A 1,153,433-nucleotide genomic window follows, 5' to 3' on the forward strand; every position below is an offset into this window, starting at 1 on the left:
AGAAACACAGATTCCTGTGCTGCTGACAACAGAAGTGGACAAAGAAGATGCAGCAAATAGACACAGAGAACAGACAACTGGGATGGGGGAAGGGGAGAGAAATAAATAAAGAAATCTTTAAAAAAAAAAAAAAAAGCAAGCAAGGGGAGCAAATATAGTTCAAGCAGTCAAGCACCTGATTCCCATATGGGAAGTCCTGGGTTCAGTCCCTGGTGCCTCCTAAAACAAGAAAACAAAACAATAATCAAACAAACGAAAAAACCAACTCAGGGGAGCCATGTGGCTCAATGGCTTCTGGCATTAAAAAAAAAAAAAAGCAAATGAATATAAGTGGTCTCTCTAAGGAAGAGAATACAAACTCAAGTATCAACAGTCCAATTGAAAAATGGGAATTAGTGATCTGGCTGGCAGCAGGAGTGGTAGGCACTCTGAAGGCAGCTGCCACTCAGCTCCTACCTACAGCTGCCTTGTGAGTATAAAGGCTCAGGGTTTCAAGACTTCTCATTTTTCAAGAGAACCAGAAACCTGAGATTTTTTAAAAGCAAGTCTCTGATTTTAAATTCCTAACTACCAATTTTTTTTCTTTCAAGAACATCTGTGGATCAAATACAACCGACAAATTCAACTCAAGGCCCCCAGTCTGTAACTTCCCCTCCTAATCAAGAAAGACATTTAAGTTTCAGAAATGTTACACCACTCCTCAACTGATACCTCTGCTGGAAATAAACATTAGCCAACTGAGCCGCCATAACTGCTTATAAAAGAACCATGTGACTGGCTCCCTTTGTGACCTCTGAGCCTCTACTCTTCCCCACCTCTGAATGGCTGCACACATCTCCTGTGTTTCTTCCCTCTAAGTTACCTAAAGAAGAGTCTGTCCTCCTTAGCAGGCCTGCCCACAAGCTCACCCCATGGAGCCCCTGATCCACCTGGCTCCACTCTATTCTCCACCTCCTCAATTCCTCTGGAAGACACCAGGAGTCTAGAAAGTCAAAGTCTTCCCTTGCATCCCAGCCTTCTAGCCTTCTTCCCAGCCCTCCAAATTCAACCCTCCTCCACCAAACCTAACATGACATACCCCAGCCAAGCCCAGCAAGTTATCCCTCTGCTGCCCCCTGGAATCCAAACTGCCTTGAACCCCCAGGGGCCCCAGAGGGAACAGGCTGATTCGAGGTTTAGCTTTCTGTGTCCCTTCAAAATCATTTGCCCTCTGAGGAGGGTAGTATGTATGATCATCCTACATATGTACATCACAGCCAGGTGCTGCTGAATGAAGTAACATATTTAAGAGGACCGATTAGACTCAAAAAGATTTCCTCGAGTGGTTTAAGAGAATGCTGCACAACAAGGAGATAGCGGGAAAGGTGGCAAGAAGGTAGGATGGAGGAGTGGGCAAGAATCTCAGTGCTGAAAAGGATGTAAAAAGGACTTTTTTTTTTACTCAAAAAGTCTGAATTCCCTAAACCCTGAGAAGTAAAAATTCTTATCTAATATTAGAAGAGGTTATGAACACATTTCAGTGGATTTCTGTTGTTTAAAGTTAACAGAAAATAGTCAAACCCCAATAACAATTGTTTACGAAGGCCAGGCTCTGTAGTTTACCAGAGATAGTTCACTGGCTGTAAGAAATAACCATTTCACCTAAGGACCTTTCTTTTGAATGGCTTAACATTAGATCCACTTAGAAAACTCCAACACAAATATAACAGGAAATCTCTTTGAAATGCAAAATGAAGTCCAGCAAAAGCAAATGCGAAATGAAGTCCAGCAAAAATGAACGACCAGCAAAAGCCACCAGGAAGGGCAACACTTCACCCCAGGAGTATCCCGGTTTTCCTTGACAGTTGTGTATGGATTGGAGCCAAAGACCTTCACATCCCTCTTTATTAAAGTATTCTAGAATTGGATAGTGGACTGGTTAGTCTTATAGAGTTATATGGACCATCCTGTAGAACCAGGAGGACTCCAAAGGACAGGCAATGCAATAGTTGAGAGCAGGGGCCATGGAGTACCTGTCTGGAGTCCTGGAGTCCCAACTTTGCCACTTCCACCTGCAGTTAGACTTGGTTTATTTACTTAGCTTGTCTGAGCCTCAGTTTCATGATGTGGTCCCCTGAGTACTCAAACCTCTTATCATCTTACCATTCCTTACTCGTGAGGCTCTAGCAACAGGGTATACTTTTTCTGTCCTCTGAAGAGTATAATTTGTTCTTGCCTCCGAGTTTTTATTTTTCTTGTTGCCTTAGCTTGAAATGCTTTTTATCCAGGTTTTCACAGGGCTTACTCTTACTCATCATTAAGCTTTCAGCTCAAATGTACTCTCACCAGAAGAGCCTTAATTGTTCTCTTAAAAGTAGTCACCTCACCATCTTTCATCCCCATAGTCAATCTCTTCTTATTAACTGTTTTATCGTCTTCTTAACCATTTACCAGAAATTATTTTGTTTTGTTATTTTGTATTTTTAATTTCATGCCACAAGAATATAAGCTTAAAAAATTTGTCTCTATGTTCATAAGTTCATCTTAATGGAGTTAGATTTTATATCTTTCATTTGAAAATCAAGTGATATTTGATCTGTGTTCCTAATAAAAAATCACTGATTTAAATTCTGATTATTAATTCCTCTTATCCAAATAAATTTCTAAGGGCTCAAACATTTAAATATTTTAAAAAATGAAACCTCAAATATTTTAAAATTGCACTGACTAGTTGTGGTAGCCAATAGCCTTATGTGGTTATTTATATTTAAATTAAATATGATTAAAATTTTAAGTTCAATTCCCCAGTTGTACTAGCTACATTTCAAGTACTCTATAACATCCTCTGGCAAATGGCTCACATATTAGTGCAGATATGGAGCATTTCTATCACTGAAGAAAGTTCTATTGAGTCACACTGTTCTACAAGATAGGCTGAGTGAATTTATTTATAATCTTATATGGGAAGCCTTTCAAAACAAGTAACAAAACCTTGAAAGGAAAAATTTTTTATAAATTCAATTAAATGGTAGTTAGAAACTTCTGTGTGGGCAATCACATCATCAAAGAAGTAAAACAAGATAAAGACAGGTAATATCATCAGCATGGTGATATAAGCTATCCCCTGAAAAAAAAACCTCCCCAGAAATTCAGTGATTAAAAGAACAAACCTTCTTCCTTAGAACTCTGAAGGATGGTAGAGACTTGAGAAGAACTCCACAAATGCTGAATAAGAGAAAAAGAAAAACATCAGGTAGGAAATTTCCATCTCAAACTCACAAGTCCACTTCCCTATCTTGTCACTGGGACCTGCACAGCCTGGGAGTTGCTCAGAGGCAGTGACCCAGATCCCTCCAACTAGGGACACAGACTATAGAACCACCCATAGCACTGAGTTAGAATGTCACACAAATCCAGGCACAGGGACCCAAGTCCACAGAGACCTAGGGCAGAACATGAGCTGGAGAGGAGTGCTGCAAGCTAAAGGGCTTCAGGAAGAAAAGAGAGAAAGAGAAAGAGAGAGAGAGGAGAATGAGCCCATGCTTGGTAGAATGGTGGCTGGGAATCCAGTTTCTGTTAGCTAGACCATCTAAAGGCAAAACAGACTTTGCTGGAGTGACCCACTATTCTGAATAGACCCAATCTGGCTCCCCTGGACAGGATACCCTAATTTGGAAGAAACCAGAGACAGAAAATCCTCAGAGAAAATGGGGGGTTAAGCCAAACTGCTGAAAGATAGGAGGGTCCCAGAACTGAAAAGTGTAAGGAAAATAGGTCTCTTAGTGAGGGAGAGAATATAAATAAGTAATAGGAGCTGGGGAGAAAATTCTGCACAAAAACAAACAGAATATAGATCAAGATTCCCAGAGAAGGAACAGAGGAAAGAAGCTTTCTCCTGGAGGTGAAACTATTACACAAAAATTGCAATCTTAAAAACTGCACTGCATATCTAGGGCAAGAATCAGATGAAGAATAGCTGAGAAAAATCTGATCAATTAAACACAGTCTATTCTAAAATAATTTGGACCAAGTGTCAAAGAGAGCTTTAACACAAAGTCAACCAACAATGAAACTCTAGACAAGAGGGAGAAACTGACCTGGAGAATAAACTCATCAGAATAATCAGATGTCTAGACATCAGCAAAAAAATTGTGAGTTCAACCAAGAAATAGGAAGATATGGCTCAGTTAAGGGAAAAAACTGTAAGTTCAGAGGAGACACAGAATGTGGAACAACTAATCAATGGCTGAGTGATCAAACAAGTCTCCTAAATCAATTCACAGAGATGAAGGAAAATATGCATAAAGAGATAAAGAATGTTAACAAGAAAATGTGTGAGTATAAAGGAGAATTTGAAAGTTTAAAAAGAAACTCAATTTCCAGCCTCATTCCATTATGATGAGAGAAAATGCTTTGTACAATTTCAATCTTTTAAAATTTATTAAGACCTGTTTTATGACAAAACATATGGTTTATCCTGGAGAAAGATCCAAGAAGGAAAAACAGAAGTAATGTGAGGAAATAATGGCTGAAAATTTCCCAACTCTTATGAAAGATATAAATATACATGTCCAAGAAGCACAATATACTCTAACACAGAGGTTTCTTAACCCTTTTTTACCACAGACCCCTGTGCCAGTCAGGTGAAAACCATGAGATCCCTTACTAAGTCCACGCTATGATATATATTATTTAATAAATTTTTGAATAAGCATACACTGATGTTATGCTATGAGAAGTGATCAACACATCCCCACAAGAATAATGTTTTCTTGAATTTAAGTTCAAGCTCACAGACCCCTTGTTAAGAACACCTGCTCTAACAGAATAAATCCTAATAGACCTACTCTGAGATACATACTAATCAGAATGTCAAACATCAAAGATAAAGAAATAATTGTGAAAGCAGAAGGAGAAAAGTGATTCTTCTATACAAGGGACCTTCAATAGGACTAAGTGCCTATTTCTCAACAGAAATGATGGAAGCAAGAAGGCTATGGTGTAATATATTTAAGGTACTAAAAGACAGAAACTGCCAGGCCAAAATTTCTTATCCAAGAAAACTGCCCTTCAAATATGAGGAAGAGTACAAAATATTCACAGAAAAATAGAAACTGAGAGAATTCAACAACAAAAGACCTACCCTACAAGAATTACTAAAAGGACTCTTCAGGTTGAAAGGAAACGACAGAAAAGAGTAGCTTGGAGCAGTGTGAAAAAGCAAAGATTATCAGTAAGGGTAACTGAAAGGGTATGTGTAAAACCCAGCGGTATTGTATCTTCAATATGCAACTCTGCTCTTTAATTCATATGAGATTCAGAACGCAAGTGAACAAGAAATAGACACATTTCCTGCAAATGGATATGCAAAATAAAAAGTACGAAAGTAGGGCCAAAACAACATAAAGAGGGTAAGCAGAGAGATATGAGAGCAGAGAACATGTGTGCTATTGAAGCTGAGTTGATATCTTTTCAAATTAGTAGGTTATAGATGTAGGTTGTGTAATACAAACCATAAGATAACCGCAAAGAAAGTATTTTAAAAATAAACAGAAATGAGAAGGGGATAAGTCAGATACATCTTGTTGTAGATTTCTCAGGGCTTCAAAGAAACAACTTTTGGTTTTGTTCATTCTCTCTATTGTTTTTATTCTCAATTTTACTTATTTATGCTTTACTCTTTTTTCTTTCTTTCCTTCTGCTTGCTTTGGTTTTAATTTGCTGTTCTTTTTCTAGTTTCTCCAGGTGTGCAGTTAGAGCTCCGATTTTAGCTTTATTCCTTTTTCATATAGGCTTTTAGGGCTATAAATTTCCCTCCCAGCACTGCCTTCACTGCATTCCATTAGCTTTGTTATGTTGTGTTCTAATTTTCATACATCTAATTTTCATTCATCTCAAGATATTTACTCATTTCCCTTGCAATTTCTTCTTTGATTCACTGATTAGGAGTACATTATTTAACTTCCACATATTTGTGGATTTTTCAGTTCTCCTTCTGTTATTGATTTCTAGCTTAATTCCACTATGATCAGGGAAGATGCTTTGTATAATTTATTAAGACATGTTTTATGATCCAACATATGATCCATACTGAAGAATGATCCATGTGTACCTGAGAAGAATGCATATCCTCCTATTTTGGGAGGATGTCATAGTTTGCTAAAGCTGCCAATGCAAAATACCAGAAATGGGTTGCTTTTTATAAAAGGAATTTATTTGGGGTAAAAGCTTACAGTTCTGGGCTGCAAAAATGTCCAAATGAAAGCATCCTCAGATATTTTCTCACCAAAGCCTGGCTGCTTTGATCTTGGAGTCCTACCTTGTTGTGAGGCAAGATGCCAGGTCAGCTTATCTCTTTTTACTTTCTCCTTGAGCTCAGCTGTGAGCAATCACGCATCTCTACCTGGGTCTCATCTCCCTGGTCACATTTTTTACTGAATTGGAAAAGCTAACTATGAAATTTATTTGGAAGGGCAAGGTGCCCTGAATAGCCAAAGACATATTTAAAAAGAAAAATGTAATTGGAGGAATCACACTACCTGACTTTAAAACATACTACAAAGCTATAGTGGTCAAAATTGCATGGTATTGGCACAAGGATAGATGTACGACCAGTGAAACAGAACTGAGAGTTCTGATATTGATCCTTGCATATATGGTCAGCTGATATTCAACATGACCACTAAGCCCACTCAACTGTGAGAGAATGGCCTCTTCAACAAATGGTTTTTGGAGAACTGGATATTCACAAGAAAGGGAGAGGATAACCATCTCACACCCTATACAAAGATTAACTCAAGATGGATCAAAGACATAAGTATAAGAGCCAAGACCATAAATCTCCTGGAAGATAATGTAGAGAAGCATCCAAAGATCTTGTAGTAGGAAATGGTTTCATAAACTTTTTACCCAAAGCACAAGCAACAAAAGAAAAAACAGATAAGTGAAAAATCCTCAAAATTAAAAACTTCAGTGCTTCCAAGGAGTTTGTTAAGATAGTGAAAAGACAGCCTACTCAATAGGAGAAAATATTTGATAACCATTTTTCTGATAGGGGCTTAATATCCAGCATATATAAAGAAATCCTACATCTCCAAAATAAAAAGACAAGCAACCTATTTTTTAAAAATGGGCAAGTGATTTGAATAGACAATTCTCCAAAGAAGAAATATAAGTGGCTAAAAAGCACATGAAAAGATGTTCAACATAACTAGCTATTAGGGAAATGCAAATCAAAACAACAATGAAATATCATCTTACACCCATTAGATTTGTGGTTGTGAAAAAAAACAGAGAACTACAAGTGTTAGAGAGGATGTGGCGGAATGGGAACCCTTATCCACTGCTGGTGGGAACGTAGAATGTATCAGCCATTGTGGAGGAGAGTTTTGCAGTTCCTCAGAAAACCATGTATAGAACTTCCACATGATCCAGCCACCCCACTACTGGGTATATATCCAGAAGAATTGAAAGCAGGGATACCAACATATATATGCACACAAATAGTGACATTATTCACTGTTGCCAACTGTTGGAAACAACCCAAATGTCCATCAACAGATGAATGGATAAACAAATTGTGGTATATATAATACATAAAATGGAATATTACTCAGCTGTAAGAAGGAATGCAGTATTTACAGAGGGGATAACATGGATGAATCTTGAAGACTTTATGTTGAGTGAAGCAAGCCAGGCACTGAAGGATAAATATTATATGACCTCACTGATGTGAATTAAGCAAATTGAGCAGACTCACAGAGCTAGAGTCTGGAAGATAGGTTTACTGGAGTCAGAAACGGAGTAGAGGGCTGTAAGCCAATGCCCACATGGGCAAAATCTATGAAAATGTGGAATTGTGTAGTTTTGTGGTGGATGGGCATGACAGTGGTGCAGGGATGCTATTTGGTTTGGTGGTGCTGGTCTGTGAGGGGGAAAGGTAGGGAGGTTGGGATGGTCTATCCATGGAAATGGGGGGAGGGTCAGGGGAAGAAACAGGTTAACTCAGGATTTGCAGGTTTGTGGTTAAAACTACAATGTTGGGAATGTTCTTTTGGCAAATATAATGGAAGGATTACTGGTGTTGGGTATTGGATGTGGGGAGGATGGGGTGCATACAGGACAGGGTGCACCTGGGGCAGTCTTCTGTGGAATATGTAAGTGTTCATCTTGTCATAGTGTGTCATAGCAGTGGGTGGTGGCCCACACAATAAACAGCAAAGTATTGAACTCCCATCCTGGGGAGTTATGTTATGTACTCAAATTGAGGGGCAAGAATCTCTTGTGAATATAGGCAGTGCCTGATAAAAGAAAACAGACCAATATGTCAAGCCCTCAATATTATTGCACGTAACTATGAATTTTATTCTTCAAAAATTGAGACTTAGTGGTTGCCATAGGTCCCCAGGGGAGGGGGAAGGTAGAATAGAGGGAACATAGGGCATTTTGGGGGCATTGGACTCATTCTGCATGATCTTGCAATAATGGATACAGGCCAATTTCATCAAAATTTTTATAAATATACACTTTCATAAGTGTGCCATTCAAAATATAAATCATAATGTAAACCAGTGACCATGGTTAGTAGCAATACTTCAATATTTAACATCAATTGTAACAAAAGTACTATCTACATGTAAAATGTTATTAATAGGGGAGGAGGGGAAAGGGGGAGGCATTGGTTATATGGGAATCTCCTATATTCTTTATGTGATTTTTCTGTAACCTAAAGCTTCTTTGAAGTTAAAATGAAAAAAATATAAGACACTGGGGGAATATATGAAAGAAAATGTCACTGTACATACAAGACAACAGATCTTACAGTGATAAATGATATAATGTCTAAAAAATTTTTTATTATTTAAAGATTTTTTAAAAATTTGTATTTTATATATTCTTAAAACTATCATAATTTCATTTTTTTATATTTTTATTTGGTTATTTTCTTGGCTTCATCTTTGGAGAAGTTTTAGATCACAGAAGGGTCACAACTATGGCAGGAGAGGATCATGAGTGTGGGGTGTTGGTGATGGAGAATGCATGGGATGGTGTTCATCTGGGGCATACCTATAAGGCATATGAATGTGCTCAGTTGTTCATGGGACATTGTCATGGTAGGTGGAGATCCTCACAATAACCAAAAGAATATCAAATCCTCATCCTGGGGAGTTCTGCTACATTCTCTAATGGGGCAGCAAGAATCACCCAAATACAGGGGCAGTGGCTAGTGAAGGAAGACAGACTATTATGCCAGGCCCTTGGTGTTGATGATTGTACTCATGAATCTTATCTTTAGAAATTGAAGCTTAATTTAGGATTATGTGTTGCCTAAGAGTTACATCCTTAGGGCCTCCTTGTTGCTCAAACAAGGCCTCTCTTTAAGCCAAACTCAGCAGATAAATATATTACCTTCCTCCCAGTGTGGGACATGACTCCCATGGATAAGCCTCCCTAGCACTGAGGGATTACAGCCAATTACCAACTAGCAATGCACCTGGAAAAAGATCTTGGCCATAAAGGGGAAATGGTAAATACAAATGAGTATTTATGACTCAGAGATTTCAAAGTTGAGTCAGGGGTTCATTCCAGAGGTTATCCTTATGCAAGTCTCAGCAGGATCTCATTGACTGCCACAGTAAATAGTGCCTCAAATAGCAGGGCTCCTGAGGGCTCTGGAGATATCCAGATACTATAGGCAGGGCAGATAGTTCAGGAGTATGGCATCCTGCCAGTGGCCCTTACCTGGAATTTATGCTCCCCAGTGAGACAGAGTTAGGCTCATTTGTGGTTTCCATATACATGGCTCTTCTGCTCCTTCTTTTTGAGCCTATAATTAGTACTATACTTGTTAAATAGAGGTCCCAGAGACATAAATCTTTGGTCCATCCATGTGCCAGTTGGGCTCTGAATCTCAGCAGAGTTGCAACACCTACTCTCCAGTTCGTTGGACTCACCCAGAACAACTAACAAGGTGATGATGACAGACAATGCCCATCCTAAGAAACAGAGAGAGTTTGCAAATGCAAGCAAGATACTTCCATCCATCTGCCCCATGGAATCTAAGCCAATTCTGCCTCTCAATTAGAGAAGTAATTAGGAGGCCCTAAGCAGGTAACTCTTAGGCAACATATAATCCTAAATTAAACTTCAATTTCTAAAGAAAAGGTTCATGAGTACAATCATCAAGTCCCAAGTCCTCAGGATTGGAGAATGAACAATGAACTAAAGTAGACTTATTATTATTCTACAGTAGTCTTATTGTTATTCTAGCAATGGCAGAACTTATATCCTTGATATAAAGACAGTGGCTACCAGAGGTTCTGAGGGGAAGGAGAATGAAAAATAGGTGTAATATGGGAGCATTTTAGGGACATTGTCATTGCAACATCATGCAGGACAATTCCAGATATAGGCCATTATATATTTTGTCATAACTTACAAAATTGCATGGGATAGAGCATAAACTATAAAAATAATGTAAAAACTTGCCACAATTAGTGGCAATTCTTCAATATGTGTTCATCAATTATAACAAATGTGTCACACTAATGAAGGATGTTGTTAATGTGAGAAAGTGGGGGGGGGGAGGGAATGGGGTATATGGAAATCCTCTATATTTTTTATGTAACATTTATGTAATCTAAAGTTTCTTTAAAATAAGTGCATACATACATACATGCATACATACGTGCATACATGAAAAAATTATTCCTTTGAAAAGATAAATTGGCAAACACTTAGCTAGAATAATAGGATAAAGAGAGAAAATGCAAATAAATAAAATCAGAAATGAGAAGGGGCATTACTACTGTCCCCTTAGAAATTAAAAGTGATTATAACAGGACAATATGAACAACTGTAAGCCAAAAAATTAGACAACCTAGATAAAATGGACAAATTTGTAGAAACATAGAACACTTTACACTGACTCTAGAAGAAATAGAATATCTCAACAGACCAGTTACTAGTAAAGAGATTAAATCAGTCATCAAAAACCTCCAAACAAAGAAAAATCCTTGACCAGATGGCTTTACCAGGTAAATTCTAGCAATCAGTTCAAGAAAAGTTAACACCAGTCCTTTTCTTTCTTTTTTTTTTAACTTTTTTTTCACATTTTAAAATATTTCTATTACAGAAGTTGTGAACTTACAAAACAATCACACACATATGTAGAATTCCCTTGCAACACCCCTTCACCAACACACCACACTGTTGTGGAACAGTTTTTACAATTTATGAGATAAATCATCAGATTATTAACACTAACTATGGTCCATAGCATACATTTGGCATATTTTTCCATACTTTCTAATACCAATCCTTTTCAAATTCTTCCAAGAAAGTGAACAGGAAGAACATTACCTAACTTATTCAATGAGGTCAATATCACCCTAATAGTAATGCCAGATAAGGATACTACCAGAAAAGACTATTACAGACAAATTGCTTTTATGAATACAGATGCAAAAATCCTCAAGAAAGTACTTGGGAATCAAATACAATAGTATAGTAAAATAATTTTATACCATGATCAAGTGGGTTTAATTTCATGTATGCAAGTGTTCCTCAAGATCAAGTCAAAATAAGAAACAAAGGGATAAAACTACATGATCATCTCTATTGATGCAGAAAAGACATTTGACAAAACCAAGTGTTCTTTCTTCATAAAAACACTTAGGAAAATAGCAGTAGAAGTAAGCTTCCTTAACACGATAAAGGACATATAGTGAAAAACCCACAGCTAACATCATACTTAAAGTTTAAACACTGAAAACTTTCCCTCTAAAATCTGGAACAAGACAAGGATGCCTACTATCACCACTATTATTCAACCTTGTCCTGGAAGTTTAAGCTATAGCAGTTATGCAACTAAAAGAAATAAAAGGCATCCATATCAGAAAGGAATAAATAAAACATTCACAATTTGCAGGTGACATGATCTTATATATAGAAAGTCCTGAAACACCTACAACAAAGCTACTAGAGTTAATAAATGAATTCAGCAAGGTGGTGGGGTACAATATTGACACCCCCAAATCAATAGCATTGCTACACACTTGTAATGAGCAGTCTGAGGAGGAAACCAAGAAAAGCCATACATTTCAAATAGCAACTAGAAGAATCAAATATCTAGGGAAAAAATTAACCAAGGATTAATGGACTTATATACAGAAAACTACAAATCGTTGCAAAAAAGAAATCAAAGAAGACCTAAATAAGTGGAAGGATATTCCATGTACATGGATTGGGGCATTAACTGTGGTATAATTGGAATAGTATTGTGTCTCTGCCATAGTAAACAGTGCCTCAAACAGCGGGGTTCCTGAGAGTTCTAGAAATATCTTGACACTATAGTCACGGCAGACAATCTCAGGAATTCAGCACCCTGTCAGTGGGCCTTACTTTGGAATTTATGCTCCCCAGTATAACAGAGTTAGACTTATTTATACTTTCCCTACACAGGGCTCATCTTTCCCTTTTATTTGAACCTATGATTAGCACTATACTTGTTAAATATATGTCCCAGAGACTTAAATCTTTGGTCTGTTCATGTGCCAGTTGAGCCTTGAATCTCAGCAAGAGTTGCAACATCTACTCTCCAGTTCATTGGACTTGCCCAGGACAACTAACTAAAGAATGATAATGGACACCGCCCATCCCAAAAACAGAGTATCTACAACTGCAAGTAAGACAGTTCCATCCATCTGCTCCATGGGATCTAAGTCCCCTCTCAATCAGAAACAGAGTGGGCATCACCATCCCAAAATCCTCAAGATCGAGGAATGAACAAACATAAAGGGGGAATGCAACTATGGACTTAAATAGACTTATGATTATTCTAGCAATGGGAAGAACTTGTATCATTGATATAAAGGCAGAGGTTCTGAGGGGAGGGAGAGGGTAGAATTGGTATAACACGGGGGACTTGGGGGACATTGGAATTGTCATGCATGACATTGCAATGATGGATACAGGCCATAATACATTTGTCAAAACCTATAAAATTGTGTGGTGCGAAGCATAAACTATAATGTAAACTATAGTCCATGGTTAGTAGCAGTGTTTCAAAATGTGTTCACCAATTGTAACAAATGTACCATACTAATGAAAGATGCTGTTAATGGGGAAAGTGTTGGAGGGGGAGGGAGTGGGCTATATGGGAATCCCTATATTTATGATGTAACATTTATGTAAGCTAAAGCTTCTTTAATTTTTTAAAAAATATTCAGAAATATGTCAATTCTATTCAAAATGATTTACAGATTCAATGCAATCCCAATCAAAATTCCAGCAGGCTAGTTTGCAGATCTGGAAAAGTCAATTACCAAATTTCTTTATAAGGGTAAGGGGTCCCAAATAGCCAAAAACATCTTGAAAAAGAATGAAGTTGGAAGGCTCCTGACTTTAAAGCTTGATTATGCAAAGGTATAGTGGTTTTATTAGTCAGCCAAAGGGATGCTGATGCAAAGTATCAGAAATTTGTTGGCTTTTATAAAGGGTATTTGTTCGGAGTAAAAGCTTACACTTACAAGGCCTTAGAAAGTCAGGTCTGTTTTCTCACCCAAGTCAGTTGCCACGTGTTGGTCTCTCAGGGCTTCCTATATCAATCTCTGGCATAGGGTTTGTTATTTTCTGGGCCTTCTCAGCTGCTCAGTTGCTCTGTTCTCTTCAACTACAAACTATCAGGCGAATGGTACATTTGTTCCCAGGGTTCCAGGATCACACGTGAAGCAGCTCTCTTTCCCTTCCTTGTGTCTTCTTGAGTGAGTGTCAATTTATATCAGCCCACCAAGGGGGCAGGGACTCAATCTCAGTCATGTCCTACTGACGTGGTTGAATCAAATCCATAATCTTAATAGTTAATTAAGACACGTAAGCTGAATCCAATGCAGTCAAAGGTTATCACACCCAGAGGAATAGATAAATTTACAAACATAACATTCCACTTTTTGGGATCTATAAATAACCACAAACTGCCACAATGGTCAAAACAGCATGGTATTGGCACAAGGATAGATATATTGATTAATGGAATAGAATTGAGAGTTCCAACATAGACCCTCACATCTTTAGCTAATGATTTTTGACCAAGTTGACAAGTCCACTAAATAGGATAAGTAGTCTCTTCAACAAATGGTTCTGGGGAGAACTGGGTATCTATATGTAAAAGAATGAAAGAGGACACCCATCTCATACCATATGCAAAAATTAGATCAATAGGGACAAAAGACCTAAATATAAGAAGCCAGGCTATAAAACTCCTAGAAGAAAATGTAAGTAAACATCTTCAGGATTTTGTGTTCAGCAATGGTTTCTTAGACTCTACGCCCAAAACACAAGCAACAAAAGAACAGAGATAAACGGGAGCTTTTCAGAATTATAAACTTTTGTGCATCGAACGACTTTGTCCTGAAAGTGAAAAGACAACTTAATAAAAGAAAGTATTTGGAAACCACATATCTAATAAGCATTTAATATCCATAATATATAAAGAAATCCTATATCTCAACAATAAAAAGACAAAACAACCCCATTAAAAAATGGGCACAAGGCTTAAATAGATATTTTTACCAAGAGGATATAGAAATGACTAAAAAGCACTTGAAAAGATTTTCAACATTACTTGCTATTAGGGAAATGTAAATCAAAACCATAATGAGATGGCATTTCATATCTAGTAAAATGGCTACTATTTTAAAAATCCAGAAAACTACAAATGTTGGAGAGGATGTGAGGAAGTAGGAACACTCATTCATCCCTGGTGTGAATGTAAAATTGTGCAGCTGCTGTGGAAGACAGCTTGCCAGTTCCTCAGAAAACTAAGTATAGAATTACCATATGATCCGACAATCCAGCTACTAAGAATATCCATAGAAGTATTGAAAGCAGGACTTAAACTTGTATTTGCACACTCATGTTCTTAGTAGCATTATTTACAATTGCCAAAAGATGGAAGCAAATCAAGTGTCCATCAACCAAAAAAAAAAATGTGATCTATACATATGATGGAATGGTATTCAGCTGTAAAAAAAAAAAAAAAAAAGCCCTGATGCATGCAACAACATCGATTAACCTTGAGGACATTATGCTGAGTGAGAGAAGCCAGATAAAAAAAGGATAAATAGTGTATGATCTCACTTATATGAAATGATTAGTATAAACAAATTCATAGAGTTAAGATCTAGAATATAGGTTACAAGGGGATAGTTAGGAGTTAGAGAATGGGGAGTTGATGCTTAATTTGTACAGAATTTCTATTTAGGTTGATTATAAAGAGTTGGACATAGATAGTCGTGATGGTAGTATATCATTGTGGGTATAATTAACAGCCCTGAATCATATAGGTGAATTTGGTTAAAAGGGGAAACTTTAGCCGTATATGATACTAGAACAAAAATTAAAAGATAAAACATAGGACTGTAAGATGGTGAAACCCTAATATAGAGAATGGACTATAGTTAATAGTACAAATATAGGATGTTCTTTCAGGAATTATAACAAATGTACAACACTGAAACAAGGTGTTAATAATATAGAGGTATATGGGAAATACACCTAATGTAAACTATGGACGATAGTTAATAGTACAATTTTAATAATCTTTCATCAGTTGTAACAAAGGTAACTATTGCTAAAAAATAATACAATTATAAAAAAATGTACTATCATCAATTATAACAAATATTCCACACCATGCACAGTGTTGGTGGTGGGGACAGTGTATGGGAATCCTGTATTTTATGCATAATTTTTTTGGTAAACCTCAAGTTTTCTAATAAAAATTCTTTTTAAAAAAGTGAAAAATAAAATAAGCAGGGAAAATATATGCAACATTTATGACAGATAAGTGAATTTCCTTAAGCTTAGAAAAATTTCATAAAATTCAGTAAGAAAAGTAAAAATAAGTTGATTGAAAATATTAAAGAAAATGAAGTTAAATGCTCAAAAGTATATGAAAATATACTTTTCTTCCTCACTGAAATTATATAAATAAAAAGATAATGACATGTGATTTGTTACCTATTAAATTGCCAAAAATGAGTAAGTTTGGTACAAGTGAAAGTATGAGAATTTGACCTATTATTAAATAAATTAATAAATAGGATATTTAACAGCAAGGATGAAAAGCAAGCAATTGGAATATAACTCCAATATTGCATCCTTTTAAAATTTTTACCTAATAGGCACCGTTTTATATGCCTGCTTCTGTAACTTGTTTTTTTCACTTCATATTAAATTTTTGAAAAATTTCCTTGTCAGCCCATAATATCTATTTCATTTTTATGACTCTATGATGTTTTATTGTATGTGTATCAACTTACTTAGCTCTTTGCTGTAGATATTTATCTTTTTTTGCAGCCCCTGAGTGGATTGTGATTGGTATATGTCAGTCATGGTGGTTCCATTCCTTATTCATGCACATCTCACCCTGCCCCATCTTACTACTCCCAGAATTTGCATTAGAATGAGAAAATGACAGCCATTGAGGGATGTTGAGAAACATTTGCCTCCCTTATTTAAAATGATGGCAAAAGGAAATGAACCATCCACCATTGAATATGATGACGCTAAGTTTGGTATACATTTGGTACCATGAGGCAAGTTAACTTAAGATCCAAGCTGATGTGCCATAGATGACAGAATAGAAGGATGGAAACATCCTGGGTCTTTGATGATGCTGATGAACACTTAATTTGCTAGTCCTGGCATTATCCTACCTCCAGACTTCTTCCTATAAGATATAAAATATCTCTATGTTTTAAGCCAATGGAATTGGTATCTTCTGCTATTTGTAGCTAAAAGTATACAAATTTTTAGAGTTGGTATATGTTTAGTTTCCTAATGAAATGTGTTGTTTAAAAAATGGGAATTTATTATCTTACAATTTGAGGCCAAGAAAATGAAAATGTCCAAACCAGGGTGACCAACACAATGCTTTCTTGACGAAGAATGGCTGCCAGTGATCCTTGGTTTCTCTGCCACATGGCAAGGCACATGTGGGTGTCTGCTGGTCTCTCTCCTCTCTTCAGGTTTCAATGCTTTCAGTTTCTTGCTTCTGTGGCTTTCTTTTCTCTCTTGCTCTCTACTCATTCTGTTTTTAAAGGACTCCAGTAAGAGGTTAAGATCCATCCTGAGTGAGGTGGGTCACACCTTAAACTGAAGTAGCCTCTTCAGAAGATTCTACAATGGGTTTACAGTAATGGAGTAACTGTAAGAACATTATTTTCTGGGGTATATATGATTTCAAGTCACCACAGTAAATAAGTAACATTTTCTTAGCTTTTTATTTTGAAATAATTGTAGACTCAGAAGTTGCAAAAATAGTATATATCCTTCCCCCACTTCCCACAATGGTGACATTTTTGTTTAACTGTAGAACAATATCAAAACTACAAAAGTGATGTTGGTACAATAGTTTTAGGTAGGCTATAGACCTTATTTGATTTTCACCATTTTTATGTGTGTTCCTGAGTGTGTGTTTAGTCCTACACAACTTTATCTCATGTAGAGATTTATATAAGCAGTAACACAATCAGTATACAGAGCTTTTCTGTTAGCAGAAAGGAACTCCATGCTACCCTGTTATACCTCTACCCCCACCCTGGCAACCATTAACATGTTTTCAACCACACCATATTTTTGTCATTTTGAGAGAGTTATATAAAAGGAATCGTATAGTATGTAACTTTTTGAGATTGACTTTCTTCACTAAGCGTAATGCCTTGGGAATCATTAGGTTGTTCCATGTACCAACAGTTTGTTCCTTTTTATTACTGAGCAATGTCCCATTGTATGGATGTGCCAGAATTTGTTTAACTATTCACTCATTGAAGGACATTTGGTTTGTTTCCTGTTTTTTTGCTATTGTGCATAAAGTTGCTATGAACATTCATGTACAAATTTTTGTGTGTTAACATGAATTAGCATTTCTCTGAGATAAATGCTTCAGAGAATGATTTCTAAGCAATATAGTAAGTACATGCTTAGTTTTATAAGGAACTGCCAAACAATTTTCTAGAATGGTTGTGCTGTTTCGCATTCCCACCAGCAATGTATGAGAATTTCGGTTTTTCTGCATTATCACCAGCATTTCACTACAATTTTATAGTTGCTCTAATAAATATGTATGTCTCATTGAAGTATTTTAAATTTTCTTGGAAGATACATAAGAAACTATTAACAACTGTTACATTGGAGAAACAGTTTGGAAACAAGAGGAAAGGGTACACATTTTATTTGGTATCTGTCTGCTTTGGTTTTCTTATTGTATTAATTACATTTAATATGTCAACAGGAGTTACGAGGCGTTGTTTTTTGTTTCATCCTTCTATTTCTGTTTTGAAATATACAGCAAATGTACAAAATTCTAGTATTTAAAATTGAAAGTAAATGTGTATATAGCTATGATGATTGATGCCAATAAAAGGTTGCAGACATGTAATAATGCTGGCTGCCCTTGTTTTCCATTTCACTTTCTTAATACTCACGTAAACTGAATATGATTATTCCCGTGTGTCTACAAATTTGGCAGATTACATCCTGTCCTAGACATGACTCCATTTGTTGTCTTCTAAAGTCACACAAAGCAAAATATATTTTCCTGCTAAATGTCATGCTTAATAGCATTTTAGAATTTAATTGCTTGTCTTTTTATGCAACTGAAAGAGAATGCAGAAAATATTGCATCATACATTATTTTCCCCTTATAATACTATTTTTATTCTCGATTTGATCATTTTAAAAGGAAATTGTTCTTCATTGTTTTTTTTTTTTTTTTTATTAAGGTCACATAAGAGTAAATATGTCAACTCTGGTTATCTGCTATCTGATTAATCAATCTCAGAAAGTCCTACAAACATTTGAATTCCTCAGAGACGGAAAAATTGCCTAATTGAGCAATAAGAAATAGAATGAAGTTATACCTGACTGTACCTGGCAGGGGAATGGCTTTAAGGTTGGGCAGCATCATTTCAGCCACCTTTCAGGTCAACAACTTTTGCTCTGGATGGCTTGGTTGTGTGGTAAACCATGCTGATCGTTCACCTGTGTCAATTCCCTTCAGTTAAGGCTACACCTATAGTCAAACAAACTGGGTTTCTTATTCACTGCAGCAAGGATGAATGCACACCGTGGAAAATCTTAGGGTATCTTAATAAGAGTATTACAAGAGCTTATTATGGTATTTGGGCTTTAGTTGGGTGATTTGGGGGAGGTCAAAGGACCCTGAACTTTGCTCTAGATTGGCTGTCAGAAATCAGCAGCTTACTACAGGGAGAGGAGACTAGAACCAGGTTAAGCTGTAACTGGTAAAGAAGTAGCAGTCACTCATTTGAGTCGAGAGGAGATTGATATTTTGTAGTTGGCACAGTGACCTCGTTTTGTTTAGTGCTTAGAAAAAATTATTTAGTGGCCTAGTTTTGTTTCATTTTATGGTAGGCTCTGTATAACCTTGTCTGAGGTTGGTATTCTGTGAGATTGTTTATGTTCAGTAGTAGAATAACAAGTTGAGCTGTGAGCCAGACCAGCTTCTGAATGTCAGGGGTTGCTCCTATGTTTTTTTCTTGTATGTGTGAAAAAATTGAATTAACCATACTATAGTTGAGGTGTATGGATGACAGCTTGGTGTTTACTTATGTAGCTTTTAATGTATTTCGTTTATAGGCCATAGCTTTTTTGACCTGGTTTTCAAATATGCTGTCATTAAGGTTGAATGCTAACATAAAATGCATGACTTTCCCATCCTCCTAAGTCAGTCTCCAGAGCCCTTCTGATTCAGTCCTCTGCCTTCAGGCTAAGCAGCCCATAATGATCTTGAAAAATTGAAATCTTTCCTGATTTTAATGATCTAACTGAAAGGTAGAAAATTCCACTCTTTCCTTCCGAAGTCCATAGCCTCATTCTGACCCTTTGAAAATGTTTTTCCCCTTGGTCCTCCATGGAGATGATCTTTCTCTCTTCTGCATATTTAAACTTCATTGGAGCAGGCATTAGAACTGAGGACTTAAGCTGACAGGTTTTGGGTTAAATCTGTCAGCTGACCTGTTTTATTTGGTCTGTATGTTGCTTCATAAAGAGGGGAAATGTAATATTTAAAAAATGAATAAAGAAAAAAAAGAAAGAGGGGAAATTTCATATAAAATTCATCTTCTTACTTCCCTTGAAGAGTCACACTATCTGGCCATACTGATTGGAGGTGAGTAAAGACTACCTCTAAAGGGTACCTTAGTCTCATAACATAATGCATTACAACCGCTTTATACAACTCATTTATGCTTGCTGCCCAGGCCTGATAGCATCTACATTTTCAGTCCCAGCATAGACTCCTTTTTTTAAACCAGGCTATGAATTATAAGGTGGTCTGCTGTTATATTCAGTGTTACTTAGTAAATATAACAGGACATCCTAGAGCGTTAATTGTGCTTGGAAACTTAGAAAACACATTATTTTTATATTAAATTCAATATATTATGGAATGAAATGGAAAATGGATTTAAAGATAAGTCTTGATTTTAAAAAATATTCTTGATTCAGGCAGCTATCTCAGGCCTTGCCCCAGACCCACCCATGGGGTGGGAATTGGGGAGGGATGTATAACGCCATCTCTGCCATTAGAATCATATTGATGGAAAAGTTATAGAAGAGCTATATTAATATACTAACTGTATTTTCACAGACTTTCAGAGTGTCAGAGAATTGGGAGTATAAGAGACTTATTGATGCATAGAGCTAGTCAGAGCAGAGACAGAACCCAGATATTCAGATGTCTAGTCTTTTCCTATTAAATATATGTGTTGCTTATCATAATGACAAAAAGAGTTATACATATTATTATATAGTATTATTATCTCTTTGGTTTGATAATTATGTCTGTTAATTATAAAAAGGTAAATAGCAAATTTATTTCTCAAAGAAATTAAAAACCTTCCTGATATAGTACGATGAATATTTTAATAAACTAGCTCAGAAAAATTCAAAGTTCAAATGGAAGTAGCTGGTAACACCAGGAAAAATATATTTGATTTTATAGGCTGACATCTTTGGATAATTTTAACCTTGAAAATGCAATTACCTGAAGCACATAGTTGTAGTAGAGAGAGTGCAAATATTACCCCTCAAAGTGACTCTTATTTTCCAAATTTGACTTGTAGTATTTCCTGATCCTTTACAATATAATGGGAATGGCATATTTGTACACCAAACTTCATGCATCTGGTTTAAAAACAGTCATATTTGTTTTATCTCTTTATTAACAGTCTTTTGGGACCTATTCTTGTTCTGTGGTTGGTAACTAGATAACAATATTTTGAATTTGTATGTGTATAGTTGAATGGTAATTGATACAATTTTGAACAAAATATTTTATAATAAAAAGAATTTGGTAGATTATCTGGGTTTATGGAAGCTGGGATTTGACTTGTAGGAGCCATTTACTGATTTCAGGAAAGTAACCATGAATCATGCTTGAAGAGTGTATTTTTTGGCAAGTCTTTAATAGCAAATTGCTTCTTTTTTCAAAATCTTTTTGTTATTTATATTATCTTCTATGATAGATCATAATTAATTTGTTTTGAAAGTCATTAATAACTACTGGCAAAAATTCATGATGCATAAAGAGTATTTCATATCATATACAACTCTGGAACAAATATACTTCATAAATGGCTCTATAGTATGAAGTATGATTATTGTGATAATTTTGCTTGAAGAATTTTCAATGTTTGCTTTATTTTTCTTTGTAAAGGCAGTAATATCACTCTTGGTTGGACAGGAGCTACAGATATTAATGAAGTTGAGCCAGATGAATTGCCTTTTGTGTGTCAAAGTGATGTGGGCTATGGGTGGGAGGCTCTTTGTCTCTTTGGAGATAACCTTAACCTGAGCTGTCTGTCCTGACTTGTGGGTGTGGGATGATGAGAGGCTGCAGCCCTGCCTTTGGTAACCATGGCAACGACTCCAGTCCCAGGAAACAGTTTATCAATGCAAGCTCTATAAACTTTAAATATTCAGGGAAAATGCAAACCAAATATGCTAAAAGCTTATCTAGAATGTATGAAGTCCATGCTAAAAGCTTACCTAGGATGTGGAAGATATGTATGCTAATTCAAGCCTATTGAGAAATGAAACAAAAGAACCATTTGGCCTTTCCTCTCTATATAAAAGGAATCCAAAAATCTTGTTCGTGGCTCGGGTTTGAAACAGAAAACTCCCGAGTCCAGCCAGCCGTCAATAAACCATTTTTCCTTCTCAGAATCATTCCTGAGTCCTGGCTTTCTATACACAAATAATTGAACCTCTCTCAAATTCTGCAACAAAAGTGGTCAAATATTGTTAATTTCAACTGTACAACTTCAACACTCTAACTGACTCACTTGTCTTATATTTGTAACACTTCAAGGAATCTCATGCTCAGTGTATCTATGATCTTTATTCCAGACCTATTTTCCTGCATCAGGCGATGTTCATACTCTCCTTTGGGTTTTGTAAGCTCTACGTCATCTTTTATACCTGTCTTTCCTTTACCTACCATTAGTAATACATCATTCACTGTGACCTTTTAATTTTATCTCCTTAGTATCACTTTATTCCATTTACTTCTTTCCATCCTCATCACCAGAATTCTTATTCATCTTTCACTAGGATTATTGATCTCCTACATCAAACCTGGCCCCCTCTCAAGGTATTCTCTGTGATATAGCCAGAGGGTTCTCTTCAAAATGCAAACCTGATCATGCTTTACCGTCTTCCACAAAGCCTGCTAGGAACCCTTCAATGGATTTCCAGTGCTTTTGAGGTGAAGACCAAAATCCTTTACTTGCCTTATGTGGCTGAGGCAGAGACTGCTACTCCCCAGGTAACATCCATACACTGTTCTCTCTGACTGAGAAAATCCTGATAGTGGTAGAGATGGCAAAGCATCATCTTTGTGGATAAGGATAACCAACGAGATATAATTGGAAGTTGTAAGGTGAAACTTAAAGAAAGCACTTTAAAAGAGGTTTTCTCAGTTTGGAGGCACATACTTTTGCCCTTGCTCTTTCCCGTTTCTGCTGTGCGGAATGTCGATATGATATAAAAGCAGCAAAAGCCTTATTACAACTATGAGGAGGCCTGAAAACCTAGGTCATATTTTTTGAGATGTTAGAAAAGAAAAGTAGACAAAGCTTGGGTCCTTTGTGACTGTGAAGTCTCTATAAAGTGCCTCTCTTCAGACTTCCTTTATATAGGAAAGCATTAATTATGTTTTTATAGTTTCAGTTATGGACTACCATTATTTAGGTTCCTATTTTTTCATGCAGCTGAGCCAATTCCTAATTGTTAAAATGATCCTGTGAAATTTAGTCCCTACCTATCTCTCCGTCATTGCCTTTGTCCCCAGCCACCATAGCTTTCCTTCATTTTTGCAGATTGGCAAGAACCATCTATATTTCTTGCCACCATCAATCCCCTGCACATGCTATTTTCCTTGCCTGATATTCTCTTTGCCTACACACTTCAGTGCTTCTTTGTCACATAAATTTCTGTTAATCTTCCATGGTCCATCTCCAGTTTTAATAACTTGGAAAAGGCATTCTGTTTTCATTAACATATATCAGGCTCCCTTTCATATCTCCCCGGGAACTGTGTTCCTTTCCTTTGTTATATTTATTTCAGATTTTTAGCTATATGGAGGTATATTTAACATACAATAAAATCCACCCTTTTATGTCACTAGTTTGATGAGTTTTGACAATGTAGTGAGTTGTGTATCTGTAGCAGTTTGATATTATTGATGAATTCCAAAAAGAAATATTGAATTATGTTAGTAAACTGATCTTCTCTTCTGGGCATATTAGAGTATATTGAATTCAGAGGTTTACTTGATTAAGTAGGGCGTTGAGTCCCCATGCCTTTGTGGGTGGGGACTCACAGATAAAAGTCATGGCAAAGGACAGAGTTAAGGGTTTTTGATATTGGAGTTTTGATGTTGGAATTTGATGCTGAAGCCTTAAGCTGGAGCTCCAGGAAGTAAGCACACAGAGGAAAGAGAAGAAGACCCTGGAAGGGAGGAACACAGGAAGCCTGAACCCTAACATACGTTGCCAGCCACCTTGCTCCAACACATGAAAATGGACTGAGCAAAGTAATTTATGCTTTATGGCCTGGTATCTGTAAGCTCCTACCCCAAATAAATACCCTTTATAAAAACCAACCAATTTCTGGTATTTTATATCAGCACCCCTTTGGCTGACTAACACAGAATTTGGTACCAAGGAGTGGGGAAGTGCTTTTGCAATTACCGCAATGCTGGAACACTTTTATAAATGGGTAAGGGGTATTTTTTGGAGGAATTGTGAAATGCTTCATGGAAAAGGCCTCAATTGCTTTGAGGAGACCATTAATAGCAATATGGATGCTAAAGAGAATTTTTATGATGCCTTAGAAGTAAATGATGAAACTATTATTGGAAACTGGAGGAAAGGCGATCCATGTTTTAAAGTTGCAGAGAATTTAGCAAGATTAACTCCTGGTGTTTTACAGAAGGCAGAACTTGAAAATGGCAAGCCTGGGCATTTAGTTGAAGAACTTTCCAAAGTAAAGCTGGAGAATGCAACTTGGCTTCTGCTGGCAGTTTATAGCAAAATGCTAGATGAGAGATATGCTGAGGACTGAACTGTTGGGTACAAAAAAAACAGAAACTGATTCTGGAAAAACCAAGCTTCTGGAAATCAAGCTCCCAGATGAAAGTGCCCCACTGGAGGACTTAACTAAACTTGGAACTTGTAAATCAGGATTGAGGATGCAGTTATCTCAGAAAGACTTGTGGGAAGTCCTACTGTCTGATGGCTTAGAAACCTGCTTCCTGCATACTAAACCAACAAGGTTTTTGAGAGAGCTGTATGAACAAAACCACTGTCAGCCTGGAATAAAAGGGACATGGAAAGGAGAGATTGAAGGGCAATCAACTTCGAGTGGAAAACCATGGAAGCTGAGATCTGGAATTAGGACATCGCCTTGGGCCAAGAGAGGAACCCACCCATGTTTACAGAGAGGTGAGTTTGCCCCAGCAGTTGAAGAGGGTCCAATGTTCTGGGACAGTTTTGCCACCCCAGGGTACAGAGAGGGTGGAGCACATTCCCCACGGATTAGGGTGGTTAAGGTCAGCACCCCACAGGTCTGAGAGGGGTGGCCCTGTCCCCCAAAGGTTAGGGAAGGCAAGGTGTTCAACTCGTTGCTCTGAGAGGGTTGAGCCTGTATGCCAAAAGTTACAGGGAGTATTGTCTTCACATCACTATACTAGGGGAGTTAAGACTCTAACTCAAAGTTTGGGTAAGGTGTGCAATCACCCCAACACTCTTAGAGGGTGATGTCTGGAGGTTGGTCAACACCCAGATGCTTGAAGATGGTGGAACCAAGAAAATGGCTTTGGGCAAGCATGTGGAAAGAGTGGGTTCCCATAAGTCTCCAAGGAAAAGAAACCATCATTTTAAGAATGACTCTCAGACTGAAATTGAAAGGAGGATGCCCTACAGGTTTACTGAACTGTAGACGACCCATGACTCATATTTCCCTCCCAATTTCTCCTTATTGTAATAAAAATGTTTAGCCTTTGTCCATTTGTGTATTGGGAACAGATAAATTGTTTTCTAAGTTTCAGAGGTCTATAGCAGACAGGACTTTGCCCCAAGACAAACTGTATTTCTTTAAATTGATTGTGATATGATTTAGTACTTGCATTGTAACTGATTTGAGGTTTTTAAAAAATATATTGTAATGCCTTTTTGGAATTCAGAGAATGGAGTGTAGCAGTTTGATATTATTGATGAATTCCAAGAATAAATATTGGATTATGTTTGTAAACTGATTTTTTCCTCTGGGCATATTATTAAGTAATCAGGTAAACCTCTTGTGCCAGTAGGGCAGAGGACAGAATTGAGGGTTTTTGATGTTGGAGTTTTGATGTTGGAATCTGATGCTGAAGCCTTAAGCTGGAGCCCCAGGAAGTAAGCCCACAGAGGAAAGAGAAGCTAGACCCTGGAAGGGAGGAAAACAGGAAGCCTGAGCCCTCGCAGATGTTGGCAGCCACCTTGCTCCAATACGTGAAAATAGACTTTGGTGAGGGAAGCAACTTATGCTTTATGGCCTGGTATCTGTTAGCTCCTACCCCAAATAAATACCCTTTATAAAAACCAACCAATTTCTGGTATTTTGCGTTAGCACCCCTTTGGCTGACTAATACAGTAACCATCACTACAATCAAGATATAAAATATTTTCATTATCTCCAAAAAGTGATTCATGCCTCTTGCAGTAAATCTCTTATCCCTATGCTTTAGCCCAATAACCACTGATTTAATATCTGTCCTTATGGTTTTGCTTTTTCCAGAATCTTACATAAATGAAATATAAAATAGGTAGCTTTCAGTGTCTGACTCCTTCCACTTAGCATAATGAATTTGAGATTCATTCATGTCTTTGCTTGTATCAATAATTCTTTCCTTTTATTTACTTCTGAGTAATATTCCATTGTATGGACATACCACAGCATGTTTATCCATTCAATTCACTCAACTATTAATGTACATTTGGGCTGTGTCCAGATATTAACTAGTAAAATAAAGCTGTTATAAACATTCATATATAACTCTTTGTATGGACATATGCTTCCATTTCTTTTAGATAAATATCCAGAAGTGGAATTGCTGAGTTGTATAATAAATGCAAATTTCACTTTACGTGAAACTTCCAAATGGTTTTCCAAGGAAACTGTACTGTTTTTCATTTCAGCCAACAGTGTATGAGAGTTCCAGTGTTCTGCAATCTAACCAGCAATTTATGTTGTCAGTCTTTACAAATTCAGCCATTTTAGCAAGTGTGTAATAGTATTTCATTGTGGTTTCAATTTGTATTTTTCTAATGACTAATTACATTGAGTATCTTCATGTGTGGTTTGCCATCTGTATTAGTTCAATAACCCATTAAGCACAACTATCAAGCCCAAGAAATTTAACACTGATATAAAGCATATAGTATCTATTCCAATTTTTTTTTATTGTCTCCAAAATGTCCTTTTGGTCATTTTCTATTTTATCTCCTCCATTATTAGATACAGTCAAGGACCATGAGATCATGTAGTGCATTTAATTGCTGTTTTCTCTTTAGTCCCTTGTTTGAAAATTGTGGAATATATTTTAAAAAATCAAATTTTCCATCTCAGTCACTCCCAAACATATAATTAAGTGGCATGAGTCACATTCATAATGTTGTCCTGCCATTACTACTATCCATTTCTGAAAATTTTCCATCAACCCAGAGACCCTGCATCCATTATGCATTAACTCTCAATTGCTCCAAGCCCCTTGCGTGCCCCTGGCAACCTGTACTATACTTTCTGTCAGTTTGGATTTGCATATCCTAGTTATTTCATATAAGTGGAATTATGCAATATCTGTCCTTTTGTGTCTGGCCTATTTCACTCAGTGTGATGTCTTTGAGTTTCATCCATGTCACAGGTATTGGAACCTCATTCCTTTTGAAGACTGAGTAATATTCCATTGCCCGTATATCACACATTTTGTTTCTCTATCTTTTGATGGACTCTGTATTTCTTTTACCTTTTAGCTATTGTGAGTAATGCTGCTATGAACACTATTGTACAAATATTTATTTGAGTCCCTGCTTCTAATTATTTGGGGTATATAGGTCTATAAATAGAATTTCTGGGTCATTTGGTGGTAGTTCTGTTTAACTTTTTGAGGAACCACCAAACTATTTTCCATAGGAGCTGCATAATTTTACATTCCCACCAACAGTGTACTAGGGTTCCTATTTCTTTGTAACCTCATCAAAACTATTTTCCATTTTAAAAAATAAAATCATTTTAGTGGTAGTGAAGTGATTTTTCATTTAAGTTTTGATTGGAATTTCCTTAATGGCTATGTTGACCATCTTTTCATGTTTTTATTGGCCATATATATCTCTTCTTTGGAGAAATGACAAATTCTCTGTCCATTTTTTAACTGGGTTATTGTCTTTTTACTGTTGAGTTGTAGGAGTTCTTTTTATATTTTTTATACTAAACCCTTATCAGATACACAGTTTCTAAATATATTCTCCCATTGTGTAGTTTTTTTTTTCTCTTTCTTGTTAATGTCCTTTGATGCACGTAGCTTTCAAGTTGTATGAAGCCCAATGATCCGTTATTCTTTTGTTGATTATGCCTTCAGTGTAAAGCCTAAGAATCTGTTACCTAATGCAAGGTCTCCTTGATATTTCCCTGTTTTTCTTCTAAGAGTATAATAGGTGTAGCTTTTGATATCCTTGATCCATTTTGAGTTAATATTTCTATGTGGTATGATATAGAGATCTCCTTTCATTCCTTTGCATGTAGAAATCCAATTTTCCCAGCACCATTTGTTGGAAAGATTATCTTTCCCCCATTGCATGTACTTGGCACTTTTGTCAAAACAATTGACCATGGATGTGTTGGTTTATTTCTGAACTTTCAATTCTGTTTCACTGGTAAATATGTCTATCATTACACCAGTTCCACATGGTTTTAATTAATAATACTATAGCTTTTGAATAAGTTTTGAAATCAGAAAATGTGAGTCCTCTGATGGTGAGGCTTGAATTATGAACCACAGAAAAATATTGTATTAGTCTTAATCCATTCCTGTGGCAACGAACCCATTGTAAATAGGACCTTTTGAAGAGGTTGTTTTTAGCTAGAGTGTGGCCAGCTGAATCAGGATGGGTCTTAACCCTATTATCAAAGGACTGATAGAGAAGGCCACAGAGTGAGAAGCCACAAGGATCAGCCAGAATCTGGAAGTCAATGGTACCTGGAAAAGAAAGGAGAAGATGCTGTCAATTTCATTGCCATGTGACAGAAAACCCAATGAACAAAAATCACTGGCAGCCAGTCCCAGAATGCCACAGTCTTCAAGGAGAAAGCATGGTCTTGCTGGTACCACAACTTTGTACTTCTTCTATCCTCAAAAGCATACACCAATAAATTTCCACTGTTTAAGATAACCTACTGCATATGATTTTTCCTTTAGCAGCTGGGAAACAAAAACAGCTGATTTGCTTCAAGATAGTTTGGGCTATTCAGGGTCCCTTGCCCTTTTATATGATTTTGAGGATTTGTTTCTCCATTTTGGCAAAAAAAAAAAAAATCCTCTTGGGATTTTGTTGGGGATTGCATTGAATCTGAATCTTAGATAGCTTTGGGTAGTATTCATGTCATAAGGATATTAAGTCTTCTGATCCACGAACACAGGCTCTCTATTTATTTAGGTCTTCTTTAATTTCTTTCAGCAACGATATATAGTTTTTTGTGTATCAGTCCTTTACATCCTGGGTTAACTTTATTCCTAAATATTTGATTCTTTAAGTTGCTATTGTTATGGAATTCTTTTCTTGATGTTCGTTTTGGATTGTTCAGTGCTATATATAGAAACATCACTGAATTTTGAGTTTTGATTGTGTTACCTTCCCTGTTGCTGAATTCATTTTATTAGCTCTTATAGCTTCCTTGTAGATTATCTGAGATTTTTAATATATGGGATCATATCATCTCTAAATAGGGATAGTTATATTTCTTCCTTCCCATTTGGATACCTTTTTCTTTTTCTTGCCTAATTTTTCTGGCTAGAACTTAGAGTGCCATGTTGAGTAGCAATAGTGACAGAAGGCATCCTTGTCATGCTCTTAAATTTAGTGGGAAAACTTTCAGCCTTCACTGTTGAAAGTGATGAACAGTGATGAAGTTGATATTCTTTGCCCTAGGTGGCTGCAATATAACCTGCACTGGGGCCATTTTTACACATGCTGGGAAAGTCCTTGGACAGCAAACGTATGATGAGTATCCTGGTTCAGTCCTTCAGGCTTTTACCAGGCACATTAGTACAGACATCCATGCACCATAGTAAGTACATAAGAGTTACTCATTTCCTCAGCAACTGGACCAGGGTCTCAGACAGGGAAAGCGCATCAGTTCTACACCAAACCCCAGGGAAGAGATGGGGAAAGAGCCAGCAATGGTGCCACAAGTTTTCCTACTGTTTTTAAGTTGCCTTTTTCTTTATTTGGTGCTCACCCAATTCCTACAACCCTTTAACTGTTTTCCAGCGCTCAATAAAGATAGTTTCACCTATTTTTGCTTGCTGTTTAAAACTTCAGTAGAAACAGAAACCTGGTGCATCTCACACTGCCATCTTTATGGTGTCACTCTCCTCAATTTCTTTTAAAATATATAAATATTTCATGCCAATCAGGATTCTTTGTTTGCAGAAACCAACTCTGGTTCTTTAAGCTAAACCTATTGGAAGAATATGGACCTGAAGAACCAGACTTTAAATAAAAGGAACCACATAGCTCCAAAAGATCTTTTAGAAGTATGAATATGTCCTTTGCTTTAATTGGTCACTTCTACTGCAATGAAAAATAGAAAAACCCCCCTCAATTGAGAGATGGGGTGGGCATTACCACCCCAGGGTCCTCAGGATAGAGGAATAAAATATAGATTAGAGGAATAAATATGGTATTCTACTATAGAATTATTGTGACTAGCAATGGAAGAAATTATATTATTGATGTGGATACAATGGCCATGGGAGTTGCTGAAGACAGGGAGAGGAAAAGGAGGTGTGATATAAGGGCATTTTCAGGACTTGGAGTTGTCCTGAATGATACTGCAGGGACAGATGCAGCACATAATATATCCTGCCATAATCCACTGAATGGACTGGAAGAGAGTGTAAACTATAATGTAAACTATAATCCATGTTGTGAAGCAGTGCTCCAAAATGTATTCATCAATTGCAATGAAAGAAGTTGTTGATATGGGAAAAGCGGGGGTATGGGGAATGGGGCAATATAGGAACCTCCTATATTTTTTAATGTAACATTTTGTGTGATATATGTATCTTTTAAAACTAAATTAAAAATATATTTTTAAAAAATCGAAGCCATTTTACTATGTGGGGTAGGTTTGGGGAGTAGAGGAGTACTCTTTTTTCTACTTGGCTCATAATTCAAATTGGAGGGTAAGAAGAAATGAAAACTATACCTGGTTTAGCTTGGTGTTACAGTCTGAATTTCACAAATCCCATAAAGGAGACTATGTTTTTAAACTAATCCATTCCTTTGGATTTGAGACCCTTGATTGCATCACTTGTTTAGATTGCTTTTGATTGGACTATGTTGGTGAGGTTTGACACAGTTTGGGTCTTTGTCCTCTTATCGGAGCCTTATATAAACAGAGACACAGAGAGAAAGAAAGACATACAGAAAAGGGAGCTCTGCCATTTTGACCTGGCCATGTGAGAGAGAGAACTCAAGGATCACTAGTAGATGAAGCTGAGCCATGAAGCTCCCAAGAGGCTGGGCCCACAGAGCAACTCAAGCCTGAAGATAAGAGCCATATGCCTAATCATCCACAGGTGGACTCAGGGACAAACAGGACCAGCTGAGGCTGGGAGAGGAGACCCAGAAAGAGAAAAGCTAGATGCCTGATTGCCCACAGCTGAGCTCAAGGAGAAAGTACAGTAAGACCAGCAAACCCACTTTCTTCACCATGTGGCAGGATGCCAGGATCTTTGACTTTGGTGAGAGAGTATCTCTGATGGTTCCTTGATTTGGACATTTCATGATCTTGGAAGTGTAAGCTTGTACCACAAAGAAATCACCTTTATAAAAGTCAATCCATTTCTAGTACTTCTACACTGGCAGCCCTGTGAAAAACTAAGCCACTTGGTCATGTGCCCACTCTTCAACAGCCTCATCAGATAATATTCTGTGGAGAAAAGGTCATTCTTTTGGAGGATTTTTGGATGCTAATACTTAAAGGTGAGAGGGTGCTGAGCAACCCCAAATAATAAATGTTCTCCACATAAAATATGTTGCTTTGAATCTCATTCTAGTTCATGTAGGTGTGCATATACATACTTCATCCCACAGGCAGAAACTTAAAATGATTTGTAGACATGTCTGGCTAAATGAAGTGATCAGCCTGGCCCAAAAGTATGTCTCTGAAAATCCAACTGATAGTTCAAGCTCCCTCTTAAGATAGAAATATGCATTAGAAAGAGAAAGACCTAGGAGCTAGGGCAACTACAGTCAGGTTCTGTTTCTGGATATTAACTAGCTAAGGGATCTTGATAAGTCTTTTAATAATGTTTGAGCCACAGTTTCCTTAATTATAGATTAAAATTTTAAAATTGCATTAGGTCTAAGTCTCTTCCTCCTCTAAAATATGTAATTCTAATGAAATCAGTTTTTAAGTACCTGTTCTTGTGTTAAGAACAACAATTGTAATAAGGAATATGAATATGCACAGATACACTAGGATTGCCAGAGAAAATACAGACTTCCAGTTAAATTCGAATTTCAGATAAAATAAAACAAATTTTATATACAAAATTACTCATTTTTATCTAAAATTCAAATTTAGCTGTGTGTCCTGAAATATTTTGCTAAATTTGGCTATCCTAAGACAGACTGATACACACACACAAACACACACATGGAAAGAATCAATTTGTAGGAAGAACTACAAGCCGGTTCTGGGATTAGCATTGTTTATATATTTTCCTTGTGAATTGAATTTATGACAGTTTTAGTGTAATTTATAATCTGAACTCAAGGGCATTTCTAATGAAATAAAATTCTATATCTTGGATAATTTGGTCCGTTTTTTTTAAAAAATGACAATTTTAATTCAAGCAAATATTTCTCATGAATGAATTTGCTAATACTGCCATCATATACTCACTTGTGATATGTCTTCATATGGGGCATCTAAGTATTTTTCTAAGCAGCTTAATGAGTTTCTGGTTGAATGGGTGTTTTGCCTTGCTGAGAGCTAACGTTGACTCTATCAATAAAGGGCCTTGGCTTTCTTAATCTCCTTTGTTTTGTGCTCTTGTACCTATTAATCAACCAAAATCCACTTTTTCTTCATCATCTTGGCTTTGATGGATACTTCATATAATAAGTCTAGACCTTCAACACTGAGTACTCACTTGGGGTCTCCTACTTATGAAAGTTCAATAATGACACAACAGTGATACTATTGATATATGAGCACTTTTTCTTTCATTCTCTCCCCACTACAGGTACCAAAATGACGGAGTATCATTATTATATCTCTGTACTTTGCAGTTGCTTATTTTAACTTTGACATAAAATGCATGGAAGCTTTATCTGAACAAGGGCTTCTGATTTGTAAGTCATTCTAGGTGTTGGAGGGCATGCATGCTTTTAAGGACAAAATTTAATTCATCAATGAGCATAAATTCTCTTCTGTTGAGGCTCTGATATGGTCAGTATTTTTAGTAATCTCTAGAAATAATCTATGACTTCTGTCAGAAAATGTACTAGTGCAAAGCTAAAGCAATAGACTAAAAAACTGATTGAATACTTAGAGAAAAAAAGCAAATACAAAAGAAAATTGCTTAATTTTATTGGAACTCAACTCAAAGTAAATGAGTTTTGGGGTAGAAATAACTCTTATAAAATAGAATTTCCTGGTGGTTTGGTGAGCAAACTAAAAATTTCATAATTCCTTCACTAAATGTATTTCTGAAATTCATGGCCAGAAGAAAATTCTGAGTCACGTATTTATATATTTCCTGAAAACATTTGGTAAAACAGATTACTTGTTTATCTAAACTTCTCCCCCAGTCTATGAAAAGCTTTTTTTATTACATATTCTCTAGAGTCTAATTTTCTTTTGCTCATATATTTAACTTAGTAATCTGCCTATTTCTATAACCTTAACATTGAACTTTAATAAGCATTCTATTTCTACTTCTACAAATTTAGTTTATGTTTAATTTTTTAATTTGATATATCTGGATACCTACTTTATGTAGGACTCAAAAGAAGGGACGTAAGAGCCTTATTTCTCACCCTTGTAAAGGTGTAGAGGATTCCTATTGTTTCATATCCTCTAATATGTTCTTGCCCTCTGGATTTTCATGATTTAGTGGAATCATTTCTTGAACTTTCTCCTCTGTCACCCTACTATTCATATATCAAAATTTATCTACTACAGTAAGTCCCATTCAGTCAAAGCCTCACTAAATATTTGTTTAAAAATTTATTCTCAGCTTAATCTATCTCTTTCTCCAAAGACATCTCCTTTCTTCTATATGACTTCATCTCTTGGACTGTTTCTTGTGGTCTTGCTGGTGCTGCTCATTCCTCCTGACCATCAATTTTCCAAAGGGCAACACTAGTGGCCATTTCAAGACTTACAAGGGTCTGTATGAGCAGCTCTTCCTGCCTATGTCAGCAAAAATATGAAATTTTTTAATGAAAAGAAAAAAAAAATTCTTACAGTGAGCAAGTATCAAGCATTTATTTAGCTCATTAATGTGGAACCTAGTGCAATAAAGTCAGTTCAAGGAAGGATATAGGATGCACATGTATGTAATATCAGTGGGGGGAAAGGCAGTGAAAGCTTAAACAAGAATGCTAAGTTAGTTGCAACATTTGTTCTACAGGATATAAAACCGTAGGCCTTGGGATTATCTGCTCTACAAGATAAAAATTAGTTTTATCTCATCAATTTTCTACAAATTAATATCTAACTTTATGGAGATGTAAAAATGCCTGAGTCTTCATCACTGGTAAATGGTAAGTTACAGTCCCTGCAAATCAGATGACTCTTAGGCAACTTGTTAGACAATGCCCTAATATGACTGTAAAGATCATACAATCATCTTTTTACCTTGTATTCTTAATTAAAACAACTTATCTCATAGCACTTTCCATTTTGATCACTAGGGTTCCCACTACCTGACCTTCTTTCCATTTCGTTAGGATTTTGTGTTTTCCCTGCCTGAAATGTTTGACTGACTCATCCTTCAGCTCAAACCTCTCAGATGGTCCTTCTTGCAATAGTTTATCTAAATCCACTCTCTCTCGCCTACATTTTACTCACTTTGTAAATCATCCTGTTTCTTTCCTCCTCAACAAAAGGTAAAAATCTGTATGCATGTATTCAATTATACATGCATGCATGTATGTGTATCTATCTATGTATATATGAATATGTGTGCATGTGTGTTATATATGTGTTTTTGTTTCCTGGCTGCTAAAACAAATACCATACAATGGATTGGCTTAACAACAGGACTTTATTGGATCACAGTTTCAGAGGTGAGGGATCAGTATCTTTTGGCATCCCAGGGTCAGTATCTTCTGGTTAGCCAGCAATCTTTGGGGTTCCTTGGCTTTTCTATCACATGGCAATGAACATCATGGCCTCTTCCTCTTTCTCTTCAGGTTCCATTGACTTCCAGCTTCTTGTTTTTCCCATAGTTTCTCTCCTGGCTCCAAGAGTAATCTGCTTATAAGAACTTCAGCAATGTTGGATTAAAGCTCACCCTCATTCAGTTTGGGCATACTTTAACTAATAACATCTCCAAAGTTCCTATTTAAAAATGGGTTCACACCCATAGGACCAGGGGTTGGGACCTAATCATGCTTTTGGTGGGGGACATGAGTTAACAGCCAACAAAAATGTGCATCTGTGTATATATGCATATGCATGTATATGTATATATGTATTTTTTCACTAAGGTATATGTAATAAGGCCGGGGACACCACTTGTATTGTTCATTACTGTAGTTCTCTTGTTACATGTTAAATGAATGTCTAAAGACTTGTTATATCATACCTTCTACGAATTTAGGATTTCTGTTGAATTTCATCTGAATAAAGACAGTCAATATGTTTTTATAAAAGAATAGAGAATATAGGATTTTTGTGGCACATACCAGGATGAGACTTAATGGGAAATAAAGGAGTTTCAGTACCTGACACATTATGCATTGGAGGTCAATGTTCACCTTCAGGCCAGCTTGGTCTAATTCTGAAATCCTTCTTGGAAAGATGTTTATGAAGACCTGATCTCACAATCAAAACACCCTCTCCTTGATATATATAATATTTTATGCCATCAGATTGGCTTGTAACTTTTGTTAAAGATGTAGGTTTCTGCCCTTCACCACCCTCAAGAGAGATTCCTATGCCCCAAATTCTCATTTTAAAAAACAACTGGGTATTATGATGCCAGAAGACCATGTACTGTTCACCTCCTGCTGAAAAAACCTTTTTAGGGAATCCAAGTTTCCAGTTGTCTGCTTGGGTATTTGCATACTATTTCAAGGTTGACCAAGCAGAAACTTGGGAAAACCTGCTTTAGGAGACTGGTCTCAAAGCATAAAGTCCTTCAGTGATCAGTCACCTTTTCTGAGCAGGATCAGTAAAAGATACAGAATTGATTTGACTAGGAGGAAAGGTTTGTCTAGTCTTTTATAGCTACACTAGCAAAATGTAGGTATATGTAAAAATGAAAGATTTTTAAAGTTTGAAATTGCTTTGTTTAATTTTAGCATATTTTTTCAAATATTTCAGTATTCAATTTGAAGGTCTCAAGGTATTTCCATAACAATTTTTGGTAAAAAATGGTACCTTTAAACAGTTGTCTTGTGCAGTTTTCTCTTTTTCATGTACGTAATCTTGGCTCACCCAAGTTCCTATGAAGAAATGGCCCTGGAATAGTTCATCAGATTTAGCGAAAATTTGGATGGTCCTAGTCAATCTCTTGCTCTGTGTGTGTATGGTGGGAAGTATAGGTAACCTCTCTGAGTGCATAAAAATAAAAACAATACCACATGCTCATATCCCTATTCCCAATCTTAGACTGTGGTGTTTCAGCTGGTATAGGATAAAGTAATCTATTACTTCACTCAAAGAACACTTTATTTTTAATCATAAGCATCCAATATACAATGATAGAAGGCAAATGAAAATTGGATAATTTTAGTTCCATTATAAATATTGGCCCTAGACAACCTAGAGTTGAAGAAGAAGGCATGGGATGCTCAGAGGGAGATGAAGCTTCTTCTGTCCGTGAGGAGCACATTTTGTTAAGTCAATCATGGACAAAACTGCACTATTATATGAGTCTCTAACTAATTCTATAAACTGTTATTGGAGAAACCATGTCATCAGCCAATTAGTTATTGAAGCTAACAATCAGTTTGACTAATTTTGATTCCCTAAAGTGACTAAATGCTTCACCAAACTCTACTAAATCTAGTGAACATCTTGGTGTCTTGAGGGCCAACTCTGAATAAGGAGGGAGTTGTATGGTGTAGTTGAAACAAGACTGGGCTAAGATTTGAGATACCTAGGTTCTTGCCCTAGTTTTGATACTGACTAGATCTTGCTTTTAACTGTAAATTCATGTCTCTTGGCCTAAAATTTCTCATCTGTGCAATAATGGCAAATTATGCCTGTATGGGGCTTTATAGTTCACAAAGAATTTTTATATGTACTATTATATTTGCTACAAACACATAATTATTATTTCTCATGTTATAGATAAGAAAACTGAGGTTATGCTTCTGGTCATGGCTGAATACTTCCTATAAAACTGATGTGCCCACAGATTTGCTGTAGCTCTGTCAGAGATAGCTTCTGCGGAATGGCCAGTTGGGGGGCCGCAGGCGTGATGGTGTTGTGGATGTTGAAGCCTAGAAGGGTGAAGGGAAGCTCCATGCGTACTTTATCTTGTTGGACTTGTAGGCCAAGGTCGTTGAGATGGTGCAGTAATGCCGTGATGATGGCTTGGAGGCCTCCGGGGGTTTCATGCGCCACGAGAAGGTCGTCCATGTAATGAACAATGTATGCAAAGTTCTTTAATGGCTGAATTGCCTTATTGACATAAAGCTGGCAGATGGCCGGGCTGTTTCGCATTCTTTGCGGGAGGACTTGCCATTGGTAACGCTCAGCTACTTCTTGGTGATTGGTGCACGGGAGCGTGAAGGCGAATTTTGGACGGTCTTTTGGGTGCAGTGGAATGGAGAAGAAACAGTCCTTGATGTCGATGGTGGCGGCGCACCAGTGTCTAGGTATAGCCATGGGGTGGGGGCACCCCGTTTGGGGGGAGCCCATTGGGCAGATGTGCTTGTTGATCTCACGCAGGTCATGGAGGAGCCGGTACTTGCCTGACTTCTTCTGAATGACGAAGACGGGTGAGTTGTATGGACTGGTGGATGGCACAATGTGTCCTGCGTCGAGCTGGTCATAGACAAGAGCTCGGAGAACTAACAGTTTCTGGGATGAGATGGGCCACTGTTCCACCCAAATGGGCTCCTCGGTATCCCATTCAAGAGGAGTGGGTGCTGGAGGTGCAAGAGGCCGCTCACCCACGCCACCACCCCCTGGGCACCCCCCGCCGCGGATCCATGGGCCATGGGTACTTGGCCCCCGCGGGCAGAGGCCCCCGCGCATCAGACGCCACTCTTATACCCGCTGAATGCCGCCCCCTCGCGGCACTGTCCGCAGGATTGGTACCCCTTTACAGCCGACGAAATAGAAAACCACTGCGCTGCCTGGCGAGGCCCCCGCCAACAAAATGAGCGCTGGCCCTTCCTCTTCCACCTTCTTCGGCACTTAATAAAAGAAAACAGGGAAATGTAGGGTGGCACCGTGTGGGAGCGCGGCGACAGCAAGGGTCGGCTCGTCTCCAGGCGCCGGTGCGAGTCGGACCCGGGTGGCAGGAACAGGCGTTAAGGCCCTCCGCTTGGGGTTCGGGCGTACTGCCCGCCCCTCTGCCCAGCTGCACCTGCTTCCCCCTCGGTGGCCTAACCCTGCCTCTCCCCCGAGGGCCACTGCCGCGCCATGACAGCCCCGCCTCGCTGCCGCCGAGAACCCTGGCTACCCCGTCTTCTGCCCGCAACCAGTGACGCACCCCTGCACGAACCTATCAGCCGTCTGCCGCCCCCCGGCCATGCCCCCTGCCCCTCCCCCGTCTTCGCCCTATATTAACTGCTGTACTTCCTGAATAAATCAGACTTGTGCACAGATCCTGGTCTCCTCGGTAGTCTTCTTCCTACCGCGCGTCCTCCGCACCTTGCCGGCCCCGGAGCGCCTTCTCGGAAGGCCCCTCCGTGTGTTGCAGCCCTCCGCCCGAGCCCACACCGCCCCTGCAGCGGCCCTCCGGGCGAGCCCACACTGTGACATAAAACCAAGTCTTCTAGAAATAAATATTCTATAATCTAATAAAATATAAAAAAACAACTGCCTGAAGGCATTAAACCATATCCCCAACCAGGTAGAATCTGGAAGGGAATCAACAATTTGAATATAGAAACCACAGTGGAGGAGTTTTACCATATATATATGCTTTATAGCTTGAAGTCCAACCCTAGACTGAATCATACGGGGACAGTTAAAACTCAAATAGAATTATGTAGTCTTCTTGGGATAAGGGACAGAATCCTCTGTAACCACATAAGGTGGAAAGTGAAGGAGAAAATCCTGGAAGGAGAAAGGGAGAACTCAAAATCTGTTTATAAAGTTTGCCAACTATCTAGTTGATTCCTGAACTATCCATGTATCTCACTTAAAGTTGAAAGAACACAATGAAAATTTCAGTTGTTGCTCATTTTAGAAAATACAGAATTTGCAGACTGAGATCAGCCTAATTAAATTCCTGATTGAACAAATAAACAATCAAAAATCCATACTCTTCAAAGGAATATAACAAAACTCAGAGTCTATACAGTAAGTCATTTACAGTGTTCAAGACATAATCCAAAATTATTTACCACATGAAGAAACAGAAATGTTATCCACAATAGCTAAGGATTTAATAGGTAAGGAAAGTTAAAAACTAGCTTACTTTGATCAAGGCTGGTCAAAAAAGAGTAGTAACTCGTAAAACTACTACAAAAGAACATTTCACAGTATTCATTCCTCTTACTTCCTTTTCAAATTCTGTTTGTTGCCTAAACATTTCTTTGCATTTACCTTGCTAATTGAAGTCTAGTTTTATTCAAAGTCATTCAGCTAAATACTCACTTTCCTAGCCTCTTATGCATTTATCAGAGTTCACAAAACCCAGCTTAACAATTGAGATATAAGTGGAAATCTACTATTTCTGAAAATTTTATTGGCACTGAACTCACACACTTCATGTATTGAAAATAGACATTTATATGATCTGTAAGAAGAGTAATCATATATCCACGAGGCTCAGACAGAGCCAAATATGAATGATTCTGAGTATCTAATATCATTTCTGAGTATTTGAATCAATGCCAGCAATTGCTTTCTTGAAGACATTTTGTTATTGAAGGCAAACAAAACCCTATTTGTTTAATCTACTGTTAATTTAGAATTCTGTTACCAGCAGCAAAATATATTCCCAATTGATATTTTCACAAGAGAGATAAAACAAAAGTATAATACCCTCCTTAAATCTCTGAAAGTCATTCCTTTTTTACTGTATATATTGTAGAGCATCAACTATTATAAGATGAACTAGAGACACTAATTAAATGCACATGGTTTATAAGACTCATATTTATTTCAGCAATGTTAAAATGGGTATGTAATGGATAGTGTATCTTAAAATGCAAATTAAAAACCAATGAGAGGAGAGAGGATGTATGCTCAGTGGTTGGGTGCCGCTTCCCATGTACGAGGTCCTGGGTTCAATCCCTGGTATCTCCTTTTAAAAAAAAAAAGCAATGAGATATAACTACACACATATTAGAATCCTGAAAATCCAAGTAAATTGACAATACCATTGCTGGCAAGTTTGTAGAACAACAGGAACGTCCAGTCATTTCTGGTAGGAATGTAAACAATTATAGTTTGCAGTTTCTAATAAAGCTAAACATATGATCATGCAGTCATACTCTTAGGTATTTACCCAACTGATTTGAAAATGTATGTCCACACAAAAACCTGCACATTAATGTTTATAGTAGCTTTATTCATTATAGCCTCAAACTGGGAACAATCAAGATGCCCTTTAATAAGTGAATGGATAAACAAACAGTGTTGCATGTGTACAATGAGAAATATCAGCAATAAAAAAGAATGAGTTATTAAGCCACACAAAAGCATGGAAGAATATTAAATACATATTACTAAGTAAAAGATGTCAATTTGGGAAGGTAAAAGGGCTACATACTGTGTGATTCTATTTATATATTATGGAAAAGACAAAACTACATAGATGAAAACAAATCAGGGGTTTCTAGAGACTTGGGGGAGGGTGGGTGATAGGTGAACAAAAGAGAATTTTTTAGGCAGTGAAATTTTCTGATGATACTACAATGGTGTATACATGACACTACGTTTTGGCCATTAATTGGTGAATAAATTCCTATTGTTTAACCCACCCCATTTCATGGTTGTTGCTTGAGCAGTCTAGGAAACTAAACTTCCCTCCTTTATAACTTTTCATATACTACCACAGAGGCTGCATCCAAATTTAATAAAATTTTAAGTCTCTAATATAGCTTCTCATAGCCGTTTGCAAAGTTTGAAGGATTCGAAATAGTTTATAAAAATTAACTCCTTTACTTTGTGTTTCTACTTTTGGCAAGAGCACTACTATGGGACCAACTATCCCACATGTATTTTATGTCGAAAATAATGCATACACAGTCACACACACACACACACCATACTGCAAGCACACATATGACATCCCACATACACGTGTCAGTAGGTTATACTCAGCCTACTGAGAGTATGAGAAGAAATGGACAGTGTCCCCTAATCCAGAGAATCAGCTAAGTGGGTGTAGGTTAAGAAATCTGCTGCATATGTAAGATCAGTTTATCAGACATTTGATCCCAGTATTTGCTGAAGCTTTTGAGAAGGGAACACTGGACAGATATATTTTAGTATAAGAATGCGTGATTGTGAGCAGGCTTCAAGAAAAGCTCTAATGGGACCAAAAGGGAAATTCAGAAAGGAAGTTAGTAAGTTAATATGAGAATCCCTGTAAAATAAGGGGCAGCAGTACAGACTTTCATAACAAACTACTACAAAGAAAAGTGGTTTGTGTAGAGAAAATAAAATGCCATCACGTCAAATATTCCATTTCCTAATTTTGTCCTATGGAATCCTCCCTAGAGAAACTCCAGTTTAACTTTGTAGTCAGAATAATTGGTTTGGGGACAGTCTTAGTTTCCTAGGGCTGCTTTAAGAAAGCACCTCAAACTGGGTTTACTGTTTTACAGTTCTGAAGTCTAGATGTCTGAAATCAAGGGGTAGCAGGGCCATGTTCCCTCTGAAGTCTGTAGGGAAGAATCTGTTCCATGCTTCTCTCGTGGCTTCTGGCAATCCATGGCATTCTCTGCCTCAGTCTCCATGAGGCATTCCTCCTCTGTCTCTCTCTGTCCAAATTTCCTCTTATAAGGACACAAGTCATATTGGGCTGAGGGTCCCTACTTCAGTACAACCTCATTTTAACTTGTCTAATTCCAACTATATTTACTCTATTTCCAAATAATGTCACATTCTGAGGCACTGGGTATTAGGACTTCAACATACTTTTGGTGGCGGAGGTGGAACACAATTCAATCCATAACAGACACTTAAGAGCAGGGTATTTTACTATTTGTTATCTCATGAACAGCATATAATGAGTATCATGGTGTGAGGAATCAAGGATCTGCTTCTACTCTCAATTTTGCTTCTAATTTAGGTTGTAGGCTTGGAAAAAGTTTCTTAATGCCGAGATTACTTAGATTTGCACTTGTGAAGTGAAGGTATTGGACTAGATCTCTAACTTGCGAATCTACTTTCTAAGAGATTAGCAGTTTGCTGTAACCATCTCATCAAATTTAACAGATAGCTTCCCTTGAAAACTGACACATTAGTACCTTTTGATAAATTACTCAGAATTCAGAACCTACAACTAAACAGATAAATTTAAGCAGCTTGTCATTCCTCAGACCTATTTTTCCAATTTTTACATTTTGTAAATGCAAACATTTAGTTTATATCCAACCAAATTACCTAGCTACCTTGCATTGTTTGCCCATACTTTCTTCTTCTCTTCATACATTGCTATTAGTACCTAGAGAAGGAGCTAACACATATTCAGACATCTGTAGGCTTGTGTCCAGAGTTCTAGGCTTGAGGGCCTTCCAGCATGGTGGAGACATCCCTTCCTCTAGTGCCTGTGGACACAGTCTGCTTCCAGTACTTGTTACCCTCGAAAGATCCTTGACAGCTCCCTTGTTGCTCTCTGCTCTAATTTGACTCTCTAGAAAGGGATCATGGAAGTCATGGAGGAACATATTTAAAGTCATACATGCTAGAGTCATAGATGTGTGTTTATGGCTAGAGTATGATCTTGACTCTATAGCATTTGGAATTCAGTAAGAGTATTCAAAATATTTAGTTATCCATGGAGCATGCTTTCCATGTACATGCCCTTGCACCAGATCTCTGGCCATGAGGCAGTAATATCCGCCCTGACTGGGTTAGGGGTTCCAGAGGACACTAAACAGGCTGGCAAGCTGTTGGTCTTTTGTGTCTGTTGTCTCTCAGCCTTGTCACTGAAGCATGAACAGACACTGACAAGAAAACTTTCTCATAGGAAGGAACTATTGAAAAGGGAGGGAGAGGATTTCTACACATCATCCATTTCAGGGACTTTTAGGTGACAGTTTATTGAATAGGTTGCTTGTGAGGTACTACATGAAGCTCACAACCACTGAGTTTTAAACTGACAAATTACTAGGGGATATTTTTGTCATTAACTGCTTGACTGGTTGTCTGAGAGTGCAAACTACTTTGGACTGATTCTTGGTGATAATCTTGTTAAGTTGTGACACATCATGGCTCTAAAGTCATCATTCTTGAATAAAATGCTCATCTAAAGGATATATGAAGGAAGTGACTTTATATGAGAGAATAGTAACATTTAACATTTCAGCAGTCAACTTAAAAATCATCTTCCAGATATTAGATACGGAGATACGGACTTATTTTAAAGAAGAAAGGAAATATTTTAATCAAATAAAATTGAGCCCTCATTTCCCATAAGCACATACTAAACTTTGGATGTGAACTCATTTGCAAATGGGATCTTTAAAGAGCCCATTTAGATGGGGCCAAATTGAATCAGGGTGTGCCTTAATCCAATAAGACTGGAGTCCTTAGAAGCAAAGGCAATTTGGACACGGACATCAGTACCAGCCATAGGAGGAGACAGAAGGAGACTAATGGCCAGTGACAGAAGCAGAGATTGCCAGCAAGCCACCACCAGAATGCTACAGACTTTGGAGAAGGCATGGCCTGCCAATACCTTAATTTTAGACTTCTCACCTCCAAAACTCCAAGGCAATAAATTCCTCTTGTTTACGTCAACCAACTTGTGGTATTTGTTATAGCAGCCTGGGCAAACTAAGGCAAATGCTCTGAAGTCAGGTGCCATGAGATGCTAAATCTTGGGCCAATTTTCTGGCATAAATTCATGCACAGAACTTTCTGTACCCATATATGACCCTAACTGCTGTCATCAGGAATAAGCAACAAATGACAACTGCAAATTCTTAAATTGTGTGTGTATGTTTTCTTAAAAAAAAATTGTTCTCTCTGTTTTCATTTGTTTCAGTAATTGTTCTAATTGTATCAGAATTCTTAGCGCATTCGGTGACCCTGGCTCTGACAGGTTTGCTCTAGGTGAAAAACAAGACTTTTGAGATAGTTAAATACATTTGTACATGAAATGTGATTTTGTCCAATTCAGTTATTGTTAAGTGTTCCTTCCTGAGAATCTAGCCTCTATTACATTTAAATAACACTCCCTGACCTGATTCATTCAGTGGATGCTGCTCTTTTAAGATTATAAGGAAGTATTCATACATTTTTAAATAATGAATTTCAGGCCACAGGGAACAACTGTGAGCATTGTAGCAATAACAAATGCTTTGGGGAAGTTTAGGTTCATTGATTTATTTTATGTAAAAAGTGCTGGACAGATATAGAAAAATATGTCACTACATTCTCAGACTTCCAGTAATTGACATGTATTGAACATTTTATCTGTAGATTTCTTTGAAAAGCACCTTAATTTACAAATAGAATTAAAATATAAACTGTCACATGTTCTTCATGTGTAACATGCTTTGCACTACAATAGATTTTACAAATAAAAGCTATTTTTAGAACTGGTAGCTGAAAAATTTTAAATCTTTCCATTTATATTGGGCTGGTGTGAAATGATAGAGGGACAAAACCAAACATGGTTCATGTTCTTTATACTTGCTTTTAGTGGAAATCTGAGCTATGGGGCACCTGCCCAAATGCTTAATCAGATAGTGCTCATCCGCTCTAAACCATGCGGGAGTTGGACAAGGCAGTGAAGTCTCCCTCAGAACTGCACAGGACTCAGCTGCACATGGCTGACACCCACACGGTTCATTCCAGCTCTCCTCCTCGCAGCACAGTCCATTTATGGGCATGCCAGTCTCGCCACTCCTGGGAGACGGGCACACAACCACTGAATCTCACTACTGGAGAGTCTCCTGGCATCCGCCTAGACACATCTGAGTTTGAATCCTGCCTCTACCTGCTTTCATTTCTCTGATCTTAGGTAGTCACTTAACCTTTCTAATCCTGTTTATTCCCCAATTAAAGGGAGATAAGAATACTTGTAGGATTATTGTAACGTTTTGATTTTAGCACAGTGCTGGACAAAGAGAAAATGTTCGATAACTGGTAGTTATTATTCCTGTCCTCAGACAGAATTCCTGTTTAATCTAACCCAGAGATTGAGATACTGTTCTATTATTAATCATCATATGAGGAGTCTCTACTCATTTCCTAGGTAAGTAATTTCCATTTTTCACTTTCTTTTAATTTGCTTTCTTCTGCTACTGTAAAGATCTAAAACAACTTGTCATCATCCTGTGAGAGAATCTCAAAGGTAAGATGCACTATAAAATTTCTCAGGCATTTGTAAATTCTTGCAAGGAGTTCCATACGAGTTGGACCCACAACATTCCCAGCATCAGGATGGTATACTTTGCCTGTGACATGTTATATCTGAGATACATTAGAAACTAACAGGTGACTAAGCACTCACCCTGTGCCAGTTGGTGTGCTTGATAATGGGGAGACCAAACTAAACTAGACATCATTCTTGATTGCTGTCGGACTAACTGGGAAACATGTAACCAATCTCACATTATTTACCTTTCACAAATATGTTGTTTAAATGAATACTCATTTTAGTCTCTCAACCCTCTCTCTGCTTTTTTGTATTCCCCTCTATTTCACCCATAGTTCCAAATAGTTTCTTACTCCCAAGCGAACCAGGACCTTGGAGAAGCTACATACTTTCCTCTAAGTCCACTGTCTCACCCCAGCCACCCCACTCCCACACCTCCCCTGTCTTTTCTGGGACCCTAGAGAGCTTGAAGGCAGGACTGGAACAGTTGCATGATACAGGCTGACAGATGCCTATAGGCCTAAAACACTTGTCTGAATTTTCAACAGCTCATTTCTAATTTCTAATTCCTCAGGCAACCAGGCAAATGGCTGTTTGATAATGATGCTAAGGAGAATTCCTTTCCTCTGTACAGGCCCACAGAAATCACCTTTCCCTATAATCCAATGGAGATCAAGGCAAAGTTGAATAAAATGGCTAAAGTATTTAAGATTGCTTCCTGTTCAAGTCAATTATTGTCATCTTTCTCTGATACTATCTTGATATTAAGTATCAACCTCTTAATGAAAATGCATTAAATTTTGATTATTTTGGTTATTTATTGCTAAAAATATCTCTCCATAGAGAGAAGTAAAGACTAAAGAAAGTAGACTTGTCCTTCTGTCATGGAACTGGAACTCTTGTTTGATCATACACATGCTTTCTCCATATTTTCTCACAGTCTATGGGTTGTCTTTTTTATTAGAGAAGTTGTGGGTTTACATACAGGATTCCCATACATCACCTCACCACCAAGATCCTTCATTGCTATAGAACCTTATCAGATATGCAATGGCCAAATATTTTCTCCCTTTGACTTGACTGTCTTTTCAACCTTTTGACAAAGTCCTTTGAGGTGCAAAGGTGTTGAATTTTTAGAAGGTCATGTTTATCTATTTTTTCTTTTGTTGCTTCTGATTTGGGTGCAAGATTTAAGAAACTACCACCTACCACAAGATCTTAAAGGTGTTGTTCTACATTTTCTTCTAGGAGATTTAAGGTTGTTGCTTTTATATTTAGGTCCTTTGTCCATTTTGAGTTAATTTTTGTATAAGGTGTTAGATAGGGGTCCTCTTTCTTTCTTTTGGAACTGGATATCCAGTTCTCCCAGCACCATCTGTTGAATAGATTGTTCTTGTCCAGCTGGGAGGGCTTGACAGCCTTGTCAAAAATCACTTGATCATAGATGTGAAGATCTATTTCTGAGTTCTTGATTTGGTTCCATTGGTCAATGTGCCTGTCTTTATGCCAGTACTATGCTGTTTTTACCACTGTAGCTAAGTAATATGCTTTAAAGTCAGGAAGTTAGAGTCTTCCAACTTTGTTCTTTTTTATGACACTTTTGGCAATTCGGTGCTCCTTATCCTTCCAAATAAATTTGATAATTGGCTTTTCCATTTCTGCAAAAAACGCTCTTGGAATTTTTATTGGGATTGTGGTGAATCTGTAAGTCAGTTCAGGTAGAATTGACATTTTAACAATATTAAATCTTCCAATTCATGAACATGGATGGTCCTTCCATTTATTTAAGTCTTCTTCACTTTCTTTTAGCAATATTTTATAGTTTTCTGAATGTAAGCCCTTTATGACCTTGGTTAAGTTTATTCCTAAATATTTCATTCTTTTAGTCACTATTATAAATGAAACTTTTGTCTGAATTCCTTCTCAGATTGCACATCAGTAGTGTATAGAAATGCTATTGATTTTCACATATTAATCTTGTTGAACTCATCACTTTGCTGAACTCATAGTAGCTTTGTTGTGGATTTTTCAGGATTTTCTAGATATAGGATCATATCATCAGAAAGTAGTGAAATTTTACTTCTTCCTTTCCTATCAGGTTTAATTTATTTCATCATCTAGACTAATTGCTCTAGCTAGGACCTCTAGTGCAATATTGAGCAGCAGTGATGACAGTGGACATCCTTGCCTTGTTCCTGATCTCAGTGGGAAAACTTACACTCTTTCACCATTGAGTACAATGCTAGCTGTAGGTTTTTCATATATGCACTTTACCAGATTAAGAAACTTCCTTTTATTACTATCTTTTGAATGTTTTTATCAAGAGAGCGTGCTATATTTTCTCAAATTCCTTTCCTATATCAATTGAGAAGATCATGTGATTTTTCTTCTTTAATTTATCAATGTGATTTATTACACTAATTTATTTTCTTATGTTGAACCACCCTTGTATATCTGGGATAAAATCCACTTGATCATGGTGTATAATTCCTTTTCAAAGTATTTTGTTGATTATTTTTGCATCCATATTCATTAGAGATACTGTCTGCAATTTTCTTTTTTCATAGTATCTTTATCTGGTTTTGGTATTAGGGTTATATTGGCTTCATAGATTGAGTTTTGTAGCATTCTTTCCTATTCAACATTTTGGAAGAGCTTGAGCAAGATTGATATTAGATTGTCTTTGAGTGATTGGTAGAATTCAGCTGTGAAGCCATCTGGTCCTGGACTTTTCATCTTTGTGATGTTTTCGATGACTGTTTCAATCTCTTTACTTATGATCAGTGTTCTGAAGTCTTCATTTTCTTCTAAGGTCATTGTAGGTGGTTTTTGTGTTTTTAGGAATCTGTCCATCTCATCTATGTTGTCTAGATTTGGGGCATACAGTTATTCATAGTGTCCTTTATTATCTCTTTTATTTCAGTGGGGTCAGTGGTAGTGCTGCCTTCTCATTTCAGATTTTATTTGTGTTTTCTCTCTTTTTTTCTCTGTCAGTATGGCTAAGGGTTTGAAGATTTTGCTGATCACCTCTTTTTTTTGTTGTCTATTACATTTATTTCTGCTCTGATCTTTACTATTTCTTATTTCTTTCTTTTAGCTTGGTTTGGGAATAGTTTACTGTTCTTTTTCTAGTTCCTCCAGGTATGCAGTTAGATCTTCAATTTTAGCTCTTTCTTCTTTTTTAATGTAAGCATTGAGACCTATAAATTTCCCTCTCAACACTGCCTTTGTGGTGTCCCATAGGTTTTGATATGTTGTGTTCTCATTTTTATCATCTCAAGGTATTTCCTGAATTCTCTTGCAATTTCTTCTTTTAACCACTGATCACTTAAGAATGTGCTATTTAATCTCAATATATGTATGACTTTTCCAATTTTCCATCCATTAGTGTTTTCCAACTTCACTCCGTTATGATCAGAGAAAGTGTTTTGTATAATTTTAATCTTTTTAAATTTTTTGAGTCTTGGCTTGTGACCCAACATATGATCTATCCTGGAAAAGGATCCATGAGTGTGAAAAGGATGTATATCCTGCTGTTTTGTCTGTTACGTCTAGTTCATTTATCATGTTTTCAAGCTCTCTGTTTCATTATTTAGCCTCTCTCCAGATGTTGTATTCAATACTGAGAGTGGTATATTGAAGTCTCCAACTATTATTGTAGAGACATCTATTTCTCCCTTCAGTTTTGCCAGTGTTTGTCTGGTGTATTTTGGGACACCCAGTTTAGGGGCATAAATATTTAGTATAGTTATTTCTTCTTGGTGATTTTATTAAAATATAATGATCTTCTTCATCTCTTATAATAGTTTTGCATTGAAAGTCTATTTTATCAAGTTTAGTATTGCTACTGCAGCTCCTTTGCTGGTTACTATTTACATGGAATATATTTTTTCAATCTTTCACTTTTAACTAGGTTGTGTTCTTATGTCTAAGGTGACTCTCTTGTAGACAGTACACAGATAGGTCACATTTTTGTATCCATTCTATCAGTCTATGTCTTTTGGTTGGGGAGTTAAAGCCATTAACATTTAACATTATTAATATAATGGCATTACTTACTTCATCCATTTGATCCATTGGCTTCTGTTGTCATATCTTACTATTGTTTCCCTTTTTACTCTGTAATTTACCCTTTCTAATAATCTTCATTTCTAAACTCTTCTCCAAATCTCTCATTCTTGTTTTTTTCCCTGTATGCTTCAGCATCCCCTTTAGTATCACTTGCAAATCTGTTCCTTTGATAACACATTCTATCAGTTTTTGTTTTTCTGTGAAGACTTTTAACTCACCTTCATTTTTGAAGGGCAGTTTTTCTGGGTACTGAATTCTTCACTGGCAGTTTTTTCTTTCAGTATCTTAAACACATTATATGAAATTCTTCTTGCCTCCATGATTTCTCAAGTGAAGTAGGCACTTAATCTTATTGAGGTTCCCTTGTATGTGATGCTTTTCTTTTCTTTGGCTGCTTTCAAAATGCTCTCTTTATTTTTAATATTTGTCATTCCAGATAGTAGGTATCTCATTAGAGGTCTATTTGGATTTGTTCTATATGAAGTTTGTTGTCCTTCTTGGATGTTGATATTCATGTCTTTCATAGGGCTGGGAAGTTTTCTGTCATTATTTCATCAACTATTCTTTCTGACCCTTTTCCATTCTTTTTTCCTTCTGGGACACTGATGATGCATATGCTTGTGCATTTCTCACTGTCATTTAATTCCCTGAGACCCTGTTCCATTTTTTTCCATTCTCCTCTCTTCCTGTTCTCCTGTCTTTTACAGTTCAGATGTTCTGTCTTTGAAATCACTAATTCTGATTTTGAGCAATTAAAATCTGCTCTTATGTGCCATGCCTCTAATGTATTTTTCCCACATTCTCTTTTTTTAACAAATAAATTTTATTGATACATATTAATAAAGCATAAATCCATCCAAAGTTTACAACCAATTGGTATTCAATGTAATAAAAAATTTGTACATTCATCACTTCAGTCATTTTTAGGGTACTTCATTATTCCAGTAATAATAATAAAATAAAAACCAACCAACCTAACAAGCAAACAAAACTTATCACTTCTCAATCTCTCTATGATTCCCCTCTCATACATAGCTGCTATTCTGTTTCCTTCTCTCTAGCATATTTGTATTTATATTTTGTAAAGCAGTCTTATATAACAATATCACCCATATTTGTATTTTTCATGAGGTTTCACTTTGTTATAAAGTCTCATGTTACATTTTTTAGCTTTCCATCTAGTAATTACATGCCCTTAGGCTTCCTCTTTTGACCACTCTCATACCCATTTAATATCTGTGCTAGACAAAAACCATGATGTGCTCTCACCATTTCCATTCATTTCCAAGGATTTACAAACAGCTTTGTAACCTTCAGCTTTCCTACCCTCTTTCTATTTTCTGGTGACCTATATTCTAATTACTAACTCCATGAGTTTACATAATACGTTTAATACATATTAGTGAACTCATACAGTATTTGTCCTTTTGTCTGGCTTGCTTCACTCAACATAATGTCCTCCAGGTTCATCCATGTTTTATATGATTCACAATTTTATTTCTTCTTAATGCTACATAACATTCTATTTTGCATAAACCCCACAATTTATCCATTCATCAGTTGATGAACACCTGCATTGTTTCCAACTTTTGGCAATCGTTAATAACACTGCTATGAGTGTCAGTGTGCTGATGTCTGTTCGTGTCTCTGCTTTCAGTTCTTCTGGGTATATACCTAGTAATGATATTGCCAGGTCACATGGCAAGTCTATATTCAATTACCTTAGGAACTGCTAAACAGTCCTCCACAGAGGCTCTCCCATTCTACATTCCCAACAACAGTGAGTAAGTGTTCCAGTCTTTCCAAATCCTCTCCAATATTTATAGTTTTCTGACTTTTTAATAGTGGCCAGTGAAATTATGTCTCATTGTAGTTTTGATTTGCATTTCCCTAAACACTAGTGAGGTTGAACATTTTTTCATGTGTTTCTTAGCCATTTGTATTTCTTCTTTGGACAATTGTCTTTTCAAGCCTTTTGTCCATTTTTTAATTGGGTAGTTTGCCCTTTTATTTTTGAGTTGTATGTTCTCTTTATATATCACGGATAGTAAGCCCTTATTGGATATGTGATTGCCAAATATTGTCTCTCATTGAGTCCCATAGAAATATGAGTTCCATTTTTTCCCCAGTCTCTTCTCTTTCTGTTCTCCTGTCTTCTCCATTTTGGATGTTCTATCTTCAAAATCACTAGTTCTGTCTTCAAGCAGTTCAAATTTGCTCTTATGTGCCTCTGAAGTAGTTTTAATCTTATCCATCATGTCTTTCATTCCCATGAGCTTGCTTACTTTTCTTTGTAAGCTTTCAAATTGCTCTTTAAGCTCACCCAGTGTCTCCTTAATATCCTTTATCTCTTTAGTCATATTTTCTTTCAATTCTTTGAACAGATTTAGGAGATTTGTGTGATTATCATTGATTAATTGTTTTAAATCCTGTTTCTCTTCAGGATACTTGATTTTGTTTTTGTTTTTTTTCCCTTCCTCTAGGCGATCTCTTCCTGTTTTCTAGCATGGCTTGCAATTTTTTGCTGTTGTCTAGACATCTGAATATTTTGGTAAATTTACTCTGATGACCAATTTCTCTTTTTTTTTTTTTTTTCACAGTTCTTCTTGGATATTTGATTCAACTTATTCTAAGTCTATAAAGTTGCTCAGCTTAAGTTATCAAAATTGGGTTAGGGGCTCACTAATGGGCACAGATTTTCTCTCAGTAGTTCTAGTTAAAATAGACCTAAAAGCAGTTTTTCTCCAAGCAATTACCAGATCCAACAGCATATGATTATCTTAGTGCACCTTTCCAGGGAGGTGTTCTTTCAATTTTTGCTTTCCTGTGTGTTGGTCTGGCCAGAGCTGAGATTCAAAGCAGGCTCTGCTGGCTGAATTCACGGAAGAGATGCCCCACAACTGACTCTCCCTTTTCCATTGTAACAGCTCACCGGGGGGAAGACATCTGTTCCCCTCTCAGTCAGTTGCAGTGAGCCAAGGGTTTTATCCCAGTTTATAGTCCTGGGGTTGGGGGAATGGAAGCCCTTCCCAGCCACTTGGTACTTCACCCTTCACATTTATTGTGTTAGGTTCTTTGTCTCTCTGTCCCTCCCCCTCTGGGAAGTTGTGTAGCACTGTCCTAGTCTGCTGATCCCCAAAGCAGGTACCTCGGACAGCTTTTGGCCCTTTCTCCATTTTTTTTTTTTTTTTTTTTTTTTGAGAGAGAGAGAGTTGAACCCTACCTGCCTACTTTAATGTCATCTTCCTGGAACTCCTCTCATTGTAGTTTTGATCTGCATTTCCCTTGTAGCTAATAATATTGAATGTCTTTTCTTGTGCTTTTTGGCCCTTTGTGATTCCTCTTTGGAAAAATGTCTATTCAGGTTTTTTTCTCATTTTTTTGGTTGCTTTTCTTTTCTTTTTTGAGGTATATGATCTCTTCATATGACCTAGAAATCAAATCCTTTTTGGATATGTGGTTTCCAAGTATTTTCTCCCATTGAAAAAGACATTTGAATTGCAAAAGTGTTTAATTTTGAAGAGGTGCCAGTTATCTATGTTTTTTCCTTTGTTGCTCATGTTTTGGATGTAAGGTTTAAGAAACCACCACATACCACAAGATTTTGAAGATGTTTCTCTACATTTTCTTAAAGGAGTTCTATGATTCTAGCTTTTACATCAAGGTCTTTGATTTACAGTGTGAGATAGGAACCCTCTTTCTTTCTTTTGCCTATTGATATCCCATTTTCCCAGCAAAATTTGTTGAATATACTGTTTTGACCCAGCATATAGGTTTGACTGCTTTGTCAAAAATCACTTGAATTTAGTTAGGTCTACTTCTGACCTTTCAATTTGATTCCACTGGTTAATATGTCGATCTTTAAGCCAGTACCATGCTGTTTTACCACTGTAGCTAAGTGATATGCATTAAAGTTGGGAAGTGAGAGTCCTTTAACTGTGGTCTTCTTTTTAAAGATATTTTGGTGATTTGGGGCCCCTCACCCTTCCAAATAAATCTGATAATTGACTTTTCCATTTCTGCATAAAGGGTTGTTGGAATTTTTATTGGAATCACATCAAATCTGTGAATCAATTTGGGTTGAATTGATATCTTAATGATAAGTAATCTTCCATCCATGAACACAAAATGTGGTTCCAAAATGTGGTTAGATCTTCTTTTTTTTTTTCTTTGAGCAGTATTTGTAGTTTTCTGAATTCAGGTCCTTTATGTCCTTGGTTAAGTTTATTCCTAAATATTTTATTATTTTAGTCACAATTGTAAATGGAAATTTTTTCCTGATTTCTTCCTTAGGTTGCTCATTAGTAGCGAATAGAAATGCCAATGATTTTTGCTTGCTTATTTTTTATCCTGCCACTTTGCTAAACTCATTTATTAGCTGTAGTAGATTTTTATGGATTTTTCAGGATTTTCTTAGTATCATATCATCAGCAAATAGTTCAAGTTTTACTTCTTCCTTTCCTATTTTTTATCTTTATTTAGCCTAATTGCTCTAACTAAAGTTTCTAACACAATATTGAATAGCAAAAGTGACAGTGGTCACCCTGTCATATTCTTGATCTCAGCAGGAAAGCTTTCAGTTTTTCACCATTGAGTACAATATTGACTATGGGTTTTTCATGTATGCACTTACCATGTTGGGTAAGTTTCCTTATATCCTCTTTTGGAGTGTTTTCTATGAAGAAAGGATGCTGTATTTTTCATATAACTTTTCTGCCTCAATCAAGATGATCATGTGATTTTTCTTCTTCAATTTATTAATGTGATGTTTTACCCTGATTTTCCTTTTTTATTCAAGCTTTATTACAAATTTAAAAATTAAAATAGTGGAAAAAGGCAGCTCAACAAGTTATGGAACATTGCTCCTAAATTTACTGTCCAGGCACTTTTATCTCAACTAATTCCAGCATCTCACTCAATTGTTCCTCTAGTGTTCATAGTTACACAGATCAACACAGATTAGTTAAATGACATTGTTAAGGTCTCCTTATTAATGAAAAAAAGAAATGAATAAGAGCAAACAATGCTTAGTCATATTCATATCTCACAAAACTAAATCCCATACTCTTCTTTGAACTATAGCATTAATCTAGTACCTTCTTTATTGCTACAAAAACATTATAATGGTGTTGTTAACTATAGTCTATAAATTACATGAGTTATATTTTCCCATCTATCATTGCATTCTTAACACCTTGTAGTAGAAGAACACTGCTGTATTAATATATATATATTTTTAAGATTTATTTATTTATTTATTTATTTCCCCTCCGCCCTACCCCGGTTGTCTGTTCTCTGTGTCTATTTGCTGCGTCTTCTTTGTCCGCTTCTGTTGTCAGTGGCATGGGAATCTGTGTTTCTTTTTGTTGCGTCATCTTGTTGTGTCAGCTCTCTGTGTGTGCGGCACCATTCCTGGGCAGGCTGCACTTTCTTTTGCACTGGGCGGCTCTCCTTACAGGGCACACTCCTTGCGTGTGGGGCTCCCCTACGTGGGGGACACCCCTGCGTGGCAGGGCACTCCTTGTGCGCATCAGCACTGCTCATGGGCCAGCTCCACACGGGTCAAGGAGGCCCGGGGTTTGAACCGCAGACCTCCCATGTGGTAGATGGACGCCCTAACCACTGGGCCAAGTCTGCCGCCCTGTATTAATATTAACTGCAGTCCTCATCTACTGTTAAAGCCATCGTTACACATTTCTAGATTATTCTTTAGCTGTCCTCCAACTAACATTAACCTCTCTAGACTAGCCCTCTGTTCTTGGGATTTCCATTTTTGTAAGGTTCTTGATGAATATTTCTATCTTTTTACCTGTGACTGTTGTGGTTTTCTGTTTCTTCTGGGTTCAGTGTAGCTTATTCATATGTTTCTAAGAATTTACATCTACATTGTCTACTTTAGTGGTTTACAGTAGTTCATAGTCCTCTTATAATTTCTTTTATTTCTGTGGGGTTAGTAGTAATGTTCACCCTCTCATTTCTGAATTTATTTATTTGCATCTTCTCTCTTTTTATCTGGTCAGTCTAGCTAAGTGTTTGCCAGTTTTCTTGATCTTCTCACAGAAGTAACTATTGGTTTTGGTTTTGATGATTCTGTTTTTTTGTTGTTCTCAAATTCATTTATTTCTGATCTAATCTTCATTATTTATTTATTTCTGCTTGCTTTGAGTTTAATTTGCTGTTCTTTTTCTAGTTATTCCAGGTGTTGAGTTAGGTCTTTAATTTTAGTTCTTTCTTCTTTTTAAATGCAAGTAACGTGTGCTATAAATTTCCCTTTTAGCACTGCCTTTGCTGCATCCCATAAGTTTTGATATGTTGTGTTCTCATTTTCATTCATCTGAATATATTTACTGATATTTCTTGTATTTCTTCTTTGACCAATTGATTGTTTTAGTGTGTTGTTTAATTTTCCTATATTTGTGAATTTTCCCCTTCTCCACCTGTTATTGATTCCCAGCTTCATTCCATTATGACCAGACAAGGTGCTTTGTATAATTTCAATCTTTTAAAATTCATGGAGACCTGTTTTGTGACTCAACATATGGTCTATCCTAGAGAAAAATCCATAAGCAACTTGAGAAAAAGTATATCCTGCTGTTTTGGGGTGCAATGTCTTATATATGTCTGTTATCATATTATTCAAGATTCTGTGTTTCCTTATTGATCCTCTGTACAGATGTTCTAGCCAATGATGAAAGTGGTGTATTGAGGTCTTCAACTATTATTGTGGTGATGTCTATTTCTTCCTTCAGTTTTGCCAGTGTGTGCCTCATGTATTTTGAGGCACCCAGGTTAGGCATAAAACTATTTATTATTGTTAGTTCTTCTTGGTGGATTGCCCCTTTTATTAATACAAAATGACCTTCTTCATGTCTTATATAAGAGTTGCATATTAAATCTATTTTGTATGATATTAGTATAGTCAGTCCAGACCTTTTCTGGTTACTATTTGTGTGAAATATATTTTCCCAATCTACACAGCCTGTGTGTGTCCATGCATCTAAGTTGTTTCTGTAGACACATAGATTGCTTATATATCTTATATTCATTCTATTAGTCTATGTCTTCTGATTGGGTAAGTTCAATCCATTCATTCAATGTTATTACTGTAAAGGCATTCCTTACTTTGTCCATTTTATCCTTTGGCTTTGCATTGTTATATCTTACTATTGTCAGTCTTTTTTACCCTTCCTAATAATCATTTCTGCATTGTTCTCCAAACCTTTCTCTCCTGTCTTTTCCTGTCAGGCTTCAGCACTCCCTTTAGGATTTCTTGTAAGTCCAGTGTTTTGATGACAAACTCTCAGTTTCTGTTTATTTCTAAAGACTTTATACTCATCATTATTTTTTAACGACAGTTTTGCTGGAAAAGAATTCTTGGCTGTTGGTTTTTTCTTTCAGTATCTTCAGAAATATATCATACCACTGCCTTCTTGCCTCCATGGTTTCTGATGAGAAACCAACACTTAATCTTATAGAGGTTCCCTTATGTCATGAATTCCTTTTCTCTTGCTGCTTTCAGAATTCTCTCTTTATCTCTGGCACTTGACATTCTGAATAGTATGTGTCTCAGAATAAGTCTATTTGGATTTATTCTGTTCAAAGTATGTTGTCCTTTTTGAATATAGATATTTATGTTTTTCATAAGAGTTGGGAAATTTTCAGCCATTATTTCCTCAAATATGTTTTCTGACCCTTTTCCATTCTCTTCTCCTTCCAGGACACCCATTACATATGTGTGCACATTAAATATTGTCTTTAAATACCCTGAGACTCTGCTCAATTTTTCCATTCTTTTCTTTGTCTTCCGTCTTTTCAAGTTCAGATGCTCTGTCCTCCATTTCACTTTTCATTTTTCTTCCATTTCAAATGTACAGTTATTAGTCTCTAATGTATTTCTAATCTCATCCTTTATGTCTTTGATTTCCATGAGATCTGTTAATTTTCTCTGCATGCTTTCAAATTCTTCTTTTGCTCACTGAATGCCTTTTTAATATCCTTTCTGTCTTTAGCCATATTTTCTTTCAACTCTTTGAATTGATTTAGGACATTTGTGTGAATATCATTGATTACTTGTCTTAAATCTTGTGTCTCATCTGGATTCTTGGTTTGTTCCTTTGGCTGGGCCATATCACCTGTTTCTTAGTATGGTTTGTTACTTTTTGTTAATATCTAGGTACCTGATTATCTTTGTGAATTTACTTGAATGGTCAATTTCTCTCTCTTCTTTAGTGGTTTTATTTCATGGCTCTTCTTTGATTTTTAGTTCAATTTATTTTAAATCTTTAAAATTGTCCTGCTTGCATTATCAAAACAGGGCCAGTGATCCACTAATTGGGCCAAGGTATAGGGACACGAGAGATTCCAAAAAGCTTTTCTTCTTCTTTTGCTTTCCTGGCCCACCAGCAGATGTGCTCTTCAGTGAACCTTTCCACAGAGGTGATTCTTTTGACCTCTACTTGCTGGTGTTTCTAGGTTGACTAGAGCCATAATTAAAGTTGGGTCCTGCTACTCAAACTCACTGAAGAGAAACCACACTCAGCCCTCTGCCATGACATTTGTCTTCCAGGGAAATAAATATCCATTCCCTTCTCAGATGGCTGCTGTCAGCCACAAGTTTTACCGAGGCTATTTGCCTCGAGAATGGGGTATAATCACCATTCTCAGCCATGGGGTTGAGCATCTCAGTTTTCATTTCAGCCTCTTTGTCTCTCAGTCCTTCTCCCCCCTGAATCATCTATGTGTCAGTCTCCTTGTCTGAAAATCCCCAAAGCAGCTCCCTCAGAGAGCTTTTGTCTTCCTCTGTTGTTTTTGTGAGAGGGTTGAGCCTGCCTACCTACTCCAAATCCATCTTTCTGGAAGTCTGGAATTGGACTTTGAAGGAGTAGGAGTCATGTGCTTTGAGTTCAAAGGTTTTTGAAAAATTGCATGAACTTGAATTTTTTGTTCTATCCTTTGAATGGTATATTTGAATGAAGTCCTATTTGGAAAAATGGGCACATAATTCTCTCCTGGGTCATTGAGAATTCTCCAGTTGGCATATTTCTTTAAGGGGACTTCTACTTGTTTTAAGTCTCTACAGAGATCATGTGTTTTTGCCCATAATGTTCTCAGAAAGTTCCACAAAACAACTGTGCTACTTTATAAGATCATACAGCTGTCAGATAGTAAAGTTGAAAGGCAATATTTAGAGATACTCTAATTCGGTGGTCTTCAAACTCTTAGGCTCACAAACTCCCTAAAAGAATTTTGAAAAACATTCACATTGTTTTAAGTTGGCATAACATTTTTGTCATAATTTTAAATATATGGAAAGAGTGTAATTTTCAGTGTGTTGCAAATATTTACATTTAAAAATAAAACTCTTAATATTCTTTTAATGTAAGCAATTGATACTCCACAACTACCTTTAAAAAATATATGGGGAAGTGGACTTGGCCCAATGGATAGGGTGTCCACCTACCACATGGGAGGTCTGCAGTTCAAACCCTGGGCCTCCTTGACCCGTGTGGAGCTGGCCCATGTGCAGTGCTGATGCGCGCAAGGAGTGCCGTGCCATGCAGGGGTATCCCCTGTGTAGAGGAGCCCCACGCGCAAGGAGTGTGCCCCGTAAGGAGAGCCGCCCAGCGCTAAAGAGTGCAGTCTGCCCAAAAATAGCACTGCACACACGGAGAGCTGGCACAACAAGGATGACGCAACAAAAAGAAACATAGATTCCTGGTGCCACTAAGGATAGAAGCGGTCACAGAAGACCACATAGTGAATGGACACAGAGAGCAGACAACTAGGGGGGAGGGGAATGGGAGAGAAATAAAAAATATATGTATATATATGAAGAAACTCTTCAATGACCCAACATTTTGCAACATCCTCTGTATTAGTATCATGGCTCCTAAGAAAATTCCGTAAATGGGTGGCTTAAACAACAGAAATTTATTACCTCATGGTTTTGAGGCAAGAAGTCCTAAACTGTGGTATCAGCAAGGCAATGCTTTCTCCACAAAGAGTGTGGCATTCTGGGGCTGGATGCCAGTGGTCCTTACTCTGACTTTTCTGTCAAATGGCAATGCATGTGTCAGTATTGTCGCTCTTCTGGCTTATGTTGACTTCCCAGTTTCTGGCTGCTCCCAGGGGCTTCTCTTTCCATTTTTAATTTCCTTTATGTGTAAGGACTTCAGTCATTTTGGATTAAGGCCCACCCTCATTCAATTTGGGCACACCTGAACTAAGAGCACCTTCAAAGGTCTGTTTTCAATGAATTCACACCCACAGGACAAGGGTTCAGAACTGAACAAACCTTTTTATTTTTTATTATCTTTTTTCAAAGTTAATAGATCACACAAAATGTTACATTAAAAAACATAAGAAGTTCCCATATACCCCACTCCTCACCACCCACCCCCATCATTTTTAATTGTATTTTTTTGAAGATACATAGATCACAAAAAATGTTACTTTAAAAAATATAAGAGGTTCCCATATACCCCACACACCCCCAACCCATTCCTCCCACATCAACGAACTCTTTCATCATTGTAGCACATTCATTGCATTTGGTGACTACATTTTGGAGCACTGCTGCACCACATGGATAATAGTTTACATTGTAGTTCACACTCTCCCCCAGTACATTCAGTGGGTTATGGCAGGACATATAATATCCAGCATCTGTCCCTGCAATATCATTTAGGACAACTCCAAGTCCTGAAAATGTCCCCACATCACATCTCTCCTTCCCTCTCCCTGCCCTCAGCAACTACCGTGGCCACTTTCTCCACATCAATGAACATGCCTTTTTAGGGTACATGATTCAATCCCCGACATCCCCTTTTCTCCTTGAAAATGCATTTCCATCCCAATTTGGATAACATAGAATGTTATCCTAATATAATATAACTTTATTTTTGAAAGTCTTCTAATTATTACTCTCATACATTTCTGCAACTGTACACACACACGTCTAATCTTCCAAAAATTTCCCTAAAACTGTAACATAGGTTGTGATTTGTCTGAAACATAATATCATATTTGTGATCTGCCTGATATATCATATATTGTGAAATGCACCTCTACCACCTCTCTCCATCTAGAGACTATACTTCCATAATTCAGTCTAAAACATTAGCTTTCCTAGTAACACAGCACACATCAAGCTTGTCATCATTAAGCTTATCTGTATCTTTTGTCATGAGCTTTTATCAAACCGGGTCTCCATCATCTCCTATTTATGCAGCTGATTAAAAGCATAAACAGTAATAACAAAAATTGCAGAGGTCCCGTTTTACATTTTTTTGTTAAATTTTATATTGTTTAGTATGCTGCTATATACATTGTACGATTTAAACTGTCATTGCAATTGTTACTTTTAAAATACTTTCTTTACTTTTATTAAACTATTATAAATATTGTATTTCTAAGCACTGCCTAAAACTGATAATCTCTGAGTGTACCAAAAGCATGCTGAGCAAAGCATAGAAGTTTAAGAACACACCCCTAATAGAATATGAATTACTGTGGCTTCTTTAGAAAGCCTTAAATTCCTGGCAGGAATTTAAGAATAACTTGTAACCTGAGGCACACAGAGTGCCCTCCCATTTTCCTCAATATCACTTTACCATCCTTTTTATTTTTTTTAGATATCTTATGTTTTTTATTGCCTTTTTAAAATTTAATTGCCTTTTTAAAAGATACATAGATCACAAAAAATGTTACATTAAAATATATGAGGTTCCCATATGACCCATGCCACACCCCACTCCACTCCTCTTACATCAACAACCTCTTTCATCATTATGGTATATTCTTTGCATTTGGCAGATACATCTTGGAGCACTGCTGCACCACATGGGTTATAGTTTACACTGTGGTTCACACTCTCCCCCAGTAAACTCAGTGCTTTATGGCAGGATATATAATGTCCAGCATCTGTCCCTGCAATATCATTCAGGACAACTCCAAGTCCCGAAAATGTACCCACATCACATCTCTCCTTCCCTCTTCCTGCCCTCAGCAACTACCGTGGCCACTTTCTCCACATCAATGCTATAATTTCTTCCATTGCTGGTCACAATGGTTCTATAGTAGAACACCAGTAAGTCCACTCTCATCAATATTTTATTCCTCTATCCTGTGGACCCTGGTATGGTGATGTCCACTCCACCTCTAAATCGAGAGAGGGCTTAGATCCTGCATGGTTGATGAATGTGATTCTCCTGCTTGCAGTTGTAGTCATTCTTGGTTCCCTGGTCCGGTGGTTGACCATCTGCTCCTCCCTGTTAGATGACCTGGGTAAGTCCCAATGAACCAGAGAGTAGGAGTTACAACTCTGCTGAGACTCAGGGCCCACCTGGCACATGGCCAGTCCAAAGATTCAAGTCTCCTGAGTATACACCAACCCCAGCACCAACCACGGGCTCAGTAAAAGTGACAGAAGAGGCATGTGTAGGAAGGTCACGTTTGAGTCCAACTCCATCACACTCAGGAACATAAATTCCCAAGTAGGGTCTATTGACAAGGCATGAGCCCCAGAGCCATCTGCCATGACTGTAGAATATGTGTGTGTCCATAGCCCTCAGGAGAACCAGTACCTGGGTCTGTATCTACTTGAACTGTCTCTGGGATCTTGCTGAGATGTGCTGTAATATTCTTCAATGGAACAGCAACAGTCCCCCAATTGCAAGGGCAAAGACCAGTGAAGAAGGATGGTCCAATGATGAGCCCTTGATACTGATGACTATGCTTATGTGCCTGTGTGCCTGAAATTTTAACTAATCCTAGAGCTTCAGAATGCCTAAGAGTTATCTCCTGAGACCCTCCATGTTGCTCAAATGTGGCCACTCTCTAAGCCAAATTCAGCACATAAATGCATTACCTTCCCCCCAGTGTGGGACATGACTCCCAGGGATGAGCCTCCCTGGCTCTGAGGGATTACTATCAAGCACCGGCTGATGATATAACCAGAAAAAGACCTTGAATAAAAGGGTCAACTCAGACCAGCAGAATATCTCAGCCTACATGTAATATCAGGTGTTAAAAACTGCTTTTTGACTTTGGATAAAAGGGGGAAATGGAAAGGACAAATGAGTTTATATGGCTATGAGTCTCCAAGAAAGGGTTGGGAGGTTATCAGAGGGGTAATGCTTAAGCACTCCTCAGCAGGGTACCAGAGACAGCCAAAGTAGATAGAAATCCAGGTAGTGGTTCTCCTGAGGGCCACAGAGACCCACAAGTTCTATGGTCATGGTAGATGACTCTGGAGTTCAGTGCCATGTCAGTTGGCCCTACTTTGGAGTTTGTGTTCCTGAGTGTGATGGAGTTGGACTCAGATGTGACCTTTCTACACATGCCTCTTCTGTTACTTTTACCAGACCTGTGGTTGGTGTTACTTTTACCAGACCTGTGGTTGGTGTTGGGGATGGTGTATACTCAGGAGACCTGCATCTCTGGACTGTCCATGTGACAGCCAGGCCCTGAGCCTCAGAAGAGTTGCAACTCCTACCCTCTGGTTTATTGGACTACTCTGGCCAGCTAACAAGGAGGTGAAGAAGGTCAACCACCACACCAGAGAGCCAAGAGTACCTACAACTGCAAGCAGGAGAATTGCATCTATCATTCATGTGGAATCTAAGCCCCCTCTTGAAGTAGAGGGTGACTGGACATAACCATCCCAGGGTCCACAGGATGGAGAGATAGAGTATGGATTAGAGTGGACTTACTGGTGTTCTGCTGTGGAACTATTGTGATTAGTAGTGGAAGAAATTGTAGCATTAATGTGGAGAAAGTGGCCACAGTAGCTGCTGATGGTAGGGAGAGGGAAGAAGAGATATGATGTGGGGTAATTTTCAGGATTTGGAGTTGTCCTGGGTGGTGCTACAGGCACAGATGCTGGACATTGTGTGTCCTGCCATGGCCCACTGGGTGGACTGGGGGAGAGTGTAGACTACAATGTAGAACACTGCCCATGTGGTGCAGCAGTGCTCCAAATGTGTTCACCAGGTACAGTGAATGTGCCACAATGATGGAAGGGGTTGTTCATGTAGGAGGAGTGGGGTGAAGGGGTGAGGGGTATATGGGGACCTCATATATTTTTTTAATGTAGCATTTTAAAGAAAATAAAGAAGAAAAAATGTCTCATTCAGTAACTATTGATAGATAAATCTCACATAAACAAAAGATCTTTGAAGGCTTCAATAATTTTTAAGAGTGTTAAAAGATTTTGAAATTAAATTTTTTGAGAACACCATTCTAACACAATGATTCTCAGCTCTGATTGCACATCAAAATCAGCTGGGGACATTTAAACGATTCTCATGCTTGGGTCCCATCCTCAGCAATTCTGATTTAATTTTTCTAGGTTAAAGGATGTTTAAAATTTCTCCTGGTGCTTCTTATATGTAATCAATGTTGAGAACCAATGTCAGGGCCTACAAACTCACCAGAACACAATACCCAGCATTTCTGTTTCCAGCGTATTAAGAGGGACTATAGCTCCTTTTGTTATCCCTTAGAAATTCTTGTTTCCTGTTGCCACCGGAAAGATACGTTTTTATACTTGTTTATCTTTGTTCTTCCTTATCTTCAAACTAGCTTTTTTGGGGTGGTGTTTTCAAAAACCACTCTGGTATCCAGTTGATATACCTTTTTCATTCATTTATGCATGTATTTATTCCATAAATACTTTTAGGTGGGCTCTTCCTTGGTCTGTGCTTTAACTGATAAAACCTAGCTAAAAAGGTGGTTAAAGTGATTGGAAATTAACTTTATTAATTGTAGGAGTTTTGATTGGGACAAAAGTTAAAGGGGGAAACGGACTTTGGCCCAGTGGTTAGGGCGTCCGTCTACCATATGGGAGGTCGGCGGTTCAAACCCCGGCCTCCTTGACCCGTGTGGAGCTGGCCATGCACAGTGCTGATGCGCGCAAGGAGTGCCTTGCCACGCAAGGGTGTCCCCCGCGTGGGGGAGCCCCACGCGCAAGGAGTGCGCCCGTGAGGAGAGCCGCCCAGCGCGAAAAGAAAGAGCAGCCTGCCCAGGAATGGCGCCGCCCACACTTCCCGTGCCGCTGACGACAACAGAAGCGGACAAAGAAACAAGACGCAACAAACAGACACCAAGAACAGACAAACGGGGGGGGGGAAGGAATTAAATAAATAAATAAATCTTTAAAAAAAAAAAAGTTAAAGGCATCTACACTGAAAGAATGGTATGTTCAGGGTGTAGGAATGAATAACCAAGTTCTTTATTTTGGCTGACAATGGCTGTGTTTAAATGGTTATCCATCATGTAAGGTTTTGCCCAGACTCTTCATGGCCATCTGAATTGGTGTTCTAATGATTATCTTCTTAATTATTTTCTAAAATGTCCTTCTTTGGGCCCACTAACTTCTGGTCAATCAAAATATGTATTTACGATGTAACTTCTGATATTTAGCTATTAACTAGAGCAACTACGATTCTATTTCTATAGTCAGAGTCTTGTTACTCTATGACGAGCTTCGTTCTCTTCTAATCTTCAAACTAGAGAGTAGAAGTGACTGGAGTATCCACAACGGTTGTCCTTTGTTATGCCTTGTATTGGCCACCAGGTGTCACTGTTGCTCTTTTTGCTACTAAAAAAATTTATATGTATTTTTTAACCAACAAAGGGACACTTATTCTTTGTCTCAATCCTGATTTATAGATTCAAGTTCTACTTGGGAGTGGTTGTATCGTAACTAGCCTTCTTGTTTGCCATCACTTCAGCAACTTAGGGCTGGTGGTTGGGCTCCTGCTGTTTAGGTTAATGGCATGAAGAGCAACGGCGGCAGTGCAATGATATGATGGATGTGGGTTTTTGTGGCCCAGGCACTGGGTGATCTGAGTCATCCAGCTAATTTCTCAACTTGGGAAAATCGCTCTGACTACCCTCTATGCAGGTGACCAATCACATGAAGCTTCCTTTTGATAGAAATGAAATCCTGATTATTTAAGCAGCAGAACCATATAATTTCAGAGGAGTAAAAAATGATTGTTAACTCAATTTCCTTACCTGTGTAAGGCTAACCAGGGAAGTAAAATGTAGGGCACACTACAGAGAAATGCATGTATTATAAGGATACATAGTATCCCAGAATCTCAAAAGGATAAGACCCTAAAGTATATATCATTTTTCATTGATTCTTTTAAGTTTTAGCCTACAGATTTTGCCAGGGAAAGAGGGCAGGGTAAGGAAATTGGATGTTAGTAAAACTGATTTCCAGAGTTCATGTCAAACCAATGCAAATACCAATTTGATGTCCATTTGGGCTTATAGGTGAAAATTTGCATTTGAGGAATATTTTTACCAACTTTTCTAGAATGTGTGTTCCTAATTCCATGATTAATACATAGAAAATGATATTTTGTATCCATAATCAGAGGCTAATCACACTGAGATTTCTCACATCTATTTTCTGACCTTCTGGAACTCATATAACAGGGTTGGAAACCCGATATTGGATCTAACTGATTTAAAGTGATCCATGATACTAAGAGATTAAACCTTGTGCTTACTACAATTCTCTAGTTCTCTAAAAGTTTCTTTTTGGTGGGGCAGGCTGGGATAGTAAATTAGAAATTAAGGACCAAAATAAGAATGAGGAACTATTCTCACTGGTACTCCTTCCCCCAAAATCCTGCTCAACACGCATTATTTAATAGTACATATAGAAATCCAAGGTTGCAGTACTGAAGGAAAGATAAGCATGGTCTGTCTAAGGGGGCTAGAAGAAAATATTGCTGGCTCTTATGGAAGTCACATTGTGTCATAAAATATACACAGACTTCAGATTCAGACAGTTCAGGTATTTAACTTCAATTTCTGGCACATATTAGCCATATGACCTTGAGAAAGTATCTGAATCACTCTAAGTTTTTATAGTTGCAAAAATGAGAAAACTAGCACTAATTATCCAGGGTTATAATTTTAAAAATAATGTATATAGAGTTCTGGGTATATAATAAAGCACTCAATAAAAAGTGAACAACTGGATAATGAGAAATGCTTCTTAGCTCCCCTTAGAATTTGACAAGTGCCACATACTATCAAATAAAAACAAAAACAAAAGTAAATTCCCCTGTTACATAACTATACTGTAGTCATTCGGTGAAATGAAGGAAGGTAGCTGTCCTGAAATGACAGCTGTTAATTGATGTATTCATTTCCCACTGCTGCTATAACAAATTACCACAAATTTTGTGGTTTAAAGCAACACAAATGAATTATCTTACAGTTCAGTATCATAGAAGCCTGACATGGTCTCAGCAGGCTAAAATAAAGATGTCAGCTGGAATGCATTCTTTCTTGAGGCTCTAGAAGAAAACCCGTGTCCTTGTCTTTACCATCTTTTAGACACTGCTCACACTCCGTGGCTGTGGCCCCTTTGTCCACCTTCAAAGCCAACAATAGCAGATCAGGTGCTTTTCACATTGCATCACTCTGACTCTGAACTCTTCTAACTCTTGGACCCTTATGACTATATGATCACATTGGGTTCACCTGGTTATACCAGGATAATCACACTATTTTAAAACAAGCAGAAATAAATAAATAAATAAATAAAAGAAGCTGATTAGAAACCTTATTTCCATCTGCAATCTTAATTCTCCTTTGGAATATATTTACCATGTTCACATATTCTGGGGATTAAGAGATTAGGACATGGGCATCTTGGTGGGGGAGGGGGACTGGCATTATTCTGCATATGGCAGTTGATAATGTCCAATTAGTGTTAATGGTCCTAGTTTAGGTTGAGGGACTACCCTCATTATTAGGCAGTGATTGAGAGGGCCAGAATTTCCTAAAGGAAAGAGAGATTGTTTTGGTTTCCTAGGCTGTTCAAGCAAATACCATGAAATGGGAGAGGATGAACGACTCAAGGTTTGAGGCTGGGATAAAGTCCAAATCACGGCGATGGCATCATCACAGCAATGCTTTCTTTGTGAAGACTGTGGCATTCAGACGCTGGCTGCTAGAGAGCCTTGGTTCTTAGTTTGTCACATGGGGAGTGCCCTAATCTTTCCATTCTTTCCTGAGTTCTGTTGATGTTCAGCATCTTGCTTCCTGTGATTCTCTCCCAGTCTGGATTTCACACTGCTTATAAAGAAGTCCAGTAATAAGATTAAGACCCATCCTGACTGAGGTGGGTGATACTTTAACTAAAGAAACCTCATCAAAAGTTCCTGCTTGTAATGGGTTCAGACCCACAGGAATGGGTTAAATTTAAGAACATGCTTTTCCAGGGTATATACAACTTCAAACCACAATATTCGACTCTCTGTACCCCAAAAAGACATGTTCTGTCTACATGCAAAATACATTCATGCCATCACAACATCCCAAAAGCCTTAAGTCATTTCAGTAACAAGGCTAATTACAAAGTCCCATCAAAATCAGTTATGGGTGTGGTCTTTTCTGGGGTACAATTGCCTTCCATCTGTGGTCTATGGAATGGTCAACCTAGAGCACATTACCTGCTTTCAGTATCCAATGGAGGGACAGACAGGATAAACATTGCCATTCCAAAGGGACAAATTGGAAGGAAAACAAGGTCATTGGTGGGGGGGGGGGGGGGTGTCACAAACAATTCCAAAACCCTGCAGGGCATGCTCCATTAGATTTCAAAGCCCAGCTGTCATCTATGAAACAATGTTATGTCCTCCAGACCTGATGAAGCAGCAACCTGACTCCTTCCCTTCAAAGTATTTGCACTCAACCATGCTCTTCCTGAATACTAGGGTGAAGTCTACACCCTCTCTAAGCATTGGGATGGTGGCCAGGCTCTCCATGAATGCCCCACCCTTGCCAAGCACTTGTGTAGCAGTCAGACTCTCCACAATCCCTGGGCACACACCTTACCCTCTCTGAGCATTGGGGTGGTGGCCAGACTCTCTGTGAATGCTGGGGTGGATCCATTCTTTTGGCCCAATAAGATTTCTTCTGTCCAGTGCTCAGGTTCTAAGGTTCTGCCCTTGAAGTGATTTTTCAATTTGTCCCTTCTCTGTCCCTTTTAGTCCAGGCTGGCAGTGGCTCTATTCATAAAAATTATGCAGAAAACTGGTCAGTCATCCATGTAGTTCACAGGGGTCCAAACTATCATACAATAGAAGCTTCCATAGATTTTTCTTACATAATGGCCTTTCCAATCCTGATTTACCTTGAAATGGCTGACTGGTTCCATGTTCAGTTAAAGCCTTATATGGAGCTCTATTCTCTGGGGAGTCAATTTCTGGAAGTTCAGAATTTTCCAAACCATCAATTTCTGGTTTCTTTGTGCTCAGAAGTTCATTTCTCAGCTATCCCTTTCCTCTCTCATTTCACTATAAGCTATAAGGAGAAACTAGCCTGCACTTAATACATATAGCATGGAAATCTCCTCATATAAATATCCAAGTTCATTGCTTTCAAGTTCTGCCTTCCATCTAACATCAGAACTCAATTTCACCAGGTTTTCTGCCATTTTAAAACAAGGATTGCCTTTCATCCAGTTTCCAATAATGCCTTCACCATTTCCTTCAAAGACCTGAACAGAAGTACTTTTAGCATCCGTATTTCTACCAACAGTCTCATCAAAGCAATCTAGAAATTTTCTATCAAGCACCTCATAATGCTTCCATCCTACCCAGTTCCAAAGCTGTTTCCACATTTTTGATATTTGCAATAGCAGCACCCTACTCTCCTGTACCAAAATCTGTTTTAATTTACTAGGTTACTCAAATAAATACGTTTAAATGGGTTGGTTAAAAAAATGAGAATTTATTTACTCAGAGTTTAAGGCTGGGAAAATTCCAAATCATGGCAATGGCATCAACACAAGGTTTTCTTCTCAAAGATAGTAGCGTTTTGGGGCTGGCTTCCAGTCATCATTGTTCCTTAGTTTGTCACATGACAGGGCACATAGAGGTGTCACTTGGTCTCTCCCTTCTTTTCTGTGTTCTATTGATGTTCAGGTTCTTGCTTCCTGTGACTTTCTCTCTGTCTGAATTTCACTCTGCTTATAAAGGACTCAAGTAGTAGGATTGAGACTTTCTAATTAAGGTGGGCACACCTTTACTGAAGTAACTTCATCAAAATTTCCTACTTAAAATAGGTCCATACCCACAGGAATGGACTACATATAAGAAAATACTTTTCTGGAGAACATACAGTTCCAAAACAACACAGAGATTGCTTGAAGTTTTCGTTATTATTAGAAATTAAACCAGTAGTATCCCATATGCATCTTTCCTACCCATTATCAAGGGAAAAGGCCAATATCAAGACCTAGAAATTAAGCAAAGCTATGCAATATTTGTCAATAGACTGAATGAAGAATTAATTTCTGGGTAGCCAGCCCTCAAACTTACAAAAAAAAAAAATCCCACTCCCCCAAAATTAAGGGTGGACTTCTCCTTACCAGCAGAGATTTTCAACAATGTTCTCTTCTCTGCTAATGTTACAGTAAATAGGGATGGGTGGGTGGACTGGATGGACAGGTAAAAGTTATACCGTAGATTTTAGATAATAACACGGGAAATATGGCATATTGAGAAAAACACAGCCTAGACTACTCTTTTTTCATTCTTTTTTTATTTTTTAAAGATTTATTTTTTTATTTCTCTCCCCTTTCCCCCACCCCAGTTGTCTGCTTTCTGTATCCATTTACTGTGTGTTCTTCTGTGACTGCTTCTATCCTTATCAGCGGCACTGGGAATCTGTGTTTCTTTTTGTTGCGTCATTTTGTGTGTCAGCTCTCCACGTGTGTGGCACCATTCTTGGACAGACTGCACTTTCTTTCATGCTGGGCAGCTCTCCTTACTGGGCACACTCCTTGTGCATGGGGCTCCCCTACACGGGGGACAAATCTGCGTGGCACAGCAGTCCTTGCATGCATCAGCATTGCACATGGGCCAGCTCCACACTCTTCCAGGAGGCCTGGAGTTTGAACCACGGATCTCCCATGTGGTAGGCAGATGCCCTATCCATTGGGCCAAGTCCACTTCCCTCTTTTTCTTAATTAATATTTATTTACAAACACTCTATGCTCACCAAACCAAAACTTCCCCTTCCCTGCATCTCCATTCCTGCTAACCTGTAATCTACTTTCTGTCTCTTCAAATTTGGTTATTTCTATACATCTCATGTGAAGGACATCATACAATATTTGTCCTTATATAACTTGCTTATTCCACTCAGGATTATGTTTTCAAGTTTTATCCATGTTGCAGCATGTCTCAAAACTATATTGCTTCTTATGGCCAAATAATAATCCATTGCTTGTATATGCCACATTTTGTTTATTCATTCATCTGTTGCTGTACTCTTGGGTTGGGTCCACCATTTTGTTCAGTGAATAATTTTGCTGAATGAACTCTAGAGTACAAGTATCAGTTTGAGACCTTATTTTCATTTTCATTGGGTATACTTTAGAGTAGGATTGCTGGGTTATATGGTAATTCTATATTTTACTTTCGGAGAAACCATCATATTGCTTTCCACAGCGACTGCACCATTTCAAATACCCATCAGCAATGTACTAGTTTCCTTCTTCACATCCCCTCCAACATACTATTTTGTTTCAAACATCCTTTTGGGTGTGATATTAAGATATTGTGATTTTGATTTGCATTTCCCTAATATCTAGTGATTATGAGCATCTTTTCATATGCTTATTGGCCATTTTTATTTCTTCTTTGAAAAAATATCTGTTCAAGTCCTTTGCCCATTTTTTAAATGAATTATGTGTCTTTCTGGTGTTGTGTTGTAAAATTTCCTTGTGTATTCTGGATATTAAACTCTTATCCAATACATGGTTTGCAATGTTTTTCTCATATTCTGTAGGCTGTCATTTTACTTTCTTGATAATGTGCTTTGATTCACAAATTTTCTAAATTTTGATGAAGTCAAATTTATTGTTTCTTTTGCTACTTGTGCTTTGTATCATACCTACAAATCCATTACCAATCCCAGGTCATGGAGCTTTGCCCTTATGTATTACAGTTCTAGCTCTTATGTTTCAGTCCTTGATCTATTTGAGTAAATTGTGTATATGATGTGAGGTATGGGTCCCATTTCATTATTTTACACATGGCAATCCAGCTTTCCCAACACTATTTGTTGAAGAGATTATTCTTCCCCCTTTCATGTACTTGGCACCCTTGTAGAAAATCAATTGGCCATAGATATGTGAGTCTATTTGTGGAATTTCAATTCTATTCCATTAGTCAATATGTCTATCCTTATTCTATTGCAATACTGTATTGATTACTGTAGCTTTGTAGTAAGTTTGTAAGTTATAAAGTATGATTCCTCCAACTTTATTCTTCTTTTTAAAAATGTTTTTCACTATTCAGGGCCCCTTGAACTTACATATTAATTTGAGGGTCACCTTTTTCTTTTCTGAATGAAAAACTGTTGGAATTTTGATGGGACTGTATTGAATATATAGATCGCTTTAGGTAGAATTAACATCTTAACAAAGTATCTTCTTCCAGTCATTGTACATGGATGCCTTGCCATTTATTTAGGTCTTCTTTAATTTCTTTCAGCTGTGTCTTGTAGTTTTCAGTGTATAAGTCTTTCACACCCTTAGTAAAATTTGTTCCTACTTTATTCTTTTAGATGCTATTGAAAATAGATTTTTTTTCTTACTTTCCTCTTCATATTGTTCATTGCTAATGTATAAAAGCCCAATTAATTTTTGAGTGTTAGTCATGTTCCCTCACACTCTGGTGAATTTATTAGCTCAAGTAGTTACCTTGTGTATTCCATTGGATTTTCTATATAGAAGATTATATAGTTTACAGATAGAAATAGTTTTTCATCTTCCTTTCCAATCTATATAAATTTCATATATTTTTCTTACCTAATTGCTCTGGGAAGAACTTCTATTACAATATTGAATAGCAGTGGTGAAAGCAGGCACCCTTATCTTGTTCCTGACCTTAGCTTTCAATCTTTCACAACTGAGTTTGATATTAACTGTGGATTTTTCATAAATGGACTCTATCATGTTGAGAAAGTTCACTTTTATTCCTAGTTTTCTAAGTGTTTTTTTTTAATAAATGAAAGGTGTTGTATTTTGTCAGAAGCATTTTCTGTGTCAATTGAGATCATACCGTGTTTTTTCTTCCTTCATTCTATCAATGTGGTGTATTACATTTGTTAAGAATTTTTGCAGCAATATTCAAAAGAGAAATTGGTTTGTAATTTTCTCTTCTTGTGATTCCTTTATCAGGTGTTGGTATCAGTGTAATGGTGACCTCATAAAATGAATTAGGAACTGTTCCCTCCCCTTGAATTATTTTTTTAAACAATCATATTGAGATATATTCATACACAATACAACTCATTCCAAGTGTACATTCAATGGGTTTTGGCAAAATAACATAGTTGTGAATTCAACGCAATCAATATTGGAACATTTTCATTACTCAAAAAAAAATACAAAAAAACCCCACAACACTTTAACAGTTAATTTTCAATCCCTCTAAACAACCCCTGCATACATATCCAGTAATCTGATTCCATCTCCATAAATTTATATATATAAGTAAATATTTTATATAAATGGAGTAAAAACTATGAAGTACTTTGGGTCTGATTTGTGTCACTTATGACACTTCTCTTTCTTTTACAATTGATGAAAAATATTAATATATTATTATTCACCACAATCCATAATTAGCTTTAGGTGCATTTTTTCTTAGATATCATGTTTAGTATAGTTATTTCTTCTTGGTGAATTGCCACTTTTATTAATATATAATGACCTTCTTCATCCCTTATTTTGTATTTAAAATATATTTTGTCCAATATTAGTATCACTACTCCAGCACTTATTTTGTTACTATTTGTGTGGAATATCTTTTTCCAGCCTTTCACTTTTAACCTGATTGTGTCCTTACATTCGAAGTGAGTCTCTTGTAGACAACATATAGATGGCTCATATATTTGTATCCATTCTATTATTCTATGTCTTTTGATTGGGGAGTTTAAACCTTTAACATTCAATGTTATTGCTATAAAGGCATTACTTACTTTATCCATTTTGTCCTTTGGCTTTCTGTTGTCATAGCTCATTCTTGTCTGTCTTTTTACCCTTTAATATGCCTTTCCTAATAATCTTTATTTCTGTACTCCTCTCCAAGTCTCTCACCCTTGTTTTTTCCTTTCAGGCTGTAGCACTCCCTCTACTATCTCTTGTCATTCTGGTGTTTTGGCAATATACTCTATCAGTTTTTGTTAGTCTGTGAAGACTTTTAACTCACCCACATTTTCAAATGACAGAATTTTTGGTTGGCATTTTTTTCCCTTCAGTACCTTAAATACATCATACCATTTTCTTCTCTCCTCCATGGTTTCTGATGAAAGGTCAGCATTTAATCTTATCAATATTCCCTTGTATGTGATTTTTGCTTTTCTCTGACTGCTGTCAGAATCCTCTCTTAATTGCTGATATTTTTCATTCTGAATAGTAGATGTCTTGGTGTAGGTCTATTCAGATTTATTCTGTTTGGAATGCATTATCCTTCTTGGATATTAATATTTATGGCTCTCATAAGTTTGGGAAGTTTTTGGATATTATTTCTTCAAATATTCTTTCTGCTCCTTTTCCATTCTCTTCTTCTTGGACATTGATAATGCATATGTTTGTGCAGTTTGAGCTGTCATTCAATTCCCTGAGACCCTGTTCCATTTTCCCCATTCTCTTCTCTTTCTGTTCTCCATTCTTTTCCACTGTTTCTGTCTTCAAGCAATTCAGGTCTGCTCTTATATACCTCTACAGTAGTCTTAATCTCATCCACCATGTCTTTCATTCCTATAAGCTTTTCTTTACAAACTTTCATACTCATCCTGTGTTTTGTTAATATCCTCTATCTCTTTAGTAACATTTTCTTTCAATTCTTTGATTTAGGAGAGTTGTGTGATTATCACTGATTAATTATCTTAAATCCTGTATCTCTTCAGGATATTTGGTTTGTTCCTTTAGCTGGGCCTTCTCTTCCTTTATCTTAGTATGATTTGTAATTTTTTGCTTATGTCTAGTCATCTGAATATGTTGTTGAATTTACTCTGATGGCCAATTTCTCTCTTTTGTCTATTTTTTTTCCCCACAGCTATTCTTTGATATTTGTTTCAACTTATCTAAATCTTTAAAATTTCCCAGCTTAAGTTATCAAAATTGAGCCAGGGAATCTCTAAATGAGGCACAGATTTTCTCTTAGGGCTTTCGATTAAGAGAGACCTATAAGCAATTTTTCTCCCTGCAATTTCCAGCCCAGCCAGCAGATGGTGCACATCAGTGCACCTTTCCACCAAGGTGATTTTTTAAATCTCCTCAAATTCTCTGAAGAGAAGCCTCCTATCTCACCATCTCTTTTCCCTCAAAACAGCTGACAGGGAGGAAGACATCTGTTCCTCTCTCAGTCAGTTGAAGGGTTTTATCCTAGTTTGGGGGTGGAAGGTTGGGAACCCTTCCAGGCCACCACCAGGGACTGGTATCTAAAGTTTGTTGTTTTGGGTTCTTGGTCTCTCTGTCCCTCCCCCTCCTGAGAGTTGTGTAGCACTGTCCTGGTCTTCTGACCCCCAAAGCAGTTCCTTTGGACAGTTTTTGACTATTTTTCTGTTTGTTTGTTTTTTTGTCAGAGTTGGGTCTTGCTTGCCTGCTCTGATGCCATCTTCCTGGAACCAGTATGACTGCTTTTGATAATAAGCCAAATTGAGAAATCCATGCTCCCATGAAGTTTACTTTCCAGAACTGAATAAAGACAATAAGCAAATTACACAAGTAAGTATAATATATTAGATGGTGTTAAGTGCTAGAGTTACAATTTTAAATGAGAAAGTCAGAGAAAGAGGGGACATTTGAATAAAGACCAGCAGAATATAAGTAAGTCAAGCAGTTGCACACAAAACTAGCATTCAGACAAAGGAAGAGCAAAATCAAAGATCTTAAGGCAGTGATGAAGCTTGCTAAGGGAGGATGAGAAGAGGGGGTATAATAGGATATGAAATACAAAGGTAAGGGTTAATAAGAAATGTAAAGATAGTTGTACCTCATAGTATTCCAGTTAGTTACAATAATTTTGTATTATTTTATTGATCTCAGAGCTCATTTTAGTAGAAAGTTAGCTCCCTGAAAGTGATTTATTCATTGGAAGGTGAGATCGTTTAAGAAGTCTGTGGATTTGGGATATGGGACCCCAATGTAAACATTTCATTCTATAATTAAGGCTAGGATATAAAGCAATCATTCAAAATGCCCAAAATGTGTACACTGAAGTTTGGTTTGGTTATTATGTACCTTTAAGCTTTTGTTCTCTAAAACAATAATCTTTTCAGATATGTGGAGAGCACATTGTAACAGGGCAAGAGTTAAAGGAGAGAGACCAATTAGAGCAGGGTTTCTTAACCATTTTTGTACTATGTACCCCTTTGCCAGTCAGATGAAAACCATAGACCCCTTACTAAGTCCACACTAAAGTGTGTATTATTCAATAAATCTATCACAACTGCACCAACATGTCCCCACAAGAATAATGGTGTTTTGAATTTCAATTCAAGGTCATGGACTCCTTGTTAAGAATCCCTGATAGAGGCTCTTCCCATCTAGACCACAGATGGTAGCTTAATCTGGGGTAAGAGTTGTTGCAGTAGTGAGAATAGGTTAGATTTTGGGTATGTCTGTTGGAGGTGTGGTAGAAAGAACTTGCTGAGAGAGTGGATGGGGGTGTGAAAGAACACACAGTTCCACAACTTTGGTCTGATATACTCTGTGAGTGGAGCTGCCATTCACTGAGAAGGGACACAGTGAGGGAGAAATTTTGTGGGGGGAAATCAAGAGTATGATTTAAACCTACTAAGTTTGTCAAACCTATTAGAGATCCGAGTGGAGACATTAAATAGGTATTTTGATATACTAGTGTGGAGTTTGAGGGAGAGATTTAGGCTGAAAATTTCAATTTGGAGTTTTCAGTGTATAAATATATTGACAGCTATTGAGCAGGATGAGGTCCCCAAGGGAGTACATATGGCTAGAAAATAAAAGAGGGCCCAGGACTGAGCTGGACAACATTTAGAGATCAGCAAGGCAAAGAGGATCCAGCAAATGAGACTACGAAGTGCCAGACAGTAAGATAAGAGAGTAGGGGCCTGGAAGACAAAAGAAGAAATAATTTAAGAAAGAGAGAATAACCAGCTGCGCATATGCTTGTGATAGGCTAAGAGAGTGAGGCTATGAAAAGATTGTGTCGTTTGGTGACTTTGACATGATCTGTTTAGGTAACACAGAGTGGACAAATCCTGATACTCTAGGAGAGAATGAGAAGGAACTATGTAAAGACAATGAGTATAGATATTTTTTTGGCTAGGAGATGGGGGTCAAGGGAGATTTTTAAAAATTTGTTTGATTTTTCTAAGATAGCATACCAGATATTTTCTGATACCATTCCATATAATTCCTCACCTTTCTCTGCCCTGCTGTTCCCAGAGAGACTATTATAGAGCAGATTTCCTTGGCCTTTAACTGCTCAGCATGCAGCCAACGGGGTCTGTTGCAGGAGGTAGAAGAGAAAGAGGCAAGTGATGTCTGACCATTTATTCCTACAGGTCCCTCCCTGTGGGATTGTCCTGGGCTGACTGTGGTAGATACAGCTTCTCCACCATTGGCCATGGCAGGCTGTATTCTCACTTGTGGTCTGTCTATACACTGTTTACACCTTTGAATATAGTCCCTTAATTAAATCCTCTTTGAATTACCATTTTAAGTGTTCCATCTCTTCTGACTGGGAACCAAGATACAGGTCCTCAAAGTGAACTTCTGGGTTGACATGTCTTATACTTTCAAGGAATATAGTATGATCTGGGGGAAGACAGGAACACAATAACCCTCGGCATGCTGAGAAATAACTGTTGTTCAGGATATCACTGGTAGGATGGAATAAAGGGATGGGAATATTAGTCACTAGGACTACGAAATCATCAGGATTGTGAAGGTTGTGGAAACTTTAGGCTTTTTATTAAGGGCCTAGAAAACATATACAGGGAAAAGGAGAAATTAAAAGCAATGGCCAGGGAAGTGGCTGTGGCTCAATCAGTTGGGTTCCTGCCTACCATATGGGAGGCCCTGGGTTCGTGTCCTGGGACCTCCTTGTGAAGGCAGGCTTGCCTACACAGCGCAGAGCGCCACCTGGCCTGCAGGTGCTACGGAGCACCACCCGGTCAGGTACCGTGGAGAACCAACTCAGCAAGGTGATGCAACAAAAAAAGGGAGACAAGTGAAAAAAAACACAGAAGAGCATGCAGTGAATGGACAGAGAGCAGACAGCCAGCAAGCCTCAAGGGGGAGGAGGGGAAATAAATAAATACAGACACAGAAGAACGCACAGCAAATGGACACAGAGAGCAGACAGCACGCAAAAAGCCACAAAGGTGGGGGGGTGTGGATAAAAAAATAAAAGATAAAAAAAAAACAATGGATATACATTGAACACTACACGTGGTGAAACAGAAATTCTCCAATGAAATGTTGAAGGAATGCTTTGTCTCCTTTGTTTCAGGACAAATACAACCAAAGACCAATCCCAAGGGCTGATTGTTTAGGTTACAGAGTTGAAGACTTCACTAAGTCACTTCCACTGAGGTAAGGGCACTGGAGAGGAGGAAGTGGGATGCTAAGATATAGGATAGAGGTATTTGGACTGACCTGGATAAGACCACAGTGTTCTGAAAGTCTCCGAAATTCCCTTTGCCAATGGAGGCAGTTCCATTCTCCTATCTGAGGGATCTGTTTTCCTTAAAACAGACTTAAAAATCTTAAAAGACTTTCAGTAGCTACACTTGTGACAATGATCTCTCAAACTGATGCCACATCTCCTCAGGACTGATCCCTACCATCTTATTTTCTCCAGGGCATTTACAAGATTTAGAACCAGCATAGCTAGGAGGATTAGACTGAAGGCCCACTCAGGGTAGAGGTAGTTTATAGAACAAAAAAATGTGTAAGACCTAAGCAGTCTATAAAGCAGGAGTCCAGGGAGCATGTGGGAATGAATTCCAAGGGTGTTAGAATAAGGGGAATGAAACAGAATAAGGAATGATTGCGCCCACTTAATTGCTATGGGTTTACCACCAAGGATTTAGAATTTGATATGTTGGTGCACGCACTTGGGAATGATACTTGTCATCTTCCAGGTTGAAAAATCTAAGTATAAACTCAACTATGGCCTAGATTTTGATGAGTCAAAAAGCTGAAATTTCCCTGACATACTGTAGAGATGGGAGTCTGAAGACTCAGGGAAAAAGAATGCTGGAATGATATATTATTTGCAAGCTGCTAAATTGTTCTCTAACTATACTCCCTGGAAGGACCTGGAGAATAGATATTCTCTTCACCAAGAGTTTAAGAAATGCATTGGTTTTTTATAATAAAAGGGAATTTTTAGCTTTTAAGCATAATATTTTGTAATTTTAAAACTGTCTTCCTGGGACCCGTGTGGAGCTGGCCCATGCGCAGTGCTGATGCACACAAGGAGTGCTGTGCAATGCAGGGGTGTCCCCTGCATAGGAGAGCCCCACATGCAAGGAGTGCACCACATAAGGAGAGCCGCCCAGCATGAAAGAAAGTACAGCCTGCCCAAGAATGGCACCACATACACAGAGAGCTGACACAACAAGATGATACAACAAAAAGAAACACAGATTCTCAGTGTCGCTGATAAAGATAGAAGAGGTCACAGAAGAACACACAGTGAATGGACACAGAGAGCAGACAACTGGGGGGGGGGGGGACGGGAAGGGGAGAGAAAGAAAAAATAAATCTTATAAATAAATAAATAAATAAAACTGTCTTCCTAAGTCCTTTTGTAAAACGATCAAACAGTGTTTGTAAAGTAAGTTGTCAAAAGAAAGCATGGAAATAATTTTATAATGCATAGGAATCATTTAGAATATTTGACTGAACAAAATTTAGAATTGATGGTCATAAGTTATATAAAGATTTCATTATCATATTGCTAGCTTCAAAAATAGGTCCTTAGTAATGTTTTTTTGATAGATTGAACTTAAATAAACAACTCACTTTGAAAAAGCCACCTTTATTTCGATTTGGACACTATAAATCAAAATAACACCTTGTAAGCCCTGTTCTTTTTTTTTTTTATCCCCCCCGCCCCGGAACTTTTTGCATGCTGTCTGCTCTCTGTTTCCATTTGCTGAGCATTCTTCTGTGTATTTATTTTTATTTATTTCCCACCATGTCCCCTTGCAGCTTGCTTGCTGTCTGCTTCGTTGTGTCCTTTCGTTGAGCACTCTTCTGTATTTTTTTTTTGCTTGTCTCCCTTTTTTATTGTTGTGTTACCTTGCTGAGGCGGTTCTCCCTGGTGCTTGCAGGCCAGGCGGCGCTCCGTGGCGCTTGTGGGCCAGGCAGCACCCCACTGTGCCGGGGCCAGCAGCACTCTGCAGCCTGTGGGCGAGCCTGCCTTCACAGGAGGCCCCGGGACACAAACCCAGGGCCTCCCATATGTTAGACGGGAGCCCAACTAGTTGAGCCACAGCTGCTTCTCTCTCTCTCTCTTTTAAAAATATAATAATGCTTAAAATTGTAGTTTTACTTTCCAAGAGTATTTTCATATATTAATGTCAGACTTTTGTTTTTAAATGCATAAAAATATTTATAATTTAATGGCTTCTCATTAAGGAAATTTTTATGTAGTTACTACCTAGGTCAAGAAATAGTACACTGCCAGAATTCAAAGCCATCTCCTACCCATAACCCTTCACTTGTATCTGATTACAATCATCTCCTCTTTCTCTTCTCAAAGTTAACCACAATCCTAAATTTTCTTGCATTTCTTTGAAATTTTGCTATCTAGGTATGCAATCTTAGACTATGCAGTTTAATTTTGCCTGATTTTTTTACTTTCCCCCTCATATATTCTTATTTTAGAAATGTTGCAAGTGTAGTATGTAAAGTGAAAAAGATGTTTCGGGCATGAAGAGATTTAAATATGAAATGAATATTAAATGATATTAAGGAATTCTAATTTTATTAAGTGATATAATATTTTGGCTAAGTAGAATTTTTTTAATTTTAGAAATGCATACTGATTTTAAATTTTCAAAATTCATTTAAGGGTATAATATCAGGATATCATTAATTTACTTTAAAATATTTTGGTATAAACAAAGTGAGTTACATACATACTGGCAAGACACAGTATGAGAGTAGAGAATTTTAGGGTAAGACCTTGCCATCCTTTATAGCAACTATTATTTATTTAAAAACAAAACAACAAACAAACAAACAGCTCTTGGATTGCTACTAGACTCTGGTTGGGACTAAACGACTATAGGTCACCAAGTGAGTATGTGATCTCACCTGCCAGTCATGAACTCCATGTTTTCTAATCCACTGAACCATAAAATTGGACATGCTTAGGAACATTCCATTATAAAATGGAAGTTGAGTTTAGAGACCAGGTCTGAGCAAGTCCAGAAGGCAAAAGTAATTTGCATCATCAGTTGGCTCAAACTCCCATGGTTCCTGCACCTGATGCTTCACTGCTTCTCCCTCATTCATGACATCATGACTGGTTCTCTCTGACCAGTTAAAGGAGGAGGGACTAGAATGGTCCTTATTAAGGTAGATCTGCATCATATGCCAGGAAGAAACAGCCACTACACTATAGCATCATTCAGTGATGTGGTAAGTGTGGTCTGTGGTAAAAGGAAATTTTTCCAGCTGGTTGAATTTTGGGTGGTACTTCCAGCTGTCTACTTAGTGTTGAAGGTAAGATGGTCTTAGAGGCAAATCTCCATTGACTAATGGGCACTGACTAACATTTTGGCCAGCTCTTCAGAAACCAGGAAAGAACAAGTTGGAAAAGTATTAACAATGAGTTTTGGGGGAAAGAGATGAAGGTTATCCTCTCAGAGTAGGCTCAGAGTATGAAGATATTCTTGTCCCATGTAAATGTATATCAGAACGTATTCACTTTGGAGGAAACACTAAAAAATCAGGTGTCAGGCTCTTCTCAGCCATTCTGAAACTTATTTGCACAAAGTGGGCAGAGCAGATATGATAGATGATACACATTAGCTAAACAGCATGGCCTTTTCCTTACCTAGACTGGTCTGGCTACTGCCACTGCTAAATGTCCAGTCTTCTAAAAGCAGAAGTTAAGGCTGAGCCCCCATGTGGTACCATTTAAGCAGAGTCAAGCTAGCTATCTGGGGACAGGTTAATTATATTTGACCCCTCCCATCATGCAAGGTATATCATTTTGTCCTTATAAAGTAGCTAAATATTTCATAAGAAAACATTTGTCTTCTTTGCTGCAAGGTTTCTGATAGGACTGCCATTTGTGAACAAACTGAATGTCTTCTTTAGTCACTGCCAAGATATTCCCTGCAGCATCACCTCTGACCAAAGATCACATTTTATGACAAAGGAAGTGAATTAGTGGGTTTATTTATGGAATTTGCCAGTGTTACCCCACCATCCTATCTGCCTATCTTGATACACTGGTGGAGTGGCCTGGTGAAGGCTCCATTATGATGGCAGTTGGGATCAAGCACTTTGAGGTGCTATTTTGCATGATAAATTTCTCACTTTAAGCTAACAGCCATTATATGGTACTGTCTCTATAGCCAGATTGCATTTGTCCTCTCACTATTATCCCTAATAACTCCACTTTTAGAATTTATTTATTTACTTTTGCTTCAAGTCCCCAAGACTGGTGAGTTGGGAGATCCTAGTGCTCAAGAGAGGAATATTTACACAGGGAAACACCCTCACAGTTTTGATGAATTGGAAGATAAGACTACCCTGTGGCCATTTTGGATTTCGCATGCTGCTGAACCAGAGAAGTTGGCCACTTCAATATCTGAGGTAATTGATCCTAATTTCCAGGAGGAAAATTGTGTTTCTGCTATAGAATAAGGGCTAGGAAGAGAGTGTCTGGAACCCAGGAAAATTACTAGAGTACCTCTTAGTATTCTCTTTCCCAGTAGTATAGGTCTGTTTTGGATGTTATGTTTAAGTTATTTGGAGTGATGTGGCACAAACACAGATAGCCAGCCAGTGGAGAATACATGAAGGGGCAGCTTTCTTAGAAAAAGGCCCTGGAGGAGGAGGGGAAGAATGAAAGTGGTAGAGGGTTCTGCTGGACTTTCCTAACCTAGACTCCTGTGAGGGCCTGTGGAGGAGAGGGTTCCTAGGCCCTTGCCTTTATTGTACCCACAGGGGAGGGGTTGGGCTTTCTCAGGAATACTGGGGATTAGAAGTTTCAAACTATATGGAACAAAAAAACAGGAGCAAGGGCTATTTGGAGAAGCTGAGGGTAGCTTCTTTATTATTGAAGCTTTATGAATATACAGGCCTTGCTAGTAAACTATGTAGCATGAATGGACAAGGGGCCATTCAGAGAAGCAGCAGCAAGGAGTGTTTGGAGAAAAAGCAGCAGTGGCCATTCAGAGAAACTAAGGGTGGCTCTTATTATCCAAACCATACAGAGGTGCAGGCTCTGCTAGTTGTGCTTACATCCAGGGCAGGGCAAATGGGGTGGTTGCTCAAAGGCAAACTTGACAACTAAGCCAGGCAGGATGATGAGGCACAAAATATAATTTCTTTTATGCCAATACAAGGATAATGGAAAACTGACAGTCCAATAAATTATGACCTGTAAGTACACAGATTCCACAACGATGAAGTTGTAGATTACCTCTCCATATAAAGAACTATGTCCAGCCAAAGTGCTGATAGAAGGTAAGAAAAACAGAATGGATAATAGAAGAAGATGGCCATAATTATCATCAGCAACAGCTACAGAAGTAGGGACTATAATTAATTAATTCCTGCTACCCTCCTTCCCCTATGTTATATGAAGAATATTGGTAATAACTAATGTTTTAGATTTCAAGTGTGGATATGATCAAAATAATGTCACTCTGTGCTAATATAGGGGTTGAAGGAAATGCGTATGACTTTCTGTTAGATACATAATCTTTTTACCCATTTGAAGAATAAGAATGGATTCCAAGCGTTAAAGGGATGGGTCTACTGTATACCTGCCCTTTGCCATTCCAGAGTTCTTCCCATCCTTCTCCACCCTTCCCTATGCCCCAGGAAGCTGACCTATATGGATTATACAAACAATCTTAACCTCAGGCTTCCAATTGCGTTTGGTCAATGTGTAGCTCTAGCAAGAGATTGAACAAAGGGAGGAAAGTAAGTTCAAGATATTTATTACCCTAGCCCGCTACCCTCAGGGAAAGACTTAAGCTAGCTGATAGCCCGCATCACTGCTATGAAGGTGGTCTTACTCTAAGACTACTTCCTTTTGGGGGCTGATAATCACTATCTTCACTAGGGAGCTAGGCTTGGTAACAGTGCCACTGTTACTGGTCCTAGCCCACTCTATATATTTCATATTTTCCCTACACTTTGCCCCTGCCATTGTAAATGGTCTTTTAATAAACCTTTCTCAAACCATGCTAATGGAGTACATTACAGCATGTTTGTATACTGATGTTTGTATATCTAGTAGAGAGGAAAAACTTGATTATGCAAAAGAGAAAAGAGATACTTGCAAATGAGGAATTCTTAAGTGGGTGAGAAGAGATGGGACAGGTGGTCGGTTTGGCCTTGGCAAGGAGCAGGGACAATTCACCCATTGTAATAGGAGGGAAGACAGAATATACAGTTGCTAGTGTAGACAGGTTGGCCAATTTGTTGTTGGGCAGAGTATGGAAATTGTTTTATGGTTGCTTCTATTTTCTATATAAGTTAATTGGAGATAGAAAATATTTCTTAGATAAGACACTAAAGGAATAACTAAAAATTTTTTTTAAATGGTAATTTGGACTTCATTAATATCAAGAATGTCTGTTCATCAAAAAACACCAATAAAAGAATGCAACAACATGTTTCAGACTGGGAGAAGAGATTTACAACATGTATATACATTAAAAGATTCAATTCCTGAATATATAAAGAACTATAAATAAGAAAGAAAAATACAAACAACCTACTCCAAAAAAAAATGGGCAGAATACTTGAACTTGTACTTCACAAAAGATTGTATTCAAATGGCTAAAAATAACATATGGAAAAGTGCTAAATATCATGAATCAGCAGAGAAATGCAAATTCAAATCACAGTGAAATACAGTGAAATACTATTATATTCAAATCGTGGTTAAAATGTAAATGACTGCCAATACCAACTGTTAATAAGGATGTAGAATAATTGGAACTCATAAGGCTGGAGGGAGTATAAATTGGTACAACCACTTTGGAAAAGTATGTGGCAATTTCTACTAAAACCTACCCTATGACTCAGAAATCTCACTCCTAGGTCTATATCCAAGAAAAATGACTGCAGGTCCATGAAAGGACAATTGCAAGAATGTTCATAGTATTTTCATTTATTACAGCTTTAAATTAGAAGTATACCAAATGTACATCAAGAGAAAAACTGATAAATTGTGGTACATACATACAATAGAATAATATACCACAATAAAAAGGACAAATTACTGACACATGTAAAACAACATCTATAAATCCCATAGATACACAATGTGGAGAGAAGGAATGTAGACACAAAAGAAAAACCATTTATGAAGTTTTAAAATAGGCAAAAACCAGTAAGTGGTCATAGAAATCAGGAGGGTATTAACTGAGAAAGAGAATAAGGGAAATCTTCTGGGGTGCTGAAAATGTTCTCTATCTTGATATAGGTAGTGGCAAAATGTATTCAGCTATACTCTTATGAATAGTGGCTTTAAACACTATGATATATGTATGTGTGTTATTACTTAATAAAAACAAGTTAAAATAAATAATTTAATTTTTTTTAAAAGAGGACAAGAATATCAGTAGAGAAAGGAGGTGGGAATAGGCAGATTTAGAAGTTTGAAGAGGTAAGGGAAGATATATAATTACTATTAAGGAGGGTGGAAGAGTAAATGGCCCACCAGGGAAATAGTATAGAATTATGGGCCAACTGAGAGTGATTACTTGAGCATTGCAGCCCTGAATATAAAGTTAAGCCCAGACATCACAGTCTTGTGCTTTTTATCTTCTCTTATATTCAGTAACTCTGATGTGGTACAGAGTTGACGGAGAATTGGATTTCATCTGATGTAGTTTAGTTAGCAGAGCATTACAATGTGATGGAAGTGGAAATTGAAGATATGTACTAAGGCATGATTATAACAATGGCAAAGAATCTAAGAAGTAAAGTGGGGAATGAGTATATGAGAAAGTTGGCTCCATGTGGTCAAAAGAATTTTTGGAGTCTTACCTCACTGCTTGTACTTAGTATTTAAGACACCTCCATCTCTTCATCTTGTTTGTATAAAGGGCACCTCAGGGATGTAGAGACAATATACCTAATGTTTTCAAGATGTATAGAAGGGGCTCTCCCCAAGATGTTTTCTTGCCCTTGAGGATACTGTAAGAGTTTGATATGGTTATGAATTCCAAAAATAGATATTGGATTATATTTGTGCCCTGGTCTGTACCTGGGCATGATTGAGTTATGATTGAGGCTTTCATTGGACCACTTCATTAGGGCATTGAGTCCCTGCCCCTTGGTGGGTGGGGACTCACAGATAAAAGGCATGGCAAAGGATAGAGTTGAGATAGATGTTGGAGTTTTGATGTTGGAGTTTGATGCTGAAGTCTTAAGCTGGCTTTCTGGGAAGTAAGCACACAGAGGAAAGAAAAGCAAGCCCCAGGAAGAAAGGAAACTTGAACCCAGAGAAAAGCAAGACCCTGAAAGGGAGGAACTCAGGGAGCCTGAACCCTCACAGACGTCAGCAGCCATCTTGCTCCAACACGTAAAAATACACTTTGGTTAGGGAAGTAACTTTTGCTTACGGCCTGGTATCTGTAAGCTCCTACCCCAAATAAATACCCTTTATAAAAACCAACCGATTTCTGGTATTTTACAGCAGTACCCCTTTGGCTGATACAGATACCTTTTGTTTCTGTTGAGTAGATGCATGCATTTACAGGTCATTTAATCAGTATGATCTTATTGTACAAGTTAATAGAAGTTAAAGGTAGTCGCTTCACAGGAAAGTGGCTGTGCAGTGAGTTGTTTTCATGATGTAGGTGTGACAAGTTAATGGGAGGCGATTTTTGAAATGGCAAAATTATCTTCAGTACTCAATTCATGTAAACGTAAACATTCACCTGGTGTTGAAAAATGAATACATAGTTTATATAATAAAGAGAGCTTATTTAATTATTGTTCTGAAGAGAGTCTCATGGTTGTTAGACAAGCTGCCAGGCTAACATATTGGCTTTTAAATTATTTTACTCATTCAGCCAGGGAAATAGTTTTATTTATTTTTTTCTTCCCTGAATACAGTAAAGAATGAAAGATAGCCAACTTGGTTCATGAATACATAATGAACACCTACTGGAAGAGATGAGTTGTGTAGTACCTCAAAGAGTAAAACTATAAACAATTCTCTTATTAATGTTCTTTGCAACAAGGAGCCATTACTGTAAATTTGGGTTAACATATAAAGATTCTCATTCTTTTGGAAAGCTTCATGCCCTGATAACCTATAAGACAGGCACAAGTCATGTTTTGTTTCCTATTTTCTCAAATTATTTTGCTTTTCCCTATTTAAAAACACTTTATATTTATTTAACAATGCAGTTTAAATCATTCTCCATAGGGACTGCTTAAACAGATCCCATATTGATGCATTTCCTTCTTATAAATTAATCACTCATGTTTTAGTTATTTTGACAATTATGTTTAGTCATAGAAATATATTAGTCATATTTTTTATATTGAGCAAGGGCTCACTGTCCTACACACAGACGGAAGTCAATGCCAAGATATCAGGATTTGAGAAAAGAAAGACCTTTAATGCAAGGTCGACAGTCATGGAGATAGGAGACCTTGGCTCGGATCTTTCTACCAAAAGATTCTTTTGGTAGGTTCTTTGAGGAATTCAAACAAAGGGAGGTGACAATAGTGATGTTCTTTAAGTTGGCATATATTGATTCGGTTATGTTTCTGTTATGTACAATAGGAAGTGTGCAAGCTTGGACCCAGAAGCCCTCGAAAACTGACAAAAGCCAGCTAGGGTAAGCATTTGGTTACAGTTACAACACAATTACAAATTGCTCAGTTAACATACACTAACAAGTAAAGGTATGGAAATAAGATAAGGAACTATAAGTGAGGGCTGTAAATGAGGAACAAGCAGTTAGTTATAGCAATGTTATAAAGTGCTCAGTTAACACAACAAGAAACAGAAATAAGCTAAACAAACTGGCCATCAGTGAGGGACAAAGGAAGGCATCTGGTTACAGCAATGTTATAAATCCATCAGTTAATATAAATTATACTAATAAGTAAATCACCTATAGTCAGAGGTTATAACATCTCCACAAAGCGAATTTTTCTGCCCATGGTTTCATTTTGACTATTAATCTATTATGATTAAGGTCTAATCTATTACATATTTGTTTTAGTTCCAGATTTCAATTTTATATTGCTTATTTGCTGAATTAAATTGTAAAATTCTTTAGAGAAAGGATACTATCTTGATACTTTACCCATCACACAAATCATAGTGCTTTACATTTGAAGCCTTTTTAAAATAGGTGAATGATGGATAGATGGATGGATGGATGGATGGATGGATGGATGGATGGATGGATGGATGTCCAGATGGGTGGATGAGTGGTTGAGTGAATCTGAGGATGGCTGTGTGCCCTATTTGGTGAATGGGCAAGACAAAATATTCATATATTGGGCTATAGTCTTTCTTTCTCTTTTTTTGTTGCGCTAATGTATTGTAGTAAATTAGCATATTTTCCAATGAATTAAGCATTTTGAACACAAGTATAATAAAAGGGATTGTAAATCAAGAAAGGTATATTCACAGAATTCCAAATATATTAGCAGCAACAACAGTAACAAAAAGTAGCTATCTATATATCCCCAAATACTTTGATTTTTGGTATTTCCAAATGCTTTGATCCTTTGGTTTTGCAATCAAAATGATCAGCTCTGTCAAATTTGTCAAAGTATAGAATTAGTGCTCTCATGAAAACAAATGATCTCAGGAAAGTAGTTGTGATCTGTAATTCCAACACCAAAAGAAAATTGCTGTAAATATACAGCTCTGTATACCAAACAGTTCCTTATCTCCCTTCTTCCTTTCCTCCCTCCTTCCATCTCTTTTATGCTTTTGTAAAAAAACTTTAATTAGTGAAATTGTAGGTTTAAAGAAGAAAAGTGTAAAAAGTACAGCATTCCCATTTACCCCTTCTTTATTACCACCTTGCATTAGTACGGTACATTTGTTATAATTCATGAAAACCCTTTTTATAATTGTACTATTAACCATAGTCCATCTTTTACAAAAGGTTTCACTGTGTTGTACAGTCCTAGGTTTGATCTTTTCATTTTTTATTCTAGGAATATAATTACAGCCTAAAAATTCCCCCTTTTAACTACATTCACATATATAATTCACAGTTGTTAATTACATTCCAGTATTGTGCTACCATTGCAACCATTTCCAAAACTTAACATCCAACCTAAATAGAAATTCTGTACAAATTAAGCATAAACTCCCCATTCCTTACCCCACTGCAGCCTCTAGTAATCTGTATTCTAACTTTGTGAGTCTGCTTATTCCAATTAGTTCTCTCATTTCAGGGAGATCATATAATATTTGTGTCTGGCTTCTCACTCAGCATAATATCTTCAAGGTTCATCCATATTGTTGCATTCATAAGGACTTCAATCATTTTTATGACTAAATAATATTCTATCATATGTATATGCCTCATTTTGTTTATTCCATCCATTGGTTACCAGACACTTGAGTTGCTTCCATCTTTTGGCAATTGTGAAAAATGCCTCTATGAACATTGGTGTGCAAATATCTGTTCAAGTCCCTGCTTTCAATTCTTCTATGTATATTCCTAGTAGTGGGATTGCCAGGTCATATGGTAATTCTATACCTAACTTTCTGAGAAATTGCCAAGCTGTCTTCCATAGCAGCTGTACCATTTTCATTTCCACCAGCGATGACTGAGTGTTCTATTTCTCCACATTTATTTTAACACTTGTAATTTTCTGAGTTTTTTCCCTAATGGTAGCCGTTCTAGTGAGTATGAAATCATATCTCACTGTAGTTTTGATTTGCATTTCCCTAATAGCTAATGTGGGTTTTTTTAGCCATTTGAACATCCTCTTTGGAAAAATGTCTATTCAAATATTTTGCCCACTTTTATTTGGGTTGTTTGTCTTTTTATTGTTGAGTTGTAGAATTCCTTCATATATTCTAGACATTAAACCCTTGTTGGATATGTGATTTCACATATTTTCTCCCATTAAGTAGGTTGTCTTTTCAATTTCATGATAAAGTTCTTTGATGGAGAAATGTTTTTAATTTTGATGAGGTCCCATTTACCTATTTTGTTGTTGTTGTTGTTTGTGCTTTGAGTGTAAAGTCTAAGCAACCATTACCTAACACAAGATTCTGAAGATGCATCCCAACATTTTTTTCTAGGAATTCTGGTTCTTGTAATTAGGTTTTTGGTCAATTTTGAGTTAATTTTTGTGTATGGTATAAGATAGGGGTCCTCTTTCATTATTTTGTCTGTGGTATCTGGTTCTACCAGTACCATTTGTTGAAAAGACTATTATTTTCCAGTTGACTGGGCTTGACAGCCATGTGAAAACTCAATTGGCCATAGATATGAGGGTCTGTTTCTGAATTCTCAATTTGGTTCCATTGGTCTATATATCTGTCCTTGAGCCAATACCACTCTGATTTGACCACTGTATTTTTGTAGTAAGCTTTAAAGATAGGAAGTGTGAGTCCCCCAACTTCATTGTTCTTTATCAACATAGTTTTGGCTATTTGGAGCCCCTTTCCCTTCCAAATAAATTTGATAGTTGACTTTTCTATTTCTGTAAAGAAGGCTGTTAAAATTTTGATTGGGATAGTGTTGAATCTGTAAATTATTCTGCATAGAATTGACATCTTAACAAAATTTAGTCTTTTCATGCATAAGCATGGAATGTCCTGCCATTTATTTAGATCTTTTTTCACTTCAGCAATATTTTGTAGCTTTCTCTGTAAAAGTCCTTTATATCCTTGGTTAAATGTGTTCCTACATATCTGTTTCTTTTAGGTGCTGTTGTAAATGTAATTTTTTCTTGCTTTCCTCCTCAGCATGCTATTTATAAGTGTATAGAAACACTACTGATTTTTCAGTGTTGATCTTGTACCCGACCACATTGCTGAATCTGTTTATTAGGTCTAGTACTTTCGTTGTAGATTTTTCAGGACTTTCTCTTTATAAGATCATGTCATCTGTAAATAGTAAAGTTTTTACATCTTCCTTTCCAATTTGGATGTCTTTCATTTCTTTTTCTTGCCTAATTGCTCTGGTTAGAACTTCAGATAGAGAGTTGAATAACAGCAGGAACAATGGGCATCTTTGTCTTGTTCCAGATCTTAGAAGGGTAACTTTCAGTCTTTCACCATTGAGTATGATGTTAGTAGTGGGTTGTTCTTATATCTCCTTTATCATGTTGAGGAAGATTTTACATGTATATTCAAAAGAAAAATTGGTTTATAATTTTCTTTTTTGTGTGAAATCTTTATCTGACTTTGGTACTAGGGTGATGCTGATGTCATAGAATGAGTTAGGGAGTGCTCCCTCCTATTCAATTTTTTGGAAGAGTTTGAACTTGTTTGGTATTAATTCTTCTTGGAATGGTTGATCGAATTTACTTGTGAAGCTATCTTGTCCTGGACATTTTTTTGTTTGGAGGTTTTTGATGACTGGTTCAATATCTTTACTTTTAATTGGTCTGTTGAAGTCTTCTGTTTCTTCTAGCATCCGTGTATATTGTTTGTGTGTTCCTAGGACTTTGTCCATTTAATCTAGGTTGTCTAATTTGTTGGCATACAGTTGTCGTTAGTATCATCTCATGATCCTTTATATTTCTGACATTCAGTAGTAATGCCCACCTCCATTTCTGATTTTATTAGTGTCTTCTCTCTTTTTCTGTCATTGTAGCTGATTTTATTTGTGTCTTCTTTTTTCTGTCATTTTTTTCTGTCAATGTCATTGTCATTTTTCAATTTTATTGATCTTTTCAAAGAATTTCTGGTTTTGTTAATGCTCTATTTTTTTATTCTCTAATTAATTTCTGCTCTGATCTTTGCTATTTTCTTTCTTATGTTTGCTTTGGGTTTAGTTTGCTATTTTTTTCATATTTCCTCCAGGTGTGTAGTTAGGTCTTTGATTTTAGCTCTTTCTTCCTTTTAATATAAATGTTTATGGCTATAAATTTAACTCTCATCAACTGCCTTCACTGCATCCCATAAGTTTTGATATAATCTATTCTCATTTTCCTTCATCTCAAGATATTTACTGATTTCCCTTTCAATTTCTTCTTTGATCCACTGATTAAGATTATGCTATTTAACTTCAAATGGATTTGTTCACTTTTCTAGTTCTCTGCCTGTTATTGATTTTTAGCTTCATTCCATTATGGTCAGAGAAGATAATTTGTATAATTTCAACCTTTTAAAATGTATTTGTTTTGTGACCCAACATGTGTTCTATCCTGGAGAACAATCCATGTGCACTTGAGAAGAATGTAGATCCTGTTGTTCTGGTGTACAATGTTCTGTATTTATCTGTTAGGTCTTTGTCATTTATCATAATATTCAAGCTCTGTGTTTCTTCAAGATCTGTCTAGATGTTCTGTCTTTTGATGGACATGGCATATTGAAGTGTCCAACTATTATTGTAGAGGTATCTATTTCTCCCTTCAGTTTTGCCAGTGTTTGCCTCATATATTTTGAGGCCACTTGGTTAGGTCATTAGGTGCATAAATTTTTATGATTTTTTAAATTGGTGGATTGTCCCTTTTATTAAAATATAATGTCCTTCTTTGTCTCTTATAACAGCTTTTGACTTAAATTCTATTTTGTCCAATATTAGTACAGCTATCCCAGCTCTTTTTTGTTACTATTGCATGGAATATTTTTTTCCATCCTTTCAATTTCAACCTATTTGTGTCTTTGGGTTTAAGGTAAGTCTCTTGTAAATCACATATAGTTGGATCATGTTGTTTTTATCAATTCTGCCAATCTGTGTCTTACAGTTAGGAAGTTTAATCCATTAATATTCAATGTTATTACTGTAAAGACAGTACTTAATTCAGTCATTTTGTCCTTTGGTCTTGATATGTCCTAATTTATTTTGTGTCTCTTTTCCTTTATTTCAACATACTTTCTGTGTAGTTGATTTTTGTGATGTATCTGACTGATCTCTTTCTCATTTCTTTTCTGTGTATTTTACAAATACTTTCTTTGTGGTTACTCTGGGGTTTGTATTATACAACCTACATCTAGGAACAACTAATTTGCAAAGATTCTGAGATGCAATAGGGTAAATGTTCTCTGCTCTCAAGTCCCTCTGCTTCCTCACTTTATATTGTTTTTTTCCCCATATTACCTTTTTATATTTTGCATATATCAGGAAAAATGCCTTTTTCTTGCTCACTTGTATTCTCACTCTTATAGGAACCAAAGAGTAGTGTTGTATATTGAAGACAAAGTACTACTGATTTTTTCATTTACCCTTTTAGTTACTTTTACTGTAGATCTTTGTTTTATCACAGTACTCCAAGCTACCCTCTCCTGTTTTCCTTTCAACCTGCAGAACACCCTTTAGTAATCCTTGTGGGGAAGGATTACAAAAGTAATCCTTTTGTAGAAATACTTTCTGAGTTTCTGTTTATCTGTGAATATTTTAAAGTGCCCCATTTTTGAAGGAGAGTTTTTTGGATAAAGAATTACTGGCTAGTGGTTGTTCTCTTTCAGTCTAAAGATGGATCCTTCATATTCTTGTCTACTGACTTCCAATCAAACACTAATATAAGTACTGCTGTCAAGGGATTTTGCAGATATAACATAAGCCCTAAATGAGTTAAATTTAAGATATGGAGATATTCTGGTGGGTCTGGACCAACCAGGTGAGTCTTTTAGAAGTAGAGAGTTTTCTGTATCTGTGAGCAGAAGAGTAAATCAGAGATTCAAAGCAAGAGGGAATGTCAGTGTTCTAATGCTGGCTGTGAAGATGGAGGGGAACCTGGGCCAAAGAATGCAGGCAAGCTTTAGGTAATGAGAGTGTCCCTGGGCTGATAGTCAGTAAGAACATGAAGGCCTCAGTTCTACAACTACAAGGAACTGAACTTGGCCAATAACCTGAATGAACATGGAATGTATTCTTCCCCAGAGCCTCCAAAAATAGGAGCTCATCTTGACCCATGTCTTGATTTCAACCTTGTGAGAACTTAAGCAGAGATCCTACTTGAGCCCACCTGGATTTCTCACCTACAGAACTGTGAGATAATTGAATTAGCATTAATGAGTTAATGCTGTTTGTGTTAATTCATTACACAGCAATAGAAAGCTCATACAAAGATATTTTGAAACACCTGTTTTCTGGGTGTTCTACCAATATACCCTAACTTCAGGGAAACTTTAAAGGAGTACTCTCATGAAATTCTCATTGACTCAAAATAAATCTCAAGATATGGGGAGAGGAAAAGGAAAGCAAATGGAGATGAATAATGAGTCTTATAGTATAAGTGATTAAATGTACATGGAAATGAGTGAAATTTGTAAGGTGAAGGTTACTGTAAACATTAATGAGTTAGACTTCCAGGAAGATGAAGGACTAGAGAGACACAGGACTCATTTCCCACCCAAAAGAATAGCTAGAGAACAGGGAGAAATGGTCTGGGAAAAATATCCTAGGGCTTTAGATACCAGGGGGAGGCTGGGCACCACCCAGAAGAGAAAGGGGCAAAAAAAAAAATAAGAAAACTCTAATAAAAGCTGCTGCTGGGAAACGGACTTTGGCCCAGCGGTTAGGGCGTCCTTCTACCATATGGGAGGTCCGCGGTTCAAACCCCGGGCCTCCTCGACCCGTGTGGAGCCGGCCATGCGCAGTGCTGATGCGCGCAAGGAGTGCCGTGCCACGCAAGGGTGTCCCCCGCGTGGGGGAGTCCCCACGCGCAAGGAGTGCGCCCGTGAGGAAAGCCGCCCAGCGTGAAAAGAAAGTGCAGCCTGCCCAGGAATGGCGCCGCCCACACTTCCTGTGCCGCTGACGACAACAGAAGCGGACAAAGAAACAAAAGCAGACAAAGAAACAAGACGCAACAAATAGACACCAAGAACAGACAACCAGGGGAGGGGGAGAAATTAAATAAATAAATAAATCCTTAAAAAAAAAAAAAAAGCTGCTGCTGCAGCTGCCAGTGCCCATCCCCCACCCTTGGAGCAGACAGCTTTGAGTATATGGTCTCTGGCTGGTGGTTACAAATAGGATCCACTATCCCAGGGATCCACTTTCCAAGGAAAGGGGAGGGAGAGGGAGACAGCCTAAGTTTGATTCAGCTTTTGACTAATAAATTTGGTCTTTGGTGTTCCACAAGTCCTACCAGGCTGGGTGGGGCTGTGCTATTATTTTCCCTGGGAGTCTGAAGGGGGCTAAAGAGATGCATTCCTCTCAAACATAGACCAGGATGGGTTGTTGAGGTCAAAGAGAGGGGAATTATTTCCTTCCTAGGGAAAGGGAAGAGCTGCTGGCAAAGGGAGATGAACAGTCTCTGAGAAAGCTTGATTTGTGAGGCTCTGAATAGCAGTGAGGCATTGTTCTGGTCAGGGTTACAGCAAACACATTGTGACCAGGGTTTGAGCTGAGAGGTCTGTTGAAGAGCACCATCAGGTATTCAACAAAGGAGGTGCAGGCAAGGACAATCAAAGTAAATAAATTAAGAGTGTTTTGGGAGCTCTTATAGCCTCCTTCCCAAAGGCCCTTGGAAGCAGGTCTGCAATCTATGACTGGGTCAATGGCCCAAATTTGAGAAACTAAACAGGGACAATCATAATGAGTTAGAAGAGGTTGACCCAAGAATCAGAGAACAGCAGTGACACACACTCCCACTACTAAATCCCTATGCAAGAGATTTGCGCATTAGAGTAAACTCATCATCATAATCAAATGCCTAGATATCAGCAAAAAAATGCAAGGCACAACAAGAAAAAGGAAGATAAGGTTCAAGCAAAGGAATATATCAAAGCCCCAGATGAGACACAGGATTTGAGACAACCAATCAATGAGGTTTATAGAAATTTCCTAAGTCAAGGAATGAGTTGAAAGACAATGTGGCTAAAGAGATAAAGGATACCAAGAAGACACTTGGTAAGCAAAAAGAAGAATTTGAATATCTGAATAGAAAAATAACACAGCTCATGCTAATGAAAGATGTAATAGATGAAATTAAAACACATTAGAGACATACAATAGCAGATGCAAAAACACAGAAGAAAGAATATGTGATGTTGAAGACAGAACTGCTTAAACTGAAGAAAGAGAAGAACAGACAGAGTAAATGAATGAAAAAATTGAGCAGGGGCTAGGGAGCTGAATGATAACATGAAGCACATCAACATATGTGCCATGGGAGTTCCAAAAGGAGAAGAGAAAGGAAAAGGAAAAGAAAGAGTATTTGAGGAAATAATGGCTGAAAATTTGCCAACTCTCGTGACAGATATGTATTTATATGTCCAAGAAGTGCAGCATACTCCAATCAAATAAATATGAGTAGACCTATGCAAGACACGTATTACTCAGAATGTCAAACAGCAAAGTAAAAAGAACATTCTGAAAGCAGCAAGGGAAGCAAACCATCACATGCAAGTTATGCCCTGTAATACTTAGTGCATATTTCTCATCAGAAACTATGGAGGTGAGATGATACTGGTAAGATATATTTAGGATACTGAAAGGGAAGAATTGTCAGCTGAGAATTCTTTATTCAGTTCCTTCAGATATGAAGATGAGTTAAAAATAAAAATGGGGGTCACAAAACAGGTGTCAATAAATACAAAATATTGAAATTATACAAAGCTCCTTCTCAGATCATAATGGAATTAAAGTGCAAATAAGTAATAGATGGAAAAGGTGAAAATTCACCAGTGTATAAGGGCTAAACCACATATTTCTAAATAATAAGTTGGTCAAAGAAGAAAATGTAAGAGAAATTAATAATTATCTCAAGACAAATGAAAATGAGAATACAACTGACCAAAACTTATGGGTCACTGTGAAAACAGTGTTGAGAGGGAAATTTATACCCATAAATACCTATTTTTAAAAAGAATAAAGAGCTAAACTCAAAAAGGCTTCCTGGGTCCCTCTCTTCCTGGGCTTGCCTCTCTCTGGGCTCAGCTGCTCTGCTATCTTCACAAGTCCAGCTGTAGAATATCAGGCAAATGTCTCTGTCTCTCTCCTCAGGGCTTAATTCACTCAGGGCTCAGCTGCTCTGCATTCTCCCATGTGTTTATTTCCTGGGCTCCTGCTCAAAACTTCCAACTCTGTCCTTTGCCATGTCTTGTCTGTGAGTCCCTGCCCACCAAGGGGTGGGGATTCAATGCCCTACTGACATGGCCAATCATTACCCTAATCATAATTTAATCAAGTAAAAGCAAAACCTCCAACATATCAGTTCACAATCATAATCCAGAATTTCTTTTTGGAATTCATATACAATATCAAACTGCTACAACCATAATACTCCACATTACCAAATTGCAGGAAGAAAGACTACACAATTATCTCAATCAATGCAGAAAATGGCACTGGACAAAATCCAGCATTCCTTCATTATTTAAAAAAAACACATAAAAAATAGGAATAGAAGGAGATCCCTCAATATGATAAATGTATATATGAAAAACCCACAGCCAACATTGTACTCAATGGGGAATGTTTCAAAACTTTCTGTCTAAGATTGAAAACAAGACAAAGATGCCCACTGTCACCACAGTTTTCAACATCGTACTAGAAGTTCTAGTTAGAGCAATTAGACAAGAAGAAATATAAAAGGCATCCAAATAGGAAAAGAGGAAGTAAAACTCTCACTGTTTGCAAAGACATGATCTTATATTTACAAAATTCTGAAATGTCTACAACAAAGCTACTTGAAATAATAAATGAGTTCAGATAAAAGATCAACACACAGAGATCAGCAATGTCTCTGAACAGTAGTATTGAACAATCTGAGGAGGAGATCAGAGAAAAAATTCCATTTACAATAGAAACAGACAGACTCAAGTACCTAGAAATCAATTTAACCAAAGATATAAAGGACTTTTATCCAGAAAACTATAAGTCACTGCTTCAGGGAATCAAAAAAGACCTAAACAAATGGAAAGACTTTTCATGTTCATGAATGGGAAGACTAAATATCATGAAGATGTCAATCATACTCAAACTGATTTATAGATTCAGTGTAATACCAATCAAAATTCAAACAGCCTATTTTATAGAAATATAAAAACAATTACAAAATTTATTTGAAAGGAAAAGGACACTCAAATAGCCAAAACATCCTAAAAAAAAAAAAGGAGCAAAGTAGAAGGACTGTCACTGCCAGACCTTGAAACATACCACAAAGCTATAGTGGTGAAAACATGGTATTGGCATAAAGATTGACACATTGATCAATAGAATGGAAGTGAGAGTCCAGAAAAAGACCTACACCTTTGCAGCCAAATTGCTTTTGGCAAACCTACCAAATCCACATTACTGGGAAAAAACCTGGACTGGGAAATATCTCTTCAACAAATAGTGCTGGGAGATCAGGATATCTGCAACCAAAATAATGAAAGAGGATCCCTATCTCATTCCCTATATAGTAATCAACTCAAAACGGATCAAAGATCTAAGTATAAAAGCTAGGACCATAATGGTGGATGGGGTTAACTACCAGGGCAGATGGCCCCTCTTTGGAAATGGTGTTTATGTGTGATGAATCTGGACTCAGATGGGATCTCCCTTCATAAGACTTTCATGCTAATGTGCTGGAGGTGCAGTTAATGTTGGGGTTTAAGATATATTTAGGGGATTTGAATCTCTGGACTGACAATGTGATAGCCAGGTCCTGAGCCTCAACAGACTCCAGCACCTACAATCTGATTTATTGGACTTACCACACTCAGCTAAGATGGAGTTGAAGAAGGACAATCACCACACCATGGAGCCTAGAGTGATTACAACTGAAAATGGGAGGATTGCATCCAGCATCCATGTGGAATCTGAGCCTCCTCTTGACATAGAGGTGCAATGGACACAACCAATCCAATGTCCACATAGAAGAGGTGGCATTGGATTGGGAAAAGTGGACATGGTGGACGATGGGTATGGGGAAAGGCAGGAAGAGATGAGAGGTGGAGGCGTCTTTGGGACATGGAGCTGCCCTGGATGGTGCCTCAGAGGTAATCACCGGACATTGTAAATCCTCACAGGGCCCACTGGATGGAACGGAGGAGAGTATGGGCCATGATGTGGACCATTGTCTATGAGGTGCAGAGGTGCCCAAAGATGTACTTACCAAATCCAATGGATGTGTCATGATGATGGGAACGAGTGTTGTTGGGGGGGGGGAGAGGGGGGGTGGGGGGGTGGGGTTGAATGGGACCTCACATATATATATATTTTTAATGTAATATTATTACAAAGTCAATAAAATAAAAAAAATAAAAAAAATAAAAAAGCTAGGACCATAAAACTTCTAGAAGATAGTGTAGGGAAACATTTTCAAGACCTGAAGATAAGTGAGAGTCTCTTAAACCTTACATACAAAGCTCAAGCAACAAAAGGAAAAATGGATAAATGAGACCTCCTCAAAATTAAACACTTTTGCACCTCAAAGGACTTTGCCAAAAGGGTGAAAAGGCAGCTGACCAATGGGAGAAAATATTTTACAATCACGTATTTGATAAAGGTTTAATATCCATGACATATAAAGAGATTTTACAACTCGACAATAAAAAGCCACATGACCCAATTAAAAAATGGGTAAAGGACTTAAATAGGCATTTGTCAAAAAAGAAATACAAATGGTGAAAAAGGACCTGAAGAAATGTTCGACATCACTAGCAATTAGGGAAATGCAAATCAAAGCTATAATGAGATATCACTTCACACATATTAGAATGGCCACTACTGAAAAGACAAAAACTGCAAGTGTTATAGAGGATGTGGAGAGACAAAAACATGTATTCACTGTTACTGGGAATGCAGAATGGCACTGCCACTGTGGAGGACTGTTTCATAGTTCCTAATGAAGTTGAATATAGATTTCCCAGCAATACACTATTAGGTGTATAGTCAGAAGAATTGAAAGCAGTGACATGAACAGACACCTGCACACTGATCTTCAAAGTGACATTATTCACAATTGCCAAAAATTGGAAATAACCCAGGTGTCCATCAACTGACGATTGGATAAACAAACTGTGGGGTATATATACAATGAATATTATGCAGTGGTAAGAAGAAATGAAATCATGAATCATATGACAACATGGATGAACCTGGAGGACACTATGTTGAGTGAAGCAAGCCAGACACAAAAGGACAAATACTGTATGATTGCACTATTATGAACTAAATATATTGTATAAATTCATGGAGTTAATAACTAGGGTATAGATTACCAGAAAATAGAATGAGGCTAGATAATGGAAAGCTGAGAGTTAATCTGTACAGAACTGGTAAAAATGTTGTTTGTAAACCTTTGGTAATAAATAGAGATTGTGAAAGCACATCATAGTATTTGTACCTAGCAGTGTTAATACATGTGTATAATTGTTGAAAGAGAAAACCTATGGTCATATATATTACTAGTAGGAAAGCTAAAAATGTAACATGGGACTGTATAACAGTGAAACCTCATATGAAATATGGATATGGGTAATATGGCATATATAAGACTTTTTCTTTGAAACAGAACAAATGTATACTAATGATATATAATGTCAATAACAGTCAGAATAGAACCAAAGCAAACTATTGTCAGTAGTGTATAACAGTATATTAATGATCTTCCTTTAAGGGTAAAAAAAAATTGGAAATTTATTAAGTAAAAACAACTTGACAAAATGTACTACATATGGTTGGACTCCATCTATACAAAATATAAATACATATAAATTAGAGAGATGGAAACAAAATAGTGGCTATGTACCACAGGGGAAGTGTAGGGCGATTGAGAGGTGACTATTAGAGGGTAGAGTTTTTTTTTTCTATTATTATTATTATTAAAGTAATGAAAGCACTCTAATATTGATTGAAGTGATGAATGAACAACTCTGTGATTATATGAAATACCATTGATTGTACATTTTGTATGGATTGTATGCTCCATGAATATGTATCAATAAAACTACTTTAAAAAAAGAAAGGGATCTTTAAAAAGTTAAAGAGTTAGAGTGATACTTAAAATTCTACATCATCTCTGCAAAACCCAAAAGTTCAAAAGGGGATAAACCAATACCTAAATGGTTTATCTGACAGGTGAGGATAGGGAATGGTAAGGGGTGGGAAAAGTCAAGTTGTATATTTGTTGAGGGGTAAAAATGGACATGAAGAGAAAGTTCCTTAATCCAGTAAAAGTAAGGAAATAAAAAAAGAAGAAACCGCTAAGTTTATTAAGTTGTCACAATAAAATGGAGGGAATGGAGCCACATATGTTGGTAGTCGTAATAGTAGGAAGTAGCTGAATTCTACTGCATTTCCTCATCAAAGTAAGAGACTGTTAGATTGGGTTAAAAATCCAGCACAAAAGTTGTATTAAAGAAATACTTTTAAAGCAGAATGATAAAGAAATGTAAAAAATAAAAAAATAAAACAGATATAAGGCAAATGCAAACTGAAAGAAAACAGGAACGTTATCAGATATAATGAAAGGACTTCAAAGCCAACAGCATTTAATGAGACAAAGAGGAATGTTATGTAGTGATAAAAGTTACAATCCACCAGGAAGATAAAACATATGTAAACTTTAATCACCAAATAAGAACCCCTAAGTATATAAAGCAAAAAATCTTCAAAGTGCAGAGATCAAGGTAAAAACAAAATTACACCTCTTAAGAGATGTCTCTTGGTATTTAGTGAATTCTGGAAACAAAAATTAGGAAAGAATAGAGGATTTAAATAATACAACCAAAATAGATACAAACATACTTGAACATATATACATATACATATATATATATATACACGTCTTTACAGATAGAGAAGGACATGGTTAAGGACACATTATAGATGCAATACTTTGTACATATGCTATAAACAGATTATACTTTGTTTTCCTATGCCCATGAAACTGTTTTAGTTTAGTGTTGTTGTTTTTTTAAGATTCATTTATTTTATTTTCCTTTATTTATCCCTCTGCTCCCCCACATGGTTCTCTTGTCTTCTGCTCATTGTTTGCTCACTTTCTCCAGGAGGCACTGGGAACCAAACCTGGGACCTCCCATGTGGTAGGTGAGTGCCCAACTGGTTGAGCCACATTGGCTTCCCCTGATTTAGTTTTTAAAAATTAGTCATGTACTTGGAAAAATAAAGCTTAATAAATTCTAAGATGTAGAAATTTTACAGGCCATATTATCTAATAATAAACCAATAAAACCAGCAATTGAAATTTTTACTATGTAAAAAATTGGGTGTTAGGGTATATATATTCTTCATATAAACTCATTTAACTTTACAATGATTTTATCATGATAAAAATATTTTTGTATGTTTGCCCTGGTCTTAGTATTGCTGTTGAAATTGATATTACTTTTTCTAATTTGGATTTTAGATAAGGTTTTGATATCAATAATATTCCAAAACAACATTCACATCTTCTTTGCTTTGCATTTCTTTTAATGACAGCTTACAGTGAGTATTCAAACACTGGAAAAACCAGCACAAATATTGGGTAATATTCAAATAAAGTAATATCCTATCAAGATTAATAGTACTGTATAGGATCCCGTGTCAACATTACCAATTAAGAATTTATATTACTACCATCCTTGTTATTTTTTACAACACTACTCAAAGGAATTTTCTAGAATATTTCTTTCATATCAGTTTATTAATCTAAAATTTGTATTTTCAAGAGTGACTCATTATTGACAGCAAACCAGGCTACAAATGCATACTTATAATATGGTAACAGTTACAAGCAAGACTGACTTATCTTGCATGTTCAAGATACTTCCCAGTGTTTCCAGGCCTTGCTTTCTACTTGACTCTGATGGATTCCTTTGAACCAGAAACATTTTCGTGTTGATTGTTAAGCTCTAATCATTGCAGAAGAATAATGTTTCTCAACGGATTTTTCTTGGGATTTAAGATTTGGAAAAACATGGAGATTTTCTAGGAAATGCTGCCAGGGATTCTCACATGGAAACACTACAGTTATTTACCATTCTTTGACTTTGTCCCTTTGCACACCTCTGCTTTATCTCCTGGGATCATTATTTTCTTTGTGCTAGGGCCTCTTTTAGAGTTTTCTTTAGTGACAGGCTGTCCAGAGTAAAAACTTCTTTTTTTTTTTTTGGTTACATGTTATTTATTTGTGACATCTGAATTCCTTAGTTCACATAAAACTGATTTCATAAATATTCTTTAATTTTATCTTGGTTTTCTAATTGATTTATATTAGTCTGTTTTTCTTTCAGTCAAACTCTTCATTTAATCACAGATGGAACTAAAAATATAGTAAACATTTTTTTCTGATAAAACTTCTTTATTCATTCTCATTCTTGAGAAATAATTTTAATGAGTATTCAATTCTAGTTCGATGACTACATTTTATAATCATTTTTAAGGTTTTATTTCTCTGTCTTTGGACTTTAGTGAATATGTCAGGGAAGTCAAGACTTCTCTCAGTAGAGAATAAACTGCCATGGTTTTCACAGAGTAACAGGTTGCAACATAGTTGTAGCTGACTAAATGAGTTAATGTTGATCCTGGTTCAGGTCCTTGGAAAATCCCATGTGTCTCTGACTTTTATCTCATTGGAAGCAGCTAATTGTCAAGGCCCCAAATTTTGAACTCAATATTATATACAAATTTCAAATAATATATTTATTTAAAGAAATAGAACTAGTAAATATTAAGGTAAGATGCTTTTAAGAAATTCTATTATTATATTAATGTATTCCCTTTGGTTCTCATTTAAGTATATTAGTGAGGGTATTTTTATTCATCTTCATTTAAAATTTCTATGTTCTTTATTTCTTAAATCAGAATGTACATAAAAGAAGATAAAACAAAATTAAATTTTACATTAAAATGTTCTTCAAATTTCATGTTTTAAAAATTGGTTCAATGTCTCTTTGGCTTACTATTATACTATTGCATAATAGATCTAGGAATAGCTCCAACGTTTGAAGTCAATTATCAAAACACAAGCTGACCAACAAGCTAATAAAACTTAACCTTGTCAAAGCAAATTCTCTAAGTATAAATTAAATACCTACCATCTCATGATTTTAATTAATTAGCAAGAATTACGTTTTTAGATAAAGCCTTCATTAAATTATAAATTAATAACATTTCATGCATTAGGATAGCATGCAGTAGTCTTACTGCAATCCTACTATTTTTCAAAATCAATCAGTGCTTTCTAGAAGTAAGTACAATTTTTATATGGGGTAGCACTTGACTTTTTGCAAAATGTCACTTTCTATGTGCTATGTTTTTATATTAATACTTGGTAGGGGAAAAGTAAGTGTACTTCTTGGTAAGGAATACATTTTTTTGTTTTGTTTTATTTCACTGTCTTTAAACATTTGAGAAGAAGAACTAAATTATGTGTTCCTGTAGGTTTACTATTTATGTGCTGGACTGGTCCAGTACCTAAAGAGAAAAGTACTGTTATAATAAGTGTTTCCTTTCCTTAAGGAATGGATGATTCTGAGGCAGTAATAATCTTTAATTATTACCTACAGGGCTATGGCAACAGAATCAAGTTATTATTCTGAGGTTATGAAATGAATATAATAACATTATTCTGATCAGATCATGCATATACTTATTTACTTTCACAATAAATATTAAAAACTTTCCTTATGTCAGAAACTGCATTATGTCCTAGGGAGATATAGCAGTAAATAAGATAGAGACTCCCTATCCCCAAGAAGTTTGTACTCTAGCAAGGAAGATAGGTAATGAGCAAATATTTATAATTGTACTTAGTCCAGGTGTGTCTTCTACAGTTTGGTATTAGAGTTTCTAAATAATCTCTCATTCTACAATAATCATTAAAAACAGGGTTGTATTAGTCAGGTGAAGTAAGTTATGATAAGCAAACAACAACAAAACAAACAACAAACAAACCTTAGTGACTTAAAACAACAAATGTTTATTTCTCACTTGTGCTACATATCCACAGTTAGTTCGCAATGTTTATCACAGTCTGATGGAGGTAGCACCATCTTACTATGCTGCCATTTCAACTGGGGACATTTAGGGTACAACCCAGCAGCAGAAGAGCCAGCTAGAAATTTTTGCACTGGCAATTAAATGTTTCTGCCCCAAAGTTATATATGTCATTTCTACTTACATTTCACGTAAACATCCTAATTTCAGTGGCATTGAAAAGTGTCTTCCTCTAGATACCCAGAAGTAGATGAGAACAGAACATCCCTGGACACTGCTAATGCCAACCATAGACTGCTAATCTGGTCACTAAATATTAAGTTCATTTGCCTTTCCTCCATTTTACATATTCAACCCTCACCAAAGAAGATAAATGAAAATTCTTATCCAATCACAGAATTAAGATTGAAATCCAGGATTTATGAATGGTGCAAATAATTCTTTATATCAAGAAACATGTGCTTTCTGTTAACCCAAAGGCCACTAAAATAAAAAGGGAAGTTAAAAGACCTCATTTGTAATGAGGAAAATGGAAAGCATACAGGAGCCCTTGGTTTGTACCAATTCTGAGATCCCCCTAGTAGATTCTGTGAGGGCCCTACACTCTAGGGATGAGGACTGCTCCTTGATTAGGCCCTGAAATACTCTTAGGAGGAGATCCCCAGTTCAGTGTTCTCAGCTGAAGAGACTTAGATTTCAGGGAGTGTGAGGTGGTTAGAAATAGTTCCAGAGAGGAAAAAAATGCTATAGAAAACAGCTCCAGAAATATGCATACGGGTTCACAGACTCTTTAGCTGAATAATAATCTGCTCATGCACAAGATGAAAGCCCACAAATTCAAGCAATAGAACAGCTGGAGATCTGAGCGATGAAATGTTCCAAGAACTCACCCAGGATCACAGTAAAGAGTTCTTGGGGTAGTTAGCAGAAACCACAGATACGCCACCTCTCAGAAGTGGGGCTACACTATCCCGAAGAGTAAAGACTAGACTAGACCTGCCCTAACAAAGCTTACAAACAAGCCTTGAGAGGAGCAAATTAAATAGCAGATGATTTAATTGCCAATCAGGAAAACTCAAGCTCTTTAAAGGAAGACCACAAAGTTCAGGTTCTCAACATCAACCTTAAAATATCCAGGATCTGATAAAATTTCAACACATATAAATAGTAAAAAGAGACCCATAGTTAGAAGAAAAATCACCCAATAGAAACAGACCTAACAACTTATAAAAATCAATGGGGGAAAATGTAGTCCTTTTAATAAATTGTGCAGGAACAATTATTATTAGTATTAGATACATATACATGGGAAAAATTACTTCATGTCATATACAAAAATTAACTGGAAGTGGAATTTCTAGAAGATAATAAAGGTGAAAATCTTCATGACCTTGAGATAAGTTATTATTTTTTGATAGAACACCAAAAGAGCACAAACCATAAAATCATTGATAAGCTTGGACTCTATTATTATTATGACTTCCACTCTTTGAGAAAGACCACTAAAATATTCATAATAGAAGCCACAGATTGAATGAAAATATACAGTTCCACTCTCATGTATGTATTTCTATGTATTTAAAGTATATAAAGAATTCTTTAAAACTTTATAATAAGACAAACAACCCAATATTAAAAATATCATATAGGTCAAAGATTTGAACAGATACTTCACTAAAGTAGATATGTAAATGGCCAAAAAGTACATGAAACAATGCTCAACATCATTAGTCAATAGGCAATTGCAAACTAATTTCACAATGAGATACCTCAACACACTCACTTGGCTAAAATTAAAAAGACTGACAAGGCCAAATGGTGGTGAGTTACGTGGAGTATCTAGAACTCTCATATTTTACTAAGGAAATGTAAAATGCAGTCATATTGGAAAACTGTTTGGCATTTTCATATAAGGGCAAACATAAACAAATCTCATGACCCAGAAATTCTACTCCTAGATCTTTACCTAAGGGAATGAAAATATATGTCTACAGAAAGACTAGTATATGAACGTTCATAGCAGTTTCATTCATAATAATAAAAAACTGGATACAATTCAAATTTTCAGTGATGAATGGATAAGCTAACTGTTTATGTAAATACAGTAGATTACTCTTCAGAAAAAGAAATTACCTTCTAATACATATAATAACAGGGATGAATTTTCAAAATGTTTTGCTGATTGAAAGAAGCCAGACACAAAGGAGTGCATACTGTGTAATTATATTATATGAGATATAATATAGGAAAGACACATCTAATATATAGAGATTGAAAGCAGATGAGTGGTTGACTGGGGCCAGGAGTGGAGCGAGACTGGGAAGGAACACAAAGGAAACCTTTTGAGGAGGTCATCAAAATGCTCTATATTTTTATTAGGTGGCAGTTACATGACTGTCTAAAGATGTCAAAATATATCAAACTGTGCACTTAAAGTATGTGAATTGTATTGTTTTTAAATTTTACCTCAGAAGAATTAATTTTGCAAAGTTATGGCCATTTGCCTCTTAAAGACATACTCAAGCTTACCTTTTATTCGTCAAGGTTTTTTTTCAATACTGTAAGACCCTCAATATTCTGGGTCTCTTTATTCCATTTTGACTTGTAAATCAGCCATTTTTTCCTGAGCTCAATTCTTTTTTAAATTATAACTTGTCAAATATGGACAAAGACAAGTACCACTATTAATATTGCTGCTTTATCACTAAGTGCATAACCGACTTCCAAGTTTCTGTAGGCAACACTTTTGCCAAATGTTTTGCCATTGTGGTAACATGGACTCTATCTTTATAGCTTCCATTATCTATTGCTTCATTGTCCACAAGACTAGTCACTTAAGCCAATGCCACTATTTTAAGATTTTCTTATGGTGTCATCTTCCTCACCCCAAATTGTGTATTAATCAGGTTAGTCTGAACAATCTGAGAGGCTTAAAGAAAGGAATCTTCATATGTCACTCACATTGAATGTTGCATTAGCACATTCTAAAATGGGGCAGCGGTAGGTCTCTGTTCATTCTTTTTGCTCAGGGACTTGGGCTGATGAGATCTCTGCAGAGTGGAAGAAAGTTAGAGGGCTTCACATTGGCAAGATAGCAGAGAAGTATGATTGTTTTGTACTAAGATGTACAAGATAATTCGATGTTGATATACTTCAGTATTGTCTCTTCCAAAAGCACAGGGTTAGACATCAAAACTCATCACTTCCAATCACTCAAAACCTATATAATTCAGAGCACCAACGAAAGCAATAAGAAGCTTAATAAAATTCTAGCACAGTTAAAAAGGTATACAGAAATACTATAATAAATATGAAGCTTTATCTTAAAATTGAAAAAGGTAAAGATGGTTTGATGGAGTTGATATAAGAAAGGATTGAGGCTGTTGAGTTTTGGCAGCAAGAGCAAAATGACTATATTTTGGAACCATGCAATGAGCCTTCCAAGAGAGCACTTGGCTAAACTCAACACAAGAAGAATGTGGTTGAATGCATATCATGTAGTAATTCATATTCCTTTGCAGCTTGCTGTATTTTGCTATATTTGTCTATTTTATTTTCTGGTTCCTAAAACTTGTGTAAAACATTAATATGTTGGAAAAAAAGTCACATATGAACCAATGTGATTTCCATAGTACACTGTTATTCCCTATGTGCCAATCATGTGTGAGCTTATGTATCTATTAGAGAAATATGCATAATAGCAGTCAGGCTGCATTAGTAGATGAGAGGTTTGGTGACAGAGTCAATGGTGGTCAGCTCTATTGTAATCTGTAGGAATCAAGGTAAGCTCTTCTGAAGAAAGTGCTTTAAGCTGACATCTGAAAGATTTTTCCAAGGGCAAGGTTTTGTAAAAATAAGAGGAAAACATTTCTATTAGGGAAAATTTTGAGAGAAATGCTCAGAGGCAAAAACAAAACAAAAATGGTGTGACTCTTGCAAGTTGGTAAAAGCTAACAGAGCAATTGATGTGAGGTGAACTAGAGAGCTGAAACAGGGCCATACCAAGCAGAGCTTGTAGGCTATGTGAAGGGTTTTCTTTTTCTTAGTAAAAAATGAAGGTACAAGGTCAAATTTGGCTTATATGTGGAGAATGAATTATTACAGAGGCAAGAGTGGGAGCAGAAAAATCTGTGAGAAAGTTAATGCAGCTCTTTAAGAGAAAGTTGATCATGGCTTGGACTAGACTAATTATAGTGGGGAAAGGGGAAGAAGGTAAAACAAGTTACATTAAGTGCCGGCGTATGTTTTTAATGGGCAGGAAATATATGGGGAACATGAAGAGTCAAGAATATATGATTAATTTTCAACCTGTTGAGTCTGAGGTATCAGAGAGACATTGTTGAATTGATAATTGGACATTTGAACCTAGATTTCAGCAAACCAGTATGGGATGAGGCATAAATTTGGGAGTTGTCAATATTGAGATAGTTATTAAAGCTGTGGAGTGAATGTGATTATTTAGGAAGAGAGTGCATGGTGAGAAAAGAAATTGATCTTGCACAGTGTTTTTTTCACAAATCATTTTGGCACCCAAGAGAAGTTTCTCTGGCGTTCTGTCCTCTTATTCAGTATAGATAGCATTGCCCTTGTGGAAGCAATGGTTGTGCTAATGCTGGATGATGGTGCAGGTCAAGAGTTGACTTGTACACAGATAATTCACATGGCTGTGCCTTCAAGGGTATTTATTTCAATGGTAGAGGATCAGAAAGAACAGAAGCCAAACTTCTCCTATTCCAGTCCTCAAAGTATCTGGTTGACTGAGCTGCTGCCAGTGGCATCATTAGGACCAATCTAAGAGGCTGGACTTCCTCTCAGAATAGTATTAGTATATACATAATAACATAATAAGGGGAATGGGCTCTGGAGTCAAGTTACCTGAGTTCCAGTCTTGGCTCTACCACTTACTAATCACAGGGTCCTGGGCAACTTCTCTGTTTCAGTTTACTTACATCTAAAATGGGTATAATTATAGTGACTACCATATTGGATAATTGTGAGGATTAAATTATTTAATATATGTAAAGTGATTAGTACAGTTCCTGGCATTTTGTAAGCATTAAATAAGTATAACAGAGGAAGCGGATTTGGCTCAATGGATAGAGCATTTGCCTACTACATGGGAGGTCCAAAGTTCCAACCCAGGGCCTCCTGACTCGTGTGGTGAAGCTGGCTCACGCACAGTGCTGATGTGTGCAGGGAGTGCTGTGCCATGCAGGTGTCCCCCACTTAGAGGAGCCCCATGCACAAGGAGTATGCCCTGTAAGGAGAGCCACCCTGCGCTAAAGAAGTACAGTCTGTCCAGGAATGGGGCTGCACACATGGAGAGCTGACGCAGCAAGATGACACAACAAAAAGAAACACAGACTCCCAGTGCTGCTGAAAGAATACAAGCAGACTCAAAAGAACACATAGTGAATGAACACAGAAAGCAGACAACTGGGGGTGGGGGGGGAAGAGAGAGAAAAAATATCTTTAAAAAAAAGTATAGGCTACTATTATTACTTAACTTTAGGTTCAGTGAGGACCTAGAGATAGAAATTAAGGAAGAAATAGAAGATAAAGAGTGGAGAACAGAATTTGGGGCCTGTTCTCTATGAGCAGAGGGATGGAATAAAACGAGGTTAGTGGGTACAATACTGAACATGCTCATTCTCCATTATAATTTCATAGCCATCTGACAATTAATTGCAATACATCTTTTAGTACATATATCTTACTAGTTCTTTTTCTCTGTTGGGGCTCTAAATAATACAGACATGATATGGGAGAAAACAAGGACTCACTGGAACCCACAAAGATAAAATGACAAGGACAAAGTGGAACCTTCATCAATCTCTAACCACATTCAAGCACCCAACTTTGATGATGCTGGTAGCCTTTAGGAGAAGCTGGTGACCTTTGTCATGGAGCTAAATTTGCACCTGATTCCATAAATTGGAGAAGCTGAAGGAGGAGATCCAGCCAGAGTTGTTGCAGACCTGGCTGCTATCTCATGCTGACAAGGTAAGCCAGGAGATCCGTGAAAACATGCATCAGCTACACTATAATCAGGACTACTGCTTCACTGCCATCTTCCAAACTCTGTGCAAATTCTTCTGCAGCCAATTCTAGTCCAGAAATTTACAGGAAGGGGAATTCTGAGAAACATCGTTCCAGTTTAGCTAGGTCGACATAGTGCAAACCCACCACAGCCAGTTTTCTTTGGGGAGGTTTCTTGAAAGCTTCCGTAGGACACTTTCTTTTATAGCTCATTGGCCAGAACTTAGTTACATGCTCACATCCAGCTGCAAGGCTAAAATTAGGGGTCCTCTTCTAAAGGAGAAGAGGAGAATAGACATTGGAGTAGATATTCAATCCTCTCTGCCAGAGTGCCACTTCTTATAGGATACAAGAGTCTAATTTTTTAGAGGGGGAAATAAGATACTCCATACAAACTTGTATTGAGCTTTGAGTTTTCAGGTAAATAGAAATACTTCTCCCTGCATAGTACCTTGGAAATCTTCCTGTAGTGTTTTTATATTTAAAGAAATTTTCATGTATCTAAGTGTTGTCATCAGGATAGCAGTGAACCACTCTAAGTAGGTGATTCTTTACTCTTGGTGTCAGGGGTGTTTTATATAGATTATCAGGAGGATTTTTAAAGGTTTTTTTTGAGAGGATGGATGTCTTCTTTCTCTGGAAGAAGAAAGTACAAAGCCATTGACCAGGTCCCTTTTATAAGAACTGTCTTGGGGAATCTGCTTTAGTACAATGAAAAGAAAACCAACTTACATCAAAGATTGACATAGATAAAATAAATTTTATTTAAATGCCCCTTAGTCTGTACAAATCCAATCAAATCAACTCTGCTTATATTTTGCAATAATTATAATATTTAGTTTATTGAGGCCAGGCACTGGTCTAAGCAATTTATATAGATTATCACGTTTATCTTCACAAGAACTAGTTTACCTGCAATTATTATTATTGACATTGTACAGATAAGGAATGAAGGCATAAATACATAAAGTAAATTGAACAAGATTATATAAACAGCCAGGACATGGGGCTCCAGAGCCTTCCTCCTGCATCTCGCTGATGCACCACTGGATCCTGACTCATCCAAGAAACAGTTTGTTCACTTTACCCTCTTTTTACCCCGACAGGAAAGGGAAGACAGGGGGAGAGCATTTCAATGACAATAACCTAAACCCAAAGGAATTTCTACTTAGCCTAGATAACTGGAAAGTTAAATTAATTAGAACACCCATTCTAGGATCATTCTGATTGATTGCCGTTAAATAATACCCTCTCACCATATTGTTACAGGCCCTGAAAGAGAAACCTGGAAAGCCTGGAAGTTGGAGGACAGGGAAGGAGGCAGAAGTGGGTGGACTTCCAGGAGGGCTCCTTGGTGGAGTTTTCAGGCTTCATTAGAGCCCACTTAGCTACATTCTGTGAAGGCAGATGCTGTTTGGTGTTCCTCTTTTACAGCGAGAGGGCCTCTGCAGAGGCTTTGCACTTTGCTAGGACCCAATACACCACTTCAGGAAGGGATAAATTAAGGAAGGGACATGGGGGCTGAGGTATCAGACTAGGATCTTCTAGACTGGATTAATGTGCTCCATTTTATGCTGAAGGGAAGGCTCAGAGGAGCAGATTTTGTTTTCTTCCGACTTACCAGCATCTCCTGGGGCTGGGTTCCCTTACGCGGCATGGTAACTAGCCTGTTCTCAGTGGGGTTTGGTGGAGGGATTTGACGCACAGGTCGCACCATTGTGCCTGTTAAGCGAAGAGCCCGCGTTGGGGCCGCGAGAAATAAGCATGCAGGTCGCAAAAGCGATTTTTCATCGCTCTGAATTCGCTTCATACCTCCTTTTGCCCATGTTACTGGCAGACAAAATCCCAGACAGGTTGAGTATTGCAGAACATATAAAATAGGCCGAAGCCTGCAAATCCATGGAGGATTTTTTTTTTTTTTCCGGGCATGTGATAACAAAGGGTTTCCAGCTTGACAAACTACCCGCCTCTATCCATTTCTTGTCTCAAAATTCTCTTGCTCTTGGATTTTTTTCCCCCTATAAATTCGAAATGGAAAATATAAAAGACAGAATGAACAGTAGCAATCAAAATCCAGAAAGCTAGAGGCATTTCTGCCATTCACAGAATTTATGAAAATCCCGTGTCTCTGGAAGGCTCTCCTAGCTCAAAACGCTCAGCGCGGATGGTGAGTTCCCCGCAGCAGCTGGAAGTGCAGCTATAAATAGAGCAGGGCGGGAAGCGCCCTCCGGAGGGGAGCGGGCGGGAGATCCCCGGCTCTCCTCCCGCCCGAGCCCGCGCGTTGGCTGCCTGGGGAAGCCGCGCGGCCCGCGCACGGCGTTAACCCCTCCGACGCCGTGTGGCTGGCTGCGGCAGCCCAGGCGGGAGGGCGAGAGGAAGAACACGCCGAGAATTTAAATGAGGCGTTCCTACCTTGTATTGGGAAAAACACAATCTGTAATTTCATTCCTTCCCTCTTTTTCTTCTAAAGCTCTGGTTAACACCTCAAATTCTGCCTTAAAATCACACATGTTAGAGGGAACGTCCTCCTCCTCACCCCCCTTTGGGCGGCCTAAATCAAAACCTTAAGAATAAAAGCATCCCCAAATTTGGTCTTGGAAATAATTTCGGCTTTCATATTTAAGCTCAGGGTTCCCTCCCCCATTCTTGATGCAGTTTAAGGATAGTTACTTTCCTTGGGAGGGAAGAATCATGGAAATGGTTGTGTGTGTGTATTTTTGGCGCATGCACACCCCTCAGAGCCTCAAGGTCGGCTATACCCCGAGCTTTGGGACCACCCGCGGACCAAGCTAGTTCCCGCCAGCCAAGGAGAAGGAGGGAGTCCCCAACCCTGGCAGGGCATCCTGGGATCCAGTTATTTATCACGGTCGGGACTGAAGCAGGGGCAAGCACTTAGGAGGGGGTTTCCCTGAAGGCGGTTCCAGAACAGCCGGGAGTGCACCGCGTGGCGCCAGCTCGCCCCCTCCGCGCCCCCAACTCGGCGCGCGCGCTCCGGGGCTCCCCGGTGCAGGAGCTCCCGGGCTCTCCGGCTCTCCTCCCGTCCTCGCCATAAGCAGGCGGCGAAGGAGGGAAGGGCGCGGCGTTCTCCCAGGCTGCGAACTGTCAGGGCATTTGACACCCGAGAGGCAGCTGGTCCCCAGCCAGGGCTCCTGATCCTTCTCAAATGGAAATAGTTTCTACCAGTGAACCTGCTGGAATTCTCAGTGGAATCTCACTTGGGCTTTGCCCCCTGGCGCATTTAAGCAAGGCCGCATTTACCACTTTGAGTCAAGGAAGGCTCCACATGGAGCAGGACTTCTGTTTGCCAAACAAGGTAAGCTCGCGACGAAGGTGACATTGATTGGGAGCCACAAATTCCCTGGGGACCACCCTCCCCTGCACAAGGTGAAGTGAAGTTTGCCTTGGGCTTCCGCTCCTTCCTCCCTCTTCCCAGGCCCCTGGCGCCTTCATCACTCCTTTTCCTGCTTTACCCTCCCCCTGCCCCACTCCTACCTTAAAAAAAATTTGCGCGGGGGTGGGGGTGGGGTGAGGGGAGATCCTTTATATTCTTTTCAGCATTTTAACAATTTAAACTAGAGGCCAATTCCACAGCAAGATCTCAAGTTTCTTATCTCTCCTTCCATCCTTCTATCCCTTTTCTCCTGCCTTCTTTCTTTGCTTCCCTATTTCCTTATCCAATCTCCTTTTATTTCCTTGCCACTCCTTTTCTAACTCCCCTCTACCATCATTGTGAAATTAAGCCAAAATAAAGGGAGACAAGGGTGAGTGTTGTGATTTTGTGTATAATACAGTGCCCAGGTTATAGAGTGTAAGGATTGATGGTTTATGAGTCATTTATTCACCCAGCATTGTTGAGTATGTACTCTGTGCTACTGTTAAGATTTGGGATGCCAGGCCACTTTCTTAATAGACTGCCTTAACAACATTTTCCCCCCAGTGCCTCTTTACTTCTTTCCTCAAGGCCAGGGGGATCTAGGGCCTGAGGGAAAGGAGGAAGCTCGTTGTGTCCAAACTAATTTGGTGCCTTTGTGCTCTCAGACCATGAAGTAGTAACAACAAAAACCACACATTAATAACAGTAACACTTATTGAACACAATATTTGTGGTATTGTTGTGAGAACTTTAAAATTAACTCATTTAAGCCTCATAGCAACTCCATGAAGTAAGGCCTATTATCTTTTTTCAGATGGGACAACAAAGGGACAGGGAATTTAATTTATCTATTGGAGAAGATGGATAACATCAATAATAAAATGGATAATTTCAGATAGTGGTAGATGGCATAAAGAAAAGAGAACAGAGTAAGATTCTGGCTAAAGCCTTGGAGAATTGAAAGGAGGGAGTACAAATGGACAATTAGCACGTGAAAAGTGATGGTTATTGCCTATGATATCATGGAAGTGTGAATCAAGACCACATTTCACACTTATTGATTGGTCAAATGTTTAAAAGTATGACGGCTGAAGAAGATGTGGCTCCACAGGAACTTCATACATGGCTGGAGTAAAAATTGTTACAGCCACTTTGGAAAACAGCTTTGCATCATATCCAAATTTGAACACTTATTCACCTGTGATCCAACAGGTCAACTCACTTCTAATTATATACCCTGAGAAACTCTTGCACATGTTCAACAGGAGACATGTACATGAATATTCATGGAAGTCTGGTTCCCAATAATGAAAATCTGCCAATAACTCAAATGCCCATCATTGGTGGAATGGATGAACAGAGCAGTATAGTTATACAAAGGAATACTATATAGCATTGAAAGATGAATAAACTGACACATAGCAATGTGACTAGATCTTAGTGATATAATGTAAAGTGAAAAATTAAGTCCAAAATGGTTACATGTAGCATGGTAATCTTTCATAACATTAAAAACTACTAAAATAATGAAATAACTATTTAGGGATATATAGATGCAATAAAATTATATGAATAGGAAAGCAAAAGAATGATGGACATGAAATTTAGGATGATGGCTATTTAGATGGGGAGAAGAAGAGGGACCATGTGGTTAGTTAGAGGGAAGTTTATGTCAAGGTCCCAGCTGCAGTTTAGCTGTAGGGTCAGATGTGCAATAATAATGTAATAATTACATTATTAAAAATAACAAGTAAAATGAATAAATATGGCAGGCCATGCGTGCATTAATGATGAGAGTATATGATAAACCAAATACTAAGATTAATCCAATTCTATGTACAGGAGTGGTCTGAAGTAGGAGGTAGGAAACAAAGGATAAAAAATTAAGACAAAGGGAAGGACTCTGAAGTGGGAGTCTGAATAACAGTGAAAATTCTGAGTTTATACATTCAACATTCCATAAACATTGATTGGCTCTTACTATGGAAACGGAGGTGTAATGATGAATAAAGACACAATCTCTGCTTTCAAGGATATCACAGTGTAGTTAGGGAGGCAAACAATTACAATGTAGACATTCATAGACTCACTTCTGCAGCTCCTACCCGCCATCCCCACTTCCAGTGCTGGGAAAAATGGTGTGGACATAGTAAGAGTGTTGATTCCTTGTACTAGCACATCTATTTATAATTTAAAATAATGTTCATTGTGAAATGTTTCATTTGATTTTTACAACTTTATGAGATAGGCAGAGATTGCTACTCCATTGAGCAGATGCCTTTAAATAAGGCAAGCTGTCTTATGCAGGACACTGCCATCATCTGTTCTGCCAACCCCTTTACCATTGTCCCTATTCAGGGGTCTGCCTTGCTTACCACCCTTGTGTTATTGGAACTTGGTTCTGATTTTGGGCTTATTCTTTGAAAGCTAAACAGCTTTCTGATAAGAAACGTTGGCCCTCTGTAGACTTAAACACTCACAGGTGTTTAACACTCACAGGGAGAAATTTCCTCCCTGGCTTGTATTGACAATGTTGATGTGTTCTAGAAGAGACAAGCCTTGGCAACCGCAAAGAGCTGTGTTCAGCACACCCCTCATTCCAGACTCCAGCCCCTATTGTGTATGGAAAAAATTTTTACAGCCCCTCTGAAAAATGACTGACAAAAAGTGTAAGTCAAAGATGATGCTTATCACATATGTGTACAAAGCTGCTGTATGCTATTTGTCAAGGCATCTCTGGCCAATTAGCATTGATTGAACCTTCCTGCTGTGCTTTTTTACCTCTTTTCAAACCAGAAATTGCATTTGTCTTGTGTGAGATGGTAGAAACAGAAGAGATCAAAGAATGACAGGCTAGACCAGTGCTTCTCAAATCCATGCTTTTCAAAACATAGGTTCCTGAGTCCTGTCCCTGGAGATTATGATTCAGTAGGTCTGGGATAAGACCCAAGAATTTCTGTTTCTAACAAGCTCGCAGATGTTGCTGAAGCTGCAGGTCTCTGAACCACTCTTCAGGGAGGACAAGTCTAGATCATTATTTTTGAGAAAACTCAGTTGGTGAAATGAACTGAATTTCAGAAACAAATCTCACCAGAACATGACCAATATAGCAGAGGGAGACGAAGCCATGCTAGAGTAACTAAGGTGAAGAGTTAGGACTCTTAGACAACCCCTTAGTCCCAAGAAAATCAGAGGGTTGTTCAACCTACAAAGCTTACTAAGCCAGTTTAACATAGCAGCTTTATTGTCCTGAGATGATTGGTGTTTAACTTAAATTTTAAGCCCATGATGTGTTTTCAAAACAAGTCTCTGAGCATACTGTGGAATCACTTGTAACTTCGGGTAACTGAGAACTGTTGATAGAGCCTTCATTTTTTCTAAATCTGTTTCTCAATTTTGTGGTAGATCAGGGATTCCCAGTTTCTTTTGAACATTGAAATTACCTGGGATCATGGCCCACTGGGTGGAATGTGAGAGAGTGTGGGCTACCATGTGGACTATTGACCATGAGGTGCAGCGGTGCTTAGAGATGTGTTCACCAAATGCAATGAATGTCTCATGACGATGGAGGAGATTGTTGTTATGGGGGGAGGGGTGGGGTAACGGGAGTGGGGGATATATGGGGACCTCATATTTTTTTAATGTAATATTAAAAAATAAAGACAAAAATTTACCTGGGATGTTGTTTTTCAAAAATGAGCATCATCTGTGTCCTACACCCAAAGCTTGTGATTGAGTTGGTCCGGGGTATATACTGGCATGGAAATAGCAGGGGTTCTTACATTTTTTTTCCACAGACCCCTTTGCCAGTCAGGTAAAAACACGGACCCCTTACTAAGTTCACACTAAACTGTGTATTATTTAATAAATATATCACACCTGCACCAACATGTCCCCACAAGAATAATATTTTTTTGAATTTCAGTTCAAGCTCACAGACTCCTTGTTAAGAATTCCTGTTGTAAAACATTCCTAGGGTATTCCAATCTGCTCACACATTTGGGAACCATGGAGGTAGATAGTTTGCAAAGAATGGCCATCTCCAAAACCTCCCTCTCTGTAAATACAAGCTGCTCTTTGCATCCAGAGGTAGGGTCTATTTCCCATCCCTTTGAGTCATGACTAGCTTTGTGACTTGCTTTGATTATTAATCAAATAATTAACTGCAATGAAAGTGATGTTTTAGGGTTTTGAGCTCAGATTGGCAGTTTTAGTTTTCTTTCTCTTTTGGCAGCCAGCTTCCATGTGAGAGGGCTGACTGTCTTGAAACCTCCGTGCTGTGAGGAAGCTCATGCTAGCCACAGGGAGACACCAGATATGTAAGTGAAGCCTTTTGGACCTTCTAGCCCTGCACAGTTAACAGCTGAATGTGGTTAAATGACCCCAGCTAGTGCCAGGAGGAGCATAATGTGTGGCAAGCTCTCCCCCTCATCCCCACCATTGCCATAAACCCTTCGGTTTTGAGTGGTTTATTGCAAAATAATATATAACTGAAATGCAAGTGTATTCCTTAGACATATTGTAAATAATTTAAAGGGGGCATTTTGAAAGGCACTGTATAAATGAGGAAGGCGTTATTTGAATTACTGTCATCCTCTGTTCAAAGGTCAAAGCAGTATCAAACCAATATTGGTGCAAATTAGAAGGGAGAAACTGTTTTTCTCATTATTAGTGATAGTGAAAAGAAATTTCAGTGTTATCAACAAAGAAGCTTCAGCAACGTCTTATCCACTGAAGGTCTGGGGTATCAGTTTATTTAGGATGCGCAACACCAGAATGTGAGAGTGAACAAGGCAAGGGAAATGTGATTTAGTGTAATGTGATGCTATGCCTACTGTTTAATAATGAGCTGGGGTGAGACATACTGTCACTCAACAAGTATGCTTACTTGCATTTGGACCTTCTCCAGAAGGATCACAAGGAGCAACTATATGTTGGAGTAGTTCATGGTAGAGATAAAAAGGAGGGGTTTATCTTCCTGGCTCCCCCCATTTTTTCCCCATGGAGAGAGAAAAAAAAACCCAAAAATCTTGTTTATTTGGTTAAACAAAAATAAAATAAACTGGATAGGAACAATTTTAAAGTCCAAAGAGAAACACCAACTTTGTTTTAAGGCTGCAGTAGCTGATACAGCATTTCCTTGCTACCTTCTCCAGACTTCTCTGTGGACCACAATGACACATTCAGAAGCCTGTTAGCTAACATAGGAGCTTTTGAACACTTTTCCATTGGTTCTTCACCTGCTCATTGCTTGTCATGCCTGCAACCTGCAGTGTAATATTTAAGACTTCAAAGTAAAAGCCAAAAGGGGAGTGAGGGGGCTTCATTCCCCCAAACAAAAATCTACTTTTTTCCCCCTAAAGATCTGGGAAAGACCTTCATTTCTTTCACCTAGCCACCAAATCGATGGGACCCATGCCGTCACTGCATTTCCCATTTTTAAAAGTGACAAGAGGGTGCTGACACCCTAGATGGTCTTACAACATGGTTTCTGTGGCCGGGGGAGCCATTCTGGTGGTGCATATCCCTCACACCATGTCTTTGGCCCCATCTTATTTCATTTCTTATTGAAGGAGTTTTATGCCATGGGAAGCCAACTCCACACCCTTCTGGTCGCACCACATGGCTTCTCCATGGTTGCTCAGGAATCTAGGTACCATATCCCTCAGTTTGTTGTTTTACCCAAGTCCAAAAGTGGAGGGACATCTGTGGATGAGGGGCTGACCCAGAGAGAGAAAGTCACAAGAAATCGAGGAAATCTGAGAAGATACATAACATTTTGTAGTTGTTTTTATAAGTTGTTTATTGGTTTTTACCAAAATAATCAATATAAGGTGAACCTCACTTTGAGACTGCTCTTGTAATCTAAATTTGGAGGCTGAGTATCCTTTAGTACAGATTTCCATTCCTCTTTTAACCGCATGCTGAGTAGCAATTCCAATGTGAATGCAGTATTAGTCTTGATACGTTTTTTCCCCTCTATCATCCCACCATATAATTCCTTCCTTGGACATTTGCGAAAGCCCATGTGGCAGCTTTGCTTTTGTCTGCTGCTCTAAGGATTTAGTTATTGGTTTACTGTTTTTGCCAGCTATATTAGTCAGAGTTCTCTAGGGAAACAGAATCAACATGAGATATCTTAAATAGTATGAGATTTTATAAGTCTCCCACGTGACCGTAGGGATGCACAAGTCCAGGTTCTGCAAGCCTGCTGCAAACCAGGGGCTCCCATGAAAGTCCATTGAAGGTTCTTGATGAATTTCCGGGAGATGTTGGAGAAGCTAGGAAATTCTCTCTGAATGCCGAAATCACTTCCGCTTTTAAGGCATTCAACTGATTGGATAAAGCTCGCTCATTGCTGATGGCAGTCTCCCTGATTGATGCAGATGTGATCAGCCATCTATGCACTAACTCATTGATGGCTAAATCCATAAATGTCCTTGTATTACAGTTAGCCCAGTGCTTACTTGACCAAACAATTGGGCACAATTACCTGGCGAGGTAACACATTAACCTAACCATCACACCATCCAAGTCTTTTCTGCTATAGAATGGCATGCAAATGGTTTATGGCCTTGAGGAAGAAGGAAAACACCAATGAGATCCCACTTCCAAACATCTATCCTTTTCTTCTTCTCCCCTCTCCCCCTCCCTCCTCACCCCCTCCCTGCTGTCTTTGCTGTGTCCATTCGCTGTGTGATCTTCTGTATCTATTTCTCTTTTTGTCTTCTCTTCTCATCTTTCTCCTCTAGAATTCACTGGAATTCATTCCTGGGGACCTCTGATGTGGAGAGGTTCCCTGTCAATTGTGCCACCTCTGTTCCTTGTCTCTGCTGCGCTTCACCCTGACTCTCCCCTTCGTCTCTCTTTCGTTGCGTCATCATTTTGCTGCATGACTCACTTGTGTGGGCACTGGCTTACTGTGTGGGCACTTGACTTGCTGCACAGGCACTTGGTTTACCATGTGGGCACTGGTTTGCCATGCGGGCACTTGCTCACCATGTGGGCACTCACATGGGCACTTGGCTCCCCATGCAGGCACTTGGCTCCCCATGCAGGCACTCAGCTTACTGCATGGGCACTCGGCTAACGGCATGGACACTTGGCTCACTGTGCGGGCACTCAGCTCACCATGTGGGCACTCACATGGGCACTTGGCTCCCCATGCAGGCACTCAGCTTACTGCATGGGCACTCGGCTAACGGCATGGACACTTGGCTCACTGCGCGGGCACTCAGCTCACCATGTGGGCACTGGCTTGCTGTGTAGCATGCTTTCTTTTCTTCTTTTTTACCAGAAGACCCCAGGAATTGAACCTGGGTCCTCCCATATGGTAGGCGGAGGCTTTATTACTTGAGCCACATCTCCTTCCCAAGATCTATCCTTTTTGATGAGCTGTAAACCCTTCTCTTAGTCAGGCCTGTCTCTCTGTCTCTCTTTTTCAACAGGAAGAGAAATATCAAGTGTAAACGTTATGCCATGTTTAGTTACTTCATGAGGCTGGGTGGTTCCTAGTTGTCAAAGGCTTTTTATGGCAGGTATCGTTATATTTTGCAACACAGTCCCAATCCAACTAGAGGAGCCATTATGTAAGAGAATCAAAAGCCTTTTTAACAAGTTGCAGAGTTCCTTGTTCAGTGCCTAATTTTACGGAAAAAAATAGTTTGCACTGTTTTCTTAGTAATCTGCTGATGAGATTTTCTCTCTAATTGATTCATGTATATAAGCAGTGAAGATTGCTTAGTTAATTTAGAAGAGACAGGCAAAAAGAATTTTGTCTGCAATTCAAGTCTGTGAATACAATCTGGTAATGTCTTTTCCTGTGGACCAGGCAATCTCTTCTTCTCTTTAATGACAGAAATGATTGACTGTGATGATATCTATTTATCAGTTTTACTTCACCACTTGGGATACTAAGAGGTGGGCTTCCTCTAGCTTTATAGAAATATTCCTAAGGAGTAAGTATGGAAAGTTTCTTATGACATAGAATAAGATATAAAGATTTCAAAAACATCTCATGCTTTTGTTTCTTCCCCATGTTGCAATATGTGAATGGTTTTGGAAAATCAAAGTCCTTTGCCTTTTAGTACAGTACTTTCTAGTGACAGTTATTAAGTGCACTTTGTTCCAAAATCAAGGAGGTTTGCATGCAATTAATATCCAGAAAGTCTAGCTCTATCATGCAGAAATGATCTCTTTTCACAAGCCTTTCCTGTTACTTCACTGGAATTGTAGTTGGTGCTGGGGTTTAAGATATATCTAGGGGATCTGAATCTCTGGACTGACAATATGATAGCCAGGCCCTGAGCCTCAACAGACTTCAGCTCCTATACTCTGGTTTATTGGACTTACCCCACTCAGCTAACATGGAGTTGAAGAATGTCAACCACCACACCATGGAGCCTAGAGTGCCTACAACTGAAAGCAGGAGGATTGCATCCAGTATCCATGTGGAATCTAAGCCCCCTCTTGACATAGATATGAAATGGACACAACCAATCCAAGGTCCACAGGAAGGAGGAATACAGTAAGGATTAGAGTGGACTTAATGATATTCTATTCATGAACTATTGTGGTTAGTAATCGAGAAAATGTGGCATTGGTGTGGAAAAATGGCCATGGTGGCTGCTGGGTGCGGGGAGTGGGAGGAAGAGATGAGATGTGGAGGCATTTTTGGGACTTGGTGTGATCCTCCCATGGCCCATTGGATGGAACGTGGGAGACTGTGGGCTATGATGTGGACCATTGACCATGAGGTGCAGCGATGTCCAGAGATGTACTCACCAGCTGCAATGGATGTGTCATGATGATGGGGGAGAGTGTTGCTGTGGGGGGAGTGGTGGGGTGGGGGCGGTGGAGGTGAATGGGGACCTCATATTTTTTGAATGTAATATTTTTTAAAAAATGAATTAAAAATAAATAAATAAAATAAATTAAAAAAAAAGAGTTGAAAAAAAAAAAACCCAGAAAGTCCCTGTTTTCTATGAGGAAGAATTTTCTGAGTATCCCTCATAGAAGTGGTAGGTCTTTGGGCCTAATTGTTGCTCTCTGAATAAAAGGTGTACTCTGGACATGCAGGCAAAGATGTGTTGTCTTATTTAGGACTGCTTCTTTAGTAAATGATAGCAACTCATTTTAAACTGGTTCAAACAAAAATAGGGAATTGGATGGCTTATGTACCCCACAGGACTCAGGTAGGACTAGCTGTATCTAAGGATTCAAAAATTTAGGTCATAAAAAGATCTCTCTCCATTTCTTTTTCTCTATCTCTAATTTTGTCTATCTCTTGGTCCATAATAACTTTGTCTATTATAACTTTGTTCTCAAGCATATTTTTCTCTTGTGTCTCCATGACATACATCAACAGATCTAAGTTTTACCTTTAGACATAGTTTTAACAGAAACCGTAAGTTGGAGTTTAAATGAACAGGTCTGGATTAATTGACCATTTTTAGATTTGAGGATAATCTGAGAGTAGAAATATTTCCCAAGGAAAACTGAAGCTTAAGATGCTTTACCAGAAAAACAAAAAAGGGTATCAGATTGACAAAATAATGGTTGCCCACTAATGTAAGGAAGGTGCTAATTCCCTATCTGAGAGACTTCAGCTTTGAGAATTCATATGCCTATTTTTGTTAGCTATTGGAAAACAGATCCAAGGTTCAGGGACAGTCTCACATTAACTAAGCCCAGAGACACTGATCTATAAACCAAAGTGAATTTATTAGTTTAAAATGAGAAGGATATTTAAGCAACCTCAAATGCCTATGTTGGAAGAGAAGTGTATTTTATTTTAGAAGAACCACTTATAAGATATCTGCTAAATAAGGATGGATCAGAACAAGAGGTGATAATGGCATGGTCCACAGGAGGATCTGCCACAGGGACCAGATGGCTGGCATTCCCTGGGGTTGGGGCAACATTGGTCCTGCCTGATATTTGGAGACTCTGTGAAATTTTGGTGCTTCAGACTTCTCATTTGGCCAGTATTTATCAAAGTAATTTCCCACAACCAAGTACATTTGAATCACTTAGGGGCTTGATAAATTGCAATTTTCTGACCTTACCCCAGACATGCTGAATTGGAATTAATAAAATGCATCTTCATTTTCAACAAGCCTCCCTAGTTTACCTCTGTTATATAAGTCCCACTCCTCTAAGCTTATCAGATCTTTTTGTTCACACAAACTTTATTCCAACAGAGAGTAAGTGATTAAATTTCTGCTAATAAATTGTTAAACATTTTGGTTTTGACTAGTACACATTATAGCTCTAAATTTAAGGTATTTTTAGATTCATTTTAATTATAAGATCTGACTAGAAACTAAAAAATAAATTTTTATAGAAAGTTTGGAAAGAATGGAAATACATAGGACTGAGTAAAAGCAGCTGTAATTTCAATCCATTTACTATCTTTTTTTTCATGTCATGTGTGTCCATATTCCCTTTCTCCCACACAGATATCTGTGGATATTGTATATATAATTTGATTCCTGCTTTATTTACTTAACTTTAATTTGAGAACATCTTCCCAAATTGCTAGTCTTTACTTACATGATAATACTGGGTACTCTCCAAATTTCAATCATTTATTTATGAACAATGGGATTATGTGTAATTTAACTAATGTGGAAGAATGAGATGTATTTTACTTTAAAATAAAGCAGACAGAATCACATGTTTATTCCACTAATAAAAAAAGTAGTACCTTTGGCCAGGAGGAAGGCTTTTAGTTATGTTCCTAATAAGGAAATATAACCAAGTCACAGAGATCATGGTCAATGATTAATTATCACAAGATTGGTAAGCACAAGTCTTAGTATGCTATGACTGCTGTAACAAAATACCACAAACTGGGTGACAACAGCATAGTTTTGGAGGTTAGAAGTCTGAAATCAGAGTGTTAGCCAGCCCATGCTTCCTCGGAAGTCTGTAGGGTTCTGGTGGCGGCTTTCTGGCAATCCCCACATAACTCAATCTCCATCTCTGTCACATGGTGGTCTTCTCTCTGTCTCCTGCTGTGTCCAAATTCCTTCTTATAAGGATTCTAATAATAAAGAATTGGATGCATTCTAGTCCAGTTTGGCCTCTTCTAAACTAATAACATCTTCCAGTAGGATCACATTCATAGGACTGGGAGTTAAGACTTGAACATATCTATCTTTTTGGGAGATGATATTCAATCTATGATAGTACATTTAACCTCCTGCTATTGAAGTTTAAGTGAAAAACTCTATTTTGGTACTCTAGCAAATATATTTCTGTAACAAATGTACTTAGCCTCAATGTTACAAGTCAATAGGCCTTGGAAGATAACTGTTAAATAACTATTAAATAAAATTCTGAATATTATACAAAAGATCTTTGTCCTTTTTAGAGAACAGACTTTGGCAAAAAATCAAATTTGAACTTTTAAGATATAGAATATGAATTTAATGTAAATTTTATGACTATTACAGTCATATAAGGCACCATTTATTCGTTATGCAGTCTGCTTAACCCTGTCTATACCCTATACCTCAGATTTGCAGCCAGAGTCAGCTTATACCATTTCCAAGGGTGAAAAGCCCAGGCTGCTGTCACTGCTGCTATTGCTGCCTGCATAGGTTTAGGGGCCCCCCACACAATACCTGTGCTAGAGTGGACCATACCGTGGAGGCTCTGCCTTCTTCAGGGCTGCCTAGAGGGGCAGGTAACAGTCGGAAGTGGGGGAGGATTTAATGCATCCACGAGTGGGCTTTGACCTAGGAGAGATAGGGGAGGAATAGCCAATGGATAAATTGCTTACCTTTGTTTTCCACCAACAGACTATTCCAAGATTCAGGAGTTTATGCAGCTTACCTGGAGATGGTCTGGAAGACCCAGCAACCAGCGTTGTCTGTGGTGTAGCCATTGCCACTCTTGCTTCCCTTGGTCTGTAACACCCTCTTTCCCCCATGTAGCAGTCAATCTTTTGCCTCACTTTTTTAGGGTAATTGATAAACTAGTGACTTGCTTTCTCAAAATTACTTGTACCAACAACATTTCTCTTCCTGATTTTTTTTTCTTATTTATAATGTTTCTTGTTTATATATATATCTATGTATATTTTTACTGAAGTATATCATTCATATGGGAACACACATAAGCAATAAGTGTATAAAGATTGCGAACTTACAAAATAAACATACATAACATAACACAGAAGTCTCATACATCACCTCTCCACCAACCCTTTGCATTGGTGTGAAACATTTGTTACAAACTATGCAAGAGCATCATCAAAATATTACTACCAACTATATTCCTTATCTTACATTTGGTGTATTTTTCCCCCAACCCATGCTATTTTTTATTAAATACTGTTGTAGCTTAAAAAATATAATTTTGACTGTAAGTTTTCCAACACTTTCAAACCATTTGGATTTCATGCTCATTTTTTTTCTCACTAGCATGATTCTGAAGCTATCCTTATTTTCCTTTTTTCTAGATCTTGTGGGTCTATACATTGGCCACATTATATATCACTAGCAATGTTATTTTCCATGATAGAGTGAAAATTTCAATATCAGTTATAAGTTGTTTTGGAAGGCCAGTTGCCTACCTCCAATTCCCTGGTCTTGCTTTTACAAAATGCCTTTTGGCCGTGGACTCCCCTCAGCATTGAGTATCACCTATATCTTTGTTTTCTTGCTGCTATGACAAATACCACACGATGGATTGGCTTAACAACAGGAATTATGTTGGCTCATGGTTTCAGAGCCTAGAAGGCATGCTTCTTCCCAGGGCTGGCAGCATTCTGGTTGGCAGGTAGCCTCTGGGTTCCTTGGCTTTGCAATGGTGATGTCCTCTTTTTTCCTCCCATGTTTCATTGACTTTCAACTTCTCATTCCTCCCTGTGGCTTTCCCTCTATAAGGCCTCCAGTAATAGGATTAAGACCTTAACTAAAAGCACCATCTTCAAAAGGTCCTATTTGTAATGGATTCACACCCTCGGGAATGATGTTAAGATTAAGAACATGTTTGTTCCTGGGTACATAATTTAACCTACCACTTAACGTCTCTGCCATCTCACCATGATGGATGCCCATCCCATTACGATGGTCATTTCCTCATCCCCTGATCTCAGCTACAGGTCAGAGGTGTAGCTAAGGGATGCAAGTGGTATTGCATGTCCCCTGGTGTTTGTGGGTGTGTCGCAAGGATACTAGTAAGCAAAAAACTCTCACAGTTTTGCACTGAATTTTCACTTTAGATTTATTGAAAGTTTATTGTATGACTGCACCATGTTTTTCCTACATATTAATACATTTCTGGGCAAATTCTGGGGAGACAGCTAAAACATTTACATTGTACCCAGATGCGTTTTATTTTCACTCATCACTAAATTTAGTAGAAAAGCTATCTCTTTAGGCTCTACTTGCTAAATATTGTGCAAATTACCCCTACTCATGCTCTGATAGTTTAGACTTTTCCCCCACTCATGCGTTCATAGTATAGACTTTCATGACCTCAACCCTGGATTTAGCAATTATCTCCTAACTGGTCAGTCTTACCAGCTTCCCATCTATGGGTCATAGTGCTAGCACAATGATCTTTCAAAATGGCCAGATCGTTCTTTTGCTTCAACTTTCCAAATGTTCCCTCTGTTTTCAGGGAAAGTCCTAACTCTCCAACATGGGATATAAGGCTGTTTATGGGCTCACTTCTACCTCTACAGCATTCTTTTTTCAGCATTCTCTGTCATTGCTCAGCTGGCATATTTTAGATGTTTCGGCTATACTTCATTCCTTGGTATTTTCCCAATGAGTCATATCTTTCTCTATGCTGTTCTGTACTTTCCTTGTCCTCTTTCATCCACTTAATGTCTACTAGTCCTTCAAGAGCTAACCCAACCATATTTTCCTCTGTGAAAACTTCTTAGGCTGTTTCTTACTGAGGCCAGTTAGCTATCAGGAAGAGCCTCTAAGAGATCAAGATCTGGCCCTTGTTTCTGCAGTTTCAGAAACTCATGTTTTCCTAGTGCTCTCAATAATTATCAGTATCCTCAGGATTGGTGCAAACTAATCAAACTTATAGAGACAAAGGTATAAACCCTGTTGATAATTTATCAATTTGACTTGTGGAGTATAACTATAGGAGAGTGTGATGCTACAAATATGTACCATGAAACTTTGATCCATGTCCATTCAGCTGGGTGAAGTTGGGTAGGTTACCAAATCTCTCTAACTTCGGTGTATTTATACATAAAAATGTGGAAATCAAATTTTTTTTCTTATTGAGGAGTGTGAAAAATTAATACCCTTTTCTAGATTCCAGTCATTCACTCGCTGCCTTCATAATTTTTAATATATTCTTGTACCACCTGTCCTAAATAGTTTTCTTTAAATTAACTAATTAAGAAATTAGTTCTGTGCAAAGTAATGATTTTTGTGAAATGTACAAGGGTTTGATGTACTAGCCATATGAAAACATAATATGTATCTGTCTGTGGATTTCATACACTTATTACATAAGTAAAGATAATAAGCTGCAAACCAAGAATCCACTCTAGCTAATTTAAGCCAAAATAATTTTATTAAAGGATATTAGATAGCTCTCAAAATTTCTGGAAGACCAGAAAAATAAGGATTGGATGCAATCATCTGGGAATTTCACAGCTATGGAGTACAAAGCCAAGAGAATACCCCAAACCTGCAAGACTTAGAAATAGCATTGCTCCACAACAGCTGCCCAGAAGGACCTTCATCACATTACCTTATTAGAAAAGCTGAACTCCCACTTTAAATTGCCATATCGCATTGCTGATTTCCATACTGACCTTTTGGGAAGATGTATCCTTTTGAAAAACTTTAGGTCACTCCCTTGTGCCACAGCTATAGGGGATTCTAGGGAATGTTGTTTGAGTTTTCCAACCTCAATAGTAAAGGAAAGCTGAAACAAGGGGATCTATAACGGCTTAAGTCAATATACACATTTCCAAAATATGTTCATTCGTGCATCACCTAAAATCTTCACACTTACATAAAGTAGTACAAGTATCACATTTTGAAAAGAAGTGAATGAATGTGTATGTGGTGATTGTTACATAAAGTTCTCAGTAGGTGGTTATATTGATATAATTGATATACTTCTTTTTAAATTAGAGCATCTTCTCTGGGTTGTATAGGGAAGACATTTCCAAAATCTTTTCTTATATTTATAATCATAAAATGTTATATGAGGTAGAACAGCATGGTGGTGAGTTGCTTGGGGTTTGGAGCCAGACCTCTTGGGTTCCCATCCTGAATCTACTATTGTCTGGCTGTTTGAACTTGGCAATTTCAATAACTTCACTGTGCCTCAGTTTAATCAACTGTACTATGGAGATAATAGTACCTACCTCACCAGATTGTTGTGAAGATTTGTGAGATAATATTTGTACAGCATTTAAAACAATGTTTCAAATAAATGCTATATAAATGTTTGAACCTGATTCCATGTAGATTCAAAAAAGCCTTCCCACTTATAGTCCCACAGGCCTGAGTAATTCAACATCTAAAGTTTCTTCCTGCTCTTCCTCTTCTGTTCTCCCCCCTTACCATCTCTGCCCTAATCACATGCATCAGATGACCATCCCAATTGAGATGCTTTACTACCTATATTTGTCTTCAAGACTCCTTGTGAGGTAGTGCTAAGCTCTAGTCTTTGTGTCCCCATTGCCTAGCACAGTGCCTGCCACACAGATTTTCAATAACTAACTAAACTGAATGCTGACACAGCAATAGAGGATAAAAATAAAGCAGAATTGAATGTTCACCTTAAGTGAGGGCAAATAGCTTAAGGAACTATCACTTGCTTAAGCAGATAATTAAAAATCAATAAACAAAATATACTTCCCTCATTTTGGTACACTATAACAGGGTTTCATTTGAATATGTTCTGGTTCCAAGTGAGTATTGCTTTTAAGTTTCTCAAAATGAGATTCTAATAGTAGGATCCACAACTTTCGGAATTTTGCCTGAGACTTACTGGGGCTTCCACTCTCTGATCCAGTTGCATATTCTGATGAAAATTTGCTTCCCCATTTTTTCTTATATCTTTATTGATTTTTGTTTTCTATGATGACCTAGGAGTGAAACTTTAAACTCAATAACCAAACTAGGTAAAATTCATTCTGGGTTTCTGTATTGGTGGCATCTGTCTTAAGAGTCGGTATGCTCCGCCAAAATCTCTCCCTATGTTATCTACAATTTCATCAATAGAATTACTTATTCTCTTATTAAAGGCTGTATTTTGTCTGTGTACGTATTATGTGGTGTGTGTATGTATGTGTGTGGTGGGAGATAGAGAGCAAAGAGAGATGATATCTAAAGCACCATATTAAAATGAATACTTCCAGGGCCACAATCTATAGTCTTCAAAGGGCCCTGGCAACCAACAGCACAAAGAAATAAAAAAATCCTAAAGACTGTATTTGATGGAGAATAAGATGCCAACAGTTTTAATGTGGAGGTAAAACAAACAAAACATGATGTGTTTGTGTCTTGGACAGTGACTTAGTTTGACAAAGTGCTAAAAATTTTAGTGTCAAAGTGACATGTTAGTCATTGTTATGTTAGTAAGGTTTTGAATAGATCTAAAACATTAAACAACAGCTTAACTGCACAATAAATTAGTAATAAAGGTGATTAATGGCTAAAATCATACAAGTTAATAATTGGTCAAGCCTTAATATTTTAGTAACATCAAATTAAACAAGTAATATTAGGTCAAATTTTAAAAAATTCTTTTAAAAGATCGTTCATATATTGAAGGTGTTCGTTCATAATGTGTATAGCAACATTTAATACATAATAAAATATAATTATAATTACAAAAAATGAATACTTCCCCAGGAAGGCAAATACCATGAACTGTTATGTTAAAAAAAACAATATATGCAGTTAAAGGAGAGCAGAAAACACCAAGAAGACAACCTGAAAGGGCAGAAGGATAAGTGGGACTTGCTCATTTCAAATTTGTTGAGGACCAGCCTCTGTGGAATTTTAAAGAAAAAAATGAAAGGGACAATGACAATGACACATGTTTTCAACCCCTCTCCACATTGCTTTACCCCTGTGTACAGGACTATTCCTTTGAAATATTATCTAAGCAAGAAAGCCTGGTTCTGTCTTAGAAGAAATTGACTCAGAATTAATTTCAACTATTCAGAGAAATTTATGTACCTCAGAAAGAGCTTGAGGACACTGCTAGAATTAAAAATAACTTGGTGGCAATTTAACAATGGAAGAAGAAAGTCAGTTTTAAACATTCTTCAGAGGAGTCAGGCTCTATGAAAATTTAAAGTGATCCAATGGAGGTTTCCAAAAATGGCAAATTTCACTTTAATTTTGAAAAGGAATTGAAGCTCTTAACCTGTATTCCTTGCAAAAGTTACTGCTTATCTCACTGGAACACAAGATAGAAGGGGACAGGTTCATTCTCTCCCTCCTTTCCTCCTATCCCAAAATTAAATCTGCAGCCTCGGCACAGTGCCTAGTATCTAGTTAATTTGTAAGAAATGCACATTAAATGAATGACTATTGAATGCATCTGTTATAACACTCAGTTTAATTGCCAAACACAGATTGGCGATGCAAAGAAGAGGTATACGTTTCATAGTCATACATTTCAGAGATATAAAAATTCTTAACTTGCTGTGGTTACTCATGAATTTTTTTTTTTAAGAATTTTATTTTATTTTTCTTCTCACCTTCCTGCCCTGCTGTTTTTACTGTCTGTATCCATTTGCTGTGTGATCTTTTGTATCTATTTCCCTTTTTTTTTTTTTTTTCTCTTCTTGTCTTTCTCCTCTAGGATTCACCAGTATTTGATCCTGGGGAACTCTGTTGTGGAGTGAGGTTCCCTATCAATTGTGCCACCTTAGTTCCAGGTCTCTGCTGTGCTTCACCTTGACTCCCCACTTCGTCTCTCTTTTGTTGCGTCATCATCTTGCTGCGTGACTCACTTGCGTGGGCACTGGCTGGCTATGTGGACACTCACGTGGCCACTCAGCTTACTGCGAGGGCACTTGAATGGGCACTAGGCTCACCACGTGGGCACTTGGCTTGCCACGCAGGCATGCTTTCTCTTCTTTTTCCACCAGGAGGCCCCAGGGATTGAACCCAAGTCCTCCCATATGGTAGGCAGAGCCTTATCACCTGAGCCACATCTCCTTCCCACTCATGAATTTCTTAATGGTATCATTTACTGACTTGCCTGAAGTCATAATGAACAGCTTAGAGGGTTGGGTTTTGGAAGAGCAGGAATAATAAGAAATACTGAAGCAAACCATCTGTAAGAAATTTCCAAAATTTGAATATTCATGTACAACTTGGAATAGAGCCTTATAGTAGGTTAAGTGAGTCTAATAATTTGTCCCCAAATTTTTCAAGTCCTCTTTGATCCGCTGACTCACAAATTTCATTTCTTATCAAAAGTTTACTGTAAATATGCTTCTGAGTGAAGTGCAGGGCTAAGTTCACGTATTTACTTGGCAACATGAACCTGGGAATAAGAATCATGTCACTTAGACACAAAGCTGTATTGTTCTGTGTGGTAGACTGTAAAAATGGCCACAGATTCCTCTCTGCTTCCATTCATACACTTATAATGTGATATTTTAAATCCAGAAGTCCACGTCCTAATCTCTTGAATGTGGGGCAGCCATGTGACTTGCTTTATCTATTGGGGCATTAGCAAATATAACTCAAGCAGAGGCTTGAAAAATGTTTGCATGATAAGGCTAGTCAGTCTTTTGGTGCTCTGGGGCCCATGCTGCATCTGTCTATAGAAGCCTGGACTAGTTTGCTGGATTATGAAAGGACAAGTGGCCCAGATGACAGCCAGAAGAGCCTGTTAGCTCCCCACAGTTAAATGATTGAACCGATGTGAGAGCATCAGATAAACGCCTGTCTATACCCAGCCCAAATGGTGGGCTAAATAAGTAGTAGTTTGGAGTCACTATTTGGAGTGGTTTGTTATATAGCAGTAGATAACTAATACACCCTGGCACTGCTGTACACAAATTTGACCCTTCCATGAGTTCCTCCCCTCAGTTCTAGAAGTTCTGAGTGTCTATTGTAGGTCTTCCCTGAGGTATGATACTCTTGGCCACATGCCTCACCCTGCATTCCTCCTCCTAGGCTTAGATCCTGTGCTGCTGATGTCTCCAGTAGGTGTCAGTGTCAAAAGGGGCAGCTCTGCAGCTGGTCCCATGGGAGATGCCAACCATGGGAGATGCATCCAGAGATACCCACACTGTAATGTGTGACCCAACTCATGTTAGGACTTCTGCTATACCATAGTTAGGACAAAAAGAACAGGATGTTGTGCGAAGGGAGTGGGAGAAGGAATAATGAAGGCCGAATGGATATGATTTGAGAGCTGGTGGAATCTTAGATTTCTACTCCTACTCTATTCGTACTCCTCATTTACAAAAGAGGAGCCTTGCATCGCTAGCTCAATGTCCCGTGATATATGAGTGCCAGATCTCAGGCCAGAACAGAAATGTCCTCTCTCCAAATCTAGGGCTAATTTCCATTTCACTGTAATCAGTTTTCTTTTCCTATACCATTTAAGATTTTCATTGTTTTGGATAATTTATGAAGAGTGGGAAATAAAAAGTCTGGAGTATGACCAATTAGCCCTAGAAAATAATTTGGATGCAGTGCTGGGAAGATGCCCATTTTCCCTTTTAAATCTACATCTTTCTATTTAAATGGTTACTTCACTTGAGATGTGCATTGGAGATGGAATTACTGCTTAGCCATACCTTGCAATGTTTGGAGACCTAACCATTCTTTTCTCTCATCCAACCAGGGTTGCAAGGCAATAGGAGTGTTGACTCAAATGGAAATTCACACATCTACCAATGGGGGTCTGCCATGGGTTAAACCCTGATTGTGTGGTTGAACAAATTTGATCTATACAAGGAATCCCAGAGCCTCTCCACCATTATTGAGACCTCATGTAGAGCTGAGCCTCAGTGTGGCTGGAAGATGCCTGGGGTGCTGACAACTTCTGGTTGTCACATGGCATCCTATATTGTGGGATGCTTAAGTTACTGCAAGGGCATTGGGGCATATAGGATAAGAGGCTCTAACAGTGCCAGGTGCTCACATACCAAGATCAAAGGGAAAAGGCACAGCCCCAGGTCCTGAGGAACTCCAGGTCTAATCTACTGTTCTTTATATTCCCATCAGGTGGCAGGTAGCCCTTTGAAGCACTCTCCTTTCTTCTTTTACCCCTAGGTATAAAAAGTATAACTGGCTTTCATTTGCAGTGCTTGGGATAGGAATGGAGGAGGGCAGAGAAGGAGGGAACTGGAGCTGCCTGAAGGAGTAGAGGTCTGTGTTTTTGCAGCACTCTCCAAGTCCACATAGCAATGGGATGTTAGAACAGTTATTTTGAGGAAATATTGAAAAAGAGCTGCCAGAGACAACACAGGTTTATGTAACCTGGTGAATATTTCTCTGCTTAAACTATGGAGAAGCCTCACTGTGGCAGAATATTAGAGAAGGGAGGTGGTGACAGCTATCTCTCCTGCTCCTTATCTGGAAATGTGCAATTGGAAATAGATAATAAGAGAGACTAATTCAACAAATGTATTTATTTTAGGTCTATTTTAAAATATTTCTAAGCTTTTTTTCCTAAGCATCTTCTTTTATCTATGCTATTGGTTTAATAATGCTGCTTCAAAGAAATTAAATATTATTTTAGAAAAATGATCAGTATAGTAATTTCTTTTTTTTTTTTTTTTAGAGATTTATTTATTTAATTCCCCTCCCCTTCCCCGGTTGTCTGTTTTCTGTGTCTTTTTGCTGCGTCTTGTTTCTTTGTCCGCTTCTGTTGTCGTCAGCGGCACGGGAAGTGTGGGCGGCGCCATTCCTGGACAGGCTGCTCCCTCCTTTGCGCTGGGCTGCTCTCCTTATGGGTGCACTCCTTGCGCGTGGGGCTCCCCTTCGCGGGGGAAACCCCTGTGTGGCAGGGCACTCCTTACGCGCATCAGCACTGCGCATGGGCCAGCTCCACACGGGTCAAGGAGGCCCGGGGTTTGAACCGCGGACCTCCCATGTGGTAGACGGATGCCCTAACCACTGGGCCAAGTCCATTTCCCAGTATAGTAATTTCTTACCCAATGTGTATACGTAATACAGAAAAACTAAGACAGTATTTTCAAAGAAAAAAGGAGAGAAGATGCAAATGGGGGAGGGGGAGGGAATTACCACTGACCCTGCAGAAATAAGAGAGATAATAAGAGGATACTGTGAACAATAGTATGTCAAAATACTAGACACCATAGATGAGATGGACAAATTCCTAGAAACACATGAACCACCTACACTGATCCTAGAAAAAATAGAAGACCTTAACAAACCAATCGCAAGTAAAGAGATTGAAACAGTCATCAAAAACCTCACAAAAATGAAAAGTCCAGGACCAGATGGATTCACAGGTGAATTCTACCAATCACTCAAAGGCAATCTAATATCAATCTCACTCAGGCTCTTCCAAAAAACTGAATAGAAACAAATGCACCAAACACATTCTATGAAGCCAACATCACTCTAATACCAAAACCAGACAAATAACTATGAAAAAATATTACAGGCCAATGTGTCTAATGAATCTAGATGCAAAAATCCTCGACAAAATACTTGCAAACCAAATCCAAAAGTACAGTGAAAGAATTATAAACCACGATCAAGTGAGTTTTATCCCAAATATGCAAGGATGGTTCAACATAAGAAAATAAATTAGTGTAATAAACCACATTGATAAATTGAAGAAGAAAAATCACATGATCCTCTCAATTGATGTAGAAAAGGCATTTGACAAAATATAACAACCTTTCTTGATAAAAACATTCCAAAAGATAGGAATAGAAGGAAGCTTTCTTAATATGGTGAAGTGTGTGTATTAAAAACCTACAGCTAGCATTGTACTCAATATTGAACTTTCAGCTCTCCTGCTGAGATCACGAACAAGACAAGGATGCCCATTGTCACCACTGTTATGCAATGTTGTGCTAGAAGTTCTAGCTGAGCAATTAGGCTAGATAAAGAAGCAAAAGGCACTCAAATAGGAAAGGAAGATGTAAAACTTTTGCTAATCGAGCCTATATCTAGAAAATACTAAAAAATCTACACCAAAGTTACTTAAAACTAATAGACAAGTTCAGCAAAATGGCAGAATAAAAGATTAATATGCAAAAATCAGCATTTCTATATACTCTGATGAACAATCTGAGCAGGAAATTAGAAAAATCCGTTTAATAATAGTGATTAAAAGAATGAAATATTTAGGAATGAACTTAACCAAGGACATAAAGGACCTGTATTAAAAAAACTACAAAACATTGTAAAAGTAACTGAAGAAGACTTAAATATATGGTAGGACATTCTGTGTTCATTGGCTGAAAGACTAAATATCATTAAGATGATAATTCTACCCAAACTAATTTAAAGATTCAATGCAATCCCAATAAAAATCTCAGCCTTTTTTTTTTTTTTTTTTTACAGAAATGGAAAAGCCAAATATATTTATTTGGAAGGGTAAGGGCTCCAGATAGCCAAAAATGTCTTAGAAAAGAAAGAGTTGGAGGACTCTTACTTCCTGACTTAACAGTATATTACTTAGCTGCAGTGGTAAAAACAGCACAGTACTGGCATAAAGATAGAAATAGTGACCAATGGAACTGAATCAAGAAGTCAGAAATAGACCTTCACATTTATGGTCAAGTGATTTTTTACAAGACTTTCAAGCCCACCCAGCTGGACCAGAACAGTCTATTCAACATATGTTGCTGGGAGAACTGCATATCCATATCCCAAAGAAAGCAAGAGGACCCCATCTCTCACTTTATATAAAAATTGACTCAAAATGAATCAAGGACCTAAATATAAAAGCTATAGCCATAAAACTCCTAGAAGAAAACGTCAGAAAACATCTTCAAGATTTTGTGGTAGGTGCTAATTTCTTACACGTTACATCCAAAGCCTGAACAATGAAAGAAAAAATTGATAAATGGGACATCCTCAAAATTAAACACTTTTATTCTTCAAAAGACTTTTCAAGAAAGTAAAAAGGCAGCCAACTCAATGGGAGAAAATATTTGGAAACCACATATTGGGTTTGATATCCATATTATATAAAGAGATCATACAACTCAAGGATAAAAAGACAAGGAAACCAATTAAAAAATGGGCAAAAGACTTGAATAGGCATTTCTCCAAAGAGGAAATACACATGTCAAAAAGCACATGATAAAATGCTCAACCTCATTAGCTATTAGGGAAATGCAGATCAAAACCACAATGAGATACTCTTTCACACCTTATAGAATGACCATTACTAAAAAAACAGAAAACTACAAGTACTGGAAAGGATATGCAGAAAGAGGTACACTGCTTACTGTTGGCGGGAATGTAGAATGGTATAGCCTCTGTGGAAGACAGTTTGGCAGTACCTCAAGAAGCGGAATATAGAGCTACCATCGGATCTGGCAATACTAGGAATACATTCATAACTGAAAACAAGGATGGGAACTGATTTTTGTACACCAATGTCACAGAAACATTATTTAAAATTTCTAAAACATGAAACCAGCCCAAGTGTCCATCAACTGATGAATGGATAAACAAAATGTGATATATACATAAAATGGAGAACTATTAAGCTGTAAGAAGAAATGAAATCGGGATGCCTATGACAACATGGATGAACCTAGAGGGCATTATGTTGAGTGAAATAAGCCAGACACAAAAGGGCAAATACTGTATGGTCTCACTAATATGAATTAATTATGATGAGTAAACTCATGAAATTAAACTCTAGATAGAGAATAGGTTACTATGAAATAGAAAGTAGGTTGAGAATGGGTGATTATGTTTAATGTTTGCAGTATTGTGGAAATGAATAGAATTGAGACTAACACATAATGAGTATAACTATGCTGATTTATAAATGTGACTGTGGCTGAAAGGGGTAGTTTGTGGAACTAAATGTGAGTGGGAAGGAAACTAGGGAATAATTTAGGGAATGCTTAACAGTCATTTCGGTGGTAGATGAAGATTGTGGTTAAGAGTATAAATATAAGAATGCTCTTCTTTTACAGAGTGCTAAGAATGTGGTGATACATGGGGAAATTACAATTAATGTAACTTATGGATGATAGTTAACAGCAATATTGTAATATTTTGCAGCAATGGCAAGAAGATATTTTTCAATACTAAGGGACAATATTAGGGGTGTATAAAGGGGTATGGGATTTTTCCTGTTGGAGTAATGAAAACATTCTAAAATTGAAAATGAGAGCCACTAAGAATACATTTTAAATGGATTGTACAAAGCATGTATAACACATGGAATCAGTGGTGGATGATGGATTGTGGTTATTAGGACAAAATATGAAAACATTTTCTCCTGAACAATAACAAATATATAGTACTAATATAAGATATCAATAATTGGGTGAGGGGAGAGGGTATAGTTCAGTAGTTGCATACCTGCTTCACATGTACAAGGTCCATAGTTCAACTAAAAAAAAAAAGAATAATTGGATGGGTTGGGGGAAAATAACACCTAACATAAGATATAGTTAGTAGTAATATTTTGACGATGCTCTTTCATAGTTTGTAACAAATGTTTTACAACAATGCAAGATGGTGGTGGTGGAGAGATGTATGGGAGCCTTGATGATATGCATGTTTGTTTTGTAAATTCACAAAGTTTACTATATACTTATTATTTACATATGTTCATGTATGCATGATATACTTCAATAAATTTATTAAAATATTTAAGGTAAAAATAAAGTAAATGGAATTTAAAAAAAACTAAGAGTGCCTAAACATTCCAATTGCAAACTTCTGATGGATATTAAAAAGTGATTGAAAGGGATTTAAAAAATAATCAAAAACACCTTAAAGGTGTTGCTTTAAATTAAGATATCCTCATTGAGAATCATAGCAATGCTTTAAGGTAAATTAGAATACAAACATTTATGATCTACAAAACCATGAGCTTAATGGGGCATTGAGAATGGGGTGCTATCATCATTGTCCTGTTGACAGGCAAAATAGTGGAGCTTTGTCTTTTGAGTTGTTTTCCTTTCTATACACATTCATTCATGTGTTCAGTAATTTTTCAGCACCTATTTTGGTTCATGGAGCTAGACACCAGGAATCAAAGAATAGAGGATACCATCCAGGCTCCTTTCCCTATGCCCTAAGCCCTGATAAGAACAAATGATGAGTAGAGCTCCAGGAGTGTGGGCAGAATTCATTGAAATATGAATGGGAGATTTATTCGTGTGCAAGTGATGTCACAGAGGAAAAGATAATTTGTGTTGAGACTGACAGAATGAGTAGAAGTTTTCAAGGCTGATAAAAGGTAGAGATGAGGATTGTTCTTACAGTGGCAAGTTAGAAGAATTCCTGGAAGCTAGGAGAATATTTGGAGAATAGTTCGTTTTCTGATATAGCTGAAGCATAAGTAGGTAGGGGAAGGTATTGGTGGCAGAAAGCATAGGCTTGGGTCATATTGCCAGGCGTTGGGGATTCCAAATCAGTAACCTGGTCTTGATACATCATGTCCTATTCCTATGTCTGCAGTGGGGTATTTAACTGAATTATTAGTGAGAAGAGTTTCTTTTTTTTGTATATGTCTGCCAACCTTATGACCCTACGTAAGAAATTCAGTTGGAAGATCACTTTTCTCTGTGGAGCTTTGGATTAGGACTTGATTTTTATAGCCTAAGTATACCCATCCTTCCTTTTACGTCCAGCCTGAAATATGCCCAAACTCCTAACAGCTTTGCAAAAACCTTTGCAGAGGCATCACTTTCCAAATTTTGTTGGAAAGAAGTCAAGGACCCTTTCCATTAAGAATATGTTAAGCTTATTTACACTTCATCAATTGAGTGAAAAAAGTTTTAAGGATTTTTGCAATTCAGGAATCTAGCAGAATTTTAAATGTATGCTAATAAAACCTTAGAATCCAAAATCATTCATTCAAAAGCATGAACATGCAAGCAGTGATTATAACAAGCATTGTTAGCCATGATAAAATACAAATCAATTTTTCCATTAGTGAGATACAAAATATAATAAGCAGTATCAAAGTAAGCTCTTTCTTAAATAAGCAGCACAGGAGAATGGAAATAGCATGGGTTTTGGAGTAGGACAGACCTAGGCTCAAATGCTAGCTTTTTTCTTTTCTAGCTCTATGAACTTCAGTGAGTTTTTCACTCTCTCCAAGATTCAGCTACCTCAGCTATAAAATAGGGATAATGGGATAATAATAGCTGGTGTATAGGGCCCTTTAGGAATAGTTGTTCTTATGTAATTCAGTCTGTAATATCTAGAACATAGGCCATTAAATGAGGACAAATATCTTGTCTTATTTTGCTTACCTCAGTGCCTGGCACATAGTACTAATAGACTCCCAGTAAGTATTTATAGTAAGGAGGGGGGAGGGATGGAGGGAGAGACTTAAAGATAATCAGTTGAAGCAGTTCCCAAATGTTTCTTGCCATAACTGGGAAGTCTAAGAGAAAAATCAGTAGGCAATAGGCATTTAACCAAAAAAGGAAAGAATGAGAGGAGAGGAGAGTGAAGAAGGGAGGAAGGCACTCTAGCTGATGCACTTTCAGCTTCTAATGCTTGAAAGTGGGCATAAGTAGTGTGTGTGTCTCTGGGAGTTATTACTCCTGAAGTCTTGGGCAAAAATGATCCTCCAGCTTCTTCACAGTGCCAGAATCCAAGCAAGAATATTCTATGCAATGAAAAGATAAAGCCATTTTCTCAAGGTCATGCATTTACCTAGCAGCAGAGCTTGTCACACATTCCAGTTCTGACTTTGTTCAGTGTTGCTCCTGCTTCACGAATCATTCTGCTTTTAACCAGGATGGAGAAGGCAGTTGGATATGTGAAGCTTGAGGAAGAATCCATTTCCAAGAAACAAGTGGTGGGGTGCAGGGATCTTTAGGCAGAGAAAAGGAAAGTGGAAGATACCAATAAAATAAACAGAGGTATGAAGTGGGAGGGGGTGGAGTCTGCCCCAGTACAGGTAAAAGGGGTTGCGTTGTCAGCAGAGGATTTGAGACACCAATTAATACTGACTAAAAATTCGGCTTCTTTTCTGTTATCACCATATGTTAGCAATTCTAAACATCTATGAAAAATTCTCCTCTCTGCTTGGGCAGACAACTCCACTTCCTCTCCACTGACCGTAAGTGATACTGACCAAAAGGGCTGACTCTTCCTTAACCAGTCTGGCTTTCTGTTGATCTGCTAGCATAACCCTAATTAGAATGGGTTATGGTTGGTTTTGTGATAACTGCCACTTGATGAACACATCATTAAAAGTAGTTACCTTTTAGCTCTTTGTGCCTCAGAAAAACCAACCACTAGGAGGGGCTTGGCTGGATAGAAAAAGCCCAAGAGTGTTTGGAGTCAGGCCAACCAAGTTCAAATCCAGCTCTCATAATAGTTGTTTGGCTGTGGACAAGATTTCCACCTCTTTTGAGTCTTAATTTACCTATCTTTAAAATATGGATGTTTAAATGATTTTAAGTGTTTGATGAGATGATGTATGTAAATAAAGGTGTTTGACTTATAGTAGATACTCAATAAATGTCAGTGATTATTTATCATACATTACTCAGAAACCCTGAAATTTCCCTTAAGCAAGCCAAAATTTCTAACCATTTTCATACCTCACTTGTTTTGAATTCATAGTCACCATCATTGAAACTGATAAGCTGAGTTGTTCTATCCCTGCTCTTTTCCTCATCAGAGCTCAGGTCCCACTCATGTCTTGTACTCCAAGAATATGGGTGCATTTTCTACAGGGCTTCCTAGACATTTTAAAAATCTACTTTACCAAGGAGTAATTTCATACAACAAAATGCACCCATTTTTAGTGTACATTTAATGAGATTTGACAAATGTTTACACCCATGTACCAAGATAAAGAAGCGTTCCACATCTCCCAAAAGTTTTCTCTTTCCCCTTCTCCATTAGATCTTTAAGATTCCTTAGGATTTTCTATGTATAAATCAGGCTGTCTGTGAATAAAATCAAGTTTTACTTCTTCCTTTTCTGTCTGTATATGTATCAGTCTGGTCCAGTCTGGAGGCAGATATCACAAAGTGATATAAACAGGAAAGTTTAATATAAAGAATTATTAAATTATTGTAGGATAGTATCTGTAAATATGTGGGAATGTTAAAAGATATTCTAGGGCTTAGAGAGAGTATCCAAGGAAGGACATACTTGGAAGGGAGGTGCCCTTCCCCAAAGCTGAGCCCATGGATTGATGAATAAGTTCTCATGGTTTTACTGAGCCAGAGCTGGACCATAATCTCTGAGTAAGCAGGAAACAACCTTTTGGATCCTGTTGATATGAGGCTGGTGGGCAGGTGTGCAGAGGGAGTTAGGTGCTGCTATGGTTGTGAATCCTGGAATGTGTTGTGTCACATCAGGAGGCTGCAGCAAAGGGGTCAGCAGGCTTGAGCCAGGACTGTAGAGTACCACCAAATTACCCCACCTCTACCCAAAACTCACTGCTGACACACTATAGGAGAAACAGGAAGAAGCAAAGGCAGCATACTCGAATCAGGAAGAGAAGCCTCTCCCTCTTGAAATGTCCTGCAAGTGCCCTCTACTAACAGATCTTAACATTATGCTCAGTATTGTGGGGATCTTGATATTATGGAGGAAATGTTTAATCTTTCAACTTTAATAATGATTTGCATTATGTTTTAAGTAGATGCCCTTCACAGGATTGAGGAAATTTCAATTATTCCTAGTTTGCTAATTTTCCTAGATTCCTGGTATTTCTGTTTTTTATCAGGAATGGATGTTGGTTGGGAACAATTTTTTTTCTGGATCTATTGAAGTGATCCTGTGATTTTTCTCTTTTATTCTGTTAATAGGTGAATACATTGATGACTTTTCAAATATTACTTTGCATTTCCAGGATTAAACCCCATTTGGTCTTTTTTATATTCATTGCTAGATTAAATTTGGTAATATTTTACTAAGAATTTTTGTATTCATGTTCATTACGGCTATTTATCTGTAACTTTATTTTAAGGCATTGTCTGGTTTTGATATCAAGATAATCCTAGTCACATAAAATGAGTTGGGAAGTTTTTTCTCTTCTTCTATTTTCTGAAATAATTTCTGTAAGATCTTCTATGTGTGTATGATAGAATTTAGCAGTGAAGACTTCTGGGCCTGGAGATATCTGTGTGGGAAAGTCTATAATTACACATTCAATTTCTTTAATAGATATAGGGCTATTCAGATTTTCTGATTCTCTTTGTGTCAGTTTTCAGTCTTTCAAGGAATTTGCATATTTTATTTGTTTTGACAAATTTATTGGTTTGAAATGATTTACAGCAGTGTTCATTATTGACCATTTAATATCTGTAAGACCTGTAGTGATGTGTCCTTTTTTCTTGTTCTATCTGGAGGTTTATCTTTTTGAAGAACCAACATTTGATTTTATTGGTTTTCTATTTAATTAATTTCTTTTTAAAAATGTCAATTGTGTATTCACAAACATCTCCTGTTTTAGTTTGCTAAAGATTGCTGTAATATACCAGAAATGGGTTATCTTTTATAATGCGAATTTATTAGGTTAAAAGCCTACAGTTCTGCGGCTCTGAAAATGCCCAAATCAAGGCTTCATCAGCCTATGCTTACCTCCTGGAGGTCTGGCTGCTGGGGATCCTAGACTCCTGCCACATGGCAAGGCACAATGGTAGTTCTGATTGTCTTTTCCTTCTCCTCCAGGCTCAGTTTCTTCCTGAGCTTAGGCATATGGCAGGGTCTGCTTGTCTCTCCCCTCTCCTCCATGCCTCTGTGCTCCACTGATTCTACTATATGGCTTCTAGGATCTCTCTCTCAACCTCTCTGGGTTTCTCTTTGTCTCTCTGGCCTTTTCTGTGTCTGTGACTCTTTATTCTTCCATTTACAAAGGACTCCAGTAAGAGGATTAAGACCCACCCTGGGCTGTAATCCTACCGGAGCAAACTAGTCAAATGACCCTTCACAGATCTAATCTAATCAAAGGTTCACTTTAGGTTCAATTTTTTTTTAAAAGATTTATTTTATTTATTTATTTCTCTCCCTTCCTGCCCCCCACCCCAGTTGCCTGTTCTCTGTGTCCATTTGCTGTGTATTCTTCTGTGTCCACTTCTATTGTTGTATTGTTGTCAGCAGCACCAGGAATCTGTGTCTATTCTTGTTGCGTCATCTTGCTGCGTCAGCTCTCCATGTGTGCAGGTGCCGCTCCTGGGCAGGCTGAACTTTCTTTCGTGCTGGGCGGCTTTCCTTATGGAGTGCACTCCCTGTGCGTGGGACTCCCCTATGCGGGGGACACCTCTATATGGCACAACACTCCTTGTGCACATCAGCACTGTGTTTGGCCAGCTCCACATAGATCAAGGAGGCCCTGGGTTTGAACCATGGACCTCCCATGTGGTAGATGGATGCCCTATCCATTGGGCCAAGTCTGCTTCCCTAGGTTCAATTTGAGAACATAAATTTCTAGGGTCCACATAAAAGACTTAAGCCAACATAACCCCACTTTTTTCTCCCCCAACTGCATGTCCACCAATAACTTCTATTCTGCTATCTCTGCAAATTTTCTATGTTTAATCATCTCTTATTAATGATATCATTTTTGTCCTTATTTGTCTTCTTTATTTCTTTCACTGAGCATAATGTTTTCAAGATTCTTCCATGTTGTAGCATGTTTCATAACTTCATTTTTTTCTTATAGCTGAATAATATTGCATACTGTGTATATACAGTTTGTTTATCCATTCATTTTTGATGGATATTTGGGTTGTTTCCACCTTTTGGCTAAGTGAATAATGCTGCTATAAACTTTGGTATACAAGTATCTGCTTGTGACACTGTATTCACTCCCTTTGGATATATACCTAGAAGTGGAATTGCAGGATGAAGTGATAATTACATAATTAACTTTTTGAGGAACTGTCCTATTGCTTTCCACAGTGCCTGTACCATTTTATATTCCCACCAACAACACACTAGAGTTCCAGTTTCTCCACAAACTTTCCAATACTTGTTATTTTTCTTTTTAAAAAAATAAAGTCATCCTTGTGGTTATGAAGTAGTATCTTATTATGGTTTTAATTTATATTTCCCTAATGGCTAATGATGCTCAGCATCTTTTCATGTGTTTATTGGCTGTTTGTATATCTTCTTTGGAGAAATGTCTGCTCAAATCCTTTGCCCATATTTTATCAGGGGGTCTCTGCCTTTATGTTGTTGAATTGTAAAAGCTCTTTATATAATCTGGATATCAAACCCTTATCCAATATGTGGGTTGGAACTACTTTCTCTCATTTTGTAGGTTGCCTTTTCACGTTCTTTATAATTTCCTTTGATGCATAAAAGTTTTTAATATTTATAAGATCAAATTTTTCTATCATTTTTATTGTTGCTTGGGCTTTTGGTGTCAGATCTAAGAAACTATTGCCAAACCCAAGGTCAAGAAGATTTGCCCCTATATTATTTTCTAAGAATTTTATAGTTTTAGCTCTTATATTGAGGCCCTGGAGACATTTTGATTTGTGATATAAGGGTCTAATGTCATTCTTCTGTATGTGGATATCTAGTTCCCAAATGCTATTTGTTGATGACATTATACTTCCCCAATGCATGTGTTTAGCAACCTTGTCAAAAATCAATTAACCAAAAATGTGTGGGTCTCTTTCTGGACTTTCAGTTCTGTTCCACTAATCCGATCTATTTGGCTGTCTTTGTGCCTATACTACACTGTTTTAATAATTATTGCTTTGTAGTACAATTTGAAATCAGGAACTGTGAGTCTGCCAACCCTGCCCTTCTTTATCAAGATTGTTTCAGCGATTTTGGGCCCCTTGCAGTTCTGTATAAATTTGAGGATTGTTTTTCCCATTTCTGAAAAAACAGTTACAGGAATTTTAATATGGATGGCATTAAACTTATATATTACTTGAGATAATATTGACATATTAACAGTGCCAAATCTTCTAATCAACAGACATGAAATGTCTTGCCAATTATTTAGGTCTTCTTTAATTTCTTTCAGCAGCATTTTGTAGTTTTCAATATTCAAGTCTTTTATGTACTATTATATACCTTTTTGTCCTTAAATTTATTTCTAAATACTCCTAGTTGTTTGTTCTTTTAGTTGCTACTGTGAATGGAATTTTTTCTTAATTTCTCTTCAGTTAGTTCATTTATAGTGTATAGTAACATAGTTATTTCTGTTGTTCTTAATCTTGTATCCTGGTAACTTTGCTGAATTCAGTTTTAGCTCTGATAGTTTTCTTGTGAATTCCTTTGGGTTTTCTCTGTATACAATCATGTAGTCTGCAAAGAGTGATACTTTTTCTTCTTCCTTTCCAGTTTAGAGACCTTCTAATTCTTTTTCTTGCCCAGTCCCTCTGGTCAGAACATCTAGTACATTGTTGAATAGGAGTGGTATCCTTGTTTCATTCCTGATCTTACAGGGAAAGCATAAGTTGTTCACCATTGATTGTGATATTAACTGTGGGGTTTTCATAAATGACCTTTATCATGTTGAGAAAGCTCCCTTATATACCTGCTTTTTTTAGTGTTTTTATCAAGAATGAGTACTGGGTTTTGCTGAATACCTTTTCAGCCTCTACTGAGATAATCATGTTTTTTTTCCCCCTTCATCCTATTTATGTAGTGAATTATATTAATTTATTTTTGTATGTGAGCTACACTTGCATTCCTGAGATGAATCCTACTTGGTCATGGTGTATAATCTTTCTAATGTCACTGGATTTGGTTTGCTAGTATTTTTTTTGTGGATTTTTGCATCTATATTCATAAGGGAAATTGTTCTGTAATTTTTTCTTGTGATGTCAGTTTTATTGATCTCTGCTTTTATCTTTTTAAATTCCCAGTTCTATTTTGTTTGTAATTAGCCTTTCTAGAGTCTTAGTATAGAAGTTTGTATCATTGATTTTAAACATTTATTCTCTTTTAAATAAGAGTTTGAAGCTATAAATTTCCCTTTAAGCAATACTTTAAGTGAATTTGACAGTTTTTAAAATTTTGTGTTTTAATTTTCATTCAGTTCACAATATTTTTAGCTTGCCTTATTATTTCCTTTTGACCCATTTATTAGAAATGTTTTTTAAAGTTTCTTAATATGTGGGGATTTTCCACATACTCATTTAAAAAGACTTTACTTTTATAACAGTTTTAATTTACAAAAAATTGAGTGGTTAGTATACATAGTTACCATATATACCCCTACACAGTTTCCTCCCTTACTAACATCTTAGTTTGGTTCATTTATTACAATTAATGAACCAATCACGGTGCATTATTATTAACTGAAGTCCATAGTTTTTCAAATTTCCTTAGTTTATAACAATATCCTTTTTCCTGTTTCAAAAATCCCATCCTGCGTATCACATAATGTTAGTAGAAATGTCTCTTTAGCTCCTTTTTACTGTGATAGTTTTTTGGACTTTTCCTTGTTTTTGATGACCTTGAAGTTTTGAAGGTTTGAAGAAAATTGGTATGGTATTTTAAAGAATGCCCCTCTATTGGAATTTGTCTTATGTTTTTTCTCATGATTAGACTTGGGTTATGAGTTTATTTATTTATTTAACTTATTTATTCATTATTTATTTTACACTTTTAAAATTAAAGTTAATAGATCACAAAGAATGTTACATTAAAAAGCATAAAAAAACAAAAAAAAAGTGAGGTTCCCATATAACCCACTCTCCATCCCCCACCCCATCATTTTTGTAAATTATATTTTTTTGAAGATACATATTCATTACACACAAAAATGTTATATTAGAATACATAAGCGGTTCCTATATACCGCCCCCCCCCCCACTCCTCCCACACCAACAACCTCCCACATCATTGTGGCAGTCTTCGCACTCAGTGAACACATTTTGGAGCACTGCTGCACCACATGGATAATAGTTTACCCTGTAGTTCACACTCTCCCCCAGTTCATTCAGTGGCTTATGGCAGGATATACAAAGTCCAGCATCTGACCCTGCAATATCACTCAAGACAACCCAAAGTCCCAAAATGCCTCCTCATCACATCTCTTCTTCCCTTTCCCTCACTCTCAGCATCTACCATGGCCACCTTCTCCACCTCAATGCTACAATTTCTTCCATTACTAGTCACAATAGTTTTATAGTAGAATATCAGTAAGTCCACTCTAATCCATATTTTATTCCTCTGTTCTTTGGACCCTGGGATGGTATTGTCCACTCCATCTCTACATCAAGAGGGGGCTTAGATTCCACATGGATGATGGATGCAATTCCTCTGCTTGCAGTTTTAGGCACTCTTGATTCCCTGGTGTGGTGGTTGACCATCTTCACCTCCCTGTTAGGTGACCTGGGTAAGTCCAACAAACTAGAGAGTAGGAGTTGCAACTCTGCTGAGGCTCAGGGCCCAGCTGGCACATGGGCAGTCCAGAGATTCAAGTCCCCTGAGTATGCACCATCTCTAGCGCCAACCACATGTTCAGTAAAAGTGACAGAAGAGGCATGTGTAGAAAGGTCACATCTGAGTCCAGCTCCATCACACTCAGGAGCACAAATTCCAAAGCAGAGCCCTCTGACATGCCATAGAATTCCAAATCCATCTGGCATGACCATATATGCTGTGGATCTCCATAGCCTTTAGGAGAACCAGCATCTAGGGTTTTATCTACTTAGACTCTCTCTGGGACCCTACTGAGGTGTACATAAGCGTGACATCTCTGATGACCTCCCAACTCTTTTTGGAAGACTCTTAGCCATATAAACTCATTGTCTTTGCCATTTCCCCCTTTTATTCAAGGTCAAAAAGCAGTTTTTAATACTTGATCCAACATGTAGGCTGAGATATTCTGCTGTTCTGAGTTGACCCTTTTATTCAAGGTCTTTTTCTAGTTCCATCACCAGGTAGTGGTTGGTAGTAATCCCTCAGCACCAGGGAGGCTCATCCCCGGGAGTCATGTCCCACGCTGGGGGGAAGGTAATGCCTTTACATGCTGAGTTTGGCTTAGAGAGTGGCCGTATTTGAGCAACATGGAGGCTCTCAGGAGGTAACTCTTAGGCACCTTGCAGTTCTAGGCCTAGTTCATATTTCAGGCACACAGTCTCATAAACATAGTCATCAGTATCAAGGGCTCATTATTGGACTCATTGGGTTATAAGTTTATGAAAGGAAGATAATGGAGATAAAGTGAAATTTCCATCAAATTATGCCAAAGATACCTACTATCAACAGGATTTATGACTCTTGATGGTGACTTTGATCACCTGACCATGTAATGTTTTCATGTTTCTCCACTGTAAAGTTACTCTCTCCCCTTCCCCTTCTATACTTATTGGAAGGAAGTCACTATGCACAGCCTACCTTTAAAGAGTGGGTAGTTACACTTCATCTCTTCAGAGTGCAGTAGATACATAAATTACTTGGACTTCTACATGGGAGATGTTTCTCTTTTCCCCATTTATTAATTTTTCAGCATTTATACTTTCAGTATGAACTTGTGGATATTTATACTTTTGATTATTATACCAACTGACTTGATTTTTACTCAAATTGTTACAGCTTTGGCAATTGGGAGCTTCTTCAATTGGCTTCCGTGCCCCTTAACATACCCTCATCAATGGGGGTTTTGGATTTTGGAGGGCACTCCCTCCCTTTTTCACACAAGATGTGTTCTGGGATTCTCTTGTATATTTCTTGCCCCAATCTGAGGATCAGCCATTTCTCCAAGGGTCCCTTGTGTCTTTTGGGAGAATGGCATTAGAAACCATTATCTGTGTACTATAAGTGCTCATTGCTACTGAGGTATCATTTTTTTAGGCCCTCCCAGTTGACAGAGTAAGGAAATGTACATGCATATACTAACACACACACACACATAAACATCTGTGCCTATATTAATCTAAATATGAGTATTTGTAACTCTAATCAATTGTCCCATGAATCAGTCTAACTTACTCTCCTTGCTTATCTGAAAATTTCCCCTCCAGCCATGACAAATCTGGCTCAGACCACCCAACATCCATTTACTTAATTATTTAGTTTCAGAATACATGTTTATAAGTATCAGAATTATTAACCTGTACCCTATGGGAAACAACTTTATGTACTAGAGTACTGTGCTTATGTTTAGTTCTTTTGGCCTTTAGTCCTATAGACACTGCTCATTTCCTTAGGTAGATCATCTCTTTCTCCCTCCACTTCCTAGGTGAGATTGTTTCCTAAATTTGTAATATAGATAGATTCTCCTGTCACAGCCTTCCTTCCTTCCTGGGATCCCCCAACCTCCTGAATGATTTTTTAAAAATTTGCATGCATTAAGACTTATTCTTTGTGCTGTGAAGTTTTATGCATTTTGACAAATGCCTAACGTTATGTATCTACCACTATAGTATCTTACAAATAGCTTTAGCACCCTAAAAGTTCCCCTGTGCATCACTCATTTATCCATCTCCCAAAGCCCTAGCAGCTATGATCTTTTTATCATCTTTATAATTTAGCTTTTCCAGTATGCCATATAATTGGAATTATACAGTATGTAGTTTCTTCAGGTTGGCGTCTTTCACTTAAAAGTATGCATTTAAATTTCTTTCATGACTTATCATGGCTTGATAATTTATTGTATTATTGCTTCAGAATAGTGCATTGTGAGGATGTATCAGATTTTGCGTATCTGTTCACCTACTGAAGAATATCTTCATTGCTTCCAGTTTTGGGATTTTTTGAATAAAGTTGCTGTAAACACTCATGTGCTGGTCTTTGTGTGGACATATGTTTTCAGAGAAATTGGGAAAATGCTTAATAGCATGATTGCTGGATTATATGGTAAAACTTTATAAGAAATTTCCAAACTGTTTTCCATAGTGGTTATACCATTTTGCATTCCCATCAGGAATGAATGAGAGTTCCTGTTATTCCGTGTCCTCACCAGAATTTGTTATTGCACACTTTTTGGATATTAAGCATTTTAATAGCTGTGCTGTTGTATGTAATTGTCTTAATTTGAAATTTCCTAATTACAAATGATATTGAGCATCTTTTTTATCTGCATATCACTATTTAATGAGTGAAATATCCATTCAAATCTGTTGCCCATTCCTTGTTTAGGTTGTTTGTTTTCTTATTGTTTAATTGTTATTTTGATGTTATTGATTAGATTAGTCTAGGAATATGAATTAAGTCAAGTGGGTTTTTAATGTTGTTTTTAAGTCTTTTTTATCCTTATTTTCTTTTGTCTTTTATTCTGTCAATTACTGGAAAAGGATTGTTGAAACCTCTAACTATAGTTGACTTCTCTGTTTCATTGCAGTTCCATCACTTTTGCTTTATATATTTTGAAGCACTGAAATCAGATGCATGCACATTGAGGATTCTTATGTGTTCTTTTTTTGTAATAATAAACTTAATTTTCAGAGAAGTTTTAGATTTACATTTACAGAGAAATTGCACTGAAAGTATAGGGAATTTCCATATTACCCACCCCCACATACTCATAGTTTCCCCTACTATTAACATCTTCCATTACTGTGGTACATTTGTTACAATTGATGACCAATGTTGAAGCAGTGCTACTAGGCAAAGTCTATAGTTTACATTATGGTTTACACTTTGTGTTATACTGCTGTATATGCTTTGAAAAATGTACAATGTCATGTGTCCATCAATGCAGTATAATGCAGAGCAATTTCATTGCCCTAAATATGCCCTGTGTTCCACCTATTCTTCCCTCCCCTTCCCTTTTGAACCCCTGGTAACCACTATCTTTATATCAGTGTTATAAGTTCTTCCATTAACACAAGATAATAACAACTATAGCAATTAATCTACTTTGGTTCAAAGTTAACTCCCCCTTATGTTTGTTCATTCCTCAGTCTTGTGGGATTGGGGATGATGTCTGTGCTGACTGTTTCAGGCTGAGAGGGGACTTAGATATTATGTAGCAGATGGAAGGAATTGTATTGCTTGCAGTTGTAGATATTCCTTAATTTTTGGGATGGCACTTGACCATCATCAAATCATTTTTGATTGTCTAGAACAAGCCTAAAGAACTGGAGAAGAGGAGGAGTTGGCTACAACTCTGCTGGGATTCAGGACTCAACTGGCTTATGAATAATATGAAGATTTAAGTCTCTGAGAAATAAATTTAATAGGTATATTGAATATTATAGGTATAAATAAAAAGAGTAGAAGAATCATGAGTAGGGGGATTATAAATGAGTTTCTGTTATATTGGGGAAATAGATGATCATATATTCCCAAATAGGATCTGCTGAGGGGTTGCTAATTTCATGAAGTTGTATACCTTGCTTCTAGTGTCCAGATATCCCTAGAGCCCTTGGGAATACTCACTCTTATTTGTGGCTTTGTTACTGTGGCAGTGAAATCTGCCTGAGACCTGAGTAAGTGTAACTCTAGAATGACCTCCTGACTCACTTTGAAATTGCTTAACCATAAAAACTCTTCTATTTAATGTTCCCCTTTTGGTCTAGTTCATTTTCAAAATGCATCACTGGTTAGCTCTTGGTAATAGTTGTTCCTTGTCAGGGAGATCTGTCCCTGGGAGTCATGTCCCCGTTGAGGGGGAGGTAGTTTGTTTATTTGTTGAGTTTGACTTAGGGAGAGGCCACATTTGAGTAACAAGGTGGTTTTCAGGAGGTAACTCTTGGACAGTAATTATAATTAGGCTTTAGTTCACAGGACTAAGGGTTATAAGTACAAGCAATAAGATTGAGGGCTTTACATATTGACCTGTTTTCTTAGGCAAGGCTTATTTATTACAGAGATTTTTACCATTTTATTTGAAAAAGTAGCGGGGCTTACCCAGGATGGAAGTTTAATATTTTGTTGGCTACTCTGTAGGCCTCTATTTATTGAGAAAGCATACCTATGACAACATGAATACATTCATATACCATAGAAGTGTTTTTTAAGTGCATTTCCCCCCATATGTCACCCTAATATAAACACCCTGTACTAGTGATCTAACTTTGTTATAGATTCTGAAAGCACATTCTTATTTTTGTCTTCTTAACCACAATCCTTGGTCATCCCAGATTTCACTGAGTTATACAGTCACCTGTTTAAACTTCTAGTTTTCCTTCTAGCATCATGAATGGTGCAAAACTTCCTGTTTCAACCATGTCCACACTCAGCACTGTTAATTAAATTCATATTGCTGTACCACCATCACCTCCATGCATTTACAAACCATTACTATCAACCTAATTAAATTCTGCACAGATTTAACATCATCTCACCAATCTCTATTCCCCTCTATTTACTGATAACATATCTTCCGGACTTTATCTCAGTGAGTCTACTCATTATCCACAGGTCAAATCAGAGAGATCATGTAATATTTGTCCTTTTGTTTCTGGCTTAATTCACTCAACATAAGGTCCTTGAGGTTCATCTATGTTGTCACATGTGTCACTACTTCATTTCTTCTTATAGTTGAATAATATTCCATTGTATGTATATACCACATTTTGTTTATCCATTCCTCTGTTCATAGGCACCTGGGTTGCTTCCATCTTTTGGCAATTGAGAATAATGCCACTATAAACATGGGTGTGCATATATCTCTTCATGTCCCAGATTTCAGTTCTTCTGGGCATATACCTAGTAGTGGGCTTTCCACTTCTAGTTCTATACTTAGATTCCCAAGGAACCACCAAAATGTACTCCATAGTGGCTATACCATTCTACATTCCCACCAATGGTAAATGAATGTCCCTATTTCTGTACATCCTCCCAACATTGGTAGTTTTTGGTGTTTAAAAAAATTTTTTTAATAGCAGCCAGTCTAATAGGTATGAAATGGTATCTCATGGGAATTTTGATTTGCTATTCCCTAATAGCTAGTGATGTTGAGCATCTTTTCAGGCTTTGTAGCCATCTGTATTTCCTCTTTGGAAAAGTGTCTGTTTAATTCTCTTACCCTTTAAAAAAAATTTTTTTTTATTTTCTATTTTTTTTTGCAGTTTATTTTTTATTTTTTAAAAGATAATTAGAAGAAGTAGACTTGATCTAATGGATAGGGCCTCTGCCTACCACATAGGAGGTCCGTAGTTCAAACCCCGGACCTCCTTGACCCGTGTGGAGCTGGCCCACGTGCAGTGCTGATGTGCGCAAGGAGTGCCGTGCCACACAGGGGTGTCCCCCGCGTAGGGGAGCCCCTCGCACAAGGAGCATGCCCCATAAGGAGAGCTGCCCAGAGCGAAAGAAAGTGCAGCCTGCCCAGGAATGGCACCGCACACATGGAGAGCTGACACAACAAGATGATGCAACAAAAAGAAACACAAATTCCTGGTGCCACTGATAAGGATAGAAGCATTTACAGAAGAACACACAGCAAATAGGGGTGGGAGAGAAATAAATAAAAAATAAATCTTAAAAATAACAAGATACTTAGATTACATAAGTGTTACTTAAAAAGTTTAGGGGATTCCCATATGCCCCACTCCCTATCCCTTCCACACTTTCCCACATTAACAACATCCTTCATTAGTGTGGTACATTTGTTACAATTGATGAACACATATTGGAGCATTGCCACTAAGTGTGGATTATAGTTTACATTATATACTCTCTCCCACACAGTTTTGTAAGTTACAACAAGGTATATAATGGCCTGTATCCATCACTGAAACATCATTCAGGACAATTCCAGTGTCCCGAAAATGCCACCATATTACACCTATTTGTTTTTTTAAAAAAGATACTTAGGTTACATAAATGTTACATAAAAAATATAGGGGATTCCCATATGTCCTGCTCCCCATACCTCCCACATTTTCCCACATTAACAACATTCTTATTTAGTGTGGTATATTCATTGCAGTTGATGAACACATTTTGGAGCATTGCCACAAACCATGGCTTAAAGTTTACGTTGTACTTTACACTCTCTCCCACCCAATTCTATAGGCTATGGCAAGATATATAATGGCTTGTATCTGTCATTGCAGTGCCATTCAGGACAATTCCCAAGTCCTGAAAATGTCCCCACATTGCACCTGTTTTCCCTCTCCCTGTCCTCAGAACTTTTAGTGGTCACTGCCTCCACATTAATGTTATAATTTCTTCCATTGCTAGAATCACCATAAGTTTATAGTAGAATACCAATAAGTCAACTTTAGTCCATAGTTCATTCCCCAATCCTGAGGATTCTGGGATGGTGAAGTCTAATTGAGAGGGGGCTGTCATCCATTTGGGCTGCTAGATGGGACTCACTTGCACTTGTTGACTCTCTTTGTTCCTTGGTATGGTAGTTGTCCATCATCACCTCCTGATTAGTTGTCCTGGGTGAGACCAATGAATTGGAGAGTAGGCATTGCAACTCCATTGAGATTTGAGGCCCAGCTGGCACATGGACAACCCAAAGATTTAAGTCTCTTGGACATATACCTACCAATTCTATTAATTATAGGTTCAAATAGAAAAGCAGAAGAGCTATGTGTAGGGAAACCACAATTGAGTCCAACTCTGTTACCCTGGGGAGCATAAATTCCAAAGTAGGGCCCACTGGCAAGGCACCAAACTCCTGAGCTATCTGCCTGTTCATATGTCTCCTGAGCCAATAGGAGCCCTGTTATTTGGGATAATATCTAGTTTGGCAGTCAAGGAGATCCTGCTGAGATGTGCATAAGCTAAACCTCTGGAATGACCTCCCAACTCATTTTGAAGTCTTTTAGCCATATAAACTCATTTGTCTTCACCTTTTCTCCCTTTTGGTCAAGGTCTTTTTCCAGTTGCATTGCTAGTTGATACTTGGTAGTAATCCTTCAGTGCCAGGGAGGCTTATCCCTAGGAGTCATGTTCCACACTGGGGGGAAGGCAATATATTTATATGCTGAGTTCGGCTTAGAGAGATGCCACATTTGAGCAACAAGGAGGCTCCCAGGAGGCAACTCTTAGACTAAGTTTCCATTTCAAGAATAAAGGTTCATAAGCACAGTCATCAATATCAAGGGCCCATCAGTGGAACATCCTCTTTCACTAGTCATTGCCCCTGTCCTTGGGGGATTCTTGGTCTTCCATTAGACAATGTGGCAGAGCTCCCAAGGACGGGAATTTGATATTCATTTGGTTATTGTGTGGATTTCCACCTGCTGTGACAATGCCCCATGAACATTTGAACATATTTATATACCTTATATATATGCCCAGGTGAGCTTCCTCCCATGTATCCTCTCTTACTGACACTCCACACTAATGTTCCTCCCCTGCCATTGTTGTAACTCTTCTGTCATCCAAAACTTCCTAAAAAATGAAGCCAACAAAATAGCCAAATACAAATAAAGAGAAAATGAAATAATGATAGTTTTAAAAATAAGAAATAAAATACAAAATTTTAAAAAAAATTTGGAGTAATAGAAACTAGTGAAAAAACAATTTTTTTTTGACATTTTGCCTTTGATCACTGTCAGATCTGTTGTCCTATATGTACAATGACATTTTTTTCTGTTTATTCCCTTAGTGTCTTTTTTCATTTTGTTTTCAAAGAAGTTTTAGGTTACTGAAAAGTCGCATACTGACTCCCATATGCTCAACATCCTCTCCTTTTTCCTCCTTCCCCCATTAATAACCTTTTATATGGGGATGGTAGGTTTGTTACAACTGATGCACAAATATTGAAATATAGCTACCACCATGGTAAATTGTTTACATTATGGCTTATATTTGGACCATATAGTTTATAAACTTTGATGCCATTCAGCATGGCCTGTATTCATCATAGCAAGATCATATAGAATACTTCCATCTCCCCCAAAATGCCCCCTGTTCCATCTATTCTGTTCCACCCTCTACCTCTCTTTGGGACCCAAGGCAACTACTAGGCTTCAGTCCTTGAAGGACAAGATTCATAGTTACTTGCAACAACCTCGAGGGCTTGACACACTAGTCTGTCCTCCCCTATTAGGCACCGCCCATGCTTTCAAGAGACTCCTGCCCCTTTATTTGAAAACTCAGTGGGCCCTCCAGGATGGGAGTCCACTACCTTGCCCCTCATTATATTGGTCTCCACCCACTGATATAACTCACTATGGCAATATGAACACTCACACACTCCCTAGAAGCCTGCCCCAGGTGCACCCTGTCCCTAATGCCCTCCACATCCAACACCCGTAACCAGCAACCTTCCCTTGCCATATTGCCAACAGAGCCTTTCCAACATTGTAGTTTCAGCCATGTACCCACCAATCCCCAGTGTTCACCTACTCTTCCCTAACCTTCCTCCGAGTTCCATGGACAGTCCAACCTTCCCCTCCACCCCCTGACAAATCACTACCCAGTCCAACCCAACAGTATCATTACTCCACTGTCATGCCCCTCCACCTTACAACTACACACTTCCACATTATCATAGATTTTGCCCGTATGGGTGTTAGCTCACAAACTTCCTCTCCCTTTCTATTTCCTGTACACCTGTCTTCCAGACTCTAGCTCTGTGAGCCTGCTCAATTTGCTTAATTCTTATCAGTGAGGTCATGTAATATTTGTCCATCAGTACCCCGTTTGCTTCACTCAACATAAGGTCCTCAAGATGCTTACCCAGGAGATGAAGCAAGATAGTGGCTGAGTGAACTTGCCTTGCGGTCTCTCCTGGGAAGAGGCGGCTGGGCGCCACTGGAGGTTCTCCGAGGACGGGCTTTTTCGGGATTTTGCAGAGCAGGAAGTGTCTGGACATCGATTTGGTGGAAAGGTGCGGCAGGGAACACCTCACATTTGCTGGGTTTTCTCATCCTCCACTGCCTCATTTCTCTGTGAACTGATTTAGGCTACCTACACTATCCCCTTTCCCCTACATCTTGATATCTGCCATCATCTACTGTCTCTCCTATATTCCACCTCCCACCTCCCTTTCTTTGATCCACAAAGTGTCTAACTCTTAATTTCTAATACTTTTGTTTTGTTTTCTGTCTGTTATCCACTCCTGAAACTATTACCTTTCTTTTCTCTTTCCCTCTCTCATGAAAACAATAGCTTTTTAGCTCATACCATATTCCTCCCATATTCAGTCATCTACCTCATAATAGGTACTCTACCTACTGCTATAACTCTACACAATTTACATGATCTAACCTCCATCCTCCCAGATCTCATATTCTTGCTTTGTTAACATATATCACCAATACTACTTTACACTTTTTCCTTGCTTACACAATTGCCTTTCCCTGGCACTAATACTTTCCTTTAAAGTGAACTTAACCAGCAACAAGAAATTAGAATACGAAGAACAAAGTGACAAAGAGAAGATATAACACTTACCCAAAAACAACAGCTAATTAATCTCCAAGAGTAGACAAAGAAGCTAAAGAACTGATTAAACCCATCAAGATAATATGATGACCAGACAGCAACAAAAATCTACAAACCAAACCAGTAATCAGGAAAACATGGCTGAATCCAATCAACAAACCAAAAATCAGGAAGGGGAGCAGAACTTCGCACAAGCAATGAAAGATCTCAGAACATTTATCACTGACAAATTTGATGAAGTAATGAAAGAGGTTAACAACATGAAGACAACACTTGGAGGGGAAATTGCAGACATACGCAAAAAGATAACAGATATGATGGGAATGAACACCACAGTTCAAGAGATCAAAAATACACTTGCAGCAAATATCAGCAGACTAGAAGAGGCAGAGCAGAGAATTAGTGATGTGGAAGACAGTACATCAGAAATCAAACACATAGTAGAAGGGATCGATAAAAAGATAGAAAAAATTCAGCTAGGACTTAGGGACCTGAATGACAATGCAAAATGCTCAAACATACGTATTATAGGCATTCCAGAAGGAGAAGAGAAGGGAAAGGGGTCAGAAGGTGTGTTGCAGGAAATAATGGCTGAAAACTTCCTAAATCTACTGAAAGAGACAGAAGTACATATCCAAGAAGCACAGCGCACTCCACTAGTCATAAACCCCAACAGGCCCACCCCAAGACATATACTTGTCAAATTATCCAATGCTCAAGACAAAGAGAAATCCTAAAAGCAGCAAGAGAAAAGAAAACCATCACATACAAGGGAAGCTCCATAAGATTAAGTGCTGATTTCTCATCTGAAACCATGGAGGCAAGAAGGCAGTGGTATGATATAGTCAAGGTACTAAGGGAAAAAAATTTCCAACCAAGAATACTCTATCCAGCTAAACTAGTATTCAGAAATGATGGAGAGTTCAAAATATTCACAGATAAACAGAAACTGAAAGAGTATACCAACAAGAAACCTCCCCTTCAAGAAATTCTAAAGGGAATTCTGCAGGAAGAAAGGAAAAAACAGAACAGGCAGAGTTGGAGGAGAGTATAAGAGCAACAAAAAAAGACAAAAATAGAAGGAAAAAAATACAAACAAAATATGGCAAACACAAATCCAATCAAAATATGGCTAACATAAATAATTCCTTGAAAGTAATAACATTGAATGTCAACGGATTAAACTCACCTATCAAAAGATTCAGACTGGGACATTGGATAAGGAAATATGACCCATCTGTATGCTGTCTACAAGAGACACATCTTAGACCCAGAGACGCATGGAGATTGAAAGTGAATGGCTGGAAAACAATCATACAAGCAAACAATAACCAAAAAAAGGCAGGAGTAGCTATATTAATATCGGACAAATTAGACTTTAAATGTGAAACAATTGTGAGATACAAAGAAGGATACAACATTTTAGTGAAAGGGAAAATCTGTCAAGAAGATCGAACAATCATAAATATTTATGCTCCTAACAAGGGTGCCTCTAAATACGTGAGGCAAACGCTGGAAAAACTAAGTGAAACAATAGATGGCATCTACAATTATACTGGGGGATTTTAATACACCACTATCTACCTTGGACAGAACATCTCAAAAGAGAATCACTAAAGAAACAAAACATTTGAACAGTATATTAGAAGAGCTGGATCTAATAGACATATATAGATCATTACACCCAAACACAGCAGGATATACATTTTTCTCAAGCGCACATGGATCATTCTCCAAGATAGACCATATGCTAGGCCACAAAGAAGGCTGAATGAATTCAGAAAGATTGAAATCATACAAAACAATTTCTCTGACCACAGTGGAGTCAAGCTGGAAATTTGCAAGGGACACAGGCCCAGATTTCACACCATGATTTTGAAATTAAACAGCACAGTCTTAGAAAAACAGTGGGTCAAAGAGGAAATCTCAAAAGAAATCAAAGACTACCTTGAAACAAATGATAATGATAACACAACATACCAAAATTTATGGGATGCAGCAAAAGCAGTACTGAGAGGGAAATTTATAGCCATAAATTCATATATCAAAAAAGAAGAAAGAGCAAAAATTGAAGAACTAACTGCACATTTGAAGGAATTAGAAAAACAACAACAAAGTAACCCAACAGGAAGAAGAAGGAAGGAAATAACAAAGATAAGAGCAGAACTAAATGAAATAGAAAATAAGAAAGCACTTGAAAAGATAAACAAGACCAAGAGCTGGTTTTTTGAGAAGATCAACAAAATTGACAAACCTTTAGCGAGACTAACAAAGAAAAAAAGAGAGAAGATGCAAATACACAAAATAAGAAATGAGAAAGGCGATATCACCACTGACCCCACAGAAATAAAGACTATCATAAGAGGATACTTTGAAAAACTATATTCCAACAAAAATGACAATTTAGAGGAAATGGACAAATTCCTAGAAACACATAAGCAACCCATATTGATGAAAGAAGAAATTGATGATCTTAACAAACCAGTCACAAGCAGAGAGATAGAATCAGTCATTAAAAATCTCCCAACTAAGAAGAGTCCAGAGCCAGATGGCTTCACAGGTGAATTCTACAAAACATTCCGGAAAGAACTAACACCAATCTTGCTGAAACTATTCAAAAAAATTGAAACAGAAGGAACATTGCTGAACTCCTTCTATGATGCCAACATTACCCTAGTACCAAAGCCAAACAAAGACACCACAAGAAAGGAAAATTACAGACCAATTTCTCTAATGAACCTAGACGCAAAAATACTTAACAAAATACTTGCTAATCATATCCAACAACACATTAAATGAATTATACATCACGACCTAGTGGGATTTATTCCAGGTATGCAAGGATGGTTCAACATAAGAAAATCAATCAACGTAATACACCATATAAGCAGATTGAAGGGAAAAAAAACACATGATTATATCTATAGATGCAGAAAAAGCATTTGACAAAATACAGCACTCTTTCTTGATAAAAACACTCCAAAAGATTTGAATACAATGAAATTTTTTGAACATGATAAAGAGTATATACGAAAAACCTAAAGCCAACATTGTTTATAATGGAGAAATCCTAAAATCCTTCCCTCTAAACTCAGGAACAAGACAAGGATGCCCGTTGTCTCTGCTCCTATTTAACATAGTCTTAGAAGAACTTGCTCAAGCACTGAGGCAAGAACCAGATTCACATTGGAAAGGAAGAAGTCAAAATTTCATTATTTGCAGATGACATGATCCTATACATAGAAAACCCTGAGAGATCTACAACAAAGCTTCTAAGAACTCATAAATGAGTTTAGTAAAGTCACAGGTTATAAGATCAATGCGCAAAAATCAGTAGCATTTCTGTATACCAATAATGAGCAAGATCAGGAGGAAATAAAGAAACAAATACCATTCACAATAGTAAATAAAAAAATCAAATACTTAGGAATAAATTTAACTAAAGAGGTAAAAAACTTATACACCGAGAACTATACAAGACTGTTCAAGGAAATCAAAGAAGACCTAAATAAATGGAAGAATATTCCTTGTTCATGGATAGGAAGACTGAATATTATTAAGATGTCTATCCTACCAAAACTTTTCTACACATTCAATGCAATCCCAATAAAAATCAACACAGCCTTCTTTAAGGAACTAGAAAAACTAACTATGAAATTTATTTGGAAAGGAAAGAGACCCCGAATAGCCAAAGACATATTGAAAAAGAAAAATGAAATTGGAGGAATCACACTACCTGACTTCAAAACATACTACAAAGCTACAGTAGTGAAAACAGCATAGTATTGGCATAAGGAGAGACACACAGACCAAAGGAATCGAATTGAAAGCTCTTATATAGAACCTCACATATATAGCCATATAATATTCGATAAAGCCACCAAACTCTCTCAACTGGGAGAGAGTGGCCTATTCAACAAATGGTGCCTGGAGAACTGGATAGCCATATGTAGAAGAATGAAAGAGGATTACCATCTCACACCTTATACAAAGATCAACTCAAGATGGATCAAAGACCTAAATATAAGAGCCAAGACCATAAAAACCTTGGAAAGCAGTGTAGGGAAACATCTACAGGACCTTGTAATAGGCAATGGATTCATGAATAGCACACCAAAAACACGAGCAGCAAAAGAACTAATAGATAAATGGGACTTCCTCAAAATTAAAGCCTTCTGCACCTCAAAGGAGTTTGTCAAGAAAGTAAAAATGGAGCCCACACAGTGGGAGAAAATATTTGGCAACCATATATCTGGTAAGAAACTTATAACTTGCATATATAAAGAACTCATATATCTTGAAAATAAAAAGATAAACAACTCATTTAAAAAATGGGAAAAAGATTTAAACAGACACTTCTCCAAAGAAGAAATACAAATGGCTAAAAAGCACATGAAAAAATGCTCCAAATCTCTAGCTATCAGGGAAATGCAAATCAAAACTACAATGAGATACCATCTTACTCCCATAAGATTGGCAGCTATGAAAAAAACAGAAGAATACATATGCTGGAGAGGATGTGAAGAAAGGGGAACACTCATCCACTGCTGGTGGGAATGCAGAAGGATCCAACCATTCTGGAGGACAGTTTGGCGGTTTCTCAAAAAACTAACCATGGATTTGCCATATGACCCAGCAATACCACTGCTGGGTATATACCCAGCAGAACTGAAAACAAGGACACAAACCGATATATGTACACCAACGTTCATAGCAGCATTGTTCACTATCGCCTGCGGTGGCTTTTTGGTTGGTAGAGGTGGGGTCTGGCTGCAGACGAGGGGTTGGTCCAGCTTGGGACGAGGGGTCGGTCCCGCTTGGGATGTGGGGTCGGTCCTGCTTGGGACGAGGGGTTGGTCCGGCAGCAGACGAGGGGTCGGTCTCACAGGGGTTGCGCGGTTCGACTGACGGGGTTGCCTGGCGAAGCCGGCGACGAGGGGGTCGCCTGGAGAAGCAGGCGACGAACTGGGAACAAGGGAGGCCAGGCCCTTGTCGGGGGCTCTCAGGACTGGAGGGCGCACGGCAGAAGAACTACCGCGGAGACAAGGTAAACACACAAGTCCAACTTTATTGAGGGAGAGGCAACAGTTTTATAGGGGCTGGGGAAGGCTGATTGGTCGAAGCCACGCCCTGTTCTGATTGGTTGCCGGAGAAAGGTCAGTGGGAGGTACTGGACGGGGGAGGGGTGGTGATTAGGGATTGGCTGTTGCTGTTGCTGGGGGAAGTGGCAGGGTTTAGTGATTGGTGGCTGCTGTTGCTGGGGTAGAGGGCAGACTTGAGTTTCCCGCCCATGCCTGGCTGTTGCTGTTGTCGGGGGGGGAGGGGGAAGGCAGACTGGAATTTTCTGCCCTGCGCCTGTGCAGGGAGAAAGAAGAAGAAGGGTGTTGCCTCATAAGGCATCGTGTGGCACTATCCGGGAGGAGGGGCGGCCGCGGAAGCATGGCTGCCGAGAAGGGGAGACCCAAGGGCACTCTGCGCCCATGCCGAGCTTCCTTCAGGGGTGGCGGTGGGCCCGACCAACCACCCTATTATGGGGGCAGCGGAATTAGGCCTACCGCGGCCACTCCCCCGCCAGGCCAGCAAACCACACTTCAGCCCGAGGGGTGACCGCATTTCCCCCTTCTTTTCAAATAAGGGCCAGGATGGCAGCAGCAACAAGTAGCCGAGGCCCAAGAGGCAGTAAGCAATGAGGGAAATGGGGCTGAAGAGGGAGGTGAGTATGACAAGGATCTAAATGTACAATTTGGGGGGTGGCATCTTGCCGTTGCAAGCAAGGGTGGCCAATGTCCAATTCTCGTTGATCCCGGTGGCTATAAGGTCCATCTGCTGTTAAAAGTCCAGGATGGCAGCGCGTTACAGGTAGTTGATCTCTTCTTGGTGGCAAAGAGTGGCAGAGGCAGACTGTGTGATGGTCTGGAGGATCGCAGCGGTGAGGACAAGTCGCGTCAGGGCACCAGCGGCGGTGGTGGCGGCAGCATCGGGAGTGGTGGAGACGTAGGCGAGGACAACAGGAAGGCCAAAGTCTCCACGGGCGTGAGAGAGGCCGATGTTAACGGGGCGGGCCGACATGGGGCGGCCCAATCTGCAACGCAATGGGGGTTCAAGCAAAAAAGGAGGGGGGCGGTGGATGAGAAAGGACGCTTTGGATGGCTGAGAAGAGGAGTGAGGTCGAGACAGGAGGAAGCTCTGCAGAAGTATGGGGAGGCAAAAGCAGAAACGTTATTAGATGCTAGAAAGTAGGCCGCGGGCCGGGGAAAGCGGGTTGCGGGCCGTTTAGTGGGGCTGGAGCTGCTTGAAAGCGATGGCGGCATGGGGGGCTGTGGTTACAGAAGACTTGGGGCACCTGCAGGAAGAGTGAGCAGGAAGAGGTCGGGTAGGAGGAGGCCAAGAAGATGAAGTGGGGGGGATGTCCTCGGCAGTGGCGAGTCGCTGATAGCTGACCTGTACGAAGGGAGAGAGACTATGTTAATTGGCTCGCCAGCATGGTGAGGGTTGCGGTGTCTGCACTGATGGTAGAGTGCGAGCAGCGAACGGACTTCAGGGTTGTATGGTTGCCTCTCGGGGTGGAGGATGAGCTGGCTCAGTTGGTGCTGGATCACTCGCATTTGGCGCCGTTCCCTGCGGGACATCCGCCTGCTGCTGCTGGGAGGACAACATCACTGGAGCCTCCAGACTCCAGAGGGATGGGGTGCACCCGGAAATACTCGAGCATATTGAAAATGGACTGGAACCACAGGTGCTGGACTCAGCACTGGCCCTCCTCATTCAGTGACAAACGCAGGTGCTTGGACTTGCCCTGGAAGTTGAAAGTGAGGACATATTTGCCCTGCCTCGTCTCACTCTGACATACCAGGAAAACGCCGTGGGAGCCAGTACCTCCTGCCAGCACTAACTGGGCAGCCTTGAGTTGAGAGAGCATCCCATGGAACCAAGGATATCCTGAGAGAGGCTTGTCCCCCTCACCTCCCTCTGACTCTCTCTGGAACAGAAATGACCCTGTGCCCATTTCTGGAGTGTCCAGGAGAGGGTAGGGAGCTGAGAAGGGATGAACTGTCCCTGCTGGAGGTCTCTCTTCAATGGGGATGCAAGGGGGTAATTCTGGGGGAAGCAGTTCCATTGAGTCAAAATGGGAGGCAGCAATGGAGGCAGAACTGGGGGAGATGGATGCGGAGGGACGGTCTGAGAGGCTTCCATATGGCCCCTGTGTCAGGCGGTTATTGCTCTCGCTGGGTCCCAGCGGCAGATCCTGGCTGGGCAGACTCTCTGAGTGATTCAGGTAGGGCAGCTCCAGGCTGTCTGTGTTCTCCCTTGCAAGGAATGAGGTCCCAGAGGCCAGAGGGAGGGTCATGGGGCAGGGGCTGGTGGCAGGGCAAGGTCCTGGGCTCAGGCATTTTTGGATATTAGACACCCAGGCCTTCACATGTAGCGCATCGGCTGTCTCCAGGATATACTCTGAGGGGCCTTCCACCTTAACCACGAATGTGTTCTCCCAGTCAGGCATCTCCAGGGCTGTGGTTGTTCGGACGTCTGTTATAGTGGAGCAGGGAATGCTGAGTCAGGGCCGAGAAGCCTTGGGTGGTACAAAGAACTCCAGGCGACTTCCTCCTCCTCCTCCTTCTCCTTCACTCCGAAGCAGTAAGCGGCACTTCTGCCACTGAGGTTGCCCTCCTCCCCCTGAGGTAGGCCCGGTTGCCCCTCCTCTCCGGCTCACTCCAGCTGGGTCAGGGGCTGCCTCTTCAGCCCCCATGAAACTCAGCAGCTCTTCCCTCTGCACCATCCCTGTTCCATCTTTGAAGGCCCCCCTCTCTGACTTAGTCTCAGCCTCTCAAAATGGTGAGTCCATCTTTCCCCAGGGGACATCTCATCACCAACCAGTCCCCTACCAATGGTCCCAGCCCCACCAGAGGAGTTGGAGTTGCTGTTTCCTCCTAAGACTGGGGGGCCTGAGGAGGTCTCCAGGGGCCCAGCTGGAGAGGGTGGGTCAACGGTCCCCCACCACTGCAGAATTCCACGGACTGAACTGCGGACGGAGCGACCCACTGAGCGGAGGGAGAAGCGTTTCTTTAGCTTCAGCTTCGAGGAGGTCATAGAAGAGGAAGAGACTGAGGAAGTGAGGGGGCTGGCCAGGTCCTCAGATGACCGAGAAGGGCCCAGCACAGCCAGGGGCCCACCCACCCTGCAGCTCTCAAAGGACAGGTCATGTGGTGGGATCTCCGCTCCAGGACTCAGGGGAGCCAAGATGGGTGGTGAGAGGGAGCCAGAGGCCCGGGCCAACTCAGCTTCAAAGTGCTGCAGGAAGAGCTCAGCAAAATGGCGGGAGAAGGCAGCCTCAGCCCCCGGCCTCGCATATTGGGGGTGGGAGGCCAGGTAGAGGCGGAAATGGAGGGCAAAGTCCAGGGCAGCAGCCCGGGCATGGGACTCACAGAACTCGCGCCTTGCAGGGGCGGAATACGGGTCCAAAAATAGGCTAGAGGGGGCCGCGCGTGCGGCAGCTTGCCACGGATCAGATGGAGGGGGCTTCCCGGGGGAGGCAGAGCCGTGGGGGGCTGCTGGCGTGGAGGGCGCGAGAGGAGCCATTGCCCATGCGGTGTTACAAAATGGCTGCGGGCCGTCCCCAGCGGTACTACAAAATGGCGGCGGGCCACAAAATGGCCGTGGACTACAAGATGGCCGCGGACCGCTTTGCGCGGAGGGGTAAAATGGCGGGGAGGGACCTTCCGGCCCACCCAGGCAGGAAGCCGTCAGGGGGAGGGAGGGGCAAAGGAACCTCCCCTTTTCGAGCGAGGAAGAAGGCGGAAGTCCACCATCTTGAGAGTACCTCCCCTTTTTGAGCGAGGAAGAAGGCGGAAGTTCGCCATCTTCACCGGCGCTCGGCACTGCAAGATTACACTGTTTAGGGGGATAATTTTCGAGCGCGTTATTAAGGTGCTCAACAAGCGACTCAGAGTCGGAATCGGAGTTGGTATCAGGGTTCCGATCAGGGTCCCTGTTAAAGTCGCCGTCCTGAGAATCACGGCAGCGGCGGTGGCTTGGCCGGGGGGAGTTGATGGTAGGGGCACCATGAAGGCAGGAGCGGATGGTAAAAAGCGCCGGTAATAAGCCAGGAGGGAATCTTTTACCCTCCTGCTCCACAGCAGAAGTGACCCTATCTATAAGGTGAGTATAGGTATCCGGGTCCCAGAGCTGACACATGGTAAGCCACGGATTAAAGGGGAGAAGAAGGTCCCAATATACTTGAAGCTGTTTCAAAGAGATCTTACACCGGTGAGTGTCTAGGAGACCGGCGAGGGCCCGAGCTTGCGGGGCTTGCTTAGCAGAAAGGATGTTACCCATTGCTAATGGCCTTTTGGAGCCAATAAGAAAAGGGACCCTTACCTTGAGAGCGTGGCGATGGGAGCCGAGGTGCGCGGTGAGACGAGGGGTCGGAGCCTATGGGACTCTGACGGTGGTCGCGGGCCAAAAGAAGGCCCCGACGAGGGGAAGGCGGAACGACGAGCAGTGGAGCAAGGCAAAGGGGAGCAAGCACGGAGGGGAGGAGGCAGAGGTGAAGGCAGGGATGGAGGTGCTCAGGCACGCGCTCCTGATAGTTTTATTGGTGCCTCTTAATCATAGCGGGTCGGTATAAGCCCCCGACATGGAAGGAGAAAGCCATTCAGCGATTCTCCCAGACCGCTGTGGATCGTACGAGGTCACCAAGGTTCAGGAGCAGCAATGCAGAGCGAAAAGATAGGGGTGAGAAGAGAGGAGGGCGTAGGGCTGTGGTAGGGTTACTTCAGACGTGCAATCATGCGCTCCCGAAAAATCCAAGGCTCCTCTTAATCATAGCGGGTCGGTATAAGCCCCCGACATGGAAGGAGAAAGCCATTCAGCGATTCTCCCAGACCGCCGTGGATCATATGAGGTAGCCAAGGCTCAGGTAGCAGCAATGTTGCACTAGAGAAGCCCCACGGTGAGAAGAGAGGAGGGGGGGGCTGCCAGGTTATGGAGTGAGGCTGTGGTGGGGTTGCTTTGCCCCACGTTGGGCGCCAGCTGTGGTGGCTTGCTCGGTCGGTAAAGGTGGGGTCTGGTTGCGGACGAGGGGTCGGTCCAGCTTGGGACGAGGGGTCGGTCCCGCTTGGGACGAGGATTTGGTCCGGCAGCAGACAAGGGGTTGGTCTCACAGGGGTTGCGCAGTTTGGCTGACTGGGTCGCCCGGCGAAGCCGGCGATGAGGGGTCGCCTGGAGAAGCAGGCGACGAACTGCGGACAAGGGAGGCCAGGCCCTTGTCGGGGGCTCTCAGGACCAGAGGGCGCACGGCAGAAGAACTACCGCGGAGACAAGGTAAACACACAAGTCCAACTTTATTGAGGGAGAGGCAACAGTTTTATAGGGGCTGGGGAAGGCTGATTGGTCGAAGCCATGCCCTGTTCTGATTGGTTGCCGGAGAAAGGTCAGTGGGAGGTACTGGACGGGGTTAGGGGTGTTGATTAGGGATTGTCTGTTGCTGTTGCTGGGGGAAGTGGCAGGGTTTAGTGATTGGTGGCTGCTGTTGCTGGGGTAGAGGGCAGACTTGAGTTTCCTGCCCATGCCTGGCTGTTGCTGTTGTCGGGGGGGGGGGGGGGAGGCAGACTGGAATTTTCCGCCCTGCGCCTGTGCAGGGAGCAAGAAGAAGAAGGGTGTTGCCTCATAAGGCATCGTGTGGCGCTATCCGGGAGGAGGGCGGCCGCGGAAGCATGGCTGCCGAGAAGGGGAGACCCGAAGGCACTCTGCGCCCATGCCAAGCTTCCTTCAGGGGTGGCGGTGGGCCCGACCAACCACCCTATTATGGGGGCAGCGGAATTAGGCCTGCCGCGGCCACTCCCCCGCCAGGCCAGCAAACCACACTTCAGCCCGAGGGGTGACCGCAATCGCCAAAAGGTGGAATCAACCCAAATGTCCATCAACAGACGAGTGGATCAATAAAATGTGGTATATACACACAATGGAATACTACTCGGCTGTAAGAACAAATACACTACAAACACACGTGATAACATGGATGAATATTGAGAACCTTATGTTGAGTGAAGCAACCCAGGCATTGAAGGACAAATACTACATGACCTCAATGATATGAAATAAGCAAGCTGTCTCAGAGAGCTAGACACTGAACGATAGGCTTACAAGAAATTGGGGTGGAAGAAGGATGTGAGCCGACATCTGCAGGGGTGGAATTTATGATGAGTGGGCGGTAAGTATAAACACAAAGAAGAGATAAAATGGGGGCAAGGGGTTGCCTTTGGGTGGGGCTTTGCAGTTTTGAGGGGGGCTAGGGATGGGCGGATGGGTAATAGTGCCCAAAAAGTGGGGGAGGGAGGGGTAGCATATGAACATAGGAGAGCGTCAGGTGTTGGTTGAGAGTAAAATGTTGAGAAAATCGTATCAAAATATAATTAAGAGGGTTACCTGTTTAGGATGCTCGGAAGGGATGGTCTGATGCGGGACGGGCTCCTGGGGAATGTCTGAATGCTCATTGTGCCAGAGTGGGTGGTACCATTGGGTAGAGACCCAAGTAGTGAGAGTGGGGGTGGACCCACATCCTGGGGAGGACGAATGCCATCAAATAGAGGGAACTGTAACTCTCGAGAGAAAGGGTGGCTCCCAGGGCATTGGGGCAGTTGAGCAAGTTAGGCCCTGAACACTGTTGCAAAGTATCTCTGGACGTGGCTCCTCAGGAAACGGAGGTTGGCTGTCACTGTGGGCACCAAGGGGATGGGAAAATGGATGTTAAATGTGTGGAACCAAGGTAAAAGTGGGGTAAGAGAGGAGTTTTGCGAGAGTACACAAGGATGGATATAAAACATGTAATATTACACATAAACATATAGGGGACGACAGACTGATAATGTAAACCATAATGTAAAACATAGGTTAACTAACAATTTAGAAAACTGTATATCCTAAAGTATGCACCACAACGTAAGCACAGATGTCACCTTGTTTGAAAGCTATTGTCTCAGACTCTGTACATCACTTTAAGTAAATATGATGTGAATAGGTTGTAAGAGTATCGCTGTGGAAGGGAAAAGGTTTTGTGGTGGATGTGTGGGAGTGCTGTATATTGTATTTATGAATTGCTGTTTTCTAGGGCTCTTGTGAAGAGAAATTCAATAATTAGGGAAAAAAAAAAAGAAAAAGATGTAGAATTTTTCCAAGTCAACACGTATTCTATATCTAACCTTTAAACCCATCGCTATATGCCATTTTGCTAGTAAGGGATCCTGACATTATATTGGGCTTCAATTTTCAGGAAGTTCTGGATCACAGAGTGGTTCAACAATGGCAGCGGAGGAATACTGGTATAGGATACTATTGACAGGAGATATATGGCTGACAGGGAGCTATACAGGGCATATGTCCAGGGTGCATGGTAATGTTTGGATATACTCATAGTGGCAACAATTAAAAACTATAGCTGGGAGGGTACTGGGTTCCTGGCCAGGGGTGCTCTGTCGTGGTTCCTAGGGGAGCAGCGGCAGTCCCCCAGGTGCAGCGGCAAGGACCGGGAAGAAATGAGGGTCCAACAGGGAGCCCCTGATACTAATGACTATGCTTGTGAGCCTATATGCCTGAAATAAGAACAAGGCCTAGAGCAGCACTGTGCCTGGGAATTTCCTCCTGACAGCCTTCATGTTACTCAAATGTGGCCAGTCTCGAAGCCAAACTCAGCATGTAAATGCACTGCCTTCCCCCCAGCATGGGACATGACCCCGGGGATAAGCCTCCCTGGCACCGAGGGATCACTATCAACTACCAACTGATGATGCAACTGGAAAATGACCTTGAACTGAAGGTTCGATGCGGATCAGCAGAATATCCCTGTCTACATATAATAACATGACTTTAAAATGCTGTTTGACCTAATGTAAGGGGGAAAAGGAACGGAGAAATGAGTTTATATGGCTATGAGTCTCTAAAAAAGAGTCTGGAGGCTGTCAGAAGGATTGCCCTTATGCAGAACTGAGCAGAGTCTAAGAGACAGATAAAGTAGATACAATCCCCAGGTATTGGTTCCTTGGAGGGCTAAAGAGACCCACGGGTTCTATGGTCATGGCAGAAGGGGTTCACTGCCATGTCAGATGGCCCTTCTTTGGAGCTGGTGTTTCTGCGTGATGAAACTGGACTCAGATGGGATCTCTTTTCATAAGACTTTCATGCTACTTTACTGGAATTGTAGTTGGTGTTGGGGTTTAAGATATAATTAGGGGATTTGAATATCTGGAGTGACAATATGATAGCCAGGCCCTGAGCCTCAACAGACTCCAGCTCCTACAATCGGATTTATTGGACTCACCTCACTCTAACTAAGATGGAGATGAAGAAGGACAACCACCACACCATGGAGCCTAGAGAGCCTACAACTGAAAGCAGGAGGATTGCATCCAGTATCCATGTGGAATCTGAGCCTCCTCTTGACATAGAGGTGCAACGGACACAACCAATCCAAGGTCCACAGAGAAAAGGTGGTACTGGAGTGGGAAAAGTGGACATGGTGGCTGATGGATATGGGGAATGGCAGGAAGAGATGAGATGTGGAGGTGCCTTTGGGACTTGTAGTTGCCCTGGACGGTGCTTCAGGGGCAATCACCGGACATTGTAAATCCACCCAGGGCCCACTGGATGGAATGGGGGAGAGTACGGGCCATGATGTGGACCATTTACCATGAGGTACAGAGATGCCCAGAGATGTACTTACCAAATGCAATGAATGTGTCATGATGATGGGAGTGAATGTTGCTGGGGCAGGGGAAGTGGTGGGGTGGGGGTGGTGGGGTTGAATGGGACCTCATATTTTCTTTTAATGTAATATTTTTACAAAATCAATAAAAAAAAAGAAAAAAAAAGGTGCCTACCCATTTTTTAAATGGGTTGTTTGTCATTTTATTTTTCAATTGTAGGATTTCTTTATACATCCTGGATATTAGACCCTTATTGGATAACTGGTTCCCAAATATTTTCTTCCATTGAGTAGTCTGCTGTTTCACTTTCTTGACAAACTCCTTTGAAGCACAAACTTTTTAAAATTTGAGGATGTCCCATTTATCTATTTATTCTTATGTTGCTCACACTGTGTGTAAAGTATATGAAACCATTGCCTAACATAAGATCATGTAGATGCTTCCCTGTATTATCTTCTAGGAGCTTTATGGTTCTGGCTCTTATATTTATGTCTTTGATCCATCTTGAGTTACTTTTTGTATAGGGAATGAAATAGGGATCCTCTTCCATTCTTTTGGATTTAGGTATCCAGTTCCCAGCATGATTTGTTGAAGAGACTCTTCTGTCCTAGTTGGGTGACCAGCCTTGTTAAATATCTGTTGGCCATAAATGTGAGAGTCTATTTCTGAACAGTTCAGTTCCATTGGTCAATATGTATATCCTTGTGCCAATAACATGCCATTTTGACATCTTTAGCTTTGTAGTATTCTTTAAGGTCAGGTATCATGAGTCCTCCAAATATGTTTTTATTTTTTGAGATGTTTTTGTCTAATCAAGGCCCCTTAACATTCCAAATAAATGTGGTAATTCTCTGTTCAAATTCTGCAAAGTAAGCTCTTGGAATTTTGATTGGGATTGCATTGAATCTGTAAATCAATTTGTGTAGAATTGACATCCTAATGATATTTAGTCTTCCAATGCATGAACATGGAATATCCTTCCATTTATTTAGGTTGTCTTTAATTTCTTTTAGCAATGTTGTGTAGTTTTCTTTGTACAAGTTCTTTCCATCTTTAGTTGGGTTTATTCCTAGATGTTTGATTCTTTTAGTTGCTACTGTATATGGATTTTTTTCTTGATTTCCTTCTCAGATTGCTCATTTAGTGTAAAAAATGCTACTGTTTATTGTGTCAGTAGAGTTGCGTTGAACTTATATTGTGCCACTTTTCTGAATGCATTTATCAGTTCTAGTAGCTTTGTTTAGAATTTTTCAGGACTTTCTACATAATCGGATCATGTCATCAACAAATAGTGAGTTTTACTTCTTCCTTTCCAATTTGTATGTCTTTTGTGTCTTTTTCTTGCCTAAGTGCTCTAGCTAGAAATTGTAACATAATATTGAATAAGAGTGTTGACAGTGGGTGTTCTTGTCTTGTTCCAGAGCTTAGAGGTAAAACCTTTAGCTTTCATCATTGAGTATGATGCTAGCTGTGGGTTTTTCATATATGTCTGTTTTCATGTTGAGGAAGTCTCCTTCTATTCCTATCCTTTGAAATACTTTTTATAAAGAAAGGATGTTGAATTTTGTTGAATTCCTTTTCTAAGAGATGAATCATGTAATTTTTCTGTTTTGATTTGTTAATATGGTATATTACATTCACTGATTTTCTTATGTTGAACCATCTTGCATACCTGAGATAAAATCCACGGGATCATGGTGTATAATTCATTTGATGTGGTGTTGTTGGTTTCTGTTTGCTAGTATTTCATTGAGGATTTTTGCATCTAAGTTCATTAGAGATATTGGTTTGTTATTTTCTTTTCTTGTAGCATATGTAAGTGACTTAGGTATTAACATGATGTTGGAATCATATAATGAGTTAGGTAATGTTCCCTCTGCTTCAATTGTGTGTATGAGTTTGAACAGGACTGGTGTTAGTTCTTTTTGGAATAACTGGTAGAATTCACCTGTGATGTCATTTGGTCCTGGACTTTGCTTGTTTGGGATGTTTTTGATGACTAATTTAATCTCATTACTTATGATTGGTCTGTTGAGGTTTTCTGTTTTTTCTTTTGTCAGTGTAGGTTGTACATGTGTTTCTATAAATTCATCCATTTCATCTAAATTGTTCAACTTGTTGGCATACCATTTTTCATTATATCCTTTCATGACACCCTTTATGTGGTCAGTGGTGATGTCCCATCTCTCATTTCTAATTTATTTATTTGAATGTTCTCTGTTTTTATTAGTCTGGCTAAGGGTTTATCAATTTTAATAATCTTAAAGAAACCCAGCTTTTGGTTTTGTTAATTCTTTCTATTGTTTATTTTATTCTCAATTTCATTTACTTCTGCTCTAATCTTTGTTATTTCTTTCTTTCACTTACTTTGGGATTAGTTTGCTGTTCTTTTTCTAGTTTCTCCAGATGTCCATGTAGGCCTTTGATTTTAGGTCTTTCTTCTATTTTAATGTAGCATTTACAACTCTTAGTTTCCCTCTCAACACTTCTTTTACTTCATCCCATAAGTTTGTTTTTTTCATTTTTCAAAAAATTTATTGAAGCATATCACTAATACATAAACATATATAAACAATAAGTGTATAATAATAGTTGTGAACTTACAAAACAAACATATGTAACATCATACAGGGCTCTCATACCTCACCCTGCCAACACTACCTTGCATTGTTGTGAAACATTTTTAACTAGTGATTATAGAACACCCTCAAAATATTACTACCAACGAAAGTATCTTACATTTGGTGTATTTTTCCCCCAGCCCACTCTATTATTATTATTATTTTTATATCTTTATACATGAACATACATAAAACAATAAGGTATTGAAAAGTTGTAAACTTACAAAGCAAACATTCATAAGGTCATACAGGGGTCCCATACATCAACCTCCACCAACATTTTGCATTATTGTGATATTTGTTACAAAATTATGAAAGAATATTGTTCAAATCTTACTACTAACTATAGTCCTTATATTACATTTGGTGTATTTTTCTCCCAACCTAAGCTATTATAATTTTTTAAATATAATTTTATGACAGAAGCTGTAAATTTACAGAACGATCATGTACCTGTGCAGAATTCCCATACCATACCCCTTTAACAACACACCACACTGTGGTGGAACATTTTACAGATTATGAGATAATATCATCAGGTTATTACCAGGTCTATAGCATACATTTGGCACACTTTTTCCATACTTCTCCATTATCAACACAGTACATCTTTGGCATAGATGCACGAATATTGCATTATTACTGTTAACCACAGTTCATAGGTCACTCCAGTTGTATTTTCCAATGCTTTTTCACTTTCCCACCACCATGCAATAGTGATGTACATCTGCTTTAGCTCACAAAGGACATTTTCACATCTGTGACATCAACCACAATGATCACCCACCTCTGGTTTTTCTGTGTTATTTAGTCCCTTGATTATTCTCTAGCTTTCTGCCAATTGGCATTTATGTTCCCAGACTACCTTTTTCAGCCTGACCATTTATAAACCAGCTATACTCAGTATAATGTGTTATCATCAACTTCATACATTTCCACTCTTTTACAGTAAAGTTAATTAAAGTTCTACATACATTAAATATCAGTAGTCCATCTGAGTCCTCCTCTTACCTCCTTTAAGAATCTACCACCTACCACCAGGTCTTAAAGATATTTTCCTATATTTTCTTCTAGAAGCTTTTTGTTTCTTTTATATTTAGGTTTTAGTTCCCTTTTAAGTTAATTTTTGTGTAAGGTGTGAGATAGGGGTCCTCTATCCTTTTGGCTATGGATATCCAGTTTTTCACCACCATTTCTTGGCCTATTCTAGCCAAGCTGGGTGGGTTCGACAGGCTTGTCAAAAATCACTTGACCCTATGGTCAACATGAATTCAGTTCCATTAGTCTACATGTCTGTCTTTATGCCAATACCATGCTGTTTTTTATCACTGTAGCTAGGTAATATGATTTAAAGTCCATAAGTGAGAGTCCTCCAAATTCGCTTTTTCTTTTTAAGATGTTTCTGGTTATTCAGGACCTCTTCCAAATAAATTTGATAATCACGCTTACCATTTATCTAAAAGTGCTGGTGGAATTTTTGTTGGTATTGCATTAAATCTGTATATGAATTTTAGTAGAATTGACATCTTAATGATATTTAGTCTTCCAATCCATGAGCATGGAATGTTCTTCCAATTATTTAAATATTTTTAAACAATGAATTTTAGTTTTCTGAATACAAGTGCTTTGTATCATTGGTTAAGTTTATTACTAAATATTTGGGTTTTATCTATCATATTTTATTTTCACCATTCTTTTGATACTTTTAGTTACTTTTACTGATACAATCTTCATTTCTAGACTCTTACAAGCCTCTCTTTCCTGTCTTTTTAAAAAAATATTTATTTACTTCTCTCCCCTCCCCCCCCCCCAGTTGTCTGCTTTCTGTGTCCATTTGCTGTGTGTTCTTCTGTGACCACTTCTATCCTTATCAGCGGCACCGGGAATCTGTGTTTCTTTTTGTTGTGTCATCTTGTGTCAGCTCTCCGTGTGTGTGGTGCCATTCTTGGACCGGCTGCACTTTCTTTCGCGCTGGGTGGCTCTCCTTACAGTGTATACTCCCGGCGCGTGGGGCTCCCCTACGTGGGGGACACCCCTGCATGGCATGGCACTCCTTGCATGCATCAACACTGCGCATGGGCCAGCTTCACATGGGTCAAGGAGGCCTGGGGTTTTAACTGCGGACCTCCCATGTGGTAGGCGGATGCCCTATCCATTGGGCCAAGGCCGCTTCTTTCCTGTCTTTTCTTTGAGGGCTCCAGCACACCTTTTAGTATTTCCTGAAAATCTGGTCTCGGTTAGAAATTCTCTTGGTTTCTGTTTATCTGTGAATATTCTAATCTTGCCTTCATTTCTGAAAAACTATCTTGCTGAATATGCTTCTTGGCTGGAAGTTTTTCTCTTGCAGTATCTTAAATATATCATACCACTGCCTGCTTGCCTCCATGGTTTCTGATGAGAAATAGGCCTTTAATCCTATTGAGTATCCCTTATATGTTATGCATTGCTTTTCTCATGCTGCTCTCAGAATTCTCTTTGTCTTTGGCATTTCAGATTCTGATTAGTATGTGTCTCAAGGTTGGTCTATTTGGATTTATTAGGATGTGCTTTATTACATTGTGCTTCTTGAACACAGAGATCTTAGTCCTTCAGTAGGGTTGTGAAATTTTCTACCATTATTTCTTCAAATATTCCTCTGCCCATTTTCCCTTCTTCTGGGACACTTTCATGACATGCATGTTTACATGCCTCTTGCTGTTATTTAGTTCTCTGAGACCTTGTTCAATTTTTTTCCATTCTTTTTTTCATCTGTTCTTTTGTAGGTTCACTTTCAGAGGCCATTTCTTTGAGCTCACCAATCCTTTCTTCTGCCTCCTCAAATCTCCTATTATATGATTCCAGTGTATTTTAAAGTTCATTTATTTCATTTCATTCCCATAAGATCTGCTATTTTTGTATGCATGCTTTCAAGTTCTTCTTTGTGCTCATCCAATGTCTTTTTAATATACTTAGTCTCATTAGCTGTCTCATTGAATTTATTAAGGAGATTTGTTTGAACATCTATGATTAATTGTCTCAACTCCTTTAAGTCATCTCCAAGCTTATATTGTTCCTTTAACTGGGCCACATCTTCCTCTTTCTTGTGGACTATAATTTTTTGGGATCTCGCTTACTATTAATACATGTATTTTTTCTGGGTGCTGTTTCTCTCTTTAGGTTAGGGCTTCCTTGCCCTTTCTCCCTTGCTAGTTGTGTAGTAGGAGCCAAGGATGTAGTTGGTGCTGTAACCTGTGGAGGCTTAGGCTGCCCTCATTGCCCCAGGAACTGATGAAGCTTCTTCCAACTTTCTCCTTTGCTTTGGGCAGGAACAGAGCCACAGTCATGAGTAATAATCCAAGTTGTGTAGGCCTAGACTGTAGTTGCCCAGAGAGACTGATGAAGCTTCAAACTCCCTTCTCCTATGCCTGGGGCAGGGATGTTGCTGCAGGTGTGGGCAGGAATCTATGCCATGCAGTTTCACAGTTGCCCTGGGTAGACTTTTGAGTATTCAATGTGTGCCAGCCAAATGTACCTGCAGTTACCCGGAGAGGCTGGTGCAGGATCTTTTCAGCTTCTTCCCTGCCAGAGGTGGGGCTTAAGCCTAGGCTAGTGCTGCAGGCTGATCTGGGTGAAAGAAACTGATCCCTACTGTCGCTGTGATTTTCAGTCTGCCCTGCTTCCCCTCCTGCCAGAGGTGGGGTTAAAATGGCAGTTACTGACCTCTTTCTGACTTGGACAGGTTCCGACTTTACTGTTCTTAGGATTATACTTTAGCCCACTGAATTTACTAATCAGTAGCTGAAGTTTGTGCCCAATTGTCTCTTCCTCCCCAAACTCTATGAGTTTTTAAAAATAAATTTCTTGTAGACAGTATTTAGTTTTATCCTGATTTTTAATACAGTTTGAAAATCTCTAATTTTTAATTTTACTTTATTAGTCCAGTCTAATTAAGTAATATATTTCTATATAAGCTAACCATTTTACTATTTGTTTTTATCATTTTTGTTTCTCTTTTTCTTTTTTTCCTGCCTTCTTTTGGAATAATTAAATACTTTTAGTATCCCATTTTATCTTTTCTATTGGCCTACTAATTATATTTCTTTGTATGATTTTTTTTTGCTACATAATATTTTTGTATACTTGTTTGCTATTAAGATTACAATATATATGTTTAACTCATCACAGTCTACCTTCAAATAATTGCATACCATTCTCACATAAGTCAAGAACTGTACAATAATATACTTACATTTTTCCTTTCTCATCCCTCATGTTAAAGTTATTGTATATTTTCTTTCTCCACAGATTATAAACTCATGCTTATTAACAGAGTTATTGTTTTTTGAGCTTCCAGATTCTATCTTAAATAATTTTCCTTCAGTAAGACATCTTAAATTTTTCTTTAGTCCAGATCTGCTGGCAGTGGATTCCTTTGACTTTTATTTTTGTCCAAAAATATCTTTATTTCACCTTTAGTTTTGAAGGACAGTTTCAGTGATATAAAATTCTAGGCTCACAGTTTTTTTTCTTTTAGTACTTTAAAAATATTGTTTCATTGTGTTATGGCTTGCATTGTTTCTGAAATGAAGTTGGCTTTAATTATTTTCTTTGTCCCCTAAAATTAATATGTCTTGTTTCTCTGGAACATTTTTTTAACAGAGCAGTTTTATTGACACATAATAATAAAGCATAAATCCATCCAAAGTGTACAATCAGTGACATTCGGTAAACTCATATAGCTGTGCATTCATCATTCCAGTTATTCCTAAGGCATCTTCATTATTCCAGCAACAATAACAACAATACTAAAAGACAAAACCAGCTGACCAAACAAAAAAACTCATCACCTCTCAATCTCTGTATGCTTCCCCTGCCATACACAGCTTCTATTCTGTTTTCTTTTTTCCAATTTATTTGTATTTATATTTTGTAAAAACAGTCTTATATAGGCAGTATCTCCTTATATAGGTAGTATTTTCCATAAGGTTTCACTATGTTTTCAGTTCCAAATTACATTTTTTAGTTTTCATCTAGTAACATACATAACCTTAGATTTTCCCTTTCAACCACTGTCATACCCATATAATAGTTCTGCTAGTCACAAACAACATGATGTGCTCTCATCTCTGGAACATTTAAAATTTTTTCTTCATTATTTTCAGCAATATCATTATGATGTGCTTTGGGTAGTTCTCTTTAAGTTTATCCTGCTTGTATTTTGTTGCGCTTCTTGGATCTGTAGATTTCTACTTTTCCTCAAATTTGGAAAATATTCAGTAATTATTTGTTCAAACATTTTTGCTGCAATTTCTCATTTCTGTCCTTTGCAGTTCCAATGATGTGTAAGTTAGACTACTTGTTATTATTCCCCTGGTCACTGAAGCTCTGTTCACTTTTTTCTGCCTTTTTTGGCTCTTTGTAAATGTTTGATTGTTATCTATTTCCTTGTCTTCAAATACTTTGTTCTTTTCTTCTGCGGGGTCTGATCTGCTGTTAAAATCACCCAGTGAATTTTTTATTTTAAATATTGTAATATCAATTATTTTTTATTTTCTCACTATATTCATGTTTTCCTATACATCATTAAACATACTTATAGTAGGTGCTTTAAGTCTTGTCTGCTAATTTCATTCTCTTTGTTATTTTGGAATCTGTTTTTATCAACTGAAATTTCCCCTGGTAGTCAGTAACATTTTTCTGATTCTTTTCACATCTTTTCATATCTAATTTTTATTAGATGCCAGAAGGTATGAATATTATGTTATCAATGTGTCTGGATTTTGTTGTCTTCCTTTAAACACAATTGATTTTGGTTCTGACAGGTAGTTTATTACTCATGGTTGAGCTTGATCCTTTTGAGACTTATCACTGAGTTTTGTTAGGGTAGATCTAGAACAGTCCTTATTCTAGGGGTAGTTTGTCCCTACTCCTTACTCTTAAACTGTAGGATTTTCAGGTCTGGTTTAGCTCTACTCCCAAGATGAGTGCCTCAGGGTGTTCAGCGTGCTCCTTTCACTCTGGCTTATCAGGACTGGTTCTCACCCAATGTTGTGGGAGCTCCAGTAGTTGTTTAACTTGGAGAAACTGAGGAGTTTTTCTGTACCCATACTTGTTCTTTGTCAGACCTTGTGGAATGTCATCTTGCATATATGCTGATAATATTCAGCCAAAACTCAGGAGGACCTTTATGCAGACTTATGAAACTCTTTGCAGTCTAAGTTACCAATTCTAGCTGTCTATGCCTAAATTCCAATCTCTAGATTAGCTAGAGAAAATGGTATTTTTTTCTCGGACTTCCCCTGCCTGAACTGCGGTCTAGAAGGTGCCTTAAGCATAAAACTGGGGCAATAGAATTTCCACTTTTTCTTTTTCTTTTTCTTTGGTTTGTGCTTAGTGGGACACACTGTGGATTAAACTGTTGTTCCCAGGAATAGAGTGGTAGAAGACTTTGAATGAGAAAACTTCTAGAATTTTCTGACTTCCCTTTTATGTACTCTAAGTACAAATCAGGACCTGAGTTTATAACTTTGTTAAAAATGTTTCTTAATACCTTTATTAATTGTATTAATGTTTTATAATATTTTCTTTGTTTATGAGGTTGGGGAGGAGTGGATATTTATTCTCATAGGTGTATCCCAAGAAAAACTGGAGGGCTTGAATAAGTGGAAATCCCTTAATCAAATAAGGATAGCTAAATCTCAGATTCTTGACTATCCTGTGCTGTCACCCCAGGTATTTTAATATATTTAGGGCAAAGGCAGTTACATAGACTTTTCATGTCCTAAAATTTAAATGGTGGTATTTCTTATTATGCTATATGAGTTGATTGGTAAAGATTCAGGAAAATCCCCAAGTAAAGTTGTACAATGGTCAGGCAGCCTTGAGTGTGAGAAAAAAATAATTAGGATATTTTTATTCTCCTAAGCTATCTTCTATGTTACAATGAACTATCACAAATGTGGGTTAAAATGGACAGAAAGAAATGTACCAGTACATTTACAGACTAAGGAGAGGAAGCACTATTGTTCCTTTGCAGAGAACAGACATGGATAATTATATCTAATTGGAGGACTGGCAAAATCTTCACAGGTTTATGTGTTCCATAGGAAAGACTGTGTCCATAACCATTACTGTCTATTTGTGCCTTCTCTTATTAAATTTATTCAGGAAAGAAAGTCCTAAGCTTCCCTCTGTAATTAATCTAAATATGTCTTAACCTTTCCTCAGAAGGAATTCTTCCATTAGCCAAATTTAAATAAGTGTGATGATACTTTTAACTCCAAATCTGAAGGCATGTTGAGAATCAAAAGGTTATCACCTTAGCAAGACACTCTGTGACAATGTTCAAAAACTCTCCCATAATGTACTTTTTCTTTACACCACACTTAGTATATCCATACAGTTCATGAATGTAGATATACTATGTATAAACTGAATAAGGAACACTGGAAAAGAGTTTCATAGTTTGTAAAGTATTTTTCACATATTATTATTATTATTATTATTATTAAAGGACTTTGCATACCCATTGCTTAGTTCTACCACTTAGCAGTATGTATCCTTGAGAAATTTCTTAATTTTCCTTGGCCTCAGTTTCTTGATCTTAAAAGGGAATAATGATAGTATCTACTGATAGGATTTCTGAGAGGACTAACTGGTATAAGACCATATAAAGTTCTTTAAAAAATACTTGGCGCATAGTGAAGCCTTCCCACATTTTGTTATTGTTATTTCTTTCTTGCCCAGTCTAGGGCATACAGAAGCTCTGTACTTTGAAACCTCTAGAAACTTGGATGATCTCCCTGCCTCCATGCCAGATATAGAATATTTAGACGTACAATGCTCTCCTCTCTACTGTGCATCCTGTCAAAGCGTACAGGGACATATGGAGGTGCTATTCTCAAAATGCCAGCCGGGACTTCACATTATTGTTTTAATCCTCATATCTCTAGCCTGAGAATGATAGTGTAGAAACCTGTGATACCTACTCTTTTCTCTGCTTAGCACCTTTTTCCATTCCCCTTCCTCTGATACCAGTAACTGAGTTCCAGCTTTCCTCTGGGGAATCCCTGCCAAACTTCATGTGGGTCTAATAAACTCTCATGGTCCTCTGGATACAGGCTCTGCTCAGTTAAAGTAATCACCCTCACCTCCTTTTAGTCTCAGTTAAGAAATTGCGTGTGATTCTACTGGGCTCTATAAGCCCTTCCTGGCAATTTTCTGCTAAAATTAATGAGGGAAAATGCCTTCTTGTCTTTGGGGTCATGTTACTAGGCAGATACACATTTGGAGCTGCTTGTAACATCAAAGTTGTTAGAGTAAAGAGAAAGAGGTCGACACACTGAGAAGAGCAGAGGTTAAAATTAGGAGATAAGACTTCCCAGTCCTTGCCCTTGGAGCTAGCCAAACTGGAAATACTTGAGCTGAGAAATTCCTTTTTCCTTAAACTACTTTAAGATGGGTTTTTGTCTCTTGTAATCTAATGAGTCTTTTCCATTACATATATTTTTGACTCATTTTACAAATGAAAAGCTGAGGTTATATGAGGTTAAATAGCCCTTCTATTTCTGGTGGAAGAGAGAGAACTTGAATAAAATCTATTCTCATTTCAATTAACCTTTATGCCTGTCAGTTACCGTGGTGCTCAAAAAAAGTGTTGTTTTTTTTTTTGTCTTATTTTTTCTTGTTTTGTCGGGGGAGAGTTTGTTTTTTTTCCCCAGAGAGTTTGCTGCTCTGACTACATAAGCTCTGTGCTGCTCTCGCCCTAGCAGATGGATATCTGTATAGCTGTGTGGCTTCCTGGCTTTATTGTGACACTCTTTACTGGCCTTCTCTCAAGACCAGATTCCCACACTCCAGGTCTTCATTTCAGAATGGATTTTCAATAGCACCTTACCCAGAAGACCTGAATCATTTGAAATATAATTCTGAAAGTGAGTTGGCTGGATCCAAGTTAACCAACTCATCTTAAATTGTGCCTCCACCATTACAGAGTCTTTCAAAGGACACTCTGTATTAGACTAGTGAGGGTGGAAGGATGGATTCACTCCCACTTGTTGAAATAGGCATTGGCTGCAGTACATGTCCCCAGACAGCCCCAGGCCATTCTGCAAACTTAAATAGAACACTGCATTTAGAATTCAGGGAAAATACTTCCACATTTTGTGAACAAGAAAAGAAAAGGAACAAGTAATGTAATTCTCAAAGGTTAAGTACAGTAATATGTCCCAATTTGACTTTGCTGGAGAAAGAGCTTCTCTGTAAGTGAATTTTAAGGAAATAGTTTAGTCACAAAAGACTGTTTATAAAAATCTGTTTTGACCATTGCAGATTGAAATTTTTCTAAGGTTGATTTCACATTCCCAGCTTTGCTTTCTGCATCAGAATTCCTTTAATGTAATTTACTACTTCCTTAAAAACTTAAGGTCCTAATTATTGATTGAGCTCTGTGAAGGGACAATCTCTGGACAATTAAGGTATATGGTGCGAATGACGTACAATGGAGAACATTTACAATTCCACTCTGCTTTTTTATAAATTAATTTTTTCTAGATATTTTTAAATTTGGAAGGTTGAGGAAAATCCCTAAAATTAAACTACCCTAAATATATATTAAACTGATAGCATAACCACAAAGAAGAAAAAAAGAAGAGCCCACGTAGCTATTACATATGGAACTCTGAATATATTTCCTTTACAGTCATATAGTCTAAGAACAAAATAAATTCCAAAGAAGTATTAAATTGGTAAGTTTGTTGTGTTACCAAGCATGGGTGCATTATGTGCTATAGCTGAATTTTGTGTGTATTATAGAATAATTCAAATCATTAAATATATTGTTACTCTAGGAAACCAGGGTTCTCACTGTTGAGGAAGGATAATGATATATGGAATGAGAAAAGAAGAATCCTCTCTTTAAATGTATCAGTAGGAATATTTATGTATATATGTATATTGTATGTATGTGTTCTTGCCACTGAAAGAGCCTGGAAGCAATTAGCCCCACTGATGATGAAATAACTAGAACCGAGATCTAAATGAGAGGAACAAGGTCTCCTTATAGAAATTATGGATTCTGCATCTATGGAGGAGAAGTTTAAGCTAAGCCTAAAATATTTTATAATGTCTCAACATAAATAAGTACTGAAATTGTCTGTGTAATATCTTCATTATTTATTGTAAATGCAGATATCTGTTTACTGTTTCTTTCACTGTTACTATAACTTACTTCGTATGGTTGGATTTTTAAAACCAAGTATGCCTATACATTTAAACTGGATATTATTTGATGCACATGTATGTTTTCTGGATGTAATTTGCTTGGTATTTTTTGTCATTTATAACCAACTGGTTATTCTGTAAATTTTATGAATAGCCATAGAATTTTAGAATTAGGAAGGATTTTAGGGAGTGATTTACCATTCAGTCATCCCACAAATATTTAAGGATTTTACATCAGGCACTGTCCCAGTCAGGGCTGTGGTATAGGTAGTAAAGGTTGTACACTGTACCTCTCCAGGGGAACCATTCAAATAATGGTCTATGCAAAGAGCACTAGCTATGGTTTGTAGAGAACAAACTGCAGGACATTTGTTTACAATGCCCTAGTTCTGGGGATGAAATAGTGAAGAAGACCTAACAGTCCCAGACTTCTGAAACTTCTCAGTCTAGAGAAGAAAATATACACATGAATGGGCAAAATATACAGCAGTAATAACAGCAACATGACAGGTTACTCTCAGAGAAAATAAACTACGTCTATAGTGAGACCTGAATGAAAAGACAGTTCGGTGAAAGGGAAAGGAAGGGAAGAGAGAGAAAAAGAGTTCAGGCAGAAGATAACTGCAAGTTCTTCATGGTGAAGAGAAAGGGTAGAATGGAAATAGTCCAGTGGTAGGAACACAGACAAGCTAAGAAAAGGTGGAGGCCTGGAGAGGTTAAGTGGCTTGCCCAGGTCACTTACTGTACATTCTCTTCTGAGTCATTAATGAACACATTAAATTACAACAGATTTATTGAACACAAGTACAATTATTCACTCTAGGAGATGCTCTATCAGCAATAATACTACCGTGTAATCTTGGATAAATCCTTACCCTGACTAAAGCTTGTCAGATTTCAGAGGACAGCAACTAAGTTCTCCTCCTCTTTGCATACCCCACAGAACCTATTTATTGCCTTGCACACAGTTCATCCTCAGAGATTTTTTTGGGTCTCCACCAATGTAAATAATTCTTTTGATGTAAAAGAACTTGTTATAGGAAGGAAGATGTTTGACATGAGGGCATCTTCACATCCAAAAGCTAAGAGCCAGACCAAACAAAATACCTGGGAGCAAAAGCACATCAACTTCTTTGATGGCATCCATTTTACTAGTTCCTCTGCTCCTTGTATTTTTGCTATGGGCAGTACCAGACTTCTTACAAGTTAACTGCAAGTTAATAAAAATTGAACTGGCAAATCACACAAGTCAGTCTTAAAAAGTCTTTAAAAAAGTCATGATACATTATGTTCCCATTTATAACAATGTTTATATGATATTGCATTCATATAATCAAGTTATCTTATAATTTTATTTTTCAAAATCAAATATATTTCACATTATCATTGCTGTCAGAATACCAGGGTAATTGGTTGCTAATGAATGATCATATTTGCTTTCTTCTTTTATTAGGTTCATGAAATTTTCAGCAATTAAAGTTAGCCCTGAGGGAAGTTCATGAATGTCTAATACGGGACTGTGGTAAGTCCTCAGTCCTCCGCCATTTTTGCTTGGCAGTATATACTTAGTTTCTTTGTCTGGGTTGGCCAAAAGCAGAATTTGTAATTTTCATCTGTGTTATGATTTCTTGGTATGGTTCTATCAATATATTTTATATTATTTCTCTCAGTCATAAATACAATCATTGATCCATTTTTTCCTAATTTGTCATTGTGATTATATAAATAATGAAATGTTGTACAAATAATAATTTTCTTTTGCTTCTCAAAAGTATACCTCTTGTTCCTTAGTTTAATTCCAAAAAGGCTTTTAATAATTTTCTTTAGCTTCTCAATGGTATACCTCTGTTTCTTAGCTTAATTCCAAAAAGGCTTTTAAAATAATGAACATTTTTGACTTGTTTCTTATGCATAAGAAGTTCATTAATTTACTGTTCAGCATGATATTGATGGTTAGACAAAGATGTTCTGTTTCATATTATTTTTTCTTTACTTTTAAAGAAATTTTAGATTACATAAAAATTACATAGAAAATATAGGGGATTCCTATATACCCCATCTCTGCACACGTATTTTCCGCCATTAACATCTTTCATTAGTGTGCTACATTTGTTACAACTGAGGACCAAATATTGAAGCATTAGCAGTAAGTGTGGTGTATAGTTTACATTATGGTTTACACTTTGCACCTGTTTCATATGGAGCCAACTTTTTTATTCATAGTTTAAAAATATTTTCTTTATCTGGAGTTATATGTTGAATTATTTCAAATTACTTTGGACATTTATTTATAATCATGGTTTTCCTTCTTTGATGTTTTTGATTGATGAGGTAAATAATTTATTGATTCATTCATTCATTTATTGAAATAGTCATTACAATTCCATTTATTCCCAGGCATTATGCTTGTCACTGAACATACAGTGATAAGAAAACCTTAAAAGTCCCAGTTCCTGCCCTCTTGGGTTTGTAGTCTAGTGGACTTAGTATGATAAATTATAATAGATATCCTGCTATTAAACTCCTGTCATTAAAAGAATAAAACCTCATTGCTCTTAGTATTTTATTCTTTCAATGTACAGATGAATTAGTTTTTCTGTCTTATTGAGAATTTCTGTATTTTTATTCACAAGTGGGGTTCATCAGTGACTTAAAATTTTTGTTTTATTTTATTTTTGTTAAACTAAGTTTGTCAGATTCTCATAACAGTAATACTTGCTTTATAATTTTTCTATATTTTCTATGACCCAGAAATTTGCATGATATAACATGAGAAGTATTTGTTCCTTGATGATTTGAAAGAATTTTTTGATGGAAATATATAGTAATTCTTTTGAATTAAAAAAAAATAGTTTTTCTAGAATTTCACCAATTTCATTTCATTTTAAAATTTCTTCACATTGAAATGCCTAGAGAATGCTCTAATTTTTAAAAATTTCTACTATACTTGTGGTTCTCCTTTTTCTTTATTAATTTGCCATATATTTAAAGTTGAAGCTCTACCTCTATACTAGATAAGTGCTATGTGCTTATGAGGGAACTGGTGATATGTTTTAATTAAGCCTCTTGAAATGTATAAGCAAAATATATATTAAAATTATAATTTTTTAATAAAAAAGGTATACACAAATTATTTTTTCTGAAATTATATATGTGTCTCTGGTAACAGTGGATAGTTTTGGAGAGGCAGAGTTGGGGCTGAGATGAGTCTTTCCTTTTAATTTTGTAGTTGTCTGTGCTACTTTAATTTCCTTACTGTGTGCATTTATTTGCATTTTATAAATATAAGAAGCAAACAGGAGGGGAACAGATGTGGATCAAGTGATTGAGCACCTACTTCCCACATTGGAGGTTCCAGGTTTGGTCCCTAGTGCCTCCTAAAAAAAAAAACAAGACAAATGACAAGCAAACAAATGAAAAAACCAACTCAGTTGTTGAGTGCTGCTGGCTTCCCACATGCGAGGACTCGGGTTCAATCCCCAGACCCTGTACCTTTAAAATTCAAATATATTCACTGGCATGAGCAAGATATGTAAGTAGTGATAATTAGCTCAGTTGTAGGTGGAAGATGAGGGAGTTGTGGTTGTTAAATTTTAGCTTACATCAAAATCACCTGCAGGGCTTGTCATAACACAGATTTCCGGGCTCGACTTTCAGAGATCTTGATTAAGTAGGTCTGGGATCATGGCCTAATAATTTTCTTGATGATGCTGGTGGTCTGGAGACCACAATTCGAGAATATGTGTTCAGGGCTGTCATAAAGCCAGCTGGCAGGTCAACTGGATGTTGCCTAATAGATTATAGATTGACCTTTCATTCTCAGGCATGCGATTACAAGCTTTGGATAAGACCCAAACTAGTGATTCTCAAAATTAATTGATATTAAGAATAAGAATCCTCTGGGAAACTAAGTTTCAGGTTGCTAGGAGTTATCTCCAGAAATTATGATTCACTGGGACTGGGAGGAGCCCAAGCATTCGAACTTTTATTAAACATCACAGATTTTTTGGATGCAGTGGTCCAAGGACCAGGGTTTGGTCTGAAACTGCATTATTGTCATAGTCACAGGTTACTATTTCATTATATCTTGCTCTAAACTTATCCCCCTGAATTGGTAGCATTTAGTCAGAGACTGATGCTGATTCATATGGCGTTTAAGTTGCAAATTTGAAGTTAGCTCATCTCTTTCTTTTGTAACTATATCCAGTGTATCTTGGATGAGCCAACATCTTTATACCTTTTGACTCCTCAAAACTCTGTTTCAGTGTTGAGAACACTCTTGCCCAGATCCTTGCCTCTTTTAAACGAGGAAGTAGGGGAATCCAGTGACGATATTTTGCGTATCTCCATCACCAACTCACACCATGAGTTGTTAGCTACCTCTTCATTACTGGAAAGGGAGTCATTAGTACCTCTGAGTCCAACTGGAGTAGAGTCAATTGCAAAACTCCAGAACCACCTCAGACCTCCCATGTTTAAGATTCTCTTCCTTAAGAACCACTCCTGGTACCAAGCTGTATTAGTCAGGGTTCACTAGGGAAACAGAATCAACAGGAGATATCTGTAAATAGTACGAGAATTTTTAAGAGTTTCTCTCATGACCCTGGTGATGCACAAGTCCAGGTTCCACAGGCAGGCTGCAAACCAGGGGCTCTGATGAAAGTCCAATGAAGGTCCTTGATGAGTTTCTGGGGGACATTGACTGTCCAAAGATGAGCTGGGAAATTCTCTCTGAATGCTGAAATCACTTCCCTATTAAAGGCATTTAACTGATTGGATAAAGTGTCACTGCTGATGAAAATCTCTCTGGTTGATGTAGATGTAATTAGCCATCTCTGCAGTAAACTCACTGCTGACTAAAGCCCACAAATGCCATTGTATTACCTTTAGCTCAGTGTTTGCTTGACCAAACAACTGGAAACAATTACCTGGCTAAGTTGACACATAGCCTAACCACCACACTAATACACAGATAAGAAAATTATTTTATTTTTAAAAAGCAGAGTAGGTGACAATGCCTCCCATATTTTATTATCTTCACTTGTTAGAGCCTAGTTAACTATTCCCCACAACTCTTTCCTAAAACGTCACTGTAGAACTGGGAGCCTTACCAGAATAAAAACCATAGTGACCTAGAAGGCATCAAATTTTATAAAACCAGTCTTGCAAAACCAAACCTTTATAGAGAAAATACAATTTTGAAGGTTTGGGCAGGAAGTGGAAGGAAAATAAATGACCAATTCACTGCATATGTAGACATAGGTATAATCATTGTGAAATAGAATCATTTTCTAAGACTGCAAGACCAAGCTTGAGAACCTTCTTTTATTTTGTCAAGTAACTTCTGAAAAAGTTGGAGTTAAATATAAACTGATCCACTTAACTAAATTCTTTTCAATACAATGATCCTTTAAAACCATTTTGGGTTTAGAATATCAATAGTCTGACAGTCAGGATTCAAAATTAGTAGGTAGTTAAGTCTACACATAACAACCAATAATAAAAAATTTAAAAAGTCCTATTAGCCATATTTTTGTGAAAAAATGAATGCATCATATTCTAAGCTAAATACTACAGTTAAGTACAGGAGCAACATGATAATTGGGCCATTTAGCATATTTTTGGAGTAAGTTGCCATTAACTCTCTGAGGCAGAGTGGTGGTGATGGTGGAAAATGCTTTAACAATTATTTTCACTAAAGTAGTTGTCTTATCATTCGTTTCATTTCATTTGTTGAAATTCATAAGGTGGTTCCAAATGGGAGGGAGGATTGATTCTGCCAAGATCACAGTCATGTAGAAACACTTCATTTATTATGCATCTGGACTTTGTGACGGGCTTTTTTCTGGTAAACATTTTATGTGAAGTATAATATAATAAAGTATAAAAGATGGATTTTTGCCTAAGTATATACCAGTATCGACACCACTGAGATCAAGAAAGGAAATATCACCAGCACTCCAGATGGGTCCTTCACTCCCCCTCCAGTCAACAACTTACACAAACTACCCACTGTTCTGCTGACTTCTGGCAACATGGGTTAATTTGTCTGATTTTGACCTTAATATAAAGGGAATCATAGAAAGTGGACTCCGTTGCAATTGGCTTCCTTCACACAATGTTTTGTCTGAGATCCATCCCTGTTATTTCATGTTTCAGTAGTTTACTTTCATAGCTGTATTGTTCTCCCTTGTTTGAATTTTAACAATTTTTTCCCACTGTGCAGTTCATAGCCATTAAGGTTTTTGGTTTTTGTCTATTATGAATTGCTATAATAAACATTCTTGTACAAATTCTTTGTTGTATATTTACATTTATTGCTATAAGGTATATACCTAGGAATGGACTGGGTCATGGCATGTATGTGTATATATAGTTTTAATATGTACTGCCAAAGAATTTTTCAAAGTGGTTAGACTAATTCCAAAGTTGTAGTAATTTAAAATCACAACAGCAGGATAAAAGAGTTGTAGTTGCTCCAAATTGTGATGAACACTTAATATTGTTATGTATGTTTGTTTCATTTTGAGCTATTTTGGTAGGTGCATATCATATTTTATTGTGGTTCCTATTTGGATTTCCTTGATGGCCAGTGACACTGAGAATCTTTACATTCATTTACAGTCCATTTGTATATCTTTTTGTGAAATGCCTTTTCCACCATTTTATTCATTTTTAAAAATTAGGTTGTCTGCTTTTTCTTATTGACTTGCATAACATTTTTTTCTGTTAAAAAATTTTTTTTTCATAACATCTTTACATATTCTGTAAGTCTTCTTTCAGACATATCTTTTGAAAATATCGTCTTCTACTCTGCTACTTCTGTTTTTAGCCTCTTAATAGTAACTTTTGATGAAAAGAAATTTTAAATTTTAGTGAAGTCCAATTTATCAACCTCTAGTATGTGGTTGATACTATTTGTGTCTCATGTAAGAAATTTTTGACAACTCTAAGGTCATGAAGATATTCTCCTTAGTAACCTTTTACAAGTTTTTAAAGTTTTACTTGTCATGTTTAGGTCTATATCTGTCTGGAACTGTTTTTTCATATGAATTTGAAAGGCCAAGTCATCCCCTCCAAAATAGATATCCAGTTAGTCCAGTACCATTTATTGAGAGATCATCCTTTCCTCCTGCATTTGTTACAGCATCTTTATAATAAAGCATGTGTGGGCTTGGCTCAGAACTCTCTACTTTAAATCACTAGTCTATTTTTTCCATTCTGTGCCTTTCTTACTTGGTCCTTTGTATTATCATTTACATTTTAGAATGAGCTTGACAATTTCTCCTCAGATAAATCTGCTAGAATTTTTATTTGGATTGTATTTAATCTATATGATCATTTTGGGTTCAGCTCATATCTTTATAAGTTTTGTCTTCCAGTCCCTGATTATAACAAATATAAACCTCCTAAGTCTTCCTTTAATTTCTCTCAGTGATGTTTTGTATTCTTTGCTGCATTTCTTTCATTAAATTTACTATAAGGTATTTGATGATAGTTAAAGCTCTTAGTAGTGTTTTGAAACTTTATTTTCTGATTTTGGCATAGGGAAATGAAATTGATTTTATATATGACTTTGTAGCCAGTGACCTTGCTAAAAATAATTCATACCTTATCATGCCATTTGCAAATAATGATAGTTAAATCTTCACTTAAAATCTTTATACCTTTTATTTTTTTAGAGAGGTTTTCCAGGACAGTTTTGAATAGAACTGCTTTTAGCAGACCTTGTTTCACAGGTGGTGTTAGGGGAAATTTAAAAGGAAAATTTTCTATAATTCATCAGGAACATGTTTGCTGTAGTTCCCCCTTCCTTGTCTGCTTGTTGTGTCTGCTCATCGCGTCTGCTCATTGTGTCCGCTCTCGGACTGCTGGTTGTGTCTGCTTGTTGTCTGCTTGTCTTCTTTAGGAGGCACCAGGAACTCAACCTGGTACGTCCCATGTTGAAGGTGGGTCCCCAGCCACTTGAGCCTTACCTGCTTCTTGCTCATTGTATCTGCTTATTTGTCAGCTCATTGAATTAGCTTGTTATGTCAGCTCATTGTGTCAGCTCATTGTGTCTGCTTGTTTTCTTTAGGAGGCACTGGGAACCAAACCTGGGACCTTCCATGTGGGAGGCAGGCATCCAACTGCTTGAACCACATTGCTCCCTACTGTCGGTTTTTAGATAAAGCAATGCTTTTTTAGATTCATGAACTTTGCTTCTATTCCCAGTTTGCTAAGAAGTGTTTAAATCCTTATTATAAAATGGAAGTAATTGTTCATTTCATCAAAATTGTCAAATATGTTTCCATAAAATTACTCATAGTGTCTCATCCTTTTAAAATTGAGGCAAAATGAATGCGCAGTGAGTCTTATACCTTACGTTTATGATTTGGTAAGTTTTAACCATATACTTAACAACCTGATTAAGATTTAGAATATTTTCCTCACAACAGAAAATTCCCTGGTGTTCTTTTCCAATCAATCTCCAACTTATTTCATGAGTAGATTAGTTTTGCCTATCCTTAAACTTTATATCAAAGCAATAATACGGTTGTAATACTTGAAGGGATAAGATCTAGCCTTTTTCTCTTAACATAAAATTTCTGAGATTTATCCATTTTGTTGCATGCTTTAGTAATATATTCTTTGTTATTGTTGAGTTATACTCCATTTAATGCATAGGCCAAATTTTGTTTATGAATTCTGCTTTTGAAAGACAATTGGGTTGTCTCCACTTTGGGGATTTTATGGTTAAAACTGCAATAATCAATCTTATAAATGTCATTTTGTGGATATATTTCTCTTGGGTAAATAAGAATGTAATTACTGGGTTACAAGATAGGCATTCATTTAAAATTGTAGGAAATAGCCAAAGAGTTTTCCAAAGTAGTTTATTTTACACTCCCATTAGCAGTCTATGAGAGTACTAGTTGCTCCACATTCTCACCAACATTTCAATTTTAATTACTCTGCAGTTGTGAAATGATATCTCATTATAGTTTTAATTGACAATTCCCTGATGACTAGGAATGTTGAGCGTCTGCTGGTTTTCTTTTTAAGTGTCTATTCAAGATTTTTTACCAGTTTTTAAATTGTGGGGTTCCCCCCCCCCCCCACTTTATTGTCCATTTGTAGGAGTTCTTGATATATTCTGGGTAATTTCTTTGCCAGATATATGTGATGCAAATGTTTTTTCCCAATTTCTGGCTTGCTATTATTTTAAATAAACTTTATAAATTTTAGAGTAGATTTAGATTTACAGAAAATTTGCAAAGATAGTACAGAGTTCCCGTATACCTCACACTCACTTTCTCCTACTATTAACATCTTACATTAGTATGATGTAGTTGTCAAAATTAATGAACCAACATTCTTAACTAAAGTTCGTGTTTTTTTAAGATAACCTTTTTCTTTCCCCAGTTTCATCCAGGGCACAAGATTACATTTTTCCCCCTATATCCTCAGGCTCCTCTTGGAAGCCATAGTTTCTCCAGTATGGTGGATTATCAACATCCATTAGCCAAAGTTCATCATCAGCTGAAATAGAAACTATGCATCCATTAAGCAAAAATCCCCCATTAGAGTCACCCCTGTTGCCTAGTAACCTGTGATCTATTATCCTTATAAATTTACTTATATGTAGATATTTCAAAGAAGTGAGATCACACAATATTTGTCTTTTTCTGTCTTGTTTATTTCACTCAACATAATGTCTTTAAGGTTCATATGTGTTATAGCATATATCAGAACTTCATTTCTTTTTATAGCTGAGTAATATTCCATTGTGTGTATATACCACATTTTGTTTATCCATTCATCTGTTGATGGACATTTGGGTTTGGTTCCACTTTTCAGCAATTGTGAATAATGCTGCTGTGAATATTATTGTACAAATATCTGATCAAATTCCTGCTTTCAGTGCTTTAGCATATATACCAAGAAGTGGAATTGCCAAGACATATAGCAATTCCATGTTCAACTTTCAGAGAAACCACAAAACTGATTTCCACAATGGCTGCCCCATTTTATAATCCAACTAACAGTGTATAAAGGTTCCATTCTATAACTTTTTGCCACCTGTATTTTGATTCTTTGCTGTTAAATATATTAAATAAATATATGTTAAGTATTGTTATATCTCCTTGGAGAATTGACATTATTATGTAATGCTCTACTTTATCACTGATAATTTCCTTTAGTCTGAAGTCTGATTTGTTTGAAATTAGTATGCCCACTTTAGCTTTCCTTTGATTAGTATGAGCATAGTATATGTCTATCCATCACTTTTAATCTATCTGTGTCTTTATATTGAAAGTAGATTTCTTATAGACAGTATAATCTTAGATCTTGGCTTTTCTTTTAATCTACTTTGTCAATCTCTAAGTTTTATTTGGTGTGTTTACATCATTCACATTTAAAGTGATAAGTGATATAATAGGAACAATATCATGTTCGTAACTATAGCCTTATTTGTTGCACTTATTCTTGTCTTTTCCCCCCTTTTTCTTCCTTCTCTGAATTTAACTGAGCATTTTATATGATTCAGTTTTATCTCTAGCATATTGATTATACTTATTCTAAAATATTAGTCATTGTCCTAAAATTTGCAATATATGTATTTTTTTTCTTTTTTTAAAAAAATTATTTCCCTCCCCTTCCCCTTCCCCTCCCCCACAAGTTGTCTGCTCTCTGTGTCCATTCACTGTGTGTTCTTCTGAGACCGCTTCTATCCTTATCAGCGGCACCAGGAAACTGTGTCTCTTTTTGTTGCATCATCTTGTTGTGTCAGCTCTCCATGTGTGTGGTGCCATTCTTGGGCAGGCTGCACTTTCTTTCACGCTGGGCAGCTCTCCTTATGGGGCACACTACTTGCACGTGGGGCTTCCCTATGCAGGGGACACCCCTGTGTGGCACAGCACTCCTTGTGCGCATCAGCACTGCACATGGGCTAGCTCCACACTGGTCAAGGCGGCCCGGGTTTGAACTGTGTACCTTCCATTTGGTAGGTGGATGCCCTATCCAGTGGGTCAAGTCCGCTTCCCACAATATATGTATTTAAATGATCTAAATCCATCTTTAAATAACAGTTTGTTACTGGTATAGATACATTATAACAGAATAGTCCCAATTTCTTTCTCTTGTCCCTTATGACATTGTTGTCATTCATTTCACTTATCCATAGGTTATAATAACGCAATATAATGCTACTAATATTACTTTAAACACTAATTTTAACTCAATTAAGAATAAGAAAAATAAAGGTTGTATTTTAGTTCATTTATTCCATTTCAAATGCACTTCCTTTTTCTTGTAGATCTGAGTTTCTGACCTATGTAATTTTCCTTCTTCCTGAAGAACTATTTTCTTGATATTTCTTGTCAGGTAAGTCTGCTGGCAATTAATTCTGCCAGTTGTTTTTGAGAAATTGTCAAGGTAAACTTCTTTACTTAAAGTTAACTGATTGTAAATATTAATCTCACCTGCAAAATATCATTATGGAAATATCTATGCCAATGTTTGGCCAAACAACTGGACACCATAACATAGCCAGGTAGACATATAAAATTAAGTAATGTAACTAGTATATCTGGTAATTTTTGTTTGACGGCTAGGCATTGTATATGGGAAAAAAAAGGTAGAAAATTGGAATGAAGTTATTTTCCTTAATATGAATTTAATTTTTTTCTAGCAGGAATGTACAGCATAAGGGGATTGTCTTGATCTTGTCAAGATTGTTGCCCACATCCTTTAGGCTTTGTCTCTTTCTAGATTATCTTTACTTTTGGGGTCTAGCCATTACTCCTAGCATGTAGTTCTTCTTGTGTCTTATGTGAAAACTTAGCGTGTTTCCTGGTCTCCTCACCTTCGGAGTACCTGGACTTCATTATTTGTCTCATAAGACTGCCGAAGTCTCTGTCCACATGTATGGCCTCCCTTTTCCTGCTTTCCTTTAGATTTCTAGTTGTCTTTGGAGATGTTACATGCATTGAGGGGAAATTGCACACATAATTTTAGATACTTCTCTGTATTTCTCTCTTCTTCAGGATCTAGGACCCTCCAGTTCTGGTTATTTTGGCAGTCCCTGAATTCCATTCTTTATCTTTCCATCCCATTGAGTCTTCTATAAACTGTAGACCACATTTCATTCCCTATTACCTCTGCTTTTGAATCATCAAATTCCCATAGGAAAATGAAGAATAATCTGTGGATCTCATCTGATTTTACTTCCTTGTTCCTTGGGATTTTGTCACCTTGAGTTCTGGTTGACTTAGTTGTTTTTCAATGCATTTGATTTTTTTTTTGTATGTTCCAGGTTTATAACTTCTTTGGTGGGAGGGGTAGTCTTATACTATCTATCCCATTGTGAATGACAGCAGAATATACCTAACATTTTTACTTAATAGTAGCCTGTCTCATTCTGATAATAACTTCATGGTACCCTGAGAATTACTGCTATTTTTATTTCTGTATTATAAATGAGTCTCTGGGATGATGGAGATCCATAGCAGCCATTTTTATGTTTAAATTATTAAAACTGAGATAATTGTGTACTCTTTTGTATGGCTGTTGGTCTTTAGATGTTGGTATAATAGGAAGAATTCATAGTACTTTAAAGTTGGTAATATTTTAGAGTTTGAAGGAACTTAGGAATTCAGTGAACCCAAGGATCATAAACTCAATTGTCTCTAGGAGTCAGACTACATCAGGCTAGGCATCAGATGGCTAGCCTTTCTTTCTGTCTTTTCCCCACTTTTTAAAGAGACTGTGGTAGAAATATATCATTTTAAAATTTATTATTTTAAAAAATGCTGCATATACATGATGGATATTGGCAAACAATTCTTTGTCTCAGTGACCAAGGGAGAAATGTTAAAGGAGAAAATTAAGATTTGTAGAAACTATTCTGACCTGGAAAGTAAGTGCCCTCAGCTAAATATCTGGTGTCTGCAGATAGGGGAGGACCAACAAGGCTAGATTTTGCAAATTTTTTAAGAAGAGCTGATATTATGTATTTTTAATGTGATCTCCATTTTTAAGTGTTGTTCGTTAAAATAAAACAAATACTGTGAGTCAAATGTAGGGGACAAACACAATCATTTGGTAGCTGAATGAATTCCATAGTCCATCAGTTTGTGATCTCTTATTCTTTTTTTTTAAATAGGGGAACAGAGACCCATATAGGATAGGCTAAACAATTTGCCCAAGGCTATGCTGATATTTAATCACCAGGCTTATATCTGACTTTCAAATCCCAGGTTTTTCTTACAATATCTTATGCTTTTACCAAGTTAATTGTGCTGATTTTATTACATGTAGTAAGAAAGAATTTTGGCTTTAAAATCACCAGATCAAATGTAATTTTAATAATATTTTTGTTATCTATCATTTAATAACATAAATTGCCACTGACTTAAAACAGCACACATTTATTATCTCACTGTATCTGTGAGTCAGGATCCTGGCACAGTTTAACTGGGTATTCTGCCTCAGGTCTCTCTTAAAGGTCGTTGAAGATGTCAGCTAAGCCTGAGTTCTCATCTGAGCCTTGACTCAGGGGAAGGATTTACTTTTAAGCTAACATGATTGTTGGCAGGAATAAGTTCCTTGTGGATTGTCAGATTAAGGGACTCAGCTCCTTGCTGAATATCAGCTGAATGCAGATAATTATGGATAATTGGGAGCCATTTTAGAGTCTGCCCACCACAACTAGTTTCAAAGCTAATAACTATATCCCTATTCCTACTCCAGGGTTGGGCAGATTTTTTTTTTGTCTTCTTGGCCATAACAACCCCACCAAAATTAATTAATTTAATTGAATAGCCACAGTTCAATATGATCAAGTAAATGGAATGGGGTGGGATAAAATGGGAGGACCCAGCATTTGTAATTAGACTTGTCCATTCATGTGGTGCAGAGACTCTCAGGAAGGATTTGAATAATAGACAAATAAGCTCAAGAAGAGATCCAGTAGATCTACTGGTGCCAGTAGAAATACAGAAGATAGATGGACTGTAAAGATATTTTAGGAGATAAAACTCATCAGGTCTTAATAAGATGGTGATTTATGGCTGGTACAACTGGATGAAAGGTAATTCTAGTGCCTGGAAGAGAATACTAGAGGAGGCCCCTGTTTTGGAGGGAAGGAGAATTTAGGAGCAGGCCATGAATTTAGTTTGGATATATTAGATTTGAGAAGCCTTTGAAATTTCCAAAGGAAAAGGTCAAGTGGACAGTTGATAGATAGGTCTTGAACTCTAGAGAAAATATTTGAGCTGTAGGTAATTCTGATAATACTTGGTACTTCCTGGGCATTGGTGGTATCACCCATGAAAGGGCATAGAATGTGAAATAAGGTGACCAGAATGCCCTTCATTCTGGGTCACATGGGCTTTAGCAAAAATACACTGACTTAATATGAGTCTTTTTTAACCAATTATTTATGGCAAATTTGGATCTAGAATATTTCTCCGGAGATAGATTAGTAAGTATGTAAACTGAAAAAAGCAATTAATATCAAAGGGCTATAAATTTAAAGAGAATTTTTTAATATTAAAAACCTAATTAAAAGTTGAAAATGCAAATAAGCCTATGGGTGGAGAATCAGGAAATATCTCTATTAAATTTGTTTTATTTTCCACACTTAATTGGAATAAATTCCAAAAAAATGAACACCAATTATGAACACAAGGGCGAGGGTATATTACTTCAAAATGTGTCATTTCTATACATGGTAATGGAATCTCTGTCCCTCCCCAACCTAGTTTAGAGAAGATAATTTCTCTTATTGGATAATCTTTTATACTTGGAAACTTGAAAGACAGAAATTAATTTAATCAAATAGCCAAAGTCTGACTTACTTCGTGTTTTGACTTCAGATACTGAGACAGGAATGCACTGATTAAGGATGGGTAAGGAATAAAGGATTTGGAATGCATATAGGGAACTTACGAAAACATTGGAAAACAAACTTCCTTAGGGGATTTTCTAACTTCACAAAAAGTTGTTTCCTTTGCTTTAGTAATCGCTAAAAAGGGCCATTTTATTACCTTTATTTGGAAATTTTCAATGTCTGATCAGTCCGAAGACATTCTTTCTCATTACTAGTCAAATTCTCTCTTGCTACACTTTAAGGCTGTTTCTTCTTAGAATTACTGGCAGCTGCCTAGCATCTTTCACATAATGATTATCCACATAAGTGATGAATGTAATAAGGATAAATCTTAGCCTCATCATCCAAGTTAAAATCACCAATTAAAGTAGCAGCGGGCAATTATGCATTTATCATGAAGAAGAAAAAAAGTAAAGATCTAGTAGAGAGCCAAGCAGTGACAACACACAAGGGGAAATACCAGCCAACTAACCCTTTTCTTGTAAGTCCCCTTTCCAGACCTTTGCTATATTAGTCAATCCTCATTATTCATGGTTTCTATTTTTGTGAATTTGCCTACACACTAAAATTTATTTGTAATGCTAAAATCAGTACTCATGCCACTGCTGTGGTCATTCATGGACACATGGAGAACAGTAAAAATTAGAGCTACCCGATGTGCATGTTTTCAGTGAGGGTTGAACAAGGCATCCCTCTTCCTTCTTGTTTCAGCTTTCATACAGAAGCAAGAGTCTTCTTCATGATATATTTCTCGTCACATTTTCACTTTTTTATTTTTTTGGCTATTTAGGTGATTTTGCTGTTTAAACATAGTACTGAAATGTTGTCTAGTGTTCTAAGCATAAGAAGGCTGTAAAGTCCCTTATGGTGAAGATACATATGTTAAATGAGCTTTGTTCAGGTGTGAGTTATAGGACTTTTGGCTGTGAGTTCAATGGTAATAAATCAACAATATGTATTATACAGAAACACACATAAAACTAGGTTATGTAGTGAGTGGTTGGCAAAAATGTTATGACCACAGGCTTACAGGAACCTAACCCAATATTTTCCCTAAAAGGAATGGCTCATATATGTTAAGTCGGTATTCACTGGAACTTTATAGGACATAATTACTACTGCAAATAATGAGGTTTGACTCTATTTTTATTCTTCTGCTTTTTCTATTAATTATTTAGAATAGAAGTGTATATGTAAAAGGATGATTCTGGGTGTGAAAGGTTAAATCCATGCAGACCCATCTTCTCTGTCTAGGACTACATTGGTGGAATTCATTCGTTCATTTAACCAATGGTTATCCAATCCCTCCTCTGTGGCAGACATTCTTAAATGTTCTAGGGATATAGCTGAGAAAATAAAACAAACGATCAAATCATGCCTGCTCTCATGGACCATGAATAAAACAGAATGATTGTACGGGTGATTCTGGGCATTGGAAACTGGATTAATTCCTTGTTAATCTAGTTGCCTTCAGTAAGCACATCAATTTGAATTTTTAAAATCAATCACTAAATCAACATTCATTGAGTATCCTTATCCAGGATATTAGGCTTTTAAGGAGTTTGCAGTCTACCTGCAAAAAGAAGCAAAAGCAATTTAACTTAAAGCAATCAAAAGGTTTCACAAGACTGAATTAATGGCACTATTATTCCAATACTAGGATTCCTGAGGAGGTGTTTGCTAAATTAGGTCAAAAAGTATTTTCTTTTCTCCTTCCAATGTTACTTGGTGGGATATACATAATGTAAAAATAGTTTGATGTCAGCCTGCATACCTATTGATGAATAGAATTTCTGTGGGAACATGGTACAGAGAAGTTCTAATTCTTTTCCTGCATTCTGGGAATCTCTTTTCCTTGAATCAATTTAGTGAGATGTCAGGCTCTCATTAAATTCATTAAACCTAGTGATTATTCCATATAGTTAAGTTTATTAAATATGTGTTTGGAGCATCAGAATATGGACAATGATTTAGATGTTCCAGGAAACTTAAAGTTTTCTAATTTATGTAACTAACTTTTTCCCTTGTTAACTACCCTTTTAAAAATCATAAAATACAAAACATTTGTCACCTACGAAATGTGTTTACTAGTTCTCAGACCATGGCAATTGTTGTATTAATTAATTTTTTTATTAGCAACTTTATTTCAAATTCATAGAAATAGAATAGATAAAGGCAGCTCAACAAGTTATGGAAACATTATTCCTAAAAAGTTCTTTTTCAGGTACTTTTATATTATTTAACCAGTTGTGTTAATTATAAAGACAACAAATTAACATTCTCTGCTGTGGATTGGTTACTGGAAACTTTGCATAAAGGCATCTGAATATATAGGGCTGGTGATGAAGCCCTTGTGAATATCCTACCTAATCATGTGGATAACTTTCATCGTCCTTGGTGGAAAAAGACGATACCAAAGCTGGCGTTGCTAAGGAAATGCCAAATTCTCTTCCTAGCTTTTGCTACTCAGACTTCCAAAGTTTTGCTACCTTGTTTGAATGTTGGTAGGCTATTTGTCACTTGAGAAATAACCATTCTGAGTGATTTTGGAGATGTCAGCCCAGTGAGGAGAAAATGGTGTGAGTTTAAGGGGAAGAAGGCAATTGTAGACCAATTTGAGTTATCAACCAGCTAAGGAGCCTGTCCTCTTTTCTCCTGTTTGATTCCAGGTTTGCAAGGAGTGGTTCCCAACTTTATACTAATGTAAGTCCCTACCTTCTTGGCAATAGCTGCTTGTTCCAGGGGTAGAAAAATGTGTGCTAATTGGAATCTTTTCTTGGGCTTTTGGGATTGGACAGTAAAGAAAACAGTGAATGGAACTTTAACAAGAAATTTTAGGAGCTATGTGGGCACCATATTCTGTCCCATGAATAAAGGAGGGGAGATTACACATCTACAGAGATGGAGAGGAATGAAGCAGAGCGTAGAGCACAGAAGAGATAAGAGCTTGAGGGAGTGTCTTTTTGGTTTCTAGTTCCTGATTCCAGTTCCTTCCCGGTGAAGTGGCTGTGAAATGAGCATCCTGGAGCCAAGATGGGACTCAAATTTGCCCACGTTGCAAAGAGTGTGAGAGGGAGGGAGGTGGATTCCTGTGGGAAAACAACTAGAGGCTTATTACCAGAGGAAGGGAGAATGAACAAATAAAACAATGGGTCTCCTCTGCGGTTAGGTAAAGAGAGAATTATTAAACAGTTGGGAGAATTTTTATGATTATTTAATGAAAATGATGCACAAACTACATGAGGAATTATTGTAGCCTTTGGAAGTTTTTAGAATATTTTAAAGGTAAAGGAAAAAAAATCAGTGATCATTTTCTTTATCTCCATTAATATTGTTTTTTGATCATTGGACTGGTATTAAATAGTTACTTCAGATAGTGTATGAATGAAGGGCTTACTAAAATTTAATAGTGTGACAAGAGGGTTGCTATTTATCCACTTAAACAAATACTTTAGTATGCGGTTGAGGAATATTTGTTATTTCATGAAAATATTGCTAATGAGTATAAATATATTTTCAGTCTCATTTTGCAACATAAAACAATGTTTATTTAATCAAACCTACAAATCGCATTTCCCTCAATTATTCAGATTTCCTAAGTTTCTACTTAGCCTTCATCCATTTTTGGTTTTCTAACAAGTTGTAGGAGACTTTTATTTTGAGCAACTAATTTATTTATGCTGTCAAATAATTTATTTATGCTGTTTAAAGAATCATTCTCAGATTTTGGACATGAGGATTCATCCTCATCTTTTTCTTCCCTGAACAGTGACTCACCAGTTTGTTTGATTCATCATAAAATTACCATCTGCTTTCATGAGTATGAAAAGTCAGGTAGGGAGAAGGGCAGACAGCTCTCATTTGATAATGGTCTTTTGTTGCCTTCTCTGCTAGTAAGGCAAACAGGATTCTGTGACCTTCACCATAGTAGACATTTAGAAAGCATAAGTACATAGAGCCAAGAAGGGAATTAAATTTTCTGGCTTTATTTTTATAGGTGAGATCAGGTCATGACTAAGCATATCATCAAAACTTGCTTATAAGTTGTGGACCTAGGATCCACCTGGAGGTTTCCTTACCTGGTTACTTTGATACTCACACATGGTGTGCCTATTCTGAGAACCTCAGTAGCTATTTTCATCAAGCCTTATGGAAGGCAGCCTATATTTTCTCTTCTCTTTCTATCCCATACTCTTTTACTGCTCCAGTAACCCTTTGAGTGCCTGAGCTTCTAGTAAACATGGTGGACATCACAGTTTAGTCACTGACAAGGGGTCCTGTGCAGGACCACCTGAGAGCAGCCAGCACTTGTAGTGCCAGGGGTATTATTTCTTCAGCATGTAAATATATGCTTGGATCCCAATGATTGACCTGTGAAATGACTGGAGAACCATGAAAACTAAGTCAGTGGGACTCTCAGTGTGTGTGGACACAGGCATTCAGGGAGAAGACAGGCCATGTGGCTTGAGGGAAGTAAGAGTCAACCTGCCCTGAAAGGAAGGAGAGAATTGATATTGGGGTCATTTAAGAAAGGTGAGAAAGCTTTCCAGGTAGGAAGAACCATATGAACCAATAAAGAACTGGGAATTATAACAATTAATATTCATTGAGCCATCATGTCATGCAAGGCATTGTACTGTGCGCTTCACATGAATTATCCCATTTAATCCCTACAAGTAGGTACTGTATCATTCCCATTTTATTGCTCAGGAAACTAGTTCAGAGAGATGAAGTGGCTTACCCAACTTCTCAAAGATAGTAAGCAGCAAAGGCTAGAAAACATCAGACAGATAGAATTGCAAAGAGGATGAGAGCCTGTCCTTGCTGTAGCTGTGAGTTTGTGTTGTATAGATGTAGTGGACCCCTACACATTCCCTGGTTCTTTTGCCTGGCACAAAGAATAGAAGTCGACACCAAGATTGATTAATCAAGGGAAAGAGCTTTATAAAGCCGGCAAAGGCCAGGAAGTAAGTCTCACATTCTCTTCCCTGAATAACTGGAGCATTATATTGGTTTGTGTTAGGGAGGGGTTTTGTGGTTTGGGAGGAAAGATTGACAGGTAATGGTTTCTGCCAATGGGTTCCTAACTGCACATGCTCTCTGCTCTCATCTACTCTAACATACTTGGTTATTCATTGCATGTACTGAAAATGGTGTCTAAATCCTGTCCTGAGGAGGAGAATTTACTATTATAATGAGCTAAGGTTTAGCCTAGTTCACTTAACTATGGTACTGAATTTGTGCTGAAAGCTGGAAAGTCCCAGGTTGTTGTTAAGTTCTGCAGTCAGCTACTGACCACAGCTACATGCTGTAATCTATCTTAATTGGCTGTTTCCTAAGTGGGTCATGAACTGGGGAGACAAGATACAGGTGGGCTGCTGGCAGGGACAGGATGCCGGTGGGTAGGGTCTGTACCACTTCCTATGCAAGACCCATCCTTACAAAGAAATTAGCAGGGCTTTCTTACAGGGAGGGCGGGGCTCCCATAGAGATGCTCTCAGCAGATAGCCTTTGGCTAGAACAACTACAGAGCCATTAAATTGTGAAGCAGTAAAAAGAAGGGTTTTCTTTATAGTGATTTCCTAGATTGGTGAAAAGGCAAATCTATGACTTTCATGATTTCCAAGAACTATATTTCTATGATGAGCCATTTGGAATTCATTTACCATCCCCTCCCTCAAACAACTGTGGCAACATCAACAGTGATATGCACATTCTCGTACATACACACATTTATTTTTCTGGAAATGTGGGGGAAGCTCATCTGTAGGTATCTAACCTTGGTCTGTCCACAAGCCACAATCCCTGACACACATGATGGCATCCTTCTCACTTTCCCATGCTGAGGAACATCTGCCAGAGTTAAGGTGGAGGCAGGATGGTAGAGGGATTCACTGAATAGGCTTTAGAGTCTTGCCAGACCTGGGCCGAGATCCTTATGCTGCTCTTGAGGAGTTGAGTAGCTGCGTAATCTTGGACAGCATCCTAATGCCTCAGAATCCTCATAGGTGAGAGGAAGATAATGCCTTATGAGATTGTTAAGATGATTAACCTGCAAAAGAACAAAGGTGTTGATGTCCTTAACATGGAGCTCAGTGAACATTACTGAAAGCCGTATTGGCAGGAGAATCAACTCATTACTTTCTAAAGTGGTTAGGACAGTTTTATGTATTTGCCCAAAGTGCCAACCTTAGAGCTGAGTGTTAGAACTCCCAGACCACTGTTTTTACTAACTCTTCCTCCATTATTAAGAGTACCAAAGGAGGATGCTGTATTTAAACTGTTTTGAGCCTAAAAATTTTGAGAAATTAGGGAGAAATCGGACATTACGAAGTTCATTTTAAAAGTATTTTCCATTGCTTCTATTGATAAAAGTCTCCTATGTGATTTTTGTTTTCATGTTAAAAAAGCATGAGTTTATGCCCACCAGTTTTCTAACCTGGCCCCACCATATGTAGCCAGTGTTGTTTTTAGCAACTATTATTTTATACACCATCTGTGCAGGTTGGCTGCCCATCTCTCAGGTCTTTTCTGTTTCCTATGAACTTCTTACCTCTACACCTTGAGCTTTTTAACGTTCCCTCTTAGAGCACCCTTCCTCCTCTCACTTGGTGTCACATCCTCCCCTTTTCTTCCAGGTCTAGTTTGGGATCAGTGAGTCCTATGAAGCCTCTTATGGGTCCCAGTCCACAATAATATCTCCCTTCTCCATGATGCTTACTCCAGTCTTTGGGAATAGCATAAAATGTCCTTGAAATCCTTTGAACAGGTTTCATCTCTAAGCAAAATGACTATAGCCCAGTCTGTTTGGTTGGCAGGTTGATGGAGAAAGCTTGAGGTGGGTTTTTGGTATCTTGATGTCTGGTATAGCTTTGGAAGACACTTGGGATGTTAAGGAACAGTATCCTCAGCACCATGCCATTAGAAGGAGGGAAGTCACTAGGGCACAAGGACACACACACACACACACACACACACACCAGGCCAAACTGTTTACTCAGTAAAGGGCATATGAAGAATCTATGCTAGGGAAAATCAATAAGAGCTCTTTTAAAATGAACTTCATTAGGACAGTACTGCAGTCTTTGATCATCATTTAGCCAGGAAGCTCTTGATTTTTTTTTAAATAAAGCACCAAACATTATGGAAATGTACCTGTTTTCTGAGGTTTCATTAAATTATACTTAAGTTCATTTTTCATGTGGAAAATGAGCTCCACGCTTCAATATGATAAATGCTTCCTCATATTTGACAGTGGTGGAGGGAGTTAATTTAGTACTGCTGCAGTAGTTTTGGTTGTCTCCTTTTTTATTCTGTCTCCCAGAATAAAAAAGGTCATACCTGGCTGCTTGTTATCCTTTTACTGTGGTCAGTGCTTAAGCTCTTAGTCCAGGGTTTTCTTGGTTTTGGAACCTGGTTTGTCATGTTCATAATCTAATAATCGTCTGCTCTATCATCGCCCTATGGAGTGCTGAATTAAGCTATGTGAGTTCTCATAGCCCTCCATGTTACAGAAATTTGGTTCATTTATTTGGAAGATATTAATTATATAGTGGTTGTGAGCAACATCTTATCCTATGCTGAGAAAACTAAGGCCACTTCCCTGAATACAATGGGGAAGGCTACTTTATATTCTGGAAGCTGATTAGTGGCAGAAGTGAGAGCAGTGGGGTGGGGAGGAATTCTGGTGGGGAGAGGTAAAATGTCCAGTGTCAGATCCCTTTCCTGGCTTTAGTATCATCAACAATGAAGTGAAGGATTATATTGGTTAATTGTTTTGCAAATTTGTTTAATGGTGGAATATCAACATTTTGTGGATTGTCAGAAATACTGACATTTCATTTTGCTATGTAAAGTAGGAGATATGTTTTATATGTATGTGTACTCTACAGGATTCTGGGCATAGCATACTTAGAAGTAAAAGCTACTGTGTGTAGCAAACAGTAATACTCTTAGACTCAGGAAAATGGGGCCCCTGCCCCAGCCCTCCTATCTCAGGGAGCCCTGTACCTTGACCCCATGCCTGCCTCAAACTTTTCTTATCCCCCCTGTAATGCCTGGAGCAGTTGTGCCATACAATCATGCATTGGGATATGGGTGGGCCCCAGTCCTAATCTCTCCCCTTTGGTGTGGTTAGTGGTTTCCACCCTGTATGATGGATTGACCAGGTGTCCTGAGGAGCTCTGGAACCTGCACCTATGGAGTCACCCCAGGGCTCCATGGCTGGGCATGTATGACTGGGTCTGATTCCAGGAGGGCAGCCTGGTAAGCAGATCACTCCTGGCCAGTGCAGTATTTCTTTTATGAGCTTGTACAGGATGTCAGAATGGTGCTCACACACTGATTCTTGGTGACTTTCACACATACTGGACATAGGATGAGTTCAGAGCCCTGAACTAAAGATGGTCTATCACCAGTCCTTAGGCTTGAGCCATGTATTGGCTCTTGCCTGTACAATCACCTCTGGTCTACAACACTGAGGGCAGCAGGATTGGTGGCATGTATCCCTTTCCCATGCATCCCCTGCTGCTGGCACCAAGGACAGTCACCCCACCCCTCCACAGGCTCTATACCACAACTAGAAGGTCCATGAGCTTGGCTGCCACTATCTCCTCTCCTCTGAGCTGTTTTAAGACGGGTGCTCCAGGGTACTGACAGGGCTTTCCAACTGATGTTCTCTCTTGCCTCCGATTGATGGGGTAAGGTTGTGTGTCCCAGGTGGATGTGAGGCTTTGCTGGAAAAAGGATAGACATTCCTTGCCCAAATGAAACTGCTCATTTTAACCTCCCCACTGGTGGCAGCATTTGGAAGGCAGGGATGTGGTCAACATTATAAGGGATCACATTCTAGCAAAGCTGATATTAAGGCCTAGAGTTTGAAGAAGACATGGGGTTGGGGTTATGTACCACTCTATATTTACACCATCAAATTCTGAACAATAAGTTTGATATGACCAAAAAACAAATTACGGTTCACATTTTCCTGTATATTCTGGGTAAGACTTACACTTGTGGTCAGTGTAAATGAAGCACAATGACATATTTTATGAGAGTCATTGGAAATCAGTGATCATTGGAGGCACATTAGATGAAGCATAAGGACTACTGAGGTAGCCAGAATTAAAGAAATGCAATGAGGGAACTGCAGTTAAGAAAGCCTATATAGTTTCAATACAAATAGGTTCTGAAGAGCTATGGCTTTGTGAGTAGTAGTAGTGCTGCTACCTTTTTCTCTAAGTGGGATATATTAAATTAGCCAGGAATAAAGTGCATGGTAATAAGGAACATGAACTGATGTTTCCTTGACTGGGATTGGAAGAGATGCCTAGGACACCAGGAAGACTCATGACGTACATTGATGAAATAATAGACCTGTATCTCTACCCTACCCATTATTTTAGCTCTTCATCAGAAAAATCACTGTACCTTACATGGGCCCAAGAATTCTGTATTCAATTTTAAAATCAAATTGCTAGCATGGATAACTGTAAAATTATTTGTCAAGTGCCCTGCACACACTGGGGTGGCCTGGATGGGGAGGATGTTTATTAATAAATCTCAGGAAATTGGATGATCTCTGTGCTTCCGCCCATTGGAGGATTTGTTTTCACCTTAGACTCAAAGCTGGAGTTTACTGTTCTCAACAAAAAAGAAGAGGAATATGAAGTACTCCACTTCTCAGCAGAGACAAAATGTAGAAGGCAGAGGGTGAGGGAAATAAATAGGAGAGATAAGGAAGACAAGTTTGCTGGGCTGCTAACAAAGTGAAATCACCCCTGGGGTGATATGTTATTGGTAGAAGGCATTTAGCTAAGTACATTGGAGGAAAGCAAACTTTTTAAGTGGAAAGTGACTACCTGTGTTTGAAAATATCTGCTGTGGGGATAGGATGCAGCTCAAGCGGTTGAGCGCCGGCTTCTCACATATGAAGTCCTGGGTTCAATCTCCAGCCCCTGGTACGTTAAAAAAAAAAAAAAATCTGTTGTATATATTTGAGGATACATCGATTCAGCACTTTCTGCAACTAATAATTAAGAATGTTTGGAGAAATTCATGTCCATCCATCCTAGAGCAGGTTTAAGTGTGATTGAGAACAAACTGGGAGACATGGTATAAAAATAGCAGAAAATAAAAAACACTACAGAAAGATAAATCCAAATTATAGATGAGCCAGACAGCACTCTTACTAATTGAAACAATGTTTTCTAAGGTCCAGAGATCTGTTATATCTCTAATTCACTGTAATTTTCTGAATAATTATTGACAGATTCTTTAATCACATTTGCAGTTGTTTTTCCTTCATTTCTCTCTATGCTTGGAGGTTTGCATTTATTCAAAGTTAGCAGGGTATTCCTAGTACAGCCTCACCTACTCTGAATTCCTGTAGGCTGTGAGATACATTTTCTTAAAGCTTTTTGTCAGATCAAATATAAAGGTCCCTCATGTTGTCTTCAGCCTTTTTCATAAGCCTCAGCCCATTTGTTTCCTGGATATTCTGGATCCGTAAAGATTCTTCCCACTCTGTTGTAGTTCCCCTAGACTATAAGCTCCTACTTCCATTTTGAAATACACACTTAAAAGTTTGTCCCCTCAGGGAACTTCTTGTGCAGCTACCTCAGTTTCTTGATGTTCTTTTCTTTCTTGTTACTAACTGGAATCATTCCCTGCATCAGGTCTTGTCATTTACACAGAGGATCATTCAACTTATCTGATCCTTAACTGCCTTCAGAGTTTTTGCAGTAGAAACTTTTTCTTACCTTGAGAACAAATATAGGTCTCACAAATACCTCAAAGGCTTGTTATTGTTTATAACATATATATTATGGGTATATATTTCATTGAATCCTTCCATTTTCTTGTAAATTTTATTATTCAAGGTGCTCACCAAAAAATCAAGTAATATTGAGGCGAGGGAAAGAAGATTGAAACTGCCAAAGGGCTAATTTTTTTTTATTGGACTTTACAAAGAAAAGAAAAAGAAAAGGACTTTCAAATGACTATTCATAAAATAAATTCTTCTTCAGTATCACAAATAATTATTGAATACTGATAACTTTTCTTTAGAGACCCAGAAAAGAAAACATCTTGGGTATTTGCAAAACTGGAATTCACTGTGGGTATTGAGATAAGGGACTCACCTTCATGTACCTTTGAAGAACCAAAATCATTACAAGTGGAAATTATAGCCTTGAATAACTTCTTTCCTACACCCACAGTTTTCTCTCGGGCCTCTTCTATGACTCTGGCCCTTGATCTCTCTGTTCCAGTCACAGTGGCTCCTCCTTGCACTTCAGGAAATACTCTTGCTTCAGAGCCTTGTATTGCTGTTTCCTCAGCTTTGAATATTCTTCATCCAGAAACCTTCATAGCTTCCCTCCTCACTTCCTTCAAGTCCAATCCAATCTTTCTGGCTCAATGAGAACTTCCTTCCCTGGCTATGTTTTATAAAATTGGCACACACACCCCTTCCAATATACACTTTCTATTTTTCTTCCCTGCTTATTTTTCTTCTAAGCATTATCACCACCTAACATTTTAAACATTTTATTTATCTACCTTATTAGTTTTTCCTTCTTGTTCTGTAGCTGTAAGCTTTAGAGGGCGAGGATTTTTCCCCTGTTCTGATCATTGCTGGATCCCCAGGAACGAGCCCAGTCCTTAGACATGGTAGGAACTCAATAAATATTTGTTGATTGAATAAATGAGATCTCAATAAAAGGTTCTATTGGTTACTTGGATTTTTTTCTAACCTGTATATTGGAGAAATAGTAACATAAAGAGAAATATGTTAAACTTAGGGTTTTGTTACCCCCCCAATATTAACTTTTTATACCCCCATGGTAGATGTTAGGATAAAGGTTACAAAACTAGATTTTAGCTATCATTTCAAAGTCTTACCGAAGTGATCTAGTGTATTACTTTGGGGGTGGGGAGGTGGGAGCACTTGTCCCCATAGTCTTGGGGCCTTTAGGTGAAACTGAGGTAGATAGTTCCATTTTTATATCCTTTTACATTAGTATTAATGTATTTGAAAATTCATTCTAATTAGCATCACTGGTGTTAAACTGGATAAAACAGTGACAATGAAATTGTAGGAAATGTTCCTAAATCTGTCCTGAAATAAAGATGTTCATTTTTATTACCTATGCCGTTTATTCTATGGCATTCTAAATAGGGAGGGGAAAACTTATTTGATGGTTTCTCTGCATCTCTTTAGTTTATAGCTGAACCAGAAATAGTCTTGAAGTCAGTCCAGAATAAGCATGGGTTAATTTTAATAGAAGTCTACATGTATTAAGCAATTACTATGTGTCAGTTGTGGCTCAGAGCACTAAATGTGTAATAATTAGTAAATCATCAAAAGAATCCTAGACATTAGGAAATATTATTACCCCATTCTGAAAATAAGGTTCTGAAATTCAGAGAGTTTAAATCAATTGTTCAGGTCCCAGAGCCACTAAGTAGTAGAGTCAGGATAGAAGCCAAACTGTTGTGAAAGAGGCACCATTGTACTATGAAAGATGACAAAGGTTCAAATTTATTTCTGCATCTCTCTATGGCTGTGGATGTAAGTAAATATTTCTCATTTCTCAGGATGCCAGGGCCACATCTGTTAATGAGAGAGGTGGACTAAAAGTAAAAGCAAAGGTACATTTAAGCCAGATAGAAGCACTGTTTGTTATGTGCATTCTCTAATCCAGATATAATTTTTGGTGTCTCATTAATTCAAGTTCAGGGTTTTGTCCCCTAGGATTCTTACTATAGAAAATGAAAATGTAATTGTATTGATTCATGCTATCTTTGGGACTCATGTTAAGCTTAGGCCTTGATGCTATGTTTGGGGTCTGCCTGCTTTCCCTCAGGGCATCCTTTATACCAAATTAGTCTGGATTCCTTACTCAGGTTATATTCTGACTGATATGTAAAATATAGAATAAAATGAAAAATTTCAAAGAGAATTCCAGTAAATCTATATGTTGTTTGAACTTTCTTATATTCACCAGTCCCTCCAAGCCTACTGAATCAGAAAATGTATCCTAACCTTACTCTTCTTGTTCTCTCCTAACTCTTGCTGGGGTTCTCCACTAGCCAAACCCAAAAGGAAGCCAAAGTACAAGAGAAGCCTTTCTGTAGTTCATTTATATCAAGCTTTTAAGGCAAGAACAGGGTGTATATGAGTTGCATCACCAGATAGCCAGCACAGCTAATCCTTTTTGCTCCTCAGAATCCACTCCTTTTCCTCCTTCTTGTTGAAACCCAACAAAGAGAATACAAGTAATTTCATCAGCTGCCTTATTATGGATGATTCAATATGTCATAGTATTGCCTGAAACCTAAAACATTAGCTGCAACCAATGCTCTTCATATAAGGTAGCATGAAGAAAAGGGGGAAAGGGTGGGAAAACAAGTTAATGTCATGAAATGTATCTGGCAAAGTCCCTGCTTTTGTAGCTGGCCACACAGTCTTCCTCCTTTCTAATCATGGCAGTCTTTTATCACCACGCATTCTGTGTTACCTTTACCAATCCTTCAAGTTCAGCTGGATAGTGAGCTTTACCCAGTGGGTGGTACAAACCTGTATTTCTGCAAGATCTTGGTAGTTTTGGTCTTCTTTAGGTTTTTGAAGTTTCTGATTGGCCAGTTACTACTAAGAGGTTTTCCAGTCAATCCTTGAGTTTCCCACATAGCAGCAAGTTAATTTCCTGCTTGTCAGCATCAGTAATTCTGGCCAGCATAGATACCTGCTTCTCAGTGGCATGGGTAACCCAAAATGGCCTGAGGGCATTGTTTTAGTTTTTTCTCTTGTGACTGTGTTTCCTGGTAGAAGCATTCCTTCTGTGGACTCTAGGACCTCCAGACACATCAAGTCCAAAATTATTGAAATGGATTATTAGTTGTAATTGTGAGGGAGTCATTGTTATCTCTACTCTTATTGCCAGCCCCATTTATTCTGGTGGGGAATAGGGGGAGGGGCTGGTACTAAACACTCGCTATTGGTTTAAGATGTATACCTCATCTGTAGGACAGCACCTGACCTTGCCTTATGACCAACTCCTGTCACCATTTGTGTAGGAATGCAAAGCAATTGCTATCTAAAATTTTATTTTTTACTATATAAATTTTAGTACATATGTTCTTTAAATTTGTTTTGCATGTTATATGCGTATATATATATATATATATATATGTTATTTTAGAGTTGTGTGAATAGTTCTATTTTCTGTTTTTCTGTTTATTTTTCCTTGATTGGGTATAGATCTATTTTAAGCCCATAGTCTGTTTAAGAATATCTGGTTCATTTCTCTTAGCTTTCTTTCCTGGTTACTTAGGCACTAGTAGAACTTAAACAGGTTATGAAAAAGTGGGCTCAGGCTATCATTTCATTCCTTCAGAAAGCTGAGAAACATGGGAGGAAATAGGGGCTTTGGAGCTTCCTGTTGAAAGTGCTAGAACAGATTACAACTTTTTCTTTCTTGTCTACCAAACTTTTGTAACTACCGCCCAGTTCCGTTGGTTTAAAATTCCACAATTCTGCTTCTTTGACTATATTCTAAGATGTTTTGCCATCTTGGCTTGGTAAATCTACTGTTACTGACTCTTACTAACAGAGTTGTATGTATATTTAGTTTCTTTTTGTGCCTGTGGTCCATCTGGACCTCCTGATCTAGCTTTTTCGGTCTCTACTCATTATACAAGAAAGGTAACATACTTTCTAGTGTTTGTCTCTCATAGCCTGGCACTAGCACAATCCACACAGGTGTGTGACCAGTGATAAGTGCAGAGAACCACAAATCTATGTGTGTATGACAAACACTTCGTATCTGTAGGTGCACAGGTTTTCATATAAGTCTTAGTACTGCAGTGATTCAAAAAAGCTCACTGTTTTGATCTGACAACTATAGCTGCACTAAGTAGCTCAGAGATTTTGGCCTCAGCCGGGAAATAGCTTTAAACTTTAGGAAATGAGTGAACTTAATTTTCTTGGTCAGAAATAAACTGAACATCCAGAAGAAAATGGAAAACCCATGTGGTTTCCCAGGAAGGACTCTTGAAATGACAAATTCAAATTCTGTCCAACATTATTTTTCTCCTTATAAAATTAAGAAACTAGGTATGTGTGAGAATAGGCATCTATAATCCTTAATGTCTAATATCTTGGTATAGGGAAACATGAACTCTAATGTTTGATTATTATTTCAAATTGTCTTTATTAGCACCCTGGCAAGCTAGATTAAAATGATTAAAGGACTATAAATAAAACATAAGACAAAAAGCAAAGTTTGCCATTGAAATTAGTATTAGGTCAGGCCTTGTTTAACATCTTTATTTATAATATATTAGGCAGGAGAAATGGCCTGTCAAAGAAATTCAAACAAACTAGTCTATTTAGTGTCATAAACAAGTATAAGAATTGACCACATCTGCAGAAGATCACATTTGATTGATTTATGATTTGACTACTCTAAAAGATACCTCCATATGTGAACATTATAATAGTCTCTTGGAAGGGCCTTTTACACAGCCTGATCTAAGTGGGGAAAAAAAAGATAGAGAAAGAAAGGTTTCTCTACCCTTATTCCCAAAATATCCAATATTGGTTAGAATTATTTCAAAACCAGAAAAAACAACCTTATTTTTTGAGGGTTCACTGTCTGCCTAAATTTAAGAAACGTGATGAATTCCTATGTCATTAGGGCATTAGTGGAATCTGATTATTAATTATCTGAGTCTGTTATTTATAATAGATTCTGGTTCCAGCCAGACTTATTTTTTATTTCTGAGATAGATTACTCTATCATTTCTTTAGAGTCACTAGATGAATAGCATGCTCTAGAGAATTTACTAGTACAGTCTATTGTATTTAATTTTTTATCATTTTTTTATCTGCCATTTTGATTTAAAAATGTTTTCCTAAAAAATTAGAGTCATACTAGTAACAGTAATTTTATTTTGTATGGGCTCTGACTAGATTTGATTCTCTATTTTGGGTATAGTTAAAAGTGTTCCTTATAAATTACTTATTTGGGAGACAAAAAGAAGAATGAACTCAGTTCCATTAACCCATGCTATCCCACAGAGAAATCCAGGGAAGTGAATACTGGGCTGCTTACATCGCTGAAAGCCTTGCTGATTGTGACACCAGAATCCTACACCTTTCACAGCAGCAGTAAAGAACTTCCTCCCCTTGGGGACCTTTCTTTCTTGTGTGACCTCTGTGATTTGTAGAAGTTGGCATAGGGTTAGCTAAAAGGAATCCAGGCATTTCTGTGGGAAATCAGGATATGACTAAGTATAAATCCTGAGAGTTATAATCAAACATTTAACACTAATACCATGTTCCTCTAAGTTATCAACATCTGCTGCACATTAGATACATCTTTACCATGTAAGGAGCCTGCTGACATTTTACTGATGGTTAAAATGCATATAGATTCTGCTTTCTTCATATCACAAGAAACAGCCAATATTTTTCCAGTTTGATATTATTCAGTTGCAGTTTGGCTAGTTTTCTTGTTTTGGCTCCATAGAAGGACCAAATGTGCCTAATTATGAAACTTTATTGTCCTTCATGCATATTGGCTGGATGTAATCTGTAGGGTTTCCATATGGCAATTGGACCACAGGTCTCCCAGCCCTGAGATCCTTAAATTTATCCTGAGATATTCTTTTACCAGTCTCTTTCCCCATTTAGTGTGGGGAGAGACTCAGGACTGAGACCTCTCCTCTCCTTTCTCTCTTTCTGCAGACTACTTCCCCTACCCCAGGAAGGGATTTTTATTACCTTCTTGTATAGAAGGCATTTTATATCCCATGGCTCCTAGTAAAAACCATAAGCATAGTCCTCTTAGCTGTGGTCCTTAATATTTAATGGGATGCTTTTGGAATTTAGAAACCATTTTTTTCTCTTGAGCATGTGGCTGTTGTGCTTGAAAACTTGACTTTATACTTTCTTCCTGAAATGGGTTATTAAGAGCCAGTTCTGTATCTTTCCCGTTATCATTCCAGCCTTAATAATCCAAATCTTTCTAATGGCAGTAAGTGGCTCTAGCTGAGCAGAAAAAAACTTCAAGAATAAGGAAATGTGAAAGAAGTTAAATGTATTCTGTGTATCTGTGTCCTGAAATGGTGGGAAATGCATGGAATTTGCAGATAGGGCCATGAACACAAGCATCCAGAGGATCCTATTAAAGGCCTAAGATGGAGAGAGAGGGCAGGAGAACAACAACATTAGAAAATCCTTAGAAACAAGAAGAAGACTTGGTCACCCTGAGAGAGATAAATCTTACACCCTGAAAATGCTCAGAACGTGAGCGAGAAGGTGGGCTAAAAGCAAGGGCATTCTCTGAGTTGACTCTTGAAGTATTTCCCTCTCTTACTCAACAGTGCCCCTCCTCCAATCCAGCAGTAAACTGAATAGACTTCTCTGTAGATTGTAAACTATGGAGTATGGCGACGCTGAACTGGGCACCTATGACAGAGACCAAACTGGAAACAGGGATATTAAATGAAAGGTTACATCCAAATATTGAAGACCAGCCCACCTGCCATTCACTCTCCCCATTGGGCTCCCAAAACTTGAGAGATGGGAAAACTATTTTATGTTCCGACAAGCCTAAGAGAAAAGATACCAGCATCAGGGTTTCTCTAATGAAAATGACCAGCCAGATTCCTTTATGTCTGTCCCATGATCAAACACCCCACAGCTCATCTAGTCAGTGTTTTAGATAGGAGTAGATAGGTAACAATCAACAAACATCTGAGGAAAGTGACGCATATAAAACTGATCAAAACAAACAAAAAACCAATAGAGAACAGACTAATCAGGAAAATGAAAGCTTTAAACAAATGACACTAATAATCCCAGAGATAAGAAAAAATTTTGAATCGGTGAAAGAAGATGTGATTTTAAAGAAACATTCAGAGAACAAAAAAAAAGGTCTTGGAAATTTTAATACATTTTTTACTCTGAGCCTCCCTTCAAAAGAAATATCATGATTAAATGAGATCATTTAAGAAAAATAATTATAGCAAATATTAACATTTAATAAGATCTAGGAGGTGAGTGGATGTAGCTCAAGTGGTTGAGCACCTGCTTTCCATGAACAAAGTCCTGGGTTCGATCTCTGGTACCTCCTAAAAAACAAAACAAATAAACAAAACAAACAAACCCTTGTTGGGGAGTGGATGTAGGTTGGTGAGGAGATCAGATCCTCTGTATCTCCTAAAAAAAAAAAAGATCAAGGAAATAAAAGACATTAAAGTTGGCTTTGCTGTATGTGTTTTCAAGCCTGTGAGGAAGAAACTCAGGGTTAGTGGAGTTCAGTAACTTTTTCAAAGTCACGCATGTGATGATAAGCATGAAAGCTACATATAACTCAGGGATTCTGAGCACTGAGTACACATGTAATCAGCATATTACCTTTCCTTTCCTGCTTTTCCTTGTGAATTGAAATATCTTTTTAAATCTTTTATCACAAATATTTAGTACAGTGCCTTGCTCATAACAGGCAATTCTTCAATGTTTTAATGGTTATTATTAATCTATGAGTTAAATAGTTTGCTCTTATCCCCCACTTTAATCCTTGGCTCTTATTAGCACAGTCAGGATGCTAACTTGTGTTAATTTAAATAATAGTGATAAAAATGTCTTTAATTTTTAATTTATTTTTTGTTAGAGAAATTGTAGATTTACAGAAATATATCATGCATAAAATACATAAAATACAGATTTCCCCATATACCTTGCATTAATGTGGTACACTTGTTACAATACATGAAATAATTTTTATAATCTACTGTTAACTGTAGTGCAATAGTTTAAAATAGGGTCACTGAGTTGTACAGTCCTAATTTTTTTTTACTCTAGTAACATATATATGACCTAAAATTTCTCCTTTTAGCCACATTCACATATATAATGCAGTACTGATAATTACATTCACAATGTTGTGCTACCATCACCACCATCCATTACCAAAACTTTACGATCAATCCAAATAGAACAATTTAAGGATTAACTCCCCAGGTAATCCCAGGGCCATGTTCCCAGGCCATGGTAACCTATATTTTAGGATTCTGACTCCCTGAGTTTTATTTTTCTAATTATTTCAGTGACATATACAATATTTGACTTTTTGTTTCTGGCTTATTTCACTCAACATTTGATCTTCAAGGTTCATCCAAGTTGTACCATGAATCAGAACTTAATTCTTTTTAATGCTGAATAATATTCTATTTTATGTTTAAATTACATTTTGTTTATCTATTAATCAGTTGATGGAAGCTTGGATTGCTTCCACCTTTTGGCAAGTGTGCATAATGCTGCCATGAACAGCAGTGTGCAAATATCTAAGTCCCTGCTTTCAATGCTTTTGGTCATATACCTAATTGAGGGATTGTCAGCGCATATGGTAATTCTATACTTAGCTTTTTGAGGATCTGCCAAACTGTCTTCCACAGCAGCTGCACCATTTTACATTACCCCCAGCAATGAATGAGTGTTCTTATTTCTCCACATTCTCTTCAACACTTGTAATTTTTTGTTTTTTAAGTAGTAGCCATTATGGTGGATATGAAATGTTGCCTCATTGTCATTTTGATTTACATTTCCCTAATAGTTAATGATGTTGAGCATCTTTTCCTGTGATTTTTAGCAATTTGTATATCCTCTTTGGAGAAATGTCTCTTCAAGTCTTTTGTCCTTTATAAAATTGTGCTGTTTGTCTTTTTATTGTTAAGTTGTAGAATTTCTTTATATTTTCTGGATATTAAACCCTTATTGGATATGTGCTTTCAAAATGGTTTCTCCCATTGAATAGGTTGTCTTTTCACTTTTGTGATAAAGTCCTTTGATGCTTGAAAGTTTGATGAGGCCTCATTTATCTATTTTTCTTTTATTTCTTATGCTGTGGGTATAAAGTCTAAGAAACCATTGCTTAATGCAAGATCCTGAAAATACTTCTCCATGTTTTTTTTTCCAGGAGATTTATATTCCTGGTTATTATATTTATGTTTTTGATTCAGGTTGAGTTAATTTTTGCATATAATGTGAAATAGGGGTCCTCTTTCATTCTTTTGCCTATGGATATCCAGTTCTTCCAGCACTGTTTTCTGAAGAGACTGTTCTTTCCCATTTGAGTGTACTTGGCAGTCTTGTCAAAAATCATTTGGCTGCAATCCATCTTGTACCACAGGATTCATTACGTTATACAGTCCCATATTTTGTATAATTCATTCACATTGTATACTCAGTGGCTCTCATTTTTGTTACATAGTTGTTCTGTCATAACAAATATAAGAACGATTGGTAAAGACTATAACAGATATATAATACTAATACAGGAGGTTAATAATTGGGTAGGTTAGGGGAAAAATACACCAAATGTAAGATTTGTAATATTTAGTAGTAATATTTTGACGATGGTCTTTCATAATTTGTAACAAATGTTTCACAACAATGCAAGATGTTGGTAGTGGGGTGATGTATGGAAGCCTTGTATGATGATATACATGTTTGTTTTCTAAGTTCAAAACTTTTACTCGACATTTATTATTTATGTGTGTTCATGTATGAATGATATACTTCAATAAAATTTTTTAAATTAAAAAAACAATTGACTGTAGATGTGAGGGCCTATTTTTGAGCTCTCAATTCGATTCCGTTAGTCGATATATCTCTCTTTGAGCTGTCATGATGTGTAGTGACTACTGTAACTATTTAATAAGTTTTGAAATTAAGAACTGTTGAGTCCTCCAACTTCATTCTTCTTTTTCAAGATGGGTTTGGTTATTCGGGACCCTTTACCATTCTAAATAAATTTGGTGATTGGCTTTTCCATTTCTGCAAAAGGCTGTTAGAATTTTGTTTGGAATTGTGTTGAATCTATAAATCATTTTGCATAGAATTTGACACCTTAACAACATTTAAAATTCCCATCTATGATGGAATATTCTTCCATTGATTTCTTTTAGTGAAGTTTTGTAATTTTCCATATATCAGTCCTTTACATACTTGGTTAAATTTATTCTTATGTATTTTATCAAGAGAGGATGCAGGATTTTATCAAATGCCTTATCTGCATCAGTTGAGATGATCATGTGATTTTTCCCATTCATTTGGTTAATGTGATATATTAAATTAAGTGGTTTTCTTGTGTTGAACCACCCTTGCATATCTGGGATAAAACCCACTTGATCATGGTGCATAATTCTTTTTATGTGCTGTTGGTTTCAATTTGCAAGTATTTTGTTGAGGATTTTCCATCTATATTCATAAAATAAATTGGTCTGTAGTTAATTTTGTTGTAGTATTTTTCCTGGATTTGGTGTTAAGGTGATGATATTGGCTTCATAGAATGAGTTATGCAGTGTTCTTCCCTTCTTTTTAATTTTTTTTAGCAGACCTTGAGCAAGATTGGTATTAATTCTTGTTGAAATGATTGGTAATATTCCCCCCTCATTTCTGGTTTTATTTATTTGCATCTTCTCTCTTTTTTTCTTTGTCAGTCTAGCTAAAGATTTGTCAATTTTTAAAAGTCTTTTCAAAGATCCAACTTTGGTTTTGATAATTCTCTGTACTGGTTTTTTATTCTCTATTTCATTTATTTTTGCTTTTATCTTTGTTATTTCTTTCCTTCTACTCACTATGGATTTGATTTGCTAGTTTTCCTAGTTCTTCCAGGTGCGTAGTTAGGTTTTGATTTTAGCTCTTTCTTCCTTTTAAGTGTAACCATTTAAGGCTATAATTTTCCTCTCAGCATTACCTTCTTGAATCCCATACATTTTTTTTTATTAAAATTTTTTTTTTCTAAATCAATTTTATTGGTACAAATTAATAAAACATACAATTCATCCAAAGTGTGCAATCGATGGTATTTGGTATGATCACATAGCGTGTGTTCATCACTTCAATCATTGTTAGAACATTTTCATTATTTTGATGATAATAATAAACAAAAAACACACAAAGAAAATTCCTCACCTCTCAATCTCTGTTTCCCCTCCTGTACATAGCTGCTATTTCTGGTAATTCTTGCACAATTATTTATTTGCTTATATTAAGAGTTTTATTGAGGTATATTCACGTACAATACAACCTATCCAAAGTGTATAATCAGTGAGTTTTAGTATAATCACAATATTGTATATCATCTCAAAAATTTTAGAACAATTCCATTACTCCAAAAAGAAAGACTCCATGCCCCTTTGCATACCATCAGTTTTGAAATGTTTGAAATGTTGTGCTCTCATTTTCATTCACCTCAAAAAGTTTAATGAATACTCTTGTAATTTCTTCTTTGACCCACTAGTTCTTTAAGACTGTGTTATTTAACTTTCTTATACTTGTGGATTTTCAAGTTCTCTGCCTATTGTTGTTTTCCAGCTTCATTCCATTGTGTTCAGAAAATATGCTTTGTATAATTACAATTCTCTTAAAATTTATTGAGAGTTGTTTTGTGACCAGCATGTGTTCTGTCCTGGAAAATGATCCATGGGCACTTGAGAAGAATGTATATCCTGCTGTTTGGTGGTGCAATGTTCTGTGTAGTTCTGTTACTCTAGTTAATTTATCATATTATTTAAGTTTCTCTGTGTCCTTGCTGATCTTCTGTCTCAATGTTCTATCTGTTGATGAGAGTGGTGTATTGAAGTCTCCAATATTATCATAGAGGTGTTGATTTCTCCTTTCATTTCTGCCAGTGTTTGCCTAATATATTTTGGGGAACCATGGTTAGTTGCATAAATATTTATGATTGCCATTTCTTTTTGGAATATTGCCCTTTTATTCATATTAGTCTCTTATAACAGGTTTTGACTTACAGTCTATTTGGTCTGATATTAGTACAGCTACCCCAGCTCTTTTTTGGTTTCTATTTGCATAAATTTTGTTTTTCTATCCTTTCACTTTCAACCTATTTGTGTCTTTAGGTCTAAAATGAGTCCCTTGTAAACAACATTTAGTTGAATTGTGCTTTTTTATTCATTTTGCCAATCCATGTCTTTTGATTGGGGAGTTTAATGCATTAGCATTTAGTGTTATTACTGTAAAGGCAGAACTTATTTCAGCCATTTTTTCCTTTGGTTTTTATATGTCTTATCTTTTTTTGTGTCTCTTTTATTTCAAACTACTTTTCTGGGTAATTGATTTTTGTGATGGTTTTGACTGATCCCTCTCTCATTTCTGATTCCATATATTTTAAAAATACTTTTTTTGGGTTACTCTGGGGTTTGTAATATATAACCAGTGTCTATAACCTGCTGATTTCAAAAGATACCAACTTAGCTTCAATAGCATACATCTTCTCTGCTCCCATATCCCTCCATTTCTTCTCTTTATGTTGTTTTTGTCCCATATTACCTTTTTATATTTTCCATGTACAATATCAGGAAATATGCCTTCTTCATTTTCAATTGCATTCTGTCTCTTTTAGGAATTAAAGAATAGAATTATATACTGAGGATATAGTACTATTCAGTTTTGCATTTACCCATTTAGTTATCTTTACTGAAGATCTGCCTTTCTTTACAGTGCTCCAAGCCACTGTCTTCCTGTTTTTCCCTTTTGATCTGAATCACTCCCTTTAGAAAATCTGGTAAGGCAGATCTTTTGTTGACAAACTCTCTGTTTTTGTTATCTGTGAATGTTTTAAACTCTCCTTCATTTTTGAAGGGCAGATTTGCTGAATAAAGAATTTTTAGCTGGCAGTTTTTTTCTTTCTGTACCTTAACTATATATGCCATTGCCTTCTTGCCTCCATGGCTTCTGATGAGTAATTGGCTCTTAGTCTTGTTGAGGGTCCATTGTATGTAATGGTAGTATTTCTTGTGCTGTTTTCAGATTTTTCTCTTTATCTTTGGTATTTGACATTTTGATCAGTATGTGTCTTGGAGTAGTTCTATTAGGTTTTATTGTATGTGGAGTATGCTGTGCTTCTTGGACATGTATATTTATGTCTTTCGTAAGAGTAGGGACATTTTCAGCCATTATTTCCTTAAATATTCTTTATACCTTTTTTCCCTTCTCTTCTGGGAAACACATGATACATATATTTGTATGCTTAATGCTCACTTAAGTCTCTCAGACAGTGCTTATTTTTTCTATTCTTTTCTTTAACTGTTCAGATTGTATGGTTTCTATTGTCCTGTCTTCTAGTTTGCTTCTTCTTTCTTCTGTCTGTCAAATCTGCTGTTGAATGCCTGTACTATATTTTAATCTCCATTATTGTACCTTTCACTCCCATTATTTCTGTTTTTCTTCCTTTTAAACTTTGGGTTCTTCTTTATGCTCATGTAGTATCTTTTTTAAACAATCACTTTTATTGATACATATTAATAAAGCATACAGTTTATCTAAAGTGTACAATCAATGGTATTTAGTATAATCACATAGTTTTGCATTCATCACTCAATCATTATTAAAGCATTTTCATTATTTCAATAAAATAATAGTAATAATAAACAAAGAACAGACAAACAAGAAAACTCCTCACCTCTCAATCTCTCTGTTTCCCCTTCTGTACTTAGCTGCTATTTCTGGGTATTCTTGTACAATTATTTGTTTATTAAGCAGTTATATTAAGATATATTCACATACCATATCATCTATCCAAAGTGTATAATCAATGGCTTTTTTTTAGCTGTTGAAAAGTCCTTTATTTTAAAATTGTGAAATAAATAGAAAAATAGATTGGAAGAAATTACAAATTTTAAAAGTGTGCAAAACCAGGTTAGATTTAATGTAATCAATTATAAAAATAGATAGCATGGCAACAAACCTTTATAAATGTAAATAATTTAAGTAGAATAGAAATCTATTATAACATAATTCTAATTTTTATATTACAGCTCTAACTATTGGAATGAAATAAATCATTGCTTTGGTTAATTTCCATTTAGACCACAGTTCTTGTAGATAATCTAAATTCCTCTTTGGGAATTCTTCACATCTTATTGGAATGAATTACAGCAGATAACAATTTGCCAACTCATAATTTTATGAGACAGAAAAACTCAAAATCTTGTTCAACAGTAGTTATGCTAAATCATTTTTGATCTAGATAGATTAGTTTAATTAAAGATGATGAATAAGAAAGGATTAAAGAAAAATGAAGTATCCAAAAATATATCTCTTCTCCAGCCCTCCTCAGTTAAAAGCAAGTTATTTATTTTGTATGAAAAAAAAAATTAAAGAATATTGGTCAGAAAAACAATTTGCCAGTTGCACTGAGCAATTTTTCTTTATTTACTATGATGTCATTATTTTACATTTATCTGGTCTACTCCAGCTCTTTTTTGGTTATTATTTGCATGTAATACCTTTTTCCACTTTACTTTTAATCTGACTGTGTCCTTATGTCTGAGGTGAGTTTCTTGTACAACATATAAACAGATCATATTTTTAAATCCATTCTATCATGTGTCCTTTGGTTCTTATTGTCATGTGGTTCTATTGTCTGTCTTCTTATCCTTTAGTTTACCCTTCTTAATAATCTTCATTTCTAAACTCTTCTCCAAATCTCTCACCCTTGTTTTTTCCTTTCAGGCTGCAGCACCCCATTTAGTATCTTTTGCAAACCTGGTCTTTTGGTAACATATTCTATCATTTTTGTTTGTCTGTGGAGACTTTAAACTCACCCTCATTTTTGAAGGACAGCTTTGCCAGATAAACTTAGCTGGCAGTTTATCTCTTTCAGTACCTTAAATACATCATACCACTTTCTTCTCTCCTCCATGGTTTCCAATGAGAGGTTGGCATTTAATCTTACTGAGTTTCCCTTGTGTGTGATGCTTTGTTTTTCTCTTACTGCTTTCAGAATCCTCTCTTTATCTTGTCTTGATATTTGTCATTCTGAATAATAGGTGTCTCAGGATAGGAGCTTAGTCTGTTTGGTTTGCATTGTCCTTCTTGAATATTGTTATTTATGTCCTTTATAAGGGTTGGGAAGTTTTTGGTCATTATTTCCTCAAATAATCTTTTTGCTCCTTTTCCATTCTTTTGTCCTTATGAGACACAAATAATATGAATGTTTGTGCAATTTTTGTTGTCATTCAATTCCCTGAGACTCTGTTCCATTTCTTCCATTCTTTTCTTTCTGTTCTCCTGTCTTTTCCAGTTCAGAAGTTGTATCTGTGAAATCACTAATTCTGTCTTCAAGCAATTCAAATCTGCTCTTATGTGCCTTTAAGGTATTTTTAATCTCATCCATTGTGTCTTTCGTTTCCATAAGGTCTGTCACTTTCCTTTGCAGGCTTTCAAATTATTTTTAAGCTCTACCATTGTTGTCTTAATATCCTTTATTTAGTCATATTTTCTTCAAGCTCTTTGAAGTGACTTAGGAGAATTGTGTGACTATCACTGATTAATTGTATTAAGTCCTTTATCTGTTCAGGATATTTGGTTTGTTATTTTGGCTGGGCCACCTCTTCCTGTTTTCTAGTATGCCTTGTAATTTTTTGCTCATGTCTAGGCATCTGAATATGTTGACAAATTTACTTTGATGGCTAATTTCTCTCTCACCTATTTTTTTTCCTTCACAGCTCTTCTTTGATATTTGATTCAACTTATTCTCACTCTTTAAAATTTCTCAGTTTAAGTTTTAGAAATTGTGTCAGGTACTTACTGGTGGGGCACAGATCTTCTCCCAGGGGTTTGATACAGAAAGCATGAACAGTTTTTGCCCATGCAATTTCCTGACTGGCCAGCATATGGTGATAGTCAGGGCACCTGTCCATGGAGTTGTTTCAGTCTCTTCTTTCCTGTGTTCTTGTGTGGAATTTCCAGATTGAAGATTCAAAGTGGGCTCTGCTGGCTGAATTCATTGAAAAAGAGCCCCCTGACATCCCCTCCTTTCCCTTTAAACCACTGATAGGGGGTAAGATGTCTGTTCCTCTCTCAGTCAGCTGCAGTGAGCCAGGTGTTTTACCCCAGCTTAATACTCTGGGGTGGTGAAGGGGAGCCCTTCCTGCTGCCACGAAGGCTTGGTAACTCCTGTTTGTCATTTTGGATTTTTCTTCTCTCTTTCCCTTATCTTCATGGGAGTTGTATAGCACTGTTCTGGTCTGCTGACTCCCAAAGCAGGTCCCTCAGACAGTTTTGGCTCTGTCGGCATTGCTTTTGTGAGAGGGTTCAGCTCTGCCTATTAGTCCATCACCATCTCCCCACAATCCTATATTCCACAGTGTCTTTTAATACCCTAAATTCTATATCCACCATTTATTTCTATCCATAATTTCTTCATCTCACTGAATTGATTTAGGAGATTTGTTTGAACTTCTTTGATTAGTTGTTACAAATTCTGCATCTCCTCTGAAGTTTTAATTTGCTACCTTGACTGATCCATATCTTCCTGTTCCTTAACATGGCTTTTATTCTTTTGCTGTGTCTTCTCATCTGATTATTTTGATGGGTTAAATATGAAGGTGAGTTTCTCCCTCTTGCCAATGTTTTATTGTTGACTGGCTTGGGAGTAAGGTTCCTCTTTGATGCTTGGTCTAACTTATTCTGGACTTTAAGAGTAGCCCATGTTTGCCTGTTTAGATTTTTTCAACTCTTCTGCACCTGATTCTTGTCCTAGATATGTGGTACAATTTTAAAGGTTGCCCTTTTGTGTATAATTCTTTCACTTCCAGGAGAAAACTTCCTTTCTTTCATTCCTTCTCTGGGAATCTTGATATGTTCCATTTGTTTTGTGCAGACTATTTTCTTCAGCTCCTGTGATTTGTTTTAATTCTGTCCCACACTCAGTATGCCCTTTTCTTTATACGTTTCATTTCTGGGACCTGTCCTATCTTTAAAACAGCAGTTTGAGTTTCTTGCATCCCTTTTTTCCCTATAAGGTTACTTCCTCATTGGGTATACTGCCCTGGGGAGCCAGATGGGGTCAATCCAGAAAGGTCTAGTTTACATTTAGGTGGTCAGACCAGCAGAAACTGGATTGAGTGTTTGCTTCTCTTGGCAACAATTCTACCATGATCTATTTTATCACTGAGGAACTTTTGTATGTGGCACTCATCAGCCACTTGTGTTTTTCCCTTGGTTTCTGTGGACTTCAGTCCTTGTCTTTGGGGTTCTAACTCACTGCCATGTCTGCATCTGCATCAGGAGAGACCCAGGCTGTGCTGTCTTTGTGTGATGCTAGGAGCAGTCCAGACTGGTGGGTTTGGGATGTTTATCTCTTACCTGATTTTGGCATTTTGTTGTTTATTTCTTTTTTTTAATTCAATATTTTTGGAGCCCCTCTCCATGATTTTTCATACTCCAGGACTCCAAGCCAGTGGGATTTTTTCCTTTTATTAATTGATTCACAGAGGAGATATTTCCAGGGGATAGCTTACATTACTATGTTGATGATATCCTCAATTGTATTTTAATATGTGTCACACTTTATTTTTAAAATAAGTAATAGTAGAAACTCCATCTCAGTAATCTAAATATATGTCACAAATATTTATTAAAACACCATGGCAGTAAGAGCCAAGAAGGCAGCAGATTAAGGAACTCCTGGAGTCAGCTCATACTCCAGGGCAGTTAGTAATCATCCAGAGCTATCTAAAGTAACAGTTTGGGAGCCCCAGGGGACCTTTCATACTTGCAACATCCTTGCAAGTATGAAAGAAGGAGACTGCCCATCTACAGAGAGGATTCATGAGTAGAGCACTCCACGTTCCAGACATCAGTGCCCATAGCACAAGCCACCTCAGGAACTATGGAGTTGGAAACTTCATTTCCTAAAAAACTGGGGAGGAAGACATGGTGTGGCACTGACTTCAGCTACTGATTAGTAAATTTGGCAGGCTAAAGTATAATCCTAGAAACAACTAAACTCTGAGCCTGTCCAGGTCAGCAGGAGACCTGTAGCTGCCATTTTGACTCTGCCCCCAATATGAGGGGAACTAGGGCTGTTTGAAAATCACGGAGCTGGTAGGGATGGCTTCTTCCCACCCATATTAGATTGCAGCTCTAGCCTAAACCCCAACCCCACCTCTGGGAGGGAGAAAGTTGTGGGGACCTGCACCACCTCTCTGGGAAACTGCAAGCCATGCCGCAGTGACCAGTGCCCATCCTACTTTAGCAGTGCAAACCACCTCAGGATCTGTTCTGTGACTGGAGTTAGAAGTTCCATTTCCCATAAATGGTAGAGGAAGACACAGTTTTCCATCAACTTCAGCTTCTGATTAGTGGACTCAGCTGGCTAAAGTATAATCCTAGAATCAGCTAAGGTTTCAGCCTGTCCAAATTGGAAAGAGTCCAGTAGCTGCCATTTTGACTTGCCCCTGGCATGAGGGGAAGCTGGGCTGACTGAAAAATCCAATGAAGTTAGGGACTGACTTTTTTCCACCAAGGTTGGACTGCAGCCCTAGCCTAGGCTGTAACCCCACCTCCAGCAGAGCAGAAGTTGGCAGGACCTGCACCAGGCTTTCCAGACAACTGCAGGTGCTTTTCACCAGCACAGACCTAATAGTAACCTGGGGTTGCATCCCTGCACCCAAGTAGGATAGGAGAGGAGCTAGGTATCCTCTGCATCTCTAGGCAATGGCAGGCATTTTCAGCCAACATGAACTGGTTTGTTGGGTTCCTCCAAGTCCATCTCCAGCTCTGCTCCACCATAGGATAGGAGGGGGCTGGTGTGCCCTCAATCTGTCAGGACAATTGCAGGCACTTTTGGCCTGCACAGACCTAATTGCTGGACACCTGTGGCTCCACCCCCATCCCCAGTAGGACAAGAGATGGGCAGTGTTTGCTTAGCCTCTCTGGGTAACTGCAAATGCTTTTGGCCCACAAAACCTGGATTGGTGGATACTTGTGGATCCACACTCACCCCCCAATAGGAAAGGAGGGGCTGGTGTTTCCACAGCCTTTCTGGGTAATGGCAGACTTTCGGCCTGCATGGACTGGACTGTTTGATGCCTATGGATCCACCCCAACCCCCAATAGGATAGGAGAAATCTGCTGTCTCCACAGCCTCTCTGAACAACAGTGGGTACTTTTGGCCTACAGGGACTGAACAGTTGGGTGTTGGTGGTTCCATTCCCATCCCCTAAAGGGCAGAGGGGACAGTACTCCATCAGCCTCTCAGGGCAACTGCAGGCATATTGATCCCACATGGATTAGATTGTTGGGCACTCCAGAAGGTCCATTCCCACCCACAGCAGGGAGGGGCCTGGTGCTACATCAGAGGACCTGAGCAACTGTGGTCATTTTGGACCTACATGGCATAGATTGATGCCCACAACTATAGCTCCATCCACATTCAAGGTAGGGGAGAAAGGGATTTGAAGCTCGTCAGTCTCTCCGGGCAACTTCAGATAGTCCTGTGCTACCAAACTTGGAATATTATACAAGGATGCCTCTCTCTCCCTACCATGGACAGAGGAGAAAGGTGAAAGAAGCTTCATCAATTCCTGGGGCAATGTGGGCCACTTCAGCATCCATAGCTTACAGTATCAGCTACATGCTTGACTCCTACTACACAAAGAGCAAGGGAGAAAAGACAAAAAAGCCCTAAAGTAAAGGGAGAAACTGTGCCCAGAATAAATACATCTAGCTAGCCAGATGCAAACGCCAACAAAAAATTACAACCCATATCAAGAAACGGGAAAATCTGGTCCAGTAAAAGGAACAATATAAGCTTGCAGAAGACATAAAGGAGTTGAGACAACTAGTCATAGATGTTCAAACAAATCTCCTTAATAAATTTAATGAGATGGCTAAAGAGATTAAGGATATTAAGAAGACACTGGGTGAGCACAAAGAAGAATTTGAAAGCATACATAGAAAAATAAGGGTCTTCAGGGAATGAAACGTGCAATAAATGACATTAAAAACACACTGGAGGTATATAATAGCAGTTTTGAAGAAGCAGAAGAAAGAATTGGTGAGTTTGAAGACATGGCCTATGAAAGTTGAACATATAAAAGAACAGATGAAAAAAAGAATGGAAAAAGTGAACAGGGTCTCAGGGAATTAAGTGACAGCAAGAGACTTGCAAATATACATGTTTTGGGTGTCCCAGAAGGAGAGAAGGGAAAAGGGGCAGAAGGAATATTTGAAGAAATAATGGTAGAAAATTTCCCAACCTTATTGAAAGACATAGATATCCATGTCCAAGGAGCAAAACGTACTCCCATATGAATAAATCTGAGTAGACCAACTCCGAGACACATGCTAATCAGAATGTCAAATGCCAAAGACAATGAAAGAATCTGAGATAAGCAGGAAAAAAGCACTGCATAGCATTTAAGGGTACATAATAAGATTAAGTGCCAATTTCTCATCAGAAACCATGGAGGCAAGAAGGCAGTGGTATGATATATTTGATACTGCAAGTGAAAAACTGCCAGCCAAGAATTTCATCTTTCAAAAATGAGGGCGAGACTAGAATATTCCCAGATAAATAGAAACTGAAAGATTTTATAGGAAAAAGGATGGCTTTGCAGTAAATACTAAAAGTAGTGTTTTAGCTGGAAAAGATATGACAGGAGAGAGAGGCTAGGAAGAGAGTCTAGAAATGATGACTGTATCAGTAACAGTAAATAAAAGTGTCAAAAGACTGGTGATAATAAAATGACAGAAAAAACCCAAATATCAAAATGGATGAAATAAGAACTGCCTTTACAGTAATAACATTGAATGTTAATGAATTAAACTCCCCAATCAAAAGACAGAGACTGGTGAATGGATAAGAAAATATGAGCCATCTATATCCTGTCTGCAAGAGACTTGCCTTAGACCCAATGATACCATGAAAATTCAAGTGAAAGGTTGGAAAAAGATATTCCATGCATGCAGTAATCCCGCCCCCCCCCCCAGTAAAAAAATAGCTGGAGTAGTTATATCAGATGATATAGACTTTAAAGGAAAAGTGTTATTAGAGACAAGGAAGACATTACATATTAGTAAAAGCAATGATTCACCATGAAGAAATAACAATCGTAAATGTGTATGCACCTAACCAGGATGCCCCAAGATACATGAGGCAAACACTGGCAAAACTGAAGGGAGAGATAGACTCCTCTACAATCATAATTGCAGACTTCAATACACCACTCTCAGCATTGGATGGCACATCTGGGCAGAGGATCAAAAAAAGAAACAGAGAGCTTGAATAATATGAAAAACGGACTAAACCTAAAAGAAATATACAGAACATTGCAACGTAAAACAGCAGGATATACATTCTTTTCAAGTGCTCATGGATATTTCTCCAGGATAAAACATATGTTGAGTCATAGAGCAAATCTCAGTAAATTCAACAAGATTGAAATTATACAAAACACTTTCTCTGATCATAATGGAATAAAGCTGGAAATCAACAAGTGGCAAAAAATCAGTGGGTCAAAGAAGAAATTTCAAGAGAAATCAATAAATATCTCAAAATGAATGACAACAAGAACACAACATATCAGAACCTATGGGATGCAGCGAAGGCAGTGCTGAGAGGAAAATTTATAGCCCTTGATGCTTACATTAAAAAAGAAGAAAAAGCTAAAATTAATGACCCAAGTACATAGCTGGAGCAACTAGAAAAATAACATCATTTAATCCCAAAGCACATACAAAAAATGAAATAAGAAAGATCAGGCAGAAATAAATGAAATTGAGAACAAAAAAACAATAGAGAGAATTAACAAAACCAAAGGGTGGTTCTTCGAGAAGATTAACAAAATTGAAAAACACTTAGCTAGACTGGCTAAGAAAAATAGAGAATGCAAATAAATAAACAAAAACTGAAAATGGGAACATTACTACTGACCCCACAGAAGTGAGAGAGATCATAAGAGGATACTAGGAGCAACTTTATGCCAAAAAATTGGAACATGTAGATGAAATGGAAAAATTCCTAGAAACACGCAAGCAACATATACTGACCTGAGAAGCAATAGAAGACCTCAACAAACCGATCACAAATAAAGAGATCGAAACAGTCATCAAACAACTTCCAAAAATGAAAAACCCAGGGCCAGATGGTTTCACAGTGAGTTCTACCAAGCATTCAAAGAAGATTTAAAACCAATTTATTCAAGCTCTTTCAAAAAGTTGAATAAGAAGGAATGCTACCAAACTCATTCTATGAAGCCAGTATCACCCTAATACCAAATCCAGATAAAGATATTATGATAAAAGAAAATTGCAGATGCATTTCTCTAATGAATACAGATGCAAAAATCCTAAATAAAATACTTGCTAATCGAATCCAACAACACATTAAAACATTATTCATCATAATCAAGTGAGTTTTATACCAGGCATGCAAGGGTAGTTCAACATAAGAAAATCAATCAGCATAATGCTCCATATATATACATATATATATTTGTTTTGTCTTTATTTATTTATTTTTAATGTTACATTTAAAAAAATGAGGTCCCCATATACTTCCCACCCCCCTCACCCCACTCCTCCCATATCAACAACCTCCTCCGTCATCATGGGACAGTCATTGCACTTGGTGAACATATCTCTGAGCACCACTGCATCACATGGACAATGGTCAACACTATAGTCTACACTCTCTCCCAGTCCACCCAGCAGGCCATGGCAGGACAGACAATGTCCAGCAACTGTCCCTGCAGTACCACCCAGGACAACTGCAAGTACTGAAAATGCCCCCACATCACATCTCCTCTTCCCTCTCCCTACCCTCAGCAACTACAGTGGCCACCCTCTCCACATCAATGCTACATTTTCCTCCACTGCTAATCACAATAGTTCCAGAATAGACTATCAGCAAGTCCACTCTAATCCATACTCTATTCCTCCATCCTGTGGACCTTGGAATGGTTATGTCCACTCCACATCTATATCAAGAGGGGGCTTAGATTCCACTTGGATGATGGATGCAATTCTCCTACTTGCAGTTGTAGGTACTCTCAGCTCCCTGGTGTGGTGGTTGATGTTTTTCACCTCCTTGTTAGCTGCCTGGGGTAAGTCCAATAAACCAGAGGGTAGGAGTTGCAAGTCTGCTAAGGGTCAGGGCCTGGCTATCATATGGACAGTTCAGACATTCAGGTCCCCTGAGTATACACCAAACCCCAGGGCCAACCACAGGTCTGGTAAAAGTAACAGGAGAGGCTCGTGAACAAAGATCACCTCTGAATCCAACTCCATCACACTCAGGGACACAAACTCCAAAGTAGGGCCAACTGACATGGCACTGAACTCCATCTGCCATGACCATAGAGCCTGTGGGTCTCTGTAGCCCTCAGAAGAGCCAATACCTGGGCTTGTATCTACTTTGGCTGTCTCTGGGACCCTGCTGAGGTGTGCATAAGGGCAACCCCTTTGATGACCTCCCGACTCTTTTTTGGAGACTCATAGCCATATAAATTCATTTGTCCTTTCCATTTCCCCCTTTTATTCAAGGTCAAAAAGGATTTTTAACACCTGATAATACATATAGGCTGAGATATTTTGCTGGGCTGAGTTGACCCTTTTATTCAAGGTCGTTTTCTAGTTACATCATCAGCTGGTACTTTGTAGTAATCCCTCGGTGCCAGGGAGGTTCATCCCCAGGAGTCGTGTCCCACGCTGGGGGGAAGGCAATGCATTTACATGCTGAGTTCAGCTTAGAAAGTGGCCACATTTGAGCAACATGGAGGCTCTCAGGAGGTAACTCTTAGACACCCTGCAGCCCTAGGTCTAGTTCTTATTTCAGCCCTTAGTATCAAGGGCTCGTTGTTGGACCATCCTTCATTATTGATCTTAGTCATTGCACTTGGGGGATTTTTCTTGTTCCATTGGGGAATGTGATAGAGCTCCCCTGGCATGGAACTCAGCACTCCCTCAGTTGTCGTTTTTAACTGTAACCACAATGAAAATGTCAAAACTTTTTTATGTACCCTGTATACATGCCCTAGAGAACTCCCTCCTGACCATGTGCCCCCTATCAATAGGGCACCAGTATTCCTCCCCTGCCATAGTTGAACCTCTCTGTGGTCCAAAACTTCTTCGAAAATGAAGCCTAATATATTGCCAGGTTCCATTAATAGTAAAATGGAATATAGTGATGGGTTTAAAAGTTAGATATAGAATACAAACTAATTTAGAAAAATTAAAGTAAAAATAAATTGGGGTATTAAAAAATTAAAAAATGATAAAGTTTTGTTTTTGATGTTTTGTCTTCCATCACTGCAATAAGTGTTGCCCTGTATTCACAGTGGCAAGGCAGCTTCTTCCATCTCTTCCTCAGTGTCTATGTCCTTTCTTTTATAATGCACATTATGAATAAAGGAAAAATCATATGATCTTATCAAGTGATGCCAAAAAAAGGCATTTGAAAAAATACAGCATTTTTTCTTGATAAAAATACTACAAAAGATAGGAAACTTCTCAATATGATAAAGGCCACATGTGAAAAACCCACAGCTAACATACTCAATGGTGCAAGACTGAAAGTTTTCCCATTTAGATCAGGGACAAGACAAGGATGGCCACTGTCACCACTGTTGTTCAATATAATGCTAAGTTTCTAGCTAGAGCAATCAGGCAAGAAAAAGAAAAGGCATCCAAATCAGAAAGGAAGAGATAAAACGTTCACTATTTGCAGATGATATGGTTCTTTGTCTAAAAAGTCAAAAATCTACAACAAAGCTGCTAGAGCTAATAAATTATTTCAGTAGAGTATCAGGATACAAGATCAATATGCAAAAATCAGTGGTGTTTATATACAGTTGTAATGTGCATTCTGAGGAGGAAGTCAGTAAAAAAATTCCATTTACAATAGTAACTAAAAAAATCAAATATTTAGGAATAAACTTAACTAAGGAGGTTAAGCACTTGTATTCAGAAAACTAATGCATTGCTACAAGAAATTTAAAAAGACCTAAGTAATTGGAAGAACATTCCATTCTTATGGATTGGAAGACTAAATATAATTAAGATGTCAGTTCTATCCAGATTGATACATAGATTCAAAGCAATCCCAATAAAAATTCCGCCAGCATTTTTTAAACAAATGGAAAACACAGTTATCAAATATATCTGGAAACGTAAGTGGCCCCAACTAACCAGAAACATCTTAAAAGAAAAGTGACTTTGGAGGACTCTCACTTCCAGACTTTAAATAATATTATATTACCTAGCTACAGTGGTAAAAACAGTATGGTATTGGTATAAAGATTGACACATAGACCAATGGAACTGAATTGATGGCTCAGAAACAGATCCTCACATCTATGGCCAAGTAATTTTTGACAAGCATGTCAGACTCACCCAGCAGGGACAGAACAGTCTATTTGACAAATGGTGCTGGGAGAACAGGATATCCATGTCACAAGAAAGAAGGAAGACCCCTATCTGACACATTACACAAAAATTAACTCAAAATGGATCAAAGAACTAAATATAAAGGCAAGTACCATAAAGCTCCTAGAAGAAAATGTAGGGAAACATCTTCAAGACCTGGTGGTAGGTGGTGGATTTTTAAACCTCTCGCCAAGAGCATGAGCAATGAAAGAAAACATGAATAAATGGGATCTCCTCAAACTTAAACACTTCTGTGATTCAAAGGACTTCATCAAGAAGGTGAAAAGGCAGCCCACTCAATGGGAGAAAATATTTGGAAACTACATGTCTAATAAGGGCTTGATATCCATTCTATTTAAAGAGATCATACAACTCAACAATAAAAGAGCAAGCAATCCAATTAAAAAATGGACAAAAGATTTAAATAGACATTTCTCCAAAGAGGAAATACAAATGGCTAAAAAGCACTTGAAAAAGTGTTCCATCACTGGCAATTAGGGAAATGCAAATCAAAACAGTGAGTTATCATCTAACACCACATAGAATGGCCATTATTGAAAAAACAAGTGCTGGAGAAGATGTAGAGAAATAGGCATACTCCACTGTTGGTGGGATTATAAAATAATGCAGCCTCTGTGGAAGACAATTTGGCAGTGCCTCATGAAGCTGAATATAAAGCTGCCATATGATCCAGAAATTCCTCTACTTACGAATATCTTCAGAAGAACTAAAAACTATGACACAAACAGACATCTGCACACTTATGTACATAGCAGCTTTATTCACAATTGCCAAAAAATGGAAACAACGTTAGTGTCCATCAGCCAATGAATGGATAAACAAAATGTGGTATATACATATGATGGACTACTATGTTGCTGTAAGAAGAAATGAAATTGGGACACATATGATAACATGGATGAATTTTGAAGATATTATATTAAGTGAAGTAAGCTAGTCACAAAAGGACAAATATTGCCTGGTCTCATTAATACGAAATAAATACGAAGAATAAACTCATGGAGTTAAAACCTAGAGTATATGTTATTAGGAGATAAGAGGAGGGTAGAGAAGAGCTACTGATGTTTAATGTATGTAGAAGTTTTAATTAACTTGATTGTAAAAGTGTGGGAATTGCTAGAGTTGTAACACATTATAGTGAGTTGCAGCTGGTTTATAAATGGAATTGTGGCTGAAAAGGGTAGTCTGGGGAAGTAAATGTCAAGTGAAAGAAAACTAGAGAATAATCTAAGGATTGAATTACTCGGTGAATCTAGAGGTGGATGAAAATTGTGGTTGAGGGTACAAATCCAAGAATGTCCTTCTGTGAGCCAGAGCAGATGTACATCACTATTGCAGGGTGGTGGGAATGTGGAGAAGCATGGGAAAACTACAACTGATGTAACCTATAGACTGTGGTTATCATCAATACTATACTATTCTTGCATCAATGCCAAAAATGTACTGTATTGGTAATGGAGGTGTATGGAAAAAGTGTACCAAATGTACACTATGGACCATGGTTGATGGTAATATTCTAATGATATTATCTTATAATTTGTATGTAACATATGTTCCACCACGGTGCAGTGTGTTGGTGAAGGGGTGTTGTATGGGAATTCTATACATAAGCATTATTGTTTTTAAGTTCACAGACTCTGTAATAAAAATATTTTTTAAAAAATAGGTGGGTTGGGGGAAAAATAAACCAAATGTCAGATTGGGACTATAGTTAGTAGTAATATTTTGATAATGCTCTTTCATAGTATGTAACAAATGTTTTATAACAATTCAAGGTGTTGGTGGAGGGGTGATGTATGAAACCCTTGTATATGTTATACATGTTTATTATGTAAGTTCACAATGTTTACTATACACATACTGTTTATGCATGTTCATGTATGAATGATATACTTCAATAAAAAATATATTAAAAAAAACCCCATGGGAGTCCTTATTTAGGAAGAGGTTCATAATGTTAGTTCTCTTACTCCACCCCTTCTCTAAGTCTACCTAAGTCCAATGGACACACATCACAGAGGGGGCCATATAATAGACTCTTTAGGCATAATTTCTAAGTTGTGGTTACTTAAATTGAACTGATCACAGAGCCATCATCATGTGTGAAAGAGAAAGTTGCCTAAAAGATCTAAGAGTAAATTAAATAATAAAATACTTCATATAACTTCAAGCCTAAGTCTGATTATTTGTTTTACATAGTGCGACTTCCATGCAGGGTGATAAAAATTCTTATCTAAATCTTGTAAAGAGGCAGCATACTAAGTACTGTTAATTTCTAATCACCTCATTGGCTCTAGAAATCTAGAAGCAGTCAGAAAAGTGCAGCAAAAATGGTAAAGAGCTGGCAAAAGAATTTATGAGAAAAGTTGAAAAGAAATAAGCAAGCACAACTTGGTCAAGTAATGATGAAGAAGAAACACGATAATATTATATATCTGAAAAATGGAAACAGAAGGAAAGTTTTAGAAAAGCAACAGAAAGAGTAATTATTTTGACAGTATGCTTTACTTAAAAATTCAATTTTTATAAATGGAATGTGGAAACAGTAGAGTATATTTTTTAATGAAATTAAGTTAAAATATTTTTTAAAAAAATAGAATTGTAGGAAGATAAATTAACTTTTTACTCCTGCCTTGGATATTTACCAAGTGTTCAATTTGTAATAATTCTTCCAGTTTAGTTAATATTTTTTACCAGACATGTGGAGAGAATTTGAGAACAACTCTAAACTTTGCAATTTTTTGTTAGAAAACAGATTGACAGTGGATCCAGTGAATGTTCTGTTGTTTGAAAGAAATGTTGCTAATGTATTCCACATCTTTCAAGAGGCTATTCTATAGTATATTTGTTGTCTTTAGTCAGATAATATCTTATCTATGACAAAGTACAGCAAAGAATCTGAGTCACGGAGGGCAGGGACATGTCTGTTTTATTTACCATCATATCTCCAGCATTTAGCACAGTACTTGGTACCTAGTAGCTGTTCAATGAATATATTTTTCTTACTCTATTTTCTACTCTTTCCTACAAAGGGTTTTATGACCTTGAGGAAACTTTATAAAGATGAAGAGTATAAATGACCCGATCATGCACCCTGGTTCAAACCCCACCTTTTTTTTTTCTTATTTTTTACAAATACTCTATATCTACCCTGCAAAAAAATATATTTTTGTGTAAATGAATAAGTTATGTGATTCTACACTTGACTTCCATGTACATGTTTTTATAAAAAATCAGAAAATATAGCTTCCTTAAGGTGGTATATATTTCTCTGTCAATTGGGTGGAAATAATGGATACAGCAACGAAATGTTTGTTTCTCTTTGGAGCTAGAATTTGGGATGTATATTTTTAGATTAATATTCAATAATGGTGTTATTAAATCGATCTGATTCTACAAACTACCAAAATTTAGAGCAATGATTCCCAAAGCTGAATACAGATTCCTGGATTCCTACTATATTGGTGGAACATATTTATTGAGGGTGGGGCCTAGACGTCTGTAAAGGGGGAGAATGGTAGGGGAAAAGTTACATAGACGAGGTCAAACCAAAGGTGGAAGGAGAGAAACACTGGTTTGAAGCTACCAATTTTCAGTTTTGTTGCTAGATTTTCACTTATTGACTTTCATATGTTGGCAGGGTTGCTTATTTGATTCTTGGTGACACTTTATGGCAATTGCACAAGTGCTAAGGAACTTTCCAAAAACAAAGGAATTAAATACTATAGTTTCTACATGAGAAGCTCTGCCTGCCTCAGTGTCTATTTTAAATGCTTAACTCTATTCTTTAATTCCTAAATTGCAATTTTTCTCTCTTATCTGAGTGGAATACACCTTAAAGTATTTCTCAAGAGGGCATATGGAAAGTGTTTTTTTTTAATGTCCTTGTATTTTAGAATTTTGTGGTGTTTATTTCACACATGAATAAATGATCTGATAAATATTAAATTAGGAGTTAAAAGATATTTACTGAAGATTCCGTACAATTTATGCTGTCTTCTGGCCTCATGCATTGCACAGATAGTCTGAAAGTGGCTTGGATTCTCCTCCATATGCCCTTCCCTCACCTTTTTGTTTAAATTCGAGAAGTAAAGAAACACACACACGTACATATAAGAAGGTAAAATATATTAAATATCCAGATGTAGTTTTTTGGGACCACATCTCTTAGAGCTGGGGTTCTTAAGTAGGGTGTTCCAGAGCTTGATTTGAAAAAAATCAACTTATTATCTTTATTTTCTCTGACCTCTGATATTGAGGGTCATAAAACTGCCTGCAGCTACATTTTGAGAAGGGGTCTGTAGTTTTCACATGACTGGCATAGGGGTCCATGGAACAAAAAAGGTTGAGAACCCCTGTTCTACAGGTTATCATTTTAAATAATATACTATTTACTCTTCCTCCACTTTCTCTGTGTTTATACAGCCATATCTACATATTCATATACACTCTCTACATTTTTTTTCAAAAGTCAGAACTTACTCTACATGTCGATCTGCCAGTTGGATTTTTCATTTAACGATATATCATAAACTATAGATAAGTTCATATAACTGTTCATATACAATATCCACAATTAAATTAGAAGGCAATTAAAATTCTCCTCCTTTTCTAAGTATGTGAAGCCAGATTTTCTTCATATACTTTAAACAAAGCAACTTATTTCAACCAACTGAATGCAGAAACTTGAAATTCCAATTGTCTTCTATTGAGCTGGATATTAAAGGGATTTGCAAAGCATGTTAAAATAATGCCACACTTCTCACTTTTTCTCTGAAAAACAATAGTTATTCTTCATATAAATTTGTTGTGTTCACATATAATGGTTTTTATTGTTTTTCTTGAAAATTAATGAGTACATATATTAAAAATTCCTCAGTTTTAATTTCCTACATGGTAAATAGGAATAGATAAACCCATGTAAACAAAACTTTTTGGGATCCTCAATATTTTTAAAAATTATCAAGTGATCTTGGGACTAAAATATTCAAAAATTGTTCCTTTAGAGTATGAGATTTATTTTCAGGTAGGCAAACCACAGCTACTCAATGAATTATTTGTCCTTTAAAGTTTGTGCCTGGCCCTTGCTTGCATGTGTCTATATGGCCAATTCCCAGTCACACCTTAGGATTATGCTTGCCTGATACCCTCCTATGGATCTTACAGGGTTGTGCTCTTTCTCACATTGCTTTTCACAGCCTATACTCATGTCTTCTTCCTCTTTTTTGACTTTAGGAAGATTCCTTGCTATAAAAGTAATGTCCAGATATGGAAAAATTAAACCCTAAAATATGTTATGACTAATTTGATTAGAATATTTAACATCTACCTAATGGCACGTAGCATTTGATCACCTTAATTTTAGATAGAAATTCTAGTTTGATAACAGTGTAAATTTCTTGTTTGATAACAAGCAAAATGACTCAAAATCAGAGAAAAAAATTTTTATACAAATAAATTCTGTGAATATCATCAGTTGTTTTATGAGCATTTTAGGATTAGAATTGGTTCATTGTTTTTCTGCCCACTTATGAATTACTAATAAAAACCAAACCAAAATTGTTTTTATTGATTCATACAGATATATCTATTGCCATCTTCATTGTTTTTAAAAAACCAAATATCAATGAGAAACTTTCAGGTATAAGTAGATGTGAGTTATAATTGGGTAGAGTTATTTGAGAAAAATGATTATTCTTTTAGGTCTTTCTGGTAATAAAAATCACAGAATTTAAAGGATCTTGGAATTAATCCTGTAAGTCATTTTTTAATTTTGTAAACTGAGTTAAAGAAATATTAAATGGCAACAGGTCAGGGACAAAACTCAGGTGCCACCTATACCCCTGCTTGATTCTAATGTGTTTTCACTACACCATTTTTCCACTCCAGCTCCCCTTTCTCCCACTAAGTGGGGCAGTAAAAGAGGTTGTAATAAGGAGAGTCAGGAAAGTTAGTTATAGGTTTGGAATTTCTTATCTGCTATTACTATCTGTAACAATTTTAGCTGCAACAAAAAGAACATATAAGAGTTAGAGATGTCTTGAAAAATCGGCCAATTCCATAAACAGCCCAGTAGAATTGTGCATATGATGATATATGGACACCCCTTAGCCAAATTAAAAGTTTGATGACGTTCTCAAATGGTAGTAGAGTTGTCCTAGAATTACTACCTCAGCTGCTGCTGACACAGAACTCAGAGTTTGAAGGAAGGTGGAAAGATGTATTTCCAATGCATTTTCCAGATGTTTAACTTTGTATGGTTCTACAGGGAGTATGCTCTTATTGTCATATCTCTCAATTAAAAGAGGAAATGAAAATACTAAGTTTATATTCATGCAATGTTAATGCTGTACCTTCATAGATAAAAACTAAGGAAATTAAACTGTTCTTGTTCAAAGAGCAGTAAGATAGTGACAGATAAATTATATTGTGTTTTTATTTATGTGGAGCTAATCCCTATTTTTCATTTTTATGCTTTTCTTCTTAAATGTTAAAAAATAGATTTTGAAACTAGAAAGTCAAAGCTCAGATGCTATGGATGAGAATAAATGCTTTGAATAGGAATAAAAATGTCTCAGTTTTTAGTTCCAATTACCATTTTGTTTCTGCTACACTGATTTAGATTCAAATTGCTATTAATATATGGGAAATGTCACATGCTTTTTAAAAGTGATGTTTTTGGATTCAGAAGCAAATGTTAATAAAATCATGAAAAATATTTGGATAGCAAATCTTCATTATAATACAATGAACACTTAAAAGTTATTTTATCTATATGCCATAATATTATTGAAAGTATTTGTTTGGTAATTTTCCCAACTTGTTAGATTTTCTCTGAGAGTTTAAAAAAAGACCCTCTGATCCAAAAATGTAAAATCAATTTTTGCCACATTATGTCTAGTTGAGTTATTTGCACATATAAAATTGTTATTGATCTATTGAGCACAATGAACTCTACACAATGGACATATTTAAAGGGTGCTTTATGTTGAGTGTGACCTAAGTAATTGTATTTAATTGTACTCATTCAGGTGATATTTCTTTTTTAGAATCTATTCTGTGGCAGGTGCTTGGAGTTGGGATTTTCATGGTGAATGAAAACAAATAGTTTTCTATCTTCAGAGAGCACATAGTCTGGTGGAGGAAGAAGTCCGAGGAGGTATCTTTAAGGAAGAGACATGTGACCAGAGATCTGAAAGATGACCAGGAATTAATTATACAAAAAGTAGAGAAAAATCCATTCCTAGAAGAAAGGACAGTATGTAAGAAAGGTGTGTGGTGGGAGAAATCATGACTAAAATGAGGAAATGAAAGATCAGTGTGGCTAATGCTTAGAGAGAGCTCAAGGGAAGATGGTCAAAATGAGGCAAAATGTATTTGAGGCTGATATAGTAATCCAGATGTAACCTACCTCTGCAGCCTCCTGCCAGTCTGAATACCTCTGTGGAGAAATGTAGAACAGGCTGCAGGCCTCAAGCCTAGGGTCTTTTGCTCCTTCTTGCCAGCAGTGCGGAGCTCTTACCCCAGGAGGCATTGGGTGGCAGCCATGAAGTCATGTGGGTGGGTGGCATGGACCCAGTGGCTAGCATCAGGCACAGTCTGCATCTGGGCTTGAGGGAAAAGTTGCCTAATCCAAGAATAGTGGCTGGGGTGCATGAATCAGGGGTTGCCACAAGGGAGGAAGAGGGTTGGCTGGGGTAAGAGTCCTGCTGCAGTGGGAAGGCCATGATCATGTCCATGTGCTGGGCCAAGACATCCAAGTTCACCCTTCACAGGAAGCACCCATCCACCTCCACCAGGTTGGTGAGCAGGAACTGCCACAGGGCCACATCCTTGATGACAAGCCTGACCTGCTCATCTGCCTTTTTGTGACCCAGGAGTGGGGCATCTCAGCTGGGATGTCTGTGTCCCTCATGGCTGCCACATAGTTTGGAGCAACATGGTGTTGACCCGAATGAGGCAGATGATAATAAGAATGAAGAGAAATAACAGACTAGAAGTGAACTAGCATTGACAAGATGAGATTTTTATAGATAAGAAGGTAGAATTCAAGAATAAAATATAAATTGTACTGCTGGACAGATGGTAGTAACATTCCCTGTGTGGTAGGTGAAATTCTGTGCCCCAGAAAAGAAAAACAACAACAACAACAAGAACCATGTTCTTAATTTTAATTTATTCCTGTGGGTGTAAATCCACTGCAAATATGACCTTTAGAAGATGTTATTTTTAGAGTATGGCCAACTGAATCACGTTGAGCTTTCATCTGAATTACTGGGCTCTTGTGTAAACAAATTGAAATTCAGATGAGAGAACATAAATCACAGGAAGAAACCAGAAGCCAATGGAACCCGGAGGAGAAAGGACAAGTCATCAGCATGTACATTGCCAGGTGGCAGAAAAGCCAAGAATTTCCAGCAGCTAGCCTGTATTAGGGCTCTCTAGGGCAACAAAACTGACAGGTGTTTGTGCATGTATAAGTGTGCATTTGTGTTTATTTATACATTGTGTAAATATTATGAGTTGTTTTAATAGGAATTGGCTCACATGACTGCAGGAATGGGCAAGTCCAAATTCCATAGGGCAGGTTGCAAACTGAGAACTCTGATAAAGGTTTGCAATGAAATCGAAGGTTTGCAGGGTCTGAACTTTTTGCCTACTTGTAAACAAATAAGTTAGCTAGCCCTCCAATCATGGATTTTGGAAGAAGACATGATACCCCTAGTCTGAGACAAAAGACTATATAACTCACATCAATATCAATAACTAAAATATCAGCATTTTCTTGTATCTGCTCCCCAAGCCCTTATGCAGTGTGAAGAGGGCCAGGTGACAACTGAACAGGACAAGAATCTTGAGTATAGAAAGTCTGAATCTTTTGTAATGGGCAGTAAACTTTTCTGCCATTTGCTCAGGAAAGAGGTACTACCCTTTTCTTCCAAGGTTCCCAACATCCTTGAAAAGATAGTCTGGAAAAAAGGCATCAATTCTCTTCCCTCAATATGTGAAAAAATGGAAAATTGTCTCCCAACAATCCCTAGGAAAAGATCAGTAGTAGTGAGGAGCTGGAGGTCAAATGTATTTATTTCCCTGCTTCAACAGGTCACACCCTCTCTCAAGGTGACCTCTATAAACTCTCTCCTAAGTTCCAGTCACCACTCTCTCTCCTGGTTCCTTTGGGTCTAGATGTGGTAATAGCTGCTTCTTTGCCCTATCCCCAGGTTACTGCAAGACCATGTGAAGGTGCCTCATATCCTGTCCACTTATTTTTAAGTTGTTAAAACCCCTTCATTATTTACCTCAATTCAAGTGTACCATGTGTTCCTGTTAGTGTCCTGATGCAAACATCACTTAGTCATGAGAGTGGATGAGATGCCAAAGGAAGGCAGTAAAAAGTGAGAAAAAAAGAAGACAAAAGGGCAGAAAAAAACCAACATTATTCCAAGTGCGGAAAAATATGAATCCCCAAAAGAGATTTTAGTGAAACAAAACTTTGCTTTTGGAGTTTGTAATACAGACTTCTCCTTGAGAAGCTTGACTCTGAGACTGATCTAGGTCTCTTTGTGTGATAGAAAAGTGTGCAGTCAAATATGGTGGGAACTAGAGGACAGGCAGTAGACTGGAAGCCTGAGACCTCTGAACTGATTTTCATTATCTCAAAGGCTAGGAAATCTGATTTTGTTAGCATACTCTAAGTACCTCAGTTTCCAGAAATCTTGGAAGTGCCAGTTTGTGTATTTACTGTGAGAACTATTACTGTCATCCAGGTAGAATATGTAAATCATCATGGTCTACTTGCAGATATGTTTCCAGATCACCAAACACTGCTTTTTGGGTTTACTGTTAAACAAGATGTCTCCTAAGCCAGGCTCCTATGAGCTGGTTATCCATCTCTACTCAGGCTGAGTCCAGGGACCAGATTTTCCCTAGCCCTGAAAGAGATGGACACCTATGCCAAAAGACACCTCTCTGGCTCTCATTTTAGCATAATCTTCCCACATCAGCTCCTCTTCTGACTATCATAGGCTTTCTTTTAAAGCATTACTATGATTGATCATCAATCAGATTATAGGTATAATCTTACTTTTCCTACATCTACCATTACACATATTTTACTCTTGGGTGTATTTTAGCACTTTGCTCATATGTCCATTTTGCGTGGACTCCATTGTTTACTGCCTTCACTCTCCTCTCCCCTCACACCAGGATGTTAGGGTATTTGCTTCCTCTTGACCTCCTGGTGGTCTTGGCCTATATATCCTTGTAATGTGGGAGGTAGGATGTGTGTCTTCTCCTATTCTGTAGTTTAGCATGGCTAAGGGATGACCTATGTGAAGGTCAAAGTTGAAAATGAGTATGAAGTGCTTTCAGAATTCTTTCAGTGGTCAGTAAGTCATTATTATTGTTAAGCGAATTTTTAGATGATATGGTGCTGTTCTGCTTCTGGGACATTAACTAGAATGTAATTTTTTTCTTGGTTTTGGTTGGCTTTATCTTAGTCACAGAATATTGAGAACATCAGAAGATATTTTCAATATTCAAGTTGGGAGTTCTCTTTGCTTTTGAAACTCATGGAGTGAGTTCTCAGAATGAATGGATTGCTAATTTCTAGTGAGTCATGCTGTGTTTTATAAGAAAGATCACCTTCAGGTGATCTCAGGCTCCAGCCATCAAGTCTCCTCCAGCCTTCAAATATTATTAGCTGACGCTGTACACATTGTGGAATAAGGGAAAAAATTCCTGCTGTGCCCTTTCCAAATTATTGACATGCAGAAATAGGCATAATGAAATGGTTATTATTTTATGCCAATAAATTTGGCATGAGGTATTGAACAATAATAACTGAAATACCTTCTCTATAGTTTTTCAAACTTCCCTTCTCCCCATCTCTGTGTTGACAGCATGAGTTTTCTTCTTCATTTACTTCAGGGCAAGCAGAGCCATCAGATGAGAATCCTTTCTTATTTTCACTAATAAACTAACCTTCCTGTATATAAAGTCATTCTCTCTTTTTTTCTTGTGTTATTTTAGAAGAGTTGTTCCTCCTACTTATGGCTAATAATCTCTACTTGTTTGTAATTCATTCTATAGTTTGGTAAGAGGATTATATAGTTATGCCAAACAAGTTGGGCAGTGATCCCTTCTCTATTTTTTGGTAAGAAATTGCATAAGATTGGTGTTATTTCTTCTCTGAGTGCTTGATAGGCTTCCCTGCTGAAACAATCTGGGACTGGAGTTTCCATTTTGGAAGTGTTTTTTTAAAAAAATTAATTAATTAATGAATTAATTTCTCTCCCCTTCCCCCCACCCCTACCCCGGTTGTCTGTTCTCTGTGTCTATTTGCTGCATCTTCTTTGTCCATGTCTGTTGTTGTCAGTGGCATGGGAATCTGTGTTTCTTTTTCTTGCATCATCTTGTTGTGTCACCTCTGCGTGTGTGTGGTGCCATTCTTGGGCAGGCTGCACTTTCTTTCGCGCTGGGCGGCTCTCCTTACGGGCGAACTCCTTGTGCGTGGGGCTCCCCTACGTGGGGGACACCCCTGTGTGGCACAGCACTCCTTGTGCGCATCAGCACTGCGCGTGGGCCAGCTCCACACGGGTCAAGGAGGCCCGGGGTTTGAACCGCTGACCTCCCATGTGGTAGATGTACACCCTAACTACTGGGCCAAGTCTGCTTCCCTTTTTAATTTCTGATATAATTTGTGTTTCACACTTTTTTTCTTTCTCAGTCTGGCTGGGGGATTATTGATATTGTTTCAGAAAAGCACTTTCTGGCTTTTAAACTTTTCTTGTAGACTCTTTTCCTTTGTGTCTGTTTTAACTTTATTATTTTCTTTAGGTTTACTTTGCTCTTCTATTTAGGTCTTCATTTTATTTTTAACTTTATTCTTTGATTATAAGAGCTTTTAAGACTATGACTTATCCTGTAAGCACTTCTTTAACTATATCATACATATTTTGAAATGTTATATTTTTGTTGTTACTTAGTTCAAAGTATTTTCTAATGTAGTTTCACCTTTGATTCATGAATTATTTAGAAGTATGTTGTTTAATTTCCATGTATTTGGGGTATACCTATATATCTTATTATTATTTATTTGTTAGAAAACACACTTTTTATTATTTCTAACCTTTTAAGTTTATTCAGACTTGTTTTATGTCACAGAGGTTCATCTATCTTGATGAATGTACTTTGTGCACTTGAAAAGAATGTATATTCTAATGTTCTATAAATATAAATTTAAAGCAAGACGGTTGGTACTGATGTTCAGTTCTTCTATATCTTTATTGATTTTCTGTTTAGTTTCTCCAATAATTATTGAGCGTGATGTGTTAAAATATCTTACTATACATGTGGAATTGTCTATTTTTCCCTTTAATTCTGTCAAAATTTTGCTTCATATATTTAGAGGCACAGCTAGTAGGCACAAATACATTGAACATTTTTATTGCTTCCTGATGAAATATACCTATTTATCTCTGGTAGTACTCCTTATTTTGAATTCTACATTATCTAAAATTAAAATAGCCCCATTTGCCTTTTTATGCTTATGACTTGCATTTCTTTTTCTACCGCTTTACTTTTGAACTCTGTTTTTTTTTTTAAAGTGTGTCTGCTGAGACAGCATATAGGAAGGCCTTGTTTTCTCTCTGCACTCTCCAATCTCTACCATTTAATTGCAGAGTGTAGATCATTAAAATTTAATATAACTATTTATTTTCTTGTATTTAAGTCTACCATTTAAAAATATGTTTATGTCCTCTCTTTTTTATTGTTTCTCTGTTCCCTTTTCCTGCCTTCTTTTTGGATTATTTGAATGGATTTATCCTTTCATTTTAACTTCATGTATTTGTTTCTTGGCTATTTGTTATTGTAATTTTTTTCCAGTGGTTGCTCTCAGGATAACAGTTTACATAACTAACCATTCAAGGTCTTATCAAAGTTAAGATTGTATCACTTAAAGTAAAATGTGAACGTCTTGTAATGATACTGTTCACCTTACCTCCACCATTAACCTTTCTGTGATAGTAGACATATGAATTACTTCTATATGCACTGAAAAACACTTTATAGACAATGTTATAATTATTGCTATCAATAATCACACATAGGTGAAGAACAGTGACTACTCTGATATTTTATCTACTCACAAGTTATCAAGATTCAGAAGACACAAGATCTCTGGATCAGAAACAAAGTACTTTGTTACAGGCAACTATGGTAGTAGCCAAAGTATCAGCATTTTCTTGCTTCAGTTCCCTGAGCCTCTGTTCCCACAGGGAAATGTGCAGAATGACAGGTGAAAGGATCCTGAGCTAAGGAAACCCAAATCTTTTATATTGGACAGTATGTCTCCCTGTTGCTCTGGAGGGAGACATTTTCTTTATCTTTCAAAGTTATAAGCAAATAGACCGGTACAAAGGCAGTCAGTGCCTGTGCTCATAAGACATACAGGAATGTGTAAAACCTATTGAGAATGATCTCCTAACAATGTATTTTAAATAACTTCAGAGAAAAGCATATATTTTTTATATTTATCCATATATTTACCACTTTTCTTCATTCCTGAAGATCCAAGTCTCCCTTTGGTATCATTTTCCTTTAACCTAGATTATCTGCTTCAACATTTCTTGTAGAGAAGGGCTCTTGGTGATGAATTCTCAGATTTCTTTCCCTTATCTGAAAAAGGTATTTTGCTTTCATACAGAGGACTTTTTGTGTAGCTTAGAGATGACTTGTGCAGTTTCCCTTCTGATGCCCCTCCCTGCCCATCTCACTCATAGTGATGTGATGGGCCCTGTTTCCTAGGTCTTTTGGGCAGAAAGACGGGTCTTCTATTTGACAGCTAGTGTCACTGGTGCTGCCTTGCTACTCTAAGACTGCAACCCACCTTCAAGGCAGAATGGCCAGGGAAATTCAAGGAAACTCATCCCTGTGCACATTGCTTCTCCAAATTTTGCCTTTTCTCTAAAATCAGCCTACTCTAGCTTACTTTTCATAGTCTTCAGGTAGTTACGGTCTTACTTTGCCCACAAATTTTAGCTGCAATTAGTGGAAGGAATGGGTTGTGGTTGGCATACCCAGGTTCCAGACTCAGATCATTGTTCCCATCTTCAATAGCTTTTATCATGCTCAATTTTGCTAATTAAAAATTATTCCTTATAGATCCCCTTGTTTCACATCAGCTGCCCTGTTTCTCTCTTCCTTACCCGAACCATACATCTTAAAATAATGCTTGCTGCCTCCATTTTCTCACCTTCAACTCAGTGTGGCATCTGCCCCATTATTAACCCCTAAAAGCTTGCATCATTGTATATAAACCAACACCAATGTTTTTCCTCTGATCTATAATGTTACCTGGATCAAGTGGACATTCATACATACAATTTCCCACAGACCAATGAATCTGATTCTAGGTTCTCTACTCAATTTCAATGGCTTATTTATCATTTCTAGAGACAGTATCCTATTTTACTTTAATAGAGCCTTTTAATCAGGTAAGTTCTCTATCTTTAAACACCTCCATCAAAATGGTCTCAGCTATTTTTGCCTGAAATACACTTCTTTATCCCCTGAAAAGTATAAACCTCCAGTTGACTGAGCATTACCTACAATCTCTAGGCCAGTTTCCTCCTCAAAAAAATTATAAGCCTTAGTTTCTCAGACCAGTATTCTTCATGAGTAGCAGGCATTAGTTACGGCTGCTTGCTCCTCTTAGATTCTCTTGCAGTGAACTTTGTTGAGAACAACTTAAGACTATATACAATTTTTATTTATATTTCCTTTTCATTTTATTCTGAAGATAGAGATATTTTTATTCTCAAAGCTATTCGTTTTCACCTATGATGGATGGCATAATGTGTTTTGATCTGTTGCTGAGTTTGTAATCTATGGTGGTTCCCCTTCATGAAATTGCTAAAATTATGCCTAATGTTAATGATTAGAGTGAAGTTTTAATAATAATAAGGACATATATCTAGTGGACAGAAGGATTCTGGCCTTCTACCACCACCCCCTTTCATTACTCCCCAGAAGATTCCCAAGGGACATACAGAGATACAAGGAACAATGTCAAATGGGAAATTCCACATTGGAATCAAGGTAACTTGGATTGGAGGACAAGAGCAATCCAGAAGCTGGAAGTGTGAGCTCTTCAACTCTCTTTCCAAATATCCTAAGCTCACATGGAAGTCTAAGAGCCAGAGTGGGAGAGAGTAACAAGGGATATACGAAAAGGACTGCTGTATCTTCATTATGGGAAAAAAATATTGACTGCTAAGAAGGAAGCAGAATCAAGTGGGAGAAATGAGTGCATACTTTGAGGATTAGACCCTGGATCTCTTATCTTTTCTGAAGCTTAGATGCAAGAGAAGAATGCCAGAGAGCCATTATCATGTTCTCAATCTTCCAATGCACTCTTACCTCTCCTGCTTACAAAATGATCCAGTAAGTATCTGGGACTATGACCAATCAGTTTTATGTTTACCTTTTGATGAATAGATAAGTGGAAAGACATAATGAACAAGTACATAAAATGTTCTCATTTCACATATTATTGGGACAGTTAGGCTAAATTATAGGAGCTTAATTCAGATCCCAGATTATGGATGTTCTTACTGAACTCACTATTTTATGTGCCAAAGAGGATCAGAATTGAAGAAATATCTTCAGATGAGTAATTTTTAAAAATAAGATTTACTTGTTTTCTTTATTTATCCCCCCCTCCTCCTGATGATTCTCTCATCTGTCTGCTAATGTTTACTCACCTTTTCCGGGAGGCACTGGGAACTGAAACTACGATCTCCCACATAAGAGCTGACTGCCCAACAACCTGCATCACATCTGCTCCCCACGGGCTGCAGCATCTGCTTCTTGTGGTAGGGTGGTGTCTAGCTCATTGTGGCAGGGGTGGCATCTGTGTGTCTTCTTTTAGGGAGCACTGGACCCAAACCTAGAATTCCCATATGATCTGCAGGCACCCAACTGGTTAAGCCAAATCCACTTCCCTGATAAGAGTAATTTGCAAATTTTTTTATTTTTTTAAAGATACTTAGATTATACAAATGTCATAAAAAATATAGGGGATTCCCATATGCCCTACTCCCCACACCTCCCACAAAAACAACATCCTTCATTAGTGAGGTACATTCATTGAAATTGATGACCTCCCAGCTTACTTTGAAGTCGCTTAGCCATATAAACTAACTTCCCTTTACCTTTTCCACCTTTTGGTCAAAGTCTTTTCCAGTTGCATTGCTAGTTGGTGCTTGGTAGTAATCCCTCAGTGCCAAGGAGGCTCATCCCTGGGAGTCATATTCCATGCTGATGGGAAGTTAATGTATTTATATGCTGAGTTCAGTTTAGAGAGAGGCCACATTTGAGCAACAAGGAGGCTTCCAGGAGGCAACGATTAGGCATCCTGTAATACTGAGCTAATTTTCAATTTCATATGCAAAATCATCAATATCAAGGACCCATCAATGGACCATCCTTCTTCACTAGTCATTGCCTCTGTATTTGGGGGATTCTTGCTGACCTATTAGAGAATGTAGCAGAGCTACCAGGGTGGGAATTCAATATTCTTTTGGTTGTTGTGTGAATCTTCACCCACTGTGACAATGCTCTATGAACATTTGAACACATTTATATGCTTTATATGTATGCCCAGGTGAACTTCCTCCCATGTATCCCCATCACTGATAACCCTGCACCAGTGATACTCCCCTGTCACAGATGTAACCCTTCTGTAATCCAGAACATCTTCAAAAATGAAGTCAATACACTGGGTTTGTGTATGCTCAGGAGACTTGAATCTCTGGACTATCCATGTGCCAGCTGTGCCCTGAGCCTCAGCAGAGTTGCAACACCTACTCTCCGGTTCGTTGGACTTACCCAGGTCAGTTGACGAGGAGGTGAGAATGGTCAGCCACCACACCAGGGAAATGAGAGTGTCTACAACTGCAAGCAGGAGAGTTGCATCCATCGGCCATGTGGGATCTATGTCCCTTCTTGATTTAGAGGTGGAGTGGACATCACCATCCCAGGGTCCACAGGATGGAGGAATATAAAATGGATTGCAGTGGACTTGCTGGAAGAAATTGTATCAGTGATGTGGAGATTGTGGTCACGGGAGTTGCTGAGGGCAGGGAGAGGAAGGAAGAGGTATGATATGGGGCATTTTTGGGACTTGGAGTTGTCCAGAATGATATTGCAGGGACAGATGCAGGACATTGTTTATCCTGCATAACCCACTGGATGGACTGGAGGAGAGTGTGAACTACAATGTAAACTATGCCTATGCAGTGTGGCAGTGCTCCAGGGTGTATTCACCAGATCCAATGAACGTGCCTTACTGATGAAAGGGGATGTTAATGTGGGAGGAGTGGGGGTGTGGTGGGGAGTGGGGTATATGGGAACTTCTTATGTTTTTTAATGTAACATTTTATGATCTATTTATCTTTTTAAAAAAGACCATAAAAAAAAAAACACAAAACAAAACAAAATGAAACCAACCAGATAGCCAAATACAATTAATGAGAAAATGAAATAATAATGATAGTTTTAAAAATAAGATAAAAAATACAAACATTTTTAAAAATTTGGGATAATAAAAGTAATGAAAAATTATTAATTTTTGTGGACATTTTGCCTTTTGTCTCTGTGAGATCTGTTGTTCTATATGTACATTGACATTTTCTTTTGTTTATTCCCCCAGTGTCTTACTTTTTTTTTCTTTCGTTTTGTCCTCAGAGAAGTTTTAGGTTACAGAAAAGTCATTTACCATATACAGGGGACTCCCATATACCCAATATCCTCCCTCCTTTTCCCCTTCCCCTATTAATAATATTTTATACGTGGCACATTTGTTACAACTGATGTACAAATATTGAGACGTAGGTACCAACCATGGTAAATGGTTTACATTATGGTTTACACTTTGGACCATACACTTTTATAAACTTTGATGCAATTCAGCATGGCCTTTATCTATCATAGCAAGATCATGTAGAACACTTTCCATCTCCCCCAAAATGCCCCATGTTCCATCTATTCTATTCCTCCTTTCCCCTTTCCTCCGGACCCACCAGGCTTCACTCCTTGAAGGACAAGATTCATAGTTACTTGCAACAACACTGAGGGCTTGACAAACTGGTCTGTCCTCCCCTCCTAGGCACCACCCATGTTCTCAAAACTCTTGCCCCTCTATCTGAGAACATAGGGGGGCTCCCCAGGATGGGAGTATACCACCTGTCTGCTCATTATGTTGGTCTCCACCCACTGATATAACACACTAGTGCAACATGAACTCACACACACTCCTTCTAAGACTGCCCCAGCTGCATGCTGTCCTGAACATCCCCACATCCAATACCCCAAACCATATTGCTTTGCCATATTGCCAAAAGAGCATTCCCAGCACTGTAGTGTCAAGTATGTACCAACCAATCTCCAGTGTTCACCTGCTCCTTCCCTCAACCCTCCCCCCAGTTCCATGGACAGTCCAACCCAACCTCCTGCCCTACCCTCCTGATAAACTAGCACTGCCCAACCTAAAAGTATCTTTACCCCACTGTCATGCCCCTCTACTGTACAACTACATGCTTTCACCTTATATATTTTACTCATATGGGTGTTAGCTCACAACCTTCTTCTCCTTTTCTGTTTCCTGTAAACCTGTCTTCCAGATTCTAGCTTTGTGGGTCTGCTCAATTTGTTTAATTCTTATCAGTGAGGTCATGTAATATTTGTCCTTCAGTGTCTGGCTTGCTTCACTGAATATAAGGTCCTCAAGATTCATCCATGTTATCCCATGTATTAATACTGTATTCCTTCTGTATCCCACATGAGAGATGAGTGCCCAATGACATGAGTCACATCCACTTCCTGCGGACTGCAGCATCTGCTGGCTTGCAACATCTGCTCCTTGTGGTGTGGCAGCATCTAGGTCATTGCGTGGGGCAGCATCTAGCTTGTTGTGGCAGAGGCGGCATCTGCTCATCTTCTTTTAGGAGGCAGTGGACCCAAACTCAGGACCTTGCATATGGTGGGAGGGTGCCCAACTGGTTGAACCACATCTACTTCCTAGATAAGAGTAATTTTAATCATTGTAAAACAGGAATTTATTTTAAGGTCTGTTCTTATTAATCTGCTTAATGACTTTAGTTATACCTGGATTAATTCATGCATACTTCTTTTGAGAATAGAAAGATGATTATTCATCTTCCCTTCTTAATATGTTATATTGTCACTTACTATGGGCAGCCTCAGTGGATAACTGTGTTATTTAATGGTTGTCAAAAACTTTAGCTTGATGTCAGCTATCCTAAATCCAAAAGCATCATTTTTGGCAGTTATTTTTCATCACTTAATTAACTTAGAATTGCAACACTCTAACAGATCAGGTCAAGTCATTCAATTACATGGTGATATGATTTATAATTGATCTTGAAGGATTCATCAAGAAGTTATTTTGCATAAAATAAGATCTTCTATGGGTTTTTATTGAAGATTTATTATGGTAATAATGGGATATTGTTAAAGATCATATTGAAAATTTGCCACTGTAAATTCATTCATCTGTGCTGGAGCAGACCAAAACTTTTTTTCAAAGGGCAAACTTAGCCCTGTCTTGTAGATGCCTCAGTGTCATATTTCCCCATGAAATTGGGTTGGCCATGTTTTCCTGCCCTTGTTCTGTACAGGTTTTCATAAAAGAATGCCAGCCATATCCTCCATGTGTTCAATTGATAGCATGAAATATTTGTATGCAGTCTCTTCTGTAAGATTCAAAAGCTCTCCTTCCAATTTTTTCAAAACCTTGGTCATACATATTTCTTTTGGTGCCCTAAATTGTACTCTTAAATTCAGTCAGCATTTTAGAAACCAATTTACTTGGCCTATATCAGTACTCCCTTCATGAAAATCTGCAAAAATTATTTCCTCTAAGATCCCAAGCTATGCTTTTCCTGAAAATTAATTTGTTTTTATCAGATGATACTGTTTCACTCAGGATTATTCAGAGAAACAAAACTGGCGGGACTTATTTATTTGTTTGTTTATAGGAATTGGCTCATAAAATTTTGGAATCTAGCAGATCCAAAATCTATAGAGTAGGCAGGAATGTCAAGCAAAAATCTATGATGCAGTCTTGAGGCAGAATTTCTTCTTCTCCAAGAAGCCTGAGTTTTTGCTCTCAGGCTTCTGAGATTGGATGAGGCACATTTTTGAGGGCAGAAACCTTTTTTGAAAGTCAACTGGCTGAGTATAAAATACCTTCACAGTAATATCTAGATTAGTGTTGGATTGACTAAATTAGTAGTAGCCTAACCAATGTGACACATAGAATTAAACAACCCAGGTATTGTGATTGTATTTAATTCTTTATTTGGTGTACCAGGTGGTTCACAAAGTCAGATTTGTTACTCAGATTTAACAATTGAGTATGGCCTTATGGTTTGGTCTTCAAATACTAATCCTGACTTTGTTTTTCCTTTCTTATATTTCAGTCATTCCTGATTTTTCATCTTTTCCTTTAATATTTTTTATTGTATATATTATTGTAAACATGTTGATCCATTCAACTTTACCCTAAGTCCTTTACATGGTAGCTGCAATAACTATTCCAGATATATGCATGATATCATTTAATTAAATATTTTCCTATTAATTACTATTTAATTTATTCCCACTTTTTTTTTCTGGTGAAAACTGTGCTGCAATTAATGGCTTACATATTCGTTTAGTGCACATATGCAAGGATATCTCTAGGACCTACAGATAGAATCAGCAGATTATTTTTCAAGACCCAATTGTATAAAGTTTCTTCTAATTATACACTAACTTAACTCTGAAATAATACATGCTGATTTTCAGGGATTGGTATTCAAATGCTGCAAATTCAGAAGTAGGACTTTGAATAATTCCAATGGAAATATTGTCTTCTTCCCAGAAGTGATATTTTCAATTTATTTTCTTTATATTACCCTCAAATATTAACACTTCAACTTACATGAACTGATGAGTGCTAAAAATATGATAGCATCAATGATCATGCCTAAAAGCACAAAAGCAAAGAAATGTCTAAGAAAATCATCAAGAATAATCTCATGGCATGGTGAATTCAATAAGAATCCATTTATGAAATAATGTCTTTTATTTTAATTCCTCTGTAATGTCTCAATGACAGAGATTGATTAGGAAAGATTCTTTACATATCTAGTTTTTACAAATAAGCTCTAAATGGGTGTGTTTCTCCCGAACTGAGCTTCAGGTGAAATGTTTCTTAAAATGCCAATGTGATTCTTATTCTTTTCAAGTGGCTTGTAATTAAGGACTGCTAAAAAAAAAAAAACTTTTAAGAGAAAATTAATCTAGAAAGCTCAAGGGCAGCAGGCAAATTTTATCCCCCAAAATAATCTCTTAGTGGTTTTTATGACTTCACAAGATACATGGAATCTGTTGAAGACTTTTGTGCTACCTTAGGAAAAAAAAACAGAAAAGTTTTTCAAGAATTGTCTGAAGTAGAAAGTTTGTTTGTAGCAAAGCATTGGCACAAATCGACTCATTACAGATGTGCAATCACTGTTCTATACAGTTTAAAACAGTCTCGACAAGGATACTTGAAGGGAGATCACAAAATTTCATCTGTCTGTTGTCACATTTCATCTTTGTGAAACAGAAGTAGTCTTAGCACACTGCACACATTACTTATGAACTGACCTTTGCCTGAAATGGAAGATCCTCTTTCCAATAAGACTGGAAGAATTTCTTCTGTGTTCAACGTGCTTTAATGTGTATTTCAAAGATTTCAGCTACAGTCAGGCCTGCTGTATTTACTCCATTTCTGGCATAACCTTGAATTTGTTTTATCCCTTCACAATGAAGCAGCATTTCATGAAATTTAATTCCTGATTAATTTCTAATGGCCTGCTTCCTCCAGTTATAGATTAAAATACAATGTTCCATCCTTGGTTTAATTTTGGATGCCCTAATAGGTACCAAATATGAACTAAATGAATTGGATTCTTAATCCCAGGCAAGGCAGGGAATGGGAGGTTATCATTTGAACCCCCAGTACATGTGAAATCATAGTTTCTTCAGTGAACTACAAGTGAGTCTTGCCCTCATCTTCACTTCAGGAAATAAAGTCATCAGCTGCCTCTAACACTGCTTCACTTTTAACCTTTAATTTTATTATTTTCTGTGATTTTTTTCCTATTTTTATTAGCACATAATGCCAACTTGGGTATGTTTAGAAAGGGGTAGTTATAGGCTATGGTTTTAGAAGTGTTTTTTTAAAAAGACTAGAAGGATGACTAATGCAGTGTTACCAATTGTTACTTCTTTAGACTAGGATTATGGGGAGTTTTATTTTTAATATTATTTTAACACATGAGAAAAATTATATATACCCTGCCACTTATACCTATTACCAAGTCCCTTCCTGACGGTCAGGGATCTGTAACTACTCCTGTAGACTTTGAGTGTCTGCAAGCATTAAGTTGTGCTCTTCTAGACATAGAGACTTTTGTTTCCTTCTGTAGTGCTCATACCTCTCGGAATAGATTCATGTACATTAAATGCATAATGAGGATCTGTAGATAATATCAAACGTGAATAGCATTTATCATTGGATAGGGTGGGATCTACATAGCTTGAATGGGTTTTGTTGGTGTGCTCAAAGAAAAAGGCCTGGTGGGATTCATTTTTCCATACACCCCCCCCCCCCCCGAAAATGTGTATGGCTCTATAGATTAAATAATTTCTAAATTCCAATAGGGAATGATGAAGAGAGGCATAACGTGTAGACATATTCAAGGACACATATTTTTCAGAGGAATAGATTTGACACCAAAATTCATGTAGTGAATGACCAAAAAATGAAATTAAATCTATGCAATATTCCATTTCTTTTGAGAGTGCAGACGATAAAACAAGGGGCAATTGCACTTTAGTTGAATTCCTATATTATTCGCTATTTTGCCAGTTATTGTGAAAAATTCCAAGAATTAGGTATTTTTAATGTTCTATATCAATTCTGAAATGAATCACAAGGTATATTACCTGAAAATAGAGTGAGCTTCAAAGGTAATTGCCATATTACTATTTAAGCTAATGTAGTATTCTCATACATATTGATTATGGGGAAATTACATTTCATCTGCAATTCCCTTCTTCCTGTTTTTGCCTGATAAGTCCCTTAACTCACTTTTCTTTGCCACTTAGATCTGAGTTTCTCGGTTTTTGTACTCTTGACATTTTGAGCTGGATAGTTCTTTGTTGTGGAGCTGTCCTGTGCACTTTAGGATCTTCAGTGGCATCCTTTGCCTGCAACCACAGGATCCCAGGAATACCCTCCCCCCATGTGGCAACCAAGAAATGGCTTCAGACTGCCAAAATCCCTCGAGAAACAAAATTGCCCCTAGTTGAGAACCTCTGCTGACAAACCAAAATACCACTTCTTATCCTAACTTCTTTTTTAGTTCACTTACTTCCTTGTTCATATGGAAATAATTTGTTATTCCTTCTTGACAAAGAAAATGATGAAATATATATTGAGCCTGATTTTCCCAGGTTCAAATGACTTTACCTTGGTAAGGTAGAACGTCTGAAGTTTATTTATAAAACATTTACCAATGAGCCAGAGCTCCTCAAATACTTTACCTTTTAAACATCTTGTTGTATTAAGCTTTTAAGTTTGGATGCGATTGATTAATAACAGTGGATAACTAATATAGTTCCCCAAGTTTATATCCCAGTCAAACATCACAGGAATGACTAATGAATGGAATTGCTTTATAATTGCATAAAGCAATGCTATTATTATCAGTATTATTATAAGCCATTAATCATTAGTCACTTCTAAAACTCTGTCTTGTTAATATGTAATTTTCAAATAGGTAAAATCACAACTCTCATGCAAATATAATATGAACACAAATGAAAGATTTTATTCAACACATTAATTAATGAGGGAACCAGAAAGATGTTAAACTGGTCCAAAGATCATTTGAGAAGCTAGGCCTTTACAGGCAATTTATAGTAAAGGAATGTTAGATCTAGACCTGGTTAATGTTTTTCTTGTTTTTTGTTATTTTTCATTTCTTGATTCTTTTTTTCCTGGTTAGTGTTTTATAGAGCAATAAATAATGAGGAGGTTGAATTACTTGCAGTTGTGCAAGATTAAAATCTGCCAGTTAGGGGAAGCGAATGTGGCTTAAGCTGTTGGGCTCCTGTCTACCATTTAGGAGGTCCAGGGTTCAATGCCCAGGGCCTACTGGTGAAGGCAAGCTGGCCCATGTGGCAAGCTGGCCCACATGGAGTGCTGGCCCATGCAATGAGCTGGCACAGGAAGATGACGCAACAAAAAGAGACACAGAGGAGAAATAATGAGATGCAGCAGATAAGGGAGCTGAGGTGGTGCAAGAGAATGATCGCCTCTCTTCCACTCCGGGAGGTCCCAGGATCGGTTCCGAGAGCCACCTAATGAGAATACAAGCATGCACAGAAAAACACACAGCGAATGGGCACAGGGAACAAACAATGGGGAAAGGGGTAGAAATAAATAAATAAGGAAATAAATAAATAAATATTTTTTAAAAAAGATGCCAGTTAGCACACAACTTCACTAAGCCTTGGGTCTTTAATCAATAGCCTTAATGGTATTTAAAATCTCTCCTTTTCATAGAAAGAGGTATTTCTTCTCTTTTTTAAGGCAAATCCCTCCATCTCCAGAACATATCTCTCTTTCCTATGTTCAGCCCCTTCTTCATTTCCTTTTTCTTCCTTCCAAGGAGGGGTCAGGTTTTCATTTATCACTACTCTCTACTCATCTCTGAAAAGCTCACAAAGTGGTCTATGGTCACTGCATCCATTTACTGCACACAGAAATCAGGCATCCAAAATCTTTGATTTATTGAATTCCAAATATCAAATGTTGGGTAATAGAAATAAGACTGCTAACATGCTGTCTTTCTATTACAATCATGCAAGTAATTTAATGTCTTTTTTTTTTTTTTTTAATTTTTTAATTTTTTATTGACTTTGTAATAATATTACATTAAAAATATATATGTGAGGTCCCATTCAACCCCACCCCCCCACCCCCCCCTCCCCTCCCCCAACAACACTCGTTCCCATCATCATGACACATCCATTGGATTTGGTAAGTACATCTTTGGGCACCTCTGCACCTCATATACATTGGTTCACATCATGGCCCATACTCTCCTCTATTCCATCATGTAGGCCCTGTGAGGATTTACAATGTCCGGTGATTACCTCTGAAGCACCATCCAGGGCAGCTCCATGTCCCGAAGACGCCTCCACCTCTCATCTCTTCCTGCCTTTCCCCATACCCTTTGTCCATTATGTCCACTTTTCCCAATCCAATGCCACCTCTTCTATGTGGACACTGGATTGGTTGTGTCCATTGCACCTTTATGTCAAGAGGAGGCTCAGATTCCACCTGGATGCTGGATGCAATCCTCCCATTTTCAGTTGTAATCACTCTAGGCTCCATGGTGTGGTGGTTGTCCTTCTTCACCTCCATCTTAGCTGAGTGTGGTAAGTCCAATAAATCAGATTGTAGGTGCTGGAGTCTGTTGAGGCTCAGGATCTGGCTATCACATTGTCAGTCCAGAGATTCAAATCCCCTAAATATATCTTAAACCCCAACATTAACTGCACCTCCAGCACATTAGCATGAAAGTCTTATGAAGGGAGATCCCATCTGAGTCCAGATTCATCACACATAAACACCATTTCCAAAGAGGGGCCATCTGCCCTGGTAGTTAACCCCATCGGCCATGACCGTAACTCCCATGGGTCTCTTTAGCCCTCAAAGGAACCAATATCTGGGGGTTGTATCTGCTTTATCTGTCTCTCTGACTCTGCTCAGTTGTGCATGAGGGCAAACCTTCTGCCAGCCTCCAGACTCTTTTTTAGAAACTCGTAGCCATATAAACTCATTTCTCCTTTCCATTTCCCCCTTACTTTAGGTCAAACAGCATTTTAAAGTCATGGTATTTTATGTAGACATGGATATTCTGCTGATCCAATGTCTTTTGTTTTTAACTAGTCTTGGGGAACACAAGTGAAATATTGCATAGTATTGTTGGTGACATGAGGTAAAATTTGGTAAGTCCATTGGTTTATATAGAATAAATAATATAAAATGTTAACAACATTCCTGGCCCATAGACATTTAATAAATATCAGATATGAACAACAATAATTTGAACATAGTTTCATGAAGTGCTTTAAATAAAATTGTGCAAATGTATATGAATACCTAGAATTGCCTCTAAAGCTGAAATATTAGGTAATTAATTAAGTCTTAACTCTCGTAGCATTCTGTATTATATTTTATTTAAAATACTCTTTTCAAAAAGAAAGTAAAGGTGGATAGACAATACAGGGAAGGGAAGGAAAGGGAAGGGAAGAGGAGGAAAGGGCTAAAGGGGAGGACAAGAGAGAAAAGGAAAAATTATAATCAGTTAGATTTTGTGTCAATTAAGGTCTCTTTTTAAGAAATCAGTTTATGGTCTTTGTAAAATAGCATATGTTGTAACCCAAATGCAGAAACCTGTCCATTTTAGATAACATCCTAAACTTAGACTGCCTTCACAGTGTTAATGTATGACATTGCTTTTCAATCATGGAAGATAAGACAATTAACCTTATATGTAACTCCTTTGTATTCTTTCAACTCATTCCCCCTGTACTACAAGGAAGAAATGAAGGTAATAATCACACTAAAATAAATCAGTAATTCTTGTACGTTTTTTGTCAGCATTTAAATAAGAAGTAGACAGACTTCTTGTTGTGTCTCCTAACTTTTATAGAGGCTCAACTTGTCCCATAATTTGAAAATTATAAGAAACATATGGAAGGAGGCTAAATGATAGTTCCATAAACTATCAGCTTTTGGTTGCTTTCCACTTTTGTCTGATTTGCTTCATCTTGTGGTAAAATGTGTCCATCTGAAGATAAATGAAATCACATACAACAGAGCTATATAATCATATTACATTTCAGGAGAAACCATATATAATCAAATTTATTTAAGATAGTTTTTAGGGAAGTTAAAGCACTTGGAAGAAATCAGAAACTGTAGGTGAAAAATTCCTGATACAGGCACACTAAAGTCTCTTCTTTGTTTATTTCCTTTGCAATTGGAAGCTCTTAAACATAGCCTTCCCACTTCAAATATTTTAGCCTTTTAGTGGGGCTCCTCTTCATTTTGTGTAGCACTATTCTTTTGATATTCTTAAGTGCTTCCTTTCAACAGTTCCAAGAATACACTACTTAATTTCCCATGGCATTTTATCTCGCTTTAAAATTTAGGTCAATATGGAGTTAGGGTTTCATTTGTCATTGTGTTAAGGATGCCTCATCATGTGGCTATACTCAATTTAGGTTGTACTCTGATGTTCTGGGCTGACATATTTTCTCAGTTAAGATCAGAAGTGCTTGGCAAGTTAATTCTCTTTTTATGTTTCTTTTCTATGATTTTCCATCCTCTCATTCTGGTAACAGTTTAAGAGGGACCATGAAAATGGTTTAACCATTGGAGATTTTGAATGCAAAGACATTAGCATCTGTAGGCTTGTTGAGATTCCTCCAAGAAAGAAATTGTTCAATTGGGACATAGACTTGGGAAACTGTATTCGTTATCCATTGTTACTAACCAATCGCACCCAAACTTAAAAGCTTAACACAACAAGCCTATATTATCTCACAGTTTCTGAGGGTTAGAAATCTGGGCATTCCTTTACCAGATGGTTCTGGCTAAGATTCTCTGACAAAATAATATTTTAGTTATTGCCTGGGGCTGTAGATATCTTACAGCTCAATTAGAGCTGGAGGATATATTTTCAAGCTCACTCAAATGGTTGTTAGAGGCCTCTATTCTTTCTGGCTGTTGACTGGAGGCATCAGTTCCTTCTCACGTGCTTTTTTCCACGGGGTTGATCACAAATCAGGAACACATCTCCACCAAAGTGGTATAAAACAGTGATATGCCAGAAGTGACATACCATACTTATGCCATGTAATATTGGTCACACGGAGGGGACTACACATGGACCCTTAACTTGGCACCAAAAATATGATAACCCCCATTTACTGAATGCCTACTACAAGCTTTACTTAAATTATCTCCTGACACTTTCAAGCAGAGTATTATCTCCATTTAGAAAAGAGATGTTCAAAGATGATCAATCACTAGTCTAAAGTCACAGAGCCAAATAGACAAAGAGTACATGATCCTTTCATTCTACTCTACTCTATTCTACTTTGGGAATCTGTCCCGCTTACTTTTAGACAGTGTTTGGAGTTCTAAAAGAAAATGTCCAACATTTCCCCCTAAAGCCTTCCTTTGTTCGTTTCTGCATCTCCTGGCATGATCATCTTTCTTACAGCAACACTAGTTACCATTTCCTCTCAGTAGACCTTCAAATAAGGCTCAGTCTTATGGCAGTTTTTTCTGTAAATTCATCTTAATTAAACACTTTCTAAAAATCAAATATGACATGCCCCACATTGGATAGGGACTCTACAAAGAAATAGAAATTACGGATTTTACCTTCAAGGAACACCAAGTATTTGGAGAGAGAAAATACAAGAAAAACTTACATGCCATTCATATTTGTCCATCTTACCAATTCAAGGTTTTCTCCCTTTTCCTTCAACCTATTTAAATGTTTCTTTAAAGAAAACTGAATGAGATATGTACAGGTCAGAGCATATTACCCAGATATCCTTTTGCCTAATATGGGATGGGAGCACTCTGTGGACAAATAAAACAAAACAAAATGGAATATAAGTTAAATGTTGCCTAAGTGGAAGATAGTTAGAAGTAAGAGATTCATCACATTTGGGTCACTGTTCAAACATTCAAATTTATATGGACATTTTTTCCTTTGAGTTTCAATATGAGCTCATGATCTACAAATAGAACCTGGTATAGTTACTATTACTAGGTTTCCCTTTATACAAGAACTGGAAGTGTGCCATATTTAATATTTATTCTATTTCTTTATTTTACAATTAAAGCTGGCAGTACATTTCAGACAATATTTAATCCTAATAAGTGTATGCCTCCTTAAATTTCTTTCTTCTATTTTTATGGCTATGCTTACAAAAACACTGAATTTATGGGCTTTGTTTTTAATCAAGTGCGTGTGTTATTTTAATAAAAATTTTAAAAGGAAAATATAAGCATGCTCATTCTATTTTTTAAAATAGAAGCTAAGATCCATATAACATGATTTTAAGTTGTTAATGAATTAATAGCAAAGAATAATTTGGCTAGATATATATAATGACTCCATCAAAGTTTACAAGGAAAAATCTAAAGAGAAGACACAGAAAATAGAGTACTTGCATTGAATCCACTTTTATTAATAATCTTTCCTGAAGAAAATATTTTATTGGAATTTTTGAATGGGAGAAAGATTAAAGTTTTGCTTCCTTTAAGAGTCTTTACAGGATAGTTCTCTGACATTTGCACTGTTCTCTCACCTCTTAGACACCTCACAGTTGTTTTTAAATGGCTGTTAAGGTTTTATTCTTTGCTTTTCTAACTGTTCATATACCCATTTGTGAATGATCTGTAAAATGAATTAACTCATTGTATGGAATAAATATTACTCACCTCTGTTTATAAAAGTCTTCAGATCTCATTATAATAACAGTATATGATGTTAGAAAACATAAATTATGAATAAATAAAATGAGCAGTTTTATGCTTTGTATAATTAAAAAGAAAGAGGATGACTTTTGTCTGTATGTGGACAGAGTCCACCTGGTCATTTTCTTTCTTTAATTTTAATTTTAATTTAATTTTTTATTTTGGAAGAGGCTTTAGATTACATAAATGCTACATCGAAAATATAGGGGAGTCTCATATACCCTACCCCCTGCACCTCCTATACTTTTCCCCATTAACAATTTCATTTGTTATAATTGTGTGGTACATTTGTTACAATTGATGAACACATATTGCAACATTGCCACTAACCATGGTCTATAATTTACATTATAGTTTTTATACTTGGCACCACACAGTTTTATAGGTTTTGGCAAAATTTAAAATGGCCTGTATTCTTCATTGCAAGATCATGCAGAACAATCCAATGCCTTAAAAATGCCCTATGTTCTACCCATTCTCTTCTTCTCTCCCCCTCTCCTCAGAACCTATGGCAACCACTAAGTTTGAATTTTTAATGAATAAGGTTCATAGTTACATGCAGTAATACTGAGGGCTTAACATATTGCCATTTTCTTTTATTAGGCACGGCCTATGTTCTCAAGAGAGTCTCTCCCCTCTAACTGAGAACATAGCAGCACTCCCCTGGATGGGAATTTAATATTTTCTTGTTTATTGTGTGGGTCTCCCCCCACTGAGATTATACATTATGACAAGATGAGCAAGATGTGCCCAGGTACACCCTATCCTGCATATCCCTCGGCTGCCAATGCCTTATATCAGTAACTTACCCTCCCCTGCCATCTTTGCCAAAAGAAAATTCCCACCATTGTAGTTTCAACCATAGACCTACAAATCCCCAGAGGTCACCTGCTCCTTTCTGCAACCCTTCCCTCAGTTACGTGGAGGGTCCAACCCAATCTCCCCACCCTACACTCTCCCTCACATTCTTGCACCCTCAAACCCAGTCACATCACTGCATCACTGTCATCCCCATCAACTGCCCAACCACCCTCTTCCACCTTATCATAGATTTTGACTTTGACATGAATAAATCCTTGAGAAGAATTGCCAAAGAGAATAGAAAACAAAATTTCTACCAAAAGGAATGATTTCTCAGTTAATGATAAAGAACTATCAAAGTGTTTCCTTCAAGTTGTAATTTATACCAACATATTTACATAAAAGAACTAGAAGGTTAAAAGCATATAATGATTTACAAAAACAAAAAACCAGCAAGTTGATATTTATATTTGGAGTTTATTCATAAACTTTAGTTCTGGTGATTCAGTACTTTGGTCCTGGGAAATAAGGCTGGGCACTGTGAGAATCCCAGTGAATGCTCATTTATTCCCTTGTAAAAGCCCGAGTGTTCATCACTAAGGAAAACTGACATATTTTTAGGAGATTGTGTATGTGGAAGTATTATGAAATATGGAAATAGGGCAATAGAAAAAGAATTACTATTGATTTGCCATATGCTTCTTCAACCCTAAGTTTAACTTAACTCCACCTTGATAAGGATAAAGTACATTTTGCTCTATGTAAAACTCTGTGAAATTTTATTTTCTTGTTAAGCTGTTACAGCACTTGATATTCATAATTTCCACAGATACTTTAATAATAAAGTAAGAATTAGAATTAGCCTTTTACTCTGGTCACTGATAATTTATAGCATATTTTAATTGTCATTTTTTTTTGCCTTTTATAGATGATAAAAGCCTTTGTAGTAACCATATTTCTTTATCCTTCCATAATGATGGTTGAAACATTATAACTGCTGCATAATATTTGGAAAGGTAGGGATGAAAAAGTGAATATTCTTCCTAGATTTGAAATAGCTTTATACATATGGGTTTTCATAAAGAGCCTAAATATTTTATTTAGTGTTTTCCACTCTTCAGTTTGACCTGCCTAATTGGTCTACAATTAAAAATTAGGAATATGACTGAAAACCCAACCACAAACCTGGTTATCCTGGTGAACCATGACATGGAATACCTAGAAAATATTATATAACATTATGTTCAATGAATTTTTTTAAATTGATGAAGATAAAAACACTATTTTTTTTAAATTCTGAAAATGTTAGTATTTATCAAAAGAGGAAACTCATGACTTACATTTCCTTGAAGCAATTAACTTAAATAAATTATTTTACAAGAAGTATAGAAAAGAGAATTGTTGGAGAATGTTGTATAAGGAGGTACTATATATTCCATATGTAGAGAAAGATATAGAGAGATGTATGAAATCCTGCCCATACATATGCCAGTGGGTTGAGCTTGAAAAATCCAGCTGGACTTGGGGAAAGATTGGTTAGGTAGCTATCTTTGAGAAAATTCTACAAGAGTGACAACTTTAATTGTTTATAATTTACATGTATTTATTATTACCTTAAATAGATAATTCTTTTTGAGTTAAAATTTATTTATATTGAAATGTACAAATCTTAGCTATCCAATTTTACAAATGACTTTACCCTATTCATTCTGTTAATGTTCTGTGTAAATGAGCACACATTTTTAATATCGATGGAATCTAATTTATGATTTTTATCATTTATATTTATTACTTTAAGTAGTTGATCAAGAAATCTTTACTTACTATTGGAGAAAATATGGTGCTTACTGGGACATGGAGACTGATTGACTATAGACAAAGAAAGATATATTGAGAAGCTCTCCCAACGGAGGGGGACTGAAGAACAGACTTCAGCCCCCCCACCAGCATGGTGGGGGTCTGAAGAAAGACTTCAGCCCACTCCTGGAAGGGGGAGACTTGAATTTATACAGAATTTTCTTAGGTGGGGGAATGATAGTTGGTGGAAAGGGGTTGAGGGTCTGAGTGAAGCACAGGGGCCAATGAGAAGTCCTTGGAGGTGGAACTTTTCCTGATAGTGATTAGAAGGTAGTGGGTTAGGGAGTTACGGTTTCTTGGAATGCTGCAGGAGCAGATGTTTCTTTGTTTTATAGGAATTTTATCTCCCTCTGATATGTAGGTATGGAAGGTTTCCATTTCCCTTTACTCCTGTCTCTGTATGGTTTCTTTATTTAACCTGTGGGGAAGTGCCATGCCCTTGGACATGTAGGCTTTTGGGGGATGAGGTTAGCCTTTTCCCAATGTATATCAGGGGAAACCGATCTACAGCTTGTTAATTATTGCAAACCTCTAACACTATATGTTCAAGAAAATATTTTGTGTTTTGTCCAAAGATTTTATAGTTTGTTTTCTCATTTAAGTCTATGATCCACCTGATTAATATTTTACTTATGGTGTGAGGTGGAATCAATGTTCATCTTTCCCATATTTATGTCCATTTGTTCCTGCATAATTTGTTGTAAAGACTTTGCAGTGGCACTTTTGTTGAAAATCAAATGACTATATAAATCTGAGATTGTTTCTGTGCTCTCCTGTTTCATTGATCTATTTGTCACTCAATATGTAAATACCCTGCTTCTTGATTACTGGTATTTGGCAGAAAGTCTTGTAGTCAGATAGTATAAATCCTACAGCTTTCTCTTTCTTTTTCAAGATTATTTTGAATATGTAAGATTCTTTGTGTTTGTGAATCTCTTTTGAATCAGCTTGTTAATTTCCATAAAAAACTCTGTTAGGATATTGATTGGGAGGAGTGGCATTGGAACAGCACTGAGTCTACTGTCAAGTCTTGAACATGATATATTGCTCTATTTATTTATGTCTTCTAAATTTTTTTAACAATGTGTAGTGGTATAATACTTCATGATTTTCTTAAATTTATTTCTAAGGACTTTTATTTGGGATGCTATTATAAATGAAATGGATATTTAATTTCATTTTGTAATTGTTGCAGGCAAATTGAGATTCTACACATTGGTACTGTATCTTTTGACTTTCCCTCACTCATTCATTAGTTATATTTTTATAGATTTCTTAGGATTTGTATGTGTACATTTTTGTCATCTGATGATAAAGTCAATTTTATTTCTCTATTTTTATTTTGACATGTTAAAAATATAATGATATGATGAAGAAACAGAAGAAACTTTGTGAAACATGCTTTTGAATAATCACACTATAAGACATTTAAAGAAGTTATAGGCAGTGCTTTCACAAAAGGCTCAGGCTCTGTCAAAGAAAATTGCACCTGACAATGTTAAACAGACAAAGATGACTTTATTGAAGGCTATTCCATTATGAGAGAGAGATCAGAACCAAGCCTGAATTCAATTCTACCAAAACAAAGGGTGGGGAGGACTTTAAGGGCTGGGGTAGGCCAGTGGAAAAGTATTGGAAGATATTAAGGGGATTGATCACTAGGGTGGGTACATGATTTCCTGAATTTGCAGTTAGGGCCATTTGACTCAGAATGCTTTCTTTTTATGTGATTGGACCACATTTATCTGGTAAGGGCAGTGGGAGAGAGAGGGAGATAAGAATTCTCTGACTAGGTGCCGTTAAGTTAGGCTGGAGCCTATAAGGGCCATGGTGAGAGGGAGGACTGGGGCCCAGGATCAGGAAGAAGTTGTCTAAAGTTTTGTCGAGTTAGCGGAAGTTATGGGCATTTTGGTCATTCTCATAAACAAACGGAGTTGGGCCCTTTACCCCATCCCTTCAACTAGACTCTCTCCCTTTCATTTCCCAATGTAAGACTTTAGGACAGAGAATGGAGAAGAATAATTGACTTAAGGTGGCTAACAGAATGTATCTTAAATCCTGAAAGATAGGGAGATCAGAGGTTTTTCTCAAGCTTGGCATGAAGTGAGAAAGCCCACTGCACCAACCTGTTTGATTAATGTTCCCTGGGACCTTGGAACTCTAAACATCTCACTGCAGAGTGGGAGGAAGCTTAGGATCAGTGAGAGGGCTCCGAACTGGGTACAAAATGAGGGAAACTGGTTGTTTATTCATGACCCTGAAGAAATACTTTAATTGCTTTTGTAAACTGGGATTGCTGCAGTGAAAGGCCCTAGGACTATGATGATTATGGCTGACGATGGGAAGAAGAAAGACATCATTGTCAAATGGAGGAAGAGTAGTAGTTCGTGAGAGCCTCAAGGATTGTACCCTCTTTCTCTTTTGTAGAGGAAGAATTTTATTGTTGGAGGCAATCCATGGACTAATATTTCTTAAAAAATCCCAAAATTATTTTCCTTTCCAGTATTTACACTTCTCTCCTTTTATTCTTTGACACCAGTGTCTTGACTGTGGCTTACAAAATACTGAAATTTAACTGTGATTGTGGCCCCTCTTCTCTTTTTCATTTGAAGTTTTGAGTTTACAAAACCATCATGCATAAAATACAGGATTCCCATGCACCACCATACCAATAATCCCTTGCATTGGTGTAGAACATCTGTTACCATTGATAGTCATACTTTTAAAATTATTGTACTTTCTGAGCAGTATTTATCACTGTTACAATTGATGAAAGATTATTAAAATAGTTCTATCATCTATTATTTATAGTAGGTATATTTTTCTCATATACCACCCTACTATAATATTGCCCCTATATATTAGTATTATTCACTTACAATAATTCATGAAAGAACCTTTTTATACTTGTACTATTGACTATAATTCATTGTCTACAGTAGGGTTCACTGTGTTCTACAGTCCTATATTTTATCCTTCAATTTCTATTCTAGCAAATATACATACTGAAGTTTCTACATTTAACCACATTCACCTGTACAGTTCAATGCTGCTTACACTTGCAATAATGTGCTACCATCGTCACCATCCAAATCCAAACCTTTATTATCAACCTACATAGAAAATCTGTAGAAGTTAAGCATCAACTTCTCATTCCTTAACCCCAGTCTATCACCTGGTAAATTGTATTCTAGACTCTAACATCATGAGTTTGCCTGTTATAATTAGTTGATAACATACATGATTTGTCCTTTTGTGTCTGGCTTATTTCAGTCAACATAATGTCTGTGATGTTTAGGGTAAAGTGTCAACTGGCCAGATAATGGTACCCAGTTGTTTGGTCACGTAGGCATGGGCTAATTGTAATACAAGGACATTTCATGGACATTAATCATCAATGAGTTTGATTGCGTAGATGGCTGATTACAGCTGCGGTCAAACCAAGGAGATTGCCATTGGCAATCAGTTGAAGGCTTTAAAAGGGGAAATGATTTCAGCATTCAGAGAGAGAATTCCTGGCTCTGCTTTGGACAGCCAAAATCTCCTGGGAACTCATCAAGGACCTTCATTAGAGTCCCTGGTTTGCAGCCTGCCCTGTGGAATTAGAACTTGTGCATCCCCATGGTTGCATGAGAGAATTTTATAAAATCTCATACTATTTATAGATATCTCTGTTGATTCTGTTTCCCTAGAGAAACCTGGCTAATACAATGTCCTTAAGGTTCTTCCATGTTGTTGCATGCATCAAGACTTCATTCTTTTGGGAAGCGGACATTGCCCAATGGATAGGGCATCCGCCTACCACATGGGAGGTCTGCGGTTCAAACCCCGAGCCTCCTTGGCCCATGTGAAGCTGGCCCATGCGCAGTGTTGATGCACACAAGGAGTGCCATGCCATGCAGGGGTGTTGCCCGTGTGGGGGAGCCCCACACGCAACGAGTGCACCCCATAAGAAGAGCCACCCAGTGCGAAACAAAGTTCAGCCTGCCCAGGAGTGGCACCGCATACATGGAGAGCTGGCACAACAAGATGACACAACAAAAAGAAACACAGATTCCCAGTGCTGCTGATAAGGATAGAGGCCAGAAGAATACACAGTGAATCAACACAGAGAGCAGACAACTGTGGGGGGAGGGAAAAAAAAGACTTCATTATTTTAACAGCTGAATAATATTCCATCATATGTATAAATTGCATTGCTTATCCATTCATACATTGATGGGCCCTTGGGTTGCTTCCAACTTTTGGCAGTTGTGAATAATGCTGCTATGAACATTGGTATACAAATATCTGTTCAAGTCCCTGCTTTCAATTCATAATTCCTTTTCCATCTTTGGTGTTTAATATTCTGGTAGTATGTGTCTCAGAGTAGGTCTATTAGGATTTAATCTGTTTGGAGTACATTGTATTCCTTGGGCATCTTTATTTATGTCTTTGATAAGAGTTGGGAAATTTTTGGCCATTTCCTCAAATATACTTTCTGCCCCTTTTCCCTTCTCTTCTCTTTTTGGGACACCGATGACATGTATGTTTTTGTACTTCATGCAGTCATTCAAATCCCAGAGACTCTGCTCAATATTTTGCATTCTTTCCTCTATCTTTTTTTTTTTCCCAACTGTATGATCTTAAGTGTCCTGTCTTCTGGTTCACAGATTCTTTCTTCTGCCTCTTCAAATCAGCTGTTGTAGGCCTCTAGAGTGTTTTTAGCATCTTCTAATTTGCCTTTAATTTCTATAATTTCTGTTATATTTCCTTTTATACTTTCAGATCTTTTTTATGCTCAGTCTTTTTTGCTAAGATTTATTTTATTTATTTCTCTCCCCTATGGACCCCCTGCCTCAGTTGTTTGTTCTCTGTGTCCATTTGCTGCACGTTCCTCTTTTTGTCTGCTTCTGTTGTCAGCAGCACAGGAATCTGTTTCTTTCTGTTGCGTCATCTTGCTGTGTCAGCTCTCCATGTGTGTGGCACCATTCCTGGGCAGGCTGCACTCTCTTTTTGCACTGGGTGTCTCTCCACACGGGGTGCACTCCCTGTACGTGGGGCTCCCCAATGCGGGGGGCACCCCTGTGTGGCACGGCACTTCCTGCGCACATCAGCACTGCGCGTGGCCCAGCTCCACACAGGTCAAGGAGGCCCGGGGTCTGAACCACGGACTCCCATGTGGTAGATGGACACCCCATCCACTGGGCCAAGTCCGCTTCCCCCACACTGTCTCTTTTTTTTTTTTTAAGATTTATTTTATCTATTTCTCTCCCCTTCCCCCCCTGCCACCCCAGTTGTCTGTTCTCTGTGTCCATTTGCTGCGTGTTCTTCTTTTTCCCGATTCTTTTGTTGTCAGCAGCATGGGAATCTTTGTTTCTTTTTTTGTTGTTGTTTCATCATCTTGCTGTATCAGCTTTTTCCCTGTGTGCGGCACGATTCCTGGACAGGCTGCACTTTCTTTTGCGCTGGGTGGCTCTCCTTACAGGGCTCACTACTTGCGTGTGGGGCTCCCCTATGTAGGGGGGCACCCCTGTGTGGCACGGTACTTCTTGTGCGTATCAGCACTGCACATGGACCAGCTCCACATGGGTCAAGGAGGCCCGGGGTTTGAACTGCAAACCTTCCATGTGGTAGACAGACACCCTATCCACTGGGCCAAGTCCACTTCCCCCACACACAGTCTTTTTAATATCCTTTAGCTCTTTAGTCATATTTTCCTTTATCTCCTTGAGTTGTTTGAACATCTTTGATTAGTTGTCACAGATTCTGTGTCTCCCCTGAAATTTTCATTTGTTTCCTTGATAGGGCCATATGCTACTGTTTCTTAAAGTATGGCTTGTAATTTTTGCCGATGTTTAGGTATCTGTTTATCTTGAGGAGTATACTTTGAAGGTTAGTCTCTCTTTCTTGCATAGGCTTTTATTGCTACCTGGCTTTGCATTAAGGCTTTTCTTTGATGCTTGGTTCAACTTATCCTAGACCTTTAGAGTAGCCTGTTTAACTCATTAGATTTTTTTCAGTTCTTCCTCATCTGGCTCTTACCCAGATATGTGTATAATTCTCAAAATTATACTTTTTGTTTGTTTGTTTGTTTCACCCCTAGGAGACAACTTACTTTGCTGTGTTCCTTCTCTGGGAATTTTCATCTGTTCTCTTTGTTTTTGTTTTCCCTTTATAGTTGTTTTACCCTCCTTTCATTGTCTCTCGCTGCTTTTGCCTGGTGGCCAAATTCTGGGAGAAAGGTCATCCTGGAAACAACTTTCCTATGTTAGTATTTCCCAGCTAAAACAGGGCCAGGGATCCATGACAGGGATGCAGACTGGGTCCAAAGTGTCCCAGAGATGGGATCAGAAAGGATGCCAAAAGCCACTTTGATGGCTCCACAAAGGTATGCTCTCCTGTCCTGTACAGTAGATGGTGCCCTCAGTTAATTGTTCCCCCTGTCCTGTACAGTAGATGGTGCCCTCAGTAAATTTTTCCCCACTCCCTGAGGAGGCACTGTGTCTCTAAATGTCCACCACCTCTGCCTCTACCTGGGGTAGGGTTGAAACAATGGTAATTCCTCCACCTTTGTCCAGTATGGGTTGAAGCTATAACTAAGAGCCAGGACCCAGTGATCTGAATTCACAAATCAAAAACCATGATCAATGATTGACTGGGCCCACCTCTGTTCTTGGAGAAGAGACTTTTATTTATTTTTATTTTTATTTTTTTTATTGACTTTGTAATAATATTACATTAAAAATATATATGTGAGGTCCCATTCAACCCCACCCCCCACCCCCCCTCTCCCCCCCCAACAACACTCGTTCCCATCATCATGACACATCCATTGGATTTGGTAAGTACATCTTTGGGCACCTCTGCACCTCATAGACAATGGTCCACATCATGGCCCATACTCTCCTCCATTCCATCCAGTGGGCCCTGTGAGGATTTACAATGTCCGGTGATTACCTCTGAAGCACCATCCAGGGCAGCTCCATGTCCCAAAGACTCCTCCACCTCTCATCTCTTCCTGCCTTTCCCCATACCCATCGTCCACCATGTCCACTTTTCCCAACCCAATGCCACCTCTTCTATGTGGACATTGGATTGTTTGTGTCCATTGCACCTCTATGTCAAGAGGAGGCTCAGATTCCACATGGATGCTGGATGCAATCCTCCCATTTTCAGTTGTAATCACTCTAGGCTCCATGATGTGGTGGTTGTCCTTCTTCAACTCCATCTTAGCTGAGTGTGGTAAGTCCAATAAATCAGATTGTAGGTGCTGGAGTCTGTTGAGGCTCAGGACCTGGCTATCACATTGTCAGTCCAGAGATTCAAATCCCCTAAATATATCTTAAACCCCAACATTAACTGCACCTCCAGCACATTAGCATGAAAGTCTTATGAAGGGAGATCCCATCTGAGTCCAGATTCATCACACATAAACACCATTTCCAAAGAGGGGCCATCTGCCCTGGTAGTTAACCCCATCGGCCATGACCATAACTCCCATGGGTCTCTTTAGCCTTCAAAGGAACCAATATCTGGGGGTTGTATCTGCTTTATCTGTCTCTCTATCTCTGCTCAGTTGTGCATGAGGGCAATCCTTCTGCCAGCCTCCAGACTCTTTTTTAGAAACTCGTAGCCATATAAACTCATTTCTCCTTTCCATTTCCCCCTTACTTTAGGTCAAACAGCATTTTAAAGTCATGTTATTTTATGTAGACATGGATATTCTGCTGATCCGCATTGAACCTTCCGTATAAGGTCCTTTTCCAGTTGCATCATCAGTTGGTAGTTGATAGTGGTCCCTCGTTGCCAGGGAGGCTCATCCCCGGGTGTCATGTCCCACGCTGGGGGGAAGGCAATGCATTTACATGCTGAGTTTGGCTTCGAGACTGGCCACATTTGAGTAACATGAAGGCTGACAGGAGGAAATTCCCAGGCACAATGTTGCTCTAGGCCTTGTTCTTATTTTAGGTTTATCAGCTCACAAGCATAGTCATTAGCATCAGGGGCTCACTGTTGAACCCTCACTCCCTCCCGGTCCCCGCCGCTGTACCTGGGAGACTGTCGCTGCTCCCCTAGGGACCACGACAGAGCACCCCTGGCCAGGAACCCAGTACCCCCCCTGCTGTGGTTTTTAATTGTTGCCACTATGAGTATATCCAAACATTACCATGCACCCTGGACATATGTTCTGTACAGCTCCCTGTCAGCCATATATCACCTGTCATTGGTATCCCATACCAGTATCCCTCCATTGCCATTGTTGTAACACTCTGTGATCCAGAACTCCCCGAAATTTGAAGCCCAATATAATGTCATGGTCCCTTACTAGGGAATGGCATATAGCAATGGGTTTAAAGGATAGATAAAGAACTTGGATAAAGTTAGATAAAGAACTTAGATAAAGAATGTTGACTTGAAAAAATTTCCACATCCTATCTTTTTTTTTTTTTTTTCCCCCCCTAATTATTCAGCTTTTCTTCACAGGAGTCCTAGACCACAGCAATGCATATATATAATATACAGCACTCCCACACATCCACCAGAAAACCTTTTCCCTTCCACAGTGATACTCTTACGCCCTATTCATATCATATTTACTTAAAGTGATGTACAGAGTCTGAGACATTAGCTTTTCTAACAAGGTAACATCTGTGCTTACATTATGGTGCATACTTTAGGATACACAGTTCTTTACATTTTTAGTTATCCTATGTTTTACATTATGGTTTACATTATCAGTCTGTCATCTCCTATATGTTATGGTGTAATATTACATGTTTTATATCCATCCTTGTGTACTCTCAAGAAACTCCTCTCTTACCCCCCATTTACTTTGGTTCCACACATTTAACGTCCATTTTCCCTTCCACCTTGGTGCCCACAGTGACAGCCAACCTCCGTTTCCTGAGGAGCCACTTCCAGAGATAGATGGAATAGTGTTCAGGGTCTAACTTGCTCAACTGCCCCAATGCCCTGGGAGCCACCCTTTCTCTCGAGGGATACAGTTCCCTCTATTTGATGGCATTAGTCCTCCCCAGGATGTGGGTCCGCCCCCACTCTCACTACTTGGGATTCTACCCCATGGTGTCACCCACTCTGGCAGAATGAGCATTTAGACATTCCCCAGGAGCCCGTCCTGCATCAGACCCTCCCCTCCGAGCATTCTAAACAGGTAACCCTCTTTATTTTATTTTGATATGATTTTCTTGGCATTTTACTCTCCACCAACTCCTGACCCTCTCCTGTGTTCGTATGCTACCCCTCCCTCCCCCCACTTTTGGGCAACGTTACCCATCCGTCCCTCCCCAGCCACCCTCAAACCCGTAAAGCCCCAACCAAAGGCAACCCCTTTCCCCCCTTTTATCTCTTCTTTGTGTTCATACTTACCACCATCTCGTCTTAAATTCCACCCCTGCAGACATCGGCTCATATCCTTCCTCCACCCTCCGATTTCCTGTAAGCCTATCGTTCAGTCTCTTGCTATCTAGGGCAGCTTGTTTATTTCATATCATTGAGGTCATGTAGTATTTGTCCTTCAATGTCTGGGTTGCTTCACTCAACATAAGGTTCTCAAGATTCATCCATGTTATCACATGTGTTTGTAGTGTGTTTGTTCTTACAGCCGAGTAGTATTCCATTGTGTGTATATACCACATTTTATTGATCCACTCATCTGTTGATGGGCATTTGGGTTGATTCCAACTTTTGGCAATAGTGAACAATGCTGCTATGAACATTGGTGTACATATATCGGTTTGTGTCCTTGTTTTCAGTTCTGCTGGGTATATACCCAGCAGTGGTATTGCTGGGTCATATGGCAAATCTATGGCTAGTTTTTTGAGAAACCGCCATACTGTCCTCCAGAATGGTTGGATCCTTCTGCATTCCCACCAGCAGTGGATGAGTGTTCCCCTTCCTTCACATCCTCTCCAGCACTTGTATTCTTCTGTTTTTTTCATAGCTGCCAATCTTATGGATGTAAGATGGTATCTCATTGTAGTTTTGATTTGCATTTCCCTGATAGCTAGAGATTTGGAACATTTTTTCATGTGCTTTCTTGCCATTTGTATTTCTTCTTCGGAGAAGTGTCTGTTTAAGTCTTTTTCCCATTTTTTAAATGGGTTGTTTATCTTTTTATTTTCAAGATATAGGAGTTCTTTATATATGCAAGTTATAAGTTTCTTATCAGATATATGATTGCCAAATATTTTCTCCAACTGTGTGGGCTCCCTTTTTACTTTCTTGACAAACTCCTTTGAGGTGCAGAAGGCTTTAATTTTGAGGAAGTCCCATTTAGAGAAGAGACTTTTACATCCCTTTCTTACAGCAGTAGCTAGCAAGAGACTGGATCCCAACACCACCCATTGCAAGAGTCAGACATGGGTGCTGTCAGCAGTGCGTGGAGAGAATTAGTCACAGTTCTTCACCCTTTTTTTTTTTAAGTCTTTTTCTTCTGTTCTACCCTAGATACTGTACAGTATTCTTCTGGCCTCCAAATCCCCAGAACAGTTACTTCAAACAGATCTGGCTTGTTTACTAGCTATTTTGGAGGAAGGACTGAGTCCTGTATCTCTCTACTCTGCCATCTTTCCAGGATGTCCCTCTGTAGTGTACACTGAGTAATGCTTTTGTTACTGTTTTCAACCCTGTCTTAGTCTATCATTGAAAGAGACTATGTAACAGACTGATAGAGATTTTCATGTGTGCACTGGGGAATATTCTTGATAGCAACACTTTTAAAAGAGCAAAGGAAGCAGGGCTAAGCAGAGGGGGTGTTGAATTTAGATGCAATTAAAATGAAGGCCGAACCAATCCTAGAGATAGCACTAACCTGAGATTGTCTTCATTGAAGTAATCACTGGATGTGGGCTTCCCCAGGGAAGGATGTGTAACCTTGAGTAAGGCAAGACTTTCAGCCAAGGCCAATTTCCATGAAGAAACTCAGCTGTAAGTCATCGTCAGCCAACACTCCAACAGCTGGAGAAATTATTGCCTTGGTCCTGACAGAAGGATTTGGCTAATGCACCACTACATCATCTACACAAATCAAAGCATAACCCAACTATATTATAGCATCCCTAGGGTATTGTGAACTGGGAAAATAACTGTTAAACATTTTATGATTACCACAATTGCCATTATCATACCTAAAAAAATTAATAATAATTTCTTAATATCACTCAGTCTATGTTAAAATTTCCCTAATAAGCTCAGAAATGTTATTTTAAGATGCATTTTATTTTTAAATTTAGAGGAGTTGTGTAACTCAAATATAGTATTCCTTGATTTTGCATGTGGTTGTTACTGGCATGGGATCTTTTTTATTTTAGTTTTCCTTTTCAGTTTTTTTATTTTCTAAAAGACACCTATATTACCTAAAAGTTACAGAGAACTTTATAGGGGATTCCCATATGTCCTACTCTCCACACCTCCCACATTTTCCCACATTAACAACATCTTTCATTAGTGTGGTACATTCATTGCAATTGATAAACACATTTTGGAGCATTGCCACTAAGTATGGATTATAGTTTACTTTGTAGTTTACGCTCTCTCCCACTCAGCTCTGTAGGACATGGCAATGTATATAATGGCCTGTATCTGTCATTGTAATATTGGCATGGGATCTTGTATTAGTCAGCCAAAGAGGTGCTGATGCAAAGTACCAGAAATCTGTTGGTATTTATATGGGGTAAAAGCTTACAGTTTCAAGGCCCTAACAAGTCCAACTCAAGGTGCCATTAGAGGTACTTCCTCACCCAAAGTCTGTTGCCATGTGTTGAAGCAAGATGGTGAGTGCTGTCTATAAGGGTTCAGCCTTCCTCTTTCCTCTTAAGTCTCTGTGAGCCCAGCTTGTTCTGGGCTCAGCTGTAGGCTGGCTTAGGGCTCATCACTCTTCCTCTGGGGCTCATTTCTTTCTGAGTTTAGCTGCTCTGTTCTCTTCACAAAGTCACCTGTAAACTTTCAGGCAAATGGCTCATCCCTCTTCCTGGGGCCTCTGTCGTGTCTATGGAGCTCTCTCTCTTTTCTCCCATATCTGTTTCTGTGTGTTTCCTTAATTGAGTGTCCATTTCTATAGCCCACAAAAGGGGCAGGGACTGTTAAACTCTACTAACATGGTTGAATCAAAGCCCTAATCTTAACATAATTTAATCAAAGATATCTCAGCTGAATCTAATATAATCAAAGGACATCATGCCTAGAGGAACAGACCAGTTAACTAACATAATCAAGTATCTTTTTTTGAAATTCATAAATAATATCAAACTGTCACAGATCTCTTATCCTTCTTTGCCATTATTTTAATATAGGTACCCAGATTCAACTTAATTTCAATTTTTTTATATCCTGACCACTGACTAGTGTCTAGCTTAGTGCCATGCAAAGTAAATGTTTGACTAGTAATTTCTAATGTTGCTGCTATTGCTTTAAATATATCACCAAAATTCATCATTTGCCTTTCCTATAGTAGTTCAGCCACCCTTTTGCGTAGGACTTACAAGACCTTAACTTTGGTGGAATGAACTTGAGAGAATGCCATCTCATTTTTCTTTTCAAGTTGTCTGGTTTCTAAAATGCTCTCATCCCTTGCATCTCCTTGAATAAATCCATTGTAAATTTCTAAAATATTATGATTATTACACTCTAAGAAGTCCATTGGGTTATCATTTAGAGATATTCTCTTTTATTCTCTGCAACATTACCTACAGAATTTGTTGAAACAAAATGGCTGGTTATGGGTCATTGAGATTTAAATGGAGAAAATCAAATATGTGAACAGGGCTGAAAAATTAAAAATAATATCCATGCATTCTGAAAGCTGGCATCTCTTGATAATTAGTGGTACACTAAATCAATTGAAAAAAAAGTGATGCTAAGAAATGGATGGGTTTATGACCTAATTCGTCAATATGCCTTCTAGGTCAAGAAGGTCTTAAACATATTTTCCCAAATTTTTTTCAAACATATTGAAACTTTAACTTTTCTTTGAAAATCAGCACAAATTATCAAATTAACATTATACTATTTTAGTGTCACTGTATATCTATTCATTTATCCATAAATTTTTCCTTCCATTAATTAATTATATTTTTGGTATATTATAAAGTAAATTCTGGACATCAGCAAAAGTCCTTTCCCTTATACTTAAGTATACTTTTCAATATATATTTTTTTATTTAGCCAATTTTTTAATTGTATTTTTTTAAAAGATACATAGATCACACAAAACATTACATTAAAAAATATAAGAGGTTCCCAGCAACCAACTAGATGGCAGCAGAGTAAGGAGCTCCTTGAGTCAGCTCCTGCTACAGGGTAGTTTGTAAATACACAGAACTATCTGAAGCTAGCTGAAGCACCTGTTTGGGGGCTTCAGGAGGCCGGAAGAGCATCCTGCAATATCCTTGAAGGAGTGGAAGGAGGGGACTGCCCATCTGCAGAGAAGATTCCTAAGTAGAGTGCTCCATGCCATGGAGGCCGGTGCCCATCCTCCACTGGAGGCACAAGCTGCCATAGGAGCTGTTCTGTGGCTGAAATTGAAAGCTCCACTCCCAAAAACGGGGGAGGAAGAGACAGTTGGGCACCAACTTCAGCTGTTGATGAGTAAATTTGGTGGGCTAAGGTATAATCCTAAGAACAGCTAAAGTTTGAGCCTGTCCAAGCCAGAAAGAGGCCAGTAGCCACCATCTTAACACCATGTCTGGCACAAGGAGAAGCAGGGCAGACTGCCTAGGCTTTAGCCCCATCTCTGGCAGGGAGGAGGCTGGGCGGCCCTGCACCAGCCTGTCCACATAACTGCAGGTACTTTTGGCTAGCGCAGACTGAATAATTGGAAGTCTACTGGGGCAATTGTGGTCATCTTGGACCTGCACTGCATAGACTGTGGCCCACACCTGCACCTCCATCCCTGCCCCAGGCAGGAAAGAAAGGTGTGTGAAGCTTTATCAGTCTCTCTGGGCAACTACAGTCTAGGCCTGCATGATTTGAAGTATTCCACACAGCTGTAACTCTGTCCCTACCCCTGGCAAAGGAGAAAGTTGGGAGAAGCCTCATTGGTCCCTGGAGCATTGAGGGCCACTTGAACCTCCACAGCTTATAGCACAAATTACATCCTTGACCCCTATTGCACAACCAGCAACGAAGAAAGGGCAGGAAGCCCTGAACTAAAGAGAAAAACTGCACCCAGAATAAATACTCTAGTAAGCCAGAAATGAAGACACCAACAAAAAATTAAAATCCACACCAAGAAACAGGAAGATATGGTCCAGTTAAAAGAATAACATAAGCCTCTAGGTGACATAAAGGAGTTGAAACAACTAATCATAGATGTTTAAACAAATCTTAATAAATTCAGTGAGATGGCTAAACAGATTAAGGATATTATGAAGACACTGGATGAGCACAAAGAAGAATTTGAAGGCATACATAGAAAAATAGCCGATCTTATGGGAATGAAAGGTGCAATAAATGAAATTTAAAACATTGGAACCATATAATAGCAGATTTGAGAAGGCAGAAGAAAGGATTGGTAAGCTTAAAGAAATGACCTCTGAAAGTGAACATACAAAAGAAGAGATGAAGAAAAGAATGGAAAAAATTGAACAAGGTCTCAGGGAACTAAATGACAGCAGAGACATGCAAGGATACGTCATGGGTGTCCTGGAAGGAGAAGAGAAGGGAAAAGGGCAGAAGGAATATTTGAAGAAATAATGGAAAAAAATTTCCCAACCCTTTTGAAGGACATAGATATCCCTGTCCAAGAAGCACAACATACTCCCATCCAAAAAAATCCAAATAGACCAACTCCAAGACACATACTCATAGAACGTCAAATGCCGAAGACAAAGAGGGAATTCTGAGAACAGCAAGAGAAATGCAATGCATAATATATAACGGATACCCAATATGATTAAGTGCTGATTTCTCACCAGAAACCATGGAAGCAAGAAGACAGTGGTTGGATATATTTAGATACTACAAGAGAAAAACTTTCAGCCTAGAATCTTATATCCAGCAAGACTGTCTTTCAAAAATGAGGACAAGATTAGAATATTTACAGATAAACGGAAACAGAGAATTTCTAACCAAGAGACCAGATTTTCAGGAAATATTAAAGGGTGTACTAGAGCCTGAAAAGAAAAGACAGGAGAGAGAGACCTGGAAGAACCTAGAAATGAAGGTTATATCAATAAAAGTAAAAGTATCAAAAGAGTGGTGAAAATAAAATATGACCGATAAAATGTCAGGAATAAACTTAAACAATGATGTGAAAAAAAATTATTTTATAAGAGGTTCCCATATACCCCACTCCCCATTCCTCCCACATCAACAACCTCTTTCATCAGTGTAGCACATTCATTGTATTTGGTGAATACATTTTGGAGTACTTACGCCGCATAGATTATAGTTTACCTTTTAGTTTACACTCTCCCCCAGTACATTCAGTGGGTTATGGCAGGATATACAATGCCCTTGCCATATCATTCAGGACAACTGCAAGTCCCGAAAGTGCCCCCATATCCCACCTCTTCTTCCTTCTCCCTGCCCTCAGCAACTCCAGTGGCCACTGTCTCCACATCAATGATACAATTTCTTCCATTGCTGGAGTCACAACAGTTCTATAGTGGAATATCAGTAAGTCCACTGTAATCCATATTTTATTCCTCTATCTGGTGGGCCCTGGGATGGCGACATCCACTCTACCACTAAATTGAGAGGGGGCTTAGATCCCACATGAATGATGGATGCGATTCTCCTGCTTGCAGTTGCAGACTCTTTTGGTTCTCTGGTGTGGTGGTTGGCCATCCTCACCTCCCTGTTGGCTGACCTGGGTTTTCTCTTTTTCTTAAGATTAAATTTACATAAAATTAAATTCATAAAGTTTAAGCATACCAAATGCACATAGTTTAAATGTAATATCAGATGAATTCCAACAATACATGTACCTCTGAAACCAAAACTCCTAACAAGATACAGAATATTGCCACCTTACCACAAAACTCCCCCAAGCACCTTTCCAAGTAATCCTCCCCAAGGCCCTCTAGAGATAACATTGATTTCATTTTGTCCCTTTTTTTGCCTGTTATAGAATATTATGTAAATGTAATCATGCAATATTTATTATTTTGCATATGGGTTCTTTTACTCAGCATAATGAGTTTTGAGCTTCACCCACGTTGTTACTTTTATCAGTAGTTCATTCCTTTTTATTGTTGAGTAGTATTCCATTGTATGAATATATTGCCTTATTTACCCATTCTCATATTGATGGATACCTTGGCTATTTTCAGTTTTGGATTATTATGAATAGAGCTGATATGAATGTTTTTGTGCAAATCTTTTGTGAGCATATATTATCTTTCTTTTAGGGTAAATAACAAGTACTGAGATTTCTGGATTATAGGGTAGATGTATGCCTAGATTTTGAGAAACTGCTGGCTCAGTGTGGTTGGCTCCACTGCACTCTGGCTGAGGACTGAGAGTACTTGCTGATTTATAAGCTCTAATATCTTGATTACTTGAGGTTATTTTGCTTTTAGGGTTTTTTTTTTTATTTTCCTTTCAAAATTCTTCAGGGAAAGAGAATTCTCTGAGGATTCTGAAAATATGGTTCAATGTGCGATATGTATGTAGGTTAGCAGCATAAGCTGAAATTATATGCATGTGAGAACTTTGGCGTTCTTTTTTCTTCCCCCACTTCCTTCTTCCTTAACTTTATCCCCCATTTTTGTAGATGTTGAGGCCAAGGGAGGACAGTGAGCACAGGAAAGATCCTGTGGCAAATGGCTTTGTACTTTCACAAGAAAACTTTTGCCCAGCCCCCCAATAGGCTTCTGCACTGGCAAGTTCTTTAGGGACATATGTCTCTACAACCAAATTCTTTTGGGGCAGAATGTGTTTAGAGTTGCCACTGTGGGTGTGTGTGTCCTATTCCTTTGCAGCTCTTCAAAACATCTGTTTGGGAGAAATATCTCTGGACAAAGCAAGCAGTATTTGGTCTGCTGCCTGCTTCCCCTTTTCTACCAAGAACATGATCTCCTAAAATAACAGGATATTTCAACTATGAAAGCTATCGTTGCCTGAGCACAGCTGAAAATCTAGCAGAGGTTTTCCTATAGAGTGCTAGAGTAACTCTTTTGCCACCATGTCTGTTACTTGTAATTCAGGTTCTATTGCTTTGAAACACGAGCAGAAGAATGGTCATTTGATGGTAGTTATTGCATTCATGGTTGAAACTCATTTAGAGAAAGGGTTTCAGTTTTAAGCTGTGTGCTACTTCTCCCCAATCCCTCCCTAACAATTTGTTGTGTGGATATCTCTCACCTGAAATTGTTGGTAGCTTTTGCATGGGATCAGTGCTCTCTATTAATTTCCTTGCTGTCTCTGAAAATATCCCTGTTGCAATAAGACTTGAAATATTTGTGTGACAGTTTGAAATTCTTTATGAATCCCAAAAAGAGAAAGATTGTGTTTTTTAATTAATCTATTCTTGTGGGTTTGAGACCCTTTTGATTAGACTATATCAGGGAGGCATGTCTCAGGCTGAGGCACCACCCTCTTACTGGAACTGATATAAACGGAGACACAGAGAAAGACACACACAAAAAAGAGAGCCACCATATTATATTGATCCTGCCATGTGAGAGACAGGACTGCAGGGAAACAGAAGCTCCAAGAGGCTTAAGGAGCTGAGGCCCAGAGAGAGATGAGCCGTATACGTGATAGTTTACAGCTGAACTTAGAAAAAAGTGGAGCTGCAGAGACTGATAGAGAGGCCCAGAAAGAGAGCAACCCCATGTCTCGTTGCCCAAAGCTGAGCTCTGGGAGACAGTAGATTCTGGAGGGGAAGTCAGAGATAAGTGGCTTTCTTTGCCATGTGGCAGGGCATCAGGAACAACAGTAGCTGACTTTGGTGAGAATGCATCTCTAATTGTGCTTGGTTTGGATGTTCACAGCATTGGAACTGTAAGTTTTTACTGCAAATAAAATCTCCACTAGGAAAGCCAACCCATTTCTCGTACTTTTTAATGGCAGCGCTTCGGCAAACTAAGACAATTTGTAAATGTGATGTTCAGGCACAAGATCCTAAGAATTATGTTACTATTCTTAATTTTTAAACTATCCTTTTGATACCATCTTGTTTTATTTTTAGGTATAAATTAAAACACTGTAGACAATACTTTTATTTTAATCTTCTAAAGGACCAAGTCTTCATATGCAATAGCAGTAACTTCATAGATACACAACATAGTTCAGGTACATTTACTTTCAACAGCAAAATACATTTCTTATTACATAAATTAGAATGAGCAACTCCAGTACCATTGTCACTTTTCAAGTGATATCGTTTATCTCATTCTCTGAATGTGCTGAAATGGTAATTTATTTGTCCAATAAATAAAGCAATAAAAATTGTTCTTACTGAAAATGAGTAGGGTAAGTCAAGCCACTTCTCTGGTTGAATTTTGGTTCTGAGGATTCATGACTTGATAATTAGAGTGTTCTAAGGCAAAAGTAGCTGAGCCTGATGTTAGCATTTGATGCACAGTTGAATAACCCATAATTTCTTCTAAGGCAACAAATCTAGTAAAGACTTGGTTGTCTTGGTGAGTCTGGATTTCTTGAATGTTCCCTCTTCTTTATGCCAGATACACTAGGACAGGGTCAAGGTAATCTGTAGTTACTGTAACCTCAAGATTCATCAGAGGCTGTAAACTTGCTTATCAGCTTCCTTTAGAGCCTTTTGTACCCATCTTGAGACACTGGTAGAGATCATTGCTGTGGAGGTACCAGGATGACCTAACAGTGCATATGAAATGATTGCTACATTTTGAATGTGGTTGGGCCACTTTACACTTCCACCAGTGTCAGAGTTTCAGGCAATCCACATCCATGCCAACATTTGGTTTTATAAGTCTTTTCATTTTGGTCATTATGATATATATGTATGGTTTTAATTTGCAGTTCTCTGATAAATAATGTCATTTAAAACTTTTGTGTTTATTAGCTATTCATATATATCCCTTCATGAAGTGTGTTTTTGAATCATTTATTTTTTGTTAGGCTGTTTATCTTTTTTATTATTGACTTATAAGAATCATTTTATATTCTGGATACCAGTCCTTTTTATATCTATTTTCTTCAAGAATGTGTATACCTTTTCCTAATGATATATTTTTTTGGCTGGAGTTTTTAATTTTGATGTACTCTAACATATTTTTTCTTTTATGGTTATTGATTTTGTTTCATGTTTAAGAAATATTTGCCTACCTCTGAGTAGCAGAGGTACTCTGTATTTTATTTTAAGACCTCATAGTTTTAGCTTTTATGCTTATTAGCTCTATGATCCAGTTCATTTTATTTGTATTTGTATTGTGTGGGGGTAGTGGTTGATGTTGTTTTTTATGTGGCTATCCATTTATTCCAGGACCACTTATTGAAAAGACATTCTTTCCCCTCATTGAATTGCTTTGGCATCATTGTTGAAAATCTTATGAATGAATAAGTAGATTTCTACTTCTGGGTCCTCTATTTTGTTCCATTGATCTAGTTGCTGATCCTTATGTCAATACAAATTTGTTTTCATTTCTCTACCTTTATTAAAGCCCTTGAAATTAGGTAGTGTAAATCTTTCAAATATATATTTTTTAAAAAAATATTGCTTTGGATATTCATGGTCCTTTATGTTTTAATATAAAATTCAGAATTGTTTCTTCAATTAAAAAATACTTATGGGACTATCATTGGGATTGCGTTGACTCTAAAGAGAGAGAATTATATACTAACAATATTGAGTCTTCTAATCCTTTAACATTGTATATTTATTCATTTATTTAGGACTTATTTTATTTCAGCAATATTTTGTAGTTTTCTCTGTATGCTCTGTTAAACTTATTCCTAAAAATTTTGTTTTTTGCACAATTGTAAATTCAATTGTCTTTCAAATTTAATTTTTCAATTGTTTGCTGCTATTATAATAAAATTCATTTTTATATATTAACTTTGTATCTCACAATTTAAAAAATTCCCTTATTATTCCTAAAAATTATTTTAAAATTCTGTATGATTTTCTATGCAGTCATGTCATCTGTGAAAGGAGATAGTTTTCTTTCTTTCTGAACATTATGCCTTTTGTTCCTTTTCCTTATCATATCACAATTGCTAGAACTTTCAGTAAAACATTGAATAGAAGTTGTGAGAGTGAATATCATTTCTATGTTTCATAATTTAGAGGGAAAGCATTAACACTTCACCATTAAATATGATGCTGACTTCAGGCTTTTAACAGATGCCTTTAGTTAGACTGAGGAAATTCCCTTCTTTCCTGGTGTGTTAAGAGTATTTTATTGTAAATCATGAATGGATGCTGAAACTGGTGAAATGATTTTCTGCTAACATTTTAATTATAGTAAATTTTTTCTCCCTTACAATATTAACATGGTAAATCATATGAGTTGATTTTTAAGCGTTATGATCTGGCCTTTCTGGAATAAATCTCAGTTGATCATGATGTATTGCTGACCTTTTCATGTATGGCTTGAGCTGATTGTCAAATACCTTTAAGGAATTTTCTGCCTGTTTCATGAAAAATATTGGTCTGTTGTTTTCCTTTTTATAATATCTCTGTAATTTTTTATTATTATGGTTATGCTGGCTTCCTAAACCAAGTTGAGAAGTGTTCCCTCCTTCTTGGTCTTATGAGAATTTGTATAAGTTATTCCTTTCTTAAATATTTTGGAAATTTTATTTTTTTTGTAAAACTGTCTTTGTATGTAGTGTTCGCTATGGGAAAGTTTATATCTCCAAATCTAATTTGTATTAGATATAAAAGTATTCATAATTTCTATTTAATCTTATGCTCATTTTAGTAAATAACATTTTAAAGGATTTGCTCATTTCACTAAAGTGTTAAATTTGTTGCATAAAATTGTTCATGATAGTCTCTTGTCTTTATTACTTTGTTATTTTCTGTAAGATGTTATAATTCATCTTTCATTACTGATATTGATAATTTGTGTGGCCTTTTTTTTTTCTTGATTCAGATAGCAATGGGGTTATCAATTCTGTTTTTCAAAAAAAACAGCTTTCAACTTTGTAGACTTATTTGTCTGTTTTCTATTTCATTGATATTTCTTTTGCTCTGACTTCTTTTCTTTTCTTTTGTTCATATTTTGAGTTTGCCTTAATTTTCTTTTTATAGATCTTTAGAGTGGAAAATCAGGTCATTGGTTTTAAACTTTGCTTCTTTCTTAATGTAGGAATTATGTCCTAGAAAAGTAAAATGACTTGCCAAAATAATTCTTTAAGACAAGATGCAAAAAATGGAAAGATAATTTCATTCATCAAATTTCAAAATATGTACCCAGTAAACCTTAAATGCTTAACAAGCTGTTGCCTCTTGCCAAGCATTTCTAATCACTTTAATATATTTATTCATTTAATCCCTACAAAAATAAGCTGAAAATGCAGAAACCTTGTAGCCCAGCAATTTCTCTTCTTAGCAGATGCATTAGAGAAATTCTGCAGATCTTCATAGTAATTCTGTAAAACCAAAAACTGCAAGCAACCTAAATGTACTATCAGGGATGAAATTGATGAGTAGATAAATAAATAGTGGCATATTTAAATAATGGTGTACTATGTAGTATTTAAAATTAATAAACAATCTATATGACTCATCGTAGATACTGCACAAAAACAAAACACTGAGTAAAAATTGTTATATAACATTCATTTACTTTTATAAATACAAAAAAATTTGTATAATTTGTATTAATACATATATTTTATAAGTTTCTACCACAACTTCATTATATTATATAAAACTAAATATGATCAAATGTTAATGCTTGTGTATTCTGAATTATGGGTACATGAGTTTTAAAAAAATTGCTATCTGTACTCTTCTATATTTTTGGAGTATTTAGTAATGATTTAAATAAAATATAAATAAGGGAATGTCTTTTGGCCTGGGAACTGGCATTTCAATCTGAAGGAGGTAGGCATTGAACATAGATGTGTTGCCCTGGGAAGACTGTCCGTCTCCAAAGGCTTCCCTCGATCCTTTCACCACTGCCCAGAAGCTGGCCTTAAGCATTCCAGACTAAGAAATCTAATTTGATTATTTGATTATTAATGTGATGAGAGTAGATCCACCTCACAGGGATGGATTGACATTTAACCAAGCTCACAGAGACTAATAGACACAAGCCAAAATGTAGGCTGTTGATTTACAGTGATCTATATGCTCAAGTCATTCTTATCAGCACAAATTCATCCTATTCACTAGTGAAGTTTACTAGGCAAACCAATCATAATGCCTCTTGCTGTCAGCTTAGCCAAGATGCGCACTTTTAAGACATTGCTTTGATGGACACTGTCAACTTTTCTTTCTGAATTTATTTATTCAGGCTTCCATGTCTGATGAACTCCATTGTATTTACATTACTACATTACATTCACATTCAGTGTCTACCTCTTTGAGATCATGCCACATTTATTGAATTTTTTGGTTGTTTTCTAATGCTTGAGTGATGCATCATCTCTTGGTTTACTTGACCAAGTCTACTAGATCACACTGATCTAGGGTATTTTGCTTGTTTAATGCTGAGAGCACCCACCCTTATTTCCAAGTTCTTGGTAACTATTTACTCTTTATGAATGTATGGACATTAGCTTTTCCTTTTCTCATTCCCTGATTTCTTTGATTAGTCTCAGCTAGCAATGGAAGTTCCATTTCTTTGAAGAAGGCTTCATGGGGTAGCTGGATTAGGGGTTGTACCTGCCTCAGTGTAGTTGGGGATAAGTATATAAGATCTTAATGTTTTAGGAAGAGCCAGTCTAAGAGTGTCATTCATCATTTGCGAGTTCCTGAAGGAAGCACATTCTTGCACATATTTCCCATGGTCATATGTTAGGGTATATGTATCTTACCTGATAATCCTATTTTGGATCCTTTTCCTCTTTGTCCTCCTCCTCAAATGTCTCTCCTGCTTGACTAACTGCATGTTCTGGAATCGTACACCCCTACTAAGTTCTGTATATGGGACTTTTATCCCCTGGATAAAGGAAGAGGACTTGTTTCCGTCCATTCATGCCAGGACTTGCTCTAACATTGCTGGAGAAACGTCTCTGGGCAAACAGGAACAGGTTATGCAAAGAATGCATTGTGAATACTGAGATATTCAGTCCCTCATTACTAGCCTTCACTCCTTATCTCTTTTCTCTTACCCCAAAGTTCTCAACTCACCCCAGTTCCCAGAATGAGAGCCCAAGCTTTCAGACAGATAACTGTGTTCCAGCATAGCCAGGCAATTCCTTTAGTTAGTGCCATTCAGATTCTTCTCCTAATAGCATCCCGTTGGCGGATTAAAAAGAGTTATATAAAATAGGTTCAGATTTTTCTAAACTGAAGCTGAAACCAAGGAAATTTCTCCAGAAATAGACTTTATTTATGTTCTGCAAAGAAGGAAAATCAGCTTATTCTAATGAGGTTGCATTCATCAGTCCATAAATGTGAAATACCTAATACCTTCTTTAGCAACGAGTCTATCTCCTGCAAAACTATCCCTGTCCTGGAATTCAATCTCCAGAAACATAGAAGAGAGAAACATATTTTGTGTTTAGGGGTGAGTGTAGCATGCCAGTACTTACTTTTTAAAAATAAATTTTAAACAGCTTTATTGTGATGTAATTCATATGCTGTATAATTCACCCATTAAAAGTTTAAAATTAAATGACTGTTGGTGTAGCCACAAAGTTGTGCAATCATCACCATAATCTAATTTTAGAACTTTTTCATAACCTCTAGAGGAAACCTGTGTCCATTAACAGTCACTCCCCTTTCCTTTCCTACTCTCCTTTTCCTAGTCCTAAGCAACCACTAATTTACTTTCTGTTTCTATAAATTTGTCTGTTCTGGATATGTTCTGGATAAGTGGAATCATACAAAATGTGGTCTCTTCTAACTGACTTCTTTCACTGAGCATAATGTTTTCAAGGTTCATCTATGTTGTAGCATAAACTTGTCAGTACTTCATTTCTCTTTTTGTAGAATAATAATCCATTGTATGGCTATATCATATGGACATTCATTTATAAATTTTGTGTAGACATATCTTTTCATTTCTCTTGGATATATCCTAGGAGTAGAATGGCTGGGTCATAGGTTGACTCTGATATTAAGATTTGAGGAACTGCCAAACTTTTAACCAAAGTGGCTATACCATTTTACATTCCTACCAGAAATATATGAGGTTTCCAGTTTCTCCACGTACTCACAAATACTTAATGTTTCCTCTGTCCTTTTGATGATAGCTATTCTAATGAAGTAAAGTGAAGTGGTATTTCATTATGGTTTTGATTTGCATTTCCCTGATTGATAATAATGCTGGGTGCTTATTAGCTCTTTGTGTTTCTTCTTTGGAAAAATGTTTATACAGAGCTTTTGCATACCTTTAAATTGTTTATTTTTAATCTTTTTATTACTGACTGGTAAGTGTTCTTTATGTATTGTGGATACAAATCGTTTATTAGATATTTGCTTTGCAAATATTTTTTCCAATTCTGCAGGTTATCTTTCACTTTCTTGATAATATTGTTTGCAGCACAAAAAGTTTTAATTTTGATGTAATCCAATTTATCTAGTTTTTCTTTTTTATCTGGTACTTTGGATGTATATCAAAGAAACCATTGCCTAACCCAAGCTAATGAAGAGTTACTCCTATGTGTTATCTTAAGAAATTTATACTTTTAGATCTAACATAAGGTTCATAATCAATTTTGAGTATTTTTTGTGTACAATGTGAGGAATGGGTCTAACTTCATTCTATTACATGTGGGTATCTATTTGTTCCCGTACAATTTATTAAAAAGACTGTTATTCTTTTACCATTGAATTTTCTTGACACTCTTGTCAGAAAATCAATTGACCATAAATGAAAGGGTTTATTTCTACATTCTAATTCTGTTACCTTTATGGCTATCCTTATGTCTGTGCCATACTGTTACATTTACAATAGCTTTATAGTAAAATTTGAAATCACAAAGTGTGAGTCCTCTAACTTTGTCCTTCTTCAAAATAATTTGCATATTCTGGGTTCCTTGAATTTCCACATGAATTTTAAGGTCATCCTGTAAATTTATGCAAAAAAGGAAAAAAAAAAAAAAGAAGAGAAAAGAAAAAGAAAAAGCCAGCATTCATGAACAGGAGACACCTATCTGTTCATTTAGGTCTTTATTTTTTTCAACAGAGTTTTGGAATTTTATGTGTACATGCATTAACTCTACTTCTTTTGTCAAATATATACCTATATGTACATGTTTTATGTGTACATGCATTAACTGTACTTCTTTTGTCAAATATATACCTATGTGTACATATGTTTTATGTGTACATGCATTAACTGTACTTCTTTTGTCAAATATATACCTATATACCTTTCTTAATGCTTTTAAAAATTGAATTGTATTCTTAATTTAAGTATTATCTTTTGCTTGTTGTATAGAAATGTAATAGATTTCTGTTTATTTACCTTTTACCCTGGAATTTTGTTGAGCTCACTTATTAGTTCTAATAGTTTTATAGTAGGTTTCTCTGGTGTTCTGTTTATGAGACCATGAGACTGCAAATACAGTTTTACTTCTTCCTTTCCAATCTAGATGTCTTTCTTTTCTTGCCTAACTGTCCTGACTGGAAACTCCATACAATATTGCATAGAAATGGTTAAAAATAGACAGTTTTGTCTTGATCCCAATTTTAAGGAGAAAGCATTGCCCTTCACCATTAAAAACATGAGGTTTTTGGAGATATTATATATCATTTTGAGGACATTCCTCTTATTACTAGCTTGTTGAGTGTTTTTATGGTGAAATAGTGTATTTTGTTAGATAATTCTGCCTCTATTGAAATCATCATATGTTTTTGTCTTTTATTCTATTATTGCATTAATTGATTTTCAGATGTTAAGCCAATTTTCTATCCCTGGGATAATTCCTGCTTAATCAGAGTGTATAATCTTTTTAATACATTGCTGGATTCACTAGCTATTATTTTGTTTAGAATTTCTGCATCTGTATTTATATGGTATATTGTTTTGCAGTATTCATTTCTCCAATGCCTTTGGTCTTAGTGTAATGATCAAATGATGGAATGCATTGGGAAGAATTCTCTCCTCTTCTATTTTTGGAAGAGTTTAAGAAAGATTGGTATCAATTATTTAAATATTTGGTAAAATTTAAAGGACCAGTTGGGCCTGTGCTATAGTTGGTGGGAAGTTTTTAAATTATTAAGTTTATCTTTTTTACTAGTTATTGGCTTATTCAGATTTTCTGTTTTTTCTTGAGTCTATTTTGGTAATTGGTATCTTTAGGAATTTGTCATTTGTCACTCTCCCAAATTTCCTTCAGTTATTGCTTTCTACCTTAATTCCTACATAGTCTTCAAAACATACCTTTTTTATTGCATTCCTTTTAAATTTATTGGGGCTTCTCTTATCCAAATACTAACCAGGCCTGATCCTGCTTGCTTCTGAGATCAGACAAGATTGGATGCATTCGGGGTGGTATGCACTGAGCCTCAGTGGAGTTGCAACACCTACTCTCCAGTTCATTGGATTCACCCAGTACAGCTAACAAGGAGGTGAGGATGGACAACAACCATGCCAAGGAACTGAGAGAGTCTAAAACTGCAAGCAAGAGAGTCCCATCCATCAGCCATATGGGATTAACAACCCCTCTCAATTAGAGGTGGAGTGGGCATCACCATCCCAGAATCCTCAGGATTGGGGAATAAAATATGGACTAGAGTGTATTTACTGGTATTCTGTTATAGAATTATTGTGATTCTAGGAATGGAAGAAATTATATCATTGATGTGGAGACAGTGGCCACTGGAGTTGCTGAAAGCAGGGAGAGGGAAAAAGAGGTGTAACATGGAGGCATTTTCAGGACTTGAAATTGTCACGAATGACATTACAAAGAAAGATATAGGACATTATATTTCCTGCCATAACCTACAGAATGGAGTGGGAGAGGGTGAAAAGAGAATGTAAACTATAATCCATGCTGTGTGGCAATGCTCCAAAATGTGTTCTTCAATTGCAATGAATGTACCACACTAATGAAAGAAGTTGTTAATGTGGGAAAAGTGAGAGGTATGAGAAGTGGGGCATATGGGAATCCCTTATTTTTTTTAATGTAACATTTTATATAATTTTAAGTATCTTTTAAAAATAAAAAAATATATTAAAAAATTTATTGGGGCTTATTTTATGGATTAGCATACTACTTACTCTGGAGAAAGTTGAGAAGAATATATATGATGATATTGTCGAGTGGAGTGTTCTAGAAATGTCTCTTAGAGCTCATTTGTGTACAGTACTGAAAAGTTCTTCTATTTCCTTATTGATCTCTGCCATGTTGTTCTAACAGTTATTGCATGTGGGGTATTGAAGTCTCCAACTTGTATTGTTGAATAATCTATTTTTCCTTTCAATTCTGTAATATTTTGCTTCATGTATTTTACACTCTGTTGTTAAGTGCATACGTGTTTGTAATTTTTATGTATTCCTGTTGGATATAGCCTTTTATTATAATGAAATATTCCTCTATTTCTAGTAGCACTTTTTTTTTTTTTTTTGCCGTAAAGTCTGTTTTGCGAGATGTGAGTATAGAAACTCCTACTGTTCTATGGCTATAGTTTTCATGGTATGTTTTTCAACCTTTTACTTTTAATCAATTTTTATCCTTGAATCTAAAGTGTATCTTATGTAGACAGCATATAATTGTATCTTGCCTTTTTATCTAACCTATGATCTCTGTCTTTTGATTCCTTCACTTGACAATATTACTTTTTTTCTTTGTTCCATGTCATTTTTTCCCTTTATTTCCCCTTTATGGCCTTCTTTTATATTAAATATTTTCAGTATAGTATTTTAATTTTGCTAATTGTATTTTTGAGTATTTTTTCTTGGACTTTTAAATGTTATCTGATGAAAATCTATATCATATTTATAATAATGTAGGTACAATGAAATATAGAAGTTTTGCTCCTATGTAGCTCCTTTCCCTCACCACCTTTTTTGTTCTATTATTATTACACATATACCTCTATCTATTATAAACTCAACAATACATTTTTACAATGATTTACTTTTTTAAAAAATATTTTTGTCTTTATTTTTTAAATATTATATTCAAAAAATATGAGGTCCCCATATCCCCCCCACCCCCCTCGTCTCACTCCTCCCCCCATAACAACAATCTCCTCCATCATCATGAGATATTCATTGCATTTGGTGAATACATCTCTGAGCACCACTGCACCTCATGGTCAATGGTCCACATCATAGCCCACACTCTCCCACATTCCATCCAGTGGGCCATGGGAGGACATACAATGTCCGTTAACTGTCCCTGCAGCACCAACCAGGACAACTCCAAGTCCCGAAAACGCTCCCACATCTTATCTCCTCCTCCCATTCCCTACCCCCAGGAGCTTCCGTGGCCACTTTCTCCACACCAATGCCACATTTTCTTTAATTACTAATCACAATAGTACATGAATAGAATATCAGTAAGTCCATTCTAATCCATACTCTATTCCTCCATCCTGTGGACCTTGGAATGGTTGTGTCCACTCCACATCTATATCAAGAGGGGCCTTAGATTCCACATGGATGCTGGATGTAATCATCCTGCTTTCAGTTGTAGGCACTCTTGGCTCCCTGGTGTGGTGGTTGACCTTCTTCAACTCCATGTTAGCTGAGTGGGGTAAGTCCAATAAACCAGAGTGTAGGAGCTGAAGTCTGTTGAGGCTCAGGGCCTGGCTATCACATGGTCAGTCCAGAGATTCAGGTCCCCTGGGTATACATTAAACCCCAGCACCAACTACAGTTCCAGGAAAAGTAACAGGAGAGGCTTGTGAACAAAGAACACATCTGAGTCCAACTCCATCACACAGAAACACAAACTTCAAAGTAGGGCCAACTGACATGGCACTGAACTCCATTTGCCATGACCATAGAACCTATGGGTCTCCATAGCCCTCAGGAGAACCAGTACCCGGGGTTCTATCTACTTTTTCTGTCTCTGGGACTCTGCTGAGGTGTGCATAAGGGCAACCCCTCTGATAACCTCCCAGCACTTTTTGGAGACTCATAGCCATATAAATTTATTTGTCCTTTCCATTTCCCCCTTTGATTCAGGTCAAAAAGCATTTTAAACTCCTAGTATTATCTGTGGATTGAGATATTCTGCTGGTCCGAGTTGACCCTTTTATTCAAGGTCATTTTCTAGTTACATCATCAGCTGGTACTTGGTAGTAATCCCTCAGCACCAGGGAGGCTTATCCTAGGGAGTCATGTCCCACACTGGGGGAAGGCAACACATTTACATGCTGAGTTTGGCTTTGAGACTGGTCACATTTGAGCCACATGGAGGCTCTCAGGAGGTAACTCTTAGGCACCCTGCAGCTCTAGGCCATGTTCTTATTTCAGGTGCACAGGCTCACAAGCGTAGTCATTAGTATCAAGTATCATTGTTGGACCTTCATTCTTTTTTGGTCTTTACCATTGCACTTGGCAGATTGTTGCTGTTCCTTAAGGGACTGTGATAGAGCTTCCCTGGCTAGGAACTCAGCACTCCCTCAGTTTTTGTTTTTAATTGTAACCACTATGAAAATATCCAAACATTTTTATGTACCCTGGATATATGCCCTGGAGAACTCCTTGTCCACCATGTTTCCCCTGTCAATAACATCCCACACCAGTATTCCTTCCCTGCCATTGTTGAACCTCTCTGTGATCCAAAACTTCTTGAAAAGTGAAGCCCAATATATTGCCAGGTTCCATTAATAGTAAAATGGAATATAGTGATGAGTTTAAAGGTTAGATATAGAATACATATTAATTTAGAAAAATTAAGGTAAAAATACGTTGGGGTATCAAAAACTAAAAAATGAAAAAGCTTTGTTTTTGATGTTTTGCCTTCCATCACTGCAATAAATGTTGCCCTGTATACAAATTGGCAAGGCAACTACTTTCGTCTTTTCCTCAGTGTCTACGTCCTTTTTCTTTTCTTTTTTCTAATTATTGAGCTTATCTTCACAAAAGTTTTAGATCACAGTAATTCATATATACAATATACAGTACTCTCACAGTAATTCATGTATACAATATACAGTACTCCCACATATCCAACATAAAACCTTTTCCCTTCCACAGCAATAATCTTTTTACATATTCATACTGTATTTGCTACAACTGATATACAGATATTGAGACAATAGCTTTCAAACAAGATAACATTTGTGTTTACATTGTGGTTTATATTTTAGACAATACAATTTTCTAAATTTTTAGTTATATTTTACATTATGATTTACATTTTAGCCTATCAGTCCCTGTATATTTTTGGTGTAATTTAACATGTCTTATATCCATCCTTGTGTACTCTTGTGGAACACTTCTATTGCTCACAAAGTTACATTGGTTCCATCTATTCAATACCTCTTTCACCCTCCCCTCAGGGCCCACAGTGACAGTCAATCTTCATTGCTCGAAGGGCCATGTTCAGAGATACTTGCAATAGTGTTGAGGGCTTGACATGCTCAACTGCCCTAATGCACTGGGAGCCACCATTTCTCTTGAGAGATACAATTCCTTCTATTTGCGGGCATTAGTCCTCCCCAGGATGTGGGTATACCTTCACTCTTATTATATGGGTCTCTATCCAATGATATAACCCACTATGGCAAAATGAGCATTCACATATTCCCTAGGAGCCTGTCCTGTGTCAGATTATCCCCTTTAAGCATCTTAAACAGGTAACCTTCCTTATTATGTTTTTGAAAAAGTTTTCTCAGCATTATGCTCTCAACCAAATACCTGACAATCTCCTATGTTCATATGTTGTCCCACCCTTCCCCCAATTTCTTGGGCACTATTACCCATCCTCCCATCCCTAACCCCCTTCAAACCCGCAAAGCCCCACCCAAAGGTAACCCTATGCCCCCATTTTATCCCTTCCTGGTACAAATACTTACCTCCAGCTTATCATAGATTTCACCCATGTAGGTGTCAGCTACATGGTATTTTTCCTTCCTCTTCCCCCCAATTTCCTTTAAGACTATCATCCAGTCTCTAGCTCTCTGAGGCAGGTTGGTTTACTTATGTCATATCATTGAGGTAGTATTTGTCCTTCAATGCCTGGGTTGCTTCACTTAACATAAGGTTCTCAAGATTCATCCATGTTAACACGTGTGTTTGTAGTGTATTTGTTCTTAAAGCTGAGTAGTATTCCATTGTATGTATATACCACATTTTACTTATCCATTCATCTGTTGATGGGCATTTGGGTTGATTCCAACTTTTGGCAATAGTGAACAATGCTGCTATGAACATTGGTGTGCATATATCAGTTTTTGTCCTTGTTTTCACTTCTACTGGGTATATACCCAGCAGTGGAATTGCTGTGTCATATGGCAAATCTATGGCTAGTTTTTGAGAAACCACCAAACTGTCCTCGAGAATGGTTAGATCCTTCTGCATTCCCACCAGCAGTTGATGAGTGTTCCTATTTCTCCACACCCTCTCCAGCACTTTTAGTCTTCTGATTTTTTGCATAGCTGCCAATCTTATGGGAGTAAGATGTTATCTCTTTGTAGTTTTGACTTGCATTTCCCTGATAGCTAGAGATTTGGAGCATTTTTTTCATGTACTTTTTAGCCATTTGTATTTCTTTTTTGGAGAAGTGTCTGTTTAAGTCTTTTTCTCATTTTTAAAATGGGTTGTTTGTCTTTTTATTTTCAAGATATAGGAGTTCTTTATATATGCAGGTTATAAGTCTACTATCAGATGTATGGTTACCATATATTTTCTCCCATTGTATAGGCTCTCTTTTCACTTTCTTGACAAACTCCTTTCAGGTGCAGAAGGCTTTAGTTTTGAGGAAGTCCCATTTATCTATTTGTTCTTTTGCTGCTCATGCTTTTGGTGTGAAGTTCATGAAGCCATTTCCTATTACAAGGTCATGTATATGTTTCCCTACACTGCTTTCCAAAGTCTTTGTGGTCTTGGCTCTTATATTTAGGTCTTTGATCCATCTTGATTTGATTTTTGTATAAGGTGTGAGATGGTAATCCTCTTTCATTCTTTTACATATGGATATCCAGTTCTCTAGGCACCGTTTGTTGAATAGGCCATTCTCTCCCAGTTGAGAGGGTTTGGTGGCTTTATCAAATATTATATGACTGTATATATGAGGATATATGTCAGAACTCTCAGTTCAGTTCCATTGGTCTGTATGTCTCTCCTTATGCCAATACCATGCTGTTTTCACTACTGTAGCTTTATAGTATGTTTTGAAGTCAGGTAGTGTGATTCCTCCAATTTCGTTTTTCTTTTTCAGTATGTCTTTGGCTATTTGGGGCCTCTTTCCTTTCCAAATAAATTTCATAGCTAGTTTATCTAGTTCCTTAAAGAATGCTGTGTTGATTTTTATTGGGATTGCATTGAATGTGTAGATCAGTTTTGGTAGGATAGACATCTTAATAATATTTAGTCTTCCTATCCATGAACATGGAATTTTCTTCCATTTATTTAGGTCTTCTTTGATTTCCTTGAACAGTCTTGTGTAGTTCTCTGTGTATAAGTTTTTTATATCTTTGTTAAATTTATTCCTAGGTATTTGATTTTTTTATTGACTATTGTAAATGGTATTTTTTTCTTGATTTCCTCCTGAGCTTGCTCATTATTGGTGTACAGCAATGCTACTCATTTTTGCACATTGATCTTATAACCCGTGACTTTACTAAACTCATTTATGAGTTCTAGAAGCTTTGTTTTAGACCTCTCAGGGTTTTCTATGTGTAGGATCGTGTCATCTGGAAATAATGAAATTTTGACTTCTTCCTTTCCAATTTGAATGCCTTTTATATCTGGTTCTTGCCTCAGTGCTCGAGCAAGTACTTCTTAGACAATGTTAAATAGAAGAGGTGATAGTGGGCATCTTTGTCTTTTCCTGATCTTAGAGGGAAAAATTTTAGGATTTCACCATTGTAAACGATATTGGCTGTGGGTTTTTCGTATATACTCTTTTTTATCATGTTCAGAAAATTTCCTTGTATTTTGATCTTTTGCAGTGTTTTTATCAAGAAAGGGTGCTGTATTTTGTCAAATGCTTTTTCTGCATCTATAAATATAATCATGTGATTTTTTTCCTTCACACTGTTTATATGGTGAATTACATTGCTTGATTTTCTTATGGTGAACCATCCTTGCATACCGAGAATGAATTCCACTTGGTCATGGTGTATAATTTGTTTAATGTGTTGTTGAATATGGTTAGCAAGTATTTTGTTGAGGATTTTAGCATCTAGGTTCATTAGAGAAATTGGTCTGTAATTTTCCTTTCTTGTGTCTTTTTTGGCTTTGTTACTAGGGTAATATTGGCATCATAAAATGAGTTAGGTAATGTTCCTTCTGTTTCAATTTTTTGGAAGAGTTTCAGCAGGATTGGTGTTAGTTCTTTCCAGAATGTTTTGTAGAATTCACCTATGAAGCCATCTGGCCCTGGGCTCTTCTTATTTGGGTGGTTTTTAATGACTGATTCTATCTCTTTACTTGTGACTAGTTTGTTGAGATCATCAATTTCTTCTTTCAGCAATATAGGCTGCTTATGTGTTTCTAGGAATTTGTCCATTTCCTCTGAATTGTCATTTTCGTTGGAATATAGTTTTTCAAAGTATCCTCTTATGATAGTCTTTATTTCTGTGGGGTCAGTGGTGATATTTCCTTTCTCATTTCTTATTTTGTGTATTTGCATCTTCTCTCATTTTTCTGTGTTTGTCTTGCTAAGGGTTTGTCAATTTTATTGATCTTCTCAAAGAACCAGCTCTTGGTTTTGTTTATCTTTTCAAGTGCTTTCTTATTTTCTGTTTCATTTAGTTCTGCTCTTATCTTTGTTCTTTCTTTCTTTCTTTCTTCTTCTTGTGGGGTTACTTTGTTTTTTTTTGTTTTTTTTTTACTAATTCCTCTAAATGTGCAGTTAGTTCTTCAATTTTTGCTCTTTCTTCTTGTTTGATGTATGAATTTATGGCTATAAATTTCCCTTTCAGTACTGTTTTTGCTGCATCCCATAAGTTTTGGTATGTTGTGTTATCATTTTCACTAGTTTCAAGGTAGTTATTAATTTCTTTTGAGATTTCCTTTTTGACCTACTGTTTTTCTAAGAATGTGCTGTTCAATTTCCATATCTTGGTGTGAAATCTGGGCCTCTGGCCCTTGCAGATTTCCAGTGTCACTCCACTGGAATGATTTCAATCTTTTTGAATTCATTGAGCCTTTCTTGTGGCCTAGCATATGGTCTATCTTGGAGAATGATCCATGTGCACTTGAGAAAAATATGTATCCTGCTGTATTCGGGTGTAATGATCTGTATATGTCTATTAGATCTAGCTCCTCTAATATACTGTTCAAAGTTTTTCTTTCTTTATTCATTCTCTTTTGAGATATTCTGTCCAAAGTTGGATAATGGTGTATTAAAGTCTCACACTATAATTGTAGAGGCATCTCTTCTTTCACTCAGTTTTCCCAGTGTTTGTCTCACATATTTGGAGGTGCTATTGTTAGAAGCATAAATATTTATGATTGTTTTTTCTTCTTGAAAGATTATCCCTTTCACTAATATGTAGTATCCTTCTTTGTCTCTCACAATTGTTTCGCATTTAAAATCTATTTTGTCTGATATTAATATAGCTACTCCTGCCTTTATTTTTGTTCTTGTTTGATTGTAAAATTGTTTTCCAGCCATTCACTTTCAATCTCCATGAATCCCTGGGTCTAAGATGTATTTCTCATAGATAGCATATAGATGGGTCTTATTTCCTTATCCAATGTCCCAGTCTGAATCTTTTGACAGGAGAGTTTAATCCATTGACATTGAGTGTTATTACTCTCAAGGAATTATTTGTTAGCCATATTTTGTTTGGACTTGTGTTTGTCATATTTTGTTTTTTTTTCCTTCTCTTTTTGTCTTTTTTATTGCTCTTACACTCTCCTCCAACTCTGCCTTTCCTGTTTTTTTTCTTTCTTCCTGCAGAACTCCCTTTAGTATTTCTTGAACGGCAGGGTTCTTGTTGGCATACTCTTTTAATTTCTGTTTATCTGTGAATATTTTGAATTCTCCATCATTTTTTAATGCTAGCTTAGCTGGGTAGAGAATTCTTGGTTGGAAATTTTTTTTTTTTTTAGTACCTTGACTATGTCATACCACTGCCTTCTTGCCTCCATGGTTTCAAATCAGAAATCAGCACTTAATCTTATGGAGCCTCCCTTGTATGTGATGGTTCTCTTTTCTCTTGCTGCTTTTAAAATTTTCTCTTTGTCTTGAGCATTGGATAATTTGACAAGTATATGTCTTGGGGTAGGCCTGTTGGGATTTATGTGTTTGGGGTGCGTTGTGCTTCCTGGACATGTACATCCATCTCTCGCGGTAGATTTGGGAAATTTTCAGCCATTATTTCCATCAACACCCCTTCTGTCCCCTTTCCCTTCTCTTCTCCTTCTGGGATGCCTGTAATACGTATGTTTGTATGTTTTTCATTGTCATTCAGGTCCCTAAGTCGTAGCTGGATTTTTTCTATCTTTTTATCAATCACTTCTGCTATCTGTTTGATATCAGATGTATTGTCTTCCATGTCGCTAATTCTCTCCTCTGCCTCTTCTAATCTGCTGCTATTTGCTGAGAGTATATATTTGATTTCTTGAACTGTGGTGTTCATCCCCATCATATCTGTTATCTTTTTGTGTATGTCTGCAGTTTCCTAAGTGTTTTCTTCATATTTTTAATCTCTTCCTTTACTTCATTAAGTTGGTCTCTAATATATGTTTTGAGAGCTTTAATTACTTGGCCGGTGTTCTGCTCCCTTTCCTGGGTTTTAGTTTGTTCATTGGATTCAGCCATGTTTTCATGATTATTGGTTTGGTTTGTAGTTTTTTGTTGCTGTCTGGTCATCGTTTTATCTTGATGAGTTTAATCAGTTCCTTAGCTTCTTTGTCTAGTCTAGGGGATTATTTAGTTGTTGTTTGTGCACAAGTGTTATGTCTTCTCTTTGCCACTTTGTTCTTCTTAGTCTATTTTCTTGTTGCTGGCTAAGTTCACTTTGAAGGAAAATATTAGGGCCAGGGAAAGCAAAATGAGTAAGAAAAGAAAATGTATAAAGTAGTATTGGTAATAAATGTTAACAGAGCAACGATGTGAGATCTGGGAGAATGGATATTAGACTCATGTAAGTTGTGTAGAGTTATAGCAGAAAGTAGAGTACCTATAATGAGACAGTCAACTGAATATGGGGAGGAATATAGTATGAATTAAAAAGCCAGTGTTTTCATGAGAGGGGGAAAGAGAACAGAAAGACAATAATATCAAGAGTGGATAAAAGACAGAAAATAGAACAAAGGTATTAGAAATTAAAAGTCAGACAATTTGGGGGCCAAAGAAAGGGAGGTGGAATGTAAGAGAAATAGTAGATGATGGAGGATAGGAAGATGTGGGGAAAAGGGACATAGTGTAGGTGGCCAAAATCAATACACACAGGAAAGAGGAAATGGAGGATGAGGAAACACAGCAAGTTTCAAGTGCTCCCTGGAGCACCTATTATATAATGAAAATAAAATAAGAAGAAAAAGAGAGAAAAGAAAAAAAAAGAGAGAAGAGAAAAAGGGGGTGGGCAAAGAAAAGGGAGGAAAACGAGCAAGAAAAAGAAAAAGAGAAAAAAACTAAATAAATGAAAATGGACCTTGGGGGATTAAACGGGAGGAAAGACCAGGAGACAATGCAATATTAGCAACCCAGAAAACACACACACACACACACACAAATGCCAGTGGCTAGGATAATCAAGGACCTCAGATGGACCTCAGGGCATGGTGGATTCAGGGATGGGAAGTCTGTGATAATACAGACTCAAGGTGTGTGAGTCTCTGGAGCATGAGCCACCAGGGTTTAGTGGACACAGACCTGGGAACCACGCATCCGGTTAATAGGGGACCTTGGATCACCGCAGGGCAACACAGCCTTCAGGGATCCCCGCAGCTGGGTGCCAGCCCTAGGGGGAGAGGTCCCACCCACAACCTCTGACCTCTGTGTCAGAAACCCAGAATTCCACCTCTCAGAAGAATCTCTTCTGTCACTGTTTCACCAAATTGACATCCAGACACCTCTTGCCCTGTAAGCCCCTGAAACAGCCCACTCAGGGATTGGGAGTGCCACAGCACAAATTAGATTTCAGGGACCACTGCGGATGGGCTGCCAGCCCTAGGGGTGGGGTTCCACCCACAACTTCTGACCTCCGTGTCTGAAACTGAAAGTTCTACCTCTTGCAAGAATTTCTTCTGTCACTGTCTTACCAAATCAACATCCAGATACTTCCTGCCCTGCAAGCCCCTGAAACAGCCTGCTCAGGGTTTGGGAATGTCCCACACAACCTGATTACTTTTTATAATGTTAAATTGTTTAAAGAAGGTGAGAGAAGAAAGAAGAACAATCACATATTTTTGTAGTTTACTATATTTATCTTCTTTTTTTTACCCTTTCTGGTTCTCTTAATTTCTTCTTGTGTATTTAGTATCCAGTGTAATTCTCCTAAACAAATACAGATTTGTTCCCATCTGCTTCTTTGTGATGTTATTGTCAAATATATTATATTTCTGCATGTTAAAGGCCCAGCCATACAATTATATTCATATTGCTTTATGCAATTCGATTTAATAAATCAGTCAAAATAAAAAGGAAAATGTGCAATTATTTTATCTTTGGAGATTAGCTACATAATGACTTTGCATGTACACTTTGATTTTTGTTTTTGTTTGATTTGAATTACTGTATGATACCACTAGCTTTCATCCTGAAGAACATCCTTTATTGTTCTTTATAAGGCAAGTTTGCTTACAATGAATTCTCTAAATTCTGTTTAACTTAGAATGTCTTTATTTTGCCTTTATTTTTGAAAGAAAGCTTTGATGGATGTAAGATTCTCAGTTTGATGGCTTGTTACTTTTAGCACTTTGAATATGTTGTTCCACTTCCTTTTGGCCTCCATTGTTTCTAATAAAAAGTTGATTGTTAATCTGTAGGAGAGCCCCTGTATATGATTAGTCACTTTTATCGTGCTGCTTTCAAGATTTTCTCTTATCTCTGGCTTTCAACTTTTTGACTATGATGTGTCTAGGTGTGGATGTATTTGTGTTTAAACTGTTTGGCATTTAGTGAGCATTTTGGATGTGTGGATTGATGTTTTATATCAAATTTGGAAAATTTTCAGACATTTCTTTGAATTATATTTTCTCCTTTCTCTTTCTCCTCTTCTTCTAATAATCTTATTGCACTCAGTACATTTAATGATGTCAACATTTCTCTGTTGATTTGTTCATTTTTATTACTGTGTTTTTCTTTCATTTTGCATAATCTCAATTGTTCCATCTTCAATTGATTCTTCTGTCAGCTCCAATCAACTGTTGAGTCTCTCTATTGAATTCTTCATTTTGGGTATGGAAATTTTCAACTCCAGAATTTATATTTGGTTCTTTTAAATATATATATATATATATATATATATATATATATATATATATATATATATATATATTATTGATATTTTTTATTTGATGAAATATTGTCATCATACCTTTCTTTAAGTCTTTTAGCACGTTTTCTTTAGTTCCTTGACCATATTTATAATAACCTTCTTGAAGTCTTTGTCTTCCAAGTCCACCATATGGTTCCCTTAATAGCTGGACATTTAAAATAATACATTGTAGCAACTCTGTCTGCCCCCATTTCCAGCAGATTTGTTCCTGTTATTGTTTACTTGGACATTTGTTTATTTGCTTATTTCCTTGGTTGAACTAATTATGCAAAGTCCATTTCTCTCACAGTGTTTTACCTCTGATGTCTTGCTCAGATTTATCTTGTTTTAATCTCTTAGCCTGGCTACTGAGGGGTTGCCCCCTGGTTCAGCATAAGTCACTTCTTGGTCAAAGAATATGCACAACTCCCTTAACCAGTTATGTTTTTACTCTTTACCATTAGGTATGTGTGTGACTTAGAGGCTGTTATAATAGTTCATGAGGTTTATGGTTTCTCTGCCCCACATCAGCCTTGGACTAGGGGTAGATTGGAGGTTCTTCCTCTGATTGCTCCCTAGTGATGCAGGCTTTGGTATGAATATAGTTTTCCAGGCTACCAGGAGTGACTGATATTATTTTTAAGCCTGGCTTCCTAGCACTCACCTCTGTGTCAGAAGAGCTTAATTGTTTAATCAGTGTCTGGCCTGAAGTTTTGTTTAAACTCTTTCGTATTCATGAGACTTTCAAATGTATCCCTTGTCTTGGTCTGATCCTCCTGAGGGATGATGCCTATTGTATGCACGCATCTTTTCCAACTCCCAGAGGTTTCTATGAGCTCAAGAGGACTCTTCTTGGCTATCTCTTTTGATGGTTCTCTATATTAAACTTCAGGCTGCTCTACTGCTTTGTTTGTACCAGACCTCCCAGTTTTCTCTTAATTGTTTGCCAGCATCAAGATCTCTATTGTTTTTAACAATGTCCATATTCAGGCAATTCTCCACTCCCTGTTCCAAATAAAGTCAGTTCCCTCAGATATATTAACAGCTGCAGAGCTCTTTCTCCTTATGGCGTGCCTTTCCCCTGGACAGACCCCCTGCAATGCTACACCTGTTTTTCCAAGAATGACATATCCACTGTACAAATGGGCAATGAAGAAGGGAAAGTTTCTTGTCTTCTTCCTTGTTCTTCCCTGTGTGAAACTTCCACTGTACAATTGAGCTGGGGCAGAAGTGATTAGAGCACCAGTATCTTTAGCTGCAGCACCTGAGGCAGATTTTCTATCCTATAAGTATTTTCTAGGAAAACAGAGACCCAGTGCTCTTCACCTTGCCTTCCTGCAGTAGAACTTCTGTAACATAGGGCTGAAGTAGATAAGAAGTGCTCTATCCCTTCTGGGGTAACATCCATATTAAAAAAAGTCTACTTTATTTTTTACCAAATCCAATACACTTCTAATACAACACTTTACCTATATCCATATCATGGCAACAGGCATGGTGGTTGGAGGGTAGAAGAAAGCTTATCAAAAGAAACAGCACAGTGGAGCTCCTTCTCCCAATTATCCTAAGTTTTCTATAAAACCGTCTTGTAATTGTGGGTTCTTGTTTTTAATGGTATTCAGTTTTAACCAAAGATACTGAAGAATCTTGATTTTATTAGACATCATAGTGCTTATTGCTTTGTATTAAAAAATAAATAAATAGCAGTTGTCATATACCAAATAAATTTAAAGAGACATTATTCATCTTTCTTATTTTATTTTCAGAGGAAAAATTGGATCTAAATTCTTAAAAAATCTTGCCTAACAGAGGAATTCCAACTTAACAGCAAAGGAAAGCCAGTGTACATTTGTTAAGTCATTCAAGGCTATTTTGCTGGCTGATAGATACTCCATAGCAGTAAGTGGGGGAAGGAGAAAAGTATGAAACTTTTTTGCCCCTTTGGATTCAGTGCCTAAGTATATTTTAATATTAGACCTCTTTTACTTATTACTGTTATTTAATTTGTACAACTTGGTAAAAGAGTTGTGACAGAACAAGATTCCAAGGTCCAACACCTTCATCTATATCCCTCATTTTACAGTTTAAGGCCCAGAAATGCCAGGTGACTCGATCAAAATCAGACTGGTTGTATGGACCCCTGTATGACGTTATGCATGATTGCTTTGTAAGTTCTTAACTTTTACTATACACTTATTGTTTATGTACATTCATGTATGAATGATATAAAAATTTAAAAAGTAATAATAGGGTGGGTTGAGGGAAAAATTCACCAAATGTAAGATATCTTGGTTAGTAGGAATATTATTTTCTTTTTTTAAAATTTATTGAAATATATCACTCATACATAAACATACATAAACAATAAGTGTATAATAGTTGTTAACCTACAAACCAAACATATAACATCAAACAAATACATATAACATCTCACCCTACCACCAATAACTTGCATTGTTTTTAAACTTTTTAAACTAATGATTAAAGAGCATCGTCAAAATATTATTACTAAACAAAGTAGTTTTCCCCTAACCAATCCGATTGTTATTATCTTTATATCATTTATATATGAACATACATAAACAATTAAGTGTATAGTAAAAATTGTGAACTTACAAAGCAAACATGCATAACTTCATACAGGGGTCCCATACATCAACCATCCACCAACACCTTGCATTGTCATGAGATGTTTGTTACAAACTATGAAAGAACACTGTCAAAATCTTACTAATAATCATAGTCCTTATCTTACATTCAGTATGTTTTTTCCCCAACCCACCCTATTATTATTTTTTAAATATATTTTTTATGACTGAAGTTGTAAACTTAGAAAACAATCATGCACATGTGCAGAATTCCCAAACAACATTGCTCCATCAACACACCACAATGTGGTGTGTCATTTGCTACAGATAAAATAATATCATCTGATTGTTACCATGTCCATAGTGTACATTTGGCTCACATTTTCCATACTGCCTCAGTATCAACACAGTACATCTTTTGCATAGATGCAAAAATTTTATACTATTACTACTAACCACAGTCCATAGGTCACTCCAGCCATATTTTTACCATGCTTTTCCACATTCCCATCACCCTGCGGTAGTGATAGACATTTGTTCTAGCTAACAAAGGACACTCTTGCATCTGTACCATCAACCACAATTCTCACCCACTTCTTGGTTTACTGTGCTATCCAGTTCCTAGATTATTCTCAAGCATTCCATCAATTGGCATTTACATAACTAGACTACCATTTTCAGTCACATCCCCATTTATAAACTAGCTGTTACTCACTGTGTGTTATCATCCAATCTATACATTTCCACAATTTTACAGTAAAGCCAATTAAAACTTCTACATACATTAAACATCAGTAGTCCATTTAGTCCTTCTCTTATCTCCTTTAAGAATCCACCACCTATCACCAGGTCTTAAAGATATTTTCCAATAATTTCTTCTAGAAGTTTTATGGTTCTTGCTTTTTTTTTTTAGTTTTTAGATCCATTTTGAGTTAATTTTTGGAAAAGGTGTGAGATAGGGGTCCTCTTTCCTTCTTTCAGCTATGGATGTCCAATTTTTTTAGCACCATTTGTTGAATGGATTTGTTGAATGGATTGTTCTGCCTGAGCTGTGTGAGTTTGACAAGCTAGTCAAAAATCACTTGACTATACCTGTGAGGGTCTGTTTCTGAACCATAAATTTGGTTCCATTGGTCTATTGTGTCTGTCTTTAGGCCAGTACAATGCAGTTCTTTCCACTATAGGTAGGTAATATTATTTAAAGTTTGGAGATGAGGTTCACTTTTCCTTTTTATGGTATTTCTGGCTATTCAGGACTCCTTACCCTTCCAAATAAATTTAACGATCATGCTTTCAATTTTTTCTTTAATGCTGGTGGAATTTTTATCAGGATTGCATTAAATCTGTGTATCAATTTGAGTAGAATTGACATCTTAATGATATTTAGTCTTCTAATCCATGAGCATGGAATATTCTTCCAGTTATTTAGGGCTTTTTGGATTTAACATTGAGTTGCAGTTTTCTGAATACAAGTGCTTTAGATCATTGGTTTAGTTTATTCCTGTCTATTTGAATTTTATCTGTCATATTTTCACCACTCTTTTGACACTTATAGTTACTTTTATGGATATAATCTTCGTTTCTAGGTACTCTTCCAGGCCTCCCTCTCCTGTCTTTTCTTTTCAGGCTCTAGCACACCCTTTAGAATTGCCTGAAATTCTGGTCTCTTACTTAGAAATTCTCTCAGTTTCTGTTTATCTGTGAATATTCTAATTTCACCCTCATTTTTGAAAGACAGTCTTGCTGGATATAAGATTCTTGGCTGGAAGTTTTTCTCTTTTGGTATCTTAAATATATCAGACCACTGTCTTCTTACTTCCATGGTTTCCAGTGAGAAATCAGCACTTAATCTTATTGTATATCCCTATATGTTATGCATTGCTTTTCTCTTGCAGCTCTCAAAATTCTTCGTCTTTGGGCTTTGGCATTCTGATGAATATGTGTCTTGGAGTTGGTCTATTTGGATTTTTTCTGATGGGAGTATGTTGTGCTTCTTGGACAGGGATATCTATGTCCTTCAATAGAGCTGGGAAATTTTTTAACATTATTTCTTTAAATATTCCTTCTGCCCCTTTTCCCTCATCTTTTCCTTCTGGGACACCCATGGCACGTATGTTTGCACATCTTTTGCTGTCATTTAGTTCACTGAGACCTTGTTCAATTTTTTCCATTCTTTTCTTCATCTCTTCTTTTGTATGTTCACTTTCAGAGGTCATTTCTTCAAGCTCACCAATCCTTTCTTCTGCCTCCTCAAATCTGATATTATATGATTCCAAGATTTTAAAAATTTCATTGTTTGCACCTTTCATTCCCATAAGATCTGCTATTTTTCTATATATGCTTTCAAATTCTTCTTTGTGCTCACCCAATGTCTTCTTAATATCCTTAATCTCTTCAGTCATCTCATTGAATTTAATAAGGAGATTTGTTTGAACACGTGTTATTAGTTGTCTCAACTCTTTTATGTCATCTGGAGACTTATCATCTTTTAACTGGGCTATAGCTTCCTGTTTCTTGGTATAGATTGTAATTTTTTGTTGGTATCTTCGCATCTGGCTTCCTAGAGTATTTATTCTGGGTGCAGTTTCTCTCTTTAGTTTAGGGCTTCCTATCATTTCTCCCTTGCTGGTTGTGCAGTAGGAGCCAAGCATGTAGTTGTTGCTGTAAGCTGTTGAGGCTCAAGCTGCCCTCATTGCATCAGGGACCAGTGAAGCTTCTTCCAACTTTCTCCTTTGCCATGGGTAGGGACAGAGTCACAGCTATATGGAATAATCCACGTGCAGGCTCAGACTGTAGTTGCCCAGAGAGACTGATAAAGCTTCACATTCCTTTCTATCCTGCCTGGGGCAGGGATGGGGTTGTAGGTGTGGGCAGCAATCTATGCCATGCATGTCCAAGTTGTCCACAGTTGCCCTGGTAGACTTCTGATTTTCAATCTATGGCAGTCAAAGTTACCTGCAGTTACATGTATAGGCTGGTGCAGGGCTCCTCAGCCTCCTCCCTGCCAGAGTGGGGCTGAAGCCTAGGCTAGGGCTACAGGGAGATCTGCGTGAAAGAAACTGGTTTCTACCTACACTGAGCATTTCAGTCAGCCCGGCTTCTCCTTTTTCTGGGGGCGGAGTCAGAATGGCAGCTACTGGCCTCTTTCTGACTTGGACTGGTTCACACCCCAGCTGTTCCTAGGGTTATCTCTTAGCCAGCCAAGTTTTCCAATCAGTAGCCGGAATCGGCAGCCAACCGTCTCCTCCTCCTCTGTTTCTGGGAAATGGAGCTTCCAATTCCCATCACAGAACAGCTCCTGGGGCGGTTTGTGGTGCCAGAGTAGGGTGATCACTGGCCTCTGTGGTTTGGCCGGTAATTTCCTTGAGAGACTGGTGCAGGTCTCTGCAGCTTCCTCCCTGCTGGAGGTGGCACTGGGGCCTAGGCTAGAGCTGCAATATGATCTGGAGGGAAAGAAGCTGGTCCTCACCGGCGCTGGAATTTTCAGTCCGCCCCACTTTCCCTCGTGCCAGGCACGGAGTTAAGATGGCAGCTCCCGGCCTGTTTCTGACCTGGACAGGCTCATGCCTTACCTGTTCTCAAGATTATACTGTAGCCCACTGAATTTCCTCATCAGTAGCTGAAATTGGTGCCCAACCGTCTCTTCCTCCCATGTTTTTGGAAGTGGAGCTTTCGATTACAGCTGGAACAGCTCTCGAGGCGGCTTGTGCCTCCAGTGGAGGATGGGTACTGGCCTCCATGGCATGGAGTGCTCTACTTAGGAGTCTTCTCTGCAGGTGGGCAGTCTCCTTTAAAGACGTTGCAAGATGCTCTTCTGGTCTCCTGGAGCCCCCAAACAGGTGCTTCAGCTAGCTCCAGAGGGCTCTGGGTGTTTGCCAACTGCCCTGTAGCAGGAGCTGACTCTAGGAGCTCCTTACTCCACTGCCATCTTGCTGGTTGTCAGTAGTAATATTTTGAGGATGCTCTTGTATTATTAGTAAAACATGTTTCACAACAATGCAAGGTATTGGAGGTAGGGTGAGTCATGACAGCCCTGTATGATGTTATTCATGTTTATTTTGTAATTTCATAAATTTAACTATTCACCTATTGTTTATGTATGTTTCTGTATGAATGCTATACTTCAATAAATTTTTTAAATGAAAAAAAAATCAGACTGGCATCTTACCTCCAAGTAGTGATCTTTTTAGCTCACAGTGCTGCCTTCTAGGAGCAATAAATTCCGTAGACATAAAGACAGTACTTTGCATTCACCACTCCTTTCACCCTCTCTTTGCTTCCCAGCCCTCAATTACTAAGGATTACAAGTGAAAACGAGGAAAATATTTTCCCTTCTTGGCTATTGTTTTCAAATTTATTTGATGATGAAGCCTTCAAAAGCTTGGGTTCCTGAGTGACCATGAGGTGTGACCATTTGTTACTAAAGCATAACCTAGCATACCCTTAATTATATAATTCCCAAAACTCAGTTGGAGAAGAGGTCACTTCATTTTAGCAGAAAAGACTTCTTTTGAATACAATATGCTGAATACTTTGATAATGAAGAGAACTAAAAAGGACACAACATCTGCATAGTTAGCGGGTGAATAGCAGGCAGAAACAAGTTTAAGTTAAGGCCAGAGCAACAGGAGAATTCTTCAGTTTTTCTCTTCACATGCAATAAGCTACTTTTGCATTTCAGTAAAACACTGCCCTCCCTTGTTTATAGGTAAAATTTACTAAATTCTAGTTACTGTACAACAGAAAGCACTAATAGGACATGCATTTAAACTTGTAGTTCCACCTCTTTTTAAAAAATATTTTTAAAATTATTTCAGAAGAGTCTGGTTAAAATCACACAGTGCGAAAGACACTGATGAGATTAGGTATACTGGACTCCTTTAAAATGGTTCCTAATGACACAAAAGTATTTACCAGTAATCTGATTGTTTTATAAGCTGCACAGTCATTTTTTTGTTACATTAACTTAATTTTGTATTTTTCGGATCATTCCCATGCTGCTTAGAAAGCACTGGGTTGTGGCTTGTTTTATTCTGCAGTATTAAATAGCATATAAAAAAGAATAGAAGTGTGAATTAAAAAGAATGAGCCTTGGTGACTATTGGATGGATAGGAAAGCAAAATAATAGAATCATCAGAAATGTAAATGGAATATTAAGTAGAACAAGCCACTAGGATAAAGACCCATCAGAAGTTTTCTTTCCAGGAAAGAACCAAATAAATGGATCAATGTGGGCTTATTTAAATCTTCTTTCTCAATAGTTTGCTTCTTTTTTCAAATGTCCAAATCTTAACTACTCTCTGAAGCATATTAGTGCTATAAGTGATGATACTTCAGGCTTTTTAAACGTTACTTAAGTCTTTCCTTTCCAACGACATCTGCTTCCAACTATGATTAGTGGTGCTTGTGAAAAGACAGATTTATCCAATTTGTGCAAAGTAAGATTGTTACTGTACTAAATAGTACTAAATAAGAATTTCCCACTGTAACTGTTCTTTAATTTCCATTCAAGGAAAGACTTTAGATCCAAAGTTCATAAAAATTGACAGAGTTCTTGTAAATGCTAATTAGCTAGCGTTTCTCTCTTTTTTGCTTGTGTTTTTTGTTTGTGTTTATTTTTATTTTTACAGATAAAATAATTCTGAATGACTACTTACATTTGGTCTGAAATAAGAATACTTTTCATATATTTGCTAACCAAGATACCTGTTTGTATGATTTCAACTATGAGCTCCAAATACATGGGCTTCCATATCTGGAGCTCTTGAGACTTTCCCCCTCTTTCCACGCTTAGTTTCTCATTTCCAGCTCCCTTCTGGGTGTTTTCATTTAGATAAGATGCATCTAACCCCCATGTGTCTAAGACCAGATTTGGCCTCTTGTCACAGTAATTGGCTCTTGAATGCACAATTTCTGTCAGTGACACTGCGAGTCCCCATTTCTGAATCTTCAGATCACATTTCATTCCTCTTTCCTTTTCTTCCTTTTGACCACGTAGCTTTTCAGCACCAAATCCAGGCCATTTTCGCCCCTTCGAATTAGGTCAAATCTACCTCCCTCTTTCTTTTCCCACAATCACCTTCCTTAGTCTTTCCAGACCCTTGTCCTAACTTACTTGCATTAGGGCAGCAGCCCTTCACTGGTCTCCTTCCCAAACCATCCACACTGACCCAGATCATCCTTCATACTACCAGAGCTCCTGCTAGAAGACTGCTTTCATGGTGATTTTCACCTGTGAAATACTCCAGTGCTTCTCTATTGCCACACTTTAGAGTACAGAGGTCACAATCTTGGACTCAAGGATTTACATAGAGTCCTGTGTTTTTGGAATCACCTTGCATTACTTCTTTTTTTTTTTTTTAAAGATTTAATTTTATTTATTTAATTCCCCCCCTCCCCCGGTTGTCTGTTCTCTGTGTCTATTTGCTGCGTCTTGTTTCTTTGTCCGCTTCTGTTGTCGTCAGCGGCACAGGAAGTGTGGGCGGCGCCATTCCTGGGCAGGCTGCACTTTCTATCTCGCTGGGCGGCTCTCCTTACGGGGCGCACTCCTTGCGCGTGGGGCTCCCCTACGCAGGGGACACCCCTGCGTGGCAGGGTACTCCTTGCGCACATCAGCACTGCACATGGGCCAGCTCCACACGGGTCAAGGAGGCCCGGGGTTTGAACCACGGACCTCCCATGTGGTAGGTGGATGCCCTAACCACTGGGCCAAGTCCGTTTCCCTCTTTTTTTTTTTTTTTAATTAAGATTTATCCCTCCCTGTGCCGTTTCCCCCATTCCCTCCGTTGTCTGTTCACTGTGTCCATTTGCTGTGTGTTCTTCTGTGTCTGCTTGTATTCTCATTAGGTGGCTCCAAGAACGGATCCTGGGAGCTTCCAGAGTGGGAGAGAGGCGATTACTCTCTTGCGCCACCTCAACTCCCTGTTCTGCTATGTCTTCTTATTTTCTCTCCTGTTTGTCTCTCATTGCATTATCTTGACACACCAGCTCTCTGTGTTGGCTGGCACTCCTGCACGGGATGGCTTTCCTGAGATGGGTGACATTCCCATGCAGGGCAGCACTCCTGTGTGGGGTGACATTCATGCATGGGCCAGCACTTCATGTGGGCCAGCTTGCACGTGGGCCAGCTTGCCCTCACCAGGACTCCCTGGGCATTGAACCCTGGACATATGGTAGACGGGAGTCTAATTGGTTGAGCCACATTTGTTTCCCTGTATTTCTTCTTAAAACATTTTCTTACTGCAGCCAATCCAGTTTGTTCACTAGCCTTTAAAATCAACTACCACTGTGCCCAAACAGATCCATTGTGACACTCACATGCCACACTCCTCTTTCTTATATTTTCCTTGGTTCAAAATGTATCTATAATGGATCATATCTCTGAAACGGTTCCTGATGGGAGCTGAAGAAAGTGTCTTTTTGTCTAGCTCATACTTTTCCTGTTTTGTAGTGGATTTGTGAGTTACGAGATCTTTCACAATAACTGTACTCATGTATAAAATCTATCCTAACCACCTTGAAGTATGTCTAGATAAAATAGGTACCCAGTGCTTTTTGGTTGATGAATAAACTGTGTCTCAGACAAGGTCGTACCCATCCTAGGTTACAGTTTACCCATTTGTGAAAGGAAGGTTGAAAATAGTATATCAGAGAGGAAATCCCACAATTCTTTATTTTCAGAATGTATTTTCTACGGTTTTCCTTTGTTGACTAACTTTCTATACCCATACCGATTAAAACCTATTATATTACATGAGGGACCTGTAAATATTCAAAGATGTGTGATTTTTTAGCATCTTAAGCATTTCTATTATAGATATTGTTTGAGGACATTATTGTCTACCCCTTTTTTTTAATCACTGTAGGAATTTTTTCTTGCCCTTGAAAGAAAAGCAATTAAAATAGGAACATTCCTAATACATTGCATCTATCTCAGAATGGCTTTCAGGAACATTAAGTCTGCTTATGTGCATCTCTTGAGGACAGTTTTAGGAAACAAAACATTAGACTCTTTTCTTAAATGATATTCATCTCACCAGTAACACCCCAATACACCAAAGTTATCCAGTACAGTCCTTTACATGCTGAGAGGCATGTTGAAACAGAATGGGGATGCCTTATCACAAAATATCAGTAAGAACAGAAGTCTCATCTTAGTCAAAAGTGACTTAAATATGTGTAAAGCCCAGAAGGGACCTTTTAAAGTAATGCATAACAGAACTAAATTCTGTAATGGAACACACTAGACTGGGGTTAGAAGCTGGGTTCTAGGTCTTTTTATGCTTACTGAGTCTGTATAGACTAGCATTACCAACATTACTCCATGTGCTCAGGCATAAAAAAAGAAAATGAGTTCATAAATTTTGTTAGAATATGACATACGCAATTTTCACACTATGACAGAAAATCAAGCAAATATACAAATCAGTGCTGATAAAAATTCAGAGTTCTCAAATATGCCTGGCATTTCTTTTATGTATCTATATTAATTCCCTCTCCCTCTGTGGTAATTAGTCCAGACTCTCATTCCTTTTTTAAGTCTCTCTATATTCTCACACTAAGCAGAATATTCCTCCTTTTAATTTCACAGAAAGAGTAGAGACCATTAAGTGGTAATTTCCTAAAATTCCAACTTTGATCCATCCCATCGTTCTCTCCTGTTTAAAATGGGTAAGAACAGTGTCCAAAGCCTGATATGTCTCTGGAGTATATTATCAAACCATTCATCTCTCTAGAACAGTGGTTGTCAACTCTGTACTTAGTATGAACTGGGTTTTGGTTAATAATTGTGTATTAACAAGCTGATGCTCCAGCCCCTCCTCAGCCTAATGAAATCACAATCTCTAATAGTGAGGCTCTGGTATCAGTACTTTGTAAAAGCTCCCCACGTAATTCTCTGAGCAGTCAGGGTTACAAACCAGTCTTTAGATTACATTAAACTCTGCAAGGACAGGCATCCTCCCTGTCTTGATAATCATTCCACTACAACACCCTGCACAGCACCTGACTCACAGGAGATGCGTAATATATATATTTATCTGGCTCTTTCACCAAACTCTTCTCCTTTACTGTCTTTTTTTTTTTTTTTTTTTTTTTTTTAAATTTTTTAATTTTTTATTGACTTTGTAATAATATTACATTAAAAATATATATGTGAGGTCCCATTCAACCCCACCCCCCCACCCCCCCTCTCCCCCCCCCCAACAACACTCGTTCCCATCATCATGACACATCCATTGGATTTGGTAAGTACATCTTTGGGCACCTCTGCACCTCATATACATTGGTTCACATCATGGCCCATACTCTCCTCTATTCCATCATGTAGGCCCTGTGAGGATTTACAATGTCCGGTGATTACCTCTGAAGCACCATCCAGGGCAGCTCCATGTCCCGAAGACACCTCCACCTCTCATCTCTTCCTGCCTTTCCCCATACCCTTTGTCCATTATGTCCACTTTTCCCAATCCAATGCCACCTCTTCTATGTGGACACTGGATTGGTTGTGTCCATTGCACCTTTATGTCAAGAGGAGGCTCAGATTCCACCTGGACGCTGGATGCAATCCTCCCATTTTCAGTTGTAATCACTCTAGGCTCCATGGTGTGGTGGTTGTCCTTCTTCACCTCCATCTTAGCTGAGTGTGGTAAGTCCAATAAATCAGATTGTAGGTGCTGGAGTCTGTTGAGGCTCAGGATCTGGCTATCACATTGTCAGTCCAGAGATTCAAATCCCCTAAATATATCTTAAACCCCAACATTAACTGCACCTCCAGCACATTAGCATGAAAGTCTTATGAAGGGAGATCCCATCTGAGTCCAGATTTATCACACATAAACACCATTTCCAAAGAGGGGCCATCTGCCCTGGTAGTTAACCCCATTGGCCATGACCATAACTCCCATGGGTCTCTTTAGCCCTCAAAGGAACCAATATCTGGGGGTTGTATCTGCTTTATCTGTCTCTCTGACTCTGCTCAGTTGTGCATGAGGGCAAACCTTCTGCCAGCCTCCAGACTCTTTTTTAGAAACTCGTAGCCATATAAACTCATTTCTCCTTTCCATTTCCCCCTTACTTTAGGTCAAACAGCATTTTAAAGTCATGGTATTTTATGTAGACATGGATATTCTGCTGATCCGCATTGAACCTTCCGTATAAGGTCATTTTCCAGTTGCATCATCAGTTGGTAGTTGATAGTGGTCCCTCGTTGCCAGGGAGGCTCATCCCCGGGTGTCATGTCCCACGCTGGGGGGAAGGCATTGCATTTACATGCTGAGTTTGGCTTCGAGACTGGCCACATTTGAGTAACATGAAGGCTGACAGAAGGAAATTCCCAGGCACAAAGTTGCTCTAGGCCTTGTTCTTATTTTGGGTTTATCAGCTCACAAGCATAGTCATTAGTATCAGGGGCTCACTGTTGAACCCTCACTCCCTCCCGGTCCCCACCACTGTACCTGGGAGACTGTCGCTGCTCCCCTAGGGACCACGACAGAGCACCACTGGCCAGGAACCCAGTACCCCCCCTACTGTGGTTTTTAATTGTTGCCACTATGAGTATATCCAAACATTGCCATGCACCCTGGACATATGTTCTGTACCGCTCCCTGTCAGTCATATATCACCTGTCATTGGTATCCCATACCAGTATCCCTCCATTGCCATTGTTGAAACACTCTGTGATCCAGAACTCCCCGAAATTTGAAGCCCAATATAATGTCATGGTCCCTTACTAGGGAATGGCATATAGCGATGAGTTTAAAGGATTCCTTTACTGTCTTTTTATCCTCAGGTATTAACATGAATCTCTCTCAATTACATCTTCTCTTAACCACTATTCAATCTCGTTTCCCTTCTTAAGCTGCTCCAATAATTGTTCCGTTTTTACACGTTGGCTTCTATTCTTATCTCTAAGCTAAGACGGCTCTCACCTTGGTTACTCAGGCCCTCTTTCCCTCCTGATCTTTCTTAACCTCCTGCTCTACGTGTCACACTGTTGTTGACTTCTCCCTTTTAAAACTCTCTTCCCTCGCCTTGACTTCAGGGTGGTCCCTAGATTTGCTTCCTCCTACTGTCTGTCATCTTTAACTCTTACTATTTGCTTGAATTCCATGTCCGTTTCTTCTTATTCCTCACCTTTTTAAAAAAAATATTTGTGTTATAGAACAGATTCCTCTTTACCTTTTAGGAGTAATGCTTCCATAACATATTGAAATGCCTTTTCCTGTTATTTTATTTTATTTCTTGAATTTGAAATAAGTTATTTAAAAAAAGAATAGACCCCTCTTTGAAAATATAATAAAAGCCATAGACCATTGTCCCAGATAAATCAAATTTGGATATAAACACAAAGCTTATCCGCAATGTCAGTGTGTTTGTGGACTCCTGTTGGATTTCTTGTTTATGAACAGCCCGCATATAAAATTAAACCTAAGAAAACAGTAAAATATTGTAAGATTTGTGACGAAAGTGAGTTAAGAAACGTCATCAAAGTTATAATTGTATGAAGACATTGTATTTATTTAGTCAAATACAGAAAGTCTGTATCTATGTTTTCCAGAAAGTAACTTCCAAAATCTCTGTTCAGCTTTCTTTCTCCTAAGATTTCTCTATAAATCTCAGGTACTTACCACTGAAATACATGGTGCCATATACAATTTCTAATCTTGTGTGGATCCATTCTCTGATATAACTACATATAAGCTTGTCAAATTAGTCTTAATAACAACCTAAGCTCTACATCAAGTGAAAAACATGGTACAATAGGTACAATATTTTTCTTTACATACATGCCATTATTACTTTACCTGGCTTGAGAGAATTATATTATTCATATACCTAAAGTATAAAAAATTGTCTTTAATGCTACAGTAATTTTTAAATTTAAATTCTAGAGAAGCATCCAAATACCCTTATCAAACCAATTTTTAGTTGTTACTAGTAGTAGCAAGCTCAAAGAGATGAATATTTTACTTCTCAATTATTTGAATCGGTATGTGCACTGTTTCTCAAACATAGACTTGACCTGAGGAGTTTTAACCATTTTCCACCTAGAAACCTAGAAGCTCAATCCTTTGTTTACTAAATGCTTTGCAAAACTGTAAAGTTAAAGGTGTTATAGTGATTGGCACATTAAACCTGACTTTTTTGGGTGTGTTATGTAGGCAGAAAAAAATCCCATAAACCATATTTCCTATGTAGGCAGAAAAAAATCCCATAAACCATATTTCTGTCTTTCCCATTTCTAAGTATACCTGGACCTCTATTTTCCATACTGATAAATCAATTTATGGTTAGTTTCATGAACTACCCAACATTTTAATTCAATTTGAAACCCTTATATGAATTTGCCAATTTGTTTGCAGCCTTTCCCTAATATCACTGAACATTATGCATTGTTTTAGGTATTCTTCAAGGTCTATATTTTCTTTAATGATCTCTATTCCACACAACACCTACTTTACTGTGTAGAACATAGGAGGTAATCTGTATATCTAGCAAGAGTTAGCTTCTCCTTTTCTGTCTCTCACAATGTCTACCATAATAGAAAACTCACTGAAGTCATTTGTATCTACTAATTTGTTGGTTAAGAAAGCAATATATGTAAAGTATTAGAGTAACATTTGTTTGCTAGAGTAATTTCATAGTCACCATAGTCTTTGAGTTAGGGGATATGGTTTTTCCAACTATACAGATTCTGTGGAGCTTTATATAGCCACATACAAGAGGTATTAAAATAAAGCAAAATTGGGAGGATCGGACTTAACTATATTACCTTGCTTCACTAAGGAGAAAAAGATAAAAAATGTCTTCAGGTCAATCAGCTTTATATTGAATCTTCAGTTCTTATACCTAATATGATAACCATATGAGTGATAATGCTGCTATAGGAAAAAAAATCATTGACATCATTTTAAAAAGTTTTGTCAGCTCCTATTTTCAATCAAATGTTAATCTTGTTTATTTTATGCTACATGCCACTGTGGAATGATCATGCCCCCAAGACTGAAGACAGAGGATGAGATTAGAAAAAATTGCTGTTATTTCATGAGCTCAGAAATGAAAATTCCACTTAGAATAAATTAATGTACACCTGAAAAGAAAGCCAATTTTAATAGATATTGGTTAAGTATAGTCTCTTTTCATAGCATAAAATTACACTCTTTTTCCTCAGCTAAGGTTTTTGAAATTGGAAATTCTGGTGTCCATTATTTAATAATTGTATATTAACAAACAACTAGTTCTAGGACTAGGTGCTCTGGAGTCACAGGAAGGAATGGCGTTCATAGGTTACACTAAGTTGATCTGATCTATCTCTAGAGAGATAGAATATCAAGTATTAGTGTGCATCAGTGTCTTCCAAAAAAGGTGCATACAGAGCCACTGAATACATGCCCCAGGAAATGGGTTCTTAATCCACAGGAATAATAATTGGAAAATTATTTTTTTTACATGCTCTCATTTTGTTAGCTCAGAGTATCTAGGATTAAGAAAACTCAGTAATTCATATTTGAGAGAATCTGCTTTATGCCACTACCCAATACCCTTTAATTCATAAATTTTATTCTTGCTCAAGTAATGTAAGTAAACTTTATGGCTTCTCTTTAACAAATATAAACATATCTTTTGCATGTAAGACAGAATTCACATCTCTGTCATAAGATGTGAGAAATTAAAATGATATTTAATTGACTTTCACTAGACACCAAGAACTTAATGGGCAATGTAGGGAGAACATAAAGGATTTAGGTACTGCTCTCTTAAAGTACATATGTTTTAATTGTTGAGAAATAAGCACATTTTCATTGAAATCTTTTTAGGTAGATAATTAATATAATTTCAAATCTCAGCCAGTAACCAAATTTGCAATGAGTATGGTAAGGTGCACAGAGAAGTACTAAGGCTTGGTGACCATGAAAATAATTATTTAACTCTATATAATAAGAAACTATATATTAATCCATTCCTTTATTCACTCAACAAATGTTCATTAAATGTCTAGTGTTACTAAGGAATAAACAAGGAAAAGAGACTCATAGAGAGAACTCAGACCTTTAGTTATGAATTTTAAAGTAGGTACAAATAGTCTGAATAGGTGAAAATGAGATGACCCAGATTGAGAAGTAAAATGTGATAGCCTTGGAAAAACAGGTGGGACCATAGAATGGAGGACTAGAACATTCAGCTGAATTTTGTAGAGTTCTTCTGAAAACAGTAGAAAGTTACAGGAAGTTTTTTAGCAGGAGTGACAGGAGATGAAAGTCTGTGGGATACTTTGATCAAAGGAGAGTTTCAGGAACAGGAGACCAGGTAGAGGGGATGTAATAATAAGTTCTTTTTTTTATGGTAAGTACATTAACTAACCAAAGTAATCACTGTGGAAGGAAAGAAGAGTAGAGCTAAGACTCTAACCCATGTCTCCCATCCTCAGAATTTATGCTGAAATATCTGTGAGAGGTAAATGATAAATCCATGACTTAGAAACTTGGTTGAATATGGATAGGAAGAGAGAGGCATCAAAATGACTGAAAAGTTTACATTTTAGATAACTGGGGTTTTTGTGGCATTATGAAAAAAGGAAATGAGGAAAGGGAGACATTTATAGATAGAAGATAATACGTTTTGTTTTAGATATTTTTAGCATGAAATAACAGAGACCAATTAAGAGTTTAAGGAGTAGCTTATGAGCATATAGAAGCAGTGGGGAAAGGTCATTCCGTGGAGAAATGGAAAGTAGAGGAGAAAATAGTAACCAGAGGAAGAAGTTAGTGGACAAAATTGTGTGTATGTGTCAAAAAGAAGTCTGTGTGTGTTGTGAGATGGTAGGGAATGATTCTGGGGAAAAGGGAATATTGCAGATCCTAAAGAGAAGAAGGGAAGAAGGGAAAGAAGGAGAGAGAGAAGAAAGAGCCAATCATAAAACTTAAACTGCACAGGAATAGTATTCAGGTTAGGAAGTTGGAAATGAAGTGAGTGTTGGCGAAGGTTGTCTGGGAAGACTCTGGACAGCAGGGAGGCACTGGTGACACTGTCCGTGGACAAAAACAAGGAGCAGGATGTAGATAAGAAAAGGTGAGATAGTTCTAAGACAAACTCTATGATTTCATAATTTTTCTTAATGCCATTCCTGTCTTCCAAATTCTTAACTGGCCTTTATAGAAAGTAAAATGGAAAGAGTACCAGACTTGGAACCTGGGTTGGAGTCCTGTCACGTTCTATATGGGTGACTCTGGGCAAATCACCTTCTCCCTTTGAGCCTTGCTTTCCTTATCTGTGAAGTGTGAGTGAGTATATGATCTTTGAGTCCCCTTTAATCAGCCTGTTTCTTTCCTTTTGTTTACTTCTTTTAAAAACATGTTAATAAATACAAATTGTGATAAATCAAAAAGTACAAAGAATAATAGTCTACTTCTCCCCACTTCCAGTTATATTTGACAAGGACATATTTTAAAAATATTTTCCATTTCAATTTCTTCTGGTGGTTTCTTCCATAATTGTAAATAACAAGCCTCTATCTCTATTTTTCTTTTTTAGATTTATTTATTTATTTATTTAATTTATTTCTCTCCTCTTCCCCACCTACCCTCTTCCCCCCCACTCCCCTCTTCCCTCCCCTACTCCCATCTCCCTGCCCCCCCCCCGCCAGTTGTCTGCTCTCTGTGTCCATTCTCTGTGTGTTCTGTGTCTGCTTATATTCTTGTCAGCGGCACTGGGAATCTGTATCTCTTTTTGTTGCATCATCTTGCTGCTTCAGCTCTCCATGTGTGCAGCACCACTCTTGGGCAGGCTGCACTTTTTTTCCGCACTGGGCGGCTCTCCTTACGGGGTGCACTCCTTGCATGTGGGGCTCCCCTATGTGGGGGATACCCCTATGTGACACGGCACTCCTTGCGCACATCAGCACTGCACATGGACCAGCTCCACATGGGTCAAGTAGGCCTGGGGTTTGAATCCTGGACCTCCCATGTGGTAGGCGGATGCTCTATCCATTGAGCCAAATCCGTTTCCTCCTATTTTTCAAATCAGCAAATTTGGATAATGTTTATTGACCCTCCACAATGTAATGGGGACTTGGCTTACCTAACCTCTTGTTCTTTCCTCTTCACTACTTCCTCAGTTTACTATCTTTAGGATTTTTTAAGCTGTTTGCATTTGTTGCTTTAAGTTATATGCCTCCATTTATGATTACAGCAATTTTAGTGGAATTGCTTTCTATATAAAATGGCAATATTCTTGTCCTTATCCTACTGCCTGCATATCCAAACCCTTTCTGTTTCCTAATGTTGACACTAAACTGTATAAAGATTGCTAACATTTAAATTGAATTCTATAACTGAAACTAAGTTTCATTTTTCCCTAGGTTGATTCTAGACATTTAAAATCCATCACTAGCATTTTCAATACATATTGTATTATTTTTATGTAATATATTTATGAATATCTTCCCTGAATTTTGAACCATAGTTAGGAAACTGTGAACCCATTCCCAAATTATAGGTGAATTCAACCATATATTCTAGTACTTGTACGGTTTTATTTTTTACATTTAAATCATTTATGTTTTTTGAATTTATTCTACTATATCATATAAAGAAGGGGACTACTTTTATATTTTTGATATATCTATCTTGTTATCCCAACCCAACTTATTAGAAAGTTCATCTTTCCCCCTATGTATCTGAGATGATAATTTTGTTAACTTGTTTACTAAAATGCTGGTTCATTGCATTTTTTCATTTCGTATTCTATTTTAAGGGTCAGCAAACCCTGGCTGCAGGCAAAATCCTGTATCACAGTTAATTTTGTTAATAAAGTTTTACTGAATACAGCCAAGTTTCTTTGCTCACATATTGGCTATGACTTCTTTCATGCTGCAATGACTGAGTTGAGCCGTGATGAGATTCTATTGCCTACAAAGCCTACTATATTTATTGCCTGGTCTTTACAGAAAATATTTGCTATTCTATTTCACTCATTTTTTGTCAATAGATATGCCAACAGTACTTTGGCTTTATAAAGCATTTTAATATTTCTTGATGTAATTCCTCATTACTCTTCTTTGTGCAGTTTTCCAAGATATTTCTGCTAGTTCTTGCAAGTTGTCTACATCTATTCATATTTCATGATTTGGGGGAATGTCGCCAAGTTTTGTTGTAGATGTCCACAAATTTTGGTTTAATTTATCCTAGTTTTTCTTTCTTTTATTGAAATCTAGAAAGGTTTTACATCTACACTCCAAGCCCTACCTTCTTCCCAGAATCTCTCAGATAACAAATCTCCCCCTTAATTGGTTTACTTTTTTCCCCCTTGTTCAGCAGATAATCCAGTAAGTTGCCAAGAAATGGTTATTGGGTGAGTTTTATTTGTGTTTTGTTTTCATAATTTATATTCTAGAAAACGTCTTTATTTTAGCCTCACATTTAGTTGATAGTTTGGCTAGGTAGAATATTCTTGATAAAAATCCACATCTTTCAAAAATTTGAAAGTGTTTCTCCATTGCACACAAGCTTTGCTATGATTTTCAGTCTTTGTATGTAATTTATCTTATTTTTGCTATGTTCAGGTTGCTCTTTGGAGGCTTAAGGAATTTTCTTTGTCTCCACTGTTCTTAAATTTTGCCATAAGATTTTCTTCAGTAATTGTGCTAGGGATTTGATAGGCTTTGAATGCTTTTTATACAAACATTCATTCACTTTCTGAGATTTGTCATGTCTCCCATTTCTCAGTCCTTTTACTTTTCTGAAATGTGGTTTGGCTTGCGTTTTATCCTCCTCCTGTTGACATTTACCTTTCAGCTTTCTCTAGTGAGTTATCACTTAGCCATCTGATTTCTGGCTTGTAAACATTTGTTGGCATTTTTCATCCATTTCATCTTCTCCTTGCACTCTTTGATTTTGTAGTTTATGCTTTTTGTTCCTCTACTGCCTTTTTAGTTGGACCTTGGGAGACAGTGGAAGGGAAACTACATTTATTTAATCGTCCATGTTTACTTGGTAGCTCATTGATACAACCCTCTCTGTGGTAGCTTGCAATATTCCCATTATATAGAGAAGGAAATAAAGGTACAATACTTGCTTAAGATTGCTTATATAATAACCCATACTATTGGGATTGAACCTGGGTTTGAAGCTCTTGTCCTCTATGCTGTACTGCTTCATAAGAAATACTCCAACTTGATAACTCCAAAAAAGACATCAAGCCCCAACAATATTAGCTAATACTTATTGAATACTTACCCAGGTCCTGTGCTAAATGCTTCATATACATTATGTGATATTATCCTCACAATAACCTATGAGAGAAAAACTTCATTTATTCCCAATTTAAAGATGAGAAAACTGAGCAATAGAGAAGTCACACAGAAAGTAAGAGAAAGTCTTAAATAGTATTAGGACCCTAGAGCAGGAAACAACAAACTGTTTTGTAAAAGGGTAAATAGAATGTACTTTAGGTTTTGTATACCAGTCTCTTTTGCAACTACTCAACTCTGCCGATATAGGAGGAAAACAGCCACAGGCCGAATGTAAAGAAAGAGCAATACTATGTTCCAGTAAAACTTTATTTAAAAATTAGATGGTGGACTACATTTGGCCTATGGGTCATAATTCACCAACCCCTTATACAAAAAGTAGATCTAATAAACACCAGGTAGGCACCATTAGCAAGGCAACCCTGGTAATGTAGCAAAGTTCTTCACCAGTCAGAAAGTTGATTACAGTCTTGCTTACTGGCAAAGACTCAACAAAAACAAAATCATTGCCAAGCTTGAGATGAGAAAGACAGGTGTAGGAACTTGACTAAAAGGAGGAGGGATCTGACAGATGTAAGAGCAGACTAATACCACTGGTAATTGAAGAAAAGGTGAACTCCCCACAACTTCTGTAGTTTTTGCCTGTGCTCTTGACTCTTCCTTTAGGGGTAGGTGGCTCCCCATTTTGATCAGATGACTGCATTCAAAGAATGAAATAATGAAAATATAAAAGTGCTTTAATTGAGAGTGGGTGTAGCTCAGTGGTTGAGCTCCTGCTTCCTATGTACGAGTCCTGGGTTCAATCTCTGGTACCTCCTGAAAAAAAAAGAGGGTTAATGGCACCAAAATCAGCAATTATTATTTGAGTAAAGCAGAACTACAATCTGAGGGCCATTTGATCCTCTAACACCTGCTTTTAAAACAAATAAACATTTTTTATTTTTATATTATTTCAAACTTTTAAAAATTTTTTCATATTTTGTTATTTTTAAAACCATCATTATTATATCATTTTCCTATTAATTGTATTTGGTTATTTTGTTGGCCTCAATTTTGAAGAAGTTTTAGATCCCAGAAGGGTTACAAACGTGACAGTGGAGGATCACTGGTGCGTGGTGTCAGAGATGGGGGATGCATCAGAGGAGGTTCACCAGAGGCATACCTATAAGGAATGTGAATGTGTTCAAATGTTCATGGTTCATTGTCACAGAGGGTGGAGAGCCACACAATAACCAAAGAAATATTGAATTCCCATCCTGGAGAGCTCTGCCATACTTCTTTAATGGGACAGCAAGAATTCCCTGAGTACAGGGGCAGTGACTACTGAAGGAGGATGGACCATTGACAGGCCCTTGGTTGTAATGACTGTACTTATGAACCTTTTCTTTTGAAATTGAAACTTAGCATAGTATTATAAGGTACCTAAGGAGGCTCCTGAGAGCCTCCTTGTTGCTCAAATGTGGCCTCTTTCTAAGCGAAAACTCAGCATATAAATGCATTACCTTCCCCCCAGCATGGGACATGACTCCCAGGGATGAGCCTCCCTGGCACTGAGAGATTACTACTAAGCACCAACTAGCAATGTACCTGGAAAAAGACCTTGACCAAAAGGGGGAAAAGGTAAAGACAAATGAGTTTATATGGCTAAGAGACTTCAAATCGAATCAGGAGGTCATTTCACAGGCTATGCTTATGCATGTCTCAGTAAAACTCTTTAGCTGCCAAAGTAAATATTATCTCAAAAAGAGGTGCTCCTGAGGGCTCTGGAGACATCCAGATACTATAGACAGGGCAGACAGCTCAGGAGTGTGTTACCCTGCCAATGGGCCCTACTTGGGATTTTTGCTTCCTGATGTGATAGAGCTGGACTCAGTTATGATTTCCCTACACATGGCTCTGCTGCCCTTCTATTTGAACCTGTAGTTAGTGCCAGAGTTGATAGTTGTATGTCTAAGAGACGTAAATCTTTGGACTGTCCATGTGCCCATAATTGGGCCCTGGATCTCAACAGACTTGTAACACCTACTCTCTAGTTCACTGGACTCATCCAGGACAACTAACAAGAAAGTGATGACTGACAACAATCATGTGAAGAAACAGAGAGAGCCAGCAACTGCAAGCAAGAAATTCCTATCCTTCTGCCCCATGGAGTCAAAGCCCCCTTTCAGTTAGAGGTGGAGTGGGCATCACCATCACAGAATCCTTAGGACTGGGGAATGGGCAATGGACTAGAGCTGACTTACAGTTGTTCTACTGTAGACTTTTGTGATCCTAGTAACAGAAGAACTAGATGTGGAGGCAATGGCCACTGGAGGGTCTGAGGGGAGGGAGAGAGAAAAATAGGTGTAATTGGGGGCATTTTCAGGACTTGGGAATTATCCTGAATGACACTGCAATGACAGATACAGACCATTGTATATCTTTTAATAACTTGCTAAAATGTGTGGGAGGGAGTGTAAATTACAATGTAAACTATAATCATTGCTTAGTGGCAGTGGTCCAAGATACGTTCATCAATTGTGGTGAATGTACCACACTAATGAAGGATGTTATTGATATGGGAAAATGTGGGAGGGTTAGGGAATGGGGAATAAGAGAATCCTTTATATTTTTTGTATAACAGTTATGTAATCTAAGTTTCTTTAAAAATTAAAAATAAAAAAGTATGTTAAAAAAACAAAACAGAGCAAAAAACCAACTCTTTCTAAAGGAACATTTTTAAAGCAACCTCAATGTTAATCAAAAGGAGTAATGACTAGCTCTTCTAGATTTTATGTTACAGCCACATGATTTTGGTAACAAGAACAGATGGTCTAATTGATTCCAATGAGTAATATATTCTCATATAATTCATTTGGAACCAAGATCAAGAAAATTTTCCTTGTCACCTCTGTATAACCAAGAGCTAGGAGGGAGGAAAAGGTGACAGAAAGATTTTTCTCTGTTGAGAGCATTACTTGGATAGATTTAGTGAAATAGTTCTATTTTCAAAAATTCTTGGTTCTCAGTTTGTATTGTATAGGAAGCCAGCCAGATAGCAATCATTTAGGATTTTATTCCTATTAGAATATAGAGTTGTCAGCTGTTACCAGGATCTGAGGCTTAGGAGAGGAACTGTAATCACTTTTTATCTTCTCTGCCACAGTGAATAAGAACAAAATTTCTAAAGGGTTATTTTAAAGTGGAAAATGTACTTTATATTCAGCTGGTAGAGAGAAACTGGTGGCTAGATAAAGAATAAAATAGAAGAGGTACTTTTCTTCATTGTGAAACGTATTCCTTTTGCTCAGTAACACAAAACCTTTTCAGCTTGATTATGGAGTAACATTGGGCAGGAAGAGATCATGCTCTCCTCCAGCTTTGAAAAATAGTCCAGTATAATCTCTACAGTTAAATCAGTAAATCCATTTAGAACCTAAAACACAAAACTATGTTAAAAAGCCAGACCTTCTCTAGTTTCTACTCCTTGAACTACTGTCTGCACATCAACATTTTCACCATGTGTTTCTTCATTAATCCCTTCCTCTGGGGAGAGACAAGATAGCAAGGATGCACTGTTCTTTCATCACCTACTGAAACCTACCGAAAGTCATCTTCAGCCTTTGCTTTGTTTGGAAATTAGCTCTGTATATAAATTTAGAAGCTCTTTATGCACTTTCAGGTTATGATTAAATAAGTTCTAGGGTTCTATCACTCAGTATTGGAAACTTTTTTATTAACGAGCCTATTATAGAACCTCAGTGGCTGATGTAGCATTTGATTTCTTTTCATTCTAATGTTGAAATCAGTTATTTTACTGAAAAGATTGTCAGGTGAATTTACTTTAACTGAAGTCTCCTCCATGTCTATGTTTTTAAATGCTTTCAATGTAGTGACTCACAATTTTTAGTTGAAAATTTTCTGTTCTACCATTACCACACCATGAAAAGATTCAGTTTGGAATTTCAAATAGTGTGGGGGAAAAAAACACACCAGAAACTTTGTTATTTGTTTGTAGTCTAAAAGAGGAGACTTACTCTTTGGTTGGGCTAACAGAAGATAATTGACCATTAGCACAAGGCTTTGTAATCAGCAACATCTATGGGATGCTTAGTTGATTGACACAGTTATTATTCCTTGGGAAAACTTAGGTTGGTGGATCTCAAAGTGTTATACTTGAAAACAGTGTTATTTACCTCTTAGAATATAGATTATCTCCAAGTGTGGTCTTAGAACATCTGAATCAAATTCATCTGAGGGTTTTATGTCAAATGCAAATTCCTGAGCCTCAATCCAGATGTTTTATAAATAAAATCATTGGGGATGAATTGGTACAAAGTTTTTGTCTGGAGTGGTGGAAAAGTTTTGGTGATGGATGATGGTGATGGTAGCACAACATTGTGAAAGTAATTAACACCAATAAATTGTGCATTTGAAAATGGTTAAAATGGGAAATTTTAGGTTGTATACTTGTTACCAAAATATAAATTCAAAAAACAGCCTTAGGATGTACAACACAAACAGTGAATCCTAATTTAAACTGTGGAATACAATTAAGAGTTATATTATAATATTGTTTCATCAATTGTAGCAAAAGTACCACACTAATGCGAAAAGTTAAATGTTAGTAATAGGGAAAACTGTGTGGGGGAGTACATGGGAACTCTCTTTTCTTCATGATTTTTCTGTAAACTGACAACTTTTCTAATAAAAAATGAAAAAAAGATCTTTGGGGGCGGTTTCCATAGTTATCTATGTCAGGTGTAAGCAAAATTTTTTCTGTAAAGGGCAAAATAATGAATATTTCAGGCTTTGCAAGCCATATATGGTTTCTGTCATTTATATATATATATTTTACAATGCTTTAGAAAAGGAAAAAAATGTTTTATCTCAAAAGCCTTACAAAATCTGGTAGGCCAGAATTAACTCACTGTTTGTTGACCTCTGGACTGTGTAATTAGAAACACTAGTGTATTAGTCAGCCAAAGGTATGCTGATGCAAAGTACCAGAAATCTCTTGGCTTTTATAAATGGTATTTATTTGGGGTAGAAGCAGTTACCAGGCCATAAAGCATTAGTCACTTTCCTCACCAAAGTCTGTTGCCACATGTTGGAGCAAAATGGCTGCTGACATCTATAAGGGTTCAGGCTTCCTCTTCCCCTTAAGTCTCCATGGTCCCAGCTTCTTCCAATAGCGGCTGTAGACTGGAATAAGTCTCATTCATCTCCCGAGGCTCCTTTCTCTCTGGGCTCTGCTCCTCTTCTCTCTCCACAAGGCTTGCTGTAGAACATAAGGCTAACAGCTCATCTCTCTTCCCGGGCCTCTGCCTTCTCTAATGGAAAGAAGCCTTCTTTCCTTACTCACGTATCTACTTCTCTGTGTGTTTACTTCCCAGGGTTCCAATATCAATACTCCAACTAACTCCTCTGTCTTGTTGTTTTTCCTGTGAGTCCCTGCCTCCAGTGGATAGGGACTCAACATCCTACTGATATGGCCCAATCAAAGCCTTAATCAGTATTTAATCAAGTAAAAGTGAAACCTCTGAATCCAATACAATCTAATATCCTCAGAAGAACAGACCAGTTCACTAACATAATCCAATATCCATTTTTGGAATTCATAAATAATACCAAACTGCTACAAGTAGCCTAGCACAAAAAGTTTGAATACTAACCTTTCAAAATAAACTTATAAAATAATTTTGAACATTTCCTGATTGAGTTAGTAATATATTAGAATTGTATATTTGACACTTAGAATTAAAATAGTACTGTTAGTTGATTAATTAACCACTTTCCTGAACAATCCCAACATAGCAATATAGGACAAAATATTTTAAAGTATATATTTAAAGTATCTAGATGCTTACTCATGTAGGTGAACAAAAGGGGAAAATTTTCACCCAAGGAGATGAAAATGAAACTCGATGAAAGATGGTCAGTAAACTAATAAGCAGATGAATTATCATCCAAAGAAATACGAAAGCATTCTTCCAAAGAAAAACATATTTTTATTTATTTTCAGTAATAAACTTTATTTTTAGAATTTTAAAAAATGTGTATCAATTTAATGAGTGAAAATCATAGATTTGATATAATGAAGAATACAAGAATGTAGATTTTTAACTTCCAAGCACTTCAAATTCACAATCTAGTGTAAAAATTAAATAACTATGTAGGCAGTAAAGACAAAATAACAAAAGAAGACATCAAAAACTAGTTTATGTTTATTTGTTAAATGAGTTGCTATATCACAATAGAGTTATTGAGTGTATGAGGTTTATTTATAGGACTTTCACCATTAAAAATGACTAACAATATCCTAATTGAATGCAATTGATTCATCATTTGCTATAGGCAAGATGTCATACATGTGTGATGGTGTAATACTTACATAACCAAAAATAAGTTTCCTAATACAGAGTATGACCTTGAATTTTTAAAAACATATTCTTATATATCTGAAATTGTGGGATTATTTTCCATTGAGGTACATTTGGGTTGTTTCTAATTTTTGGTTATTATAAATAGAGCTTCACTGAATTCATGTACAAGTATTTGTGAAGACATATGTCTTTGTTTTGTCTAGGACAAAAACAGAAAAAGAAAACAATAACAAAATAAAACTTTGAGAAATAACCTATCACAGTTTGGTAAGCTGTACAACTTCTGGAACTCACCAAATTTGGGGGAAATTCAAGTTGTAAAGAACCAGAATGTAGAAATATGTCAAATATTTTGGATCAAATAGTGTAATAGTGAACTCAGAAGTGCAAAACCTGAGAAGCAGGGCTAAAATTTCTGGGTATTTTTAGAATTTTAGATTACAAAATGTTACATCGAAAGTGTAGGGAATTCTCATATAACCCACCACCTCCGCTACCCACATTTTCCCCTTTTAATAACATCTTATATTAATGTGGTACATTTGTTACAATTGACCAATATTGAATCAAAGCTACTAACCAAAGCCTATAGTTTACATTACGGTTTACAATTAGCACTATACAATTTTATAGGTTTATTATTATTATTATTATTATTATTTTGATGTACCAGGGGCCAGGGAATGAATCTGGGACCTTGTATGTGGGAAGCCAGTACTCAACCACTGGGCCACATTGGCTTCCCTGAGTTGGCGTCTTCACTGGTTTTGCTAGTTGTTTGCTTTCTTTTGTTTTTTCTGGGAACCAAACCCGGGACCTCCCATGTGGGAGATGGGTGCTCAACTGCTCGAGCCATATCTGCTCGCCTTTATAGGTTTTGATAAATGTATAAGGACATGTATCTGTCATTGAAGTACCATATAGAACAATTCCAGTCCCCCCAAAATGCCCTGTGTTCTACCTATTCTCCCCTCCCTTCCCACTCCCCTCAGAACCACTGGTAACCACTATCTTTATATCAATGTTTCAAGTTCTTCTGTTACCACACTAGTAACTACAATGACAATAAATCTACTTTGGTCCATGATTGCACTCACTACTTTTATTTGTTCATACCTCAGTCTTGAGGAGTTTGGGATGATGCCCGCGATGCTTCAGATTGAGAGGGGATTTAGATATTATGGGGCAGATGGAAGGAAGTATTTTGCTTGCAGTTGTAGATTCTCTTGTTTTTTTTGGATGGGACTTGTCCGTCATCATCATTTTGTTAGATGTCCTGGGCAAATTCTAAGAAATGGAGAATAGGTGTTGGCTGTAACTCTGCTGAAATTCAAGACTCAACTGGCATATGAACAGACCAAAGATTTGAGTCTGGGACATATATTTAACAGGTATAGTGCTAATTATAAGTTTAAATAAAAGAGGTAGAGGAATCATGAGTAGGAGAAATATAAATGAATATAACTTTGTTGTATTGGCGAAAGAGATTATCATTGTTACAACCCAACTCGTGAAGGGCATGAGACCAAAGAGCACACTTGGCATTTAGTCAAATGTAAGCTTTATTGGGACTTATGGACTGGAGAGAAGCTTTGATGGTGGTGGTTCAGAGAATGAAGATAGCACTGCAAAGAGATGAGAAAATGAGGGGTGATATATAAGAGGTTTTGAAACAAGAACATTTCATAGGATATGAGAATAGAGTTTCTGCTAGGGTCATGTGAAGCATGCATATGGGGTGTGGTGATATATTCGGTGCACTCTCAGGAAGGATGTTTACCAAGGAAATTTACCGCTTTGGGAAGATTACAGATTATGATACCATCTATGTGTTCTCTTCCCTCTGGGGACAGTTGATAACCTTTAACTTATGTCTAGGTCATGCTGCAGGCGGCTATGTGCTAATGACTTGGGTGGAGGGGCCTGGGTCCACACAATCATATATTCCAAAATAAGGCCTATTAACAGGGAGCTGAAATCATGGGGTTGTGTGCCTTGCCTATAGTGTCTAGATGTCCCTAGAGCCCTCAGGATCTCTTTTGTTTGAGACTTTGTTTGATATGGCAGTTAGTGAGATCTGCCTGAGATACGCAAAAGTGTAACCTCAGGAATTAACTTCTGATTCACTTTGAAATCTCTTAGCCATAAAAACTCTTTTTATTTAATGTTTCCCTACTTTTGGTCAAAGTTGTTTTCCAAATGCATCACTTGTTAGCACTTGGTAGTAATTCCTCAGTGCCAGGGAGGCCCATTCCCTGGAGTTAAGTCCCACATTGGTGGGGAAGGTAGTGAGTTTATTTGCTGAGGTTGGTGGAGAGGGAGGCTACATTTGAGTAACAAGTTGTTTTTCAGGAGCTAACTTTTAGGCAGTAGTTATTAACTAAGTTTTAATTTTACAGGAATAAGGTTCATATTCACATGCATTAATATTGAAAGCTTAGTATATTGGCCTTTTGTCTTTTATTAGGCACTGCATATATACTCCTGTGAATTTTGCCCCTCTATTTGAGAAAGTAGCAATACTATGTAGGATGGGAATTTAATATTTTGTTGGCTACTGTGTGGGTCTCTGCTCACTGAGAAAATATACCTATGGCAACACTAACACATTAATATCCCATGGAGGCATCCCCAGGTGCACCCCCAAACTCCCCTCCACCACTAACAACATTCATTGGTAACACTCACCTGCCCTAGAGCCTGAAAGAACACTTACACAATTTATTCTTAACCACAATCCTCACCCTCTCCTGAGTGCACTGTGCTGCACATTCACCTGTTCCTTTCTCCAGCTTTCCAGCCCAAGCACCATGTAGTGCCCACAGCCCTCTCCAGTGCTGCTCACACTCACACTCCAGCCCCAGTGACCACACACCCATTGCTGCACTACCATCACTCTGTCCACTGCCCACCCCATCACCATCAATGTTATCACAGATTCCGCCTAGACTGAGCATCTGTTCACAAATCTCTACTTCCTTTCTATTTCCTAGTCACCTATCTTCAAGACTATCTCTGTGAGCCTGCTCGATATCCTTAGTTAATATCTGTGAAATCATGCAATATTTGTCCTTTTGTGACTGGCTTATTTAACATAAGATCCTTGAGGTTCATCCATGTTGTCTCATGTGTCATAATTCATTGCTTCTTACAGCTGAATAATATTCCATTTATATATATACCAATTTTTGTTTATCCATTCATTGCTTGGTAGATACTTGGGTTGCTTCCATCTTTTGGCAATTGTGAATAATACCACTCTGAACATTGGTGTGCATATATCTGTTTGTGTACCTGCTTTCAATTCTTCTGGGTATATTACCAGTGGTGGAATTGCTGAATCATATAACAGTTCTATACTTAGCTTCCTGAGGAGCCACCAAACTCTTCCATAGAATCTGCACCATTCTACTTTATACTAGCAGTGAATTAGTGTTCAATTTCTCCACATCCTCTCCAACACTTGTAGTTATGTTTTTTTTTTAAAAATAGCCATCTTGTAGGTGTGAAATGATATGTAATTGTAATTTTGATTTGCATAGCTTTAATAACTAGTGATGTTGAGCTTTTCATGTGCTTTTAAGCCATCCGTATTTCCTCTTTGGAAAAGTGTCTGTGCAAGTTTCTCACAAGGTTTTTAAATGGATCATTTGTCTTTTTATTATTGAGTTGTAAGATTTCTTTATATATGCTGGATATGAGACCATTATCAGATAAGTGGTTCCCAAATATTTTCTCCCATTTAGTAGTCTGCCTTTTCACTTTCTTGACACTCTTTTGAAACACAAAAGTTTTTAATTTTGTGTCCATTTATCTGTTTTGTCTTTCATTACTCACACTTTGGGTAAAATTTTATGAAACCATTTCCTTACAAGATCTTGTAGAGCTTCTCTACATTATCTTCTAGGAGCTTTATGGTGTTGGCTCTTATATTTAGGTCTTTGATCCTTCTTGAGTTAATTTTTATATAGGACATGAGATGGTAATCATCTTTCATTCCTTGGATATAGATATCCAGTTTCTCCCAGCACCGTTTGTTGAGAAGTCTATTCTGTCCCTTTTGAGTGGACTTGATGTCCTTGTAAATATCATTTGCTTATGTATGTATGAGTCTATATCTGAACTCTGAATTCAATTACCTCAGTCAGTATGTCTATCATCATGCCATTAACATGCAGTTTTGCCCACTGTAGCTTTGAAGTATGCTTTAAAGTGAGGTAGCATGATTCCTCCAATTTTGTTTTTCTTTTTAATGTTTTTGGCTATTTAGGACCCCTTACCCTTCCAAATAAATTTGATAATTGGCTTTTCCATTTCTGTGAAATTGCTTTTGGAACTTTTTTGGGGGATTGTGTTGAATCTGCAAATAAATTTAGGTAGAACTGATATCTTAATATTTATTCTTCTAATCCATGAACATGGCCTGTCTTTCCATTTATTTAGGTCATCTTTGATTCATTTTCACAATGTTGCATAGTTTTCTGTGCATCAGTCCTTTATATCTTTGGTTAGGTTTCTTCCTAGGTATTTGATTCTTTTAGTTGCTGTTGTAAATAGAATTTTTACTTCATTTCCTCCTCAGATTGCTCATTATTGGTATACAGAAATGCTACTGATTTTTGTGTTTTGATATTATATTCTGCCACATTATTGAACTCGTTTGTTAGCTCTGTAGCTTTGTTGTAGACTTTTGGTGACTTTCTACATAAAGGATCATGTCCAAATAGTGAAAGTTTTATGTCTTCCTTTCCAATTTCGATACATTTTATTTATTTTTCTTGCCTTAGTGCTTGAGCAAGAACTTCTATAACAATGTTCAATAAGAGTGGTGACAGTGGACATAATTGTCTTGTCCCAGATCTTAGAGGGAAAGCCTTTAGCTTTTCACTATTAAGTATGATGGTGGCTATAGTTTTTTTATATATGCCCTTTATCATGTTGAGAAAATTTCCTTCTATTTCTCTCTTTTCCAATCAAGAAAGAATGCTGAATTTTGTTGAGTGCCTTTTCTGCATTAATAGAATGATCGTGTGATTTTTTTCTTTCAAATAGTTAATATTGTTTATTACATTGATTTTCCTATGTTGAATCATCTTTGCATACCTTGGATAAAATCTACTTGATAATGGTATATAATTCATTTGATGTATTGTTGGATTTGGTTAGCAAGTATTTTGTTGGGGAATTTGGAGAGATTGGTCTGTAATTTTCTTATAGTGTCATAATTGGCTTTCATATTAGAATGATGCTGGCATCAGAGAATGAGTAAGATAATATTCCCTTTTATTCCATTTTTTTGGATGAATTTGAGCAGGATTGGTATTCTTTCTTTCCAGAATATTTGGTAGAATTCACCTGTAAAGCCATCTGGTTCTGGCCTTTACCTACTGGTAGGAGTTTTCTGATTACTAATTCAATCTCATTACTTGTAATTGGTCTGTCGAGTTCTGATTCTTCTTTTGTCAGTGTAGGTTGGTCATGTGTTTCTATAAATTCATCCATTTCATCTAAATTGTCCAGCTTGTTGGCATATAATTTTTCATAGTTTCCTCTTATGATACTCTTTATTTCTTGACATTGGTGATGTCCCTTCTCTCATTTCTGATTTTATTTACATGTTCTCTCTTTTTTACTTTTTTTGGTTTAGCTAAGGGTTTGCCAGTTTTAATAATCTTCTCAAGAAACCAACTTTTCATTTCTTAATTTAATTCAGCTCTAATCTTTGTTATTTCTTTTTTGTTGTTTTTTTGCTTTGTGATTAGTTTGTTCTTTTTCTAGTTCCTCCAGGTGTGCAGTTGGTCTTTGGTTTTAACTCTTTCTTTTTTAATGTAGGTATTTATGGATATAAATTTCCCTCTCATCATTGCTTTTGCTGCATCCCATAAGTTTTGACATGCTGTGTTCTAATTTTCCTTTGATTTGAGGTTGTTAATGATTTCTCTTGGAATTTCTTCCTTGACCCACTGATTGTTTAACTTACATATATTTGTGCCTGTTTTGATTCTCTGCCCCTTATTGATTTCCAGCTTCATTCTTTTACATTCAGAGAAGTTGCTTTTTATACTTTCCATTTGTCTACATCCTTTAAAACTTGTTCTTTGACCTAGCATGTGGTCTATCCTGGAGAATGAACCATGAGCACTCAAGAATGCATTTCCTGCTATTTTGGGTACAGTGGTCTGTATATGTTCATTAGGTCTAGTTCCTCTAATTTGTAATTTAAGATCTCTATATCTTTATTGACCCTTTGTCAAGATGTTCTGTCTTATGGTGATAGTGGTGTACTGAAGTCCCCACTATGACTGTATAGGTGTCTTAGTTTTGCCAGTATTTGCCTCATGTTTTTTGAGGCACCCTGATTAGGTCCCTAAATATGTATGATTGTACTTTCTTCTTGGTAGAGTATCCCATTTATTAATATATCATGTCCTTTGTCTCTTACAAGAGTTTTATATTTAAAGTCAATTTTTTTCTGATATTAGTATAGCTAATAATCCTGCTCTTTTTTTGGTTACTCTTTGCATATAAAATCTTTTTCCAACCTTGACTTGCTACACATTGTGTTCCAGGTCTATGATGAGTTTCTTGTAGAATGCGTATAGATAGGTCATATTTCCTTATCTATTCTGCCAATCTGTCTTTTGATTGGAGAGTTTAATCCATTAATGTTCAATATTATTACTGTAAAGGCAGTACTTTAGCAGTTTTTTCTTTAGCATTATATATGTCATTTTATTTCTATTTTTATCCTTTTAGTTACTCTTACTAATAATCTTTATTTCAACACTCTCCTCAAACCCTCTCTCTTCTGTTTTCTTTTTCCCTTTCAACCTGCAGAATCCCTTTAGTATTTCTTGAAGGACAGGATGTTTGTTGACATATTCTGTCCATTTCTGTTTATCTGTGAATATTTTGATCTCTCCCTCAGTTTTGAAGGACAGTTTTTCTGGATACAGAGTTCTTGTCTGGCAGTTTTTTTCTTTCAGTACTTTAACTATGTCATACCACTGCCTTCTTGTCTCCATGGTTTCAGATGAGAAATCAGCATTTCATCTTATCAAGCCTCACTTATATGTGATGGATCTCATTTGCTGCTTTCAAAATTCTCTCTTTATCTTGGACATTTGACTATCTGATTAGTACGTGCCTTGGTGTACGTCTGCTAGAATTTATTTATGCTACACTTCCTGGACATGTACATCATAAGAGTTGAGAAATTTTACACCATTATTTCCTCAAACACTTCTTCTGCCCCTGTGCCCTTCTCTTCTTCTTGGACACCCATAATGCATGTGTTATGCATTTTGTGTTGTCATTCAACTCCTTGAGTCCCTGTTCATTTCTTTTACATTTATTCACCTGTGATTTTGGATGCCCTTTCTTCAACATCACTAATTCTTTCCTCTGCCTGTTCAAATCTACTATTATGTGATTCTAGTGAATTTTTAATTTCCATTGTGCCTTTCACTGCCAGAAGATATGTTATCTTTTTATGTTTGTTGACAGTTTCTTCTGATTGTTCCTCCAGGTGCTTAATATCCTTTATCTCTTTCCTCATCTCATTTTATTGATTAAGGGTATTATTTGGACATCCTTGATTAGTTCCACATTCTGTAACTCCTCCTGCTTTTTAGTTTGTTCATTAGATCAGGCCATGATTTCCTTATTCTTAGTATGGCTTGTGATTTTTTTTATTTATTTATTTGTTTGTTTGTTTTTGCTGATGTCTAAGCATCTGTTTATCTTGATGGGCTTATTCAATTGGTTGGATTCTCTTTCTAGTCTAGGGTTTTATTTTTTTTTTGACTTTGTGTTAGGAGTTGTTTGACACTTGGTTCCACTTAATCTATATCTTTGTAGTTGTATTCAACTTCTCACAGTTTCTGTAGGAGTGCAGCCTGCCATTCCATATTCCACTGTCTTAGCTGTACCCAAAACATGTTTTTAAAATAAACATTTTTGAAATCTTAAAGGAGATAAAGGAGTAAATAGCATTCTATAAAAGAAGAAATATAAATTATGAAATACAAATAGACATATGTAACTCAAATGCGGGGAAAGCAAAAAAGAACCAACTAGAAACCATGGAATTGAAAAAAAATAGTCATTTTAAATTTACTGATGGACATAACAAAACAGAGATTTAGTAAATTGAAAGACCTAGAAGAAAACACAGAGAGTTAAAAAAAAAAAAGTAAGGTTAAAGACCTATATGAGAAAATAATTTGAGACTTACCAGCATACATGTGTTTAATGTGTGTTCAAAATTAAGAAATACAAAAATACAATGGAAAGGATGTGTTTTTGAAGAGATGATGAGAAAGATTCTTCTGAAATGAAGGACGAACTGGGTTCTCAGATCTTGACTCAAGTAGTGAATGTGAGAGATAAAAATAAATTAAAACATATACATTTTAGTGTCACCACTATTCTGTAGGACAGTTTTCTGTAAAATAGCAAATGGTACCTTCTTGCAGATGCTCTCCTTTAATTTCATGACTTGGGAGAGTGGATTCTACTGCCTTAATCACATGTTTTTGCACATGGAATTACATAACTATACGTAATATGGCTTTGGGTGAGAAATGAGAATCTAGTTAGGAATTCTTTTACAGATTACCAACATCTAGTGACAATTAAGCTGACCACAAAGTTTTTTTATTAGCAATAATACAAGGTAGCAGATATTAAAATAAAATTTTTAAATGCTGAGGAAAAAGAAGTTATAGCCTGGGGCTCTATCCACCACTAAGTTGTCATTCAAAGTGAGGAAGAAATAAAGAAAATTTCGGATGAAGACTATTAGAATTTACCTCTTATAGATTCTTCCTGAGAACTACAAAATGATATACTCCCCACCAAGGGAAAAATTAATCCAAGGTATGGAGTAAGATATAAGCAGTAGTGGTATTTAAAAACAGTATATTTAATTCTAATTGTAAGCACAGTAATTTTATATTAAGGATAAGCCAAATATATTAATGTTGGTCAGATGAATTTACTTCATCTAAATTATCCTCTCTATGGTTTCAAATATTTTCAATATAGTGACACATTATTTTTAACCATTATTTTCATATTTTTCTCATTTACCTACCACCTCTCCTCTAAAATGATAAATATTTGAAATTTCAGTAATGTAAGAAAAATTAACTTTTCATTTGACTTTGTCACCTCTGATGAGTTAAATATGCTTTTGCTTAAACTCTGCCTCTAAATGACCTGTGTTTGAGGACAAACTACTTCAGGTTCTTTAGCTTCAGGTCTCTAATTTAAAATTGAGAATGATATTATTCATCCTGTTTATTCACCAGGAAGTTGACATTAAAACAGGCTAATATGCATGGCAAGATAGTATTCTTCATATGATTATTTATGTTTTCCCTCTCTTTATATTTTGCATCATCCAGTAGTCTGCTAAGCATTTAATTGCCTAAGGGAGCTAACTATATATAAGGTAGAAGGCAAAAATTGTTTTTAAGGCCTCCTGGATTTTCTTTAAAAATCTTAAGCTTTTGAAGAAGCTAAAAGACATCTATTTTAATTTCCTGGGCTGCATAAACAAATACCATGAAATAGGTTAGGTTAAACAATGGGAATGTATATGCTCTTGGTTGTGAGGCTGGAAAAATGTCCACATCAAGGCACATCAAGATGATGCTTTCCCCCCGAACACTGTGGCGTTCTGGGGCTGGCTGCTGGTAACCCTTGGTTCCTCTGTCATAAGGAAAGACACATGGTGACTTCTCCTGGTCTCTTCCTTCCCTTCTGGATTCCACTCAACTTCTTGCTTCCTGTGGCTTTCTTTCTCTGTCTGAATTTCATTCTCTTATAATGGACTCTAGTAATAGGATTAAGACTGTACTGATTGAGTTGGGCCACACCTTAACTTAAATAACCTAATCTAAAGGTCCTACTTACGATGGGATCACATGCACAGGAATGGATTAACTTTAAGAACATGTTTTTTGGGGGTACATAAACTTCCAAACTACTCTAACATGCAATATCCTTTAGACACTCTACAGTTCTAGAGTTTAGGACTTGTAGGTAGAACAGAATATAATCAAGTAACAGAGGAAAATCTAAGGAATTTTTTCCTACAGAGAGGAGACAAGACCCCTAAAGAATTTCTGCATGGCACACTACTACTAAAGTCAGCCTAAAGAATGTTTTTTGGCATGATTGTTGCCTATAACTACAAGGCCAGATCAGGTCACATGGATAGGCAATAAGCATTCAGGGAAAAGGGTCCAATGATCTGAGGACCTTACCTGAAATGCTTTGGAGCTGCATTTGACCCATTCATTCTGGAATCATGAATGAATTCCAGCATTCATCATAGAGTGGAGGAGGTGGAACTAACTGTGCTCCAGAATGACAAAGTTTGACTTTTTTCCAGCACAGTGGACAAATGAGTCAAAATTAATTTGATTTGAATAATTATGAAATATACTGTATTCTTAGATGGCAATGTTGATTCCTCCCAAATTTGCTTTATGATTTCAGCAGAATTCTATTGCAGAAAATCATATCCTTGGTTTGTTTTTACCAAAAGATAGTGATAAAAAGGAAACTAATTAAAAGCATGTTACAACCATCTACATCTTTTAGAAAGATAGGGCTAGCTTCAAAGAATAAGCCTGGGGAGACAGTCTTCTGTTGAGGTCTCTTTTCAACCCTTGAATAAACGAATCTTAGGTGAAAAATTACTTCTTGGGTTTCCTGGACAACAGAAGAAATGGGATGTGTTTGAAAAGGAGACATATTTTTAAAGATAAATTTCTTAATTAAGTGCTCTTTCAGGATAGGCCATCTAAACTTATTTTTACATGAAATAGATGTGTACTTCTTACCTTCATTTAGCTCAGCCTGGAAGCACTTTCTGTCTGTAGGCAGCCTTGTTGCCTTGTTATTTACCTAAATCAATTTCAAAGATGACTTGGCAGGTCCAACTCAGAGGTAGAATTATCATCTTAGCAGAGGAAGGGTAATTCTTTTACACTTTTGCTCTATATGAGGATTGCCAATCAGCATCTGGGTTAATTCAGGGTACTGGAACTAATATACAAGGTCTTTCAGTTCATTTTCTGATTACCTTCTTCTTGTCCATTGCCTTATCATACCTAACTGTCCATTTTCTCATGACTGCCAAGTCTGAATAAGACAGTAATGTTAGGAGCTAGACTTTTGGTGTAGTGGATGGACCTGGTCTCAAGATAAGCGTTCACTTGGCACTTTATTGGCAATTCTGCTATGAAAATCTCCAACTTTTGTATAAGCTGTGTTATTGTTTCGTCCGGAGCTTTGGATTACTAAAACTGGTGGTATGGCTACTTGCTGAGAGTGACCTGCCACAGAGAGTATATATGTAGATTCAAGTTTTCCATCACTTAGGGCAGCAGAATGAATACTAGTACTCATAATCTGTAGTGAGATCTCTTCTGCTTTCAGGCCTTCCATCTTTCTGACTACTAACAGTGAGTAGCATCCATTGATTTTCTATAATAGTAAAACTGAAAGCTAATAAAAATATAATCTTTTTGCTCTCTTTTGATACATGCTTTTTAAAAAAAGCTGTATAATTTAGATTAAGAGTTAAAGAAATACAAATACCTAGGTACAATTGATACTTCATTGAGAGTACCCATTATTTGACGTTAATATTTTTTCAGGCTTGGATAGAAAAGTAGCAATGAATAGTCTACTGGGATGAAAAGATTTCCAACCATACAGTGAAGATTCTCATGCTTTGGAGCTTTGAAAAACTTGGAAGAAAAATCTCATGGAAATGCTTTTATTTAGCCTTTCTGAGTCATCTTAAAACTAACTGCTTTGTAATTATGAGAGAAAGGAAACTCATGTCATTTTTTAATTTACCCATACTTTAAAACATTTCAATAAAATACATAAATAAAATAGTATTTTCACATGCAATAAAATTAATAATGCCATTGTGACAATAAAACAGAAGCCTCTTTGGGCACTCAAAGACAGCTATTATTGGTACAAAAGTGTATTATTCAGAGTCCATTTAGGAGACAGAAACTTCAGTGACTTTTAACAGGGAGAATTTAATATGAATTGTCAGTCAGGTATTAGAAGTATGAAAAGGCAAAATGGGAACACTAGAATAGTAAGCTTTTTTTTTTTTTTTTTCATAACAATTTTATTTGTAATAGGTCCAAGCTGGAAACCATGCAAATGTACATCAACAAATTGCTGTATATCTATACAATGGAATGCCACTCAGCAATATAAAGAAATTGACCATTAATAAACATGAAAGCATAGATGAATCCCAAAACAGTCATGCTGAGTAAAAACAAAGGGAGATGAGAAAATATTCACATATTGTGATTCCACTTATATAAATTATAGAAAATACGAATGAATTTATACTGACAGAAAGTAGATCCGTGGTTGCCTGAGGTAGGTGGGGCACTGGGAGGGCACGAGGGAAGGATCACAAAGGAGAAGGAGAGAACTTTGTTAAATGATTAATATATTCAATGTCTTACTGTGGCAGTGAATTCATGGATATAGTGGTTTGAAAATTATGTCCACAAATTATGTTATGCTCCTGCCTTCAAGAGGCATAGCTTAATTCCTCCCCTGTTGAGCATAGGCTGCCCTAGTGGCTCACTTCTAATGCATAGAACATGGCAGAAGTGATGGTGCGTCCTTCCAGTGCCAAGTCATAAAAGGCATTGCAGCTTCCTCATTGTGCTCTTCCAGGTCAGTCACTCTGGGGGAATCCAGCTGCCAAGGCATGAGGACACTCAAGCAGCCCTATGAGGAGACCCATGTAGCAAAGAACTGAGGCCTCTTCCCATAGGCAGTAAGGACCTGGAACTTTCTCCCCCCCAGCCCTGACAATGCATGGTCTTGCATGGAGATTCTCCAGCCTCAGTCAAACCTTCAGGTGGAGGCTGCCTAACCGAGGTCTTGAATAGTAAGCTTTAATTGAGCATTCTTGGGACTGGGGTAATAAAAGCGATTTTATTATTATACTGGGGTAATTAAGATTCAGAAACTTGGAAGTTAGTATCTCAGAAATGCTATAGAGAGTTTATGGACTGAATCATATCCCCCACAAAATCATATTAAGTCTTAACCCCAGACTTTTGGATGTGAACTTATTTTTAAGTGGGATGTTAGGAATCCTAATAAGATGGGGTCAAACTGAATCAGGGTGGATCTTAACCCAATATGACTGGAATTCTGATAAGCAGAGGAAACGTGGACATAGTAGTAGAAGGAGACAGATCACTATGTGATGGAGGCAGAGATTGATTTATGGATTTGTTGTAAGCCACCACCAGAACTCTACAGATATCAGACAAAGTATGGACTGCAACAGTTTGATTTTGGACTTCTTGCCTCCAAAACTGTGAGATAATAAATTCCTGTTGTTTAAGCCAACAGGTCTGTGCTGTTTATTACAGCAGCCCTGACATCTAAGAAAGGGGCTTCATGGGACTGAAACCAAAACCTTTGCAGAAAGGGCACCAGCTGACTGGTCCTGGCATCTTGGAGGGGAGCACAATGATATTTGTTCTGCAAGTGATAGAAGCTATGCAAACAGCAATCAGCTGCACCAATGGAACAACCTGCCACTACCAGGTTGAAGTTATGTTGGGTGAGGCTGAAAGGAAGAGGAAACAAAACAAGAACAGGAAACAGCCAAGAAGCAACACCTCCCTTCTCTCTCCTCTAGCCATATAATCTCTCTCTAGTGCCTCCAATTGGTAAAGACTAATAGGGATTCAGTTGGCAAGTGAGAACTGTGATTTGCAGAATCCCAGACATAAAAGGAGCATGGTTTTGAAGCAAAAAAACCAATAGCTTAATAACAAGCAGAAGAAAATGAAATATAAAATACAACTGACTTGTCTTTTTTGCCTTCTATTATGATTATTTCTTGAGAAATGTGTTCAATACTGTTTTAGTTTCCTGGTGGCTAAAACAAGCATCATACAATGGTTGGCATAATATCACAGATTTGTTGTTGTATCGTTTCAGAGGCTAGAGGCTTTCTTCCTCTTGGGATCAGTATCTTCTGGTGGACAGTTTTGGGGATTCCCTAGCTTTTCCACATGTGGCAATGCATCCTCTTCTTTCTCTTCCGGATTGCATTGGCTTCCGGCTTTTGGCTGCTCCCATGAATTCTCTCCTTTGTGTCCAATTTCCCTTGCTTAGAAGGACTTCACCCTTACTAGTATAAGGCCCATCCTCATTCAGATTTAATAACATCTTAAAAGTTCATATTTTCAAATGAATCCATACCTACAGCATGAGAGCTTGGGACCTGAACATGAGTTTTTGGGAGGACATGATTCAGTCCCCAATAAATGCTTATGGTAAGTAAAAGGAACTATTTTTTATTTCCAGAAAACATTTTTTGATGAATTAATTTAATGAAATGTGGACAGTAGCTAGTTAAAAATGATTGGCTGAACTCAACGCATGTACTTTCCCCAAATCTCTTAAAATAGCTGAAAATAAAATTAAAAAGTAAAAATCTTAATTTTGTAATTAAACAGTAATTCATGCCAGAAAGAAAGCAGTTAGGGAAAAAAAAAGAAAGAAAGAAAAGGGATTTGATTCATGAGGAACAGTAATGTAGAAAAGATACAGCATAAAAGAAAGCAGGAGAATACCACTGCAGATGTGGGAATGTTTCCCAGGGAGCCCCAAGCTCAGAGTCAGTGAAGGGAAGAAACTGGTGAGGCTTCTGGGGCATTATATCTGAAATATGGGAATTACTTTCTCAACAGGAGAACCAATTAGCCACCCCTTTTATTTTTCAAAGGTGCTGAACATTGGGCAGTAACAATTTGCTGTCAGGTTGAAGTAGTGGCCACAGCCTCCGAGGCTGTGAGTGATAGTCCTTTGAGTGGTCAGTCGTCAGTGACCTCCAGAAGGGAATGGAGCCAGTGGGCAAAAGACTAGCTCCAAGCCCCATATCTTACAACATGCCCTGCTCTTTTCCTCCAAACTCCTGAAATAACTATTCCAGGAAAGGAACAGGCATTATAAAGAGCCAAAAAGTCACCTCAAAACACAAAAATGATCAGACAGCCGCAAGTTGCACATGTAAATCTAACACTATGACGGGGAGTCACAAAATTTCAGCTAATAGAAGACTTTACATCTGAAAAAGTTAGAATTTTTTGAATAAGCAAAAATAATTGGCATTGAAGAGAGTGTAACACCAATATAAAAGCAGGTTGTTACATGAAAATAAATAATCTTATTAAACATGGTGGTGGACATTTAAAGATCTCATTAGCTTAATGGTACAATAATCAGCTGAAGAGTGATTTATCAAGTCAAGGACTTCTCAATACAACAAGACAGATTAAAAATGAGAAAAAATTTATATTATAGGAAAGAAGGGTACAGAAATTACAATATATTTGTCTTCTAAGCATTGTAAGCATGTGGAGCAGAGAGAATGGAATGGAAGAAACAATTACAGAAATTACTGGTGAAACATTTTCAGAATGAATTACAACACTAATAACAAGGGCCACCAAATGGTCAACAGGCAAAATATTTTTGCCTATTGTGTTCACTAATACACGTTTCTAGCATACAAAACAGTTCCTGGTTTTTTAATTTTAATTTTTGTTTTTTTTAGGTACCAGGGGCTGGGGATTGAACCTGGGACCTTGTTTGTTAGAAACCAGCTCTCAGCTACTGAGCCACCTTGGCTTCCCTGAGTTGGTTTTCTCATTTGTTCTGCTTGTTGTTTTTGATTTTTCAAGAGGCATTAGGATCTGAACCTGGGACCTCCCATGTGGGAAGTAGGTGCTCAACTGCTTGAGCAACAGCCGCTCCTCCTGGTACTATTTTAAAAATCATAAAATAACAGATGTTGGAGAGGATATGAAGAAATGGAAACCCTCATACATTGTTGGTGGGAATGTAAAATGGTTTAGCCACTGTGGAAAGCAGTTTGGCAGTTTCTTAGAAATTTCAGTATAGAAATATGATATTACCTGGCAATTCACTTCTAGATATATACCCATAGAATTGAAAGCAGGGACTCAAACAGATATTTGCACACTGATATTCATAGTGACATTATGTATAGTTGCTAAAAGGTGGGAGCAATCCAAGTATCCATCAACAGATGAATTAATAAATAAAATGTAGTATATAAATACAATGGAATATTATTTGGGAAAAAAAGGAATGAAGTTTTGATGCATGCTACAATATGGATGAACTTGATGACCACATGTTGAGTGAAATAAGCCATACACAAAAGGACAAATGTTGTATGACCTCACTTATATTAAATAATTAGAATTTGCAAATTCATAAAGTAAGAAACTAGAACACCAGGTTGGGCTGGGGAATTCAATGCTTAATTGGGACAGAGTTTCTGTTTGGGATAATGGAAAGCAGTGGTGATGGCATAGTATTGTAAATGTAATAAACACCACTGAATTGTACAATTGAAAGTGAATAAAATAGGAAATTTTAGATTGTAAATATGTTACCAGAATAAATATTTAAAAAACCCATAGAATGTACACACAAAGAGAGAACCCTAAAGTAAGCTATGTATTGTAGTTAATAGTATATTTATAATAATATTGTTTCATCAATTATAACAATGGTACCATACTGATAAAAAATATTAATAATAAGAAAACTGTTTGAAGAGGGTTTATGGGAACTTCATACTTTCTGTGTGCTTTTTCTGTAAATAATAGCTTCTCTAATAAGAAAAAAGAACAAAAAATGGTATTCAAAAAATTTTAGGGGAGCAAATGTGGCTCAGTCCATTGGGCACTTGCCTCTCATGTGGGAGGTCCTGGGTTTGGTTCCCGGTGCCTCCTGGAGAAAGTGAGGAAACAATGAGCAGACAGATGCAAGAACCATCTGGGGGGAGGGGGGATAAAGAAAAATAAAGTAAATTTTTAAAGAATCTTTTAAAAAATGTAAATGGTATAATACCCTCTAAGCCTGCAGATAAATAAAATAATGCCTGACATATAGAAGATGCTTGATAAATATGTATTAAATGAATGAATAAATCAAAAGTTATATCATGAATTTTCAGAACACCAAGGATAAAGAGAAAAATCTGAAGTCTCTAAAAATAAAAAAATAAAAAAAAACAAGAGTAAGAATTAGATTTGCATAAAGCTTATCATCAACAGCAAGAGATGCTTAGTGGAGCAAAATTTCAAATTCTGATGGGAATTCTTTTGAACCTAAAATCTTATATCAGAAAAATTAATATTATAGTGTGAGTATAAAATAGCACATTTACAGGGAAACAGGCTTGGCCCAGTGGGTCCGTCTACCACATGGAAGGTCCGCGGTTCAAACCCTGGGCCTCCTTGACCCGTGTGGAGCTGGCCCATGCGCAAGGAGTGCCGTGCCACGCAGGGGTGTCCCCCGTGTAGGGGAGCCCCACGCGCAAGGAGTGTGCCCCGCAAGGAGAGCCGCCCAGCGTGAAAGAAAGAGCAGCCTGTCCAGGAATGGCACTGCCCACACTTCCCATGCCGCTGACGACAACAGAAGCGGACAAAGAAACAAGACGCAGCAAATAGACACAGAGAACAGACAACCGGGGGAGGGGGGACTTAAATAAATAAATAAATCTTTAAAAAAAAAATAGCACATTTACAAACATGCTAAGACTCAGAAATATAATCATTTATAGACTTTATGTAAAATAACGAAGTTTGCACTCTGGCAAACAAAAATGAATTGAAGAGAAAACAGACTAGTAAGAAAATAAACCAATAAAGCACGTGGTGAAGGCCATACGATTATGTTTCATTAAAAAAATAACAATCTGGGACTAAAGTCCCCAACTATCTCATATAAGAAATAGTGGATCAGTGGATGGGAAAAGATGGGTGGGAGTATAATTAGGATAAAAAGAATATTCCTATTTTTTCAATAAGTGAATGTATAAATACATTTAAAAGTTTTTTTATAAAAGTATATATTTCAACAAACAGAATATCATAAAATTAGTTGTAAATTAAATTAAAATTTAGAATATAAGAATCTTTTGGAATGTTTGATTAAAAAATTTGGGTCAAATGATAGGAACATTTTTATATTGATAGATACTGTCAAATGTTCTGCAGCAAAGTTTACCAATTTATATTTTAACAATAGTATATAAAAAGTGTGCATTTCTTCACACCTTTATAACTTTTGATTTAATCAGTTAAAAGTTTTCAATTTTTCAACTTGATTTTTTTAAACATGACTATACCTTTAAATCACTATAAAGAGATTTAACTTATTCTTCTAAATAAATGCATTTTTCACAGTGGCAGATACTTATTCAGATTATGACCACTTTTTGGTTATTGTCATTACTAATAAACCTTCATGAAAAACTATTCTTATGTGCAGGAAGATTGCAGAATCAAACCACATGCAAATGCTTAACTTTAGCAGTTATTATTAAACTAGATTTAATTTGCATTAACTTATTCATTTCCCTAGTCATGCAATCTAAAACACTGTTTAAATTCACTCGTTTCTTATATTACTCTGAAAAATTTTGCTCATTCATTTGTTTTCTTGGTATTTTACTGCCTATATACCTTCAGAGTTTAAGCTCTCTTAGACAAGGACCTTTTCCAATCTTCTCTATGCCCAGCATTTATGGTAGTCAATACATTATTGAATGAATGAATGAATGAATGAAAGAAATAAAAAATATGGTGAAAACTTGTGCCCCATGCAAGATGGTGGAGTGAAAGCTCCAGGGCTCTATCCCCCCACAGAAGCTTTTAACAACCAATATGAACTGGCAGGAACATCTTTCTCAAAATTCTAGAAATAAAGGATTGCAGTAACAGGGAAAGTGCCAAATCAAGAAAAAGGCAACTTGAAAGCAGTAGGGGGAAGCGGATGTGACTCAAGCAATTGGGTTCCCATCTACCATATGGAAGGTCCCGGGTTCAATTCCCAGAGCCTCCTGGTGAAGCAAGCTGGCCCTCATGGAGAGCTGGCCCATGTGGCAAGCTGGTCTGAGTGGAAAGCTGGTGCAGCAAGATGATGCAACAAAAAGAGACACAGAGGAGAGACAGTTCAGAGCCACAGCAGACCAGGGAGCTTAGGTGGCACAAGAGACTGAGCACCTCCCTCCCACTCTGGAAGGTCCCAGGATCAGTTCTCGGTGCCTCCTAAAGAGAAAATAAGCAGACACAGAAGAATGGACAGAGAGAGCAGACCATGATGGTTGGGGGAAAATAAGTTAAAAAAATAATTTTTTTTTTTTTTTTAAAAGCAGTAGGATCTCATGACTCCCTGGCTGGCCCCTCCCGTACCCCCTCACCAGCTTGGTGCAGAGCCAGCCAATGCTCCCAGTAGAGGTCCCTGGTCCTGGTTCCAGAAGGATCCAAGTGATCCTCATACTCATAATAAGAGCATAGATTTCTGACCTAATTGCTCTGGTAGCAGGCTCAGAAACTGAACCAGGATACTTGCAGGCTTGCCCTCCAAGAACTTGCCCTATATATAGAATGTGACTCACAGAATTCTCCTACAGAATTCTGTACAAGATCAGTCAAATTGTGGCTGTCTGGGGTAAGGGATTGCTGGCTGTAGGAGAGAGAGGGCAGTACCTGGGAATATGAGGAAACTTACCTAGAGAAGAGTGTACATTCATATCTGTGTAAATGGGGGAATTCCCGGAGTCACATGGCATACTGAAAATAAGATGAATATGTAGGAAGGACCAAGGAGGCTGCTATGCTTTGACTTCAAGCTGCATTTTCTAAACTCTTTTTGTATGAATACGTTGTGAAGAAGAGCATTCCACAGGGCAATCTGCAAATACTGGAAAAGGTGTTTTCATTTTGTGCTTTCATTGTTGTTGTTACCTAATGACAATCAAGAAAAGCTCTGTCATGATAATAGCTGGATACAACTTAAGGAACAGATACTTCAGAATCTAAATTCCAGTGATTATACATGAAATTATCAAAATGCCCACGTTTCAGTAAATGGTTGCCAAGCATACAATGAAACAGGAAGCAGTGGCCCAGGCACATGGGAAGATTAAAACATTAGAAACCATCAGTGAGGGGGACCAGACCTGCGACATAAAAAGACTCTAAAAAATAATGGTCCTGGGAAGTGGATGTAGCTCAAGCAGTTGGACTCCTACCTACCACATGGGAGGTCCCGGGTTCAGTTTCTGGTGCCTCCTAAAGATGATGAGCAAGACAATGAGCTGATGTAATGTGCTGGTGCAGTGAGCTGACACAGCAAGATGAAGCAATGAGATGAGGCAATGAGGAAAACACAGTGAGAGACACATAAGCAGGGAGTGGATGTGGCTCAAGTGATTGGGCACCTCCCTCCCATATGGGAGGTCCTGGGTTGGGTTTCTGGTGCCTCCTAAAAAGAAGATCAGCAGACACAGAGGGCATGCAATGAACAGACACAGACAGCAGACAATGAGTGCAAACAGTGAGGGGGGAGAAATAAATAAAACAAATCTTTAAAAAAAACAATAATGATCATAAATATACTCAGAGAACTACAGGAAAACATTGACAGAGAACTAAGGAAATCAGGAAAATGATAGAGAAACACAAAAAGAATATTAAAAGAGAGATGGAAATTATGAAAAGGAACCAAACAGAACTGGAGACCACAATAAGAGAAATTAAAAATTCTCTGGAGGGTTTCTGTAGCAGATTAGAGGTAGCAGAAGAATCATTGAACTTGAATATAAGACAATTGAAATCATCCAGTCTGAGGAGCAGAAAGAAGAAAGAGGAAGAAAAGTGAACAGAGCCTGTGAGATGTAATCAAGCATAACAATATATGCATTGTAGGAGTCCTAAAAAGAGAAGAAAGAGAAAAGGAAGCAGAGCAAAATTGTTCAAAAACATAAATACAACTCCCCAGATTTAACAAAATTCATGAATATACTCATCCAAGACACTCAATGAACTCCAAACACAATAAACCCAAATAAACACACTGCAACATATTATAACCAAACTGTCAAATGTCAAAAACAGAGAATTCTGAAAGTCACAAGGGAGAAATAACATGCCACATACAAGGGAGCTGCAATAAGAATAAGTGCTGATTTCTCATCAGAAATCATGAAAGCAAGAAGGCAGTGGGATGAAGTATTTCAAGAACTGACAGCAAAAATTGCTAATCAAAGTTGAATAGCCAGTAAAACTGTCTGCAAAAATAAGGGAGAGATTAAGATGTTGCCAGATAAACCGAGGGACTTCATCACTACCAGACCATTCCTATGAGAAATGCTAAAGAACTTTCTGCTGGTTGAAAGGAAAGATAACAGACAGTAGATTATAAACCCTTGAAGGAAAAGTCCATTTCCATTCATATTGCTGTCCTCTAAAGCACCTATTATTGTGCCTTGCACTTGACAGAATTTTTGATTTATTGAAGAATCATAATCAGTACCCGTGATGGTTAGGTTCATGTGTCAACTTGACCAGGTAATAGTGCTCAGTTGTTTGGTCAAGCAAGCACTGGCCTAATTGTTGCTGCGAGGACATTTCATGGACTTAAATCATCAGTAAGTTCACTGTATCTATGACTGATTACATCAACAGTCAACTAGAGACTGCCTTCAGCAATGAGAGACATTTTATCCAGTCAGTTGAAGGCATTAAAAGAAGTGATTTCAGAAGTCAGAAGAAAGAGTTCCCATCCTATTTCAGACAGACAGCTTCTTCTGGGGAACTCATCTAGGACCTTCTTTGAAGTTCCTGACTTGCAGCCTGCCTTACAGAATTTGTACTTATGAATCCTCACAGTTGCATGAGGCAATTTAAAAAAATCTCATAATATTTACATATATCTCCTTTCAGTTCTGTTTTCTTAGAGAACCCTGACTAATACAATACCATTATTATTTTTAGTAGCAGGCTTAGGAGAAAAAATAAGGGAATTTGGAGCCAGAAAAATAAACGAGTTTTCACTTTAGTTGTGTGAGAGTGATTTTAAATTAACCTGTACATGACTCTCCTCATCTGTAAATGGGGATTGTAATTCCCAATTTCCAAAGTTAAAATGAAGATTAAATGTGAAACATACATATGTGATACAAATGAAGACCTTATATGATGCATAATTCTTGGAACATAGCATGTAGGTATTTGGTGATTCATTCATTTGGCAAATATTTGAATGGCTACTGGTGGCACTGGGAAATTGGGTCTCTTTTTTGTCGCGTCATCTTAATGCATCAGTTCACCATGTGTGTGGCACCACTCCTGGGTGGGCTGCACTTTTTTCATGCAGGGCGGCTCTCCTTATGGCATACTCCTTGCACATGGGGCACCCCTACTTGGGGGCGCATCTATGTGGTACGGCACTCCTTGTGCGCAGCAGCACTGTGTGTGGTCCAGCCTACCACACTGGTCAGGAGGTCCTGGGGATTGAACCCTGGGCCCTCCATATGGTAGATGGTCACTCTATCAGTTGAGCCATGTCCACTTCACATATTTTTTCATTTAAATGATTGCATGACTTGAAGCTCAAGTATATGCAAAGTTGGAATAACAGAATTCCAGCTCTGCAATTTGATGCTCAATATATATGTCCTTTCAGTTCTTTAAAATCTGTGATGTGGGGGCATTTTCAGGACTTGAGTTGTCCTGGGTGGTGCTGCAGGGACAGTTACCGGACATTGTATGTCCTCCCATGGTCCACAGGGCAGACTGTGGGAGAGTGTGGGCTACGATGTGGACCGTTGACCATGAGGTGCAGCGGTGCTCAGAAATGTGTTTACCAAATGCAATGAATGTCTCATGATGATGGAGGAGGTTGTTGTTATGGGGGGAGGAGTGGGGTGAGGGGTGGGGGGTATATGGGGACCTCATGTTTTTTGAATGTAACATTAAAAAAATAAATAAAGACAAAAAAGTAAAATAAAATCTAATTCTATTTCAATTTAACAGTTAGGAGGCATAGAGTCCTTTTCAATATAAGACTTAAGGTAAAATTAAAAATATATTAATTACTTTTGATTTTATGTAGGTGAAATAAGCAAAATATATATATTTATGGTGTTATTAGCATGTGAAGTACAAGGGAAAATCTTGAATATTGCATTTATCAAAAATAATAAAACTAAATTTAGCAAATTAAAGTTTTCTCAATCAAATACATTTGAAAAAGACTCTAAGTATATAACTTTAAATCATATTTATATTCTTTGAAATAAAGTCACGGTACTGTTCTCTGATTCAGGGAGAAAACACTCTATCATTAGTTAAAAATACCTCGTTTCTCCTTTTTTTCAGGACACAAATCAAACAGCAATATGAAGCCTAAAATTTAAATTGCAGTAATTTCCTATGTTGCCCATTTCTGGTATTTAAATGGAGATTTTTCACTCACCCCTTACTCGGAAAAAATATATTCATGACTTTTCAGGCTGTGACTTCTTCTGATTGACCAGGGGCTCAGAAAGTCCAGAATGTTGTCAGTCACATACAAGATTTCCTAAATGTGACTTTAGTTTATATGAGTTCAGCTTCATATTATGCCTTTCTTTTTTTTACATGTAAAATTTGTCATTTTTGCTTTCTCTTTGCATGTGTTTTAATTTTTTACTTCCAAAAATGAAACACAATAGCAATAAATGATCAAATTCAAAGTATAATTTCTAATGCCTCTTAAGATTTTGAAAACACAAGAATAGATTGTTTCTGAACATAACAATAAAAGGAAATAAAGAGAAATTAATTTAATTTCCTTAATTATTTAAATAATTACATGCATTATTTCTTAATTAAATTAAATTAAATGTTGAAAAAATGAAAGCTTCTAAAATGTATGATTGCCCTAGAAGTAAGAAATTTACTGATCCTTTATCAGGGCTTTAGAAGATGATACTTTCCACTTTGTTACTCAGTAGTCATTTTAATATAAGAGACTTATTTGGTGATAATTTCTTTGTAGAAGTTTGATTCCTGGAAAGTATTTCTATCTCCTGAACTACTAGCTTGTTTTTTTAAAATTTTAAGATCTCTGCAATCCCTTTTTGCATTTTCCTTTTTGTTTTCATTCTTTAGGAGCTCCTAATTTAGGATTAAATTGCAACAATTAAATCCCTACTGTACAGCTATCTCCTCCTTTTTTCTAAAGGGCTGTTTTGATCTTTGTATTAATACTCTTACATACTCTTGTGTTCCACATGAAAACATGAGGTTTTTCCAAATGTTATCAGTTTGTAAAAGGCTTTTCTTCAAAAAATTCTATTTGTGATTATTTCAATTTACAAAATGAAAATATGGGAGCAAGGGTTACCTATGATTTCTTTTAAAGAAAAAGTCCAGTTAATTTTGTGGCACTACTAAAAAAGACTGGGGCAATTGAACCTTTAAAAACTAAATCTTTAAGGGGTTGTTGCTGAACCGGGGCTAGTGCTCCCTTTTCCTGACTTGTCTCATCATGCTCCTTCCATATCATCACACTGCCTTCTTCTCATTTTCTCCCTTCATTGCTCTAGGTAGGCTGCTTCAAGGTTCTTTTTCTGTTTCAGATGAAGGAGTAGCTTAGAGGTCTGCAAGCTGGGAGGACCCCAGTTTGGCCTGCATTTCATAAACTTCATGGTAATGAAGGACATGGGCCTTTGCTCCTTCTTGTCGTGGGTTTCCTCTCAGTTCTGGAACCAGAAGCCTATCTTGTGGCACCTCCATCCTGACCCCTGGGAAAAAAATAATAGTAATAAAATAAAACTAAATCTCTAGTCTGGTATTGTAAACTTGGGGAAAATGATGAAGAAAGAAGTAGGTCTTCATTTTGGAACTAGAAATGAGGATGGAGTGGTGGTGGGGGAGGGAGCTGAAAGAGAGCTGAGCCCTGAAAATATACCATGCTCTACGTATATCCTCCCATATGATGGAACACACCTAACATAATACTTGGCTCTTTTTGCCTGAGTAGAAAAGCCAAATATGTTAGATACTCCAAACTGTTGTAACAAATAAACCTAAATGAGAAAAATGGCCCAAACACAATAGAAATTAGAATTTGACATATAACTAAGAGATAGAATTTTTTTTCCTGAAATAGATTGGCAATTATTTGCCCTTCAAATATATTTATTTATGAAATAGAATTAGCAAGAGATTAAGTTTGAAGCTCATGTAAGATTCTTCATTTCAAAGACATGTTGACAATGGTAGGCCTAAAAAGTAGCGATGTTCTTATTTTAAAGTTTCCAAGGGCACCTAGTTTATTCTTTGGCTTTAAAGTCTTTCCACATGGTGGCAGATGGCATTGCCCTCAGTTCTTCTGATTTTTACTAGCATGGCCATGTGTATAAGCCTTCGACGTCTAATATTGTCTAGCCCAAGTGTAAATTAAGTTTGCCAGTTATAGGTTAAAAACTGCCAGTTAAGAGAAAATTTGGGTTAAACTGTTGGCTAATTTTTGTGTAATTAGGAAAGGTGAACCCTCCAGAGCTGTGTTCATCACTGAATTACTTAATCACTTCTCATCCTCTTCTCCAATTTCTAGCTTTGTGCAAAATCCTTTGTATTTCTATTAAAACTTTTCATTTGGCATCAGGCTGTTATAGGTAGACAGATCTGTAGGATAACTGGATTCAGGGCTATTAGCATTGAAATTGGCAAAAATCATTTTAAATGAATTGAGTTACAAAGTACAATTTTAATCCACAGGTTTCCAAAAAAAAAAAAATTTTTTTTTAAGACTTTTGTATTGATATCCTGAAAGATAAGTACTGTTATTAAAGTTGGAATCCTAGCATCATTATACTCTACTGTTTGGGTTTGAGAATCTGTCATTTGACTGTACTTTTTATTGTTTGAGGTTCAAAAAGAACATGGCACATAGGAGCAAATTTTAAACAGAAAGTCTCCATTGAATAGAGAAGTAATGGTCTAGTTTGATTTGAAACTAAGTGCAGAACACATCAGTCACTCCACAAGTTATGCGATATTTCCTTTTCTCCTATTCTAAATTATAAAAATAAAATAACAAAAAGTGAAAACTAGTCCCTGATAACTATCAATAATCATTTAAAATTTGCATATTGCCTTTCAGTCTGTCCACATGCCACTCCAGTCTTTTTATGTACTTCGTATTTACAGCAGGCATTTTTATATATTCATGATAATATATAATTGGGTGAATAATTCACAGTAAATCAGGCTTACTCAAAAGTTTTTCTGAATCCTCTTTATTTTCATTTTTAGATTATCTCATCTTTTAAAATTTTAGATAAATAATTCCCATTGAGTTATCTTCTCTAGCTTAAAAACTTCTGTACTTCATCCAGGGATATTGAATAGCTTTACCTTAAAGGCCAATTCCAGTGAACTGGCAATGACTACTATGTTGAGAAGGATTCTGAGTCTTCATAAGAGCTCAGCAGGAATGAATTCTGTGATTGGTTAGTAATCCCAGTCATAGAAGCAAGAAGGCCTAGTATTCATCCATGAAACAGTTTTTGTCTGGCAAATGTAAAGAAGTATCAAATTAATTTTGAATGAGAAATTATTACCGATTTTCAGAGGTAATTTTTTTTTTACATTCTGTTTAGTTTTCTTTACAAATGTAACAATAATTTAGTCTCTTGCCTTTTAAAACTGGTTCTACTGCTTACCACCTTCCTTCTTAAAGTGACAGATTATTTTGAATCCTTGATTTTGCTATATTTCTTGATCACTTGGAGTACCTCTTCATCTGTGTTCCATTTTTTCAAGAAAAACAAATACTATGTTTTCTGATCACTCACATATCTGAGAACATATTTCTGCCTTGATTCATCAGAATAACCTTCATATATATATATTTTTATAATTTGGGCCACAAGCTTATCTCATGATTTTTTGCATGTTTCCCCCTTGACTTCCTGCATTTTGTAATGTGGTGAAAAGCCTGGAGCCAGCCTGGTTAGAATCCTTTGGGGAAAACCCATTTCCTTTTCTTGGAAAAGACATATGCATAATGTTTTTTTCTCTATTATTATAGAGAAAAATCAGAATTTTCTTATTCCTATAGTTCAAAAGTTTACCAATAGGTTTCTGTTTTTGTTTTTGTTTTTTTTTAATCAAATATACTCAGAACACAAGGAGACTTTTCAGTTTGCGCAGGAAATTTTGAATGTATTTTATCATTGATTGCTTTTGTTCTGAATTTTTCTGTTCTCGTGATTAAGTATTTGTTTGCATGGTTTGGTCTTTGTTCACCATCCTCCACATTAGTCATTTTCTCTTGTGTTATTTTAAATTTGTCCCATTGTTCTAAATTCTGACAAGGCTACTTGAGTGTTTCATGTTTTTTCACTAGTTTTCTTTTCCTTAAAATAGACATTTCTTGTTATAGCCTCCAGTATAAATTTTAGTTTGGTTATGGGTTTTTTTGGTTTCTACTAATCAATCTTTATCTCATTTATTTGACTTTTTGTCTCAATTAGTTCTTTATTTATAATGCTATCTTTTTATTTCACAGAAGCCATTTCTCTTGAACTTTATTGAGAATGTCAAGCAGGTCCTGAAATTTTCCTCTGTATCCCAATATAGTTACTTTCCAAGGTTTCAGATATCTTCTGAATCTTTCCCTTATATGACAATACTTTCCATTGGTCACATAATTTTTTTTCTCTCTCATCCTCAAACAAGGTAAGATCAGCATTTTTAATAAACACATTGAGAGGTATCCCTAGACTTCTTACTCTTTGTCCACATGTGTGAGAGACTAGTTTTCCCTCTCAGAATCAAGATTGGACAGGAGGTAGAGGTGGTTGTGCAGATATGTAGTTGCCACTTAAATTCCAAGATTCTATTAAATATCAGATTTTCATATGGGATATTCTGCTATTCTCAGGTGCCATCTTTCTTTCTCTCCCAGGGCCTTATTTCCAACTAGACTGAACTAATACAGTGGATCATAAAAACAATTTCCGGAAGGATTCAGGTATTTCCTTTATTCATAGATCCCTTACCCCATAAGACATCATTTGGAGGGACTTCGCTTCAAGAATGCACTATGCTACTTCCTTTAGAGGTGTTAGGTTCTGCATTCTCAGGTGTGTGTGTGTGTGTGTGTGCATGTGTGTTACAGGAGAGCAGAGTGAGGGAGAACGGGAGGCGGGCAGCATTCTGCTTACCCTGAGAAGCAGCACCTGTGGAACAGAAAAAGCCAGCTACTAACCTAGTGAGTAGTAGCTTCCCTGGAATTGACTTACAGAGCAAAGGCTGGGCAAAGGCAATGGCCTCTTCCACTCTTTCCCTTTAAGATAGCCTTCATTTCATGAGTCAAGTGCGGGATATTTCAGGAGCTAAAGCCTGGAAAGGATTTTCTCAATCTATCTGCATTTGCATTCAGTTAATTAAACATATTTATGTTTCAATTGGGAGGATATGGGAAAACTGCTTTGTTGCAGTTAACATCCCTGTGAATGTGAATATTCTTTTGAAAGCTTTGTTTTCTCTTCTTCTTCCACATAAGAGCAAAGGAGGACACCCAGAACATCATTCAGTGTCACGCTCCTCACCCATCCCTGTCCCCAAGGGAATTGGGCTCTCTCTTTCATAAACACATGATTAACCTAACTACCATTCTAAATGAAGTAGCACACTTATGCTCCTGAGCTTGTTTATAAAATATGCAAATCCAGCGTGTCCTTTACTTCATTATTGCATCTGTTCTCTAGTTCATTATAAAACATTTGAGAGTGAGAAAGGATAATTAATGCAATTAAGTTTCCATGGTTTAAAATTTCCCTAATTTTAGTAAATGTTTTAGTGGAGCTATAGCACAAAAGGAAAGAAATTCATTACCTTCATTATAATAGCACCAAACAGAACAAAATAATTACTCTGCAAACTCAAAATATTCTATAAATAAACATTATTTCATAAAAGCCTCTAAATTTTACATATAGGTTACCAGTATCTATGCTTATTTCTTTTTCTTTTTTTGAATAAACAGATTTAGGGAAAAGGAGAGGGTTGGTGCAATACTATTCATTTGGTAGCACTTACCTGTGCCATCATGTTGTAGCTTGCCTGAAATATCACTGAATATGCATCTCAGTAATCGTTTCTCTTTTGAATATACTTTGAGATTAAAATTTGGTCAGTATGTCCTGAAACACTATGGAATACCAGGCCCTGCCCTAGCATCTCCATTCATTACCCAGTGTTCACAACTGATGGGAAAATTGAGGTATAAAACATGGTTGGGTGATTAGTTCAATATCATCCAGTTGGTCAAGTGAGAAAACTAATCAAACTGAAAATACGCAATGCTAGTGTTGTAGGTATGGAGTGAGCAGTGTAGCACATTTGAAGGCTACATAATGTAAAAGATTCTGGTTCCTTTTCTTTCCAGTTTAATCCTTGGACACAGATGGTGTACATGTATGTAAACACCCGTAATTGAATTGTCTTTTCTTTTCACTGTCTGGGCAAGGTAGTCCATTGTTATTATTAAATCAGGCATCATTTTCCATTTGCATTCTTTAGGTTCCCTGAATAGTTCTTCATGTATCTAAATGCTACTGATGATATCAGATAAAGACTAGTTTTCCTTTCATTATTTAGACTTAGATTAGTAAGGGTGTAGTTTTGCCTTCAGAGGGAGAGGGAACAATAAAAAGTTTTGCTGCCATTTGAGTCCTAAAAATTCATTGAGGTTCTTTAACATCATTTTTTCTTTTAGACCTAAAGCCCAGAAATTAAAATAATCATAATCAAATCCCACTCATTAATGATCCATATCTATCTAAAAATACAATGAGCACTGGTGAACACACAGTCTAAAGCAAAAGCTAAAACCTTGAAAATAACTAACATCTAACCCAACATACCATGCCATCCTCCCTGCCTCCCTTCATCCAAGCTAACAGTCATCTTGAATCATTTGTTTCTCATCCACCTGTTTCCTTTGGTATGTGACATATATATGTATTGTTTCTATTTGTATTATATGTAAATATTTACACACTTATATACACATTTGTTTGCTTTGTTATTTAACTTTATAAAAAAGAATATGCAATATGTCATCATTTGAGACTTAAGTTTTCAAAAATATTTCATCACTAAGATTTATCCTTATTTTGCATGTCACTATAGTTTGTTCATTTGAATTTCTGTGAAATATATCATATAATTGTCATCAACTTTTCTATGGATGAGCACTGTTCACAGCAAGTTCTTTCTGTTGTGAACAGTGCTACTAAACACATTCTTGAATGTGGAGTCCTGTTGTACATGTGCAGTGTTTCTCTTGGAGAGATATTCCTAAGATTGTAATTGCTGAGTCACAAGGGGGATGTGATTGTTCAGCTCTAGAAGATAATGTCAGACTGATTTCAAATATGACTGCAGTACTTTCCCATTATATTTTAAATTGTTTATTAGTTCTATGGATGGATACAAACATTGATGTGCACTTTGATGAACAAGCAACCAGTGAGCAACATTAGGTGGTCACTGGGCTGGGCTTCATGCTAGAGACAAACCAATAAACCATGGTCACAACACATTCTCTCAAAAACGTCACCATCTGGTAGAGTCAAATCTTTGTTTCATGATGTGGGTTGAGAAAAGTCACATATACCTCACACACTCACACATAAATATACACATAAACACACTCACAAAGGAAAATAACCCTAATTCTGCTCCATAGGAGAAACTAGGTAAAACATGCAAGTTCCTGGAACTTCCGCACATTGAGGAAACTGGACTAGATTAGTACCCTCAGACCATGTTCTGTGGTAACCTCTGTGTATCTGTAAAGGAGAGGAGTTGTCCTTGAAGATTATTTGGTACCTGAGGTTGAGATGTGGGAAAGAGAAAAGAGACGATGCTAGAACTCTAAGAACTCTGCCAACATTACTAAGAAAGCAGCTCCACTTTCATGTCTTAAGTATTTTATGATTTCATTTACTTAAAATGTTCTGTTGATAAACCAAATTAGAAGTGTGAAGCACACTGAAATCGGTGATCTCTTAGGTCTCTTTCTGCTCTAATGTCTTGTGATTATGCGTTGTGTTATTCAGAGTAATTAATGCTAGTTTCTACAACTGATGAACCCCCAAATCTCGGTCATCTAGCCAACAGTGGTTTATTGCTAAGTCACAAATAGCCTGATATCAGTGTGTTGGCCATAGCTCTCCTCCATCAAGTGATTCAGGGGGCCAGCCCTCTCAGTCATGTGATGGCGCACTCTCACTCTGTGCCCTGTAAGGTTGTAGCTGTAGGGAAAGAGTTGGGTGGAGCCTTTAATTGACTCAGCTCAGAAGCGATAGTTGAGCTCACAGCCCATTAGCTAAAACACATCATAGTCCCAAATTAACTCCCTATTATATGGGAGAATACATTGATTAGTGGTTACATACTACCTGTCTCTGGCACATGGCCCATGTGCAATAAATATATTGCAGATGCTAAAGGGCAGAGTGAATAGAGGAAAGGTAAAATATAGTTAAACAGCAGAAATTTCCTAAGAAAGGTATTTTTTCTTTCTCATGTAAGCTCTCCTTTTCAAAAGAAATGCACTGGCACTGTGATCATTTTTGTTTCCTGGAAAATATACAGTGTTTCTGTGAGAACCCTAATTTCCTTGTTTGTAGGGTTATAAGATAAGATATAGGGAATGTACTGTTGTTCCTCTCTTGAATTGAAATTCAGTTTGTTTTAAAACAAATTCAAGTTCTACCATTGGGAGTAGATATAACAATTTATGTTGATTTAGAATGTAATTCCACTAACCCCTGGATTATCAGCCTGAGCAATCTATTTCCTTTTATATAGGCCAGAATGCAAAGTCCCTCTTCTCATGAAGTGTTTGCCTGTTCTTCTATGTCTTACTGAAATGAAAGAGAACACAGAGTACAAACAGTCTTTCTGCAAATCTTTGATGTGAGTCAATTGTATTTAGAACTTGATGATAATGTCTTTATCGTCTGGTTACTGTTCTGCATCTCCTTGTGGTACTGCATGCTCAATATGGTTCATTTTCTGAAACAATAACAGATTTAATTTTTATGATGATGGGTATAGGAAGAGGTTCAACAATTCCATCAGAAGCAATTAAGTCATTTTGTGAAGGGGACACTGCTGAGACAGTGTGTCCTATGGGGGGTGAGTCTAGTGACTCAAAGTAAGAGTGAGAGCATAATGGAAAGAAGTCCATGCCTAGTGTGGTTGTGTAACTGGATGAAGAATTAGGAAAATAATTCAGTTTAGAGAAGCAAGGATAAACGTATAAACCCAGTGATGTAGGAAATGACTTACATTAGGGGACACATTTCAGCTGCCTGATTTTTAAAAAAGCCTCTGAGGACTATGAGAGGGAAAAGAATAAAGTTAACTGGGATGATTACTTAAAAATTAACAGGTAAATTATTAAAATTTTAGATAAATATAATAGGAGTTAAATACTGGCATGAGATGCTTAAAATATCACTTCCACGAAGGAAATGACTCTTGTTTCCTGACCATGTTTTAAAATGGAACCTGATGTGGCCAAGTTAGAGTTGAGGACAAAGAAAATGAGGTACTTTTTTTTTTTTAATAGGGATATTCTAATTCTTCACATCTCTTTCAGTTGAGGGAGCATTTGAGAAAGGAGCAAATAAAGATTTTTATTTGTGTTCAATAAATTAGTCCGTTGGTTGTTTGCCTTGCTGCTTTCCAATAGTTATTCATACTCATGCATGGAAGGTGGTTCTTTGTGGTATGAATTAATGAAGGACCTCTCTAGTGGTTTTCTAGTGGACTTTGCTCTTCCCTCTGCTTTAGTTTACCAATATTCTTGAGGAAACCTTCTGAGCTCTTCATTTAATGTCAAGCCTTTAAATCCTTCCATCAGCTGAAACATCAAAAAACCAAAAACCATAGGACATATTAGAAAGGTAATTAAAAATCTAAAATTTTTGAAGCATTGGACTGAAATGATTTTATAGCTGAATTCCGAATATTTAAAATAACAGATCATTCTAGGTTATTTAAGTAATCCAAGGAATAGAAAAAATGGGAAGCTTTCTAATTTAGTTTCAGAAAGCAGCATAATTTTTTAGAGCCAAATCCTTATAGATATAGCACTCATAATAAAACTAAAGATCATTTTCACTTATGCATATTGATATGAAAAATCAAAATAAATTGCTAACTAATTCAATTCAGTCATGTTTTAAAAGAAAAGTGAAGCTTATCCCAGGAATGCAAGAATTGGAAATCAAGCACAAAATGTATTACATCAACAATTTTAAGTTATATTTATTTAATTATATCATAAGATGCCAAATAGGCATTGATAAAAATTAACAAGTCATTCCCCATATAAACTCATACCATAAGAATACAAGGAAATTAGATGTGATAAAATTATTTATATAGGATTCTATAAATGTACTTATAAAAAAACTTAAATCATTTTCAATAAAATCAAGAATAACATAGGGCTAAATGCTATTATTGATTTTATCTAATAGTGTAAAAATTTTAGCTAATCAGGCAAAGGTATTTTAATAAGTCCTTAAAAAAAAGTATAAATATTTGAAAAAAAAATTCATTTGCTAATAATATAATTATACCTAAAATCCCAAAATCTTTTGTTAAGAACTCTGAACCTGAATAAAGGAATTGATAAAGTGACTGAATAAAAAAAGAAATATAAAAATTATTAATTTTGGTATTAACTCATAATATCTAGTTAGTAAAGATTTGGGGAGGGAAAAAATGTGTGTGTATCTGTGTGGATCCCAATAAAAACAACAACAATGACAGAAATATAAAAACATAGAAATGGAAGATACTTGACTATGTAAGAATATAATTTAAATAGGACCAAAACCCATAATAAATGTCTGCATAAAAGATCTCTTGTCACAAAATAGCAACAATTCCAAAATATTTACATAATTTAATGCAATTCCAATCAGCATTTCAACTGATATTTTTAGAATAATTCATATAGTAGGATGAAGTCTTAAGAATAGAAAATATTTTGAATAAAAATAGTAAAGATGGTCATACCTTATCAAAAATTAAAACATGCACAATGCCACTCTAATCAAAACTATGTTATATTTTCATAAGAATCCAAATAAGTGAACTCATAGACTCTAAAATATTCCAAGATATCTTCAAGTGCATGTGAAAAGTTGGAATATAATAAGGGAAAAGTCTAATTCAATAGGTAAAGGCTCACTTATTTAATAAAGACTATAGTCATGTAACAAAGAAAAAACTAAGGCCCTTATCTTCTACAATATACAAAAATACAATCTACATTGACATCTAACTGTAAAAAGTAAGATTATTAGAAGAAAAATTATCAAGATATTTGTATAATTTAGGGGTATAGAAGAGCATCAAAATTAGATAGGATACCCATAGGACTTAATGCTAAATATATAAATATTGGGCTATTAATTCTTTTAAGTGTGTATAGCTATCTAGAACCACAAAGTGTCTCAAGTTTTACCCTAGGCTAACAAGTACGCTTATCACAATTTCAATGGATGCTGACAGAATATATGAAAACTAGGTGCAGAGACAAAGGGCTTTATCACTCACAAAAATAGCTATTGCTATTTCTGTTGAAAGTATCAACTATAAGAAATTATCAGCATTTTCTTGTGCCTGTTCCTCAAGCCCCAATTTCCACATAGCAAACTGAAAAGTGTCAGGTGACATCTGTAAACACATTGGATTACAAGAGAGATACCCTGAGTTTAGGGAACCTGAATCTTTTAGAATGGGAATGAATATGACTGTACCTTGCTTTGGAAATTACTTTCTGTCTTCCAAGGTTATTTGCTATACAAACATACTTGAGAAGATGACACAGAGCAAAGGCAATCAGTGCCTCAGGTCAGACGAAGTGCAGAAAGTCAAGAGACCTATGGGGAGTTGTCTCCCAATAATAGCATAAACAAAATCATAAGTAAAGTAATAAACTTCATAAAAATATTTGCAACACATAAAATAGACAATGAGTTATATGTACATTATATATTAAACATGCATATTTTTGACCCAGAAATTCCATTTTGGTCATCTTTCCAGCAGAAATCAACCCAGTACACCATAAATATTTATGCACAGGGATATTTACATAAACATTGTTTATAGTGACATAAATTGAGTCACAACTTGAGCATCCACCAAAAAAAGAATGGTTACTTTAATTTGAATATTTCTCTATTCAACCTTTAGAAAGATAAGTGGTTAGTTTAGACCTATTATAATTGTAAATTATTTACTGTTATAATAGTAAATTAAAAAAAGAAACTTCAGATTAAAGGAAGGGAGGGAGGGAGGGAGAGATGGAGGGAAAGAGGGAAGGAAATTTTTATCTATATCTGTACGTATTTTTGTGAACATGGACAAAGTGGTAGAAAAATATGCTACCAATGATGCATTAGTGGGAGTGCATCATAGGGAAGGCAACATTTTAATATTGCTTGTATGTGTGTTATTTCTCCTATTACAAATTGCTTATTAAAATGCAAAAGAAAAAGAAAATTAACCAAACATTTGGCAGTAAACTAGTCTTATTCATTTATTGACCAAATATTGAATATCTTTTATGTGTCAAAAAGTATTAGGCTCTGGGGGGGATACATTAGTGAATAAAACAAATTCTCTGCCTTCCTAGTGGAGAAGTTAGGAAATGCATAAATAAATACACACTAGGTATTTATACAAAATTCTTAGTACCATATTATATCTTACACTGAAAAAAAAAAACATAACCCTAAACATAAATTATTTGCATTGTAGATTGTGGCTTGGAAGAAAGATATTGTAAGTTTTCCAATTTAAAAGGAAAATAAAAGATAAACAGAAAGCTATGAAGATATTGATCTCAAGTCAACCACATAACAATGACAATCCACAAACATGCCTACTTATGTCATAAGCACCTAAAGCAGATTTCACTTTGGGTAGGAATAAACAGAAAATAAGCAAGATTCAATTCAGAATCCTTTAGTTCTATTAGAATACTCTTAAACAGCAGTCTTCATCCAATGCAGATTTGTTTGTTTAAAGCAAAAGAGAGATAAAGGAAAAGGTGTGTGGATTTATCCAGACACTTGTCCAGACCTGTTTCCTTGCTGAAGTTTGTGATGACAGCAACAATTTCCTGGCTTAGTATTTATGTCTTAGATTAACTGTACCATCTGACACTTTGCTCACTGAGTCTATTGTAGGTTATGTATGGGTCTCCAAAGTCATAAACTCAAATTCGTTTTCTACCATTTAAAGTAGAGCTTTTATTTAAAGTAGAGCTTTTATTTTCTAGCTCCTAGGCCTGCTGGATTATTCTGTAATGCAGTGATGACTATGCAGGTGAAACCTTTAAATAAAATAAAACAAAATTGTTAATGGCTGTCAAATTACTCAGCATAAAAGCCAAGAAATAATGTGTATATAAGGCATTAGCCGTTTAAAGAGAATTGTCAATTAAAGTGCTCATCCACTGCAAACAAATTCATCAGACAAAAGCAGGGACAAATAAAATATTTAAAACCTTAAAATAATAAAAGGAGATTAAGGTGTCAAAGTTGATGAACACAAATATGCCATAGTAAAAGCAGGATAATTTTCTTCTTCAGTCAAAAACTCTGGTGCTGCTGTCATTGTAGCTGTATTTGGTTTGTGGATGAGAGAGGTAGAGAAGGATATGGGGTTTACTCAGACTGGAAATGACCTGAAAGTTAGCAGGATTATTGATAGATGTGCTAAATCTGTAGGCACATAGTAAAACACCTTGCATTTGTGTAGCATTTTTTAATTCACCAAATGCTTTCACATGTATTATTTCATTTAATTTCAAAACTGTTGTTCCAAACAAAGAAATTGAAGTTCAGGGAGGGAAGGTGAATTGCCCAAGTTTACACAACTATATCAAAAATTGATTTTCTAATTTCCTACACAGCATGCTCTCAGCTGTCTTTTAATTTAAAGCAGATCTAATGAGCTGCTTACCTGTCTGCTCAAAAAAAAAAAAATCTGAGTGTAAAATTATAATCTAAACAACTTGCTTGATAAATTCCAATGTTCGTGTTAACAAAAGAAAGAAATGAAGGGAAGAGGTGAGGGAAGTAAAAAAGAGAGAGAAACTGTAAATATAACTGCAAGAATTTAGAGATTACCTGGTTCAAGCATTTCTTTTACAGATGAGGAAAGCAAAGTTCAGGAATGTTAAACAACTTTCCCAATGTCTTTTAGCAAGCTGAAGAAGAGTGGGGTTGATATATCTTACCTATTAAGCCAGTGTGATTGTTAGGCTATTGTGTCAACTGGGCCAGGTAATTGTGCCCAGTTGTTTGATCAAGCAAGCACTGGGCTAACTGTAATACAAGGACATTTATGGACTTTAGTCACCATTGACTTTACTGCAGTGGTAAATCATGGATAGCTGGTTATAATTACATCAGTCTGGAAGATAGCCATCAGCAAGAGATGCTTAACTCAATCAGTTGAATGCCTTAAAAGGGGAAGTGATTCCAGCATTGAGAATTTCCCAGCTCGTCTTTGGACAGCCAACATCTCCCAGAACTTGTCCAGAACCTTCCTTGGACTTTCATTGCAGCCCCTGGTTGTGGCCTGCCTGTGGAACCTGGACTTGTGCATCCCCATGGCTGTGTGAGAGACTCTTGTAGAATCACGTAGGCTTGACAAATATCTCTTGTTGATTCTGTTTCTCTAGAGATAGTGAGTGCTCTTTACATACCCCTGTGTTACTTTTACTTTGCTTATCACCTGTAATGGATTGACTCGTTTCTGCCATAAAGACATGGTCAAGTCCTATCTGTAGATATGAATCCATTGGTGAATAGGATCTTCAAAGACCATATTTGTTAAAATGAGGCCATACTGAATTGGGGCGAGCCTTAATCCAAGATGAACGTGGTCAATAGTTGAAGACAATTTGGACTCAGACAATGAGACAAAAGGATAAAGATGGCCATGTGATAGAGGCAGAGATTGAGTTTGCTTTGCTGGCAACAAACCAACAGAATGTAGCCAGCTTCAGAGAAAGCATGATTCTGCTTACAATGTTGATTTTGTACTTCTAGCCTACCGACCTTTGTAAAAATAAATTCCTGTTGCTTAAGCCAACTAGTCTGCAGTACTTTGTTACAGCAGCTCTAGCAAGCTAAGACATTCTCTCAGTTTACCAGTTACTATGACAGGTGCCACATGATGGGTTGGCTTAAGCAACAGGAATTTATTGGTTCACTGTTTTTGAGACTAGAGGTTCAAAATCAAAATATCGGTAAAAGCCATGCTTTCCCCCTGAGTTGGTAATGTTCTGGTGATGGTAGTGCTCCATCCATCATCCATCATCCATCTGTTGGTCTCCTGAGGCATTCTCCGACTTCTTGTTACTGACTTTCCCTTAGACGACCTTCACAAAACAGATTAAGGCTCACCCTGATTCAGCTTGGCCATAAATAAATATGATTGTAGAAAATCCTATTCACAAATGAGTCCATATCTTAACTGATAAGCTTCTTCAAAAGATCCTGTTTACAAATGTGTTAACACCCACAGAAATGCAGTTAAGCATGTCTTTTTTCTGAGTACAGGATCCAGTCTACCAGGGACATCCCTCATCTCACTGAACCACCTCTATTAAACAGTAAATTCACTCTGAAAAGCAATTAAATTGAGGTGGCCTCAAATCCCTCAGGGGTTGTAAGGCATGTATACAGATTTTCTAGGATAGACATTATTTCTTGGATGATCAGCATCATGATTTGGATCTCTGGTTTTCACACACCTTTTGGTTGAATTGTCCCAATTTTAGTTCCTGCCTTTACTCAATGTAAGTAGCACTCCCAGATAAAATTACCCCAATAAATGTTCAAGTACTTCATTGAGATAAAAATATATCTAACACAAAGAGGCCAAGAAATACAGTGGTTTTGTTTATGTATAATCATAAAACACACACAAAATAAATGTAAATTTGGATGATTGTATATTTTATTTGGTAACATTTTTGATTACTTTAGGCAGCAGGAGCAAGTTAAACTTTTAGGTAGAGAAATAATGTAGAATTTTAGAAAAGAGTATGTCAAGGTCATTTTTCATCTCTATGAATTCCTATCTATTATGATATATTTGGGCCTATGAACTAAATTGTTTATAGGGCAAAAATGATTTTCTGTCATTAAAAACAAAGAAATGCTATACAATGATCAATAATTATGCCAAGTTAAACCAATTAATAAGATAAAACTAAAAAAGTCTAATATTTTGTATTGTACTGCTGAGGTCTTATTATGTACATTTATTTTAAGGCTGATTAAAGAGGAGAGTTATTTGTGATAGTCATAATCTTGATGAGATTTTCAAAGCCAGCTGGTTTTTTACCTTTCATACCATAACACAGTGTTACTCTTTGTCCATTCATAAGCCTCAATAAATAATGTTATTACCTAATACCAAGTGATAATAATTTCTAAATTTTAAATTAATCCATTATTGGTGTTGCTTTTAATTAATAAGGGAAGAAGAAAACACTTTTCTGGGATATATTTTCTCTGATTTTCTTCATTATTCTAAGGACAAAAATCTAACAAAACGTTTGCTATCTGTAAATCATAAGATTTTATCACTGGCAGATGAATAGGAGCAAAGGGTGACATGGGCATGTACAGGGTATCAACAATCTGTTGGAGATTTTACAATAGCTTCTGATGCCAACTTCAGTATTAGTGTCAGGAACTTTGGCCAGCAACTAAAAAGTTAATTCAAATCTGACTCTACCCAGAATTAGGCCAGACTCCCCAGGGTATAGACAATCCTCTTTAAGATCATCCTTCAGGCACCAGTAGCAAGTTCAGGAGCCCAGATCACCTGCATTTTGGAACTAAAGACTACAAATTTAGGGGTTCCCACCATCCCCTTGGGTTCAGTAATTTGCTGGAGCAACTCACAGAACTCAATGAAATCACTATACTTAGGATTATAGGTTTTTAAAAAATATATTTTTATTACAGAGGTTGTGAACTTACAAAACAATCATGCACATGTGTAGAATTCCCATACAACACCCCACATTATGGTGGAATATTTATTCAGGTTATGAGACAATATGATCAGGCTATACCATCAACCATGGTCCACAGTGTACATTTGGCAAATTTTTTTCATACCCGCCCATTTTTAGCACAGTACATCTTTGGCATTGATGCAGCAATATCACAGTATTGCTATTAAACTACAGTCCATAGGTCACACCAATTGTAGTTTTACCCATGCTTCTCCACATTCCCACAATCCTGCAATAGCAATGTACATCTGCTCTAGTTTAGAGAAGGACACTCTTGCATCAACCACAATTCTCATCTACTTCTGGGTTCCCTGTATTATTCAGTCCCTAGATGATTCTGTAGCTTTCTTCCAATTGACACTTAAATCCCTTGACTACCTTTTTCTGCCACAATCCCATTTATAAACCAGTTGCATTAGTTCTACTCCCTTTAATGTATCATCAACTCTATCCATTTCTGCAATTTTACAGTCAAGTTAATAAAAACTTCTGCATACATTAAGTGCCGGTAGTTCTTCTTAACCCTCCTTTTATCTCCAAAAACCTATATGATAGTTTTAACTCCATGCATTTATTCTTTGTATTGAATTCATGTTGTTGAGACCATGTAATATTTGACCTTTTGTTTCTGGCTTACTTCACTTAGCATAATGTCTTCAAGATTCATTCCATATTATCATATGTATCCCAATTTCATTTCTTCTTACTGCAGCATAGTATTCCATCATTTGTATATACTACATTTTATTTATCCATTCATTGGCTAATGGAAACTTGGGTTGTTTCCATCTTTTGGCAATTGTGAGTAATGCTGCTATAAACATTCATGTGCAAGTGTCTATTCGTGTCACACTTTCTAGTTCTCCTGGCCATATTCTTAGTAGAGAAATTGCTGGATCATATGGCGGTTCTATATTTAGCTTCCTGAGAAACCACCAAACTGTCTTCCACAGAGGCTGCACTCTTTTACAATCTCATGAACAGTGAAGGAGTATTGCTATTTGTCCACATACTCTCTCAGCACTTATTGCTTTCTATTTTTTAAATAATGGCCAGTTTAGTTGATAAAAGCCAAACAAGTTTTTATTTCATTATACTACAAGCCAAATGCACAGGAAGGATCTATGCTCATCCTTCCTATAATGGATAGTTTCCTACAACAGCTTTCACCCTCTTGTTATTTATTTGAAGGGTGAGTCTCACCACTGTACACCCATGAGAATTGCTGAAGGTCCATTTAGGTTAAAAGTTTTCAAAAGTTGCCTTAAGAGAAGTGGACTTGGCCCAATGGATAGGGCGTCCGAGTACCACATGGGAGGTCCATGGTTTGAACCCTGGGCCTCCTTGACCCGTGTGGAGCTGGCAGATGTGCAAGATGTGCAAGGAGTGCTGTGCCACACAGGGGTGCAAGATGTACAAGGAGTACTGTGCCACACAGGGGTGCAAGATGTACAAGGAGTGCTGTGCCACACAGGGGTATCCCCTGTGTAGGGGAGCCCCATGCATAAGGAGTACTCCCTGTAAGGAGAGCCGCCCAGCACGGAAGTGCAGCTGCCCAAGATTGGCGCTGCATACAAGGAGAGCTGACGCAGCAAGATGGCGCAACAAAAAGAGACACAGATTCCCGGTGCCGTTGATAAGGATGGAAGCAATCACAGACGAATACGCAGTGAATGGACACAGAGAGCAGACACCCGGGGGGGGGGGGGGGGGGAGAAAAAAATAAAAAATAAATCTTTAAAAACAAAGTTGCCTTAAAATTTGATCATATCTGTTTTGGACCTTTGCTCCATTATTGACAAGAACCAAAAAAAAAAAAAAAAAAGTAAAAGTAATGTTATGTGCTTATCCTTGCAGCTTATAGTAAAATCCAAGAGCAAAGACTTAAGCTGAGAACTGAACTCCTGGCCACACAGAAATAAAAAACTGATGGTTTGGAAAATTCTGAACTTCTAGAAAACAAGTCCCCAGAGAATAGTGCCTTATGTCAAGGTTTACCTGAACTTGTATCCATTCAGCCATTTCAGTGCAAATTAGGACTGGAAATGTGCTTATCCAGATCAGATGTGTGGAAAACCCTATTGTCTAATGGTTTAGGCCTCTGTGTACTACATGTACAACCAACAAGTTTTTTGTGTGAGATCTGTATGAACAGAAACACTGCCAAAATGGACTAAAAGGGAAATAAAAGGGACAGATTGAAGAAAAAAATTGCTGCAAAGGCAGAACCATGAAAGCTGAGGTCTGGACCAAAGATAGCTTCTCGGGCCAAGAGAGCAGACCCACCCATGTGTGTGGAAAGGGTGACTATGCCCAGGAGCTTGGAGAAGGCAGGCCTTCCACCCTGTTGTTCAGGAAGAGGGTTACCACTCCAGGTTTCTCAGATGCCTGGGGGATTAAGAAGAGGTTGTATAATGCCCCAATGTTTTATTAGGGTGGAGCATCATCTCGATGCCTGAAGATGTGAGAACCTTCACCACAGTGCTTGGGGAGGGCAGGGGCTGCTGTGTAAGCATTTGAAAAGAGTGGGGCTGACGCTTCATCAGGCCGCCCAGGACAACACATCTTCTATAGTTGACTCTCAGTTCTTGAAATCTAATGGAATATGCCCTGCAGAGTTTCAGAATTGTTTGGGACCCATGTACCCTGTTTTCTTTCCAGTTTCTCCCTATGTGAAAGGAATTTTTCTCCTATGGCTCTCCCTCCATTGTATATTGAAAGCAGATAACTTGCTCCTTAAGTTTTACAGGTCCATAGCTGGAGGGGAATTGTGCCCCAGGATGGACTACATTTTTAACTGATTTTGATAAAACTTTACATTTGAAATTGTTACTGAAATGACTTAAGGCTTTTGAGATGTTGTGGTGGAATTAATTTATTGTACATAGGGAAAAAACATGTCTGTTTACAGTCCAGGAGATGCAATATGATGGTTTGAGGCTGTATGGACCCCAGAAAATTATGTTTTAAAAGCTAATCTGTTCTTGTGAATATAAACATATTGTAAGTAGTCTTTTGATTAGATTACATAAGTTCAGGTATAGTCCAGGGTGGGTCTTAATCCTCTTACTGGAGTACTTTATAAATGGGATGAATATGGGGAGATAAAGAAGAAAGCCACAGATTCAAAAAGCTGAAAACAATGAAATCCAGAAGAGAAGGGAGAGACCAGCAGACACTGCCATGTGTCTTTCCATGTGACAGACAAGTCCAGGATCACCAGCAGCCAGTCTTTGGGAAGAAGGATCACCTGATAATGTCTTAATTTTGACACTTTTCTGAGCCTCAAATCTGCAAGCTTATAAGTTAATAAATTTCCAGTGTAAAAGCCATCCTATTTGTGGTATATTTCTTTCAGCAGCCTAGCAAACCAGAGTAGTCACCTAATGTTTTTTAGTAGCCTGAACTTGCTAACAAGCAGCCTGAACAACTCCCTTTCTTGTTGGAATTTGGAAGCCTATCTTAAATCCTTATGTAAGTTTAGAGGTAATTCTGCTCTTCTCCAGCAGTTTCTGGCATGATGTGTACAGCTGTAGAGAGTGTATATAGGGATAGTAGTGAGTTGGTGGGCATGGGAGTAGGTATAGAAAATGCCAGCTTATTTGTGACCTGTGCTTACGCCAGTATTCAGACATGAAACCATAAGATTCAGTTTGAATTTTTAAAAATTTTTAATTAAAATTTTTTTAAAAGAAGCTTCGGATTACATAAATGTTACATAAAAACTGTAGGGAACTCCCATGTGCCCCACTCCCTTCTCCTCCCACACTTTCCCCCATTAACAACATCTTTCATTAGTGTGGTACATTTGTTACAATTGATGAACACATATCGAAGCATTGCTACTAACCATGGTCTATAGTTGGCATTATCGTTTATACTCTGCCCTGCACCATTTTATAATTATGACAAAATGTATAAAGATCCAGTTTTCATAAAGGACTGGGCACCTAAGCTGATGAAATTACCAGGTCCTTGGTTGGAAAAGAAGGGAAAAAGAAAAAAGAAAGAGCAAGAGCAATACATTTCTTTATAGTTTAGCCTCTAGTCCAAAGAAGAGGTTGCAAAGTAAAACAGAAAATAATACATAGTCCTCACTTTGCACAGTAGTGTAGGACTATAATAAATGTGTGAGTTAAAAATGTTCAAAACATCTTAAGAATCAATGGGAAAAATTATGATAGTCTCAAATAATGTTTTGTCCAAGCATTAAAAATTCTCTGTCAGATATAAATATATAGGGAAATGAAAAAGTAGCAAAATTTATGTTTATTTAATACAGTGTAATTTAAAACATTAGAAAACTTTGAGAACTGAAGTATTTTTATTTTGTAAAACCTTGAGAAGTTTGAACAGTGCTACTTTCTTCTTGTTGAGTAACTTACTATATAGAGCCATTATCTTTTCTATGCATTGGAAAATTGTTACTCTCCTTTCTAATCTTCAACCAGCTTCCAAAATTTCATACTTTGTAATTTTCAATGCCCTGAAATCACTCCAAGTTCCTCTAATGTGAAGTTTTTTGCTAGCATCAATTCCTCTGGAACATCTTCATCCTTTTTATCGTGGCTGCTTTCCCTCTATGTCTATGAGCTCACCTTCACTAAGTTCCTCTGGTTCCATAGGAGGCTCTCAAATGGCCAGAGTGGCAACATTAGCACATTCAACTGTTTCTGTTTTAACTCCATTTAAGTTTTTTAAAAATATATTTTTTTAATTTTATATATATTTTTATTATGCGTTTTATTCAAGAGGTTGTGAACTTACAAAGCCATCATGCAAATGTGTGGAATTCCAGTACAACACCCCTCCACCAACACACTACATTGTTGTGGAACATTAGTTACAAATTACGAGATAAAATCAGATTATTGCTACTAACTGTGGACTGTAGCATGCATTTGGTATATTTTTTCCATATCCCCCTATTATTACCACAGCACATCTTTGGCATTGATGCAAGAATCTTACAGTATTGCTATTTTCTATAGTCCATAGTTACATTAATTTTATTTATCCTATGCTTCTCCACTTTCTTACCATGTTGTAATAGTGATATATGTTTGTTCTAGTTCATAGGACATTCTCATATTTGCACTTTTAACCACAGTTCTCACCCACCTCTAGGTTCACTAAATTTTATTCAGTCCCTAGATTATTCTCTGGCTTTCTTTCAATTGACATTTACATCTCTAGACTACCCTTTTCAGCCACAATCCCATTTATAAACCAGCTGCATTCTACACTCTATAATGTGTTATGATCAACCCTATCCATTTCTATACTTCTACTATCAAGTTAAATAAAACTTTTGTATACATTAAGCATCAGTACCCCTTTGTAGCCCTCCTCTTATCTCCTAATCACCTATATTCTAGGTTTTAACTTTATGAGTTTATTCTTTTTATTTAGTTCATATTAGTGAGACCATGCAATATTTGTCCTTTTGTGTCTGGCTTATTTCACTTCACATAATGTCTTCAGGATTCATCATATGTGTCCCAATTTCATTTCTTCTTACAGTAGCAAAGTATTCCATTGTGTGTATATACCACATTTTGTTTATTCGTTCATTGGTTGAAAGAAACTTCGGTTGTTTCTACCTTTTGGCAGCCATGAACATCAGTGTGCAAACTTCTGTTTGCATCACAGTTTTCAGGTCTTCTGGGTATATTCCTAATAGAGGAATTCTTAGGTCATATGGCATTCTATATTTAGCTTCCTGAGGAACCACCAACCTTTGTCTTCCTCAGAGGCTGCAACATTTTACATTTCCCACCAACACTGAAGCAGTGTTCCTGTTTCTCCACATCCTCTCCAGCACTTACTGCTTTCTGTTTGTTTTTTAAATAATGACCATTCTATGCAGTGTGAGAAATCTCATTGTCATTTTGATTTGCACATCCCTAATAGCTAGTGATATGGAACATTTTTTTCATGTACTTTTTGGCCTTTTATATTTCCTCTTTCTATCTATTCAAGTTCTTTGTCCATTTTTAAATTGGATTGCTTGTTCTTTTATTGTTGACTCGTATGATCTCTTTATATAGAATGGAAATCAAATCCTTATCGGATATGTGGTTTCCAAATATTTTCGCCCAATGAGTGGGCTGCCTTTTCACCTTCTTTACGAAATCCTTTGAATCACTAAACTGCTTAAGTTTGAAGAGGTCCCATTTATGCATGTTTTGTTTCCTTGCTCATGCTTTTGGAATAAAGTTTAACAATCCACCAACTACCACTAGTACTTAAAGATGCTTTCCTACATTTTCTTCTAGAATCTTTATGGCTTCAGCTTTTATATTTAGATCTTTGATCCATTTTGAGTTAATTTTTGTATAAGTTGTGAGATAGGGAGTCCTCTTTTTCTTTTTTGACTATGAATATTCAGTTCTCCTATCACCATTTGTTGAATAGACTGTTCTGCCCCAGCTGGGTAGTTTTGACAGGCTTGTCAAAAATCACTTGACCATTGATGTGATCTGAACCATCTGTTTTTACGCAAGTTCCTTGCTGTTTTTACCACTGTAGCTAGGTAATATGATTTAAATTCCAGAAGTGATAATCCTACAGCTTTGTTCTTCACTTTTAAGATGTTTATGGCTATTTGGTGTCCTTTACCCTTCCAAATAAATTTGATAATTTCCATTTGTTTAAAAAATGATGGTGGAATTTTTATTGGGCTTGTACTAAATCTGATTTCAATTTGGGTAGGATTGATGTCTTAATGATATTTAGTCTTCCATTCCATGAGCATGGAATGTTCTTCCACTTATTTAGGTTTTTAAAAAATTTCTTTTAGCAAGGCATTTTAGTTTTCTGAATACAAGTGCTTACATCCTTTGTTAGGTTTATTCCTATGTATTTGATTCTTTCAGTTGGTATTATAAATGGACTTTTTTTCCTGACTTCCCCTCAGATTGCACATTACTAGTATATAGAAAAGCTACTGATTTTTTAGTATTAATCTTATATCCTGCCACGCTGCTGAAATTGTTTATTAGCTCTAGTAACTTTGTTGTAGATTTCTTGGGACTTTCTAGGTAAATCAACTTCGATTAGCGAGTTTTACTTCTCCTCTGATTTGGATGCCTTTTACTTCTTTTTCTTGCCTGATTGCTCTAGCCAGCACTTCTAGCACTGTATTGAACAACAATGGCAATAATGGACTTCCTTGAATTGTTCCTGATTTCAATGGGAAAGCTTTCAGTCTTTAACCATTGAGTACAAAGTTACCTGGGGCTTTTTCATACATGGCTTTTATCATGTTCACAAAGTTTGTTTCAATTCCTATCTTTTATAGTATTCTTATCAAGAAAGGGTGCTGTGTTTTGTCAAAAGCCTTTTTGCATCAATTGATATGATCATGTGATTTTTATTCTGATTTATTTTGTGGCATATTTCATTGATTGATTTGCAAGTATTTTGTTGAGGATATTTGCATCATTAGGGAAATGTATTCATTAGGGAAATGAGTCTATACTTTTCTTTTTTCATAATATCTTTATCTGGCTTTGGTATTAGGGTGATATTGGCTTCAAAGAATGAGTTTGGCAATATTCTTTCTCCATCAATTTTTAAAAATAGTTTGAATCAGAGTTATATTAAATCTTCTGTGAATGCCTGGTAGAAATCTACAACAAAAACGTCTGGTCTGGGCTTTTTATTTTGGGGAGTTATTTGATGACTGCTTCGATCTCTTTACTTCTGATTGGTTTGTTGAAGTCTTCTGTTTCTTTTAGGGTCAGTGTAGGTGGTTCATAAATTCGTGGGAATTTTACCATTTCATCTACATTGTCTAGTGTGTTGGCATACAGTTGTTCATAGTATCCTCTTAGGATCTCTTCTATTTCTCTGGGGTCTGTTGTAATGTCTTAATTGTCATTTTTTATTTGCGTATTCTCTCTTTTTCTTCGTTAATCTAGCTAAGTGTCTTAATCATCTTCGAGAACCAAATTTTGGTTTTATTAATTCTCTCTAATGTTTTATTATTGTTGTTGTTCTCAATTTCATTTATTTCTACTTGATCTTTGTTATTTCATTCCTTCTACTTGCTTTGGGAATAGTTTCCTGTTCTTTTTCTAGTTCTTCCAGCTGTGTAGTTAGGTCATTGATTTTAGCTCTTTCTTCTTTTTTAAGGTAAACATTGAGGGCTATAAATTTCCCTTTCAGACCTGCCCTCCCTGCATTCAATAGGTTCTGATATCATATAAATATCATCTCAAGATATTTATTGATTTCTCCCACAATTTCTTCTTTGACCCACTAGTTATTTAAGACTCTGTTGTTTACTCTCCATATATTTGTGAATTTTCCCTTTTTCTGCCTCTTGTTGATTTCCAACTTTATTCCATTATGATCAGAGAAAGTGTTTCGTACAATTTTGATCTTGTTGAATTTACTCAGATGTGCTTTATGACCCATTATATGGTCTATCTTGGAGAAATATTCATGAGCACTTAAGAAGAATGTATATCCTGCAGTTTTGAGGTGCAGTGTTCTGTGTATGTCTACTAGGTTTAGTCCAGATATCATATTATTCAATCTCTCTGTTTCTTTATTGATCCTCTGCCCAGAGTTCTATCCAATTCTGAGAGTGACGTTTTGACATCTCTAAGTATTATTATAGAAACATCTATTTCTCCCTTTAGTTTGTCAGTGTTTCCCTCATATAATTTGTGGCAACCTCATTAGGTGCTATACATTTATGATTGTTATTGCTTCCTGGTGAATTATTAATATATAATGTCCTTCCTTGTCTCTAATAACCAGTTTTGCTTTTAAAGTCTGTTTCACCCAATATAATTATAGATAATCCTGCTTTTATTTTTATTTTTTTATTTCTTGGCTACTGAGGCATGGAATATCTACTTCCAGTCTTTGACTTTGAATCTATTGGTATCCTTGTATCTAAGGTGAGTCTCTTGTAGACAGCATATAGATCACTTATATTTTCTATGCATTCTGCCAGTCTGTGTCTTTCAACTGGGGAGTTTCATCCATTAAAATTCAATATTATTAATATAAAGGCAGTTCTTATTTCATTCATTTTGACCTTTGGGTTTTATCTGGGTTCATTTTCACCACTCTTTTGATAATCTTTATTACTTTTACTGATATAATCTTCATTTCTAGACTCTCTTCCCAGCCTCTCTCTCTTTTCTTTTCAGGCTGTAGCACTCCCTTTAGTATGTCCTGCAAAGCCAGTCTCTTGATTACAAACTGTCAGTTTCTGTTATCTGTGACTATTCTAAACTCACTCTCATTTTTTAAAAAAGATTATATCTTTATTAACATTTCTGATTTTGTTGTAATTTTCCTTTCACTCATAATTGTACTCAAATACTTTATTTTTTCCTTCCCCCTTCCCCTATCCTGCTGTTTTTTGCTGTCTGTGTCCATTTGCTGCATGATCTTCTGCATCTGTTTTACTTTTTGTCTTCTCTTCTTGTTTTTCTCCTCTAGGATTCACTGGGATTTGATCCTGGGGACCTCTGATATGGCGAGAGGCTCCTTGTCACTTGTGCCCCCTCAGTTCCTGGTTTCTATCGAACCTCACCTTGACTCTCCCCATCCTCTCTCTTTTGTTGTGCCATCATCTTGCTGCCTGACTTACTTGCATGTGCACTGGCTTGCCCCCATGGGCATTTGGCTCACTGCACGGCACTCTTGCAAGGACTTGGCTCACTGTGTGGGTACTGGCTTGCTGTACAGTCACGCTTTTTTTTTTTAAACCAGAAGGCCCCAGGGATCGAACCCGGGTCCTCCCATGTGGTAGGCAGAAGCCCAATCACTTGAACCACATCCACTTCCCTCACCCTCATTTTTGAAAGACAGTCTTGCTGTATATGAGATTCTTGGCTGGAGTTTTTCTCTTGTAGTATCTAAACTATATCATACCACTCCTTTCTTGCCTCCATTGTTTCTGATGAGAAATTGGCATTCAGTCTTATTGGGTGTCCTATTAGATAATGCATCAATTTTCTCTTTTTGTGCTCAGAATTCTCTATTTGTCTTTGGAATTCGACATTCTGATTAGTATGGTTCTCAGAGTTGGTCTATTTGTGTTTATTCAGATGGGGTTTATTGTGCTTTTTGGACATGTATATCTACATCCTTCAATAGGGTTGGGATATTTTTTACCATTATTTCTTCAAATAGTCCTTCTGCTCCTTTTCCCTTCTCTTTTCCTTTTTGTACACCAATGACATGTATGTTTGCCCATCTCTTGCCATCATTTAGTTTCCTGAGGCCCTATTCAATTTTTCCATTCTTTTCTTTATCTGTTCTTTTGTATGTTTACTTTCGTAAGCCATGACTTCAAGTTTACTGATCCTTTCTTCTGCCGCCTCAAATCTGCATGTATGTCTCCAGTGTATTTTTTATTTTATTTATCGTAACTTTCATTCCCATAAAATCTGCTATATTTCTATGTGTGCTTTCAAATTCGTCTTTGTGCTCACCCAGTATCTTCTTAATATCCTTAATCTCTTTAGCCATCTCATTGAACTTATTAAAGGCATTTGTTTGAACATCTATGATTAGTTGTCTCAAATCCTTTTTGTCATCTGGAGGCTTATTTTTTCCTTTAACTGTGACATATCTTTCTGTTTCTTGGTATGGATTGTAATATTTTATTGGTATCTTGGCTTCTGGTTTACTAGATGTGCTTATTCTGGGCAGTTTCTCCCTTTAGATTAGGGCTTTCTTGCCCTTTCTCCTATGCTGTTTGTGTAGTAGGAGCTGAAGATTTAGTTGGTACTGTAAATTGGAGGCTGAAGCTGCCTGCATTGTCCCAGGAACTAATGATGCTTCTCCCACCTTTCTTATCTGCCAGAGATGAGGTCAGAATCACAGCCATGTATAGTAATCCAAGTCATGTAGGCCAAGACCATCTGGTAAGTTGCCTGCAGATACTGATGAAGCTTTAGCCTCTTCCTCCCTTGTGTGGGTGGGTATAGAGCTGCAGGTGTGGGTAGCAAACTAAGTCACACCAGTCATAACTGACCACAGTTGACTAACTTAGCTCTGGCCCTCTCTTTCCCTGCCATGGATGGGGTTGAAACTTTCAGAGTTCCCAGCCATCTAATTCATGTGGCTGCAGTTGTCCTGAGAGGCTGAGGGAGTACTATCCCTTCTGCCCCTTAAGGGGTGAGGATGGAATGACAGACACCCAACAAACTAGTCCATGTGTGCTGAAAACACCTGCAGTTGCTAAGAGAGGCTAAGGAAATACAGCTTCCCTCCTTCCCTATTGGAGAACAGGAATGGAGCTACAGGTGTCTGAGTATTCAGTCTGTGTGGGCTGAAAGCACCTGTAGTTTCCTAGAGTGGCTGAAGAAACACCAACCCCTTATACTATCCTTTGGGGGGTAGAGTGGGCAGGGATGGAATTGAAGGTTCTCAACAAACCAGTCCATGTGTACCAAAAGCACCTGTAGTTGCCCAGAGAGGCTGATGAAAAATAACCCATTCCTATACAATGGAGGTGTGGGTGGCGATAGTGCTACAGGTGTCCGAATATCCAGTCTGTATGGGCTGAAAGCACCTGCAGTTGCCCAGAGAGGCTGAAGAAATACCAGCGGCCCTCCTATCTTATTGGGCAATGGGGAATGGAGCCCCAGGTGTCTGACTATCCAGTCTGTGCTGGCCCAAAGTGCCTTCAGTTACCAGAGAGGCTAATGCAAGTCCCCCAGCATCTTCCCTATTGGACGTAGGGCTGGGGCCTATGCAAGGGCTCACATCTGATCTGTGTGGAAAGAAGCTGGTCCCTACCATCACTGTGATTTTCAGTCAGCTCCACTTCCCCTCAAGCAGGAGTGGATTTAAAATGGCAGTCACTATCCTTTCCTTACTTGGACAGGTTCAAGCTTTAGCTGTTCTTAGGATTATACTTTAGCCAGCCGAATTTACTAATCAGTAGTTGAAGTCAGTGCCCAACTGTCTCTTCCTCCCTCAGTTTTGTGAAATGGCACTTCCAACTCCAGCCACAGAATATCTCCTGAGGTGGCTTGCACCACCAGTGGAGGATGGGCACCAGCCTCCATAGCGTGGAGTGCTCTACTCAAAAATCTTCACTGCAGATGGGCAGTCTCCTCCTTCCATTCTTTCAGGGATGTTACAGGATGTTTTTCTGGTCTCCTGGGTTCCCCATACAGATGCTTTAGATAACTCTGGGTGATTACTAACTGTCCTGTAGTATGAGTTGACTATTGGCGCTCCTTACTCTGCCTCCATCTTTCCCCTCCCCTTCCATTTAGTTTTGATTCAAATCTCATTTCCAGTGTTATTGCTTTTGTGGTCCTTTGCTGTATTTCTATCTTTGTGAGTCAATTCCCTCTTTCAGTTATCATTTTTGTAAAAATGTCATGTGAGTTTATCACTGGGAGCCAAAGGGGCCACAGAAATACATGCTTTGCTGCCTACATGTGAACTGAATTAACAAATTCACAGTGCGTAATCATGGACAGTCTTTGAAAGAGAAGTTATGGACTGAAGAGCTAGCAGAAAAGTTTGTATTTTATGCAATTTCTCATAGTTAATATACCATGGTAACTGAAATTTACCATGTTGATGGGGGACTGACCATGACAAACCATGATAACTGAAATTTATGCATAACTGATACACGCAAAACAAAGATGGCCTGTATTATACTATATTGTTTATAAAATATATTGGGATCAGGAATGATACATGCAGCAAAGAATAACACTTGTCGCATGATGTACAGTTGGACACATTGGGACATATTGGAACCCCTTATAGGAATGGCTGCTTGAATAACAGACATACCTGCCCATATCTGTCCTGTAAAACAAGCTGGAAAATTCATGACCTTGAGTGGACATCAACTGGAGATTGTTTGAGCACAGAAATCACCAAAGGGTGTCAGAGAGGTCAGTAAAAATATGCTGACTCCAAACATTACCTGAGAGAGTAGGGTAAACACAGATAAGGTGCTGCTGCCTCGGAATATTCCAAAATAATAGGTGTGTGGGACTCACTTGTGAAGGTGGGTCTAAAAAGTAAGGTTCTGCACAGGCAAGTGGGAACACAGCCAGAGAAAAGTAGTTTCCATTATTGTGTCCCAATTTTTTACCTTTGCTGTATGGCCTGAAAATATGATTTCATGATTACTTGCTTTGGGAGTGCTTAAGAGCCATAAAGTCCGATATTGAAAAAATGTACCTCAGGCATCTTGGAGGGTGTCCTTGGAGAGCCCTTAAGGGTCTTTTTACTCCTAGATGAGATTTGTCAACTAAAAGAGAGGAATTTAAGTGATCTTTTGAGGTATCAAGTAGCCAGTCCAGGCCATAAATTAAGAGAGTCCTAGAAAAAATAGCAAGGATGTGCTAGGAACTTGCTGGAAAGTTTTTGTGAGAAACTGCTTCTCAACTGCCTTAGGAGAATCATATTTCAATGCTTTATCCTCACTGAGGGATTAAAAGGCTGTAGACATAAGGAACACCTTTGAAACTTCACCCAAAGGTTTGTGTCAATCATGTGTGGTATTTGCAAATATTGACAGTTTAGTGTAAATTCATAAGGTTCTTTGTGCAGTAATTCTGTAGAGTCTGCTACTATGAAAACTCCTATAGAAATTTAGACTTTTTAATTGGTCTGTGAAGAGTCAATAGAAGGATCACCATTTTCTAAGAGGTTGGGGGAGACTATTTTAAATTTCTTACCATTTAACCATCTAAAGGCGGGCTTTCACAGATCTTATAAACTTGGAGTCATTCCAAACCATATTTTCTAAACTTCTTTTCTGGTGAATCCCTTTATAAACTTCTAACCAGGTAAATTTCTTCCCCTCAATCAAGAATATCAAGGATAGGTGCTGGCTAGGTTATGTTGCTGTCCTATCAGCCTGGGGTGAGCCAAAGGTAGAGGTCAGGTAATATGCTGGGGACTGCATTCCTTCTAAAACAGGAGAGACTGGGAAAGGTCTGACGAATGGGGCCAGCCACATTTCCTGGGTTCGGGGTGCCTGAGAGAAGCAGGAGGCTACTGTGTCAAGGTTCAAAGTGCCAGTGTTCAAGGGAAAATGAGATACTGACTGCCAGCAGTCAGTTTGGCTCTTCTCAAGGCTTTTGTGACATTCTCAATAAGACTTGGGTTGGAGAGTTTTTATTATACCAATGCATAGTGACTGTAACTCCTCTCAGAGGTGGGAAATTCCAGCATAAACATCCCCTCAGGCAAAATCTCTTTGGCAAAGTGCTATAGGACAATCCTTTGACCCTCCTCTCCATCTAACCACCAGGCCAAACTTGATTCCATACTCAGTGGTGGGCTGTGATAGTTTATTCACCCATTGTAAACAAAAGAGAGGGGCTACTAAAAGATCTGTGTCTCTGTTTCCTGCCTCCCATCCACAAGTACAAGGATCAGGTCGAGAGACTAAAAATCTGATACTTTTCTCTTTAGGTTTGATAATAGGACAATTGCAAACTTTCTATTAGCTATGAAGTAAATATTTAGTGTATTTTGAAAAGCACAGAGTGTGCCTCTTCTATGAGTCAGGAGACTGTTGTCCCGTGGGGAGATTGTCTATAATGTTGGCATAATTATAGCCACTTTCCAAGCTGTCAATGTGATAAAATGATGTAATTCAGTGATTGCCTAACCTGACTCTGTACCTAGGGAATTTTTTTACAAGCCCTTCCCAAAATATCTGATTTCTGGACCCCAGTCTAGACCTACAGAATTAGAAACTCATGGGAAGGGCTCTGGAGTTTCTTATTTTAAATAAGAAACCAATGGGATATTGTGCAGCCAACCCAGTATGGCTTGCTGGCCTGCATTTGGAGACTGCTAAGCACCTAGCTTCCTGCCTTGTATATAAATGGAAACTACTAATGTTGTTATTTTTATTATTATTCAGTTCAATAAAGAAAAGGATATTTCATCCCTGAGATCTGTCCAAAATGTAATGGGCTGCTTTTGAAGGTACTGAAATTACTGTCATGGTAATTGGAAGATAAGCTGGATGAGTAGCCTGGCATTTATAAGAATATGATGTCTGGAGCCAGACTGCCTAGGATTGAATACTAATGTTTCCACTTATTAGCTCTCCAATCTTGAGAAAGTGACTATGACTCAGTTTCCTTATCTCTAAATCAGGAATAATAATAAATAGCACCAACTTTTTTTTGTAAGGATTACTATATCTCAATGAAGTATTTTTAAATATATTTTTAACATTTCTGAAATCAGATTATACCTTACAATTAATGGCATGTTACCTTATAATTAATGACATGTTAGCTTGTACTTGCTTATCTTTCTTAGTGGTATGCATTATAATAAATGCTTCTCAAAATCAATGATAACTTAGATTTGATGAAATGCAGTAAAATTGCATAGTCTATGGAAATTATTAATCACAGAGCCTAACACATAACAAGCACTCAAAAGGGTAGGTATTATTGATATAGTTGTGTTTTTTTCAGAGAAGGTTCATGTCTCAGGTGGGTCTAAGGATTCAATAACATTTACCTCTTACAAGTTTAACTGAAAGTCTTCCTTGTGCCTCTCGGCACAATTACTTTCATAATTCAATATTGATTGTTTTTATGTTTTCTAGCCTTGCAACTCTGGACTTTCTCTTTCCCTCTGCTTTCTATCCCAACTTAGAACAGAGCCCTCAACTTTCTTTACCACTATGCTGAATGCCATGGGCAAGAATGTTCAACGTGCTTATTTCAATATTTGGATGGGGTCATAGTTGTTCTACTTGAGGCTTTTGAGTACTAGGCCTTTTTGCCTAATAATGCTCCTTATTTCCTCTAAATTCTTATATGGACAGGAAAGGGGAAAATGGATACTAAGTGCTCAGGGAATTCAGATACTTGTGATTTAAGCTTGAGGACTGGTGTCATCCTTATAATGCCATTAAGAAATCTCACTATCATCCTCAGTAGAACACTGATTAAAGGTAGCTGTTCCATCATGAAATGGTACCCATGTACCTCTTTTAATATATCGTATTTAGGATGGACAAGGATAGTGAGTTTTTTGGAATGTTATATTTAAAAATATATATACTTGACCAACTTTGGAAAGAATGCACGAGGTTGATTATAAAGGAAGATACAGTACTTCAGAATCAAAAAGGACAGAGTTTATCTGAAGGAAACAGGGAATAGATGAGTACAGGAGGTTTTTTTAAAGAAAATTGCATTTCTTACACAATATTAGGCTTTATTTCTTGACAGCCAAAGCAAAAAGTAAATGCATAGTACAAGGTTTTAGTCTCATTTACCAGGTAGAAAATCATATAAAATTTATTGCAGAGAAGAAAACATAATCTCTGAAATTAAATGTAAGAAGCTCTTTATCATATGGATTTCTGAATATTGAGTGAGAATTTACATTAACTAAGCAAGACTTTCAAAATAATTTTACTGGCTCACTTTCATAATAATGAATATATTATTAACTAATTCATTTGATTTGCTCCCATTAACCTGGGAGCTACAGAGCACTCTGAAGAAGAGAGTCATAGCATGAAGAAGGCATATAATTAATCATTCAAACTGGCAACCTGGAACACCTTCGAGAGTGAAAGGAAGTACCGTTGATAATTACCCAGGACAGCAGGTGGAAACCAGGACTGTTCTGTTGAAAACCAAAATGAATAGTCACCCTAGTATAGGGCACTACCCTAACATCCCTTTCAGATTTAAGGTAGTAGGACATTTCCAGGAATAAAGTTCTATGGAGACAAGGTTTTGGCAAAAAGTGTGAGAAAAGTGTAGACAATCAAAATAGCAAGGCATTCTGTGAGTTCTGCTGATGATTTCCAGGCATTGAAGCCTAAATATGATTTTTTAAAGCCATGAACATAAAGATCCATGGACCACATTTGTGGAGGACATAAACACGGTAACTGGAAAGTTCTTGAAGATTTCCAAAAAGAATTATTCACTGACCACCTGGCGATATTATAATAATTAGATTCAAATCAACAAAAACTAATCCAGCTATTAAAATTAGGCATAAGTTGGAGTTAGGCTAAATGAAATAAACCTAAACACTTGAGGATTTTAAAAACATTTTTCCTGGCTTCCAAAAAAGTGAATGGGAGACATTTTATTTTGTTTTTCAGGAAGAGATATGCAAAGCTGATTTCCTGGAAATAAAAGTAATGGATCTCAATATGAAGAGAAGAGGATTTACAGGTAAGAATACAAACGCTCAAATTCAGTGCCCTTTCTTACATATCACAGGAGTGGCTTAGTATCTTAGCAATTAATATAGCAAGGATCGATCTCCTTCTGTGAGCTGTTCTGATAACCCAAACAGATTTGCCTCTATTTCTTGGTTCTGTGTGATTTCTATTTGTGCTATATGCACAAAGGTAAGGTAGCACATTCTTGGTAATGGTCTGCTAACAATCTAGGAAACTTGAGAGAAATCTATTAGTGAGAGTGATCTGCATGTTTGTTTTTCTAGTCTTGTAAAGAGATTGGAAGTAACAAACCTATTGGATAAACCTTAGCTAAAAGGAATATTACATTATTAACAAACTAGGTTTTTGCTGTATCTAATGCCTATCCCCAGTGTCAGGAGCGTTTTCTGTTATTCTAGCAGTTTTGGATTTAGGGTTGGGGAACGTGACAGAGCTTCTTCATTGTAACTGAAATCTCATTGGATGTCTAAGCCCAGCCACAAAGGATGCTAGGAGAATTGGGAAGTGTCCCTTTTATTAAGGAGCAGAGAGAGAGCAAGCCTAATGTTGAGCTCATTTTCAAAGGTTCTGGGAGACCAGCGGTTTAGAAATGAAAGGCTGCTGTATCTCCTTTGATGTGTCAGAACAAAATTAGAGACATTTCCAGTAGTTGGATAGAAATGTCAGCTGATAATATGAAAAAGGTAGAGTGCACAGGGCATATCTAGGTAAGTTTGATGAAAATGGCATCCAAAAGACAGCTAATAATTGGATCCTGTAAATGATATGATAAAGTCTATGGTCCCTAAAGAAATGCAGACAAGAGTCTGTGAAACATGCAACAACGATTCCATGAGAGCAGTGCCATGGTCTATTTTGGACCAGACGTAGATTTACATTGGTTTGACTGTTCTTGCTACTGCCTGGAAGTCTCAGCCTGGAAGTAATTGAATGGAGCTTAATACTTATCTCCATCTGTCCAGAGACCATTCATTACACACCCATGGTGCTGAGTAGATTGTGACTCCCTAACCATAAAAATTTAAGCAGGTTGACTCTAACTTTTTAAGGATATATCTAGGACAAAGTTCACAAACAAATGGTACCCAGGATATGAATGTGACTTGATTGGCAAGCCACATTTGAGCCAATATTTAAAAATAGATATCACACACAATCATTAATTTCTAAATTCTCTGAATATAAAGTTCATTATAATCCTGGTTCCATATGCCCTCATGATAGCGATGAGTTGGAGTTGAGTAGCATCGACTCCTCATAGAAGGGGGAGGAAGTTAGAGCTCCCAGGTTTGCTATGGACCTTTCCTCAGCATTGAATTTTGATGCCGGTTGCCATTACAACTAGCTGCTTCTTGCATTTTTTTATGGCCTACTTACCTGTTCTTAGCATTTGATGTTGTAACCCTAAGTCTAGGCTAATGGGAAGTCACTGTGGCTTAATGGAAGATTCCAAGGTAAGGAATTAGAGACCTTAGTTTGAATCCTACTCTTTTAGATATGTAACTTTGAGCAAGGTGCTTACTTCTATGAGTCTAAGTTTACATGTTTTTAGAATAAAAGTAATAATACCTATCTTGCAAGGTATTTTTAAGTATTCAAGAAAACATAGTATAGTGCCTGACATTAAGCAGTACTAAATAAATGCTAGTTATTTTTATTATATGGTCCTTTCTAAAGGGTGCTTAATAGAACGAATGACTCCATTAAGTCCTTTATAACATTCAATAAATTCTTGACCTCAAAATAAAATAACTGTGCATTAGATGTGGTAATCTGTGCATTCTACCTGTCTCTATTAAAACGTGTATCTTCTCCTGTTACATAGTGTTTAATTGGTTGCTTTGCTTTTTCCTTCAGAAAATATAGAATTCCTTTACTGCTCCTTGTCTCTGAGTTTATTTTCTTATATTTAACGGGAAAAACAGAATAACATAGTAATATAATTTACTTGTAGTTTATAAAATTTTTTCTTTAGTGGTTTCTTATATTTTAAAAATATTTTTCTATTAACATTTATTTCTTTATACCCTACCTATTTCTAAGTTGAGTTATCAGATGCAACAAAAATCAAGATAATAAAAATATAATAATGTAATAGAATGGAGAGAAATAAATTTGAGAGACCCCTAGAGATGAGATATAAGCTTGAGATGACAGAATTTCTTTCTTCTTTTTCTAACAACTGGGGCAACCAAGGAACTTCATAAGAGGGACTATATACCAAGCTTCATATAGTAGGACAGGTGGTTCAGTATTCCTTCTCTGTTCTCTATCACATCAGTGAAAACTATTATACATTATGGACTTCATAAAAACAGCCACGAGGGTTGCCAATGTGGCTCAAGTGATTGATCGCCTGCTTCCCACATGGGAGGTCCTGGGTTCTATTCCTGGTGCCTCCTAAAACCATAAAAAAGCAAGTAACAAGCAAATGAAAAAAAACAACTTAGGGGAAGCCGATTTGGCTCAGTGGTTGAGTGCTGGCTTCCCACTTAGAAGGTCCTAGGTTCAATCCCTGACCCCAGTACCTCAAAAAAACAAACAGCCATGAGGCCCCTTATTTTATCCTATGTGAGGAAAAGTCTCACATGCTTTTCTATTCTACTCTTGCTAACAGAGCAGAACTACACAATATAAATCAGTAGTTTATGAACATAAGCATCCTAAGAAAAGCCCCCTAAATTATTATTCTCTATTTGTAGTAGTTTCACAGCCATACCAAGCTCATCCTGAAAGATCTGGTGCTTTCATTGCACTGTGTATGTGTGTGTGTATGTAGGACATGGTGTGTGTGGAAGGCCACACAAGAGGAAAGCTGGGACTGAAAAGAGAAGTGGGCAGCCAGGGCTGTCATGAAGGCTTCATTCCTCCTTCCCACCCAGCCACTTCAACAAGCAGCTCCGCTACCACAGGCATCCCTCTGATAAACACAGACTTTCCCCTGGCTTGTTAAAAACTGCTTTCATCCCAAAGAGCTCTGCTTCTTTTGGGGGATGTAGCACTTCTTGAATTGTCTTTCTTTATACCTAGAGTGCTCAAGAAGATCCTTTCAACTTTTTCTTCAAGAGGAAAGTAGTTTTTTCTTCCTTTCTTTCTCAGCAAAAGTTAATGACTACCTTTCATTCCATCTAGGATGCTGGGGCTATGGACCTAGATATTTTTCCTAGTGCCTTGGACCCCTAAATAAGGAATGTCAGGAATTCACAATCAGAAAAGAGAGGGACTGTTTTATGGACATGCATGTCAGATGGGAGGATAAGAGCACCTGGTGAAATCCATAGTGAGACTAGAGGTGAGCATCCTACCTGACAGCAGAAGCAGAGGAAAGAGGTACAACAGGTAAGTGACAGACCTTTTTCCTGGACTGTTCCCTTAAAGCTAACAGCAAAAAAGGTTGACAATGCCTTTTTTCCCTAATTTATTGTGAAACTTTCAGACATGATACTTAAAGAGAAGGAGAAGATGTGGTTTTATTTTTATTATTGGCTTTTATTTTATCTATTGTGTCTCTGTTTACACAATGGGCTCTTTACAGAGTATGTATCTTTTATAATAATTTTCAGAAAGTTTCATGGTTGTAACAGATTATCGGATGCTTATTACATCTTTTTTGAGTTCTTATTACACAGTAATTTGTGAGCCTTTTTGTGTTCAGTTTTAAGGCAAGTGTAAATTCACTTCTTCAACATGGTCATTAATGAAGTAGTAAAGATGTTCAGCAAGAGAAATGTGACAAAACATGTATTTTTTTTACTTAATAATTTTATAGACCTCTTCTGATATTTGCTGACAAAAAGTATTTTTATCAAATGGAAATATTTCTGGAAAAGATGGAACCCTAAAAATAAATTGTGCTTTTTTTCCATTAGAATATTTAGAAGAGGCTCTGTCTTAAAGAAAACTAATACCAAAAAATAGAAAGTATAAAAAGCATTTCTCTATATTCTTTATTTTTTTAAATGAGCCAATGTATTGTAAAAGACCTTTACATGTTTCTGCATGAAGGGGAAAAGAATCTTCCATATTACAATCCCTAAGTCCTACTTATACACAAATTAAAAACATTTATTCCACCAATTTTAAGATTGTAGGGAGTACAATAGAGTAGCTTCTATTAAGAGACAAATAGTTTTTGTGTCTTTAAAGTTGATATCCAAACAGATGCATTTAAAATGAACCCTAGTCTAATGTTTTCACAAAGTCCTTCAAAAACTGTTTTTGGTAGAACAGGGTATGTGGGCTAAAGCAGTCCCTACTAACTGCAGAAGGGAGCTTAAAAAGAAGTTATCACAGTAAATACATCAGAAAAATAAGAATCATAGTAGGTATTAGATCCTTTTAGCTTATAGTCTGTTTTTTTCAGTATTTTAGTATTGCACTTTGGTCAAAGCTTTTCTTTATCATATCTGTGCCTTAAATCAGTTTTTCTCTTCCTTATCAGAATATTGATTTCCTGTGCTCATCCTTTTATCCCTTAATCCCTTGAAACTATAACTTTTTAAAAATGATTTTAAATGAAATCTGTTTATTTACTTGGAGAAAAGGCTGATAATGTTTTCAATTAACTCTGGAAAATCTGTACACAATTATTTTGAATGATTCTGTCTTTATTACCCAGTGATTATTTATATGCTTGACTTTCCCAACACATAAATCTTGTTATCTGATGAATTTATAAAATTGGACTTGCTCTTGCTGGTAAATCAATAAGAATTCATTGGCTTACTCTTTTTAAAAAAGTAGCTTGTTGCCAGGGCATACCTTGCCATAATTACAGAGTCTGTAGTGGGAAAAACCAAGTGTTTGCTTCGAGTTTGCCTGGCTCTCTGTCCTATTTTATGTGGTTGTGGGGGAGAGATAGTCCAGAGCAGAAGGGGAAGACAAAGAGGGGCAGCTGGAGCGGTGCTACAGGAGTGCGGTGTTTAAAGATCTCCCTCCTCTATAGACAGTTTCTAGGAAGAAGGCAGAAAAGCCAGAAAAATAGAATCCTCATGGCTTCAAGTATTGAGTGGAAGGTTTGACATACTTCCCTCCGGTATATATCAGAGCTCTGTATTATCCTAAGAAGGATTGCCTTGGGAATCTACACTCAGAAATCAAAGGTAAATGGTAAAAATTGGAAGTAAAATACCAAACTATGCTTTGATCATATCCTCATTTCCTAAACTGATTATGCGTCAAAATAGCATTACCATTGTTTCTTTAATTAACTCCCCAGTTGACAGATGAGACTTTGATATTCAAACGGATTTATAAAATGCAAAAGTACTTTAATTTACCAATAGCAAGATCAAGGAAAATTCTTTTATTTACTTAATTTAAAAATCTAAATAGCCCTTTTTTTCTATGTTAAGACTGTCCTTAAGATAGATGGATGGAAACATTGCTGACTCCTCTTGGCCAACTGCTCTTTAAGGAGTTCAATGGCTAATTCAGATGTAGAGGCTTTGACGATGGAATGGGTGGGAAGGAAAAAAAAAAGTAAATATAAGTAGATTAAGGGAACAGAGAGAAGCCCTGGTTGGTGGTATAAATATAAGGAAAAGAAATTAATAATGGTAAATGTGAAGTCCTACATTTAGCACCAATAAATCAATGGCTTATGTAAAGGCTATTTTCTTTGTTCAGACAGATATTCTTGGGTTCTGTACTTCCAGTTAAACCAATGCTATCACAGGCTACATAACAGAACCTTGTCCTGGCCGTAGGAGATAATAGTCTGCCTGAAACTGACACTCCTTGAGTTATGCCTGGTTCTAGGAACCAGAGTTGTATAAAGCCTCCAAGGCCATTAAGGGGTCATATTGACTCCTTGAAAAAAGAGCTGGATATTTGTCTTGGCAATAAGTTGACTCAGCTTTATGAAGATTCCTCCCAGTCTTTCCCTTCTCTGTTAATGTTGGTTCTACCTCCTAAAGATACGTCAAATTCCTTTCACTTCAGTCTGCATTACTACCACTCTTTCCCAAAATGCCGTCTCTTCACATTATCCAAAGTGCCCTTTTAAATGTGTAATTTATGTCATGGCACTCTCTTGCTAACAGCTCTCCTAATGTATTCTATTACACTTAAAATAAAACCTGAATTCCATCTCTTGTCTTCACCACCCTTCACGATCTAGCCCCTGCCAGTTCATCTTCTCCTACTCTCTCCATGGCTCCTGATACTCTAGCCACATAGCTTTTCCATTCCTTGAACTTCCCAGAGTATATTTCTGTCCCAGAGACCTTGAAGTAACTATCCTTTCTCTCTGGATTCCTCTTTTCCTTAGTCTTCCCAAGGCTGTATCTTCCTTATTATTATTATTCTGGTTGTTATTCAGATGTCAATTTAAATATCATCTCCTCAAAGAGGCATTCTTGAATCCCCCACTGTAAGTATCTCTGTTGTCTCTATCAAATCAACCTGTATTATTTTCTTTATAGAACTTACCATACAGAATTTTCTAGTTTATTGGTGTCTCTCTGCACTCCTCATTAGATTATGAGACCATGAGAACAGAGATCCCATTCACTTGATAAATATATGATTATCTAGAAAAACAAGAAGGCCATAGGATTAGTGAATGAAAACAGATGGACAAAAACATGGAATACATAAATGGAGAAGTACTGAGTTTGCAGTCAGTAAAGATATGTATGCAGAGGCTTGATGGAGATGACTGCCTAATGGAAATAGTGTAGAGTGTGTTAACTTAATTATTCAATTAATATTTATTGATTATTTAGTAGGTACTAGTCACTGCAAAAGGCTCTTGGGTGTACAAAGAGGAAAACATTGGGTGCCTGCCCTCAAGGAACTTACATTCCAGGAATGAGGGAGATGTGTGAACCAGACCTTTCAGGTGCAAGATGAAGCAGTATTAGAGCTACACATAAGAGGCAATGTCAATTAAATTGGACTGAAGGAAACTGAATGAGAACCTGATTTAACTCTTCAAAGGAAAAGAAATTTTCCAGATGGTTTAGGTGCTAAGGAGGGCTTTCTAAGCAAAACAAGAATGTACAGAGTGCATAGTGTGTTCTGAGTAGTGTATCAAGGTCTATGGCTTTAGTGAAGGATGTGCAGAGGTGAAAGTTAAGAGACAGATACATGATGGATGAGAGAGGCCAGGAAGTAAGCAGGAGCCAGGCAGAAGCCAGATCAGGAAAGGCCTTGTCTGCTGGTGTAAGGAATTTGAAATTTATCCCATAGGTAGAGAGGAGCAGTTGTAGGAGGATCAGATTTTCATTCTGGAAAGATGACCACATTAGCAAGAAAGAAGTTGCAGGAGGGTGAGATTGGAGGCAGTTTAGAGTTAAGTTACTCTTAGGTCAGAGGCATAAATCAGAGCATCCAGAGTCTATGGGGATAGAGATGAATCTAGAAGGTAGTAAAATCAGGGCTGGTGTTGACTTTCAACTCTGTAATTTAATAGTTTTTCAAAGTTTTTGAAGGAAACAAAAAAACTTAGATGTCATCCTTGTTTCTTTTTTCCCACCCAGCCCACTTTCAATTCAACATCAAGTCTTTGCAGTCCTACCTCAAAAGTTATCCTGAATCTGTCCTTCTCTCTATATTCACTCTCACCATCCTCCTCCAAGACACCACCGTTCTTTACACTCTGCGAGAGCCTCCTTACTTTCTCCCTCCTTCCACTTTAGTCTCTCAATAATCTGTTCTGCACACAGCAGCTGGAATGTTCTTTCTGAAATAAATCAGACCATATCACTCCTCTACTTAAATTTTCCAATGGCTTCACCTCACACTTGAAATTAAATCCCTGTGCCTTTCTCTGGACTGTAAAACCAAGCCTTTGCTTACTTCTCAGACCTAATCTTTTCATTACTTTACAAACTTACGTCCCTGGCTTTATTTGTTTCCTTTACCTGGAATGTTCTTCCAGGGCTTTTCATGATTGTATGCACTTTTGTCAATCATGATATTAATGGGTTAGATAACAATTAGTATATAAAATTATTTTGTTTGTGTGGCATATATTTATATGTATAAATGTTAATTGTCTGTCTCTCTTCACTGCAGTGTAGCTCAATGAGAGCAAGGACCTTGAATATCTTTTCCATTGCTGTACCCTAGCACAGTGCCTGGCACATAGTAGGATCTGAATAAATAGTTTTAGAAACAATGAAGAAATGAATGAAAAAAAGAATGCTGTCCTGCTGGCTTTAGCTCCTTTACTCCTTGGAGCAATTCAGAGGAATCCCTCTCCCTTCTTTTCTCTTTTACCTTTGTCTGCGAGTCTGAAGACCCTGATCAGAGAGCTGAGCTCCCGTAGACGCAGGTGCTTTTCTTTGCAAATTGAAAACTGGAAATCCTCCCACCTTTCTGGGCCCACAGTGTTTGTGTGTAGTAATACAAGCCACAGATCTGTTCTCTGCCTTCCCAGGTGAGATTGGAGAGAAGGAAGGGGGAAAGAGAGAGAGACCTTTTTCCAGAAAGACCATGTGGCATACGTCGATCGATGACCACTGCAATGCCCTTGACTATTGATTTTCCCTGGATGGTTATAAAATCTGTGATTTCTTAAAAAACGTTTCAGTATGGACATGTGATAAAAATATTGTACAAATTAATAAGAATGTACTCTAAAACAGTGTTTGGTTAACATTTAAAGAATACCAATCAGAAATTCACTTTCTGATGGTCTCTAGGCAATATCAAGATCTAAATCTACATTAGAAGATTCATTACTTAGCAGCAGGGATGATAGAAATACATTTTAATTGGTTAAATGAATAGTATCTAAGACATGCAGTGGGCTAGAAAATTATACCTCCAACTTTTCACAATAAGAGCAAAGACCTTGAATATCTGCCCTTCTATGAACAACATATCCAGCTTTTGTTCCACTCATCACTAAATGGAGGCGTTGGCACATGTTCAGTGAGAAGGCAGGCTGGTTTTGCTATCAGGGTATTGGCCTCAGAGTAAACTTTTCATGCAAAGTACCAATCAGAGTGCCCAAAAGGGCAGAGAACCCAGACAGTCCATTTATGGGAAGACTATGTATGACATTTTTGTGCTAGTCTCCTAAGAAATGCTTGTATGTGTGGCAGAATTTTCTCAGAATTATTTTCAATGCATTAGACTACTAATCATGAGGTTGTAGGGGACCAGGTGGATAAGTTCCACCTGTGTATTGTCAGAGGATAAATACATTTACTAGAGTCTGATCATGGTGAATGACTAAATTAACTAAAGCTAATTCATAGCAAATACCTAACTCCCTTACATCCCCAGAGACTGGTGGCCCATCAGTTTCCAGTAAGGCACCACTGGGCAGTGCAGTTGCCATTTAAGAGAGGGCCTGGGAGAAATGGTGTATGATACAGATTGCCTTGGTTGGTCACTAATAATCTGAACAATCTGGAAATTTCATCTGGGAAAACTTGGGGAGATTAGTTCAAAATGAACACATTGCTAATTTATTTCATTGATCCAGTTTTCACTGTTTGTATTCCATTTTTTAAATATATTTAAATCCTCACAGTGACTTGTACATTAATTAGAAGAAATCTCAGTATGGTGGCTTTAGAAATATATACCCCAAACCTGAGAAAATTCATGTCTGAATGTATAATTTCCTAGCACCAGTAACTTGCTTATGGCAATCTATAATTTTCCAATTTGACTTCATTTCTATGCTTGTCCAGTTTTTCTGAACCAGCCTTTTCTCATTGCAGCATTTTTCAGTTATCTATTCAAGAAAACGGTCTTCTATTAATGGCTCAACTTATTTTCTTCATACTAGATTCTCAAAAACTGCAAGTTTTCTGTAACCTCAGACTCTGAAAAGGGAGAATTATATCTAGAGGTCAGCCATTTAGCAAATTAATATTTTGGTTCATTAAAACAAATTGTAGTTAAAATACAGAAATGTGATATGACTTCCAAAGTTTATATACACCTTACCAACATTATTCAAGAAAGAAAATTTTAGCAGAGTGTATAAGTGCATGAGTTCCAGAGCCACAGTACCTTGAGACTGAATCCTGGCTTTAGGATTTGCTAGCTCAATGACCATGGGAAATTTATTTAACTTCTCTGTGCCTTAGATTCCCTACCTGTAAAATTGTGATAATAATAGTACCTATTTAATAGGTTTGTTGTAAAATTAAATTCTATAATGCAGAAGAAGTGCTAAGAATACTGGCTGAGCTATTGTCAATGTTTTTAAGGTCACCCTTAATCATATCCTTAGTAAAGGGAGCTCCTTGTAATGGAAAAAAATGCCTGGATCCTGCCTACAACTCATTTATCAACTAGCTCTGTGACCTTGAAAACATGATTTGACCACTCTGGGCTTCAGTCTTCTTATTTCTAAAAAGGGCAACTGGCCTAGATGATTTCCAAGTTTTCCTGTAATGCTAAATGTTATGATGATATTCCCCATCTCTGGAGTTTAAAGAAAATCCTCTAAAAGAGAGTCTCCAAAAAACATAATAAAAATAACAAAAATAAATTGAAGATAGATACCATGTTTAAATTTCTTTGGACCTGGAGTCAGAAGAGCTGTATTCAGGCCTGGCTGGCTACTTACTTGTCCTTATTAACCCTAACCCACGTCCATCTCACTTTTTCTTTTTCTATTTGGTTTGGGTGGCTTTTGGCGACCACTTTGGTAGGAAGATGGAAAAGGGAAAAAGGAACTTTGGGGATAAACAGTTTACAGATGCATTTGATGTGTATATGGGGTGGGTGATGGGGTTGCATGTTTGCACGTGTCTTATCTCAAGAAACCGGAAAGATTTTCCATATCCGTTAAAGTGCATGAAGTCAAGCCAGTGTTTTTATCTAAAAAGAGACCAACTCTTTCATCTCTTGAGATTGGGACACTGAGTTTCTTTAAAATGTTTACTTAGAAAATTATAATGCTGTGTTAGGGAAGCAGACTTGGTCCAGTGGTTAGGGCGTCCATCCACCACACGGGAGGTCCGAGGTTCAAACCCTGGGCCTCCTTGATCTGTGTGGAGCTGGCCCATGCGTAGCGCTGATGCGCAAGGAGTGCCCTGCCACGCAGGGGTGCAACCGCGTAGGGGAACCCCATGCGCAAGGAGTGCGCCCCTTAAGGAGAGCCGCCCAGTGCGAAAGTGCAGCCCAGGAATGGCGCTGCACACAGGAGAGCTGACGCTGAGGCAGCAAGATGACGCAACAACAACAACAAAGAAACACAGATTCCCATGCAGCTGACAACAACGGAAGCAGACAAAAAGAAGAACACGCAGCTAATGGACACAGAAGAGACAACTGGAGCGGTGGGGGGAAGGGGAGAGAAATAAATAAAATAAATCTTAAAAAAAAATACTGTGTTAAATCAGATAGGCATGCAAACTTTAGAACTAAAAGCACTCTTTCCCTCACACCCTTTGACTTTGATTGCCCCCTTCATCTGCACGTTTGGCTTGACCCCTTCCCAGCCTGGCTCTCATTCCATGGCTAAGCATTCAGCTAAAACAATGCCTTCTCCCAATAGGACAACTCAAACTGTTTCTGGTAGCTAAACTATTTGTTTATAAAATGGAAAATATGGGTCTTTAAGCTTTATCTCATATAGTAAACCCTCCCTTTTCTGAGAGGTGATTGCATTTGTTAAACTACTAGATTGCCAAGTAATAAAATGGCCTACCTGATTAGCACCTTGCAGATTGTGCACTTCCCCTGCCTCTCACAGAGGAGTTGGAAATTTCTGGGAGATCTTCCTCAGCAAAGGGGCCATTGCCAAAAAGTGGAGACTAACTCGGATCCCTTCATTCATCCTGAGCTCGGCAAAAGGCAAACAGGAAATTCTCTCTGAACTTCTACACTCTCAGGGGTATGGTGAGAATATTCTCTACCCCACAGGTGTTTAGTACAGTTTAATGAGGAAGTATACATAAACCTGATTTACAGACTTCCCTCTAATTAGGTGATGATTATTTTAAGCTCCCAGTTAAATATGCCTTAATGATAGACTCTATTGTTAGAAATGGTTCATCTTTTTCCCCAAAAAAATTCATATTTCCCATCCTTTTCATCATTTCTATAACTAAACATTTTCTTCATAATTGAGACATGATCATTATCTATACTCATTCTGTCACTTTTACTATGTATGGATTGTAGTCTTTGCTTTTTATTATCATCTTTTTATGATCTATAATTTTAGTATTTCCCAACTTTCCCTTTCGTAGTATTCCAATTGCATAAATGAAAAATAGGAGATAAACTAAAGTGATCAAGTCACCTCTTTATACAAAGAAGAATGTCGTGAAATATAAATTAAAAGGTCATGGGAAGTGGATATAACTCAGTCGATTGGGCTTCCGTCTACATGTGGGAGGACCTAGGTTCACTTCCCAGAGCCTCCTTTGCAAGCTGGCCTGCACCCATGGAGAGCTGTTGGCCTGCGCCTGCAGAGAGCTGACAGCCCATACCCATGGAAGCTGGCACGGCAAGATGATGCAGCAAAGGGAGAATGTGCACTAAATGAACAAGAGAGCAGACAGCAAACAAAAGTACCAAGGTAGGGGGATAAATTGAAAAAAATTTTTTAAAAAAAGGTCATGTGCCTCTGTCAGGAAACGAGGAACTGTTGAATAACAACAACAAAAAGAAAACCAGAAAGTAATTCCTCCTTCGCAGTCAACAGCAGAGTTGAAGTCCTTCTCACGGTATTAATGTATATCTGTCCATGATGGTCACAGTTCTCTTTGACAGTCCTGGAAAAAATACTCTAGGTGATTATTTTGAAACATTAAAGATTTTAATTTGAGCTACTAACTGCAAAGAGTTGGCATCATAAGCAAAGTGTAAAGACCACGGTAGTCCTGGAATTGGGTGCTGGCAGCCTTAACATGCATCAGTTCTACCACACAAATGGCTACCCTGAGGTAGCCCTCTACCCAGTGGACCCCAACCTGATTTTTTGCTTGTAAGTAACCACTGTGCATTCCTGTTCCAGGAAGTATGCTGCCCTCCAATGCGACCATTTCTATGATTACAAGTGCAAGTCCTCTCACGGACATAAGCATGTAGGCTTTCAAGCCTAACTCACACATTACACAAATTCCTTGTATTGTAAACCAATCAAGGATGAGCATACTCTAGCATAACAAGGTTTTCCTAGCTGAATCTTATCAAATGTGTAAGACATTATGCATTCTGCTTGTTTTCCATTTCTACCAGAAGCCCCCTTTTCAGTAGAGTTCTATGATTTCTCTTGAGAATGCCTTAAATAGCTCCACACTATTAAGATAATATGAGCATTCCATCCCTGATCAACCTCTCTCCTTATCCCATCTGGGTTACCGAGATTAAGATGCTACACACATAAGCATGCTTCCCTCTTCCTTACTTAATGAGGCTTTTCTAGGTAGGCTTTCTCATTAACTCTAAAGGCATCTCTGGTTCTATTCACTTCCCATTCCTATTCTTTATAGTCTGAGAGTTTTCTTTAGCTTATGGAACTGCACTTGGTGATGGGAGTTTATGAGTATCAGTTTGAAATCATCCATGTCACTGATATTATATATTAAAGGAAAAAATCATCTCAATTTCCAGGGAACCAGAGTCATAGAAAGGTAGTTGTTGACCCTTGAATTCTAAGACAAAATAGCCATAGAACTTTTCTTATTGTTATGCAGCAGTGGGTTTTTTAGAATATAATTTTACTTAGTTAAACAACAAGATTTTTTAAAAATCCCCATTGTCCTCTTACATAAAATTATTTTATTTTCCCTGAGGAAATATTACTCTCTAAATAGTTATTAAAGGGTTTTTCATAGAAGAGAGAATTTTATACCCTATTACTATTTACATTAAAGCCAGAATTTGTTATGTGAATTGTGGCTAATTTGGGCTACTTTAAGTCTGTCTTATAAATTATCTTTTCTTGATGGAAAATTGAGGGTATATTTTTCTCTCCTTAGAAGCTTTCTTGACCATTTTTACTTTCTGGGAGAATGTTACATCCTTTGCAGGGACCCCATCACCAACTACACTAAACCATCTTAAATGCTACTTCCTTCTCATTCCACTCCCAGGCCCTCCCAATTGATGCTTACCAAATAACCTTATTTGCTCCCTAGATTGTCCACAGGGTGCCCTTGTATACGTTAACACTCACAAAAGGTCATACATCTTGGAAAATCATCTAAGCCAAATTATCAGAAAACATAAATAGCTGATGAATGGAAACAAGTGTCTATTCCAATGTACTAACTCATTTATCATGCATTAGCTTGCCTTTCTACCTTCATTTACCTGATTTCTGTCACCAACCTTTATTATTAACACATGTTTTTATGGTTATTATCCTTTCAATGTGGAATTTATAGAATTAGTTATAGGTTTTCTATTCCAAAGATTATCTGACATTTTATGAAAAACAAGAAAGACAAATAGCCTGGAAAGCTGAATGTGATATTGTCTCTCTTGTTATGCCTCACTAGCCCTTATTTCTAAAATTTGCACTCACATGAATTAATATAAAGCTTCATTTGTGCAAACACCAAGTCAAGTCCTTTACTTTTCCAAAGGAGAGGATCAGAGTCTGTGGAGGTGACTCCTAAACCAAAAGAGCAGAGGAAGAAGGTCGTGATCAGAATTGCCTCCCAGAGACTTGGGGACTCTAAGATGGGAACCACTCTCTAGAATCCAGCCAGGAGTCGTAAGGCTTAGTTATTAGGGGGTGATTTCCATATAGAACCATTTGAGCTAGTCACTATTAAATGGCTCTTGGTGATGGCACTGCCAAGATATACAACACTGCTTTGTTTTGTTTTTACTTTCTCAGAATTTCCACTTCACAAATGTGAGTGAATGCCACAGAGAAGGGCTGTTCCAATTGGCAGGGCAGCAGGCACAGAACAGAAGGGCAAGCCTACCCTCTCTCACATCTCCCATCCCTCTGTGAAGGGCCTCTGAGGATTATCAGAGACTGGGTGGTACATGAGACCCCCTAGTTGATAAGCTCATCAAATCATGAGTTTGTCCATAATGCCTTGAAAAACTCTTCCTCTTACAAGCTATTTTATATGACACAATTTCATACACACAGAGAGTATACCCTTCTCCTTAATAGGCCTCTTCTACTCATTAAAGAAGCCATGCTTCTTCAAGCAACTAGAAACAAAGTTCTACAAGTACACAAATTAGACCTCAAATACTCAGTTTCCTGTTTATTTATTCTGATTATCTTGAATTTTTGAGGATTATTTGACTTACAGCTAAGATCTACACTTAACCACACAAGGTACTCTACAGGCAATTGGCATAATATAATTTTCAATTAATTTTTCTGGTCCCTTTTCCTACCCTCCAATGCAAATCATTGCTTTCCTGAAATGAACACAGGAAGGAAAGTTTCTACAAAGTTCTGAACTCTGATTTCTTTACTTCCTCGCTTGTTGACAAAATCATGAATCCTCTTCCCCATGTTTTTACCTGTTTTGTGTGTGTGTAGCAAGGTGGGGAGTTGGGTCACAGATCTACTCGAAATCTACTGAATACTATAAACTCTCTCCTACAAAAAATTCACTCATTATTACAAGTTGTTTCAAGACCCCATGAAGTCCATCCATGAACCTCAGGATTGGGATCTGGATGACCGTAAGAAAGTCTTGTCTTCCAAAAAAACACAAATCTGCTCATTCAATGCTAAAGCAGAAAAAGAGAAGGTTTATGGTGGCAAATAATTTTATCATTTTGGGTCTTTTTTTAGTAACAGTGAAAATAATAATTCTTACTAATTAATCAGCTTGGATTCAGGATTCCAAGGAATGTCCACATATGATTTAATTAAGGAAAGAAAAAGTATGAAATGTGGATTACTAAGATTTCCAGAATAACATGCTAAAGCTATTCTGCTAATTTTTGGTTTAATTTCCCCTTTTTACCTGTAAGTAGTTCATAAAAACATGCTGACTTACTTGGAATTCAGTAGGACTTCCTTGGTCCAATACTTGGAGAGTTTCAGTGTCTAATCCAGATAATTTGATCCTGTAATCCCCTTTATATTTCCACTGAGACAGAAAGCATTTTATAGTAATTGTTAGTTATGTGAAGAGTCATAATAAATAATCATATGAGCTCTTGTACAAGTTGTGAGGTACTTCTACTGTTCCAATAACTTCAGGCAAATTAGCCTGTACTATATAGCAGTTTGCTTACCTATATAACATGCTGAAAATATGGTTAATAACCCTATCATTTATATCAAATTTCAGACTTTCACATAAGAACATACTAACATACTGCAAACGCTGGTTCATCTGGCATCTTATCAGGATTCTCTTTACTTATTAACAATGTTAAGCCATTAATACAAAAAAATGTTATATAAAGCTAAAGTACATTGGGAATCATAAGGATTAAACATATTCACAAATGTTTTATTATAATATGCCTTATTTTACTCCCAATATTTGAAAGTTGGTAATTTATGTTTGATTACAGCTGATAAATCTGCTACTCAGAAGAGGTAAGAGATTCTTAAATAAGCTGCATAAACACTCCAAAAACTTTAAAAATATATGGATAGATAAAAAGAAAAAAAAGAAACAGTACCCTACCCCCAAAGTTTGTATATAATGAGTGATTTTTCTTCTTAGGGAAGTTTAACCTCTATCATGATAGCAGGAATTTTCTGTCTTCTCTCACGTTAATCGATGCTTTCTTCTTTTCATTTTAACATGATCTTTCTTTTTATTCCTTGTATTTTTATATGGACCATGTTTTGTAGTATAAATGTGATGTAAAAGTTTTTTTTATTTTATAGTCAGCACAGTGTAGTGGTTAGGGACTTGGGCTTCTAAATCTGGTGGCTTCCGTTCCAAGCCTGGCCCTGCCACTTTCAAGCTGTTTGAACTTGGGCAAGTTGTGTAACCCCTTTGTTTCAACTTTATCACCTGTAAATGCAGACAATTGCTATATATCAGTGTCATAGAAAGGACCAATCACGCTCATGAGGAATGCATGAATTAAAACAGTTAAAGTTCTTAGTGGAGTATCTGGCATTTGATAAATGTTAGCCGTTATGCTAGGTATGACTGTCAAATTTGACTGTGGTTTTGAGTAAAAGTAAGTTTTGTTATTTTTTATAAATTTTATAATGCTTATTATAAACAATACCTACATGTACAAAGTAGGAAAAGTAAACACCTTTCCCCAAACAGCCTTCTCCTTTCTCCCATTCTCTACCTACCACTAACAATTTACAATGTTAAAAATTTGCTGTAACTCTAACTCTAAATCTAACCAACTCTACCTTTAACTTTTCCTCACTCTCTTTTTCTGTATGTATATACCCATACATACAGACACACACAGACAAGTACATTCATATTCATGTAGTTTGTATATGTAATTTTAAAGGGATCATGCAAAACATTTTGTTTTATAAACTCTTGCTTTTTTCACTTGATACATGTTATAGACCTTTCCATGTCAGTAAAAGTAGGTATTTTCTTCGCAAAAGTTTTGTACATTTCTCTATTATTTAATTATTAATTTTAAATATTGATGATATACAGGAAAGTTTTTTATATTGGTGTTCTGGTCTTATATCTAGCTCCCTTGATGAATTTCCAACAAATTTTTTCAGTGTTATTCAGTTTATTCCTTGGATTTTATAGATAGATATATCAAGTATAAATAATATAATTAGGCCTCATCCTTTTCAATATTTATCATTCTCATTTATTTTTCTTGTCTTATTGTATCAGCAGATACCTCCATTATAACATTGCATAATAATAAATACTATCAACCGTGTCATGTTCTTGACTTTGATAGGAATACCCGCTGGTGGATTGAATTATGTACCCCAGTTTGAACATGTTCTTGGTTGGTCTGTATTCTGTGGGTGTGAACCTATTGTGAAAAAGATTGCTTTAAGATGTTACTTCAGTTAAAATATGGCCCAACCGAATCAGGTTGGTTTTTAATCTGGGTTACAGGAGTCATTTATAAACAGAATGAAATTCAGACATAGAGAGGGAAAAAAAAAACAAAGGAAGCAAGAAGCTGAAAGTCAATAGAACCCAGAAGAGAAAGTAGTAGATACTGCCTTGGGCATTTCCATGTGACAGAAATCCAGGGACCAAGGATTGCTGGCAGCCAATCCCAGAATACCACAGTCTTCTGGGAGAAGATGCCTCGATTTTGGACTTCTCCTAGGCTCATAACTATGAGCAAAAAAAAATCCTGTTGTTTAAGCCAACCCATTGTCTGTTATTTATTTTAGCAACTGGGAAACTAAAAGAAACCCCACTTGTTTAAATGTTGAGTTTGTTTGGTAAGATCTTAGATTCACTCTTGGATTCTCTTTTTCTCTCATTCTTTATATTCAATCTATCAGTAAATCCAAATTGGAAATATCCTGACTCCACTTACTTTTCAGTGTCTTTCTACTCCCTAGATCAAATTCGTATTATTTCTTGCCTGGCACAGCAGTAGTATGGTAATGGTCTGTCTGCATCATCCTTTCTTTCCTACACTCTATTGCTACAAAACAGTCAGACTGACACTTTTAAAATGTAAAGCAAACCATGTCATTCCTCTGGCTCAAACTTTCCAGGGGATTGAAATCACCTTTAAAATAAAATCCAAATTCTGCAAGGCTCTACATGATCTGGACCTTGACTACCTCTTCAGCCTAATTTTCTAAAACTTCCCTGTCCTTTCTCTGTCCTCATTCTTGCCATACTGGCCTTATTGTTTCTCAAACTCACCAAGCATCCTTTTGCCCCAGGGCCATATACTTGATGTTTTCCTTTTCATGAAATATTCTATATCTAGGTAGTTCCATATTTTCTTCCTCATTTAATTTAGGTCTGTGCTAAAATGCCTCATTAAAGAAGTATTTTCTGTCCTCAGGTAGAATAGCATCCCTTCCACTGCTTTTTGTTCTTTTACTCAAGTTTTATTTGTATTCATAATAACTGAAATTATTTGATATTATATTACATAATAATTTATTTGCTTATTTTGTGTTTCTACCATTAGGATGTAAACTTTGAGGATCTGTCATCATTATGCTTGTTGCTTCATCCCCAATGATTTTAACAGTGCCTAGGTCATAGTAGATACTAAATATATATTATTTTTTGGATGAATGAATAAACGGCTGTAATACTTGCCATAATGTCCCTTATGGTGAGTCACACACTGACATTTTGCAAACTATAAGAAGCCAGGCAATTCTGTTTAACCATGTTTATGGTTTCCATGTGTCATACCATTGTTTAAGCATGGTAAATTTTTTACCCAAGACATTGCTATTTAGAACTTGTAGAATATGCTTTGTTGAACATAGACTGGGAATCTTGCTACTCTCTTTGTGTTGTTTTTCTTTGTTTGTTTGTTTTTGTGATATCCTTGTCAGATTTTGAAATTAGGGTTCTTCTAGCTTTTATAATTAAGTGTAAATTTTAAGCTTATATTTATGACCTGTAACAGAATTAAAATAACATTGTAATTTATTCCCTTGAAGGCTTGAGTGAAGTTTAAAATATCTGGATCTGTTGTCTTTGGTTAGGGTTGTAATTTTAACAATTGTCTGGTTTTTCCCTATGGTCCATTAGGATTTTTAATGCCTCTTCATAAATTATTAAAGTTTTTTTCTACAGCATCACCCACTTATTCTATATTATGTTGGCATAATTTTTATATAAATGCATTCTCATATTTTTTGTTAAAAAGCCTCTTGTGTACATGATTTTATGATACCTTTCTCATCCCTAACAATCGCGTATTTTTGTTTTCTATTATGTGTCTTTGTTTTGGTCCTTTGGCAGCAATGCCAGACTTTTGTTTATTGCATCTGTTCCTATTACTTTGTTTTATGTGTTGATTTGATTATTTATTTCTTTTGGTGGCATGGAGACTTAGTTTCTAATTCATTTCATTTTCCTTTCACATAGTCTAATCAATTTCTTTTGAGGAGAGTTCATTTTTTCTTTAGTTGAATTATAGCAACAATGATAAAAATAGACTCTAGGAATCTACTTCTCAGGATGTATCGAGATTGTATGTGATAGAGCATGCCCAATTTTGTAAATGTTCCATTTTGTAAATGTTCCATTTTATAAGTGTTCCAGAGGGTTTATAGAATGCAAAATTATATTTATATTTATAATGAAGTCAGATAATTATATTATCAATGTCCCCTAATTTTTTAGTATAATTTAAATTACTAAAAATATTGTCTTTTTATTTACAACAATTTTTAATTTATGTATCATATTAACTAAAGTGAAATGATTCATGGCTATTAAATCAACTTTGAATTTTACTTACATCAATGTTTATGATTCAAGCTGACCTTTACTTTTTTCCTCCTTATACTGCTTTTGTTGGCTTTTAGTAAAAGATTATACTAGCCTTAAAATAAAATACTTAAATAAAATATAAAAATAACAATAATAATTAGTATTATATTATTAATGTTATAATATAAATAATAATATATAAAATGAGCCAGGGCAAGGGGAGGTATGACTTCTTTTTCTGTTCTCTTATAGACATTGCATAAGATTAGCATTTAAACACTGGATTTGTCCTGCATAACACTGCAGTGAGGGATGCAGGCTGTTGTGCATTTTTTCAAAACATATAAAATTGTGTGGGGCAAAATGTAAACCATAGTGTAAACTATAGTCCATGGTTAGTAGTAATGCTTCATTATGTGTTCATCAATTGCAACAAATGTACCATACTAATGAAGGTGTAGGAGGGAGAGGGGATGGGGTATAGGGAATCCCACATATATATATATTTTGGAGGTACCAGGGGGATTGAACTCAGGGCCTTGTACATGGGAAGTAGGTGCTCATCCACTGAGCTACATTTGCTCCCCAATGAGAATTGCATTTTTTGTTGGTTTATTTTGTTTTTAGGAAGTACTGGGGATCAAACCTGGGACCTCTTATATGGGATGCAGGTACTCAACCACTTGAGCTACAAGTGCTCCCTCCCCTATATTTTTGATATAACATTTATGTAATCTAAAGATTTTAAGAAAAGCTCAAATAAAAAAATCTTTGATAGAACTGGTGGGTGAAGACATCTTAGCTTACAGTTTTCTTTTTAGAAGGCTTTTATTACCAGATTAGTTTCAAATCAATTTCTAATTGTTTTCTGTTTATACCTCAGCATCTTGAAGAAATGTTTATACTTATTTCTGACTTCCAGTGTTACTTTTGAGAAGTCAGTTGTCAGTCTTTGTTGTTCCTTTCAGTTTAATCTTTCTCTGGCTGCATATAAGATTTTCTTGCTTGATTTTCTGCAGTTTCACTATGCTATGTCTAGGTGTGAATTTGTTTTTATTCATCTCACATGCACTTTTTTAGGTCTCTTGAATAGGTACTGTCTTTTTTCATCAATCTCCATTCAAATATCAGTTATCTTGAAACATTACTTCTGCTTCCCTCCCCCCCCCCCCCATTTTGTCTTTCCTCTCCTTCTGTAACTCAAATATAATGTATATTAGACTGTGTCTTTTTTGTCTCTTATTCCCTCATTGGTATGGTTCATATTTTTGTCTCTCCATGCTTCATTCCCCAAGGAAGGGTTTCTTCTGATCTTTCTTCTTTTTTTTTTTTGAAATTTTTTTATTTATTGACTTTTTTAAAAAAGATAAGTAGATCACAAAATATGTTACATTAAAAAATATAAGAGTTTCCCATATACCCTAAACCCCACCCCAGCCCCACTCCTCCCACATCAAAGACCTCTTTCATAATTGCAGCACATTCATTGCATTTGGTGAATACATTTTGGAGCACCGCCGCACCGCATGGATTATAGCTTACATTGTAGTTCACACTCTCCCCCAGTACATTCAGTAGGTTATGGCAGGATACAATGTCCAGCATCTGTCCCTGCAATATCATTTAGGACAACTCCAAGTTCCAAAAGTGCCCCCACATCACATCTCTTCTTCCCTCTCCCTGCCCTTAGCAACTACTGTGGCCACTGTCTCCACATCAATGATACAATTTCTTCCATTGCTAAAGTCACAATAGTTCTATAGTAGAATACCAGTAAGTCCACTCTAATCCATATTTTATTCCTCCATCCTGTGGACCCTGGGGTGGTGAAGTCTACTCCACCTCTAAATCAAGAGGGGGCTTAGATCCCACATGGATGATGGATGTGATTCTCTTGCTTGTAGTTGTAGGCACTGATCTGGTGGCTGACCATCTGCACCTCCCTGTTAGCTGACCAGGGTAAGTCCAATGAACTGGAGAGTAGGTGTTGCAACTCTGCTGAGGTTCATGGCCCAGCTGGCACATAGCCAATCCAGAGATTCAACTCTCCTAAATATACACCAACCCCAGCACCTACCACAGGTTCAGTCTAAGTGACAGAAAAGGCATGTGTAGAAAGGTCACATCTGAGTCCAATTCCATCACACTCAGGGACACAAATTACAAAGTAGGACTCACTGACAAGGCACTGAACTCCAGAGCCATCTGCCATGACTGTAGAACCTGTATGTCTCCATAGCCCTCAGGAGCACCAGTACCTGGGGTTGTATCTACTTTAGCTGTTCTTGGATCCTGCTGAGATGTGCATAAGCGCAACCCCTCTGATGACCTCTCGACTCTTTCTTGAAGACTCTTAGCCATATAAACTCATTTGTCTTGACCATTATTCTCCTTTTCTTCAAGGTCTTTTTCTAGTTGCATCACCAGCTAGTGATGAGTAGTAATCCCTCTGCACCAGGGAGGCTCAACCCTGGGAGTCATGTCCCATGCTGGGGGCAAGGTAATGCCTTTACATTCTGAGTTTGGCTTAGAGACTTTTAGGAGGTAACTCTTAGGCACCCTTCAGCTCTAGGCCTAGTTCATATTTCAGGCACACAGGCTCATATGCATAGTCATCAGTATCCAGGGCTCATCATTGGACTCTCCTTCTACAGTGGTTTTTGCCCTTGCACTTGGGGGATTGTTGCTGTTCCATTGGGGAATGTGACAGAGCGCCCCTGGCTAGGAACTTGACAATTCCTCGGTTGTTTGTAACTGTAACTACTATGAAAATATCCAATGAATATCCAAACATTTTAATAAACCCTGTATTCATGCCCTGGAGAACTCCCTCTCAACCATGTGCCCCCCCCATCAAGAACACCCCACACCAGTGTTCCCCCCTGCCATACTTGAATCCCTCTGTGGTCCAAAACTTCTTCAAAAATGAAGCCTAATATATTGCCAAATTCATTTTTCTAGGTCATTAATTATCTCTTCAATTTTTTAAACCTATTGAACTCTTAATTTTGTTTATTGTATTTTTCAGTTGTATAATTTCCAGTCAATTGTTTTTAAATTTTGCAGTGTCACATTTCACTATTTTAATTGCTACTATATTGTTTAAATTCAGATTATATCTCATTGATCTTAATAAGAATAACAGCATTACTTTTTATTTCTGATAATTCCAAAATGGATTTGCAATGTTTCTGTTGTCTATTATTTGTATTGATTTTGATTGCTGCTGTATTTTTGTGTACTTCATTATATCTTATTATAGTCTGAATATTTCATTAAAAATATTTTGGAAATAATTTGATACTTAGATGATACCTTCTTCCAGAGAGGTATTTGTGTGTTTTTTTAATATCAGATACCTATTCAGTATGGGATCAAAGTTTAACAATTTTATGAGCTTTCTAGATGACCTGCTCAACTAAGATTGATGTCTCTCATTTTCCCTACCACAAGTAGGGTGTATGCTACATTAGTTTTCTTCCTTTGGTAGACACTAAATTCAGACCCATTTTTCCAACTCCTGAAATATACTTAAAATGTCTGCTTGCCTTTAAGCCCCACATATGGTAAATTAACCAGAGTAAAAGTGATACTTAGGAAAGAGGGGATAACTTCACAGTATCCACCCCTTGTGTTTTCAGGAACATAAATTTCCCCCTGCCACCCCAACTTAAGGAACTCTGACTCTCAGGTGTTCTACCTATATAGGCAAATATTACCTGAAAAGGAGGACTCAAGTTCATTTCTCTTTTTCTTATCCTATCAGCAATAAATTCCCCACTATCTTGTTGAGTGTTTAATGTTAATTAAAATCTTTTCTGAGTTTTCTGCTGTTTTATCTAGTAGTCTTCATCAAAAGTATTGGTCCAAATTACCTAGCCTGCTTTTATTAAAAGTTGTAGCCTGTGTGTGGGGGGGAGGGGGCGGGGGGGGGGCGGTTTGGGGAGTATAATAATTAGATATTTTAAAACTCTGACTTATTTCTAACATCAATTCTGTTACTCTGGAAGATATTTATTCTGGTCATGCAGCAGTTAGTTTTGCATCAATACCAGTACTCAATGATCTGGTTTAGTTTTAAAGAATGGAATGGAATAGAGTGAATTCCTTAAAGTGCTAGTAACTCAGTTTATCAAAATCAAGAGAAATAAACATTTTCTAAGACCAAGCAAACAAAAAAGCAATGAGAGATGCATTTTCAACAGATGTACATTATGAAAATATTTATGGACTTCTTCAGATGGGAGGAATATGATATGAGACAAAATTTGGGTCTTTGCAAAGAAATGAGGAGTACTGAAAATGACACAAATGGGGTTGAACATGAAATTTATTCTAATTCTTAATTTCTCTAACACAGGGGTTGACAAACTTTTTCTTTAAAGGCCCAGATAGTAAATATTTCAGATTTTGTGTTCCGTACAGCCTCTACCACACTGCAATTCTGCATTTGTAGCATGAAAACAACCATAGACAATACATAATTAATTCCATAACTGTGTTCCAATAGAACTTTCTTTAAAAAATATGATAGGCCAGATTTGGCTGGTAGGATATAATTTGCTGACTCCTGCTGTAAAAGTAAACTGAGTATCTAAGGAATAATAACATAGATTTATTGTACATTTATAGCAGATGTAAAAGTTAGATATATAATAATAGCCAAAGCATGGGAAAGAAGAATTGGAATTGATAATTGTAAGGTGTTCTTACTACCCATGAAGCAGCATAATATTATCTGAAGGTAGTCTCTGAAAAATGAAAAATGAATATTTTAAATCTTATGCCAACCACTGAAAATGCTCAAAGGAGATAGTCGTATTTAGTCAATCATGGAAATGTAATTGAATCGTGAATAACACTTAGTCCATAGAAGGTGCAAGAGGAAAAATGAAATAGAAAATAAAGGTGGAAGATTTTTAACCCAACCATATTGATAATTCAATTAAATTTAACAGTCTAAACACAGCCATTAAAAGTTTAGATAATCAGATTAGATTTTTTAAAAAAGCACAACTCTATATTGTCTATAAGAAATACACTTTAAGTTGAAAATTATACATAGGTTAAAAGTAAAAAAGAAGAAAAAAGATATACCATACAAGCATTAATTGAAAGAAAGCTGGAGTAACTAGAATACCAAGTGAACATTATTATATATTAAAAGGGCCATTTCTCTAAGAAGACATTAGAATTCTAAAGGTGAGTGCACCTGAGAACTGTGTTTCAAAATATAATACATGGAGCAAAAAAACTGATAGAACTGAATGGAAAAACAGGCAAATCTATTGTAATAACTGAAGACTTCAACACTACTCTAGCAGTAATTAACATCAAAAGAAGAAAGAAAATCGATAAAAATATAGAAGATTTGAACAGCAATCTCAAATACCTTTACCTACTTGACATATAAAGCATTTATTCAACAACAGAATTGCGTACATTCTTTTCAAGTATGCAAACAGTATTTATGGAGATAGATCATTTTCTAGGCCATGAAATAACCCTTAAAAAGTAAAAAAATAATTCAAAGTATAGATAATTATTCTTGGGCCAAAACACTATTATCCTGGAAACCATTAACAGAAAGATATCTTGAAAATCTCCAAATATTCAGAAATTAAACAGCACATTTCAAAATAACCCCAGTTCAAAGAGGAAATCACAGAGGAATTTGAAAATATTTTGAATTGAATGAAAACAGAAACACATAATATTAAACTTTGGGCATGTAGCTAAGGTACTGCTTATAGGGAAATGTATACCATTAAACTTTTACATTAGAAAGAAGAAATATCCCAAGTCAATAGGATAAATTCCATCTTAAGAAAATAGAGAAGAACAAAATAAACCTAAAGTAAGCTGAATAATAAACATGAGAAGAAATCAATGAAATTTAGAAGAGAAAAAATAATAGAGAAAAACAGTAAAATCAAAAGCTAGGTGTTTGTGGAAAAATCAATAAAATTTGATAAATTTGACAACCTAGATGAAATGTATCAATTCTTTGGGGAAAAAATGGCAAAAGCTCATTCAAGCAGAAATAGATACCTTGAATAGCCTGAAATCTATTTTTAAAATTTGAAGTTATAGTTAATAACCATCCAGCAAATAAAATTCTTAGCCTTTATGCCTTCAATGCAAATTTTATCCAAAATTTAGTAAGGAAAAATGACCAATTCTACATACTCTCTCCCAGAATATAGCAGTGAAAGGAACATTATCAACTTATTTTATGAAGTCAGCAAATATCCAGTTACCAAAACCATACAAGAACGTTATAAGAAAAGAAAACAACAGATCAATATCCCTTATGAACATAGATATAAAAGTCAAGTGTAACAATATATAAGAAGGGTAATATGTCATGATCAAGTGTGATATAATCCGGCTATACAAGACTGATTCAACTTTTGAAAATCAATCAAAGTAAGGCATTCTATCAATAGACTAAAGAAAATACAAATGTATGATTATCTCAGTAGATACAGAAAAAGCCTTTCATGAAGTTCAACATCATTCATGATAAAAATTCCCAGCAAACTAGAAACTGAAGGGAGCTTCTTCATCCTGATATTGGACTTACAGCTAACATCATGTGTAATGGTGAATGATTTCCCCCTAAAATCAGAAACAGGGCAAAGATATCTGCTCTCATTATTTCTATTCACCATTGTATTGGAATTTCTAGCCAGTGATATCTAAGACAAGAAAAAGAAATTAAATAGATGCAGATTGGAAAGGAGAAATAAAACTCTCTCTCTTTGCAGATGGCATGTTTGTCTAAGTAAATAATCCCAAAAATTCTAGAAAAGAAGCTACTAGAACTGAAAAATACATTTAGCAAGGTTATTAGGATATAAAGTCAATAAAAATTGGCCTTTCTATATACTAGCAATAGAAAATTAGAAATTTAAATTTAAAAGCATTTACCATGGCATCTTTGAACATGAAATTCTCTGTTATAAATCTTACAAAATGTTATTCTTGAAAACTATCACTTATGAAAGAAATAAAAAATGCCTAAGTAAATGGAGAGATATACCATTTTTTTCTTGTTGTATTTTGAAGAAAGCCATTCTGATTAACATGTTCCAGGAATAATGCTCCTCAAACACCCAAGATGGGTCCTCTAATGCTGGAGGTTAAAATCATATTCCTTTTAGGAGTTGCTTTTTGTTTTTCTGAATATATCATTATTAATTTATTAAACTTCCAAAGTACATTTGTACCAAGTTTCCCAAACCCCCCAAAATCAACTTTGCATAGATGGAAAATTAATATGTTTTATTGTTAATTGGACAAAAATAAACATAAGAGAAAATATTGTCATTTAGGAGACTTCCCTTCAAGTCAGTAGGGACACATCATTGCCACAAACTCAACTTATTTAAGTTCTTGCGATGCACAGTGAAAAAATTATCAGAGTCAACATATTACTATTAACACTAGAAATTAAGCACTAGAAGACAACTACTGATTTTTTTCTATTATTCATGTCAATAGCACCCCAAAGCATTAAAAAACGTAACATATTGAGATATTTGCTCATTTTCTCCTTCCTTCTCAATTCAACAAATGTTTATTGAGAGCCTGGCACCTAACACACACTAAGGACCATGACAGATGCTGAGGATGCCATTAGTGATTCAAAACCAGAATATTATAATGCCACATAGTGCTACACTGATAGAATTGCAGTTCAAGGGTGATTAACCCACCTGGAGGCAGAGAAAGCTACTTGTAGGAGGTGACAGCTAAACATAATCTGAGTTGAAATTTGACAGCTGTGAAAGTATTATCAAGAAAGGGGTTATGTGGAAGAATTGGTTGGGGGAAAGTTGGCAAGAAAATTGCGATAATTTCAATTGGAGTTGAGAGTGGAGGTGGGGATCTGAGCAAATGCATGAAGGAGAGAATGAGCTTGTTTGTGAGGGTATCTTCAAGTGATTCAGTATTGCTAGAACATAGAGGTCAAATCAGGAGTATGATAAATGAGGAGAGTGGCAATAATGAAAATTAATGATAAATAGGTGATGCCATTTCATAAAAGGTCATAAATGCCCTACTAAGGAACCTGGACTTTATCCTACAAATAGCAGATGAAAATTAGGAAAGACTGGCAGGCTAACATTCGTTTTATAAACAGTTGCATACTATGTCACTTATGAATTTGATGGGTCAAGATTGGGGATGGGGATATCATCGGGAAGCTGTTTCAGTCTTCCAGGTGACAAATGAGGAGGGCTTAAGCTGCTGCTATAGAGGTATAGATGGATGGAAATAAAAACTCTTATCATAAGCAAATTAACAGATTAGTATTCTCCTTGAAGTGAGAATTAAGAGAAAGGCAGATGTAAGGGATTATTTGCAGGGAGAAAAGGATCCAGATGTTTAAGGGCCTGAAGCATTATACTACTTGCAGTGGAGGGGTTTTTCATGGAAAATAATGCAAAATTATAAAATAAAAATTGCAAATGTCCCCCACAATTTAGTTTCAGGATAACTCTATCTCCACTGGCAGGTTTTAAGCTTGAATGACAATGTAGGTTATGTGCCACCAATCCAGCTAACAATATTAGGGAAAGGACCAGATAAGAGAGGAAGATAATGAGTTCAGTTTTGGACATGCCCTGGGACCTCAGAGAGGCAGTTAGAGACATTTGAACAGCTGCTCAGTGTACTAGCCTGAAAGTTTTGAAATCTGAATTTGAAGGATAAAAATATCCATTTAGAAGTTATCAGAGAAAAAGTAGAAGTTGAAACTAAGAAAAAGAATTAGATCATCCAAGGAAGATAATGAAGGCTGAGAAAAGAAGAAGAATGAGGACGAAATTCTGAGGAAAACTAATATTTAAAGGAAGGCAGAGACTCAGTACAGGAACAGTTTAACATTTTAGTTCAGCAGTCTTGATGATGGACACGAAGGCCTGAACCACAGCAGGGGCAAAGGGATTTGAGAACAGGGAATGTGCGCCAGAGATTTTGGTTAACCAGCAAGATCAGAAGAACATTTGACTATAGAGAAATGAAAGACAAGACTGAAATGAGGATGGCACTGAGATTCCAGTATTTGTAGAGGTGAAGTAGATAAAATTGCCATTTCCTGGTCCAGAGAAGTCAGAGAGAACAGCTTTAGGAAGAAATTATTCATTTGAAATTCCTCCAGAATATCATGATAGAGATGTTTATTAAACATTTGGAAATAGATCCAGCAGGAGTTGAATTTGAGGTAGATGCTATCTTCACTGATTATCTTCACCTTGGTTTTACAATGTAAAGAAAAAAAGAGTTTTCAAAATGGTATATTATTTGTCTAGAGTGACATAGAGTGCTTGGAATCATCAATCAGGAGTATTTGGGGGAAATTTCTGGAGTGCATAATCAGAAGATGCCCATGGACAGAACTCTGGAGCATCCTAAGGGTAGAGAATGATAGGATGAAGAGCTTTAGTCTTTTTAGCCCTTTTTAGCCTAAGTGACTAAGAAGCATGGAGGTTGGAGAAGTAAGAGGAAGAACCAGGAAGGAGCACTGCCACAGAAGATGAGACAAAGAGTTAAAAATTTTAAAAAATTAAAATAAAAAATGTGTGTGTATCCAAGAATATTTCTACTACAGAAACAGTCATGTTGAGAATTAAAAATTCAGTTACTGGATAAAAGAAAAAAAAAATGGATTTTCATAGTCATAAAATATAGACATGAAGGAATCCTAGAGTCTATATAGAGCAACTCTCTATTCATTTTACAGGGTTCACAAGGGTGAGATCACTAGCGATGATCTGTATACTAGTTGCCCAACATAGTAACTTGGGAAATTTTTAAAATATGGGTTTCCAGACCCCACTTTTTATGAATGTAACCCACTGGGTCTAGATTGAGATCTGGGAATCTATTTTTTTTTCAGTATCACTTCTAGATGATTCTTACACCCCCTAATATATAATAGAGTATTGCACTGAATTCAAAGGAAATGTGATGGAAGTCAAGGCAATGTAACATAATTCTAATTTTTTAAAAAAGAAAAGAAAGGTAGCAAGATAAGTAGCAAAACCATCTATAATTTTTTTCTAGTATTCTAGTGATTAGGACCTATTGTTACAAACCTATTCATACAATGCCACTATTAAAGGAGTGTAAATTTATCAAGTTAGGTCCCATAAAGAGAAGATTCCATAACCACAAACTGCATTCCTAGCCCAGAAGCTGGTTGCTTTTGAAATTTTTTGATCATGACCCATAATAAGAAATTCATTTTATAACACAAGATCTCATGATATATTTATTTCTTTTATATGTGGCGCACTGTAATATCTTCTCTTTTCCACTATTCTATTCAGTTCTATTTTTTAAAAATATTTTTAAAAGCTGCTCACAAAACAACAAATTGATCTCTGCACTCACTAACACAAGAATTTTTTACCTTTTTTTAACGTCATGGATCTCTCTGTCAACCTGATGAAGCCTTTAAATTCCTTTTCCAGAATTATGTTTTTATGTGTAAAATAAAATATATAGGATTATAAAGGAATACTGTTGTGTTGAGCTACAGTTATTAAAATATTTTTAATGTGTGATCTTGTAATACATGGGCATTTTAATTAAAACATCAAATAAAAACATAACAGCTAGCATGATCTTAAAAGTAGTAAGGCACATAAGCAGTATTTCAAGATATCTGCAAAACCCAATGTGATATGAAAATATCTGTGATTTTTGTTGGTGACAAAGCCACAGGTACTACTAATACTTCTGTGGTATTAGTAATTGGAGAAAATGATAAATTTCAGTAAAAGCCTAGCTCACAGACCCACCAAATTCTATTTCCAGTCCCTCTGGGGTCCTATAGACCATAAGCTAAGAGTCCTTGTTTAATGGGTCCTTCCTGCAGTTTCAGAAAACACTGCTCTAAACTATCTTATAAATGGTGTTTTTGGAGTTAATAGGGGAAGAAAGGCAGCTCCATATAGCCCTCTAACACAAGCCATTCCCAGCCTAGAGAAGAAACGTTATTCCCTCCAGGTGGCAGCTTGAGCCCAACTGAAATCAGTTACAGTGATGGAAGGAAGAGGCTGAATTCACATCACTGTTTATGCTTACAAAGTAGCTTTGGGGACAAATCCTTAGGCATTTAATAAGAGTAAAAGAGAACATCTCATTGCTGAGATTTAATTAGTATTTGTGAAGCACCAAGAGGTCTCTGTAGAAAAGGCCTCGGGTAAGAGCAAATTAGTGTTTTTAATTATTCTCATTAAAAGTGAGTATTTACAGGAAAGCGGGCTGAAGGCCATCTGGCCATAGCCCATTCCTAAGGGTGGCCACAAATAGCTAAGGGGAGGGGGAACATGGTACAGAGTAGATGGAACTACGCGTGGCTCTTCAGGCTCTAGCTGAGGTCATCCGCTGGACAAGGAAAGGGCGCTTTAAAGTTAGCACCATGAGACACAATGGGAAGAACTAGTGAAATTATTTTTCTGATAAACGTTTTCATAATTTGACATTAAAATATAGTGAGAGGTATTTCTCTCTTTTAAACAGTGTATATACAATCTTCGTTATTTCTTTCAATTGAGCAATATAAAGCAAGTATTTTAGTACTAGTTTTATTTACATGTGGCCTTAACTGGTCATTTTATCCCAGTGGCCCTCTGTGAATAAAATTTCCTCATTACTTGCTTACTTCATATTATAATGACAAAAGAATATTTGCACAATATTGGGATTCTTTTTACATTAACAAATTCATTATTTCAGTGATTCAAAATACTATTTTAATTATAGGATTGAATTTTAAGGCTTTAAATTTATTATTCAGATAATTTGCTTTATATAAAGAAAATTCCTTAATTACTACAACATATTATTTACTTATAAAAAACTTACATCATAAAAAGCATGATTGAATATTTTTCTTTATAATCCATAATAGACAGACTAAAGTACACTGCTCCTTAGGCCCACTGATAGTGAGGGTTTGGTGAGAGCAGGCTTTTTCCTATTGTGCTGTTGGGGACATATGATGCTACAGTCCTTTCAGGAAGTAATTTTCAGTATATCTCAAGGGCCGTAAAATAGTCATACCATTAGTCTTTATAATTCTACTCTTGAGGCTGTATGTTGGAAAAGAAAATCCTAAATACAGAAAAATCTTTATGTGCAAATATATTCATTACAGCATTGTTCATAAAATTAAAAAGTGAGACAACCTAAATATTACCTAATAAAAGTTTGGATATATATAACTTATGTAATATTTATTTGATCATTAAAAATAACAAGTACTGGGAAGCAGATGTGGCTCAAATGATAAGGCCACTGTCTACCACATGGGAGGACCCAGTTGGATCCTTGGGGCCTCCTGGTGAAAAAGAAGAGAAAGCATGCCTGTGCGGCAAGCCAGTGCCCACATGAGTGCCCATGCAGCAAGGCAGGTGCCCATGTGGTGAGCCAAGTGCCCATGCAGTGAGTTGACTGCCCATGTGAGTGCCCACACAGTGAGCCAAATACCCATGTGAGTGCCCGCGTGGTGAGCCAGTGCCTGTGTGAATGCCCATATGGCCAGCTGAGTGCCCACATGAGTGCCCATGTGGCGAACCAGTGTCCGGATGGCGAGCCAAGTGCCCGTACACCAAGCCAAGTGCCCATGCAGTGAGCCAGTGTCTGTGCAAGTGAGTCGCGCAGCAAGATAATGATGCAACAACAAAAAAGAGAGACGAAGTGGAGAGTCAAGGTGAAGCACAGCGGAGACCAGGAACTGGGGTGGTGCAATTGACAGGGAACCTCTCTCAACATCAGAGGTCCCCAAGATTGAATCCCAGTGAATCCTAGACGAGAAAGATGAGAAGAGAAGATAAAAAGAGAAATAAATACAGAAGATCACACAGCAAATGGACACAGACAGCAAACACAGCAGGGTAGGGGAGGGGTAGAGGGTGGAGGAGGGGGAAATAAATAAAGACCACTAAACTTATTTTTTTAAAAGTTGTTGCTAAAAAAAATAACAAGTGCTAAATATTCATAATAACATGGAAAATGTTCAAGTAATTTCCCAGTATATAACAAGTAAGGCATGTAAAACAGTGGAAAAACACAGACTCTTTGAGTAAAAACTAGTTGTGTACTCAGATTGTTTAACCTCACTGTGTATCAGTTTCCTTATGAACTTAATGGTACGTAGGAATAATAGTGGCAAAAGTTCCCTGTATGGTGTGTTCTCTCTTTAGTGGGGCTCATTTCAGGTGTCGTTTTCAAGCGGTAATTTCTGTAATAGTTGGCAAGGCACAGCCAAGCTAAATATGATCAGTATCAATGTGTTTGGATGCCTTCACTTCAAAGGATTAGAAACATCTGCTCAAACCTGAATAATAAATAGAGGGACTTTATTAGCAGTTCATTCAGAGGTGGAGCTGCTTTTAGAGTGAAGGTTAACGCAATTCTTGATATCTCCAAGAATCAGCCTCTTCCTTCCTTATTTTCTTTCTTTCTTCCCTCCCTCCCTCCCTTCCTTCCATTCTCTTGTTTGTTGTTTCCCTCATTTTCTTGTTCTTTTCTTTCTATCTCTGCTTCCATGAGGTTGGTTTTATCCTAAGCTTGTTTCCTTTATGTTTTCAGTAGCAACCAGGGGTGCAGCCCTCCTCATTCAATTAGTTGAAATGTCCTGATTGGACCAGCTCGGGGCATGTGATTCCAATCACTTTGGCTAACAGAATGCTATGTACTGATTGGCTTAGGCCTGAGTTTCATGCCCATGCCTGAATCAATTGCTGAGCCAAAGGGGATAGGATTATCCTGATTGGTTCAGATTATAATCAAAATGTGCTTGTTTAACAAGCCCCTCATGCTCCATTTCCAAAAGCTTAAAAAGCTAGAGATTAAAAAATTAAAGTGCAAAAGTGTAAACCCAGTTCTGAGAATTGTCCCCCTTCCCCTCCTTCTTTTACTCTTCCTTGGGGTTCTATTTAAATTCTGCATAGATAGACACTAATGTGTCGTGCTGTCATTTGGGGAGTATGCAGCATGTGTCTTCTGCCCTCACTGGCCTCCACTGAGGCATAGCTTTTCTCATCAGGTCCCATCACTGTGCCCTGGCAGCCACTGCTGCTGCCTCTGGTCCCACCCAGTGCCTCCAGTCATGGGGTCCTGGCACTCTGTTTCACCACCAGCTCTGCTGGATCTCCCAATTCATTCTCAGCCACTTCTGCATTCCTTCGAAGAGACCTAGGCACCAAGGTAAACTGTGTGGGACTTTGTGAATCTGTTTCCAGGCCCTTTTTATTAGACATCTATTTATTCCCCAGTCATTACTACTCTACACAAAGGCCCATGTTGGAAAATAACCTCCATTATGAGACTTTCAGTTTTCTGGGATATACCCTGGAAAACCTGATGATGTTTCACTGAAAAATGCAGTTTTGTTATCCATTCCATCCCAGTACTCACCCCTCCTGCTCTGTTCATGGTCAAACATTTCTTTCACTTCTTACATCACCATTCAGTCTCTAATATTTTATTTTTGGATAAACTATATGACCTCTTCCTTCAGGTCTTGTATCTTGGTATTGCAGCAAACCTTTGAGAATTCTGAAAACTTTTTCACTCTCTTTCAACCTGTCTCTTTCATTTAAAACCAAATTCTCTAATATAGGTTTTTAAAAATCCACTACAGAGTTAAAAAGCCAGGAAATGGAGGCTTTGTTCTCACATAGTTATTTTCTGTCTTTTCTTCACTGGGGACAATAAACCTCAGTCTCCATGCCTAGTTTTAATTGCAAAAGGGCTTTAGAGTAAGATCCAGAGTTAAAAATTATTAAACTGGGGAATATTTCAAAACATCATATTGATGCCATAATAAATTCTAAGAATGATGCAGACATTCAACACTTCAGGGATTCAAAAAAAAAAGAGAAAATATATTCTAGAAAGGGAAATCAGATATTCATGGAAGTGGTGAAACTGAAGATAATTCTTGAAAAATGAGAAGTTTGATAAGCCAAAGAAAAGGGAAATAGAAATGGAGCTATTCTTGGTAGTTTGCCTTTGTTGTAATGGATTATATAATGTAATATTTTCTACCACTCCTTTAGCACAGCTCAGGCAGTAGCTGATCCAGATATTTGTAGGTATAATTGTTAATTTCAAATATCATTTCCCCTAGAAGTGGGTACCTAACATAACTCTTTACGTTGGCTTCAGAAAGCATTTATAAAGTACTTATTTGCTCTTCTAAGCCGAGTTAGTGCTCTTAAATTTCATTCTCCTTTTTGTTTTGGGCTACACCATTGCCTCTCAAAATGAGGATCATAAAGAGTTTATCATTTTCCTTTAGATGATAATGTCAAGAAAAGGTAAAATTTCTTATTTCCAGTCATAATTCACAATGTGAATTTTTTTTCAAAAAGCAATACTTTAGCATCTTAAATCAGTGAGTTTTTTGGTTGTTTTTGTTTGTCTTGAAAATGTGATGTATAGATTGTTCTTCAAAATTCTTTACTGCGGATTGTTTTTGAAGTTCTTCCTTACATTACTAAAGTTTGAAAAACGCTGGTCTAGAGGCTTTAAAATGTAAGGTCTTCCTTCTAAATAATGATCTGAAATATCAGTCCTGAGAATTTGCCTGGCCTGGAAAAATAAGGTCCCCTTTAATGGGTATCTTTTACCAGGGACTATTGTCACTGATTCCTGAAGTTTGAATTGCCACTTTATTATTTATTAGCAGTATAACTTCATATATTTATTTAACTTCTCTGTCCCTTTGTTTTCTCTTCTGTAAAATGAAAGTGATAAAGTTTAGCTCACTGTTTCTTGTGAAGACTGAATGAGTTAATTATATAAAACCCCTGGCACAGTTTCAGTAGGCACATAACCAATGGTAGTTACTTTCATTATGATTAGAATTGTATGATAGGGTAAGTGAAATTTCCATGTCATTTTCCTCACCCTATGCTGACGGCATGTTTTGAGGATCTTTTCTTCACCTAAAAAATAGCTCTCTTGTAACCTGTCTCTACCGTAATGCTGCTGCCCTGGAATTCCTTTTGGTGTCTGCAGATGGGATTGCCTTCTGCTGGTCTTCCTGGCAGACCCTTTTTCTGAGAGATTGAAACCGTTTTCAGCTTCCCAAAATCCATGTCCTGAGATAACTGCACTGAGGTCCATGGGGGCAGGCAGTGCAGGAGCCAGACTGTTCCTACTTAGTATCACAGGCTCCAGCCAGCATTCTGAGCCTAACAGAAATTGAGTCCTATTTGGCTGAGAAATTCTTCATTAAGAACCCACATAGAAAGGTCAAGCTGATCTATTTGGCACTGGGGAGATTTAATATCATGGGGCAAGAAAGTGTGTATACTATGATGAAACCAGTTGGCTTATTTGCCTAGAGCAAAATAACAATTGCAAAGGTTCATTAGGTAACTAGTAAATGTAAAACACCTGGAATACATTACCCCTAACAGCCCCTCCAGAAAATTGTTGCAAGATATAAATTTCTGTCTCTATTTTAGATTTGAAAGTACTGATAACTCATCTCTATATTTTGGCCCACAAAAAAATTACAATCCATGTCTAATTTCAAAGAATATTTTCTTTTCACCATATGATTCCAGCTTCCTAAGAATTGGGAAACATTCCTTAGAACTGCCTTTTTTAGAAGACAGGATCCTGAATAAAATTGCCCTTAGTTGGGAGCAGATCTCTCCCATGGATTTCCTTTTTGTGTTATTGAGCTTGTAATCATGCTTGACTTTTCATAGTTATTTACATTTCATTTGTGAATACTCTATGTTTCCACCTAGGTGGTAAATTCCTTGTCGATTGATATGTCATCTAGAATTTCTTTTTACTAACATGTAATATGATAGCCATTCATTAGTTCCAAATATATTTATTTAGAACCTACTACATTCAAAGCATTGTGTCAAACAGATGCTGTTGCAGACAAAATATAAAAACTCTAGGTACCTAATCACAAGAAGGTTCTTCATATAGTAGGGGAGCTAGAGTGATCAGAATAACAATTGTAAAGGGAGAAATTGAAGGTGATGATAGGTATTACTGTTTGGAAATTAGAAGAAGGAGAATGGATGGTTGGCAATAGAAAGGAAGATAAAAATAAATGTCAGGACACATATAAATTATTTCTTTCTATAGTATCCCTGAGAGTTCTGAGGCAACTAGAAAAGAGCACAGCATTCTGGAAGATTTGGGGCACTCAAAATCCTGACACGAGGTCATTAAAAACAATTTATAACCAAAGCTGGGTGTGGAACAAGTTATCCCAGTAATACAACTTGCGTAAGAAGTTTAAATGAATTATCCAAGCGGGTGTTACTTTGCATTTCAGGGACCACATCAGCTGGACTCAGGTGATGGATAGTACAAACAAGTCATTGTTGGAGTTCAGAGGTGGGAGAGAAGAGCACTGGATGGAAGGACTGGAAGAGGCTCCCTAGATAAGGATATGCAGGCAGTTAGAACAATCTTAGCAAAACACAGAGGCAGTAAGCTTGGATACAATGTGCTGAAACCAATTTGCCAAAAATTCAATTCAGTTTGGCACTGGTCATTGGATATGTTGACTTTTGATGAATTGGCCTGCTTCTGGAAATCTTGGGATGTATATAAAAAGAGAGATGAGTAAAGTGATATTGATCTCATATGTGTGTGTGTGTGTGTGTGTGTGTGTGTGTGTATATGACTATATAGCATATATATACACATATATATAACTGTACAATATATATAATGTTACCTTCAGCTGGGAAAAAACAACTAATTCTCAAAAAAGAGGACTGGGCTTTGGCATAAATTCTCACAGTTACTTAGAAGAAGAGCTATGATTGGAACACAGATTTGCCACATTTGACATCCTGTAGTTTCTATTTCAACACACAGCACAAGTTTGTCTTGAAGTATAATTAATGAAGGGGAAGTGGTGGGTATATTAATAGTTTATAAAAACCATCAAGGGCAAGAACTTGGAAGCTAAACAAAGTAGCTTGAAATTATTAATCTACTGACAACTGGGAATCACTGGTTCATTGGAAAAGAAAATTATCTTATTTGTGCTTTAAGAAAATTAATCTTATAATAGTGTGCACAAGTGTTAGGGGGGCCAGTTTAAATGGCTATTGCAATAGATCCAGAAAGAAATAGACCTAAACCAGGGTTGCAATGCAAATTAGTAGAATAAGATGGATTTAATTGAGGTAGAATGGCAAATCAATAGAAGTTGGAGTATCATTGGATATAGGACACTAGAAAAAGAGTAAAAGAGAACAACTGATGAAGTATTGCTATTGATAGAAATTTAGAAGCCAATAAAAAGAGCAGATTCAGGAAGAAGGGGGATGTGATCTATTTCTGACATTTAAAATCTGAGTTATCAGTTGTATACACAAGCAGAGAGGTTCTTTTGGTAGATGGGAATTTGTATCTTGCCCTTGGAAAAGGTTCTAAGTGATTAGGAAGTCACTTACAAAAAAAAAAAAAGAAAGAGAAACTGTGCCAAGCACTTTTATATACTTCATTTTTAATAAAATTACTTTGAGAGTTCAGTTAGAAAATAGAAGTAGGCTGAAGACTTAGCTTCAAGTTATATCCAGAATGGTAACAAGGATCCCCAGAGAAAGAAGTGTTGATTAGAGGAAAAAGAGAAGCCATAGAAAACACAGATTTTCAGAAAAGAGTGGAAAAATAGAGGAAGTCATCCATTAATAGAACTAATATTCTAGAAAGTACAAGAAAGACTAGACTGAACATCATTTACTATTTTATACTGACTATTTACTATTGTAAGGAATGAAGAAGTCATTGGTGACATTTTAAAAGGAAGGTAATATAGAATGATGGCCAAGGAAGCTATTTTGCTGAGTTTAGGAGGTGTGTAGATGAGTGGCTATGAGGGAAGCCAGTGTAAACTCATTTACCCTGTTTACCATCTGGAGCTAGGATTGCTGCTACAGAGAAGGCAAAGAGGGTATGTCTGGAACTCAGTGGATATAACGGGGTTTTGTTTCTTTCTTGCCTGGTGATTTACGGTGAATGGCCAATTGCAGCAACAGCAACCCAACAATGGCAAGACAATCAAGGGCAACAGGATGGCATAAAGCCTGGGGTGCTTAGTGTCTGCATTTGGTGGGCCTCAGTGATGCTGGCACTGGGCCAGGGCTGGAATGAGATCTCCAAGGGATTGCACCCTTTGTGTTTATAGCTGTGGCCACGCACCACTGAAGGGCACACATCACTCCCATTAGCTGTGCAAACAGCAGCACATCTGAACCAGGGAGAGAAACCCCTCCTCCTGCAATGTCCAGTGCTTCTACTGACAAAGATTAACATAATACTCACTATAAAGAAACTTTCCAGTTCCATTATCATGGAATAGGTTATGAAGGGTAAGATTTGGAGCTGAGGTAATAAATTTGTAAATGGTAGAAGCACTGTTTCTTAGTAGAGTAATTGTAGTTTCCTATTAATCAGGCCTAGTATAATATGTCACCAAGAGAGTGGAATAACTTGGTTTCTGTGGTGTGACAAGATGATCAAGATCACTACAGATTGTAAAGTGACAGAGACCAGTAGAGTTTTCATAAACTGGTGCAAACAGTGAATATTAATTGGCATCTTTACCACATAAAAGCAAACTGCTTTGATTTTCCTTTCAGATGGGAATTAAGAAAGATGCCTTCACCAGGTATATAGCATTAACCATATCCGTGACTGAATGCCAAGTGCCAGAGTCTATAGTGGTCTGTCCTTTAGAATACTGTACTCAACACAGTGGCTGTGATGGGAGGCTTCTATTTGGTTAAGTTTATGGGTACCTGCTATCATCCATCGTGCTCTAACTGGCTTTGTGGAGGTCAAACAGATAAATTGAATGGAAATATAATGTGAAGTATCTTTTAACCTTTCAGTCTTTGATGATGGTGGTGCTAATCTCTGAAATTCCTTCTTGAATATGTGTTGCTTTTAATTTTATATTTTGACTGGATGGCACATTTTCTGCGGCTTACTCTTGATCTTTCAAGCAAAATTGTTCTTATTTCATTGGCCAGAGAACCAAAGAGAGTGCTGTAGTTACTAATTACATTTAGCCTAATAATATATTGATATATAAATGCTCACAGGATGAGTCTGAGGACCCAACGGAGATGAATTTGAGGGAGAAATACAGAAAGCCTTCTATCAGTCCCCACTTTAATAAAGGGGTTGTGAAGATGTTTTGGGTCCCCTAGTATCACTGTAGACTCTGTGTCCAACAGCTCCTGAAAATTCTGGGCATCTTTTCCCTCAGAGCAGTTTTACTTGGTAAATGATATAGGTACCTTTGAGAAAGAATGATAGGAATAATTATTATGCACATTTATGGTGACATAGCAGAGTTTTCTCTCAAGTTCACTCAGCCTTCTTATCAGTGAATGAGTTCTAGGTCGGTGAACTGACTTAAATATGGAGACTGGGTGAGGAACCGTGGTTTATTCCATCACAGCACCTGCAATTCGGCTTGCCAGTTGCTGATTAAATAAAATTAAGTAGTACACACTAAGTCACTCTCACTATATATTCATATATTAATCCTAGAAATGTTACGTCTTATTAGTCTGATTGCCACTCTGGCCTTGATGCCCAAATGGTAATTACATCAGTCTTGCCTCTGATGGTGAAATGCTCCTTAGTTCTGCCGTTGTAGTATCCTATATTCCACATTAATTCTTGGGAACCTGGTTCCATGGTAGCATCTCTTACTGTAAACTCTGACCTACAAGGGACAGCCAATACTGTGCTTCTTAAAGATATCCAGTGTTCCCTCACCAGTGCATTCCCTTTTGCTTTAATGAAGGGACTAGTCTCTGTGCCCTTCCAGAAAAATCATTGGGCTCTCTGATTGTATTTGTTTTGTTTTTTTTAAAGATTTATTTATTTTATTTATTTCCCCCCCCTCCCCCGTTGTCTGCTCTCTGTGTCTATTTGCTGCATGTTCTTCTTTGTCCATTTCTGTTGTTGTTGGCGGCACGGGAATCTGTGTTTCTTTTTGTTGCGTCATCTTGTTGTGTCAGCTCTCTGTGTGTGTGGCACCATTCCTGGGCAGGCTGAACTTTCTTTCCGCTGGGCAGCTCTCCTTACGGGGCGCACTCCTTGCGTGTGGGGCTCCCCTATGCGGGGACACCCCAGTGTGGCAGGGCACGCCTTATGCGCATCAGCACTGTGTGTGGGCCAGCTGCACATGGGTCAAGGAGGCCCGGGGTTTGAACCGCGGACCTCCCATGTGGTAGATAGATGCCCTAACCACTGGGCCAAGTCCACTTCCCTTTGATTGTATTTGATAAATCCATTTTAACATTCCTAACTCCTGAAGTTATCTAATCCCTTCATCAGTCTCTGCCAAAACACTCCCGACATATCCACCTCATTTACTAGAGGCTATCATTGAAGACAAGCTTCAAGGAGCCATTCCAGCAAGCATATTAGGACTGGATCCATGGGTGCTTGCCAGGACATTGAACCCTTATTCATGGGATGATGCTCCTGTGTTGATAAATTCTCCTTTATTCCTTCCCATTCCCCTCTTGAGCCACTTCCACATATATACCCACCATCCCATCCCTGCTGGTATACATTAGCCAATTCCTTCATTGTAAAAGCTACTTCCTCCTAGAGAAGGAATTGGTTTTCAACTATCAGGCTTTGCTGAGGCTTTCTCCTCATCCCATCCCAATCCATTACAGGTGAGAATAATTGTGATGCCAAAGATTATCATCACCACCACTCCCACTTACTAACAATGGGGTCCTTAGTGCCATTTGACTGGTAGATGGTCAAGCTACTAAATCCCATCTAAGCATCTGAGTTCTACAGCCAGTTCTAACCATTTTATCCTAGGTCTCCCTGAAAGGTAGGTTTGTGTGCTGGTAGTTTATTTGGGAAGTGATCCTAGAGAGCAGGAGTGAGGATCTAAGAAAGTGAAGCACAGAAGGGGGAAAGACTGTACAATATTATGTTATCAAGTTGTCCACACTGCATATTGACTGAATCTTGATCCTGTATGTGTCAAGAATACCCAAATGAATATTAACCTCCCTGAGTTTCTAGGCTATATATTTGTGAGTATCAAGTGTGGGGATTCTTGCAAGTGTTCTATACCTCAGTATTAGAGAAGCTCCAGACAGGATGCAAGAATACACTATTCAATTTGAGACACTGTCATAGCACATCTGTGTGAAGCTGATCAGAGCCTATATGAAATTGAGGGTCTCAATAATGACTGTCATAAGAATTGAATATGAAATAATGCATAAAAGTTGTCAAAGTTACTAAGGGAACACACATCAAATTGCCCATACCAGGATGGATGGATGGATGGATGAACAATGAATGAATTAGGATAAATGAAAAATAAATGAATCCCTGTTTAATTCAATTCATGACTTACAAATCTAAAATCTGATGGTAAATTACACCCATTCTGAAGGGGAAATTGAAGTGTTGCTAACAGTTACAATTTATAGAGAACTTGTTTTCAACTTGTTCTAACACCTCTTTGTCAACGCCAATTGTTTGTGTGCAGCTACCTTTACTCCAGGACTCAAGGATTGTTAAAGAAACTAGAGTGTTCAATTCCAACACTCATCTAGGCCTGAAGGAGCTGAAAATTAAATTAATCTTACTGTCTAATTAATTTTCTTATCATTAATGAGCTAGTTGCAAGATATATTTAATTTGGGTATGTCAACAATCATACCTATTCACTTATGTGCATCTGAGGGTCTGTATATTACTTTTTTCAAGGAGGTACCAGGGATTGAACCCAGGACCTTGTACTTGGGAAGCAGATGTAACCACTGAGTTACATCTGCTCCCCAATGAGAGTTGGTTCTTTCATTTATTTATTTGTTTGTTTTGTTTTTAGGATGCACTGGGGATCAAACCTGGGACCTCATATATGGGAGCAGACGCTCAACCACCTGAGCAACATCCACTCCCCTGTATATTACTTTTTTAAAAAGATCTATTTATTTCTTCTCTCCCCCACCATTGTTTTGCATTTGCTGTCTCCTTTCTGTGTCCATTCGCTGTGTGTTCTTCTGTGTCTGCTTTTTTCCCCTTAGGAGGCACTGGGAACCGATCCTGGGACCTTCTGGAGTGAGAGAGAGGTGCTCAATCTCTTGTGCCACCTCAGCAACCTGGTCTGCCGTGTCTCTTATTGTTCTTCTCTGTGTCTCTTTTCTGTTGCGTTGTCTTGCTGCACCACCTCATGCAGGCCGGCACTTCTGCATGGGCCAGCACTCTGCATGGATTAGCTCTCCACTTGGGCCAGCTTGCCTTCACCAGGGGGCCCTGGGAATCGAACCCTGAACCTCCTATATGGTAGACGGGAGCCCAATCGCTTAAGCCACATCTGCTTTCCCCCAGTATATTACTTTTTAAGTTGCTTTGTGTATGGGGCATCAGCTTGACCTGAGGCAGACAGAACTCAAACAGTGCTTTTCAGAGGAAAATAGTAACTCATAAAGTTCAAATCAGGGTATATAACAGTAACTAAGCTCAATCATCAAGGCCAATTGCAGCTTTTAGCTTTACTGTTCAATGAATGCAGTGTAATCACATGATATCGGGCTTTTTAGACTAGATTTTCCTTCTGAGTTACATATAAACCTGTAAGAAACCAAAAAAGAAAGCATAGCCTCATGCTTTGAGTAAAAATTCACTGTGCTTAAGTTGATGCTTCTTAATGTATTTCCCCATTTTAGAAAAGATGAGACAACAACTGCTTGGATTCCCCCTTTGTGGGAAGGAAGGCAGAGAACACTATAGACCAGTGGACATAATGAAAAGAAGGGCAAATAAAGTCATCCATTTGTTTGTCAGAGAGAGCCAGTGAGGACTCATCTAGAGCAGGCTAGGTACTAAAAGGGATATGGAGGGCTGGGAAGGAGTAACTGTCTAGTAGATACCACCATAAAGTGCAATACAATGAAAATACCATGCATATCACAAGAGGAGTGCAAAGTAACTCCTGGTTCAAAGAATGAAAAGAAAATGTATATAGGTCATGTTGTGGGATAGGCATTCCCTATAGACTTATATCCAAATTGACCTTGAAGGGATAAGTTGGATTTTGAAAGATGAAAATAAAGGTGCGCTGGCATTCCAGGTTCAGAAAACTCTGCTGTCCTTTAGACCTAACCCAAATGTACCTTCTTTCACAAAGCCTTCCCTTAATCCTCTCAAGTTGCAGGAACCACCTCCTCTGAAAACATTTTGCACCTCTTCTGTAATACTTATCATGCACTGTCTTAGATTGTTGCTTGTGTATCAGTGTCCCTATCATAGTATCTTGAAAGCTGGATTGTCTCTTGACTCTTTGGTGTAGCATCAGTACCCAGGCACAGTACTCCAGATAAAGTACTCAATAAAATCAATGCCTGAACACAAAAGGCAATAGGGAGTTCTGCTAGCAGATTTTGTCCTGGTCTCATTTTGCAAATTCCTATTCTCTTTTGCAAATTCCTACTCATGGTATTTTCTCACCAGTGAAGTCCTCCCTCCAGCCCTTTGGCAATGTGCCCTTCACACTAAACCCAAGACAAAAAGAAAGAATGGGAGAGAGAAAAAGGGACAAAACTTCCATAATACACACACCACCACCTTGCTCCAATGATAGCACTCCAAATGATAAATTAAACGGTCTGCACAAACACAAGGCTGCTTTTCAAATATGTCTTTGTGGAAAAGCAATTCAGCAGTACAGAAGTGATGCATTTACTTTTCTTTTCACTATTAAAAAAAAAGAATAAGCACATTATGAAAAAAGAGGACCAGACAAAAAACTAAAAGTCTTACTTATAATAAACACAGGGAAGGTCAACATTTGTAGAATGTGTCATTTTCTTAGAAACTCAGTTTCCAGTGGGACTGTGCAGCATCCACACTAAAATTCTACCAAGTTTGAATTTTCCAAACTGCTAGTTACTAAAATATGTTCTGAGAAAACTGGAAAATTATGAACAAAGAGACAGGACATAGCGACTGCAACTATATTGGATATGGATATATCATAAATTAGAACTACTTAAAGGGTTGGCACTCGTATGAAAATGGGCAGAAAAAATTGCAATTCCCTGTTTATCAAGCACATTTGGAAATAACAGAGGATTAAGAGGGATATATGAAATAGGATTCTGTATTCATCAACTCAGCTGCCTGTGTCTAGTAATATTCTCTGTTTTTAAAGCAAAACTCATTTCCCTTCCCCTAAGGGCGAATGTGTGCCAGGAAATTAGGTACAGCACTGTCTAAGGTACAATATATCCTGATATTGGAGTTGATCATTAATCAAAATCTATCCTCCATTGTAGTAACGTCACAGTTCCTGCTTCATACATGCCTAGAAATAGGGGCGCTTTCTGTCTGGAGATTCTGCTTTTCTGCATATGTGGGCAGTGACTCACTGAAAGAAGCTCATATTAACATTAAACCTAGATGGATGGCATTTATAGAGACCTTGTGTTTATCTGTCTGCATCAAGGGCATTGTTTTTTCTAAATGTTAGGCATTGGTTCATTTCCTCCTAAAAAGATAATGACACTGGCTAGAAATGACTTAGCCCTGACATATTTGGGGCTATTGAAATAAAAGGTAAAAATGTAAATAAAATAGGCTTTCATTTACTATCTCATTTGTGGTTGATGAAGGCATTCTTTAGATTCCGGTAATGGAAGTAACCCTATTAGCAATGACTGATTTGCAAAATAAGAATCTCACAGTTTAATAGTCATGACCATGAGCGTGGAGCCTGTCCAATGGAGGCTGCACTTGGCCAGTGCCCTTTGGCAGCATCTTCTTCATTTATAGTTAGATGAAAATGAAAACTTTCCTTTAAGAAAGTTTATTTTAATTGATTTTGGCAGGCTCCCTTGCTCTTGGAAAATGATCACTGTTCACTGTGTACCTTGATCTCAAGGTTCTTTTTCTTTTAATTTGTTTTGCTTTTTCAAGATTCAAGGGGTCAAAACATGCAAAATGTAGTTCAGGACCACCCACTTTTTAGGTATTCACTTTATTACTGTTCTGCATAGATGGAGGGAAACCTTTGGGTTCATTGGCAGTATTTTTGACTTAGGTCTTCAAGTTCTTGCTCTGTCATTTATTATGTTTGAGACATGCAGTTGCAATTTCCCTGAGCCTCAGTTCCTCATCTATAAATAGGAAAAATAATGCCTTCTCACAGGGTGCTGTGAGGTTTAATAAGCTGATGAATGCAATAATGCTTTGGATGCAGTAAAGTACAGTACAAACAGCAGCTATTATTATTGAGAGAAAAAAAAATCCAAACCTCACTGAATTATTTCCGTGTTATCTAGCTCTATTCTTATCAGTGAATCAGTGACACAGGTATCTAGAGGGTAGATTGAATGAACAGAAAGATGCTGGAAATAAAACTACACATTTCTCTTGTTCTCAGCCCCCTGGAGAGTAGAACCATTGAAATGCTAATTCCTAGCAGGGGGGCTGCCCCAGCTCTCTCTGTGCATCTTGGCTTGAGGTTCTGGCACAATCTTTCTCCTTCCTGCTGCTGGCTCTTTGAACAGGCTGTCCAGGCATTTTAAGTTTGGCAACCGGTGCAATGAATTGCTTCATCTTAAAATAACTCAAACCACTTGATTTGGCTTTCCCCTAAGTCTTAACTCCCTTGATTCATCCTGTAGAAATAGAAGGGGAAATGTAAATGTCCACATCGCCTTAGCCTTGCTCCATTTTCTGTTGCCCTGTACAAATCCCTTTATGGTCATGAACCCAATCCCTGCCCTTTTCCGGATCAACTGACCCTGCCCAAGATTTTTAGCACTAAAGACTAAGGCCTTCTAAGGATTGAATGGAACCCCTGGAAAATTTATATTTGTGGAGGTATGTAAGCTGTGCTCATGTAAATTCCTTTAAGGGTTAAGCCCTAATGATTGAGGAAGATATAAAATGGAAAAATCAGCTATAGCTGGAGAGGCCTGCACTTGACATAATTTCCTAGCAACCTCCCAGTTTTCAAGGCAATGTTTACTTTACATGGTGCTTTTCAAAGTGATGCCTTTAATGCTATTGCTATGTAACATGTTAATTTTCTCACTCAGTAATAGATGTAGTCTAAGGAAGAGCTGTGATAAGACTGAAAATCATAAGTTGTCCATAATTACAAAGTGCCTTACTCATTACAATTTTAACTAGAACATAACTTTTCTCATTTGCTGCATTGCTATTATATTTATAAGCTACCCTGCCTTCCTGGAATCTTGTTTTGATCTCTGTAGAAAATTAGCCTGTGTTGCTATTACAGGTTTACTTTGTTTCTATTCCTTTGACTTCCACTTAAGTTGCTCTTGTATATTTAACTTTGTCATTTAAACATTTATTTTGAAAAAAAAAATAGCATTTTCACTTTCCTTCTGCTGGGACCCTTAATACTGTCACTTCCTTCAAGTTAAAATAGATATTGGCATTCACTAAGAAATCTTCCCAAAGCCTTCAAGAATCCACAATGGTTAACTTCAAGATAATATTTAATTCTCTCCCTGCACAAAATACAGTTGACTATAAATAAACCCCCGAAATTTAACTGAATCTTCAGACCTTTACCAATTCGAGAGATATAAGCCTAAGTCGTGTGTGTGTATTTGACTATTAAAATAAAATCAGTCACTAAAATAAGCCTAACCTCATATTATTTTGCTAGTAAACCTAACTTAGCAAAATTGCCACAGCGATGCTAAAAAATGCTGTCGTGTTGATAAAGTTGAAGATGAAGATGAAATGTTCTACTCAGAAGCGTGAAATCAAGCATGGCAGCTCAGCAAGGTGACTATGATTTATAGGGAATATCTACAGGATACCTTAGTCTATCTTCATCCCCTTTGGACTCCAAAGTTTGCTTTTCCTTCTTGGTTATGCATATGTAGAAAGGTATCTTCCTTGTCAGTTTTCTATCTTCAACCCTGAAGACATGTTTTTGCAACTAAGTAGTCCTCCGCTACTAATTTCACAACATGGAACACTTCCTAAAACACTTGCTAAAATTTCCTCATGGAAAAGGTCAGTCCAATAGTCTCATTGTTTCATATAAATGTTTGTACAGACTTTGATTACTTCTTAAATCACTTTTCAGTTGGAAGTCTTTTATCTTTTTTCTTCATATAAAAAGATCACTTATTCGACTTTTAAGATTATTTAATTTCTCACTTAATGAACAGCTGTTGCACTGGATGTAGTGCTCACTAAAATGGTTTCATGGGTCACTTTTTCTGTTTCTATAGTATTTCTGTACCTGTTTGTGTTTACAGATTTGAGCCACCTCATAATGCAGCTTTTCACTCTTTAAAACATTAAATTTCTGGCTAAGAACCATGATTTCCTTTGACTGGAATTTTTCCTTCATTTTTATCACTATACAAGCAAAATATTTTCTTTCTAAGAAGAATATGAGCTTTTATCACCAAAAAGTTATCGCAAAGGCAGAAAAAGTGTAAAACAGCAGTTGACAACCTGATGTTTAGGTGTTTAGAGAAGGTGTTTAGAGAAAACATAGGCTCACTCATTGCTAAGTGATTCCTTCTTGAATATTAAACTTTGAAACCTAAATGATAGCAAATGATGCTAATGATGATATCATTAGCAAAATGATAAATTGCTATATGGCGTGGGTCATCAGGAGCTCTTGAGAATCCTCAAAATACTGAAGGTTAAATGCACAATGAAAAAGATAAAATGAACCCCGTCTACATGAGCATTTACTGAGGCTAGTTTCCTCACAGCTTTCTCTAGTAAGGTCACATACATTTAATCGGGTTCCTGAGCATCCACAGCTTAGCCTCCTTCTTATGCTGCTAGCCTAATGGAATTAGAAGGTAATGGTGCCCCCAGCCTAGATATGGAAGATTGTAAGCAAATGGAAATTAGAATCCCCTCAACAACGCTTTAGTACTCTCAACCATTCTTGCTCCAGAAGCCTCCTGCATCTCCTCTTCTGTTCTCCGTTTGCCTTATACATTCTGCTGTGGGCCACACTTCTCGTCAATTCCTGAACCTGGTGAAGTCACCAGGTATGTAAGAAATGCTCCCACCAGTTACAGGCACCTAATAGTTCAGGTTCTTTGGGTATCTGATTGAATGCAGCGCCAGCATTTATTTTACAGAGATATGAAAAAAACAAGGTTGATGCATACTATAGAATGCTACTAAAATAAACAGCTTTATACCATACCATTAAGGAAGGCAGAGACCATCTCCTTTGAAAATCTCACTTCTGTGTTAAAAGATGGGCCGTTCTCATTATTTGTGATTATAGTCATACACTTTATACCTCCTTTTAGTGCTTAAATGGTTTAAAAATGAAATATTTTACTATATGTTCACATTTCATGAAGTCAGCAACATTGATTAAAAATAGACTTAACAATAGTTGTCAGCTCCCATTACTGCAAATTCAAAGAATTAGTCAAATTCCTTCATTTTATTGAATTTGGGTTAATCAAATATTTTGATTGTTGAAATAATGTGTTTATTGAAATAAAGTAACCCTGTTAAATTTTAAAAGGATAAATCTAGAAAGATATAGTAGAAGCAAATAAACACTTTGAAGTTTTGTAGGATAGAGGAGACTTTCAAGACAGTGATTTTACTGGAACATTCAAATCCTAGAAACAGGGCTTACTGAAGACTCACAGAGTCATAGAATAGGGCAGCAGGTAGGAACTGCATATTATCCTGAGGGTGAGTGTTGTGGGCAAACAAGAAAACCAAATGGCCCAGTCATCTTATTTATAAAGGACCACAAATTGAGAGGCTATCTCCAAATAGGCTTATGATGATTCAAACTTACAGCAATAAGAACTACCTACAGTAGTGAAAGCTGTTCATTATATAACTTACCTAGCTGATTGTTTTGGTAACCTGTTTTAATTTTCTTCACCTTCTGTACATCAGGAGTCCCAATATGGAAGTGGCCAGAATCTCTTTTGACTTATATGAGACACCGCATGGTAACTTATAAAATTTAGAAGTCTGAGTTTTTATAAATCTCCTTTCTCTAATTATCTTTTTTCTTTGAAATCCTGTACAGTGCTCCAGTATATAAAACAGATGGAAGTGGAGCTACTCTCATGGAAAAAGAGTTTACCTGGGACTTGTCTTGGCCCCCTGGAGGCTCTTAGCAAACGTAGGGCTTCTGAGCAAACGTAGGGCTTCACAAAACTTTGGAAACCACTTGACTGGCTTAAGACCCTTATTATACAGATACAAAAAAATGAGGCTTATAAAGATTGGGCATCCTGCTCAAGAGTCCCGCTGGTGAGAAGTTGACTTACAGATACATAATCAGAGCGCTTTTCCAGCCGTAGGAATTGCTGGATGGTAGTTTCACTTTGATCCTATGGTAGTCTAATTTGGAAACTCAGTTTCCTCAGAAATGATGGTATATGGTATACTGTTAACCAGGACCAGAAATCAATCCATATGGAAAACATTACACAACTGGTCATGTTAACAACCATGTGTGTCTTAATATTTAATACATATCACTATCTAGCTCTACCTCTTAAAACATGCTACAGTGAAGTTGTTATAATATTAATATTCTTATTTTTTATAGCATTTACAAATATACTTACCTTCACACATGAATGTATGTATTCACACATGAATCATATACACACATGAACAAAAAGAAGGCAGGAAAGGAGCAGTACAGAGAAGAGGGTCAGGAGAAGGGATGCCCTTTAAATCACTGCAATCATTTTGTTAATGTTTATGGAATAAATTCCTGATTGTGGACTCATGGCAAAGCCTTTTTAGACCAGCAAATGGCTTCAAGAGGGGGCTTTTTAACAGAGTGGTAGGCATCCTTGCAACTTCTTCCCAGATCTTTTTCTCACGTACTTCATTCAATTCCTTCATCTCTCTTCCTAGTGAACTCCTCCTGGCCCTATGCTGCTACCGTGTCTCTGTTTTTGAGACACAACCCCTTGAGGTTTTGGAGACATAAAAAGAAAATAGAGGCTTGATTGGATTGTAGAAATTTGGAAGCTTATTGACCTCATTTTTTTAGGAAGCTAGCTGGGTATTGTCTTGAGCCTAGCTTAAAGGAATACACTTTTTACAATGCTTGTATCATCCAGCCTTCAATTCCATATGAAAACGTCTTTTTCAATTCACTTTCTATTAAGCAACCCCTTGCATGGTAGTTTTGACTTTAGAGACCCTGGCCCTTTAATCAAAAATCCCAGATGACTCAAACCAATTCCGTTAATCAATGTTTAAAGTTTGTGATAATAGCAAAACCACCTATTGTCCTATAGTTTTGGGGTGACTGTAGTTATGGGATTCAAACCTGTTTGGACTTGGACATTAACCTGTTTCTGACTTTGGTATTTCTTAGGATTTTACTTTCATATCTGACAGCACTGCTTCTCTGTTTTTGGCAGTAGCTATCCCATGGTAGTGTGGGTCACTCTGAGGAGTTCTGCTCCTCCACAAGTTCTGTATTACAGCAAGTCTTAGAATTAATAGGAATTTTTTACCAATTTCACTAATGCCATTTTTTAAAATGAGAAGTAGTGGCTCAGGGAGGCTCACTTTGTAGAGACTCAGGAGGCTATTGATGGCATCAGTGGTGCAGAGTCAAAGTGACAAGGGAGGCAGCAAGAAGCAGATCCAATGTCAGAGGATATCTGAGGTGATGATGCAGGACAAAGAAAAGAAAAAGCAGTAGAAATGGAAGTAGCTTACACATTAGGCAATATAGACATTTACACAATAATCACCTGCTGAGGAAACGGGGGTGATTCGTTTCGCAGCCACTGCCCACCACAGGCAGTGTGCCTGCCTTTCCTCATGGCAGCAGGAATGTGAGCATGACGGGGGTTGTAAGGCACTGAGGGGATGGGAGGAAAAGGACCAGGAGGGGACAAAGTTAAAGGGCAGACAAAGCAAAGGCCCAACTCTACACCTGGCTATTTGCCTTGGTGAATTAGAATTATAAATCAATGCATACTCACCTATACTTTGCAGTTCCATTTCTGGATTGCTGCATCAGTCAACGAATCTGCTCTTCACCTAGGATTCTTATATTTCTGCTTTCTGGAAATGCTTATTAGTTTAGTCTCCTTTTTTGCCTAGGCAGGATAAAGTTGGGTTTTGAGGAAAAAGCATGGCAGATTGATGACAGGTTCTCTAAGTACCCTATTTAAGATTTTGCCTAGAATTCACTTTATAATATTTTGAAATCCATTGCCAAATTCATCATCGCATTTTTCTATGTTCTCATGTACCATCTTTCCTTCCATAATAAAATCCAAAGGATGACTGTGAATGTAGGTATAGTATATATTTTGTTTAATATACATATTTCTAATCCCAGATCTGAGAGTTGAAACTTATAATAACAGATACACTGTAGCTATATTCTATAATACCTATTTTCACACCATTATATATAATTATATATTTACAACAATTATAATATAAGGTTATACTATATAAGAACATATAGTTAGATATGATAATTTATATAAATTATTATATAATTGTTCTACTATATTATTGTTCTCTGGCTGGCAGGCACTGTAATTACATTATTTCTGTATCTAAATTTACTCATGGTTCACTGAGTAAATTTATACACTGTAGGCATAAATCATAGTTGCAAGTTAAATTCTCTGCAAGAACAAACTGTCCTCCATAATCCCTGAGGTATGCCCCTTGGAAAGAAAGTCCTGTTTCCTACATAAGTATGTGTTATTTCAATGGTTCATTTTAACCATTCTCATAGAACAATGTTAGAGCTGAAAGAGACATGGGAGAAATGTGATTTAACTGGGTAAACTCAGGCTCACAATATTATGTGACTCATGCCATTCTACCTTTTGATCACTCTGTTCTTCTTTCTTATATACCTCAACACAACCAGACCTATGTGCAAAGGACTGAGACTTGAGACATATATTCAGGAATCCCTACAGCCATCCAGAGACTGGCCAAGTGTAAGGAGGACAAAGCAGATAAAGTGAGGCCTTCACAAGGTAGACTCGATTCTGGGCAGGAAAGCAGGGAAGTCCACCACCCTCTTCACAGTCATTCTTCTGTCCATGTTTTTCTCTGTAGAATAGGTACTTCTCTGTAGAACAGGTGGCTGTCACCACCCTGAGCCTCATTGCAATGAGGTTTTCTAAGGAATCAGGAGTTTCCCTAAAGAACCCTGTGAAGAAAGTAAGAAGAACCTGCACAGATGTTCAGACTCAGCCTTCAGTGTTGACCTTTTACCAGCATTTGGCTATTGGCCTCAACATAGTGGAAATTCATAGTAGAAATGAAATAAAATTAAAATACATTGAAAAGTTCAGAAAGATGAAGGAGAACATATTTATACCCATAATGTATTTAAAGCTGAGGTGAATTACTGAGTAAAAAGTCATCGTTTTATATGAAAATCTCCATTTCTGCCATGGTTGTTATATTCCTTGTTAATTATAACAAATCTTTATATATTCAGGCAAAAGTCTGACTTCATTTGCATCCAGGTTAAGCAGAATGTAGTATCACACAATTATTCCTTGCACCAAAACTAAACATTATAAAACATAATGCTTTACAATGTTATACACAGTATTCCATCATCAAACTAAAAATACCAGCATTGTTTTCTTTTATTAAAAGGAATTTAAAGTAAAGGTACCTCACACTATGCCATCTTCTGTCTCATTCTGCAATCATTTTATGTGCTAATTGTGATGCATATAATCTGCTTACAGAAATCCTCCATCTTCCCCCCCTGGTTATTGGCCAAAGGGAGGCATAAAGTTTCTTTTGACACAGAGCTCAGAGACAGACATCTCCTGTTTCCAAACAAGCCCATTTCCCTTCCTTATAGCTTATGAGAATTGAGGAGAAAATGTTCAGCAATTGATAGCCCATTGTCGTCTTCTGAAGTGGAAACTTTAAGATATAAACAGAAAACAGATCCCCTTTTTTCCACCTATCCCCAAACATGATTAAGTAAACATCAAAAAGGAAAAGATTCAAATGTAATAATATGATGAATGTCTTGAATGAGCCTAACATCATAGAAGGAAATCAACTAATAGCTGTATTCTCTCACCACTTCCTTTAAACATCTTCTGCCCTTCTTTGGATTTAAATGACATTACAGGTAGATTCCAGACCTTTTTTATGTACTATAAAGTATTATATCTAGGAGGTGTTTTTTTTTTTAAGTCCTATTTAAATAAGTATTTACAAAATGTTCCTCCATCCTAATCCTCCCCCTCCCCACCAGATCTGGCCCAGCCAGTGCCTTCATTGCCATGGCTCGAGGACATGATCTGTTCTTCACTGTCCTTGACACAACTTCTTCCCTGCTCATTGGAGTAAAGCACCATGCCGAGGCGGGGAGGGGAGGTATAGTGACTTTTTATTTAGCTGATGCTGTTTCTCTCTTATCTTCACTGTCAAATATCCTCTGTCATGGTAAGCATTGAAATGCTAGCTTTTTCATGAGTTCATTAGAAGACATTGCTTTTCCACAGAGTTCCCCACAGCGCACAAGGCCCCAGTGGGGTGTTGTAGCCTTTAGCTGAGCCCTTAAGGAATTCACCGTGGCTCCTGCCCTAGGTGGTACATCCCTATGTTCCCCATGCCTTTGGGTGCAGAGGCCCATCAATACCCCTTGAGCCTACGTACTTTCTTTAGCTTTGCGTTGATCTCTGGGAAACCAAAATGCAGTATGCTCCCATAGTTGTCTTCTCTCATCACCTTTTATTGAGGGTCCCTGCTGTCATTTTCTCACTTTCATCTTTTCCAGGTGAGGAGTCCTGTGCTTACATGTGCCCCCAAACTCAGGGACACCCATACCCTGCCAAGAATTCTCTTATACTCTTCTTCTCTGATATCAGCATGAGGCAAACCTATATGTTTTTACAGCATAGGAATCATGGTGTAAGGTGGGGTGCAAATGAGATATGTCTCTCCCTTTGGAAGAAACTCTGATCTTTGTGACTAGCTCTTAGACCTCCCCTCTATTTACTTGATAGCTGGAAAGTAGGAGCACAGGGAAGAAAGGGTAAATGCCACAGGGTTCTCAACTATTAACTTTCTTCAGTGAGTTTCTTCTCTTTAGTGGGTCTCTTACCTCCTCTTACAACAGCCCTTAGGAGTGAAGGCCATTGTACCTTTTACAGAGGCCTGTGGAGATGTATCTAGCTACTGTGGAGATGTATCTTCAGACTATGGAGATATTTATCACCCAAATTCCTTGGCTTAGGGTCTTTAAATGAAATTCCAGACAACTGAAATTTCCATTACATATCCTGTTACAATAAAACCCACCATTCAGCTGTGATTAACATGAAGACATAGTTTCAATTTCCCAGTTCTTGGCTATATTTCAATATTAATTTATTTTTAGAACTCACTGTCCTAAGAGTTATGTAACCAGAGAATGACAGGATGTTGGAGCTTGAAGAGAACTCAGATTCTCCTAGTCCAATCTCTTAACTTATCAGATAAAGTAACTGAAATCCAGAGATGTTAAATAACTTAATTGAAGAAAAATAACTTGTTAGAAGCTTTAAAAGTTGTTTTTAATGATTTTTTAACTAAAAACCAGATGTTTTCTTCACAATCCTTAAATTCTACTTAGATGATGAGTTTTCAGGGCTTGATGAAGAATTAATCTCATGCAGTCTTATCCATTTACTTTACAAGTGAAGATACTACTTAGTTACAGTTCAGGGATTATAAACCAGATATTTTTTATTTCCAATTCTCTTTTTATTGAACTATGAGGATTTCTCACACACATACACATTCATACACACCACAAATTAGGTTCCATGACAGAAAAAGAGTTTTGTAGATGCTGCAACTAGGCATGTGAGAGAATTGGAGAGTGAGAAAGATGGATCTGAAGGGAAACTTTGTAGCATTTTGCAATTCCTTCTTCCTTAATTCTTTGAGAGATTTCACATTTTGTTGGTTATGAGTTTATACACAATGAAATTACTAGGTTTCTTTGAAGTCAGTCCATTCTCAGACTGGATGATAAGGAAGCTCAGGTTACGTTAGGTTTATTGAATTAAAAAGCCACCATCAACAGTAAAGCTCCTCATTAGGAAGATGCAAAGCATAGTGGTTAAGAGCATAGACTGTGGAGTCACATTTCTTGGGTTTAAATCTGGATTTAAACCAGCTAAGCCTTAACTAAGGTTGCTTGAAGTTTATATGCCAGAGTTTTCTCATCGACAGATTAGAAATAATATGAGTGCTCATCTCTTTTTGGTACCCTCATAAGCACCAAATACTGTATCTGCTTTGAGTTGACCTTTGAAATTCAACCACTTACATTTAAACCTTTGAGGTATTAGAACTAAGAGATTACTTGGTAAGCAAAATATTTATTGGTATTAATAAATCACATTAATTTAATAAATATTAATTTCATACTCACTGTAAAATAACAGTGTGGTGTGTCTTAACTGTCTATATAACATGAGAGGAAACATGTTGAGCATAGACACTAAATGTCATGCTACAAACATTTGGGATCCAAAAGCACAGTGTGCTCTGTAAAGCCCTGTAAAATATAAAATATTATCATTACAATTATAAGTCCAATTTTGCTAGACTCAAAAGTAATAGATTAACTAACAGGTGTTCACTGAGTATGAGCAAAAATGCAGTGCATGAAAATGAGTGTTAATTTGAACATCTCCTTGTCATCTCCATTAAAGAATAACTTTTATGGTATAATCTCCATATGCTGTGGTAAATCCTATGAAATCTGAAGTAAGTAGGATTGTGGCAGGTAGAATAGTAGCTCCTCAAAGATGACCAGGTCCTCATCCCTGGAATATGTGACTATGTATCCTTACATGAAAAAGAGGATATTGCAGATGTGATTAAGTCTAAGGACCTTGAGAGCTGGGGGTTATCCAGGTGGGCTCAATTTAATCACATGAGTCCTTAAAAGTAGAGAACCTTTATTAGCCATGGTCAGGGTCCAAAGGGAGAGGTGAAAGAAAGATCAGAAAGACACAATGTTGCTGGCTTTGAAGATGGAGGAAGGGGTCCAAAGCCAAGGAATGTGGATGGCCTCTAGAAACTGTGAAAATGTGAGAAAACATATTTCCCCTAATGCTTCCAGAAAGCAATGTAACCATGCCAAACCTTGAGTTTAACCCAGTGGGACGTGTTTTTGACTTCTGACCTTCAGAGCTGTATAAAGTACTGGATCTGTGTTATTTTAAGTCACTACATTTGTGGTAATTTGTTATAGAAGCAATAGAAAACTAATACAAACTTTGGTACCTGGAAGTGGGGTGCTGCTATAACAAATACCTAAAAATGTGTAAATGACTTTGGAATTGGGTAGTGGGCAGCGGCTGAAAGAATTTGAGGAGTATGATAGAAAAAACCTAGATTGCCTTGAACAGACACTTAGTATAAATATGGATGTCACCAACTCCCTAGTGAGGACTCAGAAGAAGTGAGGGAATATTTGGAGGGAAGGTTTTTTTTTTTTAAGAAAATGAAATAATGATTATATTTTAAAACATAAGAAATAAAATACAGAAAATTTAAAGAAAAAACTAGAAATTAAATTAAAATAAAATGTTGGGATATTAAAATACAATGAAAAAATATTTTTAAAATTTTTTTGACATTTTGTCCTTCATCACTGTAAGATCTGTTGTCCTGAATATACAGTGACATTATTTTCTTTCTTTTTTTTTATTGATTTTGTAAAAATATTACATTAAAAAAAATATGAGGTCCCATTTGACCCCACCACCCCCACCGCACCCCTCCCCCCCCAGCAATACTCACTCCCATCATCATGACACATCCATTGCATTTGGTAAGTACATCTCTGGGTATCTCTGCACCTCATGGTCATTGGTCCACATCATGGCCCACACTCTCCCCCATTCCATCCAGTGAGCCCTGGGAGGATTAACAATGTCCGGTGATTGCCCCTGAAGCACCATCCAGGGCAACTCCAAGTCCCAAAGGCGCCTCCACATCTCATCTCTTCCTGCCATTCCCCATACCCATCAGCCACCATGTCCATTTTTCCCACTCCAATGCCACCTTTTCTCTGAGGTCCTTGGATTGGTTGTGTCCGTTGCACCTCTATGTCAAGAGGAGGCTCAGATTCCACATGGTTACTGGATGTATTTCTCCTGCTTTCAGTTGTAGGCACTCTAGGCTCCATGGTGTGGTGGTTGTCCTTCTTCAACTCCATCTTAGCTGAGTGAGGTGAGTCCAATAAATCAGATTGTAGGAGCTGGAGTCTGTTGAGGCTCAGGGCCTGGTTATCATATTGTCAGTAAAAAGATTCAATCCCCTAAATATATCTGAAACCCCAATACCAACTACAATTCCAGTAAAGTAGCATGATAGTCTTATGAAAAGAGATCCCCTCTGGGTCCAGTTTCACCACGCAGAAACACCAGCTCCAAAGAAGGGCCATCTGTCATGGCAATGAACCCTATCTGCCATGACCATAGAACCCGTGGAGGGAAGGTTTTTAATTCTGTCTGAGAGAGACTGAACTTGACCCATAATGGTAAGTAGAGTTTTATAGAAAGACCTGGAGGCAGAAAGAAACAGCATGGTCAAAGGTTGAAAGTAGGTATAAGATGAAGGCAGGGAGAAGCATGATGTGGCTGGACCAAAGGTGCTCTAGGGAGAACGGTAGGAGATGGAGCTTACGCACAATTGGGAAGTCAAGGAATGTGGACTTTATTTTATACCAAAGTGAACCATCAGAGGCTTCCAGCATGGAGTGCTGTTGCCAGTTCTGCATGGGGCCCTGTGTTAAAGGCTGGGTACATTTAGATTTCTCTAAAAAACTCCTGAAGGACCAAACCTTGCTGCATTGTGGTTGGAATTCCAGTTATGACCCTTGCTTATGAATTCAGGACTCTCCTTACAGCTGGTTTTCCTCAGACTTCTAGCCATACCAGGCTTCCCAACAAAGGATTTTTATGGAGAAGATTCCACTTTAAAATGAATTATATTTTTTCAATTTATTTTGTATTCTAAGACCTTGGTCCTGTTCTTGCCTTTCCGTTTGGCAAGTTTCCGCATGGATAAACCAGCCATTTCTGGCTGGGATATACCTAATTCTGCTCTGTTAGCAACAATGGACTCTGACTTGGGACAGAAAGAAGATTCTCTTATGGGGTGAAAAGGAACATACTGCAGAAATAAGGTACTCTCCCTCTTCCACCTAGCTTCCCCCCACCAAATAGTGTTGAAAATCCTGGCAGATTAAGGGGAGCCAATGCCAAATTACACACACATAAATGAGAGGTGAAATGGGATGAAAACAAGAAGAAAATGAAAACAATGTGTTTTACTGTCAGTAAAATGTCACATTTTCCTTGCACCCAAATGAAAACAATTCTTACTTTTGATATTGAAAGAAATAGAAAAATGATCCCAGCATTTACCCTGCCAGACGTATTGTCAACGGTCAGTTGAAACAAAGTCTTGGTAGGTATTAAAGCATCATTGGTTTTAATTTTCTCAGCTGTCTCATTTGAAATAGATGTCTGAAAGCTGGTCTTATTTCAGATTGGTCTATGCAGAAGCAGAGTCCCATGGCTCCCAGAGCCAAGCTGCCCTTCTGGTATGTCCTTCACTACACAATGGGATCTGGGTAGACACTTTTGGTGCAGTGTTTTTTGATCTATTAACACAGCTGCCGTAATTGCATTACTTCAAAGCCCAGACCAAAGTCGCAAATCTATCCTGAAAAAAATGAATTTAATGAATTCTCTCTGAGTTGATTTTAATTATATTATAAGAACTGAGGAATAACTGGCCAAAAAAAAAAAAAAAAAAGATGAAATGGTATAAGAACAGATGCTTGGAATTAGCTAAATTGTCAAAATCCAGATTAAATTTGTACAAAGGTACATTTTTTTCTTATAGGGGCAGAGAATGGTTTTATCATTGCCATTTAATATTTTTGAATTTGTGATTTGTCTTTCTGTGCAATGCCTTCTTTTAGACCAAAGATGAGACAGACCATGGACAAAGACATCTTTGGTATCCAGTTTCAAAAGGAGAGTTCTATAGTCCAATTTCATAAATCAAAGAGATACATAAAAATACAATAAGGACAGGTCAAGCAGTTAGTACTCTTCTAATTTTAATTATCTTCTAGAAATATTACTACTTGAGCTAGCCAGTCTATTTGCTTCACTTCCAACTCTCCTTTCACTGGGAAACCTATGGATATTATTAATTTAAGAGTGAAATTGCCTTTTATACAGACTTTGTGCACATTAATGATTATGATGTACTTTATCAAGGTTTATCCTGATTGCCTTGGGAGCTCTTAAAACTTTTTACTGTATATCACTGTCAATGTAATAGTCAATTTGTGGGCGGCTTTTCTTTTTGTGGCGGGTCCCTGGTCTACCCACAGTCCGAGCCATGGAATTGTGCTCTTAACACAATTTATGACTCAAGGATGTGCCAACTCCTGCTGAATCATCCATAAGTTTCTACCCCTGGGACATGTGAGGAAGATCCCTTTGTGGTCACTGCCTGTCATGCTCCAAAGTCCATAACAAGGTTTATAGCAGCACACTCACTACTAGTTAAGAAATAGTTAAGAAACAGTTAAGAAATAGACTTTACTATGGACATAGAAACTGATGAAGCCTTGACGCCACAAGGGAACAGAAGGCAGAGCCCCCCATCTTTCCACCATCCTGGTGCTTTGCTAAACATGCAGGACAGGCTGTGCTCCTGACCTTCACAGTTCCCATTCTCCCAGGTTATGGTGGAAGTGTGAGTGCAGCTTCAACAGTGGGGTGTGGATGGGAGTCATAAGCAGATCTTGACTCTAAGAACTCTGAGTACCAGCTGTTTGCAGGTATAATCAAGAAAACTGAGCTCCTGGAGACCCTGACGACCATAGGAAATGGCATCTCCCTTCTGCAGGAAAGAAAACACTGTTCCTGCAGGAAATTGAATTTGGGAGCAGCCTCTCCTACAAGGAGAATGTTCCCTAGCACTCATTTCAAGTAGATCATTGTGTAGACAAATCCAGAGGAGCACCAGGGCTCACTTTCAGAAAATTCCAATCATTGCTCCTCACACTGTCAGCTTTAGGGTAGTAAACTCCTAAAGACTTTGATCAAAGGTCCCTTCAGCAGCCTGCAAAAACACACATTTCTAGCTCATACAATTCTTAACTATGTCCCCTCACCCCCCATTTTCAGCTCATGCCCTCATCCATCCTTACTTGATATTTGGAATGTCCCAATAGCCTCCCAACCAATCTTGGTGTTGATATTTCCTTTCTCTGTATTTCCAGCCAAATGGCCTTTCTGTATCCTAAAATTTTCTTATGAGTCTCCTCTCTGTGGATACAAATGCTCTCAATTCCTGAATCTCCTTGGTTTGTTGTGCCCATCTGCTGATGGAGAAGTCCTAGCACCTGGCCAAGTTCAGCTCCCTCAAGAATCTGAAGTCCCCAGAAGGTCTCTCCCATGTGTTTTGCTCACACAGCCCCTGCCTGCTGCTGCTTCTCTGCTGGGTATGATGGGGCCCAGAAGTTCTCTCGCCTGCTTGGGCACAGTCTTATTCTGATGCAGCAACTCCAAGCCCTCCTGTGAGCACCGCTCTCTGCAGAGATTTGCATGAGGGAAGGAAAATGTGGCTCCCTTTGGGCCAATAGAGGGATCCCAAGGCCCCAGTGAGTTACAGAGTTTGTTCAAACAGTATGTACCTCTCAGTAATCTGTTAGGAACTTGGCATTTATCTACCTGCCTGGAATGCATTCTAGTATGACTAAGATCCTAAAGCTACACAAATTCTTCCATTCTTTCCACCTGAGTGGCCATTGTATCAAGATTATTAGGTTATTGGGCCAAATTCAGGCAGCTCATAGGATGAGATCTATCCCCAGGCACTCTTATCAGTACTCACCCCTGCCATTCACACACACACACTTCTAATGGCGCACTTCACATATTTTCCAGTTTTGCCCAAACCAATTCTGAACTCCCATCATTTCTAGAAGTTGGATTTTGTAATTGTTCTGTTTTGAAGATTTTCCATGATATAAAACATGAAATTCAGAACTCTTAAAATGGCCCCGATAATCCTATACAAAATTGACTTTCTTGCTTCATTTCCTGCCACCCTTAAACTGTCCACTCTCCAGATAACAATCTAATGTGTGCCTTCTCCAATATATTATGCTTCTCACCCCTCCAAGTCTCTTTAAGGGGTATTTCCTTTCCTGGAGTATCCTGCCCACAATTTATTTAACAAATTCCTACTCAATCATCAGGGTGCAACTAAAAAGTCACCTCTTTGTGAAGCTTTCCTTGTTACCCATAATTACTTCCTTCTCTAGCTTCCTCTCCTGTCCCACCGCCTAAGGACTTTTTACGTGTGTGATAATTACTCATGAGCAGAATCGTTCTCTCGCATTAAACCATAAGCTTCCTGGTAGACAGGATGACACTGACTTATTCAATTTTACATCTCAATTGAGTTCAGAGCAAATTAGCAGATGCTCAGAGTTTATTAAATGGATAACAATGTGTGAAGAGAACCACACTAATGACTACACACATTTTTATTTACAAAACAGAACCACCTGATCATCATGAATTAACTCCCCACTAAATTTTCTGCTCCTTGAGCAGATAATTTGTTCTCTTTCTCTCACTGGCTGAAGTGTCGCCAAGCTAACAGGTAGCTTGACACCTATGCGCCATTGGTTGAAGGGGTAGTCCCATTTCTGCGTGTAAGCAGATAACAAGCAAGGCAGAATTCTGAGCCATGGAGAACAGGTTTGAAAGAAGGAAAATGACTGTGTTTAATGAATGAAAGAGAAGATAGAGAGGAGAAAGAGGCAGGAGAATTCACAGTTTGGAAGCCTGGGAATAGAGAATAGTGGATAAACTGAAAGTTGGAGATGTGGCTCTGGGCTCTGAGCAATGGGCAGTGAGCTGCTCTACTAAAGTTCTGTTCTCTCCTCTCAGGGTAAAGAAGGCAGTGTATTATGGGGTAAGGCTCTCTCGATAATGAAACTAGCCACATGAGAGCTAGGGAGACTGTTGGTATTTTATTATTAACAAAACATCAGGAAGCAAGTAAGACTCATTAATTTGAATTCTACTAATATAAACTTGGTTTTATTTTAGGATATTATAAAATGTAGCTTTATGCTCAATGCAGAATTTACTATGCAAATTTATAGTATAATTAATTTACTTAAGAAAATCAACTGCTTTCAAGTACCCTCAAGTTCTTTAGAAGCACTGATTATATAAAAACAATAATTATTCTCCTACTTCAAGAAATAACCAAGTGTGTTCTCTATAAACATCTATCAGTCTACAGTTGCTTAACATTTTTCAATTATAAATGTGTCTGTAAGTGACAGTAGTACTACATTTCTTGAAAAATATTAAAATTTTTTTCTAGTACAGAATGATCTTCTACTCAGCTAATGCTCAATGGTAGATTTAGCCCATTCATTATTTCAATGTATATTAAGCACCTGATCCATTCCAGGACTTGTGCTACTAGATTGGCTACAAGAGAACCAAGTTCAGATCTGTCCTCAAATGGCTCAGAGTCTAATTGAGGCATTTTAATGTATGCAAAATATCTATACCACGAAAGCTGAAAATCCACAAGTTCCACAAGGGACAGGTGCATGAGTTATTTGGGAGTCCAGAGGAGGCAAAGACTATATTAATTAATTCTCTTTTTTTTAAAGATTTTTTTCAAATATTTTTATTTATTTATTTATTTATTATTTCTCTCCCCTTCCCTGCCTCCCCCCCCCTTTGTCTGCTCTCTCTGTCCATTCACTGTGTGTGTTCTTCTGTGTCTACTTGGATTCTTGTCAGTGACACCAAGAATCTGTGTCTCTTTTTGTTGCATCATCTTGCTATGTCAGCTCTCCGTGTGTGGTGCCACTCCTGTGCAGGCTGTGCCTTTTTTTTCACTCAGGGTGGCTCTTCTTATGGGGCACACTCCTTGTGCGTGGGGCTCCCCTACACTCCTGCATGGCATGGCACTCCTTGCGTACATCAGCACTGCACATGGGCCAGCTCACCACAGGGGTCAGGAAGCCCTGGGTTTGAACCCTGGACCTCCCGTATGGTAGGTGGACACTCTTATCAGTTGAGCCACATCTGCTTCCCAATCCATTCTTTTCATTCTTCTATTCTTTTAATTCTAGGATTTCAAGAGTCATGCAGATTGAAAGAATAAAATATTCCCTACCCTTAAGAAGTGCAGTCTAGAGCAAGAATGAGGAGAGGAGACTGAGAACATGTGATGGAGATGGACTGATAATGAGTACAGAAAGTGGACACCCCTCTGCCTGCCCAGAGTGCATCAGTTTCCTCAGCAGCAACAAGCTGTGTCTGAGGAATAGATAGGGTTTATTAGACAAAGAAGAAGCCCCCTGCACTGCTTCCCTTAAAGAACAAGAAATAAGTGAAAGAACTAGCATTTAAGATACCAGAAAAGTTTAGTAGTTGGTAAGTCTGAATGATAGGAAATGAGGAGAGGGTGAATTGGCAAACGAAGCTGGCAACAGATTATAAAAGGCTTAAATGTCATGATAAGGAGTATTTAGTTTGTTCTGCGTTGTTATGCAACCAGAGCTGAGGACAATAAGACTGGAGGTGATCCTGGGCTTCTGCCCAGCCACCTGGCAGTTATGGAGCTGCCTGTACCCAGCAAGCCATGAGCTTGAGCCATTAATCAGCACTTTTGCTGAAGTAACCACAAACACCTGCCGTTGGCTTTGGGGGTGAAGCCGTCAGCCGAAAACCATGAAGGAGTAGCTGATAGTGGTTTTAACTTCCCTGATTCATGGGATTAAACAGTCACAGAGTTAAAAGAACCATTCATTCCCATATTATACTCTACTTATTCAGATATTCAGATATTACTCTCTTTTTTTGCTGTCTACTTTCTCTGGTGTTGCTAACCCCCAAATGGAAAGGAGGACTCAAAATGTCAGAGTCACCTAACTCCTTAGAGAAATCCCTCTTCTCCCTGCCTGGATTTATGCATTACCTTATTTCACCTCACAATAATATAGGCTTAGTTTAACTTGCATATATTAATACTGTTTTTACCCATAAAAGTCATGTTTATTTTGCAACATGTAGTGATTGATGCCTCTAAAAGTTTATAGTCTGAAAGATGAAATGTTGATATGAATAAGAATGAAGAGGACACCTTAAGGAAGAAGTGGAATATTTGTTTATTTTAAATAGAAAAGGAAAAAGGGGATTGGTATGTGGGGGATAAAGCATGGAAGTTTAGCCTGGGAAACCTGCCATCAAATGAAAATTGGAATAAGAATGGAACAAGCAAAAAGCTAGAAAGGGAATAAAGAAGTTTATCCTTTACTTGTTTTTGCTTAATTATGCTCTGTGTTTTATTCCTACATGTTCTTCCTTGTTATTTATATTGAAGATTATCAACAAATAATTCCTTTTCAAAATGGTTCTTATAAAATTTATGACACAGGAATAGGCGTCCTTTGCTCTCTTGGACAATCTATTATGTATAAGCAAAGTCTATTTGATGTGTGCTGGGTGTCACGGGTGCTGGCTTCCAATATTTTCCATGCAGGTGATTTTATAAACAGAAGCACCAACTGACGTAGTTCTGTATTTCTGTGGATGTCATTTATTATTGCTAATGGGATGCTCTAGTAAAGGAAAACCTCTGGGGAGATTCTTAGCTGCCTTCTGAAAACTTCCATCTTACAAATGTTGTATAATTTCTTGAACTTATTTTGCTTCATAGTTCTTGGAAAGACCAAAGAATATATTAAATATTATTATTATTATCCCTCCAATGACCACCAGGGGCTGGGTAATGTAGAACATTCTCACAGACAACATAGAAAGGCAAAGTCCTTCCTTTATACACTGCCCTGAAACAGAAGCATGGGACCCAGGGCATTTTTTATAGCTTTTTAATTTCATGGGTTTATTTACCAAGTCTAGAAATGGTAAACCCTGGAGCAGATTAAGTTCTGGGCAAAAACTGGTAGGATATTTTATTAAGCCACTCATTTCTGTTTTGTTCTCATTGCTGTAGGAATGATGAAAGTTATTTTTTCTATTTCCCATCCCAAGAATCTGCCACTTTCCATTTCCACGCCCAGCCTCCCAAGGGCTGTGTGAATGTAAATGTGTCCATAGCATGGGACTGCTAGATACATCATGTTGCATCACTTAATCTCAGTTGCATATATGCGAGAGAGACAAACGTCACTCCAGGACTGGGAGAATGCATTAGTCAGAACTTACCCAGCACCTTTGGTTCCCAAGCCTCAGGAAAGCTGACTCTCTTCTACAAATCTGGGGGCAGTTTTGCCTTCTGGTCTCCTGTTACAAGCCTCCTTCAATTGTAATGTACTCCTCAAACAAAGTCAATGTTAGGAGCAATTCCCTGGGTGTATTGCAACCTCTGTTTTTTTCTCTGTAAGCGAAACCAGTGGTGACCACCTTAGACTTTGGAACATGAAGCTTTTAGAATGAAGGAAGGAGAAACATCTCTCCTATATTTCAGTAGTGGAGATGACAAAACAGATATCTCAATACATTATCCTGACACAAGAAAGAACACAAAGAGAAGAAATAAGGTCCCAGTTAAATTATATACATATGCATGCCACAATGAATATTAATAAACTACAATTCCATGCAACTGCATGGATGAATCTTACCAACATAATAAAGGTTTCACTGATCGAAATGCTCAGTAACATGCAAAGCACTGTTATTGATTTAAAATGAAGAACAACTCTGACCATGAACCCTGTCTACATTCTTTGTGGAAACCAGACTGACAAATATGAAAATATTAGCAGATAATATGTAATAGGATATTAGGGGTGTTGTGTAGAATTCGAGTTGCCTGGGGAAATTTCCAGGAGGTGAAGCTGAAGTATGAGCCTTGATTAGAGAAGGGAAATGATAAAGTGATCATTAATCTGCCATGAGTTGGCAAAAAGACTGAGCTAGAATTAGCAGATTATTTCCTAATTAAAGTGTGAAGTAGTAAGATCAAATATGACATGAGTTTTGGGAATGGAAAAAGTAAAGATTGAATTTATGAAACATTTAAAGAAAACTGACTACACTTATGACAACCTGGATCCAGGAGGTTAAGGAAGATGATATCAATAGTGGCCCAAGATAGCTATCCCAAAAGACTAGGAAAAAGTTAGGATCATTAAAAGAAGCTGGGAAGAGGAGCAGCCAGTGGAAAAAATGATGGACTCAATTTCAGTTGGGTATAATTGGCGCAATTTTGAATAAGAATTGAGTTTAATAGTGACATTTTTTGTCGAAGGGGGTTTTTTATGTACAGAAAAAAACCTTTATAGTTCCTTTAATTTGAAATTATATTAAATTACAAAAAGTTTTCCTTAAACCCTAAAATATTATTGTTATTTTTCTATTAAATCATATAAAATTGAACAATTTTCTTCAAGCTATCCTTTGAATAATTTTTGGTAAATTCAAGTTTAATAGTGTGAATCCCACTAAATAATGTTTCCTATTTACAAGTTTAATTAAATCCCCTTAATCTTTAAATTTCATTTATAAATTTATATATAAATTAAATATAATTAATTTAATTTTTAAGCACTTCATATGTCTGATATGTCAGATTTAGGACTTTAATAAGAGTTATCACTTGTTAAGATGTTTTGCAAAGTGCTTAATGAAATCAACTATGTTTAAAGCACAAGTACACATACAAAAATTACATTAAATATAAAGAAGAAAATCCTGGGAGCTAATGGAGTATCTTAGATATCTTTAAGAAGAGAATAGGGGGAAGTGGATTTGGCCCAATGGATAGGGCATCTGCCTACCACATGGGAGATCTGTGGTTCAAACCCAGGGCCTCCTGACCTGTGTGATGAGCCGGCCCACGTGCAGGGATGATGAGTGCAAGGAGTGCTATGCCATGTAGGGGTGTCCTCCGCATAGGGGAGCCCCACAGGCAAGGAGTGCACCCTGTAAGGAGAGCTGCCCAGCGTGAAAAATGTGCAGTCTGCTCAGGAATGACCCCGCACACACGGAGAGCTGACACAGCAAGATGACGCAACAAAACGTGACACAGGTTCTGGGTGCCACTGATAAGAATACAAGGGAACACAGAAGAACACACAGCGAATGGACACAGAGAGCAGACAACCGGGAGGGTGGAGCAGGGAGAGAGAGGAAAAAAAGAAGAGAATAGGAAACCATTATAAATATATGTATATAGGTAAATAGGTATATAAGGTCTGTTTAGGAAAGTATAAAAGGGAAATGATAGTTATTTTAAAAGTCTAATAAGGCTTTTTATTTTTATGAATTGTAACTTGTAAATGGAATTGAGTAATGTATCTGTAGTGCCAACCAGAATTCCTAGCACATAGGGGGTGCTCAAGTAGAATATTAGTTATTTGTCACCAACTATAATATACATTCATTCATTCCAAAATCTATGTGCAGCTACTGTCCTAGGTGCTAGAACAGTATTAAACAGGACACTACCAGCATTCATGAAGCTTACATTCTGGTGCAAAAGACAGATAGAAAAAAGTAAACAAATTTATAAATAAAATAATTATAATTTGGTAATTATAAATTGGTAATTGATACTGAAGATACCAAATAAGGGACAGAGATGGAGAACACCTGGATTGGAAACTGAGGGTGGTTGCTTCAGAAATATCTTTAAGAACATATCCTTGAGGATGTAATATTCAAACAAATCTAAATAATGAGAATTCAATAGCCATTCTTAGAGTGATAGGAAGTGATCACTCCTGATACTAGAATGAAGTTGGAATTTTTCAGGAGCTAGTGTGGTGAAAGTATACTTAGCAAGGGAGAAAGAGGCACAAGAAGAGATTGCTGACCCTGATCATGGAAGACATTCTGAACCATGGTAAGGAGTTTGGGATTTATTCTAGTTTGATGGGAAGTCACAGAAAGATTTTAAGTCATGGAATGAAATGATTGGATTTTTAAAAAACACTGTGCCCTCTCTAAAGGGAATAGATCGGAAGAGGGCAAGAGTGGAAGCAAGAAGACTAATTAAGAAGTTGTTGAAGTGATCATGGCAAAAGATGGTGGCTACTGGAAAAGAGATGGAGAGATTTGAGATAAATTTTAGAGACAATATTGATAAGATTTCCTGAGAGATTGGAAATGATGAGGGAGAGGGGTGAGGAAAAGACGTTATGACATGGGCTATTGGGAGTCATAAACAGAGATAGCAAATAAATTCAGGAGGGAATCATGTCTGAGAAAGGTGTGTAACGGGGTAACTGAGTTAGTATTTGAACCTGTTGAGGTTGAATTGCCTATCAGACATTTAAGTGATATTAAAATAGAAGAACTGTGTCCCATGCAGTTAGAGAAAATAGCATTTACCTAAAGTAATGAAGGAACCACAATTATTTGTAGAGCAACATGTCAACATATGAAAAACTGAACAAAAACTACTTAAGAAACAAGAGTACACAGAGGTAAACTTTCCTGAAATTAACAAGGAAACAAAAAACAAAACAAAACAAAAGCAAAACTCGCAAATGTAGCCAGGGAACTCTCTATTGCCACTTTGAGGTGGGCTGACTTGTGGTAGTTTCAGGTTGCTCTTGGTGAATGACCACAGTCAATTATGTTCTTATCCAAATACATATATTTCCACTCTTGGCTTCTGTTGAAATTTAACGTGCAAAATCCAGTATGAATTCTTAACTTCACTACAACTCAATTTTTCTTTAGGGGACAAAAAATTCACATATTACAAGTTTATTTAACATAACATATGGATTGCCTTCAGTCATTAGACATAAAAATTAAGAAAGGCTACAAGTCTGATTTGTACCTTTACTAAAGTCAGTCATTGAGGATAAAATATCAAATATATTGAATTTGTCCAAGTTAGAGAAGCAGGTTATATTTTCATTTTTCTCAAAGGCTTTATTTAAAGTCATTTGTTTGAGAAAAATCAAGCAGCTATGCACTTTTAGTACCTTTTGCAGGACTTTTTATGAGTATATTTTTTAAGGTCCATTAAGCCAACATTGTACTTTTACATCTATATTTTCAATTGTTCTTTCCTTTTTATTTTTCATGCACAATTTGGTAAGTGAACACAAATTATTCAAATGCTATTTCCATCTTAAATCCTAATACTGAAAACTGGTTGGAGCTAAAAGGAATTCCATAAATTAGTAATGAGCACAGAGAAGTCATAATAAAGTAGGTCTAGGCTGACACAGATATCTTTGAAATATGCACACATATTTAGGGACAAGGAAGTACAATATTCTTGTTATGAATGTAAGAGAGTCTAAACAGTTCGGTCATGTCTAGCTTGTGTTCTACTCTTGGTGCTTTCTGGTAAATATCAACTATGGGTCATTCTCATGACATTCCAGAGTATAAAATGTCCTCATTTTATAGATGAAGCTATGGGAACTTAGAATGATTAAGTAATCTGCCAAGAAAATGGCTTGGCAGGTTTAAATCCAGGTTTGCTTCCCTCTATACCTTTTTCTCCTACTCTTTACCACCAGAGTATCCCAAAGAAGTGCATCTAGCCCACAAGGAGGATGAAGAATGGCATTACTGTTACAGCTTTTAAAAGCCCAGCACCATTCCTTGCTGAACCCTAGTGGGAGTTGGGGTTTCCCTGTCTCTAGCCCCTGTTGATGACCCTAGCAGCCTGGCAGAGCACCTCTGCTGAGGTTTAGGAGGGGCTAGCTAATGAGATGGGAGGCAAACATCTGTTGGCTTCCAATGTACTGATTGTTAAAAGTTAATGGAGGACCTGTTCAAGCAAAATGGAGGAGGAAAACCCAGAAAGAAGAAAGAACAGACTTGACCAAACAAAGAAGGTCCCCTTGGCCGTGGGGCCATTCAAGAATCCTGAAACTTATGTGGTCAGTTCATGGAGGCAGCCTCTGCTGTTGCTCTATGCACAGGACTGTTTGCATATTCAAAGGTGAGCAACCCTACAGTGGCTTTATTCCTTCTGTACCAAACCCAACTAAGGAGAACCATCAAAGGTTCTCTAAGCAACAGTACTTGGTGAAGTTTCTTAGAGTCACCTAGACAGTCGACTCCTTTTGAAGTTGTTCCACCCCCTAGTACTGCATTTAGGAAGGCTGACATCTTTGCCAATCAGAAAACTTGAAACCTAGGTGTCCCTCCCAAGACTCCTTTTTGGTTAGTCCTACCTCTTAATCCTTGTCAGACAATGCAATTTCATTTTCTTACAGCCCTAGCCAGAAGATGCAAACTTGTGATGTTAGAGTAGGTCTGAGCAGTAGACACGACACCCCTCTGACAAACATGCATACAAACATACACATTGGGTTTGGGGAAAAAAAAGCTATATATGCTTATAAATTGAGAGAGTTATCAGATAAGGTTGGAATTCATGCTTCTATTAAAAACACAGGAGATCTTACAATATTAGGTCCCCAGAAGTCTATGGTACAATCAGCTGGAGCTAAATTGGGTTATCTTCCTTTAGGTGAGGCAGACACTTCCCAGTTATGACCCCTACAACTCCCTATTGTCTTTCAACCAAAGGCCTTTACTTATTTTTTCATACCAGGTCCCTGTAGGTATTTGAGTTTGCAATCTCTGCCCTAGAACTTTCTTCCTTTTTAAAATATATATATATATATATATATATATATTTTAAAAAGATATTTAGTTTACATAAATGTTACATAAAAATTAAAGGAATTACAATATGCCCCACTCCCTATACCTCCCACATTTTCCCACATTAACAACATCCTTCATTAGTATGGTACATTCATTACAATTGATGAGCACATTTTGGAGCATTGCTACTAAACATGGATTATAGTTTACATTGTAGTTTACACTCTGTCCTGCACAATTTTGTAGGTTATGGCAAGATATATAATGACCTGTATCTGTCATTGCAGTGTCATTCAGGACAATTCCCAAGTACCGAAAATGCCCCCATATTACACCATTTTTCCCTCTCAGTGTCCTCAGAAACACCAGTGGCCACTGCCTCTGCATTAATGTTATAAGTTCTTACATTGCTAGAATCATGATAAGTCTATAGTAGAATACCAGTAAGTCTACTTTGGTCCATAGTTCATTCCCCAATCCTGAGGATTCTGGGATGGTGATGCCCACTCCACCTTTAATTGAGAGGGGGCTTCAATCCCATAGGGCAGATGGATGGGACTCACTTGCAGTTGTAGACTCTCTCATTTCCTTGGGATAATTGTTGTCCATCATCATTTCCTTGTCAGTTGTCCTGAGTGAGTCCAATGAACTGGAGAGTAGGAGTTGCAATCCACTGACATCCAGGTCCCAGCACTACATGAATAGCCCAAAGATTTAAGTCTCTTGGTGGTACATATGCCAACTCTAGTGCTAATTATAGGTTCAAATAGAAGGGTCAGAAGAGCCATGTGTAGGGAAATCACAACAAAGTCCAACTGTCATCCTGGAGAGCATAAATTCCAAAGTAGGGCCCACTGGCAAGGTACCAAACTCCTGAGCTATCTGCCCTTTCTGAATGTCTCCAGAGCCCTCAGGAGCCCTGTTATTTGAGGTAGTATTTACTTTGGCAGTCAATGAGATCCAACTGAGTCATGCATAAGTGTAGCCTCTGGAATGACCTTCCAACTCAGTTTCAAGTCTCTTAGCCATATAAACTTGTTTGTCTTTACCTTTTCCCCCTTTTGGTCAAGGCTTTCTCCAGTTGCATTGCTAGTTGGTGATTGGTAGTAAGTAATCCCTGAGTGCCAGGGATTCTCATCCCTGGGAGTGATGTCCCACACTGGGGGGAAGGTAATACATTTATATGCTGAGTTCAACTTAGAAAGAGGCCACATTTGAGCAACAAGGAGACTCTCAAGAAGTAATTCCTAGGCACTCTATAATACTAGGCTAAGTTTCAATTTCAAAAGTAAAGGTTCATAAGTACAGTCATCAATATCAAGGGCCCATCAATGGACCTCCTTCACTAGTCATTGCTCCTGTATTCAAGGGGTTCTTGCTGTTCCATTAGAAAATGTGGCGAGCTCCTTAGGATGGGTCTTTGATATTCTTTCAGTTATTGTGTGAATCTCCACACAACAGGACTACAGAGTAAAGTTGCTTACTTTTTTTTTTTTTTAAGTTAGGCCAGTAATTTATTCAGGTGGGGAGGGAAGAAAAATGGGAGAAAATAACAGATCAGGCATCCCAGATAGAGAGGAAGGGGGTGAAAAGTGATAAAGAGGGCTGATTTATAGGCTACAATTCCCCATTATAGATTATAAATGCCTAGGTTTACTTGTGTGGCCACATGGCAGAGGAAAAATGGTGAGAGTGGTGCACAGAGGGCAAGACAGGTCCATAGGCAATAGAGAGCATGAGAGAGAGCACGCAGGCCTCATGCTGCTTTTTGAGCTGTTAATTATCTCACCCCTTTTCTAATGGCAGGGGAACAGTTCCAGCTGCTCACTATTTTGATTGCTTATTTCTCCTATCAATCTCCCAGGAGGGCCCAATGATAAAGTCCTTGAGGAATATCCAGGGCTTCTCCTGTCTTCTGGAGGAAGTCTTCTTCTGAGTGGCAGAATCTTGGGGAGAATCTTCTAGCAGCCATCTTGGGGTTACTGATGTCCATGTGGAATTCTTGCCAGGTTCCAGATCCATCTATTGATTCCCTAATTTATTAGCCTGCTTCATTCCCCCCTCAGAGAATTTATACCTTTAATCTTAAAGGGGTGCTGAAGGGAGATGATCATTCTTCTGTAGCTACTTCCTGCTGGTTTGGGGACGTAGGCCCTACCTGACAAGGTGTAAAATCCTCTTGCTATTCTGTCTTGGTTGGAGGAAGATGGATCTAGCATCCTGGGCAAAGCTGGATGGAGTCCCCATATGGCTAACAAGATGTTGATTCTGGAAGAAATAAATGTTACTAGAATTTTGAGAATATATGGTCTCACTAAGATGACACAGGACCACAGAAATAGAAAAGGCCAGGTGCCTGCAAAGGCTGCATTTTCCCAAAGTTGATGGGAAAGTGTATTTTTCCTTCAGTAGAATGGCAAAAAGCATTGCCCTTTTTAGTTAAGCTAAAGGAGATAAAAACTAACAGGTTTCTTAAAGGGATGTCTGGTTTGCCATCCCCCTAGCAATAGGCATTTGGGCTAGAGTTAGAGAGAACAGCTGACTTTAACATAGACACTACTTAGCTTTTTTCTTGAAGAGGTATTTCAGGCCGTCTAATAACTGGCATTCGTACATTCTATCAGGTGTTTGTTCACTCAGGATTAGGACACCAAGCTGCAAATACCTTTAAATTTAATAGTTGTGGGAGTGATCAGAACTACAGAGTAAAGTTCCTTACATTTTGGCTCTAATTGAGCAACTCCTGGTAATTTCTTTTCTTTTCTTTTATTTGTGTCTCTCCCCTTCCCACCCCCTGCCCCAGTTGTCTGTTCTCTGTGTCCATTCACTATGTGTTCTTTTGTCCACTTCTGTTGTTGTCAGCGGCACTGGGAATCTGTGTCTCTTTCTATTGCGTCATCTTGTTGTGTCAGCTCTCCATGTGTGCAGCGCCATTCCTGGGCAGGCTGCGCTTTCTTTCGCGCTGGGTGGCTCTCCTTAAGGGGCGCACTCCTTCTGCATGGGGCTCCCCTACGCAGGGGCACCCCTGTATGGCAGGGCACTCCTTGCATGCATCAACACTGCAAATGGGCCACCTCCACACGGGTCAAGGAGGCCCAGGGTTTGAGCCACAGACCTCCCATGTGGTTGGTAGATACCCTATCCCCTGGGCCAAGTCCACTTCCCCCTGGTAATTTCTTTGACTGTCTCCACCAGGCTTTGTCTTTCGAAAACCCATTTGGCTAAGCTGGTTAGGGCATCCCTCTCCAGCTGAGTGGCTTGGTGAAGTCCATGCAGGATTTTCCACTGCACTGCTCCTGGCGGACAGACTTGAGTACTCTTAACAAGCCACCCATTAGCCTCCAGGGTGAACCTCAGCCTAGCTGCCCTGGTTTCTTCATTCTGGGTATACTGTGGAACTTCAAGTACTCATCCAGGTTCTGGAAGGGTCTGTGCTCCTGCTTTTAGCAGCTGTGTCAGCTTGAGCATTTGCCTTTGCTATAGCAGTGTCCTTTTTCTGATACCCTGGACAATACATAACTGCTATTTCTTGAGGCAACAGTATGGCTTCCAGTAAATCTAAGATTTCTTGCCTGTACTTAATAGATGACCCACTGTTAGTAAGCAAGCCTCCTTCTTGTCACACAGCAGAGTGAGCGTGACGGAGAAGGAAAGCATACTTACAGTCTGTTTAAATATTAGCCTGTTTTCCTGCTGCTAGCTTTAAACTTCAGGTAAGGGCAATCAGCACTGCCTTCTGGGCTGAAGTTCCGGGGGAAGCGCTTTGACCTCTATGGTTTTGAATTGAAAAATCTCTGCATAGCCTGCCCTCTTAATTCCTTCTTTAATAAAACTGCTTCCATCTATGAACCGTTCAATGTCTGGGTTCACAAGAGTCTTGTCTTTTAAATCTGGCCTGCTTGAGTAGTTTTGGTTAAGAATCCCAAGGTAGGAGTGGAGAAGGGGCCCCTCAGGATCTAACTTTGGGCCTCTATCGGTAGTAGGGTGGCTGGGTTGAGAGTCTGACAAACCCTTATCTGCACCTTGGGGCCTCTAGTAATTGAACCTGGTGTTTAATTAACTGGCTACCTGTAAGCCACTGGTGGCCCCTGGCCTCAAGCACATCCTTCACCTGGTGTGGGGTGAAGACTGAGAGGTTGCCCCCAAGTAAATTTGGTGGCTTTGTAGATTAAAAAGGCTGTTGGCCCAACTGCTCTCAGGCAAGGTGGCCATTCCTTTATCTTATAGACATGTTCATTAACTACTTAGAAAATAAAGTTTACCAGGACTTTTAACATGTTCAGTGTCCCTCTGCACATGATCTAGAAAAGCAAAGATATCACTATAATCATCAGGCATATATCTATATAGGAACAGTACTTAATACTGGTTAATATACTGCCCAATGCATAAGTTTCTGTTTGAGCTGCAATAGGTTTAAGTTACAGGTTTGTAATACTTTAGATATTACTTTCCATGAGAGCAAGCCATAATGCCAATTGTGTTTAAATTCTACTCACAGTGCTCTGGTGATCATTGCTCCACTTGGTATGTCCTTTACGCAGTGAGTAAGCTGCAGCATCATTGGCCCTAGAGAGAAGTTAGGAAGGTAGGGTCCCATATTCCACCAACCTGGCGCATAGCGCCCTTCGACACTATGAAACATGCCAGTTGGAAAGCAATATCCTTTGTACATTTGGCTGTATGGAGCCATCATTGGCTGCTGCAGGAGTTTGAAATTGCAATGTAGTTTCCATCGACTTCCAGAGCACAACCAGAGATGTAGTAGATACCTTTATTGTTTTAGGGGTCAGTGCCCTCTGAACACTTGAACACATTTTATTCCTTATAAGTATTCCCCAGGCAAACCTTCTCCCATGCATCCCCGATCTCTGACATCCTGCACCAGTGGTCCTCCCCTGTCATAGCTGTAACCCTTCTGTGATCCAAAACTTCTTCAAAAATGAAGTCAACAAAATAACCAAATACACTTAATAAGAAAATGAAATAGTAATGATAATTTTTTTAAAAATGAATAAAATACAAAAGTTTTTTTAAATATCGAAATTTAAAAATTTGGAATAATAAAAAAATGAAAACTACAAAAATTTTTTATGACATTAGGTCTTTCATCACTGTAAGAACTTCTGTCTGGTATGTACAGTGGCATTTTCTTCCATTTATTCCCTCAATGTCTTATTTTTTTCATTTTGTCTTCAAAGAAGTTTTAGGTTACAGAAAAGTCACGTAAAGAATATAGGGGATTCCCATATGCCCAAAATCCTCCCCCCTTTCCCCTATATTGAAGCATAGCCACTAACCATTGTCAAAGGTTTACATTATGGTTTACAATCTGGACCATATACTTTTATAAATTTTGATGAAACTTAACATGGCTTGTATTCATCATTGCAAGATCATGTAGACCACTGCCATCTTCCCCAAAATGCCCATGTTCCATTTATTCTATTCCTTCCTCCCTCTGCCCTTGGAGCACAAGGCAACCACCAGGCTTCAATCCTTGAAGAACAAGATTTATGGTTACTTGCAACAACACTGAGGGCTTGACATACTGCTCTGTCCTCCCCTATTAGGCACTGCCTATGCTCTTGAGAGACTCCTGTCTCTCGATTTGAGAACATAGTGGGACTCCCCAGGATGGAAGTCCAACACCTTTTCACTCATTATGTGTGTCTCCACCCACTGATACAACACATTATGACAAGATGAACACTCACACAATCCCTAGAAGCCTGCCCAGGTGCACCTTGTCCTGAATGCCACCCACATGAAATACCCTAAATCAGTAGCCCTCACCTACGATATTGTCAAAAGAACATTCTAAATGTTGCAATTTCAACCACATACCTGCAAATCCCCAGTGTTCAACTGCTCCCTCCCCCAACCCTCCCCCCATTTCCATAGACTGTCCAGTCTACTTTCCACACCCTAGACCCCTGACAAACCTGCAATGCCTAACCCAATGATATAATTACACCTCTGTCATACACCTCCACTGTACTACTATGCACTTCCACCTTATCACATATGGCATTGGCTCACAACCTTCCTTTCCCTTTCTATTTCCTGTAATCCTATCTTCCAGACTCTAGTTATGTGAGTTTGCTCAATTTGCATAATTCATATCAGTGAGGTTATGTAATATCTGTCCTTCACTGCCTGGTTTGCTTCACTCAACATAAGGTTTTCAAGATTCATCCATGTTATCCCATGTGCTCATACTGCATTCTTTCTTACAGCTGAGTAATAATCAATTGTATGTATATACCTCAATTTGTTTATCCATTCATCTGTTGATGGTCATTTGGGTTAATTCCAACTTCTGGCAATAGTGAATAATGCTGCTGTGAACATTGGTGTGCATATATTTGTTCAGGTCCTTGCTTTAAATTCTTCTAGGTATATACCCAGCAGTGGAATTGCTGGATCATATGGCAGTTTTGTAGTAGCTTCCTGAGGAGCTGCCAAACTGTCCTCCACAATGACTGCACCATTCTGCATTCCCCCCAGGAGTGGATGTGGGTTCTCATTCCTCCACATCCTCTCCAACACTTTTAGTCCTGTTTTATTTTTTTTTAATAGCTGCCAGTCTAATGGGTGTAAGATGATATCTCCTTGTAGTTTTGATTTGCATTTTCCTAAAAGCTAGTGATATTGAGCATCTTTTCATGTGCTTTTTAGCCATTTGTATTTCTTCTTTGGAAAAGTGTCTCTTCATATTATGTGCCCATTTTTAAAATCTGTTGTTTGTCTTTTTATTTTTGAGGTGAAGGATTTCTTTATATATGGTGGATATTAGGCCTCTATCAGGTAGTTGGTTACAAAATTTATCCTACCATTGAGTAAGCTGCCTTTTCACTTTCTTAACAAACTCCTTTGAGGTGCAGATGTTTTTAATTTTTGAGGAGGTCCCATTTATCTCTTTTTTCTTTTGTTGTTTGTGCTTTTGGTGTAAAGTTTATGAAAGTGTTTTCTAATACAAGATCCTACAGGTGCTCCCCTGCATTATCTTCCAGTATTTTCATGATCTTGGTTCTTATATTTAGATCTTTGATCCACCTTAAGTTAATTTTTGAATAGGGTGTGAGATGGTGTTCCTCTCTCATTCTTTTAGATACGGATACCCAGTTCTCCAAGCACCGTTTGTTGAAGAGGCCATTCTCTCCCAGTTGAATGGACTTGGTGGCCTTGTTGAATATCAGTTGACTGTATATGTAAGGATCTATATCAGAACTCTCTATTCAGTTCCATTGGCCAATATGTCTATCCTTGTGCCAATACCATGTAGCTTTGTAGTATGTTTTAAAGTCAGGTAGTATGATTCTTCCCATTTCATTTTTCTTTTTCAATATGTCTTTGGCTATTTGGGGCCTCTTGCGCTTCCAAATAAATTTCATAGTTAGCTTTTCCAATTCAGTAAAAAATGCTGTGGTAATTTCTATTGGGATTGCATTAAATCTGTAATCAATTTGGGTAGGATATACATCTTAGAGATGTTTTGTCTTCCTATCCATGAACAGGGAATATTCCTCCATTTATTTAGGTCTTCTTTAATTTCCTTTAACAGTGTTGTATAGTTTTCTGCATACAATTCGCTTACATCTTTAAATTTATTCCATACAATAAACTTACATCTTTGGCTATTTGGGTCTTCTTGCCCTTCCAACTAAATTTCATAGTTAGCTTTTCCAATTCAGTAAAAAATGCTGTGGTAATTTCTATTGGGATTGCATTAAATTTATAATCAGTTTGGGTAGGATAGGCATCTTAATGATGTTTTGTCTTCCTATCCATGAACAAGGAATATTCCTCCATTTATTTAGGTCTTCTTTAATTTCCTTTAACAGTGTTGTATAGTTTTCTGCATACAATTCATTTACATCTTTAAATTTATTCCTAGGTATTTGATTCTTGTAGTTGCTATTTTAAATGGGAATTTTTTTCTTGATTTCCTCCTCAGATTGCTCATTATTGGTGTACAGAAATGTTACTTATATTTGCACATTAATCTTTTAACCTGCCACTTTACTGAACTCATTTATAAGCTCTAGAAACTTTGATGTAGATTTCTCAGGGCTTTTGAGGTATAGATCATATCATCTGCAAATAATGAAAATGTTACCTCTTCCTTTACAATTTAGATGCCTTTTATATCTTCTTGCCCAAGTGTTCAAGCAAGTACTTTTAAAGCATCCTTGTCTTGTTCCAGATATTGGAGGGAAAGATTTTAGGATTTTATGATGTTGAAGGATTTTCCTTCCATTCATATATTTTGAAGTGTTTTTATCAGGAAAGGGTGCTGTATTTTGTTGAGTGCTTTTTCTTTATCTATACAGATGATCATGTAATTTTTTTCTTTCAATCTGTTTATGTGGTGTATTACATAGATTTTCTTATGTTGAGCCACCCTTGCATACCACAGTTGAAACCCACTTGGTCATGGTGTGTAATTAATTTTATGTGTTGTTGATTATGATTAGTTAGTGCTTTGTTGATGATTTTAGCATCTAGGCTCATAAGAGAGATTTGTCTATAGCTTTCCTTTCTCATGGCATGTTTGTTTGGCTTTGGTATTAGGGTGATTTTGGCAGCATAGAATGAGTTAGGCAATGTTCCCTCCACTTCTATTTTTTGGAAGAGTTTAAGCAAGATTGGTGTTAGCTCTTTCCAGAATGTATGGTAGAATTCATCTCTGAAGCCATCTGGTCCTGGGCTCATCTTAGTTGGAAGGTTTTTGATAATGAATTCAATCTTGTTACTTGTGATTGATCTGTTGAGTTCATCAATTTCTTCTTTCATCAAAGTAGGCTGTCTGTGTGCCTCTAGTAATTTGTCCATTTCCTCTAAATTATCCATCTTGTTGACATACAATTTTTCAAAGTATCTTCTTGTGATATACTTTATTTCAGCGGGGTCAGTAGTAATATCCCCTTCCTCATTTCTTATTTTATGTTTTTGCATCTTTTCTCTTTTTTTCTTTGTTAGTCTAGCTAAGGGTTTGTCAATTTTATTAATCTTCTTGAAGAACCAGCTTTTGGTTTTGTTTATTTTTTTCTAGTGCTTTTGTATTTTCAATTTCATTCAGTTCTGTTCTAATCATTTTTATTTTCTTCTTTCTATTTCTTTTGGGTTTAGTTTGTTGTTCTTTTTCTAATTCCTTTTTGGAAAAAGAACTAATTCTTTGCTTTTAGGCCTTTCTTCTTTTTTAATATAGGCATTTATGGCTATGAATTTTCCCCTCAGTACAACTTTTGCTGCATTGCATAGGTTTTGATACATTGTGTTATCATTTCATTCATTTCATGACACTTACTGATTTCTTTTGCAATTTCCTCCTTGGCTCACTGATTGTCTAAGAGTGTGTTGTTTAACTTCCATATCTTTGTGCCTAATCTGCTCATCTGCAACTTACTGATTTCCAGCTTCATTCCATTGTGGTCAAAGAAATTACTTTCTATAATTTCAATCTTTATGAATTTATTGAGAGTTGTTCTGTGGCCCAGCATGTGTTCTATTCTGGAGAATGAGCCATGGGCACTTAAGAATAATGTATATTCCACTGTATTTGGGTGTAATTTTCTATATCTATTTATTAGGTCCAGATCCTCTAATGATTATTCAAGGTCTTTGTTTCTTTATTGATTCTCTGTTGAGATAGTCTGTTTAATGATAATTCTGCATTAAAGCCCCCCATTATAATTGTAGAGGCATCTATTTCTCCACTTAGTATTTCCAATGGTTGCCTGTGTATTTTAAGGTGCCCTGGTTAGGTGCAGAAATTTTATGACTGTTCTTTCCTCTTGATGGATTATCCCTTTTATTAGTATATAGTCGCCTTCTTTGTCTCTTACAATAGTTTTGCCCTTAAGTCTATTTTGCCCAGTATTAGCAACACTACTCCTTCCCTTTTTGATTATTATTTGCATGTAAATTTGTTTCCAACCATTCACTTCCAGCCTCCTTGAGTTCTGGGTGTAACATGAGTTTCTTGTAGACAGCATATAGATGGATCATATTTCTCTATCCATTCTGCCAGTCTGTGTCTCTTGACTGCAGAGTTTAATTCATTAACATTCAATGTTATTACTGTCAAAGAATTACTTAAATTAGCCATATTTTCTTTAAGTTTATGCATGCCATATGTAGTTTTTATTTTTATTTTTTATGTTTTCAGTTGTTTTTACACCCTCCTCCAACTCTCCCCCATTATTTCCTTTCAACTTGCAGAACACCCTTTATTATTTCTTGAAGGGCAAATTTCTTACTGACATACTCTCTTAATTTCAGTTTATCTGTATTTCGAACTCTCCCTCATTTTTGAATCTCAGCTTTGCTGGATAGAGAATTCTTGGCTGCAAGTGTTTTCTTTTAACATCTTACCTATGTAATACCACTGCCTTCTTGCCTCCATGGTTTCATATGTGAAATCAGCACTTAATCTTATCAAGCTTCCCTTGTATGTGGTGTATCTCTTTTTCTCTTGCTGCTTTCAGTATTCTCTCTTTTTCTTCAGCATTGGACAATTGACAAGTATATGTCTTGGAGTAGTTCTGTTAGGATTTATACTTTTTTGGGTGTGGTGCACTTCCTGAACATGTATGTCCATGCCACTCTATAGCATTGGGAAATTTTCAGGCATTATTTCCTCCAACACTTCTTTGCCCCCTTTCCTTTCTCTTCTCCCACTGGGATGCTGATCATGCATATGTTTGTGCATTGTGCATTGTCATTCAAATCTGTAAGTCCCTGCTGGATTTTCCTGTCTTTTTATCTTTCTATTATGCTGTCTGTTTTATTTCAGCTGTACTGTCTTCCACATTGCTGATTCTTTCCTCTGACTGATTAATCTGCTATTATGTGTTTCCAGTGTGTCTTTGATTTCTTGCATTGTGCCTTCATCACCATCATATCTGTAATCTTTTTATATATGTTTACAATTTGTTCTCCCAGTGACTTCTTAATATCTTTAATCTCTTCCTTCATTTCACTAGGTTGATTCATGATATTTGTTAGGACATTCCTGATTAGTCGTTCCATGTTCTGCATCTCCTCCTGTTTTTTAGTTTGTTCATTGGATTGGGCCATGTCTTCCTGTTTCTTAGTATGGGTTGTGATTTTTTGTTGGTGTCTAGGCATCAGTTTATTTTGATGGATTTATTCAGTTGATCAGCTTCTCTTTCAACTCTAGGGTTATATTTTGTTGTTGTTTTTGTATATATGGTAAATTTTTATTTTAACACTTTGTTCTTCTTATTCTGTTTCCTGTTGTCTATGTTCCCTTGAGAGAAAAAAAAAAAAAAAGTTAGTACCATAGAGAAGGTAAGAGGTAAGAAGAGAAAAAAGATAATAGTAATAATAATAGTAAAAGGTAGAAAAGGAACCATATAAGACCTGGGAAAATGAATGAATAACTTGGGTAAGTAGTACAGAGGAATAAGAATTTTTAAAAAATGGAATAGAAACAATGAAATGTGAAACAGAATAGAGAAAAATATATAGAATGAATTAAAAGCCTGGAGTGATGAGAAAAGAGTGAAAGAGAAACAAAAAGAGAAAAAGAATTAAAAAGTAAAAAAAGAAAGAAAACAGAAAAAAGGAGAGAGAAAAATAAGAACAAGAAAAACTGAATACCAAACAAAAAGAGGTGGAATGAATGAACAGAAAACAGAAGTTAGAAAGATATAGGAAAGAAAATAAATACTGTAGGTAGACAAAAGCAGTAAATGTAAGAAAAACAAAGAAAGAGGAAACACAGCAAACAGGAAATGAGACAACAGCACCTAATTTTAAAAAAAAAGGAGAAAGAGAAGAAAAAAAATAAAAGTACAAAAAAAAAGGAAAGATAGCCTTCCATCTTAGGTCCTAAGGAGTTTCTCAGGCTGCCCCTCTTCATCAATCAGTCACCCTGCAGCCTGCCCTGGTTTTAGTGAGTAAATCAAGTTAAATTTTATAAAGGAAACTTTTTAAAGAAAAATAATAGATCCAAGAAAATATAATACAAAAAGAATGTCTATATTTTCCCTGTCATAAAGTTACAGCTGGATGTCTGACAACCTGGTAGATCTCTAAGAAGAGCTGGGAATTGAACCAGGGACCTCATATATCCAAGGTGGGAATCCTCCTTTCTCCTTAGATCAGTTAGCCTTTCAGAAAGCTATCCACCCACTTTCCCTTGGGCAGGTTAGAGTCTTAGCAGTTTGCCATAATCCTGCTGATAAGGTGCCTGTCTGTTCCCACCCCCTTCTATTCTAATTTCTTTCTCTTCCAGGGCAGCTGGCATGGCAGCCTGTCTGAGCCGATCCCCCTCCCCTCTCCTGGTCAGGTTGGAGTCCCTTTTGAGATTTAGAGGGGGCTCAGCTGACCAAACTCACTGCAAAGAAACCACTCTTGATCCTCTTCCACACCCCGTTCCCCCCAGAGAACCCTAAATAGGCTTTTGAAAACTTACTGAGCTCTTCATACCATCCATTTCTCTTAAGGGTGTTGGAATTTTAATAGTTTTCAGTTGCTGATTAGGTAGTTGCCTGGCTCCGCCCCCTCCCTTCCCAATGTCCTCTTTCCCAGGGTGACTGGGTGAGACAGGCTGCTTGAGAAAATTCCCTTCTCTCTCTCCCTTAGACCACCTCAGTCCTGGCTAGTATCCACCCTGAGTTTCAAAGAGGGCTCAGTTGCCCAAACCAATGGAAAGGAAACCACTATCCACCCTTCACCAGAACCCTCCTCCTCACAGAGAATGCTCCCTCCTATTCTCTGGGTGCTGAGAGTCGAGATCCACGAAGGTTCTCCTCCTTGAGGGTGGGGCTTAGGTGCCCCCTATTGCCAGCCACAGGGTTGATCAACTCACAATTTTCCCTTGGGCCATCTCTTTGTCCAGTTCCCTCCAGATTGATGCCCTGAAGCCTCCTGCTCTGTGGGTTCCCGAAACAGCTCACTTACGTAGGATTTTGCCCATTTTCAGCCATTTTTTGTGAGACAGCTGGGGAGTTTCCACCTACAACAATGACATCGTCCCAAAACTGCCCTAGACCTTTCAAACACAAAGCCCAGTTTATTAGCTACAACCTTCTACATAAAGAGAGTCCCAGTTTTGGATATAAAGGCCTAGAGTCCTGTAGAAAGGGATGGGAAAAGAGAGAAAACAACATGCAAGTTAATTTCTCAATAATTCTACCATGTGCAGAGGAAGAAAGAAACTTAGCTTAGAAAAGATGAACTTTTCTGTGGATACATGACCCAAGTCATGATTTGAACCTAGGAACTTCTGCCTTTAAAATCCAAATGTTTTCTAAAATATAGTGAAAAACAGTATTAAAAAATAGAGTAGAAGTCAACACTATTCCCCAAAATGAGATTTTCTTGATCCATCCCCAAATATTTAAGTTGGCCTATGAAAAGAAATCCAGAATATCATTTGCCAAAATATTGAACAGATTGTCATTGCTTAATTGTAGTCTATTTAAATTGCCCCAGTCTCCCACTTGACAATCAAAATAACATGTATTATACAAATATTTCCACTATTTGTAGCCAAATGATTATGTGCCAAATGACTATGATCTTAAGATGATTGCTGATGCAAATTATATATATTATTTATGTATGTATATATAATTTCCCATGGTCGATATTGCTTTCCCAAGCAGGTGTCTTCCACTGAAATGCTCAATAGCCAGAATATAATATAAATTTCAATAATTTCAACACAAATACATTATTAGAAAGACTGTACTCATAAAATACTAATGTTGAAGCTTTATAGACTTTTCTATTCTTAAATTTGGTTTTATGGCCAAATTATAGAAGTTTCAAGAACTTTTAGTCCTCTCAATTTTACTTGATAATGACACAAGACTGCTATTGGTTAAAATGAACATAAAACAGAAACTAAAAAATTCATAATATTCTTAAAAAGTTATAACTCTGGAATTGTATTTTACCAATCTTCTTAATTATGTAATCAAAATAGCATATTAAAATGTCTCTCTAGACAAGATGCTATGAAGAGGATCATAAAAATCAGGTTAAACAGACATATTCCCTTAGATCTTACATTTAAAGGCATCAGGGAATTAATGCAGGTGCAGGAATATCAAGAATCACAGTTTTCTGAACTCATGGTGTGTATGTGTACATGGAAGGGGTGGTGGTGGGGATAATAGTTAGGAGAAAATAGAAGAAAGATCCCCTCACCCACCCCCTGAAAGATTTCTTCAGCATTAACAATCACACGAACATGTGTGACCAGGGAGTTAGAAGTTAGTGAAGGACCTGCTCAGGCAAAATGAGGGAAGAAAACCACAGATGCAAGAAAATGAAGAAGGTCCCCTTGGCCTTAGAGCATTCAAGAATCCTGAAACTTATGTGGTCAGTCCATGGAGGCAGCTTCTGCTGTTGCTCTATACCCAGGACTGTTTGCATATTCAAAGGTGGACAACCCCACTGGTGGCTTTACTCCCTCTGTACCAACCCTAACAAAGGGGAATGATCAAAGGTTTCTAAGCAACAGTACTTGGTGCAGTTTCTTAGATTCACTTAGACGGTCAACTCCTGCTGAGGTTTTGCTACCCCCTAGTACTGCATTTAGGAAGACTGACATCCTGTCCACTCAAAAAACCTGAAACCCAGGCCCTCTTCTCAGGCCTCCTTTCTGGTTAGTCACAACCTCTTCACCCTTGTCAGATAATGCAGTGGATTACTGAAATGTTGGTATTATTTATGAATTTCAAAAACAGATATTGGGTTATATTTGTGAATTGTTTGTTCCTCTAGGCATATTAGATTATATTGGATTCAGAGGTTTCACTTGTACTTGATTAAATAATTAAGGGGAGGAGGACCTGGCTCAAGTGACTCAGTTCCTGTCTACCATCTAGAAGGTGCAAAGTTCAATTCCCAGGGCCTCCTGGTGAAGGCAAGCTAGCACATGTGGTGAGCTGTCCCCCACAACAAGCTGGCCCAAGCAGAGAGTGAAGTGCTGGCCCCCACAAGAGTCCTGGCCTACACAGCAAGGTGGCCTGAGTGGAGAGCTGGGACAGCAAGATGATACAACAAAAATAGACAAGAGGAGAGAAAATAAGAGACCCAGCAGACCATGTTGCTGAGGGGGCACAAGAGATTGAGTACCTCTCTCCCACTCTGGAAGATCCCAGGATTGGTTCCCAGTATTGCCTAAAGAGAAGACAAGCAGATACAGAAGAACACACAGCAAATGGACACAGAGCGCAGACAAGGGGGCGGGGAGGGGCAGATAAATCTTTTTAAAAAATGATTAAGGCTTTGATCAGGCCAGGTCAGTAGGACTCTTAGTCCCCCCACCAAGGGGGCAGGAACTCACAGAAAAACTGCACCACAGAGAAGGGAGGTTGGAGTTTTGATCCTGGATCCTGGGAATTAAACATGCAGGAGAAGCACATATGTGAGGAAAGAGAGAAGGTTCCTCTAGGCACAGCAGAGGCCCTGGGAAGAGAGATGAACTATTCACCTGAGAGTTTAGAGCTGACGCTGTAGAGATAACAAAGCAGCTGAGCCCAGAGAGAATTGAGTCTCAGGAGAGAGATAAGACTTACCTAGCCTACAGCTAGGATTTGAAGAAGCTGGGACCATGGAGCCTTAAGGAAGAGGAAAGCTGAATGTCAGCAGCCATCTTGCTCCAACACGTGGCAACAGACTTTGGTGAGGAAAGTGACCTATGCTTTATGGCCTGGTAACTGTAAGCTTCTATCCCAAATAAATACCCTTTATAAAAGCCAACAGATTTCTGGGACTTTGCCATCAGCACACCATTAACTGACTAATACAGAATTTGGTACCGGAGAGTGGGGTTGTGCTTTTGCAACTACCAAAATGCTGAAACAGTTTTATAAATGGGTAAGGGGTATTTTTTGGAGGAATTGGTAGATGCTTGGTAGAAAAGACCTACAGTGCTTTGAAGAGACTGTTGATAGTAATGTGGATTCTAAAGAGACTTTTTTTGAGGCCTTAGAAGTAAATGAAACTGTTACTGGAAACTGGAGGAAAGGTGATTTGTGTTTTAATGTTGCAGAGAACTTTGCAAGTTTAGCTCCTGGTGCTTTATGGTAGGCAGAATTTGAAAATGGTGAGCCTGGGCATCTAGCTGAAGAACTTTCCAAAGTAAACTCAGAGAATGTGGCTTGTCTTATCCTTGCAGCTTATAGTAAAATGCTAGACAAGAGAGATAAGCTGAGAACTGAATTGTTGGGCACAAAGTAAATAGTAACTGATTCTGGAAATTCCAAGCCTCTGGAAATCAAGTTCCCAGACAATAGTGCCCCATTTGAGGACTTAACTAAACATGGAACTTGTAAATCAGGATTGAAGATGCAGTTATCTTGGAAAGACTTGTGGAAAGTCTTACTGTCTGATAGCTTGGACCCCTGCTTTTTGTGTGCTAAAAACCAATAAGCTTTTTGAGAAAGCTGTATGAACAAAACAACTGTCAGCTTGGGCTAAAAGGGACATGGAAAGGAGAGACTGAAGGGGAAACAGCTTTAAGACAAAAACCATGGAAGCTGAGATCTGGAATTAAGACATCACCTTGGGCAAGAGTGGAACCCCACCCATGTGTACACAGAGGGTGTTTGTCCCAGCAGTTGGAGAGGGTGGATGTTCCTGCCCTATGTTCAGAGAGAGTTTCACCACCCCAGAGTACAGAAAGGGTGGAGCATATTCCTCAAGGATTAGGGTGATTAAGTTCAACACCCCATAGGTCTGAGAGGGATGCACCTGTCCCCTATGGATTAGGGAAGGTCATGTCACCAAGTTGTTGCTCTGAGAGGGTTGGACCTGTATGCCAGAATTTAGGGGAGATGTTGCCTTCACCTCACTCTAATAGGGAGGGTAAGACTCTAACCCAAAGATTGGGTAAAATGTGGCAATCATCTCAGACCTCATCTGTAGGGTGAGGTCTGGGGAGTGGTTGACACCCAGATGCTTGATGGGGGTGGAACCAAGAAAATGGCTGGTTGGGCAAGTCTGTGGAAAGGGCCTCAGGGAGAAGAAGCCTTTATCTTAAGAGGGACTCTCAGACTTTGAAATTGAATGGAGGATACTGCACTGTAGAGTACCCATGACTCATGTTCTTCCCAATTTCTCCTTACGGTAATGAAAATGTATATCCTTTTTCCATTTGCATTTTGGAAGCAGATATATACATTGTTTTGAAAGTTTTAGAGGTTTACAGCCAGACAGGACTTTGCCCCAACACAAATTATTTCTTTAAACTGATCATGATATGATTTTGTACTCAGCAATGTTACTAATTTAGGTATTTTTAAATATTGTAATGTCTTTTTGGAATTCAGAGTGTAGAGTGTAGCAGTTTGATATTGCTTATGAATTCCAAAAATAGATTTTGAATTATGTTTGTGAACTGGTCTGGGCATATTATATTGTATTGGATTCAGAGGTTTTACTTTTACTTAATTGAGTTTTGATTAGGGCTTTGATTGGGCCAAGTCAGTGGGATGTCAAGTCCCCACCTTCTTGGTGGGCTGGGACTTACAGAGAAAACCACATGGCAGAGCAGAGAGTGGAGTTTTTGTTTTGATGTTGGAGTTTTTTTGAGCTGGAGCTGGGGAAGTAAACACACAGAGAAGCAGATACAGTAGACACCCCAGGAAGAGAGACAGGCCAATCACATGACAGTTCACAGCAGGCCTTGTAGAGAGAGCAGAGCAGCTGAGCCCAGTGAGAATTGAGCCCCGTGATGGAAACGAGACTTATCTCTGCTGATATTGGAAGAAGCTGGGACTAGGGAGACTTAGGAGGAAGAGGAACAGTGAACGTCAGCAGTCATCTTGCTCCAACACATGGCAACAGACTGGTGAGGGAAGTAACTTAGGCTTTATGGCCTGGTAATGGTACGCTTCTTACCCCAAATAAATACCCTTTATGAAAACCAACAGATTTCTGGTACTTTGCATCAGCACCCCTTTGGCTGACTAATACAGCTTGCTTACAAATAAGTAACACAGGCTTTAGACAGCGATTTGGACTCCTACGGGGTATAGTTTGTTCTTATTCTTTGACTAAATTCTGTGAAGATGGGTTCTTTTCCTATGTGTTCCTGAGTTCCTATGTGTATCTTTTTATTGAGATACAACACTTAATGTTTCCCAGTTCTAATAAATATTAAAGTAAAAATATGCAGAGGTGAAAATAAAGAAAATAAAGCTTATGGCCTAACTACCTCTTTCAAATGTGATTCAAATCACAAAAATAAGACAAGTAGGATTTGGAGGGAAATTCAGGTGCATATGAAACCTTTGGTTCTCCAGGTATGAGAATAGGTGTAGGTTTTCACAATTTGCCTCCTGGAAGTTGGGTGGGAGAAAGGAGATAGGGACAGAGGACTGAAGTCAGAGTGGCAGGGAGGAGGCTCATCTCTTTAGGTGATCCTAGACAAAGACTTCAATACCATGATTACTTGGAGGCAGAGATTGTACAAATGTGTGAAGGGGAAGAAGGGCACAATCCTACAGATACTGGTGAATCCCTCTGATGTGCATCGGATCTGTATTGCATACCTCTTGTTTTGAGGGGCTGTCTAATTCCTCCAGCATCTCTCCCCTAAGGTAGGATTGTCTTGGAGTCTGAGTTTCTTCTATTCATATGGTCAGGAGGGGATTTTTCTCTTCCTCCTCTCTACTTGGAGACACCTTAGAACAGACAGACTTCCTTACCTCTCAGTAGAGAATTCTAATTTGCATCTCATTCTTCAACCATTACTGGAACTAAAACTAACAACTTCCTTCCAGCTGTCTCTCCCTTGTACCAGAGATCTCAACAGTTTAACCTGTGAGCGGTGAAAGAACCCAGATTATGAGTCAGACCAGAAAGATTAAACCTGTTTAAAGTGTGTTGATTAGTCGAGGAAGGAAAGTCAAGATAATCTATTAGACCAGGTGGTGCCTATTGAAGCAGATCAAGGAGACAGACAAGAACTGTAATTAAAGAGAAATGAGATCACATACAGAAATTAATAATCTTCACATACATGAAGGATAAACAGAAATTATAAGAGCAAAGCAGCAAATAAGATTAAATACTTAAAAAGAATTTTAACAGGTTATATGCAACACCTATATGAGAAAAACTTAAAAACACTTGAAAGTCACCAAAGTAAACTTATTTCCTATTCATGCATAGAATAAATCAGCATTATAAAGCTGTGAATACTCCATGAATTAATTTAGAAATTTAACACAACCCCCCAAAATACCAACAAGACTTTTAAAAAATAGAATTAGACAAGTTAATATTAAATTTCATGTAGAAAAGTAAACTTGCAAGACTATCCAAGAAAATTTTGGGGGGAAAAAACCTATGATGAGGGACTTAGCTCTTTTTGATATCAGATACTACAAAGCCTCTATAACTGTGGTTCTGGCACAAGAATAGACCACTGGGACAGAGTAGAAAGCTTGCATGGAGACCCAAATATATATGGAAATATAGTATATGATAAAAGTGGATCTAAAGTTTTTGGGGCTCAGGTAGAATTTTAATAATCAGGTAGCCATTTGGAAAAATAATCCATACACAAGAGTAAACTCCAAAAGGATCATGGGTGTAAATATAAAATATGAAATCATACACATATGAGAAGAAAACATGAGCAATTTTCTCCTTAACCTCAGTTTGGGAAAGGTCTTTCTAATTAGAACTCAGTATATTTATTGCCTTTTATTGAGGCAATAAAAGAAACAGTTGATAAATTTGACAAAGTGGAAATAAAATTTGCTTACATGGCAAAGAAATACCAAAAACAAAGTGAAAGGACAACTGCTGAACTGGGACAAATATCTGCAATATATATCCAAAGAGATAAAATCCATAATTTATAAAGAACTCTTAAATTTTCAGGGGCAAAAGACCCAAAATTCTCACAGAAAAATCAGAAAAAGGCAGGGACAGACAATAAATAAAAAATATATAAGTAAAAATAGCTCTTAAACATATGGAAAAAAGTTCAAACTTGCCCCTAGCTAGGGAAATACAAATCCAAACAACACTGAGATACCAATTCTCACCAGTCAGATTGAGAAAAAATTTAAAAGTATAGGAACATATTCTGTTGGCAAGGCTGTGGGGAAACAATTGTTCTCATGCATGGCTGGTACAGTCTTTCTGGAGGGAAAATTGACAATACATTTACACTTTCCTTTTGATATAGAAATCTCACTTCTAGGATTCTACCCTGAGGATACACCTCTTACAGTAAGAAAATACATATGCACACAGTTATTCCTGTGAGCATTTTTGCACTGCAAAATATTGGAAACAATTTAAATGCCCAAACATAAAAGGATATTTGAATAAACAATGGTACATCCACACATTAGGAGTACTACATAGTGATAGGAAAAGCAAGAAAGATCTCTGAATTGATATGAAGACACTTCCAGAATATATAGTTAAATGAAAACCAAGCAAATTGCAAGAGTGTCTATAGTATCTACCCCCCTTGAAAGAAACGAGCTATAAGGAAATATGCATGTATCAGCTTCTTTGTACAAAAGAAATGCAAGCTGGGTAAACCAGAAATAATGAAACTGGTAACCTAAAGGGAGTGCGTGGAAATAGGATGCAAAGGAAGAGAGAATGGGAATATGGAGTAGGGACCTACTTGAGTAGACCTTTAGCATGATTCTGACTCTTAGAAGCATGGTAATATTCCTCACACCAAATAAATAAATAATTAAAATCCACCAGGTTATAGGGGAAACCAAAATACAATACAAATAGAAGCAAATGAACATATCGATGGGGGTGGAAAAGAAAAAGAACTAACCTCCCTGGAAAATCTAATTTTAACAGGTACTGTATGGTTAAGGAAAGAGAATTTTGTGTAAATTTGCTTTCTGTGATTAGATATTCTGACATCACTTCATGTGTACACAAAGATTGAGCAAATAAATAAATACATTGTGGGTACTAAAAGCTAAGTTTCTCACTATTAGAGAAAGGAGTTAGAAATAAGGAAAGGGGAAAAACTGCACTGAACTCTGTAGCATTAGATTAAAATCAGAAATATTATTAATAGTGTGAGGGAGAAAAATTAAATATAACTGTGTGCTTTGTGTGGGCTAATTTACATGCATATATTTTGTACCTCTGATTGTTGAGAGGGCTTGGTAACAACGACAGCCCAAAACCAATGTGAACACTTTGTGCCCAGATCCTGGTTTCTAAATATATTTTCCAATAAAAAGGAACCAGGGCTTCCCAGAAAAAGAGCTGACTCCAGGGCTAAAACAAAGAACATACCAAGTTGGGCCTTAAACATCTTGTGGTGCCAGAGAGTAAGGAAGTGTTCAAAATATAATGGAGACATGTCAAAAGGACATGTAAATCAACTTGAAGGAGTACTCAAAGACCAAAGCTAGAATAATTTAAAAAAAAAAAGATAGTGGAGTATAATGTATAGAATAAAATAAATATTCATTAGTCCACACTGTTATAAATAAATAATTGAATAAATAAATGCATGATGGAAGAGGACAACTGTTCCTTAAAAAACAATTAATAAACATAGAAGAAATGATGGAAAGAGGAAATCACTGTTAGGTCAACACCACAATAATAATTGTTGCCAGCAAGAATCTTTGATGTATACTAAAATTAGTGGGTGAAATTATTATGACAAATAGCATATTTGCATAGTTGCAAACTATGTCCCCCCAAAATACTCATTAATTAGGTAGGGGAAAAGAACAACTTTATAGTGAAGAAATTTGGAAGCCACCATCTTAAATTAAGTGATCAAAGTTAACATCACTGGAATTAAGACATATCAACATCATGTACCTCATATTTGCTGCACTGAGGACACAGCATCACTTCTGTGGTATCCATTCCAAAAATGCATAACATCGATCTAATGAGGAGGAAACACCAGACAAACCTGAACTGAGGAACATTCTGTAGAAGAAGTTGCTAACATTCTTCAAAAGTGTCAAGGTCATGAAAGACCAATACTGAGGAACTGTCTTATATGGAGAAGACTAAGAAAAAGTAACAAACTCACTGTGGAATTCTGGATTGGTTCACAGACCAGCTGGAAAACTGATGAAATGTGAATATAACTTATAGCTTATTAATAGAATTATATCACTGTTAATTGTCTGATTTTGATAAATGTACTAGTTATGGTTAACATCATCTTAACTATATCTTTGTGCATATGTGCAAATTTTTTACAGGGTAGATTCCTTGTTGGACTTACTAAGTCAAAAGTTGTACATTTATTATTTTGATAAATATTGCAAAACTGCTTTTCAAACAGGCTTCAATTTAAACTCCCACCTATAGTATATGACAAAGCTAGATTCTTGCATCTTTACCAATGCATGACACAGTAGCATCATTCACACTAAAAGGAAAAAATTATCTTGTTTCAATTTGCATTTCCCTGTATATTTAAGAGGTCTCTTTTTTTCCCCTTTCATCATTTGTATTTTATCTTCTTTGAATTGCTTGTTCATATCCTCTGACTATTTCTCCATCCAACCTCTGTGTTTTTTTTCCTTATCAATGTCTTAGAGGTTTTTTTAAAAAATACTTTTTCTTACATATTCTTGATATTAATCCTTTGCCTGTTAACTATGACCCTTGTCCTTTTGTTTTTGATTCGTAGGATTGTTTTCAATTGCCATGAGGTCAGATTGCTCTGCCTTTTCCTTTATGGCTGCTGGGTTTAGTCAGTTGTTTAAAATGCCTTCTCCATTTTAAGATCATAAAAATATTTCTCCATTTTGCTTCTTATATTTAGTAAATGTTTTAAGGGTTAGTGGGGACAGCTACATAAAGAAGGTGTAAAAAGGCTTTCTAAACATTGATTTGCAACAATTTCCCTAATTTTTAGAAATCAAATGAGTAACAAAGTGCCTTGACCTTTGGGTTTCTTGTGGACATGACCTGTATGATAGTCACTGTTGTACTCAATATGCTATATTCATATATCATGTTTTCTCTTCCTGCCCATTTCCTCATCAAATGTGCTTTATCTAGTTACCTGAAAGACTTATCCTTATCTCCCTTCCTGACCTGTCTGATGACTGTTAACCCCAGATCTTCCTTAAGCCTGGACTGAATGAAGGCGGCTTCAGGGGGAAATCTAGGGATTCCTCTCAGAAAACAAACAGATCAAAACAAAAGGTTGTGAAGGCCTCCTAAACACTGTAAGCCAAAGACCTACAAAAGTAAGATACTTTCCCTGCTACTTGTTAAAGAGAGAAACAAAAGTGATGTGAAAGGTCCTTCTTTGCCTCTGTCATACATGATCCACATGAGACTGACTTTATCTCCTCCCCTCTGATTGGAGCTCTAATAGACAAGGAGGGAAGTGGCACTTCAACAGCTATGTCAGACTCTAGCCCTTATTGTTAAAGCCCAGTATTCAGGACCAGCTGCTCTCTGTCTTCTCCAAAACCTTTATCTTGGGAAAAGAGAAACACTGAAATCTAGAACAGGAAATGTCCAAGTCCTTTATCTTAGAACTCTGTTTAATAACTATTTGAATAATTATAATCAATGGCTTGGTTCACTTCATATAATTTACCTTCAGGAACAAAGTGTTCTCTTTCCTAAGTCTCTTTCCATTGTGTATGGGAGTACTAAAATTTTTTTTAACTCCTAAAGTATTGAAAGAGACTGGAATGGTCCACTGGCTCATCGCTCATCATGGCAAATAGATCCACCAAACTCAGCTAGAAGGAAAAGAGACCTTATTGGCTGGTGGAGGACAGGAGATCTAATCAATCTCAAATCTGCCTCCCTGCTAAGGGGTTTTCTTAAACTTTTTATATGGGTTTGAAACTCAGAAAATTAGTCTTAGATGCAACATTTCTGTGAAGGAGTTGGGAGTATTTCTAGTTTTCTTCTCTAACATTTAAAATATGTATTGTGCCTGGTACCTCTAAATTTCATGGTTAAACTTGACAGGACTATGTGTTTTTCTATAGAAACTTTATGCCTTTTCTAAGGTGCTTACTAGTTTACAAGTTCTACTCATTTTACAAATTTATACTTAAGTTACGGTAATAAGTTTAAGTAAAAACATGACCTTTTCTTTGGGGAAAAAAAACTACCAACAAAAAGAAAAACCTCATGATAAAATCAGTTCTTCATTTTGCGATGGGAAATGGTCAGGAATTTTGTACTCCCCCAATCCTATACTTAGCTCCTGGAGGCAGCTTTGAGCTGTTGGGTCAGCTTTCAGAATGGGGCCTCTCATTCCCCTGCTCTCTCTTTTGAAGTGAGTGCTGAAGTGAGTCTGATCCTGGTACCACAGCCAGCTGTAAATATCTAGTGAAACCCCTGCCATCTGTATGTGCCTGTCTTGTGCCTTCTAGACTGCTGAGTCCTTTAAGATGGGTGCTTCAAACAGCCAAACCACATGTGGTATGCTGGATGTGAAGAGAACTTTTTGCTGCTAACTCTCAAGACTGAAGGCATGTACTGTCAAAATTACCACTAATAACCTCTAAAAAAGTGTGTGTCCCGATACTGTAAGTATATATACATGCTATCAAAGGGTGCTAGAAGAGCTAAGTGGTTGCAAAGGAAATTAATTTATGGCAACAAGTAACTAGTACCAGTCATCTTCAGAGAATGCATTAGTCTTAGTTCCTTTACACTATCTGCTAGTGTTATTCAATGACAGTGCTTTTTAACTGAATTCAGTACATTCCACAAGTAAAATAAAAATGCCCCAGTTACTTTCTGTATTGAAATTCTTGGGACATTCATTGAATCATTACACTGTTATGATTTATATTCTATCTGGAGAGAGTCTCACAGAGAAAGGCTTGAATCCTCAAATGTCTTAAAATGCATAGATGATAGGCACTTATGCTACCTATGAAATTTTTCCTGCTGCTCCCTAATCTAATAGATCAAAAGTAGCCTCAGCAATATTCATTTTAAATTGATACTTTAACATTCAGTATTGTTTGGAGACTTCTTTCAGCACTTTTTAACAACTTTATTGATATGATTCACATACCATAAAATTCACTCATTTTAAGTGTTCAAATTAATGTTTTTTACCAAATTTGCAGAATTGTGTAACTATGCACTACAATCTAATTTTAGAACATTTTTTAAAAGATGTATTTTGTTTTTTTACTTATTCCCCCTCCTCCCCTCATTGTTTTGCACTTACTCTCTGCTCTTACCGTCCATTCATTGTGTGCTTGACTTCTTTTTAGGATGCACTGGAACTGAACCAGGGCCCTCCCATGTGGGAGGGAGGCACCCAATGGCTTGAGCCACCTCTGCTCCCACTTGTTGTGTCTCTCATTGTGTCTCTTCATTACATCTTCTCATTGCATCATCTTATTACATCAGCTCGCTCTGCCAGCCTGTTGTGTCAGCTTGCTGTCTTGCTTGTCTTCTTTAGGAGGCACCAGGTGCTGAACCCAGGACCTCCTGTGTAGTTGGCAGGTACACAATTGCTTGAGCCACATCTACTTCCCTAGAACATTTTTATCACACTAAAAAGAAAAGCCATCCCCATTAGCAGATACTTCTCATTCCCTGCATGTCCACCTCCATCCCCACCTCAGCCTAAAACAACCACCAAGCTAGATTTTATCTCTACAGCTTTGCCTACTATGTACATTTCATATAGACAGAATCATATAACATGTAGTCTTTTTAAAATTCTTTTTATGTTGAAATACTTTCAAACTTATAGGAAAGTTGCAAATATAATACAACCCTCATACAGAGAATTCCAACACACGTCTATCTCCCATATATCCAGATCTTTCAATTGTAACATTTTGCCACATGCCATATCATACTTTCTTTTATCTATCTATCTATCTATCTATCTATCTATCTATCTATCTATCTATCTATCTATCTATCTATCTATCTAATCATCTTTCCATCCATCCATCTATCCACTCATCCACCCACCCATCCATCCATCTGCCTATCTACTTATCAATCTATTTTCTGATCACTTGAATGTAAGTTATATACATCATGATCCTTAAACACTTAATACTGCCATGTATTATCCTTAGACAAGAATCTTCACTTATGTAACCACCTTAAGTGTAGTTATCAAATTCAAGAAATTTAACATTGATATAAAGTTTACAGCTATATTTCAACTTTTTTCATAGTACCAGTACTGTCCCTGTGAGTCTTTTCTCCTTCCTTGCTAATCCCATCGAGGATCATATATTGTATTTAATTGTCACTGTGTCTTTTTTTCTCTTTTAATTATGTGAAGATACATGCAATATAAACTTTCCCATCTCAACCACACCCAAGCATACCATTCAATTAGATTAATCATATTCACAATATTGAGGTAACTTCAACACTTTCCATTAGTAAAACTTTCCATCTCCCCCAGGAGAAACTCTATATTCATTATGCATTAACTTCTCATTCTTCCTGTCCCCCACCCCTGACAACCTGTATTCTAATTTATGTTTCTAATTTTGTGTATTCTCCAGTGTTTTCTTTTTAGTGAACATAGGGCTTAAATATACCATTCTAAATCTATACCAGTCTTGTTTCTTTGATACCAACTTAACTTAAATGCTGTACAAAACTATGTTCCTATATCCCTCAGTCCACTCCCCCCACACTTTATGTAGTTCTTGTCACAAATTACATGTTTATATATTGAGTCAAAAACCACTGATTTATCTGATTTATCATTATATTTATGCTTTTGTCTTTTAGATCTTCTAAGAAGTAAAAAGTGGAGTTAGAAACCAAAAATACAATAGTACTGACATTTATATTTACTCATGTTTTTACCTTCACTGAAGATCTTTATTTCTTCTTGCAGATTGCATCTAATGATGATAGCTCTTTCCTTGAATTTGTAGAACTCTCTTAAAGCATCTCTTGTAGGACCAGTGTAGTGGTGACAAACTCCCTCAAGCTTTTGTTTATCTGGAATATCATAGTGTCTCCTTCTTTTCTGAAAAACAGTTTTGCCAGATATAGAATTCTTGGTTGGCAATTTTCTGCTTCTGGCACTTTAAGAATGTTATCCCATTGTCTTTTCTTAGTGGCTAGTGCTATAGTACATGTTAAATGTGTTTATTGGCCATTTTTATATCCCCTTTGGAGAAATATATTTTGCCAGCTTTCAAAAATTGGGTAATTTTTTCTTTTTATTGTTGAGTTGTAAGAGTACTTTATATTTTCTGGGTACCAGTCCCTTCCCACATCTATTATTTGCAAATATTTTCTCCCATTCTGTGAGTTATCCTTTTACTTTCTTGACGGCATTCTTTCAAGCTGTTGTACTTTTAGTATTACATAAAGAAGGCTGTGTCTAACCAAAGTTCACAAAGAATTACCCCAATACTTTATTCTAAGAATTTTCTAGATTTGGTTCTTACATTTAAATCTTTGATCCATTTTGAATTAATTTTTGTGTATGGTGTAAGGAAGGGTTTCAACTTCATTTTTTGTATGAGATATACAGCTTTCCCAGTTCCATTTATTGATAAGATCACTTTGTACTCATTGAGATATCTTGGCAACCTGATAATCAACTGACCCTAAATGTAGAAATTTATTTCTAGGTTTGCAATTCTATTCCATTTATATATATATATGTCTATGCCATGCCAGTACTACAGTGTCTTGATTATTATAGCTTTGTAGTTTTTATTTAACAAAATATGCATCCTATGACTTTGTTCTTCTTTTCCAAGATTGTTTTATCTATTCTGGACCTTGCATTTCTTTATGATTTTTAGGAGCAGTTTGTCAAGTTTTGCAAAAAAAAAAAGTGAGAGATATTGAATTCCAATTTGAGGAATATTGCCATCTTAACAATATTAAGTGTTCCAACTCATAAACATGATTCTTTCCATTTATTTAGCTCTTCTTTAATTTCATTAAGCAATGTTCTTTAGTTTCAGAGGATAAATTTTAAACTTTTAGTAAATAAATTTCTAAATATTTTATTCTTTTGAATGCTATTATATATGGAACTGTTATAATTTCATTTTTAGTTCGTTTATGTTAGTTTATAGAAATAAAATATTATATTTTGTATATTGATCTTATACCTGGAAATCTTGCCGAACTTGTTTATTAGTTCAAATAGTATTTTAGGATATTGAATGTACAAGATCATAGCATCTGTGAATAAAGATAGTTTTACTTCTTCCTATCCACCTGTATGTCTTTTATTTCTTTTTCTTGCTTAATTTCCATGACGTGAATGCCCAGTAAACTATTGAATAGAATTGGCAAGAGTGGACATCCTTATTTTATTTCTGATCTCAGGAGGAAAGCAGGCATTCTTTCACCATTGAGCGTGATGTTAGCTGTAGGTTTTTCATAGATGCCTTTTATCGGATTGAATATCTTCCTTTCTATTCCTAGTTTGTCAAACATTTCTAAAAATTAAAGGATTTTTGTGCCTATTGAGGATCATGTGATTTTATTTTATTCTATGGATACAATGCGTTACATTGATTGATTTTCGGATGTTAAATCAACCTTGCATTTTTGGAATGAATCCCACATAGTCATTGTGTATAATTCTTTTTATATATTTCTGGATTCAGTTTGCTAGTGTTTTGTTGATGAGTTTTGCATCTATATTCATAAGAGATATTAATCCATAGTTTTCTTGTTATGTCTGATTTTGTGTCAGGATTGCACTGGTCTCAAAAAATCAGTTAGGAAGTGTTTCTTTTTCTTCTGTGTTTTGGAAGAGTTTTGAAGAATTGCTATTAACTTTTCATTAATGTATTGTAGAATTCATCAGTGAAGCCATTTTGGTCTTTGTATTTCTTTTTGGCCTGTTTTAAAATTACTAATTCACTTTATTTGTTATAGGCTTATTCAAATTGTATATTTCTTTTTGAGTCAATTTCAGTAGTTTGTGTCTTTCTAGGAATTTTTCCATTTTGTCTAAGTTATCAGATTAATTGGCAACAGTTTGTTGAGAGGATTCCCTGATAATCTTTTTTAATTCTGTAAGGTCATTAGTGATATCTGTTCTTACTTTCCTGATTTTAGTACTTTGAGTCTTCTCTCATTTTTCTTGTTCAGTCTAGCTAAAGGTTTGTCAATTTGTTGAGCTTTTCAAAAAATCTGTTTGTTTTTTTCATTTATTTTCTCTATTTCTTTTCTCTTCTGTAGTCCAATACTTTCCACTCTAAAAGTATGGATCCTTCTGCTTGCTTTAGATTTAGTTTTCTCTTTTTTTCCAGTTTTTTTTTTTTAAGGTGGAATGTTAGTTTATTGATTTGAAATATACTCTTTACAATTTAGTTATCTACAGCTACCAACTTCCAAGTACTGCTTTAGTAGCATACTGTAAGTTATGGCAAGCTGAGATTTTATTTTCATTCATCTCAAAGTAAGTTCTAATTAATACTAATTCTTACAATGCATTCTTACAATGGATTGATACTTTAATTCTTTGACTAATTAATTATTTAGGAATGTGTTGTTTAATTTCCACACAATTGCCAATAACCCAAATTTTCTTTCATTATTAGTTTTTTCATTTCATTATAGCTGGTGAATATGCTTTGTATAATTTCAAACCTTTTAAATTTATTGAGGTTTATTTTATGGTCTAGCATATGGTCAATCCTGGAGAATGTTCCATATGAGCTTGAGAAGAATGTGTATTCTTTTGTTACTGGTGGAACATTCTATAAATGCTAGAATTAACAGAACTGTGATCAGGAAAAGATCACATTATTTGGATTATAAGTGTATTTGGATTATAATTGTACAAATTGTCTATATTATTGCTGATATTCTGCCTAGTGGTTCTATCCATAATTGTAAGTGAGGTATTAAAGTTCTCAATTATCACCATTGATTTGTCTATTTGTCTCATCAATTCTGGCAGGTTTTGCTTCATGTGTTTTGGAGCTCTATTGTTAGGTCCATATATATTTATAATTGTTATGGATTGACACTTTTATCATTATGAAATTTTCCTCTTTGTCTCTAGTTACCAATTTTTTAAAAGTCAATTTTGACTGATACTAGTATAGTTTTGCTGTTTTTCTCTGTTCTTTTACTTTCAATCTTTTTTTTTTTTTCAGTCTAAATTGAGTCTCCTGGAGAAAGCAAATACTTGGAACTTTTTCAAAAAAATTCTGACAACATTTGCCTTTTGTTTGGTTTGTTTCATTCATTCACTCTTAATGTTATTGATATGGCTAGATTTACATGTGCCATTTTGCTTTTTTTTCTGCCATGACTTTTTTTGTTACTCTTTGCCTTCTACTCCTTTCTATGCATTAAGTGAATATTTTCTAGCATAATATTTTAATTCCTTTAAAGACTTTTCACTACCCATTTTGCGTTGATTTCTCAATGGTTCTCTAGGGCTTACATTATATATTGTAACTTATCAGAATCTACTGATTTATACTAACTTAATCCCAATGAAATAAAGAACTGTCATTCCTACATAGATCTCCTCTCTTCTCCCCCTTTTTGTGCATTATTGTTATACATATTACATCTATATATTACAAACCTAACAATACACTATTATAATATTTACTTTAAATAATTCCATTCTTTCAAAGAAGCTGACAGAAGAAAGGAGAGCAAGTATATATTTATAGAGTAGATTATAAAAATTTTTTTATTTACCATTTCTGGTTCTCTTCACTTCTTCCTATGGATTTGAGTTAGCATCTGCGTCATTTGCATACTCTAATACAGCTTTGCCCCAACTGTGTCATTTGTACTGTTACTGTCAAATGTATTTCTTTTCTATATATATTATAGACCAAACAATACAATTACCTATATGTTATTTAATGAAACTCACTTTTGAATAAGAGAAGAAAGGAGAAAAATATTAAATTATGGTGTCTTTTATACTTACCTATATAATTACCTATCCTGGCGCTCTTTGATTTGTGTGTGTGTGTGTATAGATTTGAATTACTGTCTAATGTTTTTTGCTTGTCAGTCTAAAGTATTTTCTCTATTATTTCTTGTAAGGTAGATCTGTTAGAAACAAATTTTCTCAGATTTTGTTTATCTGGGATTATTTTTATTTTGTCTTTGATTTTGAAATTTTACTGGATATAACATTCTTAATTGCAATTTTTTTTTTCTTTCAGCACCTTGAATACATTATTCCATTGCCTACTAGTTGCAATTGTTTTTGATGAGAATTCAGATGTTAATCTTAATGGGGTTTCCTTGTACATATTGTGTCATTTTTCTTTTGCTGCTTCCAAGATTTTCTCTGATGTTTTTGGCCTTCAACATTTTTACTATGATATATCTGTGTTTTTCAGTTTTCTGGCTTGTGAAGCAAATACCTTGCAATGGGATGGCTTAAACAATGGGAATTTATTGGCTTGTAGTTTTGAAGCTAGAAGTCCAAAATCAAGGCCTCATCAATGTGATGCTTTCTCCTAGAAGACCACAGCATCCAGGGGCTAGCTGTTGGCAGTCCTTGGTCTTGGCTTTTCTCTACAAGGCAGTGCACAAGAGGGCCTCTCCTGCCTTCTCCTTTCTCTTCCGGTTCTGTTGGCTTTCAGCTTCTGGCTGCCCCTTCTGGCTTTCTCACTCTCTGTGTCCTTCCCTATAAAGCCATCAGTAATAGAGTTAAGACCCAGCTTGAATCAGTTGGGCCACACCCTAAATGAAGTAACTTCATCAAAAGTACATTTTTTGTATCACAGGGAAAATTACTGTACATTGATAATTAAAACTGTAGAGGAAACATGCTACTGGATTTACAGTCATAAATAAAACAGTAGTAAAAATGGTTTATTATATGAGAATGAATATGTAAACTTTTTTTTAAACTAGTGATTTTTTTAAAAGATTTTTTTATTTATTTCTCTCCTCTACCCCTCACCCCCCCAGCTGTCTGTTCTCTGTGTCCATTCGCTGTGTTCTTCTGTGACTGCTTCTATCCTTATCAGCGGCACCGGGAATCTGTGTTTCTTTTTGTTGCGTCATCTTGCTGTTTCAGCTCTCCGTGTGTGCAGCGCCATTCCTGGGCAGGCTGTACTTTTTTTCTGCGCTGGGCAGCTCTCCTTATGGGGAGCACTCCTTGCGTGTGGGGCTCCCCTATGCCGGGGATACCCCTGTGTGGCAGGGCACTTCTTGCGCACATCAGCACTGGGCATGGGCCAACTCCACACGGGTCAAGGAGGCCCCGGGTTGTGGACCTTCCATGTGGTAGGTGAACACCCTATCCATTGGGCCAAGTCCGCTTCCTGAATATGTAAACTTTGAAGAAGATTTATTAGAGTTTAACCATGTTTGTTGCTGATGACATTGTTCGGTTTAATTTAACTTAGAAACTCGTGGTTCTTTCCCTCCACATGCATTAGCACCAACTCTTCTTGCACTAAGAAAATTTTGGGGGGATAGGGATTTAGAAATAGTATCAGGAAGGGAAACAATAAATATGAACAAAGAGTAATGAAGAGATTTCCTGATCTTGTTTCTCAAGAGGTAAACAAGAAAAAGAAAAATAAGAGTGTTAATGAATAACTCATGAGAACAGAAATAACGGCACTGTAATCAGGAAAAAAGAAAAAAGAGATAAAGCATCATATGCCCTAACACTGTAAGAAAGAAGGAAATAATGGTGGGAAAATAAATTGGATTTCCAAAGGAATGTAAACCTTGGAGAACTTCTGTAGCCTCCTCTTGTTTTAACACTGAGTAACCATGGAACTTTTGGGGTCACCAAGTGGAAGCTTCTGTCTCAACATTTAGGGCAGGTTTTTAATATCTCTCATTCCACTTCTACTGAATCTTTTCCCAGCTGTGTGATACACTTCTTTTTCTCTCTTTGTAGCATACACCTGGCTTCCTTTCTCTGGTTTCCTTTTCTTTTTACCTAAGGTAAAAGCAGTGAGAGGACTGCTCTACCAGAGCACAGAGGAGCTGGGGAGTCAGGCTGAGTCACTGCCAGGCTGCAGAGAAATTCCTCTAAGCTGCAGTGTGATGAGCTTAAGCCTGTTCCTTCTCTCTTATTTTATACAGAAACAAAATGTCCTCCATTAGGGCAAATAAGGAGTCTTCATTGGCCTTCAGCTTCTACTATGGATGGTTCCAAAAATAAAAAATGTCCACGTTGGCAGCAAAGTAGGCAGAAGACTGTGTTGGAATAGACCAAGTTGTGTATTTTGTTTTTGATACTCTTGAATTAGGTACCTTAGAGCTATAGGCGCATAGCACTGCCATTTTCTTCACCCTTGTCTCATGTCTTTACAGATGATTTTTTTTTATCAAATGACATCAAAAAGAGGGCAATAGAGAAAATAAAAGCACAAATAAGCCAATGAAGAAATGTCCACGAGGCCAACCATAATGCAGTTTCTGGTGGTGATAGGCCGCTACTGTCCATTCCTTGACTCCTAGTGGAGTGCCAACCTGGAATCATATAGGAGTCAACAGGTTATTCTTTTGTGTGGAGGAAAGATATTAAGCAGCCTCACTGGATGGACTCTGAAGACTGAAGTCTGACTCCTACTTGGTACTCACTGGCTATATGACCTTTACCACCTAAGCATTGCCTCAGACATTGCCCTTACCTGTAAAACTAGAGGTGATAATAAAACCTTCCCTCCCTCCCTCCCATAAAGTGTTTTTTTTTGTGAAATGCAAATAAAATAACGCATGTGTGAGTGCTTTATAAATCAGAATAAGTTGTCTAATAAGAATTTTTTGATTTTCTACATTTGAGTGTATTTCTGGCTGCCAAAGGATATTATTTAAGAATAATTAAGATGTTATTGTCATCTTTTAATGATTTTGTTAAAAGGAAACATGGAATTGTTCTTGTCCTAGGAAAACAACTGTGATATTACCCTGATTTCCCACTTGCTTTTACAGCTAAGGGAACTAATTTCATACAGGCTGTGTCTTATCATAACCTTGTGTGTGGTACCACCAAATAATTTACTTACCAGGATTAAAATGAAAAAAAGAAAAAAATCCCAGGAAAAACATTTACTTTGCAGGTCAGTTAGTGGCTCTTAAAGTCTTTTCCCTTCAGACCACTCTGTAAGAGGAACAGATGCTATGGCTCCCTGCCTCAAATGTTCTCTATGCATTTGGAAACAGACCAAAAATACTTAAATGCAAGAAAGTACTGCTTTTTAAGGAGCAAAAAAAAAAGAGATTATATAGGTAAAAATTCCTATGAAAAAAAGAATTATAAACAATGGGATAATATAAATCTGAATAAATTAATTGAAGTGCAAATAACTTGAATCCTTTCTCCAAACCCCATGATCTTGGAAAGCCATTTTTCCTAAAATCATTATTAAACCTACATTTGCATGTAGGAGTGTTACATGTTTGTGCATGTTCACAACTTAAAATGAGAGAACAAATGTTCTAGGCCATAAGAAAAAAAATAGTAATATATGCAAAAAAGATACAGGAAATAAATATATTAAATTGATTGGATTTAGAATATATTTTGTGGATGAGTATGACCTCTGGTGTTAAAACTGGGGAAATTCTAGCACTTGGATGCTTTCATGGAAGAAAAAGAAGCAAATCTAATTTTCCAAAAGCTTATCACTGGAGGTCACTTGTCCTTTGTGTGTGCATGTATCCTTTTTATCAATCTTTCTTCATTCCCTCCCTCCTACTCTCCTTACTCTAACAAATATATATGAGCATTTGCTATGTGCACATCAGTATCCACAAGGAAAAATTCTGTCTTTGTTCTAATTGCATAAAGTTCCATGTTCTATGTATTTCTACAGTCCTATATAGGAGAAAAGCAAAATTATGTAAACTTATTTAAAAGTCTACACATAAGCTTAAAATTTGTTAATTTTGTGTTTATAAAGAAAAGAGGAATGATGGAAATAAGAACTTCTTAAATGTACTCTTGTCATAATTCAATAATGTCAGATGCCCTAAACAATAACATGATGATTCAGATTAAGAGTGAAACACAAAGAGTTTTTTGGGCAACATCTCATCATATTAATAGTGGATTATCATATGCCCAAAATATAGAAATTTATTAAGATTTTTAAAAAATGTGTGATCAGTTAATTCCTTAAAAGAAAGAGAATAAAATGTCTGATCTCTCTGCTCACCTTTCTCCAAAAACAGCGAATTTTACATTATTAAATTTTTATGAGCTTTTCCAGAATATTTGCTAGACTGAAGCAGTGTCAATCTGAGTTTTGGTATTCTGGCACTCTGGTTTGCTTTTGGGCAAATTTCCATTTCCTTCTTTACCTTGTGCATCCCATTCTACCATATCCATTTTGAGAGCAGTTGGAATTCCATGCAGCATTGCCATTAATCTCAGCAAATACACTTTTTCTCATAGTATTAATGGCACGATACCTAATCCTGCACTAAGGCACAGATCTATAGATGGTAAAAGATACAATAATTTCCCTTCCGATCTTTTTTGTAGAACCTTTGTTTGAAGCCTTGCATTTGCTATTTGAGGCATAATTTGGCAGGAGGGGATGCAGCCATTTTTTTTTCTTATGACATTTTATTAGCTCTAGAATCTATCTAACTTAATGCTGGTGGCCCTAACCTTACATAGAAAGATTCTATGTAATCTTTCATTTAAATTTATAAAAAAATTTATAATGAAAGTATTAATTTACCAAGGTAACACTTCTCTGAAATATTTAGATTTGTAAGGATGAATCAAATATTTTTACTCAATCAGTAAACCAAAAGGCCATGCAATTGTAAAGGGTGAATAAATGTTTGATGCATTTTGTGCTTGAGTTGGATTTTGTTTCAGGCTAGAAGGTGAATAAATTTTCTTAATTGGAAACATTAATTTTAAAATCAAATTACTCATTAGGATTGTTTTTATTAGCCATGCTTACAACACAATTCATGTAGTATCTACTCTGCTGCCCTATAGATTCAGTGAGCCTCATGACTCTACTCAATTTTTATTGAATTACCATTTTGGAAATATTAGACAAGAATCATAATCAATTATAAAAATGAAAAGGGTGGAGTCATGCACATAGAGGCTAGCCTACTGCAAAAATAATTTCAAATTAAAATATTTTATGATTCTACCAGGACCGTCAATAAAAATCTTTTTTAGAAGTATTTTCTAGTATGTAAGTAATAACATAAATCCTTTCAATACTATGGAAGCAGATGCCTATTAATAGAACATTAGAAAAAAATTATCTCCGATTTTTAGTCACCAAAATTCTATTCTTAACCAAGACCATTGAAAAATGCAAACTCTGACATGATATTTTCTCAAGTTGAGGACTACAGGGTTAAAAGCATCCCTCCTTCTGTTTTCTTCTGAATGTTTATTTGTATGTACAAAAAAATTAAAATTGCTTAATACATGTCCAAAGGATATCCTAAAATGAATTATTCACTCAATGCCATTGAAAACAAATACACACATACACTTACAAGCACATACCGGGTAAGCAACTTTAGGGCAGCTGCCGAGTAGAATATCAAGAAATTGGATCCAACCGAGAATTCCAATTACCTAATGAAGGTGATCCGCTTTCACTCTAATTTCTTGGTCTATCTAAGCCATTTTAATAGTCTCTATTTATATAATCCTGCTTTAAAATCTCAATTTAATAACAAATATTCAAATGGCTAATTTCTTCTGTCTTTTGATTGGGGGGAGGAGAATTTCAATTCACAAAGAGATACGAATGATGGAGCAGTAACAAAGAACCCTTGAAAGGGTCCTCTACCGTTTTATGGTGGTATATCGCCTAATAGAATACATCACTGGAAATTTGTGAGACATAAAGCGATTTTTATTGCTTTATTAGTGAGTAAATAAATTATTATTATTACACTTATGTCCAGCAAAACTGCAGCACTGTCCTCGGGCATAGATTACTCAACCCGAGTTATCATTGTTAATTTCCTAGACGAGCTGTGACTACCGACGTGAATCAGCCCGTGCCAGGCCCCTCTCCCAGCCATCGCTGCAGTCAGGTCTTGGCAAAGATGACACTCGGTGTTTGCGCATCATGACCCGCCTTTGCTTTGTGTCTGTGCTGCAGGTGGGGAAGAAGTAGAGGACCGGAAGAGTAGCTGGCAGCCGGCGTAGCTGAGCAGCCCCCAGACCCTCAAACGCGCCTCCAGTACGGGGCCGGAAAAGCCGCGGACTAGCCTCGGGCTGCGGGAGAATCCCGCGAACCTCCCCACTCCCGCGGCGGAGGGCCGGCGCGCTAGACACCCGGACCCGGCGGCCGGGGGCGCCAGCCCCTCATGTTCCGCAGAAAGCGCAAATGTGAGCGAGCGGAAGCTGGGAAAGCCCTCCGCCCCCGCCAGGGGAACCCGGGAAGCCCGCTCCGGCTCCGCCCGCGGACGGCGGGGATCCCCTCCTCCGGCCCCGCCCTCCCCCTCCCCAGCCCTGGCGCCGAGGCGGTTAACCCTCCGCTCGCCGCAGCGCAGTCGGGCGAGAGCGCCGCGCAGCCAACCCGGACTCAGGGGCCGCAGAGCCCGGCGGCGGGGGAAGATCGGGGTGCGGCGACCGCTCTGATGCCACAGCGACCAAACCGGGGCTCAGTTGCCGGGGTTGTCCCCAAGCCCTGCTGCGCTGGCATAGCCATTCGGCAAACTTTTTACCCCAAAAGTGGGTGCTCCCGCAATTAGTTGGCGGGCAGCTGCAGCCCCCTCTCAGCGGGTCCCTGAGGGAGGGATGGGCGTGGGGCGAGGATGCTGCCGTTCTGCAGCCCTGCGAGGCGCGTACGCGGGCGGAGGGTGGCCGGGGCTCCGCACTGCCCGCGTGCCAGGCCGATGGCCGGGGTGGCCCGAGGTGCTGCAGTGCCCCGTGCAGGTGATTCGGACTGCGTGTCCCGAACTAGTCTGGAGGGCCGCGGCACGGAAGGGAGGGGCGCCCCTCTCTTTTTTCCCCACTGCAGCTCAGCTGCACTGCCTGGGGGCTCCCATTCCCGGTGATGCTCGGGGACGCTCCTAGTCAGCAGGTGGAACCTGGGTCTCGTGCATCCTCACCCCTCCTAGTCCGCACTCCCCGGGTGTTCATTCTGCAGATCTCTCGTGTCACCCCCCCCCCCCGCCCCCCGATCTCTCACACTCACGCTCCCCCAAACCGCGCGCGCCGCAAACTCAGTCTTGGTCCCCGCAGGTGATGTCATGCCCATTGTTTTGGTGCGCACAACCAATCGGACTCGCCGCCTGGATTCTACCGGAGCCGGCATGGGCCCTTCCTCGCACCAGCAGCAGGAGTCCCCGCTCCCGACCATAACGCATTGCGCAGGGTGCACCACCGCCTGGTCTCCCTGCAGCTTTAACAGCCCTGATATGGAAACCCCATTGCAGTTCCAGCGCGGCTTCTTCTCAGAGCAGCCGCCGCCGCGCTCCTCACACCTGCATTGCCAGCAGCAGCAACAGAGCCAGGACAAGCCGTGCCCGCCCTTCGCGCCCCTCCCGCAGCCGCACCACCACCCGCACCTCGCGCACCAGCAGCCCGGCAGTGGCGGCAGCAGCCCATGCCTCCGGTGCAACAGCTGCGCCTCCTCCGTTGCCCCGGCGGCGGGGGCGGGGGCGGGGGATAACCTGTCCCTGCTGCTCCGCACCTCCTCGCCCGGCGGCGCCTTCCGGACCCGCACCTCCTCGCCGCTGTCGGGCTCATCGTGTTGTTGCTGCTGCTCGTCGCGCCGGGGCAGCCAGCTCAATGTGAGCGAGCTGACGCCGTCCAGCCATGCCAGTGCGCTCCGGCAGCAGTACGCGCAGCAGCCCGCGTCCGCCTCCCAGTACCACCAGTGCCACAGCCTGCAGCCCGCCGCCAGCCCCACGGGCAGCCTCGGCAGCCTGGGCTCCGGGCCCCCGCTCTCGCACCACCACCATCACACGCACCCCGCGCACCACCAGCACCACCAGCCCCAGGCGCGCCGCGAGAGCAACCCCTTCACCGAAATAGCCATGAGCAGCTGCAGGTACAACGGGGGCGTCATGCGGCCGCTCAGCAACTTGAGCGCGTCCCGCCGGAACCTGCACGAAATGGACTCGGAGGCGCAACCCCTGCAGCCCCCCGCGTCCGTCGGAGGAGGTGGCGGCGTGTCCTCCCCGTCTGCAGCTGCCGCCGTCGCCGCCTCGTCCTCTGCTCCGGAGATCGTGGTCTCTAAGCCAGAGCACAACAACTCCAACAACCTGGCGCTCTACGGAGCCGGTGGCGGCGGCGGCAGCACTGGAGGAGGCGGCGGCGGAGGTAGCGGGCATGGCAGCAGCAGTGGCACCAAGTCCAGCAAAAAGAAGAACCAGAACATCGGCTACAAGCTGGGTCACCGGCGCGCTCTTTTCGAGAAGCGCAAGCGGCTCAGTGACTACGCGCTTATCTTCGGCATGTTCGGCATCGTGGTCATGGTCATCGAGACCGAGCTGTCGTGGGGCGCGTACGACAAGGTACACACGCCTGAATCCTTGCCCACCCTGCGGGAGCCGGGGAGTCGAGTGCTGGGTGGTTGGGATGGGCATTGGCGGGAACCTTCCCCTTCCTGCCGGCCTGGAATCTTCCCAGGGCGCTGTGGCGTGCCCGCCGGGACATCGGGCGCGACTCAGACGCGCATCCGTAGTCCTCGAGGCAACTTCGGAGAGGACCCGTTTTCTAGCGACAGCCAAAGTTCTCGAGGCAGTAAGAGTGCCCAGCGCGTTCGGGAACATTAAATAAGTGGTACCGGGGGCCGGTGGGGAAAGCATGTTCCAGTCCCTCACTGTTGCTCGGGGTTTATGAGGCCTCTCAACCAACAGCGCTTAAACTCAGGAGTAACTTTGCTCTCAGGTTTCGCGAGCCAGAAGCTGCGCCTCGGTCCGCGCCGGCTCTGATCCGGCCCGCCGCTGGGCAGGGTGCCTTCCCCGCTCGCCTCCCTTCTAGCTTCCATTTGAGGCCGAGTGTTGGGCCCAACCGAGAGCCACCTCAGGGAGCCCCTGACTCTCCTTCCCTCTTGAAGCACCAGTTCACTTAAGGAGGAACTGGCTGACCCCGGGGCCCGGAATGTGGTGTCACTTGGTGTCTTTCTTAAAAGTGCTTCTGTCTGTATTGCAGGCGTCGCTATATTCCTTAGCTCTGAAATGCCTTATCAGTCTCTCCACGATCATCCTGCTCGGCCTGATTATCGTGTACCATGCCAGGGAAATACAGGTAACTTAGATTCTGTTATTTATGAATGACCCAAAGCCATGCAGCCAACCTGGGGAAACACGAGGCAGCAGATGCTTTTTCAAGCCCTCACGTCCTTGGTTGAGGTTACTGAAAGAACAACCTGTATTTTTTATTTTAGCAAACTGATGTTCTCTTTCAAAAAGTTAAAAACAAAACTAAATAGTGCAGCATGTACACATTGCAGTAGTTTTAGGATGTTTTTCTTAAGCCCTTGTGGTATTGCCCCCTCTTTACATAGTTTTCTGTTACACTGCAAATGCTGAGGAGTGCAGGTGCATTGGACCCATGTGGTCCATTTCTGCACACCATCTCGACATTTGTTTTCCTTAAGCCCACTTATGCAGTAGCCTTAATTTACAGGGTAAATGTGAATTCTTGTTTGAGGTACCTCTTCTTTGTGGGTTCATTATGGGAGATTTTGTCTGTGGATATCATCTTTAATGTAACGTAGAGAAGATAATAGGTTCATAGCGTTGTTAGCTAATGTAAATAAATAAGACATGACAAGCTCTGACCCTTTCCTCTATTCCCAACATTTAAAAAAATCAAATTGTTTATGTTTTGAATGCATATTCTGTGTATCTGATCTACATGGGCATTGTATAGACCTGTAAAATATTGTATAGACTTGCATTTAAATAACATAATACTAATTATAAGTTAATTTAACTTTAAATTAAATTGTAATGAGCAAACACATAACTAAATATGGAAGAAACCAATTTTAATTGTTTCCTAAACAACACAAAGATACACATGACCCCAAATAAGGGAGGAGAAATTATTCCATTTTGCCTTTAAATTTGCAAAAACTTTGAAAATTCTGTTTTTGAAGGGGTTATGGTTAGGGGTGAGAACTAGGAAGAATGGGAGTAGCGAGAGACAGGTAATAAAATGCACAGGCAAAATAAGGTGAATGCACATTTGATTTTTTTTCAGTAATTTACGTAGGTTGTCTTTAATTCAGTACTAGTGATTGTGGACTTGTCGATTTTTTTTCAAAGCTTTTAAAGTGATAGTGATAGTAGAATGTAACTTAAACATTATGAGTATGAGTATATCTTCTCATTTTGACATGAAGTGTAGATAATTAGAATTGGAAGAAACAAAATAGGACTTCTGGTCTCTTGACTGGACTCAGTTTACAGATAAGGAAACTGAAGTCAGGAGAGGTGAGTAGCTTGCCAAGATCACCCAGCCAGAAAGTGAGTGCAGAGAAGGGACCATACCCTGATCTCCTGGCTGCCAGTTCGCTATGTTTCCTGCAGCACTCTGCTGCCACTTGGCCCAAAGCTCTGAAATGTGGATATTTCTTTGTCTGCAGTTTTTCTCAAAGTCCAAAAGTTTGGTAAATGATCGGTTTAAAATTTTTAAAAATTATTCTAAAGTCTTCTTATATATTTTTTTAAACATCAGGTAACTTAAGAAAAAATATTTTGCATAGAGACCAGAGTATTTTCACTTAATCCACTCTGGAATGAGAGAAGTTGATGGTTTTTTAAATTAAAATCAGCTTTCTTATCAGCCTATTCCTTCTGAAAAGCACACAGTTAAACAGACATTCATGGGGAAGGCTGTTTGCATGCATGAACATCAAGAACAAAAATGTCCTCTTGAAAACACTGTTTTTTTTAAAGAATTATTGGGAGTTTCTTTGAAATGGCATCTAGGAAACTAAGAAGAGCTGCCAAATATTAATTATGTATTGTAAAACATTTGATATTAAAACTTCAAGCTTATAGAAACTAATACAAATGCAGGAACTCATTTTGTATAGATTATTTCCTGTTTGGAAGAATTCCACTGAATAATTCTGAGGACTAGTCCTGTTACACAAATGCATAAATATGTTGATTAGGTTTTGTATAGCATGGGTGAGAAAATCAAGGACATGGATTCATCCTCTAATGCAAATAAGAACAGTTTACTGTTGCTACAACATAAGATCACAGAATGCTAGATTTTTTAAAAATTGGTTATACTTAATATGATTCAAGTTTTCTATTAAACCCACCATACTAAAGATAATTTCAAAAGAGCTGCTTAGGCAGTAGCATTTAGTTATTTTGGACACAGCTTTTATCCTCAGTGTTTGAACTAGAAGGATTTCTTTCTCAAACCACTCTGAATTCTCATCTGAGATATTTTTGTTATGTAAAATGGAAAAGGGCCAAATAAATGTGGAGACCCTGAGATATAAGTTAAAAACCAGGAAAGCAAGTAGAAATGTTCTATTTTATTCTGGGATTAGAGTCACTTGCAAAATACTTCACTCTGAAACTCAATTACATTAATTGTGTGTTTTTCCATTTTTCTTTTTTTAACTTATTTATGTCACTGCTGTAGAAGTATTTCTTTCATAAGTTTTAGGCTAATAGGCACTTCTCAATTTACTATAAAGAATTCCAAATAACTGATAAGCTTTGAGTTAAGGAATTAGTGCAGAGCTGTACTGCCATTCATAGTATATCCTTAGGTATAGCATATACCTAAAATGACAGTTTTTCTCTTTATTTTTAGCATGTTGGTATGCTCATTGGATAGTGAGAGTTTTCTATTCTGGGTATCCAGTACATGGTACAATTTCTGCAGTCAGGAAAAGTAAGTGTTATAGCCAATGTTCTGGCTTTCTATCCACCGGAATTGCTTAACAAAGTTTGGGGAGGCCCTGACATTTCCATGGAGAACCTTGGAAAGCAAGTCGCTGTGACCTTTTATAAAATGTTTATACACACTCTGGCAAAATAAAATGGCTCAGGTGAGTCATGGACGGAAGCGCTTGAATTAAAATCGTGTGCTAGGAGGCGATATAAGAACACATCGGTAAATTTCAGCTTTGTTGTCATTTTTCAGTACCACAGACAGCTCAGTGCACCAGGCTGTGGTGTGTTCACTTTACTAATTACTTTTGCACCCCCAAACAAAACTGAAATCACTTTTATTTTTGGTCAAATGCTTATTTAAAATTAGTTTTAGTAGGAGAATTTTTTTCAGCTAAGTAGATATTAGTCTTTTTCAAATAGTCATGTGGTCTTGCTTTCTATATTCATTAGTAAAACAACAACAACAATAAAAATCAATGAATGAATTGAATGAATAGATAAGCAAAAATCAAACTTTAGTAAATACCCATGGATCATGAACTTCTGACAAAGGAAAAATGCTATAGGGATTACTTTTATACAACTTGAAAAAAGGCCAGTTGATACTATTCTCAAGTCTCAGGGTGAAATTATAGGAAAAATAGGAAGAATTTCCCGTGATTTTTCTTTTCCTTTTGTACACTCTCACGTAGATAGGGCTGAATGTAGTTCTCTGATGGAATAAGTACAAAGCAAAGTTCACATACACTTTAAGACTAGCAATAGAAAATTTGAAGGTAGATTTCACTTCATCTTTTCTACTTTATTGTTCTATTATTTTTCTTGTGGAAGCAGTTTCAGTTGAAAGCATTGTTTAGTATTTTGAAATAGACAAATTGCAAGATTCTTAGTTACGAAAGAAAGTCCTTTGGACTAGTTGCTGATCTTTCTGGCTCACATGTGACTTGGAAGAATGACAGGTACTATCCTTTGAACTAGAAAAACATTCTTTTTTTTTATTTTGATAATCATATAATTATGTAATAAAATAGTATTAGACACAACACTGATTTTTCTTTGATATCCTTTACATTGAAATAACTTATCCTCTTTCAGGTGAGCTTTTCAGAGGTGGGCTTTATAGATCTAAAGGAAAAAAAAGAAATTCAAATTTCCCTTCACTTGTGTATCAAGGCCATACAGAGGAGGTGAGAGTGAGTGAGAATAAGGGCATGAGTGACTGTGAATGTTCTTGTACTGGTTGGGGGAGGGCTGCCTCCAAAAGGAGAATCATTTTCCTCCATCAATGGAAAGCAAGTGGCTGCTTGCTAGACTATGCAGAAAGTACTGCATAAAATTATTGTTCTTATTAATAAAACAATAGTACATATACATAGTCAAAATAGAAGAATTTGAAAAAAAAGCGATAGTCGCATTTGGTATACTCTCAGTCCAAAATTTCAGACATAACCAGTTTTAGGTTTTTCAAATATCCTTCCATAATTTCAAAGTTAATACTTAGAATTATATAAATACATTCCTTGTTTTTATTCCTTAGTTTATCTTGGAGAGTTTTCCTCATTGGCACACAGAGACTTATTTCATTCTTTTTTTTAACAGCTGAATATAATTCCATTTTATGGATATACTGCACTTTATTTTACTAGCCTTGTGCTGATAACTGATGGGCAATTTTGATTTTTCTAGTTTTTTTGTTTTTTGTTTTGCAATTACAAGCAGTACTAAAATGAGCATTCTTGTATGTTCATTTTAATCTTCTAATTATTCTAATTAGAGTATATACATATGGTATGTTTCCAGCAGTATTGATTATTAAATCAAAGGAAGTTAGCATTTTGAACAGAAAGGTATTTCCCTTCAAAAAGGTTGTCAGAGTTTACATCCCCACGTTCTCCACACATTATTCCTCCACAGCATTGTCAACTGGATATTATAAAAAGGAATTTAATTATCTTTGCGGCTAAAATATTTACTATGTTCCTGAAATTATTTTTAGAAAAACATTATTTAAGGACATAGCTTATGGTCTCATAGGCTTATTTGCATCCATTTTGTAATACCTCGTGGTGTGTTATCAAATAAGCTGCCAACTGAATTGTCATTGCAGAGATTGAAAGCAAATATTTGCTCTTTTTTTATTTATTTACTTTTAGTTTAAAAATTGGGGGTGGGGCGAGTTGGTGAAGATGAAGAAGGCAAAAAGAATAGAAGAAATGACCTTAGACTAGTATTTAGGTCTCTGCTGCATCTGTGAGGTAGATGAGAATTATAGCTACACATTGACCATAAGACTCCCAAAGACAGTGAGGTGGAAAATTTGCCCGAATTGCTTGGTTGTGTGGTATTGGGCTCAACGACTGATGTCTATATTGCCAGCCACCTCTATATTAGTTGTAATGAGACTCTCAGTCCCTTTAACTTCATGTTTACGCTGCAGTAACGAAATCACTCAGGACTAATTTTCCTCGCCTGCCTGTGTAAAGAACTCTGCATTATTGATGGGTGTGACACTACATAAAGTGATCCTGGTGTGTTTACAGAGCAGCATCACAAATGAATGAAGAGTGGAACTTTAGGGTTACCACAAGTGGGTTTGCTTGAGCTTCCAACCTGTTTCTGGGCTGTTTTTTGTACAGCTTGGAGAGAAGGGTGCTGTAGACTGTCATCGTCCCAGACTGTGACCACATCTGGCAGGGCAGACAGAGGGAGCCTGCACTGATTAACTTCAGGGAGGTTACATTTGGTCAAGATATCAAAAAGAGGTCTTCTTGAAAATTAAGGCACACCATGATCTCCACTGCTTTAAATTCTTTAATGACTTCTCAACTGCACTTTGGAAAAAAAAATGCAGAAACCCCACTCATGGCCTCTGGACCCTTCAATATCAGACCTTGCATCTCCTCTTATTCCTTCCAGTACGCCTTGCTCAGGCCACACGGTTAGCTCTCATTTGTTTAAGCACGGTCAACTTCTTCCAGTTACAGGTGCTTTGTACAGATTGTTCCCACAGACTGCACCAGGGTCTAGTTTGAGCAACTGAGTATATGAAACTAAGGGGGAAGACTGAAACTGAAGGGCAAGATGTGCAATCAGGAGGGTTGTTGTTTCGTTTTTGTTTTTTTATATAATACATTTAAAATCCTTCTGATAGTTTATTAGAATCTAAAACTCTGAATAATGATCTGTACTGGAAATTTAAATTTGGGCCTATCAGTATATAGAATATTCAAACTCATATGAATTGATAAAATCACTGGAGGAGTAGAAAGAGATGAAAAGGTCAAGAATTAATCAACTTCTGGCACCTAGAAGTTGAGTAAAGGAGGAACTAGAAAAAAAGAGACAAGAATGAGTGGTCCGTGAGGTCAGCGAAGCCAAGAGATGGGAGCATTTTAAGGAGGACACAGTGCTGTGTTGAATGCTGCTCAGTGGAGAAGTGCCTTTGGATTTGCAAGGTGAAGGTCAACTGCTGACCTTGAACAGTTTTCAGTGCCATGGCAAAGGCAGAGGAGAGGCTGTAGTATTCAATGATGATAATAGAATAAATTGATTGCCCCTTTTAACAGGATTGCAGAACAAACATTTAAATAGGAGTTAGGTTCCTTTGAATACCTTCTTAGTTAAATAGTACACGTTTATTTCAATATTCCTGATCAGACTTTGAATATCTCTGATCACAGTCTTCTGGATTTACTCTGTTTTATGGAATCCTCTCTTAAAATGAGATGATCAGAAGTGTACCTAGTCCTTTCAGATGGGATCTGCTAGTGGGATTGTTATGTCCCTTCATCAAAATGCTACATCATACTGACTCTTATTAACATGGTCATCACCTGCACATGAACTGCTGCCAAGTTATTCTCCATTTTTCCCTAATAAGATTTTTATTGAAAGAAATGTATGGCCTTACATTTATTAACTGTTGAATAGCATCTTGGTTTCAGATTAGTGTTTCAGACTGTCAAAATTTTTTGAGTCATGATTCTCTTGTTTATTTGACAGTGTGTGTGGACTGTTTGTGGAATTAGCAAGACTCAGAATTTCACACTGGTGCTAAATTCTGTTCCAGAACATGGTTAATATTAGTGGCTCTTCCCGAAGTTTGTACATCTGCAATGGATACATGTAATACTTTTTCCTAGTTTTGTTTTATCTGTGAATTTAAAAGGGTATACTTAGAACCCATGCTCATTATATTCAACTCAATAGGATAAGTGAGCCAAGGTTAGAGCTCAGAAGTAGGTCTTTTGTATTTGTATCTATCAGTCCATCCATGATATTTGGTTCAGTTTTTTAGTAATAACAACTCTATGAAGCTTGAACTATCAGCCAGACCACATTTTTCGAATTTGTCTGCAGGAATGTCATGAGGACTTGTCAGATCTCTTCTAAATTTCATGTTGTCTATGTGAGCTGCACAGTCTCATGATCTACCAGTCTATTAATAATATCCAAGAAGGAAACAGACAGGTTTGCTTATAATTTTTCAATTATACTGTAGGCTCCATTACCTAATGGTTTTTTTTTCTGTGATGTATTTTGTGTCTTTCCCATGTAACTTTCTGTTGATTTTACTATGCCATGAAACATTCTTAACTGTAATTATTTTCCATCACATAGATATAATCAATTTAATCATTTTCTGTATTTTTTGACACTCCAGAAAAATTAGAAATAATCTATTTAAAATATTTTTATAATGAATACCCTTGCACATGAACCTTTGTGAACATCTCTGATGTTTCCTAAGGATTAATTTCCAAGAGCAAAATTGAAGGATATTATTTAGGACAATTGATAGATTGCCAAATTGTCCTCTGAAAAGTTTTTATCTCTTCTTTCATTTTAAAGTGCATACCACTTTGTTAAATAACAGATGTGGTTATTTTCTGGAGTATCTAGGTCTAATTTATCAATATTGGTATTTTGAGTACTGTACTTTTTTGTAAATCTGAGAATTACCTTCTCTATAGTTTCCTGTACCTTTCTGTTCTTCATATTAGTTTATAAATTTTGACAAACCATGTTTGTAAAAGGTATCCCTGTTCAATAATTTAGGTTTATATAGAACCATTATGAAAGAAGTATTAGAAGATAACTTTGTCATCAAATATTGCTAATCCTTTTTGTAATGGGAAGCTGTAAAAAACAATTTCTGAAAATTTTCTCTACAAACTTTCCTCCATAGCAGAGCACCAGACTCTCCTTGGGTTGTTTACTGTTTTGCAAAGTAGCCTTGTGGCTTTATACACTGACTCTGCAGCCAGTGTGTCTGGGCTCATACCCAGCTCTACCACTAATTAGTAGTGTGATCTTGGACAAGTTACATAATCTTTCTGTACTTCATTCTCCCTATCTGTAAAATGGAATATATAGAGTACCTTTCTTATCAGGTTGTTACAAGGATTTAAGTGAGGATGTTTCTTATCAGGTTGTTATGAGGATTTAAGTGAGGATATATATATCCTCTCTGGGCTTTGAGAAACAATGATGATTTTTTAAATTAATTCTTTTCTTACCAGGCTTCTGAGGGAACAGAATGAAAAATAAAGTATGGGCATTCAAACAGTGTACATTAGTTTATTAGCACTTACCTAAAGCGTGTGTGTGATATTCTTTTTTTTTTTTTAAATGAATGCTTGATCTCTATTAGGACAGCCAGTAGGTATTTATTTAACTGAATTAGTTCATGTTTTCCCCCGGAGGCAGGTGGTCTATATTAGGAGGTAGGTGATTATTTTGGTTGTCAGGTTTCAGAGCTTGTTGACCTATGGTGCTAAAGTACCAAAACGACCATTTCCCTATAAATCTACCAGAGGCAAGGCTGTATGCTGGAAGTGAGGCCCTTTCTGAGCTACACTAACTACTTCAGGAATTAGAGTCACAGCTGAAGGTGTCTCCCCATCACTAATTAGGACTCTGGTGGCTTAAAAGAGTTAAGCACTCTGAAAAGTAAGCAAAGGGAATAATTTGGATAATGGAAAATTCTGGTATTAAACCCTTGCTGAAAGGACAACAGGTAGTAAACAGCCAAAGGCACATGTGTAAATGACTGTTATTGGTAGCATTTTGGGGTCCGTGTTCATTGTAGGTCAACATGATATTTAAATAGAAACCCTTTCATTTTTATTTTTCTGGATGAATTTACCTCTGATGAGAGTTACGTTTAGTATACCACCACCCCAACCTTCACCAGTGTATCTTTTTGGAGTACTGTGGTCTAAAAGAATTGGGAAGTACTTTTGTGTATAAACCTCAGAAGTGACTTGAAATCGCTTGCAACAGTGATTTGCTTTGCTTTTTATCACAGAGTTTTGCATCTTCTCTTCTCTTTCATTCCAAGTCATCTGTAATTGAGTCTACATTATGTCAGTCTTTGGTTTTGACCAATGTGTTACTCTTGGGTGAGTTTTGGACTTTACACTTAGTGTTTACAGGATGCAGTAGGATTCATACATTGTAAACATTGAACTGAATCATGTAGACAAGTTCTAACAGCCAATATTCTACATCAGTAATTTGTCCTTCTTTTCCTTGAATAGTCTGAATTTCTTATTCCAATTATTAAGGTGGGGTTGTGTATAAGAAATTTGACTGTTACAACCTTTATGGTTTGGTCATTGAGCTAGTCTTCATCAGGAAACATTGATGTTCCAAGAAAATTGTATGCAATGTTTATATATTAGTTTTGACATAAACTTAACGGGATTTGGGGGAAGAGACAGTAAGCAATGTAGTATGCTTATTATGGTTTTGAGTTTGGATGGTGCTTTTCTTAGAATAGTGATGATTAAGTTCATGAGAAAAACCTACACAGGCACACAGATGTTAATCCTTAAACTGTTCATTTTCTTTTTTTCTGGCTAAGGGGAATTATATCTGGCATGGAATTTGTTTTCAGACTCCCAGATTGTTTATAATATTGGAAAATAATAGGCTAAATATTTACTAAAGCTACATGCTTATAATGTGATATAAAAGTGACATCTGTGGGATGTATAATCTTCATCTCATGTTTTTACAGGAGGTACATCTAGTGCTTCTATACAAACACCCAGGCAAACCTATTGACTGAAAACTTGATTTAGTTTATTTGGACTTAACTATATAATTTTAAGACTGAAAACCTTGGCTTTTAGAAATTTGCCATAGCTCAGTTTTCATTATGATAAATTCATCCATATTTAGTTCTTATCATTATGATAAATTCATCCATAAAAGTTCTTATATCTAAGAACATGTACTGCTATCTTTTGAAGTGAGAATAGCTCAACATGTATTTATCTAGTTAAATGTGCTGTTGGTTTAAAGCAGGGGTTCTTAACCTTTTTTGTTCCAAGGGCCCCTTTGCCAGTCAGATGATAACCACAGACCCTTTACTACGTCCACCCTATACTGTGTATTATTTAATAAATATATCACACCCACACCAACACATCCCCATAAGAATAATGTTTTCTTGAATTTCGATTCAAGCTCATGGACCCCTTAACAACCCCTGGCTTAAAGGTCTATTTTAGTGCTTCAACCTGTGGGTAATATTTCAAACATTAATGCTGTTGCTGAAAAATACTCTGAATTGGAATTTAACTTCTTTCCCATTAGTATTTTAGTCAAGAACCTTACTATTATTTGTCAGTGTCAAAGAGGATATTTCATGAAAATAAATTTGGGGGACTTGTAAAAATAAAGCAGTAATGATGTAAAGAGAATTCTGTAATATGTGTTTTTTCAATTAAAAAAAAGACACTGTTGTATTCAGGGATGAAAACTCTTTAATTGCCTTGATTTGGAACTCACTAGATCGTATAGATTATACCATTTTTTAAAGGCCCCCTCTTCTGTATTCTTTATTTTTTTTCCTTCAGAAGTCTCTCTCATTCTTTTTGACAACTCTCCATGTTCTCAGTTGCTGAGTGTTGGCCACGTTCTGCTTCACATCTTGGAATGTGTCCCTTGGGTGTTCTTGACGTTGGAGGATGAGGATCCAGCCCACTCACTGTCATGTTCACTGTCTCGCTTCGTCTGATACTCTGTATACAGATTGCTTCAGTGGCAGTTATTTAGAAATAATTTTTCCATCAAGTATGTCTCAGTGCAGTTTTCTACAACCAGTCACAGAGGGAAAGGGGGCATGTGTTTAGGACACACTCCCTCAAGTCCGCGACAGAACATCCGGCGCAGAAACCACAGAGAGTGCTCAGTAGATGGAAAATTACTTTGCAGTATTAACCCAGCACAAGAGGTCTTCTCTGCACCATTGTGCGGGCACAAAGTGGCCACAGTATGCTGACTGGTGTGATGGAGAGTGGGATGAAGGCTCATCTTTAAGATCTGAATTATGGCATGTTGCCATTTGAGAACCAAATTTAGCGAGACTGATGGAGTAGAGGTGATGGGCTCATAAACCCATAGGATATATGTCCTAGTTGCATAATCCGGCTGAATGTGAGTTATTAATTTGCTCACATTTCCTCTCACCTCTATTGGTATGCACGATGACCTGTAATATACCTGTATACATTCACAGTGGGGTCCAAGTAGTTGATGAGATGTGCCCTCTTCCTTAAACCCAATGAGGGGAGTTACAAGGAAGTGCTACAGATTCAATCCTCTTTACCAAGAAGATAAGAAAAGCAGATTTTAAAAATCATCTCCTTGACTGTTTTTGCCTATTGGATCCCTTCTTTTCAGGAGCAGCCCTCCCTACCCAGTGCTATCTGAGGCCCCCACAGGGTATGTTTACATAATCCATCCTTCTTTCAGCCTCCCAGCCTTGTTGTCACTTGGGAATATTCCAGGGGAAATGCATGCGGTGTTTTGAGACTACCAGCTACGTCAGGATTCCCGATGTGCCTCTGATGCTAAGGGACGTGTCGAGCATACAGCAGTGATCTTTAATACCCTTGGGTGTGTCTCAGTCCTTGAAGGGAAGACAAAGAGGCCTAAACAGCGTTGTCTAGTCCTGGTGGCTGATATCCGGCCCTTGTGCTTATGTTCATGCTGACTGTTAAAATTCTGAGAGGCAGAAGAGCGGCTTCTTGGAGGTGATAGATGTCATCTGGCTGGGCCTGTAGCTGTCTAGCAGGGTGTGGGCAGCCCCACAAATTATCGACTCCAGAGCATAGTGTGGGAGGAGAGGTTGGGGCAGGCACCTTCTATCTAGACAGCCACATGTGTGTGTGGGAAGCAGCCCTGGGCAGCAGTTGAACCCACTCCAGATCTGAACCCACTCAGGTTCCCTAGAACCCGGCTCTACCCTGGATGACCATGAAAAGACAATATTACCTCTGCCAGGCTCATTTTTTTAAATCTACAAAATGGGGATGATAATTGTACCTAGCTCATTAGATTGTTTTGAGGATTCAGTGAGAGAGTGTGAAGAACCTAGCTTTCTTGCTACTTAACCTAAGTGCTCAAGAAACAATACTTCCTTCTATTATTACTTTTTCACCATCATTATTATTAAGTAGATACTATGGGCCCAGCAGTCAGAGTTTAGGAGGATCACAAGGTGCAATGGTGGGAGTAAAAATATTCTGTGTTTAAAATAGCCGAACCAAGTTCTCGTAAGGGGATGGTCAGAGCAGGCAAATACTTGGTTAGTTAGAGCAGGGATTGGCAGACTAGAGCCTGCAAGCCAGTGCACCTCCTGGACAAATCCAGCATGCGTGCTATTATAAATAAAGTTTTATTGGAGCACAACCATGCCCATTTGTTTTTCAGTAATTGTGACAGAGATCATGTGGTCTGCTATCATTGCGTGCCAGGGTTGCTGTGATAAATATCACATAGTGGGTTGGCTTCAACAATAGGGATTTGGTGTCTCATGGTTTTATAGGCTAGAAGTCTTACTCAAGGTCTTGACAGGCCATGCTTTCCCCAGAGTGCATATACCATTCTGGTCTTGGCTTGCCACATCCTTCCGTTCCTTGGCTTGCCTCTCTGATTCCATCCTATGCACACTACCGCATTTTCCAGCCCATTCTGACTTTTGGCTTCTACTGACTCTGCATCTGCATTTGCTTTGCTTCCAAGGACTCCTGTCATGTGGATTAAGGCCCACACTGATTCAGTTCAGCCCCATCCAAATAGAATCTTCGAGGACCCTGTTCACAAGTGAGTCCACACCTTCATCATAACAACATCTTCAGATTCTTACAAAGAGGTACACAACCACAGGATTAAGGCTTGGACAGGTAGTTTGTGGGGGACATGATTCACCCTCCAAAAGTATTTACTTTTGTCCCTTTACAGAAAAAGTTTGCTGACCCATGCATTAGAGACCAGGATGGTCAACAACGGCAAGGAAGAAACATACGCAAAAGTGTCTCTCCTGCCTGTGGACCAAAAGCTATTTCACTCTTCTCTCTGATTTCTGGCTCTCGAAGGTGTATGGTTGGCAGAGGCTCAAGCAGGCCTGCTGTCATCCTGGGCAGGGCAGAGTTTGTATACAAGCAAGGCTCTGCTTAGGCCCAGGTTGTCATTCTCCTTTGTAGGATCTTCCATTTCTGGAATTGAGGTGAAATTGCACATTTGAATTAGATTTTCATCATGGCATAAGAATAGAATGCCATAGCAGGAACAACTTTGGATGGTAAGCCAGAGCCTTAGGGCTTGGGGTCATTTCTCAGGGAGGCTAGTGAAAAGAGAAAGGTCTGGTTTGATCCTCAGTGCTGTGTCACTTAGTCTTGCGAGAGCTGGGCTGGGTTGTGATTTAAAACCTTTCATGACCATATTGGTGTGGCCGACCTCAATCAGGAAGTGAGGGTGACTTGTTTTATATTTCAAAGGTAGTGCTTTATAGTTGACTGTTCTCGAACTCCATATTTTATTACCAGAAAATCACAGATTAAACTGTGAAGCAGTAAAGAGTGCATTGGATTTTTTTCCCTGAAGTTCTAGCTGCATAAACAATTTATTAATTGGCTAATTTTACTGTTCCCTGGTAAGTAAGATTTTATTTCATGCAGATATTTTTCTGCCCTCTCAGTTGCTTACTGGACAAGTTCCCTTGGAGGTTCTGCATGGCCCTCAGCTCTCATGTCCAAACCTTGTATTTCCCCAGACCTCCTTGTCCTCTCACCTTTGCTTTCTTGAGCAAGGGCACCACCTTCCAGCTTGAGCCTCAGTGGGTCAGGAACCCTGAGGATCCTTGCACTGCTTTTTCCTCCTCCACTCATCTTCCCTCTCTGCCCCATCTAGAGTCACTGGGTCCCACAGATACTTCCTAGTCAGTGACCTTCAAATGACCTTTGCCTTCTGTAACCACTTTCAATGCCTGAGCTCTGTGTTTCTCAAACATTGCTTTTGAACAGGTCCTGTACAATCTATACTACATTTATATTTATTAGTTTATATTTGTATTATTTATGTTATATTACAACATAATATATATATAAATAACCTGTCTCACAGGAGGGGGTATATTAATATAATGTACTAATGAGAGTTTAATTAAGGTTCATTTTCTTGGCATAAGCTCTCTACCCTACTATGTGCTTCTACCATATTCTGCAGCAGTAAAGAAATTTAGCTATAACTTAATTCAGTTTGACTTTGAATTATTAAAACTAGATATTAAAATGAGTAAAGGTATAGTCAGATATCATTGAATAAAATTATAGGCATGCATTTGTTTCCATTCTTTATGGTTCTGGCAAACAGATAGATTTTGAAGTTGAGTGTAAGATTTGGCTAAAAGAAATGTGAAAAGGAATCTGTCCAGATACAGTGAAGCTATGCTTATGAAGCAGTCATAATTTGGGGAGGGGGCTGTGAATCAAGGGACCTTATTAGGTGACAGACTAGATGTTGATCTTTCTGTTCACTATAACAAGAGTTACATTATATTTGGGTCTGCTTCCATTCCCTACAAGATGGTCTCGGCATTTGCCTTTGTGATTATCCTCTTCTAAATCTGGACCTGTACAAAGTAACCTCTGACTTTTTCTTTTCTCAAACACTACCTTTTCTGTGAAGCCTTGTCTGATTATTTCAGGCACTTTCTCTTCCTTTCCTGAGCAAAATTCGGACCTGTTGCTACTTCTTTATAATTGAGTATTTAAACCTGTGGACAGGCTTATCTTGTCAAGTGAAGTTACTCATCTTTTTGCCCCCTAAGTTGCTGCACAAGCTGCAACATTGTATGCTGCTGTACAGAGCTTCTGTGGAGTTAAAGGGGAAGGAGGACATAGTCCTCATCTCTTGTCCATGTTCTGCACTTGGCACTACTGGGCAGTGGGGGGGCGGTACCTACCTGTTGAATGTTCATGTTCCTCTTTAATCTGGAATAACAATAATGCTCATGGATATGGAGAATTGTACTTGCTAGCAGGTGACAGATTATCATCATATTACTAAGTGAGCTATGAAGTTAGTGTTCTTCCCTATGTAACTTTCCCCATATTTTAATAATGGTTCAGAAATAGGCTTTGAAAAGGGTTCTACATGGGTAGCAATTTAGAAGACCCTTGGCATCATGGACTGATTGAATTCTGTGTCTCTGCCAGGGGCTGGCATGTGGTTTAGGCTCAAAATGTTTGTACAATTAAATTTGATTGAAATCTTACTTATAATGAACTTATCTAATATATATATTTTTTACCTCTCCAAACTCTGGAGTGTAGCAATATATGGTAAACTGGTTTCATTTGTTTATTTTATTTTTCCTTATGTTTTTGTATATTCTCTGCCAATTTATAAATCACATATCCTCAAATCCATGTTTTGGCAGTAACCTTATTTTTTGATATCTTTATTTCAGAAGAAATATAGAATTTTAAAACCCCCATCATCTGAACGATTGAGCCAGGATTTCTCTCATGTTTAGCCTATGTAGTCCTAATATAAACACCTATAAGATATAAGGAAGGATAAGTAATGATGTATATAAGGTAAAAAAGGAATAGTTGACTAAAATGTCAGCAAATACTTTGTTTCTGCTTCATGGAATTCTTTTGCCAATGGATAGGTTCCAATCTCTACACCACTGATTTATCAAAAAGTCTGATGGTTGTTTTTGATAATATATTTCTTACAAGTTTATATATTTTTTATTTTCTACCTTCTTTTCCTTTAGTATGCAGTACTTTTATATTAGGGCAGTAGGGGATCATGGACTGCTTCCCGTAGCACTGGGGTAGAAAAACGGAGACTACAGTGGGTTCTGGAGAGACTAATCTTCCTTGGGGACACTTGATTCTTCCTTATTTAATCAGCACTGAAGAAGAATATTTGTCAGATCTTGAATCTAAAGAACACAAATAGATTATCTTTATTAAAAGTCACTACGCAGCCCTGATCAACTAGGCTTACCATGTGGATGTGCAGACCAAGTCTCTAGGGTTTGGATTTAAATTACAGGCATGGTTAACTGTGACAGACTTGCTACTTAATCTCTAACTTGTGTTGTTTTTAAAATCAGAAAAGTAACTATTAACATAACAACAAATGGTAGCCATTAAATAGTAAAGTATCTTTAAAAGGAACTTCTTTTGGAATTAAATAGGAAAGCTAAAATTTAGTGTGTTTTTGCTTACCTCTGACTGTCATCAAACGGGTTCATGCGTTTTATAAAACTAACTTTGAGTACTTAGCTTAGGGAGAAAAAACAACTAAAAATCTTCTTTGTCCTTTGTTAGACTTTGGGCTCTTTTATCACAGGTTTCTGGGATGCTTTCCAAGTTGCCAAGACTCTGGGTAGTTAAGCTTGAAGAATCATTCTGGTGACTTCTTTCATATTTCCTCACTGGTTTGAGCTCCAACAGAGCCTTTTTCTTGTACCTGGGAAAGGAAAGAAGAAAGACCCAACAGCCCATCCCTGCGAGAGGAGACTCTTAAAGGAATCTCCTAGACAATTCAGATGTGCTGACTCCCAGAGTTTCTCCAGCTTTTTACCTTTTAGCTGTAGAGGTTTTTTGTTTCTCTTTCCCTCCCAAGTTTTATCATATAAGAAAAAACATTATGGCTAAAGTTAATCCTTTATTTTCATCCCAGTCTCATTTCCCTTCCTCTTTCTATAGAATAACCATCATTCAGAAACTTGTATGTATCCTTCCTGTTCCTGCTTTTTATATGTTCCCTAAATATAAATGTACTCATAAACAATACTTAGTATACGTATCCTTTAAATTTCGTAAAAATGTTATACTGTACATGTAATTTTGCAACTTGCTTTTTTTACTCAGTATTACATTTTGGATGTATAGTTCATTTACTTATTGAACTTTTTTTTTCTACCTATTTCTGACATTGTTTTGGGTTCACCTTGTTTTTTTATTGCTTCAAATTTTCTCCTTCTTTGCCTCATTTTAGGTTACATGAGTTTTTAAAAAAAAATTTCTTCTCTACAGTTGAGTAGAAACATATTAAGCAATTTGTTTTCTCTCTTAGTGGTCACTCTTCAATTTTTAGCAAAGATGTATACTTCAGAGTATCTAAAGTTAATCAGAATTTCTTTTCTCCCACACAATATAAGGACTCATGGGGGCCTTATATCTCATCTTCCTTCCTCTTTCCATTTATATTATTGCTGTCTGGCATTTGATTTACACCTTGGTTTTTCAACCTCCTCCAAATTAGTCATGATTATGTTGATAATTATAATTATTAGAGTCCATTTTCTTCCATTTTTATCTATACTTACTAACGTGTGTACTTCCATCTTTGCTTATCCAGCTCCTTCTTTCCGGGTCTCTTTCCCTCCTGCTCTACCACATCCTTTAGCAGTTCCTTTTGCTCTCAGTCTTTGAGTCTGAAAATATTTCGCCATTTTTTTCCCTCAAGATAGTTTACCTGTGTATAAACTTCTAAGCTGACCGTTATTTTCATTCAGAATTTTGAAAATTGCATTCTATTATTCCACATTGACTTTTTAAAATAATCAGTTTTATTTATTTATTTTTCTCCCTTTCCCCCGCCCCAACCCTGGTTGTCTGTTCTCTGTGTTTATTTGCTGCGTGTTCTTCTTTTGTCTGCTTCTGTTGTTGTCAGCAGCACGGGAATCTGTGTTTGTTTCTGTTGGGTCATCTTGTTGTGTCAGCTCATCGTGTGTGCAGCACCATTCCTGAGCAGACTGCACTTTCTTTCGCGCTGGGCGGCTGTCCTCTGGGGCGCACTCCTTGTGCATGGGGCTCCCCTACACGGGGACAACCCTGCATGGCACAGCAGTCCTTGCGCGCATCAGCACTGCGCATGGGCCAGCTCCACACAGGTCAAGGAGGCCCGGGGTTTGAACCGTGGACCTCCCATGTGGTAGACGGACACCCTAACCACTGGCCAAGTCCGCTTCCCAAATCAGTTTTATTGATACATATTAATAAACCATACAAGTCATCTGAAGTATACAATCAGTGGTATTTGGTATAATCACATAGTTATGTATTCATCACTTTGATCACTATTAGAGCATTTTCATGATTTCAGTAATCACAATAATCAGACAAACAAACTAACAAGAAAATTCTTCACCTCTCAATCTCTCTATGCTTCCCCTACTGTACATAGCTGCTGTTTCTGGCTATTCTATCCAAAATCCACATTGATTTTTAATGTAACATTCTAGATAGGAATATTTCTGAAATTTAGAAATAGGCATAATGATTCTATATCTCCTTCCTTCAGTAAGATAATCAGTCAAATCTCATAGTCTCTGGGTCGGCACCATTATTTGGAACTTGAAACTTTGCATTTTGCATTGTGTGGTAATGCAGTGATGTCCTTCAGTGGTTGAGGGTATGAAACCAGTTGGCTGTTAAGGTGTATAAGATTGTTTGCGCTTCCATTAAGAAGTTTAGACTATTGGATATTTGAGTCCTTGTGCTTGATTTTCATGCTTTGTCTATAGGGGTGTGTGTGTGTGTGTATGTGTGTCTTTCTTTCCTCTATGTCAGTACTTACTTCCTGCTATAACATATTTACCTAACTATAATAACTCTCTTCCTTCAACCAGCCATTTCTTTCCTCATTGTATACTTTTTTTTTCATTTGCTGAATGTTAGAACCCTAGATAACCAAACTTGTCAAAAATAAATGATTTCATTTGATGTTGTCCTTGGCAGCCTCTCTGTGTTACTCCTAGAAGTGTTTTATAACTGGCTAAGTGTGTGATGAGGTGCCATATTATGAACTTATTGTGAATGCAACTTATGAAACTAACTGCTCAGGTTCAAGTTCCAGCTTCTTACTTCACTCCCAGATAACTCCAGCCACTTCCTTAACCTACCTGGGCCTGGGTTTCCTCATCTCTAAGATGGGGCTAATAATATTAGCCACATTCTTGAGTTGTATGTTTTAGATTAGTTACTACACAAAAAAAGCATAAAGCCAATCCCAGCCATGTAACACTTGGTGACCTAAGCACACTTTAAAACAGCTTTCAAGTTTCATCTCAAATACTGTGCAGAATATGAGGTTCCATACAACTGAAGTTGAAAAAAGTATTCAGATTCTTGCATCAATGTCAAAGAAGTACAGTGTTAATAATAGGGGACTATGGGAAAACTATACCAAATGTAAGCTGTAGACCATAATTAGTGGTAATAGTCTGAAGATATTTTCTCATAATCTATAGCAAATGTTCCACAACAATGTAATGTGTTACTGGAGGGGTCTTATATGGGAATTGTGCACATTTGCATGATTGTTTTATAGGTTTACAACTTCGCTAATTTAAAAAACACAATACATTTTTTTTTAAAAGTGTTCAGGATGAAGTAAACCTAACTTGGAGGAAACCTGAACTTGTGGGTAGTGGCATTGAAGGCAGTGGGCAAGTTCATTTAAATATTTGCTGCTGCCAGAGGCATAGGAGATCTTAGGAGCCCCTGTCACCTACATCATCAGGGAGTAAAGATGTGAAGATTTTGAAATTGTAATATAAGTTAGTGGGTGAGTATCTATTTGCTTTATAAATATTTGATTTTCATTCAATGTTCTAGTACAGCCTGATGCCCCTATCACATGATTGCTGGAGGTTCTGAACTTTAGATAGGGCTTTTCAGTAACTCACAATGTGACCATCAGTAAAATCTTTCAGTTGTCTGTGCTTTTAAATGGATTTTTATAAGGGTAAATGAATTAATAAATGTGAACTGGATCTTAGCTTTTTCAGTACCTAAAATAACTAAGGTGTCAATAATATATTTTAGCCATGTAGTTTTGTAATCAAATGAGTTAGCTCATACTTAATTATTATATGAATTTAGAGATTACTAGGTTTAATTTAATTTAATTTAATTTAATTTATGTCTTATCCCCGTCTTCATGTACAAAAGATTTGCAGACACTTGCCACGATTTTTAGACAATTAAAGTAAACGTGTCAATGAAAACTAGTAAAAACCTGACCATAGAGGTATTATATTGATTTCTCATTTCCTCTAATCTTGCTCCTCCTCCTTTCCACTACCTGCAATTAGTGATGCTGGGCTCTGTATCCATCTACCTTCCGCTCTACCTTCTTCCACTCCACATTCAGTTGGTTAAGGTTAAATTTATTAGAGAACAATTATTGACACAGTACTGAAAGTAATTTTTATGAAGGTAACTAATGTTTTTTGACTGTAATCTCCTTTAGTCGTATTTCAATCCTCTGAGAAAGGTATACTCGTTGGGCCTCCTTAACAAATGATAAAACTGAAAACAGGCTTTAAAAGGTTGAGAAATCTATCAGGTCACAGAGCTAGTTAGCAGTAAGACCGCAGTATTGAACTTAGATCTACTTTACTCTAGGTTCTAAACCCCAAGCTCATAAGCCATACATGCTTTGCCTAAGAGATCCAAAGGGGAAAATATTTATTCTCTCTTTCTGGAGCAGTACAAAAGCAATTTTGAGAGGCAACTACATATATTCCACAGCAATGTGAGACTAATTACCAAGTAATACATCAACATGTGTAAAATACTTGAGTGACTACAGAAAGTATGGGCCCATTGCAAGAAGCCGTGTGATATAGAGGGTTAAGATTCTAATTAGTTTTGTTTTTTTTTTATGTATTCTTTAATTTTTTTTCAAGATACTTAGATTACATAAAATGTTACACAAAAAATGTAAGGGAGTCCCATGTGCCCCACTCCCCACACCTCCCACCCTTCCCCACATTAACAACTTCTTTCATTAGTGTGGTACATTCATTGCAATTGATGAACATATTTGGAGCATTGCCACTAAGCATGGATTATAGTTTACATTGTAGTTTATACTCTTTTCCACTCAATTCTGTAGGTTATGGCAGGATATATAATGACCTGTATCAGTCATTGCAATGTCATTCAGGACAATTTAAAGTCCCCAAAATGCTTTCATATTACACCTCTTTTTCCCTCTCCCTGCCTTCAGTATCTCCAGTGGCCACTGGTATTCTAATTAGGTTTTAAGAGCAGCAAAACAGGGATTGATGATAACATTTACTTATCATTGGAACCCAGTGATTGAGTCTAGGATTTTGGTCTGTAGACTTTGGGCTAAGTCAAGACTCATAGCTCTATCAAATGGAAATAATTTTTCTTACAAAGTTGAGGTTTCTGGAGCTCCTCCCAATATTGGTTTTGCTCTAATCTAGCTGTACTTATCACTTTCCCTTCCCACTCTGCCATGGCTGATTTTCCCATTTTCATGTTCACATTTAATTCATGTATTTGCCCCTATTATGGGTCCATGGAGTGCTATTACTTATTCATGGGTCACTTTTACTAGGCTCTGCAGAGTAGGTGGCTGCCTCATAATAATCATACAAGTTGGACATTTAAAAAAAATTTTTTTTGTAGATGAGCAAACTAAGGTTTGAAGAGGTTAAGTAACTTGCTCAAAATCACTCAGCTAGTAAGTAGGCAAGCCAGAAATTAAATCCAAGCTTCTCTATCTCCAAAATGTGTGTGTTTCCTATGAGTCACACTACCCGATATTCTGAGCAGTTGGTTGATATTTAAAGGCATGAACAAAAGCTATCCATCCAGAAATAACTCTACCACTCAATGGTTATAATGTGCCTTAAATTCTCATAGTAGAGATGAATTCCTTTTGAGTTGTCGGCTGCTTTCCCCATAAAGTGTTTAAGTTAATAATTATTATTTTTTATAGATTTTTACAAAGCACGTTAATGTACATACATTAGACACACTTTCAGCTGCTCAAATAACAGATAACTCAACTGACAGTGACTTAAACAAACAGCATAAGTGGCACCTGGCTCTGTGACGTAAGATGCTTTGTGATTCTTTCAGCCTTTCCCTCCTGGGCACAAGATGGCTACTCCTGATCCAAAGAATCACCTTTACTTCAAGGCTGGAGGAAAGACAGGAAAAGAAGAGGGTTATACTCTTGTATCCAAAAGAGCAAAGACCTTCCCAGAAACCCTCCAGCAACTTCTTGTTTATTACTTTAGTCTAGAACCACGTGAAACGGCTACATGTAACTGCAAATGAGTTTGGGAAAGTAAGCAGTACACTTTTGAAATCTCTCTGATGGAGGTGTGTAAGAAAGTAAAGGGCTGAGAATGGTATTGGGCTAGCCAACTAAAAGTGTTGGCTATAACACATGGTGTGTGTTCATTTCATCATTATGATGATCTGCAAAGATAGAAAATAGCATTATCTCCATTTTACTGATGATGGAGCTAAGGTCCCTAAAGCTTAAGTATCTCCCCAGGTTTACTTAACAAATTAGCACCATATCTCGAAACTCAACCTTGGTCTTCTGCATACCATGAGAGGTCTTTCCTTTACACTCTTCTCCGAGGGATGAGTAGCACATTTGGTGGTTAATACTTTACTACATTACTTCTGAAATCCTCCTCCTTGAGACAGAAAAATTGCAGTGCTGCATGAGTACACTGGGCTTCTGGAATTTACAAGAAGCTCCAAAAGAGAGGGAAAGGGCTTAGGAATGGTGGTTAGAGAAAGACAAACATCACCTTTACTTGTTTCTTTCCAGTTGTGCATTGAATTCTGAATGCAACTTTTCTGTTTTTCCCTCCTGCCATTCTGGGCTGGGGGTCTTGGAGCCAATCTAAGTGGGACCATTGAAAAGTCTTCTCTCCTTCTCCTCATCTGTGACTGGCAGTTGTGGTCTAATGTTCTCACACCAGAGCACCTTAATAAAGCAAAACCTCCTTATTTCATTGACTTGCCTCTGTAGTGACTCTTCCACTCTAACTCATTCAAAAGTTAGTCAAAGGAGGGAGCCTCCTTTGGGGATGAACATATTTCTGCACTGTTTTTGTTTTGGGCCTTTGTCCCTCAAATATCCTAAAACTGAACATGAAAGTTCCTAGTAATGCCTTGAATGAAGATTCCAGGTGGCCACTGTGAGGGGCTGTAGGCACTGGCTACTGTTGTTCTGTAATGCAGACTCCCCTGACCCACCTCTGTATTTCCTCAGCATCTTCCTCAGTCCTCTCTTAGGCACTTGCCCCATGGCACTGCAATCTTTCAGTTTGTATTTCTTTTTCAAAGTAATGTGAGAATAATTACCAAGTAATACATCAACATATGTAAAATACTTGAGTGACTGTAGAAGGTGTGCACCCAGATGCAAGAAGCTATGTGAAAAAAAAAGAGAAGCCATATGAAAGGGGGTTAAAATTTTAATTAGGTTTTAAGAATCAAACACTGAGTGACTTTTAATCTTCATGTTTGTTTGTGAACCTTACAGATAGAAGCTTTCAATAACTGCATGGGAGAAAAGATCTTGGTTTTATTGAATATTTGGTTCAAAGATTAACCAAGAGATCTTATTTATTTTTGTTCATGCTGTTGAAAACAGTTATGCAATGGAGTGGCTCAAAGTTTTGCCTTCATAGACAGAATATTTTAGATAAAAATTGGATTCAACGTATGAAGTCCTGTAGGATGTCGTTCTGAACATGAATTGTTGCTTTCTAGTTCTGCAGTTTTGCACATATAGACTAAGAAACGTATTTCAATGTCTAATGGCCGCATTCATTCTCATTCTTCATTCCCCTCTTTTTAAAAAATCATTTTCCCTAGTTTTTATTGTTAACTACCTTATGTTTAACAATACTTTATATTCACATGGTATCAAAATAAAAAGCATTAAAGAATATAGAGTTAGAAGTGTCCCTTAGATCTCTGGACCCCACCCACTCAGTTTACCTCCCCTAAGCAACTTTAATCATTGATTTTTGTAGTACCCTTCTAGAGATATATTATATATGTACAAATACACATATATTTTTCCCCATTTTAAAAAAACATGCAAATTGTGGCATATTGTAGACACTGTTCTGTTCTATGCTTTTTAAAAAATTTTAGTACGTACTAGAGATCTTTGTATAATAGTACATCATTTTTTAATGTGGTAGAATTCCATTTTATCAATATACATAATTTATTTAACCCATTCAGATTATTTCCAATCTTTTGCTAATATACAAGTAATGCTGCAACAAATAGCTGTGTACATACAAAATATATCATACATGCAAATATATCTACATGACAAATTTCATTCAAAAAATGGAATTGCATGACCAAAGAGTATATGCATTTTTAACAAGATAATTTGCTCTCAGAGGCAGTACTGATTTATAATCCCACCACCAGTGTATGAGAGAGTGCCTAATTCCCCACACCGTCAACAGTATTATAAAACTTGTAGATCTTTTTCAATCTGAGTGGTGAAAAAAATGGTATCACACTTTCCTCTTATGAGTGAGGTTGAGCATCTTTTTTAGCTTCAAGAGCCATTTTAATTTCTTTTCCATGACCTGCATTTTGTATCCTTTGCTCATTCTTCCACTAGGCTGTTTGTTTCTTTCTTAAGAACTTGTAGGGACATATTGAGGAAATTGGTCCTTTGTGATATGAGTTGTGAGTTTTTTCCCCAAGGTTTGTTATTTGTTTGTTTTTAAAAAACTCTTAGTGTGGTTTAGGCCACATGCAGAATACAGAAGTTTAATGTAGGCAAGCGTAGCAATGATTTCTTTTAAGGCTCTGGGGCTTGTGTCAGTGTTAAAAGACCTAACTTTCTCCAAGGTTACAGAATAATTCTTACATGACTTCTTCCAATTTGCTAATAGCTTTATTCTCATATCTAAATTTTTTATGCACTTGGAATTTTTCTTATTATACTGGCTATGAGGTACATGTTCAACTTAATTTTTCTCCAGATAGTTATTTAGATGTCCCCAAATCATTTTTCAATAAACCGTATTTTCCCCACTGATAGGAGAGCCTACCCATATAATGTTATGAAATTCCCAGTGTATTTGAGTTGATTTTGGACTTTCTGTTCTGTGCCATTGTCCTCTTAGTTATTTATGTGCTAGTACCTCATGGTTTTAATTATTAATTTGTTTTAAGATCTATTGTTGCTACTTCTCTCTCATTTTTCTTCCTTTGCAGAATTTTCCTGGCTAGTCTGTTTATGAATATGTTCTTAACAAATATGTGGCTAAAATTATTTTATTCACTATACATTTTTTTATTAAGCACCAGTTTTACAATGAACCCTGCCCTAATCCTTTACTAGAAAGGAAACACAAGCTGTGTAAGATAATTTCCCGGACCTAAGGGCTTCCAGAAGGGAAAGCATGCACAGAACACAGGCTGGGCCTTCTGCACTTGAACTCTTTGCTCTCATGAGCTGACTGAGCAGAGGACCCCATGCCAGCAAGTGACCTGATCATGCAGCAGGCTCCTCCCACTAGACTCTGGACCCTCCTTCTCCATGTGACGCCCACTGCCAATCAATCTTGGACAAATGTGTTTTGGGTAATTGAGTGAATAGAAAAGAGTTGTGCTGGAAAGTTAAGCTTGTGGTGGTATACATTCTGAGCTTTTACAGTTGGGTTTTAATCCTTAATATTGAATGCGTTGTTGAACAGCTGTGATGTTTAAAATGTTTTCTTTGTCAAGACCTCCATATTATATCTCAAATGTATTCCCTGTCTGCATCTCCACAGCATTCCCCTGGTCCAGGTCGTGGAGATACTACAACCAATGAATTGCGGTAGAGTGTCTAACCTGAATCCTCCCTTCCACAGGTGTCTCACTCTACTCCAGTTTCCCAGTAGCACTAAGAATGAGGCTCTTATGATGTAAATCAGGTGCCTCCTCCCAGATACCCTTCAATGGGTTTCCTCTGCATTTGGAATGAAATTCTGTTTTGATAACGTGGCCAACACAGCACCACACACCTGGCCTCTATTTATCTCTTCAAGTTCATCTCCTTTCACTTTGCCCTTGATCATTAAGTGTTACACACTATGGTGCTTTTTAATTTCCTGAAACATGCTAAGCTTTTATAAGAGCCAGTGCCTTTGCATGTGCTATTTCCTTTGCTTAGCATTTTCTTCTGCTGCATGTTTACATGGCTGACTGTTCTCTTTACCTACATCTTCCCTAATGGCCACATGTGCTCTCACCTCTAACTCATTCTTCTCTATTTCATCCCTTGTTTGTTTCCTTGATAGCAATGTCCACAACAGACTTAGTTACTTTAATAATAATGTGCTTTTTAAGTCTACATACTTGACTTGTGTTCCATGTGAAAGACCCTCTGTCTGCTGTACATCCTATTACATGGGTAATATGCCTTGTGCCTGGTGCATAGTATTTGGTACAATGGATATTTATTAAATAAATGAATAAATATATGAATGAGCAACAATTGTAGGTGAAGATTATGTGAAAGATAGAAGAAAATATTTCTTCCTCAATTTTAGTGTGGAAATGTGTACTATGAAGAAACAAAACAAAACAAAAAATCATTTCAGGTATTGATTAAGACCCCCTTGATAGTAAAAAAGCAACTACGTAATAGACAGTTTTTCTATAGAAGTTATCGAAGAAGAATGTTTTGGGGCCTTCTGTGGCAAGGAAAAATTAAGCTGTTGCAATGACTGAGCATTTAGTAAGAGGTGTTCTCTATAAATTTGAAAAATGTCTTAGATTTCAGTTGTATCATGATTTTTAGTATTCTCATCTTTTGTGATTATATTTAATTAATGTTAGGTCCTATCCAGTAATTATGGTAGTTTGTATTTAATGAGAAATAACAAGGCAGCTCCTTTAACAAGCATTTATTATCCTCCACTGGGTAGACATGGTCCCTGTTCTCCAGGAGTCTCACAGACCAGTAAGGATGACAGTTTTGTAAAGAAATCATCATTGTCCTCTATAGTGGAAAAAAGGCGGGAGTTTTCAGAATTTGGTGGGAAATGGATGTTGTTGTAAAGGAGGTAACGTTGGAGTTTGGTCTTGAAGAAAGAAGAATTTTCCAGGTGAACAGACTTTCTGGGACATAGGAACAGCATATTTTAAAACACTGAGGCATGGTTAGAGTAGTGTATGTGTTCTGAGATCTGTAACCATAGGGAAATATGGGGGTGGGAGTAGGTAAAAGGCAATGATGTTTGAGTACAGAATGCTTTCTATGCTGTGGATAGAGACTAAACTTTAGGCAGTGCTGGGGACTGAATGGTTTTAATCTTGACAGTGATGGGATTGTATGATTTACATTTTACAAAGGTCATTAGAGGAAGGAAGGAGGATAGCTTGGAATAGGAGGAATCTTTTAGTGGAGATTGACGGCATAGGTACAGTCACCCAGGAGGGGTAGATAGTGAGCCAAGAGTCAAAGATGGAGTCCAGTAGAACACAGACACTTAGATGTAGGAAAAGAAAGACATTTCTTCAGAGGACATGGTGATGGATCCTTTAGAGAGGCAGCAGATGAAAAAAAGCAATGTGTCACAGAAACCAAGGGAAGAAATATTATTTAGAAAGGAATGAATGATCAGTGTCAGGCAGGTCAATTAAGTTAAAAATTAAGATAGTGGGATAAGGCGGTGGACTTGGCCCAGTAGTTAGGGCATCCGTCTGCCACATGGGAGGTCCACGGTTCAAACCCTGGGCCTCCTTGACCCGTGTGAAACTGGCCCATGCGCAGTGCTGATGCGCGCGAGGAGTGCCCTGCCACGCAGGGGTGTCCCCCGTGTAGGGGAGCCCCACGCGCAAGGAGTGCGCCCCGTAAGGAGAGCTGCCCAGGAATGGTGCCGCACACACAGAGAGCTGACACAACAAGATGACACGACAAAAAGAAACACAGATTCCCGTGCCATTGACAACAACAGAAGCGGACAAAGAGGATGTAGCAAATGGACAGAGAGAACAGACAACTGGGATGGGGGGTGGGGGTGGGGAAGGGAAGAGAATAAATAAATCTTTAAAAAAAAAAAAGACATAACCATAAAAAAAAGATAAAGCTGTCTTTATTGATGTTGGCAAGAGTAATGCTGGTGGGATGATGAGGCAGAAGCCAGGTGGGACTTGTTGGACGATGAAAGACAAGTGAGAAAGTGAATACAACCTTGGGCAGCCATAGAGCCACAGGAGGTTTTCATTTGCTATGTGATCTTATTTTTAATAAATTGCAGAGATTTGAACTTGGGTTTTGTTTTTGTGCTTTTCTGATCAGGAGAAGTCATAGGAGCTAGGCTCTGAATGCAAGAGAACTGGGTTTTGGTGTAACATAACATTACCTTTAGACAGGTGGACCAAAAGGTATTCCTACAAAAGAGAAGGGAAATAAGGAGGATAGGGGCCAGACGTAGATAAGTTTCTGACTGAAGCATGAAATAGAGTATTTTCACTGATAATAGGGTGGGGTGGGGATTATGTGTTGAGAGAGGGAAACAAAGATGTGGCCCTTGAGGAGAAAGTTGAGCTCTATGCTGTGAGGAAGGCAAGTGACACAGAGGGTTCAGCTGAGCTGAAGGCGCAGGTGTGTGGAGGCCCCGGGCCACCTGCCCCAGCCTGCGTCCACCCAAAGTTAAAGGGGGAGAGGCTGCCAAGAAAGATGGTGAGGTAGCAGTGGAAGAGATAGTGAGGGCAGTGAGCAGAAGGGGCAATGGAAAGGGACCTGCAAAGGGAGGGTAGGGAGCCAGGAGAGGTGAGGTCAGAGGAGTTAGTGTACTGTGCTTAAGGAAGGAGGAGGGCCGGTCCTGAACAGAGAGGAGACGGTTTGTAAACAGTGTATCGGTATTACATTTCCAAATTGGCATTTCTCTCTCAGTTACCTGAGAAGGCACTTATTCTGCATTTACGCTGCCATTGTCCAGAATGGTGTGGGAAGCTCCTCTCAACATTGTGCATAGAATCTGCCGCACAGCTTTTGACTATCCGGAGTGTTGGTGATTCTTAGCTCTTTTGTGGGTGGCTTTAAGTTTTGTAAATTGCCAAGTCACTTAGAGTCATGTTTGGTGAAGAAAGAAGAAAGATCAAGCTGGGTAAGACCATTTTTGGTAGCCACTGCCATGTGAATTTAAGTAACAGTACTGCTTTTCTTATGTGATTTACCACACCCTGATAGCAGTTACCCAAGAGAGCAATGATAGCATTTTTGAAAGGTAGAGTCTCTCAAAGTATTTGGTTAGAGGGATACATAATTTGGATGTAAAAGTTTTAATAGATTTTAGGTCACATTCCTTTAGTGTTATACAGCATTCAGTAAATACCCACTGATAACAACTTTAGAAGACTTCTATCATTATATCTACAAAACATGTATGTCCTCACTGCTGAAATCCTTTGTGCCAAAGATGATGTTGAAAATAGTGAGACTGAACAAGAATATTTCTATATTCAACTTTGCCTACTTTATTTGATTTACTTCTTTACTTGTAAACCAGAAAATATTATTTCTGTTAATGATTAATATTTGTCAAATACTTTGAAGTCCCTAAACTAAAGGTTATGACAAAGGCATTGCCTAAAGCCATTATGTTATCATAATTTAATTTGCCGAAACTTTGATGTGCTTATGGTGAGAGATTTTGCTGATTCTCCAACTCCTGGAGAGTACTAGAAAGAAATGGCAATTTTTGTCTTCAAATCTGTACCTTGCAAAGTAACACTAATGGCAGTGATCACTTTGAATAATAGTGTGGGAAGTAGCTAAGAACTACAGAATAATTAACCTGAAATGGGAATTTGGAACTATCCAAATGGTGGGAAAAGTGTGTTTTGGCCTCAGAAGATCAGACTTCAGAGTCCAATGATAAGGAAAACCTTATCCCTCTGCCAATCTCTTTTGTCCCTTGTGATACATTACCAGGGAATGCACTATTCTCACAGGGTTGCTTTCATCTCATCCTTTCTACTTACCGAAAGGTGAAAAACAGCAGTGTTTCTCAGTGGGAGAGGCCTATTGGCGTTTTGGGCCGACAGGTGCTCCTTGTGCGTAGGACTCTCCCAGCATTGTAAAATGGTTGGCATTCCTGGCTTCCTGGCCCTAAATGCCAGCAGCCCTCACAAGCTATTGTGGCAGCCTGAATTACCAACCCACATTCTCAGACGCCTCTGGATCTGTTCATGGAAAAAGCCAGGGAAGAGAAGAGACGGTCTTTTCTATCCCTTGTACTCTTTATGTTTTTAATTACTCTTTTTTTTTTTTCTTGTCCTGTTTTGGTTTTCTTTAGTTGTGGGATAAAAAATGACAGAAATAGGAAAAAGAAATCTTTATTAAAGAAAGAAGGACTGAAAATGAATCAGTAATCCCAGAGAAGGCTGAGGAAGAAAAAGGAGATAGGAAATAGAGTAGTAATGGGGAAACTAGAAGAAATGTTTCTGCCAGATTCTTCTGTAGTTTCTTATGATCTTCTCTGAAGCCAGAATAGAATTTCCTCTAAGAAGGCTCACATGTTTTTGCATTATAGGGTGTAACTGATCGCAGAGACACTCAAAATAGATTTCACTGAAAATATAGTTAGAATGTGTAAGGGTTTAAGCCTAGACCCTTAAAGAGGAGAATAACTCGTTATAATACAAGGCCGTCCTTGACTCCATGTGAGGGGGGTTTCACTTCTGATAAACTCAAGGCCTTTATTTTAAAATGATTTACATGATTGCCCAGGAGCATGAACTCCAATATAATTTCAGCTCCTGTATAGCTAATTTTTAATGTTAATTTTCATAAAAAGAAGCTCTCCCCTTGTGCCAATACCATTTTCTAAAATTGTGTACCTGGCTAGCATTTAAAACTTATAACCTTTAGCTTGCCATGATTGCTAAAACTCATTGGTTGTGTTTTAAGGTTTTTTTTAATCTGCTCTAATACTTGTGGACCATTCATGCCATACTGAAGCTGATTTTCTACTTTATTTTTTCAGTTGTTCATGGTGGACAATGGAGCAGATGACTGGAGAATAGCCATGACTTATGAGCGTATTTTCTTCATCTGCTTGGAAATACTGGTGTGTGCTATTCATCCCATACCTGGGAATTATACGTTCACATGGACGGCCCGGCTTGCCTTCTCCTATGCCCCATCCACAACCACCGCTGATGTGGATATTATTTTATCTATACCAATGTTCTTAAGACTCTATCTGATTGCCAGAGTCATGCTTTTACATAGCAAACTTTTCACTGATGCCTCCTCTAGAAGCATTGGAGCACTTAATAAGATAAACTTCAATACGCGTTTTGTTATGAAGACTTTAATGACTATATGCCCAGGAACTGTACTCTTGGTTTTTAGTATCTCATTATGGATAATTGCCGCATGGACTGTCCGAGCCTGTGAAAGGTAAGTTTGTTTCTTTTCCTGAGAATGTAATTTGCCATATGGTATCCACTAGATTTGGAAGGGGGCGGGGAGGGCGGGGGAGCACATTTTAGACTTCAGGCACATAGTGCCTCCCTCTTTAAAAGTTTTGACTTTTCCAGGGGCTTCTTTAAATGATTGTAACAAAACTTAAGAATTTTGCAGAGAGCAGTGCTTTCATGATTGCATATTTTTTTTTTCTTTCTAATTTGATCAGTCTTCAATAGAGGGCTACCTTTTTAATCTGTGTCAGAACCTGGAGATCTAGAAATTGCACAGAAGACTTCCATTAGAAATGCTAGTTTAATGGTTATACTGTGTTCTTTTGGTGCCTCATTGACAATCAGCATTGATTTTTGTTAAGAAAAATCCAGGGGAAAAGTGGTGATGCAAGATGAATGCTATGGAATATCTTAAAGTAGTTTGTTGATTTTAGTGCCTTTCCATAATAGTTTTCATATGATTATCTGATGATGTAGTTTATGGGTATGCAAATTAGGTATTATTAAACTCTCAACCATTAGTGAAAAGAGGCAATGTGTATTTGATTGTCTGAAGTTCTGATGATTTAGAGCTGGACACAATCTCAGGATTTAGAAACTGATTAGAGTGTGAATTAATCAGGTATAGCATCAATAATGTCAACATTGCTATTTAAAAAGAAAAAGATTTATGACAAATGGGAGGAACTTTAAAATAATGAGGTATGAACAAACCTCAAAATGACCTTGGTTAAGGAAATTCATGTTGAAATTAGAGGTAAAAAGATAGGAATGATTTAGAAGTTTTTAGACTGTAAAATGTTCAGATGTTTGTCTTTGTAGTAACCAGTTTTTGTTAAATGTAGTTTTCTAAAATCAAAGGTATACATGCACACAGTTAAAAGAAGAACAAACCCATAACCTTCCCCGTTCCATTCCTGCTTTCCAGAAGCAATCCTTAAAAAAATTATTTTCACCTGTTCCTTTGATAATTATATTTCTAAATGAAATCAGTCATATTGCCACATTTAGACTTTTCCATTTTTGAACTATCTATTATTGTCTCCTACAATGGAAATTGAGATGTTAGGTTTTTTTCACATACAGGTATACACCTCTTTCTCAGCTCCCTTCCCCCAAAATAATTTCTCTCTCTCCACCTCCCCAGTAAGTTATATAAATAATCTGTATTGGGTGTTTACATTATTATGGACTGTGTAAACAACATTTGTAGGGAGCAATAAAGTGTATTATGTTGCCTTTCCTGCACAATTTATTTTCTCTGGAATTATTGTTTCATTTATTTGCTTAGTTTTCCTAATTTTTATTTGCTTAATTTTTTGTACATTTACCACTAAATCATCTCCAAATTAAGCCACATTATCTAAATAAATATAGTATTTTAGTATATTCAAATATATTTAGCAGTCTATCAATTTCAGCTTCTTGAACAAATGATTCTTAGAAATTTCTGACCACCTTCTCCATCATCTCTCGTATAATGAATGTTCCTTTTCTTGGACCCTATTTTTGCTTCTTAATTTGTTTCCTTTTAGCAGAATAATCTTCCAGTATCTTCTAAGAAATGATAGTGTGTGAGAGATGTATTTTTGAGACGTTGCATACATGGAAAAATATTCTCTCATACTTAATCAATAATTTGATTGGATAGAAAACTCTAAATTGGAAATCACTTTCCCTTACATGGTCCCCCAGCTTCCAGAAGCCAGAAGTCTGCTGCCATTCTCATTTTTTTAATCCTTTTTTACCTGGAAGCTTTTGGGATCTATGTTCTAAAATTGCACGGGCTGTATCTTGGTATCTTGGTGTGAATCTATTTTAATTCATTGTACCAGGGATTTAGTGGGCCCTTTTAATCCTGAGATTTATGCCCTGCAGTTCTTGGAACTTTTCCTAAATTATTTAATAATTTTCTTTCCTTTTTTTTTTTTTTTTGTTATGTGGATATTGGTTCTCCTATTGTGGTTCTATAATTTTCTTATTTTCTTTCCTCTGCTATTTTTCCCATCTCTGGTCTTGTTCAATGTTATAGTAGATAACCCCAATTTTATCTTGTAGACTTTCCGTTGAGATTTTATTATTATTACACTATTTGTTGATTTCCAGTATTTCATTCTTAATCCTGAATATTCATATTTTCAATAGCATCATTCTTTTATTTTATACATGTTCTGTTTTAACTCTGGAGATGTTAATTTTGAAAAAATTTTTTCTCCCTGTATATTTTTATTACCCCAAAGATGCATTTTTCTGTTTGTTTTGGCTTCTATTTTAGAGGCTTTCTTTAAATGTTAAGATATCCTTGGTTGTCTGCTGATAGTCAAGAGTGAGGCACTAACAGCTGACTAGAAACTTTTATGTATATCTGGGGCTTGTCTGCTATAGACTTCACTAACGAGCATTTAGGGTGGGGGCCGTGGAACACCGATTTCTGTATCTTTATTTTATATTTTCTCTGGACCATCTGTTAAACACAAGAGAAGGCTTGTCTACTGTCCTGCTGTAAGGGTAGAAGCTTGAGTGACAGCATTTTGAGAATTAAAAGACAAGAGAAAGAAGAGGTCTGAGCAGCTAAGCTGTGAACATTTACTTTACATTTACCCCACTCCCTACTAGGTTCGGTGCCTTTAAGTCCTCAGGCCTTATGTTTTACCCTCTCCAACAAAAGGTTTTCAGACTTCAGCCAGGTTGGGAAAGAGTGATTACCCAGCCACGGAGTAGAAGAGGGAATCTAGGTATCTACTGCTTTTTTATGTGGTCTTTGAACCTGTCCTCCCGTTTTAGCTCTGTCATTATTCTCACTTCCCAAGGAACAGGTGCTCCCAGTTACGGAATCTTTGGTTAGGGGTGGTTTTCCGTCTTAATATGGCTACTTCTTGAGTTTTCTCCACTGCTGGTCTAGAATTCAGCTTTCTCGAGTCATGTAAGTCAGGTATCACTTGTCGATCTGCTTTCTAGCTTCTTGTCACTCATTCCTCTTGTCCTTATAGGTTTATGCTCCTTTGGGTTTATTTTATTCTATTTTTTAAAATTATTTATAGTCATTTGCAGAGGGAGGGGGGGTTGGGATTTAGAGAGGCAGCTGAGGCCAACATGTTTGTTGAGTCTACCTGTTTTAATTGGAAATTCTGTAGTGACTAGTCTTTAATATCATATGTCTGAACTGTTTTTTAAAACTTCTCTACATAATTATAGCATTTGCTGGTTTAATGTTTTCTTTTTAAAGAAAGGTATACTCCCTCTAATAATGCTGTTTCCTAGCAATCTTGATAGTTAGAGGTTTCTCATATTTCTGGAGCAGATGAACCTACAAGTTTAAAGAACGTATACAGAAGACTTTAGTTGATTTACCTATTTAGTTCATAAATATTACCTTTAGAAAGTATGCAAAACAACATAATGATGATAGTAAAGCATAGTTTAAAAAGATATAGTTCTGTTTGTGTGGTTTCCAGTGCATCTACCTCTCAAGAGTTAATTAAAATAGCCTCAAAATTGTGCATGTGCCATGTGGTTCCTTTTCAAAAAAATGTTTTGTGACCCATTGTCACTAAATGCAGAAAGCCTTAGGTAAGATGGAGCAAATTGTAACAGACCAAATAATGTTTTTTTTTTAGCATGTGCACACTGTTAGAAGAGCATCCATTTCTATTTTTATAGAGAGAAACAAAGCACAGTGAAAATTGTCCGCTTCATATCAGGAATGGAAATCTATGGCCAACATATATATAAAGGGAACACGTGAGTGGTGTGGTGAGAAGGGAAAGAGGCTGGACTTTAGATGGGGACCCTGTGATTTAAACCCAGGTTTGCAATTTTCAGGCCAAGGGACCTCAGGCCAACCACTTTACCTCTTTCAAACCTAAAATTTTTTGGCTGTATAAATGTGTAAAAAGAAAGGAAAAAACAATCATTAGCCAGAATAGTTTTAGAAAATTTTCCAAATTTGTTTTTCAACTAACTCCCCATTTTGTTGCTCTAAAGCTCCAGATTGTGACTTGTAAGATACAGATATGTGAGAGAGGAAAAACAAAAAACAAAGCAAAACAAAAACTTGTTTTTCACAAAGGTACAATTTTGAACATGATATCTCTTGTATCTTATATTTCCTTGAATGCTTATTTCCTGACTTCTTTTCTTTCTTTCATTCTGTAATGTTTATGATACTTAATATAATACAGCTCTCTTTCTTTGGTTTTGGGTTTGCTTTCGAAGGAAGCTCACTGGTCCATCTTTATTCTGATCCTCTCCGTGGTGAAAGAGTATTCACACCTGAGAGAATTTCTCTTAATTATAAGAATATTTTAAAAAGAGAATGTTTGAGAGAGGCAGAGATCTTACTGGAGAAGTTTGTGTTGGAAACTCATCTCTCTCCTATGGAGCACAGCATTTTCAGATCTTGGCAGGAGTTTCTGGAATGTTCTCTACCAATGGGGAGGACATCTTTTGTGGGGCATCTCTTCTTGGTGGTATTACATTCCTTGAAGATCATGTACTTTTGGCTTACCTAAGTAGTAAATAAATTTTTTATTGGTGAATGATAGGAGGAAGTGTAGTGGTAGAAAGAGATTACAACTTCTTCAGCAGTTGAGGAATTTTTTAAATGTATATTTGCTCAATTTATTTTTTTCTTTTTGCCACAAGTTTCATAATGTGTGGGAGAAAGTAGATTTGGGGATGGAGAAAAGGGAGAAAGATGAGCGAGAAATTTTGATGGCAGTGAAATCAAAAAGAAAAGCACCATTGTAATAATATGTGGTAGACTGGAGATGCTAAGTACTGTTTCTTTCACTGGAAAAGAAAGATTCATTTAGTTACGACATTAGTGGCCAAATAAACAAAATGCTCTTATTCCATTATTTATCTTTAAGGGCATTTAAATATGCTTAAGTAATCTGCATTTAATTAAGAAGGAAAACCTCCCAAACTGACGTGAGACTGTTTTTGCTTTTTTCAAGTTGGAAAAATTGGAAAAGCAAACAATGGAACTTGTTTTGAAAAGCTTCTATTAATTTAAACTACATTTGAAATGGATTAAAAATAAATTATTTTCACCACTAAAAATTAATAGATGAAAATAAATTTGGTATTTATTTTTCAACTTATCAAAGACAGCGTGAGGAATAGAGAGCTTGGTCCCAGCTGTTAGTTTTGAATGTTTTATTTCTTCCATTAGAATAATCAAGTTAAATTTCTCTCTTTTTAAAACACTATCACTAATAGTCTTTTACATTGTGTGTTTTTCTTTTTTTCATGGAAGATGATTTCTGAAGAACAATTGACGCCTACCTTATTATTAGCCATAGCATATTGTGGAATATTACAGTCAAACCTTAATGCATAATAAAAATACATGCTATCTTAATTTGATGTAAAACAGCTGCTTTTAACACAAAGATTGGGTATGTCTTCTGTCATCAGTATTCTGAATGAGTTTCTAAAGAAAACTCTTGTAGATGAGAATGTCCTATTTTGTGACTAGACAGGTTTCTATCCTGTTAGCTGCAATTCAAAGGCGATCGATGATTTGGGGTCCCACTTTCTATGAATTATAGGCTATCTTTTCAATTGTGTACATATTAATACTATGGTAAAATGAATACTCTTATTCCTGAGAACCAATAACCAAAAATAGGATGATACTTTTTTCATGTTTAGGAAATTAACTCAGCCTTTTGGCGGATACCTTCTTATGACGGATTGTGTGCCTGTTACTCCAAGTTCCTATACATTTATTACTTCCTCTGTGTAGAGCCTGTTTTTAAATTAAGCTGAACTTTAAGTTTCAACATGAGATACACTCTGTTAGAGTACTTAACTGATCTGGGTTCTAATTTTCAAGTTCTTCATTTCAAAATGTTTTAGTTTGTCTTTTTTATACTAGCCAATTTTTCAAGGAGGAAGAGATAAATGGAATCTGAAATACTCATTTGTTTATTTATGTTATATATAAACTTATATAGGATCAAATGTAGGAGAATGTAAAATGGAAGGGGACATTTTAGAATACAAGCTCATTCTCTTTGTCTGCCATCCATGATTTTATCTTCTATTTTTAGAAGACTTATCAAGAGGCCTACTCCTTTTTGAACACTGACCATTAGAATAGATGCTTTATTTCCTGTTGATTTACTCACATTTGAAACATGTTACTTGTGATTATTTTTCTTCAATAGTTGTAAAAGTAGTCATAAAATATGCATTGCAGTGCTGGGGAAACATCCTGCGGCATCTTGGGTTTATTACAGTATAGAGGATAATTAGATTATTTCTTAACACTTCATGTTTTAGCTGTTGCTAAGTAAACTCTAAGTATTTCATCAATGGATTTGTAATTTGTGGCTGATGATAAAGTAATACTTTGTAAACCACTTTCAGAGCCTGAGTCATATATATACATATAGGATTTTCAGGTTCATAAATCAGTCACAACTTTAAAATGGGACCTTTCAGGTGATAAAAATCAGCAATTTGAAAGCATTCATCATGCATCTGTGCCTTGCAAAGGGTCAGTGTTCAGTATTTTTGCCAAATAAATTGGCCGTTAAAGTCTTGTGGAAAGAAAAACCAATACTCTACCAAGCTCAATTTTCTCTTCCTTCCTATGTAGATAGTGATTTGATTTCTGGTGTACCTCCTGAAAGAACAATGAGGATTAATGTTTATTGGCAAGATGCTTTAAGATTCTGATCTCAATAGTGCAGTTTGAAAATACCATCAGTGAATGTTTTCAAGTGAAAAGACTAGAAGCTGAACATCTCAGGAATACAAACTCAGGGAGCTTATAGTGTGTTCATTATAGTTTTCCCCTCCTGATGTCCATACTGATGTACAGATTTTCTGGAATACTGACTTCTGAGTGTTTTCCAACTTGGGGAGTTCCCTTGAATCATCCATGTAGTCCATTAGATGGGATGTGTTCAGGCAATTCTGTGCAGTGTTTCCATGCAAAAAGCTTTATAACCTCTGTGCCAGAAAGAACATAAAGTCTAAATGTAGGTGTCCTGATACTCAAACCATTTTGTTTTTAAGAAAATTAATACACTTCTTAGACTTAAATTGGATGTAATTGGAGAAGAATAAAGTGTTCCCTATTGCTTGCAGGATTTTTTGCATTCTATTTCTTTTTAAATGTTATACTCTTTATTTTTAGTCTTACTTTATTGCAAAATATTGAGATAACAAAAGAAATTCAAGGCAAAAAAAAGTGCCATTACATGCAATAAGATGTACAAATTTTGAGCATTTGCTGAGTTTGGACAAATATGCCTCCTATTATAACTTTGAACTTTTATAACCTTAGTGCATGTTAATGGACTTGCTTAGAGTTATGAGACTTAAATTAGGAGTGTGGTGGATTTTAGAACTGTATCCCTGAGCAGTCATTAGGTTCTAGAGCACCTGCCCTTTTCCTGGAGGACTGATTGGCTTGACTCTCCTAGGAAGGGCTGTCTGGACTGCTCTGCTTGCTGCCCTGTATCGAGTCTGTTGATGGTTCTGGAGTCCTTGAACACTCCCCACATTGCTGGTTCCAGCCCTGTTTTGTCTGCGATTCAAAATCCCACAGATTTATAAATAGTCTGATCACTGCCAAATTCCTTGGGATATTGGACAAGGCCCAGTCATCTGATGGTTAAGCCTAGCAGGTGGTAAAGTCAAAGTCATTTTGTGTCATTTATTCAGCAAATGATTAATGAATAAATACAGGAATGAAAAGAACACCATGCAGTTTCACCATTATTTTTGGCTAAAGGGTAAGAGAAGAAAAAGACGATGATTAATCTCATTCTGGTGTTTTTTAAACAATTTTATTGAGGTATAATTCATACTCATAAAATTCACCTGTGATAGGTGTACTGTTCAGTAATTTCTCATAAATGTATACAGCTGTGCAGCCATCACCACGATCCAGCTTTGGAGCAGTTGCATTACTGCCCATTGCAGTCAGTCCCTACCCCTCCTCAGTCCCAGCTCACCCACTCCATGCTGTCTCTAGAGATGTAGTCTTTGGCGTCTGACTTCTTCACTTAGCTTAAAGATTTTTATGTTTATCCATGAATAGTATGTATCAGTAGTTTGTTCCTTTTTACTGATGAATAAAATAAGTGTTCTTTTGTAAGGATATACCACATTTTATTCATCTGTTCACCAGTAGATGGACATTTAGATTGTTTCCTGTTTTGGGCTGTTACGAACAATGCTGCTGTGTGAACTTTTGCGCAAATCTATGTGAACGAAGGCTTTCATTTCTCTTAAGTGGCTGTACCAATCCTGAAACCTCATGTGAGAATTTAGTATTTTGCCAATACAAAAACCACAAAGTAGGCACAAATTAAGAGATTCAGGCCCAATTGGATTAGCATAAAATATCTTCTGTCAGAGATTATGCTGAAAAAATTCAAATTTAATGACTTTATTGCTTTAATGAAACAGTTCCCAATATTTCATATGATTGTTTATTTTAGTGATTATCAGCACACTCTTGAATAAAACTGGGACTCTGCTAAGGAACTGTGGACTCATCCTGAATCTCCACTTGCTATTATTTGGGGTAGTTTTATGCTTTTGTCACAGAGAACATAATATTACAAAATGAAGCATCCGGTATAGAAAGATCAGCTTTGGTCAGTAATTTTAATCTGGTTTCATGATTACTAGCCCTTCATGTTTCTCACTTCCTCCATGGCTAGAGATAATGTGTATTCTTAGATTTAATGCCATTATTGGGGTAGTCTGCCTCCTGCACTTTCTACTATTTAGTTGGTTTTTTTTGCTTTGGTTTCCTAAAAGGAGTTCTAATTTGAAGTCTTTATCAATCTCGGAGGTTCAGTGTAAAATGAGAGGCTACTCTGACTCTGCGTGCTTTTGTTTTCCTGTTTAGAGAGTCTCCACTTTTTGAAGGGTGGCTTTTATTCCTCCTCTCACCCACCTTTCACATACTGTATCATCTGGACCCTTATTCTCCAGTTTCAGCCTTACTGAGACCATTGCCATTTATTCTGATGGGCAGGTGTTTGGGGTAGGGTAGGTTGAATAGTCAGATTATAAAAGGAACAACAGTACCCAGTACTGTGGTAGACAGGTGTGGAGCTGAGACTATTGTAATCAATGATCAGGGGTACAACATGCTCAAAGCCTTTGTCTTGTCCTGGTTATATTAGGACATGAGTCCCCTTTCCAGTTTAAAGATATTCTTTTTGTGCCTAAAATATTCTAAGCTCTGTGCAAATGGGAGTACAAAATGCCCACTTCAACCATGCTCCTCTAGGATAAAGACCATATCTGGTGCCATCCTTGATCCTCACAGAGCCTTGAACTCTTCAATTTCTGATTCAGGGAAGACCTTACAAGTCATCTAATTCTACAAAACGAAGAGCAACACCAACCACTGAAGCTCCATGAGGATTTGAGGGGAGAATCTATCTGCATAGACATGTACCCATCAGAACAATAGAAGGGTGATTATTAACACTTAACAAGTGCCTTAATGTTTTAAAACAAGGGTCCTTATGAAGAGTAGTAATAATGGGAACATATATTAAATGCAAAAAAAAGTCTTTACAATTTTATTTTGTCATCTTTTAGAAACTGATTCATTTGAACATAATTAGAGTTTTGCTATTAGTAAGTTAACAAAGGTTAATGAGGAGTTCTGTATTAATGTAAAATTTCTGAAGCAGAGTCAAAAATAGCACCTGCTGGGTTTTTGAGGACTGCAGATACTTGGTGTTCAGCCTTGGTTTTGGAAAACTGAAGCCTTCATTATGTGCTGAACTGGCAGGCAGAAGGCCTAGAAACGTGACAGGCATGGCACAGCACTGCTTGAAAACCCTTCTCAGTGTTCAGCCTAGAAGTATTTTCACTTACTCTGCTGGAACACACAGACTTCTGACAGAACTTCTTAGTCTTTTATCTTGGGTGTTGCTTTATGGGCTCTTAGCAGCTGTGAGGCTGCAAATTTTGCCTGGGACTTGCAAAGGGCAGGCAGAGGCAACGCCACTCTGAAGTGACAATAGCGACAGAGCTCCACAGTGCAGAGAAACACACAGATGTGAAGTTCTCCTAAAGCAGTGTTTCATCTTTCCTTTCATGCAACTTCCCATGTTCTAGGATTGTTGCTTTTATCCTCTCTCCCACTCAACTTAGATCCTGCTGTGTGTTTAATTGCATGGGCACTTCTGGAAAGCCTCCTTAATAGGAATAGGTAACTCAAGCCTTAACTCCTGTTAACAATTCATGTAGCAAGTGCTTCTCACCAAAGTCTGCAGAAATTCTAAGAATCATGACTATAGCCCTCTAGAAAAACAGCACCATGGATTTCAAACCACCAGATTTAACATCTCCATAAATCAGATCTTAGATAACCACATCATGGTTACTTGATGGATCTGAGTAGGCTTTGTGAGAGAAATATAAGAATTTCTTTCCATAGCACTTTGTACAGTCTTACTTTTTTTTCATTTCTCTCCCCTCCCTCCCATTTCTCCCCCCGCCCCCCAGTTGTCTGCTCTCTGTGTCCATTCACTGTGTGTTCCTCTGTGACCGCTTCTATCCTATTCCTGGGCAGGCTGTACTTTTTTTCTGCACTGGGCGGCTCTCCTTACAGGGTGCACTCCTTGCGCGTGGGGCTCCCCTATGCGGGGGACACCCCTGCATGGCACGGCACTCCTTGCGCGCATCAGCACTGCGCATGGGCCAGCTCCACACAGGTCAAGGAGGCCCGGGGTTTGAACCACGGACCTCCCATGTGGGTAGGCGGATGCCCTATCCGGTGGACCAAGTCTGCTTCCCAAGTTTTACTTTTTATTAGAGATTTTATATGATTTGCACTTTGTCTTAAATTTGTGTCGTATTGATATTCTTTTTTGTAGGGACAAATACCAATAATAATTACGGAATATTCCTTTTAGTGTGCTGAGCTATATGAAATGGAATTGGCTTTATTACTGAATGATCCACAAGCTAAAAATACTTTACATTTTAAAATTGTCAGGGATAAAACAAACAGAGAAACAGAAGAATATGTGACAGATCATATGTTGTCCACAAAGACATAAATATTTACTGTTTAGCCATTTATGGGACAAGTTTGCCAACCCTGACTTAAATAACATTCTTAGTTTATCAAATTTTGTTTTAAGTACAATATGATATAATAAATTACAAAGAATTATTCTTATTTTATTTTGGGGTAATACAGTGAATCAATGTTTGTTACAGCTTAAATCAGGTTTTGTTTTTTAATTGATGACTACAATATATTGAGGACTAAATATAAACTACTTTAGATGAGCAGTGACCAGACATTGACATTGTTTCAAGTGATAGGAGCAAGTGTCCTACTTACATGTTAATCAGTAACTGAGGCTCTTCTGATTAGTACTAGCCAGATGTCTGTATAATTAATTTGTAATATGTGCTAAAACAAAACCCATCTCCTCTGTCCACCTAAAGATAAGGCAGTGAGACATGAAAGAATGCTGTGATCTCTTGAGGAGCCTACTATCCTGGGCTCTAACTTCATTGGCCTTGGGTAACATTAAAAGAAATGCTAGGTCACTGAGAAGTCTAATCTGAAAGTTGTGGAGGAGTGGGTATTGGGATCAACTTGGAATTGAAGCCTCCAAAATGTAGTCATTGAACACTGGCAGAATGAGCAAGAAATCAATCTGAAGTCTGAACTCTTGCAATATCATACTCTGCAATGTTAAAACAGAGCTAACATAAAGCAGTGACTTCTTGCTCTTTATTCTTAAGGCGTTTTCAAAGTTTACAAAGGTAAAACAATCTTTATTGCTGTTATGTAATGGGGAGTGCTGTAATAAATACCATGACTGCCTCTGCCCCATGGTCTCTGCTTCCAAATGCAGGACTGTTTGTGTCAATTAAAGCCTATGTTACTTAATGTGGGGAAAATTGACCATCAGGAAATTAAAATAATTACTGTTTGGTTTTCTTAGAAGAATCTCCACAGCATCTTATTATGAGGTTTGCTTGCTCTTTCTCTTAAGCATTACCACCTTTTTACATAAACATGGTGTTCATTTTTCTGTAAAGTAGAAAGGAAGAAGCTGTTAACTTGGTTAAGATACCAGATAACTGGGACAATATCAGGGTTGTGATGGCATTAAGTTTTATATGAAATTGAAGAAAGCCTTCATAGACATGTTTTGTAGGTGATCCAGAACTACGATGGCATTTTTTTGCCTGATAAGAATTCCATATTCATGTCATCACAGCTTTCCCTCTCCCCACTTCTCTGGTTCACTTGACCTTTTAGACAGGCTGTAGAGCTCATCTCTCTTGGACCTGCTTGGCCCGAAGAGGCTATCATTTCATAGCAGTTTTCAAGGTAGGTAAAAATAATGCTCCCCTTCCTTCCCCATTGTTTTTGATGGACACATTTTTCATACTTAAGACAGATAGGTGGGATGTGACTAAAAATTGCAACTGCACTTCTTTCTCAAAACAAGTTTATTTTTTGAATGCAGCAGATTTTTATGTTTCCTATACAGCCTTAAATTGTCTTAACTACCCTTCAACCTGTTTTGCACATTGCCCTGAATATTCTTGATTTAAATCTATATTATGTTTTTCTTTTTTTATAGTCTGTGTAAGAAAGGAGGAAATCCTAAGTTATGGTTATTAGTGAACCAACTTATTTAGGTGAAATTTTAAAACAAAACAAAAAAAGCCAATATGTGGGTTAGCCTTGTTAAAGTAGATTAAGTAAGAATTTACCTATAATTTGCTTGCGTTGATTCAAATTAAAGTTACTCTTCTATTTTTGGAAAGGAGCACAATATTTGAACCATCCCGTATTTCTCAGCTTTTCATTATCACTATTTGGTCCCTGGTATTCTATTGAAACCATTCTTTTCTAAAATCAGCCCTAGGCATAGAGGGAAAATGTGACTCAATCAGAAAGAAAATTTGTGCTGCTCAAGGAGGTATCTCCAAATCAAGGCAACTGTTTCAGATGTGTCCTGCTCTTCCATAAATTGAGGGAAACAGACTGTGTGTGCGCAAGTGACTCAGGAGCTAGGCATGGCCAGGCATTCTAAAATAAGTAGTATATATTATTCAAATACCTTTAGATCAGTGTAGTGTCAGCCCTTCTCATCCATGGCCACTGCGGTGATGAGATCAAGACTGTAAGTCTGCCTGTGTTGTCCCCTGGGATTTGCTTTGTTGCACAGACCTAGGCTGTTCTCTCTGAGCAAATGTGGGCAGACCAGCATTTGAGAGTCAGAGATGCCTGGCACAAGTCTGACTGGAATCACTCAGAAGCATGTTCTACTAAGGTCAGCTGGCATTTCGCAAATGATTTGCACCTTAAGCAAGCATAAACAAAGTATTAGTACCTTACAGTCATTAGAGACCATAGTTTTGATTCTTGGTACTCATTATTATTGATTGACCAGATACCATCTGAAAAGGCAAAAGTCACAAATATCTACTGTGGCTAAAATACCTATAACAGATAAATACCTACATCCCCAGCACCCAGCCCATGATCGGGCACAAAATTGATTTCAGTAAATACATTGACTGTTTAGTTAAGAGTCACCTGAAGCAAAGCACCAAGGCACATTTCCCAAAATATTTCTGGAGTACTTGGTAACTGTTTCACAGCTGTGACTCTTTGAGGGTAGGGATGGTAGCTCTTATTTTCTGTGTGCCCAGCACCAAGTATAGAGCCAGGGACCAAGTAGGTGGTCAAAAAGTAGTTGTTGGATAAGAGAATGGGTGGTAATTTTGGATGCTTTGATAATTTTTAAGGCCCTTTCCTCATCAAGTCCTTGGACCTAATTAAACCAGAACACAACTCCCCATCCACCCACTCACACCAAAATAAATAAATAAAGACACAAATGCCAAAACAGAATATGAGTTTCAATGGGAGGGTAATAAAAATCTGTCCTCTTCAGAGACTTAGGATGTTTTTTAAAAAGTTGTTTTCCACTCATTGGTGTAGGGTCTCTTGTTTATATTAAGAAGGGAAGATGAGGTTTAAGGGGCAGAGAAGATTCTACTGCAAAGAATTTATGAAGAAGTGTTGTAGCTGGAGATTAAACTTAAGTTAGGGCTGATAGACAGGAGGATAAGGAGTTTGGACTGTATTCTCTTCCCAGATACCTGCTACATGATATTTGTGTTACCAGTATAATTGTTTATTTGAGGTTTTATTAAGTTGACATTTGTTTTTCTTGAATATTTTTACTTAAAAGGAAACTTAACGATCACTATGGTAAATAATAAACCTGTATTACTTGCTATAAATAAATCTAGAGACCCAAGCACTGTTATTAAATTCTAATTTAACTCTATTCCCTGTCTAATGCTCTAACCCTGGGCCTATAGGCTTGTTACAAAGGGAGATTAGCAAACGACAGATGTAAGACAGGATCCTAACATGAAACTGACATTTTTTTAAGCTATATCAGAAGGATCCAAAAAAGAATCAAAATGAGAATCAATGACTTAATAAGTGATATATTTTTTTTAATACTGAGAGTCTCTCTGTACTATGGAAATTCATCTCAAGTACCACCTAAAAACTTTACTTGTGCTACCTCCCACATCATTTATGTTTTGAAGCTCTGCTAGAGACACTAGAGAAGACCTAAAAGATTATAGTTATCTGGATAATATAAATACTACCTGTATGTGGTGATTTGGAGCTGTATGTTCCCCAGAAAATCATGTTCTTAAAGCAAATCCATTCTTCTGGGTATAAACCTATTTAAGTAGGACTTTTTGAGGAGGTTACTTCAGTTGAGATGTGGCCCATGGTGGGTCTTATTCCTCTTATTTGAGGCTATAAGTGGAATGAATACAGAGGGAGAGAGGGAAAGCAACAGAAGCAAGAAGCTGAATGCAACAAATCCTGGAAGAGAAGGGAGAGGCCAGCAGATGCCACCATGTGCCTTGCCATGTGACAGAGGAGCCAAAGATCACCAGCATCCAGTCTTTGGGAAGAAAGCATAGCCTTGATTTGGACATTTTTCTCAGCCTCAAAACTGTATAAATTCCCATTGTTAAGCCAATCTATTTAATAGTATCTGCTTTCAGCAGCCTAGCAAACTAAACCATTTTATTCTAGAAAGCTGTCTCTGGCAGGATTGTGAATGGCAGATGGGAGAGGCAATACAGTGGAAGTAAGAACATCAAGTGCCTTAGTTTCCTAGGCTTCTTAAACAAACACCTTAAAATTGGTCAACTTAAACAATGGGAATTTATTAGCTTATGGTTTTGAGGCTAAAAGAAAGTACAAATCAAGGCATCATGAAGGTGATGCTTTATCACGATGTCTGTGGCATTCTGAGGCTGCCAGGGTTCCTTGGTTCCTCTGTCACATGGCAGCATCTCTTGGCCTCTTCCTTCTCTTCCAGGTTCTATTTTAACTTCGTGCTTCCTGTGGCTTTTTTTCTCTCTGTCTGAATTTCATTCTACATACGACCTCCAGTAATAAGGTTAAGACTCATCCTGATGGAGGTAGGTCACAACTTAACTGAAAGAACCCCATCAAAAGGTCCTACTTATATTGGGATTGATTAAGAATGACTTTGATTTAAGAACATACTTTTTTCTGGGGTACAGTTTCAAACCACCACCACCCTCTACCCTTTGGATCCTCCCTCCAAAAAAAAAAAACATGTTCTTTTTGTGTACAGAATACATTAATTCCATCACAGTATCTCCAAAGTATTGTCATTTCAGAAACAATGCTTAGTACAAAGTATGATCAAAATCAGTTGTGGACATGGTTGTCCTGGGACACAGTTCTCTTATGTCTGTGGACCTGGGACACCTAGAGAAAAAGTTATCTGCTTCTAATATACAGTGGAGGGACAGATGTAGCATATGCATTTCCATTCCCGAAGGGAGAAATTGGAAGGAAAACAGAGGTCACAGGTCCCAAACAATTTTGAATACATTGAATGATCATTTTATGATGAGACTCATCTGTGGAATGATGTTTTGTCCTCCAGACCTGATGAAGCACCAATCCCACCCCTTCCAAGTGCTTACCCAGTGGCCATGCTCTGATCAAATACTGGGGTGAAGACTCTACCATCTCTAAGCATTGAGATGGTGGCCAAGTGCTCAATGAATGCCAGGGCTCAGGTTCCATCCTTTCAGGGCACTAGGGTGGCAGCCAGACTCTCTGTAATCCCCTGGGCACATGCTTCATCCTCTCTGAGCACTGTGGTGGCAGCACTGTTTCTGAACAGGGTGGAAGGCATGCCCTCTCCAAGCACCGGAAAGACTCACCCTTTCTACACAAATGGGTGGGCTTGCTCTCTTGGCCCAAGCAGATATCTTCATTCCAGACCTCAACTTCCCTGGTCCTGCCTTTCAAGTGATTTTCCCTTTAATTTGTCCCTTCTTGGACCCTTCCAGTCGAGGCTGGCAGTGTTTCCCTTAATATAGATTATGCAAGAAACATAACTTGTTGGTTTCCATGTTGTACATGGAGGGTCCAAACCATTAGACAGAAGACCTTTCCACAGATCCTTCCTGGGTAACTGTATTTCCAACCATGACTTCCACAGAAATTGGTGACTGGCTCCATGTTCAGTTAAACCCTCACATGGAGCACTATTCTCTGGTGATGTGCTTTCTGCAAGGTCAGAATTTTCTAAACTATCAATTTCTGGTTTCTTTGTACCCAGGAGTTCAGTTCTCAGCTTGCCTCTTTCCTCTTGCATTTTACTATAAGCTGCAAGGAGAGAGCAGACTGTACTTCCCACACTTAGCTTGCACATCTCCTCAGTTAAATATCCATATTTACCCCTCCCAAGTTCTGCCTTCCAGTCAACATTAGGACTCAGTTTCACTGAGCTCTCTGCTGCCACATTAAAACAAAGGTTGCCTTTCTTCCAGTTTACAATGACACATTCATCATTTCTAAGGCCTCTTCAGAAGTACCTTGATGTCATATTTCTAGAAACAGTATCTTCAAAGCAATCTAGGTCTTTTCTGTCAGGCAACTCATAATTCTTCTTCCTCTACCACTACCCTATTCCAAAGCATTTTCCACATTTTGGTGGAATAGCAGCACCTTTGCAATAGCAGCACCTCACTCTTGTACCAAAATCTATTTTAGTTTCCTAGTATGCATAAGGAAATACCATGAAATAGGTCAGGTTAGACAGTGGGAATTTTTTTTGCTCATGCTTTTGAGGCCAGGGCAATGTCCAGATCAAGGATGTGTGTTTATCAAGGTGATGCTTTCTCTCTGAAGACTGTGGCATTGTGGACCTGGCTGCCCACCATTCTTTGGCTCCTCTGTCTTACGGTGGCACCTCCTTATCTCTTCCTTGACTTGAGGGTTCCATTACCTCAACCAATTGGTGCTCCCTCTGTGGCTTTCTCTATGAATTTCATTCTACTTATAAAGATCCCACTAATAAGATCCTTGATAGGATTAAGACAGGTCCTGATTGAGGTAGTCTCACCCTAACTGAAGTAGCCTCATCAAAAGGTCTCACTTTCAGTAAGTTTACATACATGGGCATGGATTAAATTTCAGAAAATGAACCACCACATCTACTTAAACATCTCTCTTTATTTCCTCCCTAGGATTATATTACTGTAGTTATTTGTGTTTCATCTACCATCTCACAAGCTCCCTGATGCAGAACTCATTTCTCATTCATGTATTATTTCATATATCCATCCATCAACTACATACTGAGTGCCTGCGCAAGGCCAGGCTCTAACCTAGCTCCTAGGAGAGAATGGAGATAGCTTCTACTCCTCTATCGATAAATCTGAGGTCCTGTTTTGGTTCTGTGCTCATCATAACTGCTCTGTAAATAACTGACAAACCAACAAAATATGTCAGCTAGTGGGTTTGAGAATGATACACTCTTACTGCTGTGTAAGAAGGATGAGGCAGATACTGCAGCCCTAGCTTATATCCCAAAACTTATAAAACTTGGGCTACTTCACATGCATTAAACACACACACACACACACAAGAAAGTGTGCCCCATGCATACCCCAAAGGAAATGTTGAGGGATGAGGAGGTGGAAAGAGAACAAGGTTAGAGGAGCAAATGCTGATTGCCCCTCTCTTTTCTCTATCCTACCAAACATTGTCATCTCTTTCATTTTAGTCTTTTATTGGGCCCGATGAGAAAAGATTTTGTTTCTTTTTGTTGTTATTGTTGTTTTGCATGTTTTGTTCTTTTTTACTAGAGGGAGAATCTGTCAGCAGAGCTGAAGTTGTAAAGAACAACTTGTTGTCAAACACTTCTTTTTTTCTAAGAGATGGGTGACCTTGGAATGGATGTACAAATAAGTGTGGTGACTGAACTTCCTTTCCTTTTGTGTGGTTCTCCCACATGTGAAGTCAAAAAAACAGACATGTGTATCACTGGGTGACCTGTCACAACCCATGGGCACTTGTCATACTCATTCTACTCTGCTGCTTACACACTGTTGACAGCACCAACGGGCAAATTCCAGGGCTGGCTTGTATTTTCTCTCTGACAAACATCATCTTCAACTCCATCCAAGTCCCTTTCCTACTTTCTGTGCTGCCCTCACCCATCATTGTCCTACTAGCAATAGGTCCAATCTTTTGGCTCCTTGGGGGCATTGGGAGGAAAAGACTTGCTGTGCTTCAAGAGTGAGTCTTCAGTGTACTCATTCAGACTCTGGAAAAGTAGGAGTTTATATGGCTAAGAGACATCAGAGTGAGTTGGGAGGTCATCCCAGAGGTAACACTGATGCGTATTTCAGCAGGATCTCATAGACTGCCAGAGGAGATACTACCCCAAATAATGGGGCACCTGAGAGCTCTGGAGACACCCAGGTCCTACGTTCATGGCATATAGCTCTGTACTTTGGTGCCTTGCCAGTGGGCCTAACTTTGGAGTTTGTGCTTCCAAGTGTGACAGAATTGGACTCAGATGTGACTTCTCTACTCATTCCTCTTTGGTAACTTTTATTTGAACCTCCAGTTGGTGCTGGAGTTGGTAGGTGTACATCCAAGAGACTTGAACGTCTGGGCTGTCCATGTGCCAGCTGGGCCCTGAGCCTCAGCAGACTTGTAACATCTCCTCTCCAGTTCATTGGACTCACCCAGGACAACTAACAAGGAGGTAAGGATGGACAACCACCACACCAAGGAACTGAGAGAGTCTACAACTGCAAGCAAGAGAGTCCTATCCATCAGTCATATGGGATTGAACCCCCTCTCAATTAGAGGTGGAGTGGGCACCACCATCCCAGAATCCTCAGGAATGGGGAATAAAATATGGGCAAGAGTGGACTTACTGGTATTTTACTATAGGCTTATTGTGATTCTAGGAATGGAAGAAATTATAGCATGAGGTGGAGACAGTGGCCGCTGGAGGTGCTGAAGTCAGAGAGAGGGAAAGAGATGTAATATGGGGGCATTTTCAGGACTTGGAATTGTCCTGAATGACAAATTTGCAGTAACAGATAACAGGCCATTATGTATCCTGCCATAACCTATAGAGTGGAGTGGGAGAGTATAAACTAGAATGTAAACTATAATCCATGCTGTGAGGCAATGCTCAAAAATGTGTTCATCAATTGCAGTGAATGTACCACACTAATGAAAGAAGCTGTTAATGTGGAGAAAAGTGGGAGGTGTGGGGAGTGGGGCATATGGGAATCCCTTATATTTTTTTATGTTACATTTTATGTAATCTAAGTACCTTCAAAATATATTTTAAAAAGATCCTTATTGGAGAAAAAAAAAGACTCCTTGGGGTGGTGATAATTTTTTTAAAAGTTTGAGAAAAAGGGATTATCCTCATGTTACAGCTGGAGAGTCCGAGACTCAGAGAGGTAATATAGCCTGGCTTTGGTTGCCTCATGGCTGACACATTGTTAACTTGTTAGCTGTCTTGATTAGCTGGCTCTTAGGGGTCAACGGTACAGGTTCTGAAATTTATGATGTTCATAATTTTAGCAAATGTTGATGGAGGCATGTGATGGGCCTGGAGACGCAGGAAGGGTAAGTGCACAGCCTTTCCAAGCAGGCTGTGGTGTTGTGCAGATAAGTATCCTATAATGGTGCTGGTGCTAGATTCACTTTACTTATTCTTATGACAGCCAAGGTGAACTTTAAAAAATTATTTTAAAAGAAGTTCAGAGATTCTAGAAGACTCTATATTGTAAATGTTAAGACCCTAGCACACACATTTGGCCCATGTTGTTGGCATAGGCTAAATCCACACTGGTAGATCAACACACACATTTATTTTCTTCTGGTAGTTCATTAGTTCTCGGCACTCAAGACACTTAACACACCGAAAGGTAGGAGCCACTGTGTTCTTATTGAATATTGTGACAACTTCAGATATTCTTCTAATTGCTAATTAATGACACAGGTAGATGATTAGTAAGACTAGCATTGCAGGCTCAGATCCTCACTATGTATTTAGTCAGAACCTCTAGGGTTTTTTTACTGAGCATGAGACCCGAAAACAGCACGTCTCCTTCGTGACATGTGCTTGGTGCTTGTCCTTAAAACCTCTCACCACAAGGTATTTTCCATCCAATTCACGTAAGGACGCTCTGCCACAACACCTTTTAATGTTCCCAACTATTAATCCTCCAAGTAAAGAAAAGCTTAGCCAGGGAAATCACAGTTAGTGCATATTGGTGCATATTGGACCTTGTCTCATGAATGTGGTGATTCAGCACAGGAAATTTCTAAGATACGAAAGGAAAGATGAGGGAGGGAGGTGATCCTGAAATGGAATGAATTTCAAATTTCAGGAGACTGCAAAAGGTGCTTAAATGGTAACAGTAATATTTCAGGTTAAATATAAGGCAGTGGCCCTTTACCTGCTTGCTGGAGCTGCTGCCATCCCTCTTGCTCCTCATTTCTGTTGTTCCTCTCTCCCTGCTTCTGAAGACACCAGCATTTCTGTGACATATACTATAGATGCCCCTCCTTGTTGCAATTCGCTGCTCATCCATTGAAGACTTTCTGGCTTTCCTCCCCTACTACTGTCATTCTGATGCTTTCCATACCCAAATGGACAGTATAGACAGTCCATTACCCTGGCACCCTGTTCCATGATCTTCTTGCTCCTCGAGTCCTTGTGCCCTACTCAACCCCAGCCACCCACTCCCAGGCTGACATTTACTCAAGAATAATGCTTCGCAGACTTGACTGTGTACAGACATCACTGTGGGATCTTGTTAAAAGGCAATTCAGATTCAGCAGGTCTGGTGTGGGGCCTGAGATTCTGCATTTCTTACAGGCTTCTAGGTGATACTAATACTCACCCAGTGATTAGATTTTGAGGCTCTAGTCTAGACTTTGTCAGAATCTCCATTTCAAGCAGCCCAATTTCTGGCCCCCTCCTACTTTCCCAATGGGAAACTCCAGTCTATTAACCTTACTCCTTTAGTTTTCATGTCCATCACTAATCCCTCCTGTGTACATATCCTCAGCAACTTGCTTTCCCTCCCTCCCTCATACCTACCTGGCAAAACCCTATATTTGGTTAAGTCAAACTCTACCTCTGCCTCCATCCAAGCAAATGATTATGGCTGGAGGAAAAACATGCTGATGGGGCACACTTCAAGTTTCATCTACCTGCAAATCTTGTTGAGCCCCCTTTTTCAAAATCCATCCACCTGCTTGGCTGTCTCTCCAGCCCCTCTCCACCAATTCTCATTCTTTAGGGAAACTAGGTTGTGAAGAATTACTCCTGCAATTACCTTGCACGCTTGGCATCCCCTCCATAAGCATATCCCTCAGCAGCCAGAGAAGCCTTAAAAAGGTAAATAAAGTTATATCACTCTCCTAATAAAAATCTTTCAGTGACTTCCCATTATATGTTGAGCAAATCCAAAGGTCTTATTGTGATCTGCCCACTGGCTACTTCTCCAAAAAGGATCTCTACTGCTGCAGCCACCTTGACCTTTTCCTCTTCCTCATTCTCAAGGGGCACCCCTGTCCTCAGGGCCCTAGCACTTCCCTCTCCTGGAATGCTCTCTTCCAGTCATGCACAGGCCTGTTCCTCACAACATTAAGCTCCTTGATGAAATATCACCTTTTCAGAGAGATTAGTTCTAACAGCACTATTTCACATTGCTCCTTCACCCACCCCAGGTGTCCTCTTACTCGACTTTATTTTCCTTCATAGCACTTATTACCTGACATTTTCTTTAACAAAATACCCATAGTACTGTCTGCATACCCAGCATTTTCTAAGTGCTTTACAAATATTAATAACTATTTGATGTAGATGCATTATTACCCCCACTTTACAAATACACTGAGGCACTGGAAGGCTGTCACTTGTCAAGGTCACATAGCTATGATGTAATAGAAGAAAAATTCAGTTTTCTGACTTCTGAGTCCGTGTTCCAAGACACTGCAAGGCTACCCTGCACTGTCATGTAATATAAATATATTTTTGGAAATATTATCTATTATATAAATGTGTGTTTGGTATTGTCTGTCTGTCCTACTAGAATGTAAGCTCTACAATGGCAGGGACTTGACTTCTTTCAGTCACTGCTGTATCCCCTGTACCCAGAACATTGCTTGGTACATAATAGGTCCTCAAAAATACTTATTGAATGGATTAATTCTGTTGGTTTTGCTCTCTGTATTTAAAGGCATCTGTTGGTTGTTTAAAGATATTTATGTAAAGATTAGTATTTTCATGAAAGTCTGAGTGGAGCCTTTTTACATATATACAAGAAGACTATATGTTACTTTGGTTGTAAATTTTTTTCAATGTATTTAACATTACATATTTAAGATGTAATTTCCCTTAAGAATTTAAGCTTAACTTACAAATCTCAATATACTATTGATAAATATAGTAAACTAAAAAAGCAGCTTTTCTCTGTCTTTTATTAATGGTTGATTAATTCAAGTTGATCAAACTAAATTCTTAATGTTGGTTTCATTTAAAACCTTGGTTAAATTCTCCTTAATGTTTTAAGTTCCATTTATAATTCAATATATTCATTTTTCATTTTAAGCATTCCAAATATCTTACAAGAAAAAATTTACAACACAAGTAAGACAAACTTCTCAAATACTTAAATCACTCATATTAATCTAATAAATTAAGCCTATAGCAAGTCAAGTTCACTTAAGCATTCTGATACTGTTTTATAAACTTAATCAAATTAATATCTCAGCTCAAAGTCACAACACTAACAGAAATAGATTTTTCGTATACTTAACTTTAAAGATACACTATGTTATTTTCATTAAACTTTAAGCCCTAGTTGATATTCAAACATTTAACCAGTCTGTGATAGAGTTCTCCCAGGCAGTATGAAGCTATTGACCCACTTACTCATTGAGGTAGGGTATAGGACATGGAAACCTGCTCATCTGATTCATCTGATCAAAAGTTCTTTCTACCTCAGCTAACATGGATATGCCAGGTCTTTTTTTTTTTTCCCTAGTTCTGACAATTAGACTCTGAGACTACCTTCCTCAAATGAAATTGCATTCCTACCTGTCAAGTTTACCTCCATGGCCCCTTCCCACCTGAATTGTTTTGCGATTTTTCTCCAACTTGTAGACTTCATGCAACTACTTCCATGACTATGTGATTGAATTATGCATCCTTTCTTACTGATCTTGCTCACCACTGGTGAGTCATGCTGATGGCAGTCTACATTTGTTGAACTGAGTACATCTCAGTTCATTGATAACATTTTTAAACAGCTTTGTTGAGATATAATTCACATACTGATCATTCATTCATTTAAAGTGTGAAATTCTAAGTTTTTTAGGGTATTCACAGAATTGTGCAACCAACATCATAGTTAATTTTAGAACATTTTCAACTCAAAAAGAAACCCCATTGCTTTTAACTGCTGCACCTCATTCCTCAATTCACCTACACACCCAACTCATCAGTCCCAAGCAACTATTAATCTTTCTTTTTTTTATATATTTCCCTATTCTGTACTTGTCATATAAATGGAATAATATATGGTCTTTTGTGATTAGCTTCTTTCACTTAACATAATATTTTCAAAATTCATCCATGTCGTAGCATGTGTCATTCTTCACTCATTTTTTTTAAAGATTTATTTATTTATTTATTTCTCTCCTCTCTCCACCCCCATCCCAGTTGTCTGTTCTCTGTGTCTGTTTGCTGTGTCTTCTTCTTTGTTCACCTCTGTTGTTGTCAGCGACAAGGGACTCTGTTTCTTTTTGTTGTGTCATCTTGTTGTGTCAGCTCTCCCTGTGTGCAGCGCCATTCCTGGGCAGGCTGCACTTTCTTTTGCACTGGGTGGCTCTCCTTACGGGGCGCATTCCTTGCGCATGGGGCTCCCCTCCGAGGGGGACACCCCTGTGTGGCACAGCACTCCTTGCGCACATCAGCACTGCTCATGGGCCAGCTCCACACGGGTCAGGGAGGCCCGGGGTTTGAACCGCGGACCTCCCATGTGGTAGGCAGATGCCCTAACCACTGGGCCAAGTCCACCACCCCTTTTCACTCATTTTTATGGCCATATGATAATAGTCCATTGTATGCATATACCACATTTTGTATAGCCGTTCTTCAGTTGATGGTCACATGGGTTGTTTCTGTCTTTTGGCTATTATGAAAAATGCTACTATAAACATACATGTATAAGTTTAAGCATGAACAAATATTTTCATTTCTCTTGGGTATATACCTGTAAATGGAATGGTTGGGTAATATGGTACCCTATATTTGAGGAACTTTCCTAAGTGGCTTAACCATTTTACATTCTCATCAACATGTGTGAGGATTCTGATTTCTCCACATCCTCACCAACACTTACTACTATCTGACTTTTTTATTATAGACAAACTAGTGGGTATAAAGTGGTATTTTATTATGACTTTGATTTGCATTTCCCTGATGTCTAATGATGTCAGATCATCTTGTCATATATTTATTGGCCATTTGTACATCTTCCTTAAAGAAATGTCCATTCAGATCCTTTGCCCATTTTTTTAATTGGGTTGTCTTTTTCTTAAGACATTCTGATTTTAAATTAACCTAGACACAAGTCCCTTACCAGATGTATGATTTAAAAATATTTTCTACCATTTCATGAGTTGTCTTTTCACTTTCTTGATAGCATCTTTGAAGCATGGAAGTTTTAAATTTTGCCAAAATCCAATTTATCTACTTTTTCTTTTGTTACTTCTTCTGGTGTCATATCTAGGAATCTATTACCAGATATGAAGCCATGCAGATTTCTCCTATGTTTTCTTCTAAGAGTTTTATAGTTTTAGCTCTTTTATTTAGGTCTTTAATCCATTTTGAATTGATAATTTATAGGTATGAGGTAAGGGTCCAATTTTCTTTTTCATGTTGCTATTCAGCTTATTAGTACCATTTGTTGTAAAAGCCCGTTTTTCCCCATTGAGCGGTCTTGTTATCCTGGTCAGTAATCAGTCATAAATATGTGGGTTTATTTCTGGATTTTCAGTTTAATCCATTGAACTATATGTCTATTTGAATACCAATACCATACTGTCTTTTTTTTTTTTTAATAAAGATTTATTTATTTATTTAATTCCCCTCCCCTCCCCTGGTTGTCTGCTCTCTGTGTCTTTTTGCTGCGTCGTTTATTTGTCCACTTCTGTTGTTGTCAGCGGCACGGGAAGTGTGGGTGGCGCCATTCCCGGGCAGGCTGCACTTTTTTTCATGCTGGGCGGCTCTCCTTACGGGGTGCTCTCCTTGCGCGTGGGGCTTCCCTTCACGGGGGACACCGCTGGTGGCACAGCACTCCTTGCGCGCATCAGCACTGCGCATGGGCCAGCTCCACACGGGTCAGGGAAGCCCGGGGTTTGAACCGCGGACCTCCCATGTGGTAGACGGACACCCTAACCACTGGGCCAAGTCCGTGTCCCCATACTGTCTTGATCACCATTACTTTTAGTAAGTTTTGAAATCCAGAAGTATGAGTCCTCCCACTCTGCTCTTTTTTTCCCCAAATATTGTTTTAGCTATTCTGAGTACTGGCAATTCCATATGAATTTCAGGATCAGCTAATCAATTTCTATAAAGAAGTCAGCTGGGATTCTGATTGACATTGGGTTAAATCTGTAGATCAATTTGGGGAATTTTGCTATCTTAACAATATTAAGTCTTCCGATTCATACCTGAGATGTTTAATTTTTCAGATCTTTAGGTTACTTCAACCATGTTTATAGTTTTGAGAATATAAGCTTTGCACTCCTTTTGTTTAATTATTCCTAAATATTTTATTCTTTTTCATGCTATTGTAAATGAAATTTTCTCATTTTTATTTCATTTGCAACTATATAGAAATATAACTGATTTTTATATAATGATCTTGTATCCTGAGCTTTGCTGAACTCATTTATTAGTTCTAATTATTTTAATGGATTCCTTAGGAGTTTCTATATGCATTATGTCACCTATGAATAGAAAGTTTTTACTTCTTCATTTCCAATTTGGATGCCTTTTATTTCCTTTCCTTGCCAGATTGCCCTGTTGAATAAAAGTGATAAAAGCAGACGTTCCCTTTTATTCCTACTTTTTGAGCATTTTTATCATGAAAAGATGTTGGATTTCCTTAGATTTTTTTCTGTCTATTGTAATCATTATGTTGTTCTTGTTTTTAATCTATTGATATGATGTGTTACATTCATTTTCAAATGTTAAATCAACCTTGACGTCTTGAAATGAATCCCACTTGGTCATGGTGTGTATTTATTTTTGTATGTTGCTGGATTCAATTTTCTAGTATTTCGTTGAGGATTTTTGCAACCATCATAAGTGAAGATCTGTTGTATTTTTGAGAGATCTTTGTCTGGTTTTGTTATCAGAATAATGTTGGCTTCATGGAATGAGTTGGGGAGTATTCCTGTCTGAGTGTTCACTCCTAAGAGCGTGTGTTAAGTGTTTGGTAGAATTCGTTGATGCCCTTTTAAGGCCTTTGTTCTGACTTTCTGACCTTTCTTCTTGTTCTTAAAATTTATGCTGTGTATGAATATCTGTGGTCATTTGAACTAAGTTTTTACTGTGGTTGTGGGTTAAAGAACAGTACCAAAATGGGAATTTTTTAGTGTCTTTTAGTTGTTTCATTCTCTGTACCTTTTGTATATTGAATGATTGCATATGGGTGAGGACTATTCATGTAATATCATGACTAGTAAGCTACTTCTTTGAGGTTACAGCTTTATCTTTGCAATATCTTTCCACAGCTTTTAGGCATATTCCCTAGATGCAAAAAAAGCATAAAAATTAGCTTTCTGATTTTTTCCATGGGTTGAAGTACTAGAAAACTCTTAGAGGAAAGGAAATTTTCTCATTTCATGAACTCAAAAGAATCTTGCTTATTGTGGAATAGAAACCTTTATGATTCATTCCAAATGAACCAGGTGGGGCTTATCTGGTGCCTATTACTGGGTCACCACCTGAAGTCACCTCTGTCTTTGGTGCCACTTGCATATGCCATGTTTCTCTTAGTTTCATTCTCTATACTTTTTCTTAATTCGAACTTGGCCTGGAACTTCTCTAACTTCTGCCTCGTGAAGTTCTCCGTTTTCCACTCACTAGGTACTTTAGGAATCTTGCCATTTCTTTGAAATATATTCCAATTAATAATAAAATATTGGCATGTGGGTGCAGTGGGAATGCTTAGACTGCAGTGGAGAAAGAAGGAGGGAAAAGATTGAACGGCGCTGGGTGGAGGGCTAGAAGGATTGGTAAAGCTGAGGAGAGTTCGCTAGGTGTGGAGAGGTACTGGATTACAGATGACGATGACAGCTTGAGCAGCAGTTAGATTATTTGTCTAGCTTCTAAATTCCCATCAAACCCATACCCCTCTTGTATATTAAAGTCTGAGTAAGCTATAAAATGTTATTGTTAGTCTCAAGGTTTACAAAAGCAAATGGACACTCTGGAACTGTTCTGTTACAATTGGTGAAAAAGTACTCTAGAAGAATATTCCTCACGTGTGTGATGATTTCTCCTCGAATAGTCCCCTCAGCTTCCATTAAGCAGGGTGTTCCCCAGAGGAGGGAAGTCTCTTTCTTGAAAAATCTTTGAAGATTGGTTTAGAATGCTGAGTGGGAGCCTACTAATAAAGGTAGATGAACTAAATGACTTATAGGACTTTGGGCAACACTTGAGTGTTCTATTGTCTAATCTTTTAATGATGCCTTTTGACCTTTTTAGCATTGGATAGCAGAATGAATCCATCATAGACATGTACAGATAAATTAATAGCAGTAATTTAAAAGTGCTGTTTCAGATGTAAATTTTATGTGCCTCTAAATTGCAATATTGAAACATATAATGGGCATTTGCGCTTATGAAAGGATAATCTGCACATTAGAAGCTAAAGAAGAGCTAAAGTAATACCCCAGGACTAATTCTGTCACAAGTACATACAAGTAAACTGTATGCCTTTCAGTTCATTTAAGAGCTGGTCCATGGCTATTCTCTCTTCCTCTCTTTGTTTCTTTATGTCTTGATTTATTCACTGAAAAAGATGGTCTTTAATCTGTGTTCTGTCTTAATTTTACAAGTAATTTTGTTAGACCATGATTTTTTATTTTGCTCTTAGTTTTATGAGGGTTTCTCATTATAATAATGAAAGTATGTGTTTTAATAACATATAAAAAGTGACAAAAGCTTTAAAGAGGCAAGCATTGAATGAATCTGCTACGTATTTTAAAGGGAAATTGTGGTCTTTTCTTATACTCATGGAATAGTTGATATCTCAAGTATTTTTAATTCTTTCTTGTACCTACAAATACTAGTCTTGAACACTTGAGGAAAAAAAGTTTTTGCTTTTTTGGTAACTTCATTTCCTAACTATATAGACTATACAAATTTATTATAAAAGTATTTTTAAAACACTGGTAAAATTTTTAAAAGATCACCTAAAATCATACACACCGATATAATCAGTGTTAACACTTAATTCTTTCTGAGTAGTCTTCTTTTTAATGAATTTGTTTCTGTGTGTTTGTTTTCATTTCTTATGACTCTGTACACAGGATAGAATCCAAAACCCTTGATGAGGCCTTGAGGCCACACTTACCAGGCTCTGTCCCTGGCCATCATTTTGCCATTACCTTCTCCATGTCCCACCCCCAAGTTTAGGTGGTCAAATACCACACAGGTCTTTTGTTTGGGCTCCTCAAAACACCAAGACTTTTTCGCCTCTCAGTGCCTTATAACAAGATATTTTCCTGCCCAGATATTCCCCTTCTAGTTATCTTGCTTTCCTTTCTGCACCTCAGTTGCAAAGTGTAGTTTGTTATAGTATGCACTTCATACCATCTTTACTAGTCATTACTAGCCATATTTTACTTTATTATTTTTCCTCTTCAGTCCCATGCCTTCTCCCCACTTCCCCTTTCACACAAAGTCACCCATTTAATTCTATTAAATATATGCTTTGAGATATCTATCCTTGAAAGATGTATAATATTTTTTGAGTGAGTGTATATTTGCTTCATCAACAGTATTGTGTAATAAATTTCATTTGGTTTCTTTGATCTTCACAACGCTGCTTTGGGAGTCATTACTCTGTTACTGTTTGCAAATCTGGTTAATTCTAGTGCTGTATGGTACTCCATTGAGTGCATTTGCCATACTCTACTTTTTTTTCCCCAGTGATAGGCACCTAAGCTATGCTCTGACCAGCACCTTCAGGCATGTCCTTTCATCAGACTCTTCACAAGGTTGATCCCTACTCCTCAGTTGGTCCCAACCTTAATGTGACTTATTCAAAGTCACTGTGCCTGACCCTTATCACTACTCCACTGTCTTCATAGTACAAATAAAGTCCCATGGTGGGGTCTTGAGACAGTTTGCAACTTGTTACAGTTTGCAATTTTATATTTATTTGTGTGACCTTTTGTTTTGATGACTGTCTTTCCCACTAGACTGAGCTCTTTAATGTAGGGACTGCCTCTATTTGGTTCCACTGATTCCCACTCCTTTACATAGTGCCTCTCACTCAGTTGAGATCATACTATGTATAATCTTGTTTTTATAAACTTATATTACATTCAGATGTAATGTAGAGACATTATTTTTAATTACTGCACAGTAGTCCATCATGTGGCTGATTGTGTAACTCTGGTCAAAATTTTCTTTTGAAAGAAGAAAAATTTCTTAGTTTGGTTAGAAACCCAAGTATAAACATCACAGAATTTTCTGTTTCTTTATCCTGGGAATCTTTCCATTCTGTTTCAGAGAGTTGTACTTATTGACTTAAGATTTTCAAATTCTTCCATTTACACCTTTCTTTCCATACTTTCAGGAATAAATGTGAAATATTAAATAATGATCATTTTAGAGTCTTTTCATTTTAAGTTTGAAGATGAACATAAAAGCAAAGTTTAGTCATTCATACTGTGAGGAAACTATCTTCTTTTAGGGTTCTCTTCAAGATGTTACAATTCATTAACCAGATAAATTAATGAGCATTTGGACTTTTCTTTTCCTTCTGGTTTTTAAACTTCTTTGTAAGGATCGTCTTAAATTCTCCCTTTAGTCTCTGTTTTCCCCTAGATGTTGTGTTTTATCTCTGAAACACGGGCCATTTAATAGCATAGCTTGTTTCCTGTAATCGGCTCGCACTTGCTCTGACCACCCGCATTTCACATCTCTTACTCTTAATGGCGCAGTCAGGTCATCTCATCACATGTGAAATATGAAATGACATGCTGCATCTCATCATCTTCTAACCTGAAAACAAGGAAGTGTGCTTGAGAATAAGCTCTCAGGGCTTTGGGTTTTAAGTTTTGATTTAATTACAATACTTTGCATTGGTTTTGTAATATTCTTTTTAGGTGTGTTTCATGAATGTCATAGATTTAAGAATGACTTTCCTTCAACCCTGAGATAGTCTGTAACATACTGTTTTGGACTTCAGGGTATGGATATGATAAACAGTTCAGGAGCTTCTCCTCTTCCTGCTCATAGAACCATTTAAACTGTTCTAAAATTAGGAGGGCAGAGAATACCATAATTTGAACAATCCTTATTTTACTTGTTTACAATTCTGATTAGTGGATAAGGCCTCAGAAAATCAACTCTGTGATGAAGTAAGCATAAAATGTCCTCACTTTGAGCTTGATGTTTATTCTGAAACTGGACCCAGAATCACATATCCCTAAGGGGGGTTTATCTTTTATCCTGATAACACTTTGTTTCTTCATCTTTTGGACAGTATCTAACATTGACATTTAATGAAAGATATGCCTTTATATTTTCCCATTTGGTGAAATGAAAGCACTTGAACATGGAAGAAAAACAAATCATTGAATCATGTATTTCAACTTTCCAGTGTTTTTTCCAAAACCTGTGGATGCTTTAAAATGTCACTGTCCAATGGAACTTGCTGCAGTGATGGAAAGCGTTCTTTTGCTCTATTCAATATGATGGCTACTAGCCACGTGCAGTTATTGAGCCTTTGAAATGTGGCTGTTTTTGAGGAACTGGATTCTTTATTTAATTTGAATTAGATTAAATTTAATTAGGCACTTGAGGCTAATGGCTAAGTTATTGGACAACAGAGATTTAGATTTTTAACACAAAAAATATTAGAATTTGTCATGTTGAAATCTCAAAGAATTCTCAAAGAGACCATTTAAAACATAAATTTTGTACACAGAATTAAATGGACTTCTTCCCAGAACAATGGAGGGAGCGGTCTAAGAATTGGAAACAGTACCTACTAGAAAGGTAAAGAAGGTAGAGGGGGCAGGGATTAGAGAGAGAAGAGGTGAGGGAAGGTGAAGGGAGAGAGATAGAGGGCAGAAGAGGGGGCAGTATGGATGAATATAAGATTTATTAAAATTTTAAGAATTGTAATTAAGCCTGAAACATTATTGTACTTCAGGCCTCTCTAATACCATAGGAATAAATAGCTAATTTAATCTAACTGCTGTCTGTAGTAAAGATTCATGAGTTACAGTTAAATAAACAATGCTCTTTAAAGTCTACTTATTCCTTGAAAACAGGTTAACCTTTCAGAATAAAGATGGAAAGAGCTAAAAGTGGAAAATAAAAAGTGTTAACTTTACAGATTTTGAGACTACATAATTCAAAGCTTTTATGATAAACTTGAATGGATTTTCCAACACTTTGTGGTCCTAAAATATACTTTGGTGTAAGAGGATGTCTGCCTTCCTCGAAAGGTAACAAGCTCCTTCACTATCTCCCGTAGCAGTCACTACCTGTTTCCCGGGATGATGTTTGAGTAAAAGGACTAGATAGTCATTTTTTTTTTGGTGGGTGTGGGGTGGGATGGTGGTTCCTAAATTTTTATTTTCCTCTTATAGTTTTTCCTTAAATAAACATTTCTTTTTCTCTAATCACATTTCTCTTGCCTTTAATCTATCCCAAAGGATTATCATCCAGTTCTTGGGCATAAAAAATATTTTACATGTTTTGACCAGTGAAAACAAAACCAAAACCAAAGCCCCACCTTACTTCAATTTATTAATCTATATAATTTACCTTTATCTCCTCAGTCTCTCTAACGCAACTATGCCCTGTTTACTTCCTTGGGGAGAGAAAACAGATAGCCAGCAATCTGCCAAGTTAGAGTGCTGTGGTCTGGATGTGACATTCCTAAACATAATTTCAGCGGGACACACTTGATATATTTACAGTGTAAAATGTGGAGTGACACAAAAATAGCATAAAGGGGAGTGAGAGTTTTAGATAATGAGATGGAAAGCACAAGCCTGGTTTGGACTAACTGCCCTATGGACTCATTCCCGTGTGGGTAGATGGCATTTTGGCCAGGTCAAGGTATTTGGGAGGATTAAGATAGGAGATAGTGTAGAATTCCAGAGATGGGACATGGTGGAATAAGAAAAAAAATTTTCTCTTGCCTCTTTTGATGTGTTAGGGAAAGGACAGAAAAAGTGCTTAGCACCTAGGATCACTTATCTCATGCTTCATTTAAAAAAAAACAAAGTTTTTAGCTAGAAGATCTTTGGGAAGGTGCTCAAATGTCCCCAGAGGCTCTTTAGCCTTGCCAACAGCAACAACATAGGGAACGTAGAACATAGTCTCTGTGATGTCTCCTCCTGTCTTAGTTGATTGGGAGAAATGGTAATGTAACCATGCTTCAGATGTGCCACTGATATTGGTTGTGATCCCCACCTGTCATCTTACCCTAGCACTTCATCAGAAAGAAATTCTGCCCTGGTTCCTACTTTTGAGATCTGTTTGTTTTTTTCTGATGCTCTTTTAAACTGAGCTACCACAGTTTCAAAGCCCTGAGTTTAAAGAATCACTTTCTGCAGATATATGTGACAGCCTCCTAGCCGTGATGGGTTTGTTGGAAAGCCATATTTAATAACATTCTGTTGTGTCATTTTAGAGTATATTAATATCAGCAGAGTATGATTACAACTTATTTTAAATGTAAAATTAAATTAAACATTATAGTGTTTTTAAATAAAATTAAAAGAAAATAAAAATGTACAAAGAAATCTGAAACTCCATATTCAGCAATATGGTAGACTTAATGTCCTGAAAACCTTTTAAAAAACATATAGAAGAGGGGGATAAAGTAGAAATGCATACCTGCACATCTAAGAAAGTAAGGGAAATTGTCACACATGAAAGAAAAACTAGAAAAGGGAGGGCAGGGCGCAACAGATATGCAGATAATAAACTGGCTTTTGGAAACATCTTCAACTATTGGTAACCAGGAGGCTTAACTTTTTTTTGTAGGGTAGACCACAGTAGAGGATATGATTTAGAGTAGAACATGATGCATAGTCACTCTGTCTCTCTCTTACATGCACACACATAAAACATTGAATTGTTTTGTACAATTCTTGCTAAGGATCAATGTTATACTCTTTCTTTCCTATTGTATTCCATTCTATTTATTATAAAAGACTGGCCATGATGGTGGTTCTCAATCTTGGCTGCTATTTAGATCACTTGGGATCTGTAAAATATACACATGCCTCTGTCCCACCCTCAGTGATTCTGATTTAATTGGTTGGGTCATGGCTGGAGAACCATCAAGTTTGTGAAAGCTCCCTGAGTGATTCTAAGGCACAGCCAAGGTTGAGAACCACAGCACTAAATTGATTTCACTATCTTCTAAGGGGACTTGACAGCAGTTTGCAAAACACTTCTCTAAAGGGATATACCTTTAATGGAAAAGTATACCCAATAAAAAATCTCCCACCCAAGAAAGAAGCCAAAATAATAAAGAAAACAAACAAAAAAATATACCTGTCTGTCAGCCTGGTTGGTGAGTTCTTGGGGGTAGGAGGGTAGAGATGACTCATCTCCTGTGAGAAGAAAAAAGCACAGATCTTCTCACATATACCCTTGAATTTACACTGTACAGACTGAGAAATCAGTATTTAAATCTTTGGTTGGTAATACCCTGAGCTGACTGGCAGAAGCAAACACAGATCTCTCCAGAGGGGTCCACCACCTAAACTGAGGTCCAGCAGTAGTATCCTTGTGAATACAGTACTTCCTGACATGAGACATCCAAGGTAGTAAAATGCACAATGGGCACAAACCATGAGAGTGAGCAGAATTAGAAAATTTGAACACCATGTCCCCAGAACGTGAAGTAGCAGGATAGGGGGGAAAAAAAAAAAGTTATGTCTACACTGATTAAAGATAAATTGAAAAGCATAAAACAGAAGTATGTTCCCAAAAAGACATTTTTTTTAAAAAATCAGAATCTCAGAGGATAGGCTAAATTACAGGTAAGACATTCTAATTCACAGAAAATTAGTAAACTGGAAGGAAGTTTAAAAGAAATACTTCTCAAATATTGCAGGAAATGGAAAATAAGACAGAGATCAAGAGACGTATGGGTACAAGAATGCTTACAGAATTGACATACGGAAGAAGAATATAAAGAAAATGGGGGTGTTGCTGGGCACTGTTCAGAACTGATGAGATGTGCATCCTGAGGGTTAAGAAATGAGTTTGAAGTCAGGGTGTGACGCCTGGAGTCAAGAAGCCGAAGAAAAACTGGGGTTAAAGTATAAGAAGAGTGTGCTGAAGCCTACAAGGGAAAGAGGACCGGATATTCCATGAATAATTACACTTCAAATGAAATTTAGAATGCATATGAGGAATCACTACATATTCCAACTAAGCTAAAGAAAAAGACAGTAAAATTACAAAACATCCAAAAATGTATCTTTAAAATAGTCAGGATTTGAAAAAAGAAACTTATTGTCATATTAATCACTGTTCTTATTTAGGTAGACATCCCAACATGAAAAAGCAAGGAATGTAGTGGCTGGAAGATAACTATTAATCCAGAGTTCTATACCTACCTAAATTTTGTTAAAAATAAAGGGAAAATAAAGACATTTTTAGAAAATAAAAAATTGAGAGCATTTACCACCAATATATACTCACTGAAAGAACTTTTAAAGGAGGTCCTTTAGAAAGAAGAAAGAGATCCCAGAAGGAATTCTGAAATGTAAGAAAGAAAGAGGAACAAAGAAAAAGTAGTCATGTGGGTAACTCTAAACAAACCTTTACCACATTGAACAAATAACAATAATAATGAGTACTCGGGGAAGCGAACTTGGCCCAGTGGATAGGGCGTCCGTCTACCACATGGGAGGTCCGTGGTTCAAACCTTGGGCCTCCTTGACCCATGTGGAGCTGGCCCACGTGCAGTGCTGATGTGCGCAAGGAGTGCCGTGCCACGCAGGGGTGTCCCCTGCATAGGGGAGCCCCACGCACAAGGAGTGTACCCCATAAGGAGGCCTGCCCAGGAATGGCGCCACATGCACGAAGAGCTGACACACAAGATGATGCAACAAAAAGAAACAAAGATTCCCATGCCTCTGACAACAACAGAAGCCGGCAAAAAAGAACACGCAGCAAATGGACACGGAGAGCAGACAGGGGGATGTGCGAGGGGGGGAGAGGAGAGAAATAAATAAAAAGTAAATCTTTAAAAAAAAAATAACGAGTACTCGGGATGGTGAACAAGGTTTAACTAAAGTGTTGGGCAACATGTAAGATAGGTTTGTAATTAGATTTAAAGTCTTCTCACTGTCTTGTATAATTCAGGAGGAGGGAAGGATATTGAATAACCTAAGTTTAAAGTCAAGCATATCTTGTTGAAGTTATAAGGATAAACAGTAAAATAAAAACATTTTAAAAATATATAATATATAACATCCAATCAAACTAAAGAAAAATGAATGGCATGAAGGAATCATATAACAAATAGAGCAGCTAGAAATGTCAACATAATATGATAGAAACAAATCTACTTATAATAGCAATCACAATAATTTTTTATTTAAATTCTACTTATATAAAGTTTATAAAACCTGTACTTAAAACATGACTTGAAAGTGTTGAAAATAAGATTGGGAGAAGAAAACAAGCCAAATACTAATGAAAAGAACATCAGAGCAGCTATACTAATAACAGATAAAAATAAACTTTAAGCAAAAACTTCATTAGGAATAAGAAAAGATCATTATATAATGTAAAGGTAAAATTCACCAAAAAGATATAATTCAAAACCTGTCTGTACATATCTAATAATATAGTCTCAAAATGTATAAAACAAAACAATGAGCAAATTATAAACAGAAATTGACATTCACCTTCATGATGAGAGAGTCAGCATTTAATAGGTCATACAGACAAAAATTATTACAGATACAGATGATTTGAACAATACAACTAACATGCTTGATATAGTATATATATACTGAACCCATAGCCAGCAATTAATGTATATATATTCCTTTCTAGCATGCATAGACTTTTCAGTAATTGACTATAGTTAATTAAATTATGTACCCCAGAAAAAAACATGTTCAAAATCTTAATCCATTCCTGCAGGTGTAAATAGGACCTTTTGAGGTTGTTTTTAGTTAAGGTGTGGCCCAACTTAATGTGGTTGGGCCTTAATCCTGTTAATGGAGGCTTTATGAAAAGAAAGCTACATGGAAGAGAAGAAGCTGAAAGTCAGTAGAACTGGAACCAGAATAGAAAGGAGAAGATATCTCTGTATATCACCATGCAACAGAAAAGCCAAGGATCCAAGAATTTCTGGCAGGCTGCCCAGAGCACCACAGTCTTTTGGGAAGAAAGCTTTACCATGCTGATGCCTTGATTTTGGACTTCTAGCCCCAAACCGTGAGCCAATACATTCCTGTTTAAGCCAACCCATTTTGTGGTATTTGTGATCACAGCTGGAGAACTAAGCCATTGACCACATATACTGCCATAAAACATGCTTCGACAGATTTCATAGAATTAACATCAATATATAGGCCATGTTCTTGGACAAGTTTAGAAATCAAACTCCAAAGGTCACTAAATTTTAACTGAAAACACCCACTTTTGCCTTTCCCACTCCCTAAAAATAAGTCCCCTTGATAATACTGGGTCTGCAAATTGTTTATCAATACAGGCTTTTTTTTTTTCCAAAAACAAAGTGGAGTCTTTCTTAAGATTATATCATTCTGAAATTTATTGTGTTTTTTAAAACTCTTAGGAGGGTATCACAAATATGCTTCCATGGTGGTGCATATAGATGTTCCTCTATATAAGCTTACTAGCTTAATCTTATATCTGAAACAAGAGCTTAGAGAAAGTGGACTTGATCTGAGCATTACCTTACTTTGCTCCCAGAGATCTTTTATCAAACAGCCTATAACTCCAGATTCAAATAAGAAAGAATCAGGATTCTCATGAGTAACCAAAAATATGGACTTTAAAGCTCGTTTGCTTTATTTATAGAAAAAAAATAATTGGAGGTCTCATGGAGAGCTTTTTTCCTTACATTAGACATTATTTTAGTGCAGCTTGGAACACCATTTCTCAAATAACCACAAATTAGAAAGGGAAGGAAGCTCTTGGAGTGGTGATAACAGCAGCTAGTAGCAACCTGATCATATGGGAATAAAACAAAATAGAAAAATAGTAACTATATTGTAACCACAGGCTAGAGTCACTTCAGACAACAAATGTCTGTCCCCACTGCATCATTATTACAGCAGAACAAATAATGGATATATATTAATGGATATTTATGTTGACAGTTTTTGTCATCAAGCAGGCAATGACTTCAGTCTATGTACTAAAGAGGAAAAGGATATTTATATAGTGAATTTTAGAGGAAAAAAAAAGCTATCAAACTGTTTTGATGCAGAAAATTACTTAGTTATTTGGGGTTGAGTTACATGGACCAAATTTAGGCAAGTCCTTTCACCAATATTGATCTCAGTTTTCTCATTGATAAGACAGACTCCTTTTATACTGAAATACAGTTGTCTCTTTGCTACCTTCGTTCAGTGTATCTTTCCTGAATGCCTCCTCTCTGTAACATGCCTTGCCAGATGCCACTGAGGCTTATGGCTAGCAATTAGCCCCAAAATGTACTCATCAAATGCAAAGAAAGTACTACATTAATGAAAGAAGTTGTCGATGTGGGAGGAGTGTGGGGAGTGGGGTATATGGGAACCTCTTAACATTTTTTAATGTAACATTTTGTGTGATCTATGTATCTTTAAAAAAAAAAAAAAGAGGACTCCACCTATGGATGTGCCTCTCTGGTTTTTAGTCAGATAGCTGAGAGACCTGCCCCAGTAAGTACAAGTTGGAAAGGAATAAATGCCCAAGAGAGAGGCAGAAAATACTATATGGATTTGAAACAATGTGAAAATGAGAAGTAAGTTAGAGGACTTCCAAGGTAAGAGAACCTTGTGTACCAAGGAAGAGATGTGGGAAAAGTTGGAGTGAGGACACATTGAGTGTTTTTTTTCCCCATTTATTTATTTTTTATTGTCTTTTTTAAAAAAGATAACTGGATCACACAAAATGTTACATTAAAAAACATAAGAGGTTCCCATATACCCCATTCCACCCCCCCACCTCACCCCCCCACACACACACACACATCAGCATCCCCTTTCAACAGAAAGGCACATTATTTGCATTTGGTGACTATACCATGGAGCACTGCCACACTGCATGGACCGTAGTTTGCATTGTAGTTCACACACTCCGCCGGTCCATCCAGTGGGTTATAGCAGGATATACAATGCCCTGCTTCTGTACCTGCAATATTATTCAGGACAACTCCAAGTCCTAAAATTGCCCCATATCACACCTCTTCCTCCCTCTCCCTGCCCTCAGCAACTCCCATGGCCACTGTCTCCACATCAATGATATGATTTCTTCCATTGCTAGAGTCATAACTGTCCTATAGTAGAATACTAGAAAGTCCACTCCAATCCATATTATATTCCTCCATCCTGTGGACTCTGGGATGACAATGTCTACTCCACCTCTAAATAGAGAGGGGGCTTAAATCCCACATGGCTGATGGATATGATTCTCCTGCTTGCAGTTGTAGACATTCTCAGTTCCCTGGTATGGTAGTTAAACATTATCACCTCCCTGTCAGCTGACCTGGGTAAGACCAGCGAACCGGAGAGTAGGTGAGGCTCAGGGCCCAGCTGGCTCATGGCCAGTCCAGACATTCAAATCTCCTGAATATACACCAACCTCAGCACCAATCATAGGTTCGGTAAAAGTGACAAAATAGGCATATATAGAGAGGTTTCATCTGAGTCCAACTCCATCACCATCAGGAGCACAAATTCCAAAGTAGGGCCCACTGGCAAGGCAATGAACTCCAGAGCCATCTAACATAATCGTAGAACCTGTGTGTCTCCGTAGCCCTCAGGAGCACAAGTACCTGGGGTTGTATCTAGTTTGGCTGTCTCTGGGATCCTGCTGAGACATGCATAAGCACGACCCTGCCGATGACCTCCCAATTCATTCTTAAAGTCTCTTAGCCATATAAATTAATTTGTCTTTACCATTTTCCCCTTTTATTTGAGGTCTTTTTCTAGTTCCATCACCAGCTGGTGATGGTAGTGATCCCTTGGCGCCAGGGAGGCTCCTCCCCAAGGAATCATGTCCCACTCTGGGTGGAAGGTAATGCATTTACATGCTGAGTTTGGCTTAGAGAGTGGCCACATTTGAGCAACATGGAGACTTTCAGGAGGTAACTCTTAGGCACCCTGCAGCTCTAGGCTTAGTTGAAATTTCAAGCACACAGGTTCATAAGCATAGTCATCAGTATCAAGGGCCTATCATTGGACTGTCTTTCTTCACTGGTCTTTGCCCTTGCACTTGGGGGATTGTTGCTGTTCCATTGGGGAGTGTGACAGAGCTCCCCAGGATGGGAAATCAGCACTTCCTCAGTTGTCATATGTAACTCTATCCACTATGACAATACCCAACGAGGATTCGAACGTATCTGTATGCCCTATATGCATGCCCTGGAGAACTCCCTCCCACCCATGCATTGCCCATCAATGACACCCCACACCAGTGCTCCTTCTCTGCCATAGTTGAACCCCTCTGTGATCCAAAACGTCTTTTAAAATGAAGCCTAAAATATGGCCAAAGTCAATTAGTAGGAAAATGAAATAGTATTGGCAGGTTTAAAGATTAGAAATAGAATAAATAATAATTTAGAAAAACTAAAATAAAGTGAAAAATAAATTAGGATATTAAAAAATGAAAAATATTATAAAACTTTGTTTTTGGCATTTCATCACAGTAATAGGTGTTGCCCTGCATGTACAGTGGCAAGGCAGTCTCTTCCGTTCCTTCCTCAGTGTCTACATCCTTTTTTTTTTTTAATTTTGTCTTCTAAAAAGTTTTAAAAGTAGTTCTTTTTGAGAACATATTGAATGTCAATAAGGTAAAAAAGATGGATTGGGACTGTATTTTGGAGGATCTTGAATGCCAGTACTAGAGATTTCAAAAGTATTTTCTATCAAAGAATGACTGACAGTTTGTTTTCTGCTTCAGCAGAACATTTGTAGGTTATTTTCAGCATTTGGTCACTATAATATTCGGTATTCCCATGTAGAAAGAATTTTAGAATCATGAGGTGCTGTTTCATTGGGATTAATAAAAGCATATCTTACTTCCCCAGTTTAAGTCAGATTGAAGAGTTAAAAAAGAACAGGAACACAAGGATCTCAAATTATCCATTGCATAAAATATTTAATATCCTATGAATAAGTGGATTTTACTAAAATTATTTTTCTGCCCTCGAGGGCTCTCAGGAACGCATTTTAATGAAGGGTACTGATTTTAGAAGCTTTTAAATTTTTTATAGTAGAAATAATCTGTGAAAGCACATGAAATAGATCTATGGGTGGCAGGTATTGAAATCTGGATGCCAGTTGCTGAAACTTGGTTTTACTAAAAGGAGAACCCTGAATGTATAGTTGGTTGTAAGGAGAACTGGGTTCTAACCTTCATCTGCTGATAATTAGCTCTCTGACCTTGTCCAATCAGTTCACATTTCTAGGCCTTAATTATTTTAGCTATTAAATGAAGAGGGTTGAAGTATATGGCTTCTGAGATCCATGTCAAATTTATCAGTTCATAAGTATAGAGAATAAGGTAATGAAAATGAAGAGACAGAATGTCAGGGAGAAGAAATCTTTTATTCACTCCTGTATCCCAGTTTTATTTATCTAACGTGAAAGTAAAGTGAGAGCGACTGTTTTTGTTTTTCTCTAGTCTCTTTAGGTGATTTGTCCATCTTATGGGTACATCTTTTTTTTATTTAGTGAGATATTTTATTGATCGCTCTTAAAATCTGGTGAATTTAAATTCACCTAGCCTGAGCCACTTCTTCACTTTCTGCAGATCCCTGTGTTACCTTTTGTCTTGGGATTTTAGGAGTGAGGCATGTTCTTATTTATCTGTGACACATTCACATACACGGTAATAGCTTGGGGGTATTTAATATAATACTAACAGTCGTTTTAAAATGTGTTTTCTGTTTCAGTGTGGAAGTTGTGTGCTCTGTTTCTTTCTTGATTGTTCCCACGTGGAAAGAACTTCAGAATCATTAGGTGCAGCTTCCTTGGGATTTTATAAAGAATATCTTCCTTTTTGAGCCAAACTGGAAAGTTATAAAAAGAACAAGAACACAAGGATCACAAACAAGCTAAGCCTAAAATATATAGTATCCTATACATGGAGGACCTTGTCCTTTATCTTGGGGAAAGGGGTTAAAAATAATTTTAAATTGATTTGATGCATTTAGAATTATTAGGCCAAAGCTGATCTAAAATTCAGGTTTTCCTTGAAAATTGTCATTATTAGACTAATTTGTTAAAGTTGAAATTCACCTAAGCAGTCAACAAATGGCAACATAGAACAACACAAAACAATTAAAACCTGTAAATAAGAACATGGCGATGAGTATTCTAATAATATATTTATCTTTCTACTTGGCTACATGACAAAAATACAATTGTGTTTACATTGATTTTTCCTACTTTATATTCCTATTTAAAGCAATTAACTTCCAAGATTGAGATTTCCTTAATGATAAAGCTTGTGGGATTCACACTGTTCATTGTTCCTGGTCCAAACATTTATTGGGCCCCTGCTGAGAACCAAGTATGGAGCCAGTTAATGGGATTTCAGAAATAGTCCCCTCTTGCATGCACAATGACCAACGGAAGAGAGAGACAAATGAAAGAAACAAAATTATAGTTTAAGACAAGTGCTGTGATGGAGAAGTGGGTTTGTGCTTAAAGGATTAGGGAATGCTTCTCAGATGAAATGGGTGTTGAAGATTGAATAGGATTATATCTGATAGAGAAATGAGGTAAGGACCATGAGAAGTCAAGGGACAAAAGCAGGAAGGTTTGGCATGTGGATGGTGATAGGAGGAAATGGCAGGAAAGGCGAGTTGGGGCCTGATTGCAAATGGCCTTGTTTGTTATGCTAAGTTGAATGGACTCTTATTTTTAAGCAGTAGGGAGCCATCCAAGGTTATGAGAGGAGTAACAGAGTTATGATTAGAAATATAATTCAGAGAACAGTGAGAAGGATGAGTTAGAGAGATAAGCTGGAGGCAAGGAGACTGGTAAGGTGTCTGTTGCAATAAACCTTCATCTCTCTTTTAGAATTAAGCAGTTGTAGTTGGGGTTCTACTTTTGACTGTTGTAGGTAACAGTCTCAGCTGGGCATATAGCTTTGAAAACTCTACTTTTGACTGTTACAGGTAACGGTCTCCACTGGGCATATAGCTTTGAAAAAGACTGTTTCCTCCTGCAAGGGCAAATGGTATTAAAATGTTGTAGGGGTAATTGCCAGTGCTATGGGCCCTACAGAAAGGGATGCGTTACCCTGGCCTCCAGAAGAGGAGAGGTGAAAGTGTTAATGAAATGACTTTGAAGCCAGGAAACTAGAAGCCAGGGAAAAACTGGGGTTAAAGTATAAGAAGCATGTGCTGAGGCCTGCAGGGCAGAGAGGAATGTATATTCCAAGAATAATTAGTACTTCAGCTGAAATTTGGAATGCATGTGAGGGGCAAATAAGAATTAAGACTGGAGGGGCAAGCAGAGACGAGTCCAGGAAGAAATGGCTCAATTTGTGAGTTCTGAAGGTGGATGCCTCCCTGAGCTCAGGGATGAGGCATAATGACCCCAGCTTATCTGATTTGGGGCAGGTAGGCATTGGAAGATACCCTTAGTAGAGGGGAGGAATGGTTATATGAGTGGCACTGACAAGAAGCAGAGCAGCATTCATATTTGTGAATACTGCACCTACCTGAAGCCTCAACACAAGTCCCTGTATAAGCCACAGCCATCTGTGTAAAAACTGTCTTTCTGTCCCTCCAAACAGGTCTGGAGCCTGGGACACAGAGCTGCAGGAAGCCCACTGCTCTTCTTAGCTGACCCCAACCAGCCCTTTGAAATAGTTTTCCTCATTGCCCCCACCCGGTGCCAGCACAGTGACTTGCACAGTTGCATCTCCATTGCCTACATATTCTAAGTCACCAAAATCAAGGTCACCAGCTGTCCTTGTTGCTCATTCTCAGAAAACAAAGTTCAGATGGTTCTCAAGTTGATATGAGAGGGATCACAGTTCTGAATGCATTAATAACAAAGCTGGTATACTGGATGTGTGTCTGCGTATTTATAAATCTATTTATATAAAAATGGGTTTGAAAGGTGTGCCCTGGGCAATATATAAAATGACCTCTACCAAGTGATTCCAGGATAAGCATCCTTTATATTAATACTGTGTGTATGTAAATAGGGAATGAAATAAATGTTCAGTGTAATAAAAGTCAAAATACTCTTCAATATACCTTACTCCATTTCCTGGCTTTTAAAAAAAATTGTGTGGCAGATATTATCATGCACCCTCTTCGGTTGTCAAAATGAAAAATTTTATGAAGTGTTCTGCCTTTATATCAGAGATTTATGAAAGTGTTATTTTTAATGTAACAGAAGTTAAGAAAAAATATCTTAATTAAATACAGCAAAAGAAAGCCATTGAGGGCTGTTACTCCTCATACTGTGCATGGAAACTATTTCTGTGCTAGCTAAGTAGCAATGCAAGTAAAATATTCAGACCATGCAAGTGACTATTTTGACCTACAACAAAAACAGAGTAATAAAATGATCATCTTTATTTCTCTTGCTCTAGCTTTTCTGTTGGTATACACATCACTAAATAATATCTAAAACCTGTAAGCATGAATTGGAGCCATTTTTCTGTCATTTTTTTCAATAGGATGCCAGGTGATCAGAACTTGAATATTGGGTGATGAAAGACATACTCTGGTGTTCAGTTTAGAAAGCAGTTCACCACAAAGGGCAGCTGCCCTGTGAACCTCTTCTTGTGGACCCCACCTTGGGCACCAGCGGTGTCCACAGTATGGGCAGGATTGTGGAGGTGACCAACACAGGCCTGCTGGGAACAACAGGGTGTTTTCCGTACCTGTGGAGATCAAGATAACCCATCACCAGTGAGGACTTCAGAATTGTTGGGTAAAAGGGACTTCACCTTCCCTGGCCCCAGCACCTGGTACAGTCTTATGAAGTAGGCAAAGCACTGAATGTCTAAATGAATCAATATACATAAATTAGTCAAAATTCAATTCATTTCTTTAAAATGATTGACTTCTTTACCCAAGAGACATAAAAACAAAATAAGCAAATGAATGACAAGACAGCGCAGAATATCATTTGAAATGGATTTTTTAAAATGTATAGTAGAGAATATATACTTTTTCTCCCATTTCACTTTGGCAGAGAGAAAGTTCAGGGTGAACTTTATGGCTGAATTAAAACAGCTGTGCTGTTTAAGCCTGATGATTCAATATGTGTTCTGTGACTCTCGCCCCACAACTTGACTTTCTGGTTCCGGGCTGTCAGATATGGCAGCCATTAAACATACGTGATTATTGGCTTTAATTTAAAATGAAAAGTCAGTTTCTCATTTGCATTAGCCATATTTCAAGTGCTCAATAGATACATGTGGTTAGTAGCTACACTATTAGACTACACAAATATTAAAACTTTTTATCATTTCTGAAGAAAGTTGTTTTGGACAACACTGTAGTATACATCATATATTTCCAATAGCTGCCTCAAAGCCTCTGTAGTACTCATGCAAATACTTATGTGCCCTAGAGCACCCCCGTGTTTACCAACTTTGCACAAAGTAATTCTTAACCTGATTTGGTGGGATAGAGCAGAGCCTTCTGATCGAGTGGGATCCCAGCACATTCCTGAGGAATTACCACTCTTCCCTTTCTTCCCCCCAAGAGACCTGTCCCCTGGAAGTACTCAGAGTGTGCTTCTTTCTGTGTTCTTTGGGATTCTTAAACAGAATCAGACGTGACCAGACCTAATATGTGGGATAGCCCCAGAGCTCTAGGGCCCCATGCTGGGGGAGACCCACCTCAGAGTGGCAAGCCTTTCTAAATGAAAAAGCCACAGTATTGTTGAAAACCTTTTCTGGCATGAGATCTTTCCATGTGCTATACATCTACTTAATAGTTCAGAGATCACAGTCTTCATGATTTACAGTCTAACAAATTCTGTCCTCTCTGCCTTACCTCATACCACTTGTTCCCTGACTTCCAGTCTCACTGCCTTTCTCCAAGTGCTTGAACCCATCATGTTTTCCCCTCCTCAAGGATTATCAACTTGCAGATTCCTTTTCTTTGGACCATCAGCCCTCAATAACCTCTAGCACCGAGAAAAAAGGATCCCTAAATGACCATCCTCCACTCCTACCTGCTCCAAAATTATAGAATTACACAAGAATGTTTATTATGAAGCATACAGGAGAAAACTTATTCAAATTCAGCTTGCCTTGTCTGCCTCATATAATTTTCCTCATTTTAAAAATATCAACTGGATTACACTACCTCTAGGAATGTTTTCCTGACTGCTATCCTCTTCCACTCTCCCAAATTCAGGCATATTTCTGCATAGCTTTATTGCAGAGCACTATTTATTTGTGTAATTATTGAAAGTCATCTCTACCTTACTTTTAGCTGTTTTTGCTTGTATCCTTGGTACCTGGATACAATATTAATGAAGGGCAGCCCTTCATTAATATTTGTTGAATGAATAAATGAAGTTAACCAATCAGAAGACAGTTTTGAACACAGGCTTTTCTTTTTCCAGAGTTTTACTTTTGAACCCTGCTGTGTTTAAAATACCATCTGTGCTCATCAGCATGCATTTACTGTGTTTCCCACTCTATGCCCGGGACTTGAAGACAAGCACATCCTGCTTGAAAACAGCCCAGAGGCTGGTCTGGAAAGCTGAAATAGACATGATAAAATAAATAGCAATATGCATGAAAAGTTCCAAATGAGTGGCATACAACATAAGTGGAAGCTCATAGGAAGAACAACTGTGTGTGAGTCTGTGGAGTTTTGAGATAAATTGGTCATTTTCCTTTTCTTCCTATAGCAATGGTAAGGGTATTTTTTTTTTTCAATTTCACAACAGCTCTTTGCCCAACCCTCACTTCCCACCCCAGTCCCCAAAGGATCTCCAGTCAGGAGCATGGTATGTCTAAAGATTAAATTCATTAGTTCACATCAGTTGAGGAAAGAAGGGACTGTGTACACCTGAAAAGTAGACACCTCAGAATTTGCTAAGACTTCAGAATGAATACGAGTCAGTCCTAGGATAAACAGAGTACTGGGAAGAAAACACATAGAAAAAATTCTTTACATGAAGAATGCATAAAGAATGCCAGGGATAGTGGTAAAATTACCTCTAAAAGGTGAAAGACCTCTGCATTCTAGCCACATCTAAAAACGAAGTAATATTTAATTTTCTCTGTGTAATATAGTGCATATTCTCTAATTTTTGTATTAAAGAATACAAAACATCATGATAACAAACATATACAGTGCTTTCATAGACCACTTTTCCTAGCACTTTATAGATCTTTAACACAAGTCATTCCTCACAACCACTCTATGAGGTGAGTATTAGTACTATTCCTATTTTGTGGGTAAGACAAAACACAGAAAGGTTGAGCATTTGCTATATGTCACACAGCTCCACGGGTTAGAGGAACTCAAGCAGTGAGTACTGAGTCTGGGCTCTTACCAAATATGCTCTGCTGCCTTTGCCCTTATCACATCCACTTTACAAATGAGGAAACTAAGACTCAGAGAATTTGATAGCATGAGAAATCTCACCACTAATTCTCTTCAGCTAATATTTGGTAGAAGCTGAATCAACCCAAGGACATCTCTGGCCAATGCCCACAATGCATACAAGCAAACTCAGTGTACTACCTTGTATCTCTTCCAGGGGAATTGCTGGCAGTGATTGATCTATTTTATCTGCTTAGTAAGCCCTTCATCATCGAAGTTCACCATCCAGAGGATCTGCATTTGGCTAAGAGCTAACCTGCTATAAGCCTAATTTTGTCATTTTAATGGAAGGAAGTGGCTCTAGGTTTGATAAGTTTAAATTTGGGTAGTACAGTTTGACAATTTATGGTCATGTTGCCATGGTTGTATTGGAAGGTATGGCTGGCAAGCATCACACAACCAAGATCATGGGTTTGTTTGTTTGACTTTTATAATTCTGATCCTTGGTGGCTCTTAGTTACTGCAAAAGAGCCAAAGTTCAGAGACTATTTCTCCATCCAGTCTTCCTTTTGCAGTATTCCTTTTTATTGATTCCTAAATTTACTGTGTAAAAGTTAATCTCACAAATTCAGAAGCTGAGATTATGATTCTCTTTGGGAAAATGTCAGCCTTGTTGTCATCAATAGTCATTTTACCAGTATGTTTCGGTGAGCTGAGCATCACCTACCTTTACTAAGTGTGTGCTCTCCCCACCTTGCTTCTGCAGGTGGTAAATATTCAGCCAGGATGCATTTTTGATAACTATTTTAAATTCTTAAAATATTAAAAATGGAAAGATAATGAAAGAATCTTTGTTTTTTTTGGTTTTTTCTCATTTTTCTTTTTCTGAATTAACTAGAAACTTTAGTAGGAACTATTGAGAGTTTATGTGATCTATATGTGCATGTGCTAGGAACTAAGGCTAATTTTTTATTTTTTTAACCAAGTAGTAGGGTAGCTAGAGTCAAAGCTGCTTTAATTTTCATGCTTTGTGTAGTGAGTTTTCTGTGACTATTTACTTGTTTTTTCCCAAAATTTCCACTATTTCCTTACTCACTTTAACCCCTCCCCCTTACTTTCTTGCTATCTCATTCTCTTTCCTTTCCTTTCTGTCTTTTCATCCTCTGTTTTTCTCCTTGTATAAAAATATTTTTTCTAACTAAAAATAGTTTTATTGCAGACCTCTGCAAGGGTATTCTGAGGACTTTATGTAGTGAGGGATTGCTAGGTCCTTGCGGTAGAGGACTGGGTTTGACAAAGCTCTCTTCACTGCACATGTTTCTCTCTCGTGAACCTAGACCTGTGTTTTAATTCAGATCATGGCGTTTTGGCATTGCAGTCTATATTTTAGCTGCCCATGCTGAATTGAGCAAGGTGCAATTAGGCTCTCTGAGACTAATTTTTAGAATTGAAGTGAGAACAGTAAACTAGTAAACCTTGAAAATGACCTTCTCAGAAAATCTGTGATCCTTCTCCTCAGCATTGCAGGAGTCACCTTCAGCTGAGTGTCACTGGGAACTCTCTGTTCTCTTGGTTTGGTGACTGTTTTCTGACTCTGCTTCTTATTGTTCTCTAAGGTATAAAGCAATGACATTCAGGAATGCTTTGCTTCCCTTGTGCATAGCCTGGAACTGTGAAGTGCTGTTTTAAAGTCATAATCTGTTTTTTAAAGTAGGAATTTTAATTTGCTGATTTTTGAAAATTAAAAAATTTAGAATTACTTTATGATAATTGCCAGCAGTAGATGTGACAGCCTAGAGCTGTGTTGATTTGGATCAGTGGAGCATAGTCTTCTTCATTTGACTGAGATCTCTAACCACAAGGACAGGAAGGCAGGGGCTAGTGGTCTGAGGTGAGGTCACAGGCATGGGGTGGGGCTGGGGTCCCCGGTCCCCTAGCCAGGCCAGCCATGGAGCAGGGTGTGATTCCAGAGGGCCAAAGCAGAAAAGTTTCTCAAGAAAACACAATTGGTGCTAGACATCGAAATGCAGTTTCCTCCCTCCCCCAGGCACCTCCAGGATGGATGTGTTCCTGTTGATGGGATGGAAGCAAACTGAGGAGGGAGAATGGAATGGTTCAGAAAGATTGTGAACTATTTTTTTTCTTTCAGTTTGGGCTTCTTCCTACTCATATTTTGTTGACTGATCTCCCCTCACTCCATGTTGTTTTTGTCCCGCCAAGGCATACCTGACATTCCTTAACTTACCTTTCCCTCCCTACCTCCCTTCTTTCTACATTCCTCCTCTCCTTCTTTGTACCACTATCACTATGCTTGTTGACAGTGGCAGCAAAATGTTGGACAAGATAGAAGGGAGCAAAGCCAAAAACTGCCTACACTCAGAAAAGTCATCATCTTTACCACCTCACCTGTATTCAAGAAGGCAGGCATCCCAGAGTAATGACTTTTCTTTGTGACGACTTTTAAACCAATAGAGGATTTGCTCAATGAAAAACTCAAGAGTCTTGATATACCTGTCTGGTAGCATTTGCCAGCATTTTATCTCAGTGCTCACAGCCACCCCTTGGGGCAAATGGTCTGATCTTCAGCTTAAAGGAAATTGAGGCTCAGACTTTAAGAGACCCTCTGCTCTACATCTCACACAACTAAGGGGCAGGCAGTACCTCTGAACCAGATCAATCATTCCGTGACTCCTCAGAATAAATAAACAGGACTCTGCCTTTTGTACCTTGGTCAATTGCAATATGGCCTAGTTAGAAAAGTCCACAGGTATTTTTTTCTTACAAATGTGAAGAGATATGGTCTGGTCTTTGATCTAGAGAAATCACAGGAGTGAACTGTGGAAATATGCTGGCTCCCATCTCACATCTATGTTACATTGTATCTAGAATTGATTCTGCATCGAAACACACACACACACACCTCTCAGAGGAGCCCCTAAGCTTCCTGTCAACAATCCGAGACAGCCCGGTAGAGGAGCAGCTCCACAGCGATTTGTTTGCTTCAGGCCTGCTTCCAGGGTGCCCGGGAGAGGTGCTTTCACTTGGCAATATTCTCAGCAATTTCCCCTCACAACTCCTCCTCAGGGCAGTGGTCTGGCCTAACTCCGCGGAGCAGCGATGGGTGTAAATTAGTGTGGCACTGCCACCTAGTGACTGGCTGCCACACTGCTCTTGTCTGCCTTGGAGAAGTGACGCTGAATCTGTCTGCTGGCTGCCACCTATATGGAGAACCATGGTGGGAATTTTTAAAAATATTGCCTGCCATGCCAGTATAGAAATGCTCTCTCTGCTGTCAGTAGAGTTTGACAGACATGGATATACTAGTGGTTTTTTTTAAATTGGCTTTTTGATAAGGGCTCAGTAGAATGAGACTTCAGCTCTGTGTCCTAGAGTTCCACCTTCTCCTTGGAGGAGCTCACTGCGTGCAAGATACCCGGCCAAAGCAAGAGCTGATGAGTGGAGGCCGACCCAGAAAATCAAAATAACTACTGTTTGGGAAGTTAATAAAAAAAAATTAAAAAAAACAAAGAGGGAAGACAAATTTTGTCAGAAATGCTAGCCCTGGTTGTAACATTGTTTTGGGACTTGATATTTCTTTGACTGGGACATAGCAGAGGCTTGAGAGAATATAATTCTCTTCAGACCTTTATGTCAAACTTCAATGTTTTCTAGTTTCACTGCTCTCCAGTTGTGTTGAAGTGAAGCCAGCTCCAGATTTTCCGATGACACTTGGAACCAAGAGTTCCAGATGCCCAGAGCTCTAAACCAGACCTTCTCATTATGGGTAGTACTGCCTCCTGGGGAATTTTGGGAATTTGCGGAGGTATTTTTGTTGTTGTTTCTCATCACGTGTGCGTCCAAGGATGCTTAGCTATCTTTTTGTGCATGGAACAGTCCAGTCCAACAAAGAATTTTTCTGCATCCCACTTGGCGCTAGAATGACCTGCTGAACATTGTGCATTTGAAAACCCTGTTTATAGTTTTCTTAGCTTAACACTTAAATCTGTTCTACATATGAACATAAAATGTTTTTCTTAATTGTAATATACACTTAATTTTTAAGTAATGCTATTGGTGTGTAATTTGAGGGAAAGGTATAATTTGTTTTACTAGGAATTTAACCAATAGTTTTTCAGATTTCAGAAAATCACATTAGCTATGTCAGTACCCCGTGGCATCTGAATTGCCAGAGCAACACATTTTCATCTGACTGAGGTGCAGCGAAGTGCTTCTGCAACACCTGACAGTACTTATGTCTTCTAGAGTAGTCTTGTCTGAGAACTTACGTGTTGAAATACATGATTTACTTTAAATTGCTTCTCTTTTATTTTTTCTTCATACTAAAGCGAGGGTTTTATATTGATTTTTGTTCTATAAATGTGGAGGATACATTATATTATCTGAATTTCAAGATTTCAAATGAGCATGTTAGGTCCGCTGGAATTGGGAATCACTGTTTAAATGGAGTTTTCAGTTCAGGGCAATCTCTCAGGATGGATACCTATACAGTGTGGTCTTTCTCCACCTTTACTTTTAGCAACCAGACTTATTTACAATGGATCTTTTTTTTTTTTAAGGTTTAATTATTTATTTATTTCTCTCCCCCTCTACCCACCCCAGTTGTCTGTTCTCTGTGTCTGTTTGCTGTGTCGTCTTCTTTGTCCGCTTCTGTTGTTGTCAGCGGCACAGGAATCTGTATTTCTTTTTGTTGCGTCATCTTGCTGCTGTCATCTTGCTGCTTCAGCTCTCCATGTGGGCGGTACCATTCCTGGGCAGGCTGCACTTTCTTTCACGCTGGGCAGCTCTTCTTATGGGGCACACTCCTTGCACGTGAGGCCCCTACGTGGGGGACACCGCCGTGTGACAGGCCACTCCCTGTGCGCATCAGCACTGCGCATGGGCCAGCTCCACATGGGTCAAGGAGGCCTGGGGTTTGAACCGCGGACCTCCCATGTGGTAGGCAGATGCCCTAACCAATCGGTCAAGTCTGCTTCCCTACAATGGATCTTTGATATGAAAGTTTTTTTCTCCTAGAACTGGGTTTATTTCACTATACAACTCTCTAAGAGAGTCTGAATGCTGATAAATCTTGTCTGCCTGACTTTTCACATCTCTTTAGAGAATGATGATGTTTCCATCTGTGGATCAGCCTAGGTTTTTAACATAGTTGATAGTCAAATAATGACAAAGGTATAAGATCTTAGACTGTTAACTTACTGAAGGATAAGTCACTTCTGAAGGCACTTATTCTAACATAAATTAAAATGCATAAATGAATAATAGTGAGTCAAAAAGCCTTTGTCATCTTTTCAGGTAAACAATAAATGTAATTCTTGAAGTGTGAAAATCCATCTTTATACCATTATACCCCTCTTCTCCTTTAGGAACTCCAGGCATTATTTTAAAGTAACCTTATACTTTCAGACGAAACATATCTTCCAATGGTTTCCATGCAAATGGGAGTCTTCTGTATCCAAAGTGTGAATGAAACTTTTCGTAATTCAAGGTTAATGCTTGAAAAGACAGCAACATTTTGCAGAAGCACTTGTGTGCCCACATGCACATACATGCCCACACTCACATAAATATTTAATTTTTTACTTTTCTAACTCAGAAAAGAGGACAGAATTCCAAATGTGCAAGGTCAAAGGAATAAAATAAAATCAAGGAAAAAATATCACTTTAGTATTTTAGAGTTAGTAGGAATTACATAATTTATAAAAAGTCAAACTCATTCTTGCTTAAAGTAGGAATACATGGAAAAAACCAGGAGAAAGATGCTATTGATAAGGTCAGCTCATATTCTCTCACCTAAAGGGTTTTTTTGTAAATAATTTACAGAATACATAATACTTAAAATTACGATGTTTTCACTTTAGAGCAGCCTCATTCAAGGAGGTTTTTTTAGTAGCGCTTGGACCTATTGGATTTTAAATTTTAATTGACTTCAAAATGGTAATTTTGGTGTCAGTATTTTATTATTAAACATTTGTGTCATTACTTTCAATCCATTACGTATTTTTCTTCATGTCTTTATATCTGGTATTCATATTTTTTGCAACTTGCATTTTCTCTTATTCCCTGCATTCACTTTTCTTCCTTACTAGATTTTAAATTTCTCAAGAACAGTTACCATTTTTTATTCATTTATGTGTTCCCAGTGCTGCCAAGTTCCTTTATACATGTGTATGCTCAATTTGTCATTGAATGAGAAACTCCTGAAACAAAGCTAAGGGCTGGTTCTCCCCCTGCCCAGGGACCTTGGCTTGATTGGTTGAAGGTGGGGCCTTTGCAGAGTGCTTTAAGTGCTCTCCAGGTGATGCTAATATGCAGCCAAGGGGATGAGCACCTTTGATGAAGATCAATGGCAAAGAGATCCATGTATTAAATGGCCCTTTCCCCCTGTGAACCTCCATGCATGCCTTCGTTGGACATCTTTTTATGCTTGTATATTTTAATAAAGTGAATAAGTTATTTTATTTGCTCTTACTTTAAACGAAAGTACATGCACATATTTGGGATTTGGAGGAGGATAATTAATCATAATTTCACCTGAGTCTGCAACTGATGGACATGAAAATACCAACTTCATTCCTGACATAAAGCCAATTTGGACAGCACCACTTGACCTACAGCCAAACAGGCTGCCTAGTGCTATGATGATTCCCCACTAAATTAGATGGGGCCATAGGCACAACCTCATGTCTTAGAGGAGACACCCCTCCCACCAGCTTACCACATGGAAAACAACTCACAGTATCCACGGGCAGGGCAGGGAGAGGGTCTGAGCTATACTCTTTCGGTTCCTCATCCAAAATTGTCTGTTTCTCCTCATTCCAAAACCAAGAGAAATGGGAGGTGCACCCCCCCCCCCAAACACACATACACTAGTTAAAACAATTAGGTACTTTTAGAGGCAACCATTTTTAGTATTTAGCTGTGGTCTATTTCCTCCCTCTTTATTCCTGGTATTTTAAAATTCCCAGTGATCTACCTTTGTGTGCGTCTTTATTCAGAATGCAGATTCTCAGTAAAACCTTCCCTTTAAAGATACCTGCCTACCTGTTTTCTTCTATCAAAGAAATAAAAGAACATTTTCTGTTCTTTCCCTATATTGATGTGTTCTTCTAGAAAGTCGGTTGTTGGACTCTCTAAATTCCTGAGAATTTTTTAACCTCCTTTCTTCTCTATTGGTCTTTTTTGTTATACTTTCTGGGAGATTGCTGCTACTTTATATTCTAATACTTATATTGATTTTTTTTTTCATAAGATTTTAAGCCCCTTATTTTTAAAAAGATTCTGCCTCTATAAGTCCTATTCCTTTCTTAGGGATGCAGTGTTTTTTCTTTAGGTCTTTCTAACAGAGTTCACATGCCCTGCTCCTCCTGGCCCTGACTCCTCTCGAGATTCTTCTGGTTCCTCTCTGGTTTCTTCCAGCATGTGATCATTTATGATTCTTTTGTATTCAAGAGTGGGAGTTAGAAGACAATTGGAAGGTCCATCTAGGGAAAGGGACTTATTGCCTCTTAGAACCCTCTATAGCAGGGGTTCTTATCCTTTTTTGTTCCACGGCCCCCTTTGCCAGTCAGGTGAAAAACACAGACCCTTTTCAGAAAGTAGCAGCAGATAGTTCCATGATACTCAGCTAACATTGGGTCTAACAACTACCATAATTTTGAAGGATGGATGAGCATAAGCGAGTTTTTGAGATATGCAACAACTGTTATTGTGATATGAAATGAATACTACTGTAATTTATTGCATACTTTCCTAAGTGAAGGAAATGCTAGATTTCAGTTAGGTCAGAGAAAATAAAGATAATAAATTGATTTGAAAAATTTAAGCTCACAGACTCCCTGAAATCTTTCCACGAACCCCTGGGTGCATCCCCCAGTTAAGAACCCCTGCTCTAGACTGTAGGTAAAAAGCTGGGTTTTCATTAGGGAATTTTGTTTTAATAAATCAAATTTATTGACGCATATTAATAAAGCATACAATTCATCCAAAGTGCACTATCAGTGGTATTTGGTGTCATCACGTGTCATCATTTGTTCTTCATGATTTCAATCACTATTAGAACATTTTTATTATCAATAATAATAAAAACAGACAAAATTCTTCATGTCTCAATCTCTTTATGTTTCCCCCACTGTACATAGCTGGTGTTTGTGGCCAGTCTATCCAAAGGTATAATCAATGGCTTTTAGTATATTAACAATGTTGTATGTTCATCATCTCAGAAATTTTAGAACAGTTTCATTCATTACCTCAAAAAGAAAGACTCCACACCACTTAGCATTCCTTCCTTAGACCTACATAACCACTAATCTCATTTGATCTTTATAAATTGATTTATATTTACATTTTATATAAATGGAATCAAACAATATGTGGTACTCTGTGTCTGGTCTCCACTTAGTGTAAAGTTTTTGTTTTTTTAATATAATTTTTAATTTTTTTTAAAAAACATAGATTGCATAAATGTTACATAAAAGTATAATGTTTTGGGGGGTTTTGGGGTCTGATATTAACATTGTGTACTATTAACTTACATTTATGCGGCTTCAAAGAAAAGTGGTCTTATATATGCAATTCTACTCATATTTATATTTTACATAATATATTTCTATTCACATAATATATTTAGTTCATAATAGGGCAGTCATACAGTATTTGTCCTTTTTTGTCTGGCTTGTTTCACTCAACGTAATGTCCTCCAGGTTCATCCATGTTGTCATATGTTTTACAACTTCATTTCTTACCACTACATGGTAATATTCTATCTTGTGCATATTCCACAGTTCGTTTATCTAGTCATCAGTTGATGGACACCTGGGTTGTTTCCATCTTTTGGCTATCATGAATAATGCTGCTGTGAACATTGGAGTGCAGATGTCTATTTATGTCAGTGCTCTCAGTTCTTCTGGTTTATGCCTAGCAACGTTTTTGCCAGGTCCCATGGCAAGTCTATATTCAACTTCCTTAGGAACTGCCAAATAGTCCTCCACAGTGGTTGTACCATTCTACATTCCCACCAACAGTGAATAAGTGTTCCTTTCTTTTCACATCCTCTCCAACATTTACAGTTTCCTGACTTTTTAATAGTGGCCAGTCTAATAGGTGTGAAATGATATCTCATTGTTGTTTTGATTTGCATTTCCCTAATCGCTAGTGATGTTGAACATTTTTTCATGTGTTTCTTTACCATTTGTATTTCTACTTTGGATAGTTACCTTTCACGTCTTCTGCCCTTTTTTTAATTGGATACTTTGTCTTTTTATTGTTGAGTTGTATGATCTCTTTGTATATAATGAATATAAACCCTTATCACATAAGTGATTGCCAAATATTTTTTCCCATTGAGTCAGCTCCCTTTTCACCCTTTTGACAAAGTCCTTTGAGGTGCTAAAGTGTTGAATTTTAAGGAGCCCCATTAATCTATTTTATCCTTGTTGCTTGTGCTATGGGTGTAAGGTTTAAGAAACTACTGCCTACCGCAAGATCTTGAAAATATTTTCCTAGTTTTCTTCTAAGAGTTTTATGGTTGTTTTTATATTTAGGTCCTTGATCTATTTTAAGTTAATTTTTGTAGAAGGTGAAATATGGGACTTCTTTTTTTCTTTTAGATATGGCTATCCAGTTATCCCAGCACCATTTGTTGAATAGACAGTTCTGGACCAACTGGGTTGGCTGAAAAGCTTTGTCAAAAATCACTTGACTGGAGATGTGAGGGTCGATTTCTGAGTTCTGGATTTGTTTCCATTGGCTAATTTGTCCTTATGTCAGTACCATGCTGTTTTACTATGGTATTTAAGTAACATATTTTAAAGTCAAGAGGTGAAAGTCTTCAACTTCGTTCTCCTTTTTTAAGACATTTTTGGCTATTCAGGACCCCTTACCCTTGCAAATAAATTCAATTATTGGCTTTTCAATTTCTGCCAAAAAGGCTTTTGGGATTTTATTGGGATTGCGTTGACTCTGTAAATCAGTTTGGGTAATTTGACATCTTAACGATATTTAGTTTTCCATCCTATGAAACTAAATGTCCTTCCATTCAGGTCTTCTTTGGTTTCTTTAAGCAGCATTATATAGTTTTCTGAATATGTCCTTGGTTGATCTATTCCTAAATATTTTATTCTTTTAGGTGCTAATATAAATGGAATTTTTTTTTCTGATTTCCTCCTCAGGTTGCACATCAGTAGTGTATAGGAATGTTATTGATTTTTTTTTTTGTATTAATCTTGTATACAATCAGTTTGCTGAACTCGTCTATTAAATCTAGTAGCTTTGTTGTGGATTTTTCAGGATTTTCTAGATAGAGAATCATGTCATCAGTAAATAGTGAAAGTTTTATTTCCTATTTGGATGCCTTTTATTTTTTTATCTAGCCTAACCGCTCTACCTGGAACTTCTATCACAAAATTAAATAATAATGATGACAGTGGTCATCCTTGTCTTGTTACTGATCTCAGCAGGAAAGCTTTCAGTCTTTTACCATTGAGTATAATGCTACTGTAGGTTTTTCATGAATGCACTTTATCGTATTGAGAAAGGATCCTTCTATTCCTACCTTTTGGAATGGTTTTTATCAAGAAAGGGTGTATTTTGTGACATGCCTTTTCTGCATCAGTTGAAGGAATCATGTGATTTTTCTTCTTCAATTTATAAATGTGGTTTATTACACTTATTGACTTTCTTGTGTTGAACCACCCATGCATACCTGGGATAAAACCTACTTGATTGTGGTGTATAATTCTTTTAATGTGCTTTTGGATTCTGTATGCAAGTATTTTGTTGAGAATTTTTGCTTCTGTATTCATTAGAGATATTGATCTGTAATTTTCTTTTTTCATAATATCTTTATCTGGTTTTGGTATTAGAGGGATGTTGGCTTCATAAAATGAGTTTGGTAGCATTCTGTCCTGTTCAATATTTTGGAAGCGCTTCAGCAAGATCGGTATTAGTTCATCTTTGAATGATTGGTAGAATTCACCTGTGAAGCCATCTGGTCTCAGGCTTTTCATCTTTGGGATGTTTTTGATAACTGTTTCAATGTCTCTTCACTTGTGATTGGTTTGTTGAGGTACTCTATTTCTTCTAAATTCAGCATAGGTGGTTTGTGTGTTTCTAGGAATTTGTCCATCTCATCTATATTGTCTAGTTTTTGGCATACTGTTGTTCATAGTATCCTCTTATGATCTCTCTTATTTCTGTAGGGTCAACGGTAATGTCCCCGCTCTCATTTCTGATTTTATTTATCTGTGTTTTCTCTTTCTCTTTTTTTTTTTTCTTTGTCAGTCTAGCTAAGGGTTTGTCAATTTTGTAGACCTCAAAGAACCAACTTTGGTTTTATAGATTCTCTCTATTGTTTTTTTGTTCTCAATTTCATTTGTTTCTGCTCTGATCTTTCAGCTTGGTTTGGGAAGAGTTTACTGTTCTTTTTCTAGTTCCTCCAGTTGTTGAATTAGATCTTCAATTTTAGCTCTTTCTTCTTTTTTAATGTAAGCAGTGAGGGCTATAAATTTCCCTCTCAGCACTGACTTTGTGGTGTCCCATAGGTTGGATTTGTTGTTCTCATTTTCATTCATCTCCAAATATTTGCTAAATTATCTCGAAATTTCTTCTTTGACCCACTAATTAAGAGTGTATTATTTAATCTCCATATATTATGAATTTTCCCTTTTTCCATCCATTACTGACTTCTAGCATCATTCCATTATGATCAGAGAAAGCGTTTTGTATAATTTCAATCTTTTTAAATTTATTGAGACTTGTCTCGTGACCCAAAATATGGTCTATCTTGAAGAAGGATACATGAGCACTTTAAAAAAATGTATATCCTGCTGTTTTGGGGTGGAATGGTCTATAGATGTCTGTTAAGTCTAGTTCATTTATCATATTATGCAAGTTCTCTATTTCTTTATCCTCTGCCAGATGTTCTGTCCAATACTGAGAGTGGTGTATTGAAGTCTCCAAATATTATTGTAGAGATGTCTATTTCTCCCTTCAGCTTTGCCAGTGTGTTCCTCATGTATCTTGGGGCACTGAGTTTAGGTGCATAAATATTTAGAATAGTTACTTCTTCTTGTTGATTTGCCACTTTTATTAATACATAATGATCTTTTTCATCCCTTATAAGAGTTTTGCATTTAAAATCTGTTTTGTCCAATATTAGTATTGCACTCCAGCTCTTTTTTGGTTACTATTTGTGTAAAATATCTTTTTCCACCCTCTCTCTTTTAACCTGGTTGTGTCCTTATATCTAAAGTGAGTCTCTGGTAAACAACATATAGATGGCTTGTATTTTTTTATCCTTTCTATCAGCCTGTCTTTCGATTAGGGAGTTCAAGCATTAACATTCAATGTTATAACTCTAAAAGCATTATGTCATTCATTTTGATCTTTGGATTTCTGTTGTCATATCATAGTATTGTCTATTTTTTACCCTTTAATTTGCCCCTGCTAATAATCTTCATTTCCATACCCTTCTTCAAGTCTCTCACCCTTGTTTTTTTCCTTTCAGGTTGCAGCACTCCCTTTAATATCTCTTGTAATCATCATCTTTTGATAACATATTCTATCAAATTCTGTTTGTCTGTGGAGACTTTTAACTCCCCTTCATTTATGAAGGGCAGATTTTCCAGATACAGAATTCTTGGCTGGCAGTTTTTCTCTTTCACTATCTTAAATACATCATACCACTTTCTTCTCTCCTCCATGGTTTCTGATGAGGGGTCAGCACTTAATCTTACTGAGTTTCCCTTGTATGTGATGCCTTTCTTTTCTCTTGCTGCTTTCAAAATCTTCTCTCCATCTCTGATATTTGTCATTCTGAATAGTAGGTGTCTCGGGGTAAGTCTGTTTGGGTTTATTCTGTTTGGGGTGCATTGTTCTCCTTGGATAGTCATATTTATGTCTTTCATAAGGGTAGGGAAGTTTTTAGTCATTCTCATTATTTCCTCAAATATTCTTTCTGCCCCTTTTTCATTTTGTTCTCCTTCTGAGACACCAATAATGCATATGTTTTTGTTTTACATTGTCATTCACTTCCCTGAGACCCTGTTTCATTTTTTCCATTCTCTTCTCTTTCTGTTCTCCTGTTTTTTCCAGGTCATATATTCTGTCTTTGAAATCACCAATTTTATCTTCAAGCAATTGAAATCTGCTCTTTTGTGCCTCTAATGTATTTTTAATCTCATCCATTTTGAGATTTTCATTTTCATAAGATCTGTTACTTTTCTTTGCAGACTTTCAAATTATTCTTTATGCTCACCCAGTGTCATCGTAATATCCTTTATCTCTCTCAATGTTTTCTTTCAATTCTTTGAATTGATTTAGGAGAGTTGTGTGATTATCACTGATTAATTTTCTTAAATCGTGAATCTCTTCAGGATATTTGGTTTGTTCCTTTGACTGGGCCATCTCTTCATGTTTCCTAATATAGCTTATAATTTTTTGCTGATGTCTAGGCATCTGATATGTTGGTGAATTTACTCTGATGGCCGATTTCTCTCTCTTACCTATATTTATTCTTTTTTTCACAACTCTTTGATATTTGGTTCAACTTATCCTAAGTCTGTAAGATTGCCCAGCTTAAGTTATCACAATCTTGCCAGGGACTTACTACTGGGATGCAGACTCTCTGCTAGGGGTGGGGTAAAAAGAGCTCTAAAAGCAGTTTTTTCCCATGTAAATTTTCAGACCAGCCAGCAGATGGTGTTTGTTGGCACACCTTTCTATTGAGGTGTGTTTCTCTCAGTTTTCCTTTGTTTTCATCTAGCCAGAGCAGAGTCAGAATGAGCTCTGCTGGCCAAATTCACTGAAAAAAAACTTCCCCAGTCCTCCTCCCTTTTCCCTTGTACTAGCTGGCAGGGAGGAGGATGAATGCTACCCTCTCAGTAAGCTGAAATGAGCAGGGCTTTTATTGTAGCTGTCTATCTCAGGCATGGGGGAGGGGAGTCCTTACTGGCAGCTGGGCGTTTTAGTAACTCAGAGTTTGTTGTTTTGGCTTCTTTGTCTCTCTGTCCCTTACCCTCTGGGAGCTGTAAAGCACTGTCATGGTCTGCTGACCCCCAAAGCAGGTCCCTCAGGCAGGTTTTGGCTCTTTCTCCATTGTTTTTGTGAGAGAGCTGAGCCTTATTTGTCTAATCCAATACCATCTTCCCACAATTCATTCATTAGGGAATCTTTGAGGTGAGTACATGGATATCTTTTCCTGGAACTGTTTCCTTAGAAACATTCTTCTTTTTTATTTCAGGAAGTTCTAGTATTAGAGTCAGGAATGAGGAATGAAGAAAAGAAACAGGGAACACCGGTTTTGAAATTGGCATTTAATCGTGTCTTCAACCCCAAACATTTCTTTTGCCCTTAGTCCACCCGTCTTCAAAGTCTATCTCCAGAGAATAAGCCTATTGCCTGTTACTTGTCTAAAAGTGTCGGTCAGTAGCAGGGACCTGGAAATCCATTGTTCTGTATGATTGGATTTCATCGGTTTTTGTTTCCAGCTTTAAGCCTCACCCATCCCTTGCATTGTACCTGGTTTTGTCAAGTTGTGAACCTTCCATGTGTTCATGTGACTGGCTCCCCTTTGGTCATCATTCTCTAAAATAATTTGGGTTATATTCCCTTTACACTACCAAGTCAGTTACTGCTTTCCCATCTATTTTCAGTAAGACAAGATCTACATTTAATTTGGGGTATTTTTTTGTTTTTAGGTACTGGGGCCAGGTATTGAACCCTAGACCTCGTATGTCGAAAGTCAGTGCTCAGCCACTGAGCCACATTGGCTTCCCTGAATTGGTTTTTTCATTTGTTTGCTTGTTGTTTGTTTTTAGTAGGCATTGGAATTGAACCTGGGACCTCCCATGTGGGAAGCAGGGGCTTAACTGCTTGAGTCACATGCATTCCCAAGTGGTATCCATTTTTTTCCTCAAAAGATGGATGATTACTTCATCCCTTCACTTTATTTTTTTATATAAATATATTTTTTATTTTTAAAGAAGCTTTAGATTACATAAATGTTACAAGAAATGTAGGGGATTCCCATATGCCTCCCTCTTTCCCCCTCCCTTACTTTCACACATTAACAAGATTCTTCATTAGTGTAGTATATTTGTTACAGTTGATGAACATACACTGAAGCATTGCTACTAACCATGGACTATAGTTTACATTGTAGTTTACACTCTGTCCCTCACAATTTTGTAGGTTATGACAAAATATATAATGGTCTGTATCCATCATTGCAATGTCATGCAGGACAATTCCAATGTCCTGAAAATGCCCCCATATTACATGTTACACCTATTCTTCCCTCTCCCTCCCCTAAGAACCTCTGGTGGCTACTACCTTTATATCAATTATAAAAGTTCTTCCATTGCTAGAATAAAAAGTCTATAATAGAAAAATAATAAGTTTACTTTGGTCCATTGTTCATTCCCCAATCTTGAGGATTCTGGGATGGTGATGCCCATTCTGTTTCTAATTAAGAGGGGGTTTAGATCCCATGTGGCAGATGGATGGAACGATCTTGCTTGTATTTGTAAATATTCTCTGTTCCTTAGGATGGGCATTGTTCATTATCATCTCCTTGTTAGTTGTCCTGGATGAGTCCAGTGAACTGGAGAGTAGGTGTTGCAACTCTGCTGAGATTCAGGACGCAATTGGCACATGGATGGACCAAAGATTTAAGTATCTGGGACATATGTTTAGCAAGTATAGTAACAAATTATAGGTTCAAATAAAAGGGGCAGAAGAGCCATGTGTAGGGAAACTGTAAATGAGTCTAACTTTGTTACACTGCCAGGGTGCTGAGTCTCTGAGCTTGTCTGTCCTGCATATCTCTAGAGCCCTCAGGAGCTCTGCTATTTAACGCACTGATTACTGTTGCTGTCAAGGAGATCCTGCTTAGGCATGCGTAAGCGTAACCTTTTGAATGACCTTCCAACTCACTTTGAAATCTCATAGCCATAAAAACTCACTTGTATTTACCATTTCCCTGTTTTGGTCAAGGTCTATTTTTAATGTGCCATTTATATTTATTTTGATTACTGTTGGCTATAAATCTGTCCTCTTGCTATTTGTTTTCTATCTGTCCCATTTTTCTTTATTTTTCTAAGTTATCACAATCTATACTCACCTGATATTATACTACTCACTATAGTGTATCTTCAAGTGATACTATACCACTTCACGTATAGTGAAAGAAACTTATAGCCATATATTTCCACTTCTCCAACCTTAAGTAGTTTCACACACATGTACTGATCATTACTCAGCTGAATAATCAAGCGGGCCTCTCAGAAGATCTCTGCAGTTCTCTCCTCTCTGGTTTATGGCTCTTTAAATCTAGATGCTTGGCCTCCCTGTACTCTCAGCTCAGGAAGACCTCTGGACTTTGCCTGACTTTCCTCCCTGAGAAGCATCCTGGAGACTCTGTCTAGGCATTAAACTGAGGCAGTTGTGTGGTTCACCTTGTTTATTTACCATCTCAGGGATCACTGTACTTTAATGCCAGATGACCAAAGTCTAAAAACCATTCATTCCAAATATTTTTCTGGTTTCTTAGTTATTTCTTGTTCTCTAATGTATTCTTTACTTTCTTGTGGATTTATACCTTTTTTATTCCCTTGCTCTCACTTTAGAGGTATTTCAGGAGAAGAGATAAATTGTGTGAATTGATCACATGCATTTAAATTTCAATAATACCTTTCACCATAGAACTAAGGCTCACATTTGAGATTGGAGCTGCTTTTTTTGAGATGAGACCTTTTTGTCATTCATACTATGAATTGCCTTTTTAATACAGAAGGATTAATGAATCTACTTTATCAGGTGTTACCTTCCATTGTTGAAATATTTTGTCTGGATGTAAAAAAAAAAAAAAATGATCTTTTAAGTCCCATACAGTCCTTGGAACATAACACAACTGATCTGATTCATGTTCACTGTTGGGCAAGAATTATTCCTGTCCTTCTTTTGCTTCTCTAAACTTGTGATCTTTAAGGCCTTGCATGTGGCCTAGGGCAAGTCAGGATGGAGAACAAATGTTTCATATTGTCTTACTAATTCACTCAGTAAACACCAATTCCCTGCTTTAGCTTTCTAAGAACTGAGTGAAGATACAAGACAAAGGTATAGCCCTTGTCCTTAAAGTCTTCATAATTTCAATTTTAGGGACATGTTATATGAGCAAATTATACATTGCATGTCTATGACCCAATTTAACATGATTGAATGGTATTGGAGGTATCCACAATGGCCCAGTTTGGAGTACCATGCTGACCAAAAGCAATGGGGAATCGGGAGATGGCTCACGAACAGATTCTCAAAGGACAAATCAGAGCTAGGAAGGTGGGGTGTAGATATTCCCAGACAGAAGACAAAGTACCTGCAGAGAAAGACTTTGAAAAGAGGATGGCAAAACCATCAGGCTTTCGTGTGACAGAAGCTGGTGTTGCTTACAGAAGGGGCAGAAAGAGTTCTGGGTAGAGCCTGCATCATTCAGAAGGGAAGAACTCAATCATTCCCTTGGAAAGATAACCCCTGTGAACTTTTAACAAATGCTACAGAAAGCTGTCATATTCTAAGAAACAGTGCTAGACCCACAGTTGGCAGTGAATGAAGGGATAGAATATAAGAAAAAGAACATTTTGCTTCTTTTAATACCTTAAAGCTGATTTCATACCCTTTGATTCTATGAAGTATACAATGCTATAAAACAATTTAATAAGTCCTCTCCCCAAAGCCTTTACTTTTAAAAACTTTAGATTACCAGGCTTTCCTGGAACTAATTTTAATCTTACTGAATGCATTTTTTTTTTAATTAAAAAAGCATTCAAACTGACAAAACTTGAAATTTGCCATGTGAGTCATTTTTCATGGCTTTCCCAAAACAGTTCTCCTTGTGGAGAAAAGGTTAGAATTGTCTGTGAAATGAATTTCTACCTTAAGAAATGTTTTGAAATTTTTTAACCATTTAAATCGTGCATCTCAATTGTTCACAATGGTGTGAATCTGGCATAAATTTAAAACCTAGGGGCACTCCAAGTGATAATATCAGCCTGTTGATAACTCTAGTATTTGTTTTTGAGTTGCCAAAAAAGAAATCTGGTAGTTATTCTAATAGTATCTAATTTGATTTCTCATTACCTCATCTTGACGATTCATAACTGAGCATGTCTGAATGTAACACAGACATTAGTATGAGATTTTTTTTTTCCATTCTGAGCTATTTTTCAGGCAGGTTTATTACTTCCTAAGCAAAAGATAATTTGCCATAACATCCTAAGTCCTAAAATACTTAACTCCTAGAAAAAGATATTGTTTCTAACTAGGCTCTTCAATTCAGGATTATGTTTGACCCAGTGAAAGGTGAAGAGCATGTAATAAATATGGGCTGAATGATAAGATGGCATAGTACGTGAGAATGTTTGGCCAAGAATCAAATGAAGATGGGAGAAATTTACTTGTGTATTTAAAACTTCTGTATTTATTGAAGTTGAACAACAAAAGAGAAATCACCTTACTTAAATTTAAGTTCAGTGAATGCTTTTCATTACAATTTTAGAAATCAATTACTGTTCCAAACTTTGAAGACCAAATCCAAAGGGATACAAGAAAGAGCAGATTAGAAAGATATCCATAGCCAGGCTGAAATTGAGATTTCCTCTACAAACACTTACTTAATATTATGAAATTTGAACCTTATCTTCTTAGTTGCTCTACCAGAGGAAAACCCCATGCCTAGCAGATAGTTATGCTGTGGCCCCTCCAGTGTAGAACTAACTTGAAAGAAGATTTTATGGGCATGGTCCCGTTTTTTAAAATTGTCTAGTGACTGAGAACATGTTGTTGATATACCTAAAGAAGATTGCCCATGTATTAAAGCATTACATGTTAAATGAGAAAATACCAGTAAAGTGGTGAGCACAGCGTGCGTGCTCAGTATGTATGATGTCCATATTCATCAGGGAAGCTAGAGCCATCAACTCTTAACTATATCAGACCTTTGTGTAAACCGTGCTTTAAGAAACTGTCTCACTTTTTAAAGTTGAATAAGAAATTTACTTTTGCCTCCCCGCTCCCATACAACCCACCCCTAGATAATATATTCCTTGTTTCAAACAGCTATTAATACTTGAAGTGGAAAGCTCTACAGAGAGCCCCAGTATTATGCATATGATATAACCTAGAAGTTACATCAAAAGGTCTGATTTTGAAACAAAAACCACATTCTCCCAGTAAGGCTCCATTACACATCCAGAGCAGGCTCCCAGAGCAGTATACAGAAGGTAGCTTATCTCACGTTGCACCAATCAAGTCCCTGTTTTCATATGTACATATTATGTAACAAAGTTTCTCGGGGGAAATGCACTCTGTCTTCCTGGAAAGCTAGGGAAACCTCTTGCTCTACCTCTGGGCAGCATTCTGGAAAGAGGGACTTAGCACTCAGATCGTGACAGCAGTTCCCTGGTGTGGAAGGAATGACTGGCGCAGGTTCTGCCCTCCCGCCCCACGGCCTCACAGGGTGCCCCTCAGCAAGGCTTGGCTGTCTGTTCCTGCCATTGCTTTTCTTCCAGGAGATGCAGTAATTTCCCACTCCTGGCTCTGGAGTTTCAGCCAGGGGTTTCTCCTTAGCCAAGACTAAATCAGCAGGAAACAGAATTTCTTAGATTTTCTCTTACTTTTCTGGAAGAAGATGAAGGTACAAAAGTGATAAACAAGGTATTTGTTTGTGTACTTCCAAAGATAAGGGTAAAATCCACTAATATCACAGAGGAAAGCTCATACCCTGAGCCTGCCTTTTGTTTATAGAAGCAGGAGCCCAAGCACAGGATGAGAGACAGAAAAAGGAAAGTGTAAAAAATATGCGTTGTTTATGGAAATGTGTGTTGTCAAGTGTAAGTTGGATGTGGGCCATGAAACAGTCTCTTTGTCACCCCATCCCTACTAGCACAGACGGAGAATTGAGTAAGAGCTAAAGGAAGACGAATCCCAGGTGATTAGCAGCATGCTTTTCAGCTTTACAGAGCAAACAATGAGGAAATCTCAGTCCTCCCTAATAGTGTCCAAGAACTGGGAAGAAATAGTAGTCCATAGGAGAAGTTGGGTGAGAGCAAGGAATGCCTCTGGGGATCAGAAACTGGGGTCTGACTGCCACGGAGACCATAGGAGGGCCATCCTGCCTCATGCTTGCACAGAACATGTGTCCGGAGCAAATGCAGGGTAAAACTCACATGGCCTCACCAGTGTCATAGACCTGGTATCTGCATGATGGGCAAAGGGACAGCAGTTTGTTAATTCATGCAAAATGTTGTAGGAAATCTGGCTGTGGTATAAAAACCCTCCTCCCCAAAACACTTAACACCTCAAAAAATAATCAGGATAGACTATCCTTTTACCTCTTTTTGATTACAGCTCCTTGTGTGTAAGTGGTAAGACAACAACTTTAATTCAGCTCCAGTTCTGGCCAGGGCGTGTCATCAAAGGCACAGTTCCTGCCTTCAAGGAGGGCAGTTAGTGAAGGACAAAGGTTACGATACCAGGCAGGCCTGGCATGGAGGAATACAGAGCCCTGAGGGAGCATGGTGTGGGGACAGGGAGAAGAGTAGAAAGGACAGGTCCCCGTGTGAGTTTAGTTTGAAGGATGACTAGGAGTTATCCTATTAGGGACGAAATGGTAGTGAAGGACAGTCCAAGCAGAGGGAACAGCACGAGCCTGGAGAACTGCATGTTGTCCCGTGAGCCTCGCACATCAGGACTTCAAGGAACCATGAGGCGTGGGCAGGGGCCCGAGAAGCACATGAAGATAAATGCGCATGTATGGTCTTATGCTAGTACAAAAGTCAATGCTCATCCTTTCTGGTTTCTCTTCAGTATAACTTTCCTGTGATCTAAAACCTCTTTAAAAATAAATTTTATAATATAAAAAATAATAAACAGAGAAACCTAGAGAGATTACTCCCAAGTAGAATAAAATTAAAATAATTGTTTACATAAAAAGTGAGGCTGAGTAGTTTAAGTGGGAATTACAGAATAAGTTTAAAACCAGCTAACATAAGTCTGAATTATGTTTATATCACAAATATTTAGAAAAAATATATTTTATTCCAGACTTATTTTTAAAGTTAAGGCACTTCCTAATATCTTTCATATTATTTAGTTGGCGCCTCATCTGTATTTATAATAATGAGCAGTTGAAAAATCCCTAAATAGAGCCGTGTATAGAAGATACTCAGTGAATTCATTGAATTTGCATTCATTGAATTGAATCAAAATACCGTAGTGACTAGAAGCATAGATGAGTTATAAAAGACTGGTTATGTTTGCTATTTTTCAGGTACCATGATCAACAGGATGTCACTAGCAATTTCCTTGGAGCAATGTGGTTAATATCAATAACTTTTCTCTCCATTGGTTATGGTGACATGGTACCTAACACATACTGTGGGAAAGGAGTGTGTTTGCTCACTGGAATTATGGTAAGTGTCTTTCACTTTTTTATTTACACTCAAGGGGGCACTTAAACCTTCAGTCCCCATGTGCAAAAGTCACTGCGTGCTTCTTGTTTTCCCTGCAGCAGGAAATCGGTATAAATAAATCAGTTCTGTGTTGGAAAAGAGCATCAGGAGTTTTCATCTTAATTCTTCTCATCATGAAATTCCACTAAGGACACAGAGTTGTGAGATTGCTTCTTTGTAGGCCAGACACTAATCTGATGAACTAATATTTTAGAGCTTAGGCTTGAGAATCAGGAAGTCTTTTGTTTGAATCTGGGTTCTGCCATTGCCTACTATGCAAACTTGAGTGAATTTATCTTCTCCAGATCTTAAGTTCCTCATCTCTAATAGGAGGACCAAAATAACTAGTTTAAAGTGTGTTGAAGGATTAAAGAATTGCATTGTATTTTACTAATCCTATCATAGCATGCTATGTTACTAAATTTGTTATTCTTTTAACAAATACTTGAGTGCCAGCTCTGTGTAAGGCACTAGCCTACACACTGGAAATACAGCAAAGGCAGACAGAACCAACTTTAGAAAATAATAATTTTTCATTCCTTATGTAACAAGTGTATGAATAAGTAAAGCTTCTGTCTGACTTGGGCAGAAAGATGGGCTGTACTCAGAGACAATCACTGGGCAACCAACTTTAAAGCTGATATGAGAAGGCTGAGTAGCCAGGCAAAGGAAGGAGGGAAGGGCATTCCAAGAAGAGGAAATGGCTCAGCTGAAGGTAATGAGGCGAGAAGGAGCTCAGTACATCTGAGTAAGGCCACTGGGCCAGGAACACACTGAGTGAAAGGGAAAGCTCCAGGGCATGAGGTTGGGACAGGCTGCCAGGTTTTGTGGAGCACTTGGGAAAGGCCTGCTGCCATGGTGGCACTCCACTGTTCTGCAGAGATGCCCAGCAGATTCAGACACATTCCCTGCTGCTCACGTGGCCAGGACTGCTTTGTACCATTTGTTTTAGGTATATGAAAATGGGAGGCTAGCAAGTTATCTAGAATTTATAATATGGTAGAAGCTTTTAAATACTTAGGCCAAAGGCAGTTTCAAATTTTTGATGCACCATTTCCAATAACCTATGTTTCTCTTCATTCCCTAGCTGAGTTTCACAGTTTAGAAATAGTATATTATTCTGATGCTTGTTTGGCTTCATCCTATGTAAAGATGTGAACCAGAATTGGGAGCTCCTTAGACTGGCAATTCCCAGAACTTCTGAAGTTAGGAACCCTGCTCATTGCCTCCCACTGTCCATCTGCAGGTTGGCAGGACAGAGTACTGGCTCTTCACTTGAGGGCTTTAGAGTGGTGGCTGATGCAGAGGGCACACCTTGCAGTAGCTGCCTGGGCAGATAGTTCTAAGAGTCAGAACTAGATGGAAGGACTGAGTGCCAGGAAGTTTATGGAGTGGAACACCGTTCTCCACTGGTAGTACTGAACTGGACTAAGGCTGTGAAAACCACAAATATCTAGGGCCAATGTGCAGGTCACCAGTAGTAGCAAGATGACTATTTCAGGCCTCAATTGTGGAAAATATACTTTGGGGGTATAATTTCACATTATTTGCTTATAAAAGAAAAGTACAGTTTTGTGAATTGTAGTGGACTTTTTTTGTTATAACTGATATGGTTCATTAGATGTTTACTATTGGGTTCCCTTTTTTCCCCAAAAGATAGCATTTTATTATATAGTATAATGCTTTGAAAAGTAAAATTTGCTTAGATGTGTTTTTGGAGGGCTCCATAACAAGCCCACAAGGGACATGAATGATGCTATTTATAAAAACAGAACTGGTAATCACAGAGTGTTTCTTGCTCCTGCTTCTTTGAAATAACTTCCTTAGTGTTCCTTTTTGGCAAGAAGCCCCACTCTTGTCCCTGAATCAGGTGTGACTAAGGGTTCGTGCACACAGGCTCATTTGCAATGGGATCAGAGCCAATTTTGAGGTTAGTCTTGCCTGGATCTTGCGATGCTTTTATCTTTCCTCAATTTAATTTTGTCCTTAATGTCTCAAGAACAGCTCTTTCGAAGTCTCATCTTATATTACAAATCTTTTATTTACCTGCTTAAACAGCTTCCTTGCCTACACATCCCTGGTGATTTTACTGAATTTTTAAAAAATAGAAATTACCAACTTTTAATTTTACATGAACACAAAAATATTTTATGCCATGAAATTTACAGTGACATCTTTCCTGCCCTTGAAGCTCATGGTGAAACAATTCCACACCATTCTTAGACTGGGGAGGCCCACCCCTCTGCTGCCATGTAAGGAACAGACTTATTTCTCAATTGGCCCAGTCTGAAAGGTTTACTTGCCTATGAGGAACTTCAGTAATCTTTGAATAATTTATTAGAAATACCATGTATAGTTGGATTGTTTCAGGCCCTAGGCCAACCAAATTCTCAATGGAGTTCAGGCCACAGAGCATTCTTCCAGGGGCGAGCTTCTGATAGTTGATTATATCCCATGTAAATTCCCTGTGGATCAAGAGGTTACTGAGAAACTACTTTAGTAGTTAGGCTGACAATATGAAGGTAATTTACTCTTGTTTTTTTTGTTTTTGTTTTTTTCTGATTATATATAAAAGGTTAGCTTCCTTATAATGAAATGTGTTTTCTGCTTTGTCAGAGATTTTGCTTGGATGTTTGTTTTCTTTTGGTTTTATCTGCATATCATTTTGTCACTTTGGGTTATCTAAGCCAGCAATGACTTTTTTTTATTTCTGTCTGTTTCCCTATTTCCCCTTGACTTTCTCAATACATGTTTAGGTAAAACACACATTGCAGGCTTTCCAGTGATGGGCACACTCTCTGGCCTTTAATAAATTGTGAAAAATCACTCCTGAGAGAGTACAGGGCCATCTCTAAAACTTCTTATACATTATCTATGAAGTACTATATTACTTTGTATTGTTACATATTCAAATTTGCATTTTCTTGTTCTTATTTTCATGAAATTTTGATAGAACTTACACTGTTGTTTGTTCTTCATTTTGAAGTAAATACACTTTATCTAAATGCTAACACCTAAGAAAGTTTCTCATTACAAAAAGTACATATAAAAAAATCAATGCTTGATTTCTTCATAAAGCTAATGGAATATCTTAAACATTCATTGGGAAAAATGTGAAATTAATTGAAAAATTTTAAAATAATTGAATTGTGTCATGAATCATATTTTTGGGAGCCAAGTATATTAGATTAAGATTAATATACAGTTTCCTGAGGAGAAATATATTGTTAAACCATGAGGAGATGAGGAGAGTGAGTTTCTTATGTTTCTAAAGGAAAAACAAATGGCCTTAAAAAAAAAAAAAAACCTCTTGGTTTCTCTTCAGCCTGAAATATAGACATATAGACAGTGAATCCAAGACAATCATGTGAAGATCTTCTAATAATTTGTAGGTTGTATTTATAATGTTATAATTATGGAAATTAAAATAGATGGATCTTAAATCCTGAAAATGCTTTAAGAATTCCATTGTAATGGATCAAACAAGTCGAGTAGAAATTTCCTTTTTACCAAGATTTACCCTAGGAAATAAGAGTTTAAAAAACTAAGATCTCTTCTTACAGTTATTAAAAAACAAAACAAAAACATATAATGGGATCGCCTCATAGATGGAGTCATTTGTTTTCATTCAAGGAAAAACCATTAAGGTAATAATTACTTATTTTTTCTTTATTCTTCTTCCTTTATCTGAGGAAGTACTAAGAACCTGAGGATTTACTATTATGATAACCAGTGGGGTAAATTCTCACTGGCTTTGTTCTTACAGTTGAAAGTGGTAGGCAAAAACATTGTTATATCAGAATGCCTGAACTTTAAACCAGTACCAATTAGTTTCTTAATGTCTCCAACTTTACAATAAAAAAAGTAATTGTTTTACTTAAGATTTAAAGAGTTATTCTCTCTACTCATTTATACACACACACACACACACACACACACTACATATACAAGTCTTGAAACCTATGCATTTCCCCTTACCCATACATGTATTTGATTTATAGCCTCAGTGGTAAGGGTCTCATCTTTATATTAGAATGAAGATTATTCCTTTGTAATTTTTGTTTTCCTATTTCTGTAAAATGATGGCAACTCTTCTTGGCCCTTAGACTATTTAAAGTGGATTGGTATCTATGTCCTGGGGATACAGGTTGATTATCTGATAAGGGGTTCTCCAAAAGTGAGCTGTAAACCCCTAGACTTTGATAAAGTTTACCAAGGACCTTCACATACCTGTGGTAAGAAGGTTTCTTTCATCACAATGGTGATTCTGGGTAAACAAAAGCAATGCATAAAAATTTCCTAGTTTATAACAATTTGAAAATCACCACACTAGTTAACTTTTAAATTTTACTCGGGGAAAAAAGAAAAAGTAGTAAATTCAGTAGCCTTTACACCACCTTGCCTCTTTCTTGAGAATATTTAATATTAATAATCCTCTCAGCATCAAATTTGCCACATGTTGAGGAGTCTTGATTTAAGATCACAGGGCATCTCAGTCAATTCTTAGAGTTAAACACAGTGTGAATTAGGTGGCGCTCTAACAATAAATGGCTGATGTGAGAGAGGGCTAAATCTATGGTCTGATGACATTCCTGCTACTTTGTATCATTCCTTTGAGATTTTTGTTCCCCTACTGGTGAGAATAAAATCCCGAGAAACTAATCTGTAACCATTCCAATGCATGTATGTGAATGAACAAAAAATTATAGGATCTCTTTGTGTGTCTTATACCAGTTGACATCTGGTAATTAATATCAAATAATTTTGAAAAGTTTTTTTTTGGGGGGGGCGTTCTTTTTGGTTCTTTCTGGTGTGTTCATTTAATCTCTTCAAATAAAGGCCCAAGAGGGACTATATCTTTAAATTCGTATAATAGTTTCTATTTTGTGCAGAGCAGCACAAGGGGATGATGGGCCTTTTCAGGCATAAGGCTAAATTCCCCACCAATACTCTAAGTGGACCTTCACTTCTCCCTTCAGTGACTCCCAAGAAAGTTTCATAAGAAATATGACAGCTCCTTTCTTCCAGGTATAGGCAAGTATAGCTGGAAGTTTTGTGACCTTTTAGTATTCAACTCCTTGACTCCACAAAACACCTAATTTTTCTCAACTATCAGCACTTTTCGTTGGCACAGCTACCCTTCCTGTCTCCAAGATATGTGCGCTCACATTGGCACCATTGTCAATAAGGAGATATAAACCCAGGGATGACTCATTGTTGGTAGCAATTTTATGCAGAACTTCCCACAACTAAAGTAGGAGAAGGAGCTGAAGAACCAAATCACAGCAAAGCATGCCCAAACTTTGTCACTAAACTCTCAAAAACCACATACACCATCTTATCTCTCCCCTGAAAGGGTAGATGTCAATTTCAGATGTTCTCTTATCATCAAATATCAACTTATAGTTGGAGAAAGTGAGGTAGGGCATTTTCTAGAGGAAAATAGCCTTTAAAACTTCCTTGAGAGAAGCGGACTTGGCTCAACGGCTAGAGCATCCGCCTACCACGTGGGAGGTCCACGACGTGGGAGGTCCGCGACGTGGGAGGTCCACACTTCAAACCCAGGGCCTCCTTGACCCGTGTGGAGCTGGTCCTGGCACAGTGCTGATGCGCGCAAGGAGTGCTGTGCCACGCAGGGGTGTCATCCGGGTAGGGGAGCCCCACGCTCAAGGGGTGCGCCCTGTAAGGAGAGCCGCCCAGCGCGAAAGCTAGTTCAGCCTGCCCAGGAGAGCTGACACGGCAAGATGACGCAACAAAAAAAGAGACACAGATTCCCAGTTCCGGGACAAGAATAGAAGCAGACACACACAGAAGAAGAACACACAGCAAATGGACATAGAGAGTAGACAATTGGGGCAGGGGGTGGAGGGGGTGGGAAAGTGAGAGAAATAAATAAAAAAATAAATCTTTAAAAAAAATAAAACTCCCTTGAATAAAACTTCAGAGGTATATAATGCTGAATTTGGGTGCTTTATAGAATTTTATTTGCCAGAATTAATTGTTCATATGTTTTTATAAATGAATCATTTGTCAGGCAAGTGCAGTAGGTGAGATAATGAGCCATTCAACCCCAGGGACAGAATATGACCAATGTTTTTAAATATTCATTTTACCTTCTTTCTGGAGGACAAGCTGATGTTTTAAAGCTGGTTTTATATGTAAGTACATTTTAGGTATAAAACATGATTTTTCAAATTAATCATTTTTATACGTTTTAATTACTCATAGTGTAATAAATAGCTATAAATTTGACTTTTGAACTTTTGAAAGCTATCATAAAACCCCAGGGAGTGACTAATTTTGGACTGGAATATTGTGAACATTAATATTGTGAACATTATCAGAAGCATTTTCTATGGTGGTGAATATCCTAGAATTTGTTGTAAATGTAAATTTCATTTATTGTGTTGAACCTTTTGGCAGATGCCTTTTTCAGTAAGGAAATAATAAAAATTTTTACTCAGCGTGTTACTGATGAAATTTCCCTTAATTTATTTAAAAATGATTCTTGGAAATATTGCAGAATCAGCATAACCAGGTAATCTAGAGTAAAAGGGTTAAAATCTTTGGATTTTTGTGATAAATAATCTTGGAAGAAACAAGCTGTCTAAACTTTTTTTTTAAAAGACGTTTATTTTTAATTTATTTCTACCCCCTTCCCTGCCCCCCCGCCCAGTTGTCTGCTCTCTGCGTCCATTCACTATGTCTAGATTTCTTTTATATTCTAAGGATCAACATGGCATTTCTGTGCTCTAAATGGAAAAGAACTACATTTTAATTTGGCAGAATCTAAGACTCCCCAGATGTTGGGATTCAATTTTAGTTTATGTTTTCTGATTGTCATTTGTTCAGTTTGCTCTAATCATAGGTTTATGAGCATTACCAATGCTTGTCATTACTTATCTTTTCAAAGGCAAGGCATCTCTCTCTACCCCCGTCTCTCACAATACCCCACCCCCCAGCATCTAATTTTTAAGAAAGACCTAAATCTTTGCTTTTAATATATTGGTTTCATAAACACATTACATTTTCTTCATTTAGTTTTTACGTGTCTGAGCATCTTGAAGTGGTAAGATTAGTGATCTACCTTAGCTTTGCTCTAAAAACATAAATGAAATAGTTAAAAGTAACCAGGATACACTTTGCTCTGGTGAAAGCACTATGACTTCTCTTGTTAAATGCATCCAGGGATCTTAATTCCACAGAGTAACATATGTTAGTCCCATCTGTTTCTATGTCGATTGTGATGGAAGGATGACAAGCTTTGGAGAGTATACTATAAAAGCATACTTACCTTCATTCTTATAAACTTTATGAAACAGAAAGGCCCTGGAAAGAGACATTGAGTGGACAATAACATTAAGTCATTACTTAAATTACCATAAGCATTAATGTGTTGACAGGAATTTACCTTGAACCTAGAATACTTTTGGAGGTGGACCAGCTTCATTTCACATAACTCTAAAAATTAAAAATAAAAGTTACTTTTTTGAATTATGATTACAAAGCCAGGAAGTATGAGTTTATGGTTTCCTTAGTTAAAAGTAGACTTAAGGGCTTTGTATCTGGGAAAAAAAAAAAAAAAAAAGGTTTCTAAGTGGCTCTTAAGGTACAAATTAAAGGAGTACAGTTAAGATAATAGAGTGAGAGATCTAGGTAATAGTTTCAATAAATACTAAATTGTCACAAAGCTGTGCATTAAAATTAATTTGTTGCAAAAGACTTCTGGTGAGCTAGATAATGCTCTGTGAGAAATGTGCCAGTAGCTGGAAAGAATGGAGCCTAGGTATAAACAAAAATAAAAATCAACTTCCAAAGACTCTTGGAATATTCTGATTTAATTGGTTGGGCACTTAGTCTGAGCATTGGGACTACTGCTGTCCTTCCAAGTGATTCTATTTCTGTTAAGAACTACTGACATAAAAGTTGTGCCAGTTATAAAATAGGAACATTGTTGATTTGTTTTGGTAATTAACCAGGTTCAATTTTTAAACACTCATCCATTAAGATTGTATCATATAAAATAAGGTGAATCTGAGTTTCTTATTTTACACTGAAATATGTATGTCATGGTTAGTGGAAATGACCACAAATATGACTACATGTGATCCTAAATATAGACAACTGATATGATAAGCAACTTAGTATTATGAGATGAAGTAAAGGATGGGGAAAATATCAATGCTAATCAGAACTCATAATTGAATGACCACCCGATTATGCTCTAACTTGTCTCATCTCTAAAATCAAGGGGTAAACCAAATAATTTCTAAATACCTGGTAGCCTCCTCCTCTGATTATATGGTCAATACAACTTCATTTCTGAGGATACAGACATCTTCATAAAGCTGGATGGAAGAGAATATTCAAACCCTCTGGAAATATCATACTTAAGCAATATTGGCTTATCATTAAGACCATGTCTTTATGTTCATAATTATCAGACTGTGACAAGACAGGGCAAATAAATATATTTTCTCTCTCCTCTGCTCTCTTGTCCCTCCTACTTGTATTCAGTGAGTTCAAAACCCCATTCTTTGGTTCACAATTGACTAAATTTAATTCATTGAATTTTATAAATTTGAATTTTATGAAAATTTGTGACTCTAATTTTATTTTTATAATAAAACATAGTAAAGTATGTTCATAAAAAGCTCATTTTCCTAGGTTGGATTTTTTAATATTAATGAAATATAGAAGGGTTCAGTTAGCCGTTTTCTAAAGTCACAAATTAATATCAGTTTGTAAATGTATAATTTTGCATTTATATAAGTAATAAGTATTTGTTTAGAAAATTTGGACTGTTCAGAAAAGTACAGAGAACAAAATAAGTCACCTGTATTCCAACCCTTAAGAGAATCTCTATTCACAGTTGACCTAGCTTATTTCCAGTTTTTGTTTTTTTATGTGAAAATTTTGTTAAAATATTAAAATTAGGAGGGTATATATATAGTTTTTAACTTGCTTTGTAAACATTAAATTGCATCAAAGTATCTTAGAAATAAAAATTTTAATATACCCATAATATCCTATGGATATACTGTAATTTATATAACCATTTCCCAATATTAGATAGTTAAGATATTGACCACATTTTTAAGGTGCAAAGTTCTATATAAGTATTGATTTTTATTTATTTTTTGCTTAAATTTTTTAACAAATCAATTTAATTGGTATATTTTAATAGAGCATAAATCCATCCAAAGTGTACAATAAATGATATTTGGTGTAATCATATATTTGTGCATTCATTACTTCAGTCATTCTAGAGCACTTTCATTATTCCAATAACAAAAAACAAAACAAACCAACAAAACTCATCATCTCTTAATCTCTCTATTCTTTCCCTTCCATACATAGCTGCTATTCTTTTTCCTCCTTTCTAGTGTGTATTTGTATTTATATTTTGTAAAAACAGTCATATATATGCAATAACACCCAAGGTTTTCCTATGTCCCATGTTTCAATTTTTAGCTTTCCTTCTAGTAATATACATGACCTTAGAATTTTCCTTTCAACCTCTGTCAAACACATAAAATAGCACTGCTAGTTACAAACATGATATGCTTTAAGCTTTTATATTCATTTTCAAAGATTACAAATAACCTTTTTACCTTTACACAGATTAACCTTCAGCTTTCCATACCCTCCTTCTATTTTCTGGTGACCTATATTTTAATTATTAACTCCATGAGTTTGCACAATATATTTAGTTCATAATAGTACAATCATACAGTATTTTTTCTTTCATGTCCAGCTTGCTTCACTCAACATAATGTCCTCCAGGTTCACCCATGTTGTCATATGCTTCGTGACTTCATTTCCTCTTATTATTGTATAATATTGATTTTTAGACACAAACAAAACCTTTTGCCAGACCTACTGGCAATGAGAAAAGCCAGGCTATCTCATGGGAATTTGAGACACTGTCTCTCTCATGACTATCCTTTGAGACCCCTGCCCCTATAGTCCAACATAAAGGAACTAGAAATTAGTTAACAAAGATACGAGTCTCTTGAAAGATCCACAAGTACCACAGCATCCTACTGTTGTATTCCTCATCAGTGGGCTCACCCCTGTTGGGTCTTTGTTACCTGCACTCTAAGACTAACTTGTCGACCTCTGCTGTTTTGATGTCCTCAGGACTGAGAGTGTGTCTGCAGGTCTAGACTTCCCTTTCACAGGTCCCCATGAAAGACCCTCAGTTGGTTTCTTCCCAGTTAGCAGGTTGGCTGTGCCCAAGATCAATGCCATGGCGGTGGCAGCATGGCCTTGCCTCCTGACCCTGTGATCAGTCACTGGCCTTTCAACAGCAAAGACCCATATACCTCACAGCTTTGGATTGCCATACCTTGGTCATGGAAAGGGATAACCATTATCTTTGGATCTCCACATAGTGTCACATCTCTTCCCATGAGAGCAGCACAGCGGCCTGATTCTAAAGCACCACTGTTGCTTTTGTTTTCTAAATCAACTGGCCCAGGCCTCTCCTAGTGCTGGTGAGCCACTAAAATAGTGGGGCAGCTTATCTCTTACCTTGGGCATGTCATATATCCCTGTTGTCCAGGTTCAGATCACTGTGCTTCTGTGACCCCTTCCAGTTTGTATGTGTACTGAGATATGACTTATCTATTTGTTCCTGGTACAGATGATTGGCCTGAAGGCCTGCTGGTGTCATCTTGAGAGAAGGTTATGGAATGTTATTTTTTAGGGGAAAATCCTTATTTTTTAGAGAAAAATCCTACTACATATAGTTAAGCTATTTTACTCATTTATTACTTATTCCTTTTATATGTACATAACTATTTGCTCTGTATTGCTTTTTTACCTTTTATTTCTTGTGATAGAGATGTGTATTAGTCAGATATCATACTTTAGTTCTTAAACTATGTGAACTGTTTCGTTTTTACCTACAACTAAAGGTGTGTTGCTTACTTTCCTTGGCCTTGAATTTTCTGCAGTAATCACTGAAGACACTGAATACAACAGTTTTTCCTTAATCTTGAGAAACTCTTGCATTTGGCACAAAAAATTTTAATGTTGCTGAACAATATTTTAATATTGCTGAAACACTTCTTGGGGTTCTTTCATTTTCAGGGTGCTGGTTGCACAGCCCTGGTGGTAGCTGTAGTGGCAAGGAAGCTAGAACTTACCAAAGCAGAAAAACACGTGCACAATTTCATGATGGATACTCAGCTGACTAAAAGAGTAAGTTACTATCATGTATCTTCATAGCAAATATTTTTTTCATTTTTGAACAACATAATTTTTGTTCTGATATCTGAAATGACATGATTTAAAGTTGAGGCATTCTTGAAAATAATCACGTTTTTTCCACATTTTGAGAATAGACTATTCCTAACTTTAGGTCAGTTTAGAAAATAATTAGACAACTTTGATAGTTGCTCAAGGATAAAAATAAATAACAAATCTACATAAATAGACACACTTAACATTTAAGTTGCCAGTATGCAAGAAGAGGCCAATAATGGACTGAATAGGAAGGATCATATTGTCAACATAATATAGGAATTTTAGGACAAAGTGATTCAACAAACATTTTACTAAGGTTCAGTGCACCAGGTGGCTGTTCTAGAGACTGGTGTTACAAAGATGAATAATCACTTTTGGAAGCTTAAGGTTGTGGCAGGGACAGGCCTGTTCCCTGTTAAATCAGAGAGATGTCAAAAACATTACAGCATCTAGATGGGAAATCAATGTCCAATTATTAGGAGTTCAGAAAAATAGTAATCATAGTATTTACAGAACACTTACTCAGTGCCACATGCTGGTCCAAGTACACCACATGTATAAACCCATTTTATCCTCACAATAGCTTTATGAGGGAAGTGGCATTATTATTCTCTCTTTACAAATGTGGAAACTAAGACAAAAAGAGGTTAGGTAACTTGCTCAAAGTCATTATATCAAGGTAGAAAGTCATGTACAAGACGGATTTTTATTAGACTACATTTTTAGCCTCTCTTGGTAGTCATTCAAGATACCAAAATACCAAGGTCAAAAATTACTCAAAATCACCTTATAGCAGTCATCACACTCTATGACTACTCACCAAAGTGGAATCCAATCGGAATGCTTTAAGGACACACGAGGACATTAAAATAAGTAGATAACAGATTATTAGTCAACACTTAATCCAGAAGTTGCAGCAGGACTTGTTTGTTTCAGTCCTTACAGGTCTCACAGCTCCACAAGAACACGTCCATAAATGCCGTGTATAATCTAAATAATTTTATCATGAAGAAATACACTAACTCCGGAATTAATGCCATATTTAAGATAGTAAGCAGAAATATACTGTAACATACCGTACAGTCTATATGTTCACATATGAGTCTTCTCAACAGTAGAAAATTGTGAAAGAACCACAAATAAGAAAGCCAAGTTAGCATGTTTGGGCCGATTACCTGATGTCTTGTAAGCAGTTTTTTAGTTTTATCCTAAGTATTTAATTTCTTTAAATGCTACTTTGGGATATTAATATTTCATATCCTAATTACTGAAGCATTTTGAGAGTTACAAAAGAAAGATAAAGGATTACAAAATTGACTGTGTCCATTATTATATACCATTTTTGCTGACTACTATTGCAAGATCAGTCAGGAGCCATTCCTGGTTGGTGTTCACAGCTTAGTGTCTTAGAGTTCAGGGCTTCTCTACCTTAGCACCCTTGACATTGGGGCTGGGTCATTCCTTGTTGTGAGGGGCTGACCTGTGCACTGTAGGACGTTCAGCAGCATCCCTGGCCTCTACCCACTAAAGCAGGGGTTCTTAATCTTTTTTGATCCACAGACCCCTTTGTCAGTCAGGTGAAAACCACAGGCCCCCTACTAAGTCCACACGATACTGTGTATTCTTTAATAAATACATCACACCCACACCAACATGTCCCTATGAGAATAATGTTTTTTTTTAATTTCAATTCAAGCTCACAGCCACCTTGTTAAGAACCCCTGCACTAGATGCTAATAGTATCTCCACCCCCAACTGTGACAACCAAAAAATATCTCCAGATCTTTTCTTATGTCCCTTGAGTGGGCAAAATTGCCCCTAGTTGAGAACTACTGCTTTAAGTTTGTTATTCCCAAGATTTTAACATCTTACAGGAGAGACAGGTTGAGCCAATTCCTCTTAAAAGATATTCCTTGTCCACCAAACTTACTGTAATTTCTCACTTCCTTGGAATAATATATTCACTTAATAAACATATACCGTGTATCTCATGTGGTTGGAGTTCTGTGTTAACTCCTAAGGATAAAAAGCTGAAATATATTCCAGTTCTCAGAGGATTTTAAGCTTTCACAGTATAGACCTTTTGGAAAATCCTCTGAAAGCTCTTTTTCTGGTTCTGCTCATGCCGTGGGCACCTTAAAGGACTGTGGATCCAGGTCTAGATGACCTTCCTTTGTTTTTTATGAATAGGATCCATTTCCCTAAACTGAAAAAGTTTTATGATGTTTAACTTTTCTATGTCCTTGTATAATTTTAGATAAAATAGCTGTAGAAATAGTTGGCTGAAGAGTCAGAGTACTCGTAAAAAGCCTTTTCAGGATGTAGTACTATTCTAGTCTGCAAAATTCGCATTCTCCCTGACGCTTACCATCTTTATTAATTCTGTTATCACATTACTACTCCTTAAAAGGGGAGCTTCTCTGTGGTATTTATTGAGGCCAGAATCTCTTGGAAGTCTGAGAAAGATCCTCCTGCAGGCTTGTTCACAGACCAGTTTTCATAAGTGAGATGTCAGTAAGTAGAGGTACAAATGGCAGAATGACATTGGGATCAAACATAAATTTGATGGGTTTGTGGCACCCATTCCATTAATCATACTCAATGTATTATATGAAAATAGTAGCCCTTTTATAGTTTTCTCTTTATTATTTTATTATACAAAGTCATCAATTTAATGAGTTTCCTCTATTTGGACTTGATTTCATTTGGTTATTTATGGAATCTCTAAATGGATCCAGTTATAATTTTAAAATATTGAATGAAGACTCCCGAATGGTTTCCGGAGAATAATCAATTATAAAAAAGGACCTCAAAAAGCCATACACAGTTACTAAGATGAGAAATTAAAAATATAAATCAAAAAGTGTTACATATTATTATTACAGAACAGTACAACTATTCCCTGAAACACAGAAGAAATCATTTTTAACAGGAGCAATCATCACAGGTAATCAAATCCAAACATGACTAAAGAAAAAGAAATAACAAAGATAGGTCATTCTTCCAGGACCAAATGTCATCCATTGTGTGTGTCTTTACTGAATTAAACAATTTCCATGAAACTATTGACTCCATACAAATTTTCAGAGCAACAAATTTATAAAGAAATAACTTTATTGAATGGCTGCATTAACCAAGAAAAATACTATTTGAAAATATAACACATTATTCATTGTGCACCAACTTTAAGGGATATTGTTTTGTGTAATTCTAAAAGTTTACATGTCAGTCTTCAATTCAGTAATGACCAACAGGTACATGTACCTAGAATAATCTCATGATTTTTAAATGAAAGCGTAATACCCATACTTGTTTTACTAAGACAGAACTAATTTGTCATCTTAGAGAGGTAATGTGTTTAGCATACTGTATCTTTTGAAAATGTTCTGATATACATTCAGTTCTGAACTAAAAGAAAATCTTGGAGTTTTGCCCATCCTTACCCTGAAAACTTTGATTTAAGCACTCCTGAGAAACCAGACATAATTTTTAAAGTAGCTAGATATACGACAAAGAACAATAATACATATTAATGTCCACCGTGGGTGTTTCCAATGCTGCTAAGAATTTTCAATGAGATGCATAATAAGAACACTATTATACAGTTACATAATTTTGTTTTCTAATGCATATCTTACCTGAACAAATATTCCAGAGACTTTATCCTATGTGGCATTTACAATGTCCCTGGTTACATAGCCCAGTGGGTTGAAACAAAAACACATGCATTTATCGATTGGCTTTGCCCTATTCCAAAGCCGCAACCTTCAGCCAGGCACCTGGTCTAAAGGAGAACTGAGTGAGAGTTGGGAGTGGTGAGCAAATCCATGCAGCCGCTGCATTAGCAGCCAAGAAGGGCATGTGCTGTCCCAGTACACAGACTTAGTAGCATTGTCTGCACGTTCCATGGGCTCCACAGATGTCACCCACCGCACGGCAAGGGTTTACTGTAGATAGCAGAATAGGAGGAAAGAAACTTCAGTAGGAATTTAAATCCCATCCCCTTCAATTTGGGAAGAATGGAAGTATTACACTAAAAGCCTCTGAGGGGAGAGGCAGGAGGAAGAAAAACAAAGAAATAAAAGTTGAAAGAGAAGAATCAAAGTAGTTTTAAAAAAAGGAAAAATGTAAAGAAAACAGCCTTTTAGACAGTGCTCTAATAACCTATATCACATAGGTTTGAACGAAGCAAATTATCAGTTAAACGTCAATCTGTTTTAAATGTTTTGGTGATTTATAAACTATTTAGACTTAAAAATATATCACACATTACCACCTATGACTTCAATATTTAATATTATCCTTAAATCAGTAATATAACATTTTATGGCCTTTATACCTATGAAAGTGGTTTTAAGGTATCTAGGTAAGTAGTTACTATAATATGATTTCTTTTAGGGCTGCTGTTTTCTAAATTTAGTGTTAAAATATCTGATTATAAATATGCCTTTCAAATTATTTCCAAAAAAAAAGCTTTTAATTAAAGGTTGAGCATTAATGATTTAGAGCAAATATTCTTGCACAGAGGTGGGGGGGGTGAATTCCTGTTATCAGAGGACCTTCTCCTTGCTTTCCTTTTTTTTTTTTTGAGTGGGAAATAAATTGTTTCAGAATGGTTTGGGTCTATTAATCAGCTCTAGAAATAGCCCTCAAAAATTTAGTAGCTCTAATATCTGTGAATCCCATTTTGCCACCTATCACAATACCTAACATTTGGTGGAGGGACTCAGAAAATTTATTGATTTAATGAATGGAGATGCACTGGCTCATTTCAAGCTTAAGTCTCTTCTCTAAACCTGTACACCCTTCTTATCAAGAGGATCCTTGGATAAATATTTATTTGTTCATGGTTAGGAGAAGTTTTTTTATGATGCAAATCATGTGTACTACAGTACCCAACTTAACACAACTATAGACATATTTAGTACCAGCTGTGCCCTAAGCACTGAGCTAGGGAGATACAAAGATTGGTGACATGAGCCCTGTCCTCTAAGAATTAGGAAAAGCCCTTGGAAGAGAAGTAAGGGGGCACAGGGGTTCATTATCAGATGTTTATATGGCAGAGTTAATTGAGGGAACAAAGGAAACTTTCCCTCCAAATCAACTTCACTCCAAATCACTAAATTATCATAAATGCATAGACCTATATCAATTCCCAGTTGTTCAAACCTGTAAAACACTGAGGGAGGTGCCTTTGACTCTGCTGTCTTCAACCCTGAGAGGGACAAGAAAAACCTAGTCTTAGAAATCTATATGAGTAATAGGCAAGAGATTGAGTTTCTTATTCTTCTTGGGAATACTGTTTCATGGCTGCCATTTTGAAAAGTACCAGTTAAATATGATGTTTAAAAGTTTTCATCCTGTGCTTACACACCTACCAGAGAGTTAGAAAGTGGTTGTTTCAAAATAAATTCATATATTTCAAAGTTGTTAAAAAGCAGCTGTAAGGATTCCATTTTCAGATAAGGGAATTGACTGAAATGAAAATAGAGTGAATACAAAGCCTGAAAGATAGGCCTCAGGGCATTGCTCACCCCATTGCCCTTTGAAATAAGGTTCCCTCCTCCCCTTCAGCCAATCCCCCACCATGCCTAAGAGAGAATCATTTCAAATACTTCAAGGGTAGTTGGTGGGTCTCTTTTTCTAAAGTTCATGAACTTTAAAAGTAATTTGGCATTTGTCGTTTGTTATTTGTAGATGGTAAATCCAAATCGCATTAGTTGGTATGTTCTATACTGTTACTATCCAGTATTCTTGTCCCATCAGTTTGTATCGTCTTTTTTGCCCAGTTTTCCAGCTGCCTCACCACAGGGACTCCAGGCTCCTCTTCTGTGCCTCTGGCTGGTAAAAACAAGGAGAGAACAGGCATCTACAGTTTCTGAGACCTTCATTAACTAGCAACCCTTCTCTATCCTAGCTGAGAATGGTTTATCCCAATCCGGCAGTGCTGGCCAGTCTCTGTCCACTCCTTTCATTAAAAGCAAGGTTCTGAAACCTCAGCACTTTATGTTGCCTCCATTTCCTGACCTGTGTAAAGGGCAGAAGCATCAGATGGAAAAGCCTTCTGAAAATTTTATGAAAAAGAGGAAGGTGTTTCCATAATCATGAAGATGAACCAAGAAATAATTTCACTGTACATGGTGATGTTTTACTTATATGACAGCTAATGCTTCAGTCATTTTCTTGTTGTATTAAGGATGCTCTCCTTACACATAGTCTCATAGATATCCAGAGAGAGAGCATTTTATGAACTAGTCATCCCTAAAATGCAGTTTTATTTTCTTAAAATGGTTTCTAGCAATACAGCTTCACTCAAAAAGAAAACTTTTCAGAATCATGAAAAAGGACTCACACCATCAGCCACCAACTTGATGTTTTCTTTGTTGAATTGACAAAATATAAATATGTACTTGGGCTCATCATTTTAATATGATTCTAAAATTCTTATCTCAAGCTAAAAGGGACTTTTTAACCATAATCCTCCCTAACCTTAGAGATGACAAAAAAAAAACCTACAAGATTAGCTAGTTTGCTGGACCTGACATGCTTTGCCTTTCTTAAAATGCTGTCTTCCTTCACCTAGTACCCCAACAGCCTGCGGCTCCCTTTGTGAAATATCCTTTATCCATTACTCTAAAGAATTATACAGAGAAATTTCTTAGAATAAATTAATAACAACAAGCACAAGTCAAACATCTGGAGTCATCACATCCTGTAGTATGAGCAAGCAAGAGGACAAAATCCATCAATGGCAGGGCCTTTATCTGCTTTCAGGACCTTTTGAAATCTTCGATCAAGAAAGTAAGTGAGTGAATATTACTAGTAAGGTATTCATGCTTTCCATCAGCTGGAATAGGCCCTGACAGTGTTACTACAGGGCTTTCATCCTCTAGTTTATCCCATCCATTTGAAATGTAGTGAATTTAAATTTCCAACAAATCATGACAACATAAACTCTTTGCCAGTTAATTAAAGTGTGTTAACAGCATTTAAATTGCTCAGTCATTCTAAGAGCCTACGGAAGCGGGGCCTAATACTTTCAACAATGGGAAACATGCCCTTCCTTTAGTGCACACCAAAAAATACCAAGCAATCTTGCAAAGGATAAGATTAAGCTATCTTTCTGACATTTTACTTTCAGATAATGAAGAACATAGAGAAAACAATTGCAGTTCAAGGTGGAGAAATCAACATCTTAATGAAAAAAGCGTTGACTAAAACGCTTGACTCTCTTAATGGGATAGGATGGAGTTTAGCACAGAAAAGTGATTAGTATCTCTAATATTTCAGTTTACATGTTCCCAGGCAGAAACAGGTACTTCTAAAAAGGCATACATTCAAGACAAAGAATTTTTGAGTAATAGTTTCTCAAAGTGGCTACAACTCACCATGATCACTGGGATGAAGAATATGCCTCCCAGAAGAGTTGCGAGGATTCTGCTCTGGAATTTATCAACTGCTTTCTTTGTTTGTTTTCTTAATAGGTGAAAAACGCAGCTGCCAATGTACTCAGGGAAACATGGCTAATTTACAAAAATACAAAGCTAGTAAAAAAGATAGATCATGCAAAAGTAAGAAAACATCAACGAAAATTCTTGCAGGCTATTCACCAGTAAGTACCACGTTTTATTTTCATCCTACTTTTATATTCCTGACTTTTGATTCTCACACTTGATTCTTGCATGAGGGAGGGAAAAAAAAAAAAAAAAAAATTATAACTATCAATGTGTTCTGTTCCCAAAAGATATTATTTGGCAATTTAATAATTTCATAAATGAAATCTTCAGAAAATTGTCAGCTCCTTGCATGATTAAATAGCATTTATTTTGGGTACAATAGTCATTATTTAATATATGAGTTAAAATATCTTCTCTGTTTCTCTCTTTAGAAGCAATGATTTCACTTAAAATTGTGTTTAACTGAACTTACTTACCCATATAATTAGCTCTAGGGCGTTTAGTTTTTATCTACTACAAAATCTTTAAAATTTAGTATTATATGATCTATCTGGATTGTTTTATCATATTGTCAAATGTTTTATATAAAGTTATTCCCTATAATTGATTTAATACTTGGATTTTTTATTTTTAATAGTATTTTGGGTTTGCCTATATACTATGTGTTCATTATAGATTTTATAGTTCTTATAGACCTTGCACTCATCATAATTCTGACTTTATCCAGGGTACATTATTCAATTTCTTTAAGTCCTTCATGCCAATTTATTGTTATATCATGTAACTGTCATAGCATTTTCAAGTAAAAATTTACATCCAGTAAATTTCAATGATAATTTGAAAGCACAGGGTCTTTCTCCCCTAGCTCACTTCAACTTTACCGTAAGTATTATTCACACGGGTGAATTCCGATGCTATGCAGACTTGCTCTCAGTGCCATTTCTGCATGGGGAAAGAAGAGATACAGTCACGTTTGTGGCTCATAAAAGTGGATTTCCTCATGTAACCTATCAGGGGAATAATGGAAAGGTGGGTACATACTAGGTCTCTTGGCTCTATAGTAAGATGTGTCTTTTCAGAACTGAACTAACACAGCAGACAAGTAATCTCTGAGGCTGAAGTTTTGTCTTACATGCTTAGGTAATACTTACGTAATACAGTACCACTAACACTGTTGGAAATCACTAAGCACTCTTCTTCTACCCTCTTATGTGTCCATCCAACTGCCCTACTTAAATATGTAGCACTGAAAATGTGGAGTATGTCCGTATTGTAGACATATGCATGCTTCCAAGGAAACCACTACCTTCCTTTTGAAAATAAAATCCAAGTACTCTGACATGTCAAAATAGAAGAATACTCCTCCGTGTTGTAGAATAAATGACCCTCATTGCTACTCATCTTCCTCTTTCCTTGCTACCACCAACACACTTTCTTAAAATGGTGACATCATTTCCTCTAGCTCTGTGATTTGAGGGCACATACAACTATGTTTTTCTCCCATTGTAAGGAAAAGTCTAGACTTTAAGATGTTAAGTCTGGGAAAGAGTAAAAGGAAAAAAACACAGAAAGGACCATTAGATTAGATCTGGCTCACAAGACGGTGCTTGCTTCCAGGAACTGGCAGCCCCTTTGCAAACCACATGTCCCATCTGTCCCCACAGGGTGGGTTCCATCTTGGGAGTACCACCTAGGAACCCCTTGCCTAGTCATCTTGATTCCTTAACGTTTAGACCTGAAAGATGCTGAGCCTTCACCTCTACTTTACCCAGGCCTGTCTTCCTGTCAGAGGGCAGGCCTTTTCCCCAACGCACTCACCTAGAAGAACTCTCCTTTTCAAGTAGACCTTCTTTCCCTATAAACTGTACAGCAAAGTAACTCCAACAATTATATAAAAGCTACCCACAGTATACTATGGAGAATTCATTTCTTTGGACTTTTCATGTTCGTATGCTAACCTGTATTGTTCAAATATATTAAAAAGAAAACATATCTTTGCGGGTACGAAAAGGTATGCATGGCCAAGTGGGGATGGGAAGGTATGAGATGATGTGGAGGTGAGTGTGGTTGGTCTGTGTGTAGAGCCACCATACCTGCCATTGTCTCCAGTATCTTATCTGTGCACCCTTCCATCAGAGTCACCTATTAAATGTATCATTAAATATGGTTTGCCTTTGAGGAATTTTCATTTAATAACAAACCAAAAAAATTATTGGATAGTTTTTGTCATATAGTTCTACAGCCATGTGTAAATGGTATTTATTGTATCTCATCATAGATCTCTTAAGTTCTGAATACATTCATACTCAAACATTTGGGGGAGAATTTAGGTTTTGGGTATAGGGGTGCTCATTGTAAAAATTCTTTCACCTTTGCTGTAGATTTGAAAATTTTTGAAAGAAAAGGTTAGGAAAAAATCTAAATTTAAAAACTGACCCTGAACTCTGGGCAAAGACGCCCTGTGAGACTTGTTGACCTGATCTTAAGGGTCCGGTGATGTGTGGAGTTCTCCAGCATACTGTTTTGAGCAGTGATAGAGGAAATCACTTGTGATTCTTCTGCTCCTGTCAAACAATTCTCATTGTGTTTCTTCTCTAGAGTAGATGAGCTTCAAGCAACTAAAAAATTCTCTGAACTGTTTTATAAAGTATTCTTGGGGTCATTGGATTTCCTTTGGGGTGGGGGACACATACTTTAAAAAAAAACACAACTAAGTTTACCTCTATGGACTGGGTTTGGCTACATTATTCTAATCATGCATAATTGTCTTTCCTTTTAACTTAGTGTTTGAAGTTGGGGAGTGAAAAGAAAAGCACATAGGGCTCGATTCCTTCATTGCCCATTGTTCAGACCTGGTGAGATCCTTAGCCTACTACATCAGCACCAGGTGAAAGCAGCCTTGTTAGTTAAGGGAAAAAGTGGTAAATTCATTTGGCAGAGCTCTCCTGGCCTCTCCTAGTCTCTGAATTGCCTAGAGAACTTTTTCCTAGCAGCTCCCCTTCTTCGCCAGTGCCTCCCCACCTCCCAATCTCAACTCTCTCCCTCTCTACCCAATGCATGGCCTCTCTAGTCTCTGATGGATGCTCAGCTATCCAGGCTTGTGTCCTCCTTGCAGTAATATACCTATAACTTTTTAGATTAGCACGTAGTGCCATGAAGCATTCTATTTCTCTAACTTTTAAACCGTTTTCTGGCAGCAAGTTTAACTCTAAAGTTGATCATTCTTTTTAACTCATCTTTGGACCCCATCAATCAACATGAACTTGCCTTAGAACCAAGATAGCTACTATACATACATAAGGTATATAACATGGAATGGTGGATTTCCTACCTTTCAGAAAGCAAAGCTTCTGAATAGCCCCAACTAGAAGAAGATATGCTTTTCCAAAATAAAACCATTAAAATGCTATTGTTTTGAATACTCTTCTTTTAAACACATCCTATTCATATCAGGCAAAAACATTCCCTATTGTTTACTTTAACATTGTGTATCAAAGAGGCCAAGATACTTTATAGAAATCTTTCCTTCTCAACATCAGGAGAAAGCTAAGTGCTTTCAGGTAGGAGAAGTATAACAACTCTGGAGAAGGACAGCGATAGATTTGAATAGTGTTTCTCTTTGATCAATAAGCCAAATCCTGCAGTCATTGCAGGATCTTCCAGCTAATGAATCGAGCCCCCTGTGCACAACTGAACATCACTCTGTGTTATTATGTTCCAGAATATTTTACAGTTTCTTTTCTTTTGTCTTTTTATTTCAACAAAATGAAAATAGAGCTCGGAAGTAAGTTGTGTGAGCCGCTCCTTTCAACATTTGCAGACTTTTCTACCGGCTGCATGTACCCAGCAGATCCTTTATTTGTGAACTTTTTAGTAGTCTGATTGCTGCTATGGAAATGTGATCCAAAAATCATGATATTTTCCCGTGATAAGTGAAGTTCACAAAGAAGAAATCAACATATGTTTCTTATTCTTCTTTTTTTTTGGGGGGTGGGGGGTGGGTTGTAATATGCATCTGCATGTTACATTTTATCCTAGCAGGTGCAGCTCAAGGAACTTTTCTATCAGCTTTCCTACATTGTAGGCAGTATAAGAAACAACAAGGCAAGATGATTTAAGTTCAGGGAGCTAAAGGAATTCTAGTCAACGGGGCTACCCTATGTCATCTTAACAGATTAGTAGAAAATAAAATGGGCAAAATTCTACTGTCAGTTCTGAAATATAGTGACCAAGAAAAGTAAATTAGGCTTCATTGTCTGTAAAATGAAGTGCTGGCCTCAGCTAGGGTCCCCCAGCCCCTCGCTGACTTGTGGAGGTCAGGACTTCCTCTGCACCCACAAGCTGCTGGAGGCTTCTAATCCAGTGTTCCCCTAATTTTAGTCAGTCATGCACCACCTGTACTATTGCTTACTTCAATTTGAAAAAGCACCTTGATATAAATCCTTAGCATAAATGGTCAAAAATATATCACTTACATCAAAGGTAACAGTAACAGCAATTGGCATCCCAAATAATGGGATACTGGGATATTGGATATTGGATGTTAGCCATAGGCTCTTGCATGCAGAAAACTCCAATATGAAATCCTCTTCTTTCTTTAAAAAGAGAGAACAGCAGGTATTGGGAGACAAAGAAAGTGTAGGACCAGCCTTAGGCAGTCTTCTGGCAATAATCGAGAACTGGAAGAGAAATAGAAGGAATAACTGTTACTCAATTTTAGTATTGTTTAATGTCTTATTTAAGTAATACTTCTATTGGCATAAGTCCAGTACTTCCAAAACACTATCTCAACCCAACCCACTTCATTTCATAGGTGAGGAAACTGAAGGTTGAATTCGGGGCCAGTTAGAATGATGGTCTGGCATAGCTGCTCGCTCTAGTATACCTCTCTGTAACAACCTACTGAAGTTTGAGGGTGGTTTTGGCTCTTGGGAGTTTTCTGCTTGTTTTTAAAAGGCACATACCGAGAAGTACAATTGTAGCCTAAGTACTCAGAGAAATATTTCTTGACAATATATTGGAATTAAGTATAAGTTGTAAATTTCTGTTAGACTATACCATGTACCTTCTTTATAATAGCGTGAAAAGGATCCAATTAACTTAGTTCCAAGTGCTGTAATAGAGAAATTCATAGTCTCAATGACAAGTTAGAACCTTAAACTGTTTTAGATTGTTAAAGATTGTGTTGGAGGTAGGCGTCAAACTCTTATTGGCAGAAGGAACTATATCTTCCCAGTAGAGCAGATTTGGTGACATATTGTATATATCCTGGTTTCAGAACAAAACCACTGAAAAACATGAACATTTGTTACAGAAATCTCCCTGGCAGTAAAATCTTGCCCTGTGAGTTTTTATTTCTTCTATATGATTAACATTAATTTAAATAGAGAAATAATCAAAAGCCCTCCATCTAGAATTAAAACTATATTTTGAAAAAAATGACTCAGTAAAGTTAGCATGTTTTTTAAATTTTCTTTCTTTTCCTTTTCATTAAGTGATTTAGATGGACTTGCTTCTCATTTGGAGCAAGGCTTTAAATTGTTGACTTAAGAAACAATAAAATATTTTTCTCTTGTTGGGAAACCCTAACTTCATGGTACATATTAAATGCCGATCAAATATTTAAAATAACACAGTAAACAAGTTAAGGAATAGTAAGAGTTCTCCTTCAGAAAGCTGTTTGTTTTTTTAACAATAGCGATAGCCTTTTGACTGTCAATCAGGTACACACAATGATATTTCAAAGAAGCCAAAGTAACCTTAAGAGTAGAAATTTCATCCATCAGACACTTTCATTATCCTCTTATCTACACTAAAAATTAAGAGATTCTCCCAAGGAAATGGTCTGGCCTCACTTCAAATTCAATGGCAGTTTAAGATAAAAGTCAAGTGAAATAAAATGAAGAATAAGAGAAGTATGTGTTTTGAGTTATCTGGCTGCTGGTTGAACAGAAGCTTTCTTTTTGTTAATAAGAATCTCACTTATCACTGTGTTTTCATCAGGTTCAAATACCTAACCCAATCCATTTCAGACTAAACAGGGCTAATACCTGTATCTAGTCATGTAGGCATAGGAAGGTGCTCATTGCTCCAACATTGATGAAATTCCAGCTGCTTTGCATATTTCTTCCTATGTCTATTTGTCATGATACTGGAGCTTTAAGGAATGTTTTGGCTTTTTCTCATATGGTGAAATCCGTATGAGTCTTTCTGAATTCAACTTTAACTACCTGGTAAATAACTGTCCTGAGGACATCTCATTTCTTGCTCTCCTTTCTTTTTGCGGTGTTGGGGAAGCATGCTTCTCATTGTACCAGATACATAACCAGTTTGGATTTTACCTCAAATATTCAAGGCATTATCCATGCAGTTATTTGCTCTTGTCAATTTTGTGCATGCTCTTTGGAAGGTATAAGGTAGCCATAAAAGGAAGTAAACTTATTTGACTTCAGATTCTGTCTTTTAGATTGAGGAGTGTGAAAATGGAGCAGAGAAAACTGAATGACCAAGCAAATACTTTGGTGGACCTGGCAAAGGTAAGATGTAGATGTTTAGTCTTTGTTGTTCCATCTGTTGGACTTAACCATTGAATGGTACCTAATAATTAATGTTTCAAAAGGAGCCCACCCCAAAATTTAATTAATAAAGCAAACCAGGTAAAGGAAGGTGCCATATTTGATCCTGCAATGTGAGAAAAAGGACTCCAGTTTTGCCCACAGCTGAGCTGCAAGAAGAGGCTCAAAGAGCCCAGAGAGAGATGAGCCATATCCCTGATACCTTGCAGCTGAACTGGAGAAGCAGAGCAGCTGAGCCTGAGAGAGGAGACCCAGAAAGAGACAAGCCTTATGCCTCGTTGCCCATAGCTGAGCTCTAGGAGATGGTACAGCCCAGAGGCAAAGGCAAAGATCAGTGGCCATCTTGCTTTGCCATGTGGCTGGACAACAAGATTGACAGTAGCTGACTTTGATGGTTTAAAAAAAATTGCTAAGGGAGTTAGATGTCATGAATTCTATCATCATCCAGCTCACTCCAGAAGTAGTAGTAGTAGTTTTCCCTGAGTTAGCTAGTCTCTGCCTTGCACCATGTCTGCAGAATACACCAGTAAAGTGCAAATGTTTGCACAAGGCTAGTTGAAATCACTCATTCGACTACTGAGCAGCCCTGATGTAAAGAAAAATTCCATTAAATGTATTTACAATCTGGTCCATGATTTTCAGTGTCAGATTACACTTCAAGGACTAAATGCAATCCATCCCATTTTAGATCTCCTAAAGTCAGAGTACTCAGTTATTGAGCTGTTGGCTCTCAAAACCTCAGGTATGGTTACAAATGATAAGGAGTACAGAGCAATGCTAAGACAACAATTAAAAACTGAACCATCTTATTAACTTTTTCATGAGCAAGAGGTTAAAAAATGTCTTATGGCCCTTTGGGTTCTGAAAATGATGGAAAATTGCTGCTTCCCAAGCTATTTCAGCAATGTATGAGTAATCAGGGGATTCCCCAGCTAATATAGTTGCTGAAAAGCGACAATGAGTAGGGGAGGGAGGCAGCAGTGCTTGCCCTGGCTAACCTAACCTTCACTCCTGCAAATGTTAAGTAAGGACAAAGTTGCGCTCAACAATGCCTTGTTGTTCTAACATTACCTCATTTACCTCAAAAGCCAAAATATTAATCTCTCAAATGTTCTATCTAGGATTATTCCTCAGACTCTCTTATGAAAGCCTTTTTCCAATGGTTTTACCAAATCTTTGTAGGGGAAAATATTCCAGCCGCTTGAGTCAGACAACATAGTCCTCAAGTGGATAATGATGGACAACATTATACAAAATCTAGAAAAGTTTTTTTAGAAGATCTGTTTTAAAAGGACATATATGTTAGCTAAATCTGGAAACATTTTTAAAAGTCCATTTTAAAACAGTTTATTATGGGAGAATACTGTGAAGAAAGGAAAGGTAGGCCTTCTGTCTTCCCAGTGGTAGAGTATGTGATATATATTCATTTTAAAATTGACTTCCCCAAATAATTCATTCAACAAATGGGGACACTGAAGCTCAGCAAGTTTACCGTGTTTCCTGGGTGCACACTTATAAGAATAACTGAACTGGAAGTAAAACCCAGGTCTGTGGGTCTCCAAAGCCTATTGTCTTTCCTCTACAGAGGATAAGATTGTTTTATAAAGCAGTAAAAATTTTCTGAAGGCAACTTTCTTTTTTTAATTAATTAATTTTTTTTTCTTCTTTATTTTCTTTTAAATATGAAGGCAACTTTCATAAATAAAATAATGGTTTTCTCGCCCTTTATCTCATATGGTACTTTCGTTGTTAACTTTCAAATATTATCCTGTGGTGTTGTGGCTAAGTTATTCTTTTCTACATTGAAATAAATCTCCCCATCATATAAACAATCTGTTTTCTAATCTTTCTTTCCTTTTCTTTATTTCCATACAGATATTTTATAAAAGTTTAATGGGATAACAAAAAATCTACCAATAGCCAATAAAAACACAACAAATAAAATAAAACACAATAAAATCCACAATAAAGCTACTAGAGCTAAGAAATAAACATTGTTAAGAGAAATCAAAGAAGACCTAAATAAATAGGACATTCTGTGTTCTTCTAAGTATTAAGATGTCACTTCCATCCAGAGTGATTTACAGATTCAATGCAATCCCAGTCAAAATTCCAATGGCCTTCTTTGCAGAAATGGAAAAGCCAGTCATCAAATTTATAAGGAAGGGTAATTGGGCCCTGAATAGCCAACTCCATCTTGAAGAATGAAGTGGGAGGCTCACATTTCCCAATCTTAAAATTTATTCCAAAGCCACAGTTCTCAAAACAGCATAATACTGGTACAAGGATACACAGATAGACCAGTAGAATCAAATTAATATTTCAGAAATCAATCTGCTTCCATTTCTTTTGGGTATATAACTAGAAGTGGAATTGTCGGGTCATATGGTAATTCCATAAATAACGTTCTGAGGAATTGCCAGTCTTTTGCAGTGGCTGCACCATTTTACATTCTTATCAATAATGAATATATCATCTTATTTCTCCACAGCCTTACCAACTCTTTTAAATTGTCCAGGTTTTTTTAATAATAGCCATTTTAGAGGGTATGAAATGGTACCTCAATGTGATTTTGATTTCCATTTCCCTAATAGCTAATTTCTTGTGGGTTTTGGCCATTTGTTATCTTCTTTGGAGAAATGTCTATTCAAGTCTTTTGCTTATGCTTTCTTTAAAAAAATTATGTTGTCTTTGTTGTTGAGTTGTAGAATTTCTTTATATGTATTTTGGATTGTAAACCCTATTGGCTATGTGGAAAATAAACAAACAAACAAATAAATGCAACAAGCCACCAACTTAAAAGAATTTTTCTAAAACTCTTACATTGATATGCTCGTTCCCTAATATATTATTCAATGTCCACTCTAAAAGTGCTCCTATTTACAGTGATTTGGAAGCAGAATAAGAAACATAAGTGGAATATGACACAGTAGCTCCAGTGCATACCTGTTAAAGCAGAATTACATCCTGGGTGCAACTATGAGGTTCACAACTACACTGAATTTTTAAAAATATTTTTAAGCAAACTTAGAAGAATATAAAGTTGAAATTAAAAAAAACATAGGTTGCATCTAAAAATGGAAGTTATCTTTCAAAAATAAAAGTAATCCCTTTTTAGAATATAATTTATGATTTTCTTCCATTTCATTATTTAAAAATCATACCACTTAAAAATACATTTACGGTCCCCATGTTCTCTTACCATATTTATAAGATTTATATGATTGATTTTTTGGTTGTTGCCAAAAGTAAAATCCATTCTCAAAATATGTATATTTATCAACAATCAAGACATTGCATTCTTTTGCATTAATTCTAAAGGAGACATTAGAATGGCATTTATGTTAAGTGTCCCACCTTTTAACCAATGCTTTGAAGGAGGCAAATTCTTATTTGGATCTATACATTCATCAGCTATGCCCTTTAGTAATGGCTTAAACATAGACTATAAAATTATTCATATTTGACCTAGTCCCATTAAATCATGCATCTTATATTCATTTTAAAATATTATACCAATAACACATATGACATAAATATATTGAAGATGAATATTTTATAGCTCATAAATAGAAGACAAGTGAAATATATAATGAATCATTCCTAGGAGAGCATATATTATACATTTAAGCTGAACAGTACTTATATATGTGGCAGGAAGATGTCCTTCATAATATTTATACACATGATTCTTGCTTGGACACAGTGATGGGGCAGACTCTTGTAGCACTTCAGCCAAATGACTAAAATAAATCATGTATTTTTACCAGAAAACAGACCACTTGAAAATATAATACAGATATGAAATTTAACTTCAAGAATACATCTGTGAAGCAAGATGTTTCTTCTTTCCAATTATTTTTTCAGTACCATGCTTATTGTTATGACTGCAGGACTGTACATGCTATAAGGGTTCAGTGTTTGTTGAATGAGTGGATGTTGTTCACCCAGTCTCAAGACTATGTAGTAAAATTAAAGCTTAATGAGCTTTTATTCCTCTATAGCCAAACCGAAATTAGGTGCCTATATTCTGGTGAATAACCCCCTTATTTAGTCAGTTTATTTGGCATTTGTGGGATCCTTGGTTGTTAAGCAGGATAAGAGCATGTACTGTAATGGGAAGTGGAATAGAAAGAGGGAAGATTAGACCAGGGTATCTTAGACTTGGGCTTCCCTGGGCTTAGGGTTACATCCCTCACCTTCCCTTTTTGACAGCCCTCTTTCCTCTCTGGCTCTGAGCTGGTCATCCTGGGGTCTGCTTCCTTGCCCCTTTAATTACTTAAGAATATCATAGCCAGAAGTCAGAATCATGAATACCTTATTGTCAAGACAATCAATTACAGATCTCACTAGGACACCATAAACATCTCCCCATTTCAAACCACTCAGTGCTTATTAAGCCCTAGCCAGCAAGGGGGCTGGTGATGCTAGCACCTCCCGTACTTTCTGTTCTCTCAGTGACTACCTGTAAAAAAGGCTCTTTGACCCAATAGAGAGAGGCCTATCATTTGGAATGTGGGACAGCAAAATATATTTAGAAAGTTGTTATTGCTTTAAGTTACTAAATTATTTGATTAAATTAGTTTGTCCTAAACATCACTCATATTCCACCCTCAGAATTTCTGCTACATCCCAAAACCATCTGAACTTTAAAGCTGCTTGTTTTTAAAAATGAGATTTGTTCTAAATAATATTACATGTTGCAAAATAAATTTGATGTGCTAGTTAAATGTTTGTAATGACCACTAACCTACAAACAAATACTAAGTTTAAACATGTCTGTCTGTACACCATCTGAAATCAACAGGCTTACCACCAGCAATACCTGCCCCACACTTTTTGCAACCAAATCAAATCAATGGCTAAGAGCTTGCATTTTTAAGTGCTGGCATTGAACAAACACCCTCGGTTTGCTTTGGAAGGTGACCTGTTCAGCTAGCTGAGGCCCTGTGACAGGGACGTCCCCAGCACTAAACCTCACAGCATTGCACTAAACCTCACAGCATTGACAGCTCACTTTCTGGGCAAGTGTAATTAAGCCTCTTAGTTCTCTGTTTCTGTATTCCCCTCTTCCTGTTTTCCAGACCCAGAACATCATGTATGACATGATTTCCGACTTAAATGAAAGGAGTGAAGACTTTGAGAAGAGGATTGTTACCCTGGAAACAAAATTAGAGACTTTGATCGGTAGCATCCACGCGCTCCCTGGGCTCATAAGCCAGACCATCAGGCAGCAGCAGCGAGATTTCATTGAGGCTCAGATGGAGAACTACGGCAAGCATGTCGCCTACACTGCTGAGCGGTCCCGGTCCTCGTCCCGGAGGCGGCGGTCCTCCTCTACGGCGCCACCAACTTCATCAGAGAGTAGCTAGAAGAGAATAAGTTAACCACAGAATAAGACTTTTTGCCATCATATGGTCAATATTTTAGCTTTTATTGTAAAGCCCCAATGGTTCTAATCAGCGTTATCCGGGTTCTGATGTCAGAATCCTGGGAACCTGAACACTAAGTTTTAGGCCAAAATGAGTGAAAACTCTTTTTTTTTTTCCTTTCAGATGCACAGGGAATGCACCTATTATTGCTATATAGATTGTTCCTCCTGTAATTTCACTAACTTTTTATTCATGCACTTAAAAAAATCTTTACTACTACATTATATGATATAGAATAAAAAAAGTTAATTTCTGCACATACTTGTCTGGTCACTTGACATTTCTAGTTTCATTTTTCACATTACTTTCAAGGTAAAATGATCGATTATCATCTAGTATAAGCTGATAATTTTGGTTTCCAAAAATTTGGTCAGATGCCAAAAACACATGGAATTCCTTCATACCCTGTTATGGAAGTTTCCCTCATTATGGACTGTTAGGGTCACAATAACTTGACTCAATCCAACTTATTATAATTTTCAGATTTACTGTGTCTCATTTTTATTTTGTGTGTTTTCAAATTATTTGGATGCTGAGGCTTTTACATCAGAATATAGACAAATAAGAGGCACAAATTCTTTCAAGTTTTACAAGGTTACCAGCAAACTCACATGGAGAAAGTATCAGAGTTCACCATTGTCTATGAACTAATGTTGCAAAATTTTGGCCTAAATTAGATATTTCATATCTTCCTATGTATTTACTGATGAGGAGGGCCACAGTTCATTCTGTTTCAGGTATACACATACATATTCACATGTATACATGTTTGCATAGCTCCTAAAAGCATAATGAGCACATATGAGAATAACTCTTAATGTGTCACATAAAACCTAGCAAATGGCCCCCTCTTGGTCTGTATTTGTGTACTGGGTACGAGGAAATAAAGGGCATCTAGTAAACATCATGAGTTTTATCACACGTGTACCATGGGTGGACAAGGTCATTTTGTGTTAAAACTGAGTGGACAGTGCTGAAAACACATCTCTTTCCAAATTTAAGAATTTACTCGGTTTAGAAGAACCATCATTGAGGTGAAAGCATCATGGAATTCCTATCATGCTGTTGTTCACTAGTATATAGGAAGACTTAATCTTTGGTGGTAGGGGCAACACATCATAAAATACAGCTCCATTTGGACAGCTCATAAACCAACCAGCTCTGACTGGCTAAACGTGAAAATTATTTCATTTCACAGAAATCTATTTAAGGGACTTTTGCCCTCCTCACCTTTATTTTACCCTCAACCCTTTGAGACCAACTTTAAACATTGCAAGTTATTAATATATCTAGTCCTTTTCTTCAACATAAAACTAGATTTTTTAATATATGTATTTGATCCATGTCACAGAGTTCAATGAAAAAATAACTTTATTCTTCATAATTGATGCAAAATTCAAAACTTTTAATATCAAGGGCATAAAAGTATGCTTGCATTAGATTACATGAGAACAACTTACCATTTACTGTCCATCCAAAGTGGCTGAAACTAAAGGTCATTCACACATCTTCTATATGTCTGTTGGATGAAGATAAGACCTGGAAAGTCTTTCAATAATAAGTGGAAGAAAAACAAGTAGAGCACTGCTTATAAGAGCATATTGCTGAGTTAAATGAACATTTTATCCTGCTTCATGAAAATTTCTATTTCATGGATGAAATAACATTTCCTTTTATATATTTCAGATTACATAGAGGCTACATCATGTTTAATGTAAACGTCTGATATACGAAGAGAAGTTTTGAAAAAGTGATGAATTTGTTCTTGGAATTGATGAAGTTAATTCTTGCATATTCAACTTCTGTTGTGACTAAAAGGCAGAGTAGCAGATAATTAAGTTTGTCTTTCTTACTGATCAATTAGTACCACCATCCAAGAGCACGAGAAGCCTAGGAAAGAATAATGCATTGCTCCTCTTGTTGAAGAGGGAAGAGAAAGTGGATTTTAATTTAGATTTCATTACCTTGTGTTTATTCCCTTCTTCCTGATTACCAGAAGCTCATCCAGGAGAAATCATTCTTTTGTTCTCCAAAATTGATTTTAGTTTCCCTGTCCCTCTATGGAAAGAATATGAAGATTAGTGAAAACATATATTGTTTCTGTGTTTTAAAAAATCTTAATAATTTAAGACCAAGTATGCACAATTTGAAAGAGGAGGAGGAGACCCTTCTGGTATGTAGACATTCGGGTCAGCAATTTGCTGAATAAATCCTACTTGAACCAGCATTACCAAGTCTTCCCCAATGGGCTTTGAACACTCCAACACAGAATCCTCTATGGGATCCTACTATGACTATTCCTTTGTGAAGATATGCCTTGCTTTAATTTGTACTTTACTTTTTAGAATTGATAAAAATAAATTTTAAAATTGATTTCTTTTTGTGATACCTCAGCCAGTCACACCCTGGCCTGGCTATTTTTCTGCTGTCACTGCGAGAGCATATGGTTAGGAGAATTCATTTTACATTACAAGGACACTACCTTCCTTAATAATTGTCTTCATTTCCCTTAAATGCAGTGCCACAGGCCAGCCACTAGAAAGAGCCCATGCTCCTATAGAAATGAGGATGAACCAAATATATAACAGATAGTAGGTCTAAGAAATTTCATGTGCTTTGTCCCTCGTTTTGCCTACCTTTCTAGTTGTTTTTCGAGACTATCCCATGTTGCCTACTATATAAGCAAATAATTATGTTTCCAAAACAGAGTATAAGAACTGGGAGAAAAACGACTGGTTAGCATTACTGTGAATTTAGAGGGATGGATTAAAATTCTACAGACCTCCTAATTTTGAGATTTGCCCAGTCTGGAGAAATAATGTGGTATAATAGAAAGAGCATGAAGTTGTGAGTCAGACCTGGTTTTAGAATGTTGTCTTGCCATTCCTTAGCTGAATGCACTTAAAAATTTTTAATCCTTCTGAGCCTCTGTTTCCTCCTCTGTAAAATGAGTATAAAAAACACAGACACAGTGGGGTTCTGCAAAGCCAGGTATCTATCTCAGTAAATGATGATAATTACTTTATATTACTATTTTCAATGTAGGGCAGCAATTATGAAACCACCTCATTACCTTATTATTAACTCTTAACTCCTAGCAGTATAGATTACAAATCCCCACCCCCATTTGTCTAGTTAATTCTTGAAGCAAGTCACTGGCTTCTGGATAATACTCATTGCTGGGTCCTATCACTGTTTCCTTTTTTTTTTTTAGTGTGACCTAGAATATCATTAGACACCTATGTTTGTGATTCTGATAACTTTCCCCTCTTCTTGCCATCCCACAAATTCTATATATGAAATCTCCATCACATACTTTGAGGTAAACCTTACAACACTGCAAGTTGCTAGTATAATGAGTCTTTTTCTTCTTTAACAAAAAACTAGAGCAATATATTTGATCCATGTTGCATGGTTCAAAGAGAAAAATAACTCTTTTCAGCTGTTGGTTGAGGGATTATATGTGATACTAAAATAGTTATCCAAGCAATATCTTCACTGTAAATGAAAAAAATCACAATTGCTTTAGTAACAGGACATTTGTGTATAATGGACTCCAAAATCTAATACCTTCTGGCCATAATATTCTAAAGCTGCATTATGTTCTCTAAGGGACAAGAATTTCCACTGTGCCACTTACCATTCCTTCCAGGAGTGTTAGAGTAGACACATGCCCTCCTCAAGTTTTACATACATAATGTAACTGCAGACAGTTTGGAGTCAGCTATGAATCTATTCTCCCTCTACCTCCTTTATTCACATCTTTGTTTATCTGCTCACAAATGGAATTGTTAGATTGAACATTCACATCTTTTGTGGGCCGTGGGAACAAAAGCCCAAAATTAGCCTGTCTTTCTGTAGATAAAAATCACAGTGCTTCCTAGAGGAAACTAACAGTAAATAGATAAAAAGATTTTAATAAGCCAATATTTTTATTTTTGAGTTTGTAGGTTGGAAAATATATAGAGATTATAAAGAAATATTGACATTCCTTAAATAGGGCTGCAATAGGGTACTTTTTACTTTACCTCTTTATAAAGTTAATTTTAACCAATTGTATGAGTTCTAAAATATATATTCAGAGAGTTTCAGGATACGTCATCTTAACAGAAAGCATAGGTGACAAAGGATTATTACTCTTAAAGCAAATTGTTATAAGAAGTTAAGTGGGAAAGTATTTTCCACTGATTGAAAAACAGCTGAAGCGGGGAGTCCTTTGTGTCTTCACGGATTCTCATCTCCTCTCTCTACTAATTGTTGCCAGTTTGTGTGGAAGAAAGAGCCACACTAAAAGGACATTTCTCCTGTGTAGAGAAGAACTGAAAAAATTAGTAAAAACCTAAATAAATACTGTCTAAAAATTAGAAGACTAAATTTTAGAAAAACCCTATGCATGAAATGAAAACTTGTTTATACAAAGGAAGAAAATGAAAATAAACACTTCATTCTTGACTCATAATTAGACAACTGTAAGTTAAAATGATTTTTGGAAAGAAAAAATAAAAGTCACAGTAAGAAAGATGAAAACTAGAAAAATTATAGTCAAAAGTTAGATGAAACTTAACAGCATGACAGTAAATAGAATGACTGAACATGCACACCTAAAATAGAAAATAGAAGTTTGGGTTAAAAACAAAACAAATTATATGCTATTTACAAAACACATGAAAGAAAATGGGAGGGGAAGATAAAACCAAATTAACAGGTAGTGCAAACATACAAATAAAAAGGGAAGTGACAGTATTCATTTTAGTCAAATGGAATTGAAGGAAAAAGTATGAAATCACAAAAAGATGGCCATTTTAGATATCTAAGAGGTAAATTAACAGTGAAAAGTAAGCCGACATGAATTTTATGCACTAGATAACAAAGCAAAACTCTCAGAAATAAAAGAAAAAACGTAACTATTATGGGAGAATTTCAGACCTGTCTAATCAAATTTTTAAAAAGCCTTTAAAAAAACAGCTAATAACAAAAGTATGAGCAACATGATTAACTGAATTGACCTAATGGATATACCTACATAGAAAATTGCACCCAACAAATGCAAAGAACATATTAAAGTATACAAGAAATATTTTTAATTGACAATCTGTTAGGCCATAAAATAAGTCTTAACAAATTTCAAAGGACAGTTATCAAAGGAGTATGTTCTCTGACTTGATGGAATGATGGTGAAACCAAAATAACTAGAAAATGCACCATATGCCTCCAAATAACCCAGGATTTAAATAAGAAATTATACAGATAGAAAAATATTTTAACTAAGCAAGAATGACAATATAATGTAATGAAACATTCAGAATGCAATTAAAGCAATGTTTAGAGGAATCTCTATACTTATAAATGCATATATTAGAAAAGAAGAAAAATAGGCATGATTTTCAAAAATATAATTACCAAAACTCAATCACGAACTACTAAAACATGAATAGAGAAATAGCCATAAGAAAATGGAAACGTAGTAAAAAATCAGGGGAGCTGATGTGGCACAAGAGATTGAACACCTCTCTCCCACTCGGGAAGGTCCCAGGATTGTTTCCCAGTGCCACCTAAAGAGAAGATAAGCAGGCAAAGAAGAACATACCGCAAATGGACACAGAAAGCAGACAGCGAGTGCAAGATACAAAGGGGGGAGAGGGGGAATAAATACATCTCAAAAAAAAAAAAAAAGATTGCCTTTTAAAATATATAACTCCAAAGACACTCAGACCAGAATACTTGAGCAAACATAATGTAATATTAACCAGCTCATTGTAGGAGGAAATATGACCTTGAAATCATAACAAGGTAATGAAATCTTAAGACAAAGTTACAGGCTAATCCAACATGCAAAGTTATATCTAACACTCCTCAATATAACAGTAGAAAAACAAATCCTGAAGTATGTTAAAAGAATAATGTCATGAACAAAGAAAGTCTAATCAGAACTGCAAAACTTTTAAACCCGAATAATGTAATCCCACTATATAACAGATTAAAGGCAAACAACCATTGTAACTTCAATAGAAGCTAAAGATGCATCTGATGAAATTAAGCACTCATTCAAGATTTTTTTAAAAATTGCTAATAAACCAGTAACAGAGAGTAGCTAATTTTATTTGATAAAGCATTTCTACCAGATACGGAGAATAACATAAATAACAGTGAAATAATAGACACATTCTCATATCAGGAAAAGGATTCCAGGATCACTGTACTGGAACTCCCAGGCACTCCCAACCTCATGCCATGATTCTACGCCAAAGATCAAGCATGGCACACACACAGCACATACAAGCATAATATCCAGAAAGGGCATATCTGTGACTGAAAAGTGTGGAAGACCTTGTGCAAAACAGAAAAAGCAAAAGTCATACAGGAAAAGATGTAAATATTTGCCTTGAAAAAGAAAAATTTTCTTATTATAAAAGAAATAGTTAACAAAAAAGATAGGTAAATATAGGCATGGAGAAAAATATTTATAATAATTATAATTATATATCCTAGAAAAAGGTATTTTGCATTCTCTCTATATATATATGTAGAGAGAGAGAGGGAGAGAGAATTCTGCCTATCTATAAGTAAGAGACAAATAATCTGGTAGAAAAATAGCAAAGGATTATGGTAACTCATAAAACAGGTAATAAAAATAGGCAATAAACATCTGAAGGATGCCCAACTTACTGGAGATCATAGGGGAAAAACTCTGTTAAGCAAATAAGACAATATCTGTGTGCAGTGCTCCCAGAAGACCAGTTTTCACAACAAATGGCGCTACCACAACCTTCACTATGAGAGGAAAGAAAGTATCAGAATACCTCTCTATTTGGGGCACTTGCCTAGATAGATGGATAAATAGAAAGCTAGAGAGAGAGAGGGAGGGGGAGAGAAAGAAAACAAAGAGGGGAGGAAGGAAGGGAGGGAGGGAAGGGGGAAGGAAGGGAAAGTGATGATACTTAGGTTCATGTGGAAAGAACAGCTACAAAAATACCTACTTTGAAAAGCTCTGGATGGCAGTCTTTCCAACAAAAATAAAAAATAAAAACATATTATAAAGCCTTTATAATTAAAGCAGTATGGTACTGGCACATTAACAAAAGGCCAGTGAAATAAAATAGAAAGTCCAGATATACAGCCACATACACGTGGAAATGTATTATGAAATAAAGGTGGTATTTCCAATTATTGGGGCAAAGATACACTTTTTCAGAAATGGGCTGCATTTAAGTGGAGAGCCATGAGAGAAAAAGATAAAATTAAATCCATACTTCACATCATCCAAAGCTTAAACTCCAAGTCGATCAGAGAACTAAATGTCAAAATTGAAAATCTCTGGTTTCCTAGGGCTGACATAAATGATCATAAACTGGGTGGCTTCAACTATAGAAATCTATTCTCTCTCAGTTCTGGAGGCTTAAAGTCCAAAATCGGGTTGGCGGTAGAGCTGGGGTCCCTCTGAAGCTGTAGAGCAGGCCCCTGCCTTTCCTCTGCAGTGCTTCCAGACATCCCTTGCCATTGGCAGCAGAACTCCAGGCTTTGCTTCAGTCTTCACACCCCATTCTTCTGTTTCCCTGTCAAAATTTCCCCCTTTTTTTATAAAGGCACAAGTCATCGTGGATTTAGGGCCCACCCTAATCCAGGATAGTCTCATCTTAACTTGATTATATCTGTAAAGACTCTATTTCCAAATAAGGTCACATTCACAAGTTACTTTAGGACTTGAACATTTATTTTGGGGTAACACAATTCAAACCACAACAGCAATTTCTCTAAAACCTAGATATGGTGAAAGGCTTTCTGGAATACTGAAGCAAAAAAAGAAAAGATTGCCAAACTTGATTATGTTAAAAAAAAAAGAACTATTGCATGACAATAGAAGAAAAATACATGAAAAGCAGAGCAAAAACAGTTAATAAACTGAGAGAAAAAATTTGCAACATTTATCACAGATAAAAGACTAAAATCCCTATCACAAAAAGAATTCTTAAAATTGAGGTGGGAAAAGTCTAAAACCCTGATAAATATAATAAGATGGGCAAAGAGATGGATGATATACCAAAAAAGAAATATAAAATTAATTCTAAACATATAAAAAGATGTTCACTGCATTCATAATAAGAGAAATGCAAATTAAAACTACACTAATGCACCATTTCCCACCTATTAAGATGGACAAAAATTGAAAGCTTCACCGCATACTTTGTTGGAAAGTGGGAAAACAGCCCCTTTAATACTTTGCTGGTGAGAATGTAAAAGAGCACAAGCCTTCTGGAAGGAAACTATATAACCTTTTCTTTTTAAGATTTATTTATTTATTTCTCTCCCCTCCCCACCCCCGCCCCAGTTGACTGTTCTCTGTGTATATTTGCTGCGTGTTCTTCTTTGTCTGCTTCTGTTGTTGTCAGCGGTGTGGGAATCTGTGTTTCTTTTTGTTGCATCATCTTGTTGTGTCAGCTCTCCGTGTGTGCAGCGCCATTCCTGGGCAGGCTGCACTTTCTTTTGTGCTGGCCGGCTCTCTTTACAGGGTGCACTCCTTGCGCATGGGACTCCCCCTCCCCTACGCGGGGGGACACCCCTGCGTGGCATGGCATTCCTTGCGCTCATCAGCACTGCGCATGGGCCAGCTCCAGATGGGTCAAGGAGGCCTAGGGTTTGAACTGCAACCTCCCATGTGGTAGACAGACGCCCTAACCACTGGGCCAAGTACGCTTCCCAATATAACATTTATTTTTGACCCAAATATCCCTCTTCTAGTGTTTCACCCTGAAGATACAACCTCAACATTGTGAAAGCATATACATGAAAGGCCATTAATCATAACATTACTTATAACTGCAAAACATTAGATACAACATAAACGATCATCATGAAAAAATGTTTAAAATGGAATACTATTAGCTACACAAAAGGAGGAAGATTGCCACAAAGAGATCCTGGTTTACTGTAAAGTGAACAAAAAAGCAAAGCACAAAAAGTATATACAGTGTATTTGTTTTAAAAGAAGGAAAAATAAGAAAAATATAACTAATTTTTGCAAAAAGAAACACTAAAGAAGCTAGAAATCAGTGAAATTATAGATCTACAAAGGGCAGGTGAGGATAAGATAGAAGGGATCTGGGTGAAAGTGACACTTGGTTGTATATTTTTAAATAATTCTTACTTTTTAAACCATGTTAATTTTTTATGCACAAAATTATATCAATAAGAATGTAGGGAAAATCTCAAAATACAATACAAACAATTAAAGCAATCTAATATTTCAAATAAATAAAATATATAACCGTATCAAAGTGTGGGGGAAACCAACCTTAGTAACTTTTTCCTAACTTTTAAAATTTGAACTAATTTTTTTTACACACTTTCTTTTTATGTCTTGAAATATTCTTTCTTCTTCTTTTTTTTTAATTTCTCTCTCCCCCTAATCCCCCCAGCTCAGTTGTCTGTTCTCTGTGTCCATTTGCTGTGTGTCCTTTGTCCACTTCTGTTGTCAGCGGCACGGGAATCTGTTTCTTTTTGTTGCGTCATCTTGTTGTGTCACTTCTCCGTGTGTGCGGTGCCATTCCTGGGCAGGCTGCATTTTCTTTCGCGCTGGGCAGCTCTCCTTACGGGGTGCACTCCTTGTGCGTGGGGCTCCCCTACGCAGGGGACACCCCTGCATGGCAGGGCACTCCTTGTGCGCATCAGCACTGTGCATGGGCCAGCTCCACACGGGTCAAGGAGGCCCGGGGCTTGAACCGCGGACCTCCCATGTGGTAGACGGACGCCCTAACCACTGGGCCAAGTCCGCTTCCCTTGAACTAATTTTAAACTTACATAAAAGTTGAGGGGGAAAAAAAAAGCAGGACAAAGAATTTCCTCAAATCCCCTACCCTAATTCCTCTATGTTAAACATCTCACAGAACCATAGTATAATTTAACAAGAACAAGAAATTAATATTGGTATAAAATAGAAATACTGCCAGGACCTACAATAAGAGCATCCAGCTCCTATTTGCCCTGCGGAGGGAATGAAGGAGGGCCAGAAGGGCAGGCGCCAAGGAGCTTCTTCCACAGTTCCCAAAGCTGCCACTTATTGTCTCAGCACCTGCCCAGCAAATGTAGCCCTTCAGGTGCCCTCTGCAGCTCTGAGGAAGCATATTGTCTTCAAGGCTCCTCCACACCCTTTGTCCGGGCTGGATTGGAACAGTGGCCACCCTCAGATCTGGCCCCCAATGATCTGAAGCAGCTTGTCAAAAGTAAGTGCTCAGACTGTATACATCCGATCTGGGGGAAATGGGTTTTTATATCCCCCTGTGGCACCTGTAAGCTGAGCCAGTACATTCCTTCTGCCTGCCAGAAGGTTGAGGGATGGACAACTGTTGCCACCATGCAGAGTGTGCAAATCTATTACCAAAATTTATCAGCCTTTTCTTCTCACTCTTCCCTGGATGCTGCACAGTGTTCTGATGGACTCTAGAGTTTCAAAACAGTTAATTCAGACTGTACATGTTTAATAGTTTTTCTGGTGGAGGGATGGATTCCTGCTCTTTCTACTCTGCTATCTTCCCAGAATCCTGATTCAATTTTTTTAAATGAAAATTTTCTTGCATATATTACTTGTATTATTGATGGCAAGAGAAAAATAAAAAGTTTAAAAACATACTGGAAGTGTCTAACTGATGAATCAAGGAGAAAATGGGAAAAGATGTACCCAAAAGCATGAAGGAGAAGATTAACCTTGAATAGAGAAGTTATAATTATTCTAATTAACCAGAAGGAGAAAGGTGAAGCTGGATGCACATATAGCTATGTTTGTAGATGCTGGGGAAGGAAGTTAAATAATTTCACACTATAGAAAATAATGACCTTATTCTCTATGAAGTAGGATATAAGGCCAACTACTAAATAAGAGGGTAATTTCATGTAAAGAAAGAAGACTAATGAGAGACATTATAGATGTCTTCAAATACTTAGAAGGTTTTTGTGGAGGAAGGAATGGATTCATTGTATGTGGACAAGGACCAATAGGTGGAAGATCTAGAAAAGTAGATTTTGCCTCAAAACCATGGCTTTCCATCAATGGAGTGGGCTCCCTTAACAGGCAATGGGCTCTAAGACATTAGAATTGTTTAAGCAGAGGTCTGAGGATATTATCATTAGACTGTGTGTGTAACAAGTCATCTCAAGTCTCTCAACTTCTTGCTTATGTTCCATCTATTCTGTACTATTTTCTATCAGAAATAATGGTGCTCTGACAGGCACTCTTCTGTTGCCATCGTTTGACTTCAGAACTTAATGCTTTAAAAACTATTATAAATATTTCTAAAGATATTAAAATAGCTAAAAACTATATATTCTGCATGTGTCTTAGTTTGCCAAGCTGCTATAAGAATTACTACAGGCTAGTTGACCTAAGCAAAAGGAATTTACTGTCTCAGCATTCTCCAGCAAGAAGTCCAAAATCAGCAGGATAATTGTTTCTCTGAAGTCTGTAGCATTCTGGTGTTGGCTTGCCGGTAATCTATAACAATCTCTGCCTCTGTCACATGACCTTTCTTACCCCATCTGACACATTCAGACTCCTACTCCTGTGTCCAAATTTCCTCTGTTTATAAGGGCTCTGATCATATTAGATTAAGGACCAGTGTGTTTAATTTGGCCTCCCTTTAACTAAAAACATTTTCAAAGGTACTATTTAAAACTGGATTCAAACCCACAGGACTGGAGGATAGTACTTACATGTGTTTGTAGTGGACATGATTCCATCTATAACGCTTATGTATTTTCTCTTAATCTCTATTTTTGACTCAAAATTGTGAGATTCATGTGTGCATATGCATGTTTATATTTGGTTAAATAGTTTATATAAACTAAACTATAATAGATTATTACATTTACATATTTATCTTTCCGATGGACACTTAAGTCAGTTTAAATATTTTCATCATTGCATACAATACTATATGAAAATTTCTGTAATGTTTTCTTTTTTTTTATTAAGGGTTCTTTAAAAATATTTTTAATTGTCTTTTTTTAAAAGATACATAGAGAACAAAAAATGTTACTTTAAAAAAATATGAGGTTCCCATATACCCCATTGTAACATTTTCTTGTGCATGCTTGTGGGTTTGCTAGGACAGAACTCACTAACCAATATGATACGGGTTCCTTGTTTGCCATGACTTGTTCATTAGTGGGATGAGATGGTAATCCCTTAGGCCTCAGGGTCACATAGGGTCTGCTACAAAGGGAGTCCATAGAGTTATTTATGGCCAAAAAGAGCACTGTCCATTGAAAGTTGTTCCACAAAGTCAAACATTGTATATATGTCTCAAGTCGTGTGAGCATGTTGAGAACTGTTGGAGGGCAGTGCTTCTCAAACTGTGAGGAAGAACCAGGTTTTTTAACTGTCCATTCTGTCATGAACTGATACTTTTGTAAAATACAAAATAGATGTCATGGCAATATCAAATTACTGTCAACATTTCTAAATGCTCACTTTAAATTTTTGTGCCCTTTTCTTTATGGACTGGTCACAACCGTTGGCAGATTGATGCCATCTAAGGATCATGCTTTGAGTAATACTGCTATAGATTATAAAGATAGGAGTGGAATTACTGTGCAATAGAATTTGTAGATCTTCAAAATGGCTAGATTAAGTCAAATTGTTCTTCAAAAGAATGGAACCAGTTTACATCCTTTCAGTGGGAGAAAATCATTCTCATTGTATCACACACTTGACAACTATTGGTTTTACACAATTTTTGGCTTTTGCAATATGATAGGTGTGAAGTTGTATCCCCCTGTGGTTTTGAATTGAAACTTTTCATATTTATTGAACATTTTGGTTTCCTTTTGTGTTAATTACCCATTTTTTCCATTAGACTGTATTTTTTGTACTGATTTGTAGGCTTTCTTATGTTTTGAAACATTCCTTTCATAATGTTGGTTATTTTTTTAATGTATATTTATTGCTGACTTTATTTCAATAATTTATTTAGAAGTTTTGCCTTGACATTGCTCTTACATGACAATGACCTACAATTTTCACTTCCTATACTTTACTAGCATCATAAAATACCTGATAAAGGCCAGAGTAGTCCCCTTTTCCTTATTTTAGGAATTTCTATTTCTAGATTTATAAAACTGGAATTAACTGTTACTTGAGAATTTGCTTGAACTTGCCTGGAAAATCAATTGGACTAGGGTTTTCTGTGGGAATGTAATTAACCACACATTAATTCATGTTTAAGAACATGGTTATGAGTCTATCGAAATGTTATTTTTCTTCTTTCAGCTTCAAATCTTTTATTTTCTAGAAAGAATTCCATCTGATTTTAATTTTATTTGAATAGAGTTACTCATGGTATTTTCATTTTTTAAAATTATAGTGTACCCATTATCACATCCTTTGTTTATGTTCCTAGAATTACTCATTTGTACCTTCTCAATTTAACATTGCTATTTCCCAAAGGTTTATCTATATTATTGGTCTTTCCAAAGACCCCAACTTTTGGCCTTGCTTATCTTCTTCAGAGTTTCTTTTTTTGTTTTATAAGAAACTGCTCTTAGGTATTTTATTTTTCTTCCTTAAACTTTCCTTGAGTTTATTTTTTTATCTGTATTTTCCTCCATCCTTGTTTTTGGATTTTTAATGATACTCTTTTGTAACTTTTTAACTTGGGCTCTTAGCTCAATTATCAACCTAAAATTTCCCTTTTGAAAACTATTTAACAGTTTTTTTTACATAAACTTTGAGGTATCATATACATGCAAAAATATGTACAAATCATGAGATTATGACTCAGTACATTTTACCAGGTTCCCAGATACACCCTTCGTTTTCTCTTTAGACACTGTTCTTTCTCCTTAAAAGCAACCATTATTCTGACTGCTAACAACTATAATCTGCTTAGCTTGACATTTATATAACTGATATCATGTAGTATTAACTCATCTGTGTATTGAAATTTTCATACTATAGTATGTCTTTGAGATCTGCCTGTGTTGTACTTGTTGCAGTCTGTTTATTTCCATTGTATACTAATATGACAATTTATTTATCTTTTCTACTTTAACATTCATTTGGGTTGTCTGGAGTTTTTGACTAATAAGAATAATGCTTCCATGAACACTCCTGTGCATGTATTTCAGGGAACATCCATTTCTGTCAGGTACATATGTAGGAGTGGAATTTCTGAGGCATAGGTATGTTAATATATTCAAGTTTAGTAGGTATTGCAAAATATTTTTCCAAAGTTGTACTTGCATTCCTACAATTATTGTATGAGACTTCCAATTGCTCTACAGCTTATTCAGTACTTGGTATTATTGGTCTTGTTAATGTTAGTCTATCTGGTGAATGTGGAATAATATCTCAATATGGTTTGGTTTTTGTTTTTTGTCATTTTAAGATTTTGGGAAATGGACTTGGCCCAGTGGTTAGGGTGTCCGTCTACCACATGGGAGGTCCGCGGTTCAAACCCTGGGCCTCCTTGACCTGTGTGGAGCTGGCCCATGCGCAGTGCTGATGCGCGCAAGGAGTGCCTGCCACACAGGGGTGTCCCCCGTGTAGGGGAGCCCCACGCGCAAGGAGTGCACCCTGTAAGGAGAGCTGCCCAGCGCGAAAAAAAGTGCAGCCTGCCTAAGAATGGCACCGCCCACATGGAGAGCTGACACAACAAGATGACTCAGCAAAAAGAGACACAGACAACAACAGAGGTGGACAAAGAAACAAGACACAGCAAATAGACACAGAGAACAGACAACCGGGGTGGAGGGGGGAGGGGAGAGAAATAAATAAATAAATCTTAAAAAAAAAAAAAGAAAAAAACAAGATTTATTTTATTAATTTTGTTCTGCCTCCCTTGTTGTTTGCATTTGCTGTGTCTGTTCACCTTCCTTGTTTCTTTAGGAGGCACTGGGAACCAAACCTGAGACCTTGGACGTAGGAGGGAGATACCTAATTACTTGCACCAACTCCACTCCCTGCTTTGCTGTGTCACTCATGTTTTTCTTCTTGTGGCTCTTGTTGCATCATCTTGTTGTGTCAGCTTGCCATACCTGCCCATCGTGCTAACTCACTGTCTTCTTTAGCAGGCACTGGGAACCCAACTGGGGACCTCCAATGTGTTAGGTGGGAGCCCAATCACTTGAGCCACAACTGCTTCTCTCTCAATGTGGTTTTAATTTACAATTTATAATTCTCTTTAAGTTCAGCATCTTTTCATACACATTGATCATTTTTCCTATTGATTCGTAGGCGTTTTTAATAAATTCTGAATAAGAGTCCTTTGCTTTTTAGTTTACAATGTTATAATTAGAAGGCCACATTTTGTCAATTTTTTAAAAGATAACTTCACTCACAAACTGTAAGAGTTCTATGCTTATGACGTATAGTTTTGTTATTATGACTTGTCTAGATATTTCTTTTATTTATCTGACTTGAAACATGATGTATGTCCTGAATTTAAGAATCCATGTATTTGAAAATTCTGTTTTATTTTTTGAATATTGTTTGTCTTCATCTCTTTAATTCTCCTTTTCCAAAATTCCAATTAGTTTAAATTAGACTATTCCATGTCTCCTAACTTCACTTTGTTCCTCTATATTGCGTTCCAGATATTCCCTTTCAGTTTATCTTCTAGGTCACAAATTATCTTGATATTTAATCTGTACTTGAAATAATCCCAGCTCATTTTTCCATTGCCATTAGTCTTCTTTCACCTCTGAACTCATGGAGCTCTTTTTTTTGGCTCAGAACCTTTACATAGGCTGTAACTTGAAACTGTTTCTTCCAGATAAGAACAGAGCTCTGAGCACATTTAACTCCTCATCATTTAGGGATCAGTTTATTTGTAACCACCTTGGAGAACTATCTCCTGATCAATTTACCTTTTAATTCCTCTTCTCACTCATATTAGTCAGGGCTTTCCAGAGAAACAGACCTGACAAGATACATTTATGTAAATAGTAAGAGGTTATAGGAATTGACTCACACAACTGTGGGGATCGAGAAGTCCAAATTCTACAGGGCATGCTGCAAGTTGGAAACCTGATGAAGGCAACATTGTCTCCCCGAAGAAAAGTGAGCTGGCTGAAGTAAAGATAGAAATTCTTCTTTCTGCCTGCTGAAATCCTCATTTCTCACTTTACAGACTCCAACTGATTGGATGGGCAGACTTGTCTCATTGTGAAGGTAATCTCCTTTGTTGATTGTAGATATAATCAGTCATAGATGCAGTCAACTGCCTAAGAATTAAATCCATTCCATCTACTAAATATCCTCACAGTACTTGAGTGATCAAACAACTGGACACCTTAACCTAGTCAAGCTGATAATTGTCACACCCCTCTTGCTTGTTTCCTCCTGAGCATTTGTCACAATCTGCAACTGAAAAAAGCTATTTGCCTGATTTTTCTTTATAAGATTCATGAAAGTAGGGATGTGCCTGCCTCGTTTCTCTGCTGCCTGTCAGAAGAAAACATAAATCCTCTCAGAAAACCAGAGAAGTAATATAAAATAAAATAGGCCCTTTGAGAATCAGTAAAAATGGAGTTCTCAGATCTTATTGTGTGTGATTTTTAAATCATTTTGCTAAATACATTCAAAGAAATAAAACACAAGTTTGAGATATTTGGCAGAGAACTGGAAAACATAAAAGGAACAAATGGAATGAATAGAACTGAAAATTACAGTACACAAAACTAAAAACTCAATGGCTAGATTTAAGAGCAAAAAAAGAAGAGTAGACTAGTGAATTGGAAAGCAAAAGTACAAGAAAATATTTGGAATTAAGCATTGTGGGGAATATTATTAAAAAAAAATAAAGAGTATAAGAAGCACAGAGAATAGACTGAAAAAGTCTCAAATACATATAATAGTAATACTAGAGAATAAAGATAGAATACAACAGCAATATTCCAAAGTATAAGGGCTGAGAAAAGACAATGTCATTGATTCAAAGAGACCTTTAAATTTCAAGTATGGTAAGTCAAATGAAAATCCTACTTAGTAACATCATATTAAAATTGCTAAAAATAAAGAAAAATAATGAATTTTAAAACAGCCAAAGAAATAAATGACAGACTGCCTTCAAAGAAACAGCAATTAGACTGACATCTGACTTCAATAGAAACAATGAAATCCAGAAGAAACAGGAATATCTTCAAAGTGCTTAAAGAAAATAACCCCCTAACTAGAATTCTATATGAAATTTTTCTTCAAGAATGAGTTGTAAATATGGTAGCAATTAGTCACATGAGGCTATTGAGCACTTGAAATATGACTAGTATGTATCAAAAATGCTAAGTATCAACACATACCCTGGATTTTAAAGACTTACCATGAAAAAAGAAAAAAGAAATAAACACCACATGGATTTCTGTATTTATTATATGCTTTCATGATCATGTTTTGGTTATGCTATGTTAAGTAAAATATATTAAAATTTAAAACTAGAAGGAAGATGAATTAAAGATATTTCCATACAAACAGAAACTTACAGATTTTATCACCAGAAAAATGAAAGGCAAATGTACATTATTTAAGCAGAAGGAAATATTCCCAGGAAGAAGCTCAAAGATGCAAACAGGCAAGAATGGTAATAGACTAAACATATAGCTAAATTTAAATGAATGACCTGTATAAAGGTAATTATAGTGTAAGTGGTATTTAAAATATTTATGGAAATAAAATACTCTACAACAATAGCCTCCATGTCACTGGAATGAGGATTAATGGACTTATTTTGTCCATCAATAGGTATGAATTTATATTAGCCTTTGAACATTCTTGGGTATGTTTTGTAATCTAAAGAATAAGCATTAGTAGTCAAAAATGTATAACTTAAAAGCCAGTATAAAAAATTAAATGGAATAAGAAAAAAATACTGAAGTTTATTATCAACATAATGATGCCTAATAAGCCACCCCAAACTCCATGCATTTATTTATACTTCTCACTCATGGGTCTGTAACTCGGTTAGAATATCTCTACTTAAATACTGTGGATCAGCTGGACTTGACTCCAGGCTTCCGTTTCTTTTCAGGTGTTTTCTCTGAGTTTTTATATTCTCCTTAGACCAGTAGCCTTTCAGTATATGTCATTCTCACGGTAGGCACACAAGCCCAAGAGCCAAGCCAAACGAATTAAGCATATTAAAGGATTTTATTTGCATCACAACCTCTCAGGATCCATTGGCCAAAGTAAGTCCATGAACTAAGACCAACATCAGTATGGTTGGAAAATACACTTTGCTCACTTTAAAATACTGCCAAATCACAAGGCAGACATGAAGAGGAAAGAACTGAGGACAATAATCCAATTTATCACCTTCAAACATTCCAGAAAAGTTCAAGAAAAATAAAAAATAAAATGGAACAGTCAGGACAAATAAAAAATATTAGTAAGATGGTAAATTTAAACCAAATCAAAAGTGAAAGAGAGAACTGCCAGGGAAAATGGCATAATAGGGAGCTCCAAAATTCACTCCTGTTTCAAAATCAGCTAGTGGGCAGGCAGAAACTCTCGGAAACAAATGGTCTGGGATTCCAGAGCCAGTGGAGCCCTGTATCCAGGAAAGAGGGGGATGAAGAACCTGAGAAACTGCAGTAAGAAAACCCTGTAACTCCTTCAGCAGCAGCGGCAGGTGTCCATGCTCCATTCTCAAGGCTAGCTGCCTCAAGTCCAGACTCTGGCTGGCTGCTGCAAATGCAGAGGGACATGGAAGCCCTCCACTCCAAGGGCTTTGTATATCCCACTGCTTTGTGGTGCAATGTTTTGTACATGTCTATTAGGGCTAGTTAACACATTATATATTATTCAAGTTCTCTGTTTCCTTATTGATCCTGTCTAGATGTTCTACCTATTGATGGGAGTGATATATTCAAGTCTCCAACTATTATTGTAGAGATGTCTCTTTCTCCCTTCAGTTCTGCCAGTGTTTGCATCATGTATTTTGGGGCACCATAGTTAGGTACATAAATATTTATGATTGTTATTTCTTCTTTGTGGATTGCCCCTTTTATTAACATATAGTGTCCTTTTTTGTCTCAAAATAGTTTTGCACTTAAAATCTACTTTGCCCTATGTTAGTATAGCTACCCCAGCTCTCATTTAGTTACAGTTTGTGTGGAATATCTTTTTCCAGCCTTTCACTTTCAACCTATTTGTATCCTTGGGTCTAAGGTGAGTCTCTTATAGACAGCATTTGGTGGATCATACTTTTTGTCCATTCTGCCAATCTGTTTCTTTTGATTTGGGGGGTTTAATCCATTAACATTCAGTGTGATTACTGTAAAGGTAGTATTTCAACCATTTTATCCTTTGCTTTTTATATGATATATCTTATTTTTGTCTCTCTTTTTATCCTTTTGTGCTTTAAAGGGCTTTCTCAATAAAGTAAAAGGCAGCCTTCCCAATGGGAGAAAGTAATGGAAATCACATATCCAGTAAGGACTTAATATCCAGAATATATAAAGAAATCCTACAACTCAACAATAAAAAGACAAAAAAAAAAAAACAAATTAAAAAAATGGGCAAAAATCTCAAGTGCACATTTTTCCAAAGAAGAAATACAAATAGCTAAAAAGCACATGAAAAGATGCTCAACATAACTAGCTATTAGGAAAATGCAAATTAAAACCACAATAAGATATAATTTTCACACCTACTGGAATGGTCATTATTAAAATAACAGAAAACTACACATGTTCAAGAGAAAGTAAAGAACACTCATTCACTGCTGGTAACCAATATGGAAGACAGTTTGGCAGTTCCTTAGGAAGCTAAGTAAAGAACTGCCATATGATCCTGTAATCCCACTACTTAGCATATATCCAAAAGAACTGAAGTCAGAGATGCGAACTGGCATTTCTACACCAAAGATGGGAACAACCCAAGTGTCCATTAACCAATGAATGGATAAACAAAATGTATATACATTCAAAAGGAATACTATTCAGCTGTAAGAAGGAATTAAGTCCTGATGCTTGCAAAACCTGGATGAATCTTGATGGCATTATATTTTGTGAAATAAGCCAGACATACAAGGCCTAATATTGTATGATCTAACTAATAAGAGCTAATTATAATAAGCACACTTATAGATTTAGAATCTAGAAGATAGGTCACCAGCATATAGACTAGAGGTAGAGAATGGGGAGCTGATGCTTAATTTGAGCAGAATTTCGAATTAGGTTGATTGTAAATGTTTGGAAATAGTAGTTCATTATTATTATGAGTGTAATTAACTGCACTGAATTATGTTTGTGAATGTGGTTGAAAGGGGAAATTTTGGATTGTGTTCGTTACTGGAAGGAAAGCAGGGATAAAAGATGAGCTTATATAACACAGTGAACCCTATTGTAGATGATGACTTTGATTAATAGCACAAATAAAAGAAAGTTCTTTCATGCACAAATGTACATCACTATTAAAAGGTGTTAATAATAGGGTGGTAAATGGCATAAATATACTTAATGCAAACTATGGACTATAGTTAACAGTAATATTTTAAAGTACTTTCATCAGTTGTAACAAAGGTACCACACCAATGCTCAGTGCCAACAATTGTGGTGTTTATGGGGATGTATTTTTCACATGACTTTTATGGAAATCTCTAACTTCTCTGATTGAAAATTACAATAATTAAAAATTAAGGTAAATGAAAGAAACAAGGCATAAAGTCCTATATACAGTATGATTCCATTTGAATAAACTGTAAATATAAATAAAATAAATCTATAGAGACAGAATTAGATTAGTGGTTATGTATTGTTGGGGAAAGATAGAAGCATTGAGAGGTGATTGCTAAGGGTTATGGGATTTTTCTTTTTGGAGTAATGAAAATGTTCTAAAATTGATTGTGGTGATGAGTGCACAACCCTGTGATTATACAAAAAGCCTCCGATTGTATACTTTGAATTAAATGTGTGGTATGTGAATATATCTCAATAAAACTGCTTAAAAATTAAAAGGACTAAATATTCCAAATTAAAAGACAATTGTCAAACTTGTAGAAAGGGAGATTAGATTAGTGGTTGACAGAGGTTGGAGCCTAGAAGGAAGCAGCAAGAGGAAGGTGAGTGTGGTTAGAAAAGGGTAACATGAGGGATCCTTGTGGTGTTGGAACTTTTCTATATCTTGACTGTGGTGGTGGATATACAAATCAACACACACAATAAATTGCACAAAACTACACACATATGTAAATAAGTACAAGCAAATTAAGAAAATCTGAATAAAATCAGTGGATTCTATCCATGTCAATATCCTGGTTGTGATATGGTACTATAGTTTTACAAAATTTTACCACTGGGAGAAGGTAGTAAATGCATGGGATCTCTCTGTATTATTATTTCTCTCTGTATTATTCACCTGCAGTTTACAACTGCATATAAATATATGAGTGTCTCAAAAGAAAAAAAGCTTAATTTTAAAAAATGATGATTGTCACTATAAAAAAATACATTCCACTACATGCTTCTTACAAGAGATACATCAAAAATGCAATGAATGGTGTAGAGAATTTAGAAGCAAAATAATGGGAAAATTATTACGTAAATATTCCCAAAGAAAGTTGATGTACATATAATGATATCAGAAAAACTAAACTTTAAGTCAAAAGACAATAATAGCAATAGAGAAGGGTAATTGATAATGAAAAAAGGCATCAAATCATGAAGACATAATTCCAGATCTGTGATATAATAGCATAACCTCAAGATATTAATATAGCTTCAAGTTACATAAAGCAAAAATGTACAGAACTATAAGAAGTAGAAATAGAAAATACATAATCATAGAGGAACATTTTAACACACTTCTCTGTAATTGATAGAAAAAGAAGACAAAATGTTAGTAAAGATACATCAGGTGTGAAAAACATGATTAATAAATTACCTAATTAACATATAAAGAACATTATATTTAATGTTCTTATACTTAAAGAGATGACTATATATACTTTACTCTTGATCTTAGTCAAAGGACTGAGAAGCAATAACTGTATATATTTTAAAAGCACACAAAACATTCATAATAATTGAACATATGCTGGTCCATAAACCAAGTTTCAAGAAAATTCCAAGTATCTATTCAAGAATATGTCTTCTAGTCAGAGGAAGTTACAGCTAGAAATCCATAACAAAAAATGTGACTTATAAATAAAAAAGGAAAACTCCTATATTTTTAAGCAATACACTTAATATATTCATAAAAAGAAATCACAATAGAAGGGAGAAATATTTTGAATTGAGTAATAATGAAAATACATGCTTAATTGGTTATAATACAAAGGCTGAAAATCAAAGTTAATGAAATAGAAAAACATAAAATATAGAATATCCTCCAGACCAAAAGATGATTCTTTGAACAGATTTATAAAATTTCTAATCCTTTGACTAACATGATCAAGACAAAAAAACAAATAATGTAACTAATGATAAAGGAGACATTACTATAGATTCTACAAACATTAAAAGATAGTGTAACAGTTTGAAGTTGGGTGGTGCCTAGGAGATCATGTCCTTAGAGCAAATCCATTCCTGTGATGTAAACTTATTGTAGTTGGGACCTTTTGATTAAATTACTTCAAAAGGGCCTTTGGTTAGATTGTGTGAGTCAGGGTGGGTTCTAATCCTTTTACTGGAGTCCTTTATGAATGGGGGAAACATGCAGACACACAGAGAGAAACTCCTAGAAGCTGAGAAAGGAAGCCCCAGAAGTTAGAAGCTGAAATCATGGAACCCAGGAGAGAAAAAGCCATAGGAGCAGAGAGACAGCCAGAGGAAGCGAGAAGCTGAAAGCAACCAGAATCAGAGGTGAAGGCAGAGACCAGCAGATGCTGCTATTGTTCCCTACCATATGCCTGATCACACACAGCTGTAGCTTGTAGAGAAGGCATCTCCTGATGATGCCTTGATTTGTATATTTCTAGTCATGGAAATGTAAGCTTATAAGTTAATAACTTCCCATTGTACAAGCCAACACTTCTCTGCTATATTGTTTTGGCAGCTTTTAGCAAACTAAAACAGATAGTTAAAGAATATTATGATTAATTTCTAAGCAATATATTTGAAAATTTAGATAAAATAGACAATTTCCTAAAAGAATATTACATACTTAAATTGACAAAAGTAGAAATAGAAATTATGAAGTCACATATTATTCAAAGAAATTAAGCTTACCATTAGAAACCCACTCACAGAAAACTCAAAAGCCAGATAAGCTTACCATTGAATTCTACTAAATATTTAATAAATACCAAGAATAGAATAAAAACACTTCTCAGTTCATTCTATAAGGGAACCAAAACCTCTATATCAAAACCTGTAAAGTACATTACAAGAAAAAATATTGTCAGCAAAACTCCCTCATGAGTACAAATACAAAAATTTCTAAATAATATATAGGCACACAATCAATTTAAAATCAATCAATCTGTCTATCTAGGCTTGTTCAAGAAGTACAAGGCTGGTTTGCCATTCAAAACTCAAAGTATTTGAAATTTGAGCAAAGTAATTCACCATATTAACAGAATTAAAGAAAAACATGATAATTTCAACACTTACAGAAAACATTTGATAAAAGCGAACATTTATTCATTATATAAATTTTCAGTAAACTAGTAAGAGAAAAGTACTCCCTTAAACCAAAAAAAGCTATCTACAGCAACACTTTTTTAATGACAAAATGTTGAAACTTACTTTCTGAGATAAGGAGGAGGACAAGGAGCCTTACTATCATCAATTCTGATCAGTTTCCTATAAGTTCATAGCAACAAAGCAAAATAAAATACATTATAAGGACTACAAAGGAATAAATGATATTGTCAGTATTTGCAGGTGATATTTTGATTTACATAAAAATCCCAGAACAATTTACAGATTAATTACAAAATTAATAAGTTGAGTTAGCAAGGTTGCTGGGTAAAAAGACCATATATAAATATAAATTATGATCTATAAATTAGCAATAATTTTAAAGTAAAATAATTAAAAAGAGATAATTCACAACACCATAAAAACTGTCAATTACCTAAGGTGTAAGTCTAATGAAAGAAATTAATAATAGAATTTTATCATTATTAAGATAAAATAAGCTCATAAATAGAGGGATACAATGTTTATTAATCAGATAATTAAATAGCATAAAGATATCAGTACTTATCAAATTCATTTATGGAGTTATATGTGATCACATTTAATATTCCAGCAGATCTTTTGGAGACAATGACAAAATAATTTAAATGTTTTTAAAGAACTGCAAACAGCCAAAAATACCAAGACAATTTTAAACAACAAAATTAGAGATCTTTCACTTCCGGATCTCAAAACTTATTTTAACAGTACAATAAATAAAGACAGTATGGCACTGGCACAGAGAGAGAGACAAATTGACCAATGTAATAGAACAGAGAGATTGGAACAGACCCACTTGTATATGGACATTTGGTTTAGCATAAAGGTAGTACTGACAAGAATTGGGGAAAATGAAAGTCTTTTCAATAAATGGTATTGTATCAGTAATCAGTTGGACCTCCCTACAGGGAAAAAAAAAAAGAGAGAATATGGTCTTTTATCACCTTACCCATACCCTAAATGTAATTCCTGGTTTCATTGAACTGTGTTTATATCCTCCTTTTTTTACATTTATTTAAAGCAAATAAACCGAAAAATAAAAGATTTTTTGTAAGTTCCTGAATGATTTCCAGGAGAAAAACTATGTGGAAAGAAAAAGAAGACAACTATAGTTCCTGAAGAATGGGCACTGTAATCTGCTGTTACCTAAGGCCAAGACTCGGGAAGAGGATAATGGTACTCCCTGATAGATTTGGAGGTAGAATAAAATGGATTTGTGTTCATTTCTCAGGAAGAAGTTGGGGAGAAGGCAAGTCCACAGAGTTCCCCATCTCTGCTTTGTGTAGAAGCAGGTAAGCTGTCTGCATGTTCTGCCTATGCATACAACCTGACACAACCCACAGTGCTCTTTACATCTCCGTTTGGCAATGGAGTAGGACAATGATCTATGCGCTAGACAGGGGTAAGGAAGCATGCTTTCCAAAAACCAGATTCATGTGGAAGTCCAATATTTTGCATGAGAATAAGTCATCGATCTGGCACAGAAAGGCCAGAGGCCTAAGGCCCTGTGATGGTTAGGCTGTTGTGTCAACTCAGCCAGGTAATGGTGACCAGTTGTTTGGTCAAGCAAGCAGTGGACTAACTGTAATACAAGGACATTTATGGACTTTACTGCAGTGGTAAATCATCGATAGCTAGTTATAATTACATCTGCCATCAGCAATGAGTGATGCTTAACCCAATCAGTTGAGCGCCTTAAAAGGGGAAGCAATTCCAGCATTGAGAGAGAATTTCCCAGCTTGTCTTTGGACAGCCAACGTCTCCCTGAACTCATCAAGAATCTTCATTGGACTTTTCATCGGAGCTCCTATTTGCAGCCTGCCTGCAGAACCTGGACTTGTGCAGCCCCACTGCTACATGAGATATTCTGATAAATTTCTTACTACTGACAGATATCCCTTGTTGATTCTGTTTCCCTAGAGAACTCTGACTAATACAGGTTGGTACCGGGAGTGGTTCTTGAGGAATAGAGTCTTAAACATGGGGTATGTGAGGTGATTATGGAAATTTTGCAATTGTTTCTTTACCCTAATTGGACTCAAGGGTACTGATCATTCCCTTTCCAATAATGAAGGGGCTGCTAAAGTCCAGGGCATGAGTTGGCAATTGAGATCTGCAAATAGCATCACTGGATTCCCCTACTTCCACACTTGTAAGAAGCAAGGATCTGGGTGAGAGTGTTTTGAGCACCTTAACAGAGTTTTGTAGAGTCAAATGGTATAATGATGTTGGATGGCTCCTCCTAAATACTCTGGATACTATTACCAAAGAAAGAGATGAGTTAAAGGCTTCAATTTTGAAACTTAAAATCAAATGGATGACGCAAAAGTTTCTACATGTGCTCTGAAAGAAAATTTTGTCTCCTGTAGCCACAGGCTTGAAATATCTGAGAACCAAACTCAGACTCTCATTGTATGAGTAGTGGAGTTACAAAGGAAACTAAAACTTCAACTCCACAGGGTTTCTGCAGTGAAAGTGAAAACATTTATTGGAAAAGAGTGGAATCCAGAGAACTATGATGGAGACATATGGGATGATGATGATATTTATGGAGACATTGGAACCCTGAATTCTGCTAAGACTTTACCAGAAAAGCCTGCCATGACCTGCCCTGTCCAGACCACACCTTGTCAATCTTATATCATCCAGCCTCCAGCCTGCCCCAGGAGGTCTGGACCTCCTCCCAGCCCTGAGGCATGTACCAGCCAAACTCCAGCATGCACTGCTGAGCCTCCAGTCTGCCCTGAGGAAACTGCCTTCCAACCCAAGTCCAAAGAGATTAATCCTCTCTCACCAGAAGAAAATGCAAGGGAATGCCCCGAGGTCAGTAGCCTGCAAGGCATTTCTAATCCTTCTCCTTACCCACCCCCACCACCTCTCTTGTCTTCGAGACCTATTACCAGACTAAAATCACAACCAGCCCTCAAAGGTGAAATATAAAATGTGACCCATGAGGAAGTGAGGTATACTCAGAAAGAACTGCATGTGTTTTCCAACTTATATAGACAGAAATCAGGGGAATATGTGTGGGAATGGATACTAAGGATATGGGATAATGGTGGAAGGAATATAAAGTTGGATCATGCTGAATTTATTGATATGGGTCCACTAAGCAGGAATTCTGGATTCATCACTATAACCAAGGGGATAGAAAGGGCTCTAACAGTTTGTTTGGGTGGCTGATTGAAGCATGGGCCAAAAGATAGACTAGTATGTCTGTGGTTGAGATGCCCGATTTGCCCTGGTACACAGTAGAAGAGGGAATTCAAAGGCTTAGGGAGATTGGAATGCTAGAATGGATTTACCACTTGAGATTTGCCCACACACCCCAGGAATGTCCAGAGGACACACCTTTAACTAGGGCTGTGAGGAATAAATTTGTACAACTAACTCCATCTTCCCTGAAGAGCTCTGTGATTGTTCTTCTCTGTAGTCCAGATATTACTGTAGGGAGGGTTGTGATGGAATTAGAATCCTTAAACATTATGGGGATGACTGGATGTCTGTCTGGTAAAAAAACAAGTATCTGGAAGTTTATCACCAACTTCAAGGTGGGTGTGGCTACTGCAATGAAATGCAGATTCAGAAAAGCACTCAAAATAGACTGAGTCATGTAGAGTTATGGCATTAGCTAATACATCATGAGGTACCTAGCAGTGAAATAGACGAGCAGTCTACTAAATTTCTTCTGGATCTGTATAAACGGAAGAGTTCTAGGTCAGGTGAACAAAACCCTAACTCAAATGACAGATGCAGATAATCATGGCCCCTTAATCAATTCCCAGACTTGAGACAGTTTACAAGCCCAGAGTCCCTTGAATGAGGAGGAGGCCGGGTCTCCTTGGGGAAGGATCCTGTTTAAAACGGCCAAAATTTACACTGTTAATCTTCCCCCCCACATTTCCCTAAGGAGACCTATGGCCTTTTACCAGAGTAACTGTGCATTGGGGAAAAGGAAATGATCAGGTATTTCAGGGATTTTTAGACACTGGCTCAGGAGTAACATTAATTCCAGGAGACCCAAAACATCACTGTGATCCACCAGCCAGAGTAGGGGCTTACGGAGGTCAGGTGATTAATGGAATTTTAGCTCAGGTCCATCTTAACAGTTGGTCCAGTGGGTCCCTGTATCCATTCTGTGGTTATTTCCCTAGTACCAGAATGCATAATTGGAAAAGACATACCCAGTAAGTGGCAGAATCCCACATTGAATCCCTTACTTGTGGAGTGAGGGTGATTATGGTTGGAAAGGCCAAGTGGAAGCCACTAGAACTGCCCCCTACCTAGCAAAATAGTAAACCAAAAGCAATACTGGATTCCTGGAGGGATTGGAGAAATTAGTGCCACCATCAAGGATTTGAAGGATGCAGGGGTGGTGATTCCCACCACATCCCCATTCAACTCTCCTATTTGGCCTGTACAGAAAACAGATGGATCTTGAATCTTGGAGGATGATAGTAGATTATCATAAACTTAACCAGGTGGTGATGCCAATTGCAGCTGCTGTCCCAGATGTGGTATCATTGCTCGAGCAAATCAACAAGTCCCCTGGTACCTGGTATGCAGCTGTTGATTTGGTAAATGCTTTTTTCTCAATTGCTATTAGTAAGGACCACCAGGAACAGTTTGCTTTCAGCTGGCAAGGCCTGCAGTATACCTTCACTGTCCTGCCTCAGAGGTCTATTAACTCTCCCACCCTATGTCATAATATTGTCCACAGGAATCTTGGTCATCTCTCCCTCCCACAAGACATCACACTGGCCCATTGTATTGATGATATAATTGTTGATAGGACCTAGTGAGCAAGAAGCAGCAAAGACTCTAGACTTACTAGTAAGGCATTTGCGTGAGAGAAGATGGGAGATAAATCCAACAAAAAACAAGGTCCTTCCACCTCGGTGAAATTTCTAGGTGTCCAGTGGTGTGGGCATGTTGAGATATCCCTTCTAAAGTGAAGGATAAGCTGTTGCATCTGGCCCCCCTATTACCAAAAAAGAGGCAGAATGCTTAGTTGGTCTCTTTGGATTTTGGAGACAACACATTCCTCCTTTGGGTGTGCTACTCCAGCCCATTTACCAGGTGACCAGAAAACCTGCTAGTTTTGATTGGGGACCAGAACAAGAAGAGGATCTGCATCAGGTCAGGCTGCTGTGCAAGCTGCACTATCACTTGGACCATATGATCCATCAGATCCATTGATGTTGGAAGTTTCCATGGCACATAGAGATGCAGTCTGGAGGCTTTGGCAGGACCCTGTAGGAGAATCATAACACAGACCCTTAGAATTTTGGAGCAAAGCCCTGCCATCCTCTGCAGATAACTACTTCCCTTTTGAGAAACAGCTTTTGGCCTACTACTGGGCCTTAGTAGAGACTGAACACTTAATCATGGGCCATCAAGTTACCATGAAGCCTGAGTTGCCTGTCATGAGCTGGGTATTGTCTGACCTACCAAACCATAAATTTGGGCATGCACAGCAGCACTCCATAATAAAGTGGAAGTGGTATATATGAGATAGGGCTAGAGTGGGTCCTGAAGGCATGAGTAAGTTACATAAGGAAGTAGCACAAATGCCCATGGTCACCACCCCTGCCATGTTATCTTCTCTTGCCCAGCCCACAGCTTTGACCTCCTGGGAAGTCCCTTACAATCAGTTGTCTTAGGAAGAGAAAACTCAGGCCTGGTTTTCAGATGGTTCTGCATATGCCGGTACCACCCAAAAGTGGACAGCTGCAGCACTGCAGCCCCTTTCTGGAACATCCCTGAAGGACATTAGTGAGGGCAAATCCTTCTAGTGGGCAGAACTTCAAGCAGTGCACATGGTTGTTCATTTTTTTGGAAGAAGAAATGGCCAGAGGTGCATTTGTACACCATTCATGGACTGTTGCCAATGGTTTGGCTGGATGGTCAGGGAATTGGAAGGAAATGATTGGAAAATTGGTGACAAAGAGGTCTGGGAAAGAGGCATGTAGATAGAACTTTTTAAGGGGGCAAAAAACATGAAAATATTTTTCATAGCTGCATGAGAGACTCTAATAAATCCCTTACTATCAACAGATATCCCTTGTTGATTCTGTTTCCCTAGAGAACCATGACTAATATAGGCCCTAAGATTGTAAATTAGAGAAGATACAGAGTGCACCATATGGGGCAACAATCAAACACCAACCAAGAATGAGGGCATTGCAGCAGGTTCCAGTGTGGATGAAAATCCAAGAAACATATGCACACCTCTGATACCTTATCCCTACATAAATCCCCTAAAATTTAGATACAAGTCTGGATTATCTGGAGAACAACCCTGAAAATGGTAACTGGTGAATGATTTCAGGACATACATTTACTTTTGAGTTTATAATTATGTTCTTGCCAAAATGAAGGCCAAAAGATATCAGCCTGGAACTTAAATAAAGTTGTCAATAATTCAAAACAGACAGAGTAGCAGAAGTGATCTACCATGTGGTGCAGAAATAGAGGATAAGCACACTCAAAAAAAGAAAACAAAAACAAAGGGAGTAGCTACTAATATACTAGTCATGTATGCAATTTACATACATGTAAATTTCCCAAGTACCATTTGATTACTAGTAGCTATAATAGTAAATATGTGATGAAGAGTTTTGTTCTTTCTCATTCTAGCAATGATTAGATATAAATACCAATTTCAATGTCATTGCAATATTAACCTTAGCTTCAAAAGAACAGAATAATTTTGTAAAGTTCTTTATAACATTTCATTAAAATTGGAATTTAAAATTTATTCTTTGGCAGAGTTTATTGCATAAGTTAATAATTTTCCTGAACTAGCCAACTAGCCTTGAATTTTTTATACTGTTATACATGATTTAATTTTATGAAATGGCATAAGCATAAGTGAATTACTTCCTCTATGTATATTAGATTTTTAAAAGTATAAACAGAGTAGTAAAATAAATATGGTACCAATGTGTGGCCACAACAATTTATTATTAAATCGAATGCCTTTGATCTAATTTCAGCATCACTTCTTGTGTTCCTTTAATGTTTACAATTTGAGTTCTCCTGGTTTTAGAGTTTTAATTATATGTAATTTACAAATTTTGCTTTAGTAAAAGTGCTATAAGCACAAATAATTTTTCTCTGGTTTTATGTTTATATATATTTAGATAAGATTAATGAGAATAATTAATTCAATATTGAGGAATCACTCAAAAATTGCCATTACTCAAATCTGAGAAATACTGCACTAGAGCATTAGGAAAGCACTATGCTTATTTTAAAGCACCCCTCTCTTGTATTTCAAAGAAATAGTTATTGCAACACCAAAATGACTATTATACTGCTTAAAATCTCATCAGTTTTCTCCACAAGTTGAATCCCCTATATGACAAACATATTAACTACATTAGATAAAATGTATCATTTATTCCAAAAATAAGCTTGAAGATAAGCATTTTTTATATTTTTATATGTTTTATATATTAGAAAACACACTTAGGAAGTCTAAGTGATGACCAAGTTCACTCACTGCTAAGTGACCCAAATAGGATATAAAATGTAGCTCTCTAATTCCAAAGCTCTTCACTTAACAATCATGCAGCATTTTCTTGACTCTTAAATTGTCATAGAATTTTTTGGGTCATTTTTGCTTCTCTTCTTTTGCATGTGCAATCAACCAACCAAGCAACCAGTCTTTACCTTAGTTGGATACTTTGTGGGTGAAATAGTTCATGTTGATCCCTCCTTCCCTTTCCTCCTACATTAACATGTCTGACTCAGGTCCCTACATTAATCCCAGATGCACACCATGGTCTTTCCATCCCAAGATACCTCGCTCAACCCCATCACAACCATCACTGATCCCTTTTTTTAACTCCTGCTGGTAGTTTTACAACTTAACCTTTGATTACTAAAGGAGGTTGCTTCCTTTGAAATGAATAAGAAATAAAAAATCTCTACTTATGTTATTTTCACTTAGAAGAAGCATATCGGAGGGTTTCTTTGGTCTCAAGTCATAAAAGTTGGGCAGTCTCCTCTCTCACATATGTACAAAGCTTTTTTCTCCCCACGGCTCAGATACATCACTCCTTTCTGCCTTTCAAGTTCTGATGCTGAGTGCAACTCACTGTGATTATTAGGCTAATGTATGAACTCAGCTAGGTAACGGTTCCCAGATTTCTGGTCAAGAAAGCACTGGACTAATTGTAATACAAGGGCATTTCATGGACTTTAATCAGCAGTGAGTTGATTGCATAGATTGCTGATCAGTCTATAATGAACTAAGGAGACTGCCTTCGGTAATGAGTGATGTCTCATCCAATCAGTTGAAGGCTTTGAAAGGGGAAGTGATTTCAGCATTCAGAGAGAGAATTCATAGCCTATATAAGCCAGCATCTCCTGGGAACTCATCAAGGTCCTTCATCTGAGCCCCAGGTTTGCATCCTGCTCTGTGAAATTTGGACTTCTGTATCACAATGGATGCATGAGAGAATTTTATAAAATTTCATACTATTTACAGATGTCTCCTGTCAGTTCTGTTTCCCTAGAGAACCCTGATTAATACACTATCATGCCTAATTTCTTACTTTCTGGAAGTTTTTCTTCCAGAGACTCTGCAGTCTCTCTCTACCACGTAGCTTCTTTATGACCTCTTTCACCACTCTGCCTTCTTTGCTAATCCCAGCTGAAAAATAAAGGCTCTTTCTCTGAACTCACACAGCTTCCACACAGCATTTCTGCTTTTCCTTGAATACTTAACACCCTGCCTTCTGTTTCAGCTGAGAAAATATATGACCTGATAACCAGAGAATAGGGTTGTGTTTATCTGGACACCCCCTCAGAGAATCAAAGCACAGTAAATTGTACAAGTTATGTGTCCATGAATGTTTGTTACAATGAACAGAAATCTGTTGGTCTTAAAGCCAATATTCTAACCAAGTTTCTCAGTCCTGATTAAAAGAAAAAATACTCTTTATCTTACATCAGCCCCTGTTTTGAGTTCTTAGCACTTTCCAAGTGGCATCTTGAACAGTCAGTTGCTCTTCATTTAGAGAGCTTGACCTGGAGCTCATGCTGCTTGGAGCTCATCAGTGGGCTGAACATGGTTGAACCACACCATGGACAAGCTCCAGAGTTATTTGCTTTCAAACACTTAACATTTGCTTTGTTTCACCCTTTTATTGGGAAGATTAAAACTGAAGGGAAGCAAGTGAAGCAGTGCTTTCTTTCCTTCTTTCTGCAAGAACAGCTTGTTTCCATGACATTTATACAGTGAGCTTTTTCTAAATGACAAGCAGATTGTTAGAAGATGTTATTTTCTGTCTCTTTGCTTTGGATCTTCACTTAGTGGGTGTAATGTAAGAGAGACAGCCTCACAAGGAGAGTGACTCAGGTATATGTTTTTGGGAGGGGATTTGGGTGGGGGTGCATTGAATACTTTCTGTTGGGGTTGCTACAGCAGCAGTCTAACAGATTCTGCCTAGAATTTGTAAGACGTATGAATGTTATTTTTTTTTTTTTACAGAGAGTAACATTACTGCAGATATAAGTGCCTGCTCTTTTTTAGTTTAGTTTTTTTTTTTTACTGTTAGTGAAGAAAATTGAATGTTCACAGAGGAAGCCATCCATGGCTTCAGCAGAAAGACCAGAGCTCCCAGGCCTAGATGAAATGGCTGAGTTTAGGCTGCAATCAGGGCCTGCTCTTTGCATAAGGGAAGTCAACTTAGAAAGATTCACTCTCAGGTCTCCTCACTCAGACTGCTGACCATGAGGCTGGGAAAGGAAGTTCCAAGTTCAAGTTCTTCATCCTTCACTCCAAACCATGCTCTACCCAGCAGCAGGGTTGATATCACCTCACATCTGTGTCACATTGCACTGGTTATGAAATGAATTGCTTTTACCCATGTTATTCCTCTAAAAGAGGTTTGAAGGGATTGACTTCAATCTATATAAAGTCTCTCCTTTTACTAAGACCCCTCTCCATTCTTTCTCCATTCTCCATTCTTCATTCTCTTCAGGTCTTGTCAGCTCCACTAGGACTTGCACACCAGGCTTTATCTCTGAGCTCCCTGCATTCAATCCACTCTCCTTCCTCTCCCAAGGGTGACACATTATCCTGTAAAACAAACTTTATGTCATTCCACATAATGAAGAATTCAACTGCCTCCCTGCTAGATAAATTCCATACTCCTTAGACCAATACATAAAGTCCTTAACATGTAATTCTAAACCTTCTTTCTACCTCAGACTCACCACTGACTATGCTAGTTGCTTCTATACCCAAATTCTAAGTATCCTATTCTGGATTTCTCCCTGTTCCTCAAACATACCACACATGCCATTCCCCACTATTGGAGGTTGAAAGCATATGCTAATTTTGCCCACATTTTTGGTTTGGTTAGAAACTTTCTAAAAAATTATTTTGAGCTCAAATAGCTTTAAACCAGCATGGACTCTCCAATTTACCATAAGTCCTTTTAATAATACCTACCCCTCTCCACTTTGTATATTTATACCATTAGCCAGCTCCCTGAAGGCAATTACATTTATAACTCTTGAAAAGGAATTGCATTTCCTCTGGTAACTAAATCCTCACCTTTCTGGATCTAGAACAAACATCACTACCAATTCAAAGCTTGTCATAGTATACCAGGGAAGGATGTGCTGCTGCATTAGTTGGTCTCCCACACACGCTGTTCATTTCTCTACAGTAGCACTGATGAAGCTATTATAATTATGTTTATGTTTCTCTACTCAAACATATTGTCAACTTCCTCAGATGCAAGCAATCTTAAAAATTTCTATAAACACATGGTCTATCAGAGTGCTGGACTGAGTAAAAATTTGTTGAATTAATGACCACCATTTGTAGGTAACAGAACCAGGATTTAAATTCAATAAGCATATTAAACAGCACAGAATTTGTAACAAGCAATACCAAGAAATGAGTTCTCATCTTCTGACTCTAGGATAAGGCTTCCCTCATGTCTCCACACTAACAAAGCCTCAGAAGCAAAAGGGTTACCACTCCATTTTTCTTGCCAACACTTTTCACTGTGTGTAGCTAGGTCTTTACATCATGGAGGATACAGAAACTAAGAACATCATTAACTCCAAGTGATATTTGTGGTGGAGATGAAAACACTAAGATATAAGCATTGCTGAACCTTCTCCACTCTACACCTTCAAAGGATGATCTTATGAACAATTTGGCTATGGGTGCTTTTTTGTACTTCTGAGGGCAACGGAGAAAGGCAGAGTTGAAGATGCAAGCCCAAAGAGAAGAACAATATAAATGGAGGGACCTGAGAAAGAAAAGATTCAGGAGTGAAGAAGTCAAAAGATGGGATGAACAAGAAGAAAGAGAAGAGACACTGCTAGGTTATACGGGGTTTTGGTGAGCAAAATGCTTCAAGAGTATTTTTAGGATATTTTGCTGTGTGTGGACTTAATTTTCTGCCTTGTCCATTCCCCAAAGAAGGCCTTCTGGTAGAGGGCTGCGTTAATCCTCAGGGCTTTAGGGGTCAGGTCTGTGTTTGTTTGGGATCCATCACAGTATAGTGTTACTAAAAGTAATAGCATTAGAGCTTAGGGTCATTTGGTAACAATATTTACTTATTTTTCATGTTAAAGCAAACAGCTTATCAGATATCAAAGCAGCTGCCCTGAGAACCTACCTGATTGAGTTTCTCCCAAGTCAGAAGAGAAGTTACAAAAAAAGTTTTTTCAAAGTACTGATCTAGGTCTACTTTAAAATAAGAGAGACAATAAAAGGCTACTTTGGGATGCTAGGAAATATACTACAAGCAAGGTGAATTAAAGAAAAAAGTTGAGTGGAAGCTGAAATTTTCAGCTGTGAAGAAGAAAGAAGGAAGCTTTGGTAGCTCTTCTGAATTAGGAGATTTATAATCCATGCTCCATCATACCTTTGCATCCTTGTTCTTTAATCAAAAGGGGAGCAAATGAAACAATGTGCCTGAAAACACCATACATATAACTATTACTATTTGTTTCACCAAATTTCTCCAGTCTATCCATTTTTCGATCAAATTGAGATCATAGCAGAAACATTCTGACACCACTGTTTCTTGAAACCTTTCATTTGGTATTTTTGCTTACCTTTTTAAAGTATCAGAGAGCATACTAAAGCTGCATTTAAACAACAACAACAACAACAAATACTTCTTCACTGTAACTTTTTTAAAAATTAGAAGTGATTCAAATAGTCAAGATGATACCATGATGAATAAAAGTACCCACTAATGGCAGAGATGACATAACACTCAAATCAGACACAAAACAGTTGAAGGCATTTTATGGTATACACACATTTAATGATGTTGGACTGAATGATTCAGCAATACTGGTTGTTTAGCACACTTGGCTTCCTCCATTTTGCCATCAACTGACCGTGTGATTTCTCACAGCAGGCAGTCTTCCTGGGTTCTGGATTTCCAAGTATGCTATGTTCATGGAGTAGAAGACTTAATATTGTGTTAAGACATCAATTCTCTCTAACTTAATCTATATATTCAAAGCAATACTATTAAAATTCTAGCAAGTATTTCTTTAGAAATTGACAAGCTGATTTAAAATGTATATGGAAATGCAAAGAACCTAGAGTAGCCAAAACAAACATGAAAAAGAACAGAGGTGTAAGAGTCAAACTACCTAATTTCAAGATTTTCTTGAAATAAGTGTAAAGTGGTATAATGGTACATATATAGATTATTTAGATCAAGAGAACATAACAAAGTCCAGAAATAATTAAGTTATAAACATAGATATGTGTGTATATGTGCACATGTGTGTATATCTATGTATATATGGAGAGAGAAATATATACATAAAACACATGTATGTATATGCTACATGTACATATATAAATATGCGTATATACATCATAATTATATACATACATGTCAGGTGATTTTTCACAAAGTTGCCAAGATAATTCAATGAGGAAGTGATAATTTTTCAACAAATGAGATGAAACAATTGACTATTAATACCCCCCAAATTTAAACCTGACCCTTAACACAGTTCATATACAAAAATGAACTAGAAATGGATCATCTACCCAAGCATAAGAAATAAAGCTATAAAGCTTCTAGAAGAAAAGATAGGATAAAATCTCTCTGACCTTGGGGTAGGTAAAGATGTCACAGACTAGTACAAAAAGGCATGAAACATAAAATAAAAATTTTAGACTGAGTTCTTAAAAACTTTCTGGTCTTCAGAAGATACTCTTAAGAAAATTAAAAGGCAAGCCACATAATAGTAGGGAAAAATATATACACACATAAGTATTCATACACAGCATTTGTATGAATTGCTCACAAAGAGCAAGGGATTTATATCTGGAGTATCTAATGAACTCTTAAAACTCAATAATGAGAAACAACTCAATTTGAAGAAATTGATGGGCAACACTTGAACAGATACTTCAAGATGCACAAATGATCTATAAATAAATGAAAGTATGCTCATGCCATCAAGGGAATGCAAATTAAATCCACAATGATATACCACTTCCCACACACTAGAATCACTAGAATTACAAAGACTGAGAATACCAAAGATTGGCAAGGAAACTGGAACTCTCATACTTTGTTGATGGACATCTTAATGGTACAATGACTCTAGAAAATATTTGGCAGTCTCTTCTAAAGTTAAGCATGTGCTTATCAAATGATCCAGAAGTTCCACTGCTAAATATTTACCCAAGAAAAACGAAAGCTTATATCCACAAAACACCTTTACCTGTGGGGATTGGGTGGGGAGGGGGATACAGCAGGAGGTAAGTTGTTGATAAACAAGTTGTGATGTATTCATAAAATGAAATTCTACCCAGAAAGAAAGGAAAAGACTATATAAATAACATAGATGGACTTTTAAAATATTAGGCTAAGCACAGGAACCCAGATGTGAAAGAATATATATTATTGCTCCATTTATAAGAGGAAAAATTAATCCATAGTGATAAAATTAGATCAGTATTTGCCTCAGGCAGGGAGGAAAGAAGGAAATGACTAATAAATGGTATGAAGGAACAGGCTGGGGTGGGGGTGGAAATTTTCTATATCTTTATTGGGTATATTTACATGACTATAGACATTTGTCAACTCATAAAACTGTATACTTGAAATGGTGCAGTTTACTGCAAATAAATTATATTTTATTAAAGTTGATTTTTTTAAAAAGTGATCACATTGCAGTTCCTTTCAGTGATACAGCTGAAGAAAATATCTGTACTAGACTTTCAGTCTTAAAACAGCATAGACTCTGTCCCTCATTTTTAATTCATAGTTCATACTCAATGGATGCTCGTTACATGAACAAAGTTCATTTCATGCAGCACTTTAAAAAAAAGAAAAAGAATGCAGGTCAGATCTTCTTTGATTTTCAATGACACCAAGGAACTAGGGCATTGGGTTTTGGTAATTCAAAGTAGATTATCTTTCTAAAAGGTTATGCACACTCTAAGTCTCCAAGTCATACAATTCTGTTCAAAGTAAACCTATACTACCGTGGGTCCAATACATTTTTGGAGAAAATATTTTTTCAAAATATATTAGTGGAGCATTTCCTTTTTATGCTACATACTTTTTACACTTAAGGATAAAGGAAACTGTCACTTTTATTCAGAGAAAATGTTCTGCAATTTCACAGACTCTATTAAACCTACACTTGCTATATATTTCTTCATTGTATTCTTCAGCAACCGCAGAGACTCAAAGAAGTATTTGGGTGTTAATGTTATTTTTATTACCTTCATAAAACTAGTAATTTAGGCCACTTTGCATCCAAAGAAGCTGACAGCTACTGGTATTGTGGATTTAAGAAATGTTGCATTGGTTTAGTTAAAAATTGTCCAAGAATGTTAGTTTGCCGAATGACCATTCTGATGTGGTGATTAACTATTAAAGTCACTAGCCTCTTTATTGCTACAGTCCATCCAGACAAAAATAAAAATTCTTTAATTATCCTGAAATAAAAATTGACTGATATTCAAGTTTCCATTTAAGATAGAGAGAATCCATAGGTAAATAATTTAAGAAAATATTTACAAAACCAAGAACCATTTATTAGGAGCCTCTTTTCTCCTTGGCATTCTATTGGGTGTGGGATCCAGAAATGAATAGGACATGGCCCCTGATGTGACCACCCAGACCTGTGTCTCTGCAGACCAAGTCAAGATGTGTGTGGATAATGTTAGAGAAATCCACATGATCTGAGGTCTATGTAGAAATCTTAGAATTAGGCTAATTCTATAATTGCCCCAGTTTTCTCTTCAGGCTCTTATGGTGATCCTGGTCTGATAGACAAAAAGATGAATTGGGAGTCAGATAATCTGATCAGTAATTTTTATCACATACTTATCATATCACATGTCTATTTCCCTGACTAGAATGTGTGGTCCTTCATGGCAAAAACTGTGCGTTATCTATTTCTGCATCTTGAGCCTCTAATAATGTACCTGACACTGAGTCTATTTATTAAGAAGTGAACACTAAAATTTTAAAAAGCATTAAGTATTTTCTTGTCTGTAAATAAACAATATGCTATTTAATCTTTTGATTCAAATACTCATCATTCCATTTAACCTGCTGGATTTTTAAAACTTTGTGTTAGAATGAAAAAAATGTTCAAAAAGACTACCATCCAAATTATATTGGTTCTATTTCCAACTTAGCCATTAATCAGCAGTGTGACTTTGGGTAAGTCCCATAAACAATCTGGGATTTTGTTCCTAACCTTAAATTGAGGGGGTTGAATTGAAATGATTTCTAAAGTCCCTTATGGCTCTGAAATTCTCAGCTCCAAAGCATTGGAGTTTCCCTGATGGAGGAAGGAAGATGTGCAATGTAAATAATGACTTCACAATCTGCTATGAGGGGGAGGCACTAAGCCTCATAAAGCAATATAAAGACTCACTGATTTAAAAAAGAACTGTTCAAATAAACTCTGCAGATTTTTGCAGGAGAATAAGGATCAAATCTGTCACTTATGCATGTATTAATTTTCAGGTCCCTTAAGATTTCCATTGTGTAAGGAAGCAAGTAGCCTCTCTCCCTAATGGTTGACTTTCAACATAATCTAAATATGGGGAATAGTCCACCAACCAAATTAGTTCTAAATCCTAACTCTAAAGGATCCCCATATAAAATAAATTTTGGGGAAAAAAGGGATTTTTTTTAGATTTATCTTTCTAAAACACTACTTAAATCATGGTATCCCCTACTCTAAATTTCTAAATATTTCATCCCTCCTTAACAGGATAAAGTCCAAACTTCTATTTGTGCACCTAAGGTCAAGCCACCATCTCTCTATCTGGCCTGAATAGACATAGGTTCTTCTCCTTCTCCCCAAACTGAGGAAGCTATTTTAGAAAGCCAATTCCAGCACACAACTTCAAGCTTGACCTCTCCATGTCATGCTCACACTATTCCCCTTTCTCCCACTTAAAATCCTACTCATAGTAGAGTTTTGTTTCCAGTATTGGTAGGGTAAGAAATTAGACTAAACTTCTTGATAAAACTAAATCTAGAAAAAAACATAAGAAAATATCCATTTGAAGGAATCACAGTTTAATAAATGAATATAGAATTGCATGTCAATTTATGGGAGGCAAAGGAAAAACAGATAATTAGGCAGAATAATTGATTTTTGCCCAAGATACAAGAGGCTGCTGAAATACTGAGAATCTTAGCTGAATTTTTGACGGTCATAAGTAAAGAGAATTCAGGGTATTCAGAAGAAAAGGGAGAGAATTTAGAAGAAGGCCACACTTTAGAAATAAGAGTGAAGTAGAAATAGACCCTGATTCACAGCCTAAATCCCAGCTTGGTATCATTTCCAGTCCTAATTGCATTTAGGTAACCAAATAACTAGTGTTCATTTTGCCTATGAGAACCAAAAGTAATCTTCAAAGGATAGTAATATAGAAAACAAAATTCTAGGTGTCACTTATTCTAAAATGCTTCCATATACCATATACCCTGCACCAAATACAATAGCAGCTATGGAGAAGAGAGAATAATATGATAGAAAACAAAGAAAAAAATATATATGATAAAAAATACTTAAAGATACCTTCATAATGAAATGATCAAACAGATTTTAAATTAATTATGCTGAAAAAATTAAAGACTGATTTAGAGTTTTTTTAGAGAATAGGAAAGAAGAAAACAATCAATTGGAAGTCCTATAAATGGAAAATAAAGTAAGCTATATTAAGAATTGAAGAAATAGTATTAAAAGCAGATTAGACATCATGAGGCAGAGAATTAGTGAACTGGAAGAAAGGTCAGAGAAAATATGTGTAATGGAGGATGAAGATTAAAAAGGACAAAAACACAATTAGAGCAAAAAGAATGTGAGACATGATCTGAGGGGAAGATGACATGGTAGGAAGCTCCAGGATTAAATGTCTCCAGCAGAACAACTAGTAAACAGGCAGGAACGATCTGAAACAACTCTATCAAAATTCCAGAGTCCAGTAGAACACTGTATAATATCTAGGGAAGTGCAAGAAGAAGAGGCTTGAAAATTACACTAAAAATCAGGGGGAAATGGCTCTACCCATGGGACAGTTACCAGCACCCAGCTCTACTCTCACATCAGGCTGCTCTGGGGTAGGAGCGCTGGGTAGCTACCTGATGATAGAAAGGCATCCAAAAATCCACTTCCCCAAGATCAGGGGTGGGCATGGCTGGTCACTGATGATGACTTTGATTAGGGATTTCAAATAACTGAAGGCCTTTCTCTAAGGAAAGTCATTATTCTAACCCATCCCAGACAAAGGCAGCTGAGGAAATTTAAGGGCACTGGAAAGGTCAAGAAAGCACAGATTTGGGGAGCCATGGAAAAAGTTCCTGACACCCTTCCAGATTCTCTCCTTAGGGCAGTTTGGAGCCAGCTGTGCCTCCTTTGTTGGTCCCTGGTCTTGGTCCTACTGGGAAAGACTGTCTTGGGAAACTCCTTTCTGGCATGCCCTCCCCCTTCCAGGATTTGCCATCCAGGCAAAATGGCTTGAAACTACAACCAAAGCATTATGAGAATCTATTAGGCAGGTGGCCTGGAGCAAAGGATTACCAGCTTTAAACATCAGGAGTAGGGAGAAGATGTTTCCTAGGAAATAGAGCATTCAGACTTCTATAAACAGTGGAACTCAAAAGTAACTGTAAGCACTAGCCCAGGACAAGGCACAGGCTCAGAAATGACAGGGAGAGCCCTGCACTTTGCATTCACCTTGAGAGGACTATCCTTATAGGACGACTAAGACTCAAGAATATTTCTGTCATATCACCAGCTGGGTACAAAATCAAGAAACAGATTTATCAGGGAATAAATCCCAGAGTTAACATTTTAAAATATTAAAATATTAAAATATTTTAAAATATTAAAATATAATATAAAATATTAAAATATGCAACAAAAGAGTACAGAGAAAGAAAGAGGAAATGATGGACCATACAAAGGAAGAGGATAAAAATGGAAAAAACACGAATGAATAAGACAATGCTGTGAATATACCAAACAGAGACTTAAAAAATGATGTTAAAAATGTTCAAGAAGATGAAGGAAAGTACAAAGAAAGAAATAAAGGACATCAGGAAAACAATGAATGACCAGTATAAGAATCTTAGTAATGAGATAGAAATTTTATTATAAAAAGGAACTCTGATAGTTTGGAGTTGTGTGTACCCCAGATAAAAGCATAAAAACATGTTCTTAAACTTAATCCATTCATGTGGTTTGGAACCCATTGTAAGTAGGACCATTTGATGAGGTTACTTCATTTATGATGTGCCCACCTCAATCAGGATGGTTCTCAATCCTGTTCCTGGAGTGTTTTATAAGAAAATGAAATTCAAAGAAAGAAAGAGAAAACCACAGAATGAGCAGCCAGAAGCTGAATATCAATGGAACCTGGAAAAGAAGGGAAAAATCAGAAGACACCATCATGTACCTTGTGTGACAAGTTAAGAACCAAATATCTCTGGCAGCTAGCCTCAGAATGCCAAAGTCTTTAGGAAGAAAGTATCATCTTGATGACACCTTGATTTGGAATTTTTCCAAGCCTCAAACTATAAGTCAATAAATTCCCATTGTTCACCCTGACCCAATTCATGGTATTTGCTTAAGCTGCCCAGGAAACTAAAAACAGATTTTGGTACCAGGGGAGTAGAGTGGTGCTAATGCAAATCCAAAAACCAAAAAAACAAAACAAAAAACAAAAAACAACAGTTTTGGAAGAGTGGAAGATTGTGAGATACTTGATAGAAAAGGTCCACATTATTTTGAAGAGATTGTTGGTAGAAATATGGAAGCTAAGAGTACTCCTATGAGGTCTTAGAAGAAAATGATGAATGTGTTCTTGAAAACCAGATGAAAGACAATCCTTATTCTCATGTGCCTGTGACCTTAGCAAAATTGAGTTCAGATGTCAGGTATAAGATAGAATTTCAAGGTGATGAGCTTGGATATTTTGCTAAGGAGATTTCCAAGTTAAATGTGAAAGGTACAGACTATTTTCTCCTATAAGATTATAGTGAAATGAGAGAGAAAAGGAAAAAATTGAGAAGGGAAATCTTGGGCACAAAAAGAACAAAAATTCCTGGTTTGGACTCATGTGAACTATATGCAAAGCCAACAAGTTTTTTGGTGAGCAGAACCACTGCAAGTATGAAATGAAAGGAAATAGAAGGGACAAATTAAAGGAAGAATGACATTAAGAACAGAGAAGGGAAGAGAAAAGAGAAACCAGGAGATGTCATCATGTGCCTTGCCATGTGACAAGCTAAGGACCAAAGATCTCTGGCAGCCAGCCCCAGAATGCCACAGAATTCAGGAAGAAAGTATTACCTTGATGATGACTTGACTTGGACTTTTTCACAGTCTCAACTGTAAGCAAAAAAATTCCCATTGTTCAACTAGACCCATTTCATGGTGTTTGTTTGAGCAGCCTAAGAAACTTGGACAGGATCCAAATAGAATTACTGGAGTAGAAGACCACTATAACTGAGGTGAAAAATTCCAAGGAGGGTCTCAACAGCAGATTGGAGCTAGCAGAAGAAAGAAATCATCAAACTCAAAGACAAACAATAGAAATGAGTCAGGCTGAGGCGCAGAAAGAAAAAAGAACTATAAAAAGTGAAAATAGCCTAAGAGACTGCTGGGATACCATGAAAAGTAACAATATTCACATTATAGGAGTCCCAGAAAAAGAGAAAGGGGCAGAAGGAATATTCAAAGAAATAATAATGGAGAACTTCCTAAAGTCAGCAAAACACAAGAATATGCACATTCAAATGTTCAAAGAAAAACACACCCCATCACATATTTATCAAACTGTCAAATTCAAAGGACAAGGAGAGAGTTTTGAAAGCTTCAAGAGGAAAATAACATGTTATGTACAAGGAACTCCCAACAGTGGTTTGAAATACTTAAAGTCCTGGAAGAAAACAACTGCCAGTCAAGAATTTTATATCTGGCAAGATTTTCTTTAAAAAGTGAGGGAGAGATTATCACACTCCCAGAAAAACGAAAGCTGAGAGAGTTCATCACCACAAGGTCTGTCCTATAAGCAATGCTAAAGGGATTTCTTCACACACAAAGGAAAGGATACTTGTATTAGTCAGCCAAAGAGGTGCTGATGCAAAGTACCAGAAATCTGTTGGCTTTTATAAAGGGTATTTATTTGGCATAAAAGCTTATAGTTACAAGACCCTAAAGAGTCCAATTCAAGGTTGCTTTCTAACCAAAGTCAGTTGCAACATGTTGAAGCAAGATTGTTGTTGATACTCTGCCTGGTCTCATATGGCTTCCTATATCAATTTCTGGCAAAAGGCTCATTTCTTTCAGGGCCTTCTTAGCTGCTCTGTTCTCTTCAGCTGCAAACTATCAGGTGAATGGCTCATCTCTCCCCAGGCTTTAGCTCTGTGCACCTTCTCCTTTCTGTCACAAGACAAAGACCTCTCCTCTGGCATCTGTGGAGTTCTTTTCCAGTGTGTCTTCTTAAGTGAGTGTCCATTTTTATCGGCCACCCAGGGGATGGGGACTCAACCTGAATTAAACCTTGCCAAAGTGGCAGAATCAAAAGCCCTAAATTAATTTAATCAAGTAAACTTAAAGCCTCTGGAGTTAATACAATCATAGGGTATCATACCCAGAGGTACAGACCAATTTACAAACACAATCATTTTCTTTCTTGGAGGGATTCACAAATAATACCAAACTGCAACAAATGTTAAATGGGATTCCTGTATTTTATGGATTTTTTTTGTAAACCCACAACTTCATGGTGATGGCAGAGAGAAAGACAAACGCACAACCCCTCCAAAGGTTTTGATCACAAAATGTCACTAACATTCTATTGACTAAAACAAATGGTATAGGGAACCCAGTGTAAGGAGCAGGAAAATTTCCTCCTTTGTGGAAGGAACTGCAAAATCATACGGCAAACAACCTGAACATGGAGAGAATTCAATCTATCACAGCACTTTATAATTGCAAAGAATTACCACCATATATGAGAAATCTGTGAATGATGATTTTAATTGTCACTTCACACTCCAGTAAATGTCTTTCAAGAACCATGTAAAAAGAACCCTATCATAAACTGAAACTATCTGGCTTTTACAAAAGCCTTTAAGCCCATTAGGCATGTGCTTGAATGGTGGGCTGTGCAGTATTTTCCTCTGAGAACACTGTCTCTAATTCTGTCCACTGATTGCACTATAGTGAGGTTGGGAAGTTCCTGAAATATGTGCAAAGCCATTTTTCTCTTCTGATGTCTCTTAGAAAAAATGCTCATTTGCCACTCTGCCTCTAAGTGGACAGAAAACAGAAAGAAGAACAGAAGTTACAGAACACAGCCTGAGGTACATGAAGAAACACTTTTCCTTAAGCAAAACAAACCAGATAGAATCGTTCAGAGTAAGTGGAGTCCTTCTAAGCTCTATGAAACATGTTCTGTCAATAAGTCTGGGGAAACCCCATGTTCATGTCCCTGAAATGTAACATGCTAGCTACATTCCACTATGATCCTGCATTCTCCACCCCAAGTTTAAGGAGCTGGATTTATAAGGCATCCTTTATCCTATTTGCTGTGTTATTCTCACGCAGGCCCTTCAAGAGGGAGATGGTCCAGAATGAAAGTGCCTCTTCAGCATTGGCTATCATTTCTTTCTCCTCATTCTATTTCTTATCCAAAGGAGAAGTTGAAAGAATGTATGTACATAAAGGAAGGTGTCAACTTTCAAGGTTTTTATATTTAAACAAGTATGAACCAGCCCTCATAACTGATTTTTCTAGCTCAAAAGACAGAAGCAATTATCCAGAAACCATCAGACTAAATTAGATGAAATAACTGGAAAGAGTACAGCACTGAGAATCGAAAGATTAGTATTTGAGTTAGGCGCTATCATTAGGTAGATATGACATGAGCTCAGGAGGCCTCATCTGTACTGGATTGTACTAAATAGTCTCCCTCACACTTTCCAATCATCTCTGAATTTATGAAGTCAACAGTGACAAACTCATGATATAGTGTTAATATAGATGTTCTAATTTCATTGGGAAATAAACAACCATCTGACATGGAAACCTGGACAAGTGAAAAACGTACTAACATTTCTTAGAGTATTTTCTTCCTCCTTAACACTCTTCCCATGAATCAATTTCCTAAATAAACCTTACAACTTCCTCATTAACAACTAGTTGTTTATACTGATGAGGTTAAGATACTAGGTTGCAATTACCATTTTCACTTACACAATTCCATTTGAGGTTCAGAGAATGTAAAAGAATAAATAAATGGTCAATGACATTTCCGAGTCATTGCCAAAACGAGGATGGTGCACCGTAAACCCTCCATCTTCTACTTAACATTATCCATTTATTCAAACATTTAAGGAACTAGGTATCTAGTTAATGTTGAGAATGCAAACATGAATAAAGAAAAAGAGAAAAGGTTTTCTTTCAGAGTTCAGACTCTAGTAGGTAAATTCACAGATAATGATCATAGTAGTAATGACCATTTAACTATAACAGCATCATACATGCTAGAAAAAAAGATGCATACAACTGTCATAGAGGCCCAGGGAGTAAAAGAATATCTGCAAATAATTTTTCAAACAATGATTAACACTCCTTATTAGGTTATGGTTTATAAAATCTTTGACAACAATTATTTCATTCATGAAAATCCCGTGATGGGAATTTGCATGTCTCCATTACCACAGTCCACATTTTGAAGAATAAAATACTAAAGATAAGAGATCCTACAATGCCTTACTTTTAGATATTATTGGAAATATAGTCATACCATACTTTAAAAAAAAACCCATGAAGATACTTGTGATATTCAGGCTAATATGTCAACTTGGCCAAGTAATGGTGTCCAGTTGTTTGGTCAAGCTAGCACTGGGTTAATTGTAATACAAGGGCATTTAATGGACTTTAATCATCAGTGAGTAGATTGCATATATGGCTGATTATATCTACGATCAATTGAGGAGACTGCTTCAGCAATGAGTGATATCTTATCCAATCAGTTGAAGGCCTTAAAAGGAGAAGTGATCTCAGCATTCAGAGAGAGAATTTCTAATTCTACTTCAGACAGCCAATGTCTCCTGGAGAACTCATCCAGGACCTTTTTTAGAGTTCCAAGCTTGCAGCCTGCCCTATGGAATTTGGACTTGTGCATCCCCCTGGTCATGTGAGACAATTTTATAAAATTTCATAGTATTTACATATGTATCTTATTGGTTCTGTTTCCTAGAGAACATTGACTAATACAACTTGGTACCAGGAATCGTTCTTGAGAAAGATAATCTTAAGAACGGAATTTCTGAATTGGCTCTGGGATTTTTGCAATTGGCTCTCTACTCTGATTAGTTTAAGGGCACTAATGACTCTGTTTCCAATAATCAAGAAGCCATCAACAGCCCATGGTGTGAGTTGGCAATAGAGATATGCAAAATATCACCACTGGATATGACTACTTTGGTGATTTTAAGAGGCAAGGCTTTGGGTAAGAGTGTTTTTAACAGAGTTTTGTGTAGTTAAAAATTACAATGGTGTTGTAAATACACTAGTGTCCTAAATACACTAGATACAGTTACAAAAGAAAGTGATAAGCCAAAGTCTTCAAATTTGCAACTTAAGCTCTACAAGAATAATATGAAAGTTTCTATATGTGTCCTGAAAGAAAATTTTGTTTGTGCAGCTGTAGACTTGAGATATTTGAAAACCTGACCCAGAGTCTCACTGTGCAAGTAGCAGAGTTTAAACAGAAACTAAAATTCAACCTTGCAAGGTATCTGCTATTAAAGTGAGGACATTGGTTGGAAAGGAGTAGAATCCTGAGGATTGAGAGAAGACATATGGGTCGATGATGATGGCAGTGGGAGCACTGAAACCTTACATTCTGCTGAAATTCTTTTCCAGATAAGCCTGTAATGGTCTGCCCTGACAGCCACAGTACCTTTTCCCCACCCTGAGGAGAACACATCCAACTTCCAGCCTGTCCTAAGGAGTCAGCCATCCAACCCCCACCTGAAGAAATTAATCCTGTCTCAATGATGAAACTGCAATGGAATGCCCTGAGGTAATGTCTTGCAAAGCACTAATGCTTCTCCCTATCCATCCCCACCACCCCTCTTTGCTTCCAGACCAATAATTAGGCTAAAGTCACAACTATCTCCCAAAGATGAAGTCAAAGTGAGACCCCTGAGGAAGAATGATATACTCTAAAAGAACTGCAAGAGTTTTCCAATTTATATGGACAGAAATCATGGGAATATGTGTTACAATGAATATTAAGGGTGTGGGAGGAATATAAAGCTGGACAGGCTGAATTTATTGATATGGGTCCACTAAGCAGAGATTCAGTATTAAATGTTATAGCTTGAGGGGTTAGGAAGGGCTCTAGCAGTTTGGGTGGCTGAAGCAAGGACCAAAAGATGACTGACATTATATGAGGTCAAGATGACAGAATTGCCTGGTATGCTGTAGATGAGAGGATCCAAAGACTTAGTTACATTGGAATGTTAGAATGGATTCACCATTTATGACTTGCCCACCCACCCTAAGAATATTCAGAGGACACACCTTTCACCAGGACTGAGAGGAATACATTTGTGAGACTAATTCCATCTTCCCCAAAGAGCTCTGTGGCTACTCTTCTCTGTAGGTCATATATTACCTTGTCAACTGCTGTTGCAGAACTAAGGTCCTTAAATACTATGGGGATGATTGTATCCCAGGCCAGCAGAAGCCAAATGGCAGCACTTAATTGCCAAAGACAGGGTAGGTGTAGCTACCACAATGAAAAACAATGAAAATTGTCTGAATCCCCTAGATCTATGGTGTTGGCTAATAGATCACGGAGTACCTAGAAGTGAAATAGATGGGAAGACTACAAAATTCCTACTTGATCTGTATAAGCAGAAGTGTTGACAAGGGGTGGACTGTGATGGTTAGGCTAATGTGTCAACTTGGCCAGGTAATGGTACCCAGTTGTTTGATCGTAAAAGCATTGGGTTAATTATAATACAGGGCATTTCATGGACTTTAATCATCAGTGAGCTGATCGCATATATGGCTGATTATTTCTGCAGTCAGCTGAGGATATTGCTGTCAGCAATGAGTGACATCTCATCCAATCAGCTGAAGGTCTTAAGAGGAGAAGTGATTTCAGCATTAATTCCCATGTCTACTTCAGACAGACTGCATCTCCTTGAGGAACTCATCCAGGACCTTTGTCAGTGAGCCTGGCTTGCAGCTTGCCCTGTGGAATTTGGAGGTTTTATCCCTATGGTCATGTGAGACAATTTTATAAAATTTCATGCTATTTACATATATCTCCTGCTGGTTCTGTTTCCTAGAGAATCCTGACTAATGCAATAATCTTGGCCTTTAAACCAGTAACCCCACTCTTTAGAATACTTAACTCTCCTGACTATACCATATAATATTCCTGGGTTAAGTGTATCCTTAGGTCAAATTCATGTAGTAGAATGAAATTTGTGATGATGATCATACTAATGACCCATAAGCATAGCAAAACTCTTGATTTCCTATAAAAATCACAATTCTATTAATATATTATATTCCTTTAAGATAAAAAAGAGATTATGCATTTAAAAATATTTTCAATAAGGATAAATATATGGATTCTTTGTTATTAATAAATTATTGTGTTAGTAAAAATAATAAACATAAAAATGTTTAACCAAAATCTGGAATCCCTAGGCAGCCTGTTTAATCATTTATTACATTCAATTAGAAATAAAAAAAGAATGTTGTAGGTAAAAATTTTTTCTAACCTGTATAAAGATATATTTTCCCAACTTGTTTCATGTATGTTATTTTTTCAACTCTCTAGAGGCCTGTCTTTTAGATACTTCACAAGGGGAATAATCAGTTTGATTACTGATCTTTTTCCATAAAACGCATATCTTGTTCTTTCCAAAGTATACTACACCACTTCCCTGAAGTATGGACCAAAGTATACCTACTGGTATTCTACTATAGATATATTGTAATTCTAGCAATGTAAGAACTTATATCATTGATGTGGACACAGTGGCCATTGGAGGTTCTAAGAGCAGGGAAAGAGAAAAACAGGTATAATATGGGGGCATTTTGGAACTTGGGAATTGTCCTGAAAGATAGTGAAACAACAGATATAGTCATTATATAGCTTACCATAACCTACAAAATTGTGCAGGAGAGTATAAACTACAATGTAAACTATAATCCATGCTTAATGGCAATGCTCCAAAATGTGTTCACCAATTTTAATGAATGTACCACACAAATGAAGGATGTTGTTAATGTGGAAAATGTAGGAGGTGTAGGGAGCAGGTCACATGGGAATCCCCTTTATTTTTTATGTAACATTTATGTAATGTAAGTATCTTTAAAACAAATAAATATATAAAAATAATAATAATTTGCAGGGTCTTTGAAAGAAAAAAAATCACAGCATTTACGAGAAAAAGTACAACTTTATTTCCCTCACATTCGTAATACCATTGCTTAGAAAAACTGTAAGAAATACATTAAATGTGTTCGTGCTCTATGCATAACCTGGAGTGAAGGAAAATTTTCTTTTGGATATACAATGGTGTACTCTGCTTTAGGTAAATCTTGTGAATACAAGAGTAATAGTTCATATTACAATAAGATTCTCCACTCTGAATGGGAGTACCTGACTTCACTGAAGTGTTATATATAGTATATAATTAGGCACTGGACAGAAAAGAGATTAAAAAATCAGGGTAAGGTAAACTAGAAGCTACATATTAATCAGCAAAAATAATAAATATTCTCTAAATTACAGTGAAGGTCAATAAGAAAATATTATCCAATTTTCAAACACACACACACACAGTACATACCCCACTGCAGATTTCAAGCCTTTACCTTTCCCTGTTACAGGAAATAAATCATACCTTTTTAAATGCATTCATACTACTGTGGACTTTCAGTAATTTCACAGTATTATTAATAATTCCATGCCACGTGGGGCACTAGGACACTTTATGTATCATCTGATTTTAATTTTAATTTTTACAATTCTCACTTTAACAGAATAGGAAATAGACATAGGTTAATTAACGTGTCCAAGATCCCATAGCCAATAAAAGACAGAATTGGGGTTTTAATTGATGCCTAACTATCTCCAACTGCTTGCTTATTTCCACCATACTGTATAACTTGTTTATGTTATACTTATATATGTATGTATATATGTATATGTATTTGCACATACATTAGTCTGCCAAAGGTGTGCTGATGCAAATTACCAGAAATCTCTTGGCTTTTATAAGGGGTATTTATTTGGGGTAAAACCTTATAGTTTCAAGGCTCTAAAGAGTCCAACTCAAGGTTGCTTTCTTACCAAAGTCAGTTGCCACATGTTGAAGCAAAACAGTGACTGATCTCTGCCTGGTCTTTCCTTCCTAGGCTTCCTCTACCTTTTGAGGCTCCATGGGCCCAGCTTCTTCTCCATCTCAGCAGTAAACTATGAAGCGAATGGCTCATCTCTCCCCAGAGCCCCAGGATCAAGCACAACAAAGCTCTCTCTTCCTGTGTGTCTTCCTGAGTGTCTGTTTATATAGGCCACCAAGGGTGCAGAATCAACTGCTGACGGTGGTGAAATCAAAAGCCCTAAATTGATTTAATCAAGTAAACTTAAATCCTTTGAATTTAATACAATCAAAGGGTATCACACCCAGAGAAACAGATCATTTCACAAACATATTTCTTTTTGGATTCACAAATAATCTCAAACTGTCACAACACGTGCTTCCCCTTTATTTCTCTTATTAGAAATAATTTTAGATAATTGTTACTATTTCACTAATATCAGTTACCACAGTAGTTTTGAAGATTCACAGGGGCATTCTGCTTACCATTATGCTTGCACCATCTAGCATATGGCATGCTGCATTGAACATAGCAAGCGTTCAATAAGGATTCCTTCACGATTCAGCTCTGTGATTCAGGCCATTAAGCCCTGCACTGTATCATGACTGTACTGTTAAAACTGTTAAAATACTATTAGGCATTCAAAAGCCCAAAGAGTTCAACAATGATTACAAAATACATTACTACCATCATGGATTAGAGGGAAATCTTTACCCATATAGGGGGAACAACATTGAGAAAACACAATTCCAATATTTTTTTTCTCTCAGTTTCACGAAATAACATTGACTTCTGAGTGAGTTACTCCCGATATTCCAGTCTGGAGAATCACAGTCACCAAACAGTATTGAATGCTTGAAAATCAGAGTTTAAAAGTTCAATGTGCCAGTTTCCCTGATGCATTGTCCCTCTTTGGCATAGCATAGTATTAACTTCATGCTTCTCTCTTTTCTGTCAGATTGGAAAGGAAAGACAATCTTTTTATTTATCCATTAAATATAATGCCCATTGTCAGAGTAAGGTCAGTAACAGATGGACACATGATTAAACGCCAATGTGGCCCATTTAACTCTGACAGCCTTTTCTAAGAGGCTGATGTGACCAGGGCTTCCCCAGTTTCGAACCACTTTAGTGGTTACAGTTTCTAAAGAAGGATTATTTATGATTTCCTCAACTTTTGATAGTTTACCTCTTTGCAAAACCATATGTGAACTTGCTTGCCCTGAAGTAATGGCTAGCACTTTGGAAACTCTCTGGCAATGTACTCTTACAAACAAGGACAAACATCTCTAGGAAAGTGATTTGCAACAGACATACTGGGTGCTGGTTCCAATTGTGCACAAATTTTATTTTCACAAATATGTGGCCATACATATAGGGAATGTCTCCACCTTACTCTAGCCTTTATCTAAACTGTTTGGACATAAATTGGTTTTTAAAAAATAGGCTCTAGAATAAGGAAAATCATTATTTTGCATATTATATTAACTTAAATCCTCCAATGACCATTATTTTGATCATTATATTATTAACTTAAATCCTCTAATGATCCAGGCAGATAATTAACATCATCCCATTTTACAGATGAGGAAAGAGATTGGAAAAAGAGAAGTAAATTAGCCAGGTTATAGAGTAATTCAGAGTTAAAGCCCACATTCAAACAACAAAACTGGTTCTTTTCTTCTAGACTGGTATGCAATCTGTACTATACTCCCACTGATACTGCCCTTCGCTGCAGATGGTTTTGAGGGAGTTCTATTTCCTCAGACTCAATTCTGTCAGACCAGAAGAATGTGGCCTTCTATTATGAGGCACTTTGCAAGGTTTTCCCCCATAGGTAAAACTTCTAGGGGAGAATGAAACTCAACAACCATGCTTATCTTAGAACATCAGGCACAAATAGTCAAATGTGGATGCTTTGGGAACACTCAATAGGGAGAATTGAAGGTTTTATTAGAGAGGAGGATTAGTGAAGATCAGTCACAGCAGGACTGCTCTTAATTGTTAAAGACTAGGACTAACCAAATGTCCATCAATAGGAGAATGAATAAGCAAATTGAGGTATATTCATTTAATGGAAAATCAATCCATTTAATGCAATATGAACCAACCACAGTTATACAAAAAAATTAACCAATCTGTTGATTATCTTTTCACTTTCTTGGTAATGTCCATTGTACAAAAGTTTTTAATTTTGGTGAAGCACATTTTACCTATTTTTCCTTTCATTGCTCATGTTTTTGGTATAAAGTCTGAGAATCCATCACCTAATACAAATCCCTACAGATGCTTACCTGTTTTCCTCTAGGAGTTTTATAATTTTGATTCTTATATTTAGATAGTTGGTCCATTTTGAGTTATTTTTATATACAAATGTGAGGTATGGATCCATTCAGAAACTATTCTTCCTTATTGGATAGACAAGGCTCCCTTGTCAAAAATCAATGGTACAGGGAAGGAGATGTGGCTCAAGCAACTGGGCTCCCATCTACCATATAGGAGGTCCAGGGTTCGATACCCAGGGCCTCCTGGTGAAGGCCTATGTGGAAAGCTTGGCCACATGGAGTGCTGCCCCATGCAAGGAGTACTGCCCTGCACAAGGAGTGCTGATCCATGTGGAAAGCTGATGCAGCAAGATGATGCAACAAAGAGAAACACAGAGAGACAATAAGACTCAGCAGACCAGGGAGCTGAGGTAGTGTAAGAGAATGATTACCTCTCCCCCACTCCTGAAGGTCCAGGATCAATTATGTTATCCAGTTGTTTAGTCTAACATTGGCCTAGATGTTACTATGGCAGTATATGTAGAAGGGATTAACATCCTTGGCATTAAAGGAAATTATTCTTGTAATGTGGGTGGGTTTATCCAATCAGTTGGAGGTCTTAACAGCAAGAACTGAGGATTCCTCAAGACCACACCCACTATTACTCTCCAAGTTTCCAGGATGGTGGCTTCTACTAAGAAATTTGAACTGAAGACTTCACCATCACTCCTGCCAGACTTTCTAGCCTCTGGCCTGTTTCATGGAATTCAGACTTTCTAATCTTCAAACCTGTGTTCCAATTATCTTTATATGTATATACATATATTCTGTTGGTTCTGTATCTCTGGAGAATCCTGACTGATACAGGCATTTTGGTCTATTTCCTGTCATTACCACACATTCCTGGATTTACTCACATAGAAGATTTCGAGACAATTTTCAGAATCATGATCTAGAGAAGAAGGTGTTCCTGAGGCCTGTGTCAGGGGAAGACCACAGAGCTCTGAAGAATCTGATTTCTAATTCCACAAGAAATAGCCAGGGAGAATGTTCTCAAAAACAGTGAAATAATTTTCGACAAATAAAGGGTAAACTAAATCAGTAATGAAAAACTAGTAAGATAGAAATATGTTCAGCCTTAGGAAATCCATTAAGCAAAAGTAGACTAACTGCCAAATCTTTTTACTGTCATTATAATGATCACCTTGAATGGTGAGGTGGAAAAAATGGATACCATGAGAATGTTGCTATAGTAGCAGACCGAAGTCACGAGGAACTTCAATAAATAATTCATTTATCCATTAAAAAATACTGAGTGTGTGTTCATTATAAAACCCACTGATCCTGGAAATGCACCAATGAGCAAAACTGAACTAGATCTTACTCACAGGTTCTGAACAAGAAGGTCAGTTTGGTTTGGGACAATTGAGTTTAGGGTGAAGCATAGTATCTCAGTGAGGGTGTCCAAGTATGCTGTCAGGGACTAGATTGGAGTCTGGGAGAAAGATAGGAAGAGATTTAGATTTGGGAGTTACAAAGATGAAAGTTGAAACCATGAAAGAGAAGACAAAAAAATTGTTACAGGAGAAAAATTAGGACTAAGACAGGGGTTGGAAACAGAGCCAAGAAGACAGGAAAGAAGCTAGCAGAGACACAGAAGACCAAGGTAGGGAGGGCAGGATGGCATCAGAAAGGGCAGGAGAGAAAAACTTTCAAAAGTCAGAGCAGGAGAGAGCTTTCTAAAAAGCAGAAAAGGAAGAGATGTGAACAAAAAACAGTTTGATGCCTTGGGAACCTTTAAGAGTGGGCAGTGTCCCTACCACAGTGAGTCATGGGAAAGCCTACAACTTGCAATTATCTCCAAAAACTCCAGTGGAGAGGGAATGGCATAGAAGATCTGTTCCAGGGGCCTGGAGAGCTCCCAAGGTCTGCATGGCACAGAGCCTTGAAATGGAGATGGCTGATGGGTGCTGGAGAGGACTATACAGAGACCCTAACAGCCCCCCCCCCCCGACTGTTTTCCTGGAATGAGATGATGAAAAAGGACAGGCCAGTGTGACAAGATGCAGTGTGGACAAAAATGTGGAGGGTTAGCAATGACCATGGACATACAGGTTACTGTCCAATGTCAGCATGAATTGGTAAATATGAGAACCTGATTCTGACAACTCCCTCCAGACTCTGACTTTATATAGAAATCCATGTAACTTACATGGAAACTAGAGGAGAAGATGGGGAAGAGCTCTGATTTGACAGGAAAACCTGAGTTAAATGATTTTACAATAAATTAGCTTTCATTACATTTCCATGATTCAGCAGAATTGGGGCTCAAAATGGAAATGAAGTTAAAACAACATAGTATAGTACAGCAGCTAAAGCCTGCCTGCTTGAGTTAAAATCTCAGTCCCATCACTTCCTGGTTGTGTAACCTTGGGCAAGTCACTTAACCTCTCTATGTCTCCATCTCTTCATTTGGAAAATAAGGTGAATAATAGATTTTCTTCATAAGTTCATTAGAAAGACTGAGCACATTCATATTTGTAAAGTACAGAGAATAATTCTTGACATGTAGTAAGTGCCATACATTGTCTCATATTATAGAAAAATAACACCTTCCACCAAAGTAGAGATAGGAGTCAATAATGTAAAAAGAAAAAAAAAAAAAAGACAAAGAATGGGCAATGAGAAGAATCCACTCAATTCAGTGATGAGAAGATCCTTATGGGCTATAAGAGTCAAACTACAGTCAATTCGTAGAGGTAGAAAACTCTTTGTACAGGTTAAGAGGTGGTAGAGAGGATGAACCTATGGAAACAGTGGTAGAATTTAGTCTTTGAGATGTCTGACTGCAGAAGGAAGGGCTAATTGTTCTAAGACACCTTGGAATACAAATTCTGTATTTATCCTAAGAATTTCTGCAGCAACCTGGGTCAATGTGCACTGCATTATTTCTTAGATGCCTAACTGAAAGGGTGCCTTTATAATTCCCCATTTAGGAGGTAAGATGTGGAATATTAGGACTGCCTTAACATTTAGGTACCCGTAAGTGGCAGAGATTGCTGGCTGCTCCCTTCCTCTCATGTCCATACCTAGTCTACTGGTGTCAGTCAAGAAAGACTGCTCCTAGAGCACAGAAGGTGCAGTACATCAGTGGGCTGTGACTACTCTTGCCCATCAGAGAGGAGTATTTCAGCCATCTTGCTGCCTTACATCAAGGTGGGCAAAGGATGAGAGTTAATTACAGGGCCTGAGACACCAATCTGTGAAGATCTCAGGCCAGGGCATGAGGAATTAGTGCTGGATCTGAAGCCACACCAACCAGGCACTCAGCCTCAAGAGCTCCCTGGAATAATCCTGAGAACATTTGAATTGAACACATTTGAGCCTATCCCTTGCCTATCTCTGTCCCCATTTTGATGGTTTTCTGTAGGAGGAAATACGAATAAAGTGAACTTACAACCCTTCCTACTTCAAAAAAAAAAAAAAAGAAGTTACCTGGGGCCTCATGACTGCTCAGTTTGAGCCAACAGAGCATGAATGGAAGAGAAGTGTGTCAGGTCCAGCTTGGATGGCAAAAACCTCCTATGTTCATGTGCCATGCTCTTTCCCTTTCTGAACTTCCAAAGAGGAGGACAACTCCTGGGGCTAACTGGAAATCACATGTTGAATATGGCAGTCTCCACCAGCCTGGGTCCCTGGATGACTGCGTGAAATAGCACGGCCTGCTAACCTATTTGTCTGCCCATTCTTGATACAACAGTAAAAATAAATTTCTATTGGGTTAGGGACAATATCAAATTTGTGAACTATTGTATCAATTATTATACTCTAGCTGGAACAAGAGGATAAAAGCAAAAGTTGAAACAAGAATAATGCTACCTATATGGAGTTGCTATATAAAAAGAAAGTTTATGCTAATTAGATTTTATCATACTAGTTGAAAATAAAATTATGGCAATGTATATTTGAATAGAGTGTTTCCCAAACTTCAGTCATTTTGATGTCAGCTTCACAAGTTTGCTGGATTGGAGGTACAGTTTTATTTTTTAAATTTATTTATTATTTCTCTCCCCTTCCCTGCTCCCCCCGACCCCAACCCCACCAGTTGTCTGCTCTCTGTGTCCATTCGCTGTGTGTTCTTCTGTGTCCGCTTGTGTCAGCGGCACCTGGAAACTCTGTCTCACTTTGCTGGGTCATCTTGCTGCATCAGCTCTCCGTGTGTGCGGTGCCATTCCTGGTCAGGCTGAACTTTTTCCGCGCTGGGAGGTTCTCCCTACAGGGCACACTCCTTGCTCAGGGGACTCCCCTAGGCATGGCATGACACTCCCTGTGCACATCAGCACTGCACGTGGGCCAGCTCATCAGGTTAGGAGGCCCTGGGTTTGAACCTTGGACCTCCCATGTGGTAGGTGGACACCCCATCCGTTGGGCCAAATCCGCCTCTCTGGAGGTAGTTATATTCCTCACTTTTAGACCAGTATCTGGCCAATGGTAAATATCAAAAGATATCTGTTAAGTGAAAAAATATACATATACACATCTGCTGTGATTAATATTTCCCTTTCAATAAGTTCACTTTTTAGACTTATATACCAAATTTAATCTTGTACTCAGCAAATTATATATTATATATACATACATATACCTAGATATGTGTGTGTATGTGTGTGTATATATATATCCATGTGCACATGAAATCATGGGTTTGATCATCTATTTTTTTCTAGTTGAGGTTAAAATAAATTAAACTCTAGTATAAATAAAATTAAGACTCTGTTCTTACCATCACAGATGAATGTACCAAACTTTCAGAAATACCAATTTAATGTAACTAGCTTGCTTATTATGCAACTCACCAGTGCCTTCTCCCCCTCAATGCCATGGAATGCCATGGAATGGACCCATTTCAGAGAGTTGAAAAATTCTCCAGAAAGAATTTAACCATCAGAGGTAGGGCAGATAAATTCCTTATGATGATACCACCTACTTGCTAAGAATGAATCTGAATGTGACATCTAATCATGTTCTGGAATTAGTACAGAATTTACTATTTTGTAATTAGTTTGCTGAATTTCATGAATCTTATTTTGGCATTTTTGAGGTAAAACTTACGTATCCTAAACATGAATATATTTATTTCTCCATTTCTAGGTAACTCAGTTCCTTATAAAAACCATGCGTAAATATAAATTTGTAGATAACTACAAAAAGATAATATATCAGGGAGACTAGGTGCATGGCTATGTACATTTTTGGTTATTTGTTTTGAAAAACAACTTTTAAAAATTTTGTTCTCTTCAAATCTAAATTTGTCTTGGGAATTAAAGTAATTAATCTGAAAAATGCCTGCTATTATAACCTTTCCTGAAATTATTTCAGTGGAGTATTAAAAAATTTTTAAATGTATATTTTTTGACCCAGAAACTCTAATTTAAGAGATTCTTAAGGAAAAAAGAGCATCCATATATAAGGATAGAGGATATTTCTTGAGTCATTGTTTATAGTGGCAAACAATCTGAATGTGGATTAGTAAGAAAGTGGTTGAGAGAATTTTATTTCCATTCGTAGAATATAACACAGCCAAAGAAAAGAACAAGACCTCCATCCGCTATCCTGGAGGGCTCTCTGCAATACATGGTTAAGTAAAAAAAGCAAGAGATAGAAAAACATGTATAATAGGAACTCATTTTTACAAACAAACCTGTAGAATGAGTAAAAATAAGGGTATAATGTACACACAGTTATTAATATGGTTTATTTGGGGAGGTCAAAGAGGTAAGGCTATCTAATTATTTATACACTTCATATTATTTTACTTATAATAACTGTAGTTTTTTGTAATAAAAAATTGAATAGATTAAAAACAATTACTTTTCCAACAGTAAGAAATAAACGTAGTTATTATTGCAGGGTATGCCATATTTGCCTTTTTTATTTGCTATGAAAAAATTATTTAGGAAAGTTTATTTTCTGATTATCATATCCTCATGCCTATTTACCATTTTGTATGCACCTTTTTTTGTGCACATATGCTGTTTATAGTAATTGCAATAATTCATAGATTTTACAATGAGGGGGGACAGAATTCTTTGAACAAATGTAGATTTATAACCATTAAATTTATAGCAGAATTTAGTAAGACAGGCATATATATTGCTCATGAGTTCATTTCACCAAAGTTTCTTTTGTTGACTCCTAATTAAGCCTTCTGACTGAATCTAATTAAAACAGCACTATCTTTAATGGGCCTAAGGGGATGTTAATTGATGTTCTGAGAAACCTGATTTTTAAGAGGGAAACTCAAGGCCAAACAGGACTGCTTTTAACAATGCCAGAAGCTAGTTCTATTTATGGCCTTTTGTTGTAGATGGATGGTTAGTCTGGGAATGTGATAAATGAAAATGGCAACAAAAGACCAAACAACCAACCCTTGACAAGCTATGACTCCATTTAGCCACACTCTGGAATGTAGGAAACTATGGATATGTACACATATAGCTACTTGGAGAAAGAGATATTTGGAATGAGGTTATAGATTTGAAATGCTATGAAAAACTGGATACGTTAATCTGTTTGAAAAGCTCTTATTGAGAGCAAATGTTCATCTATATATTTATTCTATAAACCTCTGTTTAAATTTCGTATCATAATACATTATCAAGCTCTGTAATGTTACAGCAACAAAAATAACCAGCTCTGTCAACTGCCCAAACATTGCCTTTCTAAGAAATAGAAAGTGCCAACCTTTCCTCAAGATACTTTATTTCCATCTACCTAAAGTTGCTGTGAACCAATCCAATGTCCACAGAGAAAAGGTGGCATTGGAGTGGGAAAAGTGGACATGGTGGCTAATGGGTATGGGGAATGGCAGGAAGAGACGAGATGTGGAGGCGTCTTAGGGACTTGGAGCTGCCCTGGATGGTGCTTCAGGGGCAATCACTGGACATTGTAAATCCTCACAGGGCCCACTGGATGGAATGGAGGAGAGTATGGGCCATGATGTGGACCATTGACCATGAGGTGCAGAGGTGCCCAGAGACGTACTTACCAAATGCAATGGATGTGTCATGATGATGGGAATGAGTGTTGCTGGGGGGGGAGTGGTGGGGTGGGGGTGGTGGGGTTGAAGGGGTCCTCATATATTTTTTTTAATGTAATATTTTTACAAAATAAATAAATAAATAAATAAATAAAGTTGCTGTGAGATGCACAAATATATGATTACAAATGCGAAGGGTTACCCTGGAGTTTCAGTTGTGCAGTGTACACGAACTCTGAGTGCTAATAACTAGGAGTACAGAAATATGTAAGGTAACAGACATATTGGCAGATCATTTCAGTATGATGGGTGAGTGTCTCAGTCAGATGTGTATGCTGGGGTCTAGGCTTCCAGTGGAGGAGCCAGTGTGAGAGTTCGGGAAAGGTTTCCTTGAAAAGATGACAAATGAACGGCTTGGGCCAACTTTTTCAGTTTTAAGAAAGACAGGCTTCTGATGGATCCAGGCCAGGTCAGTGAAAGGCCTAGATGCTGGGGCTCAAGGAGGCAGTTCCAGAGAAAGATGACTCCATTAGGTAGAGGATGGGTAGCTGTGCAGGAAGATACCATCACAGCACTAGAACATTATTTTCTCCCATATAAAGAAAAAGCCCCAGCCACTTTCTTCCTCCCTTTTCTCTCCTACAAGTTTTAACTCTTTGGTAGCTACCCCATGAAGATTCCCAGATGGGAAAGACTGGATGTCTGGAAGGAGAGAAAGAAAAGCAGAGGTGTAAAGAATGGGAATTCTGCAGGCCTTTACAGAGAAAAAAAAATAGAAATCATGCTTAGTATTATGCAAATGACCTCTATTTTTAAAAGTTAGCTGGAATGAGGAAATCCATTGTCTTCATAGAGACACTCTGTGGGAGCAAGAAGAAAGAGAAAAAAAGTATTACTTAAAAGAAATGTACAATGTAATTTTTCCTAGCATTATCCAAACCAAACATTTTTTAAAGCAAAAGTTTATTGAAGTATAGCATTTATACATGAACATACATAAACAGTAAGTGTATAGTAAAAGGTGTGAACTTACAAAACAAACATGCATATCATCATCATACAGGGCTCTCCTACATCAGCCCACCACCAATGCCTTGCATTGCTGTGAAACATTTGTTACAAATTATGAAAGAACATTATCAAAATATTACTTCTAGCTATAGACCCTATCTTACCTTGGTATATTTTTCCCTCAACCCACCCAATTATTAACCTTGGATTAGTATTATATGTTTGTTGTAGTTAATGAGAGAACGTTCTCGTATTTGTCTTATTAACCACAGTCCATCTTCCACCAGTGGATTCCCTATGATATACAGTCCCAAGCTTTGTACAACCCATTAAAAGTGTACACTTAGTGGCTCTCATTTTCATCAGAGAAGATGCACGTAAATAAGAAATGAGAGGGGGAAATGACACTGACCCCACAGATTAAGAGAGATAAGAGGATACTATGAACAACTGTGTGCCAACAAACTAGACAATGTAGATGAACAGACAAATTCCTAGAAACAAATGAACAGCCTACACTAACCCTAAAGGAAATAGAAGATCTCCAAAAACCAATCACAAGTAAAGAGATTGAAACAGTCATCAAAAACCTCCCAAAGATGAAAAGCCCAGGACCAGATGGCTTCATAGGTGAATTCTACCAATCATTCAAAGATGATCTAATATCAATCTTGCTCTAGCTCTTGCAAAAAATTGAACAGCAAGGAAGCTACAAAATTCATTCTATGAAGCCAATATCACCCTAATACCAAAACCAGATAAAGATACTATGAAGAAAGAAAATTACAGACCAAATTCTCTAGTGAATATAGATGTAAAAATCCTTAACAAAATACTTGCAAACCACATCCAAAAGCACATTAAAAGAATATACTACATGAAGTGGTTTTTATCTGAGGCATGCAAGTGTGGTGCAATACAAGAAAATCAATTAGTGGAAGCAGATTTGGCCCAGTGGTTAGGGCATCCACCTAACACATGGGAGGTCAGTGGTTCAAACCCTGGGTCTCCTTGAACCGTGTGGAGCTGGCCCATGCACAGTGCTGATGCGAGCAAGGAGTGCCGTGGCACGCAGGGGTGTCCCTGAGTAGGGGAGCCCTACACGCAAGGAGTGCGCCCCGGAAGGAAAGCCGCCCAGCGCGAAAGGAAGTGCAGCCTGCCCAGGAATGGCGCTGCACACACGGAGAGCTGACACAACAAGATGACGCAACGAAAAGAAACACAGATTCCTGTGCCACTGACAACAACAGAAGCAGACAAAGAAGTTGCAGCAAATAGACACAGAGAACAGACAACCGGGATGGGGCGGAAGGGGAAATAAATAAATAAATAAATAAAATCTAAAAAAAAAAAAAGAAAATCAATTAGTGTAATAAACCACATTAATAAATTGAAGAAAAATCACATGATCCTCCTGACTGATGCAGAAAAAGCATTTGACAAAAATATGGCATCCTTTCTTGATAAAAAACATTCTAAAAGATAGGAAATAGAAACTTTCTCAAATCAAATAATTTTCAAGCATTAAGATTTTCTTCACAGCTCAGAAACTGAAAAAAATGTTTTTCACATATGTCTTATGCTTTTCCAGTTAAGAACATTTAAAAAATACGGTTCTAATCCTATTACATTATTTATTTCTTCTATTCAGCAGCACATATATCATCAAGAAGAAGAAACAGGAGCAATTGCCTTAAGTTGGCTCAACCATACACAAAATGGTCAATGGCAAACACATTTGAGCAGAATATATGTTAATTCACAGAATTTCCAACACTCTGGGCAAGAATCAGACCAGTCAAAAAGGAAAAAAAAAATACTAAGAGAAGGGTAAGGAAATAGGGTTATGTTTCTATATCGCTTTTCTTCAAATTACTCAAAGTTTTGGGTTCAGAACTCAGGGTGACTTGGTGAAGTAGGTAAGAGAAAGGATTAGTCATACCCAATTTTCAGATGCTAAAGGCGAAATACAAAGAAGAACATATTTCCCTCAAGTCACAGAGTGAGACAGTAATAGAAATGTGTCTTTCTCCTCATATAACTCTTTAAACACCAATTCCTTCTGGCTGGTCTCTGGATGTCACTATTTTAATATTTGTATATTGTACTAAAATATCAATAATTTTGTTATTTTAATAATAGTCTTAAATAGTAATCAGTCACAATACATCGACAGGAGAATATAAAGCCTAATGAACTTTGAAACTATTAATATTAAACATTTAACCACCATTGCTTTTTGTTAGGTAAACACTTTCATACATTTTTCTAAGCTTTCATACATTCCACTAGTGATCATTAGCAATTATAAATATTAATGCCATAAATGCACAAAGTCAGTAAAGAGATTAAGGAAGCAAGATTTTCTATACATTTATTTTGATAGACAGATTTTGGCATAATTTTACTAATTTTTAAATCTTGAACTCCAGAGAATAGGCTAAAATACTTTTGCAAAAACAGCAGTATCTTAATGGTGACTGCTGTAGACTTACATTCTTAAATCTTCACTGAGAAATGGAGGGAAACCGCCTCACTGGAGAGACAAGTACAGCCAATCCCTCAACTGTGATTGAACAAAAAGGCTTACCTAAATACAAAGCAAACCCCAAAGCAGAGTCTAGTTTTATAAAGATGTTTTTAAATATCCCATTTTGAATCAACCAAGAGTGATCCATTCCTCAGTCTCTATAGAAAGGATGGGTCCTTCCCAGTCTGGTTATAAAGCCACAGAAGCTAGAACTTCCCCAAGCTTGTTTTATCACCTTCGTATTGGAGAAGAGAATAAATTTAGGCATCTTAATCTTTCCCTGGGTATCTTGACTCTGGAATGGAACTAATATTCTGCTGTACTCTAACTGACTTTGAGTGTACCAGAAATGTGCCTCCTAGTTAGGAGTGATCCCACTAACTAGAGTGACAGGTAGAGAAAAATGAGAAGAGCAGCAATTGTATTTCATCTTGTGGGCCAGAAAAGGACACCCTGGTATTATTCTTACTTCATAAATAAACAAGTCAGGGGGTCTTAAATACCTCATACAATGTCACCGTTTCTGTGAGACATATATATAGATATACACGTGTGGATATGTGAATCTTTATATATATACATGTATATAGATGAGGTTTTTACATCCTCATCTAGAACTGTTATTCCCCCATTGTGATAGCTCCAAGTTATAAGCAGAGGCTGAATGTCTTTTTTCTTCTTAATTAGAAGATTCAGGCCCTGGAAACACCAGTGAAATAAAGGACCCATCACTGAATGTGGGATTTTGAGAAATGGATAGTAACTTAAAAACTTTAATTAATTTTTCCCCATCAGGCTATCAAAAGATTAATGCTTTTGTTCTTGGCATCACTACCTTTATAAAAAATACATGGGTAGAAAATGTGAAGAAATAAAAGAGAATGATGAATGTACTCACATTTAAAGAAGGAAAATGGAGAGGAGAAACCTTTTTAAACACTACATGGGAGAAGAACTTAGTATCTTCCCTATTCAGAGCTGCTTATCTGGTATCCTGCCCATTTTACTGGCTATGCTTACCATAATAGTGTTCACTGGGTCTTAACACAAACAAATTTGGAATAAAGATACAAACATTTTTTAAAAATCATTGGTAGAACCTCAATAATTACTCCTCCCATTTTTAAAAACTAATTTAATGATATAGCACAATGTTATGCATTGAGTTTTATTTCTCACAGAAAAATAGTAGTAATTTAGATGAATAGGATATTTCTTTGGCAGTCTGACCTTTGAGGTTTGCTGTACACATTCAATTTATGATTCTAGAAGAAATACCTTCCAGTTCCTCCCACATTCAGAAAAGCATATATTTCATCCAACCTATAATTACTCTGTTCAAAAGTTAAATAGGGAATTTTGTTCTTAAAACTCTTTCACCTGTTCCTCAACCATTGCATTTTTCTTTCTTCCTACCCATTGTAAAATCAATAGGTCTTAACATTCAACTTATTTTTGCCAGAGATCAACAGTAAGGTGATGTTTACCAGTGAGGACTAATAGAGGGAAAACTAAATTGAAAAAGGAATTTCTGCCTACTCCTTCAGAAGGGATACATATCAACCTAAGCCACCCAGCTATATTTGACTCTCTGACAATATACTTTCCTAGGGTTTATTACTTGGCCACAAGGAAATACTACTTTAGCATTAAAACTATGCATTCTTGGGAGAGAGGTATAAATCTCTAATGGGAAGAGAAATGAGAGTGATTCCTATTTTACAATGCCTCATTAGGGTATTAGAGAAGGTTTGACAAAGAACAATGACACTGAGCACAGGAAGGAACAAGACAGTTAATAAGGAAAGAGTGAGACACAGGGATTCTTTAGCCTAGGAAAGGGAGGATGGAAGATAACCTTATGTTAGTCTGCCTAAAATGATATCAACTGTTTTTCTTGATTGAATACTCACAAGATTTCGGAGCTGAACTGCCACATTTCAGAATTAGGCAAAGAGTGATGTTTTTCATTCTCTGGAAAGAGTGACTGAAGGGAGTCGAGGAAATATCTCTCTTGGGTTTGAGATGGCTTAATGAGGTCCTACCTGAATATGAAATAAAGCTGATCTTTCCTGCTAATTCTATTTTTCTTTGCAAGAGGCTTAGTTCTTGGTTATGACTACAGTTTAACAACTATTTCAACAGAAATAGCTTTGGCTAGAAAGACTGGAGAACTACCAAAGCTCACCTTTGAGATCCCTTCAGAGTCATACCATTTTCTTTCTTTTACTGACCCCTTCCAGACTTATATACATAACTACTTTCTTGATGAAGACACAGCCTCTTGCCTAGGACTGTACATCCAGATGGTGTTGAGAGACTTGGTGGGAGGAGTTGGGAAGAGGAAGTTATCCAGAAGCAACCCATGCCTCCTGTTAGAAAATACCAGAAGGATAGGCCTTTCCTTATTTAAAATGAATTAGAAACAAAATCTCTAATATGGGCTAATAAAAAAATTCCCCCCAATGCTTACATTGTAGAAAAGCAAGTGGCTTATAATTATTTTCTAGAAGAAACAAAAGAAATGTGAAGACAATGCGGAGTTTGTGTCATCACCAATCTTTAATGAAGGGTACATATCAGCAACCTCCTGATGGAAACTGGCATGTATGTGCCATTTGGCTTCACCAATGCACAAAATCACAGACATTTGCTTTTAAAAATATGGATTACTGACTTCCCTTGTTAAAGTGAAAGATCTGGCAATATTTGGTTCTTATTCTCAAATGGAAAACAGTTTGAGGGTTTGGACCTGAGAAGCATCCACTCCCTGAAATGGAACTCTCTGCTTTGCCATGGTACCCAATGCCACTCCTGATAGCACTGTTATAAGTCCAGTTCTCTCATTTGTAACACACCTGACCCCTGTAAAAATTAAATCCGTGATCCCTGATTTATAAGAAACGTGGACTCAATGAAACCATAGACTCTTAAGAAGTGATATTATTAAGATAAAAATATAATAGCTGGGAAGAGGGTGTTGTTCAGTGGTTGAGTGCCTCCTTCCCATGTAAGAGGTCCTAGGTTCAATCTCTGGTGCTTCATAACATATAAATATATATTATATAAACATACATGTATACGTGTGTAACAGCTGGGACTTCTAGAATGGTGGAATGGGAATCAGTACAAATCTATTCCTCCATTCAAGCAATGAAAATACTGGCAAGTTTGTCAAAATTAACTCTTGGAATTCTGGAAATTAACCAAAGGCTGAGAAAAAGTTTAGGAGCACTTATTCAATAAAAATTGCAGAACCTCCGTAAGAATATGGATGTTTCTGGTATTTTAACTTGGCCAACTTCCATCACTCTCTCAACCAGTGCCATGTAACCTAGAAAACCAGAAGCCTCAATACTTACATAGCTATGAAAACCAGCTGCCTGTGGCCACAAGATAGGGATGAAGTGGGTTTGGAGCACCTAAAAAGTTCCATTGCTGCAGTATTGTCACATTTGACCTGTCTCATTGGTACCTGGAAAAACTCCACTTGTAGGGCATTGTTCTCATTTGACCTGACTTGACTCTTATTCTGTGGGAAAAACCCCTATCCCCAAGCCACAGTTATTTAATAATGCAGCTGCCTGTGGCTGGGATAACAGTTGACACAAACAGGAGCCTGATCAAAATTTTGAAAGGAAGGTCTGGGGAACCGGCTTTGAAAATTTCTGACATATTCTTAGAGACCTAGGAGGCTACACACACATGCTAAGTGAAATAAACATGACCAGGAAAAACCTAAAAGGGCCCTAACCTCTCACCTACAGCTGACCTTGATGCCCCGTGTAAGCAGGAAGTGAAGATTAAGACAAACTTCTAGGCTGCCTGAGTCTTAAAGATGTGCCCCAACACATACATACACAACCTTAGCAAAGCCTGGGACACTTATTGGTTAGTCTTTTGAGGAAATCTCTGTCGAACTATTAGCTGAGCACTAAACTAACCAGTCAGAGACTTCAATGGCTTTACAGGGTATACAGACATTATACAACAAATTTTGACTTTGGAATCATTTGTATCCTTCTGAGAATGGGATTAACCCACCCTTGTTACTTAAGATATTTAATTAATAATACAGACTTCCTTCCTTATGTACCAGGATTCTTAGTAAACATTTGCTGCAATAAATTCCAACTGTATAAAGACGTTCATGGGTAACTGGGGAATTAGAAACAATTTAGGTATATATCACAGAGGAATAGATAAGTAACATATATGGAGACAATCTATGAAATCCTATGAAGAAATTAGAAGCAATGAACTGGACGGACATATATAAGTGGGTTGATCGTAAACATGCCAATTTGCAAACAAGGAAAGAAGGAAGGAAGAAAAGAAAGAAGGAAAGCAGGAAGAAGGGATCAAGGGATGGAAGAATAGAGGGAGGTATAGAGTAAGTTACCACATGGCATATGGAAACACAAGCTCAGGCAAACAGAGGCTTCCAGCAAATGACCACTGAATTACTTACACAACACAAAGTATCCAAAAGAGCAGAGGAAAAGATCCTACTGTGGCCAGTTCCTCAGGAAGGCCAACTGTGTGGGTCAGTGTCAGTGATGGCAGCTCTGCACACCGTGCTTTGCATCAGAGATAAGGGACTAATTGTGGTTGGTCCCCTGGAGAAGCCAAACTGCTTAGCAGCTCTGCACATCTATCTTTGTGTCAGAGATAAGAGACACCTGCACTGTCTGGGTATTAGGCTTTTATATGTTCAGGGGGACAGGGCCCTGCCAATGAGCATCCTTTGTGCCCTGGCAAGCAACTGGGGCTGGTTAAGATTTAACATCTCCCCTTGCTCCCGTGGTCTCTTGAAAAATAAAAACACACCAAACACCTGCACACTAACAAGCACAGTTAGAAACACACCAAACACTTACCTGTAAACAAACAAGAATAGAAAAGAAGGGGGGTAGGCAAGGGCTGAGTGTGTCCGTGACTTCCCCAACAGGAAGGAGGGAGGAGAGAGAAAGATTGAGAAAGAGAAAGAAAAACACTGAAGGAAAACAAAATGCAAGAGTGAAAATAAAATCTGCATTTGAGGTGATAAAGAATCTAACAGAATATCAGGCATAGAACACTACGGGGAGCTGTAGTTTCTAGAGATAAGATCCAGGGATACTAGAAAATGACCTTGCCTTTTATCCCCTCCCTCTTTCCTCTCCTACTATCACGAGAATATGTCCTTCCTGGCACTCAGTATGACATAAGAACAAGGAATGCCTTATTTTTAAACATTTCATTGACTAGGAGTACACAATTTTTAGTGTAAATTCTTTTTGTATTGGTGATTTAATTCTGAGTATAGAAGGGCAATGGCTTAATGAGAATTTTGATCTTCATCAACTGCAGCAGGACTTGGCCTCCACGGAGTGCCCTATAGGGCGGAGCCATAGCAAGTTAATTCAGTTGCTAAAATGTATTGGTCTTTATGTGCTCTACTTTTTAGAAAGCTTTCCTATCCCAAAATTATTAAAATAGTCACAACATGGAAAAATTTTAACACACTATAGATGTTGCTGCAGTAGGAAAATCATTGTGAAAACATTTCAGAAGCAGAATACACTGGGATAGGGATTGTGTTTGGCTCATTTGGTTGAGTATGGTTATAAACTGGGTCACTTATTAGAATGAGAATAAGTTTTGGCCTTGGAATCACTTGTACACTTCTAAGACTGAGGATCACACACTGAGGTATTTCCACATATACCATGATTCTTTGTACCCATTTGCTGTGATTCAGGCAAACTGCTTTGCAAATAATTTACTACCCTTCACATATCCTCACACAAATGAAAACTAATAAATTTGAAATATTTTATCACCTGTAGTGACAATCAACTATGAAGATAAATAACTAAGTGGAAACTTTATTCTACATTTTATTTTATATTTTGTATGGAAAAGAAAAAATACTTTATAGATGAGGCAGGCACTAACAAAACTTACAAATGAAGGAAGAGACAGGAGCTTGTGGGCTAAAGATGATATTGATTCAGGTCATGATTATAACAGAAGTCTTTGGAATAGCAATCATAAATAAGATGGGGATAAATAGGTTAGGCTAGAAATAGTATCCAAGCTAACCTCGTAACTAACAGAAGAAAAACAGGTTTAATAATACAGAAGAAGTTAGCTTCAAGTATTCACCACAGACTACAACTAAAAGAAAAGAGGCAGTATTGGGGAACATGGAGAAATGATTGAGTATAGTGGACAAATTGGGCTGAAGCCCAGAAAGTTGACTACAAGTAATAAAGGACTGATCAGTCCAGTAAGATGTAAAATATACCCAATTTAATAAGTACTTAAGTATTTATTGGATATTGAACACCATTTAATCTTATTTGTGACTTCCCAAAATCAGACCTTGGTTTGATATTTATTTTCTCACTACTATATAGAGACATTTGTCCTTGAGGAAGACTTTATTTCCTTTGCAAAAAGTTGGCAAAATTACCATAGTACCTACTAACAGTGCCATGCATACATTAGATTCTCAGTTGGTACTGTTTGAGTTCCAGAATGAATTTATTCAATTTTACTAAGCTAATTTTCTTAAGCTAAAAACTGAATACTTTTCTAAAGCCAAGCTCTCTTTAAACATCATGAGACTGGATTCAATTACTCTATGCATCGTCAAAAGAGGTTTAGAGATTTTTCAGAGCAGCAGAAACAAAAAATATTTCTCACACCCATAAAAAATATCCCAAGCCCTATGTTTGTTTCATCCTCATCCTATGTTCTGCCTAGAAGTTTCACATCTGTATAACCAAGCTACAGCAAGCATCCCAATTCAAAGTATGTTTATGAGTGCAAATACATTTCTGAATAATGATAATATTTTAGGAAATAGCTGCTCAATAGATTCTGCATGAGATGACTCAACTGTGCTCACTGAACTTCTAATTTTAAAATTATGATAGATGCTACAATATGTATTAACCTTGAAATCATTTTTAATGAAATAAGTTAGACACAAAAGGACAAATGTAAGATTCCACTTACATGAAATACATAGAATAAGAAAATTCAGAGAGACAAAAATTATATTATATTAAAGCTATATTATTACATGAACTGTGGGAGAAGGAAGAATGGGGAGTTACTGTTTAATGGTTATAGAGTTTCTGTTTGGGGTGATAAAAAGGTGGTAATGGATGGTGGTGATGTTAATATGTTATGAATATAATTAATGTCAATGAATTATACACTGAAAAAGGTACACAATGTACAAAATTTTAAACAAAATGTATATTTTTATACATATACATCTGTATATATGTGTATATATGTGTGTTATGTACATAAAAGACAGAGATTGTGACTATTATGGATCTAACCATGAGCTTAGTGAAATAACCCGTAAAGGAAAAACTTTCAAAATCCACACCTAGACCTTGAATAAGATGAGAAATACAATGAGTAGGGGCATGTCCTAGAGGACGGAGAAACAAATCTGTCTAGTTGTTATCATTTAGAGGATAGGGGTAGCCTCCATGCCCAAGTTGGGTAATAATGAGGAAGGATGGACATAAGCAAAGCAAAACAAAAAAACAAATCAAACAAACAAAAAACATAAGAAGGGAAGCTACAAAATCTATCTACCCCTTCTGAAGTAACAGCAGTTCAAAATGATCTACACACTGCTAGCTTTTATTATGGTTCCCCTTCATATGCTGCTCATGCTGACTTGACCCACATTATATCTGTTTTTAAAAGAGAGGAAGCATGGTGTAGTGGAAAGGGTGGACAGGGAATCTGAGTTCTAATCTATGCTCTGCTGTAACTTGGTCAAGTACAAGAGACCCAGGTCCCTCTGCCTCTCTGGGTCTCAGTTTCTTCATCTGTGAGGAAGGATAGTTAGCTTAGTTAATATTCTCTTAAAACTCCTATGCCTCCAAGATTCTTTTTCTAGTTAGAAGAAATTCCAGTGATTTATGAGAAAATTCTTAGGAATGTTTCCCTACCAGTATTTCTAGAATTGATTTCACAAATGTTAAACAAATATCTATGGTACGGAAGAATGTCATAAAACATATATCAGTTTCTGTAGCTTAACTGCAATTATGATGGTTGATCTGAATAAGAGAATAAAAGGTAAAAATTCCTTTATATTTTCAGACAGGGAAGGAAAAGTTACTCTCAGGCCACTGGAATGCCAAAGTAAGACCCTCAGTGTGTTTCTCATTCAAATCCATTTATTTTCAGTCATAAACATTTAAAATTCTAACCAAAGATATGAAGGCTTTCCTGATTCTTTTCACTGGAAAAAAGGCACCTCCATCCTTTGAATTCCTGCTAGCTTTCGTACCTCTCCCTATCACTTCCTACACATCATAATAATTACATGATGCTGATCTTGTGAGTGTATCAAACCTGGCGCCCTGAAAATGGAAGGTACTCAATATAAATGAATGAATTTCATATTGATTGTGTGAATGACTGAAATAGGAAGGCCATGGAGAGCAAGATGGTAAGTAAAGGCCTCTGGAGAACAATACTCCTCAGAAACAGCAAATAATAGGTAGAATCTGTCAGAGGAAACTTTTACAGAACTCTGGAAAATGATTAATAATAAACTACACATCAGCAAATATTGAATCAGGACAAAGAAAACCTAAAAATGCTAGGAAAGTGAAGGGTGAGTTACTTACCCAGCTCTACCCCTTACGTCAGCTGGGTACAACGGTTTGTGGGACTGATGGTAGCTTGATGGCTCATGTGTATTCTCAGAATGAGTTCCTGGTTCCTGGTTATTAGCACATACAAGTAAGCAAATTGGGTGTGTTTGTGTGCAGCTTGAATGACTGACACAGGTATGGATTTGGGTGGCAAAATCCAGAATTTACCTGGAGTATAAAAGTGATTTGGAGAAGTGGTACAGAGCTGAGCAGACTATGGTTACCTGGGACAAAAACCTGAAGCTGAGACAGAGAGCACAGTGCCAGGACCCAAGAAGAAACTGAGGAGAGAGACTCCTTTTTGGGAGGGGAAACAGTGGTGCATACTGGGGAATTCTTGAAAGCTAGTGTGCATATGCAGGGCAAGATGCTCAGAAAAACGTAAGAAAAACCTAAATATTTACTATGGGCTACACTGTAAGTTCAGTGCAAATTTGGGCTAAGCATTGAAGGAACTAATCTATACTAAAACACTGGCAATCTAAATAAGAACCCTGAGGAAAGGGGAGAATATGAATTCTAGTGTTAAACATCAAGATATTCAAATGTCCAAACTTTAACCAAAAAAAAAGGCATACAAAAAACAAACAAAAAACAAAAAAGAGGAAAAAAGGCTCAAAGGAAAAAAATAAAATAGAAACTCTACCTGAGGAAACCCAGACATTGGTAGAACAAATCAAAGATATTAACTCAACTCTCCCAAATAAGTGAAATGAGCTAAAAGTAAACAAGATAAGAGAGCTAAAGTAAATCAAAGTGACACATGAACAAAAGGAGGAAGTAGAAAAAGCAAAAAGAAACCAAACAAATTCTATAGATGAAAAGCACAATTACATATATATATAGTTCAACAGCAGATTTGAACCAGCAAAAAAAAAAAAAAAAAAAAGAGAGAGAATTTGAAGATAGTATAATTGAAATTGAGTCTGAAAAGTAGAAAACTAAAAGAATGGAAAAAGAGTGAACAGTGCCTACATAACCTATGTGACATTGTAAGCACACCAACATACTCATTATGGGAATCCCAAAGTGAGAAGAGAAAGAGAAAGGGACAGAAAGAATATTTGAACAAATAATGGCCAAAAATCCCCAAATTTGACAGAAGACATGAATACACACATACAAGAAGCCCACCAAACTCAAACTGGATAAACTGAAAGAGATCCACACCAAGACACATTATCATCAAATGGTAAAAGGACATTTTGACCAATTTAAGAGACTCTTAAATGCAACAAGAGAGAAGAAACTATTCAAATAAAAGGGATCCTCAATAAAATTAAGTGACTTCTCTTCAGAAAACACAGAGGCCAAAAATCAGTGCATAAGATATTTAAAGCAATGAAAGGAAAAATATTATGAATGAAAAATTCTATATCTGGCAAATCTGTCCTTCAAAAATGAAGTAGAAATGAAGACATTTCAACATAAATGAAAGCTGAGGGAGACTGTAACCACTAGCCCTTCCCTATAAGAAATGCTAAAGGGTGTTTTTCACATTGAAAGAAAAGGACAATAGAGAGTAACTTTGAAGCTTAATGAGGAAATAAAGATCTCCAATAAAGATAAGTACATTTACTTGATTATTTATTAAATCAATGAACCAAGAAAATAATTATAAGCATATATTTGCACCTGATAACAGGGCCCCCAAAATACATGAAGCAAACATTGACAACACTGAAAGGAGAAATATAGTTTTATATGCGTAGTCTGACTTATATACACCACTTTCTATAATGGGTAGAAAATCTAGAAAGACAATAACTAAGGAAACAGAGGACTTAAACACTGTCATAAATGAACTATACCTAATAGACATATATAGAAAACTCAAGAACAGCCAAATACACCTTCTTCTCAAGTGTACATGTATCATTCCCCATGAAAGACTATATTTTAGGGCATAAGACATGACTCAATAAATTGAAAATTATATTAATTCATACAAATCAACTACTTTGACTACAGTGGAATGAAGTTAGAAATTAGTAACAGAAGGAAAAGTGGAAAATTCATAAATAATGTGGGAATTAAGCAACATATCCTTAAATAACCAATTGATCAAAGAAATCATAAGGGAAATCAGAAAATTCTTAAAAATGAATGAAAATGCAAACAACATCCCAAAACTTATGGGATGCAAAAAGGCAGGGTTAAGAGGGAAATTTCTGCTTTAGATACATAGATTTAAAAAGAAGAAAGCTCTCAAATCCATAACCTAATTTCACACCTACAAATACTAGAAAAAGAGTAAATTAAAACGTTAGTAGAAGGAAGGAAAAAGTAAAGAACAGAGAAAAAATGTGAAATAGATAATAGAAAAAGAATTAAGAGAATTAACAAATATTAGAGTTGGTTCTATGAAAAGATTAATAAAATTGAAAAACTGTAGTAGACTTTCAAATGAAGAAAAAAGAAAAAGTAACTAAATTCAGAGGTGAAAGAGGGTACATTAATACCAATCTTGGAGAAATCAAAAGGGTTAAGAGAATACCAGTCCTTTATCAATTAATCAGATGATCTAGAGGAAATGCACAAATTTCTAGAAAATTGACTCAAGAAGATATGCAAGATCTCAACAGAAAAGAAAAGGTAAAGAGTTTGAATCAGTAATCAAAAAACATCCTCACAAAGAAAAATTCAGGACCAGATGACTTCACTGGTGAATTCTACCAAACATTCAAAGAAGAATTAACATATTCTCATATTCTTACACATGCAAAATATAGAGATGATGTGGGATGAAAACAACATAAAGAGGGGAAACAGATGATATGAGAACAGAGAACTTGTACACTATTATCACTAAAATGGTATCTTTTCAAATTAGTTGGTTATAGATGTAGGTTGTGCAATGTAAACCCAAAAGCATCCACAAAGAAATTATTTTAAAAATATACAGAAACAGAAATGAGAAAGGCATCAATCAGATACATAACAAAAGATCAACTACACAGAAAAGGAGGTTGCAATAAAAGAAGAGAGAGACAACAAAAAGATATAAATATAAAACCTAAGAACAAAATGGCTAAAGTAAGTACAGCATTAACAATAATAACATTGTTAATGGATTAAACTCCCCAATCAGAACACACAGATTGGCAGAATGAATTTAAAAACACAAAAACAAAAGGCACAATCCAACTTTGCATTGTTTAAAGAGACTCACCTTATACCAAAAGACACAAATGGGTTGAAAGTGAAAGAATGGACAAAAAAAAATTACAAGCGTATAGCAACCAAAAGAGAGCTAGGGTAGCTATACTAATATTGTATGAATAAGACTTTGAGTGCAAGGCTGTTATAGGAGACAAATAAGGACATTTTCTATTAATAAAAGGGGCAATACACCAGGACGAAATAACAATCATAAATATCTATGGACTGAAGCAGTGTGCTACAAAATACATGAGGCACACACTGGCAAAACTGAAGGAAGAAATAGATGTCTCTACAATAATAGTTGGAGACTTCAATACACTGCTCACATCAAGACATAGAACGTCAAAACAGAAGATCAATAAGGAAATAAAGAACATAACAATTTTATAAATGAATGAGACCTAACAGACATATACAGAACAATGCACCTGAAAATAGCAGGATACACATTCTTCTCAAGTGCTCATAGACAGGATAGACCACATGTTGGGTCATAAAACAGGCCATCAATAAACTTTTTTTTTTAATTAAGATTTTATTATTTATTTATTTATTTCTCTCCCCTTCCCCTCCCCCCACCCCGGTTGTCTGTTCTCTGTGTCTATTTGCTGCGTCTTCTTTGTTGGCTTCTGTTTTTGTCAGTGGCATGGGAATCTGTGTTTCTGTTGTTGTTGTTGTTGTTGTTGTTTTTGCATCATCTTGCTAAGTCAGCTCTCCCTGTGTGTGGTGCCATTCCTGGGCAGGCTGCACTTTCTTTCATGCTGGGCGGCTCACCTTACAGGGCATACTCCTTGCGCGTGGGGCTCCCCTAAGTAGGGGACACCCCTGCATGGCACGGCACTCCTTGTGCGCATCAGCACTGCGTATGGGCCAGCTGCACACAGGTCAAGGAGGCCTGGGGTTTGAACTGCAGACCTCCCGTGTGGTATATGGATGCCCTAACCACTGGGCCAAGTCTGCCGCCCCAATAAACTTTAAAATATTGAAATTATACAAAACTCTTTCTCTGGTCATAATGGAATACCCCTGGAAATCAATCAAAGGTGGATGACTGGAAAATGCACAAATGTATGGAGGTTAAACAAGATACTCTTGAACAATTAATGGGTTAAGAAGAAATTGCAAGAGAAATAAGTATCTTGAGATGAATGAAAATGCAAATGCAACATATCAAAACCTATGGTATGCTGTAAAGGCAGTACTGAGAGAGAAATTTATTGTTCTAAATGCCTACATTTAAAAGAAAGAAAGAACTAAAATTAAGACCTAGCCACACATCTGGAGAAGCTAGAAAAAGAACAATAAACTAATCCCAAAGGTAACAGATGGAAAGAAATAACAAAGGAAGAGGAGAAATAAGTGAACTTGAGAACAAAACAATACAGAGAATCAAGAAAACCAAAAGTTGGTTCTTTGAGAAGATCAACAAAATTGACAAAACCTTAGGTAGACTGACAAAGAACAAAAGAAATAAGATGTAAATAAATAAAATCAGAAATAAGAGGGGGGACTTTACTACTGATGCCATAAAAACAAAGATCAAAAGAAGATTCTATGAACAACCATACACTAACTAGACAACATAGAAAAAGTGACAAATTCCTAGAAACACACGAACAACCTACACCGACCCTAGAAGACCACAACAAACCAATCACAAGAGCTTGAATCAGTCATTACAAGCCTCCAAAAAAAATAAAAGCCCAGGAACAGATGACTCCACAGACAAACTCTACCAGTCATTCAAGGAAGATTTAATACCAATCCTGCTCAAAGTCCTCCAAAATATTAAACAGGAGGAAAAGTTACTAAACTCATTCTATGAAGCAAACATTGTCTTAATACCAAAGCCAGACAATGATATTATGAGAAAAGAAAAATACAAATTTCTCTAATGAATATAAATGCAAAAATCCTCAGCAAAATACTTGCTAATAGTATCCAACAGCACATTTAAAGAATTACACATCATGATCAAGTGGGTTTTATTCCAAATATGCATGGGTGGTTCAACACAAGAAAGTTACTTAGCACAATAAATCTCATTGATGAACTATAGGACAAAAATCACATGATCATCTTAGTTGATTCAGAAAAGGCATTTGACAAAATCCAGAATCTTTTCTTGATAAAAACACCCCAAAAGGAAGGAAGAGTAGGAAACTTTATCAACATGATAAAGAGCATATATACAAGATACCTACAGCTAACATTGGGCTCAGTGGCAAAAGACTGAGAATTTTCCATTGGAAAACAAGACAAGGATTCCCAATGTCACCATTTTTATTCAACATTTTTCTAGAAGTTCTGGCTAGAGCAATTAGGCAATAAAAAAAAAAATAAAAGGCATCTAACTTGGAAAGGAAGAAGTAAAACTTGTGCTATTCACTGATGATATGATCAGTGACATGATATGATAGAACTACTAGAGCTAATAAACAAGTTCAGGAAAGTGGTGGAATGCAACATTAATATGCAAAAATCAGTGGTATTTCTATACATTAGTAAAAAGCAACTAGAAATGGAAATCAGAAAAATTTCCATTACAATATTTACAATACCAATGGAAAGAATCAAATATTTAGAAATAATCTTAACCAAGAACATAAAAGACTTGTAATCAGAAAACTACAAAACATTGCTAAGAGAAATCAAAGAAGACCTGATTAAATGGAAAGATATTCAATGTTCATCAATTGGAAGATTAAATATTGTTAAAATGTCAAGTCTACCCAAATTGATTTCCAGATTCAGTGCAATGCCAGAATAAATTCTAACAATATTTATTTTTTTCAGAAATGGAAAACCAATTATCAAAATTTTCTGGAAGGGCAAGGGACCCCAATAGCTAAAAAAGTCTTGAAGAAGGATGAAGCTGGAGAACTCACACTAACTTACTTTAAAGCATATTACAAAACTACAGTGGTAAAAAACAAATTAGCATGATACTGGCATAAAGATAGATATATTGACCAATGGAATCAAATTGAGAGTTCAGAAATAGACCCTCACACATTTATGACTTTTGACAAGATTGGTATGTCCACCCAGCTGGGTTAGAACAGTTGATTTAGCAAATGGTGATGGGAGAATTGGATATGCATACCAAAAGAAAATAGGACCCCTATCTCACACCTTATACAAAAATTAACTCAAAATGGATCTAAGTCCTAAATATATAAGCTAGAACCATAAAACTCCTAGAAGAAAATATAGGGATATATCTTCAAGATCTTGTGATAGGAAGTGGTTTCTTAAACTTTATACCCAAAACATAAGAACTGAAAGAAAATACAATAAATGGGACCTCCTCTCTTCAAAATTAAATACTTTTATGCTTCCAATGACTTTGTCAAGTAGGTGAAAAGGCAGCCTAATCCATGGGAGAAAATATTTGGAAACCATATGTATTAGTCAGCCAAAGGGATGCTGATGCAAAATACCAGAAATTGGTTGGTTTTCATAAAGGGTATTTATTTGGAGTAGGAGCTTACAGATGCCAGGCCATAAAGCATAAGTTACTTCCCTCACCAAAGTCTGTTGTCACATGTTCAAGCAAGATGGCTGCCGATGTCTGTGAAGGTTCAGGCTTTGTGGGTTCTTTCCTTCCTGGGGCTTGCTTCTCTTTCCTCTGTGTGCATACCTCCTGAGGCTCCAGCTTAAGGCTTCAGCACCAAACTTCAACATCAAAAACCCTCCAACTCCATCTTTTGCCATGCCTTTTATCTGTGAGTCTCCACCCATCAAGGGGTGGGGACTTAATGCCCTAATGATGTGGCCCAATCAAAGCTCCAATCATAACTCAGTAATGCCCAGATACAGACCAGATTACAAACATAATCCAATATCTATTTTTAGAAATCATAACCATATCAAACTGCTGCATCATACATAAAAAAGGGGTTGATTTCCTTGATATATAAAAGTATCTTACAACTCAATAAAGAGACTAGCAACCTAACTTAACATTGGGCAAAAGACTTGAATAGACATTTTCCCAGAGGAAATACAAATGGCTAAAAAGCACATGAAAGGATATTTAGCATCACTAGCTATCAGGGAAACACAATCAAAACTACTATGAGATATCATTTTACACCTTTCAGAAGAGCCACTACTAAAAAATACAAAAAAACTACAAGTGTTGGAAAGGACAAGGAGAAATAGGAACACTCCTTCACTATTGGTGGGAATGTAGAATGGTACAGCCTCTGTAAAAGACAGTTCATCAGTTACTTAGGAAGTGAAATATAGAACTTCTGTATGACCTGGCAATCCCACTACTAGGAATAAATTCATAAGAACTGAAAGCAGGGACATGGACTCACATTTGCACACCAATGTTCCTAGCAGCTATTGACAATTGCCAAAAGATGGAAACAACCCAAATGACCATCAACTGATGAATGTATAAACAAAATGTCGTATATACATATGATGGAATATTATTCAGCTGTAAAAATAAATGAAGTCAGGATGCATATAACAATGTGGACTAACCTTGACGACATTATGTTGAGTGAAGTAAGTCAGACACAAAAGGACAAACATGGTATGTTCTCACTAAAATGAACTAAATACAATGAATGAACTCATGGAATTAAAATCTAGAGTATAAGTTACTAGGAGATAGAATGAGGATTTTGGAGGGGAAGCTGATGCTTAATATCTGCAGAATTTTTAATAAGGTTGATTGTAAATGTTTGGAAATGGATAGAGATGTTGGTAACATGTTATAGTGAGTGTAATTAACACTGCTGATTTATAGATGTGACGGAGGTTAAAAGGGATAGTATAGGGTTGTAACTGTCAGTAGAATGAAAACCAAAGGATAAACTTGGGACTGTGTAACTTAGTGAACTCCATGGTAGATGAGGAATGTGGTTAATAGTACAAATACAAGAATGTACTTCCACAAACAAGAAAAAAATGTATGTCAGTATAACAAAGTGTTAACAGTAAGTTGATATATGGGGAAAAAATACAACTAATGGAACTTCTGGCCAGTAGTTAGCAGTAATATTGTAATATTTTTTCATCAATTGCAATGAAAGAAATGTAACATTTTAATTTTCTTCTATCAATTGTAAAAAAAATACCACATTGGTACAAAGTATCAACAATATGGGGGTATATAAGAATGTTGTTATGTTTTACATTACTTTTCTGCAATATATACTGATTCTAAGTAAAAATAAACATGGGATGGTATAACACAGAGAACACTATAGTGCACAATGCCTCTTTAATAGCACAAATATAAGAATGTTCTTTCATGAACTAGGATAATTGTATGTCACTATTACAAGGTGTTAATAATAAAGTGGTATATGGGAAAAATACAACCAATGCAAAGTATGGATTGCTATTACAAGTAATTTGTAAAATAATTTTTCATCAATTGTATTAATTAATAAAATTACCACTCCAATGCTAAATGTCAGTAATAGGGGAGATAAAAGGAGTATGGGATTTTTCTTTTTGGAGTAATGAATATGTTCTGAAATAATTTGTGGAGACAAATCCACAATTCTGTGATTATACTGAGAGCCACTGAATATACAATCTGGCTGAATTGTATGGTGTGTGAATATATTTCAATAACACAACTTAGGAAAAAAAGATATTGCAACAAGGATATAAATATTATTTTAAAATTCCAACAGTCTACCTTACAGAAATGGAAAAGTTAATCATCAAATTTATTTGGAAGGGAAAAGAGCCCTGAATAGCCAATACTATATTGGAAAAGGATGACTAATTTGGAGGACTCACACTTGCTGACTTTAACACATTTTACAAAGCTACAGAGGACAAAACAGCATGGTACTGACACAAGGATTGATACATAGACCAAAGGAATTTAATTGAAAGTCCAGAAATAGACGGTCACATCTATAGCCAATTGATTTTTTACAAGGTTGCCAAGCCCACTCAATTGGGAAAGAATAGCTTCTTCAACAAATGGTGCTGATAGAACTGCACATTTGTACACAAAAGAATAGGACCCCTATTTCACACCATATACAAAATGAACTCAAAATGGATCAATGACATAATGTAAAAATCAGGATTATAAAACTAATAGACTAAAATGTAGGAAAGCATCTTCAGGATCTTGTGTTAGGCAATGGTTTCTTAGACTCTATATCCAAAACACAAGCAACAAAATAAAAAATAATAATAAAATAAAGGGATCTCATCAAAACTTAAAACTTTGTGCAAAGGACTTTGTATTGAAAGTGAAAAGAAAACCTACTCAAATGAAGAAAATATTTGGAAATCACATATCTGATAAGGGCTTAATATCAAGAATAGATGAAGAGATCCTACAACTCAACAATGAAAAGACAAAAAAAACACAAAACATTTAAAAAATGGGCAAAAGAGTTCAATAGACATCTCTCCAAAGAAGATATATAAATGGTCAAAAAGCACATGAAAAGATGCTCAACATCATTAGCTATTAGAGAAATGCAAATCAAAACCACAATGAATACCATTTCACATCTACCTGAATGGTTACTATTAAAAACAGAAACAGAAAATTTCAAGTGTTGGAGAAGATGAGGAGAAATAGGGACATTTATTCATTGCTAGTGGGAATGTAAAATGGTACAGCCTCTGTGAAAGAGAGTTTGGCAGTTCCTCAGAAAGCTAGGTATAGAATTACCATATGATCTGGCAATCACACTACTAGGTATATACCTAAAAGAATTGAAAGCAGTGATTCAAACAGATATTCGTATGCTGATGTTCATAGCAGCATAATTCACAGTTGCCAAAAAGTGAATGGAGAAACAAATTTGGTATATATATACAATGAAATATTATTCAGTCATATAAAGGAATGAAGTTCTGATGCATGTGACAAAATGGAAGAATCCTGAAGACATCTTGTTTAGTAATATAGGTCAGAAACAAAAGAACAAATATTATATGACCTTACCAGTATGAAATAATTTGAATGAACATACTGACAGAGTCAGAAACTAGATTACAGGTTAGTTCTAGAGCAGGGGTTCTTAACTTTTTTTGTTCCAAGGACCCCTTTGCCAGTCAGTGAAAACCATGGACTCCTTACTAGGTCTACAGTATACTGTGCATTATTTCTTAAATATATCACACCTGCACCAATATGTCCCCACAAGAATAATGATTTTTTGAATTTTAGTTCAAGCTTACAGGTCCCTTGTTAAGAGCCCTGTTTAGAGGATGGACTGGGGGTTGGCAATGAGGAGTTAAGGATTAAACGGACAGAGTTTCCTTTGGGTAATTGTAAAGTTTTGGTAGCGGATGGTGGTATTACATTGTGAAAGTGATAAATAGCACTGAATTATATACGTGAATATGGTTAAAAGGGGAAAATTTTAGGTTGTCTAGATGTTGCTAGAATAAAAATTTAAAAACAACATATAACTGTGCAACAATACTGTGAATCCTATTGTAAATGATGGGTATAGTTAATAGCATAGTTATAAAAATGTTTCTTATGATTTATAACAAATGTACCACACTAATGCAAGGTGTTAGAAATATGGTGGTAAAGGGGAACTCTGTATTGTAAGTATTTTATGCATGATTTTTCTGTAAGCCTACAAATTCTTTAATGAAAAAGTATATTTTTAAAAAATAAATGAAATCTTACATCATGAAAATAAAAAGACAAAAGATATGAAAGAAACTCTTCTGTAGAAGAGATACAACTGGCTAAAAAGCATACAAAATGATGCTCAACATCACTAGCTATTAGGGAAATGCAGAACAAAAATCTTTTAGATTGGTGGCTGTTAAAAAAAAAGGGAACTACAGTATTGGAGAAGAAGTGGAAGAGGAGGAACACTTGTGTGCTGCTGGTGGGAATATAGAATGGTGTAGCCGTTGTGGAGGACAGTTTGGTGGTTCTTCAGGAAGCTAACTATAGATCAGCTATATGACCCAGCAATCCCCCTGCTTGGTATATCCACAGAAGAATTGAAAGCAGGGACAAGAACAGATATATGCACACCAGGGTTCATAGCGGCATTATTCACTATTGCCAAAAGTTGAAAGCAATTTACATGTCCATCAACAGTTGAAAGGAGAAGCAAATTGTGGTATATACATACAATGGAATATTGCTCAGCTGTAAGAAGGAATGCAGTATTAACACATGGGATGACAAAGACAAATCTTGAAGACCTTATGTTAAGTGAAACAAGCCAGGCACTGAAGGCAAATATTGTATGACCTCACTGATATGAATTAAGCAAATTGAGCTGAATCACAAAGCTAGAGTCTAGAAGATAGGTTATTAGGAGACAGAAAGGGAGTAGAGTGTGGTGATCCAATGCTCAAATGGGCAAAACTTATGATTAGGTGGAAGGGTGTGGTTGGGCAGTGGAAGGGAGTGATGTTGGTAGAGGGATGTGAGCAGGGCTGATGGTGTTGGAATATGAGGGGGAGCAGAAGGGGGATTGGGTTGGATTATCCTTGGAACTGGAGCGGGGAGGACTGGAGGAAGGAACTGGTGAACTCTGGGGATTTGTTAAAACTACAATGCTAGGAATGTTTTTTGGCAAATATGGCAGGGGCGAGTTAATGGTGCAGTGTGCTGGAGGTAGGGGAAAATGTTGAATAGGGCACAGAGCACACCTGCGGCATGCTTTTATGGACTATGAATATGTTCATTTTAAGTCATATTGTATTATCTCAGTACGTGGAAACCCACACAATAAGCAAGAAAATATTAAACTTCCATCCTGGGGAGTCCTGCTATGTTTTCAAATTAAAGGGGAAAGAATCTCTTGAGAACATAGGCAGTGCCTAATAAAAGAAAACAGACCAATATGTCAAACCCTTAATATTAATGCATGTAACTTTGAACCTTATTCTTCAAAAATTGAAATTTATTGGTTACCACAGGTTCTGAGGGGAACGGGGGAGGTGGAGAATAGAATAGGTGGAACACAGGGCATTTTTAAATGGGCATTGGAATTGTTTTTTCATGATCTTGCAATGATGGATAGAATTCATTATAAATTTTGTCAAAACCTGTAAAAGTGTACTCTGCAAAATGTAATCCATAATTGAAACATTGACTATGGTAACAATGCTTCAGTATTTGTTCATTAGTTACAACAAATGTACCATACTCATGTAAGATGTCATCAATAGGGGAAAATGTGAGAAGGGGAGGGGGTGGGATATGGGGGAATCCCCTATATTTTTCTATGTGACTTTTGTAACCTAAAACTGTTTTGAAAATAAAGAAGAGAAAATAAGACACTGGGGGAATATACAGAAGAAATTGTCACTGTATATAAAAGATAACATATCATATGGTGATGAAAAACACTCAAATTTTTACTTTTTTGTATTTTGCTTTTTAAATTATTATTTTATATTTTAATTTTTAATTCATTTTTTGGCATTGTTTTGGGGGATGTTTTGGATTGCAGAAGGGTTGCAACTGTGGTAGGGGAGGATCACTGGTGTAGGGAGTCAGTGGTAGGGTATATATATACCCTATATATATATATAATGTATAGAGAGGGGAGTACCTGGGGCATGTCTTTATGGAATATGTATATGTTCAAGTGGATATAGGGTGTTGTCTTGGTGCGTGGAGAATCATACAATAACCAGAGCATATTGAATTCCCATCCTGGGAAGTCCTGCTACATTCTTTAATAGAGCAACAAGAATTCCTAGAGAACATGGGCAATGCCTAGGGAAGGAGAACAGACCAATACACCAGGTCCTTGATATTGATGACTGTACTTAGAAACCATATTCTTGTGAAATTGAAACGTAGCCTAGTATTATATACTGCTTAAGAGTTGCTCAAATGTGGCCTCTTTCTAAGCCAAACTCAGCATATAAATTTAGTACCTCCTCCCCAGCGTGGGACATGACTTGCAGAGATTAGCCTCGCTGATACCGAGGGATTATTACCAAGTGCCAACTAGCAATGCCTTTGTAAAAAAATCTTGACCAAAAGGGGGAAATATTAAATATAAATGAGTTTTTATGGCTAAGAATTTTCAAAGTGAGTTAGGAAATCATGACAGACATTATGCTTCTGCACATCTCAGGAGGATCTCATTGACTATCACAGTAAAGTGCCTCAAGCAAGGGTACTCCTGAGGGCACTAGAGACAGCTAGACAACTATAGGAAGTGCAGATGATCTTAGGAATTCAGGACCTTGTCAGTGGGCCTTACCTTGGAATACATGTTCTCCAATGTAACAGAGTTAGATTCACTTTTTTTTAATATACTTTTTTTTTAAAGAAACTAAGATTATCTAAATGGTACACATTTTCCCACATCAATAACATCCTAGATTCCTTTATAATTTCTCTATCCATTGCTCTTTTGAACCTATAATTAACACTATGCTCATTAAATATATGTACCAGAGACTTAAATCTTCTGGCTGTTCATATGCTGCTTGAGCCCAGAATCTCAGCAGGAGTTGCAACATCTACTCTCCAGTTCATTGAACTCACCCAGAAAAACTAACAAAAGGATGGTGATGGGCAATACCCACCCCAAAAGAACAGAGAGCATCTACAACTGCAAACAAGACTGTTCCATCCATCTGCTCAATGGGACCTAAACCCTCTGTCCATCAGAAACAGAGTGGACATCACCATCCTAAAATCCTCAAGATTGAGGAATGAACAAACATAAAGGGGGAATGTAACTATGGACTAAAGTAGAATTATAATTTTTCTAGCAATGGAAGATCTTGTAACATTGATATAAAGGCAGTGGCCACGAAAGTTCTTAGAAAAGGAAGAGGGAAGAATAGGAGTAACATGGGGCATCTTGGGGACATCTGAATTATTCTGAATGACATTGCAGTAACAGATACAGGCCTTACATGTTTTGTCAAAACCTATAAAAATGTATAGTGCAAAGTGTCAACTACAATGTAAACTATTGACCATAGTTAGTAGCAATGCTTCAATAGTGTTCATCAATTTTAACAAATGTACCACACTAATGAAAGATGTTGTTAATGGGAAAAAGTATGGGAGGGGTGGGGTATATGGGAATCCCCCCATATTTTTGATGTATCATTTATGTAATCTAAAACTGCTTTTTAAAAAAATAGAAATACATTTTTTAAAAAGTAAATGAGAAAGGCAAAAAAAAAAAAAAGATATAGCTTGACGTTTCCCTTTGGATAAGAAATGATTACGAACTTGATATAACCCTGTCATCTGAGCCTAACCTGACTCATGTAGAGCTAGTAATCTCTTGACATGCTTGGTAACTTTTCTCATAGGTAGGAATACTTATATTTAACAGGAAACCTCAGGCATCTTTACAAATTACTCCCTTCTCCCCCTGCCCACAGAAAAACCTTTCTAATTCTATCCTTCCAACTCAAAATGATTTTCCATAACTCTTCCCTAAAGACAGTATTTAACTAGAACAGGACAGGATTAGGATTTGATAAAAGCCAAACACCTTCTCTTTCCCCAATCTCCAATCATTGTATCAAAACCTGCAAAGGAAAAACATAACTAAATTAAAACAAAACAAAATCAAGAATTTTATATTTCTCTCAATAGTTGATAGCATAACTTTATAGAACAATAGTTGGTTATCACATGAAAACAAGGAGGAAAATCTCTTAAGATTTTATTCTTAAAGTCAAATCATACTGCCATTTACAGTTTGAAACAAAACAATTGGAAGTTTCCTCTTAGGGAATAGGAAAGAAACAACTAAAATTTAGCACCTTCTTTTCTGCCTCTAACACTATAAATGTCTTTGCCATACAGCTTAGAAAGAAAAGGGAAACACCATCAGCTATGAAAGTCAATGGGCAATTTTTACTTTACGCCAAAATAAATTCAAATTATCAAGGTCTGCTTTGATCAAATAACACAAGGTGATATGTGTTTAACTAGAAACTATCGAATGATTCTGTTATAGAATAAAATTGCTATTCTAGTCTATAAACACTCCAAAGGCAGCAACATCTCAGTGCATGGAACCACTACTTTGTATGCAATTACCCTTATTCTTCCCTGCCCCGTTCTCCCCCCCCCCCCCATTAGTTTTGGTCATTAGCTGTCATGACTGTTGGCAAGATGGTATTCAAAGTAGACATCTCTAGACAAGGAAATTGAACCTTCTGTGAAATTCAAAGCACCTATTTAAACTTAATGAACAACTTATCCATTTGAACAAATGAAAGCTTAAATTAGGTTACTTTAGGATCTCAATGTTAAATACGTGTTAAATTCAATTAACTTAAACCACCATTGGCCCACACTCTTTTTACAATCTACTCCATTCTCAAAAAACTGAGCTGTAGGCAAATGAGAGAATGATAGAATGTTACATGGGTTTTTAGATGGAGTATTTAGTCAGCAGACCAGAGGGAGAGATTACAGATCAGAAATAAGACCTCCTTCTATACATTCTAAGTCTAGCAGCTGTTTACAGGGCTGACTGGGACCTCCATAAAATTTTAACCAGTGGAGAATCAGATGGAAACTGAATAACCTAAACCCAGGAATTATGGCTGGAGATTGTGGATCACATTGTAGATTCCTGCTGGCTTCGTGATACCAAACTACTTTTGTTCTATCCATTTTAGAAGGACCTCAACAAGAGCTCTTCCAGGGAGATTCAAGCATACCACTGGATCCAGGATTATACTAACACATATAATAAAATAAAGAAATAAAATAAACAAAATATGTCTGTAACATCAGAAGCATGGAAGTACATTTTCTTGGTTTAATATATTTGCATAATTGCTTGGATTTACTACTTCCCTACCAGTATAAACTAATCAAAATTAAATCCGGCAGTCTTCTTGAACTCTGAGATGTAAATAGCTGATCCTCACTTAGATTGATTCAGCTGTTTATGTGGACTATGGGTGGGAGGCTCTTTGTCTCTTTGGAGATAACCTTAACCTAAGCTGTCTGTCCTGACTTGTAGGTGTAGATAGTGAGAGGCTGCAGCCCTGCCCTTGGTAACCATGGCAACGACTCCAGTCCCAGGAAACAGTTTATCAATGCAAACTCTATAAACTTTAAATAGTCAGGAAAAATGCAAACCAAATGTGCTAAAAGCTTATCTAGAATGTATGAAGCCCATGCTAAAAGCTTACCTAGGATGTGGAAGATATATATGCTAATTCAAACCTATTGAGCATTGAAACAAAGAACGATTTAGCCCTTCCTCTGTATAAAAGGAATTCAAAATTCTTGTTCGGGGCTCGGGTTTGAAACAGAAAGATCCCGAGTCCGGCCGGCTCCCAATAAATCATTTTTCCTTCTCAAAATCATTCCTGAGTCCTGGACTTTCTAAACCAAATAATTGAACCTCTCTCAAATTCTACAATATTGTCACTTTTCAAAACTCCAAAGGCTTTGTGTGGGGTCAAACACATTTACACATATTCATCCTTTGCCTGATGGAAGCTGACAGTGGACATGTGCAGGCACAAAAGGATAAGCAAAACTTGGCTGACTGAACAAGTTGGACACTTCCTGATTAAAAAAAGGGTTGACTACAGGATGGCTCAATATTTATAAGTATGGATGAAACAAAGTGTACTCAGCAATAGAGAAGGAAGAAGAAATCTGCATTTTGATCCCAAGTTTGCTACTGTGGTGAGATCTTCAGTAAGCCACTTAAACTATTTGGACCCCAGGGACTTAATGTATAAAAATAAAGAAGTTGAACTATTAGTGATATAGCCTGTGCATAAATTCAAAATTGTTTCCAAGTGTACCTAGTCCCTAAAAGTCCAAATAAGTAATATAGGCCCTACAGTCTTTGAATGTTCAGAAAGGATGTAAGACTGAATGTGTATTCAAGGTTGCATCCAGACAGAATGTGGAAGATATGCCAAATCCAAGCTGGCTTGGAATGTGGAGAATATGTGTTAAATCAAACTTACCTGGAGGAAATAACCTATCTGATACTCAGATAAAACACTGAAGAAACTGACCAAAAGGCTGTTTGTATACAAGCACCATTTGTCTCCCTAATCCTATTTCCTCTGTATAAAAGAGCCCGAAAAAGGCTATTTGGGGCTTGGTTTTTATTAGGACAAGAGTCTGCCGAGTCTGGCTGGTCGAAATAAACCAACTTCCTTCTCGGAGTTCTCGCGTCCTGGCCTTCAATACCATGCAAACCCGATTTCTCTACAACATTAGTATTTATTTAATTAGGTTTTATGCCTCACCAGCTCCTGAAAAGGAATTGAGATAGTTAGAAGCTGGACTAGAAGACCTCTATGTTCAACTCTTCTAAACAATGTTTGATCTAATTAAGTGAGTAAAATATTTCTTGCACTAGGTTTATATGATGAGAAGTAAGGGTTTTCAGTCACCAAGAAAATTCTACCATAGCCAGGTACCTTGGGATATCAGTTAGAGTGAGTTTGGTCTTGAGAACTAGAACCCTCAACTGAAATATATTAAATAATAGGGTTATTTTTCTCTTTCAGTACAAGAATTTCAGAAGGAGAGTGAACAATGTCATCAAAGACACAGGTTCTTTACATTTTTCCATTCTCTCACCTCCAGGAAGTTGGGCTTTTCCTCCAGCTAGTGCTAATGTTTACCAGATGGCTGCAGCAGCTCCAGGAATAACATTCTCACCACATCATCCACTAGAAAAACAGGAGCAGTGCCTCCCCTGTTTGCATGTTTCATTATATCAACAAGAAAAACATTTACTAGTAGTTCTCATCAGATTTCCATTCAGATCTCAAACAGAATTATAACATAAGCCTGCGCTTATCCCAACCGTTGAACAGTGAAAATGGACATCAGGATTGGCTTAGTTCATGACCTGGCCATGGAGATGTGGCTAACTTGCCCTGAAGTATGCATGGCTGTGTGGAAATTGGGAGCTACTAGGAAGGAAGAAGTGGGAGAAAGGCTTTAAATAGGAAACCAACAGTTTATACAGGAAAGGTCTTTGAAACATCACAATAGTATACTAATGCAAAGGAATTGGATAGAACAATGATCTATTATTTAAACATTGGATAATGCTCAAATTTCCCACTTATCTGAAAAGGGTATGCTTAACAAATTAAATATAATATCAAATAAGATTGCAACCTATATTCAGTCTCTAATAGATCGGTAGGAAAACAAAAACTAATAACATCTTGGATATCAACCTAAACTTTCCTACATAATCTTCTTGTACCTCACTGGAGCAGAGGAATGAGGAAAACAGAAGAGAGGGTGACCTATTAGGAGATTAAATAATATGGCTAGAGGCAAAGAGGGTCTCAACTAAGGCAGATAGAGAGGGAATAATGAGGAGATGGTAGATTCAAGACGTGCATAAAAGGTAGAAATGGCAGTTTCTATGGACTGATTGGATGCTGATGCTAAAGGGGGGTGTGTGTGGGGGGGTGGATTTAAGATGACTGAGAAGGCAAAAGAGAAGAAAAATTGAGAAGAAAAGAAAAAGAACAACTGCTCCAGGAGAGGAGTGAGAGAAGAATGAGGTAAAACTTGAGATACCTGTGGGAATTCATGTTTGAAGTTCAGGTCAGATGCCTCCCTAGAGTAAACATCATTCTGTATGAAGAATGCAGAGCAGGAGAATAACTGAGGACAAAAATCTGGGGGGAAAAAACATTTAAGATGTGAACAGAGAAATAGAAGCCTGTAGAGATTGATGAGAGATAGATAGCAGAATCATTGAGAAATGTATCATTAAAGTTAAAGAAATAAATATTACAAGAAAAAGAGTGCATATACTAAGTAAAACAAGGCAAAATCATCCATTGGCTTTAACAATTTAAAATGTTTAGTCTGTTTAATGATCTAATCTAGCATTATGGATATGGAAGTAAGATTGTGGTGGGTAAAAGAGAGAATAATGTATATTAAGAGAGTGACAACTAGAGATATTAGAGAAGTAGAAAGGAGAAATAATTCAAGAGGGACATTTTGTTTTAAAGATGGAAAGACCCAAGCATGTGTATAGGCTGAATGGAAGGAAGATTTGGAGAGGAGGAGATTAAAAACAAACAAGCAACAACAACAAAAACAGGAGATCATTAATGGCATTCAATAACAAACTTTTTTAGAAAGCTACTTCAGTCTTTCTTAGAAGGTTACTTCATTAATTTGACAAATTCTTTTTAAAGTCTATTCTAGCACTGGTGATATACCAGGGAATAAACAGGTAAACGAAAATCTTCTAGCTAAACATAACAATGACTCAAAATAATTCAAATAACCTAACTGACAATACATATATCTTTTGTTTACAATTTTAAAAATTGTTTATTCCATGGTCCTGCCATGGAAATGTGGAAAAGGTTAAACACTGTTTCACTGAAGAAGAACCATGAATAAAACATATGTTTAAGTGGCTGCTGTTTTGACTATCTCCTTCACTGTACAGTTCCTTGAGGCAAGGGCATCACTAGCTGGCCTCCTTCCTGAGGAACAAAGCTTGGATACCCTACACCATTCAGACAGACTATTTTAAGATGGTGAAATGAGAACAGGATTAGAGAAGACTCTGTAAATCTGATCCTTTGATATTTACTCTGTTTCAGAAAGGCAAAGCAGGCTTCTTACAACAGCAGTTACAAAAGCATTGGCAATAACTGAAAGCAGCTGTCAAATCTCCAACCCCTCCTAGGAATACCCCAATATGACTAACAACTTGAAAACGGGAACCTTATGAAGTCTTCCAACAACTGATGCTACTGCCTTTCACTCTTCCTTACTCAGGCCCATCTTATTTCAGCAATGTCAGCCCCTCTGATGATCGACCCACCTTTTCTATTAAGCCTCTACTATTCTCATCATACTCACCTTCCTCCCATCTAGAACTTGACAGCCTCAACCTCTTTTCTTAAGGATTTCCTTGTCCCGAGTCTTCATGTACCCAAAGTCCTCTTGCACTAGGGATATTCATTCCCCTACCCCCACCTCAGAACTCTACTCATTATTGCCTATGCCTGGAATACTCTGCCCCAGAAAGCCATTATAGGAAGTCATTCAGGTCTCTGTTCTAATGTCTTCTTATCAGGGAGGCATTACTTTATCTACGTTTGAAAAATAGCATCCCATCAGTCTCTAAAACCTACAAGATATTTTTCTCCATCACACTTTTCACTACTAGTCATACTGATTTGTTTTCTGTCCTCCATACCAACGTAGCACCAGAAATATAGTCTATGAAAGAAATCACTTTCATAGTGATTACTATGAAATAACTACTGTTCACTGCTGTATTCTTAGGATCTGTAATAGAGAGTGGCACGTGCCAGCTGCTCATAATAATTGACTGAATGATTCTCCCACATTCCAGTGTATCAGGAACATGTCCACATGGCTTATTCTCACTCTTCATCAACATTGTTTCCTACAGGAAACTTTACCTGACCTTTCCACTTTTACTTTCCTCTACACCCAGGATTGGTTAGTTATACCTCTATCTAAAACAACTTTGTCACTGAGAAAGGAGACAGACCACTTTTAAAATGTATCATGATGCACAAAGTAGATGGTCTGCACCAAACTATGTCAAGACAAACTAAGCTAAATTCATTTTAATACTAGGCCATTCTGATCCATTTAAGATAAGACTAGAGACAAAGTGAATTATAAGTAAATCTGGGGGAAGAGGCTGTGGCACAGTCCATTGGGCTCCCATCTACCATATGGGAGGCCCTGGGCTCGTGTCCTGGGGCCTCCTTGTGAAGGTAGGCTCGCCCACATGTTGTGGAGTTCCACCTGGTCCACAAGTGCCACAGAGAGCTGACTCAGCAAGGTGATGCAACAAAAAGGTAGACAAGTAAAAAAAAAACACTCAAGAGCATGCAATGAATGAACACAGAGAACAAATAACAAGCAAGCTGCAAGTGGGGGCAGAAATAAATAAAAATAAATACAGACACACAGAAGAATGCACAGTGAATGGACACAGAAAGCAGACATCAAGCAAACCACAAGGGGGAGGGGGGATAAAAAAAAAAGTAAATCTGAGATCAACATGGCAATGGTAAAACATTCCTTGAAAAAACTTCCCCAGAGATTCAGCAAATACAACACAAATAGAACTTGCTTAGAACTCTGGAAGATGGTAGACACTGGAGATGGACTCCAGTCTTGCAGAATCAAAGAAAGAGAAAAATATCAGGTAGGAAATGTACTACAGAACTGGCCAGTCCTCTTTTCTCCCTCTCTTCATCTCACACATATCAGGCATAGGGGCCCACATTCATAGAGACCCAGGGTGGAACACTAGCTGCTGAGGAGTGCTGCATACAAAAGGGCCTTAGGTGGTAGTGGGAGTGGGGGACAAAAAAGAGAAAAACCACAGCAGAACAGCAGCCAAGTGGTGATCTCACTTAATTTGGTTACTGCCAGTGGGGTTCCGTAGACCAGATGTTCTTAACATTTTTTGTTCCATGGACCCTTGTGCCAGTCAGGTGAAATGAATACTACTACTGTAATTTATTTATTGCATGCATTCATAAATAAAGGAAATGTTAGATTTCAGTTAGAGGTCAGAGAAAATAAAGATAATAAGTTGATTTTTTTTTTCAATTCAAGCTCACATACCTCCTGAAATCTTAACTATGGACCCCTGGTTAAGAACCCCTGTCCTAGATGAAAAGTGGATTCTGGAATGACAACCTTTCTGTATTGACCCATCTGGCACCCAGGGCAGGGTATTTTAATGGGGAAGAAAGCAGAGGCAGAAAATCCTCACAGAGAAAAAATACAGTGTGCATGTATGTGTGTGTGGAGGTGGGGTGGTTAAACTGACCTTCTATAAGACTGGAGGGTCCCAGAAGTGAAAAGTGTAAAGAAAATTGAGCATGGAGTGAAGAAGAGCTCTCACACAAATCAGAGGAGCTGGGGAGAAAATTCTGCACAAAAAGAAACAAAATATATCAAGATTCCAGGAGAAGGAACAGAGGAAAGGAAGTTTTCTCTTGTAAATGAAACAATTCCACAAAATTTCAATCTTAAAAATCGTACTGCATATACAGGGCAATAATCAGATTAAAAAGAGCTGGGAAAATCTCATCAATTAAACTTGGGCTATTCTAAAGGTCCAGAATAAATTGGACCAAACATCAAAGAAAAGCCTTATTATAAAGCCAATCAACAATAAAACCCTAGACAAGAGGGAGAAACTGACCTTCAGATTTAACTCTTCAAGATAATCAGACACTAGACACCAAAGAAAAATTATAGTATTTTTATTATATAAAAATAAGTCATACTAAGAAATAAGAAGATGTGGCCCAGTCAAGGGACCAAATTAAAAATTAAGAAGATACAGAATTTGGAAATAATCAAACAAATCTAAATCAATTCAAGGAGGTGAAGGAAAATATGCAAAAAGAGATAAAGGATAGTAAGAAGAAAATACATGAGCATAATGGAGAATTTTAAAGTATATAAAGAAATATAACAGGAGAATATATAATATATATAATAGTAGAGATTAAAAATACACTAGAGGCATACAAAAACAGATTTGAACAGGCAGAAGAATGAATCTGAGAAGTAGAAGACAGGGCAATAAAAAACATAGTCAAAAGAACAGAGAACTGAATAGAGAAAATTGAGCAATGTCTTAGGTATTTGAGTGACAGCACAAAGCACACAAACATACATGTTATGAATGTTCCAAACGAAGAAGAGAAGGGAAAACAGTAGGAGAATATTTGAGGAAATAATGACTGAAAACTTCCTAACTCGTATGAAAAATATAAATATACATGTCCAAGAAGTGTAATGTATTCCAAACACAATAAAGCCTAATACACTTTCTATGAAACACATATTAAGCAGAATGTCAAATATCAACAATTAAAAAGAGAATTCTGAAAGTATCAAGAGAAAAGTCATCACATACAAGGGATCCTCAATAAGAATAAGTGCCAGCTTTTCAACAGACACCATGAGGAAGAGAAGGCAGTGGTAGGATGCATTTAAAGTACTAGAAGAGAAAAATCAGGCAGTCAAAATGCTTTATTCAGCAAAAATGTCCTTGAAAATATTCACAGATGAACAGAAAGTGAGAGTTAATCAACAATATGATGAACTTAAAAGACTTAGAAGAATTATTAAATGAAGTTCTGCAGGTTGAATGGAAAAGACAGGAGAGTGACTGGGAGTGGTATGAAGAAATGAAGATCCAAAGAATAGGTATGCTATTGAAGCTAAGTTCGTATCTCTTCAAATTAGTAAGGTATAGATATAGATTGTGTAATATAAAACCCAGACTAAACACAAAGAAATAATTTAAAAAATATTAAAAAACTGAAATGAGAAAGAGATCAGAAACATCACAAAAGATCAACTCTACAGAAAAGGAGCTTGCAATAAAGGAAAAGAGAAAAAACAATATGACATATAAAAACCAAAGTACTAAAATAGCTGAAGTACTGCCTTTGCAGTAATAATACTGAATGTTAATGGATTAAACTCCCAATCAATGGACACAGATTGCCAGAAAGGATAAAAAAGCATGATCCAACTATATATTGCTTACAAGAGATTCACATGAGATGCAAAGACACTAAGAGGTTGAAAGAAATGTTGGAAAAAGATATTCCATACAAACAGTAACCCAAAAAGACCTGGGGTTGCTTTACCAATGTCAGAAAAAATAGACTGTAAGTCAAAAGCTGTTATAATAGACAAAGGAGGATACCATCTATTAATAAAAGGGAAAATCCATGAAGAAGAAAAAATGATCATAAATATTTAGGAACTTAGCCATGGTGCCCCAAAATACGTGCAGCAAACACTGGCAAGCAAACTGTAAGGTGAAATAGATATCTCTAAAATAATAGTTGTTGACTTTAATATACCACTCCCAGCAATAGATAGAAGATGTAGACAGAAAACCAATAAGGATACAGAGAACTTCAATAATATGTTGAATGAACTATATACAACAGTTACATATAGAACATTGCACCCCAAGACACCAAGATAATACATTCTTCTCAAGTGCACAGTAATCATTCTCCACAAAAGACTGCATGTTGGGTCACAAAACAAGTCTCAAAAAATTTAAAAATATTGAAATTATACAAAGTATATTCTCTGACCATAATAGTATGATCCTGGCATTAGTAACAGGTGGAGAAGTAGAAAATCCACAAATATAAGGAAGTTAATAATACACTTTTAAACAATCTGTGGGTCAAAAAAAAAATTGCAAGAGAAATCAGTAAATATCTTGAGATAAATGAAAACGAGAATACAATGTATCAAAATATATGGGATGCAGTGAAGGTAGTCCTGAGGGGGGGAATTTATAACCCTAAATGCTTACATTAAATAAGAAGAAAAAACTAAAATCAAATACCTAACTGCAAAGCTGGAGGAACTGGAGAAGGAACAGCAAACTAAGCCTGAAGTGAGAAGAAGAATAGAAATAAATATTAGAGGAGAAATAATGATACTGAGAGAAAAAAAAAAGAGAGAATTAGCAAAACCAAAAGCTAGTTCTTTGATAAGATAAAAGAAATTGACAAATACTTAGCTAGACTGACAAAGAAAAGAAGAGAAAAATTTACAAATAAATAAATAAAATCAGAAATTTTAGAAAGAAGACATTACTATTTATACCACAGAAATAAAAAAGGATCATAAGAGGATGTTATTAACTCTATACCAACATATTAGACAGCCTTGATGAAATGGACAAATTCCTAGAAAAACAAACAATCTACCCTGATTCTAGAGGAAACAGAAGACCTCAACAGACCAATTTTTAGCAAAGAGGTAGAATCAGTCATCAAAAACATTCCTGGAAAGAAGAGCCTGAGACCAGATGGCTTCTCAGGAGAATTCTACCAATCATTTCAAACAAAAGTATTACTAATCCTATTTAAACAATTCCAAAAAATTGAAGAGGAGGGCAATCTACCTAATTCATTCATGAGGCCAGCATTACTCCCATACCAAAGTCAGATGAAGATATTACAAAAAAAAAAAAGAAAACTAGAGACCTAATTCTCTTATGAACATAGATACAGAAATCTTCAACAAAATACTTTCAAAAGGAAGCAAACAGCATTTGACAATATCTATCATCCTTTCTTGATAAAAATACCAGAGAAATAGGAATAGAAGGAAACGTTCTCAACATAATTAAAAGGACATATATGAAAAACCCACAGCTAACATCATACATAATGGTGAAAGACTAAAAACTTTCCCTCTGAGATCATGAGCAAGACAAGGATTTCCACTGTCACCAGTGTTGTTCAACATTGTACTTGAAGTCCTATCTGAGCCATTAGAAAAGAAAAAGATATAAATAGTATTCAAATTGGAAAGAAAGTAGTAAAACTTTCACTATTTGCAGGTGACATGATCCTATATCTAGAAAGCCCTGAAAAATCTTCAACAAAGCTACTAGAACTAACAAACAAATGCAACCAAGTGGTGGGGTACAAGATCAACACAAAAAAGTCATTTCTTTCTATAAAGTGTTAATGAAAAATCTGCCAAGGAAGTCAAGAAAAATATGCCATTTACAAAAAGGCATTATATATCTAGGGATAAATTTAATCAACAATGTAAAGGACTTGTACACAGAAAATGACAAAACATTGCTAAAAGAAAGCAAAGAAGATCTTAGCAAATGGAAGGACATTCTATGCTCATGGATTGGATGACTAAACATTGTTAAGGTGTCAATTCTACCCAAAATGATTTACAGATGCAACAGTCTACAAATCCCAATCAAAATTCCAGCAACCTTTTTTGAAGAAATGGAAAACCAATCATCAAATTTATTTGGAATGAGAGACTTAAATCTTTGGTCCATCCATGTGCCAGTTGGGCCCTGAATCTCAGCAGAGTTGTAACACCTACTCTCCAATTCATTGGACTCACCCAGGACAACTAACAAGGTGATGATGACTCAAATTACTAAAATCAAGGGATGAAAATAAAAAGAGCCACTACCAATTTTACAGAAATAACAAGGATTATGAAGGAATACTATAAACAATTGTGAATCAAAAACCAGAAAACCTATGGGAAACGGACTTTGGCCCAGTGGTTAGGGTGTCCGTCTACCATATGGGAGGTCCGCGGTTCAAACCCCGGGCCTCCTTGACCCGTGTGGAGCTGGCCATGCGCAGTGCTGATGCGCGCAAGGAGTGCCATGCCACGCAAGGGTGTCCCCCGCGTGGGGGAGCCCCACGCGCAAGGAGTGCGCCCGTGAGGAAAGCCGCCCAGCGTGAAAAGAAAGTGCAGCCTGCCCAGGAATGGCGCCGCCCACACTTCCCGTGCCGCTGACGACAACAGAAGCGGACAAAGAAACAAGACGCAGCAAATAGACACCAAGAACAGACAACCAGGGGAGGGGGGGAAATTAAATAAATAAATAAATCTTTAAAAAAAACAAAACAAAACAAAACAAAAAAAAAAAAAACAGAAAACCTAGATGAAATGGAAAAAAACATAGAATTATACCAACCCATGAAAATGATTTGAGAAAAAATACAAAATCTAAATATACCTGTAACAAATATAGATTAAGTTAATTTTAAAAATCTAAGAAAATAAAATAAAATTCCAGGCCCAGACATCTAGAGTTGTGAATTCTACCAAACTTTTAATGAATAGTCAACACCAATCCTTCACAAATTCCTCCAAAAACTGACAAGGAAAGTCTTAACAATCTATTCTATGAGCCTAGAATTACTATAGCACCAAAATCAGATATTACAAGAGAACTACAGACCAATATCACTTATGAGTAAAGATACAGAATTCCTCAATGAAATACTAGCACAGTAAAACCAGTAACATATAAAACTGATTACAACCCACGCCAAGTAAGAGTTATCCCAGGAATGAAGGTTAGTTTAACATATGAAAATCAATGTCATATGCCATATTGATACAATAATGGCCAAAAGACATATGACATGATCATCTCAAAAGATACAGTAAAAGCATTTGACAAAATTCAATACCTATTCTTGATAAAAGAACTCAACAAACTAGGACTAGAAACTTCCTCAATCTGATACAGGCCATCTGCAAAATATTAAAAAAATACATAGCTAACAAAATGCTTAAAGATGAAAAACTGAATGCTTTCTACCAAAAATCAGGAAAAAGAAAAGAATATTTGCTTTTACTGCTTCATTTACCATTGTACTTAAAGTTCTGGGAATGGTAAATAGGCAAGAAAAAGAAATAAAAGGCATTGGGGGAACAGCTGTGGCTCAATCAGTTGGGCTCCCGTCTACCATATGGGAGGTCCTGGGTTCGCGACCCAGGGCCTCCTTGTGAAGGCAGGCTCACCTGCACCCTGCAGAGAGCTGCCGGCCCAGGCACCATGGAGTGTCGCCCGGCCTGCAAGCTCCACAAAGAGCCAACTCAGCAAAGTGATGCAACAAAAAGGGAGACAAGTAAAAAACAAAACAAAACAAAACACAGAAGAGCGCACAGTAAATGGACACAGAGAGCAGACAACAAACAAACCGCAAGTGGGGGATAAATTAAAAATAAATAAATAAATAAATACAGGCACACAGAAGAACACACAAAGAATGAACACCGAGAGCACTCAGCAAGCAAGCTGCGGGGTGGGGGGGGGGTTGGAGGGGGTGGATAAAAAAAGGCAGTGGGCCTGTTAATGAAGAAGTAAAACTATATTTGCAGATGACATATTCTTATATTACAGATGAAGGAATTAAAACTAACACAAGTCTGGCAAGATGGCAGAATATAAGATCAACCTGTGAAAATCAGTTTATTTCTTACTAGCAATGACCATTTTAAAAGGAAATTAGAAAATTTCATTTATAATAGCAATGGCATTTCAAAGAATAAAATACTTAGAAATAAATTTAATAAAAGTGAAACATTTGTACATTAAAAACTATAACTCATTAAAAATTAAGGAAGGCCTCTCTCTGCCTAGAGAAGCCAGCACCAAATCTTGGTGTATATTTCTGTTTTCCTCTCCCAAATCTCAGCAAGCTCAGTTCTTTTCCCCATTTACTAAATAAATTCTTTTTACTGCCCTAACAAAAAAAAAGTAAAGACCTAAATGAGTGGAAATATATCTCATGTACATGGATTGGAGGACAGTATTGTTAAGACTGATATACTCCCCAAAATGGTCTAGGTACATATTCAGTGCAATCCTATCAAAATTCTAGCTGGATTTTTTTGGTAGAACTTGTCACCCTCCTTCAAAAATTCATATACAAATGAAAAGGACCAAAAACACCCAAATCAATATTGAGAGAGATAGCTAAAGTTTGAAGGCTCATACTTCCAATTTCAAAACTTATTACAAAGTTAGAGCAATGAAGACACTGTAGTACTTGCATTAAGGATAGACATCAAAGGAAGAGAATTTAGAGTCCAGGAAAAAACCTTCTCACTTATAATGAATTGATTCTTGATAAGAATGCCAAAAACTTCAATGGGAAAAGAATAATCTTTACAAGTAGTGCTTAATAAACTGGATAGCCACATGCAAAAAAAATAAAACATTGGATCACTTCCTTATACTATACACAAAATGGGTCATAGAACTAAATATAAGAGCTAAAATTATAATATTTTGGAATATAAACATACATCTCCATGACCTTGGGTAAGGTAAAGCCTTCCTAATTACCAAAAGCACAAGCAATGTAAGAAAAAATATATAATTTGGACTTCATCAAAATGTTGAAAGTTTGTGCTTCAAAGGACATCCACAAAGTCAAAAGACAGCCCATGAAATGGAAGAGAATATTTACAAATATTATATGCCTGATAAAGAAAATGTATCCAGAATTCTTCAAGTTCAACAATAAAAAGACAAATAATTAAAAAGTGGGAAAAGGCCATGAATAGAAAATTCTCCAAATAAGGTATAAAAATGGCCAATAAGCAGAAGAAAAAATTCATATCATTGGCCACTAAAGATTGCAAATAAAATCCACAATGAGATAACCATTTCATACCCCTCTAATAGTTAAAATAAAAATAAATTATACAATTGTTGCCAAAGATGTGGACAACTTTCAAATATTGCTGGTGAGACTGTAAAATGATATACTCATTTGGAACAGTTTGTCAGTTTCTCAAAATGTTAGATATAGTTACCATGTGACCCAGAAATTCCATACCCAGGTATATGCCCCAAAGAATTAAAAACATATGTCTATGCAAAAATCTATACATGAATGTTCAGAATAGCATTATTTGATAGTCAAATAGTGGAAAGAACCCAAATGCCCATCAATAGAAAAATGATAAATGAAATGCAGTATATTCATAGAATGCAATATTACTCATCTTTAAAAAGGAACATGACACATTCTACAACATGGATGAATATGAAAAAATTACGCTCAGTGAAAGAAGTCAGGCATGGAAAGCCCCTTGTTACATGATTCCATAAAATGTCCAGAATAGGCAAATCCATAGAGATAGAAAGTAGTTTAGTGGTTGTCAAGGGCTGAGAGGAAAGACAAATGAGGAGTGACTGCTAATGGATTTGGGTTGGTTTTGTTTTGTTTTGTTTTGAGGAGGGTGGTAATGAAAATATTCTCAAATTAGATAGTGGTGATGGTTACACCACTCTGTGAATACAGTGAAAACTGAATTATATACTTTAAAGGGTGAATTTTATGGTTGTGAACTATATCTAAATAAAGTTGTCATTTAAAAAAAATAAATCTGCATGGATCATGTGTTCTAAAGAAAAGTCTACTGATATTCCAGCACCTCACCTAGTTTACAATTTCTGGCCAATCCCCCCTCCCCAGATTTTACTAATTTCTGCCCTAATATCATCCTGTAACAAATCCAGTACCCCACCCACCCAATGCCTATACTATGCCTCCCTGACCTTTCCTTTTTAGAGACACCATTGAGACTCTGTCAATGGACCTCCTTGGTAGTTTTGACTAGGTCTTGGATATCATCCAACTTGGTATTTGTTTTCTTATCTTATTCTCACTAGCCTGTGAGGCAGAAGTGACTTCTTTTTCCTCTATGCCATCAAATTTAGCATAGATCCTGGAATATAGTCGGGACTAAGTAAATGCTTATTTAATAACTTGGTTTATGCAAGATAGAAACTTGGTAGATTTAAAACATAGCATCTGGAGTTTAATGTGTGTATTGTTTCAACCAGAAATTAAATACCTTGGCCCACATTTGACTACTCAGTGAAAGAATAGGAGCAAAGATAAAATGCAAAGAAAAGTCATTTAAAAAGAAATAGAACACCAGAAGAAGAGGAAGGAACTTGAACCATGCTGCTTATAATGGCAAGAGATCATCTCATCAAATTCTCTCACAAAAATTGAGTCACAGAATTCATTTCCCTGACTAAAATAGGACATTCCACATATCTGACATGTGCTAAATGGGAAATAACCAATCTGACCTGCTTATAACTTTTGTACCATCTGAAGAAAACATTATAGATGTGTTCAGGTTAGTGGAGGAGAAACTTGAATGACCTGTAGACCAATAATAGCATGCCTTCTCTCTCACCACTCTCAATTTTGTTAAATGCAGACTTAATGACCTTTTATGTTTCCCCTTGTTATAGAGATATGGGCAAAGAACGCTTTTTCTATACTCACCACAAACAATACAGTGGTAAATTGTTAGTCAGTGTTGTCTACTGAAACAGAACCAACAGGGATTATCAACAAATATCATGAGATATTCTAAGAATTGTTTCATGCGACTGTGGGGGACGCATGAGTCCAAATATGATAGTGCAGGCCATGAACTAGGAACTCTGATGAAGGTTTTCAGGTATTCTCCAGTAGAAGCTGGCTAGCTGAAGTAGAGATGGAAATTCTAAGACTGCTGAAATCATCACTTCTACTTTTAAGGAGAAGTGCCACCACCCCTTCCCATTTTACAAGAGAATATGAATATTATAGATTTTTATGTAAGGTCTCCTAAATTTTAGATTTTGGTTTAAATTCGAGCAAGGGAAAGGAAAAAGAAATTAAGAAAGAGAAAATAAAACAAAGGAAAGAAGAAAGCATTGTGAATGCCAAATGAAAATTGTCTGTGGACCACCGTTTTCCACTGTTCATAGATGTGGAAACTTCCACTGCAAAAGGAAACAAAGCTCATTAGGACCTTGGAACTAGAACCCAGTTTACTTTATTCCTTTGCCTCATCTCTTCTCAATATAACTATAATCTCATCCACACAAAAATTTTCTTATGGATTTTCATAACCTGTATCCTAGAAATGCAGTGTGATGAGAGAGTAATGACACTGATACTTAGGGCAAGAAGAATAAAAATGAACCTATACTTCTCTCCATGTAAAAGTACTTGATGAGCCTTTAGCATCTAAGTATCCCACTTCCTGAATCTTTTACAGTATGACCCAAGGGGAGCTAGAGAGTGCTCCAGTTTTTATTATTCCATCTTAGAGTAATTGGCTTCTGAGGCTCTCACAGAATTTTAGAAATACCATCTCATATACTAACTAAATAAAGTTGCACAGGAAAACAATAGTCATGCTGATGGAAACAAGGTGTGGATAATAGAAAACTTTGTACCTGGTAGATGGTAATGAGGACTGAGAGAAAAGAAAAGTCACGTCTTGGGGCTCCTCTCTTTTCTTGCTTGCCGGCAGAAGTTTACTCATAAAGCCACTACTAAATACCTGTTATTGGAACTGTCTGAAATCAAGGATTACTAAATCAGTGCACTTAATTTCAGAAGCTCTTTCTAAAACTTCGTAAATTCTTAATTTCATGACTCTTTCTGATGCTTCTTAATATCTACTACCTGCTCACCTTTTCAGTACCTGCCTTTTTTTGAGTCCACAGTTAAGTTAAAGGAATTTTAATAGGAGTTGTGATTAAAATTATAGCAGGGAGAGTGGGTATAGTTCAGTGGTTTGAACATGTCTGAGGTCCTGGGTTCAATTCCCAGTACCTCTTAAAAAAAAAGTATAGCAGGAAAATATGCTAATTACCACGTGGAAGGCACCAGTCTGGGGCCAAAATTTTCAGAGCAGAGTTTATATAAAATGAGAGATGAATCAATACATTTTCATTTCTCTTTCAATGGATCAGACAATCCATCCCTGGATCCTAACAGAAAAATATTTCTCAGTATTATCAGTATTAGTAAGAATCATTTGGGGCACATTAAGAATACAAATTCCTGGGTCTTACTTCAAGCCCCATGAATTAGAATTCTCCATAGGTGATTCTAATGCACATAAATGTTGCAAATAATGACAACCTAAGACAAAAATAGTACAAGGTTTTCACAGGAGGACTTAGTTTAATAGACCAGAAAATGCTACACTCTAAGCAAACAATGGGAAAAATACATTAACTAGAACAACTTTGACACCAGGCTCTGAAAACCAAGAGTAGAACCCAGAATATTCCATCCATTTCCATTAACAAAGTGACTGCCCCACGGATCTGCCTTCGAGGTCTGTTGTGCACAAGTTACTCTGCATATTTACAGAGTGGCTGTGAAGAAAGGCATTGTTCTAATCGCAAACTTGTTTAAGGCTCAACAAATGAACTATCACAGTACTATATCCAAATCAATGTGCACAACTATAATTTCATATGACACTGAAAATATCTTTCCATAAAGTAGGCTTTGATAAATAACCATAAGACTACCTAAAAAGAAAGAGCATTTAATATTCTAGAACACTTGATTAACCATGCAGGGTTCAAAAAGAAATGAAAAGAGTATCTAAAAACAAGTAAATTAAAATCAGAAAAATATACTGCAGTTCATAATTGAAAACTTAATTACATGGCACGGTCATATTTGATTTTAAGAGTACACTTATCCTGAATGATGTACGAGCAAAGAGCAAACTGCATTTACCCTGTCTTTAAATACCTATCTTACCTCTGCCTCATCTAGGCTCTCTTTAGTGTAACAATTTCACAGGAGCCTTTCACATATTTTGGTATTATGGATTTCCCAGTAGAACCTTTCTCTGTATCACAAAGTTTTCGTTCTGTGTGATTGTTTTAATGCCAGTTCTTGTTAACATCAAATCTGGTAAATATACTTCAAGCATTCCAGGCAAACTATTATGAAAAGATAAAATGATACCTGAGAAGAGTCTGGAATGTGCTATTTTTGGGTAACACGTTTGGGTTCATTCAGTCAATAATACATCTGTATTGTTTACTTAAAATAATCCAACTACTTTGGGCAATGGAGAAACAGCCAACAACAAGAACATTAAATGCCCTTTTTGCATAGAGGTTTCATTTTCGTGGGGGTAGATGGCATATGAACAGAATATCAGCTAGTGAAAGTGCTATGCAGAGAATTAAATAGAATGATGCAAAAGATTGGTCACCTGTCATTCAGGTAATCCAGGAGGCTTTCTCTGAGGAGTTAACATTTAAGGTGGGACTTAAGAAACAAAACAACAGAGGGAGTAACTGAGAAAAGAAAATTTCAGGTAGAGGGGCCAGCCAGCGCAAAGGCCCTAATGAGTTTGGCATGTTTCAGCAACAGATAGAAAACCAATGCAGTTGGAGCAAAATAAGGTCAGAGAAGCAGGCAGCTTGTCAAACCAGGGTAAAGATTTTGGATATAAAGAACATCATTGGGAATATTCACAAAGTCTGAATAGGTCTGTAAAAAGGTAAGGGGAGAGGACTGAAACTTAGGGAATCTGGGTGCAGGATGTATGGGAATTCTTTGTACTAATTTTAGAAATTTTCTGAAAGGTTTGAAACTATTTCAAAGGAAGAAATTTAAAACTACTTTATAGAAAATGACAATGAGGTACATATCTACCATATTGACTATATTTTTTTAAAAGCATGAAAATACCAAGTGTAGGCAAGGATGTGTAGCACTTAGAGCTCCCCTTTGGAAAGAAATCTGGCAGTATTTACTAAAGCTCAATATATATGCTTGGCCAATGACATAGCAATTCTACTTTTAGTTATATACACAACAGAAATGGCCAGATCTGTTCATCAAAGTAAATGTATAAAAATGTTCTTAGCAGCACTATTCACAATAGTCCCAAATTAGAAGCAATTCAAATAAATTTTAACAGTGAAATGGACAAATTAATCATGGGACAGTCATAATAGTCATGCAGTCTTATAATGTACCATCAAGAACTACGCGTAATAATGTAGTTAGATCTCACAACAATGTTGAATGAAAAAAAGGTAGATACAAAATAACACACACTACATAATTCCATTTATATAAAGTCAAAAAAAACAGGCCAACTACTGCAGCGGTGGAGTAATGACAGGAAGGGGACACAGCAGAGCTCGTAACATAGTCTATTTCTTCATCTGCGTGCTGGTTACATGTGTGTGCTCAGTTTCTGAAAATTCAACAAGCTCTCCGCTCAGGTGTACTTTTCTGAATACTCCTGAAGTTTAAGAAGCTAACAGTTGGATACCCACAGGAAAAACAAAGAAAAAACCTCAAACTGAACCTCAAATATTTTACACAAAATGGATCACCCACTAAAATGTACAATGCAAGGCTCTAAAACTTCATGGGTATGACAGTGGATGAAAGGGAAAGTCTATGGTCATGTATATTACTAGAAGAAAAGCTAAAAACTAACATGGGACTTAATAAGATAGTAACACCTCATGTAAAACATGAAAATGGGTGATATTTCATATGTAGGACATTTTTTACAAAATATAAATACAAATATATGAGAAGGAAAAAGAATAACAGCTATGTATGGCAGGGAAAGTATAGAGAGATTGAGAGGTATTTAGCTTTGTTAGTTTTTTGCTTATTATTTTTGGAATAATGAAAGTGGTGTAAGAATGATTGAATTGATGAATGTTAAAATATGTAATTATACCAAATACCACTGATTTTACACTTTGGATGATTTATTCATTATTAATATGTACCAATAAAATTGATTCATTAAAAAATAAAAAACATACACACATAGGAAGAAATTGTTAGGACCTAGGGCTAAGAAAATATTTCTGAAACTTGACACCAAAACCACAACCCATAAAAAGAATAAAATTGATAAGTTGGACTTTAACAAAATTTGAAATTTTTGCCCTGCAAAAGACCCTGTGAAGAGAGTGAAAAGACAAGATATAGAATGGGAGAAAATATCTGCAAGTCAAATATTCAGCAAAGGATTAGTATCTAAATATATGAAGAATTAGCAAAGCTCAAATAGTAAAAAAGAAAAAGAAAAAAAATTCAACTAGAAAAAAAATCCATACCAAAAGGTATGAATATTTCACTAAAGAAGAAATATAGAAGGGAAATTTGCATGTGAAAAGATGTTCAACTGTGTTAGCCATTAGAGAAAAGCAAATTTAAACAATAAAATAGCATGATATACCTATTAGAATAGCTAAAAAAAAATTTTTTTTATAACAGTGATGACACCAAATGCTTGCAAGGATGCAAAGAAACGGAATCATTCATATATTGCTACAGGGAATATAAAATGTACAGCCACTCTGGATTCTTACAAAACTAAACATGCCCTTACACTACATCTCAGTAATTACACTCTTGGAGTTTGTGGAAGAGAAATGAAAACTTAATACAAAAACTGTGCACAAAAATGCCCATAATAGCTTGATTCATAAGATCCTCAAACTGGAAAACACTCAGTCTTCAGAGGGTAAATGGTTAAGCAAAATATGGTATATCCATACCATGGAAAGCTACTAAACAATAAAAAGGAACCAGTCCATGTATCTGTACATTGCATTAGTCAGGGTTCTCTAGGGAAATAAAACCAACAAGCGATATCTGTAAATATTATGAGATTTTTATAAGAATTGCTTCATATGACTGTGGGGAAAGGCAATTCAAAATTCCACAGGGCAGGCAGCAAACTAGAAACTCTAATGAAGGCTTTCGATGAATTCTCCAGAAGGTGGCTGTCGGAAGTAGAGATGGATATTCTCCCTTCTGACTGCTGAAATCATCACTTCTCCTTTTAATGCTTTCAACTGATTGGCTGATACTTCTCTTACTGTTGAAGGCAATATCCTCATTTGATTGTGGAAATAATTAGTCATATATACAATCAATGAATTAATGATTTAAATCTATGAAATTTCTTCACAGTAATAATCAGGTCAGTGCTTGCTTGACCAAACAACTGGACACCAAAACCTCACCAAATTGACACAAGACCTTAACCATCACGTACATGCAACAACTGAATTGATCTAGAGGGAGTTATGCCAAGTGAGCAAAAAAAAAAAGGCAATCTCAAAAGTTTATTCACTGTATGATTCTACTTTAAAACATCCTTGAAATAACAAAAGTAGACATGAAAGATGTTTCTAAGGGTTAGCAAAATAATCCCAAAGTTTCTAGAAATTAGGAATAGAGTAACAGAATTCCAATTAGCAATAATTTTTCAAGGTCTGAAGGTAAACAGTTTTGATCCTAGAATTTCATACCAAGCTAAATAATTATTCAGTTGTGAGGGCAAAAAAAAGACTTTTTCAATTATAAATTGAATAAACATAAATACTAGCAGTGAATCTTTCAAAATTTTAGAATTTGCCTCTGTATAGTTGAAAAAAAGATTTTGCCCTCAAAATGGAACGATACTCTAATAATTGTCTAGATTACAGGAAGAGAAAAAGTGAATTTAAAAAGGATATCCTTGACTGAAAAGGTTATGGTTCTTATTGTTTACTCTAAACAGGTTTTTTTTTCAGTAAATAAGAATAAACATACTCTGAAACAAAAATTCCAAAGTATGTTAACATTGGGGGAAGCAGATTTGGTTCAATGGATAGAGCATCTGCCTACCACATGGGAGGTCAAAGGTTCAAACCCCGGGCCTTCTGACCCGTGTGCTGAGCTGGTCAACATGTAGTGTTGATGCATGCAAGGAGTGCCATGCTACACAGGGGTGTCCCCTGTGTAGGGAAGCCCCACTTGCAAGGAGTATGCCCCATAAGGAGAGCCGCCCAGTGCAAAAGACACTGTCTTTCCCTGAGCCGGCTGAAGCCACATAATTTCCTCCTGATGACAGGAGGAACTTCCAGGTCTGGAAAGACAGAGCTGTAAAATCACAACCCTTTGAAGCTTGCCAGTTCAGAGGCTCAATTTCTTTTGATAAAATTATAATATTCATTATTTAGACTCCCTGTTCTATATTAACTACTCACTATGGATTTATCTATCACTTCCAGGGTTTAACAGGCAAGAAAACAATTGAAGAAGCAGGCTACCACAGTCACTCTCATCCCATGACGGACACATGAACTTCTAACATTTCCCAGTCCAAAGGTCCCCCCAGACACTGGGGCTGACAAGTAAAAAGGGTGACCATGTGGATATGCATCTAAATGATGGATAATTTACACAGATTTTGATCTACGTCCATGGAGTAATTAAGAGGTATATATCCTATACAGAAGGTATTTCTCAGGCAGACAGGCACAAAATTTTTTACTCTGTAATAAATAACTTATTACTTCATAACCTCACTCCTCCCAAAATTCTCTCCACAGTCTCCATCTAGATGGAGGCTCTGCTTCCAATTACAATTTATTTCATTTCCATGTAGTTTTTCTCTTTACATCATTACTTTGAGAAGAGATCCTTATGTCATGGGCAACCAAGAAAGGTTCAGCCTTAGTTATCTTTTCAGTTATAAGTCCAGTCCCATATTAGCTGAAAAGATCTTTAAGAAGAGTGGCTTTTGCTTACAAGAAATAGGGGTTTGATAAATTGGAATTTCTGAAAGCAGTAGACATATATGGAGATAGGCAGAAAGCAGTAACAGAAGGAGAGCCACATAAACAGGCCTCCTGGGAATCCAGAATGAGCTGATCAATCATGTCTCAAAAAGGAGTAAGGGCAAACCAAATTCTTGATTTCCTTCCCAAACCCACTCTTCCCCAATTCTTTCCCATCTCAACCCATGGTAATACCAGAAAAAAGGTCAAAATTGATTTCCCTCTTCCTTTCTCTCTCAATCTGCAGTAATTACTGTTGACTCAATCTGTAAAACATATCCTAAACCCATCTGTCTCTTCCCTTTCATTGCTACCTCATGTGTCCAAGCCATCATCATTTCTCTCTCTAAAACCTAAAATACACTTCTTATTGTTCTCTTACAATCTACTATCTACATAGCATAGTGACCTTTTTGGACACATGGATAAAAAGACCTACTTTAAACATTCTACAGTGTTTTCAGGTGGTTACAGCTTTGCAGGACACAAAATCCTATTGGAATTTGGGTGGTCATACAAGGCAGGGACAAATGCTAAATTTCTTATATTGGTCTCTAGGATCCTCAGTAGTGGCTCACAGGTGCCATTAAGTTACCATTCCAGAAATATTTACATAGATCATCTATTGGTTTATATTTAAGGTAATATAGACAGGGTTAAACCTAGTTCTTGAGCAAAACTCTCCATCAGCAAGGCAAAACTCACACGTGGTGGAAGAAAGGAGGATCAACTCCTAAGTGTCCCTCAGTAACATATGCCCTCACTTTCTAGCATGTCAAATGGGCATTTCCCTGACAATCCCCCGCAGATGCTCATTGTCCTTAGAATAAATTTTTAAATACTTATCATGACCTACAAACCCAATATAATTTGACTGCTCCTTGCTTCTCTGTACTTCTCTTGTCCTACAGTCCCCGAGGCATGCCGGCTTTTTTCCCAGTTTGTTCTGACTAGTTCCATCTTTTAATTTCTCAGTGTCAGTATCATTCTACCTAGAGAGGCCTCTCAGTTCTGTTTTCTTCTATCTCTTCTATCTAAAATTATCTTGTTTATTCATCTGTTTGCTTATTTATCATGAATCTTATCCCATTCAAATATAAGCTCCCTGACAGTAAAACCTTGCCTTTTTTTACCTACTATATTCCACAAAGCCCAGCATAGAATCTGTTTTCTCAAGATGCTACAGGCAGGGGCTAGGAAGATGATTCCATGATCAGATAAGGGTGAGAGGCAATATAAGCATAATAGGCCCTCGATATATATTTTGTTTATTTTTTTTAGATTTATTTTTTATTTATTTCTCTCACCTTCCCTGCCCCCCACCCCCAGTTGTCTGCTCTGTGTCCATTCGCCATGTGTTCTTCTGTGTCCACTTGTATTCTTGTCAGTGACAGCCAGAATCTGTGTCTCTTTGTTGTGTCATTTTGCTGCATCAGCTCTCCGTGTGTGTGGCACTACTCCTGGGCAGGCTGCACTTTTTTCACACTGGGACTGGGCAGCTCTCCTTATGGGGCACACTCCTTGAGTGTGGGGCTCCCCTACACAGGGGACACCCCTGCGTGGCAAGGCACTCCTTGCACGAATCAGCACTGTGCATGGACCAGCTCATCATATGGATCAGGAGGCCCTGGGTTTGAACCTTGGACCTCCCATGTGGTAGGCAGATGCTCTATCCATTGAGCCAAGTCCGCTTCCTTCAATATATGTTTGATGAACAAGTCAGTAAGGGTATAGGAGGCAAAGAGCTGGAGTCGAACACTGTAGGAAACCTCACAAAAATATCTCTGGGCAAAACCCTAAGAAAGGGAAGATCATTCATAAGAAAGCATTCAGGTGCCTTAAGCTATGTCAGAATTAAGTGGGACTGTATCACAGAAAAGGAAATCTAAGAATTAAAAGATAGCCCAGGCAGCAGACTTGGCCCAGTGGGTAGGGCATCTGTCTACCACATGGGAGGTCCGCGGTTCAAACCCCAGGCCTCCATGACCCAGGTGGAGCTGGCCCATGCACAGTGCTGATGTGCGCAAGGAGTGCCCTGCCACGCAGGGGTGTCCCCTGTGTAGGGCAGCCCCACGCGCAAGGAGTGCGCCACATAAGGAGAGCTACCCAGCGCAAAAGAAAGTACAGCCTGCCCAGGAATGGTGCCGCACACACGGAGAGCTGACACAAGATGACGCAACAAAAAGAAACACAGATTCCCGTGCCACTGACAACAGAAGTGGACAAAGAAGACACAGCAAATAGACACAGAGAACAGATAACCGGGGGGTGGGTGGGGGGAATAAATAAATAAATCTTAAAAAAAAAAAGAAAAAGATAGCCTATTTATAGCCATGTCTCAACACTGTTAAGCTTCTCAAAAGAAAAAAATATCTTCAATGAAGCTATGTGCTTATGTTCTTAAGAGAAAAATACGAATGCATTCTGAAGATTAACATAATTCTTTCTATATAAATGTAGTTGACTAAACATAGGATAGGAAAATAATGTTACTCTTGCTTTATTATTTTAAATTATTAAATATAAAAAGCAAGCCCCTTCAAACTTACTTTCTAGAAAAGCCTCTTTAGAGACACAATGCATAAAAGCAGGAGGAGTGTAATCAAAAAATAATGATGCTGCTAGTATTAATTCATTGGATAAAGCTCTTCAAAACAAAACCACTAGCTATAAGATGACTCTTCTTGTTCGATATGGATAAATCCTCATTCAGCAAACTACCACTTCAGAGCAACTGTGTATATCTATATCATTATTTAAATTAATTTAAAAAGGCTATACATGTTGTGAATCCACTTCGAATCTCAGGTAGAAACTGGTATGAAATATTCTAAGATTTAACACACAGGACAAAATTGCAAAAAAAATCTGTAAAGATCTAGCAAAAGTCAATTCTACCACTTACTATTGCATGACCTTGCATTTGTCATTTTCCCTCTATGGGTTTCAAATCTCTTATCTGTACAAAGAGTTCAAGGTTACAGAGTATTCCTATGCATATGTCCACCTCTAAGAGTCTAGAACTTGGCAGAGATTTACTGATATTTTATATCCAAGACAATAATATAACAATAAAGAATGAAGGATTAAAGTAGGATCTGTGATATGAGATCTCAGACTAGGTGATGATCTAAGAAAGTCTTCATCCACTGACATAGGAATAAATATTGGTGAGGGAGGAATTGTCAGGAAGCACAATGGATATTTTTCCAATGGAAAACTTGGAATCAATAAAGAGTTGATTACTTCGTCCTATAAAGCTTGATCTTAACTAGTTTACATTGGGTATTTGCACCCTAGATTCAACTTGGGTTAGAGAGACACGAAATGTGGATGGTCATACAGGTTCATATGGTATCGTGTACAACCAAATGCTTTCCATTACCCTACAGTATTTCTGCATAAATTTGCAGAAGCAGGGGCTAGGAAATTCTGATTTGACTAGTTACAGGATGACCTGTATGGGTCACAAGCTTATATGAACTGAATTGTTCATTGTGTCTGCAGAATATTCCCAAATAATTATTGAAATGAGCAAATGGCACTACACATCATTTTATCTGAAACATCCCTGCTTTTGATTACACAAGTCATAATGGTATCCAATACTCTCAAATACATATCAAAAAAACCAATCCCTTTCTGTTTCTTCAAAATTTTCTGTTTGGGAGGAGTTTGCTCTCTTTTCTTAGAAGGGCATTATAGAATGTTCACAACTGCTTCTTTAAGTTCCAGCCCTTCCCTTTTTCAAAAGAATGCTTCCACTGAACATAGTACAGCCTTTATGAATTTAACTGCAACCTTTGAAACTTTTTCTCACTAAAATGGAAAATGGTCTTCTCAGGAAGCTTTTTCAAGCCTCAAATTTTTTAAAACTCTTTCCTTTTTCCATTTCTAAGCATAGCATCACAAAAATGTGTCTAGTCATTTCAAGCCCCAATCACTATAAGACATGCATATCTGAAAACCAACCCTAAGACATCAGTTGCCCTTTGCAGACTTCTAAAAGAAATGTAACACTTTTGTGGTTCATAGCTATTCAGAGATAATGATATATAAAAGCATCTTGCACAGGCAGGACTGGTTCTCTTGGGAGAGGCTCTGTGTCTTCCTAGTCACACACTCTACATATGTCCAGATGTTCCAGCATGTCATGTTTCTACCATACGCTCTAAAATCCAGAAGCCCTCCTCTTTTTGAGTTCTAATTCATAATGCTCAGTACTCAGCTCTAAAAGAGAAATACCAACCCAATTAAGCAAATAACAGTGGAATTCAGTATGTATTATAGCTCCAATATCTACCTTCCGGGGTATTTGTATCCTTACTGACCCAAGGTGGTCTGAAGGCAGAGAGGCTGCAGTTTCCCTTCAGCATGGAAGGCCCAACATCAAGGCCCATGTTCACAGATAGTCCTAAGTGTTTGTGCATGGAGAAAAAAGGTTTAAGACCAAATATAAATTGGGATAAGATAGGAGTATATTTCTAACTTTCAGGAACATGCAATGTTCTGGGCAGAAATAAAAGCATATAACAGCAGAACTCTCTCCACTCCAACCTCTTCCAGTATTCTTCCTTCTAAACACCTTTAGTGTGGTGAAGAATGCATAGTAAGAAATGCATCCAAAATTAAACTAACCCTACTTTGTCCTTCCTTAAAGTTCATCCCAGTACAGAAACACTTTCTAAAGAAAAATAGCCCCCACCCTAAAACCCTGAAAACAAAGTTCTTTACTAAAGGTTTCTTGAGAAGACTGTAAAGAGGGAAGTCCACTGCACAATGTGCCACAAATCTTTATAAAATTTTTCCAGTGTTCTGCTTCTCAAGGTTCTGGCTCATCCTCTTTCTTCCTTTTTTCCTTTATTTACCCTCTTTTTTTCCTGCCCTAGTTTTCCTTGCCTGCTCATTTTTCCCTCCCCTTTTATCCTTGTTAAGTGGAGCAATTTGTCCTTCTCTAAATTTCTATCATTTATCCCTTCTGCTCACAAAATAAAGATCCCATACTCCCTTTTTCTGCACTCTTGAATGATTTTGACTATTAAAAAAGGGAAAGGCAAGGCCAAATTGAAAAAATATTATTCTCTAGATTCGACATGTAGAATGCAGAATAATGGTCATTTTTACCTTAGAGGAGGCTTCCCCCTTACTCTGAGATGACCCAAGAAACTACTCACATGTATGCTACTCCCACGTAATTCTTCCTGTATCATGAGTCATCAGTGGTGAGACCTGATGCATTTCCTAGACAGAAAACTAATGCCAAAGTGAAGCTGAGAATGGATGGGAAGCAAGAAGGGTAACTAAGAGGCTAAGTGAAAGCTGGATTTACCACCTCAAAACAGGATCTACTTATAGTGGGACACCTGTGTGTTCCAAGATAAAGGGCCCAAAAGCTGTGTTCAGTTCAGCAATGGTCCAGGGAGGAAACAATGGTTGGTGGGGAGGAGCTGAGTGCCTCTCCAAGTGGTAAAACAGAACAAATGTGGAGTCCAAATACAAAGTGCAATGTCAGAGAGGCAGATATATTGTGGGGAGTGCAGATAATGAAAGAAACTGAATCCAGCCTCAGGAGGAAAGTCTGGCACAAGCCAAAGAAACTACCAGGATTTCAGGTAAGTGGCCAACTTTGAGACAAAGAACTTGATGAGAAAGTTACTGAATAATTTTTTTAAAAACGAAGAAACAGCTCAAGGAAAGGTATCAAGGCACAGGTACAATATGACAGGAACTGATGGGCAGTGTCTTTAGGATGCCACCATCAGGATGAATTGATCTCAGGAATGTTTCTGTTTCTATTTTACTTGACTCATGCAGGAATTAGAGTTGGGATGCTACTGAAGACAGTGACAGGAGAAGAGAGATACCCAGGGAACTATGACTTGAAGGCTTCAGGGACTCCAGGGTCTCACTCGCAGGGCACATGATAATGTGTCTCCCGGAAGGAAGGTTCAATTCCAAGGCTGAGGAAAATAAACAAGTCTGAGGTCACAGGAGGGACTGAGCAGTAATTAACACTTCACCTTTACCTTCTCTGAGGACCAGGGTGGAAAAATACAAAGAAGAAAAAGCAGAACTCCCTCTTTACTTTTCAATAAACAGGATTGTGTCAATCCTGGGACTTGAAACTAACTGTGGTCTTTATTTTCATAAGGCACCTATGAAAACATTGGACAGTCATATAATTAGATTCAAACTAAAGGGTTTTCCTTCTTTCCCAATTAACAGTGCTACTGGGATTAGAATACTAGAATTATAATACAACAAAACAAGAACTGTCAGACACCTAAAGATCATATTTCAATTTAGCATGGACTGGTCCCAGACAAAATTAGAAAAATTTGCTCCCACAGTTTGTTTATTTTCTGCCTTTTCTACTTAGAAAACTAAAACCTTCTAGTTTCCTCTGATGCTACCACAAGCCATTTAGTAAAAGAAAACCCTTTGTACAAGGGTGCTGTGGCAGAATATGGTGCCTCTTTCCAGGGGTATTTGAATTTAAAATAAAATGTCAGGTTTGAGAGGGCAGAATTGATCAAAAAGGAGGGTTCCAGTTTTATAAAAGGTGAGTCTGCACTACAAGGAGGGGAGGGGGAGAAATTTTGGGGAAGAAATACTTCTAACATTCCTCAAAAGAAAAAAAGGAACATGTTTGCTCCATCCCCTAGTAAAACTAATCTTACTTAATTGCTCTGGCTAGAAAATCTAGTACAATGTTCAAAGCAATGGTGACAGAGGGCATATTTGTCTTGGTCTTGAACTTAGAAAGTTTTCAGTTTTCACCATTAAGCATGATGTTAGTTCTGGGCTTTACACATATGCCCTTTATCATGTTGAGGTAGTTTCCTTCTATTCCTAGTATTCTAAGTGTCTTTATTAAGAAGTGAGTTGCATTTTGTTGAATGACTTTCCACATCAATTGAGATGATCATATTTTTTTTCCTTCACTCTGTTAATGTGGCCTATCACATTAATTGACTTATGTTAAATCACTCTGGCACACCTGGGATAAATCCCATTGATCATTGTGTATAATACTTTAATGTGCTGTTGGTTTCAGTTTGCTAGTATTTTCTTGAGGAATTTTGCATCTCTATTTAGAAGAGAAATTAAGTGTGTAATTCTTTTCTTGTGGTATCTTTATCTGGCTTTTATATGAGGGTAATGATGGCTCTGTGGGATAAATTAGGGAGTGCTATATACTCTTAAAATTTTAGGAAGAGTTTGAGCAAAAGTGGTGCTAATTCTTCTTTGAATATTTGATTAAATTCCCATTTGAAGCCATCTGGTCCTGGGCTTTTCTTTGTGGAGAGGTTTTTGATTACTGATCTAATCTCTTTACTAGTTATTAGTTTGTTAAGGTCTTGAGTCAGCATAGGTAGTTTGTGTGTTTCTAGGAACTGTCCATTTCATCTAGCTTGTTTAATTTGTTGGCATACCATTGTCCCAAGTATCCTCAAATATCCTTTTTATTTCAATGGGGTCAGTAGTAATGACCCACTTTTCTTCTGATTTTAAGTCATTGGAGTCCATTCTCTTTTTCTCTTCATCAACCTAACTAAAGGTTTGTTCATTTCACTATTATTTTCTAAAATCTAACTTTTGGTTTTGTTGTTTCTCTCTATTGTTTTTTAATTCTCTATTTCATTTATCTCCATTCTATACTTCCTACATTCTGCTTGCTTTGGGCTTCATTTGCTCTTCTTTTTCTAGTTCTTCCTGTTTTGAGGCTAGGACTCTCATTTAAAATATTTTTTCTTTTTTTAATGTAAGCAGTTAGAGCTATAAATTTCATTCAGCACTCGCATTGTTGAATCTTATAAGTTTTGATATGTTGTGTTTTAATTTTCTTTCACCTCAAAGTATTTCCTAATTTCCCTCGTGATTTCCTCTTTAACCCATTGGTTGTTTAAGAGTGTGTTATTTATTTTCCACATATCTGAGAATTTCCCATTTCTTTCTCTGTCATTGATTTCTCTCTTCATTTTCTTGTGGTTTGAAAAGATAAATTGTATGATGACAATATTTTTTAATTTACTCAGATTTTTTTTTAATTAAAGATTTATTTATTTCTCTCCCCTTCCCCCGCTCCCTGGTTGTCTGTTCTCTGCGTCCGTTCGCTGCATCCTCTTTGTCCGCCTCTGTTGTTGTCAGCGGCATGGGAATCTGTGTTTCTTTTTGCTGCATCATCTTGTGTCATTTCTCCATGTGGGAGGTGCCATTCCTAGGCAGGCTGCACTTTCTTTCACGCTGGGCAGCTATCCTTACGGGGCACACTCCTTGCGTGTGGGGCTCCCTATGCAGGGGACACCCCTGCTGGCAGGGCACTCCTTGCGTGCATCAGCACTGCGCATGGGCCAGCTCCACATAGGTCAAGGAGGCCCGGGGTTTGAACCGTGGACCTCCCATGTGGTAGACGGATGCCCTAACCACTGGGCCAAGTCCGCTGACCCAGATACATTTTGTAACTTAATATATGGCCTGTTCTGGAGAACAATCCATGTCCAGTGAAGAAGAATATACATTCAGTTGTTGGATGAAGTATTCTCTATATGTCTCATGGGTCTAGGTGGCTTAGAGTGTCATTTAAGTCTTGTATTTCCTTCCTGATCTTTTATCTATTTCTCTTTTCAAATTTGTCAATATTTGCTTTATATATTTTGGGTTTTTTCTGTTAGGTGCATATATATGTTAAACTTTTACTATTTGCAGATGACATGATCCTATATACAGAAATTCTGAAAAACCCTCAAGAAATCTCCTAGAACTACTAAATGAATTCATCAAATTGGTGGAGTATAAGATCAACACCAAAAATCAGTTGTGTCTCTATATACTAGTAATGAACAATCAGAAGAAGAAAACAAGAAAAAAATTCCATTTACAACAGCAAATAAAAGAATCAAAGATATAGGGAAGAAATCTAGTCAAGAATGTGAAGGACTTGTGCACAGAACACTACAAAACATTGCTAAAAGAAATTCAAGAAGACCTCAATAAATGAAAGAATGTTCCATGTTCATGGATTGGAAGACTAAATATTATTACGATATCAATTCTACCCAAATTGATTATCAATTCAACACAATCAAAATTCCATGAGCCTTTTTTGAAGAAATGGAAAGCCAAACATCAAAATTATATTGGAAGGATAAAAGGCTCCAAAAAGGAAAAACCATCTTGGAAAAGAAGAACAAAGTTGGAGGAGTCACATTTCCAGATCTTAAAAATTATTACAAAGCCACAGTAATCAAAAGAGAATGGTATTATTCACAAGGACAGAGATATGGACCAATGAAATAGAACTGAAAACCCCAAAACCAACCCTCACGTTTATGGCCAATTGACTTCTTAAAAATTACCTTTTATTTTTTATTTTCAAAGAAGCTTTAGATTACATAAATGTTACTTTAGAAATATAGGGAATTCCTATATATATTACCCCTCCCCCTCCCACACTTTTCCACATTATCATCTTTCATTAGTGTGATACATTTGTTACAAATGACAAACACATATTGAAGCATTGCTACTAACCATAGCCTATAGTTTATGTTATAGTTTACACTTGGCTCTGCACAATTTTATAGGTTTTGACAATATTGATGGCCTCTATCCATCACTGCAATGTCATGCAGGACAAATCCAATGTCCCATATTACACCCATTCTTCTACACCCTTCCCCTCAGAACCTCTGGTGGCCACTGTCTTGATATCAATGGTAAAAGTTATTCCATTACTAGAATAATAATTTTACTTTAGTCTATAGTTGCAGTCCCCCTTGTATTTGTTCATTTCTCAATCTTGGGGATTTGGGGATGGTGATGCCCACTCTGTTTCAGATTGAGAAGAGGCTTAGATCCCATGGGGCAGATGGATGGAACATCTTGCTTGCAGTTATAGAATCATTCCGTTTTTTGGGAGATGGGTGTTGTCTGCCATCATGCTTTTGTTAGTTGTACTGGGCAACTCCAATGAAGTGGAGAGTAAGTGTTGCAGCTCTGCTGAGATTCAGGTCTCAACCAGCATATGAAAAACTGAAAAATTAAGTCTGTGGGACATATATTTAATGAGTACAGTGCTAATTATAGGTTCAAATAAAAGGGGCAGAAGAGCCATGTGTAGGGAAATTATAAATGCATCTAACTCTATTACATTGGGGAACATATATTCCAAAGTAAAGCCCACTGACAGGATGCCAAATTCCTGAGATTGTCTACCCTGCCTATAGAGTCTAGATATCTCTAGAGCCCTCAGGAGCCCTGCTTTTGAAGCATTATTTACTGTGGTAGTCAATGAGATCCTGATGATATGTTCATAAGCACATCTCCTGAATGTCCTCCAGACTCACTTTGAAATCTCTTAGCCATAACAATTTAATATTTCCCCCTTTGGTCAAGGTCTTTTTCCACTAGTTGTTCAGCCAACTGATTTTTGACAAGGGGGCAAAGCCCACTCAGTTTAGAAAGAATAGTCACTTCAACAAATGGTGCTGGGTAAACTGGATCTCCACATGCAAAAGAATGAAGGTGGACTCTTACCCCTCACTATATACAAAATCAACTCAAAATCAATAAAAGATCTACATATAAAAGCCAGAACTATAAAACTCCTGGAAGAAAATATAGGGGAGCATCTTCAAGACTTTCTGTTAGGCAATGGTTTCTTGGACTTTACACCAAAAGCAAAAAAAATAGATAAATATGACCTCATCAAAATTAAAACAAAATTTGGGCTTCAAAGGACTTTATCATGAAAGTAAAACAACAACCTACACATGGGAGAAAGTATTTGGAAACAAAGTATCTGATAAGTTTTGAATATCCAGAATAGATAAAGAAATCCTTCAACTCAATGACAATAAGACAACCCAATTTAATAATGGACAGAAGCATTAATCAGACAAATCTCCAAAAAAAGATACACAAATGCCAAAAAGGCACATGAAAAGATGCTCAATATCATTAGTCATTAGGGAAATTAAAATTAAAACAAAATGAGATACCATTTCATACCCACTTGAATAGTTAGTATTGAAAAATGGAAAATTACAAGTGTTTGAAAGGTTTTGGAGAAATAAGAACACTCATTCGTTGCTAGTGGAAATGTAAAATGGTACATGTCATGTGGAAGAGTTTGGCAGTTCCTCAAAAAGTTAAATATAGTATTACCATATGACCCAGCAATCCCATACCAAGGTATATACCCAAAAGAATTGAAAGCTGGGGATTTGAACATAAATTTGCTCACCCATGTTCATAGCAGCATTACTCACAGTTGCTAAAAGATGGAAGCAGCCCAAGTATTCTTCAACTGAACAATGGATAAATAAAATGTACACATACACACAATGGAATATTATTCAGCCATAAAAAGGAATGAAGTTTTGATGCGAGCTACAACATGGATGAACTGTAAAGACATCAGGTTGAGGAAACAAGCCAGTCACAAAAGGACAAATATGTATGATCTTACTGATATGAAATAAATAGAATAACAAACTCATAGAGTTAGAATCTATAATACAGGCTACCAGCAATGGGGTAGAATTAGGGAACTGGGAGTTAAAATTTATAATATAGAGTTTCTATTTGGAATGATGGAAAAGTTTTGGTAATGGATGTTAGTGATGGTAGCATAACACTGTAAATTAATTAACAACACTAAAGTATGTATTTGAATGTGGTTAAAATGGGAAATTTGAGTTTACATATATCTTACTAGAATAAATATTTTAAAAAATCCATGTAACTGCACAACACAGTGAATCCTAAGTTAAACCATAGGCTATAATTGATAGTACAGTTATAAAAAATATGCTTTCATCAATTGTAACAAAGGTACCACACCAATGCAAGGTGTAAATACTAGAGCGGTATGTGGGAATCCTATATTTTATGCATGATTGTTCTGTAAGTCCACAACTTCTTTAATTAAAAGTAAAAATCTTAATATACTGTGAGTTTCTACTATATCTGGAAGTATAGTACTATCTCAATATCCAACTGGTGACTCTTCAATATCACTTCCAAATGAGGGGCCACAAAGCCCTTTGCAATAACTTACCAAACCAAACAAAAACAAAATGCCTTTCTTGCATAAGAACTATAACTGTATAGGAGTTCAGATCATACACTGGTCCATAATACATTGTTTTAAAATTATTATCAAGATGAAAACACCAAGTTCCAAGAATAGAAATGATACTGAATGTTCAATTTGAATCTCACATCTGCATTTGTGTTTATTATTAGGGTAACACAATTAAAGGACAAATGACTTAACTGAAGCCAACTAATGAGGGGAAATGGGAGTTCTGAAAGAAAAAGCAATAACCAGGAAAGTGAGTTCTCATCAGACTAAAAGAGGTTGCAGAATTCAAAAGAAACACATCCATAACAGTCAATACAATTACCATGCTACCAGGGAAATATTTTATGGATCTCATACTTGTTCATATGATTTGCAACAGTTCATTTCAGAAGATATAGTGTTAGAGATGTCAAGACCAGTTATTCAGCAAATGGTATTTTTGGAATTTTTTAATGCAATTAAATACCATTTTAAAGTAATGTATCAGTGACTAAAAATTATATTTAGTAATTTAGAAGAAAAATTAGCAATATTAATAACAACATATTCTCAAAATTAAATGTAAAAGAGGAAGATATATTCTTCTGCTATTACCCACAGCACCGACATTGTTTCAGCAAAACAATACTATGTGAAGCATTAAACTAATATTGCTCATTTGAATTTTTTTAAATCCCCCCCTTGTGCCTTTTGCATGCTGTCTGCTCTCTGTGTCCCTTTTGCTGTACGTTCTTCTGTGTCTATATTTATTTATTTCCCCTCCCCTCTTGTGGCTTGCTTGCTGTCTGCTCTCTGTGTCCATTTGCTGTGGGCTCTTCCGTTCTTGCTTGTCTCCCTTCTTTTGTCACATCACTTTTGCTGAATCAGTTCTCCGCGGCATCTGTGGGCCGGGTGGAGTTCCACGGTGTCTGCTGGCCAAGTGGCCCTCCACAGTGTGCAGGCGAGACTGCCTTCGTGAGGAGGCCCTGGGAAGCGAACCAAGGGCCTCCCGTATTGTAGGCTGGAGCTCATCTGACTGAGCCACAGCCGCTTCCCTGTTCAATTGAATTTTACTGACTTTGGAGTCATTTTAAAAATTTATTTTGTATTTGGTTTTATAATTATATACATACCATTAGAGTTTACTTCTAATCTCAGGCTTGTACATATTTAAATAACAATATTCTAAAAATAATTGTCCATCTTGGGAGTCTGGGAGAATTATTTTTCCTTTAAAAGAAGTCCATGGATAATGTAAGGTTGAGAAACAGAAACTCTGTTTTATCAAAATGAGAAGCAATAAAGTCTTCTTGGTGAGCTCTAGGTGAATGGAGTCAGGCTAAGTTTAAGATCCTGGTAACACTTCTTTCTGACTAGGTAATCATAATCAAATTTCCTGATCTTCCTTAGCTTCAGTTTCTTATTTCTCAAGAGAGTATAATTATAGTATCTCCCTCATTGGGTTCTGGTCAAATGAGGTAAAACTTATAAAATACATACAAAATAATGACTCAATTATGGTAATTAGTCAATAAGTCATAGAAATTAAAGTAATTCAGGTCTAATAGCTCAAAACTAACATACATGAGTGAAAATGGTACAACTACTGTGGAAGCAGTATGGCAGTTCCTCAAAATATTAAATATAGAAGTACCATATGAACTCAGCAACTCCACTCCTAGATATATACCCAAAGGATATGAAAACAGAAACTCAAATACTTATACACCAATGTTCATAGCAGAATTATTCATAATAGCCTAAAGACAGAAACAAACCTGTGTATATCAACAGATGAATGGATAAATAAAATGTCTTATATACACACAATGGAATATTAAGCTATAAAAAGGAATGAAGTTCTGATACATATTGAAACATGGATGAACATGCTGAGTGAAGAAAGCAAGGCACATTAAGACAACTATTGTATGATTCTACTTTTATGGAATACCTAGAAATAGCCAATTCAGAGAGACCAAGTTGGTTAGCAATTACAAGGAGATGGGGGATCAGGGAAGGGGATTTGTTGCTTGGTGATTATAGAGTATGTGCAAATTTTTAAAAAATTGAAATAAAAAATATTGAAACTAAACGAATCAAGAAAGGGCTAACATTACTAGGGATTTCTGAAAGAGGCTTCTTACAAGGAGTCTGGGCTAGGCTGCAAATTTTAGGTGGCATCTGACGAATTGCAAACACATGGGGGTTAATACTCTGGCATTATGAGCTCCTGGACTCTGAGCCCTAGATGGACCCCAATAACTAGATTTTATATAAGAGATTCCTAAAGAGCAAGGGCATAATGGCATTGTGTTTATCAGCATTTAAGCCCAGACCCTCTGTTTCAAAGTTCTCTAGGGAAACAGAACTGACAGGAGATATCTGTAAATATTATGATATTTTATAAAATTATCTCATGCAATAGTAGGGATACATGAGTCCAAATTCTATAGGGCATGCTGCAAGCTAGAAACTCTGATGAGGATCCTCAATTAGTTCCCCAGGAGATGCTGTCTGTCTGAAGTAGAGATGGGAATTCTCTCCCTGGATGTTGAAATCACTTCTACTTTTAAGGCCTTCAACAAATTTGATGAGATGTTACTCATTGCTGAAGGCAATATCCTCAGCCAACTGTAGATGTAATCAGCCATATATGCAATCAACTCACTGATAATTAAAGTCTTTGAAATGCCCTTGTATTATAATTAGCTTATTGCTTGCTTGACCAAACAATTGTGCACATTACCTGAACAAGTTGATTTATTAGCCTAACCATCATACCACTTTACTTCTTCAGTGAAATACAAGATCTTTTTAGTCAACACCCACTTGCCAAAATAAGATGGGAAAGTTAGATGACTTGGTGAATGACAAGTCTGGACAAACAATTCCGCAGACTGAGATCTGATAAGCAAGTCTCAATTTTTCAAGAAGTTTCCATGATGTGATGATAATTTATGCCATACAGGATCCTAATTTTTAAAAAATCTTTTCAAGCATGTTTGTGGTATTGTTGGCTATCTTCTACATGACCTGTGATTCCAGCACTGACTTAGCATGTGTATTAATTCCTTATTGCCGCTGACTATAACATATAACCAGAAAGTTAGTAACTTTAAAAGAAAACTCAATGGAAATGTAATCTCTTATAATTCTGATGGCTAGAGATCCAACCTGAGTCTTACAGGGCTAAATAAAGGTATCTGCCATGCTGTTTCATTCTCAAGATTTCATGGGACAATCCATTCTTTGCCTCATCCAGTTTCTGGCAGGTACCAGTGTGGCTCCATCATTCCAATCTCTGTTCCCATTGGTACATTGCCTTTCTCCTCTTCTATCCCAAAATTTCCCTCTGTTTCCTTCTTATAAGACATTTGTGATTACATTTAGTCCCACCCAGAGAATCCAGGATATTCTCCTCATATCAAGATCTTTTTTTGTGACAGGAACATTCCTTTGCCATATATGGCAACATTCACAGTTTCCAGGGATTAGAACCTGGATATCTTTGTGGGGTCATTATCCTGCCCATCACAGAATGCTACTAGGTATATTCTCCACACACTTTTTTTCATTATCAGAGATAATGATTTCTCTTACTACTTAATTCTCCGTATATGCTGTATCCATTTATGACACAGCAGAGCCTTTGTAAGTACCAGATCATGACTACCCCTTGGTATATATCTGCATTTGTTTTTAGACCATTTTTGTTTAAAAAAAATAAAGCTAGTTCTACTGAAATGCAAAAAATGTGTAGTCTATTCTCTTCCCGATGAGATAGAAATATGACTAAAAACTCAGTACCTAATTTTTTCTTACTTAGTAGAGGGAATAGGCAAAACAGATTAGGTTTTTGCATATCATAGGGCTGTTGTCAAAGAAAAAGCCTGTCCACAACTGCTTACCAGACTGCTAGTGATAGAAAAGAGGCAGGACCACTTTGTGTTAGCTAGTCCTTAACATAATTGGATATTCTATTCAAGTGATCACCTGTATGGACATGCATCTTCTAACATACACTACTGTCAAGTGGTGTATCTCTTTTTATTGTTTTAAGATCACTGGGAAACTGTACAATGAATTCATTGAACAAAAAGGAAGTGCTATGGCAATGGAGTCAAACTAAGATTGGAAGCTTGGGTCTGTCAATTCCTGTCTGCTAATTCTACAATGTAGAATAAATCCTACTGTACTGTGTGAATTTTATATGAAAATTTGATCAAATTCAGAGTTTTCCAAACCTAGTATGTCTTTTGAAATTATCCTGAATAAGTCTGGTTACAAGGAATTAGTCCTTGGTGAAATCTGATTCACTTGGTTTATAAAATGACTTGGTAGAATGGGAATAGAAAGGAAATGCTATGTAAAATACACTGATATCTCAAAAGATTTTATTTAATCAGGGTGGTATTTTACTGCATATGGAGCTCTTATGTCAATTTAGCCACTATGTCAAAGACCAAAATTGGTATCAAGATATAATACCATTTTTTTGGACATCCAGGAAGATGGCTTTGGAATAGCCAGAAGAGCTCAACTCTCTCATAAAAACAACACAGGAATGGCAAAACACTTTCCGAGGGAGCTGCTTTATCGATCTGCAGACAAGGAGAGTGCTGCACATCATTCAGGAAGGAGAGGGATGGAGAGAAAAAGAGGCCAAAGGAAAACCATGAGTTATTTATCTCTGTGGCAGGGAAGAGCACATATACCCCTCCCTCAAGGTGAATAGCCTTGTAAAACTGCTGGCTCACTGAAGCCAACTGAGTGGGGAAAGAAAGTCCTCCTCCCTGGGAGGAAGAGGGGTCTGGCAGAGGGTGGAGAGTGGCTTCTTTTCAGTAAGTTCAGCCAGCTGAGTCCCATTTGAATCTCAAAAAAGACCCCAGCCAGCATTGAAGTGGCCCCAGGGAGATGGTAAGAGGGATCTGATTAGGCAGGCTGCCACACCTAACCTCCGGAAAAAGAGAGGAATTAGGTTAGTGAGGTAGTTAGTGGTGCCTAACCATCCTGGGAGAGGAGGAAGCCAGGAGAGATGCCAACAAACTGTTAGAAACCCAACTCACCTGAGGGAAGAGGGCAGGTACAGACAGATAAGCTTTCAGAAGCCTACCTAACCTGTGAAGTGGATGCAGCTCAGTGGAGGAACACCTGCCTCGCATATACCAGGTCCCTGGTTCAATTCCCCTTACCTCCCAAGAGAAGGGATCCAGAGTGTGATCAAGTAGGTTGTCAAGCACCCGGCTGGCACCTGGTGATAGGGAGCTTACAGACCAAGATTATCTTTGCTTTAAGTTTGTCAATCTATTATTTTTTATTCTTTATTTTATTCTATAAAACTGGGTACCTTACCCAGGCTTCAGGGTAATTGACTGATGAGCACCAGCAGCCTGAGACAGTTCCTAAGTACCTATGAAGTAAGCCTGTTTTTCCTGGGATGTTTTTTCTCTTTGTTTCTTTTTTTTTTTCCTTTTCCTTATTTTTCTTTCTAGTTTATTTCTTTTCCCTCCCTCCCTCTCTCCTTCCCTCCTTTCTCTCTTTCTTTCTCTCTTTCTCTTTCTTTCTTTCTCCCATCTTCCACTGCTTTACTTTCATCTCCCCTCCTCTTATTTGATCCTCATTTCTTTCTTCTTTTACTTCTCATCTTTCCGGTCTTTAATTTTATTCTTCCTTTTTCCTTCTTCCACTTTCTTTATTCCTTTGTATTTTTATGACTTTTTAAAAAATTCTTATTACTTATTTTTTCCTGGCTTTTTTATGATTCATTTTCTATGTTTATAATTGTTACTATTATTCTTTTTCTCTTCTTATCTCCTTTTCTATGGTGCAAATATTATTTCAAGGGCAACTACAAGGATATAGAATGTTGAACCAAGTGTCAGAGAGGAAACTTACGCAAAGCAAAACAAAATAAAACCTAGAGTAGAAAGATAAGTTAACCATTTGAATAAGCCCATTAAGATGAACAGATTGCTAGACACCAACAAAATCTTACAAATCATACTAAGAAACAGTAAGACAGACATGACCCACTTTAATGAACAAACTACAAAACAGGAGAGATGCATAAGGTAGAATTAATCAAGGATGTCCAAAAAATATCATGAATCAACTTAATGAAGTGAAGGAACAGATAAAGGATATTAAAAAGACACTGGAGGAACATACTGAAGAAATCACAAACATACAAAAAAGATAATAGATCTGATGGTGACGAATGCTACAATGAAAGAAATAAAAAATACACATAACAGCAGTTTGGACAGGCAGAGGAATGAATTAGTGATGTCAAAGATAGTATGCTGAAATCAGACTGATACAAGAATGGATAGATAAAAAGATAGAACAAAATTCAGTAGGAATTCAAGGAATTGAATGACAACATGAAACATGTAAACATATACTTTATAGGCATCCCAGAGGGAAAGAGAAGGGAAAGGGGGCAGAAGAAGTTTTGATGAAATAATGACTGAAATTTCCCAACTCTTTTGAGGGAAATGGATGTACATGTCCAGGAAGCATGGCATACTTCGAACAGTATAAATCCTAACAGGTCTACCCTGAGACATATACGTATGAAATTGTCAAATGTTCAAGACAAAAAGAGAACAATGAGAGCAGCAAGAGAAAAGGGATCCATCACATACAAGGGAAGCTCGATAAGATTAAGCACTGATTTCTCATCTGAAACCATGGATACAAGAAGGTAGTGGTATGACATAGTTCAGATGCTAAAAGAAAAAAACCTACCAGCCAAGAATTCTGTATCCAGCAAAGCTGGCATTCAAAAATGAAGAATAGTTCAATATATTCACAGATAAACAGAAATTAAAGAGTTTGTCAACAAGAAAACTGCCCTTCAATATATCGAAAGGGAATTCTTCAGGTTGAAAGGAAAAAGCAAGACAGAGGGTTGGAGGAAAGGGTAAAAAGGAAGATTATTAGTAAGACTAGTTGAAAAGATAAAAAGAGAAATAAAAACAAAATATGACATACGTAAACCTAAAGAAAACGTGGCTAATGCAAATACTGCCTTAACAGTAATACCACTGAATGATTAAACTCTGCAATCAAAAGACACAAATTGGCAGAGTGGGTACAAAAATATGACCCATCTATATGCTGTCTATAAGAAACTCACCTTATACCTAGGGAAACAAGGAAGTTACAAGTGAATGGTTGGAAAATGCTTTTATATGCACATAATAAACAAAAAAGGGCAAGAATAGCTATACAAATACTGGATGAAAAAAGACTTTACATGCAAAATTATTGTAATAGACAAAGAAGGACACTATATATTAATTAAAAGGGTAACTATCAAAAAGAAAGAACTATCATAAACATTTATGCACCTAACCAGTGCATGAGGCAAACATTGGAAAAACCAAAACATTGGAAAAACCAAGGGGAGAAATAGACACTTCTACAATTATAAGTGGAGACTTTAATACACCATTATCATCATTATACAGAGCATCTCAACAGTGAGGATCAATAAGGAAACAGAAACTTTGAATAATATGCTAGAAGATCTTGTAGACATACAGAATATTACACCCAAATACAATAGGATATACATTCTTCTCAAGTACACATGAATCATTTGCCAGGATAGACCACATGCTAGGTCACAGAACAAGTATTAACAAATTCAGAAAGATTGAAATTATACAAGGTAATTTCTCTGACCATAATGGAATGAAACTAGAAATTAATAAGAAGCAGAGAAACAGAATAGACACAAAGATATGGAAATTAAACAACACAGTCTTAGCCATTCAGTGGGTAAAGGAGAAAATTGCAAAAGACATCAGTAACTACCTTGAATCAATGAAAATTAGGACACAATATATCAAAACCTATGGGATGCACCAAAAGCCATGCTGAGAGGAAAATTAGTAGCCATAAATGCTTATATTTAAAAGGAAGAAAGAGTGAAAATCAAAGACCTAACTGCATACCTGGAGGAACCAGAAAAAGATGAACAAAATAATCCCAAAGCAAGCAGAAAAAAGGAAATAAAAAAAAGATTAGAGTAGAACTAAATGAAGTTGAGAATTAAAAAACACTAGAAAAAAATTAACAAAACCAGTTGGTTTTGTTAATTAATAAAATTGACAAATGCTTAGCTAGACCAGCAAAGAAAAAAGAAGATACAAGTACATAAAATAAAAAATGAGAAAAAGAATATCACCACCAACATCACAGAAATGAGAGTATCATAAGACAATATTTTGAAAAATTGTATGCCAATAAGATGGATAACTTAGATGAAAGGACAAATTTCTTGAAACAGAAGCATCTGACATTGATGAAAGGAGAAAGTGAGGAACTTAATAGATAAATCACAAGTAATGAGATTGAAGTAGGCATCAAAAATTCACTGATACGAATTAAGCAAATTAAGCAGACTCACAGAGCTAGAGTCTGGAAGATAGGTTATCAGGATACAGAACGGGAGTAAAGATTCCTGAACCAATGCCCATGTGGGCAAAATCTATGATAAGGATGTAATTGGGCAGTGGATGGGCATGACAGTGGTGTAGTACTGTGATTGGGTTCAATGGTGCTTGTCTGTGAGGGGGGAATAGGGTGGGGGATTGGGTTAGAATAGCAATGGAACTGGGGGGGAGGATGGAGGAAGGAGCAGGCAAACTCTGGGGTTTTGCAGGTCTGTGGTTAAAACTACAATGTTGGAAATGTTCTTTTGGCAATATGACAGGGGATTTACTTGTATAGGGTGTTGGGTGTGGGAAGGTATATGGGACAGGGTGCACCTGGGGCAGGCTTCCATGGAATATCTAAGTGTTCATCTTGTCATAATGTATTATACTAGTGGGTAGAGACCCACACAATAAACAAGAAAATATTAAACTACCATCCTGGGAAGTCCTGTTATGGTCTCAATTAAAGACACAAGACCCTTCAGAATACAGCCAGTGTCTAATAAAATTATACAGACCAATATGCCAAGCCCTTGATAATATTGCAAGTAACTATGAATCTCAGTCTTCAAAAATGGAAACTTATGGTTATCATGGGTTCTGATGGGAGAGGGAGGGAAGTATAGAATAGATGGAACATAGGGCAGTAGAATTGTTCTGAATAATCTTGCAATAATGAATACAGGTCCTTTAAAATTTCATCAAAACCAATAAAAGTGTACAGTCCAAAATGTAAACCATAAAGTAAACCATTGACTATGGTTAGTAGCAATGCTTCAATATTTGTATATCAATTTTAACTAATGTACCATCCACATGTAAAATGTTATTAAATGGGAGAGGGGAAAGAGGGAGGGCTTTGGGTATACGGAAATCCCTTATATTCTCCATGTGACTTTTCCTTAACCTAAAATTTCTTTGAAGATAAAATTTTAAAAAAGATATTGGGAGAATGTACAGAAGAAAATATCACTGTACATACAAGACAACAGATCTTACAGTGATGAAAGACACAGTATCTGAAATTTTAAAAATCATTTCAATTATTTTTAATCTTTTATGATTTTATTTTTAAACCTACTATTATTTAATTTTCATATTATTTATTATTTTGTTGGCTTCATTTTTGGAAAGGTTTTGATCACAGAAAGGTCACAGCAGTGGCAGGAGAGGATCACTGGTGTGGCATGTTGGTGATGGGGGATTCATGGGGAGGGGTTCACCTGGTACATGCCTTGAAGGCATATGAATATGTTCATGTGTTGATGGGGCATTGTCTCAGTGGGTGGAGACTCACACAATAACTGAAAGAATATTGAATTCCCTTCCTGGGGAGTTCTGCTACATTCTTTAATAAGATGATAAGAATTCTCTGAATACAAGGGCAGTGCTTGTCTAGTGAAGGAAGACAAAACATTATGCCAGGCCCTTGATTTTGAAGTTTGTATTTATGAAAAACCTTGTTCTTGTGAAATTGAAACTTAACCTAGTATTATATATTGCCTGAGAGTTACCTCCCAAAAGTCTCCTTGTTGCTCCATTGTGTCCTTTCTCTAAGACAAACAGTTTATAAATATACTACCTTCCCCCCAGTGTGGGACATGACTCCCAGAGATGAGCCTCTCTGGCACTGAGGGATTATTACCAAGCACCAACTAGAAATGCATTTGGAAAAAGACCTTGACCAAAAGGGAGAAATGGTAAATACAAATGAATTTTTATGGTTAAGAGATTTCAAAGTGAGTCAGGAGGTCATTCCAGGGGTTACACTTATGCACGTCTGAGCAGGATCTCATTAAATGTGGTAGTAAACAATGCCTCAAATAGCAGGTCTCCTGAGGGTTCTAGAGTCATTCAGATGTTATAAGTAGGACAGACAGTTCAAGAATTAGGCACCCTGTCAGTGGGCCTTACTTTGGAATTTATGCTCCCCAGGGTAAGAAAGTTAAACTCACATAATTTCTCTATGCATGGCTCTTCTGCCTCTTTTATTTGAACCTATAATTAGCACTATACTCATTAAATATATATTCCAGAGACTTAAATCTTTGATTCATTCATGTGTCAGTTGATTCCTGAATCTCAGCGGAGTTGCAACACCTACTCTCCAGTTCATTGGACTCACCCAGGACAACTAGCAAGGAAATGATGGTAATCAACACCCATCCCACGGAACAGAATGTCTGCAACAACAAGAAAGATAGTTCCATCCAGCTGTCTCATGAGTCCCCTCTCAATTAGAAGCAGGGTGGGCATCACCATCCCCAAATCCTCAAGATTGAGATTGAACAATGGACTAAAGTAGACTTATTATTATTCTACTGTATATTTTATTATAAACTACAAAATTGTGTGGGACGGAATGTAAACTATAAAGTAAATTAGAGTTCACAGTTAGTAGCATTGCTTCAATATGGGTTTATCAGTTGTAACAAATATACCACACAACTGAAGGATGTTGTTAATGTGGGAAAGTGTGAGTGGAGAAGGGAATGGGGCATAAGAATATTTTTTTATGTAACTTTCATGTAATTTAAAGCTTCTTTAAAAATTAAAAATAAATAAATAAATAATAACTGCCACTACATTCTGAGTAGTTCATGGTTCTCACCTGACTGGCAAAGGGGTTGGTAAAACAAAAAAGGTTAAGAACCCCTGCTTTAGACCATGGTTAGTAGCAATGTTTTAATATTTGCTCATTGATTGTAACAAATGTACCACAATAATGAAAAATATTATTACTGCGGGAAAGTATGGGAAGGGGAAGAGTGGGTTATAAGGGAATCCCCCTATATCTTTGATAAAACATTTATGTAACCTAAAGCCTCTTTAAAAATAAATCATTTCCAATTAAAAAAACATGTTTTCCTTAGATGGTATGTATACAATCCTGAAACTAGCTACTATATTTATTATCAACACTGAGCTTGTTAACTTAGCCTGTAGTTGTAGACCAGCTTCACATGTATCCCAGCTACAGATGGGATAGGCATATGTCAGGTTGCTGGACTAATCAGTTTTACTCCAATACCTCCCATTCTCCATTTCTTTTTTCATTCCTACCTACTCAGAGCTGCCCAACACTCCACCATATAAGCACTTCCTACTCTGTCAAAATATGCCTTCCCACAGAAGGCCCTATCTTCACCTAATGTTTTACATACCTTCTGAGTATTCTCCCAGTGAGAAACCAAAGTTTCTAATACCACACTCTATTCTGATGCAATTGAAATAATATGTGTGAATTTTAGGTACTGTATTAGTTTTCTATTGGTGTGTAAAAAATTACTGCAAATTTAGAGGCTTAGAACAAAACTCATTTATTATTTTAGTTTTTATAGGTCAGAAGTCCAGACAGTAGATAACTGGTCCTTGGGCTCTCTGCTAAGTGTCTCACCAGGTTTAAGTCAATGGTGGCTGTGACTGATTCCATCTGAGGCGTGAGGTCCTCTTTCCTGTTATTTAAGGTTGTTGGAAGAATTCAGTTTCCATAGTTGCACAAAGTTAAGGTAGCTGTTAAAAGATAAGGTCCCTGATTTCTTGCTGGTCTTTGGCTGGGAGACCTTCTTAGCTCCCAGTGGCTGCCTGCATTTCCTTGCCATGTAGTCCCTGTAGACAGGTCACAGTATAGCTATTTGCTTTCTTCCAGAGGAACAGGAAAGTCCTTTTCATGCTTACCAACTCTTCCTTCAAAAAGAGTACAATCCTTTTCAAGGACTTATAAGACAACTCTTCCTCCCCAACCACCTTACCCTAACCCCATTAGTCTCACCTTTTGTTTACTCAAAGTCAACTGATTTGGGACCTTAATTATATCTTAGTTATATCTGCAAAATCCCTTCACCTTTAAATTTCAAGGAATATAACTGTCAAAACTTAAAAATGAATTCAATGCTCCAGATGCAAGGTTTTTTGGTACAATTCTTAACAACAGATTTCTCCAACAAACTCATTGTATTCTAACTGGTTTTAGGATGCCCAAAATAAACACTTCACTGAACATCTGGTTCTTTCAGAGTCCATGATGTGTGATAATTTATGACAAACAATTCTACCCAGTTCAGATATGTATGTCCTCTCCTTGCACCAAGAATATTCCAGCACCAAAAATACACAGAAATAAATAATCATTGTAATCATCTCATGATTTGGGATTCTGTTTTCAACAGCTTATCAACAGTAGGTTTCTAGAAATAAATTTATGGGTCACAAAAAAGCAGACAACCTTTCCATAATTAATGTGAACTGACCAGTAGATATTGTAAAGAGCTACAGTAATGTTGGAATATTATCCCGTTTGCAATGATTTTAGTAGTTGATTTATTTTTTGAGAAAACACATTCTACAGGAACTCAAATGAGAAGGGCCAAAGAGAAGGCTAAGTGGTTTGTGGGAATAAGTTTGTGCCTAGGGTGCAAATGAGTCTATATACCACCCAATTAAACTTGGAGAGTGTGCAATCTAGTCACCATTGGAAATCATTGTATTCTGCATCCATTTTAGTCCTAAAGATTTTAATTTTATGAGACAGATTAATGTTTCTCCACCAAACCACGTGTTTCTGACCCAGTGGGGAAGGATAAGGTCCATGAAGTTCCTGGAATAACATGGTGAGAAAAAAATCCTTGATACATTTCATTGCCTTCTACCCACTCACCAGACTCAGACAAAAAACAATTTACAGAAAATTCTTTTTCTTCCTCTTCAGACATATTTTGGTATTAATTGTAAATGATACTTTTCAAAGCATGCTTCACAAGGGGACCCATCACATTAGGTTATATTAATCAGCAAAACAGCTTTGGGAGCTAAGCTCTAGAGATGCCCACTTAATAAAGTATAATACACAACTGAACCTTTAAAACAGTAATTCCATCAAAGCATATAAAAGAATTCTAATTTACTTTACTGCTTATATACATATTTGATAGAAATGCCAGTGAGAGCCATGAAAAGAGAAATTAAAGCTATTGTGTTAGGAGTCACTGTCAAATGAAGATCAGTCAGATGAAATGTATTAATAAATTATACCAGAGGAAAAAATGGAAGATTCCACATAAAATGTTGAATTTACATATCCATTCTCTATGGTAAAAAAATGAAGAGCTCTTTTACAAAATACAATCAAGGAAAAAAAAAATCTAAATTGCCATTTAACTCAAATACCATCCTCTAGCAATAAAGAATGTTTTTATGTTGAGATTGATCCATTTCAAAAATATATTCATTATAATGAATTTAAAGTCTTGCAATTAAACACCTTGCAAACTTTTGTTTTGTTTTTCAGTTTGTGATCATTCCTAAACCTTACCTCATACTTAGCAGATGATCCAACTGCACATTTCACTGAGAAAATATTATTATTAACTCTGTTCTCCACCTTCTCATTGCTACTATCCCTTCCCTATTTATTTGCTTTTGAAACAAACACACTCCTCTTTGTCCCATCCCACTTATCCAAAGCACATACTTCTGCTTATATACTGGATCATATACCATTCTTCCCTCTTACTGGATATTACTTCATTAATTATGTGCCTTTTCCCTCTTTGAATAAGAAGTACATATTAAAATGACTTTCCAAGCAAGTGAAAAAAAGGATATAGAGTTTCAGAGGGTTCTTTTCTGCAAGCAGTATGGGATTTATAGTAATTCAGTTAGCCAGGTAAAAAAACAAAAACAAAAAAACCAAGTCAACAGAGAAACTATTAAAAGGGTCTGACGCCAATGACTACTGGATAGGAATGAAGCATCTTACAGAAGTGGAGATGCATTCTGAACACCTTCCTGTGCCATGCAAAGCCTGGATAATTAGCTTTATTTTTCCCTATCTCGAAACATCTTTTTAGCAACATGAGAGACAATGAAAGTTTAGAGTAGCCAAAGGATTAGAACACCTGTAAGGAAACTGGGCCCAACATTTAATGCCTTTTCTAATTGTTCCATTAATCTCTCTTGAAATAACTGGTTTGGCTGAAAAAAATAGATGAGACTGGGGTCAGATTCTCTTCTCATTTGAAGACTTTAATTCTATTTTGTGTTCAAAAAAATTACAAATTTTTGTAGTGAAGATTAGAGCTCAAACTTCTGTGTTGAAACAAAGACTGTTGTGTGTGAAAGTGACAAGTTATTCTAGGCCAACAAATTAGGTAATCTAGATAAAATCAACAATTCCTAGAAACACAGAAACTACCAAAATTGACTCAAGAAGAAATTAATACTCTAAGTAGATCTGTAGCAAGTAGAGATTGAATCATAATTAAATACTCCCTCCAAAAAGAATAGCCCTGGACCAGATGGTTACACAGGGGAGTTCTACCAAACATTTAGAAAAGAATTAGCACTAATACTTCAGAAGCTCTCCCAAAAAATAGAAAAGAAGGGGACGCTTCTTAAATCATTTTAGATAACCAGCATTACCCTGATACCAAAGCCAAAGACACCACAAGAAAAGGAAACTATATAGGCCAATATCCAGTATGAATATAGATGCAAAAATTCTCAACAAAATACTAGCAAACACAATCCAGTAGCATTATAAAGGATTATACACCCTGACCAAGTGGGATTAATCTTAGGATGCAAGAGTGGTTCAACATAGGGCAGAAGTATCAATCAATGTATTGCATAACATTAATAGATTGAAGAAAAACACATGATCATTGCTACTGATGAAGGAAAACATTTGACAAAATCCAGCACCCTCTCATGATAAAAACACTCAGAATACTAGGAATAGAAGGCAACTTCCTCAAAATGATAAGGGACACTTATGAATAACCCAAAGCTGTCATCATACTCAATGTGAAGGACCGAAATTTTTCTCCCTAAGATCAGGAAAAAGACAGGGATGCTTGCTTTCACCACTTCTGTTCAACACTGTACTAGAATTTCTATCCTGAGAAATTAGACAAGAGAAATACATAATTGGCAACGAAGTTACTAAGAGGAACTAAAACTCTATTTTTAGATGACATGATCCAATATATAAAAAACCCCAAAGAACACACACACACACACACAAATTGTTATAGCTAATAAATGAATTCAGCAAATTGCAATATACAAGGTCAACATGCAAAAGTCTGTCATATTTCTATATACTAGCAACAAACAATCTGAAATAATTAAGAAAACAATTCCATTTAAGAATATCAAAAAGAATAAAGTATTTAGGAATAAATTTAGTCTAGGAGGTGGTGGACTTGTACACTGAAAACTACAAACATTGCAGAAATAAAATAAAGAAAACCTGAATAAATGGAAAGACAGCCCAGTTCATGGATTGGAAGACTCAGTTATATTACATTGGCAACACTCTCCAAGATAATCTACAGATTCAATGTAATCCCTATCAAAATCCCAATGACATTTTTGCAGAAATGGAAATGCTGATCCTAAAATTCTTAGTGAAGGGGAAGGGAACCTGAATAGCCAAAACAATCTTTAAAAAAGAACAATGCTGGAGGATTCATACTTCCCAATTTCAAAACTTATTACGAAGCTACATTAATCAAAACATGTGTTGCTTGCATAACAATAGACATACAGATTAATGGTATAGCACTGAAAGTCTAGAAATAAACATACACAACTATTCTCATTTGAGATTTGACAAAACTATTCAATGGAATAAAAGTCTTTTTGTGATGGCTTGGTAAACACTTAAAAGAAAACATAGGGGCAAATCTTCATGATCTTGGATTTGGCAATAGTTTCTTAACTATCACTCCAAAGACACAAGCAACAAAAGGAAAAAAGAGAGAAATTGCACTTCTTCAAAATTAAAAACTTTTGGGCAAAGGATGCTATCAAGGGGGTGAAAAGACAACCCACAGAAGAGAGAAAATATGTATAAATCATAGCTGATAAGGATTTAGTATCCAGAATATACAACAAACCCCAACAATTCAACAAAAAGACAATCCAATAAAAAAATATGGGCAAAGGACTTAAACATTTCTCCACAGACATATAAACAGCCAAACACACATGAAAAGATGCTCAACATCATTACTCATTAGGGAAATGCAAAGCAAAACCACAATTAGCTACCACTTCACATTGACTAGGATGGCCATTTAAAAAGAAAGAAAAAGTACCTGCATTGGCAAGGATGTGGAAAAATTGGAACTCTCATATTGTTGTAGATTGAATCACATCTCCCACAAAAGGCATGTTTGGGTCCCCACCTATTTGTAAATAGGAACTTTGATGTTGCTATTGGTCAAAGTGTGCCCAAACTGAATGAGGGTTGTTCTTAATCCAATATGACTGAAGTCAATAGAACCCAGAGCAGAAAAGAGAAGATGCTGCCACATGTATTGCCATGTGACAGAAAAGCCAAAGGCCAAGTATTGCCAGCAGTCAGCCTGGAATGCCATAGTCCTCAGGGAGAAAGCATAACCTTGCTGACATCTCAAAACAGTGAGCCTTTCCCATGGATTCCTAACTGGGTGGTCACACTGTGTCTCTGACTTCATCAAGGACCATGATGGAAGACTGCTAATGGTAGAGAGCTTGACTGACTCTCATGGCCCCTTCTCAGTAGTGATGCCCCAGGAAGAACAGTGCAGCCCCTCTCAGAAGACAGAGTGGGAAAATAAAACACATACATTCCTGGTGGGAATATAAAATGGTGCAGCCTGTAAGGGAAGCAATTGGGAGGTTACGAAATAAGTTAAACATATACTATATGACCCAGCAATACCACTCCTAGGTGTGTAACCAAAAGAACTGAGAGTAGATACTCAAACAAAAATTTGGACATGAATGTTCATAGCAACTGTAGTAACAATATCCAAAAGATAGAAAGAATACAAATGTCCATAAGTATATGTGATATGTCCATATGAGGGAATATTTTTCTGCTGTAAAAATGAAGTACTGATACATGATATAATATTGATGAACCTATAAAATATTTTTATTAATGAAAGCAGCCAGACACAAACATCCATGTATTGTAGGATTCTATTCAGAAGAGGCATATCCACAGAGACATAAAGCAAATTAGTAGTTCCCAGAGGCTGGGGGAAGAGGGTGATGGGAAGTAGACAATAGGTTTATCCACTGTGTATTGGGCTTCTGTATGGGGTGATGAAAAAGTTCTGGAACTAGATAGTGGACATAGTTGCACAACAGTATACTTAATGCCACGAGATTGTATAATTGGAAATTGAATACAATGGTGAATTTTACATTGTGTATTTTATCATGCACAAAAGTCCCCATAAAAAACAAACCTTAAAGTTAACAACTAACAAACAATATGCCTTAAATAATAATGCTTAATTAAAACTTTTTTACCTTAATGAAGCAAAACACATGGTTCATCAGATAACCTAGACAGTTTCCACAACTATAACAAACATACCTCTTCCCCAACTCAGCCATTTCTGGAAAGTTTCAACTGACTATTAGTAACACTGGTAATGACGTATCTAATGTCTTGAACATAACTGGACCCTGATCCGTCTCCACAAATCATTTTGTGTACTCTTCCTCCCTACACTCCCCTCATATCCAGCCATACTTGTCACCTTTCAGTTACCAGAATGTACCAAGCAAATTCATTTCTTCTCTATGTCATTTGCCCATGGTGCTTCGACTTGAAACACTCCTTTCTCTCTTCTAAGACTAATTTGTGATATCCTTCTGTTATCAGGCCATCATTTTTCTCCAAAATAGGGGAATATACTTCATGCTTCCATAGTTTCCTATGTTCTTTTAAAGCCTGTATCAAAATTACAATCAAATATGTACTTATTTGCATAATGTCTCTATCCACTATAAACAGGAAACTTCATGAACTCCAATATTATCATGGTCTTGCTCACCACTCTGTCCCCAGCACTGAGCATACTGTCTGGCCACAGTCACTATTTTTGAGAATTTCTTGGGTAGAAAGTCTCAGTCAATTTCTTATTAGAGAAAAACTTTAGGCCTGTTGAAATAAAGTCTTTCCTTGGCCAATAGCAGACACAGTCTTAAACTTAGTAGCTCACTGGTTATCATTTTTAGCTTTTACTACTCAACAACTCACCCCTATCCAAATCAGTGATATTTATGGACTTGAAAAAGAATATTTGTTGACCAGCAATTTTCTGTGGGTGATTCTCAGAAGTCTACAGCTCCCTGTCAAAGCTATGGCATTCTCCTCTACTGGAAGATTAATTAATGTAATTAGCAACAACTCTTAAATTACTCAAGGGTCTTTTACATTGGTAGCTTAGTCATGGATCTTACTGACCAGCTCCTGGAATATCCTATGAAAAGAAACACTGGTAAAGGTAGATAGTAAAAACAAACCTGGTATGTGTGCTCAATTCAAACTTTAAAGTAGTAACTCAAGAACCCTTGAGCTAATTAAAAGGACAGTATATTTAGAAGGAAAAAGTTGGAACACCTCATCCTTGACAAGACACAAAATCTTTTTACAAAATTAATGCCTGGGAAAATCACCCTGGAAAAGGTTATGGCTACACAAGCAAGGGCAGGCTGTGTAACGATTACCAGCCAAGAAGGAAGATTCTTTGGATGAATGTTCTGAAGTCTGCTATAGCCTATTAGAAAAAAAATCACTTATGATCACTTTTGCAATGTTTACATGCTCTAAAATCTTTATTTTTCAGTCTCTCTCTCCCTCAGTCTCCCTCCCTCAGTCTCTCCCTGTTCTTGTCCCTCTCTCCCTCCTTCTCTCTCTAACACACACACACACACACAGAGCCATGAGAGGATATTTGAATGGTGGGGTGAAGGATGAGCTATAAGTGCAGAAGACCACCTGTCAAACCAAGATCTGAGTGGTGATGGGACAAAGAGAACCTTGGAAATGAGAATTGGTACTCTGGAGTAACCAGGGGATCAAACTCATATCAGCAAATGTGCAGAAAAGTAGGCAGTTATCACAGGCCATGCAGAAATGATGTCCCAAATTATGAAACCTAGAAGTCCTACAAGCACAGCTAAAGTGAGCAGGAGTAGGAAACCACTGCTTAAGAGGGGTTTTCTGTTCTCTGCTACTTTATCCTCTGTTACAGGTATTCAAAGACTGGGCCCTTATCAAATATTGATAATGGTCAAAAATGACACAGAAGTCTGTTCTACTAATGACTTGTAACTAGAAAAATATTTTGTATATTAATATTGTATTTTTATTGGTTGGTTGGTGATGGGTCAAAAATTCTAGACTTTCTTTTCAATGACTGGCTTTATTCATAATGGACCACCAATAACTTTAAAAGCAAACTTCCAATTGTTGTAATATGACATGGTAGGAAGCTCCAAGCATCAGTTCCTCCACCAAAATAATGATTAAAGATTAAACATCATTGGTCTGAATAAACTATTTCAAAACTCGAGTCCAGCAGAACACTGCAAGATCCAGGGAAGGATGGGAGAAAGAGGTTGGTAAATGGCAGCAAATACCACAGAATTGCTTTTCCACATGGTGGCAACCATTGCCGACCTCCCAAATTTATGGCAAGCAGTGGTAAGGTCAGCTTGCTAATGCCAGAATGGGACATAAAAAACAGTTCTCCAAAATCTGGTGATATATGGTCCAAGCAATGATCCCTGCTTTGATTAGCTACTTCACATCACTGGAGGCCCAGCTCTGAGGGCAGCCATTGTTCCAACCAGCCCTAGACCAAAGCTGGGGAAAAGACAGAGACAGTAGGCTTCCACAGAACAGCAGAGAACAGTGGAACACATTCCTCATACCTTTCCTGGCGCAATTTGGAGCCAGCCAGCACTTATTATAGAACATGTGGGTTCCTGACCTTGCTTCACCTGGGAAAGACTGAGTTGGGAAACTATCTCTAGGGTACACCCCACCCCAAATTTGCCCTCTAGGCAAAAGCAGAATGAGACAGGGAAAGCAGTCTGGGGCAAAAGCTTACTTGCTTTTAGTCCTGCAGAGGAACACCTTAGAGAAGGAGAAGATCTGTTTCCTGGGTGGTATAGAGGGGGCATTCAAACTCCTGTAAACATGGAACTCCTAGGTCCACTAGCAAGAACAAGCCTGGGATAATGTGCAGACCCAGAAAAGATAGGAGGACGCTGCACTGTGCATTCACCTTGGGTTAACCTTCCTGACAGGAGGGCTGAATTCCAAAGGAAAGCACCAGCCAACAGAAAGTCAATCTGCAAAGACTGCCAAAGGTGTTTCTTGGTTGGATTTGCTTACTTTGGCTAGCTCCTGACACTCAAGAAAATCTCTATCATGTCACTAGCTGGATACAAACTCAAGAAACAGACATCTCAGAGAATTCCAGAATTAACATTTTAAAATATTAAAATGCACAGTGTGCAACAAAAGAATACAGAACAAAGGAAAAGGAAATGATTGCCCATCTGAAGGAAGAAGATAAAAAGCCAGAATGCATCAATGAAGATGACCAGGCTGTGGATATACAAAAGACATTCTTTTATTTATTTATTTTTATAGAACTTGTGAGTTTACAGAACTATCATACATAAAATTCTGGATTCCCATTTGCTACCCTATTATTAATACCTTGCATTAGTGTGGTACATGGATTATGATTAGGGACTGCACATTTTTATAGTTGTACTATTAACTATAGTACAGTGTTAACTTAGGGTTCACTGCTTGTTGAGTGCATTTTCATGCTTTAAAAATTTTTTATTCTATTACCATATATATAACCTAACATTTCCCATTTTACTGACAAACATATATATATATATATTTTTTCAGTGCTGTTGATTACATTCACAATGTGCTACTATCAACACCATCCATTACCAAAACATTTTCTTCATTACAAATAGGAACTCTGTACATTTTAAACCATAAACCCCCATTTCCTATCCCCATCCCATCCCCTGGTAAACTATATTCTAGATTCTGAGGCTATAAGTTTGCTTATTCTAATTATATCATATCAGTGAGAATTTTGCCCTTTTGAGACTGATTTATTTCATTCAATATTATGTCTTCAAGGGTCATCAATGTTGTGGCATGTATCAGAACTTCATTCCTTTTTATGACTGAAAATATTCCACTGTATGTTTATAATACATTTTGTTTATCCATTCATCAGTTGATGAATCCTTGGATTGAATCTATCTTTTAGCAATTGTGAATAATGCCACTATGAACATGGCTATACAAATATCTGTTTGAGGCCCTGCTTTCAATTCTTGAAGCAGGATTGTGGATCCTATGGTAATTCATACTTAACTTTTTTGAGGAACCACAAAAGTATGTTCCACAGTAGTTACACCTTTAACATTATGATCAACAATGACTGTTTCTATTTGTCTGTATCCTCTCTAACACTTGTAATTTTCTGTGTTTTTTTTTAATGGTAGCCATTCTAATAGGTGTGAAATTGTACTTCATTGTAATATTTACATTTCCCTAGTGGTTAATGATGGTGAGCATCATTTCATGTGCTTTTTGGTCATTCATATAGTTTCTTTGGAGAAATATTTATTCAAATCCTTTTCCCATTTACTGCATTTTCATTTTGTTGAAGGATGTCTTTATGTACTCTAAAATATCTACTGCTAGAAAAACATAAAATAACAAGTTTTGGAAAGAATGTGGAGAAAAAGGAACACTTATTCATTGTTGTGGGGGAACTTAAAATGGTGCAGCTGCCACAGAAGACACTTTGACAATTCAACAGAAAGTTAAGTACAGAATTATCATATAATCCAGCAATCCCACTTCTATGTATATACCCCAAAGAATTGTAAGTAGGGACTTAAATAGATATTTGCACATGATGTTCATAGCAGCATTATTCCCAATTGCCAAAAGATGGAAGCAACCCAAGTCCTCATAAACTGATGAATGAATAAACGAATGTCGTATACACACACAATAGATTATTATTCAGACACCAAAAGAATGACATTCTGATACATGAGATAGCATAGATGAATCTATAAGTCAGAAACAAAAGGATAAGTATTGTGTGATATTCCTGATATGAAATAATTAGAGTAAAGCAAACTTATAGAGTCAGAATCTAGAATATAGGTTACCAGCAACAGGGTAGGGGTAGAGAATGTGGAGTTAAGCCTTAAAATGTACAGAGTTACTATTTAGGATGATATAAAAATTTTCGTAATGGATGGTGGAAATGGTAGCACAGCAATGTGAACATAATTCACAGCACAGGAAATATATTTGAGTGTGGTTAAATGGGAGTAATTTTAGGTTGCATAAATGATACTAGGATGTACACACTAATGTAAGATGTTAGTGATATGGTGGTATATGGGAACATTACATTTTATGCATGATTCTTCTGTAAACCCACTGAGGAGAGGAAGCAGGCCGAGGTATGGTTAACCTCTGTGGCCAGCCCGGGGCAGCTGTAAGGTGCCACAGCTGCCGGGGAGGGGTGGCGGGAATGGGTGACTATGCCCTCCGCCTGGTACGGGTGACTCTGCCCTCACATTGCCCCCCGCTACGCCCCCTCGCCGGCCCACCTCTGCCCCGTCTCCACCCACTAGTCTGCAGCGCTGCATCTCCTGGCCATATAAGGGTATTCTGCCTGTGCGCACCAATCCGCTCTCACCCCATGCTAGCCCCACCCCCGTTCCCTCGGGCTTATATTGTCAAGCACTTCCTCATTAAATCAGACCTGCGCCATCAGCCTCGTCTCCGTGTGGGTTCTTCCCCTCGTCCTTACTTGCCTGCGGCCCCTCTGCGGACTCCTCACCCAGCGAGCCGCAACCTGAACCCACAATTTTTCTAAAGAAAAGTAAACTTCCATGATTATTCCCCACTCCCACTATGCAAAGTTAGTGACCTTCCTCTGTGCTCTTATGTAACCCTACACATTTTTCTGTCATAGCATTCACAACACTGGGTTGAAATTATCTTTTCACTAATGAGTTTCCCTGAGAAATAGAAGTTATTCCAACATGAGAACCTGGTTTACATTTTGGTATTACTAGCACCATTCTCTACAAGCCATCAATTTTGTCATTGTTTTGTTAAACATGACTTTATAAAAGTATATGCCTCTTTTAAATGACTATTAATTTCCTATTTCTATTACTTCTAAATTACCTGTCTAGGTCAGTAAAGTTTGTGAGTTTTGGATTCAAATGGCATAGACAATTTTTTTTGCATTGCAATTCATACTAAGTCCCTGACAAAGTCAAAATTACCCCTTCTGTTCATAGTAATTTGGTGTGGTTTAAGTCCAAAAAGATATTTCAGTTTGGTGGAGAAGAAAAGAGTTAATATACAAGTGGGACCTGAGTAAGAAGCCACACAAGAAACTTTTTAAATAAGAATATTACCTACTTTGTATTACTTAGACCTAATATTAGCCCTAGAAAGATGTAGGACCTGGAAAATAAGTGATTAAAAGTTTTTTTCCAAGTAGATTATACATTTGACAAGTCAGTCGCTTTATGTATAAGGAAACTTAGGATCAGAGACATCAATGAACATGTCCAAAGTCATACATCAGGTAAGTGACAGAGGCAAGATTTGAACCCAGGTGTGTATGATTACAAAAGCTATGAATTTAAGTGTCTCCAAGCTGGCCACCATACAGAAATTCATATTTTATCTAAAGGATAATAAGACTCAATGAGAAGACATTGAATAGTTGAAACAGTGGGCAGAGAACAGCCCAGAGAATGACTGAGGGCAGAACAGGAACGCTGAGATGAACATGAAGTACAAGAAAGCCTGGGTGACATATTAATGTAAGACATAGTAATACATCACAACTTATTAAGGAGACATAATAATTGTAAATATATATGCACCTAAAAAAAAGCACCCAAAAACATGAAGTAAATATTGACAAAGGTATGAATAAACAACTTCACAACCACAGTAACTTTATAACATTTTTGCCAGTATTAATTTTAAAAAAACAGAAAAGTTTTGAAGATGTGAACACTATCCACCAAACTGATCTAATTAGCATTTAGAGATTACTACATCTAAAAACTACAGAAAACACTATCTTCTCAAATGTACATGGAACATTCACCATGACAGATGATAGACTGGCCCATAAAACAGATCTCAACAAATTCAAAGACACAAAATCATAGAACGTATGTTATATAATTAGAAATCAATAACTATATGATGTCTGGAAAATCTCCCAAATATTTATAAATTAAACAAAACACTTGTACTACACTAATAAATAATTCAGGGGTTAAAGAAAATACCATAAGGAAAACTTTGAGAAACAGTCTTGACTAAAAATGAAAACAATATGTTGGAATTTGTGGGATGCAACTAAAACAGTACTTGTAAAGGAATTTATAGCTGCAAGGGCTTTGTTAGAAAAGAAAAAGGGCACAATCAATGATCTCTGCTTCCATTTTAAAGAGCTGTAGAACATCCCCCCAGCATGGGATGTGACTCCCAGGGATGAGCCTCCCTGGCACCAAGGGCTTACTACCATCATCAGCTGGTGATGCAACTAGGAAAAAAACTTGAATAAAACGGGGAAATGGTAAAGACAAATGAGTTTATATGACTAAGAGACTTTAAAATGAGTCAGGAGGTCACCAGAGGGACCACACTTATGCGCGTCTCAGCAGGATCCCAGAGACAGCCAAATTAGATACAACCCCCAAATACAGGTTCTCCTGAGGGTTATGGAGACACTTAGAACTTAGGTTCTATGGTTATGACAGATGGCTCTGGAGTTCATTGCCTTGCCAGTGGGCCCTACTTTGGAATTTGTGCTCCTAATTGTGATGGAGTTGGACTCAGATGTGATCTGTCTACATGTTCCTCTTCTGTCACTTTTACTGAACCTGTGATTGGTGCTGGGCTTTGTGTATGTTCAGGAGAATTGATTCTCTGGACTGTCCATGTGTCAGCTGGGCCCTGAGCCTCAGCAGAGTTGCAATACCTACTCTCTGATTTATTGGACTTACCCAGGTCAGCTGACAGGGAAGTGAGAATAGCCAACCACCTCACCAGGGAACTGAGAGTGTCTACAGCTGCAAGTAGGAGAATCACATCCATCAGCCATGTGGAATCTAAGCCACTTCTCAATTTAGAGGTGGAATGGATATTGCCATCCCAGGGTCCACAGGATAGTGGAATATAATATAGATTGGAGTAGACATTCTGGTATTCTACTATAGAACTGTTGTGACTCTAGCAATGGAAGAAATGGTATCATTGATGTGGAGACAGTGGCTACAGGAGTTGCTGAGGGCTGGGAGAGGGGCATTTTAGGGACTTGGAGTTGTCCTGAATGATATTGCTGGGACAGATGCAGGACATTGTATATCTTGCCATAAGCACTGGATGGACTGGGGGAGAGTGTGAACTACAACGTAAACTATGGTGCATGTGGTGTGGCAGTGCTCCAGGGTGTATTCACCAATTGCAATGAATGTGGTATACTGATGAAAGGGGATGTTGATGTGGGAGGAGCAGGGGTGGGGTAGGGAGTGGGGTATATGGGAACCTCTTAGTTTGTTTAATGTAATGTTTTGTGTGATCTATTTATCTTTTTTAAAAAAGACAAAAATAAATAAATAAATAAAAAGAAAGAAATATTATTCTGCTTCCAATAAGGAAAAGAATCTATTTTAAAATTATAAACCATTTTAAAGTGATACTTCAATGCTTTTGGTGAAAGCTATTCAATTCAATTCTATAAGTACACTGAGTTTTATCTGTTAATTTTTTCTGGTAATGACCACAACTGTAAATAACACCAACCCTTCCATTTTTCGTTAGATAAATAAATTGTGGAATATACATATAATGGAATATTAATTGTGAAATGGGATAATCATTGATATATAAAAAGCATAAATAAATGTAAAAGCATTATGACAGTAAAAGAAGAATGATAGAAAAGACCAAAAAAAAAAAAAAGAGGTGATGAGTTTTGTTTGTTTGTTACTATTATTATTGTTATTGGAATAATAAAAGTGCTCTAAGAATGACTGATGTGATGAATGCATAATATGTGATCACACTGTATACCATAGACTGTACACTTTGGATGGATTTATGCTTTAAATATGTATCAGTAAATTTGGTTGTTAAAAAAAAAAAGAGCTATAGAACAAAGAGCAACTGAACCCAAAAGAAATAGAAGGAAGAATATAATAACATAACAGAAGAGATCAATAAAATAGAAAGCAACAAATAAAGGAAACTGATAAAGTCAAAACCTTATTTTTTTTCAAAAAGCCTAGCAAAATTTAAAAAGCCCTAGCAAGACTGATCAAGGGATAAATAGATAAAACATAGTTTTTGAATATCAGGAACTAAAGAGGGGATATCACTATGTATACTATAGATAGTAAAGGGAAAATAAATATCAAGAAGTTTATTCCAATACATTTGTCATCATATATTAAAAGCATAAATTCCTTTAAAAATTATAAAAATTGACACAAGAAATAGAGAAAATGTAAATAGTCCTATATCTGTAAAAGAAATAAAGTAGTAGGAAAAAAAAATTCCTTCAAAGAAAAGTCCACTGCAGATGGTTTCACTGATGAACCCTGTCAAACACTGAAGAAAGAAATAATCCCAATCATACACCCACTCTTTTGGACAATGTTATAGGAGACAATAATTTCCATCTCATTTTATGATACCAGCATAATGCTAATATAGCCATAAAAGGTTATTACAAGGAAAGAATATTAGAGACTAATTAATCTCATGAACATAGACTTAATAACAAAATATTAGCAAGCAGAATATAGAAATATATAAAAAGGGTAACACATCATGAACAATTGAGGTTTGTCTCAGGATTGTAAAGTTGACTTAAATTACAATTAATTCACCAGAGTAACAGATTAAAGGAGAATAATTATATCATCACTTCAATATATACAGAAAAAATATTTGACACAATTTACCACTCATCATATTAAAAACTGTCACAAATTTAGAAGCAAATTTCCCTACATGTAAAGCAAATTTCCCTACATCTATGGAAGATCTATGGCTAATAAGATACTTAGCTTTGAAATACTGAACACTTTTTCCCTAAAATCAAAACAAGGCAATGATGTCCATTCTCACCACTTTCAATCACTACCAACATAATCCTGGAATGCCTCCCCATTGCAATTAGGCAAGATAAAGAAATAAGAAAGCACAAGGATTGGAAGTATAAAGGTAAAACTTGTTTAATTGGTACAAATATAGACAAATAGAACAATGTAATAGAATACAGTATCTAGAAACAGATCCAAATTTATAACAAAGTTGTCACTGGAATACATGGAGGGAAATTAATCTTTTCAATAAATGATGCTAAATCAATTGTATAACCACCAGAAAAAAATTAACTTTGACCCCTTCCTCAAATCATATACAAAACCAATATCACATGGCTTCTAGATCTAAATGTTAAAGGTAAAAGAATAAATTTTCTATTAGTTAATTAAAAAAAAGAATATACTTATGATCTCAAGGTAGACAGAATATCCTCATGACCTTGAATTAAGCAAAGATTTCTTAAATGTGAGGAAAAGGCACTAACTATAAACAAAAAACTGACAGCTTGGAATAAAAAACACACAATTTCTGGTCATCAAAATAGGGCATTAAGAAATGAAAATTCAAGCCACAGAGGAGAACACATATAAATGTATATATATTCAAAATAAGACTAGTATTCAAAATACATACAGAACTCCTACAACGTGTACAACAACAAAAATAAATAAATAAAAGATAATTTAAAATGGGGTAGGGAAAGAGGTATAGGTATCCCAAAGAATAGAATATCCACATGACCAACAAACACACGAAAAGATAATCAACATCATTTGTCATCAAGGAAATGCAAAATAAACGCACAATGTGATACCACTACCTGCTCACCAGAAAGGTTATAAGGGAAACACCAATAACAATAAGAATCCCTGACAATACCAAGTATCTCAAAATGTGGAGCATCTGGAACTCTCTTACACAGTTGATGGGAATGTAAAACTGGTTTAATTAATTTGGAAAGCTGAACATTTATAGATCTCCTGATTTATCAATTCTACACCTTCAAACTATCAGAAATGTAGGCCTACAAAGACATATGCAAAAACATCTGGCCAGTCCTGGGACAAGAGTGAAATAAGAGAGGTGCCTAGGGCTCAAAAGTTAATCGCTGGGTGGGCACTGGCTCATCATGAGGGCACTCGGCTTGCCACACGGACACTCATATAAGCACTCGGCTCACTGTGCGGGCACTGGCTTGCCAAGTGGGCACTGGCTCACCACACAGGCACCCACGTGGGCACTTGGCTCATCACATGGGCATTTATGGTAAGCCAGTGCCCGCACAAGTGAGTCACACAGTAAGATGATGACACAAAAAAAGAAAGAGGAAGGGGAGTGAAAAGTGAGTCAAAAGTGAATCTCTCTGAATCCTAGAGGAGAAAGATGAGAAGAGAAGAAGAGAAGACAAAAAAGAGAATAGATTCAGAAGATCACACAGCAAATGGACACAGACAGCCAAAACAGTGGGGAACGGGACGGGGAGGGGGAAGGGGGGAGGTAAAAGTTAAGGAGGCGCTCACTCTCAGTGCCATATGAGTGCAGGCATGATCCTGAGAGGGAATGTTTCCTTACCTTTTGTATCCCAGCCACTACTCTGGCCTCATCCTAGTCCCAGCTCTGCTGTTATCAGCAGTATTCATAAAAGCCAAAATATTCAAACATCCATCAACTGTAGAATAGATAGGTAAAATGTTATATTTCTACAACTCACCACACACCAATGAAAACAATGAACAGGTAATACACAACAACATATATTGATCTCACAATGTTGAGTATAAGTAGCCCATCACAAAATAGTACATGATTCCACTTACGTAAATTTCAAAAGCAGGTAAAGCTAATCAATTGTAATAGAAGTCAGAACAGTGGTGAATCTTAGAGTAGATGATTCTGAGGGTGCACAAAGGAGGCTTCTGGAGTCCTGGTAAAGTCTATGTCTTACATCTGCTAAGCCACACACTTACAATTTGCTCATTTTTCTTTATGTACGATTTAAATAAAGCATTAAAAAATATCAGATTCAGGATACTGATATATTGAGGAAGAAGAGATTCTGGGGCATTCCTCTGTATCTGTAGTGATTCATTTATTTTAAATTATACAAAAACAAATATGGCAAAATGGTAAATTTCATAGAAAAAGGTAACAAAAACCCAGTAGTTCATTGTTTTTCTCTGTACTTTTCTGTTTGAATGGTTCCATATTTTGAAAAACTGACATTGGTTATCATATGAATCTGCCATCTGATCCACTGAGAGGACAGTTCAACCCACACAATTATCAACACCTCTTGCAAAATGCTATAAAGCTCTGCCTTACCCAGTAGATTTCTCATTCTGTTCCCTGCCAAAGCAAATATGATATTTGCAGCAAGCCCTTCAGTTTCATTGGAGAAAAATCATGCAAAATTAAAAGAGTTTCTTTTAGCTTTTCTTTAATACTACAGGTTTTGAAATTGAAGCTTCAGAAAGACTATCCTGCCCTTCTGTGTCTCCCTCAAATTCTGGTGTTCCTTGAAAGACAAATCACAAATGGTTCTGTTTATAAGTTAGATTAACTTTACACTCAGGGGACTTTATTTGTAATAAACTTTATAGCTACAGAAACAAAGCTAGAAGAGTTCATTTTCACTCATTCTTCTTTCTTCCACACTTAATTTTATAAGGAAATACCAGAAATGCTGGGACTTTTCATTGTGCCTCAGTTAGCCTTCTCCTTACTTCCATTTCAAAAATGGCTTCCTCTCATTTCTTTGTTTGAAATACTCCATCTGTGCTTCCTCAACCCCTCCCACCCCATGTCACTTTCAAGAGTAGAAGTCCCTGTGGTGCAGAACAGCTTTTTCACAGAGTCAAACCAGACCAAGGGATTGTCTCCAACCTGTGAGGGTCTCTAGGAGCAAGCTCTTTGTAAACCTGTTCCTGACCTCAACTGACACCAAACCCCTCCTAGCTCAGTTAAAAGGGGGAGATAAAGGATATCAGGGATGGATCTCAGGGGGCATGGTGGCCAATTGACCATAAGGAAAGACCAAAGTAGGTATGATATAATGGAAAGAGGAAGGGGCTTAAGAGTCAGAAGGCCTGCATTAGAATTCTGATTTACTCAGCTTGCAATCATGAACAAGTAACTTAACCTCTCTGAGACTCTTTCCTATTTGCAAAATGGGCAAGGTAATACCTCTTTCTTTCAGGAGTTTTGTATGGTTTGTATTGTGGGAAATGTTGGGAATGTTACAGGGGTATAAAGCATTAAGAGAAAATGCCTATCACTGGCTTCACTATTTCACAGTCTTGAAAGCAGTATCCGATTTATCTTTTGGTCAAGTTTCATTATTTTCTCCATATACTTATTAGCCATTGTATGATGGCTTCATTTCTTCTACTTCTTTCTACAAATTCTCAACAGGCTGTTTGATATCCACATAGCACACTATGAAGTACAGGCCATATGTCAAGTCAGTTGAGCTTTTGCACATCATGACTTTTCTTCTCAGTTTTGATGTCTGAAAATGCTATCTTTTGGGTGCAAGGAATAATGTGCCATTTACAAGCTAATCACCAGATGATACACTTCTCTCAAAAGACTAGTAAACCAGACATTATTGAGTCATGTTGTTCATTGGGATGGGATCAGATGGGTCAAGGTTTACAACAGAAGTAATTATGAATACCAAGTAAGAAACTATTTCCTAGCCCTAAGGGTCTCCACAGCCTATGCCAGATGCATGATTTGGAGTAACATTGTAGAAAAATTGCCAAGCTTTATTAGCTTCTCCTTACATGGCAACACAGCATTTGCAACTGACAGGTTGATGTTTCCTGTTTTATTTAGTTTGGAGCTATTTGCTTTTAAGAAAACATGTTTGTGTTAAAAAGGAGAAGTTTATTCTCTCCCACCTCATATTACTACTGACTTTCAACTTCAGCTCCCTCTTCTCCACAAGACAGGAAGTTTGGGGTGCCATTGCTTTCTTCTCTTTCTACTCACTTCTTCACAAGGGAGGAAGACTCACTAATCTGATTTTTAAGGGCTTAAAGTTCATTGTATATTTCCCCAGTAGGCATAATTACTACTTTGGTCATTTCATCTCCTTATGTCATTCTTTATGAAGCAGGGTCATGGTCTTAAATCAATGAAGCTGTGAATAAACCAGGTTAGGCCAGCTTTGCAGGTCTGGGTGTCTTAAATTCAGCAGAGGAGGAACTAGGATATTCCAATTCAGTCTCAGTCCATGGCCTTGTCTCCAAACCCATTTGACCAGATACCTTATTAATGGAAAATACTTATTTTCCATTAGTCTATAGCTCCTGTATATGTGCTTATCAGCCAGAATTTTAAGAGAGAGACAGGCTCAATTGTGAGACTCAGTCTCCTTAAATCCTTTATAACTTTTATATCATCTCAGTATCAGTGTAGGGTCATGCACTTGAAGTTGTACCTTATGATTCAGAAATAAAGAGGAATACCCATGCAGCCTACACTGCCAGTTTAAACCCACCTTGCATAGGATCATGTTCTTTGATAATGTAACTGCGACGGTTTGCTCGGTCGGTAGAGGTGGGGTCTGGCTGCGGACGAGGGGTCGGTCCCGCTTGGGACGAGGGGTCGGTCCCACTTGGGACGAGGGGTCGGTCCGGCAGCAGACGAGGGGTCGGTCTCACAGGGGTTGCGCAGTTCGGCTGACGGGGTCGCCCGGCAAAGCCGGCGACGAAGGGGTCGCCCGGAGAAGCAGGCGACGAACTGGGGACAAGGGAGGCCAGGCCCTTGTCGGGGGCTCTCAGGACTGGAGGGCGCATGGCAGAAGAACTACCACGGAGACAAGGTAAACATGCAAGTCCACTTTACTGAGGGAGAGGCAACAGTTTTATAGGGGCTGGGGAAGGCTGATTGGTCGAAGCCACGCCCTGTTCTGATTGGTTGCCGGAGAAAGGTCAGTGGGCGGTACTGGATGGGGGAGGGGTGGTGATTAGGGATTGGCTGTTGCTGTTGCTGGGGGAAGTGGCAGGGTTTAGGGATTGGTGGCTGCTGTTGCTGGGGTGGAGGGCAGACTTGAGTTTCCCGCCCACGCCTGGCTGTTGCTGCTGTTGGGGGGGGGTAGGGAAAAGGGCAGACTGGATTTTTCCGCCCACGCCTGGCTGTTGCTGCTGTCGGGGGAGGGGAAAAGGGCAGACTGGAATTTTCCGCCCTGCGCCTGCGCAGGGAGAAAGAAGAAGAAGGGTGCCACCCCACAGGCATCGTGTGGCGCCATCCGGGAGGAGGGGTGGCCGTGGAAGCATGGCTGCCGAGAAGGGGAGACCCGAGGGCACTCTGCGCCAATGCCGAGCTTCCTTCAGGGGTGGCGGTGAGTCCGACCAGCCACCCTATTATGGGGGCAGCGGAATTAGGCCTACCGCAGCCGCTCCCCTCGCCAGGCCAGCAAACCACACTTCAGCCCGAGGGGTGACCGCAGTAACAATGGGATTTTAGTAAATTTAGTTGTTCCCTAGGAGCATTTCATGGGGAAAGGGTTAATGCCAACCTTAGTTAGCATAAGTGTACTATCTTTTCAGGTGCTATAACCTGTAGCTGTGTATGATCAGGTCTTCTTTGTAGCTTACAATATCCTATTCTGAGGATATCTGGGAACATAATGAGATTATTACCAGCTTGGATCAGAGCCCAGAATCACTATGAAACAGAATTCAACACGAGATTACAGTTGCAGATCAGAAATCAGTAAACAGCCAGGATCAGCCAGGCTGGGGGATAATCTCTGACCCATTGTCACAAGGTCATATGGGTTTAGTCAGTGCAAAATCTTCAGGGGAACAGACACAAGCACACAGTGAGAATGAACATGGGGCATGGAGACCATGGTCAGAAATTTATCTGTCTCTTGCCCTGGAAAGAAGTCCAATAGGAGAGGCCCTGGCTTAATGTCAGTAAGATGACCACGGTCAAGTAACAAACACTCTAAGTGGCAAGACAATCATTGAAAACATTTTCTTGATATTTTGCTATAGAGCAGGATATGCAAAAAGGAGAGCAAGGAACAAGCATGTGTTTAAGGATCCTTTACTCTCCCCCTCTCCGTATGGAAAAATAACTGATTTCCATAAATGGTGTTCCTTTGATATTTTGGAAGGATATCAATTCTACTGTTGTCTTGGCTCAAGTTATAATTGATCATAACATCTGTACTTCCTTCATGCAAATTTGTGACTAGGAGTTTCCAACAGTATGTCTTCCACACTCCACCAACATTCTTCCTGTTACAGATGGGAAATGCCCAAAGAATCTTCTATGAAACAGTGGTCCCTAGAGTTCCTTTTTTTTAAGACTAGGGTAAAGCTTTCAGTGGTCAAATACAATTGAGCAAAGTAAAATAAAAAACCTTCCTGGAGATTCACAAAGCATTTTAATATATGAACTGTTGTAAAGCAATTTTTTAAAAAATCCAGCCAAGAAACCTGACTAGCATTTTTAAAAATTTTTTTTAATTTTTAATTTTATTTTTATTTATTTGTCAGCTCTTTGCACGTGCGGCGCCACTCCTGGGTAGGCTGTACCTTCCCTTGTGCTGGGCGGCTTTCCTTACGGGGTGCACTCCTTGCCCATGGGGCTCCCCTACGCGGGGACACCCCTACTTGGCAGGGCACTCCTTCCGCGCATCAGCACTGCACATGGGCCAGCTCCACAAGGCTCAAGGAGGCCCGGGGTTTGAACCGCCGACCTCCCATGTGGTAGATGGACGCCCTAACCACTGGGCCAAGTCCGCTTTCCAAACCTGGCTAGCATTTTAAACTTAGTCTTTCTCTAAACCTGAGTGCCCATAAATCCTTCTTGTCCATACAACAGCTATTAGCCTCCCATATCACAGAACACATGCTAAGGGGTACATATCATACTACTCTGTCCCAAAGCTTTATAGGTATAAGGAGATTGGAAGTATGTAAGAGTGAATTGACTCTTGTTTTCTATCCCAAATTCTGATGACAGGAAAAAATTTTTTTTAATTAAGAACTTCTTCTACAAGTACATTTGAACATTTTGGTTTACTGCTACCACATATGATTGAGTTGCCAAACTTACCAGAAATTAGTAGGCTGCAGCACAATTATACCTAGCTAAAGAAGCCTGCTTTAAAGTTAAACTGTTTACAGCCTGTATCCCACACATGCTAGAGAACAAAACCTTTTTTATAATCCTCAGACCCCTTGAAGAGCCCCTGCTGTGGTTTGTTTTAAGGTTACCTTGGCAACAGACTTTTCCTAGAGGATCCCTGGCCTACCACCACTCTTTCAGGTTTTCTTTCAGCTGGGCACTGTTAGCCTTCTGGGCCTGTAGTACTTATAACTCAGTTCAGACAATATCCTGGAATGAAGTTCAAGAAAAGTGGTGAAAACTGCAGGGATTCAGGCGATATCAATACTTGTTCTAGTTAGCTATTACTATATAAGAAACCACCCCAACATTTAGAGGCTTAAAACAATGATTTACTATTACTTATAATTTTGTGGGTTGGCTGGGCTCATCTGTACAATTCTACTCGTGTCGTATGGCTGAGCTCATTCATTTGGCTGCATTCAACTGGGAGATCAGCTGAGGCTGGAACATAAGGTAACCTCATATCCTCCAGGATCTCTCTCCATGTAGCCTCATCATTCCACAGTCCAGTCTGGACCTACTTATGGCACAGCATACAAGGTCCCAGAGGGTTTGGTAGGATCTTCTTGTTTACTTAAGGCCTTGGCTCAGAAATCACAGAACATAACTTTGTTGTATTTTATTTGTAAAAGCAAATTACAAGGCCAGCCAGATTTAGGGCCAGACTTTAGCTGTTGATGTGAGATGAGGAACAGCACGCACTAGTGAGATAGGAGGGTTGTTGGTGGCTGTATTTGGAGGTTGTCTACCACCAAATCCAATACTTCCCATTCCACAACTAGTCAGTGGTAAGAAAGAAACCACCAACACCATTCCTGACAGAGTTGGCCTTATTAAAGCAAATTCAATGTTTGGTGCTTTTATCTAGACAATGTGATTCTTTAAAAACACAAAGGAAAAGACTAGAGACCCACAGGCCTCAAGTTGAAGCAAATTAAATGAGCACCTAACTGGAATAATTCATCCTGGATTATCATTCAGTTCCTTTATGGACAAGTTGAATTCCTTGGCTACTTGGTAAATTATAAATTAAACTCCTTTTCTGTTCATGTTTCATTTCCACTTACAGCTCTCTTTTCATCAAGTATTCTCCTTATCAACAGTCTGACTGACATCTAAGGCTGAATTTAGCCTTATCCAGCAGAGAAAAGCTAAATATTTATCTAACAGTATTATCACCTTCCCTTATAGGAGTCTTCTCTCCCTTCTGCCTCATTCACCATTTAAATCATAGGAGAAAGATGGGCAGGCTAGACAGTTGCTTGCAGAGTACCTTTTGGGGGAACTAGGAAGGGATTCTCTTAAAAAATAATCTTTCCAGCTGCCGACATGTTAAGTCCTGAAATTCTACCATGGAGATTCATTTCATTCACTTAAAGCATTGACTCTCCTGGGATTCAAGGGTAGGATGTAAATACCCCAGGATATGAGAACACATGGGGTTATTGCCATCAATTAGCTTCCTAATTTGGGGAGAATGTTTAAGCCAGGGAAAAATCAGCAGGGTTGGGGACCTGTGGCCTGGTATATTCCTAAGGTCCATAAAGATTGTATGTCTCCTATAGACAGGGACAAAACAGAACTTTATATCCCTGGAGGAAGGAGCACCTCACAGATAGAGAGGGATGTGGAAACAGGACACACCCCTCCCATTTCACAGTGTTCTGAGGGTTGTTTGGAAAAAAGATGGGGCAAAAGGGAGAGAGATGAGAGAAGAATGGAAGGACAGAGTCAGAACACATTTTCCCCGTGTTACCTTTTCAAGAATTTTTAAATTAACATTTTGTCATGATGATTGCTCAAACCATTATGAAAAACATTAAAGGAAACCATATTCAAACAGCAAAGAGAATAAAAAGAACTTTTGAATTCAGCTTTGCCCATACACCCATGAAAGATACAGACTCATTCCTTGTCATCTAGTCCTACACCATACTCATTCCCCCTTTTCAGATTCAGGGGACTCCGATGGCATTATCATCCTAAAAATGGAATTCTAGAGAGTCAAACTGAAGCAAATACCAGTGCTGTAGGGAAATGTTAGAAGAATAAGGGTGTCACTATTAACTGAGTCAAAGGTACCTTTCTAATAATAAAATTTTCGAATTGCTTCATCACTAGGAGCTCTCGGTTTTTACCTTACACTGCTACCTCCAGGGCCAAATAGGTCACTGCTGTCCATCTTCCCCATCTTCTAGGCTCTGCCCTCCTAGAGAGGAGTTTCCCTGAAAATTACAGCCTAGCAAACCTTCCCCTGAAAATGACACCCTAACAAGCTCATCTACATATGAATTTAAAAAGCAATGGAAAAAGGAATATCTGTGAGTAAACTGCTTCACCAAGCACCCCAGAAGTCAGTTTCTTTTCATCAGCGTTGCACTTCTAAGGTAAACAGACTACCGCAAAATGACTGAGAAAATTCACAGGTATAATATTCACTGTGGCATTTTCAAGGCGGCAAGCAACTTCTCGTTTTCTCCACTTCCCCCAAATGTTAAAATATTACCAAGTAACAGGGAAAACCCTCTATCCATTCTGCAGACATGCACCGAGTCCTGGTATGCAGGTAGGGATGGAGAAGGGAGGCCGAGGAGGAGCTACTCGCTGAGGAGGAGGAGGACCATATTTGCTTTGGGGGAGGTGGCTGCTGAACATGGCCCAGGAGTTGAAAAGTCCAATTATGGCGCAGGAAGAAGAAATAAGCACTATGCTTAAGAGATGGACTCTAAAGGGTTTCCGATGCACTGATAATGAGACTTGAGGGCAGGAAGGTTTCTGCCTCGAGCAACTGAGTGAATAACGGCACCCTGCTAAGATGGCGGAAATATTTAGGGGAGAATCTAAGTTGGACAGGTTAAGTTTGAGATTTCTAGAAAACATCAAAGCACATAAGTCACGGGTGCATATCTCCATCCAAGCCTAGAGCTCAGGTGAGAGATCAAGTTTGAAGGTATAAGTTTGAGAATCATCTACACAAAAATGATATTTAAATCTACAGGAACGAATGAAATCCACTAGGAAGGTAATATAGATCAAGAAGGCTCTCTGTGGAGAAGTCCTTACATGCCAGTGACTGTACTAATCAGCTGTCCATCAATACATGAATGGCTAAATTAACCATAGTATAACTATACAATAAATACTATGTGGCTATAAAGGAATGAAATAGGGTTACATAAGCCCCTCTGGTGAAGAAAATTCTCTAAGATATACTGTTTAAGGGAAGCAAAATCAAGCAACAACAGTTAACACTTAAATTGGACGTTCCATGAACCTGATTAGGTTCTGAGAACTTTACATGTATTTGTCCTTTTGCTCATCCCAATACTTCTGTGATATAAGTGCTCTTATCCCAATTTCAAAAATGGGGAATCTGAGGCCAGGAAGGTTAAGGCCAGGGTTCTGCAGCTATTAAACAGTAAAGAAAGGATTTGAATACAGGTAGTGACTCCAGAACCTCTACTCCTTAACACTATACTGCAATGCTTCCCAGGGACAGTTATGCACAGCACTTCTAAATGCTGAGAACATGCTAACAGGATTTATAAGAAACTGATTGAAATACTGGCCTCTGAGAAGGGAAATGTTGAGTCTGAAAGAGTTACTTTTTATTGTATTACTACTTGTGGTAGTAGAAGTTTTACTATTTGTGTTTTACACTTATAAAATGAAAAGTAATATTAAAGCAATGTTTATTTTAAAAATAATATATGGAAACTATTTTTCTAATTTTCACTCAAAGTGACCCCAAACTTAACTGTCAATCAGAAGGTATAGAAAATGACAAAACAAATCTATGACTCTGTGAAACACCTTCTTATATCTCAAACCATAGGCTGTGGCACAAAGTCAAGCTGTCTGTTGACTGGGCATACATGGGACATCTCAGAGACCTTCAATAGATAAGACTCTGGCCAGCTTACTGTGGCCAATGGGCCAAATGGCCTCTCTGCAAAGACCAGAGTAATATACCACTGCAGAATCCATGGGCCAGCTCTGAGAACACATTTTCCTATTTTTTATTGATTAGATATTTGACTTTAACTGCAGAGATAAGGTTTAATTTTCATCTATCCATATTTTCTATTAATCCTCTCTTTTCTTTTCCTCCCCCATCCAACCTCATCAACACATACACACATTCTCTTCCCCTTAAAGATGAAGGGGTGGAGGGAGCCATTTTTCTTAGGCAAGGGAAGAACTCAAAACTGTAAGTGAAATCACTTCATAGATTGCAATGATTGGATCTAGCCACTTAGACTAATTTAAGAGAAATTGAAGTTAGGTTATAGCCACAAGAAGGCAAGTATGACAAATACGCCATTCTGAATCTCTCTCGATAAGTCATTAATGCTAGAAAGCACTACATCAGAAGATTAGAGACCTGCTCACTGAGAGGAAAGAGTATCCAATATTTAAATCCAGGGAGAAAACTTCCTGCCCTGCGGTCTGGCTTTGTGTTAATTGAATTGAATCATAGACTAGGAATGAGAAGTTTCCAAAAAGTAACACAAAAAGATAAAATTCATCCAGAGAGCAAAATATCTCCATCTCCTCCACAGCATATTTTCCCCTGGTGGTTCTCAACCCAGCACAGTAGTATGCCCCGCAACTAAGAAGCAATGAGAAAAATACAAGAAATTTTCATTGGTGGTCACAATGATTGGAGGGTCACTACTGGCATTTAATTTATGGCAGCCAATGAGGCTAAATATCCTGCAATGAGTTATCTAAGGGTCCTGAATATTTTGCTAACTTAAATGGCACCAAGAGCACTTTTGAAAAAGACTATTAGGTAGGTGCCATACCACCTTACAGATCCTCCAGTCTCCAAACCTATTGCCTACTTACCTTGAATGACCAAATTAAACCATGTTGGAAATTTACTTTTTAATTAAGATGAAAGGCTATAGCTTCATGGTACCCCATCCCATTGGATGGGATCTAAGGGATTACTTAAGTGATATGCATATTGGGTGGTAGAAAATAATAGGAGAAAATTTCTCTTTAAGAATAAGTAAGACCTATGGAATTTTCTGACACAGGGAACATCAAGTGATTGGATTTGGAAAAGAGCTCTTGGATGAATTGCAACAAAGATTTAGGTCAAAGTAGGCTCTCTTCTGTTTCCCTTCCTTTCCTCTCTGTTTCTCCTCAAATAGTTAAAGAGTAACCACCATCTCCAAGCATTGTGCAAGGCACTTTGAAACAATGGTGAGCAAAAGTGACATGGTTTCTACTTTTATGGAGGTTTCAGCCTATTGGAGGAGACTAACATTAATAAAATAACCACACAGATAAGCATATAATTATAAACAGATCCTAACCTAGCCTTGGCTGGGGGAGGAGGCAGGCAGCAAGAGTTTGATCAAACTTTTTCCCTGAGAAAGGAAAGATCAAACTGAGATTGGAAGTAAGAGTGGAGTTAGCCAGGTGAAGGGGAGGGGAGAAAGGAAATTGTGGGCAAAGGACTGGCATATGCAAAAGTCCTGTGGGAAGAAGAAACATGTTGCATAGAAGGATATAAAAACAGGTCCAATATCACAGGAATGAAGAGCCAGGGAGCAGCAAGGAGAGGTGTGGTTAGAGAAGTACGTATGCCAAACCTCTGGGGCCTCAGATATCACAAGCAGTTATTTCAGCAGGATAACAAGGTGAAATTTGGTTTTCCAAAGAAACTAATCCAAAAAAACTAATCATGAATGTGATTTCAGTAGCTCAGTCTAGAGGTGGTAGTGACTTACATTAGGAGAGTAGCAATGGCATTGGAGAAAAGCAGACAGTAAGGAGAAAAATATAGGAATAAAATTAATAGCACTTACAATCAATAGAATGTGAGCCCTGAAAACAAGGAAGGATTTCTCATTTGGTTCATACCATTTCAAGTAATCTACTGCATCTTGAGCTAGGAAGTCAGGGCAATTAAAATTTTGCCTGTGAGGTTTTTTTTTGTTTTTTTTTAAAGATTTATTTATTTAATCCCCCCCCCTCCCCCGTTTGTCTGTGCTCTGTGTCTATTTGCTGCGTCTTGTTTCTTTGTCCGCTTCTGTTGTCATCAGCAGCACGGGAAGTGTGGGCGGCGCCATTCCTGGGCAGGCTGCACTTTCTTTCACGCTGGGCGGCTCTCCTCACGGGGTGCACTCCTTGCGCATGGGGCTCCCCTACGTGGGGGACACCCCTGCGTGGCAGGGCACTCCTTGTGCGCATCAGGACTGCGCATGGGCCAGCTCCACACAGGTCAAGGAGGCCCGGGGTTTGAACTGCGGACCTCCCATGTGGTAGACGGACGCCCTAACCACTGGGCCAAGTCCGTTTCCCGCCTATGAGTTTTGAGACCTATTTTTCTGTAAGGCTCATGATTGTGCTCTCATTACTTATTAAATACCCATATGACATAGTTCTGGCCACAAATTTTCCTAGTAAAAGGGAGGATGAAATGGGCAAATAGATTAAGAAATTACATAAAAGCAAGCAAATACATTCATATGTATTGACCACTATCTCAGATGCACTGCCATATTTGGCTCTGAAAAGCTTATGTAGTTAAGAGCCCTGATTGAAGCAAAAGAAAGGTAAGTTACTGAAATGTTCAAAGTTGGGGCTATTCCTTTCTTCTTATAATCACACAATGGGGACTTTGTTTGGTTATGAGGAGTCAGTCTTAGCATGAAGCATGGGGGTTTACCAAGAAGAGCTGATGGACAAGGACGAGGGCAAGTATCAGTGATTGCTGCTCCCATCATCCCTAGATGCAGAGAGCACCAGAGAATATTATCTATGCATATAATTCCTGAGTTCCCTTATTAAAAAATAGGTTAGACCAGCCACAAAACTTCAAAACACCCATTTTTTCCTAGACAGGCAGATTCACATTGTTTTGGAGAGCAATGTAAGCTCAAAGCAGCTAGGAGAGCCATACGGAATTTCAGAACAGACAGGACACTTAAACATGACTCATTTCAGCTCAGGATGAGTCAGCAGTGGTGAGTGACCCTACTTCCAAATGGAGTCTTAATGACTTTGTCCCCCATAGAGGCTGCCACAGAGCTCTTAAGAACTCAGGTGGTCTCAAAGCAGTTTACGTCATTACACGAATTCCATAAATGCTTATACATGCACAGCCCCGAGGCCATAAAGATGAGTCAGAAGCAGCCCTTGCTTCTCAAGGCGCTCAGTCTCTTGACAAAAAGTACAACTACACAATGTGATTAGTGTCATAGGAATACTATGGGACTACAGAGGCAGAGGCTATTTACTCCTACACCGTGTTCTGAGATAAGATGCTCTGGTTGAGAAGGAAAATGATTAGAGATGGAGATGCTGACTATCAGTCTTTACTGATAGAGACGTTTATATGTTTTTGATAGAGTATCCCAAGACCAAAGGTGACTTTTTTTCTGCTGAAACCAGATTCTTTATGATGTTTCTTGTTCCCCCTCTTCAAATGTGAGTATGAAGCACTACTTTAATAATAGGATGATTTAATTTGAATTAGATGAATGAGAAATTTGGAAAATTCCTTACACATACATAAAACAACTGCAACCTTCTTTTTACATAGCTTAGGAACACTGTCTCCACTCTCAGAATCCTCCACTGCAGCTCACACAAACTCATTCACTGCTCAGTGTAACTGCTGTTATGAATTAACAGTGAGGGGAGTAAGAACACAAGCCAACCCCCCGATACTCAGTAGGCCAGCTTTCTTCCTTGAGGTCAAACTAAGAGAGTTGGACTGAGAAGCTGCTTTATTTATTCTCCAGGATTGTTCTCCAATTGGAAGGGATGGAAGTCAAAACAAGGTCTCATTTAGCTGCTGGGGGAATGTGAAAAACAACTAAAGTGTCCATTGGACAAGAGCAAGAAGAATTTCAAAGTATAAGTTCCCTCCCCAGAAAATAGTAAATCCATGTAGTGAAAATAACAAGAGGAGACATTCCCCAGGGAATACCAGGTTCTGGTCCTCTCTCTCCCTCTCTCTCAACTATTTTAGTATTTGGACTTTCCTGGTCTGGGATGCAAACTCAAGTTTGATTCCACCAGCAGAAATAGCATTGAGCACCACTTAGGCAAGGCAAAGTCAATTCCTCACTGCCATACCAAGCTGAAACAGCTTATCTGTTTCTGTCAAAATTTTCCACAGCTATTTCCTTTGAGGTTGAAAATGCCTGTATCTTAGTTCCAGCCCATTTCTTCCAGTTCTCATGCAAGTTGTCAAAAATGGAAGCTAGAATTATATTATTTCAAAACTGGCATAGCAGATTATGCCAAAGGACTTAGAGCTGTTTACACACAATGCCCATTATAATGGTAAAGATATTTTATATAAGGTATACCCAATAAACTTCTGAAAAGAGTATAAGGCACCTTTTAATAAAGGGCCTATATAAAATAAAGCAATTGAAATAGGAATTGAAAGGTGGTGATATTTGGAAAATTGGTCTGTAACCTATTTTTTTTAGATTTTTATTTATTTACTCCTCCCCATCCCCTTGTTGTTTTTCACTTGCTGTGTCTGTTCATCTTCCTTATTTCTTTAGGAGGCACCAGGAGCTGAACTGGGACCTCTGATGTGGGAGGGAGGTACCTAACCACTTGAGCCACCTCCAATCCCTGCTTTGTTGCATTTCTCTTTCTGTTTTTCCTCCCCACGTCATTTTGTTGTGTCACCTCACTGTCTTCTTTAGGAGGCTCTGGGATCTGAACCAGAGAACTCCCATATGGTAGGCAGGAACACAGTCACCTGAGCCATATCCACTGCCCTGTAGCCTTTCTTTTTAACCATGTGTTAGAGATCAAGAATGCAACACTAAGAGTGTAATGATTCCCAGCCTACCAAGACCTCCTCCCAGTCTGCCCTTCTACCTGACAGATGACTTTCCATCTCCTTTCTCAGTGTCAAGGCTGAGGCCACACAGAATGACTGCCCAAGTGGAAATAAAAGTTGTAAAACATGGGGCAACTGCTCCAAAATCTGGGAGGTACAATATCACAATATCACAACTCTGAAGTTGACACTTTAGAAACCACAGAACAGATGTAAAAATATTTGATGATCATCCTGTCAAGAGACTGATGTTGCCATTGCCTATTGCTATCTAGAAGAAATTGCAATCTTCGATAAATATCTGTCGCATTTTGAGGATGAAGCATAACTGTTATTACCAATGTTTCCAATCAGTAAAAGGTTGATGGTGTTAATACAAAGTCTTTGATGCTTAAGAAAGCTATATCTCAGGGACTCATTTCTACATCACGGGGAGGCAAAGACTGCCTGCCATGGTCAGGGACCTAGAGCAAGAAAGCAGAAGCTCGCAGCACTGCTTGTCCCAGGGAATCTAAATTCAGCCTGGGCCCTCCTTATGCTCAGCCTCATTCTATTCCCTTTCTAATGCCAAGGCCACTCAGGCACTCATAAAGTAGACAATCCCAAGAGCCTCCTAACTTGACCCTTTTGACCTCACTTCTACATCACAGATTGGGAAATGATCATATCTAATCATGTCATTCTATTGCTAATAATTGATTAATGACTTCCTGTCATCTAGTTGACAAAAGCTAAACACTTTGACATCGGAGAGTTTTCATAACTCACACCGCCTATCTCTTCATTTTTATCCCCACTTCATTATCACATGCCTTTTCTCCATCCCAGCACACTTGATGCCTTAGCACCTCAAAATGCTCACAGTTTCCCAAAAAGCTCTGTAAAAAACTGGTTTATCATAACATTCTGAGAAGCATTGCCCTTGGTGTGCACTGGGGCAAACCACAGCTCTGAAAGTGGCTGTGTGGATCACCTCAGAAAATGATGTGTGTAGTGGAAATATGCAGCAAGGCCAGGGATGTGCATTCTGAGAGCATCAGCTTACAATGACTGGGGTAGTAGGTAATGTTGTGACCAACTTAGGGGAGAGGATGTAATCAGAGCAGAAGAGAAGGTGGTCTAGGGCCAAGGCCTGTTTAGAGAAAGATGAGCTTTTAAGAAACAACGGAATAGCAGCTAGAGAGGTTGGGTGACAAAAGGAAGTGTTGGACCTGAGAAAGCAAGAGAAGACTGTGTGTCAAGTGAGTGGGAGTAATCACCTGTGCTGAATCAGTCATGAGGGCAAGTTGATTTTAAAATGTCATCTGGTTAGAGGGCTGTAGGGACAATTGCTGGCGTTAGCAGAAGCAATTTGGTAGAGGAATGGGGCAATCTGGAAAGAGTTACGAAGAATGTTGAAAAAAAGGAAACAGCACATGGTATAGCAGAAAAAAGGGAAGAGATATGGTGCCTGGAAGTGGATGTGGACACATGTATTTTTCAGTTGTAGCCATTGCATTTTTGTTCTATTGGGAGAAATATGAGCATTTTTAACAGCTGATAAGCCTCAGTTGGGAAGGAGAAGTTAATAAAGAAGGTAGAAAAAACATAATCAACAATTGTTTTTTTTTCCTGAGGAAGTGGTGGAGTGAGTATCCAAACCATAAAAAATGAACTCAGTTCCAAGAAGGATAGTGCTATTGAAACAATGGCCCATAAAATTGAAGCTAAGGAGGAAGAAAAAGAGTAGACACAGTTTGAAAGAACATGTCAATGGACTAAGGTTTCTGTGAGATTGAAGAATAGCCATTGCAGGAAAGAATAAAAAAATCAGTAGAAAAGAGCATACTGTCAGAAAGGGGAGTCTTTGATTTAGTGTGGTCTGAGGAGAATATATAGTCCCCATTTCTTTCCTGTGTTCTATTTCTTTGAAGTCTTATATTTATTCTTCAAGCTTTGTTTTGTAGACTGTTTGTTGTCTTTAGTTTCTTTGTGACTGTGAAGAAGAATTTATCTGAATTTGTTTTTATTTTCTAGGGGAATTCCCAAGCTAAGATGTGCAGTTCCTTTCTTTTGCTTCTATTCCTTTATTGGTAGGCATAAGTGTGTGTTAGTTGACTTGCCGACACATGCTGTGCCTGTGCATAGATGCTGCACTGCTTTCCTTCTGGTTATTAATCATCTCTGCAGCAGTTTTCCATCTCTCCAGCTCTTGCTGTAGAACAGTGAGGGAAAGGATGAGGAGACCAAGCTGGAGCAGTTCCAGTTTCAATTTTGGTTTGTTTCTAACACTCAAATTGGATGTGTCCAATGCCCTGAGGCACATCTACCCTCTCCCTCCCAATGGTCAGAATTGGAGGAGGAGTCGGAGAGGCTCAAACTCTGCCAAACACTGCTACAGCTCCCTCTTTCACCCTCCTCATGTAGTGCAATCCCTCTCGCCTAGAAGGATAACCATAAACAGTTCTACCTCCCCAACCTTGTTATAATGTGGAATTAGGTAACTTTGAGGATACTTCTCTTCACACCTATATTTCATCTGGCTAATCAAAGAATCATTAGATGGGCCTTTGAGAAATGTGGCACTCACTTTTTGAGCAGGGATCACAGGCTGGCAGCCCACAGATGGAATCTGCTGGCAGATTATTTTGCTTGGCCCACACATTTTTTGAACGATAGGAACATTTCATATAAAAATCTATCTTTCCAACTTCTTTTTTAAAAATCAGATGATCTGGCAATCCTGAGCTGCAATTTTTCTGCAAGACAAAACTTGGCTAGATCTTAGATATGGCTGTTTTCTTTAGAGTGGCTTTCACTGGCTGCCTGCCCCTCTGTTCTATACTGCCTTTATTTTAGCCCCCTTTGGAGTTGCTTAGCCCTGGTTTTTAGAGGAAATATGTGGAATTGCCCCTGGACCAAATTTCACTCTGATTGGCAGATAGTTTTGAAGGTTTGTGTTTGGAGTTTATGGGGGCGGGCGGTTTGTTTCGTTGGAGTTTCTTCTTCTTCCTCAAGATTTTCTTTTCCATATTCTATTTTTTAAAATTTTTTTGAAGTTACCTTTTCTGTCATTGCTTTTATTTAGTGTTTTATTTTTTAAATATTTATTTTTAATTGTCTTTTTCAAGATACACAGATCACAAAAAATGTTACATTAAAAAATATAAAAGGTTCCCATATACCACTCCTCCCACATCAACAACCTCTTTCATCATGGTGGCACATTCATTGCATTTGGTGAACACATTTTGGAGCACTGCTGCACCACATGGGTAGTAGTTTACATTGTAGTTTACTCTCTCCCCCAGTCCATTCAGTGAGTTATGGCAAGGTATATAATATCTAGCATCTGACCCTGCAATATATTTAGTGTATTTAAAGAGAGAGAAAGATAATAAAATGCTTTCACTTCTTTATCTTAAACGTAAGTTCTTCTGCTTATATTTCTAAAAGGGGCAGTTAACAAAATAGACTACAAAATACTGGAGTATTAGAAATGTTATTGTTGATAAGACCTAAAAAATAAAGCTATATTATCAAATGCAAAAACAATCAGTAACCTATGCATTAACAGAAGAACCATATAACAGACCTGGAGGAAATTTTAACAAACCCATTTTTATGTTTTAAAAAAATATTTCATATTAATTGTATATACAAAGAAATTGTAAATACAATGTTTAAGTTTCCTAGATCCCTTAAAGCAGATAACATGAAATGGGTTGGCTTAAAGCACTAGATATTTATTAGCTTACAATTTGAGGTCGTGAGACTGTCCAAATCAAGGTATCATCAGTAAAAGGACTAAGACCCATGCAAAATGAGGTCACATCTTAACTGAAGCAGGCTTATCAAAAAAAAAAGAAGAAAAAAAAAGCTACTTACAATGGGCTTACAGGAATTGGTTAAATATAAAACACGTTATTAAAGATTACATACAACTTCAAACCATCACACACAGTGACAGAGGTAAAGGACACGTATAGAAAGCATCCTCTCCCCACCAAGGCAATTCATGGATACACCTCAAGATGTACAGGAATATAATGCTATGCTAGTCAATGTAGGCATTTTTCTTGGTAGAGTATCTCTACCCTCAAAGATAGAAAATGCTCATCATAGCCCTGGCCCATCATTTTCCACTGGGATTATGGTGCAATTTCCCTCTGGTCTCCCTGCCCCATTTTTGCCCCTCTGCAATCCATTGAGTCAGAAAGCAGGCAGAAGATTCTTTTTAAAACATCATTAGTAAATGTTGTTCAGCTGTTGAAAACCTTCCACTGGCTTTCCACTGCACTTTGAATAAAATCCAAAATTAGCAACTTCCTCAAGGCCCTATAGAATTTGGTCACTGCCCACCTCTCTGAGTGCTCTTTCCTCTTCTTGTCCCTGTTCCTCATTATGTGCCATCCACACTGATTTTCTTTCTGTTCGTGTACAACCCAAGCTCTTTCATAGGCTGGCTTCTCCCCCTCCTGCAAATCTTAGCTCAACTGTCACTACTCCACAAACACCTTTCTTGATTACCAGATCTGAAAGCATCCCAGTCATTATCTGTTGCATTATCCTATTTTATTTTCTTCACAACACTAGTAACTGTCTGAAATCATTTAGCTCATCTACTTGTCCATCTTGTCCTCTAACAATACATGCTCCTTGAGAACAAGAACCATGTCTTTCTTCAGTGTTACACTCAGGTTGAATGATGGAATTAATTTTATAGTAACAAAAGTGAAATGGCCAGTGCAGAGTCTCACAGCTCATCAGAGACAGACCTCCATATAATGCACACTTCCTGATAATCAGTCCAGAAACTTGTTTGTAACTTTCTCACTCAGCAAAAGGGAAATTGTACTAAGGAGGATTAACAGGTAATGAAAATGTAAAGGTAGATATTGTGGGCCAAATTTTGTCAATCATGAGATTTTTATTGCACAAGACTGTACCACACCAAAAATCATATAGTCATTCTTAGTGATAAAGGCTCTTGGCTCAAAATCTATTCTCTGATAGATTCCAAAGACTGCCCACTAATTTTATTAAATTTAACAATTATTCTTTAAGAGCAGTCTAATCAACTGTCAAATTTAGCACATTTACCATTCTAACTGGTAAATGCACTAAATTTACTAAATTTAAACTGAATGCAAAAATGTATTAGCTGTGTTTACAGTATCAATATTTATTCTCATAAAATGGTATGCAGTGATATTTAGCATTTCACATGGTTCTTCAGCCACTTACAGTAATATGATTCATATACAGCAATAATATTGCTATTAAAGTTAAATGTTTATAATTTCTTTTTCCTCCTAAAAAGTCAAGTTGCTAGTGAGTTTAAATTTTCTCTCTCAGACTCCAACAAATAAGCAATTAACTGCCAGAGTTGCTATTTGAGTAAATTACTCCTACATGACTCTAGGGTTAGTTGAAACCCTGTAAGTTGGTGGCATCAAAACACCCTTTGACAAAAACCCAAAGTTGTAGTCAAAGCTGAGAATTATGGTGTGGTAGCTCACCAGTGTACAAGACAAAAAAACAACCTAATAAAAATTTTCAACTTGTGTTGTCACAGCAAAGGAAACATGGAAGTGTTCTTTCACAAGAGCTACAAAAGATTCTCCTAAAAAGGAAATGCTACTCCCCTCCAGAGGGAGGTGGATGAGGGGCTTGCATCCAGCTTTGGATATTTCATTCTTAGGACAAAAGAGCAGCCTGATTAAAGATTCACAAGACTGGAAAGTGTTTTCAGTCTAATATGAAGCAGAAAAATAGGTGTTTTTGTTTTGTTTTTTGTTTTTTATTCAGGATATCCAGTAGTCTCCTGGGAAGAGAGTGCTGCCAGCCTGCCTTACCGACTAGCACATACTTCAAACATGGTGGGAGCTCTGAAAGGTGGTTGACGAACCAAGAACCTTTACAGTACAGAAATGGTTCTTTGTGTTTAACTGAAATTACAACACTGTTCAACTAATCCCAAACCCATGTGCTCTGTCCTCAGTTCAGTGGGAAATGGACAAGCACATGCAGATTTGAGGCAGGAGCTATGACATAGTCAAGGTAAATTTTGAAATCTAAATATTCAAGGACATCATTCTGTGTTCCTGGTTTGGAGTCAGAGGACAAGATAGCCTTCAGGACTTAAAAATTCCATTTGGAATTTCATGACTAAATAAGTGAGGCTGCTAGACTGAGTGAGTGGCTCTGATATTCATTTCTAAATGTCTTATACATTGGAGAAAATCCTCTAGTCCCAGCTCCAGACAATATATACGCCATCTTGCTTGGTCAGTATAGAATATTTGTAAATAAAGTTAAGTTAAAAAAATGTACACCAAGCATCCTGGACTCAATCTGATAGCCATTCTACATGCCAAACCCTAAGTCATCAAACAGAATCCTACTCTTTGTTACCTGTTAATTCTGCATGGAAATGGAAAAATATCCTGGCAGGGGTAGAGTATGGGTATGTGAGAGAGAGCGAGAATTTTGGCTAAGGGATTATATACACCTGGGATTTCCTGACCCCATCAATGTGCAAATTGGGTTAAGCAACAGCAGGACAGGGCAATCTGACAGTGTGATACCTATTACCAGAATTATTAAATCATCAGTAGTTTGTTGAGCTTCTTAAAGGAAAGCAGAACTTCCCCATCAATTTTATTAAGCCACTTTTCTGTTCAAACACCTTCAATGACACCAATATTTGACCATAGTCAAATCTGTCTTCGAAGGTCCCCTATGCTGGATGCTTTCCTACAATCCATCACCCCCTAACCCTGCTATCCTGCTCAAGAGGGCCTGACAGCATTTGTTCTACAAATTCTCTAACATGATTTCCTTATTCCATATATTTTTTCCAGATAAAACTTCCTTTCCAAATCCTTTACATCAGCTCAATCTCCCTTTACCCCTTATAATCCCAGCCTTCCCTGGTTCATGTGCAGTGGGATCCCTTTCAGTTGAGGCATCTAGCTTTCACATACACCCCACATCTTCTCCATTACTGACATGCAGATTCTGTGAACATAGGACACAATCATATCTATTTCTTTATAAAGAAGAATCCCTTGATATAAGGTTGAGCACTCACTAAGTTGTTAATAAAGTTTGATTATTTACTGTCCTGGTTTCTGATTGTAAATGTACAGACCACATCCTACAAAGATAAATATAATTTTACTGGAAATGTTTATGGCAAACTTGTCAAAGCTTGAACAATACGATAATATTAAAGTGACATGGTCAAAACTATGGGAGATTTTGAACTGTGTTTGTAATAACAAACATTCTAGTGATAACGGTTATTGTGCTCCTTTATCCCATGAAATATGAATTTAAACCTTTCTACTTGTCACCATGTAAGTTAACATATATACAAATACAAGAAAGCCAGGGAAACCCCACAAGAAAAAGCCAAGCAAAATTTCTTCTGCAAATTACAATTTTGCCAGCAGGCTTCCCCAGCCAGAAGGCAAGACTGGAAGTATATTTTTATATATCTCAGAGTGCCTGACAGTCTCAGTTTTTCTTCTGTTTTCTAGTTTCAAAATTTATCATTTGAGAGCAATTGGGTATAACAGGAAACCCAAAAAGGATTGTAAATCAGTTCTTCCACTACTTCTTTCTTCAGCGAGTCCTTTGTGGAGGGGGTGAAGAAAGAATTTCCTCATTCTTGAAGAAATAGCCTTTTCCAAGTGCCTCACAGGTGCAGTACCTGCTACTGGTTGATCACTTTCCCTGCAGCAAGAGATAAGGGGCAGGAAAGTGGATTTCTGACCAGGTAGCTTTCCTCTAACTTGTGAAGAATCTACCTTGTGAAGGTAAAGGTTCAAGGTCACCCAATTTGAGACAATGCAAGAAGAGAAAAGGGCTGTCTTTGCAAGTTTCTTGTAAAGCATAGAGATAACCTTAGGAAAAGACACAAGGTCGCTCAGGAGTAAAGTTAACCTGAGGGTCCAGTTCAAATATTTTGCTTTGGGTTGGCCTTAATAAGTGAAAAATATTCAGTCTGGTGATGTGAACTGAGTTTTGAAAGACTGGAATGTCCCCAAACATACCTCCATTGACAAAACTTGAAATCCTCAGCTTTAGAGTTATCCTTTTGTTTATTACTAGAAAGTTTGTGTTACAATACAACCACAATGCAGATGTTGGAGGACAATCCTTCTTATCCCAACTCTCCTTAAAACCTGGGTGGAAATTTATTTTAAAGTCCAAATTCAGAAGCTAGAAGACTGTAATGCTCTCCTGAAGATACCTGCTAATGCCCAAAGGGTTTAGATCCTTCTGACCATATCTGCATCATGGCCACTGGCTATAAGCTCCCTTTCACTCCAAACTCCCATGGGACCTTCCACCTCTCCTACTGTTTACTCACACATCCACACATAATCCATTCACCAAGCACTTTGGGAGCTTGGTCAACTTTTGCTTGAAGATCTGGGGTGATAACATGGAACATAAAGTCTTCTATTACCTTCTGTCAGTCCTGCTTTTTTCACCCCTTCTCCTTCCCTTCTTTCTCTTTTGAGTTTTCTCAACTCTCTCCTTCTTCCTTTGGAACAAAACTAGTCAGCCATTTTTTGAGTACTCTGTTGTGTTATGGTTATTCCATCTTCTTCAGGAGCAATTTTTTCCAAACAAAGTCATGACTTCCTTCAGCAGGAATTGTGGTCAATATGTTGTTCACTTTCTCACCTTCACAGCTTTATTGATAAAGTCAATAATTGATACTGATAATTTTTGTTGATTGAAAATCAGTATGGAAGAGGAAATTTGAAAGGAATGGAAACCTGAGCTTTCCTGGAAGAGAAAGACAAGTGAAACCACCTACCCAGAACCTGGGGACGCTGTAATGGTGTCCTGTGTTGAAGAGAATGATCATGACAATATTGGTGGGAAGCCACCTGCAGCCAAATCCTACCTATGTCTCAGATTTATACCTACATTTTTTCCCCTGGGTTTTATAGTTTTATTTTACATCTAAGTCCATGATCCCTTTTGGGGTCATTTTTGTGTTTGATATGAGGAAGGGGTCCAATTTCATTCATTTGCAATATGAATATCTGTTTGTCAGAGCACAATTTGTTGAAAAGAATATTTAAATCATCTTGGCACCTTTGTAAAAAATCAATTGACCATAAATTTTTTTTTTTTTAAGATTTATTTATTTATTTATTTAATTCCCCCCCCCTCCTCCCCCGGTTGTCTGTTCTCTGTGTCTGTTTGCTGCGTCTTGTTTCTTTGTCAGCTTCTGTTGTCCTCAGCGGCAGGGGAAGTGTGGGCGGCACCATTCCTGGGCAGGCTGCACTTTCTTTCCCGCTGGGCTGCTCTCCTTACAGGGCGCACTCCTTGCGCGTGGGGCTCCCCTACGAGGGGACAGTCCTGCGTGGTGCGGCACTCCTTGCTCCTTGCGCGCATCAGCACTGCGCATGGGCCAGCTCCACATGGGTCAAGGAGGCCCGGGGTTTGAACCGCGGACATCCCATGTGGTAGACGGATGCCCTAACCACTGGGTCAAGTCTGTTTCCCGATTGACCATAAATTTGAAGCTCAATTTCTAGACTTCTAATTTTACTAGATTGAGCTATATGACTATTTTTTATGCCAGTATCACTACCTATCTTGATTCCTGTAGCTTGATTGTAAGTTTGAAATTGGAAAGTATGAATTTTCCAATTTTGTTTTTTTTTTTCAAGAGAGTTGTGACTGTTTGGGGTCCCTTCAATTTCTATGTGAATTTAAGATCAGCTTTCCTATTCCTGGAAAAAAAAAAGCCAGCTGAGATTTTTTTATAGGCATTGCATTGAAACTGTAGATAAATATAGGTAGTATTGTTGTCTTCACAATATTAATTCTTTTGATCCATAAACACAGGATGTCTTTCCATTTATTTATATCTTAATTTCTTTTAACAAACTTCTGTCATTTTCAGAGTATATTCTTTACACTTCTTTAGTTACATTTGTTTCTAAGTATTTTATTTTTGATGCCATTATAAATAAATTTTTATTTTTTGATTGTTCATTGCTAGTTTTTATAATTAGTATTTTTTGTGTGTATTAGTCTTGTGCCCTGTAATCTTGCTGAACTCTCTTATTAGTTCTAATAGTTTTTTTTTAATAGATTCCTTAAGATTGTATGTCATCTACAAGTATAGTTTTACTTCTTCCTTTCCAATTTGGGTGTTTTTATCTTGTCTCATTGCCCTGGCTAGAACCTCCAGTGCATCTTGATTTTTTCTTGAAGTATTTTTTTTTAATTTTTAAAAAGATTTTTATTTATTTATTTATTTCTCTCCCCTTCGCCTCCCCACCCCGGTTGTCTGTTCTCTGTGTCTATTTGCTCATATTCTTTGTCCACTTCTGTTGTTGTCAGTGGCATGGGACTCTGTGTTTCTTTTTTTTGTTGCGTCATCTTGTTGTGTCAGCTCTCTGTGTGTGCAGCGCCATTCCTGGGCAGGCCACACTTTTTTTCACGCTGGGTGGCTCTCCTTACGGGGTGCACTCCTTGCACATGGGGCTCCCCTACGTGGGGACACCCCTTCTTGAAGCTTTTAATCATGTACTGGAGGCCAGACTATCTCCATTTCAATCTATTTCCATGCTTGGAAATCATGAAATCAACTGACTTTTAAAAGGTGAGGAATCAGCAATTAAGTTGGAATGTGTTGTCTATGCCTTTGGTGTCCTTCCTCACCTCTTTATTCTTAATCTTTTCATCTGTAAAGATGGAAGATCCAGTTAGATGGGCTCTAATGTAGCAAAAGAGTGGGTGGCTTTGAACTCAGCCTGGTTTAGTAAGAAGTCCTACATCATTCTCCCAATGTAGTAGCTATGGGAGGCTACGGGAAGAGGATGCTTCAGGGCTTATACTTGAAGTTTCTAGCATGGTATATCTCCTGTGTTCACACTGCAGTGGTCCTTAGGCTTGACACATTTAATAATAATTTCATAACAGCTCTTCCACATATGACTCCTGAGGAAGGACTAAGATCAAGAAAATTAGAATGTCACTGTAGCAACACATTGCTTTTTTTTTTTAAGGAGGTACGGGGATTAAACTCCAGAACTCATACAGCAAAGCAGGTGTTCAACCACCCACTCCCCAACAATAATTGATAAAAATTATGAAGTAGGGGTAACTTACCCTTATATGCCTCCAAACTAACATGGAACAGAAAAGGCTTTGACTCATGGACTCATTGAAAACCCCTGTTGTGACTTGCTAAAGCCAAGGTAATTTTGATTAACAAGAGGTCTGGGTTATCAAAGTCCTTTACAACTTACACCTTAGGTAGCTATCAGCAATTATGTTTATTTTTAGCTTTCATTTACCTGTATAAGCAGAAAGGGGTAGGAGAACTGTGGAAGTTTGTGCAAGAACTATAGTGATATGGTCGATGTGATTACTTTGAGTATTCCTAGTAACTTGATGGCAACTGTAAGTAAGCGGGAAGTTTTGCGAACAGTACTTTCATTTCCTTCCAAGACCATGTTGGGGATTTCACCTGGTTTCTGAGTTTTATTTATCTTATTTATTAAGCCTCCATCCTATGGTGCAAAGGGGTGTTCAAAATTATCTAAGTCAACCTGAACAAGCACAACCTTTAGGCTATTTTCAGCAGATGATGGGTGGCCTCCTAAAATTTGAGGTGGATGAGGATTAACCATTCCCCAACAACTTTGCTACCAGACTATAAAGAAAATACAGCAGTAAAATCATGACATGACATCAAGGTTAGCCAAAGCCTTCTTTAGATATTAAACCAAAAGCACAAGCAACAAAAGATAAATTGGACTTCATCAAAACTGAAAATGTATGTGCTTCAAAGGAGACCATCAAGAAAGAGAAAAGGTAACCCACAGAACAGGAGAAAATTTTCAAATCAACTGTCTAGTAAAGGACTTACACCTAGAACATATAAAGGACCCTTAGAATTCAATAACAAAAAGGCAAATAACCAAAATTTTTTTAAAAATGGGCAAAGGATTTGAACAGACATTTCTCCAAAGAAGATATACAAAGGAACAATAAGCACATGAAAAGATGCCCAACATCATTAGCTATCTGGGAAAAGCAAAGTCAAACCACAATGAGATACTACTTCGTACTCACTAGGAGCCAGTAACAGTCCTGGGAAACATTTTTATTTAAAAGGAACCATACTTGCTAGGTGTGACTCCTTTATTAAAATGGGAATATTGATAATTCTCTGGCTATTTTTCCTTAGAATACTGCATGTTTCAAGGCATTAAATGTAATAGAAATTATCCCGTTTGCATGTTGTCAAAAACATCCTTAAGTCAAGAAGTGTTGCATTATGTTTAAAAGGATTTTTAAATTACATAAAAGCTCACTTCAGTCACATTTCTTTCTAATCATGCAAGTAAAATGTGATGTGATTTATCACCCATTCACTTCAGATGGATTTCTCCTTTCTGAGTAGCAGCTGCTGTTGCTGCTGGTTGTCTCTGGGTGTGATATTTGTTGCTACTTTATGGGTTTATGTAGCTAGTTCCTCTAAGAATTTGGTTTGTGGTTAGGATAAACTGACAGCAGATGAATGGGTGAATCCTTGACTGTTAGAACCTTAAGTCTAACTGTCTAGGTTGCCCATAACATTATCTGAAGGCAGAGAGTATGCCATATTTTCTTCTTGATTCTAACTGCTTTTCTATGAAACTGAAAGTAAATCAGCCAAAGCTCAGAGAATACCATTTTTTAAAAGATTCATTGGAACATGATTTAAGAAAAGATAAACTTATAGGGTAATTAAGATGGCTTTCTGCTAATCTCCAACTACCAATGTTCACTGCAGACTATACTCCCAACTTTCAAAACCAGTATTGAACTACATGTGTCTTTCTTTCTACCCTAAATCATTCTGTTTCTAGTAACATACCCCTTCATTGGATGGATCCATGAGCTTTACGCCTGATACTTCAGGCAGAAAGGATAGCTTCCTGTCAATAGTGGACACCTTTTCACCTCTGCCAATGGCATTCTTCAATTACCCAATGACTACAGAACTATTAGCTACAAGTAGGGGTATCCTTTTGTATTTGGCCTTTCTTGTTTTCCAAATTCCTACTAGGAATATCCTACCCAGCTGGCACATAGATATTCCCTTTTTCATTATTCAAGAGTAATATATAAGTCACTTCTCACATGGATTTTTACTAGCACACATTCTCATAATTACTGATTTCACACCATTAATTTCCTCATAGCTTGTTTCTAAACTTTTTAACAATTCTTTACAATTGGTCTATAAGATCCTTCACCCACATGCTTTCTATTAGTGTGTGGGTTACATCTATTTGCAATTGTTTCTCTTTTTACCATATAATAAATCTTAAGATTAAAGTGAATGATTTTTCCATTACGAGGCTCTCTATTACAAATATATAAGCTCTACTAAAATAAAACTTTTGAAAATACATTTACCTGAAGTATGATAAAATTTTAAGAAAAATTTGTTATGGGGAATAATTTTTCTTAGGTGAGGGAACACTGTACTCAACAGAGATGCAGAGAACAATTTTAATTGGATTAGGATGAGAGAGACAACGGCCACAGGTCATGAGTGCACTGAGGAGGAGAACTGGTAAAACATTCAAGTTCTGACACTAAAGAATAAATACAAGCAAATAACACTATAAACTACAACAACAAAAAAGACAACAGCAAAATACTTGGAACAAAAAAAAAGTTCATTACCCTTGAGACAAAGAATTCTTAAAAGTTCAAAAGGAAAGAAATAGGTGGCAGACTTGGCCCAGTGGTTAGGGTGTCCATCTGCCACATGGGAGGTCTGAGGTTCAAACCCCAGGACTCCTTGACCTGTGTGGAGCTGGCCCATGTGCAGTGCTGATGCGCGCAAGGAGTACTGTGCCACGCAGGGGTGTCCCCTGTGTATGGGAGCCCCACGCGCAAGGAGTGCGCCCCGTAAGGAGAGCCCCCCAGCGCAAAAGAAAGTGCAGCCTGCCCAGGAATGGTGCCACACACACAGAGAGCTGACACAACAAGATGATGCAACAAAAAGAAACACAGATTCCTGGGCCGCCGACAACAGAAGCAGACAAAGAAGACGTCGCAAATAGACACAGAGAACAGACAACCAGGGTGGGGAGGGAAGGGGAGAGAAATAAATTTTAAAAAAAGGAAAGAAATATTTTAAAAATTAGACAAAGGCAGTAATGAGGCAAAAGAGATACAATTAGTTAACAAGCATGTGAAAAAATGGTTTTGATCTTACTAGTAGTCAAAAAATACTAATTAAAATGTTTTTATTATCAGACTGACAAAAGCAAGAAAAAATTGAAAATCATGATGAAATTGTTTCAGTTACTACTGCGGCATAACAATTTTCCCTAAAGTTTGGTAGTTTAAAACAACCATTTTAGTGTGCTTACAGATTCTATGAATCAAGAATTCAGAAAAGGCACAGTGGGGCAGCTTGTCTCTGCTCCCCAGTGTCTGGGGCTTCAGCTGGAGGTAGCTCAACAGCTGGGGTCAGGACTCACCTGAAGGCATCTGGTCACTGTCTTGCTGTTGGCTGGGACCTCATCTGAGGCTGTGACTGTGATCCAGAGGCCTCATTCCTCTTACTCTGGTAGTCCAGAGTTCCAAACTCAAGGGTCCCACCAAAACTGGACCATGGGAGTTGCCAAGCATCAAACCTTCCCTGATGGGCAGGAACAGACCCATCTCTTCATGGAAGGTGTGTTAAAATCACACTCCATGGAAGCTGTGTTAAAACCACATTGTATGAAGAATATGCATGATAGGAGATATTGTTATGCCATCCTTAGAAGAAATAATCTGCCACAAAAATACTGTAGGAAAATGCAGTGCCAATAGACTGTCAAGTATAAACTGGTATCTTCCTGAGGCCAAATGGCAATGTAAAACTGGAGTTGTTATGAATGCCCTCTTTGACTTATAATTTTATTTATGTGTTTTATGCCAAGGAAATAATCAGAAAAGCCACAAAGATAGATACATAAGGATGTTAAATATAATATTGTCTATAATAGCCACAAATTGGAAACAAATGCCAATTTAATGATATTTATAATTGGTGGTAATAAGTACATATTCATTTATGTGGAAAATTTTAAGACACATTTTTTTGTGTGCAAGCAGTATGTTTCATCTTATTCTTTGCAGGAACCCACAGGAAGTCTCAGGGCTTCTGCTTAAATCTGGTTTTCCGATCTTTTCATCAACCTCACCCTACCTTCTACCACACAGGGTCTGTGCCAGAAGTTCTTGGATTTTTGTGTTAAAGAATTGAAAGGGATGGGGAATTCACCAAAAGTTTCCTAGACTGGGATAGTTTTTCAGAGGGGGAAGAATGGGGAAGATCATCACAGGGAGAAAAGGTTGCAGAGAGAGGCATGGGAGAGCTGGAAAGCATGTAGGGCTGTGAATGCTGAAAGGAAGAAGAAAATTTCAATAAGTGTTGCAGTTATTTTGACATTTTTCCCTGAAGACACTCTATTCCTTAGGCTGCAAACAAAACTCTAGGATGAAACCCTATGGATCCAAATCCTGTGGACTTAAAGGCATTGCATCTTACATTCCAACTGGAAAGATGGATTATTTGTATATGCAAATCGCCCCAAGATAAGTTTTTCAGCCAATTTATATTCTGAGAATTATGATTCATTTCATTTCCCAAATGTGTCAATTAATACTCTTCTAAATATAAAGAAGTAAAATTTTCATTTAATGTAGATTTTTCTCCTGGTATATGTTTTTCAGGATAAATCCAAGACACCAACTATATATTATTCAACTAGGAGTTGGTTAAACTGGACACCTTCCCTGCTCTCATGAGTTTAAAAAATTTACTAGAGAGATGGACATTAAACAAATAATTATATAATTTCAAGCTTTTAACAGCAATGTACAAGAAACTACAAACATTTTAAGGTGGAATTAACATATATTAAAGATTAGGGAACGGATACTTAAGACCTGAAGAATTACTAGAAATTTGCTATTTCGAATAGGAGAGGAGAGATATTCCAGGCAATGGGAAGAGCTCATGTAAAAGCCATGAAACAGGACACAGGTTGGCATATTGTACAAACAGAAAGAAGGGCAATGTTTGCCTGATATAGTCTGTGAGGAAGACAGAGGCATAAGAGGAAACCAGAGAGGGAGAAGATACCAAGAGAGCCCATGGCTTCATATCCATATTAAAGATTTTAAATTTCAGTTTAACTATACTGAGAAATCTTGGAAGATTTTTAAGCATGGATACAACATGATCTAATTTATTTGTGTTTTCAATACATTGTTCTAACTTTTCCCTAAAGAATGGAGTTGTGAGGGAGACCAGTTACCAATCCAGACAGTAATCCATGGGAAAGGTGAATGTGGCTTAGGGTAGGGTGTTTGTAGTGGAGAGATGAGTTGAGATATGTATTTGTCGGAGAAATCAACTTCACTGGGTATTCAAAATAAAAAACTACAAATTACTGTGTTACTGACAGCATATAAATAGGTATAATCTTACTAGAAGACAAATTGGCAATATATTGAAAGCCTTAAAATTTTTCATTACATTTTACCCAGCAATTCCACGTCTAGACATTTATTATAAGGAATAATCATGGATATGGGAAAAGAACTCCTATAGATGGCTGTTATTAAAAAACAGAAAATAATAAGTGTTTAGGAGGATGCAGAGAAACTGAAAACTTGTGCATTGGTAGTGGGAACGTAAATAGTATAGCCACTGTGGAAAGCTGTTTGGCAATTCCTCAAAAGTCAAACATAAAATTACCACATGACCTTGCAATTTTACTCCAAGATATGTATCCAAAGGATCTGAAAACAAGGAATCAATACATTTGTGCACTACTGTTCATATCAGCAATATTCACAATAGCCAAAAGGTGGAAAGAACTCAAATGTTTAACAACAGATAAATGTGTAAAGAAAATGTGGTTATTATTTCACAGTGGAATAATAGCATAATAAGGAATAGAGTTTTGATACATGCTATAACACACATACAACATATATAGTGTGTTAATATATATTATGTATTATATATATTAAAATAAAAATTAAAAAAACAAAAGGATGATGGTGTACCCAAGGGACATAGTAGCAACCTGAAAGAGTTCCCAATGGCGAAAGCCGGAATGTTCTGAGCAATAAAATACACAATATAGTAGTGGATTATAACCCAAATTATAATATAAATATGCATGAGTCCCTATTGATATAAATATATGACTGAATAAATAAATGAGAAGAGATAAATCTTCCTTACAGAATAATTCCAAATAATTTATATAGACACTTTCCCCTCCAAGTCAACTGAGCCTGATTCCCCCATTGAGTGTGAGATGGACTTTGTGACTTACTTCCAAACAGAGTATGATGGCTGGGAGGGAGGCAATTCTACATTGGCTGGATTAACAAGGTTAACTTTCATCATTGAAGCCATGTTGATACCATGTATCCCCGATATGATGTGATGAGAAAGACATTTCACTTCTTTGGTATTCTTCCTCAAAACCTATAACCAGAATCTAATCACGAGGAAAACATTAGAAAAAAACAAATTGAAGAACAGTCTGCAAATTATTTAACCAGTATTTCTCAAAACTGTCAAGGTCATGAAAAACAAGGAAAGACACTAAGAAAATGACTAACTACAGTGTGGTATCCTGGATTGAATCCTGGAACAGAAAGAAGATATTAATGGAAAATCTAAGGAAATTCTACTGAAGTCTAGTGTTTAGTTAATAGTGACGTACCAATGCCTCTCTCAGTTATAACAAATGTACCATGATTACATAAGAGGTTAACAATGGGGACGCTGAGGGATGGATTTATGGGAACTCTATATTATCTTTGCAATTTTTCTGTAAATCTAAAATTATTCCAAAGTAAAATGTGTATTTGAGAACAGAAACTTATAGTGTGGTTGGAGGAACAGAAATAACATCCCTGAAACAATTAAAGATCCAGGAGATGAGGAGCAGGGCTCTCCTTATCAGTGATTTCCCACCCACATTTAGGTGGCAGCCAACATCTTTATGACATTTTCTTACACAGGCATGCCTGGTAGTTGTAACTATCTTTTGAGAAACTGGGATTTCCTATAATTAAAAAATTGATTCTGTGGAATTAAATTTTTTAAAAGACTATTGGTTATACATTTATTATAGTCATAAAATAGAATACAGCTATAAATATTGAATGCTGTAAAATAATATATAATAACGTTGAAAAAGTTTTACAACATATTATTAATGCAAAGTTCCCCTGTTGGATGCTCTCATCGTATTCCATACTTCTCTATAATAGAAATTGCTATATTGGAACTAAAAATCTGCGCCCTTAACACTATACCTGAACTCCTTTCAGTTTCTGAACATGACAAGGTCTTTTCATTTAGGCCCTTTGCACTTGCTCTTTTTTTGCCTGGAACACTCTGCTGCAAGATTTTCACATGGTCAACTCTTCTTATTGAAGGCCTCAGCTCAAATATCACCTTCTTAGTGAGATTTTTATAGGCTACCCTATTAAAATAGTGTTGCTAGGCCCCCTCACTCTTTCTCAGGCCATTCTGATTTATTAATCTTTACAAATACTTGCCATCATCTTAAATTGCATGATTCATTTATTCCCTTGGCTGTTGTCTGTCTACTCCATCTAGAATAGAAGCTCCATGAGAGTAGGGTCTTTGCCTACTTCACAGTCATTCCATTCCCAGTGCTTGGTAGAGGGCCTGTGTTGGCACAACGACAAGTACTGTGGCAAAGGTGCATTAGTCAATCTTGGTTGGACACATACATTTAGAAGCTGCCACATAGAGGTGATGGTTGCTGACAAGAGAATGGGTGACTTCATTCAGGTGGAGAAGACAGGGAAGAGAAGGCTGAATCTAGCCTGGAAAACAGCTGTCAATAAGTGTAAAGGAGGGATGATGGCAGAGAAGCAGGGATGACAAGGACAAAGTCCAGGAGAGTGTCATGTGGTCCAAGAGAGAAGAGGATTCAGAAAGGTGGTGACACAGGTTACCTATGGCAACACTAGAGAGAGCAGGAAAAGCCATTGGTTTTGACAACTCAAGTCAAATCTCTAATAAGCACAGTTTGCTCATTTGTAGAACAAAGCAAATACCCTTATGTTCTGAAATCTGCTACCTCCTTTACCTTCCTTTGAATAAGGAAGCTTTTCAACATCAAGAGGGGCATCACTGCTGCCATATCATTATACCCTCACTGTGGTATGTAAGTAAATATGCATGAAGAAATACCAGAACAGGGTTATAAAAGTCCATCAAATATTTCAAATGTTTTATATTGAACCAATTAATATTTTAAACAAAAAACATACTTCAGTAATTGATATCTGCCTGGTAACAGTATTAATAAATACTATGAATTCATTGTAAACTACACAGTCCATGTCATAAAATGACAGAATACTTGTTTAACAATGCAAGTTGGTTATTATCTTTTTTAATTGAATGTGGGTATTTCTGGGAACATATGTACAGCTTTAAGGGAGTTTAATAACATCAAAACTCTATTTTTCGAAGCCCATAGTAAATTCTAGACCTCTCCTCCCCATAATCAGGGGATAAACTTTGACTATCTCAATTGCTTTTTTACAAAACTATAAGATTTATAAACCAAAGTCAATAAGCTCTGCTCATTAAGCACGAAATGTAGGGACACCTCCTCCCACCCCCTCCCACACACGACCTTCTCTTTGAAATGGTTCCGCCTGCCTCCCTGCCAACCACTGTTCCCCTTCCCCATCTCCCCTCTGTTCTCCCAGGTATGTTGGGCCTGGCTATCAGGTCCAGGGAGTAGGAAAGGCAAAGCCTTACAGATGCCTCCCCAGAGCAAAACCTACACTGGCCTGGATGTAATGAATTACCATCTCTGACTCCTTGAGCAGACACCTAACCATGGATCAGTTATTGCCCTAAAACTTAAAAAAAAATGTGAAATAGTAGAGTGAAAACGTAAGAAAAGAGAGACTAGCAGGAAATAAGCTGGAATATAAGAATGGTACCTGCTGAGTTAGAGGGTCACAACAAACTCTTCCTTTAATACTATTTTGTATGTTCCAAGTTTTCTAAAGTGTACGTGTGTTATTTTTATAAATCTTTATTTATCTAGCATACCTGTCCAATTAGTATAAAGATAGATAACTAAAATTTGTCTAAAGATAACAATTTATAACACCAAAAAATGTAAATCCAATGACAGCAACTTCTATTTATCTGCAGAAATATTGTGACTGACTAAAATGTCTTTCTCCTAAACTTTACTACCTCTAATTTCCATTATAGTCTATATCTCTTTTTTCCAATTAAACTTGAGTTAATAGATGAAAACTTTATTTAAAATGAACATTCACAAAGCTGATTTCTATAGAATTGCCAAGTACTAGATTAGGCAGCTTTTACTATAATTAACTTAGATGCACATTAGCTAAAAGTGGGATATTAAAGCCTTTTAGAAAATGCCATGAAATGTGAAAAGCCCTCACAAGAAATATTAATAACAAAAAAGTAGGACAGAGGATTATTATTTTTAGTTGAGAAGTAAAGCAGCAGGATTTTGGCAAGAGGGCCTAGAAAAAGGCAAAAGTGTTAACTCCCTGGAGCTGTGTAGAATCATCCTGGTAACTTATTCTATTTGATTGCATGCCTCTACTTTTCTACATACTTCAGAAGGTGGCCACCGTCACCTGTCTGTCTTATCTTTGGGTTTGATAACAGGCTTACTGACTTCTTAATTTACGTTTCAAAATTAAAATAAATCTAGAAAAGTTGAAAAATTTTTTCATGCTCCAGATAATATTTTTTTTTATTTAAAAATGGAGAAATTCTTTCACATCTGAAACTAAACTAAGAAGCAGGGGAAAGGGAAGATAATTCAAGGCATTATTTATGATAAAAGAATTCATCAGAAACCCAAGGGGCAGTATGTCTCTACAAACTATTAACCAGTCACCAACTCCACATTTTGTTCCTTGTGTAGTTTGTCATTGCTGCCCCTTGTGTCTGAAGCATCATCTACCCTAGCTCTTAGTTTTCATAATCACAAACCCATAACTTCCCCCTCATATCCCAGCATACTCAGTCATAACACTGTCTACACCTTCACCCTTGCCTGTGACTCTGGAAAATTTAACCTGAACCTTTAGGTCTCCTTTTCTGGAAAGAATATCTGCTTAACAAGAAAACTGGCAACACTTCAGGTTGACATGGTAAAGATATTTAAACATGAATGAGCCTTGACACCAATGATCAGATTCTTCCATTATGCCTGATTCCTGATCCACTTACACAGAAATCAAATTTCATTAGAACACAGATTCAGCTTTTAAATTAACACTGCAAACAAAGCACAGAAAGACCACTTTACTGAATATACCTGTTCCTAGACATTAACACCCAATCCATGAAAATACTACAGTAAGTGTTCTTTAATTATAGTCATGTATGTGTGCATTGAGAGATGTATTTTTCACAGTTGCCAGAAATCCAAAAAACTGGTACTATGGGGTTGGTCTTCAAATATATTGGGTCCTCTCCATCCTTTGTTTCCAAGAAGTTTCACCCTGCTGAAAAGTTAGACTTTGGATTTTACCAACTCTCCAACAAAGTTAGCATTTTAGGGGTACTCAATTGTTAGAAAAAGGGTGGAACTTTAGTCTACCTGCATGCACAATGGTGGCTAAATTTGAGAGTAACAAATAAATCCTTAATTAAACCAAGTATTTTCTCAACTAACTTTCATCATGGTATATGCTCCTTCCCTTCTACTGGGTATGAGATCCCCCAAATGGAATTATTTCTTTGAGTTAGGGCTTAAGTCTCAAGGAGCCGCTAACAAAATGTCATACATCTTCAGGATATCATATGAAGCAATGAATCCTTATAAACCAAAAATACAAAAGAAAAAATAGAATAATGGGACTTCAACATTATTAAAACCTTTTGTGCAAAGGACATTATCAAGAAAGTAGATGACAATATTTGGAAATTTTTGTCTGGATAAAATATTTGGAAACCATATATCTGATAAGGTTTAATCTACAAAATAAAGAACTATACAATTCAACAACAAAAAAACAAGCCACCTGATTAAAAAAATTACCAAATGATTTGAATAGATATACAAATGGCCTGTAAGTACATGAATAGATGCTCAACATCATTAGCCATTCAGGAAAGACAAATCAAAACCAGGATTAGATAGTACTTCACATCCACTAGAATGGCTATAATTTAGGATATGTAAAGTAAATTTTGGAGAGGATGTGAAGAAACAGAAACCCCTATACATTGTAGGTAGAAATATAAAATGGTACAGCCACTGCGAAAGACAGTTTAATGGTTCCTCAGAAAGTTTGTAGTATCACCTTATAAGTAGGCAATCCCACTTCTAGGATATATCCAAAAGAATTAAAAGGAGGGATTCAAACAGATCTGCAGACCAATGTTCTTAGGGACATTATTCACCATTGCCAAAAAGTGAAAGCACCCCAAGTGTTCATCAGTGAATGAATGTATAAACAATAATGTGGTATATCCATATGATGGATTATTATTTAGCTATAAAAAGGAATGAAATTCTGATACATGCAACAACATGGATGAACCATGAAGACATCACATTAAGTGAAATAAGGCAGACACAAAAGGACAAATGTTGTATGATCTCACTTATGGGAATAATTTGAATATGTAAATTCAGAGCCAGAAATTAGAATACAAGTTACCAGGGTGAGGGCTGAATGGTAAATGTGGAGTTAACACTTATTTGGTACAGAATTTCTGTTGGGGTGATGGAAAAGTCTTGATAATGGATAGTGATGCTGGTAGCACAACCTGTGAATATAATTAACACCACTTAACTATATACTTGAAGGTGGTTAAAAAGAAAAATTTTAGGTTGTATATACGTCAGCAGAGTTTTGAGAAAACCATAGAGAAAAAAATGACATAGTATAGGATTTTAGAAATGGAAGATAAAATAGAGTGCGTTCTTTATTTTGTCTAATGTAGATCAAGTTCAGGGAGACAGTGTGAGCTATGCAAGATCACCCAGCCACACAATGGGAAAAATTGTCTTTAAGCTGTAGGTGCCTCTAGGTAAAGTAATCTTAAAGTATGTGCAAAAGCCTAACAGAGTTCCTAGCACAAAGGGGCTTCAACAAACATAGATTGTTTCTATTATAACACATCGCTCTAATCAGTGATTCTCAAAGTGTGGTCCACCTTGGGAACCTGTTAGAAATGCAAATTATCAGACCCCACCCAGACCTACTGAATCAGAAATTCTGAAGGTAGGGCTTAGAAATATATACCTTAATTAAGCAAGTCTTCCAGATGATTCTGATACACACTAAATTTTGAGAGTCACTGTTCAATATGAAGATTTTCACACTCTTACCTATGTCAGGATTCTTTTTTCCTAATGATTTTTACCATAAACCTGACAAAATAAAACATTTAGTTTTACTGAAACTTGGTGTGGAGTAGATCAATGCTTCTCAAATTTGTTCATGAGTAATAATTATTGAGGACCTTGTTATAAAGCAGAATCTGCTTCTTGGATGGGTCTTGAGGCTCTGTATTTCTAACAAGCTCCCAGATGATGTCAGGGCTACTGCTCATTGGACCACCCTTTGAGTTGCAAGGGGGTACAGTTAATTAGCCTCAACTAATTTTAAGAGTCCTCTTAAAATTCATAAACCTTTATCGCTAACACTTCAGCAGTTACTAGGTAGCTCATTGGACAGTTGTAGTCATACTTTTACAAGGCTATAGTACAAGGCATAGGCTGAGGAACAATTGAGAGAGATTAGACTTCAGTAAAAGGAGCAGACCAAAGGAGCAAGGTCCTGAGAGTGCTGTCCAGGGAGGATTCTGAGTACCTGTGAGAAAGGGCACTGGAGAGAGAAGGTCATAGAAAAGCAAAGTCAGGCGGCATCGAAAACAAGCATGACATGACAGTTTTGAAAAGGGCCATCTCACTGCAGTGGTGCCTGAGGAATGTCGGCGAACTATACATACCTCAGCCCAAGAAAGGGACCTTCTCATGCTGGATGGGATGCTTCTGTCCCAAGTGTCTGGGATTTTACCCTAAAACACCCCTTCTGTTAAGTTATATAATAATACTAAACTTGACTTTTTTTCTTTTTTCTTCTTTCTGTTGATATTGGAAATTTTCTATCAGAAAAATATTTTCTCCACAGTTGTCATTAAAGAAGAAATTCAAACACCCAAGTCTAAAATGCTATTGTACTATGCACAGCCTGCATATGACTGCAATGAATTACTACTTCTGACGTCCCTGTGATGGGTGGTCTGTGCTATGGTAGATTGTTCGGCACCAACATGGTGGCAGGGCAAGAGAAGTTTTCATTACTTAATACTCTTGGCAATGAGAAAGGGACTTTTGCTCTCTGATCACAGACCCACATCCTATAATCATTTTGCATACTGCTCATTGCTTCTGATTTGGAAAACTGATGACTCCTAGCACTTGTATAGTCCAAAGGTCAAATGCACATGATGACTAAAATTCCATTCATAGGGGAAAATGGCAGGGTAAGTCCCCAGCTCATACTCACAGTACAAACTGAAGGCCAGATGCACTTGTGCTCACTCAGAGAAGACTCGATGTCACTCAGGCCAAATTTTCACAGCTTTGCTGGCTGACTCTGTATATAATAAATCTTAATAAAATGATATCCCATGGCATATTAATAAGCAAAGCCCACACCATCCAATGGAATAAAATTTGTAGTGCCAGATTGCCTCTAATGTAAGGAAAGAAAAAAAAAATCCCTTTATACTTCAAGTGACTTCAGTGACAAAGAACTTATTGGTATACTAAATTTAGTTGAGAGAAGCGGACTTGGCCCAGTGGTTGGGGTGTCTGTCTACCACATGGGAGGTCCACGATTCAAACCCCGGGCCTCCTTGACCCATGTGGAGCTGGCCCACGCACAGTGCTGATGCAAGCAGGGAGTGCCCTGCCATGCAGGGTGTCCCCGCATAGGGGAGCCCCAAACACAGGGAGTGCACCCCATAAGGAAAGCTGCAAAAGAAAGTGCAGCCTGCCCAAGAATGATGCCACACACACGGAGAGCTGACACAACAAGATGACACAACAGAAAGAAAAACAGATTCCCGTGCCACTGACAATAACAGAGGCGGACAAAGAACACGCAGCAAATAGACACAGAGAACAGACAACTGGGGGGGGAGGGGGAGGAAGGGGAAAGAAAGAAATAAATCTTAAGAAATAAAAAAAGGAAAAAATAAATTTAGTTGAACTCTACTATTTCTATTGCTGCAGTATAAAGAAATGAGATGGCTAAGACCACAATGCCCCTGTCTTGGTGGCTCTACACTAAATATAGTTAGTTGATGACTTATTTCTAACCCCACCTGTTCTTGAACCCCAAAGTTATTCTCCCCAGTGGTGGTTCAGCTGCTCACATTTATGTCAACTCCCTCTTAGGCCAAAAGAGCCTCTTTGCCTTTCCAAATATCCTGCCAGGCTCCAACAGGGAATTCTGGATGGTGTGGAGGATTCAGGAAGTGAATTGGGGCTGCCAGGAAGCTTCATGCAGCATAATCATCTCTGTAGACTCTAGGAGAAAGCAGCAGCCTGGCTGGCTGGCTGAGTAATACAGATAACCAGATGGCTTGGGCACAAGTTAAATGAACGGCATATTGGTTTCCAAATTTTCCTGCATCTAATGCCATCAAAACAACGTGATGTTGCTGCAGATTTCATTATCAACTTGAACATGAAGAGAGAAGGAGACAATAAATTCAACACTTCACTATTTTTTAAATGTGAAATTCCCTTGGACAACATAACATCAAAAATAGTTAAGAAAATGAAATGTTAATGACATTTGAATAATTACTCAATATTTTTCCCTTTTAGATCATTCCAACTTTATATAAATTTTTTTCTACTTGGATGGTGAGGGTCACAAGCAAAAGTGAAAAACTGAAGTACTTTCAATGCAAAAGGGTCCTGAACTTTATACAAAACCTTTTAGGGTGATTTTACTAATAGAAAAAAAAGATATTGCTTCTGACTGTGGATAGAATAGCTTAAGAAATGAAAGAAAAACATTACACATTTCTACCAATGATGGAAAGCACTATTTATTAATAGAGAGCCCTGTGATTTTAAGTAATCTGAATGAATCCACACATATAGAACAAATTTAGAGTCAAAATTTCTCAACAGAAAAAGTTTTGTCAAGTCTGCAGCTTCAGTTAGCAGGGAATTATAATTATGTGTCTGTGCTGAATTATATACAAGCTCAGAAAAGAATAATAATGGAAACTTTGTGTAGTGGTCTTTTATTACCCTGGAAAAAATAAATATCTTTCTATTAGTTGGAGCAAAAAAATAAAAAACTTGAGGAAAAAGTTGAAAAGTTCACCTTAGTTTTTATATATATTGTTTCTCATGCTGAAGCACAGAAAAAGTGGCCAAGTACCATCACCAATAGGAAAGGTCCTAGAACCTGAATGCCCATTGAGATAGATTTTAAGATATTTACATCCTGATGACTCCCAGTTTTTAGTACCAGAGAAATTATTTATGCCATTATTAAGTTTTAACTATTATCTTGAGAATTTGTGAAGTCTAGAGCAGAGTATATTTCAAAGAAAATTAAACCTATAGCAAATATAAATAAAATGTTTCAAGGACTGGAGAACCACACAATAAGCCAAAGTCACCATGTAAGTTTTGTCAGGGAGTGGACTTGGCCCAGTGGATAGGGCGTCCGTCTACCACATGGGAGGTCCGCGGTTCAAACCCCGGGCCTCCTTCACCCTTGTGGAGCTGGCCCATGCGCAATGCTGAGCGTTCAAGGAGTGCCATGCCACGCAGGGGTATCCACTGCATAGGGGAGACCCACGTGCAAGGAGTGCGCCCTGTAAGGAGAGCCACCCAGCGTGAAAGAAAGTGCAGCCTGCCCAAGAATGGCACCACACACACGGAGAGCTGACACAACAAGACGACACAACAAAAAGAAACACAGATTCCTGTGCCACTGATAAGGATAGAAGTAGTCACAGAAGAGTGCAGCAAATGGACACAGAGAGCAGACAACTGGGGGGGGGCAGGGAGAAATAAGTAAAAAATAAATAAATAAATCTTAAAAAAAAAGTTTTGTCAAACCTAATGTATTACATGATACCAAACAGAACATTAACTCTGTTGATTATTCTACAAAACTTTGTTAGGCATCAGTTAAATGCAAGTATTCTGGTGTTGGATATACAAATGTATAGTAGAGATCTATCACTTTGCCTATTCAACAAACACTTGCCCTTCTTTGGATAACAGCATATCCCCTTTCTTCACCCCCACTCTAATCATCTAGTTCTGGGGGGGGGCTGCCTCTGCCCATCACAGTCCTCCCCCTCATACAAACAGAAGTGATCCCTTGACCCAAGGTAGGCCAACCAGAGCATCCCATTCTCCTGCAAACAGGAAAGGATCTAGAGAAGAGCATGACTCAAGCCAAGCCAATCACAGTTTGGATGTTCCAATGTTCCTGAGCCCCCACCATGCGTAAGCCATTAAAATAACAAAGCTCTCATCAGAGATGAGAAGAAAAGAGAATACTGATGATATGCAAATCCAACTGAAGTCCTTGTAATCCTGAGAGTGGCCCAACTTTCTACAACCTTTCCTTCAGTCCTGTGTTACTCTTGTAGCCTTTCAAACAGTTTCCCTTGTGTCATATATAGTTTGAGTAGAATTTCTGTCCCTTAAAACCATAAAAGTTCTGGCTAATTAAACTGATCTTCCCAACAGACAGGTCTGTTTTTTCCTGAAATTGCACTCTAATGGAAAAGACATCAGTAAAATAATAAGCAAATCTATTGTGTGAAGCTGTGGTAGTCTGTGAAGGGAATACAGACTATAACCCTTTAGCTAGCAGAGTCATCAGAAGCCTTAAAAACAAACCTTAAATTGGTGCTGTACAATCATTGCAATATGACTTGACATATAATTTCAGAAACCTCTTCACAGAGGGCTGACCTCAACTGTTAGGCTCAGGAACCCTCTGATAAAGTTATGGTCATGAAGCTGGATCACGAAGGCACAAGGTCATTGGCTGTTCCTTAAATAGCTCTGGTAGCCACAAGGTGATTGGTCAGTTGGTTGCCTGCAGGTTTGACTTCTGGGGGGAGTTGGGGGGGCACCCTAGCAGTAAATTGGCCCATGGGCTGAAAGAGCAACTGTGGTAATTAAAAGGAAAAAAATAAACATGTATTCTACCATTCCTGGAAAAAAATAATTTCAGGGTTACCAAGTACTCTGGTTAAAAAGGGAAAAGTAATTCTTCAAGGAAAAATTCATCCTATTTGATGTGAAAGGAAAAACAATGTGAAAATCACCATTTTGCAAATCCATGCAACAATCACCAATGCATAAAGGCACTAGAAAAAAGGATAATGGACAGGAGGGAAATGGAGGGACCAGCTGTTACCACCTGAACCCAATAATCAATCTTAGCATTTTTTTAAAGATATCTAGATTATATAAATGTTACACAAAAAATATAGGATATTCTCATATGCTCTGCTGACTTCCCCTCCCACACTTGCCCATATTAACAACATCCTTCTTTACTGTGCTACATTTGTTACAACTGATGAACACATTTTGGAGCATTGCCACTAAGTGTGGAATATAGTTTACATTATATAGTCTAAACTCTCTCTCACACAGTTTTGTAAGTTATAACAAGATATACAACGCCCTGTATCTGTCATTGCAACATCATTCAGGACAATTCTAATGTTCCCAAAATGCCTCCATTTTATACCTATTTTTCTCTTTCCCGCCCTTAGAACCTCCAGTGGCCACTGCCTCCTCATCAATGATAAACATTTTTCCATTGCTAGAATAACAGTAAGTCTATAGTAGAATAATGGTAAGTCCTCTCTAGTTCATTGTTCATTCCCCAACCCTGAGGGTTCTGGCATAGTGATGCCTACTATGCCTCTAATTGAGTGGGGGCTTAGATCCCATGGGGCAGGTGTATGGGAATCATCCTTGCAGTTGTACACTCTCTCTGTTCTTTGGGATTGTTGTTGTTAGTCATCATCTCCTTATTAGTTGTCCTGGGTGAGTCCAGTGAACTGGAAGGTAGATATTGCAACTCTTTTAAGATTCAGGCCCAGCTGGCACAAGGACATCCCAAAGATTTAAGTCTCTTAGACATAAACCTATCAACTCTAGTATAAACTATAGGTTCAAATAGAAGGGGCAGAAGAGTCATGTGTAGGGAAACCACAACTGAGTACAACTCTGTCATACTGGGGAGCATAAATTCCCAAGTAAGGCCCAATGGCAGGGCACCAATCTCCTGAGCTGTCTGCCATGCCTATAGGGTCTGGATGTCTCGGCTATTTGAGGCACTATTTAATGTGGCAGTCAATGAGATCCTGCTGAGTCATGCATAAGTGTAAGCTCTGGAATGACCTCCCAACTCACTTTCATATCTCTTAGCCATATCAACTTATTTGTCTTTCCCTTTTCCCCTTTTGGCCAAGGTCTTTTCCACTTGCATTGCTAGTTGGTGCTAGGTTGTAATCCCTCAGGTCAGGGAGGCTCATCCCTGGGAGCCGTGTCCCATGCTGGTGGGAAGACAGTAGATTTATATGCTGAGTTTGGCTTAGAGAAAGGCCACATTTGAGCAACAAGGAGGCTCTCAGGAGGTAACTCTTAGGCAACCATAATATTAGGCTAAGTTTCAATTTTTAAAAAAAGGCATTATGTACAGTCATCAATATCAAGGGCCTGTCAGTGGTCCATTCTCCTTCACTGGTCACTGCCCTATACTCAGGGGATTCTTGCTGTCCTATTAGAGAATGTGGCAGAACTCCCCAGGATAGGAACTGGATATTCTTTCAGTTATTGCATGGATCTCTACCTACCATGTCAGTATGTACTCACACTGTGATGTAACAGGAAGCACACACCCCACATATGAAGTATTCTTGCCAAAATGAGTTAACCAGAATCTAATCAAGCCCATAACCATCACTCATTTACTGGAAACAGAGGAAAGAGGAGCAAGCTAAATATTACGAAGATGTAAACAGACACAACCAGAGGGAGGGAAAACACTCTAAAGAACTAACTCAGTTTCTGCAAAAAGTTACCTGCAAATGGCAAAAAGGAGGGAGGAGGAAATTAAAAGAGATTTAAGAGAATGAACAACCAAATTAATGTGTGGAGTTTATTTGGGTCCTGATTCAACCAAACCTACTATAAAATGACCTTTAGCTACAATTAGAGACATCCAATTGTGAAAGGATTATCATATGATTGTAAGAAATTGATAGGAATGATAAAAGATTGTGGGCATGTTGTGGTTTATATTTTTTAGAGATGGGCACTGATATATGTACACATAAAATGACAATGTATGGGATTTCCTTGAAAATACTTCAGTAAAGGAAAATGCCGTTGGGCTGGAGGGCTTAGCCTCGCTCAGGCCCAAGAGTCAGGGGGGGGGCTCGCTCCTGCCGAACCGCCGGCGGGGGGTACTCCCAAGGGGAGCACCGGTTCTCCAGGCGTGGGGGACGCGCGGTTGGGGAAAAAACCACGGAGACCGCTTGAGCGCAAGAACAGGTCCGCTTTATTACGGAAGTACACTTGGTTATATAGGGTTGGGTAGAGGGAGGAGTAAGATATAGGGAGGGCTAGCTACGGGGCAGTAGTGGACAGGCTGAAGCTGATGGACAGCCCCGAGGTAAGCAGTCACCGGGGAAGAGGGCAGACTGTACGCCGGCAACATGGGCGGGACTGGTGGAAAAGATAGCGAGGAGGGCTGGCTGAGAGGTTTGGAATAGGGGAGGGGAAAGGGGGAGTGAGAGCTGGCCGGATGTTGGGCTAGGCAGGAGATAGAAAGGGGGAGGGCAGCGCCGGCCAGCCGCTAGCAGCAAAGGCCTAGTCAGGCGTAGTCACCTTATCTAGGCCCAGTGGGCAGAGGCGGTATCACCTCTTGCCGCACTGTTTGCTACTGTGGCAAGCCGGGCACCCTTCCTCCCACAGGAAAACAAAGGAAATGATGCATAAAATTGCAAATGGGGTAAAATCCTGAGTGATGGAACTGAATAATAAAACGGACACTCATTGCCCTATTCTATTTCATGTACATTTGAAAATTTCCAAATAAATTTTTAAAATTTTACTCCTTGCAAATAAAAAACATCTTATTTAATGAGCATATTATTGAGATTCACTGTGAAACAAACACATTTTGCAATTAAGTAACTTTAAAAAATCAGTCAGTGGAAAACAAGAGAAAAACCAGCTTTCAAAAATATCTTAACAATAAAATGTCTTAAGAGCATAACATTATAACAAGATACTGTGCTACCTAATAGTTATTGGTTTTTGAAATTTTAGTCTGGACAAAGGAACTCTTTAGTAACAGGTAAATAATGAAGGAATTATATAGAATAGTTGGAGATAGTGCTTTTCCTGATTTCAGAAAATTATGTTTTTTAATAAAAGAAAGAATTCAACTTTCTAGTTTGGTCTTTATTTACAATATTTACCCTTTCTTTAGAACAATCCAGGTTTAGATATTTGCTTACAAATGATATAGAAAAATGTCAAAGACAGGATTCAACAGAAATTGAATATCAATTAATTTACCATGTAGGCTCTTGAAAACTGAAATAGAAAACATCTAGGATATATTGACAAAAGTGAATGGATATCAACAGAAAAATATCAGTACTGATAAACAATTTAATGAAGAAAGCCACAATTTGTTCATATAAAACACAACAGTTTTATAATAAAAGATGTAGGGATTATAAAAGAACCCAAGGTAAATACTGTGCTAACAATTTTACAGTAATGAAAAGCAAATTCAGAAGCAGATAAGCCACTCTTTTTCCTTGAAGTAAAATATGAAAGCCATAAGAACATACTTATTTAGTCAATGGGAAGAATGTTATCTATGTTATGTAACATTGAAATTTACATTTAAGATGTAACCCTGGCTCTCTTCTTCAAAGTAAAGGTAGAAACAAAAAATAAAAAATATAAATGAAAACGACATAAAGGTAGAGAGAATTGTTCTCCATGACTTAAATGCTATCCTGCCTACGGGTGTAAGGACGGGGGGGATGTCTCTGGGTATCCCCTCTCTCCTGCCTTTCTGTTCCCTCACCTTGGATTATCTTGTGTCAGATAAAATTGTCCAATTCTCAAAGACATCAAAAATCTTCTTTTAAAAACCCTTTAATCTTTGAGATGGAAGATAAATAGAGAGGTTTCAAGCAATATTTCATTAGATGACATTAAGACCTTACTATAAATAAACTTGGCCAGAATTTTATCACTGTTAGAACAAGGCAAAAAATGACATTGAAGGCAGACATTTGAAGAAAATGCAAACTATTCCACTGTTTGGCCTTGAAATGTTCTCTTGGTCCAAGAGGAAGGTTTTTAGTTTGGCACCAAACTGCAGACATACTGAAAATGACAAATTATCCCACAAGTCTAATGTGTAACAATGAGTTGTTCCAATGAATATTGTTTCCTTTCAGAATAATGATTTTAAAAGTCCTGCTTTTCTTGGGAAAAAAATTATTTTACTAAAGCTAAGCATTAGATTAAGAACCTGTATCACATATTACCTTTTCTCTATGACTATAACTATTAGAAAGAGGCTAAGTTATTTGCAGGAAAATTTTAAAATGATTTCATTGTGGTCTGGGCTTATTCACACACACACCTTAATGTTTTCTGAAATCTCCATGAATAAGTAGAATTGGAAACACTTCCAGTCCTTCTGTCCTCCTCTCATTTGTTCCACCCCATGGGAAGAAGACACACAAAAGTTTGAGGCAGTGGCTAATACCATATCCATTAGAGTATAGTAACTAAGGGGCCAGGGCAACTGCCCTTGGATACCGTTCCTTTTTTATGCTGTATTTCACAGTGAAGTCTCTCCAAAGAACAGCCTATAGTTGTGGCCTCCACTCCTCATTGCTCATCCTCTCTTCCAACTCATTCCAATTATGCTTCCATTCTCCATTATGCCCCTAAGCAAGATCAGCAGTTGCCTCCATGTTGCCAATTCCAGAAAGCATTTCTCTGTCCTTCATTCACTCAAGTCTCAATTAACTAACCATTTCTCACCATTTCCTCCATGAACATCTTCTGTGTGTCCTTGAGGCCACGCTCTCCTAGCTCTCATCTTACCTCACTGGTCACTCATACTGAGCCCCTGCACTGGCTCCTGCTCTGCGCTGCCCCTAAGGGCTAGTGTGCTCCCTTTGGAACAAAGCAAATATGACAGGATTTCTGGGAAGTCCTTTTCTACCTCAGTTTAATCAGCATGTCTTCTCTTTTTGTCCTCCCTCTTTCACTGCTCTTGTTCTAATGAAAAGGTCTAAAAAGGTTTTAAAAGTTCCTTTACTGCTTTGCTTTTACAATTTTAAAGTACCATTTGGAAATTTCTTTCATTACTTCACTGATTTATAGACCTTAGAGATCACCCCTTGTCTGCAGACCATACTTAAGTAAATGATAATGGTGATGTCACTCTAGACCGACAACTTCTTGGGTTAAAATAGAGAAAAAAAAACCATGAAATTATTATAAATCCAAAAGCTATAAAGGAAACAAAAGTTTGTCCCTGGGAATACTATTTCTAAGAATTCTCTTGCTCAGAGGCTCAAATGATCAGTCAAAGCACTGTCTAGGTCTTAAAGGCAGAACAGAACCAGATGAAAGAGGGAGGTATATAAGGAAGACTTGTTGATTGAGCTGAGGAAGAATCGGATCTCCTTTCACAAGTTTAACATGTGTGCAGGGAGTCCAGAGAAATTCAAAAAAGAAAGGAAACATCTCAAAGAACTACCCCCCCAGTGGGAGCCTAGCTCTGGGAAACAATCTAAAAAAGACCATTCTTACATTTAGTTTTGAGTTAGTAATACATCCATATGGTTCAAAAACTTAAACTGTAAAAAGTCTTTACCAACTCTTTTACCCATCTACCAATTTGTTATATATCATATTTGGCTTATATATTTTCCCATGTAGTTTTTTAAAACTTTTATTTAATTGTAATATTGATTCTTTCAAAGGTTTCTGGATTTGAATTATATTTAGAAAGGTCTTCCTCAGTCCAAGACTATAAAACAATTTTCACAAGTTTTCGGAAGACCTTTATAATTTTGTTTTTCAATTTAAATTATTTTACTTGCAGTTGATTGTGGAATATGATGTACAATTTTAAAATTTTATCTTTTATTTTTGTCTTCTTTAATATTATGTACAATTTGATCAAACTTTGTTTTTTTTTTTTCTGGTTGGAGCTACCCAGTTATCCCAACACATTTATTAATAGTCTATCTTTTCAGTATCTATTTGCAATACTGTCTTTATTACAAACTAACTTCCCAAGTGTGTTTGGCTTTATTCCTGTGCTTTCCATTCTATTCAGTTGTCTATTCATTTAGCAGCACATTGCTTTAATCATTGACCCTTTCCAATATTTTTCTCATTAAAGAAGTCATGGGTTTATAGAAAAATCATGCATAAATTACAAGGTTCCCATATACCACCCTATTAATACCTTGCATTGGTATCTTAATATCTTTTAATTATTATTAAACTATATAAAATTAATCCCCCTAATTGAAAGTGAGAAAATCTTTTATATTTTCCTATAGAGAGTTTATGATATGAATTGGAAAACACCATGTGGAAAACTAGAACAGCTGTATTAAACAAGATGGGGCATATATGAGAAGAAAAACTGAGTGAAGGAAATGTTACTATTATGTGGTTTTCAAGGGAACATTTCATTTTAAGAGGTTAAAAAGGCATGGTAATTGCTCTAAAGAAAAAATATCCTCCCCCAAAAAAGCACAACAAACAGATGAAAGATGTGAAACAATGGTTTTTAGATGTTGGACTTCAAATAGGGCAAGATAAATTTAGTGGTTCCTTAGAGAAGGGAAACAAATGAGCATAAGTGCTATGAGTGCCTTAGCTTTTTGTCTGAAAAAAGGTTTTCAGGCTTCATAGAAAGGAAAAGGAACCCAGGCAGAGCACAGCAAACTTCCTTAGTAGAGAGAATTGTGAGTTGAGGAAAATCAAGGAATGTGTTCATAGGCCAGAGTACCAGAGAGAGGGGATTTTTACAAAGAGTAAGTACTCCCTGAGATTTGTGTGCAGAATCTCCCTGTGCATTTTCATCTGAGTGCCTACCAACACATTAGTATGAAGAAACTATGCAAAGGATCAAAGGGAATAATCCCTAGAGGTCACACAAAGAACACTCCATCCAACCAAAATATACATTCTTTTCATGTATATATGAAACATTTACTAAGATAGACAATATTCTAGGTCATAAAACAAGTTTCAATAAATTTGAAAGGATCAAGTCATACGAAGTATATTCTCTGAACATATAATTAAATTAGATATCATATATACAGAAATAGAACTGAAAGATCCCCAGATATTTGGAAAATAAATACTCCTCTAGGTAACCATGGGTCAAAGAAGATGTCAAAAATGATATTAGGTGCTTGCTTCAACAGCACATATACTAAAATTGGAATGATACAGAGAAGATTAGCATGGCCCCTGTGCAAGGATGACACACAAATTCGTGAAGCATTCCATATTTTTGCTGACACAACAAGATGACACAACAAAAAGAAACACAGATTCCCGTGCCACTGACAACAACAGAAGCAGACAAAGAAGAACATGTAGCAAACAGACACAGAACAGACAACTGGGGTGGCAGGGAGGGGAGAGAAATAATTAATAAATCTTCCAAAAAAATGATATTGGAAACTATTTTGAACTGTTTGAAAATGAACACACAACACATCAAAATTTGTGGTAAGCCCCTAAAGCAGGAGAAAATTACTAAATATCTATGTTATAAAAGAAGAAAGGTCACAAATCAATTACTTCAGTTTCCATATTATGAAACTAGAAAAAAATTAAACCAGAAGTTAATAGAAGAAAATAAATAAAAACCACAGCATAAATCAATGATATTGAAATGGAAAGACAAAGAAAAATAAATGAAACCAATCAATGAAAGCTGGTTTTTTAAGAAGATAAATAAAATTGATAAGTTTCTGGCTAGACTCAGACTTCTCAGGAAACATGCAAGAAAGATCACACAAATTGCCAATATAAGGAATGAGGGTGGTGACATTATAACAGATTGTACAGATATTTAGGTAGATAATAAGGGAACATTATGAACAAACTTTAGGCCAATAGCTTTGCCAAAATATTTTAAATGGACAAATTCCTTGAAAGTCACAACATATCAAAGTTGATTCAAGATAAAATAGGTAACTTGAATAGTCCTATGTCTATTAAAGAAATTAAATGTGTGATTAAAAACATTTCCACAATGAAAACTCCAGAAGCAGATGTAATTACTGATAAATTCTATCAAATATTTGAGGAAGATATAATATATCTAAACACTCTTTGAGAACAATGAGGACGAGGGAATTCTTTTCAACTCTCAATGAGGCCAGGGTTACCCTTACACTAAAACTGGACCAAGTAAACAAAATACAAGAAAAGCCAAAATAAATAAATATAGAAATAACTACAGACTAATATTCTCAAACTTAAAGCAAAAAATTAACAATATTTCAATAAATCAAAGCCAAAGACATTTTAAAAGTATAACATGTTACAACCAAATGGTGTAGGGTATACCCAGAAAAAGCGAGTTTGGTTAAACACTCAAATATAATTTATCATATTAACATACTAAAATAGAAAAACCAAATGATCTCCTCAAAAGAGACAGAGAAACACTCAATGAAATTCAATGTCTGTTCTTGATAAAAGCTCTCAGAGAACTAAAAATAGAAGGGAACTTCTCCAACCTAATAAAGATCATGTATGAAAAATCCTACAATGAACATTGTGATTAATTGTTAATGACTTAATGTATTTTTTTAAGATCTAGAAGATATTGACGTTCTAGCTTGTGCAATAAAGCAGGAAAAAGAAATGAAATGCATCTAGGTTGGAAAAAAATTTATTAAAAAAATCTTTTTTCAAAAGTGAACTGATCAGCTATGTAGAAAATCCTAAGGAATCTAAAAAAACCTGGAATTAATAACTGATTTTGGAAAATACACAAAAATCAACAAAGAGAAGTTGCATACAAAAACAAGAAATAGAGATATATCTAAGAAAAGATGTGCAAGACTTATATGGAATATTACAAAAAAATTGTTGAGAGAAATTAAAGAAAATGTAAGTAAATAGATATAATGTATTCATGAATTAGAAGACTTGTCAATTCTCCCCAAACTGATTTTTAGATTTAACCCAATCTCAACAAAAATTCAAGCAGGATTTTTTTTGATAAATTAAGAAGCCAATTCTAAAACTTATATGGAAATGCAAATGATCTAAAATAGCTAAACCAACTTTCAAAAGGAAAACAAAGTTGGAGGACTTATATTCCTGATTTTAGGACATATTAAAAGCTACAATAATCAAAGCAGTGCAGTATGTGCATGAAGATAAAAGATCAGTGAATAGAATAGTGATTCCAGGGAAAACGGACTTGGCCCAGTGGTTAGGGCGTCCGTCTACCACATGGGAAGTCCACGGTTCAAACCCCAGGCCTCCTTGACCGGCGTGGAGCTGGCCCATGCACAGCACTGATGCGCACAAGGAGTGCCCTGCCACGCAGGGGTGTCCCCCGCGTAGGGAAGCCCCACGCGCAAGGAGTGCACCCGTAAGGAGAGCCGTCCAGCGCGAAAGAAAGAACAGCCTGCCCAGGAATGGCGCCACCCACACTTCCAGTGCCGCTGACGACAACAGAAGCGGACAAAGAAACAAGACGCAGCAAACAGACACAGAGAACAGACAACTGGGGGAGGGGGCGGGGGGAATTAAAAATAAATAAATAAATCTTAAAAAAAAAAAAAAAGAATAGTGATTCCAGAAACAGAACCCAAAGATGGTCAATTGATTATTCTTTTTACAAAACTGTCAATGTAATTCAGTTAGGAAAGAACAGTTGTTGTGGTTTGTTTGTTTAACAAATGGTGCTGGAACAATTAGATAACTATATTTTTAAAAATCCAAAAAGCGAAACAAACACCGTCAATTCATATCTTACGCCATATTCCAAAAATCAGCTCAAAAGGGACCAGAGACCTAAATGTCAACCCAAAGAGTATAAAACATCTTGAAGAAAACATAGGAGAAAATCCTTACAACTTGGGTCAAAGGCTTCTTGGATATTATAAGAAAAGTGAAATACATAAAAAAGTAGAAAAATTGTTCATCAAAATTAAAATCTGCTCCTCAAAGATGCTGGTAAGAGAAGGAAAATACAACCCATAGGATTGGGGAAATATTGGCAAATCACATATTTAACAAAAGACTTGTACCCAAAACACATAAAGAACGCTCAAAACACAAAAAGAAAACAGTCAAATTTTAAAAAGTGGGCAAGTGAGCACATTAAACACTGCTCAACACCATTAACCATTATGGAAATGTAAATGAAAACCATATTAAGATACCACTACACACTTGCTTAGAATGGCTTTATCTAAAAATGCTGACCAAACCAACTTTTAGAGAAGATATGAAGCAATTGGAACTCATAACCTGCAGTTCAGAATGTAATATAAAACAACCACTTTGGGAAACAAGTTGGTAGTTTCTTAAAAATGTTAAACATACATTTACTATATTACCCAGATATTCCACTGTTAGGCATTTGCACAAAGAAAATGAAAGCATGTGTCCAAACAAAGGTTTATTCATCAATATCCATAGAACAGCTTTGTTTTTAACAGCGAAACACTGGAAACTACCATATGTAGTACATACTCTTTTGTCCATCAATAATTGAGTAGATAGAATACTTCTTAATAAAAAGGAAGCCCTCTTATTATACACAATAGGGAAGAACCTCAAAATAATCATGCTGGATAAAAGAATTAATACATATTGATTTCTTTTACATAATACTCCAGAAAGTGTTAACTAATCATAAGAGACAGAAAGAAGATCAGGGGTTGCTCAGAAATGGGGGTGGGTATTGGGATTACTAAGGGAATGTGGCAAAGTTGGTAGGGGGTGATGCATATGTTCATTATTTTGATTATAAGTAATAACTTCACAGGTGTATACATAGATCAAAATTTATGAATTGTATCTTTAAATATGGCAATTTATTGCATTCAGATAATAGATCAATAAATCTCCATTAAAAATTATGGAGTTAGGTTTCAGAGAAAGATGTTGAGGATGACATACTGAAGGGAAACCAGGAAAGGAACTTTGGTGTCTTGGCCTGTGTTAAATGTTGGATTTTGGAAGAACACCTCCCAGTATGCTGTTAATTATAAATGAAGAGTTTGTTTGAACAATGGATATCCTTTAGAGACCCAAAACTCAACGAAAAGCTGGGTTAGTAGACACAAGGAATCTCAGGGCAACAACTCTATGACACAAGGTTGAAAGGGCCTTAATATCTTGGTGCCCTGAAGAAATCCTGAAGAGAATAGGAATTGGTTACAGAGGCTTGTGCTTTGTACATTTATCGGTGACAAATGTAGGGACAATGCTCATAAGAGAGACAGAAGGTAGTCACTGTAGTGAACCCACATTCAAGTCAGCATAGGCACATCAACACAAGGCTCACAGGAAAAGTCAGAATTAGGTGAAAACGAAATATTAGATATATGGGATTCACACTAATGGGAAGAAAGGGTAATTGAATTTAGGCTTGGAGACTAGGTGCCACAGTGGCACATTTTTATGTATTCCAAGCAACAAGGGAACTTCATATGCCACTTTTTACATGGGTAGGAGCATTAATAACTTGCCAAATATTGATCTAGACATAACCATTTGACCCAACCATGGTCAGTGGAACTTGAAAAGGAACTTTCAGAGTGTTTTCTACTAATGGTTTCCCCCAGAAAAAAAGGCCTTTTTTTCCATTATAGAGGTTGTCATCTGCATGTGTACCTTCAGATTGCTGCAGATACATTATAACTGTGGGTGATGATGCTACCAAGAAGAAGGAGATTCAACTGAGAGGTAGAAAGCCTCTTGATGGTGTAGCTGAGCCTTGAATTAACCAATCCTGGAGCCACCCTTCATCCAGATTTCTTGTTATAAGTAATAAACCCCTTGCTTATTATCTAGTCTACTGCTTTTGTTAGGACTTTCAATTATTTGCAGCTTAACTAATAAATGTTTAAGCTGCAATTATGTGGATCAGCTGAGGTATATTAACTTGCTCTTTTCCACAAGGTAGGCTGTGCAAGTAGGTGCATGATTAAGATTAAGAGCAGTTTGGATTCAGTCTGCCTGAGTTCAAATCCCTGCCCCAGCACATACTAGCTGAGTGAATGTGTTGATAAATTACAATGAGCTTTTGTGTCTTATTTTTCTTATCTGTGGCAGAGATGATGATAATAATAGCATCTATCTCAAAAAGTTATGAGGATTAACATGTGTATGATGTTAAGACCAACTGTTATTATCATTTCAATTTTATAGATGAGAAACTAAACTTCAAAGAGTTTAAATAACTTGCTTGTGTGAGCACTTAAAAGAATTAAGGGCAAAATCCAGGTCTCTGGCTCCTCATTCAGGGCTCTTCCCTATGCAACACAGATTTCATGAAGACAAGTTATACTGGCAATCTTCAGGAGTTCATGTAGCTGAGCAGATAAAACTGGATGAGGGGAAGCAGATTTGGCTCAACAGATAGAGCATCCACTTACCACATGGGAGGTCCAGGGTTCAAACCCAGGGCCTCCTGACCCATGTGATGAGCTGGCCCATGCGCAGTGCTGATGCACGCAAGGAGTGTTGTACCACGCAGGGGTGTCCCCTGCACAGGGGAGCCCCACATACAGGGAATGTGCCTCATAGGGAGAGCCGCCCAGTGTGAAAAAGGCACAGCCTGCCCAGGAGTGGTGCCGCACACATGAGAGCTGACACAGCAAGATGATGCAACAAAAAGAGACAGATTCCAGGTGCTGCTGACAAGAATACAAGCAGATACAGAAGGACACAGAGAGCAGACAACTGGGAGGAAGGGGGAAGGGGGAAGGGGGAAGGGGGAAGGGGGAAAGAAATAATAAAAAATAAATCTTTAAAAAAAACAACAACAACTGGATGAGACCACTCACCTCTTAGTTGGCAAACCAATCCTGGCAAATTTAATCTCTGGGCTTATACAGGATGAACCTGCACCCAGCTGGCAGAGACCTTGTCTAAGAATGATTGGAAATCCTAACTAGACTGAAAGTGGAAAAGAATTGGTGATTACAGGCTACTGAAGTGATCCCTGGATGAGGCACAGCTCATCTTTTACAGATGAAGTAAAAAGGAGAGAGGTCACAAGTTAATTTGAAGTGTATTGTATTTCCTAAGAAGCACAAGAGGCTTCCTTCAATTTAGTTCTGTTTCAGATAATAAAACTTATCAGTCGACTCCCTCTGTGCTGAAACTTCCAACGATGCTTTTTCACCACAGCACGTGGAGTGACCTGATACATTCATCACTGGAAGAATAAACAAAACCCATCACACTTTTACCCCTCAAATTGATTTTGTCTCCAGACATTTAAGAACTCAAAATTGAAATAATCCAAGTCTCTGACTTGAATTTTAACTTTCTTTGTGTCTGCTGGCCTTTCCAAAAAACTCAACATACTCTTTGGAAATCTAATGCTTTTCCAGTTGCAAAAGAAGAGACGGTCAATGCATTAGAGGTGTATTTGAGAGGATTAGAGGATACTCATCACCTCATTCTGCTTATGTGGTCAAGGTCCATAGAGCAAGAGCACTGAAAGATTTTGCTTTGGAAGAATGTCTCTTGACTTCCTTCTCAGACAAAAAGACCAGAAGTTACTTTCTTCATTCTTGCCAGAGGTGACCAGTGTGTGCTCATCCTTCCCAAGGAGTCTCCTGCTAGAAATCCAGAAGACTGACCTTTCTCTGGATCCTCTGACTCTGCTCTCAATTTCAAACTCTCCCATTCTTCGCAGAGAATAAAGGCCCTCATCATTTACCTAGACTACCATGGACCCATATTCCCACCACACACTCTCAAATAATGCTAATTAAAGGACTCACATACTCGTCTGTCAGCGGTTTGTCAGGAATAAAAGAGTACTTTTGAGAATTCCTTTGTGAAAAAACTCTGGAGTCTGGAATGTATTCTATTTGTTAAGAGCCTGTGTTTAAGTTGAGTAAAGACAATGATTCAAGGGAAATGTTGAAACTTTCTCAAATATTCCATCTGAAAATACTCTCATCATTGTTAGTGTCCCTCTAATTCTTGGGCAGTTTGAGAATCCTTTGGAAGTGAGTCAACTTCCCTTAACAACAGAATGACTATGAGAGCATAAATTAATAAATATCAATACTTTCTACTGGCAAAGGCCTTTTTTATTTTTAAATACTTTCACAAATATTCCATTTTCCTTCATAAAGTAGGTAGAGCAAGCACTGCTAACTTATTTATCACATTAAAAAAACAGACCAGAAAGATCCATTAACTAACCAGCATTCACACAGAAACAGAGCTGAGACCCAGGCCCATTGGCTCACAAGAAAATAAGCTCAAATAGTTTTCCCTCAAATAAAATTTTCCCTAGATACTAAATACCAACAGATTTAAATTCTGCTGATCTTTAACTTGAATTTCATCTCTAAATTGCCCTCAAACTATGCTCTTCCCACAAAACTCTGACATGTAGTCTACATACTCAAGGCAAAGGCTCCAGAGTCTTTTCTAGAAACAGAAAAACAGCTCTTCATTTGGAACTGTTCTCAAACCTGCCCCTTGAAATACAACTGATGAATTCAAAAGCATATAAATGTGCCAGGAATAGGTCTCTCTTCCTCCTCCTTCCTTCAGGAATAGTTAGAACAAATATTTGACATTCTCTTGATAACAAACTAAGGCAGAATCCACTACCACCACCACCCAAGCCCAGAAGCAACTTGTTTTTTCATTAGGAAATTAGTAATTTAAGACATTTATTGCAGGTTCAGAGGCTTTGTCATGTACTTTGATAAAGCCAATGATTCCTGGGGCTATTTCAACTGATTCATGATGCTAACTAGTGACCTGATTCGGGGAAGATGATGGAAATAGTAATCTTGAAGAAATCCAAACAAGGAAACAGGAGTTTTAAACCACTGATTTATTCCATTCCACCTTCTAAAAATGATTTAAGAATATTACAAAGATACATAAAATAGATTGAAAGTTGGAAGATACAATCAAGCAACTACTGAATTGTTTAAAACAGAAATTGACATTTCTCAGAGAACTCAATCTCTGCTTGCTTAAAACAAGGGCACTACAGTAGGACTGGGATGAAGTTCTGCTTTATCAAATTTCCTGGACACTTTATTAGAAATTTTAAAAGATATAGAAAAGTCAAGGTCAGAACAGAGTTCTTTCTTGCCTCCCCTTTCTTTGAACATCTAAATTTCCATGGAAGGGATTTGTTTTTTTTCCCTTAACCGTCTGCTCATTTACATTCCCAAATTATGTGTTTTTGTTACCTTTACAGGAGAGTTTTCCTGGCAGAAGTAAAATATAGCTAAATGGAAGAGGACAAGACCAGAAGGAGTTAGTTTCAGGCCCAGCATGTGTCCTTAAACTCATATTTGATCTTAGGGAAGTTGTTTCACTGCCCTTGTTTCAATTTCCTTATTTGGGAAATAAAGGTAAATAACATAGTGAACTCTCAGATGCTTTCCAATACCAACATTCTGTGATTACTGAAGCAAATTCCTGCCACTATTCTTTCAGGAAGGCTACAGAAATACTTTTTGCTGAGTGTAGACAAGAAATATTTAACCAATATCCTAGTATTTGCAACAACCTTCATAAGGACACTATGCAAGTTAGTTTCATTTTGCATATTTGGACATTTTACTGCATAAACCACTCTTGTGTAGTTACAAAATTTCAGTATTATCATTGCATTTCCAAAAGTAGACACTTATTTTCTCTTCATATCAATTCCTTCTTTCCCACCAACTATAATTGAACATGATTCCAAACTCAGGACTAGAGAAGAAGCATATATACCATATGAAATAGGTAACAGTTTCTGGAGGGTAGGTAAACAGAAAGATAATAAGAGTCACCCAAGGTCTTTGCAAGACTTTCTTTACATACTTTCTAGAAGGCAATGCTAACAGTTACCCAAATTTCCAGCATCTCCTGCTTATGTCTTATGTATTAAACTTCTGAGGATTAATAGATACCAGAATTTATTTATTCAACCTATACCAGTCAAGGCTTTTCACATTTCAGGTTCTATACACTGTACACCATTAAAGTTTATTTCTGGTCCCTGAAGATGATTTTTACATTCATTGCTTTTATTATTAAGAAATGAAAATTCTCCATCAAATGACCCTATTTGTCTCCAAAATAAACAATCTAAACTTAATTGCTCTAAACCATTTCCTATTGGAGAGTTCTGCAAATTTTTGTTAGATAGCTCACATATGACACGTGTGTTGGTGTTTCATGGGGAAAGCCCTGATAAGGTGCCTGCTGCTTTCCTGTATCTGCCATTTGTCTCAGCTTGAATATTCACATTTCTTTTGCAGTGTCAAATGAACTCAGTTATTGGGTAATAATTACCTTCCATTTAACACCTTTTGTAAATGAAGGAAATGTTTGATTTCTTAATTTAAAAAGCAAATAGAAGAGATCCAAGTTGGTTGAGTAGAAAGCTACAGGCTATATTCCCCTCTTTCGGAAACTTTCAGAAGTTGAACATGGCAACTACAAAGATATAGAATAAGTGGAAACAAGTATCAAAGAGGAAACTTAACACAAAACCAACCAAAAATAAAACCCTAGATTAGAAAGAGAAACAAACCAATGGAATAATCCCATCAAGATAAATGGATGCATAAAAATAAGCAAAAAATTACCAACCATACTAGACAACAGAAAGACATGGCCCATTCTAATGAACTAAAAAGCAGGAGGAGATGCAGAATGTGGAACAACTAATCAAGGATGACCAAACAAATATCCTTAACTCAATGAAGTGAAAGAAGAGATAAAGGATTTTAAGAAGATACTGGGGGAACATATGGAAGAAATTGTAAACATATATAAAAAAATAAGAGATCTTATGGTAATGAAAGGCAAAATGCAAGAAATTAAAAGTACACTAGAAGCACAGAATAGCAGATTTGAACAGACAGATGCAAGAATTAGCAATGTTGAAGATAGGACATCTGAAATTGTATAGATAGAACAGATAGATTCAACAGGGATCCAGGAAACTGAATGACAATACAAAATGCACAAATATACATTGCTGGCATCCCAGAGGAAGAAGAGAAAGGAAAGGGACAGAAGGAGTACTTGAGGAAATGGCCATAAATTTCCCAAATCTTATGGGGAACATGGATGTGCATGTCCAGGAAATGCAGTGCACTCCAAACAGTATATATCCTAGCAAGACTACCCAAGACACATACTTACGAAATTGTCAAATAACACAAAGAAAGAATCTGACAACTTCAAGAGAAAATCAATTCATCACATATAAGGGAAACGATAAGATTAAGTGCTGATTTCTCGACTGAAACCATGGGTACAAGAAGGCAGTGGTATGACATAATTAAGGTGATAGAATAAAAAAAAAATACTGTTAACCAAGAATTCTCTATACAGCAAAACTGCCATTCAAAAATGAGGGGAGGAGAAACCAGCAAGATGGCGGCAGAGTAAGGAGCTCCTAGCATCAGCTCCTGCTACAGGGGAGTTAGTAAACACCCAGACCTATCTGGAGGTAGCTGAAGCACCTGTTTGGGGGCTCTAAGAGACCAGAAGAGCATCCTGCCACATCCCTGAAGGAATGGGAGGAGACTGCCCATCTGTAGAGAAGATTCATAAATAGAGTGTTCCACACTCCGGAGGCCAGTGCCCATCCTCCACTGGAGGCACAAGCTGTCTCAGAAGTGTTCCATGGCTGGAAGTGGAAGCTCCGCTTCCCAAAAATGGGAGAGGAAGAGACGGTTGGGTACCAACTACAGCTACTGATGAGTAAATTCAGTGGGCTAAAGTATAATCCTGAGAATAGCTAAAGTTTGATCCTGTCCAAGTCAGAAAGAGGCCAGTAGCTGCCATCTTAACTCCATGCCTGACACGAGGGGAAGAGGAGTGGACTGAAAATCACATTGCTGGTAGGGACTGGCTTCTTTCCATCCAGATCAGATTGCAGGTCTAGCCTAAGCCCCAGCCCCATGTCTGGGAGGGAAGAAGCTATGCCAGCCTCTCTGGGAAATTACTGGCCAAGCCACAGAGGACAGTGATTGTTCTACTTTGGCAATGCAAGCTGATCCAAGAGCTAATCTGTGGCTGGAATTGGAAGCTCCATTTCCCAAAAACAGGAGAAGAGGAGATGATGGGCCATTGATTTTGGCTACTGATTAGTAGGCTTGGCTGGCTAAGGTATAACCATAGGAACAGCTAGAGTGTGAATCTGTCCAACTTGGAAGGAGGGCAGTAGCCATCATTTTGACTCCACCACCAGCCTGAGGGGAAGCCTGGACTGAAAATCACAGTGATGGTAGGAATCGGTTTCTTTCACCCAGATTAGCCTGCAGCCCTAGCCAAGGCTATTAAGCCCTATCTCTGGCAGGAAGAAGGCTGCTGGGCCATGTACCAGCCTATCCAGGTAAATGCAGGTACATTTGACTGGCACACTGAACAATAGGAAGTCTACCAGGGCAACTGCAGTCATCTTGGACACACACTGCATAGATTGTTACCCATACCTGCAGCTCCATCTCTTCCCAGGCAGGGGAGAAAGGAGCATGAAGCCTCATCAGTTTCTCTGGGTAACTATAGTCTAGGCCTGCACAACTTGGATCATTCAACACAGCTGTGACTCTGTCCTACCAGTGGCAAAGGAGAAAGTTGGGAGAAGCTTCATTGGTCCCCAGGGCAATGAGGGCAGCTTTGAGCCTCCACAGCTTATTGCACTAATACATGCTTGGCTCCTACTGCACAATCAGCAAAGAAGAAAGGGCAGGAAGCCCTAAACTAAAGAGAGAAAATGTACCCAGAATAAATACTCTAGTTATCCAGATGCCAAGACACCAACAAAAAATTATAACACACACTAACAAACAGGAAGCTAGGCCCAGTTAAAGGAATAAGATAAGCCCCAGATGACATAAAGGAGTTGAGATAACTAATCAGATGTTCAAACAAAACTCCTCAATAAATTCAATGAGATGGCCAAAGAGATTAAGGATGTTAAGAAGATATTTGATGAGCACAAAGAAGAATTTGAAAGCTATGTAGAAAAATAGCAGATCTTATGAAATTAGAATAAAGGAAATTAATAACAGATTTGAGGAGGCAGAAGAAAGGATTAGTGAGCTTGAAGAAATGGCCTCTGAAAAATGAACATACAAAAGAACAGATGAAGAACAGAAAAAATTGAACAAGGTCTCAGGGAACTAAATGGCAGCAAAAGGCATGCAAATATATGTGTCATGGGTGTCCCAGAAGGAGAAGAGAAGGGAAAAAAGGCAGAAGAATATTTGAAGAAATAATAGTAGAAAATTTCTCAACTCTATTGAAGGACATAGATATCCATGTCTAAGTAGCACAACATACTCCCATCTGAAAAAATCGGAATAGACCAACTCTGAGACACATACTAATCAGAATGTCAAATGCCAAAGACAAAGAGAGAATTCTGAGAACAGCAAGAGAAAAGCAATGCATAACATATAAGGGAGTCCCAATAAGATTAAGTGCTGATTTCTCACCAGAAACCATGGAGGCAAGAAGACAGTGGTCTGATATACTAAAGATACTACAAGAGAAAAACTTCTAGCCAAGAATCTTATATCCAGCAAGACTGTCTTTCAAAAATGACTGTGAGATTAGAATATTCACAGTTAAATTGAGAAAATTTCTAAGCAAGAGAACAGATTTTTAGGAAATGCTAAAGGGTATGCTAGAGCCTGAAAAGAAAAGACAAGAGAGAGAGGCCCGGAAGAGAGTCTAGAAATGAAGATTAAATCAATAAAAGTAACTAAAAGTGTCAAAAGAGTGGTGAAAATTAAATATGACAGATAAAACTCAAATAGACAGGAATACACCTAACCAATGATGTAAAGCACTTGTATTCAGAAAACTGTAACTGAATATTAAAAGAAATTTTAAAAGGCCTAAATAACTGGAAGAGAATTCCATACCCATGGATTTAAGTAGAATTAACAATTTAATGATATATAGTCTTCTACTTAAATCGATATACAGATTCAAGGCAATCCAGATAAAAATTCCACCAGCATTTTTTAAAAGTTGAAAATAAAATTATCAAATTTATTTGGAATGGTAAGGGGTCCTGAATAGCCAGAAACATCATAAAAAGGAAAAGCAAGCCCTCATCTCTGGACTTTAAATTGTATTACCTAGCTATAGTGCTAAAAACTGCATGGTACTCTCATAAATACAGACACACAGACCAATGGAACCAAACTGATGGTTCAGAAACAGACCCTCACACATATGATCAAGTGATTTTTGACTAGCTTGTCAAACCCACACAGCTCAGGCAGAACAGTCCATTCAACAAATGGTGCTGAAAGAACTGGATATCCATAGCCAAAAGAAGGAAAGAGGAGCCCTATCTCACATCTTATCCAAAAGTTAACACAAAATGGATAAAAAAACCTCAATATAAAAGGAAGAACCATAAAACATCTAGAAGAAATTGTAGGAAAATATCTTTAAGACCTGGTGGTAGGTGGTGGATTCTTAAAGGAGATAAGAGGAAGACTGGGATGGACTACTGATGTTTAATGTATGTAGAAGTTTTAATTAGTTTTACTGTAAAAGTGTGGAAATGTAAAGAGTGGATGGTAACAAATAGTAAAAAGAAAAAAAAAATCTAAAATCAAAGACCTAACTGACATCTGGAGGAAGTAGAAAAATGTACAAAACAATCCCAAAGCAAACAGACAGAAGGAAATAACAAAGATTAGAGCAGAATTAAATGAAATAAAGAATTTTGAAACTCTAGAAAATTTTTAAAAAACCAAAGCTGGCTCTTTGAGAAGATTAATAAAATTGAAAAACCCCTACCTAGACTAACAAGACAAAAAGAAAAATTATGCAAATAAATAATACCAGAAATGAAAAAGGGGATATCACCACTGATCCCACAGAAATAAAGAATATCATGAGGATACTTTGAAAAATTGTATGCCAACAAAATGGACAATTTAGATGAAATGCACACATTGCTAGAAATACTAGCAAGCTATCCTGATGAAAGCAGAAAGAGAGAAGCCGAACAGAAATAATCACAATTAGTGAGGTTGAATTAGTTATCAAAACCTTCCAACCAAGAAAATCCCAAGATCAAATGGCTTCACAGGTGGATTCTACTAAGAAATACCAATCCTATTCAAATGCTTCCAAAAACAATTCAAGCAGAGGGAACATTATCTAATTTACTCTATGATGCCAACATTGCCCTAATGCCAAAGAATCATAAAGTTGCCACAATAAAAGAAAATTATAGACCAATCTCTCTAATGAGTTTAGAAGCAAAGTCATCAACAAAATACTTGCACTTGCTAATCATATCCAAAATCTCATCAATCAAATTATACATGATGATGAAGTGGGTTTTATCCCAGGTATGCAAGGATGGTTCAACATAAGAAAAACAATCAGTGGAATATACCACATGAACAGATCAAAAGAAAAAAATCACGTGATCATCTCTATTGAAGTAGAAAAAGCATTTGACAAAATACCCCATCCTTTCTTGAAAAAAAAAAAAAACAATTCAAAAGATAAGAATAAAAGGAAACTTCAACATAATAAAGGGTATATATGAACAACCCACAGCTAACATCATACTTAATGGTGAAAGGTTAAAGGTTTTCCCTCTAATCTGGAAAAAGATAAGAAGCTCACTCTCATCACAGTTATTTAACATTGTGTTAGAAATAGTTGCCTAAGTATTTATGCAAAAATAAAAAAATAAATCAAATGCAAAAGGAAGAAGTAAATCTTTCAGTATTTGCAGATGATATGATCCCATACATAAAGTCCTGATAAATCTACAAGACTGTGTTGAAAGTTGATAAATGAGTTCAGTAAAGTGGCAGGATATAAGATAAACATGCAAAAATCAGGACTGTTTCTGTACAATAATAATGAGCAAGCTAAGGAGGAAATCAAGAAAAAAATCCACTTACAATAGCAACTAAAATAATCAAGTATCTAGGAGTCAAATTAATTATAAGGATGTAAGGGACTTTTACACAGAAAACTACACAACATTATTGCAAGAAATAAAAGAAGACCTAAATAAATGGAAGAATATCCCATGTTCATGGATTGGAAAACTAATATCATTGAGGTGTCAATTCTAGGCAAACTGATTTAAAGATTCAATGCAATCCCAAAAAAATTTCCAACAGCATTTTTTTTACAGAAATCGAAAGGCCAATTATCAAATTTATTTGGAAAGGTAAAGGGCCACAAGTCAAAAACCATCTTGAAAAATAAGAATGAAAGTAGAGGAATCATGCTACTGGATTTCAGATTTCATGGTATTGGCACAAGCATAAACATACAGACCAAAGGAACCAAATTGAGAGTTCTGATATAGAGACACACACATATACAGTCAACTAACATTTGACAAGGACATCAAGCCCACTCACCTGGGATAGAATAAACTCTTCTACAAATGGTGTGGGGAGAACTGGCTATCTACATTCAAAACAATGAAAGAGGATCACCATCTCATGCCCTATACAAACATTAACTCAAGATGGACCAAAGACCTAAGTATAAGAGCCAAGGTCATAAAGCTCCAAGAATATAATGTAGAGAAGCATTTATAACACTTAGTAGTAGGAAATGGTTTCATAAACTTCATACCCAAAGCATGAGCAACAAAAGATAAAACAGATAAATGGGACCTCCTCAAAATTAAAAAAAAAATTGTACTTCAAAGGAGTTTGTCTAGAAAGTGAAAAGGCAGCCTATTCAGTGAAAGAAAATATTTGGGAGCCAATTATCTTATAAAGGTCTAAGATCCAGCATATATAAAGAAATCTTACATCTCAACAATAAAAAGACAACCCATTTTAAAAAACAGGCAAGAGATTTTAATAGACACCTTTCCAAAAAGGAAATACAAATGGGGGAAAAATACATGAAAAGATGCTCAACATCACCACTAGCTATTAGGGAAATGCAAATCAAAATGGCAATGAAGTGCTCTGAGATGATGGCATCAGAGTAGGCATTCAGGGCTCTACTGTCTCACAAAAACAATGGAGAAAAGACCAAAAGTTATCTGAGGGACCTGCTTTGGGGGTCAGCAGACAAGGACAGTGCTGTGCAAATCCCAGGAAGGTGAGGAACAGAGAGACAAAGAATACAAAACAATAAGTATAAGTTACCAAACCCCTGTGGCAGTCAGGAAGAACTCCTGTCCCCCACGCTCAAGACATTAAGCCTGGATAAAATCCCTCATTCGCTGCAGCTGACAGAGAGGGGGAACAGATATCTTCCTTCCTGTCATATATTACAAGGGATGTGGGAAGGTAAGTCAGAGGTCTTCTCTTCAGTGAATTAAGCCAGCAGAGCCTGCTTTGAATTTTGGCTCAGCCCAGGCCAGAATCACTAGAAAGAGGAGGCTGAAAGAAACACCTCTGTTGAAAGGTTTGCTGATTATTGTCACTTGCTGGTTGGCTAGGAAGTGCAAAGAGAAAAATTGCTTTTAGGTCTCTCTTTTGCCCCACTCTTGAGAGAAAATCTGTGCCCATTAGTGAGTACCTGGCCCAGTTTTGTTAACTTAAGCTGGGCAATTATAAAGACTTATGATAACTTGAACCAAGAATCAAAGAAGTGTGAAAGGAAAAAAAAAAAACCTAGAAAGGAAGAGAAATTGACCAGCAGAGTAAATTCACCAGCTTATTCAGATGCCTATGCATCAGCAAAAAATTACAAGTCATACTAGGAAACAGGAAGAGATGTCCCAGCCAAAGAAACAACCAAATATCCTGATGAGATACAGCATTTAATCAATGATAATCACACAACTCTTCTAAATCAGTTCAAAAAACTGAGAGAAAATATGATGAGAGAGATAAAGGATATTAACAAGACATTGGGTGAGCATAAAGAGAAAAATTAAAGCCTGCAAAGAAAAGTAACAGGGCTTATGGGAATGAAAGACATGATGGATGACATTAAAAATATATTAGAGGCACATAAGAACCAATTTGAATTACTCGAAGACAAAATTAATGATATAAGAACAGAACATCTGAACTGGAAAAGACATGAACAGAAAGAGAAAGGAAGGGAAAATATGTAACAGGGTCTCAGGGAATTGAATGACAATGCAAAATACACAAATGCATTATTGGTGTCCCAGAAGGAGGAGAGAATGGAAAAGGGACAGAAAGAATATTTGACGAAATAATGGCCAAAAACTTCCCAACACTTATGAAATACATAAATATCAATATCCAAGCAGGACTATCGACCCCAAACACAATAAATCCAAATACAGCAACTGAGACACTTACTATTCAGAATGAGAAATATCAGAGAGAAGAGAGAATTCTAAAAGCAGCACGGGAAAGGCAAAGTATCACACACTAGGAAACATCAATAATATTAAGTGTTGATCTCTCATCAAAAACCACAGAGGTGAGAAGAAAGATATAGGATATGTTAAGATAATGAAAAAGAAAAACTGCCAGTCAAGAATTCTGTATCTGGCAAAACAGTCCTTAAAAAATGAGAGTGAATTTAAAGTCTTAACAAATGAACAAGACTGAGAGAGTCACATTACCAAAAGACCAAAATTACAAGATACTAAGGGGAGTGCTGCAGCCCAAAAGCAAATATCAGGGGTAAGAGTCTTGGAGAAGAGTGTAGAAATGAAAATTATCAGAAAGAGTAAATTAAAGGGTAAAATGACAAACAACAGTAAGATATGACAACAGAAACCCAAAGGACAAAAATGGACAACATAATTAATGCCTTTACAGTAATAACAATGAATGTTAATGGATTGAACTCTCCAGGCAAAAGACACAGACCGAGGGAAGTGAATGTAGCTCTCAAGTGGTTGAGTGCCTGCTTCCCATGCGTGAGGTCCTAAGTTCATTCCTGGTATAGTAGTTTGATATGGTTATAAATACCATAAATATATATTGGATTATGTTTGTAATCTGATCTGTTCCTCAGTGTGGTTGAGTTATGATTGGGGCTTTGATTGGGCCATGTCATTAGGGCCTTACGTCCCCAACCATTGGTGGGTAGGGACTTGCCAATAAAAGACATGGCAAAAGACAGAGTTGGGGGGTTCTGGATGTTGCAGTTTTGATGTTGGAGTTTGATGCTGAAGTCTTAAGCTGGAGCCCCAGGAAGTAAGCACACAGAGGAAAGAGAAGCAAGCCCCAGGAAGAAAGGAACCTTAAACCCAGAAAGAAGCAAGACCCTGGAAGGGAGGAACCCAGGAAGCCTGAACCTTGCAGCTATCAGCAGTCATCTTGCTCCAACACATGAAAATAGACTTTGGTGAGGGAAGTAACTTATGCTTTATGGCCTGGTATCTGTAAACTCCTACCTCAAATAAATACCCTTTATAAAAACCAACCAATTTCTGGTATTTTGCATCAGCACCTCTTTGGCTGACTAATACACCTGGTATCTCCTAAAAGCAAACAACTTTTTTTTAAACTGTCATTGGGAAGCAAATGTAGCTCAATAGCTGAGTGCCTGCTTCCCATGTACGAGGTCCTGGGTTCAATCCTGGTACCTCTTAAATAAAAAAAGGTCATGGACTGATAGAATGGATTTTAAAAATATGAGCCATCTATGTGCTGTCTACAAGAGACTCACCTCAGATGAAATGACACATCCAGGTTAAAAGTGAAAGATTTGAAAAAGATATTCCTCACAAACTGTAAACAAAAAAGAGCTGGAGTAGTAATCCTATTATCAGAAAAAAAACAGATTTTAAATGCAAAACTGTTACAAGGGATGAAAAAGGTCATTATATAATAATAAAAGAAGCAATTCACCAAGAAACTATAATAAATATTTATGCACCTATATGGATGCTCCAAGATACAAGATGCACACACTGCCAAAAGTGAAGGGAGAAATAGATGCCTCTACAATAACAGTTGGAGAGTTCAACACACCACTCTCAGTATTGGCTAGAACATCTGGAAAGAGGATAAAGAAGCAGAGAGCTTGAATAATATGATAAATGAACTACACCTAACAGACATTTATAGAGCCATTATATCACCAAAAGGCAGGATATATATTCTTCTCAAGTGCTCATGTATCCTTCCCAAGAATAGACGATATGTTGGGTCACAAGTCTCAATAAATTTAAAAAAGATTGAAACTATACAAAACATTTTCTCTGACCATAACAGAATGAAGCTGGAAATCAATAATGGATGGAAAAATGGAAAATTCATAAATGTATGGAGATTAAACAGCACACACTTAAATAATCAGTGCATCAAAGAAGGGATTGCAAGAGATTTCAGGAAATATCTGGAGATGAATGTAAATGAGAACACAACAGATCAAAACTTAGGGGACATTGTAAAGGCAGTGCTGAGAGTGAAATTTATAGCCCTCAATGTTGACATTAAAAAAGAAGAAATAGTTAAAATAGAAGATCTAACTGTACACCAGAAGGAACTAGAAAAAGAACAGCAAACTAATCCCAAACCAAGCCAAAGGAAAGAAATATTAAAGATCAGAGATGAAATAAATAAAATTGAGAACAAAAAGAAATAGAGGGAATGAAGAGAATTGAAATTTGGTTCTTTGAGAAGAGCAGCAAAATTGACAAACACTTAGCAAGACTGACAAAGAAAAAGAGAGAGAATACACAAATAAATATAATAAAAAATGAGAGGGGGGTACATTACCACTGACTCCATAGAAATAAGAGTGATCATAAGAGGATACTATGAGCAACTGTATGTCAAAAATCTAGATAACATAGAAGAGATGGACAAATTGCTAGAAACACATGAACCACTTAAAATAACCCTAGGAGAAATAGAAGGGCTCAACAAACTCATCACAAGTAAAGAGATTGAAACAGTCATCAAAAAATTTCTAAAAACAGACTGTATAGCATAGTAAAACCTCATGTGAAATATGAATATGGGTAATATTGCATACATAAGATAGTTTTTCCTTGAAACTGGATAAATTTATGATAATAACAAGGTGTTAAATCAGACAAAAACACATTATAGTAACTGAAAGTAATCAGACACAAAGCACTAAATATTGTATGATTCCACTTATATAATATATAAATATAAATCAATTTATAAAGATGAAATTACATTAGTGGTTATGGAGGACTAGGGAAGGATAGAGGAATTGAGAGGTGACTGCTAAGGGGTGTGGAGTTTCTTTTTTTGGAGTAATAAAATTGCTCTAAAATTTTTGAGATGATGAATGTACAACACTGTGATTATACTAAAAGCCACTGATTATACACTTTGGATAGAGCATATGATATGTGAATATAGACCATAAAACTGCTTAATAAATAAATAATCGTGCAAGAATAGCCAGAAATAGCAGGGGAGGCATAGAGAGATTAAGAGATAATGACTATTTTTAGTTTTTTGTTATTATTGAAATAATGAATGCTCTAATAATGATTGAACTGATGAATGCACAACTATGTGATTATTCCGAACTCCATGGACTGTACACTTTGGATGGACTGTATGCTTTACTAATATGTACCAATAAAATTGTTTTGTTTACTAAAAAAAAACTCCAAAAATGGAAAGGCCAGGACCAGATGGCTCACAGGTGAATTCTACCAAATTTTAAGACAATCTAATACCAATCTTGGTCAAGGTCTTTAAAAAAAATTTGAATAGGAAAGAATGCTACCAAACTCAATCTACGAAGTCAATTTTACCCCAATACCAAAACCAGGTAAAGATACTACAAAAAAGAAAAGTACAGACCAATATTTCTAAGGAATATAGATGTAAAAATCCTCAACAAAATACATCTAAACTAAATCTAAAAGTACATTAAAAGAATTATATACCATGATCAAGTTGGTTTTATCCCAGGTATGCAATGGTGGTTCAACACAAGAAAATCAATTAGTGTAAGAAGCCACATTGATAAATTGAAGAAGAAAAATTACATGATACCCTTGATCAATGCAAAAAAGGCATTTGACAAAATACAGCACCCCTCTTGATAAACTCTAAAAGATAGGAATACAAGGAAGATTTCTCAATATGGTAAAGTGCATATATGAAAAACCAACAGCTAGCATTGTACTTAATGGTGAAACACTGAAAGTTTTCTTGCTGAGATCAGGGAGAAGACAAGGATGCCCACTGTCACCACTGCTAGTCAATATCGTGCTAGAAATTTTTGCTAGAACAATTAGGCTAGACAAAGAAATAAAAGGCACCCAATTAGGAAAGGAGAAGTAAAACTTTCACCATTCACTAATGATATGATCCTGTATCTAAAAAATCCTGAAAAATCTATAATAAAGTTATTAGAATTAATAGATAAGTTTAATAAAGTGGCAGGATACAAGATTAATATGTAAAAATCAATAACGTTTATGTACACTTCTAATGAGCAATCTGAGGAGGAAATCAGAAAAAAAATTGATTTATATTAGTGAATAAAAAAATCAAATACTTAGGAACAAGCTTAACCAAGGACATAAAGAACCTATATTCAGAAAACTACAAAACGTTGCTAAAAGAAACCAAAGAAATAAACAAAGAAAACAAAGAAATAAATGAAAGGACATTCTGTTAACATGGACTCGTAGACTAAATATCATTAAGATATCAATTCTATCCAAACTGACTTATGGATTCAAAATAATCCCCATAAAAATTCCAAGAGCAATTTTTGCAGAAATGGGAAAGCTAATCATCAAATTATTTAGAAGGGCAAGTGGCCCAGAATAGCCAAAAATGTCTTAAAAAAATAAGAACAAAGTTGGAGGACACTTACTGCCTGGTTTTAAAGCATATTACTTAGCAACAGTGGTAAAAACGGTATGGCACTGGCATAAAGATGGATTGACCAAGGTAACCAAACTGAGAACTCAGAAATAGACCCTCACATTTATGGTGAAGTGATTTTTGACAAAGCTGCCAAGCCCTCCCAGCTGGGTCAACCAAAGAATGGATGAAAAAACTGTGATGTATACAGGTGATGGACTATTATGCAGTGGTAAGAAGAAATAAATTTGTGAAGCATATGACATCATGGATGAACCTGGAGAACATTACATAGACTGAAGGAAGCCAGACACTAAATGGTCACTACTGTATGATTATGCTATTATGAAATAAATATATTATATAAACTATGGAACTAATAATTATAATATAAGTCCCCAGAAAATAGAATGAGTATAGAGAACGGAAAGCTAAGAGTTCATTTATGCAGAATTGGTAAAAAAAAGTTGTTTTTGTAAAACTTTGGAAATGAATAGAAATGGCGAAAGCACATCACAGTGTAACTAGCAGAGCTATTATATGGCCATGAAAGCAGTTAAAAAGGAAAGTCTAAGGACATGTCTATTACTAGAAGGAAAGACAAAAATTTAACAAGGGATTGTATAACATTGTGAAACCTCATGTGAAATAGACATATGGGTAAGATTTCATATATGACTGTTTTTCACAAAATATAAGTACAAATGAACTAGACAGACAGAAGCAGAAGAACAGCATGTATGGAAGACCGGCATGTATGGCAGGGGAAGCATAGAGAGATTGAAAGGTGATGAGTTTTGTCTGTTATTTTTTTATTATTATTGGAATAATGAAAATGCTCTAATAATGACTTAAGTGATAAATGCACAACTATGTGATTATACTAAATATCATTAATTGTAACCTTGGATGGCTTTATGCCTTATTAATATGTGTCATGATACCATCTTTCTGGTAGCCCCAATAAAATTGATTTGTTAAAAAAAAACTTCAATGTGATCCCACACCTACTAGACTGGCGGCTAGTTAAAAACATTTAAAAAAAAAAAGAAAATTACAAGTGTTGGAGAGGATGTGGAAGAACAGAAGCACTCATTCACTACTTGTATTTATTGTGGCATTATTTACAATTGTTAAAAGTTGGAAGTAAACCAAGTGTACATCAGTGGATGAATGGTTAAACAAAATGTGGCATATACATATGATGGAATAATACACAGTTTTAAGAAGAAATGAAGTAGTGACACATAACAATATGGATAAACCTCAAAGACCTTATGTTGACTGAAGTAAGCCAGTCACTAAAGAACAAATATTGCATGATCTTGCTAATACGAACTAAGAATACTGAACAGACTTACAGAGGTAGAGTCTAGAAGATAGGGTACTGGGAGATAGGGAATAGAGAGTGGTGAAGCAATGCTCAATCTGGGTGGAATCTATGATAAGGTGGATGGTGGCAGCTTGGGAGTGGATGGGGGTGGGGGTGGTACAGCAATATGACTGGGGTTGAGGGTCCTGGAGTGTATGAGTGGGAATAAGGGGGAATCCACAGAACTTGGGGTATAGGGAGCTGAATGAAGAAACAGGTGAATGCATGGACTGGTGGACACTGGGGAGGCAGAGGATTGTGATTGAAATACAATTTGTTCTTGCAGGATTGCAGAGGAATGCCACTGGTGCAGTGGTAGGCAGATATGTGGGGAGTAGTGCACTGGGGCATGCTACTATGGAAAATGAAAGTGTTTGTGTTGTCATTGGGTCTTTCCTTGGTGGGTGGAAACCAACACAATAACAAAATATTAAACTCCCAACCTGGGGAACCCTGCTATATTCTCAAATGGAGGAGTAGTGCCTCTCAAATACATAGGCTGTGTCTAATAAAAGAAAACAGACCAAAACGCCAAGACCTCAATGTTAATGCTTGTACTTATGAACCTAATTCTTATAAAAGTGAAACTTAGCTTTATAATAACTAATGCCTAAGAGTTACCTCATAAAAACATCTTTGTTACTCAAATGTGGTCTCTCTCTAAGCCAAACTCAGCAAATAAACCCACTACCTTCCCCACCCCACCATATGGAACATGGATCCAGGGTATGAGCACCAAGGGATTACTACCAAGCACTAAAAGACTGTGACAAAATGGTGAAATATTAAATACAAGAGTTTTTATGGCTAGGAGATTTCAAAGTGAGTTGGGAGGTCATTTCAGAGGTTACGCTTATGCACATCTCAAGCAGATCTCATTAACTGTCACAATAAACAAAGCAGTAAACAAGGGTGCTCCTGAGGGCTCTAGAAACATCTGTAGGCAAGGCATACAGCCTCATTAAATCAGCACCCTATCAGTGGACCTTATCCTGGAATATATGATAATTTCTTTCCCCAATAAAACAGACTCATTTATAATATTCCTACCCCTGATTCTTCTACCCCTTTTATTTGAACCTACCATTTGCACTATACCTATTAAATATACATCCCAGAGACTTAAATCTTCACCCTGTTCATATGCCAGTTGAGGCCTGTATCTCAGCAGAGTTGCAGCCAATACCCACTCTTCAGTCCATTGGACTCACCAAGGACAACGAACAAAACATTGATGATTAACAACTCCCATCCCCAAAAATGAAGTGTATCTACAACCACAAGCAAAACAGTTCCTTTCATCTGCCCCATAAGATCTAAGCCTCCTTCCAATCTAAAACAGAGCAGGTAATATCTTCCCAAATGCTTCAAAATTGAGAAATGAACAAATATAAGAAGGGAATGCAACCATGGACCAAAGTAGAATTAGTATTGTAGTAATGGAAGAACTTTGCAACACTGATATAAAAAGTGGTTACCAGAGATTCTGAGGGAAGGAGCAGGGAATAGGTAGAACATAGGGCATTGAAATTGTTCTGCATGATATTGCAATAACAGATATAGGCCATTATACATTGCCAAAATCTATAAAACTGTATAGTGCAAATTGTAAACCATAATGTAAACTATGGACCTTGATTAGTAGCAATGTATCAATATTTATTCATCTATTATAAAAATGTAACAAATGTAACAAATGTAATAAATGTAAGATGTTATTGATGGGGGAAATGTGGGAGGGGAGGGGGTTGGTTAAATGGGAATCCGTTATACTTTTTAAAAAATTTCTTTTAAAGAACTTTAGATTACATAAACATTACAAAAAAAGAATACAGGGTAATCTACTATACTTTTGAAATAGCTTTACTGTAATCAAAACAACTCTAAAAATAAAGTTTATTAAAATAAAAATAAAAAGCACATAGCAAGAGGCATCTTTTTATTCCTTCTGTTTATTAATATTCACAAAAGCCTGAGAGATGCATAACAGAGCAGCACAGGTAATATTAACCAGCTGCTTGCAATACATCAAGAAAAATTTTGACAAGAAAATGGAAAGAGTCTTCGAAATAAAAGAGCAAGAACAAGACAACAGGTATAAATTTCTACCCAGTAGCACTGCAGACCCTTATTTCAGAAACTCTAGACTCCCCCAGCCCTAAAATAGTTAACTCACAACTGCGTAAAACTGCTTTTTTTCTCATTCTCTTCCACCCTCATCCGTGCATCTTTAATTTCATCCAATTGATGACTATAACTCCCAGGAACGTGTCACATTCAGTTGTAGAACATCATATCTTGAGTAAGAGATTGTTCATAAGAAGGGAAAGAAAGTGAGAGAGCTAAGGAATCCTTGTTCTTGTGGATGCTCACATTGGCTGACACTGACAAAGAGAAAACTAAAAACTGAGTTCTCATATAAATACTGTAGTAGGAACAGACAACTGGAAAGTGGAAGGAAGAGAAGAACCCTTCTCAGAATAGCAGAATCGTAACAGAAAAATCACCAGGTATTTGGCATGAAGTGGTGAACATCTATACATCCTGTAGGATAACATCTGAAAGGAGATTGCATTAATTCCCAGATGAAAGGCAAGAGGGCAAGGCAAAACTAATCATTTAGTCTACTAATAAATATTAGCCCTACACAAAGGCCTATCTTTCTTCAGAAATAACCAATGTGAAATTACATAGAGATTCTACAAAATAAAAAAATAAACAGCACCCAATAAAAGAGAGAAAAGCTTCCTTCTGGAAATATATATTGGGGACAATGGTAGAAAATTCCAATGAAGTTCATATTACTAAAAAGCTAACTAGAAAAAAAATGGGCAGAAAGGAAGCAGGATATGATTTTTTAAAATGACTAAATAAAAATTATACGAAAAACTTTATGCTAATAAAAATATAATATTGAATGCATTTTTCAGAAAGTAATTGAATTTAATATTAGAAAAAACACATATTAACAAATTACCATGATAGAAATAGAAAGCATTGCCAAAAAATTGAGTGCCCAAAATTCACCACATACAGTTGGCATTATAGAAAAAATGTTTAAACAGATATGACTGTCATGCTATTAACAATTCTTGCACAGCAAAGAAGATGAAGCTACTTAATAAAATCTGCAAAGCTAACATAACCCTAACAACAAAACATAGCCATAACAGGAGAAGAAAACTAAATGTAGTACATACTTATATATGAATGGAATGTAAAAATTTCCACCACAGGCCAGTAAATAGTAGAGCAATCCTAGACCCATAACTCCACACATCTATGACCAAATGATTTCAACAAGGGTACCAAGTCCACTCAATGGGGAAAAAATAGTTACTTCAACAAATGGTTCTGGGAGGCAGGGCAAGATGGCATCCAAGTAAGTACACCATCGTCGTCTCTTCTGCAAAGGACCGGCTGAGTGGTGACAGAATCCTGCTGGAGAGAGCTGGTTCAGGAACCTACAAAGCAGGAGGTCTCTGGATGTCGATCTGGAGACACTGTGACAAAATTACTGCTTGCTCAAGGTAAAACTGCAGGTTTCTAACACTGAACTCAGAAGCTGTGGGAAGGTAAATCTCTTCCCCCTAGGGCTAAGGGCCACATCATTCCCTGAGAACTGCCAGTTGCATGGCAGAGCTCCCAAGCCCAGTGTTCCCCAATGCATGAACTCCAAACCCATGCTCCCTGAGCCCCTGCAATCCACATTTCACAGACCCATGTACCCCAAGTCCACATTCTCCTGGGCCTTTGTTTCCCAAACCCAGCACTCCAGGAAATCCAGCATTGTCCTAGCCCTCTGGTCTTGGACTAACTCTGGGAGTGGTGGGGTTTAGGTAGGAGGTGCAGAGGGGCCCAGAGAGTGCAGGTTCAATTTTCTGGTCCTCCCCTTTTATTGAGTTTGGAAGAGCATACCAGCTGACTTGGGGAGAGCCTAGAAAGGGAGGAGAGGTGAATCTGCTGAGAGAGCCCGATTTGCCTAAATGTCCTGGGATAGGAAACTTGATCTGGGAGAAGGTGGAGTCAGAAAATTAACTAGCCCCCCTGTAGCACACCTCAGGGAGAGGAACAGTAGGACATGCTTTGCAGGCTTCTAATAGCATATTTAGGGATCCTGGCAAGGGGGTGGGTGCTCTCTCTCAATAAATTAAGAGACATTGTTTTGTGAGATGCGTTGGTTCACAGGGATCTATTTGAATCTCCTATGGGAGCCCTCACACAGCCTTCCTACTGCCCTGGGAGAGAAGGAAGTGAGGAAGGGAGAAAGGAAGAAGGCCAGACTCCTAAGTAGTTTATTTAATTGCAAAGGGGATTCTTTGCTTGAGGCCTTGTCTGGTCTTTTTTGTTAGTTTTCTTGCTTTTCCTCTCTCTTTATGCCCCCATGGCCCTTTTTTTCTTTTTTCCCTTTCTCTTTTTCTTGCTTGCTTTTTTTTCCCCTTTTTTGTTTTTCTTTTTTTTCTTATTTTTATATTAGTTGCTGCAGGCAACATTTCTTATTTGCTGTGCTTCTTTCATCCTCAATTTCCTGTTCTCTGTGTGTACTGATTTTGGCTACCAATGCTATCCCCTTTCTTTACATCTTTCTATCCTCCATCATTTATTGTTTCTCTTATATTCCACTTGTCTTTGTTTACCCCAATATTTCTAACTTTTTATCTCTAATACCTCTATTCTGTTTTCTATCTTTTATTCATTCTTTATATTATTGTCCTTTCTTTTCTCTTTCCCTCTCTCGTGCCCACACTGGCCTTTTAATTCATACTATATTCCTCCCCATATTCAGTTTACTATGTCATTATATGTACCCCACTTTTTTACTGTTGTAACTCTACACAGCTCACATGAGTTTCGATATCCATTCTCCTAGATCTCACCTGGATCTTCTGCTAACAATCACTATCAATACTATTATATTTTTCTTTTCTTACCCCTTTTGCTTTCTCTGGCCCTAATATTTTCCTTCAAGGGAACTTAGCCAATAATAAGGAAATAGAATAAGAAGAACAAAGTGACAAAGAGAAGACTTAACACGCACACACACACACAAAAACTAATTAAACCCCAAGATGAAGAAGCTAATCAACTGAATAAACCCAACATGATAAAATGATGGACAGTAACAAAAAACTATAAACCATACCAATAATCCAGGAAAACATGACCCAATCCAATGAACAAACAGAAAACCAGGAAGAGGAGTGAAACACTGAACTACTAATTAAAGCTCTCAAAACATATATTATGGACCAATTCAATGAAGTGAAGGAAGAGGGAAACGGACTTTGGCCCAGTGGGGGAAACGGACTTTGGCCCAGTGGTTAGGGCGTCCATCTACCACATGGGAGGTCCGCGGTTCAAACCCCGGGCCTCCTTGACCCGTGTGGAGCTGGCCCATGCGCAGTGCTGATACGCGCAAGGAGTGCCGTGCTACACAGGGATGTCCCCCGCGTAGGGGAGCCCCACGCGCAAGGAGTGCACCCATAAGGAGAGCCGCCCAGCGCGAAGGAGGGAGCAGCCTGCCGAGGAATGGCGCCGCCCACACTTCCCGTGCCGCTGACGACAACAGAAGCGGACAAAGAAACAAGACTCAGCAAAGAGACACAGAAAACAGACAACCGGGGGAGGGGAGGGGAATTAAATAAATAAAAATAAATCTTTGAAAAAAAAAAGAAGGAAGAGATTAAGGATACATACAGGAGAACTTGTAATCATACACAAAAATATAATGTATATGATGGGGATGAACACCACAATCAAAGAAATAAAAAATACACTCTCAGCAAATAACTGCAGATTTGAAGAGGCAGAGGAAAGAAGTAGTGATGTGGAAGTGTGGAAAACAGTGCACCTGAAATCAAACAGATGGTATAATTGATCAATAAAAAGACAGAAAAAATCCAGGAGGGACATAGGGACTGAATGACAAGGCAAAATGTGTAAACATATGCATATAGGCATCCCAGAAGAAGAAGAGAAGGGAAAGGGGACAGAAGGGGTGTTGGAGGAAATAATGGCTGAAGACTTCCCAAACCTATTGAGGGAGATGTATGTATATGTCCAGGAAGCACAACACACCCCAAACAGCATAAATTCCAACAGGCCTGCCCCAAGACATATATTTGTCAAATTATCCAATGCACAAGACGAAGAAAAATTTTAAGTGCAGCAAGATAAAAGACAACCATCACAAACAAGGGAGGCTCCATAAGATTAAGTATTGATTTCTCATTTGAAACCATGGAGGCAAGAAGGTAGTGGTATGACATAGTCAAGGTATTAAAGAAAAGAATTTCCAACCAAGAATATTCTATTCAACAAAGCTAGCATTCAAAAATGATGGCGATTTCAAAATATCCATGGATAATCGGAAACTAAGAGAGTATGCCAACAAGAAACCTACCCCTCAAGAAATACTAAAGGGAGTTCTGCAGGAGGAAAGAAAAACACCAGGAGAGATAGAGTTGGAGGAGAGTGTAAGAACAACTAAAATGACAAAAACAGGGGAAAAAATCAAACAACATAGGACAAACACAAACCCAAAGAAAATACGACTAATATAAGTAATTCCTTGAAAGTAATTACACTGTCAATGGATTAAACTCATCTGTTAAGAGACACAGATTAGAAGATTGGATAAGGAAATATGACCCATCTGTATGCTGTCTACAAGAAACACATCTTAGACCCAGGGATTCAAGAAGATTGAAAGTGAATGGCTGGAAAATGATCTTACAGGCAAACAATAACCAAAAAAGGGCAAGAGTAGCTAAATTAATATCAGACAAAATAGACTTTAAATGCAAAATTATTCTGAGAGACAAAAATGGACACTACATATTAGTGAAAGGGATAATCTTCCAAGAAAAAGCACAATCATAAAGATTTATGTCCCTAACAAGGGTGCCTCCAAATACATGAGGCAAACCCTGGAAAAACTAAGTGAAGAAATAGATGCCTCTACAATTATAGTGAGAGACTATAACACACCACTATCACCATTGGACAGAACATCTCAAAAGAGAACCAATAGAGAAACAAAGACTTTGAATATATTAGAGAATCTGGACATCATAGACATATACAGAACATCACATTCAAATACAGCAGGATATACATTCTTCTCAAGTGCACATGGCTCATTTTCCAAGATAGACCACATGTTAGGTCACAAAGAAAGTCTCAATGAATTCAGAAAGATTGAAATCATACAAAATAATTTCTCTGACCACAATGGAATGAAGCTGGAAATTTGCAAGGGTCAGAGACCCAGATTTGGCACAAAGATGTGGAAGTTAAACAATACACTCTTAGAAAAACAGTGAGTCAAGGAAGAAATCTCAACAGAAATCAATAACTACCTTAAAAATCAAAATAGAAGGAACATTGCCTAACTCATTTAATGATGCCAACATTACCCTAATATCAAAGCCAAACAAAGACATCACAAGAAAGGAAAATTACAGACCAATCTCTCTAATGAACCTAGATGAGAAAATCCTCAACAAAATATTTGCTAATCATATTCAACAACACAATAAATGAATTATGCACCATGACCAAGTGGGTTTCATTCCTGGTATGCAAGGATGGTTCAACATAAGAAAATCAGTTAATGTAATACACCGCATAAACAGATTGAAGGAGAAAAAAATCACATGATCATATTTATAGATGCATAAAAAGCATTTGACAAAATACAGCACCCTTTCTTGATAAAAACACTGCAAAAGACAGGAATAGGAGGAAACTTTCTGAACATGATAAAGGGTATGTAAGAAAAACTCACAGCTAACATCATTTACAATGGTGAAATCCTAAAATCTTTCTCTCTAAGATCAGGAAAAAGACAAGGAGGCCAACTAGAACCCCTTCTATTTAACATTGTGTTAGAAGTACTTGCTTGAGCACTGAGGCAAGAACCAGATATAAAGGGATCCAATTGTAAAGGAAGAAGTCAAAATTTAATTATTTGCAGAGGATATGATCCTATACGTGGAAAGCCCTGAGAAGTCTACAATAAAGCTTCTAGAACTTATAAATGAGTTCAGTAAAGTCACAGGTTATAAGATCAATGCACAAAAATCAGTAGCATTTCTGTACATTGATGATGAGCAATCTGAGGAGGAAATCAAGAAACAAATACCATTACAATAGTCAATTTTAAAAAATCAAATACCTAGGAATAAATTTAACTAAAGATGTAAAAGATTTATATACAGAAAATTACACAACACTCTTCAAGGAAATCAAAGAAGATCTAAATGAAAGAATATTCCCTGTTCATGGATAGGGAGACTACATATTATTAATATGTCTATCCTACCAAAACTGATCTACACATTCAATGCAATCCCAATAAAAATCAACACAGCATTTTTTAATGAACTAGAAAAACTAACTATGAAATTTATTTGGAAAGGAAAGAGGCCCCAAATAGGCAAAGACATATTGAAAAAGGAAAATGAAATTGGAGGAATCACAGTACCTGACTTCAAAACATACTAAGAAGTTACACTAGTGAAAACGGCTTGGTATTAGCACAAGGATAGACACACTGACCAATGGAACCAAATTGAGAGTTCTGATATAGATCCTCATATATACAGTCATCTGATATTCAACAAGGCCATCAAGCCCACTCAACTGGGAGACAATGGCCTCTTCAACAAATGGTGCCTAGAGAATTGGATACCCATATTCAAAAGAAGGAAAGAGGATTACCATCTCTTATCTTATACAAAAATCAACTTAAGATGGATCAAAGACCTAAATGTAAGAGCCAAGACCATAAAGACCTTGGAAAACAATGTAGGGAAGCATCTACAGGAACTTGTAATAGGAAATGGCTTCATGAACTTCATACCCAAAGCATGAGCAGCAAAAGAACAAATAGATAAATGGGACTTCCTCAAAATTAAAACCTTTTGCACCTCAAAGGAGTTTGCCAAGAAAGTGAAAAGAAAGCCTACACAATGGGAGAAAATATTTGGTAACCATATATCTAATAGGAGACTTATATTCTGCATATATAAAGAACTCTTATATCTCAAAAATAAAAAGACAATCAATTTAAAAAATGGGCAAAAGATCTGAATACATACTTCTCCAAAGAAGAAATACAAATGGCTAAGAAGCACATGAAAAAAATGCTCAAAATCACTAGCTTATTAGGAAAATGCAAATCAAAACTACAGTGAGATACTATCTTACTCAAATAAGACTGAGCAGCTATAAAAAAAACAAAGACTACAAGTGCTGGAGATGATGTGGAGGAATAGGAACACTCATCCATGGGAATGCAGAAGGATCCAGTCATTCTGGAGGTTTCTCAAAAGTCAGCTATAGATTTGCCATATGACCCAGCAATTTCACTGCTGGGTATATACCCAGAAGAACTGAAAACAAGGACAAAAACTGATACATGCACACCAATGTTCATAGCAGCATTATTTACTATCGCCAAAAGTTGGAATCAACCCAAATGCCCATCAACAGATGAATGGATAAATAAAATATGGTATTTACATACAGTGGAATACTACTTAGCTATAAGAAGGAATACAGTACAAACACATGTGATAACATGGATGAATCTTGAGGACCTTATGTTGAATGAAGCAAGCAGGCATTGAAGGACAAATACTACATGACCTCTCTGATATGAAACAAGCAAACCAAGCTGTCTCAGACAGCTAGCAACTATGGCAGGGGAGGAACACTGGTGTGGGGTATTATTGATGGGGCACATGGTTGGGAGGGAGTTCTCGAGGGCATGCATATATGGGACATAAAAATGTTCTGGGGAAGCGGACTTGGCCCAAGGGATAGGGCATCCATCTACCACATGGGAGGTCCACAGTTCAAACCCCGGGCCTCCTTGACCCGTGTGGAGCTAGCCCATGCACAGTACTGATGTGCGCAAGGAGTGCCATGCCACACAGGGGTGTCCCCCATGTAGGGGAGCCCCAAGCACAAGGATTGTGCTCTGTAAGGAGAGCCACCCAGTGTAAAAAAAAGTGCAGCCTGTCCAGGAATGGAACTGCACACACGGAGAACTGACGCAGCAAGATGATGCAACAAAAGGAGACACAGGTTCCTGTGCCGCTGACAACAACAGAAGCAGACAAAGAAGAACACATAGCAAAATGGACACAGAGAACAGACAACTCGGGGGGGGGGGGGAAGGGGAGAGAAATTTTAAAAATATTCTGATATATGTTGGGTAGTAGTTATACTTACAAATGACAACTGGGGGAGTTCTGAGTTCCCACTCAGGGGAGCTCTGTCACATTCCCCACTGAAACAGCAATGATCCCCCAAGTGCAACAGGAAAGACCAACAAGGAAGGGTCTAATTATGAGCCCTTGATACTGATGACTATGCTTATGAGCCTGTGTGCTTGAAATATGAACTAGGCCTAGAGCTGCAGGGTGCCCAAGAGTTACCTCCTGAGAGCCTCCATGTTGCTCAAATGTGGCCACTCTATAAGCCAAACTCAGCATGTAAATGCATTACCTTCCCCCCAGCATGGGACATGACTCCCAGGAATGAGCCTCCCTGGCGCCAAGGGAGTACTACCAATCACTAACTGGTAATGCAACTAGAAAGAGACCTTGAACAAAAGGGACAACTCAGACCAGCAGAAAATTTCAGCCTACATGTATGATCATGTGTTAAAAACTGCTTTTTGACCTTGAATAATAGGGAGAAATGGCAAAGACAAACGAGTTTATATGGCTAAGAGTCTTCCAAAACGAGTCAGGAGGTCTTCAGAGGGGTCATGCTTATGCACACCTCAGCAGGACCCAAGAATCAGCCAAAGTAGATACAACCCTAGGTACTGGTTCTCCTGAAGGCTATGGAGGCCTACAGGGTATATGGTCATGGCAGATGGATTTGGAGTTCTGTGCCATGTCAGTGGGCCCTACTTTGGAATTTGTGCCCCTGAGTGTGATAGAGCTGGACTCAGATGTGACCTTTCTACACATGCCTCTTCTGTCACTCTTACTGAACCTGTGGTTGGCACTAGGGATGGTGCATACTCAGGGGACTTGAATCTATGGACTGCCCATGTGTCAGCTGCACCCTGAGCCTCAGCATTGTTGCAACTCCTACTCTCTTGTTCATTGGATTTACCCAGGTCAGCTAACAGGGAGATGAAGATAGTCAACCACCACACCAGGGAACCAAGAGTGTCTACAACTGCAAGCAGAAGAATTGCATTCGTCATCCATGTGGAATCTAAGCCCCCTCTTCATATAAAGGTGGAGTGGACATAACCATCCCAGGGTCCACAGAATGGAGGAATAAAATATGGATTAGAGTGGATTTAGCTACATTCTACTATAAAACTATTGTGATTAGTAATAGAAGAAAATGTAGCATTGATGTGGAGAAAGTAGCCACAGTAGTTTCTGAGGGCAGGGAGAGGGAAGAAGAGAAGTGATGTGTGGGCATTTTTGGGGCTTGGGATTGTCCTAAATGATATTGCAGGGTCAGATGCTGGACATTATATATCCTGCCAGAACCCACTGAATGTACCGGGGGAGAGTGTGAACTACAGGGTAAATTATTGTCCATGTGGTGCAGTAGTGCTACAAAATGTGTTCACCAAATGCAATGAGTGTGTCACAATGATGGAGGAGGTTGTTGGTGTGTGAGGAGTGGAGTGGGGGGATGGCAGATATACAGGAACTGCTTATGTTTTTTTAATGTAACATTTTCTGTGATGTATGTATCTTCAAAAAAATACAATTTACAAAAATGATAGTGGTAGGGAGTGGGTTATATGGGAACCTCTTATGTTTTGTTATTTTTTTGTAATGTACATTAAAAAAAAATTATTTCTCTTCCCGTCCCCTGTGTCTGCTCTCTGTGTTTATTCTCTGCGTATTCTTCTGTGTCCACCTATATTCTTGTCAGTGGCACTGGGAATCCATTTCTTTTTGTTGCATCATCTTGCTGCGTCAGCTCTCTGTGTGTGCAGTGCCATCCCTGGGCAGGCTGCACTTTTTTCGCACTGGGCGGCTCTCCTTACGGGATGAACTCCTTGCGTGTAGGGCTCCCCTATGCAGGGGACACCCCTGTGTGGCATGGCACTTCTTGCGCGCATCAGCATTGCATGTGGACCAGCTCATCACACAGGTCAGGAGGCCCTGGATTTGAACCTTGGACCTCCCATGTGGTAGGCAGATGCCCTATCTATTGGGCCAAATCCGCTTCCCATCTTATGTTTTTTTAATGTAACATTCTGTGTGATCTGTTAACCTTAATTTTAAAAGTCTTATAAAAAAAGGAAAAAAAAGTTAGCCATTTGTCAAATACAAAAATCATAGAAATAAAGAAACATAGAAATAAAAAAAAAGAATTCCTTGAATAAAGTAAAATATTATTTAAAAGAGAAAAAAAATGGTTCTGGGAAAACTGGATATCCACATGCAAAGGAATGAAAGTAAATACCTTCCTCATACCGTACACAAAAATTAACTTAAAATGAATCAAAAACCTAAATATAAGATCTAAAACTATAAAAACCTTAGAATAAAATGAAGGAAAATATCTTTGTGTCAGGCAGTGGATTCTTGAAATTTACCCCAAAATCAGGAGCAACAGAAGAAAAAAGATAAAGTGGACCTCACCAAAAATAACTTTTGTGCAAAGGTCATTATCAAGAATGTAAAAAGACAACCAATAGACTAGGAGAAAATATTTGAAAACCATATATTTGATAAGGTTTAAATCCAGAATGAATAAAGGACTCCTACAACCCAACTACAAAAAGACAAACAATACAATTAAAAATGGCAAAGGACTTGAATAGACATTTCTTTAAAAAATATATGTAAATAGCCAATTAAGTACATGAAAAGATGCTCAGCAACTAGAGCAGTTTGATATTGTTTATGAATTCTTTATGAATTCCAAAAAGAGATACTGGATTATGTTTATAAACTGATCTTTTCCTCTGAGTATATTAGAGGGTATTAGATTCAGGGGCTTCACTTTTACTTGATAAAATAATAATTAAGGCTTTGATTGGGCCACTTCAGTGGATGGGGACTCGCAGAGAAAACTACACAGCACAGGAGTTAGTTGGAGTTTTGTTATTGGAGCCCCAGAAGTGAACATACAGAGAAGAAGGTATGTGAGGAAGGAGAGAAGGCTCCATTAGACATGGCAGAGGCCCCAGGAAGGGAGAAGAGCCATTAGCCTCATAGGCTACAATTGGCCTTGTGGAGAGAGCAGAGCAGCTGAGCTTGGGGAGAAACAAGCCTGGGATGAGAGTTGAGACTTAAACCAGCTTACAGTTGATATTGGAAGAAGTTGGAATCATGGAGCCTTAGGAGGAAAAGGAAGCCTGAACCTTTGCAGGTGTCAGCAGCCATCTTGTTCCAACAAGTGGCAAGAGACTTTGGTGAGGGAACTAATATAACTTACTCTTTTTTTTTTAAAGATTTATTTTTTTAAATTTATTTCTCTCCCCTTCCCCCCTCCCCTCAGTTGTCTGCTCTCTGTGTCCATTCACTGTGTGCTCTTCTTTGACCACTTCTATCCTTATCTGTGGTACTGGGAATCTGTTTCTTTTTGTTGCGTCATCTTGTTGTGTCAGCTCTCCATGTGTGTGGCACCATTCCTGGGCAGGCTGCACTTTCTTTCACGCTGGGCAGCTCTCCCTATAAGGTGCACTCCTTGAGCATGGGGCCCCCCTACGCGGGGGACACCCCTGTGTGGCAGGGCACTCCTTGCATGCATCAGCTCTGCACATTGGCCAGCTCCACACTGGTCAAGGAGACCCGGGGTTTGAACCTGAGGACCTCCCATGTGGTAGGCGGATGCCCTGTCCATTGGACTTACTCTTTATGACCTTGTGACTGTAAGCATTTATCCCTAATAAATACCCTTTATAAAATGGGTTTCCGGTCCTTTGCATTAGCACCCCTTTGGTTGACTAATATAATTTTAGCCATTATGGAAAAGTAAATTGAAACCCCAATGAGATACCACTTTACAACCACTAGAAAGGGTTATTATTTAAAAGACAGAAAATAACAAGCATTGGAGACTATGTGGAGAAATAGGATTCCTCATACATTGTTGCTGGGGATATAAAATGGGGCAGCCCCTGTGGAAAACAGTTTGGTAGTTCCTCAGAAAGTTAAATATAGAATTACCACATGACCCAGCAATTCCATTTCTAGGTATTTATCCAAAACACTTGAAAGTAGGGACTCAAACAGATACTTTTCACCAATGTTCAAAGCAACATTATTATCAATAGCCAAAATGTGGAAGCAACCTAAGTGTCAACCATCAGAAGAATGAACAAAAAAATGTCATATACACATGCAATGGAATATTATTGAGCTGTAAAAATGAATTTCTGATACCTGCCAGAACACAGATAAACCATGACATCAAGGTTAGATGGAATAAGCCAGAGTGAGGAGCTAATGTTTAACAGGTACAGAGTTTCTGTGTGGGGTGAAGAAAAAGTTTTGGTAATAGATATTGATAATGATAGCATAATATTGTAAGTGTAATTAATATCATGAATAGTATACTTGAAAATGATTAAAATAGGAAATTTTATGTTGTATATATGCTACCACAATATTTTTAAAAAGAAATTAAACTTTTACATTTCTTACCACATCTAGCCAAAGGGTTGGATAGATTTATCCACAAATCTGAAGTTAATGTTTGGTGTTATCTAGCATTAAATATGTATATATCACTTTCAGAGACCCTCAGCCACAATAAGTGAAGCAGCTAACTTTCAGCTGCTGGGATAAATGGCACCACCTGATTCTGTGAGGCTTCTTCTATATCTGTTTTCACCACTGGCTTCTCTCATTCATCCTTCCTTCTGTAAATAGCACTGCCCAAAGCTTGGTCCTCAAATCTCTATTCTCCACTCGATATTTTCAGTTTTAACTCTCACTTCCATTCAAATGATACTTAAGTCTGTATCAGTAGTTCTGGTCTTTCATCTAAGCCCCAGATTTGGTATTTCCAAGTTGAACATTTTTCCACAACTGCTCAAAATCTAAATGTTGTAAAATAAACCTCATTTTTATTCCATCTTCTTCTCCTTCTTCCCTCCACCATGGAAAAATCTTCATTTCCAATTACCAATTTCTGCACTGACACTGCTATTTTACAAGAAATTATGTTTAAAAAAAGAAAAACCTTGGGGTAATTTACCTCCCACTCCTAAGTCCAATAATGTACCAAAATATAGAACTTTTCCTTAGCAGTAAGTAGCTCTTGAATGTCTTTTCCATTCTTACTCTTCCACCTATGACCAAGAGTACTAAATTTATCATCCTGTTTGAGTCTTTCTAAGCTTACTCTATTTTATTCTACAGAGTAGGTAACTCTTCCTAAAATTATGCTTCTATCAGGCCACATTCATGTTGAAGAACTTAGAGCATTTCTTATTGCCTAAATGGTGACACAACTAGCATTCAAATTCTACAGAAACATTCTACTCCAACAGAACTGACCAATTTTTGTCCCTAAATGTCACTTTTTACAACTTTAACCCTTTATTTCATGTCATTTTGCCAAAAATGTCTTCCTATTTACCCCCTCCAATGATACAGATTTTATCTCTGTGCCAAGACTTTTTCAGACACTACCTCCTCCTTTCAATTCAAACCATGATTCTCAATTTATAAAAGTATTTTATTCTCTATACTGCTTTTTTGACACTTTAAGCAAAATGGCTTGAGTGAATTTTATTTCTTTAAAAATATACCTCTCTCTTCACTCTCTAGTAGGTCCTTGTGGACTGGAATGTCAAGGTATATTTCTACTACTCACATGGGAGTTGAGAGAGGATGAATTTTGTTGAAATCTTCAGAATCCAGAATCCAAAATTCTTTCAGTTAGATATATTAAATAGGTGTATATTAATGGATTTCCTAATACTGAAACGACCTCACATTCTTAGAACAGATTTCACTAGATAATGGTACATTATTTTCTGATAGTGGCAGTGGAGTCTGTTCATTATATTTTATTTAGAAATTTTACATAATCATTAAAAATATTGATCTGTAGAATTTTTTGTACCTCCTTCATAAAAAGTTTAGCATGTTTTCCTCCATTTTCCATGATCTGGAATTATTCATAGCATATTGGAACCATTGCTCTTTGAAGTTTGCTAAAATTACCCTCTGAATACTCACCTGGACATGGAATGTTTTGTGGGGTGGTTCCTTGATAACTTTACCAATTTCTCCTAGAGAAATTTGTCCCTGTAAGTTTTTATCTGTAATTGGGCTATATTGATAAACTGTATTTCCTTGGGGAATTTTCCATTTCATTTACATTTTCTAATTTGTTTCCTTAAAGTTCTGCAAAATAGTCTCATGATTTTAAATCTTATCTGACAATTATTTCTCCCTTGACATTTATTTTGTATATTTGATATTTCTTCATTTCTGTATTATGTTAGTTATAGGTTTGTTTACTTTGTTAATGTTGCCAAATTGCTGGGATTTTTATTTAATTAGATCTTCTGTTTTTTATTGTTCTCTTCGTTAATTTGTTGTTTTGTTTTGTTTTTTTAAATTATTTTTGTTCTTGTGCTTTCTTCTGGTATACTGTGGGTTTTTTCCCCTAACTTTTTTTTTTTAAGATTCATTTATTTTTTTAATTTCTCTCCCCTTCCTGCCACCCTCCCCCCCCCCCAAAGTTGTCTGCTCTCTGTGTCCATTTGCTGTGCATTCCTCTGTGACGGGGTCTATCCTTATCAGCGGCACAGGGAATCTGTGTTTCTTTTTGCTGCGTTATCTTGTTGTGTCAGCTCTCCATGTGTGTGGCACCATTCTTGGGCAGGCTGCACTTTTCTTTTATGCTGGGCAGCTCTCCCTATGGGGTGCGCTCCTTGTGCGTGGGGCTCCCCTATATGGGGGACACCCCTGTGTGGCACAGCACTCCTTGCACACATCAACACTGCGCATGGGTCAGCTCCACACAGGTCAAGGAGGTCCGGGGTTTGAACTGCAGACCTCCCATGTGGTAGATGGATGCCCTATCCATTGGGCCAAGTCCACTTCCCTCCCCTAACTTTTTGAGCTCAAAATCTCACTCATTTATTTTCATTCTTTCATTGTTATTGATAAAAAATGTATTTTAAATGCATTCCACAGGTTCTAACATGTACTGTTTTCAATAGCAGTTTTAAAGAAATTTTATAATTTTATATTGTATATCCCTTTTTACCTAAGAGATATATAATAAAAGGTTATTAAATATTCAGGTACAAGTAGTTTTTATTCTTAAAATATTAATTTCTAGTTTTACTGCACTGTGATCCAAGAGTATTGAATATTTCTACTTTATACAATTACTGATTTTTTGTTACCCAATATCTGATTTTTTAATGTTCTACACGTGCTTGAGAGAAAGGAGTAGTGACTGTATCAGGGTATAAATTTCAATACATCATAAATTTTACCTCATTGGTTATGTTGTTTAGATCTTCTTATTCTTATTTTTTGTCAACCATGTCTGTCTTGTGTAAGGCTCATATTAATATGTTTTACCTATGTTTTCTTGCACCTCTCATAGTTTTTGCTATATTAAGTTGGTTGCTGTGTTAATTTGATATACATATATTTTAACTGTTATACTGTCATTGTGTATTGTGGCTATTAACTTTAAAAAAACTTTAAAAATTATCCTTCATTTTCACATCTAATGCTTTTAGAATGAATTCTACTTTGTAGGATATCAGTAGTGATAAAATTTATCCAATCTTTTTCTTATTAATCTTTTGAACCATTTTGGTTTAGGTGTGTCTCTTGAATACAGCATATAAGTGGACTTGATTTGTGGCCAAACTGAAAATCTTTCTCTTTTAATAGGTAAATTAAGTGAATTAACATTTATTGAGAAGACTGCTATATTTGGTCTTAATGCTATATAATTTAGCTTATAAATTCTCTTTATGATGTGTTGGTTTTTGTACTTTGTATTTTTGAAGGTTTTCATTTTTGTTTTAGAGTGTATCTTTGTACTTATACTGTTTTAAATGCCATTATTCCAGTAAGTGGATGTGGCTCAAGTGATTGGGCTTCTGCCTACAATATGGGAGAACTGAGGTTCAATCCCTGGTTAAGAAATAGAAAGTGTGCCTATGCAAGTGTCTGCATGGCAAGTCAGTGCCTGCTTGGCAAGCTGAATGCCTTGTGCGAGTGCCCACACAAGTGAGTCACAAGCAAGATGAAAACACAACAGAGACAGATGAAGGGGAGAGTCAAGTTGAGTTGCAACAGAAACCAGGAACTGAGGTGGTGCAAGTGACAGGGAACCTCTCTTCACATCAGAGGTCCCAGGATCGAATCCTAGTGAATCCTAGAGGAGAAAGATGAGATGAGAATATAAAAAGAGAGAAATAGATACAGAAGACCACACAGTGAATGGACACAGACAGCAAAAACAGCAGGGTGAGGGGCGAGGAAATGCCATTATTCTCCTATTTTCTGAAACCATTGTTATCATTTAGCAGTTTTGAATGAGTTCCTTTGACTTCCATCTATTGCCTATACAATAATAAACATTCTACATTCATTTTCCTTGTTGAATGATCTATTTTGTCACAACATACAATGCATATATTAGCATGTCATATATTTTCCTGCACACCTCTTCCCCACCTTTGTCTTAGTCTTAGATTTATAATTGGATTATTAAATGCTGACCACCACTCCTTACTCTAGTTTCTAGTCATCTCTTTGTTGAACTATTTTCTAGTAGATTCCTCAAAAAGCACTCATGAAAACAGATTTCCCTTAGCACTTATATATTGTAAATTACGTAGCTATGGTCTTGATATTGATTGCCAGTGTATTAGTCAGGGTTCTCTAGGAAAACAGAACCAACAGGAGATATCTGCAAATAGTATGAGATTTTATAAAATTGTCTCACATGACCATGGGGATGCAGAAACCCAAATTCTGTAGGGCAGGCTGCAAGTCAGGGACTCCCATGGAGGTCCTCAAGAGTACCCCAGAAGATGCTTGCTGTCTGAGGTAGAGATGCAATTCTCTCTGAATGTTGAAATCATTTCCCCTTTTAAAGCTTTCAACTGATTGGATGAAACATCACTTACTGCTGATGACATTCTCCTCAGCTGGTTATTCATATATTCAATCAACTCGTTGATGGTTAAAGTCCATGAAATGCCCTTGTATTACAATTAGCCCAGTGCTTGCTTGACCAAACTAGGCACTATTATGTGGCTGAGTTGACACATTATCCTAACCACCACAGTCTAGCCCTTGTCAACTCAACAGCCATACATATTACCTTAAACCATAACTAATCTGCAAATTAAAAAATAACATATTTATCTTTTTTCTCCCCATCTAACAATATTCAACATTCCTGAGTACAACTGGAAATGCACTAAATACCTCCAGAACAGGGTGCAAGTCCTTGGGTAATTTTCACTCTTAAATTTGATAACCTTAAATATTGTGACATTACAACTTATGTCATAAGGGGATAGGATAGGGAAAAAAAACAAAGTTTTGTTTTTTGTTCATATATAAACATACTAATAACAAAAAAAAAAAAAAAAGGAAGAAATAAACATGACCATTACAGCCCTTGTTTCTGAAAGTGGTCACATGGTCAAAGTTCTTATTTATCACAAATTCTTCCCTACCCATTCCATGTTCCCTTTGCCTTCAGCAAGCACCTCTGCAGGCCATGGTTCTTTGCCTATTGGGGTGACCCAAACCTTCATTCCTAAAGATTCTGGGCCATTGTTAGTCCTGCCTAGATTGAATAGTTGCAATTTTCCATTGACTTTAATCACAGGGCATGGTAGTACTAAGAGATGCTCTAAGGGATCTCCTGTATTCCAGGCAAACTTTTACTTCTCTCCATTTTGTACCTTCAGTCCTATTTCCCCTTGATACAATCAATCACCCCAGCCAGTACACTTTCTTTCTTTCTTTGCCTGTTGATTCAGAGGCATAAGGAGCCCAAGGTGGTCAGGTGGCAGTCTTAACTTCAAGTTCAGTGGAATCATTATTGTGTTCCCTGGTGGAAGCACTCCTTCTTTTGGAAAGAAGACTTGCAGACCAGCAGAGCTTAAGGTTGCAGGGACAGGAAGCACTACAGGTAATAGTGAGTGGTCTATCTCCAGTTCCACCCCTTGATTCCTGGACCCATGAATCTTGGATATGGGAGAAACAGCACCATAAACTGGATGCTGATTTAGAGCATACACAGATTCCTGGAGAACATTGCCCCAGCCCTGCAAAGTATTGCCACCTATTTGGCACTGTGATTGAGTCTTTGAAAGGGCATTCTGTCATTCTATCAATCCAGCTGCTTTAGGACATTAAGAAATGTGGTAAGTCCAGTGAATTCCATAAGCTCGTTCCCCTTCCCACATATCATTTGCTGTGAAGTGGGTTCCTTGATCAGAAGCAATGCTGTGTGGTATACCAAGGTGGTGGATACGATATTTGGTGGTGGATGGTAGATTTGGAATAAGCATTGCATGTAGAGATGGAAGGGTAGGGGCTGGAAAAAATTTGCAGCAAATCAATAGGAAAGGAAGATAATATTCTCTTTTTAAAAATAATGGCCATGTTGAAAACTGTATGGTATAAGGCAGGGTGAATTAGTCTGGGTTCTCTAGGGAAAAGAACTGACAGGAAATATCTGTAAATAACATGAGATTTTATAAAATCATCTCACACAACTGTCAGGAAACACAAATCCAAATTCTGTAGGGCAGGCTACAAGCTAAAGACTCAATGAAGGTCCTAAATTGAGTACCCCAGGAGGCATGCCTATCTGAAGTAGAAATAGGAATTCTCTCCCTGAAATCACTTCTTCTTTTAAATCCTTCTATTGATTGGATGAGACAGCACTCATTCCTAATGGCAATCTCCTCAGTTGGTTATAGATGTAATCAGCCATATATGCAATAAATTCACTGATATTTAAAGTCCATGAAATGCCTTTGCATCACCATTAGCCCAGTGCTTTTTAACCAAACAACTGTGAACCATTATCTGGCCTAGCTGACACATTGACACAGACATCTTGGCTTAATGGAAAATCTTTGGTTCACACTTGCTTTAAAATTTTGCTCCATTGTTGCTTTGCTTTGTCTTTGTTTTTGAGAAGGCTCATGGCATCCTAATTATCTGAGCCTTATAAGTTTTGGATCTTTTCCTTAATGGCCCTGAAGATCTTTATCTTTAAAGTCTAGAATCTAGTTGTTTTAATAGTTTATGACTTTGAATTGACCCTTTAGAGTTAGTTTTCACTGGTACCAATGAGACCTTTCAGTATATATACTCAGATTTTTTAAATCCAGAGAAAGTCATATATAACAGTTCTGTTTCACTTTTTTTGTTTGAGTCTCCAGTTATATAAATGTTATACCTTCTTTGGCTGTTTTCCAAAACATTTTCTCTCTGATTCATTTTATTTAATTTTTACAACATTGTTTTCTCTTGGCTTTTTTCCAAAACCCTTTGTGTTTTCATTCAGCCTATTCATCTTGAGCAACTTATCAGTTCTCATTTATGATGTGATTTTAACTTTTTCCTCTATTTCTTGAAAATTATTTCAATCACCTTATTTCATTTCTTCCAATTTTTAAAATCCTGTATGTTCTCAGTTTTTGAACTTCTGCTTCAAGGTATTCTCTAACATCATCAAATGCTTATTTAGGAATGTTCAATTCCGTTTACAGTATTACATTACAATTTACTTTTGTTTCTCAATTAGCCTTTAGTTAGTGGGAAGGAGTTCACTAGTTGAATGTTTGGATTATTCTCATTTTTGGTTATATATTTGTAGCAGTTTTGCTGTTACTGTTGTTTAAAATATGGATACTATGCTTCTGCATTTACCTGGACAGAAACAGTAGTTTGATATGCTTATAAGATTTCTACTTCAAAAGCACCCTCTTCTACTGGTATAACAATGAGTAATTTCAACAGGTATTTTTTTAAGGGGTAAATGGGATGTGTTTCTTTCAATATTTTTATTCTTTTCTGTATGAATTTCCCTCTCTGGTTTATTACTTCACACTTTCCTAAGGATGGCTCTCCTTTGTTTTAAACTTCTTCTTTGCCTTGAGTGTTAACTTTCCAAGACTGTTTACTAATGTCTCACACATAATTTTAAGGCTGCCCTGTACTCAGTGCTCTGGCTTAGCAGTAGGCTTTTTTGTTTTGTTTTGTTTTGTTTTGTTTGTGTGTTTTTCTATTTGGGGTAGTTTATCCTTTTTATATGAAGTTCCTGTTAGAATGTCTTCTCCCCAGTGCTATCTCCTCATTTCTGACTTTCATACAGAAAGTCCCCAAATGCAAGAGTAGTGCAGAGCGTGTGAGATAAGCATGTTGGGATTTATTGTTTATTTTTCTATTTACTAGTAATTTGAAGCTTGAAGAGTCTATGCTAAGGGAATGGGATTTCTATAGTTTAATTCATCCTTGTTTTTTATTGTTTTTGGAGAAGTTGAGAGTCAAATTTACATAACCACCCTTGACTTAGCTATCCTTGCATTTTTTGAGATGTTGATACTAAAGATAAGGAACTAATAAGATGCTGAACATCACTATCCAAAATGGTTGACAAGAGAACCAAGACTGTGGGTAGAAAAAATAAGTGCAAAGAAGAGATATTTAAGGGAAGTAAGCCTCAATGGAATTCACCACTCTCATATTCTAGAAACTTTTCAAGACTTCTAGGATCTAGGAAGTAGAGTGAAAGAGTATTAAAGAATACAGTGTTAAGCTTGAGAAGTAATAGCCTTAGAAGATATCAGTAACATCATTATTAGATGTTTAAAGGTGCCACCCACCTATGTCACTGTATCAGCATAATATATATACTAACTGTAGATAAGGGGCATATAAGATCTTCAGAATCATCTTTCGTTTCCACTGCACTCAGGAACACTAATTATCAACACACTTTCAAGCAGATTCCATTTGCCACATCCAAGATGGATGACTTATTTTACTTTCATAGCAAATTATGCCATTACATCATGTTATGTTACAATAGAATCTACTGAACCACCTCCTCAGTGTGAAAAAACTGAACATCTGCTCATATCAGACACTGTTTAATGATGTGTGCCAATCTTAATGTAATTTTCACCTGAAATTTCAGCACTAATGCTTAAAGCACCATCTTATATCACCAGCATTCCAGAGTGTTCCAACATTGTTTTCATCAACACTGTAAAAATTAATTCACTCATCAAATGTTATCATATGTTCTCCTTTCTGTAATATATGTGGAAAAGCAAATTTATATGAATCCAGATAACAGGATATCATTTTAATATCATAACCCTAGTATTCTTTGCTTCTTTCCTTCAGAAATTAAATATTACTAAAGAAAGGACACTGTTCCTTTCCATTGATTTTTAAATTTTTATGTCTTAAATACTTGCTTTATAAAATCAAGTATTTTGGGATAGATAAATGCAAAACAATTTTATTGTCGAGAGTTTCCTAAAAAAAGCAGAAAAGATGAGTCCATTTAATCTTTTTGCATATTTTTTAGTAAACCATTAAAACAGAATAGTATATCATACCTCTCCATTTATAACACTTACTATGCTTGTAATTAAATCACTGATTATTAGTCTTTCCTGATAATTTTTTTTTGCTGTAAAAGTAAAGATTGTCTTTTGGAGGGATACATTTTTAAAATTATCTTTTCAATTTGATGCTTATTGCTCTATTCAGATATCTTGCTGCTTGAGTCAATTTGTATATTGGCGTCATATATTCGAGTCACTTTATACATTTTAGGGATTCATCCATTTCATCTAGAATTTAAAGCTTAACAGTAAAATGCAAAATATGCTCTTTTCTTCTGACCTTACTTAAGTCCATAATACTACCTCTTTTTTAGTTCCTACAAAGATTTTGGCTCTTTATTTTATTTCTAATCAGGCTTGTCCAGAAATTTTCTATTTTCTAGTCAAGGAAAAAATTCTTATACTTTGATAGTCGACATTTTGTTTTTTATTAATTCATGGTTTTATCTTTATATTTCTTCATTTTTTTACCTTGTTCCTAATGTTTTATTTTTAAGATACATAAATCATGTAAAATGCTACATTAGAAAATATGAGGTTCCCATATACCCTACTCTCCATACCCCCCACTCCTCCCACATCAACTTCATTAGTGTACATTTCCATTTCTATCAGAATTCTTTCATTATAATTCATCTCTAAATAACTTCTCATTTAGTTTCAGTCACTTTTTATTCATGTTTTTCTGTGAATATGACATGAATGTTGCAAAGACTCTGCAATAAACTCTCATATCAGATCAAATTTGTGGTTTATATCACTGTGTTCTTAATTTATCTACTTGATCTATCAATTTCTGAGCAAGGTTTTAAAAATGTCTTCCACTTTATGAGTTTTTCCATTTTTCCTTGCATTTTTTTTATCAGTTTTGGCTTTATACATCTTTCATGTATTTTCTCAGTGGATTACATCTATGTACCTTTTAATGCTTTTTATCTTGAATTCCATTTTTGTCTAATATTTTGCTCTACCAGCTTCTATTTGTACACAGGTATTTATACTTCTTTATCATTAATATTAATGTAGAGTTAATTAATTTATACATTATTTCTTTGATGCAGGAATAAATGTTAGCTCATTTCATTCCCTTCTCATAATTCCACATTAAGGTAATACAGATTTTTCTTCTAATAAGCAATCATTTAGATATAACTACAGTATTATTTTCTTGGAATCTTTCTCATTGTGACTTTTCTACACTTCATGGTTTCTTTCAAGTATGTTTTTTCTGGAATATGAACTGGTTTTTCCTCTCACTGGGATTTGTAGGTGATGAACTTTTTATTCTTTATCAGAAAAAAGAATTTGTCCTCACAGATGAGTAAGAGGTTAGCTGAACACAGAAATCTGGATTCAAAACCCTTGCCTTCCTGCATCTAATGTTTCCATTGAGAAGCCTAATATCAATCCAATTCATTTTCCTATAAAGATATCTTTTTTGTCACTTTCTTTTGAAGCGTCTGTTAATGCTTGGTGCACTAAAAGATCTCCCTAGTATGTCTAGGTATGGATCTTGTATCACTCATTTTGCCAGGCCTCCATCTGCCCATTCAACCTAGGATCGCAACTTCTAAGTCATCAGAAATTATTTTCTGTTATTTCTTGGTGTATTTGCTTCCCTCCATTTTCTTTTTCAGGATTTCCTATCAGATTTTGAAACTTCTCAGTTTAACTTTTTTTTAAATCTTTACAGAACCAACCAGATATATATAATGTAAATATTAAGAGATTGATTATAGGAATTGGTTATACTACCATGGAGATTGGTAAGCCCAAATTCCAACAGCAGGTCTCAAGTTGGAAACTCCTATGAAAGTGAAGTTGAATTCCCCAGGAGAACCTGGCAGGCTGAACTACAGGTAAAAGTTCTTCTGACTTCTGAAATCCTCAATTCTAGCTTTAAAATCTCCAACTGATTAGATGAAAGTCTCCATTCATTGTTGATGCACTCAACTTACTAGAGATGCGAATCCATCCTTAAAATACCCTCACAAGTCAGTGCTTGTTTGACCAAATGACTAGACACCACAATGAAGGTAAGTTGACACATGAAATTAACTATCACACATTTCTTCCTCTCTTTTCAGTCATTGATCTTTTTGTACTAGTTCTGAGAAAATTCTTCTGCTCCATATTTCTGGTCAAAATTTTTTTCTTTTGTTATGCAGGTTTCCAGCAGTTTATATCTCAATAATTTGGATACTCTTATTCCCTACTCCCAAGGTCTCTAAGGATTTTATTATACTGTAATATATAATATTACTTTTATATAAAAAAAGTAAATATACTTTTTTTCTCTTTCATTGTATTTTACCTTTTAAGTTTTTTCTATTGTGTTAATTTTTTATTGGAGGAATTGTGAGCTTACAAAATAATCATGCATAATGTGCATAATTCCCATATATCACCTCTCCATCAAAACCTTACATTGTTAGGGAATATTTGTTACAGATTATGAAAGAACATGATCAGACTATCACCACCATGGTCCATTGTGTACTCTTGGTGTATTTTTCCATATACTCCCTATTATCAACATGATGTATTGTATTAGTATTGTAATTTGTTATAGTTCATGAGAGAACACTCTCATACTTGCACTGTTAACCATAGTCCATCTTCCACAACATGGTAAATACACTTTTAAAATCCACTATAAATTCAAGTCCTCTGTTAAGTCAGTGCTATTGATTCAATTATTTGGTGACCTGGGGTTGCTAGCATATCTTTGGGCTTGATTCACAGTTAGCCTTTTTGTGGATATTATCTTTTTTTTTTTTTTACCACAGCTTTCTCCAATGATTGGAGAAAGGTATGGAGTGTGCAAGTGGCTAATCTACTGAATGAAAATGAAAGGGTCCCTCCTCTTTCTACTGTGAGTGGAGGCAGGTTACCAGCTGATCCAAAACCAGTCCCCTGGTAACTGCCTTAGGACTCCCTTCAGTACTAATAACCCAAACTCTGAATTTAGAGAACCTCCAAATTTGTTTCCAGATATAGTAGATACCTCCTATACCTGTCAAGAACTGAGTTTACCCCATCAACTCTATTTCTTCTGCATTCTTTCTTTCAAGTATTCCTCAAGTTCTGTTGCATTGAAGGTTCCTTTCTGTTTCCTAGTGCTGTTTGTATTTATTTATTATCTTTGATATATGTGATGTATAACTTTTTTAGGAATCAAACAAAATGGAAAAAAAAACCAAAACCCTCCCCAGAAAAACACATATGCATTGAAACTTCACAATCCCCCAACTCCCAGCAAACCTTCTGGAGATAATCATCCCAGGATAAATAACACTGACTAATCCATCTCCACTTATTTTAGCATTTCCCAGAAATATTAAATATCCCCCTTCAGTTTTCCCTGAGTTTCCTCTCATCTTTGAGGATCCTTCCTATACCTTCCATTAGTGACTCCTACCTTACCTGGTTATCTTGTCCTCTTACATGGTTATGCTTCATACTTAAAAGAAATGTACCTTATGTTTCTTCTGCTTTTACAGCCACAAGACCATATGGGAGAAACAGATAAAAATCTTCTGAAGAAAGAGATCATAAGGAAGGCAAAGCAGACATGATATAACTGGACAACAGAGAGGCTGGGTGGAAGTGAATCCACAGGCCAACAGTCTCAGCTGCAAACAATCACAGGCAGTGATGAATGGTGTCAAAGGGTCATCATTACCCTCAAGGATGGGAACAGCATGAGATGATAATGAATATGTTTGGGGAGAATAATATAACCTCATCTGGTATGAATGGGTGGCATCAGCATTTAGGCTGCTGGATAGAACATTTTGACATTATTTATAGCTACAATGCAGAACTATGATAGAGATCCATTGTAAACAATGCCTTCCAAGGCAGCTGCTTTCCATTAAAAATATATAACAGAGAAGAGTTTGCAAAGGGTGGTTTAGGATGGCTGTATTAAAGAGGGCTGTCATCTTTGCTAAATCTGGGACTCATTTGCGTTCCTATTTTTATTTCCATTTACATTTTTCATTTCTGAGCAAGCTAATTTTTTTAACCAGCAAGTTTTAAAAAAAGCGTGATTCTATTTAGAGTTCTCATTACTTGAAAATGGGCCAAACTACGCATTTTTCCAAACATGAGGAAACTCTGTATGAAGTGCTCTCCCCAAATCCCCACAAATAAAATATATTTCTCTATAAAGAGCTTAAATATCTAAGTCTATTAGAGAATTGTCATTCCCAGAGGAGAAGTCTTACTTTATGTGAAAGTAGATTAAAAGGTCATTAATAGATTTTTAAAAATCTGATTATAAGTGAAAAAGAAGCTATTACTATCCTGAGGGTAAAATACATTAATCATGAAACATGACCTACATAGGTCCCCATGTGCCTCGTGCCAATCTTTAGTTGCAAAACCACAGGATCTTGATATCAGAAGAAATTAGAGCCCCTAAAGTGAATAATATTGAAAAGTTCTGGTGGAGAAAAAAGTTTGGGACCACAATTCTATTTCAAAAGTTTTTTTCAAGATTGACTTTAAAAGCCTAAGAAACAGAAATTTTACAATAAAAGTATGTAGAAATATCTTCTAAATTTTCCTCCACCCACATTTTCAAACTTTTTGGTATTCCATCCTTTCTGCTTGGGACAAGCCAGTACTGAAGTCAGGTCACCATGAGGGCTCACATCAGCCTCTGAGGAGATTCTGTCTCCTTGTTTCCATGAAGCCACCACTTTCTCTGAGTTCTGCAGCGTTTGGCTGAATAACCTGTCCTTTTACAACTATTCTGTCATTGATTTTGTTTTCCCTCTGGTGGGCTTTTCTCACTCTGTCCCCATCACCATTTGGTCCTCACATTCCTGTCCCTCCTTGTCACAGCAAGTCACTGGGTGAGAGGATAACTCCAGTATCCTTTCTGCAGGGTCCAAATCCATTATATTTCTTGATCTACTCCCATCCTAGCTTTCACCCTTACCACGAACCACCCAAGGCCTGGACTTCAGTCATCGACCACCACCTTGGCAAAATGGCTTTTCTTCTTTCTCAGCAGAGCTGAGCCAAAGACCTCATTTCCACTTACCTCTCAGACCTGGGCAGCCCAAGAGGTAGTCAAACATGGATTCAAGTTGGAGTGTTAGAAAAGCAAAAATGTAGGTTCAAGAATTAGACTTCCGGGCTATGATGTGGACCATTGACTATGGGGTGCAGTGATGCTCAGAGATGAACTTACCAGGTGCAATGGATGTATCACGATGATGGGAGAGAGTGTTGCTGTGGGGGGAGTGGGGGGCGGGGGCGGTGGGGTTGAATGGGACCTCATATATTTTTTTAATGTAATTTAAAATAATAATAATAAATAAATATTAAAAAAAAAAAAAAAAAGAATTAGACTTCCTATAGCCAATGCTGGGCTCTGCCAATTATTGACTGACTTACACAAATCACTCATCATCCCTAAGCCTTGGTTTACGTGCCTGTGAAAGTGTGTAATGTTCCCCACTTTACAGAGTTATTGTAAAGTATATTAGTTCATCCATCCACATGGGTTATTATAAATAAATTCTCAACAAATGTTAGCTTATTATTGCCCTAAGTGATTTTCCTTTGTACTTAACAGTGAAATCTAAGCACGCAACACAAAAAGAAGAGAGACTTTTGAGATGGTGAAATAAGCCCTGACAAGACCAATTGAGGAACTATTTCTTTAACTCCTCACACAGGGTTTTCAGCAGTAATTTGGCCTCCCCTCCTCTCATATGACACTTGCTGCGCAAAGTACAGTCATTTCCTTGCTCTTCACTGAGGCTTTTGATTTTCCTTCTTGAGTCCATTGGTAATTACAGCCATTAGTCCTACTCATATGCTGTTAAATATTGTGAAGTCCAAGTGCCTCTTGGGACTCCTCACATAGCAACAGGTCTTGATGATGTTTCTGAGCATTATACTCAGGACACCCTCCAAAGAGTTCTCAACAGGAGAAAGTAGTGATACTACTTGGGTAATCACTGCTATCTTAGAGCCTTCCGGAACCACACCAGCTGCTAAGGATATATCATCATTCCTCTTGCATTAAAGAAAGATTTGTCTTTGAGACACCCTGTACTAACTGATAATTCCATCAAAACCTTAAAATCATCACCACTATTTTTGTTCTGCATATATCTGTTTCTAATTATGACTGAAAATGGGAGTTTGAGATAAAAGAAAATCACTTAAATTCAATGCTAATGTTCAAACTCCTTCACAGTAAGATGAGGCCTGGCTGGCCCAGAGATCTAGTTATTTATCTGGCAGGGGGGTTCTTCAGGTTTGGGAGGGGCAAGGACTCCTGCCTGAGGCAGGAGAGGAAGAATGAGAACCAGGAATTTAGAGGCAGTCAGGAAATGAAATGGGATTAAGATAAAATTCTAAATCCAGGGGATTAGAGGTGGGTTTGTGGTTGGGACTGTAATGCCAAGAGTTCAACTTCAGTGAAGATAGGCTTGGAGCAACAAGAATGAAGGAGCAAGTAGACAACCTCAGTGAAAACTACTCCAATAAAGCGTTTTGGATTTCATGTGTGTTTCAGGTGAGGAGAGTATTGGTAATGAAGGACATGACTAGTAGAGGAGCACGAGGGCTAAGAGATGACCAACCAAAGCAGCAACTGTATGCAACCTTGTAGAACACTTAGCTGTGAAGGAGAGAAGATAAGGTAGTGGCTGCAGACAGCTACAGGTCTTGTGCGCAGAGGTTTATTTTAAATATGAGACACATGAGCGTATTTACAGCAAGGGGAGATGTTAAAGACACAGGAGGGAAGGGGCACAGCTAGATGCAGAGAGGTCCCTAGAAGGTGAGGGGATGGATCTGGAGACCAGGTGGGGAATTCTTTACTCCCTTGGCCCCCCTCCTATGGAGGACCCAAAGACCAAAAGCAGGAACAGACAGGCCAGAGCCAGAGAGAACTTCAGGACCCTAAAAGGAGACCAAACATCCATAACTTCCCACCTCTTGCCTTAAACACATTTTAAATGTGGTATCCAAATCATCAAAATCCCCGAGGAACTAGGATGCCTGCATCTGTGGTTTTTGTCCCCTAAATGACTACAGGGATGAGCCATGCTTGAGAACTACTGCTTGCAACTTCTGTTTTACCCACTTAGCCATCCTCTTAGGCAGGCTTATCCTTTTTTGTTCCACAGACCCCTTTGCCAGTCAGGTGAAAACCACAGACTCCTTCTCAGAATGTAGCGGCAGATAATTTTATGACGTTTGACATTGGCATATCTTTAAATTAAATTTTAGGATTATTCAAAATTATGTTTTACAACTTTCCCATAATTTCAATACCTGATAATCTAACACAGTTCAACATCAGTTCAAATGGTCATTTTTGGCAAACATTTAGAAATTCAGGTTTTCCCACAGTGTCATAAAACCTCCACCATCCTTACCAACCTTTTTGCATTTAGTTATTCACTGAACTCAGAATACACTACATCAGAACAAAAATCATACTAAGTCCACACTACACTGTTTATTATTTAATAAATATATCATACCCACACCAACACATCCCCACAAGAATAATGTGGGTTTTTAAAAATTTTTCAATTCAAGCTCACAGACTCTCTGAAATCTTTAACCCCTGGTTAAGAACCCCTGCTCTAAGGATTGACAATTTGCTGAAATGTGCCTTTTATCTTTTCAACCAAAACCTATGACCCTAAATGGCCTTTAAATACCTCCTCTTGGTCCTGATATCGGTGACCCCCCTTGATTTGTGATTTAAAGAATCTTCTAATAAAGAGTTTTCCTATTTAGGCTTTTTCCATAGAGGCTTAAAAAAAAATAGCTGCTTCTAAATTATATTCCTAAAACCTAAATATTTAAATTAATTTCCCCAATAGAAACACATTAAGGACTTAAGAAAAAAAATGTTTGTTCCCTAGTACTTGAGTTGCATGGTTACTTACCTACACTCTGTTGGTGAATATAAATTTCATTAAATCCAAAAACATATGAAGCATATGTACATGTATATATACACATATGTATGTAGACACTTATGTATACATACATATATACAAATTTTAAAACTCTCTTACTAATGTATGGATTTTTAAACCTTTACATTTATGGGAATACTTAAAGAGGAGGTACAATAGAGGCTTCAATATTCTCTTCCTGAATGCCAGAGTATCATCTTGCATGCACCCCTCTGGTGAGACCACTGTTGTTAGTACTTCCTCCTATATCCCAGATAAGCTTCTTTTATTTTTATTTTTTATTTTATTTTTTTAGGAGGTACCTGGGATTGAACTGAGGAGCTCATAAATGGGAAGCAGGCGCTCAACCACTAAGCTACATCTGCTCCCCAAGCTGCTTTTTAAAAACTTTTGCAGTCTTGTACAAATCCCTGCACCCCATGAAAACACCTGGGTCCTGAGCCTGGGGTTCCATCCTCTAGGTCTCACTAGCTGATACCAATTTACTTAATATGTATCTGCTCAGAAACCAGTTTTATAGATACTGGTGAATAAATGGGAGACAGTGCTCCTCCCTCCACTTCCTGAAACATCCAGGGGTTTTAGCATATCTTTTGAGGAAATGACTACAGATGATGATTCTTCTGGAAGGACCTCAGCCCAGGTGGTAGAATCAGGCCATGAAGCAAAGGTTTTCTCTGCCTACTGTGTCTGTCCATACCTGTTACAGAAAGTAAATAATCAGCATTTCTTAGCATGGTCCTAAGCTTGAGCAAAGGGTAGGGATAGGCAGTCAATAGAAGTAAAATTTGCTCAAGATCAACATAGAATCAAAAGAGCTATAAGTCCTTTTATATCTTTGAAGTCCTGCTGACTAAGCAAGGTGGAAGCACCTATAAAACCTAAAGGCCTCTGGTCACAAGAGCAGCAATAGCTCTTTAATGCCAAATGCATTTCCCCTGCTAAGTGATCTCATCACCTCTAAACTCTGCACTGTGATATAGTTAGGCTGATAACCTTACACACTTTTCTATTATCTTCTTCATCTAGAAAACAAAGCTACATTAAAGATCCCGAGTCCTTGACAAGAACAAAGTCAATATTTTGGAAAGGCTTTTATAAAAATGTGCTAACAAAAAGATATATAGAAATGTTTTTCAAATGGGTAAAACTAATGAATTAAATCTAAAGTAGAGGGTTTGGGGTGGGGGAAAGCAGTTGAATAAATAAGCTACTATCTAACCTAATTTAGAAGCATGGAGGAGTAGAAAGACGAAGAGCACAGAAAACTATGACCATGCAATTACATATGAAGTAGAGGAAAAATTAAAATAATTTTGAGAGAATACTTTATCAGAGTCTATGCAAGGAAAAGGAAGGGAAAGGACAATTTACATTACTAAAACTGACTCTAGAGATGGAAAACAATTTTAAAAAACATTACCAAATAACTTCACACAAAGCACATGTGCAGATTTCACAGGTGAATTCTATAAAATCTTCAAGGATAGACTCAATTGTTTAAAATTTTAAAATTTTCCAGCACAGATGGAAAGAACACAAAATACCAATTTTTTCAAAAGCCAGCATGATAGAAATACAAAAATCTGATAAATATAGCAAAAAAAGAAACTATAGTCTAATCTGACTCATGAATATTAATGCAAAAACTATAAAAAATATAAGCAAATAGAATCCAGAATCACAGTAAAAATGTTTCACTAACCATGCCAAGATGAGTCAATATTAAGAAATCTATTAACATAATTCACTGTATCAATAAGTCAAAAGAGAAAAGCACCATATATAATGAGCTATAAAGATGCCAAAATGGATTTAATTTTTAAAATTTGGAATGAAAAATTTTAACTTTAACAAAATATACAGATATGGAAACTCCATTGCATGATAAAATATGTATGTCAGGTCTAAAGTCAGCCAGTGTGAATAGCAAGCTAATGTATATAAAACAGAATTTCTGGAACAAAGTACTATACATGTGTTTGGTGTTATTAATTATCATAATCATAACAATTATTAGAAGCAGTTATATTAATGTCAGTTTTTTTAAAAAAAGATACGCATTATCATCACTATTTAACACTGCTTTAGAAGTACTCACCAATTAAATTTGTCGAGAGAATAAAATAAGAGATAACAATTGGAATAGAGAGTTAAATATTCAACATTTTAGAACATACATGTGCATGTGTGTAAACCCTAGGAAAATCAGATGACTAGAAGTGGAAATAGAATTCAGTAGTATGTCTGATTATATTAATATACATATATCAATAGACTTCTTATATAAAAACACTAAACAGAGAAAAATGTTTAAAATCTCATTTATAGTATCTACAAAAAGAAAATGCATGGATATGAAAATTGCAGGAAATGTACCAGTTATATATGAAGAAGAGAAAATACTAAAGAAGAACATGTAGGATGACAAATAAATAGACATACCTTATTCTTGACTAAGAATACTCAGTTTTAAAGATGACAATTTTCTCATTAGTATTTTTTTTAAGTTGGACAACTTAACACTTAAGAGCATATATAGGCGGTGGACTTGGCCCAGTGGTTAGGGCATCTATCTACCACATGGGAGGTCTACGGTTCAAACCCTGGGCCTCCTTGACCCGTGTGGAGCTGGCCCATGTGCAGTGCTGATGTGCGCAAGGAGTGCCCTGCCACGCAGCGGTGTCCCCCGCGTAGGGGAGCCCCACGTGCAAGGAGTTCGCTGCATAAGGAGAGCCGCCCAGTGTGAAAGAAAGTGCAGCCTGCCCAGGAATGGCACCACACACACACATGGAGAGCTGACACAACAAGGTGACTCAACAAAAAGAAACACAGATTCCCGTGCTGCTGACGACAACAGAAGCAGACAAAGAGGACACAGCAAATAGACACAGAGAACAGACAACCGGGGTGGTGCGGGGAGGAGGGGAGAAAAATAAATAAATAAATAAATCTTTGAGGAAAAAAAAGGGCATAAATAAATCTTTTTTAAAAAAGAGCATATATTAAAAAAAAACAATAAAAAATTGCCTCAAAAACAAACAAAACAAAACAGAAAAATAAGAGTATTGATAGGGGACTAGCCTCACCAGAGAATGAAGCATATAGAGTTATCACAAATAGAATGGTTGGTACTGCTACACAAAGAGATTAACAATTCAGAAATAGGCCCAAATATATAAAAGAATTTAAATATATGATAAATTTGGCGTTTCAAGTCAATTATTTTAAAATAATAAAATGTTAGCTGTCTCACTTTTTACTAGTGAAAATTCCAAACGGATCAAAGATTTAAATATGAAAAAATGAAACTGCAAAATATTATGCCCATTGTGCTATGTGCTAACGGAAAGGTATGCACTTTCCAGGTAGTGAGCCAAGATCTCAGGAGCTTGCAGCTTCCAAGGAAAAATTCTGGAGTGCTACCCCTGCATTTATTCTCATAGATTCGAAATGGGCTAAATCTGTTTCTACTACTCAGAACTATAGAGTCAAACATCATTTTCTTTTTTCCTGAGTTATTTTCACTCAAAAGAAAGAGGAAATATAACCAATAGATTGTTTCCTTAAAACAAAGACAGTGACTTGCCTGGCTCTTGGGGCATAACTGGTACCCACTGTTTGTACAGCCGAGGCCAAGTCCCACCCTCAGGGAAGGGCAGCTCAAGCTTCAAGACTCTCTCTTGATCTTGGCAGTCTCTCCTACTTTCCGTTACTTCCCATGAACTGCTCTCATCTTCTGTATTGGGAAAGTTGGCTTCACTACTTCAGACCCCTGTTCTGCTACTCCTGAGTCACTCCCAGAAGCAATCTTGCATGAAAAGTATTTTCTGAAATACTTCTTTTTAAATAAATTTCAGGGCACAAAGTGTCCTGAAATTATTCTAACTGCATCAAGGTTATTTACAATCCTGAAACATTAGTTTGGGAAAGAAAACGTTAAGAATTGACAAAAAGTTTCAGGTCTCCCTGATTAGGGCTTTTTATGAAATGATGAAATATGATTGATCAATCCAATCTCATAAAACACAGGCACATATGGGCTAAAAATAGATGGAAAGATGGACATGTGAACATATATTAGCAGAGTAGAACAATGGTTTAAGTTTTTTCCGTTTAATTTTATTACTTTATAATCTAAATACAAATGATATGTTCTGATTATAAAATATATTCCTTATAAATGAATTAAAAATTCAGAGAAATTTAAGAAAATCAACACTCTAATAATTATACCAGCCCAGAATATGTTACTATTATGGTATAGTTCCTTTTTATCCATACCACTTTATTTACACATACATATTTCATAATACATAATATTTTTGTGAACTACTTTGTTAATTTAGTATATTAAGCTTTTACCATGTCACTTAAAAGTCTTCAAAAATATTTTATTGGCTACATAATATACCGAAATATGGATATTACAATTTTGTTTACTGAGTGCACTATAGTTATAAGTAATAGAAGTTATAATAGCAAAAGAATTAAATCAAATGCTATAAGGGCAATAATAGCATTTCTGATCATTTACTCTTTTTAAATTTGAAGTTTGGATTTTTTTTTTACCATAGGTATTTTTGCATTAAAATTTCTAAAATTTTTTGTGTGGTAGCAGATATATAACACAGACTTTCTCATAATAAGCACTTGTATGTGTATAATTCAGTGATATAAATTTTAATCACCATATTGTGCCACTATCACTATCCATTACCAAAACTTTTTCATCACTCCCAACAGAAACTCTGTATCCATTAAGCACTAACTCCCCATCCTCTACTCTTGCCCCTGGTAAATTTAAGATAAATTCTTACAAGTAGAATTACGAGTTAAAATAGTTTGAATCAGGATATGAATTATTAAATTGGTATCAGTTATTTTTATTGATCCTAACTTTAACCATGCACTATCAAATACAATTCTCACCTTTGGTATTTCTTTCTTAGCAGGAATAAAAGGAAGGCAGATCATATTAATTAAGTCTTCAAAAACTGACAAATGAAGGTTTTCAAGAGTCTAGCTCACAGGCTTATTTCTAAAAAAAAATTTAGTTCCATTTTTTCTAAACCACTATAAGAACTTAGATGAAAACCTAAGCAAAAAAACTCACATTTGAGAAGAACATACAAAAACCCCCACAACACCCTCAAACTTCTCTACTTTAAGGACTCATTAAATTAGAGTTTCTCAAACTTTAATGTGCAAAATCAGTTACCTGGAAAGCCTGTTAAAACACAGCTGGGTCCATTCCCAGAGTTTGATACAATAGGTAAGTCCTTAGAATTTGCATCACTAACAAGTTCCCCATGAGGTTGTTCATCTGGGAACCTCACTTTGAGAAGCACTGCATTAAACAATTCTATAAAATGCCTCTTAAGGTATAAGTCCCACCCCAGGAACAGGGAGACAGTGAACAAGGCAGACAGGTTTCTAGCACTCTGGAGCTTATCTTCCAATAGCAATAACAAACATCACACAGCAATCAAGCAACCATAGGAGGAAAAAAGTTCTGAGAGTAGTGTGTAAAATTCTCTTAGAAATTCTGTAGGCTGGTAGATAATGTGCAGCCATGGAAATGGCACCTCCCAACACAGAATGCTGGTACTTATTTTCTATCTGGCTCTTTTTTCTCTGGCCAGTATAGGGTCGGATCCAGCAGGACAGATTAAACAACCCTTTATGTTTCAGTAATTTCCTTCTTAAACAAGGCAAAAAGGCCAAAACCCAGGCAAAAAAAGGCAGAAAACCCAGCAGCTAGAGAATGAAAAGAAGAATGTTCTTTCCAGTCACAGCTCTGGGAAGCACATGCTACGCATTTTTAGGGAAAATAATAGGTCTTTTTGTATTAGAAAGTTAAATCCTTACTGTCACTCTTGCCCAACACTTAATTATACATAAAAATGAACCAACGAATAAAATGAAATTACAGACACAAATAATATATACAAACCACCTGACTTAGAATCACTGGAAATAGGACCAAAAATTCTTGAGCTAAAACTGGTTTCAAACAAAATGAAAATAAAGTACTGGAGTGTAATTGAATACCACATGTCTATTGCACATTTACGAGATGTGTTCTTCACAAATGCATTTGCTATTAGGTATTTAAAAATATGAGATAATTATCCCACCCACCCACCCAAGTCCCCTTATATCATTGCATGATTTCCTTAAACATTATCTTCTCTTAGGGAAGCAAAATGCCCTGTTCTTCATCGTATTTGCAAGAGCTTTAGAGTACGACCAGATAAATAGTCACTGTTATAAATAACTTAACTTAGCATTCATACTGTTTGCCATTTTTTTCAGGGCCTAAGATAAGATAGTTTATTTCACAGTTTTTCAATTTGAGAGCTGACTTTCAAACTTTAGTAAAATACACATTTTACATGGCAAACCAGTATACTCAAACATAGATGTTAAGCAAAATTTATAAGATTTACTCACTATATATAAAGTATGGTGATCATTCTTTTTTAATTTTATTTTTAATTCAAATACATCCACTAAACCTATTTCACAACCCAATGGTTTGCAACTCACAGTTTGAAATCCCAGGTTCTTAGGTACATAAAACATCCAATAAATCCGTGTAGAACCACCTCTCAAAGGAAGTAAGTTAAATTACCCTTTCTTAGGTTTTCAGTGAGAAAAACAAAAATCAACCATGTGCACTTACTTGGTAATATAACCCAGGCTCTGGTGAATTTGGAAGCCAGAAAATGCATTTTAGTGCCCAATACATGCCACCCACTCTCACTTCCACCTCCGTCTCTCCTTTCCCTAGCATAAACAGACGAGCTATGGCCATCTTGATAATTCAGATCAACGTTGACCAGAACTTTCCACTATGATGGAAATACTCCATATCTGCCCTAACATGGTAGCCATAACCACATGAGGCTATTTAGCAATTAAAATGTGGCTACTGTGATTGAGAAACTGAATTTAAGTAGTCACTTGTGTCTAGTAGCTACCACCTGGACAGAGCAGGTCCAGATTCTCTTTAAAGTATCAGCTAACATCTCCAAAGTGAAAATTTTATCCAGACAAATTAATATTTTGCAAGGTCTCTCATATCAAACTCCCCACCCTCCTAGCAAACTGACAAAGTTGTTTCTCTAGAATTCTAATTCAGTCAATGTAGGATGGACCAAGCAGGAAGCGACTGTAGAGATTTCGTCAGAGACCAAAGAACACTCGCCCTCTACCAATTTGTTCTACCCTGAGAAGATTGAGCTAAATAATGGTATGGACTTGCCTTTCCCTCTAGTATGACTTCTATCCCAGTCCAATAACGTTCTCATGCTATCCCTCGCTCTCACACTTGCTGATTGCCCTCAGACACTCTTAACTTGTCTCCACCTGTGTTCCTCCTCTTGGCAATAGACCCAAGAACCATGTACAGACCCCAGCTTACTGTGAGGTCTGAATCACAAGAAGTGATTCAATTGCTCCTTTTAGCGATGCAGTGAATATCATACACAAATTACAGAATGATAATGTTAAACAGAGACATGTCTTCCCTGGAATTTTTACCAGAGAAACTTCCTTTTGTTCTTTTAACAGTGTTGAATGCTCTGGTGTTGGCTTTTAAAAATAAGATAAACAACTGGAGCCCTTATTTCAAGATGGCCAGGTATATCTACCCCCCACCCCCTCCCCAGCCAACTTAACCCCCTGCTGGTTGGCTCAACATTATATGTTCAGTGGCACTTAATAATTCATTGCCAAGTCCAGGAATCATGCTTCTCTATTTAATGCTCCAACCATTTTTACTTCCTAGATTTCCATTGGCAGGCATGATGTAAGAGGATATAAGATATGATTTGATTTTCTTCTAAAGCAAACTATGTTTGTTATCAAGTCTGGTTCAAGCAAAGTTATTAAGCACATGAAGTTTATCATTCACTATTTTTATCTCTCCTGCTGCCAGCCCCAGTCCCATTAAATATTAATCTCCAAATACCCATTTGCTTCCTACTATGCAACATCTCATTGAGATACAGCTCTCAAATATACCACCTTACCTTAAACAGATGACCCACCATTTAGAAACCCTCAACACTCTCTTACTCTCAAAACTCACCTACTCCAGGTGCAATTTTTAGTATCTAACTAGATAAAACAATCTAATTTGCCCTGAGGTGTGTATCTAATAAAATAAGCATGAACTGAGGTATAATAGTCATCTAGAAATAATGCCTTAACTCATTTTATGGTTAAAATTTTACATCCTATAGCAGATCTGGAAAATATTTTTGGATTAGTAAACATTTTGGGATTCAATCATATAGAAAGACTTTCTCTGCATACTTATAGGATTATCAGTAATAATACATTTAATTTAAAAATTAATTTAAAAATAATTTTTAAAATCCATATTACTGATACATTTTGGCTATAGGATAAATAGTAACTGTTCCCTGAGGATGCAGGAACTCTTCTAGATTTCCAAAGTCTACTTAAATTTATCTGACAGAGGAATGTGCTTGTCTTAGATAAGGGGCTCCAAAATTTTGTTTTGTTCCATCCTGTATGCCTGTACCATTAATAGAGCCAGGCTCATTGCATTGTTCCTAAGACACCCTCTAAATATTACACTAAGCATATCAATAAATTACCCAGCTCACGTTTGAAGAAATTGTGGAAGATTCAGTTAAAGGTGGAAAGAAGAGTGAACAATAAAAGTAGACTTATCAGGGGAAGTGGATTTGGCTCAACTGATAGAGCGTCTGTCTACCACATGGGAGGCCCAAGGTTCAAACCCAGGGCCTCCTGACCCATGTGGTAAGTTGGCCCATGTGCAGTGCTGATATGTACAAGGAATGCTGTGCCAGGCAGGGGTGTCCCCTGCATGGGGGAACCCCACGTACAAGGAGTGTGCCCCATAAGGAGAGCCGCCCTGTGCAAAGAAAGTGCAGCCTGCCGAGGAGTGGCGCCACACACACAGAGAGCTGATGCAACAAAAAGAGACATAGAGTCCCGGTGCCGCTGACATGAATGCAAGCAGACACAGAAGAACACACAGCGAATGGACACAGAGAGCAAACAATGTGCATGGGGAGGGGGCAAGAGGTGAAAGGGGAGAGGAATAAAAAATAAATCTTTAAAAAAAAAGATTTATCAGAAATCCTGAACCATGGACTTTCTTAACCTATGCAATATAAATAATACAATATGACTGAAGGTGCACTTTCAAAGGATGAAATCAAAGAGGTTCTCTAAAGTATATTTACCCATTGCAAGTTTCAGGGGAACTATTCCCACCACAGAGAAAGAAGAAAATTTCTGTCCATGCACACAGTCTTGATATTTCCTTTCTGAGAGTTGCAAATCCCAGGCATTGCTTCTCAAAAGCATTTTTCTCCTGAGACACCAGGCTTGCCACTCTGTGAGGGACTTATCCAGTCAAGAGCCTCCCCCTCCATGAATTTATCTAACTGGAACTAGTGAGCAACATCAGAGACGTGACTTTGTGAGAATTTGCTTTCACTGTCTGATATTTCCAAGAATTTTCAATGATTTTTAAATTTCTTTCATCCACTCCAATTAAGAGTATTCTCCAACCTCAACAGGTCTTGGGCACAAACGAACACAGATCAACACTTGTCTGTCTAATAGACATGCCAAAATTAACATCTCCAAGCCTGAGCCTACATCTAACACATAAGGAAAACCTTTGACTCTAACTTCAAGTTAGACACAGAATCTGGACACTGCTCACCACCTCCACAGCTACCAGCATCACCTCTCTCCTACCTAGCCTACCTGCTTCATCCCTTGATCCCCTAATTTTGATGAGCAATGTGGTCCTGTTAAAATGTAGGTCAGAAGGTGTTATCTGAAGGCCTTCCCTTAGCTTCCCATATCACTCAGAACAAAAATGAAGGTTTACAGTCACCTCTGTGCCTCCTGCCCAGACGTGGACCTCATCCCTACTACCTGCCCCTAGTTCATGCTGCTTCAGCCATGACATTGGCTTCCTTGCCATTCCTTGTACAAATTAGGAATTCTCCTGCCTCAAGGCTTTGCTCTTGCCAGTCCATCTTCTTATCATGCCTCCCCCAATATGTGAAGCCCCTCTCTCACCTAGAATTTTACCAAATGTCACATCATCACTGAAGTCTTCCCTGCCTTCCAATCTACAATTGCAAGGCCCCCCCCCAACACACAAACATACAAACTTTCTGTCCTCCTTTCCTACTTTATCTTTATCTGTGGCTACTTATCATTACTTACCACACTATAGATTGTGTTTTCATATTTACATTTGTTTTTCTTCCAGCTTGAATACAAGCTCTGTGAAAGGGGGGATTTTTGTCTGCTCTATTCCACTGCTGAATCCCCAGCTTCTAGAAAAATACCTGGTACATAATAGGTGCTCAATAAATATTGGCTGAGTGGGAAAAATGGTGACATATACAGATTTTGTTGGCTTGTGACTCCCTGTTGCATTCTTTCTTGAGCTTCTATTTGGATTTTCATCTCCTTCTATCTCACAAAGTCCCAGCAGGTATCTGACAAGAGTACATCTTTGTCACTGCTGCCCTGTTTCCCCTGCTCTGCTCCTTTATTGCCATAATTGGGCTAATACCTGTGACACTGCTGCCCACTTGCCATGGGCCCCTTGAAGCTCCTCCTGAGCTTATGCACATACTTTTCCAATCACCCATCACCGCCAATGCTACCCTGGTGGTGGGGACCCTGCTCCTCTCTGAGCATTACTGGCCCAAGCACAGCCACAAATCTCTCCCTTAATTCCTCGGGGCAATTTCTTTACTTCTAGTGCAATTTTGGCAAATTGTTTAACCTCTCTACTCCTAAGAATTCTTGTCCGTAAAAGCCAAGATAAGTAATATGTATCTCATTTGCTTGTTAGAAGATTAGAGTTAATATATTCAAAGCATTGAAAAACACTCTGCTGGAGATGTACTCAATAAGTATGACTTATTATCATGATCAAAATTACCATCAGCCCTTGGAACAGCTCTCCTGGCCCTGGCCTATGGTTGCAGGCTTCCCACAGAGCTGATTTCCTGACAAACTCACTACTACATGACAAGGAGCATAGCAGCCCATCCAAGCCCCAAATGGTAGGGCCCATGGAAAGACAAGAACAACCCTCTTCCTGATAATATCTGCCATCCTTCCCTCGGCCCTGAGTCCTCCTCAGCTAAGCAGTAGTATAAATACCCACTGCCTGTGCTCAAACTACACAGGTGCTCTACCAATCTACCAATCAGAACACACCATACCAACACCAGTAGTATTTACCTTCACTTCTCCTTTCCTTAAAAAAAAAAAAGTATTAGCTCTGTGACCCTAGGAAAGTTGCTTAAATACTCTGTACCCTGTACCTAATTTTGTCAACCACAAAAAATAGATAAAACTGCATCTACCTCATAAGGTTGTTGTATGGAGTAAATAAGTTAATGCATATTTAGTGCTAAGAATTATGCTTGGCACGTGGTAGAAAGATTTAAAAGACCAGCCATTGCCATTCTCCCACAGCAATAGTACAGACAGTCTTCTCTTTAGGCAATCACTCCATTGCAAATATCAACTGGATTTTCTGTCTACCACCTCTACAGGACTGTAAATCCAGAGGGCTTGAACTAAATTATAAAAACATTTCTATTTTCAGTGCTAATAGAGGGTCTAGCCCTAAGTAAAATCTGAATACATTTTAAGGGGAAATTAATGAATGGATAAATGAATCCATGAACAAATTATTTCCTTATTCAAACTCACAGTAAAGTCAAGGTTATTGAAGGAAGAGAAACCCCATAAGCAAGACAGAGTGGGTGAAAATAAGGAGAGAAAGAAGCATCTCAAAGACCCAGAATCTTGATGGGATGCAGCAGAAGATTCGCCTGATGATGGATGGGGACCATGGGATTCATCCATCACTTCTAATCCTGGGCTTGGCTGGAGGAAATGAACCCCACATGCATAAATTAGCAAAAGACATGATAGTCATTGATTCGTGTTCCTTGTGCAATTTCCTCTTCTACACAGTCACTTATGCAGATTGAACATGAGAGTGCTGATGCACTAGGAACAGAGTGAAATATGGAAATGGATCAAAATACATCCTTCTCCTGGATTTGGTTCTAGAGATATTTCCTCAAAGTAGGGAAAAAGGGAACTATTATTTTAATTCTGATATTTAATGATATTGTAAAAGTCATCTTGAGATATTATGGGAAAGAAATAGAAACAAAAACAAAAACAAACAACGAAAAACACTTAAAACCAGAGGAAAAAGGATAACAGAAAGACAGAGAAAATCTAAGTATAATTCCTATAGTTTAATATCTGAGCAGTAACAGAGGTACTAGTGCCACAGCCTCAGGGACAGGAAACCTAACTCCTTTGGAAGAAATTATTTTTCTTGCTGTTTTGATGAAGTATTGAGTTAAGTAAAGGGTACCTTGGGTTACTATACAGAATCACTAGGAAAGATTGCTAGAAAATTGAGCCCAATGTAGCTAGATAAATACTAACCAGCTATTACATACAAAGGTTTTTAACTTGATTCTTTCAACAAATCTCCACTATAGGTGTTATTCCCATTTTATAGGTACTGAGATACTGAGTGTTTTAGATTCCTTGGCTGCTCAAGCAAACACTATCCAATGGGTTGGTGCAAACAAGGTAAATGCATTAGCTCACTGTGTTGTGCCTAGGAAAATGTCCAAATCAAGGTGTCATCAAAGTGATGCTTTCTTCCTAAAGACTGGCATTCTGGGCTGGCTGCTGATGATACTTAATCCTGGGCTCCTCTGTCACATGGCAAGTACATGGCAGCTTCTTCTGGCCTCTCCCTTCTCTTCAGGGTTCCATTGCTTTTGGCTTATGGCTGCTCCCTCTGTGGCTTTCTCTCTGAATTTCATTCCACTTACAAAGGACTCCAATAATAAGATGAAGATCCATCCTGATTGAGGTGGGCCACACCTTAACTGAGGTAGCCTTATCAAAAGGTCCTACTTATAGTGGGTTCACACACACAACAGTGGATTAACTTTAAGACCATGTTTTTCTGAGGGTACCTACAACTCTAACCCACCACAGTAAGTGAAAATTTCAAGATCAGGTGATTGATAAACAGTGGAACGGGGCCTGGACACTCAAACATCTTACTTTAAGGATTCAGACCCTCTTATATGCTATGTATCCTCAGGTTAGCCTCTCTTTTGTAAGTCAGGTTTACAGCAATGTAAACTCACATAGGAAATTTACTTCAAGTTTGGTCAGTAACATAAAAGAAGGAACTAAAGGTAATTCATGGACTATGACATGGAGAGCATCTGTTGGCAAAGAAACAATACTAAACTCCTTACTAATACTCTTCAGAAAGGATAGAGAAAACAGTATCTCAACAACTTTGTCAACAGTGAGCCTAGCCACCTTGGCTACTGTGAAATGAAGCAATGTTAACTTGAGAAGCTGTGAGAACAAGATCTGAGAAAGAAAAACACCTGTTCTATATTTAAAACCGGCATGATGATAATAAATAAATCTATCTAATTTGGGAAAAGTGACCCATATGAAATTTGGACTGAAGAAAACCATGTATTCAGAAAACGAAACACATTTATGTATATTAAAGTGATTTAAGTAGATTTGTTGAAATTAGAAGACTCTAGAGTAGAACATGAATATTTATTGTTTATCATATTCATAGGATTTAATATTCTATAAAATGTTTCACAATAATGCTTAAGCTATTCTTCAAAACTTCCCCCAAATTGGCTCCTATTTCATATCTTGTCTGAGAAACCCAATGTTTACACACAGTTGAAACACAGATCCAGGAATTTCTGCTTTTTCTGAGCTGGCCAACTTTGAGGAGAATGGGAAAATAAACAAACAAAATCTTTAAAAGCCTCATACAGAGAACTTCTCTTGAGATGACAACAAGTAGGATCCGACTGTTACTTCCCCTGGAATCCTAGTCCTATTTGCCTTTTCAAATGAGTGGTCCGAATGAAGACAAGTGGCTCACACCCTCTTTTATGAAGATTTGAAGGAAACAATGTCTTTTCTCTATATATAGAGATCCCATGTTCCCTCAAAGACTACTAAGGGTTGGGTTGGGGGGAGGAATAGAGTAGAAATAAGAGAGTATAATCACCAGGGGATCACCTCCAACTCTCTAAACCTTATAATTCAATGGTCTCTATCCCTGTCTCTAACACGTTATTTACTGACCCTTCCTTTGCAAAAACCACCATGTGCTTAGAACTTTACATAGATGGGATCGTCTATGTTAGCAACCACTCTCTGAGGTAGGTGCTATTAACACACACATTTTAAAGGTAAATAAATGGAAGTCTTGAGGATTTAATCAACTTGACCAAGCTTATACAGTAAGTGAGGAACACAGCTGAGGTTTGAACCCAGACAGTCTGACCCCAGAGGCCATGGAGTTACCCATGTCTTTACTAGATCTTTTAAATGTCCTTGCTCTGAGGGTAAAGGGGCATGGAGTTGAACACTGAATCTTCAGCTTGTTTGAGAATTTCTTCTATTTCTGTTAAAATTAAAGGCAACTCTCCTGAAAACTCTTCCTTGTAAAATAGACTATTTTTATAAACAACCCTTAGTTTTCCTTTCCTAGAATTCCTCCCAGTAATAAAGTCATTTAAAGGCCAACTATCATTTGTCATTTCTTTAAAAAGATGCCCTCGTGCCTCAGGATTCCCTAGGATTCTGACTGGATGAACAACAAAGAGGTCAAGAATATTATAACTCCCGGCTGGCTGCACAAACGGGTGCCCCTAACCTGCAATTAAATGGGGTGGCATGACTCCCCCAATTACTAGATGCTTTGGGGAAATGAATCATCCTAGCAGGCACCCACATATTTTCACAGCATGTATACATTTGGTTTAAAAGAATATATTTGCAGAAATAACAGAATTGTGTTTACTAACCAAAGAAAGAAGAAATGTAACTCTGGGCTGGGAGCCTCCCTTACTCTTTCTTCATAACATCATAATTCAGTCTTTCAGCTATGTGCTGCCACGCTTGATCCTTTCCCTTTTAATTTATTATTTGTGTTGCTACTGCTGCTAGGAAGCTTTGATGTAAAATACCTGACAGAGGCAAGGATATCATCTTGGGGAAGCAGGGCATTTCTTTTTCTTTCTTTTTTTTTTTGTAGCACCAAGGTCTCTCTCCTTCACCTAGTTCTTTCTAGATCACCTAAGTGGTATCACTCAAAAACTGAAATGGACAAGGGGTCCTATCACAAGAGTTTCCAAGTCCCTTGGGCAAAGAGGTGAGAACTGGTCAAAACAACAAACTGGGCCTCAAACTATCAAAGCTGAAGTCTGTCTGCAAAGGTGCTAATTCACCATAACAGTGCATATATCATTCACCTTTCAGACAACCAATATTTATTGATTACCTAACAATTGCTAAGAACTGTGGAGGAGCTAGGGATACAGTATCTAACAGCTACTGCTGATTACATACCCAGCAGCCTTTTCTTCCATCTTTCTTAGAATCCTAATTTTGTTCAAGTAGAGAATGTGGCCCTATCTCTGCTTCAGCTGATTAATCTAAGTCAGGGATTGGAAAACTATGGCCCACATGCTAAATCCAGTCTATCACCTGTTTCTGTAAAGAAAAATGTGCTATAGTCACATCCATTCATTTAAGTATTATCTATGGCTGCTTTTGTGTTACAATAGCAGCACGGAGTAAATGTGACAGAGACCATATGGCCTGCATAAACAATAATATTTACCATCTGACCCTTTACAGAAAATGTTCACTAACCACTGGTCTAAGTCAATCATAGTAATGCCATTTCCCTTCTCAATGATCATTTCCATTTGAAAATAGACATGTGACCCAGTATTGATAAATAACACGTGAGGAAAATTTTACTGAGGAGAAATTGGGAAAGATTTATAAAATAAATTCCTTTTCTTCCACTGTGCTTTGAGCAACCAGCTGTGCTTATTTGAATGGTAACAGAAATCTTGCATCCATGGAGGAAGAGAGCCTGAGGACCAAGCTGACACCCTAGGAATGGTAGAGCAGAAGTATGGAAAGAACCTAAGTCCTTGACGATAACTTTGAGCTTCTTAACTAACCAACTGTGGAACGTGATACTTAATTTCCTGTCATGAGAAATAATACATGTCCTCACTGGTTAAACCAGATAAGTTAGAATTTTCTGCACTTACAGCTGAACATATTCTGACACTTATGGTGAGCAAAACACACTGTCACTTTTCTCACAGTGGAAAAAGGCAAAGTGGTACAGTGCATGAGTCAATTTGATCTATGCTGGGGTACCATGGAGGTTTTCCTGTGTAAGTTTTAGCTAATATCTGAAGGAGAAGGTGCTAACTAGGTAAAGGTAATGGGAGAGGGACTCATTCTAGGAAGAGAAAAAGGGCATTGGCAAAGGTGCTGTAGTGAAAGGTTTGCTTAGTATAGAGAAGGAACTGATAAACAATCAGTGTAGTGGATCACAGAGAGCAAGGAAAGGAGTGGACGGAAATACAACTGGAAAAGCAAGTAGGACAGTCTATGAAGAACTTGTAGGACCATGCTAAAGATTTGACCTTTATCCTAAGAAACTTGGAAGCAGAGGAGTTGAAATGATCTAATTTGCCTTTTGAAAAATGTATTATGGCTACGGTATAAAAAAATTTGTTGGAGGCAGTACAAGAATTGGTGAATGGGGAGCATTAAAAGGTTGAAATTAAGGATTAAAGGGCTATTGCAATACCCTGGCAAGAAAATATGGTAGGTTGGACTTGAATAATGGTACTTCGAATAGAGATAAATCAAATAATTTGAAGGAAATTTAAAAGTCAAATTCCCTTCCTGCCTTCTCCTTAGGACCCTAAAATGCCCAGTCAAGATTGCACAAAATCCATGAAGAACAAACCTTCTTACAAAGATCTATCCAGATTTCTCAGATTACATCTTCCTCAGACATTTCATAAAACTCATTAGCTTCTATTCACTTTGTTGTTACCACTTCTCATAAATAAATTTTTTGTGTTCATTTTTTAAACAAATATGTTACCCAGTAAATCTACAATGGAGCAACAGGAAGAGAAAATGTTTCTAGGATGATATGCTGGATGCAAACCTCTATCAAGTGGAGTCTCATAGAAATATCTTCATCTGGGTAGAAACAGAAAAGGTTATAGGACTCTAGCAGCCTTGTGCTTATCAGGCACATCAATCAATTGGCCACATTCTTCCAAATGACCCCCTACCTCACACTAGGAAATAAATTTTTTTTTCACCATAAGCCAAAGCAAAATGGGGATACCTTACTGCTCAACATTGTCTATCAAGATGACCCCACCTTACTTGTCAAGATTGACAAAGCAGTAATATTTATTGGCTTCATTTAATGAATTAGTAATATACTCCCTAACTCTGGAGCTATAATTTTCTAAAGATCGTTTTTAAATATCTGGATTATAACCTCAAATGAAAGTATTTGTCCTCTGCAAACAACAACCAAATAAAGCATGTGATTCTCAGAAATGATATTTGCTGAGAGGGCAGAGGCACTGTGAGCAAAAGCCTCCAGAATTAAATAGGCAAAATCACCCACAGACCCTAAAGTTACTTTCAGAAGTGTGAAACAGTGCCAAATTTCTTTACGCTAAATAAAAATAAAAATAAAAATATTTCCTACAACCATTGCAGTTACTTTCAGGTAACTTTCCCCCTTATTTTCTGATAGAGTATTCTTTACCCCCTACCTCTATATCCCTACCACCTACTAATTCCTCTATATTTTGCATCCCTACTCTACCCTCAGTACTCTATTTGCTAGGTTATAACTGCCCTCTAGAGGGATGATGTGTCTTCATTCCCCTTGAGCTCTTCACTCGATATTTCTTTGGGGTTTGCCTTAAGTCTTGTAGTAGAAGGCTAATAATTTTACCTGCCCAGAATTCTTCTGCAGATAATATTACTTTGATATTCCTTCTGGGTACCACTTCTCAACAAATTTTGTTCATGTGTTTACAAGTATTTGACATAGACTTGGCCAATTAGAACCATGGTTAATGCAAAGATAAGCACATAACCAAAGTGATACAATGAAAGTCAATCTTGGCACTCACTAAGAAACTAATGGAATAATGTTATTTTTACTAGCTGGTTTTATGAACGCATAGAATATTGATTTTTAATTTAATTCCACTGTGATCAGAGAACATACATTGTATGACTTTGAATCTTAATTTTACTGACACTAACTTTTCTGGTCCAAAATATGGTCTACCATGGTGAATGTTCTGTGTGTACCTGAAAATATGTGGTCAGTTGCTATGAAGTGTTCTGCGTGTGTAGATTGGGTCACGTTGGATAATAATGTTCAAATCTAATATATCCTTATATATTTTATGTCTATTAGTTCTATCAGTTATTGGAACAAGAATATCACAATCTCCAACTACGGTTGTAAATTTGTATGTTTCTCTACATGGCTCCATTGGGTTTTGCTTAATGTATTTTGAAGCTCTGTTATTAAGTACAAGAACATTTAGAATTATTACATCCTCTGGAAGAACTGACCACTTTAAGAAATCTCCATCTGAGCTCTTGGGTGATCAGGTACAGGAACAGTGTCAAAGAACAGTAATATTTTGAGAGGAATCTTTTTTCCTGAGCTGAAGCTCTCAGTAGTGGGCTTAAAATATTCAGAAAACCATGTTGTAAACAGATGGGCTATCATTCAGGCTTTATTTTTCCTTTTAAGAACACAGGCAGAGTAGATTTAGCATAATTCTTAAGGGCCCTAGGATTTTCAGAAGAGTAGATGAGCATTAATTTCAACTCAAAGTCACCAGCTGCCTGAACCCCTAACAAGAGAGTCAGCCTGTCCTATGAAGTGCTGTAGCCAGGCATTGACTTCTCCTATCTAGGTATGAAAATCCAAGATGGTATCTTCTTGTAATAGGAGGCTATTTTGCCTATATTTAAAATCTCTTGTTTAGTGTAGCCATTTTCATCAATTATCTTAGCTAGATCTTCTGGATAATTTGCTGAAGAAGCTTCCTGCTTCGTCTTGCACTTTTATGTTATGCAGATACCTTCTTAGTTTAAACAGAATAAACCAACATCTGTTAACTTCAAATTTTTCTTCTGCAGCTTCTTCACCTCTCTCAGCCTTCATAGAATTAAAAGGAGTTAGGGCTTTGCTCTGGATTGAACTTTGGCTTGGCTTAAGGGAATGTTGTGGTTGCTCTGATTACTATCCAGAGCACTGAAAATTTCTGTAAATCAACAATAAAGCTATTTGCTCTCTCATTATTCATGTGTTCATTGGAGCAGCACATTTCTTTTCCTTCAAGAACTTTTCCTTTGCATTCACAATTGGTCAAATGTTTGGTTCAAGAGGCTTAGCTTTTTAACTATCTCAGCTTTTATCATGCCTTTCTTACTAAGCTTAATCAAATCTAGTTTTTATTTCAAGTGGGAGATGTGCAACTCTTCATTTGAACACTTAGAAGGCATTGTAGGATATTGTTGTGTCTCAGGGAATAGGCAAGCCAGAGGAGAGGGAGAACACTGGTGGAAGAGATGGTCAGTGGAGCAGTTAGAACACATATAACATTCATTACTTAAATCCATCCTCTTATATGGGTATGGTTCTAGGTGCCCCAAAACAATTACAATAGTAATACCAAAGATCACAGGTCACAGATCATAACAGATATAATAATAGTGAGAGTTTGAAATATTGCAAGAATTACCAAAATGTGGTAGAGACATGAAGTGAGAACATGCTGTTGGAAAAAACTTGTGCCAATAGACTTGCTCAATGCAGGGTTGCCACAAATCTTGAATTTGCAAAAAAACAAAAACAAAAAAATCTGAAAACCAGTATCTGCAAAGCACAATTAAGTGAAGATATTGCTCTATTATCTTCTTGCTTGTGTTGGTTCTTGTGAAAAGTATGCTGTAACTTACCTAGTCCCCCTGGTATGTAATATTTTTACACCCTGACAACTATAAAAATTTTCCCTTTATCACTGGTTTTGAAAATTTTAAATATATTGTGATTTGGTATGCTTTCCTTCATGTTTCTTGAGCTTGAATTTCATTCAGCTTCTTGGACTTGTGGATTTATATGGGCATACCTTGGAGATATTGTGGATTCAATTCCAGACCACTGCAATAAAGTAACTCACACAAATTTTTTGGTTTGCCATAAAATTTAAAATTTTTGTTTACACTATATTGTAGACTATTAAATGTGCAATAACATTATGTCTAAAAATATACATATCTTAAAACATGACACAAAGACACGAAATTAATACATACTGTTGGAAATGTTGTATCACATACTTGTTTCACACAGGATTACCACAAACCTTCAATTTGTCAAAAACACAGTATCTATGAAGTACAATAAAAGGATGTCTGCAGTTAAATTTGGAAAATGTTGGACATTTTTTCTTCAAATATGTTTTTTTTAAGATTTCTTTATTTCTCCCCCTCCCTCCATTGTCTGTTCTCTGTGTCCATTCACTGTGTGTTCTTCTGTGTCTGCTTGTATTCTCATTAGGCAGCTCTGAGAACCAATCCTGGAACCTTCTGGAGAGGGAGAGAGGCAATCATTTTCTTGTACCTCCTCAGCTCCCTGGTCTGCTGTATCTCCTCTGTGTCTCTTTTTGTTGCGTCATCTTGCTGCATCAGCACTCCACGTGGGCCAGCTCGCCTTCACCAGGAGGCCCTGGGTATCAAAACCTGGGCCTCCTATATGGTAGATGGGAACCCAATTGCTTGAGCCACATCCATGTCCCTCAAATATGTTTTTATATTCTCTTTCCTTTCTCCTTTGTGGGCTCCAATTATAAGCATATTTGGTAGCCTGAAATTGTCATTATCCCACAGTTCACTGTTCTCTTCATTTTTGTTTTATTCCCTTTATTTTCACATTATCCAAAATGTGTTCACTTTTGGATAGTTTCTATGTCTTCAAGTTCAATCATTGTTTCTTCTGTAATGTCTAATGTGTCATTGATCCAAAAGCAATGTACCTTTTTATCTCACATTGTAATTTTCATCTTTAGAAGTTAAATTTAGGCCTTTTTTATATCTTCCATTTCTCCACAGAATGTATTGTACATACGGAATATAAATACAATACTTTCTTTAATGTCATTGTGTGCTAATTCTGGCATCTGTGTCAGTTTGTTGTCAATTTTGATTGATTTATGTCTTCATATTCATTATGGGTTGTATTTCTAAGCTTCTTTGCATACCTCATAGCTTTTATTGGATTCTAGACAGTTAATTTAGCTTTTTTAGGTGCTATTATGTACTCTGATAAATGTTCTTTTGTTCTCAGAAACTAAGTTTATGCAGATAGCTTGCTTCTTTCAGGTCTTGTTAAGATTTATTAGACAGAACTGGAACAATGCCAACTCTAGGGCTAACTATTCCCTCCTCTGAGGAAGACCCTTCTGTGTACTTTACCCAGGGCTCCCTGAATTATAAGGTTTTTCAATCTTACTGGTGGGAATAGGCAGTATCCCTATCTTTTGTGAACAGTTGGCACTGTTACTATTCTTTTGGTGTGTGTGTTTTTTCCCTCAACCTCTTGGTAGTTTCTTTATAACCATGCAATGATCACTATCCAGTGGAATACTCAAAGAGAAACTTCTGCAAATCTCCAGAACATATGCTTGTTCACTCTCTTTCTGTGAAGATCTCTCTTCTCTGGAATTCTTTCCAGTGAATTCTAGCCACTTTAATCTCTCAAAATTGTCAGCTCCATCTCCTGAACTCAAGGAGTCTGCCAGACTGCCTGGAATCCTCCTTTCTTCACCACAAACTAAAACTCCCTCAGGCAGGAGCAATTGCAGGACTCAGTCATTTGTCTCCAATCCCTTAAGAAAAGCTATCCTTCATTTCCTCATATCCTATATATTGAAAACTGTTATTTCATATATTTTGTCAGTATTTAGTTTCAAATGAGAGGGCAAATCCAGCTGCTATTATTTTATCTTTACTGAAAAAACTAGGTAAATACTTTCTGTATGAGAGTGGTACATCTTGGTGACATCTAGGGATGCTTTCTAGATGACATCACTTGAACCAACCAAGCCCAAAAGCCTGGACAATCAAGTGAGGTAGATAGAATCATATTCTTCACAGGTGTAAATGCCAACCCCTTGTTCTGTGGGTATGAACTCATTTGTAAATAGGACCTATGAAGATCCGATTTGTATATTGCCAAATTGAATCAGGATGGGCCTTAATCCAATATGGATGAAGACCTTATAAGCAAAGAAATTGGACACAGAAAAAGCCAGAGAAGGAAAGAAAGATCACTGTATAGCAGAGGCAATGATACGTCCATAAGCCATTGAAGACCACAGATTGCTGGCAAGCCATAAAAGAATGCTACAAACTTGGGAGAAAGAATGGCCTGAAAATACTTCAATGTTAGACTTCTAGCCTTTAAAACTGTGAGCAAATTAGTTCTTCTTGTTTAAGCAAATTAGTACGTGGTATTTTATTACAGCAGCTTGGAAAAATAAGACAGTTTTTGGTATCAGAGAGTAGGTGCTATGGCAAATAGCAAAAATTGTAGAGGCAGCTTTGAAATGGGTAATGGGTAGAGGTTGGAAGAATTTTGAAGTTCTTTGCAATAATAATCTAGGTTGCCTTGAAAAAACTGTTAGTAGAAATATGAATGCTAAATGTGCTTCTGGTGCAGCCCTGGAAGGAAATGATCAATATGTTATTGGAAACTGGAGGAAAGTGATCTTCATTATGAAGTGGCAGAAAACTTGGTCAAAGTGTGTTCTGCTGTCAGATGGAAGGTAGAATTTATAAAGGATGAACATGGATATTTAAATGAGATTTCCAAGAAACGTGTGGAAGTGCAGCCTGTTTTTTCCTTGCTACTTGTAATAAAATGTAAGAAGAGAGATAAGTTGAGGACTGAACTGTTAAATAAAGAAGAACCAGAACTTGATGATTTGGAAAATTTTTCAGGATATTCAGATAATGTGTTCTGAGACTAGGTTGAGAAGCAGCTCTGAGAGAGTCCTCCCTGAGTTCCCAGGAGTTGAATTCTCAGAGAACGGGGCTCCAAGCTGGGGTGTGGCTGAACAACTGTTTGCTAAATAGATTAGGCATATGACATAGGAATCCAGTCAACCATCTCATAATAAGTGAGGAATGGAAATGCAATTATCCAGGAAAGAAGTGTAGTTTTTTTCTGATGGGTTCAACCCCCCTAAACTGCAGAGAAAACAAGATTTTTGAGAATTTTGTGTCAGCAGAACACTGTCAATCTTGACTAAAAGGAATAGAAGTGGGATGAAATGAAGGAAGAATGATCCCAAGGGCAGAACCATGGATGCAAAGCTTTGGGCTGGAGAGACTTCCATGGGCCACAAGAGAGGAGCTCCACCCCAGCATTTGAAGAGTGCAGGCCCACCCTAGGGATTGAAAAGGATGGGTCTACACCCCAGTGTTCAAGGAGAGTATGGCTACTACCCCAGTGTTGAGAGAGAGTGGGGCCACTGCCCTGATGCTTGGAAAAAGTGGGGCTGCTGCTCCAATAGGCCTGGAGGAAAGCATCAAGTGACAGTTTACTCTTAGATGTTGAAATCTAATGGGTTTGCCCTGCTGAGTTTCAGACGTATTTAGGACCCATGGCCCCTTTTTTTCCTTATAATTTTTCCTTTCTGGAATGTGAATATTTTCCTATGCCTGACCCAACATTGTATTTTGGAAACAGATAACTTGTTTCCTAGGTTTCACAGGTCCACAGATGGAAATAAATTTTACCCCAGAATGGACTATACCCAAAACTGATGTAGATAAGGTTTTGGATTTAGTCTTGTTACTGAAATGGCTTACAGTTTTGGGACAGGATGCATGCATGTTGAATATGGGGAAAAAATATTTTTTTGTGGTCCATAGGGCAGACTCTTATTGAGTGAACCATGTCCTCCACAGAGACAGTCTAAATCCCAGAGTACTAGGGATATGAACTCATTTGTAATAGGATGAACCATGTCCTCCACAAAGACATGTTCATGTCCTAATTCCCAGAGCCCTGTGCATATGAACTCATTTGTAAATAGGATCAAAGATCCTATTAGGTAAGATAAGGCCAAACTGAATCAGGGTAGGGCTTAATCCAGTATGCCTAGATTCTTTATAAGCAGTGGAAATTTGGACACAGGAAGTAGGAGACAGAAGAACACAGATGGCCATGTGATGGAGGTAAAGGTTGAGTTATGAATTGCTGGCAAGGTTCAACCAGAACACTATAGACTTCAGAAAAAGCAAGATCCTGTCAACACCTCAAAACTGTAAAACAATAAATTCCTGTTGTTTAAGCTAACCAATCTGTGGTACTCTTTTAGAGCAGTCTTGGAAATTTAAATTTATATGACATATATAAATACATACATATATATATATATACACACACACACATACATACATATATATATATATACACACACACACATACATATATATATATATATTCCCACAAAACAACTTTAGTTTTGTTACAGCCACAACTGAAAAATTATGATTAATAGAAATATACAAGGTTTAAAGAAAATGAATGAGCATGGCTCTATTGGTCACTAAATGTTCCAAATACTGTAATTCATTGAAGTCTATTTGCCCTTGTCTTTTGGTATCCTACAAGTGCTCTTCTGGTTCTTCATATCATTTGATAACTTTCTTCTTCCTATGGCCTATAAGGTAAGGTTTATTCCAAGATCCATTGCTTTGTTATCTTCTCTTCCTCAGATCTCGTCAACTCCAGAATCTCAACAATAACATCAAAATCTCTAAGAAGAATACACCTAAATCTTTCATTTCTCCAGTGATGGCCTCTCTCTTTAGTGGAAGAACAGTATTTTAAACTGGCCTACTGAATATCTCTGCCTGGAATGATCAGCAACACTTTAAATACAATATATCTAAAGTAAAATTTATCATCTTCCTCTCCTTCCAGCCAACTTTTTCTTTTAATCTTTTTTAGCCCAGTGGCTCCCACTAACCTGTTTAATGTTAGTATCATTTTAAGAAGGCCCAAAAAGTCCACAGTAACTTTGACATTGCCTCCTCCCTCATATTTCAATTCTCTCATCACCTATTTTCTGTTCTTATTGCCACAACCAAAATTTGACCTCCTAAATGGTCTGACAATATCACCTTAAACCTTTTAAAGAATATCCTGAAAGCTTCATTTTAATCCTGTCACTGTTTCCTTCCAAAACCTTTGGTGAGTCTTGAATACTTAAAAATGTCAACAAAAAAAAAGCGCCCAAGTTTAGCATTCAAGCCATCTACAATTTAGCCTTAAGCAACCATCTGATTCCTACTCCTTGCCACTGTGCTGCACAGAATCTATTCTCCAGCCAAATTTCTTAGACACGTTTTCCCCCAATCTATTCCTCATACCATTCTTTGAGCCTGGAATTCTTCCTTCTCTGCCACTGCTATCAAAATTACACACATCCTTAATAAAAGTGTAATGATACAACCTATCTGAAAAGCAATTTGTCAGCAAGCTGTACAATTTTACGTATACTTGGATTCAAAACTCTCATCTTTTGGATTTTTCCCTAAGGAAAGAATGATGGATGTGTACAAAAAAAAAGTTGTTTAAAGGATTATAAATTCATTTGTTTATAATTTTAAAAATGGGAATAACCTAAATTCCCAATATATTTAATAAAATTAGTTGCTATATTTGCTACAAAAGAATAGTTACTGATGTAGATATGTTTTCTATATTAATGAAAGAAATAACACTATATATAGAGAGAATAAACCCAATTTAATTTTATGTAATGAGTACATAGAAAATATGTAGATAACAGACAGGTAGAACAAAGGATTAAAAGAATATACACAAAACTGAATAGTGACTATATTTGAGTAGTAAAACAGACTTTCTTCTATGTTTCTCTTATCTGGATTTTCCATAGTAGATACGTATAAACTTTTATAATTTGTGAATCTTTAGGAATCAGCTCTTAAGCAATCACTTTTCTGGATATCCAAGCATTCGTTTGTCATTTATAGCACCCACAAGAGCTTGTATCCTAGACATCTGTGTGTATGTCTATTTCTTTTAGGAGATTCTCAGTTTCTTTATCAAAATGAATATGTTCTAGCATCTCACAAGGCTGATCACTAAAAAAGGGAATGGTAAGCAGTAGTGAGAGGCTCACAGACTGTATAAAACAAAGACAATGATCAATGGTTGATGTAAACAGTATATATGTTTAGTTAACTCTTGGGTTTTCAACCCCACTTCTTTAGTTCTTCCTATTATAGGAAACTATCGTGTCTGACATTTCAGTTCATCCTTTCCAAAGGGAAAAAAGTCATGGAATATTTAAGGATTGTTCGATATTTTAAAACCTTGGTAATCTGTTATATTCACAATGTAGTCTGTGGCTGATCTCACCATAAATGTTCTTTCTGCTATTCCTTCAAAGGCACACTTATATCCTTGCTGCCTTGCAGATTGTAGGAACATGAAGAGCTAAATCAGCCTGGTAGTCATCCCTGGGAGAGTAATTACTAACTGACATGCAAGCTGCAGGGAAACTGCTAGCTTGGAAACTATTATTTGCATGGAGACCTAGTCACAGGAGTGTTAAAAGTGGTGTCCTGTAGTTCCATTCTTGAAGGGAACTGGGGCTAATACCTACCAAGACAATTACAAATGCAAATAAAAATCTGAGGATAAATGTTCCCATCATGGGATTTTCTTCCTGAAGCTCCAGAAGTCCAGGATTGCTTTTCCCACAGTATGTGAAAACATGGTTAAAGTGCCTCTTACTTCTTTCTTGGGTAAGACTTCATCTTGTTCTCTATTATACAAAAATGAGAAGCAGCTCGCTCCTTTACTTTCCTCTTTTAGGATGCAAAGTTACTTCTGACAAAGTTGCTTGTAATGATGAAATGTGCCCCCACTAACAAGGTTCTCCTTTGTTCCTTTCTGCTTCTGTATAACCTTCGGTGTCTTAAGTCAAATTTTCGTGAAAATCAGATTTACCTGAGAAATTGTTAGTTACACTTGTTTCCTAAGCTGCTGAAAGAAAATACCATGATATGTTTGGCTTAAACAATGGCGTCTTAGTTTGCCACAAGGCTGCCAGTGCAAAGTACCATAAACGGATTGGCTTTTATAATAGGGTATTTATTTAGAGTAAAGGCTTATAGTTTTGAGGTCATGAACTGTCCAAATCAAAGCACCATCAAAGATGCTTTCTCACCAAAGTCAGCTACTTTTGATCCTGGTGTCCTGCAAGTGGCAAAGCCAGGTGGACGCCAAATCTCCACCAAGTTCTCTGCATTCTTCTCCAGAATCTACTGTCTCCAAGAGCTCAGCTTTGGGCAACCAGGCACAGGAACTGTCTCTTACCAGGCCTCCTCTCTCAGTCTCAGCTGCTCTGCTTTCTTCCCGAGTTCAACTGTGGGCTTTTGGCATATAGTGCTTTTTTTCCCCCTTTTATTAACATTTTATTTTTAAAAAGCTCAGACATAAAAAAAAAAAAAAAGTGTTTCAGGAACAGTACATAAAATTCCTTAAAACCCTTTGCCTGGATTACTCCAGTTGTTAATATATTTTAAAAACTACAAAAAGTGGTAGAATATTTTTATTTTTAAAGAAGCTTTAGATTACATAAATGCTACGTTAAAAATATAAGGGATTGCCATATACCACATTCTCTCCCTCTCCCACACTTTCCCACATTAACAACATCCTTCATTAGTGTGGTACATTTGTTAGAATTGATGAACCCATATCGGAGCATTGCTACTAACCATGGACTATAGTTTAGAGTTTACACTTTGTCCCACACAATTTTGTAAGTTATGACAAAATATATAATAGACTATCTGTCACTGCAATGTCATGCAGGACAAATCCAATGTCCCCAAAATACCCCTATATCACAACTATTCTTTCTTCTTCCATCCCTCAGAACCTCTGGTGGCCACTGCCTTTAAAGCAATGATATAGGTTCTTCCATTTCTGGAATAATAAGTCTATCTTAGTCCATTGTTCATTCCCCAATCCTGAGGATTTTAGGATGGTGATTCCCACTCTCTTTCTAATTGAGAGGGAGTTTAGATCCCATGGGGCAGATAGACGGAGCTATCTTGCTTGCAGTTATAGATACTCTCTGTTCCTTGGGATGGCCATTGTCTGTCATCATCTCCATGTTAGTTGTCCTGGATGAGTCCAATGAACTGGAAAGTAGGTGTGACAACTCTATTGAAATTCAACTGGCACATGACCAAATATTTAAGTCTCTGCGATATACATTTATCAATATAGTGCTAATTATGGGTTCAAATAAAAGGGGCACAAGAGCCATATATAATCTATAAATGAGTCTAACTGTTACGCTGTGGAACATAAATTCCAAAGTAAGGCCCACTGACAGGGTGATGAATTCCTGAGCTGTGTACTCTGCTTATAGTTTCTGGATATGTATAGAGCACTCAGGAGTCCTGCTATTTGAAGCACTGTTTACTGTGGCAGTCAATGTTATCCTGCTGAGAGGTGCATGTGATGGTTAGGCTATTGTGTCAACTCAGCCAGGTAATTGTGCCCAGTTGTTTGGTCAAGCAAGCACTGGGACAACTGTAATACAAGGGCATTATGGACTTTAGTCACCATTGACTTTACTGCAGTGGTAAATCATAGATAGTTGATTACAGTTCATCAATCAGGGGGATTGCCATCAGCAATGAGTGATGCTTTATCCAATCAGCTGAATGCCTTAAAAGGGGAAGTGATTCCAGTACTGAGTGAGAATTTCCCAGCTCATCTTTGGACAGCCAACATCTCCCAGAACTTGTCCAGAACCTTCACTGGACTTGCATTGCAGCCCCTGGTTGAAGCCTGCCTGTGGAACCTGGACTTGTGCATCCCCACAGCTGCATGAGAGACTTATAGAATCACATACTATTGACAGATACCGCTTATTGATTCTATTTCCCTAGAGAACCCTGACTAATATCTTGCATAAGCACTGTATGACCTACTGATTCATTTTGAAATCTCTTGGCCATAAAAACTAATTTGTATTTACCATTTCCTCCTTTTGGTCAAGGTCTTTTTCCAGATGCACTGCTAGTTGGTGCTTAGAAATAATCCCTTGGTGCCAAGGAGACTCATCCCAGGTGGTCATGTCCCATGCCAGGGGGAAGATAGTACATTTATATACTGAGTATGGTTTAGAGGCCACATTTGAACAAAAAGGTTTTCAGGAGGTAACTCTTAGGCACTATATCATACTAGCCTGTTTCAGCTTCACAAGAAAAGGTTCATAAGTACAGTCATCAATGTCAAGGACCTGGCATAATGGTCTGTTTTCCTCACTAGACATTGCTCTTACACTCGGGGATTCTTGCTGTCCAATTAGAAAATGAAGCAGAACTCCCCAGGATGGGAATTCAATCTTCTTCAGTTATTGTGTGGATCTCCACCCACTGAGAATGTCCCATGAACACTTGAGCATATTCATGTCTTAGAGGCAAGCCCAGGTAAACCCCTTCCCATGCATACCCACATCACTGACACCCAGCATAGTGATCCTTACCTGCCACTGCTGTGACCCTTCTGTGATCCAAAACCTCTCCACAAATGAAGCCAACAAAATAACCAAATAAAATTAATAAGAAAATGAAATATTAATAACCAGTAAAATGAGAAATGTTTTAAACAATTTGAAATTAAATAAAAATTTTAGACATTGTATCTTTCATTACTGTAAGATATGTTGTCTTGTATGTACAGTGACATTTTCTTCCATATACTCCCCCAGTGTCTTTTATTTTTTTTTCATTTTACCTTCGAAGAAGATTTAGGATACAGAAAAGTCACATAAAGAATATAGGTAATTTCCATATATCCAATACCCTCTCCTTTTTCCCCTCTCCCCTATTAACATTTTACATGTAGAGGGTACATTTTTTACAATTGTACAAATATTGAAGCATTGCTACTAACCATGGTCAATGGTTTACATTCTGAATCATACACTTTTATAGGTTTTGACAAAATTTCAAGCAGCTATATTCATTATTATAAAACACGCTGAAAAATTTTAATGTCCTAAAAATGCCTACATTAAATCTATTATATACTTCCCTCCTCCTCCCCTTGGAACCTATGGTAACCACAGAGTTTCAATTGTTGAAGAATAAGATTCATAGTTTCCTATAAAATATTGAGGGCTTGACATATTGGTCTGTTTTCTTTTATTAGGCATGTCTATTTTCTCAAGAGATTCTTGTTCCTCTAATTGAGAATGTAGTAGGACTCCCCAGTATGGAAGTTTAATATTTTCTTGTTTATTGTGTGGGTCTCCACCCATTGATATAACATACTATGAGGAGATGAACACAGATATTCCATAGAAGCCTGAGCCAGGTGTGCCCTATCCCATATACCCACCCCATACCTGACACCCTACACCAGTAACCCTCCCCTGCTATATTTGCTAGAAGAACATTTCCAACCTTATAGGTTAAACTACAGACCTGCAAATCCCCAGAGTTCATCTGCTCCTTCCCTCCATCCTCCCTCCAGTTCCATGGATAATCCAACCCAACCCTGCCACCCTACTCCCCCTCACAGACCAGTATCGTCAAACCTAATCATTTTACTGCACCACTGTCATGCCCATCCACTGCTAAACCATACCCTTCCACCTTATCATAGATTTTGCCATTATGGGCATTGGGTCACCACTCTCTATACCCTTTATGTCTCCTGTAAGCCTATCTTCCAGACTCTAGCTTTGTGAGTCTGTTCAATTTGCTTAATTCATATCAGTGAGGTCATGTAATATGTGTCCTTCAGTACCTGACTTACTTCACTCAACATAAGGTCTTCAAGATTCATCCATGTTACCCTGTGTGTTAATAATGCATTCCTTCTCGCAGCTGAGTAATATTCCATCATATATATACACTACGGTTTGCTTATCCATTCCTCTGTTGATAGACATTTCAGTTACTTCCAACTTTCAGCAATAGTGAATAATGCCGCTATGAAAATTGGTGTGAATATACCTGTTTGTGTCCCTGCTTTCAATTTTTCTGGGTATATACCCAGCAGCGGGATTGCTGGATAATATGGCAGTTCTATAGTTAGCTTCATGAGGAATAACCAAACTGTCCTCCACAATGGCTGCATCATTCTACATTCCCACCAGCAGTGGATAAGCGTTCCCTTTCTTCCATATCCTATCCAACATGTGTAGTCCTCTGTTTTTTAATAGCCACCAGTCTAATGGATGTAAGATGATATCTCATTGTTGTTTTGACTTTCATTTCCCTAATAGCTAGCAATTTTTAGCCATTTGTGTTTTTTCTTTGAAGAACTGTTTATTCAAATCTCTTGCTGATTTTTTAAGTGGGTTTTCTTTTTATTTTTGAAGTGTAGGATTTCTTTATATATGCTTGATAATAGGCCCCTGTCAGATAGTTGGTTACCAAATATATCCTACCATTGAGTAGGCTGCCTTTTCACTTTCTAGACAAACTCTTTTAACTAAAGATATAAGGGACTTGTATGCAGAAAACTATACAACATTGTTACAGGAAATCAAAGAGATTTTAAATAAATGGAAAAAATAAATCTAAATAAATGGAATATTCCCTGTTCATGGATTGGAGGACTAAACATCTTTAAGATGTCTGTCCTATTCAAATTGATTTACAGAGTTAATGCAATCTCAATAAAAAATTACAAGAGCATTTCTTACTGAATTGGAAAAGCTAACTATGGAATTTATTTGGAATCAGGAATCACACTACTTGACTTTAAAACAGAACACAAAGCTACAGTGGTCAAAACTGCATGGCATTATGATGATGGAAGAGTTTGTTGATATGGGAGGGGTAATGTGGGTGGGGTGGGGGGGTATATGGGGAACTCACATTTTTTGAATGTAACATTTAAAAGAAAAATTAATTAAAAAATTAAAAAAACTGCATGGCATTGACACAAGGATAGACATACTGACCAATGAAACTGATTTGAGAGTTCCGATACAGATCTTTGTGTACACAGTCAATTGATATTCTACAAGGCCACCAAGCCCACTCACCTGGGAGGGAATGGGCTCATCAAAAAATGGTACTTAAAAACTAGATATCTATAGCCAAAAGAATGATAGAGGTCCACCATCTCACACCCAATACAAAAATTAACTCAAGAAGGATTGAAGATCTAAATACACGAATCAGGTCCATAAAGCTCTTAGAAGATAATATAGGGAAGCATATACATGATCTTTTAGTAGGAAATGGTTTCACAAATTTTATACCCAAAGCATGAGCAAAGAAAGGAAAAATAGATACATGGGATCTCCTCAAAATTAAAACCTTATAGTTCTTATCTTCATCCTTGAGCTACTGGGCCCAGCCCCTCGGGGGTTTTGTGCCTCAACTTCAGCTGCTAGTGATCCTGGAGTCTTTCTTATATGGCAGATCAAAATGGCAACTCCCTTTCTCTGTCTGTCTGGTCAGAGGAGATCCAACATGCCTCACTGACATAGCCCAATGAAAAGGGCCCCATGTCCAAAGGAATGGATTTGTTCAAAAAACATTTTTGTTTGTTTGTTTTTGTAGTCACCAAATTCAAACTGTCACAAATGGGAATTTATTTATTCGTGATTTTGAGGCCAGAAAAATGTCCAAATAGAAACATCAAGGCCATTCTTTCTTCCTGAAGATCAGCTGCGGGTGATCCTTGGCTCTTCTGTCATATGGCAAGGCACGTGGTGGCATCTGCTGGTCTCTTTCTTTTCTTCTAGGTTTCATTGATTTCAGCTTCCTTGCTTCCATGCCTTTCTCTTGTCTCTCTCTGTATTCCTTACATTTATAAAGGACTCTAGTAATAAGATTAAGGTAGGCCTTAATCTTACTGAGGTAGGCCACACTTTAATTGAAGTATCCTCATCAAAGATTCTACTTAAAATAGAGTCACACCCACAGGAATTGATTAAATTTAAGAGCACATTTTTCTGGGGTACATACAGCTCCAAATCATCACATTACCTAATGCTGTGAAACAAAGCACTCTGAAATTTAGTGGCTTAAGGTACAAGAGTTCAAAAAAGGCTTGCCTGGCAGTTCTGGCTGAGAATTTCTCAAGGGGTTGTAATTAGATATCCTCTGGGGCTATAGTCATTGGACTATACTGGAGATAGAAGATCTACTTCCAAGGTGGCTCTGTCATATGGCTTGCTGTTTTTAGGAAGCGTCACTTCTTCCTTATTTGGGTCTCTCCATAGGGCTATTGCATATCCCTAGTTTCTTCAAGAGTAGGCAATCCAAGAGACCAGAACATAAGCTACAGTGCCTTATCTAACCTGCCCTTAGAATATAGACTGTGAGTTCTGCAGTATTCTCTTGGTCACATAGGTCAGCTCTACTTCAATGAGGAAGATGACAAAAAGACATGGATACTAAGAGGTGAATGCTCATGAAGTGGAGGCAATCTGGGAGGCTGGTTACTACTGTCCACTCTAGTCCCCAATCCTGAACCTTATGCTGTTATGGGATGAGACCTGGGAGTCTACAGGGAGGGGAGGAGCATATTTTACATGTAGTCTCTCTCTCAGGACATTTGTCCCTGAGACACAGCCACCCTATTGTGAGGAAACCCAGGACACAGTATGATGCCAAGTGTGGAAGCCTTCAACTGACAGCCAGAACCAACTACCAGACCTGTGAGAGATCAAACCTTCCAGTGATTCCTGCCCTTCCCTGAGTCTTTCAACTAAAGCCCCAGACATTATAGAGCAGAAATAAACATTTGCACTGTGCCTTTTCTGAATAACTGAACCTCAGAGACCATAAAAGATCACAAATTGTTGCAGTTGTTTTAAGCTACAAGGTTTGGGGACAATTTGAAGTAATAACTAATACAGGAGTTTATAAAATATACCTGTAAAGGTACAAATCAAGCTGACCTTCCAGGGAAGATGGAGGAGTAGGGACATCCAGGATTTAGTCCTTCCATCCAAACAACTATTAAACAGGTGTGGTGGTTAGGCTATTGTGTCAACTCAGCCAGGTAATTGTGCCCAGTTGTTTGGTCAAGCAAGCACTGGGACAACTGTAATACAAGGGCATTATGGACTTTAGTCACCATTGACTTTACTGCAGTGGTAAATCATAGATAGTTGATTACAGTTCATCAATCAGGGGGATTGCCATCAGCAATGAGTGATGCTTTATCCAATCAGCTGAATGCCTTAAAAGGGGAAGTGATTCCAGTACTGAGTGAGAATTTCCCAGCTCATCTTTGGACAGCCAACATCTCCCAGAACTTGTCCAGAACCTTCACTGGACTTGCATTGCATCCCCTGGTTGAAGCCTGCCTGTGGAACCTGGACTTGTGCATCCCCATGGCTGCATGAGAGACTCATAGAGTCGCATAATATTGACAGATATCGCTTATTGATTGTTTCTCCAGAGAACCCTGACTAATACAACAGGTAAGAACTGTCTGGAACAACTATTACAAAACTCCAGAGGCCAGAAGAACACCATACAGCATCCAAGAAAGAGTGGGAGGAGGCGGCTGATAGATTAAGGTAAAGAACTATAAATTGCTCTCTCCATATGATAGCTACTGGCACCCATCCTCCACTCTTGCAGCAGGCTGCCTTGGGGCCCAATCCCTCGTTAATTTATGGGACAGAAAGGAACATAAAAATCCTCTTCCCTGTGAATAGGGTGAACAAAGCTAATCACTGATCATAGCTTTTGATTAGCAAATTCAGATCTCAGGGGGCCTGGCTCTGAGGGTACCTATTATTTTGACCCACCCCAGACAATGGTATCTGCCATTGTTTCAATCCTCCCAAGACAGGGGCAGATGCAGTGAAAATTTAAAGACAAAGTACTTTCTCAGGGCTGCAGGAAATAGCTGAAGGGCTGCAGTTGCTGGTCAGTCCAGAACAGCTCAGCTTTGGGAGGCCATTAGATAAGATTTCAATCCCTCCTCTTCGCCTTCTCAGAGCACTTTGAAGCTACTATACACCTCTTTCATAGGACCCTGACCCTGTTTTGGCTGGGAAACACTCTTTTGAGAAAGTCCTCTCCAGGGTGATCCTGCTCCAAGAATTTGCCCTCCAAGAAAAAGCAGCTAGAAAAAAAAAGTGTTTAAAACTATTAAAGCAAACCTCTGGGACAAGGGCCTGCCAGATTCAAACACCAAGGAGAGGGACATCTGTCTCCTTGGGAACAGAGAGGACAACCAAACTCCTATAAACAGGGGAACTCCACAGCAGGTAACAATCAAAATCCCAGGACAAGACTGGGGCCCAGAAGGACACAGAAGACCCTACACACTTCATTTGCCCAGGGCAGACCTTCCTGATAGAAGTGCTGAAACTAAAGAAAATCTCTGCTTTATAAACAGTTGGCAACAAAACCAAAAAACAGACATCTCAGGGAATAAATCACAGAGTAAATATTATAAAATATTAAAATGTACAACATGCAACAAAAGAGTATGAGATAGAAAAACAGGAAATGATGGCCAAAAAAAAAGATGAAAAACACAGAAAATGCTAATGAAGATGATCAGACTGTGGATATACTGAACAAAGCCTTTTAAATATGTGATATTAAAAATGCTCAAGGAGGGGAGTAGATGTTACTCCCAGATGAGTACCTGCTTCTCACATGGGAGGTCCTGGGTTCAGTTCCTGGGTGCCTCCTAAAAAAAAAAAAAACAAGCAAACAAATAAAAAACCAACTCAAGGGAGTCGATGTAGCTCAGTGGTTGAGCACCAGCTTCCCACATACGAGTTTCTGGCCTTGACCTCCAGCCTCAGTCCCTAAAAAATAAAAATGCTCAAGGAGATAAAGGAAAGTACAGAGAAAGAACTAAAGGATATCAGAAAAAACAATGAAGGGGCAATATGAGTTTCTAGGTAAAGAGATAGGCACAATAAAAAAAATAAAAAAAAAGAAAGGAAGAAAGGGAACCAAATAGAACTACTGGAATCAAAGATCTCAATAATGAAATTTTTAAAAATGCCCAGGAGGAGTTCAAGAGCAGGTTGGGTCTAGTAGAAGAAAGAATCAGTGAACTTGAAGACAAGAAAGACACTGGAAATGAGTCAGATTGAGGAGGAGAAAAATAAATATTAAAAGTGAAAATAGTCTAACACAGCTATGGAACACTATCAAGCACCCTAATATCTATGGTATGGGATTCCCAAAAGGAGAAAAGTGAGAGAAAGGGGCAAAGGAAAAGTCAAAGAAATAATGATAGAGATTTCCTAAATTTAGTAAAAGACATGACTATGCAAATCCAAGAAGCTCAGAGAACACCAAATAGGATGAACATGAAGAAAAATATATACCATCATATATTGATTACACTATTGAACACAAAAGACAAGGAAAGAGTTCTGAAAACTGCAAGAGAAAAGCTATGTGTTACATGCAAGGGTGCCCCTATTAGATTGAGGGCTGATTTCTCATTGAAACTATGGAGACAAAAAGGCAGTGGGTTGAAATAATTAAAGTACTGATAAAAAACAATTGTCAGTCAAGAACTTATTATCCGGCAAGACAAAAGATAGAAACAACCCAGGTGTCCATCAATCGATGAATGGATAAACAAATTGTGGTGTATACTCATAACAGAATATTATGCAGCTATAAGAAGAAATGAATTCATGAAGTATATGACCATGTGGATGAGCCCAGATGATATTATGTCAAGTAAAGCAAGCCAGACACAATAGGAAATATACTGTATAACTACAGCTAATTATATCAACTAAATACATTGTTATAAACTCATGGAGTTAATAACTAGAATATAGGTCACCAGAAAACAGAATGGGGTTAGAGAATGGAAAGCTAAGGGTTAATCTGTGCAAAATTGGTAAACAACAAAAAAAGTTTATTAATCTTTGGAAATGAATAGAAAAGGTGAAAGCACATCATAGTGTAACTAGCAGTGCTATTAAATGGCATGACAGTGGTTGAAAGGGAAAATCTAAGGTCATGTATATTATTGGAAATAAAGCCAAAAAATTTAACATGGGACTGTACAGCATAGCAAAACCTCAGTGAAATATGAATATGAGAACTATTGCATATATAAGACTGTTTCTTTGAAACTGAACAAACACATGTTAATTTTACCAGATGATACTATCAGGCAAAAAAACCAAAATTACCATTATGCTAAGTGAAAGAAACCAGACACAAAATACACAAATTGTATGATTCCATTTATATAAAATGTAAATATATCTGGCAAAAATCTCTTTCAAAAATGAGGGAGAGATTAAGCCATTCTCAGATAGACAAAAAGTGAGGGAGTTCTTTACCACTAGACCTGCTCTATAAGCAATGCTTAAGGAGAGTTCTTCAGACCAGAAGGAAAGGAACAGTGGTTCAAAGTGGCATAAAGAAATAAAGACCAGTGATAAAGGTAACCATTTGCAATTTTAAATGCCAGTATTATCATATTGTATTGTTTGGTACATAACTCCACGCTTATTTCCTATAGGTACTAAAGTGCAAATGCATAAATTTAGTGACAACCTAGGTTTTTAGAATTACAATGTACAAAAACATAAATGGTAACAAGTACAAAAATGGTGGAGAATAATCAGATGGAGTTAAAACCTAGAGTATAGGTTATTAGCAGATAAGAAGGTTGAGAAGAATTACGGATGCTTAATGTATATAGAAGTTTTAATTAACTTGACTAAAGTGTGGAAGAGGATAGATTTGATGGTAACACATTATAATGAGAAGCAGCTGGTTTATAAATAGGAGTGTGGTTGAAAGGGTAGTCTAGGGATGTAAGTGTCAATTAAAAGAAAGCTAGAGAATAATCTAGGAACTGAATAACACAGTAAATCCAGAGGTGGATGAGAATTGTGGTTGATGGTACAGATGCATGACTTTCTTTCTATGAGCAAGAATGGATGAACGTCACTATTGCAGGGTGGTAGGAATATGGGGAAGCATGGGAAAAATACAATTGGTGTGCCCTGTGGACTGTGTTTAACAGCAATACTTTAATATTCTTGCAAAACAATGCCAAAGATGTACTGGGTTGATAATGGGGAGATAAGGAAAAAGTGGCCAAATATACACTATGAACCATGGTTGGTGGTAATAGTCTGATGACATTATCTCATAATCTGCAATAAATATTCCACCACGGTGTAGTGTGTTGATATAGGGATGTTGTATGGAAATTCTGCAACATGCATAAGATTGTTTTGTAAGTTCACAACCTCTGTCATAAAAATATATGTAACAAGTAATAATAGGGTGGGTTGGAGGAAAAATACACCAAATGAAAACTATGGACCATAGCTAGTAGTAATATTTTGATGATGCTCTTACATATATTTTTTCATTTTAAAAAAATTTATTGAAGTATATCACTCATACATATACATAAATAAGTATATCATAATAGTTGTGAACTTATAAAACAAACATATATCACATCATACAGTACTTTCATAACTCATCCTACCACCAATAACTTGCATTGTTGTTAAATCTTTTTAACTAATGATTAAAGAGCATTGTCAAAATATTACTACTAACCAAAGTATTTTCCCCCAACCAATCCTATTATTATCTTTATATCATTTATGTATGAACATGCATAAACAATTAAGTGTGTAGTAAAAGTTGTGAACTTACAAAGCAAACATGCATATCATCATACAGGGGTCCCATACATCAACCCTCCACCAACACCTTGCATTGTCATGAGATATTTGTTACAAATTATGAAAGAATACAGTCAAAATCTTACTACTAATCATAGTCCTTATCTTACATTTGGTGTGCTTTTCCCCCAACCCACCCAATTATTTTTTAAATATATTTTTTATGTCAGAAGTTGTAACCTTATAAAACAATCATGCACATATGCAGAATTCCCAAGCAACACCCCTCCATCACATCACACATCACACATGTAGTGTGTCATTTGCTACAGATGAAATAATATCCTCTGATTGTTACCATGTCCGTAGTGTACATTTGGCTCACATTTTCCATACTGTCTCAGTATCAGCACATACATCTTCTGCATAGATGCAAGAATATTATTACTACTAACCACAGTCCATAGATCACTCCAGCTGTATTTTTCCCATGCTTCTCCACATTCCCAACACCTGCAGTAGTGTTACACATTTGCTCTAGTCCACAAAGGACACTCTTGCATCTGTACCATCAGCCACAATTCTCATTCACCTCTTGGTTTACTGTGCTATCCAGTTCCTAGATTATTCGCTAGCATTCTGTCAATTGGCATTTACATAACTAGCCTACCATTTTCAGTCATATCCCCATTTATAAACTAGCTGTTACTCACTGTGTTACCATCCATTCTATACATTTCCACACTTTTACAGTAAAGCTAATTAAAACTTCTACATACATTAAACATCAGTAGTCCACGCAGTCCTCCTCTTATCTCCTATAAGAATCCACCACCTACCACTGGTCTTGAAGACATTTTCCAATAATTTCTTCTAAAAGTTTTATGGTTCTTGCTTTTTAGTTTTTTTTTATCCATTTTGAGTTAATTTTTGGATAAGGTATGAGAAAGGGGTCCTCTTTCCTTCTTTCAGCTATGGATATCCAATTCTTTCAGCACTGTTTGTTGAATGGATTGTTCTGCCCAAGCTGTGTTTAACAGGCTAGTCAAAAATCACTTGACTGAACCTGTGAGGGTCTGTTTTTAAACCATAAATTTGGTTCCACTGGTCTATTGTGTCTGTCTTTAGGCCAGTACCATGCTGTTTTTTTTACCACTATAGGTAGGGATTATGATTTTAAGTCTAGAGATGAGGGTTCACTTTTTCTTTTTATGATGTTTCTGGCTACTCAGGACTCCTTACGTTTCCAAATAAATTTAATGACCATGTTTTCAATTTTTTCTTTAATGCTGGTGGAATTATCAGGATTGTATTAAATCTGTGTATCAATCTGAGTAGAACTGACCTCTTAATGATATTTAGTTTTCTAGTTATCTAGGGCTTTTTGATTTGTTTTAACATTGAGTTGTTTTAACATTGAGTTTTCTGAATACAAGTGCTTGACATCATGGGTTAAGTTTATGCCTGATTATTTGAGTTTTATCTGTCATATTTTATTTTCCCCACTCTTTTGATACTTTGTTACTTTTATTGATATAATCTTCATTTCTAGACTCTTCCCGGCTTCTCTCTCCTGTCTTTTCAGGCTCTAGCACACCCTTTAGTATTTCCTGAAAATCTGGTCTCTTGGTTAGAAATGCTCTTAGTTTCTGCTTATCTGTGAATATTCTAATTTGGCCTTCATTTTTGAAACATAGTCTTGCTGGTTATAAGATTCTTGACTGGAAGTTTTTCATTGGTAGCATCTTAAATATATCAGACCCCTGTCCTCTTGCCGCCATAGTTTCTGGTGAGAAATCAGCACTTAATCTTATTGGGTATCCCTTATATGTTATGCATTGCTTTTCTCTTGCTGTTCTCAGAATTCTCTCTTTGTCTTTGGTATTTGGCATTCTGATGAGTATGTGTTTGGGAGTTGGTCAAGTTGGTCTATTTGGATTTTTTCAGATGGGAGTACGTTGTGCTTCTTGGACAGGGATATCTATGTCCTTCAAAAGGGTTGGGAAATTTCCTATCATTATTTCTTCGAGTATTACTTCTGTCTCTTTTCCCTTCTCTTCTCCTGGGACACATATGGCATGTATGTTTGTAAACTTTTTGCTGTCATTTAGTTCCCTAAGACCTTGTTCGATTTTTTCCATTCTTTTCTTCATCTGTTCTTTTGTATGTTCACTTTCAGAGGCCATTTCTTCAAGCTCACCAGTCCTTTCTTCTGCCTCCTCAAATCTTCTATTATATGATTCCAATGTTCTTTTAATTTCATTTATTGCATCTTCCATTCCCATAAGATTTGCTATTTTTCTGTGTATGCTTTCCAATTCTTCTTTGTGCTCATCCAGTGTCTTAATATCCTTTATCTCTTTAGTCATCTCATTGAATTTATCAAGGAGATTTGTTTGAACATCTATGATTAGTTGTCTCAACTCCTTTATGTCATCTGGAGGTTTATATTGTTCCTTTAACTGGGCCAAAGCTTCCTGTTTCTTGGTGTGGACGGTAATTTTTTGTTGGTGTCTTGGCTTCTGACTTACTAGAGTATTTTTTCTGGGTGCAAATTTTCTCTGTAGTTTAGGGCTTCCTATCCTTTCTCCCCTGCTGGTTGTACAATAGGAGCCAAGCATGTAGTGCAGATCCAAGATGACTGCAGTTGCCCTGGTAAACTTCTGATTTTCATTCTATGCCACCCAAAGGTACCTGCAGTTACCTGTATAGGCTGATGCAGGACTCCTTAGCCTCCTCCCAGCCAGAAGTAGGGCTGAAGCCTAGGCTAGGGCTGCAGGCTGATCTGCATGAAAGAAACTGGTTCCTGATGAGAGAGAGTTTCAGTCAGCCTGGCTTCCTCTCAGGCTGGGGCAGAATAAAAATAGCAGCCATCAGCCTCTTTCTGACTTGGGCTGGTTCACACCCCAGCTGTTCCCAGGGTTATATCTTAGCCAGCCAAGTCTACCAATCAGTAGCCAAAATTGGCAGCCAACCATCTCCTCTTCCCCCATTTCTGGGAAATGGAGCTTCCAATTCCAGCCATAGAATAGCTACTAGGGTGGCTCGTGCCACCAGAGTAAGATGATCACCAGCCTCTGTGGCTTGGCTGTTAATTTCCCAGAGAGGCTGGCACAGGTCCCTGTCTCTTCCCTGATAGAGGTGGCACTGGGGCCTAGGCAGAGCTGCAATATGACCTGGATGGAAAGAAGCCAGTCCCCATTAGCACTGTGATTTTCAGTCTGCCCCATTTCCCATCATGCCAGTTGTAGAGTTAAAATGGTGGCTCCCAGACTCTTTCTGACTTGGACAGGCTCAAACTTCAGCTGTTCTCAGGATTATACTGTAACCAGCTGAATTTCCTAATCAATAGCTGAAATTGGTGCCCAACTGTCTCTTCCTGCCCCATTTTGGGGAAGTGGAGCTTTCAATTCCAGCCACAGAATAGCTCCCAAGGTAGCTGTGCCTCCAGTGGAGGATGGGCACCGGCCTCCAGAGCGTGGAGCACTCTACTTATGACTCTTCTCTGCAGACAGGCAGTCTCCTCCTTCCACTCCTTCAAGAATGTGGCAGGATGCTCTTCTAGTCTCCTGGAGCCCCCAAACAGGTGATTCAGCTAGCTCCAGAGAGCTCTGGGTGTTTGCTAACTGCCCTGTAGCAGGAGCTGACTCTAGGAGCTCCTTACTCCACTGCCATCTTGCTGGTTCTTCTTACATATTTTTTAACAAATGTTTCACAACAATGCAAGATGTTGGTGGAGGGGTGCTGTATGGGACCGCTGTTTGATGTTATGCATGTTTATTTTGTAAGTTCACAACTTTAACTATACACTTACGGGTTATGTATATTCATGTATGAATGATATATGTCAATAAAAACATTTTAAAAAGTGGTGGGGAGGGACAGAGGGCTATAGGAAGAGTATATGTATATGCTATTAAAGGTGGTATCAAACCAAATATGATTGTTACATATTTAGGATGTTAAATTTCAACAATATGGTAACCCAAAAGGAATATAGATGAAAAATATACCCAGATAGAAATAAGAAGGCACTCAATATTCTACAACATACACACAAAACATATAAATGTAGGCATTAATGGAGGTGAGGAGAGAAAAAGATACAAAACAAAGGCTAAACAGCAAAATGGGAAAAAAGTCCTATATTATCAGTAGTGACCATAACTATAAATAGAGTAAACTCTCCAGTCAAAAGGCAAAGACTGGAAAAATGGAAAAAAAAAAGCATAATCAAACTCTATATGACAAGATAAGTTTCCTAAACCTTACACCCAAAGCATGAATAACGAAAGGAAAAAATAGATAAATGGGACCTCCTCAAAATTCTACAATTTTGCACCTCAAAGGACTTTGTGAAAAGGGTGAAAATGCAGCCAACTCAATGGGAGAAAATATTTGACAATCACTTATCTGATAAGGGTTTTTTGTTTTTTTTGTTTAAGATTTATTTATTTCTCTCCCCTTCCGCAACCCCCAGTTGTCTGTTCTCTGTGTCTATTTTGCTGCATCTTGTCCGCTTCTGTTGTTGTCAGCGGCACAGGAATCTGTTTCTTTTTGTTGCGTCATCTTGTGTCAGCTCTCTGTGTGTGCGGCGCCATTCCTGGGCAGGCTGCACTTTCTTTTGCACTGGGTGGCTCTCCTTAGGGTACACACTCCTTGTGCGTGGGGCTCCCCTACACGGGGGAAACCCTGAGTGGCACAGCACTCCTTGTGCACATCAGCACTGCGCATGGGCCAGCTCCACATGAGTCAAGGAGGCCCAGGGTTTCAACCACAGACCTCCCATGTGGTAGACAGATGCCCTAACCACTGGGCCAAGTCTGCCGCCTCTGATAAGGGTTTAATATCCATGATATATAAGGAGATCATACAATAAAAAGACAAACTATCTGATTAAAAAATGGGCAGGCAGCTTCAAAAGACAATGGTCCAAAGAAATACAAATGAAGAAACACATGAAAAAATCACTAGTGATTAGAGAAATGCAAATCAAAACTACAATGAGAGATCATTTGACACCTATTAGACTGGTCACTATTATAAAGTCAGAAAACTGTAAATGTTGGGGAGGATGTGGATAGATAGGAATGCTTATTCACTGTTGGTGGGAATGTAGAATGGTACAACCACTGTCAAGGACTGTTTGACAGTTCCTAAGGAAGTTGAATATAGACTTGCCATGGGACCTGGCAATACCATCGCTAGGTTTATAGCCAGAATAACTGAGAACCGGACACAAATAGACATCTGCATACTGATGTTCTTAGTGGCATTACTCACAATAACCAAAAGTTGGAAACAACCCAGATGTCCATCAGCTGGTGACTGAATAAACAAATTATGGTGTATACACATGATGGAATGTTATGCAGCAGTAAGAAGAAATGAAGTTGTGAAGCATAAGACAATATGAATGAACCTGGAGGACATTATGTTGAGTGAAGCAAGCCAGACAAAAAGGACAAATACTATAAGACTGCACTATTATGAACTAAATATGGTACGTGGAATCTTCCTTTTAAGAGTACTGAAATTGCTCTAAAATTTTTGAGATGATAATTGTACAACATTGAGGTTATACAAAAAGCCATTGACTATACACTTTGAAAAGATCATATGGTATGTGACTATATCTCAATAAAACTGCTTAAGAAACATAATTGTGCAAGAATATCCAGAAATGATAGTTATGTACAGCAGGGGAAACAGAGATTGAGAGGTGAGGAATGTTGTTTTTTTAAATCTCTATTTCATTTTTTATTATTGAAATAATGAAAATGCTCTAATGATTGAAATGATGAACCCACTGGTATGTGATTATAACATATAACACTGTACACTTTGGATGAATTGTATGCTTTATTAATGTGTATCAATAAATTTGATTTGTTTAAAAAATGATCCAAAAAATGGAAACAACAAGTGTTGGAGAAGATGTGGAATAATAGAAACATTCAACCTTTGCTGGTGGCAATGTAAAATAGTGCAGCCACTGTGGAAAATGGTTTGGCTATTCCTCATAGAGCTACCATATGACCTAGAAATCCCACAAATAGGTATATACCCAAAAGAATTGAAAGCAATCATTCAAACAGATACCTGTATGCCAATGTTCATAGGAATATTATTCACAATAGCCAAAAGGTAAAGCAACCTAAGTTTCCATCAGCAGATGAATGAATAAACAGAATGTGGTATATACATGCAATGGGATATTATTCAGCTTGAAAAGGAATGAAGTCCTGATACACCTGAAATATGTAAAAACATGGATGAACCTTGACAACATCATGTTGAGTGAAATAAGCCAGACACAAAAGGACAAATATTGTATGATCTCACTGATTTGAAACAATTAAAATAAGCACTCAGTGAGAATCTAGACTATATGTTACTAGGGGACAGGGTGAAGATAGGGAATGGGAAGTTAAGGCTTAAAATGTACAAGGTTTCTATCTGGAATGGTGGGAATGTCTTGGTAATGGATGGAGGTCATGTTAGCGCAACATTATGAATGCAATTAACAGCACTGAAATACATATCTGAATATGATTAAAAGGGGAAATGCTAGTTTGTATAAATGGTAAGAAAATACAATTTTTTAAAAAGTCCATCGTAGTATACTTTACAGTGAACCCCAAGTTAAACCATGGACTCTAATCACACAAGTATAAAAATGTGTTATCATTGACTGTAACAAAGGTTCCACACCAATGCAAGTTGGTTGTGGGGTGGTGTATGAGAATCCTATATTTAATGCATTATTATTCTGTAAATCTATAATTTCTCTAATAAAGAAAAAAAATAGAAAGTTCTTTTCCACACGTTAAAATAAGACACATCAGCAGGGATGTGCTGGCTAATGTTTAACACCATTTGTTAAAAATAAGTAAAAATGTATATAAAAAAACCCTACAAGTCTTCAAGTTCCACTCAAAACATACCAAATGAGATTCTCTAGACAGGGAGAAGCCTGGGAAACTATTGATTTACCAATTGCCCCAGAGGATTCTTAACAACAAAGCTTGAGAAATTTTACTGAGTATCTTCTTACTTTAAGAATCACAATGGAATAATCTAATTGGTTACTTGATTTTTGTTCACCTTTGTCAATAGTTTGTCTACGTTGTGAAAATTAGAACTGCATGGGAAATTGAACCTCAATATGTTGCTGAATGAAATGCTCTTCCATTGTTAACTCTCAAATGTTATATTAAATTATGAGAAGATAGTGCTTGAATAGGAAACGTGGAAGGTACAATTCAAAAACTAGATTAAGTGTGGAATTTTCTTTCTTAAATCTTTAAATATGTGATGTATTCAACTATCAGGAATATCGGAGGGCATAAAGATGAAAGTCTCCTTTTCTGTGGCAACTCTAATGTGCTGATAAGATACGCTATGATCTCTAATCTATAATAAGTGAAAAAAGTCAAGGTGAATACAACAATATCTGTGGTTTTAAAAAAAACGTTTAAATATGGATAAAACTACCTCTGTAAAGATGCACACAAATCTTTTTTGTGGTAGGCTGTAAACGGCTCCCCAGAAGATATCTACATCCTAATTCCTGTGAAGGTTATATTGTATAGGGGATGGGGGGGTGGGGGGTGGTCTTTGCAGGTATGATTAAGTTAAGAAGGATTTTGAGAGAAGGGAAAATTACTCTGAATTATCCAGGTGGTTCCTAAAAGCAATTAAATGTATCATCTAAGAGGGAGGCAGAGGGCGATCTGACAACACAGAGAAGGCAGCAATGCAAAGATGGAGCAGGGACAGGGCAGAAGATGCTACTTCACACATTAGAGAAATGTAGCCCCCAGCCAAGGAATGCTGGCACCCATCAGGAGCTATGAAAGGCACACACAGATATTCCCCTAGCATCCTCAGAAAGAGCATAGCCAACTTAATTTCAGCCCAGTGATACTGATTTCAGACTTTTGGCCTCCAGAACTGAGAGAATAAGTTTGTTTTCTTAAACCACCCAGTCTGTCATATTTTGTTACAATGGCCACAAGAAACTAATACAATTGGTAACTGGTTGTCTCTGGAGAGGAGAACAGGGTAGCTTGGGTAGGAGTCAAAGAAAGATATTTATTGAATAATTTTTTGTATCTTTTGAATTTTATACTAGAATCATAATACTTTTCAAGAAATAAAATGTTCTTAAGCTACCTTTTATTTTTTCTTTGTAGAGCCTCTTGGGGGTCATGCTAGAAGAGGAATGTAGTGGTTACACTCAATTATCTTTTCAAGTTTGGCAGTAAGGTATAATGTAATTTGATATCCATCAGAGTCCATGAACTATAGCAGCAATTAAAGTATAGCCCATATACAATCAATCGCCCCAGTCACCACTTGTTATCATGTCTCTCGGTTGTACCTGCTCATCTTCCACTGTGGATATCAGTACAGCATTTAAACCCAGGACAACCGACACTTGCCTTGGGTCTATGCTTAGAGGGCCAAGTCTGGCCTTATCCATCCCACTCATGTGGGGAGTCTATGGAAAGGGATATGTCCATCCAGTGTCCACAGACCCTTTCCACAATCCCTCTCAGGATACCTAGAGCTCAGGACTTTCCTGCCCAAATCACTTGAGCCCACGCTGTGCACACACCTCTGTCCTGGATCTGACCTAGTGAGAGGTGGTCTAGGTGCTGCTGTTTAACAGGGAGGGAAATAGTTTGACAAGCAGACTGAGCTGTAAACACACATATACATGAAACCCCTCATGGTGCAGAAAGGCGGGAACAGAAACAATGATTATAGCCTGCCGAGGGACCCACAAATATTAGAGGCAGGCCTGCCTAATGCCCCTCAAATCTGACACCCATTTCCCTTCTTCCTAATACCTCAAATGGTACAAATCAGTGGCCAAAATGAATTGTAAAGATTCAGTGCCTTGACTTTTTGCCCTGAACAGAATGAGGGAACTGCACATAACCATTTGAGAGACATATGTTGAAAATCCCCACATCTCAATGTACCGCCTTATCTTTACAGGTTTATTATACAATACATGCACTTTCAACAATGTGAGAACACTTGACCAGGACTCATTAGGAGCTGGTGACAACCATGTCTAGCAATATAATACTTTGTTTACAAAACACCATAGACTTTGGATTAAAAGGCCATTTTCTACTCTAGACCCCATAGAACTCTCGGGAAGTTCCTCTCTTTTCTATATCTCAATTCCCTTAACACTATTTTTTTAAAACTTTTTAAATTTTTAACCTTCTAAACATAATATATTGTTTACTTGTTTATGGCATTTATTAACTGTCCAGGTCCCGTTACCATTAGATTGTAAACCCAATGAGGGTATTTTTCAATGGTAAATCCCAAGTGCCTAGAATAGAGCCTGGCACTTGGTAATTTCTCAATAAACATGAATGAATTAGTGAAGGAACCCAGAAACTAACATAAGTCACAATAATGGTCTAATGATAAAGAGAAAGTTTTGCTTTGAAAGTCTGATATCCTAGAATTCAAAATTTATTGTAAATTACAAGTATCATTCTTGTCCTCAAAAGATCAGGTACCAGTATTATCCATTTCCATCTTGCAGCAGATACCTGAATCAAAAAGTTTTACCTGCATTTAAGGTTTAGAAGGATCTAACACCTACTTTTGTGTAAAAATGTGCAAGGGGTTATTAATACACATACACACATGCCAGACACCAGCACGATATCCTATGAAGACACAACAAAAACAACAGTTACTTTTTATTGTTGTTCTCCTGCACGTTTTATTTATGAAACCTGTTACTAGGCTTAAACCCAGAAAAATTAATATTGTATATTTACATTTTAACATACAATATTAAAGTGATATAAACAGAACATAAGAAAATTTTAATTTAAAGAAGCAATTTATCAGTGGGAATTACTTTGAATGCCACTTATACTCAAAGATCATATTAAAGGCCAAACATTCTGACACCATTGGTAATTGTCAGATAGGATTCCAATAGAAAGAAAATTAGAAGGGGTCTGAAGAAAGAGGATGTTAATTTGTGAGCACCTTGCTATTTTTTTATTATTATTTGTATCAGAGAACTTGTGAGCTTACCAAACAATCATGCATAATGTGCAGAATTCTCATACACCACCCTTCCACCAGCACCTTACATTGTTGTGGAACATTTGCTACAAATTACAAAAAAACATGATCAGAGTGTTACCACTAACTATGGTCCATGGCATACACTTGGTATGTTTTTTCCATACACCATCTATTATTAACATTATGAGTTAGTATTGTAAATTTGTTTTAGTACATGAGAGAATACTCTCATATTTGCACTGTTAACTATAGTCCCTCTTCCACCACATGGTTCACTTGTTATACAGTTGCATGGCCTGTACAGTCTATCCAAAGTATACACTCAGTGGCTTACACTTTCATCAGAGTTGTGCAGTCATCACCCCAGTAAACCTTTGAACATTTTCTTTAGCCCAAAAGAAAAAATCTCCAACACACCTGTTATTTTTTTGTCTTTTTTTTTAATGTTATATTAAAAAAATACATGAGGTCCCCATATACCCCCCACCCCCCTCACCTGTTATTGATCCTTAGCATTGATATAGCACCTTCTTTGACTATGATGGAAAAACATTACAATATTGCTGTTAACTATAGTCCATAAGTTACATTAATTGTATTTTCCCATATATCACTATAATCTTACAACCTTGTAACAGTGACATACATTTATTCTAATTCACAGAACATTCTCGTATTTGCATTATTAATCAGTCCTTAACTACCTTCAGATTCACTATGCTGTGCAGTCCCTAGATTATTCTCTAGCTTTCTTTCAATTAGTATTTATATCCCTAGACTACCTCTTCAGCCACAATCCCATTTATAAACCAGCCATATTAGTTATACTCACTATAAGGTGTTACCATCAACTCTATCCACTTCCATACTTTTACAGTCAAGCTAATTGAAAGCTCTACATACATTAAGCATCAGTACCCCTTCTCAGTCCTTATCTTATCCCCTAATAACCTGTAGTCTAGGTTTTTAACTCCTTGTGTTTATTCTTCATTTTTAGTTCATATTACTGAAACCATATAATACTTGTCCTTTTGTGTCTGGCTTATTTCACTCAACAATGTCCTTAAGGACACTATGCTTCACTGCTTCTTACAATAGCATCGTATTCCAACTTGTTTGTATACACCACATTTTGTTTATCCATTCATCAGTAGATGAACACTTGTGTTGTTTCCATCTTTTGGCAATTGTCAATAATACCGCTATGAACATGGGTATGCAAATGTCTGTTCATGGTACTGTTTTCAGTTCTTCTGGATATATTCTTGAGTAGATGGATTGCCATATCATTACCAGATCATACTGCAGTTCTATATTTAGCTTCATTAGGAATGGTCAAACTGTCTTCCTCAGAGTCTGAACCATTCTATATTCCCCACAAAGTTCAGAAATGTTTCTATTTCTCCATATCCTCTCCAGCATTTGTTTTCTGTTTTTTAAAATAATGGTCATTATATGAGGTTTGAGATACCTCATTGTAGTTTGATTTGCATTTCTTAATAGCTAGTGATAGTGAACATGATTCATATGCTTTTTCACCATTTGTATTTCCTCTTTGGAGAAATATCTACTTAAGTCTTTTGTCCATTTTTTTTCCTTTTTTAAAATTTTATTTTTAAATTATTTTTTAAAGTTAATAGATCACACAAAACATTACATTAAAAAACATAAGTTTCCCCTATACTCTACTCCCCACCCCCCTACCCCCATCAATTTAATTGTATTTTTTTTGAAGATACATAGATCACAAAAAATGTTACATTCAAAAAAAATAAGAGGTTCCCATATACAATCCCAACCCCCCTCACCCTACTCCTCCCACATCAGCAACCTCTTTCATCATTGTGGCACATTGATTGGATTTGGTGTATACATTTTGGAGCACTGCTGCTCCACATGGATACTAGTTTACATTGTAGCTTACACACTCTCCAGTACATTCAGTGGGTTATTTTTGCCCATTTTTTAAATTGGTGTGCTTGCTCTTTTATTGTTGAATTCTATGATCTCTTTATATACCATGGAATTCAAACACTTATCAGATATGTGGTTTCCAAATATTTCCTCCCATTGAGTGGGTTGCCTTTTCACCTTCTTGACAAAGTCCTTTGAAGAACAAAAGTGTTAAAGTTTGAGGAGTGTGGCAGTTTGACATGGTTATGAATTCCAAAAATAGATATTGGATTATGTTTGTAATCTGGTCTGTACCTGGGCATGATTAAGTTATGATTAGGGTTGATTGGGCCACATCATTAGGGCAGAGACTCCCTACCCCTTGGTGGGTGGGGACTCACAGATAAAAGGCATGGCAAAGGACAGAGTTGAGTGTTTTTGATGTTGGAGTTTTGAAGCTGAAGTCTTAAGCTGGAGCCCCAGGAAGTAAGTACACAGAGGAAAGAGAAGCAAGCCCCAGGAAGAGAAGAACACTGAACCCAGAGAGAAGCAAGACCCTGGAAGGGAGGAAATCAGGAAGACTGAACCCTCACAGATGTCAGCAGCCATCTTGCTTCAACATGTGAAAATAGACTTTGGTGAGGGAGGTAACTTATGCTTTATGGCCTGGTATCTGTAAGCTCCTACCCAAATAAATATCCTTTATAAAAACCACCCAATTTCTGATATTTTGCATCAGCACCCCTTTGGCTGACTAATACAATGAGGTACCATTTATCCATTTTTTTCTTTCATTGGCTCATGCTTTCAATGTAAGCTTAAGAAACACCTGCCTATGTCCAGGTCTTGAAGATATTTTCTTATATTTTCTTCTAAGAGTATTATGTTTCTAGCTTTTATATTTATGTATTTGATCCATTTTGATTTAATTTTTGTATAAGGTGTGAGATAGTGGTCATCATCTTTTCTTTTGGATATGAATATCCAAAAGTACCATTTTTAATAGACTATTCTGACACAGCTAGGTGAGTTTGACAGCCTTGTCAAAAACCACTTGACCATAGTCGTTAGGTCAATTATCAATTAAATTCCACATATTAGTCTGTTTATCTATATGGCAGTACCATGCTGTTTTTATCACTGTAGCTAAATAATATGATTTAAAGTCCAGAAGTGATAGTCCTCCAACTTTGTTCTTCTTTTTAAGATGTTTCTGACTATTCAGGGCCCCTTACCCTTCCAAATAAATTTGACTGTTGTATTTTCCATTCCTTTAAAAAAAAAATGTTGGTAGAATTTCATTGGGATTGCATGAATCTGTACACCAATTTGAGTAAAATTGATATCTAAAAGATATTTAGTCTTCCCATCCTTGAACACAGAATGTCCTCCCATTTATTTAGGTCTTCGATTTCTTTTAGCAATGCTTTGTAGTTTTTTGAATACAAGTCCTTTATGTCCCTGGTTAAGTTTATTCCTAAAATTTGATTCTTTTTGTTGCTGTTGTAAATGGAATTTTTTTTCCTGACTTCTTCCTCTTATTAATTACTAGTGTATAGAAACATTACCAATTTTTGCATATTAATCTTGTACTCTGCCACTCTGCTGAATTCATTTATTAGCTCTTAGATTTGTTTTAGAATTTTGGGATTTTCTAGGTATAGGATCATACCATCTACAACTAAAAGTTTTACTTCCTCCTTTCCACTTTGAATGTCTATTATTTCTTTTTCTTATCTAACTGTGCTAGCTAGAACCTCTAGCACTGTATTGAAAAACAGTAGTGACAGTGCACATCTTTGTCTTGTTCCCGACCACAGGAAAGCTTTCAGTCTTTCACCACTGAGTACAATGTTAGCTGTGGGTGTCTCATAATATGCCCTTTACCATGTTGAGAAAACTTCCTTCAATTCCTTTGGGGTGCTTTTAATCGAGAAAGAATGCTGGATTTTTTCAAATACCTTTTCTGCAATTGAGATGATCATTTGATTTTTCTTCTTTGATTTATTAATGTGGTGTACTACGTTGATTGATTCTTGAGTTAAACCACCTTTGCTTGCCTGGAATGAATCCCACTTGATCATGATGAATAATTCTTTTAATGTATTGTTGGATTTGATTAGTATCTTGTTGAGCATTTTTGCATCCTTATTCTTTAGGGAAATGGATCTGTAATTTTCTTATTTCATAATATCTGTATCTGGCATTGGTACTAGGGTGATATTGGCTTCATAGAATGAGTTTGGTAGCATTCCTTCCTGTTCAGTTATTTTGTTTGAGCAAGATTGGTTTTAAATCTTCTTTGAATGCTTGATAGAATTCACCAGTGAAGCCATCTGGTTCTGGGCTTTTCATTTTGGGGAGTTGTTTGATGATTATTTCAATCTCCTTGTTTGTGATTGGTTTGTTGACATCCATTTCTTCTAGGGTCAGTGTATATTGTTCTTATGTTCCTAGGAAATTTTCTATTTCATCTACATTGTCCAGCCTTTCACTTCAATCTATTTATATCCTTGGGTCTAAGGAGAGTCTCTTGTAGACAACATATTGATGGCTTATATTTCTTATCCATTCTGTCAGTCTGTGTCTTGATTGAGAGTTTAATTCATTAACATTGTCTAGTCTGGTGGTATGAAATAGTTCATAATATCTCTTATTTCTGTGGGATCAGAAGGTAATGTCCCCATTTTCATTTCTGATTTTATTTGAAACTTCTTTTTTCTTTGACAGTCTAGCTAAGGGCTTATCAATTTTCTTGATCTTCTTGAAAAACCAACTTTTGGTTTTGTTAATTCCATTGATTTTTGTCCTCAATTTCATTTATTTCTGCTATTATCTTTTTATTTCATTTCTTCTGCTTGCTTTGGGCATAGTTTGCTGTTCTTTTTCTAGTTTCTCCAGCTGTATAGTTAGGTCATTGATTTCAGCTCTACTTTTTAGATGTAAGTACTGAGGGCTATAAATTTCCCTCTCAAAACTGCTTTCACTGCACCCCATAGGCTCTGATGTGTTGTGTTCTTGTTTTCATCTGTCCTGAGATAATTGATTTCTCTTGCAGTTTATTCTTTGGCCCACTGATTATTTAAGAATGTGTGTTTAATTGTTATGTATTTTCCATTATTCTGCCTGTTATTGATTTCCAGTTTATTCCTTTATGATCAGAGAAAGTGCTTTGTATAATTTCAATATTGTTGAATTTATCGTGATCTGCTTTCTGACCCAACATATGGTCTATCCTGGAGAAAGATCCACGATCACTTTAAATCCTTCTGTTTCAGGGTACAATGTTCTAGATATGTCTATTATGTTTAGTTCATTTACAATATTACTCAAGCACTTTCATTATTGATCCTCTACCAAGACAATCTATCCAATGATGAGAATGGTATATTGAAGTCCCCAACTATTATTGTAGGGACATCTGTGTCACCCTTCAGTTTTGGCAGTGTTTGTGTCACGTAATTTGGGGCATCCTGGTTAGATGCCTTTATATTTACGATGGTTATTTCCTCCTGGTGAATTGCCCCATTATAGTATATTATGACCTTCCTAGTCTCTAAAGTCTATTTCATCTAATATAGGTGTAGCTACTTAAAAAAAAAAAAAAAAAAAAAAAAAAAGAGCTGGTTACTGCATGCATGGAAAATCTTTTTCCAGCCTTTCATTTTCAACCAAGTGTATCCATAGGTCTAAGGAGAGTCTCTTGTAGACAATTAAAGTAGATGGCTTATATTTCTTATCCACTCTACCAGTCTGTGTCTTCATTGGGAGTTTAATCCATTAACATTCTATGTCATTACTGTAAAGACAGGTCTTTATCTATTTTGACCTTTGAGTTTTATCTGTCATCTTGTTTTCACCACTCTTTTTACATTTTTAGTTACTTTTACTGATATAATCTTCATTTCTAGACTCTCTTCCAAGGAAGCCTTTTCTTTTCAGGCTGTAGCACTCCCTTCAGTATTTCCTCCAAAGCCAGTCTCTTTAGTTACAAACTCTCTCACTTTCTATTTATCTGTAAACATAAACAGTGAATATTCTAAACCCACCCTCATTTTTAAAAGACATTCTTGCTGGATATAAGATTCTTGGCTGGCAGTTTTTCTCTTTCAGTATCTCAAATATATAATACCACTGCCTTCTTGCCTCCCATGGTTTCTGATGAGAAAGCAGCACTTAAACTTTTTGGGCATCCCCTAAATGTGATGAATTGTTTTTCTCTGCTGTACGCAGAAGACTTTTTATCTTTGGCATTTTGATATTCTGATTAGTATATGTCTTGAGGTAAGTCTATTTGGATTTATTCATATGGGAGTACATTGTGCTTTTTGGACATGGATATCTAAGTCTTTAAATAGGGTTGGAAAATTTTCTACTGTTATTTCCTCAAATATTCCTTTTGCCCTTTTTCTTTTCTTCTGGAACACCCATGACACATATGAATGCCTTTTACTGTCATTTAGTCCCAAGACCCTGTTCAGTTTTTCCATTCTTTTATATCTTTACTTTTGGAGGCCCTGTCTTCATGCTCACTCTTCCTTTCTTCTGCCTCCTCAAATCTGCTGTTATATGCCTCCAGTGCATTTTTTATTTCATTTATTTTGCCTTTCATTCCCATAAAATCTGCTATTTTTCTATGTATGCTTTCAAATTCTTTTTGTATACCTAGTACCTTAATCTATTTACTCTTTAGCCATCTCACTGACTTATTAAGGAGATTTGTTTGAACATCTGTGATTAGTTGTCTCAACTCCTTTGTCATCTGGAGGCTTAATTTCTTCCTTTGGGTCATATCTTCTTGTTTCTTGGTATGGATTATGATTTTTTGTTGGTGTCTCAGCATCTGATTTACTAGATGTATTTATCCTTGACCCTTTTTCTCTTTTTAGTCTGGGACTTATTTTTAAATTTTTATTGGCTTTGTGCTACAGCCCTCTTTGATACTTGGTTCAACTTAATTTGGAGCTTTATACTGGCTTGTATTCAGCCAATCTGAATTTTTCATCTGTTTCTTGCCCTTTCTCCCTTACTGGTTGTGGAATAGGAGACAAGCATGCAGGTGGTACTGTAAGCCATGAAGGCTGAAATTGCCTGCCTTGCCCTAGGAACTGATGAAGCATCTCCCACTTTTTCCTCCACCAGGAGTAAGGAAACAGCCTCAACCATGTGCAGTAATCCAAATAATACAGGCCAAGACCATATATCGTTGCCCAGGTAGGCTGATGAAGCACTGGTCCCCCTCCTCCCCTGTCAGGTACAGGAACGGAGCCTCTAGTGTGCCCAGCAAGCTAGTCTGTGCAGGTATAAAATAACAGGAATTGCCCAGAGAGGGTGAGGGAGCACTGTCCCTCCTCCTGCTGTCAGGTGCAGGGATGGAACCAGAGCTGTGTCCAACAGTCTATTTCATGTGGGCCAAATGTAGCTGCAGTTGTCCAGAGAGGCTGAAGGAACTCTGTCCCTCTTGCCCAATCAGGGGTAGGGATGGAGCCACAGGATGCCCAACATTCTAGTATCTGCAGGCTGAAAGTACTTGCAGTTACCCAGAGAGGCTGGTACAGGTCCCCCCAGCTACCTCCCTGACCAATGTGGGGCTGGAGCCTAGGCTAGGGCTGCAGTCTGACCTGGGTGGAAGGAAACCAGTCCCTACCTTCACTGTGATTTTCAATCAACCCAATTTCCCCTTATGCCAGAAGCAGAACTGAAATGGAGACTAATGGCTTCTTTCCTACTTGGACAGGTTCAAACTCTAGTTGTTCTTAGGATTTAACTTTAGCCAGCCGAATTTACTAATTTGTAGCTGAAATCAGTGCCCAGCCATCTCTTCTTCCCCCATTTTTGGGAAATGGAGCTTCCAACTCCAGCCTGGGAATAACTCCCAAGAGGACTTGTGCTGCCAGTAGGGGATCGGCTCTAGACTCTGCAACATGGAGTGCTCTACTCATGAATCTCCACTGCAGATAGGCAGTCTCCTCCTTCTGTTCTGTCAAGATGTTGCAGGCAGCTCTTCTGGTCTCCTGTACCCCCTGAACAGGAGATTTAGATGGCTCTGGGTGATTACTAACTGTACTGTAGTACTCTGCTGCCATCTTGCCCCTTCTGTTAGCACCTTGCTTTTTAAGCTTTGTATTTGGAATTTGATGCTTAAGAAATGAAAGAGTAAATAGTCAATCAAAGATAAATATATTATAGCTAGAAAGGAAAGGAAGTTTGAAAAAGTTATATATTAAAACTATATAAAGTTAAATTTTAAGGCATTTGTATACTAGAATGGAGAGCATTCTCAGTAGAAAAATATCCATTAGAACAAATGCTAATGGGGAATCTCTCACTATTTTTCATAACAGCAGTGCTTTTTAATTACCAGAAACCTCATTTTAAATGGAGACCAGATCACAAATGAACTACAAATGGGGAGGAAGAGGAAAACACGCTTTTAACTAGACAGAAATTTGGAAAGGCTGAAGTGGTTTTTGAAACCCAAGGACTGTTAAGCCAATGTGCACTGGAGATATAAAGAAAAAACTAATGTGGAATGTCAAGCTCTCCTATGTCCACCACAGCCACCACCAAAATATAGTGGAACGATCTGGGACAGTTTTACTGTTTTACCACTTATAACAATCTCTGGGAAATCAGAGATGCAAAATGACTTGCTTCTTTACTGTATTAATGATAACAATATCTGGGTAATTATGATTCCTGGGAAGAAGATGCTAATGAAGCTTGAAGACCCTCCAGGCATGCTGATTCACTTAAGAACAAGACACGAGAAGCAGGGCCCCTTTCAACAGCAGTGACATCATATATCAGCCTGTCCCTTCTGATGGCAGTGACTGCTGAATGTCTCCCTCAATTGAGTGTCTATCTTTTGAGAGGAAACTGTTACTAAATGTCTGAGAAAACTGGCAATGGTAAAGGATCCCAGCAAAACATTTTTATTTCCGTGTTTAAATGCCTCTTTTTCCATGCTAAACTTGGTGAAGAAATGAAAACATCTAAGAAACTGGGACTATTCTGAACTCCTACTTTTTTCCCCTCCTAATTCTCACTGACACAGCACACAAAGTTGACCAGAAGTGTTTTCATTCTTCATATCAACCCCATTATGTAATTCAGGTACTCCCCCTCAGCTTGCATGCATGCTTGCATACACACAAACACACACTCATCAGCCCTTTGGATGAATAGTGGACATTACTCAAAGTCTGAGGAAAAGGAAGAAGATTACAACCCAGCAAAAAATCCAACGTAAAGTTGAATGCCAGTTCCTGGCACTCCCTGGGCCATATTTACCAAGGCAGGCATTAGGCTTCCACCATGTGGTTCTTCCCCTACATCTGTTCCCTCTCCCATGAGGTCAAAATTATTGTCCATTGATGTGAAATAATCTATTAGTAGTTATTATCCCTTTAAAACTCATGGCCTTGGGACTTCATTTTCCACATCCAACCCCTTAGCAAACATTTAATAAACAAGTAAAATTGCTTTTCTAAAAGAAATTCTGGCATCCTTAAGTAAAATGATATTTTCTCACTCCTGAACATGAAGCACTTTCCTAAGTGCCAGGCAACTAGAAGGCACTGTCATTGGTCTCTCAAGCCTGCAGGTCTCCCCCATGCCAGTGCGCCAGCACCGCCAACCAGGCCAGTTAAGCCATCAAAATCATTTCAACTAAATGAGCCCTCTGAAACTAGCCCACAGTTTGTTCCCTGAGCCTCCTACACATAATCATGTTCTACTTTTATTAGGTAGTTTTAGGTGCTTCCTTGCATCAAGAGGCCTGCAGATGAAATATGGTGACTCAGCCCAGAAAGACTTGTTCAGATCTACAAAGCAGAGCCAGAGGCTCCCCTCATCAAGAGCTCACAAGGAAAATTTTATTTGAGCTAAGACATCCTCTGCAACCAAGAGTAGACATGGATTGTCCCATCTTGTCCTTGAAGAGTCAACTGAACTCTTTGACTTCACGACCTATTAACTATAATTATCATCCCTATTTTCCCCTGAGAAGCCCTCAAACTCTCAAAACAGCACAATTTGGCTACTGGCCAGATTCCAGATTTAACTAAGGCCAGGAGCTTTCTCTGGTATTATCTGAAGGTGCAAAGGGAGTCTCTAAGTTCACCATGCTAATTTCTAAGTCTACAATCAGAGTAACCAAGGCATCTGATACCTCTGACCTAACACTAACACATTGCTTGGACTTGGGCCTCCCTCAGGATTGCCTTAAAATTCTCAGACATGTCATAAATATATGGAGCATGCTCAGTATTAGCCCCAGAGCCTGTGCCCCCAATTCCTGAGCTACACCTTAGGTTTGAACTCCCTGGACTCCCAAATATCTAAGATCCTAGGAACTCCCACATGTCAAAGATCCTACAGTTGCAAAGTCATTGGAATCTTTGGCTAATTGTTCTTACCCAAATGTACTTTCCATTACATTTTCCATCCTTGTTTGGATGGAATATGGTTCTAAAGGAACAGTTCCTACACCCTGGGCCCATCAAACCTTTGGTGTATACTCCCTAAGAAGTACTCTGACTTCTGGCTTGACTGCCCCATGGGTTCCCAAAACACTAGTAATATCCCTTCTCTCTCATTCAATGTCTGTAAAATATTGGCATGGTACTTTAGTAAAGAACACAATTCAAGAAACACAGATAGTAATCTAACTACTAGAGCACTACTAGGCATGTCTAACTAGGCAATTCATTATTTTTTTGTAATTAGGTCTTTATTGTAATTAGGTCTCCTCATTTCTGGGATGAACAGTCTGAATGATGGCCAAGATCACTTCTAGCTTGGTTGTTTTGCTGCCCTTTAAAACTAGTTAACAGTTTCTTCCCTAATTATCCTTCTTATCTTCCCCATAATGGCTAGCATTTCCAGTTTGTTCCCTAATGTCTTAACCTTTGTCAAATAAAGGACAAATATTAAGAATTTAGAAAAGAGAGACCATTTGTTTATCCTAAGAAGACAATTTGCAAATTGGGGAACATTCAATGCAGGTACCAAAGTGCTCTACTTTCCCCCAAAAGAGCTTATATAGGAAGTATAATAAAGTTACAACAAAGAAAAATATGATTTGTTAAGCAAGATAATAAGAAAAGCAAGACTTACAAGGATAAGAAATGCTAACTAATAAATCTTATTTATCCCCCATAAAAGCCCTGGTTTCTGGGAAATGAAGATCCAGGTTCAAAGACTGTTGGAGCATCTTCGGAGTTGTACAGGGTCAGAAGTCCCAGATATCTTTTCTTGTATGTGGACAATTTCAACATGTAAAAGAAGTTGCCCTTTGCTCTAGATATATATGGAGAAGTTGCCTCCAGGCCTTTGCCAATTCATTTAACACCCTGGAGACATGTTTGATTTTTCTTGCTTGCATAACTAGCCTAACAATGTGAAGTTTTGCTAAAAGATCCTATTTATATTCATCCCTTTACTTCCCTGTTTCAGCTTTCATCTAGAAAATTTTTACTTGTGTATGAATTTCACCAGTTTTCCTGTTAATCAATCCCCTATGCTCTTTTATTCTTTAATCCTCCATGTATAATTATACAGCCAACAACTTCACATTTGATGTTTTTCATTTCCATGAGAAGCTCCAAGTTTCTCCTACACTGATTTTGTACTTTCATTAAAGGCTTTTGAACCAGTCCCCTGACATACTCATCTTTGGCTACTTTGGACTCATGCCATTTTAAGCTTATAGAAAGAAAACAGTAATAGTAAGTGTATTAGCATTCTCTAGAGAAACAGAACTGATAAGAGATATCTGTAAATAGTATGAGATTTTATAAAATTGATTCACACAACTATGGGGATGTACAAGTTCAAATTCTGTAGGGCTGGCTGCAAGCCAGGGACACTAACGAAGGCCCTGGACGAGTTCACCAGAAGATACTGGCTGTCTGAAGTACAGATGGGGACTCTTTCTCTGAATTCTGAAATCACTTCTCCTTTTAAGGTCTTCAACTGATTGGATGAGACATCACTTAATGCTGATGGTAATGTCAGATAATTGTAGATTAATCATCTGTGTTGATGGCTGGTTATAAGTCCATGAAGTGCCTTTGTATTACATTTATCTCACTGCTGCTTGACCAAACAACAGGGCACCATTACCTAGCCAAATTGACACATTAGCCTAACCATCACAGTCTACCACTTGTCAACTTAGTAGCCATTCCTATCTCCTTAAACTACACTTAATCTCTAAACAATAAAAGACATTTTTTTTTCACCTAACAATTATCAACTGTCCTGCATACAATTAGAAATGCACGAAATCTCTCCAGAATAGGGTGCAAGTCCTTGGGTAATATTCACTCTTAAACTTGATATCCTTAAATACTATTACATGAAACTAATACAACATATGTAATGATAAGGGAAAAGGATAGGGATACAAACATACTTACAACCAAACAAGGAAGAAATATTCATAACCATCGTAGTCCTCTTTCTGTAACCAGTCACATGGTCAAAATTTGTATTTATCACTACCTTCTCCCACTACCCACTCCATGTTCCCTTCAGCAAGCACCTCAGCTGGTCATGGTACTTTGCCTGGTACAGTGATCCAAATTTTCATTCCTGAAGAACCTGGTCATTGTTAATCCTGTCTGGATTGGGTTGTTACAATTTTCCATTGACTTTAATCACAGGGCACAATAGTACTAAGACACCCAAGGGGATCTCCTGTATTCCAGGTAAACACTTCTTTCCCTCCAATATGTAAGTACAGTCTTACTTCCTCTTGATAGGATCAATCACCCCATCCAGTATGGTAATTCTAACTACAGTACAGTAATTATCTTATTTGATTCAGAGGCATGAGGAGCCCAAAGTGGCCAGGTGGCAATCTTAACTTCCAGGTCAATGGAATCTTGTGTTCCCAGGTGAAAGCCCTCCTTTTGGAACTAAAACCTGTAAACCAACAGTTTAAGGTTGCAGTCACAGGAAGCAAACATTTTCCTAGTGAATCACTAGGGGTAATAGTGAGTTATGCTATTCCCAGTTCCACCCCTTGATTCCTGGACCCATGAATCTTGGATATGGGAGAAATAGCACCATAGATTGGAGTATATAGAGTATATGCAACCTACTGGAGAACATTGCCCTAGCCCTGTAGTAAGCATTGTAATTGAGTCTTCACAAAGCAATTCTATCATTCTATTGATCCAGCTGCTTCAGGATGTTGGGGAATATAGTAAGACTGATGAATTTCATGAGCATTTGGCTATTCCCTCACAGCATTTGCTGTGAAGTGGGTTCCTTGATCAGAAGAAAAGCTGTGTAGAGTACCTAAATGGTGAATAAGACATTTGTTAAGTCCATGGATGGTTGTTTTGGAAGAAACACTGCATGCAGTGAAAGCAAACCCATATCCAGAGTATGTGTCCATTCCAATTAGAACAAATTGCTTTCCCTTCCATGATAGAAATGATCCAATGTAATCAACCTGCCACCAGGTAGCAGGCTGATCACTTCAGGGAACAGTGCCATATTGGGGGTTGAGTGCTGCTGGCAGATTGGACCCTCAGCAGTGACTCCAACCAGGTCAGCTTTTGTAAGGGGAAGCCCATGTTGCTGAGTCCATGCATAATCTCCATCCCTACCACCACGGTCACTTTGTTCATGAGCACATTTCAGCAATGACAGGAGTGGCTGGTAAAAGAAGTTGAATGATGGCCACAGAATGGGTCATTTTATCCCCTTGATTACTAAAATCTTCTTCTGGTGAACATTCATGTGGGACACAAATATTTTCATGTTTTGTTTTTTTTTTTTTTTTGCCCACTCAGAAAGGACTATCCACATACCTCTTCCCCAGACAAGTTTGTCACAAACTTTCCAATCATATTCCTTCCAAGTCACTGACCATCCAGCCAAACCATTGGCAACAGCCCATGAATCAGTATGCAAATGCACCTCTGGTCCTTTCTCCTTCCAAGCAAAATGAACCACCACCCACAGTGCTTGAAGTTCTGCCCACTGGGAGGATTTCCCCTTACCACCATCCTTTTGGAACATCCCAGAAAGGGGCTGCAGTACTACTGCTGTCCACTTTCAGATGGTACATGCATATCATGCAGAACCATCTGCAAACCAGGCCCGAGTTCTCTTCTTCAGTCAACTGATTGTAAGGACCTCCCCAAAAGGCCATAGCTGTGGGCTGGGAAAGAGGAAGTAATGTGGCAGGAGTGGTGGCCATGGGCAGTTGGGCTACATTCTCATGTTACTTACTTGGACATTCAGGACCTATTCCAGTCCTATTTCATATATTTCACTTCCACTTTATGATAGAGTGCTGCTGTGTGCACCCAACTTTATAGTTTGGCAAGTCAGGCAATATCTAGCTCATGATAGGCAACTCAGGTCCCATGGTAACTTGCTGGTCCATGGTTAAGTGTTCAGTCTCTACTAAGGACCAGTAGCAGGCCAAAAGCTGTTTCTCAAAAGGAGGATAGTTATCTGCAGAGGATGGCAGGACTTTGCCCCAAAATCCTAAGGGTCTGTGTTGTGATTCTCCTATAGGGGCCTGCCAAAGGTTCCAGACAGCATCTCTATTTGCCACTGACACTTCCAGCACTATTGGATCTGCTGGGTCATATGGTCCAAGTGGTAGTGCAGCTTGCACAGCAGCCTGGAACTGTTGCAGAGCATCCTCTTATTCCTGTCCCCACTCAAAACTAGCAGCTTTATCTCAGCACTCAGGAAATGAGCTGGAGTAGCACACTCAAATGGGGAATATGTTGTCTCCAAAATCTAAAGAGACCGATTAAGCATTGTACTTTTTGGGTCACTGGAGCAGCCATATGGAACAGCTTATCCTTCACTTCAGAAGGGAAATCTCAATGCCCCATACCACTGCACACCTAGAAATTTCAGAAGTGGAAAGTTCCTGTATTTTTGTTAGATTTATCTCCTGTCCTTTCTTACACAAATACCTTACTAATAAGTCTAGAGTAGTTGCTACTTCTTGCTCACTACATCAAATCAACATGATATCAATAAAATGGACCAGTGTGATATCTTGTAGGAGGGAGAGACAACCAAGTTCCCTATAGACAATATTATGACACAGGGCTGGGGAGCTGATATACCCCTGAAGCCAGAGTGAATGTATATTACTGGCCTTGCCAGCTGAAAGCACACTATTTCTGGTGGCCTTTAATAATGACAATTGAGGAAAAAATCATTTGCCAGATCAATAGCTTCATGCCAGCTACCAGGGGATGTGTTGATTTGCTTAAGCAATGATACCACATCTGGAACAGGAGCTGGAATTGAGTCATCACCTGATTAAGTTTATGATAATCCACTGTCATCCTCCAAGATCCATCTGTTTTCTGCATAGGCCAAATAGAGTTGAATGGCGATGCAGTGAGAATTACCACCCCTGCACTCTTCAAGTCCTTAATGAGGGCATTGATCTTTGCAATCCCTCTGAGAACCCAGTATTGCTTTTGATTTACTATTTTGCTAGATAGGGGAAGTTCTAGTGGCTTCCATTTGGCCTTTCCTACCATAATAGCCCTCACACCATAAGTCAGGAATCCAATGTGAGCTGAGGTTTCTGCCAGGTGCTGAGAATGTCTATTCCAGTTTTACATTCTGGAACAGGGAAAATAACCACAGAATGTGTCTGGGAATGCCTTGGCCCCATTGTGAGATGAACATGAGCTAAAACTCCATCAATCACCTAACCTCCATAAGTCCCTACTATGTCTGGTGGATCATAGTGACATTTTAGGTCTGCTGGAATTAATGTCATTTCTAAGCCACTGTCTAATAATCCCCAAAATGTCTGATCATTTCATTTTCCCCAGTGCAAAGTTACTCTGGTAAAAGGCTGTAGGTCTCTTTGGGGAAGGCTGAGAGGAAGATTAACAGCTTAAATTTTTGGCGTGTAACAGAATCCTTCCCAAAGGGGATCCAGCCTTTCTTCATTTAAGATGTTCTAGATCTATAAACTCTCTCAAGACCAGGAATTGATTAAGGGACCATGACTGTCTGTTTCTGTATTTCAGGTTAGGATTTTGTTCCCTCAACCTAGATCACTTCCGCTTATACAGATCAAGTAGGAATTTAGTAGACTCCCATCTATTTCAGTTCTAGGTACCCCATGATCTATTAACCAACACCATAGAACTAGGTGAGTCAGATGATTTTGATTGTTTTTCATTGTGGTAGCCACACCTACCTTGTCTTTGGTGATTAAGTGCTCTCACTTGGCTTCTGCTGTCCTAGAATAAGATCATCCCTGTAGTGTTAAAGGATCCTAGTTCTGTGTCAGCAGTTCCCATAGTAATATCTGACCTATAGAGAAGAGCAACCACAGAGCTCTTCAGAGAAGATGGAGTTAGTATCCCAAATTTATTCCTCACAGTCCTGGTGAAAGGTATGTCCTTTGGACATTCCTGGACTGAGTGGGCAGGTCTTAGATGGTTAATCCATTCTCTTCCAGTCTCTCTAAGACTTTGGATCCCCCCATTTACGGTATTCTAGGGCCATTCTGGTCTCTTTTCCTCAGCAATGTTGGGCATATTTTGGTCCATGTTTCAGCCTGCCCACTATACAAATTGTTATAGCCCTTTCTAACCCCTCAAGCTATAACACTGAATCCAGAATCTCTGCTTAGTGGGCCTATACCAATAAATTCAGTCTTATACAACTTTATATTCTTCCCACCATTATCCTACACCCTTAATATCCATTCTCACACATATTCCCCTGGTTTCTGTCTATATAAATTGGAAAAGACATGCAGTTCTTTTGGAGTATAGCATACTTTTCATGGGTCACACATGGAACTTCACCTTTGTGAGTTTGTTGTGACTTTAGTCTACTTATAGGTCTAGAGGAAAAGTGGGGCTGGATCACAAGAATAATTACGTGTGTCTAGCAAGACAATTACCTCATGGCATTCCCTTGCATTTTCATTTAGTGAGACACAATTAATCTCTTCAGGTGGGGGTTGGATGGGTGACTCTTTGGGGCAGGCTGGAGGTTGGGTGCTTGCCTCCTCAAGACAGGTAGGAGGTCTGGTGACTGTCTCCTCAGGGCAGACCATTACAGATTTATCTGGAAAAGTCTCAGCAGAATTTAGGGTTTCAGTGTTCCAATTGCCACCATCATCACCTCATATGTCTCCACACCAATCCTCAAGATACTACTCCTTTCCAATCAATGCCCTCACTTTAACAGCAGACACCCTGTGAGGTTAAGATTTTAGTTTTCATTGTAACTCTGATACTCACGCAATGATACTCTGGGACTGGTTCTCAGAGATCTCAAGTCTGCAGCTGCACAAAACAAGATTTTCTTTCAGGACACACATGGAAATTTTTACATCATTCATGTGGTGCTTAAGTTGCAAATTTAAAGCTTTAATTCATCCTTTTCTTTTGTAACGGTATCTAGCATATTTAGGAACAGCCAGCCAATATCATTGTACCTTTTAACGCCACAAAACTGTCACCGAGAGCCTTGCCTCTCATAAGCATGGAAATAGTCATATCCAGCAGTGACTGTTTGTGTATCCCTATCGCCAACTCTTGCCATGGACTGTCAGTGGCCTCTTGATTATTGGAAACAGAATCATTAGTGCCCTTGAATCTAATCAGAGTAGAGAACCAATTGCAAAATCCCAGAACCAATTCAGAAATCCAATTTTTAAGATTCTATTTCTCAAGAACCTCTCCTGGTACCAAGCTTGACTGAACAACCAAGCAACCATTACCTGGCCAAGTTGGCAGATTAGCCTAACTATCACATTAAGCAACTCTTGAACTAAGCTGCTGTTGCTTCCAAACATCCAAAGATAGAAAGTTAGCCACTGCTTATTAATATTTAATAGCCTGTGTTATTCCCATATGCAGAAACAAAAAATTGCCATTGCAATCTGATAGTCACAAAAACCTGTCTGGATAGGTGAATTCCCTGTCAATTGCATGTTCCAAAAGAGAAGGCAATGTCACCTTAAATATAAGTAAATTTTCCTGGAATCCTGGAGTTATACCAAGTAAAAGATATGCAACGACTAGCCTAACAAAATTTATTGGAGTTGTGTATGACAAAACTAAAATGGTAACTATTATGTCATTTTGCATCACCATACAGTGTTTCCCAGTTTCATAAGCACACTACCAAATCCCATTAAGATGTCACAAGGACCCTCAGAACCACCAATACATGTATTTCCCTCAGTGCATAGTAACGTTCTTTTTCTAGTTCTACAAATAAATACAAAGAATACAAAAGTACATCTTTAGGACTAAACTTACCAGGCTCTCAAAGTTGTTAAGTACAACTGAGGAAACAGAATCCCCAAAAGCTGATAATATGGCAAGTATCTTGCAGGCTGTGACTCTTCCATGATATAGCACATGATGAATTACAAGAAATAATTTTAAACACAATATCCAACCAAAACCCCACTACTGGTTCAATGATGCTCACATTATTCCAGAATACCTTTGATTTAGGGAAGATACTGTAGACTTGGAGGTTCACATAATTGAGCAATTGAGAACATAGCAGTTAATAAGAGGCCAATCAAAACTAAAGACTTAAACTTAAACATCTGTGTATAGAAGAGGAATCTCTGAATCGTACAGAGGTTGAAATTTAAGTCCTACAGAAGCCATCTTGAAGAAAAGGCCTGAAAGACCCTCATAGCATATTATAGTGATTTCTGATATCAGCTGCCTGGAACTCTAAGAGCTTTGAAGGAAAATATATATCATCAAATTATTTTCAGTATTTCAAAAAGCCCAGTGGAAATCACACAAACCATAATGCATCTATAACACCTAAGTTGTTTGTTGTTGTTGCTATTGGCTACCATAGAAACCTAATGAAGTAACAATGATTATCTCAAGATATGATGAATAAGGTGTTGTATAAGTCAGTTTGGCAGACAAACCATCCGAAAATCCAGGGTTATAGAGAAAAAGTTTAAAAGGGCCCCTGTACCCAAAAAGAAAGGAACTGCTGGGATTTAATAAAGAACAACTCAAATGCTTATATCTACTCAACCCTTCAACCCTCCCCAATTGCCGTAGGTTAATGGGTGAGTGAATCTTAACTGGCTGTCTTTACTCCAGCCTCATTGCAAAGAGAGCTGGGAATTGAGCAGGAAGCTCTGTCATGGGTTATCTCTCTGCTCTCCACTTTTCCTTGCCATTCTCTCCCCAAACACATACAAATGGACATGCACACACACACACACACAGTAAAATTTAAGGAAATAATTGTTGCCTTCCCTTCCCCCTCTTCCAAACTTCCTCTATGGACTAAGGCAGCAGATTCCCCAGAGAGAGTCTCCAAAGGTATATGGTATAGGTAGCTAGTGAAAATTTTGGTCAAAGACTTGACCTTTCCCACGTACATACATCCTGGATGACCTTTGGCCATGCAAGACAACCTCCGTGCGAGTCTACCTCTGAAGAGAATGCTATGGGTATCTGGTAATAGCAGAGACAAAACAAAAAACAAAAATAAAAACGCCTTCTGAAAATAAATTCCCCATAGGTGTGTGTTCTAGTTTGCTAATGCTACTCCAAACATATACATAAAATGGGTTGGCCTTTAAGAGTGGGACTTTATTAGCTTACAAGCTTACAGTTTTGAGGCTGAGAAAAATGTCCAAATCAAGGCATTATCAGGTGATACTTTCCTCCCAAAGATTGTTGCCAATGACTCTGGACTCTGCCATATGGCAAGGCACTCAGTGGCATCTGCTGGTCTCTCCCTTCTCTTCTAGGTTTTGTTGCTTTCAGCTTCTTGCTTCTGTGGCTCCTTTTCTTTTTTTCTGAATTTCATTCTCTTATAAAGGATTGCAGTAAGAAGATTAAGACCCACCCTGAATGAGGAGCGTCACATCTGAAGATCCTATTCACAATAGGTCCATATCCACCAGAATGGATTTGCTTTAAGAACATACTTTTCTGGGGTACATACAGCTTCAAACCACCACAGTGGGACCTAAGATGCTACAATTTTATCAAATTTTGCTGTCTAAATGTTATATTAGAGCAAGGCTTCGAAAATTTGAGGTGTCTTACCTACCTCTCAGTTGTTGCAATTTGAAGAGTTGCTATTTTCCTAAATATCTTTTAATGTAAATTACCATTGGAATTTTGTAGAATATGTATATTGACATAATTGATGATGATCTCTGGAGAAGATTTAAATGTCTTTTTACTTAGCTAAAATGTTACGTCCTAACTCTAAGCATTCCTCTGCTCAGAAAGCAGTGCATCGCCTTCAGACTCTCTGTGAATGTTATTAAAAGAAATGAAGAGAATCCACTGAAAGATTTCTCTAATCACCCAGCCTAATTACAATGAGGAATAAATCACTAAACACTGTGCCTTAAATATAATAAGAATAATTTAGCAATCGAAGAGGAAGCTGCTCCCTCGACAGGATAATGACATATTAGACAATCAGGAAATGCTCCTCAATGATCGTCACTGATATTTATAGATCATGGTAAGTACTTGTGGGAAATTTCATGGGTCACACTTGCTACCCAGGTACCTGCATGGGGCTTACTCAGGAAGTACTAGACAAAGAATGATGCTTCAGAAAAATGTAATTGAATCCAGTTGAGCCAAGAGCATCTGTCATTTTCAAGAGTAGGATGCTGCCCAAAATCCAAAAACCTTTCAAACAAGACTGACTTCTCCCCTTCAGTCATTCAAGAGTAAAGCTTTTTGTAGCTTCAGATTTCCTATTACTTCCAAGTAGAAAGCCTGCTATTTATACATACTGACCAGCAGCCCCACCTATCCCTGGCTTGCAGTGCCCTTCCTGACTCCTCCGGTTCTCCTTCCCCGAAGAACAGTTTCTGCCTCCTCAAAGTAGCTACAGTTGTCAAAACTACCTCCCACCAAGTGGAAAGAGTTCAGCTCAACTGATCAAAGTATGAGATTAAAGAAGCCAAAGCCAAAAAGCTACACATCTATTTGAACCCATTAGCTTTATTGTATGTCTTGCTAACTGACTACTCTTAACTCCAGCCAGTGGCTAGCAAATTCATGAAAATGATCATGGTGGGGTGGTTAGAAAGGCTGAAGGACACTCAGTGTCAATCTGTATTTTACCTTCATCTAAGGACCACTTTGAAAGGCTATAAGACAGTCATTTCAAAGAGAAACCCCTTCTGCTTTGTAATTTTGTCCCTAAATAGTATCAAACAATATTTTAGGGGGTCACATTATCCCCCAAACTCAGCTATTATCTTCTCTAAGTTCTACAGGGACATCTCTTGAAGTCTCTATCCCTCAAATTCAATTCAGGCCACCCCGTTTCCTGATCCAGTCATCAAAGAGTCAGAACTTCCCAATTGTGGACTGAATTGCTACTAGCAGCCCTGTCATTAGTGCCAAGCAGAAGTTCAGGCACTGCACAGTCAAGTTTTCATTTAGCCCCTAAGCAAGCCATGCTTGGTACTTGGATCCTGACAGTGACCAACTACCTCCATCATTCAGCCTGCTGCCTGGTCTAATGCAAAAACCCAGCACAAGATAGTCCATTTGGATGGTTTTTGATTTTTTTTTTTTTTCTGGAACAGTCTCCTAGGACAAGGTACCACCCTCCAAATTGAAGGCAGGGTGTTCTCGTGGGCAACAGAACTAGCACAGCCTTCCTGGTCCCCGTGTACATAACCATTCTCAGCATTTCCTGTGGCCGGGTTCCATTCCTCAGTATCTGATGCCCATTGCTTCTGGACTCTAACTGGGCTTGCTTTCTCCTTGGCAGCCACTGAGGCCAAGCTATGCCCTCTTCCACCACACCCTCCCATGTCTTGAGTTGCCAAGGACCGGTGGGCCTTGCACCTAAGCTACGACATAAGATCTAATACTATCAAATTTAGTTTTGTCAAACTGCAGTATTGAGAGCAGCTGAATAATCACATGCTTTAAAATGGTAATGAGAGGATATTTGAAAGAAAAGTATATGTGAACAGTTGGCAGAATATTCCTTTCCATGAGGGTAAACTATTGTCATCCTGATGCCTGATTTTACTTTCTAATCCACTCCATCTCTCAGTACTGTGTGTGCTAGGGCCTAATGATTTATTTTCAAGTTACCTTAAAGTAATGGCAATGCAAACCACTTAATTTAGAGCTAATAAAATGTTGGCCCATGAGAAACCTTTCTCAGAAGGATATAGGGTGAAAAGTAGATCTGATAGTTCTTTTGTCTATTCAGTGGAAATCAGAATCTATGAATTGATATCCTCTGTCCTGAATGGGGGTCATGCCATGAGCCTGGGGCTGGCTGGACTTGCCTTCTTGCCACATTCTTTGTGCCTCTTCCCTTCTTCCTCCAGCCTGCACCCCTCAAGACTGCGGGACTGGTCTACAAATGCCTCAAAGCATGGAGGCCACAACAATCCCTAAAATCCTCACCATTCTACAGCCTTTCTTCAACAAGCCCCAATCCTGCTTAATTCCTGCCCCTTGGGAGGTTATGGAGGGCTCTTTATCTGCCCAATAGACTGCCTTTTAATCTTCCAATACTTTGCTTGTGGGAGACCTAACTAGTTCAGATTACTTTAAGGAGAAGATTCAATAGACAATCAATAAAAACAATATATTACAGGCAAAGGATAAGTGGATTTATTAATTTCCAACTGATAACCACTCCATATTTGCACAGCACTTTATCACATAAATGCACTTGGGCTGGCATTGGGTTACTTTGTTCTCACAAAACCTCAATGATATAGGTAGGTCAAATATGATGTCATCTATTCAACAAATTAGGAAATCAAAGTCCAGGGGAGTCAAATGGTTTGTCCATGATCACACAGTAGATGGATGACAGGGCCAGTCTAGAAAAAGGTCTCCACTCAGTGAGATAGAGAAAAGGCTCAGAAAAACACAAGTCATACATCAAAGGCGATGATCCACAGACACTTGGGGATAGTCCTAGGCAGGGCTGTGAGGAGGTTGAGTACACCTGAACATAAAGCCTTGCTCAGTTATAAATGGGAGGCATACACGAACGTGACACAGGAAAGCTGGCCCTCCTACCTGCCACCATGCCTCCCACCTGCCACATATGTCCTGATCTTGGATTTGTGTCTATGTTAATTTCATCAAGAATGAAGTAACAGTCCTAAGTCCACTCCTACTTTTAAAAGGAGGTCTATTCCAGACGTTCTCATCAGTGAAAGAGGGAAGGAGTTGCCTTTTTTAATGATTTGCTTTACTGCTCAAGGGGAACAAGCAGACGAGGGTCCCCCAAGGTCTGTGGAGACTGAGCTCAGGCAGGACAATCCATCATGAGCTGCCAGCCTAGGATGCTCCCTTGCTGGGCCATGTGACTTAGGTGCAGCTGGACCCTTCAAGCTGGTCAGGCACTGCTGGGCCTGTGCCCGGAGGTGCCCGGAGGTGCCCTCCGCCCACAGCCTCCTCTCTGGCCCTTGCAACTGTTTCATTTACCGTTTGGGACAATTCTCCACAGGGCTCAGGAAAGCACATGCTGCTGCCGCCATACTCAGTCCCGCTTTCCCTTCCAAGCCGTAATGAGGTGAGATAATAGATGCAGGAAAGTGGGCAAATGCAAATCAATGTGGAACATATGCTCCAGCTCCCTCTGTTGCCTCTAAGCCAGGCTGGGAGAGCAAAGGAAATGCTTTGGAAAGATTTCCAAACTCTTATTCACCTCTAAAACCCACAAAAATATATAGAGTTGCAGCTTCCTCACCCCTTTGCAGCCCTGGCCCAGAGAGTAGATGGCCAGTTTTGATTACTCCTCAGGAAACACTTTACCATTCATTCATCTTTATCCCACAGCACAGAACTAAATCAACGTGGAATGAGGAAGAAAAGTCTGGCACCATTTCCCCATTCTGCTTTGCAAATGTCCCAAGTATCCCTCTGATCATGGAGGGGCAGGCCCAGGACCAAAGAAAAGAGATGCCCACGGGCCTCTGGACCTCCCCAGCCAGGCCTCCTGGCTCCCGCATTTTGGCTTAAACAACCCAGCCAGGCAGGGCTGGGCCTTCTGCCCGAGCCATTACGTCAGTAGGCTGCCCTCCCAGCCAAGGTGGTCTCTGCTTTCCGGAGTCCAGGGCACTGATGAGCCAGCATGGCACTCTGCTCACTAGCCAAATACTCTGTATTTTGACGTACTCAAACAAAGAAATAGGAGCTTCCTATGGGTCCTTTCAAAACTCTCAGGAGGCTCTGAACAAAGGGAAAGGAAACCAGCATTTATTTCGGCTGCCTGCTCTGTGCCCTATTCTTCTCTAGTGCAGCTCAGTCAGGACTATTATTCCCATTCAACATGAGGAAACAACAAGACCCCAAGAGGTCAAATAAATAGAAGAGGAAGGCAGACCTAGGTCTGCCAGGCTCCAAAATGTATGTTCTTTCTACTGTTCCAGGGCCTGATGACCTTGGGGACCCTTTGTTACTGAGTGCTCAGGTGATATAAATCATGATCATAAGCAGGGTACAGGCAGCAAGGGCAAATCAGCTCCCCACAAATGCTCACCATTTCTCCCCACAGACCTCAAGTGCCTCAGAAAATGTGATCCAAGCCAGTCATCACCGAGAATGGAAATGACAGTGGGCCTAACATCATAAGCAGCAAGGCCTTTCAATGTGCAGCCACCTCCGGTGTACCCATCACTCTTAGGGAAAGGAGAGGGGATGCCCCACAGTCCAGCCCATATAGTAGCACCCCCACACCTTTCAACAGCTGTGCAACCTTAGCCCCTTTACTAAGAGAAGCTGGAGAACCTAGAGGGCTTAGCTTCACATTCCTCCTCCATGAACCAGGGATGATGATAGTGTCTGCTGGGTCCTGGAAGCAGACTGCCTCAGGTGATACCCTGATTCTCAGCCTACTAGTTATTCAACTTTGGGAAAGTTACCTATCCATTCTGTGCTTTGGTTTCCTCAATTGTAAAGTGGAGTTAATCATTACCTTATGAAGTGGTTATGAGGATTGTATGGAATACATTTTGAGGTGCTTAAACCAGTGCTGGTTCAGAGTAGTTTCATATGGATTTAACTTAAAATTAAATAAACGACCATAGAGTGCTTGCTGACACATGGGAAGCGTTCCATAAATGGCCATCATGTGCAAAAGTGATTTGCAAAGATGTAGAGTCCCTTCTCTTTAACCCCAAACAGCAGCCACAGTTCTGATTGCCTTCAGGATCGAGAACAGGCTTTTTTCTTTCAGTGTTAGAGCAAGCACCCAGAGTGTCACGACAAAGACATGCTGGTTCCATGCCCAGCTCCTCTGGGCCTGAACACTCACTGAGCTAGCAGTCTGGCTTCCTCTGAGCTGCAGTAAGTTAGTGACCCCACCCTGGGGCAGCTTTCTTTCTGAGTGACATATATAGGGAGGTGTCAGCAACCACCACCAGGAAGCACTCGGGGTACTCCTAAGAGGACAGCCACTCTGTGCCCACTAGCTCAGCTTAGAGCCCCACAACCCCTCAGGGAGAAACTTATGACCCCTTGAGAGCTTTAATGACTGATAATTTGCTGAGATAATGCCTAGACACAAACATGTTTATTTGGTTATGAATTCACAATGTAAGAATAGGTTGTGATCCTGCAGTTTGAGTTTCTAGCTAAGAAATGACTGGGGACAGAGGCCACTGCTCACTGGAAACATTTCAGTGCTAAAGGTTAGCCAGCATGTCTGCAAAGTTCTGGACAGACCTGCCTCTAAAATTTATGGGTCCTCAAACAAGAGTACAAATTGAGGTCCACTGTTAAATGCATATATTCCATCCCCCTACCTTGACAGCAATGAGGCAATGAACTAGAAAGGCCTCATTCATTTATAATTCTGAGACTCAATGTTTTGTGCTGGGATGTGGTGGCATTAGGACAGCTGGCCCATGACTCTTGGCTCCATCTGTGCCACAAGGAATCTCATGTGCTTGAGCATGGACTCCACAGACCACCTGTCCAAGCTCCCCCCAACACTACCATCAAAGAGTCAGCCTGTGGCCACTCACCATTTAGTACCTGGTCTACCCTGAGGAGGTTTGTGCAGAGTGTTCCCAGTACCTGAGAACCCAGAATGTGGTCTAGAAAGGGGCAGTGTGGGTGATACAGGGGGAGGCCCCTTGGCCTTGCTAATTCTTCATCCTGTCTGAGTCATGTTGCTGAAGAAAGCCAGACTGAGGCATTCTGAAGAGCAATATGGGGGCATTTTTAAGGACCTTCGAGTTTTTCTTCATGATGCTGCAATGATAGATACAAGCTATTATATATTTTGCCATAACTTACAAAATTGCATGAGACAGAGCATAAACTGAAAACAATAATCCACAGTTAGTGGCAGTGCTTCCATATGTGTTCATCAACTGTAACAAATGTACCGCATTAACGAAGGAGGTTGTTAATGTTGGAAAGTGTGGGAGGGGGAGGAAGTGGGGCAAATGGGAATCCCCTATATTTTTAATATAACATTTATATAATTTAATGTAACATTTATGTAATTAAATTTCTTTAAAATAAATTAAAGAGCAGAGTCTTACTCACCCAAGTCTATGTTCTGTGGCCTGGATTTCTGTAGTTAAAAATGTTCACTGGCCTCTAGCTGAGGAACACACCATATGACCACACTGTCAACCCAGGACCTGCATCACCCTCATCTGTCACTTCTCCAGACCCTGAGCCTTTCTGCTTCTCTTTCCAAGAAACCCCCAACTACTACACACACGTGGCTTGAAGTTTAACATCACTGGTCTTTGAAAGTTTTTTCTTGGCCAAGTCTTCCTGTGGTCCCCGAGAGTGACGTGCCTGTAGGGAATCTATTGTAAAGCATCCTGTATTCCCCATCACATCTCTCTCAGCAGGACACTGCCACAGAAGGCCTCATTTCTGTCCTGACCATTTCCTTTAGCCTTCCTGGCTGAGAACCAGGACACTGGCTTGTGACTCCAGGTTAGCCACTTGGCAGCTCTAAATAGCAGGCTAATGCTCCTTTGTTTTCTTTTGTACTTTTCCAAAAGTCAGTTATTAGAATCCATATTAAAGGTTTTAAAATTTAGAATGAAATAAATCACTTCTTTCTGGTAAGCCACACCATTCTGTACATTGTTCAACCTTAGACTCTCCACTGATGGCAACTATATTTACAGGTCATAAAAGTACTCAAGAGAGCTCTCCTGGTAAGACATTTGTTTTCTAAGAAAATACTTTCTTCTGAAAAAGACCATTTATATTTTGACAATTTATTCCAGTTATACGTAATGGCCTACTTCCATTTCCCCAAATTTTCTCAAACTTCTTCATCTCAGGACCTCTTTATATTCCTAAGTATTGAGAGTCCCAAAAAGCCTTTGTTTATGTGGGTTACATATAATGGTTACCATATTAGGAATTAAAATTGAGATATTTTAATATACTTATTCTTTCATGATTAGCAATGGTAAACCCATTACAAGTTAACCCACATAACATTTTTGAAAAGTAACTATTTACCAAAATGAAAAGATCTAGTGAGAAGAGAATTCAGTTTTTTAAATTTCTAATGTCTGACTGAATAGGAGACACCTGAATTCTCATACCTGCTTCTACATTTAATCTATTGTGATACATTATTTAAGTTGTAATATATGAAGATCCAGCTCACACAGATATGTAGTTGGAAAAGGGAAAGGTATTTTAATAGCCTTTCCAGCTAATTGTGGCTAGTCATCCACAATACTACACCAAACCTGAGAAGTGGCAGTTTCTTAAAGATTACCTGCTGTTGCGAGTTGAATTGTCTCCCCCCAATAGAAGTGTTGAAATCCTAACCTCCAGTCTGTGTGAACTGACCTGATTTGGAAAATAGGTTCTTTGCAGATCCAAGCAATTAAAAAAAGTTATAATGGATTTACGGTGGACCCAATAATAGGGTGGTATTTAAAAGGAGAGGGAGATTTGGAGAAGGCATGCAGAGGCGACCGAGAGAAGGCCATGTGAAGAGGGGTCACGCCCCAAGCCGAGTAACACCAAGGATTGTCAGCAACCATCAGAAGCTAGGAAGAGGCAAGGAAGGATTCTCTCCTAGAGTCTGGTGAGAGAGCAGCCCTGCTGACATGTTGGTTTCAGACTTCTAGCCCCCTGAACTCAGAGAATAAATTTCTATTGTTTTAATCTACCCAGTTCATGGTAATTCGTTACAGCAATCTTAATAAACTAACAGAGATGCAATGTAGAATCTGGAGTCATATAAATAATCTTTTTGTATTCTGCTACATGAAAACCCATGGATCCTTTTTGTACTTTAAATGGATCTTTAACAACATGTGATTTTTTTTTTTTTTTTTTTTTGGTAACAGCATGCATTGGTCATTTGGCAAATATTAATTCACTGGGTTCTTCAGATCTTCTAAATATTGATACATTACTTTACACAACATCCAAAAAAGTCACATTGGGGGGGGGCGGGGCAAGATGGTGGCTGAGTGAGCATACCTGATAAATCTCTCCTGCAAAGAAGCGGCTGAGCAGCGTTGGAGGTTCTTTGGGACCAGGCTGTTTCGGGATTTTTGCAGGGCAGGAGGTGTCTGGACATTGATTTGGTGGAAAGGTAACAGAGAAAATACGTCTATAAGATATAATTGAGACTCTATTACACGGAGGTGGGAGCTGCAGGCTGGATGCTCCCTCCTGGGATGGGTGGAGCCGCGGCACCGGCACTGCAGCGGCAATTTCTGGAGGCTCTGCGGTACTGGGGAATTTGTAAGCCCTGAGCAGGCTATTGGGGGGTTAACAGGACAGGAGGCCTTTGCAGACCAATTTGGGGAGACAAACGGGAGTTTTATTGCGAAGCAGGGAATTTTCTATTGTGGACACAAATAATAGCGCTTCGGCCTAGAGCCCCATCCCCCCAAGCCCTGCTGCCGATCTGCAGAGGACTTAAATTGCTAGCAATAAAGAGACGGCACCAGGAGGCTGTTTCAGGGTTGGGCAGGGTGGGAGATGTCTGGAAGCCAATTAGGGGAATATTTTGCTAAGTGTGGGAATTTCGGTTTTGGACTCTGTTATCTGCGTTTCAGGCTGGAGCCCCACCCCCGGGCCTGGCTATTGATCTGCATCATTAAATTGGCTGCAGTGTAGAAGTGCCCCCAGGTGGCCATTTCGGGGGCTTACAGGGTGGGAGGTGTCCTGAAGTCGAATTGGTGATACATCCACAGAATAGACCCCAGTGAGTGAGTGAATTGAGGGGTTCAGACACATAGGATAGAGTTTGTGGATGTGACCTTACCCATAGGGCCAGCACCCGGCTGCGGGGATCCCTGAAGGCTGTGTTGCACTGCGGTGCTCCCAGGCTCCCTGTTAACCGGATTTGAGGTTGCCAGGTCTGTGTCCCCTAAATCCAGGTGGCCCACACCCCAGAGACTCACACCTCTTGAGTCTTCAATATCTCAGACTTTCCATTCCTGAATCCATCATACCCTGAGGTCCATTTGAGGTCCTTGAATGTCCTACCCTCAATGTATGCGTGTTTTTTTTGGGTTTTGTTTTGTTTTGTTTTTATTTTTATTTTGTTTTTTATTTTTTTAATGTCCTGATTGCTAACATTGCATTATCTCCTAGTCTTTTCTCCCAGCATATGCCCCAAAGTCTTTTTTTTTTTCAGTCATTTAGGGTTTTTTTGTTGTTGTTGTTGCTGTTGTGGTTTTTTATATCTTTTTTTCTTTTCCCTACTTATTCTCCTCCCTTTACCCACCCCCTTTTTCTTTCTTCCTTTCTTCTCTTTTTTTTTCTCTCTCTTGTCCCTCCTTTTCTTCTTATTTTATCTTAATTATACAATAGGTGCTGCAGGGAACACCTCACATTGGCTGGGTTTCCTCATCCTCTGCTGCATCATTTCTGTGTGAATTGATTTTGGCTACCTACACTATCCCCTTTCACCTACATCTTGATATCCCCCATCATCTACTATCTCTCCTATATTCCACCTCCCTTTCTTTGATCCCCAAAGTGTCTAACTCTTAATTTCTAATACCTTTGTTTTGTTTTCTGTCTGTTATCCACTCTTGAAACTATTGCCTTTCTTTTCTCTTTCCCTCTCTCATGAAAACACTAACTTTTTAATTTATACCATATTCCTCCCATATTCAGTCGACTACCTCATTATAGGTACTCTGCCTACTGCTATAACTCTACACAACTTGCATGAATCTAATATACAACTTCCCAGATCTCATATTTTTGCTCTGTTAACATATATCACCAATACTACTTTACACTTTTTCCTTGCTTACACAATTGCCTTTCCCTGGCCCTAATACTTTCCTTTAAAGTGAACTCAACCAGCAATAAGAAATTAGAATAAGAAGAACAAAGTGACAAAGAGAAGATATAATACTTATCTAAAAACAACAGCTAATTAATCCCCAAGACTAGACAAAGAAGCTAAGGAACTGATTAAACCTGTCAAGATAAAATGAAGACCAGGCAGCAACAAAAATCGACAAACCAAACCAGTAATCAGGAAAAAATGGCGGAATCCAATGAACAAACTAAAAACCAGGAAAGTGAGCAGAACTTCGCACAAGTAATTAAAGATCTCAGAACATTTATCACCGACAAATTTAATGATGTAAAGGAAGAGGTTAACAACATGAAGACAACACTTGGAGGGGAAATTGCAGACATACGCAAAAAGATAACAGATATGATGGGAATGAACACCACAGTTCAAGAAATCAAAAATACACTTGCAGCAAATATCAGCAGACTAGAAGAGGCAGAGCAGAGAATTAGTGATGTGGAAGACAGTACATCGGAAATCAAACAGATAGTAGAATTGGTCGATAAAAACATAGAAAAAATCCAGCTAGGACTTAGGGACATGAATGACAATGCAAAACGATCAAACATACGTATTATAGGCATCCCAGAAGGAGAAGAGAAGGGAAAGGGGTCAGAAGGAGTGTTGCAGGAAATAATGGCTGAAAACTTCCCAAATCTACTGAAAGAGAAAGATGTACATATCCAAGAAGCACAGTGCACACCAATCGTCATAAACCACAACAGGCCCACCCCAAGACATATACTTGTCAAATTATCCAACGCTCAAGACAAAGAGAAAATTCTAAAAGCAGCAAGAGAAAAGATAACCATCACATACAAGGGGAGCTCCATAAGATTAAGTGCTGATTTCTCATCTGAAACCATGGAGGCAAGAAGGCAGTGGTGTGATATAGTCATGGTACTAAAAGAAAAAAATTTCCAACCAAGAATACTCTATCCAGCTAAACTAGCATTCAAAAATGATGGAGAGTTCAAAATATTCACAGATAAACAGAAACTGAAAGAGTATGCCAACAAGAAACCTCCCCTTAGAGAAATTCTAAAGGGACTTCTGCAGGAAGAAAGGAAAAAATAGGACAGGCAGAGTTGAAGGAGAGTGTAAGAGCAACAAAAAAGACAAAAAGAGAAGGGAAAAAAAACAAACAAACAAAATATGACAAACACAAGTCCAATCAAAATATGGCTAACACAAATAATTCCTTGAAAGTAATAACACTGAATGTCAACGGATTAAACTCACCTATCAAAAGATTCGGATTGGGACATTGGATAAGGAAATATGACCCATCTATGCTGTCTACAAAAGACACATCTTAGACCCAGAGATTCATGGAGGCTGAAAGTGAATGGTTGGAAAAATCTCCCAACTAAGAAGAGCCCAGGGCCAGATGGCTTCACAGGTGAATTCTACAAAACATTCCGGAAAGAACTGACACCAATCCTGCTGAAACTATTCCAAAAAATCAAAACAGAAGGAACATTGCCTAACTCCTTCTATGATGCCAACATTACCCTATTACCAAAGGCAAACAAAGACACCACAAGAAAGGAAAATTACAGACCAATTTCTCTAATGAACCTAGATGCAAAAATACTTAACAAAATACTTGCTAATCGTATTCAACAACACATTAAACGAATTATACACCACAACCAAGTGGGATTCATTCCAGGTATGCAAGGATGGTTCAACATAAGAAAATCAATCAATGTAATACACCATTTAAACAGATCGAAGGAAAAAAATCACATGATTATATCTATAGATGCAGAAAAAGCATTAGACAAAATATAGCACCCTTTCTTGATAAAAACACTCCAAAAGATTGGAATACAAGGAAATTTCTTGAACATGATAAAGAGTATATATGAAAAACCTACAGCCAACATTGTTTAAATGGAGAAATCCTAAAATCCTTCCCTTTAAAATCAGGAACAAGACAAGGATGCCCACTGTCTCCCCTTCTCTTTAACATTGTCTTAAAAGTACTTGCTCAAGCACTGAGGCAAGAACCAGATATAAAAGGCATTCATATTGGAAAGGAAGAAGTCAAAATTTCATTATTTGCAGATGACATGATCCTATACATAGCAAACCCTGAGAGATCTACAACAAAGCTTCTAGAACTCATAAATGAGTTTAGTAAGTCACAGGTTATAAGATCAATGAGCAAAAATGAGTAGCATTTCTGTACACCAATAATGAGCAAGATCAGGAGGAAATCAAGAAACAAATACCATTCACAATAGTAAATAAAAAAATCAAATACTTAGGAATAAATTTAACTAAAGAGGTAAAATACTTATACACCGAGAACTATACAAGACTGTTCAAGGAAATCAAAGAAGACCTAAATAAATGGAAGAATATTCCTTGTTCATGGATAGGAAGACTGAATATTATTAAGATGTCTATCCTACCAAAACTGATCTACATATTCAATGCAATCCCAATAAAAATCAAAACAGCCTTCTTTAAGGAACTAGAAAAACTATGAAATTTATTTGGAAAGGAAAGAGGCCCCGAATAGCCAAAGACATATTGAAAAAGAAAATGAAATTGGAGGAATCACACTACCTGACTTCAAAACATACTACAAAGCTACAGTATTGAAAACAGTATGGTATTGGCATAAGGAGAGACACACAGACCAATGGAATCGAATTGAAAGTTCTGATATAGAACCTCATATATATAGCCATATAATATTCGATAAAGCCACCAAACCCTCTCAACTGGGAGAGAATGGCCTATTCAACAAATGGTGCCTAGAGAACTGGATATCCATATGTAGAAGAATGAAAGAGGATTACCATCTCACACCTTATACAAAGATCAACTCAAGATGGATCAAAGACCTAAATATAAGAGCCAAGACCATAAAGACCTTGGAAAGCAGTGTAGGGAAACATCTACAAGATCTTGTAATAGGAAATGGCAACCATATACCCGATAAGAGACTTATAATTTACATATATAAAAAACTCATATCTTGAAAATAAAAAGATAAACAACCCATTTAAAAAATGGGAAAAAGATTTAAACAGGCACTTCCCCGAAGAAGAAATACAAATGGCTAAAAAGCACATGAAAAAATGCTCCAAATCTCTAGCTATCAGGGAAATGCAATCAAAACTACAATGAGATACCATCTTACTCCCATAAGATTGGCAGCTATGAAAAAAACAAGAATACAAATGCTGGAGAGGATGTGAAGAAATGGGAACACTCATCCACTGCTGGTGGGAACGCAGAAGGATCCAAGCATTCTGGAGGACAGTTTGGCGGTTTCTCAAAAAACTAACCATAGATTTGCCATATGACCCAGCAATACCACTGCTGGGTATATACCCAGCAGAACTGAAAACAAGGACACAAACCGATATATGTACACCAATGTTCATAGCAGCATTGTTCACTATCGCCAAAAGCTGGAATCAACCCAAATGCCCATCAACAGATGAGTGGATCAATAAAATATGGTATATACATACAATGGAATACTACCCGGCTTTAAGAACAAATACACTACAAACACACATGATAACATGGATGAATCTTGAGAACCTTATGTTGAGTGAAGCAAACCAGGCATTGAAGGACAAATACTACATAACCTCAATGATATGAAATAAGCAAGCTGCCTCAGAGAGCTAGAGACTGTAAGATAGGCTTACAGGAAATCAGGGGGTGGAGGAAGGATGTGAGCTGACGTCTGCAGGAGTGGAATCTATGATGAGCTGGCGGTAAGTATGAGCACAAAGAAGAGATAAAATGGGGGCAAGGGGTTGCCTTTGGGTGGGGCTTTGCAGGTTTGAGGGGGGCTGGGGATGGGCAGAGGGGTAATATTGCCCAAAAAATTGGGGGGAGGGAGGGGCAACATACGAACATAGGAGAGTGTCAGGTGTTGGTTGAGAGTAAAATGCTGAGAAAACCGTATTAAAATATAATTAGGAGGGTTACCTGTTTAGGGTGCTCGGAGGGGATGGTCTGGCATGGGACGGACTCCTGGGGAATGTCTGAATGCTCATTTTGCCAGGGTGGGTTGTATCATTGGGTAGAGACCCAAGTAGTGAGAGTGGGGGTGGACCCACATCCTGGGGAGGACTAATGCCATCAAATAGAGGGAACTGTATCTCTCAAGAGAAAGTGGCTCCCAGGGCATTAGGGCAGTTGAGCATGTAGGCCCTGAACACTGTTGCAAGTATCTCTGGACATGGCTGTATATCCTAAAGTATGGACCACAATGTAAGCACAGATGTCACCTTGTTTGAAAGCTATTGTCTCGGAGTCTGGACATCAGTTTCAGTAAATATGATATGAATAAGTTAAAAGATTATCACTGTGGAAGGAAAAAGGTTTTATGGTGGATGTGTGGGAGTACTGTATATTGTATATATGAATCACTGTGATCTAGGGCTCTTGTGAAGAGAAGCTCAATAATTAGGAAAAAAGAAAAGAAAAAGATAGGATGTAGAATTTTTCCAAATCAATATGTATTCTATATCGAACCTTTAAACTCATTGCTATATTCCATTTTACTAGTAAGGGAACCTGACATTATATTGGGCTTCACTTTTCAGGAAGTTTTGGATCACAGAGTGGTTCAACAATGGCAGCAGAGGAATACTGGTATGGGATGTTATTGACAGGCGATATATGGTTGACAGGGAGTTATACAGGGCATATGTCCAGGGTGCATGGAAATGTTTGGATATACTCATAGTGGAAACAATTAAAAACAGCTGGGGGGGTATTGGGTTCCTGGCTGGGTGAGGGCTCTGTCGTGGTCCCTAAGGGAGCAGTGGCAGTCCCCCAGGTGCAACGGTAAGGACCAGGAAGGAATGAGGGTCCAACAGTGAGCCCATGATACTAATGACTATGCTTGTGAGCCTATACGCCTGAAATAAGAACAAGGCCTAGAGCAGCACTGTGCCTAGGAGTTCCCTCCTAACAGCCTCCGTGTTACTCAAATGTGGCCAGTCTCAAAGCCAAACTCAGCATGTAAATGCAATGCCTCCCTCCCAGCGTGGGACATGACACCCAGGGATGAGCCTCCCTGGCACTGAGGGATCACTACCAAGTACCAGCTGATGATGCAACTAGAAAATGACCTTGAATTAAAGGTTCAACGCAGACCAGCAGAATATCCCTGTCTACATATAATAACAGGAGTTAAAAATGCTGTTTGACCTAAAGTAAGGGGGAAATGGAAAGGATAAATGAGTTTATATGGCTATGAGTCTCTAAAAAAGAGTCTGGAGGTTGTCAGGGTTGCCCTTATGCACACCTGAGCAGAGTCTCAGAGACAGATAAAGTAGATACAACCCCAGGTATTGGTTCTTTTGAGGGCTAAAGAGACCCACAGGTTCTATGGTCATGGCAGATGGAGTTCACTGCCATGTCAGTTGGCCCTTCTTTGGAGCTGGTGTTTCTGCGTGATGGAGCTGGACTCAGATGTGATCTCTTTTCACAAGACTTTCATGCTACTTTACTGGAATTGTAGTTGGTGCTGGGGCTTAAGATATATCTAGGAGATTTGAATCTCTGGACTAACAATATGATAGCCAGGCCCTGACCTCAACAGACTTCAGCTCCTACACCCTGATTTATTGGACTTACTCCACTCAGCTAACATGGAGTTGAAGAATGTCAACCACCACACCATGGAACCTAGAGTGCCTACAACTGAAAGCAGGAGGATTGCATTCAGTATCCATGTGGAATCTAAGCCCCCTCTTGACATAGATGTGGAATGGACACAACCAAGCCAAGGTCCACAGGAAGGAGGAATACAGTAAGGATCAGAGTGAACTTAATGATATTCTATTCATGGACTATTGTGGTTAATAATCGAGAAAATGTGGCATTGATGTGGAAAAAGTGGCCATGGTGGCTGCTGGGTGCAGGGAAGGGGAGGAAGAGAAGAGACGTGGAGGCATTCTTGGGATTTGGAATTGTCCTGGGTGGTGCCCCAGGGACAATTGCCGGATGTTGTATGTCCTCTCATGGCCCACTGAATGGAACGTGGGAAAGTGTGGGCTATGGTGTGGAACACAGGACATGGGGTGCAGTGATGCCTGGAGATGTACTCACCAGACGCAATGGATGTGACATAATGATGGGGGAGAATGTTATTGTGGGGGGAGTGGTGGGGTGGGGGCGGTAGGAGCGAATGGGGACCTCATATTTTTTTAATGTAATATCTTTTAAAAAAGTGAATAAATTGAGTAGACTTTGGAAAAAAAAAAACAGTAAAAAAAAGTCACATTCGTTAATATCACCAATCTCATCAGAAAATCTTTTAAGTTTTGGGAATCTATTATGCTCAATTGTAGATACATATTTCCAGAATTCTAATTCTAGCTTAAAAGCTCAATTTTTATCATTTCAAATAAATACAGTCAGATGTCTTGATAACAGTCTTTTTTAAAATTTATGTTTAAAGAAGCTTTAGGTTACATAAATAATTCATTGAAAATGCAAGGGATTCCCATATACCATACTCCCTCCCTCCTACCCGCATACACACTTTTCCCCATTAACATCATCTTTCATTAGTGTGGTATATTTGTTACAGTTGATGAACACAAACACACTATTGAAACACTGTTACTGACTATGGATTGTAGTTTACATTATTGTTTACACTTTCAACCACAAATTTTATAGGTTTTGACAAAATGCATAATGGCGTGGATCCATCATTGCGATGTCATTCACAACAATTCCAACGTCCCAGAAATGCTGCACCTATTCTTTCCTCTCCCTCCCCTCAGAAACTCTGGTGACTTCTGCCTTTTTATCAGTATTATAAGTTCTTCCACTGCAAGAATAATTCTACTTTAGTTGATAGTTTCATCTTGCTTACAGTTGTAGAACTGTTTTGTTGGGATGGGCATTTGTCCATCATCATTGTAATGCATCCAGTGAACTGGAGAGTGGGCATTGCAACTCTGCTGAGATTCAGAGCTCAACTGGCATATGAACAAACTGAAATATTAAGTCTCTTCTACATATATTTAAAGATCATAATGTTAATTATAAGTTCAAATAAAAGGGGCAGAAGAGCCATGTACAGGGAAATTATGAGTCTAGATTTGTTACAGCGGGGAAAACATATTCCAAGGTAAGTTCCAATGACAGGGTGCCAAATTCCTGAGATTGTCTGCCCTGCCAATGATGTCTAGAGGTGTCTAGAGCCTACAGGAGCAGCCCTGCTTGAGGCACTGTTCATTGTGGCATTCAATGAGATCCTCCTGAGACATATATAAGTGTGACCTCTGGAATGCCCTCCTAAATCACTTTGAAATCTTAGCCATAAAAACTCATTTGTATTTAATATTACCCCCTTTTGGCCAAGGTATCTTCTCAAATGCATCCATAGTTGGCACTTGGTGATAATCCCTTAGTGCCAGGAAGACTCAACCCTGGGAGTCATGTCCCATGCCAGGGGGAAGGAAGTGAGTTTATATGCTGAGTTTGGCTTACAGAGAGGCCACATTTGAGCATCAAGTTGGTTTTCAGGAGGTAACTCTTGGGCAATATATAATACTAAGCTAAGTTTCAATTTCTCAATAACGAGGTTCATAAATACAGCCATTCATATCAAGAGCTTCGCATATTGGTCTGTCCTCCTTTTCTAGGCACTGTCCATATACTCTAGGGATTCTTGTCAGTCTATTAGAGAATGTAGCAGAATTCCCCAGAATGGGATTTCAATATTCTTTCAGTTATTATGTGGGTCTTCACCCCAGAGACAACACCCCATGCCAACTTTAATATATTCACACATGCCTCCATCACTGACAACCTGCACAAGTGATCCTCCCCTACAACAGTTGCAGCCCTTCTGCAATCCAAAACCTCCCAAAACAAATCCAAAAAAAGTAAATGCAAATAAAAAATGAAACACAAAATTTAAATATTAAAAATATTAGCTTTAAAAAATTGTGTATCTTTCATTACCATAAGATCTATTATCTTTTCTGTATAGTAACATTTCTTCTGTACATTCCCCCATTGTCTCCCTGTTTTCAGATGGCAGTCTTATTTTTATAAAAATGTCTACCAGTTTCCCAAGGTGAATAATTATAGTTGTCATTCTTTCAAGTAAATATAGTATACCATGAAAGATTTGGTGAGTTCATCTTACAACTCAGACTATCACACAAGTGCTTTTCCTGGAGACAGCCATTGTACTTTGATATGCAGAAGTGCTGTAGGCATACTTCCTACTTTATCATACAGAATATTAAAAAAAAAAAAAAAAAAGCTTTCAGTCCCTTTTCATGTAGAATTTCTGCCAAACCTGTCCCTTACCTAAGGGAGCAGTCTCTATGCTGGTCTGTCTGCATCATCTTCTGAAAATACCGCATTGTCTTATCCAGTGACATTTCTCCAGGGAAGAAATGTTGTTTCAAAGCCTTTGTAATTAAGTCTTGGTCTTTACTTATACCCAGCATGCTGTCTTTGAATACTGTCTTTGAGCACTGATTTCTTTCAGAAGCTTTGTTTTCCTCAACCCAGTCTACAAGATGCTGGCTGGGGCCAGGGGAGGCTGCAGCTCCCTGTCTCTCTCCTGAATCTTCTGTGCCAGCATTCTCTCAATGGACTAGCATCCTTCAATAAAGGAAGATTTTAAGCCCCTTTTGGCAAAAGGGAACATTTCCCTCTTCAGACATAAAAACAAAAATGTGAATACACACTGGTATTTTCTTTGTATTATTTGTAAACACATTCCAAGAGGCATAGCTTGAAGGAAATATTCTTGCATCATTTTATTGGTAATGTGAAGTTTATACTATTGGAGAGGAGAATGTAAGGCTTTATGTATGGAGTAATAACCTTTAAGAACTTTTTCCTTATTCAATTTCTTCCTTTCCGTCTAACTAAAAGTCACATTCAAGTCAATACCAGATCCTCTTGATTCTCCTGATTGCCAGGACCTATCTTTAACAACTCTTCAAGGGGTTGCTCTCTGACCCAAAATTCTCCCACTATCTCGAACAAACTTCCATTTCATCCTCTACTTATAGACAAACTCAAAATTAGAAGTCATGCTTAGTTCTTCACAATGCATTTATTCTGCATAGATGGATTCTCACCAAATCCCAGCTTTCTCCCCCTCTATCTCCAAGACCTTTCCTTTCTAGCACATCTTCGCAACCATAGCCTTCTGTGACCCAGGTACTTCTTAATTCTATTTCATGATGCTCCCACTTAGCCACCTACCCTCTTATTTCCCTTCCATTAACTCCTTGAGGTTTAGGATTTGAAATAGAAATATTGCCTTTGAGTTCCTCAATATTCCATTGTCTGGGCATGATTTATTCTGGATCCCATCAACATAAGCTATTTCCTATCCCTCCCCTGAGGGTGTGTATTTTACCGTATTTTTCTCTAGTTTAGTAATTCCCAGGTTCTGGAACCCTTTGATGCATAGCAACTGGACAAAAACCTGGCTGAACTGGGTCTGTAAGGTATAGCTAGAAAGCCCAATCTCATAACTTAGAAAAGTTATAACCAACATATCAAAGTTATAACCAAATATTATTTCTCTGGCTTTGAGTGAAGGCCTATAAAATTCAGCCACTATTCAAAGTTTTCAAATATGTTGAAATTTTCAAAAATTTCAACAAGAAAAAAACCTTCCTAATTTGTTTACCATCTTCTCCCTTGGGGGTATCCATAACAGTATCCATTAATGACAGACACTGAAAAAAGAATATTAATCTATGCTTAAATACCAAGAAATTCAGTATACTTTTATTAAAGGTAAAAGTTAAGCATTTTACATGAAAAAGAAGCTTAATTCTTACGGCATTTTCTTATGTTCCTTATAATGTAGTGGTTGAAAAGCAATGATTCTGAAACCAGTCTACAAAAGTTCAAATCTTAGCTTTGCCATTTACTGTATAAACCTGGACAAGTGCTTAGCTTCCTAAAATCTCAGTTTCCCTATTTGTAAAATAGAAACAGTAGAAGAACACACATTATAGTGTTTCTGTGAGAATTAAATAAGGTAATAAATGTAAAGTTCTTAGAACAGTACCTGACACATGTATTATATGAATGTTAGCTATGATTGAATCATAACAATTGAATATAATACTCCATGTGGCCAAAAAGGTTTTAAGATACCTCTTTCATTTTGTTGCAGCTTTCGTCCATGTGTGAATATCACATCTTTTTAAAGGAGATGGAAATGTTGAGAATCTAACCTATATATTCACCTAGGAGAGCTATATAGAAGAGGCTGCATATTAAATAGTCAATTTATTTCTTCTTACTTATCAGGAGAAACCGATAGGCAAGATTTCTTAAAGTGGCGGTCCCAGAATTTTCCCTTTCCCTGTATACATGGACACAAACTTGTCCCCCACCCCAGCACACCCTCTTTCTGGTTTTCCCTGGCTCAATAAATGGAAATACTCATATGCACAAGGCAGGACCTAAAAGTCAACTAATCTTTTCTCATCCTTCATACTGAGGTCCTTCAGCAACTATAGTCTTTTCAAATTCTAAAACATTTCTGGACTCTGTCTACTCTCTCACTTCCACAACCTGAACTAAGCCACCACCACTGCTCTTCTGAACACTCCATCAGCCTCTGGCTGGCCTCTCAACTTTTCTTGTTTTCTGATCATTCAACATAGTGGGTCAGAATAATTCCCAGAAAATGCAAATCAGATCATTCCTCTTCCCTAATCAAAACCTTGGCTCTTCAATGAACTCAGAATAAACTCTAGGCTCCTTACAAATGTATGCAAAGCTCTCATTCTAGCCTCTGCCTCTTTTCTAGTCTTGCTCTTGTTGCTTACTACTATGGAGACACACTGAACTTTCTTCCAGTTCCTTGAACTCAAGAGTCTTCCTATGGCAAGGTCTATGCACATGTTGTTCCTTTCTCTGGAACACTAGTCCACCCAGCCTTTTGCCCTGCTTACTCATCATCATTTAGCTCTTGGTCTAAATATCGGTTCCCCTGGGAGTTTTTATGGTACCCTCTCTAAAGTATTTATCATCATCCCAACATTCAAACTTACCCTGTTCCCCTTGAACTTACCACAACTTGTAACTATCTAACTTGTGTGTTTCTTGTATTTCATAGGGACAGAAAGGACCGTGTCCTTCTTCCCCTGTATTCTAAAGATATTCTAAATATATCTAGAACATGCTGACTATGTTGTTTGCTTAAAATTCATTAGTTGAGTCTTTATCCAAAACATAATATGTAACAGCCAAGAAACTAAAGGACAGAGGAAAATGGTCTAAGGAGGCAAAATATTTGCCATGAAGTTGGTGCTCTAAAACATGCATACTTTATTACTACAAGTCACGCTTCACACTCACAACCACTGAACTCTTCCTTTACACACAATTTTAACAATCTGAGCAAAAAATTTTCCAACTCACAGTAATTAGAAGTAACAAGTGAAAAAGTAGATTGTTAGTAGCTAAATTGGCAGTGACCGTAAGTGCACATGATAACATGGGTCAAAAGAGGAAAAGCATTCACATCTGTCTAAATGCCTGCATTCTTACCCTCCTAGCTTTAACCTTCTATTTGTGTTAATTATGAATTATTTGGATTGCTTCTATTTGAAGTGTATGCACTCATGTATCCATATACAGTTGCTCCTCCTTATTCACAGATTCTGTATATGCAAATTCTCCTACTCATCAAAATTGACTTATAAACTCAATACTTGCGGTGCTTTCATGGCCATTCATGAATATGCACAGAGTGGCAAAAAATTTTGAGTCACTTGAAGTGAATGTTTGAAGCTGAGGTCAAAACAACACACTGCCTTCCTGTTTCAACTCTAATACTATCAGCCAGTGTGCATTTTGTGGTATAGGTATATTTAGTGTGAAGATTTTTCACATTTTTGTGCTTTTTGTTGGTGATCGCATGGTTTAAAATGGCCCCCAAGCATCATACTGAAGTGCTGTCCACTGTTCTTCAGTGCTAGAAGGCTGTGATATGCCTTATGGAGAAAATACAGAATACTCGATAAGGCATAAGTTCTGGGGCTGTTGGCTGTGAGTTCAATGTTATCAATCAACAATATGTATTAAACAAAGGTGTCTTTAAACAGAAACACAAAACAGGATATGTATTTTATCATTTGATGAAAATGTGACCAGAGGCTCAGGGGAGCTTAACCCTGCATTTGCCCTAAAAGCAATGGCTCAGTATTCACTATCATTGTTAACTGTGACTTTATAGAACTACCATAAATGAGAATGATCTTTATGAATTAACATACAACTTAGATTTTTAGTGCTAGTAGAAAAAACACAAGCAAACAAGCCAATAAAAATGTAAGAAACAGTCACGAGGTCAAAAAAACATAGCAACTTAGGGTCAACCAAAGTAGGAGAAAATATTCATGTCTATATACCTAAATAATCCTCAGGAGCCATACCTTAAACACACTGTAAATTCATTAATGTTCTTAACACCATGCCTGGGTCCTCAATAAAAGTTTATCTTCCAAATGCATTTTTTTTAAACAAGGCAAAGCAGCATTTAATAATTATAACTTTAAATGTTTAATGCTTTAATAACCTATTGGTACTTAGAAGACTGTTTAAGTTACCTGGAAAATTGATTTACGTGTGACAACTCATTTATCTGTTAAGACCAGCAAAATAAATGTTTCTTGATCTGAAAAGCCTCAGTCTTTTTTCAGTTCAACTTGTCTGTACTCTTAAAAAGTCTGTTACAACCTATAGTCTGTTCTGATTCTTCCAAACTGACAAACTTTCCTAATATTCTTTCACATCATGGAGCCCAGAAGGGTGCACAGGTTTGCTACTAACAAGTGTAAGGAGAAGCATCGCATTGTGGTCCAATTGGCTTTTACTCACTCACTCAGAACAGATGCTGTCCTCTTACCCTGGTTCCTGGTACCAAGACTGATTCACTGTGTCATACAGAAGAGGCTTCTCTTCATCTGACATGCTAAGAATAATGTATTGTTTCATTAATAATATCTAATAATTTTTACCTACTTGTTTACAAATGTCAAGTAAAGTGAGAGACTAAACCACAGTAGGATTTTCTAAAGAGTCCTTTCGCAAAAGTTGGAAAGACTTGTTTTATAGCAGAAATTTTGAAATATTTTCACTGTTTTGTTATGTTAGATGTATCTATCTCACATCAAATATCTAATATGATCAAAGTTAGCTAAATGTATTCCTATAAGTAGTTACACTGTAGAGTTCAGTATTTTATTCTTGTGTGATGTTTAAACAGAAAGGTCATTGAAATTGAGATAAACCAAAAATGTCACTGAACAAAGACTTTGCAGTGAATGTAGTTTTACTTATTTAGTAATATTTTATAATTTCATAGTGCTTTTAAGTTTTTAAAACACCATATCCTTATCTCAGTTGATTACACAAAAATCCCATGTGTTTTTCCAGGACAGAATTATTTTAGCTGTTTTAATGATTGAAAAGAAAGTTCAAATATGGGAAATTATTTTTCCAAAACCACATATAACTTAGTTGCAGAGACTTGCACTTGAACCTCCTGGTTTCTGGGGATAAGTACCAGGGAATACCACTTCTACAGGGAAAGTTCCACATCTTCCCATGTGAAAGGATTCTCAAAGCCCCGATAGCAAGTGCAAACAGACACACACCACCTTTCCAAAGCAATATGGAGAGGAAGACTATGAAAGTCAGATAAGCTCACCAGGCAACAGGCGGGGACTCTGAACACAGTGTGCCCTTGAGGGAGGCCAGATGGTATAGTGGGAAATGTGTGAAGTTAGGATCAGACTAAATTGCGTCCAAATTCCTACTCCATCACTTCCTAGGTCACCCCTCTAAGCCTCCATTTCCTCACCTGTAAAATGGGGCTAATGAGAATTACCCAATACTGTTGTGAAAGTTAAAGATACATATAAAGCATTTGGCATTTGGCCAGTATTAATCTCTCACCATTCCCTGTTTGATCTTATTTCTGATGAAGCCGTGGTTTCCTTTATGTTTAGATCTTGAGGTAACATGTCTTTCTCCTACTCCTTTCTTTGCTCTAGGACCTTATGAGTTTGTGTGTGTTGGGGATGGGGCTTGGGGGAGGGGCTCTTGGATTTGCCAAAGCTAGATAAAGTTTGTTTCTTTTTGATCAACTACTCAGCAAACAGAATTAGTAGCAGGAGACCACAGAGAGGGATAGCCACATTTGCTTCCCTGAACAATCCTGAACCAGAATTCGTAGTAGGGTGCCTGGCACAGCAGTTTATTGGGGAAAAAAAAACCAACAAAACCAAACAACAGGAGTTGGGTTCTTGAATGAACTAATGGGGGAAGCGGACTTGGCCCAGTGGTTGGGGCGTCCGTCTGCCACATGGGAGGTCCGTGGTTCAAGCCCCGGGACTCCTTGACCCGTGTGGAGCTGGCCCATGCGCGGTGCTGATGCGCGGGGGGAGTGCCATGCCACACAGGGTGTCCCCCATGTAGGGGAGCCCCACGCGCAGGGAGTGCGCCCTGTAGGGAGAGCCACCCAGCGCGAAGGAGTGTGCAGCCTGCCCAGGAATGGCGCGGCACCGCGGAGGGATGACGCAGCAGGATGACGCAACAAAGGGAAAACACAGATTCCCGTGCAGCTGACAACAACAGAAGCGGACAGGGAGGACGCAGCGAGTGGATACAGAGAACAGACAAGCGGGGCTGCGGGGGGAAGGGGAGGGAAATAAATAAATAAATCTTAAAAAAAAAAAATGAATGAACTAATGAATGACTGAACAAATAACTGAACAAGCCCACTTGCTGGTTGTCCTACTTAGAGGCAGAGAAATAGAAGATTGTCTCTTAGGAGTATACAAATCCTCATTAACATTTGCCATAATAAAAAACATGTCTTAGAGATGATACTGAATACCCCTAGCAGAACAGGAGCCTCGTAGAAGGTTCAGATCTTCCAGGTGCGTCACCAGTGACAAATGTCAGAGAGCCGAGTTATTACACAAATGCTTGCCATGGCTGTTTCCTACCTAAAATGAGAAGCAGCCCATTTAAAAACTAACACTAAAACCCAGTCCTCCTGGAGAACTGGAATCATCTGAGAAGAGAATTACAATAATAATAACTTATTTCATACAGAGTAATTAATAGTCTCAAAGCATTATACACATGGCAAAATGCCAATCTCAAAGGGAGAAGAGCATATGGTAACACTAAACACATTCACAACAAAGAAGCAAAGAATAGTTAAACAGAAGGCTTTGGCTCCTCAAGCCTGTAGATTTGGACTGTCCCCTATGGGAGTCTAATTTTAAATTGGGACAGGTTTTGTAAGATGGGCCCATATTTGAGCAAGGTCAAGCACTACCGAGGGCTATTGTTAGAACGCCAGCTCTCCCTTCATTTGTCCCTCCGATTAGTACTTTTTGAGCTAATATTTACCAACATAAAGTAGCATTTTTAAGTGATAGACACAGATGGTAAACGAGTGTATTAGAATATATATTACCTTGTTAGTTATGAAAGGGAAATTTTAAAATGAGAGTACTGATTGAATTGGTCCTGCCAAAAGACAAGTTGAAGTTCTAACCCCAATACCTCAGACCTTATTTGGAAACAGGTCATTATAGACAGACTTAGACAAGTTAAAATGAGGTTATATTAGAGTCAGGTGGGTCCTTAATCCAATAGGACTGTTGTCTTTATAAGAAGAGGAAATCTGAACACAGGAGAGCACACCATGTGACAACTGAGACAGAGAGTGCCATGGACTGCTGGCAAGCTACTGCCAGAAGCCAGGAAGGGCATGGAACAGATTCTTCTCCGCAGACTTTAGAGGGAGCCTGGCCCTCCAACACCTAACTTTCTGACTTCTAGCCTGTAGAACTGTAAGAATAGATTTCTGTTGTTTAAGCCACCCAGTTTGTGGTACTTTGTTACAGCAGCCCTAGGAAATTTAGACAGGCACCATTTTACACCACTGAGATTATGAAGAGAAAAAAAAAGTAACACCAAATTCTAACACCATGGTGAAACTGTGCTCATACATTGGAATATGTTCAGCTACCTGTTTCAAAGTCTGTAAAAATACCTATGCTGTTTGACACAATCTTATTCTCTGGAATATCTCCTGATTAAATAAAATAGAATTAAGAAAAGGATCACATATATGAAGGAAAATTTTTAAATATCAAAGATTGAGAAATGGTTAAAATGAAGCGTGATACATTAGTCCCATGGACTTTGACATAGCCATTAAAAATTTGAAAGTTTTATATAAATTTCAGTGTAGAAGAATACAAAATAGTAAACTGCCAGGAGAAAAAACTTAGTCATAGAAAGATCATTTATGTTTAGGCATCATAACCCCAGGCACCTTACTCATATCTAGACATTCTGGGATCAATGCACTAAGGGAAGAATCTGTCAGAGGCAGAGAAAAAAAAGTCTCTCCACAGCACTAGCAGCTACAGTTCTGATATAAAAGAGAATCAAATTAAGGAACAATCATAGCATTTGGGAAGCAGATCTTCTCTCAGTGACACTGACATCTATTTTTTGTTTTCATTCTATGAAAGGGCACTGCAAAGAAGTGGCCAAAATTAGGTAGAGAACAAACATTTGGATGAAGAACAATTTAAATAAAATAAGGCTCAAAGACAGCCTCGAATACCTCCCAAAATAGTGGACTACAATAAAGGAAGTATTTGTTTCCCCCCATCTTTCTCTCTGGGTGAGAAGCACAACTAGAAATCGAGTGCAATAATTCAAGAGAACAGAAGGAGATTATGGAAGATGGGTATGTGCTTAAAGGTTGCACAATATTTTTAAAGATCAAGGTAAGAATGCAGCCCTCCTCAAAACTTTCTGCAAGTACCGTTTTCCATTTCAAAACACCATGAGATTTTCCAACTTGAAAAAAATCAGGCCTTTTCAGTTCCCCAAGAAGTGTGCTCTTTTATAGTAAATTTTTCAAATAAACTTCCTATGATTTACTGAATTGTTTATTAAATTATATTACGGAAGCTCTCAGGAAACCTTTTCAAGTGACTTCATTTCATTCCAGTAATTAAAAACACATGTTTTGGATTCTTCTTTTCCTGTTTCACTGAATGTATTCCTTCCCTCTAAATTTTCAGTGAAAGAGATAAATCACAAATCAGCATGGACAATTATCTCTGGAGGTGTAGGGAAAACATGATACTGCTCCTTTCCCTCAAATGATTTTTACACTGTAAATGCTTGGTAGTGCTCCTGCAAATTTAACTATGAAGAAGGTGTACTTTAAAAGGTGATTTCTCACTTTAGCCTTTGGTTCCTGGATCAGCTATTCATTATTCAATGGGGTTTTTCTTAGGAAAACTGCCAGGATGGCATGCTTTCTCATCAGTGAATAGGCACTTAAAAAGGAAATGAATCCATGTTGACAATATTTCCTGTACCTTTTCGTTTTCCTTGAACCAAGGGAGAAGTAGATCAAGAGGCTGAGGCCATCAGTTTGGAGCTGAGCTTAGGACTGAACCTGGTTATGAACACAGCATTCCATAAAGAATATTAGAAGGCCACTGGGTGAAGACAACATCCACAATGCAGAATGTTATTGTTAAATAATTCTCCACTGTATAAATGTCATATTTCAGAAGACTTAATTTGACTCTTGATACAACCAAATTTATGCATAAGAGTTGCAAAATCCACATTTGTTGTTTACAATGGAAAATAAATTGGCAACAGATGGACTAACTGAAAGAAATCTTTCATTCTTTTTTTCCGAACTTATGTTTTCCTGAACACTAAACTGGCAAAGCATGGCCATGCTCACATATTCCGGTTTTTCGGGGGTCCTAAATTAGCTCTCATGTTGAGGACTAGATTACCATCAGCAAGTGCTCCTCAAAGTGTGGTCTGCAGACAAGGATCATCAGCACCACCCAGGGGTTTTTGTGAAATGAGAATTCTCAGGCCCTGCCCAGACCTCCTGAAACAGACTCTCTGGAGGGGGGCCCAGGAATCATTAGCGGGCCCTGCAGGTTCTTTTATATGCTAAAATTTGAGAAGTGCCAGCTAGCAAAGCATTGCTCACAAACAAAATGCCACTCTCTGCAAAATTGAAATTACATCCAGTTTTACAGAACACCTTACAACTTTTTACTAACATTACCCGAGGGTCCTCTCTAGAAGGTATGTATCCACAGCTTTCAAAATCATCACGGCTCTATAACCCTGGCTAGGGAATGGCCACATTTTCCTTAATTCCTAAGCACCAGAATAGTAGAAGAGTTATTACTGAGAAAGACTTAACTCTCCATCACTTATTACTCAACCTTTCATAGACAAAACAGAAGCTCTAGACATCTGTCCATCCAGCACAATAATCACCGCAAAGAGGGTTCTGAACAGAAGAGTGAGATGTTCAGGAGTGGAGAAGGTAGGTATCTGTGCTTCGGTGGATACTGAGCTCCCCCAGGTCATGGTACCTCAAGCTGAAACCAGTCTTTCTGAACTCAAGAGAAGCAAGCTGAGCTTCATAACCTCAAAAGACTTTTTCCAGATCCCAAATTCTGGAATCAAGTCTTAGGCAAGTCACTTTCCCAGTCTCAGGTTGCTTGCCCATGAGAGAAGAAGGGCAGTGGATATTCCATGGTGGCAAGAGTTGGACATCCATGCCAGATAGATCTAGGTCATGGTATTCCTATACCATCTTTGAGCTGCAAGAAGGTGGCGAAAAAATCACTTAGTTTCCCTGAGCATCATTAGCTCACCTGCATATAGGAATAAAAGTACTCCATTGTAGGGCTACAGTATGATGAAGTAAAATCATATATGTAAATGCTGGTACATGATGGCTAAAGAATAAATATTAGTGTCTATCCTTCTCTACCTTTTAGTGTTGCTGTGAAAATCCCAGGAGATGTAATCAAAAGCACTATATAAATGTGGAGAGAAATCCCCACAAAAGGAAGATGAGCCCAATGACCTCTGAGGCTTCTTCCATCCTCTCGTTCTGTGATTCATACACCTCAGAGGCTTTTTGACATGACACTTTAATTGCAACCTGTGTTAGTACTTGCTTTTATATCTGCATGCCTTGTAATTAAGTAGATTGCAATTAACAGCAGCTAAATTACCTTCACACAGTTTAAAAGGAAAAACAAAACTGAGAAAGTGATTGATCTCTGTATACCACCAGTTTGGATTTAATTCCCAGGTGATATTATTTAAAATAATTGTTAAATTTTTATGTGTACTAACCAGAAGATTGAAACTCCGCAGGGGTGGGGGATGAGGCCCTTTCAATTAAGGGGTATGGAAACAGTGAGGAATCTTTTTCCTCTTTTAGAAGAAAATAGTCCAGGATCTCCCGAGGAGGGCTAGGCCCTGGGAAATGTGACAAATGTTTGTTGAAGTTGTTTAGTCCTTGGCACCTCACCATGTCTTCTGGCTTCCACACTAGATGAGTCAATGTGCTTCTTTGGGGTAGAGTACCAGGCACAGGGGTTCTCTTTGAATATGGAAAAGTGAAGAGATTCTGACTATTTATTCTACCCTAAAGTCAATGGAAATAGAAAACAGCGGTCCTACTTCGAGTGTGAGCGTATGCACTGCTTGGGTTTAAAGATGGAGGAAAGGCCTGTCCTTTGAGGAAATCCTTGGGAGGGAATTCTGTCTAGGGAGCCAGCAGGGTGAATAATCGTCCCTGTTTGCCCATGACTACCCCCATTTTAGCACTGAAAGTTCTGTGTCCTGGGAAGCCCCTCAGTGCTGGGGAAGCCAGGAAGTTGGTCCCCTGCTTCACTCAAGAATGAGGCCTCAGTCCAGGTTTCTCTTTCAGCTTTGTCATTCCCTTCCTCCTCTCCCTACACACATACTCCGAATCCTCTTTGGGAACTAGGAAAATAAGGAAAAATTAAACACACTGTTTCACTAAAATGTCTGTGAACTGTCAAGGTCCAGCAGCACCGTCCAGGAGTCCTATATGGAAACAGTCTAATACTAGAAAGGGACAGAGCAGTCCCCTCACCTGGTAAGAGAACACAGGGTGGCTTTGGGGCCAGGCACTGTGGCCTCCCAGCAGCAATGCCCACAGGGGCTGCAGCACCTGGTGACCCAGCACTACCCACGTCGGAGTAAATGATGTGCAGCAGGTGGTGCCCAGTGGTGATGGCCTCACCCAGCAGTGGGAGACAAAACAGGACAAGAGGCATAGAGGCATAAACCCGATTCCCACAAGGGACTGTCTGGAGAGATTTTGCAGGGAACCATAAACCTGTATTTATAAGTTCAATCAAGAACCAGGAAAATTGCTTATTTTTCTTTAAAAAAAAAACAAAACAAAACCAGGAACTATAATTCACTTCCAGTTAAAAATACCATGCAATGATAGAGAGCAAGAAGGGGAGGGGGACAAAATGCCTTTTAAGTACAAAGATAGTTACCACTTTTCAGTCCAGAGTAATGAAGCCCTGGTTCCAGCCAGTTGTTTTATTAATCCTTGGGTTACATAGTGCCTCGGGCTTTTTCACAGTTTTGACAATGTCTGTTCAAGGTTGCTTTTCAGTTATAAAATTGAATCTTAGAATATAGATCCCATAGGAGCCTCAAAGTTCCAGTCTCCTTGCCTTGAGGCAGATTCTATGTTATTATTATCAGTATCACTTAACATCATTACTTTATGAGCAACCCAGGCCCTAAGAGGTTGGTGCAGTCATTTACTTCAGGTCACCCAGCTAATGTATAAAGCAGAGGTTAGAATAGCCATTGGTGGTTGCTGCATCTCAGTGTCTTTGTCAGCTAAATTTTGACTATGAAACACCTCATTCACATTCCTGCATCTTAGGGGAACAAAATGTTTCCAGCCTTCTTAGATTGCCCAGTCCTGATCCTTCCCCATTTCCCAGGATGAAGAGAGAAATTTTCAGTCAGTCCCTCTCTTTCCCCTTCTTGTGTCCTGGAATAAAATACACCCTGATTGCTTATAGTTATCTTGTGTTTGGGAGGGTTCATACGATCTATAAAAACCATTACAGACCGGGACAAAGAAATTATTAGTGTATGATATAATAGAGAGGCACACACCTTAGATATGGACTCTGGTCTTATTAAGCCACTAACTGTAACTTTGGGAAAACACTTAACCCTTCTGATCCTCTGTCTCCCTACTGTAAAAAATGGGCCCTAAGAAGCAGGAAAACAAAATAAAGGAAGAAAGTGGAAAAAAGGTAAATATGGGTGTTTGGGAAAAAAGGAGACAATGGAGGAAGAGAGGGAAGAGGAGAGAAGAAAAGGAAGAGAAGGAAGGAAGGGGGAGAGGGAAGGAATGGGAATGGGGCGGGGGGAGGGAGAAAACAATAAAGTTATTTGTAACCTATAAAAGAACAATGTATTTCAAGGGAAAATATTTATGATAGCTTAGTAAAAGTCTAGAAGTTGTAGGGGGAAAACTGGAGACTTCCAATCAGAGAGGTTGTAAATCTACTGTTTGATAACCTTTTCCAAACATAAAGTAATGATAAAATATTTTAAAAGAACCCATTGATTTCATTCTTTAAAAAAAAAACTTGGGCTAAAGAAATTATCAAGAAAATGAAAAGACAACCTACAGAACCAGAAAATATTTGGAAATCATTTCTGATAAAGGTTGAATATCCAGAATAAAGAACTCCTAAAACTGAACAAAAAGACAAATGACCCAATTTTTTAAAAAGGGCATAGGATTTGTTTTTGTCGTTTTTTTTCTCTTGTTTTTGGGTATGGGACTTGAATAAACATTTATCTAAAGGAGATATACAAATGGTTGGTAAGCACATGAAAAGACACTCAACACCTTTAGCCATTAGGGAAATAAAACTACAATGAGATAGAGGGCTATTTAAAAAATAAAATAACGTGTGTTGGCAAGGATGTAGAGAAATTGGAATTCTCATGCATCGCTAGATTTGTAAAATTGTGAAGCCAATATGGAAAATGGTTTAGCAGATCCTATAAAAATTAAACAGAATAACATATGGCCCAGTAATTCTATTCTTATGTATATACCCCCAAGGGAACTGAAAGCAGGAACTCCAGTGGATACTCTCATACCGATGTTTATAGCAATATTATTCACAATAGCCAAAGTGAAAATAACTCAAGCGTCCACAGATGACTGTATAAACAAAATGTGGTATATACATATAATGAAAAATTACTTAGCCATAAAAAGGAATGGAGTACTGACACATGCTACAATAAGGATGTGATTTGAAAAAATTATGCTAGTAAAAGCCAGTCATAAAAGACCATGTATTATATGATTCCATTTATATAAAATATGTAAAATAGGTAAATCCATAGAGACAAAGCAGATTAGTGGTTGCCAGAGGCTGGAAGGTGGGGTAGAGTGGGGGGGTGGCAAGTGACTGCTTAATGGGAATGGGGTTTGCTTTTATAGTGGTGAAAATTTTCTGAAACTAGATAGCATTGAAGGCTGCATATTGTAAAGGTACTAAATGCCATGGAATTGTATACTTTAAACTAGTTTAAATGGTGAGTTATGTTATTTTATTGAGGTAAAATATACATCTTAATGATATTATAACCTAACATGTAAATATTCTCCTCCATCACCTTTTCAATGGCAAAGAATGTGCCAGGGGGAAAGCCCTGCAGGACACTGGGACTTAGAGAATGTAGGAGTTGACTACTCTAGCAAATGAAGAGTCTTCTTTGGCTCAGAGCAGGAGAGGCAGGGCCAAAGAACACAGTCTGATTATTCATTAGGCAAATAAGAAAACAGAGACCCTTAGAGAAAAGGAGACATGAGAGAAGGAAATTTGCCCTTGGGAATGCTTTGACTCAAAGACTCTTCCAGCAGCCCAGTAATGTATGATGATGGTGTATACTGGGGAAAATAAGAGGCCAGTGAACAATATCTAAAACCTTATGTAGTATAGCAAAGTTATTTTGGGCAAAAGAGCAAAGCACTTAGACTCTGAATATTTCTGTGAGGAGGTTTTCCATGATCTTCTCATAGGGCTATAGCCTACAATACTTTGCTAATGTAAAGTACGTTCATTGAGACATCACAAAATAAAGTTTGAGAAATATTTGATTCGATTTGACTTTACAGAATAAAGGATACAAATGTACTAATTTCAACCCCTCTGAAATAGGGAAATGAGATTCATGTCCTTTTCAAGGTCCATTAACTAATTCATAATGAAACCAGAAAAATTCTTTTGCCTACTCACCTTAAAACAACTCAATAGTTACACAATGTTTTTCTATTTTAAAAATATTAGAAAGGCTAAGCAGGAGTATTTTTCAGGTTAGTTATGTTAGTTACAAAGGTGGTAACAAGTCCCCAATCTCCCAAGGGGCTACATAATTTTTCAATCCTACATAAAATTCTTTACTCATAAGTCTATTTTTATTCTTCCCCTGAAATAATTCCACTTTGGTTAATAGAAGCCATTCTGCACACAAACATCTAAATCCTTAAAATTATAGGAAGATCATTATTCTGTCATCTTGAGAAACACTTTCCCCCAGCCAAAAAGGATATTTATGCTGCCATCCAATGCACAGTTAAACCAAGCTAAGACAAATGTTTAAAGAAGGTAAATCATAGGTTTCTAGATTAATTCTTGCACTTTTTCTGGATTCAGCAACATAACAAAGGGTTGGTTTCTTTATAAAGACAGTGTTCACACTGAACAAACAGCGGGTTAGAGAAAGGTCTACAAAAGCATTATTAACCAGTGTGCTGAAATCCAGGAATTATTTCCAAGTTTAACAACTAGTTCTGCTGTTCAGTCATTTTCTAAAACTGTTTCTTGTAGTTCTGTACATAAGAAGGGATTCCCACCCTAAAGCTTGCTAATTGGCTTGCTGGGAGCTTGCCTCACTTCTGTTCCTACTCTGCCTTCTGCTTAACAGTCTCTCCAACTCTCTAAGGGCACACAGAGAAGGAGAAAGACCAGCCTTTGGGCCAACTATATCGTACTAAATAGTTGAAAAACAATTGCTTCCAATAGACAATTCAAGTCTAAGTGGAAAATTGTTTTGTATTATTCAAATTACTTTTCAGTTCTCCTTATACATGATGTACTTCAATTAGCCTCGAACTTTGACATTTTTATCCCTAGTACAGCTAAAATAAGGCCTCCCCCCTCCTCTTTCCTTCTCTGCAGCCTTACAAGATAAAGTCTCGTGTTATGCAGCTGCCCAAGGAGTCCTTAGTTAATTGCATGTAAATGCATGCTGCATCCTACTTTCAGATGCTCAGGCAGTTTGTTTCCTTGTTACACAATTATGATTGACAACCCAATTGTTGCCGAGTCTCTGCAAGGGGCTCCCCCTCCCTCTGAGCATTTAATACCGCAGCCCTTTGCTGAGTGGTGATGATCTTTAATATAATGCTGTACACTGAGCTAAATCAGTAATGGATACTGACAGTGTTCCCTTGGGACTGGTCACCTCTTTGCCAAGGGACTGCAATCCTGAGCCAATGACACTTCTTGTCCAGACATTAAAGATAAATGATCAGGTCATTCAACTGGCCACTGGCATATTTGTCCTACCTGGAAGAATTTTATTGAAACCCAAGCATCAAAAATAAATTAAAAAAAAAAAACAAAAAACAAGAAGTTCTCCAGTGTCAGAGATTATTGTTTGGATTCTTGCATGGTGGTGTGCTGTTTAGCATCATTTTAAGAGGTATAGTGCCTTCCAGCTGACTGGAAAACCTCTTTAGTTAATTCAAACTTTCTACAGCTGGTAACAGAACACTTTGCGCACACCCTGGTACTAATCACACTGTGCAAAGCAATCTGTGGATATTTAGAAGGCTTTTCATTTGTATCTGTACTTTAGGCTGAGAGACAGAGTGAAATCCATTTATCTTTGAGCACTTTGTTTTTTTAACCTAAGCAAGAAATGAATAATCCTAAATCATTCTGGCAAATAGTTTGCAGAATCCTGAGGTCAGAAGAGATGCATTATATTATACTCACCATAAAAAACTCAACAGTTTACTACTAATACATTAAAATCCCTTTAAAGGGCAGGATTGCCAGCTTAGTCCTCAGGAAATCATTTCTCCAAGCCAAGGGCCTCTTGCCCTGCAAATGTAGGGCATTGCCAGCAGGTGGCACACTCACTGGGGTTCAAAGTGTAGTTCACAAGCATCAGACTCACCTGGGGGATCTTGTTAATGAAGAGTAAGGCCCCTATACCTACGATAACTACTGAAGCAAATTCTCTGGGGGTGAGAAAATGAGAATCTCCATTTTAGCAAGACCTGCAAGTGAATTTTTTGCACATTGAAGACCGGGTACAAACCAATGTAATTCCATCATTGGTGAGGTAAACTGAGGCTCACACTAGCTTGATTTCCCCCTTGATTGTACTTTTTAAAATACAGCTTGTGATTTAAAAAACAAAAGATTATATCAAATAATGAGACAGTCCTAGAGAACATATCAAAATATGAAAAACAATCCTCCAGACTAGTCCTCAGTGCTCTTGTTTCAGCAAGTCAACCTGTAGTTTAGTCCCATCCCCTAAGGAGGCTGCTCCTTTGTGACAGTGCCATCCAAATGCTCAGCAACCACAGAGAGCGCTACTTACAAGTTCAAGAGCCAGAAAGCCCAGGATCAAAGTCTGGTTTTAGGATTATTACTTGTGTAACTTTGGGCAAGTGACATGTATAAGACCTGATTTTCTCAGCCATCAAGCAGAGTTAATAGCACATCTTGATAAGATCAGATGAGACAATGTATAAAGTGCCATTAGTACCCAATAATTATAACTTTTTATTACTGATAGCCCTCTCAACTTTTAGATCAAAATTCCTTTTTCCAGCCTCTTCAAGGTTCAACACCAGCAATATTTCTGCTGCCATAGCTGAAACCTTGAGTTCCTTCACCAAAGAAAGCCTAATTGCCCATATACAACTGAGCCAACGTGTCAGGGATAGCTCAACCCTTTGTAAATTAACGTTGCTGTTGACTACCGGTTTGTCTTTTCTATTTCCTGCCTACTTTTGCCAGATTGATTAAAGGCATCAAGTTAAGTACATCCCCATGTCTGTTCAGCCTCTGGCAGTATTTTTTCCTGAAGCTTGTCTGTAATCATGACACCATGAAGTTGTCCGATGGGCTACATCACTCTCTCTCAGTACCTTCAAAGGCACGCCTTATAAAACAAAAACAAAAGTCACCCACTTGTTATACCCAGAGTTTTAAGACCTGTCCTGAGGTCTCTCTTCCAAACAGAATGTCTCCTCCAAATCCCTGTGTGGACATTCTGGAGCCTCCACTGCTTCTAAGAAAGCTGAATTTTGTACTGACTGATATGCTGATTAATGGAGATGCTTCCTAGCATTAGGTACATTGTCCTTTCACAGTCTTTAAATTTTCTAATGTGTAAAATAGGAAAAATGCATTCATGTGTTCACACTAATGGAATGCCATCACAAGCTGGGCACCAGGCAAAGCTCTGGGGACTCAAAGATAGTAACAGGCAGTCATAACCCTTTTAGATACATACATTTAGGCCTTAGAACTTACATTGGGACAAAGGTATGTGGCAAATGTTACAGACTCAGCCCACAATAGGGGCTTACTAAATACTTCTTTACTTTTCAAAAGCCTGGTTCTTCCAGAAGAGAGAATATTTATACCACCAACTCATCAGAGGTTTTAAAACAATTATTTTAAAATGGATATTTAAACCAGAAAGTTAAGTCTGCAACTATAATAGAAATTTCAAGTCTCCAAAAGCTTGCTTTCCATTTCTAAAATTTCTGCCTGTGTATGTTAAGGCTCAAAGACGAAAAAAAGTCAGTGACCCTGCAAAACGAGTTACTATATGGTCCATAGTGGGCACACAAACTCAGCCACAACAGAGGCTGACAGCAGATGGCCACAGCACAAAGGGCCAAAAGAGGAGGGGGAAACAACCCACCTTGGCCGGTCCCCAGGGGTGCCACTCTACTCACCTCTCTTCACATCAGAGATGAGGGGTGCCTGCTCTGAGTGCTGAACTTTTATACACTGGGGGGGGCGGGGGTGCCTGCCAGTGAGCAACCGCTCTACCCTAACAAGCACCTGGCACTCATTAAGAGTTAACAGCTGTCCTGATGCCTGCCGTCTCTTGTGAAATAGAACACCTGCATATAAACAAGCACAAATGGAAACATTACAAATACCTGCACACAAACAAACAGGAGGAGGGAAGGAGGGGGATAGGCAAGAGCTGGGGCATGGCTGCTGAGTGTGTCCTTGAATTCCCCAACAACCCTTACTAAACCTAGAGGACAAAAATCCAAATTAAAGAAGCTGAGGGAAACAAGACTCCAGAGGACTTAAGTTCTAAGTGGTGGGTTTACATCCACATATATCAGAATTGACATCTGGCTTTGCAAAGGCTCCTGCAAGATGCCCATGCCATTCTCGTTTTCTTTCAGCTCCATTCTTAGAGCCCCATGGGAGAAACCCAGGCACCAAGAGGTGACCCATCAGCTCCAAGTCGTGCAGAACAATCACAGGCCTGGTGTAAAGGCTGGAATTCAAGTGAAGAAAGGAGAAACAGAGCTTCTTCTCTTGACACAGGAGTGTGGCCTTGGCAGTCAGACTGAGCTCTGCCACTTCTCGCTGTGTGACATTAAATAAGTACATTTTTTTTAGGAGGTGCTGGGGATTGAACCTGGGACCTCATACATGCAAAGCAGGTGCTCAAGCACTGAGTTACACCTGCTTTGCAGTATTTGACTTTCTAATCCTCAATTTCCTCATCTCTACCAAAGAAGTGGTAATGTATCTTCCTCATAGCTTCAATGGGAGATGGAAGGAGACTGAGCATCTCCTACCACACACCTGCGTATTTAGTGCTGTCATAAAAGCCCCACAGGCAGGTCTGCCACCAGTGTGGGGATGTTCTCTATAATGGTCCCTTTATATCATCATCATCATCACCACCACTGTCATCACCCTCACCATCTACATACTCCACTCTAGATTCACTGAGCACCTACACAGGAGAAAGGAGACCCAGAAAAAAGGTAAAAGACTGAGCCTTTCTGAAGCTGTTTAAACAATAGAATGACAAATAATAATGAAAGTGACCATTAACTGAGCACAGATCTAAACACTTTATTCACAGTGACTCCTTCAGTCCCCTCATCAGCCATCCCATTTTAGGGATGAGGAAAGTTAGGATCAGAGAAGTTCACTTCTTGAGCATCACACAGCTACAAGTGGCAGAGCTCTGACTGACAAGCCTGCAATCCTCTGTGAAGAGAAGAAGCACTGTCTCTCTATCCTCCATCCTCAAGTCTTCAGACCCAGGACAGGCTAGAAAACTTGCCAAATATCTGGTAATTCGAGGAAGCCTCACTTCTGTTTCCCTTTAATTTGTGTGTAGGGCTCTACTTCTTTCCTCTCCTTTCCCCTACAAAGTCTCCTCACCATGTGGCTTGATGATGGGGACTGTAACTACTAGGAAAATCAAAATTCAGACAAAATTTTTAATCTGGCATTATTTTAACTAAATATTTGCATTCACTTTATGTGCAGAATCTTGGCCTCGATATGATCCTACATGATTAAAACTCCCTTGTCTCTATTTTCTTTTTTTGTTGTTGTATTAAAGACTGTAAGTGACCATCTTCTTCAGCAAAACACAGATGCTCAGGAGGAGCCAGCTGTGTGTGTGTCAGCACCTGACAGCTGCAACTGCAGGACCCCCATTCCAGATGGAGAAGGTGATATGTAATTGAAGGAATGTCTGTCCTGCCTCTGTGATGTGAGTCCAGAGGTAGAGGATGCCCACAGAGGAAAAGGCTGGGGAGTCCAGATTTGCCTTGATGAGGCAACAAAATCCAGTGAAGAGCTCAAAGTTCCTATCTTTGACAGTGGACATGCTGCAAAGACCTTCATTGCAGCAAGGCCACATGTCTTCAAGGCCAGCTCTTTAGAAAGACACATGCTCTGTCAGCTGATATACAAAATTCTGGCCCCTGCCTAGGGGAGAGGGAATGCTTGTCCTTAAGCTGAAATGTGAAACAAATGTCCACTGTTTTCTCAAAGGCACACTCCAGAAAGATATTGTGATTCTTCTTTCTTTGCTTGAGAAGAAAGGGAAACAGAGACAGTAGGATGTTTCTCCCAAACCCACATAACAGTCTGTGTTAAGAAGACAATGAAAATTTAGGTGCCTCTGCCTCACAGAATAATGGAAAGTTTGGAAGATAACAGGGCAAAATTTACCTCTATTTTATTTCTGTGCATTAAAAACAGAAAAGCCCAAATTGTAATATGGGCTCCATCCCAACTGCAAAAACATCAAATCTATATTTCATTTTAAATACCAATCCACTATATGGATTGCCATTTGAGTGATATATTTAAAGGTGTTAATGCATGATGTAATTATAATTATTTTGCTATTATAATCTTTCCTAATTATTTTATGATCAAATTCTTCCAGTCTTGCCTACAGTATATCTTTAATACAAATAATTTTTCTCTCTCTTTTATTGTCATATAATTATTCATAATAAATGTTCACTGAGTATCTTATAGGTACCAGATACGCTAATGGGCCTCAATCTACTCTCACTCAACTCCCACATTTCTTGAAATTAAAAAGTGTTCAACATTACTCAAACTTTATGATTAAAAAACCTAAAATTTATATGATTTTTAGAGAAGAGCCACAAATGACTAGTCACTTTTGCAGAAAGTAGTGCTGTTTGGCTTTTAGATGAGAAGGAACCCCACATCATGGCCAATAAAGAGAGTGAAGAACCTAAAGCACTCCTTACAGGGCCTATTCCAGGCCTTGAATTTGGGTCCCAGAGTCTAGTAGGCATCAAGCTTTCAAATGGAAGATGGAGTGGTGATGTCCTTAACTAAAAAAACACAGAAAAGGAGAATTTCAACATTTTAGCAATTCTCTAAATGCTGATGAAATACTAAAAGAAAGCACATATCCACTGGATAGTAATCAGTGTGGTTACCATATCCTTGTGATCCTTGATGATACTCAGAAATTCCATTAGATGATTCCACAAAATCATAATGCATTTTTCTTTTTGGGCATTGTATCCACTTAAAGACAGACTAAAGTTTGAATCTGGCTGAAAGAGAAAGTATTAATTCTAGTAGAAGTCCAGGAATTACACTCAAATGTGAATTTTTCATTTTTTCAAAAAGATTTAGAGATGTACAGAGGCATAAAAGTCTACAGTATTTTCTAGGAATACCAGTCTTCTAAGCTTCTTGGCAAATGAGATATTTGTTACAATACCTTGGATCATAGCACTATTGAGTATATTACTATTAGAATAGTATATTAGTCATCATCTATTTTACATATCACAAGATGCATCTCTCACTGGATTCCACTGAACCAGAACCTTCCTAAACATTTTTCTACTAACTGAAATTTCCTTCCTTTTATCATTCTGATCTACCCGAAAGGAGGGCACATAGCTTAGAGAACTACACTCAGAATACTTTGCTTTTTTACATCAATTCTCCTGTTATAATGCACCTCTACATATAATTTCTCATCTCTATCTTCTCAACACCTTTGTGAGAGGAAGATGGGGGGAACTCACTCTTATTAAGCCTACTATGTGCCAGGTACTCTCACATATTTTTAAGCATTCTACACATATTAGTTTATCCTCATTAGAGCCCTGCAAGGTAACTATGAGTACAGGTAATTAAAACTGAGGCACACTGGGATTAAGTAACTTGCTTAAACCTTGGAGCTAGACTGAAGACAGAATTCATATCCAAGAAGTCTGACTCATGTATATTTGAAACCCACTCCACTATACCATTGTTGATGATAGTAAACGGAAATACCGTATAGAAAAGAATTTCAGAAACATGTCAATTATACTAGATCATACTTCACAGAAAATAAAACAGAGTGAAAACAAGAAGTATCCTTAATTTCTGGAAGTGATTAAAAACATGGCTGATGAGGGCCTCATGCCAGCAAAAGGGATGGGCTTGCATTAGTGATAGTGACTCAATCCAAGAAGTGACAGGGGTGTGCCTAGAAATGTCTCTTCCCCCTAGTACCTAGAATGAAGTAAGACTTTGCTTTTTATTTTTTTTTAATTTTGGTAAAACACATATAACATAAAAATCTGCCATTTTAACCATTTTCAAGTGACAATTCAGTGTCATTAATTGCATTCACAGTTGTATGTAACCATCACCACTATCTACTTCAAAAAACTGCTCATGACTACAGACTGTACCCATTTACCAATATTCCTCATTCTCCCCTCCTACCTCCTAATTCCCCCAGTTCCTGATAGCTTCTAATCTACTTTCTGTCTCTATGGATTTACCTGTCTAGATATTTCACATAACTGGAATCATACAATATTTGTTCTCATGTGTTCTGTGTATTTAAAGGAATATTTTAAAGCCATATATGCATTATGTGGGAATTAATTTAAACTGGATAACACAAACCATAAGTCCACATAACCACATGCATTTAATCCTCCATACTTCACAATATACTGAAAGGAATAAAATCCTCACGAACACCCTCATTAACCCCTGCATGTAGTGGAATTCCCATTCTTCCCTTATAGTATCTCATGGTTATATGACATCTAGCCATCTGACATAGGGACCTGGTGAGCATTCCAGTGTCAATCAGGATATTAAAAAGAAAGAGAAAAAAAAAACAGAAAAATAACTTATTTTGAATTTATGGAATATATAATGATTTGTTAGCTATTTTAAAAAGTAAAATGTTTCTCAATACAAAATCAAAAATCACCAAAATACTGAGAAAAACATTGATACCCATTAAAATGTAGAGCTGAACTTGAAAGACAATAAGAAAAAGTTCAAGAGCATAAAGGAAAAGGGTACTGAGAACCAAATGATAAGTGGCAGCTACAGCTGACCTGTGTATATTAACCAGTCTTGGTAATAAAGCTCCTCATCTTTTCACAGTCTCATAGGAACCTGGAGACAAGGTGGAGAGTTAGAAATAAATCCCCCATACAAAGCCCAGGTTTTATAAAGGCTATAGACCCAAAGAAAGAATGGAATGGGAAAAGGAGATGACAAGAAAATTTGTCTTAGTCTGTGTTCAAGAGGGGGAAAAATAATCTCTCATGCCTTCCTTTACATGGGTTTAAGATTTGAATTTTCACCATGACAAAGTGATTTAGGACAAACCAGTCAACACATTAACTTAAACTAAAAGACTGGTAGCCCCCAAGGTGCCAGTTAGAAACAAACCCTAATCAACTCTAAAAAGAAACATCATCATCCCAAGCTTGAAAGACTCTCAAAGATAAATCACCATAGAACATATATTCAAAATGCAAAATTACAAAATTACTCAAGCTATCATGAGTGAAAAGGAGCAGAAACAACTACAAGCAGAACTAGAACCCTATGAATTATCATATATGCAACACCAAATAAATGTAACAAAGTGTTCAAACAAATTTAAATGGAATAAAATATATGAGCAAGGAAAAAGTAACCATCAAAATTTTCCAGGGAGAAAAAACTGGAAAAAAATTCTATGGATGACTTAAACCACATATTAGACTCAGCTGAAATAAGAATTACTGAATTCTAAAGACAAAAAATAAAAAATAAAAAAATAATTACTGAATTAAAAGTTACATCTGAAGAAACTACCTACACTTCAGCTTACAGAGACAAAATGAGAAAAAAAAAATACAAGAGAAATTAAGAGACTCTGAATTGAACTAGGTTACACCATAGAGTCTCATCCATGTTTGAGAATGGATGAGAATGATTATTCAGTATTGTTTCAAGATTTCTTTTACATTGGTTTATTCCTGAAGCAGTGCATAAGGAAATAGGGTAATGTGGTTAAAGGAAAATGGATGTGATTCCCATTGCTGCCTCCCTTGCAACTGTATCCAAAGTGTGATGGTCCCTACAGCATTGTAGAGTGAGATGCATTGCCTCCAAAGTTGCAGAAGACTAAAACTGACCTTAAAAGATCAAACTATTTACAAGTAACTTAACTATATCCCAAAACAAAGTTCAAGAATATTTATAAGAATATAAAAATATGCAGAGCCCACCCAAGAAAGCAAAATTCACAAGATCTAACATCAAACTTTAAAATAGCCAGGTTTCAAAAGAAGCAGAAAAATATGACCCATAAAAAGGAGTAAAAATCACTCCATCAAATTTTAATGTAATATTTTTACAAAATCAATTAAAAAATTTTTTCAAAAAAAAAAAAAAAGAAAAAGAATGAAGAAAGCATCTGTGAGCAATGAAACTATTTTTAAGTAACTTATATGTAATAGTAGTTCTAAAAGATGGGATAAATAGAAAATGTAGAGAAAAGTAACAGCTGATACTTTTTCCAAATCTGATAAATATCTTAACTACAGATCCAAGAAGCTCAAACAACCTTAAGCACAAGAAACATGAGAAAAACACACCAAAGCACACTATAATCAAATTGCCTCAAACCAGTGATAAAGTGGAACTCCTACTAGCAGTCAGGAAATAAAACACACTATTAGAACATACAGAGGGAAAAAAATAAAGATGACAGCAGGTGTCAGAAAGAATGCAAGTGAGAAGATAGAACGATATTTTAAAGTATTGCAAAATAAAAACAATCAACCTATAATTCATAACCCAGTGAAAATATCTTTAAGAAACAATAAACTATTTTTCAGACATACAGAAGTTGAAGTAATTCAAAAACAGCAGGTCTAAGAAATGTTAAAGGAGTTCCTTAAAGCAGGCAGTAAATGATTTGAAACAGAAATCTGTATCTATATAAAGAAATGAAAAATCACCAGAAATGGTAACTACTTTAGTAAATATAAAGACATTTTAAATTGATTTATATCTCTTTAAAAGACAATAAATTGTTTAAAGCAAAAATTAAAATAATGCACTTGGGGATTTATAGTACATTTAAAATGAATAGCAATGATAGCACAAAGTTTGGGAGGGAAGAAATAGAAACACACTGTTGTAAGGTTCTGATATTGTACATAAAGTGGAATAGTATCATTTGAAGATAGGAGAGGTAGGGCAAGATGGCATCTGAGTGAGTGCACCTCATAATCTCTCCTGTAAAGAAGCGGCTGAGTAGGGTTGGAGTCCTGCTGTACCGGGCTGTTTTGGGTGTTTGCAAGGCAGGAGGCGTCTGTACGTCGATTTGGTGGGATGGTAACAGAGGAGATTCTTGTAAGAGGTAGAATTTTGGGTCTCTTTCACAGAGGTCAGGGTTGTGGATAGGACCGTTCCCCCTGGGGCCAGCGGCCTGGCAGCGGAAATGCCTAAAGGCTTTGCTGTGCTGGGGAGTTCCCAAGCCCTGAGCAGGCTGTTTCATGGGCTTGCAGGGTGGGAGGTATCTGGAAGTTGATTTGGTGAGACAGTGACAGAGGAGATTCTTGTGAGAGGTGGAATTTTGGGTTTCTGACTCAGAGGTCAGAGGTTCTGGGTGGAGCCCCTCCCCCTAGAGCTGGCAGCTGGGCCGCGGCAATCCCTGGAAACTTTGTTGTGTGGGGTGTTTCCAAACCCTGAGTGGGCTGTTTCAGGGCTTGCAGGGCAGGAAGTGTCTGGATGTCAATTTGGTGAGACAGTGACAGAAGAGATTCTTGCAAGAGGTGGAACTTTCGGTTTCTGACATGGAGGTCAGAAGTTCTAGGCGGAATCCTTCCTCCTAGGGCTGGCAGCCCATTTGTGGCAGTCTCTGAATTCTTTCTAGTGCAGCGGCGCCCCCCGCAGGCTGTATCAGGGGCTTGCAGGGCAGGAGGTGTCTGGATGTCAATTTGGTGAGACAGTGACAGAAGAGACTCTTCTGAGAGGTGGAATTTTGGGTTTCTGACATGGAGGTCAGAGGTTGTGGGTGGGACCCCTCCCCCTAGGGCTGGTGCCCAGCTGTGGGGATCACTGAAGGCTGTGTTGTTCTGCGGCGCTCCCAGGCCCCCTGTTAACCAGATGCGTGGTTCCCACATCTGTGTCCCCTAAACCCCGGTGGCCCACGCTCCAGAGACGCAAACACCTTGAGTCTGCAATATCACAGACTTCCCATCTTTGAATCCACCATGCCGTGAGGTCTTTGATTACACTAGCTCTCGGTGTTTGAGGTTTTTTTTTTTCCTTTTTTCTTTTTTTTTTTTTTCCTTGGTTGCTGATATTGCATTGTCTCCTGGTCTTTTCTCCCGTTTTCTCACCCAAGGTCCTTTTTCATTTATTTAGATTTTTTTCTCCTTTTCTTTTTCTTGCTTGTTTCCCTCCCTTTTCTTTGCCCACCCCCTTTTATCTTCTCTTTTTTTCCTTTTCTCTCTTTTACTTCTTATTTTATTTTATTTTCTTTATATAATAGGTGCTGCAGGGAGCACTTCACATTTGCTCTGTTTCCTCATCCTCCATTTCCTCTTTTCTGTGTGTATTGATTTTGGCCACCTATACTCTCACCTTTTCCCCACATCTTGCTATCCTCCATCATCTACTGTCTCTCTTACATTCCACCTCCCTTTCTTTGGCCCCCAAATTGTCTGACTTTTAATTTCTAATACCTTTGTTCTGTTTTCTCTCTTTTATCCACTCTTGATATTATTGTCTTTCTTTTCTCTTTCCCTCTTTCATGAAAACACTGGCTTTTTAATTCATACTATATTCCTCCCCATATTCAGTTGACTGTCTCATTATAGGTACTCTACTCACTGTTATAACTCTACACAACTTACATGAGTCTAATATCCATTCTTCCAGATCTCAGATTGTTGCTCTGTTAACATTTATTACCAATACTACTTTATACATTTTCTTTTCTTACTCATTTTGCTTTCCCTGGCCCTAATATTTTCCTTCAAAGTGAACTTAGCCAGCAACAAGAAAATAGAGTAAGAAGAACAAAGTGACAAAAAGAAGACATAACACTTATGCAAGAACAACAACTAATTAATCCCCAAGACTAGACAAAGAAGCTAAGGAACTGATTAAACTCATCAAGATAAAATGATGACCAGACAGCAACAAAAACTACAAACCAAACCAATATTCAGGAAAACATGGCTGACTCCAATGAACAAACTAAAACCCAGGACAAGAAGAAGAACATCAGACAAGTAATTAAAGATCTCAAAACATATATTAGAGACCAACTTAATGAAGTAAAGGAAGAGATTAACAATATAAAGAAAACACTTGGAGAGGAAATTGCAGACATACGCAAAAAGATAACAGATATGATGGTGATGAACACCACAGTTTAAGAAATCAAAAATACACTCTCAGCAAATAGCAGCAGATTAGAAGAGGCAGAGGAGAGAATTAGCGAAGTGGAAGACAGTACATCTGAAATCAAACAGATAGCAGAACTGATGGATAAAGAGATAGAAAAATCCAGCTAGGACTTAGGGACCGGAATGTCAGTGCAAAATGCACAAACATACATATTATAGGCATCCCAGAAGGAGAAGAGAAGGGAAAGGGAACAGAAGGGGTGTTGGAGGAAATAATGGCTGAAAACTTCCCAAATCTACTGAGAGAAAGGGATGTACATGTCCAGGAAGCACAACGCACCCCAAACACCATAAATCCCAACAGACTCACCCCAAGACATATACTTGTCAAATTATCCAATGCTTAAGACAAAGAGAACATTCTAAAAGCAGCAAGAGAAAAGAACCATCACATACAAGGGTGGCTCCATAAGATTAAGGGCTGATTTCTCATCTGAAACCATGGAGGCAAGAAGGCAGTGGTATGATATAGTCAAGGTACTAAAAGAAAAAAATTTCCAACCAAGAATACTCTACCCAGCTAAACTAGCATTCAAAAATGATGGAGAGTTCAAAATATTCACAGATAAACAGAAACTGAAAGAGTATGCCAACAAGAACCCTGTCCTTCAAGAAATACTAAAGAGAGTTCTGCAGGAAAAAAGGAAAAAGTAGGAGAGGCAGAGTTGGAGGAGAGTGTAAAAGCAACAAAAAAGACAGAAGGAGAAGGAAAAAAAGGAACAAAATATGACAAACACAAGTCCAAACAAAATATGGCTAACATAAATAATTCCTTGAAAGTAATAACACTGAATGTCAATGGATTAAACTCACCTATCAAAAGATTCAGACTGGGAGATTGGATAAGGAAATATAACCCATCTATATGCTGTCTACAAGAAACACATCTTAGACACAGGGATTCATGGAGGCTGAAAGTGAATGGTTGGAAAACAATCTTACAAGCAAACAATAACCAAAAAAAGGCAGGAGTAGCTATATTAATATCAGACAAAATAGACTTTAAATGCAAAACTATTGTGAGACACAAAGAAGGATACTGCATATTAGTGAAAGGAACAATCTCTCAAGAAGAATGAACAATCATAAATATTTATGCTCCTAACAAGGGCACCTCCAAATACGTGAGGCAAACACTGGAAAAACTAAGTGAAAGAACAGATGCCTCTACAATTATAGTGGGAGATTTTAATACACCACTATCAACTTTGGACAGAACATCTCAAAAGAGAATCACTAAAGAAACAAAAACTTTGAACAGTATGTTAGAGGTGCTGGATGGAATAGACATATACAGATCATAACACCTGAATACAGCAGGATATACATTTTTCTCAAGTGCACATGGATCATTCTCCAAGATAGACCATATGCTAGGCCACAAAGAAAACTCAATGAATTCAGAAAGATTGAAATCATACAAAATAATATCTCTGACCACAGTGGAGTGAAGCTGGAAATCTGCAAGGGCCAGAGGCCCAGATTTCACACCAAGATATGGAAATTAAACAGCACACTCTTAGAAAAACAGTGGGTCAAAGAGGAAAGCACAAAAGAAATTAATAACTACCTTGAAACTAATGAAAATGATAATACAACATACCAAAACTTATGGGATGCAGCAAAAGCAGTACTGAGAGGGAAATTTATAGCCATAAATTCATACACCAAAAAAGAAGAAAGAGCCAAAATTGAAGAACTAACTGCACATTTGGAGGAATTAGTAAAAAAACAACAAAGTAACCCACAGGAAGAAGAAAGAAAGAAAGAACAAAGATAAGAGCAGAACTAAATGAAATAGAAAATAAGAAAGCACTTGAAAAGATAAACAAAACCAAGAGCTGTTTCTTTGAGAAAATCAATAAAATTGACAAACCCTTAGCTAGACTAACAAATAAAAAGAGAGAGAAGATGCAAATACACAAAATAAGAAATGAGAAAGGAGATATCACCACTGACCCCACAGAAATAAAGACTATCATAAGAGGATACTTCGAAAAACTATATTCCAATAAAAATGACAATTCAGAGGAAATGGACAAATTCCTAGAAACACATATGCAGCCTATATTGATGAAAAAAGAAATTGATGATCTCAACAAACCAATCACAAGTAAAGAGATAGAATCAGTCATTAAAATTCTCCCAACTAAGAAGAGCCCCGGGCCAGACGGCTTCACAGGTGAATTCTACAAAACATTCCAGAAAGAACTAACACCAATCCTGCTGAAACTCTTCCAAAAAATTGAAATAGAAGGAACAGTACCTAACTCATGATGCCAACATTACCCTAGTACCAAAGCCAAACAAAGACCCCACAAGAAAGGAAAACTACAGACCAATTTCTCTAATGAACCTAGACGCAAAAATCCTCAATAAAATACTTGCTAACTATATTTGACAACACATTAAACGAATTATACACCATGACTGTGGGAGGAGGGGCACCCGGCTTGCCTCAGTGGCAAACAGTGCGGCAAGAGGTGACACCGCCTCTGCCCACTGGGCCTAGACAAGGTGACCACGCCTGACTAGGCCTTTGCTGCTAACAGCTAGCTGGCACCGCCCTCCCCCTTCCTATCTCCTGCCTAGCCCAGCTTTCACTTCCCCTCCCCCCTCCCTTAAACCTAATCTCTTAGTACGCTGTTTGCCCAGCAACAGCTTACAACCACCTATCAGCTTAGTAACAGTGTCAGCCTATCAAGAGTTAGCACATACTCTACTGGCCAATCACTAGCCCAATGCCAGAACACTGCCTTATATGGAAACAGCATTTGCCCTAGCCAATCAGAACCCGCCACACCACTCCCCAATCCTATAAATCTGCATCCCCTTCCGCAATAAACCAGACTTGTGCCATCAGCCTGTCTCCGCGACTCCTTCCTGGGTTGTGCGCCCTCCACGCCTTCGGAGCCCCCGAGGGAAGCCTCAGCGGCCGTACGAGGCTTTCTTCCCCATGCCAGGGACCCCTCTTGTCCCACAACGGGACCCCACTCGTCCCGCAACAGGGACCCCGCTCGTCCCATAACAGGGACCCCATTTCATCCCTCAACTGGTGCCCAATGTTGGGCCAAAGCAACCCCACCACTGCACCGCTCCGAGGGTAAGGGCCCCGAGAACCTCCGCCGCCTCACTCCATAACCTGGCAGCCCCTCCCTCCTCTCTTCTCACCCCTATCTTTTCGCTCTGCATTGCTGCTCCTGAACCTTGGCGACCTCATACGATCCACGGCAGTCTGGGAGAATCGCTGGATGGCTTTCTCCTTCCATGTCGGGGCTTATACTGACCCGCTATGATCAAGAGGCACCAATAAAACTCTCAGGAGCGCGTGCCTGAGCACCTCCACCCCTGCCTTCACCTCTGCCTCCTCCCCTGTTCTCGTCACCTGTGTGTTCGTAGTCCTACTCTCTGCCTTTTGCCTTGCAGCTACTGCTCTGCCGCGGGACGCTCATGAGCCCCAGCAACCTTTTCCCTTGCTTCCTCCTTTCGCCCCTTTGTGCCCTTCTCCTCGCTTCCCTCTTCTGGCAGGTAAGGACTCTCGTCCACTGGACTCTCGTCCATCCCTGGGACCTCTAATCACCCGGGGCAGGACTCTTGCCGTCCGACCCTTTCAGGCCGGACTCGCGTCCCCCTCTCACTGAGGTGCAGACTCTCGCCGTCCGATTCTAGGAACCGGACTCTTCGCGTCTGCCCTCTGGGCTGGACTACGGCACGTCTTCCCCCTTCCCCTAGTCCTTACCTATCTCCGCTCCCGGCATGGGGTCCTCCCTTTCCCGTAGCCTCTATGGCTCCGCTCCGCCCGGTTCCGCCCCCCCCCCCCCCCCCGCTACTGCTTACGCTTGTGAGAAGGACGGCTCGGCTGCTCCTGACGACGACAAGGTCTCCCTCGTGTCGCAGGTTGACAGCCTCTTAGAAGAGACGCCCCCCGCCCGGTCGCCCCCGCCAGCTCCTAGCTCCCCTTCTTCTGTGCCTTCCGCGCCATCTGCCCCTGCTACTCAAGATGGCGGACTTCCGCCTTCTTCATGGTCTGCTCCTGCACCCTGAAATGGCAGATTTCCGCCTTCCTCTTGGCCTGAGCAGACCACTGCCAAAAATGGCGAGCTTCCACCTTCCGCCGCTGCCGCACCCCCGGCTGCCAGGCGTGAGCCCGCCCCCTGGCCCAGATTTGGGCCTCCTGGCCCTCCTCCCCCTCCTCCTCCGACATATAACACTGCAACTGCCAACGCAGGCTCGGCCTGGGGGCTACCTAGTGCCCCTTGGACTTCGCACCCCCCCCCCCGCTAGTTCCCTCCCGGCCCCTCCTACCGACCTCCCAGTCACCCTCATTCACATGCAATGCCAGCAGATCTCTCGCGGAGCCCCCGCGCCTGGCACGACCCCCCAGTTATACCCGCTTAATCTTGCCCCCTCTCTGCAACGACCTCTTGCCTGGTACCAGCATGACGCCGATGATATTAAACGCCTCCGGAAGGCTATTAAGGAGGATGGTCTGAATAGCCCATATGCTCGACAGTTGATAGATGATCTGTCCGGTCACCTGAATCTTCCCTACGACTGGTTCTCGATGGCCCGCGCCATCCTTACTCCCGGCCAGTTTGTAGATTGGTGAGCGCACTACCAGGATCAGGCTGAGCAGCAGGCCGCCGCCAACAGGCAGCTTAATATTCCCTACCTGCTTGAGAGTTTCCTAAGCGCCGGCCCTTACGCCGACCCTGCGGCATACTATCAGGCCCCGCCCCAGTTCTGGGAACAAATCCTCTCAGTCGCTTTGCGTGCCTTCCACAATTGTTCAGCCAGCAAGGCCGACAGCCTTGCCAAACTTATTCAGAAGGGGGATGAGGATTTCGCCTCCTTTGTCTCACGGGTCCAAGAGGCTTGCGAGCGCAGGGTCGAGGACAGTCAGGCCCGGCGCGCCCTGGCCAGGGAGCTTATCCTTGAGGGGGCCAACTCGGTCTGTAAGCAGGCCCTGCTGCCCATCCGGGACAAGGAGCTCCACGACTGGATACTGGCATGCAGAGACTTAAACCCCTCTTCCCAGGCCCTGGCCGCCTCCTTAGGTCAGTCCCTTGCAACGGCCCTCGCCCTAAACACTGGCTGCTTCAAGTGCGGCGAGTCGGGACATTTTGCACGCGACTGCACTAGCGGCCCCCCGCCTCCTGGCGGCGGCCGCAGGCCAGACAGGCCCGCCACACCCTGCCCTAGATGCGGGCACGGCTATCATTGGGCCAGAGATTGCCGGGTGCACCCCAGCAAGACAGGGAGGCCTTTAAACTTCCAAGGGGGCAAGCCTCAGCCCCGCCACCAAGAGGTCACCCGCCCACTGCCAAAACCCTGATGTGGACGCTTCCAATAAGCAAGGACCAACCCTCCCTGGCATTAAGAATAGATGGGCATTGGTTTCATGGTACATTGGACTCGGGGGCAGAAGTCTCCTGCTTCCCCATCTACTATGAAAGATACTGGAATCTGGTCGAGGGCCCCCCAGTGCAGGGCGCCACGGGAGCAGCATCCTCCCAACAGGTCAGGGACCCCCTAACTTGGGAAGATGAGGAAGGGCGCATGGGCAGTTTCCGGCCCCTCCTCCTCCCTAACTTGCCCACCATCCTTTGGGGAAGAGATGTCCTCTCACAGAGCAGAGCTTTCATCGCCACGGCTCCCCCCCAATAGGATGGGCCATTGCTCGTGGCACTCAGCCGAAACCCGCTCCCCTGCAGTGGGACACAGAGGAGCCCATATGGGTTGAGCAATGGCCTTTACCGCCCCACAAACGCGAGGCCTTGTCGTTACTGGTACAGGAACAATTGGAAAAGGGACATATAGAGCCTTCCACCAGCCCCTACAATTCGCCTGTCTTTGTCATTCACAAAAAATCCACAGGCAAATACCGGCTTTTACATGACCTCAGGGAAATTAACAAACACATTATTCCCATGGGCTCGGCACAGCCCGGCCTACCCCACCCATCAGCCATTCCTGCGCACTATCATATACTCATTTTAGACATCAAGGACTGTTTCTTTTCTATTCCTTTGCACCCTAGGGACAAGCACAGGTTTGCCTTCACTATACCCCTAGGCAATCACAAAGGGGCTAACCCCCAGTATCAATGGCGCATCCTCCCACAGGGCATGCACAACAGTCCCACCATCTGCCAAAACTTTGTCAATCTGGCCGTCGAACCATTGAGGCAGGAGGCATATATCATCCATTACATGGATGATATCCTCCTGGCCCATCCAGATGCACAGCATCTACAAGACATCATGACCAAACTCCTCACAGGCTTGCTGGCTTTCGGCCTAACTGTCAGCAGAGAGAAGGTGCAACATGCACCCCCATTCACCTTTCTCGGGTTCCATATCACATCTCACGTGCAGCCCGTGGCCCCACAGTTAAGCATTCCCAACAGCCTAACCCTGGCCGAGCTGCAGCAGCTATGCGGAAACATTAACTGGGTACGCACGGCTATCCCTGTCACCACTGCGCAGCTCGAGCCGCTGTTCTCCCTCTTACGAGAGCCATGCCAACCAACATCCATGGCGGCTCGGTGCATAAAGGTTACTCCAGAGGCCCGGGCTGCCCTAGAGCAGGTCAACAGAGCCATAGCTACCATGTCACTGCAGAGACACGATCCGGAAAAACCTATCCTCGCCCTCGTCCTCCATACCCCTAAGACGCCTACCGGCGTCCTCTGGCAAGAGAGCCCTCTCCAATGGCTACACTTATCCAAAAGCCGGATCCCCAAAATCTGCCCGATCTTCCAGGCCTTCATCAGCCTGGCGCATGACCTCCTAACACTCTGCCTTCACACCTACAACACACAACTGGCTTCCATTATCTGGCCACTCTCTACAGGGACCATTGATTACCTCATACAAGAAAACATATCCATGCAGGTGCTGCTGGAGCGTTACTCGGGGACCTTTGACAACCACTACCCCAGTCATAAGCTTCTCCAAGGGCTGATCCATATGCCCTTGGCCAGCCAACATCACCCTTTTCCTAGCTCCACACCACTGCCACACTGCACCACCGCATTTACAGATGCCTCCAAAACTAAGTTTGCATTTATTGCTTACGTCAAACACCAAAAGCAGCCCGTACGGCGAGTCTTTAAAAACCCTAACTCGGTACAAGCAGGCGAGCTTTCAGCCGTCGTCGCCTGCCTCCACGCTTTTGCAGACCAGCCCATAAACATCTTTATGGACAGCCTATACACCATACAGGTCTGTAAAGCTCTCGCCTACGCCACCTTCTTCCCCAAGGATACGCCGCTTGATCTAGCACTCACTGCGCTGCAACGGCTTCTTGAGGGAAGGTTCCACCCATGGTATATTGCACACATTCGGAGCCACACATTCCTACCGGGACCCCTGGCTGCTGGTAATGATCTAGCAGACCGTGCTGTCTCTGCTCACGCCCTTAACATGGCGGGTGACCACATAAATCAAGCAAAGTCCTTGCACGCCAGGTTTCACTTCTCAGCCGCCTCGCTGAAACACCTACTACCAGACTTGCCCATAGAAACCTGTAAACACCTCGTGCGCTCTTGCCAAACCTGTGCGCCATTCCTCCCACTTGGGCCCCTGCAGCCCCAAGGGGTGAACCCCCGAGGGCTCAAGCCCAACTCCCGGTGGCAAATGGACGTAACTCACGTCCCCTCATTTGGGAGGCTTAAGTATGTCCATGTCGATATCGACACCTACTTGCATCTCACTTATGCGGCCGCCCTCCCGGGGGAATCTGCAAAGTATTCCATCAAAGCCTTGAGACAGGCCATTCTGTTCATGGGCGTCCCCTGGGACTTAAAAACTGACAACGGGCCCGCATATCGTAGTAAAAGCTTCCAGCTCTTTCTTCAGAACTATAATATCACACACCACTTTGGCATCCCTTACAATCCACAGGGACAGGCCATGGTGGAGAATACCCACCACCGCCTAAAGGCATTAATACAAAAGGAGAGGGGTATACACCCCCAAAACTCTGCAGATGAGTTTTGCAGTTTCATTACAGCATGTCTCATCCATCTTAACCTCCTCACATTTGATAGCAAGGGCCTCTCGGCCACGCATAAACACTGGGGACCATCATACTTACCTACACCTATGCCTATGGTCTACTGGAAAGACCCAGAAACTAATGCCTGGAAAGGGCCCAGTCCCCTCCTCACCCAAGGGAGAGGGTTTGCTTGTCTTTCCAGAAAACGCCTCACAACCATTCTGGATCCCAGGCCAAAACATCAAACCTGCCACCGCAGCCGAAACTAGGGAGGAGGAAGCGCCACCGCCTGAAGGCCCTACAGCGTTGGGAACCCCACAAAATGCCTCCCAGCCGCTCTGGATCCCCGGAAGAAACATCAAATCCGCCACCGGCCAGCAGCAGGTCCCAACGACGGATGATGAGAGCACTTGCCCATCGGATGGAGAGGCTGAACGTGGCCGCGGGTCCAGTTCATGACACCCTCCTCCTTGGACAGCTAGTACAACTTGCTGTCCGCACCTTGGCTTCAAACAAGAAACCTAAAAATCTACGCTCTCTCCTGCTTTTCATGTTAGCCCTGTTCCCCTCCGCGTCCTCCCCCCCCAACGTCGAGAGCCCCGGCATATTAAAAACAAAGGGGGAGATGTGGGAGGAGGGGGACCCGGCTTGCCTCAGTGGCAAACAGTGCGGCAAGAGGTGACACCACCTCTGCCCACTGGGCCTAGACAAGGTGACCACGCCTGACTAGGCCTTTGCTGCTAACAGCTAGCCGGCACCATCCTCCCCCTTCCTATCTCCCGCCTAGCCCAGCTCTCACTTCCCCTCCCCCCTCCCTTAAACCTAATCTCTTAGTACGCTGTTTGCCCAGCAACAGCTTACAACCACCTATCAGCTTAGTAACAGTGTCAGCCTATCAAGAGTTAGCACATACTCTACTGGCCAATCACTAGCCCAATGCCAGAACACTGCCTTATATGGAAACAGCATTTGCCCTAGCCAATCAGAACCCGCCACACCACTCCCCAATCCTATAAATCTGCATCCCCTTCCGCAATAAACCAGACTTGTGCCATCAGCCTGTCTCCGCGACTCCTTCCTGGGTCGTGCGCCCTCCACGCCTTCGGAGCCCCCGAGGGAAGCCTCAGCGGCCGTACGAGGCTTTCTTCCCCATGCCAGGGACCCCTCTCGTCCCACAACGGGACCCCACTCGTCCCGCAACAGGGACCCCGCTCGTCCCATAACAGGGACCCCGTTTCGTCCCTCACATGACCAAGTGGGATTCATTCCAGGTATGCAAGGATGGTTCAACATAAAAAAAATCAATCAATGTAATACACCATATAAACAGATTGAAGGAAAAAAATCACATGATTATATATATAGATGCAGAGAAAGCATTTGACAAAATACAGCATCCTTTCTAGATAAAAACATTGCAAAGGACTGGAATAGGAGGAAATTTTTTGAACATGATAAAGAGTATATATGAAAAACCTACAGCCAACATCATTTACAATGGAGAAATCCTAAAATCTTTCCCTCTAAGATCAGGGACAAGACAAGGATGCCCACTGTCTCCCCTTCTATTTAACATTGTCTTAGAAGTACTTGCTCGAGCACTGAAGCAAGAACCAGATATAAAAGGCATTCAGATTGGAAAGGAAGGAGTCAAAATTTCATTATTTGCAGATGACATGATCCTATACATAGAAAACCCTGAGAGGTCTACAACAAAGCTTCTAGAACTCATAAATGAGTTTAGTAAAGTCACAGGTTATAAGATCAATGAGCAAAAATCAGTAGCATTTCTGTATACCAATAATGAGCAAGATCAGGAGGAAATCAAGAAACAAATATCATTTACAATAGTAAATAAAAAAATCAAATACCTAGGAATAAATAAAATGTAAAAAACTTCTACACAGAAAACTACCCAAGACTGTTCAAGGAAATCAAAGAAGACCTAAATAAATGGAAGAATATTCCCTGTTCATGGATAGGAAGACTAAATATTATTAAGATGTCTATCCTACCAAAACTGATCTACACATTCAATGCAATCCCAATAAAAATCAACACAGCATGCTTTAAGGAACTATAAAAACTAATTATGAAATTTATTTGGAAAGGAAAGAGGCCCTGAATAGCCAAAGACATATTGAAAAAGTAAAACGAAATTGGAGGAATCACACTACCTTACTTCAAAACATACTATAAAGCTACAGTAGTGAAAACAGCATGGTATTGGCACAAGGAGAGACATACAGACCAATGGAACTGAATTGAAAGTTCTGATATAGTTCCTCATATATGTAGTCATATAATATTCGATAAAGCCACCAAACCCTCTCAACTGGGAGAGAATGGCCTATTCAACAAATGAAGTCTGGAGAACTGGTTATCCATATGTAAAAGAATGAAAGAGGATTACCATCTCATACCTTATACAAAAATCAACTCAAGATGATTCGAAGACCTAAATATAAGAGCCAAGACCATAAAGACTTTGGAAAGCAGTGTAGGGAAGCATATACAAGATGTTGTAATAGGAAATGGCTTCATGAACTTCACACCAAAAGCACAAGCAGCAAAAGAACAAATAGATAAATGGGACTTCCTCAAAATTGAAGCCTTCTGCACCTCAAAGGAGTTTGTCAAGAAAGTGAAAAAGAGCCTATACAATGGGAGAAAATATGTGGTAACCATATATTGGATAGGAGACTTATAACCTGCATATATAAAGAACTCCTATATCTTGAAAATAAAAAGATAAACAACCCATTTAAAAAATGGGAAAAAGATTTAAACAGACACTTCTCCAAAGAAGAAATACAAATGGCTAAAAAGCACATGAAAAACTGCTCCAAATCCTTAGCTATCAGGGAAATGCAAATCAAAACTACAATGAGATACCTTCTTACTCCCATAAGATTGGCAGCTATGAAAAAAACAGAAGAATACAAATGCTGGAGAGGATGTGGAGGAATGGGAACACTCATCCACTTCTAGTGGGAATGCAGAAGGATCCAGCCATTCTGGAGGACAGTTTGGCGGTTTCTCAAAAAACTAGCCATAGTTTTGCAATATGACCCAGCAATTCCACTGCTGGGTATATACCCAATAGAACTGAAAACAAGGACACAAACCGATATATGCACACCAATGTTTATAGCAGCATTGTTCACGATTGCCAAAAGTTGGAATCAACCCAAATGCCCATCAACAGATGAATGGATAAATAAAATGTGGTATATACATACAATGGAATACTACTCGGTTTTAAGAACGATACACTACAAACACACGTGATAACATGGATGAATCTTGAGAACCTTATGTTGAGTGAAGCAACCCAGGCATTGAAGGACAAATACTACATGACCTCAATGATATGAAATAAGTAAACCAAGCTGCCTCAGAGAGCTAGAGACTGGATGATAGGCTTAAAGGAAATTGGGGGGTAGAGGAAGGATGTAAGCTGTAAGCTGACACCTACATGGGTGAAACCTATGCTAAGCTGGAGGTAAGTATTTGTACAAGGAAGGGATAAAATGGAGGCATAGGGTACCTTTGGGTGGGGTTTTGCGGACATGAGGGGGGCTAGGGATGAGAGGATGAGTAATATTACCCAAGAAATTGTGGGGAGGGTGGGGCAACATACAAACATAGGAGATTGTCAGGTATTTGGTTGAGAGTATAATGCTGAGAAAACCTTTTCAAAAATATAAGGAAAGTTACCTGTTTAAGATGCTTAAAGGGGATAATCTGACACAGGACAGGTTCCTAGGGAATATGTGAATGCTCATTTTGCCATAGTGGGTTATATCATTGGATAGAGACCCATATAATGAGAGTGAAGGTATGCCCACATCCTGGGGAGGACTTAGGTTCTCAAATAGAGGGAATTGTATCTCTCAAGAGAAATGGTGGCTCCCAGTGCATTAGGGCAGTTGAGCATGTCAAGCCCTCAACACTGTTGCAAGTATGTCTGAACATGGCCCTTCAAGCAATGAAGATTGACTGTCACTGTGGGCCCTAAGGGGAGGGGGAAAGAGGTATTGAATAGATGGAACCAATGTAACTGTGTGGGCAATAGAAGTGTTCCACAAGAGTATGCAAGGATGGATATAAGACATGTAAAATTACACCAAAAATATATAGGGGCTAATAGGCCAAAATGTAAATCATAAGTAAAACATAAGATAACTAAAAATTTAGAAAATTGGATAGTCTAAAATATAAACCACAGTGTAAACACAAATGTTACTGTGTTTGAAAGCTATTTTCTCAATATCTGTACATCAGTTTCAGTAAATATAGTATGAATATGTAAAAAGATTATTGCTGTGGAAGGGAAAAGGTTTTATGTTGGATATGTGGGAGTACTGTATATGGTATATATGAATTACTGTGATCTAAAACTCTTGTGAAGATAAGCTTAATAATTAGAAAAGAAGTAAAGAAAAAGATAGGATGTAGACACTGAGGAAAAGATGGAAGTAGTTGCCTTGCCAATTTGCATACGGGCAACACTTATTGCAGTGATGGAAGGCAAAACATCAAAAACAAAGCTTTTGCATTTTTAAATTTTTTGATACCCCAATTTATTTTTACCCTAATTTTTCCAAATTAATATGTATTCTATATCTAACCTTTAAACTCATCACTATATTCCATTTTACTGTTAATGGAACCTGGCAACATATTGGGCTTCATTTTTCAGGAAGTTTTGGATCACAGAGAGGTTCAACAATGGCAGTGGAGGAGTACTGATGTGATATGTTATTGACAGGGGATGCATGGTTGGCAGGGAGATCTCCAGGGCATATATCCAGGGTACATAAAAATGTTTGGATATTTTCATAGTGGAAACAATTAAAAACAACAACGGAGGGAGTGCTGAGTTCCTAGCCAGGGGAGCTCTATCACAGTCCCCCAAGTGCAACAGCAAAGACCAAAAAACAGCGAAGGTCCAACAATGAGTCCTTGATACTAATGACTATACCTGTGAGCCTGTGCACCTGAAATAAGAACAAGGCCTAGAGCTGCAGGGTGCCTAAGAGTTACCTCATGAGAGCCACCATGTTGCTCAAATGTGGCCAGTCTCAAAGCCAAACTCAGCATGTAAATGCATTGTCTTCCCCCCAGCATGGGACATGACTCCTGGGGATGAGCCTCCCTGGTGCCGAGGGATTACTACTAAGTACCAGCTGATGATGTAACTAGAAAATGACCTTGAATAAAAGCGTCAACTCAGACCAGCAGAATATCTCAGTCTACATATAATACCAGGAGTTAAAAATGCTTTTTGACCTGAATCAAAGGGGAAATGGGAAGGACAAATGAGTTTATATGGCTATGAGTCTCCAAAAAGAGCTGGGAGGTTATCAGAGGGGTTGCCCTTATGCACACCTCAGCAGAGTCCCAGAGACAGATAAAGTAGATACAACCCCAGGTATTCGTTCTTCTGAGGGCTACAGAGACCCACAGGTTCTATGGACATGGCAGATGGAGTTCAGTACCATGTCAGTTGGCCTTACTTTGGAGTTAGTGTTTCTGTGTGATGGAGCTGGACTCAGATGTGATCTTTTTTCACAAGCCTCTCCTGTTACTTTTACCAGAACTGTAGTTGGTGCTGGGGTTTAATATATACCCAGGGGACCTGAATCTCTGGATTGACCATATGATAGCCAGGCCCTGAGCCTCAACAGACTTCAGCTCCTACACTCTGGTTTATTGGACTTATCCCACTCAGCTAACATGGAGTTGAAGAAGGTCAACCACCACACTGTGGAGCCAAGAGTGCCTAAACTGAAAGCAGGAGGATTGTATCCAGCATCCATGTGGAATCTAAGCCCCCCCTTGATATAGATATGGAGTTGACACAACCATTCCAAGGTCCACAGGATGGAGGAATAAAATATGGATTAGAATAGACTTACTGATATTCTATTCATGAACTATTGTGATTAGTAATTGAAGAAAATGTAGCATTGGTATGGAGAAGGTGGCCATGGTGGCTGCTGGGGGTGGGGAATGGGAAGAAGAGATGAGATGTGGAGGCATTTCAGGACTTGGAGTTGTCCTGGGTGATGCTGCAGGGACAGTTACCAGACATTGTATGTCATCCCATGGTCCACTGGGTGGAACGAGGGAGAGTGTGGGCTATGATGTGGACCAATGACCATGATGTGCAGTGGTGCTCAGAGATGTATTCACCAAACGCAATGAATGTCTCATGATGATGGAGGAGATTGTTGCTATGGGGGAGGAGTGGTGTGAGGGGGATGGGGGGTATATGGGGACCTCATATTTTTTAATGTAATATTAAAAAAATAAATAAAGGAAAAAAATATAATTTAAACATAGAATGTGATAATTTAAAGGTAACAACTACAAAGCTTAAAGCAACCATTGAAATAACAAAACAAAGAAATATAGTTAATAAGCCAACAATGAATATAAAATGGAAGCAAAAATGATATTCAAATACTCCAAGAGCAGGCATAAAAAGAGTAAAAGGGGAATAAAGAAATTATGGATCAAATAGAAAACAAATATCAAAATGGTAGATTTTAAATAAACTATGTTAATAATCATATTAAATGTGAATGTCTAATTACTTCAATTAAAAGTGAAGATAGTCAAATTGTATTTTAAAAAGCAAGACACGATTATATGCTGCCTAGAAGCAACCTACTTTAAATGTAAAGATGCAAATAGTTTAAGAGTGAAAGGCAGGGGTAAAGGATATATCGTGCCAACGTTAATCAAAAGAAAGATGCTGTGCCTATGTCACCCACCACACTGTGGAGCCAAGAGTGCCTAAACTGAAAGCAGGAGGATTGCATCCAATATCCATGTGGAATTTAAACCCCCTCTTGACATAGATGTGGAATGGACACAACCAAGCCAAGGTCCACAGGAAGGAGGAATACAGTAAGGATCAGAGTGGACTTAATGATATTCTATTCATGAACTATTGTGGTTAATAATCGAGAAAATGTGACATTGATGTGGAAAAAGTGGCCATGGTGGCTGCTGGATGTGGGGAAGGGGAGGAAGAGAAGAGATGTGGAGGCATTCTCGGGACTTGGAGTTGTCCTGGGTGGTGCCCCAGGGACAACTGCCGGTTGTTGTATGTCCTTCCATGGCCCACTGGATGGAACGTGGGAAAGTGTGGGCTATGGTATGGAACACAGGACATGGGGTGCAGTGATGCCCGGAGATGTACTCACCAGACGCAATGGATGTGACATGATGATGGGGGAGAGTGTTATTGTGGGGGCGGGGGGGGGGGGGAAATGGGGACCTCATTTTTCTTAATGTAATATCTTTTTTAAAAAAATGAATAAATTGAGTAGAATTTGGAAAAATAAAAAATAAAAAATAAATAGAATATATACTAATTTGGAAAACCTAAATTAAAAAAAAATTGGGGTATTAAAAATGAAAAATACAATAAAGCTTTGTTTTCGATGTTTTGTCTTTCGTAGCTGTTAAAAAAAAAAAAAAAAAGAATACTACCAGATATAAAGAAGGTTATTTTATGATGACAGAAGGTCAATTCAAGTAGGAGATATGACAATCCTAAATATTTAAGTACTTAACAATATGGCTTCAAAATGTATGAAGCAAAAACTAATAAAACTGCAAGAAGAAATAGACAAATTCAAAATTTTAGTCTAGGAATTCAACATCTCTTCATCAGTAACTGATAGAACCAATAGACAAAAAAAAAAAAGGATATAAAAAATTTGAACACCATAGTCAACCTGCCCTAACTGACCTGTATAGAACACAAAATCCAAGCACAGCACTACACACACGGTATGTGCACACAGAACATTTACCAAGATAAATGATAAGCTGCAAAACATTGCAACAAATTTTTAAAAATTAAAGTCATGTAAAGTATATTGTCTGATCACAATGAAATTAAATTAGAAATAAAAACAAAAAGAAAGCCAGAAGATCCACAAATATTTGGAAACTGAATTTAAACACTGCTAAAATAATCTATGACTCAAACAAAACAGTGAATAGTAAACTAGATTACAACTGATGAAACAACATATCAAAGTTTATGAAATGAAGCTAAAGCAATGTGTAGGCAGCTGGTATTCATACCTATGTGTACTATTCTTCCCTTGAGTATGAACTGGGCCTAGTGAATTTCTTCTAATAAATAAAAATACTGCAAATCTAATGGGATGCTACTTCCCAGGTAAGGTTAATGTGACTTCTGTCTTGCTAGCTAGTATCCTTTCACTGGCTTTTCTTCTCTTCTTGCTTGCTTTCTCTGATGAAGCATGGAATCATGTTGTGCAGTGCCTTATGGAAAAGACCATGTAACAAGGAACTGAGGCAGCCTTTGGCCAATAATGAGCAAGGAACAGGAACCCTCAGTCCAAATACCCAAGAGGAACTGAATACTGGCAGAAAATCACATAAGTGAGCTTGGAAGGGGATCCTTGCCTAGTCAAGCCTTGAAGTGACTGCAGCCCTAGCCAATGCCTTGACTGCAGCCTAGGAAAAACTCAAAGGCAGAGAATCTTGTTAAGCCATTCCTGTATCCCTGACTCAAAGGAACTATAAGATTAATGTTTGCTGCTTTAAGTCACTAGGGATTATACTCCCTTTCCCCTTTCCCAGCTTCCCCCCATGCTACTAATTTTTGAGGTAATTTTTATGCAGTAATAAATAACTAACTTTTATGCAGTAATAAATAAATAACTTAAATAGCAGTATTTAAGAAGATAGTTATAACACTAAATGTCTATATTTGAAAATAAGAAGGGTCCTAAATTAATGACCTCAGCTTCTCCCTTAAAGATCTAGGAAAAGCAAAGCAATGTAAGTGAAATGCAAAGTAGACAACAAAAAGGAAATAAGAAAAATTAAAATGTAAATCAATAAAATAGAAAGCAAAACAAAACAATGGGAAACGGACTTGGCCCAGTGGTTAGGGCGTCCGTCTACCACATGGGAGGTCCACGGTTCAAACCCCGGGCCTCCTTGACCCATGTGGAGCTGGCCCATGCGCAGTGCTGATGCGCGCAAGGAGTGCCCTGCCACACAGGGGTGTCCCCCGCGTAGGAGAGCCACCCAGCGCGAAAGAAAGTGCAGCCTGCCCAGGAATGGCACCGCATACACGGAGAGTTCACGCAGCAAGATGACACAACAAAAAGAAACTCAGATTCCGGTGCTGCTGACAACAGAAGCAGACAAAAAGAACAACATGCAGCAAATGGACACAGAGAACAGACAACTGGGGTGGGAGAAGGGGAGAGAAATCAATTAAATAAATCTTTTAAAAAAATGATTGAGAGAGGAAGAATCTTCTTGGGTTTTTTTTTCCTGTTCCTTGTTTATTATTATTATTGAAATAATGAAAGTGCTCTAATAATGATTAAAGTGATGAATGCATAACTCTATGATTATACCAAATACCATTGTTTGTACACTTTGGATAAATTATATGCTTTATTAATATGTATCAATAAAATTGATTTGTTTAGGGAAAAAAATAAAAGAAAAAAATTCCAAATAATTGACTACATTAACACACTAATAAAGAAGAAAAATATATGATCATCTAAATAGATGTAGATAAAGCATTGGAAAAATCTAACATCCATACCCAATAAAAACTCTCAGAAAACTAGAAATAGAAGGTTTCATGCTCAGTCTGATAAAGGGCACATGAAAATTTTAAGCTAACACCATATTTAATAGCAAAACACTGTATGCTTTCCTTTTAAGATCAGGAATATGCAGAGATGTTTGCTGTCAACAGTTCTTTCCATTAACATTAAACATTCTAGCCAGTACAGTAAGGCAGGAAAAGAAATAAAATTTTCAGTATAGAAAGAAAGAAAGAAAATTGTGTTTATTCACAAGTGACATAATTGCCAATATAGAAAACCTAAGAGAATCTATAAAATAAACTACTAGAACAAGTAAGTGGGTTTAGCAAATTCAATACACAAAAAGTGAACACAAGTTCAATACAAAAAAAAAAAATCAGTAGTACTTCTAAATATCAGAAATTAACAATCAAAAATTGAGCTTTTATGTGTAAATTGCATCTAAAAACATGAAATTCTTAGGAAATAATCTTACAAAAATACCTGCAAGATCTATACATTGAAAACTCCAAGACATTGTTAATGGAAATTAAAGCAGATCTAAGTATATGGAGAAATAAAATGTGCTCATAAATCAAGACTCAATATGGTTAAGATATCAGTTTTCCCCAAATTAATGTGTATATTCAACACAGCCCCAATCAAAATTCAGCAAGTTTTGTTTGTTGTTGTTGTTAGGGTTCCAAAACTCATATGGAAATGCAAAGGACCTACAAAAGCCAGAATAACTTTGACAAGGATAAACAAAAATGGAGGATTTATACTACCTCACTTCAAGACTTATTATTGAGGGGCTTCCAGAAAAATGGCAAAGAAGTAGGTGGGCAGGACTCAACACTCTTATAAAAGCAACAGAGGAAGGACAAAAAACTGACCCAGGGACCTGGGAGCCAAAATGAAAACCATGAGTAAGCCAAGGCCAGGAACAGCACCATCCCTCACCCTCAAGGCAAAGAGACTGGTTAAAACCTGTGGCTCACTACAACCAAATGAGAGGGGAACAGATGTCTTCCTCCCTGGGAAGAGAGCAGGTGAGGCACAGGGAAAAGAGTGATTTCACTTAAGCAACTTTGGCCAGCAGAGAACACTTTGAATCTTGGTTCTGGTCAGACCAGAATTATGGACAAGTGGAGGTTGAAAGAGTCACCACCATGGAAAGATTCACCAACAAGCACCACCTATTGGCCAGGGGGAAACTACAAGGTGAAAAAAAAATGCTTTTAGGTATCTCATCCCAAAACCCTGGGAGTGGATCTATGCCCCATTAGTGAGTTCCTAGACCTATTTTTTTTTAATTTATTGAAATCTATCACCCACACACAAATATACATAAACAATAAGTGTATAGTAATAGTTGTGAACTTACAAAACAAACATAAATAACATCATACAGGACTCTCATAACTTATCCTACCACCAACACCTTACATTGTTGTTAAACCTTTTTAACTAAGGATTAAAGAGTATTGTCAAAATATTACTACTAACCAAAGTATTTTCCCTCAACCCTCCCTATTATTATTATTTTATGTCATTTATATATGAACATACATAAACAATTAAGTGTATAGTAAAAGTTGTGAACTTACAAAGCAAACATGCATAACATCATAGAGGGTTCACATATATCAACCCTTCACCAACACCTTGCATTGTTATGAGATGTTTGTTACAAAATACGAAAGAATAATGTCAAAATCTTACTACTAATTATGGTCCTTATCTTACATTTGGTGTGTTTTTCCCCCAACATACCTTATTATTTTTTTTTAAATATATTTTTATGACAGAAGCTGTAAACTTATAAAACAATCACGCACATATGCAGAATTCCCAATCAACACATCACACAATGATGGAACATTTGTTACAGACAAGATGATATCATCTGATTGTTACCATGCCTGGCACTATTTTGATAACTTAAGCTGGGCAATTTTAAGACTTAGAATGAGATGAACCAAAAACAAAAGATCTCTGAAACAAAACCACTAGAAAAGACTCACCTCAGACATACAGTCACAACAAAAGTTGAAAGTAAAAGGTTAGAAAAAGATATGCTGTGCAAATAGTAACCAAAAAAGATCTGGAGTAGCTAAACTAATATTGGACAAAATTGATTTTTAAATGCAAAACTAGGATGCAGATGTGGCTCAAGCAATTGGGCTTCCATCTATCACACGGGAGGTCCTAGGTTCAGTTCCCAGTGCCTCCTAGAGAAGGTAAGCTGATGTGATGGGCAGGCATGGCACACTGATGCAACAAGATGATAGAACAAAGAGACACAAAAAGGAAAGACAATGAGAAACACAACACACCAGGGAGCTGAGGTGGCCCAAGCGATTTCAAGAGCCTCTCTCCCATGTTGGAGGACCCAGGTTTGGTTCCTGGTGCCTTCTAAAGAGAAGACAAGCAGACACAGAAAGCACACAGCAAATGGACACAGAGAGCAGGCAGTGACCAAAAACAATGGGGGAGGGGGAAAGAATAAATAAATAAAATAAATCTTTTTAAAAAAGCAAACTGGTAGATGAAGAAAATCATTATATATTAATAAAAGGGGCAATAAACCAAGAAGAAGTAACAATAATAAGTATTCACGAACCTGACCTGGGTGCCTCAAAATACATGAGGCAAACATTGGCAAAAGTGAAGGAAGAAATAGAGGTCTGTACAATATTGTTGGTGACTTTAATACACCACTCTCAGCATTGGATAGAACATTTGGATAGAAGAAAAATAAAGAAACAGAGAGCTTGGATAATATGATAAATTAGACTTAACAAATTTATAGGGCATTGCACCCCAAAACAGCAGGATAAAATTCATTTTCAAGTGCTCATGGATCCTTCTCCAGGATAGACCATATGTTGTCATAAGACAGTTCTCGATAAATTGTAAAGGATTAAAATTATGCAATCGTTTCCTCTGGTCATAATGGGATAATGCTTGAAATCAATAATGGATGGAAAAAGTGAGATTCACAAATATATGGAGATTAAACAACACACTCTTAAATAATCAATGGGTCAAAGAAGAAATTGCAAGAGAAATCAGTAAATATCTTCAGATGAATGAAAATGAGAACACAACATATCAAAACTGATGAAAGACAGCAAAGGCAAGGCTTACAATAAAAAAGAATGAGCTAAAATTGAAGAACTTAACTGTACAGCTGGAGGAACTAGAAAAAGAACAGCAAACTAATCCCAAACTAAGCCAAAGTAAAGTAATAAAGATCAGAGCAGAAAAAATGAAATAAAAAAACAAAATAAAACAGAGAGAATCAACAAAAACAAAAGTTGGTTCTTCGAGAATATCAACAAAATTGACAGAAGCTTAGCTAGACTGACAAAGAGAAAAAGATATAAGATACAAATAAATAAAATCAGAAATGAGAGGTGGGAAATTACAATAGACCCCACAGAAATAAGAGAGATCATAAGAGCATACCATAAACAACTCTATGCCAAATAACTAGACAATGCAGTTAAGATGGACAAATTCCTAGAAACGCACGGACCACCTACACTGACCCTAGAAGAAATAGAAGACCTCAACAAACCAATTACAATTGAAGAGATTGAAACAGTTATCGAAAACCTCCCAAAGATGAAAACCCCAGGAACAGATGTCCTCACAGATGAATTCTACCAATCATTCAAAGACAACTTAAAGGAAGTGAACTTGACCCAATGAATAGGACATCCGCCTACCACACGGGAGGTCCGTGGTTCAAACCCTGGGTCTCCCTGACCCATGTGGAACTGGCCCATGTGCAGTGCTGATGCGTGTAAGGAGTGCCCCGCCATGCAGGAGTGTCCCCTGCCTAGGCGAGCCCCATGCATAAGGAGTGCACCCCGTAAGGAGCACTGCCCAGCACGAAAGAAAGTGCAGCCTGCCCAGGAATGGCGCTGCACACACGGAGAGCTGATACAACAAGATGACGCATCAAAAAGAAACACAGATTCCCGGTGCCGCCGATAAGGATAGAAGTGGTCACAGAAGAACATGCAGCAAATGGACACAGAAAGCAGACAAACGGGGGGGTGGGGGGGGGGAAGGGGAGAGAAAGAAATAAAAAATAAATAAATCCTTAAAAAAAAAAGACAACTTAATACCAATCTTGCTCAACCTCTTCCAAAAAATTGAACACAAAAAAAAGAACACTCCCAAATTATTCTATGAAGCCAGCATCACCCTAATATCAAAACCAGATAAATATACTCAATGACAAAGAAAAAAAGAAAATTACAGACCAATTTCACTGATGAATATATGCAAAATCCTCAACAAAAAAACTTACAAATTGAATCCAAAAGCACATTAAAAGAATTATACACCATGATCAAGTGGGCTTTATCCCAGGTAAGCAAGGAAATCAATTAGTATAATAAAGCACTTTGATAAATTATAGGAAAAAAATCACATGATCCTCTCAATTGAGACAGAAAGGCATTTGACAAAATACAGCCCTCTTTCCTTATAAAAACATTTCAAAAGATAGAAAGAGAAGGAAGCTTTCTCAATATGATAAAGTGCATATATTAAAAACCTACAGCTAGCATTGTACTCAGTGGTGAAGACTGAAAGCTTTCCCACTGAGATCAGGAGCAAGACAAGGATGCCCACTCTCACTATTATTATTCAATATTGTGCTAGAAATTCTAACTAGAGCAATTGGGCTAGATAAAGAAGTAATAGGCACACAAATAGGAAAGGAAGAAGTAAAACTTTCACGATTTGCTGATAATATGATCCCATACTTAGAAAGTCCTGAAAAATCCACAACAAACCTACTAGAATTTTTTCTTAAATTTCTCTCCCCTTCCCCTCCCCCGCCCCAGTTGTCTGTTCTCTGTGTCCTTTTGCTGCGTGTTGTTCTTTTTGTCCGCTTCTGTTGTTGTCAGTGGCACGGGAGTCTTTGTTTCCTTTATTGTTGTTGTTGTGTCATCTTGCTATGTCAGCTCTCCACGTGTGTGGTGCCATTCTTGGGCAGGTTGCTTTCTTTTGTGCTGGGCGGCTCTCCTTATGGGGCGCACTCCTTGTGCATGGGCCTCCCTATGCGGGGAACATCCCTACATGGCACGGCACTCCTTGCGTGCATCAGCACTGTGCATGCGCCAGCTCCACACAGGTCAGGGAGGCCCGGGGTTTGAACCATGGACCTCCCATGTGGTAAATGGACGCCCTAACCACTGGGCCAAGTCCGCTTCCCCCTACTAGAATTAATAGACAAGTTCAGCAAAGTGGTGGGATACAAGATTAATAACCAAAAATCAATAGTGATTTTATATATTACTAATGTGCAACCTGAGGAGGAAATTTTTAAAAATCCATTTATAATAGCAACTAAAACAATCAAATATTTAGGAATAAACTTAACCAAAGACATAAAAGAAGTTTATTCAGAAAACTACAAAATATTGCTAAAAGAAACCAAAAAAGACTTAAAAATATGGAAGGACATTCCGTGTAAATGGATTGGAAGACTAAATATTGTTAAGATGTTAACTCTACCCAACACTGATTTACAAATTCATTTCAATCCCCCAATAAAAATCCCAATAGCCCTTTTTGCATAAACAGAAAAGTCAAAAATCAAATTTATTTCAAAGGATGAGGGGCCCTGAATAGCCAAAATACTTTCAAAAGGAAAAATGAAGTTGGAGGACTCTTACTTCCTGACTCAAAAGCATATTACTTAGCTATAGTGGTAAAAAACAGCATGATACTGGCATAAAGACAGAGTGACCAGTGGGTCCAAATAGAGAACTCAGAAATAGACCCTCATATATATATACAATATTGTATTCAGAAAGCTATACAACATTGCTAAAGACACTAAATAAGACCTAAATAAGTGGAAGGATATTCCATATTCATAGATTGTGGAATAACATAATTAAACATTGTTAAGATATCAATTCTACCTGAACCGATTTAGAGATTAAATGCAATCTCAACAAAAATCCCAATAGCCCTTTTTCCAGAAATAGAAAATCAATTATCAAATTTATTTGGAATGATAAAGGGATCTAAATAGTCAAAAATGTCTTTTAAAAAAAAAGAAAAAAGTTGGAGGACTAACTTCCTGACTTCAGAGCATATCACTTAGCTACAGTGATTTAAAAAAAAACAGCATGGTATGGGCATAATGATAGATGTATTGACCAATGGGACTGAATCAAAAACTCAGAAATAGACCATCACATTTATGATCAAGTGATTTGGGACAAAACTGTCAAGCCCATCCAACTAGGCCACAAAATCAATTCAACAAATGGTGCTGGGAGACCTAAACATCAAGAAAGAAAGAGGACCCCTATTTCACACCTTATACAAAAATTAACGCAAAATGGATCAAGGACCTAAATATAAAAGCTACAACCTTAAAAATCCTAGAAGATGAAGGGAAACGTCTTCTAGATCTTGTGGTAGGCAATAGTTTCATAAACCATATACCCTAAATTCAAGCAAGGAAAGAAAAAAAAAAAAAAACAGATTGATGGGGCCCCTTCAAAATTAAGCACATTTGTTCTTCAAAACACTTTATCAAGAAAGTAAAAAGGCAGAAAAAATTCTACATATATTAAACATCAGTTCCCACTCTCATCACATTGTATCTCTTGGTAACCTATGCTCTAGGATTTACCTCTGTGACTTTACTCATTGTATTTGGTTGATATTAGTGAGACCATACAATATTTGTCCTTTTGCACCAGGCTTATTTCACTAAACATAATGTCCTCAAGTTTCATCCATGTCGTCATATGCATCCCAATTTCATTTCTTCTCTCAGCAGAATAGTATTCCATTTTATGTATATACCACATTTTGTTTATCGACCCATCAGTTGATGGACATTTGGGTTGTATCCATATCTTAGCAATTGTGAATAATACTGCTATGAGCATCATTGTGCAAATTGTAGTTCACATCCTTGCTTTCAGTTCTTCTGAATATATTCCTAGTAATGGGATGGCTGGATCATATGGTAGTTTTTATGTTCAACTTCTTCCTCAGAGGCTAACCATTCTACCTTCCCAACAAAAGTAAAGGAGTGTTCCTATTTTTCCACATCCTTTCCAGTACTTTTAGTTTTCTGTTTTTGTAATTATGGCCATTCTATAAGGTGTGAAATAATATCTCAGTGTTGTTTTGATTTGCATTTCCCTAATATCTAGTGTTGTTGAGCAATTTTTCCATGTGCTTTTAGGCCATTTGTGTTTCCTCTTTAGAGAAATGCCTATTCAAGTCTTTCACCCATTTTATAATTGGATTGCTTGTTGTTTTCTCATTGAGTTGTATGATCTCATGGAGATTACACTCTTATCAGATATGTGGTTTCCAAATATTTTCTCCCATTGAGTAGTGATTTTGGTGGTAAATGAAGATTGTGGTTAATGTATAACTATAAGAATATTCTTTTACAAAGTGTTAAGAATATGGTAATATATGGAAGAATTACAACTAATGTAATTTATGGATGATAGTTAACAGTAATCTTGTAATATTTTTAATATTTTTGCAGCAATGGCAAAGAAGATAATAGATCCACTCTAAGAGACATCAGTGAGCGGCATAATGAGGTATGGAACTTTTCCTTTTGGAGTAATGAAAACATTCTAAAATTGACTAAGATGATGACAGCACCACTCTGTGAGGACATGAGAGCCACTGACTATACACTTTGAATGGATTGTTCAAAGCATGGGGCTTTATAACACAGGGATTCCAGTGGTGGAAGATGGACTGTGGTTAACAGGACAAATATTAGATCATTCTCTTATTAACAATAACAATGTAAAATGCTAATACAGGGTGTTAATAATACAGTGGTTTGGGGGGATAATATACCAAATGTAAAATATGGGCTATAATTAACAGTAATATTTTGATGATGCTTTTTCATAGTTTATAACAAAAGTTTCAACAAACAATGCAAGATGTTGGTGGTGGGGTAATGTATGGGAGCTTTGAATGATGATATGCATGTTACTTTTATAAGTTCACAACATTCACTATATACTTATTGTTTATGTCTGTACACATATAAATGATGTACTTTATACAATTTTATTTTTTTAAAAAGACATTATAAAACTACAGAGATCAAGAGACTATAGTTTGATCTAATTTGTTTATCCAAGATAAACAATGGAACAGGATAGCGATTCCTGAATTAGAGCTACACATATATGGTCTATTGATTTTAACAAAGATGCAAAGGTAATTCAATGGGAAAAGGATAGTCTTTTAAAAAATGATATTTGAACAATTACTTGAATTTTGATCCATACCTTGTATTCTATCCAAAAATTAACTCCAAATGAATCATAGACAAAAGGTAAGCCCAAAGGCTATAATATTTTTAGAATAAAACATGAGAAAATCTTTGTGACCTTGGATTAAGCCAACACATCTTAGAAACAACACAAAAAGGACTTTCCATTTAAAAAATGATAATTTAGACTTTACCAAATTAAGAACTTCAGTTCTTTGAATGGTACTGTTAATAGAATGAAAAGACAAGTCACAATATTTCCTCAGAGGAAATATTGGAAAATCATATTTCTGATAAAGTCCTTCTATCCAGAACATATGAAGAACTTACAAAACTCAATAATAAGAAAACAACCCAATTTTTAAGAAATTGGTGAAGTTTTTGAATGAATATCTAACAAATATTTTACCAAAGAATATATATGATGGCAAATAACCCCCTGAAAAGATGCTCAAATCATTAGTCATTAAGGAAGTGCATATTTAAAACCACAATTTGGTTCCACTATCCACATATTAGAATTTTTTTTAATTAAAAGGATTGACCATACCATATGTTAAGAATGTGGAGCAGCTCAATCTCTCATCTACCGCTAGTGTGAATGTTAAATGACCCAACAAATTTCTCAAACAGTTTGGCAGTTTCTTAAAAAATTACACATTTGATATACCCATTCTACACCTAGCTATTTACTCAAGATAAATGGAAGTGTATGCCCAAACCTTGACAACTGACATACTGCAAGGCCATTCTAACAGTTTTCTGGGTGAGACTGCTAAGCAAGAAGCACGCACACGTACACACACTCACACTCAAAGAACAATTTCACTGCACTCCAACTACAAGTTTCCCACTAGTTAAAGAATAATTCTTCTACCTGAACCACAGCATAAGGACATGTAACCCTTTCTTCTCCTCACCCTATAAAACTCCAATCCTGATTTAACTGGCTACCTGGTTGTCAGATGCTCCCTGGTGTACATCAGCTGAGTAAAGTCTTTAACCTCTATTTGAGTCACTTAAATGTTTTCTTTTAATAGCATGATTGTGGCAATATATGTACTCATGTTAAAACATATCAAATTATATAGTTTAAATAAGTGCAGTTTATTATAGAACAATTATGCCTCAATAAAGCTGATTTTTTAAAAAAAAAGTAGTCTACCTAAAAGGAGGGAGATCAGAAAGGGCAAAGGCATCCAAACCAGAGAGTGACAAACTGACAAGTGCTGGAAGCTACCAGAAAATACCGAAACCCTTTCCGGGGCCCAGAACCTGTTCCATGAGTGACCTTTCCTCCAGAATCCACTCCATGCCAAAAATCCTTCCATTCCTCTTGGGCAGTGTTTACCTAACTGAAAACCTCACCTGCATATACAACATGGAGCTGGCATTTACTCTCATTTTGGCTTCATTAGCCTTTATTCGGTTGGCTTTGTTTGGTCCCCTCAGGGCCTGTAAGAATTGGCATTTCATCACCACATCTACAAAAGCAAGACTCTATACTAGGAATTTTTACATGAAATCATATTCATTATTATTTAAAGAGCAAGGTATAGTAAACCTAGAAAAATAAAGTATGCAAGAGTGTGGACCATGTGTTCTTGACCCTCATCCTCCCTTAATGGTTTGAGCTCCAGTTTCTGATTTTTTTACAAATACAAATACAAATGCACTTTATTACCTTCAGATACCTTCAGCCTTCTGCAACACATCAGTCCTGGTGAGACACTGGGACCTAAAGAAAGAGGGGTAAGTTAGAGGAGGGATCTGCCTCCTTTGCCCTGAAGCAACGCCTCTCTATTCTTTCCCCCACTATAGAGTCATTAATTTGCCACCAGCCCAGTGACCAATCTTTAGCTCAGCTCCTGCAAATGTAAACAATGAGGCTGACAGTCAATGTACACCAACACTCTTTCCCAGGGGATGGAGGAAGGCTCCAGTGATATACTTACAGAGTACCTTGTTGGATTACCAGAAAAATGAGCCAGAAGAGATAGTCAGTTTTCTTTCTTTTTTTTCTCAATCTGGTTTTTGTTTTTAAATTGCCCACAAAGATTTTCTCGGTCCCAACACTAGGGATGTTTGGGTGGTACAGTGATACCTTTGCTTACATAGAGAAGTTTAGTGGGTAGACCTCAGAGGAAGAAATTACCATTTTAAACAGGGCTAATGCACACAGCAGGCACTAAGACGTGTGTAGAATGACTCAGGTGTTGATACCCACCTATTTAATCTGTTACTAAGCCATAATGCCAACCCTGCAGATACCCAAGCCATGCCCCTGCTCCTAGGATATGTTTGCCCATCCTGGTCCTGTGAGATGATGAAGTCACAGCATTACCCTACAGAAGCTGAATTTGCAGTAAGACTGAAGTTGCAAAGTTGCAAAGTTACAAAAACCAGCCACCATCTTATCCTCTATAAGGTTCTCTTGTCATTTACATCCTTGGTCTATGAGCCCCCAACTCTTCACAGGAAAAAAAAGATTAAATAAAACATAACCACAAAACGATTTCACCAGTTCTTAAATAAGCCAAGTGATTCCATATAACAGGAAGGGGCAAATGCTAATTGCAGTACAAGCTATCTTACAACTCCTAGAGGCAACATGAGGCTCATTTTAAATGTGGTTGGTCCCTGTGTCCTTTTCACCCACAGCAGGGGTTGGGACATTGATTGTTACCAGAGGGAAGTTCTGGTCCGCAGATCTAGCATACATGGGCACAGTGAAGGTAGTTTGCTTGTGGGAAATAAACTCTCTCAGATGCACTATTGCCCATTCACACCTCTTAATTTGTATTTGGGATGTTAAGGTCTTAATTTGCATTTGAGATGTTAATGAAATATTCTGTAGAGTAGCTAAAAATGATTTTTAATACCATATGCCCTTTCTGTTTTCAAAGGCATCAGGACAAGGCAGTAAATTCAGAATAAATGGGAATGTTCAATAGCATTTTATACTCAATTCCATCAAACCTGCAAAAAAGTCACATGATTAAAAGAAATGGTCCAACTTAGAAAGTTCTAACACTTATCTGAGCCCTATATTTTAATTGCATTCTTTATCAAACCTCATGGAGCACCATATAGAGTGGGAACATGCAGAGCTCAAGGATGGCCATCCTCAAGGCCTGCACGTTCTAATGGTTTACAAAGTTCCATGCCCCACTCCAGGTAATCTCTTCAAATAGCCATCATATCTTTTCATTTAACAACTGCTATAAACACAGGCATGAACTGAATCAACATCTAAGAAGTCATCTTTTACTTTCTCATCCCCCAAATCACTGAAGAATTTATACTACATGAAGATGGCAATCAGAAATATGAGTGGTACATATACTGAATACAGAGCTCTCTATTAAGTACAATTGGATTGAATAGAAAGTTCCATTTTTCCTCCATTACCCACTGCAAAATTGCTCAGATTTTCCCCCTCAACTTTTGTGCTAGAGAGATACCCAAGTAGCAGCGATTTCTTTTAAGTGTTTGTCAGTGACCTCACAAACATACCACTCCATAACTAGTCTATTCTAGTCCATTGTACCGCATAACTACTTAATTCTAATCCATAACAGCAGTGTTGATTTAAATATAGAAAACAATGTCTATCAATTAGCTGGTAAATTATTAATTTCCCCACACCTAGTTCTAGACTTCAGTATGATTAGCTTCTCAGCTATCTAACATACCTCTGTGAAACCCCAGGATAAAGCTACACAATTTTGAGATGCACGCATACCAAGGGTTACAACTCAAATACCTACAGAGGTAAAGCCGGAGCATAAGGGTGTGGAGCGGGCATCTGTAGTAGGGAGCAGTAGGGGTTGCGGGGAAGTGGAGCACACATGTCCTGTCTAAAGGGGGAAGTCATGAGCAAGGTTCCTTTTTCCCCTAGGGCCAACTTTGGAATCCCCAGGGAAGCTGCCAGATCCTATTCCATTTGAGCATGGCCTTAAGAACAGCTCTTCAGTAACCAACAAACAGCCCTCCTCATTTTACATTTCAGTCACCTCTACTAGACTGTAGGTTACTCCACGGCAGGGACTAAGGAAGTCCAGCAAAGTGGTGAAAGACAAGAGCTCACTGGTCTAATTTCTGGGTTCATTTTGTGGTCTGAAAATGGGGGAAATGGTACTTCCTCATAAAGATGGCTGTAAGAATTAGCAGAGGGGGGAAAAAAGGAAGATATTGGTCCTTTGTCCACGGCCACCAGCCCCTGTAGTGAATCACTTCCCCTCATGCTAGTTTTCATATGCTTAATTTGCAATGGCTAGTTCTAAAGTTTGTTTGTTTTGTCTTGGTAGAAAAATGTGGGGAAACTAACTCTCCTTTGTGAGAAGCCTGCACTAGAAGGGGTTACCTACACTGAAATGCTTCTATTTAAAACAAAATTGGGTTAATTGGGGGGGGGGGGCAGAAAGAAATCTGAAACCCAATTAACAAACATGAAAGTCTCCCAATTAACAAGATAATTGTTAAATGGCTTTGGGGCAGTACTTAGAACTTCAGAAAAGAAACCCCTTGTTCCAGGATTAGTCAGAGTGACATTAAGATCCTTTCCATCCTCACCACCCCATAAAAGGAGCCTGGAAATGCAGAGATTTCAAAAACTTTGGATAGAAAACACGTGTGGGAGGCCCTGGATGGATGCAGTGCGTCCTGAGCAGCCAAGCAGAAATACTTCCTGCCTGTTGAACTTCATTCCACTCATATCACCCAGTAGCAAATTCTCCACCTAAGAGCATGTTTTACAATATAGACAGCACACCCTGGGTTACCCACCCTGGATTTCTGTCCACTTGCTTTGACCCTCAGCCACACCCTGATTATTATCTCTTTATTAATATGTTCCTCTCTCGGCTCTTAGTATTGATAGCATTTGCTACCTCTCTGATGATTTTCAAATCAAGATAGAAGTTCCATGAAAGACCAAAAATGGGAGGGAGTAGGAGAAACCAGTTTGATTCCTCAGCGGGAAGACTGCCCACCCTCTCCCTGGACTGCCTGGCTCATCCCTTGAATTTCGATGGAACCATATCTATGAGATCAAGAGGCCCTGAGGAAAGAACTCAGCAACAGCTGAGAGGAACAAGCAGACCCTCGAGCATAACCACCTCCTCCTTCCCAAAGTAGACGCTTTGCTCAGAAGGACAGCTCAGCCCTTGCTGTAACAGAACAAACCACCATCTGCCTTGCGCAGTTCCCTGCACAGTCTGTGCTCTCCCTTGTTGCAGCCGGGCCAGGCGGGTGGGGGCAGCCCAGCTGTTGTTGCTCTGTGAAGACAGCGGGCACTGGGGACCACAGGGCTGGGACGCTGGGTACCCGCTGGCTGCACGGCCGCATGGGGCTGAGCTCTGTGCAACTCGCACAGCGCCCAGGCTGGGTGTGCGGGGACAGCGCACCAGGGCTCTTGCCTGTGGGAACTCACTGTCAGCTAAGGGGATTTTCCTTTGCTTGCATGATGTTTTACCCTAGAGACAAGTTTATGGCTTTGTTTGTAATGCCATTTTGCCAGAAGGGAATTTAAAAAATAAGCTCTGGATGCCATGGCCTGCTGTCAGCAGCATTAGGAGCTACCCTTTCCAGGAAAGTATTTTCAGGTATTAGAATTTAAAATGTTTCTGTCCACATCTGAAGCTTGCAGTCCTGGTTCATTCTGGGTTTCTCAACAAAGGCCTGGGAGATGACTAGGCATGAAACTGCGCCTCTTGTCATCCTCTTCCCTGTGAATGAACAGAAAAGGTTTTGGATACTAAGAATAATTTCTGCTATTTGGGCTGAAAAGCACTTAACCAAAAGTAAACTCTCTAATGTAAATTGTACTTTCTAAACTCTGCTGTGTGATCCACCACACTCTACAAAAAAAGAAACTGAAATTTCGGTAGTTGGTGACCATGGACCAATAAAACATGTTTACTACTACTAGACTTTTTGCATTGGGGACATTTTCCTTTTCTTTTAAACATATTTTTTCCCAATGTTTTATTCCTACAGGTCTACAATTGTTGGGTATTCATATATTTGCTTTTAAAATCTAAAGAGGAGCACTCTACTAAGTTCCCACACAGAATAGGAAAGTTCAGAAACAGAAACTCATCAAATGCTGACAGCTAATTTGCTTTGAAAGTCACACCTCCTGGAAGATGACAGCCTGGCGTTTTCTATAGAAGCATTCTATATGAACACTTAAATGGGTCTTTTAAGTACTGAATTTCCCTCAGGTGAGTCTAGCATGCCAAAAGCCTAACCGTGATCCCTGACTGGATTTGAATTGGTGGCTTTTCCCCACCGAGTACAAAAGAAAAGAAACTTGAACCAGGATTTTGGTTCTTGGGTCACCTCTACAGCAAAGTCGTCCCACAGCAAACAGCAAGTGCAGTGGCTGGAAGGGGTGTTGGAAAGTAACAGGCGATGTGTCAGGGAAGTCTGTAGGTAGCAGAAGCGGTAATGAGAAGAGTGTGATCCCAGCCCCCACCAAGACTAAATGTGCAAGAATCTTTCTTTTCTCATTAGACATTTAAATCACTCACTTTCCAAAACAAGAAACATCCAAGGAGAGTGCTACACTCGCTAATTTTTGTATTGCCCTTCTACAGCTTTGTGAAGCAAAAATCACTCTGGGGAGATGGGGGGGGGGGGGGCGGGGAGGAGCATGGGGTACAGATTCAGCATTCCCTCCCCAAGTCACGCACTAGTTAGCCTGTCCTCAGCAAGGCCAAGGCTCACAGGCGGAGACTGGGAGTGATGGGCAGTCCATTGAACATTTACATCTTAAACCCAAAGAGTTTATTCCATATGCAGCCTCAGATAATGGAAGCACTTTTCAGTGGTTTCTTAATGGAGAACTCGTCTCCTACTGTTGCCTTAGAGGCACAAAGAGGAAATCAATACTCAAGTTTTTTGGTAGGTTCTCAGCAAATGTATTAGCACTGTATACGTTGTGACTGTAAACATTCACTCCACCTTCCCTTGTCTTCTCTGGAGTTTGTGTGATTTCAAATATTTGTGAGAAGACAATGATTTTTAAGCACATATATTTTACTCAACTTCTTTCTAATCCTTGCTTTCAAATGATGCCAGTTCCCTGTTATCAGATGTAACAGTGGAGAATTAGTGTCACATTGCTAAACTGGCACAGGCACAAAAGAATAGAGATCTTGGTTCCATTTCTGGTTCTTCTACTCACCACTTGCTGAGCTCTGGGTTTCTCCTATCCAAAATGAGGCAGCGGAAGGAAGGCCAGCCATCCCAGAACAGGCTAAACTAGGCTTCTCTTTACAATTATCCATGACTTCTTCATGTCCTCAAGCCATTCACATATACCCCAAAGGACACACACCAATACATTTTTAAGAAGTTAAATTCAAAAATTAAGAATAATTTTTAAATGAAGACAGGGAATATAAGATAAAAAACTAGAGGAACTCCAGAAGGCCCCTGAAAGTCTAGGAGTCTATCATCTTAATAATAATACAGCCCTTAGTAGTATAAATAAGAATGTTCTTCTTTTACAAAGTGTTAAGAATATGGTGATACACAGGAAAATTACAACTAATGGATGATAGTTAACAGTAATATCGTAATATTTTTGCAGCAATAACAAAGAAGATATTAGATCAATTCTAAGAGACTACAGGGAGGTATAAGGGGGTATGGGATTTTTCCTCTTGGAGCAATGGAAACGTTCTAAAATTGACTGAGGTGATGACAGCACAACTCTGTGAGGAAATGAGAGACACTGAGTGTATACTTCGAATGTATCGTACAAAGCATGGGACTGGATAACACAGCGACCCATTGATGGAAGATGGCCTGTGGTTAGCAGGACAAATAAGAGAACATTCTATCATGAACCATAACAAATGTATAATACCAATACACGATGTTAATAATCAAGTGGTTTTGGAGAAAAATACACCGAATATAAGATTTAGGCTATAGTTAGTAGCAATATTTTGGTGATGCTCTTTCATAGTTTTTAACAAAAGTTTCACAAACGTGACTTATGGGAGCTTTGTATGATGACACGTATGTTGCTTTTGTAAGTTGACAACTTTTACTGTACACCTATCTATGTATGTTTATGTATAAACGACACACTTCAATAAGATTTTATTTAAAATAATAATAATAATAATAATACAACCTTAAGAGGATGTAATTCTTTGAAGAAAAAAAATGCCATCTGATTTCTTCCCCAGACCTGCTCTTTCCATAGCCTTTCTCCATATCAGTAAATAAAAAGTCAATTCTTCCAATTGCTTAAGCCAAGGCATGGGAATCAACATTGACTCTGTCCCACACAACATCCCATCCATGAGTAAATCCAATCTGCTTTACCTTCAAAATACACCTAGAATCAGAACACTTCTACCTTGGTCTCCCAGGTATGCCTCCCTATTTGCACTTTTGCCCCCTCCCAACCCAATGGCCAGAGTGGCTCATTGAAAATAGGACACATCGTGTGCCTCTTCTGAGTTGGAGGCCTCCAAATGTTGTCCTTCTCACTCCGGTAAACCCAAGCCTTCACATGACCTACCAGACCCTGTGCTATCTGATTGATGCTCTGGCGTCATCTCCTACTAGTCTTCCCTGGGCTTTTCCTACTGCAACGACACCTGCCTCATTGCTGCTCCTCCAACACACCAAGTACACACCCACCTCAGGACCTTTGCCCAGAACATTCTTTCCCCACTATCGGCTTCAAGCCTCTCATTAAATGTGAGCTGTCCCTGATCCCCACACCACCCAAACACTCCCAACCTCCTAACCTGACTTATTATTCTTATTTCTCACCACAACCTGACCTATATGTACTTGTTTATTTTTTTTAAAGATTTATTTATTCATATCTTTCCCCCCTTCCTCTCCTCCCACCCTGCTGTTTTTGCTGTCTATGTTGTCTTCTCTTCTCATTTTCTCTCCTCTAGGATTCACCAAGATTTGATCCTGGAGACCTCTGATGGGGAAAGAGATTTCCTGTCAATTGTGCCACATTAGTTCCTGGTTTCTGTTGCACTTCACCTTGACTTTCCATATGTCTCTCTTCTGATGTGTCATCATCTTGCTGCATGACTCACTTGCACAGGGCACTGGCTCACCACACGGGCACTTGTGCGGGCACTGGCTCACCACACGGGCATGCTTTCTCTTCTTCTCTTTCACCAGGAGGCCCAGGGATTGAACCCAGGCCCATGTGGTAGGCAGAAGCTGTATCAATTGAGCCACATCTGTTTCCCTGTACTTGTTTGTTTATTTATGCTTTCTGATATCTCCCCCAGACAATCCCCATGGAATATAAGCACCATAGTACAGGGGCTTTTTCTGTTTTGTTCCTGCTAAGCCTCAGGGCTATAGCAGCAACTAGTACATAGTAGGATCTCAATAAATATTGTGAACTGAACAAAAGCATTCAGCATATTATTAGTGAGCATGTGCCCTGGTGTCTAGTGGCTGGAATAGAGACAGTAGTGAAAAAGGTCGACATGGGCCCTGCCTAATAGAGCTGGCTGCCTACAGGGAGAAAACATATTAAATGGGTAAATTAAAAATAACTCATATAAGTACAAATAGTAACAAAGGGTGATTGAATAAAGAGAAGCTAAGGGTAGGAATGAAAGGTTACCTAAAGTAAGGGGTCAAGAAAAGCCTCTTTGAGAAAATATTTTTTCCTTTATTAGAGAAGTTGTGGGTTTACAGAGCAATCAAGCATAACATATAGGTTTCCCATATACCACCACAACAACTACTTTGTTACAATTGATGATAGCACATTTTTATTAGTACTATTAATTAAAGACCATGGTTTAACTTAGGGCTCACTGGTGGTATAGTGTAGTTCCATGAATTTTTTAAAAATTTATACTCTGTTACCATAGACAGAATCTAACATTTCCCCATTTAATCATATTAAGGTACATACTGCATTCACAATATTGTGCTACTATCACTGCCATCCATTACCAAAATGTTTCCGTCATTCCAAATATGAACCCTGTACATCTGGGGAAATAATTTGAGCTGAGATCTGAATGGCAAGAAGGAGGGAGCTAAGAAGGCAGGGAACAGCATTCTGGGTGAAGGAAACAACAATGCAAAAGTTCAGAGGCAGGTACAAAGCTTGGTGTGTTCTAAGAACAGACAGAACATCAATGTGGCTAGGACACCCTACTCCAGGGAAAGCATAAAAGGAGGAGGAAGAGAGAAACAGAGGTTAGATCACAAGGTGTCAGAATAAAAAAGTCACATTTTATTTTATATCTAATAAGAAGCTATTGGAGAGACTTAAGCACAAGAGTGACAGAGCCTAATTTACAATTTTAAAAGATTACTCTGGGGAAGCAGATGTGGTTCAAGCAATTGGGCCCTCACCTACCATATAGGAGGTCCAGGGTTCAATACCCATGGCCTCCTGGTAAAGGCAAGCTGGCCCATGTGGAGAGCTGACCCATGCAGAGTGCTGCCCTTTGCAGAAGTGCTGCCCAGCACAGGTGTGCTGGCCTACATGGAGAGCTGGCACAGCAAGATGATGCAACAAAAAGAGACACCGAGGAGAGATAATAAGAGACACAGCAGACCAGGGAGCTGAGGTGATACAAGAAGATTGAGCACCTTTCTCCCACTTTGGAAGGTCCCAGGATCAGTTCCCAGAGCCGCCCAACGAGAATATAAGCAGACACAGAAGAACACACAGCAAATGGACACAGAGAGCAGACAATGGGGGGGGGGGTTGGTAAATAAATAAATCTTTTTTAAAAAATTACTCTGGCTTCTCTGTGGAGAATGGCTCTTTTGGAAAGCAAGAATAGAACCAGTTAAGGGGCAGTCTTGAAGTTTTTCATCTCTATGATTGTAGCTTAAATCAGGATGATGGTGTTAGAGAGAGTGATAAACTTTCAGAAAGCTAAAAGCATTATCACCACAGTTTACAAAATGAGAAACAGAACCCTACAAAAGGAGAGACAAGGTGGCATTGCAAAGGATGGCAGAATAAGGACTAGAACTTAGTTCTCTTGATTCCCAGCTTAGTATTAAGGCACTAGCAAGCACAAGAATCTGTTGTATTGAATTATTTCAGTACTTGTAGGCAGCACATATCAGCCTAGCAAAATGGCTCGGCTTGCACCGAGATGGCCTCCGGCACAGGATAGCTCCTTCCCATGCTACCTTCCCGTGCACGTGCTAAACTGAAAACTGCCTCTTGCCTTAGCAACAGAAAGCTACCAGCCAATCTAAAATGTGCTGTCCCGTTCGCCAATCCATTCATAGAATGCCACCCAAACCCAGCCTATCCGCAATTGCCACCTCTCCCCCTGCCCCCACCATAACCCATATAAGCCGATGTATTCCCTCAATAAACCGGACCTGTGCCACGAGCCTGCGTCTCCAGAGCGGTTACTGTGTGTTCTGTGCTCTGTTTGTCACTTACCTCGCGAGGCCGCCCCCCACAGCGGCGCGCGCGTTGCAAGGGACCCTTCGCCACACCAGAGTGAAGGGAGATCAACCGAGAAACAAGTACTAATATCTAAATAAAGACATTCATCCCTAGCAAAATGTTTTCCATAAAATCACGCCTTGGACACCACTCCTCCTGACCTGCAATGCTTCTCTTCTCAAGGAAATTGGAAAGCAAACTGACCTGAAAATCGTAGGCAGGGACAACTAATAAATGTCCCCTCTCTCCTGACTGTACAGGCAGTTTGGGATGAACAGTCTGGTATGGCTAATCCACTGAGAACTGCTTCTGGGAAAGGGAACAACGACGACTGGAGTTTACCTGACAGGACCCCACCTCATGTTCTCCACTGAAATAGACCCTCCTGGAGGAAGCATGACAGCCGAGTACCCAAATCTCTAGATAGCAAGTGAGGCTGAGGGAACTTCGAGCAGAGATTCACTCAAGGGCGAGGCACCATCATTTTGGTAGAAATAATGCCTGCTGATAATCAGCAGTAAGGACCTTGACAATGGCCAATGAGAAGTAAAGAGGCTCCTGAGGTCAAATGTTGTTGTACAATCAGAAAGAGTCTCAGAGTTCAAGTCAGAAGACCCAGATTCTGGTCAAGGCTCTGTTATGTACTGGGTCTCAGATGGGAGAGTGGCAGGCAAGATCAGATTAGTGGCTCTCTCCCTGAAGTTCCAGGAAGGAGTCTATAAGGTAATCTTAACCCACTCTGGTCTCTCATAGAAGCTATATATATATTTAAGAGCGTTGTATATGACTAAAAAGGTAAGCCCACATCAAGAACTCTGATGGAAATTTTGTATGTTTTAGTTAATTAAAGAAACAAAAATAATGATTTCTTAATAGAGCAATTCAGAAGAAATCTTTATAAAACATAGTTTTGGGGTAGAGATTAAGGGAAATAACAGAAGGGATTCTTGATGGTAAAAACCTTGGAAGTCACAGGGCTTGATGATCTCCCTGTTTCCTACCAGTTTTAACAGGCTATAGACTCTATCTTTAAAAAATCTCTGGGAGACATTTGTATGAGGTGCCACACAAAGATCAGCTTCACTCTTATCCAGCATGGTCCCCAGCTACTGCATGTCTGGGGAATAATCTCATCACAGGGTCATCTTCTGGGGTAACATCTCCTTCCATGGGTTAGTATATATATGATGTGACTGAGTGGGAAGAACACGGGACTGGGAGTCAGGAGGCTAAGGTTCGGGATGCACACCAAGTAACTGAACCACTCTGATCTTCAGTCTCCTGACCTGTAACATAGGCCCCTTATATTTCTTAAGTCCTATAACTCCAGAGACGTCAATAAGGTCATTTGATATTAGCCTCCAAAGGCTACCATTCTAACACTTTAGTGCAAGGGTATAATCTCAGGGAAACTAGACTAAGAGGGGAAAGGGAAATGTGGTACAGAAGGAAGGAGAGCACAGACAAAGGGGTGTGTTACAAAGCTGGCCACATCTTTGCAAGAAATGCAGTGATAGCTCAATTGCATGAACTACATCTTAGAACAATCATAGAGGGGAGGCAAGGAGAGAACTTGATCCATTGGTTCCACTCCATCTCTTATCTGTCAAAATCTTCCCCACAGAGTATTAACTCCACTGTACTTCCCATCTGTGTCACTGGGAAAGCCAGATCCCACATCAGCACTCATGGACCAGCTGCTGGGGGTCATCTGACAGCTCTCAGCTGAGGCCCTCAGTGAGGACTGCACTCAGAGGGAGAGTGCCATCTCCCCCAAAGACACACCCCCTTTCCAAAGACAGCCCACATCTAGTGACTGGTTGATAAGGGGACACAAAGGCCTGGTCCTATTGCCTTAATTTGGGACAACTCTGAAAGGCCATGTTAACATCAGACTCCCCAAGGGAGGTCTGTCCAATCCTAGTTTCCAAATGGAAGAAGTCTGACCCTAGGTTTCAAGAACACACAAAAACAATTGGTTTTTCTTAGGAGGTATTGGGGATTGAACCCAGAACCTCATACATGGGAAGCAGGCACTCAACCACTTGAGCTATGTCCGCTCCCCCAAAAATAAATTTAAGTAAATTAAAGGAAAAATCCAAAGGCTATTATATTCTATTTCCTACCATTGTTATCAGAAGTGACAAAATGTTTTGTGTAATTCTACTTTAAATTCCAGATCACTCTGGCAAAGACAATCACTTATTGCTTAGGAGTACTGGCCCAAGAAATGACTAGTTATACATGCCAAGTAGCTAAATTATAATTCTGGGTATTTACATAGAAGAGCAATAATAATATTTCATTTTTAATAATATTAATGCACTTGAGAACTCCTCCCTTCTTCTCATACTTCTCTGATTCTTCCGGAATGGAGAGGACCTAGAAGGAGTCCATAAATAAATACCTTGTCTGCATTCAAGCAGAATCCCAAAAGAGCCTTTTATTTCTTCTATTTTTCAAACTCCCAGCCTACTCCCTGAGCACAATTATGGCTTTAAGACCTTGACGTTCTGCCTTCTCTTCTCCTTTAGACAAGGTCAACCCAAAACATGCTGTTCAAAGAAATCCTTGCTTTTCTCTACCCTCTCAAGCCAATTTTCCTGCTTGCCCATCAGCAGAGGTAAGAGATGTCTGGTATGCCATCTGGTCTACATAGAACAAAGGGAAGGGGAGAAATCACATCGAAACATAATCATACAGTACAAAAAATGCAATTTTGGACCTGGGTGGTCTATATTAATTGTTGACATTGATCAAATAAACTACATAGTTGTCGATTTTTTCCTTTCCCCTTCTGCTTTCAGAAAAGGCCCATTGCTAAAATCATTGCCTAAGTCATATAGACAACCATATTCATTCTACATTTCTAACACTTCTGTATACAAAGCAGCAGAACCATAAAAACTCTTACTCAGCATTTCTGAGGATAAGCTTAAAGATTCTGCTGCTTGTTCCATCTGTGAAGAGTTTAATTTGTCATAGCCTTCTTATTTCTCAGTACATCCTTTAAAAAATGCTTTTTTGTAGATACCCTAAGATCCTAAGACTTCATGCAGAATTGCTTTGAACACATATAGAGTATGGCTTAAGATGATGTTTCTCAAAGTACAAGTTCAGGAACGACGTAAATGCAGATTCCAAGGTCCTTTCTTAGATCATCTTAATCTGAAATTCTGTAGGTACAGTCTGGGAATATGGATTTTCACAATAACTTTTTCTGTGTAGTGAAACATCTGTATTTACCAGATGATTCAGATGCATGATAAAATTTGAGAACAACTGACTTTGGGTTTGTTTTATTCCTGACATAATTAGGTCAGGAGCAATGGGGAACACGGCAGGTCCAGGGACTAACACAGCAGTTATCATCAACAGGATGCTGTAGGTCCTATTGTTGTCTGCCTTTGTTTCAAATTCTTGAGAGACATCATCCCTTTGACCCACCTTGTATCACATGCCACCACTTGGCTAGGAGCTCATGTAACAGCTTGGTTGCAGTTCCAACCGGTTTACGTGGAGTAGCAGGCAAGTTAATTCCCAAAGCAATAACCAGCTCCAGTTCCCAAAGGAAGGAGGAAGGGATATTCTAAATCAGAGCTATTCAAAGTGTAACACGCAGATGAGGAGGAGCAGCAGCAACAGCCGTACCTGGAAGCTTGTTAGAAATGCAAATTCCTTGCAGTACCTCAGACTTACTAAATCAGAATCTGAGGGCAGGCCCTGGGAATCTGCATTGTAACAAAGCTTTTATGCACGCTTAAGTTTGAGATGCACTGGTCTAAACAATCACATGCCTGCTCCAGGCTCCAAAGTGTAGGACCAAGACAAACACGTTGGAAGTTAAAAGAATAGACTTTAGACCGAAATCAGGACAAAACGTCTAAGCGTCATAAGAGTTGCAGTCCCAGACAGCCCTGGGAAGTAGGAAGCTCCTTACTGAAAGAAGGATTCAAGTGCAAACTGATGAGAATGTTGTGGAGGGGATTCACCAGAAATGACCTTTGAAGTTCTTTCGGACCTTAAGGGTCTCATTACAATTTACTTCAATTACTACCAGTCCCTGATTATAACACAATCCTTCTAGAGAGACTACAATTTCTCCTTGAATTGTCCTGATTAAAGAAACTCTGTCCAGCCCTAAGAAAGCACAGACAAACTCATATTCCCCCATCACAGTGGCAGAATGGGACTTTTCTGGCCTGATGTTTGCAGCTTAGCCATGCTTAGATTTTCCCAAGGAGAGGTTAGGCATTTGTTGGGCGTGCTAAGAAGCAGGCCTGACTCTGGGACTTATCTCCGTAGTACCAGGTCATATTAGCTACTTTTCCTAATGAAAGTGCTCTTTGGTGATCCAACCTCCAGTCATTTACTTCATCAGATGCAGAAAAGTTGTTCAAACCATGAGCTGGGCCATTGAAAACAAAACCTAAGCCAGAAGAACAAAAACAACAACAACAAAATAATATTTATTGGCTAGATAAACAAATAAAAACTTATGATCACATATGGACTTGTCATCAGTACAAGTTCTTTTTCAGATTGAAATAGCATTTCTCCCAATCAAAAATGTTCCTGGAGAATTTAGAAAGGAAACAGGCATTTCTCTTTGAGTTCTTTATTCTTGAAGGTAGGGATGACCTGTAGAATATTTTCTAGGCATTCAGTTGGGAAATCCTCTTTTACAGAAACAAAATGTTTCTTCAAAAATCAACTTTAATTCATTTGATGAGAGGGACCTTTTCTAAAAAGCAAAATTAATCCTGATGATTCCCAGTCTCAGAAAGATTGGCATCACTTTCAAGCATGAAAATTATTTGTTTCCCCTTATTTCTACCTAGACCCAATGATACAGACAAGCAATAAAATACCACTGACTACAGCTGTGCAACTTCTGGTTCTTATGGGAGGGCACTGGAGTTTTATTTTCATTTAGATCCATAAATGTGCACACTGACCCTTTGCAGGGTGAATGCAAATCTCCTAAGTTTGTCCATAAGTGTTCTGAATGGAGAAGCCCAAAGAGTGATTGACAGGATTTACCTTTGTAAAAGCCTGTCTGCTTCAGCCTTTTTTTTTTCTTGACAGATGCATTATGTCATAAACTCCTAAGTGGTTAAGTTTTGTTGCTGCCTCCCTTCACCCCTCCTCCTAGCCTTTGTTATCTCCCTTTTCCAGCCATTGCTATCCTTCACCGCCTACCTCATAGCTGCCTGCACAGCTCCGCCTATCCACTACCGCCCCGTAGTTAATCCGCCCCCGTTCCTACCCCTCCCTTGACCCGACCTTATATAATCAAGTGTATTTCCGCAATAAAGTGGACTAGCTCACTCTCACAGGCTGTCTCCGTGGTTTTTACCACGCGTCCCCCACACCTGGAGAACCTAGGCCTACGCGCTGGCCTAGGGGCTCACCGCCGAGCCGTGGAAGCCCGCCCGGTCCTCGTGGGTTGCTAACTTAAAATAGCAAGCCCACAGCAGGGGGCTCGTCCGGGATCCTTTCCTTCCACCGCCCTCCGGCCCCTCTCTGCTGCTGCTGCTGCTGTCTACAGGCGACCATTTCAGCTCTCCAGGTAGGGACCCCATCGCCGTCTTTTCTTCTCCCACTATGGGCGCCTCTCTCTCCTCACACCATACCCCTCAGGTTCGGCTTTTAGCCGCCCTGCTTGATACCAATGGAGTCCGCGTTTCCCTGAAACAGCTCCAAAAATACTGGGACCTGCTACTCCGTTTTAATCCATGGCTCGCCACCTGCCAGCTCTGGAGCCCAGACACATACTCTCGACTCATAAATCGAGTCACCTCCGCCATAGAGCATGAAAAGCGGTCTTTTCCGCCCGGCCTGCTGCCTGCTCTAGTAGCCATATGCGCCTGTCTCCTTGGTGCGCCGTCAGAAGCCATCCGAGACAAATCGGTTAAGCAACCCAATGACTATGAGCCCGATGATCCTGGCGACACAAATTCTCTGTCTGACCAGCTCGCCGCCGCTCTCGAGCGCGAACCTCCCCGCCCGCGCTCCCCACGACCCGCAGAAGCCGCTTCAGTAGCTCCTCAAAATAGCGGACTTTCTCCCTCTTCTTCCACCTCTGCCCAAAATGGCGCACTTCCGGTTTCTCCTTCACCTATATCCGAGCCCGCCGGCGGGAACAAAGGCGCTTCCTCTCACCTTTACCCGCCCCTCCCTGTCCCGTCATCTTCCGGCCCTGCCCCGGAAATAATGCAGCCGCCATCTTGGCCGGCGCCCGGAAATGACGCGACTTCGCCGCCATCTTGGCCGGCGCCCGGAAATGACGTGATTTCGCCGCCATCTTGGCCGGCGCCCGGAAATGACGTAACTACACCGCCATCTTGGCGGGTGCCCAGAAGTGATGTAGCCGCTCCGCCATCTTGTCCAGCGCCCAAAAATATCCCGCCGCCAGTTTGTTGCCGCCTTGATGCTGCTAAGCCATCATTCTCTCATCTGTTTCCCGCTACCGTTCATCCCTCGCCACCACCGTATGGCAGCAGCCCCCCACCTGCTTCTAGCGAAGCACATTCTCCCGCCCCCCAGCTATACCCGCTCAACCCGCTGCCCATGCAGCAACGCCCTCAGACTTGGCTTCCCTTCACAGCAGAAGAAGTTAAAACTCTTCGCAAAGCCGTTAAAGAAGACGGCATTGATAGCCCATATGTTCAACAACTAATAGAAGAGTTGGGGGTTCAGCTTGTTCTTCCTTATGATTGGATTTCTCCAGCCCGTTCCATCCTTCAGCCAGGCCAGTTCCTTGAATGGCGCGCTCACTATCAAGTGGCTGTTGATCAACAAGTAGTGGAAAATGTTCGAGCGGGTGTCCAAGATCCAGCTGATGCCTACACAGGGGTTAACAACTATGCTGACCCTTGTTCCTATGTGGACATAGACCCAGGGTTTTGGCACCGAGTGAAAGTTCTCGTTCAGCGGTCATTCTCTTTAATTTCCACCAAACAATCCACCAAGTTCGCGCAAATGCTTCAGGACTCGCAAGAAACCTTTCCGGCATTTGTCGCCCGCGTTATCGAAGCATGCCAACGTAAAATTACTAACGAAGATGCTCAGTTTGCGTTAGCAAAAGAACTCATTCTCGATGGGTGCCTCGCACCCTTCCGAGCTGTCATCCTTCCTATCCACGATAAGCCGATGCACGAATGGGTCCTAGCTTGTCAAGATATTGACCCACAGACTAAAGCACTTACTGCTGCCTTCGCTTCCGCCATGGCTGTCTCATCTGCCTCCACTTCTGCCTGCTTTTGATGCGGTCAGCCCAGTCATTTTGTTCGCGAGTGCCCTCAACCGGCAGCTCCCCGCCCTGCCGTAGCACTGCACAGACCAAGAGGCCCCCCCACGCCATGCCCGCGCTGTGGTAAAGGGTATCACTGGGCCCGCGACTGCCGCTCAGCGCAACGTTTTTCTCAGCCTTTAAACTTCCAGCGGGGCAGGCCTCAGCCCCTCCCCCAAGAGGCCCTCCACAAAGCTCCAAAACCCTAATGTGGACCATGCCTATCAAACGTCACCAAAAACCTTCACTAGAACTTAAAATAGAGGGACAATGGCTTGAAGGACTCTTAGACTCGGGTGCCGAAATCGCTTGTATTCCCTTCGAAATCGCCGCTTTTAATCACTGGCCCCTCGAAACTGGCCCTCAAGTCATCGGCGCCAGGAGCTGCTACTTCTTGGAAAACATCTCAGCCTCTGCATTGGAGCGACCGAGAGGGTAACGAAGGTCAAATTCGTCCACTCGTCCTCTCTTCAGTCCAAACCATCCTGTGGGGAAGAGATGTACTCAGCCAGCTAAAAGCTCGAATCACCACAGAAGCCTTCTTAGCTGCGCCGCCCCCCCCCCTTATAGGGGCCACTGCTCCTGTTTCAAAACCTGACCCTATCCCTCTGGAATGGGACACAGAGGAGCCCATCTGGGTCGAGCAGTGGCCCTTGCCAACTCACAAACTACAAGCTCTCTCTGCCCTCGTTGAAGAGCAACTACAGGCAGGGCATATTGAGCCGTCTACCAGTCCCTATAACTCGCCAGTTTTTGTCATCAACAAAAAGAACACAAGTAAGTTTCGCCTCCTCCACGACCTTCGAGAAATTAACAAGCATATTAAGCCAATGGGGTCACCTCAGCCTGGTTGCCCGCATCCCACTGCAGTCCCCCAGCATTTTTATGCAGCCACTATTGACATCAAAGATTGCTTTTTCTCCATTCCTCTTCACCCGCGAGACTGTCCACGGTTTGCGTTTACAGTCCCGCGTACCAACAATCAAGGAGCAGCACTCCGATTCCAATGGCGAGTACTACCACAAGGCATGCGGAACAGTCCAACTATATGTCAGCTCTATGTCAATCATGCCATTGAGCCGCTACGCTCTAAGTTCCATCCAGAGCACACATACATCATCCACTATATGGATGACCTTCTTTTAGCAGCAAGTTCTAACACACTTCTCAATGATTTACTTTCTGCAGTTATGACGAACCTCTCAAGTCTTGGATTAATAGTGCAACCTGACAAGGTCAACCCCCAGCCACCTTTCCAGTTCTTAGGCTTTCATTTTCATCAATATATTCGGCCCACCAGCCCGCAAATCCATGTTTCTGATCACATGACGCTGACTGAGCTCCAACGGCTTTGCGGACAAATCAATTGGCTTCGATCAGCACTCCCCATCACAACAGCGCAAATGCAACCCCTTTTCGAGCTCCTGCAGACTAAGTGCAGTCCATCCGCTGCAGTCGTTCGCCCCATCACCATCACCCCAGCTGCCAAAGAAGCCATCCGACAAGTAAATGCTGCACTCCAGCAATGCCGCCTAGAGCGATTCTCTCCCGATCTCCCAATCCTTGCCTTAGTTTTGCCAACACCAGTCACCCCAACGGGTCTCCTATGGCAAGATGGTCCTCTTCTCTTTCTACACACGTCAAAAAGTAAACTCCCAAAAATCTGCCCATTTACAAGGGCTTGGATCACATTAGCCACTGACTTAGTACTTCTCTCCATACAAACGTACGGCGTCCCGCCACACACCATTGTTTGGCCCTTTGATGCAAAAGAAGTTACTTCCCTTATCATGAATAATGCTCAAATGCAGAGCCTGATAGAGTTCTTTCGTGGCTCCTTCAACAACCACTATCCTCATCATCCACTGCTGCAAGGTGTATCTCAATTAGCATTTTTCAACCCGTTCTGTCCGCTGCCCGCAAGAAAGCCAATTCCCTTTGCCATCACTGCTTTCACTGATGCCTCAAAAAAGGCCTTCGCTGCTGTCATATATGTGCCAGGAAAGCTTGAGCCACGACAGTTGATGTTTGCCAATCACCTTTCTGTTCAAGTGGGTGAACTCTTAGCTGTCGCTGCAGTCCTCAATCTTTACCCAGACCAGCCTCTCAACATCTTTACAGACAGCTTGTACACCTTACAGGTATGTCGCAGCCTCCCACTTGCTACCTTTCTACCCAGCGACTCATCTATAGACCAAGCACTCGCCTTTGTACAGCGACTGCTTGAAGAAAGGCAACAACCCTGGTTCATCGCTCATATCAGAAGTCACTCTGGCCTACCAGGACCACTGACTCAAGGAAATGCCCTTCCTGACGCCTTAGCGTCCGGCCGCCATGTATACCCAGCTGCCATTCGAGAAGATTCCATTGACAAAACAAGACTAGGAGACTTCGTCAACCAAGCCAAACTTTTACACTCTCAATTCCACTTCTCTGCGCGATCTATCCAGAGGCTCTTTCCAGACCTCCCCATCGAAACATGCAAACATCTTGTGTGTTCCTGCCGAACATGCGCACCTTTGCTACCCCTTGGACCCTTGCAGCCCCGCGGAGCTAATCCCCGCGGCCTGCGGCCTAACTCCCGCTGGCAGCTAGACGTCACCCATGTTAGTGCTTTTGGGCGCCTTAAATATCTTCATGTTGCAGTTGATACCTTCTCGCACCTATGCTATGCCGTGCCCCTCACAGGAGAGAGTGCCAAACATTGCATCAAAGCGCTTCGGCAAGCCATTCTATTCATGGGAATTCCCTGGGATCTCAAAACCGACAATGGACCAGCCTATCGCAGTGCCACCTTTGCCAGCTTTGTGCAGATGTACCACATCACACATCATTTCGGCATCCCCTACAACCCGCAAGGGCAAGGAATTATTGAGCCTACTCACCAGCAGCTCAAGCTACTCATTCAAAAGGAAAAAGCTTCCTCTCCCCACAAGGCCCCTGCCGATGTCATTACTGCCTGCCTTATCCATCACAATCTCCTGACCTTCGATGACAAAGGACTCTCCCCAACCCATAAACATTGGGGACCCATGTGGCAACCTTCGCAAGTTCCCCTTGTTCATTGGAAAGACCCCGCCACAAACCTTTGGCAAGATCCAGCTCCCTTGCTAGCACAGGGGAGAGGTTTTGCTTGTGTCTTCCCAGACTCCGAGCCACAACCGCTCTGGGTTCCTGGGCGCTACATCCGGCCTGCCACCGACCCCAAAGTTCCACCGAATGATGAACACACTATGCCCTCCGTAAGAGACAACATTGACTGCGGAGGCCCAGATGTCGCCCCATTCGCTCAAATCCAGCACCAACCAGCCCCTCCCTGAAATGTTTATATTAGATAAGTGCTCTCTCCGAGTTTCCTTCTGCTGATTGTGCCTCCCCTATGAGGGCTCTCTTCTCCTTTCTTTGTCTTTACAGATTCCCCAAAAAGACTCACCTCTGCACAGTCTACAAGAAGAGCCTTATTGCCGCCTCTACAACCTGCAGCTGACAAGTGCCTAACCTCCACCGAAACGTGCCTTACAACTTATCAGAGAAGAACTCTCAGTGCAGATGCTCTTCCCACTCCCCTCGCACCCTCACCCACTTTTATACTTCTTTTTTATAGTCTTCATTTTTTTAACAATCTTCTCAGCTGTCTGTCTCGCGGCTACAGCCCCAGCAGATTGGAACCTCCGCCAACGCTTTCTCCTTGCTGTTGCCTTTCTACTTCTAATTGGCGTTTTCACCTCCCTCGTCGCCCTCCTCCCATGACTACCATGCGCCCCCAAGTAAATTCACTCGAGCCTACCTCTCCAACACCACCGTCCGTGAGAACCACACCAGCTCCTTCTCGCCGCGAACGACGTCGACAACGCTTCCTTGCCCGCCGCTTAAGCCGTCTTTCCCTTGAAGATGATGACCCCATCGAGCGCCAAGTTCTCCAGCTCCTCCGACAGGCCCGCTCTGTTCACACCCCCGCCTCCTGTTCCCCTACCCTTCCCTACCTCATCCATCTCCTCATTCTCATGTTGTCTCTAGCCTTCTCTGCCCAAAGCTCCTCATCCCATCAGCCATTCAACTGGACCTTGCAGACATTCCCGGAAAAACGCATTCTTGCTTATAATGTTACTAGTGTCGCTCCCTCCTTTCTCACACACGTCTGCCCTCTTGCTGGAATTTCCTTCCGTCCCGAATGCCAAGTAAGCAACATCAGAAAAGCGAAAGTAGGCCACCACTCCTCCTCATCCTGTCGAGGCGGGAATACAGCATGCCTGCTTTCTCGAAACAACCGTCTCCTTGGCCCTCAATTCAACCCTGTGTCTGTCCTGCTAGTGCTCGAGGTTGTCATGACCCATCACACTTCTACTGTCCCTCTTGGGGATGTGTGACCATGGCCCATGGATGGTCCGGCGCCCCCAACAGAGACCCGTATCTCTCTCTCCAAGTAGCCAACAATTCCCGTTGGGACTTCATTTGGCTGACAGTAAAAAACCCAAACGACGATACATGGCTGGCCGCTCGCCCCTATGGACTCCGGTTGTATATGAGCAACTATGATCGTGGCGCTTTGTTTGAAATCCAAAAGCGTGTTGTCTCCGCCCCACTCTCTGCTATTGGTCCCAACCACATCCTTAACCCTCCTCCCTCACCCACTGTTCACCTTCTTCCGTCCTCATCTACCCCCCTCAAAATCTCTTCCACCTCGGCCGCCGTCGTCCCTTCTACAAGCCCCACTTCCACCCCCCCCCCCCCCCCCGCTTCAGGTATACAACCACATCCTCTCATCCCCTCTAGTCCCTACTTCAAACTCCTAAACGCCTCCTATTCCTCTCTCAACGCCTCCCACCCCAACCTCACTCGCTCTTGCTGGTTGTGTCTTTCCCCCAGCCTCCCCCTCTATGATCCACTTGCTATCCCTTCACCACTCTTTACTTCCTCCACCGACGATTCCCCCTCTTCCTGCAATTGGAATCAATCTACTCATGTCCCACTCACTTTTACGCACATCTCTTCCAAAGGTTTATGCATTCACCCCTGTTCCTCCCACACTCCTAGCCTTACTGCCTGTACCAACTATACCTCCCCAAACATCTCTGCCAAATACTTAGTTCCCCTAAACACCACCCAATGGCTCTGCTCTTCCACCGGACTTACCCCATGCTTATCTGTTGCCACACTTAACAAGACCAAAGAAACGTGTGTTCTCATCCTCCTCACGCCTCGAGTCATCTATCACACTCCTCTACATTTCTTTGAAGCCTTTGACCACACTCAAAAAGCTATTTACCTCCACAAACGTGAACCTATTACTGCTGTACTCACTGTCACTTCCCTCCTAGCTACAGCTGGAGCTGCCACTGGTGTTGCAGCCCTAGCCACACAAGCCTCCACCCTCCAAAACCTCAGACAAGCAGTAGACTCTGATATCATCTACCTCCAAGATGCAGTCAAATATCTTAAAGACTCCCTCAATTCCCTTTCAGAAGTTGTCCTGCAAAACCGCCGAGGCCTTGACCTCCTCCTCCTCAAAGAAGGTGGCCTATGTGCAGCTCTGGGAGAAGAATGCTGTGTCTATGCCAACTATACCGGTTTAGTAGACTCCAGCTTAAAAGAACTTGAAAAAGGTCTCAACCAACGCCGACTTGAACGAGCCCAAACTGCTGGTTCCTGGGGCTTCCTGCAGCCCCTCCTCCCCTATCTCCTCCCGCTAATAACCCCAGTTCTGCTCATCATCCTAGGTCTCACCGTTGGTCCTTGGGCCATTCGACGAATCATCCGCCTTGCCAAAGATCACGCTGACAGTGTATTTTCCTCGTTTGTTCAAATCCATTACCACCATCTTGCTACCTCTGATCTCGCTCCTCAATCTCGCCCTTGTCCTCGCCCCCCTTCCCACCGTACTTCCCGCCTGTGAAGCTGCTTGCTGTGAAACTCCCTGACCTTAGCCGCCGGCACGGGTTTGTTTCCCTTGGCGTAAAGGGCTTGGGTGCACCCTCCGCCCCCCTTTATTGCTATACGTCTGAGAGTCCTTCGCGGTTAAGCCAGCCACAGCGCTATCCACCGCAAAAAAGCGTGCGCAACATCATGTTAGATATTTCGTCTAGCACCGGCACGCACCGACCCTAAGGGCTATGCATACATTCTGGCCAAATGATATGTCATTTGCCCATCGCCAGTCAATTCTACCCCCTTTTTCTCTCACCCTCCACAGCCCATCCCCCTACTCTCTCACGCCCTTTTTTTTTTATAAAACAAAAGGAGCAAAGTTTATTTCTCCTCTACCAAAAGCAAGTCCTGAATCTTGGCAAGTTTAAAATTTGTGAGGCAAGCATATTATCATTCAATGTTATAAGGCATAATTCAAGAAAATTATGATGGAATATTAAAATAGAAAAACCTTAATGATCTGAAGAGGAATAATTTGATGGGGATAAATGATTTCATTTGGTGTGGTTGGTTTGTTCAGAGAGCATTATCTTCATGATTTAGTGCTTTGACTGTTTTATTATAGTTTAGCCTCCTTTCCCATAAAAAGAGTGGCTATATTTTAGGTGGCAACAAAGGATTTTATGTATTTATCACTGGAAAACTAAACAAGGTACATAATTAACAAGTAATATCTACAATCCAGGCCATTTGTCCACAATGATTCCAGAATTATGTCTCTACACACAAATTTGAGTAGGTCACTCTCACTGACATTCTCCGTCAAGTCCACGAGAAAATTTAAACATGTAGCACAGCATTCAAGGGTTTTCTTCACCATCTGGCTCCACTGACTTTCTCCCATCATCTTTGCCACTATCCTTCTCCCCAAAACAAAATATACACTCCAGGCACATTAAACTAATCTCAATTCTCCAAATATGCAAATCATCTCTACATTCTCCTGCCTTGGATCATACCACTCACTCTGCCCCAGGACTGTTTTCACCCCTCAGGAACATATTCAGATTTTTTCTCTTCAGTGAAGCTTGATTATCTTTCTTATTGGTTCTCATATTGGACACCATTATCGGGGGTTTCTTTAGAAATCTGTCTCCTTCTCCAAAGTCTGAGCTCTGAGGACAGAGTCAATCCTTATTCTTCTTTAGGATTCTAGCATCACCTGACATGCAGAGGTCTCCATAAATGTATGTTGAACACATGAGTGAATAAATGGATGAAGGAACCTTGCAGGCATTGCTAGGGGACCAGAAACGACAGAAATTCCAGAGACCATTCTAGAAACTAGGATACTTACCAGCAAATTTCTTTTAATGCAATAGAACTACTTAGAAAGCAACCCACCAATAAGTATTTCTTATAATGACCATGGTATTAATGGAAAATGCCTAGAAATACATTCAGACAAAAAATATCCATTGCTATGATAATCCCCATCCTTCAAGTCTCTTCAGAACCCTATATTATGTCCATTAGCCTTTGCAGCAAAATATTTTGAAATTACAGTGAATGTTCACTTTCTGCCTCTATATTTTTCATCGCAAATAAAACTAATGCCTTCCTGAACCAGCAAGATGGCAGTGGAGTAAGGAGCTCCTAGAGTCAGCTCCTGCTACAGGGCAGTTAGTAAGCACCCAGAGCTATCTGGAGCTAGCGGAAGCACCTGTTTGGGGGCAACAGACCTTCACATGCATGGTCAAGTGATTTTTGACTAGCTTGTAAACCCACACAGTTTGGGCAGAACAGTCTATTCAACAAATGGTGCTGAAAGAATTGGATATCCATAGCTGAAAGAAGGAAAGAGGACCCCTATCTCACACACACCTTATCCAAAAATTAACTCAAAATGGATCGAAAGCCTAAAAATGAAAGAAAGAACCATAAAACTTGTAGAAGAAATTGTAGGAAAATATCTTCAAGACCTGGTGGTAGGTAGTGGGTTCTTAAAAGAGAAAGAGGAGGACTGAGATGGACTACTGATGTTTAATGTATATAGAAGTTTTAATTAGCTTTACTGTAGAAGTATGAAAATGTTTAAGTGGATGGTAACATACAGTGCATAATAGCTAGTTTATAAATGGGGATGTGGCTGAAAATGGTAGTTTAGGTGTGTAAATGCCAATTGACAGAATGCTTGAGAATAATCTAGGAACTGAATAGCACAAGAAACCAAGAAATGGATGAGAATTGTGGTTGATGGTACAGATGCAAGATGAGCTAGAGCAAATGTACGCCACTACTGTAGGGTGTTGAGAAGGTGGAGAAGCATGGGAAAAATACAGCTGGAGTGACCTATGGGCTGTAGTTAGTAATAATAATATAATATTCTTGCATCTATGCCAAGGATATACTGTATTGATAATGGGTAAGTATGGAAAATGTGAGTCAAATGTACACTGTGGACATGGTAATAATCAGATGATATTATCTTATCTGTAGCAAATGTTCTACCACAGTGTGGTATGTTGATAGAGGGGTGTTGTTTGGGAATTCTGCACATGTGCATGATTGTTTTATAAGTTTACAACTTCTGTCATAAAAAATATATTTAAAAAATAATAATAGGGTGGGTTTGGGGGAAGAACACACCAAATGTAAGATAAGGACTGATTAGTAGTAAGATTTTGGCAATATTCTTTCACAGTTTATAACAAACATCTTACGACAATGCACGGGGTTGGTGGAGGGTTGATGTATGGGAACCCTGTATGATGTTATGCATGTTTGCTTTGTAAGTCACAACTTTTACTATACATTTAATTGTTTGTATATGTTCATATATAAATGATATAAAAATAATAATAATATGGTTGGTTGGGAAAATACTTTGGTTAGTAGTAATATTTTGATAATGCTCTTTAATCATTAGTAAAAAGGTTTAACAACAATGCAAATTTTTGGTGGTAGGGTGAGTTATGAGAGTCCTGTATGATGTTATACATGTTTATTTTGTAAGTTCACAACTATTATTATACACTTGTTGTTTATGTATGTTTATATATGAGTGATATACTTCAATAAATTAATTAAAAAACAAAACAAAACTAATGCCTTCCTGGGATTGAGCAGAAGAAAAAAGAAAGTAAATCAGAGTCTGAGCTAGAGAGCATGTACCTGCCAACTTCCTCTTTTGTCTCTTCCTCCAGAAGGAAATTTAGCCCACACTGTTCTCCAGGTGACACTTTACCAGAGACCTGAAGGATGAAGTGGAGCTGAAGCAGTTAGTGCAAGAGTATGCCAAAGAGAGGAAACAGCAAGAATGAAGGCCTTGAGATTCACAAGTGCTTGGTGTTCTCAAGGCCCAAAGGGAGGCTGTGTGAGTGAAGTAGAATAAGAAATGCTCCAATAACCCCGAAGTGGGAGAGTTATGTAAGGGCCAGGCTGGGCAGCCCCTTTAGGTCATAGTTTAACAGTTTAGATTTCATTCAAAGTAGAATGAGAAAACATTGGAGGATTCTAAGCAGCAAGTAACATGCTCTTACTCTCAAGTTGTCATAATATTAACCAAAGGTAAGAAGTAGGAAGATGGATTCTCTAATAGAGTACTGCCACCCAAATTTTCCATTGGAGAACTCTGAAGAAAAGTGATGCACATCACTTCCAGGCCAAGGCAGTTAACAGCCAGTGTGTTCCCTCCATATCTTCTTCCCCAGGCAGGGAAACCTGGAAGGCCATGTCTTCCAGATGAAGCACCGTAAGATAAAGGAGTCCCATCTCTTGCCTGGAACCCTGAGGGATTGTGAAGCAGATTCTCCTGCTAACCCGTGATGGGCATGTAACATGATTAGGAAAAAAACCTTCAGAAAAACCTGAGACTTAAGGTGTCTGTCTGCTTTTCCATTCAATAGCTGCCAAAATAAATGCGAAATGGATTAGAGTTCAATGTAAGAAAAATCAAACATAAAATTTTTTTAAAAATATTATGTTGACTAAAACTGTAGATAGAGAAGTGCTTTCTAAGCTAAAAACACTGTAAGATATCAAAATGGAAAAATATAGATATTTGACTAAATGAAATTACAAAACAAAATTTAAATGGAATACTCTAAAATAAATGGAAGTGGGTTAATATCATTAATGAATAAAGAAACATAAGAAGAAGTGTTGAACACACTACTAATAAATAAAATTTCAAGTCACAGACAATTTTTCATATATCAACTTAGCTATATTTCTTTAAACAAAAATGCAATGTGGTAGTCAGGACATAGTGAGATGTTCAATTTGGGTATGTAATTGACATGATCTTTCTTGAAGACAATGGGGTAATATGTATCAAGACTAAAAAATAATTCACACATTTTAATCCAGTTCCTTTTCCTCATAAAATAATCTGAAATACTGATAAAGCTTTTTTTAAATGGACATTGAACCATAATTTACTATAAGGTTTCTACATAAGTTCAAATATAGCTACATGGCTAAATAAATCATAATTCATCCTATTATGAAATGTTATATAGCCATTAAAACTGATGTTAAGTAAACATATAAAGATAAAAATTGTATAAACAGAAGATATATTTAAATTACATAGGGTTTTTTAGCTCCTAGGGGAAAAAGTGCAAAACATTAAGTCAGTCTCTTTGAGAACTAGAATCAAGGTTACCTTTTTAAAATTCCACGTATTTTCTCCATGTTTTATAATAAATGTGCATTACTTTTATAGTGAGACAAATCAAAAGAAAAATATGCAACAAAGTGAATATAGTAAGCAGAAACATATATTCAACGTAAGACAGAAACTAAGGAATTGCAGGTGCTTACAGAAAGTTAAGGGTCAGGGGAGAAAACATTCCAGATACTAACTTGAAATTGATGAGGTAACTAAAAATCACTTTATGTCTTTGAGCTACATAAATAAAAGCAGAAACATCACTCTTGTTTTAACAAGAATGCCAGACCTACTAAAATCAGGGGCAGAGTGAATAAACCAAGGTCACCAACATCATGTAGATAGTTGTAGCTAAGAAATCTCAAGACTGGATAAAAGGAAAACATTTTTTTTCTTCTCTCTCTTTCTTTTTCCCAGAGAAAGTGTTTACCTTAACCACCATAGTGTTTCTAAGCAGTCATAAAATTTGGTAGGAGTGGAACTATAAATAGTAGCCTAGAATTTCCAACAGTAAGTCAGCAAAGTCATTATTTATTATGAAATACAAGAGAACCAACAAGAGAAAAATGATACAATAAAGAAAAAGAGAGCCAGAACGAGCCAATAGGAAGATGAGTAATGAGACTGAGACAATCTTCTCAAGATATGTAGGAGCAATGCCATGTGAAAGTGGGCTAGAAAAACAAACCAAATTACTTTTTTAATATTTGGAAAGCAATTTTATACACAGCTTGAGTAATAAGAAATTCAATAATATTGCTCTATTTATAAATTCAAACTCTTGTACCAGGTAGAAGAACTGGCTGATTGACTCTCCTTTATACAATTTATCCTCAGAAACTCTAGCCTAGAACATGGCTTTACCAAATTATTCTGGATAAATTCCTTTTTTGGGAGAGAAGAAGCAAGGAGACACTTCCATATCTCCAAAGATTTGTCCTTAGTATCTATTAAAATTTAAAATATGTTCAATCTTTAACCCAGCAATTCTACTTCTAGGAATCCATCCTAAAGAAATTCTTGTACAAGTATACAAAAGTACACAGACAAATGAAATTCAATGCAGTATTTTTAGTAATGGAAATTAGTAAATGTACATCAACTTGAAAATGGTTAAATAAATCATGAAATGTTCAAACTAGGTATACTATATGTAGCAGTTGGAGATTATTTATGAATTCCCAAAAAAGAAAAAAAGATTATGTTCGTAAACTGGCCTGTTCCTCTGGGTGTGATACCCTTTGATTGTATTAACTTCAAAGGTTTTAAGTTTACTTAATAAAATCAATTTAGGGCCTTTGATTTGACCACATCAGTAGGGCATGACTCAAGGTAGAGTTCCTACCCCCTTGGTGGGCTGATATAAATGGACACTCACTCAAGAAGACACACAGGAAAGGAGAACTCCATCGATGCCAGAAGAGAGAAGGCTTAAACAGCTAAAGCCCCTGGAAAGAAATGACCCTATGCCAGAATGATATAGGAAGCCCTGAGAGATGAGCCCTATGCCAGCCTACTGCTGAAATTGGAAGAAGCTGGGCCCACAGAGGTTTAAAAGGAAGAAGAAAGGAGAGACCTGGCAGAGATTGCTCACCGTCTTGCTTCAACATGTGGCAACAGACTTTGGTGAGAAAGTAGCCTTGAGTTGGACTCTTCTGGGCTTTGTAACTGTAAGCTTTTGCCCCAAATTAATATCTTATATAAAATCCAACAGATTTCTGGTAATTTGCATCAGCAAACCTTTTGGTTGACTGATACACTATATAATCACAAAACAGAATCAATTACCACTGTATATTCTGACATGATAAGATGTTCATTGCATATTGCTGAGTGAAAAAAATCAAGGTTTTTAATAATACATACAAGGTAATCTCATTTGTTTAAAAATATATATATGTATTTGAGTGAGTGTATATATATATGAACACATACATACATATAAAAACATGACTATAAATAGACAAACACAAATAGCCTTAGCAATTATTGGCAATAACTTTCAAGGGAGAAAGTGGGGGTTAGAAAGGATGGGAGATCCCTGCCCTATCAAGATGGCAAAGTGAGACACTTCAGGGATCTGTCCTCTGCAGAAGCTTGAAAACCAGTGAACTGGCAGAAACTTCTTTCTCAAAGCTACAAAAACAGCTAAAGGATTGCAGTAACAGGGCATGCACTGAAGCAAGAAAAAAATCTACTTAAAATGGTAGGGAAGTGGATTGTGGGAAGATAGCAAGTAGGAAGCACTAGGTTTCAGTCCTTCCACAGAACAACTATTAAACAGGCAGAAATTGTCTGAAACTGGGCACTGCCCCAAACCACTGCACAGTGGGGCCAGTTAAGATTCCAAAGGAAGAGTTACTATTTGCTAGGGTGATCAAGCCTTAAGCATTTGTTAGAAGAACTTAAGTGCAGAGAGCTACAGCTACCTTTTTTTTTTTTACGATTTTTAAAAAATTTCTCTCCCCTTCTGCCCCTCCCACCCCCAGTTGTCTGTTTTCTGTGACCATTCACTTTGTGTTCTTCTGTGACTGCTTCTATCCTTTTTTTTTTTTTTTTTTTTTTTTTTAATTTTTTTATTTTTTATTGAATTTGTAATAATATTACATTAAAAATATATATGTGAGGTCCCATTCAACCCCACCCCCCCACCCCCCCTCTCCCCCCCCCCCAACAACACTCGTTCCCATCATCATGACACATCCATTGGATTTGGTAAGTACATCTTTGGGCACCTCTGCACCTCATATACATTGGTTCACATCATGGCCCATACTCTCCTCTATTCCATCATGTAGGCCCTGTGAGGATTTACAATGTCCGGTGATTACCTCTGAAGCACCATCCAGGGCAGCTCCATGTCCCTAAGACGCCTCCACCTCTCATCTCTTCCTGCCTTTCCCCATACCCTTTGTCCATTATGTCCACTTTTCCCAATCCAATGCCACCTCTTCTATGTGGACACTGGATTGGTTGTGTCCATTGCACCTTTATGTCAAGAGGAGGCTCAGATTCCACCTGGATGCTGGATAAAGCAGCATCAGGAATCTGTATTTCTTTTTGTTGTGTCATCTTGTTGTGTCAGCTCTCCATGTATGTGGTGCTATTCTTGGTCAGGCTGTACTTTCTATCACACCGGTTGGCGCTCCTTACGGGGCGCATTCCTTGCGCGTGGGGCTCCCCTACGTGGGGGACACCCCTGCGTGGCACGGCACTCCTTGCACACAACAGCACTGCACATGGCCAGCTCCACACAAGTCAAGGAGGTCCGAGGTTTGAACCACAGACCTCCCATGTGGTAGGCAGATGCCCTATCCATTGGGCCAAGTCCACTTCCCTGAAGCTACCTCTTGATGGACAGCAAGACTGGCAAGAATTTCACTTGAGTATGTCTGCACCTTTGGCAACTGATCCACAGATTATATATGGTTGGAGAAGAAAAATGGCTGAATGTCAGGTGCTTGTGTGCAAGTGTGGGGAAAACATCTAGGTATGTGCATTTTTCTCAAAACAAGATGCACCTCAGCTGGGTAGTATTCAAAGTTATAGCAGCCAAAGCTCAGCACCCTTCCAGGGAGATACAGATGGGATGCCTGAGGAAGTGGGGAAGGGAAATGGAGACTTAAGGCATAACAGGTATAAAGTTTCTATTTAGGGAGTTGGGAAAGTTTTACTAATGGAATATGGTGAGAGTACTGCACTATTGTGAATATGATTAATCCCACTGAATTGCATGGTTGGGAATGGTTGAAATGGGAAATTTTATGTTGTATATATGCTACAAAAATTAAAAAGGAAAAAAAAGTAAAGTGACAATGATAATTAAATGCAATACATGCTCTTGGGTGGAATCTAACAAAGGAGGAAAAAAAGTTTACTGGGACATTATTGAGACATGAAAAAATGGAATATAGAGCATCATCTTTATATTAAAGCTAAATTTCTTATACTTGATAACTGCAATTAAGGTAGTTATATAAGTGAATATCCTCATTCTTAGGAAATATAAATGGCAAAAATAAGTGTTCAAGGAGCATGATGTACACAACCTATACTCACATGTTCAGAAAATGGGTGGATAGATAAAGTGAGTGAGCAAATATGTCAGCATGTTAAAATTGGTGAACCTGAGTATCTGGGGACAGGGATACTTTAGAGTTCTCTATATGGTGTTTGTATTATTTTTTTAACTGTCATGTAAGTTTGAAATTATTTAGAAAATAAAAGGTTAAAAAAAGGAAGGAAGTAGAGAGATTACTTTTTGAATTTATAATCCTAGGTAATGATAAAACATTTTACAACTTTGAATACTAAGTAAATTTAAAACATTTTAAAACTTAAGTATTGCCCTTTATCTAAAAAATTCCAAAAATGCTCAGAAATATACCTATTAAAAATTAAGATACCCCTTAAAGCCATATTATTCTAAACTATGCTAGGCATGATAACACTTTAGCCTCTCCTTTTTTTTTTTAAAGACTTATTTATTTATTTCTCTCTCCCCTCCCCCAACCAGTTGTCTGCTCTCTGTGTCCATTCACTGTTTGTTCTTCTGTGACTGCTTCTAACCTTATCAGCAGCACCAGAAATCTGTGTTTCTTTTTGTTGCGTCATCTTGTTGCGTCAGCTCTCTGTGTGTGCGGCGCCATTCTTGGGCAGGCTGCACTTTCTTTCGCACTGGGCTGCTCTCCTTACAGGGCGCACTCCTTGTGCGTGGGGCTCCCCTACGCTGGGGACACCCCTGCGTGGCAGGGCACTCCTTGCGCGCATCAGCACTGCGCATGGGCCAGCTCCACACAGGTCATGGAGGCCCGGGGCTTGAACCGTGGACCTTCCATGTGGTAGGTGGATGCCCTATCCACTGGGCCAAGTCCGCTTCCCTCTCCTTTCATTATTAAGAAAATCCTTCCAGATAAAAATGGTTTTTGCTTTTGCCATGCTTCTCCTGTGATCTTTAAAAAGTTGCAGAATATTCACTTAAAGAATGAGCACAAAATGAATAGTATTTCCATGTTTCTGGAGGGGAAAAAAAGCAGGTTCTAGCTCAAGCTAGCTCATTATTGCTCTGAAAGAAGGACAAATCATTACCCATGTTTCCTTGTGTTGACACTAGTCACCACAAGCCACACACAATCTGTGAAGAATGCCTTAGTTTTCCAGTCATTGCTTTTGTTTATTATTAGATCTTCCTTAGCACAAAATCTTTATTCTGTGTGTGTGTTGAGTTCCAGATTTTACCCAACACTCCTAAGTATAAAGTAGTTCTCAGGCTGCTCTCACTAAGTATATCACATTCTTATGTGAATGTTTTGAATCCTTTGGGAAAATTTGGCGTCATTACTGAAGCTGAAACAGTGGGAGAAGGTAGCAAACCAAACCCGTTTTCCTCCCAGGGCTCTGTGTTTGCAGTAAGCATTTCACCAAGCCTACCCTTACACCTGATGCCCCTCTACTTCTTTCCAGGTCTGTTCACAGTACACCAGGACCAAGGATCTCAGACCTTGTAGGCACAGGAAAACCCAGCATGAGTACATGGGAATAAGGACAAGGCTTGTTTAAACAAAAGCTGGCTTTTCTATTCCAGTTTGTCCAGTGCTTAGCATCTCAGGGAAGAAGTATGCACCGATAAGTCCCTGTCATGGAGCATTAAGACAAAGAAATGAAAGGAACGTGTGAGGTCCCACTATCAGTCTGCCTGAGTCTCAGGGCCCCATTGCTGGGAATAATAGTGAGTTCCAAAGAGAATAGGAAAAATTGTTCAGTATCTCTGTGACAAAAACCTGAGCTAGAAAGACCACCTTGCCTTGTTTCCTTAGCAAAGAGCATTTATTCTTGCTCTTCCTTCTCCCTGTTGCCTAGTTAACATTAATTCACTCTCAGTTTTGTGGAACATTTTAAATTTCTTCTGCACTTATACTAGCCACAGACAGTTTTAGAATTGGAAAATTTTAAACTCCAAAGAAATGCTTTGCCAGTGTGTGAATAAATAAGAATATATTTTAGATTAAAAAAATCTATCGGTCAATTTATTTGCCAGCAAAAATAAATCAATAATGTAAAGGAAAAGGTATATCTAAATTAAAAAACTACTTTCTTTCTTATCTTACTATATAATAAGAAATAGTATATTTTATTTGGTATTCTCTATTTCAACACTTTTAATTAGTCAAAATCCATAAATTTCAATTCACATAATTATTACATATAATTGTTTCCAATTAATTACTATTTAATTTTCTAACAGACACAAAATCCCAAATTAACTTAATTTGATTCTGTGTTTCCAAAGCAAACAATCTTTTTGTTGTGTTGTTTTCGATGTACAGAAGCTGCTACTTTCCAGAATGCCCAAACACATCTTTACTTTTTCCTCCCCTAGAGAAAAGCTCTCCATGGGCTTTAGAGTTAGTTCTCTATTTTTAGTAAACAGTATTGTACCTTCCTCCAGCTCTAGCTAATTAAACTCCCTTCGATGAATAACTTAGAAACTCTTCTTTTCAAAGGTGCTAAATTATCCCCAATGTAGGTAAAGCTAAGTAATTTAATGTAATCATTATAAATTAAAATATATCTATATTCAAATAAAAATAACCCATGAGTACATTCTCGGGTTTATAGATACAGAGAAAAGGTACTAGGGGCTACGTTTTCATTAACACAACAGAATTGCAGTTGAAGAAGTGGGAATGCCAGACGCTGGGTGGGAGGCTGAGGAGAAGGAGGCCGATGAGAACGCAGCTGCCTCTCAGGCCTTGAGCAGCTTGACATGGTGGAGCATATGATTACTCCAGATAAATCTGGGGTTTTGGGCGGGTTTGTTCTTTAATTTCAGGAGTTCCTGATTTGTTGAAATAGATCATATTCAGCTTTTTCCTAAGTTCTTCCTCTTTATCTAGAGCAGTGATTCTCTAGGTGAATGTGGGGAGGATACTCCTGAAGATGGTGGTATATATTGGAATGATAGGATGGAGACAAACTGTAGTTTAAAACAGCACATGATACACCTTCTTGAGTAGAAAAAGAAAGGGTCAGAGTTGCAGGGAGTGACTCATAACTTGATGCATATTTTGTCTAAGTACCTGCCTGCGTGCAGAGGAGCAAAACAAGTTAAGAAACCCTGTTTTGTTTTGTTTTTATAGTTAAGATAGTCTAATAGAGACATTTATAGAGGGAGTCATTGAAAACACTCCTTCCCCAAAACAAGGACTCCTCCTTTTCTGAGTTACAGTCCCACAGGCTTATCCAGGTGAGAGCTGACTCCGGGCACGATTGTAAAGTATGGCTTTGATACAATCCTGTCTCTTCTAATGGTACCTTCAGTCCACTAGAAGTCTTTTCTTTCCCTGCTCCAATTTCTGGAGGCCCAGTGCTTCTTTGCGATGGCCTTGAATGCCCAGATTCTTCACCACGTCATATCCTCAACCCCGGCTGTCTTTTCGAGGACAGTATCACACATTTTGAATCAATCTTCCTCCTTCTCCACAGAAATGCTTACCCTTTTCAATGTCTGTCATTCCTTGGAAGGTTCACGAGATGATAAATAATTCATAAGTTTAAATGACTGGTTATGGCTTAACATTTTGTATTGGTACAGTAATGATTTTATTTAGACATATGTATTGTACACATAATTGAGCTAAAGATATACTGATGTTCTAAGATAAAATTGATTTAAAATTTGATAGTTAACAAAAGATGAGTACCCAGGTAAGTGACTTCCTAGACAGATTTATGTTGACACAGAATATAAGTTTATAAGTTGGAGTAGTAGAGATAATTTTTAGGAGAAGAAAAGGAAAAAGAAAAGGATGTAAAAAAGTTTCCTAAGCAAGAGGAGTAGAGATGATCATATGCTACCGAGCTAAACCAGGTGTTCCTTATCTGAAAGGGAGATCAATATTGACTTCCAATGTACTCATAGTGGCAACAATTAAAAACCACAGTAGGGGGGGTACTGGGTTCCTGGCCAGTGGTGCTCTGTCGTGGTCCCTAGGGGAGCAGCGACAGTCTCCCAGGTACAGTGGTGGGGACCGGGAGGGAGTGAGGGTTCAACAGTGAGCCCCAGATGCTGGTGACTATGCTTGTGAGCTGATAAACCCAGGATAAGAACAAGGCCTGGAGCAACTTTGTGCCTGGGAGTTTCCTTCTGTCAGCCTTCATGTTACTCAAATGTGGCCGGTCTCGAAGCCAAACTCAGCATGTAGATGCAATGCCTTCCCCCCAGCGCGGGACATGACACCCGGGGATGAGCCTCCCTGGCAACGAGGGACCACTATCAACTACCAACTGATGATGCAACTGGAAAATGACCTTATACGGAAGGTTCAATGCGGATCAGCAGAATATCCATGTCTACATAAAATACCATGACTTTAAAATGCTGTTTGACCTAAAGTAAGGGGGAAATGGAAAGGAGAAATGAGTTTATATGGCTACGAGTTTCTAAAAAAGAGTCTGGAGGCTGGCAGAAGGTTTGCCCTCATGCACAACTGAGCAGAGTCAGAGAGACAGATAAAGCAGATACAACCCCCAGATATTGGTTCCTTTGAGGGCTAAGGAGACCCATGGGAGTTATGGTCATGGCCGATGGGGTTAACTACCAGGGCAGATGGCCCCTCTTTGGAAATGGTGTTTATGTGTGATGAATCTGGACTCAGGTGGGATCTCCCTTCATAAGACTTTCATGCTAATGTGCTGGAGGTGCAGTTAATGTTGGGGTTTAAGATATATTTAGGGGATTTGAATCTCTGGACTGACAATGTGATAGCCAGATCCTGAGCCTCAACAGACTCCAGCACCTACAATCTGATTTATTGGACTTACCACACTCAGCTAAGATGGAGTTGAAGAAGGACAACCACCACACCATGGAGCCTAGAGTGATTACAACTGAAAATGGGAGGATTGCATCCAGCATCCAGGTGGAATCTGACCCTCCTCTTGACATAGAGGTGCAGTGGACACAACCAATCCAATGTCCACATAGAAGAGGTGGCATTGGATTGGGAAAAGTGGACATAATGGACAAAGGGTATGGGGAAAGGCAGGAGGAGATGAGAGGTGGAGGCGTCTTTGGGACATGGAGCTGCCCTGGATGGTGCTTCAGAGGTGATCACCGGACATTGTAAATCCTCACAGGGCCCACTTGATGGAGTGGAGGAGAGTATGGGCCATGATGTGAACCAATGTATATGAGGTGCAGAGGTGCCCAAAGATGTACTTACCAAATCCAATGGATGTGTCATGATGATGGGAGCGAGTGTTGTTGGGGGGGGGGGAGAGGGGGGGTGGGGGGGTGGGGTTGAATGGGACCTCACATGTATATTTTTAATGTAATATTATTACAAAGTCAATAAAAAATAAAAAAATAAAAAAATAAAAAAATAAAAAATATTGACTTCCAGAACATCTGTACCAACATACACTACCCAGAGCCCTGTTATTCATCATCATTCTGCCTTAGTCTCCTCATCTGTAAAACTGGAGTGGATAACAATCTCTACTGCAAATGTCATTCATGATGAATAATTATATTAGTAAAAGTAGAGCACTATATCTAGAACATAGTAAGCACTCAATAAATGTTAGGCATTATTATTGCCAATACTGGATATTGTCTTTAATTTTTATATTTTTATGTCTCTTTGATTTTTCCCAATTCAATCTTTTTGTTATATGTTTTAATTAGAGAAGGCAATTTTATAGAACAATCATGCATAAAATACAGGATTCCAAAACCACTCCATTATTAACACCTTGCATTGGTGTGGTACATTTGTTACAGTTGATGAAAGCACATTTTTATAACTGTATTATTAACTATAGTCCATGGTTTAACTTAGAGTTCACTGTTTGTGTTATTAATCTAATTTGCATTAATCTGATAAGTATAATTGAACACTTTTTATATGTTGCATTAGCAATTTATTATTTTCATATTAGAAATTATTCATTTTCCCATTGTCTTTTTCTTACTGATACAAAGATTTTTTTTCAGGTTTCATATCTGGCTTTTCATTTTGCTTATGAGATTTTTTAAATTATTTTTTAATGTCTACTCTCATTAAAAATGATTCAGAGATTTATACTCCCCAATATAACAGAGTTAGACTTATTTATAGGCTCTCTACACATGACTATTCTGTCCCTTTTATTTGAACCTATAATTAGCACAATGCTTGATAAATGTATGTCCTAGAGACTTGAATCTTTGGTCCATCCATGTGCCAGTTGAGCCCTGAATTTCAGCAGAGTTGCTACACTTACTCTCCAGTTCACTGGACTCACTCAGGACAACAAACAAGGAGATAATGATGGATAACTCCCATTCCGAAGAACAGAGAATGTCTGCAACTGCAAGCAAAATAGTTCCACCCATCTGCCCCATGTATCTAATCCCCCTCTTAATTAGAGCAGAGTGGGTATTATCATCCCAAAATTCTCAAGATTGGGAAATGAACAATGAACTAAAATAGACTTATTATTCTCCTATAGACTTATTATTCTAGCAATGGAATAACTCTTATCATTGATATAAAGGCAGTGGCTATCAGAGGTTCTGAGAGATGGTAGAGGGAAGAATATGTGTAATATGGGGGTAATTTCAGGACATTGGGGTTTTCCTGAATGATATTGCAGTGACAGACACAGGCCATTGTATATTTTGTCATAACAACTTGTCATAATTTTGCAGGACAGAGTGTAAACTATAATGTAAATTGTAGTCCATGGTGAGTAGCAATGTTTCAATATGTGTTCATCAATTGTGAGAAATGTACCACACTAATGAGGGATGTTGTTGATGTGGGAAAGTGTGGGAGTGGGAGGGAGTGGGACATTTAGGAATCCCTTATTTTTTTATATAATATTTATATAATCTAAAGCTTCTTTAAAAATAAAAATATTTATTTAAAAAAATAATTCAGACAATATCAAAGTACTTCAGATGTAAAACCTACTTTGCTTTGAAGTATAGTCTGAGACTCTAAGATCTTAAGCTCATTTTACAAAAGAGGAAATTGAAGGTCATTTTATTGCTATAAAATTCTGTGTGTGTGTGTTTCACAGAATTTTCTTAGAAAATATTCCAAGCCCTTTTTATAAAAATCCTATAAACAAGGACTTGGAAGTGTTTGACAATGACAGAATGTTGTAAAAATGTATATAACATCACAGTGCCCTTTTGTACCCTGCTCAGTGCAGTTGGGTCTTCTTTAGCAAGACTCTTCTCCATGTGAAATGCAGAAAAGTCATCTACTTCAAAACAAATACACATCATCTAAAGTGCCAGGAGCATAGACAGAACAGAACAGGCAGTCACAGCCCCTCATTGAAGGTTCACAGAGCAAGAGGTGCTGACGAGGTATATCCTGTGTAAATAACAGAGCCAAGGTAACTCTTTCACAGGATGTTTTTGGTTGGTTTGTTGGTTTCTTTAATTAATTTAATTTAAACAGTGCTGGGTAGGACTTTATTCTAAATCGGTGAATGTCAGTTAAGTTAATGTACACATCAAAGCTTAGGTTCAAGTAAGGTTTTGAGGCTTCTATTTAAATGTCCATAAAAGTCCTGTTATTATTTTTACTGTTTTTCAATAATGTAATTTATCAAGTGTTTTGACATTACACCCAAAAAAGGCAAAGACCAGAGAGAGAATCATTTATTTCCAGCTACCAGTATCCATTCTGTCAGCATAAAGGTACTTAGATGTTCTTAATATTCTTTATAATTTCATTCAGTAACATTCATTGCTCTTGAATCAAATATTTAATCATTTCCAACTATGTGCTAGGACTGAATATAGACAATAAATGCAGTGGTTCTTATCTCTACCAATCATGGCATTTAGCTACCAGTTGGGGGGAGGGGACAGGCTAGACAAGTATACAGGCAACCACAATACAGTGAGAGAAGTTAGAGGGAGCTCCTTACCAGCTTCCTGGAGGAAATAACCAAGCTGTGTTCTTAAGAATGTTAAGAAGTTATTAATAATTGAGCAAAAGAAGAAAAATTCCAAGCATAGGGAAATATAGTTGCAAAGGTGTGGAGAAAAAATAACAAAGCTTTAGAGGAACAGAAAGGAGCTGTAGCATTGGTGGGTGGCAACAAATAAGGAAGGAAAATATCTAGGCTTGAGATGCTTACTGTGATTGACCAAAAAAGTATATACAGTAAGATAAGACAAGGGCCTTGGACAGTACTTAAGGATTGCCAACATTTAAGTTATGGGTAAAGGAAAAGATCTCCACAAGGAAGCCTGAGTAGAAGACAGAGAGGGGGAAAGGAGGAACACTAGAAGACTAGGATGTTACAAAATCCAAGGAAAGAGTTTTATGAAGCAAGGTGTGGTCAGGTACTGTTAGTTCTTTAGATGTCTAGAAAGGTAAGGAATGAAAAGCATACTTTTGATTATACTGACAAGGATATCGTTGGCAGTGTTTACAAATGCTTCAGAGAAAAAGGGAGAGGTGGAGTAAGGATGTAGTGGGTTGAGGAATATATAGAAAAGTGGGGTCAGCAATATACAAATATTTAAAGAACCTTGGCTACAACAAGAAGAGAGATAAGGTAGCACCTGTAGGGAACCATGGGGTTGAAAGAATTTTGTCCTTTTTAAGATGGAAGCAGTTGAGCATGTTGAAAAGCTAATGGAAGAATCCAATAGTGAAAAAGGTTAAAGATACAGGTACTAAAAGGTCTGAGAAGAAGCAAAAAGGAAGAGAATGGATGCCTAGGGAGGTCAAGCCAATGACTTGGGCCATCAGCACCAATCAAAGAGAGCAGAGATTCAAGGAACAGAGGAGGCCCAGGCAAATTCTGATGAAGGGGCAGGGGCCTGCATTGAGGAAAGGAGACTTAAACCTGCTAACAGCAACCTCTCATGGTGGAGGGTTGTTGGTTTTCCTGGAAGATGTCTGAAACTATAGGGTACCTCATGCCATACCCATTGACATGTTTCTGGAGTTTTCCTTTACTACAGTATATTCTGAGATAAAATTCTTACCATTCTGACTGAGTAGATTTGAGCAGGAAAGGTGGAGGAAAAAATCCTTAGGAAGAAAACCACAAATCCCCAAAACACAAAAGAGCTAAGAGTTATCTTATTTGATCACTTGCCTTTATCCCAGATAAATGGTTGCTGTTTTAATTTCCTCATTTCTAAAGCAAAGATCATGCAATGAGTTGCTTCAAACAATGGGAATTTATTTTTTCACCGTTTTGAGGCTAGAAGTCCAAATCAAAGCATCTTTTTCCTGAAGACTGGCATTCTGGGCTGTCTGCCATTGATCCTTGGTCCTTGGCTAGCTTCTCCTGACCTCTCCCTTCTTTTTGGGGTTCCATTGACTTTCAGGCTCTGGCTGCTCCCTCTGGCCTTCTCTCTCTTACGACCTTCCCTATAAGATCTTCAGTAACAGGATTAAGACCCATCCTGACTCAATTGGGCCACACCTTAACAGAAGTAACCTCATCAAAAGTCCCCATTTATAAGAGTTCACACCCTAGAAATGGTGCAAATCTAAAAACATGTTTTTTTCCTAGAATACCTAGTCCCAAACCACCCAAATTGCCTCTTCCATTCCTGAAGGATCTCCAAGTAAGATTCATCAGTCCACCTGATTATTGTTTCACAGTTTAATTGTCCATTAAAAAAAAAACCCTTCTTTATCAAATAGAATTCTCAAGGTGAAATTTTATGCTATTTTCTCTTTTTCTGGCCTGCACAGTGGGATATTACAAGCATTGGCTAAATGACACATCAGCCATTGATTTCTCAGATAGAATAAGCCCAACATTTTAGCTTTTTCTCCCAGGCTTTCACTCTAACTTATTTTTCAACTCTCCTTCCAGGGTCCCTCTAATTTCTCAACATTGCTCTTGCTGATCAATACCCATCTTTTTATTTCTGCTTTCCTTCCTCTTTTCCTTGAAACATTTGTCAAAACTCAGTGTTCAATGCTGTTTTCATTAATCTTTATAGAATTGCTGAGGGAAGCTTCCCAACTGGTTACTTCCTTATGTAACCTGTTCTTGGAGAAAATTTAAAACTAGATTCTCACTGAATTTCTTTCCTTGGCAAGTCCTGAAGCCCATGTCTCTTTTTCAGACTCTAGTTTACAATCTACTATCAATTTATCTATTTATTTTAAAAATATTTATTGAGGCCAGTCTGTGTGCTGAGAATCAAGGCAGACATTCATTATGCAAAAGACAGCAAAACAGACACAGCTTCTGCCCTATAATCTAAGGAAGGAATCAAATGTTAACCAAATAATCACAAAAATATATATAAATTTATATCTTTGATAAGTAAGATGAAATAGAGTTGTGGTTGTAAGAGAATTCAAAATAAGTGGATTTGACCTAGTTATTAGAGTAAAAAAAAGTCTTCCCTCAGGAGTTAGTAATTGAGCTGAGACCTGGAGGGAGAGTAGAAAGTAACTGGGCTAAAGAGTATTTTGGAGTAAGAAAGGATTGGAATTAGAAGGAAGAGGAACCAGCATTTGAAAATGCCTTATAGCAGGACAGCGTATGAGGCACTGAAGGCATGGAGAGAACGGGAAGGGCAAGGCATGAAATTAGACAGGAGGGGCAGGAGGGTCTTAAGGATTTTATCCTGAACTGAGCACTCTGGCTGCAGTGTTCAGAGCCAACAGGACGGTGAAAGAAGCATCACTGACTATGTCAGTAAGAAATTGCACTTGCCTAAGACCAAAATTCTAAATTGGGGAAACTGTAAGATCATACTAGGATGGATTTAAAAGCTAAAACTTCAAGTCTTGATGATGAATTTGGACATGGTGTAAAGAGGTCAAGGATGACCCCTGTTTCTCCAGCTTTAGCAGTTGAATGGAGAATGGTGCTCTTCACTGAGAGAAGTGGCCCTGGATGAATGTGGTGAGTATGGTTAGGGATGGTTTTAAGTTGAGTTTGTGGTGCCTTTGTGATAACTAGGAGATGTCAGTGAGCAAATGGAGAAGGAAGAGAGAGGCCTGGTATGCATTCCATTAGAGACACACATGGTCATTTTATGTTATAAACATATATCATTTTAATAGTTATGCATTTAATGTTTACCAAGCAAGTGATTTCAGAGCTTTTACTTAAATGGAATTTTGTGAGTCCATATAAAATCAATTTTTAAATTATTAAGTAAAGTAAATAATAGTAGAGATGATATATGAATCAGGGGGAAATCGGATGATACACAAATATTACACATGTAAATAACATTTTGGAAACTCTGACCTAAGAGAAGCCCAGCTTCCAATTTAACTGCCAACTTTAGAGAGAAATAGCAATGATTCATCTGACCGAAAGTTGAAACATGTTTCCAAACCTATCAGTTACATGTGTGCAGACACTGATAGAAAATGAGATAAAGAACTTCAGGACATTAGAAAACAAAGAAAAGGCTTGTATATCCTTCACCCATTTCTAAAACTTTCCTCATCTGAAGGACTCTAGCCAAAACATCTCCAACATCTATATCTCCAAATTTGAAGGAATTGCTTTTTTCCTTTGAGAATGACTAAGCAGTTCAGTGGTATTTCAAAGGGAGGCGAAGAGGCTTGCCCTGCCCGGATTCTGCAGAATGACTTCTTTTTAGAGAATGGGGTACAAAGGTTAATTCTGTGTGCTGAGTGATGTGTGTTCACTGATACTAGTTCTATTATTGTAACTCAATGGAGAGCTCTGCACTTGGGCTTCAAAGTCTCTTATGAAATCTGCAATGCTTGAAAGCATCTCCAAATCGCTTTGACACAGGTAATTATATTTCATGACTTTTCTACCATCCTCCTCTAATAACTACGGAAAAGAGCAAGGGCTCCTCTCCTATGCTAGCCGTATCTTCAGTGAACTCCAAGAGCTTTTCTAACTGACCTCACACTAGCGACCTAACTCTGAAATAATATCCCAACACCAAAAGCCAGCAATCAGAATGGACCTATCAGAAAGCACGGCTTCAACTGACCAGTTTTCCCCTCACTAAGCCTTTCTTTACTGTTATTCCAAATAATCACATGTGGTTCCAAAGTGACCAGTGAGACTTTGACAACATCTATGAACTCACCTATCAGCACTCATTAAGATACTTTACAACATGGATTCCATTTGAGCAATACTATGCTGCTGAGAGAGAAATGCTACCCAGGAAACTATAGATACTGTGATTATCAAACTCGTTGTCAAAGTTTTATTTGGGGGGTGGGGGATATAGGAAAGGACTTTAGGCAGGACAGAGAGTAATAGAAGAATAATGCCCTATTACTCAGCCCAGACTTCACACTGGAGAACTATAAGCAGCAGAGGTACCGTGGGATGTACAGCACAAAGTAGTTCATTCAGCAAAAGTTCCAGAAAATGTTGAACTCTTTATAAAGAGTTTACCCATTATCCATTGTAGGATGCTAACTTTATTCTGCTTCATTTTATTCTATAATCATTTTATTCAATAATCATCTAGTAGATGTCCTAACTCACAGCTTCCCTGCTCAAATATTCTTAACTTACGCCTGAGTTAAGACAAAAATCCTGAGCCTGGTATTGAAGGGCTTCTGTAACATAGTTGCACCGCAGTGCTCCTTGGGATCTAGGTTCCAGGGTCTGTCTCCAGACCTCTGGCAGAGGTGGTGAGGGAGAGGCAGGGCCAATAGAATCAAGGCTCTTGAAGAGCTACACTTGGTTTATGTTTCTTTATCAAAAATTAAGAAAATTGTTTAAAAATCAGTGTGCTTTAAGAATCTCATGTTTCACTGGAAAGAGTTTATTTATTCATCCCCCAAACTTTCCATTTACCTCTACTCATTATGTTCCGCTGTTTGGAAGTCTCAGCTTCATCTCTTGATGTAACCTTTTATTTTACTCAATTCGGAAAGAAAACAAGGCTTCACCTGAGACCCTCAGCTTGGGGAGCAGGTCAGGAAAATAGAAATCTTAGATAGGTTGAAAGGGAAGCCAAAATCAGAGGGAGGCTATGTCCCACTTACAATTGAGAGCCATGGTAAAAGCATCATGAAGGCAGCAAAGCAGAGTAGAAAGGAAAATGGTGCCCCCAAATCTGTCTTGGCTTCCATGATAAACAGAAGGAACCAGGGCGTTTCAGAATACCCCAAGGGGAAGGGATGGAGGAGGAAGAAAAATGATGGAGGGTGGCGGCTGAGAGCTTTCTAGGGGCATTGCCATCTTGAGGGTTGAATTGTCCACATAGCAAACCATGATTTAGTTATTATCAGACCTCATAAGAGCAACAGCCCCAGGGAGCATTCAAGTGGCACCTATTCAGCAAAAGGAAATAGCCAAACACCTGAGCCATGCTCATCACACACTACCCATGCCAAGATCAAACATTCACAGTGGATGAAGGGAAGACAGAAGTCACTTCCCAGGTGAGAGGAGCGGAAGTCAGTAGGAGCCAACAGAGAAGGATGACATTTAGTCAAGACTCACCTCTCCCTATTCCAGGGGGTTGAATAGTCCCCCCCCCCTTGTGCTCAGATGCTTCATTGCAAGAAAGTAAGGAGAAGAATGAGGGGAGAAAAGTCTGAAACCCTGATCAGAACCCAAAAGAGACTGAGTTTATCAGCAAGGGACTATTTTGAACTGGAATAAAAGTCTACCTCTAAATGCTAAGTTTACTCTCCACCTTCTGCCCCTGCTGGTACAGAGTAGGAATGGGTGTTTCTGAGCAGGAATAGATTCATTTGAAATTTAAAGAACATTCCTGGGTGGCCCTACTACATCTGCCATACTTACTGATTTTTTCCAGCAACCGGTCAATGCCAGGTATTTAGTAGGTGTTCAATAGATATTTTAAGAGTGAATGAACAGAATGCTCTTTTCCCACTCTTCATCAGGACTCACTGCATGCATCAGCCCCTCCAGGAAGAAACCCTGACCCTTTTATATGTCCTCCTGATGGGGTTAAGCCCCTCTCCTCTGTGCCCCTTGGCATTCTTTGCGCCCTCACAGTTAATGTGTGTCCCCTATACTGTTTTTGTGCTCTTGCTCCTCTAGACTGTTATGTTCTTTTCTCATTTGCTTTTGCCTCCCTTACATGGCATAAAAACATTCTTTATTGAATCAATTTGTTAAATAAAAAATGAATGCTTGGAGCAATGGGCACAGGAGATAAACAAGTATTGCCAAAACAAAAGGAGAATGAACGAAGAATGGGCACTCTGCAGAGATCATGGCTGGCAGAGTCATTCTTTTATGGTCCTGCCATCCCTGGCTGGTCCAGGCACAAACCTCATCTTAGCTCCAAGGAGGGGATCATCTCCAGAGCATGTTGAAGGCTTTTTGGAAGTTCAGGAACAATGGGATCTTGGCAGGATCCCACCTGAGATGCTCACATTGTCCTAGCCAGTGTGAGAAAAGGGCTAAATGAAGGTAGTCCCAGAACTCAGGAAATTAAAGTACACTGAAAAACTGAATGATTCCTGGACAGGTGAACATATACAAAGGGGCAAAATGAGCTCACAAAATAATAACCCTTCTACAGCCACTTCCTACCTGTCAATATTCCCATTTCCTTGGCAGGAGTGGAGCAAACAGTCTCTGTTCTTAAAGGAGAGAAGGTATGTCAAAAGTTTTTCTTTTCTACAATTTTTGCATTTTGCTCATTATTTTAAAATTCTGACATTTATTATTAATCTGTTTCATCCAGTTTGAGGTCCACATGACTAAGATCTCATCCAAGCCAACTTGAATTAATTTGGCAAGTATTACTTCACCAAGCATGTGCTGAGCAAAATCTAAATATATCAGCCAAGAAGATAAGCAGCCATGGCTCTTTGGCTGTAAAGACATGTGACTATGATTTCATTTGGGGGTGGTGAGACTCTCGATAAAGCTATATCCAGGTTTCTGCTGCTGATTGAAGATTGATGTATTTTGGACTGTCATTTTCCTCTAAAAACTAACTGTCATATTTTTCAAATGAGCAATTCCCAAAAAACTACTTCTTACCTCCTTATAAACATAATACTTTTTTTTGCTTTACCTCCACCTATTGCCCTCTGAGTTTCCTTCTATAGCACCCATTCTCTGCAATTTCTTGAATCGAATACACCATGATTTCTAAACTTATTATTTAGTGATCTGGACAAGGTATGCGGTAATGGGTCTTCTTAAGATTTCTTCTTTAACTCTCCTTTAATTGTAATTTGCTTTTACAAGATTTTACCAGGTCTCCTGGCATTTGCACTGTGGGCATGGGAATGCATACATATTTGCTCCGGAAAGCTCCCCCCACAGATGTCCTTTGGGAATCCACTACATAGGAGCTTGTGTTCTCTTTCAGAAAACCATCTCAGATGCCAGCGAGGTACTGTGAAGTATTTATCATTGCCTCCCAAGTTCTTCCTTTTCAACTAAGAAACTCATCCATGTACAATGCTTTGCATTTGCTGGGGTGTCACAAAAGCTGGAGAACAGAAGGGAAGCTCTTAAATCACATATTCTCTTGGCTCATTCACCAAGAAGGGAAACACATTAGACAAAAACAACGGCCCTTTGCATTTCTCACACTCTTTGGGTTCTCCCTGCTGTCACTTTGGCTCTTATCAAGCCCAACATTCTCCCTTGTGGAGGGATCTTAAATGACTCTTCAGTAACACAAGCATCCTCTCCATTGCCTCTTACTGGTACATTTGAAACTCTCAAGAAGTTTCTCGACTCTGTATTTTTATTCTGCCATGTGTTTTACAAAAAGGAATATCCCATTTTCCCTGCAGAACCTTATTTACTAGAAATTAATTCTACACTATAAAAGTTCTCAAACCCTGTTATCAATCAATAGATATACCAGGCACTGTGAGAAACACAAGAGAAGCATAAAACACAGCCCCAACCTCAAAGAATTTATAGTTTATTTGAAGAGGCAAATAAAAAATAATAGGGAAGCAGATTTGGCTCAACTGATAGAGCATCTGCCTACCATATGGGAGGTCCAGAGTTCAAACCCAGGGTCTCCTGACCCATGTAGTGAGCTGGCCCACGCGCAGTGCTGATGCACACAAGGAGAGCCCTGCCATACAGGGGTGTCCCCTGCATAGGGAAACCCTACGCGCAAGGAGTGCACCCCATAAGTAGAGCTGCCCACACAAAAAATGCTCAGCCTGCCCAGGAGTGGTGCCACACACATGGAGAGCTGACGCAGCAAGATGGCGCAACAAAGAGACACAGATTCCTGGTGCCGCTGACAAGTTAGCAAGCAGACACAGAAGACTACACAGCGAATGGACAACAGACAACGGGCAGGGATCAGGAAGGGGAGAAAAATAAATAAATAATTCTTTAAAAATTAAAAAAAAAAAAAGAAATAGTAGGAGAAATTACATAACTCAATACTAAATGATGTGAACTGAAATTACAGTAGGTGATGAGAGAGGGGAGAATCTTGGGCCGTGGAGGTCCTACAGCAGCCTTCATTGTGGAAGACAGTCTTACATCGGGCCTTGAAAGTGATAAGAGATTTGAGTGGGAAGAGAAGCATGGGAGAACACCTGAGACTGAGAGAACTACAGGAACAGAAGCCCAGAGGGAGTGGTAAGATCATCCTGGGAAGACCTAGGGGTCAGCTGGCCTACGCGTGGTCACGTTTACAGACATACAGTCTTCATTAGAGGACGTTTTCCCTCGTTTGTGAACTTAGGCCTCAGTTTGTGCATTTTTGTCCTTTAAAGAGACTATAAGCTCTGGGTTTTAAAGTCAGGAAAACGCTGAGTTCAGATCCCAACTCCATCATTTACTAGCTCTGTGAGCTTGGTCAAATTAACTGAATCAAAGTCTCAGTTTTCTCAACAATTAAATGGAAATAACAATGGCACATTTTTCAAATGGTTATTGTGAAAATTAACTTACATACATGCAAATAACAACAGAGCCTATCACAGAGGGAGCACTCAAAAAAGTGGAGTAAAGAGTGTAAGTGAACAGACTGTATGCTCTCTTTCCCTTCTGCTGGTTGGTGAAAGCGTGAGTGTGGTCTGCTTTGAAGAAAGGTAAGAAGCTTTGATTGTATGAGAGAGTGGAAGGTCTAATGTTCATTTTATATGAAGTCACTCAAAAATTCAAAAGGACTAAAAAACTTTGGGATCCACATGAGATATCATCTTGGGATAGGCAAGAGAGCGAGCTTAAGAGAAAAATCAAGATATTTCCTGATGGTATTCTTCTGTGTCGAGCCTTTTCCAAAAACTGAATAAAAAGCATCAAGACTTTCAGAAGTTGTCATGCAAGAATTCTGGCATAAGATCACCTATTTTTTTCACCTTTTTAATACTTTGGTCAGAATCAAATAGTACTCTAGGAGTAAATCTCTGAAATGGACCACTTACTGCAGGACATATGAGAGGAATTCATTTCATTTCCCAATGCTATAGAAACCAGGTTGTAATGTGCATGAAGTAGGCAAAATAATTATGCCCTTCACAAAGACTGAGATAAAGATGAATATTGAAATCAGTCCTTGGATACAATTAATAACCCTTTCGGACATATCTAATTTCTACTGGGTAGAGAAGAGTACTCTTGGCAGATGCTAAGTTGGAGGTAGGGAGGCAAACCAAATAGCACCCCAGAGTTTTAATCAAAAGAATTGGCTTCCCACAGCTGCCACCCTTGATTCCTGAAGCATAAATATCAATCTATCATAGGAGAAGAAGTTAAAGAAGGAGACAGGTAGGAAAAGAATTTCCATTTACTTCCTTACATTTTGGTATGATCAAAGCTAAATAAATTAGAAATTCTAATTAAATTCTTAACCATAAAGAATGTCAACAAAATCACTAATATTAACATTTCATTTGTAAAGAAAGATTTCCATTCAAACTAATGACAAAAAGCTTTTTAAGGCATTTTTTTCTCCCAAAAGAGTGTGGCATTGCACAATCAGAAGCCCAGAGTCAGAAACTTAGATTGAAACAATCTTTTCATAATGGAACTTCCTTTTCCCTCTTCTATGTTCAAACTAATTCCAAAAATTATTAGATGACAACAGTAAAGAATGCATAATAAAATAAGGAAAAAAGCATTTAGTATGGCTTCAGTAGAACAGTAATTATAGAACAATCTTTATAAATATGTATGAAATTTTGACTGGAGAAATGACTTCTCTAGAAAAATAAAAGAAAATCACTTATAGGACCACAATGTCCCTGTTAGGTATTCCTTATACACAAATCCTGTATTGGAACACTAGGAGATATTCTGGTAGAAATAAAAGAAACTGTCTAATTATTCTAAGAAGGAAGGTAGTCTAGCAGGCATAAAAATGGCCCCCAAAGGTGTCTACACCCTAATTTCTAGAACCTGTGGATACATTATATTCCATGGCATAGGGAATTAAGATTACAGATGAAATTAAGGTTGCTAACAGCTGATCTTGTGATGGGAGACTATCCAGAATTATCCAGGTAAGCCCAATGTCATCACATGAGCCGTTAAAATTGAAGAACATTTTCAAGCTGTGGTAAAAGAGAGATATGACAATGGAAGAAGGGTCAGAAAGATGTGATATTGCTGACTATGAAGATGAATGAACCAGCCACAAGCCAAGGAATGTGGGTGGTCTCTATAAGCTGGAAAAGTTAAGGAAATATATTATTTGCTTGAGCCTCCAGAAAGGAATGAAATCTTCCCAATAGCTTGATTTTAGCCCAGTGAGGACCCATGTCTGACTTCAAACCTACAACAGAAAGATAATAAATCTGTGTTATTTAAACTGCTGAGTTTATGCTACTTTGTTATGGCAGCAATAGAAGACCAATATAGAGGGATATGATACAGGTTATAGTCCAGTTCTAGAAAGTTCCCAGGTAATACTAGAGTACAGAATATAGAATAAAAATAACAATTATAAAAGAGATTTCAAATCAAATGGATAAAAAGATTATAGAAAAAAGGTAACATTCATTTTAAATTGATACAACGAGTTATTTTTTGTCTAAATTTAAGTCTCTTAAATTCACCACCCAAAAAAGTAAATGAAAGGAAAAAAAGGAGATAACAAGGGAGTACGATAGCAGATTAGAGCTGGCAGGAGAAACAAAGCAGTGAATTTGAAGATAAGACTATTGAAATTATCCAATCTGAGGAGCAGAAATAGAAAGACTGAAGAAAAGTGAACAGAGCCTGAGGAACGTGTGGGGTACCATCATATATACCAATATACACCTTGTGGGGATCCCAGAAGAAGAAAGAGAAAGGGGAGGAGAGAATATTCAAAGAAATAATGACTGAAAACTTCCCACGTTTAACAAAAAAATATAGATATACACATTCAAGGTGGTTAACATACTCCAAACAGGGAAAACACAAATAGAACCATACCATAGCATGTGAAATCAAACCGCCAAATGCAAAATATAAAGAGACTTATGAACACCACAAGAGAGGAGCAATGTGTCACATACAAAGGAGCCTCAAAAAGATTAAGTGCCAAATCCTCATCAGAAACCATGCAGACAAGATGGAAGTTGGATAATATATTAAAGTGTTTAAAGCAAAAATGTGTTAACCACGAGTTCTATATTAAGAAAAATTGCCTTGATACAGAAAAAATATGTTGCAGTATCCTCACCACCGTCCAAAAAATAAAATAAAAAATTTTTTAAGTGAAAAAAAAAAGAAAAACAGTCTTTCAAAAATGAGGGAGGGATTAAGACATTCTTAGTCAAACAAAAGCTTGTCATGACTAGCCTGGTCCTACAAGAAATGCTAAAGGGAGTTCTGCAGGTTGAAAGGAAAGGACACCAGAAAACTAACAGAAGCCATATTAAGAAGTAAAGATACCCATTAAAGAAAATGGGTAAATGTAAATGCCAGTACTATTGTATTTTTGGTTTGTAGCTCCACTTTTTACTTCCCACAGGATCAAAATGGTAAATGTATAAAATGTAAGGATAAATCAGTGGTTTGGATTCATAATGTATAAACATATAACTTATGACAAAAACTACAAAATATGAGTAGACAGGGATATAAGAATATAGTATGTACAACAGTTCAAATTAAGTTGTTATCTAAGCAAATGAGATTGTTATGGATTTAGGATGTTAAATTTAAAACATCAGAGAATATGCAGACTTACAGAGAAAAAAAGTAGAATTCAGGTTTCCAGGAAAGGGAGTAAGGGGAAATGAGTATAGAGTTTCTGTTTGGGGTGAAGTGAAAATTCCAGTAGCGGATGGCAGTGAGGATACTGCAATGTGAATGTGATTAATCCCACTGAATGGTATGTTTTGTAGGGTTGGGATGGGAAGATTTATGATGTATATATGTTTCCACAATTAAAAAAAAAAGAAAAACTGAAGAGATAATGACAATCCAACGCAATACATACTATTGTATGGGATTTTAGAATGGAGGGAACAAGGCTCAAAGGACATTATTGAAACATAAGAAAAAATTGGAATAGAGAATGTAATTTACATCAATGTTAAATTTCCTGAACTTGTTCACTGCACTTCAGGTCATTACATGAGTAAATATCCTTATTTGTATTAAATGAATATAGCAGTATTGTGTGTTCAAAGGAGTATGATGTGCACAACCTGCTCTCAAATGCTCAGATGATGGAAGGGAGGGAGGGAGGGAAGGAGGGAGGCAGGAAGTGAGGAAAAGAAAGAAATGGCAAAAGTAGAAAAATGTTAAAATTGGTGGATTTGGTTATCTGAGGGGTTGGGGGTATGTTGAAATTCTCTATGGGGTTATAGGACAACTGGCCTGTAAGTTTGAGATTATCTCAAAATTAAAAATTAAAAAAAATTTTAAAAGGTGGTGAAAAGCAAAGGAAGCAAAAATTATAAATAAAATAATATTCCATGATAATGAGTGTTTGATGGTGGGTATAATTCTTGCTTTTTCTATTCTTTTCCCCTCTCTCATTCTCTAGTTTTTTCTGCCTCTCTGTTCTTTATAATTCACTTTCTCTAGCCTCCCTTAAATAACTATCCTATTCTAGAAAACTGCTCTAGAAAACTAAGGTATATTTTTTCATATGTTGCTTTTATTAGAGAAGGTCCTATGTTTCCTATTCTTAAATATGAAAGTAGATGATTGAACTTATAGTTCTTTTCATGAATGTAGCCTTCAATCCACTTCTTCTGGGAATCATTATTCCTCACAAGGGCTATTTCCTAAGTGTTTTAGTTTCTTAGGCTATTCAAAGCAAATACCATGAAGAGTATTGCCTTTAACAATGGAAATTTATTAGCTTACAGTTTGGGCCAAGAAAATGTCCAAATCAAGGCATCATCAAGGCAATGCTTTCTTCCTGAAGACTGGCTACTGGTGATCCTTGGTCCTCTGTCACAGGGCAATCAAAATGGCAGCATCTTCTGGTCTCTACCTTCTCTTTCTGGTTTCATTGATTTCAGCTTCTTGCTTTCAGCTCTTTCTCCCTCTACTTCTCTCTCTTTCTCTCTGTTCCATTTGTAATGGACTCCAGTAACAGGATTAAGACCCATCCTGAGAGGCAGGTCACACCTTAACTGAAGTAGTTTAATTAAAAGATTGTACTTACAATAGGCTTATACCCACAGAAATGGCTTAGCTTTAAGAATATGATTTTCTGGGGTACATACAGTTCCAAACCACCACACTAAGTGAAATCAAAACAAAGGGCAAGTAGATGTTAACTGGAGTGACCACAGGGTGATCCTATACAAATCCATTTGAGTTTTACTTATTAGTATTTTCAAAGAACAGAACTGTTTTCAAATACAAATTGTTTTAGGAACTAATTTTCCTGGAAATTCTACGACTAAATACCCTCAAAAGGTAAGATATTCTGAGGGAAAAAGGAAACACTAACTTTCCCTGCCCACCAAATTCCCACAAGCTAAAAGTCATGAAGTCACAGTCAGTTACCCATAAGCTGTGTTCCCAGATCTCAGCTGCATTGCCATCATTTCAGATCAGTCCCATCAATACCAGCTGTACCATCCAGATACATGCTCATTAGTCATATATTTTTTAATGAACCCAGTTCTCACACCCACTAAATGGTGGGAGCAAAAATGATTACTCTGGGCACCATTACTGTATGACTGTGAAAGCAACCATTTGGTGTTAAGCGATTTGCATACTGAGGGAGAACTCTTAGAGTCCCATTTTGGGGAATTCTTTCTTGTTCCTGCTATTCTACTTGCAGTGCTAGTCTCTAAAGTGGTGGGGGCAACGGGATCTGATGTTGAGACCAAATCACTCCAACCTGTTTGAGGGAACAGTACCATTCATTACCCTGTACCACATCAGACCATCTGAAGGAGCAGTTACTCTGGAAGCTTCCATGCCATGGATCATGTATTCAGACCCCAGGACTAGATTTGAGTGCTCACCCCATATTAAGAAACAGATAAGGAAAATCTGATTGAAAAATATCTCTACAGATGACTCATGAAAGCATGAGCACTCTTTTTCCATTCCTTCTTCCTGGCAGGCCAGCTGTGATTTTTATCTACCAGACCTAATCCTTAGAAAGGATTGTAATATTAGTTTCAAAAGCCTAGGTTCATAGGAATAAACAGTCAAATGAGGATTTTCCTGAATTCAAGGTGAGGAGGATTTGGTACAGACTTGAAGAAATATAAAAGGAAGTAGTTTCTGAAGGTAGGTAAGACCAGTGCCCCAATCCCACCCAATATCCAAGAGATAATAGGGCCTTCTCATGATAAGTAGATTCCCACGTACTGAACCTAGGAGTGCAGAACTAGCGGGGTCCTGGTCAGATTTCATGGGGCAGAACTGGGCATGAGCTAAATGGATTTGCAAGCAGAAAAACTTCTGACTTCAAATGGAACATGACTTGGACAATGAGCATCACTTCAGCAACACCAACAACATGGAGCCTAGGAAGTCATCCCAGCTTCCTGGACAATGTTAAGAAACTTCCTATTCTTTTATAACCTCAAAGAGTAGAAAGAGATCTCCAAACATGCCTAAAATTTCATTTCTTACCAGAAAGACAGATGAGGACTCAGAGCCAAGTATAAGTTGAGGAAAATTAAATATGACATTTCTTGCACCCAAATATTGCAGATCAAATTTGTGTCCTTCAGAAAATGATCAAGACAAATACTGTCATAATTCAAATGCCCATAAAAGCCTCCCTGGCTACTTTTTCCAAAGCTGTTATATTCACATTGCTCTGTGTATCCCCATTCTGAATCAATTCCCCTTTGATCCCATCCCTCCCAAAGCTTTCAAGTCACCTTTTGGAACTCAGTTGGTGATGAGAAAACATTCCTACATACTTAACATTTTCTCAGAATGATTATTCCATCCTCTCATGCTAATTGATATCGTGCTATCCTTTAAGGACAAAGCATCCTCAAATAGTCTTACCAATAAAGTCTATTTTTCTTTTGAGTCTCATGTTGTGGTGGGCAAATTGGCTTCACTGGTTTCCATTGCCATGTTCATTCCATTACACCTCTACCCTCTTGCAAACTCCCTATTCTTTGAGGCTAATCCACCTAGCGATACCACCTTGCTCCTGACTCACAGCCTTCTGCTCCTCCCCAACTCTTTTGAATCATTTTTAGTAATGTCAGCAAAAATATGGAAGACCTCTCCAACTCCTTGGGGCACTCACACTCTTGACTTCCTCATTATGTGACTTTTTTCTACTTCAGGTCTGCACTCTGATGATCTCAACTTCTGACATCTTGAATGCAAACATTTTACTCTCAAAGGACTTCATGAGTTCTAATCCATTGGTACTATAATTTTTTCACTATCTAGAACTTCACCCTCCATTCACTTACCTCCTTGCTAAGCTTAGATTCCACACTCCATTATTATAGAGTTTTGAAAACTCCCACCAATCCCTTGCCTCTTCTCTCTCCCCATCTTACCCACCTGGAAAAAAAAAATCTAGGTGCAAAACAACCATTCATTCCTTTGTGCCTATACCCAAGTAGCTTAACATTGCTGGAAAATTTCAAATAAACAATCAGGAAGAATGGTTTTACTTTTAACCCATGTCCATTATCTGCAAATAGACTCTCAAGTGACCAGAAATTTTACTCTTTTCTCTAAAATTTGATTTTGTATTCCCCAAGATTACTCTTTCACACCTTCACCAGTCTTCTCAAATTTTCCACCCCACTCTTACCATCAATATTGACCTTGCCTCATCTTTACACTGCAGAGGTACAGATATTTGGTCATTTGCACATATCTTCTATAATTTCCTTCTGCTCCTTTTCAAACTTGTCCTCATTGTTTTCTCAGGAACTTTGGCTACCATCACTCTCCAGCAACATCAGTCTTTCTCCCTCTACTGAATTACTCCCAACAGTAAACACAAAAAATTCTAATATCTCATATCTTTAAAAAAACAAAAAGAAGAGAGAAAAGTACCCTCTTTTATCTCACAGACCCTGCCAGTTATTATCCAAATTTTCTGTTCTACTGTACATACAAAATTCTCAATGTATTGCCTGTACCCAGTCTCCTTAACTCACTTCCCATTAACTCCTTAACCCCCTTCAACCTTGTATACCAGATCCTTATTCCCCATATATATTCTAATTGGTTGTTGATGGTGCATAGAAAACCTGTGGACTTTTGAATGTTCATATAGACAAACACATCTGCAAATATGTGTGATTTTTTTTTCTTACTAACATTAATACATATTATATATTTTGTTCTCCTTAGTGCTATGTTAAGACCCCTAGTACAAAGCTGACTAGCAGCAATGAAAGCAGTGAGAGCAAGCATCCTTGAGTTATTTTTTAAAGAGAATACTTCATGTATGATGTTTTTTAAACTGTATATTTTGAAATAATTTCAGACTTTAAAAAGTTGAAAAAAGGGAGAGTGTGTACCTCAATGGTTAACTGCCTGCTTTGCACGTATGAGGTTCTGGGTTAAATCCCTGGTACCTCCAGAAAACTTTAAAAACATAAAAGGAAGGTTTAAAAAATAAGATAAGGAATTACTGTATACTCTTTACCCAGACTCCTCGAATCTTAACATTTTGCCATATTTGCTTTCTCATTTTTTTTCCTGCAACTTTTGAGAGTAAATTGTAGATATGATGTCCCTTTACCTCTAAATGCTTAAGTATGCTTCCTAAAAAGCAAGGATGTTCTCTTATGTGGCCACAAGACAATTATGAAAATCAGGAAATTAATATTATTGTATTACTATTATCTAACTTACAGACCTTATTCATATGTTCTCTGGTATCCTACTAATGTCCTTTATCTAGTCCAAGATCTATTCCAGGGTCACCAGTGCATTTAGTTGCCATGCTTCCTTAATCTGTTAGGGTCCTTCAGTCTTTCTTTGTCTTCAGTCACCTTGACATCTTTGAAGAGTACACACTGTTTATTTCTCAGAATGTTCTTCAATTTGGATCTGTCCGATGTTATCTCATTATTAGATTCAGATAATGCATTTTGAGCAGAGATTATGCCAAAGTATGCAAATTTAGGGCAGGAATACCACAGAAATGATATTATATCCTCAGAGACATATATCAGAAGGTAAGAGATATCAAGATTTCCCACTTGGTAACTACTAGTGATATTAATTACTAGTTATAATAACTTGGTTAGGCCTTAGCTGCCACGTTTGTCCACTATAAAATTATTATTTTTTTTCCCCTTATAATTAAAAAGTGTCTTCTTCAATGTGATAGCCAGATCCTGAGCCTCAACAGACTCCAGCACCTACAATCTGATTTATTGGACTTACCACACTCAGCTAAGATGGAGTTGAAGAAGGACAACCACCACACCATGGAGCCTAGAGTGATTACAACTGAAAATGGGAGGATTGCATCCAGCATCCAGGTGGAATCTGACCCTCCTCTTGACATAGAGGTGCAATGGACACAACCAATCCAATGTCCACATAGAAGAGGTGGCATTGGATTGGGAAAAGTGGACATAATGGACAAAGGGTATGGGGAAAGGCAGGAAGAGATGAGAGGTGGAGGCGTCTTCGGGACATGGAGCTGCCCTGGATGGTGCTTCAGAGGTAATCACCGGACATTGTAAATCCTCACAGGGCCCACTTGATGGAATAGAGGAGAGTATGGGCCATGATGTGAACCAATGTATATGAGGTGCAGAGGTGCCCAAAGATGTACTTACCAAATCCAATGGATGTGTCATGATGATGGGAACGAGTGTTGTTGGGGGGGGGGGAGAGGGGGGGTGGGGGGTGGGGTTGAATGGGACCTCACATATATATTTTTAATGTAATATTATTACAAAGTCAATAAAAAATAAAAAAATTAAAAAAAAAAAAAAGTGTCTTCTGGGGAGATATTTTAGGCCTATGGAAATATCCAATTTCTCATCACTCTTTCATCTACCAATTTTACATCCATAATGATTCATAACTATTACGTTAGTTGCCAAATGGTGATTCCCTAAATTCTTCACTCCCATACTTACTAGTAGAAATCTTAATGTAAGAGAGAACTTTCCCTCTCCTTCAATTATTTATTTCTTCATTCATTCATATCAATATGGATTCATGTATTCAATTTTATTTTTAGGTTAGAATCCATTACTATCATTCACTTTGTTGCCCAAATTTCTTAGATATTACCAGTAGGAGTCTGTTAAAGGTGATCCCAATATCCCTTTAACATACCCTACTTTTATCAGCACGTCCATAATTTCCAGAACTAAAAAATGTTCCCAGACTTATCTTGTGCTTTCTTTGCCCCAGCACCAGAATTAACCATTTTTCCAAGAAACATTGCTTCCTTTAATTAAAGAACAATATTTAAAATTATGGATTGAATTGTGAGGAAAAAGACATGTTCAAATCCTAACTCTTGGTCCTTTGAATATGACCTTATTTGGGAACAGGATCTTTGAAGATGTTATTAGCTTAGATGAGGCCAAACTGGATGAGGATGGGTCCAATCCAATATGACTGGTGTCCTTATAAGAAAAGGGGAGAGTTGGACACAGAAAGGGAAGAAAGCCATGTGATAAATGAAGCAGAGATCAATTCCCAAGAATTGCCAGTAACCTTCAGAAGCTGGTTAAGGCAAGGAATGATTCTTTCCTACAGATTTCAGACTTCTAACCTCCAGAAAAGTGAGGCAATTAAGTTTCTGTTGTCTTAAGCCACCCAGCTTGTGGTGTTTGTTACAGCAGCCCTCAAGAAAGTAAGACATTTTTACAGAATTAAAAAAGGCAATGACCAAATTCATTTGGAAGGGAAAGTATACCCGAAAAGCAAAAGCATTCTAATAAAGAAGAGCAATGTGGAACAAATTTCACTGCCTGACCTTGAAACATATTACAAAGCCAAAGTGGTCAAAACAGCATGGTACTGGCATAAAAATACACATATTGATCACTGGAATAGAATTGAGAACCCAGAGATAAACCCTTACCTATACGGTCAATTGGTTTTTGACAAACCTACCAAGTCCATGTTAACGGGACAAAACAGTCTCTTCAACAAATGGTGCTGGGAGAACTGGATATCTATAACCAAAAGAATGAAAAAAGACCCTTATCTAACTTCTTATATAAGAATCAACTCAAAATTGATGAAAGGCCTAGATATAAAACTCAGGACCATAAAACTACTAGAATAAAATGTAAAGAAACATCTTAAAGACCTTGTGGTAAGTGGTGGTTTCTTGGACCTTACACCCAAAGCACACGCAGGAAAAGAAATAATAAATGGGACCTCCTCAAAATTAAATACTTTTGCATCTCAAAGGACTTTGTCAAAAGGGTGAGAAGGCAGCCGACTCAATGGGAGAAAATTTTTGGAAATCACATGTCAGATAAGGGTTTAATATCTAGGATATATAAAGAGATGTTACAAATCAACAATAAAAAGACAAACAACCCAATTTAAAAATGGGCAAAAGACCTGAATAGACATTTGTCCAAAGAAGAAATATAAATGGCAAAAAAAAAAAAGCACATGAAAATATGCTCAACATCATTAATGATTAGGGAAATGCAAATGAAAACTACAATGAAATATCATTTCACATCTATCAGAATGGCCACTAATAAAAAGACAGAGATCTACAAATGTTGGTGAGGATGTGGAGAGATAGGAATACTTATTCACTGTTGGTGGGAAAGCAGAATGGTACAGCCACTGTGGAGGACTGTTTGGCAGTCCTTAAAGAAGCTTAATACAGACTTGCCACATGACCCTGCAATACCACTACTGGGTATATACCAAGAAGTGAGAGCAGTGACACAAACAGACATTTGCACACTGATGTTCATAGCAGCATAATTCATGATTGCCAAATGTTAGAAACAACCCAGATGTCCATCAACAGATGAATGGGTAAACAAATTGCGGTGTATTCACATGATGAAATATTATGCAACTGTAAGAAGAAATGAAGTGATAAAGCATATGACAACATGGATGAAACATTATGTTGAGTGAAGCAAGCCAGACACAAAAAGACAAATTACTGTACAATTACTTTACTATGAACCAAATATATTTGGTAACATATTGTATGATTCAAAAACAAATTTATATGTATACAGTACAAACTCCCTTTAGCATGGTTATATTATTAATTTGAAATACATTTGATTCTAATTGTATCCCCATTTGAGTTTTTTTGTCACCTCCAATCCTTGTTAAATGAATATGTGTGCATGTATGAAAATATACATATAGTGAGAAACATGAACGTGATTCCGAAAGTCAGAAACATACACTCAGAGAAGCGTCAATCTCTCCATCCTTGCTCCATGTTTGTTTTTCCAAATGATCTTTAGAATCAACCTTTCTAGCTCCATAAAGAAACTTAGAGAGATTTCATGTAACTTGTGAATGAATTCATGGAGTCATCCTTTGTAAGAACAGAAGTTTCTTTCCTCTTGTTCAAGGACACTTTTCAGCCTTTCAAGAATATGTTGAAGTTTTCCTCTGATAAATAAGGTTCATACATTTCTTGTTAAGTTTATTCTTTGTTGTTTTTTTTTTTAAGATTTATTTTTTATTTATTTCTCTCCCCTTCCCACCCCCCAGTTGTTGGCTCTCTTTGTCCATTTGCTGTGTGTTCTTCTGTGTCTGCTTGTATTCTCATCAGGCGGTACTGAGGATCTGTCTTTTTATGTTGCATCATCTTGCTGCATCAGCTCTCCGTGTGTGTGGCACCACTCCTGTGTGGGCTGTGGTTTCATGCAGGGTGGCTCTCCTTGTGCAGGGGCCACTCCTTGCGTGGGGGGCACACTTACGCGGGGGCATCCCTGCATGGGCCAGCACTCCTTGCCGTGCAGCAGCACTGCGTGAGGGCCAGCTCACTATACAAGCCAGGAGGTCCTGGGTATCAAACCCTTGGACCTCCTATATGGTAGGCAGACACTATCTGTATCTTCTCTGTTGCTATTGTATGTTGGACTTTTTCCTACTCTTATATCCTCTAACTAGTTATTTTTTGTAGATATGAAAACTATTGGTTTCTATATGTTGATTTTGCAAACTGCTATTTTACTAATATTTTTATTGTTTTGAGTTAATTTTATCACTGTTTCTGTAGGGTTTTCCAGGTATGCTATATCATCTGTAAATAGAAATCGTTTTACTTCTTCTTTACTAATTTTTATTCCCTACTTGGCTTTACTTTTCTATTTGCATGGGATAAGACCTCCAGGAGAAAGCTGAATAGTAGAAGAGATAGTGGGAGTTCCATAAGTTCTTCTATGTTTAAAGTTGTTTATTGGTAGCTTTGAATAAATTTTTGGTTCACACTTTCTTTGTTCAACTTTGTTGAAACTGCTGCTCCATTGTTGCCTCACTTTGTATTTTGCTTTTGAGAAATATGATGTTAATTTAACTCCTTTGCCTTTGTTATTTGATCTCCATGCCTAGAGGCCTTGAAGATTTTTTTCTTCATCTCTTAAGTTTAATTACTTTACTTGAATATGTCTTAGAGTTGATTCTTCTGAGTAAATTTTCACATGTATCCAATGGACTCTTTTAATATGCAGCTCTAGATCTGCTTTCATTTCTGAAAATTTTTCTGGCATTATAGCTTTAAATATCAGTTTGTCTTATTCACTTATTTCTTCCTCTTCAAGAGCTTTAATTAAACTCATGTTATTTCTTCATCTGCCTTCCATTTCAATCACATCCTCTCTGATCCTTTATAGTTCTATCTTTGTCTCATTTTGTTCTCTTGATTCTTTTCCTATCTTTCCTCAATGGCCCTTATTAAATTTCTATTTGAGACTATTCGCCCTTGGGTAATTTGTAATTTAGTCTTATTTGTAAGATGATTTGGTCTTTCTTCTTCTATTTTTTCCCTGCATTTAATCAACGCTCTTTTCATTTCTTTCTGTGACTTTGTCTATTTCTGTTTTTAGTTTTCCTCTCTGATTCAACATAGTTTTTCATATCACCAAATGCTTGTTTGAATGTATTTTATTAGTATAAAGTATTGTCTTACAGTACTCCTTGGCTGTTTTGGTTGGTTTTTGTTCATTTGAGGCAGGGTTCATTAACTGAAGTAAATTAACTCACATTTTATGGCACAGTAACTTTTAATAGATTTATTTAGCTTTTTCCTATTTATTTTGTGGACTTGAGGTGGTTTTCTAGATTCCCAATTCAGAGGTACCAATATCTGTCAGTGAACAAGGCCCATTTTCCTTAGTGGATGAGTTTTTAATGTTTTTATTTGCATTTTATATTATTTTTATTTGGAATATTTTTAAATTTAGAGAAAAGTTGCAAAGATAGTACAGAGAGTTATTGTACTCCCCTTAGCCACTTTTCAGTTTCTGTTAGTTGTGGGAAAAAGAGTTTAAATTGTATTTGAACTTTGTATGACCTGTTCCTTATTGTAAATGTTGCTGTTGTTCCCTATTATTGTAGATGATGTTGCAGTTCTGACAGGAAACAGCTGCTTGGTAGTTTCCAATAAATACGATGTGGAAACTAGGGTCCAGGCTCTCAGTTCCAGAAGCTGTGAGTCCCTTGGTCCTATCTTTATCTCCTCTCCTGTGTCTTTCTCTCTGTCCTTTATTTCATAAAGTTCTGTATTGCCTTCCCTTCGAGCCAACATATCACTGAGCTGATTTCAGCACTTAATGTTAATTATCAAAACTAAGAAACGACCGTGGACACATTACTATTAACTGAACTCCAGAATTTATTTGGATTTCACCAGTTTTTCTATTAATGTCCTTTTCTTTTCCAAGATCCAATCCAGGGTACTAAGTGGCATTTTGTTATCATGTTTTCCTTGTCTATGACAGTTTCTTAGTTGTGACTATCTTTCATGACCTTTACAGTTTAGAGGAATCTTGGTTAGGTATTTTGTAGAATGTCCCTCAATTTAAGTTTGTCTGATCTTTTTCTCAAGATTAGACTGGGTATATGTTTAGAAAGAACCAAAATGAGAGTTGGCAAGACCACAGAGATAAAGGCTCCTTCTCATCGCATAATATCAGGGGGTTCTTGATGTCCATATGTCATTGCTGGTGATGTGAATCATGATCACTTGACTAAGGCAGTGTTCATTAGGTTTCTCCACTGTGAAGTTACTGTTTTCACTGTTCTATACTCTGTTCTTTAAAAGTAAGTCACTAAGTCCAGCCCAAACTCAAAGTGGAGAGGAGGTTACCTCTATCTCTTGGAGAGGAGAGTGTGAACATATTGTGTGGAATTCCTCTGTAAAAAAATCTGTCTTTTGTCCCATCTATTTATTTATTTAATCATTTCTTTAGATCAGTATGTATACTTAAATAACTATTTTATTCTTGGATTATGATTCAGTATTATATTACATATTATGTTGCTCAAATTCTTCCAACTTTGGCCATTGGTAGTTCTTTCTTTACATATATATATATATATATATACACACACACACACACACACCCTCCCCCCCCTTGTGGCTTTTTGCATGCTATATGCTCTCTGTGTCCATTCACTATGCATTCTTCTGTGTCTATATTTTATTATTTATTTTATTTCCCCTCCCCTCTTGTGGCTTGCTTGCTGTCTGCTCTCTGTGTCCATTCGCTGCACTCTCTTCTGTGGTTTTTTTTGCTTTCTCCCTTTTTTGTTGTTGTTGCATCACCTTGCAAAGTTGGCTCTCCACAGTGCTTGTGGACTGGGCGGCACTCCACAATGTCTGTGGGCTGGGCAGTGCTCCGCGGCGCGCGGGCAAGCCTGCCTTCACAGGCTTGTTTGGGAGATGGGAGTCCAACTGATTGAGCCACAGCTGCTTCCTCTTTATATATATTTTTTAACAAATCAATTTATTGATACATATTAATAAAGCATAAATCCATCCAGAGTGTACAATCAATGGTATTCAGTGTAGTCACATATATGTGCATTTATCACTTCATTCTTTTTCAGAGCACTTTCATTATTCCAATAATAAAAATAAACAAAAAACAAACAAAACTTATTACCTCTCAATCTTTCTATGCTGCCCCTGCATACATAGCTGCTATTCTTTTTCCTTCTAGTATATTTGTATTTATATTTTATAAAAACAGTCTTACATATGCAATGTCACCCATATTCATTTTACAAGAGGTTTTATGATCGCATACAGTCCCGTGTTACAGTTTTAGCTTTCCTTCTAGTAATATACATGACCTTAGACTTTTCCTTTCAACCATTGTCATATACATACAATAGTACTGCTAGTTACAAACACCAAGTTATGCCTTAACCATTTCTATTCATTTCCAAAGATTTACAAACAACCATTTAGGCCAGATGAACCCTCAGCTTTCAATTCTCTACTCTCCTTCTTTTTTCTGGTGACCTAATTATTAACTCCATGAATTTATACAGTATATTTAGTTCATAATACCACAATCATACTTGTCCTTTTGTGTCTGGCTTGTTACACTCAACATAACGTCTTCCAGATTCATCCATGTTGTTATATGCTTCACAACTTCATTTCTTCTGCTGCTGCATAATATTTCATTATGTATATATAATTTGTTTATCCATTCATCAATTGATGGACACCTGGGTTGTTTCCAAATCGTGAACAATGCCTCTATGAACATCTGTGTGCTGCTCTCAGTTCTTCTGGGTTTATCATCGGTAGTTCTTTAAAGGTGGCTCCTGGGTCCCTTTACCATGCCCCATCTTTTTATTTTTTGAGCACTTCCTCACTTTCTGGCACTAAGTTTGTTTTGGTTTGGTTTGGTCTGGTTTTTTGGTTTGTTTGTTGTTTTTGGAAAGGGGTTATGGTTCTTTCATTTTTCCTTCTCTTTAGTCCTCAAGGACTCTAAAATTTCCCCTTCTCTTCTCTTTCACCACCCAGTCACTAAGATTTGCCTTTATCTTCTTTATTACCTTCTTCTCCTGGATGCTATGCATTTAAAAGACTGACACCTTGTATCACACATATTTTGTAGACCCTTCCCTGTAGTCAGTGCTCTGATTTAAAAGGATCCTTTCAGTATTTTCCTATTTCAAATGAACTTTTTCTCTCTGATAGTTGTTTTGGAGCAATTTCAGGCCTACCACTTCCCATACTTCTATCTTCCACATTATCTTTACTTGGACTGCCCTTGCTTGCCACAAACGTTGCACCAGGAATATGAGCACTCACTCACTGGAATTATGCTATTATTATTACTGCGCTATTTTTTCCCTGCCTCCTTTCTAGGTATGAACAAAAAATGAAGAAGTGAGGTGCCCACTTCCTGTTCTTAACCATAAAAACCTCCCAGTTTTGATCCACTAGGCTCTTTTTCCCTAAGGGTTGAGTCTGTGAGCACAGCAAGTTTGGAAATTAGATGTTGAAGGTATAAAGGCACAAGAAAGGAGTCAGGGTCCCTAAATCACCTGTTGGAGAAGAGCCACCAGTTCACCATAAATACCTGTTTTAAATTTTACATGAAAAAACCTAAATTCTATTATTTGAAACTACTAAGAATTTGAGGTTTATCTGTTACAATAGTTAGTGTAATCTAATATATTGATTCAAAGGCCTTGTTATTATTTCTAAAGATTGAAGTTGGGATTGACTAGAGCATGTCCACTTGACCCAATCTACCTATTTCTTGACCTTATAAGTCTTTGTTTTTCATCCCACTACTTTTCCTTCTCAGTACTTCTCATCATTTGTACTGATGGATGTCAGTCTTTCCTGATGGATCATGTCTAACATACCATGTGGTTCTCAGGAATTCATCCCCAGAGGACAAAGGATGTCTTATTTTGTACATCAACATATATCTACTGCCAAGTGAAGTGCCTCATACCTAATAGATGCTCAAAACATTTTTCCTGAATGGGTGAATAAAAAGAGAATGGCTGATAAAGTACTTTATGGAATAAATCTATGTTTATTCTCTGGTAGCATCTAAGAAACAATTTGTGCATTTGTGTTAAAGTGTATGCTAGAAGGATCAACTGCAAGAGGCTTGGGAAGTGTCTATAGTGGGAGAAGAAAAATTTCTAAGCAGATTGTTAAAATGGTTATTTAAATGCACAGTGAATCTTCACCACTTTGAATATTGCCTTTGCACATTTCTCTCCCACAGAGAAGGCTAGAGCCATTGACAAGGGAACCATTCTTTCCAGATCTTAATTTTCAAAAATAGAACAGAGAATAAGTACCAGAAAACCACTTGCACTCCAAAAAATAAATAAATAAGTGAAGCTGGACTGACCTTCAATTGCTTAACCAACCAACCCATAGAGATCAAAGGCCTCTTATATACAGTTTTGTCTCCTATTTTCCACTTTAGTGATGTCTACACTGCAGACAAAAATTCATTTCCCTCTCATATCTCTGACTTTATAACTTTCTCCTGCTTTCCCCACAATCTGGATTGCCACCACCCCCCCCCCCCCCCCCACACACACACACCTTCTACGTTCTGATTTCCCATCCATCCTTCAAGGTCAAATACAGTTGCTACTTCCTCTAGAATTTCTTCCCCAATGAACCTCTTTCTTCTGTTCTCTGAGAACAGTTACTTTATGATTTGGTTCAGATACAGGGTGGGATACCAGAAGATGTCAGTGTTCAATATGTGGAAATGCAGATGATATTAAAATGGGGTATCTTGCTGTATAGTTCAAGAGTTCAAAAAATTGTATTCAGATTTTGCACCTGAATTTGTACCCTTAAAGCTACCATTGTGGCATACCTGTTGCATAAAAACAAAAATTAAAACCTCATTTAGGAAAAAAATAATTCTAACCCCATGCTTGTAGAAAAATCTTGAAAATTTCATCCAGAATTAAGAACGAATAAATAGCTAATGATCAAACAAAGGGGCATGTAAAAGGGGTTTGGTGATGCTCCTTAAGGGAGATTTCTGAGCCTGAGTTGGAGAAATAAACAGATATTAATACAGGTAACAGAAGGTCTAATATAGAAGCAGAAAATCAGGAAAGGAAAGAGTAAGGGATGGGAGTTGGCAACAACTCTAGGAAAGAAAGGGAGATTCTTGAGTAATTAGCCCAGGTGTAGGGAGCTGAGTGCAGCTGATGATTGACATCTCAGGATTGGTTCTATTGAAGTTGTATGTGGTACTTCCATGCAATTGGATCCTGTAGATACTCGTAGATCAAATTTGAATAAAGTACTCTTGAGACACATCACTACCGCTTTTCTTCCATTACCCTCAAAGGCTACAGCAGAGAGGTCTCAGACTACAGCCTAGGCAAAACTGATATAATTTGAACAATTGTGGGGAAACTATCGCATTTTGAGTTTTATGTTTCCTTTTCTCTCTTTGGGAAATGTTTTTTCATCACTGTATCCATTATGAAACTTATACAGCCTATAACACACCTGGCACATGGGTCAATCAATGTTGCTGCAATTAATTAGTGTAGATTGCTAGAGAAAATGGTAGATCTTCTGCTGTGTATTTGCCATCCCTTATCTAGGATAATGCCTTTATTTTATGGGTACAGAAAATTAGTTTTAGAAAATAACTTTCAAAGTCCAATAGCTATTTAGTTTCAGATAAAACAGTCTAGGTTTCCTGACTTCTATATCAGTGCTCATTTTATTGCCTAATAATTGGATTCAGTTCTTTTTTTCCTATGTACAATTCCATTTTCCTATAGAACTACCCTCATTTGTTTCCTGAGGTTTACCAACCTCATTTGTTCAGACTTTTTAAAAATGTAGCTGGAAAGACAGTGACAGTAAATCATCAAAACTTGACTCATTAAACAAAAATGTAGGCATATAATTTGTGCATATCTCTAAAACCAGAGTATGTATTCTAAAAGACTATTATAAGAAAATGTTAACTTAAAGAGTGGTGCTATTCCTATTCCCCAAAGTCAGTTATATTAGTTATTTGTGGCTGGATAATTAAACCCCAAATATCATGGATTATAGCAATAATCATTTATTAACTGTAATAATTCTTTGTGTCAGGAATTTAGGAGTGGTTTGGCTAAGTGATTCTGTTCAGAGTCTTTCATGAGATTGCAATGGCACAGGGGTTGAAGGTAGGGTCATCTCAAAGGTGTCTTCAATCACATTTCTTGTGTCTAAAGAGAGAAGACTCAAATAGCTAGGAGTGACAAGAGCTGGTATCCTTAGGCATTCTCTATCTCTATCTGGCCTCTCCAGCCTGGCAGCTTTAGGGTAGCCAGAATTCTTACCTGTCAGCTCAGAGCTTTCAGGGTACATGTTCTGAGTGAAAGTCTGATGGAAGTTGTACTGTGTTTTATGAACCAGCCTCAGGAATTACACAACCCCACTCCCACAATACTTCTTTGGTCCAGACAGTTACAAGTTCACCAATACCCACCTTATCAATGAAGGAGGGTCAAGGTCACCTTGTAAGAAGATAAAGTTGGGGAATTGCTGGATTCCTCTAGGTTCTTTGCTATATTGCCTAAGAGAATTTAAGAATATGCTAGTTTAACTAGGCCAATAAAAAGAGTTTACTGAGAAATGAGAGAAAAGAACAGAAGTACACACCCAGATGTGTATGCAGCTTCTCCAGGCAAAATGAGAATCTTTGGGGTTGTCCTTCACTCCTCCCCTTTCCTAATGCTGGGTGCTGGGGGTGGGGGAGGAGGTAGGGGGCAGTTGTTTGATATTCTGATTGGCTGTCCTCCCTATTGCTCTCAGGAGGCCAATGATGAGGCCTTTGTTTGGGGTTATCCGGGGCCTCTCCTTAACCCCAGAAAGAGTTCTAATGGCACCTCATGGCCAGGGTCTCAGCAGGGTCTTTCTGGCTTTGTTTTTAATAGTAGCTCTCTCTCAGTGGGGGTTCCAGGCAGTGTCTCAAGGCCATGTTCTCTGCCGGGTCCCAGTTGTAATCGTCTTTTCCTCTTTTCCCTACACTACCCTGCCTCGTATTGGTGCAGTCATCTTTGGAAAATATACTTGCCATGCAGGATTATGAGGGATTCCAACATTACCATCTTGGATAGAAGTTCAAAAAAACCACATCAGTGATTTATATGTTAGAATGTGACTAAAAAGTAGAACAATTTTTTTTTAAAGAAAGGACTGTACAACACATACAACACAAACAGGAAAGCCTGATATAAACCATGTACTATAGTTAATAGTAAAATCATAATATTCCTTCATCAATTGTAACAAATATACCATACTAATGCAAGGTATAAACAGTAGAGGAGTATATAGGAACTCCATATTTTCTGCATTATTTTTCATAAACCTACAACTTCTCTAATTAACTAAAAGAACAACCATATCATAATTTTCTGGAACCAAGATAAGATTATTAATTATCACAGATTAGGGTTGCCAGATAAAATACAGGATGCCTAGTTATATTTGAAATTCAAACAAATAATGAATAATGTTTATTGTAACTATGTCATATGCAATATTTGGGACATACTTATTCTAAAAATGTATTCATTGTTGTTTTAGTTTGCTAGGCTGCTGAAAGCAAATACCATGAAATGTGTTAACAATAAGAATTTATTAGCTTACAGCTCTGAAGCCAAGAAAATGTCCAAATAAAGGCATCATCAAGGCAATGCTTTCTTCCCAAAGACTGGTTGCTGCAATCCTTTACTCCTCTGCCATATGACAAGGCACACAGCAGTGACTGCTGGTCTCTCCCTTCTCTTCTGGATTCCATTGATTTCAACTTCTTGCTCCCATTGCTTACTCTCCCTCTCTCTCTATTCATCCAGTTTATAAAGGATTCCAGTAAAAGGCCTACCCTGGGCAATGCCTTCAGTGAATTAATTTCAAAATGTCCTACATTCAATAGGTAAACACCCACAGGAAAGGATTAGCTTTAAGAACCTGATTTTCTGAGGTACATACAGTTCCAGACCATCACAACTGGTTATCAAAAATTCAAATTTAACTAGGCATCCTGTATTTATTAAAAAATCTGGCAACACTATCCCAGATTGAGTCAGATGGTCAAAGAATTGATATTTCTATTTGGTGTTCAGGCTGGGAATGAGACAATCTTATTGCCAGTGTCACCATTACTTTCCAAGTCTGCATGAATATGATGATGAAAAGTGCCTTATCTGAGGCTGGTTTCTTCTCTGAAGTGGAACATGAACTTCCACTTTCCAAAACTAGTGCAAATTTGGGATTATTGTCTTTTTAGCTTTCTGGTTTCCCAGAGTATTCTTTTTCTGTCTTTCAGCTGTGCATAAACTAATCTCCTGGCACTGACTGATTTTGTTTCCTGACAAGCAACATTAATTCATTTTCACATTCACACTGAAATCACTTCCCTCTCTAACAACAACAATAATGGTGAAAGCCCATTTGGAAAACAGCTTGATGAAACAGCTGCTTCATACTCATTATGAGTCTCACACTTTCTCTAATTTGGGGGAAGGGATGCCCACGACCACAAGCACATTGCAATTCAGGTATCCAGTAAACACAGCACTTCATTTTCTAATTTATTTTTCTACTGATACAATTAAAATATAAACTATTTACTCAATTTTTATGCTAGCTTAAGTGACTTACTAACATTTTTGTCACTAATTTCTAGGCCTATCCAAACAATGTCTTGCAATGGCTCCCCATTATTCCATAAGTTCCAAAGCTGACATTAAATTCCCAATGTCAATCAAGGATTAGCTTAAATGGTCCCTTTTACATAGGATCATTAGCTAATTTATAATCCATCCCAGGTTAGGTCCCCAAATTAGGAACTAAGACTTAAGATATTCACTAAAAAACTGACAAAATATTCAGTATTATCTTCTTCCTCTGCTACAGACAAGTACAAGTTGTGACAATTCTCCTGAACTCAAGTTGCCATGGGAACTATCTGAGGGATGTGCTATGACTCACAAGAAATGGCCTCGGCAGCAATATAATATAAGAACTCTCCAACTAACGGGCAGATCCAGTTTTCCTCTATCCTTGCTACCATCAAGGTATATAGTGGAAATTCTTGGTGGCAACCCAACATCTATTTCCCTCTTTGTCCTTACTAACAGAATCTAAATTTTATATACTACCAGCCACCCATTCCTCAGATAATCATGACCCTATCACCAGCTCCTGATTAGTCTAAGTCAACCAGAGACTGATATTTCCCTAGTCACTGTTACTTGTCCAGGGTAGACAGGTGGACATGGAAAAGCAAGCAGGTAGCCCGATGACATTGAAGGCCACCCTGTGTTAATGACAGAAATAGTTTTGGATTTCAGCCAATGCTTGACCAGCTAGATGGAGAGACAGAAAGAAGCTGGTCCTTGATGATGAGCCACTGTTTTGTACCACACCTGAAGGAAATCCCCACACATGGGTTTCTAAATCGATGATATTGGAAAGCAGATGGGGCTCAAGCAATTGGGCTCCCATATACCATATGGGAGATCCAGGGCTTGATTTTCAGGGACTCTTGGTGAAGGCAAGCTGGCCCATGCAGGAGTGTTGACCCGCGCAGGAGTGCTGGCGAGCGGAGAGCTGGCACAGCAAGATGACACAACAAAAAGAGATACAGAGGAGAGACAATAAGAGACATAGTAGACCAGGGAGTTGAGGTGGCACAAGAGATTAAGTGGCTCTCTCCCACTCCAGAAGATCCCACGATCAGTTCCCACTGCCCTTTAAAGAGGAGACAAGCAGACACAGAAGAATGCACAGCAAATGGAAACAGAGAACAGACAATGAGGAAAGGGGGGATAGAAATAAATCCTTTTAAATAAATAAACAAATAAATTTCCTTGTTGATTAAACATTTTGAGTCAGGATTTTCTGATTCTAGCAGTCAAAAACTTCCTCACTGGCACTAGATATATAATGCAGGATCCAATCAAAAGAAAAACAATGTTTTTAATCTTACCCCAACCTCAGTGTCCTGATTGTCTTTTTCAATTGGTGCTTGATCCACTGTAGCCCAGGACACCATGATGGAGTTGTCTCTTAGCTATAGTTTACCATGACAGAGGAAATACTGAGACAAAACATCACACAACAGATCACTAACATCCCTTCATGTCATGCGATCCACCATAGAGTCAGCCAGTAAGTTGCCTGATTCTCTGGCCTATCTTACCAGTCTCTACCTGACACCACTGTATTTTCAGGATTCCACCATTGCAAGCATTTGAAGTCCTAAGTGAAATCATGTAACTTATTGACTAGCAGAACTGAAAATTACAAAGAGTAAATCTAACTTCAGTTATAGTTAAATTGATGATATCTTCAGGATTCTGTCCACTTCTCCTACCTCTCAGTTCTATTTTTCACTGAATTGGCTTCATTCTCATTTAGGCAACAGTGACCCCCAGCAGATCTAGCTTACTTTATTTTATTTTATTTTGGGGGGTAGGTACTGGAGATTGAACCTGGGACCTCGTACATGCAAAACAAGTGCTCAACCACTGAGCTATACCCGCTCCCAGATCCAATTTTAAATATTCCTTGTCAGATGTAGAGACCACTCTTTCTCCATTAGCATCTATATCAATCAATAAACAGGCATCTGATTGGTCCTGCTTTGGTCATGTTCCTGCTCCAAATAGCAGTGGTAAGAAAAGTAATCAGTAAAATAAGTAAATTTTGAATAAGAGTTGATATGCTATATGCAGACCATTGTTTTCTCTAAAAATTTATGGAGACTACATTTCTCAGCAACCATTACAAATAACTCAGAGGTTATGTGACTGAAGTGAAGGGCAATGAAATGGAAAGTGGGTAGATTTAAGGACCTGCCCATTAAAACCATCTGTTACAATCCCTTAGCTCTTTCTTTTCCTCCCTAGAAAGTTTGGAAGTTATATATAGCTATCTACAAGATGGAAGAAGGCTGTGTTCCTGAGTCTCTGCTCAGAGAAGAGCTTCCCAATCCACATCAGACCAGAATGTGACCAAGGATACCCTTCAGTCAACTGAGATTTCAGAATTTATCTGTTATTATAGTAGAGCCTAGTCTCACCTAAATAATACACTGAGATGAAACTAAAGTACTAGACAACAGTGATGTGTAAGTGGAGAGGTTAAAGAATTCTAAAGTCCCTGCTCTGTATGGGAGAATAGTACCTATAATGATTAATACTCCATGTTTAAAAAAGAATCTAAAAGAGTATGAATAGGGTGTATAACTTTCAAACAACTAGAGGGAAAAGGGGAAATATAGAACATTCTATCAGTCATACTTTTTTTTTTTTAAATATTTATTTATTTATTTATTTCTCTCCCCTACCCCCTCCACCCTGGTTGTCTGTTCTCTGTATCTATTTGCTACATGTTCTTTGTCCACTTCTGTTGTGAGCGGCACAGGAGTCTGTGTTTCTTTTTTGTTGTTGTTGCGTCATCCTGCTTCATCAGCTCTCCGTGTTTGCAGCACCATTCCTGGGCCGGCTGCACTTTCTTTTGCGCTGGGTGGCTCTCCTTATGGGGTGCACTCCTTGCAAGTGGGGCTCTCCTATGCAAGGGACACCCCTGCATGGCACGGCATTCCTTGCGGGCATCAGCACTGCACATGGGCCAGCTCTACACAGGTCAAGGAGGCCCAGGGTTTGAACCGTGGACCTCCCATGTGATAGACGGATGTCCTAACCACTGGGCCAAGTCCGCCGCCCATACTTAAGTATTTAAGATAAAATGTAGTGATAGCTGAGGTTGGCTTTTAAATCTTTCAGCAAAAGAGACAGGGTTAAATAAAGCAAATATGACAAAATATTGATAATTGTCAAATCTAGTGGAGAATAATATTTTGTTTTTGTGTATGTTTGAAACTTTCCATAATAAACAGTAAAAAAAAATCTTGAATGCAGAAAAAGGAAGGGGGTGCAAAAAAAGGCACACTAAATAGAAAACAGAAAATCAAGTGGCAGGAATAAATCCAAACATATTAAAAAATCCTAATAAGTGTTAATATACTAATCACACCAACTAAAAGTAAAAGACTTTCAGATTTGCACAAAACAAAGCAAAACAAAATACAGCTATATGCTGCCTATGAGAGAAACAACTGAAATAAAATCACATAGTAACATTGAACACAGAGATGGAAAATGATATACCAAAATACTAATCAAAAGAAAGACTATACAGCTACATTAATATCAGATGAAAAAAATTTTAAAGCTAAAACATTACTAAGTATAGCCGACTCAGTTGAACAGTTGATTACCTACCCAATATCCATTCCCCCTTTCTTCCTTCATAATAGAACCATGATTTTGTTAAGTTACTATCTCTCTACTATGAGACTTAAGGGAAGGTGACCTCATCCCCAATTCAGGACTAAACACTGATTTGTGTCTGTTAGTCACTGAATTCTTCTTCACTTGCCAGTTATTAATTGGCCAATGAGAAATGAAGGGGAGCTACTGAAGAGCTTCTGGGAAAGGCATTCTCAGGTCTAAAGGGACACTAAAAAGTGTCATCCTTTTCTCTCACTGGAAATTGTTGCCTCTAAATGTGACCTCAGTTACCATAAAGGGGGCTGACCTGAGAGCAAACAATACCATGAGGCGATCAAGCTGAGAAATGTAAAGAATCTGGGTTCCTGATGACTTCATTAAGCTGCTAGATCAACAAACTGTCTTCCTGTGTTAGCCCAGTCCTCTGAAAAGTAAATGCCAAGACAGAATTAAATGTGCAAGGATTTTCCTAGTTAAATGAGAGAAAATGGGAGGGAGCTGGGAAAGGCTGGGAGAGCTGTTGGACTACAATGCTGACCCTTGAGTGAAGGAAAGAGGGAAGGAAGGTTGGCTGGAAGAGTCCAAGGCTGTCACAGAAGTTCTGGAGCCAAAGGTGACTGTCAGAGGAATCCAGTGTCACCCAGGAAAGGGCCTGCCTTTCTCTTCCTGATGGGCTCAGTCATTGGCTAGGAGTAGCCTGTAGGAAACATGACTGGTGTAAGTGCAGGTTGATTCTCAGGGCAGAGCAGCTAGAGCTCTACATGCTCTCTGTGGTGTCTGTAGCTGGAAGTCTGCAAAGCCCATTTTCATAGCTGTTACCCCATCCGTCCCCCTCTTTTCTGGACTTCTTATGATATGAAATAAGATAATAATAAGATTCTTTACTGTTTAGTCAATGGCATTCTGACATTAGGAATAAAGAGAGACACTATTTAATGATAAATCAAACAGTTCTATCCTTGTGTTTCCCTAATAGCTCAGCATCTAAATATGTGAAGGAAATGATGTCAGACCCATGAGGATACATTAACCAAACCACATTGATATTAGAGTATTTTAATACTTCTCTCAGTGATTTAGGGCTTAATCAAATACAATACTACAAAAAATAGGGAAGATTTGAACATCTAACTCAACAAACTCCAATCATTAAAAAATATTCATTTCATGTGCATAGATTTTTTTAAAAGAAAGCATGCAGTGACAAGAATTAACAAACACCAAGTAATCAACACACATTTTTCACAAATATGTGGAAGAAAAAGTATTCTCATACTCTTTTAGCAGGAAGTCAATTTTTCAGCCTTTTCAGAAAGTATATTGGCAAATATCAATCAAATTTTTAAATCCATAAACTTTTTGTGAAAGCAATACATGTATATGGAAACTTATAAAATAATATGGAAATGTTTATGCTCATAATCTCCCAGCCATCATATGCCCAATTCAACATTTTTCTACCTCCTACCTCTACCCAGTGCAACCTCTTAAATGTTCCTATTTTCAGTTCTACTGACCATCTAGCTGTTACTTCCATAACTCTAGGCAAAGTGTTTATGCATTTCTTCCTTGACTTATCAACTTTATTAAGTTATCTATTAACTTCACAATTCAGAAAACCAAAAATTTTTATTTAAACCCTTTTCCTATTTTCCCAAATAGCTTGCAAGACTTGATATATATATTCTAATATGTACATATATCAAGTTTTAAATATATGTATTCTAATAGTTGTTGGAAGTTAGTTTGCATATTTTATTTAAGCTCAGTTTATTATTCCATTAATTTTACACAGAAGCCCTTGTTCCTCACTTTGAATATGAAGGTATCAACTTCCTTACCCATTCTCCTACCTTTCTTCACTCCCAACATACTTCGACTCTGTCAGCTGCACTAATACTTTCATATCAAAGTTTTTAACTGTGACATTTTTGATGACAACAACAAAAAAACAAGTCTTACGTGCTTTGCCCGTAGAAATACTCAAAAGTTAGTTTCTAAAAGGTAGCAAGCTAATTCCACACTTAGAGAGACAGATGTGACAAGGACATAAGAGAGGAAAGCACTGGAATCAGGAGGCCTGGATTCTAAAACTGTCTCTAACTAACCATGTGGTCTTGCATAAATCACTTCTGTGGCCACATTTTTTCATCTGTAAAAGGAAGGATTTGACCTAGTCTGCTTCTTAAGAATCTTTTAGCAACAAAAGAAAAAAAAAAGAAAGAAAATTTAGAGTGTATTTATTTGATTCAAGTCCCCTAAAGGAAAACGCACCCATAGTTCAGAAAATAATTTTGAGCAAATGTAAGGAGTATGTCAACAGTGACCTTTATTCTTTCCACTGGAGTTCAGTGTATTTCTGTTCCAGTGATGTCCAGAAATGGCATATTGATTCAATTCTTTCAGTTGGGAAAATTAAAATGCAAATGCACATAAATTATGGGCATCATAAATGAGAACTAGAAAGAAAAATTAAATCCTGATTACTGGTTGGCTAGAGGCACATTAAAAGAATGCTGAAATGAAGCCCAAAAACCTATGCTCAGAGAACTACAACCCAAGATAAATACTCACTCTTGCCACTGCATTTCTAAAGTTGCCACCTGGGTTCTCTACCAGCAGTTAGTGGTGGGTGCTCCTGGATGCATTAACATTTCACATTATGTAGGAGGTATAGAATCCCAATTCATGAAACTCAATTATGCCAAAATTCAACTTTATTTTCTATATACGACCTTACATTTTATCTCAAACTTTCCATTTCATCTTTTTGACAGAAACTTAAATCTTCTGGTCTGGTTAAACTCAGTCAAGTCAGGGTTTTCTTCCCTTGACCTTCATTTCTGGGGTTGCAACTAAGTTCTAAGGACAAGAAAGGAGCAGAGGATTGTAATACTTAGCTTTGAAGCATGGGAATGAGTCTTCAGTCACAGTGTCCTCTATCTATGCTTGGTATCCACTGCAGCTTCCTTGTTCCCTCCAGTCTTGGAGTGACACCTTTTCCTATCGATGTCTTCAGAGCCTTGCACACCCCCTCTGATCCCTGGTCAGTCCCATTCTCCATGCCAACCATGTTGCTGCAAGCTCATTACAATGAGAAACTATACCAGGTCCTCAGGCTCCTACAGCTATTGCTCTGGCCCTCTCAATGGGCCACACCACATTTCATTCTTCTGTTTTTGCCATACATTAACAAACCCCAAGCCTCCTTGACCAGTGCGGAGCTGGCCCATGCACAGTGCTGATGTGCACAGGGAGTGCCCTGCCACACAGGGGTGTCCCCCGCGTAGTGGAGCCCAACGTGCAAGGAGTGTGCCCCGTAAGGAGAGCCACCCAGCACAAAAGAAAGTGCAGCCTGCCCAGGAATGGCACCGCACACGGAGAGCTGATACAACAAGATGATGCAACAAAAAGAAGCACAGATTCCCATGCTGCTGATAAGGATAGAAGCAGTCACAGAGGAACACACAGCAAATGGACACAGAGAGCAGATAACTGAGGGGGGGGAGGGAAGGGGAGAGAAATAAATAAAAAATAAATCTTTAAAGAAAAAAAAAGAATCCCTGGGAAACTCTAAGGCTGGTTGACTTTCCTGATCCTCAAGTAAGATGAAACACAGGTCTCCCCTGCCCTATATCTCACTCTCTCATTCTTGCACAGCTTACCAGACAAAGGTTCCTTCTCATCAGCATCCTTTGCCATATTTAATCTGCTTTATTATCTTTTGCATTGTTCCCTTCCATCTACCCCCAAAAGTCTTATATAATTTGGGAAGCTGGGGTAGGGGAAGGCATTAATTTCTGCTTCTGGTAATGGTAGATTAACTCCTTTCAGACAGAAAGGACAGATAGAATCTCCTTTCATAGATAACAACTATAAACTGTAAACAACATTTGGAAAAAAAAAACAATTATTTGAAGGCTCTGGAGAGCAATTCAAAGCAGGATAAACTGCAAGAGGGACGACATGTGGAGGAAGAAAATGACACTATGAGTTCCCATTTTTAAGACCTTTCACCTGAGGGCATGCAGTAGTTAGGATGGATAAAAGGCATAGAGAAACCTGCAGCCTTGGTGTCTAGAAGAACTGAGGAAAGAGCTTGGGACTATCACAAAAAAGCTGGAAAGCGAAGGGGGAGTCCCAGAAAGAAAAGACTCGCAGAGAGGGAACCTATAGTTCTGCATATAAATTCTACACAAATCTCTAGCTTACCCCTGAACTATAGGGCAGACTTCAAAACCTCAGATAATGATAAAAGAACTTACCAGATATTTCAGTTCTGGCCACAGGGGAAACAGAATTCAGCCAATTTTACTGCCTACTGAATCAAAAGCCCAGTCTTCAGAAGAATACTGAAGAATTCAGAATCTCTCTATTATATTACTCACAATGTCCAGAAAGTAATCCAAAACTACCAGACATGATGAAAGAAAAAAAACAAAAACCCTTACTCAGAAGAAGAGGTAATCATTGGAAGATTGATCCAAGATGACTCAGAAGCTAGAATAAAGGGTTTTTAGAGCAGCATCTGAGGTAAGAAGGTTGGGGATTGACAGAAAAGGGGCATAAGGGAACTTTATGAATGATAGTAATATCCTAAATTTTGGTAGGTGTTTGGGCCACAAAGGTGTAAATTTGTCAAAATTTAAGATTTGATGCACTTAAAATAAGAGCATTTAATTACATATAAATTTGATCTTTTAAAAAAGGTCAATAAAATCTAACTCAAGTTAATAATAAGCCTGCTGAAGCGTGTAGGAGTAAAGATATAATGTTGTCAACTTACTTCAAAATCCATCATGAAGTAAATAAAAAGATGGAGAAAGAGATGGGTATATGATAAATTAATGTAACAAAATGTTAATTCTAGAATTTAGAGAATAGACATACAATCTTTTCAACTTCTCTGTATGTTTAGATATTTTTCATAATAAAATCTTGGAAATAAAACACCTTGTCCTGCTCAGGAGTGTGGGAAAAATAACCTTTATCTCAAAATCCATTGTTTTCACTAAAACAATAGTCATATGACTTCCAACCCCTATACCTCAATAAGTTGTGAGTTTCAAAGTCAAATTTAGAACTCTTCATTTTTCTTCACACTCCAAGTATAACAATCCTTCCCTGAGGAAATGGATGGTTTTTTTATATAAGAAAGTATGTGGGGAGAGAGTGCAACTGACTGGGGGAATATAGTAAATATCCCATAGCAATTATCCAAACACATAGGACAAACACTTAGAATCAATGTTTTACATCTATTGTTTCAGCAAAGTCTTCAAGGTAGAAGTAGAATTCTCTCTTCCATTCCATATTACCAGCCTGGAAGGAGGGTGGAAGGTAGGTAGGCAATTTAGTGGCCTATACAGCAATTTTCAACATCTGAATTTGAAGGTTAAAATGCAGACTAATGTGGTAGAAAGAGTCCTGCACAGACATTACGCATTTAATTTCTAGGCTCAGCAATGTCACTGACTTAGTATCTAACTTTGAGAAAGTCATAACTTTAGACCTGGAAAATTTATTTTGGGAAATCCACGCCAACATCCTCAGTCTATAGGGAAAGAGGTGAGGTCCAAAGAGGATAACACACATCCCAAGATCACATAGCTTGCTACCGCCTTTGACCCTACTTCCTCATTTATTTATTCTCTTTCATTCATTGAATAAACACTTGTTGAATTCAAAAAATTGCAATTACCAACAATAAGATAATATCATTGCTTTGAAGGAATTCACAACCCAGTGAGGGAGGCAGAGTTGCAAACAGATAATGACAATAGAGTCAATCATTACCTAAGCAGATCTAAGAACAGGTGATATGATGGGTATTATGGAGATTCTCAGAAAATTTCCCTTCTGGAGCCTAAAACCCTCTCACATTGACATTTTTTCTTTTGCTGGTAAGCAAATAGGATTAACATACTGAATATTAGCTATTGTTTTCTAAGCAAAGTCCTGAAAATTTCAACAACTTTTCCCAGATACTGGGCCCTATATATTCAACAATGAGAGAGAATAGTATTAGCTAAACATCCCTTATTTGAAGTCTTTTTTTTTTTGTTTATGCATTCATGTATACTTTGTATATTCCTATAAAAGAGAAAAGACAAAACTGCCCCTCAACAATCTCCAAAAAATATATAAGTACATAGTAGCTGGAGATAATGGTGGACCAACATTTCTGCCATGAGGGAAATAATGTAAATGTTCAGAACCCCACTCCACTCCCAATGTGTAAGAATAGTCCAGGTAAACCTGCAGAGTTTCCACCATCCAGCATTAGCAAATTTTCTCCAAGGCATATACATCTAGGACCCAGAAGAACACAGGCAGTGGGCAGGAACAGGGCAGGTAACACTTTAACATTTCTTGGTTCAGGTTCCAATTCCTTGGAATTTCTGACTCAATGAAATCACAAGACTAAAGTATAGTTTATCCTAGAGAAGGGAGATAGCCCCAATATTCTTCAGATCAGAAAACGGTGTGCTGCTCTCTCATCAGATAGCCATAAGGAGCAAGTGAGTGAGTGGACCCATAGGCTGGCAGCAAAAAGGTGTTGGAGGGAGCACAGTAGAGGCTCTCGGCTAAACAATAGCAACTCTGAAAAGCAGCTCTGGAGGTTGGAGCTGGGGCATTGTGAGGATGTTGGGAAAGGAAGTCATGGGACACTTAGAATAGAAAACTAAAGGTCTGCTAGTAGGAAAGTTGGGAAATTATGCTATCTTAAAGAAGCAGAGGCATATATCAAGCCCAGATTATAGTCAAAGAGGCCAGAAACCCTTGGGCCACCTTCAGGTAACAAGAACCAAGAGATAAATCAAAGAGCATCATTTGGTTATGGATACCTGAAAGATACAGGACACTCCCTAGAAGAGTAAGAGAAAGGTATTAGTTAAAGGTATTTCAGAAAGGGGATGTATCTTGTATAATCTATATATCTTTAAAAAAAAGACAATAAAAAATTTTTGATAAAAGAAAACATGGATGCACCTGGAGGACATTATGTTGAGCGAAGCAAGGCAGACACGAAAGGACAAATACAGAATGACTGCATTACTATGAATCAAATATATTATGTAACATATTGTGTGATTCAAAAAAATTTTTTATGTATTCAATAATAAGTAGTTTGAGTGGAAAAAAAAAGAGAAAGGGGATGTGAGTAGAAATAGAGGAAAGAATATGTTTGGATAATAGGCAGAAAAAGAACAGAGAAAATGACTTAAGTGAACAAAAGCTATAAAAGAAAAGAGAAAATATTCCCTGCAGAGGTAAGGACCCATGTAGGATTTGCTCAAAAGAAATGGCCTTATTCGAAAGACAACAAAGAAGAAAAGATGGGCAGGGAGAATAGTGGGAACCCAAGAAAAAGAAAGCATAGAAAATAAGTTCAGCATGCCCAATATAGAAGTCTCCAGAGAGGGCCCATAAGAAATAGCTAGGAACCAGGAAACAAATGAAAGGAAGGAAAAGAAAAGAAATCCAGGTAAAATGAATAGGCATTTACAGGAAGTCCCAAAAGTCATAACTGGAAAAACAGGAAAACTGGAATGTGATTATGGATTTGAAAACTTGGGAAGTTAAGGTGAGTTGTAAGCAGGTAGTATTTAAATATTTATAATAAACTCGTGAAGACCAAATCAGAGCAGGGATATCAAAAGGCGACCAAAACATACTGCTATACAAATAGAAGCTATTATTTTGTTATTGAATTATTAAAAATAACATTAATATTAATAAAACAGATCCATTATCCAAAAGCTACCAAAAATTAACTAAAACACAGAAACCTGAGAGCAGCCACTGTGGTGTTTCCAGCACTAAGCTTTAAAGTGAAGCCATTAGGTTAGCACCAGACATGAGCTCATTCAGAAAGTCAGAAATTGAACAGCCCAGCAGACAGGAAGCACTCATGGGTGAGTAGCTGAAATTCAGCTTCTATCCCCAAAGGAGTAGGTATTTAGCACAATAATATATTATTAATATTAATAATTAGAGATAAGTCAGGTTCTCGATGACTCCTTTTCAATATCTCCTCAGTCTCCCAGATCACCCAGGGCCATCCCCAAGTCCTATCATGATCAAAATAAAAATCCAGGGAAGTGGATGTGGCTCACATGATAAGGCCTCTACCTTCCACACGGGAGGACCCGGGTTCAATCCCTGGGGCCTCCTGGTGAAAAAGAAGAGAAAGCATGCCTGCACAGCGAACCAGTGCCTGTGTGGCAAGCTGAGTGCCCGCGCCGTGAGCCAAGTACCCATGTGGATGCCTGCGCAGCAAGCTGAGTACCCTTGTGGTGAGCCAAGTGACCCCATGAGTGTCCACATGGTGAGCCAGTGTCCGTGTGAGTGCCTGTGTGGTGAGTCAGTGCCTGCACGGTGAGCCAAGTACCTGTGCAAGTGCCCATGTGGCAAGCCGAGTGCCCACATGGTGAGCCGAGTGCCTGCATGAGTGCCCAGGTGGCGAGCCAGTGCCCGCATGGTGAGTCGAGTGCCTGCATGAGTGTTCATGCGATGAGCCAGTGCCAGCGTGGTGAACCAAGTACCCACGCAGTGAGCCAGTGCCCGCACAAGTGAGTCAAACAGCAAGATGATGACACAATAAAAAGAGAGGCAAAGGGGAGAATCAAGGTGAAGCGCAGCAGAGACTAGGAACTGAGATAGCACAATTGACAGAGAACCTCTCTCCACATCAGAGGTCCCCAGGATCGAATCCCAGTGAATCCTGGAGGAGAAAGATGAGAAGAGAAGACAAAAAGAGAAATAGATACAGAAGATCACACAGCAAATGGACACAGCAAAACAGCAGGGGAGGGGGACAAAAATTTTTTAAATTCTTTTTAAAAAATCAAATAAATAAATAAATAAATATACAACCCTGGGAATAAATTGATGCCATGATGCGAGATTAACACAATATCACCTGGAAAAAAGTAGAGTAAAAAAATCATGAAAATGCTTCTGTCTTATTTAAACCCAATGTCTGACTGCCTAATCTTTAAAAGTTATGAAAGCTAAGAAAGACTGAAGGAGCAGGTACTCTTCCTTATGTAACTGAGTTGGTCAAAGCCAGTGTGACAGAGTACCAGATACTGCTAGTTGTCTACAAAAGAATGTTTTCTCCTTTTTTCTTTAGTTAATATTTTCCCCAAATTTTAGCATGGCATATGGCTAAGCAGCTCAGGTGTGTATTTGCCCGCCTCTCTTGCAGTTAGATGTGCCCTGTGACTAACTTCCAGTCAGTTGATGGAAAAGAAAATGGAAGTTGCAATTTTTAGATTGTGCCCTCCACATTCCTTTCTCTCCTTCCCAATGGCAGAATATGGCTGTGATGGCAGGAATCAAAGCTTCCATCTTAGGCCACAAGATTAAAAAATTGCATTGAGGTTGGCACACAACAAGATAGGGGAAACCTGGATCTCCAATATTACAAAGTCACCATACTGGTCTTGTACTACTTATGCCCAGACTATTATATGGGAGAGGTAAAGGTATATTTTATTTTAGTCACTATTTTTGAGGCTCTTGTTAGCAGTCATAACAATATCATAACTAAAATAAAAGACACCTCTTGTATAATAGAGTTTTTCAAGCCACATACGCAAATGGGCAAGAAATAGGAATTATTCATTATGTCAATGTAATCTCTATTTCAAGCCCCCATCCAATTTGGTGGTAGAAAAGAAAACCTCTCAATCAAGTTAGGGTTTTCTCAACCAATCAGGATTTTCTCCACTAATTCAGGATTTTCTCCCTGACCCCTTGAAAGTTTATTTATATAATATCCAGGTATGAGAAGGGAGTTGTGAATTTGGTCATCATAAAGATATTCTGGCATCTCCTGAGTTGCAAGTTGTTTAGGTATCTAATTTCTTCTTGTCCTAAGGTTCATGGACATCTAATTGGCAGGTTCATTCCTCACAACCATGAGACCCCTCCAGGTATACTGGCTCTTTCTCAGCTTTATCCATATACCTGGCAGCCACGTGGGGAAATGGCATTTTACTGTTTCTTACATCCCATCTAGGGGTGCCCTCATCCAGGCTTATACCTCCAGCCCCTCTGCCTAGATACTCCAGGTAGCTGTCTGATCCCTTTTCTCCCATGTTCAAATAGCACAGGAAGTTGTGCAGGGCTTTTACCCTCCCAGGACAATGAAAAAGGAAGCAGGGCATAGGTCCCCTCTATCCTTGAACCCACAAACTTCTCTGGTGATTCCCTTATTACCTTCTCTACCCATCCTTAACATTTCAAATTAAAAGCAAGTTATTAGATAACTGCTGTGACAATCCCCCTTAGGGAAATGGAAGCCTAGTATCATTGTTCTATATTTAGCAAAATGACACTCTATTCAGATTTTCGACAATACAATCCACCAAGCACCATTCAATGGGCTTAAATATATATTCATGCACAGTCAGGCCTTCCCTCTAGTTACCTCATATTTAAAATGAGTCAATTACTGTGAATATTGACTATCCCTACCTCTATACTGTGACTCCCCAAATGTCTGTGACATTCCTGCTTTGTTGTGTGTGTTGTGAGGGGGCAGAAGGAAAAGAAAAATTTCATTTACATTTTCATGAATTCATAATAAAATTCACCCACTTTCCAGCAGGTGAGATCATAATCATGATGTATCAGATGATACTAAGCAGATAAGGGCCGGTATGCTTTTTAACCACCTCATTATTAGTGACCTTTTCTTCTTCTCTGCCTTGGAGTCCAATTTGGTTACATTTCCATCACCAGTATTCACCTTTTTTCTCAAATCCCAGTTGAAAATGACAATATTTTTTAAAACTTTTTATTTTGAAATAATTTCAAACACAGGAAAACTGAAAAAACAATACGGAAACAATATATAGAACTCCAATTCCTATCCCAATCTTTAATCACAACATTTTATGCTTCCAAAATATTTTCTCAAAATTGTTATTGCCAAAATTTGTGACCTCTTCATGATCTCCAAACTATGGACTCAACTATTTTGTCACTACCCATTTAACTTGTCTTTGCATTTATTCTCAGTCCATCCTTGATTCTACAACTCTTCACTACAATCATTCCTTTTCTGATATGCTCAGCAACCTGACTGCTCTTTGCCTGTCATTTTAACCTGGGAAAACCTCAGTCCTCTATGAGTCCCATCCTCCAATTTCTCTGTGACTTCATCTGAGCAGCTGACCATTGTGAGACAAAGTTAATAACTGAGCTCATTCATTCATTTATAAATATTTCTTGAGCATCCACTATTTACCAGGCCCCATTCAGGCACCAGGCAGAGTGGTAAATAAGACAGGCAGGACACCTGCTCTCTGAAGCCTGTATTCTAAAGGACAGGCCTCACTTGGACTTTATGAACTCAACTATGCACTCAAGAAAGGCCAGAGGTTCTATACTGTTTTTCTGATAGGTCTCCTTTCTCACTCGCTAATTTTTATCATTTTGTACCTTCTGCTTCCTTTCAAATCTCACATGCTCTCTCCTTAGACCCATAGCCTCATCTGATACTCTTGCCTCATTCTTCATTGACAAAAAAACAAATTGACAAGTCATATGGCTCCTCCTATATCTAAGTCTGTCTTCCTCCCTGTTACAAAAGAAAGTTCCCTGCCTCTCACAAAAACTAATCCCATTGCTAATTCCCTGGCACCTTCTCAAGGGCGTTGTTTCTTTGGTTATCATCTCTGTACAGGACCATTTCCACTTCACCTTGTGTAGTGAAGAATTAACCTTACCCTTAGAGAGGCCTGGCCCTTGCCCTTGGCTACTGGGAGGTGACCCATAGAGTTCTAGAATGCCTGATAGAGGGGTCTTTGTTGGCCTGGGGGCTTTAGCCAGCCACAGGACAGTCTAATAACATGACTTATTATGAGGTCTTTAGGCCTCACAGTGTAAGTTCTGGCCTCCAGAGGAACTGATAATTGGCCTAATCTCTGTGAAGAGCTGGAGACTAAAGTTCAGACACATGGACAGTACGTGATCCAGCTCCAATAAAAACTCTGGACCCAAGGGCTCGGTAAGTTGCCCTGCTTGACAATACCCTGTCTCTGTATTATCACACATTGCAACTGGAAGGCGGTAATGCTAAACATGTGGCCAAAGGGAGAGAACAACAGGAAGCTCAACATTCGGACCCCTCCCAGACTCTGGTCTATGTATCTCCTCTTTGGGCTGATTTTAACCTGTATACTTTCTCTGTAAAAAACCGTAAGTATAATAGCTTTTAGTGAGTTTGGTGAGGCCTTCCAGAAAATTATCAAACCTAGGGATGGTTGTGGGGTCCCCCAAATTTGCAACTGGTACCTGTAGTGTGGGAAGTCTACTAGGACTATTCCTTTGACTCTACAATTTGGCAAACTCTTCGGACACCCAGACATGCTCTCTTAAAATTCATCTTTTGAAAAAACCTAGCCCTTGGCTTAATCATAGTAAATATCTTAAAAGAGATTTCTACTTAAATGGATAGCAATTTATTCATCCCCATTCTCTTTAGCCCATTCTAATCTGATCCCGATATAGCACAATCCAACCTCACCCCATCACTCTACTTAAAAGGCTCTTACTGTGTTCACCAACTATCACCATCTTTGTCAAAACTAACAACCTCTCTATCTTCACCTTACCTTTACCTCTTGCCAACATTAAACCCAGTTGATAACTCTCTCCTTATTTAAATAGCCTCTCATCCCTAGGCTTCCACACTTCCCAATATTTCCTTTTGTCTTGCTGATTTCTCCTTCTCAGTCTCCTTTACTGCTGTTTACCTGAGGTCGAGAGCATAGTGTTTCTCTAAACACTCTTCTCCTTCCACACACATTTTCTACATATATTCCCCCTCAATGTGGCTTTAAAAATGGTGCTATATGTAAGCCAGCAATTTCCAAATTTATATCTCAGATCAGACCTCTGCTTTGAGCTCCAGACGCACATACTTAGTTTCTTATTAGACATTTAATCCCTCAGCAATTTTTGTCAATTCTCATAAACAGAACAGACTGATTAATTCAGTCCACTTTTCTGATGCCACTGACCCATCCTAAGTCAAGCTGCAGGAACTACTACTGTATTGTCTCCTGTCTCCATAGTGCCATTCTTGACCCTTCCCATCTATTCTCCACACAGAAGCCAGAGGAATATTAAAATATGCTTAAGTAAATCCTTTCATAGCTTCCCTTTTGGGAGGGGGATAAAATCTAACTCCATACCGTGGGTGCAGAGTCCTACACGATCTGGTTTGGCCCATCTCTAACTTCATTGCCTGCCGCTCTCCCAGCTATAACGGTACTTCTCAAGGTTCTTTCCTGTGTCAGGGCCTTTGCACATACTAGTCCCTCCTTCTCAAATGGCCTCCCCTCTACACATCACATGATTGTTTCTTCCATTCTTTCTCAAGTATAAAGAAATTATACTTGAGGCCCCTACCTCATTGCCATTACTTTCTATCTCAGAATCCTTTCAGTTTCTGTCATAGCACTTATCATAGTTTGCAATTATTTTTAGTAATTTTATTGTTTTCTTAAAAGTTTGTGCCTGCTGTATTTCCTTTTTAAATACCAACTTCATGTAAGCAGGCATCATATCTGTCTTGTTTATCATGGTAGTTCCAAATTCTATTACAATGCCTGACACCAACTCAGAATTAAATTTAATATTTGTTGTATGAATGAATGAACAAGTAAATGAATGACTAAAGTATGGGAATTATAAGGGTATGTGTATCATTTCAACACTTAAAAATTAGTGTGTGGCAATAGTCTAATAACTTAGGAATCTCATCTCTTGCTTTGTGTTCTTCTGGATATGAAGTATATGCAAAGCCTTTGAGATGTGTGGGTCTCCAGGTTTTCGATTTATTTTTGTTGTGCCTAGAGCACCATTCCTGAAAAGCTCAATTAAAACCTTGTTGTACCTAAGTGAGTGGAATCCACTATCAAGGTTCCAAGGTGAAGTTTTCTGGGTATATGAGACTAGCATGCTGAAAGAAACCAGGGTTTAGCAATGATTCTGAAAGTATCCCCTACTAGCGTGGACAATAAAGTCAACCATTTACTGAACTCTGTGTCAGGCACTGAACATGCTTAGCACATTTAGCCCTAATGGACATTTAGTCCATTTGGTCCCTCACAGCAACCCAATGAGAGCCACCCATCAACTATCCTATCTTTGAGAGGAGGAAATCAAAGCCTCAAGACTTGAGTGACACACCTGAGCTCACACAAGTGTTAAGTAGTAAAGTAGTAATGCCATACTCCTAATCATTTGTCTTTCACTGCAGAGACACAAATGAAACAAAAATAGGGACAGCCCTCAGGGTCCTTTCCAATTCAGATGATAGGAGATAACGCAGAAAGAAGGCCAAGGATCCCCAGACTCCAGCCTGTACCTTGAAGATTTCCTTGTCTAGTAACAAAAGTGGGTCTTTTACAATGAAATGGCTGTGATTTTTTTTCAAATTAACCTCAATCATTGTTATGCAAACCATGTATCTCACATTGCACAAAAATCCTTAAGGGGATTTCTGGTGTGTATATCTATAGGTCTTCAGTTATTCTTTCCTTTTGTAGAAGACTTGAAAATGATGGGCTAATAACAGCTGCATTCCTGTGCCCTGAGGGGTGTTCACTGGGTCATTTTTCAGAATACTCCTCCCCCATGGAGAAAATGTGTGGACAAGAGCTAGGGAGGCAGAAGCTCTCCCTGCAAACAGTATCCGCCCCAAATCCTGAAGCCTGGCAATTAATAGGCACTAATGAAGTTGGAATCACAATTAGTTTTAAGCAACTTCCCTTCGGCCCATATTTTACTGTCTAGAAACCTATTTATCTGCCAATGCTTCTTCATTTTTTCATTATATTCACATCAGAGTGACACACTAAAAATAAAGTCCCAATCATAAATGAAACAAACTTTGTTCCAGGTCCTAACACAGAGAAGGGGAGTGATGGGCAAAAGTCACTGATCATTACATATGGTAAGTTGAATATAAGTATGTAGGGAAGTGGTTGGTTTAATCACTGATTTCCTGGTTTGTTGGACTATTTTATTTACAAGTATTAATAGCAATAGCTAATATTTGAGTGTTTTTTACATTAGGGCAATCTCAAGCCTTTTGCATGTATTAATTCAGTTAATCCTCAACCCTATAAGGTACTGTTATTATCCCATTTTACTGGTATAGAAGCTAAGACTCAAAACGTTTAAATATTTTCCCAAGGTCACATAGCCAGAGATCCATTATGGCAGAATTATACCTGGGTAATGTGACTCCAAAGCCTCAACTCTTACTACAGCTCTCTGCCTCCCATTGATGTTAATATATAATCAAGTCGGTACAAATATCAGCCTGGATGTCCTTAATTCCAGAATCAATCTCACCACAGTTGTAAAATCATAGACTTACAGAGCTACAAGGGATTCTAAAGAGGCATGGACAAGAACAGGTAGGCTTATTGTATTTACTTCAGGGAAATAAACTAGGATTGGCAGATAGCAAAGGTAAGGATGTAGATTTTACCTAGTTGGAAGAAGCGACTTCTAGCAAATGTCACAGGTATTTCATAGGGCAGGCCAGGAAGTGGCAATCTCACTTCCGCTTGCATTCAGTTGGAGAGAGCTTTGTCACATGACCAGCCTAACTGTAAGAGAGCCTAGGGAGGTATCACATCCCATTACTATGGAAGAAGGAATAGACAGACTTTGGTGCTCAGACATTTTCCTTTCAGTCTGACAGCCTTTTTCTCTTCTTTGTGCCTGTTTTTCAAGGTCATTGGGAGACAGAGTACAATAAGCATTCTTTTGCTTGCTTTCTTCAGGTTTACTATAGTACTCCAAGTTAAAGACAATCATCCTGCTAACAAAAAGCTGAGGAAGAGAATCTGAATACTAACCAGTTTTTTCCTGAACATTGTGAAGCAGGGAGGAGGGGAGAAACTGCTGGGACATGAGAAATTATTTCAGAAACTATAAAAGAGATAAAAGGCATGTTCTTATTGATACAATCCCTTAAACAAAAGATAATCAACTTCCTTACTCAATACTTGAAACCCCAAAGCCCCTTAAACCTTCCAATTCTTCCCCAATTATGCTTGTATTTATACTTTTCCTGAGTTCTTAACCAAAAATAGAGAAAAGAGTAGGTTAGAAACCCATTTCAGCTGCTTGCCAGAGAAAAATGGCATTGCACACCCGATGCTTATTTTTGGAAACTCCTCTTTTCTCTAGAGATGAAAACCCAATCTGATGGTTTTTCCACTTGATCAGTTTTAAAGTGTAGAAGTTGGGGGAGGTGTGTTTCAGTAATAGACTCAAAGGTAGGACTCCATTAAAAATTCACTATTTAATAAGAAATGGGATTTGTCTCACAAAGATTTGTACAGTCTCTATCAAACTGGTCAATCTGCCTATTTCACTTCTCCTGGAAGCCCAAAACCCATGAAAGGGAAGGTTTTTTTCTCTGTTCTCTGTTTCTCTCTTCTTTGAACTATTACAAGAGTGTTGAGTCAGTCATATTTTTTCTGATCATGAACATCGTATTTCCCAGGTTGCTGTACAGCACTGAGGACAAGGTCTCTGCCTTCTCCTCTGCTGCACCTAGAACAGTGACTTGTCCTAAATCACCTAAAAAAACTGACTGATAATAATGTCTTATTTCAGGAAGAAGCCTTGAGACTAACAGCCTAATTTGGGGAATTGGCCAACTATAGAAAACAGTATGATTCCTCCATAAAAATGGAAAATTGTGTGGCCATAAAAATCATAACTTCAGGGACGCGGACTTGGCCCAGTGGATAGGGCATGTGTCTACCACATGGGAGGTCTGCAGTTCAAACCCCGGGCCTCCTTGACCCGTGTGGAGCTGGCCCAGGTGCAGTGCTAATGCGCGCAAGGAGTGCGGTGCCATGCAGGGACATCCGCCACGTAGGGGAGCCCCACACGCAAGGAGTGAACCCCGTAAGGAGAGCCACCCAGCGCAAAAGAAAGTGCAGCCTGCCCAGGAATGGCGCCGCACACACAGAGCTGACACAAGATGACGCAACAAAAAGAAACACAGATTCCATGCCACTGACAACAACAGAAGCGGACAAAGAAAGAACACGCAGCAAAATAGACACAGAACAGACAACTGGGGTAGGGGGGAAGGGGAGAGAAATAAATAAATCTTTTTAAAAAGTCATAATTTCAAAGTTATTAATGACATTTAAAAATCATAACTATTTGTAGGAATATCTATAAAATGCCCAGACATAAAAATATTGACCTTTTGCTTTATAATTTACGGTTGAAAACAATGTTTAACATTCCATAGTGAATCATGTAAAAAAAGAAAACAAAACAGTAAAGATTCTTCATTTTAAACATATTATGCTTTGACTGTCCTTGAAAAGAAAGTAAGGCTGTGTTCATGAAGAATACTTTTGTAGCATTCAATGGTTATTTGCTTTATGAATATACTACATCCCTCTTCATTATTTTGTAAATAAAATTGTGAGCATAATGAAAAAAAAAGTATAACACCTTATTCAATGCTATCCAAGTATACTGCTAATTTTTTTTATGGGACAATTTCTATCTAGCTTCACCAATAGCATTTCTACCCTATTGTCACAACACCAAAATTTTTGCTCATATGAAAATATGGGCAATGCAATGAACGTGCCACAATGATGAAAGAGGTTGTTGATGTGGGAGGAGTGGGGTGAGGGGAGTGGGGGGGTATATGGGAACCTCTTATTTTTTTTAATGTAACATTTAAAATAATAATAATAAAGAGATCACAAAATTTAAAAAAAAGAAAATATGGGCAAAACTGAAGCAAAGATCAAAACAATATTGGCAACAATAAGAATAATAGCGTTAATAATACTTTAATGTGTCCAGCCCTATGCCAAAAGATTTGTGTATATTACCACTCCTGATTCACAGACCAACCTCTGTTTTAGATATAAGCAAACGGAGGCATAGACTTAAATTTATTTCCCAAGGCTCTACACTTAGTAAATGTTGATGCTGGAATTTGAACAAGGAACTAACTCCAGCACCCATCTCTTAACTGTACAGAACACTGCCTCATAATTTTAAAGAGAAGTAGAGAAGAGAGGGTTCCAGAGAAAATAATCTTATCTTCTTACAAGTCTATCCTCTCCGGAAAATAAAAGAAATTAACCAGGAACCAAATCTAATCTTCATTCTCTAAGTCCAAACCTACATTCCCAGTGGCCATTTAAAAATCTATTCATTAACTGACAAACATTAGTTTGCCTTTAGAAAGATGCCTTCAAAAAAAAGAAAAATACTGAAAGTTAATCAATAAAACCCTCTTCCAATTTAGCACAGATAAGAAACTCAAAAGAATAGTGTAATTTCAGAAGGTTCCACACCACAGAAACGACCACCCCTCTGGTCTTACATGTCTTGCAAAGCAGGAAATAAGAAAACTGAATAGAAAATCATGGCCATAAATTCCAACTGATTCCAATTAAAATAGCTCTTGAAAAACTAAGTGGCAAAATAGGACACAGGCTCCAATTAGAAAGAGATCACAAGTCTATGGCATGCTTGGAAAGCACTCAAATTTCAATGAAAAAAAAATTAACCATAAAATAAACATGACGGGAGTGGATGTGGTTCAAGCAGTTGAGCACCCACCTCCTCAGTTCAGCTCTCAGTGCCTCCTAAAGAAAAAAAACAAAAACAGATGAGCAGACAACAAGCAAAAAATGAGCAGACAACAAGCAAAAACAACGAGCAAACAAGAAAGCCATCTGGATGATCTGGATGGGTGGGGAATAGACATGAGCTCAATGGTTCCAACTCAAAAATAAATAAAAATGGGCCAAATATCTATCAGCTGTAAGTTCATGCAATCTAGATTTATTTAACAAATGAAACAAATCTGAGCATAAGTCTGCGAGCACCAGGCCCTGGGCCTGGCATGACCCATCACAATGCTCAGAAAAATGAAAGTAGGCAAAGCAGGATTCAGAGGATGCAGACAACAATCTGATAAAACAGACCCATTTCCCCTCATTTCACTGGATTTCTTCAGGAAACAGTTTTCCAAGAAGCAGCACTGAACTCAATCCGAAAGTCTGTGCTTTCATAGAGGTGAGTATGCTCTGAAGAGGTGAAGTCCCACAGAGAGAGAGGAAAAGTCAGTCTCCTTGTCAGAGAGGTGGGTGGGGAGAAGAATTCATGAAGAAAATCATCTAATAAGAGGCCAGTAGGGGTTGGGGGTAAGGGTGAAGGGAAATGGTGTGTGCTAGATCCCTACCCCCATTCCACACCACAAGCCTCAGCAAGAATGAAAACCATCCATCACTGTACAGGCAGTCACTAAGAGTCATATCATCCTCACTAAAGTCAGGGATCCCTTTAGAAAAGGAAACCGGCTTAGTAACATAAGCCAGCAACAAAAGGAAGAGTTTTGGTTGAGAAAGAAAAGAGCTCTACAACATCAGGTTTGCTGGCTTCAGCTGTTTGCTAATTTCAGTCCTTCATAATGGAAATAAATGGAGAAGTCTTGGCCCTTTTCCACTAGAACATGAGAAGATGGAAGCAGCCATTCTGAAACCTCAAAATACTCTTCCTTGGGGGCTATGGCATCCTCTTTCTTAGCTAAATTCATGCAAGGATTTTTCTCTTCAACAGATATCTTTTGAATGTCCACTCTTTGGCAGGTACTGTGCTAGGAACACAGAGACATCAAACAACCACAGTTCATCCTGAAGGAACTTAAATCTGTTGGGAATATCTGTCACCATCCAAATAAATGCGCTATAACTCAAGGTAAAATGGGCCAAGTGCTGATGAAATAGGAGAGAATCATGCCTTTTCAGAATAAAGAGGAAGCCAGTGAGGGAGGGAAATGTGAGCCAGTTTCATAAAGAAAGAGACATCTGAGCTGTATCTTGAAGGAGGGAATGCAATTTCCACAAGTAGAGTCAGGGGTAAAAGAGCATCTGAAAACAAAGCTTGAACAAAGGCTCATAATCGGGAAAAATTAAGGAAAGATTAAGTAGTGAGGAGTAATTTGCCTTTAGACTGTAGGTTAAGAACCTAGAGACGGGAGAAATAAACCTGGAAAAATGTTGTATAGCCAAAGGTAGAGTTCTAGGAAATCAATGAAGCAATTTTTTTTTAAGCAGCACTGAATATTTTTAATTGTGGGATCCATATGACTGGAGCTCAATCATAATGCAGGTTAATCAGGAAGATGTGCTTGATGGCTTTGAGACAGAGAGAATACAATTTGGAAGAATCATGATACATCTACCTCAGTCAGAAGGAGCAGGGACTAAGAAGAAACAACAGGAAAAGAGAGGAGGTAGAATCTACTGGACTTGGGGACTGTAGTGGAATAATCTCATTAATAGGTCCTACTCTTCACTCTTCTCTGAATTCACACCCTGTGCCATGTGAAATTGCAGTCATCCCATTAAAACTGTGTGATTTATTCACCCATCCCTTGAATCTGGGCTCAGCTGATAGAAAGAGAAAGAAGAGAGAGAGTGCCAGTTTTGAGCCCAACCTTCAAAAGTCTTGCTTTTTTCTGCCTATGCTATGCACCTTTGTCTTTGCCTTGAAAATATACTTGGACTAACCTGCTAGAATCTAACCAACCCATTAACTCAGCCAACAAAGCCTCAGAGAAGTAAGCGAGCCTAGCCAAGATTGGCAGAGCCACCTAGCCAGTGGCAGCTGACCACAGATTCATGAGCAGTAAATTTACTGTTGGGTGATGCCAAGGTTTTGTAATTGTCTATTGTACAGCATATTGTGCAATGGTTAACTGATATAATAGACTGTTGGAGAAAAGGGAGATGGGGGGTATAGACTGAGGAGGTCACAAATAAAAGCAGACCATGCCTAGGGGTGGAGTCAGAAGAGTTTGTGCCTCTGATAGTAATGGTAACTAATAGGGATCTAGGAGTTGACTGAACTACAAAGTTCCATCCTGGAAGGCAGGTGATTCTCTGGACATTCACTTGCCAGATGCAGGCAGGATAAGCTACATATTTGCAAGGCCCTGTACAAAATGATAATGTAGGGCACCTTATTCAGAAATTATTAGGAAATTCAAGACAGTGACAGGAGAGCATTAAACGAAGCCAAGGACCCCTTCTAAGTGCAGAGCCCTGTGTAATGGCACAGATCCACACCTATGAAGCCAGCCCTGGATATAGAACTTTGTGACAGCATTTAGCATCTGGGTGACTTTGGACAAATCACTTTTCCTTTTGGGCTCTAATTTGCTCATCCCTAAAATGGAGTTAACCCTTACCTTTCACATTTTAAGAATCAAAGAAACTAACACATACAGGACTTTATCTTTAAGTAAGCCTTTTTGGGAACTTTATTGTTTGTTCTCCAGGTTGTAAATTTCTTACTTCCTCTAGCTAAGGGAATTTTAATATTATTAAAAGACAGTTGAGGAAGAGAAAACTAGAGTTGACTTTTCCTGCCCAGTCCTCATCACCAGCCTAGAGAAAAGCAAGTCTTCTTGGTGTTCTACTCTCAAATATGCACAAGAACCTGGTCAAGTGTGGTGGGGGGGGGGGAGGTGGACAGTGAGAACTGCTTAATATTGCTGCCCCCTTTCAATTATATCCTATGTCTCCCCGTTTCAGTTACTGCTGAGCTTCCCAAATAAGTAGTTTGTACACAATGACCTTCATTTCTTTCTTCTACCTGCCTCAATTCCATTCTTTCATCTCCTGTGCCCCAAATTCCAAAATTATCTCTTACATTATGTATACACATAGCGTAGCAGTTTGGCACTGCCTATGAATTCCAAAAATAGATATTATATTATGTTTGTAAATTAGTCTGTTCCTCTGGGCATATTAGATTGTATTAAATTCAGAGGTTTCACTTTTACTTGATTTAATTATGATTAAGGCTTTGATTGGGCCACATCAGTAGGATGTCAAAACTCTGCCCCCAACTCACAGAGAAAATGACGTGGCAGAGGAGAGAGTTGGAGTTTTGATGCTGGAGCCCCAGGAAGTAAACACACAGGAGAAGCAGATATGTGAGGAAAGAGAGAAGGCTATTTAGACACAGCAGAGGCCCTGGGGTGAGAGATGAGCTGTTCGCCTGAGAGTTTACAGCTGGCCTTGTGGATAGAGCAGGACAGCAGAGCCCAGAGAGACACAAGTCCTGGAAAAGAAATCAGACCTCATCCCAGGCTACAGCTAAGATAGCAAGAAGCTAGGCATATGGACCCTTAAAAGGGAGAAGGAAGGCTGAACCCTTGCAGATGTTGGCAGCCATCTTGCTCCAAACACATGACAACAGACTTTGGTGAGGGAAGTAATTTATGCTTTATGGCCTTGTGAGTGTAAGCTTCTACCCCAAATAAATACCCTTTGTAAATGCCAACAGATTTCTGAGACTGCATCAGCACCCCTTTAGCTGGCTAATATATACACATACTGACACACACACATACACCCAATCTCATACCCAACTCCTACAGACCTCACATCTCAACCAGTTATCACAGAAGAAAGTTCTTGTTGAGACATATATGAGAATAAGTTTACTATAATAGATCACTGCTATTTTTTGAAAGAGAAAACTCTTTCCTAATTACAAAATCCAAATGAGTTCTGGAACATTTTTTAAATCAGAAGTCAATTAACCTGGGAAGCAGACGTGGCCCAATGGATAGAGCATCCACCTACCAAATGGGAGGTCCATGGTTCAAACCCTGGGCCTCCTTAACCCGTGTGGAGCTGGCCCACGCACAGTGCTAATGCACGCAAGGAGTGCCATGCCATGCAGGAATGTCCCCCGCAGAGGAGAACCCCAAGCACAAGGAATGTGCCCAGTAAGGAGAGCTGCCCAGTGCAAAAGAAAGTGCAGCCTGCCCAAGAATGGCACCGTGCACACAGAGAGCTGACACAAGATGATGCAACAAAAAGAAACACAGATTCCTGGGGCAGCTGATAAGGATAGAAGTGGTCACAGAAGAACACACAGCAAATGGACACAGAGAGCAGACAACTGGGGGGATGGGGGGAAGGGGAGATAAATAAATAAATAATAATAATAAATCTTTTTTTAAAAAGTCAATTAACCAATTGTGATTTCCCTACACATGGCCCGTCTGTCCTTTTTTTTTTTTTTAAAGATTTATTTATTTATTTAATTCCCCCCTCCCCCGGTTGTCTGTTCTCTGTGTCTATTTGCTGCGTCTTGTTTCTTTGTCTGCTTCTGTTGTCGTCAGCGGCACAGGAAGTGAGGGTGGCGCCATTCCTGGACAGGCTGCACTTTCTTTCACGCTGGGCAGCTCTCCTTACGGGCACACTCCTTGAGCGTGGGGCTCCCCTACGCAGGGGACACCCCTGCATGGCAGGGCACTCCTTGCGCGCATCAGCACTGTGTGTGGGCCAGCTCCACATGGGTCAAGGAGACCCGGGGTTTGAACCGCGGACCTCCCATGTGGTAGACGGACACCCTAACCACTGGGCCAAGTTTGTTTCCCCATCTGTCCTTCTATTTTAACTTACAATTAGTATTAAATTTGGTAGTTATGTCCAAGAGACTTACATCTTTGGGCTGTCCATGTGCCAGCTGGGCCCTGAATCGCAACAGAGTTGCAACACCTACTCTCCAGTTCAATTGACTTACCCAGGACAATTAACAAAGAGGAGATGATAGGTAACCAACACACCAAGGAGCCAAGAGTGTCTACAACTGCAAGCAAGAGACTCCCATCCACCTGCCCTATGGAATTGAAGTCCCCTCTCAATTAGAGGTGGAGTGGGTATAACCATCCCGGAATCCTCAGAATTGTGGAGTGAATTTATGGACTAAGGTAGACTTACTAGTATTTTACTATGTACTTATTGTGATTCTAGCAATGGAAGAAATATCATTGATGCGTAGGCTGTGGACACTGGAGATTCTGAGGTTAGGGGGCAGGTATAATGTGAGGGCATTTTCAGTACTTAGGAATCATCCTGAATGACATTGCAACAGATTCAGGCCTTTATGTATCTTGCCATAACCTACAGAATTGAGTGGGAGAGAGTGTAAACTACAATGTAAACTATAATCATGCTTAGTGACAATGCTCCGAAATGTGTTTATACATTGCAATGAATGTACCACACTAATGAAAGATGTTGCCAATGTGGGAGAATGTGGGAGATGTGGGGAGTGGGGTATATGGGAATTCGCTATATATTCTCTGTAACATTTATGTAATCTAAGTATCTTTTAAAAAATAAAAAAATGAAAAGAAAACAAATAATGGAATAGAATGCAGTGATGAATGCTAATAATATTTAATTTCAATTTAAATAATACGTTTATTATTTTGTATCTTATACCTCACTATGCAATAAATGGAGTAAAATTTTATCTGCTGCTAATTTTTTTTAAGATAGGGAAAAACTCTGAACTTTTCCATGTCTGATGTGCAGCTGGCTCTTTTCATAAACAACACTGTCAGAAAACTAGGGACAAGAAGCACAGAGTGAAATAGGGGACAGGTGAGAAAAAGAGTAATTATTGGGAGCATTGCTGAACCACTTTTTTATCACTTCAGTTACTTATTAATTCTCCCCCTTGAAACATATCAAGTTGCTAATGTTATGACATCATTCAGCTGTCAACAGTATAATAAATAAAGGGACACAATTTAAAGCAAGACTACTTGGAGGTATGGCCTCATATAAACCATTTTTCAGTAGTACTTTTAGGAAAATACTATATTAAAAATTTTAATCATTTGTATCAGGAGTGGCATTTGATTTTTTTTATGTTTTGTTTTGTTTTTTTGCTAAAGGGCCAGATAGTAAGTGTTTTAGGCTCTTTGGCCTTTACTGTCTCTGTCATAACTATTTACTTCTGTTGTTGTACCGCTAATGCAGACATAGACAAACATAAACAAATGCACATCACTGTATTCCAGTAAAAGTGTATTGATAGAAATAGGCAGCAGGCAAAATTTGGCTCACTGGACATAGTTTGCCAAACCCTCATTTATATGTTTGACTCTACCTTGTCAACCTATTTGTTAACAATCTAAAAGAATGTTGTTCAAGTGGTAGAATTTCAAGATTTTAATAAGATGACAGGAAATAATGTGTTTCAGGTCAGGGGGGGAGTCTTCCCACCACAAGTTAAATCTCAGGATCAGGCTGGTTCGGGGGGCATTCACAAGAACGCTGGAACGTAAAGCCACCCTGAGGGTTAAGACCAGCTAAGGGGCCTCCACTGAGTGAGAAGAACCGTGGCAAAGTGGAGAGTGTGTGGGATTTGGCGTCTGAGGAACTTGGGTTCAGGCTCCAGCTCTGGGCCTGCTGGTCACATGGGTCACCTCTCAGAGCTTCATTGTCCTCATCTGTCTCATTTTGCCAGGTCTGCTGTCATGGCGTGTCACAGCCTAGTTTGCTTAAACCACAGAAATTCATTATCTCATGCCTCTGGCTATTTCTATCTTAATAACAGTGTCCAAATTTCCTCTGCTTCTAAGGGCACTGGTCATATTGGCCTCTGGGCCCCCCAATCCAATCTGGCCTCTACTTAACTAACAATATCTTCAAAGATATCTTCACATTCACAAGGCCAGGGGAGAACTTGAACATGTATTTTGGGAGGACACAATTCACTCCATAATATTACCTGAAAAAAACTGGAATCAAAGTATCTCACAGGGTTTGGGTAAGAATCAACATAGACAGCATATCAAAAGTACATTATAAGAAATGAAGTACTATTCACACTTTTAAGATACCTATGGAGACATTTATAAATGTGATCATATAATATTAGGATTAACTATACAGAATAAAAACTTAAATAATGGGAGGCACTTACGACTTGACATTTTAATAAACACAAGGCTTCCTTCAGCATATTCCAGCAAAAGGGGAAAAATGTATGAAATAATAATCTGAAACCTTAATAAGCTGAGTTTCTAAAGCTGGTGACAAATTCATATGCAAATCATTGAAAACATCTGCCAAGTTTATGTTGATCATTTCTAATTGCAGATTCTTGGTGAGCCATTTGACACAGACGAGTACATCAATAAACTGACCTCTATAGGAAGTAATTTGGAAATTATTTGTGAACTGTTCTGTGATTGATGCCCCTAAAAGTTTCCAATTAGCCTTTAGAAATCTCCTGAGATATTGATTGCTTTGCAATGTCACCTAAAACAGTAAGTGGTTGTTTGTTCATTCAAGAACACCTGACCTGGTTTTGACTTCAAGTAGAAATGATACCCAAGGTCACGTTTCTTAGTTCTTTGGTGAAAAGGATTGTGAAGTCATTCCTTAGGTGGATTTATAGAAATGCATGTTAGAACAACTCAGCCTCCTTAGGAAAAGTGCTGGGAATCAGGATGTCTTTGTCTAACCTCTAACCAACCATGTGACTCTGAGCAAATCACCATCTTGCCTCCATTTTCTCTTCCATGAAGTGAATCATCTTGATCCAGTTCCATCTTTAGACCTGGGCAATAGGGGCTTCACACTTGCCCTACCTTAGATCTCCTTTGTCCGTATCACCCAGCTCTCTTGGGATGAGTTATCATAACCATAGCCAAGGAATCTTACCTACCTGAAGATGACAGCCCTCACTTTTTAGTCATCTCAGACCCCTGAGACCTTCAAAATTCCTGCCCAAATTGCTATAAGCCTGCTTGCAGAGCCAGTGCAGACTTTTCTCTTGGGTTCATCCTCCCCAGGGAGTACTACATCCAAATCATGTACAACCTTCAGTCTGAAGGGTGGCCAAGAGACAGGTGGCCAAGGGACACTATTACCAGGGAATATGGATGGCATTTAGACATGTGCACTAGCAAGTCCACATGTGTCCATACAAGGCCCCTTGCAGGGGAGGGCTGAGGGAAGAGAGAGAGGGCTTCAGGCCCCTTCCCCATACTATCACACACTGGCCTTGAACTATGTGCATTCCAAGAATTCCAGATTCAAATCTGGCCTTTCAAGTTGTTGTGAAGGTAACCTTGTTAAGGTAGCAGAACAGCATATTTTACTTACAGTATGTTAGCTTGTCTTATACCTGCTAAATACTTAGACAAATGGTATATAGGCCTCCATTTGTATACTTGCCCTAGACTCCCCAAAAGGTCCTTTCTAGCTCTGACTTACTTCAGAGAAATTAACAGAATTTTGGGTCTAGAAGTTTCTTTTTGAATCTTCAATTTGTTCAAATGTCTTCTTGAACAAATTGCTTAGCTTTCCTAAGTGTCCATTTCTTTAAGTAAAAAAAAAGAAAGAAAATACTTACCTTATAAGATATCCTTATAAGAATGAAATGGCTATTGTCTCGGAATCTCTACATCACTTTCAGGAAATATGATATGAATAAGTTAAAAGATTATCGCTGCGGAAGGGAAAAGGTTTTATGGTGGATCTGGGGAAGTACTGTATATTGTATATATGAATTTCGGTGATCTAAGACTCTTGTGAAGCTGACAATATGTTGGGATTCACTTTACAGGAAGTTTTGGATCACAGAGTGTTTCAACAATGGCAGCGGAGGAATACTGATATAGGATGTTATTGACAGGATATATAGAGTTGACAGGGAGTTATACAGGGCATATGCTCAGGGTATATAGTAATGTCTAGATATACTCATAGTGGAAACAATTAGAAACAACAGCTGGGGGGGCACTGGGCCCCTGGCCGGGGGGTCACTGTTGTGGACCCTGGAGGAGCAGTGGCAGTCCCCCAGGTGAAACGGCAAGAACCAGGAAGGAAGGAGGGCCCAACAGTGGGCTCCTGATACTAATGGCTATGCTTTTGAGCCTGTACACCTGCAATAAGAACAAGGCCTAGAGTAGTACTATGCCTGGGAGTTTCCTCCTGATAGCCTTCATGTTACTCAAATGTGGCCACTCCCACAGCCAAATTCAGCATGTAGATGCAGTGCATTCCCCCCAGCGAGGGACATGACACCCGGGGATGAGCCTCCCTGGCACCAAGGGACCACTACCACATACCAGCTGAAGATACAACTAGAAAATGACCTTGAATTAAAGGTTCAATACGGATCAGCAGAATATCCCTGTCTACATATAATAACATGACTTCAAAATGCTGATTGACCTAATGTAAGGGGGAAATGGAAAGGAGAAATGAGATTATAAGGCTATGAGTCTCTAAAAAAGAGTCTGAAGGTTGTCAGAAGAAATGCCCTTACGCACAACTGAGCAGAGTCTGAGAGACAGATAAAGTAGATACAACCCCAGGTATTGGTTCTTTTGAGGGCTAAAGAGACCCACGGGTTCTACGGTCATGGCAGATGGGGTTCACTGCCATGGCAGATGGCCCTTCTTTGGAGCTGGTTTTTCTGCGTGATGGAATTGGACTAAGAGGGGATCTCTTTTCACAGGACTTCCATGCCACTTTATTGGAATTGTAATAGCTGCTGGGTTTAAGATATATTTAGGGGATTTGAATCTCTGGACTGATAATATGACACCCAGGCCCAGAGCCTCAACAGACTTCAGCTCCTACACTTTGATTTATTGGACTTACCCCACTCAGCTAACATGGAGTTGAAGAAGGTCAACCACCACACCATGGAGCCTAGAGTGTCTACAACTGAAAGCAGGAGGAGTGCATCCAGTATCCATATGGAATCTAAGCCCCCACTTGACATAGATGTGCAATGGACACAACTAATCCAATGTCCACAGAGAAAATGTGGAATGGGTGTGGGAAGGGTAGCCATGGTGGCTGCTGGGTTTGGGGAATGGGAGGAAGAGATGAGATGTGGAGCCAGTTTCGGGACGTCGCGTTGTCCTGGGTGGTGTTTCACGGACAATTACGGAACATTGTAGATCCCCCCAGGGCCCACTGGATGGAACGTGCGAGAGTGTGGGCTATGATGTGGATCACTGACTATGGGGTGCAGTGATGCTCAGAGATGTACTTCCAGGTGCAATGGATGTGTCACGATGATGGGAGCGAGTGTTGCTGTGGGGGGAGTGGGGGGTGGGGGCGGTGGGGTTAAATGGGACCTCATATTTTTTTAATGTAATTTTTAAAAATAAATAAATAATTTTAAAAAAAAAAGAATGAAATGGCATAGTGTATTGAAAATTCAGGCACTTGGTAGGTCTTCAACCCAGTCTAAATCCCTTCAACAGGAGAAAATGAGACTTAAAATGGATGAAGTAAGTAAATCCTATTGTGATGCATATATCCAGCCTTTCTCTCTCCCTCAACAATGAACTTGTGCTAACAGACAAATTATTCCAGAGACCAATAACAATTTTATCTAAAATGAGGAACTTCAGCTCATCAAAAAAAGGAAGTTGTTCAAATTGGGAGGCAGATGTTCTTTACCAGCTGTTTGCAGATACTCTCCAGCAGTGTCAGACATGGAGTTCCAGAAATACAAAGATGCTAAAACAGCAGTAACACAGCGCAGAGTTTACAACAAGGAATTTAACCCTTAGAGGAGATAGAGGACTATGCCATTGCTGGATGTAGGGGCATTTTTTATTTTTGAAATTGAGCTAACAGGGTTGATATTTTTTTCCCAATAAATCTAGTAATAAGTATTTGTATACTATTTTCATTAATATGGTTCTATTTTTTAAAGTCATAATTATAGAGAATGCATTTGCTGATCACAGCCAATGAAATTGTATTCTTGCCCAATTCTCAGAGCCCTTGAGGAACTGAAGTGATCAATGCTCTGTGAAGAACACATTGAGTATAAAGGGAACAGAGTTAACTTAGCCAATGCAGAGTTCTCTTTTGAGGAAAGGGTGTTATAGAACATTCCTGAGGAAGTGGATGTGGCTCAACTGATAGAGCATCTGCCTACCATATGGAAGGCCCAGGGTTCGATACCCAGGGCCTCCTGGCCTGTGTGGTGAGCTGGCCCACATGCAATGTTGCTGCACACAAGGAATGCTGTGCCACACAGGTGATCCCCCTGCATAGGGGTGCCCCATGCACAAGGAGTGTGCCCCGCAAGGTGAGCCACCCCATATGAAAAAAGCGCAGCCCACCCAGGAGTGGTGCTGCACATACAGAGAGCTGATGCAGCAAGATGACACAACAAAAAGAGACACAATCCCAGTGCCGCCGAACAAGAATGTAAGCAGACACAGAAGAACACACAGTGAATGGACACAGAGAGCAGATAGCAGATAATGATGGGTGGGGGGGAAGTGGAGAGAAATAAATAAAAATGAATCTTAAAAAAAAGAACATTCTGCCTTCCAGGACCTGAATATTGAAGGAGAACCACATATTTCACCAGATCCACTGGTCAGGATGTTAAGAAATGAAATATTGTAATTGCTGTGCAAAGCTTTCAGTGGCCTGGTGTGTCACTGAGACTGAGAGTATGTCATGTGTGTTCTAGACAAAGAGGTCCTAACCATGAAACTTTGGCTTCAGACAAAAGGAAGACAGAATAGATAGGAGCTAAAATAAGTAAGCAAAGAGAGATACAGAAAATTTCAGCTTAAGTATTGCAATGCTTTCAAAGATGACCCAAGAAATCAACCTGAAAGAAGGTGGTCACTTTCACTGGTGAAAACTCTCAGACTTCCTACGAGAAATAATCAAAGTGCTGAACTGTTGAGTTGATCTAGTGGGAGTATTTTTGAAGCTCTGAAGAAATAAATGAATATTTGACTGCTTGAAACTAGATTATTTCTCATTGGAAATAGGCTCTGCATGATAACAAAGATCTGTAATTAGTCACGGAAGTAAGAACCATGGGTCAGCCTCCCTTCCCACTCAGCTCTAGTCAAGCTTTTATTAATTGCCCAGCAACTGAAGTGCTTATACCTAGAATTTGGAGGGGGTCCAGAAGAGAACAATGAAAATGATTAGGAAATACTTCCCCATGAGGAAAATATTTTTTCATTGGGCTTTTTTAACCTAGAAAAGAAAAGGCTCTTCCAGGGAAACTTAATAATTTTCTTTAAATAGATAAAAGGGCTAATATAGGAATGACATGAACATGATTGTTTTTACTGATGACAGTTTGAGAGGTGATATTGCAACTGAAAAAAAGATCAAGTTAGCTCTTAGAGAACTTGGAAAGATTTGGAAATTGTGGACATCAGGGAATAATTATTTACAGATATTTAAGCAAGGAGTCTTCCAGTAATGCCTTGTGCTGGGGGAAATGGACGAAATGAGTTTCTAGAAGCCCAGTCTCTGAAATATAAAGCATTTTTAGGACAAATAATTCAGTATCACCTGGAGAGTATACTCAATACCAATGTCTATTTATGAACCCCTTCTGTCCTTAAAAATCCCAGGGATTTAAGGTATATCCCTTGCAAAAATAATACAAATTAGCAATTAAAAGAAGACATGCACTGTTCTAAGTTCTTTAATGTCTAAATATGATGCTCAAAAATGATAAAATTTTAATCACTCATCTTCTATCAAGCTAACCTATTTAAATCACCTCCAATAATTCATTCCATCAGCTCGGAAACTTTAAGCACTTCACTTTTAAGTTCAAAGATTTCCACATGACTCATCCTGGGAAAAGATTTATCCTTGACCTTCATACCCCATCTAGCCTGAGCTTATGCCTGCTGGCTCACCTTTATCTTTCCATTCTCATCTCTCATCACATTTTTTTTTATTTACTCATTTTTTAAAAAATATTACATTAAAAAAAATGAGGTCCCCATTCACCCCCACCTCCCCCACCCCACCACTCCCCCCACAGTAACATTCTCTACCATCATCATGACACATCCATTGCATCTGCTGAGTACATCTCTGGGCATCACTGCACCCCAAGGCCTGTGGTCCACATCATAGCCCACACTCTCCCTCGTTCCATCCAGTGGGCCATGAGAGGACATACACTGTCCGGCAATTGTCCCTGCAGCACCACTCAGGACAACTCCAAGTCCCGAAAATGCCTCCACATCTCATCTCTTCCTCCCATTCCCTGCACCCAGCAGCCACCACGGCCACTTTTTCCACACCAATGCCACATTTTCTCGATTATTAACCACAATAGTTCATGAATAGAATATCATTAAGTCCACTCTAATCCTTACTGTATTCCTCCTTCCTGTGGACCTTGGCTTGATTGTGTCCATTACACATCTATATCAAGAGGGGGCTTAGATTCCACATGGATACTGGATGCAATCCTCCTGCTTTCAGTTGTAGACACTCTAGGCTCCATGGTGTGGTGGTTGACATTCTTCAACTCCATGTTAGCTGAGTGGGGTAAGTCCAATAAATCAGAGTGGAGGAGCTGAAGTCTGTTGAGGCTCTGGGCCTGGGTGTCATATTATCAGTCCAGAGATTCAAATCTCCTAGATATATCTTAAGCCCCAGCACCAACTACAATTCCAGTAAAGTAGCATGAAAGGCTTGTGAAAAGAGATCCCATCTGAGTCTAGCTCCATCACGCAGAAACACCAGCTCCAAAGAAGGGCCAACTGACATGGCAGTGAACTCCATCTGCCATGACCATAGAACCTGTGGGTCTCTTTAGCCCTCAAGAGAACCAATACCTGGGGTTGTATCTACTTTATCTGTCTCTGAGACTCTGCTCAGGTGTGCATAAGGGCAATCCTTCTGACAACCTCCAGACTTTTTTTTTAGAGACTCATAGCCATATAAACTCATTTATCCTTTCCACTTCCCTCTTACTTTAGGTCAAACAGCATTTTTAACTCCTGTTGTTATATGTAGACAGGGATATTCTGCTGGTCCACTTTGAACCTTTAATTCAAGGTCATTTTCTAGTTACGTCATCTGCTGGTACTTGGTAGTGATCCCTCGGTGCCAGGGAGGCTCATCCCCGGGTGTCATGTCCCACACTGGTGGGGAGGCATTGCATTTACATGCTGAGTTTGGCTTCTAGACTGGCCACATTTGAGTAACATGGAGGCTGTCAGGAGGGAACTCTTAGGCACAGTGCTGCTCTAGGCCTTGTTCTTAGTTCAGGTGTTTAGGCTCACAAGCATAGTCATTACTATCAGGGGGTTGGACCCTCATTCCTTCCTGGTCCTTGTCGTTGCACCTGGGGGACTGCCGCTGCTCCCCTAGGGACCACGACAGAGCCTCCCCCCCCCCACAGCCAGAAACCCAGTAACCCCCCAGCTATTGTTTTTAATTGTTTCCACTATGAGTATATCCAAACATTTCCATGTACCCTGGACATATGCCCTGTATAACTCCCTGTCAACCATATATCACCCGTCAATAACATCCCATACCAGTATTCCTCTGCTGCCATTGTTGAATCACTCTGTGATCCAAATCTTCCTCAGAAGTGAAGCCCAATATAATGTCAGGTTCCCTTAGTAGTAAAATGGAATATAGCGATGAGTTTAAAGGTTAGATATAGAATACATATTGATTTGGAAAAATTCTACATCCTATCTTTTTCTTTTCTTTTTTCCCAAATTATTGAACTTCTCTTCACAAGAGCCCTAGATCACAGTAATTCATCTATACAATATACAGTACTCCCACATATCCATTATAAAACCTTTTCCCTTCCACAGCGATAATCTTTTAACTTATTCATATCATATTTACTGAAACTGATGTACAGATATTGAGACAATAGCTTTCAAACAAGGTGACATTTGTGTTTACATCGTGGTTTATACTTTAGGCTATACAGTTTTCTAAATTTTTTAGTTATCCTATGTTTTATATTATGGTTTACATTATTAGTCTGTTGTCCCCTATATGTTTTTGGTGTAATATTACATGTTTTATATCCATCCTTGTGTACTCTTGTGAAACACTTCTTTTGCCCTCACATTTACTTTGGTTCCATATATTCAATATCTATTTCCCCCTCCCCTTGGGGCCCACAGTGACAGTCAATCTTCATTTCTTGAGGAGCCATGTTCAGAGATGCTTGCAACAGTGTTGAGGGCTTGACTTGCTCAACTGCCCTAATGCCCTGGGAACCACCATTTCTCTTGAGAGATACAGTTCCCTCTATTTGATGGCATTAGTCATCCCCAGATTGTGGGTCTACCTTCACTCTCATTATATGGGTGTCTACCCAAGGGTATAACCCACTCTTGCCAAATGAGCATTCAGATATTCCCTAGGAGTCTGTCCTGTGTCAGATTATCCCCTTTGAGTATCTTAAACATGTAACTTTCCTAATTATATTTTGAAAAGGTTTTCTCAGCATTATACTCTCAACCAACACCTGACAATCTCCTATGTTCGTGTGTTGCCCCACCCTCCCCCCAATTTCTTGAGCAATATTACCCATCCGCCCATCCCTAGCCCTCCTCAAACCCCCAAAGCCCCATCCAAAGGTAACCCTATGCCCCCATTTTATCCCTCCCTAACCCTCATCACCTTTTAAATGCAGAAAAACAAAGGCAAAGATCCTAAAAGCAACCAAAGAGAAAAGACAGATTACTATAAAGAAATGAAAGACTGATGGCTGACTTCTCAACATCAATAATAGAAGGTAGAAGCCAGCGGAATAATATTTTCAAAGGGCTGAGAATATAGCAGTCAGTCTATAACTGACTCAACTAAACTCTAAAATGTATCAATGATATAAAAAAAATGTAACTGAATCCAGAAGGATCATAATGCAATGAGGAATGGAAAGAAAATTGCTTTTCACGAAGCTGGATTGATTAAACCTGGCACTCCTGGGTTCTGCCTACTCAGTGCAAAAGTCCTACCCAAACTGCAACCAACAAGAGAAAAGTAAAGGTGAGAGGGATGGACAGAAAGAGAGACTCATCCTGGAGCTACTGAGCTAGCCATTTCCCTTGTCATTTTTAAACATGTGAGACAATAAATTACATTATTTATTTAAACCAAAAGGAAAGAATGTGGAATAAAAATTATATGTAAACTATGAAAAAGCAAGTAATAAAATGAAAGCATGTATGATAAAATCAGAAAGAAAGTAAATATAAGATCATGGCTCTTTTTTTTCCTTTGTTGCTTGAGGAGGAAAAGGAGGAGGGATGGAGGAAAGAAAGAAGAGAAGGAAGTGACAGAGGAGGATAAATAATATAATAAAAGCTTTCAAAATGGAAGAGCAGAGAAGCGCAGTGGTGATTAGGAAAAAGGAAGGATAAAAAAATGGTCCTCAGATTTCAGGTTTCAGCACCAGGCGTGGAGGTACAATATTTATAGAGATTAAGAAAACTAGGGAAACGGACTTTGGCCCAGTGGTTAGGGCGTCCGTCTACCACATGGGAGGCCCGCGGTTCAAGCCCCGGGCCTCCTTGACCCGTGTGGAGCTGGCCCATGCGCAGTGCTGATGCGCGCAAGGAGTGCCCCACCACGCAGGGTGTCCCCCGCGTAGGGGAGCCCCACGTGCAAGGAGTGCACCCATAAGGAGAGCCGCCCAGCGCGAAAGAGGGAGCAGCCTGCCGAGGAATGGCGCTGCCCACACTTCCCGTGCCGCTGACGACAACAGAAGCGGACAAAGAAACAAGACGCAGCAAAAAGACACAGAAAACAGACAACCGGGGGAGGGGAGGGGAATTAAATAAATAAAAATAAATTTAAAAAAAATAAAACTAAAGGAATATAAGATTTTGAAGACCAAGAGTTAAGATTTAGAACTGTAAAATCTGAGTTTTTGTGTTAACTATCCAAGTGGGAAGATGAAATAAGCAGATAAATAAATTTAAAAAGAGACCAGGACTAAAGATGGAAATTTGGGAGTATTGTCAAATAGATAGGATTTGAGGAAACTAGAAGGAGGAGAAAGCACAAGGGGAGAGGGTGAAGAAGAAAGTGGGGAGAAGACAATCCCAGGACTAGTCTTTATAAACTATTAAGATTCTGAGGTCAGGGACAGAGGAGGGTAGAAAAGCATTGTATAGATGAAGATCAGCCAGTAAAGTAGAAAATAAACCCAGGAGAAACTAATGTAACCAAAAGAAGAGGCAGCAGTTGGGTGGTTTTAAAAACATGTCCACAGATTCTTTGACACTCTTCAGGTAGAGCATAATTCCCCTACCTTGAATGTAGGCTGGACTTAGAGACACAATTCTAATAAATAAAATAAAGGAGAAGGGATGCTGTGTGACTTTGGAAACTAGACAATAAAAAGGCACTGTAGCACTGTCTTGCCATTTTTTTCTCCTAGCTCACTTGCTCTAAGAGAAGTCAGGTGCCATGTCTTGAGGGCAATCAGGCAACCCTGTGGAGAAGCCCTCCTTGCAAAGAACTGAGGTCTCCAGTCAATAGCATGCGATGCCTTCTTTTTTCTTGAAGATTTAGTTATTTATTTATCCCCAACTCCCTGCCACTTGTGCTCAGTGTCCGCTCTCTGTGTCCATTCGGTATGCATTCTTCTGTGTTTGCTTATTTTCTCTTTAGGTATCACCAGGAACTGATCCTGGGACCTTCCAAGTGGGAGAGAGGTGCTCAATTTCTTGTACTACCTCAACTCCCTGGTCTGCTGCATCTTTTATTGTCTCTCCTTTGTCTCTTTTTCTGGTGTCATCTTGCTGCGCCAAGCACTCCACTCAGGCCAGTTTGCCTTCACTAAGCAGCCCCAGGAACTAAACCCTGGACCTCCCATATGGTAGATGGGAGCCCAAGTGCTTGAGCCACATCTGCTTCCCCATGATGCCTTCTTGAAAGAGGACCCTCCAGCCCCAGGCAAGACTTGAGATATGCAGCCCCAGTCTCATAAGAGATGCTTGGCCAGAACCATTCCACTAAGCCATGCCTAGATTTCCTGACTCTCAGAACGTATGAGATAATAAATGTCTGTTATTTAAAACCACTAAATTTGGGAGCAATTTGTTACACAGCAGAAGACAACAAACACAAGGTGGTATAGGAAAGAAGAAGTTGTAAACTGTGTCAAATATTGCAAAGGGTTCAACCTGGTTTGATGATGGGTAGAAGCCAACTCAGAAAGTGTGAATGAAAGATGAGAATGTGGAGAAAGTGGACATTTCTTTTCAGAAATTTGGCTCAGTATGAAAGCAGAGAAATGGAGGACAACTGAAGTAGCAAAACCCTTGAAGATGAGAGGGAATGGAATTCAGAGCAGGACAGGGGTCCACAGGTGAAAGAGCACATGAGAGAGAGAGAGCTTAGGCCCTGTGCCTGCGTTTTTGAACTGTTGATTATCCCACCCCTTTGCTAATGGCAGGGAAGGAGTTCTAGCTGTTTACAGTTTTGATTGCCTAGTTCTCCTGTCAGTCTTCCAGAGGGCCCAATGATAAAATCCTTGGGGAATATCCATGGCTTCTCCTGGCTTCTGGAGGAAGTCTTCTTCTGAGTGGCAGAATCCTGGGGAGGGTCTTCTAGCAGCCATCTTGGGGTTATTGATGTCCACATGGACTTCTTGCCAGGTTCCAGATCCATCTACTGATTCCCTATTTTATTAGCCGGCTTCAGAATCAAGATTTATCTTTCCTTACCACACATTAACATGCAGACTGACGTGGCCTCTTACAGGTTTCCCTGTTAGGGAGTTTTTTTGTTTATTAACACAATTTCAGTTTCTAATTAATAATAACTTACTGGAATTAGCCATTCAAATACTTTAGTTTTGAAGATACTTTTACAAAACTCCTTATATTTAACCATAACCACATAAACTAGTTACTTTACCTTTAAAGAAGCTTATTAAATTATAATTAGTAACCAATGAAATTGATTTTTTCCATTTAGTAGAGGGCAGATCTACATTTCTTCCTTTAACTTAATTTCATTAGACATGAACTTATGACTTTCATCATCATTAAAGATTTAATACATATAATGCTGATTTATTTTATTTACATCCTATAAATGTAGGGAGGTTACACCTAAGCCAAATAAAATTGAAACCATTACTGGATGTGCCAGGAATGTTCTTTTTCCTTCCTTTACTGGAGGCTAAAACCTCTTTTCTTTAATAAAATTCTGAAACTGTGATAATATTAAAAGCACACTGACTGCTGGGTTCTATAAAATATTATAATTGTTTAATTTGTTTTAATTATAATTTAGAAAAGATCTTTCCATAGCTTTTAAGGACTTTTCCTTTACTTACTGAAATTGACAATTGGATTATTAACCACTCTTATTTTAAGGCTGGTAAAATGTTTAAATTGGGGAATTACAGAACAGACTGATTCTTCATTTCCCAGCCTAGAAAACAGTGTTTTAATCTGCCACACCTAGCCCCTCCCTCCCTCATAGCCCTTCCAAAGAAAAGGCATTCTGGAGAAAACAGAATTGGCCCAGTGGTTAGGGCGTCCGTCTACCACATGGGAGGTCCGCAGTTCAAACCCCGGGCCTCCTTGACCGATGTGGAGCTGGCCCATGCACAGTGCTGATGTGCGCAAGGAGTGCCCTGCCACGCAGGGGTGTCCCCCGTGTAGGGGAGCCCCACGTGCAAGGAGTGCGCCCGTGAGGAGAGCCGCCCAGCGCAAAAGAAAGTGCAGCCTGCCCAGGAATGACGCCGCCCACACTTCTCTTGCAACAGAAGCGGACAAAGAAACAAGACGCAGCAAATAGACACAGAGAACAGACAACCAGGGGAGGGGGTGGAATTAAATAAATAATAAATAAATCTTTAAAAAAAAAAAAAAAAGAGGAAAGGCATTGGGGGCTGGGTTGGCCAAAGAGCTCAGGAAATTCTTTTTCTCTTTCCCAATAGTTTCTATAGTCAGACTTCTATATGACATTTCCATCCTGCTTAGCCTAATTTGGGCTCCAGGAATATTCATTCACATATATAACTGTATATTTAATTTTTAACAATTTGAATAGAGATCTTTTAAGAATGTTCATTTATTAATTTGGTATTACCATCCCAGTGTATGAAGATACACTCTGAGCAAATCACAAATAGAGAGTGTCTCACTAAAGTTACTTAAAATTTTCATTCTTTTACAAAATAAGTTTAAACATAAAATAACATTTAAAAGATTTCTTTGAAGGCTATTTCTAATTACTCTAATTTCCACTGTGATCATGCAGTTTTGCACAAGTATTTTGTTCCTTTTAATTATTGGCTTATAACCAATTTACACCCAAGGCTTTAAAATACAATTTTCATTTACTTCAGAACTTTGCTTATTTTCCAGTTTGATTTGGCAGAACTTGGATGAGAAACACTAATTCTAGTATGTACTCACTGAAGTCATTGAAGTCTCAGGAAAACTTTTTTTTTTTCATGACTTGCTGCTTTTAGGAACATCAACAGTAGAGGCGGGAGGCCCCACACTCCCCAGTCCTCAGCTGCTGGACTGAAGAGTGGATAGCCAACCCTGAGCGTCAGGAATTCCACCACACAGCAAACACCTGGCGTCAGGAGAGAAAGCAGGATCACTGTCAGCAGTGAAAGGACAGAGCAAGTTTGCTTTCCCCAGAGCCATAGACGACAGAAGTTGTCAAGAAATAACCATAAGCAAACGCCAGAGGTGAGGCTAGACCTGAAGTAACCATAAACAAAAGCTAACTCAGTTGATAATTAACATCACATTGACTGAAGGTTTAAGGGCTAGGTGAAGCTAGTAGCAAAATAACCCTAATCAAAGCTAAGTTTAGTTCCTAATTACCATTACTATAGCAAGCACAAGCTAGACCTGAAGTAGCCATAAACAAGGTAAATAAATTTAAGATTACCATAGGTTCTAGGCTAAATCCACCCAGTTATAGCAATTTCAGATATTATCCTTCTGCTGTTTTATAATATAAAGGCATCTACGTAATGATCTTAACTCTTATAGCTTCTAGTAAGTTTCTACTTAAAAACAATTTGGGCATTTCCACTTATTAATTATACAACTTTAATAATTTTATTAGAAATGATTTTGCTGATAAGTAGACGCTAAGTACGGAGTTAAGGGGTCCAGAGAAGCCCTGCCCCGAATGAGACACGAATTGGAGCTGCATCCTATTAGTGGTAACTAATCCCACAAGGGGTAAAACCCTGCAAGTCTTTTTCACTGGAAGGATTGGAGTGTTAAAAGGAAATAGGCAGGGAGCTAGGAAATCCAGGAACCTTTTCATCTTAACTGATGGTACATGAGGAGATTCCTTATTCCACAGGGGAGAGGTTTAGTAAATTTCCTCATCCCTTTAAGGAGACACTGAAGCAAGGTAGTAAAGTAGGGAATCAATAGATGGATCTGGAACCTGGCAAGAAGTCCACGTGGACATCAAAAAACCCCAAGATGGTGCTGGAAGACCCTCCTCAGGATTCTGCCACTCAGAAGAAGACTTCCTCCAGAAGCCAGGAGAAGCCATGGATATTCCCCCAAGGACTTTATCACTGGGCCCTCTGGGAGACTGATGGGAGAACTAGGCAATCAAAACTGTAAACAGCTAGAACTCCTCCCCTGCCATTAGCAAAGGGGTGGGATAATCAACAGTTCAAAAGGCAGGCACCAGGCCTAACTTCTCTTTCATACACTCTCTCACCTATGGACCCTTCCTGCCCTCTGCACCCTGCTCTTGCCATTTTTCCTCTGCCATGTGGCCACGCAAGTAAAACCTGGGCATTTATAACCTATAATAGGGAATTGTAGTCTGTAAATCAGCCCTCTTTATTACTTTTCAATGCCTTCCTTTTTATGTAGGACCCATGGTCTGCTATTTTCCCTCATTTCTCTCCGCTCCCTACCTGAATGAATTGCTGGCCTAACTCACCTGACGTGCTCTTGAAATTCATTTCTGCAGCATAGTCAAGAACTACACAAAATCCAGTAACAACATGACCACATAGCCTCTGGCCCTCATATCTGTGTGTCCTCTCCTCTCTTACACAGTTTTAACTGGAATTCAGGATCTCAGACAGAGCCCACTCTCAGCCATACTGCTGCCTGGTATGGCAGGAAAAGATTAGCCTCTTTCTTTTTATACTATGAGTAGATAGGTTGTTCAATTTCTGAGAAGGCACCCCAGTGGAGAGTCTGCTGGAATGCTGGAAGAGCCGCCCAGTATCCTAAAGGAGGAAAAACGTGTTCATCAGTATGGATGGTGTCCCTCTGCTGGACCTGACTGAATGGGTTGTTCGCCAAGCCACCATCCTGGAAATCGGGAAGCCTTGCTTGTTGTCCGCACATTCCAGGGGTCGGGAACCTTGTCTCTGGGCATCCCCAGCTTTAAAGGTCTTGGGGTGTCTGGGACCAGATTCCAGACCAAACACCCAAGCCAGGCTGACCCTAGGAAAGGGGCTGGCTCAGGGCCTTTCTTTTGCCTACTTTGCCGAAGGCTATGAGAGCGCTCACCTCAGGCGACTCGCAGGGTCTGAATTCCACGGCTAAACCCAACATTAAAAGCCCATTAAAAAAAAAAACCTATAAAAAATTTTTAAAACTAGAGATTAATTGGCCTGTGACTTGGCAGCAAACAGCCTCAGGCCCACCCCCCCATCCAAGAAAATCTCAGGGCCTTCCCAGGGCAGAGAAGGAGCAAAGCCTCAGGGCTCTACGGAGGCGGGGCTCATGCCTTACTAACAAATGCATCTTCAGTTTCTAAGGCATTCTAAAGTATCTCACATGGGAAGCGGACTTGACCCAGTGGTTAGGGCGTCCGTCTAACACATGGGAGGTCCGCGGTTCAAACCCCCAGCCTCCTTGACCCGTGTGGAGCTGGCCCATGCACAGTGCTGATGCACGCAAGGAGTGTCCTGCCACACAGGGGTGCCCCCCACTTAGGGGAGCCCCACGTGCAAGGAGCGCCCCGTAAGGAGAGCAGCCCAGCGTGAAAGAAAGCGCAGCCTGCCCAGGAATGGCGCCACACACACGGAGAACTGACGTAGCAAGATGATGCAACAACAGCAAAGAAAAGACAGGTTCCTGTGCTGCTGACAACAGAAGAGGACAAAAAGAAGAACATGCAGCAAATGGACACAGAGAACAGACAACTGGGGCAGGGGAGAGAAATAAAATAAATCTTGAAAATAAATAAATAAAATAAAGCATCTCACAGATGGAAAACGAGGACAGCAGTAGCTGGAAGATGAAAGGCACTTCTAATTAAAAGGAGTCAGCTGGCTAGCAGTCTGAGGAAATGATACAATGAGTGACAGTCATTCTGAACTCACTGAGAGAACCTGGTACATTCCCTGTGGACTCCTGCTCGACTTAGGCCACATGCCCAGTCAGGTCTCAAGGACAGTATCACCCACCACCCAGAACTTCCTTGGATCTGCACGGCGTAGAGGCTCACCCCTACCACTTCTGAAGACAGAGCTGGAGGTCTGGGCAGACTGAGTTTTTGTCCTGTGGGAGCCTATCCAGGGACCCCCTTTAAAATGGCAGATCCAAAAGAGGGCACAGACAGGCCTTAATTAAAATCACCAGTCTCCATCGGGGTCAAAGAGCACCATTCACTTATCTGTCTCCTGGCAGTGGCTTGCCAAATGAAGACAGGGAAGTGTTGGATTCCTCTAGGTTCTTGCTATGCTGCATAAAAGAATTTAAGAAATGCCAATTTAATAAGGCCAGTAAAAAGAATTTATTGGGAAAGGGCGGGAGAGAACAGAGCTTGCTGAGAAATGGGAGAGGACAGAAACACGGAGATTTGATATGGGCTCCTCTAGGCAGAGAGAGAGGGCTTTGGCTTGTGTGGTCACTTGTTAAGCTATTAATTATTCTTCCCCTTGCTAAAGCTAAGGGGAGAGCCCCCCCATTATTGGCTACTCCACCAATGGTGGGGGCCAATGCTCAGGCCTGCTTATAATATCCAGGATCTCAAGGTCAAGGTCTCAGCAGGGGTCTTGAGGCCATGTTGTCTGTCAGTTATGTTGTCTGTTGGACATGTTGTGATTTGTCTTCTCCACACTTCCCTGTACTAACCTGCCTCACTTATGAACTCTGTATGTCCATTCTTAGGAGGTACCAGTAATCAAACCAGGGACCCTGTAATTCCTTGCAAGGCAGGGATTCCTCCACTGAGTTACACTGGCTCTATCCTTTATCTCCATTCAAATGCACATACCACTTTCTAATTCAAGGTTAGCAAGGGATATAATTTTGTGTGGGTGCCTATTCATGGGACACCCTGGGAAATATTGCCAAGAATTCCCACAGTTACTAAAGGTCTTTTCGCTGGGTCACTAGCATTGTCTTTATCCGTGAGAGCCCATGAAGAATTACATAAAATTTTAGGATCTTTCAAATGTGAATAAAACATCAAAATACATCCTGGGAGTCAGTCAGATCTTTAATTTAGTGAAACCACATACACAGTCCTGAACTTGTCTTCATGACAAGTGGGGACGGTAGTACCAAATCAGACAGATCAATGATTCTCAAAGTGTGGAGCCCAGACAAGCAGCATCGGCACCATCTGGGAGCTTATTAGAAATGCAAAATCTCTGGCCCCACCCCAGACCTACTGAATTAGAAACTCTGGGGGCGGGGCCAGCAATCTGTTTTAGGAACACCATACCCACCCCCTAGGTGATTCTGATGCTCTCTAAAGTGTAAGGACCACTGAATTCTATTTTAAAACCAAATTAGTCTGTGGATCATCCTCTCACAGAGCCAAATGCTGTGAATTTGAGTTGGGATTTTAAGGGAACCACTTCACAAAGAATAATTACATAACCAAGGGCAGAATGCCTTGTTAAACTATTGTGTGGTGAGAGAACTGGGTGGCTTCTTGGTGGAGGTTTTAGACTTGAAAGATAATATAGTCCTCTGGTGAGGAGAGAGAGAGTCATGTAATGGTAGGCATCTCACAAACCTCTCACTCCACGGGGAAGAATGAGTAATGGTTCTTTTTTCTGAAAGGGGAATTTTAAGAAACACTGGTGGTTAACGTTGCTGGTATGAAATATAAAGGGCAAAAAGAAACAGCTCCGAAAACACCAGTTCTGACTGGTATTTTGTTTTGTTGTTTGTCTCCTTCTGAAGGGGACACAGAGATGCATTGTGTTTCTGAACTCTAAGGATGACAGGAGCCTTCACAACAGGGAATATCAGGCGGTAAAGGGGGAGGAATGAACCATTCTGGGAGGTACTTTAGCATGGCACCTGTAGCACACAGGCTGAGCCTCCAAAGTGATCAGCCTAAGCGAGAGCACCCCCTACAGGCTCCCACCCTGATCAATGAGAGAACCAAGCCCTGAGCTCCTAATTCTGATCCATTCTCTTCCTTTAAAACCCACTGATTAACACTATCCACTTCCACACGTTTACAGTCAAGCTTATTGAAAATTCTGTACATTAAGCATCAGTACACCTCCTAAGTCCTCATCCTATCTATAGTCTAGGTTTTAACTCCATGTGTTTAGTATTTGTATTTAGTTCATATTAGTTTGACCATACAATATCTGTCCTTTTGTGTCTGGCTTATTTCACTTAGCATAATGTCCTCAAGATTCATCCAGATTGTCAAATGTGTCCCAGTTTCACATCTTATTACATAGTATGTCATCATATGTATAATCTGTAACAAATGTTCCACAACAATATAAAGTTTTGGTGGAGGGGAGATGTATAGGGATTCTGCATATTATGTATGATTGTTCTGTAAACTCATAACTTCTCTAATAAAAAAATTTTTTTTCTCTCTCTCATAAGTGAGATATTTCCAGAAAGTTAAAAACAGAGAAAGGTGTAATGAGGATAATAAATAATAAGCACACACAATGTAAAGCATGGAATTACTTCTGTCAAAGCCAAACAGAATGTAACCTGTACTGACATTTGAACTAGACAGGAATAAAGGAGTAGTCTCCTAGGAAAGTATTAACTGCCTTACACATTGCACTGGAACATTCGGGTCAGTTTCCATTTTACAAACATTCAAATCTCTAATCCTTTGTGTTTGGAAAGTTAAAAAAGAATGTTCATCGAATTCTACCGTACTTTGCCCACTTTCCCTTACGCTTTCAAAGGCTGCTTGGCTGTTCATATCCTTGGTCTTAAGCCATTGATTAAGTCAGCACAGAATATT

At 38.0% G+C, this 1,153,433-nt stretch overlaps 1 protein-coding gene, 1 long non-coding RNA gene, 1 other non-coding gene and 1 pseudogene across 3 annotated transcripts; 3 read left to right on the forward strand and 1 right to left on the reverse strand.

The window, feature by feature from the left end:
- The first annotated feature begins 114,020 nt into the window (after positions 1 to 114,020).
- Positions 114,021 to 637,305, forward strand: KCNN2 (potassium calcium-activated channel subfamily N member 2). The gene is made up of 13 exons (XM_058277220.1): positions 114,021 to 114,473; positions 118,768 to 118,852; positions 186,853 to 186,921; positions 391,877 to 391,949; positions 500,987 to 501,216; positions 502,075 to 503,351; positions 503,992 to 504,087; positions 534,844 to 535,262; positions 604,035 to 604,176; positions 615,313 to 615,423; positions 622,953 to 623,080; positions 629,392 to 629,461; positions 634,585 to 637,305. Exons 5-13 carry the CDS (start codon positions 501,195 to 501,197, stop codon positions 634,870 to 634,872), a joined length of 2,553 nt encoding a protein of 850 aa, XP_058133203.1. The 5' UTR covers positions 114,021 to 114,473; positions 118,768 to 118,852; positions 186,853 to 186,921; positions 391,877 to 391,949; positions 500,987 to 501,194; the 3' UTR covers positions 634,873 to 637,305.
- LOC101430436 (SH2B adapter protein 1 pseudogene) lies at positions 165,477 to 167,458 on the reverse strand (annotated as a pseudogene).
- Positions 637,306 to 837,004: 199,699 nt separating the features above from the next.
- LOC111766270 (U6 spliceosomal RNA) lies at positions 837,005 to 837,111 on the forward strand. The gene has a single exon (XR_002798362.1). It is a non-coding gene; the product is annotated as a U6 spliceosomal RNA (small nuclear RNA).
- Positions 837,112 to 1,120,339: 283,228 nt separating this feature from the next.
- On the forward strand, positions 1,120,340 to 1,125,706 carry LOC131280154 (uncharacterized). Its single transcript, XR_009187752.2, has 3 exons — positions 1,120,340 to 1,120,582; positions 1,123,484 to 1,123,537; positions 1,125,220 to 1,125,706. It is a non-coding gene; the product is annotated as an uncharacterized lncRNA (long non-coding RNA).
- The last annotated feature ends 27,727 nt before the right edge of the window (positions 1,125,707 to 1,153,433 follow it).

Source organism: Dasypus novemcinctus, chromosome 2, assembly GCF_030445035.2.
Source record: "Dasypus novemcinctus isolate mDasNov1 chromosome 2, mDasNov1.1.hap2, whole genome shotgun sequence".
NCBI classification, from domain to species: domain Eukaryota; kingdom Metazoa; phylum Chordata; class Mammalia; order Cingulata; family Dasypodidae; genus Dasypus; species Dasypus novemcinctus.

What these genes read in the sequence shown, in the direction of transcription:
- KCNN2 (XM_058277220.1), top strand. Translation starts at nt 501,195, where the DNA reads ATGTTCCGCAGAAAGCGCAAAT. An exon ending in GTTCCGCAGAAAGCGCAAAT is followed by an intron (nt 501,217 to 502,074) that starts GTGAGCGAGCGG and finishes TGGTCCCCGCAG; the next exon opens with GTGATGTCATGCCCATTGTT. An exon ending in TTCTTGCAGGCTATTCACCA is followed by an intron (nt 623,081 to 629,391) that starts GTAAGTACCACG and finishes TCTGTCTTTTAG; the next exon opens with ATTGAGGAGTGTGAAAATGG.